Source organism: Manis javanica, chromosome 7, assembly GCF_040802235.1.
Source record: "Manis javanica isolate MJ-LG chromosome 7, MJ_LKY, whole genome shotgun sequence".
NCBI classification, from domain to species: domain Eukaryota; kingdom Metazoa; phylum Chordata; class Mammalia; order Pholidota; family Manidae; genus Manis; species Manis javanica.
In genome coordinates this window covers 86084994-87238426 of record NC_133162.1, presented here as the reverse complement: position 1 = coordinate 87238426, position 1153433 = coordinate 86084994, and the positions used below count along the sequence as shown (strand labels likewise).

Sequence of the window (1153433 nt, the reverse complement as noted above, 5' to 3'; positions counted from 1 at the left end):
CAAGGGGCATAGAGTCCACTAGGGAGGTAAGATCATCTCTGGCAAGTGCGAGAAGAGCGGTGCAAACTGCTGAATAAATTCAAAGAACGGAGGGCCCACTTGACTGCCGATGGTCATGGAGCTCTTGAGAAGGCTGCATCAGCGCTGGGCTCGGGGCTGGATGAGGCTTTGACAGGGAGAAACAGGAGAGAGAAAGGAATGGCAGGAAATGTTTAAGGAAGAGAGATAAATGTTTGGAGTAGAGAAGAGAGAAGAAAAGGAGGCAGTGTTTTAAAGCGAGGTTAAGGCCTATCTGTGAGGAATCTCAAATGCCCCTCTGCATTCACACTCTATGCATTAGCACTGTGACGAGTCTGAGAGGGGAGTGAAATTACCAAAGCTGGACATGGTGGTGGGTGGGGGCTGAGGATGAGAAAAACAAGTCAGCTGTTGGGTCACCCTGGTCAAGGCAGAGTGGGTGGATGTGGAAGGCAGATGGAAGCAAAAGGCATTTGGACAGCAGGGCTTGGTTCATTGTGGAGCTATGGATGGGAAGTGGAGTGGGGAGGGCGCACAGATTCCCAGGAGAACAAGGGCCAGAGGGTGCCGGCTGGGCAGGGGGCCTGTGAGCTCAGGCGGGGAGCCTACACCAGAAGGAATCCTCTGCCTCTTCTGTGCCCTACAAAGGAAAGAGATCAAGAAGTGAACATCACAAGGCTTAGGAAGGCAGGGGAGGCCAGCCAAGAGATCTTGCAGCAGGTGCTCGTGTTCTCATGAGTGTGGGACTATTTGCTGAGCATAGGGCAGGGAAGGGCAAGGGCTCACGGGCCATGTGGAAACTCCACAACTGCTAGGAAGGAGTCAAGCTGAGGAAGGGCTGGATAGAGCAACATGAACTTCCAGGCCCAGTGGGCAAGGTTGTCTGGCTGTTTCTAGCATCTCAGAAGTTCAGAAAACATGGGGTGAAAGCAATTTATTTACTCCTTCAGCATGTATTGAGGGATAGCTTTGGGCTGGATGGTATTCTAGGCACGGAAGGGGAAGGAGGAGCAGCAGAGTTATGTTCCCTTTTCTTACCAAGGTCATTGCAAGCTGGAGACAAGAAAACAGGTGATTGTAACACAGCATAATGGGTCTCAGTCTCCCAAAATCAGACGCACCTTTGGAGAGTTTTAGAAATTCAGACTCCTGCCAACTGTTTAACTGCCCGCCACCACTACCACCACCACCAAACAAATGCCTGGGTGCAGGGCATAAGCATGTGTGTTTGTTTCAAGGCTAATTCTAATGTGTAGCCAGGATTGAGAGTCACTGCAGTGCAGCATCAGGAGACGGGCCGCCTCGATCCTTATTCCCACTCTGCCACTTATTAACCCTGAATGTGTGTGTGTGTGTGTGTGTGTGTGTGTGTGTGTGTGTGTGTGTGTGTGTGACTTGGTTTTCTCATCTGTAAAGTGAGAAAATAAAAGTATCTACTTCATAGGGGCACAGTGATGATTGAATGTAATTCACATAGTCTTGTGAAACATCCTAACATGTAGCAAGTGCTTAATACATGTTGTCTGTAAATAAATGGCATTGCAGGGTAATTACACTGTGCCATGGGAATTCAGATGGGGAATCTAACCTGGATTTGAGGGTCAGGAAAGGCTTTCTGGAGAAGGTAATGTCTGCCAAGACACGCAGAGTATGGGGTTAGCCTGGCCAAAATGGGCGAGGGGACAGTTAACAGGCGATTGCATTTCAGGAGGAGGGAACAGCATGTGCAAAGTTCTCAGGCAAGAGACAAAAACATCAGAGAGACAGGACTGCAGAGGGTGTGGGGTGGACAGGGACCTGATGATATTAGAACTGTATCCTGGGAGATACAGGGAACCACCAAAGGGTTTTAAGGAGGAGAATGAGATCTCTGTATTAGCAGTGTCTCTCATGCTACGGTGTGCATGTGGAGTTGTATAAGTCTAGGGTGGGAGGTGAGGTGGGAAGAGGTTGACATGAGCCTGACAAGGAGACCAGCAGCCTGAACTGTGGAGATGGCTGTGGGATGACAACATGGGCAAACACGGATGTACCCAGGGGCCAACTGGAGGTGGGGCTGAGGGAGGTTCATGTGCCAGGGATGACTCCTGGTCTTGGGCTTGTATAACCTCTGGGTGGGTGCTGGTGCCATCGTGTCAAGAAAGGGAACATGTCTGAAGAGGAAGTTTGGGGAGAGAAGTATGAATTCAGGTCTCAGTATGTTGAGTGCTCTGTGTTCAGGAGGCATTCCAGTGGCACTGTTGGTCCTCTGGGTAGCAGGACAAGGGCTTGACACTCAGGAAATAGGCTTGGCTGCAGATAAGTTTGGTAGCAGCTAGAGCTAAGGCTGGGGTTGGCAGCGAAGAATCAAGGAGATGTAGACAGGGGTTTCATGTGCTCAAGGAAGCCATATTAAAATGGGCTGACCATGGCCTGGAGTGCAGAGGGAGGTAAATAAAGTCACAAAGAGTCATTGGCAAATAACAATAGCAATGAAAGCCTGTAATCAGAGAGAGTCCTCGGAGTCTGGTCATTTTGCAGTGAAGCAGTTCTGAGTGACTCTGACGTCCAGGGCACAGCCACAGGTATGTGATCAAGGAAAGGCAACAGGAGACTGACCAGGATAATTACAAACTGCCTCTGAAAGGCTGAAGGCACTGAGACTGCCCAGGATCCTGGTGGGGAAGATCGACCTGGGTGTGGAACTCACTGGGGCATGAGTTGGTGGCCCAAGAGGATGAGCCCAAGAGGATGACAGCAAGGATGGACAGTGTGTGATCAACATGGATAGCCCAGAGGCTCGGCACCATGCTGGGGCAATGCTGTGAAGGCCGCACAGGAAAGACTCTCACCCTTGTCCCTCCTAGACATTAGAAGGATGTGAGCAAAGGGTCTCTCCTGCATCCAGCTCCTGCACCAGGGAAAGCTGTCTTCGGGAGGGCATTTCCCTAGAGCACATGAAAATGGACATGAGCATGATAGCTCACCTCCCTGTGCAGGCAGGAGATGGCTTCTCTCCTGAGCTGTGTTCCTGACTTGCTCCATGAATGAGAACCTTAGATTTCCCATCTGTTAAATAGGATCATAATTCTTGACATCTGCTTTCCTTACTTGGACACAGAGAATATAAATTTTTTCCCAAGTACTTTGGGCTCACATTAAAAGGAAATACCTAAGCATTAGTGCACTCACTGCTGGATTTTCTTGGATACTGATCAACTTAATGGATAACAATAAATTCCTCTGCCTATCTTTGTTTGAGATTAAAAGAGAAAGAATCTCACAAGACCTTGGTTCTAGAATCCTCTGCTCTATAAAGTCTCTTTTAGGAAAAGGGTCTGAGGATTTACCCAGGACTGACAGAGGGCAAGAGCTAGCTCTGGAATTCCTTGGTTTTAAAAATCCCATTCCCTAGACAAAACCATCTAGACAAAAGTATTTATCAAAGAAGAATAAGAATGAAGTAGGATAATAGGTGGGGACCATGTATAGGCATGGAATGGATTCCGATTCATTTACTCATTCACTTATTCATTTATTCCATAAACATCATGGGCTCCCTACAGTGCATGCAACCACCAGCCACGGAGCTTGGTCTCCACTCTTTGGCCCCAAGCCAGCTGTCCCTGGGTCAGGTGCTTGCCTTGTACCCCCATGCCCATTCACATTCTCCTCTGGCTCTTATGGCCCATGGGGTGAGGCAGCTGCTGAGCAAAACCAAGTTGTTTTTTGTTGTGTGTATGTATGTATGTGTGTGTATGTGTGTGCTCATGACACTAAAAGACCAAAGGAAGGAGGAGGTGTAGAGGTTCCAAACCCATGGTCCTTCACCACTCTCCTAAGATGGGACTTCCCAAGCATGAGAAGCACAGCAGTTCTGTCCAGTTAAATTTCCCATTTCCCTAAGGAGTTTAAGTTTCTCAAGCTTAAGGATCTGAATTCCTTTATCCTGCAGGGCTGTTTATGCAGTAGGTGTTTATTGAATGGCAATTGGGTAAATGATTTACTCAGTGAATTTGAGGAATGGATCATTCATGCTAAGCTCCTGCTGATATAGACAGATGCTAAAGAGGTTTCCCTTGTTCTTCCAAAATGTAGTGGGCTAATGCTCCTTACCTCACCTGCACGTGAAAGGCACAAAATCAGAACAGCAACAAGGAAGCTGCCCCTCCAGATTCAGTCCCTACAAACTAACCCTCAGCTTTGACTCAGTTCAATGGGCAGTCACTCTCCTTGCTTTGTAAAACCAAGTACAGGAAGAAGCTGAAAGGAAGTACTTGTTGCATACTGTGTTTCTTATGTTCCTGCTGAGAAGCTTAGAGAGGCTGGGACCACCAGAGATTTCTCAGCCTTTCTGCTGCAGCTCCCATCGCCAGCATGAGAGCCAGGGCTTGCTGGGACTTACCTGAGCATAACCAACATGTCTGTTCAACTTAGGAAGGAACATTTTATGACCAGACCCACCCAAAGATAGAATGAAATGTCTCCCCAAACAGGCAGTGTGGGCCCTATGTTTGCCAACAGAAGCTACACCCTGCCTGCCCAGAATGCTGTAAAAAGGACTCCCACCCCGGGTGAATGGTTACACCAGCCCACTACTAGAGGCCTTGGAAATCATGGTGTCAAAATATAGACTCTGACCTCTGAAGAAAGAACAGTGGGTTGAGAAACTCATTTGATTTGGTGTTTAGGGCCCTCTTAACTAACATGTCCAATGTGTGCAGGCCAACCCAATTCATGGGGCAGAAGCTGATCATCTGGATGGCTAAAAAAAATCGATCACAGAGCAGTTCTAGTGACAGTATAAAGTAATGGCCTCAATTAAGCAGAAATTGCTGGTGGTGTTGCTCTGCCTGTCTCCAACCTCATCCTCCTAAGCTCTTTCTGCATTGATTGAAATGTGCAGTTGCTACAAGATGTGTGTGAGAGGCGCTGGTATAAAAGTGATTTTATGGTTCTGGCTTGAGTTTGTAAGCCGAGCAAACAGAAGAACCTCAGGAATAAAAAGGACAATAAAAGAATTACATAATGCTTTGAACTCACACTAAATACCACCTTTATTTAGAGGCTTTCAACATGTTTTACAAACAAGTTTAGAACCGTTGTACCCCCTTTTATCAGTGGGGAAACTGAGTCACAGTGTGGTGAGGGCTTAAGAACACACAAGGTTTGTTTCAAGAGAGAACCTAAAGAGACACTTCCAAGGTGAGCCAGTGGGAAAGCACCCCCTGACCACATCTTTGTTCTGAGCTTAAATGTGCCTTCTTATCCACACAGCCCGAGCACAGCTGAGCTCCAGTGGGTGGCTCATTGACTTTGGAGTCAACAGTGACAGCAATGACACAGACTATTTTCATGCTTACTGTGCATCAGACACTGCTACCCTGCATCTCACCACAGTCTGGTGAGATTGGTATTAGTATTTTCATGCATCGATTGGGATGAAAAAGGCATGAGGAGGTTGGTGCACTAGTGTAGAATCTACCACTGGAGGGGCAGTGCTGGGGTCTGATCCCAGAAACTGCACTTTAATGACCAGGGGAAGGACCCAGGCAAACATTTTTGTTCAGAGGCCATAAATTTTAATTCATCCTTATAGTCTTCATTTCAGAAAATGGAGAAGGCCAGGGATAAATTCATAAAGGTTTCCCTTGGAGTTCAAGGAAACAGTTGGGGAGACAAGCAACTAATGAACAAGTCATAAAGTGAGCCAGATACACATTTCTAAAATCAGAAATAAAAAGAACTCCAAAAACATTACAAGAGATCAAATTAAAATGGTGTAGAAAGTTCTAAAGTACTCATTGGTCGTATTTTCTTCTTTTTTTACTATTTAAAATTGAAAATTATCCTATTGAATGCATTTAATTGTCCAATATGGGAATATTTCAGGATTTACAAAATTAGGTAACTTTGGCCCAAGCACCACCGACTCTGGTTTCCCTTCTGGCCAGCTGTTCACCAGACCTAGTTCCCTCTCAACTTGGGCAAGCTAGGCTCTATTTCCCAGCCTCTTTTTCAGTAAGTAAACCCATGTGACTAGGTTCTGGCCAATGTGACTTCTGACCAATGATCTGACCAAAGTTCCTGAGCAATTCTCCAGTGTCTTTCACCTCCATCTGTCTGGATGTGAGCACCGAGGATGATCGATCTTGGAAGCCACTTGTTGAGGACAGCAGAGCCTCCATCAGCCTGGCACTTTAAGGACTGAATAGCGTTTCCATGTCCTACTGCTGATCCAGCACAACTGATTTGGTGTTCAGAGCCACCCTAACAAATAAATTCAAATATGCAAACTAATCCAATCATGGGGGGGTAGAGGCTGGTTATTCAGATGGCTAAAAAAAAAAAATTAAACTCAGAACAGTTTCAATGACAGTTATGTTATAACTTGACACAAACGTTATAACGTCACAAAATGTTAAAATTGCTAGGATTATCTTACCTCATAGAACAATTTAGAGATAAGAATCCACCCTCTCCAGGCTTAAAATAAAAGCCCAATAGCCATCTCTCCCTAGCACAGTTGGAAGAAACCTGAGGCACAGAAATTATCCCATTATTTTCCTGCTTTGTTGAGTTAGCAGCCTGTGATAAAACTCAACTTCTTCAATTCACTTCCTGGATACTCTAGGCTGAAGATGACAAATTGGTTTTACCTTGAAGCCACCTCCGAGTGATTAATAGTCCCCACCTGCAATGAGAAGGATTCTGAAGCCAAGTCAGGAAAGGGTACAGTGATCAATAAGCATTCTCTGCCAAGTGCATGGAAAGGGGAGTGGCTGAATATGCTCTTCTATCAGCCAGTGGCTCCTAAATACCTGACCTTGAACAGGTGCCTTCAGAATCATCTGGGATGCTTGTTGCAGTTCAGTCTCCAAGCCCCCACCCTCATCCTCCCAAGGCTTACTGAATCAAAATCTTTGGGTGTGGACCTTAGAAATCTACATTCTTATCATCTTTTCATGGAATTGTGATAGCTTTTGGAAGCCACTCGGCAGCATGTGGGCATCTACACGATGTACTGTAGCACAGTTGTAAAGAGCACTGGGCGATCTTCACACCTGGAGCTGGGTGGCCCTGGGCAAGTCACTTAACTTCTCTATGCTTCAGTGCCTCATATGTAAATTAGGGATAATAAATAATAACACCTTTCTCATAGGGCTATTAGGAAGAGTAAATGGGATTTTATGTAATAAGCATACAATAATTAGCTTTTGTTATATGATCTTATTCTAACAGCCTGTGAAAGTCACTCTGCTCTCCTCCACTGGCATAGGATAAAAACACGTTTCTTAGATTTCCAGATGCTCTGGACAGCACCATCACATTACAAGTAGCACAAAAGACAAAGCATACCTCTGGGGCTCCCAACTCACTGCTGTAGGCAGCCCTGTCTCAACTCCACATCCAAGCTGAATAAGGATCCTGGACAGGGAGCAACCTGTTGAGGGGAACCTAGAGGGAGACAGGAGATGAGTACACAGTGATGCTGACTTAGCCATAACCATGGTGGTTCTAGCATGGCAGTCACATGCTGTGAAGCTGGCCATGTGATAACTGTAAGAGTGGTCACAATGTGATGTCCTGGCAGGGTGCCAGCCAATGTTGTTGATGTACATTCTGGGCCATTGGAGAACAGTGAGTTAGACCTTCCTCAAACATCAACACCTGACCCTTTTGAGCCTTTCTATGTCAGGGCACATTTACTGTCTCTGCTTTATCTTCACATTCTAGCTCTTGGACCTCATCTTTCAATAATAGGAAGGGGAAGGGAAAAGGGAAATCTCTCACATTCCCCAACCTGTACCTATCAACATACAGACACACAAAACTCTTGACTCTGGTGAACTTCACCAGGAAAGGAATTAGTTGGAAGGCTAACTGGTAACTCACAAATCCATTCAGAGATTTCCAGAATGAGCAGGAAGGAGAGCACACCAGGAACAGGCAGTGTTAACCACAGCCAAGGTCGTGCACATCAGCAAACCTGAGGGCAAAGCTGCCTCCTCAGAATCCTGCCCACCTTGTGCACCCTGCTGGTCCCAAAGCACCCCAGCTAACAGATATGGGATGCTGGGACCCCCACCTGCCACTGGGTGGAGGCTTCAATATCCTGTGGTCCTTATCCTCAAATACTCAGAGTCCCCAGCAGGTCTTCCAACTGACTGAGCTTGCGTCCTGTGCCTGCAACCTACTGCCTAGGGTCTAGGAGAGCAAGTAGCCAGGATTCTCTGTTTCCCTGGTGGGTGGTGGAGCCCATGTACAAGAAGTAGGGTCAAATGCAGGGTATCCAAAAACCAGTAAATGTTTAGGACATTCAGTTAATTCTGCTTATTTTCAGCTTATCTACAAAAGGAAAAGCAGAAACCCATCTTACTGCTGTATCTACTTGCCCATCTGCGAACTCTCCTCAGCAGGCCTTGGCAAGTGGGTGAGACCAGACCTTGGGAGGAGAGGACATATGGTTGCTGAGCACGTATTTGTTACCTTGTCACAGGTGAGCCTTTGCCCTTGGACAGTGGCATCTTGGGAACCAGAGGACCATGGCCAGTCCCAGAAAACAGGTTTGAGTGAAGAGTTGCTAATGGAAGCCTGTGGCACTGCAGGACCCTGGGAGGTCAGGAGACTGGAGGTGCCCAACCCCAGCACATTCTGTGACCCTCTCACCAGATGCAGAGCCAGGAAGTCTGAGCCTGGCCCTGCCCTGTCTTCGCTCCTGGAATAGCTTTGAGCAGATCTTTCAACTTCATGACTCAGTTTACTCAACTTCCCAATGAAGATCATCATGTGAAGCTCAAAGGATTTTTGTAATACTCTAAAGAGAGTTTATAAAGCACTTTGTGGGAGTTTATAGTTATTTGAGCTGGGAAAGGATGTACAAATTATTCAGAAGTCAACAGTTTTTAGAAGCTTAGAAGCTGGGTTCTCAATAGTCAATCGGTTTTCCTGGATGTTTACTAGACCATTGTAAAAGGACACCCTACGGTTCCATCCATGCAAATTGGTTTCATTCAAAGAAGCTCTGCTCCCTGAAAAGCACATTACATACTTCAGGAGGGTCATTTACCTTTGTATCCTGCATTTTGTGATGAATGAGCTAACTGGATTCAGAAATGGAAGTCAGACACTCAGGTCTTTATTTTAAGGCTTTGGGGATGGAGAGACAATGGGAAATTGTTTTGAAAGCCAGATACACATGATTTCTCCCCAGCATCTTCCAAAGTGCTACATGCTTCAGAGGGAATTTGAACTGTACATGATATATAAATAACCATTCACAAAGCAAGATACATTTCTGTACCACAGAAGTTTGGAATTAAAAAAAGAGAGTACTAATGTGTATGGAGAAAAACAATAAAATATGGTGAGTCCCTATGCCAAGCTATATGCTTCCACGTGCCCTTTCTCTCCTTTATTTGCACAACTTGGAGGGTGGCTATCGCCATCTCATTTGTGCATATGGGGAAACTGAGGCTGAGAGTGGTGTGTTGCCTCATAGCAAGGTCATCACAGCAGCGCCTGGTGGGGCTCACGCTCATGCCCAGGCATGTCTTTCTCTTCTTCTGTTTTGTTATTTCTGTTGTTGTCACCCCGTCATCACTGCCCCTTGTCACCAGTACACAAGTGCTGTGCAAATGTCCCAAATGTTGTCCTATTCCCAGGCCCAACACTCAATACCCTTAGCCACCGAGCAGAAGGCAGCAGGCTGGGCACAGAGGACGAGAGAGAATTGGAGTGTCTGAGGCAAAAGCCAGTGCTCCCTGGCTTTTCTTGTCTTGCCCAGAGGAGAAAGGGATGGGAAAGAGGAACCCTCTGAACTCTTAGAAGAGCCAAACTCAGGTCTTATTTTGTCATCCATTTCGAAGACCAGCCTGATTCTGCAGAAGCACTTGCTGCCTGTTGCCCTGGGTAACAGGAGCCAGGAACCACGGCTGCTGAGCTTTTTCCCAGTCTTTCACATGAAGAGGGGTGGGCTTCTACCCCTGACCCACATTTGGAAGAACGAACAGATGGGAAAATGAGACCCATCCTCTCAGAAGATAGGGTTCCTGTCTGAGAAGCATCTATGATTCCATTTAGGCCTAAGAGAGCAAGAAGTCTCTGAGAAGAGAAAGGGGGTGTCAAAGGAAGAGGCAGACCCAGAGTGCTTCCCACAAACCACTCAGCCTGGTCCTCAAGACCCACCATGCTCCGACAGTGAATTTCTGTCCCCATGATAGATCATCCATGCAAATGCACTCGACAATTTTTACTTGGAATTCCTGCCCAATTCTAAGTGTGAGATTTATAAAAGCATGTGAAGGAAGGGTTGCTGGCCCTGAGAAGATTATAACCTAGAAGTGAAACAGAAAAATGACATTCATCCCAGAAAACTGCTTTAAAGGGGAAATGAAGAAAGTACCCTGGGAGAATATTCTATCCTGAGGAGCTAAACCAGACTCCTCACTGCTCAAAAAAAAAAGAGGTGTAAGTTTCTGGCCCCAAGCATTGGCTCCTGCCATCCTCTCTGCCTGGGATGTCTGCAGGCTCCCAGCTCCCTTTTGTTTATGTCTTTGTGCCCCTAGCATATCATAGACTACTGACTCCTCCAAGAAGCCATGCTCGATGACCCACACTCTCTCCTTTGAGCCCTATGGCTCCTAGTATCTTTATTTTCTCCCAGTTATTTCTGCATTTGTCTTAAGGTCCACATAGCACTGGCCTCCTTAGGGGCAGGGACTAAGGCTTGCACAGGATAGGAGCTCAATAAATGTTTGTGGGATTTCATTAAATCCTACTGAAAATCTTATCAAGTAAAATAATAAGGAAATGTAATTATACCTCCTGGCATTAAAAGATGCCTGTAATGGAGTCTGGTTAACTTTAAAAAGCAGGTAATAAGATAGAATGTATAGTGTGACTACATTTACATAAATACAGGTGTGTGTCATTTTAATCAGGGTTACATCCAGAAACAGAATCCATCCCATGTGGTTCATAGAGAAGAGCTTTAGTGAAGGCACCCCTTTGAGAGCTGTGAGCAAAGGGGATGGTGACACCCAGACGAGCAGGGGTGGGAAGGCACTATGACCCCATGTGCAGGAAGAACAAGGAAGGGATAGTGTATCTGGGGGCTGGTGAGAGCTGGAACTACACAGGAGGGGCAGGAAGTGGGAACTGAAGTCAGGAAGGACACAGGACCACTGGGGAGCTGTGGGGAAGGAGCAATGTCCTGAATTCTCTTCCCTCCTCAGGCTTTATCTGGCCATGCCTCCTTTGGCTGAACATAGCAGGAAGCCGGGTGGGGTGTGCAAAGAAGCCTGTGTTATGCCATCACAGGCCATCCCCTGGGCACAGAGCAGGGCAGAGAAGGGTGGAGGAAGGTCCTGGGGCTCCATGGAGATTTCACAGAGCACACCCAGGAAGGTCTGGAAAGGCTTGCTCTAGGAGGCGCATGGAGGTGTGATCATGAAGGATGTTTAACTTCTTCCTTATCCGTTTTATGTAATTTGTTTTTTTACAATGAGCCTTTGTTGTTCCTAGTTCACTCCGATCATCTAGAAATCCATGCAGGCAAAAAAAAAAAAAAGAAAAACCTGAACAGGCCTGTTTAATATAGAGTGATCTGGACTTTTTAAGTCTCCTCCAAACATTTTCAATCTCGTAACTTGTGAAGTCAAAGTCACCCCTAACTAATCATGTGTTCATCCACTCACTGATTTATTCATTCAACATGTTTTTGAACATGTCCTGTGCTAGACTCAGGCAATAAGACTGAACAAAGCAGAGGAGCTCTGGATGCACAAAACCTAGAATCCAGCAGAGAAAATCAGCACGAAACACAGAGATGCATGACAGAGGGCAAGGGTCCAAGGTGCCAGGTGGAAAATACGTTGTTGCACCCAGACACCCAACTGGGTGGGCTCTTCTCTTCCAGAGAAGGAATCTGGCGGAAGAGCTGCTTCCCACCATCACACCAGGCTACATCACTCTCCTCCCAGAAAGGCCAGAGGCACAAAGTCAGTCAGCACCTCCATTTTGATTAGGCTAACTGCCCTAACTCACATTACATCTTGGCAACATAAAAATGAATTTAGGTAAAAACCCATTTTAAAAAACTAACGAATTAAGTGGTATTTTATAACCATGGTGCTAACATAGCCCTCATTAAATGAGTGTGCTATTTGCAGGTCTCATTGGACAAAATTCCATCTTTATTTCTACTGTCCTCTTGCTGCACCCCATTCAGAATTCAGGCCTCTGCTCTGCTGGGCCAGTGTAGAAAGTGTTCATCACTGTGTTGACCTTGGCCCTGCTTATTAGCAGCTCCCATGTTCTCAAATATGGGACCCTTTTTAAACCCCCAAACTTTGGCACACTCTCATATGATAGTGGTTATGGATTTACTATTTCTTGGTTAAGAAAATACATAATAACAAAAATCTATAATGAATTTAGGTATGCTTTCACATATATATATGCATTGCCTTCATTATAAGCATCTACATATATTTGAAAAATAGTAGCAAACAAAGGTGGGAGATATTCATTTCTCAGTCTACATGGGCAATGGGACAACTCGGACTGTCATCCTTCCCCAGAGATCCGGGACATACCCTCACAGGAGCATCAGCACCCCCACCCCAGCCCCAGTCACTCAGACCAAATCCTTCAGGACTTCCTCCAAGGTGGAAGAAAACTGGCAAATCCAACCAAGAGTCAAACTTCAAAAATCTTTGTCTAATTAGTGACATGAGGAGCTGTATGTGATTTCTGGCTTTGCTGCAGGCTATGGGCTGCTCTCCATGGCTCTCATTGCTGTATTTACAAAATACATCATTATCATCATAACTTCCATCCTTGTAACCCATCTGAAAAGTATGTTTAGTAGCTTCATGGAGTAATGGGACTTAGAGTGGTTTTTGCTTTCTTCTTTAAGTCTATTTATTTTCCATATTTCCTACCACTATTATGTGCTGCCTTTATACTCAGGAAATATGTGTTTTATTTAAATGTTTTGTCAACTATAAAGTGCTTATACATAACTGTTTCCTCATCTGTAAGGTAGGGCTGGAAACAGCACAGAACTCAGGGGTAGCTCTAAGGATCGGTAAGTCATTGTATTCTTCTTGAGCTCCTACTATGGAATCAGGAGGAAATTAGTTAATGCACAGAAATCACTAACCATGTGTCTGTCACAAAGTAAACACCCATAATTTTATTTATCTATTTCTTTGTTGAGCAACTGATTGTTATCTGCCATTGATACAGGAGAAGCACAGAGAGACTGCTCATGCACCACAGCTGACTCTCTCAGCTTTGACGGTTCCCCATGGGCATGTGGGGGACAGTTTGGTCCATCTCCCAGCGACAGGAAAACTAAATCAAGGGCTAGGCTTCTAACACCAAGGTAATAAGAATGTTGGCCGCTCAGAAGCTGAAAAGCAGCACTATTTGGAGCAGTGGCTTTAGGTCTGAGCAACCATTTCTGCCGTTTTTGTACTGCCTGGCCTCAAACCAATCAGAGCTTGCCTCTTGGGCCTGCTCAAGGGGTCTTGGTTCTTGAGGCAAGTAGTTTTCCCTTTGCATGTGAAGGCAGAAAGGAGCCAACATTTACTGGGAATATCCCAGTACTCTGGTAATACTCCAGATACTGCGCAAAGTACTTCTTCATTTTAGCCAGCAGCTCTATGAGACAGGCATGGTCATGTCCCAGTTCTCAGACGAAGATCCAAGGCTCAGCAGATGTAAGAAATGTGCCCAAAGTCAAACAGTTAGGAAGAGACCATACTGGGATTCTAGCCTCAGTGCAGCTCATTCAGAATCTCACAAGCCTGCCTCCTAATTTCCATCAGCTTCTCAGAGTTGGAGAAGTCCCTGCAAATGCTGATCCTAAGCTGCAGAGCCTTGTTCAGTCTTCAAAGGGACGAGTGCACAAACCCAGAGGCACGGGGCATTTTGCTCCTTCCTCCTTCAGCTTCTTTATCCCCCAAAAAGCAAGAACGATAACCTGCCAAAACTGAGCTTCCTCTGGGGACTGACAGACCTTTGGCCAGAATGAGACATTCTTTAATCAAATCAAATTGTGATGTGCATGGGAGGGGCACCATCCAGTCATCTCAGAAGCTAAGGGTCTCGATCCCAGCAGCAAATGGAAGGAAAGATCGGCATGGAAAAAAGGCCTTTTCGAAAAGAAAAGTTTGTTGAGTCATTTCAAATAAACAGAAGCCGGTTGTGAGCTTTTAAAAAAAATCTCTTAAGGATGAATGATAGCAACCAAGAGCATCATTCAGTATTTGGAAGCCAGTGATTAAACTACATGCACCACCACCTCCCCATTTTCTTCCTAATAAGCATCTACTAAGATTAACTCTATTTCTCAAGCCAGTGGACTCTCAAAATCACATCCTGGAAAAATAATAAAGTCCCTTATCAACAGAGATTGGAAATACCCTACCATTACATTGTCCATTACATGTCATTGTTTAGATATGATAAAAACAAGGCCAGGAAGTTTAGTGGCTTCCTAGAGTCTTACTGTAGGACTTAAGAAATGTCAGTGCCTGGGGTGAATTAAGATAAGCAAACAGGGTTTTCTGATGATCATCTATCCAGGCGTCACTTAATACTTGACTATTGGGCATCCCAATAATTTAATTCAGAATGAATGAAAACAACTGTTCATTTCTTGGTATGGACCTGCATTTCCTTAGGAAAAAGACTATAACACTCAAGACCATCAGAAGTGGGCTTGGAAGCCACAAGGAAGAAGCAGAGAGAGTGTCTGGCTCTTCCCCTCACATGGTCTGCACTGTTCCTGAAGGGAGCAGCCAGCCACGGATTAGGACACCCTCAGCACTACCTCCCACTGGGCTTTTCATCTCAAAACCAGCAAGACTCATTTCTAATGTGCTTTGTCCAATCTGTCAGTTTGGAGATGTTATGAGAGATCAGGTGAATTATAAAATAGCTGAGGTTTGACACTTTGGGAAAGTTATCCCTGAACTTATTCGGGCTACATGAGTTCTCAACTCCAAAAGTTAAAATTACTTAAGTTTGATGTTGTTGAACAGTGTACATGGTAATGATAAAGGGGTGAAGGGGGTCAAAATGTACACACTTCCAGTTATAAAATATATAAGTCCTGAGGATAACATATAGCATGGTGACCATAAATAACAATATTTGAAAATTTGAAATATTTGAAATTTGCTAGGAATTAGGAATTCCTGAATATTTGAAAATTGCTAAGAGAATAAATCTTAAAAGTTCCCATCATAAGAAAAAAAATTCTGTTACTATGTATGGTGACAGATGTTCACTAGACTTATTATGGTGATCATTTAGCAACATACACAAATATAAAATCATTATGTTGTATACCTGAAACTAATATGATGTTATATGTCAATTATACCTTCATTTTTAAAAAGATAAAACAATAACTCTGGGATTTCAATGATGAATAAGAGCTCAAATAACCCAAAGGGCAGATAATAATAGTAAAATTTGACCCTAAAATGAAGTTATGATATTTTATACAGAAGCTTCAGCTTTCAAATTTTACTTTTATCAGATAATCACATAAATTAAATTGTGTCCTGGTGCAAAAACATCCTAGGTGACAGTGAGCTTCTTCCTCTGGGGGAAAAACTGGCTCCCTGGATATGGCCCATGGTTAGGACGTGGATAAATCCCAGCTACCTGACTGGTAAGCTGTAAATCTGTTCAGCTTGAGTAAGTGAGTAACTCACCAGAAAACAGAGAGATGTTTGTCTGAAGCATGAACAGGATACAGTTTTGTCTTCTGTTTCCATCATTCCATTTGGTTCTCTGCATCAGTCAAGTGAGCACATGCCCAACCCAACTGGGTCATTTCCTCTGCAATATAAGGATGGCAGCAATTCTTTGTCAGCTAGGTCTGGATGTACAGCACCTTGCACTGCTGTGTATGCAAACTCATGTTCCCATTATTTTGTTAGAACACAATGATAATCCCCCAACTCCCTGCCAGCACTTGGTCACACTGAGTAAACTGGTCCAGGTTTCACATGAGACCAAAGGGGAAAACGAGAGCCTCCTAAGGGGAAATCTGTTGGACATAAAATAAAAACACCTTCCGGGACCCTGACATACGGCTGTACTTCAAGGCGTGGCCAAGAGAGAGGAGAAAATTCATTTGGGTAGATGGCTGGAAGAATGGGGCTTGTGAGCATGTTTATATATGGGAGAAATGTTTCTAAATCTCATCCAGTAATGCAGCCCTTGGCTCCACCCACGAAGATAATGGGTCTGAGCATCTCCCGGTGACTGAGTATGGAGCCACCTAGATCTCTGCATCCTCAACGCAACTGCGCAGAGTGTCAAGTGCGTATTCAAGCATGTCAGCGAGGTCATCTAGAGTAGTCCGTTCTTGGATGGCAAAGCCAAAGAGGAAACCTGTTCCCAGACCTAGCAGGGAGTTCAGAAGCTAGGTAACAATTCAACAAGGAGTCACTGAGTATATTTGCCTGCCTGTGAAATAATTGTAATAGAAAGGAATCATTAATATGATCTGTTGAAAGGGAGGCTTAATTCACCAAGTCAACCCAAAGTCTAAAAATAGGACTAATGTGGGCCTGGCCCAGTGCATGTGAGGCAGTAAAAACATCCCTACATCTGCTAGAGCAGGACTTCCTGGATGTTTCCTCACTCTTCACTACTTACCCTCAGTGGTAACTAGGAAGGGGGGCATTTATTTTCTTTCCAGAAAAAGAGAAAAACATTCCATGAGGATCACTGTGGCCAAAAATATCATCCTGTGCTGCTGCAGGAGAATAAACAGAGGCTGTTTTCTCATAACTCAAATCCTACATGTTCCAAAGATCTCTACAGTGCTTCCTCTCAAACTGTACAAGGAGATAAGTTTCCCTTGAAGAGATGTGGAATTTACTAAGGCAGCAATTGTCAGTGTGGCATAGGCAATGATGTTAGGAGGTACATACTTTAATAATTTTTTAAGTTGTATTTATTGTGATGTGTATTAGAAAAAAATATAACTTAGACACCCAACCTGTGACTCCAAGATATTGCTGAGGATTAAGATAGACATAAAATAGACTGTAAACTTGTAAGTGCAATTGTTGAAATACATAAATACCAAATAAATTGGTAAAGATGGTATGCAGAGATGCAAAACAGGAAATCAGCAGGTGGCACACAAATGACTGGAAACTGGAAAATAGTATTCAAGGGCTGAAGCCAGGTGGGTTCCCACGACTTGGGCCAGTGACGTGATGCACAAAATCTTTGCACAGGCTCATCGAATGCAGAACCACCAAGATCTCTGAATTCCCAGTGGCCTTACTGCTCTTCGGGGCCCTCAGAAAAGTTGCGAGAACCTCTTGGTTTTTCTCACTGTGCTAGTCTTAATCCAAATGGACTGAGCAACAGAAGGGGATTCCTTTTCTAATCAACCATCTCTGGTCCCAAATCCTGAAGGTAAAACAAGTGTTCTAGTGCCCTGGAGAGGACAGAAAAGACTTCTTTGCTGTTTTGGACTAGTGTGGAAGCTACAAACACAAGCAAGTGGTTCCTGCAGGCTTTAGCAGCTTATTCCACCTCCATAACCTCATCCCTGATAGAACAAGCAAGAACTTTTGAACCAGGCTTGTCCACTTCCCAGGATGATGGTGGGTGCCCTGGTAGGAGGCACTTGGACTCAGGATGTGCCCATATGAGACTGTGATTTCGGAAGGGATCAGCAGTTTGGTGGGGAGGTAAACATGGGGAGTCAGTCATCAGCTCACATCGAGAAAAGAGCCGATGCCTTTGTACTTACCACTAAAGCTCTCACCTCTGGTTAAATAAACTGTGACTCACTCCCATGGTGGAATAATACAGTGTCTTTGTTAAAAGGATCTAGTTTAGAGCAGCTGTGGAAATTAGGAAAAAAAAAAGGAGTTGCAGAATGCCATTTTAGCACAATGTGCTTTTCTGTAAAAAAAAGAGGATTTATATATGCATGTACATAAATAGAGTATTTATGAAAGGATTTATCAAAACTGTTCATGATGGTTGCTTATCCAAGTCGGGCTTGTAGGAGAGAGGGCACCAAGCATGGAGGGCGGGCTTTTAAACGCCACTTGATAGTTGTCTGTGTGTTGGCCATGTTTGCAGTGACTTATATTGCTTTGATAACATAAACCTTTTGAATGATAGCAAACAATGGGAAAGTATTTAAAAGCCTATGTCAGTGCCCCAGGAATATTAGCCCATGAGACATACATTAGAGTGAGACATTCATTGGTTTACATAATTACATATTACATATTGCATACATAATACATATTACATAATGATCATTCTGACATATACTTACAACTACATAATAATCACAATACAGAATGTGTATTTCATAGTAGTCATTGTGAAACCTCCTTTGGCCAAAGGCTGGGCAGGGGCACGAAGCCCTTACTGTCTCTTTGGGTGGGGAGGAGCCTGATGGCCCTTGCTCCAGCTGAGAACCCCTTTCTCGCTGGCTGCCATCCTGGCCATGGGTTGAGTGCTCTCCCTGTGTCAGACACTAGACGGGTCACAGCCCCGATCCTCATAGTAACTCTCAGAGGTAGGTTCTAATTCTCTGTCTTACAGGTGAGGAAATTGAGGCTTTGGAAGTTTACCGCATTACTGTGACAGAGAAACTGTCTGGCAACACTTATGCCCTTCCTTCCATAGTATAGATTTCTCAGTGGGATTACATGTCCCAGTCCTCCAGCTCAATAAAGTGTGATGCACCCTCTCTCCCACCTTCCACTCCACACAGACCTCCCCAGGGCCCATGGAACAGCCGAGCCACAAGCTGGAAGGAGCCTGGGTCCTTGAGTCACCACCAAGCGGAATCCCCCACGGACCTGAACAGGACAGACACACCAGCATCAAGGCTCTGAAATTTGAGGGTCCATTACTGCTAGTGTTACCCTAAGTAATGGAACAACTAAAAGGGACTGACAGAATACCATGCAATTTCAAAGGGTAAAGAGTAGGACCAGGATACCAGAGCCATTAGCCTTCAAAACCCCCACCCTTACCACCATGCTGACATGCCCCCCAAAGTCTATAAATCTGCTGGCCTTACCTATGTCCTTACCCAGCCACCAGCCCAGAGAGGGGCCCTGGACCACAGCCAAGTGGAGAAACAAGAGTCATCAATGCAGATAGCACCCCCAGCTGTGAAACACCTCCCCAGCTACCCTTCTCTTCACAGAAGATGATCTGAGCATGGGGATGGCCTTCCAGATGACACTCACTGTCAGCAGTCCTGCAGTAGTAACATCAGGAATCTCTAGGCCAAGGAAGGCTCTTATCCTTCCCCTCCAAACTTTCTCCATCACCTACCTCAGCACCTGTTCTGCGTAACCAAACATGAACATCACCACGCTTCCAACCAATCCACCTCCGGGAAGCTAGGGCCCTGGTCAGTGACAGCCTTCTTGTCTACTGCAATGGCTGAGCTGGGTGGACCCCCTTCCCACACTGACTTGTACCCCTTGTCTAGTCACACAGCTGAGGGAGGGATGTGATGAGTCTCTCAGGAATCCAAGGAGGTTGCTGTCTAGTCCAAAAGGGGCTAGAGATGTGGGGATCAGAATTGGGCTGTAAAAGTACTCTGCATTTTAAAAGATGTTCTGTCCCCTATAAAGTTCCCAATGTCTTATAGATTTGACTCTGTCATAGGGATTGGTAGCACTAGGTCTGACAGAAAAGAAAAATTAACCACTCCGTATACTGTTGTCCATCTTTGTTATCTGTGAGCACAAGGCACATAGAAATACTGGCCTGGCATTCATTAATTTGCCAGGTGTAGGACCCATGACAGCAGAGACGAGGTCCATGTTCACCAGCCCTTGCCCCGTTAGATGCCGGCAGGCTGTGGGAACATGGTCAGTGCCCCACAAGGATCTGTTGCCCAGCGAGAAGTCCTCCTAATGAGCCAGGGAGAACTGGAATGCCATAATCTTTGAGGAACATCAAACGTTGCTTCAATTCTAGGTGTCATCTTGGGCCAATTTGTCAAAGCAGTCCCTTCAAGTTAAAAAGGGATGTGTACTGATAACCCCACAAATAAGAGGAAAGAAGCAAGAAGAAAGGATTCAAAGGCTCCTAGATGACACCCAAGGGCCTTTAGGAAGAAGCCTCCCTCCCGGGCTGCTCATTACCCCCTGCTGTACTGGACCCTCCCTGGGAGAACAGTGTGCTGGTAATAGAATTCACATCTGTGCGAGGCCCCAGAGGAGTTATGAGAACCACATCACGTCCCAGTGCATGACTTCCATGAGGATGGCATGGCTGGCCAGTGGTCAAAAACAGAAGTGAGGCCTCAGCCCCACACATGAGGAACTGCCCAGTCAAAACCAATTATCCTCTTTTGAGGAATGAAAACAATGTGCTTATGTGGTAAGTCTGTAGAGTGCTTCTTTTCTAATATTTTCCAAGACCTAAGCTTTTTTTTTTTTTTTTCAAAATTCTACACAAGGAAATGTTACACAGAGGTCTTGTTACAGAAATTGCTTCACAGAAGTTGCGTCAATTTTCAGTGGCGATATTAGTATTTGACCATACTAGAGAACAAATAGATACAAACATCTTGAAAAATCAACAAATTAATTTCTTCTTTCAATTCTAAGCATTTGACTGATACAACCATAAGACTCTATGAAATTTGTTAAGAAGAATGGTAATCAGTAATGTTATTCAGGATAAAATAATTACTAATTACATTTTTTAAAACAAAGAGAAAGAAAATACTTTTTTCTTTTCTAGTTTTTTTAAAAATCAGAATAGTTGGGAATATTTCTTGATTTAGTAGGATGACCTCATTTATCAGTGGTATCGTTTTCTCGTTTCTAATGACATAATTTTCTGTATGTTGATATTCCAAATATCCTGACAACGAATGCTCCCTCCAGTTTGTAGGAGACATTCACACTTGTTCCAGAACTCTCTTCTAGGCACTGCAGCTACAGCAGTGACCAGATCAGCCTACAGGGAGCTTATATTCTGATAGACTAAGAGGTGACCCCAAGAAGCTGAGCACCTTCATTTACGGCAGTGAGCCACCCAGCACTGACTCCTGCTCAGCAGACCACACTTGCTGTAAAGTACATTATGGCTGTGTACCTCAGAAACTCAGCAGGAAACTTGCCCCCGCCTTCTTTGTGACTTCAGGTCTTTCCCTAATTCCAATGACACAAACCAAAATGTTTCAGTTCCCAACATAGGACACATATTGAATATATAACATGTGACTCAAAAGTTGTTGTAAGATATTGCCCCTTGGGCTAGTGTTTGATCGGTTCCAGAGGAAAGATTTTAGACAGCCTGGCTCAGAGCACACATATGGAGGGGCGGCCTCAGGAGCCTGGGTTTCTGGCAGGCATCCAGGCTGAGGGCACGGCAGGCCTCTCCACATGCTCACATGGGACCACTGAGAAACATGCAGTCAGGGAAGCCAGAGGGTCTCCCCCAGAGCCAGTGCACCACCCCACCTGCAAGCTTCTTGCCTCACCTCACCACCACCCACAGGGAGGCTGTGAAGTGTTTTCAGGGTGTTGAAGCCTCTGAAGTCATATAATGACATCAGTTGACTTGAATTGACTAACATCCCGACACTGCGATGGAGTCCTCAGGAAAAGATGGTTGTGCTGTTGTAGATTTGGGGGTTTAAGAAAAGCTGACCATCTTAATCTGGGCCTAGCTAAGTTGAATCAGACAGGGACAAGGCTGAGATTTTTGTTTTAGTAAAGCATATTTCCTTCAATTACAACAGTTATGGGTAAGCGGACACAAAAGGACAAATACTGTGTGATTCCACTTAAAGGAGGTCCCTAGAGGAGTCTGATTCATAAAGACAGAAAGCAGGAGGGCGGTTGCCAGGGGCTGGGGGAGGGGGAATGGGGAGCTAGTGTTTAATGAGGACAGAGTTCTGTTCGGGAAGATGAAAAACTTCTAAACGTGGATGGTAGTGATGGCTGCACAAGAATAGTGACTGTATTTAATATCAAATAAAAAATGGTTAAAAGCATTAATTTTATGTTATGTATAGTTCATCACAATGAAAAAGTTATGAAAATATGCACTGTGATTCTTTAATTAAATCATTTGAAGGTTAATTGTGCCCTGTTTAGCATTTCTTTCTGCATTTTCATGTCTCCCACAAAGCATTAGACTGGGAGATTCTGAAGGGCAGAGACTGTTCATAATTTATCATGTTAGCCCCACAGCACCTGGTACAAAGCCCTCAGAGCATAATGCCAGATAAATGTTATTTGAAAGAAAAAAAAAAAACAGATGAGCAACTGGACCCAGAATTCCCTCATTGGCAAATACACTGCACCATGTTTTTTTCTACAAGCATGTTTACAAAATAGTAACAACAACAAAAACAAAGACCCTTATGGAGTGTTTTGCATGCAGATTAAAGAAGGTTTTCAATCAAAAAAAAAGTTAAGTACATATAACTAGTTGTATTGAAAGTTTCCTGCCTAATTTCCCCACAAAGCCCTCGCTTCACTCTGAGAAGTAGGAGTGGTGAATGAATCAATCAATGAATTACTTCCTTTCCTGGTCCAAGTCATCAGAACTTTCCATGCACTGAGCCTTACTTGTCCCTGAAGAGGTACTGGAACCACTGAAAGCTGTTCCAGCTTAGACCTCTTTTTCCTGGGTAGTTCCTTCCTCTCCGGTGAGACAGGAAGTGATCTCCAGCTGCCCTCCCTGCTGACTCAGTCATGAAAACTTTTACAGTAATCTGACTTCACTTTTCTGGCTTCTTGGGGTAAAGTCTGTCTCATTTTCTGGTAAAGAAGAATTTTAAGGGGCAGGAAACTCAACCTCAAAAGAATGGAACAGCAGAGAGAAACCCTTGCACCATTTGAAGCCAAAGAGCATGTATGGCGCAGGGAACTGAAACACCTTTCTCCCTCCATTTTTCTTTCAATGCTGAGCAACCCTCCCAGTGTCCTCACATTTCTAAGATTTTTTTTAAACATCTCACATTTTGGTACTAAATAAATCTAACCATTTGTGCACTCCAGGCATTTTTAGCAAAGAGTATTTTAGCTGTTTTCTTTGCAGAATAAAACTAACATCACATCTAAATAAAAGCATGCTTCCAAAAATAAGGGATATGTTCTGATAAGTTCAATAGAACTGCCATGGTTTGGTCAGGGTTCATAAGATGTTCCTAACATCTAGAGAGATCTCAAGATACATAGCCATAGTGAGAAAGCATTTTCTGGGCTCAGAAATTCAGAATGACAGGAACTATCATTTGTGGCAATATCATGGAGGAGAATGTGAAAAACCTCTGGCCACAAAATACCTAGATATGCTGTACAAAAATAACAAACATGATTTTAAAAGCACAGCTGAGATCAGTAAAGGAAATCCCTGAGACCAAAACAGGCTAAACACAGGAGCAGGTGCTGACACTTTGGCTGCCTGTGCTGTGGGACTCTGCGCAGTGGCAGGGGAAAAAAGTCACCTTGGGTTTCATAACCACAGGCCACACTTCACGCAGGCTAGCAGCTTAAATTTACTCACCTGTATGGTCTAGGAACCCCAAGCTAATTAAATAACATAAGGAGTCCCAGTCTAGTAATACCACAGGGGCACTTGCTAAAGCAAACTGAAACTTCTCTATAGAAACAGATCCTCACCCATTCTTTAAAATATGAGCTCACAATCAAAAACTACAAAATGCTTTAGGAATTATGAGCAAAACTTGCTAAGAACAAGAGTCAACAGATGCAAAAGGCAGCATGGGTAATGAACCTCAGGAATCCCAAGAACGTCAGATAATCAGACCATCAGAAAGAGGCTATAAATTGTAGCTAAAATAATTACAATGTAAGAGGGGAAATCAAAATGATGAGAAAATAATCAGACAATAATTTATTTAAAAGACCAGATATATTTGAAAAAGAACCATATAACTTCTAGAAATGAAGCGTGTATCATTAAAAACAAAAACTTAATGAATGGGTTTAAAGATGAGATTAAACAGCTGAAGAGAGAACTGGTGATCCTGGAAATGGTTTGGAAGGAGATCACTGAGAGTGCAGCAGAAAGTATCTTTAAATGAACGATAAGTTAAAGACATGGATGATAGAATGAGAAGCTTTAGCACACATCCCACCAGGGCTCCAGACAGAAAGAATAGGGCAAGAGGCAATATTTTAAAAGATAGGGGCTGAGAATTTTCCAGGACAGGATGAAAATCAGATCCAGAAAGCAAAATTAGATCAAAGCAAGAGGCACGAAACTAGACACATTGTAAGGAAAAGCTGCCAAAGAGCAAAATCAGAGAGGGAAGCAGGGCACAGAACACTTCCAAATAAACAATAGTTAGCTTGACAACAGACTTTTCTATAGCAACAATAGAAGCCATAAACTGGTGGAATATTTCAAAGCACTGAGAGAATGATCTTACTCAGTTTGTAAGCTAAAAATAGCAAAGAAATAAACCAAGGCTAAGTCACAGGTCATGCTAGGGTTAGTCACAAGAAGGTACTTCTAAAGGAATAATGGGTTTCATGGGGGTGTGACCCATGACATTCCACAGTGCCCTGCTCTTGGTCCAGTGCTCTGCTGACACCATCTTGAAATGCTGAATAATTATTGAACAAGGACTTCTGCAGTTCTATTTTTAAATGGGCCCTACAAATTATGTAGCTGGTCCTGTATGTAGGCCCTGAGGACATAGTACCACTCAGAAGCTAGCAAGCAGTATTTTATACAAGGTGTGGTCAACACCTTGCATAAAACAAAGCAAGCATTATGCAGAAAAATCTAAGCCTGTGGCTTAAAAGACAGAAATAAGGATTTATGCAAATATATTTGACAGGGTTTTACAAATACAAGTGTCTAAGTCCCTTGTACATGAGGAGGGGAGGGGGACCCAAGATTCATCAGGGATAGTACCAGGGAGGAATAAGAAATTCTCCAATAAGCAAACATCTGTTAAGTCAGGTAATTTGCACAATGCACCAAGAAGACAAATGAGAAAGAAGAGCAGATAGAGAGGTGGAACGGATGTTAGTGGAAAGGAAAATATATTTCTCAAAGGCATTGATAGAAACACTCATCATCATTGGTAAAGTCTAGATATTGCTGCAAATCAGACAGCTAGAAACACAATAATACCAACACAAATGATCCGGAGGAAATCTCTCCTCTAGTTCTTCAAACCTGTTACGAGGGCGCTGTAACAGGTAATGATGAGGAAAATCTGCTGTAATAGGTATTGTGATGAATCTCATTTTAAATTTTTTTGTTATCAGAAGATTCTGGTAATCTTAGAAGATGTCAGGCAAAAGTAGCAGAACTAGTGTGAAGCTATCTGATTCATTATTTTTTCAAAGATGCAAGTTTATGACCTTAAATGATAATGGGTTCTATCCATTAAAATGGTTTCTCATTATTACTCTGACTTTTGAAGAAATGCCGAGTTAATTAGTCTATTTGTATTATCTTTGCAGCCATCTTGGTCCATTAGACAAGAAAAGTATCAAATATCTAACAAAAAGTACCATTTTTAGAACTAAAAATTCAGAGCTGCAAAAAGATAGCCTTGTAATGTCAGAATTAAAATGGAAACTTTTCATCCACAGTTTCTGAGGTTATGTGGGTGGGATTGGAATGAGATGGGAGCCAAGGTAAAGTGGCAGATGAGAGAAAGAAAGGCAGAGACAGGCAAAGAGAGAAAGAAAAGAGAAGGACAGAGAGAGAGAATGATGGTTCCAAATCTATACTGGGTCTAGGGGCCACGTTTGTAGTGAACCCAAAGATAGTTTTTTAGGAACAACCTATGACTCTCCTAGTTGAGACAGAAAGTGAAGCTTTCCTAGGAAATGAAATTAATGAGCATTTGTAAAGAAAGTAATCAGATATAAGTAATGATTTCCCTTCAGTGAGTCATCCTCACACTGGAAGAGGAGAGTGCGAGAGCTCCTTTGGAGGACTTTCGAAGTGATCTGACTCAATAGTCCAAGACACCCCTCCCAAGCTGGATTTGTACTCTGTGTGGCGTGGCGTAAGGAGTGGAAATTGGAGGGCAGGACAGATGTGTTCAGAAACGGCTTTCCAAAACCAGCTGCACGTGAGCACCCCCAAGTCCACACCACCCCTTTTCCTCTTTCCTTTTACTCCCCTGTTTCCTCCCTCACCCAGAGAACCCCCTGGAGATGGCTCTCCTGGCCAGCTGCTTTCCCTCTCAGGACAAGCTATGGTGGGAAGTGGAGAAGACATTAGTGCATGGAAAGCTTAAGCAGGGGTATGAAGATCAAGACTTGCCTAAAGACACAAAAAAGGCCTTCCCATCATGGCCTCCACCCAGATTCTAAGACTCTTCCTCCTTTGAAGATTCCCCCAGATTGGCTCTGATGGCCAAATGTCCCCTCTTCCTCTTTCATACTTCGTACAGCATCTTGAGTAAACAATGACACTTCTATCCAGCATGTGTTTTCCTGTGTGCTTTGGGGATGTACGTTTTGTGGAAATCAAAATGAGAACTTCTGCTGCAGCTTTCCCATGCAAGGAAGGCTGAGGTTTGGCAGTGGTTTGCTTTTGGCTTCCAGCCAGATGTCCTGGAGGAACCACATGGACAGGTGTTTTCATCAGGTCCCCCACCTTTGCCAGTCCATGAAGCAGATCTAATTAAAACACAAGGTGAGCATACCGCAAAATGCTAAAAGGAATAGGAAGAGGGCAAGACAAAGTAAGGGTCATTCAGACCATGAAGATAAAGGGAAGAAAGAAGAGCGATTTCAGAGTACTGGTAGTACATTCTAGAAGACTTGCTGGCTGACACCTTTCTCCCATACAGGGTCTAGCAGGTGAGGACAGCAAGCCAGGGACTAAAAGCAGCCATACTTTCAAAGTAAAGATCTTTAAAAGTTATGGAGAGCTGGTGCCTACTGGGCTGAGAGAGGCACTTTTTTTAGACGTAGTACAAGTACACAGGAAATGTTTGAGCACTTCCAGAATGTTGCTGGTAGCACAAATCACAAAGCAAGTTCTCCTCACATGTATTGCTTATTTATATTTAATGTAGTTACTGGATGTGCCTGTTGTATAACAGCCCATGGCATGTTTGCAGGAGGAATGATAATAAAAAAAACAAAACAAGGCAAGTCCCTGCTCTTAGGACTCAGAATCCATCATCTGAAATGCGTGCCAATGTGTGCTCTTTCAGGGTATTGGTCTATGTATTTGCTTACTTTTCCTGCCATCCAAGTTTCTGGCAATGGCTGCTTGAATGTGTCATTTGAAAGAGTTTCTTCAGGCAAGGCTTCTACAACCTACCATTGGATGGAAAACCCTGGGTAGACCAGTAAAACGAATCTCATTTGTGCAAATCTACTCAATGGTGATAGGCGAGATGCATTTACACAGACATAGACACACAGCCTGCCAAGGGACAAGCATGTTGTAAATATTATTTTTCAGCTAAAAATGAAAGACTTCAAAATGCACAGTTTGAGGTGCTTGGTACAGAGATTCAATGCCATAAAAATCAACTTTCTTAAAAAATGTACAGGAGGTGACAAAGTAGAAAAACATACACACTTAGTGTTTTGTTAGAAAACATTTGAGGCCTGAACAGCTGAAGAGAAAGCTGGACTGGTAGGTCAACACTTCTCCAACCTGACCACTGCAGGTCCCCAGCCCACTGCCCAGAATAATTGTCCCCAGAAAAAGTGGATCACAGTGTTCCTAGCAGCTGGCCACATCACTTACCATTCTTTCACTTCCCCTTTTATTCATGGTCAGAAGCAGTAGGCAAAGAGAAGTGAGGGAGGAGCCAGAGGACGTGGGGCTCAGAGTGGAACTAAAGCCACCATGTGAACCCTCAGAGGGAGAGTGGGCCTGAGTGTGAATCCTGCCACCCCTTCAGGATGCTCACACCACCTGTGGCCTTTTCCCAGGGTATGGCCCCCAAGCCATTAGAGCAGCTTTGCCTGTATCTATAAGGACCCAGACAAACATGGGAATATTTAAGGGGCAGCCCTTAACCAATGACCAATGACTGATGGCAGGCATATAAAGCGCTGGTCCCCAGACCATACACGGATTTGCAAGGCCCAGTGCAAAATGCAAATGCAGGTCTCTTGTTCCAAAGTTATTAAGAATGTCAAGGCAGCAATCATAGCAGAGCATTAATGCAAGCACCAGGCCCTTCCGAGCTTGAGGCCCTGTGTGATTGCACAGGTTGCATGCCCAGGAAGCCACCCTGCCTGTGGGATCAAGTGGCAGCCACTCTCTGAGTGACCCATCTCAGATAGCCCCTTTGCTGGGCTCCCTGCCCCATCGCAGCTCCCCCAACTCTCTTACCAGTTTTCTCCAGAAACATTTTGTTAATATGTCACCTGCACACAAATGTTCATCTCAGGGTCTGTTTCTGGAGCCTGACTTAGGGCTTTGGACCTGCTACCTTTACTTCTTCAAACCTCAGTTTCCTTCACCCATAAAACTGGGAGGAAAACTGAGTGTGCTTTGTAGAGCCATTGGGAGGATCATGAGAGATAAAACAGGCCACGAGCATAAAAAGCACTGGATGAGTGTAGTTAAACTCATTTCTATTATAATGACAGCAAAGGTAAGTGTCCTTGGCTTCATAAGGACTGAGCAAATACAGTCCTGCCCACTCCCTCTTTCCACAACCTGAAAAGACCACACCTGAGCCTCTGGCCCAAGTTTTGTCACTAAGATCTGACTAAGATAGAAGCACCTGAGAATAAAAGCAGAGAAATGCCTCTGACAAAATAATTATAACTGAGCAAACCTGACTTAAAGGTGCATGTAGCCCTACTTTCCTTGGCCAAAACAAATTATGCTTATGATATAAGATCCTTACAGAACTGCTAGGTGTCATCAACCTTGTAAGTCCTTCTGAAACAGAGTAAAATGCATTGCCACCACGGTATTAGGTGATTGGGAGAGGTAGCTGGTGATGAGTGTCCTCTTTACTGTCATCTGCACTCCTAAACTATCAATGCCACAGCGTCAGTAGACATCTTGTGAATCCCAAGCCTCCTGACAAGTCTCTCCAAACAGGTTTGTCAGTGACCTTAAGACTTTCCCACAGACCATTATTGGCCCCCTTTTCCAGTCTCTAAGACTATTCTAGGCTGTCAAGGTAGGATAAAGGGATTGAGCTGTTCAGGGAAGAACACCCACACATCATCTGTGCTTTAGAAAGCTCTCCATTCATTGGAGAGCATATTCCTAAAACACACACTCAGTCACAAAACCCCAGTTAGAGCCAAGGCTCTAACCAAGCCAAGACATTGTTAACCACTTAGAACCAAACAAAAGAAACAGGCTTCAGGAGAGTAGAACCAGGTTTCATTTTATGAAACACATATCAGCTGATCTATCAGTCCTCTGTGCAAGGCTTCTGAGGACACCCAGGCATCTAAGACACAGCCCTGCCTTCTAGGAGCTCATGGTTTCAGCCAGCTGAGGTAGGGAAGCCCAGCCCTCTCTGATGTGGGAGAACTTGATTTCTGGATGACCTGCATATTCAAGTAGCATGTGACTGAGGAATCCCTCTCTGTCCTTTGCCCTTTGCCTCTTGACCCCTAATATGACATGTGGAAACAACTGCCTGGAGCCTGATCCTCCCAAACACCCTGTGTTTCTCTCCCCTGCCTCCCACCAAGACACCACTCACTGTGGCTGCTCAGACCAAAGGGATGGTCTTGGTTACTTACCTGGTTACTTCTTGGTGGTCAGTAGGCAATGACTTACTCAATCAGGCAGGTAGGCAACCAGCAACCAATGCAGGTACTCAGAGTGCATTTTCCCAAAGGAACAACACTGTGGGTGATGAGTGGGTCACAAGTCAGCCCCTGACCCTGGCTGCACTAGTAACACAGCTGAGGATGCACCTAAGAATAATTAATCCATTTAACTCCACAGAATAATACTCCTCTCCAGTGAAATTTGGGAGCCCAGTTCTGCTCCTATGCTGTAGACTGGCTTAATGAATGGGTCCTTACCTGGCTTTTCCTGCCCAAGGTTGGAGCAGAAGGTAATGCGGTGCTTTAAATCAGCAAAGCTTCAAGACTTCCAGTAAAGTGCTTCTGAGGTTTAGCAAGAGGCCTGGAGGGACACCTAGACTCACAGAGTGACATGTCTATTATAAGGAGCAGCAGCCCCATTCAGAGGAAAATTCAAGGATTCATTTGACTCTCACCTAGAATAAGGTCCAAGTGCTTATCACTGTCATGTGGCTCTAAGAGGCAACATCACCATTTTGTAAAAGCTCTTTGTTGCCCTTGATTTGCTTCACAGTGAAGACTGGTGCTATAGCTATGGCAGTACATTGTGGCCAGTGCCAGTTAAAGTAGTCTCTTAGCAGGCACCCTCAGACATCAGTAGAGCCCTGGAGTGTGTTCAGCTGCTTCCCTGTGTCATGGCCAGTCAACCAGTACCCACATCATCTGCCCACTAGCAATTTCTGTGTCTTGCGCACCTGATCAGAGGACTGGGAAAGACTTGCAGATGGGGTTACCATCTCTGTAGCTGCAAATGGGCTACATGCCACCTCCTGACTGGGTTATTTGGGAAAAAAATTATTATCTGTAAATAGCAACTGGAAGTGCTATGCCTAACACATAGAGCTGTTGCTGCCAGAATCACCATCCATGAACTTCTAGCCCAGCTCCTTGCATGTGGAGAATGTTCGTTTCGTGTGTGGATATTGCAGAGGTAGCCTGTGCTAGAAGGACCATTGTGCTTGGAGACGTGATTCTCCCTTCCAACCTACCAACCATGGGGATGTAGAGATCCAAGCCCAGGACCAAGATCAGAATTTCTGAATGCTCAGGTTCAACTCATTACTCACATGCCATGAAGGTCATGTAAGCTATATCTTCATTTTGGAAAATCTGCAGAGGATTCCACAGTTCTCAGACACCTCACATTTGCTCTGACCACCTATCTACAGAAGTCATTCACAGCTAAAGAATTTGTTTAGCAAGGTTCATAAATACGTTTTTTCCTTCTGTTAATCAGGGTTCTCCAGAGGAACGGACCAGTTCGATATGTATATACAGTGAGAAAGATATATTTTAGAAAACTGGGTAACACTACTGTGGGTGCTGCCATGTCTGAAATCAGCAGGGCAGGGCAGCAGGCTGGAGACTGAGGGAAGAGATGCTTTTGCAGTCTCAAATCTGGAGGCAGAATTCCTTCTTCCTCAGGGGACCGAAACCTATGCTCTTAAGGCCTTCAACTGATTGAATGAAGCCCACCCACATTCTGAAGAGTCCTCAGCTTTCCTCAGAGTCTACCCACTTAAATATTTCTCACACCTAAAAAATATCTTCACAGTGACGTCTAAACTGGTATTTCGCCGAAACATGGGGACCACAGCCTATCCCAATTGACACATACAACTAACCATCACATCCCTGTTTGTAATCCTTATAGCTGAGTGAGGGTGATGTAACTGTAGAGAGCAATGAAGTATAGGAGAAGGTATAGAACCCAATAGGACAAACTTTTTTCAAAATTCAAGCTTCCTACTGACTGAAAGGTACTAGAGAGAAGAGACTGCTGGATTGGATTCTAATCTCCACTGCCAACCCCAGGGCACAGCACATGAGAGATGCTTCATCAGGAGAAAGTACATCATGGACTCTGGGTCCAGACTACCTGGGGTCCCATTCCAGCTCTGCAACAGACTGGTTGTGTGATCTTGTTCTGGTTATTTAACCTCTCTGTGCCTCAGTTTTCTTGTGTGAAAACAGGAATAATAAAGTGGGAAAAATCATTGTTGTGAGGGTAAAATGAATTAATATTTGTGCTTAGGCTCCAGAGAGAGCAGGCACAGTGTTTTCCTAGGATTTGCCTTTATCTTTGCAAGAAATGTGGAATAAATGACCTCTTCTCTCGAGATGGCCTTGTTTCCTAGCTCTAAAATTGAGTTTCCTCAAGTTTGGTATCAGGCTTCATGCACAGAGCAACTCCTATAAAGGCTGATTATTTAATTCAGTATTATTTTATTAGTAATGGTGATCAGAATGATGGTGCTGGCTTCAGCCTTCAACCTTAGATTTAACCCATATGGAAGCCAAAGATGGCGATGATGGTGGTGATGATGATGGTATTAAGAATGCTCTTGTTTCTAGATTAACAAACACCTAGGAGTAAGGTGATAATAAAAACACCAAGGAGGAGGTCAAGATGGCGGTGTGAGTAGGGTGGCAGAAATCTCCCAAAACCATATATATTTTTGAGAGTACAACAAATACAACTATTTCTAAAAGAGAGACCAGAAGATACAGTACAACAGCCAGGTTACATCTACATCTGCGAGAACTCAGCATCTCACGAAAAGGTAAGATATACAAAGTCGTGACTCAGTGGGACCCGAGCACTCCCCCAACCCCACCTCACCAGTGGGAGGAAAAGAATCAGAGTAGGGAGGGAGTGGAAGCACAGGACTACTAAATAACCAGCTTTAGTAATCTGCACTGGGAGCACAGATGCACATTGTATGGTGTACTGGGTATTAGAGAAACGGAAAAGTAAAATTCGAGATGGAGACTGTGAGTGGGTCACACAGCCGGCTCCCCTGGGACAAAAGAAATGCAGGTGCTTTTTAAAGTCTTAAAGGGACAAGGGCTTAACAGCTGGACAAAATTGTCCCAACACACTCAGCCCAGCAGGCTGGGAATCTTGAGGAACTTCAGGCACCCTAGCACCCTGGTGGGTAATGCAGCCCCAAAGCCCCTCACAGTGATAAGCTGCCTGCCATTCATTCCCTCCGGCCAGAGCTGCAAGCAAACCAGTTGACCTGCCACTACTGCAGAGCAGCCAGAAACAGCCCCACCCAGAGCAACCACACAGAGTCTTTTCCCAGTGTGCAGCTAACTGGGAGAGATTCAGAGGCTGCCACCAGCAGCACAGCTGCCCAGCACAGACAGAGGAAGCTAGTGCAAGGTCCACAAGGCACGAAGGGGTGCTGTTCTCACAGGAGAATACACCTGGTGCATCTGCAACCCCCTGCAGGGTCCTAGGCTATCCCGAAGGGCCGCCCCACCCATGGCAGCTCAGGAGGTTATCCCAGAGACTGCTCCCTGTCTGTGGGTAACCGACACAGGCAGTGGAGAAGGGCAAGGCAACCAGCAAGCAGGAAGAGACTTTGTTCTCCCAGCTGACACATGCACCACCTGCCTGCAACCACTTCTATTGCCATGAAAAGGCAGAAGAATCTGGTGCAGTCAAAAATCACTCAGACAACCCCAGAGAGAGGGTCTGATGAGATAGATATGACCAACCTTACAGAAAAAGAATTCAAACTGAAAGTCAGAACCATGCTGATGGACTTCCAGGGAAATATGCAGAAGCTAAGGGATGAAGTACAGAGGGAGATAACAGAAATGAAACAATCAACAGAAGGACTTAAGAACAGACTGCACAAGGTGCAAGAGACAGTTAATGGAACAGAAATCAGAGAATAGGAATACAGAGAAGCTGAGGCAGAGAGATATAAAAGGATCTCCAGGAATGAAAGAATATTAAGAGAATTGTGTGGCCAATCCAAATGGAACAATATTCACATTACAGGAGTACCAGAAGAAGAAGAGAGAAAAAAAGGGATAGAAAGTGTCTTTGAAGAAATAATTGCTAAAAACTTCCCCAAGCTGGGGAAGAAAATAGCCTCTCAGACCATGGAAGCCCACAGATCTCCCAACACAAGGGACCCAAGGAGGTAAACACCAAGACATACAAAAATTAAAATGGCAAAGATCAAAGACAAGGACAGAGTATTAAAGGCAGCCAGAGAGAGAAAAAAGGTCACCCACAAAGGAAAACCCATCAAGCTATCATCAGACTTCTCAAAAGAAACCTTACAGGCCAGAAGAGAATGGCATGATATATTTAATGCAATGAAACAGAAGGGCCTTGAATAAAGAATACTGTATTCAGTGATTATCATTTAAATTTGAAGGAAGGATTAAATAATTTCCTGACAAGCAAAAGTTGAGGGAATTTGCCTCCCACAAACCACCTCTACAGGATATTTTAAAGGGAATGCTCTAGATTTAAGCACTCCTAAGGCTAAATAGATGTCACCAGAGAAAATAAAATTACACCCAGAGAAAACAGACCAAACAAATATTAACTAATGGCAAAAAATAAAATCAACTATCCACAAAAGCAGTCAAAGGAAACACAAAAGAGTAAAGAATAAAAAACCTAATATATAAAGAAAGGAGGAGGACCGTGGTTACAATAGCTTAATAAGAGAGTTAAGTTAAATGGTTAGATAGTAAAGAAGCTACCTTTGAACCTTTGGTAACCACGAATTCAAAGCCTGCAATGGCAATAAGAACATGTCTATTGATAATCACCCTAAATGTAAATGGACTGAATGCACCAATCAAAACACACAGAGTAATAGAATGGAAAAAAAGCAAGACCCATCTACATGCTGCTTACAAGAGGCTCACCTCAAATTCAAAGACATACACAGACTAAACGTGATAGGATGGAAAACGATATTTCATGCAAACAATAGGGAGAAAAAAACAGGTGCTGCAGTATTTGTATCAGATAAAATAGACTTCAAAACAAAGAAAGTAACAAGAGACAAAGAAGGACATTACATAAAGATAAAGGGGGCAGTCCAACAAGAGGATATAACCATTATAAATATATATGCACCCAACATAGGAACACCAACATATGTGAAACAAATACTAACAGAATTAAAAGGGGAAATAGAATGTAATGCATTCATTTTAGGAGACTTCAACACACCACTCATGCCAAAGGACAGATCAACCAGACAGAAAATAAGTAAGGACACAGAGTCACTGAACAACACACTAGAACAGATGGACCTAACAGACATCTACAGAACTCTACACCCAAAAGTAGCAGAATACACATTCTTCTCAAGTGCACATGGAACATTTTCCAGAATAGACCACATACTAGGCCACAAAAAGATTTAAATTCTACCAACCAACTTCTCAGATCAGAAAAGTATGAAACTAGAAATAAATTGTACAAAGGAAACAAAAAGGCTCACAAACACGTGGAGGCTTAACAACATGTTCCTAAATAATCAATGGATCAATGACCAAATTAAAACAGAGATCAAGCAATATATGGAGACAAATGGCAACAACAGCACAAAGCCCCAACTTCTGTGGGATGCAGTGAAGGTAGTTCTAAAAGGGAAGTATACACCAATCCAGGCCTATATGAAGAAGGAAAAACAATCCCAAATGAATAGTCTGAAGTCACAATTATTGAAACTGTAAAAAAAAAGTGAGGCCCGAAGTCAGCAGAAGGAGGGACATAATACAGATCAGAGAATAAATAAATAAAATTGAGAAGAATCAAACAATAAAAAAAAATCAATGAAACCAAGAGCTGGTTCCTTGAGAATATAAACAAAATAGATAAACCCCTAGGCAGACTTATTAAGACAAAAAGAGAATCTACACACATAAAAAGAATCAGAAATGAGAAAGGAAAAATCACGACGGGCCCCACAGAAATACAAAGAATTATTAGAGAATACTATGAAAATATATATGCTAAGAAGCTGGATAACCTAGAAGAAATGGACAACTTCCTAGAAAAATACAACCTTCCAAGACTGACCAAGGAAGAAATAGAAAATCTAAACAGACCAATTAACATCAACTAAATTGAATTAGTAATTAAAAAACTACACAAGAACAAAACCCCTGTACCAGATGGATTCACTGCTGAATTTTATCAGACATATCAAGAAGACATAATACCCATTCTCCTTAAAGTTTTCCAAAAAATAGAAGAGGAGGGAATACTTCCAAACTCTTTCTATGATGCCAGCATCACTCTAATATCAAAACCAGGCAAAGACACCACAAAAAAAGAAAATTATAGATCAATATCCCTGATGAACATAGATGCAAAAATATTCAACAAAACAGTACCAAACCAAATTCAAACATACGTCAAGAGGATCATACACCATGACCAAGTGGAATTCACCTCAGGGATGCAAGGATGGTACAACATTCGAAAATCGATCAACATCATCCACCACATTAACAAAAAGAAGGACATAAACCACATGATCAACTTTATTATGTTGAGGCAAGTACCTCAACATAATAAAGGCCATATATGACAAACCCACAGCCAACATTATACTTAACAGCGAGAAGCTGAAAGCTTTACACATAAGATCAGGAAAAAGACAGGCATGCCCACTCTCCCCACTATTATTCAACACAGTACTAGAGGTCCTAGCCTTGGCAATCAGACAAAACAAAGAAATACAAGGCATCCAGAATGGTAAAGAAGTCAAACTGTCACTATTTGCCAATGACATGATATTGGACATAAAAACCCTAAAGACTCCACTCCAAAACTACTAGAACTAATATCGGAATTCAGAAAAGTTGCTGGATACAAAATTAACACACAGAAATCTCTGGCTTTCCTATACACTAACAATGAACTAATAGAAAGAGAAATCAGAAAACAATTCCATTCCCAATAGCATCAAAAAGAATAAAATACCTAGGAATAAATCTAACCAAGGAAGTGAAAGACCTATACCCTGAAAACTACAAGACACTCTTAAGAGAAATTAAAGAGGACACTAACACATGGAAACTCATCCCATGCTCTTGGCTAGGAAGAATTAACATTGTCAAAATGGCCATCCTGCCTAAGGCAATCTACAGATTCAATGCAATCCCTAGCAAATTACCAACAGCATTCTTCAATGAACTGGAACAAATAGTTCTAAAATTCATATGGAACCACAAAAGACCCCAAATAGCCAAAACAATCCTGAGAAGGAAGAATAAAGTGGGGAGGGGGGTATCTTGCTCCCCAACTTCAAGCTCTACTTCAAAGTCACAGTAATCAAGACAATTTGGTACTGTCACAAGAACAGACCCACAGACCAGTGGAACAGAATAGAGACCCCAGATATTATTCCTAACATATATGGTCAATTAGTATATAATAAAGTAGCCATGCATATACAATGGGGAAATGACAGCCTCTTCAACATCTGGTGTTGACAAAACTGGACAGCTACATGTAAGAGAATGAAACTGGATCACTGTCTAACCCCATACACAAAAGTAAATTCAAAATGGATCAAAGGCCTGAATGTAAGTCGTGAAACCATTAAACTCTTAGAAAAAAGACATAGGCAAAAATCTCTTGGACATAAACATGAGCAACTTCTTCATGAACATATCTCCCCAGGCAAGGGAAACAAAAGCAAAAATGAACAAGTGGGACTACATCAAGATGAAAAGCTTCTGTACAGCAAAGGACACCATCAAAAGAACAAAAAGACATCCTGCAGTATGGGAGAATATATTCATAAATGATATATCTGATAAAGGGTTGACATCCAAAATATATAAAGAGCTCATGCACCTAAACAAACAAAAAGCAAATAATCCAATTAAAAAATGTGCAGAGGATCTGAACAGACACTCTCCAAAGAAGAAATTCAGATGACTAACAGACACATGAAAAGATGCTCCATATTGCTAATCATCAGAGAAATGAAAATTAAAACCACAATGAGATATCAACTCACAACAGTAAGGATGGCCACCATCCAAAAGACAAACAACAACAAATGTTGGTGAGGATGTGGAGAAAGGGTCCCTCCTACACTGCTGGTGGGAATGTAAATTAATTCAACCATTGTGGAAAGCAGTATGGAGGTTCCTCAAAATAGAAATACCATTGACCCACGAATTCCACTCCTAGGAATTTACCCTAAGAATGCAGCAGCCCAGTTTGAAAAAGATATATGCACCCCTATGTTTATCACAGCACTATTTACAAAAGTCAAGAAATGGAAGCAACCTAAGTGTCCATCAGTAGATGAATGGATAAAGAAGATGTGGTACTATTACACAATGGAATATTATTCAGCCATAAGAAGAAAACAAATCCTACCATTTGCAATAACATGGATGGAGCTGGAGGGTATTATACTCAGTGAAATAAGCCAGGCCAAAAAAAACAAGTATCAGATGATTTCACTCATCTGTGGAGTATAAGAACAAAGAAAAAAACTGAAGGAACAAGACAGCAGCAGACTCACAGAACCCAAGAATGGGCTAACAGTTACCAAAGGGAAAGGGACTGGGGAGGGTGAATGGGAAGGGAGTGACAAGGGGGGAAAAGGGGCATTAGGATTAGCAGACATAATGCAGGGGGGAGGCATGGGGAGGGCTGTACAACACAGAGAAGACAAGTAGTGATTCTATAACATCTTACTACACTGATGGATAGTGACTGTAATGGGGTATGTGGTGGGGGACTTTATGTTGGAGGGAGTCTAGTAACAATAATGTTGCTCATGTAATTGTAGATTAATGATACCAAAATAAAAAAATACAAGAACAAAAATAAACACCAAGGACTACGAGTCATTAAGTGCAAAAGGCAATGCAATCTGTCAAAGCATATAATGAGGTCAAGTACATTTGCAAGTCCCCCAGCTTGGTTTGAGCAATCGTTGAGTTTCTCTTACCATAGACACTGCTGAGTGACAGGAAGGGTTGACTGCACAACCTTTTGGTCTGTGGGATGGAAGGAGTGCAGAAAGAATGACTGGCAGCAATTTCTCCCCATTGCAGCACTTGAGAAAACATGAGCTTTACCCCATTGCTGGGCATCCCAGCATGTAGCTGTTGTGGCCGCGGTGGGAGGCTGGGAACTGGGCTGGGCACAGTCACCTCGAAGACTCGCCTTTGCAGCTGTCCTTGCTGACTCCCAGCCCTGAGCCTCCTCTGAGCCGTCAGCATCTGAGAATGCCCTTTGGGGTGCTGGGATCCCTTAGAGGCACTAGGCAAAGTGGGGCAACAGTAGTGGGCACGGGGGCTGAGAGCAGGGATAATGGCAGGGGGATGGCATGCCAATCTAAAATTCCAAAGTCTGTCACTGGGAGCAAGAGACATAAAGGAATGGGCCTGTCTGGAGAACACAGACTCTTTCTTAGTGGAATCCATTCTTCAAACCAAAGCGTAATGGGAAACCCAGAAGCCAAGCAGGGAAAGGAACAGCTGTTTTCATCAAGGGAAGGAGGCGTGGGGGACTGCTCAGAGCCCCACGTCCACTGTCCTCCTGCCTGAACCCCGTGTCAGCTACTAACTAACTGAGCGGCCCTAAGCAAGTAAACTGCACCCCCTGAGACTTCATTTCTGCATCTGGAAAAACAGAAAGAATGCCCTGGAGGACTGTTTAGAGGATTAAATAAAAAGCCAAACAGGCAGCACCAAGCATCACACATAGATGCTTAACAGCAGCATCTTCCCTTCTTCTTATTTGTGGTGGCTGAAGAAGACACTAAACTTTATTCCCTAAAAGGTCCCTAAGTCCCAGATGAACCCCTAATCCTTGGTTGAACAAACTCTATGGGAAACTCCAAAGGCATTGGGGTGTTAGAGCTGGGCTGCCCACTCTACCTTAGACCCCAACCAAGACAGCATAACGTGATGATCATCTCCCACTGGGTGGTCACTGACCACCTGTTAATTCCATTCTCCTTCCCATCTCCAAGGGAACAGATGACTGAAGGACCTCCATTCTCTCCCCTGTGTTCAAAGATCATTCTACTGATGAATTCAGATGAATGGCTTGAAAGCTAAGGGCCCAGGATCCTAGAGGCCTACGCCCATGCAATTCTTCTTGTGGCAGCCACAAGTTTTATAGCCAGTGGAACCCTTGCTTCCCACTGCACTCGGCCTTGGGCATTTCCCTTCTGTGTTTCAGGGCTTGAAGGAATACAACCACACGCAAGTCCGTTACCAGTTCTTTTCCAGGTAATTGTCTGTACCCTTATACCTTTTTAATCTTGATCTAAAATGGAGTTTCACATTGAGGTATAGCCCCCAGTTCCACAAGGGTCACTAATTCTCAAGAGGCACACTTTAGCATCCCCACCCCAATATGACTTGTCCCAAACCTACTTGTGGCTGCTTTCTTTTAACTGCTGAAATATCCATTTGGGGTACTTTCCCAAATAACCATGTTCTTCTTTAAAGACTTTCTGAAAAAGCAACTATAAACAATGCATCCTTTAACGTAGCATGGTACACAATGAACATACTGGACAATGATATTTATATAACAACCAGTAGGGGATACAGTGAGGAAAATGATATATCCTTCAAGATATTTTTACAATGGCTACACAATGAAGTACCTGCAAATGAACTTAAGACTCATATAAAAATCTAAAAGGAAAACCTTTTAAAAATACAAAAGAAGAGGAGAACCAATGTAAACACATACCACGTTCTAAAAAGAGGAAGAGACATTATCATGTCAATATAATTGATATCATCATGACATTCATATTAATTCATAAATGTAATGTGATCTCAATAAAAATATCAACATTTAAAAAAAATTAGTTATTCTGAAGTTCATATGGTAAATGAATCAAACAAGAAAAGCCAGGAAAAGAAAGAAAAGAAAACAAAGAGAAGCAAGAAAAGAGGGGGGAAAAAAAGTGGCAAGAAGGGACAGCTATCCCCCTACCACAGTATATCGGAAAGTCTCAGTGATACAGCAGCACAGTACTGGCTAGTGGGCAGACAGCCCAATCAGTAGAATAAATTAGAAGATAGAGAAACAAACCAATTTTAATCAGATTCAGTAAATTACAAAGGTGAAAAGTCTAACCATTGGCAAGTGGTTCAATAAATACTATCAAGACAACTGAAAAAGTTAAGTTTGATCCACACTTCATATTTTTCCACAGTATCAACTCCAAATGGATCAAAGATACAAATATTTTTTTAAATGACACCATGAACATACTAGAAGAAAACATGAACAGATTCCTGTAGAACCTTGGACTATAGAAAGCCTTTATTTTAAATCCTGAATCCATATACAAAAAAAAAAGTTACAATAGTCTACCACCTAAATTTTTTTTAAAAACTTAATCATACGCACACAACACAAGCAAAACCAAAAAACAACAGTGTGCAACAAGTATTTGCGACTCCTATCACAGAGAACTAACCCTCCCTTAATATATAGAGAGCTTCTGAAAATTGCTAAGAAAAAAGCCAAGCCAACAATACAATTCTTGTTTAGATAGGCAATAGAGGCAGCTCATGCATGGAAAAGGAAATGCAAACATCTCTTAAAAAAATAAATAATGCTCAAATTCACTTTAACAAGAGAAATTCAAATTAAAACTGCAATGAAATGCTTATGTGCCACAACTCTGGGGAAATGGGGCCTCTAAATGATTACTATTGGTTGTGCATATTGTACAACCCTATACAACAATTGAGAGGATCTGGAAAACCTTATAACCATCATAAACACTCTTACCTTTTGACTCAACAACCTTACTTGCCCCAATTTTTCCTACAGATGTACCTGCACATATAGGAAATGTCCTGGGCAGCACTGTTTGAAGTAGCAGAAGATTGGAAGCAACCCAAGGGTCAATAGGAAACTAAGTAAATAAATTTACCGTGCATCCATAAGTAGGATACCACAAAACTGTAAAAATGAACAAGGAAACTCTTTACACACCAATTTGAAAGGTCTCCAAGATACATGATTAAATGAAAAGATAAAGTCCAAAACAGTTTGTACAGAATTCAAACTTTTGTCAGCCCTGCCACATGGATATTTTATGGCAGTTTTAATTTGTATTTCTCTTAACTTTGAGGATCCTTCCATTCTCTTATGAGCCATTTGTATTTCCGTTTCTGTAAGACAGAAAAGGAAAAGGAAAAAATTACACACATCTGCTTGTATTCAATAAAGACACCCAGGCAACTAATTTAAGTGTTCACTTGTGCTGGAGTTTATGGGAGCAAGAATTTTTATAGTTTTGATTTCTGATCTGAGAAAATGAATTATTTGTTCAAAATAAAAGTAATCTAAATTCAGGCTTTCCCTACCAATTCCTCAGGCTCCTGCTAAAACTATCATTTTCTCTACTGCCAAGCATTTTTCCCAGCCTTAAATTTGACTTTGGAGGAATGGGCAAGGTGAAGGATGAATGGGCAGTGGGAAATGTTCTCATGAGGATCACCCCACATGGATGGACTCTCTTGCCCATTTGTAAAAACTGAAGCCAAACAGATGCGGTCAGTAAGAGTTGCCGATGGCTGCTTTGGAGTGAAGCTGGCCTCCAAGTGAGGGCATCAACGCAAACTGACTTCACCAACAGACAGTAGGTTCTTGCAACCAGCTGAGGAAAGAGAGGGCTCCCAAGCCCAGAATATTCCTCTCAAGTCCCCGGTGCTACAGTGCACCCAGACCAGACCTGACCTCCCTGTTGTGTTCACAGCTTCACCCAGATTTCAAATGCAGAGTTGCTCTTCTATGCAGTTCAGTGATCTGCATTTCTCTTGGAGCAGCCTGTCTCCCCCAGCTTTAAGCATTTTTCCAGCCCAGGGGCCCTTAACCTCCCTTTGCAGAAGAGCAAGAGCTGGCCAAGATGCTGCAAGATGAGACGGTGCATGTGAAGCACATGCAAAGAAAAAGCAAACTGCAGTCTAAACACTCGCAGCTTCTCCCTTTGATTCCTCTGCTTTTATGAGCTCAGAGTGCAGCATGTTGGAAGTCAGCAGAGCAGCTGTCTCAGGAAAGAATGCACTCATTTCAGACTTCAAGGAAAAGCACTGAGAGGCACAGGGAGAGGGGGGACCCCAGTAACTCCATGAAACGCCCAGTTCCCACAGCCTGAACATTCTCCATGTGAATAAACTGAGTTGGTTTGGGAGGTACCAGAGGGACTGGGGAGAATACATTTGTTCTGCAACTAATGGACTGGACAGATTTATCCCCCACCTGGCGCTTTGAGGGCCAAGTGAGGATCTGGGCCTGAAGAGGACTCGAGCAATGCTGACTGCCCAGGAAGGGTTCTGGAGATGGGAGGTTGCAGACTTCTGCTCACCTGGGTATCAAGCAGAGCTGCAGCTGTCTGGTCCCCTCCCTAATCCAGCTGCCCGAGGCTGAGGCCAGGATCCCTCCATGTCCAGGATCATGTGTCTGCAAGGTCACTTTGTTTCCCTAGTTAAAAACTACAGAGAAGGAATGACACGAGCCTGATTCATTAGCTCAGTGACTTAGAAAGGATACTGGTTCCCTAGAGCCAATGACTCATCCACTCTTCAGAGGGGACAGGGCACAGTGATGTGTTTTTCCTGCTCTTCACAAAAGTGCTTAATAGGCAAGAGATCCTGTCAGTCAAGGCAAATAGGCCATTGCAGTCTGGAGTGGCCAGACCACACACGGAGAGGCCATGGTCAGGCCAGTGGAGGACAGGAACTTTCTCCATGCAGCCCACTGGCACTGCACAGCAGGGAAGCGACAGGATTGCTGCCTCTGAAGGGCTTCTCAGAGTGCTGCCCACACACCAGAGAATAGCACATCTCCTGGAGAGGTCTTAATCCTCCCACCTCGATCTGAGCCATCTGGCTGGGACTGGACAGCTCTGGGGACAAGCCACTCAGCTCCTCCCTGAGAATCCTGATGTGCCTGAACATCCATGATGTCCTTTCTCATGGTGCGTGTCTGCCCACAGGTCCCTCCCACCTGTCGCATACCTTAGCCCCTTATGGGACAAGTTGGATCCTTCTGGCCCAAGAGGGCTCAGGGATGCAGATAAGTGGTATGTCAGTGAGCCCCTCTCCCCTCCCCACAGTAATAGTCTGAGGCTCTTCTGCTGATTCCTCACTTGTCACGGCTTTGAAGCCCTTCTCTAGCCTCATCATTCATCTCCATGCTCCTGCTCCAGCGTTCCCTAGTCCTGAAAGTGTGAGCCCTGAGGTGCAGTTGCTCCCCAGGTTTCTCAGAGCCGAGCAGAGGGTGTGAAACGGTGGCCCCTCAGTCATCCCTTTGCTCAGCCAGTGTCAAGCCTGGGCTTTAAAGCTCCTCGCCAACTCCTCTGACATTGCGTGGCTCTGCTGCCTGATGGACAAAATGGGCCCAATCATCTCTGGTTTGAAATCCCAGAATTCTCAGTCCCTCCTATATGACTGTGAGACAAGGCTCTTTGTGCATCTGAGATGGCTTCTCATGGACTGTGGGATTATTATGGGAAGTGAGGCCCCAGGAGAAGCAGGCAAGGAGCAGCGGCAGGCCAGGGTGCTGGAAGCCTGCTCACTAGCATGTGCCCTCCTACCAACCTGCTGCCTGACTTACCAAGCACCCTTCATGTGCAAGCATAGCCCAGCTTCCATGCTGCACCAGTGTGAAATGGATTTCAGAACCTGGAAAAGTGCTCCAAAGAGAGGACTGCAAGGGAACAAATGCCCCACTTGGCCTGCATGTTCCCAGAAGCAGCATCAGGAGAAACAGAGAGATGGGCAGCAATGCTGGATGAAAACACTGACGAATGTGATGGCATGTGAGTCCCGACTGAGTCCTAAGTCCCTGTGTACCTACCAGGGGTCTAACAGTTATCAGTTACTGGGTAACAAACAAGCCTAAACTTAGCTGCTTAAAACAGCAATAGCATTTCTATGTCACAGCTGCCATGGTCAGGAATCTAGGAGTGGCTTAGCTGGCTGCTTCTGGTTTAGGGTCTCTCATGAGGTTGTCATAAAATGTCAGTAGAGGCTACAGTCGTCTGAAAGCTTGACAGGGATCCGAGGGTCTGCTTCTAGGATGGCTCTATTGTCACATGGCTGGCTGAGGCAGGAGACCTCAGTTCACCAGGAGGCAGCTGGCTTCCCCGGGGTGAGTGAGCAGGGAACAAGGCAGAAGTCACATGTCATCTATGACCCAGCTTTAGAGGTCACACTTGGTCATTTCCATACTATCCTATTGGTCCCAAGGGTCAGCCCCATTCAGTGTGGGAGAGGAGGTAAGACATCTGAGGGGCCATCTCAGAGGCTACCTGCCACAGTGATTGAGTCTTATCAGCTATAGCTGACATTTGTTTCACCAAAACCCATGTAGCCTTCATATACCTCTACTCCATATCCCCGCAGGTTTGTTTCTGTAACAGTACCCCAGGCGCCAGGTATGCCATACACAAGCCTGGTCTGCAGAGAAGTGGAGACATCTGGCTCTTTCAGGGAGAGTGGGGGCTGATGGGCAATTCTGCAATAGAGCAAACAACAGCATAAAGGGGGCAAAGGCCACACCTGACCCATCCTCACCCCTACCTCCCACTGAGGGCCTGTTGTAGAGCTTGAGCTCAATGTACAGGCAAGCTAGCGGCCAGTTAGCCAGGGAGAGGGAGACCTTAGGGTGCAGTGCTGGGTGCTTTTACTCTAATTGTCATTCAACACAACCCCTGGGGCTTTGCCCCACATTCCAGGGCACAGGAGACATAGAAAGAGATGAAATGGGTGAGGCTTGAGCCTGTAATTCCAAAGGAAGAATAAGAATCGCCTGAGCTGGTAGCTGGGTATGAGCTGCTAGACTTGGTGTGAGGGGCTGCCCGCCTCTTCCCATCAGGGGGACATTAGACCATGAAGGAGATAAGGTCCACTGCTGGAATATAGGAAGCGAGACCTCAGTGTGGCAGTGGCTAATCTCCCTGTCACATCAAGGCCAATGGACAGGAGCCCAACAGCAGAGCAAAGGACTCCGGAGTGGCAGCTACCTGGCAAAACTGTATGCCACCAAGGAGGACCTATGACTCCTCTGGGGACCCTTACCTTCCAGGGAAAGGGAGGGTTTGGGTCCTAGAAGCTATAACTTTAAGCCAGAGCCTGCCAGTATCAGCCACTCTCTGAACATAAGCCACTGTGACAGCTGGGAAAACAGGTTTACACGGCCACCATCCAAACCCATGTCAGATCTGGAAGCAGTGCCAGAAGGCCGATCTGAAGCCACCTCAGTTTCCTCATCTGCAGAGAGGAAAAAAGGTTCAAACCAGCTGCTTCCATGCTGAAGAAGCCAATGCCCCACAGCCAGCAGGGTTGGTGTCCCAATTCAAATTTGGCCACACCAAAGTTGTTAAACAGCTCAAAGAGTTCTACATAATTGTCCAGACTACTCAAATTAGAAACATTTTAATCCACGTAAACTTGAGGAATAGTGCAGTGTGATAGAGTTTTGAACTTGGAGCACAAGTGTCTGGATTCAAATTGTAGCTCCACCTCTTACTGGTGTGTGAACTTGGTCAAGTTTCTGAGCCTCAAATTTCCTGACAGCACAAACAAGCTGATAGTAACTACTCACACAGTAACACATGCTTGCATAGGTTGTAATCTATAAATTTTTATGCAGTCATCCATTGTCCTTGTCCCACTGGTCTTTTAGCAGGATGGAAGTTACACAGTCACCACAGGATGGAGGGTCACAGTGCCCAGTGATTGGGATCCCTGGTTAGTAGGAAAGTGCTCGGCCCTCGGAGGTCAACCAAGGACAGCAATGGGCTGAGAAGGCAGAAAGGGGCTCCAGGCACCACTCCGTGCAAATGTGCAAATGCTCCCCTTCCCCTTTGCAGATGGGCAATCCAGGGCCAGATTGCTCAAAATTACACAGCCAATCTGCCTAACCTCTCTTTACTGTTTCCTGGTCTGGGCTCCAGAAGGCAGCCCAGTGAGTCAAAGAACGGGACTTCGAAACTGCCAGGCATGGTGGTATTTCTCCCTCTTCTAACATCTGGCACTTTGTAGGAATTCTGAAAACTAAATCCGCTGCCTCCTCACCCAACATGGCAGAAGCCTTCCTTCCTCCTGGCACCCCATACCCCCCATGGCTCAGCACACCTGCCCCTACACAGGCTGCCAGCAGCTGAGGCATAGTCCCGGCTCTTCTCCCTCACTGCTTCTCTGCAGATCTGGCAGCATGCTTCACCCTGGCTCCCACCAGCACACCCCAGCCTGCCACTCCCTTGGGTTGCTGTCTCCTGCCCTCTCTGCCTTTCTTGAGACCTCCACTGCCTTTGTCAGCTCCTGGCCCTGCAAATCTTCCTGCACCTATCCTCAGACTTCTGTGCCTCCCTCTCCTCACTCACAAGAGCTGAAAAAAAACCCCTCTTCTCTCTGCAGGTGATGCCCACATCTACATCCCCAGCCCTGATGAGCTCCCCAGGGCTGGTCTGGGACCCTCAGATGACATTTCCTCCTGGTATCCCAAGCCCAGTATGTCCATTTCCCTCCAAACCAGTTCTTCCCACATTGGCGGTGACACTATTTTCTGCTTGTAACCTCACTGGGCCTCTCAAAGTCATCCTGAACTCCTCCTTCCCTCACCCCACATCCAATTAGCTACAAGGTCCTGCAGGGGCTTCCTTTGTAATGGCTCTCATATATATTTATTTATTTCCATTCCCACTGTCAGTAAAGATCCTCCAAAATTACTTCTCTCCCATTGTCTTGTTCTCTTGTGAAATGTTCAGAAGCTCTCCATTCAGTGGTATATCATTCAGTTCCAAGCCATGAGCCTGGCTTTCCAATACCTCTACAATCAATCCCAGCCTGCTTTTCCACACTTAACTCCTTCTTGCTGAACCCCTTGCCTTAGCCCGACCATCTGTTCATTTGTGGCTTTGACCATGTTTTGTAAATGGCTGCTGCTTCTATTCTTTTCTCTAGAGAGTTAATAATAGGCTAAGAATTCAATAAAAGCTCCATGAAAAGTCTCATGTTTTAGGCACTGTTCTAACCATGTTACACACACCAAATCATGTAAGCCTCCCAACAGTTCTAAGAAGCAACTTCACCCAACTTCACAAATGAAGAAACTGAGACACAGAGACATTAAGTAAGTTGCCCAAGGCCACACAGCCAGTGAGTGCTGGAGCCAACCTTCAATACTACACCATCTGACTCCGGGGTCACTGAACCAAGAGCCCTACATAGATAAACAAACCTATTTGTGCAGAAGGATTCCCTTATAGCTCAGTATTTGGCATTGATCAATATTGGCACAGTGTTACAGGAATCTCGAAATGTAACTCCTGGAGGAAAGAAAGTTTTCCACTGACCTTCAGGCCTGGGAGAGGAAGATGAAACAGTAAGTCATCCTGCCATTAAAATTAAGTTCAATCACCCCTAATGGAATGTCACCTCTAGGATAGCTATTAAAACCACTCTCTGAACAGTCTGATGAGGTTAGACATAGATCACCATTACTTAGTCCCTCTAACAGCCATTTTGTCCAAGGAGCGGGAAGACTCAGGGAGACACTCAGCAATGTACAGACCTGCCCTGCAGACGTTACCTGGAGGGAAGAGGCTGCTGGGTCCTACGATGGAGATGGCTGCACTTCAGCATGGAGACTTGGTAGATGGCAAAGGCCTGTTCATAGGAGACACGGGCTTTGACCTGCATGCAAAGTTCTCCCTGCTGACAAGGTGAAATCAGGTGCCAGTTTGGAGTGGCCTTGCCTGGGCACCAGGCAGGATACCAGACCCTGCCATTCCCAGCCACAGGACGGCACTGCCCTTCTCCAAGGGCAGCAGCTCCCCTCCAGGCATGGTTGCTGGCATTGTGCCCTGGGGGTCCAGCTCCATCCTAGGACCCTCCCGCCCCTTGCCCTCAAGGAGCTCTCACTCTGCCTTAGACTCAATTTCTTCAACATTTTTGGCATCAAGAGCCTTCAGGTGCACAGTAAGATGAGGCTGTTATTGTTATCTCCATTTTAAAGGTGAGACAAACAGGATTCAGGGAGGTGATGTGACTGGGTAGAAATAATTGGGGTGCAGAGAGAGGGTTGGGACAGGGACACGCACACACCATGCTATCCCAGTGCACAGCATTGTTCCTTCCTCTGTCCTTTGCCCCATAAGCAGGCAGTGTTTTCCTCAGTTAGTGGACTGGGGGATTCAGATTCCGCCAAGCCGAATGTGACTGTCCTCAGTGCACATCCATTGAGTGGTGCCCTGGCTGGATGTGCACCTGGCCTCTCCCCACAGCAAGCAAAGTGTCCTTTGCATGAGGTATTGCCGCAGCAGCCCACCTGTCTCTCGCCTGGACCCCTGAACTCACCTACCAGGGCTGGAATCACCCCCAAACCCTGCCCTGGCCATAGGTCCTTTGCTGATCTTTCCAGGCCTTCTCCCTGGGCTCAGGGGCCTGTCCTCTCTGAGCCCCCAGAATGTGGCTCAGCAGATCCTCCCACATGCACAGTGCCACCCACTTCCCTGCCTGGATCTGCTCCCACTGCCGACGGGCCACCTCCCTTGGCCTTTGTCTGCCCACCCAGTGGGCACTGCCTGGTTTTCAGCCAAGCCAGACTCCAGGTCCTGGTCTGTTCTCTCTGAGAAGCACCATCACCTCCACACCCTGGCAGACAAGATTCCACTCTCACCACTGATTGCTGAGAAAGTGGGCTGTTGACGCGAGCCTTGTTTTGCTCACCCTGGGCTCAGTTCTGACCCGCACCTGCCGGCAGAGGCTGCCCATGCTCTCAGCGCCCTTCAGGGGCCCAAGGCATCACTGAATTCAGAGAGATTTGTGACTCACAGTTGTTTCAGGAGCCATTGTCTCCCAAACCATATGATCCTCGATGCCTGGCCTATCAAACAGGTCCAGTCTAGCACAGGCAACCCAACTCTTCAGGGCTCCAGGACCCTTGCACCCTGATCTGTCAGTTCTTCCAGCTCTGCCTGGCAGAAGCTCACTCCTGGCCAGCCCACTGACCCCCTAACTATTCAGTCCAGGCAGCTGTACTGCTCTCAAAGAGATGCCAACATTCTGTCTTCTCCCCAAATAAGACAAGCCCAGGCAAAGGGTAACCTTGATCTCAAGCGAAAGTCCTTGTAGCAGTAGTTTACATTCAGGCAGTGCTTCTTGGTGCCAAGTACTGTTTTGAGCATTTTACTTAAATTGACTCCTTGAATCCTTCCTATAGGAAAAGTACTATTTACAACTAGGAAAACCAGGCAAAAAGAGCTAAGTAACATGGCTGGAGGAAGTAATTATTAGAACTTGGATCCCACCCAGAGTCTGACTTGACAGCTAAATCTTTGGCCCAACCTCCCCTCTATGAAATGCAATGGTGCCAAGGGAAGTGAAAACTTTGCGGTCAGAATTCTAGTTTTGCTACTTACTCTGTAACACTGACAAGTCAAATAACTTGTCAATTATTTAAATAACAAGTTAAATAACCTCTCAGAATGTGGGTTCCCTCACATGTAAAAACTGGGCTACTAATGAATGTATGTGGTACAGTTAACCAGAATTAAACGGAATGATGTGTGGAAGTCTCTAGAATAGTGTCTGTTACGTAGACGGGAATGGGTCATTGTTAGTTTCCTTTACCTCCTCTGAGAAAGTCTTCAAAGTGAAGTGCCTACTGCTGTGGTGATCACTTTAGTGCCAAATACTTCAGGGACAAAAGGTTTTTAAAAAGTTCATGGAGCTTTTCCAGAGAAACACTTCTAATCTTTGCGTAGATTTTTTTTTAATCACCTGACATGGAGAAGAAAAGTCTTGATCTTCCTCAAGATTGTGGTTAGATTAGCAATATTAACTAACACTTTATGTATACATAATAAGCCACAATGGTTTTCATATAGTACATAAACCATCAAATAGCCCATTTGGTCAGTAGTCTGGTATTTTCAGCTTGTCAGTAAGCCAACATAAAAGAGTCTGTATCCGCCTCAGGAAGAGAAACTGTCCATTCTCTGAGAGCTTCCAGTCCCAGGAGCACCCAGTGAAGGGGCCCAAGGCTAGTCTGCTCACAAGTGGACCAAGCCTCAACTTTCTTTCCTGAATGTAGCAACTGTGTGTGCTCCCCAAGGCCAGGCTCAGCCCTTCCATGGCTCAAATGAGAGTTTTTAGTTACTTACTGGAGGGATGCATGTTTCCTGGACCTGGAAGAAAGTCAGGATGCTGAACTGCTTCTTTGAAGACCATAACTCTAATTATTCTTCCTCCCCTTGGACAAATCATTTAACCTCCCTCAGGCCTGTTTTTTTTAACCATCTGTGAAGTGAATTATATTACGAATGTCTCTGAAAATACAGGATAAGTGCTATTCCCTCTCCTTGGAATATATCAGCAATGTTTTTCCCTCTTCTTCTTCCCCTTCCCCTCCTCCCAGCAAATTCCCATGTATCCATCAAAACTCAGCAGAGAATCTGCCTCCTTCAGGAAGCTCTCCCATACCTTAGTGTCTGAGATGGGTGTCATTCTCTGCCTCCCATGGTACCCTGACTTCCTTCTACCATGGCACTTGTGGGCTGTCTCTTTCATTAAGGGATGAATTCTTTGCCAGTTAAGTGGGTCTTGGCCACCCTTGGGGCCCCAGAACTTGGACAGGCAGAGCCTGGCTCATGGTAGATTCTCAAAAAGAGCTTGCCAAGCAAATGAATCATAAAGTCGAATTCCATAATCCAAGCCATAGTTTCTCATTCACTCACCATATGGCATATAGATCACACCTCTGCGAACAAACAAGTCAGAGGTTGTACAGACACAAAATTGCATCAAAAGACTGGGCAAGAGACAGGAGGTGCTACTAACCCAAGAGGCCAGGCCCCAACTCCATTCAAACTCACTAAATGTTACAGCAATATGAGAGGGGCAAGCAAACTTTCTGTCCCTTGCCACGTTGTTAAAAGTGATGGTAAGAAACCATGCCTTAATTTGCCTCCTCAGATCATGCCAGCTCATGCAATTTGGCCATGAGAATATTGAAAAATCCCAGAACTCAGTCAGAAGACGAAGTCAATGTCTGACATAAGCCAGATTCTGGAGCCCAAAGTGCTGAGTCTTAACAGTGATCCGATCTACCCTGAGCTCTGCATAAAAATCCCTCTGGATCCAACAGCCACTCCATCCAGTCATAGGGGTTTCAAAATCTCAAGACTTAAGTTTTAGGTGGCAAAGAGAAAATTCACTCTGATAGGTGATGCTTTGGGGAATTAATGGGACACTTATTATGCACAGTGTGTGCATGACCTTGGGATTCACAAGGGACACAAAGATCAGAGGGGACATTGGCCTGTCCCCAAAAAGTTCACACTGCAGAAGAGACAAAGGCCAGGTCAGCAGTGGGCCCTTATAATAAGGGATATAAGGAGAACAGAAATGGGGAGAGGGAGGCCATGTGGGGGGAAATCTGCAGAACAACTGGCCCCATTCCTTGGAAAACTCATCCACATCAAATGGTAGGCTTGATTCAAAAGAATTGACTGTTAAAAAAATTGAGACAATTGGAGAAATTTCAATATGGATCAGGTATTGAATGATAACAATATTGGTATTTTTTAGGCCTAGAGCCATAATATCACTATGTCTGAAATGCCCATATTTTTTAGAGATGTAAAATCTAGTATGTAGGAGTAAAATGACATGATACTTTTAAAAGTCCAGAAAAAGAGAGCTATGAAGGGATTGTGGTAAAACATGATTCTGGATGACACATAGATGATGTGCTCATGTTCTGCTCTCTACTGTGGGAAATGTTTGAAATGTTCATAATTTAGAATGGGAAAAATGAAACTAAGATAGCACATGGCAGAAGAGACACTTTCAGCCAAGCCCCAGTAGGCAACCAGGATCTCATGGATGGAAATGAATGGGGGCGTTGTTTGCAGGGGGACCTGAGGCAAGAAGGGCTGCTGGTAGCTCCAGAGCCCAGGTGGCCTCCGTGTGGGTGAGAGTTCCATCCATTGGCCTGGCAAATAAAGAAGGCTACCTGGGTTGACCTGTTTCTCAAAGATGTGGTAAGTGCTGCTCAGCATATAAGGCAAAAGACTCCCTAGATACTAGTCCCTGAGAGCAGGCACAGGGGGAGGGGCCCAGGCCATTTTCCAGAACAGCCTGTTTGTTCCTACAGTGCTGACCCTCACCTCAAGGACAGTGCCAGTGCCTTTCCTCTTTGCATGTTTGTCCCTCCTGGTAGACCCAGATCTCTCTAGAGAGACCACTAGCCCTATGTGTGGTTTGAACAAAGAGGCCGTTTCTCTCTTTGCAGAACCATAGTCTTCTGGGAACATAGTTCCCATTGTCCCACTGCCTCTGGATTCTCCAGCATCTCTGGAGAGAACAGATTAGAAATGGACACCCGCCCAGTGGTGCCACCCCTGCCTCTGTCCTCCCCGCCCCAACTGCTCCCATCCCCAGTCAGGATCCCCCTGGCCCAGCACCGTCTCTGGAAGGAAGCAGGCTGCCTGCAGAGCTCAGTCTGCTGCTGCTGAACTCCCCCATACAAACTCACCACTGTCCACCTCCGCAGGGGTCATTGGGGGCCTCTGCTGCAGCGGGGTGGGCTTTTGGGATCTGACAGAACATCCTACCACCTCATCTCTGGGCCTGATTTGTTTCTGGCTTATCTGGCTTTTCTGAGATCATGCAAAAATAGACCCTGGTCATATCCACAGAATGGCAGTGTTCACCTCCTGGGGCAACTGATTTGACAGCCTGAGAGTCATTCATTAATTGCCCATGGTTCACTCGGGCCAGACGGAAGGTTCCTCTCTTGTAAGCTTACCTTCACTTTGCAGCCCTGGTAAGTAACTGCCAAGGGTTGCAAAGTCAAAGAGAAAATATTTACAATGAAAATTTACCTAAAAAGACTTCAATGGGGGTCAGCATACCTTCAGCTTGGCCTGATCCCTTCCAGACAAAGAGCCTCAGAGAAAGGTGGGGCATGTGGTACAAAGATCTGGGCTTCCAGAATCAGACTGGAAACTGAGTTCCAATCCTGCCTCCCCACTTACTAGTTTAAGCGACAGAGTTCACCTCAGATAAATGTCCTGTCTCAGAGATTTTTTCAGATTAAATGAGATTCATGCAAATGGACAGTTGGCATGGAGTAGGCACACTTTGCCTTCAGCTCCTACTGCAGACAACAGACTCCTCATTTTTTCAATAAGAATATTGGAGGAGATGACCATCATGACCACTTTCAGCTCTGACTTCCTGCCACTCCATGAAATCTCAGGGGTCACTGTGAGTCACTACCCTTGGAAGGCTTGATAGGTTGCATGCAGCCTCTAGCCAGCTAGCCCCCGAACCCTGAGCTCTTACTGGTGGCACACCCGGCGCTCAGCTGATATTACAAACCACAAGGACACAAAAAGACTTGAGTAGAGGCTTAGCCCCACATCCAGACAGGCTCCCAATTCCTCTCCACAGTTCAGAAGGCCTTCCCTGCTTCACAGCAGAGTGAGGCTCTCCTCCCTAAAGGTCTGTAGTCTCTTAAAGGTCACCAACTGGGTATAAATGCATTCTAAGAAACTCGGGCCTTAGTCGTTGTCCTGGTGGGTAGTGCAATGGGAAACAAATTCATTCCTGGCAGGCTGATGGCTATAGGCACATCTGCTCAAGTTCCTAACCTCTCAAATAACAACCTGCCCCAAGCACCCTAGGACTGTTGGGTGGGATTTTCTGATTCAGTCATAGATCTTGTGTGTTTTGAATAGTGTGGAACCTGGCGAAAATGCGCAGTGTTATGATGACCAGTTTGATCTCCAAACCAGACCTCCAGGAACAGCCACCTTTACCAGTTGGGTAACCTGTTGCCCTTTTACCAAGATGTCCCCTGCTGTCAACCTCTCCCAGGCATAAGTAGTGGGGCTCTCTCTCCCTGTGTGCTCAACCCTGGTAAAGTGGCCTGGCCACTTTTCCATGAGAAACCCCATGGGGAAGCCCTTCTACCAGCTTCCCACAACTTCCAGGTGGGTGACCACATGTCTTCTTTTACCCAGACTATTCCAGCTTGTTCCTGTTACCCAAGTAATTATTAATAGCATCCCTTTTATTCGCCAAAAACTGTCCCAGCTTGTACAAGAAAGCATGTGATCACTGTACCTCCAGGCCAAGTGGCACCTTTACCTTCCAACTAGCCAAGCTACACTGAGGTCATTTTGAAGTGGGTCGGCCCCTTTTGACATCATCTCATACAGATGCAAAGGGGTACATGGCTTTCAAGGTAACAGAAGAAAGATTAGAGAATGCCAGGCCCAAATGTACTCAGCAGCCCCTGAGTGAGGGATGCACCTGTTTTGCAGTCCTGGTGAAACATTCTCCTTCATCTTCTCAATTCTTCCCTTGCAGTCGTATCTCTGCCAGTATCAGCGTATGGAGGTGCAGCTCCCCCGTCTCCCAGAGCTGCTCCAGCTGTAGCTCACAAGGCCTCAAAGTGGCTTCTGGATGAGGAGAGGCATGTGGGAGCCAAGGACATTCTCTACTAGACAAATTGAAGCTCCTTATCCCTTGGGCTGATTGTTCTCATCTGTGACCACACCATGACAAGAGAAACTTGAAAGAAGGCTTAGGATGCCACAGATAGTTGAACTACTGATGTTTTGACGTGTTTTCCCTCCTCAGTCAGCAATTCTGTGGTTTCTCTTGCTGGGCTAAAGAGAGAGCAAATGCCTTCTAGAGCTCTTCGTGCTTGCCACTGTTGATAATTATGTTACTTCCACCACTGTGTGCCTTAGAGGTATATCAGGGAGGGACACAAGCACTGGTCCCATTTTTACAGACAGCAAAACTGAGGTAACATGAGGAAAGAAATTTTGGTCTTTAATCTGACCTAGTCAGTCAGGTCTCCTCCTAGAGATAACCAAGCCTTTGACCAAATTGTTAACAAACGCGCACGGACACACACACATGTACGCACACACACATTCACACACTATACCATTCCTCAGGGGACTTTATACGGTTTCCCTGCTCTGGTTTTACTCATGATACTTTCCCACTTCGTGGTATAAACATACCAAGGTCAAACACATCTCTTGATTTCACTCTACCAGCCAAAGAAGTAGTTGCTCAGAAGCAGACAGCAAGAAGCAGCCAACAAAGGAAGAGACAGCAGATGTGCCCCGTCCAGAGTGGAGGGGGCATTTTCTTTGCATTTTGTCTTTAGATGCCACCTCCAGAGTGCAGTCAGGCCAAGCCCTGCCACTCAATCTTGGGCCCCCAAAGGCTTGGGCTAGATAGGGGAGGTACAAAAGTATATCTCTTTTTAGATCCCTCGTAAACCTCTGACTGGCTAAGGCATAGCCCCCACATTGCCAACCACCAGGCAAGCTGTGAAAATCCACCTCCAGCCTTTTCAGGTGGGGCTCAAGGCCACACCACCAAGCAGCCCTTTCCTCTAATTCCCACTGTCTTCCTCACATTCAAAGTAAATTCTTCCTCCAGTCTTCATGGACTCTGGGTCAACATTTCTTTTATTAATGTTCTCGTTTTGAAATAAGCTACAGCTACAGTAGAGCAGCATTACACTGCAGTCCCGGGGCTAGGACTTGCTGGGTTCTGGCTGCAAACCCAGCACCCTATGTATATGATTGCATACAGTCTTCTCAACAGACCTAGAGGGCAGGTAATCCCAGAGGTAGCACTATTATCATCATACAGATGAGGAGAATGTGGCCCAGAAGGTCAAGTACTATGCCCAAGTATCCAGCTACTAAGTGATGGAGCCATAGTTGAACTCAAGTTAACTGACCCCACGTCCCAAATAACTATCTGCAACAAAATGACTGCCTCCTGCTCCACAAAAGGTTATCGATTTCAGTGCTGCCAAATGCACCACTACTGCCAACAGATGTTGAAAGTTGCCACCTGACCTTAAAAGGGTGAGGGAGGAGGATTCTGGATCAAGGAAGGTTCAGAAATACTCTATACCTGTGACTCTCAAACTTTTGGTCTCAGGAATTTTTACAGCCTGAAAAATCTCTATTTCCAAAACCCCCAAAGAGCTTTTGTTCATCTGGGGTTATGTTTATCAATATTTACTGTCTTAGAAATTAAACAGAAAAAAATTATTATTTATTAATTCATTTTAAAATAGCAATAGTTTAGCTCACTATATGCTAATATAAAATATTTATTTTTATGAAAGATGACTATTTCCAAAAAAAAAATAGTGAAAAGAATGGCATTGTTTTACATTTTCTTAATTCTCTTTAGTGTCTAGCTTAAGAGCAAAATTCTCACTTCTCCCTCTGAATTCAGTCCGTTGCGCTGTCATGAAGCTTGTGGGAAACTCAACTGTAACTAATCAGACAGAGAGTGGAAAAGGCAAATAATGCCTTAGAATTGTTTTGAAAATAGTCTTGACTTCCCAGAGGCCACCCTAAGGAGTGTTTTCTTTATTCCCCAGTGTAATGGAAAGCCATGGCAGGGTTTCAGCAGAGAATGACACGTTTTGAGTTACATGCTGTGAAGTTCATTTGGGGGGTATATGGAGAAGAAATACGGGAATGGCAAGGGTGGAGGCAGAGGGACCAGTTAGGAGGCTTTTTCAATAGTTAGGGCACAGATGGTGGTGGCCTGGACAAGGAGGCTGGCACAAGAACAATTGTGTTCCAGTGAATGCTGGACCTGTGGCTCCACCAGCCTGAAGGGGAAGCCCGCAGAAAGGGAGCTTCTAATGCCACACTCAGTGGGGCCTGATGCTGATGGAGAACTTGAGGGGAAACACTTCCCCAGATGCAAAGCTAGCCGCATCCTGCCATGTCCTGGGCTATGCCCAAGGCTTAGACAGTGTGCTGGCCTGAGCCAGAGAGAGAGAGATCTGACCCTCCCTGAGCAAGAGCAGGACAAGCCAGACTCCATGCTGTGAGGGTATGCTCTACCTGCCCTTGACCTCAGGCTTGTCGGTGTGACCTTGGTTGCCAAGGGTGTGTGAACAGAGGAGCCAGTGTACCTGTTCCAGGCCTGGGCCTTGAGAGTTCTGCATGTTTCCATCTGTTCTTTTGAATCTCTGTCATCATCAAAAGAAGAGTCTACTGTCAGGTCATTGTTGCCCCTTAGCCTGGGACTTGCTAGGAACAACCATGAAATAAAATCAGAGACCTACAGCCTGAAACTGAGCCACCCAAGTGACACACAGACCCATGAAAATAAATGTTTATTGTGTGTTACTGAGATTTTTGCAGTTATTTGTTACACAGCAATTGCTAACCTACACACCTGTTTCCTTGCCTATAGGCTCCTTAAGACTGGGAGTTATCTGAAAGCTGAAACAACATTTATTTTTCACCTTGTGACCCAATTGCAATTATTTAATAAATGTCTTTTGAACATTTGAGGCAATGCACATAGGCACAGCTAGGCTATTTCAGTAGCAGACCAGTCTTTCAGTTAACCTCTGACCTAAGGATGATCACAAGACAACTAAAAACTCCCCCAGCCACCCCCTCAAGGACAGGCACACATGCCCAGGGCTGGACCAGCATTAGGCCAGTCCTCAAAACAAAGATAGACCAGCCTAGGCCTTGGGACTATATTTAGCTATCCCTTGACTAACCTGGTATTCTCAGCTACCCTCTTTTGCTTCAGAGCAAATATCTTCTCTTAGAGGTAATCCCTGATGAACCCCTGGCAATTCTGTGCCCCAAATTGCCCTCAGTCTCTGAAGAAGGGAGTTTGGGGGAGGAATTCCACACCCATGCACCTAACCCGTTTTATGGACTAAATGTTTGTGTCCCCACCAAAGTTCATACGTTGAAACCCTAAGCCCCAGTCTGATGGTGTTAGGAGGTGGGGCCTCTGGGAGGTCATGAGGATGGAGCCCCCGTGATGGGATCAGTGCCCTTATGAGAGGGTACATGTACGTTTGCATCCTCCCTCTCTGCCATGTGAGGACACTGCAAGAAGACAGTGTCTACAAACCAGGAAGTGGTTTCTCACCTGGTCCCAAATCTGCAAGTATCTTATTCTTGGACTTCCTGGCCTCCAGAACGATGAGAAATAAATTTCTGTTACATAAGCTACCAAGTCTGCCATGATTTGTTATATAAGCCCAAACTGATTGAGACATAGGGGATGACAAGTGCTCCAAGGACCACACAGGCCGAAAGCGAAGATAGTGAGCAGCCCAGGCAAGGCCTGCTGCTCCAGAGGGAGGCTGAGGGGGCCTGAGGTCCAACCTCCTCACCCCCAAACCTGACATCCCTGGGTTTGGTGGGGGTGGGGACATCAGTGCTGCTCAGGGACTTGAGGAGGGACCTCCAGCCTAGGGATCTCCAATGTGAGATGTGGAGCCCCTGAAAGGGACAGGCTAAGTGGGGTGTAAACAGGAAGGTGCAGATGCAGATGACCAACCACCCTCAGCAGCTCCATGGCATGGGGGACCCAAGGCCACACAGTGAGAGCAAGGACCCCTCTGGCAAGGGTCAGCAGCCCAGACAGAGGACAGAGTGGGTGGGCTCTCTCTCTTTCCCACTGCCTGTGACCTCTCAGATATGCATTTATAAAGAGGAGCTTGAGGAGAGATGGACAGCCACAGCTTTACATGAAATGTTTGATGTCATTAGTGTTTATGGAAACGAGGCCACTTCCAGCCCAGTCCAGCAGCAGCCATGGAGACCCCAGAAAGCCATGGAAATTATCAGATGCCTCCTCTGCAGGGGAAATCACTGCGGTCTGAACCTCAAGTGGACCTTGGTGGTGAGGCAACCTTGACTGTGAAACAGCCACACTATTTTTGGAAACTAGTTTGGGGGATATGTTTATCGATTCCTTCTCTGTCATGTGAAGGGCAACTCCAGATCTATTAAGGGAGACTGGGAAATAACCCTGATCAATTTCCTCTAGGTTTGGAACTTGTATCTCTATTTTAAGCAAATGAACAGCACCACATCTAATTTGGATCTATATAGACAGAGTCAACTGGTCTTTAATCATGAATGAGTCCAATGGTGTGGTGTAGCACAGCTCTCCAGCAGTGCTGGGAACCAGGGGACCTCCAGCTTCTCAGTCAACACAGAGCACTGCTAAACTCATCTGCCCACCTCACGCAGACACAGAAGAGGCATGCAGACATTATCCCGCACTGGAAAGGACACAGCACTGACTGCAGCCTCTCTGAGAAGAGGACGTCACCCACAGCCCAGCCCCATTACAGAGAGCTTTGGTCTCAGCTTCATTCACAACCTGGCGCAGTGCAGCTCCTGGACATCGGGATCCACCATTCCCCAAGAATCTGGAGGTCAGAGATATTCTTAAACTGAACTCAGAAGACAGTCCATTGTTTTGGGGTTAGGTTTTGATTCTGAGATTCAGAAGCTGAGAGCCAAATGACATGATGAAAGGGTAAAATCCAAGCTCTTATTATCTGTGAGCCCGTTACTGGTGCTGCAGATGCTATGCGAATGAAGTCACCTGCAGAGGACGTATTAAAAAGGATGTCATCCACTGGAAAAGCAGAATATTCCATCCACTGGGGCCAGCGCAGTAAGTAGAAATGAAGAGAGGGTTGACATTTCGATTTAAAGCTCCAGTAACTTGCAGGTAATGTTTCAAGGATGTTTGAAGTGCAGGAGGCAAAGGAAGCAGACAGATTAGAGATGAGCCCCTTTGCCTCCACTGCACTTTTGGCCTTGACCCTCTCTGCTACCAACAATGGCAGAAGGTACTACCAAACACACAGGGGGCACCAGGGTTCCCTGCCCTGTGGCCAAGTCTAGGCCTCGCCACAAATAATTCACATGCAAGAATGCATTGCATGATGTAGCTATTCTTTGAGTCTTCCATTAATTGCAATAAATATTTATTAACTATTTAACCTGATCAAAAATAAATATCAAGTACCTGTGTGAGGCTTAGTCTATGTCCTCAAAGAGCTTAAGACAAGGCAACCCCACATAAATGGGTTTAAAGCTAATACAAGGCAAATGGGAGACACACTGTGGGGCCTGAGGAGGTGACTCAGCTTCTCAGGGCTGCAGGATGTTCATCTTTCAATTTAAGAAATCTAAATCCCATCCAGTTGTAATACACCATGACTCTAAATATCCCAAGCTAGCTGATAGCAATAAAAGTCCACATGTACAGGTCACCAAGCCCAGCACGCCGTGGCCTCCTGGGGCAGCCCCACAGTGCTTCCAGTAGATGGGGCGGTGGTCAGATCCCTCAGCTGGACTCCAGGGGATCTCCTGTGGGCCATGGGTGTAGGGGGCTCATTAATCAGAAAGCACCCCACAGCAGCAGGGGTGAGAGAAAGGGGAGGTGTTGTGTAGAAAAGAAGAGCAGAAAGAACAGGTGGAGCATAGGGAGAACCCTCTAACAGCACCAGGCTCTGATCAAACCAGGAAAAAGAGACCAGATCAGTTCACTACCCAGCTGAACCCTTGCCAAATCCACGGTTTACTTACCCACACCAAAGACTCACTGTAACAGTGCCTTTTTTCTGGCATTGCTGTGTTTTATTTGATGTTCACAACAATTCTGCAACACAAAGCAGGAATTGTTCTCCTGTTTCACAGGTGGGAGACCCTGAGCCTGGCAGCCCAGGAGCTGGCCGGCAGTCGACAGCTGATGGTAGTTTTGCCATTAGACAGCTGGCCTATGATTTCACTCATTTGTGGAATATAAAAACAAAGCAAAACAGAATGAACAGAACAGCAGTAGACTCATAGACATTGAGAAGTGACTGGTGGTTACCATGGGGGTGGGGTTGGGGTGGGTGGGTACAGAGGGTTAGGGGGACAAAGGGACACAAAAATTCTCAAGCATAATGGACAGCAGGCTTCCTCTCCAGGGGACCCAAGGGCCCATTTTGAACTGAATTGCAAAAGAGATTTTTCTGAGTCTAAGAATTTTCTTTATTTTTTCCCCAAATCAGTAAGACTTTTATTGTATTTTTAAAATACCACAAGTAAGTCTAAGGAATCATCCAGCATCCACTGTTTCTGTAACTGCACAACTTACATCTTATTTGTCAGACTGCTGAACTATTCCTTTTTCAGAAACATAGATATCATCCAAAAATTTTCTTATATCCTTATTTTTAACTGTTGTGGCTTGCTGAATCAAAGCAGCTGAATTTGATACAAGTTCAATGTCATTTCCTTCAAGAATCAACTCATCTTTCTGGGATTGAGATACTGAACAAGCAATGCCTGGACTCATATGAACCCTGAAGATATATTTTTTGCCCAAGAAATTTTGGATTTCAATTAGAGAACCATTCTCCTGAATAATGACATTCATGGGGAAGTGAGCATACACAGACCTCATCTTGTAAGGAAAGCTCAGTGTAACCCCCTTGATCATGTTCTGCACATGGCTACAGATAGTACAAACAGTAGCCATTTCCTTTCAATTTCCCTACCATTTGCCAGTATGTAGCCTCTTCATTTTCTTTCCAAGGAGACTGAGCTCTACACTGATGTGACTGAAGACCCTTCGTGGATTCCTCTGGGGCCCTTCACAATAACTGTGAGACCCTTCAGAGTGATGTCAACATTTTCTGAAATGTCCACAGTCTGGTTGCTGAGAATGGTCTTCATTCTTGAAGTAGATGCAGCAAAGAGCTCTGAGTCTAAAGATTTTCCAAAACTACTGAACCAAGAAACAAAATACTCTCCAAACAGAAGTGTTCTTTTCATCCACTTCTAGAAATTTCTATAGAGGACACCTCCAGACAGCCTTTCACCTCTGGGTAGGGGCAAGCATCCAAGGTCAACTGGAGGAAAAGAAGCCCCTTGTCAATCAGCATAAAGACAGCTCTCTACCGGTCTAGAGTCCTTGCTGTTGAAATGTCTTGTTTCAAACCCAGGGTATAAAATAAATTAAGTCTATAGGAATGTTGAACTTCGAGATGGGATAAAAACACATGTAGGCAGCCAAGACTTTTGAGTTAGGAACTCCATGTGCACAGAGGGTGTACTGATGACCTGAGCAAGGGGCACTTGGGGGCACAAGGCACTCCAAGGGGCATCGGATCCAAACTTCATCTCGGGAAGGAGGAACCTGAAGTCCAGGAAGGTCAAGCAAAGTTTTCGAGGTCATAGAGCTAAGATTCAAGTTCATTGCCAGCTTGCCTGTTCCAAACTCCAGGGCACAGTCTTCCCCTTTCTAGAGGCAAGAAAAGCCAACCTCCAGGCTCTTGGCACGTCCTTTGAGGGCAGCAGAAGCATGCGCCCATTGGGGGGGGGTCCTGTTGCTGTGGGTGCCAGGAAGGAGGCTCACTGGGAGCTGAGTTAAGGTGGGGGTGGAGCAGAGGTACACACACTAAAGGAGGCTCAATATCAAGAGCAGCTGTTCCATGCGAACAGATGGTCAGCCGGGCATAGACAAGTGACAACAGTACGATTCCATGGATACAGATTTCAGGAACAGGCAAACTAATCTAAGGTGATCAGGGTCAAAAAAGTATGGCGCTGGGGTGGGAAGAGAGGCTGTTCCCCGGTAAGAAGTGTGATGAACCTGCTGGGATGGTGGAAACATTCTCTATCTTGATCTGGGGGTTGATGACACTAGTGGGTGCAAATGTGACAGTTGTCTGAGCTCTGCATTGAGTATGTGCATGTTTTACTGTGAGCTGTGCCTCAAATAAAATCCAGTGGAAAAATAAAGAATGGATCAAGTTGGCTATGTTAGGAGGTAGTGACTCTCCTGCCCTGACAGGTACCAGGCGTAGGCTCTCTGACTGCTGGGGCCATTTTTAAGGGGATTTGACCACCAGGAGGGGGAGTGGGCTATGTGGCTTTCCAGGATCCTGTAGCCACATCCCAACAACTCCTTCGGACACCTGCCCAGCTGGGTCTCTCTCTGTGGTCTCCTCGGTTCTGCTGCTGTCCCACTCAGAAGGCTCCCTCCCTGCCTCCCCAAAATCACACACAAGCCCAGCACACACACCATGGTTCTTTGTGATGCTTCCGTATCCCTCTTGGCCCCTTTGCCCAGTCCCATTCCCAAACTTTCCCAAAACCCACAATCTACCCCAAGCCTCCTCCAGGTTTTGGAATTCCCCTTGCCCCATAGCCTCCCTTGCTTAGGAGAGGGACAGTGTTTCCCTGCTTTGGACCCCACAGCACAGGCCAGCCCACCCGGCCCAGGCAGTAACTCCTCACCCCATCTATGACGGACTCCTAGACCCCCAGCTCAGGTCTGAAACCCCTATGCCTTTTGAGATGAGGCCATTCCATGCTGGCCCAATGCTATCTCACAGAACCCTCAGCTGTGTCCTGATAGGAGCTCATATACCAACCACCTAGTCCCATATCTACAGGACAAAACTGTGTAGACATGCTTACTTAAACAGAATTACATGCCACTCACCCATCCCAAATTTTGCATTGAAACCAGTTGGTCAAATATCCTTGTCCCAAAAAGGAAAGCCAAAAACCCCATCACTCAATTTAGTGAACTAAGTAAACATGGGTTCATAGAAATTTAGCGCCAAGGTTTCTCAGTTCGAGCACATGACTGTGATCAAGGATTTGCCCATGATGACGCTGATGGACTTAAAGAAAAAAAAAGCAACAGCAATAAATCAGGAATAAAAGAAGCAACACAAAACAGAACATCAGCCCCTCTGGAAGGCTGCTCCAAGAACCAGATAAGACAGGACCCCAGGCTGCATGCTGTGACAGTCACTCCCTCTGGAGGTGACTTAAATTCCCATTTTCTGGGTAGGAAAACTGAGGTCACACAGCTAGTGAGTAGCTGAGCAGGGATGTCAGAGAACAATCCATGTGTGAGGAACTGGTGATACAGTAGGCTCCTTGTGGACCCCCACCCTCATAGAATCTTTGACCTACAGGGGAAGCAATTAAACAGCCTACCCCACTGCAGGGTGGACATTCTGGAGATGCTCACTAAGCAGAGACTCTTCCCCACCAGGCCTCTGCATCCATTTCTGTCATCTGTCATGGCTCACTTGGGAAATGATAATGTTTGTAGGAGATCAATCACAGCCAGGGAAGGCTGAGGGGTCTGACATCCGCACACACACCTCTGCCGACTGGGCACCCCACTGGGAGGTGCTGTCCCAACCAGCTCACCACTAGGCCACTGCAGTTCACCTGGAAAACACTTCATGATTTTCAAATCACTTTCACATGTTTTCTCATTTGAGTCTTACAACCAGGGCAGGCATTTTTTACCCCATTTTATTGGTGGAAAAAATTGAGATGTGAAATGACTCAGCAGGGCCTGCAGTGAGTCAGCATCGAGACTTGGTGAGCAAAGTCTGTGATAAGGTGCTGAGGGCTCCAAGCAGGCCAACCTGCATGCCCCAAATTTTAAAAGAACCCCAATGTTTTTCACCCTTCCTGGGGGAAAATTTCTCAATTTCTCTTCATTGCCCCCAGATTACTCCTACTTTCGTTTTTTAATAGTTTTCCATTGAAATGTATATGTTGGCTGCCATTCTGCCCCTGAGATTCTGAATCTTCTCAACAATGAAAATCTTACTCAGTACAACAAATGCCCTGTAACTGGAACAGTAAACCATTCAGTAAGACACAGTGACATAACCAAGCGAGTGGAAGCAATTGCAGATTCAGGATGCACACCAGACTTCTCCACAGCTGCATCAACAAAGCTACAGGGAAGAAATCAAGACAGTGCAGGAGGCTCTGGACAGAGATCCCAGGTACCTACATCCGCGAGGCTTTGGAAGGAAGCCACTTCAAATGCTCGCGTTAAAACTCTTTGTTTCCACCACAGTTTCCGCTGGAATAATAGCTGTCATCAGCTCAGGAAGACAGTGGTGTGTTTCAAGCCTTTCTGCTTTGCAAAAGCTCTTTTATAAACATTATATTGTTCTTTTCAGCAAGGGAAAAATGAAGGCATGCACAATTACTCCAGAAGTGCAAAATACTTCCACATACAATCAAGCCTTTGTTTTGTGCCTACATCCAATGGGTCATAGGTTCTGTAGTAAGAAGACAGAGTTCTGAAAAATACTATTGAAAGAGAGGATCATTTGAAGTACCTTTCACCATCTTCTAGAAGCTTCCTTTGGTATTTACCAAAGTTTCAAAAGAATAAAAGGTGCTTACCAGGGTTTAGGAGGAGGGGGCATGGGGACTTAGTGTTTAACAGGGACAGAGTCTCAATTTGGGAAGATAAAAAAGTTCTGGAGATGGACAGTGGGGATGGCTACACAGCAGTGTGAATGTGCTAAATGTCACTGTAAAAATGGTTAAAATGGTACATTTTAAGGAAGTGTAGTTTAACACAATAAAAACCATGCAAAACACAAACAAGTGTCAATGAAACAAAAAGCTGTCACCCTGCTGAAAAGCATCTAAAGGTCTTACAAGTTTATTCTGCTGTTTGGTTTCATAGTTAAGAGCCCTTTTGATTTTCTGGGACCACTAACCCTGTGCTCCAAGCACCTGATTGGCAGAGCAGCCTCGGAATAATGAACACCCACCCTGGGCCAGGCCGCATTGTTCCTCTCCACTACGAAGCCTAGGAAATTCTCTAGACATTGTCTCACTCGTCCTTTCATGTGGACAGCCGAATCCATCCCAAAGGGTCCGAGTGAGCTGACCTATGAGATCACACTGAGAAGCCAAGAGCCAGGTCCTCGAGCCCTTTGCCTGTCTGGCCAGAGCATTTGGTGTTGTCAGTCAGGTGGTTCCAGGAGAATGTTTCATGGATGAGAACAGGCAGCCACGCTCACCAGCATCTTGAGTCAGTTCCCGGTTGCCTGACAGGCTGGACGATGGTGGTCTGGGGCACACATCCCCTACCTGGTGTCCAGGAGTGCCCTGTGGGGTTCACCAGCAGGGTACATTGTGATGGATGATGAAACAAAAAGCACAGACATTGTTGGAAGGACCTCTGCTTTCCAGTCCTGAAAACTTTTTCATCTTTCTTTCATTAAAATGTTGAAATAGTTACTTCAAAGTTTACTTTCCATGGGGTGAGACACGCTGTCTTTCCAGGGCTGTGCCCAGAGGCAAACCCCGACATAATGATGACTACAGGTTGTGGATCACCTACCATGTGCCAAGCACCATACTACTGATCTCTTGCAATCTCCCCAATAGCCCTCCAATCATCTTTATCTCCAATGGAATGTTAAGGGAACTGAGTGAGCCTCAGAGATGTTTGGTAACTTTCCCAAGGTCACACAGCGAATGAGTGGCAGGACCAAAATCAAACCCAAATCTGCCTCACTCCAAAACCACATCACTTCTGAAAAGAGAGGTAAAATGTTGAGGACTCACAGAGAACTACTTGAAAAACTCTGGGTAGCTATTGGAAACATTCCATTCTCAGAACAGAAGCTACCTTGGGCTTCAAATACTTGACGGAGCCTTGTGGAATGACTGGCACCCAGTAGACCCTCAGAAATGACAGCTGCTAACAGAACTCAAAGTCACGTGCTGCTTTCATTAGTTGCCTGCTATGCCCCTGGTTCAATGATTCAGTGAGGAGGATGGTAACAAACCACACAACAGAGTCAGTGCATCCTTTGAAAGATTGCTTGACAGAACACAGCAACAGCAAGGCGTCAGGTTTTCCCTAAAATTAGAGCCTCCTCACAGTACTAATAACAGTGGCTGGGCTCAGGTGAGGTGCTAGTCGGACAGCGCTGGCAGTGTACATTCACAGGACACATTTTTGGGGCAGAGCCGGGTAGTCAATGGCACATCTGCCCGCAAGGCTCACTGGGCCAAGGTGAGAGACTTGGCTAGGCTTGGGCTGCAGGAGGACAGCTGGGCACAAGATCTGCATGCTCTGCCCCCTGGTGAAGGAAGGAGAGCCGCTCTCCCCGTGGGGGCAAGACCCAGAACACTAACCACAGGCCCTCGTCTGCACAAGAGGATGATGGGACTCAGAGGTCCCAGAGCCCTTCTCCTGCATTCAGACAAGTGTCACCCAACCCAGCCCACAGGTATGTGCCCCAGCTTCCACTGCCCCCAAGTCTGTAATCCCTCCCAGATTACATCCAGGACCAAGTGAGCACCATCAGGCTGGTAAAAGAAATGAACTTGAAAGATGAGGTTCTGAAAAATATTTCCAATTCAGAGATTCTCCAATTTCGTTATTCTTATAAACACAGATTGCTTAGCACGGACCCCAGGGTTTTTGATTCAGTAGTCCCGGGTGGGGCCTAAGAATCTGCATCCCCAATGAGTTCAAGGTGTTGCTAATACCCCTGGTCCAGGAGCCGCATGCACCTTGAAAACCACCGTTCTAATTACTTAAAGAAAATTATTTAAGGGCATGAGAACACTGCTCTGAATAACAAGGATATATTATCAAATGCCTCCCATGTGCCAGATACCTCACTACCTTTGATATTTACAACACTCCTGACAAGAAGGAATTAATATCCCTGCTTTACAGACTAGAATTCTGGGATGTGAGTTCAGGGACATGGCTAACATGCACAGCTAATCACCAGCAGAGTCGAAGTTTTAACTGAGGTCAGGATGACTAAAAGCTCTTTCCTTCCACTTTCTTTCCCATCTCCTCTGCAGACCCTGGGGCAGGCATTTGTGGGGCAGGAGGAAGATGCACCAAGCAAGAAGATGTCTTCTCAAAGCCAAGTGCCATGGAAGCCTATAGGAAATCCAGCTCTGCTGGCCACAGATGAGCCAGCCCCCTTTGAGGGTGTGAGGGTCACAGGCACTTCAGGTCCCTAAGTGCTGGCAGAGGACTCTGAGCTGGCCTGGCAGAGAGAAAATCAGGCAACAGGTGGACTTGAGTTACACCTGTCCTCCAAGAGACAGTGCCTTCCATTTGAATTACACTATAGCTGAAGATCCCCTCCTCCCGGTGTGGGAAGGAAACTTGTGTCTGTGGTAGATGAGGAGGGTACTTGAGAGGTAGAGGGATTGTTTTGCCCCCAGCCTTTGCCAACTCAAAGAGGGAGACAAAGGGAAAGCAACCACCTTTTAATCAGTACCAGACTACTTCTTGTACCAACTGTCCATTTAAAGAATGAGGAAACTCAGGTTCAGAGAGGTTAAGTACTTTCTCCAGACTGCACAGCAATCAAGACACTAGAAGATGCAACTTAAACTCAGGTCTCCCAGGCAGGCAAAGCCTGCACTCCCCCTTGGACTGGCCATATAGCAGCTCAGGCCCAGAGTGGACTCTAAAATCCCTCTAGTCCAGCTCCCTCATTAGACACTTACATAGACTCATTAGACCCCCACAAGGTGCCTGCCCAGGGGTAACTAGCCTAAACACGGGGCTCCATTCTTTCAGGGGTTACAGAAGAGTGCTCCATGGAGGCTCTGGCCTGAAGTTCCACCTTCACCTTTTCCTCTATTCTCTCTTAACATGAAGGAACATTTTGACACCTAACCTTCCTGCCATTGGGGAGTTTAGCAAGAGCACAGCTCCTACTGAATCTATGTTATTTTGAAGTAGATGTGACCTGGCCACAGGCAAAGGGTCTGCCTCCCTTCCACTCCTTCTCTTCTGCCCTCCAGCCAGGAGAGAGGGCTTTTCTCTCTCACCTGAGCTAGAACCTCAGCACTGCAGAACTTGTAACAGGGGAAATTCCCCACCCCCACCCCCACCCAGGTCACAAACCACTGATTCAGGTAGAGCAACAATGCCCATGCCCCAACACCTGACATAACTGTCCATTCAGGTGTCAGGCCCTGCTGGATGACAACCCACCCACCTGGCAAAGCAAGCAGCCAGGCTCTGCACAGGGACCCACTGGGCTCCAGGTTGGCCTCCATTGTACCATCTCAGCCACAACTTTTCACAGATGGACCTCAAAGCTGCCCTCCTCCCAGGATTTCAGTTTTGTTAACCATAGAAGCCCTTGAGGGTAGATGAGACTCAGCCTTAGGGCCTCAACCAGTTCCTGGAGGAATAATCTAGCCAGGCAGCAGAAGTCCACATACTTTTCTGCTTTGGAGTGCAGAGAGAGCCCCTTACATTCTGAAACAGCCTTTCCATCACAGCATAAGGCATAGCCTCATTTCCCCACAATGACCTTCTGGTCTGAATTTCTGCCAGACTAAACATCCAGGCAACAGCAGGTGGATAGAGAAGACTCTGACACTCATTGTGGCTGCTATCTCCTGCCACTGAGTGTTGTGTCTTGCCTTGTTTGATAACAAGAGGTTGTGTGTCTCAATGTAAACACAATCAAAGGCAGCATATGACTCGCAAAGCACCATTTACAACTATTCACGTGCATCAGCGTTCCATGCTGCAATGCTTGCTGCCCCACAGCGCAGCCATGGGGGTCTGCCTTCCCTTGGCCTCAATCTGTCTGCTGTGGCTCCCAGTGATGTTAATGGGAGGGAAGCATGTGGGTCCCAGGGAGACCTAAACGAAGGTCAAGCAATTGGCCAAAGTGAAATATTGAATGGAAATGAACCTGCTGTTTCTGTAAGAAGGCATTTCTGGCTAAGGCAGTTTAAAAATAAAACCCAACCAAAACATCTGTGAAACCAGAGAAAATGGAGTATCCTTGATAACAATTGCGTTACAGTACAACTAAATATATTCTAAATGTGTTGTTAGACATACCTAATTTCCCCAGGCACAAAGCTTAATTTGCAGAGAAGACAAATGCATAGTGGGAGTCATTACAGTCATGTGTTTTTATTGTGAGAGTCTTGGAAGCTTTTCAAATTGTGAGGCTTTGCCAAGGTGATCCAAGAGGGACTGGGCCACTTCTTACCTGCAGGACTGTGTGTGGAATCCTACTATTCCTCTTCTAGCAGCCCTCTGTTAAGTGGATACCCACACAAAATGTTGCATGTGCCTTACCATGTACTTATGCATTCACTTTTTTAAACACCTTTTGCTTGTATGCTCATTCTACATAGGAATGTCTGTCTCAATCTGTAAGACCCCCCCAGGAGTAAGAAGTTCAAATCTCTTCTCCCTGTATTTTGCTTTATGTCCTTGGCAGGAGGCAGGGACTATGGCAGGAAGCTCTGGGACAATCGCAGTTAACTAAGAGAACAATCAGGAGACCAGGTGAAGTTGTCAGGTTGGAAATGAACTCATGATGCTCAGAGTTTGCTGGAAAAAAGACACAGCAAATAGGAAGTGAGGTCAGGAACACAGAGGACAAAGGCAAGATCAGACAGATTTCAAGTAGAGTTAGGCTGCAGCACCACTGAGCAGATTCCAGGGGTGGGGCCCTGGGGCAGGCTGAGTCTCAAAAGTGGGCCTGGTGGTTTTAATATGCCTGGTCTGCCACCTCGCACCTGGCCTGTCACCTCTCATGGTGTCCTGGTTGATTGATTCACCCCGTATGTCCAGCCTATCATCCTCCCTGCCTCTGAGTATAGCAAAGACACCTGATAAATGCTGTCAGCCATGACTGGTACCACCATCACTAATCCACTAGCACAGTGATGTATTTCAATGGAACATAACTTCTTTCTCACATGCAATGCAGAATATTCCAGGTCAGCTTTGAAACCAGCCTCAGGACAGATGAAAACACAGTGCAGTAATTGTTATCTGTAAATTTCACACAAAAGCGCTTTTGAGAATCAGCACCAAGCACCCCATCTCCTCTACTGGTCAGTGTTAGCATAGCCTGGGGGTAAGAACAGCCATTCTGCTGCAGCCAGGAAGCCCATATAGAGCAGTCCAGCCTTGAGACAGCCCAGGACAGAGGTTTCCCAGAGAGTGGAGTAGGCTTCCCTACAATGCCTACACATACTGCAACTTCATGCAAACTACAAGCAGACACTCTTCTTCCAGGCCCACTGCACAGCCTTTACATCAGATCCAACCGTGCACTGCTCCATGAACCCCCCAGGACAGAAACAAACCAGGCAGCAGGCAGGCCCCTTGAAGGGCCCCACCATGGGAGGGGCAGGGGCAGAGCTGGGCAAGGGAAGCCATCCCAAGGTGAGAAGAGTCACCCCCAGAGTGAGCCATCTCCTCTGTATGAGTGGTCATACAGCATTGCTCTGTATGAGTGGTCAGCATTATGAGGAAACTCCCAGAAAAGGAATCCTGCCCTGAGACCTGAGGCCTAGGCAGCAACACTTTTAAGTAGACACATGCACGTAGCTGTGCTAATGCTCGCAGGGACCCCTCAGTCACTTGGGATCCAGTGCCGAGGCTGGCCAAGGCTCACACAACCCAAAACACCCACTTCTGTAGCTAACACTGCCCTGGCACCAGGAAACCGCTTCCCATGGCTTCCTATCTTTTGCCCTATTTTCTGGGGGTAAAAAAGAAAACCCCACTGCCTCCAAGTGCCATAAAGGTCTGTGGGCTACCCTGGAGCTGCTGATGTGAGACAGGACAACACTGGAGAGGACAGACAGGATTTGAGCAGCAGATACGCAGAGGTGAGAGGACAGACAAATTAACACGTGAACCCTCCCTTCAGATGGCATGAATGAACAGATTCTTGCATAACATATCATTTCCAGTAGACCTACCATCCATTTCCTTGCTTCATTTCCTGGTCCAATTCCTGGAGAATTACCACGGCATTTGTAGCCAATGTAGTGGCAGCTGAGGAACGTGGAGCAACGTCTCACGATTTCTGGGACTCTTAAACTGGTATCTGTGTAGGGTTCAGTGAAAAACAGGTCCTTTATATTAGCAACTAGATAAGAGTTGAATACTAGAAATGTGAAGTATTACTTACAAGAAGTGAATGAGACTTCATTTAATTTTCAGAAAATTTAAATTAAAATTCCATTTTATTTAAATACTCTTGTTTTAACTTTTGTACATTTTCTAATTATAATTTTTATCTCTCAAATTCTGATTTTCATATTTCATAAGATAAATGACTTTCTTTGAGAATACATATGAAACAAGTAGTTTTTCATACTTTCATATTTTTATAAAAATAAATTCAAATTTTGTATACTTTGAATACACTTACATTTTTAAGGTCCTCTAGCTCACCACTGTCAATAGAACAAAATTGTGTGAAAATGTTCACTATGATGAAAGAATGTGCGATCATGCTGAAATGAAGGCAAAATTTAATTCAAGGAAATAAATAAGTATAAATTAGCATAAATCATAAATAAGTACAAATTGTGTATGTCTTCATTTTTTTGGTCACTCAAACAGAACAAAAGAACATTTAAAACATGCAGTAATAATTAATCCAGCCATCATTGTTATCTGCAGGCTTTTGGTCATGTAAAAGTTACAGCTTTATACATTTTTCAATTTTGTTTTAATGAATGTATATTTTTGAAAGAAAGAGCACAGAGCACATTTTATTTAGTTGTTGTAGGCTTGATTTGTATTCCTTAATACTTGGATAATTGATGGCCTCCTTTGTACTCAGGCCCTGAGCTCTACAAATGATACAGGCAGACCCAGGGGTTTAGAGAAAATTAGGCCACACGTATTTACAAATATAGAAGACAGATGCTCTTCTACATTTTCCTTTAAATAAGCACCTTTAGATAACTTCAAAAGACCTTCAACTTTTGTCTACAGGAATCTCTTCTTTGCTTTATACCCAGCACATAGGTGCCCGACACAGATGTCATTCAATAAAATATTTGTTGGCTGAATGCACTTTACAAACCACAGTTTATGTTCTAGCTCCCAGCCCTCCATGCTCCCAGTGCTTCATTCATCCCACATGGGAAGATTGTGAATGAAGCCTGGATGGCATAATCAATGGATGAAAATCCCCCAAAAGGAATTATTGACTTGTATTTCATTCACATGTCACAATTCAACAACTACTATAACTGTCACCATACTCCTCAGGCACTGGTCATGCCATGGCTCCAGAACAGGGGTAATCCAAATCACCTTATTATGACACCTTTTAGATGGCATACATCCAGTGCACCAAAGCCACAAAGAACTTCCCTCTGTGGCAGGGAGAATAAGAACAGCCACGTGTACAGCTCTGCTACATCTCTGAGCACTTCGCAAAGAGAAGGTGTTAAGAGGCTGTCGGTGGAAACAATGCAACAACCCAAAGCTAGAGAACAATAATAACTCAACTTCTGTCACAGAGGGATGCGTTTTCAGGGAGCCACACACCACACACCCTATCCACAGGCTGCCAAGTGGCAAAACACTCAAATTAATCTGGGAGCAACAGTACTACCAGATCATTTTCTCAAGGTAAGGAAACAGGTCAGAACACCTTTTTCTTATGTGCACATAACAGATCCATTTCTCCTTAACAGCCAAGAAGAGCACACTGTCTTTGCTCCTCAGGCAGAGCTTGGGCTTTTGCACAAAATGGCCCATGGAAAAAATAGCATTTGTGTGGCCCACTGGGCTAAGTGGGAGGCTGTGCCAAAGTAGGAGGTGATTGGCCCAGGGCCTCTGGCAGCACAGGCTCCTCCCCGGCCCCCAAGGAGGTGGGCAGGTCACATTATATTGGCACAGCTGAAATCCACTTGGCACATGCCTCTGTCCATCAGTTGGGAAGCTTTGCAGTAGGCAGGCACCTCCACTACAAAGTCCCAGAAAGTAGATGGAGAGAGACCCTTTATAATTCCAGGATGCAGGGCTCACCAAGGGGAAGGGATGAAGGAGGGCCTACCGTGAATGGTGTGAAATGGTGCTGCCAAGCACAGCCCTGTACTATGATTCTGCCTTTTGAATGCATAGCATTCTTAACTGTTCTTTGAAAGATATTCTATTCATGTATAAAACACACACACACATATGTATACACACACATACATATCACCTTTTAAAATATTTTTAGATGTTTGTATATTGCTTACTTCATTGAATAGTATACATTGGAGATTGTTTTATATTGGTACATATAGGTCTACCTTATTCTTGTTCATCATTGCATTAAATTGACATACTACTTTTTTTCAAAAAAAGAATATGTTGTGTACCACAAGGATTGGAAACAGGAACTGCACCCAAAGTGATTGTGGATGGTTCCAAATCATTATGAGTTTACTTTTGGAATGAATGTGTAGCTGGGTAAACATGTGTCAGGGGCCAACTGCATAACTGGGAGTTCTCCAAATTACTTACCTCAGAGAATACAATGTTTATTAAAGGACAAATAATAAAAATAAGCTAAAAAGTTCACATGTATTTTATTAAAACTCAACAGTAATTGTACTAATTGCTTAGAACTTAGAACATTATTTTTTGTGGAGAGGACTATTTTATCTCAGAGAATGTTTGAAATTGCCTGTGCATGATTATAAAAAAATGTAGACTCAGTTTGGGGTTCATTTTAAATTCCCCACAGATAATGCACCCGTTTTGCCTATATACCAGAGGAAGATGATCCCAACCATCACCACTGCTTCGCCTAGCACTCCACTGCTAAAGACCATGTCTTTGCAGTGTATTCTTCTGCATTAGTGAAAGCTGCCTAGGCAGCTCCCTGTTTTGAAGTGAGGTCACTAAGATCAATGGTGGAGGGTTTTTCTGTAACAAACACAATCTCCCCTCCACTTGAATGCCAGCCAGTTAACATAAATGTTATATATTCTGGAAGGCAAAAGAGAAAATAACATCAATAAGTTTCAAAATCTTACCCTGGTATCCAGCATTGGAATGCTTGTAGTGTGCCTACTACTGTACTTAGAGCTTTACATTCATCACTTCACTTAATCCTATGGTCCCTGGGTAATAGCTAAAAAAATGATTAGCATCTTTGTTTTTCAGATAAGAAAACGGAGGCTCAGAGAGATGAAGCAAGGTGCCCACAGCCTCACAGTTAACAGTGGGCAGAATAGATTGATACCCAGATGGATTAGCTCTGAACCTTCAGCCCATGCCACTCAGGATTGGGGTGAAGCATTAATTCCCTAATATTCTGGAATTAATATGATTATCAAGTTGATTGGATTTTCTCCCTTACATGAGAGATGGGAGTGACAAAGGAGTGCTAAGACTCTGGCAAGAAAGGCAGGCTTCCAGTTCCCGGTTTGGTTTGCACCACAAGGCATGAAGAGTGAATGCAGAAAGGGGAAGTGGAGGGTACCAAGTGCCATGTTACCCTAATTGCTCAGAGGTGAACAGGACAAATGTATCCTTTTCACAAACCCTTTTTGAGCACCTTGCTTGTACCAAGCCCATGCCAGGTGCCACCGCAGAAACTTTCTTTCTCCCTCCCAGATGGGGCCATCCAAGGAAAGTGTCACCATGACAATACATTGAGACATACATGGCCCAGACTAGGTCTTAAAGGCCTAGCATTCTATGTGCGAAAAAAAGCTCAGTTGTTTGTATACACTGGGGAGATAAGAACCTTCATCCAATCACAGGCTTCCTCCCTGGGAATTACTTTTCCACCAAGGATACACTTGGCCTTGGGGCTGGCCAGCCTCACTCACGAAGCTGGCCTGGTGATTTTATTTCCTCAGCTGCTGTCACCCAAAAGTGCAGCCACTGTAGAAACACTGGCAACTTTCAAATTATAAAGTCAGAAGTTTCTAAGATTCTTTGGTGGATCAGGTACTCAAATTTCCCAGACCATCATCGTAACCACAGGTTCCCTGGACAGCCATAGGTCACAGTGATTGGAACCTTGAGCACTGGGACCTTGGACCTGTTCCCCCTCCTCAAATCAGTTCCACATTGGCCTCTAGCACTGCAGCCTCCCATTAGCAGGAATGGTCTAAGTCTTTCATGACCAGATCTATGCTTGGAAAGTTACATAGAGACCGAGGCTGTTACCTGGTTATTCCCTGGTCAAAATAACACTTTAGTCTGAAATACAGGCAAGCCAAGGCCTTAAAGGGGTTCTTGGGGACTTCTTGCTATCCCTTCAAATGGTCCATAAGATGGCCACAATTCCCCATTTCACCCTTGTATAAGCCCAGCACAGGTGCTAAGGTATTTTTTGCCCCATCTATTCAGAATTCCTCATAGACACCAGAGCCTCAATAAGGGACTTCCATGAGGAACAAGAGGGGCAATGTCTCTGCACTGCCTTTTGTGTTCCACAACTGCCTCCCTCCTCCCCCACTGTGTGCCTACTGCCCCTCCCTTGTTCAACATCTGAGTTTTCACTTTCTGCAAAATCAACCCCTCCTTCGCCAGATCTCTTGAGTGGAAACCACCTGTTGCTTTAATAACCCAAGAAAAGTCCTTCTTATGGGGCCTTCATGGAGCCTGACATGTCTGGTGGCCCTGGAGTTTGTCAGAGTTCATTCAATAAAATGATTTAGTAACACCCAAGGAGCTGTGAAAAAAATGTGGTGCTCTCACAACAACCTGCTCTAAGAAATGAGGGCGAACGTTGGCTGCTTCATAATTTACCTTTTGCCAGCATTCTTATTTGATTCTGCCTCAGCGAGAAGGCATTATTCCAATTCTCCAATGAAAGCCCTGGGACTTGGCAAAACTAAATATTTCCCCTGAGGTCACTCAAGAAGGAGGAGATAAACTGAGGGTTCAAACTTCGCTCTTTCAGCCCCATACTGCTATTCTCTCTACCTGTTTCTTTTCTTGCAGAGCATTCTTGAGACTCTCCATCACTTTCTCAACTACAAATAAGCTCACACAGAAGGCCTCAACATCACTGTCCCAGCTGATATGAAAGTCTGTTGGCCGGGTACTACGTGGCCCTCCTAAGGAAAAGAGCTGCGATGACTGAGCCCTCAGAAAGCCAGGTACCGACCGTACCAAATACTTTCCATCTTCACAAGAACCTCATGAGGTGAGGACTATTATTTAGTTCCCTCTGAAGAGTTAGTAGAATTCTGAAATTGCCTTTGCTTTTTCTCTGGGTGCCAAATCACTGAGCCACTGAATAGGACTACGGTGACTCTGGTTTGGGGAGCTAGGGAGCGACTGCCAAGGTATGTTTGAGCAGCTGGAAAAAGTACTAGGAGAGATACATATCCCAGTGAAGGAAAAACTCCTGTGGTTGGTAAATAATGCAGGACCTTTATAGTGGGTTCCAGACAGAAAGGGAGATTTAATTTCTGCTTATACATTTTTCTTGTTAAAAAAAAAAGTGCTCCAAGCACAGCATCATGGTATGCATGTTGTGCTGATGTCTGGAAATAATTAACAATACTACAAATGAATAGTTATGGAGTTTGCCCAGATCATCCAATATAAACCTAACTCTAACCTAGAGCCCCAGCAGACCTATCAAGAGTGAATGAACATAAAGTTCCTGCCTACAGTGCCTTCCTCTGTAGCTGAAACAAACATAGTCTGAAGATCCTAGTCTCCAGTATGTTTCCCACTGGCAGGTTCAGTGGAATCCAGCAGAAACTGGACCATGGGACTGGATGTGACAGGGCAATGGCCTGGACAGGCTGACAGAAGCTCAGTCCAGGGTTCAAGGTCAATGGTGGGTGAATGGGGCAGAGGTCAGCAGACGTTAGAACTGAATGGGTAGAATCAAGCCCTAGGCCTGCGGGGGTGGTGCCAAGCCATAAACAGTATCCAGCAAGAGCTCAATGACTGGGCGATCAGGAGCAGGCCAGAAGCACAGCAAAAGGCAATCAGGATACTGGCTGGGATGCAATACTAGGGTAGAGCTCTCTTCTTACCCTAGGAGTGGACTGGGCAGACCCAGATGCGGCTAGGCATTCACACACACACACACACACACACACATGCAATCACACACACCCTTGCCGTGGCATGCTAGGCCTTCTTCCCTACTGGGCTGGACCAACCCCTTCCTCTCTGTTCTCAAAACCAGTCTCCTGGCACAAGACCCCTTACCTCCAGTTCATCCTTGCGCCTTCCCTGCCATTTCCACTGTGAATGGGGGTGAGAGAGTCTTTGGAACACTCGTGTTACCGCAGGACCACCAAACTGTTCTACCAGAGCACACACCTACCCAAGAGAAGCCCGAAGCCAATCTTTTTCCAGCCCTGCCCGCCCCCAGTCCCACCCGAACACGGGCCTTCTTGGCACTTGCTCTTTAGTCTCACAGGGACAATGCTGGGAGCCCACACCAGGCTAGGCATGTGCCTGCGCGTATCCCTAAGCTATAAAACTAAACTCGTATTTCTCCCAAACTTCCCTCTCCTTCTGTGTGGTTTCCTGCCTCAGAGATTAGCATCACTGTCCACTTAAAGCTCGGAACCCAGCAACTGCCCCCAGACTCCTCCGGCTCCCTGGTTTCCCCCAACACCCACACAAACACCAAGCTCAGTAATTTTTTTAATCCTCAAAATTCCTCACAGCTGGGCCCTCCTACCTATCTGCCTCTACCATCTCTCAAATAATTTATTGTAATAGCCTCCAAACTGGACTTCTGGTCTCTTACACTTCCAGAAAAGTCTTACTATGGTATGAATTGGATCATGAGCTTTTCCTCCTTGGAAGCCTTCATTGGTTTCCCAGTGATGATGGATGATCTTCTCTCTTCATCGGAAATACAAAGCCCTGGGAACTGTGGACCCCACCGTCTCCCCCAGCCTCTCCCCTCTCCCTCCCTCCTGGCTTTTGGTCTCCAGATCAAAGGGACCTAAGCAAGGCTGCATGTTCCACAAACTACTCAGATCACAGACAAAATACCAGGCATATGTATTTTTCTAGGGAGGCTTCCAATTGTTTCCAAATGGTTCTGAAGAGTCCGTGACTCAAACACAAGTTGGGAACTACTGCGCCTATGCATCTCACGCACAGCTTGTCAGAATTGTTCAAACATATTTGACCAAGACCCATGGTAAGAAATACATTATCTTTATATGTAAAACAGAACTGAAGTTTTACAAAACAGTTCTTATTTTTACTACATCATATGCACTCAAATTCTGATTACTTTCCCTTACACTAATTTTACAATCCACGTACCAATGCGTTGGAACACATTTCAACCTGCAGGATGAAACTTGGGTCCTGATGCTGCATTGTTTTTCTAAGTTCTCTATTATTCTTTCTCTCAGCTCCCAGCTGGACTGTAAGCTTTCTGAGGGCAGAGAGCATAATTTATGCATTTTCAGTATGGCCATAGCACAGACTAGGTGCCTTAGGAATGTAAGAAACCAGCTGGAGGAAATGAGGGAAAGTCCTGAAGCAGAGGTTTCCTTGGTATAGAAATTGCTTGCTACTTCCTTTTGGAGATGTAAAAATAATTATTTGACAAAAGAAAATTCCCTGAATTGCACCTGGGGGTGGGGTGGGGTCTCTCTAGTGCTGGTTTAGTCCAATCTCTGTCTGTGTGAGTCTATTCCCTCAGATGGGAGATACACAGACCACTGCAATAGTCTGCAAAAACTGCCCCAAGTACAATGTTCTGTCCCAGGGCAAAGTCACCATGGAAACACAGGGGCCCATGAATAGTTCAACAGAACAGTAACCCTTAAACATGTTGAGGTCTTTCTCCCACTAGACATAGTAGAAAAAATCAATTACTAATGGAATAAGTACACTGTTTTGCAAAAGAAACTAACAAAGTGAGGAAGTAACTTTTTTAAATTACTAAGTCTGTCAACCAGTCTTCAAGCATTTGTTTTTCACCACTATGTTAGTGCTGCTTCAGGCAGAGAATTTAAATACTTGATGCCTCCCTTTCAGAGCTTGATAAACCAGTAAATGTATAAAAAGGAGTAAATTAAAATGACTAAGGGTTAAATTGCTAGTGTGGACTCAAATGGGAAGTTCAGGAAGGGGTATCTCACACTCTAAGGAGGGACTTCTCCATTCCACAGGTAGAGGGCTGGGACTGTCTTGGTGTAAACATTAGTATAACAGGAAACCAAAGGCCAGATAAGCTGGAGGACCTTTGTCAACCACAATGGCTGCTTCCAGCTGGTTTATTTTTGGAGAGAGGAGATGGTCCTGGGTGGGATGTCGCCCTGCATCACAGCCTGAGAAGCCCCCACCTTCTGTAGAAAGCATGTTCTGCATTAGTGCTTATTGGCAGCATTAACAGGCTGGGCTGCTCCTCTGCTTGAGGGTCCCACCCCGACCCCCACATCCCATCACATACAGTCCTGGAGGCAAGTTACTCAACTGCTACTGCTACAACCTTGTTCTCATCTCCAGAGGAAAAAAACAACCCCTACCTTTCATGGCTGTCAAAGAATATACTGAGATCTTAGATATTGAGGACCTACAACACAGTACACACTCAAAAAATGGCCCTCGCTGTTGCCTTGTATTTTTTATTGACTTATGTAGATCTCTGCATTTGATTTGCCTCTCTGGCCTGCCAAACAGTGCAAGGGCTTAGTGGGAAATGGATGCCACTAAATAAACGAGTTCAAGCCCTGGAATGCCCAGAACAATGGCGCAAACCCTGTACGTGCCAGTTCCCATGGAATAGTAGCAATGGCTGTAACAGGAACAGTCCAAGCCCCAGATGCAGGACATACGAAAGTCATCTTAAATAAACACCAGCAGTTTGTGTTCAAGTGTAATTCAGCCAAGTGGATAGCACATTGCACTTCCCTAACCAGCAGCAGCAGCTTCTCCCCTCCCCCTACCTCCCTGCCCCACTGACCACTCAGAGTCAAGGTGATGCACCCTCTGGATACGATAAGGAGAGTCCCTTGTTCACAAGCCTGCTGGCTGTGCTGTTTGGAGGCAAATTTACTTTCTGAGTTCTCTGGTCCAAAAGCATGAGAAAGAGAGGAAATGTTCAGGGGGGCATACTTTAATAAAACAAAATAAACTCAGCTACAAGTAGTTAGAAAACTGCTCTCCAGGGAGTTCCCCACCTCTAGCACAGTCCCATGAGACCCATGCTTTTGAAAGGAGATTTAAAATTCCCACCCTATCATAAATGCGCTCTTTCAATAACATTGCAGTGAAAATGGCCAGATGTCCACCATAATATGCAGTGGCCCCACCCAAAAACACACTGTTCATCTGCCTGCCTTCTTACTACGGCCTTTAAACCCTACTGACCTTCCCTTGGGCTTTGGGTTGGTTTTTGCTTTTTAGGACTTCTCCCAATGCACTGAAGTACAACCTACTCCTTGCACTTTTATGACTGTGGATGACCTCATGCCATTCAATACAAATCATCAAATCACACCACACAGTTGCTTGTGTGCCCCACTTGCAGGAAAAGCTAAAGATGACCAGCTTCACCATACTTGCATGCAAGTGCAGGGCCTGGGACCTCCTGCCCCCTTCCCAGCCTACATATGAAAGAGTGAGAAGGAAAACAAGTGGCCTTCCCCAAAACACAGTGTGACAGAAGCCACTGATGGTCTGACAAAAACACTCTTTTCTTCCTTAGCTGCAGCATTTTTCCTGGCAGATGGCTCTCCAGAATAAAGATAATGTTCCCACCTTGTTCCCAGCCAGGTATGGCCATGTGAGTTCCAGGTAAAGAAATGCAAGCAGGAGGGACCCGTGGCTGCACTTTTTGCCTCTTTTGTCTCTTGTTTGTCCCCTTGTCCATTGTGCTGCCTGAAATGTGGATGCAGCCAACTTGGATCATGAAGAAGAGCCCTTCCCTGAGAAGAGCACAGAGGGGCACTGGGACAGCCTGGGCCTCTGCAGAGTCCTTCAGTCAGTTCCCTTTGGATTCGGTTTAGATAAGAGAGAAATAAACTCCTATCTTGCATAAGCCACAGTTATATTGGATTTTCTGTACTTTGAATTAAAAACTGCCCCAATTACAATATTCTGTCCCAGGACAAAGTCACCATGGAAAATGGTGGGTGGGTGGCTCCACGATGGCCAAGGCCGTTGCTCACAGCGAGAACCTCAAAGTATAAGTCAGCACCCTGAAGATGGTTTACAGAAAAACACAGCTACCAGCTAATTCCTTCATTGGTCTACTATTCCATGATGAAGGCTCTGTTCCAGGGCTGGGCTGGGTCCTGGAGGTATAGCTGTAGAGAGGATGGGCCAAGCCCTGTCCTCCCAGAAACACTTCCCATCTCCCTGCGAAGAGAAGGCAGACGAGAAGCAGCACGGTGAGGTGAGATGAGCCTGGGGAGGCAGCTCAGGGTGTGATGGGCACAGAGCGGGGCTCAGCCTCATAAGGGGACACCTGCCCTGGTGTGCAAGCCCACACCCAAAGAGCATCTTACAAGGTATTCACCTGCCTCACACTTGTCATGGGAGGAAACAGGAGTCTGTGGAGGGAAGTGGCTAGGGCAGGCTCAGGGAGAGATGAACACAGGGTCTGGAAGGCAGAGGGGGAGCTACCACCGTGCTTGAAGGACTCTCACTGCCACCGTGTGCCAGTCACCTTCATGCCAGGCAGTGGCCCAACTCATGGCATCTCCTGCCCCATGGGGCCTTCTCCTTTCAGCTGCCCAAGCCCTGGGCCAGGCACGGGGACAGCTCCCTGCTGAGGCGCACTGGCTTCTTTGCAGGTGCAATGGGGACAGACACAGCCATTGAGTCCCCATATGGGTGACTTTGCCCTGGTTTTTTCCTGCTTTGCATCTATTCCATCCCCAGGTCTGTGCCCTGCCCACCTGCAAAGACCACAGGCCCAGCACTCTTCCACTCCATCTAAGGGGCAGTCTCCATAAACATTGCTGCCCCCCCACCCCACCCCATGTAGTCCCAAGTTAGTCCTTTCCTCTGGCCCCCGAGTGTCCCCTCCAGAACTGCAGTCCCCCAGTTTCTTCCATAGTGGTGTAAGGGTGCATCCCTCTAACAAATCCCGGATTCCTTTGCATTGTCTTTCTGCTTCCCCTCTCAGATCCTAACCAATCCAAATATGATGGATGCCCTGAATTCAAAGAAAGGACACAGAATCCTGGCTGCTTATAGGAGACTAAAGAGACAGCAGGACAAGTAAACACAATGAATGATTCGGGACTGCGCCAACTGTACCAATTGCTTGGGGGAGGAGGGTGTTGTAAAAATATACGGTACATTGGTGAGATGTGAACACTGACTTCACATGAGATCACAGTGTTGGGTGTGATCGTCACACTGTGGTTACAAAACAAAAAGTCTGTCTTCTTAGGAGACAGTTGCTCAACTCTTTCACCATAAAAAGCCGTGTTGTCTGCGACATAATCCCAAATAGTTCTGCAAAAAATATGAATATGTAATCAGAAAGAGAGAGGAAGCAAGATGTTAGCTTGTAAATTTGTATGAAAGGCATACAGGTGGTCCCTGTTCTATTCTTGCAGCTTTTCTGAGGGATGAGTTTCTTTCAAAACACAAAGAAAAACATTTCAAGATTTAAAAAATTATGAAGATGAAATTGCCTGGAAGCAGGCATGGAGGTTTTGGCAGAAGGACAAGAATTTGGGACTCCTATAAGTCCACTGAGAAGGGAGATGGGCACAGGAGAGAGTCTAGCGTGAGAAGCCCCCAACAGGACAGGGGACAGAGTCTCAAGGTTTCCTCAGACTCCGGGCTCCCCCTCCCCACAGGATAACCACCACCTCCCTGGCTCTGTTTGTCCTGCTATTTATAGAGCAATTGCTTTCCTACATAAAGCCCCGAAATAGAAATGTTAAAAGAGCAGCTGGTGCCTCACGGGAATCTAATAAAACATCTGTTTCCAAACAGTCCTGCTTCTCTCTGTCATAAATATTCTGTAGTTCTTGCTCCTTCATTCTTTATTAGCAGGCACGTTTGCATAAAAACAGGACTCGTTTTATTAAGAATTTATCTCTCACTGCTGTTTACTGCCTGCTTGAAGATTCTCAGGGCCCCATGTGACGTGGCACACGATGGAGTCACAGCCGTGCATAGACAGCAAAGACTCAAGAGAAGGGTCAGTGTTCTCTGGCTTCTCCTTCTCCACCTTAGTAACCTAGCCATAAAAGCCAGTACACACACACACACACATGCCTCCAAGCAAATTCCCTAGCCATGTTCCAGAAAAAGCAGCAACCCTCATAAGCAGGACCACAGATGCCTAAGATGGCCACTAGGGACCATTTGCCCCTGAGATTTCCTGGTCCCTTTTGTCTTTCAGATTGATTGTTGGATGATGTCTTAGTCTGCTCAGGCCACCAGGCAAAAATCCCACAGACTGTGGGCTAAAACCACAGACACTTATTTCTCACGGATCTGGAGGCTGGAAGTCCCAGTCGAGGTGCTGGCCGGTTGGGTGCCCGGGGAGGGCTCTCTTCCTGCTTGCAGACAGCGATCTTCCTACTGTGTGCTCACGTCAGGAGAGAGTGGGGAGGAGAGAGGGAGAGCTCTCTCTGGTGTCTCTTCTTACAGGGACACTAGCCCTCTTAGATCAGGGCCCCAACCTGACAGCTTCATTTAACCTCAGTTACCCTCATATACAGTCACACTGAGTGTTGAGGCTTCAAAAAATGAACGGGAGGGATAGGAGGAACCACACAATTCAGTCCATAACAGACGATGAGTGCTGTCACCAACCTTTTTTTTTGGTGAGAACTGAAAACTGCCCCCTCCTCTCAGTTGCCTTTGGCTCCTGAATGCCATCTCCTCTTTGGCAGATGATGTCCTTCAGTGCCACCAGCTGCACTGGCAGAGAGCCTGCCTCCCACTGAGGGGACTGAAGGCCAAGTCCAGAGGCAGGTATGCTGGAAATGCCTAAGTCACTGCGTGTGGGCAGCGGGCAGTGGGCAGGGCGCAGATGGCCCATCAGGTGAGGACTGTGCGTGGTGCCCCGACCAGGTCCCCACACTTCCCAACATGGTACAGCCTCTCCCCAGGAGCTGACTGTGGGAGTGAGGCACTGGTGACCCCTGGAGTGGACACCCAGCCACTCCACCAGACTTGCCCTGAGCACAGAGGGCCTCAAGCACACACGCCATTCAGCTTTTCTGCTCATTGTTGCATGCTTAACAATCGGGAATGTTTTACTTGGAACCGTTAAGTAATCCCATCATGCTGTACTTCCTTTGTACTGAACAAGTGTTATTTAATGAGGCAGTTTTGATTGTTTTGGAGATAAGTGCATATTTGGAAAGAGGAGGGACTTGTGTGCACTGATTATATTAGCCAGCATTCTTTACTTTTTCTGGGAAATCCTTTGCCCTGTGTGCATAGACAGTAGGTCTCACAGAACCACACAGCCTAGCGTGGGACCCTTGCCCTGAGCTGCATCGTGGCATCCCATCCAGGCTTGCAGCTCGGGTCCTAGGCAGCTGTGCAGCTGGGGTGGGAGCTGAGTCAGTGGAACCTCGTAAAGCAGAGAGTCACGTTCAGATAACGGCGGCAGCATGAGCCGGCATGTCTCCTTTGGTGCTGCAGACAGGGGCATATCAGACTCCAAATCAGCTCCAAAGGCCTCTCGCGTGCGCAGATCAGTGCAGGTGGCTGGGCCACTTCCCTTTCCATTTCTTTCCTTAAGCTGCCCCCTCTCTACCACCAGGAGGCCTTTCCTCCCTGACGGAATGTCAGCCTTCAGTGGACGAATGACCATTGCTCCTTCTCAGGCAAAAGGAGGCCTCCATCCCTCTGTCCTTTCCCACATCCTGTCTGGTTGCCAAGTCCCACTGTGGAGTAGCCAAGCCTCCCACCATCTGAAAGCCAGCCTGCCTTGTGTAGATTAACCCCCTGCCCACCTGAGCTCTCCTCTTCTGGGAACCTGCTGGTTCTGGCCTTTCCCCCTTCCCCCTTCTGAGCTACCAAGGTTACTTTAGCCCCATGGCCTTTGTGCTCTGTCCGTCATGGGACACACTTGCCCAAGGCCTAGTATGAAAACACACAGTTCCCTCACTTGCTTCCTTTGCACCTCTTGGTGGTAATACCTGGGCCACAGACAACAGAGAGCTCACTAACTCACCTGGGAGGGAAGTAGGATTCCCGCGACTTCCTGGCAAAACAAGGTCTAGACAGTATCCCATCTCACAGACTCATGAGGGGGAGTCTCACCAGCCACCCCTTCCTAAAGAACCACTTCTTTTGACTAACACCCAAGGACAGGCCCAAAGGACCTGAGGGACAGCCTTCATTCTACCCTACTCCGAGGCCCAGGGGCAGTGCTGGCCAGCCTGGAAGCTGAAATCCAGAACATCATCCACACCTTTGGCAGCCACATTTTTTATTGCCATCTGGAAGCTCTGCTCCTTCTGAACCCAGGGGGAAAAAAAGATCTCATTTATCATTTCCCTACACAGGGAAGTGTACAAACATGGGACATGGATCCGAGAACCTTGAACTAAAAGCACCAAAACTGCAGGATAACCTGAGGACACACCCCTCCTTCTCTTCCTGCTCCTCTGTCCTCACCTACCTCTCCCTTCCCTGGGGGCCATACCCTGAGCAGGTCCAGGGGGAGGTTTGCACACACTGCTGTTCCCACAGTGGTCCTCCTGTTCTCTGCCCATCTTCTCCCATCATTCTCACCAAGAAAGAGAGAGAAATGTGTTTCACAGATTTTGTCACTTCACTGTGTCTTGGAATTGTGAGATGTCCTAATAAAGCCACACTTTCCCAACTTCACAGGAGAATCAGTAGTATTTCTGTTCCGAGCGCTGCGTATACCAGCTGTTGGAGGCGGGCACTCCCATGTTCACAGTGCCCAGGGCCCAGCCCATTTGGGCTCCCCCACCGCCAAGCTGTCTTGCAGGGCTCCACTCCCCCTGCATTCCTGGTGAGCCCCTCTCCCAACACCTAGAACTCCTTCCTGCTCAGCGCTCACCCATGCCGCTGCTGTGGCCCCCCGCTCCTCTCAGCTCCTGCCATCCCCCCAGGGCTCATCCAGAGGCAGTCTACTCCACATTCCCAAAGGGGCAGGGAGTGGGGGCAGGCCTGCCACAGCCAGGAGAAAGCCTCCCTGCCTTTTTCTGTCCCTGTACCTTTTACAGGAACAGTCCCCTTCTGCTGAGCAGCTTGTGGGTGATCCTGTAGCATGGTGAACCCTCCACAAACTGGGGCCTGTCTAGAGGGCACCATTTCCCTAGGACAAAGTAACACTGGGTGGGTCAGAGAAACAAGGCAGTTCCCCACAGGCTGCCTGGGCTCTCCTACTATACCTCCAAAGGAGAGGTCAGTTTGTACCCAGGGGGCACTGGGTCTTGTCCACTGCCACGGGGAGATGTGCATAAGGGATGAACACCTCAGTCATGCAGACATGATCTTTGTCTGTTCCCATGCCCCAGGGCAGGCCCACAGGACCCATGCTCACTCCCATTCCCAGGACAGATACATGCAAACCCACACCAATTAATCAGCACTCATCATCTCAGGGGTATTGTGAGAATTAAATGATATGGTGCACTGAACATACTAGCACAGTGCCCCACATGCCATGAGTGCCCACAGGTGAGCCCTTGCTGAGATTGCCATGTTTGTCCTCAAGGCTAATGTAGGTATAGCCCTGAGGACAGAGCATGACAATCCATGTAAGCCCATAAGTGTCCCATGAATGCTCACTATTGTTACTATTAGGCTATGACCAGCTGCTGAGATGTCAGAGGTGACTCAGAGTGGCTCCATTGGACCTTGACCTCTTACCAAATAACCTCATCTTCAGAGTTCCTGAATCCTCCCTATTAGGTTAGGACATTCTCTTAAACAGCAGATTCCAAAGTAGGATGGTCAGTATCCTATACATTCGTAAGGTTTGTTGACCTGAATTATTTGTGTCCTTTGCATGCTGACCTTCCAACCCCTCAAAGCCTTAAACAGCTAATTGTTTGGCTCTTTCTCCAGATCTGGGCCCTTAGGAACCCCACTCCCCACCCACCTCTGCCCTCTTTCCCTTCCACCCAAGGAAGACAGTGGGTGGGGAGCCTGGAGTCCCAAGGGGCCCCTGCCGGGCCACAGCCAGCACCTACATACACAAAGAGCACACACGCACCCCTGGGGTTCTTTTCTCTCAAAGCCCTAGCTGACTGCCCCTTCAGACACAGGATGTGAGGCTGACTGCAGCCATGGGCCTTGGGACCAAGCCCAGGCCAGTAACTACACTGGCTGGACTGTTTCTGAGAAACAAAAGAGCCAGTGACATCTCTGTGATGAAAGGCTCAGCCAGGAGCAGCATGCAGAGAAGCAAGCTGTGTGTGAGAAGCTTCTACCCAATTGAGAGATGCGAATGACTAGCCGAGATGTTGGACGAGGTTAGCAGGAAAGAGAGAAACTTCTACAGGTTAGCAGGTATAGGTCCAAGGTATAGGTCCAAGGACCAAGTGGATCTGTTAGCGATATACTGAGGGTGGAGCCTGGAAAGCAGGGGGCAGTGGGAAGAGGGGGTGAGAGACCTGGAGGGGTGGGCTCCCTGGGTCCAGAGCATCTCAGCACCTACCTGTTTTGGTAATGGGGTTCCTCAGTAAGATGTATTTAAACAAACAAAGGTTGCTTCTTCATTACGTTACTTTCCTTTTGTTTTAAATTGTCGGTGTAGCTTAGTTTTATGTCCCCCAAAATGAGGACTTCCTTACCCTTTTGCTTCAAAATATCTACGATCAATTATGTGGACTTTGATCATAAAGTTTATCAACTGGGCCATGCACTTACAGAATGGTTTTCAAATGTAATCTGTGGCTTACAGGCTGAGACAACTCTAGAAAGTTTCCAAGCCCACTCCTTTGTTGGGAGAGAGGAACCACCATGGGCCAGGAGCTGTGCCCTTCCCAAACAGGACAAGGCACTTGAAGGCTTCTCAATCCTTATGGGGTGGATGACAACAACAGCACTCTTTGGTTCCACATGGGGAACACAACGGCCCTATTTCCTTATTGCTTAAGGGAGCAAGAGGCCTGGAGAGAGGCCCAGTGTTGACCCAGAACGGGAGTTGCTGCTGGAAGGAAGAAACACCTGGAATCTAAGGGCTTCCGTTTTCCTTCTGTCCATGGGGTTCTCCTGTCTGGGGGCTCCTCTCCCACTGGAGGCCTTCCCTGGCCAGCATGACTAATTCTTGCAGCAGCACATGCTGACAACCTCCAAGGAAGGGCTGCGCTTTCCTTCCAGTAGGAAGCTTCCCACCATGGAGCAGACTGTGGGAAGTGGTGCCACCCAGAGATTCTCCCTCCACCCAACTGCTTTCCCTTACAGCGTTCCTCCCCCATTCCACCCCTCTAGTCACCTCTGCTCTTGATATCCACAGCAGAAAATTTCTCCTCAGAGCCCCAAATGCAAATGCCCAACTCTTTCCTGGACAATGAATCTCAACTTCAACATACACCAAACCTAACCTCTCTCCTTCCCCTATTCCCTCCCCAGAGAAGGGGATTCCCCTATCCACCTGGCCATCCAAACCAGTGATGAGAGGGCTGTGCTGGACCCCTTCTTCTCTCCTCCATCCCCTGAATTTACTCACTGTCCAAGTCCTATAGGTTCGACCTTAGTAACAGTTTTGTTCCTACCCCTTCCTCTCTACCCCCACCACTACTGCACCATTTCCTGTCTCAACATCTCTCATCTGACTTTGCACATCTCTCCAACCCTCCCCTCCAGGCTAGGCTTCTTCATCCAACCTCAACAAAGCCATCAGAGTGTCCTCTGAAACACAGGAAGCCCTGGTCATATTATTGAAACCCCTCAATGGTTCTCCCTGGCCCATTGTGAATCACCTCCAGGCTCACCCTGCCCTGGACCCACCTTGCACCTAGTCTCCAGCTGCACTGAAAGCCTGCTCTTTCCCAAACAAAGTGAGTTATCTGCTGCTTGAGCATCTCTGCTCACTTTCCCAACAAACCCACCAGGAGATAGCTTCTCTCTCTCAAGCCTCCACTCAAGGACCTCGCCCATGAACATTCCCCAGTACAGCAGAACACATCTTCTGTGCACACTGCTTCCAGATGAGCAGGCCGGTATCTTGTGGCTTTGTCTTCTCATCTGTTCTACTCCTGGTGAACATTTAGGTTGTTCCCAGTCCATAAGACCATAGTGTTGCCATCATCTTCCTTATGCCTGTACACTGTGCATCCATGTATGCATTTCTGAGCATAGTACCTCCATGTCTGGGGTTTTCTTTGTAGAAAGCCATTAAATTATGGATTCAGCTGATTGAACAGTTATTGGCCTGGTTAAGATTTATATTTTTCTTGTGTTAGTTTTGACAAATCATGTTTTTTAGGAACTTACCCATTTATCTAAATTTTCAAATGTAAATGCATGACATTGTTCATAATATCTTCTTATGATCTTCAGTGAAGGTGAGCTCTGTTGTGATGTCTCTTTATCCTGCCTGACATTATTTTTACCTTTTCTTTCTTTTCTCCCTAGCTCAATCTTGCTAGGGTTTTGTTTCTTAAAATCAATATTATTACTCTTTCCAAAGAACCCAGCTTTTGGTTTCATTGATATTTTCTATTTTGTATTTTTGTTTTCTAGTTCATTAAATTCTGCATTATCTTTACTTTTCCTCCTTTTTTCTTTCTTTGGTTTCAGCTACTGAATTATAAGCTCTTTGAAGGCAAATGTTATATGTGTTGGTGTTTGTTATATTTAGATATCATCTAGAGCCTAGCATTGTGCCTGGCATGTGGAAGATGCATAATAAATATTAGGGAACGAGACAAGAAAATGGACAGGAGATGAAAAGGAAGAGAGAAGGGATAGTAAGAGGTGGGGGAATTGAAAGAAAAACAGAATTGGAATATAAACTGCCCATATACCTGGAAGTTGGTTGTAAAACACCTACATTCATATGTGTGTGTGTGCATGTGTGTGTGAGAGAGAGAGATACTAGGATCCTTTAAACAATTGAGTATCATGGCTCCAAGTGCATCTCAAGATACAATTATAAATATACCCACCAAATTTTCCTTAGCAGATCTTCATGGAATATGACTCAACACACACCAAGAATCAGGCCCCATGCAAAGCACTAGCAAGACAAACATAAATAAGAAATTTTTTCTGCCCTTCAAAAGCTCAGAAGAAAAATCTGGGTAATAATTGAGTTCACCAAATCTAGCCAGCACCTGTTTTATAAAGTTTTATTGGCACACACCCATACTCTTTTCTTGTGGCTCCTTTTACACTGCAATGACAGAGTTGAGTAGTAGTGACAGAGACATATGGCTCACAAAGCAGGAAATATTTGCAAAGACTATCTGCATCCCTGTCCTAGATAGTGGGCCTCAGAAGGCAGGCCCTGGCCTTGTCCTCCATGAATAGCCCAGGGCCTGGCCCATTGTTAGGTGCTCAGCAAAGGCATTCTGAAGGCCCTGGAAACTCTCTGGAGTTGGGTTCACCTGTGAGCAAGAATCACTTCTCGCTATCTAATAAGTGTGTACCTTTTCCTCCAAGCAAGTGCAGCACAGTAGCCAGCGGGTATCAGCGACCTCTGTATAAACTTGTCTACTCATTCTGGGACCAGAGCCTCACACAGAGATCTGGGCCAGGCCCTTAGGGTGCATGGTCTGAGTTGAGCAAATCCTGAGACCCAGACGCAGAAACTAGGTTCCTGTTGGAAAGTGAGGCTGGTTGTGTGGGGTCCACACCCAACTGCCAACTTCAGGCCCCACTGCCTTACCTTCACATCAAAAATTCCACCAGAAGAAAACAACATCCTTCATCCAGGACTGGGTCAACAACAGTCTTGGACTTTGTGCCCAAGAAAATGTCAAAAACATTTTATTCTCCTGCTCTGGGCCCTTAGTGACCATCAGGGTGGACAGAAAGGTGAGCACAAAGCTGGGACAGAAGAGCCCTGCTGGCCCCTGCAGCGTGGAGACACGCAAGCATTTCCAAAACTGCCCCAGGGGGCCTGGCTTGCAGCTGCTTCATTTTGGCACCAACTCACTAGGTGCTTGACTCATCTTTCCTGCAACACTCCTGTTTGTTCTTCTCTAAACTGGAGATGGCACGTCTTGATGGAAGAACTCTGGAGGTGTGCGTCCTCTGAGACACCAAACTGTTAACAGCTCACGCAGACATGTAAACTATTAAAAATGTGAGCTGTGTTAGTCAGCTAAGTTGAGAATGCTCGTCCTGGCCCTGGCCCTTGGAAGGCAAGCCTTTTTGCTTAGTCAGCTCCTTAACAGGGTTTGTTGTTTGTATGTCTCTTTTCCTGTAAGTGTGTGTGTGAGAGTGTGTGTTTAACTTTTCTAAAACTGTGGTTTAAAAAAGCCTAAGTTGATCAGTAAGTCAGTGTCAGAACTGTCTGGGTGAGAGCAGGCCCTAACAGGAAAGCAGGAAGCAGTCTGTAAGTTTAGAGTCAGGGGAAGGAAACAGAATTTCCATTCAATACCATGACTGCAGTAGAACACGACAAAGCCAAATGTCATTTTCTGCATCCTAATTTATCGATTTCTGCTGGCTGTCAGAAGCGCTCAGGGGAGAAGTGTGGTGAGTCCATGGCTAATGCTTTTTGTTGTTTTCACCCTTAGTGGGAGTATGTTGTTGAGAGGTGGGGAGGACTGCAGTGGGACCAGGGAAGGTGAAACAATGTTGGTGGGGCTGCGCAAGAGCCATGGTGCTCAGAGCAGAAACCTGTGCTCATGTTTCTTCCACTACAGTGTTTTTGGAAGTAGCCTATTCATTTATTTGGAAGAGCTCTCATGCCAAAAAAAGGCATCAGATCACCCTCTGCCTGCCTAGTCATCTTGAATCACCAGCCCAGAAACACGACTCTTGCCAGGGGGTACACCCTGAAAAATCTTCAGCCTGCTCATCAAATAGTCTGTGATAACAGAAATGTAAATCACCAGAGCTGAGTGGAAAATCTCCGCCCAGGTGTGTGCCCCTCCGAGATGTAGGGGAGGCCCAGGTGTGGGTGTCAGGGTGGGTGGGGGAGGCAAACAGAGTTCAGGGTCGGTCCACAACTCTGAGAGAAATATTCAAGCCTCACAATGTAAAGAAAGCTGGTTCTTCAGAGACCTATTTTCCATTCCGGCTCTTCAAGAGGGCTTTTGATTTTCACTGCGCTAGTTATTTTTTGTCATGAACACTCATAACAAAACTGAAACGGACATCACAGAACAATGAGAAATCACCAGGCCATTGCGCAAGTTCAGAGTCACACATATGACCATTTCAGTTCCAAAAAAAATTTCATGTCTGTGAGGTGGCCTCCCCCTCTGGGCTTTCCCAGGCTGCTCCTACAGTCCTCGCTAGGTGCCTTCCTCCCTCAGAGAAGCCACCACCTTCAGGCCCACTCAGGGGCAGGGTGGCCTCCATGCAGATGGCCCCTCGACATGCACCCTCCACCCCGACCACTCTGTTGTGTCTCTGGGTGACAACTGTCAGCTGCCTACCAGCCACCCTGGAATCCCTCCCATGGTCCCCTCCAGGCTCCACATTCCTACTATAATCTGACTAGCTCTCAGCCTCTCTGCTCAGTCCTGGAGTCCTGCCATTCCCCTCCAGAACTCAGGCAGGCCCCTTCCCTCACACTCACTGCCAGGCATCTGGCATCCTCTCCCCAAGGTCCTGCCCTCTGCTAAGCTGCCCTCCTCCCCAGCCATCTCTCCTTCACTGCCCCCTGGAGCATCTCCAGCCTGGCAGTCATACTCCAAAGTCTGCCCAGACTACTCATCCAATCTTCTCTTTGGTCACTCTCCAACACAAAGCTAACAGAAGGGACATAGTACTGCCCCAACCACTCTGTGAGCACCCCTTCTCTTATTCCTTTGCTCATGACAGAACCTCACTTAGACCTGCTGTCCTCTGCCTGCCTAGCTCCTCCTTGAAGCCCAGTTCAAGTCCACCTCCCTGCTGCGACCTTCCTGACTCTCCTCTCCCTGAAACTCCATCACCCTTATTGCCTGTGCCACCTCTCATTTTGCATTATTACGGCAGGATGGTATTTTAAGACATTAAGAGATTACTGTTTCCTGTACTTCCCTGTATCAGGGCCCCCCAGCAGCTCATTTTCAAATTCAGAAAGTTTCCCTTTCCTCAAAATGTTACCTCTCAGATAACTGTTGCAGTCAGTACAACACACTGATGAAGACTGCCATGACTGGTGGCTCCTAGGACTGCCTGTGTCAACCTACCCCACCATTCGGGGTGGTGTCCCTGCCGGGGTCCTCCCTCAATGGCTCCCCCACGCTGAGCACTGCCAAGTTCAAGTTCTTGGCTTTCTAGCTCTCAGGAAGATTCTGTCTACCTCTAGCTGAAACAAAAGTCTGAAAAACAAACTCCTTTGGATTTGCAAAAGCCAGGCCATATTGAGAACCAGAAGATTTCTCTTAGAATTCCAAAGGATGGCCTTCACACATCAAGAGATGGGCAATCCAGGGCATGTGTTTATGCAAGAACATGGAGGTGAGGACTGGGACAGGGAATGTTGGGTGGTGACAGAGAATTGCTATTTATCTACTCAAAAGGAAATTATGGGTTAACAGTTCGCAGGAAGAAGGGAATCCACAAGAATGCAACTTAGACACTGAGGGAATATCACCCTCAGGTCTCCCCTCCATGCACACCGCCACAGTGAAAATGCCAGCAGTGTGAGGCAATGGGAAGCTTCAGAAACCCCAGATGGGCCAGGGGTAACTAGAAAAGAAGAGTTCATATCTCCGAACATCATTTCCCATATTATGAATTTTTCTTTGACGGAGTTGCATCTTCCAGACTAATAAGCCAGCTCCTTGGGGCCAGACAACACCACTTATTCATAGACCTTGCAGCCCTGCACCCTGCATGCCAGGACATAGCACAGCGGTGCCCTCCATAAACAGGGCCAGGAGAGCGTCCCAGGGCCTGAAGGGTGGCAGAGACTACTGGCCCTGTCTGAGAAAGGGTCACTGTGGTGACTCATCTTTGCTAAAAGAGGTTGCCATAATTTCTGAGAGCTTAGGGACCAAGCAGTTACTTGGAGCTGGAGGGCCAAGCTTTCTGGATGAGCTGTCACGGGAGCCGGGCCTTGAAGAGTGGGAAGAGTGTGGTATTACTTCCTCATTCTCTGTCTTCCTGGGTCAGGGGAACAGGGAGAGGATACTTCACAGGACTAGCCAAAGGCTTCTCTCACACCCACTCCCCAGGGCCCTGCCCGACAGCACTGCTACCGCAGTGGCTGCAAATCTCAGCCACACTCCTGAGTCACAAACGACCTGGGGTCCCAACCCTCTAGGAGGGACTCCCTACCTGCTCTCAGAGGAGCACTGGCCTGGCACCTCAAACCCTTGGCTGGGAACCCAACACCACCTGGGCTGGCTGGCTGGTCCAGGAAACGTCACTGCAATGCTGAGCCAGTTTTTTCACGCACAAAATAGGAAGAATAATGCTGCTTCCCTCTCAGGAGGTTGAGAAGATTAAGTGACATCTCAGTCTCCTGAGTATTGGCTTCCTTTCCCTCTTTCTTTGATGGGGCAGGAGAAGATAAAATGGTTAGCAGACTCACTAGGGCCTAAATATTTGACAGGTCCTGCAATCTGAGGTACTGGGTAAAGGGCTCCCTGCAGCCCCTCATGGCCTCAGTAGGTGACTCCTGACCAGTGTGTTGCCAGCCAGGCTACAGCTCGTGCACCCACGCAGCCAGACCCCTCCACTCTGCTCTCTGTTCTGGGAGTAGGGCTGCAGCTGTCTGGGCCAGCAGGTGACCACCCTGGCCTCCCCTGGGTACACATCATGTGCCAGCAAATGCCAGTGCTCCACATGCCAACCCAGATGCATCCCAGCTCACACCTTCCACGTCACAGGGCCGAGGCCCACAGACCAGGAGTGGCCTGGGACCCACAGCAGCTGCCTTGCATAGCACACCTGTGCCAAGTTCTGCGCTGACAGGCTCCTTCCCAGGCTGGGACCCGCCAGTGTCACCACCTCACCATCCAGATGTTTACAATGGCAAGTGCCGGGGTCACAGCAGCCCGGCCCCCCTGCCCCATGTGGGGTGACTTTCACAGCTGCTACGTTTGCCGCGTTTGGCTTCTCTTGTGCCTGACCAGTGTGTGTTGATGTGGGGGGATTTTTGTTCCCTCGCAAAGGTCTCTAGAGCACACCTAAAGCAGGTCAGTGGTGGGATGGAGAGTTGGTCTGGGGAGGCTTGGCGCGGCTCATCAGCTGAGCCTCAGTCTCTCAGGTGGGCATTCACTGAGCATTCCTTCCAACAGCTAGCAAGGGGAAAGCTTCCCCATGCAGATTCTGGGGCCTTCCCACTAGAACTTCAGCTTCTTCAGGGTTACTAATAGCTGTCTACCATTCCAACAAGCTAGAAAGGAATATGCTGGGAAAGAGAAGAGAAGCCACAGGGTTGCACTTGCTGGCTTAGGTGCCTACATCTTTCTAGGGATCTGTATGCGATTGGCTCATCTTCCTCATCATTGTATTCCCAACACCTCACACAGCCTGTGGGAAAGAGGGGGCTCTCCCAGACTGTGGGGCCTCCTAACCTGGTAGACAGCTCTGCAGAGCAACACCCAAGGAAAGAAAATGGCACCCCCCTTTTCAGGTGGAGGCAGCCCCATCACATCTGGCAGGGAAGCAATCTGGCTGTCAGCACCCAAGCACAGTCTGTCTCCCACATGAGCATGTCTATAAGTGGAATGCCTACAGAGGGGAGGGAGAGGCACCATGGCTTTCCAAACCATTTGGCCTGCAAATGCCAAGGAAGCAGCCTGTCCCAGAGTTTCACCGACTGGATTTCATACAGTGAGCTGGGCCTTTTGGAACCCCCAGTCCCAGACCAGATAGCATGACCCCTGTCATTTAAAGGTTTCTTGGTCTGCTCTGGAGACATGGACAGAAAGCCAGGGGAAGGAACCTGCCCTGGGTCCTGGTGACCCTGAGACTCCTACATGGCTTTAACCAGAAGCTCCTACAACAGCCCTGCTCCCGCACAGGTGGCAAAAAGCAGAGACACAGTCTGAGGGATCCCTGGGGGAGCACTGCAGCCTCTGGCCCCTCCCCAGGGCTCCCGATATGGGGTCCAGGGCCCACCCCAGTGCAGCAGAGCAGAGAGCCTACGCACCTCGGGAGCATTGACTGCACCCGCCTCCCAGGGATGCAGCCAGGACTAAGTGCTGCGCCAGTCCAGGGTGTCAGTACCATCACTGTGACACCCATCCCTGGCCTCCATGGCACACACACTTTTAGACTCCCACAAACCCCAAGCATGCCCACCAGGGACCCGCAGCTGAGTCGCTTGTCCCTGGCACCCTCTGGCTTCTCTCATGTTCCCAGAGGCTGAGCTCTCCCTAGCTTGAGTCCTCACTCACAGGTGGCCCCTCAAACCCTCCACACTGCGGGGCATTTGTTTGAGTCATTTTCCATTTGAGCCCATCTTCGTCTCCACACCTCAAGGACATAACTCTTGACTTTAAGAGGGTGACCTGAAAGCACAGGAAGTGGGTGAGGGTGAGCTGGCCCAGAGGCCCTTACCACAGAGAGCCAGGTCTGCCAACCTCCCAGGCTGCCCCTGCACATGCCCCCACAGGGAAATCTCCAAAGGTGTGGGCTTCAAGGAAGGGGACTCCTCTACAGCCGAGAGCACAAGGACCATGGCAGACCTACCTCCTTCCTTCGGCACACCCTGGTTCTGTGCATAAGAAAATACTCGACTTAACTCAAAAAACTTACCACATGCCAGTGCCATGTGGGCCACTGGTCCTGGGCCTTCAGGATACAGAAATGAATTAAGAAATTCTCAGTATCTGCTTTTGCAGAGCTTATATTCCAGCCCCATGGCACTTTTCTGGGCACTGACCCCAGAGTGTGACACATCAGTAGGCTCTATCATGATATTCCACTCACAGCCTGCCTAATATTTATTGCCAACATATAGAGAGGTGGTGTCCAGCCTGGGAGGTGACAACCCCTAACAAGAGAGTGCCCTGCCACTGGTTCAGCACCAACCCCCACTGTATATGTTTCTTTCTTCTTCCATCTTTCTCCACATTCCACCTCTCTTGACTTCCTCTATTTTTCTAAACTACTTTCTCTTTTTCTATCTTCTGTCCTCCTTTCTTTCCTGATCACTCTTAAAGCCCCTGGACTCATAGTAGAGAGGCTGCTGACCCCAGCACATCCATTTCTGAGATATTTTTCGAGGGCAGGGGTTTGCAAAGTATCTTTCTACCAGAGCCAGGCACCCACAGGGAAGGTCCTATTGGCCATGGATTCCTGGGAATATGCTCCAAAGGAAAGGGACTGGGGAGATGTCCCCATAGGCCTGGCTGACCCACCACACAAGGACACAAGGTATATGCTAACTGTCCCAGAAGAACTCTAATGAGAAGAGATGCCAATATGTAAGGACTTCCCACCAAGCTTTCTCCATGGCAGCCCCAGAGTCCATGTGATAAAGGCTGCCCTTAGGCTCACCCCACCTCTCATCCCACTTTCAGGAGCTCAGGGCCCAGGAGCCTGCAGTGCCCACAGAGGACACACCTCCAAATATATATTTTATAATATAATATATATAATTTATAAAACACATATTATATTTTATAATAATATATATATATATTATAAATATGTAGAGAAACAAATCAAATCATAATGTACCTCTTTTACTTTATTCACTATGAAGCACACTTTCTCTTGCATAGTTCACTTCAAACTAACTGGATGTGTCACTTAAGTGGAGAAAGGATAGATATCGTGAATATTTTAAAGACTATATAAAAATAAATTTACAATACAAAAAATGAAAAGTAAACTAAAAAAAGAAAAATCTATAAAAGATGTTTTACTCAAAATCACTTCTTTATCATATACCATTCCAAAAGGATTATATTTAAGAGATTATATGTGAGTCAAAGTATGGGAGAAAACTAACAATCCTTTAGATCTGATTTTAATTTTTGAGTTTATTTCTTGAGCAGTTTTATCTATTTGTAAAGATTGATATTACTTGACTTTTATTCTTTATTATTAGAGGTTTTCCAAAGAAAAAAGAAGTAATTGCTTATTTTTCTTAAAGGAATGAAACTCAATCTATATTGTAATTACCATATGCATCCATTGGACTCTCTTAGGCATTAAGTTACAGTTGGGGATCTTAGGATTCTTATTTTTCCCATGTCGTGAAACATATTTGCTATTTCATCATTACTCATGAATTATTCTGAAGGATACTAAAAACAAAGGAGGATGATGGAATGACCTAGAATAATGGTGTAATCCTGAAATAAATCATCACAATTGCATCATCCATTTTCCTATTGCATTGGCAAGAGCATGCATCACCTTTAAGGAGGCATAAAAGAAGACTGTAGACACCATCTTTGTAGCTTGTACTGAACACAGTTGAAGATTCATAATTTTTCAGTTTCTGTCTTTAATGGCAAAGAGAAAAAGTAAAGGAAGATGTTTCATAATTCTTGGATGAATCAGAAGATGAAGGCAGAGACAACAGAACTTGGCTCTAATTGCAACAGTGAACTTGATCATACAAATGAAATCTCAGACGCCAAGTCTTCAGATATAAACACCCTCAGCAAATATTCTCAAACCTAAAATTTGATGGCACATGATATATTTCTATGGACCAAAGGGAAATATGGTGTTCTCCTTCAGTCATTCCACCAGGAAGACTTCAGCTCACATTTTGTCACGAGATCCTGGATCATTGTTGAGTGGCTGTCTGGCAGTGTTCCTTCATCTTTTAAGGTGTTGATGCCCTGGGAATCTACTTGAGTAGACAGATGTTGAAGGCAGGTGGGTACAGAAAAGTGACTGGGAGGAAACAGAAACTTGCTGGGCTGACCAAGTTCATTGGTTTATAATCTAAAAATGAAAATATTTTGCAATTAGGAAGGAAAGAATATGGCCATCTGCCCTTCATCAAAATTATCAAAGCCTTCAATTTTTTTCTTGTGTTTTTAACAATACAAGTGCAGAAGAAGAAGAAGAAGCAATGATAACTGGAACTTATTAGAGATTGGAAGTCTGAGTCAGTATTTACAAGACAGCTGTTGCAGAATTATGCATGAGAGCTGATGAGCAGTTGCATCCAAAGGGTGTTGCTCACTTCATATATGTATAGGCCTAAAATCAGGAAAACTGGAAGAAAAATTTGGACTTTTTGTGTTCAGTTCTAGTGTCTAAATTTCTATCTGAGTTCCTAATTTTTCACTCTTCTACAAATTATTTATACAATAACCGAAAAATATTTTTTAATGTTTCCATCAGATACAGTTGGTAAGCAGGAATGACTCTTTTTCCTGGTACACTGAGTGCAGTATAGGTAGAAATTTCCCAAAATGTGTTCTGCAACACACTGAATGGTCAAATATGTTTGAGAAATATGGGATAAAACACAGTTAAGTTTTTAACTGCAGGGTTCTCTGAGCCTTTAACACACAACATATCAAAATTGGTTTGACCATAAAATTCTTTTGGGGACAGAATATTTCACGGGACTAGTGGTCTATGGAAGACTCTTAAAAAAACTGCCCTCAGAGATAAAAGACAGCAAACCAAACCATATTATGTATTCATTTGCTAAGATTAAATTTATGGAGACTCTCCCCTTGCGGAGGGAAGTGTCAGAAACCCAGCTCCGTGAGAGAAGCCCTGTAAGACAGCTGTGGCAAGAAAATGAGTGAGGGCCCCTAAGGATGTCCAAAGGAGCTACTGGAAAGGACAGGTGCAGAGAGGTTCCTATGCTCCCAGACAAAGGGGACTCACGAGGAATGACTTCATTGGCTTTATTTGAAAAGTAGGAACAAGATTATTCTAGAAACAGGGAATATAATCAGACCCTTGGTATTTAAAGGGTTTAACAGAAAAATGCTCTGACCCCTCAGAATCACTGAGAGTGGATGGGGAGGGGAAGGAGGGTGGAGGGAAGAAAGAAAGCAGTGGTTCCTGACCCTCAAGGGAGAGGAGATACCTTTTTTTTAGTTCATTGTTTGACACAGAGTCCTGGGCCCCTGCCACTTGTATTGGACAAACCACCTCTGAGACTGGGGTGTCTCCCCTGCAAAGGTCCTGCAGCAGGGATGGCAGCCCTCATCATTGGTCCTGAGCTCAACTTCCCTACCCTGTCTACCAGCAACCAGCTGCCTCCACAGCCCATCAGCAGCCCTGCCCACAGGCCCCTTACCTCATACAACAGAAAAATTGCCCCTGAGCTGCAAAGGCCAAGACCACACTCATTCCTTGAATCCTACCCTTCTCCTCAAGGACACACCCCCTCCCCCATTAATCCTTTTCTCCCTTGATTCCGCAGCCCTCCAGCAAACCACACATCCAAGCTTCCTTTCAGAGACAAACTTCTCCAAAGAGTTTTCTGGACTCACCCTCACTACCTCCTGGTGCCCCCAGCAAACTTTCACCTCCACCTCCTTCCTGAAACAGGTCACCAAAGACCTACCTCAAGCTTAGGTAACACTCACCTGAGTCTTCATCTTGCTCAAGCCCTCAGCAGCACTTGGGGCTGATCCCTCCCTTGTAGGAACACTCTCTTAGGTGACTTCTGCAATCCCACCTCTGCCTGGTATTCCTCTTTCACCCCTCTCCACGTTTTTCCAGGCTCCTTTGTCTCTGCCACATCTCTAAATTTTCTCTGACTGTCGCAAAGTTCTGACATCAGCTCTTCTCTCTTCAGTATCTATTCTCTCTAGTCCCAAGATTTTAAATATCACCTATATGCTGATGCCTTTCAGATTGTATACTGTGCCTACTTCTCCCTAAAGCCCTAGACTATGAAGGCTAAATGCTTAGCTCAGCGTCTCTATTTAGGATTCAAATAGGTATCTCAAACTCAGCATGATAAAAACATAAACCTCAATCCCAGCTCAGCTCCCTGAGCCTCTTCCTCTCAATAAATCATACCAGTTGCATAAACTGCAAACCCAAGGGTCACATTTAACCCCTCTTCCTCATCTCACAGGCCTCCCTCAACATCTAATCCAAGAGTAGAGCCTGTAGGGTTTCCCAAATATATCCTGAAACTGAGAGCTTCTCATCATCTGCCCAGACACCACCCTATTTCTAGTGATGTGATCTGTGACCTGGACCCCTGTACCCCATCCAAACAGGCCTCAATGCCACCATTGGTCTTGGCCCCCTAGAGTTTATCTTCAGACAGCCTCCAGAGTGACCTTCCATCACATGAATTAGATCACACCACCCCGTATTAGTTTCTTGTGGCTTCCATAAAAATTATCACAAACTTAGATTAGAACAACAGAAATTCACATTCTTGCAGCTCAGAAGGCCGTAGCCCAAAATCACGGTAAAGTAGGCTTGGTTCCATCTAGAGGCTCTGAGGGAGAGTCTACCCCACGCCTTTCTTCTGGCTGTTGAGGGTTGCTAGCAATCCTTCAGGTTCTTGGCACATAGCCACATCTCTCCAATCTCTGCCTCTGTCTTCACGTGGCCCATCCTCCATATGACCCTGTGTAGGGAGGGTAAGTACACTTTTATTGTATTGACAGCTCACTCCACTCCAGGATGATATCATCTTAATCCTTACCTTAATTATAGTACAAAAAGCCTATTTTCAAATAAGGTCACATTCTGTTCCTTCCCAATGGACATGAGTTTTGGAGGGCACTGTCCAACTTACTACATTTCCTTGCTTAAAGCTTTCCAGTGACTTCCTGTAACCAGAACATAACCCATACTCCCATAAGGTCCGCAGGATCTACAGCTTACCCACCTTTGACCTTGTTTCCCTCCTCTCTCCCTCCATTTAGCACATTCCAGTTACACTGGCCTTTTTCTCCCCCTCAAACATGCTGAGTCATTCCTCTCTCCAGGCCTTTGAACTCCTTGCTCTTTCCTCTTGAGACACCATGTTCCCCAGGCTTGCATGGCTGTCTCTTGATCATTCAGAACTTCACAAAAATGTTATATCACAAGGCCTTTTCTAACTATCTCAAAAGCAACCAACACTCCACCCCAGCCATTACCTCATTTCTCAACTTTCTCTTCTTTATAGCACTTGCCTATATGTGAAATGATTGTGTCCACTGATGAACTTGCTATCTATACCCGTAAGAAAATAAGCTCCTTGAGAGCAGAGACTTCACCTTATTTGTTTGGAGCAGTGCTTAGTGCACAGTAACTGTTTGTGTTAGAAATTGTGGATTGGCTCTCTCAACATGTATGACCTCAAAATTGCAAAATCCATCACAATGGGATGTTGCCTTCCCATAATGCAAAAGCTGGAAGGCTAAAAACCACATTTCTCAGACTCCTGCAGCTAAAGTTATGGTTGTAATTTAAATCTCTCAAGAACCAGGCAGTCACCCAAGACTTGAATTTGAAACTGGGTTAAGCAGAGAAAGAAGTGTGGCACAAGGCATCCATTTGAGGTGTGCAGATCATAGTAGCTATAGGGAAGTTATGCAGTTAAGCATAACTTATGAGTTATGCAGCTCCCTGGTGGTGGCAGGAGAGTGGACTCATCCCTACTCAGCCTAGAGCCTGTCCTCCCAACTGTTTTGCTAGCCATTTAATGCCTTGCAATAAATCTTTCTGCTTGAAGTAACTACGGTGGCTTCTGTGCTCTACAGCTAAACACCAATCAAATCATTGCTTAATAAGTACTTGTTGACTTACTATGACATAGCATTTGGAGCACCCCAGATAAGGGTTTGTAGGTTGGGGGCTTATGATTTTACAGTGATTGCCTCTGCCATCATTGTTACTGGCTGCATTAGGTTCCAGTGGCTGCTGTAACTGATTATCATGCATTTGGTAACTTATGAATATTACACTTATTCTCTTGCAGCTCTGGAGTCCAGAAGATCAAAATCGGTATCACTGAGTCAAAATCAAGGTGTCCATAGGATCATGCTCACTGTGAGGCTCTAGGAAAAAAAATCTATTTCTTGCTTCTTCCAGCTTCCAAGTTGTGATTTAAGCCCCTCAAAAACCAGGCAATCACCCAAGACTTGAATTTGGAACTGGGTTAAATGGAGAAAAAAAGTGTGGCAGATCTATAAGTGTGGCTTATAACCACATCACTGCAGTCTCTGCCTCCACTGTAACATTTCCTTCTTGTGTGTGTATGTGTTAAATATCCCTCTTTTATAAGGGCACCTGTGATAGCATTTAGAGAGCTCCTAGATAATCCAGGATAATCTCTGCACCTGAAAATCCTTAACCTAATCACATTTGCAAAATTCTTTTTTCCAAATAAGGTAACATTTACAGGTTGTAGGGATTAGGGCCTGATATTGTTGGTGCCATTATTCAGTCTATTACAATGACCATGACAAAAACTGTATTCTGAGATTCTTCCCCATTATTCTAGGTGAATTTCATCATGTGTGCCCAAACCTTGTCCCCTCACCCTGCCTTCTCTTGAAGACTTCTTGAAAGACTTAACTAGTTTGTCCTTCTCTTGAAAAACTTACCTAATAAGGCACAGTGGGAGGGGAAGAAAGGAGTTAAGATACTATGACTATCAGACACCACCAGCCAAGGGAATGGGGAGGTGAGTGAGCCAAGCTCTGAAGAGGTGGTCTACACTCAGATGAGAACAAAAAAAATGAATAACCAAATTGCTGGAGCTTCAGCCAAATGTATTCAGCTATACCTGATAAGCCAAGAGGGAGATGAGTTCTTGATATGTCCAAGTTGGCAGACAGGTGTATCAAGCCTGACGAACTATTGGAAAAGGTTCACTTCCCAGCTGAGGACTGGTTTTCCACAACAACTACAGCCAGCCTAACCCCCCTCCCCCTTTTAAGAAAGAGTAAAGAAGGTCAAGGAGAGAAATGATAATAGGGGAGTAGGAGCAGATGACCGCCTGGACCCAGTAGGCTATTCGACAAAGATCAGGAAAAGTGAAGAGTCAAAGCAATTATCTGGATAAATTAAGCAAAAAATTAAAAAGAGGTGATGGGATTTGGGGACCTTTCCAGCCAAGGCCAGTTGTCTACACAATTCAACCCACTAGCCAATTATTCAAATTTCCCTGCACTTGCAAGAACAACAGATGGAGGCTATGGTGGCTCTAGAGGCCCATGATTATTTTACCCATCTTAATAGATATCTGACATTAAATCAAGCCATTCAATTGGATAGAAAAAAAAATTAGAGTATCAAAGCAGTGACTGCTTTGGTAATATTCAATTGAATGAAATAAAGTGGGCTCGATCTTTCTAACTGGTTGATACAATGCTGACATTAGTGCCATGTTGTTTGGCAAATTGTGCAATATTAATCCATTCATTTGATAACTATTTAATAAGTACCTGGCATATATTAAGCAGAAATGAATCTGGCTTTCAAGGAGCAAGTAGAAGAAATAGAATATATTTCTAAAAAAGCCATCTAATCTTTTCAATAACCTGTGTGTTAGTTACTCTTATTCCCATTTTTACGGATGAGCAATCTCAAGTTCACCTTAGACAGAGTTACACAGTTAGTGACAGAGCCTGGATTGAACCATATCCCTCACTGCTGAGACCCACACATTTTTTCCACATGACTCAATGGTTTCTTGAAAGCAAGGGCATTGAACTGGTCCTTCAAAGCTATGTGGGATTTGAACAAGTTCAAATGAAAAGAAGTGCACTTAATGTAGAGAGAAAAGTGGACATAGGGCCATAGTCATAATGCATGACTGGTGAATGGAGGACTGGAAGAAAGAGAAAGTTTATGAATACAAATGATGAGCTTAACTTTTTAAATATTTTTGAGTATGTCTAGGACATGCAGATAGAAAACATCAGTAGTCACTGAGAAATGCAAAATGAACCCCATAGAGAAGCTTGGGCCAGGATACTTAGATCTGGGTATACCCGCACAAAAAGGAATGATGGAAGCTATGAATTTACAAAGGCAAAGGGTCCATGAAGAGAAGAAATAAGAAATGTATAGAAGAGAATTAAGAACATTTAGGAAGTAAAAGAAAGGAATAGAAGATGAGAAAGAATGAATAGTCAGGGAAGCTACCAAAGCCAAGCATCCCAGGACCTAAAAGAGGAGAGAAGTTAAGATGGGGCTGAAACCATGACAAACTCTGGAAAAAGGTCAAGGAGAATAAGGACTGAGGACTGAAAAAAGGCAAGTAGGATGTTTTTGGTGTCCTTTAAATAATAATTTATGTTTGGGTAATGGAAAAAGGAAAAATGAGTTACCCTTTTAAAAACTCTGACATTGAAAGGGAAGAGACAGAAAAAATAGGAGAAAGAGAGAGGTAAATTTTAAAGAAAAAAGTATAGGCTGAGTTGCATAATTTAAAACATTATAAATTTCCCATTGCATCTCTCCCTTTTTCCTACCCTCTCCACTATTTGCCACTGATATATAAACTTAGTCTGACCAAGTGAATTACTCAATATGGGAACACTAATTGAAGCAGACTTGTCAACATTTTTCTGAAAAAAAAATCATTGATAAATTATTCTAGCAAGAACTTTCATCAAATATAGGCTGGTGATTGGCAAGAATCACAGGGTTTGGCTTTTGGTAGAGCATAGTTTTGTTTTTATCAATGAGAGTTGAACATGTTTGTACAGGAAGGCCTAGTACCAAGGGACAGACTGAAGATACCTTATGATTCTAGACAAGTATGGGGAGAAGGAAATCAAGTTACACATGTAAGGGCTTGCTTTAGATAGAAGTGAAGAGATGTAAAAAAACAAAAACAAAAACAAATACAAAATAAAGGTGGCTGACAATGAAGAGAAATTATAAGTGGAACAAAATGGCAGACTAGATAATTCATAATTCACAATTCCTCTCCAAAGAGAACAAACATGCAAGCTACATGAAATATAAAAATTGTCTTTCTGAGGCATCAGACTGTTAACACAAAAGTGAAGTATTAGCATGCCAGGAGCTGGGGGAAATGGAGGCCCAGGAGCCTAAAGTGGCTCTTCCTCTGGGATGTTAGTCAACTCCTGATCAGGCAGCAGAGAGTCTGGTAGGCTGAAAAGCACTTTTGAGAGCATATCATATATGTAAACGTTCAAGGAATTAGTGTCCAGGGACTGCCAAGTCAAGTGTCCCAGGAAAACTCATATCTTTGGGATGGGATCCTGAAGGACTGCAATATGAGAAAAAAAAATTAACCAGAAATATTCAGACCTTTGTAGGCAATGTTGCTCACCTTCAAATGATTTCAATTCATGAAACTGGATTAATCTCAGGGTGGTAGTAGTACTCCCAGGCTCCTGAAAAGTAAAGTAAATCTTCCCTAGAGAAAGATAATATCATTCTAAGCAAATTATTTCACAACTTATTTTTCAAATACACTAACTATTAAGCAAAAATAACTAAATAAAAAGAAAAGATTACAGGAATAAAAAAACAGAACAATGGACAATAGAAACAAACTCATAAGATATCTAGACATTGATGTTATCAGACATAGACTTTAAAATAATTATGCTCAATATGTTCAAGGATATAAAAGGCAAGATTGAGAATTAGAGGAAACTAAAAGCCATGGGAAAGAATCAAACAAAAATCCTAGAACTAAAAAAGTATAATAACCAAATTTAAGAAGTCATGGATGGCTTCACAGCACATTAGATAAAACTGAAGTAAATTTTATGTTCAAAATATATATGAAATGAAGCATGGAAGAATAAAGGATAGAAAAAAAGGGTAAGAGAGAGAAATTATAAGAATGAGAAAGTCTTATATACATGTAATTGGAATCCTAGAACAAGAGGAGAAAGAATGGGAAAGATAGAATATCTGAAGAGGTAAATTTTTCCAAAACTAATTAAATACATAAAGATACTGATTCAGGAAGCCCTTAAAAACCCAAACTATGAGAAATATAAAGAAATCTACACCTCAGTGTACCATAATAAAATTGCCAAAAACCAAAGCAAAAAGAAACATATTGCAAGAAGCCAGAAAATAAGAAACAGATTACTGTCAAAGGAGCAACAATGAGACTTACCACAGACTTCTCAACAGAAAAGATGAAAGCTAGAAGTTAATGGAACACCTTAACATGCTAAAAAGTAAATGTCAACCTAGAATTTTCTGCTCAACAAAAATATGCTTCAAGAGTGATGAACTAAAGATAGTCAGACCCAAAGTAAGAATATTTGTCACTCACATGAAAAGAAACATTAAAGACTTCTCTTCAAGTCTGAAGAAAATAGTTCTAGGTAGAGAGGAATGCAAGAAGGAAAGAAATGCATAAGAAATAATAAATAAATATGTTGATGGACAGTGACTGCACAGGAAGGGGTGAGGACTTGATAATATGGGTAAATGTTGAACCACTGTGTTGTGTATTTGAAACTAACATAAGATTATGTATCAATGATACTTTAATTTTAAAAGTTAGCAAGTATATAGACAAATATAGTGACTAGATTAAATAAAGAGATTTGTTGGATTTAAAAATATATTTTGCTTAAAATGCATGACAACAATAATACAAAATTAGGGAGAGTGGTAAAAGAGTGTTCCAGAGACATCAAAATGCCTGAGAAGAACATAAAAGCATCAGTTAATATTATTGCCTAATAACAAAGGAATTTATGCTATAATCCAGGTGCCAATCAACTAGAGAATAGTAAAAGAATATGCAACTTTTCCAAAGTAATAGAGGGAGGAAATGGAATATTAAAAAATAATCTATCTAAAAGAAGCAATAAAATGAGGGAAAGAAAAAAATAGGATATAGGTAGAACAAATAGAAGGCACTGAATAGCACTGTAGATTTCAATCTAAATATATTAGGAATTATTTTAAATTTAATGTAAATAACTTGTTAAATGTAAATATACTAAATGCTCCAACTAAAAGACAAAGATTGTCAGACTAGATTAGTTTTTTAAATTATATAATGTTTACAAGAGAATCTTACAACACTTAGGTATACAGAATGGATAAAAGAAAGAGATGGAAAAATATATTCAGTGTAAACACTAATCCAAAGAAAATATGACTACCTATATTAATTATCAGACAAAATAGGATTCAAGGTGAAAACTATTACTATACATAAAGAGAGGCATTTCTAGTGATAAAAATTCCAGATATTCTAAAATTATATATACATAATACCTCAAAATATAAAAAATAAAAAATCGACATACAAGATGGTGATGTGAGTAGGGCAGCAGAAATCTCCTCCTAAAACCATATATATTTTTGAAAATACAACAAATACAACTATTCTTAAAAGCGAGACCAGAAGATTCAGGACAACAGCCAGGCTACATCTACACCTGGGAGAACCCAGCACCTCACGAAGGGTGTAAGATACAAGCCGCAGTCCCGCGGGATCTGAGTGCCACCCCTACCCCAGCTCCCCGGCAGGAGGAGAGGAATTGGAGCGGGGAGGGAGAGGGGACCCAGGGCTGCTAAATACCCAGCCCTAGTCATCTGCACCAGGAGCATAGACACACAGTGCGTGGTGTTCTGGATACTAGGGAAACAGAATAGTAAAATGTGCAAGCAGATTACCACAGCCAGCGCCCCTGTGACAAAAAAAAACCGAGTGCTTTTTGAAAGTATTAAAGGGACAGGAGCCTCACAGCTGGATGGAAGCATCCCGGCACACTCAGCCCAGAAGCTGGGAATCCTGGGGAACTCCGGGTGCCCTAACCCTCTGGGTGGCAGTGCAGCTCTGAGGCCCCTCACAGTGATAAACAGCCTCCCACCCATTTCCCCTCTGGTGCAGCCCTGCCAGAACAAAGCAGGAGCCTGAGATTGACCATGCTTCCTCCACAGCTGCCTGGGCAAGAATCAGAGAAACCCATCTGTGCACAGCTGCCCAGCAGAAGCCGCTAGGGGTCACCGTTCTCCCAGGAGAGGAAGGCAAGGAGCAAGCGGGGACTCTGTTCTCCCAGCTGACACATGTGCCAACTGCCCACGACTACCTCTATCGCCATGAAAAGGCAGAAGAATTTGATCCAGACCAGAATCACACAGACATCCTCCCCTGAGAGGGAACCTGGGGAGATAGACTTAACCAATCATCCAGAAAAAGAATTCAAAATAAAGGTCATAATCATGCTGATGGACTTACAGAGAAATATGCAAGAGCTAAGCAGGGAGAATACAGAAATAAAACAATCTCTGGAAGGACTTAAGAACAGACTGGGCGAGGTGCAAGAGGCCATTAATGGAATAGAAATCAGACAACAGGAACACAGAGAAGCTGACACAGAGAGAGATAAAAGGATCTACAGAAATGAAAAAATATTAACTGTGTGACCAATCCAAAAGGAACAATATCCGCATTATAGGGGTAACAAAAGAAGAAGAGAGAGAAAAAAGGATATAAAGTGTAGTTGAAGAAATAATTGCTGAAAACTTCTCCAAACTGGGGGAGGAAATAGTTGTTCAAACAACGGAAGCACACAGAACTCCCAACACAAGGAACCCAAGGAGGACAACACCAAGACACATAATAATTAAAATGGCAAAGATCAAGGATAAGGACAGAGTATTAAAGGCAGTCAGAGAGAGAGAAAAGATCACCTACAATGGAAAACCCATCAGGCTATCATCAGACTTCTCAACAGAAACCTTACAGGCCAGAAGAGAATGGCATGATATATTTAATGCAATGAAACAGAAGGGCCTTGAACCAAGAATACTGTATCTAGAACAATTATCATTTAAATATGAAGGAGGGATTAAACAATTCCCAGAAAAGCAAAAGTTGAGGGAATTTGCTTCCCACAAACCACCTCTACAGGATATCTTAAAGGGACTGCTCTAGATGGAAGCACTCCTAAGGCCAAATAGATGTCACCAGAAAAAAATGAAATCACAGCAAAGAAAGCAGAACAATCAAATACTAACTAAAGGTAAAAAACAAAATCAACAACCCACGAAAGCAGTCAAAAGAAACACAAAAGAGAACAAAATAAAACACCTAACATATAAAGAATGGAGGAGGAGGAATAAGAAGGGAGAGAAATAAACAATCATCAGACTGTGTTTATAATAACTCAATAGGCAAGTTAAGTTAGACAGTAAGATAGTAAAGCAGCTAACCTTGAACCTTTGGTAACCATGCACCTAAAGCCTGCAATGGCAAAAAGTGCATATCTTTCAATAATCACCCTAAATGTAAATGGACTGAATGCACCAATCAAAAGACACAGAGTAATAGAATGTATAAAAAAGCAAGACCCGTCTATACGCTGCTTACAAGAGACTCACCTCAAACCCAAAGACATGCACAGACTAAAAGTCAAGGGATGGAAAAGATATTTCATGCAAACAGGGAGATAAAAGCAGGTGTTGCAGTACTAGTATCAGACAAAATAGACTTCAAAACAAAGAAAGTCACAAGAGATAAAGAAGGACATTACATAATGATAAAGGGCTCAGTCCAACCAGAGGATATAACCATTATAAATATATATGCACCCAATACAGGAGCACCAACATATTTCACATATTTCAATACTAACAAAATTAAAGGAAGAAATAGAATGCAATGCATTTATACTAGGAGACTTCAACACACCACTCACTCCAAAGAACAGATTCACCAGACAGAAAATAAGTAAGGACACAGAAGCACTGAATGACACACTAGAACAGATGGACCTAATAGATATCTATAGAACTCTTCACTCAAAAGCAACAGGATACACATTCTTCTCAAGTGCACATGGAACATTCTCAAAATAGACCACATACTAGGCCACAAAAAGAGCTTCAGTAAATTCAAAAAGATTGAAATTCTACCAACCAACTTCTCAGACCACAAAGGTATAAAACTAGAAATAAATCATACAAAGAAAAAGGCTCACAAACACATGGAGGCTTAACAAAACATGGAGGCTCACAAACACATGGAGGCTTAACAACATGCTCCTAAATAAACAATGGATCAATAACCAAATCAAAATAGAGATCAAGCAATATATGAAAACAAATGACAACAACAAAAAAAGAAGCCCCAACTTCTGTGGGATGCAGCGAAAGCAGTTTTAAGAGGAAGGTATATAGCGATCCAGGCATATTTAAAGAAGGAAGAACAATCCCAAATGAATAGTCTAAAGACACAATCATCAAAATTGAAAAAAGAAGAACAAATGAGTCCTAAAGTCAGCAGTAGGAAGGACATAACAAAGATCAGAGAAGAAACAAATCAAATTGAGAAGAACAAAACAATAGAAAAAATCAATGAAACCAAGAGCTGGCTCTTTGAGAAAATAAACAAAATAGGTAAGTCCCTAGCCAGACTTATTAAGAGAAAAAGAGAATCTACACACATCAACAGAATCAGAAATGAGAAAGGAAAAACCACGATAGACCCCACAGAAATACAAAGAATTATTAGAGAATACTACAAAAACCTATATGCTAACAAGCCGGAAAACCTAGAAGAAATGGACAACTTCCTAAAAAAATACAGCCTTCCAAGACTGACCATGGAAGAAACAGAAAATCTAAACAGACCAATTACCAACAACGAAATTGAAGTGGTAATCATAAAACTACCCAAGAGCAAAACTCCTGGGCCAAATGAATTTACCATGGAGTTTTATCAGACATACAGAGAAGACATAACACCCATTCTCCTTAAAGTTTTCCAAAAAATAGAAGAGGAGGGAATACTTCCGGACTCATTTTGTGAAGCCAGCATCACCCTAATACCAAAATCAGACAAAGACCCAACAAAAAAGAAAATTACAGACCAATATCCCTGATGAACATTGATGCAAAAATACTCAACATAATATTAGCAAACCAAATTCAAAAATACATCAAGAGGATCATACACCATGACCAAATGGGATTCATCTCAGGGATGCAAGGATGGTACAACATTCGAAAATCCATCAACATCATCCACAACATAAACAAAAAGAAAGACAAAAATCACATGATCATCTCCAGAGATGCTGAAAAAGCATTCAACAAAATTCAACATCTATTCATGATAAGAACTCTCAACAAAATGGGTACAGAGGGCAAGTACCTCAACATAATAAAGGTCATATATGAAAAACCCACAGCCAACATCATACTGAACAGCGAGAAGCTGAAAGCTTTTCCTCTAAGATCGGGAACAAGACAGGGATGCCCACTCTCCCCACTGTTATTCAGCATAGTACTGGAGGTCCTAGCCATGGCAATAAGATAAAACAAAGAAATACAAGGCATCCATATGGTAAAGAAGAAGTCGAACTGTCACTATTTGCAGATGACATGACATTGTACATAAAAACCCTAAGGACTCCACTCTAAAACTACTAGAACTAGTATCGGAGAACAGCAAAGTTGCAGGATACAAAATTAATACACAGAAATCTGAGGCTTCCTATACACTAACAATGAACTAATAGAAAGAGAAATCAGGAAAACAATTTCATTCACAATTGCATCAAAAAGAATAAAATATGTAGGAATAAACCTAACCAAGGAAGTGAAAGACCTATATCCCAAAAACTACAAGAACCTCCTAAGAGAAATTAAAGAGGACACTAACAAATGGAAACTCATCCCACGCTCTTGGCTCGGAAGAATTAACATTGTCAAAATGGCCATCCTGCCCAAAGCAATCTACAGATTCGATGCAATCCCTATCAAATTACCAACAGCATTCTTCAACGAACTGGAACAAATAGTTCTAAAATTCATATGGAACCACCAAAGACCCCAAATAGCCAAAGCAAACCTGAGAAGGAAGAATAAAGTGGGGGGATCTCACTCCCCAACTTCAAGCTCTACTACAAAGCCATAGTAATCCAGACAATTTGGTACTGGCACAAGAACAGAGCCACAGACCAGTGGAACAGATTAGAGACTCCAGACATTAACCCAAACATATATGGTCAATTAATATACGATAAAGGAGCCATGGACATACAGTGGGGAAATGACAGCCACTTCAACAGCTGGTGTTGGCAAAACGGGACAGCTACATGTAAGAGAATGATACTGGATCACTGTCTAACCCCATATACAAAACTAAATTCAAAATGGATCAAAGACCTGAATGTAAGCCAGGAAACCATAAAACTCTTAGAAAAAAACAGGCAAAAATCTCTTGGACATAAACATGAGCCACTTCTTCATGAACATATCTCCCCAGGCCAGGTAAACAAAAGCAAAAGTGATCAAGTGGGACTATATCAAGCTGAAAAGCTTCTGTACAGCAAAGGACACCATCAATAGAAAAAAAGGCATCCCACAGTACTGGAGAGTATATTCATAAATGACAGATCCGATAAAGGGTTGACATCCAAAATATATAAAGAGCTTACGTACCTCAACAAACAAAAAGTGAACAATCCAATTAAAATATGGGCAGAGGAGCTGAACAGACAGTTCTCCAAAGAAGAAAGTCACATGGCCAACAGACACATGAAATGATGCTCCACATCGCTAGTCATCAGAGAAATCCAAATTAAAACCACAATGAGATATCACCTCACACCAGTAAGGATGGCCACCATCCAAAAGACAAACAACAACAAATGTTGGCGAGGTTGTGAAGAAAGGGGAACCCTCCTACACTGCTGGTGTGAATGTAAATTAGTTCAACCATTGTGGAAAGCAGTGTGGAGGTTTCTCAAAATGCTCAAAATAGAAATACCATTTGACCCAGGAATCTGATTTCTAGGAATTTACCCTAAGAATGCAGCAGCCCAGTTTGAAAAAGACATGTGCACCCCTGTGTTTATCGCTGCATTATTTAGAATAGCCAAGAAATGGAAGTAACCTAAGTGTCCATCACTAGATGAATGGATAAAGAAGATGTGGTACATATACACAATGGAATATTATTCAGCCGTCCTACCATTTGCAACAACATGGATGGAGCTAGAGGATATTATGCTCAGTGAAATAAGCCAGGCGGAGAAAGACAAGTACCAAATGATTTCACTCATATGTGGAATATAAGAACAAAGGAAAAACTGAAGGAACAAAACAGCAGCAGAATCATAGAACCCAAGAATGGACTAACAGTTAGTTACCAAAGGGAAAGGGGACTGGGGAGGATGGGTGGGAAGGGAAGGAGAAGTTGGGGGAAGAAGAAAGGGAGCCTCATGATTAGCATGTATAATGTGGGGGGTGGGCACGGGGAGGGCTGTGCAACACAGAGAAGATAAGTAGTGATTTTACAGCATCTTACTACGCTGATGGACAGTGACTAATGGGGTATGTGGGGGGGACTTGTTGAAGGCGGGAGTCTAGTAAACATAATGTTCCTCATGTAATTGTAGATTAATGATACCAAAATTTTTTTAAAAAATCAACATAACCTGATGGACACATAGAATACTGAGCCCACCATTACTAATTCTGCATTCTTTTTAAAAACATAAGGAACAGTTTCAAAAATGAAACTATTCATTTGCTGAGCCATAAAGCTAATCTTAAGAAATATCAAATAACTGAAATTATACAAAATACACTAATTGCATTACAATTAAGCTGGAAATTAATTATAGAAATATGATTAGAAAACTCCCATGTATTTAAAATTTCAGAAATCTTTCTCCATTCCCCATCGGAAATCAAATGAAATTTTAAACATTTTAGGTGAACTATAATGAAAATGTTGCATATTAAAATTCATAAGATAAAGTTAAAGCTATGCTTAGATGTTTATCATTTTAATTGCATATATTAGATAAAAGGAAAGGTTTGGAATGAATGAATCAAACAGCCATCTTAAGAAATTAGAAAAGTACTGAAAACTGAACTCAAAGAAAGAAAAAAGATAAATGCAGAATTTAAGGAACTAGAAAACAAATATAAACTAGGATATATTAAAAAAACCAAAAGCTGGGTTCTTTAGAAAGAGAAATAAAATTGATTTAAAAAAACAAAACCCTAGCAAGACTGAGCAAGGGAGAAAAAAAGAAAAGAGAAAAATAGTCAATGTCAGGCATAATAAGAAGACACACAACAGAGCCCACCTTCATTAAAGATCATGAGAAGATCTTAAACAATGTCACACTTTTCCATTTGAAAATTTAGATAAAAGGGTTAATTCCTAAAATTCAGAATTTGTTTAAACTGACACAAGAAAAAATATGAATCTTAACTAGTCAAATAACTATTAAATCAACTGAATCCATAATTTAAAACCTTTCCACAAAGAAAACCCCAGGCTTGGAGGTAATACTCTCTAAAATGTGTACATGAGTGCACAGTATACAAGCACAAAAAAGATCACAGCAGCACTATTTGTATGATAAACTGGGGACAACCCAAATATCCATCAAGAGTAGAATAAAAAAACACATTGTGACACATTTAGAAAAGGCAATACTATCCAGTGATGAAAATTTATAGACTACAACTACACACAACATGGGTGAATTTCACAAGTGAAAGGCTGAGTGAAATGAGTCAAGCATGAAAGAATACCTGCTGTGTAGTTGATATGATGTTGTCAAAACAGGCAAAACTAAACCTTAGCATTTTAGGGCATGTATTTTGTTGATAAAACTATAAGGAAAATCAAGAACATTTTACCGTGAAAGCCAAGATAATGGTTACCTGTGGTGGGAGGGAGGGTTGGAGGCATGAAAGGCAGCAGAGAGCGCTTCTAGAGTGCAGCAGTTATATTTGTTGACCTGATCGTTAATGACACTGATGTTAACTTTGGGATAATTCATGGAGCTATAGAGCTTTCTGTAGGTATATTTTATTTTACAGCTTCAAAAGTGATGAGAAAAAGGGGGTGGGAGAAGGGAGAAAGGAAGGAAGGAAGGAGACAGGGGAGGAAGGAGGGTGAAAGGAAAGAAGAATGCGGCGGGCTAGAGTCTCTTAAAGAGAAAAGACTGCTGAAAAAACTGCTCTGAGCCGAGTTGGCAAACTCAAATGCTCAGAAGAATCAGGCAGGCCCTGCATGAATGGTCGTTTGGGGTGGAGGGTGAGAGAAGCCCATTGCTCAATAGCATCTAATACTCAGTCTCCGTGTCCAGAAAGACACTGTCTGTCGTTACAGAGACAGTGACAAAGTGAAGAGTGTGTGCCACCTGTCAGGGGACAGCTGTCGCTCAGTTCCAGCGACAACAAAGAGCCAGTCCTCTCAGATCCGCAGCTTTTCAAGTCCAGCTGGAGATCTGAACTTTCCTGTGATCTGCTGTTTCTTAAGTGTTGATAACTAAATTGAATTGTTGTAAACATCATTCAGGCCAAACAAAACCCAATTTATGTTCTGGATAAGGTCCATGGGTTTAAGATCCACTCAGAATTTGGTGAGGGGCTCGTCAACCCATAGGCATGGCTTCCTCCAGCAATCCCAGTTGCCACCGAGGTGACAGATACCAGGCTCAGGCTGTAAGGAATCTGGATGGCAGAAGAATAAGAGAGCACCTCCCTGAAAGTCTTCACCCCAAGATCCAGGAAGCTGGAAGGACCTCAGGGACGAAGGACTCGAGGAAAGATCAGAGACTGAAAGCCCCAGTGAGCACAGGAGAACTAAAAGCCGAGCTGACTAAGAGGCAGAGTCAGGAGGAGTTTCCAAATTCAAGAGCTCCGAAAATAAACCTTTCCTTTTCTCTTTTACTTGCATTGCTCTCAACTTGCTTTTCTTTTTTTTAATTCTAACAATTCTATAGGCAATCGGAAGCATGAAGAAAATAAAGCAACTCCAGGCTGTTGTGGAGGTGCTCTGTTCATTAGACGTTCTGCTCTTAAGCCCACTGGTTTCAAAAGTTGAGACACACACACTTTCCGAATGATCCAGTCATGGACTCAGACCACAAGCCAAGGCCACAAGCAACAGCGCTTGGCCTGCATCTGCCTCGGCCCCTTGTGGCTGCCTTCCAAGAAGTGCTGGAACAGCGGAAGCAGCTAGCCACATAAGAAGTGGTCAGCAGTTGGGAACAGCTGGAGTGGAGAGGGGAGAGCCAGTGAGCAAACATCAAAGTTTGAGAAACAAGGCTTTGGCTGAACAAAGTTCACTGTTGTTTTCCAAGAAAGCAGAGCCTAGTTGAGCCACCCCAGAGAACAGGGCGAGGAGCAATGAACTGAGGGCTGGCTTTCAACTTCTAAGGCTCAGTGTGCTGGTTTGCTCAGCCACCCAACAATGAGGAGGGCTATTATTGCTCCCTCAGGGCAGAGGGCAGGCAACAGCTCAGGGTAAAAGGGGAAAGATGGACAGGAAGTCAAAACAAGACCAAACTACAGAAACAGAAAGCAAGTTGAAAGGAAAAACAACAAGAAGGCCTTTTGTCCTTTCCATGTGCTATGCAAATGTGCTTCAATTAATCTTCCTTCAATTATTCCATCCTAAACCTTTAGAGTTGTTCAAACCTACACGTACCCACCTTTTGAAGTAGTGAATTCTCCATTCCTAGCAGAGTTGGAGCAGAAACTCAATCATTGTCTGTCAGAAATTCTATTAAAAGGATGAGAGGTTGAAAGGGATACTTTTAATTCTTAAAACTGTGATTTGCAGAACTGGATACTCCCTGACAAAGTATAGGATATTCATATGTCGCTATATACAAGGCACTTAGGCAAACCAGATTGTTTGCAAATAGGTCTGGTTATCTGCAAATTAGGTCATTGAAGTTCTCAGGTATGAAGCAAGGCTTATTTTAAGAAATTAAGTTAATTTAGAAATAGTTTTATTGAAAAACAATAAGTTCGAAAATAATTATAAATAAGAACAGTTTTTTGTAACTCCATACATTTTTCATAGTTTCTATTAGACTATCTATTAAGAAGGTTCTTTGTAAATTGAAGTTATTACTTCTATTATTTCTTTATTTCTATTTCCATTATTTCCATTTCTTTTAATAGACGTAGTTTTATTTATCTAATAGTATATTAATTTCTATGTTTTTCATGTCTGTACACTTACAACACCTAGCCCTGTACCTGAACATGTTTGTTGAATGACTCAATTGCAAAATCAGAGCATATAAATTGTCCATTTCTGCAAATTGGCCATAATAACAGCATTTTGAACACATGCTATATGCTAGGAACTGGGCCAGATAAAGGAATATATATCCTAAAAGTCCCTAAAATGTGGTTGTTCTGATTGTTCCCATTTTACAGATGACTCAGCTGAGGCTGGTAAGTGGCAGAACCAGGATTCAAGGCCAGGTCTGTCCCATTCCTAAGCTGAAGCTCTCAACCATTATATGAAACTGAATGTCAATCCTCTGCTCCATGTAGACATTTTTAAGTGGGGAGTATGTTTAACAGATGGAAACTGCAGTGTGGCCCCATGTGGATGGACTGCAGGGCTGAGAAACCCAGCTCCCTCCCGTGAGCCTACAACCTGCTGCCAGCCATGCAGCCTCCCTACCCCCAGCCCTAAATCACTTCAGGCCCTTTGTTCTTCCCATAGCTGCTCAGCAAATTCCTTGATTCAAAATTATGATCACAGGTTGGAGTGCTACTTAAAATAATTTTGCCAAATGTTCCATCTCTCTGCGTTGATGAATATAATGGGTAGCAATTTAAAGAGCAAAGAAAAATATATAAGAATTCACTTTGTTGAAGACCAAAAAAAGACCCCATGGGCCACATCCACAGCTTTCATTTCCACCTGAAGGATTCTCTCCCGCAGGAAGCTGGCCAAATACTAGACTTTCGAGAGCCCTCGGCCTGGTGGAGGGTCGGGCCTGCCACAGATGGAGGGAGCAAAGGCCAGTGCGGGTGCTGGGCTTGTTTAAGCACGAGTCAGAGGTGGAGTGGGGTACGCCCCTGGTTTCCGGTTTCCAACTTCCTGTATGAGTCACTGACGGGCACTTCTTCCCTGCCCAGCCAGGCTTGTATGCACACCACTCTGAGGGGCAAAGGCAGACACAGGGACATGTAAACGACCCAGACAGGCCAGGTATTCCTTCCCTAAGGTAGATTTCTCTCTCTAATTCAAGAGTTCAAATTCTGTGGGAGGCAGGGGTCAAAGGCAAACCATTGCGGCTGGGAGCTAGATCATGCAAGGCGTCCTGCCTCAGACTCGTGGCTTCCTCCCATTCGATACGGCCCTGGGATGTGATCGAAGCCTTGAACCAGCCCATTCCCCAGGCTGGCCCACTGCTTAGGGCTCCATGAGCAGGGTCATTCAAGAGACCCAGCAGACAGGCCATGATGAGCCAAAACAAGGGAGTCTTCCTCACACTGGATTCTGCTGCACCAAATGGCTCCACTTACAACATTTCCTCCATTTTCTGAGGCTTCCTCTATGCTTAAGAAGTAGTGTATTTGCTCAAGATGAGCAAATCCTGAGCACAGAGACAGTAGTAAGAGTCTCTCTCAAATTTTCCATACCAAAAAAAAGCCTTTGAAACAGTGAGGCTTGTCAGCCAGCAAGTCCCACAGTCAATCCTGCCTCTGAGCAAGGATTCCAGGAATCCGGTGAAGAACATGTGTCTCCAGGGCCACCTTCAACACGAGCTGCCTTCTCAAATGCCCCTCTGCCTCTCTGCTGAAGTGTTGCCAAACAGGAGAACCAGTCCCTGGGACAGCCCCAGCCTGCCTGCCTATTTGGTAATGGGCCCTTCAAGGGCTCTCAACGGTGATAAGCCAGCCTACTATGCTTACAGGCACTCCATTTATTGCCCCCAAAAAGATCTGTGCAGCACAAAGCATGGGTAAGAAACAGTGTGCTTCTGCAGGAGCCGAGTCAGCCTTTGAGAGCAAAGAGGCTACAAGGGTGGCAGATGCAGGACAGACAATTCCCAGACCCATCACGTCCCAACTGGGTGATATTTGGGAGGTTCCTGCCCCCTTCTGAGCCTCAGTTTCCTCATCTGTTAAGGGGCAGAATTCTGCACATTTCACCAGGTGGTTGTAGCCGCTCGATTAGCTCTCCCTGTCGGTAAGCAGGAGGCTTTACAGCGATGTCCAACAGTAATGGCAGAAGCCCCACCAGCCAAGATGGAGGGCTGGGAGTCCACACTCAGGAACGCCAAAGCTCTCTGTCACACCCCTGACCTCCAGGCTGTCTGCTTTGCTCTAAGGTCTGCGTACTAGATTCTGTCCAAAATGTGGCCCCCAGCCCAGTACAGCCCCTTCATGGGCTCTGTTTCCAGGCCCTGCCCCATGGACAGTCAGGGAAAGTAGCAGAGCCTGCCGGGCCCATCCCACCACTCTGGATGCTTCTCTCTCCCCATCTCTCCTCACCCTTTGGACCGCAGAAGATGCCTGAGCACTTGGCTTCTCCAGCCTCCTTTGGGGGAGGAAATGCCTTGGGTTCCTTTGACTTGGGGCCACGCTCTCTCCTTTCTACCCCACTCAGCCAGCGTACACCTAGAGAGAGCAGAAGTGGCCACCTGCTGGAAGGTGCAGTTTATCACTGACATTGTTTAGAATTACCACTGCATGGCGATTAAAAATCTGAAAAGCTGTTAACTCTCTAGAGACAGTGCATCCCTCATGGGCACACCCATCCATGCACCCCTCATCTCCTGGGTGGCCCCCGACTCTCTTTTTGCTCCTGAAGCTCTTCACGCAAAATTAATCTGCACTCTCACTCATGTCTTTACAATGGGAGTAATTGTGAAAGAGGTCCTGTTACAACTCCAAAAACGGGTGCTCTCTTTCTCCCTAGAAGTAATTCTCAGGCCCTTTGGGCAAGCAGAGAAATAACTCAACCCCAAAGATTGTTGTAAACTTAAGAAAAGGATCCATGGTGCCTCCTTTACCTTCTTGCATTGTTTTCCTTTTTGCAGATGGTCACATTTCATGAGGAAGTACTGCCAAAGTAAAGGAGGGGGAACCTTCACCCTTGATCATTCCCAGGTCCAAGACCCTGTCAGCAGTGAGGCAAGGACATTCTTTTATTCTATTCCTTGAAGGGTGGCTCCAGCCACTCAAGTGGAAAAGAGTAGAAAAAGCAGAGGATAAACTCACATTGTCTACCTTGTATAGGGTACTCCCTGGAGAAACTTCTGGAAAAAGAAAACAGAAGTCTTACTCCATGCAATAAAAATAACTTCATCAATTCATACTCCTAACAGTTTGTGTACTAAGTGTGTACTACATTCCAGCTCTTCACATACGTCTTCTTAATGAATGCTGTAACAACCTTCTGAGGGAGATACTTTGATCCCCATTTTACAGATGAGGAAATCAAGGACAAAGACATGAAGGGATTCCCCAGGTGGCATAGTAACTGAGAGAGCAGAGACTTACTCCTCTCTGGAGTCCAGGCCACTACTTGGTCACACAGCCCCTCCAGGATTTCCACTGTGCCTGTATCCTTTTTATAATGCCTTTATAAGATGTCAATCAATATTCCTCATCAAAACTTGGAAATGGAGGCTTTGAAAGCAAGCATCATTCCAAACTTGGGGTTAATGATAAAGCTGGAAAAATGCAAAAGACTCACTGTTCCCACTCCTCCCTTATCAATATGTGACTTAGATCTGGATGCCAAGTCAAATTTCCCCAGATCTATATCCTTAGTGGTAACTTATTAAAGAGTAAATCAAAGTTTGCTTTGAGAGAAAAGTAAATACACCCAACTTTCCATACGATGCTGGACCCTGAGTCCACTTCCTGGTTCGGCTGTTGACTCAGGTTGTAACCCTAGATAAGTGCCGGCAAGAGGGGCCTGGGCGTGAGACCCAGCATCGGGCACCCCCGGGAGCACTAGGGGCTGGGGACACTGTCTCCTGGGCAGCCTGCCTGCTTCTGAGAGGCAGACAAAAGCTGCAGACATGGGGCACAAAGCTCTGGATGCAGGTAGTAGCTGTTTGTCCTTGGGTCCCTTGTTGTGAGGAAAGGGGCCATTTGTCACATCACCAATAAACCCTGCAGTTCTTTGGCTCTGAACTCACCCGTAATTATTGGGAGTGAGGTGGGAAGGGCTGCACCTCGGACTCAGATGACAGGGAAGATAAGAACAAAGTTAACAAGAGTCAACTCTAATCACAGTGAGTATTTTCAAGGAAACAAATAAAAATAGTCAGAAGTGGGTCAGCACTGACACTGAGGTTATGGACAGGAAAGTGGGGCAGAGTCCTGGGGAGAGAATAAAAATTGTATTTTATGAATAGAAATTAATACTGTCTTTCTGATCTGACTCCCTGTTTTCCCTTCTCTCTCTACCTTTTGGATATACAGGAAACACACGCACAGAGTGAGGAGGAACAGTGTGATGATGAATCCTTGATCCACCTTCTCAGTGACAAAACTCCTTTTCCCTGAGGCTGGAGAAAAAAAGATACTTAAAAAGAATTCACTTGAGAGGCTGGGAGGAGAGACATAATCTATACCTATCTTTAAGGTTTCTGCAATCCAGGTGCATGCTGCTTAGGGAGGATGGCAGTAAAGCAAAGAAAAGCCCTTTGTAGGGAGCAAGGGACCTATCCCAAGCCAGCCCTTCACACCAACCATTGCCCCATGGACCCATGGCACTCCATGTGCCACACACACCATGTCCGTGTGCATGTGCTCATATGCACGCAGACATTACACATGCACACTCACACACGTGCCCAGTGTTCACATAGACATGCATCACATACATATACACAGAGTACATATATGTGGTACACACACAGTAGACAAGCACACACACAGTATTCACACACAGAATTGCACACACAGTAGACATGCATAACCCATAAAGTGGTTCTTGTTCTCCCTGTAACCTTAAGATTTAGGCAGTTCTTGTCAGCCCCACACTTGGCAGGATTATTTGTGTGGCCTCAGTAACCTGATTGGGGCAGACTTACTGAGCTTATCAAAGAGAATAAGCAGTAAATCCTGATGTTCAATGATCCCAAGCAGATCAGGGCCAGGACAGAGGAATCAGCAAGATGGTTCCTTTGGTAAGAATCAGCATATTTGATGGGTAATTTGCTGGAGCACTGGAATACTCACTTCCTCCAAATGTTATCTTCTCCGTACTCTTAATAAATAAAAACAACTCTCTAGCTGGACCAAATAGCATAGATAACACACATACATACATGCATGCATACATATTTATCTACATATGTACTTCAGATGCATAACAAAAAATACAGCCACAGTATTTGGGGAGGAAATTGGGTGTGGAAGTGGGTTCTACCTGTGTGGCTTCTCTCTCCCCTAGATGGGGAGCACAAGAAGCAGCCACCGAAGGCATGTTCAGGCCACTCAGCCCATTCGAATCCCCTCCAAGTCAGCCTGGATAGCAAGGAGCTCTGTTCTGAGTCTGGTTCTAACGCAGGGTGATTTCAAGACCTAAGACAGCCCTATGTGCCCAGCCAAGCACTTTCCTGCACTGTCGTGAGTTAGCTGTGTCACACAGGAACGGCATCTGTTTTCATTTCTTTGGGAACATGAGCATGGGTTCAAGGAGCTTGTGCCCATTCAGGCCTTCTGGTAGCTGCGGGAGGGTTAGGTTTCCAGAAGGACACAGAATTTACCTGGGCTTTCATCAGCCAGGAGGCTGAGGCAGTGAAGTGGTTTCAGAATATTTTCCAAAAGGCATGCAATTGTTAAAAGACCTGCTCATTAGGAAACCAGCCTCAAAACGGATTAAACAAACAGCGACCCACTGAAAAATCAGCAAGAAAAGATTATTTCTTTTTAGCTTGGGGTTTTCAGGGCGGGATTTTTGGGGGAGAGGGAGGGAGCTACTCAGTCAAGATAAACTCCTTAAGAGCAGGGGACAAAATTCCCTTTCAATTACCAGTGTTTTTTTTTTTTTTAATGACAAAGTCACACAAGAGAGGAAATGAAAAGGGAAATTTTTAGACTTCTCATCTGTCCAGAAAGCCCCAGGCCTGTTTCAGACCCCTGTCAGGGTAACTGTTGGGCCTGTGGTCAGAGCACTGCAATCCCAGAAGGCCTTGCTTCACCAGCCCCTTATATCAATAAGGAAGTACAATCACCAAACCACAAGCCAGCTTCTTTTCTAAACCCACATGTTGCCTTAGAGGGTTTTTAAACAAAAGACTTTCCTGTTTTTGAAACCTGTGAATCCACAGGTCTTACAGGTTACTCAAATTATCTTATCACTTGCAGCAACCGCTGGCATGGATTTCAAAACTGCTTACCCCAGCCTTCCCCTCCCCTTGCCTCACCAGCATCCATTTACTCACCAGAATCCTTATTTATAGTATCAGGTTGTCAACTGCTGACACAGAAGAAAAACATACTAGTTACACATTAAGCTTTACGGTTAAAGTACCTGGGCCCAACTCTGTCTGAATGACATTATTCACTGTCCAGAAGGCAGGGTAACCACTCTGGAGAAAACCCAACAAAAATGTTTTACAGTCAGATCAGGGCTCCTTTTAAAACAGCCATACAATTTTTCATGCAAACGCACACACACGTTTGCCAGTGTGATGTACAAAATCATCACAAGTCATAGGAGACTATTGTATTCATCACAGGATGTGCAGCAAAGTTATGGAAGATTTTTTTAATACAAACCATTAGGCATCCAACCCACTGACTGAGGGTGCTGTCCAGGCTGCCAGAAAATGAATGGAGTAAAGTGTGGGCACAGGGCTCTATGGGGCATGGACAAAAGACGTAAACCATCCAATCTAAATCCTCCATGGTCTGCAAGTCAGACTTGTTTTTCTGTTGAACAAATAAAAAGATTCAGATTAAAGCATGCACTATAGAACTGATGAGCTCACTCCACAAACAAATGTCTCTTTCCTGCTCAACACAGCAGCTTGAGAAAGATGTGCCAAACCTAACAACTGTATTTGATAGCCATCTCCTGGTTTAACTTCTACCCTGGCCAGAGGCCACTTGGCTTGCTCAAGTAATGACCACAGAACTCATCCTGAGCTCCCTTGCTAGAAGAGTCCACCCTCATAGTGCAGACCTGAAGTTAATGAGAGGGCTTCCAGAAGGCGGTTTTCAGTAACTACCCAATCAGAGCAAGGATGAACAATGGGTGAACTTTATTCTGCAGCTACATCAGTGCCTTCAGAGCTGACTTCACAGAATCCGCATGGCAGTAACAACTCTAGCAGGCACCTATCTAACCTCACACTGTTCAGTCTTTGGGGGTTAGAATCAACACTTAGCTCATCAAAAAAAACAAAAACAAAAAAACTCACATCTTCAAAAAGAAACAGCTCTCAGTTTGTGCACACTGGTATTTTGTTTACCTAATTTTTCTGCATTCCAATAAATCTGCTAGCACTGAAATGTGGAGCTAGACACTATAAGGTCATTATGCTCTGATTTTTATGTTTGGGGGAGGGTTCTTTCAAAATATAAAAAATGCTCTTTTATGAAATATTAACTGTGAATAAGGTAACAGAAAAAAATGTCAGAAGTAATCTCTCAAAGATTTCAATCGGCCTACTGTGGTACAGCACAATGCATCCTTGGGGTGAAATATAATAAGATAAAAGAATTCTGAAGAATTCCAGACTTCCCACACAAGCTGAGTAGATATTTTTAATCATAATACTCATTGGCAAATAATCTATTATGTTTTTATGGAAAGCATCCTATTCTCCAAAATGTTTTAAAAGTAATAACTTTTTTTCTTTCCTCCTTTGGGAAAGTCATTGCTATGAAACTAACATAAATGTGAACGTTTTCTGATTGCTTCAGACCATGGCAACTTAGGACTCTGAGTCCTAAATATTCCTGCCTGCCTTAGGCTGAAACTGCTGGACAATTGCCCAGCTACCCTCTCACTTTGGCTCTGTAGACCTCTCTGTGGCCTCTCTCCAGGGGATAAGCATGGCTCAATTAAGAAAATGCTGCGTCTCCCCATTTCCAGCACCACTAAGTACCACCGGGCCTGCTTCGGGGACTGCATGCTCTCTGCTATCCCAGACCTTCTGGCTCCAACACCAATAAAGCCACCGGGTAACAGGCACTTCTGACAAAAAAAACCCACAGTAGGGCCTTCCCATCACTAATGGAAATTCTCCATTTGGGGTCATTACCAATCCCGCCACTCAGACCAAAAACACACAGAGGAAAGTAACACGTATAGGCAAATACAAGACGTGTCACCTTATATCTGTGTTTAAAGTCCCTCACATTATAGAGTGCTCACTCAATTTCTTTATTTTAAATAACAAAATACCCTGAAAGGAATTCAATCAGTGCTAATCAGGGATGTGTATAGAAGTTGTCTGGAAGAATACTTTTGGTTCTTTTAAACAAAGAAATTAATATGTTTTTGTAGTTATTTTTTGAAGGTCTGACCTCCATTTGCGAGTGTTAGAGATTACAAGCAAGTCTGTTAAGGCTCATTTTTTAAATTTTTGTTATGAAAATTTTCAAATACATCAAGAGAGAAGATAGTAAAATGAAACTCCATACACTGTTCACCCAGATTAATAATTATTTGCTTTGCTTGCTTGTCCCCTTTTTGTTTCAGCTGAACTACTGTAAAGCAAACCCCAGACCTCATGTCATTTCACCCCTTAATTCTTTATTACGCGTCATTAAAGGGCATGAACATTTCCTTATATAGCCACAACTCCATTAAGATTCCCTTTAAGAGCAGCACAAGGAGTCAGCTTTATGAGGTTACAAATGGTGCATGGATATTGAGCTCAAGATGGCTGACCACAACACATAGACTCAAAAAGTACTAAATCTCAAAGATCCTTCGGCAGAGGCAAGATGGTGTGTTCTGGGACTGAGTGAGATCACTCAAAAAGGAGCTGAATGATGACAAATAATGCTGAAGAGTCTGAATAATCAGTACAAACAAATGCAGCATTTCTAAATAAGTATATTCAGGTGTGTGATTTTAAATATGCATATAATTAAATCAATTAATTTTTTAACTAGAAATTTGATTATTTCACTTCTGGCATTAAAAATGTATATATTCAAGCTGGCCAAGAAAAAAAAAAACACAAGACTTTTGTAACCTGTTCATTGGGAAATGAGACACTGTGTCACATTTGGAGTGGCATATATGGTATCTTCAACCCATTGCCTACCAGCCCCTGCCAAGCCTATTCTTCTTACTGGGAGCCTTTCTTGAGTGTCTACTAGATGCCAAGCACTCTGCCAAGCCCTGAGTATATTATGTCCCTTCCATGCATGCCAGCCTTCCGAAAGTCATCCTACCATCCCCTCATTTTTACAGGGGAGAAAATCGAAGCTTCAAGAGAGCGAGCTATTTTCTCAAGGAGGTAAAGAAGGCATGTAGGTCACACTTAAGCCTGATCCACACTGCTGCCTCTGCAAGCTCTTTCATCTCTCCCTTTCCCCAAGCGGCCACTTTAGATCCACCCTAAAGCATGTGACAATACCGAGGTTTCTATTACATACTCCAATGAAAGAGAACTGGGAGGCTGGGAGGAAGGGTTGGCGTCTGTGTGATTCACTCAGTACTGCCATCACTTCATTTTGTCATTACGGAATTGTTTCTGGCTCTACTAGTCTGGTGATAGACAATAGATGACACCACCAAATGGTCCAATTCCACTAAGACAATAAAACTAGCCAAAATCTCTGCAAGAAGGCCTGGCCGCCTGGACAGCTGGGTGAACTTTTGAGCTACATGTGTTCTCATTGCCTATTTCCAGTGATTCGACATCTTCCTGTTCAGAGTTCCTAACTCCTTTGATACTCCTTCTCTGCAATCTCCTCTGGTGCTAATTTGCCATAAGATGGGGAAAAGAAACCAGAAACACCACAAAGGTGGCCCTACTCAGGCACAGGGTCCAGCACACGGGTTTGTGTTGTGCATAAAAGCAAACAAAAATTCAGGATCCTCATTACACACCATCCTTGAATTGCAGGGTGATCCCCAGCAAGTCATTTAACCTTGCTTTACTGCAGTTCTTTTATCATTAAAACGCAATCTTTGAGGACCATGGCTGAAATAGCCAAATAATATTATCCAATTAAGGTGAAAAGCACATGGAAATGCTACAGAGGCTAGGACTTAAATAGTCACATATGGTTTCGTGAAAAGCACTCCAGCGCATCAGCTAGAACATGCAGGAGTGAAATGATCTGGCTGAAAATGAACTGCAAATTGATAAACATTTAGTTCCTAATGCCGTGTTTATTATTTTTAGTAGGATAAAAATTAACTTGTGCGGCCTTGGCCAGGAAACAGATTGAACTCTACCATCTGGGTAGCGAATAACTATTTTTTTAGCCTCGGGTTACATACAGGTTACCGCTGCCAGCTCTGATTTTATTTGTAAATAGGCTCTGGGTGTCCAGACAACAGAACTGGGGAGGCTTCTGGGAAGCACGAGCAAACGGGCCAATGCACCAAAAGAGTGACTCTCTAGAGAGAGCATAAGAAATAGGGCTGCCCCCCCATCATCCACTCTGTCCAGCATTTCCCAGGAGGTTGCCACAAGTGCGGGAGAAATGCAATCGCTAATGAAGTCTGCGAAAGTCCGGCTGCAAGGGGTCGCCATCCCGGCAGAGGGGAGTGCAGGCGGGGCCTGCCGGAGGCCGGGGTGCGCTGGGCGTGATGTGCACAGGGCCGGGCTGGGACTAGACCTAACAAGCCTGGCGAAGGCCCGGCCACGTGACGGAGTCAGCCCGGCCCCAGCTGCAGATGCCGGCCTCTCCCCAGGGCACCTTTTCATCAGTTTGTGAGCAGCTGGATCAATTTACTCTAGCTACGGCGCCCTGCACAAGCACGGGCTAAATTATTACTCATGGAAATCCCCTCTGTTCCAGGGAATCAGGTAGCTTTCAAATTCCCAACAATTAATGGCCCTTTTGGTCCCCGGAGAATAACAAAAAACAAAACAAAACAAAATAACAAACTGCAGGCTACAGGTTTCAAAACAGGCTGTTCGGTTTCTAGTAAATTAGAGGGAGTGGGTGGTTGAGGTCCCGAGTAATGTTATCCTGCAGAGTGTGGTCTTCTTTGACGTCAGCAAACTGTTTCTCCCTCTTATTCTTGCCCTCTCTACCTCCTTCCCCCTGCCACACCTTCCTCATTTTCCTCCCTCCTCCTTCCCTCTTTATGTCAAGGAGACAGATGACATGGGGTAGCTCTGGAAAACTGCTCATAGTTTTGCAAAACAACTCACAGATTCAGGAAATTCCCACATTTTCAAAAATGAAGGCTGGTGGGGCAGGGGGCTAAATACTCAGCCACTGTCTAAATTAGCAAGCCAAAAATACATGTGACTCAGTGAAGGAAGAGAGAAAACGCCTGCTGGAAAGCAAACAGCAACCACCACTGACCGTACATTCCTCTCTTCATCTTCCCGATTAGCAGTTCTGTCTGAGGGAACATTATTCCTGTAGCAAAGAACACATTCTTGTCTCCAGTCTGCCTGAAATAGAATCCTGGAGAGCATGTGCCCTGCTCCCCTACTACTATATCCGGGGCCCAGCCCGGGCTGTGCAGTGACTTCTCCTGGCTTCCCCAGACCTCTGCCGCCAGGGTTGTTTTTCTTCCACTCATCAAAGACACCAACAGCTGCCCCCATGTTTACAAAGAACTACCTAGAATAAGGGTTCCAGGACTAGGTAAGCATTTGTAACCTGACCCTGCAAGTTTTCTTTCCCCTTTACACTGTTTTCACAGCCCCCATGTTTCAGCAAGGGCGACTCTGGACACCCCACGGCAGCATCGGGTGGGCAGTCGGGAGTGAGTGCTGGGGGAGTGGGCAGCTCCCCATTTGGCTCTTTATTGTTAAATCTCTTATAACCTCGACAGTACGACTTGGTTTCTCAAATAACGTGGCTCTGTCATTCTTTGTCCAGGCAGGTCTTTAAAAGCAGAAATCTGTCCCAGACCTCCTGTCAGGAAGAGTGGTTCCAGGCAGGCTAGGGGAGGGGAGCAGGCCTGAAGTACACGTGGGCCTGATTTCCTCCCTGGGGCGTGTGGTGGCGCCTCCCTCAGCCCCTCTCTGATGTGGATGGATAGCAAGGACCTCCAAGGACCTTGGAACGGGTCACACTTTATAAATCAAACGCTCTCCGCAGACATGAAATTCTTGTGAAAAGCTTGAAAAAACGACCCGCACAAAAAAGTCGAGCGAGGTCACATGACTCGATTCAGAAATGAGACCTGAAAAAGAACCTTCAGATATATTGGGGGCAAGGGACTCATGCATGGGAGTGCACAGCAGACAGTGCTTCAGTAAGAGCACAGGCCCAGCACACAGTAGGCCTTTTGCCTGAGTGTGGGGAGAACAAATCAGCAAGTGAATGGACAAGAGGAATGAATTTGTTTAGAAGAGGAAGAAAGCAAAGAGGAGGGGAGCCCAAACTTTCTGGGAGGTGAGGACAGTGGGGTGGGGGCAGGCCTTCTGGAAAGAGCCCTTTGGTTTGAAGGAGAACAGACTTCTAACGTAAACACACACCAGGGGTCTGACATTAGGATAAGTGGCAGTAACAGCATTAGCTGGCATGTGCTGGACACAACCCACGTACCAGATACTGCAGGTGTCTTCACAATACCATCTTGTTTACTTCTCATAGTTCCCTCAGGAGGTGAGCACTGGCATGAGGGAATGGCCCTTAACAATTCAGGGAACCAAGGAAGAGAATCCTGGGCTAAAGGAATTTAGGAGGCCTGGAAGCAGATATGCCCAACCATGAGCAGCCTGGGAGTCTTTTCAAAGTTGGTCAAACTGGACCCGTTTGCAATCCTGCCTGCCTAGTCTTGCTTCCACTCCCCAGTCATCCCTGAGAGGGGACACTTGCTCTCCTGCTGAGTTACAGAGCAGAGTCCTTCTAGGAGAAACAAGCCTCTCTGCCTCTTCTCTGCAGCTCTGTCCCCACCTCAGAAACCCCAGGCATTGCAAGGTAGCCTCCATGAATTTCATGTGCTCCCTCCAGCCTTGCCAGGTAATCTCTGGGCTCTCAGTCCAGCTTCTAGGATGGTAAAGGACTCAGGTTAGCAGAAGTGGTGCCAAGGGGCCTTTCCTCAGTGGACCTTCAGGGCCTCTTGCACCATTGAAGGACTAGTGGGTTCGCCCGCCAGATTGGAGTGTTCATGTGCAGAAGTTCTATCTGTTGAGTATAAGCAGGCTCTCCTCTCAAGGTCAGTGCACAGATCCTTTTCTCAACCTCACATTTCCTCTCTGGGAAATGTACCTTATTCATTTTTAGCCACTTTAGGAGAATTCTCTCTCCTTCGTGATGTGCACATTGCTCTACCGAATTCCTACCCTTTCTACCAAACATGCCATATAGTTCTGATGCCATGGATGTGCAATTAATAATGCGGTCCTGTGAGGGCATAATTTTAGATCTTGTCATCTCACATAAAATGTTTTCTGGGGGAGGTGGCCTGGGGTCACTTGGAGGTAGAGCTTCTGCCTGAACACAACCCATTTCTGGTCAGCAGGACAGAGTGGAGTGAGTGCCAGCCTGAGCTTCTTTCCACACTACTCAGGCACCCTAGACCCTGCATCCCCACCCACCCTGACACATCCCAAGATACTGGATTCCTGTCACCCACCCATCAACATTCCAGTATAAATATGAGTTCTCAACAGGTCCTGAAACACTGCCCTCAACTCGGCAGGTGTGTAATCTAGCCAAACAAAAGGACAGAACACTCAGCCACTGCCAGGAGGTTAAGCAAGGGTTTTGCGAAGCTGTTTGGGTAACGGCACATGGACCAGTCTGTGCCCGTATGATGGGGGCAAAGATGAAGCAGGTGCCCTAGTGTCCTCCTGACACAGCAAGTTGCCAACCTCTGCTAAATACACATACCCGTGACCTCCAGCCTCCCGGAAAGGTGGCACAGGGAATGCCCAGGGCCCACTTTCCACAGCTGGAGACACCTGGTTCTAATCCTAGCTAGCTGGACCCCTTAGCCTCGGGCTCCTCCTCTGTAAAGTGAGCGTAATAATACTTCCTTGAGGGGCTGATTCAATGCACATGAAACTTCAGACCTATAGTAGACCCTTAATACCTTGAATCCATAATAATCCAAAATTGTTAGCAGTGACAGTTTTCACAGTGGCTTGGTACTAAATACACTAATAGCTACAACTGAACCGCTTTTGTGATCCGTGTGTGAAATACATCATCTCCATTTGCCCTAGCTCTGCGAAGCTAGTTATTATCCTCATTTGACAAATAAGGAATCTGAGGCTCAGAGCAGTTAAATTACTTGCCCAGAGTCACATAGCCAGTCAGTGGCAAAGAGATGGCTTATGTAAAGGTAATGCATGCTTCCTTCACAGAGCTGTATGGCCTTTTGATGCTGTCAGCACAAGCAGAGCTCAGCTCCCTTTACAGAGCAAAACACTAAATGCCAAGTGATTATACAGAGGGCTACGTGTGTGTGTGTATGTGTGTGTGCGTGTATGCGCGCACCTGCCCTCACCCAAGGGCAGCACTTTTAGCCAGCATATCAGTCTGCCAAAGGCCCATGTTCAAAACCCACCTATTAAAAAGCTCATCTCTGATTTGGCAGGGCACACCCGGAACAAATGTAGGAAATAAACAAAGGCCTTTCAAAGGCCTGTAATTCAAATGGGAAGTTCCTGCACGGTCATAAAGCTCAATAAACCAAACAGCCGAACACATTGGAAAGCATCAGTAGATATTCAGGTAATTATAAATGCATTTTAAGTAGTGAGAAAAGGAGGGCAAGAGGTAAAACCAGTTTTTGCATAGGCAGAGATTTATCATTGTCTTTTGCCTGAGATCAAGGCCAGCAAGTCCAAAGTGTTGGCTTGAAGAGAGAGTGACTGCCCCTTGCAGACCCACAAGCATTCATAGGGGAACTTCATGAAAATGTGCCCATATGGATAAGTAGGTTTTAACACATAGGCTGTCAATGGAGGGGAAGCACTCTTCTGCCTTTTATCCCTCCACACCCGCATTAGTTTCTTAATGATAGACTCATTTTGAGCTTTTCCTTCTTGGCAAAGCCACCTTTGTTAAGAAGCCAGTATCCTAGAAACTGAAGTGGCCTCAGATGTTGCCCTCTGTTGTGGCAAGACTTCCCTTGCTGAATCAGACACCATAATATATTAGCTATGAGTCACACACAAGCAAATGGTCCACTATTAGGAAGAGAGACAATGGGGTGATATTTATCAGTGTTTGAATCTTAGCAATGACAAGCATTGCCTAATCACTGGTCATATTCATATACATTACCTTCCAGATCATTGCTTGTTAGCTCCTGGAATGGTTTCTGTCAATATTTGCAGAACTGGCACTTAACAACACAGGGCAAGCAGGTGGATGTCTCCAAGGATGAGTCATGCCAAACGAAGCTTTTTATCTAAGGATCACTGGTCCATCCTCATTGGCTGGAGCGAAGTGGCAGTCATCAAGTTGTTGAAAAGTGCACTCATGGTTGTGGGCTTAGTTCAGTTCTGTGGAGAACCAACATTTATGAAATAGAAGCACGGATGGAGAGGGTGCAGGTTTGAAGAATAAAGAGCTGTCTTTTTTACCTGCTAGTTAGTAAATAAAGCTCTAGGGGGATGTGGCAGAGAGATGGCACCAAAATCCCAGTCAGTGTCCACTTGAAGCAGATACCTAATGAACACCCTTGAGGGACATTGCAGCCTTGGCTGGAAGGAGAAGGCACCTGCATTATGCCAGACACACAAAGGCAAAGGGTACCTGCTGGACTTACTGTTTGAATAAGCAAAGTAGACCAGTCTGCCCAACCACTCCAGGTAGAAACACTTGGTTACATTCAAACATTGGAAGATCATTTCTCTGGGTTTTGAAAGCTTATATATTGAGGAGTCATTCATTTAAAATGCAGATAACCTCCAGAGATGTGAATATCAAAGGTAGCATGTAAGGGGATTATCATAGCAATAAGCTGGAAGCAAGAGGAAGAGGTCAAGGATGAAGGGAAACCAAGAAAGCAGGGGAAGTGGGGCCAGCAGTGTCCAGCACGTGGTGGTTTCATAACACTCTGCTGGGCTAGCCCTCAGACCATCCCTGAAATGCATCCATTTGTGTGTGTATAGGAAAGATAAGAAGCTTGTTTTAACATCAACTTAAATGAAGAAATGCCACCACATTTCAGAAACACCACTAGCAGCATGAGTAACCATGACCTGCAGATGTCATGCCTCAGCATGCATGCAGATGCTGATTATACCACACTGATGGCAGTATCTTTGCCCAAGTCCTTTGGGAACCCAGTACTATGCAACACAGACTGAGTTGATCAACACTGAGCTCCTGGAATCCCAGTTCCCTTTAAACTCAAAGAGTTAAGCTAGGATTACAAAAGCATTCCATTAGGGAACAGGATTATTATTGAGTTATGTGGTGGAAAATGCCTTTGACCAAAAATGGTAGACACCATAAAAGAAAGAGAGATAACAAAACTTACATACTGTGCAAATTTTCAAATGGACCTGGTTTCTTAATAGGCTGGCATATTTGAAGGCTCAGAGATATTCCTAGAGATCCCAAGGTTACTCCATGATTCCTAAAGACAAAGAGATACCAGCCCACAGCCATCAGCCAGGGCCATAAGTCAAAGGACAACCTTCCCATAGCAGCTGTATGGAAACTCAACATTGGCATCATCTTTAGTCACAAGGGACAAGTGATATAATTCATGGGCCAGAGAAAGGTTTAACCATGGTCCTTTCCAGCCACCATGCACAACAAAGCTGGAACTGGCCAACACCCTGGTGAGCATGCTGCCAGCTGCATAATCATAGCATGTCCACAAAGACTACCCCAATCCTCCTCAGAGGCGTGCGCATATGCACAGCTGCCCTTCTGGGCTGTATGTGTGTGTGTATTCTGGCCATGTGTGTGATACACATGTGCTAAATAAAAACTTGTGGGGAGAGAAGCAGCCGGAAAAAAGAAAAAGACAAAAAAACCCTGGTGCTTCTGACTCTATATTAAAGGGTTTTCATTCTGTTCCAGAGCTTCTGTAGGATGGCATCTGCTAGGGAGCACTCCGTTTCATTTCCCACTAAGTTTCCACTTTCTGTTGGGGGTAGAGGTACCGAGAAGATGAGTGGAGAGGAGTTTGGGAGGAGAAAATGTGGAGAGGGGCTGGGCTTTCGCTGTTCCTCTTGCCTGTACTTCCCTACTTGGTCTCTCGATCTCCTAGAACACCTGCACGTGGTTCTGTGCTCAGGGAAAATGCTGAGAGGCTGTGTTAATAGGGCTGCCGTAGCAAAGCACCACACAGTGGGGGCTTAAACAACAGACATTTACTTCCCCGCAGTTCTGGAGTCTCAAAATCCAAGACAAGATGCCTGCAGGGCTCGTGCCTCCCAAGGGCCATGGGGGAAGACTGTCCCCGGCTCTCTCCTTGGTTTGCCCACGGCCGTCTTCTCCCTGTGTCCGCACCTCACCTTTTCTCTGTGAGTCTGTGTCCTAATCTTCTCTTCTTACAAGGACAGCAGTCAGATTGGATTAGAGCCTCACTTTAATTCAAAATGACCTCATTTTAATTCATTACCTCTTTGAAGACCTTGTCTCCAAACATAGTCTCGTTCTGAGGTCCTGGAGATTATGACTTCAACATAGGACCTGAGCCAACAAGTTAGCAAACAGGTATGGAGCCCCTTCAATGGGCAGGGCACTGTGCCAGGCAGCAGAGACAAAAGATAAGAGGCGATGGCCTCGAAGAAGTGATGGTCTCCATGTGGCTGAATGACTAAATAATGGTCCTGGTGGAAAGCTAGTGGATGGACCAATGATGAATGAATGGAATGACTCTCTCAGGCATCCAGGCTGTGAGAGCCCAGGGCTGACCAGACTGACCCACACTGAGTCCAGCAGCATAGCCAAGTCCAGAGCTGGCAGCGCACTCCCACTTTCATCTACAATGGGGTCTCAGAAATAATTAGGGAAGTGAAGTGATACAGGGGCGGCTACGGCTACTCCATGTCAAGGAAACCCTGCAACTGTTACCCTGTTGGCCCAAACCAAGAACAGAACCCCTGTGGACAGCCAGGCTTCCCTTCCTGCTGCCCTGCCACTTGCTGCTGCTATGGGTCACAAAGCAGATGGAAAGCCCCCACGAGCAGCCTCCATGGCAAGCCAGCTGCTGTGTGGTGGCAGGTGATGCTCTGCCCTGGGACAGTGTCACACTCATGAAATGAGAGTGAAAGTCTCCACATCCTCAACTCCATCCCCTTCAAACACTCTCAGAGCCCAAAACTGTGACCATAAGTGAGGAAGCCAAATTAGAGGAACAGAAAGAGTGTGCTGCGGGCTTTAGAATCAGCACCTTCGTCTACTTACTACAAGAACTTCGATTACATCACCTGATGGCTAGTATCTGGGCTGTGAGTGTTTACTTAATCAGTCTCCAAAGAGATTTCCAAACGGGTACTTTCGTGACTACACAGAGGTCAGAGTTCCTTTGAGGATCAATTCGAGCAAGCAGAGGGCAGGCCAGCTGCCAGTCATCGGATCTGGCCCAGCACACAAACTCTGAACCAGTTCCTCCTGTCTGTCGCAGGCTCCCCATGAACCCTGGTCACCGGTCAGTTCCTAAACTGCAACAACACACCACACAAGTGCAGACGTCCCCTGTTAGGATGACTCCCTTTTACTGTTTTCCAGCACATTCTCCCCCAAGTCCAAACATAATCATGTCAGAAGGGCCTATCCTTGAATCTTTCCTTTATTACTGAATGTGTGGCTCAAAAGCATCAACTTGGTATTTCCTCTGCCCCAGCAGGGAGTTTTATGGGGTTTTTATTTGGTTTCATTTTTGCCATGCTTCTGAGAATGGCTGCTTTGTTTTTTCCTCACTCATTGCTTAGATCCTCCAAGGCAATCTCCTCAGAAAATCATACAGCTGCTGCCCTGGACACATATACCCCCCATCTTTTCTGATTTTCAAGCAATAAAACAATGGGGACAGAGGAGGACTCTCCCAGGACCGTGCCCTCACTGCAGGCTGGAGAGCAGGGGCAAGGCAGCTGAGGTCCCCTGGCTTCAGCCTTCCTCAGGATGAGCCCTAAGTGCAGGGAGGTAGGCCTAGGGTTCATCTGCCTAGAGGACAGGAGCCCTTCTAATCTTAGGGTCCAAACGTGAGCAACCATCTGCTCAGAGAGCCTCCCCTGGCCACAGTGAAACTGACCCCGGTGACAGCCCCCAGGGTTCCCCCTGCAACTCGTAAGCTCTCAGACCTTCTCTAGCGGGGAAGCTGGGAGGTGTGATGAGTGGAAGCTGCCACCATGCACATTCCCTGCCATGGGAGAAAGCTGATCAATGAGATTAAAATCAATATTTGGTGGAAGATGATGTGAGAGGAGAGAGGGAGGGTTCCCAGAGAGAGGGTCAGGTCCCTGCTGCAGGGATCTTCAGAGCCTCTCTCACCCTCACTGTTGTCACACAGACACCACCACCCCAGTGTTAGGAGCCTCAGCTGGCTTTTGCATTTCTCCTGCATGTGGCTAATAATAGAGTCCTCATTACACACACTGGATGCTGGCCATCTTGCTCTAGCTGGGCCGGCTGACCTCTGCTCTGGCCATGGACTCTGGAGGGGATGGAGGGAAAAGAAAGACCTGGAAGAGGAGATCAGTATTCGAGGTCATTTAGGGCATTAGAACCCAGAACCCCTGCAGCAATTTTGAGAAGATAACAGTCTTTATTGAGTCGATACTTTTATGATTCTGCACTTGTAGCCAGAAGCGATTATCTGGACAATCAAAGTGTTCCTTAGAACAGGTCTCAGGTGACAGCCAATTAGGCAGTACACTAATGACAGATCCTTGGAAAACTCAGTGCTCTGGAATAAAAAGCCAGTCGTGGCTCTCCTGGAAGGAAGGTAGAAGCTGCCCATTTGACCCTCTCTTGCCTTATCACAGGCTAAAGGGATGAGTGGACTCCAGGAGACCTGATCCAACTACCTCCTCCATCAGGCTAACACCTGCCCACACTGAGCCTCTCAGTACTCAGCCACCCTCCAAATACACCTCCCAAATAAGAGGGAGCCCCCCCCAGGTGGGCACAGCCCCAGGAGAGGCCTCTGCTCCCCACTTCACTGGTCTCTATCCCCTGAAACCACAGGAAGGCCTCAAGTCAGAAGGACTTGCCCAACTTGGAGGGACGCCACAGAAGCCAGTTTAATCCCCTTACTCATCCATAGGGGTGAAAAGAGGGCCAGCAACCACAGCGGTATTAGCCTCAGTTTTTACTCCAAGTTCAAAGAATCTAGCAGAGCCACACAGGCCCCCAGCACCACTCTAAGAAACGGATCCAATCCTGAGTCAGAGAGGAAGTCAACACTCTCTGAATCACCCATTTACTTCCCCCTACCCACAGCATCTTGGCCAAGACCAGCAGCCACTTCCGAGGACAACTTAGTGACCAACACTTGGAAAAGCTGATACCCCACAGAAGAGCAAACAGGACCACACTCACAGGGTGTGAACCACCACAGCCGACTGCACAGTGTCTCCCCCGCCCCATGCATTTTCCAAAGCAAAGCCTCACATCCTGTAACAGCCCTTGGCCTGGCCTGCATTGCCCTTGGCTGTGTTAGTTTTCACTTCCCTGTTCAGAACACAGCCACACTTTCCAAATGCCATGAATCATCACCACCAATCAACGGCCATTCAACAAGGCAGGAAACCACTGCACACCAGGCCTGGAAGGAACAGCTCTCTGCCACAGTCCACTCCTGCCCTGGCTGGTCATCACAGCCCAAGGCCACAGCAGGGGCAGCAACTTCATCATCGTGCCCAGCGGCTGTCTTCTACAATCTGGTCTGCCCTTGCACTAGGTCACAGGCAGCAAAAGGTTTTGCTGACTTTTCTCATGGCTTTCTTGGCCAAAGAAATCCTGGAAGGGAGAGAAATGTGCAGATCCACTCAAGATCAAGGAAGATGAGGTCAGGTGGGTGCAGCATAGAGCAGGACTGGCAACAGAACATGGGGAGGCAGCTGTCTACCTACAAGCAGCTTTGCAATATGCCACAAATGTCATCCCTGTCATCCAAGCCCCTTTATGACTGGAACCTTATGGCCTCTGGATGCTATTCAGCAAGCGCCCAAAAGTAACCACCAGGGAGTCTGTGAATAAATAAATGAATGAAAGATTATCATCCTCAAAGAGCATCAGACTCTTCTGTGTTGGGTTTCTGGCTCCTCTGACTAAAGTATGGCTGCTTTCATGCCAGCCTCAGGTTCTCCTGTAGTAATGAAGACCTAATATGAAGTCATTATTTTTGCCCCTATTTAATCATAGACTATGACATTCAAAAGTTAACTGATCTAGGAAAGGCAAATCAACCCAACAATATTACATCAGTTTTAACTAAAACATTAAATTTTGACAAAGGCAACAGCCAGTGTTGGCCAGAGACTGGAAAATGGGCACTCTCCAATACTGTTGGTGAATATAAAGTATTATACATTTTCTGGAGGCAATTTAGCTCTGTGCATTATAATTATTAATGAAACTTTGACTCCTTGATTTCCAGATTAGGGATTTATCCTTAGCTCAACAACCAGGAAAATGCACAGAAATGTAAGTACAAAAATAGTCATCACAGTATGGTAAGTAAATACAAAAATATTGAAACACCCTAGATATGACTGAGTCACTAAATTATACTATACATTTGATAAAATACTATGCAACTGTTAAAAATAATGCTGGAAATCTACATCCAAAGCCATAGAACAATATTTGCATAGATCATTTGATAAATTAAAAAGGAGCAAAACAACATGCATAGCATTTATGTGAGTGGTGATGGTGTGTGTGTATGAGAGAGATACCTGCAAGGCTTATCAAATTGTTAAGCACTCATCTTTGCAGAGTTGGATTTTGGGGTGATTTTTACCTTTTCCCTCATAGTTTCCATATTTCTTTAAATTGTCTGCAAGAAACATGAAGCATTTTTTGATGATCAGAGAAAAATATATATTAATTTTCATTTTAAAACTAAAAGCAACACAGTGCAAAACCTGCCTGTTTCCCTGCCATATCTGTCCAAGGTAAGGTGCATGTCCTCATTCTGGTAGGAGGTGTTCCTGGGGACCATCCCACTAGGAGGCCTTGGGTTCTCAGTTGTTTCTCCTGAGTTCTAATGGGCTGACCTGGGTCTACATGTGCTCTCCTATGCAGTCCCTGTGTGACAACTCAGTTTACCAGGATGGCTGACCAGGGTCAGAGTGGAGACTAGGGCATGGCAGAGCTTTCTCTCACAAATATCAGATGTCCAGTGTGGTTATCAAGTCTCAGATTTCAGTGCTTGGAATTAACCAGATTAACTAGCACTGTCTGAGTGGCCAAGCAGATTCCAGACATTTTGAAAATATATGAATCACAACCTCTTATCTACTCAACTCCAGAAATAAATTCCAGACCCTTGAAGATCATGAAACCTAAAGCCAGAAAAATCTTTAAGAAATCATCTATTCTGGAAACAACCTAAGTGTCCCTCTGTAAAAGATAAAGTTTCCATGGATAAAGAAGAAGTGGTACATATATGCAATGGAATATTACAAAGCCATAAAAAAATGAAATCCTGCCATTTGCAACAATATGGATGGATCTTGCAGGTATTATGCTAAGTGAAATAAGTCAGAGAAAGACAAATACTGTTTGATCTCAATTACATGTGGAATCTAAAAGCAAAACAAAACAAAAACCACAGGTACAGAGAATAGGATAGTGGTTGCCAGAGGGAAACAGGGTTGGGGAGTGGGTGAAATGGATAAAGGGGGTCAAGAAATACAAACTTTCAGTAACAAAATAAGTCATGGGGATGTAATGTACAGCATAGTGACTATTGGCAATAATATTGTACAACATACTTTAAAGTTGCCAGTAATCCAGTAATTTAAATCCTGAAAGTTAACTTTATATAGTGATGGATGGTAATTACACCTATTGCAGTGATCATTTCATGATATATACAAATGTTGAATCATTATATTGTATACCTGAAACCAATATAAAGTTATATGTCAATTATACCTCAATAAAAAAAATTGTGTTTAAAGAAATCATCTACTCTAGACCTCTCATCTGAGACATGAGGAAACCAAGGCGCAGAGAAGCAAAGTGACTTAAGCTGTGTGCAGCTTAAGAGCAATGGAGCCCAGAAGGGAACTTCTGTTTCCTGGCCTGCAACCCAAGATTCTTCTTGGTTTGTCACAACTGGGATCAGTGCAGTGGGTGGAGGTGGGTGCTACTGTGAAAGAGTCTTTCACACCCTAGAAACTACCCCTTGAGAGGTCCAGAATGTACTACAGGGGCCACATCCTCTGTAAAAGGGTCTAGTTAGAGTCAAATGTCAGCATTCTTAACCAGGTGGTCATGTATTTTTCACAAATGAGTACATATAGAGCTTTCATCACATGTTCAAAGGGATCCCACTGCATGACAAAAAATAAGAACCAGTGGATAAGAACCTGCGTTGACAAATTTTTTGTTAAGAAAATTTCCAGAAAGTATATATTTTGGCTTTGCAGGCTGTATGGTCTCTGTCCCCACTATACAACTCTACCCTTGTACTGTGAAAGCAGTCAGAAGAGATAGTATACAAACAAATGGGCATGGCTGTGTTCCAATAAAACTTTATTTGTAAAAACAGGCTGTAGGCAAGATTTGGCAGGCCATAATTTGCTAACCACTAAGGTAGAGGATCTGATAACTACCTTTCACTTACTTCAAATTCTACTTCTGGTCATGTAATTACTTGTCATGTTCCCCCTGCTATCAGGTAAGTTGAATGACAGCTATGTTCCTGCCAGTGGATCTGCCTTTTAGCCAGGGACCACCAAAGAAGTGGGAAACACATAAAAGGAATTTGCTTCACCTTTTCATTAAACAAGTACTTTGAATTCCTAACTGGAAGCTTTCACACATGAATCGAGGTTGCTGCAACTCATTTCCTGCAGTTCTGCATGCCATTTATTTTGAGCAAAATAATTGTTGAACATGGAGGGGGACCTTTGACCTCTGGTGGCTGCCTGTAATATACTTTACTGACTCATTTGCATACAGGGTGTTAGAGACACACTGGCACATTCTTCTCTTTTCACATAAAATTCTGACTCCCTTCATTAACTAGGGACTAAAACAAGATCTCAAGACAGAACATGGCCAGGCAAGAACTGGACATTTTTTCCCTCCTGTTGTTGGCAAAGAACCTCTTCAGATCAAATCCAGAAGTATGTATAGAGCACCTCCTATATAGCACTGAGCAGAGCCATGCAGGGGAAGAGCGGCCACTGCACAAAGCACGGGTTCAGGATCCAGTACATTTGTCCTCTGCTCTTGTAGGAAAGATGAGATTTACAAACAACAGCAAGGAATGTTTCTTCTATTGGACACCCACCCAGAACCCATCACCCCCCACCCAACAGACCCTCTCAGGGACTTCTGAGAAGGCAGAGATGGAGAATCATGAGAGAACAATGCTCTGGGGAGGTCTGCCCTGCCTTATTACAGGAGGGAGGGAGGGAGGGGCAGAGATAAAGCTGAAGCAGGACACCAGGACTGCCTCTCTCTGCCTGGCCACTTCTGGCCTTGCCCTTTCCAAATTCTGGCAGCAAAAGAACTAAGTTAGTCATAAAAGTGAGAGGCAGGTAACACGTGCTTTCTCACATACTATATATCCATAATATACATCACATACTATATATCCATAATATACATACATCAGAAATGCCCATTGTGGATACTTTTGAGGTGGGAATACATTTTCTGGGTTGTTTTGACCCCATTCCACACTTCAGCACTAAGACACATGTGAATGACTGCTCTGAGAGACACAAGTGACGAGAGACAACAAAGTGTCCTTCCAAGAGAGGAACAGAGGCAGTGAGAGACCTGCGCCATGCCAGAGCCGAGCTAGTGCTGAGCCCGGGCCCCCGTGGCCCATCTGGAGATCCTGCTCCCCACCACACCTCCATCAAGCTTGCTCCTGATGAGAGCTCAATTTCACATCTCAAGTGGCTTCCAGAAGATTTGGAAGTGCCATTTTTCTTCCTTTTTCCCTTTATATCCAGACATGGTTCCCAGCCATTCCATGGAAACTCCCAGAGCTGGCCACTTCCTGTTTTTGCTTTGGTTTCCTCCCCCACCAGTGTACCCCTTGACTTCTTGTCCTGGGTCATGATCTTGGGCTCAAACTGGAAAACTAATCCCCAGCTCCAACCAGACCATCAGGGTCTGGGAAAAGAGAAATTTCTGCCTCAGCTCTGCTCACTCCCTGCATGTGCTCAATTTAAACAAATTCTTTCTCTGAAAGTCCCACTGAACTGCTTCCTCACCAGAAAATGGGATACTAACACGAGCAACAACGAAGAGATTTGTTTTTGAAGATGTTCGCCTAATATAAATGCAAATTTTAGTAGCAACAGGTTTTGAGTTCTGATCCACTTTTGTTTGGGGCTAGGAGTATCCTTTTGCTTTGTTTTGACAACTGAACTAGCTAGGAGTGTGGCCTGGTGATGCACTGTTCTTTTCTCCTTCTTTCCACTGTTCTGACCCCTTCCTCTGACCCAGCATTCCAGGCATATTTGGAGAGAGTAGGAGCTGGCCTGAGGCCACCCTTCAAAGTCTTCTCAGCTCTGCAGTCCTGTTCCAAACACAGTCTCTTTGCTTTATTTCTTCTCTACTTCCCACTCCCGGGCAAGTCCCAGATTCAGGACAGGCCCACGGAGGCAAGCCTCCCCACACCTGGCCACCAACACCCAGCCACGGGCAGTGGCCCTAGATCAAGCCAGCTGGAAACTCCAGGGCCCCACCATCTCCAGAGAGGGAACATGTGAAACGGCCAAAGGTGGTGTTAACCATGCACTGGTCTCATAGGGAATTTCCCCAAACACATCTGGCACAGACAAAATAAAAAGGAAGAAAGATACTAAACAATAAACCACCACTGCCTTTGAGAATTTACCACCTGGAACAGTTGTCTGCTGCAGTTTAATAAAGAGCTCTGGGCAGAGAACTTTTCCCTCCTCCTCACCTCCCCCCTGCCATGGTCACTGTCTTCCTGGGTGACCTTGGCTAACACACTGACCCTCTCTGGGCCTCATCTTTGCTCACTCTGTAAGTGCTGTAAGAGGCTGCACAAGCGGGGGGCGGTGTGGGCAAAGAGCTTCCAGCGATGGAACCCAGGTGGAATCTGGTGACTCCTGCCTCCGCGACTGTCTGTCGGGTCCAGCTAGGCCTCCCTCAAACCTCAGCTCGAGGAAAGGTCAACCAAATTCAACTCACAGGAAAATCTGAAGTTTACTCTATTCTCTAAACTGTTTCAATTTCCCGTGGGGGAAAGAGATTGATTCATTTTGTTAACAAGCAAAGGTCTTATTTTTCCATCATCGGTCATATAAATGTCAAAGAAAAAAAAAAGCTTCGTGGCCAATCAAAAAATAGTTCCAACATTTTTAAAAAGTCAAATAGAGATAAAACAGATGATGCTCCAGGAAAAAAAGAAAATGACCTTAACTCCAGGACCATAATACCTTAAATTATATAATGTTTAACTCCCTCAACAAAGGCCACCTGGAAATACTAAAAAGTAGTTGAAAACAGACTATGTGGAAACAACATCCCAGATGACTCCAGGTTTCTTGTCCCCTTAGGTGAATCAAACCACCAGCCTAAGAAAGCTAAGGATGATGAGGAAATGCAGATGATAATATATGCCACAACATATAACTCAGAGTTCTGAATACACACTCATGTTCACAGCAACATTACTCACAACGGCCAAAGGATGGGAGCAACCCAAGTATACACTGATGAATGAATGGTTCAACAGTCATATATCCATAAAATGGAACATTACTCAGCCTTAAAAAGAAGGGAAATTCTGACACTTGCTACAACATGAATGAACCTTCATGCTAACTGAAATCAGCCAACCCCATCAGGACAAATACTGCTTGGTCCACTTACATGAGGTCCCTAGAGGAGTCAAATTCACAGAGACAGAATGTAGAACAGTGGTTGCCAGGGGCTGGTGAGAGAGGGGCAGGGGGAGTTAGTGTTTAATGGGAACAGAGTTTCAGTTTGGGAAAATGGACAAGTTCTGGAGACAGATGGTGGGAATGGTTGCACAACAGTAGGGACGAATTTAAAGCCACTGAACTGTACACTTAGAAATGCTTAAGATGGCAAATTTTATGTTGGGTGTATCTTGCCACAATTTTTAATGCTTTTAATTTTAAAAATTTTATTTAAAATTCAATCAAAATTGTGAAATTAAAAATGTTAAAAATTCAGAGTTCTGAATAGTGTTGAGAGACTAATTTGCCTCATACATACCAGATCTTCTTAGAGAACCCCATGGATTGTGCCTTTAATTTAGAGCCCACATGGAGTCAAGAATCCACACCCGTGTGTTGCTGCTTCAGAATTTAGCTGGAGCTACTACATCCACATCCGCGAGGCCCAGAGAGGGGATTTGACTGATGGAAAAACCAAGGGTTATGGAGTTTGAGTAGCTTGCTCAAGGATGCACAAGGTGTGCCCTAGTTAAAAGTTCCTGGTGGAGCTGTTTCCAGATTTATAGCCCCCTGAAGTATTGAGTAAGCACAGGACAAACCAACATTGGTCCATGGAGATATGGGAGCATGCCAAGACTGATTTTCCAAAACGAGTTATAAAACCAGTGACATGTGCACAGAAACAATCTAGAAAGATTTCACATTCACTTGTTCAAAGTGTGTCACAGAGCCCCTCTTGCAACTGAGCTCTCTGCTAGGCTCAGCGTCCGGAGTCTCAGTCCCTCCAAGACCACTGGATCCTGGAAGATACAGGATGCAGGCATCCCACAAGCAATCGCAAAACAGGGTGAAAAAAGAGAGAGGGGAAAGAGCTGAGCATGGCTGGAGCAAGACAAGAGTTCCAGGCCCCCCTAGAGAGGTGGCCCACCAGCTGAGGCCTGGGCAGGCAGGCAGAGGTGGGGGTGTCCCAGATGCGAAGACCCAAGACGCAGAGAGTCATCCTTTTGTTCCCCCATGACCCCCACTTTCCCCTCAACACTAGTCACTCCCATTTTCCTATAAATGGGTGCTCCATCTCCCCTCTTACGAATCCCCCAGTGTACCCCACATCTGCCTCAGCTACCTCCCTGCCATAACAAGGCACCACAAACAGGGCCATATAAACAACAAATGTATCCTCTCACAGCTCTGGAGGCCAGAAGTCTGAGATCAAGGGGCAATTCTTCTGAGGGCTGTGAAGGAAAATCAGTTCCAGGCCTGTCCCCGCGTGTAGGTGGCTGTCATACCCCTGCGTCTCTCCACATTGCCTTCCTTCTGTGTGTGTCTGTCTCTGGGTCCAAATCCTCTTTTTGTAAGGACTTCAGTCATTGGATTAGGGTCACCCTAAATGCCTCCACTTCACTTAATCATCTACAAGGGCCTTATTTCCCCATAAGGTCACATCCACAGGTACTGGGGGTTAAGCCCCCCACATCTTCTTGGGGGGCACCATTCAACCCATAACGCTCCCCATTTCTCTGCTTTCTTTTGTGGCAAAAAGCCCCTAAAAGAGCCACCAAGGCTCAGGGGACCAGCCCGGAGCCAAGTGCTCTCACCCAGTTCTCTTAAATGTCCACTCTTCCTAATGAGCCTCAAATGTGTGTCTTGGGCCTCAACCCCAGAGCTTCAGATGCCTAAGCCCCAGTTCCTCACTTCAGAAAGTGACAGTCCTATGCAAGGCACAGCACACTCGTCACCCTTGGCTCTCCCTTTGCCCCCATGCTCAGCGTCAGTAAGGATGGCTTTATCTTCTGAGTCTGCTGCAAACACCCTGCTGCCAGCCACCTGTTCCCATCAGTTCTCCTCTGGGGCACTGAGGGCATCTATCGACTACTTGCTCTGCCACTGCCATGTACCCATCCCCCACGTGGCAGCCTGAGGACACAGGAGTGGCTACTGAATTCACCCCAGAGGAAGCTGACCATGACGTAAGCAAGAGGGAGTCCACAGCATCTGACCCTGGTGGGCCACCTCCCTCTGGAGCAGGGCCCCTATGTCGGCAGCCTCTGGGTTCCCCAAACAGCCTGTGTGGCACGGATGATTCCAGACTGAGTCACTGCCCTTTGGTGTTACTGCCTCATTCTGAGGATTCCTCTAGAGCCACGCACACACCAGCCTGTCTCTGGAACACTGGCCCTTCCACAGGCCCAGAAAGCAGACTCAGATGTGCCCTTGATCAAGCTAGATGCCTTTTCAAGGCACGAGTCCAGCATTGGGCCTGCCTTTCTCCAGCCTCACACCCTGTGCTGCTCCCCTGGACGCCCCCCCCCTACCCCGCCTACAGGCTGTGGACTGGGGCCCAGCCCACCTGCTCTGCCTCTCTCCCTCCCCAACCTTCACTCTTGTTGCTCCCACCCACTCCCAGCCCCTTCAAGACTCAGACTGAGTTTAAATGTTTGTCTCTCACCTGACTGAGCAACTGATTGGCCTGTTTCCTACCCAAATTACCCCAGGACATCTCAGTCTGTTCAGCTGCTATAACAAATGCCACGGACTGAGTGGCTCACTAACAACAGGGATTTCCTGCTCACAGCTCTGCATGCTACAAGTCCAAGACCAGGCTGCCAGCATGATTGGGTTCTAGTGAAAGCCCACTTCCAGGTCACAGACAGCCGACTTCCCCCCTGTCCTCACATGGTGGAAGGGCTAGGAGCTGTGGGGGCCTCTTCTATAAGGGCACTGACCGCACTTATGGGGGCTCCACACACATGACCTAATCTGAGTCTCTCCCAAAGGCCCACCTCCTGATACCACCACATTGGAAGTTAGGATTTTAACATATGAATTTGGTGGGACACAGATATTCAGCACATCGCAGGGGGACGGGGCACATAGCACATGGTAGTGATGCTATTAGCAGGCTCTCAGGTCACAGTAAAATTCCAGCTCTATCATTCCCCAGCAGTGGGACCCTGGGAAGGTCATTCCTAACAACCTCTGTAGGTTTAGCTTCTCCCATATGAAACAGGGCAATCACAGGCACATGAAAAAATGCTCAGTGTCACCAATCATCAGGGAACTGCACATCAAAACTACAATGAGATATCACTTCACACCTGTCAGGATGGCAAGCATCAAAAACCCAAGAAATAACAAGTGTTGTGAGGATGTGGAGAAAGGGGAATCCTTGTGCACTGTCCATGGGAATGTAAGATGGGGTAACTGGTCGGGAAAACAGTGTGGAGGTTCCTCAAAATTAAAAATAGAGCTGCCATGTGATCCAGCAATTCCACTTCTGGGTGCTTATCCAAAAGAATTGAAATCAGGACCTTGAAGGGACCACTGCACTCCCTTGTTCAGAGCAGCATTAGTCACAATAGCCAAGATGTGGGAACAACCTGAGTATCCTAACCAGACAAATGGATAAAGACAATGTGGTGTATACATACAATAGAACACTCTCCCATCTTTAAAAAGAAGGAAATCCTGTAATATGCAAAGCCATGAATCTTGAGGACATCAATAAATCATCCTCTGTGACATTTGGGAACTCATTCCTTTGCCAAAAAGCTCCCTGCTATCTAGTCAAACAGCAATGCAGATGTTGGTCCCCTCATAACAAGGAAAACAGCCCAGGCCTAAGGAGGCTTTTTCCCTTTACAGGACTGAAAGCCAAACAATTGACAAGCCCAGGTGAGGGGAACAGAATCCATTCACTTCAAGAAACCATGGAGACAAGGAGGACACAGGCACAGGAGGAAGCCTGTATCCCACCAGGACCCGGCCCGTCATTCCATGGAGGGTTTACTGTAAATCACCAGGTCCTCAGACACTTTGTTTTCCTGCTTCTCAAAAGGCAAATGTCACATAAGCTGATCTGAACCTTCAAGCGCTTCTCAGACTTCCAAACCAAATGATCCATCTCCCTCCTGGAACCCTAAGTTCTGCTTGGAATGGGCCCTGGAGGCCTTCAAAGCTGGGCCCACAGTCTCCTCGGGTGAACAGAACTACATTCAAGGAGCCCAGCAGCCCCAACCCACCTGTCTGGCCTCAGCCCTGGGCCACCCAGCCCCTGCCCGATGTCACAGGCCATGACAGGTGTGTTGGGCATAGTGCAGATGCATGAGGACTGGCCAGCATGCCTCACACTAGTTGATCATAAATATAAAGAACTATGTTTTTGCTACACACACATGTGTATGTGTGCATGTGCACATATACATGTGTATGCACGAATATTCACACCCACATATGCGATGTTCATGCACACACCCTTTCTACCCACATGTTTTACATTTGCTCACAGAACTAGATGGAAGGTGAGGGCCCATGGAGGTCCTCCCACTATGGATGAAGACACCGGCCCCCCGCCCACACCCTATGGCAGTGGCGGCCAAGCTTGGTGCCTTTGAGCCCTCTCGTTGGCTCTCAGCTCAGGGCTCTTTTGAACTGCTCTCTCTCCTTTTTTGGACAACACATGCCTTCCTCTCCTTACAGAACTCAGAGCTGTCTTCTGCCAGCACTACCCCTGGGTGACCAGCCCCTCCTAACTGTTATGCCACTGCTCCTCAGAATGAGCACAGGCAAGAGAACCCTGGGCCCCTCACAAGAAACAAAAGGGAGCGGCTCGCCTTGCTTCGTACTCCTGGGATGGGACACTTCCTGGAACGGGACACCTCCTGGCATGGGACACCTCCTGGGACGGGACCCCTTTGCACTGGCTCTCCTGCTGCTGTTTCTTGGGCCACAGGGTAGCACTCTGCATGGGTGGCTCTGCTTTCCATACTAAAAAGGAGGGCAGGCACCATCCTCAATCTTTTCAATCTGGTCCCTGCCTTCTAATGGATGGTCTATGAAAAGCCTGTGCTCAGAGGCCAGGTCAGCTTCAGGGCTACCGAGCACCTGAACAGAATCCCTGCTGCTGCTGTGCCCTGGAGGGAACCTACTGCCCCTGCACTTCTCTTCCCTTCTCTGGAAGCCACCCAGAAAGCTGACATCCATCAGACACAGAGCTCCTGGGCAGGCTCTGTTTGGGGGAGGAATCCTCTAAGGGTAATGTACTATCTGCAAGGGACTCCTGAAAGAGACTCCCTTTCAAAGCACACTTTTTCTACCAAGTCACGGTCAAAATACATTTGTTAGGGAAATCAGGGATGCAAGCTCATTTTAGGATAAACACAGAACCCACAGTTAGTTTACAATCTTCCCTCTGAAATGCCAGGAAAAATGTATCCTGTAATATATCCTAGGGAAGACATCAGACCAGGATATATATCATATACATATATATATATAATCTTGTGTATGTGTCTGAATCCTGTGTGTGTCCACAACCTGTTTTGTAAATAAAGCTTTATTGGAACATAACCACACCTGTTCATCTACATATTTTACATATAATCTTGACTGCTTTGAGCTATAACTGCAGATTTGAGCAGTTTCAATAGAGACCATCTGTCCCACAGAACCAAAAATATTTACCATCTAGTCCTTTGCAGAAAGTTTGCTGACCCTCAGTTAAATTATGATTCCTCTATATGCATCTATTAAAATTATTCTGAAAATATGTCATTATGGCTGTGGAAAGCTGTTATGATATGTACTAAAGAAAATTAGTTGGAAAATCCTGACTTAATCCCATTTTTATAAAAGGAAAATATATTCAACTAAATGTGTATATTTGTGTAGAAAAATATATCTCCTCTAGAAAGTTGTGGTATCAGCAAGATAGATCTATTAATTTCTTCTTTATACTTTTCTTTGGATGTTTAATTTTTTTAGTATCATGAACACACCTTACTTTTTCATTTAAAAAATAATAATAATAAAGTTCTTTTCATTCAGGATAGAAAGCTCACATCCCTCCCCTCTACCTGCCAGTAGCTGACAGGGCATGAGAGCATTCAGGAGGGGCCACTGGGCAGCTTGGCTCTTGTGAGAGAGGAGCCAGCAAAGAGCCTGGAGGGACAGCCCACTGGGGAGCACGACTCACTGACACCCTTGGTTGGGCCTCTGGCTTATGCAGCTCCTGCTTCCCGGCTCCTTCTCCCACAATAACCACCGGCATTGGACCAAGTTCCAGGCTGCAATGCAGGGCCTCTGTTGCACTCACCTGGCAGAAAAAAAGTTAAAAGAATCTTCTTTCTCCTTAGTCAGCCCGTGGCCTTGACCTGCAGGGCACCCACCACAGGAGTCTCCGAGGAGACAGAGGCATGGTGTCCAAACATGAATGGCTTATTTTTAGACTAATCCACCCTCACACCCTGGCCTCACTCCAGGGGGAAAGATGGCGTTGCCTCTGACCCAACTCCCCAGAGTGACTCCATCCAGTTTGAGTATCAATGTAGCTTCCCACCACTGATGTGAGCTGAGGACAGTCCTTCAGGACCCAAGACAGTCCTTCAAAAAAAGCTCTGTAGTTGTTCCAAATCATCACGGGCCTATGTTAAGACTGCTTCTAGAAAGAAAACACCCATCCCTTAACAGCCTGTGCTTTGAAACAGAGTGCAGAGCCTTCTGCACCAAGCTTCGGGGTCCCCATTTTCCCAGCAGACACGTACATGACAATTGACCCTCCTCTTTGGTTTCTCAGCCCATCTCCACCATCACGAGTCCAAGGAAACTGGGCGGCTGCCTTCTTCCTCCTCCCCACCACCACATGGTGGGCAAAGGGCCCCAGGCCTGCAGCCCTGGGGCTCAGGCCCCACATTCCACTACATCCAGTGGCCTAGAGAAACCAAGCAAGGAATTGTGTCCTTTCAGTAAAGACACCAGCACCCACGTCCTGCTGTGATTCACTAGGTGAGTTTGACAGAGGATCATCCAGGTCAGGAAAAAGAGTGCTGAGTGCTGATGCCTTGCTGAGAGGACCGCTCACCCCGGTGGGTGTGCAGGGAGTAGGGTGGAGAATATGAGAGTAGGAGATGTTTCCTGCCCAAGGTCAGTGTTTCCAACATCCCAGAGGTATCAAGGACACAGCTGTTTCTCCCAGTTGTCAGTTGTCCCTGTGTGATTGGAGTTGCAGGTGTCAGTTGTCTCAAAGCAAAGAGAGCCCGGGGCCTGCATGTATCCAAAGGTTTGGGAAGAAGCAGCCTCTGTTCTTCTGGGTTGGCACCTGGGTTTGTCATTTGCTCTGTCTCCCACATTCTGCCTGCTCCATCCCAACCAACATGAGCAGCCTGGTCAAGTTCATGAGCAACATGAACAAGCCAAGGCCTCTCTGGGTGAGGTCAAGAGCTTGGGCTCCCCCTTATTTTGTTAGTAGGTAGCATGCATCAGCCTTTATTCACACCCTATAAAGTTGCAGCCTTTAAGGTTCGTCTCCTCCACACCTGTAATCCTGCACCAGAGTAAACTGCTGTATAGAATGGGCCCTCCAGCAGGTGGTAGCTGTAGGTCACAGCATCCTCGTGACCCCCACCCACCCAGGCGGGGCTGCCAATAACAGGTGTGCTTGATCCCCAGGATGCTCTGGGACATGGAACTGTTGACTGAGGCTTCCCTGAGCTCATAAGGTTAAGGGACTTCTTCACAATGAAAACAAACAGTAGAACCCTCTGGATCTTGCCCTCGGTCCACTCCATTACCTTTGTTCTCATTTAGGTCAGACTGTTTGGCTCTGCAATCTGTCTTTCAGATCATCAGTTGTACTATTCGAATGGGCAAGACTCTCCATCCCCTTGGCACAGTGAGGGGTTCCTTGCCTAGGAATTGTTAGGCATCCCTGGAACCATCTCACATCAGGGGATGTCATCCCACTATGGAGTCCAGGGTTTCTCCTGGCCTCTCTCTGGTTGTTCAAATGACCCAAGACAATCCTTCAAGTGACTTCTCTTCTTTAAGACTTAATTTCCTTATCTGTCCAAATGGAAGAGTTGGAGTAAATATTTGCTACATTTTATTCCAGCTCTAACATACAGAAAGTCTGTGATTATCTTGATTTTCACATTTGCAGACAAGACCTGGTGCTACTCAGCTTCCATAAATGGCCGTACTAAAGCCCTCAAAACCATCCCTGACCCATGCCTGGTGGTCTTCAGCTCTCAGTCATAATTTGCACTTGAACCTCACCACTCCTCAGTGATATGGACAGCACCTATGTTATGACCATCCCCTGGAAATTAAAAACAATTGGCTATAGAGACACAGACAGCTAACAAGTAGCAGAGTAGGCTCTATGCCCCCAACACCAAGTCCAGGGCTTCATTCAGCAGCTCCGAGCCTCCCCAGTGTGTGTCTACATGGCTGTGAACAACACTGGCCAAGGGTGGCACCTCAACTCGCTGCAGTCAGTGGGCGTTCACATGGACCTGCTGAATTGGAGAAAGAGAACAAGAACTAGAAAAACAACCTGTTTCTTCCTCCATTTTGGCTAACAGAGGGTCAGCCAGATTTTCTTAAAACTCTGAAAACATCTGACAACCTCCAAATTAAGCTCAGTTCTCTCTGTTCCTTTCTTCCTTCTCAGTCGGGATCTGATGGATGCAGTTCCCAATTCTGATACGTATGGGCTGTCCATTTCGGTCAGATATGCAGAGTCTAAAATTCACAAAGGAGGCTGAGATCACTTCCCACACTCCCATGCCCACCCAACAAAGGGCGAAGGAACAGCAATAGTGTAAACCATTGTTGGATTTAAATTGGGGCTCCCCTTAGCCCCTCAGGCACATGTCACAATGGCCAGAATCAGGAAAAAGGGAACATCTTCTCCATGGCTCCCACAAGCCAGCGCACACTGAGGGTGTGGTGTGGGAGAATGGAGGTATCTTTGTCTTGTCAGAGTTAGAAACTGCCCAGGACATCAGCATGCATCGCCCATCCTTCATCTGCAGGTCCCTCGGTCTCTGCAGTGACTCAAACTCGCAAAGACACAGCCTTCTCAAAACATTTACATTTTTGCCAGGCAAAGGTCCATGTGGCTTTGAAACCCAAAGTATACAGGTTTTCATGGAAAGATTAAAAAAAGATCCTGGTCATTTCATGACAAATTAACCAGTCCTGCCAAATGTCACTTAAAGAATAAAAGAATCCTTGCTCTGCCCACATGGGCTTTCTTTCTGGGATCCTACATACCAGTTGTATACCTGCACTGACAATTTTTTTATTAGAGCTTAATTAAAAGGAAATAAGAGAACAATGTCAATCTTAGTCCTCCATTTCTGAAAAGTGCAAAAAGAGGTCCCCAAAGGTTTGAAACAGACCTGCAAAACTTGACAATGGGACCAAGACTCATCAAAGGGTGCTGTGAAGTTAAACTGAAGATATTAAGGAGAATGTTCTCCCACTTGAATTTGGCTTCAGAAACATTTTCTCCTATTCTAGAGCTGAAAGCACATGCACACTACTTTGCCCCCAATAAATTACTTATTCTGTCCTTCATGTGCCAGAGGAACAATCCTCAGTGTTTCTACTCATTAAATACTTTGGCCAGAAGTCTGAATTCATTCATTGAAAGCATATTTATCTATTCACAGTTCTACCCATTTTGTTAAATTGGTAAGTCAGAACAAAGCATGTACATTTAATACACATGTACACATCAGTGAATACAATACTTTTATACTGTTAAACCTGACCTTGAAATATTATTAGAATTTTTTTTTACCAGAGGGAAGACCTGTGAAATTCTATTGGGGTTTTCATTATTGAACACAGGACCAACAGTAAGACAGGTCCGCTCAGGTGAATGAGGAGGAGGCTGGAACTGGAACAGAAGTGGGATGGGATGGAGGGGATAAGAGGCTCTGAACCAGTCACACATCATGGCAGTACACAGACCCCACCACCTACAGCTGGAATGGATATTTGGTGAAGGGTCAAGGTCAGGAAATTTTATTTAATCTTGAATTAGAATATGCTACCAGTACTTCTCAAGACCTACCAAGAAGTGGCATCCATCTGCCAATGTGAATTATGAATATCTGAGTGGTCCCTGAAGGGAAGAGGAGAAAGGAATGTCTAAATAGATCTAAGAGGCCCCAAGAAACAAGCCCAAAGTACAGCCCTATTCCTATAGGACTATTGCCCCAGCAGTTTTGAGATTGCCCCTGAGGACATTTTGTTGGCTATCCTCAACAATGGAATAAAGAATAAATGCTTGGTGGATTTGATCTATAGAGGCAACCAAGAGATGGCAATAAAGTATAGAGATTAAGAACCAGGTTCTCTCTGAGCAGGGCAACTTATTCCAGATCACCTTCCTGGAATAAGGTCATCCTAAGGTGCCTACTCCAGTCTGTGGATGGCAGCATCATTTCCTCTCACATTCCATTGGTGAAACCAGTCAATGCCCCACTTGATGGAAGGAGCAGCCATGCACTGTGTGAACAGACATCCACAAGCACAGCCAAAGAAAAGGACTGCCCCTGCCCTGACCAGAACTCATCCTCCAAATGGGACCAAGAGGCAGAGGAGTTGAGCAGGAAAGCACTGTGACATTTCTAAAGCTAAGGTGACACTGGCAACTGATTGGATCAGTGAGAGGACAAGCAGCCACAGTACCTCCAATGTCCCAGTGATGCATGCTTGGGTGTGTATATATGCAAACAACACACCTGCTATCGTCTTTGCCCTCTCTAGCAAGTCTGCCCAGAAATCTACTCAAGATCTCATTTACAGTCCTGGGCCACTGCTCCCCAGATAGTCTTATGGCCCTGTCTTGCTGGTTGCCCTATTGCAAACTGCTTTTCTGCCAGATACATGCAGCCCACATTGTGTTTCTCTGATCCAAACCACGCAAAGAACCAGGTGGTTACTTTACATTCTATCTGATGAATTCAACTGGTATTAAACAGACCTATCTGATTTTTCCCTGTGTGTGTACTTTCAGTTCTGTTTTTGTTGCCTATCTGGTATTACTTTTCTGGTTCATGCTGCACTTTACCCCCCATCAATTTTCTCTCCTATATTATATGTATAAAATACCTCCAAATATACACTTAAGAAAGTAACACATAAGTGGCCTCTAGGGAATGAAACTGGGTGGCTGCTGGACTGCCTAGGAGGGAGACTTCTGAACACTTTTAATGTTGAGCCACATGGGCAAATACCTAACCAAAAAGCACTTTTGAACAGAGGACTTTTAGGGCAGTGAAAATACTCTGTATATTATAGTTGTGGCTATCTGTCACCATATATTTGTCCAAACCCATAGAATGTACACCACCAAGAGAGAACTACAATGTAAACTCTGCACCTTGGGGTAAGTGTTGAGTCAATGTAGGTTCATCAGTTGTAACAAATGTACTACCCCTCTGGTGAGGGAGGTCATGGTATGGGGACAGAGGCCAATATGGGAAATCTCTGTACTTCCTTCATAATTTTTCTGTTGGCCTAAAGCTACTCTAAAAAGGAAAGTCTTTTTTAAGCTAGGAAAAAATACTTTGAAATAATAGTAATAATAAGACTAGCAGAGAGTTCCTGTTGGTGAGGAAAAGAATAGGGAAAGAGGAGCCATCTGCCCTGAGAAGTAGAATCCCAGAGAAAGAATGAGATGCTAAAATAACATTTTTAGAAACAGTTTGCAGTATAATATGAAATGTAACCACCTCCTTCCAACCTCCACCAAACAAATATTCAGTTAAAGTCTACAAACCCGTCAAAATTTCAGGAGTCAGTGACGTGAGAAGACGAGGATGCTTGTTCATTTTTGGTGGAAACATAAAATGGTGGTACAGTGGTTGTAGAAAACAGTATGACAATTCCCTAAAAAACTGAATATAGAATTCCCATATGATCCAGCAATTCCACTGGTATATACCCAAAAGAATTGGAAGGAGAGTCTAAAAGATATATTTGTACACTCATGCTCATAACGCATTTTTCACAATAGCCAAAAAGGTAGAAACAATTCAAGGATCCATCAGTGGATGAATGGGTAAACAAAATGTGGTAATCCATACAATGCGATGTTATTTCAGTCTTAAAAAAGAAGGAAATTCTGACACATGCTGCAAGGTGGATGTACCTTGAGGACATTATGCTATGTGAAATGAGCTAATCACAACAAGGTAAATATTATATGATCCACTTACAATGAAGTCCCTAGTAGTCAAATCCACAGAGACAGAAAGTATAGGAGTAGTTGCCAGGGGCTGGAGTGCAGATTGGGGGAGAATGGGAAGATATTGTTTAATGGGGACAGAGTTTCGGTTTTGCAAAATGAAAAGAGTACAGGAGAGAGATGGTGGTGAAGGTTGCACAACAGTGTGAATGTACTTAACACTTTTGAGCTGTGCAATTAGAAATAGTGGTGGTAAGTTTTCTGTTATATGTATTTTACCACTATTTTGAATATTTTTAGATTTCTTTAAAAACAGTTTGTAAGTCAGGTTGTGTGTGTATTGTGTGTTAGGTTGCATGGGGGATGGGGAGGCAAGCATGAGTGACAACATGCTAAGCTTAGATTTAAGGCAAGGCAAGATAGACCAGTAACATCTGTGTGACCTCTCTGGGCAAACCCCTTGGCCAGTAATGAGCAATACTTAGATGGTTTCTTTGGCTCCACAAATATCCTGATCCTCCTCAAAACAGTGGTGCCAACTCCTAGCACCCAGCATGGTATCACATGCTTCCTGGTAGATACAGGGAACTGCCTGCCATGGACAACATACAGTGTGTCTTCTGCCATCTTCCTTGTTGGCTTGGAGTGACATTTCCCTCAGTTCCCTCCCACAGCTGCTCAGCCATTTGCCAGCAAATATTCACAGTTGCACACCATGGGCCAGCTGCTGTGCTCAACAGCAGAGACCAGGAGGTGAGCACAGCAGAGTTATTGCCTAGAGGAGGCTCCCCCAACCCATCAGGAAAGAGACAGGCAGACCAACACTGCAAAAAAGCATGAGGCATGTAATAATGGGTGGATGTGAGGAGTCCTGGAACCACATGGTCTTGGGTAGCCAACCTTATCTGGAGGTCCTGTAAGGTGTCCCTAGAGACAGGGAGGTTATACTTCAGTTGAGATCTCAGATCCAACAGAAAGTTAAGAGCTATCCCAGTAAAAACTTGGGGAGGGATGATGAGGAATGAGGTGGGGATGGGGCATTTCAAGTGGAGAGCACATGGAGTCCTAGAAGCAAGAGAGAGCATGTCATGTTGGAGGGATGAAGCGCATGAGAATGGCAGAAGCCCAGCACACAAGGAGAAGCTGAGGGAGGCAGTAGCCCAGGCACTGAGAGCCACGCCGACTTGTTTAGGAGCAGCTAGTCACTGTGCCAAGGACAGCGGGACACAATTAATAGTGCCCAAACAAAAGAGAGCCAGAATCCCATTTGCATTTTTAAAAGACCAGTGATGGTCAATGCTGGAACTGCATTGAGTAGGAGGATTGGGAAGTTGAACGTGCAGAAACCAGTGTATTAGTTTCCTGAGGCTGCTGTAACAAATTACCACAAATTCAGTAGCTTAAAAGAAATGTATTTATTCACGTTTGTGGAGGACAGAGTTTGAAATCAGTTTCACTGGGTTGAAATCAAGCTTTTGAGAAGACCACACCCTCTCCAGAGGCTCTAAGGGAGAATCTACTCCTTGCCCCTCCCAGCTTCTGGGGGCTGCCAGCATCCATCGGCTTACATCACTCCAGTCTTTGCCTGCATCATCACAGCCCCTTCACTGTGCGTCTAAACTCTGCCTTTTTCATATAAAGACGTCTGTGACAGCATTTAAGGTCCATCAAAGTTAAACTCTTTGGCACTGTTGGTGGGAAATGGTACAGCCACTATGAAAAACAGCATGGAGGTTCCCCAAAAATAAACATAAAACTACCATACGATCCAGCAGTTGTAACTCCAGATGTATACACAAAAGAACTGAAAGTAGAGAGGTAAACAGATATTTGTAAGCCCACGTTCAGAACAGCATTATTCACAATAGCCAAGGGGTGGAAGCAACCCAAGTGTCCATTGGCAGGTGAATGGATACATAGATCCCTCCCTACAGTGGAATATTATTCACCCAGAAAAAGGAAGGAAATCCTGACACATGCTACAACATGGAAGAACCTTGGGGAATGTTAAGAGAAATAAGACAGACACAGAGGGGCAAACTGTATGATCCTACCTATATGAGGTCCCCAGATAGGCAAATTCATAGAGACAGAAAGTAGAATGGTGGTTGCCAGAGGGCTGAGTGGGGGAGCAGTGGGGGAGTGCAAAGTTTAATGGGCTCAGAGTTTCAGTTTTACCAGATGAAAAGAATTCTGGAGATGGATGGTGGTGATGGTTGCACAGCAATGGGAATGTACTTAGTGCACTGAACTGTGCACTATAAAATGATTAAAATAATAAATTTTGTGTTGCGTGTTTCACCACAATTTAACTTTTTTTAATTCTTAACTTAATCACACCTACAAAAGCTTTCCTGTATAGGTACCATCACTGATATTTTGGGACTACTATTCAGGCCATGACATCTAGTTAGAAACTACTGCAGCTGTCCAGAGAAGATATAATGGTGGTTCGGTCTAGACTTCAGGCAGTGGGGATCGATCCTCAAGCTGCTAGGAGGTGCAGGTGGTGGGACTTGGGGCAAGGGTGTGGGAAGAGCAAGCCTGGCACCCCAGTTCCTGGTTGTACAACTCACTGAACTCTGGAATGCTGGGCCCCTGGACAGAGAGCTACCTAAAACCTCACACGAAGTTCTTTGCTCCAAATAGAGAAGCCTGAGTCATGCTTGATGTCATTAGCATCAAGGGCCCCCACACCCAGAAGAGTGACTGAGGAGGACTCCCGTGAGAGTGCTGGCTCTGCCCTTAACTCGCTCTTCCTCCCCGGATCTGTTTTCTACTCTGCAGAAGTGGACAAAATCAACTGAACAAATCCACATATACTGACAGTGCACTGTTCTTCCTGCTTCACAAACAGTAATTTATTTAATCCCCAGAAAACCCTCAGAGACAGGCGCTATTGTCATTCCCATTTTATGGATGAGACCTTCAAGGCACAAAGAGGTTGTTACTTGCCCAAGGTCCACACAGCTACACAGAGGCAGAGCCTGGGTTTGAACCAAGTACTCTAGCTCCATTTTCTGCACTCTTAGCCAATACTCTGTTGCATCTCCTTTTTTAACAAGGCTCCCTCCCCAAACCAACTCCAAAGCCAACAGCAAAGATTCCAATGATTAATTCAGCTAAAGTAAGTTTCTTACTGAAAATGGTTCAGGTGATGCTCCTGATGAGCACTGAGCTATGGAGCCCCAGGGATTGAGACCCTCTCCTTACCTGTGGCTATTTGCCTCAAGATGCATCAGACTGATGAGGAGAAGAAAGTGAGGACCAGGAAGTGGCGGATCATTTATAAGATCCCTTCCTAAGCCACTAGAGCTCCTTCCTGGGAGAGGGGGAACCCCAGCAGGCATGGTGGACATGTGGACTGGTGCTGGGGAAGCATCCTGGAAGTCCCTTGGTATGGAAACAGATGGAAGCAACTAAAAGTCGGTTGAATGTGACAGAGGAGGAAAGCTGGGGAGGAGTGAGTCCAGGCCTCAGGCAGAGCAGCAAGGAAAGCCATAGACAGGGCTCAGGCACAGACAAAGTTGGGGCAAAGAGGTGAGAACTATGTGATGCCCCAGGAAAGGGCTGGGTGTTTACACCAGCTGAAGCAGGGAGCACTAGGGCAGGCAGCATGCCAGGCCGGACTGCAGATGCCAAATGACAATGCCCGCCCCATGACAGCAGGGCCATCTGGGATGAAACGACCTTCCCACTCCCAGCCTTACTCCCAGACCTCACACGGCATTTCCACCCTTAAGAGGTCCTGGATCCAGAAGCCCTGGGAGAGAAGACCCACTAGAGGAAGATGTGATGGGGAGGGTGACTCAAATAGGTCAGGACCCCTTCCCCCAGGGCTTGGAAGGGAAAATCTTCATGAAATGGAACTTTAGAATGACAACAACAAAGACTGGTGAAGACAATCACAAATGGCTGAAATGAAATGGTGGCTCCCCAAGGGCAGCTGTACCCTGCAGTATGTGTCTGCTAGACTGTCACCCAGGTCAGACTCAATTGTATCTTGTCAGCATCTTTCCCAATGAAGTTTCCCTTACTACCAAACACAAAATGTAAAGATTTGACCAGAGTAAGAGCTTTCACCTTGCAGAACGCCCACTAAAATGTTTTTGTATGTTTTATTTTTTTTTACCAGGGAAATAGGGGATGCCCAAGTTTTGGTTCCCAAGCCAGAAAGACTGTGGGTGCTTCAAATAAAGCAGGGGGTTTTAGTATACTCCCCATGGGGACTCTGGGGGTCCACCTCACCCTTGGTGCCTCCACAGCCCCTCCCCACCTGCACCCTGGCCTTTTCTTCTCTCACCTCTCCGACCAGTCTGTGTGTCTTGCAGTCAGCCTGCCTCTCCTCTGCTCCCCCACTCACACAGAGGGCCTACTTACAGAGAGTTCCCACCTCTCTCACCCAAGGTCAAGGCTTTGAACCGTACTCTGTCTCAAAATCTCCTAAGGAATTAGTCAGAGCCACACCACAGAAGTCTGAGCCCAGGAATTCACATTTTAACAAGCTTCCTAAGCGACCCCAATAGTTCTGGATTTGTGTGTGGACTAGAATCTGCCAGAGAGCAGACACCTTACCTTCCACCTGTCACTTGGGCACCCAGCATGCATATTCCCACACACACTCACACTGGCTCACACTGACTATGCACACCTTTCAGTTCAGAAGGCCACAGGACACACAGTAGGTATTGGATATCTTTGTTCAGTCAAATCCTTGAACAGTTAAGAGTCTGTAAAGGCATGCATAATCACTTTCAAGTCTCTCTGAATGCTTCACCTGCTATCTGACAGCTTCCCATCCAGAAACCACACACTACAGTAAAAAACAGAAAAAAGAAAGCCGTTAGACCCCAGTGAATGTTATTTTTAATGAAAGTGGTACATTTTGACTCACAATGTTGAAACCAGATTATAAATGAGTCATCATTGAATCAACCACAAAGAGCCTTTGTGAAGGTGATTTACAGGAGGGCTCTGACGTCCCCTGTCCCTTCACACCATTTGCAGAGATGCTGTCAGGCTTGGAGTTGATGTGGGGCCTCTGCTGCGGCGTCAGCTCAAAAGGATGCTGTGTTGTCACCATTGGGATTCCCCAGCCAGCCCGCACTGCGGTCCCACCCACAGGGTGAAGGCAGCCATCGCTGAACAATGCTGAGCTTACATCATAGCTGCCGGTGCCCAGGCATGACTAGTAGATACTGGAGGGAGTGCCAGGACATCTGTTCCTGCCCTGCTCCCAGATTCCTCCCTAATGTCCACATCCTCTCACCTAGTCTTCAGGAGACAGCCCAGGACTAGGGCAGAAAAGTGGAATGTAAAGGATAGACCTGAGCTTGAGTCCAGGCTCCAAAGGGGTGGCTGCAAAGTACCAAGCAACATCCTCACTTTCCTTATCTCTACAATGTGAACTTCCTCACTGCCTTGCTAGATTCTCACCGGGCTGTGCAAGTGAAAGTGTGTTAGGATTACCACAGAACATCCCAAGGCAAGCGGTCAGCAGAAAATGAAAAAACTGCTATCATAATGTGCTTTCATCCATCAGCAGCCTCTGACTGGGGCAGAGCTGGGCACCTGGACCAGGTGAACTGGCCGAGCATCACGTGGGTCAGTGCTCCTTCATCTCCTACCCAGAAAGGCGACACCATGGCTCATCTTTCCCCTTAAGAAACTAGGATGTGGAGGCCAGATGGTAAATCCACCCGAGCACACCCTGTCTCCTAGCCAGGAGGGAGAATGCCCAATGCTGAGTGGCAGCCCCAGCTTCTCCAGGACACTACCTGGTGGCCACAGTCCAAAGATAAAGGACTCCTCAGGCCACCTGGGCTCCTAGCTTCTGCCGGCCTGCTCAGAGCTGCCTACACAGGGGCAGGAATCTGCAGCAAAGAATATCTCCTGACAATATCAAGGACAGGAGGGTCAGTCTGGTAGGACAGTGAACCATTAATCAATCCAGCAACCCAAATCAGCCTGGTCAACCAAGAACACCGTGTTGAGAGAGCAGGGTCTGCCACGAACAAAACTGTGGCTCTTGTTCAGTAACTACTCAGCAAATGTTAACTATTAAGCATGTGACCAAAAAAAAAAAAAATTCCCAAAGAAAGTGAGGAATTCATTAAATCTGTGAAAGAGCCAAAAAGAGCAGGGGAGAAAAAAATGCTTGGCAGAGCAACCAAATGCCTCTTCTGTTCACCACAGATGTATGATCAGTATCAGTGATAAAGAGGAAGATAAATTTTTAATCAAAATAAAAAACAGGCTTGTAGAGTCTGAAAACAGGCTTGATTACCAGTCTTCCCCTTGCTGTTTCTGTGTTCCTTGAAGAATCTGTATATTGTCCTGGGTCCTCCATTTCTTCAGTGGCCTTCCTCCCAGGATTGCTGTGAGGATTAAGCAGAATCATGTATGTGTCATACCTACACAGTCCCTGGAATGTAGTTAACACTCAATAACCATTGGCATCTTTCTGTAGGAGATTGCAAAATATGACCACAAATTTTTCCTATCCTGGTAAGCATGCACCTTGGCAATGACTTACATGCTACTCCCATCAAGAGTTCAAGTCTGCTCCCCTTCTCCCTTGAATCTGGGGTAGCCTGTGACTTACTTTGACCAGTAGAATTTAGCTGAAGTAACAGAATATGACTTCCAGGGCTAGCCCTGGCAGCTTCCACTGCTACCCTCTTGAAATGCTACCCTGGAACCACCATCTAAGGAAGCTGCTCTAACCTACTGGAAGGGGAGAGACCATATGGAGAAGAAAGGTCCCCAACTTGACTGCCGGCACCAGCTCACCAGCTGCCAAACATGTAAGGGAGGCCATCCCAAGATGAACTTCCAGTCCAGCTGAGCCTGCAGCTGAATGAAGCCATCTAAGTAAACCCAGGCAAAATCAGCAGAAAAACTGCCCTCCCAACTCATAAAAGCATGAAAAGTAATAATTAAGTCACAAAGCCTTAGACCAATTTATTGTGCTGCAAATTCTTACTGCAATGCCTTACCTAGCCCCACCTCCAAAATATTTTCTCCCTGAGATACTCTTGAATTTCCCCTACCTGCACTAGGCAGATTATTCAATGAAAAACCAACTAACACTTTATGGGGACCAGGAGCAGTGATCAGCCTACAAGGAAGTCATTTCATGCCCACGTTACAATGGCTCATCAATTCAACAAATTCATTAAATGATTCAACAAATAAGCAGCACCTACCAAAGAGGTCAATAATTAACAAGTCTGTCTGTTCTACCTTTCAAAAGGGTCACAAATTCAACTGTTTGTCCCCACTTCCACCACAAACTCTTGCCTATTTAATTGCAGTAGCAATTCTGTCATCTTACATATTCCCATTCTCCACAGAGAAATTTTTGAAATATATTCACTCATTCTATACAATAATTTAGTTTTTATCAGAAGTATCTACCATCATGGAATTTATGTTCTAGTTGACATTTAAATAATTAATAAGTAAATTAATAAATATGTGGTGATAAATGCGAGGAAAAAATGAGGCAGGAAAGATGGATAGGAGTAGGTGATGTTGAGAGGGGCTACAATTTTATATAAGATGTCCAGGGAAGGTTTCAAGGAGACAGTGACATTTGAATAAAGACCAATGGGAATAGCAAGTATAAAGACCCTAAAACAGAACCATTCCTGGCCTGCTTCAGAAATAGAAGGGAGGCCAGTGTGATTATAGTGTAATAAGCAAGGGAGACAGTAGTATATGATGAGTTCAGAGAGGTAACAGGGAAAAAAGGTGGAGAAAGTCAGATTATATAGCACCTTGTAAGCCAATGCATGGACTTTTTTTTTTGCTCTAGTGACACAGAGAGCCACTAAAGCATTTTTGTCAAAGTGGTAACATGATTTGATGTATATTTTAACAGCACCATTCTGCATAATGTATTAAATATAGACTGAAGAAGATTCCAGAATGTCTATAGCTTAATATTTGAATCTTCCAAACTTCCACCATGAAAAAAAGTAGATAGTACAAATAATACAGAATAGCAAAAACAAAAATTCATGGAAACCACATATTAACTAACTGACAAAGTATCTCATGATCCCAATACATAAGTGGGTGGGGACAAACCACCAACAAATACAAGACCTGTGCAGTATTAGCCTCTGTACAAAGGGAAGGAAAGAAGAGGATCAGGCACCTGACAAACCTGAAAATCCCAAAATACCAAACAAGCCCTCAAGGGAAAGCGAAGAGAGCAAATCTGAGTACAGTAGCTGAAACCAGGATGATTTTGCCCAATCAAATAATGAATGAGTTCAAGGGTTGATAGTGAAGGTCTGAAGGGCTAGAGCTGTCTGAGATAAAGGGAGGCAAATGAAAGGGCCATCTGAAAAAGGCATCTGAAGTAGGAAGCAGTCTTGTGGGACTGACCCTTAACCTGTGGGGTCTGCACTAACTCTGGGTAGTTAGTGTCAGAATGAATTAAACTCAAGGATATCCAATTGGTGTCCACAGAAAATTTGAGAATTGTTTTTGTGTGGAAAACCCACACATTTGGTGTCAGAAGTGTTGTGAGTAGAAACAGACTATAGTAGTAATAAATGTAGCCTAACTCTAGCAGACAATGCCTTAAGAGAAACATAAAATGTAAAGGACAAAAGTTAAGTCAAAAGAAATGAAGAAAGGATGAAAAGGGATTTCAGAGAAAGTAATAAATATAGATAGGCAACAAAGATCCAACATGTGTATAATAGGATCCCCAAATCAAAAAGCCAAAGCAAGGTACAGAACCAAAATTAAAAACTGTAACTTGAGAAAATTTTCTGAAATTAATTTTAAAAAATTGAAGGTACATATATAAAGTCAAAATCAACTCAGAACAAGTAATACCAGAATATATTCTGGTAAAAATTTCTAGACCTTAAAAAATATATAAAACCCCATGAACATCCAGGGGGAAAAAAAAGCAACTAATAAGGGAAATAATATCAGATTGTCATTAGACTTTTCAACAATCACATCTGTGCCAGGAGATTAGATGGAAAGAAGGTGATGATGGAAGCAGGGAGAACTGACAGGAAGCAGAACTGCAAAACAGCTGCATTGCCTTTTGTGACCCAGCATCAGAAGTTGTGCTTCCCCCACACTTTACTCATCACAGTAGTACTGATGGATCAGCAGGGATGTGAGAGAAAGACAGGAGTCAAAGATGAACTGAGCAGCTAGAAGTATAGGGCTGCCATTTAAGAATATTGAGTAGGGGAAGAAGGTTTGAGGCAGGGAATAAGCTAGTAGTTTATACATATTACATTTTAAATCTCTAATAAAAATCCACATGGAGAGCTGAGTAGGTGGCCATTTAAAGAATCTGGAATTCAGAGTTGAGGTCTGGGTTAGAAATACAGATTTGAAATCTTTAATGTATCAGCTATGTGAAGTCATGAATTTGGACAAAATCAATGAGGGAGTGAGTGTAGAGAATAGTCCCTTGTTCAAAATCTCACATCAGCTCACAATAGAACATAAATCCTTCATCATGGCCAATGAAAGCTCCACATGAGGCTCCTTCTCATTTCCCATCCCTGCCACTTCACTCCCTTAGTTCTAGGCACATAGACCATCTTGCTTTCCCTTGAATAATCTCATTCCCATCTCAGGGCCTTTGTTTCGACTTGCTGTTCCCTATGACCAAGATCTGTTCCCCCAAGATGTGAGCCTGCATGCTCACATCATTCAACTTTCTCCTTAAATGTCAGCTCCTCAGAGAAGTCTTCTGAGATCCTACCCAAAATATCTGCCCCCACCCACACTTGTTTCACTCTCTAATCCCTTCATATGCTTATTTTTCCACCATTTACAGGTTGCCTGCTTGTTTCTACTGCCACATTAACAAATTACCCCCAAATTTAGTGGCTTAACATCATCATCTTATTATGCACAGAGATCCGTGGGTCAGGAACTTGAACAGTGCACACAGCAAGGATGGCTTGTCTGTGCTCTGCAGTGTCTGAGGCCTCAACAGGGAAGACCCAAAGGTGGGGGATGACTTGACAGCTAAGGTCTAGAATCGTCCAAATGGTTGTTCCTTCATGAATTTGGCACCTGGGCTCAGCTACTTAAAGACTAGGACTGCAGACCAAAAGTGTACATGTGTCCCCTCCATGTGGCTTAGCTTCCTCACAGCAAGGCAGCAGCAGTGTGGTCAGACTTCTTGGTTACATTAATCCAAGAGCATTGTCTTAGCAAGAAAAACACAGCTGCGTTGCCTTTGAGACCCCTCATTAGGAGTTGGATGGTTTTACTTATGCCACACTTTACTGGTCAAAGAAGCCTCAAGTCTGTCAAGAAGAGGGGCATAGACTCTCTCTCTTTCTGGAAAACAATCAGAGAATTTTGAAGCTGTGTACTGCCACATTGCCTGAGACATATTCTCAGTGTTGAGCTATTCTTCCCAAGCCTGTTACCAGCTACTTGTTGAAAGAATCAATTGCCTCCTTAACGCTCCTCTGCTGACCTGTGCGTGTCTTGCACTATCTCCCCCTACCCCATCTGAATTCTCAGCTGCCCCACTATATACCAAGAAGTCTTTACTTGATATAACATCCTGACTCTACAAAGCAGAGAACAGTGTCTCCCTCTCTACTGCATGGCTTCTAAATCTGTCAGCAGCCCTCCCCCATGATGCATGGTCCATCTCCAGTGCACAACCTGGTCCCTCCCTGTTAGTCCTCTATAATTTCTTGTCAGGACTTCTTGAAGGGACAAAATATTTTTCTGAACATTGAAAAAAAACACAAAAACATAACAAAAGAGTTGTTAATGAGTTCAGTGGCTTCTTCACAATGGCATTTGATTGGAAATAACTGGACAAAGAAAATTCATCCCAGACTGAACTGAGTAGTTATTTTCCTAAATGGAAAGAAATGCTTCTCCTTCACCATCAAAGCCCCTAAAAATGCCACCAAGATTGCTGAATAACACCAACTTGAGACAGGAAACCAAATGACTGGAAATCCAGTTGCCCCAGTTTATTCGTATTTACACCGACGGAATCCCCCTTTGGCCTGCACATGCTTGACTCGAGAAGAGTCACACATGCCTGAGCACCTAAGCAGGATTTTACAAGCATCACCTTGTACTGACTGATGAGAATTTCTGTTGCAGTAAACCTAAGGCTGGGTATGGAACTGTGTGGATTACTGGAACAGAAAGGGGCAGGGACTGCATCCCAGAGGGAGGTCACATGAGGCACAACAAAGGCAGAGAAGGCCCAGACCCAAACACAGACCCCACATGCAGGCCAGGGCACAGTTGTCTGGAAGCAGTTCCCAGACAGAAACCTCAGTGTGATGAATCAGTTTCCTTGGGCATTCAGGGGATAAAGAGTCTGCTGTAGACACAGAGCATATTTATTCAAGAAACGGCTGTGGGAACTGGGCACAGGCATTGGTGTTGGGGGAAGTGCGGAGTATGTGGTGCGGAAAAGCCACCATGAATCCCCAGTCTAGACACTGAGCCCATCATGCCCCAGGAGAAGCAGACTACCTAAAAGAAAGGCATGGTTGGGAGAAACCAGTTGAGCCTGGCTCTGAAATGACTGGTTGTGATATCACGGTCAGATACTGCAGACAAATCTTTAAAAACTACAGAGAGGAGAAAATAGAATTTTAAGACAACATTAATAGGAACTTAAGTCTTTTTTTCTCTCCTGCAAGTCAAATCCCATAGTAAACAATGCCATAAAAAATGTCTACACCTCTAAATAACAAAGATTTCTGAGTATTAGAAGAAGGTCTCCTTCAATGAAGCAACACAATTACATTGAGCACAAAAACAATGTTTAGACAACCTTGAGTTATTGGTCAGTTGTAGAGCATTGGGATTCTTTTATGGGCATCAATTCCATGCCCAGGCAAAAGGGACACCACCAGCTTGTGGCCAGCAAGGACCTACATTATAAAAGGACACTTTTCCTTTTTACTACCCACCCACCCACCCCTCAGAGGCAGGTCACAGTTGTTTTGTGACTAGCCCTACAAATTCCTGACAAATGCCGAGCAGAGACAGGGACCAGGGCTCTCAGCTATGTTCCTTATAGGTGTTTTCATACTGAAGAAATAAGGACAACTCATACGTGCATCACATTTTTGTGCTTAAGAGCATTCTTACATATATTATCTGAATTGATTCACACAAAAGCCATGTGTGGCACAAATTGATCTGACACACACGTACATGCCTTTAGCCTGAAGCCCTTCTGTTTTTCTTTGGATCAGGGGAGGCATTTGGAAGGAATGAAAACCCTCCCCTCCCTGGCCTTGTTGTGGCCCAGGGCCTCCTCATCCTTCAAGAAGGTAATCAAGTTTTTGTGGCCCTAAGGTGCCACTTTGGTGGGCAGGAGAGAACATGTATCAGGGGTTGTGGGTTGGGGAGGCAGCAGAGGGAGGGGGGCTAAGATGGGGGAAAGGATTCAGCCTCCTGGCCCGAGGGCCCATAGGTGGTCAGAGGTCCTGGATGTTCTAAAAGCAATGCCAGGGGATAAGGAACAGCACGAGGAGAGCACCTGAGATTCGTCCTGGTGGTCAGGCCAGAGAGCCAAGCCCAGCACTGAGACAGGAAGGCAGCCTGCCCCGCAGGTGCCCACTGCCCAGCTGGGATGTGAGATCTTGGCACCTTCCCCTGAGTAGGATCACTGTTCTGCCAGTGCCTCTGGTGCCCCCACCTCAGGGCCAGATGTCCCCCAGCACCCCAGATACCTGTAAGCCCTAGCACAACCCGGGAGCCCCTGTGAGGATGGAAGGAAGAGCTCCCACTCCTGTTTTGGGGGGCCAGGTTGGCACACTTGAAACCACCCCAAGCCAAGGACAGATGACAGGGGACAACCACCTTTCCACAGGATTTATTGTCATCATTCCATCTTTGCTGCTGAGTTGTTAAGAACCGAGGGAGTCACAGGACTTGCCAGGATCTCATAGCTAGTGAGAGCTGACCCCAGTTCTCTGACCCCGAGGCCCTGGCTTTGTCACTAGACCTCCATCCTGCTGCAAGGGTAGATAACCTCACTTTGTTCACTTATAAAACAAGGCAGGCCCTATGCTCTCTCCATCCTCCTACTCTGGCCTGAGGGTCTGGCCTGGGGCTTCAGCTGGGACAGGTCAGCATGCTTGCTGCACTGCTCCCTCAGAATCAGTGTCCTCGGCCTCCTCTCAACACTGTTTCCTTTGTCCCTTATAAAGCAAAGCATGGGCCTGCTTTGTAAGGTGAGAGACCTCCTTTTCATAATGAAGCCCTTTCAATACTGAAAAACTGTAAAACCTTTGCTTGGAAGGAGTCCCAGCCTGCCCGGCTTACACAGAGCCCCGGAAGCACTCTGTCACTGCCCCACGGCCACCCCTGCCACCCCTCCCAGAGGATAGGAACTGTTCTGTGACCAAGACAGAGAAACCCTCTTCTGCACTAAGCCTGTGAAAGCAGCAGCTTCTCTGAGCTCCTCTGTCCAGGAAACTAGTGAACAACTCAGAGAAAAGCAACAAAGATGATTAATGAGCTAGAAAAGCAAGTAATGGCATTGGGAGAACATGGCCAGAGCTGGACCACATCATGCCTTTGGGAGGAGAGGATGGACTGTTCAGTGGGCCCCAGGGAGTATTCATACTATAGGATAAATGGGAATGAAATGGAGAGAAAAGAAAGGTGCCAGCTGAATATCAGGAGCAAATCCTCTCGCAGGGCACCTCTGGGACAGGATGGAAAGCACCTAACTCTAGCTGGGTCCTGGAAGACCAGAATCGAGGGTCAGGCAAAGCTGGTAGGTCACCCAATTGCAGGAGACCCCCAGGGCCCTGAAGAGCAGCCACTGGACATCTCCAGCTCTGTTGAGAATGGGTATCTTTGAGCTGGGGGGTGGGAGGGTGTTGGTTAAGTGGGTCATCATGGCCACGAGCAACCAGGCCCCTCTGCTTCTCCTGAGCCAGCTTCCCTCCTGGGTCCAGCGCTCCTGTAGCCACACCCCCTACATGGCCCCCATGATTTATGTGATGACAGCCCTTCCCAATATGGACTAGGGAGTTTGGGAACAAGTCTTCCTTTCTTGGTCCACTGAAGGCACTGGAACCCATAGTGAAGTTCCATCCCTGTCCATAAATCAGTGCCTTAGTCATGCAGCATAAGTCAAACAACTGAGGGTGTTTTGTTTTTAATTCCCTTAGACTATGAAGCATACATGCAAACACTGGCCGGAAAGCAGCCTTTGTTCCTATTGTTCTTGCACACACAATCTCCCCATCTCTACTTTTCTGTGGTAAGCTGCCAAAACTATGGTGTGCTCCAGTAAGATGGACAGGAGGGGTAGCCACAGGGTCATGGAGGGAAGGAGGTCACTGTTAAATCCAGGAGATTGACTTGTGGCCATCACCCAGCCCATATGCAGGTTATTTTTGCAGCAGCCTCTCACCCCAGACAGCCTGCCCTTTCCTCTTACTCATCTCCCACAGCTGCTGCCTTCACCTGGTGCCTTTCTTGTCACCATGAGCCTGGACATGTCTGCCGTGCATAGAGCTCTGGCTGGCTGCCCCATTCCCCACCACTCTCCCTGGAGGCTCACTTCTGAAAGTCAGCAGGCCCCATGAGGAAGGGATTCCTTCCAGCCTACACAGCACTTTCTCACTTGAGAATGTTCATAAATCCAGAAAAAACTTGCAGGGACTCTGATCAGAAACCATCTGGTTGACCGCTGGGGAGAGGCTCTCGCATACTTTACCTCGTCAGGGGAAGACGTGGCTGGTCAGGGACGATGGCGCCCACAGCTGGGGGGCTCCTCACTCAGACTGCACAGCCTGGCTCTTTAAAAATGTCTTCCATCTTAAAGCAGCCACTTAACCTCTCCAGAGGTTATTTTCATTGGTATATCACATCCACCACAATTCTACACAGAAGCAAAAGACTCGAATAGTTTTGCCTGGAGAGAAAGTGCACATATTTCCAACTGTCCTATGTTCAGCAAGGATCTATTCAACAGACATTTGTTTTCTGCTGAATTGGAGCACAGTGCTATACAAATGATAAAACTTGAAGGCTCAGGGTAGTGAAGAAATATGCATCACACAGTGTGTTAAGTGCAAAGGTCAAGTTTCAAACCAAGTCAACCCAGTCTTACTCCAAAGCCCCTGATTTTTCAGATAGGTCCTAATATTCTATTCATTCTAAAGCCTCCAGTCTGAGAGAAGGAATCCTCCTTTGCATTCCCACTGTGTCCTGGGCTGGCCATGACTGTAGCCCTTCTCACAGTACATCACCGTCACCAGTTTACCTGCCTGGTGGCCCACGAGAAGGAGTTTCTCCAGGAATAGACCATGGGACAGAGTCTAACAAAGGGCTTACCACAAAATAGGTGCTCAATACATGAATATAAGGGGAAGTAGACCTATGAGGAGATGGAAGACATCAATTTGTGTGAAGTCCATTGCTTATTTTAGGATGAATTATAGAAAAATGAATATATAAAGGGACTAACTCAAATTTTAAAATATAGGTTTTCAGTAAAAACCTTCTTATAATAACCAGCACAAAAGAAGGACTGTCCCAGGGCTATCTGAATCGTAGCTCTGACATACTAATTCTTCAACTGACACATTTACAAAATAACAATAATAGATTATGATTGGTGTACTAGAGATTAAACTGAGATATAAGGTTTATCCTATTTTGATGCTGGTATTTTCATCAATTATTTTAGAAGGAAACAATAAGCAAATGACAATGTGTTTTAAAATGTGTCTCCAAACTACAGACCTCAGGGTGTCTCCCCCAAGCTGGGTGCCAACTCAAATCTACTGTGTGAGTTAGGGAAGAAGCCATACACACCCTACTCACTACTATCCCTTCCTGTGCATGCCTTCAATCCAACAAATATTATTTACAAGTTGCTTATATACCTAGCCCTGTGCTTCAATTTCCCCACTCAGTATTTAAGGAAATTGTTTTGGGCAGAATTTGTGTCCCTAAAACTTCATACATGGAAATGCTAACCCCCAGTACCTCTGAATGAATGTGGCTCTTTTTGGAAACAGGGTCTATAGGGGTAAACAGGTTAAAATGAGGTCATTAATATGGCCCTAATCCAATCTGACTGGTGTCCTCATAAGACAAGGAGACATGCACAGAGGGAAGGCCACGTGGGGCCATTAGGAGAGGATGGCTGACTGCCAGCCAAGGAGAGTGGCCTCAGAAGAAACCAAAGATACCAACCCCTTGGTCTTGGACTTCTGGTCTCCTGACCTGTGAGAAAATTAATTTCTGTCATTTAGGCCCATTTGTTATGGCTGCCCAAGCAGACCACACAGATGTACCCACTGAGACGAGGACAAGCTTGGGTCCTGGGGTCAGTGGCAAGGAGAAAGTTCTCCTCTGGCTCAATTTGCCCACCCGTTTGTCTTAGCATGGGCTGCCATAGCAGAGGTGCCAAAAACTGGGTGACTTAAACAACAGACATTTACTTCCCACAGCTCTGGAGGCTGGAAGTTCAAGGTAAAGGTCCAGCTGGGTGGGGCTCTGGTGAGAGTGCTCTTCCTGCCTTGTAGACAGCCACCTTCTCCAGGTGTCTTTATGTGGCAGAGAGGGAGATCATCTCTCTTGTTTCTTTCACACTAATCCCACCTTGGGGGCCTCACCTTCGTGACCTAATTACCTCCCCAAATCCCTCTTCTAATGTCATCACATGAGGGGTTAGGGAGCCCCTATGAGACCAGCATGTGGCAGGTGAGCTGAGATGTCAGAAACTTATGCATCTCACAGGGTTTGGCACCGCTGTCCTCCACACGAGGCTTCACAGAAGGTCTCAGCCTTGCTGCACGCTGAAATCACCTCAAACCTGAATCTGCTGTAACTGTTCTGGGTGTGGCCTGGGCCATGGCCATGGGGTTTTTCAAAGCTCCCAGGTGAGTCTAACCTTCTGTCCAGGCTGAGAATCACTGCCCTAGACATAGTATGAGGATCAAGAGTGAGTTGTTTTAGAGATACTTTTTACTAAGAATTTCCCATGTGCCAATCACTGAATCAAGCACTGTATGGCTTATTTCACTGAAGGCTCACAAGGCAGTATGAGGCAAGGATAATTATCTCCATTTTACAGGTGAGGAGAATCAGGCTCTTAAAGGGGAAGGAGCACCTCCAGATTCACACAGCTCACAGCAGCAGAGCCTGAGCGGCCCCCAGACAGGTCTGTTTCCAAAACGCCCATTTCTGACCATCCTAAACCATTTGCCCTCTCTGAGTTTCAGCTAGGTGCCCAGGGAATACCACACTTCACAATCATCTCAACAGAAAGTACAGATGTGTTGAAAATTTAGATAAAAATGATACAGTCCTACAAAAAAATTATTACCAAAACCATTACAAAAGAATAAAACCTGAAAAAATTAGAGCAGTAGCTAAAATTTTCTAGTGAGGAGAACACTACTCCAAAACAGCTTAGAAAAGAGTTCTACTACTAAACTCAAGGAAGAAAAACATCTAAAACAACTCTTCCAAGAAATAGGAAAAGAGGGACAACTCTGCAACTTCACAGTTATGAAACTAATGTAATTTTGACACCAAAATTTAAACAAGAACAATATGGGAAATTGAAATTGTAAGCCCATTTAATTAATGAATAAAGATGCAAAATATCATAAACATATATTAGCAAACCAAATGCAACAGCATGTAAAAAAAAATAACATACCATGACAAAATTGAGTTTATCCCAGGAATTCAAGAATAGTTTAATATTTTTAAATCCACTAATATTATTCACTACATTAAAAAATAAGGGAGAAAAATCTCATCTATCATCTCCATAGATACAGAAAAAAGCATTTCATAAATATGTTTTAGCAAACTAGAAGTAAATGAGAACTTCCTTAACTGGTAAGAGAAATGTATCACAACCTTCCCAATGTATGTATCAACAGAGTAAAAAGGCAACCTATAGAATGGGGAGAAAATATTTGCAAATCATATATCTGACAAGGGGTTAATAAAATGTATAAAGAACTCCTACAAACTCAACAACAAAAAAATAAACAACCTGATTAAAAAATGGGCAAAGGATTGTAATAGACATTTCTCTAAAAGAAGATATACAAACGGTCAATACACACATGAAAAGATGCTCAACATCGCTAATCACCAGGAAAATGCAAATTGAAACTGCATGACATACCACTTCACACCTATTAGGAGAGCTACCATCAAAAAAAAAAAAAGAAGATCACAAGTGCTGGTGAGGATGTGGAGAAATTGAAACACTTTTCATTTTTTATGGGAATGTAAAATGGTACAGTCACTGTGAAAAGCAGTATGGCAGTTCCTCAAAAACTTTTAACTAGAATTACCATATGATCCAGCAATTCCTCCTCTGAGTATACACTCAAAGAAATTGAAAACAAGGTCTCCAAGAGCACTGTGGATAACAGAGCAAAAGGTAGAAGCAACCTAAGTGCCCATTGGCAGATGAATGGATAAACAAAGTGTGGTCTACACATACAATGGGATATATACACAGCCTTAAAAAGGAATGAAATTTTGACACATGCTACAGTATGAATGAAACTTGAAGACATTATGCTCGGTGAAATAAGCCAGTCACCAAAAGGCAAATACTGTATGATTCCACTTATAAGAGTAACTAGAGTAGTCAAATTTTCACAGAGACAGAAAGTAAAAGAGTAGTTGCAAGGATCTGCAAGGAGGGGAGAATGGAGTGGTTTTTTAATAGGTATAGAGTTTTTGTTGTACAAAATTGAAAACGTTCTGGAGGTTGGTTGCATAACAACACACTTAAAAATGGCTAAGATGGAAAAATTTTATATTATGTGTACTTTACCACAGTTAAAAATGTTAAATTTTTAAATTAAAAATACTTCCCAACAAATATTATTCTAGATATTCCTTTTAAAATTAGAACAACATTGCAGCAATGAGAGAGAAAGATGTAGAAACAACCTAAATGCCCATCAAGATATTAATGAATAAAGAAAGTATTGTATATCATTCAAGCTTAAAATATAATGAAATATTACTCAAGCTTCAAAACAAAACTACAAAACTTCTTCAAAAAAGTTTTAAGTTAAATTCAGGTCTAACCTAGGTCAAGGAAGCATTTCTTTAAGAACATTAAAAGAAAATGCTAACCATGGAAGATAAAATTGATACATTTAATAACAATAAAATTAATAATTTCTGTTCATAAAAGCTTTATAATGAAAAAAACAAGCTACAGAGAAAATAGATAAAACCTTGTCATAATGTGACAAATGGAACCTAAAATATTCAACTGCATAAAATGCAGAGTTGCATTTTTGAAGAGATTGTGAAAAAAATATCTTTGAAAAAAAATCAGTATTGCAATCAGTATTCCAGCTACTGTATGAAAAAAAAAAGTTGGGAAAAATATACTTCTGACATGTGTAGGAATAGACATTTAACGTTGACCAAGAAAGTCACAAATGATCAAAAGCAGTTGTTTCCAAATGCCATTCCTCTTTCAACAGATGGAAAGAAATTCAGTTCACTCCTGTTTGTATGCCCAATAAAAATGGGAATTACTTTTCAAGAAGGAGAGGGAAAAAGGCATTCAGACAACCCAAACTGAAAGAATTTGCCACCAAGCAGACCTTCACTTACTTCGGAAAGACACAAAATAATCCCAGAAGAGGAAGATCTGAATGCAAGAAGTAACAGTGAAGAGACAAAATGGTAATGGGAGCAAATTTAAGTAAAAATTGATAGTACAAAATAATAATAACTATCTTCAATTCGTGCAGTTAAAATAAAACAAGTCAGAACTACAATACATGACATAATAGCACATACACCAGGAGAGAGTGTTTTAAAGTCTGCGTTATTCAGGAAGAGGGTAAGGATAGTAATTAACTTTTACATGTTAAAATCACATTGTTAACTACTAAAATGAAAGAAATAAGAAATACAACATCAAAGCATATAGAGGGAAATAAATGGAATATGAAAAAAATACTCATTCAATCCAAAAAAAGTCAAGAAAGATGGAAAATTTAAAGAAAAAAATGCAGGACAAACAGGAATCACAAAATGTGGTAAAAAAAAAAATCCAGAACATGTAATTACAATGAGGGCAAACAAACCAATGCTCCAGTTAAAAGACAAACATTGCCAGATTATTGTAATATCCAGCCTTATAATGTTTATCAGAGATACAACTAAAATACAAGAATACAGAAAGAGTTGGAAGTAGGAAGATAAAAAGCACTGTTCCCTGTATGCCTAAAAAAAGAGAAAGTTTATGTATTAATATAATAATAATTAATAGAAATTAAAATAGACTTTAAGGCAAAAAAATTGTCTAAAGATAGACCAGTACATAATGATAAAAGGTATAATTCTGAACTTGTACCTCATAACATGGACTCAAAATATATAAAGGAAAAATAGAATGAACTACAAGAAGAGACAAAACCACCAAAGTCACAAAACATACAGCATATTTTAACATCATAATGACAGGCTTGATCTAATTGATCTTAAACATATTACACATTTTTTAAAATACATACAAACACATGAAAACTAACCACATATGCAGCCATAGAACTAGTTTCAACAAATTTCAAAAGATTGGTATTTTACAAACCATATTTTTTTAACTAGAATGCAATAAAGTCAGAACTCAATAATAAAAAGACAAATAGAAAACTTAAAATGTTTAGAAATTAAGAAATACATTTCTAAATAACTCATGGATCAAAATGGAGATTGAGAAATATTCCAATCAAACTATAATATAATAAATACCATATAGAAGAACTTGTAGGATACAACTTCAGTGCCACTTATAAGACTACATAGAAATGTATAACCTTAAATGCTTATATTAGAAGAGAAGAAAGGCAGGAAACCAAAGAGTTAAGTTCAGCTTAGGAAAAAAGATACAAAAATAAACACTAAGAAATTTGAAGAAAAATAATAAAGAGGAGAAATTAATGAAATAGAAAACAAATATGTAATAGGATTTTAAAAGCTTAGAGCTGGGTCTTATAAAGACTAATAAAATTGATAAACTTATGACAAGATTGATCAAGAAAAAAAGAAAGGATACAAATATAAATTCTTCAGAATTAGAAGTGATTAAGTTGCTAGGAGTTGTGGGTGGGGGGTGAATAGGCAGAGCACTGAGGTGTTTAGGGTAGTGAAACTATTCTGTGTGATAGTACACTGGTGGGCACATGCCATTATACATTTGCTAAAACCCATAGAATGTAGAACATCACAACTAAGCCCTAATGTAAACTATAGACTTTGGATAATGATGTCAATGTAGCTTCATTAATTGTAACAAATGTGCCACTCTGATGGGGGACATGCACAGTGGGGACAGCCAGTATATGGAAACCCAGTGTACTTTCTGCTCAGTCTTGCTGTGAATCTAAAACTGCTCTAAAAACTAAAGTTTATTAGCTTTTTTGAAAGTGACTTAAGTATACTGTTGTAGAAAAAAGGGGTTAATAAAAATACAGTGTAAAAATAATAAATGGTAGTAAGTTTGCAAACGGATACATTTCAAAGTTACCAAAATTGACTCCAGGAGAAAAAAAATATCATTAATGGTCCAAAAACCACTAATGAAACCAAATTCAAATATTACTAGATTTAGTTTGCTAGGTAATACTCTTTTCACAATGAAGACAGTAGGGACAGATGGTTTCACTAGCAAGTTCTACCAAAGTTTTGATTTGTTCTACCAAGGAACAAATCTTATTCCACAATATAAAGAAAAAATAGTCCTCAACTCCTTTTATGAAACTATCATACCCTTGACTGCAAGACTCAACAAGAATATTACGAGAAAGGAGAGTTATAGACTGCATTAGTGAAAGTCCTCACAGGAGATAAGATGCTTTGGGAAGTATTTATTTACAACTTGCAGTTAAAGGGGAACAATAGAAGATCTTGTACCTGAGATAGAATCAATGAAAAGAGAAGTTACCAGAACCCAAAGAACATAGAGTGGGCCACTTTGAGAGAACCAGTGATGCACCAAGAGACAACCAGCCTGAGATGACCTCACTCTCCTCCCTCCTTCCAGACTCCTACCAGAGCTCCCTATTGGCCCAGTCCAAATGTGAACAAGAGAGTCTGTTGAAGAAATCCATACCTTTCAATGGGTTAGCCCCACTGGTAGTGAGCAAGGTAAAGCAAGGGGGAGAGTACAGCTGGAGGGCAAATGGAAAACTCCAAATCACAGGCCAAACTTGCACATGAATTTAGATTTAAAATCCTTTTTTTAAAAATTAGCAAATCAAATCTAACAATGTATGAACATGCTGATATAGAATAATCAAGATGGACTGAAATAAAAAATGCAAGTTGGGTTAACTATAGAAAACAAATTAACGTAGTTCAATATATGAGCAAATTAAAGGAGGAACAATCTTAATTATCCCTATAGATATAGAAAAAGTCTTTGCTAAAGTTTGATATCTATTCATGATCCAAAAATAAAAATATTGTCAGCAAACTAGGACTAGAAAGGAACTTCCTTAACCTGATAAAGGATGTTTTGTTCTGTTTTTTAATGCCTATAGCAAACATGAGACTGCAATGTTGAAGGCTTTTCCTCTGAGACTGGAAACAAGACAAGACTGGAAACAAAACAAGCATTGCACTGGAAGCTTTAGACAACACAATAAAGCAAGAAAAAGAAATGAACAGTAGGAGGCTTTGACAGAAAGAAACAAACTTATTATTTGCAGATTATATGGTTTCTACAGAGGAATCCCCTCCAATAACCTACATGTAAGTTACTAGAATTAATAACAGTGTAACAAGATAGCTGAACTGAACATCCAAATATAAGACTCAGTTGCATTTTTTATATATCAGCAACAAAAAAATGTACTTTTTAAAAACATTACAAGCATTAGAAAACAAAATACTTTGAAGTACAGTTTAACAGAAAATGGTACAAGTCTTTATGGAGGAAAAGTATAAGCTTTTATTGAAAGATATTAAAAACTAGACAAATGAAGAGAGATGCAAAGCTGGTGATTTCCCCTGAATTAGTGCACAGGGACTGAGCAGGAAGTACAAATGGCCACAAGGCTCAAGATGATACCCCAGGGCAAGAGAATTATGGGGCCAGAGGCTCAGCAGGAACTTCAGAAAAACCCAAGAAAGTGACCATGACAGAGAGTTAGCTTTCGTCTTCTTATAAGGTGCCAATTCTTAGGTAATTTTTAAGGTGCTTTTTGTCTTCTAACAATCTTTGTTTTCCTTCATTCTGTGCTTCATTCTATGTTTAGTGTTTCTCCATGTGTATCCTGTCCTCAGTTTGCCAAGTGCACATGCAGAGCAGACAACAGGCTGAATCCGACTCTGCTCTAGTTGGGGGTTAGCAGTGAGCAGGGTGGCAGAAGGAAAGAAAGTAGTTTATATACCAGTTGTATTCATTTGCTGGGGCAGCCATAACACAACTATCCAGACTAGGGGCTTAAACAGTAGAAATCCATTGTCTCCCAGTTCTGGAGGCTGAAAGTCTGAGAGCAAGGTCGACAAGGCTGGTTTCTCCTGAGGCCCCTCTCCTTGGCTGGCAGATGGCGGTTCTGCTCCCTGCATCCTCACATGGTCTTTCTTCTGTATGTGTCTGTGTCCTCATCTCCTCTTCTTATAGGGACACCAGTCAGATTGGACAAGGGCCACTCTAATGACCTCATTTTATCTTAATTACCTCTTTAAGACTTTTTCTCCAAAACCAGTCAAATTCTGAGGCCTGGGAGTTAGAGCTTCAATGTATGAATTTGGGGGGACACAACCCAATGCATAACACCAGGTATCAGGCACTTCACGTGCATGATTTCAAATAGCTCTCCCAGCAGCACTATGAGGTATGTATGTATCACTGTTCCTGCTCACAAATGACACAACCAAGGCTAAGGCCACACAGCTGGTGAACAGCAGATATGTGAGTCAGACCAGGTCCTCCTGCCCCCAAGCCTGTGCTCTTTCCACTGTACCACACTGCCTGCTGGGAACAGGGAGCTACAAAGTGTGAGGAGTGAGGAGCAACAAGGTGAAGGTGGTATTTCATAAGGTGGCACTAAAAATAATAGACTGAGGGTCACATATCATGTGTAGTCAGCCCCAGACTTTCCTTCTCCCCCATCCAATGCCATGTTGTGTCTCCTTTTCCCCCATGTCAGCCCTAATGTGCACAGTTGACTTGATTCTAACTGTTGGCAGGAATTGGAGAGAGTTCCTCTTCCTAGGAAGAAAGGATCTTCTGTGGAAAACGTGGGTCTAAAAGGAGCAGAGAAGGATACTCAGAGCTGTGGAGAGGGATGTTCCTGTGCCTGGCTTTGGGCCGTAGGGGAGACTGCTCGGAGGCTGCAGCAGGACAGTCAGAGGAAAGAGGCCCGGGGATTTCCACAGTGAGTTGGAAGGGGCTGGGAGCAGGAGAGTATGACCATACCCTCTTCCTCCCCTGGAATTCAACCCTAGTCAGGTCCAGAGTGGCTGAGCTCAGATCAGGGGTTGCCACATCTTATAAGCTGAATTGTGTCCCAAAATTCTTAAGTTGAAACCCTAAGCTCTAGGACTTCAGAATATGACTGGTTTTAGAGGAAAGGTCTTAAAGAAGAAATTAAAGTAAAATGAGGTCATGAGTAAAGTAAAATGAGGTCATGAGGGTGGCCCTTGTCCAGTCTAACTGGTGCCCTGGCAAGAAGAGCAGATGAGCACACACACACAGAGGGCAGGTCACGTGAGGATGCAGGGAGCAGGCAGCCGTCTGCCAGCCAAGGGGAGGGGTTTCAGGAGGAACTGGCCCTGCCAACACTTCTGCCTAGGACCTCCAGCGTCCAGACTGTGAAACAATAGATTTCTGTTGTTTAAGCCCACCGGTCTGTAGTATTGTGTTACGGCTGCCCTAGCAAACTGAAACACAGGTAACAGGTTTCAGGCTGGCCACACTAGAGAAAATCTGGCTGCTGAGGCTATCTCCAAATCTTCCTCAGTGTCCCTCCAGGATAATCTGAATAAAACAAGCCCACTCACAATAGACCCTCATCTGAGTGAATGACATTACAGCCTCTGAGAACCAAGAACAGGTAAGTTGGAAGAGAACATGACAAGACTCAAATTTTCTATCAAGTGATTGGTGGGGGTTTTGTGGTGGTAAAAGGAGAAAAAGGAGTGGTGAGGAATGTTTCAGTACAGAAAAAAAAAAGTCAAGGTATACTGGTAGATCCCTGAGCCTTTGATGACTGTCATTTTGAACATATCTTTAGTAATATTTGTCAGTTTCTTCTATAAACTGCAGCTCTCACAGGTAACTCTGTGAACAAATGGGTTTCATGTTAACCAGCACACCCCAGCTTTGGGGAACTTAGCCTGGGTCTTCTAATTATTCATTCCCTATCCCACCTGCCAAAAGACAGGCCACTTGTCTTCACTGCTAAAGTGGAAGGAGATAAAAGGAACATTCTCAAACCCTGCAAGCAAATCTGTTCCATTTTTTCTCCTAAAAGCTAGACCCACATTCTGAGAGCTGAGGGATACATTTTTCTTCCAGACCAGCTCATCCATCTCAGCTTAGTTCATACAAACATTGGGCCTTTCTCAAAAGACCATCTGCTAACCCACAGAACAGGAAATTTCTAGGTTAGCAAACCCACTGCAAGTTGGAACCCAAAGGCTGAAGTGGGTCTGCATCATTTGTCACTAGAGTTGCACTGTCATTTTGCTGTGCCTCCCAGGCCTCCTCCTGGCATGTCCTGGCTGAGAACTGGGCACATCACACTTCAGGGAAGGGCATGGAAAAGCCAGGTGGCAGCTCATACCATGGTGTGAATGCCATAGGAGCCCCATGCTCTCCACAGACTGTGGCCTCCTGGGGCTGGGCACTGGGTTTGTCAGGCAGAGAGTGGGCAAGATTCCAGCCCTCCTGGACCTATGTGGGCAACCTACTCAGGCCACAGTGTGAAGGCCTCGAAGGTCACAGCCCCAGGCAGCATCAGCCACCAGTAATTTCATAGACGGGTGACAGATTGTTAAAAAGCGACACTTTGGGTGCCAAGCTACTTTTGCTCTGAAATTCCAAAGCAAGGAGAGGTGTTCACAGAAAATGGCCAAGATCTACAATCCTGAGTCCATCACCACCCAGAAAGTATAAAGAGTTGACTTGTTGAGAGACAGGACTTTGTAGAGAGGATTTCTGAGAGCAGTACCTTTGGAGAAAGCCATATTTCTTGAAAACGGGGGCCTCACCTCAAACATGTTGGGGGTTTCTATGAAGCTACTCAGAGTTTACCATGTGACTCCCTCGAGCTGAGGGTAGAAAGGTAGGGGGCCCTCTCCCGCCAGGATATCCAGAGGAAGGTCAGGCAGCAGTGGGCTGAGTAGAGGCCCAGAGATGTCAGGTTCTAATTCCTGGAACCTGTAAGCATGGCCTGATTGGGGGGAAAAAAAAAAATCTGTGCAGATGTGATTAAATCAAGGATCTTGAGATGGGGAGCTTATCCTGAATTGTCCAGATGAGCCCTAAACTCAACTACATGTACCCTAGAAGAGGAGGCAGTGAGACTTACCACCCAGAGGAGGAGGTAGTGCGGCCCGGGAGTGCCAGCAGCCCCCAGAAGCCAGAAGAGGTAGAGCAGATGCCCCCCACAAGCCTCCAGAGGGAGTTCAGCCTTCTAGACACTTGGCTTGGGCCCCATAAACCTGACTTCAGGCTTCTGTCCTCAGAACTGTAGGAGACTACATTTCTTTCTTTTCATTTAAGTCATCAAGTTTGTGTTAATTTATCCCAGCATCCACAGGGAACTGATATACAGGTTGACTCCTGCCTTGGAGTGGGGTCCAGGAGCAAGTATCTGGGCTGGGGTCACCTTCGGTCCCAGCGTCTGTCAGGACAAGCTATGTGTGAAGGCCAGCACAGATGTGGGCCAAGTGAGGAGAGTGTCAGTGTGGCGGCCTCTGGGGGCCTGACCAACAGGGCCACCTGGAGGGGCAGAGACCCCAGCAGCAAGAGCTGGCAGTAAACCCCAGGGATGTGGGGAGAAGTCACAGTGACTGCCCAGAACAGGGTCACCTGCACCCTGATCAAAGAAGTGCAGGCCCTTCAAAAAGCCCCATCAGGAAAAAGGTCAGCCTGAATTCTCAGCCAGCTCCCATCACACCATACAAGTGAGAGCCATCCTACCCCTCCTTCTGCCACCACCCCAGTTTCCACCATGGGGGGAGTGGGTTTGCAGAGAAGCCCCTTCCCATGCAGGCTTCCAACCCTAAGCAAGCTAAGCTGGAGCAGGGAAAAGAATGGGATGTCAAAGTTTAGAGTTCTGATGAATATCTTGGCCAGAACACTCAAATTCCAAATTGAGGCTGTTTTCCATTTAAAATGACCTTAGGACAGACTATTTCCTAAGAGGAGCAGAAAAGTCAGCGCCTGCCAGCATTTTCATCCAGGGCCAGGAAACATTCATCCCTCCAAATCCATTTTAAAAGGACACCAGACAACGAAAGCTATGGTTGCATTCCAATTTCACCTCGAGCCCTGTTTATTCAACATGCTAGCTGCACAGGCTGGTGAAAATATCTCAGTGGAACCGAGAGGAGCTGAGTTCCTGTGAAAGGAAAAAATGCAAATTTGTTTTCGGTATCACTTTTAAGCTTCCTGAGTGGAGCCCTTGGCCTGGACTGACTCACATTGACGTCAGCTCGAAGCAGCCAGATCTGAGCAGCTGCTTGCTTACCCCCTCACCCTTGGCCCCTGGTGCTGAACACTCACTGGTCTTTTTTCATGGGAGATTAAAAACATTTGCTGCTGTGTCCATAACTCACAGCCTCTGTTATCACTGGGGCCAGGAATACTGAACAAGAAATACTTAGCCACCCCCACCCACAAACCCAAGGGAAAGCCACAGGGAGATGCCAGAGACAGAGCTCTGCACCAGCTGGTCATTACACCCTTTCCTATTCTCTTGGAATGTGAGCCACCCGATCTATACCACACATTTGGGGTTCTCATAAACTATTCAGACATGGCCATATGCATGAAGCAGCTTTGTCCTCACTCCCTGTAAGGGGGACAGGGCAGGGGCCTCTGGTCTAGCAGCGAGGCAAGAAAACAAGCTCCCTGGCTCAGCCTCCTGTTTCAGGGTTTGTGGCATTGCTGATGGTCACGTGGCCCACCCTGGACCTGTGGCCAAGACCCTGACTCTACCTTGGATGTTCTGGTGCCTTCCAGCGTCTGGGAGGGGACTGGTAGGCAAAGCCCAGCTGAGGTGGCTCCTGTGGTACAGAGCCAGACCTTCTGTAGAAATTCTGGTGGCTGGGTGGTCTGTCAAGCTGGCAGATAATTCCACACCTTTCCACAGTGCCACTCAGACACCCGCCTTAGGTGGCTCACTCTTGGGAACCTCCCTTAAAATGCATGGCAACAGAAGCAGGAGGATTCTTTATCTCTTTCAAGTGTTTAGTCCCAGGAAAGGATGATCTTCCTAACTAAACCAGCTAGTAGGGCATAGTGAACGTGTGTGCAGGGTGGAATCAGGCTGCATGCGCACTCCCACCTCTCAGTGGGCTTCAGATCCTCTCCACGGGAACCTGCAAGCATGTGGGTGTGCCCAGGGGCAGCCCCCAACACCATTCCTCGGGTTCAGAGCCAGCAGAGAGCAGGGCTGGGCTCCAGCACACCTGGGTGTAAACACCCCTCAGCCTAGCCCTCACTCCGGCCCCACAGTGGCCCAGGGCCACACCACCCTCCAGCTGATGCAAGAGGTCCAGCTGTCGACTGCCATCTCCCCTCCCCAGTGCCTTCCCTGCACCTCCCACCCCAGGTGCCAGGGGAGTCCCTCTTCTGAGATCACCTCCCCGATCAGTGTTCCTAGTGGGTCGTGGCAGTTCCCAGTTGGCTGTGAGCCACAGGAGGGTGGGGACAGTGCTCTGTCTAAACACCAGCACCCATCACATCAAATGCCAACTGAAGTGCGCCAACTGCAGTAAAAGAGTCAGGATGTGATTACTCTTGCCATTGCTGCATTGTTATCAATCAGTGAGGATGGAGAGTTCAACACGTTTCCCTTTCTTGAGTCTGAGTAAAGCTGAAAGGTGATGTGGATTTACATCCTGGACTGTCTGCCTAGAGGTGGGGGACTTCTCCAGAAGAAGGCAGACTGAAAAACAGGAGATTTTTGCTGTTTTTACTTTCAGTCAAGCTTTTATGCACAGTTACAGACTTTTACTCAATCACACATGAAACAGAAGAACCTTTTTTAAATGCTAATAAAGGAATGCCTACCAAGTGACCAAGGAAAATCTAAGTGCCCGCTGGGAATGGGCCCCCTGCACATAGTCCATGCAGAGGCAGAAAGAGAGTGGCACCAACAGAGCAGAATTTGGAGAGATCTTTTCTCCCCAAGTGGCTAAATGCCACTGAAATAACATGGATAGAGTAAAAAGTGAGGTTCAGGGTTGGCATGGGATAGCCAAGGTGCCGTCACTCTCCTGACAAACATTTCCTGAGTCACAGCCATGTGCCAGGTTACGATTGTAAATGGATGTGCTTGCTGCCACCCCTCTCCCCTGCCAGGAGCTCCCGGCCTCCAGACACACTGTCACACCAGGCTAAGCAAATGCTGTAAGGCCAGATCTGTCAGAGGAGCAGTAACAGCAAAATAGGGATGCTGCATAGAGCTTGGTTGTCACAGCTGAGTTTGAACATCAGACAGACCTGGACCAAATCCTGGGTCCAAACCTGACTAGCTCTGGGAACCTAGCCCTCCCAGGTCCTCCCTCAGCCTATGCATGCCCCTTGAAACTGGGACTATCCGTGCCTAGGTACCTCATAGGGTTGTCATAAAAAGATGAAATAGAACATACAGCAAAGTGGCCAGCCTAATAATGTTGGTTCTCATTAACACTGGCAAAGTCAGAGCAGTTTCCACAGAAGAGGTAAGATTTTAGATGCACCATGGAAAGGATTTCCCTTTTAAAGGAAGAGGACAGAGGATTTGGTGAACAGAAACATTATTTCTAACATGTAAATAACACTGACATGCAAAGTTGACATGACATGTAAAGTTGTGTGGTTTGGAAACCAGCAAGGAATTCAAAGTTGCAGGCCTTAGGGACACAGGGGAGGGAAGTGCTGGGCAAGTGGGTACGATCTGTGCTAGAGAGTTTGGACTTTATCCTGTGGGCATTTGGTCAAATGATGATAGGTTTGGGAATCAGATAGCTGTGTTCCATCCCAACCACACTTTGGGTGGTGAGATCTGGCAAGCAACACTCCCCTCTCTGAGCATCAGTTCCCCATATTACATGGGGATAATAACATCCACTCCTGATGGCTATTGAATGCTTTGCATCAGAGGACAGAAAACTTTTTCTTTAAAGAGCCAGATAGTACAAACTTTAGGATTGGCAGGCCAAAGAACTTTTGTTGCAACTACTTAACCCTGCCTTGTAGCACTAAGGCAGCCATACACAACACACACATGAGTAAACATGGTTGTGTTTCAATAAAGTTTTATTTATAAAGGTAGGCCATGGGCAAGATTTGGCCTTCAGGCAAGTAGTTTGCCCACCCCTTCTTTAAATTAGAAAATAAACTTGAGCTCCCCTAGCACAGTGCCTCGGGGTTCTGGCTTTCTCCCCTCCCTCCTATCCACATGCCAACAGGAGGTACTTTTCCTAGATCCTTATTCATGTCCAGTGGTTCCAAGATGTTGCTAAATGATTTGAAGATAATACTGAGCTCCCCCTAATCTAAGCTCTAGAGACTGAGATGCATAAAGCTAATTTGTTCCACAGAGGGAGAGCTGCTTTGCCAGGGGCACTGAGTGTTTCAGTAATCAATCAGTCATCACTCAAAGAAAACTCATTATGCACATAGCACTGTGCCATCCCAGAGATGTAGGAGGACTGAGGCTGGGTCCTCAAGAATGGCATGTGGTTAGGTGAGAAATTCCCACTTCTCTGTTGCCTGAGTCCTAGTCACAGTTGTACACAGTTTTAGTTTGTGCAATCCTCAAGAGTCACATTTTCCATTTCTTGATCTGTACAATAAGGAAATTCAACTAGATGGCCCTGTGGTTCTGTGCATGCAAAGAGGGCTCCCAGGGTGCAGGAGGGCTTCCTGGAGCCATGGAGGAAGCCATGCCCATGGACTGGCTTCAGGGGTCAGGCTGAGTGGGGGGAGAGCCAGCAGTGAGGTGGAGGGGGCCATAACCAATTAGTGCGTGGGTATCTGGGCATCACGGGAGGGGCTGGGAAGGAGAGGCAATAAAATGAAAGAAATGGCTGGGGTCCATCCATTGAAGACCCTTGGGTTTTGGTGTTATTGCAAGAAGGATACTTTCTGGCATATGGTATAGATCAGGAGTCAAAACCCAATGTCTGCAGGGGCAGGACAGGTAAGAGTGAATCACATGGGCAGGATGTAACCACAGGGAGCCATGGCAACAGGGGCAAGCTGGCAAGTGCACCCCGCCTAAGGGGGTGTTAATACTCAGCTCCTATGACTGCTGCCATGTGCTCCGAAGGGCTCCCCATGTCAGATCTGATTATTTTTTAAGAAAGTTAGAAACTTAGACTTGTATGTGAAAGCTCTTGGATTTTTAGAAATTCACTAATTTTTAAAATTAACATCATGCCAGCCAAACAAAGCACAGCTGGTAAGATTCTGCCAAAGTGACCATTTGTAACCTCAAGTGTAGATGGTGGGGCTGATTTCAGAAAGAGCTTTGGAGAGTCCACTGAACTAGTGAGCAAAGCTGAATCTAGCCACAGCCTGCAAGTGGAGCTCTAGAGACTGCATTCAGCATTAGGCCAATGATAAGCCTCACCTGGAAGTAGGATAACCTAGTTACAGTTGCAGGAAGTACAGTTCCATTTGAATTTTTGATAAATAAGGAATACTTTTTTAGCATAAGTATATCCTACATATTGCATGGGATATACTTACACTAAAAAATACATATTACATTCATTGTTTATCTGAAATTCAATTCAAACTCAACTGGGTATCTTGCATTTTTATTTACTAAATCTGGCAATTGCCCCTGAAATCCCATCCCAATTACCAACAGGGCTTTAATCTCCTAGCTCCTTTCACGGCAGTGGACTGTACCCTGAGGGACAAAGGGACACAGCCCATGAATCAGATTTCACAAGAAGAGGGAAGCAATTAGAGGGATTCAAGATGGTGTGAGAGGTGAGACAGAGAATTCCTCCCAAAAGCACATACAGTAAGAAAATATACTTAATACAACTAAACCTAAAACAGCAACAGGAAAAAAGGCTGCACCAGACTGCATACAGACCTCACAAACAGAGCAGACCTCACGAAGCAGGGTAACGTACGAAAGCCTTGATCCAATGGGACCGAAGCCCTTCTCCCACCCCAGCTCACCAGTGGGAGGAAGAGAAAAGGAGCGGGGAAGGGGTGGAAGCCTAGAACTGCTGAACTTCCAGTCCTGGAGGTCTGCTTTGGAGTGCAAACATGTATTGTGTGGTGCTCTGGAGATTGTTGGGGTTGGGAAGCTGGGGCAGGCAGACTGCTTGAGAGACTGAGATAAAAGAAAGGCAGGCAGTCTGAGAGGCTTCCTAGCAGTGAGAGGGCTGCTGAAGAGGAGGGGTTTCCACTGAGCTTGCTGCACGGGAGAAGGGATAGGTGGACAAGGTTGTCTGGGTGCGCTCTGCACAGCAGGTTGGGAACTTTGAGGAGCTTAATGTGCTCCATCCCCCTGGCTGGCTACTCAGCTCTGAGGCCCACCACTGGGATGCACAGCCTGCTGAGCCTTCCTCCTGGCCTACCAGCATCGGCTTTCAAACCCAAAGTCACTGCACTGGCATTAGGCCAGCAAGAGGGAGGCCCCACCTGCAACAGCAGAGACTCAAAGCACAGAGGCTTACATGTGTGTGCTTGGCCCACTGGCACTGATACTGGAGACAGGCACTGCAGCTGGGAATTAGGAAACAGCTCTTTCCTCCCCCAGGCACCAGCGCCACTCCCCTATGACCCCAACCTCACTCTAGGGGCTGAGCAGCTGCAGAGACAGGAGCTTCTGGGCACTAGAGTGCACCACACATATATATGAAATATCAAAAGAACACAGTTCAGACCAAAATCTCACAAACCCCAGAAAAAGGGCCAAATGAAAATGAAACTGAACTCACCAATCTTCCTGAAAGAACGTTCAAAGAAAAATCATAAAATGCTTATGGAGGTACAGAAAAATATTCAAGAGCTCAGGAACGAATTTTTTAAATTAATTTATTTATTTTGTTGTCATTAATCTACAATTAAATGAAGAATTTTATGTTTACTAGGGTCCCCCCTTCACCAAATTCCGCCCCACAAACCCCATTACAGTATTGTCCATCAGCATAGTAAGATGCTGTAGAATCACTACTTGTCTTATCTGTGTTGCACAGGCCTCCCCATGCCCCACCTCACATTATACATGCTAATCATAATGTTCCCTTTCTTTATCCCCACTCTTATCCCTCCCTTCCCTCCCTTTCTCCCCAGTCCCTTTCCCTTTGGTAACTGTTAGTCCATTCTTAGGTTCTATGATTCTGCTGCTGTTTTGTTCCTTCAGTCTTTCTTTGTTCCGATAGTCTTTGGGTTTGAGGTGAGTCTCTTGTAAGCAGCATAGACATGGGTCTTGCTTTTTTATCCATTCTATTATTCTGTGTCTTTTGATTGGTGCATTCAGTCCATTTACATTTAGGGTGATTATTGAAAGACACGTACTTATTGCCATTGCAGGCTTTAGATTCGTGATTGCCAACGGTTCAAGGTTTGCTTCTTTAGTATCTTACTGTCTAACTAAACTCACTTATTGAGCTATTTTAAACACTGTCTAATGATTCTTTATTTTTCTCCCTTCTTATTCCTCCTCCTCCATTCTTTATATGTTGATTGTTTTATTCTGTGCTCTTTTGTGCTTCCTTTAACTGCTTTTGTGGGTAGTTGATTTTATTTTTTGCCTTTAGGTAGTATTTGGTTGGTCTTCTTTCTTTGCTGTGATTTTATTTTCTCTGGTGACATCTATTTAGTCTTAGGAGTGCTCCCATCTAGAGCAGTCCCTCTAAAATACCCTGTGGAGGTGGTTTGTGGGAGGCAAATTCCCTCAACTTTTGCTTGTCTGGGAATTGTTTAATCCCTCCTTCATATTTAAATGATAGTCATGCTGTATACAGTATTCTTGGTTCAAGGCCCTTCTGTTTCATTGCATTAAATATATCATGCCATTCTCTTCTGGCCTGTAAGGTTTCTGTTGAGAAGTCTGATGATAACCTGATGGGTTTTCCTTTGTAGGTGACCTTTTTTCTCTCTCTAGCTGCCTTTAAAACTCTCTCCTTGTCCTTGATCTTTGCCATTTTAATTATGTGTCTTGGTGTTGTCCTCCTTGGGTCCTCTCTGTTGGGAGTTCTGTACACTTCCATGGTCTGATCGATTATTTCCTCCCCCAGTTTGGGGAAGTTTTCATCAATTATTTCTTCAAAGACACTTTCTATCCCTTTTTCTCTCTTCTTCTTCTTCTGATACCCCTATAATGCAGATATTGTTCCTTTTGGATTGGTCACACAGTTCTCTTAATATTGTTTCATTCCTGGAGATCCTTTACTCTCTCTCTCTCTGTCAGCTTCTATGCTTCCTGTTCTCTGGTTTCTATTCCATCAATGGCCTTTTGCATCTTATCCATTCTGTTTATAAATCCTTCCAGAGATTGTTTCATTTCTGTAATGTCCTTCCTTAGCTCTTGCGTATTTCTCTGCAGCTCCATCACCATGGTTATGAGCTTTATTTTTAATTATTTTTCAGGAAGACTGGTTAGGTCTATCTCCTTCTCAGGGTTTGCTTCTGTGATCTTGGTCTGTATCAATTTCTTCTGCCTTTTCATGGCAATAGATATATTTGCGGGGAGCTAGAGCATTTGTTGGGTAAAAGAAAGTCCCTTCTTGTCAGTTTGTGGCCTTCCTCTCCTGGGAGAACAGCGGCCTCTAGTGGCTTGTGCTGGGCAGCTGTGTGCAGATGGGGCTTCTGATCTTGCCCAGCCGCTTTGGGGTTTATTTAGCTCTGCAGTTGCTGTAGGCATGCCCTGCCTCAGGCTGCTTCTCCAATATGGCGGACCCGCATTGGAGGGGGAACAGGTGGGAGGCTGTTTATCACAGTGAGGGGCCTCCAAGCTGCGCTGCGGGGTTTAGGGTGCCCAGAGTTCCCCGGGATTTGCAGCTGCTGGGCTAAGTATTCCGGGATGCTTCCATCCAGCTGTGGAGTCCCTGTCCCTTTGAGACTTTCAAAAAGCACTTGCTTTTCTTTGTCCCAGGTGTGCTGGCTGGGGGGACTCACTCCCAGGTCTTACTGTCCTGTTTCCCTAGTTTCCAGCATCCCATGCATGCACTGTGTGTCTGCGCTTTGGTGCGGATGGCTAGGGCTGGGTGATTAGCTGTCCTGGGCTCTCTCTCCCTCCCTGCTCCAACTCCTCTCCTCCCCCCGGGAGCTGGGGTGAGGGGCGCTCGGGTCCCACCAGACTGCGGCTTGTATCTTACCCCCTTCACGAGGCACTGGGTTCTCACAGGTGTGGATGTAGTCTGGCTGTTGTCCTGTGTCTTCTAGACTCTCTTTTAGGAATAGTTGTATTTGTTGTATTTTCAAAAATATATATGGTTTTGGGAGGAGATTTCCACTGCTCTACTCACGCCGCCATCTTGGTTCTCTCATCCTCAGGAACGAATTTAAGATGGAGATTCAATCATTAAGAAATTCCATAACTGAAATGAAACATACAATGGAAGGATTTAAAAGCAGATTAGATGTAGTAGAAGAGACAGTAAATGGAATAGAAATTAGAGAAGAGGAATACAAAGAAGCTGAGGCACAGAGAGAAAAAAGAATCTCTAAGAATGAAAGAATATTGAGAGAACTCTGTGGCCAATCCAAACAGAACAATATCCACATTACAGGGGTACCAGAAGAAGAAGAGAGAAGAAAAGGAATAGAAAGTGTCTTTGAGGAGGTAATTGCTGAAAATTTCTCCAATCTGGGGAAGGAGATAGTCTCTTAAGCCATGGAGGTGCACAGATCTCCCAACACAAGGGACACAAGGAAGACAACATCAAGACTTATAATAATTAAAATAGCAAAGATCAAGGATAAAGACAAACTTTTAAAAGCAGCTAGAGAGAGAAAAAAGGTCACATACAAAGGAAAACCCATTAGACTCTCATCAGATTTCTCAAAGGAACCTTACAGGCCAGAATGGAGTGGCATGATATATTTAATGCAATGAAGCAGAAGGACCTTGAACCAGGAATACTCTACCTGGTAAGGTTATCATTTAAATTTGAAGGCGAGAATAAACAATTTTCCAATAAGCCAAAGTTGAGAGAATTTACCTCCCACCAACCACCTCTACAGTGCATTATGGAGGGACTTCTATAGACAGAAGTATCCCTAAGGCCAAATAGATGTCACCCAAGGGATAGACAAAGAGTACAGAATATGATTCATAACATACAAAGAAAGGAGGAGGAAGAAAAAGGAGGAAAAAAAACAAAGAATCTTTAGGTTGTGTTTGTAATAGCATATGAAGTGAGTTAAATTAGACTGTTAGATAGTAACGGAAATACCCTTGAACCTTTGGTAACCATGAATCTAAAGCCTGCAATGGCAGTAAGTACATACCTATTGATAATCACCCTAAATATAAATGGTCTGAATGCACCAACCAAAAGACATAGAGTCACTGAATGGATAAAAAAAAAGCCCCGTCATATGCTGCCTACAAGAGACTCACTTCAAACCCAAATATATACACAGACTGAAAGTAAAGGGATGGAAAAGATATTTCATACAACTAATAGGGAGAAAAAAGAAGGAGTTGCAGTACTTGTATCAGACAAAATAGACTTCAAAATGAAGAAAGTAACAAGAGACAAAAAAGGACATTACATAATGATAAAGGGGTTAGTCCAACAATAGGATATAACTATTATAAATATTTATGCACCCAACACAGGATCACCTACATATGTGTAACAAATACTAACAGAATTAAAGGGAGGAATAGAATGTAATGCATTTGTTTTAGGAGACTTCAACACACCACTCACTCCAAAGGACAGATCAACTGGACAGAAAATAAGTAAAGATACAGAGGCACTGAACAACTTATTAGAACAGATGGACCTAACGGACATCTACAGAACACTCCACCGAAAAGCAACAGGATGCACATTCTTTTCAAGTGCACATGGAACATTTTCAAGAATAGATCATATATTAGGCCTCAAAAAGAACCTCAGTAAATTCAGAAAGATTGAAATTCTACCAACCAGATTCTCAGATCACAAAGGTATCAGACTAGAAATAAATTACTCAAAGAAAATGAAAATGCCCACAAACAAATGGAGGCTTAATAACGTTCTCCTAAATAGTCAATGGATCAATGACCAAACAAAGGCAGAGATGAAGCAATATGTGGATACAAATGACAAAATAATTCAACAACACAAAAATGTGGGGTGCAGTGAAGGCCGTGCTAAGAGACAAATATATTGCAATATAGGTCTTCCTCAGGAAAGAAGAACAATACCAAATGAACAGTCTAAAGTCACAATTAATGAAACTAGAAAAGGAAGAATAAATGAGGCCCAAAGTCAGTAGAAAGAGGGACATTATAAAGATCAGAGAAGAGATAAATAAAATTGGGAAGAATAAAACAATAGAAGAATCAATGAAAGCAGGAGCTGGTTCTTTGAGAAAATAAACAAAATAGATAACCCACTAGCCAGACTTATCAAGAAAAAAAGAGAGTCTACACACATAAACAGAATCAGAAATGAGAAAGGAAAAATCACTATGGACACCACAGAAATACAAAGAATTAGAATAGAATACTGTGAAAAATTATATGGTAACAAACTGGATAACTTGGAAGAAATGGACAACTTTCTAGAAAAATGGAACCTTCCAAGGCTGACCCACAAAGAAATAGAAAATCTGAATAGACCATTTACCAGCAACGAAATTGAATTGGTAACCAAAAAACTGCCTAAAGACAAAACTTCTGGACCAGATGGTTTCACTGCTGAATTTCATCAAACATTTAGTGAAGACCTAATACCCATCCTTCTTAAAGTTATCCAAAAAGTAGAAGAGGAGGAAATATCCCCAAACTCATTCTACGACGCCAACATCACTCTACTACCAAAACCAGGAAGAGACACCACAAAAAAAGAAAATTACAGACCAATATCCTTGATGAACATAGATGCAAAAATATTCAACAAAATATTAGCAAACCGAATTCAAAAATACATCAAGAAGATCATCCATCATGATGAAGTGGGATTCATCCCAGGAATGCAAGGATGGTACAACATTCGAAAATCCATCAACATCATCCACTACATCAACAAAAAGAAGGACAAAAACCACATGATCATCTCCATAGATGCTGAAAAAGCATTCAACAAAATTCAACATCCATTCATGATAAAAACTCTCAACAAAATGGGTATAGAGGGCAAGTACCTCAACATAATAAAGGTCATATATGACAAACCCACAGCCAACATTGTACTTAACAGCGAGAAGCTGAAAGCTTTTCCTTTAAGATCGGGAACAAGACAAGGATACCCACTCTCCCCATTGTTATTTAACATAGTTCTGGAGGTCCTAGCCATGGCAATAAGACAACACAAAGAAATAAAAGGCATCCAGATTGGTAAGGAAGAAGTCGAACTGTCCCTGTTTGCATATGACATGCTATTGTACATAAAAACCCTAAAGAATCCACTCCAAAACTACTAGATCTAATATCTGAATTCAGTAAAGTTACGGGACACAAAATTAATATGCAAAAATCTGTTGCATTCCCATACACTAATGATGAACTACCAGAAAGAGAAATCAGAAAAACAATTCCATTCACAATTGCATCAAAAAGAGTAAAATACCTAGGAATAAAACTAACCAAGGAAGCAAAAGTCTTATACTCTGAAAACAAGACACTCATGAGAGAAATTAAAGAAGAAACCAGTAAATGGAAACACATCCCATGCTCATGGATAGAAAGAATTTATATTGTCAAAATGGCCATCCTGCCTAAAGCAATTTACAGATTCAATGTAATCACTATCAAAATACCAAAAGCATCCTTCAATGAGCTAGAGCAAATAGTTCTAAAATTCATATGGAACCACAAAAGACCCTGAATAGCCAAAGCAATCCTGAGAAGGAAGAATAAAATGGGGGGAATTACGCTCCCTGACTTCAAGCTCTACTACAAAGCCATAGCAATCAAGACAATTTGGTACTGGCACAAGAACAGACCCATAGACCAATGGAACAGACTAGAGTGCCCAGATATAAACCCAAGCATGTATGGTTAATTAATATATGAAAAAGGAGCCATGGATATACAGTGGGAAATGACAGCCTCTTCAACAGCTGGTGTTGGCAAAATTGTACTGCTACGTGTAAGAGAATGAAACTGGATTATTGTCAAATCCCATACACAAAAGTAAACTCAAAATGGATCAGAGACCTGAATGTAAGTCATGAAAACATAAAACTCTTAGAAAAAAACATAGGCAAAAATCTCTTGGACATAAACAGGAGCAACTTCTTCACGAACATAGCTCCCCAGGCAAGGGAAACAAAAGCAAAAATGAACAAGAGGGACTATATCAAACAAAAAAACTTCTGTAGAGCAAAGGACACGATCAATAGAACAAAAAGACATCCTATACTATGGGAGAAAATATTCATAAATGACATATCCAATAAGGGGTTGACATCCAAATTATATAAAGAGCTCATGCACCTCAACAAACAAAAAGCAAATAAGCCAATTAAAAAATAGGCAGAGCTGCTGAACAGACACTTCTCCAAAGAAGAAATTCAGATGGCCAACAGGGATATGAAAAGATGCTCCACATCGCTAATCATCGAGAAATGCAAATTAAAACCACAATGAGGTATCACCACACACCAGTTAGAATGGCCACCATCCAGAAGACAAACAACAAATGTTTGTGAGGATGTGGAGAAAGGGGAACCCTCTTACACTGCTGGTGGGAATGTAAACTAGTTCAACCATTGCAGAAAGTGGTACGGAGGTTCCTCAAAAAGCTCAAAATAGAAATACCATTTCACCCAGGAATCTGACTTCTAGGAATTTACCCTAAGAATGCAGCAGCCCAGTTTGAAAAAGACAGATGCACCCCTATGTTTATCACAGCACTATTTAGAATAGCCAAGAAATGGAAGCAACCTAAGTGTCCATCAGTAGATGAATGGATAAAGAAGATGTGGTACATATATACAATGCAATATTATTCGGCCATAAGAAGAATACAAATCCTACCATTTGCAAAAACATGGATGGAGATAGAGGGCATTATGCTTAGCGAAATAAGCCAGGCAGAGAAAGACAAGTATCAAATGAGTTCACTCATCTGTGGAGTATAAAAACAAAAAAAAACTGAAGGAACAAAACAGCAGCAGACTCACAGAACCCAAGAATGGACTAACAGTTACCAAAGGGAAAGGGACTGGGGAGAATGGGTGTGAAGGGAGGGATAAGGGGGAAAAGGGGGCATTATGATTAGCACACATAATGTAGTGGGGGGGCACATGGGGAAGGCAGTATAACACAGAGAAGAGAAGTAATGATTCTATAGTATCTGACTATGCTGATGGACAGTGACTGTAATGGGGTATGTGGTGGGGACTTGATAATAGGGGGAGTCTAGTAACCATGATGTAATTGTACATTAACAATACCAAAGAAACAAAAACAAACTGTCTATAGGCCTTGGGAAATAGAACAAATGTTTCCAAAAGTCCCTAGACCTAAGTCCTGACAATAGTTAAGTGTTAGTAATATTTTAGCTAGAAATAATAAGACCCTAGGTCACTTGTTATTGCTTTGGAGATAGATATGAGGCATTCATTAAATTCTTGTTAAACTAAATCTTTTTTCAATAACGATACATCTGATCTCAAAACAAAAAAAAAGAGAAGGGAAGCCATTCACATGTTGAGTGCTTGAACATTGCAGTAACACAATAGGTGATCTATACATACTACCCTTGACATCAAGGATGGATACCCTGGACCCTTCTCAGCCCTTCTCCTGTCATGTGTTCTTTGTCCCTCTGAGCCTCAGTTTCCTCATCTCTTAAATGGAAAAGAGAACTCCCATCTCACAGGACTAACACACATTTTTTGTGTGTTAAGTGAAAATTTTCAACCTCAGAGTGATTGTATTCCTACCATTCCTGTCACCAAGCCAAGACCCATCCACTGAAGGTCCCAGGAGGCTGGGGCAGGAGCAACATGTGACGCCACCCAATTGGGCAACATCTTTGGAGATAGAGGATGGCTGCAATGCTGAGCTCCTGGTGAACCATCAGGATCACTGTTCAGGGTGAGAATGAGGACCCTGGCTTTCTATGCTTATGGAGCTGGAAGCCAAGTGTGCAGAAAGCTCCTTTTTTTTATTGAAATATATTTGATATATAACATTGTGTAAGTTTAAGATGTACAGCATATTGATTTGATACATTTATACATTGCAATATGATTGTCATTGTAGCAATAGTTAGCATCTTTATCATGTCACATAATTATCATTTCCCTTTTGTGGTAGGAATAATTAAGATTTAGTCTCTTAGCAAGTTTGATGAATATAACACAATATTGTTGTCTATATTCACTATACTGTACATTAGATCTCCAGGACTTATCTGCTAGGAGCCATCTCTCCTATTCTCCCATCACCCCCAACCCCAACCCTAGTAACCAAAAGTTTACTGTCTGTTTGCCCAAGTTGGGCTCTTTTAGACTCCACATATAGATATCATACAGTAATTTGTCTTTCTCTGCCAGACGTAGCTCACTTAGCACAATGTGCTCAAGGTCCATCTATTTTATCCCAAATGGCAAGATTTCCTACTTTCTCCTGGCTGAATAATATTTCATTGTGTATACATACCACATCTTCTTTATCTATTCATCCATCAGTGGACACTTCAGTGTTTCCATGTCTTGGCTATCATGAATAGTGCTGCAGTGAACATGGGAGGGCAATATCTCTTCAGGATCCTATTTTCATTTCCTTTGGCTTGATACCTAGAAGTGGAAATGCTGGATCATATGATAGTTCTATATTTAATTTTTTGAAGAACTCCCATACTGTTTTCTATAGAGGCTGCACCCATAGACACTTCCATCAACAGTGCACAAGGTTTCCCTTTTCTCCACATACTCGCCAACACTTACTATCTCTTGAATTCTTGACAATAGCCATTCCAACAGGTGCAACGTGATAACTCATTGTGTTTTGATCTGCATTTCTCTGATGATTAGCAATGTGGAGCATCTTTTCATGTACCTGATGCCTTCTTTGGAAAAAATGTCTACTTACTCCATCTGCCCATTTTTTAACCAATGGTTTGGCTTTGTGTTATTGAGTTATATGAATTCTTTATAAACTTTGGATATTAACCCCTTATCAGATATATGGCTTGCAAATATTTTCCCCCATTCAGTAGGTTGCTATTCATTTTGTTGATTGTTTCCTTTGCTGGGCAGAAGCTTTAAAGTTTGATGTAGTTCCACTTGTTAATTTTGCTTTGGTTGTTCATGCTTTTGGTGTCAAATACAAAAAATCACTGCCAAGACCAATGTCAAGGAGCTTCTCCCCTATGTTTTCTTCTAGGAGTTTTATGATATCAGGTCTTCTGTTTAAGTGTTTGATCCATTTCAAGTTAATTTTTGTGAGTGATGTAAGACAGGAGTCAATTTCATTTTTCTTTCCTCATTTTTCATTATCCAGTTTTCCCAACACCATTTGTTGAAGAACCTACCCTTTCCTCACTGAGTGTTCTTGGCTGTCTTGTCAAATATTAGATGACCATATGTGTAGGCATTTAATTCTAGGCTCAGAATCCTCCTTTTTAATTCATGCTTTAATTCACTGTTCTTCAGCAGCATGGCAACTGCTGTGGGGGGTGCAGAGATCGTTTTTCATGCACTCAAAGTGTTCTCTGTGGGGCCTGGAAAAACCCAGGGGTGACTGCAGCCACCCTCCCATCTCATGAGAAACAAGCCTGAACAGAAAACAACTGCAGAGACCGTCAAGCATTCCAATGCAAGAGCAGCACCTGAAGCTTGAAGTTCCATCTAAACCCTTCCCCAGACAGCTTAGAGGATGACAAAGTTTGTCTGGTCTTACAGCACAGACATGGCGCTGCCACATGCTGACAAACACACACACAAGTTCATTGACATCTGCTTTCCTCGGAAATAAAGTCACTGCATTGGTTTGGTAGGCTTGTGTCTCTGTCTGTTCAGGCTACTATAACAAAATTACCTAACTGGGTGGCTTATCACAAACAAAAACAGTGATTTCTCACAGTTCTGGAGGCTGGGAAATCCAAGATCAAGGCACTAAGCACACTGGTGTCTAGTGATATCCCCCTCCTGGTTCACAGACAGCTGTCTTCTCACCATATCCTCACATGGCAGAAGAGGTTAAGAGTTCTGGGGGGTCTCTTTTAGAAGGGCACTGATTCCATTTATGAGGGCACCACCGCTTGCCCAAATCACCTCCCAGAAACCCCACCTCCTAATACTATGACATTGGGGGCTAAGCTCTCTACAGATTAATTTTGGGGGACACAAATATAAAGTCCGTAGCAACAGCTGAACTCTAAGATTTGAAATTCTTGTAAAGGGAAGCCTTTCATTCCTAGGTCAAAGACAAGACTTGAATGCATATGAAATACTTGAATACTATTTTCCTGTGAAACTCAAGGTCAGGGTGGCTCTAAGATTAGAATATGTACACTAGGCATCTGTTCTTTGTGTTTTTAGGCAACTTGATGTAGTCATGCTCTTCACACTCACATCCAGGGGTCCCCCAGCCCTGTGGGACTCGTCATTTTGGAAACCGAGGGCAAGTCTAGATTTCTAGAAGCCTGACTGGGGGGCCTCTGAGCTGCTCAGGATCAGCCTAACTGACCCCCCAACTACACTCCCCAGGAAGGGGGAGAGCACGGGTGCTCATGGGATGATGTGGGTGCAGAGCTCTCAGCTGGGGCACCATGCCTCAGGAGATGAGCCATCCCTGCAACGAAATGCGGATAATGGACTTGATTTCCCTCATCAGTGTTCTTGAGGAGTGTTAAGAATCTACTAAAGACTATCCAGTTGCTTGGTACAAACACAAGCTACAAAGAACACAGTATGAGCTGAGGGCATACAGGATTCGGCTCCAAGGGAGGATTTCTGGGGCAGTCCTTCCTTCTGTTTTCTCCTCCCTCTTTGCGGCACTGGTTCCTGGGTCTTGAGTGCCTTGGAATGATCAAAGTGGAGGGCATGCTCTCTGAGAGCTCTCAGCTCACTGGGCCACTAGACCCCCCAGATCATCCTGCCACCTGTAATCATGGGGCAGCTGCCTGCTGAGGTCCTCCAGAAGGTGGTCCTGTGTCCAAGCAACCGGAAAGGAGGGTCACGTGTCATCTGCCAGCTGTCGCTCAGACAGATGAACTAGGTGCTGCCCCAGGCCCCAGGCAGGACTCTGATTCATTCAAGTGAACAGAATCATAGGTCTCTGGGCTGGACAAATTCCAGAGATCCCTGAGGCAAAATCTCTCCATGACAGAGCAGGAAATTGAGGACACCCAGCTGGGAGCCAGGCTTCCCAACTCTCCCTCAAAGCAGACTAGCATCCCAGGCCCTTTGTCTAAACAAAGTCGATTTCCCCTGCCTAGAAATTTAATTTATGAGATATTTTTATGGTAATGAGTTGGAACTGAACACGTACTGAAATGGTATTTAGTTTGGCCTGTTTGAAAAGTTGCATCCATACCTGGTGAGCTCTTCAATTACCATCAAAGCCACCCTTCTTCCCCTCAAGTCCCACATGCAACTTCAAAATCTGGCTGAGTCATGCCGAAGCCAACACAGCCTCTGAGACTGGATGCCAGGCCCACTTTTGAAGACAGAATCCACTCGCATTAAGGGAAAGCTGATAGAAATTGCTATGTAGGAGTGGCCTCCAGGGCTCTAAAGGCCTGAGTCTCTGTTCTCATATTGCACAAGATTTGAAAAAGCTGACTGTTGGTTTGCCTGTGTGTGTAACAGAGCACCTCCTAGTTCCTAAAAGAGGACAAATCCATAATCCATACATTGACATGCAAATGTGTGTTTACCCAGGTAAGGTGAATTGTGAGATGCACCTGAGAGAGGTTCCCATTCTGCACATCACCTTTATTACAGTTTCCTAATTCAATGAGCTACCCAAAGAGGGTTTAAAAAGAAAGTTCTGCTTGCCCAGAGCTGGTCTACAAAAATATTTCACTGAGCCATGTTTTAACCAAAAACACATCATTTTGTTTGCATTAGTATGTGTGGACTGTCCTTAGGTGCTTTTGGTTATAACAGCACCAAGAGTTTCACACTGAGGTAGCACTCTTGAAAGAGTGCTGGGAGATCCTCGAGGGTGCTAAGTATATTCATAAGTGTAATAAGTGTTTCAGATTTATTCAAGACAGACCAGATTCCATGCATTTACTCCGTGAAAGGGGCTGAGTCCCTCTGGATTGATTATTGTGGTGTGGGCCCCGGGGTTTTTTCTTTCACAGCACTTAGCTCCCTCCTTGGGGTTGGTTCTCACCAGCTCCCTCAGGCAGGACTGAGCCTCCTTTAGGCTTATGTACCTGGGCATCTGGCTCAGCAAGTGTTCAGTGACCTTTGGGGCAGGAGTGAATGCATACAGGTGTAAGTGGATGGACAGAAGGGTAATGTCCACCATAGATAAAACGGGGTCGTAGAGAAAGGCTACAGCTTCTGGTGAACCCTGCTAGGTGAGGACAGTCAACAGAAGGTGACTACGGTCCATGAGCCACCTGGATACACACAGTGGAGTCAAGTATCTACAGGGGAATTTGGCACCAGACATGTGACATATTGTATGACCAGCTTATAGGGATCTTCCTGGAAGGAAAAAAAGAGGGTTGAGGACTCAGGAAGTATAAGCAATGACTAATCTGTTAAGGTAATTGCAGGTTTTACACACACTGGTTTCAGGATAAAGTCGATTTAGGTGTCTGTCATTCAGTGCCCCAACAAGTATGGTGGATGCCAAGGGCAGTGCTGGGCCCAAGGCCCCTCACTGTTGTGTGCTCCTTCAGGTGCTGCTCTGGGCCCATTCTGGGCTGCCCGTCTTGGTGCCCTGCCATCTCAAGTTGATGTGACATTCGTTGGCTTGTGTGTGGCTAACAGCCATGATCAGGAACCAGGTTTCCCAGGGCATGTGATGATTGTCTGCTCCACAGCAGTCCCCCACTACACTCCCCCCACCTCCACCCCAACCCACTCTCCCCCAGTGACCCCCACCCATCCTCCAACTCCTGTTACCACCTGCTCTCACCAAAATCCCACCACCCACTGCTACCCAGGAGTTGCTGACAAATGCATTGAACCGAAACAGAGCCCACTTTGTGGCTCCATCACATGTCCTACCTCATCCCCAAAACAATGCTATTTCCTTCCTCAGCCATCACCCCAATAAAGACACACAGGTGCTGATGCCCTTAACCACTGCCAGCTGAAACCCATCCTAGACGCCACTGCCTGTGCAAACAGCTCTGCACACACACCCGGGGCACACATCACAGGCCCCAGAGCATGAGTGCTGACAGGCAGCAAGAGAACTTGCTTCCCCCTGGGTCACAAAATGCTCTCGGCTGCATGATCCTATCAGGTCCTTGTTTCTTTCAGTGAACTGATGCTCAGAGAGGTTCGAGGTCAGTAAATGGCAGAGCCATATCAAGCTCAGGTCTTCCTATCAGGAAAGGAAACATGAGAGCAGTCAGCCTCCCTAAAAAAAGGGATACCTCTTAGGTCCCTGTCAGATTTTCCTCTTTGACCATTATCAGCTGTGATGAAGCCTGAGGATTTTTGCTTATTTTTACTTCCCTAGAGTATCTGAGGTCTCATCTCAACGCATTTATTGAGAGTGTACTATGTGCTAGACATTCTGCTAGAAATGGGGCTGTACAAAAACAGTTCCTGTCCTCAGGATGTTTCCAGTCCAGCAAATGACAGCAACAGGAAAAGAAATAACAATGATAGAGCAATGGGGGAAATGAAAGGGGCTGACACACAGTGCAGAGGAGTGTGATTGATTCTGTCTGAAGGAGGAAATTGTCTTTGGAGCAAGCTGTGGCGACACTGGGTAAGGGTTTTGCAGGATGAATAGGAGTTTATCAGGCAGATGAGCAATGGGGAGTTACCCCTGGCAAAGGGAACCATACCTCTCAAGGCAGTAAGCATGGCCAGCATGTAAATGCTGGAGAACACAAGTTGCTCAGTACTTACAGATCTCAGACCAGCAAAAAATGAGGCCAAAGACATAAACAGGATCCAAGTCATGGAGACAGCTTTGAGCTTGGATGTGACTCACAACTGATCGGGAGTCATACAAGCATTTCAACCGAAGAGTGCATGGTCAGGTTCCTATGTTCAATGGTCACTCTACTCACAGTCTGGAGAGAGTTTGAAAGGAGACGAGATGAAAGCAAAGAGACCAACAGATCAGCTCTTTTCATAGTCCAGGCAAGAGAGATGGACCCAGAGTGGAGCAGCTGCACTGTTGAGGGGGATACTGACCCAGTGGGCAGGCCAATTAGAAGGTAAACCCAACCTAGTTGGGCATCAGGATGGATGGTAGCACCCCCTGCAGACATGAGGAACACTGGGAGATAAACAGACTTCCCATGGAGGATGGAGAGCTCATGCCTTGCCATCTTGAATTTGTGAGCTGTACGACAGGCCTGTGGAGGTATCAACATGCACCTGGGAGCCTGAGTGTGGGAAAGAAGGGAGATGGGTGAGCCACCTTAGCAAGAGGGCTGTCAGTAGAGTGAATAAGTTAGACATAAAGACCAGGTGTAAGACTACTCCTAAGTTAGCACTAAGTCTCAGTACTCCTAAGAAGGGACAGTGAGTAGAGGGAATGGGATTGACTCCAGGAAGGAGGACACAAATTAACTACCAAAGAAATCCCAGACTAGATTTCCTTAGGATGCAAGAGGGCCTTAGAGAGTGAGGGGCAGGCAACCCTCAGGTGCAGGAGGCCAGGAGGCATGCAGACAGCTGGCTGTCCATGAGGAAGAGCAGCATGTCAGTTCCTGAGAGGAAAAGAGGCCAGTGTGGAAGGGCACAAGTAATTTGGTAAATTGGACAAAGGGGGACAAGTTCAGAATTATGTTTTGTTCTCCTTTATGAAAATAGGCCTAATGAAAGTTATCCAGGTAATTAGGTTATATTTTTTAAATAGCCAAGTAAGAGAACCTTTAGAAAGAGGATCTAATTCTAAGTGTAATATGACCATATCTCTCCATATGGTGTGTACCTATACTGATTATATACCAGTTCCCAGGGGAAAAAAGTCTTCTTGGTACTGGCAATACTGAATTATTTATAAAATTCACCACCACTGTAAAAACAATAGGTTTCAGCAGATAAAACCACTGAACATCAAATGCCATGTGGACTTCAGCTACCCCTACTTTGAATACCTAAATCTATGAAAATATAACACAAATTGTTGTTCATCTGAGGAAAAGGCTCTGTCTTGGTATGTGTTCTTACAAACACCTCCAAAGTCAAGAACCAATCACAAACTTCAACTTCCCAAAGGAGAAGCTTCTCCCACCATAGGAGCTAAGCAAGTAAAAATGTCCTTGGAGACAAGAGTTTCAGGACATTTTGAAGGCTTTGATGTGCTGAGAAATTTCAAGCTTGAAAGAACAAGAGGAGAGAGGAAATAAACATATCCAGTACTTTAAAGAACCAAAGCATCAAACTGCTCATTTGACTAGGTGGAGACTTGAAAAAGCATTGGTACAGAGGTTGAATCCAAAGTGGATAGCCCGGGGCTACGGGCTTTTAGACCACCACTGGCTGTGAATGGCTTTCCTGCAGAAGATCTGGTGTGTGTATGGGTGTCAGGGCCCGTTCCTCAAATGCCCTCCCGCTCCCCACCCCCCTCACATAGCATGGTGCAGGTGCCACAGACTGGGGTCCCACTGCCCTGTCACACTCCAGGACAAATTACACTGTAAGAACAAAATCTTCCACACAGGGGCATGTGAGTGATAAATAACATATCCATGTGATACCAGTGCTGGTCCAGAGTGTAGCAAGGCAGCCCCTCCCACTGTCAGAGAAGAGGAGGTCACACCTCCCCCCAGCAAGACTTGGGCAACAGAGAAGGGACGAGAGGGAAGGAGTTGGTGAGCATGTCCCCTAGTACTACACGAATGACCCCAGAGCTAGACCTTCAGGGAGTCACACCACGGGGGAGACCTGCTTTTTGTGCCTGCTGAGTTTTTGTGATCAAGTAAGGGTCTCTGTACTCCAGAAGCTTGCTGATTAATTGCCATGTCCTCTAGAGGATGACTGGGGGAGGGAGAGGGGAAAGGAAGGTGAGTGGAGGGACTGACTCTGGAAAGGAGGAAGCCACAGCTGGCATCCGAGGCTGGAAGCCGAAGGGACGGTGCGCTATGGGTACCAGGGGAGCAAATGACAGAAAGCCACTGGGAAGGAGCGGAAGACTCAGTGCCCAGTTGAAGCACAGTCTCCTCTTCCTGATCCCAGTGCTTCCCTCTTTGAAGCATTCTTTGTACATCTTGAATTCAGAGGAAGGTTTGGACAAAAAGAGGCTGTTCCATCCCGGGAGTGAGTGCTTGTCGGAACAAGTCATTTGCCAGAGCAAGGACAGGGAAGGGCCAGGGGCCCTGGAACAGCTCGCCTGCAGTCCCGCAGGTCCAGGGCACCTCCCCACTGAATCAGAGGCAGGGCATTCTCCTACGATTACCAGCTCCTTTGCCACTACCAAAACAAGCCGGGCCTTTCTCTTTCCCACGCTCCTGAATCGAGAAGCAGGTGTGGCCTATTGCAGCAGGTTTACATCAATGAAAAACACATTCCTGGGCTCCCAGAGCCCACTGACACATGTGGTTTCTGACCTCCTGGTCAGGCCATGTTTACTCATCCACACAACCCACTCTTCCATCAGATACCAGGCACTGGACACACCTCCCATCCACCCAGGGGGAGCCCCGGGGTCCAGGGGCTCACCAGCTGCCAGGAGGGTGGTGGCCATGGCACCTAGGACATCCTGGAGGGCTCTTGCAGAGCATCGGCTCATGTAAACCTGCCCCTCCCTATGCCCACATCCATGCCAGCTCCTTGGTTGCATTCATTCACTGATTCAGAGGCTGGCTATCTTGTGTCCCTAGAGCCAGGCTCTCTGCCAGGTGTTGAGGGTGTAATGTGAGTTAAACCAGGCACCATTCCATCCCTCATGGAGCTTTAATTAAGTGAGAGGAGGAGTCAAATACAAGAAAGCAAAACACTTTCCTGTCCTGATATGGAAAACATCAAGATTGGCAGTGGGAGGTAATACATATCAAGAATGCCCTTTGGGAAAGGACTCTCAAGCTGAGGCCTGAGCAGAAAGCTGCAAAGACATTTCGGCCCTGGTCCTGGGGAGGAGGGCCCACATCAGCTGCATAAAATGGGAGGCCCAGCAAGACTGTCCTAGCTCACCAGACATGGGCACACACTGCCTGGAACACCGGCAGCAGTGGCCAGGCCCCCACCCCAGGACCTGGCCGCCAGAAGGGCCTCCTGCTCTAGTGCTCTGAGGGACAGGCATGCAGCTGGAAAGCTCCAGCCGCCCTCACACGGAGAAAGTGAACACTGCCTGCTCCACTGGGAAGAGAGGCCGTCTCTGTGAGGACACTGTGGCAGCTCCTGTCAGCCTGATTGCCCCAGGAGGTAGCAGAGGGGCAGGAGCTTCTGACCCTCCAGTCATGCATGTTACAGCATCCGAAAGACTCCAGGCAGTGACAGCAGTTGGCCAGCTCCTGCCAGGCTGCCTCTGTATCCACCATTACCCCAGCTTGTGGGTGCTGCCCCCACCTGGTATTTGGCTCCTTTCTCAAATGAGGGGCTGGCTCAGGTACAGCCAGGGTCCCCAGGGCTCTGGGGTCAGGCCACATCACACATCCTCACATCCAGAAGCTCCCCTCTTCCCTGCACAGGAAGCGTGCCAGGCGACACTGAGGGCTCAGTTCAGGAGCAGCGCACCTCCCTCCCGAATGTCAAATGTCATGTGCTTCCTCAGGTGATGAATGACCTTGATTCACATTGTGAAGTAATGAAGTAATGGCTTCCGGTCTCGACCTTCTCATCCATTGGTCATGTCGCAACATGGCCCTCATGGAGCAGAACTAGTTCCCAGGAGCCAGCTCAGGGAATTCCAGATGCCTTCCAGGCAGGGCTCACCAAACTCACCAAACTTACAGTCACACAGTCAGTCCAGGTGCCTGGAACCACGCTGGCCCACAGCCACCAAAGGTGCAATAGCTGGGACTTGGGAAGGTGGGAAAGAAGAGGACAGAGGACAGAGGCTAATTCCAGGTCCCCCTTTCCTGTATGACTTTGGACAAATGCCTTAACCTCTCTTAGCTGCTGCATCTGTATCTATGAATTGCTAATAATGATGTGAGTTCTGCAGAGAATCAGATGAGCACATTGCTGTGAATACATTTCATCAGCTTGGAAAGCACCATATACATGCTAGTAATTCTGTCCAGTCAAAACATCAATTATAATGGGTGACCTTCTGAGTCTCTACTCAGGGAGTCCTTGCAGTCTGAGAACTGATATCCCTGAATCCATTTCTGGGACCTGGAAAGACAACCTTATAATACCATGTTTTTAGTATATCAGTAAGTAAACTTCCTATGTCATACTCAACATATAAACCCCAGACCACATTGTAAGACTTTATAATAATATGTCAGGAAATTCCCATAGATGTAAACATTACAACGATTTTTTTCTTTTTACTCCAAAACAATTCCAGAATTGGAACTTCCATTGCACTAATGGCTCTAAGTGGGCCCTGTGGTCAGATACAGTAGGCGGTCCCAACAGGAAGCTCTCAGGCTGTTTTCTCTGAAGCAAGTTTATTTGTAGCTTCCAATTTATACTATGGGGAAAGAATTGACAAGTTCTTCAAAGTTACATGCTAAGTCAGCGGCCACAAAGAATCCTGCCTAGTGAATCACTCTACAGCCAGTGACACTTACTGCTCACACGAGTCCATCTTCTTCAAATGCCTATTAGAATAAATTGCTAAACTTGTACCATTCCCTTGTATCAACCAAAAGAGAGGCAGGACTTGGTTCCTTCATCACCCATGGGTAATAAGATCAGCCCAACGGTGGTGCCCAAGGACAAATGGCCACAGATTTGGCTGTGAGCGGCAGTGGGCTGCATAGGAAGGGACAAGCAGGCTGTGTCCACAGGAGCCTGTTTGCCACATCACATACAGCAGTGACATTTCTCTTCACATTCTCTTTCCCACAGTGTCAGTCACCCCAGTAAACATGGTCAGAAGCAGATAGTCCTCTTTGTGACTTATTGTCAGAAGGTTGCTCATAGCCTAACCTACATCAGGACACCTACATCACTCAAGCCCCGTTCATCTCATCATGTGGGCATTTTATCACCTCACATCATCACAAGGAGGGTGAGATCAGTACAGTATGATACTTTGAGAGAGAGAGAGAGACCATACTCACATCACTTCGTTCTACTTGATTTTTGGTTATTGTTGATAATCTCCTAAATGAAGTAGCAGTATCTGCTGCTATAATCTCTTACTGATGATGTGATTCATGCAGTGAAGCCTATCACAGGTATGTATGTATAGGAAGAAGCAGTATATGCAGGGTTCAGTGCTCTCTGTGGTTTCAGGAACCCACTAAGCATCTTAGAATATATCAAGAACTTGATAAGGGGGCTGGTCTCCTTCCCCATATCGTAAACCAATGGTAACGAACACCTGCTCCAGCTTGAAGAGCAAGAATCTGATCATTCTTGAAAAATATGGGGTGTGAGCACTGGAAACTCAGATGAATTTAAAGCCAGATGCAGTAGAACCCTCCATTCTTCCTGTGCATGATCTGGGGGGTAGAGCCTAACGGATCCCAGGAGCAGGCTTCTGAGCCCTCATGGCCAAGACCACCTCTCTCTCTCTCTCCCTCCACATGCTCTTCCCCAGTCTTCCTGTCTTTATCCCTGCTTGTTAAATACCTGGAGGGAGGCCATCCTCATTCCTCCCTCCTCCATGCCCCTCATATAGTCCATCAGAAAAGTGTGTCTGTGTGCCTCTCCAAGAAACCCAGGATCATAACCTGCCTCCCCTTGTATGTGAACCACACAAATATCCAAGTGCCTGCTACCTCAGCATCCAGGTCTTGCCCCCAGCCAGGAGAGCAGCGTCCTTCATCCCGACCTTTAAACAGGCCGCCCCCATCTCCCGTCAGGGCCTCTGCATAGCTGCCCTTCTGTCCAGGTTACTGATTCCTGGTCTCCTTTACTGACATTTGCAACTGGCTCACGGAGACTCTTTCCTGGGTCCTCTGCAGGTGGTCCTCATCCCATACTGCCCCCTATAGCCAATTTGTCACATTATGCACTTTTAGTGTCCTAGCAGCACATGGCACTCTCTGAAATGACTTCCTCTTTTTTTATTTTTATTAAGGTATGATTGATATACACTCTTATGAAGGTTTCACATGAAAAAAACAATGTGGTTGCTACATTTACCCATATTATCAAGTCCCCACCCATACCCCAATGCAGTCACTGTCCATCAGTGCAGCAAGATGCCACAGATCCACTGTGTGCCTTCTCTGTGCTACAGTGTTCTCCCTGTGATTCCCCACACCATGGGTACTAAACATAATACCCCTCAGCCCCCTTCTCCCTCCCTCCCCACCCACCCTCCCACACCCCTCCCCTTTGGTAACCACTAGTTCATTTTCTTGGAGTCTCTGGGTCTGCTGCCATTTTGTTCCTTCAGTTTTGCTTCATTGTTATACTCCATAAATGAGGGAAATCATTTGACATTTGTCTTTCCCTGCCTGGCTTATTTCACTGAGCATAATGTCCTCCAACTCCATCCATGTTGCTGCAAATGGTAGGATTTATTTTCTTCTTATGGCTGAATAATATTCCATTGTGTATATGTACCACCTCTTCTTTATCCATTCATCTACTGATGGACACTTAGGTTGCTTCCATATCTTGGCTATTGTAAAAAGTGCTACGATAATCAAAAAGGTGCATATGTCTTTTTAAATCTGAGAAGTTCTATTCTTTGGGTAAATTCCAAGGAGGAGTAGGATTCCTGGGTCAAATGGTATTTCTATTTTTAGTTTTTTGAGGAACCTCCATATTGCTTTCCACAATGGTTGAACTAGCTTACATTCCCACCAGCAGCGTAGGAGGGTTCCCCTTTCTCCGCATCCTCACCAGCATTTTGTTGTTCTCAGTCTTTTCGATGCTGGCCATATCCTTACTGGTGTGAGGTGATATCTCATTGTGGTTTTAATTTGCATTTCCCTGATGATTAGTGATGTGGAGCATCTTTTCATGTGTCTGTTGACCATCTAAATTTCTTCTTTGGAGAACTGTCTCTTCATATTATCTGCCCATTTGTTAATTAGGTTATTTGCTTTTTTGGGTGTTGAGGCGTATAAGTTCTTTATATATTTTGGATGTTAACCCCTTGTCAGATATGTGAAATGACTTCCTCTTAATGTCAAGTGTTGATTATCCATCTTCCGAGTACTCCAGAAGGCCAGAGACCATGGCTGCCTCACTCTGCCTCATTCATCACTGTGTCCCTGTGCCTGGAACAACTCCTGGGCTGGCAGGCACACAGTGCTCACCACCTCCCAGAACCCAGTGACTTTAAGCGAACTGAGCTTGATAAGGTACACTGACATCTTCCAAGGTCACCAACAGCCAGCATCAACACCTCAGACCACAGGGTCATGACAGGGCCCCTGGCATTGCGTTGGAGGCCCCTCAGTGCTGAGGGTGGAGCCCTGAGCCGCCTCCACCTTCCCTGCAGGGCCAGCCCATGCCCCCCAGGTTCCGGCCCCAGAGCCAGGCAGAGATTCTGGCCCTCCGTGTCCCAGAGCCCTTGGTAGAAGGCACCCTTCTCCTTCCTTGGCCTCCCCACCTGGCAAGGTAAGCTTTTCAATTTCCCATCTGCAAAACAGGGGCAAAGACTGCTCTGTCACCACACCCAATTCTCACGGGTGTTATGAAACAACTGTTTGCTCAGAAAACACTTTGAGCAACTTGGGTGAAGGTGCCTGTGGCTCTGATGACGCCTGCTGCCTTCCATCCAGGCCAGGCAAGGCTGTGCCAACTAGTTTTCCAGTCACCACCTCACCCACCCAAGGGATGGGAGGTGGGAGGCATGCAGCCACTCCTGTGTCACCAAGCCTGTGTCTCACCAAGCCTGTTGGCCATGCTGTGGTCCCAGAATATGCCCACGCTAGGCATGTGTACATTCCTGAGTCTGCCTGACCCACTGATTTCAGCAGAATATGAGCTCTCCATGGACCTGGACAGGGGCCACTGAGCACCCAGCCTGCCCTTTGTCAGGAGGAGAGCCGAGGTTCAACTGGGGATAACCTGTCTGGGCTCAGGACACACAGGGTGGGGCCATAGCTCTGGTGCCAGCCTTGCAGTCAGGGAGCTAGAAACAAAGGAACACGGCCTTGGCTCCCAGCCAGGGGAGGGCAGGTCCTAACCTGCAGGCACGCAGGTGCCCCTCACCCGCAGCAGTGGCACTGGCTGCCACATTGCCGTGGCAACCATGCTTGGCAGCCATCACTCTGCCCCCAGGAGGGGACAGCCTCAGCACTGACCAGGCATAGCCCAAGCTTCCTGGAGCAGCTTGAGGTTGACAATACAGGAAAGCCAGGGGCAGGCAGGATGAGGGGACAGCGGGCAAGTCTGCCCTTCAATCAACAATCAAGCCTCCGTTTGCGAGTGAACTGGACGGTACACTCAGCCCCAGCCAGCCTCCTAGGAAGGCTGCTGCTTCCCTGGAGCGAGTGGCAAGCCATTTGGCAGACAGCGAACAACAGACAGCATGTACATTTAATTATAACTCTCCCGGATAGGAGGGGCTGGCTATATACAGTATGTCTGCCTGTTACTAATTATATTTATTTTCAAACGAAGAGGGGGGGAAATCTTCTGAAGATGAGTCAGAAAAAAAATCCTTCATTGTTATGAAAGCAGAGGAACGTCTCCTGAGGGTGTCTGTAACGCATAGCTCTCACCGCCTGACAATGGGAAACCTGAGCTCCCGGCCAACCACAGTAAACACCTCATGGTGGCTTTGCTGGCCCAGAGTCCCTTCACGTGGGGGCCTGAACTGAGTGCCAAAGCACAACCACTGTGGACGGCCTTCTCCCCCTCCCTGAGAGAGTGGGGTTTTAGAGCCTGGCTGAGCATATCCTATTCCTGCAAAGACAGGGCCATTCGGCATCTGCTGTCACCTTAATTGGGAGGCAGTGTTCCAGCTGAAACCCAGCAAAGGCTTTTCCCTCATCAAAGGAGAAACGTTCTGACCAGATGGCTGAAATGGAAAGGCTTCATCTTCAGCCCCATACAGCCAACAGTGTTATTAATAACAACACCACGGATGCCACATAGAAACCCAAAATAGTCCCCCACATGCATGGCACAAGTCGCCTGCACTTTGGAGACAGTTAGATAATCATGCTGTCGAATTTCAGCATGACGCCACCACACACACACACACACACAAACGGACTCACATCCGCATCCGTGTGTCTGACGCCTGCAAGTGTTAGGTGCACACAGTTGTTTTGGGGAACCTGGTCAGCTGCCAGCTCCCTCCTCCTCCAGGGTGGCAGGGTGCCCTACCCCCGCCCCACAGCCACCCGTGGGGTGAGAAGCAAAGAGAAATGGAACTGACACATCTGCCCAAGAGAGCCATTCAAAGCCACAGCATTCAGAATGGGTTTTCCAATAATTTTTTAAGTAGTCACACTTGTTTTGCTTGCTTACTTCCAGGAAGGCTAGACTGTTTTGGAAAAGTTGGGGGAGGAAAAAAATGTGAGTTCATTTCCTGAGTCTTCTAAGTGTTTCTCCTCTGCAGAGCTTTGAGGAGCTGTGGCCAGAGGGCAGAGATGCCTTAGGTAATGCAGTGCACATGGAATGAAGAGGGGAACTTGTCCCTGATGGGCACTCATCCCAGGCCATCTGCAGGAAAACTGGATTCAGCAACACAGCAGCATTGAAGGACCCAGGGGCACCTTGGCTCTCCATCTGTGTCCCAAGAAAATGTTTTTAAGGCCTGTTGTTTTTGGAATGGGTTTCCCTGTTTGTCAAGGCCAGGTTGAATTATTAAATCAGTTTATCCTAAGAGAGGGCAGAAAGTGGACCTGTTGACTGATTATTAGGGACACAGGAGAGTTGTGGAGGCAGGCAGCACTTCTCAAAATGCTTTTGCACATGAATTATTTTACCTATTTCTCGTGGCAACCCCATGAAGCCAATGGGGTTGGGCGCACCCCTTTCACAGGGAAGACTCTGCAAGGTCAAGCAGCAGATCCAGGGCACTCACCCCTCCCACAGACAAAGGTGTGCCTCCTACCATGTGCCTTCACAGAACCTGCCCTCTCTCTCACTGCAGCAGTCAGCGTTGTATGCAGACATTACCTGTGGGAAGGGCCAACCATGTCCCTCTGTCTGTACACCCCCACCAGGATGAAAACTCCCTGAAGACGGGGACTTGCCTGCCTACAGATGTGTGCGGCAGCCTTATAAGCACAGATACTTGAGCACAGTAGCTTTGCAACATGTTTTTGGCGGATGTATGAAGGATTGAAAAAACGAATAAAAAACACCTGCCCTGAAGGAGGAAAGAAGCCCATTAGAGAAGCAGGGCCATCTCAAGCCTGCCAGCTGAGACCTACAATTTTCCTTGCTGGTGTTTTGTCTTCTGTCCTGGTTTCAGCCACAAGTGTCTGTCAGTGCCAACATGTTCCTGGCCTGGCCTTCCCACCAGGACCCCTGGGGAACACGCAGGGCTCTGCTCTCTGCAGGCATCCAGTCCACCAGGGAGGCCTGGCAGGTAGAGCACAGGGTGAAGCTCCCGAGGGCTCTGAGCACAGGGACACCAGCTGCCAGGCCATTTGTGAGGCCACTGGGCAGTTCCAGCCCCAAACAAAGCCAGTTTCTCCCTTTTGGATGCTGCTGGGTCAAGGTTTATAAGAAAGCAGATCCAGACCTTTCTAGGAAAAAGGAAAGTGGGGAACTGGTAACAAATCACCATTACTGAGATCACAGTTCTGTGCCCAGGTCACACCAAGTCAGTGCTGAAAACTGGACTCATCACACCTGCCTTCCTGGATAGGTACCCTTCAGGGCTGGGGCAGAAACAATGACCCTGGGCCAACAGGGCCAGGACTGCCCGTGGGCACAAAGTGTGATGTGCACCAGAGACCTGGAGGCACTGTGGCTGGCTTATGAATGCCAGCCGGCCACCACAGCTTCTCTCCAAAAGGCCATTTAGCTACAACATATCATATGACTTGTTCTTAGAGTTATATTTTAACTGACAAAGTTTAACAACAACTATGACTTATGGCCTTCTAAAATTGGCAGCAGAAAAATGAACTGAGGAAGTAATGGGAAAAAAACCACAAGTAAAGCCACTCTGTATTATGCACAATTTCTGTTGTGTTTTATTTTTCCTTTCCAAGCATGTGTGCATATGTGTGTGTGTGTGTGTGTGTGTGTGTGTGTGTGTGTGTGTGTGTGTGTGCTTTCAAATGGTAGAAAAATATTTTCCAGATACACTGTCCTGGCATTCCCAAGCACATATTTATGCCAAGTTTATAAAAAGCAGCTGCAGACAGGGTTGACTGAAAGGATCGCTCTGCTGTCTGGCTTCTAGAAGGTGCTTCAGCTCTCACTCTGTCACCAGGATACAGACCTACCTCCTGAAACTCCCTAACCTTCCACGTGGCACACCTGAAAGAGAACCAACCCCCTTGCTCAGAGTGACCTGGACAGACATTTGCCTCTTGCCCTTCCAAGCTTTCTCATCACACTGTACTTTGCAAGGTGCCTTACTGACATGTACTTGATCATTTTTAGTCATTCAAAATCCTCACACAGACACAAAAAGGAAAGTGTCCCAAGACTCATTTCACAAATACCTGGATGGCTCAGAGGGGCAGAGTGGTTTGAGCATAATCAGCACCAGTTTCTGAACTGTTTAGAGCCAAGGGTGGAGCCCGCCATGGGTAAGCTTGTGTCAAGCTGTCTTTCCACCTACTCACTCTGGGTTCAGCAGGACACCCTTTTCCATCAGCCTAAGGCTCCAGTCCTTTCCCTTCGTCTCTCCCGAGCTCCCCTCTCTTGTACCCAGTGTCCACTCTAGCATGTTCTTGAGTCACTACCGCCCACCCTCCAAAGTCCCAGGACGGCCCAACAACTGCTCACCTGACCCCAAATCCAGACTATCACTGGCCCGGGGTGAGGACTTCACTCACCTTCCTCCTCCACCAGGGCTTAATGAACACAGTAATAATAACCTGCTGTGCGGCTTTTCTGGGGGTGACTAATTGGTTAATCTTGGGAAGGCCCTTTGAAGACAGTATGACTCACAGTTTTGAAGGCATGCACCTGCCCCAGCCTGGGCCTGAGTCAGCAGAGAATGACCTCCCACCTGCAAGCAGGCCAGTGCGCAGGCCTGGGTCCCTGCTCAAGGTCGGTGGTAGCCAACAAGAGGGCGTGGAGCACACATCTAACATCAATCAAGGGGAAACTGTGAGGTGTTGGTGGCCAGGGCTCTGGGGGCCATTCTGCACACAGGAACTGTGTTTCATAGGCGTTTGCACGGGTACTTTAATCAGCCTTCAAGTAACTTGGCCAGGAGGGCAGTACATGTTGAGAATATCAGTCAAGACAGTATTTCCTGGTAACTATTTGGGGAAAATGCTTTTCTCACAGCCAACTCCTCCCAAGCGATGGTGTTTTCTCCCACCCCTGGAGGAAGGGAACCGGGAAGGCAAGCTGGGGGCCACAATGGGCAGGCAGCCCTGTGTACCTGGGGCCCAGGGGCTGGGTGGGAGGCCCAGCTGTGCTGTCCTCCCTTCTCTGGCTTGTGGTCTGCTCCATCTGCCCCCAACTCACATCTCTGAGAAAGAGGAAGTGGCAGCAAGAACTGGGAACCAGAGGCCCAAATGTGTGGATGAAGGCAAGGGTCGCTTGTGACACTCCCTACCCACCCTTGACCCAGGCACTGGGGATTTTGACGCAGTGGCAGCTGGAAGCCGAGAACCGAAAGCCTCTAAGCCATGCAACCTAATGCCAAGATTCCTCCTGAGAGCCCATTTCCTGTGTGCTCTGCACATTCCTCCTGTTCCTCCCCAGCACCTTCTCCCAGTGACCCTCTCTCCACACAGCCTCTCTGCTCCCTCCCCACTGCTATTTTCTTCTCTCTTCTAGAAAACACATTTCGAGGCCCCAAGGATTCCAGGCACTTCTGCTTTCTCTGTTAGATTCCCAGGTTCTTGTAAGTTTTGCATGGCCCTTTCTCCTCCTGCAGATTTCCTGGAACCCAGGAGGCCCCCGGGAACACTGGGAATGGTGAAGATCCCACTAACAGGATGGAAGGATGTCAGCAGGAGGGCGGGAAGGGGCAGAGGGGCAGCAAATCCTTGCCCTCAGCCAGGGGGTGGGCCAAGGACAGAGCAGCACAGCAGCAGGAACAGGCTCTGAAATGATTTTGTTCTGCTCTGTTGGGAAGGAGCTGGATGGAAATGACACTTGGGAGAGGATTAGCATAGGGAAAATGTTTCAGGCGGCAGCCTCTTTTCTCCAGTTCTAACAGTGCCATCCAGTGGCTCTGCGAGCAGGCACAGGGCAAAGCCTCCAGGCAACCCAGCTCGTGTCCCCTGCCAGGAGCAACAGGGCTTTGCAAAGGGCTCCCTCCTAACGGAGAGTGTCCAACTTCTGGCCTGTGCCAAACACCTCTCCCTAGAAGGTCATGGGGTGGGGAAGATATCCCCCAACTGTACCTACAAGAACATAATAGACTCTGGCCATAAAGTTTCCCACGTTCCTGCAAGTGCTTCATTTAGCCTTTCTGCCCACACACAGAGGCATCGCTGGAGGTGTTAGGACAGAAGTCACAGCCCCAGGAAAGGTGCAGAAGCACATTTTCAACCTGAGACATCATCGTGACCAGAGTGAGCCTGTCTCCGCCGTCTGACCCTTGCGTGTGTCCGGAGGATTGTGAAAACTGACGGGCACTGGGCAAGACTAGGTCTGGTGAGCACCCCGGGGAAGCCCTGCCAGCACCCCCACACCAAGGTTCTGGCAAGCACCCAAGTCCTGTCTGCTTTCTGCTGACTTTACTTGCATGCCTTTTGTTTTCTGAACTCTGCAGATGAAAATCAATTCACCTTAGAAATATGAGAGTGTTGTTTTTCTAAAGAGAAGAATTTAAAAGAAACAAAAGACTTTCCCAGCAGTTGTGTGTTTGGGTAACTGGGAGCAAGAACTAGTGAGAAACTTCCATGAGGAGCAGGGGCCCTGGGGCTGGCCCTGCCCTGCCACGAGGTCGCTGTGTACCTCTGAGGGGCTGACCTCCCTCTCTAGCCTCATTTATCAGTAAAAACAGGGGATAGAACTAGATCCATGGTTTTCAAAACTACACTCCTCACGCCCTATGGGAGGGGTGCTAATCTGCTGGGACTGGGCCCCTGCCCCCTTTACCAGAACAACTCAGCCTTTATCCAACTTTCATAGTTGGCTTTAGGTAAGATCTTATTTGAACAAAGGGTTCCATGGTGTCCTAGTCACTTTTGAGGTATCTGCCCAGACCATGACTCTGAGCACATCCCCCAAGCCAGCAGAGGTGGGGTCTCACCTACAACATGAAGTGTAACCCCATGTTTATGCCTCATGACCCCAGACCTGACTGCTGTTGCTTACACAGGAGATGACCCATGCCTCAGAGGAGCCAATCTGGGAGTCTCTCCCCAGAATTTAAGTTGGGTCCAACTGGGTCAAGGTCAGTTTCTGTGGGGGCTGAGGTGGCCACGGGGGGCTATTGACTTCCATCATAGGAGGGGGCCCCGGTTGCAGCCCTAGCTCCCAGCTCCCCCTGTGCCCTGCCCCAGCTAAAAGCTTACAAAGCTCTGGACAAGATCATCTAAAAGCGGCTTTCCAGCTCTAAGAAACAAGGTGATGCAAGCCAGCACAACACGCCTCAAGCCTCAGAGCACATTCGTGTTTCTGAAAATAAAGGGTAGTTTCAAAATAGCCCATGTAATCTTAAGAACTAAAATGTTTAATACAATAGTCATATAATGACTCGGTAAATATTAACATTATCACCTCTATTACTGAGCTATTCAAAAGTTTATAAAGCAACCATTTTTCCAAATGTTACAATTGGCAATTTCAAAAACATTGTGTTGTTCACATCTACTTGGACTACACCTATTAATAAATTTTTTTATATCGTTAATGTACAATTACTTGAACAACATTGTTTACTACACTCCCCCTTATCAAGTCCCCACCACATACCCCATTACAGTCACTATCCATCAGCACAGTAAGATGCTATAGAATTATTACTTGTCTTCTCTGTATATACTGCCTTTCCAGTGTCCTCCCCCGCTACATTATGTGTGCTAATCATAATGCCCCTTTCCTCACTTATCCCTCCCTTCCCACCCATCCTCCCCATTCCCTTTCCCTTTGGTAACTGTTAGTCCATTCTTGGGTTCTGTGATTCTGCTGCTGTTTTGTTCCTTCAGTTTTTTCTTTGTTCTTATACTCCACAGAATGAGTGAAATCATTTGATACTTGTCTTTCTCCACCTGGCTTATTTCACTGAACATAATACCCTCTGGATACATCCATGTTGTTGCAAATGGTAGGATTTGTTTTCTTCTTATGGCCGAATAATATTCCATTGTGTATAAGTACCACTTCTTTATCTATTCATCTACTGATGGACACTTAGGTTGCTTCCATTTCTTGGCTATTCTAAATAGTGCTGTGCTAAACATAGGGGAGCATAGGTCTTTTTCAAACTGGGCTGCTGCATTCTTAGGCTGAATTCCTAGGAGTGGAATTCCTGGGTCAAATGGTATTTCTATTTTGAGTTTTTTGAGGAACTTCCATACTGCTTTCCACAATGGTTGAACTAGTTTACATTCCCACCAGCAGTGTAAGAGGGTTCCCCTTTCTCCACATCCTCACCAGCATTCGTTGTTGTCTTTTGGATGGTGGCCATCCTAATGGGTGATATCTCATTGTGGTTTTAATTTGCATTTCTCGATGATTAGCAATGTGGAGCATCTTTTCATGTGCCTGTTGGCCATCTGAATTTCTTCTTTGGAGAAGTGTCTGTTCAGCTCCTCTGCCCATTTTTTAATTGGCTTATTTGCTTTTTGTTTGTTGAGGTGCATGAGCTCTTTATATAATTTGGATGTCAACCCCTTATCAGATATGTCATTTATGAATATATTCTCCCACACTGTAGGATGCCTTTTTGTTCTACTGATGGTGTCCTTTGCTGTACATAAACTTTTTAGTTTGATATAGTACCACTTGTTCATTCTGGCTTTTGTTTCCCTTGCCTGGGGAGCTATGTTCATGAAGAAGTTGCTCATGTTTATGTATAAGAGATTTTTGCCTATGTTTTTTCCTAAGAGTTTTCTGGTTTCATGACTTACATTCAGGTCTTAGATTCATTTTGAGTTAACTTTTGTGTATGGGTTAGACAATAATCCAGTTTAATTCTCTTACATGTAGCTGTACAGTTTTGCCAACAACAGCTGTTGAAGAGGCTGTCATTTCTCCATTGTATATCCATGGCTCCTTTATCGTATATTAATTGACCATATATGCTTGGGCTTATATCTGGGCTCTCTAGTCTGTTCCACTGGTCTATGATCTGTTCTTGTGGCAGTACCAAATTATCTTGATTACTGTGGCTTTGTAGTATAGCTTTAAGTCAAGGAGGGTAATTTCCCCTGGTTTATTCTTCCTTCTCAGGATTGCTTTGGCTATTTGGGGTTTTTTGTGGTTCCATATGAATTTTAGAACTATTTGCTCTAGTTCATTGAAGAATGTTGTTGATATTTTGATAGGGATTGCATTGAATCTGTAAATTGTTTGAGGTAGGATGGCCGTTTTGACTATTAATTCTTTCTAGCCAAGAGCATGGGATGAATTTCCATTTATTGGTCTCCTGTTTAATTTATCTTAAGAGTGTCTTGTAGTTTTCAGGGTATAGGTCTTTCACTTCCTTGGTGAGGTTTATTCCTAGGTATTTTATTCTTTTTGATGCTATTGTGAATGGAATTGTTTTTCTGATTTCTCTTTCTGGTAGTTCATCATTAGTGTATGGGAATGCAACAGATTTCTGCATATTAATTTTGTATCCTGTAACTTTACTGAATTCAAATATTAGATCTAGTAGTTTTGGAGTGGATTCTTTAGGGTTTTTATGTACAATAGCATGTCATCTGCAAACAGGGACAGTTCGACTTCTTCCTTACCAATCTGGATGCCTTTTATTTCTTTGTGTTGTCTTATTGCCGTGGCTAGGACCTCCAGAACTATGTTAAATAACAATGGGGAGAGTGGGTATCCTTGTCTTGTTCCCGATCTTAAAGGAAAAGCTTTCAGCTTCTCGCTGTTAAGTACAATGTTGGCTGTGGGTTTGTCATATATGACCTTTATTATGTTGAGGTACTTGCCCTCTATACCCATTTTGTTGCACTCCACACAGGAGAAGCCCCCATTTAGGAAAGCTCATCCACTAACTACCTGACATCCACCTGGGGTAGTTGTTCACTGGTCAATGGTGAAAACGTCAATGTGAGATTCATCATTTCTTGGCAAGCACTGTCTTTCACTCTGATTTTAATTCCTTCCTATGACTTATTTGGCATTTAAATGTGCTTTTGCTTTAGGAAGCGCATATGGCAGTAGTTTTGTTTTGTCCTGTTTCAGCCAAAATACACCTTGGTTACCTGTGCCTGCCTTATAGTTTTAATTTTTCTATGATCCCAAAAGCCTGGGACTAACTAGTAAGAATGAAGCCAAAAGTATGTCTTGCTGGTTCCATGCCATCTAAAGCAGAATTAGAAAGTGGTGCCAAGGTTTAGTGTGCCACGGCTTCACAGTCAATATAAATTATATTGTGACACGTGATGGCAGTCATATGTCAATCATTCATAGTCTTGGAAACTCCATGGGGGCATCCTCTCTGTAAGGAGCATTGCACATCAGTAAGAAATAGACCTTGGAAGGTAACCGGCCAGCATGAACATGGTATTCCAGATACCAGCAGGCCCAGCACCAGCCCAAGCTTGCCGGGTCCCTGTGCACCCCTGTTCCCTGCACACCCACAGACCAGCAGACTGCAGTAAGAGCACCAGGTGCTTGCAAAAACAACACTTTTGGAGGAAGCAAACTGGACGTGACACCTTATAAAAGTGGCTCCAGCATTTAGGCCCATGTAAGAAGTGCAAGAAGGCAGCATTCCAGGCTGGAGACCCAAACATGCCCAGGTTGGTTTTCTCTGACAACCTCTCTGGAAAACTGGAGGGTCTGTTATGAGGAGGAACCAAGCATAATGTGAAGAAATCATGCAATGGGATAAATAGGAGTGGTTTTCCTGTACAAATGGAACACTGGAGTGATCTGGGATGTGCAGGAAGAACAATAATGAGAATGAATGAAAGAAGGCCAGGTCTGCCCAGCTGTGCTGCGAGGGTGACTGGGCAGCCACCGTTCTCTGTGCCGCATTCCCTGCCTGGATCCCACAGCCCCTGCAAAGGCACCAGGCAGGCCTGGCATCCTGGGATTCTCAGCATTCCAAAGCCTGGGAAAATAAAGGCAGTGTTTGTGGCATTTCAGAACAAGCATGGAAACCTTTAAATGTCAAAATCAACAATGTGGAAAGACTTGTGGAAGAAGCCAAGAAGCAGAAGATGAGTTGGGAAATGGGAAGGCACGGGGGAGATGAGGCCACCAGTTAACACATCTGTGGGGCTTCAAAGTCTTTTAATAAAAGGGATACTCAGAAGTCAAAAAACATCTTGAGCTGTCATGAGAACCAGTGATGTGGCAAAAATGAGAAGATTAATGTGGTCCCGGTGGGGAAAACTGGGGCGCCTGTTATTGATTTTATTGAGATTCTGCTGAGGGAGGGCTGCATGTGATCTGCACAATGATGTCACAGAGCAAGGAGCACTGTCACCCAGCTGAACCAAGCCAGTCACACACAGCTCCATCCTACCAAGAGCAGAGGCCCCAGGACCAAGAAGTTTCCCACACTGAAGGCCAGATTTGTTATTCGATTTCCACCAACCACATTGGCCTCTGAAGAGAAGGGACTCTCTGGCTCTCAAAGCCCTTCATCATTTGGGTGATGAGGCAGGAAACCGGGGCTCCAGGGCCCCCTCTGCCACCGGGAGCTTGGGGATGACAGCCTCCACCCTGACCCCATTCCCCTCTGTGAATGGCAGGCCTGGACTGGGGAATGGTGATGTCCCCCTTGGACAGTGGGATTCTATGAGGCTCAGAAATAAGAATCAACTTTGACCTGCTGAACAAAAAGTCAGCCCTTACATTTCCACAATGTGTTCCAACTTTCAGAGGACTTTCATATACATTGTTAAAGCCTCAAATTAAAGACTTCCATTTTACAGATGAGGAAACTGAAGCCAAGATAGATAGAAGGTTACACACAGCCAAGGACTAGAGCCAATCAGGGCTCCTTCTGTGACCTCAGGTGCTTGTAGCAAATCTCTTCCAGGAAGGAGTTGCCAGCACTTACCAGGACGGGCCACTCGCACTGAGGATGTTGAGCAGAGCATGCCTGGCAGCACTCTCCTGCTGATGGCTCTCACACACCTCGGTGCTCAGCTGTGCTCCCCTTGCCTGCCCTCTGAGAGTTTGCCCCAAGGTGTCCAACCCCGGCCCCCACCTAACCAGCCTCTCAGTGGGAAAGCATCTTAGCTGGGTCATCTGCCATTTAAAAAATAGATTTTTAAAAGCCCTCATCCCCCTCCAACCAATCCCACCAGCCCCAGAACACTGAGACCACAGTCACTCCACATGGACAGCAGGACAAGTTGTCACGTTCTGTCCTCAGCCCACAGCACCCCTGCCCCTTGCAGGAAGGAGCATGTGGGGCAGTCCCAAGAGGCTAGGCTCCCTGTCTGGGATTCCTATGTGAGGCTCTCAAACCATCAAGGGCTCGCTTGCACTGTGTGCACGCCCCTCACCACACACAGACACACACCTCTTGGTCATCAGCCCGCTGGTCCAACACCTGAGGGCCAGCGCATCACTTTGCTCACCGGAGCAGGGGAGCAGCTCACCTGCAACCAGTGGCCCTGGCTGTGCCATCACCATGGCCTGTTCAGGACCCCGTGGACCAGCAGCGCAGGCCAACAAAGGCACCCTGATCTTCTGGGAAAACAATGAGATGGGTCTACACGGCCCTAACCTTCCTGCAGGAAAGGGGCTGCAGCAAAGTGGGGCCTCCAGAGCAAAGCTGCTCGAACAGAGACCACCGCCTGTGGCTCCCAGGGAAGTCAGCCGTCCCTACCTAGGAAAGTGATGGTGGTCACTGAATCACTCCAGTGCATGCGACCTGGGAGTCGGGTTAGAGGAAAGCTGGTCAAACACTCTTCTAGCTGAGTATAAATGGAGTTCAGTTCAGCTGTTGCCCTGGACAAAGAAAGGCCTGTCTCTCCATGGCCCAGACACACACATGGGCTGAGCTGAGGAGCTGGCCTCCCCCAGATAGTCTCTATGCATCTGGCTCTCCCAAAATCAATTTCCCAATGACTTCACTAAAAATCATCCTACCATGGGGCAAAATGAGGAGTGAGACAAGGATGAATGTTACTCTAAGGAACTGTGTTCCAGCAGTTGTGGCGACTGTCAGGCTGGCGGTGGGCTCCAGCCTGGCCCCAGAAGGGTGTGAGGGCACCAACTGGGCCACCCCTCACTGCAACTCAGGACTCAACAGCATTTCAGGTCGTCGCCTCAGTGCTGCACAGTCAGACTGTGGAGGGAATGAGGGTGAGGTGGGGTAGGCCTGACACAGGGGAGGAGGTGGGAGAGCCCCCTGCTCCTGGATGGAGAAGTGGATCTCAGAAGAGGGGAGCACAGGCTTCCCCCATCTGCCTCACCCCCCTGCTTGGCAGACATCCAGTGGTGCCCAAATCCAGTGGAGATTCTTCCAGCAGCTGGGGGAGAAGAGGGGAGCAGGTGGGACCGGGTAGACCTCAGTGTGCTGCTCGCTCTCATCAGGACTTCATGTCAGCCCTCTGTGCCAATTGCCACATCTTTAAAATGGGGTAACAGTGCTTACCAAATGCCTAGGACGATTGGAGGAAACATATGGCAAACACCAGGCACAGTGCCCTGCATACAGCAGGTGCTCAATAAGTGGCTGTCACTATTGGCTTGAGGCAGCTTCTCCAATAAAGCATGCCAATATTTCTGGCTTGAAGGAACACACCTTGAGGCTCATCGGGAAGCACTCATTCAGCACGTGTGAGTTCAACACTCTGGGGGGATGAGGCATGGGAATGAGGACACATGAAAGACTACTGGTCTGAGGTGGCAGGAGGCAGGGACCCCGCCAGGGAGGCACAGGCTCCAAAAGACTTCCTCCTGCTCCCTCTGACAATCCTGCCCAGGCAGGCACTCCTGGTGCAGCCCGCCTGTCCTCACACCCCTGGCTTCTCGCTGGACATCCCTGCCCCTTCCCAGCCAGGCAGCCCCCAGCAGCTGCACCCACAGTATGGCCAGGAACTTGGGCACACAGCCTCATCTCTGAAGAACCACTGCCACACTCTGGCAAATGCAAGGAAATCACCCCTGGTACTCTGTGCCTGGAGGACTGCTGCTAAATGTCTCATGTTTATGGGAGGCCACGAAGCAGGGCTGAGGCCAGGAGGGCCGATGTGGACGCGGGCATACATGGGCAGGAAAATCACTGTCCACAGGTCAGAATGTCTTTCTTGTGGGACCAGGGCACCTGGAGGCCAGGGGTTAAGGAATGACACCCCGGGTGGAGCTATGTGGCCCAGCAAACTGTCCTAAGGGACAAAGGAAGGACACAGAGGCCGACAGCCATGAGGCATCCTCCCTGGACAGCAGAGCAGATGCCTCCATGACACTCTGCTCCCTCGCCTAAGGAGACTCACAGAGTGACCCAGGGGACTGTCATCATCAGCATCCATGAGCCTGCCCACGTCCACTTCTCTGTGACCCTGGCTCCTGCCCAGCTGCCCAGATTCCAGCATCCTGGTGGTACACCCTGACCCCACGCTTGATCTGAGTGGGGCTGCTCTGGTTCCCTGTCCAGGAGTCTGATTTGTGGAGAGGTTTAGTCTCTTCACAGAGCATCAACATGCAAGGTGTGAACGTGGGAGCTGTAAGCATACCTCCTTCCCCCATGTTGGACTACAGAGCAGAGAGAGCCTTTCGGCAGCAAGAGTCAAATAAAGCAAGTGTTAATAGCCTTGAGAGGGAGTGGAAGAGAGGAAGAGAAAATAATAGAAATCAACAGGAACACTCCAAGCTTCCTCCTCAATTCTGGGAGCTTTCTGGTATTTTTGCAAGAAACCCTTTTTCTACTTAACCAGGATTCAGTTTGGGTTTGCAGTGAAAAACCCAGAGTCTTCATGAATGTTACCATATGGAATTCCCATAACATAAGCCTCTGAGGGCAATAGTGTCATTTGCATTTAACACATAAGACAATTAAGGCAGGCTCTCCTCAGCCTGGATCTGCTCCTCGACAGCCTCCAAAGCCCATCATCTTCACTAGTCTAAGCTCCTGTCTGAGGCTACCTCTCCTCGGGTGTAAAGTAAGGAAATTGGATTAGACAATGTCATTAAGACCTAAGCTTGTGCTATAGGCCAGTGCATCTGTGCTCACTATAGGACACACCCATGGTGAAGGGAACAAGCCAGGGAAGAGAATGGGCCCAGAAGACCTAAAGCTGCTGGAGGGAAGCGGCCATGACCCCTTTATGTCCAGATCCAACACTGTGCCTGGTTCACAGTAAACATTCCATCAACTAGCAGCTCACCCTCAGTCCCCACTGTTCACGCCTCAGCTCTTCATTCACAGTTGTCTCTCGGCCCTGAGCACATGTGCCTATAATCATCTGCTTTTATTCCATGTCTGCAGCTGGACTGTGAGCTCAGTAAAGGGGAGAGACCACTCCTGGGCAGCTTTTTATCTGCTATAATACTTGTGCACAAGCAAGTCCTCACTAAATGTTGTTGACTGAATAACAGAGTGAATGATCTACATGAATACGAGTTCTACTAATACATGCTTAGAGAATTAAATCGAGAATGACAGTGATGGAAACATTACGTGGGAAGGCTGGAACTTTGCAGTACCTAAATTTGACACTAGATGGCACCCAAGCACACCAAAATGTGTGTATTTGGTTAGAAGTGTTTCAAGAAAATCGTAGCAGTTCAGCTGTAAGGTCTCCTTGACTTAAAGTCAGCAGTCTTGCACAAATGAGCCAGTCTCAGTGGGACACGCTGTATTAACACAGGTTCTCCTGTATTAATACAGGTTCTCCTGAGAAACAACACTGAACAGAATATGTGAGAAAGAGATTTATTATAAGGAATTGGTTCACACAATTAGGGAGGCTGACAAGTCCAAAATCTGCAGTGTGGGCTGACAGCCTGGAGATCTGGGAGAGCTGATAATACAAATAAAGTCCAAAGGCCATCTGCTGGAAATCCTCTCTTGCTTAGGGAGTCAGGTCTTTTTGTTCTATTCAGGCCTTCAACTGATTGATGAGGCCCACCCACATTAGGGAGGGCAATCTGCTTTACTCAAAGTTCACCAATTTAAATGCTAATCTCATCCAAAATAAAATCAATCATCCCACACAATCTTGGGCTTTTGGTCCTGAATGGGCATGATCTTGCACGAGAATCTGTATCCGTCTCTATATCTCTTTCTCAGTCTTGTCCTATCCTAGGAGACCTGTAATGAGTGCACAGTGCTAGACCAAAGACCTGTTTCCTCCCAAAGAAATCCAAAGTTTACATTGATCAGTGAGTTTTACCCATGTGCACCCACCAGAAGCCAATGTAGGAAGTATGCCCCACGGGAATGGTTACAGGCTAAACTGAGACACATCCTAACCCACAGGGCTTACATAAGCTGTTTGAAGAATTTTCGTCAGTGTTTACAAATTAGCTGCTCATGTCTAAAGGCCTGTGAATTGATTGTAAGTAATTTAATTGGAGATGAGTAAGTGATAAGACAAAGGGAGACATTTTACTCTCTTGGCTGAACAGAGCTAAAATCACAGATAGGAAATAACTCTGCAAATTCACTAATTGGAGTCATGTTTGTTTCTGTCATCCAGTAGAAACATCTGCTTGTTTCACAGAACTCCCCTGAGTTCAGTGTAATTGTTACAGCTTCTCTACTGAAGGAAAGTCCTGGATGTAATCCCACACTTAGCAGTTTCATAAATGACCACTTGCTAAGGGAAAGCACAAACTAGCTTTAGCTGCTAAATTATTCTTATTCTCTTTCACCATAAAACTGAAAACAGTACTGCCATTATGCATTATTCTTCCATGCTAGTGTTTTTAGAAAACTATCCTCAGGAAAAAAAAAAACCTTGAATCTGTGTTTATATACATTGTCAGCATAATAAAGCACCTTTTGTGTAAAGCAAAATTAGTCCATTTGCAAGAGACTCACACAAACTACTGGGGGAAAGAAACAAGTTTCATTAAATGAGATACACTCTACTTCTGTAATCCAGTTTTTAAAATAAGGCTTCTAAATAATATGGGTGAATGTAGTAACCACAATGTTTTTCATGTGAAACCTTAACAAAAAAAAAAAAAAAAAAGGAAAAAAAAAGGCTTCTAAAAGTAGTAATAACATGAAATAAAATAAGGCTTTAACTCTATAACGTGAGTAGTGGCCTACTGGGGTTTCTGTTTTGTAAGTCCAAAGGGAAGAAAATGGAGGGAAAAAGCAGCTGAAAAAAAGTTTTTTATAGTAGGGATGTCAGTTTTATATAATGACAGCCTTGGCATATTCTTACTAGGTCATATCCTATTCCCCAACAAAAGACTGAAATAATTAAGACCAGTTCTGAACAATGGTTCTTACCTTGGAGATGGAGGTGGCTTTTGCCCACTTACATATATTCTGTGAGGTAAAATGAACACATACCAGTAGATCACATAACTCCAAAAATACTAAAATCCCAACTATAAGAATAACACAAAAGAGAGACTGACAATATTATACAGAAAAGGTTACAACTGTTCTCTTTCCACAGTCAAATTATTCTCTTATTTGGCTTGTCCAGGAAAATTAAATGCTGACAATTAAAAAGGTACAAAGAGGGCAGATCTGAGAATGAACATATCCTGACCAGGAATATGGCCAAAGGTGCCCTTCTTTCCCAATTTTGGGGAAGCAACAGTCCACTGCAGCTACCTTGTAAACTTGAAACCTAGGGGTGGAGGAGAAGGGGTCACCCGACCAACATTTTCTTTTTCCAAAGCAAAACGATATTTATCAGTAAGGCTCCGTTCATGCAGGGCCGAGCACGGGCTCCCAGGCCAGCTCCTCCTCCACATCTGCACCGCAGGGTTGGGGGCGTCAGCGAATCAGCCGGGAGAGCAGGGAGCCACGTGGGCCAGCGCCACTCCTGCCCGCAACAAATGTGCTTCCTCCGGTTGTCAACACCGAAAAAATTATTTTGAGTGTGAAACGCTCAGGATCTATGAGAAACTATGTGGTCTGGGAAGAGAAAACTCTGAAAATCTTTTTGATGCAAAAGACATTGAGAATCGGGTCTTAGGGAGAACTCTTCTTTCTCACTGCGGAATGCGTTTTCCGCGGAGTCACCATCTGATCTGATTCATTCCTTCTTCAAGAAGAGTCCAGGGTGGTGAACTACTCTAAAAGAGAAGCAGAAGGAAACTCCAGTTCTCCCAACGCTTTGTTTTGGCTGATGCTCCCATGGCAGTGGGCTTTTAGCCTTTAGTTTTAAGGCTAATCTCCTCCCTCCCTCCAGGAGTATATAATGTTACCACAGCGCAAGTCCAAGCCCCTGGATGTTCTGATAGTTTCCCATTCAACTGTGAAGAAAAGTGTGCGACCGTATGTTGGCTCTAGACAGAGACAGAAGATGGTCCAAGAAAGACAAAAAGTGAAACAGTAAGAAATGTTGGAGATGGAGAGAGACACAGAAGACAGCTTAAGCTGAGCTGTGGAATCTTAGGAAAGTTTTAACAGAGTTTGTTGAACTCTTTAATCCTGATGAGTTGGTGTTATGTGAACAACTCTTTCCCTTCTGCCTTGGCTAACAGGAAGCTCAAAGCTAAATTTGGGATTCAGTCAGAGCAGCTTTCCTTGGCTTCAGCTTTCTCCTCCCTGCATTATTCAAATCCTTTCTAGGAGTAGGCAGGAAGACAGCATTTGTGATTTTCTGGCTATTCCTCATCTTTTCCCCCTTTTGTTAACTGGACAGTAAATTCTCTCTAGGCAACTATCTTTCCCTACTCCTAGCCCATGTGGTTTGGGGAGAGGGTCCTCACTCCATCTCAGGGGTGAGGCATGTAACCTAGACCCGAGCTGATCACTCCCCTACTTCCCTTGCTGCAGTGTTGGTTTTCAGGTGGGTTTATGAACCAATGAGATACAAAGAACATTTTGCCAGAATCATGGGGTAGAAATTATTTCCATGAGACCTGAAGTTGGAAAGACGCAAACCTAAAAGCCCCTAAAGCTGTACTGTGACCATCTGCCTGAAAATGGAGCCCATTCTAGAGAGAGACATGCAGGATGGGAGAAGGAACACAGGTCCAGGGGCAACACAGGAAGCCCGGCCCAGCTGTACCTGCAGCCTGCCTGCTCTGCCTGCGCAGCAACTCAGCTCCCTTTGTCTCATTTCAATCTGTATTCATTAGGAGCCACAGCAGAAAGTGCCCCAACTGATACAGTAGGTAGACACAAAAAGCCATACTTTCCTTTCACTGTAAAATAACATGCAGTGATGGCACAAATTTTGAAAAAGACAGGAAAGTATAAGAAAAAATATATCACTCAAATCCCATGATGTAGAGATAATGGTAAAATATAATTACTGTTCCTAATATTTACTTCAAAGACAGGGGAAAAACCACCATTCAGGAGCACTTTCAAACATGTCAGTCACACAAAACCCCAGACCATCTCAGATTACCCTGTTCAAGCCACATGGAGGGTTACTAGTTCTCTTCTGGTGAACTCTGGACGGTGGTTTCAGCAGGCTTTTGACTTAGATTTAAGGATTTTTTTTTCCCCTTCCAAGTCCAAAAGCCATATATCTGCACTACTAGAAACCAAGAGGAATGGTGTGAGGAGACACTCCCTCTTCCAGAGTTGGCCCAGCACCAGAGGCCTTTTTGCTAGAACAAGTGACCTGCCTGCATGAGGTGCCCTTCTCAGAGGCAAAGCTGGCATTTCAGGGCAACCCTTCTTTAAGAAGCCACTGCAAGAGCCTTGTGGAGGCAGCCCCATGCCGCCAAGCTGCCACAATGCTTCTTTGCCCAGCCTATGGGGTGAGCTTCAACCAGGAGCTGCAGGGTCCCCAGGCAGTCCTGTTCTCCGGCTGGGTCCAGGGCAGTGTTAACAATCCCCCCTGCAGTTCGTTTCCCAAAAAAGCTCATACATATTTTCTGTTACTTTTTTATTACTAAAGTTTTCAAACAGAGTAGAAAGAAGGGTATAACAAACAGCTTTTAAAGCAAACCAAAGCATAGGTGTATGTCTTGTTTCAACTTCACAACTGCTTTGCCTACTTGGCTTCATGTATTTCTTTCTTGCTGAAGTGTGTTAAAGTCAATAATAGACATTGTGATATTTCACCCCTAAGAGTTAAATTTTATATATACATATATATTCATATATAAATAAAATGGTTATTGTAATACATAAGCACAATTGTGTATTAAAACAGCTAATGCAATTCATATATTACAAAAATGCCTTTTAAAGCTGTTTGGCTCAAATACGTGTTCTATCTCACTTTTCTTATCACCCAAGATGGTCCCTTCCCGCTCTTAATCCCTTTTTAAGATACTGACTAGTTGAAATGAACCAGTCTGGTACAACACCCCACTTTCTGGGTGTGACTGTGATTTTTCTTTGAGTTTCCTATTCAAATTAGATACCTAAGAAGGACCATGTAAAACAGTAGCTACCATTTATCCATTTATTAAATACCAGACATTCACCAATTGCATCTTTCATTCATTTGCCAAATTTATTGAGCACCAGTTATGACACGGTTCAAAGCCCCAGGGATACAGCAATGAACAAAACAGGGGATGGGGTGATCCAGCTCCCACAGAGCTTATATTTTTTGTGGAGATGGGCATTCAATAAATAAGAACAAAATATGAAGTCTGTCATATGGGCTCTAAAGAAAAACTAAGTAAGAAGAGAGTGATGGGGAGAAATGACAGGGTTCTAAATATATAACATAGGGAGACCCAGCAAGGTCCTTGACAGCTGGATGGGAGGCGTGACAGGGAAAGAGGAGTCAAGGGTGACACCGGTACTTTGGCCTGAAAATCTGAAAGGCTGAACTAACCATCAGCTAGGATGGAGACAAGCCCAGAGAGTTAGGTCTGAAGGGGGAGATTCAAAATTTAATTTGGACAGGTCAGGTTTGGGAGGTCTTTGAGACATGCATGTAGAGATGTCAAGTAGAAAGCTGCCTACACAAGTCTGGAGTTCAGGGGTGAAGTACCAGCTAGGTATGCTTTTCTGGCATCATCAGAATAGACAGGCAGTATTTTAAGCTTAGGGACTGGATAGGATCACTAAGGAGTGAGCATAGCTAGAAAAGACTTGCACAGACAGGGCTCTGGAAACAGGAAGAGCAGCCAGCTTGACAGAAGACTCTAGAGTGGAGTGTCCTGAAGCCACGACAATCGGTTTCCAGAAGGGAACAATCATGTCAAATACTGCTCATCAGCCTCAGAAGATAAAGATTGAACACAGAGTCCAGAATTCAGCACTGGGATGGTCATTAGTTGCAGTGGCAAAAGCAGCCTGTGGATGAGCCAAGACCAAAGCCTGAAAGAATGGAAGTGGACCCAGCAAGCACAGATGACTCTTTACAAGTGCTCTGCTACAATATAAAAGTAAGAAGAGAAGGGATGCTGCAGGGTAGCAGTCTGCATGCTGATGGATATATCCAGTAGAGGGGAAGCTGATGATGAGAGTGGCTGGAGCAAGGTCCAGGACTGGTGGGAAGGGGACAGGAGGAGGGGTGGCTGGTAGAGGGCAGTTCATGGAAATGGGGAGGAAGGCAATGGCTGTGGGAACAGATCTAGTGAACAGAAGTGTGGCTGGAGTTTAATTCTCCTTCTGAGAAGATGCCAGCCTCCTCTTCAGAAATGAGGAAACTAAGCCTCAAAGCTAAGCTCCCTCGTAAGTGGTCAGTGTGGGGCTCCAGCCCCAGGCCTCTGATTCTGAAAATGGTGTTCATGCCACACTATTGCTGCCCCTCTGTTTTTGCAGTGATTGTACAGAACCGGGAAGTGTGATTCTCACTTATCTGACACCAAATGGAACCGTGTATTTTTTCTCAACATATATGTATAACAACATTATACAGATCAGTAATTGTAGTATAACTCTGTTTGGGTTCCCGGACTAGATTCCAATGTGTGTTAAGTATGTGGGAGGGGGTTCTTCCCAGACATACTTAACACCAAGCAATTCTCAAACACCAGCAGGGTGTCTGAGAACTCAACCCAATTCTGATGCTGTCTGGAGATAGCACCAGATTTCCAGGTTAAGGGCTCCCATTCTACAAGACTGCCCTCCACGCCCACTCCAGACGCCTGTCTCAAGTCTCAGGCAGTTAGTTTCCTGGGCTTCTGACCTACTGGCTACAGACTGGGGGTTCCCATGACCTCCCCCTTAGGTTTGATTAATTCGCTAGGGCGGCTCATAGGACTCAGGAAAACACAAGTTTACCAGTTTAATAAAGGATTCCGTAAAGGTTACAAGCAACAGCCAGATGAAGATAGACATAGGGCAAGGTCCCAAATAAAGGAGCTTCTACCCTCATGGAGCGTGGGGCCTGGCTTGGTGGCACATGGAGGCGATCTGGTTCCCCCAAGGATAGAAGCTCTCTCCCACCAAGAAGCAGGATCCAACTGGAGCACAGGAGGCAAAGCAAGCAGAGAGGGTCAGCTCTTCTCAAGGGTTTTGGGAGGGCTTCATTGCAGTCATGATTGACTAAATTATTGGCCATTGGCTGATTCAGCCTCCAGCCCCGGCCCCTAGTGGGGTTCCGTAAGTCTTTCTTTAAGACTGCAGGTTTTCAGTAACTGTGGATGAAGTTACACCAGGGAAATATATATTTGGTCATATGAATGACCAAATATGTATTTCTTACAACTCATTATAACACAGTAAGTTAAGCAGTTAAAAGAAACCCGGTGCATTTTATTCTTTGCCTTTAATATAAAAGATTCATGTGTTGCTTTCAAGCGCTCTGTAGATTGGCCTAGAATGATGCCACTTCTTTGACAAGTCAGCAGTCCTTTCAGCTGTATGTACATTCTCTCATTCGACATGTTCCCGTATAGAATTTTAATTTATGGAGACCTGAAACAAGACTTGACAGAATGTCATCCTGGCACATTTTCCAGAACGGACTTTTTACCCCTAAAGAAATAAACGTTTAAGAATTTTAATTTGGTATTAGCGATCGCTACGCTTTCCGGAATCGCCGTTCGGGCCGGGGTGCCAGACGGTTTGCTCCAGGCGCGGGCTGGCAGAGCGCGGCTCACGCGGACCAGCCTCGAGCCACCGCCAGATGGCGCCAGGGCACTCCTCCGCCTCTGCCTCCACGCGTCCCGACCCTCCTGGGGCTGCGCTACGCTCAGAACGTGTCCCCTCGCAGGCTACCCTCAGCCCCAGCTTTAAGGGGAGTGCGCAGAGCACCAGGCCAGCCGTCCCCTCCGTCTCCCCACTGACTTTACCTTGCCAGCGTCCTCCTCTACCTTACAAATGACTGCCCTGAGCAGCCAGGCCCAGATATGTGCACTTTGCCAATGGCAGCTTGAAACTTCACGGGAGAAGTTACCTTACTTGTATTTGTTTCTCAAAAAAAGCCTGGTCCAGTGTCCAGTAACTCAGGTGAGGTGTCACAAGACCTACATGCAATGGAAACTGAATTCCCATGTGGTCCAGCTGATAGCTTTAAATTATTCTCAGATGAGGTGTATACATATATATATATATACATATGAAACAAAAGGGAAATTGCAGGTGATAACACCTGTTACTTTGCTTCTGTTACACGGTTGACACACAAGAGCACAAAACCTGACCAAATTGACTGATGCTTGAAACAAGTCTGTGGTTGACAAACCCATTTTCAAAAAATTCGTGTACATCTCTGGAGTAGCAAGTCAGATGCAATAGCTTCATATATGAAGGGTATTATCATTAACCTCGACCCAGACCCTTCTGAAAATTGGTTAGGCGAGATGCTTTTTCATGGCTTGATGAGAGCTTATTCCTTTAACTGTATGTCAAATGCTTTTCAGTATGAAGTGAACTAAAATATTTCACATCATATATTAAACAGGGGAGTAAATGATTAATTATGATGGGAGCCTTCCAGGTATGCTGTTGCTTTAGCGCTGATGCAAGGGTGGCTTAAGTGTTTCCTGGAATCACCTTTACACATATCTGAAGTCACTCTGAGGAGTAAGTTGTTTATCTTTGCTTTGGGAGAGGGTAGAGTAAAATGTATTTGAGGAGCAATAACCCTTACTGTAAGTGTTTCATGTTGGTTAGCACCCAGGAAACTTTTTTTTTTGAGATGAGGCAATCTGACAGGTGTTACTCGTAACAATTTTTGTGGAACTACAATTTTTTATGGGACCTGTTTCTTAATTCATTTATTTAGCTTCTGTTGAGCTGCTCATCTTGTACGAGACACCATCATAGTAACTGGGGATAGAGCAATGAACAAAGATAGTAAAAAAAAGGATGGCTGTCCTAGCCCTTACCTCCTACCAGAGGAAACCACCAAGTAAGTCTTAAACATGCATCCTGTTAAGAGGATATTCATCAGCTTCTCTTCCCCAAAGTTTGTAATGTAGCACTGACCTATGGTAAAATGGCTTGGGTACAAAACAGGAGGATGAACTTGAAGCCATTTTAATCACTAATTTGGTGACTCCTAACAAGTCCCTTAACAGTTCTATGCCTCAGTGTCCTGTTATCGTCTGACCTTCCTCATCATTTTTAAGAGTTCATTGATAAAACACATCAAGCTGTAAAAATATTACACAATGCAGTTTTATATATCTCCCTATATTACAACACAGCATTTAAAGAGTGTAAAATAAGCTAAAATAAGGGAACACTTGATTACTGATGGATTTTAAAATCAGTGTCAAAGACTTGTGTGATCAGGCTAGAATTCTAACAGAAGGCATCACTTACCAGCTACTATTATTCCTCTGAAGGAAAACCTTAGGAATCCAGAATATTTTGAATCTCTCTAAAAGGGAATAGAGGAATGATGTCAGCCTTGAAAAGGAATCCAGGAGCTTTAAACCTCCTCCTAGCAGATAACCTCCTTTTGGAGAGTAGCTTTAGGCAGATCTTTTTTGCCCAAGTGCTCGATAAAAACCAACCCTGCAAGCCCAGGAGCACTGACCTGACCAAGCTCAAGGCCACTTTGGATGAGGTGACACAAGAGGTCAAAGCTTCCAAGGTGTTTGTGCCTCTCTCCAATACAGGGACACTCTAGAACCCCCTTCTGGAGATATGAATGTGAGATGTAGATGTAGACAGGACATCAGCGTATCCTGAAGGAGTATGTGCTGTCTAGTCAGCAAGAGGCCTCCAGTGCCCCTAAGACAAGGAGTCAGTGGAGCTGACACCTCCCCCCCCCAACAAGCCCCACTGTTGACTGGGTTCCATGCTCCACATCTCCCAACAGTTAACCATATTTTCTAGAGGCTTCACATGGAATTTTTCCTTTTCCATAGGAAACAGGTGGAATAATACTGCCTATCTTTCTTAAGTTCAGCAGGATCTGTATGCCCTTTTGCAGAACGAACAATTATGCAAATTATCCACTGAAAGTCCATCTTTTATTTAGAAAGAATGTTGGTTGGCCATTTGTATTTTATTGGAGTATCACAGAATATAAACTCACAGGCCCAAATAAAATAAAAGGACTATGGGCCAAGAATTCCTCCACAAGGAAATTAAGCATCAGAAACCTCCCTTTCCACCTCCCTCCACTCCATTGAAGTTTGGTGCGAGCCTCAGGTAAGTACCAAGTCTACTCTCAAGGAATCTTTGGATCCAAGAGCAATTACAAAGAAATCTCAAGTTTAGCAGGGCTGAAAGCATTAACAGAAATATCTCCATGTTGCATGGTTTTTGTTTGATGAAAAATAAAGGGGTAGTACTTCAGCATTTTATTTAAAAAAATAATAATAAGGGAGAAATGTGGGATTCACATATAAATCAAGTATAAAAATCAAACAAATAATCATATCTGACTTGATTGTTTATAGTTCATGATGCGTGATCAAAACCAAAAGTTTCTTTGATATGACTGCCCTTGCACTGTTCACCATGTAAGAACTTATTCACTATGTAAGAACTTGTTCACCATGTAAGAACTTGTTTGTTATGCTTCAGAAGCTTGGAGACTGTTGAGATATAGGCTTGGGGTTGATTAATGATTGTGCATTGAGTCCTCTATACAGAATTTTATTGTTGTTAACGACCATTTGATCAATAAATATGAGAGATGCCCTCTCAAAAAAATAAAATAAAATAAAGGGGGTAGTAAAAACCTTTTGGCTAACTTCTCATTCTATCCTGAAACTCCCCTTTTTTATTAAAAGAATCAGTGTAGGCCTAGCACAGAAAGAAAAAAATATTCCTGGTATTATCAGGTACTAGATTATTTTAGTTCAGGTCAAATTAACAACACTGTGTCTCCTGAATCTTAGTTAAATAAATATTTACTATCTCCTATTGACATGCCAGAATAAATATTCAGGATCCAAAGGAAAAGATCTAGCATTTGTGTCAAAAAAACTCATGGTCTAGCAAAGAAGAAAGCAAATAAGCAAATGAGTGTGATCTATTATTTCATTTTTTCCCCATTTTACTGATTAGGAAACAAGGTTTAGAAAGCATTTTTAAGTATTCAAGTACCAAGTAATTAAATTATCCAAGGTTAGGCAGCCATATGTGACAGAGCCAGAACTCAAACCATGATTATCTATTTTTGAGACTATAGTCACTCCAATATTATTGCAATTCATAATGTGATTTAAATTGAGCTTGCTGAAAGCTTAATACCTAGAAAGTTAGAGAACATTTGTTAAGTCTTGTCTTTTGGCACTAAGCATTTAGTGAGAGCATGGTCATTTTAGATAGGATCTTTTTCTGAAATACAAAATGAATTTAAAAAGGACACTCATCTGTGAAGGTTAAATTCCAACCTTTCAAAAATCTGTAAAAGGTACAACCCTGTACTGCTATATAAAGTTCATTCTGCTCAAGGGAAAGGCAAAAACAGTTCTGTCCTTTCAAAGGGCCTGGGAAAAGCAGAGTATAGACTGCTCCACAGAACAGCAGCCTAAAACACTAACTGCACAAAATTCACCCATTTGACAAGCTTTCAAGAAAACCATGAATAGGTCAGAATGACTCTTTTTTTAACCTATAAACGCTTCTTCAATGTAGGTTTGCTGTTTTAAAAAAATTTTTGACATCTGTTAAACTAAGAGGCTGTCAAGAAATAGGAAAACTGAAGGTACATGTTCCTTTTCCAACTTTAAATATTCTTAATAATCCAGTAACTTTATAGCTTTTTAAATAGATCTTAGCACTCCTCACAATCACATACTTGTTCCTTCTAGTTACCCTGCATGTATGTCCAAGTATCTTTTATATTAATTTCATTGCAAAAATCCCTAGTCTACTTCTGCCCATTTGGATTTCCATTCATCCACTATTTACTAAGCATTTAGCTATTTATGCTTTATGCTGGTGACCCAATGATCAGTAAAATGACCTTAGGCATTGTCTACTAGGATAGAAGGACAGATTACCAAGAAATTACAGATCTTGCTTAGAACATACCAGCATTCTCTAGAATCTCCTTAACAAGGGACAGTTAAGCCTGGATCTGGGAAGGCTTCATAATTCTCTCTCAACCAGAATGTAAAATCAGTGAAGGCATGGACTACTTCCTCCAACAGGCATTACTTGATTAGCTTAGTGCCTGGCCCATGGCAGAGGGCGCGTTGGTGCAAAAGCCCTGAGGCACTAGTTGGATAGACTCTTACAGGCACTTACAGGGGAAGTTGCTGGAGAGGAGGACATTTGAGGAATGAGTTAATTCCTTGGAGAGTTAATCGGGTCAGATTGTTAAGGGCCTTGGATGCCACACAAGGGTAGGATGTGACGTTTTTGAACAATTACTTCAGAAAGAGTGGATCAGAGGGGATGAGGCCATACAGTAACTACAAATAATTACTTAAGAGTGGCAATGAGGCCAGAGAGAAGTGGAACAGATTAGAGATGCAGTAAGGAGGGGCAAATTTGGGTACCCATAGAATGTGGTGAGTAGTTAACAGCCAGCTAGAGGATGGCTTAGGAGCAGGTTTAGGGAAATGAATTCAATTCTGCACATGTCATTTGAGGTGCCAATGAACATTCACATGATGCTAAGCGAGCAGCAAGCCACACCCAATGGGTTCAGAAAGGGGTCAGGTTCAGGTGTCACTGCAGCCAGAGATGAGGTGACCCAGTTAAAATGGATGAACTAGGGAGAATTCCCAGGTAAGAGTCTAGGAGAGGAACAAATTCCAGCTGAGGTCCCACTCCCTGCCCTGTGCCCTAGCTCCCACGGCCCCCAATGAGCTCGAGCCCAAGTTCACCCTGCCCCTCAAATGGATCTGCTCTCCAACCCAGCCTTTCCAACACCATCCTGATGATCTGGTTGGTGCAGTCCAGAACAGGCACTTCAGAAGTTATGGCATATCCTCCGGAAACATTAACTTTACTTAAGTAACTTGGTTGGGGTGGGAAGGATGGGCTATGTTTTATGTTAAGACATTGTAAAACTATAAAGTAGAACACTCCAAAAAACTCCTCTCATTTTAAAAAAATATTTAAGATTTCAATGATGTTTAATGGTTTCAATTCCTCCTCATACTCTACAAAGCCTTGTAGTCTCACAAGAAATAAACATCCATGCAAGTCACCCTTCTTAATTCAAATCCTGAATCTCACAGTCAACTAATCTTAGCAAAGGTGCCAAGAATATGCCATGAGGAAAGAACAGTTTTGTCAATAAATGGTGCTGGGAAAACTGGATATCCACACATAAAAATGAAGCTGGACTTTTCCCTTACATCATATACAAAACTCAATTCAAAATGGATTAAAGACTGTAAGATCTGAAATCATAGAACTCCTAGAAGAAAACTTAGGACAAATGCTCAAGACTGGTCTTGGTGATAATTTTTGTATTTTGACACCCAAAATACAGGCAACAAAAGCAAAACTGAGCAGATGGAACTACATCCAAGTTCCCTCTGTAGAGTAAAGGAACAAAATTAAAAGGCAACCAAAGGAATGGGAGAAAGCGTATCTGCAAACCATGTATCTGATAAAGGATTAGTATCCAAAAAATATATGGAAGGCAATACCAAAGAGGTAATACCCCAACTTAAAGAGGCAAAGGACCTGAATAGACATTCTTCCAAAGACATACCAATGGCCAACAGGAATATGAAAAAGTGCTCAACACCACATAAATCATCTGGAAATGGGAACAATGGAGTATCACCTCATACTTAATAGAATCAAATGGCCATTACTGAGAAGTCCAAAGTCTTGGGGAGGATGCAGAGAACAGGGAACCCCTGTGCACTGTTGGTGGGAAAGTAAACTGGTGCAGCCACTATAATAAAGCAGTACAGAGATGGCCCAGAGAATTAAAATGAGAACTACTATAGGACCCAGCAATCCCACTTCTGGGAATATTTCCCAAGGAAATGAAATAATGTACCTTAAAGGGATGTATCTGTACTCATCCACAAGAGCCAAGATAAATGGAACTTGTGTCTTGTCAGTGGATGGATAAATACAATGTGACACACACACACACAATGAATATTTAGCCTTAAAAAGAGAAATTCTGCCATTTCTGACAACATGGGGGACATTATGTTAAATTAAATAAGCCAGACACAGAAAGAGAAACACTGCATTATCTCACTTACATGTGGAATCTAAAAAACTCAGAAACAGAAAAGAATGGTGGCTACTGGGGCTGGGGAAAAGAGGAAATGGTAAGATTTTGGTCAAATCGTACAAACTTTCAGTTATGACTAAGTTCTGGAGATCTACTGTAGAGCATGGTGACTACAGTTAATAGTATACATTGTATACTTGAAATCTGTAGAGGAGATCTTAAGTATTCTTACCACATACACAAAAAAGGTAACAGGTGATGGGTATGTTAATTAGCTAGGTAATCATTTCAGTGTCTATATACATTACATTGTACATCTTAAATATATACAATTTTCATTTGTAAATCATACCTCAATAAGGCTGGGAGAAAAAAACATTGAATCTTACATTTACTATGCAACACTGGACAGGTTTCTCAAGCTGCAAAAGGGGAACGACTGACTACCTTCTAAGATTATAAGGAGTTTGAGTTAATACATTGTAGAACTCAGTTAAGTGTTACCGTCATCATTCACCTGGGCCTAGAGCTGTCAGTGCCCAGAGCTCTAGCCTCTCCCGTTTGTGAAAATAAAACTGACGCTGTGAGCAGAGATGGAGGGCACTATCCTGGTTTGGGGCTCCCCGTTCTAATCATAAAGGCTAGATATACTCTTCCTAAGGAGTGAGCAAATGTCACTATTTCTTAAGCTAATCCAAGTTGGGTTTCTATACTTGCTACTGGAGCTCTAACTGCAAGGGAAGCTTTCGAAAACCACTGCAGGTGGGGCTCTATGGAACAGTGATATAATCAGCCTATGAAAGAATCAGCCTCTACTAGGACCACAACTACCCTCCTTCAGGGAGCAGGGTGAACAATTCCATGTATGATGTGATCACTGCCCAGAGGTCACTGAACAAATTTAACCTCTCCGGACAAGTCTTGCATGTTACTCTGGGTAAACTAGACAGGTTCTAGTTACAGAATTTCAAAGATGCCATTATGCCAAGGAACAAAATCAAAGGCCAGCTCATTTCAGCCCACTTCCATATGCAACAAAGGTACGGTCGAGTTACATGCAAAGTTCCACCGGGATCCAGTTGTTCTCCAAGTGTGCAGATCACCACCGGCACATGACCCAAGACATTGTGAACACTGGGTACCAACTTTTTCAGATGAAGTTCCAGCTTAACCACAGCCTCTCCTCCCCATTTTCTTTCCCCCACCCCGACCCCTAGCTTGTCAGTATTATGTCAGTTATTTGACTTCCTTTATCAGTATTAGTGGAAATTAAGTAAGAATTGAGTACCTCTACAATGCCTCTTGGACTGCTTCCAGAGCACAGCTGTAGCCTTTAAAAGGTGAAGAAAAAAATAATGGATCTATATTTTAGGAACACTGTATCTAGAAAAAGGGGGGGAAAATTTATACCCCAAAAGATAAATGTGGAGTAAAAATTTTTTTAATTCAATTAAAATACTTAGGAATTTAATTTCTGCTAAATTAATCTGTCTAGTTGATGGGCTATTTTCTGAAAAAATCTCCTGAAATACATGTAAAAATGGACTGGCCTATATTAAACATAAAGTCTAATAACTGACAATCTTATGCTTCAGATCAGTATCAATACAGTATGCATGCTCTCAAGTAATCACATTCTACTTCCAGTTAGCTGGCTCTTTAATCACACATCTCATTTTTTACAGTGCTAAAGTACACCTCTGTGACCTTAACAGAGTCAGTATTCTCTAATAAGGGCTTCCTGTTCATGCTTCCCACATCACCACTGTGTGTCACTTGTCTGTGTCATATTCATGACAAGACCCCAGACTAGCACCACCATCTAGGAACTTGCTAGAAATGCTGACTGATATGCACTCTGGCCCAGAATCAGATGACTAATACTGCTAAAATAATCTAATGTTGAAAGACCACGCACTATACAGAACCTTCACGTAGACATTAAAGCAGGGGTTCTTAACTTGGGATCTGCGAACCCCCAGAAGTCAAAGGCAGATACATATGTATTTTCCTGGGGAAAAGCTGCTGCACAGCTGTCAACATTCTCAAAGGGATGCTAACCTAGCGACAGGTTAGATACCACACCTTTGAGTCACCAAATTTAACACAGCTCCTTTCTGCAAATATACACCACAGAAAAATTTTCTCCAAGACCTTTAAATACGTACTTAAACAGCTGAGGCACAAGCAATAACAAAGTTCCATTTTTTATGTTACAAAGAAGAATTTATATGATTACCTGCACAATATATCCATTTCCCTAAATCCTCTTCTGTAATAAAATTTCATTCACACACTCTGACCCACAGGTTGCTGCAATAATTAGAAAAGCAGGTAGGATGATAAAAATGTCACTTACTCCTCAGTAAGAGACCTCAAATATTACTGCCTGCCTGCTCGGTACACCATACTAGGTTTTATACACTTCACATAAATGTGAATTATGAATGTGAGTTCTAGTCATCTGTTAATAAATAGTATTAATATTGCCAGGTAAGCTTATGTTTTAAATGCTCTTTCACCTTAAGTACAAATCATGGACCCAAACAACGGACTTCATGCTAACATGCATTAGTACATACTTCCATCTCCCAAAATTTTATGCAAGTGTGCAACATCAGTACATGGGAACATTCAAGCTGTTATCACTCTACTTAAACCTTGGGAGTGAGCACCATTTAGCCAGTATCACCACAACCACCTAATTTTATCACTGAGTTAAAACTTTAGTTACAAAACAGTGTTTGGCAAAACACCAAAAGCAAAACTGATTTTTTGCTAGCTTTCAAATGTGGTGCCTAACTTTAAAGCACCAAAACTGTCATTTAAGATGTACTTGGCGTAACTAGCTCTGTAGTTACTGTCTTTTCAGCAACCATAAGACCAAAGCTGATATATCAAAGCAAGTGATACCCAGCTTAAACTACACTACGGTTCAAAGAGCACATCACCTTCATGCCCTCCCAAAATCTACGTTGACAACTCACTCATCCAGCCAGTCCTTAGTTCTTCTGGGCCCATTCCCCTCTTGCTGAGGTGTCTGCCCTTTGATCTTTTCCCAACCAAATACCCTCTGACTCTAACCAATGTTCATTCTTCTCTGCCCTCAGGCTGCCCTGCTCTGTGAGTACGCCCTTGGGCAGGTGTCAGAAGAAGACTGTTCCCTAGCTGCGTGGTCAATCACTGACCAGTCACCACTACACTGCTTTGGATCTGGATCCTAGTAGTAAAATGATCTAACCAACATATTTGTACTGGTCACCCCTTCCCACCCTACAAAAAAGCCCTGCTGGGTGTCATCCAAAAAAGCACTGTTAAAGGTTCAGGACCACAAACCAGGGAGGTACCTGAGATAAGAGTCCTTAAACGTGAGCCACCAAGTCTGATGTTCTAGTTTTGAAGAGAACACTGGAGGTAAGTTCAGAAATGTAACACGACTTGTCCAAGGCTATACAACTACCCAAAAGCAAAAACAAGGTCTTATTCCAAACTCTACTATACCACAATCACCACAAACACCCAAAATAAGGTTAAGAGAAGTTTGTAAGGAGAAATAAAAAGTCTAGAACATAGGAAAAGTCTTTGGGATCTCTCCACAGATTTTAAACAGAAAAAAGGCAAACTGTACAATAAGAATAATACTGCTCAAGTCAACGGATGACATGAAGTATCAAGGATCTTTATTCTCAGGTCTGATATTGAATACTCCATCACTTTAAGAATAAGGGGTTCCACTGCCTGCATTTTTGCAAGTCTTCAGCCAGGTTACCCCATATTCTCATTATAACAAGATAAATAAATAAGATTGAAGGAGGGTTAAGGAGGTACACTGAGGACAAAAACCAAAGGAGAACAAGCATATCATCCCAATATTACCTTAAAGGTTAAGTTTCAGATTAATTTACAATAGTGGCAAAACCGTATGATTTCAGTGAAAATTAATACAATTTATACCTTAAAAAAATAATCAATTCAGAAACACTAAGTCAGGCAAGCATGCAAAATACAGAGTATTAGAAAAAAAAAATGCAAATCCTGGTTGCCCAAACAAACATATCCTTCAGGAGAAGGTGGATCTGAGAATGCTGAAGAGAACAAAATGAATTAGAAGCTCAAAGGGACACTTCTCTAAATTGGCAGACCAATTCCCTCATTTTAAAAATGAAGAAAGTGGGCAGACTTTAACTGGTGAAACTCAAACAGCTAGATTAGGGGTGTACATAGATCTATTTCCCGGTGCTATTTGCAACTACATATATCTAAAATACAAGGAGATAAATATCCAGAACATATTAAGCCCACTGATTTAGTCAAAACATTTCAAGACTGATACACAGGGAGGGGGTGAAGCTGTTAACACAACACAGAAGCATACCTCACATAAATTTAAGAAATTTAAATGGAAAGAAATGGTCTCTCAAAGGTTTTAATGCTCAGTTCTGATAAACACAATCCAGTTTCAATCTAATTTTCGGATGTAGAGCAAAATGCACTAGTTTAAAAAATATGTGCTCTTCTGATTTCTCCTACATTTTTTGGCCTGTTTCAAACTGAGCACTGGGTATTTTCAATGTTAAGTAATGTGATGTTATATGTACATTTTAATTGCACATATTAGGAATAAACAAAATGCATGATAATTTGATAATTCATAGTGTATTTATAAAATGAAAAGCTCTCTATCAAAATACACTTTTCACTGGGAAAAATAAATAAAACAGATGAATCAATCTACACAAAGTAGAAATTAACTTTGGTAGATTTCAGTGTAGGACAGTCCACAACAAGCATATTTGCCCTTAGTCCCCCACAGCTGCTTATCTTCCAAGATTCTAAAGATATTTTTGAGATTATTACACTGATATGTTTCTCATTCCACATCATCTTCAGCCAAGCTCTGAGCACTTACAATTCTCTGAAAGAGAAAAAATTTAACTCGTAAAAGTATCTTAAGCATTTAAATCTAGACTCTAAATTCAATATAAGATGTTCTTTATTTCCAAGATCAAATCCTGCTACAGTATACCCAATCTGAGATTCCAACACTTAACACTTCATACATTGTTATCATCTAAGGGAATAATGATCATACTGTTAGTCTCATTTTAAATTCAAGTTAATATAGCATAATATTAGACTGTGCTGAATATTAGTCAATTATGTAACTGAAAGCAAGAATTTAAGATCTCTTCACTCCCATGTAAACTAAGAATACTGATATTCTAATACTCCCTACATTTCCCTTTTTGGCTTGGAAATGCTCATAGTCATTACATAAGAAGGAATACAGTATTCTAAAATTAACATTTTGAAAATATGTCCAAATAACATGAGACAGGTTAACTAGTAAAGGGGACCAATTTTTACAGGGAGGAAGCTAGGCTTCATCCTGAACTTACCCATACTTCAAAAGACATCACCCTCAGGGCAATTTTCCAAAAGCATCATGCTATGCTACCTTTCAAAGAGCAGATAATATTAAACAGAGGATTCTGATATAGATAGAATGGGAACTACATTAGTCTAAATAAATAAATAAAAAAGACCAAGTTTTTCAAACTGACAGGTTTTTTTCCAACTCTCTTAAATCTTTGGGACCTTTATTTTCTTTCCAGTCCCTTTCCAATACAGTTTAGTAAAGATTGGTTTGAAGAATTAGCCACTCATTTTACGAATTTTCCATTAACACCAACTGTGGAAATTAACAAATGTAAGATATGTAATTCCAAAAAGTAGATTCATCTAGCCTCCTTGAAAAAAGAATTTTTTTAAAAAGCCTTTTAATTAACTCTTAAGTATAATCTTTTATACAAATGGTATTATATTAGCCAATAAGGATTTGGGGATGTAGTCAAATAAGCTCCAAACTCAAAGCCAACTTGACAGCAGCAGAGGCACTGATCTTTAGGGAAGGGAGGTCGGAAGGAATCCCCAGTCCTTTCTGTGAATTTCTGTGCCGCCTTGGCTCCTCTGTCCTTTGCCAGGCCACTTAACTGAATTCAAGGGCTCCCAAGAGTACGCACAAAAGCTAGTTTTAGGGAAGTAGCTGAGAGTAGCCTGAATTTCCGAATTTGAATACTAAGGCCTGAGATTTAACACTAAGAGCCACACCTCCTGATCTACCTCAAGAGCACAATCACTAGATCTTATGCCCATTCATTTGGATATTTTCTATTAGGAATGAAGTTTCAAGCACTGATAGCTTTAGTACAATTTTCAGTACTATTTACACGGATGAGTTTTCATGACTTCATCACATTCACTAAACTCAACTTTAAATGCCAATGTCCCTAAACATTAAACTCTCAAATTCTGCTTTTATTCCTTAACATTTCAAATCCTTACCTGACTAATTGTTGGAAGCTTAGTCAGAAGCATCTGGAACACTGGTGGTGGAAGAGTTTGCTGTAACACCTGCAGTAACTGCTGTGGCTGTCCACATACAGCAATTGCATTTGTCAGATGGTCAACACCCTTCTCATATTCACCTGAAAGAGTTACAGAAAAATAACACATAACCTGAAAAAGCCTTTGCCTCTGTCAAAAACTCAACTCCAAAGTGTTCACTATGTCCAAGTGACACTGACCAAAACCACTGTTCAAGTAAAACCTTGGAAATAATCTACAGCACATTCATGTAACTATTATGAAGCCATTAACTAGAATGAGTCTCTATGTCCTGATATGGAAGTGACTCCATTACACTACAGAAGGAGGAAAACGAAGGTGTAGAAATGTTCAAGTATTTATATACTTAAGAATATTTGAGAGATTACATAAGGAATTGCTAACAATGGAACAGTACTGTTCTACAAGAAGAAAAAACCAGAAAAGCGAGGACTGACGCCGAAAGGAGGCCCAATTTCACTTGAACTGTTGAACACTAAAAAGATTCATAAATATACTTAAGATTCTATCTTGATGAATTATAGTTCTCAAATTTGTCAATATGATCACTTTAATTTCATAACGGTAATTTTAAAAAAAGAATTCTTCATCCTTAATCAAATACCTGAAACACAAAGCCTAAACTCTGGATTAGATTTAGATCATTGACTGATTCTGATATCAGGCCCATGAACTACTATTGTGTGACCTCGATCAAATAAATTAACCTCCTCTGGTACTTATATTAGCCATTCCTGCCTAAGTAAGTACTGGGAAAGACAGAGATTAGATGGAGTTGAGGAGTCATATTCTTTGTTACTATTTACATATGTAAATTTATATTCCACTATGATTATTTTTTTTAAGTACTTAAAAGTAACCTCATTTGTGAAGATTACCTATTATCTTCTCTGTATCATATATCAAGTTAATCTAAAACTCACTCAAAATATACTGTGGACAATGATAACCCACAAAAAATATTTCTGGAGCCAGTCTTAACCCTCACATCATTAAATGTCTAAAAATTTATCTTGAAATATTTACAACACCTTATTAAAAAAAACCAGCCATATTACACAGAAAGAGCCCCATGTCACCATAAATTTGTATTAGTGTGAAGAATTCTACCTAGTTTCCTAGTCTCTTAATAACTATTACCTTGGGCTAGTAACTCTTCACCAAGCTGTATTTCTTCAAGGAAGAATTTCTGAACAGCTTCAGCATCTTTAAGGTCTGGTAACTGTTTGGAAATAGAATATTTAATTGATACCAAAACTATGTCAGGGGACATACCACTACAGAAAATCACTCCACTGAAAATAAAACAACAAAAAAATTGAATAGCTCATTCTAAAAAATTATAAAAAGAAATGTACTCTTCAAAAGCACTCACAGGGATTAGTTTAATGTCTACATTCCAATGAATACAAGAAAAAAAATTATTGATCAAACTGGTATTTCAACAGTTGGAAAGCAGTGAATAAAACCTAAAGTAAAAACTAAAGAATACAAATCCCTACTATAAAATATGAACTTTACTACTTACACTATTTTTAATTGACATATGTATATTTTTTACATTTGTTCTTCTGATCTAACATTTTTTTATAAATTTTACATGCATCTAAAAGGTTATTTTTAAATGGCAATAGAATCTCCCATTTAGGAGTATATAACTATATAATCATGATGTACTTGTTGAGCATTTGAGCTACTTCTAATTTTTCTGCTAATACAAACAAGCAGCTTTAAGCAAATTTGCATTTGTTTTGTAGTTTGTTACACATTACCTAACTGAATGATTATGGTAATTATAATGCCACCAGCTGTATCTTTATCTTTTTAAAAAATGTAAACCTACTATTAAAAAGTCCCTTTTTATTTGAAAACCTAGACTGCTATTAATGGAAGTTTTTGGTTTTTAAGTTATATTATACATGATCTTATTACTAACATAGGTGAAAAAATTTAAATTTCTGAAAGTTGATGTATCTTCCATTGACTATCCAAGTACAGGCAAGAATTTGATATCTGAACCTGAAAATACACACTAATGCGTATGTCTATAGTTTACCAATTTTCCTATATTCTCAGAAAGAAAAAGTTACTGAAAACATAATGAATGTATTACATGTTTCAGAAAGGCAGCTCAGAATAAGGAAAGGGTGCCTCCCATTTTCATTTCACTATTATGATGTCCAGTCCATTAGTTTTTGATTACTCAATTGTTTCAAAACAACAAAACATAGCATTTATTGATTGAATTTTTTCTTGCCTCAACTTGCTTTAAAAAGAACTACTATTGAACCATTAGTCCAAATCCTGGGATTCCAGAGAACAGAATTAATTTCTATTAAAAAAATAAAGCTATATGTACAATGATTAACATTTACTTACACATATCACAGAACATTTTTTTATCAAGCAGATAAAACTGTGTAGTCATTAAAAATAATTATGAACACAGAATCCATGAAAAGAAAATAAAAGGACATATCTACATTTCCAAACTACAAAAAGGTAAGAACTTTTCAGATGGTAGGATTCTGGGTCAGTGGGTATGAATAACCTTATAGAACTTGAAGTGAATAACATGTTGTTCTTTTAAAAGAAGTTGGGAAACAATGAATGTTTTATTTTATGAGTTTGAAACAGCTGACAGAAAGCTTGGCCATTCTGGTGTACGTGGCTTCTGGAGACTACCATCATACTGCCCCTTCAATACTGCTCATACAGTGAGTTGTCTGCTGTTATGACCAACAAAGGGGAAATAATGAAGAACTGATCATCTGCAGCTGAACTGAGTTACCTGCTCTTAAAAGCAACAAATTGATTTTAAAATAGAAAATCAATGATATCAACTAGCTTTCTCAAAATACATGTTGGAAGATTTGAAAACAATTATTTCTATAAAGTATATGATACAATCTAAACAGAGATTATTACCTTGGAAAGCCCAGCTCTCTCCTTGGCAAGCTTTTGTTTCTTCCTTCCTGCAAGAAATGGATTTTCATTTTATAGTTAGTAAAAAGGGAGTCAAAAGAAGTCTAATGGCTGCTGCGGAAGTAATTCATTCCACTGCAAAACATTCCTAACTTGGGCTCTCTTCCTTTAGATTTGTCAGGGTCATAGGAGTATTTCTGGTTAATGAGTGTGGGGAAGTTGGGGTTCCTATGGCCAGGATCCTCACTTAACCCACCTGATGATGTAACTGGCCTGTTGCTAGGCTACCACTTCCACATCTTTAGGCAATAAGCTATTATTGCACTACATAGAGAGCTCGGCCCAGTGCTCTGGGCAGAGGCAGTCGCTAGTGCTCAACCTACTGCCAGGTGAACAAGCCGGGTAATAAACCCTTTCACCCCAAAGAATGTTTTGCTGTCAATTTCTTTGGTCACATTGAATCCATAGCGAACTTGCCCAGGGCTGAAACCAATTGGCAAGACAATGAGACATTGTGACATTTCTGGGCAAGAGCTTTTTCTTTCCCTCTGGAGCACCAGGATCAGCAGTTTACAAAATGAAGACAGCAATCCCCCCTTCAAACTTACACAGGACATGAAACATGAGCAAGAATTAAGCCACTGCTGTTAGGGAGTTTTATTACTAAAGTGTAATAAATTCTGTCTTTACTAAATGTTGAAAATTATTTGGCATTCTTAAATGGCGGAGGAAAATCAGCATTTGAGAAATTTTCCTTTAAGAAAAAACATAGTATTTATGCATTTTGCAAAAAATAGAGAGGGGTTTGTGGTGCAGGATATCAGTACTCAGAAATGCACTGCTAAATTCTTAATTCAATATCGCTGCCTACTTAAGAAGAAAAAATCTGCCTAAAACCTCTAAGATGTTGCTTTGTTTTACAGTCTTGTTTTTTTATAGGAAATAGCAATACTACAAATCTCAGGAGAAACAGGGTTGCTTAAAATCTTAAGCGTCAATTAGCTAACCCTCAAAACCAAATCTGTAACAAGACACTAACAGGATAACTGCTATTTAATTGTATACCCCACATGAAAGGATGCAAGCAAGGAGAAGCACATGCTGTTCATATCCCTGGTTTTTCGCTTCCTAGCAGTGTGACCTTGGGGGCAAGTTATAGTGACCTGTTCCTCACTGTATGTAAAACTGGCCTAAGAACAGTTCCTGATTCATAGAATTGTTGTGAGAGTTAAATACAAGCATTGGTCATAAGATAGTTCAATACCAAATCCTCAGCCAAAGAGTTGGGCTATGCTAAATGCCTGAAAACTACCAATGATGTGGAAAATAACCATACGGCATAGCTAAGATATGGCTCTAATAACTGACCTGGGTGATGTTCAGCAAATAACTCTTAACTCACCAAAGATAAAGCATGTTTTACTTTTCTACTATGAGAAACAAAAGCCACAAAACAAGCAATGTCCTCAGAAAACCTTAAAGAATTCTACAAATTCAAGACTCAATGCATGATAGAGGCAGACAGATGGTTAGTTTACGATGCTCAAGGAACCTTCTTACCTACCCTTACCAACTGGGTTTAATCACAACAGTATCTCTTCCTAACTCTAGTCCCCATAATACACGAAATGCTTCAACTCCTAAAGTTTAAATACAATTCTAGCAGTTTCAACAGAAAAATACAGGCTAAAGCTGATCCTTACATATTAATTGGAAGACACTGTTTTTCTAACAAACTGCTGCTTTCCCTAGGTGTTTATCACTAGGCAACTAATAGTAGGGAAACAGAACACAAAACATATTCTACCCTCAATTTGCTTAAGGGTTTTGTTCAGCCTGCTTTAGGCAGAAAATAAGGAATGATACCAGACTATAATAACTAATTACTAAATATGGTACAGAGTAGTGCTGGAAGGAGAATAAATGGAAGACTTCACAGAGAAACTGGACATGAAGACAAAGAACACTTGGATATTACCGGTAAGCACTTAGTGAACTTTAGATGCTACCTGACAGACACAGTTCTAAATGTTCTTAAATAGCTCATTTAATCCTCAGTAACACTCAGGTTATCACCCCCTTTTCACTGAAAAGAAAATTTATCAAGGTCACAATTAGTAAGTGGAGGCAGCTAAATTTGAGCATGTGTACTCAAACATTACTCTAACTGCCTATACATACTGTAGAGAAGTGAAGACATCCCCATCAAAATAAAAAGCAGTGTGTGATTGTTGTTTAATGTGTTTGATGCAATTACCAAATTTTAAGGTCCCTTACTTAGTTACTTTAAATTTCTAGCTTTAGTTTTTTCGTAAGACAACGTGCTACATTAACTTATTTTCACGTGGTACTTCTGGGAAAAAGGGGCAAGATGGTGACAGGATAAAATACCAAGGAGTCACATTCAATCATCAGAATCAGTACTCAACTCAGTATCTGCTAGAAATTACTTCCAGGTGCTTACTGTATAAACCTAACAAGCTAAAACAGACTTCTGCCTACTTTTAAAAAATACACATAAAATAAGAGCTTACAGAAAGTCCAAAACCTCATTCTTAAGAGCATTCCTTTAAGTAATGAGATTCCTTACTATATTTAAAAACAATGTATTATTTTATACAGTGTTGTATAATGAAACACACCTGTAGTCTGCACTGCAATTTGGAGGTTAATTTTCATTTATTATTTAGATTTATAAAAATTACTTTGAGTTCTGATAATCTGCTCTTGCTAATGGAAGAGAGAAATATGAATAAATTAAAATCCCAAATCTAACCATAAATCTATTTTAAACAACTTATCCCTCTTTCCTTAAAAAAATAAAAAGGAATGTTGACAAGCCAAAATGATTTGAGAAATTCTGGCCTTTTATTGCAAATGTAAATATTCTATTAAATATTAAACTAGAAAATCCAAATTAACTCAGCTGAAATCAATTTAATTCAAATAGAAAACACCCTCACATTTTAAAAATCAGTCCATCATAAAATTACCTTTAAACGAACTGCAGAATTAGTTTTACTTGCTAAAGGAAATAAGAATTATATTTATTAACAATTGTGGATAAAATGAGAGTTCCTGTGGCCAGGATTCTCACCTGGCCCTGGTTGACTAGCTCACTGCACACCTGTGGGCAATACATGGCTGTTGACTCTATAAAAAGAGCTCCACCCTGGGCTCTGGGCGCAACACGGTGGCACGGCTGCGAGGCTGCAGGAGAGCAGAGCAGAGGCTGGAGTGGTGGCAGCGCCGAGAACAGAGGCTCAGAGGATGGCTGTGTGGGATGATTGTGCAAAGAGGCTCAGAGGATGGCTGTGTGGGACAGCTGTGCAGGAAGAGAGGCCCAGAGGACAGCTGTGCAGACAGAGGGGCCCAGAGGCAGAGACCAGCTTGCTGCATGCAGACTTGCTCTGAGTGAATGGGATTTTAGTGACTGACAGGCAACCTGGAAATAAAGTTGGGTATAACGCTTTCACCCCAAGAACGTTTTGCTGTCAATTTCTTTGGTCACATTGAATCCATAGTGAACTTGCCCAGGGCTGAATTCCATTGACAAGACAACTGGCATAGTTGGCAGGATTCATTGTTGACCAAGGGAAGACAGGCTGCCCTATGGGAGGCTTGCTTCAGCGGGCTTCCCCTGTGAATGGGGAGACAGTGGATTATCCCCCAATAGGTATGTGGTCTGAGGTGGCCTGCCTCTTGGAGGACTGGGCCCCACCCCAAGACTGGAGGCAAGTGGAGGTGACACATGAGGCAGTAGGGGTGACCCTTGGTATAGTAAATAGATCCTTTGAGAAACAGAGTGCCCATGAGGCAGTGGGGACTGTGGGTTGACTGCTTCTCAGTCTTAAAAAGGTCTGCAGAAGAGACCCAAGAAACGGCAGTATGAGAATACGAGCTGCAAACTTTTGTGGATTCTGAGAAGGGAAATGGCATTGATGCAAGAGGTGGCACAAGAATGCAAGCTGCAAACCTCTGGATTCCCTGAAGGAAATGGTATTGAAGCGAGAGGAGGCGGCACGAGAACGCAAACTGCAAACTTCTGTGGATTCCCTGAAGGAAATGGCATTGATGAGAAAGAGGAGGCAGCACGAGAATGCCAGCAGCAAGGTGCTATTGGAGAGGTAAACAGTTCTTTACAGAATGAGATGGCAGTGCTGCCAGGTGCTCTAAAGGAGGAAGAGGCCATCAAAGAAAATGATGAACTCCTGAGGGAAGCACAGGCAGAGGTGGCACAGGCATGAGAACATCAGCTGCAAAGCACTGAGGTGAAGGTAAGACACCTTCTGAAGACTAAGCTAGCATTATTGTGAGGCACTTGGGGGAGAGGAGATTAAGGTGCCATCAGCCCCAGAAATGGAGGAGCTGGGGAAGAATGAAAGGGTGGTGCTGGAGGCACTGACCCCTCCTGTATTGAAGGCACACCCAGTGGTTGTAAAGAAAATAAAAACCCAGCAGCTGAAAGTTCCCCAAGGAGAGGAGCAACCCCCTCCCCAGGTTGTGGAGCACTCTATGGTCTGCTCCTATACTCAGGCTGAGCTGGTGGCAGTGGGACTTAGGGGTGGATAGAATTGTTCTGTTGGGATCAGAGATGGGAAAGCTGTCTTCCCTGACAGTGCAGCCTGTCTTGAGGCCGCGATTACAAAATGCAAGGTGACTCACAAGAAGAATTTAAGGGGCCCCATGCTTACAAGGACCCAGATGTGGGTTGGGTTGATTTAATATGGACAGGAGTAGAGGCAAGGAAATTAGACGGAAGCCAAATAGGATCTTACTGGAGCTATGGCAACAACTGAAACCAGTGTAGCAGTTCAAGCCATTAAGACTAAAGAGGCAGAGCAAGGAGTCCGGCCTGTGTGTCTGCAAGACTTTTTGCTGGAGAGGCTGGAGAACAATGTTCGAGCTTCCTTGCACAGGGACCACTGCAGAGGACTAAGGGCACATAGACTGAGAGGAAAGCATGCTGGAGAGGTGGGATGTTGATAAAATGAGAGTTCCTGTGGCCAGGATTCTCACCTGGTCCTGGTTGACTAGCTCACTGCACACCTGTGGACAATACATGGCTGTTGACTCTATATAAAGAGCTCTGCCCAGTGCTCTGGGCATGACACGGTGGCACCACTGCGAGGCTGGAGAGCAGAGCAGAGGCTGGAGTGGTGGCAGCGCCGAGAACAGAGGCCGGCTTTGTGGGACGGCTGTGCAGGCAGAAAGGCCCAGAGGATGGCTGTGTGGACAGAGGGACCCAGAGGCAGAGACCAGCTTGCCACAAGCAGACTCTCTGAGTGAATGGGATTTTAGTGACTGACCTGCCACCTGGAAATAAAGTTGGGTATAACCCTTTCACCCCAAGAACGTTTTGCTATCAATTTCTTTGGTCTCATTGAATCCATAGCGAACTTGTCGGGGGCTGAAACCCATTGACAAGACAGATATAAATCCCAATAGTTAAACTTACAGCCAGCATTTTTGGAGTGGCCCTCCCTAGATCAGGAATGGCGGTAGGTACTTCAAATATCTTAATCTTCACAAAACCAAGCAAAGGCAGGTGGCATTACCTGATTTCACAAGCGAAGAAAATTTAAGATTCAGAAACCCAAAAAAGTATCCAGCTAATCTGTGACCAACATGGAAACTCAATGCCTGAATCCAAAACAACATTCTTTCCATTAGTCTAGCCACAAATAAACTCTCTACTCCATTCTCATCTAAAATAACAATACTAGAACTTCATATCATACTGTAAATGATGTAAGACCAGCGCTGTGCTACATATGGCTACTAAACATCTGAAGTGACTTATTATAGCTTAAATATTAAGTATAAAATATTAGGATAATAACTTCTTTGTACATTCTGGGCTTTAATAACATCAATTTTAGTTTCAGAAAGTATTTCGACTGAGCAAACTAAACACGTTACAAAAATACTGCAACAAATTTGCTCTTCCACTGTAGCAAAGGAGTATGCCTCTTAAATTCAAAGACCATATGGTTTTGGTGATACGGTAATTCCCTCGTCTAAGTCCTTCTTTGAAGATGTCGCAGGTATGAAATAAGACTGGGCGACAGGAGAAGCGCAGCCCTTTGGACTCCCCTGCAATTTTATAGCATTCATTCATATCTTGGAAGCATTCAGAGAAGCTACCAAGAGGGTTTAAGAATGCAATAACGATACCGCACTGGGTTTGCAGCTTTAGTCTCAGGCACAACTTCGTAAAATACAAAAATTCACGACCCCCGAGTTTTAGAGATACCAAAAGGTGAACGGCAAAGAAACCCAGCCCCCCTTCTCCCCCAATCACAATACAAACGAGAGTGCATTTACACGGCGACAGCGCGTGGGGAAAATACAATGGGAAGAATCGTTCCTTCAAAATGGAGGGAGTCACGCAGGGCTCCACGAGCCCGGGCAGCACCAGGAGCGCGCGGGCGGCGCCATCACTCGTTCCGGTTTGCCCAACACCACGAGGCCGCCCAGCGCGCGGCGGGTGTGCAGCGGCAAGGGACGCACAGAGCAGGCCTGGGGCGAGGGACCTACTCACGTTCTCGCAACCTGTTCTTGAAGTTGGGGTCACTCCGCCTCTTACGGTCAAAGTAAATGCAGTACCCGATGAAAAGAGCCCCGCAGACCCCGGCGGCAATGGCGCTGTTCCGGCCCACCATCTTCTCTCAACTGAGGTGTGGGGTTGGCGGTGGCGGGGCTCACAGAGGCCGTTAAGGCGAAGTGTCCGTACGGACGTCGCTGCGCACACCCGACGCCCGCCGGGAGGATTGCCGAAAGGCCGTGCGGGCGCCACTTCCGGCCCCCGTCGCCCGAGGCCCTCGGGTATGTCCGCGGCAATGCCTGAGCTGAGGCACCGGTGCCGCTTCTGCGCCTGCGTACCGGGCCCAGGAGATTTGTGCGCGTGGGCGGCGGGAGTTTTGCGAAGCACCGCGCACTTCCTGAAACGCTGCTGGAAGGGATGTTTCGGTGCCGTGAGTGTGGCTCCAGGAGCGCAAAGACATGATAGACTTTGTGTCTGGCCTACTTGCTTGTGTCAAAGACGAAGGGTCTCTGTCGACCAGTACTTCGTCTATGACTCTCGTTGAATTTTACTGAATTTGCTTTTCAAGTTCGGTCAAAATCCGTTATGCAAAAAGCACCATAGTCTAGTGATCATGTTTCAAAAGACTATTACGATATAGTCTCATGAGCAGTGGAAGAAAATTAAATGGAACAATTTCTGTTAAAATATGAAACAGACTGAAGAAAAAATAGAAAATGTGGGTTGCCTTATAACCACTGTAAGCATTATATATAAAAATTAAAAGAAAACCTCAGAAAGAAAACAGACGTTAAATTTATATTAAACTATACATTGGCGAGGTGCATGGAAAGAGAATTACAGAGTTGTGTAATACAATGTGGCTGGCCTCTGTCTCAAGTCATGGAGGCATCCTCTTAACCCCTTGGAGTGATAGCATCCTCAAGAATGGGCCCTGAAGTTTGCATTAAGGAGGTGGCTCATAGTAGGGGTTGGCCAGGCCAGAAAGACCAAGTGTGGTATTAAGAGAGGTGGGACTTTGGACTAGGTGATAGAACCCTACCCTGCAGAGAGGAAAGAAGGGGGTATGAAGATTTGAGTTCAACTTTAGACACCAAAACAGATGGGCTTCCCAGGTTGGCACTGTGCCATGTGCTAGGATGATGTGACTCCATATGGTGGGGACAACAGAAGCTTCAAATTTGGGTCTCTCTCACACCTCTGCCTGGCGTCTTTCCCTTTGGCTGGTTATGGTTGGTATCCCTTTGCTAAGATAAAACTGTAATCATTAAGCAAAGCACATTCCTGAGTTCTCTGAGTCCCTACAGTAAATTACTCAACCTAAGGGGGTAGTGGGAACCTCCAAGTAGTAGCCAGCTGGTCAGAAGAGTGGCCAGATACTCCAAATTCATGATTGGTATCTGAAGTGAAGGCAGAGGACTATGTCCTTAACCTATGAAGTTTGGTCAAACTCTGGGTAGCTGGTGTCAGAAGTTATTGCATGGTATTTATGGAAACTTAGCTGGAGGCCCCAACTAGTCCATGAGTCTGGGAAATCCCTTCTGCTTAAGTGATGATGAACCTGAGACCCTATGGAAGACTGGAAATTAGACCAAAGATATGTGTGCACTGGGATAGGGCAAAGGGAAGTGTGCACATGTACAAGGTGTACATGAACCTAAACAAAGCAAATGATTCACAAGAGTATCACAAAAAGCCTTTCCTTATACCTTGCATACACATTCCTATTCTTTCCATCCCAAAAAGTTATCAGCGAACCTCAACTGATGGAGGAGTGTCCCAAGCTTCAGGTTTGTTGGAACAGAAAAAAACTTGTCCAAGGCCACAAATGGCATAAGATGTAGAACTCGATTCTCTTGACAGTTTAAGACTATGTGGCCATTAGACTAGGACTCCTGAATAAACAAAGAACATGTTACTTTTCTGTCCCTATATTGTTCATAGTAAATGTGATGTAAACTTTGAGGTCACTACTGTGAGGCCCCCAACTACTCTACATTTTTAAGTAACAGCTTAAAATCACCTATAAGCTTAAAATCCTGAAACAGAAAACAGCCTAAGAATCCCCTGGGCAAGTGTTCGTAAGTAAATCATTAGTGGCTGTGGAATAACCTTAGTGAATTACAACGAATGTTTTTGATAAAACGAAAATTTAAACTATGAGACAGCAGCATGTATAATAAGGACCAGTACTGTCAAGTGACCTTTTCATGTTAGTTAAACATATCTATGTTGTACTGGTCACAGTGTAAAATTAAAGCTATTGCAGATCATAGTAAAAAAAGTATGAGACCACTGATCTAGTTCAAGCCCCTTCTTTCACCAATCAAGGTATTTAAATACGTTGAGAGGCTTGTCCAAGGTCGTACATGCACAATTATAGAGCAGGGTTAAGAATGAGATGTCCTTACTCCAAAGTCTGGGACTGTATACACAAAAACCTTAAGACCAAAAGCAGCATACTATGTCAGACTCTAAAATTATATAAATGTATATATACATTGTACATTACACAGTATAATACACATTAAAAATACACTATAAAAATAAACAATTTTATACTTTAGTTTATATATCTATAGTGATAGTCTAAAGGCAATGCATCTTTATACAACTGGAAATATGTGCACAAATGTCAAGAATTACCAAGTAATTAGTATTTACTAAACCCTACTTATGAAAAACAAGATTCTACTAAGCATAATATACCAGTCCAATACAGGAAAATGGAGCTCTGGTTTCCACAGAATTACACTTCAAAGACCTGTTAGGTTTTCCTTGTGCTACACCTGCTACACCCAAAAGAATTTTCAAAATAATCAGCAATAACTCACTGCCTGTGAGCTAATCCCTCCGCCCCCTCTCCCCGTGCTCGGACTCCATCAACCTAAGTGTTATGATGCATGTACCACAACTTCTGTCTGCTTCAGATCAGTCCACCTGATTTACTCCCAGCCCTCCCTCCCGGAAACAGAGGCAGCTTGGTAAGACTTGTGACAGGGACAAAAGCTGTATCACAAAGTCAAGCCCTAAGGAATGCAATGGTATTCTCTCCCCTTGTTAAACTCTTGTGTTTCGTGATTAATTACCATATTTATTGGAAATTGTTTCCTTTAAATATGACTTTCTTGAAAGTCTGTTTCACTCTACTTGGTAACATTAATGTAAGAAGCACAAAAGTTCTCTTGAGAGTATTTTTCAAATTAAAAATGAAATAAAAGTAGAAATCTGCTTTACAGCCAATTTGTCAAAGACTGTAATAACCAGTCTCATCATTGGTTAAAAATAGTATGTCAGAGCAAAATTTCATATAATATTCTTGTTATTTGGTTGATGAAATAAATAAAAACCCAGAACTCCTTTATCATAAGTACAAAAGAAAGGGAGAACAATCAGTGGCTGTCACCTAACAGCCCTCAAAACCTCTCTTTTTAGGGATTGTGATTTGACCTTAAATCAGTGTTCTCACTTTACGAAGATATTTTATCTAGGTACAATTAGTATTATGGCTTATTGGTTTTTTTTAAACTGATAAAAATATTTTTAATTGAAATATAGTTGATACACAGTATTATACTGGTTCCAAGTATACAACAGTGGTTCAAGACTTATATACATTACTAAGTGCTCACCGGGTAAGTGTAGTTACCATTTGTCCACAAAAATATTACAGTATTATTGACCATATTCCCTATGCTGTACTTTTATTCCCTGTGACTATTTTATAATTGGAAGTTTATACCTCTTAATCCCCTTCACCTATTTTACACCTCTCCACCCAATAGCAACTGCAATTCTGTTTTCTTTAAATTTATTTAATTTTTCATTTATTCTCATCCCAAGTGATTCTTAAAATAACTGTCTTGTTAATTACATATTTCTAATTTACACTACTACATAACCACTAAAATTCTAAATATTCAACCCTATGTCTAAAATCATCTATTATCAGTAACATAATCAACAGTGATTAATCTACTGACAAAATCAATGTTTCAAAGGAACTGTTACAACGTCAATAAACTGAAAGGTTTTCCCATTTCACATATACCATCCATATAAAATTCTGAAGCTCAATATATGGGTTCACTACATTTTTATTACTATTACTCAAATGGGGAAAAAAAATTTAAGCTTCAGACTGCTATTTTTTTCTGTTTCTTAGTTTTCTTCTGTCCTTTCTTTTTCTTCTTAATAAGAACAGCTTTTTCTCCAATAAATAAACTTTTAGAATGTCCTCCATTTTTTGAAGCAAAACTAGGTCCTTGCTTAGGTTTATTGACATTCTTCAAACTGGGATTTGAATTTTGTTTTAATTTTTCTTTATTAACAGAACGCATGACTCTGAGTTTTCTTCCCATCAGTTCAGAATTATTTAATTTCAGAGCAAGATGAACAGCATCTGTGTTCTGCAATAAAAAATCAATATATTATTAATTTCCACCAGAAACTCATCTGCAAAGAAACTAGTGAAATTTGACTTTAATGGACTGGAACAATTTTCAAGCTTGCACATAGAAACCCTCCCACTTCCACATCCAAAAAGTCCAATCCCAACTGCTCGAACAGCTGTGCTTATTAGTCTTTCAATCATACTCCCCACAAGTTTTTCCCCAGGAAGCACTCATGCTGCCCTGTTAAATAACTGAGTCACAATCCAATAGACTCCCTTTTTCTCGTTGTAAAATGAAATTTCAACTAACTAGATTAGTCATATGCAATCTTTTAAACCAATGAACCTCCCTCTCACAAGGCTCTTTCTGCAAAAACCCCACTGTATTAGACAACTTGAGAGCAAGAAACTTATTGTTCCTCAGACGTTGGACTAGATGCTTTGTATTATCCTGTAGGGTTCTGTTTAGATCCAAAGTTCATTATTCTTTTATTCCAATATGGACCACTAAATGTTAACCCCAAATATCCATGAGACATTTGGTAAAAAACTTTACAAACTTATCAATTAATGGAAGACAGAGCAGAGAAACAGTAACTGCAAGCCAGTAGTGGTGGAGACACAGGGCTGTGACAGCCTTGTATATAAAGTATCTGGGAACACTTATAGAGAATCTTAAAGATGGTCATACATCTAGACCTATTAGTAACAGCCCACTGATGATCTGTCCTAAAGAAGTGATAATAAAATGCAGGCACAATTTAAAGGCAAACACATAACCAGTACAATCCCATTACTACAGGGAAAAAGAGAAACACTGCAAATGTTCAACATTTGGGAATCATCAGAGAAAAGACAGTATAAATTATGTTGTATCACTCAGTGGAACCGATTTACACAACAGAAAACACAAAGCAGGTTGACAAAATGTTATGTTCATAGAACTAAGTTCAACATTAAAAAATCTGGAAGGAAATGTATTAATGGGTTGTTCAGGGAAGAAAAACTTTAAGTGCCATCAGATAGTTTGTATATTCTTATACTTATATTCTAACAATGTTAGGCATGAAACACTGGTTAATGTTTAGTAAACTAATAAATATAACCAATTTTTTACAAAGTCTAAAATTTTCTTCTAAGTGAAATGTCAATTCTTTTCTCCCTTTTACAGAAGGTGGCAGAGATTTAATACCTTTAATATCCAATATGTGAAACATTTAGTAAAATCAGTATGGAGGAAGAGGGTACTAGAATTTCTTTGGTTAGGTGCCATTATGGGAACCATACTCCATTATGGCTGGTTATGAATTTACTTAAGATGGAATTATGAAACAGTAATGACAATCCCCCCTAGCCCATTTCAAAGGATGTGATAATGCATTCGTCTCCCATACCTCAAAGAGCACATAGCCAAACCCTCTGCCGACTCCTGTAACTTGGTCTCTCACAATCCTTACTGCCACAATAGTCCCACAATCCAGAAAGTGTTCCTCAACCGCAGATTCTTCAGCTTCTAGAAACAAATTCAACTGAAGTGGAAGTAGATTTGGAATCACCTTAAAAAGCTGGAGACGTTTAATAATATAGCAAAGTAAGCACAGCTCCATGAAAATTAGTCAAGTTACATTCCATACTTCTTAAAGTTAATCTTAAAGCAAAACATTAAGTTACTACTCAGTTGTTATTGCCATTATTTTAATGATGAACAGGTACTTTTTGTTTAAACAAACTTACTGTATGAGAGATTCCCCACAAATACAGATCTCTTGTCCCTCTGAAACACAAAGAGGGTGGATACAATTCATTCACAGGAGCAGTAAATGGAAGTCATTCTAAAATCTACCCTTTCCCTCACCCTGATCTGATGACACCCCAGTCCTTTGTTTGATTTCTATTTCTTTGGTCTTTTGTACTAGAATGTGGGCGCCAAAGGAAGCCATGCTTATTCCACTCACAGCTAACACGGAGGCAGACAGTGCTCAAGAAAGGCATGCTATATGTGGGGTGGACCAACTTTTTCTGTAAAGGGCCAGACAGCAAAAATTCTAGGTTTTGCAGGCCATGTAGTCTCTGTTTTAATTACTCACCTCTGCTATTACTGCACAATAACACATAACCTAATGGGTGTGGTTTTGTGCTAATAGAACTTTATTATACAATAGGCAGCAGGTGGATGTGGCCCTCAGGCCAGTTTACTGACTATGCTAGGTCCACAATCAAAGCTAGGGATGTGAGCCAGGCCTTTGTCATCTCTCAACTAGGTCATTCCAACAATGACAGCAATGCATTTTTTTCTGTGGTGAGCTCTTAACACATTCTTCATTCATTTCAAGAGACCTATGTAAAATGCAAGTCTGGTCACATCACTCTCATATTTAAACTTGTGCAATGGCTCCTGGACAAAAGCCAGACTCCTCAACACAGCAGACCAGAGTCTTCATGATTCAGCCTCTACTTATTTTTCCAACAGCAACTTACTGCTGCCCTCCTCACACTCCAACACTTAGAACTGTACCAAGCTCTTGTCACTCCCTAAGCAAATTAAGTTTTGGTCCCCACCATTTATAATGTTTAAAATTCCTTTTGCCTAGGCAATACCGCTCATCTTCCAAGTCTGATAAAACACCTGTCCCCCTGGAAGCTCTCCTGTCCCTCCTGACCAGCATGTTCCCAAAGGAAGTGCCCCATTCCTAAGCTGACAAGGCACACTGTGCATTTATGACAGTATTTATCATAAAATAGTGCCACAATCAGCCCATCTGCACGTCTTTGCCTTTATATCATGTAATGCTAGAGAACTGAGACCATATCTTAACACTGTATTTGTGATACAGAGCAGGGACTCAAAACTGTTTAACACATAATCTAACTTTCTAGACCTCAGTATAAAATATGGCATTGGCCCGGATGGCCTTTCACATACCTTCCAGGCTAACTCTGATTATCTGATCTCATGGCAGGGGTGGAAGAACACGTTCTTGAGCTAATGTTGGCTAATGTCCCTATGCCACTCCACCAACACTGTGACCACACAGGATAAGGCTATTCCCTTCTGTGCGTCCCTCATGCTGATTCCACTCCTCTTTTGGCAAAAGCTCAGAAAACATTTCTTCCTATAAGACCGTAGTTAAGTTCTTCACACAACCCAAGGACTACTTACAGATGAAGTCTCAGATGCAAAATCAACTCTAACACGAAATCCATCTGCAATTTGGGCCCCATTTCTGTATTATAAATACAAAGGGAAAATGGTTGTTTAAAGTGAGCACTGAGTTACTATAATATTTACCCTGAAGTGAAACCAAAGAATAAAACATGTACTTAGACATACTTAAATGCAGTAATTTTGTTCAAACCTCAAAGAGACAAAGTTACCTTTGCAATGCATTTGCAGCAGCACTCTGGTCCTTAAACACAACATAAGCATTAATGTTTTTCTGATCAGGATGAATTTTACGTCTACACCAGAAACAAAAAAACAAAAGAAGATGTAACATTTCTTAATCTCAAAGTCTCCAAAACAAATAGGACTTGTTTTCTACGCTCAACAAATATGACAAGAATCCTGGGGAAAGCTTCAGCTCTTTTAATAGAGTTATTTAATAATAACTCAAAAAATAGCACACAACATACACAGATGTTGGCCAAAACCTGTGAACTCTGCCATCTTACTGGTGATCACTGTGAGGGAGCAGAGGGGCCACCCAGGCAATGGGCCTCAGCCCAGAAACTATAATGTTAGCTACAGCTCTGTATTGAACTCACGCCCAAATAGACATGAAACACAACTTCAGTTTTACTTTTTACTGTAAAATAAAATCTGGACAAACATGTAGCTTAGTGAAGTATTAACAGGCCAACACCCTTGCAGCCATCACCCACCACAGAAGCCTCTCTCTGTGGCCCTTCCCAGATGCAGCCTCTCCTCTTCTCCCAAGGTAACCCCCATCCCCACTTTTATAGGAACCATTTCCCTATGTATCTAAGTGGTTTTATTACCCCAGTGTCTATTCCTAGACATTATACTTTGGTTTTATACATTTTTCAACTTCAAAAGTCTTTTAAGTTTTCTTTAAACTACAGGATTCCCTCTTTATCTTACTGTTTGATAGGCAGAATTTCCTAAAGCCTGGATTTGGTTGACTGCAAGCTCATATACAATTCAGTTCCACATGTACCTCTATCCTCTGTTTTTCCTGCAAACTGGCAGCTGGAGCCAGAGATTTGATCAGGCTCAGATTTGAACCCCTTTGTCAGGACCACAGGTAGTGTTGTGTTCTTTCAAGGGGAAGCATGTTTCCACTTTTTTAATGATGCAGTTCTTGCTGCTCAAGGCCTATGCCCACTAACTCACTAGGTTTACAATATGGTGATATAATTTATATGTGACCAGTCAACAGAAGGAGCTAATAATGACTACAGATCCTTCCTGGAAGACACTGCCCTATTGTTTTGAAGTAACAAAAATGTTAATGAACAGATGAGTATCATCAAGAAAGGTACTAGAAAATACTATCAGGCATTATTCATGGCATCCTGTAATAATACACTACACAATCTAAAAGTTTTATATTGATTTATAATTTATTAAATGTCTATGATTTTTTAAATGCCTAACATCTACCAGGCACTGTGTTAGACATTTTATGTATCTGATTTAATCTCACATCTCTAACATAGGTGTTAGTTTTTCTAATTTTATGGATAAGGAAGCTGAGACTCGGAGAGGCATGTGGCCATGATCATAAGGCATGAGTGGCCAGCCTAGGACTTAAAAAAGTCTAGCAGACTCCAGATCCCCTACTCTTCCCATACAACACACAGCTGCTGACAACATCCTAATCCAGCATGTCCTAGTGTAACCCTAGAGTTAGGGGTACTGTGTTACCCCCAACCTCAACTCATACGTTGAAATCCATTTAATGCCCAGTGTAATGGTAACAAGAGGTGGGGCCTTAGGGAGGTGCTAAGGTCATGAGGGTGGAGTCCTCAGAACAGGATTAGTGCTCTTATTAAATATACCCCCCACAGTCCCCAGCCCTATCTTTATCCTACTGTTTGGCCTACAGTGTACGAGGACACAGTGAGAAGGCCCTGGATAGGACTCAGGATGCCATCCCTCACAAGAACATGCTGGTGCCCCTTCTCAGACTTCCCAGCCTCCAAAACTGTGAGAAATCAATTTCCGTTGTTTATAAGCCACCCAGTCTGTGGTATTTTGTTACAGCAACCCAAATGGAACAAGACAATCCCAAGATAAGATTCTCTTAAAGTCACTTTCCAGTTATGTTAACAACCTGTACTTTACTCTAGAAATGATCCTGTTGACCCAAAGAATATACAAGCATGTAGCTCTGTCCCTTTCTACTTGGCAAGAACATGGCTTGTATCAAGGTTGGTGGATGATCTTAAACTAATGACATCTAGACGTCTAAATATTAATGACACCCAGAGTTCTCCTTCCACTAGAAGCTAGAAGGCCAGGAATAGCATCATTCTTGCCCAAAACAAGAAGAACCCAGGTAACTATAGCATTATCACTTTTGTTGAAGCCATCAGAGCTAAAGTCACAGGGAAACCAAGTGGTCTGGAAGCTAAGTAAAGGCAGGCTGTCCGAGGGGACTGGAGGCAGTACTGCACACTGGCTGGTGATTTTAGCTATGATTTTACTAAACTGCTAATGCCAAATGTGGGCTGGGCCTGAAGTGGGTCCCCGGGAGCTGCCAACACAGGAGTGTGTACCCACCAGCAGGCCTCTGCCAGTGTCCCCTTGGAAAGACCAAGTATGGGGATGTGGTCTGGAGAAATGAAGGCCTAAGCTAGAGTGGAGAAGGCAAAAAGCCTGCCTGGATTTTCTGTGTGACGGGGAAGGCTAAGCTGTTAGGGCAGGGACACAAACCCTGCCACCCCCAGGACACAGGGAAGACCCCCTGTGGCCTGTGGAAGGGAGGCTCCTACACACAGGCAGCACAAGACCCAGGGGAAGGAGGGAGGAAACCTGCATCTGAGGCTGGACCAGGTCCACGGAGACGCCCACTGCCCCCACCAGACCTCCAAACAACAGATGTCTCCAAACTGGATCTTCAATAAAATAGAGAACTTTTGCTCTTCAGAAGACACCCTTAGAAAGGTTAGCCACAGACTAGGGCAAAACATATACATATCACAAAAAGGTCTTACATCCAGAATATATAAAGAACTCTATACAACTCAGTGTAAGATAAACAAGTTACTAGGAAATGGGCAACATTTCTGAACTGACACTTCGCCAAAGATATGAATAGCCAATAAGCACATGAAAAGATGCTTAATATCTTCAATCATTGGCAAAATACAAATTAAAACCAGCTGACAAACCTTTAGAATGGCTAAAATTAAATGACCAATAATACCAAGTATTGACCAATGAGCAACTGGGTTCTCACATTGCTGGTGGGACTGTAAAGCAGCTCAGCCACTTTGGAAATAATTTGGCAGCTTCTTAGATGGTGAACATATACCTACCTAAGGCCCAGCGATCCTCACTCCAGGTACTTTCTCAAGAGAAATGATTAGTACATGAATGTCTTTAGTATCTTTATTCTTGACGCCAAAAACTGAAGATAACCTGAATCTTCATCAACTAGTTAATGGAGAAACAAGCTTTCATACTGCCATATAATGGACTAGTCCTGGGCAGTAAAGAACAAGCCACTGAGCATCCAACAATATGCATGGATCTCAGAATCATCATGCTGAACAAAAGAAGTCAGACAAGAGTACATTTTGTATGATGAGTCCATTTATGTAAAATTCTAGAAAATTCAAACTAACAGCACAGACAAGGAGCAGGTCACTGGCTGCCTGGGGACAGGCAGGTAAAAAGAAGCCAGGGATACACGTACTCAGGAGAAAGACGGTAGCAATGGCTTCACCAGTGCAGACATGTAATAAAATCATAAAATTGCACATTTCCAATATACAGTTTACTGAGGCTAAGTAATACATTAATAAAGCAGAGAAAAGGGTTAAACATTCTTTGACTATATGAAAAAGCAAAAAAGTTTACTTAGGAAAAGCCCCCCATAAGCAAAGCAACAAAGCAAATGACCAACATTTGGGAAAAATATTTGTGACTCAAATCACTGAAGGTAATTTCCTTAATATCCCATAGATCTATAAGATAAACAATTCAACAGGAAAAAAAGGGGGGAGGGGGCAAATGACAGTATTAATTCAGACAAAAGGAAGCACAGATGACTCTTGAATATATGGAAAGATGCTCACTTATAAGAAATGAACTCCAAATGCCACTTTCACCTATCAGGTAAGCCTAGGATCAAAAAATTCAAAAACATATTGGTAGTAAATGGATTGGTAGTAAATAAGTTACCATTTCTATGGGAAAGCAGTCAAAACTACAAATGCAAATACCCTTTTGAACAAGCAATTCCAGTGCTAAAAGTTTAAGCTACAGATAACTTCACTTATGTACTAGAGAAATATAAGGTCATTCATTCCAGCATTATTTGTAAAGGTCAAAAGATTGGAAAAAAACTAAAAGTCCATCAATGGAAGCATATTTAAACAAGTTATGGGACACTTTTCAGATTACTAAGATGCTCTGAAAAAGGAGGAACCAATTTTTACACTAATATAAACAGATCTCCACGTTACATTAAGTAGAGAAAAGGAAGATGTGTAGTAGTATATATATGTATGTTGACTACCTCTGCCTCAAAGAGTGAACCTTGTAGGGGTGACGGATGATATGGAGACATGTAAATACATAAAATGTCTCTAGAAGGTCATACAAGAAAGAAAAAGCAGCAGCTGCTTGGGGCAGGTTAGTGGCAGGGAAAAGATATAGGGAAGGATTTTTTTACTCTGCACTTTCTACAGTTTTATTTTTTTACCATTTGCTTCATTATTTATTCAGATAATTCAATTCAAAACTGTTTTCAACTGGGGGCATGGGTGGGGGAGACCAATGGCCATCATAGTGAGCAAACTCCTCTTTTTTTCTGGTATCCCAACTCCTTAGTACTGCTACCACATACTCCTATCAGAACATCGTTTCTGCAGAAATTTAGGCCCCTGGGTTTCAGCCTCATACAGAAAGAAAAATCTGTATGGCCCAGAGAAGGGTTGTACCTTACTAGAGCTTTCCATTTCCCACACAATCTGAACAATGCCTTGCATAAAGAACTTTGCCTCAACAAACTAGTTACCTCAATGTTGGTTTCCTCAACAAGCATTACTGAAGTCAGTAATATTAACACATATTTATCAAGTGTCAACTATACAATTGGTGTTGGGATGATTATGGGAAAAAAACTGGCAAAGATCTGGTCTGCCAAATAATTCTAAATCAGGAATAAATGGAGAAATGAACTCACTCAAAGGGACTGTGGCAATTCAAAAAATCCTGATATAGTAACATTCCCAGAAATGGTTTTTAAACTTAATTCAATCAGTACTGGCTGAGGCAACTCATAACCTCTTGTCTGTTTTATTGAGGTAATTAACATATAACATTATACTAGTTTCAAGTTTATAATATAATGATATTTGTATATATTGTGAAATAATCACCACAGTGTGTATAGTTAACATCCATCACCACGACACAAGTTACAGATTTTTTTCATCTGATGAGAACTTTTAAGATCTACTCTCTTAGCAACTTTCAAATATACAATACAGTATTAGTAACTATAGTCACCATATTATGAATTACATCTCCAGAACTTAATTATTTTATAATTTAAAAGTTTTCTTTTGAACCCCTTCACCCATTTCCCCTATGCTCTTCCTCTGGCAACCACCAACCTGTTCTCTTTGAGTTCAGGTCCCTTTTCTTAAGAGTCCACATATAAGTAAGATCACATGGTATTTATCTTTCTTTATCTGACTTATTTCACATGGCATAATGCCCTCAAAGTCTATCCATGTTGTCCCAAATGGCAAGATTTCCTTCTTTCACGACTGAATAATATACTATGTATATACACACCACATTTTCTTTATCCATTCATCTATCAACAAACACTTAGGTTGTTTCCAAGTCTTGGCTATTGTAAATAATGAAGCAATTTACTGTATATTAAAGTATATCACTATATTTTATCTAATATATCTATATAGATGTGACCTACTTATTTAATATATATCTATACCTAATATACACACCTCTGCTTGTAAAAGCCATCATTTCATGTACCAGTAAGAAAGAAAAAACAAGTTACAGGAAACCCTGCATAAAACTGACAGAATATGAGAAATAAAGGTTGTAAAACTTCAACTTACATAGTTATATGTAAATTATATTTCAATAAAATAACTAATGAGAAAGGGAGAGTAAGGACTCTTGCACATCTCATTCTTGGCACTGGGTGGATAAGGAGGGTAGAGGAAAAACCTCTGAGAACTTGAGCCACAAGCCACACTACCAGTGTGGTCCCCAAGCCCTCACAGAGAACTTAAATGGTCTAGGGCTGGTAGAACCCCCAGTACTGAGAGAAGCAAACATGAATTCTCTCTGGAAACATCTGACCAGCCAATGCAGCTATGGGGCATCCCTGATTTTCAGATGCATTTCAGTATCTTAAGATGTCAACACTTTTCAACAATGTGTGCCTTAGAATCGATGAAATATGGTGTTTATGATTTTACTACAATATTTGGGCAGAAAATGGTCTTATTCTCTTCCAAACATTGCCTAATCATCCTTGATATTTCCTATGGTGCATTTTCTAGTAAGTTCTTTTGCAATATTCTCTGTGAGTACACAATTCACATTAAGGCTTAAAGACAAACATCTGACAAATTTATGTGCTATTACAGACATAAGGAAATAGTCAAGCATGAGGTATTATCCAAATATAAAAATCTATGAAAAAAAATGATCTAAATTTTTAACCAAAATGGAAGAGTTTAAGACTACTCCCTTTCTCTAATTATAAACTTACTTTATTGCTGCCAACTTTTTGGACAAAGTTCCCTCTGCTGGAATCTTTTAAGAGAAAAAAAATATTAAAGAAAATTCATTAGTTGAAGTATTACTTCCAATTAATTATATTCTAGTTAACTGAATTCTAAACATCTAACTCTGATGACATGATGTGACCAAAAACAAAAAATATTCTAGGAAAATACTGAATCAGAAACAACTATCCTAATGTTATGTGAATGGGACCTGGAGGCTTAGGAAAAACATTTCCAATGATAATACAATATTTAGACTTAAAAGGCATCGATGGAAATAAATATCTGTGCCTTCAAAATGTGTCACTCAAAGGGGTCTCCAGTAATGAGAGGCCATTAATGTTAAAGATGCACATGAAAAATGTAAAGAAAACTGTTTCACAAAATGAGGTTGGAGAAAAGCAACATTTCTAAATTAATATATCCTACATGATTTTAAATATGTTTAAATTGACAAATAATGTAAGACATGCCAGTTGGCAAAAAAAAAAAATCTGTGATATCTTTAATGGACAAGTAAGGGAATCTCCTTTATATTCAGGTATACTTTATTTTCAGTCATATATATATATATATACTATTATGAGTGAAGGCTGTAGGTAGCAAAGACTTTACGGAGGAGGTGGAAATTTAGGTCAATGACTGTGACTGCCAATGTGCCAATACAGCCAGGTACTGAGAAGATTAAGGCAAAGATAACAGACCCTCCAGCTCCCAGTCTAAGAGCATATATGAATGTCAATCTCATTTAGGACAACCATAAATCTCTCCTGGAAAACTTCCTTTCTTAGTTATCTGATAGTCTATAAAGTAAAACTAGGAAGTGTGAACTATTTGTTTTCAGTTTGTCTTGCTTAAACTGGTAATACATAGTCAAACTCTCAAATTATAGACAGAAAAACAGTACAAAACATAAGAAATGTACAAGTGAATAATTAATGAATAATGGTCTTCAAAACTCATTTATTGGGTGCCTCCTAGGAGCTCTCAAGGACTTATGTCCTTTTACTGAAGACAGAAATGAGTAAGTATAACATAAGGTAGTAAAGTACAAAAAGAATTTGGAGAAAATATTACCACTTAATCATATAATATATCAGAAAAAGCCTAAGTGACATTTTAACTGCCTACTGAAAAACAGAGTTTCTTGATAGGCAAAATGAAACTTTAAGGATTCCCAACAAAGCAAATGAACTGAATGAAAGGGCAAAGGTGAGAAAGCCCAAGCCTATGACCACCAAGGAAGGACACTCCCAGGCTGCAGGACAGTCATGTAGGAGGAACACAGGGCCTCAGGGCCACCCTGTGCAGACTGTCAGGCTTAGAACTTATATCTCACCAACAGTGAGAAAATCAGGAAGCTTTTAGCCAAGTCCATACATATTTAATGTGCACAGGATGGATGAGCAAGACCAACAGGGCAACTGTAATCACAGCTTGCAGCCTGGCAAGTCAGACGAACAACAACCGCAGAATAGCGTCACAAGGACCACAGTGAGGTACGGCGTGTTCAGAGCGCACAGCAGGGTCACCAACCATATCAGTAATCCAGGGACAGGTCAGAATCTGGGCAGGCTCCCCAAAGGCAAGACGAGGCACTATGTGAACGTGCACATGGGCGCGTGTGTGTGTTGCTCATGGCAGGGGAGAAAAATCAGGCGGGAGTTCATTAGAGGTGGACCGAAGATACGAACACAATAGGCCTCTGTAACTTTTCATTCAGAAGGAAAAGAGAACTTAGGTAGACGAGAAAAAGAAAGGAATGGCTCTTTGGAAGGAAGTGCAGCTGAGAATCAGGCTGGGATGACAAACAGTAAGAGGCAAGGGTGAAGAGAGACAAAGGAAACAAGGTCTGCAGCCTGGGGGCAGGACAGATGGCAGCAGGCACAGAGAGGCTGAAAATGGGGTGCTGGCAAGACACCCAAGTGACTGTGTCAGGCAAGGATCTGATATGGGGAAATGGGACTCAGAAGGGCAAAGTACATGCAATGTAAGTGAGAAACAAACACCATGACAGAAATTATGGAGACAGTGCCCAAATCTCAGGAAATGTCTACTTTTAGAGAAGTTGGCATTTCTCCCCCTTAGGGACAGCTGGCAATGTCTGGAGGTATTTTTGTTTGTTAGAGCTTGGGTGGGGAGGATGCTACCAGCATCAAGCTGGCAGAGGCCAGGGATGCCGCTGAACACCCTTATAATGCACAGGGCAGCTTCCACCAATAAATGTCCATGCTATCAAGGCTGAGAAACCTCACTCTGGAGAATCACATGAGAAAAAGCAATTAGAAACAAGGAATAAACATTTCCTATATCCTAATACACATTCATTACATTAAAAAAAAGAGGATAGGAATGACCCTTGTTTCATGTGCCAAGGAATACGGTTTTAAGTGTGCTACAGAATGCTCAATTGATGAAATCAGATAACCACTTACTCCTATAAAGTTTTAATATTAAATTGATTAAAAAAGAAAACCCTGTCTAGAGGGAAACTTAGATACTGTGTATATCACACAAACCTCACATATTGAATGCCTGATTCCAGAAACGCTATTCATTAAGTGCTAATGTTTCTGGCTACCTGACACAGCAAACAAAAGTCACCCACCTACCCTCCAAAATACACTATTAACTTTAGTAACAAGGATAACATTTCTCTAGGTGAACTCATTAAATTATTTAACAAACTACAAGAGTCAACAGTAAATATTTAGAGAAAGTCTTCTTTTGGACTAGATCTGAATTTATTGATTCAAACGATTTAAGTGAAATGCTCCTCAATCTCACTGTTATTAACACGTTAGTAAGTCTGATTTAAATGTGATACATTTTAAGATTATGCAATTTTGAGGAGGGAGAAAACATACCAGAGAACGAAATCGTACAGATTCTATCTGTCCATACTCTTTAAAAAACGACTTCAGCTTCTAAAATAAAAAAAAAATATATATATATATATATGCTTTAGTCTACTTTCAGAACATTGAGTAAGTGCTACAAAATGGAATTAAATAAAACTGATAATCTTTACAAACATTTCAAGAAAGGTAGGTGACTATTCAGTTGGAAGACAAAAAATTTTACTGGAACATATAAAAAGAAAACACAATTAAGTTCATGAGAAATGCCCCAATTGTATGGAATTAGCACCATCAGACTTAAGAAAAATCTAGAGGATAAATTTTATACATTATTCTTATGAATGGCTCAGGATGTGAAGAACTTATTTAACAGCTAGGATATTAACTTCTATAACCAATTCTACTTCAAAAAATTGAGTGTGCAAAGCACCACACACACTCCCTTCCCTTTAGCCCTTTATAAGCTAACAAGATCAATAACCAAAACTACGCTACAAAGCAAAATGTGTTGTTTTACAAAATAATCACAGATCAAACACTAGGTGACAAAAGGACAAGAAGGAGGGGGAAAAACAAGTTTTTGGTACTGTTCTTATGAAAGTGGAGTTTAAATTGTCTTTCAAAGTATGAGTTGAATTCTAACCCAAGGGATTGCCAACAATGTGACTATCACAAGAACACAGATAGTAAAGGGCATATTTTGAGTTTAGGGAACTTTACATAATGGAAGAAAACTTAGGATACAGTCATTCATTTACACAACACATATTTTCTGAGCTACTATGGCTAGGCACTGTCTCAGGTTTATGTTACTGTGGCATTAATAGGACATAAGGCTGGGAAAAACAAAAACAAAGCAGATGGGAGGCCACTGCAACTGTTCAAATAAGATATAAGAAAGCCTGAATTAGGGCAGTGACTATGGAAATGGTAAGGCAGGGCAGACCCTGGCATCAACATACAGAATGATTTATGGGTCATTTAAAATGAAGCTATACATTATGTGTTATATTATGACTTATTAATGTACTATTCAATTATGTTTATGACTTATTATGTGTTTATTAAATAAAGGAAACATGAACAAAAGTTATGATTAAATTCTCCAAATCTTGACAATATACAGATCACACACTCACCTTCTTATTACATGTGACAGGCAAATTCCCAACAAATACAGTTCTCTCATTCTTTAATTGCTCTTCTTCTTGGTTGATTTGAATTTTCTTTCTTTGAGGTACAACTGTGTGATCTACATCATCAAGGACATTTTTATCTGCTTCTTTAATACCAGCTTGAAAATTTTTCCTTTTCTGCCCTTGTTTCTGGTGAATTTCTTCTTCTAAATCGGCACTTGCTAGAGCATTTTCCCTTTTTAAGGCAGATAAGGAAGGAAGGAAGGAAAGAAAGAAAGAGAGGAAGGGGAAAGGAAAGAAATGAGAGTCACAGAAGTCAGGTCCAGTATTTGACAAAGTACAGAGATTAGAAGTATTTCCCCCCCCACAGCTACCTTTCCCAAATACAAACTTACCATTCCCAAATATATTTAAATTTAAGAAGCAGCATTATCAAAAAGTGACTACTATCTTTAGAAAACTCAAGACTTAGAAAAAGTTAAGCTCAATTTCTAAAGATACATTAAAACTGCCAGGGAAGAGCACCAAGATGGCGGTGTGAGTACAGCAGTGGAAATCTCCTCCCAAAACCATATATATTTTTTTTGAAAATACAACAAATACAACTATTCCTAAAAGAGAGACCAGAGACACAGGACAACAGCCAGACTACACCTACACCAGTGAGAACCCAGCGCCTCGCTAAGGGGTAAGATACAAGCCACGGCCGGGCGGGACCCAAGCGCCCCTCCCCCGAGCTCCCGGCAGGAGGAGAGGAGTCTGAGTGGGGAGGGAGAGGGAGCCCAGGACTGCTAAACACCCAGCCCTAGTCATCCACACCAGAGCGCAGACACACAGTGCGTGCGTGGGGTGCTGGAAACTAGGGAAACAGGACAGTAAGACCAGTGAGCGGGTCCCCGCAGCTGGCGCCCCTGGGACAAAGAAAAGCAAGTTCTTTTTGAAAGTCTTAAAGGGACAGGGACCCCACAGCTGGACGGAAGCATCCTGGGACACTTAGCCCAGCAGCTGGGAATCCCGGGTAACTCCGGGCGCCCTAAACCCCTGGGCAGCAGCGCAGCTCAGAGGCCCCTCACTGTGATAAACGGCCTCCTGCCCATTCCCCCTCCGACGCGTCTCTGCCATATTGGAGCAGCAGCCTGAGGCTGGCCACGCCCACAGCAACCGCAGAGCTAAACTCCACAGCAGCCAGGCAAGAATCAGAGGCCCCGTCTGCGTGCAGCTGCCCAGCACAAGACGCTAGAGGTCGCTGTTCTCCCAGGAGAGGAAGGCCACAAGCCAGCAAGAGGAGACTTTCTCTTAGACAACACACACACCAGCTCCCCACAAATACCTCTATCGCCATAAAAGGCAGAAGAATTTGACACAGACCAAGATCAGAGAGGCAAACCCTGAGAAGGCGATAGACCTAACCAATCTCCCTGAAAAAGAATTACAAATAAAGCTCATAACCATGCTGATGGAGCTGCAGAGAAATATGCAAGAGCGAAGGGATGATGTCTGGAAGGCGATTACAGAAATGAAACAATCTCTGGAAGGACTGATAAGCAGAATGGATAAGATGCAAGAGGCCATTGATGGAATAGAAACCAGAGAACAGGAACGCATAGAAGCTGACGCAGAGAGAGATAAAAGGATCTCCAGGAATGAAACAATATTAAGAGAACTGTGTGACCAACTCAAAACGAACAACATCCGTATTATAGGGGTACCAGAAGAAGAGAGAGAAAAAGAGGTAGAAAGTGTATTTGAAGAAGTAATTGCTGAAAACTTAAACTGGGGAAGGAAATAATTGATCAGCCCACGTAAGTGCACAGAACCCCCAACAGAAGGGACCCAAGGAGGACAACACCAAGACACATAATAATTAAAATGACAAAGATCAATGACAAGAACAGAGTTTTAAAGGCAGCTAGAGAGAGAAAAAAGGTCACCTACAAAGGAAAACCCATCAGGCTATCATCAGACTTCTCAACAGAAACATTACAGGCCAGAAGGGAATGGCATGATATATTTAATGCAATGAAAGAGAAGGGCCTTGAACCAAGAATACTGTATCCAGCACGATTATCATTTTAATATGAAGGAGGGATTAAACAATTCCCAGACAAGCAAAAGTTGAGGGAATTTGCCTCCCACAAACCACCTCTACAGGGTATTTTAGAGGGACTGCTCTAGATGGGAGCACTCCTAAGACTAAATAGATGTCACCAGAGAAAATAAAATCACAGCAAAGAAAGAAGACCAACCAAATACTAACTAAAGGCAAAAAATAAAATCAACTATCAACAAAAGCAGTTAAAGGAAGCACAAAAGAGCACAGAATAAAACAACCAACATAGAAAGAATGGAAGAGGAGGAATAAGAAGGGAGAAACAGAATCATCAGACAGTGTTTAAAATAGCTCAATAAGCAAGTTAAGTTAGACAGTAAGATACTAAAGAAGATAACCTTGAACCTTTGGTAACCAGGAATCTAAAGCCTGCAATGGCAATAAGTATGTATCTTTCAATAAGCACCCTAAATGTAAATGGATTGAATGCACCAATCAAAAGACACAGAGTAATAGAATGGATAAAAAAGCAAGACCGATCTCTATGCTGCTTACAAGAGACTCACCTCAAACCCAAAGACTTGCACAGACTAAAAGCCAAGGGATGGAAAAGATATTTCATGCAAACAACAAGGAGAAAAAAGCAGGTGTTGCAGTACTAGGATCAGACAAAATAGACGTCAAAACAAAGAAAGCAACAAAAGATAAAGGATATTACATAATGATAAAGGTCTCAGTCCAACAAGAGGATATAACCATTATAAATATATATGCACCCAACACAGGAGCACCAGCATATGTGAAGCAAATACTAACAGAACTAAAGGAGGAAAGAGAATGCAATGCATTCATTTTAGGAGACTTCAACACGCCACTCACTCCAAAGGATAGATCCATTGGACAGAAAATAAGTAAGGACACAGAGGCACTGAAAAACACTAGAACTGATGGACCTAATAGGCATCTATAGAACTCTACATCCAAAAGCCACTATTTACAATAGCCAAGAAATGGAAGCAACCTAAGTGTCCATCAGTAGATGAATGGATAAAGAAGATGTGGTACATATACACAATGGAATATTATTCAGTCATAAGAAGAAAACAAATCCTACCATTTGCAACAACATGGATGAAGCTAGAGGGTATCAATAAGCCAGGCAGAGAAAGACAAACACCAAATGATTTCACTCATATGTGGAGTAGAGGAACAAAGACTGAAGGAACAAAACAGCAGCAGAATCACAGAACCTAAAAATGAACTAACAGTTACCAAAGGGAAAGGGATGGGGAGAATGGGAGGGAAGGGAGGGATAAGGGTAGGAAAAAAAAAGGGAGTATTACACTTAGCATGTATAATTTGGGGGCCGGCATGGGGAGGGCTGTGCAACACAGAGAAGACAAGTAGTGATTCTACAGCATCTTACTATGCTGATGGACAGTACTGTAATGGGGTTTGTGGGGGGGACTCGGTGAAGGGGGGACCCTAGTAAACATAATGTTCTTCATGTAATTGTAGATTAAGGACAACAAAATAAAAAACTGCCAGGGAATAGCACAGCAACACAAGTTCATTTAAAGCTCTTGGAGAGTTACTTTACACCCCGTTCATACCCAATTTCATTCCCTGATCTAGAACTCCAGGGCTACTGTAGCAATACCAGGGAGTCTATAAAGGTTAACTGAGCTGCAAAATACTGGCCCATAGGGAAAACCAGATTTCCCACTTATAATAGTTCTGTAAGATTTTAAGGATTGCTTGGCAAAATAAAATAGAAAGCTTTGGTGCACATGTGAGGTCTGAACATCAGTCCCAAAATACAGCTGGACAGGGACCTTAAGGAAGGGAGAGAATGGGTAGCAGGAGTGATAAAGATCATTCATTTATTCAGAAAACATTTACTAGGCTTCACTTAGTTCCCCCCTCTGGGGATAGAAAGATAAAGAGACTATTAAAGTATTAAAGGACTTTCAATAGTCCAGTCTCTGAAGAGACAGGCAAGTTCACAACAAAGTGGTACATTTATAATACATGGTGTCGAAACAGACAAAAAAACAAGAGAAATGAGATAGGCTTCTCTGAGTTAGAAAGGCAATGTGTGGCACATGACAACCTTCAGTAAATGTTGGCCACTGTTACTCCTTCACTAGACCATAAACTCTACTGAGGAGAGGGTCCATGCCTTGATTTTGTTCACTACTGTATGTGACCTAGCAGATGTGAAAGGAAACAAAACAGTATAAGATGGGAAACAGGTCAAGAATGTTATCAACCTGTTATGCCAAAGTACTTAAATTTTATCCCACGGAAGATGGAAGATGGAGAGCCTCTGAAGATCTTAAGAGTGCCTAAGATAATTTGGGCAGCAGAGTGGAAGATAATAGCAAGGGGACAAGACTGGATGGATAAGGGGAGCCAGTAAGGAGACAGTCAGAATTGCACATCTCTGGAAAGAGACAACAGACCGACCAAAACAAGGAAGGGAGTGGAAAGACTGCATCATCAGGACTTGGCAACTGATTAGATCTGCAAGGAAAAGAAAGTATGGGATGACCTCCAAGTCACTGGCTAAGGCAACTAGGCGGCTAGTAGTATCACTCATGCAGAGGAATGGGTCTGATAAGGCTAATTAGCTCAGTTTGAAGCATTCTGAATTTTAGGTATAAATGAAATACAGGGACAGATGCCAGCAGGCAAACAGATAGGTCAAGAGCTCAGGAAGGAGACCAGAATGGTGGAGCCATGGGCCCAGCAGAATGGAGGGTGAAAATGGTCATGAGAAGATGACTGAGAATGGAATACTGAGGGAAATCAACATTTACGAAGCAGTAACAAGAAAAGGTACCCACACTAACACTGAGAAGCAAAAGACAAAAGGAGTCAGAAGGGATTGCTGTCGAAGAATCCAATTGCTTTGAGAAGAAAAGCAGCCATTTAAGTGTACTGGAGAGGACTAGAGACACAAAGGCTGTCTGCCTATTAAACATCGCAGGTTGGCAGAGGTTCACTGAGCACTGTTTTAGAAGGATGGTCAGAGCAAGTGAAAACACAACAAAGAAACAAGCAGACTGCAAGCACATGGAAGAGAAAGAGACCAAGAAAGGAAGACAGTGCAAAGCATAGACTATTTTTTTCTTAAAGCCTGACTATGAAGGGAGGTACTGGGAGAATGGTAGCAAAAAGGGACAAGAGACTATAGAATGTGTTTGGTTTTGTCGGATTTCTTTTTTTTAAGATGAGAATCTTGAACACATTAATATGGTGCACAGACCAAAGACAACAGGAAACAGGAGAAAATGGATATATCTCATGGCACAATCCCTAAGGAGGAAGAGGAAGGTGGTATACACAGCATAGGTGATTGTACAGGAGGAGGAAGGCACCTTTCTGAGAGAAAGGGAAAGAAATTAAGGATGTGCACAGATGATGGAAGAAACTAAGGATGTGCATAGATGTTTTCACAGGAGGACAAAAAATAGCGTTAGCAGTTAACAGCTGTGACTGGGTAACAAGATCACCTGCTAAGAAAAGAGAACTAGGGGGCTTGAAAAGAGTAGCATGATAGACAGGAAAGTTAACGAGGTGGTGGTACTGTGATTTGGGTCTAGATATACAAATACTGTAAAATATATATATATATATATATGTGTGTGTGTATATATATATATATATTTTTTTAAGTTAATAAGGACAATTTGATCTCTAAGTTTAAGAACACCAAATTCATCTTCTTCATTTACAGATAAAATGTGTTAGCTTTGCTTCTAAATAATGAGGGGGATATAAATGGGGTAAAGGTGAAACAAGATTGGCCACATATTAATAATTGTTAATACTGGGCACATGGGGGAGATTTTCCATAACAAAAAAAATTTTTTTAATTAGAACTATGAAACGGGAAAAAAAATTACGATGAATATTGCAGGTATTAAGAATCTCAATTATTTTACATCAAATTTAACATTAAGATAAGTTTACCAACCTGTTTGCCAACTTTTTGTCTGCATCAGAAAGCTTCTTGTTCACTTTCATTTTTTTTGCAGGTTCTTGCAAAAGTGGTCTTTGAATTTGGGATGTATTTTCTTCCTCCTCACCCCTTTTTTTTTTCTTCGTGATTTCCTATTAAAAGTTTGAAGTTATGTTTGAGACCTCATCCCTTTTAATAATTTAGTAGTCTTTCTCAATTGGCATCTTTTCTCTCTCACTGGGATGTCCAATATAAAAGGTTACTTAAAATTAATCCTATCTGCCCCCCTTTAGAAACCATGCTCCGAAAGGTAAATTAACTTGTTTTAAAGCTGTTCTAATGAGCCATTCGAAACAGACCACAATAACTTACTTTAGGCACAGGCACATAGACGGGTTGAAGCTGAGGCTCAAAGGAGCTGAAGAGGGACGCCAGCAGAGCTGCGCTGCCTCCGGAGGGGTGCTCGCCGTGGAACAAGCTTTCCGCGACTTGTCCGACAAGATAGTCTCCTGTCAGAGTCCCACGAGCGCCGCGGTCTGGATTCTCCCTAGATACCGACGCGAGGCTCAGCTCAGAGACACCACGGCACACCCCGCCGCTTCGCCCGCCCGAGCTCCCGAACGCACACCTTGCCAGGTGGACGTACCACACGCCACTCACCCCTCCCCGGCATTCTTCTTTATCTTCCCTTTGTTCTTTCCTGCGACGGCCATTTTCATCCCAAGGTCCCCCAAGCAGCAACAGCGCGTGAGCCGCCCTTCCGGGGCCTGGCTACTTCCGCTCCCGGAGCCACGCTCTTAATGCTCCGGGCGCCGCCGCAGCCGCGCAGGGGGCCAGGCAGTGGGCGAGCGTGCTCAGGCTTCCGCGCCGGTTTGTACCTGGTCCTGCTTGGGAGAAGCCTAATCTTAGGGGTGAAGCGTCTTCCGAGAAGCTGGGGCCTGCAAGTTTCCTAAGAATCAGCGAGCCTGGGAACGGGATATCTGTCCAGTAAGAAAGAAAACGTGTTCGAAAGTCCCTGAATTGTTGAAGAGGAAGTAGGAGGTTAACCTGAAATGGGGTTACAGAGATGAGCGTAACTCCATATGAAGAGTCGATGAATCGGAGTGACGGGTACACGCAACTTGTTTGCACTGCTCGTACAACCCTTCTGAAATTTGACATCATTTCAAAAATAGTTAAAAACCAATAGTTGGAGACCACAGCTCTACCTGCTCTGTCCCGCTGTTCCACCAGGAAAGCAGCTCCTTGGCACTCACAACTTGTTTCTTCAGCCTACCTTCCCAGACTTAACTCCTCCAAAGCCTCACATTCTAGCCTGTTTTTTGTCACCACCTTATTATTCCCTCTTACTCGTTATTCGTTCTCCCACCACTGCCCTCCTTTTACACCCTCACTTTCACATGCAAAGTTGTACCCATCTTTCAAAGCCCAGGTCAGATACAGTCTTAAGAAAATTTTCGAGATACAATCTTTTTCCAAGCCTCCAGCATTCTTACTAGCGTTATTTTACAGTCTCTCTAAATGATAATGGGTGTGTTAATCATCCTGTAGTGTTCGTTTTCCATACCTAATAACTCCTTGGTAAACTGACTTTAAGGTAATAAAAGGTGAATATTAAAATTTAACCATTTTATTCAGTTTTGGTGGTAAAATAGCATTTGACTGTGAATCTTGGGGAACAGACCTGCTTTTTGAAAGCTGCTTAACAGAAGTCACTGGAAATACTTGACCTTTTATAGCCCAAATCAGGTAAATTGATGAAAAAAAAAAATACTCAACTGGCCCTCGTTTTGATTTCTGAGTTGCTTATTTTGGTTTCCCTTGTGACCTTGTTATTTCAGAGATGAGAAAAATTCAACTGTCCATATTCAAGCGTCTCATCCATCCTACAGTCCAGTGTAGAAATTCATTTTTCCTTCAGAATGCCTCCAATCTCACTCCTTCCCCACTCTAACATTATTCCAAGAATCACTTCCTATCTGGAGAACTACATTCTCATTGCATCTGGCCAGTGCTGTCGTGACTCTCCTCTCTAGTTGCTCCTTCCATTTCCAGCTGAAACACCTTGAATATTTGCCACCTCTATGCCATCACATCAGGTTCCTTTATGCTCACACTGCCCACATGTATATACCCTTACACACCCGTTTTCTCTGACCATGCAACTTAGCACATAATTGTCATATATATTACTTTCACAACTACTAAATCATTAAACTATTCCTTATACATACAAAACCCATCATATGATATTAGCCCAAAGTCCTTAAATAGTTTAAAATTAGAAGGTGTAGAAATGGACTCACAAAGACAGAACATACTTCCAGAAGAAAATCGTTAAAAGAAGCTGTGGCTGGAGAGTTAAAAAATGATCCCACTGCCATTCAGAGCTTGTTCTTAACCATTTAGAGATTATTTAACCTCTTTGAAGAGTTTAAAATATCAAGACTCTTTTCATAGAAAAATACAAAAAACATTTTGTAAAAAACAGTACAGGTTTCATGGAATCTGCTCCACCTTCCCAATTTCCCCAGGTTAAGAAAATTGACAAGACCTCACCCTCAGGTTATTTCAGTGAGAAAAAAAGGTTTTGGAGAATACTGTAAAAATCATACCATCTTAATTTTATCATAGATTGTAAAATTGGTAGATAAAATGTAGTTCAGATGGCCAGGGGAAAACTTAAGTCAAATTCTAGTAAAACTATGAAATTCTCAATTCGCCACAGAAGCTGGGAAGAAAGGAAAATAGGCAGACAAGAGGCAGAGAGGCCCAAGGGTTATAACCTCAATTCCAACATAGACTGCAAACATTCTCCTTTAGAGCACTGTTTTGTAACACACAAAGTAGGTGATAGTAGTAGTTCCTTGAAAGACATGGTTTCATGATCAGGTAAGATTGAAAACAGTAGGGTAAAGGAAGCTGGCTAGGTGTTTCTTCATAGGCCTTCTCTTAACTTTTTACTACATTAACACTGCATCTCTAAGGGTTGTGCTATTTACAGCATTTCCAAAATACGTTTGACAGTAAGTTCTCAGATCATTTCCAGAGACCAGTATTCTAGGACTTTATTTTGGGAAGCACTGTTCTACAGATTTTAAAATGCATCCTTTAAACTAGTTCCTGTTTAAATAAAGGTGATAAATATAGGGACATTGTAAAGGTGCTTTAAAAAAATACACATTTGAGCTTTTTTAGGCCTTAATAAAGTTTATTTTCTTTTTGTTTTAAAGAATGGATTTTACTTAGTAGGATATTCATTAAATGAGGCAAAAAAAACTAATCATTTTCAAAGGCTTGGAATAAAGCATGGTTCTCAACCCAGATGCATGTTAAAATCACTGGAGACCTTTAAAAAAAAGATCAACATTCAGGTATCATCCCAGAGGAAATAAAATAAGATTCTTTGAGGGTGGGGCCTGAGCACCGACTATTGTTTTAACAATACCTAGACGATTCCAGTATGTAATGTTGTAGACTGCACTAAAAGTACGAGACCCACAAAAGTCAATTAAAATTAAAAGATAGTGGGGGGAGAAGGGAAGGGGAAGGAATGCAGGAAGGCAGGAAAGAAGGAAGGGAAGGGGAAGAAGGGGAGGAAAGAAAGAAGAAGAAGGAAAGAAGGAAAGCAAGCTGCTAGTAATGGTCTCAAGTGAACAAAAAAAAAGAACTCTGTCCTTTAGACAAACCTCCAAGTAAGGGATAAATATTCATGTTCAGACTAGAGTCAAGCAATATAGTGTATGCAGAGATGTAAGAATGCCTAATAAACCTGTATCTGGCTAATGGACTTTTAATTTTTATAGGTAGAATATTCCCATTTTTCTATGTCAACTAATCCCTTCTGGTAATACGTGCTGGAGATAAGATGTCCCAGTCAGTCATCACATACAGAAATGAACTAAAATTACTTAACCTTTTAGAAACAAAATCAAGGATTCACAAACTATGGCATTTTATTTCAGAGCCTTTGCTTACATTTGTACAATATATTACATAATTCTTCATTGTCTGCAGATCCTGATATATATTTTATAGCTTTTATTCTATAAGCTTTTTTCAAAGTTTTGCTGTCAAATCTTTACAGTCCTGTACAAATCTGAATTACTTGAAACCATTTTCAACAAAATTACTGTAAGCACACACTACAAGACTGAATATGCTTTTCTTAGAAAAATTGAATGTAAAGGATTCTGACACGTTAGCATCTACAACAAAACGGTTCGAAATTCTCACGTTGTATTGCCAGAAAACAAACAAAACATGCCAGTCCATCCAACGAAAGTACACAGAACTACAATTAAAACAGTAAAACAGTCTGTACAGTAAAGTACTGTGTATTAACAGTGCCAGGTATTAAATAGTTTGAATGAACACATCCGCAATATACAAATGTCTTACAAAGGTGTAGAATTAAATACAAGTGCCAAACAGAACAGAGATTGGAATCATACAACATAAAGTCAATACACGTGAAAACAATTTTGCGTTCATTTTGCATTTTATACAAGGCATTTAATTTTATAGGCCTATCACTCCAATTAACTATTTATATTTAAAATAACCATCCTTTTGAGATACTTCATTATCAACAACCTTGAACCATATTAATACATTTACTTGTTCCTGAAGTCCTCTTATTGTAGCTCATAATAAAATAAGCAATACAAATGAGTTATCTGTATTTAAAGAAAAAGAAACCTTTACAAGAAAACACAAAAATATAACTGTTATAATTCATTATGAATAAATATACACTTTGAACTGGCTAAGTACAATCTTTATACATTGTTTAAGATTTAATACAGTTTATTAGCCATTTTCTTTTTTCACACAATTATATCAAAATTAAAAAAAAAATACTGATTTATAGAAAAATGGCAAAGTACAGTAGTTCCATTCCAATTTGAAGGGGCATGAAAAGCCACTGCAAGACCTTTTAGCCTAATCCAAACCTGTAAACATATTCAGTCTTTTTTAAAGAGAATCTTTAATATTTGGTTACCAGGATTGATGTCTAATATCCTGTTAACTGCAGGTTTTGAATTTATTACATGTGCTTGACTTATACAATTAAAGCCACCCTAAGATGACTTGCTTTAAAAAACAATTCACTTGTACAAATGAAAATAGGTTCATATTTTTTCATAAATAAATGGAAAAATATCAAATGTTCCAGCTTTAACAAAATACAAGGGAATACATATACAGTAAGTTGATCTTAACATATTCTGGCCCACCAATATCTACGCTTACTGTATTGTCTCTACAGGCAGTGAAAAGCCTCCATTTGCCACAGTGGAAGGCCTTCAAGTTACCAGACACACAATTCCCAGACAAGTTGGAAACAATTATTGCTTGAGGAAAAGCAGTTCATTGTACTTTTTCTTCATAAAAAAAAGTGCACTTAAGTGCCAAGTCAGCTTGTCAAGAAACAATTTTTAAATATAAAATAGTGCTTGTCTGATTTTTTTTTTTTGTGCCACTGTGCAGTATAAAAAAAAGACGTGGCTCCCAACAGCCATTAAGTGCAAAGTGCTTTAGCAAGTCCTGCTGTCACCTGCACTCAACTGACATTCCATTTTGCGATGCACTGGACATTGCCGGTTCAGCTAACGTTAGCATAACAGCAGCTGTTATGGAACTGGAGGAAGGTGAAGAAGAAGATGAGGATGTAGCAGCACCTTAGGAAAAGGAAAACCAAACCAACAGCTTAGTAAAACATATAAGCATATATACAACAATAAAAAGAAATGAAACACTAATCCACTATACTAAAATTCAACTGTAGTCTCTAAAATAATTTTGCTTACAAGAGCAGTCAATTCTCACAATAGCATAATGTAAACAAAAGAAAACCTTGAGTGTAGCTCAAGTAGCCAAACAGTGCCAAACTACAGAAGTGATGAAAAAGCACAGATGCTGCATGGATTAAAGAGGAAAAAAGAACTCTGTGCCCAGTCTATTAAGACATGGAAATAAAATAGAGAGAAGACTTTCTGTACTAATTAAACAAATGTCAAAAAGAACCTGAATCCAATAGGAAAAATCTGTAATCTAACAAAAACTCCATCCCTCCCACCCCTTTCCTGTATCTTTCCATGTTTGGAGTTTCTTATGAGTTTAAATGGTACTCAGATTGGAAGGCTAATTGCTTCTTAAGAGTTGGAACAAAAGGGTCCACAGCTCAACTATTTTCCTCCACTTGGTTTACAAGGCAAATTACATATTAGTTATCTTCTTCAGGAAAATTCTCTCATGATTAAAAATTAGTGTTCAAAAAACACTTTTTAAGGAATACATGCACACGGTAAAAGAAATTCATTCAATATAGCAACATAAGGTGGAAAAATAAATCTTCCTTTCATCTAGGACCTTCCTAATCCTCCAAATTCCCCTTCCCCATTGTTACCAGCTGCTTCAGTCCTTAAAACTCTGGAATAAGGGCTACCCCTTATTCCCCAGGGACAAGCTGGCCCACCTGTTTTTGTTAAGAACAACTTTCTGCAACACACCCATGTGCATTTCTATACAACTTGCTTGTGGCAGATTTCACACCTACAAAGGCATTTACTACCTGAATTTCTTCAATGGGTTCCCTAATTGACACTGTTTCTACCACTGACGCTCTTTATTTTTTTTTGGTATCATTAATCTACAATTACATGAGCAACATTAGGGTTACTAGACTCCCCCCATTACCAAGTTCCCACCACATACCCCATTACAGTCACTGTCCATCAGCGTAGTAAGATGCTATAGAATCACTACTTCTCTTCTCTGCGTTGTACAGCCCCCCCTGTGCCCCCTCCTACATTATGTCTGCTAATTGTAATGCTCCTTTTCCCCTCTTGTCCTTCCATTCCCACCCATTCTGCCCAGTCCCATTCCCTTTAGTAAGTGTTAGTCCATTCTTGGGTTCTGTGAGTCTGCTGCTGCTTTTGTTCCTTCAGTTTTTTCTTTGTTCTTATACTCCACATATGAGTGAAATCATTTGATACTTGTCTTTTTCTGCCTGGCTTATTTCACTGAGCATAATACCCTCTAGCTCCATCCATGTTGAAATGGTAGGATTTGTTTTCTTCTTATGGTTGAATAATATTCCATTGTGTATATGTACCACATCTTCTTTATCCATTTATCTACTGATGGACACTTAGGTTGCTTCCATATCTTGGCTATTGTAAACAGTGCTGCAATAAACATAGGGGTGTATATGTCTTTTTCAAACTGGGCTGCTGCATTCTTAGGGTAAATTCCTAGGAGTGGAATTCCTGGGTCAAATGATATTACTATTTTGAGTTTTTTGAGGAACCTCCGTATGGCTTTCCACAATGGTTGAACTAATTTACATTCCCACCACTGACACTCTTATAGTCTACTTTCTAAGGCAGACAGTCATCTCTGAAAAACTGTAAGTAGATCATGTCATTTTCCTGTTTAAAACTTTTGTTAGAAAGAAAGACACAGGCCCTACATGGTGTCACTTTTGCTAGGCCAGGTCACCAAACCAGGGCCTAATACACCAACCCAATTACAGTTTCAATCTCTACCGGAAACGAAGTCTGTCAGGAATTTTTTGCTCAGCATCATTGATAAGATCACTTGTCAATGAGCCTGTCCATCTGCCCTAGAAGAAGATGGACTGACCTGCATTATAAGACCCCCTGCTCTTCCCCTAAAGAAAGTGACCTGTTCTGAAAGTGACAACCTCTTCTTTTCTTTTGCTACCAACTTTGTACCACCCCTCTGTCTATACAAACCTTCTATTCTGTACAATTCCTCAGAGCATCTCTCTTCTTCCTAGGGGATGTTGCCCACTCATTAATCACTCAATAAAGCCAATTAGAGCTTCAAATTTACTTGGATGAATTTTGTTTTTTAACACTTTCAAATAGCTGTCCATCTCACTTAGAATAAAATCTGAACTCAGTTTGGCCTACAAGGCCTCATATGATTTGGCTTCTGCTTACCTAAGCTGTTATTTTACCACTTTTTCACCATAATAGTTTTATTTCTGCTCCTGAAAGGCACCAAGTGTATTCTCACATTAGAGCAACTGTTCCCCCTCTAGGGAGACTTTGTCCAAGAGGGTACGTGGCAGTGTCTGAAGACATTTTTGGTTGTCACAACTGTGGGTGGTACTGGCATCCAGTGGGTAGAGGCCAGAGATGCTGCTAAATACCCTTCAGTGAAGAGGACAATGCTCCACAGCAAAGAATTATGACTCTCAATAGTTCCAAGTTTGAGAAACTCTTATCTTAGGGAATATTTGCTGTTCTCTCTGCCTAGAACCCTCATATGGACTAAATTTTATTCCCCCAAAATTCTATGTTGAAGTCCTAACTCCCAACGTGATAGTACTCAGAGATGGGGCCTCCAGGGAGGTAATTATAAGGTTAAATGAGGTCATACGGATGGGGCCCTAATCCAGGAGGATTGGTGTCCTTGTAAGAGGAAGGGACACCAGAGATTCTACCTCACTACACAAAGAGGAAAGGCCTTGCAAGGACACTGGAGAAGGTGGTGATCTACAAGCCAAGAGGAGAGGCCTCAGGAGAGACCAGACCTGCTAATACTTGGATCTTAGACTTCAGCCTCCAGAACAGTGAGAAAATAAATTGTTGCTTAAGCCCCCTAGTCTGTAGTACTTTGTTACGGTAGCCCAAGCAAACTAAGGACAATTCTTTTCCCTCACATTTTAACCTTTCTCACTTCCTCTGGTCATTCAGGTCTTGGTGAAAATGTTCTGACCATTTATAATCTCAGACAGCCCATCCAATCACTGCCTTAACATTATTCTCTCCATAGTGCTTTTCACTATCTGAAATATTTTGAGTGTTTTTTTGGGGAGCAGACTATAAGCTCCATAAAGTGAACATTATGATTGGAGATAATTTTTTCTCTAGATAAATCTTCCCATCTTATAGATGAGGAAAATAAGGCAGAGGAATGAAAGAACTTGCCTGAAGATATGCAGCCATAAACTCACATGAGTCTAACTGTAGAGTCATAAACTGCATGTTAAGTAAAGTTAAAAACACTTACTTTCTCTCTCTTTCTTCTTTAAACGCTTTCTCCTCCGATCAATGGAAGCTACTTCAGATTTTAATGACAAATAATGTTTTCTGATTTCTTGAAGTTTTTCTTGAAGAATTGTGATGCGTTCAGCACTTGTCATATTTTCCAGGTCCGCTGTGAGTTTAAAACTCTCATTAATATGTATTTTTTAACAGGATTTTAACATATCAAAGAGAGATCAGATGGTGGTTATAGAATAAGGTCAAGACAAATAAACTAAACATAAGGCTTGAAAGTTATTTTTTTCCCTAAGGTTTTTTTCCCTTAGCCTAGAACAATGCCTGACCCATACATAATATGTGCATATTTGTTGAATGAATTAGTGTGCAGAATTAAAGACCCTCTGACCTAAACACATATGCTAAGAACTCACCATTCATATACTGTATCCCATTATATCATTAAAAATCGTACTTAGAAATATGATAGGAAAGACATCAAAATGTTAAAATTGTATATATTTTTGGATCTCAGGGCTGTGGATACATTTTTCTGTTTTGTCCTCTGTTATTTTTAAGGTTTTTTATGAGCATGCATAAATTTTTAAGCTCGAGGAAAAATTTAAAAAGATCCAAAGCAATTCTGAATCTCCTAAGAATATTTCCTGGTGTTAGAAACTCTGAAGTAATCTCTTTTTTTCAAAAAATTTTTATTATGGAGATTTCCCACATATACAAAAGTACAGAGAATAGTATAATGCACCCTTTATACCCATAACCTAGCTTCCGTAATTAGTGCTTCATGGCACATCTATGCCCTCATCCACTCCGAACCCCAATGCCAGATTATTTTAAAGCAATTTTCCAACATCATATCAGAAATTATCTAATCAATGTTGATATCTGCATGAATTGCCTTAATGTTTTCCTTTTAGCAATCTGTTTATTTAAATCAAGATCCAGATAAGGTCTCTACATTGCAATTGGTTATTAAAGGTCATAAATTTGGCTCTAGCCTCTTTTTCCAAGTTACTAGCATCAAGAGTTACTAGACTGAAGCGTCTAACACTTAACTGTCGATTTAATATGTGTAACTTACACATCTGGAAACTCCATTTGTAAACTTTGGGTAATCGATTACTGGGTTCCTTGAGATCAGGATCCTTATCACCATTCTTTCCACATTTTCCTGGAGACTGCACCCTTGCAGGAGATTTGGTACTATGAGACTTCATTCCAGTGGAAACTGACTTGACTGGCTGTGTCTTAGTTACACTTTCACCAGCAGAAAGTTCTTCACTATCACTGCTGTTTGCTGAAAGAAAAATAAAAAGAAGAGCATTAATAAATAGAAAAGTAAAAAGGAATTTGTCACAGATTTTAGTGGACAATTTAAAATTAACCATTTGAATTTACTACTATAGCAAACAACTTGCTTTATAGACCCTGCCTAGAAAGCTGGAAAATCATCACATACAAAATGCAGCAGCATCTTAGTTACGAGTTATGGAAAACAAAAACAAAACCAAAAAATTCTTACCTGGATTGCCAGTAACATTTTTTTTAAAAACATTTGAACTAATCTTCCACTATGCCTGGTAGACTGTTAAATATATAGTAATTATTTGAATGGCTTTTTATTCTATTATGTTTATATGTATATATAATAAAATATACCATCTTTTTAAATGAATCATTATAGAAACTTAATTTTAGCATTTTAGACTGTGTACAGATTTGCATACATGTAACACTTTCCCTACTCCTTTGGCCACAAATAAACAATACTACTAATCATAAAATTCAATAAAGAATTATTTGGGAATGAACTCTAAACTTTGATTATATACATTGAATTTCTTAAGTAGTTCCCACATTATAGCTTATGGACTAAAATAAACCATCAGTTTTACTCTGGTAAGTTTATGCAATAATTTATAAAGATTTCAGAAGTCTATGTAATAATTATGTTACATCTGCCTTTGCCAATTTAAAGCCTCAGTACTCTAATAGCAATGTTTAACCCTGACAGTTTATCATGTGGAATAGGTGATGGGATTTAAAGTTCCATGAATTAGCTCTTTCTGGATACAAAGTACTATTTTAGATTCCATGAGAGTTAATTCACTTTATTAATTTATTCTCAGGGAATGGTTTCTTCATTCTGATTTGCCAAGGCATAATTAAAATAGGAGAACAATCAACCACTACAACTCTAAATTACATGAATACATCAACTGACTTATTGAAGATGAGCCCTCTTAGGATAGCATTTAAATGGTAAAGTCTTGAAGACAAAAATATCATGTAATAAAAAACACTTTAACATCCTGTCAGTTATTCAACAATTGATGATCAATATGGCATGTATTTATTGAGTTTTCATTTAACAGCAGCTACCAAAAAGGAAAAAAAAAAAGTATAGCAAGGCTCTTAAAAAGCCTGAAAAGCATCCCAGATAAGAAAAGGCACATCGCAGCTTTTCCCACTGTGGAGCTTTGGGAATAAACTCACTCCACCATTCCTCACACACACCTGAAGTGAATCACCTCCCAGTCCCCCCAGCTGCAGCTCTCGAGTCCCTGGCAACTCCTAGCTAAGCCACCCAAGGCTTGGCCCCACTCTGATGCAGTGGTCTGCCTGAGCCTGGCTTTCATGGCCATGCTGAGCACAGCCGCCCGGGGCCCCAAGGGATGCCATATTCACCGCCTGGAAGTCATATGGGCTCAGCAGAACCTCGGGGAGCTGGCCACATAACCCTTTCTGCACTGAAGTGCAGGCAAGCCGGCCGATAGCAAAGGTCAGGCAGTGGAGGTGGCAGGAGTCTCCTGGAAGAGCAGCAGGAGGTCAGTGTGGGGAACCTGAAAAAAAATTCTTTACATATTTTCTGCTTCTCACTTTGTCTACAAAAGAGAGATAAAATGTGCAGCTCTCAGGAGAAATACAGTATATATATTCCTGTAGGTAGATGTACAGAGTTTTTGCTAAAGTTATCTTTGTTTGAAGCATACTTAACCAAAGTATTGTCTATAGCTGCTCCCCAAGGGCACATAGTTTGGGGTACCAAGATAAAGGTAGTAGACTGGAGTTGCTGGAATTAATAGCTCTAAAGCTATCTTGATTGTCCTCTTTTAGTCAGACTTTGTTTTGCCTTGAAAAATTACAATTTCACTGTAATAAAGATAATAGACAATTGAAGCATTTCATAGTATATGATACATATTGAATTTTAATAAGTTCACATGGAAAAAACTGTGGGACACAAAATTGACATAAAGATGTTATTACTGACATTATACTGGCTATTGTTTTAAAAGGATTACCTGATCATTCATCAGCAATCAATACCACTGCTGAATACCGAATTGCTTAATCCTAGAATTTACCTAGGATCAGAAGTCTTCTGTGTGACTCTTTTGAAGGTAGAAACAAAAATCAAAATACATAACTATGCCATATGCTTAATATCCCTTCATTAATGGGGAAAAAAATATATCCGCCATTATTTTTATATTTAAAAAATTAGAAGTTTCACACTTACTGCCCTTTCCTTTCTTCTTGTTGTTTACCACTGTTGCTTTATGGCTTCGTTTCTGCTTTTTTGATGAACTTCCTCCTCCCTGAGCTTCTTTCACTCTTTTCTGACCTGTACAGGCTATTATGGGAAAGAAATTACTAGGTAACATAAAATAGAATCAAGTTTTCCCTAAATATAAATTAATTCCACATTTTAGAAGCACAGAACAATCGTGGAACAACACATGTTCTTTATGAGGTTTATAAATTATTAAAGAAATCACTGCAAATTTTAAAACAAATTATCATTAATGAACTGAATTATTACACATAATAAAAAAGTTTTAAAAAAGCGTAACATGCATACCCTTTTCAGAAAAATCAGATATAAACTGAAAAAGTTCTCAATACTGGGAGTTTATATGAGTCTAGTAATTCAAAAACAGGTATATGCTGAAAATAAAAATCATTAATTTATTAAAATTCAATAAAAGCAAAATATTAAAATTACAGGTGAAAATAGTAATGATATATCTTATAATGATTTTAATATAATTTTTCAATGTTACAATGATATTGCTGAGATATATTTTAGGAGTAATTCATACTTAGTTATTTTACCAGTTTGTTTATTTGAACAATAACACCTCCCAGGGCACTGGTTAACACATATACCATTTACAAATCCAGTATAGTATAAACTGCTAAGAACTACTATACGTAGTATAGAGCTACTAAGAAAACACTTCATCTTCTCCGCAGGAAGTTATTTCAAAACATTATAGACATCCCCCTTTTCTTCAAGGACTGGCCCAAATCCTACACCTTCACTAAACCTTCCTTGATACCCAGGGCTTCACAGCTTAATCACTGTCTAAACTGTAGTTTCTATACATTTTTCCAGACTACTAATTTGGTCCTAATCTGCTGTTTCTTTATCTTTCCATTATATGTGTTGTCTCCAAGACTATACAGTTAAACTCTGTTTCTGGAAATTTACGAAGTCCCAACTCTATTCAGTTCCAATGTCAGACACTATAATACAGACATGATATAAATTTATATTATGATAAAATTATGCCATATTTGCTACAAAAAAATGTTTCTTAGTCCTGCTACCAAAGATACAGTCAATCCTGAGCATATGAGACATGGCTTCCTTGGTCAAAAATTAAACAGGCTGTAACTGTTTTGCTGGCAACATCCTAGATGGTTTTCTTTTAAACAGATTACATCTTATTGATAACATATCCTAATGTTATCTTAATATAACAATTTAAGTGAAAAATAAGGAACATGAGTTAGATATATTGACTACACTGAAGCACAGAATCTTAAAAATAATCACCGGGTTTCTCTCCAGCAGAGTTTAATTCTGAAGCTTTCAGCTACAAGAAATAAAAAAGCTTAATGTAGGCTAAACTGGAGGAATATCCTAAATTTTAATACAATCTAATCTAAATTGTAAAACTTATATTTTTACTTTTAATATAATGTGCATTTTCCAATATCAGTACATAAATTTTCAAAGATGAGGTCACATGAAATAGGTGCTTAAGAATTTATTTCTAGAGAGATGAATTCTAAAAAATACTATATGCCTTGATTTGATGAGACAAATGGTATGTTACCCTAAAGTTGGCCATAGCTCTCAAGTTGCATACTTTTTTTTAACCTAGTTAAGATTAAGATTTAAAAGGGCAATGCTGACAATCTCAGAAGGGAAGCTATCTTACATCTTTTTTAAGAAAAAAAATTTAACCTTTCGTTAAGATATGAGGAACATGGTGAGGATACAACCTCTTAAGAATTATAATTGAAACTTTATCATATTATTGAAAGCCTCTCTAATCACTTATGATAAAGCTTTAATTTAGAAGATTGCTCTATGCCTATACTTCATTTCCATGAGATAGTATGGCACATAAATATGACAGTATATTTTTGTTTGCATCAGTGTGAAAAAATAAAGCACATTCTGATTTAGTTACAATTACTATACTAGTATGTATTTTTAAAAAGTTAAGATTTGTGTGACAATGTTATATCAATTATAACCAATAAAGCTGGGGAAAAAATGAAAAAAGTTTTTTTGTAAGAAAACTTGGACTCCACTAATGTTATCTTCAAGCTTAGCTAAACCCTAAAGCTAGCATAATAAAAACCGGTATTTTACATGGAATACATACCCTAGTGCTCTATCATTACAATGGAAAAGTGTGTTTCAAAGCTGAGTATAGGCCTAGAGTATACTGATTTAGTAACACCTGAATGAAGTGGTTTTTAAGAAAACTGATGACAGAAGTATAGCTACAGCAAAATCAAAAGGCACTAATACTTTTGGAAAGTACTAATTTGAATTTCCACTTTTAACAACTTCACGGAAAATCAAAAAAGTATTACTGTAGGTTATTAACATACACATTGGTCCTTCAATTTGGAAGCTATGCATCTAAAAAAGCATCAAATTCCTTTACAAACTCACACAAGTTAGTCAGGCTTGAAAATCAGTTTGACACGGTTGTCTGAGGAAAGCAGTGCCTGGACAGTTGGTTGCTCCAAACCCCTACATACAGTATTTGGTTAAGGGTGGAGGGGTCTGTCAATAAATCAAAATGTTTGTGAGAAACTGCACATTACAACTTCAAAAACAATGTTACAGAAATGTATTTAAGCTGCTCATGCCATACAGTCAATTGGTGTAAAAAGAATTTTCAAACAGGTCTGAATTTGGGTCTGGGTGCTATTTCTAGCATGTGTTCTGGTCCACAATGAAGTACCATGGATGATTCAAGCAGAGGACATTAAATCCTTCTCAAGCATTTAAATGCATTCACTATTCATTACTCAAAGTACCTTTCAAATTTCCATTTTTACCATGTTCATAGAAGTATTTTACTTAAACACCTCATGTTATAACAAGATACTGTGAAACCACTGAAACCGTAAGAGGGGAAATCCTAAAGTAGGGCAACATGTACTTTTTGCTCCTCACCTTTTTCCGGGGGTTCTGGTTCTGGCTGATTACTACTGCTGGAGCTCACACTTGCATCAAAGCCTGCTGGGGAGCTGTTCCCTTCAGACTGGAGATCTTGGAGTTCTCCTGCAACACTGTCTACCTCAATTGTGCTATCAGTTTCACTCCTGATACTTCGAACTTCTTCTTGATTTGGAGCCAGTGGTTCTGATACTGTTACAGAAGACTGCTGCCGACTGGCTTCTGTTACAGTGACTGAGGAAGGTGATTCAGGTGTAGTAGGAGGGGTATTTAGCACTGAATTACTGCCACTACTAGGGAATTCTGCTTTTTTCTCACTGGCCTCCACCGGTTTTTCCTCTGCAGGCTTAGTATCAGCACCAGCCGGCAACAGTGTCTCAAGCTCAGCACTAGGTGAGCAGCTCTCCTCCTCAGCCACCATCTGCAGAGACCCCTCGGCTGGCCCCTCCTCTGGTGCAGGATGGGGCGGGGAAGCTGCAGCCTCAGTGTCAGAATCTGAAAATAGCTCCTTCAGTGTTTTCTTAGGCCACTGTCCCTGAATACTTGACCAGACATCTTTTCGATCTTTAGCTCTGCTGTTCTGAAGTCTTTCATCAGAGTTATTTAAAAGTTTTATCCTTTTTTCTGCCACTTCTGAAAATCCCGAATAAAAACCAGTTGTCCGTAGACATTTTCTTTTTTCCTCCAAACCGTTGTATTTCTTAGTTGGTGTCATCTTTGCTTTTGATTTTTCTTCTTCATCTTCATCTGAAGAGCTGTTGCTACTGTTTTCTATACACAGTGACTCTTTATTCTTGGCCTTCTCGTCCTTTTTGCCAGGTGATCCAGTTTTTAAACATTCCTCTGTGCTGCAATACCTTCTTTTACCACGTTTCACCTGTGGCTTTGAAGGTTTGTCTGTGGCATCCTTTTTAACATCTTTTCTCTTTTTTGTGATTTCATCTTCTTCTTCATAATCAGTATCTTCAGATAATCCCTCTATATCTTTTCTTAATCTTTCTGGAGATTTTGAACCTTGTTTGGGTATTACCAAATCTGCATGGACTTTGTTCTCTTCCAGCAAAGATGAAGTGTTCTGTTCCTCTTTTGAAATAAGATCATTTCTGATGTGGGTCAAGTGATCCATTTTGGATTCTTCATTGCCATTTTTATCTATATCATGAGCACCTGTCTCATCCTCCTGCTCACTGTCTTCAGCAGAACTTTCAGAGGCTAAAAAAAATGAAGAAAAAGCAGTGAGTATGACACGAACACCAGCAATGCCTTGTCTGCATCAGGCACTTTACATATTAGCTCCTATGTCCATACACATCCAGTTGCTAGGTTTACCTCCATCTTACAGATGAGGTAACTGAGCTTTAGATTTAAAACACCCAATGATGGAAATGTCCTATATCATTGGCTATGGTTTGAACTACTGTATACTTTTGCCAAGGCACATCAAATTCTAAGCATAAAAGCTGTAAAATTTATTCTATTAATTATACCTCAACAGAGATGATTATAAAAAAGAAAGGAACTTCTTCAAATTTATGAGTAGAATATAGTGGAGTACGGATGTAGTTGTCCCAGGTGTTCTAACTCCAAAGCCTATATTCTTATACAACTATAGCCTTTATTTTCAATGTAGTAATGATTATTGAGAGATTTGTGAACAATAGGTTTCCACAATGTTTTTTCTTTTATTGAAGTATAGCTGATATACAACATTGGTTTCAGGTGTACAACACAGTGCTTTAACAGTTACATACATCACGAAATGCTCACTATGATTAAGTGTAGTTACCTGTCACCATACAGTACATAAATATTATAATATTACTAACTATATTTCTTACACTGTACATTTCATCTCCATGAAATTATTTTATAGCTTGAGGTTTGTTCCTCTTTACCCCCTGTTTTACCCATTCCCACCCCACCCTATGGCAACCACCAGTTTGTTTTCTGTATGTAAAAGTCTGCTTCTGTTGTTTTGTTTTTTTAGATTCACATATAAGTGAAATGATATGGTATTTGTGTCTTTCTCTATCTGACTTATTTCACTTAGCATAGTACCCTCTAGGTTCATCCATGTTGTCACAAGTACCAAGATTTCATTCTTCTTTGTGGCTGACTAATAGTCCATTGTGTATGTGTACCACATCTTTATCCATTCATCTATCAATGGACACTTAGTTTGATATCTTGACTACTGTAAATAATACATTAAACATGAGGTACAGAAATCCAAATTAGTGCTCCACACTCACAGGTAGACTCAATTTTTCTTTATATGTACATACATGTACACATATGCAATCATAGCAACATTCATTTTTTAAATGGAAATACCTGAAATGTCTTAAATTTGATCTATGGCCAAATTTAAAATAAAAATCACCGAGAAAAAGAGAAAACATAAAGAGAATTTCTGAAATATCAAAAACATGCCATTATGATGCTTACTGTTGATTTGTCTCCATTAGGAAAAGTACTGGAAATAACCTAAATATATTTTAATCATGAGCTAATTAAATAAGTTATGACACATCTATTCAGTAGTATAGATGTGCTGACATGGAGAGACTTGTAAGCTATACTGCACTGGGCCAAAAAAAAAAGTGGTTTGCAATGTGTTAATGATCATATTTATAAAAATATTATATATGTGTATGTGTATATGTATATTTTAGTTGTTTATGAATATATATACAATATATGAATATTATATGTTGGTATGTTAATAGTAAATTAATAATTACACACACACACACACACATATATATATACACACAAACACTGTATATATGGTAGATTAACACAATTTCTGAAATAACATACACCCACAAAAATGGGGGAAAACATGAGAGAACAGCAACAGAATAAGCAGATAGATGAATGAAACAGACTCAAGAAAACCAAACCTTCCCTCAAGCCATCAGTGGGGGGAGCTAACAACCAACCCATGTTAACCAGTCTCTCAAGCTGCATGAAATACTGTGAAAATGCAAAAGTGGAGGAGGGAGCCTAACATAAGGAGCACTAGGTGAACATTACTTGAAATACAGCTAGATTTCCAGGTTCTAACCCTCACTGCAGATTGCTAGTTGACTGCCCTTCTGGAAGTTTATTCTCTGAAAATTATAAGACAGGATTTCTGGCCTAGACGATGTCAAGAAATGTTGAAGGCATAGTACAGGTGTGATGCTAGAATGGGGGGCATCAGTAAACGTTAATAAAAATGCTAAAAAAACACTCCTCCTAGCCCCCTCCCTCAAGTGGATCCCAGATCACCAGAAGCCATTCTCTTGTTTTCCAGTCAAGAGACTGGAAGACTCTTCTCTGGAATGCAACTAGATTAAGAAGAAGACCTCAAGATCTGATGTTGAACTTTCACAAGTAATTTCTTACCCAGATTATCCTACACTGAAGCTCAAAGTTGACAAGTCCCAATCATACACTCAAGATTCCAAATCATGAGAAGATGGCCAAAGAAAAAATACTTCACAGGGAACAGATCAAAACAATAAAACAAAAAGCAAACTGAATGTAACTAACCATGCAAATGAACAAAATTCTTTTTACAATATCCTTTGAAAGATCAAAATCAGAAAGGTAACAATAACGGAATTGCATGAAAGCATGCAGAAAATAAAAGAGTTCTTGAAAATTAAAAACATTACAGCTGTCAATAAGCATTACAGCAGTAAATTAAGTAATTCATAAAAGGATTAGAACATGAAGTTAAGGAAATTTCTAAGAAATTAGAGGAAAAAGAGGAATGAATAATAACCCATCCCTCTGAAAGATAAGCATCTTAGAATATATATATGTGGAAGGCACAATACCAATATAATATCAGGTCAAAAAAAAGAGAGAACAATAAAATGCAGAAAAGAAAATAATCAACAAAATAATCCAAGAAAAGTACCTTAAGAGAAAGACAAGAGTTTCTAGAGTGAAAGAACCTAGCAAGTACATAACACAGTGTATGAAAACACATCCATACAAGGCATTATATAGCTGTGAACTATTAGGATATTAGAAAAAAAGGTTCAAGTTTCAAGTGAGATGGAAATGTAGTAAAACAAGTCAGATACAAAGAATCAGGAACTGGAAGAACACTGGACTTAAAAGAATCAACACTGAAAGAAAAAGACATTGAACGATTTCAGTAAAATGATGAATGAAAACTTCCAACCCAGCTAAGACATGATAAAGGTATTTTTAAATGTGCACAGTTTCCAAAAATTTACCCTCCCTCTTATTCATTTGTTCTTATTAACAAGTTACTAGAACATGTGCTCCACCACAATGACAGCACACCAAGGGGGAAAAAAAAGACATGAAATAGCAAAATCAAAGGAATCCAAGGACTACTTTGAAGAGAGATTCCTAGAATGGGCTCTCCCAAGGAAGAGAGCCGTGCAACAGATGTAGAAGGAAATTACTCCATAGAAGCTCAGTGTTATTTCCAAAGAAAGTAATACCAAGGGCATCATAACCAAGATGCCTCCTGTGCCTGTACAGTCCTTGTACTCAACTAGATTCTTAATCTGTATTTAACCTGCTTTAACCATGTGTTGATGAAATTACAGCTCTTTCCTCCATGTCTTGTGTGGCATTACCCAGGATCAGTAAATGACACCATTTTATACAGCAGAAACATTTTGCACTGACCACACCTGATATCTAGAAGTTTACTTGTTAAGACTAGAATCAGAAATACACAGTAGCTTCCCTCCACACGTAGGCACATTCCTGTTGGTCATCCCCTATGACTATGTAAGATATTCACATTGTGGTGAGCCCTGATGTTTCCCAGAATTTCTTATGACCTTACCACACTGAATTCCTTCAGAGAGGCTTTTGAAAACTCTCAGAGGAACTGAATATGAATCAGAATATCATCTAGAAATTATTCAGATAACATCCTCAGGGAGCTTCCATCTAAGTAAAAATATTGCCTTTTCTTACACAGTTAGGCTTATGCTTGCTACTCAGTTTTTCAAAACTATTATCTTCTCTAGAAATATAGTATGTATACAGACACAAACACATCTATACACACACACACATACAGCTGACCTTTGGACAAAATGGGTTTGAACTCTGTACACCCTCTTACATGTGGATTTTCTTCAATAAACATACTGGGAAATTATTTGGAGATTTGTAACAGTTTTTGAAGTATTTATTTTTATTATTTTAATTGAAATATAGTTGATATACATTATTATATTGGTATCAAGTATACAACATAGTGATTTGGACAGTTAGATACATTATTAAATCCTCACCCAAACTAGTTTAGTTACTATCTGTCAATACAGAAAGATATTATAGAACTACTGACTATATTTTCTATGCTGTACTTGTATCCTCGTGACTAATTTATATCCTTATAGAGATTTTGGGCCTCTTTATCCTCTTTGTCTATTTCACCTATCCATCCCAACCCCAGCCCCATGGCAACCACCAGCTACTTCTCAGTGTCTATGAGTCTACTGCTGTATTTTTCATATTGTTCAGTATTGTTTTTAGATTCCACATGCAAGTGAAATCATATAGTATTTGCCTTTCTCTGCCTGGCTTATGTCACTTACATAAAACCCTTGAGGCTGATGCAAATAGGATTTTTTCTTTTTTAGGGCCAAACAATATTCCATTGTATCTGCGAACCACATCTTCTTTATCCATTCATCTAGTGATGACACTTTGGTTGCTTCCATATCTTGGCTATTGTAAATAACATGGCAATAAACATAGGGGTACATACATCTTTTCTAATCAGGGATTTTTTTTTCTGTAGGTAAATTCCCAGAAGTGGAGTCACTGGGTTGAATGGTATTTCTATTTTTATTTTTTTGAGGAACCTCCATACTGCTTTCAACAGTGGCTGCACCCACTGACATTCCCACCAACAGTGTAGGAGGGTTCCCTTTTCTCCACATCCTCGCCAACACTTGTTATTTCTTGTCTTTTGGATAGTGACCATTCTGACTGCTGTGAGGTGATACCTCATTGTGGTTTTGATTTGCACTTCCCTAATGATTAGTGATGTGGTGAGTCTTTTCATGTGCCTGTTGGCCACCTGGACTTCTTTGGAAAAATATCTATCCAGGTCTTCTATCCATATTCTAATGGGGTTATTTGTTTTTTGGGTGTTAAGGCATGAATTCTTTATATATAATTTTGGATGTTAATCCCTTATCAGATATAGCATTTACAAGTATGCTCTCCCATACTGTAAATTAACTTTTTGTTTTGTTGATGGTGTCCTTTGCTGCACATAAGCTTTTTGGTTTGATGTAGTCCCACTTGTTCACTTTTTATATTGTTTCCTTTGGCCATGGAGATGTACTCAGGGAAAAATGACTCATGCTTATATTGAAGACATTTTGCCTGTAGCTGAGCAGTTCTCCCAACACCATTTACTTAAGAGACTGTTTTTTTCCCATTGTATATTCATAGCTCCTTTGTGATATATTAATTGACCATGTATGCATATAAATAGACCATTTATTTCTTGGCTCTTTATTCTGTTCCATTGATCTATAGGTCTGTTCTTGTGCCAATATCATACTGTTTTGATAAATATAGCTTGTAGTAGAGCTTGAAGTCAGAGAGCATGAAACCCCCAGCTTTGTTGTTCTTTCTCAACTTTGCTTTGGATATTTGGGGTCTTATGTGGTTCCATATGAATTTTAGGATTATTTGCCCTAGTTCATTGAAAAATGCTGCTGATATTTTGATAGGGATTGCACTGAATCTACAAACTTCTTTGGAGAGGATGGTGATTTTGACAATATTCATTCTTCTATCCATAAGCATGGGAAAGCTCTCCATTTATTTGTGTCTTCAATTTCTTTCATCAGCATGTATAGGTTTTAGAGTAGAGGTCTTTTATCTCCTTGGTTTGATTTATTCCTAGGCATTTTATTGCTTTTCAACAACAGTAAATGGAATTTTTTCTGGATTTTTCTTTCTGCCAGTTTGTTGTTAGTATATAGGAATGCAAAAGACTTCTGTATGTTGATTTTGCATACTGCAACTTTGCTGAATCCAGTTATTCTAACAGATTTTTTGGTGGGGTCTTTAGAGTTTTCCATATACAGTATTATGTCACCTGCAAATAGGGACAGTTTTACTTCTTCCTTACCAATTTGTATGCCTTTTACCTCTTTTTCTTATCTGACTACCATTGCTAGGACCTGTAGTACTATGCTGAATAACAGTAGTTAACAGATGGCATCATTGTCCCGTTCCTGATATTGCAAGAAAAGCTTTCAGCTTTTTGCCATTGAGTATGATGTTAGCTGCGGACTTTTCATATACAGCAGTTATTATGTTGAGGTATGGGTCTTTTACAACCATTCTATTTAGAGTTTCTATCATGAATGATGCTGAATTTCTTGTCAAATGCTTTTTCAGCATCTACTGACATGATCGTATGGTTTTTATACATCCTTTTGTTAACATGGTGTATCAGGTTGATTGCTTTATGAATACTGCACCACTCTGCATGACTGAAATGAATTCCAATTGATCATGATGGATGATCCTTTTGATGTATTTTTTAATTCATTTTGTTCATATTTTGTTGAGAATTTCTACATCTATGTTCACCAGGCATATTGTTCTGTAGTTATCTTTTTTGTATTGTCTTTGCCTCTTTTTGGTATTAAAGAATGAATCTGGAAGAAATCCCTCCTCTCAAAACTTTTTTAAAGAATATGGAATGCTTCATGAATTTATATATCATTCTACCACAGGGGCCATACAAATCTTCTCTTTATTGTTCCAATTTTAGTATATGTGCTGCTGAAGCGAGCACCCTCCTCTCATATTTTTTGGAATACTTTAACAAGCATGAGTATTAGCACTTCTTTAAATGTTTGGTAGAATTCAGCTGTGAAGCCATCTGGTCCTGGATTTTTTTCTTGAGAGTTTTTTTATTACTAATTCCATTTCATTACTGATAGTCAGTCTGTTCAGATTCTGTTTATTCCTGGGGAAGTCTTGAAAGATTGCATGTTGCTAGGAATTTGTCCATTCCTTCTAGGTTGTCCAATTTATTGGCATATAATTTTTCATAGAATTGTCTAATGATTCTTTCAATTTCACTGCTGTCAGGTTAACTTCTTGTTCATATCTGATTATGTTTCCAACCTCTTTTTTTCTTGATAAATCTGGCTAAGAGGTTTGTCTATTTTCTTTATCTTCAGGAAAAACCAGCTCTTAGTTTCACTGATATTTTCTATTGTTTTCTTATTCTCAATTTTATTTATTTCTGCTCTACTTATTATGTCCCTTCTACTAACACTGGGTTTTGTTTATCTAATTCCTTTAGTTGTGAGGAGGAAGTGTTCTTGTTTCTGGAGGTAGGACTGTATTACTATGTACTTCTCTCACACAGCCACTTTTGCTGCACCCCACATATTTTGAAACATTGTGTTTCCATTTTCATTTGCTTCCATGTATTGTTTGATTTCCTCTTTGATCCATTATTTGGAAGTATGTGGTTTAGCTTCCACTTTCTTGAGTTTTCCTGGGGGAAGCAGTTTCCTGATGTAATTTGATTTCAAGTCTCACACAATTCTGGTCTGAAGAGATGTTTGCTACAATTTCCATCTTTTTTTATTGTTTGAGGCTCTTTTTCTGTCCTAATGTGTGATCTATCCTGGAGAACAATCCATGTGCATTTGAGAAAAATATGTTCTGATGCTTTGGGTAGAATGTTCTGTAGGTATGTTAAGTCCACCTGGTCTGACGTATTGTTCAATGCTTCTGTCTCCTTATTTATTTTCCTTTCTCTTTACTTTCCTACCACTAATATACAATTACATGAACAACATATGGTTACTAGACTCCCGCTATTATCAACTCACAACCACATACCCCATTACAGTCACTGTACATCAGTGTAGTAAGATGCTATAGAATCACTACTTCTCTTATCTGTGTTACACTGCTTCCCCTGTGTCCCCCCTGCTACATTATATGTGCTAATCACTAAGCCCATATTGCCTCTTTATCCCTCCCTTTCCACGATCCTCCCCAATCCCTTTCCCTTTGGAAGCTGTTAGTCCATTCTTGGGTTCTGTGAGGCTGCTGTTTTGTTCCTTCAGTTTTTGCTTTGTTCTTATTTTCCACAGATGAGTGAAATCATTTGATACTTGTCTTTTCCTGCCTGGCTTATTTCACTGAGCATAATACCCTCTAGCTCCACCCATGTTGTTGCAAATGGTAGGATTTATTTTCTTCTTATGGCTGAATAATAGTCCACTGTGTATATGTACTACATCTTTATCCATCCATCTACTTAGGGGGCTTCCATTTCTTGGCTGTTGTAAATAGTGCTGTGATAAACATAGGGGTGCATATGTCTTTTTCAAAATGGCTGCTGCATTCTTAGGGTAAATTCCTAGGAGTGGAATTCCTGGGTCAAATGGTATTTCTATTTTGAGTTTTTTGAGGAACCTCCATACTGCTTTCCACAATGGTTGAGCTAATTTACATTCCCACTAGCAGTGTAAGAGGGTTCTCCTTTCTCCACATCCTTGACAACATTTGTTATTCTCTATCTTTTTGATGTTGGCCATCCTAACGGGTGTGAGGTGATATTTCATTGTGATTTTAATTTGCATTTATCTGATGATTAGTGATGGGGAGCATCTTTTCATGTGCTTGTTGGCCATCTGAAGTTCTTCTTTGGAGAAGAACTTATTCACCTCCTCTGCCTATTTTTTAATTGGCTTATTTGTTTTTGTTTGTTGAGGTGTGTGAGCTCTTTATATAATTTGGATGTTAACCCTTTATCAGATGTCACTTATGAATATATTTTCCCATACAGTAGGATGTCTTTTTGTTCTACTGATGGTGTCCTTTGTTGTACAGAAGGTTTTTAGTTTGATACAGTCCCACTTTTTTTTTTTGCTTTTGTTTCCCTTGTCCAGGGAGATACGTTTATGAAGAAGTTGCTCATGTTTATGTCCAAGATATATTTCCCTATGTTTTTTTTAAGAGTTTTATGGTTTCATGACTTACATTGAGGTATTTGATCCATTTCAAGCTTACTTTTGTGTATGGGGTTTGACAATAATCCAGTTTTATTCTCTTACACGTAGCTGTCTAGTTTTGTCAACACCAGCTGTTGAAGAGGATGTCATTTCCCCATTGTATATCTATGGCTCCTTTATTATATATTAATTGGCCATATATTCTTGGGTTTGTATCTGGGATCTCTAGTCTGTTCCACTGGTCTATGGGTCTGTTCTTGTGCCAGTACCAAATTGTCTTGATTACTGTGGCTTTGTAGTAGAGCTTGAAGTCAGGGAGCATAAATCGCCACCACCACCCCACTTTATTCTTCCTTCTCAGGACTGATTTGGCTTTTGGGGTCTTTTGCTGTTCCATATGAATTTTAGAAGTATTTGCTCTAGTTCATTGAAGAATGCTGTTGGTATTTTGATAGGGATTGCACTGAATATGCAGATTGCTTTAGGCAGGATGGCCATTTTGACAATATTAATTCTTTCTATCCATGAGCACAGGATGTGTTTCCATTTATTACTATCCTCTTTAATTTCTCTCATGAGTGTCTTGTACTTTTCAGAGTATAGGTCTTTCGCTTCCTTGGTTAGGTTTCTTCACAGGTATTTTATTCATTTTGATGCTATTGTGAATGAAAGTGCTTTCCTGATTTCTCTTTCTGCTAGTTCATCATTAGTGTATAGGAATGCAACAGATTTCTGTGTATTAATTTTGTATCCCGCAACATTGCTGAATTCAGATATTAGATATAGTAGTTTTGGAGTGGATTCTTTAGGGTATTTTATGTACAATATCATGTCATCTGCAAACAGGGACAGTCTGACTTCTTCCTTACCAATCTGGATGCCTTTTATTTCTTTGTGTTGTCTGACTGCCATGGCTAGGACATCCAGAACTATGTTGAATAAAAGTGGGAAGAGTGGGCATCCTTGTCTTATTCCCAATCTTAAAGGAAAAGCTTTCAGCTTCTCACTGTTAAGTATGATGTTGGCTGTGGGTTTGTCATATATGGCCTTAATTACGTTGAGGTACTTGTCCTCTGTAGCCATTTTGTTGAGAGTTTTTACAATGAATGGGTGCTGAATTTTGTCAAATGCTTTTTCAGCATCTATGGAGATGATCATGTGTTGTTTTTCCTTCTTTTTGTTGATGTGGTGGGTGGTGTTTATGGATTTTTGAAGGTTGTAACATCCTTGCATTCCTGGCCTGAACCCCACTTGATCATGATGGATGATCTTTTTGATGTATTTTTTAATTCAGAGTTCTAATATTTTGTTGAGCATTTTTCCATCTGTGTTTATCAGGGGTATTGGTCTGTAATTTTCTTTTTTTGTGGTGTCTTTTCCTGGTTTTGGTATTAGAGTGATGTTGGCCTCGCAGAATGAGTTTGGGAGTATTCCCTCCTCTTCTACTTTTTGGATAACTTTAAGGAGGATGGGTATTAGCTCTTCTTAAATGTTTGATAAAATTCAGCAGTGAAACCACCTGGTCCAGAAGTTTTGTTCTTACAGTTTTTTCATTACCAATTCAATTTCCTTGCTGGTAATTGGTCTATTCAGATTTTCTGCTTCTTCCTGGGTCAGCCTCGGAAGGTTGTATTTTTCTAGAAAGTTGTCCATTTCTTCTAGGTTATCCAGTTTGTTACCATAATTTTTCATAGTATTCTCTCTTAAGTCTTTATATTTCTGTGGTATCCATAGTAATTTTTCCTTTCTCATTTCTGATTCTGTTTATTTGTGTAGACTCTCTTTTTTTCTTGATAAGTCTGGCTAGGGGTTTATGTATTTTGTTTATTTTCTCAACAAACCAGCTCTTGCTTTCATTGATTCTTTCCATTGTTTTATTCTTCTTGATTTTATTTATTTTTGCTCTAATCTTTATTATGTCCCTCCTTCTACTGACTTTGGGCTTCATTTGTTCTTCCTTTTCTAGTTTCATTAATTGTGAGTTTAGACTGCTCATATGGGATTGTTCTTCTTTCCTGAGGTAGGCGTGTATTGGAATATACTTCCCTCTTAGCATGGCATTCGCTGCATCCCACAGGTTTTCGGTGTTCAATTATTGTTGTCATTTGTCTCCATATGCTTCATCTCTGCCTTTATTTGGTCATTGATCCATTGATTATTTAGGAGCATGTTATTAAGCCTCCAGGGTTGGTGGGCTTTTACATTATCTTTGTGTAATTTATTTCTAGTTTCATATCTTTGTGTCTGAGAAGCTGGTTGGTACAATTTCAATCTTTTTTAATTTACTGAGGTTCTTTTTGTGGCCTAGTGTATGATCTATTATTGAAATTGATCCATGTACACTTGAGAAGAATGTGTATCCTGTTGCTTTTGAATGAAGTGTTCTGTAGATGTCGGTTAGGTCCATATGTACTAATACGTTCTTCAGTACCTCTGTCTCTTTACTTATTTTCTGTCTCCTTGATCTGTCCTTTGGAATGGGTGGTGTGTTGAAGTCTCCTAAAATGAGTGCATTGCATGCTATTTCCCCCGTTAATTCTGTTAGTATTTGTTTCACATATGTAGGTGATCCTGTGTTGGGTGCATAAATATTTATAATAGTTATATCCTCTTGTTGGACTGACCCCTTTATCATTATGTAATGTCCTTGTCTGTTGTTACTTTCTTTGTTTTGAGGTGTATTTTGTCTGATGCAAGTACTGCAACTCCTGCTTTTTTCTCCCTATTAGTTGCTTGAAATATCTTTTTCCATCCCTTTAGTTTCAGTCTGTGTATCTTTTGGGGTTTGAAAGTAAGTCACTTGTAGGTATCATATAGATGGGTCTTGTTTTTTTTATCCATTCAGTGACTCTATGTCTTTTGATTGGTGCATTCAGACTGTTTCCATTTAGGGTGATTATCGATAGGTATGTACTTATTTCCAGTGCAGGCTTTAGATTAGTGGTTACCAAAGGTTCATGTGTAATTGCCCTACTATCTAACAGTCTAATTTAGCTCAGTTCTTATGCTATTACAAACACAACGTAAATGTTTGTTTTTTTTCCCCTCCTTTTTCTTCCTCCTCCATTCTTTATGTATTATGTATCATATTCTATACTCTTTGTCTATCCCTTGATTGAATTTGGGGGTATTTGATTTGTTTGCACCTGCTTAGTAATTAATTATTCTCCTTTGCTGTGGTTTTATTTCCCTGGTGACATCTATTTACCCTTAGGATTACTTCCATCTTTAGCAGTCCCTCCAAAATGCACTGTAGAGGTGGTTTGTGGCAGGTAAATTCTCTCAGCTTTTGCTTAATCTGGAAATTGTTTATTCCCTCCTTCAAATTTAAATAACCTTGCCTGGTAGAGTATCCTTGGTTCAAGGCCCTTCTGCTTCATTGCATTAAATATATCATGCCACTCCCTTCTGGACTGTAACGTTTCTGTTGAGAATTCTGATGATAGCCTGATGGGTTTTCCTTTGTATGTGATCTTTTTCTCTCTCTAGCTGCTTGTAAAAGTCTGTCTTTATCCTTGATCTTTGCCATCTTGATGTTGTCTTCCTTGGATCCTTTGTGTTGGCAGATCTGTGCACCTCCATGGCTTGAGAGACTATCTCCTTCTCCAGATTGGGGAAGTTTTCATCAATTACTTCCTCTATGACACTCTCTATGCCTTTTCCTCTCTCTTATTCTTCTTCTGGTACCCCTATAGTGCAAATATTGTCCCGTTTGGATTGGTCACACAGTTCTCTCAATATTCCTTCATTCTTAAGAGATCCTGTTTTCTCTCTGTTAATCACCTTCTTTGTATTCCTCTTCTCTAATTTCTACTCCATTTACTGTCTCTTATACTACATCTAATCTGCTTTTAAATCCCTCTATTGTGTTTCATTTCAGATATGGAATATCTTAATGATTGAACCTCTGACTTAAATTCATTCCTGAGTTCTTGAATATTTTTCTGTACCTCCATAAGCATGTTTATAATTTTTATTTTGAACTCTCTTTCAGGAAGATTGGTGTGTTCAGTTCCATTTGGCCCTTTTTCTGGGGTTTGTGAGATTTTGGTCTGAACCATGTTCTTTTGACATTTCATATTACTATGTGGTGCCCTCTAGTGCCCAGAACCTCTAGTCTCTGGAGCTGCTCAGTTCCTAAAGTGAGGTTGGGCATTGTAGGGGAGCGGTGCTGGTGCCTGCTGGGAGGAAAGCACTGTTTCCTGATTCCCAGCTGCAGTGACTGTCTCCAGTGTCAGAGCCAGTGGGCTGAGCACACAGGTGTAACTCTCTGTGCTTGGCATCTCTAGTTGTTGTAGGTGGGGCCTCCCTCTGGCTGGCCTGACACCAACACAGTGACTGCCGGTTTGCAAGCAGGTGTCAGCAGGCCAGGAGGAAGGCGCAACAGGCTGCATATCACAGTGGGTGGCCTCTGATCTGAGTGGCCAGCCAGGGGGATAGAGTGCCTAAAGCTCCCCAAAGTTCCCAACCTGCTGTGCAGAGTGGGCCAGGACAACTTTGTCCACCTATCCCTTCTCCGGTGCCTCAAGGTCCATGCAAACCCTGCCCCTTCAGCAGCCCTCTCGCTGCTAGGAAGCTTCTCAGACCACCTGCCTTTCCTTTGTCCCAGAGCAGTTGGATGTGGATTCCTGTCCTCCACAAAAGGCCAGAATCTCAGTCCCTAAAGCACTCCACCTGTCCCAGCTCCCCAACCCCAGCAATCTCCAGAACACCACACAATGTAGGTCTGTGGTCTAAAGCAGACCTCCAGGGCTGGGTGTTCAGCAGTTCTAGGCTTCCACCCACTCTCCCCTCCATTTCTCTTCCTTCCACTGGTAAGCTGGGGTAGGGGAAGGGTTTGGGTCCCGCCAGATCAAGGCTTTTGTACGTTAGCCTGTTTTGTGAGTTCTGCTCTGTGCTGAAGTCTGTATACAGTCTGGTGCAGTCTTCTTTCCTGTTGCTGTTTTAGGACTAGTTGTATTAACTATATTTTCACACTATATGTGGTTTTGGGAGGAATTCTTAGTCTCACCTCTCATGCTGCCATCTCAAATCCTTTTTATTTATTTTCTATCTGGATGGTCTACTATTGATGTGAGGTGTTAAAGTCTCCTAATATGATTGTGCTGTTGTCTGTTTCTCCAATTAGGTCTGTTAGCATTTGTTTTATATATTTAGGTGCTCCTATGCTGGGTGCATAGATATTTACAATTGTTATATCCTCTTGTTGGACTAACTCCTTTATCATTATGTAATGTCCTTCTTTGTCTTGTTACTTACGTTTTTATGAAGTTTATTTTGTCCGATATAAGTACTTCTACTCCTGCTTTTTTCTCCCTTTTTTTTGCATGAACTATCTTTTTCCATCCCTTCACTTTCAGTCTGTGTATGTCTTTAGGTCTAAAATGCATCTCTTGCAGGCAGAATACAGATGGGTCTTGTTTCTTTATCCATTCTGCCACCCTATGTCTTTTGATTGGTGCATTCAGTCCATTTACATTTAAGGTAATTATTGATAGGTATATACTTGTCATTTTATTAATTGTCTTCTGGTTGTTTTTATAGTTCTTCTCTTTTCTGTTCTTCCTCTCTTATACTTTTGTTATTTGATGGTTTTCTTTAGTATTATGCTTTGATTCCTTTCTTGTTATTTTTTATTTATCTATTGTAGGTTTTAGATTTGTTACCATAAAGTTCATAGTTTCCTAAATATGTAACAGTCCGTACTGAGTTGATGGTCACTTGATTTCAGACACATTCATAAAGTACTACTTATCTTCTTCCTCCTCCTCCATGCTTTATGTATGTAATAGTCTACATCTTTTGTATATCCCTTGACTAATTTTGTATCTACTTGATTCTGTCTTAACTTCATATTTGCTCTATAAGTAACTGGTCTACTACCTTTACTATAGGTTTACTTTCACTGATGAAAAATATATTTATACGTAAGAACATTTCCATCTAAAGAAGTTCCTTTAACATATACCATAAGACTGCTTTAGTGGTGATAAATTCTTTTACCCTTTGTTTTCTGGGAAATTTTTAATCTCTCTTTCAATTCTGAATGATAACCTTGCTGGGTAGAGAATTCTTGATTGTAGGTTCTTCCCTTTCAATACTTTAAATATTTTATGTCACTCTCTTCTGGCCTGTAAAGTTTCTGCTGAGAAATCTGCTGATGGCCTTATGGAATTTCCCTGATAGGTAATTGTCTGCCTCTGTCTTGCTGCTTTTAAAATTCTCTGTTTATCTTTTATCCTTGCTAATTTAATTGCTATCCATCTTTGTCCTGTCTACCTGGGGTTCATCTTGTTAGGTGCTCTCTGTGCTTCCAGAACCTAGATGTCTATTTTCTTCCCCCGATTGGTAAGTTTTTCATCTATTATTTTTTCATAGAGAAGTTCTACTTCTTTGTCTCTCTTCTCCCTCTGGGGCCCCCATATTATGTGAATATTGTTTCATTTGGAGTTGTCGCACAGCTGTCTTAGCATCTTCTCAGTTTTAGAAATACTTTTTTCTCTCTGTTCCTCCGCTTAGTTACTCTCTGTTCTCTACCTTCCATCACACTGATTCTTTCCTCTACTTCCAGCAATCTGCTATTCATTTCCTCTACTGTACTTTTTATTTCAGTTATTGTATTCTTCAGCTCTGAGTGGCTTTTTCACATTTCTATCTCTCTGTTGTTGAAGTTCTCACTGAGATCACCAATTATTTTCTCCAGTCCTGAGAGCATCTTTATGACGGTTACTTTGTACTCTTTAACAAGAAGATTGCTAATCTCCATTTTTTGTAGATCTTTTTGTGCTGTTTTATCTCATTCTTTTGTTTGGAACATATTCCTCTGTCTCTTGATTTTGTTTGTTTTTCTGTGTTTCTTCCTTTGAATTAGATAATCAGTTATGCCTCCTGGTCTTGAAAGTAATGGCTTTATGAAGTGGGTGTCCTGTAATGTCCAGAAACTCAAGACTCTGCTCACCAGTGCATGGTCCTCTTTTGAGGCTGAGCCACAGTTGCTGTTGGTGGGCCGCAGATGGGACCTGTCTTTCTGCATATCTGCTGGCAGTGACTGATCCCCACAGCTCACCTCTGCATGCCCTTTGTGTAACATGAGGTGTTTCTGCTGGGATTTGTTGTGGGCATGGCTGTGCTCTGTCTGCAGGTCAAAAACAGCACTGCTGCTGGGCTGAATATGTGTACAGATGGATACCCAGGGGAAAACTGCCAAGGAGCTGAGCCGCCCTTTTCAGTGTGGTCCTCTCTTCACCAGGTATAGATGGTCTGTGCTGCAGCCTTCAGGTCGTTTTCAGGGTTAGTTGTATTTGCTATAGTTGTTTCCTCAGTGTTTACATGGGAGGAGGGTTTCACCTTGCTATACTACTCCCATCATCTTTTCACTGCTACCTGAACCCCAGTGAGGAGCCCAAAAAGACTGGAGCTTCCGCAGTAAATGCTGTGAGCCAGACTCCTTAAACACAAGTAAAATTTGTGACAATTTGTAAGACATTTTTTTCTCTAGTTTACTTTAAGAACACAGTATATAATACATAACACATAAAGTGCTAATTGGCTATTTTATCAGTAAGGCTTTGCTCTGGCCAATGGTTGTTACTAGTAGTTAAGTTTTGGGGGAGTCCAAAGTTATATGTGGATTTTCAACTGCACAGAGAGTTGGCACACCAGCCCCCCATTGTTTAAGGGTCAACTGTGTTTTTATATATATATTTATTTATTTATTTATTTACATATATGTATGTTTAATACAACTCTAAATAAAAGTAAAGGAGGGGTTGGAGCCAAGATAGCGGCGTGAGTAGAGCAGTGGAAATCTCCTCCCAAAAACACATAGAGCTATGAAAATATAACAAAGAAAAATCTTCCTAAAATAGAGACCACAGGACACAGGACAACATCCAGACCACATCCACACCTGGAAGAACCCAGCGCCTTGTGAAGGGGAGTGCTTTTTGGAAATCTTAAAGGGGCAGGACAGGTCACTTAGACCAGAAGCAGGGAATCTGGGGATCTCTGGGCACTCTAACCCCCTGGGCAGCAGGGAGCACAGAGGCCCCTTACGGAGATAAATAGTCTCCTGGCTGCTCCCCCTCCAACGGGGCTCCACCATTTTGGAGGAACAGCCCCAGCCAGGCCAAGCCCACAGCAACAGCGGAGATAAACCCCAAAGCAACTGGGCAGGAAGCAGAAGCCCTGTCTGCGCACAGCTGCCCAGCACAAGCCACTAGAGGTCGCTATTCTCCCAGGAAAAGGCTACAAACCAACAAGAAGGGAAGCTCTTCCAGCGGTCACTTGTACCAGCTCTGCAAACTATCTCTATCACCATGAAAAGGCAAAACTACAGGCAGACAAAGATCACAGAGACAACACCTGAGAAGGAGACAGACCTAACTAGTCCTCCTGAAAAAGAATTCAAAATAAAAATCATGAACATGCTGACAGAGATGCAGAAAAAAATGCAAGAGCAATGGGATGAGATGCAGAGAAAAATGCAAGAGCAGTGGGATGAGATGCAGAGAAAAATGCAAGAGCAGTGGGATGAAGTCCGGAAGGAGATCACAGATGTCAGGAAAGAGATCACAGAAGTGAAACAATCCCTGGAAGGATTTATAAGCAGAATGGATAAGATGCAAGAGGCCATTGAAGGAATAGAAGCCAGAGAACAGGAACGTATAGAAGCTGACATAGAGAGAGATAAAAGGATCTCCAGGAATGAAACAACACTAAGAGAAATATGTGACCAATACAAAAGGAAAAACATTCGTATTATAGGGATACCAGAAGAGGAAGAAAGAGGAAAAGGGATAGAAAGTGTCTTTGAAGAAATAATTGCTGAAAACTTCCCCAAACTGGGGGAGGAAATAATCGAACAGACCATGGAATTATACAGAACCCCCAACAGAAAGGATCCAAGGAGGACAACACCAAGACACATAATAATTAAAATGGCAAGGATCAAGGACAAGGAAAGAGTTTTAAAGGCAGCTAGAGAGAAAAAGGTCACCTATAAAGGAAAACCAATCAGGCTAACATCAGACTTCTCAACAGAAACCCTACAGGCCAGAAGAGAATGGCATGATATACTTAATGCAATGAAACAGAAGGGCCTTGAACCAAGGATACTGTATCCAGCACGACTATCATTTAAATATGATGGTGGGATCAAACAATTCCCAGACAAGCAAAAGCTGAGGGAATTTGCTTCCCACAAACCACCTCTACAGGGCATCCTACAGGGACTGCTCTAGATGGGAGCACCCCTAAAAAGAGCACAGAACAAAACACACAACATATGAAGAATGGAGGAGGAGGAATAAGAAGGGAGAGAAGAAAAGACTCTCCAGACAGTGTATATAACAGCTCCATAAGCGAGCTAAGTTAGGCAGTAAGATACTAAAGAAGCTAACCTTGAACCTTTGGTAACCACGAATCTAAAGCCTGCAATGGCAATAAGTACATATCTTTCAATAGTCACCCTAAATGTAAATGGACTTAATGCACCAATCAAAAGACATAGAGTAATAGAATGGATAAAAAAGCAAGACCCATCTATATGCTGCTTACAAGAAACTCACCTTAAACCCAAAGATAAGCATAGACTAAAAGTCAAGGGATGGAAAAACATATTTCAGGCAAACAACAGTGAGAAGAAAGCAGGGGTTGCAGTACTAATATCAGACAAAATAGACTTCAAAACAAAGAAAGTAACAAGAGATAAAGAAGGCCACTACATAATGATAAAGGGCTTAGTCCAACAAGAGGATATAACCATTCTAAATATATATGCACCCAATACAGGAGCACCAGCATATGTGAAGCAAATACTAACAGAACTAAAGAGGGAAATAGACTGCAATGCATTCATTGTAGGAGACTTCAACACACCACTCACCCCAAAGGATAGATCCACCGGGCAGAAAATAAGTAAAGACACACAGGCACTGAACAACACACTAGAACAGATGGACCTAATAGACATCTATAGAACTTTACATCCAAAAGCAACAGGATATACATTCTTCTCAAGTGCACATGGAACATTCTCCAGAATAGACCACATACTAGCTCACAAAAAGAGCCTCAGTAAATTCCACAATATTGAAATTCTACCAACCAATTTTTCAGACCACAAAGGTATGAAAGTAGAAATAAATTCTACAAAGAAAACAAAAAGGCTCACAAACACATGGAGGCTTAACAACATGCTACTAAATAATCAATGGATCAATGAACAAATCAAAATAGAGATCAAGGAATATATAGAAACAAATGACAACAACAACACTAAGCCCCAACTTCTGTGGGATGCAGCGAAAGCAGTCTTAAGAGGAAAGTATATAGCAATCCAGGCACACTTGAAGAAGGAAGAACAATCCCAAATGAATAGTCTAACATCACAATTATTAAAACTGGAAAAAGAAGAACAAATGAGGCCTAAAGTCAGCAGAAGGAGGGACATAATAAAGATCAGAGAAGAAATAAACAAAATTGAGAAGAATAAAACAATAGCAAAAATCAACGAAACCAAGAGCTGGTTCTTTGAGAAAATAAACAAAATAGATAAGCCTCTAGCCCAACTTATTAAGAGAAAAAGAGAGTCAACACAAATCAACATAATCAGAAATGAGAATGGAAAAATCACGACAGACTCCACAGAAATACAAAGAATTATTAAAGACTACTATGAAAACCTATATGCCAACAAGCTGGAAAACCTAGAAGAAATGGACAACTTCCTAGAAAAATACAACCTCCCAAGACTGACCAAGGAAGAAACACAAAAGTTAAACAAACCAATTACAAGCAAAGAAATTGAAACAGTAATCAAAAAACTACCCAAGAACAAAACCCCGGGGCCGGACGGATTTACCTCGGAATTTTATCAGACACACAGAGAAGACATAATACCCATTCTCCTTAAAGTGTTCCACAAAATAGAAGAAGAGGGAATACTCCCAAACTCATTCTATGAAGCCAACATCACCCTAATACCAAAACCAGGAAAAGACCCCACCAAAAAAGAAAATTACAGACCAATATCCCTGATGAATGTAGATGCAAAAATACTCAATAAAATATTAGCAAACAGAATTCAACAGTATATCAAAAGGATCATACACCATGACCAAGTGGGGTTCATCCCAGGGATGCAAGGATGGTACAACATTCGAAAATCCATCAACATCATCCACCACATCAACAAAAAGAAAGACAAAAACCACATGATCATCTCCATAGATGCTGAAAAAGCATTTGACAAAATTCAACATCCATTCATGATAAAAACTCTCAGCAAAATGGGAATAGAGGGCAAGTACCTCAACATAATAAAGGCCATATATGATAAACCCACAGCCAGCATTATACTGAACAGCGAGAAGCTGAAAGCATTTCCACTGAGATCGGGAACCAGACAGGGATGCCCACTCTCCCCACTGTTATTTAACATAGTACTGGAGGTCCTAGCCACGGCAATCAGACAAAACAAAGAAATACAAGGAATCCAGATTGGTAAAGAAGAAGTTAAACTGTCACTATTTGCAGATGATATGATACTGTACATAAAAAACCCTAAAGACTCCACTCAAAAACTACTAGAACTGATATCGGAATACAGCAAAGTTGCAGGATACAAAATCAACACACAGAAATCTGTAGCTTTCCTATACACTAACAACGAATCAATAGAAAGAGAAATCAGGAAAACAATTCCATTCACCATTGCATCAAAAAGAATAAAATACCTAGGAATAAACCTAACCAAGGAAGTGAAAGACTTATACTCTGAAAACTACAAGTCACTCTTAAGAGAAATTAAAGGGGACACTAATAAATGGAAACTCATCCCATGCTCATGGCTAGGAAGAATTAATATCGTCAAAATGGCCATCCTGCCGAAAGCAATATACAAATTTGATGCAATCCCTCTCAAATTACCAGCAACATTCTTCAATGAATTGGAACAAATAATTCAAAAATTCATATGGAAACACCAAAGACCCCGAATAGCCAAAGCAATCCTGAAAAAGAAGAATAAAGTAGGGGGGATCTCACTCCCCAACTTCAAGCTTTACTACAAAGCCATAGTAATCAAGACAATTTGGTACTGGCACAAGAACAGAGCCACAGACCAGTGGAACAGATTAGAGACCCCAGAAATTAACCCAAACATATATGGTCAATTAATATTTGATAAAGGAGCCATGGACATACAATGGCAAAATGACAGTCTCTTCAACAGATGGTGCTGGCAAAACTGGACAGCTACATGTAGGAGAATGAAACTGGACCATTGTCTAACCCCATATACAAAGGTAAACTCAAAATGGATCAAAGACCTGAATGTAAGTCACGAAACCATTAAACTCTTGGAAAAAAACATAGGCAAAAACCTCTTAGACATAAACATGAGTGATCTCTTCTTGAACATATCTCCCCGGGCAAGGAAAACAACAGCAAAAATGAGCAAGTGGGACTACATTAAGCTGAAAAGCTTCTGTACAGCGAAAGACACCATCAATAGAACAAAAAGGAACCCTACAGTATGGGAGAATATATTTGAAAATGACAGATCTGATAAAGGCTTGACGTCCAGAATATATAAAGAGCTCACACGCCTCAACAAACAAAAAACAAATAACCCAATTAAAAAATGGGCAGAGGAACTGAACAGACAGTTCTCCAAAAAAGAAATACAGATGGCCAAGAGACACATGAAAAGATGCTCCACATCGCTAATTATCAGAGAAATGCAAATTAAAACTACAATGAGGTATCACCTCACACCAGTAAGGATAGCTGCCATCCAAAAGACAAACAACAACAAATGTTGGCGAGGCTGTGGAGAAAGGGGAACCCTCCTACACTGCTGGTGGGAATGTAAATTAGTTCAACCATTGTGGAAAGCAGTATGGAGGTGCATCAAAATGCTCAAAACAGACCTACCATTTGACCCAGGAATTCCACTCCTAGGAATTTACCCTAAGAACGCAGCAATCAAGTTTGAGAAAGACAGATGCACTCCTATGTTTATCGCAGCACTATTTACAATAGCCAAGAATTGGAAGCAACCTAAATGTCCATCTGTAGATGAATGGATAAAGAAGATGTGGTACATATACACAATGGAATACTACTCAGCCATAAGAAGTGGAAAAATCCAACCATTTGCAGCAACATGGATGGAGCTGGAGAGTATTATGCTCAGTGAAATAAGCCAAGCGGAGAAAGAGAAATACCAAATGATTTCACTCATCTGAGGAGTATAGGAACAAAGGAAAAACTGAAGGAACAAAACAGCAGCAGAATTACAGAACCCAAAAATGGACTAACAGGTACCAAAGGGAAAGGAACTGGGGAGGATGGGTGGGCAGGGAGGGATAAGGGGGGGGAAGAAGAAGGGGGGTATTAAGATTAGCATGCATGGGGGGGAGGGAGAAAGGGGAGGGTGGGCTGCACAACACAGAGAGGACAAGTAGTGACTCTACCACATTTTGCTAAGCTGATGGACAGTAACCGTAATGTGGTTGTTAGGGGGGACCTGATATAGGGGAGAGCATAGTAAACATAGTATTCTTCATGTAAGTGTAGATTAAAAATTTAAAAAAAAAAGAAAGAAAGAAAGAAAAGGGGGATTACTCCTTAACAGGATAAAACTATTGGTAAATCAAAGATCAACGCATGCTTTAAATATCCTTAATGTTGATCACTTAAAGGGTGTCAGATGATCAGCTATGGAGGTACTCTTTTCTGATAATATTCCTTTCTCTTAATTAAAAAAAAAAAAAAAAAGCAGTTACTGTGTGCTGACCTCCAATGAGTTCTGCACAGTGGTATAGAGGGCATGTCAAAGTGTGGGCAAAGGGTCTGTTTGTTTCTACGCAGAAGATCAAGGCCTAGCTTGGATACCCAGAAAATGAACTAAGATACGATATGAGGAGGAGCTTCCGGCATCAGCACTCTCTGGAGGACTCGTGCCGGGGGATGATCATCAAAAAGCCTCCACAGGGATCCGGACGATGCTGCGGTTGTGGCTGCATCCAGCCCACCGTCTCCTGGACTTGCCATAAGAAGGAGGAGGGAGATGTCTAGGCTGGCATGTGCATACAGTGAGACAACGAATTTGACCGGATCTGTACTGTTGGAACTCAACCAGGAGTTGGGAGGGGTGCAAGTTGTAGCACCCCAAAATCTCATGACTATAGACTATCTATGGTTAAAAGAACATATGGGATGTGAACAGATCCCAGAAATGGGCTGCTTTAATTTGTCTGATGGTTCAAGTACAGTTGGAAAATATCCATCATATCATAGATAAATTTTCACAAATGCCTAGGGTGCCTAAATGGTTTTCTTGGCTTCACTGGAGATGGCTGGTAATTATAGATTTGCTTTGTTTATGTCACCGTATTCCTATTATGTTAATATGTGTGTGCAAATTAGTTAGTAGTTTAAAACCTATACATACTTAAGGTACTATACAAGAAGATATGTCAAAGAAATAATCAATCCTCCCAAGTTTCCTTCATATGCTACATCTATAGCTTTTCTTCTTCCTTCCTAATTACAAACCTTAAATAGAATTCGTGCCTCATATCGAATTTACCGAGTATCATAATTCCTCCAGGTGGTAAAGATACCTCGAGACAAGTGCTGGGCATAGAAGCCACAGGGCATAAATCTGCAAAGAAGTAAAAAGCTAACCTTTGCAAACAATATGGCTTCTCTCTCACTTGCCAACTTTGCATTTCCCTGTATGGCCCCGGAAGATGACTGGTTGGCCAGAGACGGGTGAGATTCCTCAAGGGAGGAACAACCTAAGACAGGCGCAGTCGCAGGGGGGCCATCAGGTGAGAATTTGGGGATCAGCAGAGGTGAGGCTCAGAACCTCACCCCCCCTGCTTTGAGAGAAATCTTCTGCATCCGTGGATGTCTTGATGCCCTTGTCTAGCCTGGATTAATACTTAGTCCATAGGCACACACCTGATCATCTGATCTTCTACATTTGCCTTCTTACAGCACTAAACTATGTTTTCTACCTTTATCTTGCATCTACCTACCACTTCAGCATTTTATTAAAAATAAAAATAATAATAATAATAGGAGAAATGTGGGATCAACATATAAATCAAGTACAAAAATCAAATGAATATTCATATTTGACTTGATGGTTTATAGGTCATATTGCATGATCAAAACCGAAAGTTTCTGTGATGAATGCCCTTGTACTGTTCACCAGAATTTATTCACTCTGTAAGAATTCGTTCACCATGTAAGAACTTGTTCGTTATGCTTCAGAAGATTGGAGACTGACGAGAATTAGGCTTGAGATGGATTAATGATTGTACATTGAGCATTGACCCCCCTATACTGAATTTTATTGTTGTTAACAACCATTTGATCAATAAATATGAGAGATGCCCTCTCAAAAAAAAAAAAAAAAAAAAATCAAATGAATAATCATACATCATATTTGACTTGATTGTTTATAGTTTAAGGTTTGTAGTTAAAACAGAAACAGTTTCTATGATATGAATGCTCTTGCGTTGTTCACCATGTAAGAACTTGTTTAGTCCCTGCAGTAGTGGAGTCATAGAGACCTGTGTAGCATATGGCAGGGAGATTTTGGTATCCACACAGAAGAAAGAGAAATGTAGATAAGAAGGGGAAATGTAGTTTGCTGCCTACTGTGCCCTGTAAAGGGGTGTATAATGAAAATATGAGTTTATGATTTTAGATTGATTATAAATTTATTAAAGCCTCTAAGAATATTTTTGTGGGAAAGAATCCTAGCTAACTGTGGCACTAGGTGACCTGTATTACACCCTGAGATGATAGACTCCATAGTCGCTGCTACATACTGCATGCTCCTATGGTCACATGCACTACTTAGAAACTGCGTTGCATAGAAACGTAAAATACAATAGAGTACATGTTAATAAGAAAAGTTTCAAAGAACAGAAAAACAATCACCTGTCTAATGCTTGACCAACCATGAATAGATTAGAAAGTAAAAGAAAGAAAAAAGCTTGCCTATACTTATTAACCAACTGCCTATACTAATTAATCATCAGAAAAATAAAAAATAATCCTATCCTTGTGCAAAATGGTATAAATAAAGCTGTCATCGGCACTTTGTCGAGAGACCACCTCCAAAAAAAAAAAAAAAAAAAAAAAAAAAAAAAAAGTAAAGGAATGATTAAAGATATAGTATTAATTACTTCTGGGGAAGACAGAATTCTTTTACATAAATATTCTTTCACCACTGTGGTACACATACCAATGTTTATATTATATTTAAATTACATATATATTCTCCACATACTGTTCTGCATGTCTGCTACATTAGAAAATTACAAAAATGAACTTTAGAATATTTACAGCATTAAATAGACGAGTTCATATAAATCTCCATGTGAACTAAGAGACAAAAATAATTTCCATGACATCCAAAAAAAATAAAAATCTACACTTTCTTATGTTATGAAAAATATAAAATATTTTCATGGAAATACATTCTTTTACTTCATTTGGTAAATCGTATTTCCCCTTTTCTCTGACCACCAGATTTACTAAATCCATTCCTCCTATCTCGTAACTTTTATTATTCAGTTACACTTCATTCTGCCTTAAATATTAAGTAATAATGCCATCATAAAAGAGATCATAACAGACATAATCAGGGTAAGCAAACTCTGATATTCTTTACAAAAAATTAGATATAGTCTTATAATCTAATATTAAATAACACAAACTATGCTTTACATGGCTACAGAAAGGACGGTAGCTGATGAAAACACATTATCAGAACTATAGGATAAATGTTAAATTGTAGCCCCTAGAGTTACTAATAATAGAAATATTTCCAAGTCTCAATTAATGGCTGATTTTATTTCAAGTATTAATAGAGGTAAAAAAATTCTGGTTCAATTAAAAGACAGAATTTGATCATATAAGAATTATCTTCATAGAATTTTACTTACAAAAACTAAAAACAAATACTTGCATGCAGCAGGATGTTTGTCATAGTTACCTTGAAGTCCATTTAGAATAGAAGTAATTTCTATGGATTTAATATGAGCTGTATCAGAGTTTTTGGCATCAGTAAGATCCAGTTTGGATACCATTTCAGGAGATGAATTTGTCTGAAATGGTGGTTTTGACAAGCGCCGAAGTTTACAGTTTTTAGGAGAATATTTTTCATCTTTTTCTTTATTCTAGGTTAAGGAAAAAAAAGTATCTCATGTTAGCTGTAATTTATTTATAAGGCATTTAGTAGCAACAATATTAATACTCACTTCAACTCAAAGTTAAAGAATATATTATTAAATAACACAGAAAGAATACAAAAGCCTCTCAACATAGCCAAAGATGTTTTTTCAATATTTCACAAATACTGTAGGATGAGCAAAAAGGTTTTGTCTAACATTTATATTTTAATAGTGGAAATAAGTTAGCAATCAGATAGGCAATTAAGACTAGCAAACCTCCATATTATTAACAATTGGTGTTACATGTCCTTCAAATGTAAATCACAATAGGGTTAAATTAAATATTCTTTTTTTTTTTTTAAGAAACACAATTTCAACCTGGTAGTTTTAAAACGTATAACACTCTCAATATAAAATATGGGCTGGGAATGACAAAATTCTAAGCATCTTCATTCAGTTGACAGCTGGGAGTAACTCTAAACAAATGACCTACTATAAGTCAAGCTGGGGGCAATCTTCCTGCCTCATTCAAAAATTAATGATACAGGAAAAAATGAGAAATTTTCTCAGATTCTGTTTACAAATAGATGAACAGAGCTAATATATTTCCTAGAAACAATTTCTGAAATTTACTTTAATTTCATAGGAAAAAAAATTTATATAAGCTTTCTAAAAGATGATGTAGAGCATGATATATTAGTAAACAATTCAGAAGTCCTATTATATAGTCAGACTATAGAATCTGAGTGACTATTTTCACAATTCTCCTAAAATGGTACATTGCTAGTATCATTCTGGAAGCACAGAAGAGGAGTTACCTCATTGCATATAAGAAACAGGAAATGGTACTTCAAGTATGGTCTCGGACCCAGCAACATTTAGTATCTTCTGGGAATTTGTTAAGTATGCAAACTCCTAGAACCAGCCTCACATGTAGTTAATAAGAAAGACTGAGTTTCAATAAATCCTCCCAGTGACTACGATACATGTTGAAGTGTGAGATCCACTGACTTACAACATCTGGGCTTTATTCTCAGAATGCACTGAGAAAGCTTACATGTAGGTAGACTACCACTGCTACCAGCCTTTTCACCACTTCATACCAGAGGTCATAATATACCATATATTCTGAAGGCAGAAATAGTCTACCTCAAAATTCAAATATGGCTTTTAATTACTGTCAGAGGTGAGTGGTTCTCAGAGTCAGATGAGGTCAAGTGAGAGAGGGGTATGCAATTATCAGAATACTATTTAGGAAGCTTTTTTCAAAGTTCCCATGCCTCTTCCCTATGACCAATAATTTTTAATATGCCTAGGACAGGTGAAGAACTGAAATGAGAAGTAAGAAAGTATTTAGAAAAAATTCTCTAAGTAATATTCTAATATTCATTCTCCCACCCCTACCCTATCCTCTAAGAAATACTACTCCTAAAACTTGCTTTGTGTAAGGAAATTGACTTTTAGTGCCATACAGAGAAAACTCTTCCAGTAGCTAAATACAGTGCTGAGTACAGCATGACTTCCATACTTTTCAATAAAGACCAAGAGTGAAGATGAAAAGTGGTCTGAGAAGTCCCGAGCTGTAGCTATTGGGATGCTATGCCAGAACTTTAATAACATGGACCCAATTTTATAATGAGAAAAGAAAAACCTGCTAGGAGAAAGCTTTTACTATTTGGTATCATTTAAGCAAGAAAGTAAACAGCACGTCACTTTGAATATGAAGACTGAATTTCAGAAGAACTAGTAAACACCTCAACTATATATATATACCATCAATGTATAAAAAAAGATTAAAAAGGTAAAAAATATCCTAAAACCTAGTTAATGGTCTACTTTCTAGCAAAACATTGAAAAGATTTAGTCTTAGAATAAACAGGAGTACTTCTATTATACATAAAAACATTAACTTCCACAAGCTCATTAATAGATTGATTCCCCACAGTATCTATTTAGCGTATCGCTAATAGGGTCTTATGAACACATTTCTACTCCACTATCTACAGAGTCAGATAAAGATGAACAGAAAAACAAGAGTTGTAGATAGGCTCTCCTCTGCCTCCAGCTGTCTCCTTTTCTATCTGAATAGCTTACAACTATCACAGTAACCCAGGGTTCCCACGCACACTACTTTATGGCTCCTCATTGAAAACAAGAGGGGCCAGAAAAGTTTGAAATGGGTGAAATCTGGCTGGCTGGCCTTACACAGTGTTGGAACTAAAAAAGCCTCAAAAGTCATTCAGTACTATTTGCAAAGTGCCTTTCCACAAGCTGACAATATTAATTGTACCCAAATCTAGCATTTGATAAATTTTCTATTTCAAGAGAGTATTTCCAACTCTAACACTAATGTACCCACACTTAACATCATTTTGGAAGAAAATGTCTTTAATTAAGAGCTCTGATATATAGCAAAACAAGCACTTACCTTTATTTTCTTCCGATGTTTTATTTTTGGCACATTTTTATCAGCAGGTCTTACTATTTTATCTGCTTTAATCCATTCATCATATCTAAAATTAAAGGAAATTAAATATGTAAAACATATCACAGAAGTAACTATGCCATATTAATGGGAAACTCATAAATGTAACATTTTAGAATTGGAAAGGACCTTGGACATCATTCAGTTCAACTTCATGGTTCAGTGAAAAAAAGCTACCAAGGACTGAAGAGAGATGAAGTGACTTGCCCAAGTATATAGTATCAGTTAGAGGCTGAGCCAAGACTAGAAAGCAGAATCTCTTGGCTCTTAGGCTAGCACTCCTTACTCTGAGACACCAGAGAGAAACCAAATCTGTATAACTATTAAGAGAAATCACAATCTTTTCTATATATTTTTATTTATTTTCTTCCTAAGTAGGCAATTTTTTTTCTAAACACATCAGGCAGCTAAGGTGATATGCTCCAGTTTTAAATGGCACTGTGTAACAGAAGATCATAGTATTGTAACTTATAGTCAATGCAAAATCACCTAAAAAAATACCTTTTCATAAAATACTAGAAAAGCATTACTCTGCCAAGTTTTTCAACTACCTGAGATGCTTCCTACATGTGCAGACACTTCAAAGTCAACAGCTACGATGGCCTCTCTACTCAGTCTACATGATTTTATAGGGTACCAGTTACTACTGACTACAATAAAAAGCTATTTGTTTAAACCAAAAAAGGACAACAGTTTATTTCTGTCAAAAACTCAGCCAGAAAAAAATAAACACTAAAAACAAATTAGCACAGAGAAGACAAGTAGTGATTCTATAGCATCTTACTATGCTGATGGACAGTGACTGTAATGGGGTATGTGGTGGGGACTTGAGAATGGGGGGAATCTAGTAACCACAATGTTGCTCATGTAAGTGTATATTAATGATAACAAAATAAAATTTAAAAAAAGACTAATCAAGAAACAAAACAAATTAGCCTCTTTTTATGTTCAAAAGTTCCATACATTTATTGTGGAAAATGAAAAGCTCACTGACATTTTTAACTCCAGAACAAGAACAGCTGAAAATCAGCTTTTAAATTCAAATGTTCTCAGTACTAAAGGTACTAAATGAAGTAATAAAGTCAAGAAGTAAGTGGCTTGGGTCATGACCTGACTAATAAATTATATTTTTGCTCTAGAGTAGGACTGGAAAGTTTTTAGAACAACCATCAGAGGCAGAGTTACACTGCTGGTGCAAACTACTGGCTGCAGTAAAACTGAGGGCTCAACCCCATGTAAGGGGCTATGTTTGTATCTGCTGGAAGCTGTTGAAGGCCACTATATAATCATTAGAGAGAATGAAGAAGGAATGGAAAGAGTTCTAGGAGTCTTTACATAATCCCTGCTAATTAGTTACGTGACTTTTTGGTCAAGCCATTCTCAACATCAGATTTAGTTTATTCTGTATCATAAAATTACGTAACAATAAAATTAAGAAAAACATGCATATCACATGTGGTTTTTTGAGGATAAAATATCATTTTGAGAATAAAATATCATTCTTCTAAACACACTCACTCCTTCTGGTAGTTATACCAGCACAGCAGCACCTACCTATTTATTTACAATACTTTAAATTTTCCTACTACTACCAAAAATTGCATTCTGCTTAGGAAGAAAGCAGTTTACTTCATTCCAAAATTGAAGGTGCTGAATGAACAGAAAATATTCTCGCCCTTTGCAAAGTTGATTGTGAACTCTTAGAAGTTGCTCTTACTTGAATATAGTTCAGAAGTCAATGCTATGTACTTTGTTTAAAAGAAAACAAAACAGCTATTTTCCTATGAGATAAACTGAAGATTGTTCATAATGGTTACACACATTAACATTAGCTAAACAAATATCTAACAGTATTTATCTTCCTTAACCAAAGAGTATCTGTTATGTACATAGTTTTATAATACCAAACATTTTTACTACCAAGAAGAATGCTCTTCAATTTCAACTTGGGTTTTTGACATGAACTCTATTTCAAATTAGGGTAGAACAGAACAGTAGCTTTCAATTTAACACTAGCACCATGATACTGGACATTTGAATATTTTACACGGAGCACCAAAGACATTAAACAAGCAAAAAAGTTACTGCCTCATCAAAATTTTCACTGGGATAAAGGAAGATTTCTTTATGACTCAGAGACAATGTATATTGCTTAAATCCTCTTAGGAACGAGCTAGAAGGAACATATGCATAAATAAAATCATGGCTACTCGGTATGGTACAGGCTGATGCCCACTGCCAAAGCACCACCAGTTTACAGACACTATGTAGTAATTATTTTCTCCTCCACCCAACTGTAAAGTAAGGATGGTATGAGGGGAGTGGTTATCAGAAGAACTTTAGTGAATCTGGATGTGGAAAGAGTGTTAGACAAGGCAGGACACAAAAAAGATAGATTTTGGAATTAGATAAAACAAACTACACACACTTGTAGAATATTTGAATAGGAGTAATTAAACATTGTGGTCTTACTATTCTGGACAACAATTTCAATTTAAAATTACTGAATATTCTGTATGGTTTTTGGTGATTCCTGGAAAAATTCCTGAGATATGTTTCCTATCAGAATAATTACATGATAATTAATGTATGGTTCTACAAATATTAGCTAATATTATGACTGCTTTATTTGCCCCTTTCTATTCTACTTTGTGAATGCTTTTTATTTGTTTGGGCATTCCCTCATTCTGACACTATTCTTTTAGATTTTTTTCTTTTCTCAGATTTATGCTCTATTTTTATAAAATGTGCAACACAATACTTTTACTGTTATTTAAATTAATAGACTTTAGAAGTAGGTCATGTCTTACAAATCTATCAACCAATTTATTTCACAGACTAAGAAAACTCAAACCATGAAAGCCAAGTGTCCTTACAAGCAACAGGCTTGCCAGAAAAGAACTATGCACAGAGCCAGAGAAGAATCGGAAATCGACTGCCTGTTAAGGCAGTGGAATACCAGGATGAAGGTAGAGAGCACACCAGGTCCTATTCAGAGTAAGCACAGAAAGAAGTAACAGACCAGCAACTGAAAAAGCTTTATCAAAAATGTACCACCCATGGGAGAATGGGTGAAAACAATGTGTGAAAAGTTTGGTTTAAGTAGCCTTTTCAATTTACAAATGCCCTTACCAAATAAACAGTGGCTGAGACCACTGATATTGACAAATATTTAGTTGCCTGATTAATCTTACTAGGAAAAAAAATCAGAAAATAAACTGATATCTGTAACTAATGACTGTATTTTAAAAATAGGAAATGGGAATTTCTTTCTCTTTATGTAATGACTCAGTGTTAGTCAAGTGTTCTATTTTCTTTACAGAATACTTTCAAAGAAGAGGAAAAGAGAGAAACATAAATTCATGTGAGAAAAAAACAAAACCCAGTGCAAAAAAAAATCAACATTCCCTGTAGACAACAGCAAGGCCACTTAAAATTTTGATTTTACTAGTGCCAGTTAATTTAAATAAAAGAGGCAATATTATTGGGTCAAGAATTCTGATTTCCTATCCAATACCAAGAATAAAGACTTGAATGAAGGGAATTTAGTTCAGAATTACAAGAAAAAGCTGCAGTTGATGCTGTTTATTCTATATAAATGTAGACTTTTTATAAACTACATTTAATATATATTAAAAAGGGACTATAATACATTTACTTTAGGCATAACAGATAAAGTAGTCAATGAAGACAGAAAATGGGAAAATTTAGTTCAAATACCATAAAACCTGAAATAACTGCGAAGAGGCAAAGAGTAGAAAATTGCAGCTAAGACACATAAAATAATAAAGCATTTCTCAATCTCATCCCTCAAGATAGTCTTTAAAAAAAATAAGAATCTTAATAACTAAGTCAACTACAAAGTTTTGGTTTTAAAATGCTTCTTGTCCTTTTCTCACACAGCCCCAAATGCATGCACATGCAGTCCTTCCCTCAGCTGTAATGGCCACCCCTGCCCAGGGACTCTTCAATATCTTGACTCTGCTTTAAGCATCAGAGAGAATCAAGACATTAGAGTGCATATTTTGATAGGGGTCTCTCTACTGCACAGGAAGAACACTACTTAATGGACATTTAGGGCAACAGGTCTTCAGAGAAACTTTGTTAAATACCTAGGTTTCTCTCCAAGGATAGCAGGCCTACTGCTGTCAACTATCATGTTTAGTGATAATGTAACTTGAGAACTAGGGGAGAAATTTAAGCTAAGTGGTTGGCCTACCAACAAAATGACTTGCAACTTTAGATCCAAGCGATAGAGTTTTATAAGAATGTCTGAGGAAAACCAGGAAGTTTGGACTATTGATATAAACTATCCTGCCTTTAATTGGACTTCACCTTTAGAAATTAGGATCAGAAGAAAGTAATTGGCCTCTTGGTGACAAAAGGAAATACAGTTTGCTAGGGCACAAAGAAAAAAGAATGACTAAATTCTTAATTTAAAAAATGTACTGAAAAACAAAGAAAAACAAATATTGAAATAAATATTAAAAATACTGAATTAGAAAATTAAGACTAAGTGTGTTAGTTTACCATACTTTTTCAATTCAGTTACCAATAAATCCACTCTAATTAATATATGGAATCTAGGCAAGTATCTTACCTGATATTTAAAGTACTAAGGAAAATATTTTCAAAGTATATGCATGACTTATCTGAAAATATTTCTATTGAGATCATCTAGTTAATATTTAACAAATGGAACAAACATGATAGAACAGGTATGAGCAACTTATTTGGCTTCAAAAGATCTGCTCCCTGACTTACAATGAAATGAAGGAACTGGGCCAGACAATCCCTGAAATGAAAAATTGTATGAAACTCCAAGACTAAAAGTTTGCCCAAGGGTTTCTTCAATCCACAAATACTTCTAAGGTACTGATTACATGCTGGGCTCTGTGCCAAACACAGGATATTCAGCAGTGAATGCAGCACAGCTCCTTCCCACAAGGAGCTTACAGTTTAACAGAAAAAACACTAAACAGCATCACAAAAATAACAATACAAACCTTCTGAACCTTCCAAAAGAAGAAGCCACATAAGTATTTGATTTTTTGAAATGTGTTGAATTAAAATACTTTAAAGCTACAAGGAACCAGTCAGAGACCATAGCCTACTTGCTCTCACCAGAGAAAGACAGAGTTCTAAGAAATTTTATGATATTTGTTTGGATGTGTTGGCAAATCATCTAAGAAATAAATCATTCAGCAATAATAAAAATGGAAAAAAATGCTAGTCAACCAGATATAAGATACCAGAATGGTTACTGTGCCTACATTGATTCAGATCTTGCTTGTTTTTAAACCCAACTAAACCACTTCCAGAGAAGTATTATCAGCATGTATTAATATATACCCAAAAGACATAATTTTAGATGTTTAAAAAACATAATTACATGAGGAATGGTATTTTTAAAATAATTTCATAAGCAAAACCAAAGTGACATAATACTTAAAAACTCACTATCTGAAATATGTACACAGATTATAAAAAAGATAAAATCTAACCAATCAGTAAGTAAAATATTAAAATCATTTGTATTTTGTTCCCTGTAATAGATAGCCTCATTTAACAATTGCTGAACAGTATATATTTTATATCTTTTTATGTGTATACAAAAAAGTTAATGTATGTCACATAAGAAACCTGACTTTCAAAAACCTCATATCTAAAGTGGACATTCAGGCTATCTTAGCAAGGAGAGAAATTTCCCCCCCTGAAGTGGGTAAGAAAATATGGAAAAAAGTATATCATAGGGAGGGGGAGGGGTGAGCGGGTGGGGTGAGGGAGATAAAGGGGCACAAAAATTCTCAATAATAATATAAGTTGGTCAGTCACAGGGGTAGTAGTAGAGAATGGGGACTATAGCCAATGATTCTGTAACATTTTTCTATGTTGACAGATAGTAACCACACTACTGGGGTGAGGATTTAATAATATGGATAACTGTTAAACCAAATATGGATAACGGTTAAACTGCTACACACTTGAAACCAATATAAGATTATACATCAATGACATTTCAATTTAAAGAAGTATATCATAATAGGAAAACAGAATCATGGTGAAAAGTAGCACAAGTTATTAATTATAAACTTTATAAGCAATTTTATCCGTATTTGCCTACTTCATGAGTTTTCTGTAATAATCTCAGTTTTATACATATATTTTTAATTTGAGAGATAGTTAAAGCAAAATTTACAAAAAGACACACTGAACACAATTTTTAATGCTTTTAGTCATGTACTTAAGATACAACAAAATAAAAAGTATTACATTATTGAAAAAATAAAATTCTAAGCATACTATTAACATTTCATATTTCCACTTCACTTAACAGTTTTAAATACATATCAAAGATACATGAAAGTTGTTCATCACAATACAGAATACAACAGCAGAATATTATTTCTATCATGAATATTATAGCATAATCATACTTAAGATTTGACCAAACAGTCCAAGAGACTGGTATAGTTAATTATATCAACAGGTTTTCCTAGAGAATTAAACTTTATAAAATGAAAACAGGCATAGGTCTTTAGGAAAAGGTAGTATGTAATGTTAAGGACGTATCACAGAGCATTCTACCAGGGTACAAAGACCAATGAAAATGGTTAACAACTGTGGCCCTCATTGTATATGTAATGCAGATACTGACTTTTAGAAGTACCCCAGAAGTTTATTTCATTAACATTTGGTAAATTTAGGGTATTAATATTTGTATACATTTAGACAAATATACTGATGTCCTTTTATGTGCCTGCCAATCTACAAAACTACCAAATGAACGGGTCCAAGTTAATGTTCTACATTAAATATACCTGCCAATTATAAAAACTACCAAGTGGAACAGGTCCAGTTTAAGAACACTCTTAAGTTGAATACAGAAAGGAAGAAAGCAAGCCCATTTGAGTGCAAAAATATCTGAGTTACTAATCTTTGTTCATAAAGGAAATGTTTATTTTCATTTGTACTGAAAAACTAGTCCACTCAAAAGTAATTTTTTTAAGTTATTTTTATGTTCACTGTATTTCCTACTTAGAAGCTTTGTTTTAAATTTCTCTACATGTAGGACGGATACAAAACATTTACATGCTGCAAAAGAATTTTTCTCATGAGCAGTAACACAGCCCTTTGCCTATCATAGTCCTTTTTAATTTTAAAATGCTTTCTATCATAAATGTAAGTAAGCAGGCTAGGAGACGAAAAAGGGTTTGTGGATGTGAGAGTTTGGAGAAGATGACAGTGAAGTATGAAAAGAGGAATGGCACATAGGAAAAGAAGCATGCAAATTCCTTTTCTTTCCCCTAAAGCAAATTTACAGATATTTACTTGGAAACCATTGTCAAGTGGTCTTCATTTACAGTTCTTTAACTTTAACACTATAAAAATAAAGCAGACAATTTCCTAGAATATTTTTCTTTTTCTCTCATTGCCAGAATTATTAGTTTAAAGCATATGAGAACTCTGTATTCCTAAATCTAAAGGCTATATACAGTTAAAGTAGGCAGGGATCAGATTACACAGAAGGGGGTGGAGAGGTAAAAGAAGGAAGTAGGTAGAATATTCTGAGAGGGAAAGAACAGAATAATTACGCTGAAAAGTAACATAAAGAAATTTTAAAGTACAAAAGGAGACATGCAGTGGAAGGAACGTCATAGAATCTGAGGATTTCTAATAAGATTGATTCCAGTCTTGTTCTCTACCCCATTTTGGCTGCTAGTTAGGAGATGGGCTCTTTACATGACCCAAAGAGGTCATAAAAAGAACTGACTACCATATATAAAAATTAAGTCAAAATAGATGAAAAACTTAAAATATTAGAGCTAAAACTCTCAGAAGAAAACATAAAGGGAACTTTTCATAACACTGGACTTGGTGAAGGATTAAAATGGTGGTATGAGAGGTGAGAACAGAGAACTCCTTCCAAAACCATATATAATACGAAAAAATAGTTAATACAACTAATCCTAACAGAGCAACAGGAAAGAAAACTGCACCAGACTGCAACCCTGGACTTGATCTTTTATAGAATACACCACTAAAAGTACAGGCAACAAAGAAAAATTATACTTCATCAAAATTAAAAAAACTTTTGTACATCAGAAGACACTATCAAGACAGTGAAAACCAATCCCGTGTGTTAACAGAATGGAAAAAGATATTTGCAAATCATCTATCTGATAAGGGATTAATATACAGAATATATGAAGAATTCCTACTACTCTACTCAACAACTACAAAAAAATTCCAAAATGGACAAAGGGCTTGAATAGACAAAGTAGATATACAAATGGCCAAGAAGTACATGAAAAGATGCTCAACATCACTACTTATTATGGAAATGCAAATCAAAACCGCAATGAGATACCACTAAATTAACTATAATTTAAAAAAATTTTTTAAACAGAAAATAACAAATGTTAATGAGGATATGTAGAAATTGGAACTTTGTAAGAATGTAAAATGGTGTAACATCTGTGGAAAAGTTTGACAGTTCCTCAGAAAGTTAGAGTTAGCATATATAAAAGAATTAAGACGACGCTCCAGCTGGAGAGCTAGGCCACATCTGTCCCAATCCCCCATTAGTCTCTATATTCTATAAGGCATTACTTTTATAAACCAGTCCCTTTTATTTGGATTTTAACTTCTGCTCTACTTTCTTTTTGTTGCAAGGAGGTCCAGTTTAGTTCATTATTTTACTACTCACCAAATGCTAGGCATGTACTATTTCTTGATGTGGTAAGGGATATATATAATGGAATGAATATGGAATTGGGATTTTTTCATGTTTTAAAATTAAATGCACTTTCAAAATATGAAGGTCCTGACATAGAAAGCTTGAACAATGGGGAAAAAAGTTACCCACAATCCTAGGTGGAAGCTATAGTCCAGAAGGTCAAATCCCTTGTACCAAAAAAATAATTCAGAAAAATTCATTATCAGAAAAGTGACTCAAAAGTTACTGGAAAAATTGGAACAGAATGTAAAAGAAGTTAAAATGGGTATCAGAAGGATAAAAGAAGAGAACAATTAGAAAGAAAAAAACAAATGAAAGAAAAAATAATCCCCTATAATTAATAATAATTATATGCTAATAATAATCAGTCAATAATCAAGGAGTGGTCTCTTAATTTTGAGAAAGGTAGAGAAGGAAAACAAGAAAAACAGTTTCAGCTGCAGCAGCTGGAAGCCAGGTGAAAATTATCATGGAAGGAGCAATCAGCTGGGGCAAGTTCCATCAATAAAGCAAGTGGCCAAGAGGTTAGAAATATAGATGGAATTCAGCTAGATGGGGTCACTAGTGTTTTGGTGGCATGGTGGGTGCAAATCCTTATTGGAAGTGGTTTACACAAAAACAACAGGAGAGAAACTGGTAACAAGTGGAGGATAACAAATGTAATTCCATTCACTGGATGGAAACATAGCAAAGAAATGGCACAGTAGGGGAGAGTAAGAGAAAGCTCAAGTGAGTTTTCTCTGAGATGGGAGAAATGACTACAGGTCTTCATGTGGATGGGAATGACTTAGTATAGAGGGAGAAACTGACAGGAGAGAGAAAAAGGGGGAGAATTTCTGGGCCCACGTCTCTGATTTGGCAAGAAGTCAAGGCGATTAGAAGAATGGCGTTAGAGGTATTAATTGCTTAATCTAGTGTTCACCTAAGTCTAAGATAAGAAGGAAGAGAATGTGGCAGCGGATACAGGTAAAAGGGTAGATGTAGTGGACATCTGTAGAAATTCTCTTATTTCCACTTTTCAATGAGGTAAGAAGCACGGTCACCAGCTGAAACAGAGGACAGGGATTTGAGGAGGTAAGAAATAGTATCAAATAGTCTTCTAAAAAAATAGAATAGTGAATGGAAGAGGACATATAATGCCCACATGAGGTTCATAGTCATGAATTTAAAATAATACCAGTTAATGTGACTGTTTGCTTTCCTCCAGCTGCAAGGAATAGGAGGAATGTTAGATTAAATCAGGGTTCTAGTGCTTTTGTTAGGCGGGCACTAACTGCAGGGCAACTGAAAAACAGTACAAAAACTACTATAACAAGTAACAAGTGACTGAAAAATGTAAGTAACATAAAGGGAGGGTTGAAGGCAGTGGAGGAAGGATGGTAGTAGGATCAATGGACTGTAAATCCTGGTGGGGTAATTACCTTGCCTGGACAATAAATTCCTTAATAAGGACCATTTCTTTATATCTTCAGTGCCAAGCACAGTATTTTGCACATGGGTGGTGAATTTGTTTGTTAATTAAGAAGTTACATTCAATAAAAATCAGTTGAACGCTTGCAAAAAGCGGGATTGAACCCATTTGTTGTGAAAGCTTTCTACTAGTTCCCTCCACCTATTCCCTCCAAGGAGGAACCAATTTGTTTAGATAAATAAGGCATTTTTTAATGAAATACATTTATTTCAAATAATATATTTCAGAATAATTTATCTTATTTTCACCGTTCTATAACTTGTAATATGGTAGAACTGTTGTTACTTATTTAACAATTTTTCAGTTGAAATTTTACAGTGTTGCTTCTCTTTTACTTAAGGATATCCTTTACTGCAGGTGATGATCCTCCATATAAAAAAATTCTCTGATCAAATTCCCAACTACTTGATTATGGAAAGCTAAACTGGAAATGAATGGAGAAAAATAAATCGGCCTTGATACATAAAAAAATATTTTAACTCCATGCCAACTAGCTAGCCCAGAAAGTTCCAAAATACTTAACTATACTACTGAGCAATGGTAAATCCAGCACATCTAACAGAATTGATATCAGGTGAATTTCAAAGTATAACTTTATTTTCAAAAATCAAGTATGACATAGTTTGGAAACTTTAGAGTGAAAGGATCAATTAGCTAATTATACTAAAAAGTCTGTAAAATATTAATATCACTAAGAGAAATTAAAGCAAATATAACAGCCTTCTATTAAAAATTACTTAAGTATGACTATACTTTTAAAAAATGTACGAAGATGTATTTTTTAAAGATAAAAGGAAACACACTACAATGTTAACAGTGATCTTATTTTTCTATTTTATGTATTTTCCCATTTTCTAGATTAAATGCTATTTTTAGAAGAGTATAATAAAACACTAACTTATTCCAACCATGTACTAACTAGTAAATTCTGTAATATTGGAGAGGTCTTTTGTACATAGTCGGCACATATAAAAAATTCTGCACCAGTATTATAGCACTTATAAGCCATTAGGTGGTTCATGATACAAAGTTCTGGCTATTTCCAGTAAATCTGAATAAGCATGTAAAACTTGTTTGTATAACAAAAATTAACATTATTTGGTTGAGAAATAGGGGTATAAATGAAAATTATATTTAATGTAAAGGTTTACACAGCACTTAAGAAAACAGGAAAAATGTAGAAATTATAAGAAAGACAGTATTTTCTTTAAACTAAGAAAAATTTGTTTGCTGGAAAATGATGTTTCAGATTAAAACTCTCATAAATAGCTCCATATAAAATTTCCTGAATTGCTCTCGTAACAAATGACTTCCACTAAAGGTAAAACTATTTCATGTCCCTTCATGCATAAATCTTCATTTCTAATTTCACATCTTTAAGTGTAAATTCAGAGATCAAGCTGAAGATCCCCTAAATAATAGGAAAATAGTTGTAGAGGTGATGAGGATTTTGCAGCAGTTGTCAGTAGATTAACTTCAGACATGAAGGAGTAGCAAAAATGATCATTACTGCGTATTCATCAAGACATACTCCTTGGTCATTATTGCAGAGAGGAATAGGAATATTGTTATGTCGACTATAAGAAAATTAATTGCTTAATCTACTGAGGTATAGTTGTTTTCTCTATGATGCTGGTGTGTGTAGCAATCCATCCTACAGGTCTTCATCAAGATGGTTAGTTTTCTTCTTTTAAAAGTTCATACCACATAAACACTTGAGTTGTCAGGAGTAGATGGCATCATTCGCAGTAACACAAGCATATCTTGTCGAACTAGGTCTCATTTTCCTTTCTATATTATTAAAAACTTGAATGCCTCAATTTAAAATCTTCCCTTATCCTACCCAGTCCTCTATCAATTTCAAAGCTAAAAGACTGGATATTTCTTCCCATCCTCTAAAATCCATGTTCTCGTAAGATTGATTACTCTTTCTCTTAGTCAATCTTTTCTTACCAAAACAGAAAGCTGTATCTTAACTGCAGATTAATTTAATGAATGTTTCAATTCTTATACCTATTAAGCCTCTTTTATTTAATGAGACAACAGAAAATAATCAAGCCCTCCACAGAATGTAAAAGCATATCATAAAGGTCACTAGGAAAACAGCCTCATTACATAAACTAGCAAAAAACTAGGAGAAAAGAACTGGAAGGAAATGCTAAGATGATGTAGCTCTTATCTATCTATTATAGGCATTACTTAGTAGTATCAGTTTTTGCTGATTCAATTCTTTCCTTCCTAATTTTAAACTAACATATTTAACATTTACATTTAGATCCTAGGCCAAAGTGGAAATTCCTCTACATTTATATTTAATAAGATCATTTAGTAAGATCAAAATGATTACATATCAAAGACTGGACAAAATATTCTAATAACAGCTGTATCTAAGATCTCAAGTATCTTTCTTTGAACATGACCATTAATAGCCAGCTCTTCAGGTGAGGAAATTCATGCACCAGAGAGGCAGCCGAAAGGATAAATTACACATGATATTAAAAGTGATATCTGGAAAAGATTGTTTCAGGACAATATCCATGATCAGTATTCTTAAAATCCAAACTTCGTTATTCTTATTCGTTAGAAAAAATAAAGAACAAGTCCCAAACAAAACTCCTCAACATTTGTTTAATGATTTAAGTTGCTATTTTTTCCAAGCTTCAGAATGGATCACAACCGTACTTTTCTCAAAATAAGAAAGGTAATCAGATTAGACATGCTTTTAGACCTTTCTATTGCTACAACAAAACAACACAAAATGTTCTTTTAAGAAATAGAGTATTTTTAACAGAATTTGAGATGATGTTTTCTTAACTTCATAAACCACAGACTACAATTTAAACATAAAGCATGAGAACTACACTCCTCCTTGAAGACACTAGGTACAGAGTGAAACCACCACTTAAAACTTCTATGGTTAACTTTTCAAGGGCAACAACACTACCGCAGGCTGTATTTCAAATACAATATCAAACATACCAAAATGAATTAAGTTTTTCTTAAAAAATACCTAAAATGATCAGATCCCAAAACTGGCTTGCCAATTCTGGATAAAATTCAAACACAAAATCTTGTGTAAGACAAAAACTGAGGTTATCGGTCATGACCTAAAACCGAACTTAAGCCTTGCCTTCTGGCTCCCCAGGTCAGTAGCTGTCAGAAATGCATGCTTACTCCAGCAAACCTGCTGACACTTCAGCCATATTTTTTCAAACATACAAATAAATTTCTGAGACTTTTGAACAAGGCTGTAATGCAAGAACTGTTAATGAGGAGGTAAGGTCTTCTTGAAATAGCTAAAGCTTCTTAAGAAACTGAAAGTTAAAAAGCTCTGTCTACTAAAGGAAAGAAACACGGTGACTGAGAAAGATTACAAAGATGAGATTACTGTGGCAATGCAATTGGAAAAGTAAGAGAGCAAGAAGCCTGATAAATGGCCTGTAGACATCAAGAAATTCAAATCTCTTTCATCTTTTTAAGAGATTTTTCTATCATTTCACCAATAATGTTGCCTCTATTAACCTACATGAATAACATACAAATCAACTGTATAGACTTCAGTTTTCTAGATAGACACTAAGGATATCTTCTAAGTACTGAAAACAGTAATAGGAAGTCATAAAGCGAGGCATTTATACACTAAAACCTACATATTTTTAATATAATACTATGATCTCAATTAGGATACTAGTAAATCTGTAATTTTTATTAAATTTTAAAATAGAAAGTTATTTTATAAGTGTTTTTAGGTAGTAATCACTAGCTAAAACTCAAGTTACCTCACATTCCATCCGCAGTAATGCACCAAGTAAAGGACCTCTCCACCTTCGACATCAGAATCTTTAATACTAGCTTCATACATTTTTTGATTTTTCCCTCGTCCATACCGCACTTGGACTTTCATGCCTGGTGGATAGCATTCAAACTCCTCTTCCTCATTGTGGCCATCATCATCTTCATCCTCTTCCTCCTCCTCCTCCTCCTCCTCTTCTGCTTCTTCATCATCTTCCTCTTCCTCTTTATTCGTTTCATCTCTTGAAAGGTTTAAAAAATTGTAGTTAATAAAAGACACTTCATAACCTTTTCAGTTCCAAACCACATAAATTGATAAAAATCGTGGCTGTGATTGTTCCGGGAACAGCAGATTCCATGTGTAAATTCTGAGTTTCCATTTAATATTAAAAACTAAAAATGTACAAGATGACCGTGGTTACAGAAAAGTACACTTAGAGTAAATGAAGACTGGAAAGTAATGCATCAAAAGAATATTTCCAATAGCCAGAAGAACAGAAGTTGTGCTGAATATGAATAGCAAGAAACTAGTAAGGTTGACTGTAACAGTTTCTTATGTTTTATTACAAAAGTGTTCTACATCTTAGTTGACAAAAATAAGAATCAATACACTTTATAGCCATTTTCTGACTAAAAATCATTTTTAATTTCGAATATTTTTGGCCCCAGGATGTTTAAAACAAAAAAAAATTTTTACTAGCCAACAGCTTGTCTTAGTAACTTTAACAGGTGCTCCACCAAATTTTCAAATGTTATGCTAACTGAAATACTATTTTACCTTTCACAGGAATATCATAATCTACATCAATGTCACATCAAGCTTTTTCTATTCTATTATTCTAAACTTCACCACAATTTCTACTCTTTTTACTACATATTTACTGAAAGCCTTTACCAATTCTCTCAACTTGAAAGTTCCAAAGAAACAAGTATATAAGAGGCCAATTCCAAATAACATGAAACAAAAATGAAAATAATTTGAAACTCTAGAAGCAGCACTGAAACCATTTTAATTTTCTCAATATCTTATGTACTTTCTAAAATTCACTATGCATATTCACCTTGTATTAGTCACAAATATGTACTAAACAAGTTGGAGAAATTCTTAAATGATTAAATCTTTACACGTGTTCGATTAAAAAAAACTTCAATATGAAATTCTTGATTATACTTAGTTTTTATCTGCTCTGCAGTCTATCTATACTCATTACAACTGTTTTCTCTCAGAAAGAATCCATTACTCTACAGCTGATGAATGAATATCATAAAACACAACCCCAATACAGCTCATTAAGCTTTAAAAGTTAATAAATATTTATATAAAAAGTCCCCTCCACTGAGTTTCAGTCTTATATTCCTATATGCAAACTTCTAAGCAATAACATATTTTATCATTCCTAACTATGCAACTATATAGGCAACAAAAATAATCTATAAATACTGACACAAGCAGCAATGTAATGCTTTTTTTCTTCTACCTCTGTCCTATACAGTGAGGCAGGAGGGACAAAAGGTAACCTAATACACTTGTGTTCACAGAAGTAATCTGGTTCACAAAAGAACCAAATATGTCCACTTCCTCTTAAATACATCACAAAGTCTACAAAGATTCTCAAGAATTATTCCTATTTTAAGACTCATTTAAAGTCAAATGAATCGGTACTTAAAAATTAAAACAAATGAAATTAGGTATAATCTAGGATTTTAAAAACATGACCTCTACTAAAAAAACACTGACATTCCTATAATCAAGAAATAATTAGTAAGGTTAAAATGTCTATGAGATTGGAAAGGCTGTTATGGATGATAAACTATGATGAACAATTTTAAAGAAATTATTTATAAATATATATAATATACATACATGAAACTAAAGCATTTGAGACTTCTTAAATAATGTTATTTATTTAAATCATAAGATTATATCCCTGTGTATCAATCAGGGAGAAGAGGAAGTGTACTCTGGTGGCCACAACAAAAGAAGAAATTTATTATGCATTAAAGAGATTTATCATGCACCTCAGAATCATTATGCAAGAAAGAAAATAGAATAAAAGGAATAAAAAGTCTTAAAGTTTTTGAATGAAAACAAATTCTAAACTGTATTTTATGTTACATAATACACTGAACACGACTGCCAATAACAGTAAACACAATCCTACTTTAAGTGGTAGGGCAATCTCTTACTCAATCAGAAATTTAAAACCTAATACTCTGTATTAATAAAACAAAGCAATCAAAAATTAAAACTAAAAATTTCACATTTCAGTCCCAGACACAAACCAAATGAAAGTCACTTAAATAATTTACTAAAAGTAATAGGTAGGTCAGGGGAAGGCAGTATAGCATGGAGAAGACAAGTAATGACTCTATAGCATTTACTCTGCTGATGGACAGTGATTGTAATGGGGTCAGTGGGGTGGGGGGTGTACTTAATAATATGGGTGAATGTTGAAACCACAATGTTGCTCATGTGAAACTTTCATGGGATTGTATATCAATGATACCTTAATAAAATAATAATATACTAAAATATAAAGAAGCAAACAGCACAATTGCTGGCTATCAGCCAAAGAAAATATTCTACTCCTCTAGGAATGCAGGGGCAAAATCAGAGCTAAATGCACTAAACCAAACAGAATATAGAATGCTAAGAAAGACAGCCTTTGAAAGCACAAAATGAACCAGCTTTAAATGTAAGTTACAAAAATGGATGTATATATTACATTCACGCACATACACACATACACACACATTTTGTTAATTATTAGAAAACTACATTTTGGGAAACCAACTGTATCAGCAAGTATTTTTCATCTGAATTCACAAAGAAATATCAGATTTTCCCAGTATGATGTCACACTCCTTACAATGAAACAAATTATTTTTTAAAAGCTACAATTTATTAATATTTAACTATGGGCCAGGCACTGAACCAGGCATTTAACATAAATTAACTAACTTATTTCATCTCCCAAAACTGGACTATGAACGAAGGACACTGAATACTTTTGATAGTAGCTAATTACTTAGAGATAATTTATGTATTAGAAAAATACTTATATTTTTGATAATTGTAAGATTTTTGACTACACTTATAAAACTCAGAAATCAACTTTGGCATCCCCAACACACAATGCTTCTAAAGAACATTTCCAAAATTCAGGCAGTCACACCAGGAAAACTTCAGTTTGTGGTATGATACATTTGCAAATATCTATAGTAAAAAACCCATACAGTTGAAGAATTTTTAAAAACCTACAAAATAGAGTTTATACTATAAACAGCTGAAGTTTTATTAAGATAATTATTAATAACAAAGAGGAAATACAGGCCTATCTATAACAGTGCCTTCCATACAGGACATATTCCAGAAACATTTGCAGATTCAAAAGTCAGATTTTTAGGCAAAAGGCTGAATCCTTACTAAGTTTCTTAGTAGTTGAAATAGTCTCTCGTAGCAGCAAAGAGTACTTCAAATACATATTTACACACACAGAAATATAACCAAGAATACTATATTCATCTAAACCCAGGTTTTTTCTTCAATGTTTATCTGCATGTTACCACCAGAATTTCAGAACACTAAATGATCGAGAGAGTTTAGTCAAAAAGCTGGATACTTATTAAGTTTCTTATTAATTGAAATAATCTCTAATATCAGTATGGAATACTGGAAATATATTTTTGTACACACAGATATACAACAAAGTAAAATAAACACCTCTTACTCTCTTTATCTAATCATGGGTTTTTCTCCTGTCTGTCTGCATGCTGTGGTCAAGTTTCAGAAAAATACTAAAATGATACAAAAAGTTTGGTTGTAATTATTTTTAATGGACCACCAACAATGGGGATGTTTAGCTTTTTTAAACCTCAGATATAAAGATTAGATGCCAAAGATCACCTAAGAAATCCAGGGGTCCACTGGCAGTACATAAATTTCATTGCCAAGTGATTCACCTTTCCATACCGACCGAAACAAGTAAATAACTACTGTCACATCAAGCACAACATAACCGTTTTGGCCTTTTGAAAACTAATTATAAACACTTTTCCATTCTTATTTTTGCTTAATAAATGAACACAACTCTCAGAAGCTACAGCCAACATACCATCTACAAAACATTGGAAAAAGCCATCTTCCCAAATTTGTACTATCTGGTTATTAAGCATAGCTTAATGCAGTAAAATACTTTTCTCTAGCTCAAAATTTTATGGATTTCCATGATGAGAGCAAGAAGAATGGGTCAAAAATCTTTTGCCACAATTTGGCTTTTGTAGGGTCTCTGAAGGAGGCAAAGGCTATTTACATAGTAAGTGCAAATCACTGAATTATTCTGTATTTTGTCAAATTGAGATTCTTAAAGCCACACAAAGAGCAAATTATAAGAATTCATTCAACCAAAATGCATCTTAACCAAAAACAAATTTCTTACCCAGATTTTGCTTTTTCTTCTTCAGCTTCTACCTTTATGCTGAGAGAATCATCGACCCCAGTTGTCTCATCATCTTTATCTTCCAGATTTTCATTTTCTCCTGTTTTTTTCATATTACCTTCTTTTTCCTGATCAGGCTGTGTAGGTATAGATTCTAATAAATTCTTTTTACTCCCCTAGAAAAAGATCAGAGGAACTAAACCAACAAAAATAAAAATTACCAAACTAATTCCATGATCTAACTGTTAACAAAAAGCGGTACCAACCAGTACCAACATCAATAGTTATTAGTTATTTTAAGAAGCTCCTGCCATTCCTAAAACACTAAGCAAAAACAGCTAATAGCTCTTCCAAATAAGAAATTAAGAAAATGCACAAACAATCTAAATTGATTATGAAAACTTTACAGAGGATGTAGAAAATGTACCAATGAAGGCAAAGGACTATTAACAGTATCTAATTTACCAGAGGGGGCTTGGTATTTTCCTTTCTTTCAATATCATCTTCAGGCTTTTCTTCTTTTGGTATTATATTCTCCTCTTCTTCACTCTTTATTTCTTTGATCTCTGGTTCACTTTCCTCTTTAACTTTTATTTCTTTTACATTTTCACACTCCTTACATGGCTTGTTAACAACTTTCTCTGGCAATGCCATCTGAAATTCAATATTGGCTGACCTACAGTACTCCTCAAAGCCATATAAGTATCTGGAAACAGGAAGAGAAATTTTATTTGGGAAAACATTTCAAAGTATTACTAGAGAGTTGTAGTTTTGTGTTCATTTATTTTGCTTAAGTTCTCAGATACTGAGCTGTATTAAAAATCTAATTTATTTTTGTTGAGGTCTTACTAATCTTTTTAGCCCAAATACAAACATATTTCAAAGAAACAAATTCAATAAAAAAAACTATGCTGAAAATGAAAAGACTGTTATAATCTTATAGTAATTTTAATAGTATCTTTTATAAGTATTTGGAATAGCATCAATTTGTTGAGCATTTCTTATATGCCAGTCATTGGGCCTCCTAGTACATGTAAAATCTCACTTGATCATCAGAGCAAGATATGTAGTATTACCACATTTTACAAATGAAGAAACTGAGGCTTAGAATAAAAGGAGCTACAGCACAAACAGCTAGTAATTGGTAGAATCAAGAATTATAGCCAGGTTTATTTGATTTTCAAACTTTCTCTTTAACCTCTACACAGTACTTTCAAATTTATTTGGCCAGAAAAACTTTTCTTCACAGATTATCTCATAGATCTATTATTCTTGGAATATATTCTAGAAAGTGGCACTATAGAGTTGATTACTCTAGAAAAAATTTGATTGCTTCTTAGGAGAAATAAATAGCTACATGGCAAATTCCATCCTGCTCTATAGGTAAAATATTGAATATAGCTATATCAAATACACCAACTTACTTTTTATAAGCACATTTAACATTGTATCCTGCGGCTGAATTTAATACAGGGATTCCAAGATCTTGGTAGACTTGTTTCCAGACAGCTCCACTTTCAATCTAATGGACAAAGTGAAATGAAAACTCCAAAGTTAAGAGGGGGGAATATAATTTGATAAATACAGTATATATAAATATGTATTTATATTTAATGGTTCTAGTCTCAAAGGAATGAAAAATACTAATCTTGATAAATTCTAAATCAAAAATTTGGTTTACAATATTTTAAAGTAGGTTTTAGTATTCTAAAAAATCTCAGAGAATTACAGATGTTCAAGTATTAATCTATTTGACTTTTAAGTAAACTGCCATAGTAAATAAGAGAACATCCAGATTCCTACACCAAATTTGTAATGAAAAGACAGAGATATAAGAGTTTTTAAATTATGTATTCTTTCCCACAGAACTCACAAGCTAATAAATCAAACAATTTCTATAGATCTTAGCAAAGCATTTTATTCTACAGAAAACTTTTTTTTCCAGATAGTCTTAATTGGATGAACACATATATCATAGAGAACTTAAGATAATTTTTCCAGTTCAACAGAGATTTTCAACTTGTATACACACACATATAAATGTTTTATATAGATACCAGGGCACAGTAGAAAAGATCAAGGATATAAAGATTAGTAAGACAGATCCCTACTATCAAGGGCCTTAGAGTCCAGGGCAAAAAAATAGAAAGAAAGAATTTCCACTGATATGGTTGTGCTGTGACTCAGATAAACACAGGTGGTTTATGAAAAACTTTGACAAAATAAACAGTAAATCAGATACCCCATTTTTTGAAATCCTTAATTTATATTTGATCTGAGGAAGCTGTTTCTAACATATTTTCCATTTTATTTTCCTTCTATTCTTAGGTTTTTACTAGTAGACAATTTTAGGTAATTTTTAGATAAGAAAATATGCTGTTTGAAAAACATGTTTCACTTTTGACTGTAAAACTTACATTATCAAATCCTCCAAGTTTATGTACAAGTCTGAATAACTTAAAGAGATTCAAGTTTCGATATCCAAGTACAGGTCGTTTGTTAATGGGTGTGCCTATTAAAGAAAACATATATTAGAACCACACTACAGTTTTTATGTAAATTTCAAAAGACTCAAATATTACCACCAAACATACGTAGTGCAAAGTGAGCGCGCGTGTGTGTATATATATATATATATGAAAAAAGTCCCTTGTTAATCAAAAAGATGATGTCTACTACTTAAATTTTTCAAAAATCAGTGACACAAGGTTTAGTAGAACTGAAGAAAGTGCTGAGGTAACTGATAGGCAATTGCTTCACAAAGAGTTATTTTTGATACTTTTTTGTATTTTACTAATTTACTACTACTCGAAATAATGATTGTACAGTAAAAACTATAATTCTGTTTCATTCTAACATGGGAAAATGTAGGGCAAGGACACTAAAACTAACAAACTGTTAGCAAGTGGCAGAAGAATAACAGGATAGACAGATACACAACCTACGGTCCTTTCCAAAAGATATATGACTGGCATAATTGTATCTTATCATTCTTTTTCTAATACTAGATTTTATTCATTTTCTTCACATTTTTTATTGAATCTGATACAAAAGCCTATAAAATACCTACCCTCCTTAGGCCAAGTCTCTATTCATACTAATAATACAGGAATTCAGGACATTTTGTATTAAAGAATAAAAAGATGTCTGCATTGTAGTAGCCACTAGCATTTACAAGAGCAAAAGACAAGGAGGGCCAGCTTCTACTCATCAGCAATACAAACAAGGATTTAAAAAACATTAATTCCCAGAGAATAGTGGCACTTCTAAATATTATTCATTTTGTCCTTCTCCTCAAGCTAGAGAGCTTTCTGCTTCTCTCACTCTCTTTTTAAAGGCATCATTCCAGGAAAGGAGAAACTATACTCTGAATAGCAGATTAGCCAGAAAATCAGGGCCACAGTTCTTAGAGGTCTAGATCATCACTGTGAATTAAAGGTTACCACCATTCCTCTTTCTCTAATCCTTGCATTTCTTCAACAAGGCAGACTCAGTAAACTAATCCAAGGCTCCAGAAAAGATTTTACCTTTCTCTATTTCTGCCTCCCTGTGGATGGTTTAATTCTCTTAGTTCTATGTAGCTGGGACACAGGAAGACTGACAGCCCGCCTTAAGAGTATGGTGTGGGTGTCTCTCTCTCTGTCTCTCACTCATTTGTATTCACATACACACATACCCTAGATACATCAAACAGTGATTTTGGAGAAGGCTTTTTGCTAGAGATATCTATATACATGCAAATAAATTGGTACTATAACTCCCATTCTGCTGCTGTTATCTAGTATAAGAGGTCATCAGGGTTCCATGGATAGGTAGAGAGATAAGCAGGGAAGAATACAGGGATTTATTTATGGGTCCATAGCTATATTATCCATCAAAATACTGTCAATTTCTTCATTCCACTTACCACATGGTAGACACTATGCTAGGTGCTGGTGATACTGACAAACAAAAGGCATCTATGATTACAAGTGACATGAAGCTTAATGAATAGTGTTCTTACCTGATACAACACTAATGACAAAACAAAACACTCACCTCTGTCTTCCATAAATTTGTACAACTGCTGAAGAAAGTTCTCCCTTTCTTCTGGAAATGGTTCTATTTCTTCCTGATTTTAGCCACAAAAAAATAGAATATTATTTTCCTCAGTTAAGCATTTTAATAATACAAGCAGATTTCCTACTAACAGCAAAGACAAATTGTCACTAAAATATTTTGAAAGTTTTACCAAATAATTATTTCTTAATACTATGCTGTTCAAACCCAGCACAGTGCATTAGACATTTTACTTTATAAAGGAATATGTCCTCTATTCCTATATAGAACAAAAATCCCAAAATTCCAACTGTAAATTTTCACATAAGCAATGAGACTAGCAAGATGGTTCATGGACTTATCATATCTGAGACCTAGTCTTTAAATCAGTATCACAGGCTCAAGACAACCTACTCTCACTTATACTAAATTGGTCAGGGTTTAAAATAAAAACTGACTCTATTATTGCTCCTCAAGAAACTATACAAGTGTGGGTCCCATCAGCTTTAACTATAAGTATCCTTCATTATATAGAGCCCCACTGTGTAGTACTTCAAGCTTATAAAATAAGTAAGTGGGGAACAAACTTGATCTACAATACCTGAAGATTCAGACTTAGGGAAATCTTCAAGTAATAAAATAGTTCCCCGATTTATCAATTACAAGGGAAGGACTAGCTTCTTGCTGCTGAGGCCAAGGGCTGTGGCAGTAGGGAGCTGGTCTTGAAGCAACCTGCAAGGAGCAGGGTAGTAGGTGAGACTGAGGAACTCATAAATTCAGTGACTATCATCCATTCAACAAACATTTAATGAGCACCGTAAGAACAGGCACTATGCTAGGTGCTGAATCAAATTTTTTAAAACAAGCAATGGAGCCTGCCATTACAGAACGTGATTAGGAGTAACTGCAGAGAAAGTGATTCAAAATATACATCTGACCTTTAGTTACTCAGGCTGAATCACATGTATTTCTAATTGTAAAAGTTAGAAGCATACTTTCAACTGATAGTCTAAATACAGCATTTTAATTTTAAAAACCATGTGACTAATGTCATTGTTTGAGATTTGCCCCTTTATTTTAAAAGCTAGCAGAGCAAAGAAAGGCAAGTTAAAAACAAAAAACAAAAACCTATGTTTTCTATTAGGTTTGCTAGTTGGGTAGAGAAGAATAAATGATGATAGTTACTTTGCTTATGAAAGATCTATATTTCTGAATTTAAACATGGTCCACATATGCTGGGTTTTGGTAAGATAGTTTAAGGAAATATAAGTTTATATATGTTTAAGGAAATACGTTATCTAGATATTATCTTGATGTTTCCATCAACTTTCTTAAACTGACAAATTTATTTCTGTTTTAAAATTTTTTAAGTGAAGCTTCTAATTAACTTAAGAAAGCATTTAAACCAGAAACCAGATTTGCTTTTACAAAAACTGTAAAACACAAATCTAAGCAACAAAAGTTTGGTAACTGACATTTATTGATCATCTGTTATATGTTACACACTGTGACAGACACTGTGAGTGTGAATACAAGTAAGACAGGGTCTCTCAAGAGCTTAGAAATTAGTAGGAGGAAAAAAATAGACAATGAATGTATGTGGGTGCCTGTGTGTGATAAAGATACGTAACTTTCCTGAGGTGAGGGAGGCGATGGGTCACAGAAGGTTTCTCTTTACAGAAGTAACATTTGAAAAGAGTTTTGAAAACTGAACAGGAAGGAGTATACCAGATGGAGAGAAAGGGAAAAAGCACTGTAGGGAGAGGTGCAAAAGTGAGCAGAAACAAGGCATGCATTTTGCTATTGCTACAGCATAAAGTTCAGAGTGGGGGTGGAATGTTTACCAAGAGAAGTGATTTTAAAAAAAGGCAGGGCCTAACAGTAATCAAAACAATTTGGTACTGGAACAGGAACAGTGAAAAATCAATGGAACAGAATACAGAGCCCAGATATAAATCCAAGCATATACGGTCAATTAATATACAATAATGGAGCCATGAATCTACAGTGGGGAAAAGAGCCTCTTCAACAAATGGTGTTGGCAAAACTGGACAGCTACATGTATAGAATGAAACTGGATTATTGTCTAACTCCATACCCAAAAGTAAACTCAAAATGGATCAAAGACCTGAAAGTAAGTCATGAAACCATAAAACTCACAGAAGAAAACACAGGCAAAAATCTCTTGAATATAAACACGAGAACTTTTTCCTGAACACATCTCCTCAGGCAAGGGAAACAAAAGCAAAAATGAACAAGTGGGTCTATATCAAACTAAAAGGCTTCTGTACAGCAAAGGACACCATCAGTAGAACAAAAAGGCATCCTACAGTATGGGAGAATATATTTGTAAATGACTTATCTGATAAGGGGTTAACATCCAAAATATATAAAGAACTCATACACCTTAACACCCAAAAAACAACCTGATTAAAAAATGGGCAGAGGATATGAAAAGACACTTCTCCAAAGAGGAAATCTGAATAGCCAACAGGCACATGAAAAGATGCTTCACATCACTAACCATCAGGGAAATTACAAATTAAAACCACAATGAGGTACCACCTCATACCAGTTAGGATGACCAACATCCAAAAGACAAGAAACAACAAATACTGGCAAGGATATGGAGAAAGGGGAACCCTCCTACACTATTGGTGGGAATGTAAATTAGTTCAACCATTGTGGAAGATAATATGGAGTTTCCTCAAAAAACTAAAAATAGAAATACCATTTGACCCAGTAATTCCACTCCTAGGAATTTATCAGAAGAAAACTATATCCCTAATTGAAGATGACATATCCAGCCCTATGTTTATTGCAGCACTATTTACAATAGCCAAGATATGGAAGCAACCTAAGTGTCCATCAACAGATGAATGGATAAAGAAGACGTGGTATATATACACAATGGAATATTATTCAGCCATTAAAAAAAAAATCCAACCATTTGCAACAACATGGATGGAGGCATTACGGTCAGTGAAATATGCCAGGTGGAGAAAGACAAGTACCAAATGATTTCACTCATTTGTTGAATATAACAACAAAGCAAAACTGAAGGAACAAAACAGCAGCAGACCCACAGACTAGTGGTTACCAAAAAGGAGAGGTTGGGGAGGGTGGGTGGGGAGGGAGGGAGAAGGGGCTTAAGGGGCACTATAATCCATAATCACAATATAGGTAGGTCACAGGGAAGGCAGTACAGCACAGAGAAGACAAGTAATGGCTCTACAGCATCTTACTAAGCTGACAGATAGTGATTGCGATAGGGTGGGGGGGGGGGTGAAGACTTTATAATATCGGTGAATGTTGAAACCACAATGTTGTTCATGTGAAACCTTTGTAAGATTGTATTAATGTTAGTACATAGTAAATAAAAGAAATAGTAAATAAAAGAAAGTATTAATGATACTTTAATTGAAAAAAAAAGTAAAATAACAAGTGTTGGCAAGGATGTGAAGAAGTTGGAATGCTTTTACATTGCTGCTGGTAATGTAAAATGGTACAGCTGCTGTGGAAAAGTTTGCCAGTTCTTCAAAAAGTTGAACACAGCATTACGATATGACCCAGCAATTCCACTCTAACGTGAATACTCAAAAGAACTGAACTAACGTGAATACTCAAAAGAACTGAAAATAGGCACCCAAGTACAGTAGCCTATTCCAAGACTGGATGCCTGCAACCACATAGTACTGAACCCCATATATAATATGTTTTTTCCCATACATACATACCTGTGACAAAGTTTTATTTATAAATAGGCACAATAAGAGATTAGCAACAATTAATAATAAAATAGGGTAATTAAAACAATAGACTATAATAAATATGTGAATGTGAAAAAAAAGGCAGGGACTAGACTTTAAAAGAGGTTCCGAAAGTGAAGTTTGACTTCTGTAAGCCACTGAGGAGGTTTTAAGCAAGGGAAAGATTGCTCATTTTAGCATTTTAAATGGAAAGCAGCAGGGGAGAACATGAAGCCAATAAACTTTTACACAATATACTGTATTGCATAGATCACTGTATCATAAAACATAAACTCTGAAACAATCCTATTTCATTAATTGTTGTCTACTACAGGTAAATGGCAGAATTTCATACTCTACCTAAAATGCTATTGCCATTAACCTCTTAAAAATATTAAAAACAATTTCACTTCATCATATAGTAGTCTTCACTATCTACACCATTTACCCAATAAGTTTTATTAAGTCATTCAAAAAAACCACTGAAGAGAATCTTGGTGCAGTGTCACTAGTAGTATCATGGTCATTTTTTCTTTTCTTGATACTTGTCTGTTAGACCTAGTACCAGGTATAAAAAACCTAAAATTTTAGCTTTTTGATCCAATAAATTCACAGATGTTTTATTTGTGATTTAATTAGATCTACCCATTTGTATTAGATAAAATAAGACTCTCTCAGTCAAAGAGATATCAATCTTTACTTTTTTGATGATTATTCTTTTAATACTAGATGGAAGATTTTTTTATACTTCTCTTTTAGACTTCTATACTTTTCTAGGTATTTCAATAAAATATGCAGCTGTATACAGTGACAGCTGTCTACATGATGGTAAAGAATACTAAAGTAGAATTTTGCTCTATTAGTTGAGTATTTCCTTAATCATCTGATAAACCAAAAGCACAACAAGATGAAGAAAACATTTCTGAAGTTATTAGGATTAACTATACTGATGATTTTTAATTTCATAAGACCATATTTCTATTTAAAGATAAACAAACTACTTGATTATGATAAATATCACAAATACAATTTTATTTTTCTAATACTAAAAATATTTAAGTGATTGGTGACTTATGCCAAATCCTAAGTCACAAAGAAAACCCAACTGTTATTTTTTATTTTAAAAGGCTTCAACTATTTTTACTTACCTCTTCCTCACTGCTGTTATCCTCCTTTTCTTTTTCATCATCTTCTTCTTCCTCTTCTTCCTCTGCTTCACTGCTAGAACTATCTTCTTTCAATTCAGTCTTCCAGTTAGCAGGAATAGTTCTACTTTCGTGAAATTCAAGTGCCTGATCAAAGGCTGGAAAGAGACCATAAACTATGTGAGCTGGAGAAATTAGGACAATTGATTTATCTAAAAATATTAATCAAGATAAGAAATAAAAACTACTGTTCTAGTACCACTGATGTTTGTTTAAGAAGTGACTGCAATGTGCCAGGCACTATGCTCTACAGCAACCAATCTTAAACTAACAGTCCTAAATATTAGGCACTCATTTTACAGATGGCAAAACTGCTACCACTGTGTTTGGAAGGTGACTCAGGTCCAAACAAATAAAAAAGAAACAAGTAGTTTTCTTCTCTTATATTAAAATGTCTAGCAAAAAACAACTTTAAGACAGGTAAATTTTTAATCAAATGACTAGTAAACAGTATTCTATACCAGGCATAGAACCACTGGAATGAACATGCAATACCTGAAAATATACTGTAAATATGTTCTCTAGTTCAACCTGAATTAAAATTATATTAACAATTAGCTTAATCTAAAATTAGCTAGACAGTTATTCTTATTTTACACTACATGCAAATAAAATCTAAACCATCAATTCTTAATGATTTCTAACCAGTCTACATGGCATATTATTTTATTTGATGAAAATAGGCAAAGAAAAAATAAACAGCTACTTACCAAAAATCAAGTAAGAAATGCAATTACAGCATATTCCTCAATAAAATTTATCTATAACTGTATTTTGAGAAATGCTACACAAAATTACTTAGATTCCTGTCTCTACCATATTTTATTTACTAGGCAAAAGCCAGACTACAGTGATAGCTGATAACTGAGTTCTTTCCCACTTTTAGATTATTACCCCTCATTATAAACTAAAAAAAGAAAAAGAAAATGTGTAACAAAAAAGACATATGGGATTATACAAGTGTAAGTCATATAGAACCAAATATGGCTTTGAAGGCATAATTTTAAAAAATACTTTTTAAACTGCAAAATAAAATTTAATCTTCAAAAACACTTCACCTGTTTCAAAATTAACTATAATTTATTATAACTATGAATTAATTATAATTTATATGACTATAATTTATTACACTTACCTTGTTTTAATATAGCATCAGGCTTTGGTGCAGAGTCACTAGTAATTTCATGGACATCCTTTCTTGGTACTGAAGTACTAAATTATATTTAATTAAAAACAAAAACAAAAACACAGAGCTTAATTAAGAATCCAATTACATACCACAGAAAAATACTGAGACACATGGGAATACTGACATTTACAATGAAAGCGATTGTACACAGGGATGCAAGTCCCAAATAAAATGCTAGGCAGTAGGGTAAACGTGTATTCACCTAGAGAAGGACCCCACCTTAAGAGATGCTTTATGAACACCAAGGTATTTTCAAATATCAAAGAATCCATGGCTAACTGCAATACTGAAAAATATGAAATACTGAACATCGCAAAAAACAAATATTTGGATAGTAGAATTCATCAATCTAATTAAAAAGTTGTCAAAGAATAAGAATTTGCCTTTACCTTAGGACAATCACAAAAAACTACTAAATTTAGACTCGAAGAAAATGTAGTAGCTTATAATGTAGGTGGTTCTTTTAACAATTTTCTTAAACTGGATTCTAGACTCATAAGCAGACTTTTAGTATACAATTTAAGGTCTTTCATGGAATGACCCCTCAATAAGGAGGGGTTAGAAGCAAACAATTGAGAGGTTCTATGATATATGTCACACGTATTTCCTATTTTAGAACAATTAATTATCATTCAGCTTTTCTGCATTTTGTTTGTATCATCGGTCTACATAAACCTGAAAACTATTCCAAATACTTTAAATACTTTTACTTTAAAAATTTCAAATAAAGAACAAAAGCAGAATACTGCAATGAACCTCCACGTATCCATCACCCAACTACAATGATTATTAACTCACTGTTTCATTTAAACCCCTACCTACTTCTTCCACCCCAAATGGATTATTCTGAAGCAAATCCCAGGTATTAGCATTGGATTTATGCTATTTGATTATGGACCTTTAAAAGAAAATTTTTCTAAAAAACTTTAAGTATATATTTAAAAATTAACAGTAACTTCATAACATCATGAAGCCAGTATCAATTTCAGTGTTCAAATTTTTCAGGTAATTTTGTTAAAATGAGTTCAACAGCTTTTAAAAATCATCTTTTCATAACTTGAAACCAGACACCAATCTTAAAGGTACAGTCATCCAATAAAGCAAAGTATAAAACATAAAGATTTTCTAGTCATAAAATTCTTAAAGAAAAAAACCTACAGAAATTCATACTCAGTTTTGAAAAAGCTCTACATGAAAAATCACATTCTTAACACTTAACATACATTTACACTGACACATTTTAATCCTCAGACTACTGCAGAAGTCAGATGTGACATCAGGTATCACTATAACAATTAGACATAATTTAAAATATTAGAAAATCCTAGTTAGATATTAAAGAATAAATATATCCATCAATATTAGATATGACACATGTATCAAATTTGCCTCAACAAACCACCAGCTATTATACAGGCAAATACTGGCAAATTAAAAAGTACTGAGAGTCTAGTATATAAAAAAACCAAACCAACAAGGCAAGACATACTGTAACACTATCACACTTCATGATAATATGAAAACACTCACACTTTGAAACATTCAGTATGATGAAAAGTAAAAGTAAAAACCTAATTTATGATCCTAATTTGGAATAGCACAATATTTTTTATCCCACGTGAGTTATACTTACAATTTGCCATCTCTGAAAGATCGAACAAGAATATTGTCTTTTTTCACAGCAATTTCATCACTACAATCAGGACAAACCACCTTTAAAAAAAAGTGTGGAACAATTATAACTAAAAGCACATTTACAGATATATGACATAAGAACTATTTAAATCCTTTTAAAAAATACAGGTTTAAGTTTAAAAACTGATTTGAGTTTGAGGGTAAGCACGTAGGTACACACATGTGGGGACACACACAAATATTTTTAAAATTTATATCCTGTATATTTCCAGCTCTCTGGACCATCCAAATTGTTCTCTGGCACCCAAGCATGGTGTTGAAAGTAGTCATGTCTATGACTAGCTGAAGCTGTCGACCAAGTTCTAGGCAGAAAATAGCTAGAATGGAAGTGGATCAGGGATCTAAAAAGAGCTAGAGAGTTCATATCATGGCTAGGGAAATCACAGGCACCAAAATGGGATCAGAAACAGAATCTTAATCAGAGGAATCTCTGTCCTAGAAAAGACAGAGATGAGGTTCTAATTATTATTTACATTTAGATACATACTTTAACAAACACTAAAATTTCATTAAAGCACTACCCATTCTAAACATTTTAAAGTGGATATCTTCCTTCCCAAATTAAGTCTAAATTCACAATTATTGAAATGGGAAAAAGTAGAACAAATGAAGCCCAAAGTCAGCAGAAGGAGGAACATAATAAAGATCAGAGAAGAAATCAATAAAATTGAGAAGAATAAAACAATAGGAAAAATTAATGAAACCAAGAGCTGGTTCTTTGAGAAAATAAACAAAATAGATAAACCCCTAGCCAGACTTATAAGAAAAAAAGAGAATCTACACACATAAACAGCATCAAAAAGGAAAAAGGAAAAATCACTATGGACACCACAGAAAAACAAAGAATTATGAGAGACTACTATGAAAATCTACATGCTAACAAACTGGATAACCTAGAAGAAATGGACAACTTTCTAGAAAAATAAAACCTTCCAAGACTGACCCAGGAAGAAACAGAAAATCTAGACAGACCAATTACCAGAAATGAAATTGAATCAGTAATCAAAAAACCACTCAAAAAGAAAACTCCCGCACCCGACAGATTCACCGCTGAATTTGATCAGACATTTAGTGAAGACATAATAGCCATCCTCCTTAAAGTTTTCCAAAAAATAGAAGAGGACGGAATACTTCCAAACTCATTCTGTGAAGCCAGCATCACTTTAATACCAAAACCAGGCAAAGACACCACAAAAAAAGAAAACTACAGACCAATATCCCTGATGAATATAGATGTAAAAATACTCAACAAAATATTAGCAAACCAAATTCAAAAATACATCAAGAGGATCATAAACCATGATCAAGTGGGGTTCATCCCACGGATGCGAGGATGGTACAACATTCGAAAATCAATCAACATCATCCACCACATCAAAAAAAAAGGACAAAAAAAAACAGGAACATTTTTTTGTTCTGAATGCTGAAAAAGCATTTGACAAAATTCAACATCCATTCATGATAAAAACTCTCAACAAAATGGGGAGAGAGGGCAAGTACCTCAACATGATAAAGGCCATAAATGACAAACCCACAGCCAACTTCATACTTAACAGTGAGAAGCTGAAAGCATTTCCTCTAAGATTGGAAACAAGACAAGGATGCCCACTCTCCCCGCTTTTATTCAACATAGTTCTGGATGTCATAGCCATGGAAATCAGACAACACAAAGAAATAAAAGGCAACCAGATTGGTAAGGAAGAAGTCAAACTGTCACTGTTTGAAGATGACATGATATTGTATATAAAAAACCCTAAAGGATCCAATCCAAAACTACTAACACTAATATCTGAATTCAGCAAAGTTGCAGGATACAAAATTAATACACAGAAATCTGTTAAATTCCTATACACTAATGATGAACTAGCAGAAAGAGAAAGCTGGAAAACAATTCAATTCACAATTGCATCAAAAAGAATAAAATACCTAGAAATAAATCTAACCAAGGAAGCGAAAGACCTATATTCTGAAAACAATTAAGACACTCCTAAGAGAAATTAAGGAGGATACAAATAAATGGAAATTCATCCCATGCTCTTGGCTAGGAAGAATTAATATTGTCAAAATGGCCATCCTGCCTAAAGCCATCTACAGATCCAATGCAATCCATATCAAAATACCAACAGCATTCTTCAACAAACTGGCACAAATAGTTCTAAAATTCATTTGGAACCACAAAAGACCCCGAACAGCCAAAGCAATCCTGACAAGGAAGAATAAAGCAGGGGGGATCTCACTTCCCAACTTCAAGATCTACTACAAAGCCATAGTAATCAAGACAATTTGGTACTGGCACAAGAACAGACCCATAGACCAGTGGAAGAGAATAGAGAGTTCAGATATTAACCCAAGCATATATGGTCAATTAATACACAATAAAGGAGTCAAGGACATACAATGGGGAAATGACAACCTCTTCAACAGCTGCTGTTGGCAAAACTGGAGAGCTACATGTAAGAGAATCAAACTGGACTGCTGTCTAACTTCATACACAAAAGTAAAGTCAAAATGGATCAAAGATCTGAATAAGTCATAAAACCATAAAACTTTTAGAAGAAAACATAGGCAAAACACTCTTGAATATAAACATGAGCAACTTCTTCATAAACATATCTCCATGGGCAAGGGAAACAAAAGCAAAAATGAACAAGCGGGACTATATCAAACTAAAAAGCTTCTGTACAGCAAAGGACACCATCAGTAGAACAAAAGACATCCTACAGTATGGGAGAATATATTCATAAATGACATATCCAATAAGGGGTTGAAATCTAAAATATACAAAGAGCTCATGCACCTCAACAAACAAGGAGCAAATAAGCCAATTAAAAAATGGGCAGAGGATGTGAACACTTTTCCTAACAAGAAATTCAGATGGCCAACAGACACATGAAAAGATGACCCACATCACTAATCATCAGAGAAATGCAAATTAAAACCACAGTGAAGATATCACCTCACAACAGATAGGATGGCCAAGATCCAAAAGACAAACAACAACAAATGTTGGTGAGGATTTGGAGAAATGGGAACCCTCCTACACTGCTGGTGGGAATGTAACTAGTTCAACCATTGTGGAAAGCAGTATGGAGGTTCCTCAAAAAACTCAAAATAGAAATACCATTTGACCCAGGGATTCTACTCCTAGGAATTTACCCTAAGAATGCAGCACTCCAGTTTGAAAAAGACATATACACCCCTATGTTTATGCAGCACTATTTACAATAGCCAAGAAATGGGAGCAACCTAAGTGTCCATCAGTAGATGAATGGATAAAGAAGATGTGGTACATATACACAATAGAATATTATGCAGGCATAAAAGGAAAACAAATCCTACCATTTGCAACAACATGGATGGAGCTAGAGGGTATTATGCTCAGTGAAATAAGCCAGGCAGAGATAGACAAGTATTAAATGATTTCACTCATGTGTAGAGCATAAGAACAAAGCAAAAACTGAAGGAACAAAACAGCAGCAGACTCACAGAACCCAAGAATGGACTAACAGTTACCAAAGGGAAAGGGACTGAGGGGGAAGGGTTGGAAGGGAAGGAGAAGGGGAATAAGGGACATTATTGTTAGCACACATACTATTGGGGGGGTACACAGGGAAGGCAGTATAGCACAGAAAAGACAAGTAGTGACTCTACAGCATCTTACTATGCTGATGGACAGTGACTGAAATGGGGTATGTGGTGGGACTTGACAATGGGGGGAATCTAGTAACCTCAATGCTGCTCATGTGATTGCATATTAATGATACCAAAATAAATAAATTAATTAATTAATTTATGAGCAGACGAAAAGAAAGAAAGCTCAAAGAACAATAAAAACTGAATTTTGAACTATTAAAAAAAAAACCACAATGAGATATCACCTCACACCAGTTAGGATGGCCAACATAGAAAAGACTAGGAACAACAAATGCGGGCGAGGATGCAGAGAAAGGGGAACCCTCCTATACTGCTATTGGGAATGTAAACTAGTTCATCCATTGTGGGAAGCAATATGGAGGTTCCTCAAAAAACTAAAAATATAAATACCACTTGACCCAGGAATTCCACTTCTAGGAATTTACCCAAAGGAAGCAACTTCTCAGATTCAAAAAGACATATGCACCCCTATATTTATCACAGCACTATTTACAATAGCCAAGAAATGGAAGCAACCTAAGTGTCCATCAGTAGATGAATGGATAAAGAAGATGTGGCACATATACACAATGGAATATTATTCAGCCATAAGAAAGAAACAAATTGTACCATTTGCAACAACATGCATAGATACATCAGGGTATTATGCTCACTGAAATAAGTCAGGCAGAGAAAGACAAATACCAAATGATTTCCCTCATTTGTGGAGTATAGCAATGAAGCAAAACTGAAGGAACAAAATAGCAGCAGACTCACAGACTCCAAGAAGGGACTAGTAGTTACCAAACAGGAGGGGTGGGGAAGGGCAGGTGAGGAGGGAGGGATAAGGGGATTGTGGAGTATCATGATTGGTGGTGCACATGGTATGTGTGGTGTCATGGGGAAGACAGTGTAGCTCAGAGAAGGGACTCTGTGGCATCTTACTACACTGATGGACAGTGACTGCAATGGGGTACGGGGGGGGCTTGATAATAAGGGTGAATATAATAACATTGTTTTTCTTGTTAAACCTTCATAAGAGTGTATATCAATGACACCTTCATAAAAAAATAATAAATCAACAAGAAAAAAAAATTCCTTTGTCCATTATGAAGAAAATGGTTGAAAGAGACTAAGCTACTATAACCATCTAGTTGAGAGATGGTGACTTGGATGTAAAGTGAAGGCAAAGGCAAATTAAAGGAATAAGATAATCAGGGAAGTGGACATATGGGAGAAAAGGATGCTTAGGTTTCTACCTCATGCAAATGATGTCAATCACTGTGGGATGAAACAAGGAAGACCAAGTTTGGGAATGAGGGAGGAGAGAATAAACTTAGTTTAGGCATTTTAAGTTTTAAGGTGGTTAAACATCCAAATGGAGATACTGAATAGACAGATGCCCAGCTCAGTCAGAGTAGAGGTCTGAGGCGTTATAATATAAACTTGGGAGTTAGCAGCCTAAATAAAGGAGTCTAAACCTTGGGTCTAAAACTGGGGGCCAAATACATCTTTTTTGGTTTTCATGAGCTTAGAGAAACTGCACATTCTGGTAGCTTTGCTCAGTGCTGATGGTGGTATTTGACTAAGTGGGTTTCACTCTCCATTCTGCTGCAGCAACTACAATCCACATTTTATCCTGTTCACTCATGTGTATTATCTTCTTGGTCTCTAAGGCATTTCAATTTGTTATCTCTGCAACTGAATGCTTTAAAGGGGATGGAATCACCCTAAAAATAATATAGAGTGATAATTCTGAACCCTGAACAACACTTAAAGCTTGGTTAGAGGAGAAATGGTAAAGGAAACTGAAAAGGAGGGCCACATGAGTCACAGAACCTAAGACTTTCTCCTCTTAAAACAGGCATAAATACCACTTATTTTTAGTCTCAATTAAGATTAAATGAAACTACTTATGTTAACATGCTTAGCACAGTGGATGGCCAGGGTAAATGCTCACTACAGGGTGGCTATTTGCAGTTCCGGAGAGTATGCAGTTGTTTTCTAACATGATGATGTTACCAAAAAACTTGTAAAATTTACTCAATTTATAAAAACTAATTCTAAAAGCAGAAATGCAAATATTGTTAATGTGATTATGTGAAGATTATTTGATTTAGAACACAATTTCACACTCTAGTTGGCAAAAATTATTCATCACTGTCCAAAATCTGGATGGGGGTGCAGAATATAACACATCAATAATTCTAAGATTTTTAAAATAACAATGAAATGGCAAAGATCATTGACCTTTTAATATCATCAAATCCTTAAATATTTTTCTCATCATCAAGGGAACTATTTAGAAATTATGGTGAAAGAATCTTAATACTGAATACACTAACAGTGAAAATTTTAATGTTCCTGCTGTTTCAGAAAAAGACATACAAAACTTTTTTTAGAACATGTTTTCAAAATCAGTTCTTACAAAGAATTTTAGTACTTTAGGAAAAAAGAAATCATAAACACTGATACTTCAGTTTTTAATCTTACCACTAATTCAAAGCTTGACAAGCTAACCCTTCTTACATTCAGTTTTCTTATCTCTAAATGAGGATATATAACAAAACTACTTCATAATCCTTGTAAAGGTCTTAGCACAATCCTTACATATAACAGGCATCTAATAAATGTTGGATAGAAGAATATATGCAGAGGTACAAAGGTATCAAAGGATTTATATTTATGAAAACATAATTACCATGATTAGTTTTAATTAAAATTATAAGAGCTGCCATTTACTGGAAGTTATTTTGTTCAAAACACCAAACTAAGCACTCAGGATAAAGAATACAAAATATGTTCACTGAAAAGGATGACAAATAGACATCATTTATAGACAACAGTACAAAAAGAGATTGTGTTTTTCTTTTGAGGTATTCTGAACAGTGGATTTAGAAGATTTAAAAGTTTGCATTATGAATGTTCTACTCAAAATAGAACAGTATAATGAACTCCCATATACCTACCCTCTAAAATTACTGTGTTTTGCTTTTCTTGGATGACTTCATGAGTTCCCTGTACTCAAAGACAATTTTAAAAGTAATCTTTGTGTGTAGTGAATGACGCTAAGAGCATTTCTCCATTTTGTACCTATGAAAAACACTATTTAGAAAACCAGCTCTTTTCTTCAGACTTAAAATTGAAGAGCTAAAAATTAAACTTTTTTATAGTGAAGTTACTCACCAATGCAGGAAACCATAGTGCTTTCTTTTTGTCCAAACTAACGTAATCTACACATACAACTTTTCCTAGTAGCTCATCAATCTGTTTCCTATCATCCTCATCTTCATCACTGGAGGATGAAGAAGACTCTTCCTCTGGTCTAAGGAAAGAAAAAAATATTTACATTTATCTTCACAAAGAACAGGCATACCAAGTTGATGAATACAGGTATTCTAGAGATCTTACCCTATTTTCTAAATCCTTTAATAACAGCTAATTTATATTTTTTAATTGTTTTCTAAATTTCTAAGTAACAACAAATAGGGTTATCATTTGAGGAAAGAACATCATTTTCCAAAAAATCTTTGTTTGTTTAATTATAGTTTAAAAGACTAAGGGGGAAGATTAGAACAAAGTAAAACTGGCCCCAAAATTTTCAAAAAGCTGAAGGCCCCATATGACATCCCAATACTACACTAAAACATACCAGATCCTACTCTCAGAGTTCTAGAGATAATAATTTTATACTCCCAGTACAAAGCCAATTTTAAAAAGGAGAAGGCAGATCTTTATAGACTGGAGGTTGCAAAGGGGAGAGGAGATAGTTTGATCACTACTGCTATCCTTAATATCCAATATACACAAACTAGGTATTCATACAATACACAATATTGTTCTTTTGTATTACGTTAAAAATTCCTTTCAGTTACATTATTGGACCAGTAAATTAGACATTAACTGTCAGAAGAAAAAATAACTATAAAACATCCATATGATGTTAGAGTATAGTAAAAAGGAAAACTCAAAGAGGAAAAAAAAAACACAAAACAAAAGATTCTACTCCGAATCTGTTTCCAAGAAAGCCCACAATCAATGCTAAAGAAAATAAAAGTTCTAACAACTGACTCCTCATTATGCTCAAAATAAGCAAAGACATTAAGAAATGTTGAATAGACTGAAATGTATGTTCTTTTTGTAAGATAAAATAGAATAATGACTAGTATTGATTACCTACAAGGATGAAAACATTTTTGAGATCGCTGGCAATGACCAAGTTCACTGACAAAAAATGTAAATTGACATATTATTTTAAAACTTTAAGCACAATTTATCTATTTGGTGGTAATTATCTATTTATCAATCCAGTGTAAATTCAATTATTTTCTCAATTTGTCTTTGATGACTTTACAAAAGGATGACAATATAAAAATGTCACTTTTTATTTATATATTCTAATATAAATATAAAAGAAACAAAAGCTATTATAATAATATAAAATACTTCAGAGTGATACAGGGACTACTACTATTTGATTTCAATGATCAATCAAATACTTAAAAATTGCTCCCTGGTAAAAACAAAGCACATCTTCAAAGTTTGCTACCAAGCAGAAATACTATACTTTAAATGGCACTTAAAGCAGTTTACCCCTACTTCGAAAGTAGGTAATAGGTAGTAGGAAAAAACCAACATACCTTCATATTAGCAGAACAGAAAACCTTACAAATAGGCACATAGCTTGGGATAGTAATGATAGACTTCACAAGTCTGACTTCTACTTGATTAGAATTACTTCTCAAGGGCAATGACTTTTCTCTCTCCACTTTCTCATGGTTGTAGAATACAACCAACCTTAAAACTGTAATTACTGCTTTTTCAAAGTATTCGAAGACTCATTCAGCTAGGGTTTTATGGCTGCCCTTTATGTCATTATCATTAGCAAGAAAGTAAGTCATAATGTCACAGATAACATGTATATAATCTGTGAAACACACAAAGAGAAAGCTGGGTTTTACTTGGCTAACAAAGTCATCTGCATCTCTATAAAAATTCTCATTTCTTTTTTAAGATTTACCCAGTATGAAGATTTCAGACACCAAAAGTCATATATATATTAAAAAACCATCAGCTACATAAAACATCTATCCACCTTACATATGAAATGTTCCTATTCCACTCTAAAACCATTCCCCTTTTATGGACTAGATCCCCTTCTCACCAAGACTTTGTTCCAACGATGTTTGCCTCTCTCTCCTGTATCAATTGTTCTGCCTCTACTAAAATTGACTCTCATCAGCATTCCCATGGGATGTTATTTCTATTCCAAGTTTAAAAACCTTTCTCCACCAGCTATATCCTAAGACATATGAAAACTCTCACCTCCCCTAAATCTCTATTCAAATGTCACTTCAATCAAGTTACCCTGATATCTTATTTAAATTTACAACCTGCCCACCTCAATCTCTCACCTTATTCTTAGTATTTTCTCAGCACTTACAGGTCTATCCTACTATATAATTTATGTATTCCTTATGCTTTTTACTTTATTGTCTATCTCCCCCCATGAGAGAATATAAGGCAGAGATTTTATAAACGCCTGCTTTGTTCACTGATATAACCCAAGAAGTACCTGAACAGTGCCTGGCACAGCAAAGATACTCAGTAAATATTTGCTGACTAAATAACTGAACAGGTTTATTTCTTTCTACCATGGTACATCTGATTTTATTTCTCCTGAAATCACAAAATGTATGAAATCAGCATAATGTATACAACCAGATTAAACTGTGCCATTACATCTAAACCTCCTTTAACTTTTCCCTTTAGAGGACTTTTTAGCCAGGAAATTATTTCCACAAGACAAATACTCAATAAATTGAGGAACTAAAATGAGCATCAAAAATATTTTAAGGGAGCAAATACAGAATAAACAAAGAACATGTTTGGTTTTTATTCTCCTCTGACATTGTTCCTTCTTTGGTAGTAAGGAATTTGTTTATAAAGCCACAACAAAATAGTGCACTGTCTTTGTGAAATAGCATCTGATGATGCCACTGGAAACAAAGCTAATTACATGGAAATGTTTACACAAAGAATAACAGCTATCACATAAAGCTGATCACATCACTATTAATGGTAAAATAATTGTAAATCAAGTAAGAACAACTTTAGATAAGACAGGTGCCAAAAGCAGCAAATGATGAGAAGCAAATAGAAAATTAAGCCAAGAACTTAACTGGTTCAACTTTTGAAATGCAATTCTGACATCAATCATCCTTATTATTTTTCAGGCAAATAACTCAGTTTCAAATTTTGTACACTAAATAAAAAATCTGTATTCATCAGTATCAGGGAGACTAACAGTGTACAGCTTCTTAGAAATTAAAACATACAGAATATATAGACATGCATTCAACTGAAAAGGGGTTTCAATTTATTTTCCCAATTTTTATCAAAAAGGAAACTAGAATCAAATACTCCTATCAAAATAAAACAGCAAATATTTTTAAATCTTCTAGAATTAATGGTGCTGGCTAAACAATTTTGTGAATATACTAAGCACTGCACACTTTAAAAGGGTGAATTTTATGATATGTAAGTTATTTCTCAATAAAAAATTTTTTTAGAGATCTGCAGACCTGTAAATACCAGCTACAAATCACTTGTTTATTGGGTAAATCTTAATACCATCACTGGATAAAACCTGTACCCATAGATAATCCCCAACAAGAATTATTATAAGCCTTATTATCCTTTATTCTTTTCTTGGAAGGTAAAAAAAACAAAAACCAGTAGGCAGACTGCTTCCCTACTGTAGCAGCTGCATATACACTTTGCCAGGTTACTGGAAAAAACTTTTTTGGGGTATTGCAAATATTTATATAATTCCAGGCATTCTATTCTTTAAGCAGAATGAAATAAAACCTCTGTAACACAATGGATAAATTAAAAGGGCATAATTCAGTCAAGCCATACATTGATCAAAAGGATCAATAACTTGTTTCAAAAAATTAAGCTAGAGGATGATAATCATAGAAAAGATTAATTAAAGGTAAAATATAAATAAAACTCAAATAAAGGAAGCGGTCACAAACAATAATGGAGTATCTGCAAGCTGAGTAACTGGTATGTGGATTAACAGTTGCTAAAAGAAAACAAAGGTAGTGATATTCTATTGCAACAGTGGAGTCTGGGGAATCCTGAAGAGATAACCTTATTTATATTTGTAAAAAAATAAATTTTAAATGACAATCACTGAACCATATGAAGACTTTTTTTAGTTAAGTAATAGAAGAGGAAATGAAGGTCAGATATATGACCTTAAGATCTAAGTCCAAGACTTTGTTGCAGTAAATCATTCTAGGGAAGGGGGAGAAAGAACTTTGAGGAAGTCTAATTAAGTAGATTGGTATTTCAAACTGTCGTATTTACACACCAAGGCTTAAAAAGGCTAATAAGCAAGAACACTATAATTTCTCTTGGAGGAAAGAATGATCACAACTGTGAGGGGGAAGGAACAACAATCAGAACAAAACTACATTTTGGGCTTCATTTCCTAAACTAGTAATTCTCAACCGTTTTTCTGTGTTCACACTTTGCAGTACAACACAATTCCAAGAGTCAATTTTTCAATACACAGAAATCTTCAACAGGAAAATCACTAACTTAGAATGTTTGCTAGAGTCTTTAAAAAGCAAAGATCAACTTGCTTGGTGACAACTGTACATTTTATTCTCATAATCAAGAAAGGGAGACCTCAGCTAACAGATTTTTTTTAATAGATCATAATTTTTGGTCATTTTTGTAGATGAAGCTATGTGATATTCTACAAATTATCTTAAATTTATTTTTACACTTCTGGATGACATTTGCAGAAAGGTAAAATATGTCTAAACATTGGATGCAATTTTTTTCAACATTAAAAAAATTCTTCATAGATTAAAAAAACTGCTTTTCGTATAATATGTATGTAAAATAATACTGGAATGTTGTTTTAAAAAATTCAAGTAATATAGCCAAAAATAGTCCTACCTGTCAACATAAACACTAATAAGCAGAAGTTTTATATACTCACATGTAAAGTTTTATACAGAAATGTAGTCGTGTTACATACTGGTTTTAATGAAAATTTTTTCATCCAATATATGATGTTGATATCTAGTACTTACATAGTGCTTACTATACAAACACATAAGGATGTGAATTCATTTAATCTTTGCAACAACTCTAAGAGACAGTAATACTATTATCTCAATTTTGCAGATTTGAAAATTGAGGCATGAAAAAAATGAAATAATCTGCCCATAGTCATTTAGTAAGGAAGTGGCACAGGCAATACTTAAATCTAGGCCATCTGGCTCCACATTTCACACTCTTACCAACCAAGCCACACTGCCACTCTCTAGAGCTAGGGAAGTAGAAATCTTTGCTAATGAAATTATTTTACCTTAAAACACCCCATCTTACTGTTCTTACATCATCACTCATAGTTAATTAGGAGCTGACTACAGAACTGTGGGACAACTCTAATAATCAATGGTGGACAAAATTTTAATTCACAATTGAAATCATTTGCTTACAAAGAGATATCAAAAAATTTAATGTGTAAGTGATTCAGTAAATATTTTATGACAATATAATAGGCCTCTGGAAAAACTGAAAACATTTTATCACAATAACATCTAATAATCGCAACAGGACTCTTTCATACTAATAATGCCATCATACATTTTTCATTTATTTTTCTTTCTGGCTAGAACAGAGTTTTTAAATGTCACACAAGAATAAATAATAGTTGCAATCTAAGTAGCCTAAAAATAACGAAGTGACCTTGAGCAAGCTAAATCACAAGTGAGAAAAATTATTCATCTAGTAATTGCAAAAAAACATTTTCTAAAACATTCAGAGAGTTAAGGGTAAATAAATACATGGCCCAAATCACAAATATAGTAGGAAAACAATATTAAATATTTTTCAATGCAAGGATTAGCCTTTTAATTTCCTCCTTCAAATGACTCATTATTTATTTACTATTAACACTAATTTGGAAAGTAACTGAAGTTGCCTAAACAAGAGTCAATCAATTAAATGGAAAAAGGCCTACAGAGCACAGGTGAGTTCAAGTCCTAGTTCTTTCCTTTCTGTGCTCCTTGGATTAGTGACTTATTGTCTCTGAGGTCAATTTACCCAATTTTTAAATAGGGCTAAAAATAATACCTATCTTCATGGGTTTGCTGTAAGAGTGAAAATAAGTAATATGAGAGATAGAGCTTACCCAATTTCTATCTCCAAAGCTCAGCCACAATCAAATTTTAATACCTGATTCTAAATACTCAGCATTCACTTACACTAAAGGTTTCAATAATTCAACTCAATATTTTTAACGGCTATTCTGACAATATTAGGGCTTAGACAAATTAAAATTTTTTTAATTTTTATCCAAGTAAAATATTCAAAATTGTTTTTAAAATAACCCCCAGTAGAATAAAGTAAAAACTACATTCTTCTGCCCTATCTCAACTTTCTTCTACTTCATGGAAGCAACTGTTTTTAACTCTTTCAGTGTTCCTATACGAGTTATTACCCTCTCTCTAAATATTCTTATACTGGTATTTTTACATTTTAGACATTATTCTATTGACTTCCCATTGTTACAAGGACTTGACTTTTTTATTTAAGGCACCTCCTCACCCTATATACTAATACGGTTTTTCTTTCTCACATAATTTTTAGAAGTTATTAAATGCCTTTGCTACTTTTTTTTCTATTTGTTATCATCATATCTTTAATTTCTCCATAATGTTCCATTAGATTAGGTAATCAGCAAGTCCTCCTTTTTAGCAAAGACTTCCATCCTCCATTCTGCATTCTACTGAATACTAGTATTATCAAGAACTACTATTAATTCTAGAAGTCTGATGCCATTCTGCCTCTCAGTCCATTGCAATACATTATTTTTCTTTCTGGGATTATTTGAAGATTGTTTGTTTTTTTTTTAAATCTCTGATGTCCTGATATTTCATGACCTGGACCCTGTGATCTTTTTTAATTTAGACCTTTTGAAGCCTAAGCACATTTCACTGAAAGTAATTTGTTAAATATGTAGAATGTATTTTACAACTGTAAGATGACATAAACAATAAGTAAGACAGTTTCTGCTGTCAGGAAGATTAAAATTATTAGGAAGGGAAAACAAATAAGAGATGAAATACTGTCTATGACAGAGAAACAAAAGAATTTAGAGGATTCAGATGAAAGAAAAACATCTGTATTCAAGGAAAGAGTGGGGAGACACAAAATGGTTCATACAAAGGTGGGAGCATTTCTGTTAATTGAAGAATAAGTGAGACAGGGACATGGAAGGGTGGTATTCAAGACAGAAAAAAGGCAGCATGAATAAAAGCATGATATAAACAAAGGATGCATTCAGAGAATAATGACTAGTTCCATTTTGACTACAGCATCAAGAAAACATGTAGGGAGAAACAGGAGATAGATAAATATAGCTGTGAAAGTTGTCTAAACATGTAGAACGTCAAGCATCCATGCTGAGGAGTCTGAAACTACTATTATATCCAGTTAGCATTTTGCAAATTACAATTTAAAATGAACTATTTAGACAATACTAGAAGGAGAAATGATATCAGCTAACAGTTATGAAAATGGACTTACATATGATTAGATCTTCTTCCTCTATTTGTTTTCTTTCCTATGACTGGAGTGCCAAAATGTTCAGGGTTGGTGAGTGGGAGCTGGTCTAATGTCTGTGGGTAAGAACATAAACCCATCAAAAGTTATTACGTTGTAAGTTCTTTTCTCTTTTTAAACCAAATCAATTAAAGAATATGCTTAGATTTTGAGATTAAAAACTTCCCCCAAGGAAGACTAAAATACAAATTTCCTAAAAGACAGAAAACTCTCATTTCAAAAATATTAAAGATGAATGAGTCCATTAATGGAAAAAAAAAAGGTGAAATTTAGTTGTTCTCTCTACATGATTTCATTATTGATTTGAAGGCTGACAGACTTCTAAGTATGAATAAAATACAAAACAAATAGCTCAGTGGACACACAGATATTAAAGATTAAAAAAACTGTATGTAAGGACCTTATAGTCCTAGATTGGGGCCAACAGCAGCTCCCCCCTTTTTTTTTTTTGTATATAGCAAATCATAATTTTTAAAAAAGAATTCTTAATAAATAAGAAACAAAATTATCAGGATAAGCATCAACTGCTTGAAAAATGGCTTCAGATAGGCTGTATTATTCCTCTGCAAACATTTTCGGCAATAAACCTTTTTTAAGGGAAATGTAAAAATTAGTTTTCCTACAGTTAATATTTCATTTTCCCTTTTTAATATGCAGCACCCAATTTGTGCTTGATAATGAGGAAATGAGGATAGTAATCAATAAATGAACATTTCTTTTTTTTATCGACTGACAGTTGATGTCAACCCCTTTGTCCCTCTCATCCAATAATAATGACTTATAGACAAGGAATCAGTTGTTGGCTAAAAGCACAATGAAGAAAAAGGGATTCTGAATTGACTTTCTTCATTTCTCAGTGTTGGATAATTCTTGCCATTATTCCCTGAAAGCTTCATGTAACTAAAAAGTTAAGGTATCAGTCTGAAGATACTATCCCACCTGATTATCTCCAAATATCAATTTGGGTAGTATTCCGTTACTTTTGCATTTTTAAGATTTTCCCCAGTTCCTATTCCTTTCATCCCTCCAAAAGAACCTTTGCTCTTACAGACAATTTCATGAACACCAAAGGAACAAAAGATCCCCAAAGTGAGGGTGAGGAATTAACTACCTTAGGGTAGACTTCTCAAAGTTATGAACCAGGGCATTGTAAGAAAAGATGTACATCAACTTAGATTTTTCTTTAAAAATCTCAGATATCTAAATACAAACTAATGCTATATTTAAAAGGAATTTTTTTTTTATTTTTTAAAAGCAGATAATTTTGTTGAAATGATGATGAACTACATGAAATAAAATGAAGGGAGAAGCTAAATATTAACAATTTATTTTGCATAACCTTTAGAATATATGTAAATGTTCTTAAGGTACTGAGAAATATGTATCCAAAAACAAAGAATATAATATTGGAGAAAGATATTAGCCATAAAACAGTAAATATTGATTCCTTCAATAGACAAAAATCGTAACTTTTATAGGACAGAAATGTAACCTTTCAAATTTTGTTTGTAAGTCAGGCATTTTAAAAATATTTGGAGGAAAAAGTTGGCCTAAATATGCCTAACAGAAACTCTTTTAGAAGTCTGCTTTTAATGTCTGTCACTAAAATTCCTAATTATACTTCCCAAGAGTGAAAATTTCAAAGTACACAGTTGATCCTGAACAATGCAGGAGTAGGGGCACTGAAGCCCCCTACAACTGAAAATATGTGTATTAATTCTGACTCCCCCAAAACTTAACTACTTCCAGCCAGTGTTGACCGGAAGTCTTACTGATAACATAAACAATTAACATGTTTTGTACATCATGTGTATTAGAAACCAAATTCTTACAATAAAGCTAAAGAAAATGTTTTTGCAAATTGCTGTGAATTAAAAAAAAAATTTCTGCCCAATATATTTATTGAAAAAAATATACATTATCAGTGGACCTGCACAGTTCAAAGCCATTGTTCAAGAAGAGAAAATAATCTTTCTGCCAAGCTAAAAGGAGTAAATGCCCTTCCCCACTCCTAAAAATAATGTTGTTTTCTTAAAAGCAGATTTGTATTAAGTACTGTGATTTCTATTTTAAGTATCTGCTAGTCATTTCACTTGTTACAAGAAGCAAATAGCCAGAATTTTCTGAAGTTATCTAGGAATCACATATAAGACTTGTCAAATAAACCATACTCTCTCCCTAGTAAGTAATAAAGAAAACAATAAGCAGCAATATCTCTGCCTCTGGCCTCAATCCATGTTCAGGAAAGTAAGAGCACTTTGACTTCAAGGACAGAAAAGACTGAATCTGTCTTGTTTTATACCTAAAAGAGCTAAAAGTCAAAGAATCCTAGCTATATTAAAGGCTCAAAGAAAATTCCACAGGCCTAGGGGAAACATGCCCAGAGCTCTGCTCCTTAAAATGGGCTGCAGGAAACATGGAAATAGGATTTTATCTGACAGCTTTCAGCTGCGTGTAGTAAATACACAAAGAGAGTACCAGCTGATGAAACTACTTTTGGATAATATTCAACTTATGAATGCTGTGCAGAAATACCCAAACACTCCAAGAGATGTCAGGCAGTAGGCAACATCTTCATGAAGCTGGTTATGCCCAGAACCAGTGATTTTTTTTAAATTTTGGTATCATTAATCTACAATTACATGAGGAACATTATGGTTACTAGACTCCCCCATCACCAAGTCCCACCCACATACCCCATTACAGTCACTGTGCTTCAGCGTAGTAAGATGCTGTAGAATCACTACTTGTCTTCTCTGGGTTGTACAACCCTCTCCATGCCCCCCCACATTATGTCTACTAATAGTAGTGCCCCCCCACTTTTTTTCCCCCCTTATCCCTCCCTTCCCACCCACCCTCCCCAGTCCCTTTCCCTTTGGTAACTGTTAGTTCATACTTGGGTTCTGTGAGTCTGCTGCTGTTTTACAGAACCAGTGATTTTTAAGATGGAATTCAAACTGACTAAAAGAGCTACTGTGATCTCCTATCATGGAAATCTGGAAATTATATAAATCTTTGTGTAGGTATGTAGTTCATTAATTAGGATTAGTGACCCAAAATGCTACCAGTATGATATGACTTTTTGCTCAAAGCCCAAGTTATTGCTACTAAAAACAATGTTATGAGTAATATTTCAAAAAATTAACACTTTTAAAAAATATATCAAAAATATCAAATAACTGAAAAGAATATATAGATGGTAGATTAAGCAGTCCTGGACATGTCTTCACAGAGAAATGCTTACACAATTTAAAAATAGTTTTTATTGTTTTATGCTTTTTCTCCTCCAGCAGATAGACAGTAAGTTAACAGCAGATAAATTCCACATCTAACTTGGTGTACCGGTATGTCCCCAGTACCTAGCATAGCAATGGCAATATGGGAATCAGTAAGGAAGAATACACCAACATTCCAAGTATCCTCTAGCAAAACATGAAGTGTAACATGTATGGCACAGAGTATATATAACTTACCATCCCTGAAGGTATGAAGGATACATCAAGCAACTTGCTTATATCGATTGCTTCAGCCTTTACAAAAACACTGTTTTATGAACTATTATACCAACTTAAAATGCTGACAACAAAATTAATATTTTAGATATCTCTGGATTAAATAAATAAGACGTGTGTTTGCTTAGCAGGTGAAAACCAAGTTTTCAAGCCCCTATATTCATTGACCAATTATAACTGTATACATGGTCTAACTAAGGGAAATGGAATTAATTCTAAAAATCACATAAGCTCAGATGGAATCCTGTTACTTCATCAGTTTAAGAAGCCAAAGTCACTGCACTTGCCCCAAAGCTGTATTTTAATACATTTAAAACCTTCACAATTAAGTCAACCAATATTTATTGAAGGCGTTTGTGTAGGAAACACTGCTGGGAAAAGGAAAGACTACCAAGGTGACAAAAAAATGGCTATTCCCCAAAAGCAGCTTACAATCTTGAAGGGAAAATAAAAGTAACAAAAAAGACCATAAAATAAGAATAAGAGAACTGCAAAAGAATCAAAATGATCAAATTTGATTAGAGAACTCAAGAAAGACATCACAGAGGAAACATTTCTAGTAGTCATAAGAGGAGCAGGGTGCAGCAGAAATCAAGAAAAAAAACAAAGTATGAACCACAATCTGGAAATAGCAAGTCGTCTAAAAGGCAGAAGTACAGGGAAATGGTAGTATACAAATGACACTGAAAAGATAGGCAAGAATAATAATAGAAAAAACCTGTCCCAAATTCAAATTGAAATAGGAATTCAATCATTTAAGGGAATGGAAAATAGTTTCAAAAATAAGTAAATAAATAAAATAAAGTCCAACAGTTAAATAAATAATATTAAAATGAATGTCCCCAAAGAAACACTGGTCTAAATAGTGACCAGAAAAAGAAATCATGATTCGGCTACCTTGTGCATTAATTTTATTAGCCTGGACTAGAGAATATGTAACACTATGTTTTTAAATTGAATTGCAAGCTACTGATTTACAAAACTTTGTTAACCCTCCATTCTTAGCCCTTAATATACCTTTCAATTTTAGAACATGGCTTTGGCCTAAAAGTGAACCAGCTCTCACCATCGGTTTCATCATGTTTAAGTTGAAGATAATAATGAACTAACATTTATTCAGTTCCTACTCTGTGCCAGGCACTGTTCCAGGAACTGGGAACCAAGTGATAAAGAAGATTTAAAGAATCTCTGCCTTTGTGACATTCTAGTGATGAAGGCAGAAAATAAACATATAATTAAGCAAATATACATATTTTGACGTCAGAGAATGATACGTACATACCATGAAGAAAAGCAAATAGAATAAGATTAAGAGGAATGAAAGGAACTATTTTATTTTAGAAAGGGAGGTCAGGCAAGGCTGGTTTGAGGAGACAGAGTATGTACATATCCTTAAATGACGATGGAGTTCTAGTGTATTATACATCAGACATGTCATTTCTACAATTATTTACAAATTAAAGGAGTCTATATAAAAGTTGCCTAAAGATAAACAAGTCCACTGTATTTTCTTTGTGGACAAATGCTAAAATTCTTTGACAAAAAATAATGTAGCAACCAGTTCTCAAACACAAGGCCTATAAACAGGCTTCACAAATTACATTAAAGCAGTATTGTGTATTAATGAATTTTCCTGAATCAATTTTCCTGAGCTGAGAAAGCAAAAAATTTGCTCCCCGCAATACAAAATAATAGGACACATTCATTCATTAAATCACTACTTACTTCACTTTCAGCAAAATGCCTCTCTCCTTTTAGGCACAGTGAAGATCGTCTCAGGGTCTTCTCATCTCCATCATCAAAAACTATGAGAGGAGATAAAAATGGAATCTACTGAAAGGTTTTTCAAAAATTAACAAAATGATAAAAATTTTCATTTAATCTCCTAAGTTGCAAACAGCTATAAAGATTGCATTTGAAACTCAATTCACATGTTATGTTTTCTAATGGACGATTTTAAATACAGAGTATCTTCTCCAATTTCTAGCAAAAAAAGACATAATGTACCTAAAATGAAAATATCTTCCCTGATACAGAAATCACCAAATAAGAATAAAAAGTTAGCATTTCCGCAAGAAACCATTTAAATGCCAATCATTCTCAATATAGTAAAGGCAAATTTTCCTTCTGGTAAATAATGAGAGATTTACCTATGAAACTGAAAGAGTACAAATTTATATATTTACATTGCCCCTAAAAAAATTACTCTATTTTTATTATTTAAAGCAGGGTTTAATTAACCTCAGCACTACTAGGATTTTAGACTAGATAATTCTTTGTCATGTGGGGGCTGGTCTGTGCATTTGCAGGTTATTTAACAGCATTCCTGGTCTCTAGCCACTGATGCCAGAAGCACCCTGCTTCCCAGTTGTGACAACCAAAAATGTTTCCAAACACTGTCAAATGTTCCCTAGCAGGGACAAATACACCCCCTTTGAAATCTACTTATTTAAAGTACCAAAATGTCCCAGCAAATTTACTGTAGGTTTATATATACACAGAATTTATTTTTTATAATATAGCTTTAGTGTATACTTCATTCCTCACAAATCATGTAAAGAAAATGCTTCTATTTTAAAATAAAGTTACAAGACCTTAGTTTTAGGAAGAGCAATTTTCGCTAGGAACAAAAATTAGGTTGTTATATGAGACATTAAATGAAGATGGACAAATAACTTTCAATGCATAGTTGTTAAACTAAAACATTCAATGATTTATGAAACAACCACACCTAAATACCTCTAGACTTACTGTAAAGAATTGTAACCTATGAAAGTCAAATATTTCCCCCCTATGTCTCAAAATTAGATATACCCTCTCTCTTTACCAGGTTTTTTTCTCATTCCACAAAATATAAACAGAACTCATCTATACTTTTTCAAAGCTCTATCAAGTTCTGATATCACAAAAAACATCTACTTGGTGTTTACTCTCATCTCTGAGGACATTAAAGAGTAAGAACTATTACCATTCAATAAATAACACTGGGATATTTGATCACATTACAGAATGTCTGAAAAAATAAACTGGAGGTGAAATAAAATTTTTTAAATATTTATTTGTAAAATAAAAATAAACTATAAATTGAAGAATATATTGGAAAATAAATTTGTAACAACTGATGGAAGGAAAGCCTTCTTAAACAAAATCCCAAACTCAAACTACAAAGGAAAAGGTGACCAAAGGAAAACTGACTCTAAGAAAATTGGTAGATAGGAGTAAAGCAACAGGAGAAAAACACTTGCAACTGAAGTAGCAAATGGTTAATATTCAGAATATATAAAATACTCTTATCCTAAAAATAAGAAAAGGATAAATATTCCAAGAGGATAATTATCCCAAGGGGGAGACTGGGAAGATACTCAAAGCTGGCAATTCAAAAGAAAGAGAATACAAATGTTATAATATTTCCTTCAAAAATATATGGAAAGATGTCTAATCTCACTAGTAATCATGAGGGGCATATTAAAGCAAAACTAAAATACTATTTTGTGACAAAGATGAGCAAATATTTAAAAAGATTATTAACATCAAATCTGACATGGGCTGGGCAAACAAGCATAACAACTTACAGCACTTCATGGATGTGTAAATACTGTCTTGTAGGAAGGCTGTTTTCATTATCTACTAAAGTTTTTAAAAGTACCTTTCCCTTCAATCTGTGTCTACTTCTCAATGTATATACACTAGGGAAATACTAGAATAATGTGCGTGTACAAAAAACATTCAATCCAGCATTTACTGTAAAAGCAAAAACACTGGCATCATCAGTGGTAAGAAAAAATAAATTATGACACATCAAATGTTATAAATATAATCCCAGAATTAAAGAAATTTCTCTTTTGCACAACATGAATATACTTAACAGTACTAAAATGTACACTTAAAAATGATTAAGCTGGAAAGAGAGAAATTTCTCTAAGATACACTTTTAAGTGGAAAAAACTAGAAATGCAATTGTATGATAAATACACTAAATAATTTCAAATTATATACTATTCACATTATTATGAAGTAAATTTTTTAAAGATCTGGAATGATTAAAAACCATTAACTGTAATAATGTCTATGGCACAAGGAGGGAAAGCAAACCAGAGAAATTTTGCTTTAGTTGCATTATCTTTGAAAACACATTTTTAAAAAGATTTATTCCCTTACCTACAGTGTACCAACTCGCATCTGTTAATTTATTAATAACAGCTTCCTGATATGCACCATCAAGATTCTTCACTTCCACAACAGCTCCAACCTAAAGTATTTTTTAAAAGTTAGAAAAACCTTTATAAGATAAATGAACAGATCAAAACTGGCTTTTTTTTTTAACTGAGTGCACGGTGGTAAAGAATAAAATAAACACTGATTTGATTTGTGCTAAGGTGCTGGCAATTTTACCCACCACTGTTTTGAACCATCAGTGAAAATACAAGCACAGTGAAAAAGGCAAATAATATCTAATAAATATTATCACAACCTCCCTTAAAAGGGTCTTGGGAACACCCAGGGGTCCTCAAACAGCACTTTGAGAACTGTGTCTGTGAAACTGACTGTCCATGCTTCTATTACTACTCCTCTACCAAGAGGCTGGGGACAGGTAGGGACAGTTAAGGAACAGCTTTGAGGTCTCCTTAAGAGTTAGAATGTACCACTAATACCCATCATTTAAAGTACTTTCTATCTGATCAAGAAAATGCAATAATTACACTTACATAATATTATGACTCTATCAAAGTAAAAAGCTGTTGCACAGAAAAGGAAATCCTCAACCAAATGAAAAGGCAACCTACCACATGGGAGACGATATTTGCAAATCATGTATATGATACGGGGTTAACATCTAAAATGTAACAAGAACACACACAACTCAACAGCAACAACAACAAAAAGTCCAAATGAAAACCAGGTAGAGGACCTGAGCAGACATTCTCCCAAGATGACTTGTATGTGTCCAACAGGCAACAAAAAGATGCTCAACATCACTGATAACCAGGGAAATCAAAACCACACCTCACACCTGTTAGAACAGCTAGTGTCAAAAAGACAAGAATACGTGTTAGCAACAATGTGGAAGAAAGAATCCCTCATGCACTGCTGTTGGGAATGTATGCTGGTGCAGCCACAATGAAAAACAGTATGGAGGTTCCTCAAAAAAAATAAACTACCTATTAAAAATAGAACTACCATATGATCCAGCAATTCCACTTCTGGGTATTTATGTGAAGAAAATGAAAACACTAATTCGAAAAGATATATGCACCCCCATGCTCACTGCAGCATTATTTAAATAGCCAAGATATGGAAATAAACTAAGTTTCTCTCAATGGATGAATGGACAAAGATGTGCCATAAGATGTGATACGGGTAATCTTAAGAAATGCTAACAGAATTGAGGAAACATTTGTAGATGCAAGAAAAATTGTTTACTGATGAAGCTATACTTTTATTTACTCAACAATAAAAAGGAAGGAAATCTTGCTGTTTGCAACAACATGGATAATGGATGGACCTTAAGGGTATTATGATTAAGTCACAGACATATACCATATGATCGCCCTTACAAATGGAATCTAAAAAACAAAACAAACAAAAATTCAAGCTCATAGTACAGAGAACAAACTGTTTAGTTGCCACAGGTGGGGGAAACAGTGGGGTGGACAAAATGGCTGAAGGTAGTCAAAAGGTACAAATATCCAGTTATAAAATAAGTTCTGGGATATAATGAACAGCATGGTGACTGTAGTTACTAATACTGTATTGCACATTTGAAAGTCACTGAGAGAGTAAATCTTTAAAAAGTCCTCATCACAAAGAAAAAAAGAAAAAAATTTGTAACTATGTATAATGGTTCATGTTAACTAGATTTATTGTGGTGATTATTTCCCAATATATACAAATATCAAATCATGTTATACACCTAAACTAATATAATGTTACATATTAATTATATATCAATGTATATAGTCTTTATGGTGATAACACAAACTTATTCAGAGAAGAGACTGTCAGCCCCACACAATGGCCAAAAGGGATAAGGAAACTCCAGAGAATTAACATAACTTTCATTAAATTTCTACAATCAATAAATACATGGTACAATTTTTACATTTATTACTCAAGTGGTTTAGGTATTATTTTTATGTGAACTCATTGAAAATATTTTGATATCAAATGATCACCACTTTTGGCAGAGTTATTCCTCTAAGAGAAACATTTATTCAAGTGATGACACTTTCTTTCAGATAATAAAAAGCGGAAAGTACATTTGAGAACAATAAATAGATTCAAAATCTTTATTTGAAAAATCTGTGGACAAGAAAAATATTTTAACAATCTTGAAACCAAAATTTCATACACTTACCTATGTCAAAGTCAAATGGTCCACAAAGAAAAATTTTATATGAAAAACCAAACAAGCAAAATAAACCAATTATGCCATACTTAAGGCTGGAGGAGCAGCAGAAAAAAAAGAACACTTGAGGGTACAAGATAGTTGTATTTTTTATCCCTTTCCAATATTGAACATTTTTATAGTGGGTACCAGCTAGTCTGTGCAAGGTGAACAAGAGCAGTCAGGCAGCGAAGAGCTATATTGGTGTGCTTATGAACAAAAACACAAATAGGCATGAAGAAGTATTGTGTTCTGAACATCCAGAGGACACAATGCTGCAATCACAAGCTCTAAGTACATCAGAATTTTGGTTCTGCTATCACTGGTTATAGGACATTGGTCAGATTACATTATTCCCCTTCAGTTTCCTATTCTGTAAAGGGCTATTATGAGGATCATATAAATATAGTATGTTCAAGACTTAATTCAGTATTATCACATACTAAGTGCTAAGTAAATGGTGGCTAACATATTATAAATGTACATGTTTTTGTCTTTTTGTCCCTGCAAGTCATAAACATATGCATGTAACTTTAAAGATGGCACCTATAAAATAGAAATGGTGGAAAATAATTTTTTCAAGGCAGGATAAAAAAAAACGTACATTTCATTTCTCCACAGTTCCTAACATATATGCAAGTTACTAATGACCACTGAATTTTTAAAAATCAACCACAGTAACTAGGAGATAAACACATGTATCTGATTTCTCTAACAAGTACAGCTTTATCACTAAAAAATTATTCTTGCATCTATAAATGTTTCCTCAATTCTGATACCATTTCTTAAACTTACCCAGCTGGGCCATTGTCCATCTTCAGATATTTAAAAGGGCCAAAAAGCACATAGTGGCTAACCACACATTCCCTTTTCCTTCCTCACTAGATGAAAGTAAAACACCATTATTTCACTGACCAATGAGCTGCTAAACAACCAGCTCTAGAAATCTGCACCTGGAGCGCAGATACAAGGTGCACGGGGTGCTGGATATTAGAGAAACGGAAAAGCAAAACCTATGGGCAGGACCCCGCAACCGGAGACCCTGAGACAAAAGAAAAGGGAGTGCTTTCTGCAGGTCTTAAAGAGACAGGGACCCCATAGCTGGACGAAGTCATCCTGGCACACTTAGCCAGCAGCTGGGAATCCTGGGGAACCTTAGGCGCCCTAAACCCCAGGAAGGTAGTGCAGCTCTGAAGCCCCTCACAGCACTAAGCAGCCTGCCAGTCGTTCCTCCAACTGGCGCAGACCCCGACACACCAGCCCAGTAGCAGGAGAGTGGTAGCACGTGCCGGGGGCGGCTGCACCAGAAGGGACCGGGAGCAGATCGCATGTGCCAACAGCATCAGAGGAGACCAGGAGAGGCTTGTGCGAGCCCACAGCAGCAGCAACCGAACAGAACAGGTGCAGCTCGCACGCACTGGCAGCAGTGGAGCCACAGGAGCCCGGTAGAGGCCCGCGCCAACCTGCAGCGGAGCCAGTGGGAGCAGGTGTGCTCCCAGCAGCCAACCAGAATTCCAGCCCAACGCACAGCCGCCCAGGCCAGACCCAAAGGCCGCTGCTGGCACAGAGCTGACCGGCATGGGCAACGCTATCATGAAGGAGCGCACCTGGTGTGCCTGCCACTCCCAGCAGGGCTCCACACAGCTCTGATGGAGACCTCGCCCACAGCAGCTTAGGGGACTAATCCGGTGGCTACTCCAGGAGTGCGGGTAACGGACACAGGTAGCGGAGAAGGGCAAGGCATCCAGGAAGCAGGAAAGGACTTTCTTCTCCCAGCTGACACACCCGCAACCTACCTACAGCCACCACTATCACCATGAAAAGGCAAAAAAATTTAGTCCAGTCCAAAATAGTTGACAAGCCCTGAGAGAGGAGCTGCAGAGACAGACCTAACCAGTATCCCTGAAAAAGAATTCAAAATAAAAATCATAAACATCCTGACAGAGCTGCAGAGAAATATGCAAGAGCTAAGGGATGAAGTCCAGAGGGAGATTACAGATGTCCAGAGGGAGATTACAGAAGTGAAACAAACTCTGGAAGGATTTAGAAGCAGAATGGATAAGATGCAAGAGTCCATTGCTGGAATAGAAACCAGAGAACAGGAACGCATAGAAGCTGATGCAGAGAGAGATAAAAGGATCTCCAGGAATGAAACAATATTAAGAAAACTGTGTGAACAATCCAAAAGGAACAATATCTGCATTATAGGGGTACCAAGAGAAGAAAAGAGAGAAAAAGGGATAGAAAGTGTCATTGAAGAAATAATTACTGAGAACTCCCCCAAACAGGGAGAGGAAATAGTTGCTCAGACTACGGAGGCACACAGAACTCCCGAGAGATGGGACTCAAAGAGGACAACACCAAGACACATAATAATTAAAACGGCAAAGATCAAGGACAAGGATAGAGTATTAAAGGCAGCCAGAGAGAGAAAAAAGGTCACCTACAAAGGAAAATCCATCAGGCTATCATCAGACTTCTCAACAGAAACCTTACAGGCCAGAAGAGAAAGACATGATATATTTAACACAATGAAACAGGAGGGCCTTGAACCAAGGATACTGTATCCAGCATGATTATCATTTAAATATGAAGGAGGGATTAAACAATTCCCAGACAAGCAAAAGTTAAGGGAATTTGTCTCCCACAAACCACCTCTACAGGGTGTCTTAGAGGGACTGCTCTAGATGGGAGCACTCCTAAAAAGAGCACAGAACAAAACACCCAACATATGAAGAATGGAGGAGGAGGAATAGGGAGAGAAATAACCATCAGACTGTGTTTATCATAGCTCAATAAGCAAGTTAAATTAGACAGTAAGGTAGTTAAGAAGATAACCTTGAATCTTTGTAACCACGAACCTAAAGCCTGCAATGACAATAAGTACATATCTTTCAATAATCACCCTAAATGTAAATGGACTGAATGCACCAATCAAAAGACACAGAGTAATAGAATGGATAAAAAAGCAAGATCCATCTATATGCTGCTTACAAGAGACTCATGTCAAACCCAAAGACATGCACATACAAAAAGTCAAGGGATAGAAAAAGATATTTCATGCAAACAACAGAGAGAAAAAAGCAGGTGTTGCAATACTAGTATCAGACAAAATAGACTTCAAAACAAAGAAAGTGGCAAGATATAAAGAAGGACACTACATAATGATAAAGAGCTCAGTCCAACAAGAGGATATAACCATTACAAACGTATATGCACCCAACACAGGAGCACCAGCATATGTGAAACAAATATTAACAAAACTAAAGGAAGAAATAGAATGCAATGCATTCATTTTAGGAGACTTCAAAACACCATTCATTCCAAAGGACAGATCCACCAGACAGAAAATAAGTAAGGACACAGAGGCACTGAACAACACACTGGAACAGATGGACCTAATAGACATCTATAGAACTCTACATCCAAAAGCAACAGGATAAACATTCTTCTCAAGTGCACCTGGAACATTCTCCAGAATAGACCATATACTAGGCCACAAAAAGAGCCTCAGTAAATTCCAAAAGACTGAAATCCTACCAACCAACTTTTCAGACCACAAAGGTATAAAACTAGAAATAAATTGTACAAAGAAATCAAAAAGGCTCACAAACACATGGAGGCCTAACAACATGCTCCTAAATAATCAATGGATCAATGACCAAATGAAAATGGAGATACAGCAATATATGGAAACAAATGACAACAACAACACAAAGCCCCAACTTCTGTGGCATGCAGCAAAAGCAGTCTTAAGAGGAAAGTATATAGCAATCCAGGCATATTTAAAGAAGGAAGAACAATCCCAAATGAATAGTCTAATGTCACAATGATCAAAATTGGAAAAAGAAGAACAAATGAGGCCTAAGGTTAGCAGATGGAGGTACATAATGAAGATCAGAGAAGAAATAAATAAAATTGAGAAGAATAAAACAATAGAAAAAATCAATGAAACCAAGAGCAGGTTCTTCAAGAAAATAAACAAAATAGATAAGCCTCTAGCCAGACTTATGAAGAGAAGAATTATTAAGCCAGACTTATTAAGACTTATCAACAGAATCAGAAACGAGAAAGGAAAAATCATGACGGATCCCACAGAAATACAAAGAATTATTAGAGAATACTATGAAAACCTATATGCTAACAAGCTGGGAAACCTAGGAGAAATGGACAACTTCCTAGAAAAATACAACCTTCCAAGACTGACCCAGAAAGAAAACGAAAATCTAAACAGACCAATTACCAGCAACAAAATTGAATCAGTAATCAAAAAACTACTCAAGAACAAAACCCCCAGGCCAGACGGATTTACCTCAGAATTTTATCAGACATACAGAGAAGACATAATACCCATTTCTCCTTAAAATTTTCCAAAAAATAGAAGAGGAGGGAATACTCCCAAACTCATTCTATGAAGCCAACATCACTCTAATACCAAAAGCAGGCAAAGACCCCACCAAAAAGAAAACTACAGACCAATACCGCGGATGAACATAGATGCAAAAATACTCAATAAAATATTAGCACACCGAATTCAAAAATACATCAAGAGGAGCATACACCATGACCAAGTGGGATTCATCCCAGGGATGCAAGGATGTTACAACATTCGAAAATCCATCAACATCATCCACCACATCAACAAAAAGGACAAAAACCACATGATAATCTCCATAGATGCTGAAAACACATTCAACAAAATTCAACATCCATTCATGATAAAAACTCTCAACAAAATGGGCATAGAGGGCAAGTACCTCAACATAATAAAGGCCTTATATGATAAACCCACAGCTAACATCATACTGAACAGTGAGAGGCTGAAAATTTTTCCTCTGAGATCGGGAACAAGACAGGGATGCCCACTCTCCCCACTGTTATTTAACATAGTACTGGAGGTCCTAGCCACAGGAATCAGACAAAACAAATACATACAAGAATCCAGATTGGTAAAGAAGAAGTCAAATTTTCACTATGTGCAGATGACATGATATTGTACATAAAAAACCCTAAAGACTCCATTCCAAAACTACCAGAAATATCGGAATTCAGCAAAGTTGCAGGATACAAAATTAACACACAGAACTCTGAAGCTTTCCTATACACTAAAAACGAACTAATAGAAGGATAAATCAGGAAAACAATTCCATTCACAATAGCATCAAAAAGAATAAAATACCTAGGAATAAACCTAACCAAGGAAGTGAAAGACCTATACCCTGAAAACTATAAGACACTCTTAAGAGAAATTAGGGGAGGTGGAGCCAAGATGGCACCGTGAGTGGAGCAGCAGAAATCTCCTCCCAAAACCACATATATTTATGAAAATATAACAAACACAACTCTTCCTAGAATAGAGACCAGAGGACACAAGACAACATCCAGACTAGAACCACACCTGCGAGAACCCAGCGCCTCGCGAAGGGGGTAAGATACAAGCCCCGGCCCCAAAGGACCCGGGCGCCCCTCACCCCAGCTCCTGGCGGGAGGAGAGGAGTCAGCAGGGAGGGAGAGGGAGCCCAGGACTGCTGAACACCCAGCCCCAGCCGTCCAGACCAGAGCGCAGACACAGTGCATGCATGGGGTCCTGGATACTAGAGAAACAGAGCGGCAGGACCGGTGAGCGGTTCCCTGAGGCCAGCGCCTGGGGACAAAGAAAAGCGAGCGGCTTTTTTTTTTAATTATTTATTTAATTTTTTTTTTGGCAAGTGCTTTTTGGAAGTCTTAAAGGGACAGGGAACCCAAAACCAGACGGAAGCATCCCGGGACACTTAGTCCAGAGGCAGAGAATCTGGGGATCTCTGGGCACTCTAACCCCCTGGGCAGCAGGAAGCACAGAGGCCCCTCACCTAGATAAATAGCCTCCAGGCCGCACCCCCTCCAACGCAGCTCCACCATATTGGAGCAGCAGCCCGAGGCAAGCTATACCCACAGCAACAGCAGAGATAAACTCCACAGCAGCCGGGCAAGAATCAGAAGCCCTTTCTGCAAGCAGCTGCCCAGCACAAGCCACTAGACATCGCTGTTCTCCCAGGAGAGGAAGGCCACAAACCAACAAGAAGGGAAGTTCTTCCAGCCCTCACTCGTCCCAGCTCTGCAAACTATTTCTATCACCATGAAAAGGCAAAATTACAGGAAAACCAAGATCACAGAGACACCAGAGAAGAAGAGAGAGACCTAACCAGTCTTCCTGAAAAAAAATTCAAAATAAAAATCATAAACATGCTGACAGAGATGCAGAGAAATATGCAAGAGCTAAGGGATGAAGTCTGGAGGGAGATCACAGATGCCAGGAAGGAGATTACAGAAGGGAAACACACTCTGGAAGGATTTATAAGAAAAATTAAAGAGGTCACTAACAAATGGAAACTCATCCCATGCTGCTAGCTAGGAAGAATTAATATAGTCAAAACAGCCATCCTGCCCAAAGCAATATACAGATTCGATGCAATCCCTATCAAATTACCAACAGCATTCTTCAATGAACTGGAACAAATAGTTCAAAAATTCATATGGAACCGCCAAAGATTCTGAATAGCCAAAGCAATCCTGAGAAGTAAGAATAAAGTGGGGGGATCTCACTCCCTGACTTCAAGCTCTACTACAAAGCCACAGTAATCAAGACAATTTGGTACTGGCACAAGAACAGAGCCACAGACCAGTGGAACAGAACAGAGACTCCAGACATTAACCCAAATATATATGGCCAATTAATATACAATAAAGGAGCCATGGACATACAATGGGGAAATGACAGGCTCTTCAACAGATGGTGCTGGCAAAACTGGACAGCTACATGTAAGAGAATGAAACTGGATCACTGTCTAACCCCATACACAGAAGTAAATTCGAAATGGATCAAAGACTTGAATGTAAGTCATGAAACCATAAAACTCTTAGAAAAACACATAGGCAAAAATCTCTTAGACATAAACATGAGTGATCTCTTCTTGAACATACCTCCCCGGGCCAGGGAAACAAACGCAAAAATGAATAAATGGGACTATATCAAGCTGAAAAGCTTCTGTACAGCAAAGGACACCATCAATAGAACAAAAAGGTATCCTACAGTATGGGAGAATATATTCGAAAATGACAGATCCGATAAAGGGTTGACATCCAAAATATATAAAGAGCTCACACACCTCAACAAACAAAAAGCAAATAATCCAATTAAAAAATGGGCAGAGGAGCTGAATAGACAGTTCTCTAAAGAAGAAATTCAGATGGCCAACAGACACATGAAAAGATGCTCCACGTCGCTTGTCATCAGAGAAATGCAAATTAAAACCACAATGAGATATCGTCTCACACCAGTAAGGATGGCTACCATCCAAAAGACAAACAACAACAAATGTTGGCGAGGTTGTGGAGAAAGGGGAACCCTCCTACACTGCTGGTGGGAATGTAAATTAGTTCAACCATTATGGAAAGCAGTATGCAGGTTCCTCAAAATGCTCAATATAGAAATACCATTTGACCCAGGAATTCCACTTCTAGGAATTTACCCTAAGAATGCAGCACTCCAGTTTGAAAAAGACAGATGCACCCCTATGTTTATCGCTGCACTATTTACAATAGCCAAGATATGGAAGCAACCTAAATGTCCATCAGTAGATGAGTGGATGAAGAAGATGTGATACATATACACAATGGAATATTATTCAGCCATAAGAAAAAAAGAGATCCTACCATTCGCAACAACATGGAAGGAGCTAGAGGGTATTACGCTCAGTGAAATAAGCCAGGCGGAGAAAGACAAGTACCAAATGATTTCACTCATATGTGGAATATAAGAACAATGGAAAACTGAAGGAACAAAACAGCAGCAGAATCACAGAACCCAAGAATGGACTACACGTACCAAAGGGAAAGGGACTGAGGAGGATGGGTGGGAAGGGAGGTATAAGGGTGGGGAAAAAGAAAGAGGGCATTACGATCAGCATGTATAGTGCATGGGGGGCACGGGGAGGGCTGTGCAACACAGAGAAGACAAGTAGTGATTTTACAGCATCTTACTACGCAGATGGACAGTGACTGTGGAGGGATATGTGGGGGGGGACTTGGTGAAGGAGGGAGCTTAGTAAACATACTGTTATTCATGTAATTGTAGATTAATGATACCAAAATAAAAAAAATTTTTAAAAAAAAGAAAAAAGAAAAGTTCTGAGTATTCTTTTTCCCTCACTTCTCAAGTCATCAAAGAACTTAGATTACTTAATCCCTCATTTATTACCTAATAATTGTGGAAAACCCACCATTTTAGTAAATGAAACAGTGACACTGAAACAAATGAGTAAATAAAAAGCAGGCAAGCAATGCTTCCTCAATGTTCATTTCATTTCTGAACAGTTAGGTTTTTACTATCATATCAGACTTCACAGAACATTACATCTATGTTTTGCCATTAATCTATTTAAAGAGAACTTCATATTTATCAACTCAACAACAGTCAACAAATTAAAAAGAAATGACCAAGTATAATTATTAATACTTCCCATTGAAGCACTAGAATTAATAATGATTAAGTAAATGAATTACCTTAAGTGGGCCCTTTATGTGGTCATCCTGAACTTCCACTGTTGAAGAATCATGCCTAAATGTTACCTAGAGATTATAAATTTGATTAGCTGCTGAAAAATAGAGTAAAATTAAGCAATATAAGCTCATCAATGCATGATTTTGTTTTTATTACAAGTATCTGAACACTGCCTACTTTATTCAAGAAGTCAATCCCTAAGTAGATGAACTGAAAAATTTATTAAATAGACAACTTTCAAGACTAAATTATTTGATGCTTCACATATACTTTATTCAATATAATTAGTAATTTATTTTTCTAAAAAAGACATGGAAATCTTAGCCTACTGGGTATACCATCACTCTGCGAAGGCCTAGTTTAGTAGTAAGCAGTTGCACCTAACATTTGCTCAGAGCTAAGCATCAGGCTCAAGCATCAAACACATAACCTTCACACAACCCTATTAGGTAGGTATGATTATTCCCATTTTGTTTATAAGAAAACTGAGGAACAGAAAATACAAGTAACTAGTCCAAGATCACAGAACTAGTACAGGGTGGAGCTGGGATCCAAACTCAGGCAGTCTAGCTTCAGAACTTTACTGTACTCTCAATATCAGCATGGGTATCAGAGAATGGGAAACCAGATGTGAGGAGATTAAGCTAAAATAAAGGGTTCAAGTTTAAATACTTAATTAGCTGGTGAAAAACAAGACAGCTTCTCATATTCAGTACAGGAAAAAACAGCTTTCCCTATACAAAGCAAGAGTTCTTACGGGAATTGAATCATTAACATGGTATTACCAGATATGTCTGGTAATCAATTAGGTAATAGGCTCACAAACCAGCTATGAAATGAGATATCCTATACTCATAGCATCCCAGGCATTTCTGTCTCCCACAAAAGCATTACCACATTTTAAATTACGGGTTTAGTATCTGTATTGCTTAGATTGTAAGTCAATTAAGGATGGAGACCAGATCTAAACAGTAGAGCTGCACTACCTAATATAATAAATAGCACATAGCAATGCTCAATAAATGAAAACTGATGCAGAAGTATACCAATAAATTGTTGAAAAATGTATTAACTTTGAAACATAAACAAATTAAACTAGTATAGAAATATACCACCATTATCTGTTGAGAAAATCATTAACTTTGAATTATAAACAGATTTTCAGAGTATCCAAAAAAATTAAAACAAGGTGCTGGTAACTGTGGTATAAACAGAAGCAGTAGAAACTAACATTTTTTTCCTTTTATGAATAGCAAGAAATGGCAGGACTGCTGTACATGTTTAAATGGTTCATTCATTACAGAGTCACCCAGCTGAGATTGTAAATCTGGGCTAAAAACCTGGGCTCTGTCCTGAAGTAACACTGCTCTTGCCCAAAGGGAACACTGTTTTCTAACTGACATGAGAGTGCATATCTGCATGCCAAGCTCTGCTAAAGAGGCTCTCTACCAGGAGGAACAACTGTTTTCTTAATCACACTAAGGTGTTACATGCCTTTGCAGTGGTCCTGTCTGGAAGAGAAAATTGATATAAAAAGCTTTCTCTTCATCTTTAAGAAAGTAGGTGGCAAAAAAACTAATGTTCAGAGAACACTAGTATGTGATGCTGGAACAGGAAAGCCACTCTAAGAGCCCTGTAAGAACGCCCACATAATCAATTCACAAAAGAGCTCATAGGCACCATACATGTGCAAAGTGAAATAGCATCCTAATTGCTTCCAGTTAATTTAAAGTCTTTATCAAAATGGTTCTTAACTAGGAGTGCAAAACAGAATCATCCAGGAAGCTTTTTCTAACACATCCATGCATAAACAAGGAACCTAAGAATATAGGCAATGGAAAAAGCTCCAGGAGAGACTCTGATACACTCCACTGAGTGTACGACACCTCTATGGCCTGCTTAACTGGTGATACTCAAACCAAAGTTTCACAAAGTATCTGCTAATCTGAATTATAAATCCCCTAAGGACAGACATCAGGGATTTTCCTTTCCCCATCTTCCTTCCCACCTGCTCTGCACAGTTTGCCACTCAATAAATAAATGACAAGTGAAAAAATATCTGCCTTCAAATATTTCACTTTCCCATATTTTCAACATTGACAACTGACTAAAAATGTGAGCAATTACATTTATTTCTTTACTGTCTGAGACAAAGCACAAGTATTTCAAAAAAACTTCTCAAGAAAGGAGAAGATTAAAAAACCAACAACTAGATCTGTCATATTTCAATTGTTATCTAGATACCATCAATTATAAATCACATTCTCAATTCCAAGGTTAAAGGGGAGGGGGCGGTCTTAAAACTGATGAACTATGGTAGGAATTCCCATTCTGCCATTAATTTTCTATAATAGCCTTAGAGAAATCACTAACCCTTTACGAGCTTTATTTTTCTCACTATGAAGTTAAGGAAATACATTACTTCTAAGGTCATCTCTAAAAAGCTAACAATACAAACAATACTAAGTCTAGACTAAAATGACATTTAAAATGCCAACTTGTGATAATCTAATTTCATCCCAAAAGGAATACTTTAAAATCACAAAGAATGTTTTCTTTTCAGATATTTTTACAACCACTACTCCTAGAAATTAAACTTACCTGCAGAAAAAAATTCTTAAATACACTTACCAAATAAAATTTTAAATATCAAATATTGAACATATACAAAGTTTGCATATACTATACCTTGACTTTGACAAGTCTTTTTGCTGTCTTGATCTTGGCTTCACAAAAGGCTCCTCTGTATTTAGCGCTAACGTCAGTACCCACTGTCAAATAGGGAGGCTCATCAAGGGCCTAAAATGCAAACAAATATAATTATATATAAACTCTGTAATTTTTTCCCACAATTAGCCTCAGAATAGCAGCTCTAATCCTTTTATAGCTGTAAAAGTTGTAATAGTTGAATGTATGTTTAATAAGAACAATCCATAAAATATTCTTAAAAATAAATGTCATAAAGCCTATTTAAATGTACTAAGTGTACATCATAAAATATAAAGGCATCTTTTTTCTCTACATATAATACATATGGTCCATAACATGAACTAGCTCAATCACAAGTCTACCATCCCATTTCACCCATTCATTCAAATATTTATTTGCTATATGACCACTTAAAAAGAAGGCAAATCGTTAAAACTCAAAGTCTGAGAAAATTTATTTAATGTTTAAGCTGTATCTTAGTACCCATCCAAATTCAGAATAGCTTTGTTATATCTCTATCTAGACAAGTCTAAGGCAGAATAGCATAAAGTGGGGGAAGGGGAATTACATGTACTCAAAGTTCTGGTGAAAACTATATAGAGAAATCCAAGCTGGTGAATCTCAAATAAAAATAAGCCAAAATGTCTCAAATACTTTGGCATGAGTTCACTGTTTATTTACCCTTGTGCATTAAATAATATTTTAAGTTTCCTGACTTATGATTTAGTTTTTAATAGTCCTAATCTAGCTGTTCTGACTTTTTACAATCAGGTGAATTTCTGCATAGGATCTATATTTCTAAGGAGTTTTACTTAAATTAATTTCACAGCCAAGGAAAGATTATGTAAATAACTTTTCCCAAAGTGTTTTACAAGAATTACTAATATCCCAATGTACTCCACCAAAAAGAAGAGAAAGGGGTGAATTTGGGAAAAGGAGTTCAATGAATAGAACCCACTCTTCCTCATCATTTCCCAATTTATCTGTCCAAAGAACCCTTTACTTTCTATTAACATCCTGCAGAAATTCCATAGAACATTTCATCTGGCAAATTTCATCTGGATCTTAAAACTATCAGGCTGACCTTCTTAATGGCCACTTGCTTCATATTCTATATATTTCATAAAAGTATGAAAAAAAGAACTCAAAACATATCAAGTACCTGATTTTTAAGTATACTCGGAAAATACATATATTTCATTTATGCCATAACATAAGTGTACCTCACTGAAAGTAATCATTGCTTCATTACTAGTTTTTAAATTTGTTGATATCATTAACTACAGCTTGATAATTGTGCATTGCTCTTGCTTGCATTAAGTTAATAAATGTGCTTCTTCTTTACCTACCTGCCTTAGTCCACTTAAAATATCATTTTCCTTGGTCAATATTTTGGTTAAATTCCAGATAAACTAGTGGCTTTATTTTAACAAGGATATGAAACGGACTCACAGCACTTCATCCAGAAATTTTAAGAAAATTTCAAGAAGACAGCGATTCACTTTGTGATTCAATTGTTATTGTGTATTAACGCTACAGAAGTCCAAATTGAGGGGCAGTCTTCATGACAATAAGACTTCATTACTCCCCACAACTTTCCACCTCTACCATTCACAAATCCTGTCTTATCAGCCACCAATTTTCATAGACAAATAGTATAGTTAAAATAAATGGAAACTAATGAGGAACCAGATACTGAAACGTAGGAGAGAAAAGAAACCAACTAAAAGTTGTACTTTTGTGTCTGCTCAGAAACAAGTATGTTGAGAAGTGATAACCTTTTTAAATATTTTTATTGCATTCAATTCTGAACAGAAAAGGGAGTAGAATAGTAATATATTCAGACTACTAGTATACAGAAACCTGTTTATGTGTTCTTTTCATTCATATTCAGATCAAATACTGGTAACATTCCAACCATAGCAAACTATAAATATATTTACTGAGCAAATTTATTCAACTTGAATTTGAGAGAAGGGATTTTTTCCCCCAAACAAAGCCCATTCCATGTCTTCATCAACATGAAAATCCATGGTGACAGAAAATAGTAGTAATTACCTCAAATATCATGGGGGCAAATTATTATTTTGAAGGGGAACATTTTCCTTCCTTAGAACACATGAAAAAGAATTAGCAAGGCATATAAAGAAAATGTTCATTAGAAAAATACTTGCAAAGAGAAAATGAAGTCTAATAAAAACCTGCTAAAACTGAAATATTGTTAGACTAATGTTAATTTGTTAAAAAGAGCATAGGAAAAGCAAAGATCTATGTTCTGATCTTATTTCTGCCTCTATCTGGTTTCTTTTTCTGGTATCACCTAAGGTAAGTTACTTTTCTGTTCCTAAATGCTCATTATTAGATAAATATAATAATTTGAATTCTGTGTACAGTAGAGTTTAACAGGCCTGTGTCAAAGCATTGGGGTTACAAAGATGATCAGAATGGGATACTTCCAGACACACAATCATCTAGAAGTAAAATTATGCTAACCAAAATATGAATGAAAATTTCTACAGAAAAACAAATAAAATCCATAACTTACATGGTCAGACTTGTATAATTTTAGCAGAACATAAATTATCATCCCATTGTTAGAATAACAAAGAAATAAAGCAGACTAAAATAGCACAGGCTTTCAAAGCAGGAAGACAAGGTCTTAACCCCAGCTCCATTCATTATACTAACTAGGTGAGTTTTTGTAGGCTACTGTACCTCTCTAAGCTTCAGTCCACATCAGGAATATAGGGTCATTATTAAAAAACATTCAGTTATGATGCCTGAAGTATTGAGCTATTAACAAGTACTACGATGTTACAAAACACTCAATATGGGCAAACAAGTCATTAAAGCAATATAAGTTCAGAAATAATGTAATCATGTTGAATTCTGGTAGCAAGAAAGGTTAAGTGTTTGTAGGAATGCTCCATTAGGAAGTGTATCACTACCCCTTAGTGTGGCAGAAAGACAATCAAGACTATACAACTATTCTAAGGCTACTATACTTAGGTCCAGCATAGACATATGCAAAGAATTACGTCAGTAGGTTAACTAATATTCTTTTGACCAACACCAACCCTTTTATATACACATGTATACAGCCAGAACAATTTTTATCTTTTCTTTTTGCTCTGCCTCTCTGAATCTGGTCATTATTATGGACCATCTCAGAGGCTAAAATGAAGTATTTTTATATAGCACTTCCATGCCAAAAAGTAAATTAAACTACTAAATTACCATCTCTTTGTTTATCAAACAGAACAACAGTTTTCTAGTTGTCAAGGTAAGAGCTACCTCACAGTTATCCAGCATTGCTTAAACAATTATTTTTCTAGTCAATCTATCAAATGCCCTAACGGGCACCTAAAAGCCATTGAATACCATGGGAACACCAAAAGGCATAGCAATTTTTAAATGAGCTATGGGTGGATAATAATCCTTCAAGAAGCCAAAATGCCAGGGAAACATGTGAGTGCCCAAATGAATCAACAATAATCTCTAATGTGTCTTAGGCTGCAGTATACCAAATATATAAAATAAGTTTTAGAAAGACAATAGCTCCATCAACTCTCCAAACAGCTAATATTGACAACTGCCTAGAAAATATTCAGGTATTCAAGATGTATTTTTAAGAAACCAAAACATGCTAGATGATGTATTATTGAGATAGTTTCTTAAAAAGAGTAAGCATCCAAACTGGTTACCAAGGCAGTGCAAAGAAGCCAGGAGAGTCAAGAGTATTAAATGTGATGCTAAAACCTTCAGTAAATAAATGTATTTACTTAAACACACAGTGTGACAATAAATCTACAAAAACAACCTTTCTGTAGATGACAATCTCAAAGAGACATCAAAACAATGGAGATAATTCAAACAGATGAATGAATGATACACCTATATACCAAAGGGTATTATCATTTAAAAACTAAGTTTAAAATTAAAATCCATAACTTTTTAGTACATATAAAAGAATGAGTATATTGAAGAAATAAAGAAAACTGCAATCTAACTTTGGAATCTTCCCTGGAGCCATTTCCTCTCTTCCTTTTCATGTGGTACTAAGGACATGGGACAGTGAGGACTAAGGGTTGGGGTACTGAACAAATGTATTCCTGGATATAGGATAGACCAAAAAGGAAAGAGAGACCTTACTGGGAGAGTTATTTAAGTTTGAGTGTTCTGGGGATAAGATGGTAGTTTTATACCAATGCTGATTTCCTGATCTACAGGGCTGAACACAAGGTAGGTACAAGAGTGTCCTTTTTGTTGGAAATCACACACTGCAGGATTTAGGGGTGACAGGACATCAAGTCTGTAGTTCTCAAAAGTTTAAAGATAATAATGAGTACATATACACATATGTATATAGATTATATGAATATATATATACACATGTGTATAGATTATATGAATTCTTTGGGCTATAAATTCAAAATTATTTGAAAATGAATCATTTTAAAAAACAGTACATATTTATTGGGCATTTGCATATCTTTTTCTATGAATTGCTCCTTTATGTCCTTTACCCATCTTTCTGAGTTACTCATTTTACTGGATTAGAAAAGTTCTTGCATTAAAAAATTTTTTTAAAAGTCAACACTTCTCCCCAAACACAAAAATCTTCCCTCGATGCTACCTATATTTCCTACTATTATCCCTAAAATTTAAGTTACTTTAAGGGATGGAACCACAAATCTCTTATAAGTAAATTTTAGACCTACATCTAATAACCAGAAAAATACCTGCATATTCACAGATATAAACAGAGAGGTATCTGCATATTCCTGGAAATTTAACTAATTCAAAACAGACATTCTAAGTAAAATGTCCATCATCAGAAAAGAAGTAGGAGAAATACAGGAAGAACATACTGTTTAAAGACACTGTATGAGCCAAAAAAGCAAAGGTACTTTTCATCATTTAACAGAAAGGTAAATTTATTTTGCCCTCAGAAGAGGTTAATTTGTTATCTCACTAGTGAGGTGGAAACGTTAATTCAAGTGCAAATGAGTCTGCTTTAGTGAAACATCACTATCAGAACATATCATGCCTATTTATAATATTTAATCATTAATGATCAGGAAATTAGAGAGCCTACTGGTGCTGCCAATTCAAAAATCAGATTACAAAGAGAAACCATAAACTGGCATTGTTATGGTTTATATCTGGGCATGTTAGTAATATCTACTGGCATGAATTAGAAGGCAATAAGTAGAACATTTTGAAATGTCACAATATAAGTCACTAAGGATGCATCTAGAGAACATTTTCTAGGATTTTGCTTAATTACCAAAATAATAATTAAAACTCCCCATTAATCAAGTTAATGACTTGAAAATAACAGTATTACATTTTTATTAATAATAAAAATAACAGTAGAAAACTAAGGGGAAAAAAATTAGATTAGCAGAAGCATCTTTATTCTCAGAAATGACTATTAGAATACTATTCCAGACATTTTCCCCAGGCAAAATAACTAAACACATAGAGAGATGACAGATACTTTGATCAGCTATTCTTCTTATTTCATTGTAAATTTTTATTTTTCACTTAATAAAGCCAGAAAGTTGTTCTATATCTTTTTTTCTTATGTTGTTCTATATCTTAAATGTGATTCTATAAAGAGACTGTTAATTGTTACATAATCTTACCTATGCTGTACCAACCTTTATGTGCCTATTTATTAATGACTGCAGAAAGTAGGAGACAGAGGTAGGGAAGGATTGAGAAAAGGAGGATAGATGAAATAGAGGCTGTCGAGGAGATATGAGTAAAGACAAGCAGGTAGATAGCAGAGAGCAGAAACAGAAAAAATAATGAGGAAGCAACTCCTGTGGACCTGGGGTTTGAATCTTGGTACACTAGATCTCCCAATGTAAGCGATTTGCCATTTGTTATCTGATTTTAGAGTAGTTGCTGTCTAATTGAACTGCTCAGTGACAGATTAAGACTAAGACCCTGGCAAATCTGAAAATTTCCCTGCTTTGGAACCAGAAAGATTGCTATTTGTTTACCTAGTACTTGGAAGTTTTAAATTAGGTAGTATATCTAGAGTCTTTAGGAGTCTGACAGGTCCTGGGTAAGCACTCAGCATGTATTAAACTATACAAAACTGCTATTTTTATAGATCTAAAAGTTCAAATATTGGCAACTTTTTATGGTTCAATTTAACAATGATTTTTCTCCTATTATTTTAGAACTGCTGAGAAACCAGAGACCTGCTCTGATCCTAGAATTGACCTAAATATAGGAGGAAACTATGGAATTAAAGAAGTTGGACCTTAGTAAAGCCCTGCTAAATGAGATTTCTCTTAAGGTAAAAATTGTATTTCAAAAACACCTTATATTGGGAGGCAATTTACATTGAGAGGCCAGAAGCATGAGCTCTGGAATCAGAGTACCTGGTTTCAAATTCCAGGTCTGCAACTTACTAGTACGTTACCTTTGGGAAAACATATTTAACTTCTCTGAGTTTAGCTTCACATTTGTAAAGTGGGGTTTATAACAGTAATATGATAAACATGTAATATGTATTTATACATTATATAAGTATCATATAAAAATATAAAAGTTGTAACCTGTTACAAATAAAATTATATCATGAGCTGAAAAATCTAAAACGCTGTTTATAACTTATCAGATGACCGAATTTTCACAATAAATAAAAGTCCATACAGTTTTATACAGAGTAAAGTGCTAATGTGACAAGCAACAATTACTAAATTATTTTATCAAAGAGATATGTTCTGGCATTATGCTTTGACAACAAGAAGTTGATTAGACTGGTAGAGAGCCACCTGATCCAAACTAGGCCAACTGAGTTCTCTCTCAGGAATTTAAAGCTGAAACACTTATCAATTTCTTACTGGACCAGTGATATGGCCTGTGGTAGTCATTTTCTGGCATGTGTAGGGAGAAGCAGAGAAAATTGGTATGCAAAGAGAAAGGAGGAGAAATAAAGAAAAAGAACAGAGAAAGAAGGGACATGTAAGAGCCGTGTGTCCTCAAGAGTGATTGAGAGAACAGCTAGTCTTAATTTCTGCTAGCTTTCCAACTCCCAAATTAAATCCCTCCTCAAATCTGACTGGACTTTCTGCTCTTGGGTACTCTGTATCCTTAAAATAAGTTCTCTTTTCTGCTCTTGAGATGGTTTCTATTACCTGTAATCAAAATAGTCTTAAATAAATTACATCAAAAATTTATCAAAGTAGAAATAATACAAAATGTAACAGTGATTTTCTAAACATCTACTGAGCATCCATAATGTCTTGAGATATTTAGAACTTGGATCACATCAATATAAATATTAAACAAATTCCAGTTTAAAAATTTAAGCTGAATTGTCACAATATACAAAATCCTAGAAGATCAATGAGGAATTGATCATATTCCTTAATATCATCAGATCACTATTATAGCATTATTAGCTTAGATAGGTCTGGCCCTACAATCTTACTAACTTATTGAAAATCTATTTACATTTAAGAATAAAACAATAGTTTCTATCTTCAACAGACCCTTCTACCATTCCCCTTACAGTTTTCAAAAATTAGAAATCTCTAACAGTAACAGAAGAAAAAATACAGAGCATTAACCAGGAATAAATCAAGACTAGTTAACTACTCAATAAATAATTACCTCAGTGAATGAATGAATCAATCAATCAATTCAAATCAAAATTGGACTGTCTCCTATGCTCCTGGCTAGGTGTCAGAATACATAGAAACAAAATACTTTTCCTGTCTTCAAGAACTTATGATCTAGTTGGGGAGAATGAGCAAAAGAACAAATGGATGCTTAAAGACATAAGCATTTTTCCCCTATAAGTTCAAACTTATTTATTTTTACATTCCACATGTGATACCATGAGTTAAAATTTATTTTAAAATTTTTATATTTCACATGTAAATGACAGTATGAGGTATTTGTTTTTCTCTGGTTTATTTCAACATAGCATAATGCCCTTCAGGTTCAGCCATGTTGTCAAAAGAATTATTTAAAAAGTAAGTGTTAAGGTCTGTGACATTGTGTAGACTAACTGTACACATTTAATAATATTGTATATTTCAATTGGCATAATTTGGATTGGGCAGAGGTGGGCTGGGGGGAGGTTGCCAAAGCCTTCAAATTGAAGTTTCAGAAACCTCAAAAGGAATTTGATCCACAATTTTGAAAGACTGTACTGAAAGTAGGATTTCAACCTTATACCAAAAAATAATCTCCCAGTCTATGAATCTAAAACTATTCTTTCTCACTGAACTGAATACTTATTGGATAATTTATCTGAATACTAGTTAACTACAGTATATGTATTTCATTGTAATACAAGTTAGATACTTGGAACTGCACTGGGAAAAAAGTAATTTTGAAAAATAAAATCACAATAATATATAGTTCTTGCTTCTGATGAAGACTCAATCTGTATTAAAACTATCACTACAACTGGAAATAACTTTCTGATATATCTCATAAAAAGAATTATTTTCATGTTTGTAGGTTATTAGTCTACAACACAAGATAAACAGTGATATTAAAGACATTAATGTGAGATCTTTTAATGCCTCATTTTACTGTGTGAATATTTTAGGGTGTTTTTTTCCTGGTTTTGTTGTTGTTTGGGTTTGGTTTTGAGTTTCTTTTTCCCTTGGCTTGTTTTTCCCCTGATCATCAACCCAGCATCTTCCTTTTTAATGATGGCACCAAATGGCTCTTCGTTGGCCATTCCTACCATACTACCTCACAGTAAACAGAGATTCTGTTGGTTCCCAGGGATATCTATTCACTTAGGACCAAGAGAAATAATTTCAGAACAGGTGTAGAGAAGCACATTTAGGTCAAAAACCTACCTTCTGACTCTCCACATGCACCTAATATTATTGCCAAATCACAATGGTGGTATTCTCGGTTTCCAGAAATTACTGTTACATCAGAATTAATATCCCATACTTGCCCCCACATTTTAAGAACTGAGTACTTCTCTTTCCCCACTGCAGTTATTTAAGTAAATGAAGGGTACAAAAAATGAAGGCAGGCAGTAAGAGTCACATCACACACAGGGATACGTAAGTACCCTCCAGGGTACTTGATCTTATCTTCTTTCAAGGGACTCTGAGAACTGAACAAACTCAATGTCGAGGCATTCAAAAGGATAGCTTACACCAGACTGTTCATCATCAGACCTGGACTTTTAAAAAGTATACCAGTTAGATGTATTACAAGGCTGCTTATCAACCTAGAGATCCCATTTGGATTGGAGCATTTTTCAGAATTTTATTGTCAAATCTGTCCTGCAGCAGACTGTAAAGATCATGCCCATATTGCCACCAGCTAATCTCTGCCTCCTTGGAATTCTCTAACCCCAATGAGGTCATGAAAAATATTCAATGGCATCCCCTTCTACAAGCATTCCCAGTTGAAAAGAAAGGCCAATAAAGCCTTCAAATTCTAGCATTTCCCTTGCTAATTACAAGAATCCACTGGTGTGTGATAACCCAGGTGATATAATAAATTCCAAGTGAGGGTGTGAGTACTGAACACACAAAATAAGGATCTTTTATCTTAAAAACAGGTAGCAAAGTAAGCTTTTCTAGTAAATGTTTCTTATGTTAACCTAGATGAGCCATGTGTCCTGTGAACACATACATCCTGAAGCAAAATGGCTGTCACACAACACAGGTTGACAGTGGTGCCTTCAACTATTTATTCACTTTCAGCATACTCTGTTAGGTATGCCCAGATACCTAAATTTTGCAGATGACATTATTCTTGTTTACATGAGTTTGCAGATTATATTATAAACTAGAAAAGAGGCTGTGGGGAAAATGGAACTTTCTGACCAAGATTCCTGCCTGGCCTTAACAGCGCCCACTGTGTATACAGTAAGAGCATGTTTGCACATTTATGGGATGTTTATTGGCAACAGAGCTGCTTGATCAATCATGGGAGTACCTGTCCAGGAAAAGATAGAGAGGAAACACTCATTCTCTCCTCTCCCTGAGTTCCTGGCATATAATCGGTCAGGCTTCTGCCAGTCAACAGGGACATGCCCACAGAGTTGCTCCCAGAGCTACAAACCTTTCTAAATCTTCAGGTAAGGAAGGTATTTTGAGGGGACCTGATACAGGCTGATGTGTGCACTTGCTGGATGCTCTCAATCCAGACACATCCCCTGTAGGCCTCAAAGTTTAACAGTCTACAGTGTTAAGGGTATCCTACTCCAATTAGCTTAAGACCATCTGAGAGCAGGAGGCTGGCTGCCACTGGGAGAGTGGAGAGAGAGTTGTGGAGTCCCGGTGCTCCTGGAAAATTAAGCTTGTGCATGGGAGCGGGGAAGGTGGAGGGCAGGGAGTGAGGAGAGACTGAGACCTACTGCCTAGAGGATTAAGCTTGTGCTGGGGAACAGAACCTGCAGCCGGCTTAGGGAGCACATTTGAGGCTCCTTGCAACAGACATGAGAATAAACAAGGTAACCCCCTTCATTTGCCTTTGCCTCACCAAATTCAGAGAGAACTTGCCCTGGGTGGGAACCCCTTCCTCCCAGAGTGACAAAGGTTCTTAAAATGTGCTCCCAAAACCAAATGAATTAGCATCACCTGGGAACTTGTCAGAAATGCAAATTCTTAGGCCACACTCCAGACATCCTGAATTAAAAACTCTCAGGGAGAGAATTAACAAATCTGTTTTAACAAACCTTCTAGGGAACTCTGATGCATACACATTTAATGACCTAGAGGTTATTTCTCCAGACCCTCACTGGGGATTGTAACAGATATACTCAATATGCAACAGAATCTCTATTTGGTTTCCCCACCCATGTTTTATGAGATATTATGGTAGGAATGGCCAAAGTGAAAGCCATTTGGGGATCATGGCTACCATTAAAGACTTGAAAGATGTCAGGATGATGACAATGAAAAAAATATTTAATATACACACAGAATGAAACAAAACAATAAAAGCAGACTCATTTAAAGTAATATAGAAAAACAGCTTTAAAAGATTCTAGCAAATAAACCAGAAACTGAGACAAAACCATTAATGCAAAATGTAAAAACTAAGAAAATAGAAAGCTAATACCTCTCTGCAGTAAAGAGTTAAAACACAGAAGGCCCTGACTGCTATTTTTGGCCTGCCTGCAAGGCTGGCCCTTCTATGGCATCTGGGAACTTATGGGAACCTGGATTTCAGAAGGGTTACCACAATTAACTGGTAAGAGTGGCTCACTGTATGCACAAACAACACAGTTTATGCTGAACACTTGCTTACATTCTCAGAGTTGGGAATTTGGGTATTTGGGTACATGCCAGGCATGGGGTGCCTATGTGACTAACTAAGCCTCAATGAAAACCCTAGGTGCTGAGTCTCTAACAAGCTTTCCTGCTGGCAACATTTCAGGTATGTTGTCAAAAATTCATTGCCAGGGGGATTAAGTGTGTCCTGTGTGACTCTACTGGGAGAAGACTCTGGAAGCTTGCACCTGGTCTCTCCCAGACTTCACCCCAAGCATCTTTTACTTTTGCTGACTATGCTTTGTATCCTTTTGTTGTAATAAATAACAGCCTAAGTACAACTATGCACTGAGTCCTGTTGAGTTCTCTCAGAGAATTACCAAACCTGAGGGTGGTCTTGATGATTCCCAACACAGCCTCTTAATCACTAAAAAGAGTTAAAAACAATGACAATACCATAAAACCCTACCTGTCATATTATTCTTACTTAAATAAGTAATAAAATAAAATACTACATTTGAAACCACTTTGCTTTTTCTGTTTTTATGTTAACATCTAAACTGACAATTAGGAGTTAGTTACTCAAGACTCTTTGTGACTTAGTTTGAACTGTGAGAGATCATGACTGTCTGCTTCCAAGTGCTTCCCCAATATTCTTAAGTAAATTTCACGTTTGCCAAAGAGCCTGATTTAGTGGTTATCTCTTGCTTGGTCCTACCTGGTATGTACTCCCCCTTAATTTGATAACAGCAGGCCAATTTCCCTTAACAGACTGTCAGTGTAAGAACCCCAACCTTCACTAGCCAAGAACTGAGCTGGCTTTGGATATGTTAAAAAGAGTAAGAAAATGGAAATAAAATAATGTTATAATGTAATAAAGTTAAAATCAGAAATGCCAGAAATATTAGAGATAATGAAAGGAAATTAATATATTACTAATCATACTAGATATCAGTATTACCAATAATGGAATAATTTTCTGGCACAAATTCTTAAAACTTTCCTATTTGGGGTAAAATATTAGCCTAGGCATATATACCATCATTTAAGAAAAGGGGGATCTAGTATGAAATAAAGGTAAAATTAAAATCCTAGAATTTATAAAATCATCAAAAATAATGGTACCTATATTTGCAACAACATGGATGGAGCTAGAGGGTATTATGCTCAGTGAAATAAGCCAGGCAGAGAAAGACAAGTACCAAATGATTTCACTCATCTGTGGAGCATTAGAACAAAGAAAAAACTGAAGGAACAAAACAGAAGCAGACTCACAGAACCCAAGAAAGGACTCACAGTTACCAAAGGAAAAGGGACCAGGGAGGATGGGTGGGAAGGGAGGGATAAGGGGGAAAGGGGGCATTACGATTAGCACATATAATGTAGGGGAGTGGGGCACAGGGAAGGCAGTAGAGCACAGAGGACAAGTAGTGATTCTATGGCATCTTACTATGCTGATGACAGTGACTGTAATGGGGTGTGTGGGGGAGACTTGATAATGGGGGGAATCTAGTAACCACAATGCTGCTCATGTAAATGTGTATTAATGATACCAGAAAAAATGGGCATATAAAAAATGAATAAATAAAAAAATATCTGGCTGTAAAAAAAAAAATCAAATGAATAATCATATCTGACTTGATTGTTTATAGTTCATGATGCATGATCAAAACCGAAAGTTTCTGTGATATGGCTGCCCTTGCACTTTTCACCATGTAAGAACTTATTCACTATGTAAGAACTTGTTTGTTATGCTTCAGAAGATTGGAGACTGTTGAGAATTAGGCGTGGGGTTGATTAATGATTGTGCATTGAGTCCCCTATACAGAATTTTATTGTTAACAACCATTTGATCAATAAATATGAGAGATGCCCTCTAAAAAAATAAATAATGGTACCTAACAATGGTCTCTAGTTGGTCCTAGTTAACATATTCACTTGGTCTTTCGTTAACATGGTTCTATTGTGTGAAAACTGTCTACAGCCCTAGCTTTGCTTACTTATATCCCCTCAACAGCTGATGCTTTTAAATGGTCTGGTAAACCCAATATTCTATTTTAGCACTGTATTGATTTTATCCCTCACTGCTGCCTCTAACTCATAGATGGTAATATTCTGCTCTTGATTACTTCTGAAGATATAATTAGATAAAGGCAACCTTCTGTTTGGAAGACTTTATGGTAAGAGTATACAAATTTAGTCAATACAAAAATTAGTTTCATGGGCGTCTCAGATTTTGGAATCACAAGAAGGTAAACCAAGGTGCTGTGGACAGTGTGTGAAGACTATTATCTATATAGGAAATTAACCTGAAAGCCATACAAGTGTTTCTCTAGATCTCTGATAACCCTGCAATTGAAGTTGAAGAATTCCTATTGCAGGATTATTTTTAAAATATAGCTTTTTCACAAAGCTTACCTAATTAAAATCAGAGAAAGGGAGAAAACAAGAATGCATTAAAGATTAAATACAAGTTAATCAGATTTAACCAGCCATGGAAATATTTACTACCATAGATACCACTTAATATTATTACAAAATAATAAATGTAACACCACATCTTTCAAAACACATTCATTTCTACTTTTAAAAAATCTGTAGGGAACAGGAAAAATACTATTACCACTGGTATTAAAAAGCAAATGAGACAGAACTTTAAGTGATTTTAAGAACACAAGTAATTAAAGGCAGGAAAAGAACTTAAACCCAAATTTCTACACAAGGTTATTGCTTGCTGCCTATCAGGCAGTAACAATCTACCATCCTTTAAACATCTGTGTATACTACTACTATAAATTAAACTGATCTACCCACTCAGAAACCAAAGTTAAAAAATATTAAAAAGAAAATTTTTATAAACTATGCTAAAGTATGTATATGTACCTGTGAAGACTTGAAAGGATACATTAAAATGTTAACAGTACTTATCTCTGCAAAGTCTGTAAGTTGTATTTTCCTTTCAAATTTTCTATCAGTTTTTTAATAACCAGAAACTGTTTCAATCAAATATTTATTTTATTATAAAATGACTGACACTAAAAACTAGCATACTTAATATTTAGCTAAGGGCAGTCAATTATGAGGTTTCTTGACAAGACTGTACTTTTCCTTTTTTAAAGAGTTAACTTAAACTCTATAGGAAATGAAATTCATCCTGTATTTTAGGTGAATCTCCATTAATTCTGTAAGGTCTGATATCACCTGCTCTCTATAGTGTAAAGTTAGCCTAAGATGGAATGATAAATTGATGTGATAGACAAATTTAATTATATTTATTTTACTTTCATCTGTTTATATATATAACAGACTTTCATCTGTTTATACTTACATATGACACATGTACCTTTAAAAACACATAACTATGGGGATAGAAGGGGGGCGGAAGATGAATTAGGAAGGCAAGGTGGAAACCTCCTCCAACACACTCATCAAGGAAGCAACTACAGAAAATAACAATTAACCCTGAAAACAACCAAAAAACTGCAGAACAAGCCACCTACACCTGGTGAGGAAGAGAAGACCACACACAGAAGGGTAAAGTTGCAGAGCCACAATCAGTTTGGAATGGCAGTCCTTCCCCATTCCAGCCCACAAGCGGGAGGAAGCAGAATAGAATGGGGAAGGGATAGCCACTCAGGAACTCTGCACACCTGGCCCTGGAGATCTGCTCTGGAAACACAACTCCATTAATGCATCAGGCTTTGGTGATTAATGGGGCTGAACACCAGGGAAAGCTTGAAAACTGGGAGACTGAGACTCGGACCACTTGTGGAGGACAGGCACACTCTGTCAGTCCTGCTGACACCCAAAACAAAGGCAGCAGTTTGAAAGATTTACCAGCAACAGAAGAGTGCCAGAGGGGCAATGACAGGAAGAACTCTCTTCAAAGGAGAAAGTGCAAAATGGACAACACTTTTTCAGCCCTCCTTCAGTCCAACTGGTCAGGCACTCATGGGAGCCCCAAGTGCTCCATCCCTTTGCAGCTGGCTCAGCCCCGAGAACTTCCCTGCATACCCACTGACTAGCCCCACTCGTTCAGCCCAGCAGTGTCAGACTTTGCTACCTGGCAGGTAGAGGGAGGCTTCCCAGCTGTCCTGGCTTCATCTCAGTCCAACTATGGAGGCACCTGCAGGAACTAGCTCCCAGCACTCTCTTCATGTCATGGGCAGCCCAGCCCAGTGTCACACACTTGCCCCAAAGCCATGCACCCACCCTGCCCACCACCTTAGATCAGCAGTGCTGACACAGCTGCAGGGCAGACAGAGGTCAGCCCTGCCCACAATGATCCCAAGAGAAGCACTGCTCTCTGGCTCACAAAGGGCTTACTGAGACCTGTCATCCACAGTGGACTGACAGACCACGGCAGGCAGACAGACAAAAAGACAAACCCTCCCATAGCCCACCAACACCAACTGAAGCTCCACAGCAAAGGAGAACAAGGCACTGGAGAGGAAGGAGTCTTGAGCTTCGGGGCGCCACAGAACACCGTCTTCATAAATCCATTACTCTCTAGACCAGGAAGCATAGCAGATACATCTACTACAAAGGAAGAAACACAGAAAACCCTAACAAAACCTGAGAAATATGTTCCAATCAAAAGTACAGGATAAGACTCCAGAAAGAGCACTAAATGAAACAGAGATCACCAATCTTCTTGATAGAGATTTCAAAGTAACATTCATAAATATGCTCACTGATCTGCAGAAAAGCATTGATGATCTCAGGGAGGACTTCAACAGAGAGAAGAGCTGAAAAAGAGCCAATCAGAGATGAATAACACAGTAACTGAAATGAAATATACAATGGATGGAATGAATAATAGATTGCTGCAAGTAGAGGGGACAATCAATAAGATGGAATGTTGAGAACAGGAAAACAGTGAAGCTGAGGAACAGAGAGAAAAAAAGAATCTCTATAAATGAGAGGATGCTCTTGTGTGACAACTCCAAACAAAACAATATTCACATAAAAGGGTTACCAAAAGGAGAAAAGAGAGACAAAGGGGTAGAAAGTCTCTTTGAAGAAGTAAGCTGAAAACAGCCCCAGCCTGGGGAAGGAACAGATACCCAGGTCCTAGAAATTCAGAGAGTCCCTAACAAAAAGAATCCCAAGAAGACAACACCAAGATATATAATAATTAAAATGACAAAGATTAACGATCAGGAGAGAGTACTAAAAGCAGCCATAGAGAAAAAACACCTATATGGGAACCCCCACCAGGTTATCAGCAGACTTCTCAGAAGAAACTTTACAGGCAAGGAGAGTGGCATGAAATATTTAATGTATTGAAACATAAGTACCTTCAACCAAGAATCCTCTACCCAGCAAGATTATCATTCAAATTTGAAGGAGAGATTAAAAATTTCCCAGAAAATGAAGGTTGAAGGAATTCACCTCTAGTAAACTGGCATTATAGGATATGTTAAAGGGACTACTGTAGATGGAAATGTCCTTAAGACTAAATAGTTTTCACCAGTGAAAACTAACCAACAGTAAAAGTAGTAGATCAATTACTTACCAAGCAGGTATAAAATTGAAACAAAACAATAGTAGTAAAACAAACTATACAAAAAGTAGGATACACAAAAAATGCAGATATGAGGAGGAAGAATAAAAAAGTACTTTTATTGTGTTTGAAATAGAGTGATCACCAACCTAATATAGACTGTAAACTGTACATGAATCATATGGTAACCACAAACCTCAAGCCTATAATAGATATATAAGAAATTTAAAAAGAGAAATTCAATCACAACACTAATGAAAACCATTAAATAACAAGAGTATGAGAGGAAGAAAGGGACAGGGAAACTACAAAAACAACCAGAAAACGATTAATAAAACGGTAGTAAGTACATACCTATCAATAATTACCTTAAATGTAAAGGGACTGAATGCACCAATCAAAAGACACAGGATGGCAGAATGATTAAAGAAACAAGATCCATCTATATGTTGCCTATAAGAGACTCATTTCAGAGCCAAAGACATACACAGATGGAAAGTGAAGGGATGGAAAATGATATTTCATGAAAATAACAGGGAGAAAAAAGTAGGAGGAGCAGCATATATAAGACAAAATAGACTTCAAAAAAAAAGAAACTGACAAGAGACAAAGAAGGACATCACATAATGATAAAAGGGTCAGTCCAACAGAGGATATAACAATTTATAAACATCTATGTACCCAGCAAGGGAGCACATAAATATGTAAAACAAATTCTAAGAGAACTAAAGAGGGAAACAGACTAGCAGAACTAAAGGGGGGACTAGACTGCAACTCATTAATTTAAGGGACTTTAACATGCCACTTACATCAATGGATAGATTAACCAAACAGAAAATAAACAAACAGAGGCACTGAACAACACATTAGATCAGAAGGACTAAACATATACCTACAGAACATTCTATGCAAAAGCAGCAGGACACACATTTCACTCAAATGTACATGAACATGCTCCAGAATAGATCACATACTAGGCCACAAAAAGACTGAAATTTTAACAAGCAACTTCTCAGACCACAATAGTATGAAACTAGAAATAAAATGACAAAAAACCCCACAAACACATGAAGGCTAAACAACATGCTTCTAAATAATCAGTGGATGACTGAACAAATAAAAACAAATCAAGCAATACATGGAGACAAATGAAAACAAAAATACAATGATTCAAAATTTGTGGGACACTGCAAAAGCATTTGAGGACAGAAGTCCATAGCAAAACAGGCCTACCTCAAGAAACTAGGAAAACCCAAAAAAAACAGTCTACACTCAAACAAACTAGAAAATGATAAACAAATGAAACCCAAAGTTAGCAGAAGGAATGACATTAATAAAGATGAGAGCAGAAGTAAATAAAATAGAGGGGAATAAAACAATAAAAAAAAAAACAAGAGCTGGTTGAGAAGATAAACAAAATAGAGACACCCTAGCCAGACTTATCAAGACAGAAAAAGAGAGTACACACATAAGCAAAGTCAGAAACGAGTAAGGAATAGTCACAATGGATATCACCAAAACACAAAGAATTATTAGAGAATTCTATGATGCGAGTTACCGTTATTAGGAATGAGGGAGGTGACATCACTACAGATTCTACAAATATTAAAAGGGTAATAAGGAAATATTATGAACAAATCCATATACCAAAAATGACTCAGCAACTTAGAGATGAATAAATCCCTTGACAGAGACAAACTACAAAAGCACACTCAATAAGAAGTAACTGGAATAGACCTCTACCTATCTGAAAAACTGAATCTGTAGTTAAAAACTTTCCCACTAAGAAAACCTGAGGCCCAAATAGCTTCACTGGTGAATTCCATGAAACACTTAAAGAAGAAATAACAACTCAAAACAAACTCTTCCACCAAACTGAAGTGGATGGAATCTTTCCCAGCTTATTCTACAAGGCCAGCATTATCCTGTTATACAAGGATATTACAGGAGAAAAAACTACAGACCAATATCTCTCCTAAGGATAAAAGAATTTTAACAAAAAGAATTTTAAGAATACATTCTGATCAAGTGGAATTTACTCTAGAAATGGAAGATGCAGAAATCACTAAATGTAATCAAGCATATCAACAAATTTTTTATAAGAAAAAATATATGATCATCTCAAAAGACACAGAATACACACATGACAAAATCCAAAACCATTCCCAATAAAACCTCTCAGCAAACTAGGAACAAATGGGAATTCCCTCAATATGATAAAAGACAACTATGAAAACTCTGCAAATAACAAATTTAGTGGGAAAAGACTGAAGCTTTCCCCAAAGATAAAGAATAAGACAGATGTCCACTTTACAACTTTTATTCAACATTGTACTGGAGATTCTACATAATGTAATCAAGAAGGAAAAATGAAAAACATTTGGATTGGAATGGAAGAAGTAAGACTGTGTTTACTGGCAGGCAACATGATCAACCACATAGAAAATCCAAATGAATCTACAAAAAGCTACTGGAACTAGTAAGTGGTTTTATCAAGTTCACAGCATACACAATCAATATAGATAAATCAATTCTATTCATATCTACAATCAGAAATTGAACAAAACAACCAGAAATTGAAATTACAAAACAATATAATTTACAATAGAATAAAAAATTACTCAATTCTTGGTATATGTCTGACAGAAGGTCAAAGTTCTCATTCTGAGAGTACTAAACTGGTACATCAGGATTCCCTTACACATGTGTTTTTCAAACTGTGAGTCACAACCTATTAATAGGCTGTGAATGTAATTTGGTGGGGCCTAACCAGTATTTTTTTAAATGAAGTAGAAAACAATAGAAAATATCACAGTGAAATAAAAATAGAATTATTACTTTGTGAAATTTGTGTTTTCAATGTCTGTGTATGTATAGGTGTTGGGTTCTTATTTAAAAGTCATGCTAAAAAAAGTCTGAAAGACACTATTTTATACTATCCCTAGAGCTATTTTTTTAACTTGATTAAAAACCCATCAAGATACTTGGCTTAGGGTTAAGGCTAAAACAAAGGATGCCAACTACAATTCAAAGTATTGGCTCTAAAGCAAGGAACTAGAGTGGTGTGGGTATTGGAAACTGTAACTGTAATTAAATATTCAGAGGTAAGAATTAGGCAGGCAAAGGCTCTTGCTCCAGTCATGCCAGGCTTTACACCACTTCAAGTTCTCTGAGCCCACCAGCACCTTTGGCCTCACTGCTTTATGTCCCCAGAACATCCTTCCCCTAGTTGCTGTCTGGAAAATTCCTATTTACTCTTCAAGGTTTTGCTTAAATATAAAGCCATCTCTGAATTTTACAGATGTCTCTACATTCTTCCAACCTTTTCTGTGTCCCAGGTCAGAGCACACAGATTCTACCATTAATGTTTTACTCTACAAAGACCCTTTCCCATATACCATCATGAATACTAGTAGTTTCTAATACATTCAGATAGTAAACATAGAGCTGTTCTTCTCCTGTAGCCTCATCTGGAATTGTCTCTCACCTTCCCCTTGTTTCTATAACCTCTCCTGCAATTTGGGTATCTCAGTATTTTAGTCTTCTTAGTCTACAGGTCCAGGATCAGATCTGTTTTTATGAAATAAGAATAAGCAGTGAGCGAAAAAGATAAAATTCTTCATCTCTTTAATTCAGTTAGTCACTGAATATAAAGATGTCTGCAGTCAGTCCTTCTCTCTCTCGACCAGCCTTACATCTCATTCTGGATTATGACAGATTCCTAATTGGTCTGATTCTCTTATATTCTTGGCATGTGGCAGCCACAATGATCTAAGACATACATCAGATCATGTCACTCCTCTGCATAAAATTTGGTATTGGTTCTCCTGCATAAAATTTGGTATTGGTTCTCCTGTTCCCACCAAAGCCATGCTTCTCCCTTGGCAGTTAAAATGCTTCTAGATATGGTCACTAATAACTGTAGCCTCTTATATTGCCACCTTTCCCCCTGCACTACAGTTCTCTAGACTCTATTTCTCACATCAGATCATGACACATTTTGATTCTTCTTCCCAGACTACCAGTCATCCTTCAGGTATCCTTCCCTGGTATCCTATGACTGATTTATGTCCCTCTTTGTATCCCCCTTGTACAGAACCTGGTCACAGTAGTCATCTTTGCATTGCAACTGCTCACTAGTTTAATTGGATTTAGGTCAAATATGTGAATAAGTGAATGGTTAATCTTATCATACAACCCCACTCTCAGCCATTTTTCTCTCTTATCCTTCTCTCTGTTTTTCCCACCTAATGATAGAGGGAGTAGAAGAAATGAGGAAAAGTGTAGAAAAAAGGAAAATGAAGAATGGGAGGAAAGTGTACTGCTGGGTTCTTAGTATTCTATGCCTAATTCTTTTCTCCCCACACACTCTAAGGATACAAGAATTTATTATCATTATTACACAGAAAGGACATTTGCTTTTTCAATTTCAGAATTCTGGACAAGGGATGTGGCTTTTAGTTTAAAAACTAAAAAGGCAATACATATGCTGAAATATTTAGTATATTTATAGTTCATTTATATTCAATATAAAATGTACTGATGGCTGCCATTTCCTTTAAATTCTCTGATAATTCCAACACCTCTGCCATATCTGATTCTAGTTCTGATACATGGTCTCTTTCTTCCAACTGTGTTAGCATGTCTTGTAAATTTTTTTAAATTAAGGTATTGTTAATATACAATCTTATATTGGTTTCAAATGTAAATCACAGTGGTTCAACAATCTCCATGATCAACTTATATTGTGATTGGAAATTACTGTGCCCCTTTCTCCACCTCTTCCCCACATGTGCCCCAACCTATCCCCCTTAGCAAGCACTAGTCATTTCTCAGTGTCTGTGAGTCTTCTGCTGTGTTGTTCCTTCTGTTTTGATTTGTTTTTATATTCCACAAATAAGTGAAATCATATGGTATTTATTTTTCTCCACCTGGCTTATTTCACTGAGCATAATAACTCTATATCCACCCATGTTGTTGCAAATGGCACTATTTCTTTTCTTTTATGGCTGAATAGTATTCCATTGTGTATATGTACCACATCTTCTTTATCCATTCATCTATTGATGAACACTTAGGTTGTTTCCATATCTTGGCTATTGCAAATAGTGTGGCAATAAACATAAGGGTGAATATATCTTTTTCAATCAGGGATTTTGTTTTCTTCAGGTAAATTACCAGGAGTGGGTCAAATGGTATTTCTAATTTTTAGTGTTTTGAGGAACCTCCATACTGCTTTCCACAGCAGTTAAACCAATTTCAATTCCCACCAACAGTGTAGGAGGGTTCCTATTTCTCCACATTCTCATCAGCACTTGTTTCTTCTCTTTTGGATAGTGGCCATTCAAATTGGTGAGGTAGTATCTCATTGTGGTTTTAATTAGCATTTCCCTGATAATTAGCAATATGGAGCAACTTTTCATGTGCCTGTTGGCTATTTGTATTTCTTCCTTGGAGAATGTCTGCTCAGGTCCTCTGCCCATTTTGTAATCAGGTTGTCTTTTTGGTGTTGAGGCATATGAGTTCTTTGTATATTTTGGATGTTAACCCCCTATCATATGAGTCATTTACGAATACATTCTCCCACAGTGTAGGATGCCTTTTTGTTCTGCTGATAGTGTCCTTTGCTGCACAGAAGCTTTTTAGTTTGATGTAGTCTCACTTGCTCATTTTTTATTTTGTTTCCCTTGCCTGAGGAAATGCGTCCAGGAAAAAAACTGCTCATGCTTATAGCCAAGAGATTTTTGCCTATGTTTTCTTCTAAGAGTTTTATGGTTTCATAACTTACATTCAGGTCTTTGATCCATTTCAAGTTTACTTTTGTGTATGGAATTAGACAGTAATCCAGTTTCATTCTCTTACATGTAGCTGTCCAGTTTTCCTAACACCAGTTATTAGACTGTCTTTTCCCCATTGGATCTTTATGGCTCCCTTATTATATATCAATTGACCATCTATGTGTGGGTTTATATGTTGGTGCTTTATTCTGTTCCATTGATCTATGGGTCTGTTCTTGTGCCAGTACCAAACTGTCTTGATTACTGTAGCTTTGTAGTAGAGATTGAAGTGAGGGAGCATAATTCCCCCAGCTTTGTTCTTTCTCAGGGTTGCTTTGGTTATTCAGGGTCTTTTGTAGTCCATATGAATTTTAAAACTATTTGTTCTAGTTCACTGATGAATGCTGCTGGTGTTTTGATAGAGATTGCATTGAATCTGTAAATTGCTTTAGGCAGGATGGCCATTTTGACAATATTAATTCTTCCTATCCATGAGCATGGGATAGATTTCCATTTATTGGTGTCTTCTTTAATTTCTCTCAAGAGTGTCTTGTAGTTTTCAGAGTATAGGTCTTTCACCTCCTTGGTTAGGTTCATTCCTAGGTATTTTATTCTTTTTGGTGCAATTGTAAATGGAGCTGTTTTCCTGATTTCTCTTTCTGCCAGTTCATTGTTAGTATAGAGGAATGCAACCGATATCTGCGTATTAATTTTGTATACTTCAACTTTGCAGTTATTAGTTCTAATAGGTTTTTTTTTTAGTGGATTTTTAGGGTTTTCTATGTAATTATAATTTTTTTTTGAGGGACATAAAGTACTGGGTAAAAAGAACTGAGATATACAGTTCTTTAATGTGAGGTCCTGTGTTTATCAGCTAGGAGTTGGGCTTACATTTACTGCTTTCTGTAGCTATAGGTGTCAAAGCCTAAAATATCCTTTGGTGTCCTTGTTTTTGTCTTTGAGTTTCCTTAGAGACTTCTTAAATAAGGTCTGATATATGCAGTTCTTTCGTTTGTAATCCCATTATCATACTGGAGTTCCACTGATAGGATGCAAAGTGTGGGGGAAAGGGAAGCATTCTATAGTGCAATGACCAGGTCTCATTCTTTCAGCGAGGTGGTGTCCCTGGGCTATGACTTTCCCACGTGATTCTCATGCCTTCCAATTCTTTAGATGAGACTGGAACACGTGAGGGGCTGGAGTATAATATTTTCCTTCCACCAGGTTAGTTAGGCTCTGGCAAAACCCCAATAATTTAGGCTCTGATAAAATAGTTTCTCTTGAGGGAAGGCCTTGCTATGAAAAACAGAATGCTCTGGGCATATTTCAAAATATTGAAACTTTTTCCTCTCCTCCTGCCAGAAGCATCAGGGGATTTTTCCCTGATCCCCTCTGTGAGGACCTGGTAGGTCAATCATAAAAGTATGGGGGCTCCCTAATACTGAGCCCCCCTGGAGCTTTTAACTCTAAAGTTGTCCACACTGAGCCTCCAGCAGCTCATCAATTAAAGTTTGGGTTTTCCTTAGCTATACCTAGGCTTTCCTACACCTAGCACCAATGAAGGTTCCTACTTCTGCACTTCTCTGGTAAGTTGTAATTCTCCACATTTGCTTGTTCTCTCCAGTTCTCTAATGGATCTAAAAAGAGTTAATGGTCATCAGTTTGTTCGGCTTCTTTCTTGTTGTGGGGATGGGAGTGATAATTTCTACTCTCCTTACAGGCCAGACCAGAAACTGCAAGCCTCCTCCCATTTACTTGAAATATAAATGATTCACAGATAGAGGGATGGTAGAAAGACATGTCATGAAGTACTACTTACTTTCCTCTTATATTTCTCCCAAAGTGATAAACATGAATATCAAGCAAATTAATGTATTATTATGAGCAAATTAGTAAAATTTACCTTTATTCTCTACCTAGTGATTCAACTTGGCAGCTGCTATTTTCATTGAAAATTATTAAATGAGCCTGACAAAATGAGATTACATCCTTATATGAATTCTTGAATGTCTTTTTTTCATCATCCAAGTTCATACATGAATTTGTTTGCTTTATAAAAATACAGAGGCATACAAAAGTAAATACTGTCACCTTTCAAGGAAAGATTGTAGGCTCAAATTCTAAGATCCCACCACACACTCCTCATATCTATATAGCTATACGGCCCCTCCCCCCCACAAATCTATGCAGCAGCAAACCTAGGATCTATAAAGATCAGAGCTCCTTTTCTATTCATAGCACTCACCAAGTGCCAGGGATTATGCTCTAGTAATATTATTTTATTTAACCTCATAAGAACACTATGACATAGGTAATGTCATACTTACTACCTAAATATAGTAACTAAGAATCAAAATCACACAAAATGTCAGACATGGCTAAAAATATATGTGCTACAAGAGAGGATTTCTACTTCTCTTTTCTTAGTATGCCCTGTATTTGAATTACTAACCACTAACACAAGTTTTTAGAAGTGGAAAATTTTTATACTTCATAAAGCAGTACATGCTAATAAAAAAATCAAGGTAATAAAAAAATCAAACATAACTACACAAAGAAAACATTTTCTGTACTCTCACCCTCTAGAGACAATCACTATTTAACAACTTATTACAAGCCCTTTCAGACCTTATCTAAAAGCATTAATAGTGAATGTGCCTACTATTTACAATAGACAAGAAACTGAAGCAACCTAAGTGTCCATCAGTAGATGAATGGATAAAGAAGACATAGTACATATACACAATGGAATATTATTCAGCCATAAGAAGAAAACAAATGCTACCATTTCCAACAACATGGATGGAGCTAGAGGGTATTATGCTCAGTGAAATAAGCCAGGCAGAGAAAGACAAGTACCAAATGATTTCAATCATATGTGGAGCATAAGAACAAAGCAAAAACTGAAGGAACAAAACAGCAGCAAACTCACAGAACCCAAGAATGGACTAACAGTTGCCTAAAGGGAAAGGGACCGGGGAGATGGGTGGGAAGGGTGGGAGAAGGGGAATAAGGGGAATCACGATTAGCACACATAATATAGCAAGGGGGCACGGGGAAGGCTGTATAGCACAGAGAAGACAAGTAGTGATTCTATAGCATCTTACTATGCTGATGGACAATGACTGTAATGGGGTATGTGGTGGGGACTTGATAATGGGGGGAATCTAATAACATAATTGTATATTAATGATAAAAAAAAATATTTTAAAAAAAGGTAATGTGCCTACTATTTACAATGGCCAAGAAATGGAAGCAACCTAAGTGTCCATCAGTTGATTTCACTCATCTTTGAAGCATAAGAACAAAGCAAAAACTGAAGGAACAAAACAGCAGCAGACTCACAGAACCCAAGAATGGACTAACAGTTGCCAAAGGGAAAGGGACTAAGGAGGGTGGACGGGAAGGGAAGGATAAGGGGAATAAGGGGCATCATGATTAGCACACATAATGTAAGACAGGGGCACGGGGAAGACAGTATAGCACAGAGAAGACAAGTAGTAACTCTAAAACATCTTACTACGCTGATGGACAGTGACTGTAATGGGGTATGTGGTGGGGACTTGATAATTGGGGAAGTCTAGTAACCAGGAAGTTGCTCATGTGATTGTATATTAATGATACCAAAATAAATTTTTTTAAAAAAAGAAAATGAGGGGGGCGGAGCCAGGATGGAGGTGTGAGTAGAGCAGTGGAAATCTCCTCCCAAAAACACATAGAGATATGAAAATATAACAAAGAAAAATATTCCTAAAATAGAGACCACAGGACACAGGACAACATCCGGACCACATTAACACCTGCAAGAACCCAGCACCTTGCAAAGGGGGTAAGACACAAGCCCCGGCCTGGCGGGACACGAGCGCCCCTCCCCCCGGCTCCAGGCGGGTGGAAAGAAACCAGAGCGGTTTTTTTTGGCTAGTGCTTTTTGGAATCCTTAAAGGGACAGGGACCCCACTGCTAGGGAGGCAGGGTGGCGGGACCGGTGAGCGGGTGCCTGGGACCGGCGCCTGAGAACAAAGAATATCCCGCATTTTTCCCTGCGGGACCGGTGGGCAGGTGCCTGAGACCGGCGCCTGAGGTCGGAGGAAATCGCGCGTTTTTCCACTTTGTTTTTTTTTCCTCTTTTTTGCGAGTGCTTTTTGGAAGACTTAAAGGGACAGAGACCCCGGTGCTAGGGAGGCAGGGCGGCAGGACTGGTGAGCGGGTGCCTGGGACCGGCGCCTGAGGACAAAGATTATCCCGCATTTTTCCCTGCGGGACCGGTGGGCGGGTGCCTGACACCAGCACTTGAGGACGGAGGAAATCGCGCGTTTTTCCCCCTTTTTTTTCTCTTTTTGGCGAGCGCTTTTTGGAAGCCTTAAAGGGACAGGGACCCTGGTGCTAGGGAGGCAGAGCAGCAGGACTGGTGAGCGGGTGCCTGGGACCGGCGCCTGAGGACAAAGAATATAGCGCGTTTTTCCCTGTGGGACCGGTGGGCGGGTGCCTGAGACCAGCACCTAAGGATGGAGAAAATTGTGCATTTTTCCCCTTTTTTTTACTCTTACTGGCGAGTGCTTTTTGGAAGCCTTAAAGGGACAGGGACCCCGGTGCTAGGGAGGCAGAGTGGCGGGACTGGTGAGCGGGTGCTTGGGACCGGCGACTGAGGACAAAGAATATCGCGTGTTTTTCCCTGCGGGACCGGTGGGTGGGTGCTTTTTGGAAGCGTTGAAGGGACAGGGACCCTGGTGCTTGGGAGACAGGGCAGCAGGACCAGTGAGCGGGTGCCTGGGACCGGCGCCTGAGGACAAAAAAATAAATCAAGTGCTTATTTCCTTTTTTTTTTTTTTTTCTGTTCCCTCCCTCATTGTTGCTGTTGTTTTGGTTTGTAGAGTACGTTTTGGAAGTCTTAAAGGGGCAGGACAGGTCACTTAGACCAGAGGCAGGGAATCTGGGGATCTCTGGGCACTCTAACCCCCTGGGCAGCAGGGAGCACAGAGGCCCTTTACGAAGATAAATACCCTCCCGACCGCTCCCCCTCCAACTCTTGGAAAAAAACATAGGCAAAAACCTCTTAGACATAAACATGAGTGACCTCTTCTTGAACATATCTCCCCAGGCAAGGAAAACAACAGCAAAAATGAGCAAGTGGGACTACATTAAGCTGAAAAGCTTCTGTACAGCGAAAGACACCATCAATAGAACAAAAGGGAACCCTACAGTATGGGAGAATATATTTGAAAATGACAGATCCGATAAAGGCTTGACGTCCAGAATATATAAAGAGCTCACACGCTTCAACAAACAAAAAACAAATAAACCAATTAAAAAATGGGCAGAGGAACTGAACAGACAGTTCTCTCAAAAAGAAATACAGTTGGCCAACAGACACATGAAAAGATGCTTCACATCGCTAATTATCAGAGAAATGCAAATTAAAACTACAATGAGGTATCACCTCACACCAGTAAGGATAGCTGCCATCCAAAAGACAAACAACAACAAATGTTGGCGAGGCTGTGGAGAAAGGGGAACCCTCCTACACTGCTGGTGGGAATGTAAATTAGTTCAACCATTGTGGAAAGCAGTATGGAGGTTCATCAAAATGCTCAAAACACACCTACCATTTGACCCAGGAATTCCACTCCTAGGAATTTACCCTAAGAACGCAGCAATCAAGTTTGAGAAAGACAGATGCACTCCTATGTTTATCGCAGCACTATTTACAATAGCCAAGAATTGGAAGCAACCTAAATGTCCATCGGTAGATGAATGGATAAAGAAGATGTGGTACATATACACAATGGAGTACTACTCAGCCATAAGAAGTGGAAAAATCCAACCATTTGCAGCAACATGGATGGAGCTGGAGAGTATTATGCTCAGAGAAATAAGCCAAGCGGAGAAAGAGAAATACCAAATGATTTCACTCATCTGAGGAGTATAGGAACAAAGGAAAAACTGAAGGAACAAAACAGCAGCGGAATTACAGAACCCAAAAACGGACTAACAGATACCAAAAGGAAAGGAACTGGGGAGGATGGGTGGTCAAGGAGGGATAAGGGGGCGGAAGAAGAAGGGGGGTATTAAGATTAGCATGCATGGGGTGGAGGGAGAAAGGGGAGGGTGGGCTGCACAACACAGAGAGGACAAGTAGTGACTCTACAACATTTTGCTAAGCTGATGGACAGTAACCGTAATGTGGTTGTTAGGGGGGACCTGATATAGCGGAGAGCATAGTAAACATAGTATTCTTCATGTAAGTGTAGATTAAAAATTAAAAAAAAAAGAAAGAAAGAAAGAAAGAAAGAAAAGGGGGATTACTCCTTGATAGGATAAAACTATTGGTAAATCAAAGATCTACGCATGCTTTAAATATCCTTAATGTTGATCACTTAAAGGGTGTCAGATGATCAGCTATGGAGGTACTCTTTTCTGATAATATTCCTTTCTCTTAATAAAAAAAAAAAAAAAAGCAGTTAGTGTGTGCTGACCTCCAATGAGTTCTGCACAGTGGTATAGAGGGCATGTCAAAGTGTGGGCAAAGGGTCTGTTTGTTTCTATGCAGAAGATCAAGGCCTAGTTTGGATACCCAGAAAATGAACTAAGATACGATATGAGGAGGAGCTTCCGGCATCAGCACTCTCTGGAGGACTTGTGCCGGGGGATGATCATCAAAAAGCCTCCACAGGGATCTGGGCAATGCTGCGGTTGTGGCTGCATCCAGCCCACCGTCTCCTGGACTTGCCATAGGAATGAGGAGGGAGATGTCTAGGCTGGCATGTGCATACAGTGAGACAACGAATTTGACGAGATCTGTACTGTTGGAACTCAACCAGGAGTTGGGAGGGGTGCAAGTTGTAGCACTTCAAAATCTCATGACTATAGACTATCTACGGTAAAAGAACATATGGGATGTGAACAGATCCCAGAAATGGGCTGCTTTAATTTGTCTGATTTTTCTCAGACTGTTCAAGTACAATTGGACAATATCCATCATATCATAGATAAATTTTCACAAATGCCTAGCATGCCTAAATGGTTTTCTTGGCTTCACTGGAGATGGATGGTAATTATAGATTTGCTTTGTTTATGTAACCGTATTCCTATTATGTTAATATGTGTGTGCAAATTAGTTAGTAGTTTAAAACCTATACATACTTAAGGTACTCTACAAGAAGATATGTCAAAGAAATAATCAATCCTTCCATGTTTCCTTCCATCTGCTACATCTATAGCTTTTCTTTCCTTCCTAATTACAACCCTTAAATAGAATTCGTACCTCATATCGAATTTACCGAGTATCATAATTCCTCCAGGTGGTAAAGATACCTCGAGACAAGTGCTGGGCATAGAAGCCACAGGGCATAAATCTGCAAAGAAGTAAAAAGCTAACCTTTGCAAACAATATGGCTTCTCTCTCACTTACCAACTTTACATTTCCCTGTATGGCCCCGGAAGATGACTGGTTAGCCAGAGACGGGTAAGATTCCTCAAGGGAGGAACAACCTAAGACAGGCACAGTCGCAGGGGGGCCATCAGGTGAGAATTTGGGGATCAACAGAGGTGAGGCTCAGAACCTCACCCCCCCTGCTTTGAGAGAAATCTTCTGCATCCGTGGATGTCTTGATGCCCTTGTCTAGCCTGGATTAATACTTAGTCCATAGGCACACACCTGATCATCTGATCATCTACATTTGCCTTCTTACAGCACTAAACTATGTTTTCTACCTTTATCTTGCATCTACCTACCACTTCAGCATTTTATTAAAAATAAAAATAATAATAATAATAGGAGAAATGTGGGATCAACATGATCAAGTACAAAAATCAAACGAATATTCATATTTGACCTGATTGTTTATAGGTCATAATGCGTGATCAAAACCGAAAGTTTCTGTGATGAATGCCCTTGTACTGTTCACCATGTAAGAATTTATTCACTATGTAAGAATTCGTTCACCATGTAAGAACTTGTTCGTTATGCTTCAGAAGATTGGAGACTGACGAGACTTAGGCTTGAGATGGATTAATGATTGTACATTGAGCGTTGACCCCCCTATACTGAATTTTATTGTTGTTAACAACCATTTGATCAATAAATATGAGAGATGCCCTCTCAAAAAAAAAACAAATAAATAAATAAAAATAAAAATAAAAATAATAATAGAGGGAGAAATGTGGGATCAACATATAAATCAAGTATAAAAATCAAACAAATATTCATATTTGACCTGATTGTTTATAGGTCATAATGCGTGATCAAAACCGAAAGTTTCTGTGATGAATGCCCTTGTGCTGTTCACCATGTAAGAATTTATTCACTATGTAAGAATTCGTTCACCATGTAAGAACTTGTTCGTTATGCATCAGAAGATTGGAGACTGACGAGAATTAGGCTTGAGATGGATTAATGATTGTGCATTGAGCATTGACCCCCCTATACTGAATTTTATTGTTGTTAACAACCATTTGATCAATAAATGAGAGATGCCCTCTCAAAAAAAAAAAAAAAAAAGAAAATGACATAACACATTAAACTAGACAATAAACATTGGCTGTCATTATTTTTTATTACTACTATTATTACTACAGTTCTTTCTACATTAATGATGCCTTGCAGGAAAAAAGAACAGCCTCAGTACATTTTAAATAAGTGTTATTCTTCAGTAATGACGTACTCCCTCCCCATCCCCCCACAGCATATCCTTATTTTAAGTATTTTTAAAGGCAAACTGATCTCCCGGGCTTTAGTTTAAATTGTTTATGCAGAGGTTTCACTTATGATAGTCTTAGATGTATACAGAATACCCAGAGTATGCTGTGCCCTCCAACTTTTTGTTTCTATTTAAATGTAAGTATTACATAATAAAGTAAATAAATCCTAAAATTGAAAATAAAACCTGAGGTTTTATCACTTTAAATCACTAAAATGTTAAATTTCCCTTGAGAAAGTGCCCCCAGAAGAAATCTAAATGTAAAAATAAATTATTTATCATCAAGTCAAGAAACTCATTATCTAAGACACATGAGATAAAAGGTAAATGGATTATATATATGAAGTTTTATATATGTATGTAATTTTACCAACAACAAAAAAAGTACCTGGCACATGATAGATTATCATCTATAGAATATTTAGAGGTATTTTAATAAGAGTATTTTTAAACAAAAACGTTTTTTAATTATTGGAAAATTTTAAGATGCATTATCATCAAAGAAAAATACCTAAAAGTGCATAGAAAACCAAATGAAAAAAATTCATTCTCTGTACATCAAGAAATGCCAGAGTACGTAGTTGTTTCAAGACAGCAAAACCTTATTTAAACAAGAAAAAAGAACTTATAGAAAGTACAAAATCACAAATACATAAATGCCACAGAACTACTCTATGAGGAGTCAAGGAATACACAGGCCCACAGAAAGAGCCTCTAAACTTGTCCTGTCTGGTGGGGAGCCACCAGCACAGTGCACCTGAAAGGTTGATACTACAGAAGAACAGAATTTCTTATTTCACTTAATTTTAATTATTTTTAGCTTAATAACTAATACTCAATTCGATTATTAGAAAACTTACATGTTTAGAACAACCTGGACATGGGAATCTACTTTTTCAAGTGTCAATTTGTATGACAGATCAAGTATCTCCAAAGAAAACTGTCCAATTTCAGTTATGCTGCAAGTATACATACACACCATTATCTCAAAGACCCAATGTGAAAAAAATGTAGATCTCAACTTTATATTTATTATACATTAAAATGACAATATTTTGGTTAAACATTACTAAAGTGAATTTTACCTGTTTTTTAATGCAGAAACTAGCACACAGTTCACATTATATTCCTACTGACAATGCTGCTCTAAACAATACACCTTGGTATCTACACATTACTTATATCTTCTATTTATCATCACTAATAACAACATCTGTTATTCATTTGTTCACCTATATCAGACACCACGGATTATGTCATTCAGTCCTCCCAAATTAAGAGATAAATTTTATAATTATCATTTCAGAGATTTTAAATTAGGCATCAGAGAGACTTAAGTCATTCACCCAAGGTCGTAAGTCAGTAGTAAGTAATGGTGCCAGGATTAGAATTCAAATCTGATTTGAAAATTTGTATTCTTTACTGAGGCTCAGTTATCTCCCACACTAAATTTACATTCCTGAATTTTGCATTATTAAAGACATTGCCCCCAAAACAGATATTCTCTACTGGAAAACTCCCATTCAATTCCCTCTTTCATGAAAAATTGTGAGAAAAAAATTGCAGGCTACAAGGACAAAGATTAACCAGAACTACATGTATTTGGCTTCCAATAATTAGGTACGCAGGTAACAAGCACTCTGTTTTATCATGTTGCAATGCATACAGACCATACAAAGTACATACTCTAAATTACTAGCAATTAGTAATTTGAAGACATGTAGTAAAAGCCGCCTTCTCCCCTACCCTGTGATATATTAGTTATTTTTTGGCACTTATAAACCAAATATGGTAATAAGTATATTCCATGTATCAGCTTATATAATTAAACACAAAATGAATAAACTTTATTCTCCCCACTTTTCATATGCTGCTAAGGTCATACAAGTAGTTAAACAGCAGACAGGACTTACACCTAACATATCCATTCCACCACATTATCTATTATCAGGATGCTGAGGTGAGTGAGAGCACACCTTGAAACACATTCTCTTGCTTTCACACACACCTCCCAGTGAAGTTTGACAATGAAGAATGGTGCTTGAATTTCTCGCCTCCATTAAAATTAGGTACTGTTATTTAACTTTTTAAAAGTTTAGGTATCAGTTTGAATATACTAACATATGTACTATCAAAGTCAATCATTCACATATCTACATTCAAAGAAATACTGTATATGATATCTGATATATGTAAAACAGAAACTTTGAGAACTTTGTGAAACTGATTTTGAACTGATGCATTTATGAAAATAGATAAGTTGTCCCGGAGAATAGTTAATGATTCTGTTACATCTTACTATGTTGATGGTGACCGCACTGGAGGAGGTGAGGACTTGATAATATGGGTATATGCTGAACCACTGTGTTGTGTGTTTGAACCCAACATAAGATTATATATCAACAGAGTATAGTGCTAGCACAAAGAAGGGTCAGAATCAGGAAAGATACCTAGAGTCAGAGAATCCTGCCATGCTACAAGAACCAAATCACTGGTTACAACTCAATCTTTAGACACATTTCTCACTTACACCATATTCAACCAGCAGGTATGTGTGTTAAGAAATACATAAGTACTGTCAATGATTCTTAACACCTCCCTATGTTGACAGATAGCAGGTGCACTAGAGGGGGTGAGGATTCAATAATATGGGTATCTTTTGAACCACTGTGTTGTATATTTGACACCAATATAAGACTATATATCAATAATACTTCAATAAAAAATAAACAAACAAAAAGCAATACATGATAATGCAACCTAGAAAGAAACAATTGGTTCCAACCACAAAACTGAGAAAATTTCAATCTCTTATCTGAAGCATGTTTATAGTAAGAACAGCAGACCTTTCTTTCCATCTATATTACCCACAAAATGACTTACAAAATGTTCACACTGAAATGTCCTACTACATTTATTCTAGAGCACTCTACCCCAAATTTTAACCTGGATATAATAAAGAAGACATACATAGGCTCCTAAAACTCCCCTTGGCAAGGGTTTTCTAGCAGCCATTTATACTATCTACTCCTTCACTCTGAATTCACCTCACAGCACAACAATTTTGAGAGTTCAAAGAGTTTGAGTTAACCAAGTAAAAAGGTGGCTCAAAGAAAAATTAAGAAATTATAACATTAAAAGCACTAATTCTCCAAGTTAAACTTCAAAGAAGAATGATCAACTGGGCACATACAAAATAATTAGTCATAAACAACTGTGATTTAAAAGTACAATTACTCAAGGCCCTCTTAATTATTGCCATAGCAGTCCTTTGAAAAGACAAGTAGAAAAGTCTACTGCATTGCTATCATCTGGACTAAAACAGATTCAAATAATAAAAAAATTAAGAGTTAAGCACTCATCTATTTTTTTCAACATTGTGCTATAAATTATCACTATCCTAAACCAGCAAAGGTCTGAACAGGCTGAATTTTAAAACAAAAACCTGCCTTTACAAGAGTCAAATGAGAAGTAATCAACAACAGTGAAACCTCACTCTCTGGGAAGTTATGACATCTTGTTCTGCTTCCAAAGACCAAGCTTAACTCCAAGTATTCAGACTGGAGTTTACCAAACCCACCGATTACTCCTGCAGACTACATTTCCCAACCATTTACCTAACAGGTAAGAACAACCAGAAAACATCTGTTAATAATTTTCAGTGTATCCTATTCATGCTCTGTCTGTACTGGCATATAATTTCCATTTTCAAAAACTCCTTTGTGGTAAATAGTAAACACCAATCTTTACAGAAAAGCCTAAAAGATTAAATGATTTTGCTTAAGCTACAGAACATGTGGTAGGCAGAATAATGGCCTCCCCAAAGATGTCTGTATCCTAATCCCCAGAATCTGTAAAAGCGTTGCAAAATAGCAATGGGGAGTTAAGGTTGCAGATGGAATTAAGATTGCTAATCAACTGACCTAAAATGGGAAGGAAGTTCATCCTGGATCATTTGGAAAGGCCCAGTGAAATCACAAGGGTCCTAATAAAGTCAAAGAGGGAGGCAGAAGAGAGAGTGCCAGAGCTAGAGAGGTTTGGATAATATAAACTGCTGACTTTGAAGATGAAGAGGCCATAAGCAAAAAATGTGTGCAGCCTCTAGAGAGTGGAAAAAGCAACACAACAGATTGTCTCCTAGAGCCTGCAGAAGGAATGCAGTCCATTGAGAACCATCTCCGACTTTCAATTTCCAGAATTATAAAATAATAGTTCTGTGGTGTTTCAAGGCCCTCAGTTTGTATCAACTTGTTATGAGAGCAATAGAAACAAAACAGAACCTAAATGTCACCATTCTGCAAGAATCTGCTATGTGATTTTGTGAAAAAGATAGGTAGTAATAGAATTCAGCAATAATTTGCTTATACAAACCTGTCTCAATCCCTCAAAATTCAACTTGCATACTCTTACATAATGGTTTCTCAACTCCTAAAAAATATTAAATAGTAATTAATCCTGAATTGCAAAATATTCTTTAAAAATGTAACAGCAACTTATTTGCCCAGTACCAAGGAAGAATTACATATTCCACAGAAGTTAATTTTTTTTTAAATGTCAGCTTTATGGAGGTATAATTGAAAATAAAATTATAAGATACTTAAAGCATACATTGTGGTGATACAGGTACATATTGTGAAAGGACCACCCTACCCCCATCTAGTTAATTAACATATCCATCACCTCACATTTATATCTTTTTTTGTGTTTGTGAGAACTCTTACGTTCCACTCTCTTAGCAAATTTCAGTTATACGATACAGCATTATCAACTATGTCACCATATTATATATTACATCCTCAGATCCTGGTCATCTTTAAGCTGCAAGTTTTTTATCAACCTCACAGAAGTTAATTTTTTAAGTAAGTGAAGGTTACACTCCCTAGAACAAAAACCTCCTTTCTATGGAAACTTAACAGAACTCTAAATCCTTCTGCTTCTCTTGTTCCATAAAGATATGGGACATACTAAAAGTTTGATAATTCAAGGTTCATATTTGAAAACTGAAAGTAATACTAAGCAAGAATACATTTGTGTCTTAGTTTTTAAAGTGTCTCCTTTTCCCTCAATGATTCCAGCTCTCACTATCTTTTCAAATTCCTCTCTGAATACACTTCTATGTACACATAAACATACACACACACAAGCACACACTCATAACTCACAAAGACTTTCACACTTCTAAATCACCTGTGGATTAAGGAAAGGAGGTATCCAAGAAACGATAAGTATTTGTTAAACAAGAGGCAGAATAGTATTAGTAAAAGCTCTGGTTAAAAGTAGCCAAGGTTTAAATACCTAGGTCTGCTATTTACCAGTGGAATGAATTTAGATGAACTGTATCATCTCTCTGCCTTGATTTTGTCATCTGCAAAATAGGGATATTCGTATGTACCTGTCAGCATTTTCTGGAGGAATTTTAAAATGTATAAAATATCTAATACATATTAAGCACTAAGCAGTGGCAAAATTATCATACAATAACAATAAAAATAATGACGAATTTGATAATGGCATAAAAAAATGACCAGGGCAGGAGCAGTGTGCTATGTCAGAATAAGACAAAATCAATGACAGTGACTTTGACATAAATGGAATTTGACAATAGCAATAAAAGATGTATTTACAAATTACATGTTTACTTTAATACAGGATTGTGCTAATAATTACCAAAGCACATGAAGATTAACCTTTATTATCACAGATTTATAAAACTCATGTCAAAACATCTGTATTAACACTCTAGAATATATAATTTTTAGGCTCTATATGATCCCTTAAAATAAATCTTTCAACAATAGTTGCCTATTATTTGAAAACTTCCCCCAGACCTGCCTCTATCAACACAGAAAGATTACAGTCAGAATTGTTTTCAACAGAGAAAAAAAGGCTGCACATGTAGAATAAAATAAAATAATTATACTGGGGAAGAGAGAATGGAAAATAGAATCAAGTTCAAACAAGTAAATATAGAGTGTTTCCAGCAGAAGGATTTAGAGTTCTGTTAAGTTTCCATAAAGAGGAGGTTTTTGTTCTAGGGAGTGTAAACTTCACTTACAAATAAGCTTTTAACTTAAGGGATATCACCCAGACTGCAGATACTTTCTTAGTCTGGATAACTTTCTATGTTGTCATTTGGCAAACATAGTTGAGGTCTAAATCCATAAGGCCAGATGATGTTTGAAAGTCTCTTCTGGCTCTATAGGCAAGTGTTTCAACTCAAAATTACTTGTGGCAATACAACCTGAAGATTTTTATCCTTTTAAAATATTAACTCTCCCCTGTACATAAAAAAACCCTAAAGACTCCATTCCAAAACTACTAGAACTGATATCGGAATACAGCCAAGTTGCAGGATACAAAATTAACAAACAGAAATCTGTGGCTTTCCTATATACTAACAATGAACCAATAGAAAGAGAAATCAGGAAAACAATTCCATTCACAATTGCATCAAAAAGAATAAAATACCTAGGAATAAACATAACCAAAGAAGTGAAAGACCTATACCCTGAAAACTACAAGTCACTCTTAAGAGAAATTAAAGAGGACACTAACAAATGGAAACTCATCCCATGCTCGTGGCTAGGAAGAATTAATATCGTCAAAATGGCCATCCTGCCCAAAGCAATATTGGGCAGGGATGCAATCCCTTTCAAATTATGAGCAACATTCTTCAATGAACTGGAACAAATAATTGAAAAATTCATATGTAAACACCAAAGACCCCAAATAGCCAAAGCAATCCTGAGAAAGAAGAATAAAGTAGGGGGGATCTCACTCCCCAACTTCAAACTCTACTACAAAGCCATACTAATCAAGACAACTTGGTACTGGCACAAGAACAGAGCCACAGACCAGTGGAACATATTAGAGACTCCAGAAAGTAACCCAAACATATATGGTCAATTAACATTTGATAAAGGAGTCATGGACATACAATGGCGAAAAACAGTCTCTTCAACAGATGGTGCCTGCAAAACTAGACAGCTACATGTAGGAGAATGAAACTGGACTACTGTCTAACCCCATACACAAAAGTAAATTCAAAATGGATCAAAGACCTGAATGTAAGTCATGAAAACACAAAACTCTTAGAAAAAAACATAGGCAAAAACCTCTTAGACATAAACATGAGTGACCTCTTCTGGAACATATCTCCCTGGGCAAGGAAAAGAACAGCAAAAATAAACAAGTGGGACTATATTAAGCTGAAAAGCTTCTCTACAGCAAAAGACACCATTGATAGAACAAAAAGGTACCCTACAGTATGGGAGAATATATTTGTAAATGACAGATCCGATAAAGGCTTGACATCCAAAATATATAAAGACCTCACACACATCAACAAACAAAAAACAAATAATCAATTAAAAAATGGGCAGAGGAACTGAACAGACAGGTCTCCAAAAAAGAAATACAGATGGCCAACAGACACATGAAAAGATGCTCCACATAGCTAATTATCAGAGAAATGCAAATTAAAACCACAATGAGGTATCACCTCACACCAGTAAGGATGGCTACCATCCAAAAGACAAACAACAACAAATGTTGGCGAGGTTGTGGAGAAAGGGGAACCCTCCTACACTGCTGGTGGGAATGTAAATTAGTTCAACCATTTTGGAAAGCAGTATGAAGGTTCCTCAAAATGCTCAAAATAGACATACCATTTGACCCAGGAATTCCACTCCTAGGAATTTACCCTAAGAATGCAGCACTCAAGTTTGAAAAAGACAGATGCACCCCTATGTTTATCGCAGCACTATTTACAATAGCCAAGAATTGGAAGCAACCTAAGTGTCCATCAGTAGATGAATGGATAAAGAAGATGTGGTACATATACACAGTGGAGTATTATTCAGCCATAAGAAGAAAACAGATCCTACCATTTGCAACAACATGGATGGAGCTAGAGGGTATTATGCTCAGTGAAATAAGCCAGGCAGAGAAAGACAAATACCAAATGATTTCACTCATTTGTGGAGTATAAGAACAAAGAAAAATTGAAGGAACAAAACAGCAGCAGAATCACAGAACCCAAGAATGGACTAACAGGTACCAAAGGGAAAGGGACTGGGGAGGATGGGTGGGTAGGGAGGGATTGCGGGGGGAAGAAGAAAGGGGGTATTATGATTAGCATGCATAATGGGGGGGGTGGGAGAAAGGGGAGGGCTGTACAACACCAAGAAGACAAGTAGTGATTCTATAACATTTTGCTATGCTGATGGACAGTGACTGTAAAGGGGCTTGTGGGGGTGACCTGGTATAGGGGAGAGCCTAGTAAACATAATATTCTTCATGTAATTGTAGATTAATGATAACAAAAAAAAGGGGGGGATTATTTCCTGATAGGATAAAACTAACTGTAAATCAATGATTAGTGCATGCTTTAAATATCCTTATTTTTGATCATTTTAAGGGTGTCAGATGATCAGCTATGGAAGTACATTTTTCTGATAATACTCCTTTCTCTTAAAAAAAAAAAAAGGCAGTTCCTGTGTGGTGATCTCCAATAAGTTCTTCACGATGATATAAAGGGCATATGAAAGTGTGGGCAAAGGGTTTGTGTTTATACAGAGGATCAAAGCCAATTTGGCCACCCAGAAAACAAATTAAGACACGATATGAAGAAGAACTTCCAACATCAACATTCTCTGGAAGAGTCATTCCAGAGGATGATCATCAAAAAACGTCGTCAAAGATCCTGGCGCTGTTGCAGTTGTTGCTGCATTCATCCCACCAGTTTCTGGACTTGCCATTGGAATGAAGAAGGAGATATCTAAGCTGGCCTGTACATACAGTAAAACAACAAATTTGACTGGATCTATACTGTCGGAACTCAACCAAGAATTAGGAGAAGTGCAAGTTGCAGCACTCCAAAATCTTGTGACTACAGACTATCTACTGTTAAAAGAACATATGGGATGTGAACAGTTCCCAAGAATGTGTTGTTTTAATTTGTCTGATTTTTCTCAAACTATTCAAATTCAGTTAGACAATATCCATCATATCATTGATAAGTTTTCACAAATGCCTAGGGTGCCTAACTGGTTTTCTTGGTTTCACTGGAGATGGCTGGTAATTGTAGGTCGGCTTTGGTTATGTACCTGTATTCCTATTATGTTAATGTGTGTGCACAATTTAATTAGTAGTTTAAAACTTATACATGCTTATGTTAGTCTACAAGAAGATATGTCAAAGAAATAATCAATCTTCCCATGTTTTCTTCCGTCTGCTACTTCTATAGCTTTTCTTCTTCCTTCCTAATTACAACCCTTAAGTAGAACTCGTGCCTCATAACGAAATTACTGAGTATTGTAATTCTTCCAATTGGTAAAGATACCTCAAGACAAATGCTGGGCATAAAAGCCACAGGGCATAAATCTGCGAAGAAGTAAAAAGCTAACCTTTTCAAACAATATTGCTTCTCTCTCACTTACCAACTTTACATTTCCCTGTATGGCCCGGAAGATGACTGGTTAGCCAGAGACGGGTAAGATTCCTCAAGGGAGGAACAACCTAAGACAGGCACAGTCGCAGGGGGGCCATCAGGTGAGAAATTGGGGATCAACAGAGGTGAGGCTTAGAACCTCACACCACCTGTTTTGAGAGAAATCTTCTGCATCTGTGGATGTTTTGTTGCCCTTGTCTAGCTTTAATACCTAGTCTATAGGCACACACCTGATCATCTACATTTGCCCTCTTACAGCACTAAACTATGTTTTCTACCTTTATCTTGCATCTACCTACCACTTCAGCATTTTATTAAAAATAATAATAATTATTATAATAATAATAAGGCAGAAATGTGGGATTCACATATAAATCAAGTATAAAAATCAAACGAATATTCATATTTGACCTGATTGTTTATAGTTCATAATGCGTGATCAAAACCGAAAGTTTCTGTGATAACTGCCCTTGCACTGTTCACCATGTAAGAACTTATTCACTATGTAAGAATTTGTTCACCATGTAAGAACTTGTTCGCTATGCTTCAGAAAATTGGAGACTGTTGAGAATTAGGCTTGGGGTTGATTAATGATTGTGCATTGAGTCCCCTATACAGAATTTTATTGTTGTTAACAACCATTTGATAAATGAATATGAGAGATGCCCTCTCAAAAAATAATAATAATAATAATAATAACTCTCCCTAATTCCACTTCTAGGAATTTACCCAAAGAAAACAAAATCCCTGATTCAAAACGATATATGCACCCCTGTGTTTACTGCCACATTATTTATAGTAACCAAGATATGGAAGCAACCAAACATCCATTAATAGATGAATGGATAAAAATGTGGTACATATAGGCAATGGAATATTATTCAGCCATAAAAGAAAGAAAGCTATCCTGCCATTTGTGACAACATGGATGGATCTAGAGGATATTATGTTCAGTGAAATAAGCCAGGTGGAGAAAGACAAATAAATGGTTTCACTTATTCGTGGAATATAAAAACAAAACAAAACAAAATGAGCAAAAGAGCAGAAGACTCACAGACACTGAGAAGTGAGTGGTGGTTACCATGTAGGAGGGATTGGGGTAGATGGGGGGTGGGGTGAGAAGGAGGGGGATAAAGGGGCATAAAAATTCTCAGTCATAATATAAGTTGGTCACAGGGATGGTAGTACAGCATGGAGAATATAGCCAATGATTCTGTAACATCTTTTTTTATTAAAGTATCATTGATACACCACCTTATGACGGTTTCACATGAACAACACTGTGGTTTCAACATTCACCCATATTATCAAGTCCTCAACCCCCTACCCATTGCAGTCACTGTCAATCACTGTAGTGAGATGCTACAGTCATTCTATAACATCTTCCTATGCCAACGGATAGTAACTGCACTAAGTTGGGGTGAGGATTTAATAATGTGGGTAACTGGTGTTGTATATTTGAAACTAACATTAAGATTGCATATCAACTATACTTCAATTTTTAAAAAAAGAAAAAAATACTAACTCTTCCAAGCCTTCTACAGTTTTTCTTTTATTTTCAATACTAATATTCAAGCTAAGAAAGGTTCTCCCAGAGGAACTAAGTCGTGTAGTTTATTTTAATATATTATCATGCACTTTCTCCTATTTTTTAAGACTATAGAGTAAATTTACAAAAGATAGGTAATACCATGTTGCAAATAAATTCTAGTTTTAAAACGGTTTTCGTTCAATAAAGAAAGTATATAAAAGGTTTCTAAACTATACTCATTATTCCAAAAAGCCATCAAAAAAGCTCACTAAATGGCAGCAACCTTACTATTCACTTATAACTAGCAGAGCAGAAGCACGGTTCAGTTTACTAAGTGTACAGATTCTACCACCAATTTAATGTGTGCCTGTGGGCAAATCACTGAACATTTTTACATCTGCTTATTCAACCATAAAAAAGGAAAAATACTGCAGACCTACCTCAAAGGGATATTATAATAAATAACTAGTGATTATGAAACTTTAAAAATATAATGTGCCATTTAAAATCATATTAACTGTACTGCTAAAAGAAAATCCTTTACAAACCAAAAATCCTGACCCTAAGCATCTTCCAGGGTCATTGCCTACAGTGGTCTGTCCAAAATTAACCCTTCTAATAAATGCTACTAGGGTTTCCAAGATCACCATTGGCTTCTTTAGAGGCATCATATAGCACAGGGATGTTCCCTTAATAACCCTCACAGCTTACCCTTTAACAGCAATCTCATGTAATTAGACTTCATTAATAGTTAGCAGCTCTAATAATAATCTATAGGGCCATGAGAGGCTATTATAAATGTTACACATGGCTAAGACACTTCACCATGAAGTAGTACTAGCCATTCAAATAAATTAACAATACTAACTGAATACCTACTGAACGCCAATAAACACCTGCTGTGAGACCTCTACATATCTGCCAAATTTAAAGCTAGTGGTGGGAAGAATTAACATTGTCAAAATGACCATCCTGCCTAAAGCAATCTACAGATTCAATGCGATCCCTATCAAAATACCAACAGGATTCTTCAATGAACTAGAGCAAATCATTCTAAAATTCATATGGAACCACAAAAGACCCTGAATAGCCAAAGCAATCCTGAGAAGGAAGAATAAAGCAGGGCGGATCTCGCTTCCCAACTTCAAGCTCTACTACAAAGCCACAGTAATCAAGACAATTTGGTACTGGCATAAGAACAGACCCATAGACCAGTGGAACAGAATAGAGTCCAGATATTAACCCAAGCATATATGGTATTAATATACGATAAAGGAGCCATGGATATACAATGGGGAAATGACAGCCTCTTCAACAGCTGGTGTTGGCAAAACTGGACAGCTACATGTAAGAGAATGAAACTGGATTACTGTCTAACTCCATACACAAAAGTAAACTTGAAATGGATCAAAGACCTGAATGTAAGTCATGAAACCATAAAACTCTTAGAAGAAAATATAGGCAAAAATCTCTTGAATATAAACATGAGCAACTTCTTCATGAACATACCTCCATGGGCAAGGGAAACAAAAGGAAAATTGAACAAGTGGGACTATATCAAATTAAAAAGCTATCGTACAGCAAAGGACACCATCAGTAGAACAAAAAGGCATCCTACAGTATGGGAGAATATATTTGTAAATGACATATCTGACAAGGGGTTAACTTCCAAAATATATAAAGAACTCACATACCACAACACCCAAAAAGAAAACAACCTGATTAAAAAATGGGCAGAGGATATGAACAGACAGTTCTCCAAAGAAGAAATTCAGATGGCCAACAGACACATGAAAAGATGCTCCAGATAACTAATCATCAGAGATATGCAAATTTAAACCACAATGAGGTATCACCTCACACCAGTAAGGATGGGCAGCATCAAAAAGACTAACAACAAATGCTGCAGAGGATGTGGAGAAAGGGGAACCCTCCTACACTGCTGGTAGGTATGTAAGCCAGTTCAACCATTGTGGAAAGCAATATGGAGGTTCCTCAAAAAACTAAAAATAGAAATACCATTTGACCCGGGAATCCCACTCCTTGGAATTTACCCAAAGAATACAACTTCTCAGATTCAAAAAGACATATGCATCCCTAGGTTTAATGCAGCACTTTTTACAATAGCCAAGATATGGAAGCAACCTAAGTGTCCCTCAGTAGATGAATGGATAAAGATGATGTGGTAAATATACACAATGGAATACTGTTTAGTCGTAAGAAAGACACAAATCCTACCATTTGCAACAACACAGATGGACGTGGAAGATATTATGCTCCGTGAAACAAGCCAGGCGGAGAAAGACAAGTGCCAAATGATTTCCCTCATTTGTGGAGTATAACAATGAAGCAAAACCGAAGGAACAAAATAGCAGCAGACTCACAGACTCCAAGAAGGGACTAGTGGTTACCAAAGGTGAGGAGTGTGGGAAAGTGGGTGGGGAGGGAGGGAGATGGGGATTGAGTGGTATTATGTTTAGTACACATTGTGTCGGGGGTCAAGGGAAAACAGTGTAGCACAGAGAAGGCAAATAGTGAATCTGTGGCATCTTACTACAGTGATGGACAGTGACTGCATTGGGGTCTGGGTGGGGACTTGATAATATGGGTAAATGTAGTAAGCACATTGTTTTCTCACGTGAAACCTTCATAAGAGTGTATATCAATAATACCTTAATAAAAAATTACAAAAAAAAAAAGAAACAGTGGTGGTGGCCTATATAAATCATGTGGTGGTACAGAAAATAGCACATTGAGTGCAAATTAGATTTTCCTCAAGCAATCAAAAAAAAGAGGTCTGTTATGTACTAACAGAGATGCATGTAAAAAAAGTTACAGAACAATATGCATATCGTGAGCCCATTTTTGCAAAACCAAACATAACAAAATACATACTCATATTTAAGTTTATACAGGCAAAGAAAAGGGTATGGAAGAATATACCTCAAACCATTAATTCCACTTGCCAATAGGAGGTGACACTGGGAAAACTTGCCAATAAGAGGTGAAACTAGGAAAGTAATTGACTTTTACTACTCAGTGTAATTTATGTAATTCTTAGTATTTACAGCAAACTTGTTAAGTTTCTATAAAACTTCCTTAATTCTGCAAGGAATAGAGCTCATTTAAAAAAAATACAGGGGCAAGCTGAGGCAAAGCAAAACTAAGTGACTTACTAAGTGTTAAAAACCCTGCGAAGAACTTTTTTTTTTTTTAATCACTGAACAATTTTCAGCAAGGATATTCAGATTAACAGAAAAAGATAAAATTGGGGGAAAAAAAGAAAAGCTAGACTTTTAAAAAATTCTCAAATAGGCATATGCCAAGCTGCTCATTTAAAATTTGAAAGCAACAGCAGCTCCTTTGCCTTCAAGCCTGTTCAACTTTTATTTTACTCATCTCTGGAACAGAGGCTGGATTCTCTTAGCTTAGCTGGGCCCCAGCACTCATTTGCCCCACCCCCATGTGCCCAGGATGCTAGAACTGCAGGTACCAACTGCCACATTAGAACAACAGGAGAAAAAAATTTTGCCATACATAAGCAGGGCTAGAGGTGGATGCTTACCTAGAAAATAAATATCTCAGTGGTTCACCTAATACAATAACAACCTTCTATGCTTGGAAGTAAAATTTACTTTTCTATTCAAAGAATCTCATCTGAGCAAGACAGCAGTAAATTAGAAGAGAAGATAAGTATTTACTAAGGGAAGGCTCTGTATCAAGAAGGCCTAGGATAAATAAAGGTACAAAATGGGAGAAAAGATTTCTTAGAATAAAGAAATCTAGTTCTCACCTTCCATTAAACTTTGTTTTTAAAGATTTCATAAAGATAAAAATAACGGGTTTTACAGCAGTAGACTTAAAGACTCTAAAAAGTGACTGGTGGTTACCATGGTGGGGGAGGGTTTGTGGCGGGTGGGTGGAGAGGATGAGGGGAATAAAGAGGAAGAAAATCATAATAAAAGCTGGTCACAGGGATAGTAGTGCAGCATGGAAAATACAGCCAATGATTCTGTAACATCCCCCTATGATGACAGAGAATACTAACTGCAATAGTTGGGGTAAAGATTTAATAATATGGGTAATGTTGAACCACTGTGCTGTATATTTGAAACCAATATAAGATTGTATATCAATGACACTTCAAATTCGAAAATAAAAACAGGTTTTAATCTTAAGAACAAAATTGCAAATGTTTCCCCAAAACTTCCAAATCAACTTCTAAGTTAAAAAAGACTGCGGTCGGAGAGGAGCCAAGATGGCGGTGTGAATAGTGCAGCAGAAATCTCCCCCCCAGAAAAATATATATTTTTGAAAATACAACAAATACAACTATTCCTAAAAGAAAGACCAGTGGATACAGTACAACAGCCAGGCTACATCTACATGTGCACGAATTCAGCATCTCACAAAAGGGGAAAAATAAAAGCCGCGGCCCAGCTGGCCCCAAGTGCTCCCCACACCAGAGCTCGCCAGCAGACGGAAAGGAGTCAGATCGGGGAGGGAGTGAAAGCCTAGGATTGCTAAACAACCAAATCTAGCAATTCGCAACATGAGCGCAGACACACCGTGGATGGTGTGCTGGATATTAGAGAAAAAGAAAAGCAAAATCTGCGAATGGGTCCCAGCACCTGGCTCCCCTGAGACAAAAGACAAGCGAGTGCTTTTTGAAAGTCTTAAAGGGACAGGGACCTCCCAGCTGGACGAAATCATCCCGGCACACTCAGCAAAGCAGGCTGGGAATCCTGAGAAACTTCAGGCGCCCTAACACCCTGGGTGACAACACAGCTTTGAAGCCCCTCAAGGCGATAAGCAGTCTGCCAGTCATTCTCCCAGCTGGTGCAGCCCCCAATACAGCAGACCAGTAGCCTGAGAGCAGCTGTGGGCGAGCGCCGGCAGCAGTGGCAAAGTGGGCCAGGACAGGCCACGTGAGCTGGTGGCAGTGTGGGCCGAGGGACCTGGGAGTGGCCACACATACCCGCGGCAGGATTCAAGTGGCCGGGGAGTGGCCACGCGTGCCCACAGCAGCGGCAGAGCAGACTGGGAGCAGCCGTGCCCCCAGCAGCCGTCCAGAATCTCCTCCTGGCATGTAGCCGCACGGGCCAGACCCAAAGGCCGCCACCAGTGCACAGCATTCCAACGCAGGCAGAGGGGCACTGCTCTCGCAGGAGAGCACACCCAGCTCACCTGCCACTCCCTGCAGGGCTCTTGGCTATCCTGACGGCAACCCTGCCAACGGCAGCTTAGGGGATTAATCTGGAGGGTGCTCCAGGAGTGCGAGTAACAAAAAAAAGCAGCAGAGAAGGGCAAGGGGACCAGCAAACAGGAAAGGCCTTTGTTCTCCCAGCTAACACACGTGCCACCTGCCTGCGACTACCTCTATCGACACGAAAAGGCAGAAGAATTTGGTACAGCCAAGAATTACCCAAAAAACCCCCAAGAGAGGGCCTGAGGAGATAGATTTAACCAATCTTCCTGAAAAAGAATTCAAAATGAAGGTGATAACGATGCTGATGGACCTGCAGAGAAATATGCAAGAGCTAAAGGAGCAAGTAGGGAGGAAGAATACAGAAATTAAACAATCTATGGAAGGACTTAAGAGCAGACTGGATGAGGTGGATGAGGCCATTAATGGAATAGAAATCAGAGAACAGGAATACAGAGAAGCTGAGGCAGAGAGAGGTAAAAGGATCTCAAGGAATGAAAGAATATTAAGAGAACTGTGTGACCAATCCAAACGGAACAATATCCACATTATAGGAGTACCAGAAGAAGAAGAAGAGAGAGAAAGGGATAAAAAGTGTCTTTGAAGAAATAATGGCAGAAAACTTCCCCAAACTGGGGGAGGAAATAGTCTCTCAGACCATGGAAGCCCACAGAACACCCAACACAAGGGACCCAAGGAGGACAACACCAAGACATATAATAATTAAAATGGCAAAGATCAAAGACAAGGACAGAGTATTAAAGGCAGCCAAAGAGAGAAAAAAGGTCACCTACAAAGGAAAACCCATCAGGCTATCATCAGACTTCTCAAAAGAAACCTTACAAGCCAGAAGAGAATGACACGATATATTTAAAGCAATGAAACAGAAGGGCCTTGAACCAGGAATACGGTATCCAGCACGATTATCATTTAAATATGAAGGAGGGATTAAACAATTCCCAGACAAACAAAAGTTGAGGGAATTTGCCTCCCACAACCCACCTCTACAGGATTATCTTAAAGGGACTGCTCTAGATGGAAGCACTCCTAAGGCTAAATAGATGTCACTAGAGAAAATAAAATCACAGCAAAGAAAACAGACCAACCAAATACTAACTAAAGGCAAAAAATAAAATCAACTACTCCCAATAGCAGTCAAAGGGAAGACAAGAGTATGGAATAAAACACCTAACGTATAAAGAATGGAGGAGGAGGAATAAGAAGGGAGAGAAATAAAGAATCAACAGACTGTGTGTATAATAGCTTAATAAGAGTGTTAAGTTAGATGGCAAGATAGTAAAGAAGCTACCCTTGAACCTTTGGTAACCATGAATCTAAAGCCTGCAATGGCAATAAGTATATATCTTTCAATAATCACCCTAAATGTAAATGGACTGAAAGCACTAATCAAAAGACACAGAGTACCAGAATGGATAAAAAAGCAAGACCCATCTATATGCTGCTTACAAGAGAATCACCTCAAACCCAAAGACATACACAGACTAAAAGTCAAGGGATGGAAAAAGATATTTCATGCAAACAACAGGGAGAAAAAAGCAGGTGTTGCAGTACTTGTATCAGACGAAATAGACTTCAAAACAAAGAAAGAAACAATAGATAAAATAAGGACATTACATAATGATAAAGGGGTCAGTCCAACAAGAGGATATAACCATCATAAATACATATTCACTCAATTCAGGAGCACCAACAAATGTGAAACAAATACTAACAGAATTAAAGGAGGAAATAGAATGCAATGCATTTCTTCTAGGAGACTTCAACACACTACTCACTCCAGAGGACAGACCCACCAGACAGAAAATACAGAAAATAAGTAAGGACACAGAGGCACTGAAAAACACACTAGAACAGATGGACTTAACAGACATCTACAGAACTCTACACCCAAAAGCAGCAGGATACACATTCTTCTCAAGTACACATGGAACATTTTCCAGAATACACCATAGACTAGGCCACAAAAATTGCCTCAGTAAATTCACAAAGACTGAAATTCTACCAACCACCTTCTCAGACCACAAAGGCATAAAACTAGAAATAAATTGTACAAAGAAATCGAAAAGGCTCACAAACACATGGACGCTTAACAACATGTTCTTGAATAATCAATGGATCACTGACCAAATTACAACACAGATCAAGCAATATATGGGGACAAGTGACAACAACAGCATAAAGCCCCAACTTCTGTGGGACGCAGTGAACTCAGTTCTAAGAGGAAAGTATATAGCTATCCAGGCCTATCGAAAGAAGGAAGAACAATCCCAAATGAATAGTCTAAAGTCACAATTATTGAAACTGGAAAAAGAAGAACAAATGAGGCCCAATGTCAGCAGCAGGAGTGACATAATAAAGATCAGAGAAGAAATAAATAAAATTGAGAATAATAAAACAATAGAAAAAAAATCAATGAAAACAAGAGCAGGTTCTTTGAAAAAATGAACACAATAAATAAGGCCCTATCAGACTTATTAAGAGAAAAAGAGAATCTACACATATCAACAGAATTGGAAATGAAAAAGGAAAAATCATGACGGACCCCACAGAAATACAAAAAATTATTAAAGAATACTATGAAAATCTATATGCTAACAAGCTATAAAACCTAGAAGAAATAGACAACTTCCTAGAAAAATACAACCTTCCAAAACTGACCAAGGAAGAAACACAAAATCTAAACAGACCAATAACCAGCAAAGAAATTGAATCGGTAATCAAAAAACTACACAAGAACAAAATCCCTAGGCCAGATGGATTCACTGCTGAATTTTATCAGACATATAGAGAAGACATAATACCCATTCTCCTTAAAGTTTTTGAAAAATATAGAAGAGGAGGAAATAGTTCCAAACTCATTCTATGTCACTCTAATACCAAAACCAAGCAAAGACCCCACCAAAAAAAGAAAAATACAGACCAATATCCCTGATGAACATAGATGCAAAAATACTCAACAAAATATTAGCAAACCAAATTCAATAATACATCAAGAGGATCATACACCATTATCAAGTCAGATTCATCTCAGGGATGCAAGGATGGCACAACCTTTGAAAATCCATCATCATCATCCACCTCATCAGCAAAAAGAAGGACAAAAACCACATGATCATCTCCATAGATGCTGAAAAAGCATTCGACAAAATTCAACATCCATTCATGATAAAAACTCTCAACAAAATGGGTACAGAGGACAAGTACCTCAACATAACAAAGGCCATAGATGACAAACCCACAGCCAACATCATACTGAACAGCGAGAAGCTGAAAGCTTCTCCTCTAAGATCGGGAACAAGAACAGGGATACCCACTCTCCCCATTGTTATTCATCATAGTACTGGAGGTCCTAGCCATGGGAGGTAGACAAAGCAAAGAAATATAAGGAATCCAGATTGGTAAAGTAGAAGGCAAACTGTAACTATTTGCAGATGACATGATACTTCCAATAAAAAAACGTAAAGACTCCACTCCAAAACTACTAGAACTGATATTGGACTACAGCAAAGTTGCAGGATACAAAATTAATACATAGAAACCTGAGGCTTTCCTATACACTAACAATGAACTAATAGAAAGAGAAACCAGAAAAACAATTTCGTTCACAATTGCATCACAATTCCTAGGTTAGGAATAAACCTAACCAAGGAAGTGAAAGACCTAGACCCCAAAAACTACAAGACATTCTTAATAGAAATTGAAGAGGACACTATCAAATGCATCCCATGCTCTTGGCTAGGAAGAATTAATATTGTCAAAATGGCCATCGTGCCCAAGCAATCTACAGATCTAATGCAATCCCTATCAAACTACCAACAGCAATCTTCAACGAACTGGAACAAATTGTTCAAAAATTCATATGGAACTACCAAAAACCCTGAACAGCCAAAGCAATCCTGAGAAGGAAGAATAAAGTGGGAGGTATCTCGCTCCCCAACATCAAGCTCTACTACAAAGCTACAGTCATCAAGACAATTTGGTACTGGCACAAGAACAGAGACACAGACCAGTGGAAAATAATAGAGTCTCCAGACATTAACCCAAACATATATGGTCAATTAATATACCATAAAGGAGCCATGAACATACAGTAGGGAAATGACAGCCTCTTCAACAGCTGGTGTTAGCAAAACTGGACAGCTACATGTAAGAGAATGAAACTGGATCATTGTCTAACCCCATACACAAAAGTAAATTAGAAATGGACCAAAGACCTGAATGTAAGCCATGAAACCATAAAACTCTTAGAAAAAAACATAGGCAAAAATCTCTTGGACATAAACTTGAGTGACTTCTTCATATCTACCTGGGCAAGGGACACAAAAGCAAAAATGAACAAGTGGGACTACATCAAGCTGAAAAGCTTCTGTACAGCAAAGGACACCATCAATAGAACAAAAAGGTATCCTACAGTATGGGAGAATATATTCATAAATGACAGATCCTATAAAGGGTTGACATCCAAAATATATAAAGAGCTCATACACCTCAACAAAAAAAAAGTGAACAATCCAATCAAAAAATGGGCAGAGGATGTGAACAGACAGTTCTCCAAAGAAGAAATTCAGATGACCAACAGACTCACGAAAAAATGCTCCACATAGCTAGTCATCAGAGAAATGCAAATTAAAACCACAATGAGATATCACCTTACACCAGTAAGGATCACCACCATCCAAAAGACAAACAACAATAAATGTTGGCGAGGTTGTGGAGAAACGGGAACCGTCCTGCACTGCTGGTGGGAATGTAAATTGGTTCAACCATTGTGGAAAGCAGTATGGAGGTTCCTCAAAAAGCTCAAAACAGAAATAGCATTTGACCCAGGAATCCCACTTCTAGGAATTTACCCTAAGAATGCAGCAGCCCAATTTGAAAAAGACAGATACACCCCTATGTTTATCGCAGCACTATTTACAATAGCCAAGAAATGGAAGCAACCTAAGTGTCCATCAGTAGATGAATGGATAAAGAAGATGTGGTACATATACACAATGGAGTATTATTCAGCCGTAAGAGGAAAACAAGTACTACCATTTGCAACAAATGGATGGAGCTAGAGGGTATGATGCTCAGTGAAATAAGCCAGGAGGAGAAGGACAAGTACCAAATGATTTCACTCATATGTGGAATATAAGAACAAAGGAAAAACTGAAGGAACAAAACAGCAGCAGAATCACAGAACCCAAGAAAGGACTAACAGTTACCAAAGAGAAAGGGACTGGGGAGGATGGGTGGGAAGGGAGGCATAAAGGGGAGGGAAGAAAGGGGGCATTAAGATTAGCATGTATAATATGGGGGGAGGTGGGGACGGGGAGGGTTGTGCAACACAGAGAAGACAAGTAATGATTCTACAGCATCTTACTATGCTGATGGACAGTGACTGTAATGGGTATGTGGGAGGGAGTTGGTGATGAGGGGAGTCTAGTAAACATAATGTTCCTCATGTAATTGTAGATCAATGATACCAAAAAACAAACAAAGAAAAAGACTGCAGTCTGACTGCAGTGGTGGATGAGGGGAGTGGACTCAATAATATGGATGAATGTAGTAACCACATTTTCATGTGAAACCTTCAAAAGAGTGTATATCATTTTTACCTTAAGAAAAAAAAAACAGACTGGAGTCACTGTATCACCCTAAAAGCCTCTTTAAATTCACAAGAGTTTGAACATCCTTTCACAGAACTAATCATAATAGCTACAATTTATTGAGAACTCTGTATGTAATAGGTCCTGTTATTACATTTAGGCATCCCCAAACAACCCCGAGTTAAGTACTATACAACCAGCCACTCTTCATTTTAGACAAAGACACCAGCCTTCTTAGAAAGTTTAAGAAAAAATGCCCATAACTTGGTAGGCAGGAGAGCCCCAAAATTCAATCCCAAGCAGTCCTGATTAAATAATTTAATCAATCTACCAGTCTATAAAAGTGACAGGCTTTTACTGAAATAATACAGTGCACCATGTACTGCCTGCTCAGAACTATGCCAAGCACAGTGTAAAACATTGTACATGTCATTTCATTAATACTTACACAACCTTGTAAGGTGACTATTATCCTCATTTTGCAAAAACTGAAACTGATAATAACTTTCATTTCAAAAATCAGTAGCATTACCCAAAATTTGACAGCCAAGAAAAGAACAGAGAGACAGTAATGGGAACAAGACTCTTCATCACTAAGCTACTAAGCTACATTGTTTATTGGGTACTTTAAGTAAACAAAGATGATTTTTATGGTCATATTCAAGTATAAATTTTACTATCAGTATAAAGTTAATGTTTACCTTAAATGCCATTTGCTCAAAGGTTCAACAGTTTATATCTTCATTTCTTCATTAAAATAAATAATAGGCAATGTGATTTTCAATGGAACTTATTAAAGTTATCAATGACTCTGCTCTCACAAGCAATTATGCCCTGCAAGATTATCAAATTGGGAGGTAGCAGTCTGTTACTTGTCAAATCCTTGACTCAGGACTACAATTATATCACATTACCAAAAATGTCTCTATAAATGAGAAAAAAAGGCTTAAATAAGAAAAGGCTACATAAAGTATCCATTCCACTATCCAAAATATGCTGCAGACACATTTTAATAGTATAAAACTACATACAGAACTATTATTCTCTTGACAGCTAAATTTATAATTTCAAAGTGATATACTCTGTTTTCTGTAAGATTTTTTTCCTTACAGATAATAATAATGGCCCAGAGAATCAGCCTCTGTACCACCTGACTACTAATACCAATGTTAAACTAGAGACACACCAAGCACAATAATGGAGAATGTTATACTTATCTCTAACTGTACCCCAAAGCTAAGTACATCTAGTTACCCAGTTAGATATTATCCTTGCCACAGATGATGATTCCATTAGGCAAATAACTGAATGTGGAAAAGGCAAGAGCAAACAAATATACATTAACTTTTATAATAAAGAGTTTCATAAAATCCAGTGTGCCAAAATCTACACTATTCCAAATTTTCAGAGAAACCTTTTAAAATTATTTTATGAGATGTTTCCATGAATCAAAGGCTCTTTACTTATAAATGAAAAAATTCTTATTCTTCTTAGAATTCAAAAAGGTAAACATTTTATGCTATATATGCATTTCATTTTAAGCAATATATGCCAACATTTCAGAAACAATAAACTGTTTTTTGACTGTACAGTGATTGAACAAAATAAAATCAGAAAATAAGTAGTGACCAGCTGATCAACTGTTTCTTTAATGGTAAGAGTATAAGAAAGTGCAAACACCTATTTCTAGTAAAATTATCAGCAGTTAACTAACAGGTGATACTACAGAGCTGTGTTTCTTAATATTTGTATTGAGAGTTCTGTTGAAAAGCTGCTGAAAAGCTATGGTTCCTCTCCCCAGGAAAGCATATAGCCACATGATACTTCACACCTAACTCTGGGAAGGGGAGAGATTTATAGCAACCTTGAAACACAGACTTGGATCTGCTGAGTAGAGTATGAGCAAGTATTAATTAAGAAATACTGGGAACTATGCTCAGAGTTAAGACAAGTACTGTTTTAAATTTTCCCCCTTTTTTGCCTCTCTAGTAACCAGCCTGAAATATACCATTAGTATAGTAAGGTGAATATGACGTTTGGTTTCTCTGTCTCTATAAGCTGACTCTAGTAGATCCTACATCTGCCTTTTATTTTCTAGTTAACTTTTAATATACTTTAATAAACTCATTTTTTCTTCCCCAAACCTGAATACTGACTCCAACTAGAATGAAAATTATCAGATTTCCAGAAACACATTATCTTTCATAGAAAACCTGAAAATCAGGATTTCTTGAACTCCTGAAAGGGCAGAAATGTAGTAAGTTCTTCTGAAATTATGTTAAACATACTGATTAGTAGTTTAAGAGATTAACAAATACAGTGTCATATTTTGATATAAAGTAATTAAATGAAAATATTTCAACCATCTTGGGAACAAAATCTAGTTATACCTTATGATTCATTCAACATCCTCAGATTTAAAGGAGGCCCAACTGAAAAGAAAAATATATTGATACATTTTCTTTAATATTTTCCTTTGTCCTTTATATTCTAATTAAATTACTAATTTAAAACTAAAAAGGATGCTTTGCAGTTAGGTAATCCAATACAAACTTCAAATAATTTTATTTGCAGTATATGCCTTCAAATAACTTTATTTGCAGTATATATCAAAATCCACACCTTGTGCAATCTGCAACATTTAAATATCAACAGATTAATATGACTCTCGTTTCCGAAAAGGGACTAGTGGTTACCAAGGGGTGGGGGTGGGGTGAGGGAGGGAGAAGAGGAAGGGGATTAAGGGGCACAAATAATTTGCAATCACAATATAGGTTGGTCACAGGGACAGTAGTACAGTACGGAGAATACAGTTACTGATTCTGTAACATCTTGCTACATTGGTAGCGACCACACTAGAGTGGGTGAGGATTTAATAATATGCATAACTGTTGAACCACTGTGTTGTATATTTGAAACCAACATAAGATTGTGTATCAATGATACTTTAATTAGAAAATATATGTATGGCTATGGTTTCCATTGCTTACTGGGGGTGTCATCTTACACAGAATACTAGTATTTCTCATGAATGTAGAAACATGTTTGTTCTACATTCCTTTGGACACCAAAAGGAAAGCAAGAGTCCTGTTTTTAAACAATTCATCAATAAAAGTTTGCAATTCTTTTAAATGTGTCTGTTACTAAAAAATTAATGCAGCTTATCTGTATTTTATTTATAGCCACATTTCACAGAGAATACACCCATTGGCAGTTTCCACAAAATAAAATGTAAATCCGTACTTCTAAAAATTATACAGCCCTAACTATATTCTAAACCTCAGTTTTCCAGTTATTCAGCCAAAAAGATCTTAGTATCCTCCTTGACTCTTTCTCTTCCCTCTCTACAGTCAATCTGACAGGAATTCCTGTTGGCTTTACTTTCAAAAGACGTCTAGAATCTGACCATTCCTCATTTCCCTCACTGTGCTGCTAGTGACCATCCCACCATCATCCTTTATTGAAATAGCTTCCTAACTGGTCAGCTTCTATTTTCAACTTGCTTACAGCCCGTTTGTAATGCAGCAGTCAGTGATCCTTTAAAAATAAAATGAAAATTTACCACTCTGTACTGAGACTGCATCACTCCCCTGCTCAAAACTCACAGTTACTCCCTATTTCTATAAGAAAGTACTGGCACACACTGCAAAGTGAATCAATCTTGCAAATATTAGGCTCAATCAAAGGAGTCAGACACAAAAAGCCACATCATTGTGATTCCACTGACAGGAAATGTCCAGAATAGGCAATTCCTTAAGGACAGGAAGAAGATGAGTGATTGCTAGGAGAGGAAAGGGAGGACAGGGAGTTAACTGCTAATGGGTACAGGTATCTTTTTGGGAACATGAAAATGTTCTGAAGTTATTAACGATAGATAAACCATCTTGTGAAAAAACAAAGAAGTACTGAACTATACACTTTAAAAGGGGGAATCTTATCTCATTTTCTAAAATTCAAAAACAAAACCGAATAATTACATGAAGGACTCTCAGCTCAACGTTCACTGCTTATTAATAAGAAAAGGCTAAGAGTTGGGAATGCCTTCTTGGCTGTACTCAGTTCTAAGAATTCCATCCACAAACTAATCACAGAAAAAAGATTTTGAAGGAAGGAGAGAGGAGTACTAGTCTATCTCTAAGTTGCAGCAAGCAGAACTTTACCCCCACATTGAATCCATTCAAATCCTATCATCCCTACCTTCAATAAAACCACGTCTCACACCTGGCCCACCACCACCTCTAACCAGAATGAGGTTGGTAGCCTTGCGACACCTCTCCCTTCTTCCACTCTTACCTTATTCTCTACATTGCAGTTATTGTTCCTTTTGAAAATGTTTTTCAGATCACTTCACTCTCTTGCTCAAGACCCTTCAATGACTTCCTAACACTCAGATTTTACTCTAAGTCCTTACCATGGCCCACAAGACCCTACATTGTACTGGCCCTTGTGACCTCTCTAGCCTCATCTCCTACTACTCCAGCCCTAAAGGCCTTCCTCCAGTTCCTTAAATATGCAAAGGTAAACAGGCCAAAAACATTTCTCCACAGAGTCTTAGCACTTGTATTTCCTGCCTGGCATGCTCTTCCCCCAGATAACTGAATAGTTCAATATATAACACTTGTTTCACATGATGCTTAAACGTCCTCAAGCAGGTCCTTCATTATACCCAATCATTACACTCTAACCTCTTATCCTGATTCTGCTTTATTTCTCTGCATAATATTTACCACATTTTTTTTTTTTTTTGCTTGATGTCTAATAGAAAGTGAACACAAGGGTGAGTATTCTTGCTTTGTTAATGTTGTAACCTCAGTACCTAGCAGTACCAGATCTGGTCTGGTACAAGGAAGGTAGAAGATGTCTTCAAAGATTAAATTTACAGGCTGCACAAAAATACATTCTTCAATGAAGTATGTGCTCATCTAGCATACTTTTTAGAATTACAATAAGCAAAGAATTAGTCATTTGGATACAAAACAAGTCAGTATTTCTCAAAATTTCCGGTTCATCAAAGAAACCACAAATGCATAGGACAAACTACATCAGCCATATCATGGATCGAAATCCCTTTGCAGATAAAGTGAAGGTTCCTATGGCCAGGATTCTCACCTGGCCCTGGTCAGCTAGCTCACTACACATGTGTGGGCAATATGTTGTTATTGACTCTATATATATAAAGATCTCCGCCCAGGGCTCTGGACGACATGGTGGCACAACTGCAAGGCTGCAGGAGAGCAGAGCCAAGACTAGAGTGATGGCAGTGCCAAGGACAGAGACTGAGATTGCTGCATGGGTAGAGAGACCCAGAGGCAGAGACGGGTGTGCTGCATTCAGACTCGCTCTGGGTGGATGGGATTCTAGTGATTGACCTGCCACTGTGGAAATAAAGTTGGGTATAAACCCTTTCACCCCAAGAATGCTGTCATTTCTTTGGTCACATTGAATCCATAGTGAACTTGCCTGGGCCTGAAACCCATTGGCAAGACACCCTTCAACTCTTATAACTAAATATTACCTATAGGTTAACATTCACACTGGATTAACCAAGCTTCTGCTTTCTCTTCATCATACCTGTTCATAATCTTACATCTTAATTAGTAGCTCCACTTGGATGTGGACCTCATACAGGTCCCTTAAATGCTCAAAACCTTATTCATCTTTACTCCACTGACAACATGCTTCAAAGGACAATAACATCCATCTCATGGCCCAAGAGAAAAACCTCTTCTTCCTCCTGCCCCAGGGTGGGTTACAAGGTCCTGAATGCTACTTCCTAGGTGTCTCAGATCTATCCCCTCTGCTCCACTCCTAATGCATTAGTTCAGGCCCTTAACTTCGCACTTGGACTTCTCACCTGGAAGTTCAGAACTTCCATTCAGATTTCCCTCTTGAAAACTATGACACTACCAAATGAGCTCTCTATAATGCATATCCAACATCTTTATCCCTTAGTAAAAACTTCTGGCAATTTCACATAGCTTTCAAAGAAAATTTTGAACTCCCTAACTTAGCCTCATTTCCCATAATTGCCCTCCTAATCCCTCCCCAAACACATTGTGTTTTAAATTAATCCAGCCACAGTGAACTACTTACAGTTTCCAAATACACCACCTTGTTCTTTCATTTTCCAGTATGTTGTTCCCTCTGTCTGAACATTCTTTTCTTCCTTTCTCTGCCCAGTGAAAGCTTTAACTCCCAGCTTAGATATCAACTCCACCAGTGAACTTTCAATGGCTCTCTGATATAGATGTCTTCTTCTGTCTTCCCATAGCACTTATCACAACTACCATAAATTGCAATCAATACTCTTATAATTCAATATGAGCTATATTTTGCTTCACTTCTTTGTTTTTTACCAAATTGGGAGTTCATTGAGAGCAAATTTGATAGCTTATTCCACACTGCCTGACACATGGGATGGGATTGTTGTTAAATGAATGATTTATGAAAAGAGGGAAAGACAAAGGAAGAAGGTGAAAGAGAGAAGGAGGAAGGGAGGGAAGAAAAAGAAAGAAGAAAGGAAGAAAAGGAAGGGAAATGGAAGCCAGAGAGAGGAAGTGGGGAGGGAAAGGGGAGAGGAAGTGAGAACATGCACACAAGCAAAGGGCACTTACAGATATTTGTAATCCTTTATATTTAGTGGCCTAAGTCAGTGATTACTGAAGAAAGAATGGTACCCCTGAGAAAGCCCATCTCCCCGTATTCAAAGCACAACCATCTAAATCACTCGTCTTAGATTCCAAAATGTCCAACCTATCCAGCCCATCTCACTTGAAAATTTATTGCAATATGAGAGGCATTAATAACATGCACAGTATAAAGGCACAAAAAAAGTTTTAGTCTGAAAAAAAACAGTAAGAAATGAATGTGGCTTTAATTCTTACAATTACTTTGTAAACATTAATAAACTATCATTTCCTGATAATGTGCAATCACTGATAATGAAAGGTCTCTTAAAAGTATGACAAATAAGCCCACATAACACCAACATCATTATCTATGTTAAAGAACATTCATATTTCTTAAAAACATGGTGGGCAAAAATATCACTAGTGTACACTAGGCAATAAAAGGCCTTTATATAAGTAAAATCTTGACTGTAGTATTACAGGAAAATTGCTTCTGAAACACTTAAAATTAGATGTACATTTTTATTCTGGGGCTCTAAAGCAACAACCAAAAAAGTATTACTATACACTCTTTCAATTACATCAATTGATTACCACCATAATAACATTTTATAAAATTTTGTAATAGGACAGATCACACAAACTTAAAAGCTTGCTGCAAAGTACAAATGTTTCATAAGATCCAATAAATGACACAAATCCCTCTATAGATCAGCTGTCATTATAATTTACAAATAGAGAACATACACACAAAAGTTAAGTCCAATATAATACTAAACACTTTTTGAATTGCAATTTTGTTAAAACAAAATACCAATCATGGGTAGCTTCCTGACTTTAGAATTAAGTCTTAAGAAATTAAGTTGTAAGAAAAGGTAAATTTTTAGTAGTGCTAATTACTAGCAGATTTCCAAAGAGAAGACTTTCCATACTTACAACAGGAAGTTCTTGTATACAATTAGATTTATTTTAGTAGCGCTTTCCTTTTAACACTATCAGTTCCTTTTTTTAAAGTCAGTAATAATGGAAATGCTAGGCACTTAAAATTAGTAGTTCTAAAATGATACCAAAAAATTTGCATTTGCCTAATAAATACTATGAAACCTGAAGATTAAAGTTTCCAACGTACTTTCATTTTTTACATAAGTAAAAAAAAAAAAAAAGGAAATGAAAAATATTTTACCCAAAAGACCTTCAACTTACTACACTTCTAACAAAACATTAACAGAGTATCTAAAATGTGCCAGGTACTAATGCTGGGACCCATGACAGGTTATAACATTTATTCCAAATTAAATCCTGTATTATTCAGCTTCTGAACTTATTATTTTTCTCAAATTCTCATGACATCAGAAAAGATAAACAGTTTTTCCTAATGAACTCACTTGCCATTGTTTTACACAGGTCACAGCTAGCATCTATGACTTAACAAAAGGGATTCATTTCTGAAACTTCACTGATTATTTTTTCATATACATGAAAGTGAGACAGGAATTCAGAAGACATAAATTATTTCACGTAAGAGTTTACACCACTCCAACCTCAAGGGGAAAAAAAAAACTTAAAATATTGGACTAAATTACTTTGTACAGTTGATATCTAACTAGCCACAGCTTTTACCTTCTTCCACAAACACAAGCATTACAAATTACAAAAGCAGTCTAGTTTTGAAGAGAAATAAATATGTTAAAAAACAGTTCAAAGGAACTGTCAAATGTAGATGACATTTACATTTTAACATACTATCTATTGCATTATCTACATAGTGAACAGTCAACCTTTGTACCAGTTGAATCTAGACATTTCGGCTATCTACGGATTTTTTTCTAGAGTGTGTTTAAATAATGACAGCATCATTTACATACTCTGAAGTAAAAAAAAAAAACCTGTACTTTTAGTGCTGTAATTTCGTCCACCAATTAAACAAATTTCACTTTTAGAACATATTTTCCATTCAGTTAACACGTTTACACTTAAAAAGAACCTGGCCATCATTCCTATCACATTGCAATACAGTATTTGACAATCCACAGATCAAATGAATCAATAACATTAACTATATAATCCTGAATCCCTGGAAATACAAGAAACTGCTGTCTCTGAGCTGTGCAGAGATCATCAAGGTTCTCTTAAACACCTTTCAACCAAGATTATTTTCGTGGCTAATCAAATAGGTTTCTGTTAAAAATCTTCGCAGCACTGCTCACACAGTAAATGAGATTTTCTTTCATCGGTGTAACCGATAGAACCACAATACAGTTCAGTTTCTAGAGTCAGATTACTCGACCTGCTTTTTCAGCTTTTCCTTTTAAAACACTTTAATTCATGCAGTTATTCTTTTCATTCACTGCAAAAAAAGACGTTCTATACGGGGGAATCATCCTCAGTGAAATATCCTGTAACTGGTTCCAACTCTACAGCAAAGACCACTGATACCCAAACCAGCTGACCCCGCCATCATGTCCCGGGGAAGGGCTCGGGCACCAAAGCCACCAAACACTCCTTCCTCGGCAAAACTCAGAGGCCCCACAGACGACCTCGACCAAACCTCCGACTTTCACAATTCTATAACCCCAGAGATTCGTTTTCTGCAGGCAACCTTACCTTCATGACGACTCTGGGACCGCGATCCCCTCGAAAACACCAGATTCACCTGCACTGGAGGGGAAACAAAAGACACCCTGTCAACACTACAAGCACCCCACTGCACTGGCAGAGACGAGGGAACCTAGCGAAGTCTGAACCCCCAAAATAGAGCCGTAGGAGGCGTCAGCCCCGAACCATGACCATGAAACGCAGATTCGGGGCTCCCTGTGACCTCGCCATCTCAGCAAACCCAGCCACCTACACAGCTCGGCAGCCTCCCGTCCCCATTGTCGGGACCCGACGGAGTTTCCAGTCTCCGACAATGACGCCATTTCTGTCAGAGAAGAAACTCACAACCAGCCCGGAGCCGGTGCGGGGCCGGCTGCTCTCCCCGCGGGTCTCCGCGCCCCGCCGAGCCTGTCCGCGCCCGGAGAGGGAGCAGGCCGAGTCTCGAGGAGCCGGGGCGGGAGGGGCAGGCGAGACGGCGGGCCGGAGGGCCGCCGGCAAGGCCGACCCGCCGCAGAGACTCTGCCCACGTCCCGTTCCGAGGAGACCTCCCAGTGGGAGCGGGGTCCACGTCTGCCCAGCCGCGGGGAGAGCGGGAGGACCGAGGGCCCGGGAGGAGGCAAAGCCATCCCCACTCCGACCCGGGCCCCCCACCGCTGCCGAGGGCCGCCGAAGCGTTGAGTGTGCAGCCGCCAGGCTGGGGGGGTGAATCGGACTCGGCAACTGCAGGGGCGGCGGCGGCTCCTGGGAGGCCGAGGCCCAGGATTCGGGCGCCCGGGGAGACCACCACAGCTATCTTAACCTGCCCCTCGGCCAGACCCAAGAACTCCTGAAAAGACGCCCTTACGAGACCTCGAAAGCCTCAGAAAATGTCCCTACCTTCTTCGGAGGCGAGCTCTGACCCTGGCACGTCCAGAGTCCCCTCCCCTGCTCCCCCCCCAAAACCAGCAGGCCCGGGGGAGAGATGGGGGAAGAAGGGCGGCGGGTCCAGCGGCTGCTGAGGCTGAAGCTCCGGCTCCTCCTCCTCCCGCGGCGGCGACTGGTACCTTTGTTTGGCGGCCGTTCGGGCTCCCTCGCTGGGGGAGGGGGGACGACGAAAAATCCCTCCCGGACTGGAGGTCCGGGCCCCAAATAGCGCTGCCCTCCTGAGGACGGCAGCGACAGACCCTCTTCCTCTCCCTCCAGGCAGAGATCCAAACGGTGGCCGTGGCGGCGGCAAGCTTAAGCTCAAAAGTCTCCCACCGCCGCGGTACCAGAGCTCCTCACTCCGGACTCGACTGACGGGCAAACACCGCTCCCCCTCCACCCCACGTCCCCCCTTCCCTCCTTTCTCCCCTCCCCTAGATTTTTTTTCTCCTCCCCTACCTCTTTCCGGATGGCCTCTTAGACGACCTTGGATTGGCTAAGGTTCTTTAGAACCCGCCTATACCCTGTTCTTATTGGTCCCGAGATACAAACAACGATGCCATTTTCCCACCAGTTCTATGGAAACAGAAAGTTACGCCTCAAAGCTTCCGGGGAAATGTAGTCCAACCTGAGGGGCCAATGCGCAAGCTCTTGCCCATGAGAACTGCAAGACCCGCAATGCCCCGCGCCTGCGTGAATTGGGGTGGGGGCAGGGGGCGGAGCGACAAAGCAGTGGAAGGCGGTGACGACGCCTGCGCAGTGTGAGCGGGATGGCGCATTTTCCTGCACCGAGTAATGCGGTGCTGCCGACGGCTGAGGAGGGCGGAGAGTTCTGTGGTGAAGTAGGGGGACAGATCCATGTAGGCGACAGGAAGCGCCTTGACCTGAACAATAAAGTGGGAAATTGGTACTGGATACTGCTGCTCCCGGACCTGCGGCGTGAAACTTGTGGTACCGTCGTTTACCCGTGAGCGGCTGTGGTGGCGGCTGGGGGGAACCCGGATGGGGAGGAGGGCGAAGGAGGCTGGGAGGTGGAGCCTAGAGAAAAGAAAGAAAGACAGGCGAGGACCCGGATGCTGAACCGGATTGTGTATGAATTTTCCGTCCTCTTGCTAGAGAAGGGGAGGAGTAGTAGGTGACCTAGTGGGCGGAAGGAGGCGTCTGGGTGGAGGGAGAAGCAGGGACTTTACCGACCCTGCGGGCTGTGTACTGACTGGCAAAGTAGACATTGTAATCTTTTCTGCCAAACTTGTGTTGAAAATCGGTCGCGAAGTTATTTTAATTTCCTGCGTGTACCTGCTCAGGCAGTTTTCTTCAGACCTGTCACTTGCTATCCTGGAGTTTGAGTGGAAGGACTCGGAGTTTCACAGCCGCGGTTACATATGTACGTTTTCTATCTAGGAATTCTGAAACCAGATCCTTCTCTTAAAAGTAAAAACATATTTTGCATGATATTTTCAATTCTTATATGCAGACGTTGTGCCCTGAATTTCATCCTCTGACGCGTTAGAAAGCACCTTGCGTTCGATGGTTCATTCAGTCCTTAACATTTATTGAGCGCCTACAGTGTAGGAAAACGTATAGCTCCTGTCTTCGTGGACCTCAGCCTAGTGAGACTGGAATTAAATAAAATGGACACAAAAGTGAGTGTGCAGTTGCATTAGTGGTGATGCTACAAAGGAGAGTTACATGATGATACAAGAATTTTAAGGGAATGTGGTTTCGGGAGATAAGGCTTTCCCCAGCAATTGAGCTTTGAATGAAAGGTTTCGCAGGAGTTAACTACAAAAGGAACATTCCAGATGGAAAGAATAACATGTTGGAAAGCCTAGTGTCAGAGAGCTTTTAAATAAAAGTATGAGAAGTGGGGGGGGGGGCGGGGCGCTGGACAGCGCTAATCTTATACAGTTTGAGAAATTCTGCTCTTCTCTGAGAGCAATGGGATATCTTCGGAGGGTTCAGTAGGACTTGTTTTGAACTTTGCAAAGATGACTGGCTGAAGAGTAGAGGACTAGATTAGAGAGGCCAATACACGGAAATTATTTGCAGTAGTAACCAATATGGAGGGGAGAATCTATTTCTATTAATATTCATCCATCCATTGTTTTACGTATTTAAGGCAGTTTTCCAGTTTTTAAAGTAATTTTAGTGTCTCACAAGTATTGTGTAGTTGTTATTAAATCTAAAAATAAATTCATATAACACCCTAATGCCACTTTACATGTAAGTCTCCTATGTGATAGTAGAAATTTTCAGCTATGATAAATTGTAGTCTTTTGAGTTAGAAGGCAGGTCAGTATATGCCATGGTGTGTAGAATCCCTTAGACTCTTAAGACACAAAATAGTTTGGTTTTAAGTAGCTAGAAAAACTGAGGTTCCTGTTGTTTTTCCACTGTTGTGAATACTTGTGTATAAACATCCTCTGAGAAAGGAATATTGACTTACTTGTTAAGTGAGTATCTTAAATTTACCTGAGTGATTCATGGGAGAATAATTTTTAAAAATTCATAACTGGTGTTTTAAGTAAAAAAATAACATCAACTCGAAGAATTGAAATAAAGGTCACTTCTTGATTTCTGGGCAGCACAGTATACTTGTTACTGATGGAGACAGGACAAAAGAGAATCCTTGTGTAATCTCCGGGGGAAAATAAGTGCCCAGCCTGGGGCAAATTACTTTTGAAGCCAAAATCAGTCAAAGGGAGAAATAAAGTGGGAGAAACCCGTTTATTGCGTACAAGCAGTTGTCCATTTCTGCTTACCCATGTCTCTCACAACCCAGCTGCAAAAGGGGCCCTACCAAACCTCTGTGGTCCAGATATATCCTCACTCCCCTACATAATCACCTATTAATAAGGAAATGGAGTACTTCTCTCCACCACTTGGAAACACCTATTAATATGGAGATGCTCTAAGGCCAGGGCAAAGATTCTGGAAATACTGCGATTTTACCCACAGGCCACCCCTCCAGAAATCTGACCTCACAATCTATTCACTCCCCATCTTCCACAATGGCTCCTGAGCAGAAAAACTGGAGTACTGTAACCAAACTAATAACAAACAATAACATTAGCAGTAAAATCATGGTAATCCTTAAACCAGAGGACTCAGCTAGGAACAAAATGCTATGCAGATTTAAGTACGTAGGGTGCCCATTCCACAGGTGTTCCGCATCCAAAAGGGTAGGGAGTTCAGAACAATGTCACATGGCAACTGTAACCAGGGAGCCAGTCCAGGCCACAGGGACTGTAGAAGAAAATAACCTTAAGTGCAATAAGATAACATGTTTTCAGGACACCAGCATAGGCAAATCTTGTCCATCAGCTAGGATGCATGCTAGAGAGTAGTCCTGTGATAGGACAGTGGTAGGAATGGGATCTCATCCTGGTCTAGTATACCAGACCTTCACCCCAGTCCCTGTGGGAGTTACAGATGGGTCAGTATATATAGGGCTGTGCAAGGTACATGCACTGGCCATAAAGATATAACAAAACTCCCCTGTAAGATGCTCTTACATCCCAGATGTTTTGGGTATACTACCATGATCTTTGGGGGCCACTCAGCTGTTACTCCAGGAACACACAGGCAGCCAGCTTCCAGGCCTTTGCCCCAAGGTGCCAGAAGGGCCAGCCATTGCTGGTCCATGTGTTGAAATGTCCAGGGACATATCTACTACTCATCAGAGTCTCTCCAGGGTTTAACACAGTTGGGGCTGGCAGCAGGATATTGCTCTGCTGGCCATATCCTGGCTTCAGTAACTCGTCTTGGTTTGCACATACAGTTGTATAGGAGAGTCAGCAGTGTGTGTTAGAGTGCCCACAGGGCTCAAGGCTCCTTTTCAGGGCTCATTCAAACACCCTAGCACTGTCCATAAGCAAACTAACCAGCCTCATAGATGATTGGTGTCTGACTTAAGGCCAGATTTCAACAAACCTATCCTTTCAGTTGTAGCCCATACTTCCTTCTGTGCTCTTATTGTTTCAACCTCCCCCAGATCTGCTAAAGTATGAGTAGCTTCACTTATGGGTTGCCCTATATGGAGGGCAAGAATAGTCACTAGGGATCCAAAGAGAGATGGGGGAGCTGTATGGAGACCAGATTTCTCATTCTTAGAGTGAACAACTCATCAGGGCCCTAGGGATCCATATTACAGATGATATTTTTCATGCCCAACTCCGGTAACACCTGCTGGAGCTCTGCATTTATTTTCCAGCTAGTAAGTATGTCACCCCGATTAGGCCAAACTACCCTGATGGCTGCTCTCAGCCAATCCAGAAGCACCTGATTCCCTGAGGTGTGATGGACACTTTGTACCCACTGGTGGAGGGGAGGGTGCGTCATCAGGGAACCCAGTCTACCCATTTCAGAACCCAAAATAACAATGTTTTCCATGTCCCAGAGATGCAAAAGCCACATAGGTAGAGGTTCTGATGGCTTCTGCCAAAACCAGATGCTCATGTTCACCAGCTCATCCTGGGTATAGGGGCAGAGTATGGAGTGTCCCACAACCTTGGGAGAGACTTGCTTCTCCCCCCGAAGAGCCCACAGTTGTTGAGTTTTTACTTTCTTAATTACAAATGGGCAGGCCTTTAATACCAGAGGGGCTGGTGCCTCAGGCAGTGGCCTTGGCAACAGTTCTGCCCTTGGCTCCACCCCCTCATCATCCCTGAACATCTCTACCATCTCCAGGGCTGAAAGCACTGCTCCATACCCCACAGCCTCCTGCAACGCAGATTCTCCTGCTGCCTCCTCCCTTGCTGCTGATGTATATTCCAGGAGTGTAACCTGTCTTCTCAATAACTCTCTTTCTTAAGGGCATCCCATAGGTCATCACTCACCTCTTCCAGGCAACACCGAAGTGTGTGTCTCTCTCCCGCTGCAGTGTGTCTCTCCTTGATAACCCTTTCTACTTAAACTATCTCGAGAAACAAACATTCCACAATCCCAGCTGCTACACAGCCATTCAGGGGCTCTAAGCAGTCTTCTGTCTTAGAGAGGGTTAATTCCACAGCTTCCTATGTCTCTACCCTTCCTGAATTCTGGGGAAGGGCCCAACTGCCTAGGAGGTCCTTTACTCTAGACCATTTTACCACTAGGAGCTCCCCAAGTGGAAACACCACGGATAGGGGGCTCCCAGGTGAAGCCATACATACCATCTACTGCCGCAGCCACCAGGGCCTCCCCACCATCCCTAGGGGCAGCCTACACAAGCATAGCACCCATAAAGACAGATTTTGGGTTCAGAGGACCTGCCTACTACCACTAGATATAACTCCAGGGGGAGAATAAGTTCCCAGCCTGGGGCAAATTACCTTTGAAGCCAAAATCAGTCAAAGGGAGAGATGAAGTGGGAGAAACCCATTTATTGCCTACAAGCAGTTATCCACTTCTGCTTGCCCATGTCTCTTTCAGCCCAGCTGCAAGAAGGGGCCCCACCAAACCTCTCCAGTCCAGATATACCCTCGCTTCCCAGATCCTTGTAATCATCTATTGAAATGGAGATGGACTATTTCTCTCCACCCCTTGAAAACACCTATTGTTATGGAGATGGACTAAAACCAGGCGAGAGATTCTGGAAATACTGCAATTTTACCCACACTGGAAAGCTGGTCTCATTGATTTTCAAGTTAAGTCAGATGTGTTCTGTAGACTGTGAAAAAGATAATCATGAATTGTCTCATCCTACTTGGGAAGAGATGCTTACTAACTGGTTTAAATAGAGAAGTATGTAAGAGATGTTTTTTAAAATTCAATAATTTTTTAGGGTTATTGCTCCTCATTGTAATCTTTCTTTAATCACTTAAGAATGAGGGAATTTATGTCAACATTTAAACAGTATAAATAATAGATTACTAACCTGGTTTAATTTCTTATGAATAAGGTAATTTATGTCAAAGTTTAAATGGTGTGATAGAATAGGTTATAGGCTACTGAACTGGTTTTTGGATTACTTAGAAATATTTTCTGAACTTTTTTCCCGTTGTGATAAATCCTCTTGTGATTTGTTGGTCAAGGCAATGAGGAAGTTTTCTATTTCTCTCTGAATTCATATTGCTAAGATGATTTCCTTTGGTGAAGTGCTGAATTTTTATGATTGTTTCACCTACATACTGAAGAGTAGACTACAATAAACACTTATCAGTTCTTTAGGCTCATGACCTAAAAAAATTGTTCCAAGAAGCAAAAGAAAGCAGATAAAGGTGAGAAACCTCTTAAAATGTCCCAAAGATGTCAGACCAATTAGAAAAAAAGATTCCTAATACTATGACAAATAACATTAGCAATAGATACTTATGAATCAAAATAGAGGTTCAACAGGAAAGGAGGATTCCAGGAAGACCATGATATTCTAGTAAATATTGAAGTAAAATTCAGAATAATAAACCACCACAGGGGAATATTTTTAATAATATAATTGCTTTCAAGTTAATGCAAGTCTTCACTTAAATCAGAATCTCTGAAATGGATTGATTGTAGAGAAGTTTCCCCCTTAAATTTTAAATATTTAAAACATACTCATCTTAATGCTCATAGGAAAAAACTGATTACTAATTGATACAATTAAAGTATCTAATTGTGAATTTGTTTTGACATTGATTTGATGTCAATTTAAACCTCTTAATGATTGAGTAAATTAGGAAAGTCAATGTATGTTTTGTAAGTAAGGAAACCACTTAAAATCCAAGTGAAAACTTAGACTAATGTAATTACTTGAATGAAGACTTTACTTTTTTTAATGAAATATAATTTACACACCATATAGTTCACCCATTTAAAGTATACAGTAGGTTTTAGTGTATTCATTGGGTGTGTGTGTGCAGCCATCACCACAGTCTAATTTGAAAATGTATTGATCCCCCCAAAAGAAACCCTACCCCTACCCCAATCCTAGTCAATTATTAATCTATTTTTTGTCTCTACGTATTTGCCTATTCTGAACATTTCATATAAATGGAAACATACACGATCTTTTGTGTCCTCTTTCACTTAGCATAATGTTTGCAAGATTTCATATGTGTAGAATTTTCTTTTTAAATGAAACTGAATGTATGCCTTTACAAAAACCCCTTGCAGTTTGACACTCACAGATAGTTTAATTAGTGGGGGATCATCTTTATTTTTCTCTTCTCTAACAGGTCAGCTTTGAAATTTAAAAACAATGGAGAAGACTCAAGAAGCAGCCCAAAGAATTCTTCTTGAACCTTACAAGTACTTACTTCAGTTACCAGGTAACAATTCAGTTACAGTCCGTACAAGTTTCTTTTTATATAGAGTAGTGGTCATTTAAAATATTAGCATACAAAAAGGTTTAACTTGCCAGCTCTTGAGATTTTCTGTTTAAGGTGATACATAAGAGAAAAATGATAAACAGAACTTTATAGTTTTTTGTTCTTTAAACAGTTATTTTTGAGGCACCCTTTAAAAAATCTAATTATATAATATAGTTAAAAACATTAAAATCCTTGAAACATTGAGTACTCCTTGAAGGTTTTATTCCTTATAGGTGCCACATATTCCTATTTCCTACTCTTTAGATATTAGGAGAAATTATGGCAATTTGTACAACAACAAAAGCTCCACTTCCATGTTCAGGTGTTCCACTATCACACACAATGCATTGCTTACACTACCAGTTCTTTGAAAGGCCAAATAGTAATGCATCAAAACCACATTACTTGGAAGTTTAGTCCACATTATTCCTATATAAAGATGGGTCACCTGGATATGGCTTCCTACGGCAACACCTGCCTAATCATGTATGTGTACATATTTTGTTTTATTTTGCTATATTTTTAACTTTGGGAAATGATAGTAGCAAGTAAAAATTCATATGTATAAATGTGGATTCTTGTAATACTTCATTTATAAACCAGTTATTTGGAATACTCTTTTTCGTAGAAGTATATAAAAGGTGATAACTTGACCATAAAAACCTCTTTAGCCCATAATGTGGTTAAACTATAGGCTAGTGATGTTCTTAACTCAGCCATAATAAACACGTTTTCATTTCTCTTCTGAAGTGGGCACCTTTCTTTGTGAGCACACCTCAGTGGTCTTATGTGCGTTTCTGTTGTTCATGAGCCCGGAGAGATATATATGGTTATTGAAAGCCAGAAGAGTGTTAGCTCCCTAGCTGTACCTTAGTAACCATCGTGATGAGTATCATTTTCTTCTGGTGGACCCTATTGGAGACACACCTGCTAAGGTCAATACTTTAAAAAAAAATGGAAGAAGACAGAAATGGAGAATGCAAAGGGAAAGTTGCCTACTGTTTAAGAAAAGGCCAAGAGACTGCTTTGAGTGACATTAATTCAGCAGCTAGTAACTTTGCTTATTTCAGGGTCTGCCATTGAGAAACATGGCATTGTTTCTCCTGCACTCTACCCATCTCTTGCTGGACTTCTTTTTGTAACAAGTTGTCAAATGCTGGCTGGAACTGGGCTACCACAAAGCGTGCCAGTTATCAGTGCTGACAAGAGTCTAACAGAGTGTCTTCCTGCTCTGCTACTGTGCAAAGCAAGTACTGCCTATAGTAATGTTTTAACCATCATGCTGACAATGTAATGAACTTAGGTGAAGGGTCTTCTATAACATTTTTTTAATTCTTACTGTATGGAAATAATATTTTAAGCCATTAGATAACATTTAAAACTCTGATTAAATACCTCACCTCTTTTTAATCAAATACATTCTTACATCCGTGGTAAAATATAGCCTCAAAAGATTTTCCTCAAGAAATAGGAAATTGCATTATGTGTAATAAACCTATTTTTCACAGACAGCTTGAGTTACTAATGTAACTTAAGGATGAGCCAGACCATTTGTTCTGTTGTAAATTTACTTTGCTAATAGAAGATTATAATAATTAATAATTAATGATACTAGGATTTTCTGAAATTAGTGAAGTAGAATGTTTATTTGCCCTCGTGTAGGTCCCCAGGCCTTTGCAGTGGGAGATGATATGTGGGGTTGGGAGTGAGGAAGAAGAAGGGCTGCATTAAGGAAGTTGCTAATGTTAAAGCCTTAAAGAGGAAACAGTAATTACTGTGTGTTTTAATTTTGAAGGATTTCTGTGACTAGCCTCTTTTAGAAACTATTTGGGGACTTAAAAGTATCAAGTCAGATCCTAGAATCTAGTCAGAGGAAAAAAATACTAAAACTAGTACCTATAAATTAAGCCATTTATTAGACAGTCTATCTGTTTTCTACCTACATTTTGAAGTGAAAGGGAAATGTGCCTCCATGTTGATTCTCTGTGTTCATCACCTTCTAGACTTGTTTTCTAAACTGATATGACTGACTTTGCACAGTTGTGCATTGTAAGTATAGCCCAGATTGACCTTTATTAAACTAGAAAGTAGATCAAAAGTTTAAATCATATAATTTTATATATATGAATGTTCACTTTAAGGGTTAGTAGACAGAAGATGCTGCTGCTGGAACCCAAAGAAATCCTTCCCTTTTAGACTTCTCACGGGAAGTAAAACTTTGTCCCACTTGAATATGTGATGAGAGTTTGTGTATTAATTTGTTTGGGTGATTGATGCAGCAAAAATATATCTAGAACTTAGAAAATACTATTTTTGTTTAATGAAACTTTTCCTGTGACCATTTTTCCTGAAACCTAATCTGAAATTAGGATGTTCCTGTGCATTCACTTCAGCAGGAAGCTCATGGAACATTTTTATTAAATGAACTGGGTGTGGTTTTTATTTTTATCTACCATTCCTGTATATTTGGGCTACAACAACTTCTGGTGATAACTGTTGCCCAAAGCTCCCTCTTGAGATTTCCATGTAAGAAAAAGAAAGTATGGAAAACTAATGGCCCTACTCAAGGAGATTAACTTTTGACTAAACTCAGGATGTTACAAGGGAATACTTAAGGATATAATAATCTCACTTTTTGGTAGGAAAGAGGCAGAGATCCCCAGTCTCTCAAACCTTAATTCAAGAGAATGGTAGATAATTAGAAGTAATTTTATGAGGTAATGCAATAGGAAAGTACATTTCATTAAAAACATCTATAGTTCTGTGAAATGGACAGTGCTAATTAACTGCTGCTGGCTAGACTGGCTTCCTTTTCAGAAAATAACTGAATTAGATCATAATTCCTAAAAGGCCCATTCCATTCCAGAAGCATTAATACAAGTTGAAAGGAGCAAGCTTACTATGGGCCCCTGAAGTACTTCACAGTCTCTTTTGTCTACCCTAATTTTAAAAGATTGTGCAGTTTAGAATGTGAATTTCAGCAGTGGAGGGTAGTCTCTGTAGTCAGTAATGGATTAATGAAGCCGGATTTATCAAGTCTGATCAGTTTTAGAGGAAGTTTCTGAATGTGTGTTTTATCATTGAAATGCTAATTTTATTGTTGATTTTTGTTCTTTAATTTCAGGTAAACAAGTGAGAACCAAACTTTCACAAGCATTTAATCACTGGCTAAAAGTGCCAGAAGACAAGCTACAGGTATTTAGGCAATTCTAACCTCGTTCTTAATCCCCAAGAAAGTAACAAATGTCACATAAACATAATCCTAGCTCTCAATTCAGTTTAACGCTTTTACAACATACTGTTTTACATTGAAGTTGTTAAATAATTATTCATTGTAAAAACTAAGACACCTGAGACTCTCATACTCTACTAAATATTTATATTTGAATAGTTAAAATAAAATGAAATTTTCAATTGTCTTTTTTGTTAGATTATCATTGAAGTGACGGAAATGTTGCATAATGCCAGTTTACTCATTGACGATATTGAAGACAACTCAAAACTCCGACGTGGCTTTCCTGTGGCACACAGCATCTATGGAATTCCATCTGTCATCAATTCTGCGAATTATGTGTATTTTCTTGGCCTAGAGAAAGTCTTGACCCTTGATCACCCAGATGCAGTAAAGCTTTTTACCCACCAGCTTTTGGAACTCCATCAGGGACAAGGACTAGATATTTATTGGAGGGATAACTATACTTGTCCCACTGAAGAAGAATATAAAGCCATGGTGCTACAAAAGACAGGTGGACTATTTGGATTAGCTGTAGGTCTCATGCAGTTGTTCTCTGATTACAAAGAAGATTTAAAGCCACTCCTTAATACACTTGGGCTCTTTTTCCAAATTAGGGATGATTATGCTAATCTACACTCCAAAGAATATAGTGAAAACAAAAGTTTCTGTGAAGATCTAACAGAGGGCAAGTTCTCATTCCCTACTATTCATGCTATTTGGTCGAGGCCTGAAAGCACCCAGGTGCAGAATATCTTGCGCCAGAGAACAGAAAACATAGATGTTAAAAAATACTGTGTACACTATCTTGAGAATGTAGGTTCTTTTCAGTATACTCGGAGTACTCTTGAAGAGCTTGAATCTAAAGCCTATAAACAAATTGATGCACGTGGAGGGAACCCTGAGCTAGTAGCTTTAATAAAGCACTTAAGTAAAATGTTCAAAGAGAATGAATAATATTAAGCCATTCTTGACTAGGCCTCATGGGTTATTTTAGTTGATTATTTTTTGTCTTTTAGCCAATCACCCTTTTTTAAAATTTTGACTGAACTTAATCCTCAAAAGTTGAGTGGATAGGGATGATGTGAGTGAGTTGTTTGGATTTAGAATCCCTCTGTACAGATAATCATCATAGTGCAAAAATAAAAGAATCAAAGGAGCAACATTTAAATAGGTCTAGTTTGAATGTCAAATTTGTGCTATGTTGGGACCTCGTGGCCAGTCAGCCACAAATGTTCTGTTAATTCTGTCAATAAAGAAGACTTGAGCTTCTGGGAATCTTTATCCATATACTTCCAAATTGTACTGTGTCAGCAGTTCCCAATTCCTCTACCCCAGGTCTAAGCCCTCAGTGGGACCAGTTTTATAGCTTAGCTGGCCCAAAGATTTCAGGGACTCTTTCTTCCTAAGTGTTGCTGCTTAAAATATCTGCCTTATCTCTGGAAATTCCCTCACTAAAGTCTTAAGAAGGCTGATAGTGATAAGCAGTAAGACTCTGGTCTTCCTTCTTACCCCCTTACCTTTCCTCCTTCTCCCTAATTAGCAAATTCTGCTCTTCAACCAAGGAGTGTCCACGTAACAAAATACATTATATGGTGACCGAATTCTTTTTTCCTTATAACATAGTTTGTGCTCCAAAACTAATTAGTGTCCTGGGTACAGCAATTTTTTTCCATTTGAGGAAAAAGAGTACTTGGAACAAGTATTTTCAGAAGGAGGCTCTAACCCTTTTTATATTTTCCCATCAGTAGTAAAAGCCATAAAAGCTGTTTGTTCACCTCAAATATAAAAGCAGGGGGACATCATCTCCTTCCCACCCACATCACTACCCCCCTTGAAGGCAATTGGTGCTTGAATGGAAAGGGAAGTAGGCATCATTAATCTCTGATTAAAGGAAAGAAAAAGGTTAACCTGAGATCCAGTGCCTGACTAAAAAGTAGTCAAAGGCTACACTATGAAGCACTAGTGAGCTTGTAGTGCCTTAACCCTAACTCTCCATCCCTTTTGTGTAATTTCTAGCTCCAAGCTCCCATCTGTGGCTCCAGGTAAGAAAACACAGACCCTGATACCTGTGATAGAAGTGTTGCTGGCATCCCAAAATGACAATTTGTATTTCTCAGAAACATTGCATTTTACTTGATTGGTTCTATAGTGTATAATCTCAGATCTAATCAATCACCATGTACTAGTATGAGAAATTCTCATTGAAGCTTTCAACCTAAATCTTTTGAAAACTTGGGTATTGCCTTTAACTTTTAAAGTAATTTGAATCTTCCATTTTGGTAGAGACAAGGAAACCTTTTAAAATCATGAGTATTTGTGACTACACTTGGGAAATTGGAGCTTTGTGGTTATGAACCCTTAACTTTAAGCTTGATGATTATTCAGTGATAATTCAAAAAGATCTAATGCTAACTGTATAAACAAAATACCTTTAAATGAAGATTGCTTTAGTAGATTACTCCTTTTCTAATCAAATTGATTTTGGCCTTGTGCTATTCATGATTTTGTCATTTTTATCTTGCCTTTGTCAATGACAGAAATAACTTGACATTGAATTGGTGACTTACAGTCATTTTATCTATTGAATAATCAAAAATCTCACAGTTGTTACTACAGAAGAAACCAGAATATAATGGTTTAATAAAATTATCAATTTATCTCTTAGGTTTAAACTACAGTCATTTTTTTCCTGCATAAGTAAGAATTGAATTTTGTCATTTAGAAGACCTAATTTTAAGACATTTATTTTCACATTTTCTATTCTATGAAGCTTTGAAAAACTGATTTTATTTGCAAAATCAAAAGAATAAAGGCCGGTTATGTTACCATAATCGCCTTCTGAGTTCAGCAAGATTTTATATCGATCTGCTCTTGTCTATTCCACTCTGTCAACTTCCCAACTTGATTCCTTTCTCTTCCTAACCTATATACCCTGTAGTCATTCACTTCAGGGAGTTTCCCGGGGTCACTTTCCTTCCTTCCATAGGCCCCTCTTTTCCTGCCACTTATAATCCTGGAGGATTCTAACCACATTCTATGTTCCTCCCCTGTTGCTGAGAGCTTCTGAGGAACATTTTCAGAACTGCTGTTATAGCCATTGCAATAATGTGTTAACAGCCTCAATAGCCAGTTTATTTTTCATCTAATTCTGATGGGGATTTCAAATTTGTCAGTCTAACACCCCCTGCTTCTTCATTCTTCTCCCATTAAATGTAATCTCCTCACTCCTCCCCTCTGCTTCTCTGTATTCAAAAAGTCTTCCTTTCATCTCAAGAAATGTAGCCTCATGCCCTTGGCCAGAGAAGCTCTCTGCTGTGGATTCCCTCCTTTCTGCCTCTTGAGGCCCTTACTTCATCTCTGCCTTATACCCTCGAGATTTATCCATTGGCTCTTTTTTTACTCAGTGTACTGAGAGGAAAGAAAAGGGGAAGAAAATGTACATGTATAAAGTACCTATTAGGTACTAGATGTTCTGTTTTTTCTTCAAGCATTTTCTAAGCAGAGCCAGGACCTTGAATACAAGGTCAAATCATATTGCTTTTCTCTCCAGTTGGCCTCCCATTCTATGTGCACACTTAAATATATTTAAAAGTTTGGTAAGTGCTGATTTGTTGTAATAACATGATAAACACTTTGCTTCCTATAATCTGTCCCCACTCCAGTCTATCTACACTCCAACCGAAGTTCTTCCCAAAGCACAAAATATCATTCCAATGATTTAAATTCTCTTTGAATATCCAATAGTGCCACCCATAAATTCCTTGGTATAATATACAAGGCTCTCCAAAATCTGATCACCTACCTTAACTCAACATATTAACAGTTTGCTCTCCCCACATACCTCTTGCCCTGTCATAACACAGTGTTCATCATTGCTGAGATAGTTTGTTCTATCATTCATTTGGAATACTTCTTGAGCACCAATGTGCTAGATCCTTTGCTAAGCTTTATTAGTGTGATAGACACTATGGCTTAACCTCATGTGACTTTCCTGTAAGGGAGACTGGCAAGTAAATAGCCAATTACGAAACAGTACTGTTAGTGCTGGAATCAGGGACCCTAATTACTTGTTTACTTCTCTGCCTCTCCCATTGGATTGAAAACTCACTTAAGGGCAAGGACTGTGACTTACCTGCCATCATCGTCCTAGAAGCACTTAATAAATATTTATTAATGAATAAAATTACTTGAAACTAATCTACCCCTCAAGGGTTCCATTTAATAGAATATATGTGAAAAGATACAATAAACTTTAAATGTTAGCTTTTATGTTAATGTGATTCTTCTGCCTCTAATTCTTTTCCTAATGACTCTTACTCAGTGTTCTATTCCCTGGTGAAAGTACTCTTAGACTGTTTACTCTCAGTTTTGTCCATGATTACAATCATATCATGATATCAATGATATCAATAGTCTGACCTGCTCAGATGGAAGTTCAGTATCTAACTGCCTATTCACCTGAGTTTCCTGTTGTCACCTTGAAATAACATAATTAAAACCAAATTATACCTCCCTTCCTATCCCTCTACAAATCTAAATAATGGAATGAAACCACTTTTACCCATGCCTTTTCTATCCCCATCTTTCTTGAAGTGATCAGGGAGTATCTTTGTACTTCTTACCCTGCCTCCTGTAATCTATCCAGTCCTCCCAAGTCCTACAGATTTGTCCTTAGAGATGTCTCTTATCTGTCACTTGCTTTCCATTTTCACTGTCAGTAACTTAGAATAGGTTTTACTGCCATGCATGCAGGGCTGATGTTTGGGGATTGGAATACACAGAAAAAGGCTAATCATCATGGACCCCACAATAATGGGAAACCAGATTGAATGCAATTGGCATTTGGCTCCCCAAACCCCCACCATCTACAGTTGGCTAACTGCAGACTTCCTGTGATTATTTCATTAGTCTTGTAATGCACCTCATATTTCATGTGATTGAATATATTGGACCTTATAAGTGGTATGGCAAAATTTTTCTATACTGGTTGGTAAAAACTAAAATACTAAGTACAATAAGCAATATCATTAGTAATATAAATTTCAATATTAACCATTAGTTCAAGTTACAATCAAAGGGTGATACATGACCTAATCTTGACCAGTTGGAATCTGCCTCCAGGGAGATTTTTTTTTTTTTTTAGTTGATGTATCGTTAACACAAAATTCTATTAGTTTCAGGTTCCAGGGAGATTCTTGAGTGGAGAAAACTGTTGGCATCATGCTCATCTGGCAGCAGATTCTGACCAAATGGCTAAATAGCACTTCCTATTTTGGTTCTTTTTTGTTTCCTATTCTATCTTGGTTCTTTGTCCTGAACCTGAGCTTGTGCTTCCTCCAATAAATCCCCTTTGTTCTCAAGTTAGACAGGTCTTCATGCTATAGGAAGAGCAAAACAACAAAAAACAAGGTTGTTTAAGAGATTGTATAGTAAGTTACCATTTGTGTGAAAAGGAATGAACTAAATATTTGCACAAATATCTCTAGGGTTACTAGGGGAACTAAGGGACAGAGAAAGAGGAGTAGCTAGCAAAAGATGCTTCACTGTACACACATTACTTTTGACTTTTGAAGCATGTGAATGTATTATCTATTCAAATATTGAAGATGTTCAAAGTCATAAAAGCACCAATAAACAAGACATATCAGCAATTGCTAAACATAATTTTTAAAGTGTGGCTGTTTACATTTGGGTATTTAGGGAAGACCTCCCTGAGGAAGTAGCATTTAATCTGAGCTCTGAATAAGAAATTAACCATTCCACAATCCTGGTGAAAAGCAATCAAACCAAAAGGAATATATAGATCTTAGGGTGGAAAACAGCTTTGCCTCTATGTACAAGATAACAGATTGTGTAGGACTTTGTAAACCAGAGTAAGGAGGTTAAGTTTTAATCTAAATGCAGTTGGGAAGCCAATGGAGGGTTTCAAGAAAGGGAGTAACTAGATTTGATTCACACTTATAAAATATCTTTCTGGCATCTGAGTAGAAGATGGGTTTATAGAAGGTGAGGAGAGGAGGTAAGAAGACCTATGAGGAGAGAGAGTATCCTGTGAGAGAGGATGGTAGCAGGGGACACCAAATGAAAAGGTTGAATTGATGATTATTTTGAAAGGAGTTGGTTGGAATTACTCGTGGGAAGGATGTAGAGTTAATGAAAAGAGGTATCAAGGATAACCACTAGAGTTTTAAAGAAATTGAGTTGCACCATAAATTATTTAGGAAGACAGAGAAGGAGCAACTTTTAGGGAAAAATTAAGAGATGCCTATAAAATACCCTAGAGATGTCAGGAAGGCATGTGCCTCCACAAGGCTAGGCTGGAAGTTGGATTTGTGAGTTGCTGACAAGTAGCTGATAAAGCACTATGACTGAATGAGCCCCTCTAGAGATAGTGTGTAAAGAAGGGGAAAAAAAAGAAAGCAAAGAAGGGGATTCAGCACTGATCCCTGGGCACTCTACTTTTAGGGATAAACTATTTTATTTGATACAGCTTTATTGATTCCCGTGCCATACAATTCTTTAAAGGATTAATTCAGTAGGTTTTAATATATCTGTGGGGTTATGCAACCATCACCACTATCTCTCTTTAGAACATTTTTGCTTCCCCTAAAAGAAACCTCTATCTCTATTAGCATTCACCCCCCCATTTCCCCCTACTTCACTCCCAGCCCCTACTTTAGGCAGCCATTAATCTACTTTGTCTCTATAGATTTGCCTATTCTGAACATTTCATATAAATGGAATTGTGACTGGCTTCTTTCACTTAGCATACTGTTTTCAAGGTTCATCCATGCTGTGCAGGAACTTCATTTCTCTTTAGGTCTGTATAATAGTCAACTGTATGGATATACCACATTTTGTTTATTCATTCATTAGTTGATGGACATTTGAGTCACACCTACTTTTGGGCTATTGTGAATAATGCTGCTGTGAACATTTATGTGTAAATTTTTGTGTAGATATATTTTTTCTTTTACCTTAGTGTTATGGACTGAATGTTTGTGTCCCCCCCAGATCCCTATATCGAAGCCTGACCATCCAATATTTTTGATTTGGAGATAAGACCTTTATGGAAGTAATTAAATTGGAAGTAATGGGAACTGATCCAATAAGATTAGTATCCTTATGAGAGACATGAGAGCTGTTTTCTTTCTCCACCATGTGATGACACAGTGAGAAGGGGGATGTGAATAAGTGTTCACAGTGGCATTCCTGTGGCAGGGAAGCAGAAAGGTGCCAGGCTTTGAAGGATTCTTGTCAGCTTTGACAATAAACTTATCAGTGCTGTCTATGATACTTGGAAATGAGGTGTCCATAGGCACGCACCTCCACCATCTCCTACAAGCTGGTGTAACACTGAGAGGAAAAGAAGTCCCAACACTAAGATTAGGTTTTTTGCTAGCCTTGCAAGAGGGAGGTGGAGGAAGAATATGCATCCTCTTCAAGATGTTGGACTGAGTGCATGCGTTGATCTTTTCTCTTCCTTGAGAGAACACTAAAAATAAAGTAAAAGGATAAAAAGGCTAAAATATCAAAATAACATTGAGAATGGAAAGGGCTCTGTTAGTGAATGAGAAATTTCAAAACATTTCTGGAATACACGAAGCAGAAAAATCATTGATTGATGAAAACAGTGGGGATAAAGACATAGCTAGGGATGTGTACAGAAGGGGTTGTGGCTAATACAGGATCCAATAGGCTCAGTAGAACCAGATGTGGATGGGAGAATAATGACCCCCAAAGATGTCCATGTCCTCAGCCTCAGAACTGTGAATATATTAGGTTATATGGCAAAGGGGAATTATGGTTGGAAATGGAATTAGTGTTGCTGATCAGATCTTAAAACAGAGAGATGATCCTGAGTTATCCAGGTGGACTCAGTATAATTACACAGGTTTTTCAAAGTGGAAGAGGAAGGCAGGAGGGAAGAGTCAGAGGAGACTGTGGATGGAAACAAGGTCAGAATGGGGTGATGTGAGAAGGACTCAACCCACTATTTCTGACTTTGAGGATGGAAGAAGGGGACCATGAGTCACAGAATATAGATGGTCTCTGGAAACGGGAAAAAGCAAGATAACACATTCTCAACTGAGACCTCTAGAAGCCAACACAGTCCTGCTGACACTTTGATTTCACCCACTGAGAAATGCTGAACTTCTACAGAACTGTAAGTTAATGAATATGTGTTGTTTTAAGCTACTAAGATTGTGGTTATTTGTTAGAGCAGCAATAGGAAACTAACTGGAACAGCTCTGTACTTGTCAACACAGAAGGTTGAAGTGATAGATGTGGATGAAAATATAAATTAACTGATGGTCTATAAAATGCAAGGGTGTATCTGCCCCCATCACTACTTCTTTCTTGTACCCCAGTGGACAAACTAGATAATCATTGCTAGGTAAATATCCCCAAGCAAAAAAGTAAATGTCTTCTCTAGAGAACTAGAAGTAAGTTTGTGGGAAGAAATCAGGCATTTAGCAAAGGTGTTGGTGCCAAAGAGCTACACTCTTCTATTCTAGCATTTGAGAGCCTTCCTGGAGCATGATGGCTGCTTCTCTCCTATTCACATGACAATGAAACTTACCAGTCAGACAACCCTCCCCACAGAAGCTGAGCTCTCTTTGGCTTCCATTTAGATTTCTACTGCCTCATTCTGTAATATAAATGAGCAACTATAAACTCCCACACATTTATAGAAAACCTACAGTATAAGTGAAAGACCAAGGTTAAAAAAAGAAGAAGCAAAAACTAACAAAAACAAACAAGAAAAACATAGAAAAACTTAATTTAGAGGAAACTAATAAGGGAATTAACCAAGAACATCTTAAAACAAAACAAGGCAAGTCAATCTGTAATTAGTATCATTGGAGTGATTTGAGAAGATACTGAATTGAATCTACAGCAGATGTTATTTATCTACACCTCATTCCTCACATCTTCCTTGTGAAAAGAAACCTGATATTTTCCCCATGGCACATGGTCATGTGTTTCAGGGAAGGCAGAATTCTGTTTCTTGGGGAGGTCAGTCTTTTCTTAAAGCCTTCAAATGATTGGATGAGGCCCACTGACATTATAGAGGGCAATCTTGTTTTACACAATGTTTGCTGGTTTAACTGTTAACCTCATCTAAAACACCTTCACAGCAACATCTAGACTAGTGTTTGACCAAATATCTAGGTGCTGTGGCGTAGCTTGAGTTGACACATAAAATTAACCTTTCTGAAATTATATGGAAAAATTTTATGTATGTGGATAGCTTTCATCACATTTGTAAAGTGATTCATAACTCCCCCCAAAAAAGAAAAAAGAACAATAAGAAGGAGAAAGAACTACTGGAATATCTGGTTTCAGACCAGGCACCATTACAGTACAATGCCTCAGAGGCATTAATAAGATACTGAATGGAAAATGTTCATCAAATATGGCAATTAGAAGGTCTCTTCTTTGGAGGGTCGTTTAGCCTTTCTCCCTCAAATTCTTTTCCACTTCATCTCACTGCAGTCGGGCCTCTTGAGTTCACTACTCTACCAAAACTACTCTTGTCAAAGACACCAACATTTATCTTGCAAAACGTAGTGAGTAGTTTTCTTTTCTCAGCAGCTATGGCCCCATATTCTTCCAGTTGTGCTCCTACTTCTCTAATTTAAGCCACCATTTTCTTTTGTGTCCTAGAAGAAATTACTACAATGGTTCCTAATTAATCTCTCTGATTGACCTTTTCCCCCATAACCTACCTCTACCCTGCCTCCTACTCCTGTTAACCTTTAGCACTATAAAGATCTTTAAAAACTGTAAGTCAGTATTTCCCACTTCCAGATCTTCATATTTGCTATTCCTTAGGCCTGTAATGCTCTTCCCCGAGTTTTTGAACATTGCTGGATCCTTCTTCTCTTGTAGCTTTCAGTTCAAGTGTGTCACCTTGAAAGTTTACCTCCCCTTACCTTTCTACTTTAAGTTGGTTACATTCTATACAGCAGCATTTGTTTATTTTATTGCACTTACAACACTCTGAAATTATTTATTTCATTTATGTATTATCTATATTATACCATTTTGGGACTAGAACATTGCATCTCTTTCACTGCTAGATTTCCAGTGCCTAAAAATAGTATTTGTTACAGAGCTGGCACTCAGTAAATCTTTACTTTGTGCATGAGTGATGAGGTTCAAAATGGATTGCATTGAAAATATTTAGTATTTTAAGTTTGGGCTTTTTTTCCCTATGTTTTAAATATGATTTTTACAACAGCAGAAGATAATTAACGCTATCAACCTATGGTATAGATAAATCAAGGGATATGGGGATTGAGAAACCACCTGTGATTTGAAGTCACTGTGACATTTGAGAAGGTAATTTTGGAAGAACTGGAAGATGGTGAGAAGCTGTGAAGGATTAAAGTGAGGGGGAGGGGAGGTGTAGAGACAGGATGTACCTCTTTTAGAGAAAAATTTAGCAGAGAAAGCACTTCAAGTAGATAACACAGTTGAGGCATTAGTGAACAGGATCATGTGAAAAGAAAAGAACTAAAGGCAAAGGGGGATCATTTTTTTCACTCTGGGCAAAACTGGGCAAGTATTCTCCATAGCTTAGTGGAGAGAAACAAGTATTTTACAGAGAAAAGAAAGATTCATGCTTTCTTTATCTATTGTGGGGCTGGTCTGAATTTGGTGGGTGCCAATAATTTTCAAAAACTGTGGTCATTCTCTGCTGAAAGGAAATTCAAAAAGCTGTCAAGTTAAAAAATCCACAACTCTTTTCAGAGTGCAGATGAATATCAGAAAATAATTTACCTTTATTCTGCTTCCGTTTTTGTCTCAGTTGGAGTTCAGAGTGTCCTCCAACCTTCTTGAGTATAGGATGTTGGTCAAAATAAACAATGTAAAAGCCCATCAGAGACAAGCCTATATAGTCTAACGAAGTTAGGTTTATTAACTTGCTGAAACAAGGGAGACCACACACCAGAGGAACTGGGGGAGTCTAACTAAAATAAAATGGAAGAGACAGGGATAGCATAGGATTTGGTGAGGTATAGGTAAGCATTAAGCAGGTTCATCAGTAGATGAATGGATAATAATGATGTGGTAGATAATACAATAGAATATTACTCAACCATAAAAAAGAAATTGTGCCATTTGTGATGATATGAATGGATCTAGACAGTAGTGCTACGTGAAATAAGTCAAAGATAAAAACTATGTGATTTCATGTATATGTAGAATCTAAAAAAAACCACAAATGAATAAAACTGAAAAAGATTCATACACTCTGAGAACAGACTGGTGGTTGCCATAGGGCAGGGGCAGAGGTGATGGGTGAAATAGGTGATGGGGAAAATTAGTGAGGGTGTTTGATATCTTGATCAGGATGATAGTTACATGAGTATATACATATGTCAAAATTCATCAAGCTACATGCTAAAATATGTATATTTTATTGTATGTACTAAATATAAAAGGAAAAATTAAAAAGGAAAAAGAGAGGGGAGATAAAAGAATTAAACAGGCTCAGGCTGGGACTATGAAGCAGACTACAAGGTTTCATATCCTTGAAAACAATAAAGTTAAATAAATGTGGAACGTAATATCTGAAAATCCCTATTTGAAGCTCTATACCTGGACTGGAAAAGTATCTAAATGATGCACATGGTTCAGCTCATCCAAGCAGAAGTGGTATGTTTCATTCTTAATGATAAGATTTCAAACAATAAAGCTTCTTAAAGTTTATTTTAGGGAAAAAGGTTTGTCATCTTATGTCCGTTCATTAATCAATAAAAACAATGGATAATCACAATGGATATCTCTATGTGTTGAAATTCTGCTCAACAATAACATTCAGACTGAAGACTACTACTACCTCCCTGAGGTGTTACTCAATTTCCCCTTAGTTGGGTTAAAGACCTCTTATTTTTACCAACAAACAATAGTATAGGCTTTGCGTGTTTTAATCATGTACCAGACCCCATTACTAAACGTTTATTTTTGTGTCATTTCATTTGATCCTCCAAACAAACCATTGAGATTGTTACAGAGAGAAAATGGGTACTTAGAAATCAACATGTCTGTGGAATTTTTTTTTTCCATTATTACATTTGCTTTCATTCTGTTTTATGTTTTAGCTTTTTTCTTTTCCTTTCCCAGTTTTTGAGGCATCAACACTCTCTTCTTCTGTGTGACCACCGCATGCTTCTTGGGTGGCTGACTCTCAAACCTGGAACTGAGGTTACATAGGCTTGTAACAAAGTTCCGTGATAACAAGTAAACTGGAACATGCACGTTCATTGGGTTGTTCTGTCACCCCAGGTTTGGGGGGAATCGCTTGGCATCACGTGGGCAGATGACGTGGCTGGGTTGGGGTGTCCGAACCCCATCTACCAAGATTCTGGTTGAAGTTCTCAACTAAGACCCAGCGGCCGTCGCTCTCTACCGCGGAGGCGGGACTTCCTTTATCCCAAAAGAGGAACTTCCTGCCAAAACCGGAAGCTTTTCTGCGGGGCGGCACACAGGAGGGAAGCTGCACAGACCACTACCGCTCACCGCGGGCAGGTGAGCTGCAGGGGGCTGGGGCGCCGAGGGTTCTGAACGTTTCTAGCTGGCTTGTGCCTATGCGTTCTTTCGGTGTTTTCCTTCCTTAGACACTTCCAAGGTTGCCCAAGCCGGGCGTTTCCTGCGCCTTGCGGCTTTGAAGGACGTGGTGGTGGGCTGGCGAGCGGGCGGGGTCCCGGGCGTGGGCCGGAGGCGGGCGAGATGATTGGCAGCGTCACCCTGCACTTTCACTTTCAGAGAAGCCTTTTTGGCTTCTCACTTTGGAAGAAGTAAAATTGCTACAGGGGCTTGGTGTCAGATTAGAGTGCCGTGACCTTCCAAATCAGCATTTGTGATGAAGGAGAAATAACGCTAAGTAGGTGGAGAACATTTAACATTTTCCCATAGCGTTTACTACCAACAGGGGACTATTCTAAGTTGTGGGTGGATCCAAATGAGGGTTTGTTTGACATCAGCAGTCCCGTGGGGAAGGCAGGTTTTATAAATACCAAGCTGTTAGAGAACGACGGAAGGGCTAGAATTTGAGGGAGCATATAACTGTGAATGTCTGGTTCGCTGCTGCCCTTTTCAGCCAGTACATGGAGAAAGAGTGCCGAGTAGAGAGAGATTTATTCAAGAAGCTGGCAGGTTGGAAGACGGGAGGACTGTGGTCCTAAAGGCCCCTCTTCATTCAGGGTTGATTTTATGCTCCTTTTATGTTAGGGAAAGGGAGAGTAGGAGGTGACAGGTGAATGCAGACATCGTGGCATCAGTGAAGGTCTGAGGAGGTTGAGAGACTCTCCATCCTTGGTCATTTGACTCCTGCCAGCCTCGATCCGGTCATGATGTTCCTACAAATCCTTGAAAAGACAATTATTTTGTCTTATCTCTGAAGCTGTGAGCAAAATTGTTAACAAGTCTGTGTGCAGAGCTGCAGCTACAATTGCAAATATAAAAAGGAGTGTGATTAAGGGACTTGGGGTAACTTTTAGTTCCTCTCCTTGATTTGTTTTTGGATTATTTCTATTTCTGAACTCCAGGAACAAAACAGACAATGCTGCCCTGTCCATCTGGTTGTTATTATCTTGTTTCTGGAAGCTCACAAGGAACCAGAGAACAGCTTTTAACAACTTCAGGCCATGTTAAAAATCCCCCACTGCCAGTTGTTCATCCCACATTCTTGTGAGGTTTGGGGTACAGACTTGATCTGGCTAATTCTGAAGAAGAGTGTTGTGCAAAGGGATGGAACATTCTGACTTGTGGGAAAAAGGGGCTTGAGGATTTTGGGAAAGGGGCTGGATTTACATCTGTTCACCTGAATTTAATCTAAAGCATGAACAACCACAGTTTATACAGGGAAGGATAAACTTGTACAGAGTAAAGAAAAAAAATACCATAATAAGGACAGTGAGACTATGATCTGAAAGCTAGATATATTATTCCCTTTTTAATGTCCTGGACAATGCATTATTGCCACCTTAGGGGGTCATCAATAGCCTCCAAAAACTATTAACATTTCAGGAACATAGTCAATGTCATTTCTGTCCGAGGTAGGGAGTCCTCTCTTCTTTCATGTTGCCCCCAGGAATGAATAACCATGAAAGCATGTCGGTATTCCATATAAATGTCAACCAGTTTCCCTTTTGAGAGAATTAGGGTCTGGGTGAGGGCTATTAATTCAGCTTTTTGTGCAGAAGTTCAGGGTAGAAGGGTGCCTGCCTCTAGAGTCTCATGTAAGGTTACCACCGTGTATTCTGCATGTCTCTCTTACCTGATCCATTGAAACTGCTGTCATCAGTGAAGAGTTCTAATTCTGGATCCTCTGAAGGCTGGTCACTGAGATTGGGTCTGCTGGCATAGACCATGTCTGTTAACAAGTCTGTTTGCATGTAAGATGGGTTCCCCATCACTTATAGGGAACAGTGTTGCTAGATTTAGGGTAGGAGAAACTTTAAGTTTGACATTCAGAGTGTTTAGCACGACGGCCTAGGAATTTTCCATCTGCCCTGTTATTAACCAGTAAACCCCTGTCTGTTCTAGTCTGATGGGGCACATATACAGTGGTGGGCTGGCCCAAAATAAACTTTTCTGCTTCTTGGAAGAGGTCACAGGTGGCTGGCACAGCTTGGAGTCATGGTAGCCATCCTTTTACAGTCTGGTCCAATTGTTTAGAAAAATAAGCTACCGGGTGAGGTGTTGGTCCCAGTTTCTGTGTTAAAACTCCCAGACTTGTGCCCTTTTTTTTTGTGTTCATAGAGGCAGAACGGCTTACTCATATCAGGCAATCCTAAGGCCAGGTCTTCAATGCGCTGGGTTTTAACAGTTGTCAAATTCCTCTTGGCACTCTGTAGTCTACTCTGGAGGCTGTCTTCAGAACTTCATATAAGGGCTTAACTATGGATCCAAAGTTAGGAATCCATATCTGGCAGAAACCAGCCATGCCCAGAAACCCTCACAGTTGTTGCAGCTCTTGGGTTGGTTCAAACAAGTAGCAGCTCTTTTTCTGTCTTGCAGCAGTTGTCTTTGGACTTTAGAAACAGCAAATCCCAAGTAGGTGACTTTTTGTTTACAAATACAGACCTTTTTCTGTGATGCTTTATATCCACAGTCAGCCAAATAGTTATGCAGTGTTAGACACAGTTCATAGGTAGAACTAGGGTGTTAAAAGGAGAGCAGCAGGGCTGAATCAGTCCACTGTTTAGGAATCTTGATTAGCTTAGCATTCTTCGCTCTTGCTGGGAATCCTGTTGACTGTACATCAGGCGTTATCTCCTCCATAGATCTTGGGTGGCAGTAATTCTGGATTGGGTGGGACTGTGTCTAGGATGGCCATTTGTAGCCTCAAAGATTGTTCCAGTGGAACCTGAATCTCTAGTTGCCCTCGTGCAAAGGTGGCTTGAGCATTTAATTTCAGTAACAAATCTCGACCCAAGAGCTGATCAATGGGTCATTCTGCCCAGCAGTACTATGTTTTAAGGTTATGTCTCCCATATGACATTCTAAGGATTGTAAGAACTAACTTTGCACATTTCCTGACACCCAGTGACTATATTGGAGGCATTTAGTCTTTTTTTCCCAATTTAGTATTCAACACTGAGCGGCATCAGTATCTACCAAAAAGTCAAATTATATTCAGCCATAAAAATAAAAGAAATCTGAATATACAGTGGGGAAAAGACAGCCTCTTCAACCACTGGTTTTGGCAAAACTGGACAGCTACATGAAAGAGAATGAAACTGGATTTTTGTGTAACTCCATACCCAAAAGTAAACTTGAAATGGATCAAGACCTGAATGTAAGTCATGAAACCATTAAACTCTTAGAAGAAAACATAGGCAAAAATCTCTTGAATATAAACATGAGCAACTTTTTCCTCAACACATCTCCTCAGGCAAAAGACACAAAATAAAAAACGAACAAATGGAACTACATCAAACTAAAAAGTCTCTGTACAGCAAAGGACACCATTAGCAGAACAAAAAGTCATCCTATAGTATGGGAGAATATATTCGTAAATGACATATCTGACAAAAGGTTAACATCCAAAATATTTAAAGAACTCACATGCCTCAACACCCAAAAAACAAATAACCCAATTAAAATATGGGCAGAGAGGCTGAACGGACACTTCTGCAAAGAAGAAATCCAATGGCCAACAAGCACATGAAAAGATGCTCCAGATAGCTAATCATCAGGGAAATGCAAATTAAAACCACAGTGAGATATCACCTCATACCAGTTAGGATGGGCAACATCCAAATGACAAGAAACAACAAATGCTGGCAAGGATGTGGAAAAAGGGGAACCCTCCTACACTGTTGGTGGGAATGTAAATTATTTCAACCATTGTGGAAAGCAATATGGAGGTTCCCAAAAAAACTAAAAATAGAAGTACCATTTGACCCAGGAATTCCACCCCTAGGAATATACCCAAAGAAAACAAGATCCCAGATTCAAAAGACATATGCACCCCTATGTTTATTGCAGCACTATCTACAGTAGCCAAGATACGGAAACAACCTAAGTATCCATCCATAGATAAATGGATAAAGAAGAGGTGGTACATATACACAATGGAATATTATTCAGCCATAAAAAGAAAACAAATCCTAGCATTTGCAACAACATGGATGGAACTAGAGGGTATTATACTCAATGAAATAAGCCAGGTGGAGAAAGACAAGTACCAAATGACTTCACTCATTTGTGGTGTATAAAAACAAAGCAAAACTGAAGGAACAAAAATACAGTAGACTCATAGATACTAGAAGGGACTAGTGGTTACTAAAGGGGAGGGATTGGTGGGGAGGGAGAAGGAGAGTAAGGGGCACTATAATTCACAGTCACAATGCAGGTAGGTCACTGAGGCGGTAGTGTGACTGGAGGCAGAGAATACAATTAATGACTATAATTGCTATGTGGACAGAGTGACCGCAGTTGATTGGGTAAGGACTTGATCGTACAGGTGAATGTTGAACCACTTTGTTGTGTATGTGAAACCATCATAAGATTGTATGTCAGTGATACTTTAATGAAAAAGAAAGGTCAAATTAGTGGGCTCCCCACTGTCTGTTGTAACTGGGGCTCCTGTTGGGAAATACAGATAGGGTTCCTCACATCCTTTGAAACCCCTGTGCTCCTTCAAGCTTTGTTGTATTAATCACCATCCTCCTTTCATCTCCAGTAAGCATCATATTCATAAGAATTTGAATGTCAGCCAAGGAGGGATGATAAGTGACAAAAACAGAAGAGCACAATTCTGACATCCTGATTGGATCTTTCATATAAGGTGGATTACAATTTTTTCAGTTAAAAATATTACAGGTGGAAAAAGTGCTGTGCATCCAGATGAATTTTGCAGGCTGACCCTGTACATTAATTCCTTTTGGATATTGTCTTAAAGGAAATTGCCCTGCTTGGGGGAGGGCATTGTCTCAATTGAGTTCCCTGATGGGTATGGGAAGGTGAAATCTACCCAGTTGCATCCATAAGTTCCTTCTGCCTTCCAGGTCCCACACTCAAGGACAGAGGAACATTAGGCATTGGCAGAGGGGGTACCGCTGGCAGGAGTGTTGGAAGGGTGACTGGAGGCATTGCTGGTGGCCTAGGGTTTAAGCCTGGGTGAGAATTGATTTATCTTTGGACTATTATCTTCCTCAGTTCACTCAGTCCCATGTTATTAATTCTTGTGCTTGTATTACTTCTTAATACACAAAGATACAGATACAGGAAAATAGACACTACCAGTTCCAGACAGATTCTGAGTGAAGCCTCAGAACTGTTCCTCCATAAGTGAGTCCATACAGATGGCCTCATATCCCCCTCCAGAAGAGACCTAGACAGGGAGGAAAGAAGTTCCTGTGAGTGTTCCCCAGCCTGGTACCCTACTTAACAAATAGTCAATCGATTTACCCAGGGGGCAGTTTCTCACTCAACACGTATGGTGTAAGGGACGGCTAGCATTGGACTGGGAGAGACAAAGGGGCAGTCCCTTCAGGAAGTAAGGGTCCTGGTGGTCACAAAAGTGCTTGTCCATTTGTCTTTCTGATTCCAAGGTCAGCTTGTTATAGCAGAATTGCATGTCCCTTTGTGGTCACCAGAATCTTAACTGTAAATGTTTGGGTCCACTGCCACCTGATTCAGCCAGTGCACTGAGAGACAGTGTTAAGCAGAGAAAGAGCTTTATTCAACAAGCTGGCAGGTTGAAAGATGGGAGGACTGTTGTCCTAAAGGTCCATCTTCATTCAGGGTTGATTTCAAGCTCCTTTTATGTTAGGGAAAGGGAGAGTAGGAGGTGACAGGTGAATGCAGACATCTTGGCATCAGTGACGGTCTGAGGAAGTCGTGAGACTCCCCATCTTTGGTCAGTTGACTCCTGCCAGTACAGATCCAGTCATGATGTTCCTACAAATCCTTGATAAGACAGTCTTTTTGTCTTATCTCTGAGGCTGTGAGCAAAATGGTTAACAAGTCTATGTGTAGAGCTGCAGCCATTCTTGCAAATCTAGAAGGGAGTTTGATGAAGGCACTTGGGGTAACTTTCAGTTTTTCGCCTTGATTTGTCTTTGGATTATTGCTATCTCTAAACTCCAGGAACAAAACATAGTGCTGCTGTGTCCATCTGATTGTCCTCAAGGAGCTAGAGACCAGCTTTTAACTCCTTCAGGCCCAGTTACAAGCAGACTTACCTTTTATCTGATACTAATATAGTCTTGGCTGCTGTCATTTCATATTTGTCTCACCTTTCCCCATCATTTTAGTCCTAACTTTTCTGTATGCTTTTATAAACAGCATATTGCTGGGGATTTAAAAAAGCGTTCACGATGACAAGCTCTGCCTTTTGACTGGCAGGTTTATTGTACTGACATTCCTTGTCACTACTGAGATATTTCTGCAGGCCAAAATCTTTATAGAGTCATCCTTGAGTCTTCTTTTTCACAATGTGCATATAATCTATCAGCACATTCTACAAGCTCTGCCTTCAGAATCTATCCATACTCCCAAACCCTTCTCACCACCTCTCATCATAGTTACAGTCATCTCTTGCCTGAATTACTACAGTAGCTGCCTAACTAGTCTGCCTTTTTTTCAGTCTGCTTCCATTACAGCATCTAAAAAGAAATCAGATTATCTCCCTTCTCTCAAAAAAATCATCCAGGGACTAGCCGTTTCACTCAGAGAAGAGCCAAACTCTCTAGAGTCGTTAGACCCCCAAGTTCCTGTGTGATCTGGTCTTGCTTTACCCCTTATCTCATCTCTTGCTGCTTTCCCTTCTGTTCTACCAACCTCAGAATATTTGTGTTTGGTGTTCCTTTGCCTGGATGCTCTCCCCGCACATATCCACATGCTTTTAGTTCCTGACGTCCCTCATACTTTTTGAGTATTACCTTCTTAGTGAGGCCTTCCCTAACATACCTTCCCTGATATCTGTGTTGTACTCTCTGTCCTTGTGCTTATCATAATATGATGGGCCATGTGCTTTATTCATTTATCCAGTTTCCTATGTTTACCCCACTAGAGTAGAAGTTTCAGGAGGGCAGGTATTTTTCTGTGTTTTGTGTATTGCTGTATCCCTAGTGCCCAAAATGATATCTGGCTTTTAGTGAGTCTTCATAATATAATTGTTGAAATAATGGATTTGGACTGTTTCTAACATTTTATACCTTATATTTTCTATGCTTTTATTTTTCTTCCTTTCTTGTTTTTCCTGGATTGATGTTTTTTTCCTTCACTTTTTCCCTTCTACTTGTTCAGAAGATATACTACCCTATATATTCTATTTCTGTTCTTACAGTGGCTAACCTTTTAATTTTAATTTTATTGTGCATACTTAATTGAATCTAATTCAATCTTAATCGGCTCTTAAGCCTGCAGAGCAATATTGTTTTTAACTTTCGGTTACTGATTTTAAGCAGACTTCCTGAATCATCTCAATACTTAATTATTTTTGAAAGATGTAAATGTTCAAATAAATCATAAAACTAGTAGATTTTACTATTTTCTGGTGGTTTTGATTTTTTTTCCTTTTTGATTTATTGAAGTTAATTTGTCATATATTTTAATAGAATATATATCATATACTTAGCACTTCAAAGTTTATTTTAAAAAAGTATGTGATACTTTCCTTACCTTAGCATTTTGCTGGGAAATGTACAAGAGAGTTTATTAGAAAACAATTGTATAGACATACTATTAAGTGTGAAATGAATATTACCTAAAAAGTAGGTAGGGACTTTTTAGGTAATAAAAAGAGAAAGGGGAAACATCACAGCTTTGCCAATTATTAGAAGTGGTTGGAATGAATTTGTAGAGGATTGATTTGGTAAGATTTGGTGGTATTTCAAAGTGTGTATAGGAAGGGCACGAATTTACTGGATCATTAATTTTATTCTCATAAAAATTGTGGGTTTGTTGTAGATTCAAGTTACTGGTGTTTTAGAAAGAAGACATGCCAACAGCCTCTTTGGAGTTAGCTACAACTTTTTAGAGGAGCTAGCTACTGGAAATGATGTGACAATTCAGTATGTGAGGGCAGAGGCCCTACTGTGAGGATGTAGGACAGCTTGCCCACAGACTTCGACATTAAGCACGAAGTGCACAAAATGACAGCAGGACATCATGCTTAGTGAAATAAGTCAGTCACTCAAAGACATGCAGTGTATGATACCATTTATATGAGATATCTAGAGTAGTCAAGTTTATGGAAACATAAGGTAGGAGCTGGGGAGAGAGTGATATGGGGAAATGTTTAATAATGAGTATTGAGTTTCTGTTTTGCAAGAGGAACAAGTTTTGGTGATTGGTTGCCCAACAGTGTGTGCAGTGCTACCGAACTGCAGTTAAAAATGGTCATGATCATAGATTTATGTTGTGTATTTTATCACAATTCAAAAGAAATTTAAAAAGGACAGCTGATGGATATGTTTAAAAGGGCTAAATATTTGGAAATTATTACATTTTGGGTGGTAATTTAAAAGCAAATGCCCTTAGTATTGAAAGGTATTCCCACATTCTGTATCTAGTCTCTCAGAATGAACCTTCAATCAGTGAAACCCTCTTAAATTTCCCTGCCAAGAAAGCTGCCTGTCTCATTCTTTGCTGCCCATTCCAAACAGCCTAACCAGGGTGTGGTTTCCACATGGAGACTTCCTTCCTCTTAACCCACATGGTTCTCCTCCATCACTGAATTTAATCCTTGCATTCCTAATCTTAGTTCTGAACTTTGTGCTGTTAGCTGTCTCTCCCAGTTAGACTGTAAGTTTCTTATAGGAGCATGTCTTCTGTTTCCTCATGTTGTTTGTAACAGAAAGGGTAATGAATGTAAGGACTCACAGCTTATTAATACCTGAGCCAGGATTACCACCTAGAGCTCCTAAGTCTCACTTAAGTGTGTTTCCCATTTATGTTCAGCTTTCTTCTTGATAAGTGGTCAGTGTGATCTTGGTATAATTTTGAACAAGCATCAGGAAAAGAGTTAGGAAAATACATTTAGAAAGACAATAGAATTCATACTGAAAAATCTTTTTTCTAATATTAATTCACAAAGTGCCAGTATTTTTTACCTTTTCTGTTTGTTGTGCATCTTTTTGGATCTCTTGGTGGCTGAAGAAGATAAGAAATGTAACCGATACTGGAGTCCATACCTACTATGAACAGTAGGTTTACTGTGATGAAATTTCCCCATGTCAGCTACTGGTATTCTGGATTGTAATATATTTCTTTGGTTTTATGGAATATTTCCCCTTATATAAATGTAGAATCTAATTTATGATCTTAATGATCTTTATGATCTTAGTGGTTAACATTTACTGCGTTTTTATGCTGAGTACTTCTACACATAATAACCAATTTGTCACAACAGCCCTATAAAGTAGGTCCTAATATTATCTATATTTTACAGATGAGCAAACAGACACAGAGAGGTTAAATCATCCAGTGTCCCATAGTAGTAGGAGAGGTAGAATTTTTGTCCTACCAACTGGCTGCATATAATGTTCATATAACGTAAAATAGGAGGTAAATTCTTATGTATCTTTCCAGGATTCTTTCAGTTCAGGAGGAAAAACCCAACTCAAAACTGATGTCAACAAAAGAAGGATTTTAGTGGTTCATTCAACTGGGCTGATGAAAGGCTTTAAGACATGGACGGATCAACTCTGCTTTCCTGTTTGTCCTTATTTTCAGATGAATTTTTCCGTGTAGTGGCAGGGGTGCCCCTTAACTGTTCTTCATTTAAGTGGTCCTTTTGTTCTAAGGTCTTGGGAAGGAGAGAGATGGATCCTCTCTTCAAGGGCCCATGTCATTTCCTAAAAGATGGGCTCTGCATGGGTTAGGATCTTAACATGTGGATCAATTGCTCTATGCAAGGAAACAGAAGCAAGCACTCATCAGATTGTCCATCCTAGGCCATGTGTCCAAACCTATAGTGTGTGAGTAGCAGCCCACAAGGCAGAGAAAGTCAGGAAATAGGTGAGACACTTTTGGTAGTACAAATGGAATCTTTTTCTTTGTTGAGGTGCCTTTCCCAAGTTAAGATTCTTCCACTCTTAAAAAGTAAGTTATTTTTAGAAGAAGTCTTAGAATTAAAGAAAAATTTTGAACTAATATTGTATAAGTAAGAAAAGGAAAATGCAAGCACTTTGTATAATTTAGTTTAAATAATTTGCTTTTTTGTTAGTGCTGGAAACTGAACACCAAACTCCTCTCGTGTCCTCCAGTTTTCTTAATTGATTCTTTAAGATAAAGATCCCTCTAGCAGTTTGATTAAGTGAACTCCTTAGAATGTTTTTAACCACACAAAATACTTAGGACTTCAGATGAAATCAGTTATGTGAAAATAAGCTATCAAATACTTAAAAAATGTTACACAAGAGTATCTATTATTATTAACATGTTAAATGACAAAATCTAGTGACAGGTCTAATAAATATAATTTTGAACTAATGAGGCATGTAATATTTTGAGATATCTGTAATAGCTGTAACGATGTGATATAAAATATTTGTGATATCAGGTACTGCTAATTCAGGTGATTTTTTTTTTGCCTATGTTCTTAATTTAGGAAAAAGCTAAATTTCAGTGAGAAGTTGGTGAAAATTTTGAGTTAGAAGATACCTTTGAGAGTCCATGGACCTTGGCTCTGTAATCAGCTTCGTATTCCAGCTTTCTGATGAGAATGAGGTCCCACTCTGCTCTTGTGAGTTGCCTCTGATCCCGTCTCATGACTGGTATTATGTTTCTTTGACCAGGCTTCCTAGACACAACCTTTGGGTTTCTGAGAAACATCTATGTGGATTGTCTGTTATTATGCTCTCCTCCCTTTTTGGGAGAGCTATCTGTTTTCTTGAATCCATTGATACGATATATTAGTGTTGACCCCTCTCCAATCTGAATTTTTGGTGATCATGACTTAACCACAGAGATCTATTTCCTCCCATCTTGTATGAAAGCATATGAAATAACTCAGATCCTGGCCTATCTTCTCCTTTCTTACCTTCCCAGATAATGATCAGCTCCATTCCAAAGTATTCTGCCTCTCATAGGAATTGGGAAAAATAGTTTCCAATAGGAATCAAGAAAACATGGTTTGAGAAGAAGTGATACTGAAATTTTATAAAGAAGAAAACCCTGTGTAAGAAGCTTTGAAAATTAGATGCCATTGAGAAGAAAGAGTGTGATATATAATCAAAGTAGTGGAGGAAATAACCAGATGATTTTAGGAAGAGATGTTGTGGCAATTTCAGTACTTGTACTGGTAGTCTTCCATTTCTACTCCAGGAAATATGTACTGTACTGTGAGTATCAGTAACATTTGTTAGGATAGGCTCATTATCGGAATGAGTGTACATCAGGAAGATGTGCACACACACACACACACACACACACATATACTTGGCACCAAGAGTAGTGGCATTTGGGTGGAAAGCAAAGTGACAATAAAAGAAATAAGTAGATGTTTATAGATAATGCTATAGATCATTTGATAAGATTTGTAGGAAGAATAAGGTTGTTGCTCTCCTAATACAGAGTATAAAAGTCACACACAAAAAAAGGTGGACTTGTGATGGAAGATTTCAACTACTTTAAATTCTGCTAGAGGCCCATTTTTTTCCTCTTGAAAAGATCGGATTGTTTTTTGGATTAGGTAAGTTGCTAGGGCAAAACAAAATAAGACAAAAGATTCTTTTGGTGTGAATCCTCATCAACAAGGAGAAAGAAATAGGCCAAGTGGAAGAGCCTGATGTATTGTGAGAAAAGAAACTTCTATTTTTGAGTCTTCCCAAATGAATAAAATGTTGAATATAATCAAACTGCTTCCTTAGGGCATTAAAAAAGTAATTTTAGAGAAATAGAGAAGAAATGCCATACTCTTAATGATTCAGTGTCCCAATTAAAGCTGAAGCAAATCAAAGCTCTATAGAACTTAAAATATTGGAAATTAAATTTCAGATAATTTTTTTAATTGTGGTAAAACAGATAACATAAAATTTGCCATCTTAACCATTTTTAAGTGTACAGTTCAGTAGTATTAAGTAGATTCACATTGTTGTGCAACTAAAACCACCATCTGCACAGTTCATTTTGCAGAACTGAATGAAACTCTGTAGCCATTAACAGTAACTCCCCATATCCCCCTCCCCACAGCCACTGTGACCACCATTCTATTTTCTATTTCTGTGAACTTGAGTACTCTAGGTGCCTCTTTTTTAAGTGCGATCATACAGTCTGTCCTTTTGTGACGGTCTTATTTCATGTAGCATAATGTCCTTGGGGTTCATCCGTGTTGTCTTATGTGGCAGAATTTCCTTTCTTTTTAAGGTTGAATAATGTTCCACTGTATACCTACACCACATTTTGCTTAGCCACTCATCCATCAGTGGACGTTTGTGTTGTTTCTGCCTTTTGGCTATTTGTGACTAATACTTCTTTGAACATGGGTGTACAGATATGTGCTTGCGTCCTTCCTTTCAGTTATTTTCAAATTATTTTGAGGAATTATATAGCTATCTTATCATTTAGACCATATAGGAAACAGTTTAGAAATGGAATAAAGATCAATAAAGCAATGGGAAAATGGACAAAGGATGTGAACAGGTAGTTCACAGAAAAGGAAATCAAGATGAATGGATGCTCAGCTTTCCTCATAAAATAAAATGCAAATAAAATACATATTTCACTTATCAGACTGACAAGTCACAAAAAGTTTGGTAATATTCTGTGGGGCAAGGTTGTCAGGATACAGGGGCTTATGCACTACTGATGGGACTGTAAATTGGTACCACAGAAAAGGTACATTTTGACATGTGTGCTCAAAGTTAAAAATGCACCTATAAAGAAGATGGTGGCGTGAGTAGAGCAGTGGAAATATCCTCCCAAAACCACATATATTTTTGAAAAAACAACAAATACAACTCTTCCTAAAAGAGAGACCAGAAAACAAAGGACAACAGCCAGACTACATCCACACCTGCGAGAACCCAGTGCCTCGCGACAGGGGTAAGATACAAGCTGCGGCCCGGTGGGACCCGAGCACCCCTCACCCCAGATCCCAGCAGGAGGAGAGGAGTCGGAGCGGGGAGGGAGAGGGAGCCCAGGACTGCTAAATAGTCAGCCGTAGCCATCCGCACGACAGCGCAGACACAGTGTGTGCAAGGGGTGCTGGAAACTAGGGAAACAGGACAGTAAGACCTGTGAGAGTCCCCACAGCCGGCGCCCGTGGGACAGAGAAAAGCGAGTGCTTTTTGAAAGTCTTAAAGGGACAGGGACCCCAAGCTGGACGGAAGCGTCCCGGGACACTTAGCCCAGCAGCTGGGAATCCTGGCGAACTCTGGGCACCCTAAGGCCCTGGGCAGCAGGGCAACTCGGAGGCCCCTCAGGGAGATAAACAGCCTCCCGGCCGTTTCCCCGTGACACGGCTCCACCATATCAGAGCAGCAGCCTGAGGCAGGCCACACCCACAGCAAACACGGAGCTAAACTCCATAGCGGCCAGGCAAGAATCAGAAGCCCTGTCTGTGCAGAGCTGCCCAGCACAAGCCGCTAGAGGTCGCTGTTCTCCCAGGAGAGGAAGGCCACAAACCAAAAAGAAGGGACGTTCTCCCAGCCATCACTTACACCATCTCTGCAAACTATCTCTATCGCCATGAAAAGGCAAAAGAATTTGATGCAGACCAAAATCACAACCCCTCAGAAGGAGATAGACCTAACCAGTCTTCCTGAAAAAGAATTCAAACTAAAAATCATAAACATGCTGATGGAGCTGCAGAGAAATATACAAGAGCTAAGGGATGATGTCCGGAGGGAGATTACAGAAGTGAAACAGTCTCTGGAAGGATTTATAAACAGAATGGATAAGATGTAAGAGGCCATTGATGGAATAGAGACTAGAGAACAGGAACGCATAGAAGCTGATGCACAGAGACATAAAAGGATCTCCAGGAATGAAACAGTAGTAAGAGAACTGTGACCAATCCAAAAGAAACAATGTCCACATTATAGGGGTACCAGAGGAAGAAGAAAGAGGAAAACGGAAGGAAAGTGTCTTTGAAGAAATAATTGCTGAGAACTTCCCCAAACTGGGGGAGGAAATAGTTGCTCAGACTACAGTCACACAGAACTCCCAACAGAAGGGACCCAAAGAGGACAACACCAAGACACATAATAATTAAAATGGCAAAGATCAAGGACAAGGATAGAGTATTAAAGGCAGCCAGAGAGAAAAAAGGTCACCTACAAAGGAAAACCAATCAGGCTATCATCAGACTTCTCAACAGAAACCCTACAGGCCAGAAGAGAATGGCATGATATACTTAATGCAATGAAACAGAAGGGCCTTGAACCAAGGTTACTGAATCCAGCATGATTATCATTTAAATATGAAGGAGGGATTAAACAATTGCCAGACAAGCAAAAGTTGAGGGAATTTGCCTCCCACAAACCACCTCTACAGGGTATTTTAGAGGGACTGCTCTAGATGGGAGCACTCCTAAAAAGAGCACAGAACAAAACACCCAACATATGAAGAATGGAGAAGGAGGGATAAGAAGGGAGAGAAATAATCATCACATTGTGTTTATAATAGCTCAATAAGTGAGTTAAGTTAGACAGTAAGGTAGTAAAGAAGCTAACCTTGAACCTTTGGTAACCACGAATCTAAAGCCTGCAATGGCAATAAGTATATGTCTTTCAATAATCACCCTAAATGTAAATGGACTGAATGCACCAATCAAAAGACACAGAGTAATAGAATGGATAAAAAAGCAAGACCCATCTATGCTGCTTACAAAGAGACCTCAAACGCAAATACACGCACAGAATAAAAGTCAAAGGATGGAAAAAGATATTTCATGCCAACAACAGGGAGAAAAAAGCAGGTGTTGCAATACTAGTATCAGACAAAATAGACTTCAAAACAAAGAAAGTAGCAAGATATAAAGAAGGACACTACATAGTGATAAAGGGCTCAGTCCAACAAGAGGATATAACCATTATAAACGTATATACACCCAATACAGGAGCACCAATATATGTGAAACAAATACTAACAGAATTAAAGGAGGAAATAGAATGCAATGCATTCATTTTGGGAGACTTAAACACACCATTCATTCCAAAGGACAGATCCACCAGACAGAAAATAACAACACAGAGGCACTGAACAACACACTGGAACAGATGGACCTAATAGACATCTATAGAACTCTACATCCAAAGCAACAGGATAAACATTCTTCTCAAGGGCACCTGGAACATTCTCCAGAATAGACCATATACTAGGCCACGAAAAGAGCCTCAGTAAATTCCGAAAGATTGAAATCCTACCAACCAACTTTTCAGACCACAGAGGTATAAAACTAGAAATAAATTGTACAAAGAAAGCAAAAAGGCTTACAAACACATGGAGGCCTAACAACATGCTCCTAAGTAATCAATGGATCAATGACCAAATGAAAATGGAGATACAGCAATATATGGAAACAAATGACAACAACAACACAAAGCCCCAACTTCTGTGGCATGCAGCAAAAGCAGTCTTAAGAGGAAAGTATATAGCAATCCAGGCATATTTAAAGAAGGAAGAACAATCCCAAATGAATAGTCTAATGTCACAGTTATCGAAATTGGAAAAAGAAGAACAAATGAGGCCTAAGGTCAGCAGATGGAGGAACATAATGAAGACTAGAGAAGAAATAAATAAAATTGAGAAGAATAAAACAGTAGAAAAAATCAATGAAACCAAGAGCAGGTTCTTCGAGAAAATAAACAAAATAGATAACCTCTAGCCAGACTTATGAAGAGAAGAATTATTAAGTCAGACTTATTAAGACTTATCAACAGAATCAGAAATGAAAAAGGAAAAATAATGATGGATCCCACAGAAACACAAAGAATTATTAGAGAATACTATGAAAATCTATATGCTAACAAGCTGGGAAACCTAGGAGAAATGGACAACTTCCTAGAAAAATACAACCTTCCAAGACTGACCCAGAAAGAAACAGAAAATCTAAACGGACCAATTACCAGCAACAAAATTGAATCAGTAATCAAAAAACTACCCAAGTAAAAAACCCCCGGGCCAGATGGATTTACCTTGGAATTTTATCAGACATACAGAGAAGACCTAATACCCATTCTCCTTAAAGTTTTCCAAAAAATAGAAGAGGAGGGAATACTCCCAAACTCATTCTATGAAGCCAACATCACCCTAATGCCAAAACCAGACAAAGACCCCACCAGAAAAGAAAACTACAGACCAATATCCTGGATGAACGTAGATGCAAAAATACTCAATAAAATATTAGCACACCAAATTCAAAAATATATCAAGAGTATCATAAACCATGACCAAGTGGGATTCATCCCAGGGATGCAATGATGTTACAACATTCGAAAATCCATCAACATCATCCACCACATCAACAAAAAGAAGCACAAAAACCACATGATCATCTCCATAGATGCTGAAAAAGCATTTGACAAAATTCAACACCCTTCATGATAAAAACTCTCAACAAAATGGGCATAGAGGGCAAGTACCTCAACATAATAAATGCCATATATGATATACCCACAGCTAACATCGTATTGAACAGCAAGAGGCTGAAAGCTTTTCCTCTGAGATCAGGAACAAGACAGGGATGCCCACTCTCCCCACTGTTACTCAACATAGTACTGTAGGTTCTAGCCACAGTAATTAGACAAAACAAAGAAATACAAGGAATCCAGATTGGTAAAGAAGAAGTCAAACTGTCAGTATTTGCAGATGATATGATATTGTACATAAAAAACCCTAAACTCCACTCCAAAACTACTCGAACTAATATTGGAATTCAGCAAAGTTGCAGGATACAAAATTAACACACAGAAATCTGTGGCTTTCCTATACACTAACAATAAACTAATAGAAAGAGAAATCAGGAAAATGATTCCATTCACAATAGCATCAAAAGAATAAAATACCTAGGAATAAACCTAACCAAGGAAGTGAAAGACGTATACCCTGAAAACTACAAGACACTCTTAAGAGAAATTAAAGAGGACACTAACAAATAGAAACTCATCCCATGCTCCTGGCTAGGAAGAATTAATATCGTCAAAATGGCCATCCTGCCCAAAGCAATATACAGATTTGATTCAATCCCTATCAAATTACCAATGACATTCTTCAATTAACTGGAACAAATAGTTCAAAAATTCATATGGAACCACCGAAGACCCCAAATAGCCAAAGCAATCCTGAGAAGGAAGAATAAAGTGGCGGGGGGGATCTCACTCCCTGACTTCAAAGTCTACTACAAAGCCACAGTAATCAAGACAATTTGGTACTGGCACAAGAACAGAGCCACAGACCAGTGGAACAGAATAGAGACTCCAAACATTAACCCAAACATATATGGTCAATTAATATATGATAAAGGAGCCATGGACATGCAATTGGGAAATGACAGTCTCTTCAACAGATGGTGCCTGCAAAACTGGACAGGTACATGTAAGAGAATGACACTGGATCACTGTCTAACCCCATACACAAAATAAATTCGAAATGGATCAAAGACCTGAATGTAAGTCATGAAACCATAAAACTCTTAGAAAAAAACATAGGCAAAAATCTCATGGACATAAACATGAGTGACTTCTTCATCAACATATCTCCCTGAACAAGGGAAAAAAGCAAAAATGAACAAGTGGGACTATATCAAGCTGAAAAGCTTCTGTACAGCAAAGGACACCATCAATAGAACAAAAAGGTATCCTACAGTATGGGAGAATATATTCATAAATGACACATCTGATAAAGGGTTGACATCTGAAATATATAAAGAGCTCACACGCCTCAACAAACAAAAGGCAAATAATCCAATTAAAAAATGGGCAGAGGAGCTGAATAGACAGTTCTCCAAAGAAGAAATTCAGATGGCCAACAGACACATGAAAAGATGCTCGACATCGCTAGTCATCAGAGAAATGCAAATTAAAACCACAATGAGATATCACCCCACACCAGTAAGGATGGCTACCATCCAAAAGACAAACAACAAGAAACGTTGGCGAGGTTGTGGAGAAAGGGGAACCCGCCTACACTGCTGGTGTGAATGTAAATTAGTTCAACCATTGTGGAAAGCAGTATGGAGGTTCCTCAAAAAGCTCAAAATAGAAATACTATTTGACCCAGGAATTCCACTTCTAGGAATTTACCCTAAGAATGCAGCACTCCAGTTTGAAAAAGACAGATGCACCCATATGTTTATCGCTGCACTATTTACAATAGCCAAGATATGGAAGCAACCTAAATGTTCATCGGCAGATGAATGGATAAAGAAGAAGTGGTACATATACACAATGGAATATTACTCAGCCATAAGAAAAAAAGAGATCCTACCATTTGCAACAACATAGATGGAGCCAGAGGGCATTATTCTCAGTGAAATAAGCCAGGCGGAGAAAGACAAGTACCAAATGATTTCACTCATATGTGGAGTATAAGAACAAAGGAAAACTGAAGGAACAAAATAGCAGCAGAATCACAAAACCCAAGAATGGACTAATTGTTACCAAAGGGAAAGGGACTGGGGAGAATGGGTGGGAAGGGAGGGACGAGGGTGGGGAAAAAGAAAGGGGGCATTATGATTAGCATGTATATATAGTGTGTGGGGGGGGGCATGGGGAGGGCTGTGCAACACAGAGAAGACAATTAGTGATTTTACAGCATCTTACTACGCTGATGGACAGTGACTGTGAAGGGGTATGTGGGGGGACTTCGTGAAGGGGCAAGCCTAGAAAACATAATGTTCTTCATGTAATTGTAGATTAATGATACAAAAAGAATAAAATATAAGAATAAATTTAAAAGTCCAAAAAAAAATGCACCTATCCTTTGACTAAGTAATACCTGTTTTGAGAATGTTTCGTACAGATATTTTTGCACAAGTGTAAAAAGATAAATGTGCTGGCTTAATCCTTGCCAGTATTGTTTATAATAGCAAAATTTAGGAAGTAACCTAATCCATCAGTTTGAGGACTGTTGAATAAATTATGGTGTATCTATACAAATACTATGCATCCATAAAAATTGAAAAGCTCCCGACAGCTGTGGATAAATCTCTAGGATATATTACTGAGTGATGTAAAGAATAGAACCACATGAATAGTATGTTCTCATTTCTATGAAGAATGAAGAAAAATGCTTTCTTGTATAAACATAAAGTAAGTATGGAAATACAGTTGAGGAAATACAGTTGATTACCCTTGAAAAATATGAGTTTGAACTGTGCAGGTCCACTTTATCCAACGTTTTTTCAATAAACGTGTTGGAAAATTTTTTGGAGAATTGCAGTAATTTGAGAAATTTCCATTTCTATAGCTTACTTTATTGTATGATTACAGTATATACTACATATAACATACAAGATATGGGTTAATTGACTGTCATTGGTAAAAGTTCTGGTCAAAGTAGGCTGTTAGTAATTAAGCCTTTGGAAAGTCAACAGTTACATGTGGATTTTGAACTGCATGGGGGAGTCGTCAGTGCCACTAACTTTCACATTGTTCAAGGGCCAAGTGTATTTATAAGATGCTAAGAAAGCTGTTGCTAGTGGAAAGACATAATGAGTGGCAGGCATGGAAGGGAAACTTACAGTGTATCCACTTTTATACTTGTGGGTATCTATTCAGAAAATTAACTGAGAAAGAAATGCAAAGAAAAATATAAAGGGGATTATAAATGGGAAAAGAGGCAGTTTTTAACCAATGACTTTTAGACACTTCAACAAACCTGCTGAGAAAAATATCAGTCAGGATGAGCCTTAAAATCAACTTGTGAAAAAAATGTCAAGACCAGAAAAGAAGCTTTTAGGATGGGTTTAGACTAACAAGTAGTTCAAGAATGTTTACTTGTTGGGTGTAGTGTTTTATTTTTTTTAAATTTATATCCAAAACATCTTCAAACATAGAAAAAAGGAAAGAAAAATATAATGAGTAGTTCATGGAACCAAGATTCTGCCTACTCCTTGAACTTCTTGTAGGAATGGCACTCTATACTGATTGTATTAGTCCTCTGGGACTAGAACTTTGCATGGGAACACAGGCTTAGCCCTATCGTGAATCAGCGTTCTCAGCTGCTTAGTATATCTAACTGTACTTGAGCTTATTAAACATGGCTTCCCCATGCCTGCCCCTACCAGCCTACTGATTTTACTTTGAAATCATCTGAACTGTTTTGACTTTTCCCATGAAGTTCAGGCTTTGGGATGTTTTCTCTCTTGTTTTTCAACCCTACCAGGCAGATGAAATATGAGTCTTGGCCCCCTCCTGACTGCCCTGCCCACCCATATTTAAACAGTCAAAGTCCAGCCCCTCCTTGAAATACCAGTTTTCTCACAAGAATTGGGAAAAATGTTTTTATGGGAAACTAGAGAGTATGATTGAGAGAACCTAATTGTGAAACTTGAGAAGAGGTAAAAGTGCCTAGATTATTCTGTTTTATGAAAACAGCAGGTTAAATATAGCACAGATGACTAGAGTAATAGAGGGAATGTCTACTGTTTCTTTAACAAGCATAACATAAAGGTAGAGAAGTAGTAATTTTAATGACCTCAGGAATGTGATTCTAACCCAAGAAGGTGTGATTAGCAGTGTATGTTTTTCTCTTTTTGTATGCATATTATATGGTAATATTATTAAAATAGAAAAATACTTTGGTAGTCCTGTAACTTGTGGTCATTTCAAAATCCTTGTTCTGCAGCCTTGTGAATTTTGTGTAATAGAAACTAAGCTTCATTTAGACAAAGCTGTGGGTGTGGCTGTGAACCATATCATGCCAGCAGGCCACACACAAGGCTGTTAAACCCTAGTTAGTCTTGCAGATCTCTGCAGTCCCTGACACTGTTACTCCATTATTCTTACTGCCCTTGTGTTCCAAGACACCAGGAATCTGGTTGTCTTTTTTTTGTTTTTTTTTTGGTCTCATTAACCTACAATTACATGAGGAACATTATGTTTACTAGACTCCCCCCATCACCAAGTTCCCCCCACATACCCCATTGCAGTCACTGTCCATCAGCGTACTAAGATGCTGTAGAATCACTACCTGTCCTCTCCGTGCTATACAGCCTTCCCCCGTGCCCCCCACCCACACATTTCTGGTTGTCTTTTTATCCTTTCTGGCTTTTCCTGCTCTGATTTCTTCAGGGTTTATTTCCTCTCCCTTTTAAATAGTCTATTTCCCCAGGATTCTGTCATCAATCCTCTTTTCTTTCCACCTCATACATGGTTGACACCATCCACTTTAATGATGTCAGTTTTAAATTGGGCTGATGACTCCCAAATATGTATTCCTACTGAAAACATCTTTTGAACTAAAGACCCACATCCATCACAACATTCTCTAGGCACCTCAAACTCACTATCTTCCCTCCCACACTTAAACCTCCCCTTACATTACTCATTTCAGTGCCTCATACCACCATCTACCCAAGCAAAAGCTCAGAGTCTCCCTAGTTTTCTGTTTACTATTTCTATCCAATTAATCACCAGACTGTGTTGATTCTAGCTCTTACCTTACTCTAAAATGCATACCCTTCTCTCAGGTCTAACTGGCCCTGGACTGTAAGTTTCTGAAGCAGGAATCATACGTAGTATGGATTACTATGAAGGGAGGTCTAACACAGTAGCTAGCACATCGCAGGGTTTTGTATGTATTGAATGAATGGATGGAGGCTAAAGCCTTGGTTCAGGCTCCTAGTTTTTTTGTGAGTTAAAATAGTATTTCTCTAGCTGACTACTCTGCTTTTTACTTCCTTTCAACATATTGTCTACACTGCCACTGGTATGATGTATCTAAAATACAACTTTATAGGTATTTTGAGTGTGTATTTCTAAAAGATAAAGGCTTTTTAAAAGATCAGAGTTATTACACCATTATCACAACTACACATTTGACTTAAAAAAAAAATAAAGTTTTATTAGCCTTGTTGGAAACACTTATTATTTAAGTCAGTGGTCAAATTTTCTCATAATTTATTTTAAAAATTATTTACAGGTTTTAAAAATTAGGATCCAAATAAGTTTATATGTTGCAATTGATGTGGCTCTTAAGTTTCTTTTATTCTCTTTGTTCTCTTTGTTCTCCCTCCATCTCTTTGTTCTCCTTTCATTTGGTTTGTTGGAAAAACCCACTTGCTTGTGCTGTAGCATGCCCCAATTCTCTACTTTTTGGCTGGCTGCACACACTAGTGGTGTCATTTAACGTAGTCTTCTGCTTTCCTGTGAAGTAGGCGTTGGGTCTAGTGATCATTCCTGGATAGAGGATACTTTTCTCTCAGGTTCCTTTTAAGACCTTCTCTCTATTTTTAAGGTTCTGTATTTTTATTAGAGTTTAATTTTTCATTTGTTGTTCATTATATGCATTGCTTTCTGTATCTGTGGATTTGTGTTTTTCTCCCTGGCTTGAGTATAATGCCCATACTACCCTTTTCCTTTCCCTTTTCTTCATTACTTTTATACCCCTCTCTTCTGCTCTCCTTTCCCTTAATAGATGACAAAACAGATGAATCCTGTGATGTTAGTTAACTGGAGTTAAAGATTTTAAAAATAGATAGTCAAAGTAAGGTAATATCAAATTATGAGGGCTTGGTACATAAATCTATAGGTTCTCTTCATCCATAGTACAAAGACTAAAATGGTCAAAAGTGTTGACCTCTTGAATATCTCAATGAAGTCAAAAAAATTTTAAGATTTCATTAAGTTCTTGTTACTGTTATAATTTTTTCCCCTAGATCTCATATTTTGGATTCTGACTACTTTATAATGAATGACACTTTGACATTAGATGTCATTGGTCGAAGAGTTGAAGTTAATGGAGAACATGCAACAGTGCGTTTTTCTGGTGTTGTCCCTCCTGTGACAGGTAATTTATATTTTTTTTTGTGTGTGTATGTATGTATATTTTGTAGATTTTTCTGTGTAGGCTTCTCAGTAATACTTTGTAACATCAAGTTTTGAGGCAACTAACAACCAATTCATAGATGTTTCCTATACACATTTGTTTTAATTGGGTGACAGTATCCTCTGGGATCTATGGTTTTATTCACACACTTATCTAATTACTTAGTGCTGGTATTGTAAATTAAGTCAGCCTTAAAATACCTTATGAGTAAATTTTAAACAACGAAAAATTTTGAATTCTTTAATCCTAACCTCAAAAACTAAGTCATTTTTTGAAATTTCTTTTGTCATCGATCCATGTGTGTATGTGTTTAATGTAGTTTAAATTGATATACAATTTTGTGTTACCGTTTTCACTTATTTTGTATGTATTTATCTGTGTTTCTATAGAATTTTACTTGCTTTTTATTGAGATCCAATTGACATAACATTATATTAGTTACAGGTATACAATGTAATGATTCAATATTTGTATATACTGTGAAATGGTCACCTCAACAAGTCTTTTTACCATCTGTTGCCACATACAGTTACACATTTTTTTCTTGTAACGAGAACTTTTAAGATCTATTCTCTCAGCAACTTTCAAATTTACAGTACAGCGTTATTAACTATAGTCACCATACTATAACATCCCCAGGACTTATTTTTTTATAATTGCCTTTTGATACCCTTCATCCATTTCACCCATCCCTCACCCTCCACCTCTGGCAACCACTAGTCTTTCTCTGTATATAAGTTTGTTCTTTTGTTAGTTTTTAGATTCCAAATATATGAGCTATCACGTGGTACCTATCTTTTCTCTGTCTGACTTATTTCAATGCTCTGAAGGTCTATCCATGTTGTCACAAATGACAAGATTTCCTTGCTTTTTATGACTGAATAATATTCCATTGTGCATAAATACCACCTTTGCTTTATCCATTCATGCATCAGTGGATGCTTAGGTTGTTTTCATGTCTTGATTATTGTGAAAATGGCTGCAGGGAAAAAGGAGGGGTGCAGATATCTGTTGGAGTTAGTGTTTTGCTTTTTCTTGGATAAATACCCAGAAGTGGAATTCTAGATCCTATGGTGGTTCTATTTTTAGTTTTTTGACTACCCTGTATACGGTTTCCATAGTGACTGCACCAATTCACATTCTCAGCAACAGTGCATAAGAATTCCCTTTTCTCCACGTCCTTGCCAACACTTGTTAATTCTTGTCTTTTGGGTAGTGGCCATTCTAACAGGTGATACCTCATTGTTGTTTTGATTTCATTTCCCTGATGATTAGTGATGTTGAGCACCTTTTCATGTACCTATTGGCCATCTCTGTGTCTTCTTTGGAAAAAATGTCTATTCAGATCCTCTGCCCTTTTTTAAAAAAATTAATTAATTAATTATTTTGTTGTCATTAATCTACAATTACATGAAGAGTATTATGTTTACTAGGGTCCCCCCTTCACCAAATCCCCCCCATAAACCCCATTACAGTACTGTCCATCAGCGTAGTAAGATGCTATAGAATCACTACTTGTCTTCTCTGTGTTGCACAGCCCTCCCTATGCCCCCGCCGACATTATACCTGCTAATTGTAATGCCCCCTTTCTTTTTCCCCACCCTTATCCCTCCCTTCCCTCCCTTTCTCCCCAGTCCCTTTCCCTTTGGTAACTGTTAGTCTATTCTTAGGTTCTGTGATTCTGCTGCTGTTTTGTTCCTTCAGTCTTTCTTTGTTCCTATAGTATTTGAGTTTGAGGTGAGTCTCTTGTAAGCAGCATAGACATGGGTCTTGCTTTTTTATCCATTCTATTATTCTGTGTCTTTTGATTGGTGCATTCAGTCCATTTACATTTAGGGTGATTATTGAAAGATATATACTTATTGCCATTGCAGGCTTTAGATTCATGGTTGCCAAGGTTCAAGGTTAGCTTCTTTAGTATCTTACTGTCTAACTTAACTTACTTATTGAGCTATTTTAGACACTGTCTGATCATTCTTTATTTTTCTCCCTTCTTATTCCTCCTCCTCCGTTCTTTATATGTTGGTTGTTTTAGTCTGTGCTCTTTTGTGCTTCCTTTAACTGCTTTTGTGGGTAGTTGATTTTATTTTTTGCCTTTAGTTAGTATTTGGTTGGTCTGCTTTCTTTGCTGTGATTTTATTTTCTCTGGTGACATCTATTTAGTCTTAGAAGTGCTCCCATCTAGAGCAGTCCCTCTAAAATACCCTGTAGAGGTGGTTTGTGGGAGGCAAATTCCCTCAACTTTTGCTTGTCTGGGAATTGTTTTATCCTTCCTTCATATTTAAATGATAGTCGTGCTGGATACAGTATTCTTGGTTCAAGGCCCTTCTCTTTCATTGCATTAAATATATCATGCCATTCTCTTCTGGCCTATAAGGTTTCTGTTGAGAGGTCTGATGATAGCCTGATGGGTTTTCCTTTGTAGGTGACGTTTTTCCTCTCTCTAGCTGCCTTTAAAACTCTATCCTTGTCCTTGATCTTTGCCATTTTAATTATTATGTGTCTTGGTGTTGTCCTGCTTGGGTCCTTTCTGTTGGGAGTTCTGTACACTTCCATGGTCTGATCAATTATTTCCTCCCCCACTTTGGGGAAGTTTTCAGCAATTATTTCTTCAAATACTCTTTCTATCCCTTTCTCTCTCTCTTCTTCTTCTGGTACCCCTATAATGTGGATATTGTTCCTTTTGGATTGGTCACACAGTTCTCTTAATATTGTTTCATTCCTGGAGATCCTTTTATCTCTCTCTGCGTCAGCTTCTGTGCTTCCTGTTCTCTGGTTTCTATTCCATCAATGGCCTCTTGCATCTTATAAATTCTGTTTATAAATCCTTCCAGAGATTGTTTAATTTCTGTAATCTCCCTCCGGACATCTGTAATCTCCCTCTGGACTTCATCCCTTAGCTCTTGCGTATTTCTCTGCAGCTCCATCATCATGGTTATAAGCTTTATTTTTAATTCTTTTTCAGGAAGACTGGTTACGTCTATCTCCTTCTCAGGGTTTGCCTCTGTGATCTTGGTCTGTATCAATTTCTTCTGCCTTTTCATGGCGATAGATATATTTGTGGGGAGCTGGCTTGTGTGTTGGGTAAGAGAAAGTCCCTTCTTGCCAGTTTATGGCCTTCCTCTCCTGGGAGAAGAGCGGGCTCTAGCGGCTTGTGCTGGGCAGCTGCATGCAGACGGGGCTTGTGATCTTGCCCGGCCACTATGGAGTTTATGTAGCTCTGCAGCTGCTGTGGGCATGGCCGGCCTCAGGCTACTGCTCCAGTATGGTGGAGCCACCTCGGAGGGGGAACAGGCGGGAGGCTGTTTATCACGGTGAGGGGCCTCCGAGCAGTGCTGCGGAGGTTTGGGCGCTCAGAGTTCCCTGGGATTTGCAGCTGCTGGGCTAAGTGTCCCAGGGCGCTTTCGTCCAGCTGTGGGGTCCCTGTCCCTTTAAGACTTTCAAAAAGCACTTGCTGTTCTTTGTCCCAGGTGCGCAAGCTGCGGGGACCCGCTCACAGATCTTACTGTCCTGTTTCCCTAGTTTTCAGCACCCCACGCCACATGCACTATGTGTCTGCGCTCCGGTGAGGATGGCTAGGGCTGGGTGATTAGCAGTCCTGGGCTCCCTCTCCCTCCCCACTCCGACTCCTCTCCTCCCGCCGGAAGCTGGGGTGAGGGGCACTCGGGTCCCGCCGGATTGCGGCTTGTATCTTACCCCCTTTGTGAGGCGCTGGGTTCTCGCAGGTGTGGATGTAGTCTGGCTGTTGTCCTGTGTCTTCTGGTCTCTCTTTTAGGATTAGTTGTATTTGTCATATTTTCAAATATATATATGGTTTTGGGAGGAGATTTCTGCTGCTCTACTCACACCACCATCTTGGTTCTCTACCTCTGCCCATTTTTTAATTGGATTTTTTTTGTTTTTGCAGTGAGTTAAGTTTTTTATATATTTGGATATTAGCTCCGTATCAGATACATGATTTGCAAATATTTTTTCCCATTCAGTAAGTTGCCTTTTCATTTTGTTGATGGTTTTACTTAATGATTACATTTAGTATACTACATAGTTGGTTTAATCATTCTTTATTTTTAAACATCAAATTCCAGTTTTTTACTTTTGTAAAGAAGAGTAGTAAACTTATATATATGTGTTAGTCAATCAAGAAATATATGAGTATCTTCTGTGTATTAGGAACTGGTCTGAAATGGTACTTGGGGATTCAGTGATAAATTTACATCACAGGGTCTCAAAGTGTGGTACCTGACCAGTATCATTTGGTTATTTGTTATAAATGCAAATTCTTGAGCCTTACCCAGAACTACTGAATCAGAAACTCTGGAGGTGAGGCCTGGCAGTCTGTGTTTTAGGAAGTCCTTTGGGGGATTCTGAAGCTCACTAAGGTTTCAGAACCACTGAACTAGATATTTACCATGCTTTCATGGACCTAAGCTTTATTGTGGAAGTCTTTAAACAGATACTTAACATGGAGAGTCTTTTTTCTCCCCCTTGTTTGACTGGGATTATTGGCATGTGGAAGAGAAGGTAACATTTAACTAGGGTCAGTTGATTAGTAACCTTAATTACTAATTAAGCAATGATGATGTACCAGGTGCTTGTACATGTGTCTTCTACTTTAAACATTATAACAACTTTAAAGTATAGATGTTGCTGGTCCCATTTTTAGAGAGGAGACCATCTCTCCTGACAGGTATTGCACCTGGGCAAGTTCACTCTGGACTCAGTGAGACCGAATAACAACAATGGAACCCTAGGTGTAAAAGGATGTCTTGCCATTGGGTTTCAGTCCCGGACAAGTTAACTATGGATTCAGTGAGACCACAGAAATGACAGTGGAATGTTCTTGACGTGAAAGGGTTTATACTCAACTTTATTCGCACTGTAGCAGGTAAATCACTAGAATCCCATCCACACAGAGCAAATCTGCACAGAGCAACCTGGCCTCTGCCTCTGGGCCTCTCTACCCCTGCAGCCATCTCAGTCTCTGCCCTCGGTGCTCCCACCACTCCAGCCTCTGCTCTCTGCTTTCCTTCAGCCCTGCAGCTGTGCAGCAGCCATGCCACCATGTCACCCAGAGCACTGGGTGGAGCTCTTTATATAGAATCAGTAATGACATATTGCTTATGTGTGTAGTGAGCAAGCTGACCAGGATCAGGTGAGAATCCTGGCCATAGGAACCTTCACTTTGTCCACAAAGGATTTATTCCAAGCTTTATTCTCACTGTAGCAGGTTTATTGCTGGAATCACGTCTGCCTCTGGGGCATACACAGTTCATCTCCATCTCTGCTTCTGGGCAGAGCACTGGTCAGCTCTATATAGTGACACCCAGCAATAATGGTTCATTGCCAACAGCTGTGGAAGCATTAGCTTACACAGTAGGCCCATTACATCATCAAGTAGTTTCGGGTCAGGTGAGGATCCTGGCCATAGGAACTTTCATTTTCACTAGAAAGACCAAAACTTAGGTCTCAAAGCTTTCATATAGCACAGCAGCAATTTGAATCTATGTTTCAGAGTCCATGCCCTTTCTACACTATTGCTTCTCAAGAGTACAAACATTTTAAAGTTCTTGATCTGTATTGCCAATTTGCTGTCTGAAAGTATTGGGTCAATGTCCAAAACTTGGAAATTTCTAATACCCTAGTTCTCTGGGGAAAAACTGAGATGGAGATCCCCACTCAAGAAGTTTAACATTTGGAAACTTTACTAATTACTGGTGGAAGGATTAATATTAATGGGAGGGAAGGCAGCAGGATTGGGGGGAGGGAGAAGTTGGGCCTGTTGATATACTCTAAACAAAGCTGACCATGTGGGTGTCTTGCCAATGGGTTTCAGCCCTGGGCAAGTTCGCTATGGATTCAATGTGACCAAAGAAAATGACAGCAAAATCTTTGTGGGGTGAAAGGGTTATACCCAACTTTAATTTCAGGTGGCAGGTCAGTCACTAAAATCCTGTTCACTCGGAGCGAGTCTGTGTGCAGCAAGCTGGTGTCTGCCTGTGGACTCCTCTGTCTGCACAGCCGGCCTCTGGGCCCATCTGCCCACACAGCCATCCCACACAACCGTTCTCCGGGCCTCTCTGCACAGTCATCCCACACAGCCATCCTCTGGGCCTCTGTCCTTGGTGCTGCCACCACTCCAACCTCTGCTCTGCTCTCCTGCAGCCTTGCAGCCCTGCACCGTGTTGTGCCCAGAGTACTGGGCAGAGTTCTTTTCATAGAGTCAACAGCCATGTATTGCCCACAGGTGTGCAGTGAGCTAGTCAACCATGGCCAAGTGAGAATCCTGGCCACATGAACTCTCATTTTATCCACACTACACCCATCCAGGATTCTGTCCTCTCAGTCTATGTGCCTTTAGTCCTCTGCAATGGTCGCTGTGCAAGGAAGCTCAAACATTGATCTCCAGCCTCTCCAGCAAAAAGTCTTGCAGACACACAGGCCAGACTCGTGGCTCTGTCTCTGACCTCTGCCTCTTTGGTCTTAATGGCTAGAACTGCTGCTCTGGTTTCAGTTGTTGCCATAGCTCCAGTAAGATCCTATTTGGCTTCCCGTCTAATTTCCTTCCATCTTCTCCTGCCTGTATCAAATCAACCCACATCAGGGTCTTCATAACCATCATGAGGCCCCTCAGATTCCTCCTGTGAGTAACAGGAGGTTACTGGGTCCTTGTTGCTTCAGCTACTTTTTGTGTCACCTCGCACTTTGTAATTGCTGCCTCAAGGTGGGCTGCACTGTCAGGGAAGACAGCTTTCCCATCTCTGATACTGACAGAACAATTCCATCCACCCCTAAGTCCCATAGCCACCGGCTCAGCCTGAGTATAGGGGTGACCATAGAGTGCTCCACGACCTGAGGGAGGGGGCTGCTCCTCTCCTTGGGGAACTTTCAGCTGCTGGGTTTTTATTTTCTTTACAACCACTGGGCATGCTTTCAATACAGGAGGGGCCAGTGCCTCCGGCACCACCCCTTCATCCTTCCCCAGCTCTTGTATTTCTGGGGCTGATGGCACCTTTCTCTTCACTCCCCCAAGTGCCTCCTCTGCTACAGTGCCTCACAACAGTGCCAGCTCAGTCTTCAGAAAGTCGCTTACCTTCAGCTCAATGCTTTCCAGCTGATGTTCTTGTGCCACCTCTGCCTGTGCTTCCCTCAGGAGTTCGTCTTTTTCCTTGATGGCCTCTTCCTCCTTCAGAACACCTGGCAGTGCTGCCATCTCATCTCCAGTGGCACCTTGCTGCCGGTGCTCTCCTGCTGCCTCCTCCCACATCAAGGCCATCTCCTTCCTCAAGGATTCCACAGGAGTTTGCAGCTCGTGTTCTCGTGCCACCATTTTTTGGGTCTCCTCTGTTGACTTTTTTAATACTGTGAGAAGCAGCCAACCCACAATCCCTGCTGCCTCACAGGCACTCTGCTTCTCAAAGGATCTGCTTACTACACCAAGAGCCACCCGTACTGCCTCAGGTGTCACTTCCACTTGCCTCCAGTCCTGGGGTGGAGCACAGGCAAGCCACCTCAGACCACATACCCATTGGGGGACGATCCACTGTTTCCCCATTCATAGGGGCAGCCTGCTGAAGCACTCCTCCCATAAGAGCAGCCTGTCTTTTTTCTTGGTTAACAATGAACCCTGCCGACTTTCACCAATTGTCTTGTCAATGGGTTTCAGCCCAGGCAAGTTTGCTATGGATTCAATGTGACCAAAGAAAATGACAGCAAAACGTTCTTGGGGTGAAATGGTTATACCCAACTTTATTTCCAGGTGGCAGGTCAGTCACTAAAATCCGATTCATTCAGAGCGAGTCTGGATGAAGTAAGCTGGTGTCTGCCTCTGGGCCCCTCTGTCGGCACAGCCATCCCATACAGCTGTCCTTCAGGCCTCTCTGCACAGTCATCCTGCACAGCCGTCCTCTGGGCCTCTGTCCTTGGCACTGCCACCACTCAGCCTCTGCTCTGCTCTTCTGCAGCCTTGCAGCCCTGCCACCCTGTCATGCCCAGAGCACTGGGTGGAGTTCTTTTTATAGAGTCAACAGCCATGTATTGCAGGTGTGCAGTGAGCTATTCAACCACAGCCAGGTGAGAATCCTGGCCACAGGAACTCTCATTTTATCCACAGTGGGGAACTCTGAGATGGATGGTGTGGATAAAGTTAAGGGTCCTGTGGCCAGGATTCTCACCTGGTTCTGGTTGGCTAGCTCACTGCACGCCTGTGGGCAATATGTCATTATTGACCCTTTATAAAGATCTCCGCCCAGGGCTCGGGCGACATGGTGGCATGGCTGCAGGGCTGCACTACAGGAGAGACCAAACTGCAGTTTTTGGCAGCACCGAGGAGAGAGACTGAGATGGCTGTGGGGGCAGAGAGGCCCAGAGGCAGAGACTAGCTTGCTGTATGCAGCCTCGCTCTGGCTGGACAGTGTTCTAGTGATTGACTTGCCACCATGGGAATAAAGTGGGGCATAACCCTTTGTCTTGCCAATGGGTTTCAGCCCCAGGCAAATTCAGTATGGATTCAATGTGACCAAAGAAATGATAGTGGAACATTCTTGGGGTGATTCTGCAGTGGTATAGCCCTACAGCCATGCTACTGTGTCACCCAGAGCACTGAGTGGAGCTCTTCATATAGAGTCAGTAATGACATATTGCCCATACCTGTGTAGTGAGCTATCTGACCAGGGCCAGGTGATCATCCTGGCCATAGGGACCTTCACTTTATCCACACCCTTTCACCACAAGAATGTTCAACTGTCATTTCTTTGGTCTCATTGAATCCATAGTGAACTTGGCCAGGGCTGAAATCCATTGGCCAGACAGATGGCCCTTCAGAGTCTTTCCTAGTTGAGATGAGGGGCTGGGCATTTTACCTCTGTGATGATCCATCCTTGACAGTGCAGAAAATGGAAGTTCCTATGGCCAGGATCCTCAACTGAACCTAAACTATTTGATGATGTAACTGGCCTACTGCTAGGCTACTGCTTCCTCACCCATAGGCAATAAGCTGTTATTGACTGAGTCACTTTATAAATAGCTCTTCCCAGTACTCTGGGCAGAAGCAGAGACAAAGGAAGATTACAGACCTGCAGACTGTTGGATGCAGACTTAATTCTTGTGCTTGACCTATTGCTGGGAGAACAAGCAGAGTAATAAAACCCTTTTACCCCAAGCATGTTCCACTGAATCCATAGTGAACTTGCCTGGGGCTGAAACCCAGTGGCAAGACACATGGGTTCTGGTTTTCCTAGGAAGGGGAAGTGCCCTTGGAAAAGGCACTGCTTTTAGTAGAGCCAGTTCTAAAACAGGGCCAATAGGTGAGGGCTTACTGCCAAAAGCCAGCATTCTCATCAACTGGGGGGACTGAGTCCCAATTCCTAAAGGCAAATTGGAGTAGGGCATCACAAATATGGTAATACAGATGGAAGCTACTTAATGGAAATGTAGTGAAAATGAAGTGGTGCATATTATTTTCATTTATGAAATTGCTTATAAGTTTGACACTTCCTCATATATGTATCATCAGGCAAATTTATCTTCCAGAAAATTATGATTCAGCAAAGAGGGAGTGTGGAGAAAATAAAGATTCCTATGGCAAAGGTTGTCATCTGGCCATGGTCGGCTGGCTCATTACAAACATGTGGGCAACACGTTGTTATGCACTCTATATGAAGAGCTCTGCCAGTGCTCTGGGCTGCATAGCTGGAGGGGGCTGTAGTGGTGGCAGAGCCAAAGACAGAGACTGAGATGGCTGCAGAGGCGGAGAGGCCCAGAGGCAGAGACCAGCTTACTGCAGGCAGACTTGCTCTGAGAGGACAGGATTCTGATGATTGACCTGCCATCATGGGAGTAAAATTGGGTGTGGATAAAGTGAAGGTTCCTGGGGTCAGGATTCTTATGTGGCCCTGGTTGTGTAGCTCACTACACATGTGTGGGCAATACATTGTTATTGACTATATACAAATGTCCACCCAGTGCTCTGGACACACGATGGCATGGCTGCAAGGCTGCAGGAGAGCATAGCAGAGGCTGGAATGGTGGCAGCACCGAGGACAGAGACTGAGACAGCTGAGGGGGTAGAGAAGCCCAGAGGCAGAGACCAGCTTGCTGCATGCAGACTCGCTCTGAGTGGACAGGATTCTAGTGATTGACCTGCCGCCATGGAAATAAAGTTGGGTATAACCCTTTCACCCCAAGAACATTCCACTGTAATTTCTTTGGTCACATTGAATCCCTGGTGAACTTGTCCAGGGCTGAAACCCATTGGCAAAACATTGGGTATAAACACTTCAACCCCAAGAACATTCTGTTGTCATTCTTTGTTCTCACTGAATCCGTAGTGAACTTCTCCAGGGCTGAAACCCATTGGCAAAACAGAGAGCTACTGTGTATTTACTGTTTATTAAATTTTCTATCAATGGGTCATTCTCTCCATTACTTTACCTCAATTGATGCTACTTTTGGATGTCTTTTAGAGGTCATTTGACAGAATTGGTATAGAGATACAGAGAAATTTAATGTATAGTTAGTTCATGGGGTTCCTTCACTGGATGTTGTTAGAAGGTTGGTCAGACAACTGACTCGGGCAAATTGTTAAAGCACATAGATCAGTTATGGTGCATAGTGTTAACTATTACTGTAAATATTAAACAAATTATTTAAAAAAGAAATACAGTGGTCCTAATGTTTTGTAAATGACTTGTGATTGGAGATTTAATTTCCTGAGACAGCATCATACACAGATTTTCTTTAATGTTGTATTTTTTCTTCTTGTTATCATTAATCTACAATTACATGATGAGCATTATGTTTACTAGACTCCCCCCATCACCAAGTTCCCCCACATACCCTATTACAGTCACTGTCCTTCAGTGTAGTAAGATGTTGTAGAATCTCTGCTTGTCTTCTCTGTGTTGTACAGCCCTCCCTCTGCCCTGCCTCCATTATACATGCTAATCATAATGCCTCCTTTCTTCCCACCCCCCAGTATCCCTCCCTTCCCACCCATCCTCCCCAGTCCCTTTCCCTTTGGTAACTGTTAGTCCATTCTTGGGTTCTGTGGAGTCTTCTGCTGTTTTGCTCCTTCAATTTTTTCATTGTTCTTATACTCCACAGATGAGTGAAATCATTTGATACTTCTCTTTCTCCTCCTGGCTTATTTCACTGAGCATAATACCCTCTAGCTCCATCCATGTTGTTGCAAATGGTAGGATTTGTTTTCTTCTTATGGCTCAATAATACTCCATTGTGTATATGTACCACATCTTCTTTATCCATTCATCTACTGATGGACACTTAGGTTACTTCCATTTATTGGCTATTGTAAATAGTGCTGTGATAAACATAGGGGTGCATATGTCTTTTTCAAACTGGGCTGCTGCATTCTTAGGGTAAATTCCTAGAAGTGGAATTCCTGGGTCAAATGGTATTTCTATTTTGAGCATTTTGAGGAACCTCCATACTGCTTTCCACAATGCTTGAACTAATTTACATTCCTACCAGCAGCGTATGAGGTTTCCCCTTTCTCCACATCCTCGCCATCAATTGTTGTTCTTTGTCTTTAGGATGGTGGCCATCCTTACTGGTGTGAGGTGATATCTCTCTGTGGTTTTAATTTGCATTTCTCTAATGACTAGTCATGTGGAGCATCATTTCATGTGTCTGTTGGCCTCTGAATTTCTTCTCTGGAGAACTGTCTGTACAGCTCCTCTGACCATTTTTTGATTGGATTATTTGGTTTTTGTTTGTTGAGGTGCATGAGTTCTTTATATATTTTGGATGTCAACCCTTTATCAGATCTGTCATTTATGAATATATTCTCCCATACTGTAGGATGCCTTATTGTTCCACTGGTGGTGTCCTTTGCTGTAGAGAAGCTTTTCAGTTTGACATAGTCCCACCTGTTCATTTTTGCTTTTGTTTCCCTTGTCTGGGGAGATATGTTCATGAAGAAGTCGCTCATGTTTATGTCCAAGAGATTTTTGCCTACGTTTTTTTCTAAGAGTTTTATGGTTTCATGACTTACATTCATGTCTTTGATCCATTTCTAATTTACTTTTATGTATGGGTTTAGACAGTGATCCAGTTTCATTCTCTTACATGTAGTTGTCCAGTTTTGCCAACACCAGCTGTTGAAGGGGCTGTCATTTCCCCATTGTATGTCCATGACTCCTTTATCATATATTAATTCACCATATATGTTTGGGCTAATATCTGGAGTCTCTATCCTGTTCCACTGGTCTGTGGCTCTGTTCTTGTGCCAGTACCAAATTGTCTTGATTACTGTGGCTTTGTAGTAGAGCTTGAAGTTGGGGAGTGAGATTCCCCCCTGCTTCTTCCTTCTCAGGATTGCTTTGGCTATTCGGGATCTTTTGTGGTTCCATATGAATTTTAAAACTATTTGTTCCAGTTCGTTGAAGAATGCTGTTGGTATTTTATAGGCATTGCATTGAATCTGTAGATTGCTTTAGGCAGGATAGTCTTTTTGACAATATTAATTCTTCCTAGCCAAGAGCATGGGATGAGTTTCTATTTGTTAGTGTCGTCTTTAATTTCTCTTTGGAGTGTCTTGTAGTTTTCAGGGTATAGGTCTTTCCCTTCCTTGGTTAGGTTTATTCCTAGTTATTTTATTCTTTTTGATGCACTGTAAGTGGAATTATTTTCCTGATTTCTCTTTCTGCTAGTTCATCGTTAGTGTATAGGAGTGCAACAGATTTCTGTGTATTAGTTTTGTATCCTGCAACTTTGCTGAATTCAGATATTAATTCTAATAGTTTTGGAGTGGATTCTTTAGGGTTTTTTATGTACAATATCATGTCATCTGCAAATAGCGACACTTTGATTTCTTCTTTACCAATCTGGATGCACTGTATTTCTTTGTTTTGTCTGATTGCCATGGCCAGGACCTCCAGTACTATGTTAAATAACAGTGGGGAGAGTGGGCATCCCTTTTCTTGTTCCCTATCTCAGAGGAAGAGCTTTCAGCTTCTTGCTGTTAAGTATGATGTTGGCTGTGGGTTTGTTACATATGGCCTTTATTATGTTGAGTTACTTGCCCTCTATACCCATTTTGTTGAGAGTTTTTATCATGAATGGATATTGAATTTTGTTGAATGCTTTTTCAGCGTCTATGGAGAAGATCATGTGGTATTTGTCCTTCTTTTTGTTGATGTTGTGGATGATGTTGATGAATTTTCAAAGGTTGTATCATATCATTCTTGCATCCTAGAGATGAATCCCACTTGATCATGGTGTATGATCTTCCTGATGGATTTTTGAATGTGGTTTGCTAACATTTTGTTGAGTATTTTTGCATCTATGTTAATCAGGGATATTGGTCTGTAATTTTCTTTTTTTGTGGTGTCTTTGCCTAGTTTTGGTATTAGAGTGATGCTGGCTTCATAGAATGAGTTGGGAAGTGTTCCCTCCTCTTCTATTTTTTGGAAAACTTTAAGGAGAATGGGTATTATGTCTTCTCTATATGTCTGATGAAATTCAGTGGTGAATCCATCTGGGTCAGGGATTTAGTTCTTGGGTGGTTTTTTGATTACTGATTCAAATTCTTTTCTGTTAATGTTGTATTTTAAAACTGTTCAGGTGGCTAGGAAGAATTAATATTGTCAAAATGGCCATCCTGCCCTAAACAATCTACAGATTCAATGCAATGCCTATCAAAATACCAACAACATTCTTCAACGAACTGGAACAGTTTTAAAATTCATGTGGAAGTACAAAAGACCCCAAATACCCAAGCAATCTTGAGAAAGAAGAATAAAGCAGGGGGCATCTTGCTTCCCAACTTCAAGCTGTACTACAAAGCCACAGTAATCAAGATAATTTGGTACTGGCACAAGAACAGACCTGCAGACCAGTGGAGCAGAAGAGAGAGTCCAGACATTAACCCAAACATGTACGATCAATTAATATATGATAAAGGAGTCATGGACATACAATGGGAAAATGACAGCCTCTTCAACAGCTGGTGTTGGCAAAACTGGACTGATACATGTAAGAGAATGAAACTGGATCATTGTCTAACCCCATACACAAAAGTAAATTTGAAATGAATCAAAGACCTGAATGTAAGTCCTGCAACCATAAAACTCTTGGAGGAAGACATAGGCAAAAATCTCTTGGACATAAACATGAGTGACTTCTTCATGAACATATCTCTCCAGGCAAGTGAAACAAAAGCAAAAATGAACAGGTGGGACTATATCAAGCTGAAAAGCTTCTGTACAGCAAAGGACACCATCAAAAGAACAAAAAGGCAACCAACAGTATGGGAGAATATATTCATAAGTGAAAGATCCAATAAAGGGTTGAGATGCAAAATATATAAAGAGCTCTGGCACCTCAACAAACAAAAACCAAAGAATCCAATTAAAAAATGGGCAGAGGAGCTGAACAGACACTTCTCCAAAGAAGAAATTCAGATGGCCAACAGACACATGAGAAGATGCTCCACATCGCTAATCATCAGAGAAATGCAAATTAAAACCACAATGAGATATCACCTTTCACCTTTAAGGATCGCCACCTTCCAAAAGAGAAACAACAACTAATGTTGGTGAGGTTGTGGAGAAATGGGAACCCTCATACACTGCTGGTGGGAATGTAAATTAGTTCAACAACTGTGGAAAGCAGTATGGAGGTTCCTCAAAAAGGTCAAAATAGAAATACCATTTGACCCAGGAATTCCACTTCTAGGAATTTGCCCTAAGAATTCAGCTGCCCAGTTTGAAAAAAACAGATGCACCCCTATGTTTATCACAGCACTATTTACAATAGCCTAGAAATGGAAGTAACCTAAGTGTCCATCAGTAGATGAATGGATAAAGAAGATGTGGTACATATACACAATGGAGTATTATTCAGCCATAGGAAGAAAACAAATCCTACTATTTGCAACAACATGGATGGAGCTAGAGGGTATTATGCTCAGTGAAATAAGCCAGGCAGAGAAAGACAAATACCAAATGATTTCACTCATTTGTGGAGTATAAGAACAAAGAAAAACTGAAGGAACAAAACAACAGCAGAAACACAGAACCCAAGAATGGACTAACATTTACCAAAGGGAAAGGGACTGGGGAGGATGGATGGGAATGGAGGGATAAGGGAGGGGGGTAAGAAATGGGGCATTATGAATAACATGTATAATTTGCGGGGTGGGCTTGTGGAGGGCTGTCCAACATGGAGAAGACAAGTAGTGATTCTGCAGCATCTTACTACTCTGATGGGCAGGGACTATAATGGGGTTTGTGGGGGGGACTAGGTGATGGGGGCAGTCTAGTAAATATAATGTTCCTCTTGTAACTGTAGATTAATTATACCAAAAAAAAAGTTCTGAACAAAAAACTAAACAAAACAGAGGGCGGGAATCTGGGCAGCGGCTGGCCTCTGTGCTTTAGGTCTCGGAGAGAGAGAGAGAGAGAGAGAGAGAGGGAAGGTGGCAAAGAGAGTGAGTCGCTGCCGCCGCCTGTCTAAGGAGAGAGGAGGGGTCCGCTTGCCTGCGCCCTTCGCGGGCCGAGGGCACGAGGCAACAGCGAACCTCGGAGGCCTCCCGGCCCCTGGGGACCCCGCCCCGCCGCCCGCCGCGGCCTCTCTTCCCTTTGTGAGCGCCCCCTTCCCAGGGGTGGTGGTGGTGGCGGAGGGCTGTTCGTGGACCCGTCCGCCGAGGGGTTGCGGCGGCGGCGGCGGCTCCCGGCACTTACACGTGCCATCTTAGCTGAGCCCAAGCGCTGAGGGCGCCTCCTCGACCCCGGTCGTCCCCTCGCCGCCCACCCCCACCTTTGCCCCTTGTCGCAGAGCTTGGGGGCGGGGCGGTGGTGTGTCGCCTGGCCCCCTCCTCCTTACTCTCCAGCGTAGCGGCTATCCAAGCGCTCCCCGGTAGCGCTCCTACCCGGACCTGTTGGGGGAAGGGCGGAGCCAAGATGGCGGCGTGAGTAGAGCAGTGGAAATCTCCTCCCAAAAACACATAGAGCTATGAAAATATAACAAAGAAAAATCTTCCTAAAATAGAGACCACAGGACACAGGACAACATCCAGACCACATCCACACCTGCAAGAACCCAGCGCCTTGTGAAGGGGAGTGCTTTTTGGAAATCTTAAAGGGGCAGGACACGTCACTTAGACCAGAAGCAGGGAATCTGGGGATCTCTGGGCACTCTAACCCCCTGGGCAGCAGGGAGCACAGAGGCCCCTTACGGAGATAAATAGTCTCCTGGCTGCTCCCCCTCCAACGGGGCTCCACCATTTTGGAGGAACAGCCCCAGCCAGGCCAAGCCCACAGCAACAGCGGAGATAAACCCAAAGCAACTGGGCAGGAAGCAGAAGCCCTGTCTGCACACAGCTGCCCAGCACAAGCCACTAGAGGTCGCTATTCTCCCAGGAAAAGGCTACAAACCAACAAGAAGGGAAGCTCTTCCAGCGGTCACTTGTACCAGCTCTACAAACTATCTCTATCACCATGAAAAGGCAAAACTACAGGCAGACAAAGATCACAGAGACAACACCTGAGAAGGAGACAGACCTAACTAGTCCTCCTGAAAAAGAATTCAAAATAAAAATCATGAACATGCTGACAGAGATGCAGAAAAAAATGCAAGAGCAATGGGATGAGATGCAGAGAAAAATGCAAGAGCAGTGGGATGAAGTCCGGAAGGAGATCACAGATGTCAGGAAAGAGATCACAGAAGTGAAACAATCCCTGGAAGGATTTATAAGCAGAATGGATAAGATGCAAGAGGCCATTGAAGGAATAGAAGCCAGAGAACAGGAACGTATAGAAGCTGACATAGAGAGAGATAAAAGGATCTCCAGGAATGAAACAACACTAAGAGAAATATGTGACCAATACAAAAGGAAAAACATTCGTATTATAGGGATACCAGAAGAGGAAGAAAGAGGAAAAGGGATAGAAAGTGTCTTTGAAGAAATAATTGCTGAAAACTTCCCCAAACTGGGGGAGGAAATAATCGAACAGACCATGGAATTATACAGAACCCCCAACAGAAAGGATCCAAGGAGGACAACACCAAGACACATAATAATTAAAATGGCAAGGATCAAGGACAAGGAAAGAGATTTAAAGGCAGCTAGAGAGAAAAAGGTCACCTATAAAGGAAAACCCATCAGGCTAACATCAGACTTCTCAACAGAAACCCTACAGGCCAGAAGAGAATGACATGATATACTTAATGCAATGAAACAGAAGGGCCTTGAACCAAGGATACTGTATCCAGCACGACTATCATTTAAATATGATGGTGGGATCAAACAATTCCCAGACAAGCAAAAGCTGAGGGAATTTGCTTCCCACAAACCACCTCTACAGGGCATCCTACAGGGACTGCTCTAGATGGGAGCACCCCTAAAAAGAGCACAGAACAAAACACACAACATATGAAGAATGGAGGAGGAGGAATAAGAAGGGAGAGAAGAAAAGACTCTCCAGACAGTGTATATAACAGCTCAATAAGCGAGCTAAGTTAGGCAGTAAGATACTAAAGAAGCTAACCTTGAACCTTTGGTAACCACGAATCTAAAGCCTGCAATGGCAATAAGTACATATCTTTCAATAGTCACCCTAAATGTAAATGGACTTAATGCACCAATCAAAAGACATAGAGTAATAGAATGGATAAAAAAGCAAGACCCATCTATATGCTGCTTACAAGAAACTCACCTTAAACCCAAAGATAAGCATAGACTAAAAGTCAAGGGATGGAAAAACATATTTCAGGCAAACAACAGTGAGAAGAAAGCAGGGGTTGCAGTACTAATATCAGACAAAATAGACTTCAAAACAAAGAAAGTAACAAGAGATAAAGAAGGCCACTACATAATGATAAAGGGCTTAGTCCAACAAGAGGATATAACCATTCTAAATATATATGCACCCAATACAGGAGCACCAGCATATGTGAAGCAAATACTAACAGAACAAAAGAGGGAAATAGACTGCAATGCATTCATTGTAGGAGACTTCAACACACCACTCACCCCAAAGGATAGATCCACCGGGCAGAAAATAAGTAAAGACACACAGGCACTGAACAACACACTAGAACAGATGGACCTAATAGACATCTATAGAACTTTACATCCAGAAGCAACAGGATATACATTCTTCTCAAGTGCACATGGAACATTCTCCAGAATAGACCACATACTAGCTCACAAAAAGAGCCTCAGTAAATTCCACAATATTGAAATTCTACCAACCAATTTTTCAGACCACAAAGGTATGAAAGTAGAAATAAATTCTACAAAGAAAACAAAAAGGCTCACAAACACATGGAGGCTTAACAACATGCTACTAAATAATCAATGGATCAATGAACAAATCAAAATAGAGATCAAGGAATATATAGAAACAAATGACAACAACAACACTAAGCCCCAACTTCTGTGGGATGCAGCGAAAGCAGTCTTAAGAGGAAAGTATATAGCAATCCAGGCACACTTGAAGAAGGAAGAACAATCCCAAATGAATAGTCTAACATCACAATTATTAAAACTGGAAAAAGAAGAACAAATGAGGCCTAAAGTCAGCAGAAGGAGGGACATAATAAAGATCAGAGAAGAAATAAACAAAATTGAGAAGAATAAAACAATAGCAAAAATCAACGAAACCAAGAGCTGGTTCTTTGAGAAAATAAACAAAATAGATAAGCCTCTAGCCCAACTTATTAAGAGAAAAAGAGAGTCAACACAAATCAACATAATCAGAAATGAGAATGGAAAAATCATGACAGACTCCACAGAAATACAAAGAATTATTAAAGACTACTATGAAAACCTATATGCCAACAAGCTGGAAAACCTAGAAGAAATGGACAACTTCCTAGAAAAATACAACCTCCCAAGACTGACCAAGGAAGAAACACAAAAGTTAAACAAACCAATTACAAGCAAAGAAATTGAAACAGTAATCAAACAACTACCCAAGAACAAAACCCCGGGGCCGGACGGATTTACCTCGGAATTTTATCAGACACACAGAGAAGACATAATACCCATTCTCCTTAAAGTGTTCCACAAAATAGAAGAAGAGGGAATACTCCCAAACTCATTCTATGAAGCCAACATCACCCTAATACCAAAACCAGGAAAAGACCCCACCAAAAAAGAAAATTACAGACCAATATCCCTGATGAATGTAGATGCAAAAATACTCAATAAAATATTAGCAAACAGAATTCAACAGTATATCAAAAGGATCATACACCATGACCAAGTGGGGTTCATCCCAGGGATGCAAGGATGGTACAACATTCGAAAATCCATCAACATCATCCAGCACATCAACAAAAAGAAAGACAAAAACCACATGATCATCTCCATAGATGCTGAAAAAGCATTTGACAAAATTCAACATCCATTCATGATAAAAACTCTCAGCAAAATGGGAATAGAGGGAAAGTACCTCAACATAATAAAGGCCATATATGATAAACCCACAGCCAGCATTATACTGAACAGCGAGAAGCTGAAAGCATTTCCACTGAGATCGGGAACAAGACAGGGATGCCCACTCTCCCCACTGTTATTTAACAGAGTACTGGAGGTCCTAGCCACGGCAATCAGACAAAACAAAGAAATACAAGGAATCCAGATTGGTAAAGAAGAAGTTAAACTGTCACTATTTGCAGATGATATGATACTGTACATAAAAAACCCTAAAGACTCCACTCCAAAACTACTAGAACTGATATCGGAATACAGCAAAGTTGCAGGATACAAAATCAACACACAGAAATCTGTAGCTTTCCTATACACTAACAACGAATCAATAGAAAGAGAAATCAGGAAAACAATTCCATTCACCATTGCATCAAAAAGAATAAAATACCTAGGAATAAACCTAACCAAGGAAGTGAAAGACTTATACTCTGAAAACTACAAGTCACTCTTAAGAGAAATTAAAGGGGACACTAATAAATGGAAACTCATCCCATGCTCATGGCTAGGAAGAATTAATATCGTCAAAATGGCCATCCTGCCGAAAGCAATATACAAATTTGATGCAATCCCTCTCAAATTACCAGCAACATTCTTCAATGAATTCGAACAAATAATTCAAAAATTCATATGGAAACACCAAAGACCCCGAATAGCCAAAGCAATCCTGAAAAAGAAGAATAAAGTAGGGGGGATCTCACTCCCCAACTTCAAGCTCTACTACAAAGCCATAGTAATCAAGACAATTTGGTACTGGCACAAGAACAGAGCCACAGACCAGTGGAACAGATTAGAGACCCCAGAAATTAACCCAAACATATATGGTCAATTAATATTTGATAAAGGAGCCATGGACATACAATGGCAAAATGACAGTCTCTTCAACAGATGGTGCTGGCAAAACTGGACAGCTACATGTAGGAGAATGAAACTGGACCATTGTCTAACCCCATATACAAAGGTAAACTCAAAATGGATCAAAGACCTGAATGTAAGTCACGAAACCATTAAACTCTTGGAAAAAAACATAGGCAAAAACCTCTTAGACATAAACATGAGTGATCTCTTCTTGAACATATCTCCCCGGGCAAGGAAAACAACAGCAAAAATGAGCAAGTGGGACTACATTAAGCTGAAAAGCTTCTGTACAGCGAAAGACACCATCAATAGAACAAAAAGGAACCCTACAGTATGGGAGAATATATTTGAAAATGACAGATCTGATAAAGGCTTGACGTCCAGAATATATAAAGAGCTCACACGCCTCAACAATCAAAAAACAAATAACCCAATTAAAAAATGGGCAGAGGAACTGAACAGACAGTTCTCCAAAAAAGAAATACAGATGGCCAAGAGACACATGAAAAGATGCTCCACATCGCTAATTATCAGAGAAATGCAAATTAAAACTACAATGAGGTATCACCTCACACCAGTAAGGATAGCTGCCATCCAAAAGACAAACAACAACAAATGTTGGCGAGGCTGTGGAGAAAGGGGAACCCTCCTACACTGCTGGTGGGAATGTAAATTAGTTCAACCATTGTGGAAAGCAGTATGGAGGTGCATCAAAATGCTCAAAACAGACCTACCATTTGACCCAGGAATTCCACTCCTAGGAATTTACCCTAAGAACGCAGCAATCAAGTTTGAGAAAGACAGATGCACTCCTATGTTTATCGCAGCACTATTTACAATAGCCAAGAATTGGAAGCAACCTAAATGTCCATCTGTAGATGAATGGATAAAGAAGATGTGGTACATATACACAATGGAATACTACTCAGCCATAAGAAGTGGAAAAATCCAACCATTTGCAGCAACATGGATGGAGCTGGAGAGTATTATGCTCAGTGAAATAAGCCAAGCGGAGAAAGAGAAATACCAAATGATTTCACTCATCTGAGGAGTATAGGAACAAAGGAAAAACTGAAGGAACAAAACAGCAGCAGAATTACAGAACCCAAAAATGGACTAACAGGTACCAAAGGGAAAGGAACTGGGGAGGATGGGTGGGCAGGGAGGGATAAGGGGGGGGAAGAAGAAGGGGGGTATTAAGATTAGCATGCATGGGGGGGAGGGAGCAAGGGGAGGGTGGGCTGCACAACACAGAGAGGACAAGTAGTGACTCTACCACATTTTGCTAAGCTGATGGACAGTAACCGTAATGTGGTTGTTAGGGGGGACCTGATATAGGGGAGAGCATAGTAAACATAGTATTCTTCAGGTAAGTGTAGATTAAAAATTTAAAAAAAAAAAGAAAGAAAGAAAGAAAAGGGGGATTACTCCTTAACAGGATAAAACTATTGGTAAATCAAAGATCAACGCATGCTTTAAATATCCTTAATGTTGATCACTTAAAGGGTGTCAGATGATCAGCTATGGAGGTACTCTTTTCTGATAATATTCCTTTCTCTTAATTAAAAAAAAAAAAAAAAGCAGTTACTGTGTGCTGACCTCCAATGAGTTCTGCACAGTGGTATAGAGGGCATGTCAAAGTGTGGGCAAAGGGTCTGTTTGTTTCTACGCAGAAGATCAAGGCCTAGCTTGGATACCCAGAAAATGAACTAAGATACGATATGAGGAGGAGCTTCCGGCATCAGCACTCTCTGGAGGACTCGTGCCGGGGGATGATCATCAAAAAGCCTCCACAGGGATCCGGACGATGCTGCGGTTGTGGCTGCATCCAGCCCACCGTCTCCTGGACTTGCCATAAGAAGGAGGAGGGAGATGTCTAGGCTGGCATGTGCATACAGTGAGACAACGAATTTGACGAGATCTGTACTGTTGGAACTCAACCAGGAGTTGGGAGGGGTGCAAGTTTTAGCACCCCAAAATCTCATGACTATAGACTATCTATGGTTAAAAGAACATATGGGATGTGAACAGATCCCAGAAATGGGCTGCTTTAATTTGTCTGATGGTTCAAGTACAGTTGGAAAATATCCATCATATCATAGATAAATTTTCACAAATGCCTAGGGTGCCTAAATGGTTTTCTTGGCTTCACTGGAGATGGCTGGTAATTATAGATTTGCTTTGTTTATGTCACCGTATTCCTATTATGTTAATATGTGTGTGCAAATTAGTTAGTAGTTTAAAACCTATACATACTTAAGGTACTATACAAGAAGATATGTCAAAGAAATAATCAATCCTCCCAAGTTTCCTTCATATGCTACATCTATAGCTTTTCTTCTTCCTTCCTAATTACAAACCTTAAATAGAATTCGTGCCTCATATCGAATTTACCGAGTATCATAATTCCTCCAGGTGGTAAAGATACCTCGAGACAAGTGCTGGGCATAGAAGCCACAGGGCATAAATCTGCAAAGAAGTAAAAAGCTAACCTTTGCAAACAATATGGCTTCTCTCTCACTTACCAACTTTACATTTCCCTGTATGGCCCTGGAAGATGACTGGTTAGCCAGAGACGGGTAAGATTCCTCAAGGGAGGAACAACCTAAGACAGGCACAGTCGCAGGGGGGCCATCAGGTGAGAATTTGGGGATCAACAGAGGTGAGGCTCAGAACCTCACCCCCCCTGCTTTGAGAGAAATCTTCTGCATCCGTGGATGTCTTGCTGCCCTTGTCTAGCCTGGATTAATACTCAGTCCATAGGCACACACCTGAGCATCTGATCATCTACATTTGCCTTCTTACAGCACTAAACTATGTTTTCTACCTTTATCTTGCATCTACCTACCACTTCAGCATTTTATTAAAAATAAAAATAATAATAATAATAGGAGAAATGTGGGATCAACATATAAATCAAGTAAAAAAATCAAATGAATATTCATATTTGACCTGATGGTTTATAGGTCATATTGCATGATCAAAACCGAAAGTTTCTGTGATGAATGCCCTTGTACTGTTCACCATGTAAAATTTATTCACTCTGTAAGAATTCGTTCACCATGTAAGAACTTGTTCGTTATGCTTCAGAAGATTGGAGACTGACGAGAATTAGGCTTGAGATGGATTAATGATTGTACATTGAGCATTGACCCCCCTATACTGAATTTTATTGTTGTTAACAACCATTTGATCAATAAATATGAGAGATGCCCTCTCAAAAAAAAAAAAAAAAATGAAAACTTTATTTGGAGCTTGAGAAATACTTTTTTTCTGAGAAATTTACCTTATTTGAAGCATATATAAATTTAGTTTAAAAAAATGAATCACAACATATATTTTAATAAGACTTATAATGTGACTAATCAAATAAGAATATTAAGTATATTTTTAATATTTCAGTGTGCTTCAGTGATTTACATCTAACCACATCCTTTTTCTGCTTGATGTTTTTAGTCCACTTGTGGTAGTATTGTGTCTCTGGTTTGTACTTCAGACTGATTTCTTCCAATTTATCCCCTTTGATACTGAAAGAGGTTTCAGAAAAAATTGATGAACAAAAGAAAGAAAGGTTTTTTCTTTCTTACACTTGGGAATTTAGTGTCACTCAAAATTGGAAAATAAAGTTTTGTCTCCTTGCCAAAAGCACACATATCTTTGACCGTAAAGACTAAATTTGCTTTCTAATATATAATTGTACTTGATAAAGAAACTTCACTCTTCATTGTTGTACAGAAACACTTTATGGTATATGTTATAGAATTTAATATATATCCTTTTAAATAATCTCATTCTGTATAAGCGGTAGGTGATGATCATGTTTTATACGGACTATCACGTTATAGTTAGTTTTGTTTCTTAGAATTCAAAAGTTCTGAGTGCCAGAGGAGCAATATAATGTGCTCACTTTTAGATTCTTTCCTTTGATGTATAGTTGTTAGTGATAATTTTTCCATTATCTAGAAAAGCACAGATAATTTGAAAATAGAGTAATGAAAATATCCTTTTATCTTTAAAGCTACTGAAAAGATATTTTTGTGTATTATGTATGAACTTCAATTCTATAAAATAATGCCATAAAACTTTAATGAAGAGTAAAAGGTCTTTTAAGAAGGAAAAAGATGTGAACATTTTCTATTTAGGGAAGAAATGTCCTAGAGTAGAGAATCTTGATTACCAGCAACAGAAAGTACTGAAACTAGATATTTCTTTGTTTATGTGACATTTTGATTGGCTTATAGTGCATATATGTACTCATTTACAGTAAGTTGGTTAGAGAAAGCCACAATTCAAGAATAGCATGGTTTTAGAGGAAAAAAATACTGATATGTGAGTTTTGTTTTTGTGATATGTATTAGATAATCTGTTACATTAGACAAATATGTTTTCTAAGAGAGTTTGCTGTAGTAAAAGATGTGATACCAAAACTCTAAGTAATTTGATTGTTACCAAATGAACTTTTTTCATTCTCTGGTTGAATACATATAAAGTTGATGCTGTTTATTATTTAATAATCAAATAAATGATGAAGAGTGGCAAAAAAAAAAAAAAAAAAAAACTAAACAAAACAGAAAACTGTTCAGGTGGAAGTAAAGATGAGGTGCTGTGCAGGCGTAATAATGCCCCCTCCTGTCCCTAGAACCTGGGGTTGTTATGTTAGGTTACATGGTGTCTTGCCCCAATGAGTTTCAGCCCCGGGCACTTTCACTATGGATTCAATGCGACCAAAGAAAGGACAGTAGAATGTTCTTGGCTTGTAAGGCTTTATTACCTGACTTGTTCTCCCCGCGGTAGGTTGAGCACTAGTGTCTCTGACTCTGCCCAGAGTACTGGGCAGAGCTCTTTATATAGTGACTCAGTCAATAGTAGCTTATTACCTATGGGTGTGGAAGCAGTAGCCTAGCAGTAGGCCAGTTACATCTTTAGGTAGTTGAGGTTCAGGTGAGGATCCTGACTGTAGGAACTTTCATTTTCCCCACATGTGGCAAAGGAGAATTAGGATTGCATGTGAAATTAAGATTGCTAATCAGCTGACTTTAAATTGGAGGTTAGCTAGGTGAGCCTAATGTAATCACATGAATCAGTAGAAGCATAAGGTAAAATAATGCCAGAGGGATGTGATGTGAGAAAGTTTTGACTGGCTGTTGAGGGCTTTGAAGATGGAGGGGGTCACGAACCAAGGTATATGTGTGGCTTTTAGAAACCGGAAAAGGTAAGGAAACAGGTTTTCCTCTAGAGCCTCCAGAAGGGAATACAGTTTTGCAACACTGTGATTTTAGTCCAGTGAGACCCTCCTCCGCCTTCTGACCTAAGGAACTGTATGATAATAAATGTGTTGTTTTATAGCAATCATAGGGAACTAATACATATATCCTAGATAACTGTGTGAAATACTTTGAAAGTGTCACTTGTGATGATAGTCAGACACTGATATCATAAATGCATGTGAGGAGTGATTAAAATTGTTTTGTGAAACAGTGTGAAGCACTGTCTCTAAATGTACTAGTTCATATTATGTGATTTAATATATGAATATGTAACTGTTCATTAATGAAATATAGTAAGTAGGCCTTTTAGATAATTACATTTATATGCTTAAAATTATATATTTACTACTTGAATATTCTTATATAGATATAAATGGAGTTGCTTCATATTAATCTATATGCTCTATTTTATTTCCTCTTTAGTGATTGTGTTAATGGTTCTTTGCCTTTAGAATTATTTTTTAATACGCTGTATGATAACTAAAATCTGATATTATCGCCTGATTGTATGCAGTGACTAAATTAAATGGTCCTACAATATTTGGGTTCCATTTACCCAATGTTAATATTATATTAATATTAAATAAAATGGTTGAAACATATGTCTTGTAGATTCTTATAGATATTTTGTGTTCTACATTTAGTTTATTGATCCTAAATAGCAATTGAATTACATTGTCACTTACTGGTACAGAAATTTTGAAACAGATAAACAATTTATCAAGGAACAAGGTTTCACAATTGACTTCTCATGAGAAAGTCTGAAATCTGCTCTTGTTCTCTTTAATATTTTCCTCTGTTCTTCATATCTTACCAAAACCTGCATAACAATTTCCACCCCCAAATTCCAGCTTCTGACCTGGAACTCTTAAAGGGTCTGACTCTGACCATCAGACTCTGAGGCCTATCCCAAGAATTCTATCCATTTTATCTTTTTTTTAGTGTTTAGAGAACTATTGTAATTTTCCATGACGAAAGAAGGGGATTTTTGTTTAGGTTATAGATGTTGTTATTTTTTAAGTAATATATAACCATATTTTCTTATAGTTTCATTTACACATAGAGATCATTAATCTTGGGACATTCTTTAAGCCTCGCTGCTTTGTCTTTTCCTTTTTAAATATTAAAATAATACATAAACATGGTAAGAATGCAGTAAGTACATAAGGGCTTATGATGAAAAGTTGCTGTGTCCAGCTGGGCTTTTTTCCCCCACTGATAAAGTGTTTCTTGATTTCTTTGTTAAGTTTATTCAATCCAGGTCACATGTATCTCTTAAGTTATGAGAAGTTTTCTTCTAAAATATCTTTAATAATGTTTATGCTTCCATTTTTACCTGCTTTTTATTTCTGGCAGGCCTATTGATTGGACTGGATTGATTCTCTATATTCCTTTTTTTCTCCCCCTTTCAGTTTATTTGTTTGAAAAATTGTGTTGTCTGTCTTCTAAAATTTTCTGTATTCTGGATTTTCCTGATTGTACCCTCATGATGTTAATATATTTTTCTCTTTTCTGCATTTCCTGTAAATTGGGAGTTATATATAGGCTTGATCAGATTCAGGTTTCATATACTTTTTTAGTACAAGTGTTTTATAGGTGATGTGTGCTTTCATCACATAATGGTTTTATCTCTTTTTGGGATGTTAGCAGTTATTGCTGAGCATAGCTTATATCCATTATTTCATTTGGATTTAAATGGTGAAATTCTAATAATTTTCTTTTACCATTCTTCTAATGGATTATATAAGTAGCTGGAGAACTTACACTATTGAAAACATCCCTGTGTTAATTATTTGCTTTCCAAAATGATTGATAGGCAAGATAAATATTTGATTCTTTTATTTACTTATCATCACAATAATAAGTTGATTCATGGACTACCAGCAAATTTAAATCTTTATAAACTCATAGGTTTAAACATATTTGGTATGTTTCAGGTCAGTGTTGTTATTCTTATTGCTGCTCAAATTGTCTCATCTTTGACCAGAAGGCACCCCTTCAAATTGGCTTCTGAGTACTTTTGATATTCCCTGATGGTTTTTGATAGCTTCTTTCCTGATATGATATGGAAGCTGTCAGATGTGCAAGGTCCATCTTCCACATTATTTGCCCCACATCACATTTTCAGCCATTTTTCCTAAAGTCTGATTAAAAAAAATTTTTTAGTGGCAAATAGCATTTGGAGGTCACAGTCTGAGCTCTAGGGGTGCCCATTGCTACTGGGTTGTTCATTGTTCCGGCCTTTTTAGTGGACAAAGCTATGTTTGTAGGATTAAGTCCTAAGAGTAGAACAGGTTTAAGAAGGATGTGTATATTTTCTTGTATTATAAAAAGCTTGAAACATATAGAAAAGTAGAATAGTATAAGGAACACCTGTATACTTATGCACTTATTTCAGTTTAACAATTGTTAACATATTGTTATTTTGTTTCATTTATTTTTTGCTTAAGCATTTTAAATTAAAAGATATACATAGTGGCATTTCATCTTGAAATATTTCACCATGCATCTCTAAAAATTAAATACATTTTCTTAGAAAATAATATGTACATTTTAAACTTAAATTTTGATTTTATATTGTCATATTGGTGAATAGAGTTCTTTTAAGTCAGATAGACCAGATTATTGAAAAACTTTGTCATAATTAACCTCTTAACTTATAGTCCTTGAAGATTAGTCCCAAGATGGATGAGTTAATTCTTTAAAGTGGTTGATCATGTAGTCCTTCAAGATTATAGGTCTATTAACCTATCTATGCCATCAAAATTCTATATAAGTTTTTTTCTTGATTCATTTTAGATTATAGTTTCTTGGTATCCCGTATAAAGAAAATCTGTATTACCTACCTGTTACTGTTGTTACACTCTTTTTTTCCCCACAAAAGGGGAAAGTTGTTATTTGGCATTTTAAGACTTTTGTAACATTTATTTATGTACTATAGACTTTTGACATTATTTATGAGCTGAATTGTAGCCCAACTTATTTTTAAAAATATTTATTGACTGCAGTGTTGTTCTTTTGCTGTTGTTATTCCTAAGTTTTTAACGTGCTTTAGTCATAGTCTTTATTGAAATTCTACGTTGAGAATTGGAGTCAACACAAGCTATCTGGTAGCAGATCTCTACATGAAGTATGTGTAACAGTGTTCTTTTTGAGCAGTTTGTATAGCATTTAGGTGAATCATGCTTTTGTCTTCTTACTAGAGCAAATAGCAAGGTGTATGTGTTTAAATGCGGGGATGACATGATATGTTTTCATGTTCTAGGGACAAATGGAAGAAACAGCTAAACCTATTGAAAGACTGTCTACAAGAACATTTAAACATATGTCAAAACCAGTCATTGTCTTTGACATACACATGGTAGTATTCAGATGAAAAATTGCAAATAGTGTAATTAGGTAATGCATTTAATTATTTGAGAATGCATTTTATAGCTCTTTATTACTGGAATGTGGCCCTGCTTAAAATTTGTAGCAGAGTTTTTCATAGGAGAAATAAGTGTTTGGTAATTTCTAACTTAAAGTGTTTTAGGCACCCAGTCCTCTCCTTCATACTTTATAGATGCAAAAAATTGGTACTCAGGTGTGTACTTATTTGAGGCTTTGAACAGAGGTGTAGGTTTGCTTCCTAAGAGAGAATTCTTGCTTCTCCAAGTTAGTGGTATTTCTGTAGCCCACAATTGTGTCTAAATGGGTGGTCCTCTACTTTAAAGGGTTGTTATGAGGATTCAATAAATTAATGTATTTTAGAACTATTCCTGACAGGAAGTAAGAACTGCTTAAATGTTAGAGATTATTATTGTTTTTGCTGTTCTTGTTGTTAATGTGAATTACTGTGTTACTGTGTTCCTTTTTCAGAACACTTAATTTCCATCTATAAGAAAATCATCATAATATATTGATTTTTGTTAGAACATGATACTTTATTGTCATCTGCCAGATAACCGATGCAATAAATATAGAAATCGATATGGCCCTTGGGGCCAGAAAGTGTGGTCTTTAGTAGTCAAATTAAACCATTACCCTTGTCGACCACATGCCTTGTATCTAGGATTAGAAAATCTGTTCTTCAGTTTAAGTGACTTCAGTTTGGAATTACTGTCATTTTACTGTAATCAGACACCTAGCTGAGGCAGTGTTTGTTTTGGTAGGGAAATTTAATGCAGTATGCCTGAGTTACTTGTCAAAAATACAAATTCTCATGTTCTACACCCTAGAGATTCTAATTCCATAGGTCTGAGTTATGGTCCAGGACTCTTCATTTTTATTTTATTGAAGTATTATTGATACACAATCTTATATTGGTTTCAAATATGCAGCGTGGTGGTTCAGCAGTTACTCATATTATTAAATCCTCACACCTTCTTGTGTAGTTACTCTCTGTCAACATGTCACAGAATCATTAACTATTCTCCATGCTGTGACCAACTTATATTATGATTGAAAATTTTTGTGCACCTTTATCCCCATTGCATTCCCCACCCACGCACCCTAGCCCCTTCCACATGGTAACCATTTGTCACTTCTCACAGTGTCTGTAAGTCTACTGCTCTTTTGTTCATTCTATTTTTCTTTGTTTTCTTATTCCACAGATAAGTGAAATCGTATGGTATTTATCTTTCTCCATCTGGCTTATTTCACTGAGCATAATACCCTCTATAGCCATCCATGTTGTTGCAAATGACAGGATTTCTTTTTTTGTGTGGCTGAACAATATTCCATTGTGCAGATACACAACATCTTCTTTATCCATTGATCTATTGATAGACATTTAGGTTGCTTCCATATGTTGGCTATTATAAATAATGTGGTGATAAACATAGAGGTGCATATGTCTTTTTGAATCTGAGATCTTGTTTTCTTCGGGTGAATCCTGTAAGTGGAATTACTGAGTTGAATGGTATTTCTATTTTTAATTTTTGAGGAACCTCCATACTGCTTTCCACAGCAGCTGTACTAATTTACATTCTCACCAGCAGTGTAGGAGGGTTCCCATTTCTCCATATCCTTGCCAGCACTTGTCATTTCTTGTCTTTTGGATAGTAGCCATCTAACTGTTGTGGTGTGATAACTCATTGTGGTTTTGATTTGTGTTTCCCTAATGATTAGTTATGCAGAGCATCTTTTCATGTGCTGTTGGCTAGCTGTATTTCTTCTTTTGAGAAATGTTTGTTCAAGTCCTCTGCCCATTTTTTAATTGGCTTGTTTTTTTTTTTTTGGTGTTCAGTCATAAGAGTTCTTTATATATTTTGGATGTTAATGCCTTATCAGATAAGCTGTTTACAAATATATTCTCCCATACTGTAGGATGCCTTTTTGTTCTGCTGATGGCGTCCTTTGCTGTACAGAAGCCTTTTAGTTTGATGTAGTCCCACATGTTCATTTTTTATTTTTTTCCTTGCCCGAGGAGATATGTCCAGGAAAAAAATTGCTCATACTTATTTTGAAGAGATTTTTGCCTGTGTTTTCTTTGAAGAGTTTTATGTTTTCAAGTCTTACATTGAGGTTTTTGATCCATTTTGAGTTTACTTTTGTGTACCAAGTTGGACAGTAATGCAGTTTCATTCTCTTGCATATAGCTGTCCAGTTCTCCCAATCAGGACTCTTCATATTTAACACATTCCCTAGATGATTCTTGAGGTCCCATTTTGAGAATGGTTGGTTTCATTCCTTAGGATACACCCATGTAGTACTGGTGGAAGATGAGATCACCAGAAAGTGAAACAAAACCATTTGAGCCTTTTGTAATGCCTCTATAAAACAGCTTTCTATTCTCAGTGCTGGCTTTGGCTTGAGTTAAGAAATAGCTGCTTTTTAATGACTCTGTAGCATCTTACTACGCTGATAGACAGTGACTGCAAAGGGGGTGGGGGTTGGTGAGGACTTGATAATATGGGTGAATGTTGAGACCACAATGTTGTTCATGTGAAACCTTCATAAGATTGTTATCAATGATACTTTAATTTAAAAAAAGATAGTCATTTATGAAACACCAGTGAGTATGTTGTAAAGCTGTTACCAAGGAAGATGTGTCTTTCATTATCTTACTTATACAAGTACTCCCAGTGACAGATTACCATTAGCTCACAGGCAGGGACAAAAGGCTTTCTTCTACTGAACCAAAATGTTTCTACTACTGGTCAAGATAATTGTATCTTCTTTTTCTTGGTGCAGAGAAGCTCAGAGCTATGTTTTATACCTCATTGCTACTACTTTTGATTTTTCTTTTAATGTCTATCATTTACATTAGAGTTCACTCTTGGTTGTACATTCTTTGGGTTTTGGAAAATGTACAGTGACATTTATCCACCATTATAATATCACACAGAATTATTTCACTGTCCTAAAAATCTTCTGTGCTCTGCCTGCCTATGCATCCCCCACCTAAGTCCTGCCAACCATTGATCTTTTTACTGTTTCCATGGCTTTGCCTTTTCCAGAAAGTCACATAGTTGGAATCACACAGTATGTCACTTTTTCAGATTGTCTTTTTCACTTAGTAGTATGCATTTAAGCCACATCTTTTCATGGCTTGATAACTCATTGCTTTTTAGTGCTAAATAATATTCCATTGTCTGATGGTACCACAGTCAGTTCCCTCCCTGCCTCCAAGCTGCAGACAAGGGAGGAGACGTGATGAGATATCAAAGACGTGAAAGGGCCAGCCAGGGGACTCAAGGTGTTACAGCTCAAGAGCAATGCCGAGAAGGCATTTCTTGTATTTATTAAGTAAATGAACTTACAATGAATTCAAACATCATTCTCCAGCCTTGAGTCTAGCCCAAGGCTGCGACGCTTCTCAAGGATACCAAAACTGTGTGAAGATAGCTCCGAGCCATGAGAACTGCTTTGGTTCTCATCACTCAGTCCTTGATTACACATCAACAGAGTGTGTGGGAAAAACAATCAAGTCATGTGTGCTTATACATTTGATTTCTACCTTCCTTGAATTATGTATTAACCCCATCAATCCCACATATCCCCCTTCTCTTTTAAGTAGTACATACATACAGGAGTATAATAAGTAGACAATTTCTAGTGGAAGGGTTTTTTTTTTGACATAGTATAGTTCTTGCCTTCTACAATACATAGTAAAAGTCCATGTTTTGAACTTACATAAAGAAGAGTAAAGATAGAAAATAAATGTAGTGCAATTAGAAGGTAGGTGCAGGTGAACAGGTCTATGCCTATAGACTGTGTTTTGATCTGAGCTGTGCAAAGGCAACAAAACATCCACAGGTGCAGAAGATTTCTCTCAAAGCTGGGGAGGTGAGGTTCTAAGCCTGACCTCTGTTGGCCCCCAATCTCTCACGTGATGGCCGCCCTGTGACTGTGCCGGTCTTAGGTTGTTCCTCACTTGAGGAATCTTACCCGTCTCTGGCTAACCAGCCATCTTCCGGGGCCATACAGGGACATGTAAAGTTGATAAGTGAGAGAGAAGTAATATTTTTTGAAAAGGTTGGTTTTCCACTTCTTTACAGATTTATGCCCTGTGGCCTATGCCCAGCACTTGCTATAAGACATCTTTGCCAGTGAAAAGGATTATGATGCACGGAATTTTAAGTACGAGGCACGAATTCTAGTCAACAGCTGTATTTTTCTTTGGTATCATTAATCTACAATTACATGAAGGACATTACATTTATTAGGCTCCCCCCTTCACAGAGTCCCCCCCAACAAACCCAATTACAGTCACTGTCCATCAGCATAGTAATATGCTATAGTATCACGACTTGTCTTCTCTGTGTTGCATACCCTCCCCATGTCACCCCCCCACACACATTATACATGCTAATCATAATACCCCCTTTCTTCTTCCCCGCCCTTATCCCTCCCTTCCTATCCATCCTCCCTAGTCCCTTTCCCTTGGTAATTGTTAGTCTATTCTTGGGTTCTGTGATTCTGCTGCTGTTTTGTTCCTTCAGTTTTTCTTTGTTTTTATACTCCACATATGAGTGAAATCATTTGGTACTTGTCTTTCTCCGCCTGGCTTATTTCACTGAGCATCATACCCTCTAGCGCCATCCATGTTGTTGCAAATGGTAGGATTTGTTTTCTTCCTATGGCTGAATAGTATTCCATTGTGTATATGTACCACATCTTCTTTATCCATTCATCTACTGATGGACACTTAGGTTGCTTCCATTTCTTGGCTATTGTAAAAAGTGCTGCGATAAACATAGGGGTGCATCTGTTTTTTTCAAACTGAGCTGCTGCATTCTTAGGGTAAATTCCTAGAAGTGGAATTCCTGGGTCAAATGGTATTTCTATTTTGAGCTTTTTGAGGAACCTCCATACTGCTTTCCACAATGGTTGAACTAATTTACATTCCCACCAGCAGTGTAGGAGGGTTCCCCTTTCTCCACAATCTCGCTAACATTTGTTGTTCTTTGTCTATTGGATGGTGTTGATCCTTACTGGTGTGAGGTGATATCTCATTGTGGTTTTGATTTGCATTTCTCTGATGACTAGCGATGTGGAGCATCTTTTCATGTGTCTGTTGGCCATCTGAATTTCTTCTTTGGAGAAGTGTCTGCTCAGCTCCTCTGCCCATTTTTTAATTGTATTATTTGATTTTTGTTTGTTGAGGTGCGTGAGCTCTTTATATATTTTGAATGTCAATCCTTTATTGGATCTGTCATTTATGAATATATTCTCCCATACTGTGGGATGCCTTTTTGTTCTATTGATGGTGTCCTTTGCTGTACAGAAGCATTTCAGCTTGATATAGGCCCACTTGTTCATTTTTGCTTTTATTTCCCTTGCCCAGGGAGATATGTTCTTGAAGAAGTCACTCATGTTTATGTCCAAGAGATTTTTGCCTTTGTTTTTTTCTAAGAGTTTTATGGTTTCATGACGTAGATTCAGGTCTTTGATCCATTTCGAATTTACTTTTGTGTATTGGGTTAGACAGTGATCCAGTTTCATTCTCTTACATGTAGCTGTCCAGTTTTGCCAGCACCATCTGTTGAAGAGACTGATTTCCCCATTGTATGTCCATGGTCCCTTTATCGAATATTAGTTGACCGTATATGTTTGGGTTAATGTCTGGAGTCTCTAATCTATTCCACTGGTCTGTGGCTCCATTCTTGTGCCAGTACCAAATTGTCCTGATTACTGTGGCTTTGTAGTAGAGCTTGAAATTGGGGAGCGAGATCCCCCCACTTTATTCTTCCTTCTCAGGATTGCTTTGGCTATTCGAGGTCTTTGGTGTTTCCACATGAATTTTTGAACTATTTGTTCCAATTCATTGAAGAATACTGTTGGTAATTTGATAGTTGCATCCAATCTGTATATTGCTTTGGGCAGGATGGCCTTTTTGATGATATTAATTCTTCCTAGCCAAGGGCATGGGATGAGTTTCCATTTGTTAGTGTCCTCTTTAATTTCTCTTAAGAGTATCTTATAGTTTTCAGAGTATAGGTCTTTCACTTCTTTGGTTAGGTTTATTCCCAGGTATTTTATTCTTTTTGATGCAACTGTGAATGGAACTGTTTTCCTGATTTCTCTTTCAATTGGTTTATTGTTAGTGTACAAGAAAGCCACAGATTTCTGTGTGTTAATTTTGTATCCTGCAACTTTGCTGAATTCCGATGTTAGTTCTAGTAGTTTTGGAGTGGCGTCTTTAGGGTTTTTTATGTACAATAAATATCATGTCATCTGCGAATAGTGACAGTTTGACTTCTTCTTTACCAATCTGAATTCCTTGTATTTCTTTGTTTTTTCTAATTGCCATGGCTAGGACCTCCAGTACTGTGTTAAGTAACAGTGGGGAGAGTGGACATCCCTGTCTTGTTCCCAATCTTAGAGGAAAAGCTTTCAGCTTCTCACTGTTCAGTATGATGTTAGCTGTGGGTTTATCATATATGGCCTTTATTATGTTGAGGTACTTGCCCTCTATGCCCATTTTGTTGAGAGTTTTTATCATGAATGAATGTTGAATTTTGTTGAATGCTTTTTCATCATCTATGGAGATGATCATGTGGTTTTTGTCCTTTTTGTTGATGTGGTGGATGATGTTGATGGATTTTCGAATGTTGTACCATCCTTGCATCCCTGGGATGAATCCTACTTAGTCATAGTGTATGATCCTTTTGATATATTTTTTTATTCCGTTTGCTAATAACTTGTTGAGTTTTTTTGCATCTACGTTCATCAGGGATATTGGTCTGTAATTTTTTTTGTTGGTGGGTTCTTTGCCTGGTTTTGGTATTAGGGTGATGTTGGCTTCAAAGAATGAGTTTGGAAGTATTCCCTCCTCTTCTATTTTTTGGAAAACTTTAAGGAGAATGGGTATTATGTCTTCTCTGTGTGTCTGATAAATTTCCAAGCTAAATCCATCTGACCCGGGTATTTTGTTCTTGGGTAGTTTTTTGATTACAGCTTCAATTTCTTTGTTCGTAGTTGGGTTGTTTAAATTTTGTGTTTCTTCCTTCATCAGTCTTGGAAAGTTGTATTTTTCTAGGAAGTTGTACATTTCTTCTAGGTTTTCCAGCTTGTTAGCATATAGGTTTTCATAGTATTCTCTAATCATTCTTTGTATTTCTGTAGGGTCTGTTGTGATTTTTCCTTTCTCGTTTCTGATTCTGTTGATGTGTGTTGATTCTCTTTTTCTCTTCATAAGTGTGGCTAGAGGCTTATCTCTTTTGTTTATATTCTCAACATACCAGCTCTTGGTTTCATTGATTTTCTCTATTGTTTTATTCTTCTCAATTTTCTTCATTTCTTCTCTAATCTTTATTATGTCCCTCCTTCTGCTGACTTTAGGCCTCATTTGTTCTTTTTCCAATTTTGATAATTGTGACATTAGACTATTCATTTGGGATTGTTCTTCCTTCTTTAAGTATGCCTGTTTTGCTATATACTTTCCTCTTAAGACTGCTTTCGCTGCATCCCACAGAAGTTGGAGCTTTGTGTTGTTGTTGTCATTTGTTTCCATATATTGCTTGATCTCTATTTTAATTTGTTCATTGATCCATTGATTATTTAGGAGCATGTTCTTAAGCCTCCATGTGTTTGTGAGCCTTTTTGTTTTCTTTGCACAATTTATTTCTAGTTTTATACCTGTGTGGTCTGAAATGTTGGTTGATGGAATTTCTATCTTTTGGAATTTACTGAGGCTCTTTTTATGGCCTAGTATGTGGCCCATTCTGGAGAATGTTCTGTGTGCACTTGAGAAGAATGTATCCTGTTGCTTTTGGATGTAGAGTTCTATAGATGTCTATTAGGTCCATCTTTTCTAGTGTGTTGTTCAGTGCCTCTGTGTCCTTACTTATTTTCTGTCTGGTGGATCTATCATTTGGAGTGATTGGTGTGTTGAAGTCTCCTAAAATTAATGCAACAGTGACTCTGTCTTTTGATTGATGCATTCAGACTATTTACATTTAGTGTGATTACAGATAGGTACGTTCTTATTGCCACTGCAGGCTTTCTATTTGTGGTTACCAAAGGTTCAAGGGTAATTCCCTTACTATCTAAGGGTCTAATTTAACTCTGTATGCTATTACAAACACAACCTAAGGTTCCTTTTTTTCCCCTCCCTTTTCTTTGTTCTCCATTCTTTGTATGTTAAGTATCATATTCTGTACTCTTTTCTGTTCGTTAATTGAATTTGGTCTTTCTTGATTTGATTTTTCATCTACTTAGTAATTAATTGTTCTCCTTTGCTATGGTTTTATTTCCCCTCATGACATTTATTTAGGCTTAGGAATACTTGCATCTATAGCTGTCCCTCCAAAATGCACTGTGGAGTTGGTTTGATGGAGGTAAATTCTCTCAGCTTTTCCTTATCTGTAAATTGTTTAATCCCTCCAAATTTAAATGATAACCTTGCCAGGTACAGTATTCTTGGTTCGAGGCCCTTCTGCTTCTTTGCATTAAATATATCATGCCACTCCCTTCTGGCCTGTGAGGTTGAGAAATGTGATGATGGTGTGATGGATTTTCCTTTGTATGTGATCTTTTTTCTGTCTCTAGCTGTTTTTGATAGTCTGTCTTTATCCTTGATCTTTGCCATTTTAATTATTTTATATCTTGATGTTGTCTGCCTTGGGTCCCTTGTGTTGGGAGGTCTGTGTACCTCCATGGCTTGAGAGTCTATCTCCTTCCCCAGATTGGGTAAGTTTTGAGCAATTACCTCCTCAATGATACTTGGTATCCCTTTTTCTCTCTCTTCTTCTTCTGGCACCCCTATAATGTGGATATTGTTCCCTTAGGATTGGTCATACAGATCTCTCAATATTCTTTCATTCTTAGAGATTCATTTTTCTCTCTGTTCCTTAGCTTCTTTGTATTCATCTTCTCTAATTTCTGTTCTATTTACTGTCTCTTCTACTACATTTTATCTGCTTTCAAATCTCTCCATTGTATGTTTCATTTCAAATATGGAATTTCTTAAAGATTGAATCTCTTGTCTTAAATTTGTCTTTGAGTTCTTGAATATTTTTCTGTATCTCCATGAGCATGTTTATGATTTTCATTTTGAACTCTCTTTCAGGAAAATTGGAGAGTTCAGTTTCATTTGGCCCTTTTTCTGGTGCTCGTGAGATTTTGGACTGAACCTGGTTCCATTGACATTTCATAATTCTGTGTGGTGCCCTGTAGTGCCCAGATGCTCTAGTCTCTGGAGCTGCTCAGCCCCTATAGTGAGGTTGGGGGTCATTGGGAAGCAGCGCTTGTGCCTGGGGGCAGGAAGGATCTGTTTCCTTATTCCCTGCTACAGTGCCTGTTTCCAGTATCAAAGCCATTGGGCCAAGCACAAAGGTTTAAGCCACTGTGCTTGGCATCTCTTGCTGTTGTAGGTGGGTCCTCCATCTGGCTGGCCTGATGCCAGCACAGTTATTGCCAGTTTGCGAGCACATGCCAGCATGCTGGAAGGGAGGTGCAGAAGGCTCCCTGTCAGATTGGGGGCCCTTGGAGCCAGGCCCATGGAGTGCCTGAAGCTCCTGAACATTCCCAACCTTTTGGGCAGAGTGCCCCCAGACAACCTTGTCCACCTATACCTTGTCCCGCGTAGCAAGCTCCATGCAATCCCTGACCCTTCAGCATCCCTCTCACTCCTTGGAAGCCTGTCAGACCACCTGCCTTTCCTTTTTCCCAGAGTGCCCAGATGTGGATCCCTGTCCTCCACAAATGGCTGGAATCTCGGTCTCTCAAGCACTCCGCCTGTCCCAGCTCCCCAACTGCACCAGCCTCCAGAGCACCATACAATGTAGGTTTGTGTTCCAAAGCAGATCTCCGGTGCTAGGTATTCAGCAGTTCTTGGCTTCCACCCCCTCCCCACTCCTCTTCCTCCCGCCATTGAACTGGGGTGGGGAAAGGGCTTTGGTCTTGCCAGATCAAGGCTTGGTATGTTACCCTGTTTCTTCAGGTCTGTTCTGTTCGTGTGTTCTCTATGCAGTCTGGTGAACCTCCTTTCCTGTTGCTGTTTTAGGGCTAGTTGTATCAACTATATTATCACACTATATATGGTTCTGGGAAGAATTCTCTGTCTCACCTCTCACGCCACCATCTTGAATCTGCACCTCAATAAATAACCTTTTTTATAGTTTAAAAAAGAGCTATTTTTTCAAGATACATCCTAAATATCCACTGTTGGAACAATAGGCTGTCCCGGATGTGTGCCTCCTTCAAATTTAAATGATAGTCTTACCAGGTAGAGCATTCATGTTTCAAGGTCCTTCTTCTTCATTCCAGTAAATATATCATGCCACTGTAAGATTTCTGTTGAGAATTCCGATGATAGCCTGATGCATTTTCCTTTGTATGTGATCTTGTTTCTCTTTCTGACTGCTTTTAAATTCTGTCCTTATCATTAATCTTTGCCATTTTAATTATTATGTCTCTTGGTGTTGTCATCTTTGATCAAGTCCTTTGTGTTGGGAGATCTGTGCACCTCCATGGTTGAGAGACTATCTCCTTTCCCAGATTGGGAAGTTTTCATCAGTTACGTCCTCAAAGACACTTTCTATCCCTTTTTCTCTTCTTCTTCTGGTACCCCTACAATGCAAATATTGTTCCATTTGGATTGATTGCACAGTTCTCTCAATATTCTTTGATTCTTAGAGATCCTTTTTTCTCTCTGTGCCTCAGCTTTTTTGTATTCCTCTTCTCTAATTTCTATTCCATTTACCATCTCCTCTACTATATCTAATCTGCTTTTAAATCCCTCCAGTATATGTTTTATTTCAGATATTATATTCCTTAATGATTGGATCTCAGTTCTGAATTCGTCCCTGAGTTCTTGAATATTTTTATGTACCTCCGTGAGCATGTTTATGATTTTTATTTGAAATCTCTTTTAGGAAGATTGATCAGTTCAGTTTCACTTGGTTTTTCGGGTGTTTGTGGGATTTTTGTTTGAGCCAGGTTCCTTTGACATTTCATATTTGTATGTGGTGCCCTCTGGTGCCCAGAAGCTCTACTCTCTGGAGTTGCTCAGTCCCTGGAGCTATGTCTCGGGTCACAGGGGAGTGCACTGGTGGCTGGGAGGAGGAAAGTGCTGTTTCCTGCTTTCCAGCTAATGTGCCTGTCTATACTGCCAGAAACAGTTGGCTGAGCACACAGATGTAAGCCTCTGTGCTTTGTGTTTGTAGCTTACATAGGTAGGCCTTCCCTCTGCCTTGCTGACACCAGAGCAGGGCCTGCCAGTTTTCAAGCTGGTGCCAGCTGGGAGGAAGGTGGAGCAGGCTGTGTGTCATGGTGTAGGGCCTCGGAGTTGCATCACCAGGCTGGGGGATGGAGCCCCTGAAGCTCCTTTTAAGTTTCCAACCTGCCTGGGCAGAGTTCACCCAGACGACTTTTTCTACCTGTCCTTTCTCCTGCGCAGCAAGCTCTGTGCAATCCTTGCCCCTTTAGGAGCCCTTTCACGGTTAGGAAATCTCTCAGAGTGCCCACCTTTCTTTTTTCCCAGAGCAGCCTGATGTGGATCCCTGTTTTCCACAAGTGGTTGGAATCAGTCTCTCTGAGTGTTCCACTTGTCTTAGGATTCCAACCCCATTAATCTCCAGAGTACCATGCAATGTAGGTTCATATTCTCAGCACAGAACTCCAGGGCTAGGTGTTCAGCAGCCCTAGGCTTCCTCCCCCTCCCTGCTCCATTTCTCTTCCTTCCCCCTGTGAGCTGGGGTGGGAGAAAGGCTTGGGTCCTGCAGGATCACAGCTTTTGGTATATTACCCTGTTGCATGAGGTCTGTTCTTTTCTCCACGTGTATGCAATCTGGCACAGCTTTCTTTCCTGTTCCTCTTTCAGGATTAGTTGTATTAGCTATATTTTTATATTATATGTGGTTTTGGGAGGAGGCCTCTGTCTCACCTCTCATGCCATCATCTTTAATCTTGCAGTCTCCATTTCTTTTTATGGCTGAATGCTCTTCCATTGTATATATATCACCTTTTGTCTGTTCATCTGTTAATGGACATTTGAGCTATTTATACCTTTTGGCTATTGTGAATAATGCTGCATTGAACATTGACATACAAGTATCTGTTTCAATTTCTGTTTTCAATGATTTTGTTTATAACCCCTGCAATTAGAATTGCTGGGTCATACGGTAATTCTACATTTCACATTTTGAGGAACCACCAATGTGTAGCAACACCATTTTACATTCCTACCAGCAATGTATAAAGGTTCCAGTTTCTCCTCATCCTCGCTGATATTTGTTACTTTCCATTGTTTTGATTACAGCCATCCTATTAAAGTGTGAAATGTTATCTCATTGTGGTTTTGATTTGCATTTCCCTAATGACTAATCATTAGGTGTTGATTATCTTTTTACATGCTTATCAACCATTTATATATCTGTTTGAGAAATGTCTCTTCAAGTCTTCTGCCCATTTTTCAACAGGTTCGTCTTTACATTGTTGAGCTTTAGGAATTTGTTGTGTATTTTAGATATTAAGTCTCTGTCAGACTTGTAACTTGCAAATATTTTCTCCCATTCTGTTTGTCTTTCCACATTCTTCATGTCTTTTGTACAAAAGTGTATAATTTCTATGAAGTCCAATTTATTTTTTCTTTCATTCTGTGTATTTGGGTGTCATACCTAAGAATCCATTACCAAATTCATGTGCATAAAAGTTTATCTCTCAAGTTTTCTTCTAAGAGTTTTATGATTTTAACTCATATTTAGGTTGTAGATTTGTGTCATTAATTTTTACATATGATATAAGATAGGGTAATAAATACTTCCTTTTGCATTTGGTTATCTAGTTGTCTAGCACCATTTGTTGAAGAGAGTGTCCTATCCCCATTGAGTGGAGTTGGCAACTTTGTAAAAAATCAATTGACTGTGTATGGGTTTATTTTTGGACTCTCAATTCTATTCTATTCCTCTTATTTATATAAGTATCCTTAAGCCAGTACCACACTGTTTTGATTATAGTAGCTTTGTGATAAGTTTTGAATTTGGAAAATGTGAATCTTCTTCAAGGTTTTATAGCTTTCCAGGGCCTCTTGCTTGCCTTCACTTTTTTAAAAGTTACTTGCACCAATTACAGTGTTCCAGATGACCAATTATTTTCTTTCAGTATTTTGAAGATATGCATTTGTCTTCTGGCTTTTACTCTTTCCATGGAGAAGTCAGCTATTGTATGGTTCTCATTTGAAAGTTGTTATCTGTTTCCACTCCCTCACCCATACTTGTTTAAAGATTTTTCTCTTTGTCTTTGGTATATGGCAGTTTTACTATAATGTGCTTATCTGTGATTTTCTTTGCCTTTGTACTGTTTGGTGTATTGGTTGGCTTCTTGACTCTGTGGGTTGGTGGCTTTCTTTAGTTTTGTAATATTCTTCATTACTTCTTCAAAGATTGCTTCTTCCACAATATCTCTCTTTTTGGGACTCCAGTTAATATATATGGTAGACCCTTTCATTGTATCCTGTATATCTCTTACGTTCTTCTGTGTTTTTCATCCCTTCTCATTGTATTTCATTCTATTTTTCCTGACCTGTTTTTTTCTTCATCATGTATAATCTATTGTAAGACTCTATGTATTTGATTATTATTTGAATTATTGCATTTTTCATTTCCAGAATTTCCATTAAATTTCCATTTAAAAAAATAGTTTAAAATTTTTCTTCTGAAATTGTCAAGTTCATCTTTTATTTTCCTGAAAATATTAAACATAGTTCAGATGCTATTATGCAAATACCTGATGGGTCTGTTTGTGTTGGCTGTTGTTTTTCTTGGTTCTCAAGTCGCATGCTCTTGTCTTTCTCTATGCTTGGTTGCTTTTTTATTTGAGTGTCAGATACTGATTATTAAAAATTGTAATTTGAGCCTTGCAATAATGTTATTTTCCTCCAGAGAGGACTAACATTTACTTTGCAGATAGCCAGAGTCAGTAGTAACCCAGACCACTTTAAATACATTTGATAATGATAATATTTGAAGGTGGCTTTTAATCCCAACAATGGCTAGTTTATGTGGAGTTGGTTCCTCCTCATTCTTATTATGAAGACATTTTTGAGCTCAGGACAAAACCAGAGTTGTGGGTTTCCTCATCTCCCAGATATTATCCTTGTAATTCTTCACTGTCTTATTAGCTCCCTGGTGCTTTCAAAGAGATATCTTATATATATATCTATTTTTTAAATTGTAGTAGATACACATAGCCAAATGGACCATTTTAACCATTAAGTGTGTAGTTCATGGGTATTAAGTACATTAACATTGTTGTGCAATCATCACCACTGTCCTTGAGAACTCTTTTCATTTTGCACAACTGACACTATACCTACTAAGCACTAACTCCCCATTCTCCCCTTCCCTTAGCCTCTGACAACCACCATCCAACTTTAATACTTCATATTTATCTTGGTCACGGTAGTGGTATCCTCCTTGTCAACAATCTTGTGAATTGTGGAGTTGATTCTCATTCTCCTATTCATCAGGCAGATATGTTGTACTCAGCCGGTCTGACTTAGGTATGGAGCCTCTATTCTTCACGTAGTGAGGCAGGAAGCATGGGCTGCTGGGTGATCAGCCTTCTCAAGTGGGGTGTTGGCTTTCAGGCACATTTTCACAAAATCCTGGATAACACTTTCTCTGCACAGTACTGTTGCAGGGAAGTGATGAAGTTAGGAGCCTCTGCTTCTTTCTCACATTCTGATCTTCAGACTCTTCCTTCCTCTTGGTATGAGTGTTTGACTTTAGGTGGTCACTAATGGCAGACTTACAAACATGATTCAGAACCATAGTGCAAGAAGTGCTGAAGAGTTTTCCTCCAAACTAAGTGACTCAGTCGAAGGAGTCACATACACAGCAATCTTAGACAGGTTTGGTGCAGGTGTTGCTGTCATTTCAAACCTTCCCATGCTGACTTTGAATAAGGTTTGGATTCGTTTCCAATTTTTTTGTCTGAATACTTGGTAGTGAAGTGTCTCCAGCGCAAAAGCAGAAACGCATGAAATCCTGGCACTTTGTTTGTTCAAACCTGGAAATGCTTTCAAATCAGTTTTTCAGCGAGTGTTGGTGGGGAAATATTGTCTGTGTTTGAGTCCTATTTTCCCTGTGGTGCTAGGAAGTTATGCCTTTTTGTAGGATTGGGGCTGTAGCTAGGGAAGTGGGTGAGATCTGTCCTGGGTAAGGATCTATTTTCTGTCTCTATGAATTTGTCTACTGTAGGTGTCTTATGTATGTAGAATTATATATTGTTTTTGCCTTTTCTCTGCCTTATTTCACTTCACATAATACCTTCGAGGTTCACCTATGTTGTAGCATATGTCATAATTTCATTCCTTTTTAAAGCTAATATTCTATTATTTATCACATTTTGTTTATCCATTCATCTATTCATAGATACTTGGATTGCTTCCACCTTTTGAGTTTTGTGAATAATGCTGCTGTTATCATGGGTATACGGATATTTATTTGAAACCTGCTTTCAGTTATTTTGGGTATATAACCAGAAATGGAATTGCTAGGTCATATGGTGATTCTATGTTTACCTTTTTGAGAACCACCATACTGTTTTCCACATGTAAAGTGGCTGCATCATTTTACATTCCCATTAGCAATGTACAAGAGGTCTAGGCTCTCCATATCCTCACCAACATTTGTGTTTTTCTGATTTGTTTTGTTTTTTGACATTGGCTATCCTAATTTGTGTGAAGTGATTTGAAAAATAATTTGTCAAAGATCAACCAGACAGAAAATGAGTGAAGAGACAGAGGCCCTCTACATCATATTAGAACAGATGGGCATAACAGATATCTATAGAACACTCCACTCAAAAGCAGCAGGATACACATTATTCTCGAGTACACATGGAACATTTTCCAGAATAGACCGCAAACTAGGCCACAAAAAGAGCCTCAGCAAATTCAAAAGGATTGAAATTGTACCAAGCAAGTTCTCAGACCACAAAGATATAAAACTAGAAATAAATTGTACAAAGAAAATAAAAAGGCTGACAAAAACTTGGAGGCTTAACAACATGCACCTAAATAATCAGTGGATCAGTGACCAAATTAAAACAGAAATCAAGCAATATATGGAGACAAATGAAACAACAGCACAATGCCCCAAAGACTCTGGGACACAGCGAAGGCAGTTCTGAGAGGAAGGTATTTAGCAATCCAGGCCTATTTAAAGAAGGAAGAATATGAAATGAACAGTCTAAATTCACAGTTATTGGAATGGGAAGAAGAACAAATGAGGCCCGAAGTCAGTAGAAGGAGGGACATAATAAAGATCAGAGAAGAAATAAATAAAAGTGAGAAGAATAACACAATAGAAAAATTAATGAAACCAGAAGCTGGTTCCTTGAGAAAAATAAGCAAAATAGATAAACCCCTAGCCAGACTTATCAAGAGAAAAAGAGAATCTATACACATAAACAGAATCAGAAATAAGAAAGGAAAAACCACTACAGACACCACAGAAATACAAAGAATTATGAGAGAATACTATGAAAAATTATATGCTAACAAACTCGATAACCTAGAAGGAATGGACAACTTTCTAGAAAAATACAGCCTTTCAAGACTGACCAAGGAAGAAACAGAAAATATGAACAGACCAATTACCAGCAATGAAATTGAATCGGTCATCAAAAAACTACCCAAGAACAAATCTCCAATACCAGATGGCTTCACAGCTGAATTTTATCAGACATTTAGTGAAGACATAATACCCATTCTCCTTAAAGTTTTCCAAAAAATAGAAGAGGAAGGAATACTTTCAAACTCATTCTATGAAGCCAGCATCACTCTAATACCAAAACTAGGCAAAGACACCACAAGAAAAGAAAACTACAGACCAATATCCCTGATGAACATAGATGCAAAAATACTCAACAACATATTAACAAACCAAATTCAAAAATACATCAAAAAGATCATCCATCATGATCAAGTGGGATCCCAGGGATGCAAGGTTGGTACATTATTCAAAAATTCATCACCCTCAGACACCACATCAACAAAAAGGAGAAAATCTGCATGATTATCTCCATAGGTGCTGAAAAATCATTCGACAAAATTCAACACCCACTCATGGTAAAAACTCTCCACAAAATGGGTGGAGAGGGCAAGTACCTCAACATAATAAAGGCCATATATGATAAACCCACAGCTAACATCATACTGAACAGCGAGAGGCTGAAAGCTTTTCCTCTAATGTCAGGAACCAGACAAGGATGCGCACTCTCTCCGCTTTTAATTCAACACAGTACTGAAGGTCCTAAACACGGCAATCCAACAACACAAAGAAATAAAAGGCATCCAGATTGGTAAGGAAGAAGTTAAACTGTCACTGTTTGCAGATGACATGATATCGTACATAAAAAACAAAACCCTAAAGGAATCCATTCCAAAACTACTAGATCTATTATCTGAATTCAGCAAAGTTGCAGGATACAAAATTAATACACAGAAATCTGTTGCATTCCTATATATTAATGATGAACTAGCAGAAAGAGAAATTAGGAAAACAATTCCATTCACAATTGCATCAAAAAATAAAATAGCTAGGAACAAACCTATCCAAAGAAATGAAAGATCTATACCCTGAAAACTACAAGACACTCCTAACATAAATTAAAGAGGACACTAATAAATGGCAATTCACCCCATGCTCTTGTCTAGAAAGAATTAATATTGTCAAAATGGCCATCCTGCCTAAAGCAATCTAAAGATTTAATGTAACTCCTATCAGAATACCAACAGCATTTCAACGAACTGGAACAAATTGTTCTAAAATTCATATGGAACCACGAAAGACCCCGAGTAGCCAAGGCAATCCTGAGAAGGAAGAATAAAGCAGGTCGAATTATGCTCCCCAACTTCAAGCTTTACTGCAATCCCACAGTAATCAAGACAATTTGTTACTGGCACAAGAACAGACCCATAGACCAATGGATCAGAATAGAGAATCCAGATATAAACCCAAGTATATATGATCAATTAATATACGATAAAGGAACCATGAATATACAATGGGGAAATGACAGCCTCTTCATCAACTGGTGTTGTCAAAACTGGACAGCTACATGTAAGAGAATGAAACTGGATTACTGTCTAACTCCATACACAAAAGTAAACTTGAAATGGATCAACAACCTCAATATACAGCATGAAACCATTAAACTCTTAGAAGAAAACATAGGTAAAACTCTCTTGAATATAAACATGAGCAACTTTTTCATGAGCATATGTCTTTGGGTAAGGGAAACAAAAGCAAAACTGAACAAGTGGGACTATATCAAACTAAAAACCTTTGGTACAGCAAAGGACACCATCAACAGAACAAAATGGCATCTTACAGTATGGGAGATATATTCATAAATGACAAATCCGATAAAGGGTTGACATCCAAAATATGTAAAGAGTTCACATGCCTCAACAACCAAAAATCAAATAACCTGATTAAAAATGGACAGAGAATCAAACAGACACTTCTCCAAAGAAGAAATTCAGATGGCCAACAGGTACATGAAAAGATGCTCTACATGGCTAATCATCAGAGAAATCAGATTAAAACTGCAATGAGATATCACCTCACACAGGTTAGAATGGCCAACATACAAAAGACAACAATTGCTGGTGAGGATGTGGAGAAAGACGTACCCTACTACACTGCTGATGGGAATGTAAATTAGTTCAACTATTGTGGAGAGCAGTACAGAGGATCCTCAAAAACTAAAAATACAAATACTGTTTGACCCAGGAATTCCACTCCTAGGAATTTAACCTAAGAATACAGGGTTTCAGATTCTAAAAGACATGTGCACCCTGATGTTTATCGCAGCACTATTTACAATAGCCAAGAAATGGAAGCAACCTAAGTGTCCCTCAGTAGATGAATGGATACTGATTTGGTACATATACACAATGGCAAATTATTCAGCTATAAGAAGAAAACAAATCCTACTATTTGCCACAACATGGATGGAGCTAGAGAGTATTAAGCCAGGTGGAAAAAGGCAAGTAACAAATGACTTCAGTCATCTGTGGAGTAAAACAACAAAGCAAAAACTGAAGGAACAAAACAGCAGCAGACTCACAGAACTGAAGAATGGACTAACAGTTACCAAAGGGAAAGGAACTGGGGAGGGTGGGTGGAAAGGGAGGAATAAGTGGATCAAGGGGCATTTGATTAGCACACATAATTTAGGGGGGTGCATCGGGAAGGCAGTATAGCACAGAGAAGACAAGTAGTGACTCTATTCCATCTTACTATGATGATGGGCATTGACTGTAATGTGGTATGTGGTAGGGACTTGATAATGGGGGGAATCTTGTAACCACAGTGTTGCTGAGGTGATTGTATATCAATTGTACCTTAATAAAAAAAAGTTTTTCAATAGCAGCTGACTCTCAGACTCCAAGAAGGGACTAGTGGTACCAAAGGGAAGGGGTTAGGAAGGGGTGGGTGGTGAGGGTTGGAGAAGGGGATTAAGAGGCATTATAATTAGGAAGCACAATATAGTTAGGTCACAGGGAAGGTAGTAGAACACGGAGAAAATAACTAATGACTCTGTAGCATCCTACCACAGTGGTGGACAGTGACTGCAATGGCATGATGAGAACTTGATAATATGGATGAATGTTGAAATCACAATGTTTATGTGAAACCTTCATAAGACTATATATCAATGAAACTTCAATTAAAAAAAGTTTTTCTAGCTTTACTAGTTCTAAGCAGGAGGGAATATCCAAAAGTGATCTTTTGTACCTTATTTTCTTACAGTGCTGTATACATAGTGGAGGGTCAGAGAGAATTTAAGAAAATGCTCTGAAAACTATAAAGTGGTATCCAAATATAAGATAGAAGCTATTGATATGATGAGTACTTCTTGGCTTCTGGAATTAGAATGATGTGGAGATGTGTGACTTTGGGCAGGTTATTTTACCTATGTGGAAGAAGAATATTAATAAAATTTTATTTAATGCTGTGGGTAAAATTGTAACATTTCCAGAATATCTCCCCTGGCTTTAGTGCATTTGCATACCCTCAGAGGTAGAGAGAAGTTCATCTCCATGTCAGTGGGTAATTCCCTAGGTAATCGAGGGTGTGTCTGAACCTGAGAGTTTAAGGGGAGGGGCTGCCTTGCTTTCTTGCTTGCTTCCTCAGGAGCAGAGGAGAGGGATGGCCCTGGACTGCAGTTTATAAACAATAAATGGGTATCAAACTTTATTTCTCCCTTTGACTGATTTTGGTTTTTGAGGTATTTTGTCCCGGGATTTCCTCTCCCCAGACTTACACCTAGCAGGAGTCAGCAGGGTGCCTCTGAACCCGAAATCTGTCATAATCGATGTGACCTTTGGGAATGCTGTCCCTGTAGATGGTGGGGAGACCCCAGTGGATGCAGGGGCAGAGGGTGCCGCTTCTCCTGTTATTATCCTCCCAGCTGGGGGCTTCCAAGTTGGGAACCCCTAGTGGGGAATTGGACTAGGGTAAAGTACCTCTTAGAGGGGTGGGGCCTTCCCCAGACCTGGGGAAGGGTGGAAACACCGGAAGCTGCAGAATTAGCCCTCTGTGATTTGGAAGACTGGAGACCTTACGGGGCCATGTAGCAGCTGGCATTGTAGGGTCTCTTTTCATTCAGATAGTGGAAAATGTTATGCAGGAGAAAGAGGATTATCGAGGGACTTAGGCGGGAGAGAGAAACACTTCACATCCCTTGGAGGAGCTGGGTGATAACCTTTGCAATGCTATTAAAGAAGAGAGAGTTACTGAAAAGACAGGTCACGTTCCTACAAGATTCCTTACCAGCAGAGAGGGAGGAGACGGCAGGAAAAGCCGCCTTGCAGGAGGCGGTGGGGGAGGGGAGGAAAGAGTAGTGCCTTCAGCCAGGAAATGGTGGAGGAGGAGGAGCTTTTGGTGAAGCAGCCCAAGGGAGAGGAGGAGGAGGAGGTGGGGCCATTGGCAGATCTGCTCCCCAGGTCAACAGCGGAGGTGCTGTCTTCTCCTGTTTTATTTATTTTTATTTTTATTTTTTTATTTATTTTGGTATCATTAATCTACAATTACATGAAGGACATTATGTTTACTAGGCTCCCCCATTCACCAAGTCCCCCAACATCCCCGTTCACAGTCACTGTCCATCAACATAGTAAGATGCTGTAAAATCACTACTTGTCACCAAGTTCACAGTCACTGTCCTTCAACATAGTAAGATGCTGTAGAATCACTACTTGTCTTCTCTGTTGCACAGCCCTCCCCGTGCCTCCCCAACACTATACATGCTAATCGTAATGCCCCCCTTCTTTTCTTCCCGCCCATATCCCTCCCTTCCCACCGGTCCTCCCCAGTCCCTTTCCCTTTGGTAACTATTAGTCCATTCTTGGGTTCTGTGCTTCTGCTGCTGTTTTGTTCCTTCAGTTTTCTTTTGTTCTTATACTCCACATATGAGTGAGATCATTTGGTACTTGTCTTTCTCCGCCTAGCTTATTTCACTGAGCATAACACCCTCTAGCTCCATCCATGTTGTTGCGAATGGTAGGATTTGTTTTCTTCTTAGGGCTGCGTAATATTCCATTGTGTATATGTACCACATCTTCTTTATCCAATCATCTACTGATGGACATTTAGGTTGCTTCCATATTTTGGCTATTGTAAATAGTGCAGCGATAAACATAGGGGTGCATCTGTTTTTTTCAAACTGGAGTGCTGCATTCTTAGGGTAAATTCCTAGAAGTGGAATTCCTGGGTCAAATGGTATTTCTATATTGAGCATTTTGAGGAACCTCCATACTGCTTTCCATAAAGGTTGAACTAATTTACATTTACATTCCCACCAGCAGTGTAGGAGGGTTCCCCTTTCTCCACAACCTCGCCAACATTTGTTGTTGTTTGTCTTTTGGATGGTAGCCATCCTTACTGGTGTGAGATGATATCTCATTGTGGTTTTAATTTGCATTTCTCTGATGACAAGCGACGTGGAGCATCTTTTCATGTGTCTGTTGGCCATCTGAATTTCTTCTTTAGAGAACTGTCTATTCAGCTCCTCTGCCCATTTTTTAATTGGATTATTTGCTTTTTGTTTGTTGAGGTGTGTGAGCTCTTTATATATTTTGGATGTCAACCCTTTATCGGATCTGTCATTTTCGAATATATTCTCCCATACTGTAGGATACCTGTTTGTTCTATTGATGGTGTCCTTTGCTGTACAGAAGCTTTTCAGCTTGATATAGTCCCATTTATTCATTTTTGCGTTTGTTTCCCTGGCCTGGGGAGATATGTTCAAGAAGAGGTCACTCATGTTTATGTCTAAGAGATTTTTGCCTATGTGTTTTTCTAAGAGTTTTATGGTTTCATGACTTACATTCAAGTCTTTGATCCATTTTGAATTTACTTTTTTGTATGGGGTTAGACAGTGATCCAGTTTCATTCTCTTACATGTAGCTGTCTAGTTTTTCCAGCACCATCTGTTGAAGAGACTGATTTCCCCATTGTATATCCATGGCCCCTTTATCGAATATTAGTTGACCATATATGTTTGGGTTAATGTTTGGAGTCTCTATTATGTTCCATTGGTCTGTGGCTCTGTTCTTGTGCCAGTACCAAATTGTCTTGATTACTGTGGCTTTGTAGTAGAGCTTGAAGTTGGGGAGCGAGATCCCCCCACTTTATTCTTCCTTCTCAGGATTGCTTTAGCTATTCAAGGTCTTTGGTGTTTCCATATGAATTTTTGAACTATTTGTTCCAGTTCTTTCGTCTTCTCCTGTTTTAAAGGCTTGCCCAGCTATAATTAATAAAATAAAAGTGAAACAACCGTGAGCTCCTCAAGGGGAGAAGCAGTCCCCCTCCCCAGGTTGTGGAGCACTCCATGCTCCCCCTGCCCATACCCAGGATGAGCTGGTGGGCAGGAGCATCCAGTATTGGCAGAAGCCATAGGAATCTCTGCCTACATGGCTTTTATTTCTCTGGGATATGGGGGTGGAAAACGTTGTGTCGGGTACTGAGATGAGTAGAATGGCTTCCCTGATTACTCACCCTTCCCTCCCACAGTGGTTGCAAAATACCCATTGGGTCTCCAGAAATCAGACACTCCTGGAATGGCTGACAGCTGCCGTCAGCATAGTTTGGCCTAATCAGGGTGATTTACCATATTTCCCAGCAGTGGGAAAATGTATGCAGAGCTCCAACAGGTACTGTGGGAATTGGGTATGAAAAACACCATCTATAATATGGACCCCCAGGGCCCTGATGATTAGGTGTTCAGTATAGGAATGAGAAATCTGGTGCTGCATATATTCCTCACATCTCTCTTTGGGTCCCTAGTGAATACTCTTGCCCCCCCACCCCCCTGCCCACCTAGAGCAACCCATAAGAGAGGCTACTTGTACTTTATCAGATCTGGGGGGAGGTTGAAACAATAAGAGCATGGAGGGAAGTACGGGCCATGACTGAAAGGAGAGGTGCAAAAGGCTCAGTGAAGGTCTCGAGGACCCAGATATGGGTTGATTTGATAAAGAGTGGGGTAGTGAAAGAAAAACTTGATGGACAGCCAAATAGAATATTTTTAGAACTATGGCACCAATTAAAGCCAGAGCAGCAGTTGGGGGCACAAGGAAATTGGAGGAACTTTAAAGGAGTTGGAGAGGGTGGGCATCATAAAGCCCACTCATAGTCCTTTTAATTCCCCAGTGTGGCCAGGAAGAAAGTCAGATGGCTCCTGGCATATGACTGTAGACTACAGGGAATTGAATAAAGTCACACCCCCTTTGCATGCTGCTGTCCCCTCTATAGCAGACATTCTGGACACCCTCAGTCATGAACTGGGAACATATCATTATGTAGTAGACCTTGTTAATGCTTTCTTCTCTATTGACATAGCACAGGAAAGCCAGGAACACTGCCTTCACGTGGGAAGGCTAGCAGTGGACATGGACTGTCCTTCCATAGGGATCTCCACAGTCCCACTATCTGTCATGGACTTGTAGCCCAGGACTTGGCCACATGGAAGAAACCACAAACAGTGCCGTTGTGTCACTATATTGATGATATTATGCTCACATCTGATTATCTTTCAGATTTAGAAGGGGCAGTTCTTAGACTGTTGCAACATCTCTAGGAAAAAGGATGGGCTGTGAACAGCCCCAATGTTTAGGGACGTGGTTTGTGAAATTCTTGGGGGTTGTCTGCTCGGGTAAGACTAAAGTTGTTCCTGAAGCAGTTACAGACAAGGTCCAGGCTCTCCCTACCCCTACCACTGTGGCAGTATTACAAGAGTTGTGGGAGTCTTCGGGCTACTGAAGAGTGTTTATCTCGCACTTGGCACAAATTCTAAAGCCCTTATACCGGTTGGTACTAAAAGGCATCAGGTGGGACTGGGATGAGACATGCGCATCTGCTTTTACTGCTGCCAAACAGGCAGTCAAGGCTGTATAGGTCTTGAATGTAATGGACTCATCAAAGTCCTGTGAACTAGATGTTCATATAACTGAAGATGGTTACGGATGGGGTCTTTGGTAGCGGCTTGAAAGGACATGCCAGCCTATTGGATTCTGGTCACACTATGGAAAGGAGCAGAGGTCCGGTATACCTCGATAGAGAAGTAACTGGCTGCTGTGTACCACGCCTTGCTGGCTATGGAGTCCATTGCTGGAACAGTTCCAACCAAGGTAATAACCACCTATCCCATCATGCGGTGGGTGCGAGAGTGGACCCAGAGGCCATGGAGTGGCATGGCACAGACACCTACACTGGCAAAATGGCGCGCATATTTACAGCAGCGAAGTGCTCTCTCTACTAGCCCCTTAAGTGGAGAACTCCAGTGCTTATTGGATCAGGCACCTATACCAGCAGAAAGGAAGAAGAACTTGCTTTTCAGCCATTGGTAGCTGAGTCTCCTTATCAGGAGGGAAAAGCCCCTATACCTGAAGATGCTTGTTACACAGACGACTCCAGTCATGGCAGTTCCCGAAGTGGAGGGCTGTGGCTTTCCATCCTAAGACTGAGACAATATGGATAGAGAATGGAGAAAGGAAGAACAGTCAATGGGCCGAGTTGTGGGCAGTATGGCTCATGATCACCCAGGAGCCTTCCCCCATAGTTGTCTGCACAGACAGCTGGACCATCTATCAGGGCTTGACCCTGTGGCTACCAACATCGTATCATGCCAACTGAATGGTTGGTCACTGTCCCCTTTGGGGCAAGAGTTGTGGCAAGACCTGTCAGCCTCTGGTCAGACTAAGACTGTTACTGTATATTATGTGACTGGCCATTTGCCTTTGGCATCCCCAGGGAATGATGAACCAGACACATTGGCCCGGGTGCACTGGCTAGAAGGAAAGCCTGCCTCTGATGTGGCCCAGTGGTTACACCAGCGTTTGTTGCACACAGAGCAAAAGACAAAATGGGCTGTAGCCCGTAGGTGGGGCTTGCCGTTGTCATTTTAAGAAGTCAGCAGAGGCCGGAAGGTATGCCTTTTGTGCCCTAAGAGGGACTTACACTGAGTCCCACAGCAACATGGGACATTAGTAGGGGGGCTAATACTCCTTGTCAGGTGGCAAACTGACTATTGGGCCCCTGCCCATATCAGAAGGATATCGGTATGCCATGACATGTGTGGACACAGCTACTGGACTATTGGTTGCTTTAACTGCACATCGTGCAGATCAGCAAACCACCAAGAGGGGCCTGGAGCATCTCTTTGCAACCTATGGCCTGCTGCAGGTGATTGAGAGTGATCAAGGCACCCACTGTACTGGACGTGCATTACAAGAATGGGTGCAGCAATTAGGAATAAAGTGGAGATTTCATGTACCATGTATTCCTACTGGGGCAGGCATGATAGAGAGGTACAGTGGTTTGCTGAAATCTGGCCTGTAGTCAGATACCAGTAGTATACGGGGTTGGTCAGTTCACCTATGGTCGGAGCTGCAGCGTTTGAATGAGAAGCCATGTAAAGGAGCTTTGAGCCCTGTGGATATGCTTACACACCTTGCTGCCTCTCCTATACAATTGTATGTCCAAACCAAAGAACTGCTGTTGAAGCCAGGATATGGCCAGCAGAGCAACATCCTGCTGCCACCCCTACTGCATTAAGCCCTGGAGACACTGTTGAATGGACCTGGCCATGGACATTTCAACACATGGACCAGCAATTGTTGGCCCTTCTGGCACCTTGGGGGAAAGGCCTGGAAGCTGGCCTCGTGTGTATTCCTGGAGTAACAGCTGAATGGCCTCCAAAGGTCACGGTAGTGTACCCAAAACATCCAAAGAGGTAAGAGCATCTTGCGTGGAAGTTTTGTTTTATTTTTATGACCAGTGCATGTACCTCCCATAGCCCTGTATATCGACCCATCTGTAACTCCCACAGGAAGGGAGGTGAAAGTCTGATATACTAGACCAGGATGAGATCCCATTCCTGCCACTGTTTTATCACAAGACCACTCTCTTGCATGTATCCTACCTGATGGACAAGATTTGCCTGTGCTGGTGTCATTAAAACATGTATCTTATCGACCTTAAGGTTATTTTCTCCTACAGTCCTTGTGGCCTGAATGTGCCCCCTGGCTGCAGCTGCCTCATGATGATTCCTCTGAACCCTCAGCTACTGCCTGCCTCTGGAATGGACAAGCTATGGACTTAATCTGCATAAGACTTTGAACCTAGCTGAATCATCCGGCTTGAGGATTGTCATGATTTTATTGCTGTTGCTATTGTTATGTCATTACTCTGGTCACAATGTGCCAGTTTTCTTGCCCTGGGACCATTGCGGAAGAAGGAGAATGAGTAGATTGTAAGGCGAGATTTCTGGAGGGGTGGCCTGTGGGTAAAATTGTAATATTTCCAGAATATCTTGCCTGGCTTTAGTACATTTGCATATCCTCAGGGGTGGAGAGAAGTTCATCTCCGTGTCAATGGGTAATTACCTGGGCAACCAAGGGTGTTTTTGAACCTGAGAGTTTAAAGGGAGGGACTAGCTTGGTTGCTTGGTTGCTTGCTTCTTCAGGAGCAGAGGAGAGAGACGGCCCTGGACTGCAGTTTGTAAGCAATAAACAGATTTTAAACTTTATTTCTCCCTTTGACTGATTTTGGTTTTTCGAGGGATTTTGCCCCAGGATTTCCTCTCCCCTGATTTAGCAATGTAAAGCAGATTATGCAGATTACTAGAATAAGATTTTAAAGACTTCCCTATTTATCCAGTACCTGGTAAGAAGAGGATAATTATATCTCCTTTACAAAGATAAAATGTCTCTCTGTTGTGAGGATACATGAGATAATGCAAAGAAAAGTTTCTAGCATTTAGTAAGTGTTTAATAAATTTTTGCCGTTGTTTTCTGCAACTGTGGTTTTTTGGCTTATTGAATCAAGCATGCTATTATATTTGCTGATTGCAGTCCTGGGTCTAAGATTAGCTTGGCCTTTACCAGGACATTTCTTTCTACCCCGGTGGTTTGGAATGGAACCTGATATGGTTTCCATTACAAACTGTATTTGCTTGCAGGAAAATGGAGCATTCTCTCTGTCATCATTTATTGCTCATGTGGTTTTTCTTGTTCTGCTAGGACTGTGGTTAGGAGTAGAATGGGACAATCCCGCAAGAGGAAGGCATGATGGAAGCCACGAAGGGACAGTGTATTTTAAATGCAGGTAATTTTTCATGGTAAATTCACATGGTTATATGGGATCATATTTAATAGTTGAATAAAGGGATGGAGAAGAAGAAATATTTGGCTTTTGGGGTAGTTATGATGTATACTTTGATATATTCTAAAGAGACATTTCTATTTGTGGGGTTTTTTTCCTTGCTTTTAAAACTCTGACTCAATCTTATAAGTAGGGTTGCTTTCTTTGTCCTTTTTTGTGTTTTGTTTTTGACAGATTTTTTTATCAGGTGAATATAAACATTTCTCATTGATGCATTAACAATTTGCAATCCATTAAGTGAAAAGAGAAAAGAGAAATAGCTAGGTAATCCAATAAGAAGCATTTGATTAAACAAAATACAAAACATCTAAATAGTGGAATGCTAGGCCACCATTTAAAAAAGCTTTTGTCATGAAAAGAGTTACATCTTATATTGCATATCTACAAATATTTTTAACTGCTGATCCCAGAAGAACTGCACGAAGCTCTGAAAAGGATGGTGGGGAGTTTTCAGGCTAAGTCTGTCTTTTATAAATCTTTGTTTTTTCTTTTCCTTAGGTTGCAGCTTCTCAAAAGGATTTCTTCATATTAAGCTTATTTTTCCTTAAGTGGGGTACAGTGAATGCAATGCTGACTTGGAAATTAAGAGACCTCTAAATATACTGTTAAAAATCTTTAAGACTGTGAATAATTCCATAGAGCTAGGAAAAAGAAAATGAAAAAGAAAAAGAGAGAAAAAGAAAGAAAAGGGGGGAAAAAAGACTGTGAAGTAGACTAAACTTACTAACAAGACTAAATTTACTAACCTCTAACAAGACTAATTTTCTCATTACTAAAATTAGATAATATCAAAATAACATTTCCTGTTCTACCATTATGTAATTTTAACAAGTCAGGATAGAAAAATAATCAGCATGTTCAAGCTGGCTGAGATAGTAAACATGGAATGGGGCCAGCTCAGAATCTGCCAAGAGTTCATAGAGGATGGAGGGAACAGTTCATGTGTTTAGGAGATATGGAAATAGAAATTTCTTACCTTGGCCTATTGATCCCTTACCTACTTGGACTGTGATCTCACAAACTTGCGAGTGAAAGAACTTTTCCTATGGATCCTGCTCCATCATAATTGTGTGGTCCTTAATTGTCTCTGGATATGGTAATATTTGCAGTCCTGGTTATTCTGAGTAGAAAAAATCAAGAGTTTTTTAGACCTTGGCAGACTAGGATTTACCCTGAAGTGCTTATGGGAGGCCTTGGTTTAGGGGCATGGACTCAGTGTTTGCATTCTTACCCTTGAAATAAGCATTTCCTTACTTTGTTATGTCTTCTAGGGTCGTAATACCTAAGGGTTTACATGTTGAAATACATATTATCTTATCATGAATTACTTTTCTTTCGTTTCGTTGAAATGGCCCTTTTGTTGACTTCAAAATCCTATATGGGCAGGTAATATTATGTATGAATGCCATTGCAGGATATTTGTGGAACAGTATGAAAGGGAGGATTGGGTCTGGCAGTGGGGAGACCCACTGGTCTAGACTAATATGATGACCTTTATAGTTGTTAATGCTTATATTGGTATAATTAGAACATGACTTCAGCTAGTATAGCCAATGTTTGAGAATCTCTGAAGCAGACAAAAGAGATTACACCACATGCATTTGTTATTAAGCTAATTTAGATGTCTTACTGATATGTTGTATATACTTCTGCCCTTCTAAGAAATTTTTTGGAGTTCTTTTTTATTTCGAATTTTACTTGGGAACTCATAATAACAAGATAAATAATGTACCACAGTTAACATTGTCTTTATGTTTAGAAGCATTTTCATGAAGCCAAAGCAATTGAAACTTGTCAGATCATAAATTTTCTCAAGTGCTTGTGAAATAGGTAAATGGCAAAATGGTGGTGTACCCATTTTCAATAAGAAAGTATGAGCCCAAAGTTGTAATAATGTAGCAGAACTAGGATCTCCATCTCTCCCAAAGCATGTGTTAATATCAAATGGCTGATTAGTGTGTTAGATATACAGCAGTGTAGCTACTGTGTGCTTTGGCACAAAAATCTTACAAAAGTTAGTTTGCTATCCTTTGCAGTTTAAGCAAAGGATATCACGATGTATTGAGTTGGGTGTTTCGTGAGCTCCAGTTCTTGCGTCTCCACAGCAACTCAGATGAGTAAGATGATACCCTGCTGTCCATGGTTAGGTTCTGCCCTTCTAGGACAAAACTTAAAAATAGCACAGTTTTCAAGGCCTGGCTCATGGCATACAAACTCTTCCCCCAACCAGTTCAGTTCACATTGATCTCATGAGACCCCAGTAAAAAAGAGTACCATTTGTGAGCCTCTAACCTCTTCCTTAACTTAAAGAAGAATATAGGATGGATGTTAACCCAGGGAATAAACATTTTTACATATAGCTTACAGTGTTTCAATGTTTCATCGCATCTGTTTCTTATTCACACTCTTTGAGTTAGTTGTTACTGGTATTATTAATTAGTACCTTTCAGTAATGACCAAATATGGTAATGAGTTGTGAGGTAAAATCCTGGCTGTGGACTCGTCTTCATTGTAGGTCTCTAAAAATAGGGTGAATTTTTTTTTTCTCTTATAATTGGTGTGACACTGTTGGAAGGGGATCCAGGAGTGAACCATATCACCTTGTAAGGCCCCCTGTAAACATGAGTTTTGATAATTTCTTGTCACTCTTTAGTTTCAATCTGACCTTTTCTACAGCCTAAAGTAAATGTGGCAACTTCCTCAGCTATTACCCATGATTTATATTTGCGACACTATCAATTAATAGTACTTAATAGGTCATCCAGAATTTATGGCTGAGAAACCAGTCGTCAGTGTCTCTCCCAGGTGTGTCCTTTCTCTATCCCTGTCTTTTGAGGATTTGAGATGTTCAGTGAAAGTGATTAACCTTGAAGTTCTATCTTGTCCCCAGAGAGCAGAGTCATTTCCAGTTTTTTTCCCTTTCAACCTAAAGTAGAGAGTATATTCTATTCTAAACCAGATTGTGTGGGTCAGTATTCCACCACTCAGCTGTTATATGTGGTGAGCAAGAAGTCATAAAATGTGACTTTTTTTAGCTACCCATGAATCTAACTTTAATACTTGGCATCAGAGGGATGTACTATTGTAGACTGTGTCTGCAATACCGAATAACTTAAAAAATGGGAGCCCCTTGATTTACTAATCCTGTGTGTGTTATAAGATTGTTGTAAAATACAGTATTTTGAGGTTCTTGAATGATCATCACTAATAGATCAGTATAAAATATTCTCCTGGTATGGTGTAAAGTGTTAGAACAATTAAAAAAAACCTAAATGTACTGATAGTATACATTTCCACAAAAGCTGAAGATAGCTATTTCATCTTTTGAACCCTCCCATGAGGGTTCAAATTGTATCACTCAGAAGCAGTCTACAAAAAGATGCTTATCTACTGGGCTGTTTTTCCATTGGGAAAATGAGCTCACCAGATCAATTCTTTTTCTTTTTTATTGTAGTTGATATACAATCTTACATTGGTTTCAAGTATACAACATAGAAGTTCAACAGTTGTCCATACATATTATTAAATCCTCGCCCCCACTAGTGCAGTTACTGTCTGTCAGCATAGGCTGATGTTACAGAATCACTGGCTGTATTCTCCATGCTGTGACCAACTTGTATTACTGAGCATTTTTGTGCCCCTTTATCTCCCTCACCTTCCCCAGCACCCTTCCCAGTCACCATGGTAACCACCACTTATCAGTGGCTCTAAGTCTACTGTTCTTTTGTTCATTTTGTTTTGTTTTGTAAAACAACCATTTTATTGCTCATGATTCTTTGTCTCAGGGATTTAGGCAGGACCTAGTGGACACAGTTGTCTTTTCAAAGTAATGTTGGCTAGAGGACCCAAGATGGCCTTGCAAGACTGGGGTCTTGTGGCTGGTCCTGACCTTCAGGCTGCCTGCTCACTCTGTGAGAGTGTACTTCTGCCTTGCTAAATAAAACTGTTTTCTGGCCTTCTCAAAGAAAGAAGACTGGGGACTTGCTCTTGGTTGTTGTCTGGGAACCTTTTATTGAGTTTAAATGAGTCAGTTTGTCTCTCTCTCCATGGCCTTCCTTTTTTTCACTTATGCATTTATTCTTCTCACACATAATCCATCACATGGCCATGCCTGTGTCAGGAGGCCCACTTGTTAAAGCAGACCTGATGACAGAGGTGCGTGTGCCCAACCCAAATGAACATCCCTGGGGTGCTGACTTCCTTGCTGGTCCCCTCTGAGGTGTGCCACTAAAGCATAACCACATATTTATAACCACCTTCATCACCAAATGGATACCTTTTCAGTTATAAACAGCACTGGAAACATTCAAAGCCTTAAACTTGATGTTTTAGATTTTCTGAATTCTTAAATAGCTGAGTAGTTGGTATAATATCTTAACATGCATATGCTTTTCTTAAAATGTAGGTTATTATAATGTATAACTTTTTTTTGGTATCATTAATGTACAATTACATGAGCAACATTATGGTTACTAGACTCCCCCTATTATCAAGTCCCCACCACATACCTGATTATAGTCACTGCCCATCAGCATAATAAGATGCTATAGAATCACTGCTTGTCTTCTGCGTGTTGTACTGCCTTCCCTGTGCACCCCACCCCAACAGGATGTCTGCTAATTGTAATACCCCCTTACCCCCCTTATCCCACCCTTCCCACCCATCCTCCTCAGTCCCTTTCCCTTTGGTAGCTGTTAGTCCATTCTTGGGATCTGTGTTTCTGCTGCTGTTTTGTTCCTTGAGTTTTTGCTTTGTTCTTATACTCCACAGATGAGTGAAATCATTTGATACTTGCCTTTCTCCGCCTGGCTTATTTCACTGAGGATAATACCCTCTAGCTCCATTCATGTTGTTGCAAATGGAGGATTTGTTTTCTTCTTATGGCTGAATAGTATTCCATTGTGTATATGTACCACATCTTTATCCATTCATCTACTGATGGACACTTAGGATGTTTCCATTTCTTGGCTATTGTAAATGGTGCTGTGATAAACATAGGGGTGCATATGTCTTTTTCACACTGGGCTCCTGCATTCTTAGGGTAAATTCCTAGGAGTGGAATTCCTGGGTCAAATGGTATTTCTATTTTGAGTTTTTTGAGGAACCTCCATAGTGCTTTCCACCATGGTTGAACTAATTTACATCCCCACAAGCAGTATAGAAGGGTTCCTCTTTCTCCACATCCTCACCAACATTTGTTGTTCTTTGTCTTTTGGATGTTGGCCATCATAACTGGTGTGAGGTGATATCTCACTGTGGTTTTAATTTGCATTTCTCTGATAATTAGCGATGTGGAACATCTTTTCATGTGCCTGTTGGCCATCTGAATTTCTTCTTTGGAAAAGTGTCTGTTCAGATATTCTGCCCATTCCTTTTTTATTTTTATTTGTTATTTTAGTATCATTAATGTACAATTACATGAGGAACATTGCTTACTAGACTACCCCCATCACCAAGTCCCCACCACATACCCCATTACAGTCACTGTCCATCAGCATAGTGAGATGCTATAGAATCACTACTTATTTTCTGTGTTGTACATCCCTCCCTGTGTTCCACGTCCCTACATTATGTCTGCTAATACTAATGCGACCTTTTTTTTCCCCCTCATCCCTCCCTTCCCACCCATCCTCCCCAGTCCTTTTCCCTTTGGTAACTGTTAGTCCATTCCTGGGTTCTGTGAGTTTGCTGCTGTTTTGTTCCTTCAGTTTTTTTCTTTCTTCTTATACTTCACAGATGAGTGAAATCATTTGATACTTGTCTTTTTCCACCTGGCTAATTTCACTGAGTATAATACCCTCTAGCTTCATCCATGTTGCAAATGGTAGGATTTGTTTTCTTCTTATGGCTGAATAACATTCCCTTGTGTATATGTACCACATCTTCTTTATCTATTCATCTACTGACGGACACTTAGGTTGCTTCCATTTCTTGGCTATTGTAAATAGTGCCGTGATGAACACAGGGGTGCATCTGTCTTTTTCGAACTGGCTGCACACTCCACATTTTAGGGTAAATTCCTAGGAGTGGAATTCCTGGGTCAAATGTTATTTCTATTTTTAGTTTTTTGAGGAACCTCCATACAGGTTTCCACAATGTTAGAACTAATTTACATTCCCACCAGCAGTGCAGGAAGGTTCCCGTTTCTCTACAACCTTGTCAACATTTGTTGTTGTTTGTCTTTTGGATGGTGGCGATCCTTATTGATGTGAGGTGATACCTCATTGTGGATTTAACTTGGATTTCTCTGATGATTAGTGATGTGGAGCATCTTTTCATGTGTCTGTTGGCCATCTGAATTTCTTCTTTGGAGAAGTGTCTGTTCAGATCCTGTGCACATTTTTTAATTGGATTATTTGGTTTTTGTTTGTTGAGGTGTGTGAGCTCTTTATATATTTTGGATGTCAACCCTTTATTGGATCTGTTATTTATGAATATATTCTCCCATACTATAGGATACCTTTTTGTTCTACTGATGGTGTCCTCTGCTGTGCAGAAGCTTTTTCAGCTTGATATAGTCCCACTTGTTCATTTTTGCTTTTGTTTCCCTTGCCTGGGGAGATATGTTCATGAAAAAGTTGCTCATGTTTATGTCCAAAAGTTTTTTGCCTATGTTTTTTTCCAATAGTTTTATGGTTTCATGACTTACATTCAGGTCTTTGATTCATTTCAAATTTACTTTTGTGTAAGGGGTTAGACAATGACCAAATTTCATTCTTTTACATGTAGCTATCCAGTTTTGTCAACACTAGCTGTTGAAGAGGCTCCCATTTCCCCATTGTATGTCCATGGCTCCTTTATCATACATTAATTGACCATACATGTTTGAGTTTATATCTGGACTATCTGTTCTGTTCCACTGGTCTGTGGGTGTGTTTCTGTGCCAGTACCAAAATGTCTTGATTATTGTGGCTTTTTAGTAGAGCTCGAAGTTGGGAAGTGAGATCTCCCTATTTTATTCTTCCTTGTCAGGATTGCTTTGGCTATTCGGGATCTTTTGTGGTTCCATATGAATTTTAAAACTATTTGTTCCAGTATGTTGAAGAATGATGTTGGTATTTTGATATGGATTGCATTGAATCTGTAGATTGCTTTAGGTAGGATGGCCATTTTGATGATATTAATTCTTCCTAGCCAAGAGCATGGGATGAATTTCCATTTGTTAATGTTCTCTTTAATTTCTATTTGGAATGTCTTGTAGTTTTCAGGGTATAGGTCTTTCATTTCCTTGGTTAAGTTTATTCCTAGGTATTTTGTTCTTTTTGATGCACTTGTGAATGGAATTGTTTTCGTGATTTCTCTTTCTGCTAGTTCATCGTTGGTGTTTAGTAAAGCAACAGATTTCTGTGTATTAATTTTGTATCCTGCAACTTTGCTGAATTCAGATATTAGTTCTAGTAGTTTTGTAGTGAAGTCTAGAGTTTTTTTACAATATCATGTCATTTGCAATTTGTGACAGTTTGACTTCTTCCCTACCAATCTGGATACCTTTCTTTTCTTTGTTCTGTCTGACTGCTGTGGCTAGGACTTCCTGTACTATCTTGAATAGAAGTAGGGAGAGTGGACATTCTTGTCTTGTTCCCAATCTTAGGTGGAAAGCTTTCAGTTTCTCGCCGTTAAGTATAATATTGGCTGTTGTTTTGTCATATATGGCCTTTATTATGTTGAGGTACTTGCCTTCTATACCCATTTTGTTGAGAGTTTTTATCATGAATGGATGTTGAATTTTGTCGAATACTTTTTCATCATCTATGGAGATGACCTTGTGGTTTTTGTCTTTCTTTTTGTTGATGTGGTGCATGATGTTGATGGGTTTTCAAATTCTGTATCATCCTTGCATCCCTGGGATGAATTCCACATGATCATGATGGATGATCTTTTTGATGTATGTTTGAATCCGGTTTGCTATTACTTTGTTGAGTATTTTTGCATGTATGTTCATCAGGGATATTTGTTTGTAATTTTCTTTTTTTGTGGTGTCTTTGCCTGCTTTTGGTATTAGAATGATGATAGCTTCATAGAATGAGTTTCAAAGTATTCTCTTCTCTTTTTTGAAAACTTTAAGGAGCGTGGGTAGTATGTGTTCTCTAAATATCTGATGAAATTCAGTGGTGAAGCCATCTGGTTTTGAAGTTTTGTTCTTGGGTAGTTTTTTGATTACTGGTTCAATTTTGTTCCTGGTAATTTATCTGTTTAGATTTTCTGTTTCTTCCTGGGTCAGTCTTGGAAGGTTGTATTTTTCTAGAAAGGTGTGTATTTCTTAGGTTATCCAGCTTGTAAGCATATAGATTTTCATAGTATTCTCTAATAATTCTTTGTATTTCTGTGGTGTCCGTCATGATTTTTCCTTTCTCATATCTGATTCTGTTTGTGTGTGTAGATTCTCTTTATCTCTTAATAAGTTTGGCTAGGGGTTTATCTATTTTCTTTATTTTCTCCAAGAACTAGCTCTTGATTTCATTGATTTTTTCTATTTTATTCTTCTCAATTTTTTTCTTCTCTGATCTTTATTATGTCCCTCCTTCTGCTGACTTTGAGTCTCATTTATTTTTCTTCTTCCAGTTTCAATAATTGTGACTTTAGATTATTCATTTGGTGTTATTCTTCCCTCTTTAAATAGGCCTGGATTGCTATATGCTCTCCTCTTAGAACTGCCTTCGCTGCGTCCCACAGAAGTTGGGGGTTTGTGCTGTTGTTTTCATTTGTCTCCATATATTACCTGATCTCTGTCTTAATTTGGTCATTGATTCATTGATTATTTAGGAACATGTTGTTAAGCCTCCATGTTTTTGTGAGCCTTTTTGTTTTCTTTGTACAATTTATTTATAGTTTTATACCTTTGTGATCTGAGATGTTGGTTGGTAGAATGTCAGTCTTTTTAAATTTAGTAAGGCTCTTTTTGTGGCCTAGTATGTGATGTATTCTGGAAAATGTTCCATGTCCAATTGAGAAGGATGTGTATCCTGCTGCTTTTGGGTGTAGAGTTCTGTAGATGTCTGTTAGGTCCATCTGTTCTAGTGTGTTGTTCAGTGCCTCTGTGTCCTTACTTTTTTTCTGTCTGGTTGATCTCTCCTTCAGAGTGAGTGGAGTGTTGAAGTCTCCTAGAATGAATGCATTGCATTCTATTTCCCCTTTTAATTCTGTTAGTATTTGTTTCACATATATCGGTGCTCTTGTGTTGGGTGCATAGATAACTATAATGGTTATACTCTCTTGTTGGACTGACCATTTATCATTACGTAATGTCCTTCATTATCTCTTGTTACTTTCTTTGTTTTGAAGTCTATTTTGTCTGATACAAATACTGCAACACCTCCTTTTTTCTCCGTATTGTTTGCATGAAATAATCTTTTTCCATCCCTTCACTTTAAGTCTATGTATGTCTTTGGGTTTCTGGTGAGTCTCTTGTAAGCAGCATATTGATGGGTCTTGCTTTTTTATCCATTCTGTTACTCTGTGTCTTTTGATTGGTGCATTCAGTCCTTTTACATTTAGGGTGATTATCAATATAGATGTACTTATTGCCATTGCAGGCTTTGGATTCGTGGTTACTGAAGGTTCAAGGGTAGCCTCTTTACTATCTAACTGTCTAACTTGAATTCACTTATTATACTATTATAGACACAGTCTGATGATTCTTTATTTCTCCCCTTTCTTATTCTTCCTCCTCTACTGTTTTTATGTTAGGTGTTTTATTCTGTACTCTCTTGTGTTTCCCTTGACTCCTTTTGTGGATACCTGATTTTGTTTTTTCCTTTAGTTAGTATTTGGTTGGTCTGCTTTCTTTGCTGTGATTTTATTTTCTCTGGTGACATCTATTTTACCTTAGCAGTGCTTCCATCTAGAGCAGTCCCTTTGAAGTACCCTGTAGAAGTGTTTTGTGGGAGGCAAATTCCCTCAACTTTTGCTTATCTGGAAATTGTTTAATCCCTCCTTCAAATTTAAATGATAATCTTGCTGGATACAGTATTCTTGATTCAAAACCCTTCTTTCTCATTGCATTAAATATGTTGTTCCATTATCTTCTTGCCTGTAAGGTTTATGTTGAGAAGTCTGATGATAGTTTGATCGGTTTTCCTTTGTAGGTGATCTTTTTTTCTCTCTCTGGTTGCCTTTAATACTCTGTCCTTGTCTTTGATCTTTGCCATTTTAATTACATTTCTTTTTGTCGTCCTTGGCCCCCTTGTGTTGGGAGATCTGTGGGCTTCCATGGTCTGAGAGACTATTTCCTTCTCCAGCTTAGGGAAGTTTTCAGCAGTTATTCAGAGACACTTTCTATCCCTTTCTCTCTCTCTTCTTCTTCTGGTACCCCTATTATGCAAATATTGGTCCATTTGTATTGGTCACACAATTCTCTTAATATTCTTTCATTCCTAGAGATCCTTTTTTCTCTCTGTGACTCAGCTTCTCTGTATTTCTGTTCTTTGATTTCTGTTCCATTAACAGTCTCTTGCACCTCATCTAGTCTGCTCTTAAGTCCTTCCATTGATGGTTTCATTTCTGTAATCTCCCTCGACTTCATCCCTTTAGCTTTTGCATATTTCTCTGCAGCTCCATCAGCATTGTTATGACTTTTATTCTGAATTCTTTTTCCAGCAGATTGGTTATATCTATCTTGCCAGGCCCTATCTCTGGCATGTTTGATGGATTTTAGACTGGACCAGGTTCTTCTGCCTTTTAATGGTGATGGAAGGTTGGCATGTGGCACGTGTGTCAGCTTTGAGAACAAAGTCCCTTCCTGCTTGCTGGTCACCTTGCCCTTCTCTGCTGCCTTTGCCAGTCACCTGCACACAGGAAGCAGTCTCTGTGTTAATTCCATGAGCTGCCATGGGCGAGGTGGCCCTCTGGATGACCTAGGGCACTGCCAGGGTTTGCAGGTGCCTGAAGTGTGTTCTCTTGCAAGAACCGTGCCCCTTCTTTCATTTCGGACTTTGCGCCGGCTTCCTCTGTCTGTATTGAGCAGCTAAGTGCTGTTGGTAGCCTCTGAGTCTGGCCCGGTTAGCTGCGCGGTGGGAGAAGACTCTGTGTGGTTGCTGTGGGTGGGGTTGCTCCCAGGCTGGTCCGCAGCAGTGGCGGGTCAGCTGATGTGCTTGCAGTGCCAGTGGGGGAGAAATGAATGCAGGTGCTTATTGCTGTGAGGGGCTTTGGAGCTGCATTGCCACCCAGGGGATTAGGCCGCTTGAAGTTTCTTAAGATTACCAGCCTCCTGAGCTGAGTGTGCAGGGACTATTTTGTACACCTGTTGAACCCTTGTCCCTTTCAGACTTTTAAAGCACCCGCTTTTCTTTTTTGCCACGGGAGCTGGCTGTGGGGACCCGCTTGCAGTCTCCATCTCAGATTTTACTTTTCCGTTTCTCTAATATCCAGTACACCATGCAATGTGTGTCTGTGCTCCCAGTGCAGATCACCAGGGTTGGTTATTTAGCAGTGCTGTGCTTTCACTCCCTCCCGACTCTGATTCTTTTCCTCCCGCTGGTGAGCTGGGGTGGGGAGAGTGCTCAGGTCCCACTGGAGGACAACTTTGTGTCTTACCCTTTTCGTGGGATGCTGAGTTCTTGCACATGTAGATGTATCCTGGCTGTTTTACTGTATCTTCTGGTCTCTCTTTTAGGAATAGTATTTGCTGTAGTTTTAAAATATAATGGTTTTTGGAGGTGATTTCCGCCGCTGTAGTCATGTCACGATCTTGAGCACCTCTATATAATGTATCTCTCCATGGCCTTTCATCATAGTCTAGCATGAGCTTTACACAGTGTCTCATGTCCAAGGTTGGAAAACAGAGCCTGCAAGGCCTCCTAAGGCTCACGCTTCTCTCTGGGGGTAAAAAGAAGTCACTGGGTGAGTCCAGATTTAAGAGGAGGGGAAATAGACTCTGCCTGTTGATGGGACAATTGGTAGAGTAATATTGCAAATAGCATGTTGGCTGGGAGTCATCTGGAAATAATCTACCTCAGTTAATAGGCTGACCCAAACAGTTCACATCTCTGCCCTGTGGAAGATTCACTCCTCACACCTTGCAGACTCTTATGCCTTTCAGCCTCTGCTCAAACTCCTGCTCTTGCTATCTGAGTTAGCTCCAGTTAGGTGAGTTAGATGAGAGGACAGCAAACTATGTGAAAAGGATAAAAAGTCATGATCTTCCAATTATGAAGTAGTCACAGAGTTGGAGGTAAAACTCCTTGCTTCAAGGAGTCCTTGATGGGCCTATTCACAATGAGATGTGTGTAATATGAAAGCACCTGCATCACTCTTGGCAGTAGGCTCTTAAAAATGTTGAGTTGTATAGCATTAGTTCTTGATAGATGCTGCTCCCATAGAACATTCAAATACTGGTGTTTAATATATTGTTTTACTTGTTCATGAAATATATTTTGTACTTGTTTGCTTAGAAAGAACAATTCATAAATTGATACCATACTTCCATACTGTTTTCCATAGTGGCTGCACCAATTTAAATTCCCACCAATGGGTACAAGGGTTCCCTTTCCTCCACACCTTCACCAGCAATTGCTATTTCTTGCGTTTTGGATAGTGGCCATTTTGACTGGTGTGAGGTGATATCTAATTGTGGTTTTGATTTGCATTTTACTGATGATTAGCATCTTTTCATGTACCTGTTGGCCATCTGTATGTCTTCATTGGAAAAGTCTCTGTTTAGGTGCTCAACCGTTTTTGTAATCAGATTGTTTTTGTGTGTGTATGTGTGTTGATTTGTGTAAGTTATATATTTAGGATATTAACTCCTCATTGCTATATCATTTGCATTTAATTCTGTCCATTCAATAGGTTGACTTTTTATATTTTTGATGCTTTCCTTTGCTGCCCAAAAGTTATTTAGCTTGATAGTCACATTTGCTTTTGTTTCTTTTGTCTGGGGAGTTGTATTCAGAAAAAAATTCCTAAGGCAGATGTCTAAAAGTTTATTGCCTATATTTTCTCTTAGGAGTTTTATGGTTTCAGGTCTTATATTTAGTCTTTAATCTATTTGAGTTTATTTTTCTGTTTGGTGTAAAGAAGTGGTCCAGTTTTATTCTTTTGGATGTAGTTGTTCAATTCCCCCAACAACATTTATTGAAGAGACTGTCTTTTTCCCATTGTATAATGCCTCCTTTGTTGTAGATTAGTTGACCATTTAAGTGTCATTTTATTTCTGGACTCTTAATTCTGTTCCATTGACTTGTGTATCTGCTTTTGTGCCAGTACTAATACTTTTTGATTACTACAGCTTTGTAGTATAGTTTAAAATCTGGGATTGTGATCCCTCTAGTTTCTCCTTTCTCAAGATTGCTTTGGCTGTTCAGGGTCTTTTGTGGTTGTATATAAACTTTAGGGTTATTCTAGTTCAGTGAAAAATGCCATTAGTGTTTTGATGGAAATTGCACTGAGTCTATAGTTTGCTCTGGGTGTGGACATTTAGCAGTAGTACTTCTTCCAATTCATGAGCATGGTATAGCTTTGTGTTTATTTGCATCATCTTCATTTTCTTGCAAGAATGTTTTATAGTTCTCAGGGTACTGGTCTTTTACCTTGTAGGTTAAATTTAATCGTAGGTATTTTTTCTTCTTGATGCAATTTTAAGTGTGATTGTTTCCTTAACTTCTCTTTTTGCTTGTTCATTCTTAGTATATGGAAATGCAACAGATTTCTAATATTGATTTTGTATCCTACAACTTTACTGAATTCATTTATTTCAATAGTTCTTTGGTGGAGTCCTTAGGGTTTTCTATATCATGGCATCTGAAAATAGTGACAGTTTTACTTTTTCTTACCAATTTGGATACTTTTATTTCTTTTTTTTTATCTGATTGTTATGGGTAGGACTTCCAGGACTATGTTGAATAAGAGGGGTGAATCTTGGGAAAAGATGGTTGGTTAGGAAGACAAGGCAAAAACCTTCCACATACACATCAAGGAAGCAACTACAGCAAATCCACCTAACCCTGAAAATGACTTGAAGACTGCAGAACAGTCCTTCTATACCTGTTGAAGAAGAGGAGATCACATAGAGAAGGATGAAATGACTGAGCCAAAATCAACTGGGACCCAAGCCCTTCCCCCACTCCAGCCCACAAGCAGGAGGGAAAGGAATAGAGCACAACAGGGAGGGGATAAGTGCTCAGGAACTCTGCACACCTGGCCCTGGAGACCTGCTCTGGGAACACGAGTCCACATTGCTTTTGGCTTTGGTGGTTAGTGAGGCTGGACACCAGGGACAGTTGGAGCACTCTGGGAGGCAGAGACTCCAGTCACTTGTGGAGGACAGATACCCTCTATTGGTCTTGCTGAGATCCAACACAGAGGTGGCAGTCTGAAAGATATACCAGCAGCAGGAAGTGTGCCAGAGGGGCAAGGGTTGGAGGTAGCTCTCTCCAGAGGAGAAAGGGCAGGTTGACCACACTTCTCCAGCCCTCCCTTGGCCCAAATGGTCAGTCACTCATTGGAGCCAGCCCCAAATACTCCATCCCTATCTCTGGCGTCTCAGCCCCAAAGTGCCTTCCTGTGTACCCACCTGCCTGCCTGGCTTGCTCAGCCCAGCAGTGATCAGATTTTGTTGCCTGGCAGGCAGAGGGAGACTTTGCTGCCTGGTAGGTGGATGGTGGCTTTCCTAGCTTTTCTGGCACTCTCTCAGCCCAAATGGGGAGGTACCTTTGAGAGCCAGCTCCAAATGCTCCTTCCTCCTTGGTGGCAGCTTAGCCCTCCAGTGGCAGTCCCCTGTGTACCCACCCTGATTATCCCACCCACCCAGCACCAGCAGAGGATGGTCCCAACCAACACTGATCCCAGTAGAACCATAGAGGGCACAAAGGGAGCTGTCAGACTCTGCTGACAGATTGGCCCTTGCTGGCAAACAAGTAGAAAGGTGTCTCTGCTCACAGCTCACTGCAGCTCTGCTGCAAAAAGAACCAGACACTGGTGAGCAAACAGTCTTGAATGTCTGGGTACCAAAGGACACCTTCTTCATAAAGCCCTTACTTTATAGAACAGATGGCACAGCAGGTTTATCTAATGCAGAGGAAGAAACACAGAAACACAGAAAACATGAGGAGGCAGAGGAATATATTCCAAACAAAAGAAAAGGATAAGACACCAGAAAGGAGCTTAATGAAATGGAGATTACCAGTCTTCTTGATAAGGCTTTCAAAGTAACAGTCATAGATTTGCTCACTGATGTGCAGAAAAGAATTGATGCTCTCAGTGAGAACTTCAAGAAAGAAGATTTGAAAGAGAGCCACTCAGAGAGCTGAAGGCTACAGTAACTGAAATGAAAAATACAATGGAAGGAATGAATAACAGGTTGCTACAAGTAGAGGGGACAATTAATGAGATATAAATTAGGGAATGGTACACAACAAAGCTGTGGAACAGAGAAAAGAGAATTTCTAAAAATGATTTGATGCTGTGTGACAACTCCAAACAAAACAATATTTGCATATTAGGAATACCATAAAGAGAAGAGAAAGACAAAGGGGTAGAAAGTCTCTTTGAGAAAATAATTGCTGAAATCTTCCCCAGTCTGGGGATGGAAATAGACCCTGAGGTGGAAGTACAAAGACCCCCTAACAAAAGGAATCCCAGGAAGACAACTCCAAGACATATAATAATAATTAAATGGCAAAGGTTAAAGATAAAGAGAGAATTTTAAAAAGCAGCGAGAGGCAGACAATTACCTATAAGGGAAACTCCATAAGGCAATCATCAGATTTCTGAGCAGAAATTTTATGGGCCAGAAGGAAGTGGTATGAAATATTTAAAGTATTGAAATAGAAGAACCTATAACATAAAATCCTCTGCCCAGCAAGGTTATCATTCAGAATTGAAGGGAAAGAATAAGCTTCCTAGATAAGGAAAAGTTGAAAGAATTCACCACCCCTCAACCAGCCTTACAGGACATGTTAAGGGACTTCCCTAGATGGAAATGTTCTTCAGCCTAAATATTTTTCAATAATGAAAATAAACCCACAGTAAATATAATAGACCAATTACTAAGCAAGTATAAAGTTAAAAACAAACAAACAAAAGTAGTACAATAAACTATATATAGAGTCAAGAGATACACAGAAAATATAGATTGTGACATCTAATACAAAAAGTATGGAGAAGGAAGATGAATAAAGAAGTACTTTCAGATTGTGTTCAAAACAAAGCAGCCATCAACAATATACATTTATCTATTTAGGAAACTATGAACCCTGTGGTAACCTCCACCCTAAACCCCATAGAGATACACAAAAAGAAAAAAGAAAAATCCATATACAACAGTAAAGAAAAACATCAAATAACAGAAGAGTTTAAGAGAGGAAGGAACAGAGAGGAACTACAAAAACAGTCAGAAGACAATAAAGTGGCAATAAGTACATACCTATCAGTAACTACCTTAAATATAAACGGACTGAATGCACCAATGCACCAATCAAAATACATAGGGTGGCAGAATGGATAAAGAAACAAGGCCCATCCATATACTGCTTACATGAGATTCATTTCAGACCTAAAGATACTGATAGGAAATTCAGAAATGGAAAAAGATATTTCATGCAAATAATAGGGAGAAAGAATCAGGAGTAGCAGTATATACCAGACAAAATAGACTTCAAAACAAAGTAACAAGAGACAAGGACATTACATAATGATAAAGAGGTCAGTCCAACAAGAGGATATAACAATTATAAATACCTATGCACCCAACATAGGAGCACCTAAATATATAAAACAAATACTACTAGAACCAAAGGGAGAAACAGAGTGTAGCACAATCATATTAGGGGACTTTAACACCCCACTTGCATTAATGGACAGATCTTCCAGACAGAAAATAAATAAGGAAACAAAGGCTTTGAACAACGCAATAGACCAGATGTACTTAACAGATATCTACAGAACATTTCACCTGAAAGCAGTAAGATACACTTTTCTCAATTGAGCATGGAACATTTTCAGAATAGATTATGTATTAGATCATAAAAAGATCCTCATTAAATTGAAAAAGACTGAAATTGTATAAGGCCACTTCTCAGACCACAGTGGTATGGAACTAGAAATAAGTTACATTAAAAAAAAGAGTCCAAGGGGTGGAGCCAAGATGGCAGTGTGAGTAGAGCAGCAGAAATCTCCTCGGAAAACCACATATATCTATGAAAATATAACAAAGACAACTCTTCCTAAAATAGAGACCAGAGGACACAGGACAACATCCAGACCACATCCACACCTGCGAGAACCCAGCACCTCATGAAGGGGGTAAGATACAAGCCCTGGCACAGCAAAACCCGAGCGCCCCTCCGCCCAGCTCCCGGCGGGAGGAGAGGAGACATCAGGGAGGGAGAGGGAGCCCAGGACTGCTGAAAACCCAGCCCCAGCTGTCCAGACCAGAGCGCAGACACAGTGCATGCGTGGGGTCCTGGATACTAGGGAAACAGGGCGGCAGGACCGGTGAGCGGGTGCTTGAGGCCGACGCTGGAGAACAGAGAAACAGAAGTGGCCATTTTTTTTTTTTTTTTTTGGCAAGTGCTTTGTGTAAGTTCTAGAGGTACAGGGACCCCAATACAAGGGAAACAGGGCAGCAAGACCGGTGAGGAGGTGCCTGAGACTGGCGCCTGAGGACGAACAAAATAGTGCATTTTTCTTTTATTTTTTTAAATTATTTATTTAATTTTTGTTTTTGTTGTTGTTGCTGTTGTTGTTTTGGTTTGGAGAGTGCTTTTTGGAAGTCTTAAAGGGGCAGGGCAGGACACTTAGTCCAGAGGCAGGGAATCTGGGGATCTCTGGGCACTCTAACCCCCTGGGCAGCAGGGAGCACGGAGGCCCCTTACAGAGATAAATAGCCTCCCGGCTGCTCCCCCTCCAACGGGGCTCCACTATTTTGGAGCAGCAGCCGGAGCCAGGTCACACCCACAGCAACAGCAAAGATAAACTCCATAGCAGGTGGGCAGGAAGCAGAAGCCCTGTCTGCGCACAGCTGCCCAGCACAAGCCACTAGAGGTCACTATTCTCCCAGGAGAGGAAGACCACAAACCAACAAGAAGGAAAGCTCTTTCAGCCGTCACTCGTACCAGCTCTGGAAACTATCTCTATCACCATGAAAAGGCAAAACTACAGGCAGACAAAGATCACAGAGTCAACAACTGAGAAGGAGACAGACCTAACCAGTCTTCCTGAAAAAGAATTCAAGAAAAAATTATGAACATGCTGACGGAGATGCAGAGAAAAATGCAAGGGCAATGGGATGAAGTCCGGAGGAAGATCACAGATGTCAGGAAGGAGATCACAGAAGTGAAACAAACCCTGGAAGGATTTATAAGCAGATTGGATAAGATGCAAGAGGCCATTGAAAGAATAGAAACCAGAGAACAGGAACGTATAGAAGCTGACATACAGAGAGAGATAAAAGGATCTCCAGGAACGAAACAATACTAAGAGAACTATGTGACCAATCCAAAAGGAACAATATCTGTATTATAGGGGTACCAGAAGAAGAGAGAGGAAAAGGGGTGGAAAGTGTCTTTGAAGAAATAATTGCTGAAAACTTCCCCATACTGGGGAGGAAATAATTGAACAGACCACGGAAATACACAGAACCCCCAACACAAAGGAGCCAAGGAGGACAACACCAAGACACATAATAATTAAAATGGCAAGGATTGAGGACAAGGAAAGAGTTTTAAAGGCAACTAGAGAGAAAAAGGTTACCTATAAAGGAAAACCCATCAGACTATCATCAGACTTCTCGACAGAAACCCTACAGGCCAGAAGAGAATGGCATAACATATTTAATGCAATGAAACAGAAGGGCCTTGAACCAAGGATACTGTATCCAGCACGACTATCTTTTAAATATGATGGTGGGATTAAACAATTCCCAGACAAGCAAAACCTGAGGGAATTTGCTTCCCACAAACCACCTCTACAGGGCATCTTACAGGGACTGCTCTAGATGGGAGCACTCCTAAAAAGAGCACAGAACAAAACACACAACTTATGAAGAATGGAGGAGGAGGAATAAGAAGGGAAAGAAGAAAAGAATCTCCAGAAAGTGTATATAACAGCTCAATAAGCGAGCTAAGTTAGGCAGTAAGATACTAAAGAGGCTAACCTTGAACCTTTGGTAACCATGAATTTAAAGCCTGCAATGGCAATAAGTACATATCCCTCAATAGTCACCCTAAATGTAAATGGACTTAATGCACCAATCAAAAGACACAGAGTAATAGAATGGATTAAAAAGGAAGACCCATCTATATGCTGCTTACAAGAAACTCACCTCAAACCCAAAGACATGCACAGACTAAAAGTCAAGGGATGGAAAAACATATTTCAGGCAAACAACAGCGAGAAGAAAGCAGGGGTTGCAGTACTAATATCAGACAAAATAGACTTCAAAACAAAGAAAGTAACAAGAGTTAAAGGAGGACATTATAAAATGATAAAGGGCTCAGTCCAACAAGAGGATATAACCATTCTAAATATATATGCACCCAACACAGGAACACCAGCATATGTGAAACAAATACTAATAGAAGCTAAAGAGGTAAATAGACTGCAATGCATTCATTTTAGTAGACTTCAACACACCACTCACCCCAAAGGATAGATCCACTGGGCAGAATATAAGTAAGGACACAGAGGCACTGAATAACACACTAGAACAGATGGACCTAATAGACATCTATAGAACTCTACATCCAAAAGCAACAGGATATACATTCTTCTCAAGTGCACATGAAACATTCTCCAGAATAGACCACATACTAGCCCACAAAAAGGGCCTCAGTAAATTCCAAAATATTGAAATTCTACCAACCAATTTCTCAGACCAGAAAGGTATAAAACTAGAAATAAATTCTTCAAAGAAAACAAAAAGGCTCACAAACACATGGAGGCTTAACAACATGCTTCCAAATAATCAATGGATCAATGAACAAATCAAAATAGAGATCAAGGAATATATAGAAACAAATGACAACAGCAACACAAAGCCCCAACATCTGTGGGACGCAGTGAAAGCATTCTTAAGAGGAAAGTATATAGCAATCCAGGCACACTTGAAGAAGGAAGAACAATCCCAACTGAATAGTCTAACATCACAATTATCGAAACTGGAAAAAGAAGAACAAATGAGGCCTAAAGTCAGCAGAAGGAGGGACATAATAAAGATCAGAGAAGAAATAAACAAAATTGAGAAGAATAAAACAAAAGCAAAAATCAACAAAACCAAGAGCTGGTTCTTTGAGACAATAAACAAAATAGATAAACCTCTAGCCAAACTTATTAAGAGAAAAAGAGAATCAACACAAATCAACAGAATCAGAAATGAGAATGGAAAAATCATGACAGACTCCACAGAAATACAAAGAATTATTAAAGACTACTATGAAAACCTATATGCCAACAAGCTAGAAAACCTAGAAGAAATGGGCAACTTCCTAGAAAAATACAACCTCCAAAGACTGACCAAGGTAGAAACACAAAAGTTAAACAAACCAATTACGAGCAAAGAAATTGAAATGGTAATCAAAAAACTACCCAAGAACAAAACCCTGGACTAGACGGATTTACCTCGGAATTTTATCAGATACACAGAGAAGACATAATACCCGTTCACCTTAAAGTTTTCCAAAAAATAGAAGAGGAGGGAATACTCCCAAACTCATTCTATGAAGCCAACATCACCCTAATACCAAAACCAGCAAAGACCCCACCAAAAAAGAAAATTACAGACCAATATTCCTGATGAATGTAGATGCAAAAATACTCAATAAAAGATTAGCAAACAGAATTCAACAGCATATCAAAAGGATCATACACCATGACCAAGTGGGATTCATCCCAGGGATGCAAGGATGGTACAGCATTCGAAAATCCATCAACATCATCCACCACATCAACAAAAAGAAAGACAAAAACCGCATGATCATTTCCATAGATGCTTAAAAAGCATTTGACAAAATTCAACATCCATTCATGATTAAAAGTCTCAGCAGAATGCGAATAGAGGGCAAGTAACTCAACATAATAAAGTCCGTATATCATAAGCCCAGAGCCAACATTATACTGAACAGCGAGAAGCTGAAAGCTTTTCCTCTGAGATCAGAAACTAGACAGGATGCCCACTGTCCCCACTGTTATTTAACATAGTATTAGAGGTCCTAACCACGGCAATCAGACAAAACAAAGAAATACAAGGAATCCAGATTGGTAAAGAAGAAGTTAAACTGTCACTATTTGCAGATGGTATGATATTGTACATAAAAAACCCTAAAGACTCCACTCCAAAACTAGTAGAACTGATATCAGAATACAGCAATGTTGAAGGATACACAGAAATCTGTAGCTTTCCTATACACTGACAATGAATCAATAGAAAGAGAAATCAGGAAAACAATTCCATTCACAATTGCATCAAAAAGAATAAAATACCTAGGAATAAACCTAACCAAAGAAGTGAAAGACCTATACCCTGAAAACTACAAGTCACTCTTAAGAGAAATTAAAGGGGACACTAACAAATGAAAACTCATCCCATGCTCATGGCTAGGAAGAATTAATATAATCAAAATGGTCATCTTGCCCAAAGCAATATACAGATTTGATGCAATCCCTATCAAATTACCAGCAACATTCTTCAACGAACTGGAACAAATAATTCAAAAATTCATATGGAAACACCAAGGACCCCGAAAAGCCAAAGCAATCCTGAGAAAGAAGAATAAAGTAGGGGGGAATCTCACTCCGCACCTTTAAGCTCTACTACAAAGCCATAGTAATCAAGACAATTTGGTACTGGCACAAGAACAGAGCCACAGACCAGTGGAACATATTAGAGACTCCAGAAAGTAACCCAAACATATATGGTCAATTAATATTTGATAAAGGAGCCATGGACATACAATGGCGAAATGACAGTCTCTTCAACAGATTGTGCTGGCAAAACTGGACAGCTACATGTAGGAGAATCAAACTGTACCATTGTCTAACCCCATACACAAAAGTAAATTCAAAATGGATCAAAGACCTGAATGTCAGTCATGAAACCATAAAACTCTTAGAAAAAAACATAGGCAAAAACCTTTTAGACATGAACATGAGTCACCTCTTCTTGAACATATCTCCCTGGGCAAGGAAAATGACAGCAAAAATGAACCAGTGGGACTACATTGAGGTGAAAAGCTTCTGTACAGTAAAAGACACCATCAATAGAACAAAAAGGTACCCTACAGTATGGGAGAATATATTTGTAAATGACAGATCCGATAAAGGCTTGACGTCCAAAATATATAAAGAGCTCACACGCCTCAACAAACAAAAAACAAATAACCCAATTAAAAAATGGGCAGAGGAACTGAACAGACAGTTCTCTAAAAAAGAAATACAGATAGCCAACAGACACCTGAGAAGATGCTCCACATCGCTAATTATCAGAGAAATGCAAATTAAAACTACAATGACATCTCACACTAGTAAGGATGGCTACCATCCAAAAGACGAAGAACAACAAATGTTGGCGAGGCTGTGGAGAAAGCAGAACCCTCCTACACTGCTGGTGGGAATGTAAATTAGTTCAACCATTGTGGAAAGCAGTATGGAGGTTCATCAAAATGCTCAAAACAGACCTACCATTTGACCCAGGAATTCCACTGCTAGGAATTTACCCTAAGAATGCATCAATCAAGCTTGAGAAAGAGAGATGCACCCCTATGTTTATTGCAGTACTATTTACAATAGCCAAGAACTGGAAGCAACCTAAGTGTCCATCAGTAGATGAATGGATAAAGATGTGGTACATATACACAATGGAATACTACTCCGCCATAAGAAGAGGGCAAATCCTACCATTTGCAGCAACATGGATGGACCTGGAGAGTATTATGCTCAGTGAAATTAGCCAAGTGGAGAAAGAGAAATACCAAATGATTTCACTCATCTGTGGAGTATAAGAACAAAGGAAAAACTGAAGGAACAAAACAGCAGCGGAATTACCGAACCCAAGAATGGACTAACTGGTACCAAAGGGAAAGGTACTGGGGAGGATGGGTGGGTAGGGAGGGATATGGTGGGGGAAGAAGAAAGGGGTATTAAGATTAGCATGCATGGGGGGGAGGGAGAAAGGAGAGGGCTGTACAACACAGAAAAGACAAGTAGTGATTCTACAACATTTTGCTATGCTGATGGATAGTGACTGTTAAGTGGTTTATAGGGGTGACCTGGTATAGGGGAGAGCCAGTAAACATAATATTCTGCATGTAAGTGTAGATTAAAGTTTAAAAAAAAGAAAGAAATAAAAGGGGGATTACTCCTTGATAGGATAAAACTAACTGTAAATCAACGTTTAATGCATGCTTTAAATATCCTTAATTTTGTTCACTTAAAGGGTGTCAGATGATCGGCTATGGAGGTACACTTTTCTGATAATATTCCTTTGTCTTAATAAAAAAAAAAAGCAGTTCCTGTGTGGTGACCTCCAATGAGTTCTATATAATGGTATAAAGGGCATATCAAAGTGTGGGCAAAGGGTCTGTTTGTGTTTATACAGAGGATCAAAGCCTAATTTGGCTACCCAGAAAATGAACTAAGATACGATATGAAGAAGAACTTCCAACATCAGCACTCTCTGGAAGAGTCATACCAGAAGATGAGCGTCAAAAAACCTCAACAAAGATCCAGGTGATCCTGCAGTTGTAGCTGCATCCATTCCACCGGTTCCTGACTTGCCATTGGAATGAAGAAGGAGATATCTAAGCTAACCTGTGCTTTCAGTAAAATAACAAATTTGACCAGATCTATACTGTTGGAACTCAACCAAGAATTAGGAGAAGTGCAAGTTGTAGCGCTCCAAAATCTTTTGACTACAGACTATCTACTGTTAAAAGAACATATAGGATGTGAACAGTTTCCAGGAATGGGTTGTTTTAATTTGTCTGATTTCTCTCAGACTGTTCAAGGACAGTATCCATCATATCATAGACAAATTTTCACAAATGCCTGGGGTTCCTAACTAGTTTTCTTGGCTTCACTGGAGATCGCTGGTAATTATAGTTCTGCTTTGGTTATGCAACTGTATTCCTATTATGTTAATGTATGTGTGCAATTTAATTAGTAGTTTAAAACCTATACATGCTTAAGTTACTCCACAAGAAGATATGTCAAAGAAATAATCAATCCTCCCATGTTTTCTGTCTGCTACCTCTATAGCTTTTCTTCTTCCTTCCTAATTACAACCCTTAAATAGAATTCGTGCCTCATATCGAATTTACCGAGTATCATAATTCCTCCAAGTGGTAAAGATACCTCAAGACAAATGCTGGGCATAGAAGCCACAGGGCATAAATCTGCAAAGAAGTAAAAAGCTAACCTTTTCAAACAATATGGCTTCTCTCTCACCTACCAACTTTACATCTGCCTGTATGTCCCCGGTTAGCCAGAGACGGGTAAGATTCCTCAAGGGAGGAACAACTCTAAGACAGGCACAGTCACAGGTCGGCCATCAGGTGAGAAATTGGGGATCAACAGAGGTGAGGCTTAGAACCTCACCCCCCCTGTTTTGAGAGAAATCTTCTGCATCCATGGATGTTTTGCTGCCCTTGTCTAGCTTGGATTAACACATAGTCTACAGGCACACACCTGATCATCTACATTTGCTCTCTTACAACACTAAACTATGTTTTCTACCTTTATCTTGCATCTACCTACCACTTCAGCATTTTATTAAAAATTAAAATAATAATAATAAAGGGAGAAATGTGGGATCCACATATAAATCAACTATAAAAACCAAACAAATATTTGTATTTTAACTGATTGTTGATAGTTCATAATGTGTGATCAAAACTGAAAGTTTCTGTGAGGACTGCCCTTGTACTGTTCACCATGTAAGATCTTATTCACTATGTAAAAATTTGTTCGCCATGTAAGAACTTGTTCGTTATGCTTCAGAAGATTGGAGACTGATGAGAATTAGGCTTGGGGTGGATTAATGATTGTGCATTCAGCATTGACTCCCCTATATTGAATTTTATTGTTGTTAACATAATATGAGAGATGCCCTCTCAAAAAATAAAAAATTAAAGAAAAAACAAAAACAAAAAGTCCCACAAACACATGGAGGCTCAACAACATGTTTCTAAATAATCAATAAATCAGTGAACAAATATAAGAAATCAACCAGTAAGTGGAGACAAAAACAAAAATACAACAATTCGAAATGTGGGGTGCTGCCGAAATGCTTCTAGGAAGGAAGAATATAGCAATACAGGCCTACATCAAGAAAAAAGAAATTTCCCGAATAAACAGTCCAAACTCACAATTAAAGACAGCAGAAAGAGAAGAAATGAAACCGAAAGTTAGTAGAAGGAGGGACATAATAAAGATCAGAGCAGAAATAAATAAAATAGAGAGGAATAAAACAGTAGGAAAAAACCACAATAAAAGCAACAGTGGTTTTTTTGAGAAGATAACAAGAGAGAAACCCCTAGGCAGACTTATCAAGAAAGAGAGTACACACATAAAATCAGAAACAGAAAAGGAATAGACACAATGGATATCACTGAAACACAAAGAATTATTAGAGGATTCTATGAAAAATTATATGCCAGAAAATTGGACAACCTAGAAGAAATGGCTAACTTCCTAGAAAAATTAGCCTTCCAAGATTGACCAAGGAAGAAAGATAAAATCTGAACAGACCAGTTACCAGTAACAAAATTGAATTGGTAATCAAAAAACTCCCAACAAACAAAGGTCCAGGACCATATAGCTTCACAGCTGAATTCTACCATACATCTAAAGGAGAGCTAATATGATCCTTAAAAGTATTCCAAAAAGTGAACGAGGAGGGAATACATCCAAAGTCATTGTATAAGGCCAGCATCAGTCTCATAGCAAAACCAGACAAAGACAATATAAAAAGGGAAAATTACCAATATCCCTGATGAACATAGATGTAAAAATCCTGAACAAAATTTTAGCAAACTTTATTCAAACATACATCAAAAGGATCATCTATCACTACCAGTTGGCATTTATATTCCAGAGATTCAGGGATGGTACATTATTTGTAAATCAATCAATGCAATTTACCTCAATAGCCAAAAGAAGAATAAAAACCACATGATCATCTCAACAGACACTGTGAATATGACAAAATTCAACATTCATTCATGATAAAAACTCTCAACAAAGTGGGAATAGATGGAACATAACTCAGCATAATAAAGGCCATGTAGGACAAACCCATAGCTAGCATCATACTCAATAATGAAAAGCTGAAAGCTTTTCCTCTAAGATTGAGAATAAGACAAGTATGTCCACTCTCACCACTTTTATTCAGCATAGTACTAGAGGTCCTAGCCATGGTCTCAGACAAGATAAAGGGATAAAAGGCATCCAAATTGGTAAAGAAGAAGTTAAACTCTCACTGTTTGCAGAAGACATGATATTATACATAGAAAAACCTAAGGACCACCAAAAAACTACTCGAACTAATAACTGAATTCAGCTACATTGCAGGATACAAAATTGATACACAGAACTCTGTTACATTCCTATATACTAACAATGAACTAGCAGAAAGAGAAATCAGGAAAGAATTCCATTTACAACTACATAAAAAAAAAAATAGAATGCCTCAGAATAAACCTAACCAAGGAGGAAAAAGACCTGTACTGTGAAAACTATACGGTACTCATGAGAGGAGTGAAAGAAGACAATTAAATGGAAATCTATACCATGCTCATGGGTAGGAACAATTAATATTGTCAAAATGGTTGTCCTTTCCAAAGCAATTTACAGATTCAGTGCAATCCCCATCAAAATACCATTGGCATTTTTCAATGAACTAGAGCATATAATCCTAAAATTGATATGGAAGCACAAAAGACCCTGAATAACCAAAGCAATCTTGATTGAGGAGATGTAACCTTAGGGTATCATGCTCCCTAACTTTAAACTATTCTACAAAGGTACAGTAATCAAAACTGTGGTACTGTCACAATAATAAACCCATAAATTAATGGAACAGAATAAAGAGATACAAACCCACACATACGTGGTCAATTAATATAAGACAGAGGAGCCATGAATATACAATAGGGAAAAGGCACTTTCTTACTCACGTGTTGGAAAAACTGGATAGTTACATGCAAGAGAATGAAAATGAAATACTTTTTAAGCCCATACACAAAAGTAACCTCAACATGGATCACAAACCTGAATATAAGACATGATACCATAAACTCTTATAAGAAAAGATGGACAAAAATCTCTTGAACATTACTATGAGCAATTTTTTTTCTGGACACATTTCCTCAGGCAAGGGAAACAAAATAAAAAATGAACAAGTGGAACTGCATCAAACTGAAAAGTTTCTGTACAACAAAGGATACCATCAGCAGAACAACAAGGTAAGCTACAGTATGGGATTATATAGTAATAAATTGTTTATGAGAAAGCAGTTAACATCTGAAATATATAAAGAACTCATACATCTCAACAACAAAAAAGTAAATAACCTGATTAAAAAATGAGCAGATGACCTGAACAGACATTTCTCCAAAGAAATACAGATGGCCAAAGGTACATGAAAAGGTTCTCCATATCACTAATCATCTGGGAAATGCAAATGATATCCCCTCACACCAGTCAGAATAGCCATTATCAAAAGACAAGAAATAAGTGTTGGTGAGGATGTGGAGAATTGGGAACCCTTCTAAACTCTTGGTTGGCATCTAAATTGGTGCAGCCACTGTGGAAAGCAGATTGGAGGTTCCTCAAAAAACTAAAAATAGAAATACCATACAACCCAGTAATTCCACTTCTAGGAATTTACCCAAAGAAAGCAAAATCCTTGATTTGAAAATATAATATGCCAAGATATGGAAGCAACCGAAACATCCATCAATAGAATGTGTAAAGAAGTGGTTTATATATATACAATGGAATATTATTCAGCCATAAAAAAACCAGAAATTTTGCTATTTGCAACAACGTGGATAGACCTAGAAGATATTATGCTAAGTGAAATAAGCCAAGTGGAGAAAAACAAATACCACATGATTTCATTTATCTGTGAGATCTAAAAACAAAACAAAATAAAGTGAGCAAAACAGCAGTCAACTCATAGACACTGAGAAGTGACTGGTAACTAACATGGAGGAGTGGTTGGTGTGGGTGGGTGGGGAGTGTGAGTGGGATAAGGGGCACAAAAATCTCAATGATAACTTTTTCTTGGGGAAGGAAGTGCAACATGGAGAATATAGACAGTGGTTCTGTAACATCTTTCTATTTTGTTAGTAACTGCACTCATTGAAGTTAGGATTTAGGAATGTGTGTAACTGTTGAACCTCTCTGTTGTGTAGTTGAAACCCATATATACTATTGTGAACAGACTATACTTCAATAAAAAATGTGGTGGGAATTGATATCCCTGTCTTGTCCCTAAACATAGAGGAAAAACTCTAATTTTTACCATTGAGTGTGATGTTATCATCTGTTGGTTTGTCATATATGGCCTTTATTATTTTGAGGTATGTTCTCTTTATGTTCACTTAGTTGAGAGTTTTTATCCCCAATGGACATTGAATTTCATCAGATGCTGTTTCTGCTTCTGTTGAGATGACCATGTTTTTCACCCTTCCTTTTGTTAATGAGGTTTATTACTTTGATTTGTGGATACTGAACCATTTCTGCTTCCATGCTATAAATCCCATTTGATTGTGGTGAATGATATGTCTATGTATTTTTTAATTTGGTTTGCTAAATAATGTTTTGTTGAGGATTTTTGCATCTATATTCATCAAAGAAATTGGTCTATAATTTTCTTGTACTGTCTTTGTCTAGTTTTGGTATCAGTGTAATGCTGGTTTCATAAAGTGAATTTGAAAGCATTCTCTCATCTTCTATTTATGGAATAGTTTCAGAAGGATAGGTATAACTCTTCTTTAAATGTTTGGTAGAATTCACTAGTGAAGCCATCTTGTCTTGGACTTTTGTTTGTTCAGAGTTATTTGATGACTGATTCAATCACCAATTCAGTTTATTCAGATTTTGTATTCCTGATGAGTTTTGGAAGGTTGTATGTTTTGATGAATTTATCCATTTCTTCTACATTATCCTATTTGTTGGCATATAACTTTTCATAGACTACCTTTATAATTCTTTTTATTTCTTTGGTATCAGTAAGTATTGATACTGGTATACTTAATGCCATTTTATTAATTTTGGGGGGTTGATTTTGTTGTTCTTTGTTCGTTTCTTCTCTTGCTGTCTTCCCTTGAGATTTGAAGACATTTTTTTAGTGTTAAGCTTGGATTCCTTTCTCTTTATTTTATGTATATCTACTACAGGTTTTTGGCTTGTGGTTACCATGAAGTTCATGTATTATTACATCCTATATATATATATCTCTATTAAGTTGGCGTTTAAGTTCAAACACAATTTAAAAGTACATTTTTCTTTCCTTCTCCATGTTTTATGTATATGATGTCATATTGTACATCTTTTAAATTTTGTGTATCTCAACTAATTTTTGTAGATAAATTGATTTTACTACTTTCATCTTTTAACCCTCATACTAACTTTATAAATGATTGCTTACTACCTTTATTATATGTCCAATATTACCATTGGAATGTTTTCTTTTCATAATTTTCTTAGTTTTTGTTATGGCCCTTCCCCCCCTCCCCCCACATTCACATTTCTTGTAAGGCCAGTTTAGTGGTAATGAACTCCTGTAGCTTTTGTTTGTATAGAAAACTTTATTTCTCCTTCACTTCTGAATGATAATCTTGTCAGGTAGAGTATTATTGGTTGTAAGTTTTTTTTTCCTTTCAGCACTTTGAGTACATCATCAGGACACTCTCCTCCAGCCTGCAAAGTTTCTGCTGAAAACCAAGGAGATAGCCTTATGGGATTTCCCTTGCATTTAACGACTTGCTTTTCTGTTGCTGCTTTAAGGTTCTCTCTTTATCTTGAGTAATAGCCATTTTAATTATTAATGTGTCTTGGTGTGGTCCTCTTTGGGTTTATTTTTGGGACTTTCTGTGCTTTCTGGGCCTGGATGTCTTAGCTTCCCCAGGTTAGGGAAGTGTGCAGCTTTTATTTCTTCAAATAAGTTTTCTTCTTCTCTTTTTCACTTCTACTTCTGGGACCCCTATGTTGTGAATGCTAGTATCCTTGATGATGTCATAGTGATCCCTTAACCTATCACTCTTTTTTATTCTTTTTTCTATTTAGCTTGGGTGCTTGCCACTATCCTGTCTTCCACATCACTGATTCATTCTTTTGTACCTCAAATCTGCTGTTGATTCCCTCCAGCATATTTTTAATTTTAGTTATTGTATTCTTCATCTTTGGTTCTTTTGATATTTTCTGTCTCTTCATTTAAGTTCTTACCGAGTTATCCACTTTTCTCTCAAGTCCAATAAACATCTTTATGACCATTACTTTGAAATTTTTATCAGGTAGATTTGTTTATCTCCATTTTCTTTAGTTCTTTTTCTGAGGTTTTGTCTTGTTCTTTCACTTAAAATGTATTTATCTCCTTTTCTCTAATTCTCTGTTTGTGTTTATTAGGTAGGTCAGCTGTGTCTGCTGGTCTTGAAAGAAATGGCTTTATGTAAAAGGTGTCAGCTGGGGCCCACTAATGCAATCACCAGACCCAGGTTTTCCAGAGTTATCCCCTGTGTAGGCTGTTTGTGTCTTCCTGTTGTGACAGGGCTGGCTTCCTCCTCCCCCAGGCGGGAGTTGCTTTGGAGGGATTCCAGTCCTGGCCGAGGCAGCCCTCCAGGTATGGTGAGGTGGTAGTTGTTTTGTGTGGAAACCAGTCCTGACTGAGGCTACCTGATAGGTGTATTTGGGTGGGAGCTGCTTTGTAAGGCTCCTGCAGAGGCAGGTGGGTTGAATAGTGTGTATTCATAGGGGTCCACCTGGATGGGGTGAGCAGTACTAGCAAGGGAGATAGAGAGTGTCAGAACTGGCTCCTTACAGCATTCTGACAGGTAGACTGACGGAGGGCAGGAACAATGGCATCTGCTAATACTTCCATTCCCAGAGAAGGCTGTTACAGGTCCTTGCCCTTTGGCATATGCCCTAAAATTAGTCAGTAAATCTCCTTTTTTAGGTATAACCTAGGTGCTTTTCAAACTGTTGCTTCTGTGTTGGGCCTTTGACTGATGACTGGCACACTGGCCCTTTAAGAATGGAGTCTTGGTTTCCTATGGCCTCCAGCTCTGCAGATTTTCAAAGCTCCCAAAGTTAATCTCCACTATTTTTCAAAGGCAGATGTGATGGAAGCTCATCTTCCCTGTTCAGATTCCCAGTGTGGGACTTTATCCCCTTGTTCTTCAGGGAGGACCTCTATGCTTGTAATATCATATCCCTCCCATTTGTGGGTCACCATGCCAGGGATTTGGTCCCCACATACATCTCTTGGGAACCTTACTACTCTTCTTGATGTCTCTGTATGTTTTTAGCTGTGGAAAAGCTGTTCTGCTTGTCTTCGGTTGTTTTCAGAGTGAGTTATATTATATGTAGTTGTAGCCTTGATGTGTCTGTGGCAGGAGGTGAGCTCAGGGTCTTCCTCTGCCATTTTCCTGACACTGGGCCCTTCCCTATTTCTTGATCTGTGGTTTGAAGCAGTGGAGGTTTGGTTTTCTTTACTATGTAGATTCTGTCTAGATGAATCCAGATGACAAATTTCCACAGTGGAAAAATCATGTTTTGTTTTTCACCAGGCTGGGTCACACTAGCTCCTTTGAGCTCACAGCACCATGTAGCAGAGGGTGTCTTTTTACCTTTTTACCTTTTATGGTCTTGGAGACAAAACTAGTAGGCCCTGATGGGCCTATGTTCAACCTTGTGTAATGTGGCAGATTTTGGGCGGAGGGGTAAGCATGTTAGATTATTATTAAATATGGCTGCCAATAATTCTTCCCATTGTGGTTCATACATGCAGCTTCTCCCATCAAGAGTGGGGACTGTTTCCTCTTGCCTTGACTCTAGACAGGACTGTGACTGAATGACAGTGGGAAAACTTACATTGAGTCAATTCTAGGACTAGTCTTTGAGACAGAGGCTGTGCACTTCCTGTTTTCACTCTGTTGGAAGCCAGTCACCACAGAAGAAGTCCAAATACCCTATTGGGAAGAGAGGCCCGGCCACCCTAGCTCAGGAAGGAGGAATCTGGGTGGAACCCTCTGGGATGGTTCAGCTTCAGCCCACTCCCAGCTGTGTGCATGCACATGGGTAACCAGCTGATACCACATGAAACATAGCCACTCAAGCTGAGCCAACCAACTCACAGAATTATAAGAAACAAAATAGTTGTTTTAAGCTACTATGCTTTGGGGTGTTATTTATGTAGCAGTAGATAACTGAAACAGGTAATGACTTTATACCTGAGGTTGTGTGTGACTTTATCTTACATTCACAATGATGTTTTCTCTTAGCAAAGTAGCACATAGCTTATATGATGAAATTCTGTCATCATTGATGATATGTATAGAGCAGCTCATCTGAACAAGTTTGTCAACTACTGCTTAAATTCAGAGATTATGGTCTCTGGATTATCCCAGAATTTCAAATGTGTGGGTCTTTAAAAAAAATTGGGTCTTAGATACTGTGCATAAAATGAAAGTTCCTGTGGCCAGGATTCTTCCCTGGCCCTGGTTGGCTGGCTCACTGCACAGGTGTGGGCAAAGCCTTCTTGTTGACTTTATATAAAGAGCCTTGCCCAGTGTTCTAGGCAACATGATGGCATGGTTGCAAGGCTGCAGGAGAGCAGAGCAGAGGCTGGAGTGGTGGCAGCACCAAGGTCAGAGGCCCAGAAAACAGTTGTGTGGGCAGAGAGGCCCAGAGGCAGAGACTGGCTTGCTGCATGCAGACCCACTCTGAGTGGATGGGATTTTAGTGATTGACCTGACACCATGAAAATAAAGTTGGGTATAACCCTTTCACCCTAAGAACATTCTATTGTCATTTTCTTTGGTCACCCTGAATCCATAGTGAATTTACCTGGGGCTGAGATCCATTGGCAAGACAATTGGCAACAGTTGGCAGGATTCATTGGTGACCAAGGAAAAAAACAGGCTGCCCTCATGGAAGGGGTGCTTCAGCAGGCTGCACCTGTGGACAGGGAGACATTCGAGTGTCCCCTGTGGTCATGTGGTACTGTGAAGGGGTGAAGGACTAGGGTCCACCCTAAGAGAAAGCCTACTGAAATGCCATCACTGCAAAGTGCTGTGGTCCAGGAATAAGCAGCATGAGAAGGGGCAGAGGCCCAAGAAGGAGTGGCATGAGAAGCAGCAGCATGCAGGCTGCCAGGTGCTGTGGGCAAGAGAAGGATTTAGTGGATCCATCAGCCCCAGAAATGGAGGAGCAGAGGTTTGACAAACAGGTGAGGGTGGAAGCCCTGCCAGTGCTGGAGGCATTGGCCTTTCCTCAGTTGAGACTCCACCTGGTTAAAAGCTGGTGGAAAAGGATAAGATTAAAGATGGTGGTGTGAGAGGTGAGACAGAGGCTTCCTCCTAAAACTGCATATAATATGAAAATATAATACAACTAACCCTGAGAGAGCAACCGGAGAGAGGACTGCACCAGACTGCATACACCTGGAGAAAAGAGCAGATCTCATGAACAGGGTAACGTACCAAAACTGTGCCCCGGTGGGACCCAAGCCCTTCCCGCACCCCAGCTCACCAGTGGCAGGAAGAGAAACAGAGCAGGGTGGGAGTGGAAGCCTGGAACTGCTGAATACCTAACTCTGGAGATATGCTCTGGGAGCATAAACCTACATTTCATGGTGCTTTCATGATACTCATGGTTATTTAGCTGCTTCTGATTACGGTGTTGGAAAGCTAACACAGGCAGAACTGGAAAGACTGAGATTCCAGCCACTTGTGGAAAGCAGGGTTCCACATCTGGCTGCTCTGGGACAAAAGCTTATGCCAGTGTGCTTGGCCCACTGGTTCAGGCAGTGGAGACAGACACAGTGGCCGGGAAGCAGGAAACAGCTGTTCCCTTCCCCCAGGCAGCAATACCACTCCCGTGCAACCCCCAACATTGCTTCAGGGGCTGAGCAGCTCTGGAGAGTAGAGCTTCTGAACACTAGAGGGTGGCATATACAAATATGAAATGCCAAAGGAACCTGGTACAGAGTAAAATTATTAATACAACTCTCAAGAAAGATTTAAATGACATGGACCTCATGACTCTTCCTGAAAGGGAATTCAAAATAAAAATCATTAACATGCTAATGGAGGTATGGAAAGATATTCAAGGACTCAGGAATGAATTCCGGTTGGAAATGGAATCATTGAAGAGCACAATGGAGGGTATAAAAAGCAGATTGGATATGGTGGAGTAGATGATAAATGAAATAGAAACAAGAGAAGAGGAATACAAAGAAGCTGAGGCACAGAGAGATAAAAGGATCTCTAAGAATGAAAGAATATTGAGAGAACTGTGAGAGAACCAATCCAAACGGAACAATATTCGCATTATAGGGATACCAGTAGAAGAAGGAGAGAGAGAAAGGGATAGGAAGTGTCTTTGAGGAGGTAATTGCTGAAAACTTCCTGAATCTGGGGAAGGAGATAATCTCTTAGGCCACAGAGGTGCACAGATACCCCAACACAAGGGACTCGAGGAAGACAACACCAAGACATACAGTAATTAAAATGGCAAAGATCAAGGATAACAACAGACTACAAAAAGCAGCCAGAGAGAGAAATAAGATCACATACAAAGGAAAGCCCATCAGGCTAACATCAGACTTCTCCGCAAAAACCTTACAGGCCAGAAGGGAGTGGCATGATGTATTTAATGCAATGAAACAGAAGGGCCTCAAACCAAGATTACTTTATCCAACAAGATTATCATTTAAATTTGAAGGAGGGATTAAATAATTTCCAGATAAGCAAAAGCTGAGAGAATTTACCTCCCACAAACTGTCTCTACAGTCTATTTTGGAGGGACTGCTATAGATGGAAGTGTTCCTAAGGTTTAATAGCTGTCACCAGAGGTAATAAAACCACAGTAAAGAAAGTAGAACAGCTAATTACTAAGCAAATGCAAAATTAAATTAACTATCCCCAAAGTCAATCAAGGAATAGACAAACAGTACAGAATATGGTATCTAATATATAAAGAATGGAGGAGGAAGAAAAAGGAGGGGAAAAAGAAAAGATCTTTAGATTGTGTTTGCAATAGCATATTAAGTGAGAGAAGTTAGACTCTTAGATAGTAAGGAAGTTAACCTTTGGAACCTTTGTTAACCATGAATCTAAAGTCTGCGATGGCAATAAGTACATACCTATCAATAATCACCCTAAATGTTAATGGACTGAATGCACCAATCAAAAGACATATAGAGTAAAAGAATGGATAAAAAAAACAAGACCCATCTACCATCTATATGCTGCCTACAAGAGACTCACTTTAAATCCAAAGACATACACATACTAAAAGTGAAGGGATGGAAAAAGATATTTCATGCGACTAACAGAGAGAAAAAAGCAGGAGTTGCAGTACTTGTATCAGACAAAATAGACTTCAAAACAAAGAAAGTCACAAGAGATAAAGAAGGACATTACATAATGATAAAGGGGTCAATCCAGCAAGAAGATATAACCATTATAAATATCTACACTCCCAACACAGGAGCACCCATATATGAGAAACAAATACTAACTGAATTAAAAGGGGAAATATAATGCAATGCATTCATTCTAGGAGACTTAAACACTCTACTCACTCTGAAGGACAGATCAACCAGACAGAAAATAAGTAAGGACACAAAGGCACTGAACAACACATTAGAACAGATCGACCTAACATATCTACAGAACTCTACACCCAAAAGCAGCAGAATACACATTCTTCTCAAGTGCTCATGGAACATTTTCAAGGATAGATCACATACTAGGCCACAAAATGAGCCTCAGTAAATTCAGAAATATTGAACTTGTACCAACCAGTTTCACAGACCACAAAGGTATGAAACTAGAAATAAATTATGCAAAGAAAATGAAAAATCCCACAAACACATGGAGGCTTCACAACATGCTCCTAAATAACCAATGGGTCAATGACCAAATTAAAACAGAGATCAAGCAATATATGGAGACAAACAACAATAATTCAACACCACAAAATCTGTGGGACGCAGCCAAGGCTGTGCTAAGAGGAAGGTATATTGCAATACAGACCTACCTCAAGAAAGAACAACAATCCCATATAAGCAGTCTAAACTCACAATTAATTAAACTAGAAAAAGAAGAACAAATGAGACCCAAAGTCAGTAGAAGGAGGGACATAATAAAGATTAGAGCAGAAATAAATAAAATCGAGAATAAACAATAGAAAGAATCAATGAAAGCAAGAGCTGGTTCTTCGAGAAAATAAATAAAATACATAAACCCCTAGCCATACTTATCAAGAAAAGAAGACAGTCTACACACATAAAGAGAATCAGAAATGAGAAAGGGAAAATCACTATGGACACCATAGAAATATAAAGAATTATTAGAGTATACTATGAAAAGTTATATGCTAACTGGATAACCTACAAGAAATGGACAACTTTCTAGAAAAATACAACCTTCCAAGGCTGACCAAGGAAGAGACAGGATCTGAACAGACCAACTAGCAACAAAATCGAACTTCTAATAAAAACTACCTAAGAACAAAACTCCTGTACCAGATGGCTTCACTGACAAATTTTATCAAACATTTAGTGAAGACCTAATACCCATCCTCCTTAAAGTTTTCCAAAGAGGAGAAGAAAAGGGAATACTTCCAAACTCATTCTATGAGGCCAGCATCGCTCTAATACCAAAACCAGGCAAAGACACCACAAAAAAAGAAAATTACAGACCAATATCCCTGATTAACATAGATGCAAAAATACACAACAAAATATTAGCAAACTGAATTCAAAAATACATCAAAAAGATTATCCATCATGATCAAGTGGGATTCATCCCAGGGATGCAAGGATGGTACAGTGTTGAGAATCCATCAGCACCATCCACCACATCAACAAAAAGAAGGACAAAAACCACATGATCTTCTCCATAGATACTGAAAAAGCATTTGACAAAATTCAAAATCCATTCATGATAAAAACTCTCAACAAAATGGGTATAGAGGGTAAGTACCTCAACATAATAAAGGCCATATATGACAAACCCACAGCCAACATCATACTTAACAGCGAGAAGCTGAATGCTTTTCACCTAAGATCAAGAACAAGACAAGAATGCCCTCTCCCCGCTTCTATTCAAGATAGTACTAGAGGTCCTAGCCATGGCAATCAGACAACACAAAGAAATAAAAGGCATCCAGATTGGCAAGGAAGAAGTTAAACTGTCCCTGTGCAGATGACATGATATTGTACATAAGAAACACTAAAGAATCCACTCCAAAACTACTAGATCTAATATCAGAATTCAGCAAAGTTGCAGGATACAAAATTAATACCCAGAAATCTGTGGCAGTCCTATACACTAACAGTGAACTAGCAGAGAGAGAAATCAGGAAAACAATTCCATTCACAGTTGCATCAAAAAGAATAAAATACCTAGGAATAAACCTAACCAAGGAAGTGAAAGACCCATACCCTGAAAACTACAAGACACTGTTGAAAGAAATTAAAGAAGATACCAGTAAATGGAAACACATACCGTGCTCATGGATAGGAAGAATTAATATTGTCAAAATAGCCATCCTGCCTAAAGCAATCTATAGATTCAGTGCAATTCCTAACAAAATACCAACAGCATTCTTCAACGAACTAGAGAAAATCATTCTAAAATTTATGTGGAACCACAAAAGACCTCAAATAGCCAAAGCAATTCTGAGAAGGAAGAATAAAGTGGGGGGATCTCACTTCCCAACTTCAAGCTCTACTACAAAGCCACAGTAATCAAGACAGCTTGGTACTGGCACAAGAACAGACCCACAGACCAATGGAACAGCCTAGAGAGCCCTGATATAAACCCAACCATATATGGTCAATTAATATACGACAAAGCAGCCATGCATATACAATGGGGAAATGACAGCCTCTTCAACAGCTGGTGTTGGCAAAACTTGACAGCTACATGCAAGAGAATGAAACCGGATTATTGTTTAACCCCGTACACAAAAGTAAACTCGAAATGGTTCGAAGACTTGAATGTAAGTCATGAAACCATAAAACTCTTAGAAGACAACATAGGCAAACATCTTCTGAACATAAGCACGAGCAACTTCTTCCTGAACACATCTCCCCAAGCAAGGGAAACAAAAGCAAAAATGAACTCATGGGACTACATCAAACTCAAAAGTTTCTGTTTGACAAAGGACACCATCAACAGAACAAAAAGGCATCCTACAGTGTGGGAGAATATATTTGTAAGTTACATATCCGACAAGGGATTAACATCCAAAATGTATAAAGAACTTACACTCCTCAACACCCAAATAGCAAATAAACCAATTAACAAATGGGCAGAGGATATGAAGAGACAGTTCTCCAAAGAAGAAATTCAGATGGCCAACAGACACATGAAAAGATGCTCCTCATCACTAATCATCAGGGAAATGCAAGTAAAAACTACAATGAGATATCACCTCACACCAGTAAGGATCACCACCATCCAAAATAAGAACAACAAATGCTGGTGAGGATGTGGAGAAAGGGGAACCCTCCTACACTGCTGGTTGGTATGTAAACTAGTTCAACCTTGTGGAAAGCAATGTGGAGGTACCTCAAAAAGCTAAAAATAGAAATACCATTTGACCCGGGAATCCCACTTCTTGGAATTTACCCAAAGAATACAACTTCTCAAACTCAAAAAGACATATGCACCCCTATGTTTATCACAGGACTTTTTACAATAGCCAAGATATGGAAGCAACCTAAGTGTCCATCAGTAGATGAATGGATAAAGAAGACGTACATATACACAATGGAATACTATTCAGCCATAGGAAAGAAGCAAATCCTACCATTTGCAACAACATGGATGGAGCTGGAGGACATTATGCTCAGTGAAAAAAGCCAGGCGGAGTAAGTGCCAAATGATTTCCCTCATTTGTGGAGTATAACAATGAAGCAAAACTGAAGGAACAAAATAGCAGCAGACTCAGAGACTCTAATAATGAACTAGTGGTTATCAAAGGGGAGGGGTGTGGGAGGGTGGGTAGGGAGGGAGGGAGAAGGGGATTGAGTGGTATTATGTTTAGTACACATGGTGTGGGGGATCAGGAGAACTGTGTAGCACAGAGAAGGCACACAGGATCTGTGGCATCTTGCTGCACTGATGGACAGTGACTGCACTGGGGTATGGGTGGGGACTTGATAATAAGGGTGAATTTAGTAACCACATTGTTTTTTCATGTGAAACCTTCATAAGTGTGTATATCAATCATACCTTAATAAAAAATTTAAAACAAAAATCTGGTGGAAAGTCAGAAGGACTCAGCAACTGTGGGTTCTTTCAGGAGTGGTGCAGGCCCCTCTTCAGGTTGAGGAGCACTCCATGCTCTTCTTCTGTCCTCAGGCTTCAGCACAAAAGGAAATATGGTCTGTTTCTCAAAGGAAGAATTTAAAGGGCCCCGTGTTGGTCACGAGGACCCAGATGTGGGTTGATTTAAGAAGGCAGGAGCAGACAGAAAGAAATTGGAATGGAGCTGTGGCAGCGATTGGGAGCAGAGTGGCAGTTCTAGCTGCTGAGGATGAAGCAGAAGGCAGAGATAAAGCAATAAGATCGGCATGTGTGCCTGCAAGACTTTTTGCTGGAGAAGGTGGGTATTGTAGGCCCACCCATGGTCCTTTTGGTTAAGTCATTTGAGTAGGACTAATTTGAATACAGCCAGGATGACCACTTGGTGGCAGTGGATCTCCTCCGGCTTGAGGGTTATTATAATTTTTGTTATTTGTATATTGTCATAGCCTCTGTTGTTATTATGGAATTTGTTTACAGTGCTCAAGCTTTCTTGCACAGGGACCATTGCAGAGGATTGAGGGCACATAGATTGAGAAGAGAGAATCCTGGAGGGATGGAGTGTGGATAAAATGAAAGTTCTGTGGCCAGGATTCTCACCTGGCCCTGGTTGACTGGCTCATTGCACAGGTGTGGGCAATGTGTCGTTGTTGACTCTAGATAAAGAGCCTTGCCCAGTGCTCTGGATGACACGGTGGCATGGCTGCAAGGCTGCAGGAGAGCAGAGCAGAGGCTGGATTTGTGGCAGCGCCGAGAACAGAGGCCCAGAGGCAGAGACCAGCTTGCTGGGTGCAGACTCACTCTGTGTGGATGGGGTTTTAGGGATTGACCTGACTCCGTGAAAATAAAGTTGGGTATAACCCTTTCACCCTAAGAACATTCTACTGTCATGTTCTTTGGTCACACTGAATCCATAGTGAACTTGCCTGGGGATGAAACCCTTGACAAGACAGATACATGTAAAGGAGACATATCTTATACCAGGCAATATAGTGGTAGTTTATATATTATGATTTATTTGATCCTTATAAATCACCTCGATTGTTAATTAAGGCTTTATAGATGAGGAGACTTTGAGAATGTAAATTCAGTTGCTTGCAGTCACATAGCTGGTTAAGTAATGAAGCCAGAGCAGCTGCTTCCCCCATTCCCATTCTATTCCCTGCTCCCATCTTAGGAACATGTATGTTAAGTAGGATTTTAATATAAGGAATGTATTAAATTTACCCAAATAAGCCATTGCTTTCCATCTATGAGCCAGGACAAGGATAGTGCACTGGTGTTGTTGGTCTTGGTAGTGATGCCTGTGTAGCAGCAGACCCCAGTATCCCCAGCTGACACAGGGTTAGACTAGAGCAGAGTTCTTGGAGCAGGACCTGAGGCCTGCCTACATCAGAATCCCATTGAGCATTGTTTCTAACAAGCAGGTTCCTGGGCCCAGGCCTCAGTGAGTGAGCATCTCGGGATGGGTAGTGGGGAATCCAATAAGCTTTCCAGGTACCAAGCTTTTTAAGTTAAGTTTGAGAAGTTCTAGACTAGATAATCCCTTAGGTAGATCCCCCTTGGAACTCTTAAAAATGATGCTAACTATATTTAATCCCTTTATTGGAGTGATATAATTGTGTGTGTTAAAGGAGAAGTGTGCTCTTTACAATATGAGCTTTCCTAGGGTTCAAATGTAATATTTTCAAGGAAGCTTCTGGTAGTTGGAGATCCTTAGATATCACAATGTACTATACAAACTCAGAACCTGATTTTGCTGTGACACAGAATTTAATTTCCTGTGTCATCAATTTTCCCTTCTCCATTGGATTATTTTCATCAACATATAAATTTGATACTGTCTCCCATCTTAAAACATTCGTACTTTGGGTCCCTGGTCTTCTGTCAACTGTTGTCCCTGTTCTCTTATCCCTTCCCAATAAAACTCCTTGGGACGAGAGCTCACTCTGGAACTTACGCCATCAGGCTTCTTCCTCGCTGGGCGCCCAACTGCCCCTGGGTTCCCTTCTGGTTGCTAGATTCAGTGGTGGCCTCTGCTGTCACCATTTGCAGCACCTGGCTCCTGGGACACCCCATTCTTTGGGTTCTAATGACCACTTCTTTTGTGTGGCATGACTCCTAAGTTGCAGGGGTCACAAGTTTCTGTCACAATCCAGTAATCTCTATGGATCCACTTCCCAGGAAAAGTGTAGATATTTTTATATTGACATGTATCATCAGTATTTGTATTCATCCTTTTAACTTACGATAAATTCTAAGAAGTTTCAATTTCTTTCAGAATTAAATGTATTCAGTTCAAACAGTGTTTATAATGAGTTTTTGACAATTCATGTATTTCATCATTCTCTCAAATTATCTGATGGTAGTGTTGACATTGATAGTGTTTTATAGGGCATGCTTAGATGGCCCTAACAGTGAGGCACCACTGCCATGCTGAACTCTGACATGTGATGGGTGTGCAGACCCAGTGGGAGCCTATTGGAAAGCGTGGCCATGGCTGTTACACACAGTGCTGTGATTCATATTTCTGTTATATCCTGCTACTGAATTTTACTAAAAATTGCTATAAAACCTGAATATGAATTGTGGTAAAATATCTTATATTTCTGTAAAATTCTTCCCATATGTTCTATTTTAGCCCCATATTTAAGCTTCTAAGATGTATTCAGTTCAAATTTAATTTCTCATTTAAAAGATTTTGTACATAATTTTATTACACATATTTTCATGTCCTTAGCCAATGTTTGTGTGTAGGTATGATTCCCCTATAGTTGTATCATGTGCAATTTGGTTGTTTTTTGAAATCTTAGCATTATTTTGGGAGTTACTTTATTAAATATTACAACTAGAATTTTTTCATAACTGTATCTGTCTGGTTATTTAATAGTTCCTATCTCATTGGGTATTTTTATGATTTCCAGGGTTCCTCAATAACAAATAAGTACCATTATACTGAGTATTTGTAAATGCTATTTTGTTTTTATATTATTTCCTGCTGACAAATTTCCAGGAGTATGATTATACAATCAAAAACAAATCTAATCTTGCAGTTTCTGAGGCCTTATGATTTTTCTTTGTTTTTATGCCAGTTTTATTGAAAAGAATTTCATTATTTGAATTTGCATTAAAAATTTTTTTTATTAGAATAGCATCGATATACAATCTTATGTTGGTTTCAAATACACAACACAGTGGTTCAGCAGTTACCCATATTATCAAGTCATCATCCCCTCCAGTGCAGACACTATCATGTAGTAAGATGTTACAGAATCATTAACTGTGTTGAATTTGTTTTTCTTAACATTAGCAAGGTAAAACTTTCCCCCATGGATTTAATACTTCCCTTTCCTCTTATAAGAATGATCTGTTCCATATTTCTTCTCTGTTTATCTATTGGGATTTTACATGCTAAGCTCATGACCCTCGATCATATTGATTATGTTTTATTAGTATATTATTTTCCATTTTATGCTGATTTTGATTTTTTGGCATACAGAAAATTTTGAAAACCTTCAGAATATTGCGCTTATGGCCATTCTTGGTGGATGTTAATTTTTCTGTCTTTTTTTTTTTTTTTACTTGTATAATGCTTTTATTTGCCAAGATATTTGTAAACAAATTTGTAAATGCAGGTATTTTGTGTATGTGGCAGACAGTTTATAAAGGCTGTTTGCATGTCATTGTATTTAAATGTCCCCATGGATATTTTCCATGTTCCATTTCTGTCCTTTTTTAACAGGCACCCAACAGGAGGATCCTTTATTCGTCCCAACAAAGTAAATTTTGGAGTAGACTTTCTTACTGCAATTAAGAAACGCTATGTTTTAGGAGATGGACCAGAAGATGGAAAAGAGCAAATTGTTACAATTGGAAATAAGCCTGTGGAAACTATTGGTTTTGACTCTATTATAAGACAGCAAAGGTAAGTGGAGTTGATAATGGAAAGCTGACTTTCACAGTTTCATCAGCATTCAGGGTTTAAAAGTTCATCTGACTCTCTGTTGATGCTCAGAACTTTGCCCCCAAACTGGTCTATTCATTCTGTACAAACTGCAAATTGTAAGAGTGTGAGGATTGAATGTTCAGGGAAATTAAAATTCTTATTTTAACACAGTCGTTGGACTTTCCTTGATTGGAAGTAAAACATTTATTTGCCTGTTACTAATATTTACACAATACTATCTTGTATTGATTAGTTATTAAGTAACTAAGGTTGCCTTTTTTTTAACCCTTTTTAGCGGGAGTATAGTTTACATATCATTATATTAGTTTCACTTGTTCAGCATTGATTTGACAATTACAATACATTATGAAATGTTACTACAGTTAGTGTGTTACCATCTCTCACCATACAGAGTCGTCACGATATTATTGACATGTTCTTTATGTTGTACTTTTCATCTCTAGAACTTACTTATTTTATAACTGGAGTTTGTGTCTCTTAATTTCCTTCACCTAAGGTTGACATTTTGGCCCTTTTCTATTTTATGGTGACATTCCTAGATGGATGGTAAGTCAAAAGTGGGAACAGAAGTCTAGATTGTTACCTGTGCCATGTAGCATGCTGGTACCATCTTGTACTGAGTAGTTCCCAACTCTGGTTGCACCTGCTGGTCACCTAGGAGTGCTTTTGAAGCTGTAAAATTCTGGGTACCACTCCAGACCTATTGAATTAGAATGACGGTGGTCTCTTACTTTAAAGAAGTACCCCAAATTATCATGTAGCAGTCTGAAGGGCACTAAATAATGCATTTAAAAACTTGAGTCTGAACATTCTCTGTTCACTGAAACTCCCTGTACACAATGATTCTGTGTGAAGGCACTGCTCATTCTGATGAACTGTCTGAATCAGAGAGAGAGGAAAGTGACATCCACACAAAACACCCACAACTGCACAAGAACCTTCAGGTTACCCAGGTTTAGTGAGGGCACTGCGGAGATGTTTGACCCTGACTCTAAGGAGGCATCCTCGAAGTGACCCCTGGTGGCCACTGTGGAGAGTAGCTTTGCAGCCACTTGGCATACGCCTGCAATCTTTCCGTCTAAAGTAAGATTAAACTAGGGTTTTGTTCAAAGTAAATTTCTTTCTTTCTTTCTTTTTTTTTTTTGCTGCTGCTGTTTTTATTAGTAAGATTTTAACATAATACTAAATTTAAAGTGCACATGGTGACTGTGGAAGAATAAATATCTCTGCCTTTTAATATAGATGACCAGTAATTTTTTTTTTCTTTGAGAGGGCATCTCTCATATTTATTGATCAAATGGTTGTTAACAACAATAAAATTCAGTATAGGGGGGGCAATGCTCAATATACAATCATTAATCCATCTCAAGCCTAATTCTCGTCAGTCTCCAATCTTCTGAAGCATAACGAACAAGTTCTTATATGGTGAACGAATTCTTACATAGTGAATAAATTCTTACATGGTGAACAGTACAAGGGCATTCATCACAGAAACATTCGGTTTTGATCACACATTATGAACTATAAACAATCAGGTCAAATATGAATATTCGTTTGATTTTTATACTTGATTTATATGTTGATCCCACATTTCTCCCTCTATTATTATTATTATTTTTATTTTTAATAAAATGCTGAAGTGGTAGGTAGATGCAAGATAAAGGTAGAAAACATAGTTTAGTGCTGTAAGAGGGCAAATGTAGATGATCAGGTGTGTGCCTATGGACTAAGTATTAATCCAGGCTAGACAAGGGCAGCAAGACATCCACGGATGCAGAAGATTTCTCTCAAAGCAGGGGGGGTGAGGTTCTGAGCCTCACCTCTGTTGATCCCCAAATTCTCACCTGATGGCCCCCCTGCGACTGTGCCTGAGATGACCAGTAATTTTTTAAAAACCTCATAATAAATCAAGATTTTTTAAAAACAGCAACTTGACTATTAATTACAAAATAATATACATTTATTGTTATGACTTTAGAAAATATAAATTGAAGAAAAACTCACAACTAACGCCACCACCGAGAGATAATGTTCATGAATGTTTTTGCCATTTGTCCTGATTTATATGCATTTAAAGAACCGTGTGTATGTTTCATGGGGTTATTTACAGTTCTTTGCTTACGTTTTTCCAGTTAAAATGAAAATATTTTAAATATTTTACTCTAAAAGAGGCACTTTTTTTTTTACTGGCTGATCTCTTTCAGAGAAGACCATGGGCTCTGTGAATGTTAACAAATTCAACAGCTTTTCCTCCCCTAGTTTATGAACAACTATATCTTATGAACTTTTTGGTGAGTAACCCCACCACTGGAATATCATTGCATTCAATAATTAGCTAGTATCTTTCTTGGACCAGCCCTGATGTTGGAGGCAGACTGGGCGCAGATGTCAGCTAAGCCACTTTCTAGCTCTTAGAGCCTAGTTGCTTCATTTCTCAGCCTCTGCTGTTAGAGCTGTTGTGAATGACAGGTGAGATGATGCAGTGAGTGGTAGTCATCATTTTTAGAGATGGAAACCACTCCTTGAAGCCATTATATTGTCTCCTTAATAATATCCAGCTGACCCGCTTTGACTTTGTAGCACTCAGACTTACAATAAAGGAGTCAAAAACCAATGAAACCCATTATGTATGATTTCAGAGATACCTTTAGCTCTGAAGTGATGTCTGTATTGAGACCTGGGCCCCTAAGCTGTGTACCAAGGTTTCCTCTGCACTACAGGGAGCTCAGGGGGCACAGCAGGAGATTGTCAATGTTAGAGTGAAACAGCAACATCTATCCAGATAGGGTGAAAACTACTAGTGTGAGTTTCATGATACCAGTCTCAAATTATTCCTGCAGTTCCTTTCAATGGTGTCACATCCCTGTAGAACTGTGTTGTTAGCAATTGCTGTGATAAAAAACAAGTATCTCTTGAAAAATCATCAGCAAACATGAAATGGACGTGGTGATATCCAGTCTGTTTTCTGGGCTAGGGGAGGTAGGCAGTGCCTAACAGATATAAGTTGATAGGGCATAAATAATTATGAAGTTGTTTGGCCCAAACTACTTACCAAATGGAACTGTGAGGTATTTATTTTGGCCTAATGGCACCATGAGAAAATTACTGAAATGCCAGGGGCTCCATGAACTGAGAAAATTTGGGAGCCTTTGCCCTAGAACTTGGCAGTTGTCTTTTTCTTCATTTTCAATGATTATAAAAGCTCATGCCTTACATTTTGATCTTAGCATTTACCTCAAAGGTTGTCAGTTTTATTTTTATTTTATAAGTGATTATAAAATAACTTAGTGTACATAAGGTGGTATTTTGAGAATTTCACACTAAATTATAGCATTTAAAAAATTGTAAAGTATACAAACTTGCCATTGTAACCATTTTTAAGTGTCTAGTTCAGTGGTATTCATTCATGTTGTTGGGCAACCATCATCACCGCTGATCTCTAGAACCTTTACATCTTCCCAAACTGAAGCTCTGTCCCCATTAAACAGCTCCTCATGTCCCTCTCCTCAGCCTATGGCACCTACCCTTGTACGTTTTGTGCCTATGAAGGTGATCCCTCTGGGGACCACATATAAATGGACTCATACAGTATTTGCCCTTTTGTGTCTGGCTTATTTCACTCAGCACAGTGTCCTCACAGTTCACCCACATCATAGCGGGTGTCAGAATTTCCTTCCTTTTTAAGGCTGAATCATATTCCACTGTGTGGTTATGCCTCACTTTGCTTGACTATTCAGTGTCGATGGACACTGGGTTGCTCCCACCCTTTGTCTATGGTGAGTATTGCTGCTGTGAACATGGGTATATGTCATAGCACTTTATAAATGTGGAATATGAGGCTCAGAGATGGTAACTCATCTGAGGCCAAAGGAGATGGTGGAGTTGGGATTTGAACTCAGCAGTCTGACTGCATGTTGTGTGTTTTAGACACTCTTAAGTACTATTTATACATGGGTTCTTTTAATGGATAGAAAACATAGATTCTCCACCCTTAAAAAGTGGCTTCTGAGAGTATCTGGTAAAGCTGAAGATAGACATGCTCTTTAGGATGTATCCCTAGATAGACTGACATGTGAGTCCAAGAAGTACACAGTAGTGTTTACTTCAAGCACTGTTGGAAATAATCTAAATGTCAGCAGGAGCAAATAAATGAACTGTAGTCTGTTCATATAGTAAAAAACTAGTAAGAGGTGAAAATGAATGTTCTAGAGTATGTGTGTTGGTACAGCTGAATCTCACTACTGACAAAACACTGTTGAGAAGTTGAAGGAGGACATATATGGTAGGATACCCTTTATATCAAGTTTCATAATACACAAAGATACTGTAATTGTTTAGGGATATGGAAATAAATAGAACTATTAATGAATGCTTAAGGTTAAATAAATACCACATGTAGTAACTGGTTTCCCACAGGGAGTGCAGGAGAAGGGGGATGTATCATGGAAAGGGACACAAAGGGCTTTGATTATATTTGTAATGTTTGTGATGCTTTCTTTTCTTTTTGGTAATGCTTTATTAAGTTGGATCGTGGGTACTGTTATTTGTCATTTTTGGTCCTTTTTGTATGTCTGAGATGCTTTTATTTTTAAAGGGTTAAAGGATAGCATACATGTTTATCTGTACATGTGAACTGTGTTTTTCATGCAGTCAGCTGAGCAATTTGCAAGAAATTTCTTTGAGGAACTGTACAGTAAACTGTGCTGGTGACAAAGGAGGAATTGCCAAAACATGCCCTAGTATCCTTTTTCAGTGGTAACTGGTCACTGGGACCTGACTTTGGATTTGATGCTTCCGCCACATGACACTAGTTGCCTTCCCAGTGACTGCTCTCCCCAGTCCGCTTCCTCACAGCAGGTCAGTCTCACCTGGGCTGACTCCACCCAGATGGATTATTTACTTTTGCAGGGCCCTTTGCTTTCGGGTGAGGCAGTGAGGCTTCTGAAGGGGGCTCCTGAAAAAGGACAGTCAGGGCTGTTCTGCCTACGCCCTTTGCCTTTACCCCCTTCCCTGTCCGAGCCCAGACAGGATGCCCAGGGCTCTGCAGCCCTCTTGTGTGAAGAACGTCGTCCAGTGTGTGTACTCTCTTTTGTCTACCTTCTTGTAAGTTGTTGGTTTTTTTTGGTCATATAGTGCTTCTATGCCCACAACCAAAAATATAGGAGGTAAGTTTAAAAAAAAAAATCCTAATGGCAGGTCAAATAGAGTTTCTCCAAATTTAAAAGGTCTTCTCCCAACTCTTTACATCTGCCTAGTCTCTCATAATAACTTATGCAAAAGATAGTGGCTTATCAGCACTTTGCTGTGAGTGAAGAGATGGCAGTTGAGTAGCTTTTTAGCGAAGTAGTCCTAACTAGCAGCTCTACGTACTACGTGGTGACAGAAATGAGAGCAGAGCTCCTCACCCAGTGTGTCTGAGGTGTCCTCCTCTCAGCCTTGGGGGCTTGGAGTGGACGTGGAACCAGGTTTGGTAGGGAGCCGAATGCCACAAAGCCTCCTGTGATCCGCTGGGCCAATTCCTAAACGATTTCATGAGAATGGTAATTGGGTGGCTCAAGGCTTCTTTTCCACATGTCAGAAAAGACCTACCTGGGCAGTGGAGGGGTTTGAGAATGCAGGGTGGTTGACTGGATTGTTGGCAGTGTCTCGGAGCGTCACATCGTGCTTGTTTATACTGCTCTTTCCTGGAGGAAAACATCCACAAGAAATGCGGTTTCAAACGTGAGGTAATCAAGCCATGGTTGATACTTGCAGACACAGTGATGAACGTGTGGTGGTTCCTGAGTTCCTGCCTGAGGTTGAAGTATTGGCTGGGGTGTTCCCTGCAGTTTAGGGGTGCTCACCTTGGAGCCCCCTGACTCAGCAGGCTGAGCTCGTCCACCCTGGTTGCTGCTCTGAGGACGGGCGGGTGTCTGAGGAACAAGGACTGCGCGGCCCTGGGAGCTACCCGGCGCGCGTGCGCATGGGCCTCTGCTTACTGCTGCGCCTGTGCGGAGCTGGTTTACGGTGCACAGCCTGTTTACTGTGTGATCACAGCCTGCCTGATGGCATTATTTTCAACTCACTGCCATCTGTGTGCTAAAATCTTCAGGTCAGGTGTTGGCAAGCTTCCTAAAAGAGCCAGAGAATAAATACTTTAGGCCTGTGGCCAGTAACTGAACTAGGGATATTATGTAGAGACATTACCACCTAAGGCCTAACCTCTGAATAACGTGACAGCCTTCCTAGCCCTCCATCCTCTTCGCCGCCCTGAGAGCCATCCGTTGCTGCGCGTTCCCACCCCCTGTTCCCTCCCTCCTGGTCGCCCTCTGTAGCTTCCTAATTGGTGCCTGCTTAATAGTGTTGCTTTACAATCAGTCCTATGGACTGATGGCCGTATTTTTATACAAAGCTGTTTTCTCAGTGTTTATCTTAAATAGGTTCCGTGTTGTGTTGTGGGTACAAGATGATGGATTTTGGATTGAGGCAGATTTGGGATTGAATGCACACTTGTTCCCCTGAACAAGGCCCCACGGTTACAACTGCTCGGCATCTGGGTGTCTTCCAAGAGTAGCGTGTCCTGCACCTAGCATCAGGCCGGAGACAGCGGTGGTTTCGCCGTTACTGCTGGATCGAGGCTCTTTCCCTTGCTCTCACACCTCCTCAGCCTCCTGCAGCATTGGGAGTGCCCAGGCGCTCGTCGGTGGGAAAGCCCTGCAGTGCTGAGCTGCTCCACCTGAGTCTCGGCCAGAGCGCTCCCCTTCCAGGGTATCTCGATGCTTCTGTTTGGTTGTCCATGGGCGTCTCAAATGTAACAAATTTGGAACTCCCAGTCTCTTCAAACCTGCTTATCCTGTGATCTCTCCTGTCTCCGTAGTTGCAGTCGCAGTGGCACAGGCCAGAACCTTGGAGTTATCCTCCACTTCCCCTTTTTCTCACATCTGTAAATCCCCCTGGGAATCTTCTCGGCTTGGCTTTGCAATTGGGACTTCGAATCTGACGTTTCCCATCCCATGAGGGCTCCTAGTCTGGTCCAAGCCTAGATTGTCAACTGGCACCTCCTGAATCCTCATTCAGGTCTATTTCCCTGCAGTTTATTGCTTAACACAATAGCATAATGACCTTTTGATTAAACACTAAGGTCACACTGCTGGACTTCAAAGTCCTCAGTAGCTTCCATTTCAGGCAGAAACTAGCAAAGACTCTGTAACAGCCTGCGAGTCCCTTTGTGATCTGGCCTGGCCCCTGTGTACTTTGTGACCTCAGTTCCAGAACCTCCTGCTCTCTCTGCCGCAGGCACACTGGGGCTTGCTGTCCCTGTCATAAGCCAGACCTGTTCAAACCTTAGGGCCTTTGCATGTGTCACACCCTCTGCCCCAGTGCTCTTTTCCAAGATGGCATTCCTTCATTTCATTTGGTTCTCTGCCCCAAAGTCACCTTCATAGAGGAGGTCTTCCATGAGCACTGTGTGTTGTTACCCCACACCCCTTCTCCTGAATGCCATGCTGTTACTCCAAACACATGTCTGCATCTGGCACAATATAGCCGCACATGCTTATTGTCTCCCCTACTGAGACCTTTGTGTTCAGTTTTACTCCTGGCTCCCAGTAATTGTGGAAGAGATAAATGAATTGGATAATTTCTATACATATCAGAGTAGTGTGTAAGATTCTCCTTTAGCTGATCCATTCCTGTTCCAAGCTTCTCTTCCGTCTCTCTGCCCAGGGGCTTTGCTAAGCTGTGTCTCTTCTTGTATTCAGCTCAAGTGCCCCTTTCTTTCTGTCCTCTTGGTTTACCCTTCTCTGAATTCCTGTACCAGGGATGGTGGGTGTCATACTCAGTGCATCCCAGTTACAAGAGAGCCTCTGAAGTCCCAAAGCTTTCTTGGCACTGTAGAGCATTTGTCCGAGCTAACCCCTGCTATCTCCCTGGAGAGGCCATGAGAGGCCACTGGTGACCTGGGGCTGCTGCGGCGCAGCATGCAGGGTGCAGTGGGGCTCCACAGGAGAGGGCACATGTTCTTGGTGTGGGCAGCGACTGCTGAACAGTGCCAAGGGCAAGGCTGCGGTACACTGTAGGTGCTTCATCAAAATTTCCATCACTGTTTTTCTGTCTCTTTTTGTTGGGTAATGCTAAAATGGCTTAGTACCATGGTGGTTCTAATTCACTTGATTGTAGATGTTTGCCTCAAGTTTGCAGTGTATGACAATGAACTTTTTAGTTTGTACATGAGCAGTTAGATGATTTAAAAAGGTAAAAGTAGTATGTGCTCATGGAAAAATCTCAAGCATAGTAAATGGTGTAAAGTGAAAACTTAAAAGATTCCCATGCTTCAGAATTGAGGTAACTACTGTTATGTGTTTTATCAATCTTTCTATATTACTGTTTCTTAACATGTGTGTTTAGATATTAGAAAGGCAGATTTGTCAAAAAACCTGCTGTCATCATGGGATGAAGTCATAGCTATTGCTGATCAACTCAAATACCTGGAAGTTCTTAATCTCAGGTAGGAACTCTTGGTTGCCTAATGTCATATTATATGGAACTGCTAATCTCTTCTGTTGCCTCATAGCATCTCTGGGGTGTAATATGGGAAGATGGCTTAGTTGAATTTATCTAAGGTTAACTTATTCTAACTTTTTCTTTAACTTATTCTTTAATAATTATAGTTTCTCAAATGGTGACATGAGATAATTCATTAATTAGGGAGTGTGTTTTACTTTTTATTTTGGGGGTGATAGGTTGACACTTTGACCTGAAAAAATCTTTATTTCTTGTAAGCCTGACCATGAAAGATGGACCACCTGAGGGAGTTGGGATTTAACTGGCAAGTAGGGTAGGTGATATTAAAATTACTTGTTGATTCTGAAGCTTCTAGCATTCAATTGTTTTCAGAACAAGTAATTTCATTGGAATGCTGTTTAATTCCATTCTGATGAGGATTGTTCACTAATCTACATATTTTACTAATGTGATGGTTTTCCAGCCTTCTTGAATATTTGATTAGTTTTAATCTCAGAACCTAACTGTCCAAAGGCTCAACTAGTCTTCTCTTTCATACTTGATCCAACTTTACATATCCAGGTGAGTTGTACCTGGCTTAGGCAGGCTCAGTGTAGCAGAGAGTCAGGCTAAATTAGCTGTGCTCCCAAATGGGCAAAGGTAATATGGCCCATGGTGTTTCCTTTTCTGGAAATAAGGGCTAATATGTTTTAATGGTATCTTCTTTCAAAATGACTGTCAAAATTGAATACATTCTGAGTTGAGGCTCCTGAGAGAGAATTTAAGAGGCAGTAATTTATTTCCTCTGTCTTGATAGCAAAAGGGCAGACTCTGGAGAAACAAAATTCTTGCCCGTGATCTAGCACATCATTAAGATTCTTGAGAGTGGGACCTGATTTTACAATGTCCAGAACTGCATCTTGGGAAGCGGGAAGCTGGAAGCTGTCCTTACAAGTGCCTGAGCCTTAAGTTTAGGAGACTGGTGGCCTCACCATGGAAAAACATCTTTGTGTGTCTGATTCCAAAAAGTTGTATATTATAAATATTAGAAATGAGGTAGTCTTGACTCACTTTATTTTTAAGATAATTTCATTTTAAGGTTGAAAGAAACCAAACTCCTCATATTAAATCCCAAATTGTTGTTTTCAATGGCTGTTTCATTTGGACCCACTGTACAGCAATAAGCACACTGTATCTTCTTCTTCCATGCAGTGAAAATCTACTGAAATTTCCAACTGGTTCATCGTCTCTAACCAGAGCATTTTCTACTCTGAAGGTTTTAGTCCTTAACCGAACAGGAATAACATGGGCTGAGGTGATTTCTTTGGTTTATTACCCAATAATAAGCAATTTTAAATCCTTGGCTTAATAGAGTATTGAAGCACAACTGTGGTTTCATTTTAATCAACCCATTATCCAAATAATAGGATTCTTTAAACAGAATGGAGTTTATAAAATCACTGAATGGAGTTATAAATCGCCTCACAGAGTGGAGTTATAAAATCACTGTAGTTAAGTAGAATTTTGGATCTAGGAATCCATAGTCTCCCTTGGCTCATTCTGATTTGTCCTGGTGTCTTTCTAAACAGTGGCACTGCATAGCGGCATGCAATAAATGTGCCGGGCCTACAGAGCCTCAGAGCTGGCTGTTGGCCGTTGGCCGACTTTTTAGCTACCTGGGTTTCCCCACAGTGTTTTTAGGACAGAGGCTGAGCAGCCAAAAGGTCCTCACACTCTTTTCTTGTTTGAAGTTCAGCTCCTAGAATCCAGTTCATTGTGTACAGCTGGGTTCAAAAGTGGATTCGTGGCTCAGCATTTGGCACTTGTATCTGGTGCTACTCTTTTCTGTCAGAGGTTATCTAACTTCACACACCCAGAACATTCCACTTCCAAACCAAAAGCAGATAATAACATCCCCAGCCAAGGTGTTCCTCTGTGGAGTGCTACTGAGGAGCCTCCCTTAGAGTAGGTCACCTTTAACTTGTGCCCTTCAGGTGTCCCAGACCCCTGCATGAGGTGTTCCCTGTCCGGCACTTAGCATCAGAACAGGAAGGGCACATAAGAAGCCAGGTCATGGAGATGCCAGTTAGGTCAAGTGAGAAAATTTAGGAATAGTTGTTTGGAAATTTTGTCTGATTAGTGCATTCTTTATAAACCCAGGTTGTTATTGAGAACTGAGGCATCAGTTGAGGAACATCAGTTCCCTTCCTTTGGTTCAGCAAACTATCAGATAATGGGAATATGCTCGGTCAGCGCTTCCAGTTCCCCGTGTGCCTGAGTGACGCCTGGTCACCTACCATGCGTGGCCAGTGCACTCACGTGTGCTCCTGTACCCTCAGGACTAGGGGGCCTTGTAAGGCCGAAATTTTATCACCCATCCACTAGCACCCGGCCCAAAATAATAGTCCATCATAGAGTGTCCGCGGGGCACTTTAGTTCTAAAGCAAGTTCAGGTGGAGGTTATGGTAATAAATGCACAGGAGGAACAACGAGCAGAGGCCGCCTCACCCTGAACTGAGTTCCTCCCAGGTGCTGCAGTGTGCCTCCGGGTGGCCCGTCCTCGAGGAGCTGTACCTTGAGTCAAACAATATTTCCATTTCAGAAAGGTAAGAAGGGTTTACTTAAATGCATGAGTCACTCAGTCATTCTGAATAAATAAATGCTCTCAATTATACCTAACTTTGATTTTTAGGACTTGCAAATAAGAAATGAAAAACACTTATTATTTGTTTCCTTCACAAGGTAGAATGCCAACTAAAACGTCACTAATTGATTCTAATTAAGGAAAACTGATCAGAGTGGAAACCCTAAATTAACTATTTTTGAAGACATGAATCTTTGTTTCACACGAGTATATTTAACTTATATTTCTAAATAAAAGTTTTGTTGGATATGCTATAAGGATTAGATCATGCTTTTTTAACCAGTATTATCTGTTCAAAGTTGATGCACCAAAGTCTATGTAGAAACTTTGGTTCTCTTTAGTATGTGGTTGTCCCATCCTCTTTTGTTGATTTCATTAAATTACTTTGTAAAATAAACTTGGGCAATTTTAGAACAGATTCTCAATTATAGAATTCAAATTAATGAGATTTTATTGTACAGAATGATATTTATTATTACAGGCAAATGTAGGCTTTTTAAAATTAAGCTTTTTGAAACAATTTTCAACTCACTTCTAGTTATAGGGAATAATATCCAGAGATGCCTGTCTCCATTTCCTAGTTTCCCCATTGGTAACATCTTGCAAAGTTCTGGTATTGTCGCACCTGCAGAACCAATATTAGTCCAGTCAAGATACATAGCATGCCCATCCAAGAATCCCTTATGGTGCCCTTTTGTAGTCCTGTCTATCCCCCTGCCTCCCCCCAACCTCTCCTTATCACCAAATGTGGGTATTTTAAGGCTTTGTCTTTGAAAATAATTAAGAGATTAAGTTGGTGTTGAAAATTTTTATTTTCCATAAAGGCCAGCTGATGTTCTACAGACAGTCAAGTTATTAGATGTTTCCTGTAATCGATTAATTGATGAAAATCAGCTCTTCCTAATAGCATATCTTCCCAGGTAATTTTGCTCCTAAAGTTCCTTATTACAAAAGTGCTTAGTAAATTTTGAGTCAATAGATCATAAGCTCTATATACTTTCTTAATGGAAATAGGATGATGGTGGAATTCCCAAACTGAGTAATACTCTTTGGGAAATTATTCAAATATGTTTAGAGAAATTACTTGTGAACCATGTATAATGTAGTCTATGTCTGTGTCTATACTAAATAACTGAAGAATGAATAATCTGGTCCTCATGATAATGTCAAGCCTTTATTCACTGGGAAGTAAGACTGCGTCTCTTTCCTCTGAGACCCCGTAGCCCCTCGCACAGCAGCTGGCAAACAGAGGCTATTAGACTGTAGAATCATTAGCACATGAAGAGTCTACTTTGCATGCCCTAAGTTGGACTCTTTGGTTTCTAAGCATGGTATACAAAAAAATGGACAAGTCTAGCCTGGTTGATAGCTCATAGAATTGTATATTGTTCTGTGTAATCCAATTTCACTTTTTAAACTTCAGATTAGAACAACTAATCCTTTCTGACACTGGAATTTCTTCTGTACATTTTCCGGATGCTGGAATTGGTATACACAATTATTAAATCCCACCCACCCCTACTCCCCATACTTCAGCTATTTATTTCATTTCTACATGTAACTTGTCTCTTCTTTTTTCTAGGGTGCAAAACATCGATGTTTCCTTCCTTGCAGTACCTTGTAGTAAATGACAATCAGATATCACAAGTAAGAGCTTCTTCAGAATGTGCACATCACATCGATACTTACTGGCAGAGTTTATAGGTTCCTTCCATTTAAAAATATTTTAAATTAAAAGAGAGGTGCTTCCTCAGATTGAAACTCCTCATATAAACTCCCAAAATAATAATAAATTAGTTAATTCACAGTTAAAGAGTGAAAGTATGTGGGCACCTGGTACATGATGAAATTCTGTGCCTCAGATCAGAACTAGGGACTTCTGCTTTTCTCTTGCTAGTTCATTTGCCTGAAACATGTTTATCTTCACTTATTTTCCTTTGTTGTATTTCAGTGGTCATTTATCAATGAGCTAGATAAGTTACAGAGTCTGCACACTCTGTCCTGCATAAGAAACCCTCTGACTGAAGGAGGCAAAGAGGCGCAGACCACACGTCAGTTCATTATTGCCAGAATTGGGCAGCTGAAAACCCTGAACAAATGTGAGGTAAGTGCCAGTATCATGGTTAGACTAGAAAAAAAATTATCAAAAAAATGTAAAAGGAAATCATATTAGAATATTGTAAAGTGTAACAGATGTAGTTTTCTTCCAACTGGTGAAATATTATTCATGTGCATCTTAGTATGAATAGTTCTCTTCAGCTTCTCAGGGGTAGCATTACACTGAGATGAGCATAGGGAAAACCTGCTGTTTAGCTGCCCCCTGTGATTTATCATCACTGGAGGAAGGGCAAGAACACTGGGTACTTTCTCCTTTTCCTTGTGGGAAATAGAGGCCAAAAGAAGTCAGAACCACAAAGCCCGTTTGTCTTTTCCTTCTCGTCAGATTGGTCAGGCAGCACCTTGCCAGCACTTCTGTGCTGCCCGCTTGGAATAAGTCCACTCCTCCAGGGCAGGCATTAGGCACCTGACAGAGTCTAGAAACTGGCTCATGGGCACATACTCTCATGAAGAAAAGTATAAAACTGAAATTCCTTTTTTCTTTTTGAAGAAACGCCTGAATTCTGTCAATGTTAAAAGGTAAAAATATAATTACCTTGTCCCTCACAATTCGATTACTCTATTAGGTAGGCAGTGGAGGGAGAACCAGGTGCAAGATACACTCACTAGAAATGCCTTAATAGACTTGTCTTCATTCCCTATCAATACAGATTCTACCAGAGGAAAGGCGTGGAGCTGAGCTTGATTACCGAAAATCATTTGGAAAAGAGTGGAAAAGAGCTGGTGGGCATCAGAGTCCAGACAAAAACAGACCAAGTGAAGACTTCCTTGCAGCCCATCCTAGATACCAGCTGCTCTGCCTCAGTATGTACCTGTACTCTGTGGGGACAGAGCTGTCCCATGGGTGTCAAAGGAGGTCCTCAGTGTCATTGCTTTTCTCCCTTGGGGCATTCTGAACTCATCCAAATAACCATGGGCACTTTCATGGGGCTACTTCAGCAAGTTGGGAGCAGATAATTAAACTGTTGACTTTAGAGAAGATAATCAGCATCTCCTCTCAGGGAAGAAACTGGGAATTCTAGTAGATTCCTGGAGGAAGGGATGGACATTTGGGGAGGGGATAGCAGCTCTCAGAGGGTTCTTCTCATCTTTGTATTTATTCACCAGACTTTAGATTTCAGGAGAGGGGCACCACTCCCTACTTTAGGAAGGGCAGGAAGCACTCCAGTGAGCTCACCCCTGGCTGTAACCTAGGAAATGAAGAGCATTTGAAGGTGGAAACCAGGCATTACTATTTTTTTTAAGCTCCCCAGGTAATTCTAACACCCATGGAAGTTTAAATGACCACCTGAGCACTCAGGAAGGCCCACCACATACCACGCTCTCTACCAATTTCAGCACTTGGTATGCAAGGTGCTCCCTTACATTCTCTGGCCTTGGTCCTCAGGCCTTGAAGTTATGACTTTGTCCCTGATGTACTTTCATTTTGTTTGACTTCATTATTATTCCAAATTTCACTTTTATGTGATTTTCTTTTTTTTTATATATTTCCTAATGTAAGAAGCTCACTGCATAAACGCTTCAGCTGGAACATTACCTTTGAGGAAGAAAAGCTGCCTGTGGGAATTGCTTTCAAATTTCCCCATTAGCTGGCTCAGTTTTCTGGCTGCTTTAGGTGAACTCTGAATCCTGTGGTGGTGGGGAAGGTAAGGCTCTAAAGCAGCTCTCAGGAAGGCCCAAGATGTCACTGCCAGGGAGGCTAGGATTCAGCAGCACCATACTGATCCTCAGGGGTGTTTACAGAAGTCTGTCCCTGGTAGCAGGAGGTAGAGCAGGACAACAGCCTGCTTTCCTCATGTCCCAGTGGGGCACTTGGTGTGCAGAGGTGTTACTGAGCGTGCAGCCTAGTATATCCAGATCTGGCTAAAACTTGAAGGTGTCCTGTTAGTTATGTCCCCAGTAGTACCAGGTTTCTCTCTCAGCACCCAGAAAGAAAGGGGACTGTTAGCAAAGGTGAAACTTGGAATAAGCATTTTCTGCATTTGAAAGCATGGCTTCATCTTGCTAGCTTTTGTCAGTGCACTGACCGTCTGTGAGGGTCAGTGATGGAACGCCAGGGGGCAGCGGCAATGCTCAGAAGCAGGTGCGGGCTGTCATTCCTAAAAATAAATAACGAGGCTGAGTACAAGGAGGCAGACTCCAGGTGAGCAGACCAGCTGCTGCTGCTACGTTTATTCTGGACAAGAAAAGGCTGTGTTGATACTTAACCTGTGTTTTTTTTATTATAGTGGCCTTTGGTTTATCACTCATCTTTTTTTGTTTCTTCTTAAACAGAGTATGGTGCACCTGAAGATGGGGAACTCAAAACACAACAACCATTTTTGCTCAAAAACCAGCTACTAAGTAAGAATCCCCAGTTCCAAGGCAGCTTATTTGTATTGCAGTCCTTAGGTGCTGAACAGAGTGATGGCCTCACAGGGACTCTTGTTCCCTTTAGAACCTAAGTGAGTCTTCCATTTGTAAAGGAACAATGAAGTCTCAAACATACCTATGTTCTTATATTGAACATTTTAGTAATTCTCATGCTTTAAACCCATTTAGTCATGTTATAAATATGGTATGTATTTGAGTAGTGAGCTTGATTGTGATTTGGAAATTTGTGACTTTTCTTACACTTGAAAACCTAGTTGAATTTTCAGAGAAGAAGACTAGTGGGGAATGAGAAAGCGATAGAAAGCCAGTTCAGCCATTTGTGTTGTTTTGCTGTTGGTGGTATTCTGTGAAATAATAGTAGAAGGAATTTTAAACATGAATCACACCTATTCCTTTGTTAGGATTTGAGCTGATGATACAAACAGCTGTCTCATTTGGTAGTCACTGTTAATGTGCATGTATAATTTAAATCCTTATTGCGGTAGGTCTTACTTAGCCTTTTTCCTTTTTTTCTTTCAAGCACTGAAGATAAAATACCCTAATCAACTTGATCAGAAAATCATAGAGAAACAACTACCAGGTAAGCAACATAAGGCTGTCTTCCCCTCCATAATTATACCTCTGAATCGCTGGCCTCGGTTTGAGTCAGCCGGAAATAAAATAGTTCATACTGGAAGATGTGGACTTTGAGAGCTTACAAGTTTTCACTAGTCTTTCATATTCTAAAATATAAATCGATCATGCTCTTATCACTCCCCCATCCCCAAAGTTTAAATCTCCCATAATTTTATCTGCTTATCTAGAAAATTTCTGTTAATACTGGAACCCTTGCATATGATTACTTCTTTAGTTAAAGACAGACACACTTGAGTGGCTTAGCCAAAGCTACTGCTGTTCACTTCTCACATTGTTGCTCCTGTTGAGAAACTCACACTAGGCTAGAGATCTTGTCTTATCCTCCCTTCATAGAACAGGAAACATGTCCTTGTGAACAGAATTGTGAATCACTTAGACATTGGTGACTTATCATGCACTCTGCTCTTTCCAATCAGGAGTCCCTGCTGAAACACTTCTCAGAGGCTGTCTTTTAATGGGTACACTGAAAGGGTTTTCTTTGAAAAAATGATTTCAGAGCTTTATCTAAACATTTGTGTTACTGGAACTGAATTGGATGCATTCAGAATATAAATATTTTTGTGTCAACAAATTACATCAGTGTAACTTACCTTAAACTGTCATTCAAAAGAAAAATTAAATTAGTCTGTGAGTATAGTATGAATTTGCAAGATTAAACTTGATCACAGATAAATACTAGAATACAAGCAGCTTAAATTTAGAGCAGTGCAGATTTGAAGAAGAAATAAAGTATGTAACACCGCAACAAGACTTTAGTGAAATGCTTTAATTTGCCTGTCACTGCAGTAAATCTGGCTGTGTCCCCATTCTCCTGAGACTCAGTTACCCACTGAACACCCACAATGGTCATAACTTGTATTCATCCTCAAGGGAACCAGCAGAGATTAGAATCATCCATAGAAATTATACAATGAGTACGGATTTGAGCTATTCAGAATCTGAGTCCCATATTCTCTAAACTCAGCAAGCCAGCAGATCACAACAGTTCTATTAAATTTTATGCCACATGCTATAAATATCTAATCGCTAATATAAATAGACTAAAAAAGAAAAGTAATAAATGTAAAGTACTGCAACATTGTTTTGCTTATCAGATTATCAGAAATTAAAGACAAAAACATGTGGAGCTGGCATGGAAAACAAGTGTACTGTTTTTGTAAAGTCATGTGGTAACTGGCATAATACATACATACATACTGTGACCAGCATTCTACCTTGTATCACTTGTATGTAACAGCTCAAACATTTTAATGTTCACAGTGAGGAAATGGCTGAATAAATCTTGGTAGAACGACACATCCCGTATTCTGTGTCATTAGAGAAGGAAGAGAGTCTAGAGCTCCACATCCCATGTGGCTGCCACAAGCCCCATGAGGCATTTTAAATTAAATTCCTTAAATTAAAATAAAATTTGAAAAAGTCGGCTCCTCAGTCTTACCACATTTCACATGCTCACCAGTTCCATGGAGCGGCAGTTGTGGACAGCGCACGTCTAGAGGAAGGGCCGTGAAAGATGGACCATGCTAGTAAAGACATTCAAGATGCAGACCAATATAGATTATGAAACCTACACATCGTTATATACATGAATGTCAGGAATTATGCCCATTACACTTTTAAAAAAAAATAAGGTATCATTGAAGGTTTCACATGAAAAACATTGTGGTTACTACATTCACCCATATTATCAAGTCCCCCCCCCACTCCACTGCAGTCACTGTCCATCAGTGTAGTGAGATGCCACAGAGTCACTACTTGTCTTCTCTGTGCTACCTTGTCTTCCCTGAGACCCCACCACCACACACCATGTGTGCCAATCATAATGCCCCTCAATCCCCTTCTCCCTCCCTTCCCACCCACCTTCTCGCACCCCTCTCCTTTGGTGACCCCTAGTCCCTTCTTGGAGCCTGTGATTCTGCTGCTGTTTTGTTCCTTCATTTTTTCTTTGTTGTTATACTCCACAAATTAGGGAAATCATTTGGTACTTGTCTTTCAGCACCACCTTATTTCACTGAGCATAATACCCTCTAGCTCCTTCCATGCAGTTGCAAATGGTAGGATTTGTTTTCTTCTTTTGGCTGAATAATATTCCATTGTGTATATGTACCACATCTTCTTTATCCATTCATCTACTGATGGACACTTAGGTTGCTTCCATATCTTGGCTATTGTAAATAGTGCAGCGATAAACATAGGGGTGCATATGTCTTCTTGAATCTGGGATCTTGTTTTCTTTGGGTAAATTCCTAGGAGGGGAACTCCTGGGTCAAATGGTATTTCTCTTCTTACTTTTTGAACCTCCATATTGCTTTCCACAATAGTTGAACTAATGTACATTCCCACAAGCAGTATAGGAAGGTTCCTGTTTCTCTGCATCCTTACCAGCATTTGTGTTCCTTGTCTTTTGAATGTTGGCCATCCTAACTGGTGTGAGGTGATATCTCACTGTGGTTTTAATTTGCATTTCCCTGATAATTAGCAATGTGGAGCATCTTTTCATATGTCTGTTGGCCATCTGAATTTCTTCTTTGAAGACGTGTCTGTTCAGATCCTCCACCCATTTTTAATTGGGTTATTTGCTTTTTGGGTGTTGAGGCGTGTGAGCTCTTTATATATTTTGTATGTCAACCCCTTATTGGGTATGTCATTTATGAATATGTTCTCCCATACTATAGGATGTCTTTTTGTTCTACTGATGGTAGAGAAGCTATTTAGTTTGATATAGTCCCACTTGCTCATTTTTTATTTTGTTTCCCTTGAGAGGGTGTGTTCAGGAAAAAGTTGCTCATGTTTATATTCAGGAGAGTTTTGCCTATGTTCTCTTGTAGGAGTTTTATGGTTTCATGACTTACATTCAGGTCTTTGATCCATTTCGAGTTTACTTTTCTGTATGGAGTTAAGACAATAATCCAGTTTCATTCTTTTACATGTACCTGTCCAGTTTTGCCAACACCAGTTGTTGAAGAGGATGTCATTTCTCCATTATATATCCTTGGCTCCTGTATCATATATTAATTGACCATATATGCTTGGGTTTATATTGGGGCTCTCAATTCTGTTCCACTGGTCTATAGGTCTGTTCTTGTGCCAGTACCAAATTGTCTTGATTACTGTGGCTTTGTAGTAGAGCTTGAAGTTGGCAGTGTAATCCCCCCTGCTTTATTCTTCCTTCTCAGGATTGCTTTGGCTATTCGGGGTCTTTTGTGTTTCCATACAAATTTTAGAACGATTTGCTCTAGTTTGTTAAAGAATGCCACTGGTATTTTGATAGGGATTACATTGAATCTGTAGATGGCTTTAGGCAGGATGGCCATTTTGACAATATTAATTCTTCCTAACCAACAGCATGGGATAAGTTTCCATTTGTTAGTGTCCTCTTTAATTTAAGAGTATCTTGTAGTTTTCAGGTTATAGATCTTTCACTTCCTAGGTTAGGTTTATTCCTAGGTATTTTATTCTTTTTGATCTATTGTGAATGGAACTGTTTTCCAGCTTTCTCTTTCTGCTAGTTCATCGTTTAGTGTATAGGAATGCAACAGATATCTGTGTGTTAATTTTTAATCCTTCAGTGTTGCTGAATTTAATTAGTTCTAGTAGTTCTGGGGTGGATTTTTTATGTACAATATCATGTCATCTGAAAACAGTGACAATTTAACTTCTTCCTTGCCAATCTTTGTGTTGTCTGATTGCCGTGGCTAGGACCTCCAGTACTATGTTGAATAAAAGTGGAGAGAGTGGGCATCCTTGTCTTGTTCCTGGTCTTAAAGGAAAAGCTTTCAGCTTTTTGCTGTTAAGCATGATGTTGGCTGTGGTTTTGTCATATATGGCCTTTATATTAAGTTGAGGTACTTGCCCTCTATACCCTTTTTGTTGAGAGTTTTTATCATGAATGGATGTTACATTTTGTCAAGTGTGTTTTCAGCATCTATGGAGATGATCGTGTAATATTTGTCCTTTTTGTTGATGTGGTGTATGATGTTGATGGATTTTTGAATATTGTACCATCCTTGCATCCCTGTAATAAATCCTACTTGGTCATGATGATCTTTCTGATGTATTTTTTAATTCAGTTTGCTAATATTTTGTTCGGTATTTTTGCATCTATGTTCATCAGGGATATTAGTCTATAATTTTCTTTATTTGTGGTGTCTTTGCCTAGTTTTGGTATTATAGAGTGATGCTAGCCTCATAGAAGGAGTTTGGAAGTAGTCCCTCCTCTTCTACTTTTTGGAAAACTTTAAGGAGGATGGGTATTAGGTGTTCACTAAATGTTTGGTAAAATTCAACAGTGAAGCCGTCTGGTCCAGACATTTTGTTTTTGTTTTTATTTATTTCGGTATCATTAATATACAATTACATGAGCGACATTGTGGTTAGTAGATTCCCCCCATTATCAAGTCCCCACCACATACCCCATCACAGTCACTGTCCATCAACAAAGATGCTAGAGTCACTGCTTGTCTTCTCTATATTATACTGCCTTCCCCATGCTCCCCCCTACATTATGTGTGCTAATCGTAATCAGACATTTTGTTTTTATGTACTTTTTTTTTTACCTATTCAATTTCATTGCTGGTAATTGGTGTGTTCAGATTTTCTGTTTCTTCCTGGGACACCCTTGGAAGGTCATATCTTTCTAGAAAGTTGTCTAGTTCTTGTAGGTTATGCAGTTTTTTAGCACATAATTTTTCATAGTATTTTCTACTAATTCTCTTATTTTTGTGGTGTCCATAGTGTTTTTCCTTTCTCATTTCTGATTATTTGTTTAGACTCCCTTTGTTTCTGCATAAAGTCTGGCTTCTCAAAGAACCAGCTCCTGCTTTGATTCTATCTTGATTTTACTTCTGCTCTAATCTTTATTATGTCCCTCCTTCTACTGACTTTTGGCCTCATTTGTTCTTCTTTTTCTAGTTTCATTAATTGTAAGTTTAGACTGTTCATAGGGGATTGTTCTTTCCTGAGGTAAGCCTGTATTGCAATATACCTCCCTCTTAGCACGACCTTCTCTGCATCCCACAGATTTTGCAGTGAATTATTGTTTTCCTTTGTCTCCATATATTGCTTGATCTCTGTTTTTATTTGGTCATTGGTCCATTTATTATTTAGGAGCATGTTGTTAAGCCTCCATGTGTTTGTGGGCTTCTTTGTTTTCTTTGCTTAATTTATTTCTAGTTTCATACCTTTGTGGTCTGAGAAACTGGTAGGTACAATTTCAATCTTTTTGAATTTACTCAGGTTCTTTCTGCGGTCTAGTATACGATCTATTCTTGAAAATGTTCCATGTGCACTTGAGAAGAATGTGTATCCTGCTGCTTTTGGGTGGAGTGTTCTGTAGATGTCTGTTAGGTCCATCTGTTCTAATGTGTTGTTCAGTGCCTCTGTTTTTTATTTTCTGTCTGGTTGATACATCCTTTGGAGTGAATAGTGTGTTGCGGTCTCCTAAAATGAGTGCATTGCATTGCATTTCCCACTTTAATTCTGTTAGTATTTGTTTCACATATGTAGGTGCTCCTATGTTGGGTGCATAGATATTTATAATGGTTATAGCCTCCCTTTATCATTATGTAATGTCCTTGTCTCTTGTTACTTTCTTTGTTTTGAAGTCTAATTTGTCTGATACATGATACAAGAACTGCAACTCCTGCCTTTTTTTCCCCTATTATCATGAAATATCTTTTTCCATCCCTTCATTTTTAGTCTGTGTATGTCTTTGGGTTTAAAGTGAGTCTCTTGTAAGCAGTATATAGATGGGTCTTCTGTTTTAGTCCATTGTGTAACTATGTCTTTTGATGGGTGCATTCAGTCATTTTACATTTAGGGTGATTATCAGTAAATAAGTACTTACTGCCATTGCAGGCTTTAGATTCGTTGGGTACCAAAGTTTGTTTCCTATCTAACTTAACTCACATAGTATGCTATTTCAAACACAATCTAAAGGGTTTTTTTTCCCCCTTTCCTTTTCTTTCTCCTCCATTCTTTATATATTAGGTATCATATTCTGTACTGTGTGTGTATCCCTTGACTGACTTGGGGGTTAGTTGATTTAATTTTCCATTTGCTTAGTAATTAATTGGCCTACTTCCTTTCTTGTGGTTTTATTTTCTCTGGTGACACCTATTTAGCCTTAAGAACACTTCCGTCTATAGCAGTCCCTCCCAAATTCACTATAGAGACAGTTTGTGGGAGGTAAATTCTCTCAGCTTTTACTTATCTGAAAATTGTTTAATCTTTCCTTCAAATTTAAACAATTTTTCTGGGTATTCTTGGTTCGCAGCCCTTCTGCTTCATTGCATTAACTATATCATGCCACTCCCTTCTGGCCTGTAAGGTTTCTGTTGAGAAATCTGATGATAGACTGATGGGTTTTCCTTTGTAAGTCATCTTTTTTCTCTCTCTGGCTGCTTTTAAAAGTCTCCCGTTATCCTTGATCTTTGCCATTTTAATGATTATATGTCTTGGTGTTGTCTCTCTTGGGTCTCTTTTGTTGGGAGATCTGTACACCTCCATGGCCTGACAGACTATCTCCTTCCCCAGATTGGGGAAGTTTTCAGCAATTACCTCTTCAAAGACACTTTCTTTCTGTCCTCTTCTTCTTCTAGTACCCCTATAATGTGAATATTGTTCTGTTGGATTGGTTACACAGTTGTCTCAATATTCATTCCTAGAGATCCTTTTTTCTCTGTGCCTCAGCTTCTTTGTATTCCTTGTCTGTAATTTGTTCCATTTACTGTCTCCTCCACGGTATCTAATTTGCTTTTAAATCCCTCCATTGTATGTTTCATTTCTTATATTGTATTTCATAATGATTGGATCTCCATTCAGAATTCTTCCCTGAGTTCTTGAGTATTTTTCTGTACCTTCATGAGCATGTTTATGATTTTTATTTTGAAATCTCTTTCAGGAGATTGGTGAGTTCAGTTTCAGTTGACCCTCTTCCTGGTGTTTGGGGTTCAACCAGGTTCCTTTGACGTTTCATATTTGTAGGTGGTGCCCTTTAGTGCCCAGAAGCTGTACTCAGCCCCTGGAGTGATGGCAGGGGTTGCAGGTGATGCATGCTGGTGCCTGCCGGTAGGAAAGAGCTCTTTCCTGCTTCCCAGCTGTAGTGCATGCCTCCACTGCTAGGGCTAGTGGGCCAAGTGCACAGGAAGGAGCCTCTACCTCTATGCTATACCCTTGTAGCTGCCATATGTGGGACACTCCTCTGGCTGGCCTGGTGCAATTGTGGGTAACAGGTTTGTGAGCTTGTGCCAACTGGGAGGGAGCAGCAGGTTGTGTATTGTGGTGCAGGGTCTCGGAGCTGCATCATCACCAGGGGTATGGAGCACCTGAGCTCCTGAACATTCCCAACCTGCTGGGCTGAGTGCACTGGGCCAATTTAGTCCACCTATCCTGAGCAGCAAGCTCTGTGCAGTCTTTGCCCCTTTAACAGCCCTCTCACTGCTGGGAAGTCTCTCAGAGTGCCTGCCTTCCTTTTGTCCCACAGTGGCTGGTTGTAGATGCCGGATTTCACAAGTGGCTGGAATCTCAGTCTCTCCGAGTATTCCGCCTGTCTTAGCTTTCCAACCCCACTAACCTCCAGCACCATGTAGTGTAGATTCGTGCTCCCAGGGCTGGGTATTCAGCAGTCCTAGGCCTCCACCCCTTCCTACTCCGTTTCTCTTCCTCCTGCCAGTGAGCTGGGGCGGGGGAAGGGTCCCGCCAGATTATGGCTTTGGTATTTACCCTTTTCCGTGAGGTCCACTCTTTCCCCAGATGTAGGCAGTCTGTTGCCACGTTCTTCCCTGTTGCTCTTTCAGGATTAGTTTTATTTGCTGTATTCTCATAATAGATGTGGTTTTGGGAAGAGGTTTGTCTCACCTCTCATTCCGCCATCTTTAAGCCAATCTCCCTACCCATTAAACTTTTAACATTGGTCATAGGGAGGCAAAAATATTAATCATGTCTCCTTTTTCTGACTGTTAAGGCAGTCATGTGTTGCTTTTGTATTAAAAATGGTAATGTTATTTAAATCATTACATGTAAAGTGTCACTGTCTTCTGTAGACATAGTGCAGGTTGGCCGATTTCATATTAGAATAGTTTTACGACCATACGTTCTCTTTCTCAGATGGCTCATGAATGTGTCATTTCCCATTGTTATGCTGGGGTTAACTCATCACTAACCAGCCTCTGAACAATCAGTTAGTCTACCTAAATCTTTTGAAAGGACTATATTATACATTCACATATAAAAGCAAATTATATTACTTAAAATGTCTATTGTTTATATAACATACATACACAAAAAAAGGCCAGTTTTTCATCTAAAATAAAGATAACATTTATTATCACAAGTTGCATAAAAACACAAACAGCTTTTACAAAAATTATTTTTGATAGAAAAATATTTGTTTGAATACATGTGATATTTGTAGGAACACCACACTATTGCTGTACCTCCAGCTAAAGCTTCAAAGAAACTATATTTCTCATAAAATACTCAAATATTTACCACAACCCATCTTTGGAAAGAAGTGTTTTCTGAACAAACCAAACTTTACTAAGTTACACCCATGCCTGGTGTTTACGTGTATGTGTGTGTGTGTGTAACACAATTATACATTATAGTTATAGACTGGCAGCTGGAGGGGAGCTTATATTCAGCTTGCCCCTCCTTTTACAGAGGAGGAAATGAAGGCTGGAGAGATGGAGGACCTCAAAGGCCACTAAGCCCTCCAGCCTCTTCAGTAAGCCAGAAGGAAGTAATTACAAGGGTTTAGAAAGAAAAGTTAATGATTCCACTCACATTTATTCCCTGGGCAGACTTCTGGTTTATTCAGATTAAGGAAGAAATATTCACCACCACTGTAATGGTTATGAAAACTCATCATCAAAGGGCACTTAGGTCAAACACTGGCTCCATTTCCCGCAGCTTCCCAAATAACTCCAGTGAGTGGTGTGAAACTGTAATCTTGGGGTCCATGGGGTAGGTAGGTGAGCCTTTCCCTAATCTTGGGTAAACTGAGCTGTTTTCATTGTAATTGTGGCTTGTCACTGAGCTAATTTTACATGTAACTGTCATTTGAGAGAAATGGTTTTTCTTTTCTTTGATAGACTCCATGACAATTCACAAGGTGAAAGGATTGCTGTCCCGTCTTCTCAAAGTTCCTGTGTCAGAACTTCTGTTGTCCTATGAAAGTCCCAAAGTAAGTTGCCCAGCAAAACACAAAGTCAAGCTCAGTTCCCCACAGCATGGCATGCTCTCTCTGTAAGTCTGATTCTCAATGGAAACCATCTGTTTGGTGGGGGATGAATATAACACTGCTTGTCCAGATCTAGTCATCCCCCCACAACCATTTGTTTTAATTTTAGATGCCGGGCAGAGAAATTGAACTAGAAAATGACCAACAGTCCTTACAGTTTTATTCTGTGGAAAATGGAGACTGTCTATTAGTGCGATGGTTAACAGCCAACTAATAAAATTCAGAGAGTCCACTATTTATCGTGACTGGATATAAGTGGTTTACTGGAAATAAGTGATTTACTGGAATAATTCTACTGTCCAAAAAAATGAGGTTTTACAACTTGTTCTAAGTATAGAAAAGGAATTTTTCATTGGTAAGAGACTGTTTCTAAGCTTGTATATAATAGCAATAATAAAGTCTTTGTACCTACTAATGGTATTGATTTTTTTGTATTTTATAGTTTATGAGTAAGTCTCACTTTGTGAAGACTTCAATTCAGTATTAAATAGAACCTAGCTCGTCTAGTAAAACCTGAACACAGTTAATGCCTGTCATTCAGACCAGTTTTAATGAAATTCTACTCATACTACTAGTTTAAAAGGTTATCAAAGTGATTTGGGTAGTCATTTTGGGAAATGTCCTTTAAACTTAGGGAGGCACATCTTCTACTATGTATAACATATAAGCTATGAGCTCTCTCCTCAGTTGCACTATTTTTGAGTACTTGCAAAAATTAATAACATGCTTTTCCCTACAGTTGTATCTTAATTGGATGTATATTCTTCTCTATAAGATTACCAGCCCTGATCAAAATTCATTAGGTACTTAGGTAAACATTAGGCAATGATTGGAAGAAAACAAAATTCCTTCAAAGTATCAACTATTTACAAATATCCTTCCCTATGTCAGTAAAACCCTAAAAGAGATTTGACTTTATATTCACAAAATTTTAGCATTTAAAAGAAAACAGGAGTACTAAACTGTGACCTTTAAGATTCATGTTGCAAGGCAAAAGAAAACTTTAAAACCAAGGTACAGAACTGAAAATTATATTGCTTCCCTTACAGATTTAAATGCCCACTTCACTCAGAGATCCTCAGAATCTGACATTACTTCCAGAAACCCCAAACTTTGGTATAAATGACCACATAATCACACAGCATTTCTGTGGTTCTTTTTGGCCCTTACTTACCCTAATTATGCTATACGGAGTTATTCTGCAATCCAGGCTGAAATTCAAACTCTCAGTTGCTAAAGGTTTCTGAATTACACTGATTTTTAACCAAAAATGACAGATGATTTACTAATTAGAAATGATGCATCATGATTTTAGAAGTGTTTTTTGTTTTATAAACAATTTGGTATTTTTCAAATCATCTTCCAATATAGTTTTTCTTATGCTACAGTATCAGCTGATTTTTAAAAAGGAAATTTTGTACAAACACTGAGAAATACCACATTGATTACAGGTGAAAGTGCCAGCCTAGAACTATCCTGAAAGACCGTATAATCTATTACCAAATCTTGGGCTTCCATCAGACTGACTCTCAGATCATCAGTCGCCTACCCTGATCATAACACACAAATAAAATCATCCTCATCTTGCTTCACACTGACAAGGATCGCCACACGATTCCTTCAGTCTCCACAGCTGTGTGAGCTCCTGTGGTGAGTACTGAGGGGAAGACAGCATTCCTGGTTCGCAAGTCTTCTCACACAGCCACAGGCTGTCCTGTGGAGAAACAAGCAAAAACTGACCTGGAGCTGTGAAACTGTGTTTCAAGAAAGCAAGCAAGCAAGCACATTGGCAGCTTAAATAGTCCAATGAAGCTGAAATTATTTCAAAAACAGCTCCATGTGTGAGCCTACTTGTAATCTGTGGGGCTTAGGGGAAACACCACACCAGTCACCCTGTGGCCAAGGAATGAAGGAACAGTGCAGTGTGCACAGTAAGAATTAGCAAAGGGAGTTTCTCTGAAGTGAAAGCTTGGAAACTACAGTGAAGCTTTCATTTCCTATTAAAGAAAAAAGGTGGCTGCCTAGCAATATAAGGAACAGCAGTTATTTTGATGAAATGCTTACAAAATTCATGGGCATGTATCAAGGGCTTTATAAATAGTATCTAATTGAATTTTCACAATCCTGTGTGGCAGGAATTATTTCCCTTTTACAAATGAGAAACCAAAACTTTATTCAAGGTCACAGTGAAGTTCATGTAAGGTTTAAATTAAAACCTTAAGGGATTAAAATGGAAACTGTCAGACTCCTGGGCCTAACTGAGCCCAACTTCCTATCTACCAGTCCACTTCCCACCTACAAGGGCTAGCTTCTTTTTCCAGCAATGTAGCAGAACACATCTATTTAATTAGAGAATATAAAAAAGCTGGATACAACCAAAAACATCTTTTTAAAGCATGGATGAACTGGTGGTGAAGGAGAAGCAGCTGGACCGTAGGTGGTGGAGTCTGTGTGTTCTGAGCTCTGCTGGGTTTCAAAAGGCCATGCCCAGGGGACAGGGGATGGACCAGCGACTCCCAGAGAGCCAGGACCCAGAGAGTGAAAGCCACGGAGTTATTAAGAAAACAACTGTGTACAGAGGTGGCTTGTCTTTTTCAGCCTTGACCCTCAGCTCTGAGAACCACAGCCTGTCCTTAGGTAGGTATGTGGCTGTAATCACATTCTTGGAGCCCCAAAAGTCCCAAGTCAGAAAATATGTAAATCCTCTTTGTAGGAATGCATTTCAAATGCAGAACTCAGTTTACCAAGGAAGCATGAGGTCACAATAAAAAACGAGTTCCTAAACACATCAGGAAACAAGCACCGTAAGCGATAGTCTGCAGAAACAGCAGACTACAGAATCAAGCAATTACCAGATACAGACAATAAAATAATTATTTCAATGTCAGATAAACCAAAGACGGGACCAAAAGTATGACAAAAGAATAGGACTCTCAAAGCTGCCGAGTAGTTTGGGGTTACTCCTGTTCACTCCTGAGTGCAAGTGCCCTGCTTGGGCTCAGGCCCTCTGCAGGTCCCACTCTGGCAAACACCACATGGTCTTTCTGTCCCCTGCACCATCTACAGCTAAAGCAGAAGCTGCAAGGACCTAGAATACAACAGAAATGTTGAGGCAAAGGCCAGCTTTTGCACTTGCTTTCTTCCCAAGGCTTCTGTTGCCCATCTGTGTTGTCTCTGCAGATTCATTTCTTATATTTCTTTCTAGCTCAGAATTTCAAAAGATAATTGACAATATTTTATCAAGTGTTTTATTTGCATCAATCAGAATGGTTCAAGGGTCCCTGGACCCACTTAAAGTCAGCTGATTCTCTAAGCTTTAAAGCTGAAAAGAATTTCTGATCAAATGTATAAAAATCTAATTCTTCGTGGGTAGGAGAACCTTCATTCAAAACATTTCCTTTTGGTTTAAACTCTGAGAAATAATTGTATGAGAACCAGGGTGAATTAATGCGAATTAAATCAAGAGCACAGCTAAGATGCTAGAAGATCTTCTGCGCCCAAGGTTTGATATAGAAATCTCAGTTCCTCAACTCTTTAGAACCCCAAGGCCAGCCTCCCAGACTTGCTTACCTGGTACCTTTTAGGTCCTATGGCTGCCATCCAAATGCCCATGCTTACGTCTTCACCCTATGCATGCCCCATAAAGTTTAAATGCAGGTTAAATTATATCACTGTAAAGACAATGCCACAACCATTACCATAATAAACAATCTATTCTTTATTTTGTAATTGTTTTAATATAAAATGCCAAGCATGTGTTAATACTGATACACAGAGCCAAATAAAAACTGGCAGCCATTAACATGAAACACAAACACACAGCACAGTGAAATGAGAAGACCACAGACTTCAGTGCACAGCAGTCCACCCTTCACAGGGAACTTAAACCTCCAGCACTAATAGTAAAAAAGACACAGTGGATCTACCAACTGGGCAGAGTTTTACTGACATTACCAGCAGAATCAGCAAAGAAAACATTTCATAGTCTTTCTTATGAATATAAATCCTTCCATTCTTCCAGGGATCATACTTGTAAATAAAGCTGAAAACATAATAAATAGGCTCAAAAACAGATTTAAGAATAGAATTCAGAGCCAGGATTGAAGGACAGGAGTGTGTCCCTAACCTCTGAAGAGTGATGAACTTGTCCTCAAAGTGAGCTGGCTCTGCTTTCAGAGATGGAATACTGGGCTAGATGAAACCTGGTTTGATGAGTACATTCTTGGGTCGGAAATCCTTAATTACCTGATAAGTCTTTAACCTGCCTGCGTTGCTGGCCAGCCAGTAGGCGACATCCCTGGAGATCACATACCCGGACCCACATGCAAAGGCAGGGTAAGCAGGACTGGGGTACTCCAGCTCCTGCCACTTTCCAGTTCGGTCAACTGCCCAGTTCAACCTGAAACTGAGACTCAACAATGAGTAGGCTTCTCTGTATTGGTCTGATCCACATCCTACCACTATTAACCTTGACTCCTTTATTATCCTACAGTGGAATAAGCTTAGAAGCAAAGGAAGAATGAAAGGTTTTTTTTAGTCGAAGGAAAGGAATTATTTATCTAGTGGGTATTTTATATAAAAGACTGGTATGAGAACGTCTCTTGAAATTGCATTTGTGGAGTTTCTGAATGGGAAACACCAAATGATCCTGGGTGTATGTGCTTAAAAAAAAATCACCAATCCATACAGTATTCCTGAAAAAACACTGAAACTTGTTTCAGAAATGTGTCACAAATACATTCTAGCATGATGTACAGCAGCTTCTAATTTAAGTACCACTTATTGCTATGGCATAAGGATAAAAGCCACATTGTTTTCCCTCCTTCATTACATTAGTTTGAGGCTTTTCATTAAAAAAAATTTTCCCCTCTATTTGTAGATGAATAAAATATACTAACCCAGAGCCTAATAGGGAAACTTCCTATCTCAGCCACACTTGTGAAAAATGACATATATTTCATTCTACATTAATTACACATGATCAGGTACATGGCTGCCAAGAGGCTAAATGTTTAACTTACTTTCCCCACCAAAAATTAGGCCCATCCAGATTCTTGTGTGAAATCCTATTAAATACAGCTTCTAAATCTACGTAACAGTCGTCATCTGTCTTTAGCAATAAATCAAAGCTGGTTGTTTCCACAGTCCTGTTGGCAAAAAAGGGAAATGAAAATCAGTGGGTCCATACGAGCAAAAAAAGCAAGACCATTGTGGTGATATTGCTAACATTCTAATTAGAAACCTCCCCTGGACTCCCTGTATGCCTTTTCAGTGTCTTATTTCTCCAGTATTTAGAACACTGGCTTGGTATTTACTAGGTAGCAAACTCAGACAGTACTGAGTCTATTTTAAAAGGTGAAAGACAAAGAATAAAAAAACTTATGCCAAACAGATGCTTCACAGGCACTAACCCACGTCAGGCTGTCAAATCTATGAAACATCTGAACCTTGACCCTGTGTTCTTAATAGAGGCCCAGGATGAGGAGATGGGTGTCATCCATAGATTGTCACATAGAACACACAGTTCCAAGATGCTATGTTTATGTTCTATGCTACAATTTATATTACACTTAGATCTTTTGTGGTTTAAAAAAACTCGAGTTATAACACTGAAATGTATATTCCCTTGGAAAATGATTTTCAGCAATTAAACTATTACGTATGACCTTCTGGAAGGTACAGTAGGGTAATTTCATTTACGTAGACATAGAAAGTATGTAACGACCACTAAAGATAAAATCAACTCATTTACATTGCTAATCCCTGTATATCCTTGTTAAAAAACCAGAGTTCTGCTAGGTAACCAGTCAACCAGTCAGACGACAAAAAATATGAATGAAAGAAGCCGAGAGAATTTCTTTAGGTCAAAGAATGGTAAATTTAGCAACAATGGGTCCACACCAAATAACGTGAGGCTATGCTTCTGAAGTTTATTTCTAATTAGCAGTGTAAGGCGTACATAATAATGATTTGCTTATTAGGAAAAGACTTGTGATAAAGGATACTGAGGTCACTAATGAATCAACTGAAGAAAGAAGAATGTGTAATGAAGCTCTCATTTAAAGTGTGGAGACAGGTGCAGTACTTTATAGGCAAGTGGATCCTAGAGCATAGCTCTGTTAGGTCACTGAAGTAACCCAGGTGGACATGGTGGCCCAAAATAGATGGCAGCAGCAGAGATTAAGGGGAGCGGCTAAGATCTCAGAGATATAGCAGGAGTAGAGTAGAGGACATAAGACTTAACTGAAGTTAATATCTAAATGAAACTCAACTTCCTCAACTGGGAATCAGATCCTTATAGAAAGTCCTAGACCTCCACAGCCCCAATGTCCCATTTACTGGACCTCCATTCCTATTCCTCATGTCTTTACATCCTTGCCTCAGCCCCACCTACAATAGGAACCCCCATTAGTAGCCTTGAGCCCAAGGAAGGTTCTTATATTAGCTGTCCAAAATTAATCCTGGTGTTCTAGACACACCCAATTTCCAACTCTTATTTTTATCTGCCCTCAACCCACAGGATAACTCCAAAAATATGCTAATTTGCCACAGTCTATGAAACATTACCTTCCAAAAACTAATTAGACCATCTACCCTTCAGCAACAGGGAATCACATCCATAAAGTACTACCCACTCTGCCCAGGGCAACAAGTTTAATTCTATAACTAGGGTAGACAGTAGCATTGCGGCTTAACGGCAAATCAAGGGATCCTAGAGTAACTAATACTAACAAATATTTATATTTTATAGATATATATAAAATGTTGATATTATAAATGTAGGAATTACAGCTGAGATCCAAGAAATATTGGAGGGTCTGGGAGGTTATAAATAAGACCCTAAGGCTTATTGAATTTCATCTTATGTAAAAGTTTTTAAATTACGGCAAGTAGTTTTTTAAATGGATGGAATAGAGAATGGGAAGTATGATGTGGATGTTTAACTGAACAGAATTCAGATTAGTAACCTGGGTGCAAGTGACTATAATTGGAGGATTTAGGTAGGTGGTATGAATAAAATTGAAAATGGGCCATTTTCAAACTCAGCTGATTTTCACCTAATGTTGGCTTGAGACAACCCTGGCAATGATGTAAAGGCATGATTTTGACTCAAAGTGAATCAATTTTTGCCTTGATAGTTTGATATATTAAGATAATTCACATGATGGATCTGCTAATCTAAATAAGAAAGCGGCCACAATTTGGAAGACTGGCCATAAGAAAGCATCAGGATTCAATAGTATCTCATGTTTTCGGGGGTCTTAGGTTTGTTCTTAAAAAAACTCAATGGGGTCTGATGTTCGTAAATTGTGTCTACACCAAAACAACAATAAAACAAATGCTGGCTACTCAGGATTTTCACAACATACCATCTATAGAAGTTCAATAACTTTGCAGGAACATTTCGGTAAGTGTCAATAACATCCACAAAAACAATATCATCATAGATGCTGCTTTCCTCCTTCAGTAAGGCATCTTCCTTGTGGAGATTATTTATGTGATCAATAAGTCTTTGAGGGCGAGAATAAAGGTTTTCTAAGAGAGCATCACCTTCTGTAAGGGAAAGTTGAGAGTTGGTGAATAATACTATTGCAAACTTAAGACTCACAACTCGTAACATTATGTACACTAAAACTCTTTCCCCCAAGTAACCTAATGGAAATTAAGTTGTTAGGAATTTTGAGGTAGAGAAATGGGAATGCTCATACATTGCTAGTGGGAGGGTAAACGGAGGCACTCACTCTAGCCAAAGTTGTGCATACTGTGTGATTTGTTCAGTCCACCTGCAGACATATCCCCAGAGACATTATTGCACATGTTCACAAGGATATTCACTGCAGCACTGTAACAGTGAAAAAATAGTACCAACTAAATGGCCACTGATAGGAGAATGGCTGAATTGTGGTATATTCACATAAAGGAATACAGCAGTTAAAAAATTTACCTGATCTACATGTTAAAATGAATGGCACTGGAAAATAACACTAAATGAGAAAAAGCATATTGCTAATTGATACACACAAAATGACATCACATATCAATGACAGAAACCTCTCATCAAAACTGTTAAAGATAAGTACATATACAGCAGAAAGTTGAAAAATAAGAATAGGAAGGGTACACCTGAGTTTCAGGATAAAGGCATCCTCTCCAAGGGGAAAGGAGAGAACAGAGCCAGGGAGAGCTGGAAGGGGGCTCCAACTGTACCAGTCAGTAGTGCCTTATTTCTTTAAAAAAAAAAAAAAAAAAGGGGAAGCAAACATGACCAAATGTAGACACCTGTTAATTCTGAGCTGTAAGTACATGGTTGTTTCTTACAGTACTCCATTTTTGGCACAATTATGATATTCATTTGTCACATTTGTGTAGGCAATGTCCTCAGATTCTAGGGGGATTTAAGGCACCAATTCTTTTACTAGGGCAGGATTTTCTCAATGTCTCAATAAAATTAGAGAAATTTTTGAAAAATAAAATGAGTGGCTGAGGGGTGAGGAAAGGAGGCTATTTAGCACCTTTTGTAAATGCAAATAGAAAGACTGGGGAATGGGTGTCTGAAGATCTACATTCAGTTCCTGCCTCTGCCACTATCTGTGAGATACTGCACAAGCCACAAGTTTCTGGGCCTCAGTACTCTCACCTATAAAAGGAGGAATTAGACCAAATAAGTGGTTCTCAAGCCTAAAGCGGGTCTGCAGTTGGGCCCAAGAATCTGGTGTGTTCCTGATGGAGGTGGACCAGAGACCACCCTTTGAGAAACACAGGCCTAGATCATCTATCTTGGGTCTCTTTTAACTCATATTCTGTTGTAACATCCTTTCATTTTAAAGATAAGGATGAATATATACAATTTAACACTTGAAGGAAAGTGTTACAAAACTGCAATTAAAGGAAAATGGTAATGAGAGCAGAAATTAAAGACATTTTAGATCAACAAATTACACATTGTTTTATATTGCATAAATCTGAAAATGAAAGTATATAGTAACCTGTGTGTATTTTAAATCTGATGATCTGACTGACATACTTTAAGAGAATCATATAGCTTATAGCCTCTCAAAGTTTGGAGGCATCAAATCTATATAGAAAACATTAAAATATAGGTATCTGAGCTCTAATCCTAAAGATTTTAACTCTGTAGCTTGAGATAGGGCTCAGCCAGAGATGCTAATGCCCAACAAAATTTAAGATTTTGTGTACCACATGATTCTACTGAATCATTTAGATTTAGATCCTCATATTAAAAAAAATTAATTTATGTTCAGATTTTCAGATGTATCCAGCACATGAGAAGATATCTATTCATTTTAACTTCTTTCACTGAAATTTTGATTTATTTCACTCTTTTTTGAAAGGAATTTTCCTAACCTAAACTTATTCTTTTAACCTTGGTGAAAGAAAAATTATGACAAACAATTGCTGAGGGCACAGTAGCTGTTCCACAGTAGCCAACAGAACACTTTAGTGCCGGAAGTCTCAAGGGCTGGTCAAACTTGTTTTTAAAGACTCTTGGTAGTATACTTGAGTTATCTGGCAAAAGAAAGGGAGCTGCTTGCTATACATTAAAGTCAGATGATGTGCTATACCTGACCCAGCCCCCAAGCATGAGCTGCTTTTAAGAAACTGGCCTGACCTCCTAGTTGGAGTTTTCCCCAGTGCTGAACTGTAAGACAGCCTCTTGGTGAGCTAAGTTTGATGCCTTCTGTGGCAGTGATCTCACAGTTCATGAAAAATCTCTGGACTTGGATTAAGGATCCCTAAATCTTCAATCTCTATTTTTAATAGCAAGTTTGTGGGCAAAATCCCTGTACCTGTTCCAGTGTACCCTTAGGGATAATGTGAAAATACAAATACTTCTATGAGAAAACACTATAAACAAAGATGGTAGAAATAAGAAAAAAGCCACAGCCCATTTGCATTCTCCAACTAGATGCAGTGGCCTCAGAGTGGTCCAACCCACCATCTTGACACTGCTATCAAGGGAGTTTCCTGAAGCCTTGCCCCTCAGAATTTGGCCTCTGCTTTCCCTAGTCACTGGGAGGCTGCAGGGAAGCTTGGTCCCAATTTTTCTACAAGAACCATGGTCTGCAGAGCGTTGAGGGATCAGATAAAAGCTCCCTGGGCCCTTGGTTCCATAAGTGGTGCTGAGGATGAGACCAATAGCAACGGCATCACAGTTTTTCTCTCTCAGAGATTACTGACAGAATTTCAGGAATTTACAGATGTGGATATTTATGAGAACATCATTCAAGAAGACAAACTTATTAGCCACTTCTGATCCTTTCACAGGGTTTTAAAGAAATTTTTAAGCTAATGTGTTGACCCTAAGTTTTTAAGAAATCCTTTTAACAAACTCTTCTTTGAAATGAGATATATTAGGAGAAGCATTTAAGCAATTCTATGATAGAGACCCTACTTTTAAACATTCACATTACAGGGAGAGAGAGTATACATGAGCAGGAGGGAAATTGAGTCCACTAAACCATCTCTGACAGAGGGACAGGAGAGGAGTTAGAAGGTACCATGCTTACCTGGGGTCAGGGAAAAAGGCTTTCTTTCTGACAGACAAGCAGCACTAAGCCCACTATAGCTACATGGCACGGTCCAGCAGCTTTGTAGAGCCCTCCACCTGGCTGTAGGGACAGACCAAAGCCACAGCCACACACGGGCCAAGAAAGTCCAAGGTCATTAATTTTTAAGATCACCTTTATGGTGAAAGATTGGACACTTTCCATCTAAGAGCAGGAACAAGATAAGTAAGTATGTCTGGTCTCTCCACTTCTACTCAATGTTGTTACTGGACATTCTAGCCAGGACAAACAGACAAATAAAAGACATCCAGACTGAAAAGGAAGAAGCAAAATTATCCTATTCAGATGATACGATCTTGTATACAGAAAATCCTAAGGCACTCACAAAACTATTAACTAAGAAATGAGTCCAGCAAGGTTGCAGCATACAGATTGACATACAAAAACCAACTGTACTTCTTCTATACATTAGCAATGGGCAATATGGAAATGAAATTTAAAAAACAATTCCAACTACAATAGCATCAAAAGGAATAAATATTTCAGAATAAATTACAGAAAAGAAGTACAAGACTTGTACTTTGAAAACACAAAACATAATTGAAAGAAATTTAATATACCTAAATACATGAAAAGACATTCCATGTTCATGGATTAAAGACTTAATTTTCAGATGGCAATACCCCCCAAATGATCTATACATTCAATGCAACCCCTTTCAAAATCTCAGCCGGCTCTTTTGCAGAAATTGACAAGCTGGTCCTAAAATTCATATGAAAATGAAAGGGACGCAGAATAGCCAAAACAGTCTTGAAAACAACCATTTGTTGGAAGACTCACACTTCCTGACTTCAAATCTTACTACAAAGCTACATAATCAAAACTGTGTAGTACTGGGATAAGGGCAGACATATACATATCAATAAAATTGAGAATCTAGAAATAAATCCTTAATATTTAAGGTTAGAAAGTCGATTGATTAGTGCTTGTTGGGGCTTGGGGATGGCGGAGAATGAAGAGTGACTGCGGATGAATAGTGTTTATTTTTGGAGTGATGGCAATGGTCTGGAATGAGCAGGGATGGTTAAAGAACTCTGAATATACTAAACAACACTGATTCAAATGTTTTAAAAGAGTAAATTATATGGCATGTGAATTATATATTTTAAGTGACAAAAAAAATCACCTTTAATGTCAAAGCATAGAATAAGATTAGGTACATGAAGTTCAGTACACTTTTCAACTTTCAACCAGACAACTTACCCTGAATAATATAAATAAAACCACCTGCAACTCCCTCCACACCTTCCATGAATTCATGAGGCAATGTGCCCTCTCCAACCTGGTAACAGGAAAAGAAGTGCTCAATGTTTTATTATGAAAAATACCTTTCTTACATTTTAAAATAGATTTGGCAAAATTCATAATCCAGTTCCATAGCAGATAACTCAGTCTTAGATGCTGGTGCACTAGACTCACACTATCATGATGACTTCACTATTATTCTCATTTTTACCTAATTCCAACATTAATGGTCAAGTATACAGTGGTCTATACAGTGTTGAGAATTCCAGCTTACACAGAATAACATATTCTTGGACATGCTACCATAATTGTACAAATATCAATTTTATTTTAAATCCCAACCCGACTTAAAAAAATATATATTACTAAAAAAAAAAAAAAAATATATATATATATATATATATATATATATATTACTACCTTTGATTTCTTAGAGGTTGAAAATTCCCATGAGTCCAAATACATCCAGGCACATTTTCAAGTTACCATACAGAGAAAAGCCCCTTTAAACAAACAGTTCAGACAGAGCCCTACTGAATACTGATGTTGTAGTTGGCTAGAGACCATGGTGCCAACAGCAAGCAGCAGTCCTTTCTCTCAGGACTGGACAACCTTTTCTTGTTAGAGATTTACCTCTCTCCACCTTACAAGTCACCCAATGCCCTTACTCAGAGTGAGGTGTTTCACCTATGTGTGCAGCACCTCTCTTGGCTGTACTCAGCTGCTGTGGGCTGCACCAGGCTGCACAGTAATGCTTCAGCATGTGAACGGCATTTCTGCTATACACTCACCTATCAAGAGGGCTACTGCTTTGCTATTCCTCTTTTGAACAGATCTTTTCAGCAGAGCTATACTGTATACAAAGCAATGTTTTAAGGCTAATGAAAAAACAGTCCCAAGGTAATTGTTCTCACTTGTCATTTAATTTAAAATATAGTTTGTAACTGGTGGAGGAAATTACTAAAGGTGAATGCTGTTGATTCCAACTGTAGTTCCATAGAAGATAGCATGCTTTTTTTAACTGTATACTCTATACTATTTTAGCTTGTTTAGAACCTGACAGTACTTTTTGTTTAACTTCCATCTAAAAGGTCACAGCTTGGTTTTAATATTTTCTTACATCACTTGCTGCCAAAGGAGCAAGACTTAGGAAAACTTTCAGCTCTATGTGTTATGATGAAAACTTTTTATGTATTTGCACGTGGGGTTTCCTAGAATATGCTAAGTTGCCTAACTTTTTTTTTTTAAGGTTAGCTGAGTGTTTTAGCTGTCTTTAGCCTTCTAAAACTATGTTTACCCCCAAGTGGATCATTTAAAGTCTTTACATTTGAACCTAGTCCTGAACTTAGAAGTGACCTGATTTCCTTTTGTGTAACCCAACTCCATACTATAGAATTTTGGCACATTTTGGGTATTTTTAAGTTTATGAATAGAAAAAAAGGCAAGATATTAAAGACATTTGCCTTGAAAAGATAAAAAACTATAATTAAATTCCATAAAACATTCTATCTTAAATAAAGGACATCTCATAATAAAGGATGAAATCCTAATCATGCCCTACAAGGCTAAGTTTGTAATTACATATAAATTTGTGGATCTATCTGTTTAGTATTTTTCTTCCCTACTGATGTATAAGATCTATGATGGGCCAGCAATTGGCTTTGCTTACCATATGCCCAGTTTACAATAGGTGCACAGTAAATGTTTTCATCCGAATGGGTAATAACATACTATGTAATATTAATTTCAATTTCAGGAATTAATTCATGTGGATAGTTAATTATTTTATGAAAATATACTAAACTTGTGCATTTAAATGCCAAGTGCTGTCCTAAATTATATCAGAGCATCAAGGAGGATGGGAGATTATGTCTGTAACACCACCAGAAATACCACTTCTTTATTTAAGGTTTAAATCATTTTAAGTTTTCCTGAACCTTCTTTATCACCCTACATTTAACTTTGAGAAAATTATGTGTCAAACTGTTATAAATCTGAAGCAAATATGAATAAATGAAAAATACAAGATGCACAAATCTGAGCAATCTAAATGAAAGCAAATAATCAACTTTTGTATTACTTTTTTATATGAAGCACTTTAACATCTTACTATCAAGGTGAGATAGTGAATATTCTGAGTACTACTGAGCAAGTGTTCTTAAAGAATGTTAACTTAAAACTTAATGAGAAATAAAATACCCTATGTTTTAAGAGGCACCAATCTTTAGGCAAAACTGTATATTCACTAACGTTGGTGTTAAACTTGCAGAACACGAATTTGCCTTCGTTACTGTGGTGAGTAAACAACACTCTTATGTTCTAAAACATGAGATTCATTTTCCATATTGCCTGGGTTGGTAAAAGTAAATTTAAAAACACTTTTACATATTAAAAAAATGGTAAAGAATGGCTAAACAACCTTAAAACAAAACAAAAAAAAAGGTGACTTACTGTAATGACTCTGAGAACTCCTCCTCCATCATTTACTGTTACTTTGTGGAGGTTTCTTGACACAAGGCCTTGGAGGTCTTGGCTCTCCCACACGATTGTACCTTCAAAGCTCTTTTGTGAAAAGATGAACATTGAGTGGATTTCTTCATTTGTTAACATTTAGGCTTTAAGTTTTTAAAGAAAAAATTAAATTTTTTCTAAGACCTATAAGTTAAGATTTTTATCCCACAATTCTCACATACCACTGTTAACATTTTGGTGTATATCCTTGAGTCATTTTTTTTATGCATATCTAAAAAAAGTTAACGAGAGAATTTTGCATGCTGCTGTCATTTCCTATGTGTCAAAAGCATTTCCTTATGTTATTGCAGTTGTCATTCTTTTTCATGTATGTATAACATGCCACTGAGTGGATGCATCCTAATTCACTCAAGCATTTCCTACTGTCAAACATTTGGATGGTAACTAAATATTTACTAAAGCATTTTTCAGTGTAAGTGTTTATTTTTCCTCAAGAACTGTTATTTAAAATAAATTCCCAGAGGTGTAATTACTGGGACAACAAAGAGATACTTTGAATGGATTTTGGCACACAGTGCCAAATTGTTTTCCAAAAGCAAATAATACTAACTTATAGGTCATTAGCAATTTATAAAAATGCCAGTTTCATTGTACTCTTTCAAGTATGGAATATTAATAAAAGAAGTTTAAGTTAATGTAGATTTTTGAATTTGTGTTTGATTTCTAGTCATGTTTATGATTTATATAGTCTTTTCTGAGAACTGCCTTGTCATGCTTCTTTGCCATTTAGTTACTGAGTTTTATGTTTTTCTTATTACTCTATGTGAACCTTTAATAAATAATCCTGTGTACTTTATATGGTAAAAATAATTTTTTTTCTCCCAGAATGGTTTGCCATGTAATGACTTCTTTTTTAATTCAAAAGCCGTAAGTTTTTACCTTGTCAAATCTGGCAAGCTTTGATATGCATATAAATTCTAATGTCTTCCAGTTTCTCTTTGATTTCCATTTTTAAAATCTGTGCTCTGCTGGCTCCTTGTTGCTGCTCAGGTCAACTCCACTGTCATCATCTTAGAGAAGCTTTCTCCAGAGATGCAATAGGAGGCAGCCAATTCCCAATTTCTCTTATCCCATCAACTTGTTTTATTTTCTTAACAGCCCTTATCACTGATATTTCTTGTTTATTTTTCTACTGTCAAACTAACTATTCCCATTAGAATGCAAGCACCACTAGAGCAGGGATCTTGTCTGTGTTACCAACCACCACAACCCAACACCTAGAATGGTCTGACACCTAACAGGCACTCAAAAATATTTACATAACAATGTTGGACTCAAAACCAATTAGAATTAATTTTGGTATAAGGCATGATATAAAAGACACAGCTTTCACATTCTTAAAATTTTTCATGTATTAAAATAGACAAAGTACTTACAGTAATGTCTCATTTAGCTAGCATTATAAGGAAACCATACAAAATTGAATTTGTCCAAGGAGCTATGTCAGTGATTTGCAAGCTCTTTTTTAAGCAATATATCTCTCTTCTCTACCAAAATAGGTAAAAACTCTGAGAGTCTGGATTCCTCAGGCAGTTTGTCACTTTATACTGAATTAATGTATCCTTCATCTTCATTATTTGTGAACCTCCTGATGTCATTTGCAGAAACCTAAGGATCCTCAGAACAGACCTTGCAGACACACCTGTGTCATCGTTTCCTAATCTTTAAAACAGAAAATGATAGCTACCTCACAAGGCTGTTTTGAGGATTAGAGGTAACATGTATAGCACAGTCTCTGCTCAGCAAAACAGCTTTATCACCACTAGAAAGAACACAGAAAATGAACTGCCCCTTTCTGTTTTCTTCTCTGAAACAGGTGCTAATTATTTCTGTACTTTCCCTGGTGGCCTTGACTCTGTATTGGGCTTGGTGTTAAACCTCCATTCTAAAATAAAAACATTCTCACAAGTAGATATATACAGAGAAGAAAAAAAAAAACCAGGAAGAAATACATCTAATTATTGAGGAATAGAGGAAGGTGATCATATTCTTTTACCTTTCTATGTTTTTGTCAGTGAAGTATTACTTTCATACTTTTATAATCAAGAAAAAATTTTTTAATTAAACATATAAGTAAACATAATAAATTTGGGCCAATCTTCTTTTGGACATGAGCTATTATTTAAAAACTTTAGAGTGTCTACTATGTACCAGAGGCTGTGGGCTATGTGTTTGAAGATTCAGACCCATGAAACAGCCCATGCCTTCGAATAGTCATGATTTGCCACGACAGGTTCAATAACGACAGAAAGTCATTATGCTTGGGGAGGTCAGACAGAACTTCAAAGGACTGTGAGAGCTAAGCTAAGTCTAGAAGGCATCTGAGTCAGAAAAGTAGAAGGCAGATAAAATAGCACAACAAAAGCCAAAAACTTGAAACACTGCCAATCAGAAAAATGTTAAAATGTTAAGTAAAGTAGTTCAGTATCGATGAAACACAAAGCAGAGGAAAGGAGAGAGGTAAAAGGTAAGCGGAGGTCGACAGTGTCTGCTATGGTAGAATCTGTCCTTTACCTTGAAGCCAGGGGGAAGCATTCAAGGTTGCAAGCACACAAATGACACAATCATATTTGCAATTTTAGACAGGTCATTCTGATAGCAGGATTGCATCATAGTAGAGGTTGGTAGGGAATAAAACTATTACAAAAGTCCAGGTGAGAAGAAGTAAGCCCCTATCTTTAGAAATTAACACTGTCCGCTGAGAAATTGAAGATGACACAAATAAATAGAAAAACACTATGTTCCCAGGGGTTGGAAGAACTAATATTGGTAAAATGTCCATTCTACCCAAAGCAATCTAGAGTCAATGTAATCCCTATCAAAACCCCAATGACATTTTTCACAGAAATACAACAAACAATCCTAAAATTTGTATAGAAACACAAAAGAACATGAGCAATCTTGAGAAAGAACAAAGCTGGAGGCATTACTCTTCCTGATATCAAACTACTACAAAACTATAGTAATCTCAATAGTATGATACTGGCATAAAACAGACAGAGATCAATGGAACAAAATAGCTCAGAAATAAACCCACCCTTACATGGTAAACTATGACAAAGGACTGATGATTACATTAACAGGAAAAGGACAGGCTCTTCAGTAACTGATGCTAGGAAAACTGGACAGCTACATGCAAGAGAATGAAGCTGGCCCACTGCCTTATATCACACACAAAAATTAACTCAAAATGCTTTAAAAATTTGCATGTAACACTGGAAACCATAAAACTAAAAGAAAACAAAGGCATTAAATGCCTTGACATTGGTCTTGGTGACAAGTTTTTGGATTTGACACCAAAAGCAAAAGCAACATGAACAATTAAGAAGTGGGACTACATCAAATGAAAATGCTTCTGCAGAGCCATGGAAACCATCAACAAAGAGAAAAAACAACCTATGGAATGGGAGAAAATATTTACAAATCAGGTACCAGATAAGACATTAATATCCAAAATATATAAAGATCACATACAACTCAAATAGCACACACACACACAAACTCATTGAAAAATGAGCAAAGGATCTGAATAGACATTTTGTAAAACACATACAGATGGCCAACAGATAGATGAACATGAAAAGGTATTCAACATCACTAATCATCAGGGAAATGCAAATCAAAATCACAGTTAAGTATCATCTCATACCTGTTAGTATGACTAATATAAAAAGGCAAGAAATAGTAAGTGCTGACGAGGATGTGAAGAAAAAGGAACAGTTGTGTGCTTCTGGTAGGAATTTTTTTTTCACATAATATCTACTTATTATGAAAGATCAAATGACAGAAGGCAGGCAGGGGAGAAGCAGAGAGAGGTGAAGTTTTCTGGCAATGTCCAGGCTCCTGGTGTTCTGTCTCAAGGGCTCCTTGCCACTTAGCGAACAGCAGACGTCAGAATGAGTGAAGACTCCATCCTTGAGGGACTCAGGGGACATCCAGCACACGGGCAGCAGCCCTTTTCCTCCTTTGCAGTAATAGTCTGTCTCATAGATGTCTCTCGTTATACCAAAGTCTCCAATTTTGACTGTGAAATCTTTGGCTACCATGCAGTTCCGGGCAGTGAGGTCTCTGTGGACAAACTTGTTGGCATTGAGGCATGCCATGCCATCTGCAATCTCTCCAGCTTTCTGGATCATCTTGCTCAGGCTTGGAGGTGCTAGGGCTGGGTTATTCTCCATTTCTGGCCTCAGAGACCTGAGGTAACTTTTGAGATCCCCCCGCATCATCAGTTCTACGATGACAAGGTTCGGCTGGTCCTGGGACACCACACCCAGCGACTGCACCACATGGTGACAGTTGAACTCCTTCATCACGGAAGCCTCATTGAGGAACTCAATCCTCTCGCACATGCTCACAGCCTCGTTCACCATTTTAATGGCCACCCTGGTTTTGGACTTGTCTTTGACCATGCCCTTGGCAACTCCTTCGTATACCATCCCGAAGGAGCCCTGCCCCAGCTCGCAGCTCATGATCTTCTCCCAGGCAACCTCTCACTCGTTGGGAACATACACATCGGCCGTGCTGAAGTACTCCGGGTTCACAAAAGCATACAGCACTCCATTCCCCAGCCTGCTGCTATTTCTTTTTCTGTGGAAGACGCACATTATAACCAACCCTCCTACTATGAACAGGATGGCAACCGGCAGAGCAATAATCAGATGGATGAAATTTTCATATGTTATTTTGGCCGGGACGTAGTGGAACACGGGATCTGTCCATGACCCATTCCCAGAGAGAGAGGTGGCCTGGATCCGGGCCGTATAGTTCCCTGGGTTGAGCTGGTAAGCTTGGCCCCTCCATACTTCCTGTACTCCTGTCTGGACACAAATTCCCGCTGATCCTCAACTTGTGATTCATATTTTATTTCATTCATTAGTATCAATCCATTGGGATTCTCAGGCCCTGGCCACTTTAAAAAGATGGAGTTTTCAGGCCTTGGCTCCCAGGTCACCGGCCAGGAATGTCAATGGTATAGTCACTATGAAATAAACAGTATGGGGGTTCCTCAAAAAATTAAAAATAGAACTACCATATGATCCAGCAATTCCACTTTTGGGTGTTTATCTGAAGTAAACAAAAATACTAACTCAAAAGACACCTGCACCCCCAGGCTCACTGCAGTATTATTTACAATAGTTAAGACATGGAAGCAACCTAAGTATCCATCAATGGATGAATGGATATAGAAATGTGTTATATGTACACAACAGAATATTACTCAGCCATGAAAAAAGAAATCTTGCTACTGGAGAACATGGATGGACCTTGAGAGCATTATGCTAAGTGAATAAGTCAGAGAAAAACAAGTACTTTATGATCTCATATGTATAAAGTTTGAAAAAGCCAAAAACCAAAAACTGGACTCCTAGATACAGAGAACATACTGGAGTAGCCAGAAGCCAGGGGTGAAGGGTTGTCAAAAGGCACCAAACTTCCAGTCATAAGGTAAGTAAGTATAGGGGAGGTTATGTATAGCATGGTGACTATTATATTGTATATTTGAATGTTGCTGAGAGTAGATCCTCAGGGTTCTCATCACAAGAAAAAAAGGTTTGTAATATTACAAACTGTGATTGCTGTTAACTAGACTCACTGTGGTGATTATTTCACAGAATACACAAATATTGAATTCTTGCTGTACACGTTAAATATAATATAATCTATATGTCAATTATATCTAAAAAAAAAAAGACTGCCCTCTGAGTTGAACTAATTAAATCCTTCAAGGAAAACAATGTTTCTAATAACTGAGAAGAGCCCTAAAATTGAAGCTTAATAAATAAAATCAATACTTAAAACAATGCATCAACTGGCTACTATAGGAATACTGGGTTAAGAGAAATTTTGGCAATGTAACAATGTCCAGGGGGAGAAAAGTTCAACCATTGGAAGATATAAATCATTCTAGTCACATTCTACCTGAATGAGCTCATTGTCTAAAACATCCACCTCCCACTGTCATCATCAAATTCTCAGTGACCGAACTAAACCCTGTTCAGATTTAGTTTTTTAGATGCCTGACATACCAAGGAGGAGGTTCCTACATAGGAGTCACAAGCTTTCAAATCTAATGAACCTCATCCTTCTTTCAGATTTAACTCTAATAACCTAACACTCATTAAAGATAAATGAACTGACATTCTGGTTTTATACACTTATCTTCTGTGAATTTACACAGTGTCATCCAATGAGAATCTGATCATCTCTCAGTGAACTAATGGGAAGGTCAGTGTCAAGACCTGAAAAGTTAAGTCCTAGACCTTAACTGTGAGGCTGGCTTTGGGTCAATCATGTGCTTTCCTCGTGGCAACAATTTCTCACTTTTGGTATACTTAATTTTCTTCTAAAACTTTAGTAGTGTTAAAGTTTGGAAGGACTGACACCAAGTATGTGAGAGAAAGAACTGATAGGATTTAGTAAATAAGTGCTTGGATATGAAAGGTGAGGCTATATCCCAAGATTCTGGTTTGGGTGCCTAAGGAAAAGGAGATACTATTACCCAAGATTGAAAACACAGGAAGAGATGAAAATCAGTAGAAGGGAGATGATACTATTAGGGACGTTCAAGTAGAGAAAGTCAATAGGCAGCTGAAGTGTGAACGGAGTTTATAAGAAATTTAGGCTGTAGTTAGATTTAACAGCCATTAGCAAACAGGTGGTAATTGATGAAACTGCCTAGGAAGAATGAGTAAAATAAAGGGCTGATATCAAATTCTAATGATTAGTATTTAAGAGGAATGCAAAAGGGGAGATAATGAAGTAATTAGGGAGGAAGTTGTGGGCCAGATGTGGCTGAACCGAAAGAATGTGCATCATCATATAAGCTAACAGAAAACTGCAATCAATCAGGGTAAAGACAAAAAGTGTCCTCTGGAGTTTGGACAGTTAAGTCACTGGGAATTTTAGTGACTGCAGTTTGAAATGAACCATACCAAAAGTAAAAGCTATAATGACTAAGTAAAATGCTTCACCTTGAGACTACAAATCTGGAAAATACTATGACAGTAACAAGTAATTTTACAACCTGTCTGTTCAACTGCTGCTTCGCATTTGACTTCACAGCAGTTCCTGCTGGCATCCAACTTCATCTGGTTTATGACTGGGCCATGATTACAGCATCACCAATGCTGACTCAATTGAGTAATTACCAGAAAAACTTTTGGCCCCTAAAATGATCTTGGTTTATTCAGTTAACTGATATAAACCACCAGTTTTGTTATGAGGGAAGGGAAGAGCTATGTGTTCTCCCCACCTCCTGTACCTGCTCCTGGCCACAGCTGAATTTCTATTTCGCACTTTTCTCACATGCCTTTTTACTCTGATGCAAAGTAATCACAAAAGAATCTCTTCAGGTGCCAAAGGACTTGTTTAATTATGGTGATTCCCTGCTGAGATCACAAACCAAAATAAAATTTTGGAAAAACAGCATGGTATAGGTTAGAAAAATGAGCTCTCATAAATCATCTCACCCATAACATATGCAAAACTATATGCAACCCCTCTCACATGCTGGTAATTATTTTGTGTCATATTTCTAATTTGCCATCCAAACCAACAGAGTATTTTAATCTATAGTGCTTTTGTGCCTGTAACCATTAACAATTTCTTGTAAATTGGAAAAGTAACCAAACAGCTAAAGAATTTCAACTTTCATAAGAAATGTGTAAATAGTAACCATGTCTCGAGTGACTCACGTGAACAAAGATAGTCTTTTTATTGAAATCAGTTTCAGATTTCAATCACACTAATAAGAATATGAAATTAGAAAAATATTTTAAGAGAAACATGCAGCAGTCTCCATTTAAATGTGTGACCCCACTGAGATTTATGCTTTAGTGAGTCACACAATGAAAACATTATAAGATTCACTTACTTGACAAACTATACTACTGACATGTTCCTCTTAGTAGACTGTGAAGTGTAGAGGGGATAAGATGATGAACAAATCATCTATTTCTCCCTCTCAATGGCATAAAGGATCTGTTTTCTTCCTCATTCTTTGCTGAGGAGATGCAGGCAAGCCAGAATCACTATCGTTTTTCTGTGCTAATAAATCCAATTAGGTTTGATGCAGCAAAAATGACTAGCTATGTAAAATTAAACAGTTTCAACAAAAATCTTCCCTTTTGTGTAAGAGCAAAGAAGCTTTTATTTTAAAAAATTTGTTTATAAAGTTTATATTTATTACAAAACATTTAGAAAATGTACAAAAAAGAAATAAAAATCTTCCATAATCTTAGTTCCCTCACACACTCCCCGAGGATACCCACTGTTAAATAACTGCATGTTTTTAAAAGAAAAAAATATTGCCCAGAAGTAGTGAAAAATCAAGTCAATTCAGCTTAAAGAGAAATAAAGATCATAAGACTATAGGCATTACAAATCTTAACTGACACAGGCACTTACTGTTCTGGCTCAGTACTTCCCCTCATTAGTACCTAAGGACCTCCTGCCACATATACTCTCTGAACACTGGCAAGGAAGGTAACACTTTGCCCTACCCCAATTATTATTTTGAAAAACTTCAAACCTATAGGATAGTTTAAATTAATACTCAAATCACCTAGATTCACTAACTGTTAACATTTGGCCACATTTGCTTATCTTTGTCTATATACACACATAGTTTTCTGTTACTGAAATACTTGAAAGTAAAATGTAGATACAACATTTCATCTTCAACATGTATTTCCTAATAACAAGGACCTTCTAAGGGAAATTACTATTTTTTGTGGACTAATCAAAATGTATAATTCTTTCTGTAAGACACACTATATGTGAGATAATGGGGCAGACAGACTCTGTAAAACTGTGATTAGCCTCAAGTATCAAAGCCTGTTTTCTTCCTTTGTGCCCCACATTGTGACACTCCTCTTAAAGTTTCTCAACCTTGGCAATGACATTTCAGGTACAATAAGTGTGTGGGGCTGTTCTGTGTACTACAGGACGGTCATTCCTGGCCTCCACCCACCAGTACTCCCCCCCCCCACCCAGCTGCAGCAACTCAACGTGTCTCCAGACATTGCTAAATGTCCCTTGGGGGTCATACTGCCCCAGTTGGAGAACACTGCTCTTGAAGAACAGGACCCCTCCCAAATCCAGAACAACAGCAGCAGGAATAAGGACAGCATGTATTTATTTACTGACTGCTTCCCATGTGGCACCATGTTCTAAGTATTCTCCATGTGTTAAATCATGTGGTTCCTAGAATAACCGTCTGAACTGTGTCTGGCAGCCTCTTTGTCTTGCAGCGGACTGGTAGACCCAGTGAGACTATGTATGTTAGATTTGGTCACAAAGCCAGTGGCAGAGCAGGGATCCCAACTCACCCACACTGCACCCTGAGGTGCCTGACTCAGGACTTTGCACCCAAATGTGCCCTCACATACTCCCAGATGCATTGTTTTCCTCTTCCCTAATCATGCGGATCCTCACTAAATCTTTTGTGAAAATCAACCTTGTCTCAGACTTCAGACCTTTCTGGAACCACCTAACAATGCTAGTGCTCCTCAGAACAACATGACTGTCCTTCAGGATTCGCACAAAGTCTGAGGTTCTGCCCATGCTGCTCTTGGTAGAAAGGAAGGACTCTCACGATGACTTGCTTCAATCCTAAAGGATCTTACCAACCAGTTAATGTAGGAAAAGTACTTGTTACTGTGCCCAGCAAACAGTAAGTTAGGTAGAATACCAGTTACCTCTTCTCTCCCCTCTAGACTGTAAACTGCTTTAAGGTCAGTGATCACTGTATTGTGTCCTCATACAGCCCCAGTGCTTGGCACACACTAAGTTCTCAATAAATAAATAAGTAAATAGGTGAGTGAGTTCTGAGTAAATGAATAAACAAATCAAAAAGTGGCTTCATTCAAAAACTGAGATCCAACACTTGGCCAATACTACTTAGTTAAGCCACTACTTATAATTAAAAGTACAAAATACTTTTGATGGTACATACTTCATTTAATAAGGAAAAAAGTTTACATATGAAATTTTAAGAACAAAAAGTGCATAGGAAAATAGGCACTCTTATATAATGCTGATTACTCAAATTGATACACACTCTAAACTGACCCGCAGAAAGAAATCATAAGCCTTAAAAATGTGTATAAAGTTCAAACCAACAATTCATTCTAAGAAAATAAGCTATTGCAGACATAAGAAAGGTATAAGGATGCTCACTACAGTCTTTTTTATAACACTGAGAAAATGGAATTTTTTCCAATGTGTTTTAGTTTTCCTTTTATTTAAACTGTTTCTAGGTAGAAGTTCATACACAGGTGAAAAAAGGAGATTCCTTTGACATTCACAGAATTAACATTTATAGCTTCAACAACTAGTACTTAACTCCAAAGATCCAGAGCATTTTATAAAATGTATTGCATACCGTGAGCAGCACCCCACAAGACTGAAAGGAAAACGCTTCTTGGTTGGTGAGTGGGCTGGTCAACTGTCTAGCTTCCGCACCTTTACAGCTTTGCTCTTGCAGGATGAACTCTATTAGGGCTGACCTAAAGTGACACACACCCATGCTCAGCACACTGACCCGTAATGTGGTTCCAAGCACTGAGCTCAGGAATGTACTCAGACTAGACTGAAACAGCCTGGAGAGGCTGACGTTGATGTCTAAAGCTGGGTGTGCCTAACTGTGTAATACTCTGCAACGAGGTTGTGGTTGCTCTAGGACGGATGAGAGCATCTAATAGGAGAAGTAGTCTCTAGAACTTACCTATTTCATTTGGACCTACAGGGACCCAGAAGATGACCATTATGTTTTCAGACATCTCTCACAACCTGGAGAAGTTTTATGTATCTTTGAAATGTGGCTATTATTTTGTCTGCATTTCCTCCTCCTCTCATTCTTCAGATAAGTAAACTACTTGACTTATTCAAATGGTATCTGGGTTTGGTCTATCAATTCATACCTACTACTATCCATGGTCATTAGGACAGTCATGCAGTTCTCTATTCCACTAAATAAATCATGGTAACATGTAATCTTTTCAAGTAGTGTGGTTTTTGGAACCTCTGTGGCATCATGGAGCCCTCTGGAGGGATGAATCCAGAGTGCTACATTTCAGTGCATCCATAGTTGTTGACTAATCTACCACTCGGAGAGCTGTCCTAGTACAAGAAAGTATCCAGTGCCTGCTTCTAAGGGCACACAGCCAGGCCAATGAAGGACTGCACTGTTCTAGTCCTCTATGAGACTCTGTACCTCTGGTAAGATGAACTGCTCCACAGGCTTGTACCACAGCTTGTTCACCTGCACACCACAGCTTGGAGGACTAAAGCGAGCAATGAAGAGGGCCTCCTACAAAATGGGGAGGGGATATGGGGGTGGGATTTGGAAAAGACAAGAAATGGAAAAAAATAGACAAGAAACACTTCATGTTAGACACTGCACATATAACAAGTTTTCAAACATACCTTGGTCAGCTAAATCCTCAATGGCCCCAACATTGGTTATGAGTACTGTTCTATTGTGCTTTAGGCATGATTTTGGTTTTTACATGCAATCATGGTTCTTTCATATATTTAAGACAACCAATGTTGTCATGAAATTCTAAAACTAATTCAATCCATATAACCTTTAAAATAACCCACCTTGAAGTGAGGAGCATTAGCGGAAGCGTGAGGTGATAAATTAAGCCAATTTACAAGGCTTTAACCTGAAGAGTTAAGAATAAACTGAAAGATCAGATTTCTACAGATAACAAAGATACTAAGGAATCCCTATTCAAGAAGAGCCTTTAGAAGAAAAATACACAAAACAAAAAATGGTACACGAGAGGACTGAATGTCATTATGTTTACTGTTTTCTTAGGAAACCCCCAGTTTTTTTTTAGGCAGAACATTTCATTATTCTCATGGGTATTCTTATTCACCAATTTACCATAGAGGAAGCTTCTGTTAAAGCTATCAAGACCACGCAGGAGTTCAGAATTAAGGGGCTTTCAATGGATGTGTATTATTTCCATTAACACCAGTTTTTGCCAATGCATGGTAATATTTTTTGCATTACAACTACCTGTGAACCCATTATCATCCACCTTGGACTAGGCCTTCCTTGGTGATAAAGATTAACTTCTTAGTTAAAAGTACAGCAACTACAAGCTAAATTAACATGATAAAAATACTGGATGTCTGAACTAAACTACCTGATTGGTAACTCAAACACTATGAATAGTTAAAAAAAAAAAGGCTACATATACTAAGACAATTAAGTGTACCTAAAAGACTCAAGATTAATTCTATTTTTTAGATAAGGATAACAGTAGAATTAAGAGAACTGCTATTTTGGTTATCTATTTATGTTTTGGTATCAATGAAACCTTTAACCACAATAATATATGAACTCCTATACTTGAGTAATTTAATAAAGTTCTCACTGTAATTAAAATGGCTGGAATTATCACAAGGATTTGTTCCCTTTCTCTTATATCTATGTCATTAAACACAGTCATAGACTACACATATTCTTTAGAGGAAGTAGGAACAACACAAACTGCAAAAATTAAATTTAACCTTAAATTGATTTGTATATTTATTGACAGCTAACACTGTTATATCTGTTCATAACAAATAACATTAACATAAAAAGCTTTTCAAAGATGCCTTAAAAAGACCAGAGTCTGGAATAGGATTAAAGATGGCTGCGTGAGAGGCAGACAGAGGCTTCCTCCTAAAACTGCATACAATTAGAAAATTTAATTGGCGCAACTAATCCTGAGAGAGCAACAGGAAAGAGGACGGAGTCAGACTGCACACACCTGGAGAAAAGAGCAGACCTCAGCGAACAGGGTAATGTACCAGAGCTGTGGCTCCGTGGGACCTGAGCCCCTCCCCCACCCAAGCTCACTGGTGGGAGGAAGAGAAACGGAGCAGGGAGGGGGTGGAAGGCTTGGGACTGCTGAATACCTAGCTCCGGAGATCTGCGCTGGGAGCACAAACCTACATTTCATGGTGCTTTCATGAGACTCGCATGACTACTGGGTTGGAAAATTAATACAGGCAGAGTTCCTGGGGAGACTGGGATTCCGGCCACTTGTGGAAAGCAGGGATCCATATCCGGCTGCTCTGGGACAAAAGTTTATACCTGTGCACTCGGCCCACTGACTCTGGCAGTGGAGACAGGAGCCAGGAGGCAGTAAACAGATCTTTCCTCCCCCCAGGTACCAATACCACTCCCCTGCAACCCCCACATTGCTTCAGGGGTGGAGCAGCTCTAGAATAGAGCTTCTGGACACTAGAGGGCGCCATATACAAACATGAAACGCCAAAGGAACCTTGTCCAGAGTAAAATTATTAATACAACTCACGAGAAAGATTTAAATGATATGGACCTAGTGACACTTCCTGAAAGGGAGTTCAAAATAAAAATCATCAACATTCTAATGGAGATACGGAAAGACATCCAAGAACTCTGGAATGAATTCAGGTCGGAGATCCAATCATTGATGAGCACGATGGAGGGTATTAAAAGCAGGTTGGATACGGTGGAGGAGACAATGAAATAGAAACTAGAGAAGAGGAATACAAAGACGTTGAGGCACAGAGAGAAAAAAGGATCTCTAAGAATGAAAGAATATTGAGAGAACTGTGTGACCAATCCAAGCAGAACAACATTCCCATCATAGGGATACCAGAAGAAGAGAGAGAGAGAAAGGGATAGAAAGTGTCTTTGAGGAGGTAGTTGATGAAAACGTCCCCAATCTGGGGAAGAACATAGTATCTCAGGCCATGGAGATCCACAGATCTCCCAACACAAGGGACCCAAGGAAGACAACACCAAGACACATAGTAATTAAAATGGGAAGAAAGATCAAGGATAAGGACAGACTGCTAAAAGCAGCCAGAGACAGAAATAAGATCACGTACAAAGGAAAGTCCATCAGGCTAACATCAGACTTCTCAGCTGAAAGCTTACAGGACAGAAGGGAGTGGCATGATATATTTAATGCCATGAAGCAGAAGGGCCTGGAACCAAGATTACTTTATCTGGCAAGATTACCATTTAAATTAGAAGGAGAGATTAAACAATTTCCATATAAGCAAAAGCTGAGAGAATTTGCCTCCCACAAACCATCTCTACAGTCTATTTTGGAGGGACTGCTATAGAAGGAACTGTTCCTAAGGTTGAATAGCTAATTACAAAGCAAATGCAAAATTAAATTAACTATCCTAAAAGTCAATCAAGGGATAGACAAAAAGTACAGAATTTGATAGCTAATATATAAAGAATAAAGGAGGAAGAAAAAGGAGGAGAAATAGAAAAGAACCTTTAGATTATGTTTGTAACAGTATACTAAGTGAGTTAAGTTAGACTCTTAGATAGTAAGAAAGTAACCTGGAACCTTTGGTAACCATTAATCTAAAGCCTGAAATGACAATAAGTACATACCTATCTGTAATCACCCTAAATGTAAACAGACTGAATGTACCAATCAAAAGACACAGACTAATAGAATGGATATAAAAGCAAGACCCATCTATACGCTGCTTATAAGAGACTCACCTCAAACACAAAGACATGCACAGACGAAAAGTCAAGGGATGGAAAAACATATTTCAGGCAAACAATAGGGAGAAAAAAGCAGGTGTTGCAGTACTAGGATCAGACAAAATAGACGTCAAAACAAAGAAAGAAACAAGAGATGAAGGACATTGCATAATGATAAAGGGCTCAGTCCAACAAGAGGATATAACTATTATAAATGTATATGCACCCAACACAGGAGCACCAGCATGTGAAACAAGTATTAACAAACCTAAAGGAAGAAATAGAATGCAATGCATTCGTTTTAGGAGACTTCAACACACCACTCACTCCAAAGGACAGATCCACCAGACAGAAAATAAGTAAGGACACAGAGGCACTGAACAACACACTAGAAAAGATGGACCTAATAGACATCTATAGAACTCTACATCCAAAAGCAACAGGATATACATTCTTCTCAAGTGCACATGGAACATTCTCCAGAATAGACCACATACTAGGCCACAAAAAGAGCCTCAGTAAATTCCAAAAGATTGAAATTCTACCAACCAACTTTGTAGACCACAAAGGTATAGAACTAGAAATAAATTCTTCAAAGAAAACGAAAAGGCTCACAAACACATGGAGGCTTAACAACATGCTTCCAAATAATCAATGGATCAATGAACAACTGAAAATAGAGATCAAGGAATATATAGAAACAAATGACAACAACAACACAAAGCCCCAACTTCTGTGGGATGCAGCAAAAGCAGTCTTAAGAGGTAAGTATATAGCAATCCAGGCATATTTAAAGAAGGAAGAACAAACCCAAATGAACAGTCTAACATCACAATTATCAAAATTGGAAAAAGAAGAACAAATGAGGCCCAAAGTCAGCAGAAGGAGGGACATGATAAAGATCAGAGAAGAAATAAATAAAATTGAGAAAAATAAAAAAATAGAAAAAAAATCAATGAAACCAAGAGCTGGTTCTTTGAAAAAATAAACAAAATAGATAAGCCTCTAGCCATACTTATTAGGAGAAAAAGAGAATCAACAAACATCAACAGAATCACAAACAAGAAAGGAAACTTCACGACAGACCCAACAGAAATACAAAGAATTATTAGAGACTGCTATGAAAACCTATATCCTAAGAAGCTGGAAAACCTAGAAGAAATGGACAACTTCTTAGAAAAATACAACCTTCCAAGACTGACGAAGGAAGAAACACGAAATCTAAACAAACCAATTACCAGCAAAGAAATTGAAGCGGTAGTCAAAAAACTACCCAAGAACAAAACCCCGTGGCCAGAAGGATTTACTTCAGAATTTTATCAGACATACAGAGAAGATAATATTCCCATTCTCCTTAAAGTTTTCCAAAAAAAAGAAGAGGAGAGAATACTCCGAAACTCATTCTATGAAGCCAACATTGCCCTAATACCAAAACCAGGCAAAGGCCCCACCAAAAAAGAAAATTACAGACCAATATCCCTGAAGAACGTAGATGCAAAAATACTCAACAAAATATTAGCAAACCGAATTCAAAAATACATCAAAAGGATCATACACCATGACCAAGTGGGATTCATTCCAGGGATGCAAGGATGGAACAACATTCGAAAATCCATCAACATCATACACCACATCAACAAAAAGAAGGACAAATATTACATGATCATCTCTGTAGATGCTGAAAAAGCATTTGACTAAATTAGACATTCATTCATGATAAAAACTCTCAACAAAATGGGTATAGAGGGCAAGTACCTCAACATAATAAAGGCCATAAATGACAAACCCACAGCCAAAATCATGCTTAACAGTGAGAAGCTGAAAGCTTTTCCTCTAAGATAGGGAACAAGACAAAGATGCCCACTCTCCCCGCTTTTATTCAACATAGTACTAAAGGTTCTAGCCATGGCAAACAGACAACACAAAGGAATAAAAGTCATCCAGACTGGGAAGGAAGAAGTCAAACTGACACTGTTTGCAGATGACATGATATTGTATATAAAAAACCCCAAAGAATGCACTCCAAAACTACTGGAACTAATATCTGAATTCAACAAAGTTGCAGGAAAATAATACACAGAAATCTGTGGCATTCCTATACACTAATGATGAACTAGCAGAAAGAGAAACCTGGAAAACAATTCAATTCACAATTGCACCAAAAATAATAAAATACCTAGAAAAAAATCTAACCAAGGAAGCGAAAGACCTGTATTCTGAAAAGTACAAGACACTCATAAGAGAAATTAAAGAGGATACAAATAAATGGAAATTCATCCCATGCTCTTGGCTAGGAAGAATTAATATTGTCAAAATGGCTATACTGCCTAAAGCCATCTACAGCTTCAATGCAATCCATATCAAAATACCAACAGCATTCTTCAACAAACTGGAACAAATGGTTTGAAAATTCATATGGAACCACAAAAGACCCCGAATAGCCAAAGCAATCCTGAGGAGAAAGAACAAAGCGGGGGGGGGGATCTCGCTTCCCAACTTCAAGCTCTACTACAAAGCCACAATAATCAAGACAGTTTGGTACTGGCACAAGAACAGACCCACAGACCAGTGGAACAGAATAGAGAGTCCAGATATTAACCCAAGCATATACGGTCAATTAATATATGATAAAGGAGTCATGGATATACAATGGGGAAATGACAGCCTCTTCAATGGCTGTTGTCAAAACTGCACGGCTACGTGTAAGAAAATGAAACTGGATTACTGTCTAACTCCATACACAAAAGTAGACTTGAAATGGATCAAAGACCTGAATGTAAGTCATGAAACCATTAAACTCTTAGAAGAAAACATAGGCAAAAGTCTCTTGGATATAAACATGAGCGACTTCTTCAAGAACATATCTCCCCAGGCAAAGGAAACAAAAGCAAAATTGAACAAGTGGGAGTATACCAAACTAAACAGCTTCTGTTTAGCAAAGGACACCATCAACAGAAGAAACAGACATCCTACAGTATGGGAGAATATATTCATAAATGACATATCCAATGAGGGGTTGATATCCAAAATATACAAAGATCTCACGCACCTCAACAAACAAAAAGCAAATAATCCAATTAAAAAATGGGCAGAGGATCTTAACGGACACTTCTCCAAAGAAATTCAGATGGGCAACACGACATGAAAAGATGCTCGACATCGCTAATCATCAGGGAAATGCAAATTAAAACCACAATGAGATATCACCTCACTCTAGTTAGGATGGCCACTATCCAAAAGATAAACAACAACAAATGTTGGCAAGGATGTGGAGAAAGGGGAACCCTTCTACACTGCTGGTGAGAATGTAAATTAGTTCAACCATTGTGGAAAGCAGTATGGAGGTTCCTCAAAATGCTCAAAGCAGACCTACCATTTGACCCAGGAATTCCACTCCTAGCAATTTACCCTAAAAATTCAGGAGCCCAGTTTGAAAAAGACATATGCACACCTATGTTTATGGCAGCAATATTTACAATAGCCAAGAATTGAAGCAACCTCTCAATCAGTAGATGAATGAAGATGTGGTACATATATACAATGGAATATAACCCAGCCATAAGAAAAAAACAGATCCTACCATTCACAAAAACATGGATGGAGCTAGAGGGTATTATGCTCAGTGAAATAAGCCAGGTGAAGAAAGACAAGTACCAAATGATTTCACTCATATATGGAGTATAAGAACAAAGAAAAAACTGAAGGAACAAAAGAGCAGCAGTTAAGCTGTTAAGCATAATATTGGCTGTGTGTTTGTCATATATGGCCTTTATTATGTTGAGGTCCTGGCCCTCATTTTGTTTTTATCATGAATGGATGTTGAATTTTGTCGAATGCTTTTTCAGAATCTATGAAGGTAACCATAGGGTTTTTGTCCTTTTTGTTGATGTGGTGGATGATGTTGATGGATTTTTTAATGTTGTAGCATCCTTGCATCCCTGGGATGAATTGCCGTGATTGTGATGGATGATCTTTTTTATGTATTTTTGAATTCGGTTTGCTAATATTTTGTTGAGTATTTTTGCATCTATGTTCATCAGGGATATTGGTCTGTAATTTTTTTGTGTGTGTGGTGTCTTTGCCTGGTTTTGGTATTAGAGTGATGTTAGCCTCATAGAATGAGTCTGGAAGTGTTCCCTCCTCTTCTACTTTTTGGATAACTTTAAGAAGGATGAATATTAGGTCTTCAGTATATGTTTGATGAAATTCAGCAGTGAAACCATCTGGTCCACGCATTTTGTTCTTAGGTAGTTTTTTGATTACCAATTCAATATATTTGCTGGTATTTGCTCTATTCAGATTTTCTCTTTCTTCCTGGGTCAGCCTTGGCAGGTTGTATTTTTCTAGAAAGTTGTCCATTTCTTCTAGGTTATCCAGTTTGTTAGCATATAAATTTTCATAGGATTCTCTCATAGTTCTTTGTATTTCTGTGGTGTCCAGTGATTTTTTCCTTTCTCATTTCTGATTCTGTTTATGTGGGTAGACTCTCTTTTTTTCTTGGTAAGTCTGGCTGTGGGTTTATCTATTTTGTTTATTTCCTCAAAGAACTAGCTCCTGCTTTCGCTTATTATTTCTATTGTTTTATTCTCAAGTTTATTTATTTCTGCTTTAATCTTTATTGTTTCCCTCCTTCTACTGACTTTGGGCCTCATTTGTTCTTCCTTTTCTAGTTTCATTAATTGTGAGTTTAAGCTGTTCATTTGGGATTGTTCTTCTTTCCTGAGGTAAGCCTGTATTGCAATATATTTCCCTCTTAGCATGGCCTTCAGTGCATCTCACAGATTTTGCCGTGTTGAATTACTGTTGTCATTTGTCTCCATATATTGCTTGACCTCTGTTTTTATTTGGTCATTAATCCATTGATTATTTAAGAGTATGTTATTAAGCCTCCATGTGTTTGTGGGCTTTTTCATTTTGTGTGAGTAATTTATTTCGAGTTTCATACCTTTGTGATCTGAGAAGCTGATTGGTACAATTTCAATCATTTTGAATTTACTGAGGTTCTTTGTATGATCTATTCTTGAAAATGTTCCATGTGCACTTTAGAAGAATCTGTATCCTGTTGCTTTTGGATGGAATGTTCTATAGATGTCTGTTGGGTCCACCAGTTCTAATACATTGTTCAGTGCCTCGGTCTCTTTACTTATTTCTCCTGGTTGATCTGTCCTTTGCAGTGAGTGGTGTGTTGAAATCTCCCAAAATGATTGCCTTGCATTCTATTTCCCCCTTTAATTTTGTTAGTATTTGTTTCACAAATGTAGGTGATTCTGTGTTCTGTGCATAGGTATTTAAAATAGTTATATCCTCTTGTTGGACTGACCCGTTTATAATTATGTAATGTCCTTCTTTGCCTTGTTACTTTATTTTGAAGTCTATTTTGTCTGATACAAGCACGGCAACTCCTGCTTTTTTCTCCCTATTAGTTGCATGAAATGTCTTTTTCCATCCCTTTATTTTCAGTCTGTGTATGTTTTTGGGTTTGAAGTGATTCTCTTCTAAGCTGCATATAGATGGGTCTTGTTTTTTATCCATTCAGCGACTCTATGTCTTTTGATTGGTACAGTCAGACCATTTACATTTAGGGTGATTATCATAGGTATGCATTTATTGCCATTGAAAGCTTTAGATTCGTGGTTAGCAAAGGTTCAAGGGTAATTCCCTTACTATCTAATTTAACTCACTTTGTATCCTATTAGAAACACAACCAAAAGATTCTTATTTTTTTCCTTTTTTCTTCCTCCTCCATTTTTTGTTATGTTATGAATCACATTCTGTACTTGTCTATCCCTTGGGTGACATCTATTTAGCCTTATGAATACTTCCATCTATAGGAGTCCCTCCAAAATGCACTGTGGAGGTGGTTTGTGGGAGGTAAATTCTCTCAGCTTTTGCTTATCTGGAAATTGTTTAATCCCTCCAAATTTAAATGATAACCTTGCTGGGTAGAGTATTCTTGGTTTGAAGCCCTTCTGCTTCATTTCATTAAATATACCATGCCACTCCCTTCTGGCTTGTAAGGTTTCTATTGAGAAATCTGATATTAGCCTGATGGGTTTTCCTTTGTATGTGATCTTATTTCTCTCTCTGGCTGCTTTTAAAAATCTGTCTTTATCCTTGATCTTTGCCATTTTAATTATTATATGTCTTGATGTTGTCTTCCTTGGGTCCCTTGTGTTGGGATAACTGAGAATCTCCATGGCCTGAGAGACTATCTCCTTCCCCACAGTGGGGAAGTTTTCAGCAATAAATTCCTCAATGATGCTTTCTATCCCTTTTCCTCTCTTCTTCTTCTGGTACTCCTATAATGCGAGTATTGTTCCATTTGGATTGGTCACACTGTTCTCTCAATATTCTTTCATTCTTAAGAGATTCTTTTTTCTCTCTGTGCCTCAGCCTCTTTGTATTCCTTTTCCCTAATTTCCATTTTCCATGTCTTCTACTACATCTAATCTGCTTTTAAATCCCTTCGTTGTATGTTTCATTTCAGATGTGGAATTTCTTAATGATTGAATCTCTGTCTTAAATTCGTTCCTGAGTTCTTGAGTATTTATTTTGAACTCTCTTTCAGGAAGATTGGTGAGTTCAGTTTCATTTGGGCCTTTTTCTGGGGTTTGTGAGGTTTTGGTGTGAACCATGTTCTTTTTAACATTTCATATTTTTGTGTTGTGCTATCTAGTTCCTAGAAGCTCCAGTCTCTGGAGCTGCTCAGCTCCTAGAGTGAGGTCGGGTCGTAGGGCAGTAGAGCTGGTGCATGGGGGAAGGAAAGATCTGTTTCCTGATTCCCGTCTGCTGTGCCTGTCTCCGGTATCAGAGTCAGTGGGCCAAGCACACAGGTGTAAGCCTCTGTGCTTTGCATCTCCAGCTGCTGTAGGTGGGGCCTCCCTCTGACTGGCCTGACTAATGCAGTTACTTGATATATAACAGGAAAATGTTACCCATGCTCACGCTCAAGAGAAAAGATGATAATCAAAATAACACATCCCAAGACCACTGAAATACCAGAAAAAGCAAACAGGATATTAAAGCCACTATTATAACTAAGGTCAAGGTTATAAAGAAAAATCAAAAATAAATTGACACAGGATACTTTAGAGAAACAAATTACAAAAAAGGAATAAATGGAAATAAATAGAAATCATGAAATGGAAATAAATGGAACGTATAGTATCTTAAAAGTTAATTGGCTATGCTTAAAAGCAGATTTGAAATGATGAAACAGTCAGTGAGTCTGAATAAAGAGTAATAGAAAAGATCAGATTAGAAAAACCAAGAAGAAAACATTAAAAAAATTAAACACAGTCTCAGGATCTGTGAGCAATGCTAAAATATCTAATATACCTGTAACTGGAATTCCATAATGAAGGGAGAGAGAATGGGGTGGGAAACGTTTTTTTGAAGAAATAATAGCTAAAAGTTTCCCAAATGTGCTGATGATATAAATTTACAGATTTAAGAAATTTGGCAAACCCTGAGCAGAAGAGACATAAAGAAAAATTACACCAATGTAGGCACTCAACTGCTGAAAGCCAAATATAAAGAGGAAATCTTAAAAGCAGCCAAACAAAACAAAACAAAACCCACATTACATACATCATATATGAGAACAATATGAACAACAGTTGACTTCTAATGAGAAATATAGGCCAGAAAACACTAGAATAACATCTTTAAAATATTAAAAAAAAACAAAACTCAGCCCAGAATTTCTATACCTGGAAAATACTCCACAAGAATAAAGTAGGAAAAAAAGAATAAAGGCAAAATAAAATTTTTACAGAACAATAAAACTAAAGGAATTTGTCACCAGTAAATTTGCACTGTAAGATATGTTTCAAAAAAAAAAATGTTAAAGGTTGTTCTTTGAGCTGACGGAGACAACATCAGATGGAAAACTGGATATTCAGGAAGGAAAGAAGAGTACTGGAGATGGCAAATATAAAAGATAATTTTTCTCCTAAATTAATATACATTTAGCTGCATAAAGCAAGAATTATAACACTGTCTTGTGGGACCTACAGCATACACAGATGTTAATGCATATTAACAACTAGGGAAGAAAGATGGAGGATGGAAAATGTAATTATACAGTTACAAGGTTCTTATGTTTTACATGAAGGGATACACCATTAAGAAGACTGAAAAGTTCAGAACGCATACTGTAATCCTTATGCCAATCATACACACTAAGAATAATAGTACAGAGTTGTAGCTAAAAGGACAACAGAAAAATTACAATGGAATTGTAGAAAATATTCAATTAACCAAAAAAAACGGCAAGGAGGAACCAAGAAACCAAGAAAAAAAGGTAGAACAAACAGAAAAGAAATAGCAACATGAAAAACTAAAATCCAACCACTTGGTAACTGCATTAAATGTAAATGGCATAAACATTCCATGTAAATTAAAAAGGAGAGATTCTCTGACTGGAAAAAAAAAAACCCCAATTATATGTTATCCATAAGAAACACAATTTTCAACAATAAGAATAATACATCATGACCAAGAGGAATAGGCTGGTTTCACACTCCAAAGTCAACACATGTAATTTATCATGCTAACAGAATATCATGCTAACAGAATAAAGAAGAAAAACCCTGGAAACATTCCATATGCCTATCAGTAGAATAGATAAACATTGTATACTGCTGGAATACAACTTATCAATTAAAGAAAGAAAAGGAAAAAGTCACTAAAACATACAATAACATAGATGAGTTTCAAAAACATTACACTGAGTGAAAGCCTTACACAGGAGAGTACTTACTATGTGAATCTTACAAATAAAGTCCCAACACAGGCAATGTAGTCTATAGTAAAACACAAAAAACAAAAGAAAACCAGTGGCTTAACCTAGGAAACAGGGTAGGGTAACAGGACGTTTAGTTACAAAGATTTATGCAGTTTAAAAAAATGACTGAATAGGAGGCGGAGTCAAGATGGCAGCGTGAGTAGAGCAGCAGAAATCTCCCCAAACCACATTTATCTATGAAAATATAACAAAGACAACTCTTCCTAAAATAGAGACGGGAGGACACAGGTCAACATCCAGACCACATTCACACCTGCGAGAACCCAGCACCTCGGGAAGGGAGTAAGATACAAGCCCCAGCCCGGCGAGTCCCGGGCGCCCCTCCCCCCAGCTCCCAGCAGGAAGAGAGAGATCTGAGCAGGAGGGAGAGGGAGCCCAGGACTGCTGAGCACCCACCCACAGCCATCCGGACCAGAGGGCAGACACAGTGCATGGGTGGGGTCCTGGATACTAGGGAAACAGGGCGGCAGGACCGGTGAGCGGGTGCCTGAGGCCGACACGGGTGCCTGAGGCCGACGCCAGAGAACAAAGAAACGGGAGTGTCCTATTTTTTTTTTTTTGGCAACTGCTTTTTGGAAGTCTTAAAGGGACAGGGACCCTAATACAAGGGAAACAGGGAAGCAAGACTGGTGAGCGGGTGCCTGAGACCAGCGCCTGAGGACAAAGAAAATCGCACGTTCTTTTTTTTTTTTTTTTTACTTATTTAATTTTTCCCCCCTCTTTTGCTGTTGCTGTTGTTATTTTGGTTTGGAGAGTGCTTTTCAGAAGTCTAAGAGGGGCAAGGGAGGACACATAGTACAAAGGCAGGGAATCTGGGGATCTCTAGGCACTCTAACCCCCTGGGCAGCAGGGAGCACAGAGGCCCCGTACGGAGATAAATAGCCTCCAGGCTGCTCCCCCTCCAACGGGGCTCCACCATTTTGGAACAGCAGCCCGAGCCAGGCCACAACCACTGCAACAGCAGAGATAAACTCCAGGGCAGCCCGGCAGGAAGCAGAAGCCCTGTCTACGCACAGCTGCCCAGCACAAGCCACTAGAGGTCGCTATTCTCCCAGGAGAGGAAGGTCACAAACCAACAAGAAGGAAAGCTCTTCCAGCTGTCACTCGTACCAGCTCTACAAACTATCTCTATCACCATGAAAAGGCAAAACTACAGGCAAAGATCACAGAGACAACACCTGAGGAGACAGACCTAACCAGTCTTCCTGAAAAAGAATTCAAAATAAAAATCATGCACATGCTGACGGAGATGCAGAGAAAAATGCAAGAGCAATGGGATGAGATGCAAAGAAAAATGCAAGAGCAATGGGATGAAGTCCGGAGGGAGATTACAGATGTCAGGAAGGAAATCACAGAAGTGAAACAAACCCTGGAAGGATATATAAGCAGAATGGATAAGATGCAAGAGGCCACTGAAAGAATAGAAACCAGAGAACAGGAACGTATAGAAGCTGACACAGAGAGAGAAAAAAGGATCTCCACGAATGAAACAATACTAAGAGAACTATGTGACCAATCCAAAAGGAACAATATCCGTATTATATGGGTACCAGAAGAAGAGAGAGGAAAAGGGATAGAAAGTCTCTTTGAAGAAATAATTGCTGAAAACTTCCCCAAACTGGGGGAGGAAATAATCAAACAGACCATGGAAATACACAGAACCCCCAACAGAAAGGATCCAAGGAGGACAACACCAAGACACATAATAATTAAAATGGCAAGGATCAAGGACAAGGAAAGAGTTTTAAAGGCACCTAGAGAGAAAAAGGTCACCTGTAAAGGAAAACCCATCAGGCTAACATCAGACTTCTCGACAGAAACCCTACAGGCCAGAAGAGAATGGCATGATATATTTAATACAATGAAACAGAAGGGCCTTGAACCAAAGATACTGTATCCAGCGTGACTATCATTTAAATATGATGGCGGGATTAAACAATTCCCAGACAAGCAAAAGCTGAGGGAATTTCCCTCCCATAAACCATCTCTACATGGCATCTCACAGGTACTGCTCAAGATGGGAGCACTCCTAAAAAGAGCACAGAACAAAACACACAACATATGAAGAACGGAGGAGGAGGAATAAGAAGAGAGAGAAGAAAAGAATCTCCAGACAGTGTATGTAACAGCTCAATAAGGGAGCTAAGTTAGGCAGTAAGATACTAAAGAGGCTAACATTGAACCTTTGGTAACCACGAATCTAAAGCCTGCAATGGCAATAAGTACATATCTCTCAGTAGTCACCCTAAATGTAAATGGACTGAATGCACCAATCAAAAGACACAGAGTAATAGAATGGATAAAAAAACGAGACCCATCTATATGCTGCTTACAAGAAACTCACCTCAAACCCAAAGACATGCACAGACTAAAAGTCAAGGGATGGAAAAACATATTTCAGGCAAACAACAGTGAGAAGAAAGCAGGGGTTACAGTACTAATATCAGACAAAATAGACTTCAAAACAGAGAAAGTAACAAGGATAAAGAAGGACACTACATAATGATAAAGGGCTCAGTCCAACAAGAGGATATAACCATTCTAAATATATATGCACCCAACACAGGAACACCAGCATATGTGAAACAAATACTAATAGAAGCTAAAGAGGTAAATAGACTGCAGTGCATTCATTTTAGTAGACTTCAACACACCACTCACCCCAAAGGATAGATCCACTGGGCAGAAAATAAGTAAGGACACAGAGGCACTGAATAACACACTAGAACAGATGGACCTAATAGACATCTGTAGAACTCTCCATCCAAAAGCAACAGGATATACATTCTTCTCAAGTGCACATGGAACATTCTCCAGAATAGACCACATACTAGCTCACAAAAGGAGCCACAGTAAATTCCAAAATACTGAAATTCTACCAACCAATTTTTCAGACCACAAAGGTATAAAACTAGAAATAAATTCTTCAAAGAAAACGAAAAGGCTCACAAACACATGGAGGCTTAACAACATGCTTCCAAATAATCAATGGATCAATGAACAACTGAAAATAGAGATCAAGGAATATATAGAAACAAATGACAACAACAACACAAAGCCCCAATATCTGTGGGATGCAGTGAAAGCAGTCTTAAGAGGAAAGTATATAGCAATCCAGGCACACTTGAAGAAGGAAGAACAATCCCAAATGAATAGTCTAACATCACAATTATCGAAACTGGAAAAAGAACAAATGAGGCCTGAAGTCAGCAGAAGGTGGGACATAATAAAGATCAGAGAGAAATAAACAAAATTGAGATGAATAAAACAATAGCAAAAATCAACGAAACCAAGAGCTGGTTCTCTGAGAAAATAAACAAAATAGATAAGCCTCTAGCCAAACTTATTAAGAGAAAAAGAGAATCAACACAAATCAACATAATCAGAAATGAGAATGGAAAAATCATGACAGACTCCACAGAAATACAAAGAATTATTAAAGACTACTATGAAAACCTATATGCCAACAAGCTGGAAAACCTAGAAGAAATGGACAACTTCCTAGAAAAATACAACCTCCCAAGACTGACCAAGGAAGAAACACCAAAGTTAAACAAACCAATTACAAGCAAAGAAATTGAAACGGTAATCAAAAAACTACCCAAGAACAAAACCCCGGGGCCAGACAGATTTACCTCGGAACTTTATCAGACACACAGAGAAGACATAATACCCATTCTCCTTAAAGTGTTCCAAAAACTAGAAGAAGAGGGAATACTCCCAAACTCATTCTATGAAGCGAGCATCACCCTAATACCAAAACCAGGCAAAGACCCCACCAAAAAAGAAAATTACAGGCCAATATCCCTGATGAATGTAGATGCAAAAATACTCAATAAAATATTAGCAAACAATTCAACAGTATATCAAAAGGATCATACACCATGACCAAGTGGGATTCATCCCTGGGATGCAAGGATGGTACAACATTCGAAAATCCATCAACATCATCCACCACATCAACAAAAAGAAAGACAAAAACCACATGATCATCTCCATAGATGCTGAAAAAGCATTTGACAAGATTCAACATCCATTCATGATAAAAACTCTCAGCAAAATGGGAATAGAGGGCAAGTACCTCAACATAATAAAGGCCATATATCATAAACCCACAGCCAACATTATACTGAACAGAGAGAAGCTGAAAGCATTTCTTCTGAGATCGGGAACTAGACAGGGATGCCCACTCTCCCCACTGTTATTTAACATAGTACTGGAGGTCCTAGCCACGGCAATCAGACAAAACAAAGAAATACAAGGAATCCAGATTGGTAAAGAAGAAGTTAAACTGTCACTATTTGCAGATGATATGATATTGTACATAAAAAACCCTAGACTCTACTCTGAAACTACTAGAACTGTTATCAGAATACAGCAAAGTCGCAGGATACAAAATTAACACACAGAAATCTGTAGCTTTCCTATGCACTAACAATGAACCAACAGAAATAGAAATCAGGAAAACAATTCCATTCACAATTGCATTAAAAAGAATAAAATACCTAGGAATAAACCTAACCAAAGAAGTGAAAGACCTATACCCTGAAAACTACAAGTCACTCTTGAGAGAAATTAAAGGGGACACTAACAAATGGAAACTCATCCCATGCTCATGGCTTGGAAGAATTAATATCGTCAAAATGGCCATCCTGCCCAAAGCAATATACAGATTTGATGCAATCCCTCTCAAATTACCAGCAACATTCTTCAATGAACTGGAACAAATAATTCAAAAATTCATATGGAAACACCAAAGACCTTGAATAGCCAAAGCAATCCTGAGAAAGAAGAATAAAGTAAGGGGGATCTCACTCCCCAACTACTACAAAGCCATAGTAATCAAGACAATTTGGTACTGGCACAAGAACAGAGCCACAGACCAGTGGAACAAAATAGACACTCCAGAAAGTAACCCAAACACATATGGTGAATTAATATTTGATAAAGGAGCCATGGACATACAATGGGGAAATGACAGTCTCTTCAACAGATGGCGCTGGAAAAACTGGACAGCTACATATAGGAGAATGAAGCTGGACCATTGTCTAGCCCCATACACAAAAGTAAATTCAAAATGGATCAAAGACCTGAATGTCAGTCATGAAACCATAAAACTCAGAAAAAAACATAGGCAAAAACCTTTTAGACATAAACATGAGTGACCTCTTCTTCAACATATCTTCCCGGACAAGGAAAACAACAACAAAAATGAACAAGTGGGATTATATTAAGCTGAAAAGCTTCTGTACAGCAAAAGACACCATCAATAGAACAAAAAGGAACCCTACAGTATGGGAGAATATATTTGAAAATGACAGATCTGATAAAGGCTTGACATCCAAAATATATAAAGAGCTCACACACCTCAACAAACAAAAAACAAATAACCCAATTAAAAAATGGGCAGAGGAACTGAACAGACGGTTCTCCAAAAAAGAAATACAGATGGCCAACAGACACATGAAAAGATGTTCCACATTGCTAACTATCAGAGAAATGCAAATTAAAACTATAATGAGATATCAGCTCACACCAGTAAGGATGGCTGCCATCCAAAAGACAAACAACAACAAATGTTGGCAACGCTGTGGAGAAAGGGGAACCCTCCTACAATGCTGGTGGGAATGTAAATAAGTCCAACCATTTTGGAAAGCAGTACGGAGGTTCCTCAAAATGCTCAAAACAGACCTACTATTTGACCCAGGAATTCCACTCCTAGGAATTTACCCTAAGAACGCAGCAATCAAGTTTGAGAAAGACAGATGTACCCCTATGTTTATTGCAGTACTATTTACAATAGCCAAGAATTGGAAGCAACCTAAATGTCAATCGGTAGATGAATGGATAAAGAAGATGTGGTACATATACACAATGGAATACTACTCAGCCATAAGAAGAGGAAAAATCCTACCATTTGCAGCAACATGGATGGAGCTGGAGGGTATTATGCTCAGTGAAATAAGCCAAGCGGAGAAAGAGAAATACCAAATGATTTCACTCATCTGTGGAGTATAAGAACAAAGGAAAAACTGAAGGAACAAAATAGCAGTGGAATTACAGAACCCAAAAATGGACTAACAGTTACCAAACGGAAAGGGACTAGAGAGGATGGGTGGGTAGGGAGGGATAAGGTGGGGGAAGAAGAAGAGGGGTATTAAGATTAGCATGCATGGCTGCGAGGGAGAAAGGGGAGGGCTGTACAACCCAGAGAAGACAAGTAGTGATTCTACAACACTTTGCTATGCTGATGGACAGTAACTGTAAAGGGGTTTATAGGGGGGACCTGGTATAGGGGAGAGCCTAGTAAACATAATATTCATTATGTAAGTGTAGATTAATGCTAACAACAACAAAAAAAGCAGTTCCTGTGTGGTGACCTCCAATGAGTTCTACACAATGGTATAAAGGGCATATAAAAGTGTAGGCAAAGGGTTTGTTTGTGTTTATACAGAGGATCAAAGCCCAATTAGGCTACCCTGAAAATGAACTAAGATAAGATATGAAAAAGAACTTCCAACATCAGTACTCTCTGGAATACTCATGCCAGAAGATGATCATCAAAAAACCTCAACAAAGATCCACGTGCTGCTACAGGTGTAGATGCACTCATCCCACTGGTTCCTGGACTTGCCATGGGAATGAAGAAGGAGATACCTAAGCTGGCCTGTGCATACAGTAAAACAACAAATTTGACTGGATCTAAACTGTTGGAACTCAACCAAGAATTAGGAGAAGTGCAAATTGAAGCGCTCCAAAATCTTACAACTACAGACTATTTACTGTTAAAAGAACATATGGGATGTGAACAGTCCCCAGGAATGGGCTGTCTTAATTTGTCTGACTTCTCTCAGACTGTTCAAGTTCAGTTGGACAATATTCACCATATCATAGATAAGTTTTCACAAATGCCTAAGGTGCCTAACTGGTCTTGGTTTCACTGGAGATAGGTGGTAATTATAGCTATGCTTTGGTTATGTAATTGTACTCCTATTATGTTAATGTGTGTGTGCAATTTAATTAGTAGTTTAAAACCTATACATGCTGAAGTTACTCTACAAGAAGATATGTCAAAGAAATAATCAATCTTCCCATGTTTTTTTCCGCCTGCTACTTCTACAGATTTTCTTCTTCCTTCCTAATTACAACCCCTAAATAGAATTCATGCCTCATATCGAATTTACCGTGTATCACAATTCTTCCAAGTGGTAAAGATACCTCAAGACAAATGCTGGGCATAGAAGCCACAGGGCATAAATATCCAAAGAAGTAAAAAACTAACCTTTTCAAACAATAAGGCTTTTCTCTCACTTAGCAACTTTACATTTCCCTGTATGGCCCCAGAAGATGACTGGTTAGCCAGAGACAGGTAAGATTCCTCAAGGGAGGAACAACCTAAGACAGGCACAGTCGCAGGGGGACCATCAGGTGAGAAACTGGGGATCAACAGAGGTGAGGCTTAGAACCTCTCCCCCACTGTTCTCAGAGAAATCTGCTGCATCCGTGGATGTTTTATTGCCCTTGTCTAGCTTGGATTAACACATAGTCTACAGGCACACACCCGATCATCCACATTTGCTCTCTTACAGCACTAAACTATGTTTTCTACCTTTGTCTCGCATCTACCTACCACTTCAGCATTTTATTAAAAATAATAATAATAAAGAGAGAAATGTGGTATCCACATATAAATCAAGCATAAAAATAAAACAAATATTCATATTTGAACTAACTGTTTATAGTTCATAGTGCATGATCAAAACCGAAAGTTTCTGTGATGACTGCCCTTGTACTGTTCACCATGTAACTTATTCACTATGTAAGAATTTGTTCTCCATGTAAGAACTTGTTCGTTATGCTTCAGAAGATTGGAGACTGATGAAAATTAGGCTTGGGATGGATTAATGATTATACATTGAGCATTGAGTCCCCTATACGGAATTTTATTGTTGTTAACAATCATTTGATCAATAAATAGGAGAGATGCCCTCACCAAAAAAAAAAAAAAAAAAAGTACACACTTCCAATTATAAAATAAATAAGTAACCGGGATGTAATGTATAAAAAAAAAAAAAAAACTGACTGAATATATATCTCAGTGTATGGAAAATGTTAAAAATCACAAATATTAAAGATAATGATATGCATGCTGAAGTGTTTAGGGTTGAATTGCACTGATGCCTACTACTTACTTTGAAATAAAAAAAGACAGATTGATGAATGATTATGTATGTGATAAAGCAAATACAGCAAAATGTTAATGTTAATTTAGTTGGTGGATATATGGGTGTTCACTATGTAATTCTTTTCAAGATTTCTGTAGTTTAAATCCCAGGAACAGACCTTTTCAAATATAATTCCCAGCTGCACTCCTTCAGATATACTCTGTAAACAAATCAGATTTCCCCAGATATCAGGAACAGAGTAACCCCAATTGTTTCAAACATTTATTCCATCTATATCCTCATTACAAAAAAGATTTGAAGCAACTGGTTAGTCTTGTATTACAGTGATAGACTCTAATGGTTGAAAGACACAATAACACTCACTTATCCCTAAGAGTCCCAAATATTTTATATTCATTATCAACTTTTGTTATTCCTTAAACTTTAAGGGATTTTAGGTTGGGAATTTCTAATCCAGCTCAACTCCTTTTTTCTAGATCTAACACATTTATTCATTGGTATTCTCTCCGCAAGTCAGCATTATAATATATCACAGTATAATGTATCCAAATGATAAGGGAAGAAAGGCGGAAATGTCGCAGAATTATGTCATCTCCCAACCTACTATATGCCACAAGGAAAAAGCTGATGTTTTTGAAAAAGAAAAATAGGGAAAACCTTGTAAAAAGAAGTGCATACCTCCTGGTCTGCCTGATAAAGCTTGACAGTGATGTTCCTCTGGAAACCCACATCGTTGGCATCGTGAAACACTCCGAGGCTGGTAATAACAATTGGGTAGAGAACTCGGAAGCTCACACTGACAACTCGGTCCTCTAATGAAGTGTCTTCAGAAAGACCGAATGCCTCAATTTCCTGATTCAAAACTGAGGAAGTAATGAGAAAAGGAGTTTTACATAATCAAACAAATATAATCTTTTATTTTATTAATATGAAGTCAAGAAGTAGACTTGATAACAAACTCTTGATAATTATGTTATATAATTCCTTCACAAATGACAACAAAAAAGAAAAAGCTTCAGAAATGATTGCTTCTAAAAAAATTATTTTGAAGTTTACGAACAAAGTTTTGAGCCACATCTAAGTATTTAATTATCAGAACTTCTTTAATAAGTTTTTGGATACACATGTGTGCATATGGATGTCTAAATGCCACAGGGGAATATTAAATCCAAAAGCATCTTTTAGGAAAGGTTGGATAAATAGGGATATTATCAATAGCATTGACTACAGTTATAAATAATGAGTATATTTAGTTTGCTCTTCAAGTCCCAAAATTCCTACTTCTTGTTACAAAAGTAACTGAAATCACTTCAAGTAATACTAAAACCCTCTTTGCTAATCAATAGTGATAAAAGATAAATACATCAAACACAATAAGGATTTCTGACTATTTATTGCCATGCCTCATCACATTTTGCACCTTCACAACTACACTGTGTGGTTTGGCATTATCGCCAGTTAGATTAAGACACTAAAGCTCAGAGATTTAAGTAATTTGCCCATGGTCACAGAGTGACCTTGCGGCAGCCAGAAATCAAGCTCAGGTTTAGTGACTTCAAACTCAGTGCTCTTTCCACTCCCCCATACTGTCTAATCAAGGCTCCAAACCACCTGTCTCATGTAATTTTTTCATTTACCATAAATGAATCATAAATGATAGCTTACATGAAGCAGTTAATATAACTGAGAATATCAGTGCCACTTTGAGATAACTAAAAACTTGTATTAAGAGATTACATAAAAATTCTTTGTATCTTTTTGAGCTGTGGTTTTCCAACCTTTCTGACCACCTAATCCCATCACTTAAAAATTTGTATACACACTCATACATATATAAAATATACACCTATATATATATTATCATCCCTCAATATATTCACTATTAATAAAGATTATATTTTCTTATTTTCAGATAAATAGAAATTCTGTTTTCTTCCCACACCCCAGCAGATAATTGGATACCTACTTTAGAGTTCTAGAGTGCTATTTTACACTTAGTAGGTGCTCAATAAAATGTGACTAAGCAGAATTGATGGCTCGTACACAATTACATACATGAGCAGGAAGGGAAAAAAAGGAGGATACAGATTTTGTCATGGGCTGGGCAAGAGCGTCTAGACTCCAGATGTACTGGGCAACAAAAATTTTTCTCTTTAACATACACCATAGATAAATGATACCTAAAGTAGAAGCATGTCTGTTAAAGGCAACAGATTAATCACAATGTAACATAACTATATATATTTTCTATTTAAAACAAATACACCTTGAACTTCCAAGCTACCCGGACACAGGAAATCCTGCTGTTTTGACAATGCTATTAATCAAAAACTTCACACCCAAAGTGTTCTGATGATCTTAAGTTATTGAAACAAATCTAGATGCCATTTGAATGATCAAAAAGATAAAATCAGGTTCAATATTAATTTAGTTATAACTACTTTAAAAAAGATTTGCAACCTAGGTATTACAAATATGAAAAATCTCTATTAATGGGGGAAAGCTCTACTTCTTTACTACTAATGAATAATAGCACTTAAAATAATAAAAGTCTAGTTAATTTAAAGTCAGGTTTTTAAAATTTTGATGTGGTTTTAATTTCAAACAATTTGTTCTAGGCCACTCTTGGATTATCAGTAATACATTTTGTTAGGTTCTTGGTCCCTTTGGGACTTTAGTAAAAGCTGAAGGACCTTCTCAGAAAAACACAACTATACACACAGTTTTGCTTACAGTGTTAACTAAATTCTCAGACATCCTAAGGATGAAAACTGCTGTACATATAGACCTGAAAACACGGTCCAATTTATTTAAAAACGTGACTGAAACCCAACTTTTTATAAAAGACAGGTTCTTTAAATAACAATATTAAGAACCAGATGTCCCAGGAACTATTCTAAGTATTTTATATGTATCAACTTATTTCACCCTGTCAATCCTATAAGTACCTTTGTCTCCAGTTTAGAAATTATGAAACCAAAGCACAGAGATATAACTGTTCACAGGTCATACAGCTAGAAAATGTCAGGGCCTAGATTTAAAGCCATGGAGCCTGACTCCAGAGACTGTGCTCCAACTTGCCTACAAAAGCAAGATGTATGTAATTTATAGGTTTGACAAGTCTTAAATCACCAGAAGTCATGATCAAAATACTTAAGACTTGGAAAAGTTTACTCTCCCTTAGATCCACAGCTGAACATAAAGAAAATGCTAATGAACAAAGTTGGAAGGCTACGGTTATCCACATCCTAAAACTGGTTAATTGCTAACAGAGATAACCTAATTAATATCACATTTTCATCCCCATCAGAACTTCCACAAATTTTTAATTTTAAAGAGTAAAAATTATTACTTATATATTTAAAATGTTCTACTATTTGTTTCTTTTGCAGAAGCTTAGGCGATGACTCTAAGAAAAAGTTGATTCACAATATTTGTATCAAGGTTATTATAAATCAACAAGCCGGTGAAATAAGCAGTTTACCAAAAGTCCAAAATTCAGTAATTCAGTATTTATCTCTGCATAAGGACCTTCCAGATACGTCTGAATCACACTGTAAAATAAACTCTCATGGATCCTGAAATTATATCTATAGAGAACCTTCACAGATACTTGGAGTAATTAATCAATTTGTCAAAAAGTAATGAACAATAACTTTGATGAACACTAGATTTTAGTCTGCAAAAAAACAGAACATCAGACTACTCAGCTTAGCAACTTTCCTTCAAACTCAGAGTGGTATATGGCAGTCATAGGGCTGAAGACAAAGACAGCATACCTGGATTCGTGATGTTGAGTAGTCTGCAGGAATAAAGGTCTTCCCTGTCTTCCACAGGCACTTCACAGCCATGAGCACCTATTATGAACTTCACAAGCACACTGAGAGATGTGTTGGCATTAACACCAGTTATTGCTCTTCACTTTGCACATGCACGTTTCCTCATGTCCCTTTCAGAGCTTTTACTTTGAGGCACAAGTATTTATTAGGATTAATTCCAACTTTATTCTGCTAGTCTGGCAAAGAGTTGGGAACAAGCAACCTAAAAGTTCCTAACTACCCAGTGACTTATGTGTAAGCCTATACTATAATACAGTACTATATTAGAGTATGAATATGTTTGGCCTAGCTACCAGCAAATGCTCATGCCATTTAAATGCAAAGTACAGTAAAGTCAACTTTTCAAGTCCCTACCTAAAAACTATATCTGCAGTCTTGTTTTCTTCAATTTCAGAACATATCCCTTTTGCTCAAGATTAGTCTTTCTATCCAAGAGGAGATCCTCTCCTCTCCTAGACCTTGCTTCACTAGTTACCTGTAACTTGTGGCTCCTGCCTTATACATTATAAAATATGAAGTCCTGATATTAATTTCTATTTACTACCATACTTCCTTATCCCCATCCTTTCCTTTACAGTGAAGTCCTACAAAGAATTACCTAAAATTGCAACCTAGTTTCTTATGGAATGAGAAACTTTATAAAACAAGACATTTCAGCTTCAATGCCTACTACTTCCACTCAGATGTCTACCAACCAGTGTAACCACTGATTTCCTGCTAAGTCAGCTGACACTCTTCAACCCTTACCTACTTGACTTCTCCATAGAAACAGTACTGGTCTCCTTAAAATGCTTTCCTCCCTTCTTAATGTGGCTCTGCTCAGTGGGCTCCACTGACTATTCTGCCCCCAGATCTGCCCTTGGGTCTCTTCTCACTCTGCTCACTCTGTTCCCTTGCTCTTCCTGGACAATATTTATTTCCAGGGCTTCCACTAGCCTGGAACTGACTCTTGCATTAGCAATCTCTAGTTTGGACTCATCTTCTAAGTAAAAGATCCATAAATTCATTGGACATCTTCACCTGGGTGGCCCACAGACAGCTGTGTGCTTGTACCTGCTCCTACTGGCTTGTGACAGCCAACCTCTAGTTTTTCAGGAACTCTGTGAACTGGTAATTAAACACAGCCTTTATTTAAAAATTATATACAGTTACAATTAAATACACCACATTAAAAACAACAGAAATACTCAAATTAATAATTTCTTAATTATTTAATTACTATCTATATGAAGTTACTTATATCTATTCTATCTGTGTAGTGGATATACACTAATAGTTACTACTACTACGTATCTTCCCCAACTCTGTGTTCAGAGATGTCACATTAGTTGCTTGAAACTGGCCATTATGGGAATATTTACACCACAAAAACTGGCAAACACTACAAATAAGGGTTTGAACTATTGTATTGTTGATTGTCTAGACTTAAAAAAGTAATGGTGAAAATGTCAGCAATGCAGATGAAACTTAAAACTGTGACAGGCGTGTAGCCATTCAATTGCAAATACAAAAAACTAAGGATACCATCCCACTGTTCAAAAACTATTATCTGATTCAGCAGGAAAGTCACTTTATTGACTAAGAGTAAAACTGTCACATATCTTAGTTGTCAATTTAGTCTTACTCTTTAACTCAAAGGAAATATTATGTAAGAATTATACTCTTTCATCAAGTGTAACCCTAAGTTGGTTACAGATACAAAAGTCTAGTAAACAATTAAAGTACTCACTGAGAATCAATTTGTTATATGGAATTTATAATAAGCTTATTGTATATGTTATCTGTCAAATTATCATCCTTTTTATCAATAAAATTTATAATAAACATATGTACATATCAGCATACTTTTTTTCATAAATTGGTAAACATTTCATCAGCACACCACTGCCTACAAGTACCTCAAACTCAACATATCCACAACTGAGCTTTTTTCCCATGAAACCTGCTCTTCTCTAGTATTTTGTCTTGATTATTACTTCTCCAAATTAGAGAGCTAGCACTCATCCTAGACTACTCTTCCTCTTTCTACATTCAATTCCCTTATTGTAAGGTCACCACCTTAGTTCAGCCCCTCAGCAGTCCTTGCCTTAAAGAGGTCTCACCAATCCACTGAACTCACAACACAACTCTTCTCACAGTGATACGCCCTTCCTCCTCTTTTCATATAATAAATAATCTCTGTCTCTCTGCCCCTTTCCTTCCCTAGCACTTTATCTCAAAGTCACCCACAAACATTCCTCCTCCACAATCCCTGCACTCCAGTTACACAGAATTTTCTGGAGTTTCCCAAACACTCCAGGCTATTTGATATTTATATCATAGCACATATAACATTGCTTTACACTATTAGATCTAATTCCTTCTATTAAACTTTAAGCATATCAGGCTATGCTCTTTGTATTCAACCACACACACTACACTAACTGTATACAGAATATACTTAATAAATACTTATGAAATTGTATTGGTAATTGACAATGTAATGATTTTATTACAAAGGCATTTAATTAAATAAGGTTTTTGGAATAAATGTGGAGTCTGGCTCCTTCAGTGAAATGCAACATTTGAAAATAAGCCATAACCACATAAGTGCAAACACTTTTACTAATGGCCAATTAAGGCAGAATATATTTCATAAACAATTGGCATTTAGAATAAAAGTATAAAAAGAAATGAAAAAACTTTCTAAATAAATTATTGCAGATATTTACCAAATTTGTTGTTTTAAGTCATCTTCAAATACTTTTAGTAGATCCATAAAATTGCCCCAGAAGAAGTTTTGGGCTAACATGTATTTTTATATAGACATCCCATCATTTCTATAAAACAAATCACCAAGCTTACTAAATTTAAGGCTAGAATACTATGACGACAGATAAATTACTGGTGAATGTCTGAATGTTTATTTTACTCATTACATTTAGTTCTGGGTCATTCCCTTGATAACTGTTGAATGCTTTACTCTGTGCCAAGTTATGTTCTAGGTAATGGGAATACAGCAATGAAAAAAGCCAATGCCCCTTTTCTCATGAAACTTATATTCCAGTGGGGAAAGACAATTTATGAATATACAATTGAATATGATAAACATCCTAGTCAGTGATAAGTATTATAAAGGAAAATAAAGTCAAATCAAGAAAGATAGAGACAGAGCAGGGGTGAGGTGTTACTTACAACAGGGCTGCCTGTTAAGCATGGTGACACCCTAAGCAGACACCTGAAGAAAGTGAGGAAGTGAGCCATGGAGATATCCAGTAGAAGAGTGGTATTGTCAGGGGAAACAGCAAGTACAAAGGGCCTGAGGCAAGAGCATTTTAATGTATTAAAGCATAGTAAGGTGGCCAGTGTAGGGAAAGTAGATGTATATAAGGTAAGACTCAGTACTTCACAGTAAGCAGGAAGGGAAGTCAATGGAGGGGAGATAAGCAGAAAATTGATATAATCTGACTAATTTTAAAATGATCACTCTGGCTGCTTTATGGAAAATAAAATATAGGGGATCAAAGGCAGAAGCAGAAAATTCAGGTAAGGAGGCTTCTGCAATAATCCAGGTGAGAAGGAATGGTGGCCTTAGACCAGGATGGTGGTTCTGACAGTAACGGTAAAGGTGGTAAGAAACTGGATTCTGGATATGATTCTGAAGGTAGAACCAAGAAGATATGCTGATGCACTGGGCATGGCATGTGAGAGAAAAAAGAATCAAGATAACACCACATTGTAAATTTTTAAAACTTCCTATTTTCCTGATACCTCAACATCCTCACAAACAGGCCATGAGCCTACTAGTGACCAGGTGCACCAGTGTGATAAAGCTGGTCCCTTCTTGCCTGATGACTGTGAATTCGCAACACTGAAACACAACAGTAAACTCCCCTTGAGCCTTTGGCTTGCATACTTCACCATGACCCTCAGGAAAGGCACTTGCCCCTGGTCCTCACTCTCTCTCAGCTCCCCATAGGCCTGGTTGAGCCCACTCACTGGATGCTCATCTTGTATGGGCCCCCACATGGTGTGCTGTGCCTTCCTCTCTAGGACCTGTGAGCATAATAAATCCTTAACTTCACATGCCTCTCCCAGAGAAATTTCTGTGGCCATGTTGTAATGATCCTTACAGACCCACAAGGTGGACTTCCACATTTACAACACAAACACTAAGGTTTTTTATCTCAGCACCTGGTAGTGTCATTATATTCTGAGATGGGAAAGACTATATAGGAAGTGCAGGTTTCAGAGGTGGTGCTGATGATAGCAACGATTCTGAAGCCTTTCATTTGCTGGGTAATAGGTTCTATTATCAATTTGATCATGAACTAAAGAAACCTGTCTTGAAAATAAATGAAAGCTGATATGAATAAGATAGAAAATCTATAATGTTCACTATTGGTGACAAGAAAATCTCAACTGCAATTTGCCTGTAAAGCTACTCAGTCACAAACATGCCAGTTTAATGCAAGCCTGAGAGAACCTTCTCAGCTTACCACATCACCTAAGTGTCTTTACTTAACTATAAGTCCAACTGTCCATGCTTCTCTTCACTAGACCCTCACTACGTAATCTTCAGAGGGTGGTCTCACTGAGAAGAAGACTAAGTCCTTGGGCTCCTAACCAATAACTGAGCCATCTAATCATGGCATGTTATATACACTGCAGATCATACAACTAAAAAACACTACAGAACTGAAAAAATTGTGTCTCTGTGAAGTAAGTGAAAAGCATATTTAGACACAAACGTAGAAAATTGTGTCTCTGTGAAGTCAGTGAAAAGCATATTTAGACACAAACATGTCTAAGCAGAAAACTATTTTGGAATAGAATCTTTTAAGAATAACTATTCTAAATCAAAGCAAAAAAATAAAACAGACTAACCAGTGAATATATTCTCCCCCAGCTATCTTTTGGCCTAAAACCTTGGTTAAATTCACTTTTGGGGCTCAACTATACAGAGGGAAAGCAAAATGAAAGCCATTTCTCCCTGGAAAAGAAGCCACATGTCTGAATTAACCTCTCTGGCTATCCAAGAAGAGGCTTTTCAGAACACTTTGTAAATTGGGCAAAGTCCAACTCAGAAAACCTACCGTTGACTTAGTGCTGGATGTTGTATTAAATGCTTCAGCCAGGTGCTTCTTATCACATTTCGAAGTTCATGGTTATTGCGAGCTGACAACACACCGACTACCACATCATAGTGACTAGACTTCCGAGGGAATAAGGCCAACTGATCTAGAAATAAGCAATAAATTAGAAATGTCATATTTGAATTACTAAGTTCAATATGTAATGTAAAAATGTTTATTATTAAATGAACAAATATATATTCATGTTTAATAGAAAATACACAGAAAAAAAATTTTAAGCACCTATAAACCCACCATGCAGTTAACCATTACTAGCAGTTTGATGTAGAGTCTTTTTGTCTTCCACACATTTACATGCATTCATGTTCTCAAAAGTATGTAAATTCTTCAAAACAAACACGATGTTTAAAATAAGAATCAGTTTGGAAAGGCAATGTGGCACAAACCACAGAATAGGCAGCAAGAGTCAATTAGGCCATGGTCAGAATCCAGGCTCTTTTATATTTATTATAAAACTTAATTCTTGAGCTTCAGTTTTCTTAATTAACTAGGAATGGGTATAATAGTGCTTCTCACAGAGTTGTTGTAAAAATTAAATGAGATAATGTGTATAAAGGTCCTGGTTTGGTTCCATGCAAATAGTTAGGCCTTCACTGGCAACTAACAACAACAAAAAGTGCTTTCAAGGGTGAAGTCCTACATTAGCACAAGCTTGGGAGATGAACCTGAAGGACTAATATGCTGGAAACTATCAAAATCCTTATTAACACCAATGAATTCTATAGCCACCAAACGTACCACTAAATACTCGAAAGAATGAAAGAGGGGAAACAACATTTCTAGTAAGAAAGTCAAGTAAGTCACATGAATGGCTCATTTTTTACTGTTACAATATCTAATGGACAGGAAGACATTTAAAAAAGGTGTCCTTAGAAAAAAGACAGAAGGGAAAGATACTTTGTCCCTGCTTTTTTTATTACCCATTTCAGAGCTGGAGAGCTACAAGCTTATTTATAGCTCTGATGAGGGATCCATTTCATTGCTTTATCCAGTGGTGGGAACTGGTCCAAAATGTTTCCAAAAGTAAATTATGAAGGCCAGAGATCTTTACTACATTAAATGCAATGTTTTTATATGCCACAGGATCTAGATATTCAGTGAAAAGACAATAAAAATATGTTGACATTTTTTTAAAGGACCTATTAAAGTAATAAAGAGAAAATCTGGGTACAGATTCTTCTAACAGGATAATTTAAGGATATTACATTGTAACAATTATGGGAATACAGGAAGTTTTGTGTAGATACCTTATCTTCCACAATAGTTTATGCTTCTAAAATGGTATTTCAATTATAAACAGAAGAGATACTTGTTATTTAGTACCATCAATCTTATACTAAAATGCATTCTTAAAGACAGAACTTATCTTTAAGTAAATCCAAATTTTCATGGATTAAGCTTGCTTATTAATAGGCCATTGAACACCTATTATGTATTAAGTACTGTGTAAAGAGTATCACTTTACTACTTTGCATGTACAGTATCATTTAATGCTCACAACCCTATGCGGTAAGTAGTATTAGGCTCCTTATCAAACAAAAGAGTTAACAGGCACAGAGAATTCAGTAACTTGCCCTAAGGCAAAAAGCTAGTAAGTGGATAGCTGACTTAATCCCAGGCACTGTTAACTTCATTCTTCATCTGTTTTATGCTGTAGCTGTATAACTTAACATAGCTCATCTGAGTCTAAATTCTGAACTTTAATCCATAACACCAGTTCAAGTGGTGAATTAGTGATAAGGGATCACTGGAAATGCTGGTTAGCACCTCAAGTTTTTAGATGTATGGCCCAGGAACATTTTTCCTCAGGTATATGTAACTACACAGTGAAAGCGGTACCTACTGCTGAAACTAACTCTAAATGAGTCTGATTTCAGAGAATAATTTAAAAGCTATGTAAAATTGGTAATGATATCATTTCTCCCCCTACAATTCCACAGAGAAATATTAATAGCAAGTACACTTAAGTGACAAGAGTGAGGCACATGTAGTAACCAGATATACTGGATATTGATTTCATAGCCAACATACTGCATGATATCAGCAAGAACTTACTTAAACCCCTTGTGCCTCAGTTTCCTACTCAGAGAAAACTGACACCAAAAAAAGTCTTATACTCTTATTTTATCTGTTTCAAAAATGTCTTCTCAAAAAAGTACAGAAGAGCAAAAATTATTTAATTTGAATGTACCATTTTTCTGACATTATCAGGAAACAAGGTTGCTGCACAAAAGCAAAATTTCAAAATAATTTAAACATCCCTTTGAATGCCAAACATCACGATTTTATTTTTGATGGATAATCAAAATAAATATTCTAGGAATGGATTGCATGGAACATAATTTAACCATTTCTTGATGACAAAATCTTCATGAAAAATTTCTCAAATCTATCCCTTTCTCATTAATTTTGGCTGCTGCTTCACCTCAGGCTTATCTTGCACATGGACCATTACAAGGGTATCCTAATGGTTTCTTCCTGACTTCGTTGTACTGCCAAACAAGATTTTTCTAAAAATAAATAAACATGAAGATAAGCATGTGGCATATAAAAATCTCATGGATTATGGCTGTAAACTACTTTTTGATCTTATACCACCCCTCTCTGCCCCCATCGATTCTACGTGCTTCTAATCCAGGTCTAAGCTGCTTCTGTTGAACTGTTACTTTACATGCATTTCTTTATTTTTATTTTATTTTGGTATTATTAATCTACAATTACGTAAGTAACATTATGGTTACTAGACTCGGCCCATCATCAAGTACCCACCACATAACCCATTACAGTCATTGTCCATCACCTTAGTAAGATTCTGTAGAATCACTACTTCTCTGTGTTGCACAGCCCTCCACATGCCCCCCACCCACTACAGCTAATCATAATGCCCCGTTTCCCCCTTTGTTCATCCCTTCCCACCCATCCACCCTAGTCCCTTTCCCTTTGGTAAATGTTAGTCCATTCTTGGGTTCTGTCAGTCTGCTGCTGTTTTGTTCCTTCAGTTTTTTCTTTGTTCTTATACTCCACAGAATGAGTGAAATCATTTGATACTTGTCTTTTTTTGCCTGGCTTATTTCACTGAGCATATGCCCTCTAGCTCCATCCATGTTGTTGCAAATGGTAGGATTTGTTTTCTTCCTGTGGCTGAATAATATTCCATTCTGTATATGTACCACTTCTTCTTTATCCATCCATCTACTGATGGACATTTAGGTTGCTTCCATATCTTGGCTATTGTATACAGTGGTATGATAAACATGGGGGAGCATATGTCTTTTTCAAACTGGGCTGCTGCATTCTTAGGCTGAATTCCTAGAAGTGGAATTCCTGGGTCAAATGGTATTTCTATTTTGAGTTCTTTGAGGAACCTCCATACTGCTTTCCACAATGGTTGAACTAATTTACATTCCCACCAGCAGTGTAGGAGGGTTCCCCTTTCTCCACATCCTCGCCAACATTTGTTGTTGTTTGTCTTTTCGATGGTGGCCACCCTTACTGGTGTGCCTGTTGGCCATCTAAATTTCTTCTTTGGAGAAGTGTCTGTTCAGATCCTCTGCCCATTTTTTAATTGGATTATTTGCTTTTTGTTTGTTGAGGAACGTGAGCTCTTTATATATTTTGGATGTTAACCCCTTATTGGATATGTCATTTATGAATATATTCTCCCATATTGTAGGATGTCTTTTGTTCTATTGATGATCTTCTTTGCTGTGCAGAAGCTTTTCAGCTTGACATAGTCCCACTTGTTCATTTTTGCTTTTGTTTCCCTTGCCCGGGGAGATATGCTCATGAAGAAGTTGCTCATGTTTATGTCCAAGAGATTTTTGCCTATATGTTTTTCTAAGAGTTTTATGTTTTCATGACTTATGTTCAGGTCTTTGATCCATTCTGAATTTACTTTTGTGCATGGGGTTAGACAATGATCCACTTTCATTCTCTTACATGCAGCTGTCCAGTTTTGCCAACAAAAGCTGTTGAAGAGGCTGTCATTTCCCCATTGTATATCCATGGTTCCTTTATCGTATAATAATTGACCATATATGTTTGGGTTAATATCTGTATTCTCTATTCTGTCCACTGGTCGGTGGGTCTGTTCTTGGGCCAGTACCTAATTGTCTTGATTACTGTGGCTTTGTAGTAGAGCTTGAGTTGGGAAGCGAGACCCCCCTGCTTTATTCTTCCTTCTCAGGATTGCTTTGGCTATTCAGGATCTTTTGTGGTTCCATATGAATTTTAGAACTATTTGTTCCAGTTCATTGAAGCATAGTGTTGGTACTTTGATAGGGACTGCATTGAATCTGTAGATTGCTTTAGGCAAGATGGACATTTTGACAATATTAATTCTTTCTACCCAAGAGTATGGGATGAATTTCCATTTGTTAGTGTCCTCTTTAATTTTTCTTGGGAGTGTCTTGTAGTTTTCAGGGTATAGGTCTTTCACTTCCTTGGTTAGGTTTCTTCCTAGGTATTCTATTCTTTTTGATATAATTGTGAATGGAAATGTTTTCCTGATCTCTCTTTCTGCTAGCTCATTGTCAGTGTGTAGGAATGCAACAGATTTCTGTATATTCATTTTGTATCCAGGAGCTTTGCTGAATTCAGATATTAGTTCTAGTAGTTTTGGAGTGCAGTCTTTAGGGTTTTGTATGTACAATATCATGTCATCTGCAAATAGTGACAGTTGACTACTTCTTCACCAATCAGGATGCCATGTATTTCTTTGTTTTGTCTGATGGCCATGCTTAGGACCTCAAGTACTATGTTGCATAACAGTGGGGAGAGTGGGCATCCCAGTCTTGCTCCTGATCTTAGGTGAAAAGCTTTCAGCTTCTCGCTGTTCATTATGATGTTGGCTGTGGGTTTGTCATATATGGTCTTGATTATGTTGAGGTACTTACCCTCTATACCCATTTTCTTAATAGTTTTTATCATGAATGGATGTTGAATTTTGTTGAATGCTTTTTCTGCATCTATGGAGATGATCATGTGGTTTTTGTCCTTTTTGTTGATGTGGTGGATGATGCTGATGGATTTTTGAATGTTGTACCTTCCTTGCATCCCTGGGATGAATCCCACTTGATCATAGTGTATGATCCTCTTAATGTATTTTTGAATTTGGTATGCTAATATTTTGTTGAGTATTTTTGCATCTATGTCCATCAGGGATATTGGTCTGTAATTTTCTTTTTTTGTGGTGTCTTTGCCTGGTTTTGGTATTAGAGCGATGCTGGCCTCATAGAATGAGTTTGGAAGTATTCCCTTTTCTTCTACTCTTTGGAAAACTTTAAGGAGAATGGGTATTATATCTTCTCTATATGTCCGGTAAAATTCAGTAGTGAATCCATCTGGTCCGGGGGTTTTGCTCTTGGGTAGTTTTTTTGATTACCGATTCAGTTTCATTGCTGCTAATTGGGCTGTTTAGATTTTCTGTTTCTTCCTTGGTCAGTCTTGGAAGGTTGTATTTTTCTAGGAAGTTGTCCATTTCTTCTAGGTTTTCCACCTTTTCAGCATATAGATTTTCATAGTATTCTCTAATAATTTTTTGTGTTTTTGTGGGGTCCATTGTGACTTTTCCTTTCTCACTTCTGATTCTGTTTATGTGTGTAGATTCTCTTTTTCTCTTAATAAGTCTGGCTAGGAGTTTATCTATTTTGTCTATTTTCCCAAAGAACCAGCTTTCGGTTTCATTGATTTTTTTCTACTGTTTTATTCTTCTCAATTTTGTGTATTTCTTCTCTGATGTTTATTATGTCAATCCTTCTGCTGACATTGGGCCTCATTTGTTCTTCTTTTTCTAATTTCAATAATTGTGACTAGACTATTCATTTCAGATTGTTCCTCCTTCTTTAAATAGGCCTGGATTGCTATATACGTCGCTCTTAGAACTGCCTTCGCTGCATCCCACAGAGGTTGGGGCTTTGTGCTGTTGTCATCTGTTTCCATATACTGCTTGATCTTTGTTTTAATTTGGTCATTGAGCTACTTATTATTTAGGAGGTTGTTCTTAAGCCTCCATGTGTTTGTGAGCCTTTTTGTTTTCCTTGTACAATTTATTTCTAGTTTTATACCTTTGTGAGCTGAGAAGTGGGGTGGAAGCATTTCAATCTATTTGAATTTACTGAGGCTCTTTTTGTGGCCTAGTATGTGATCGATTCTGGAATACGTTCCATGTGCATTTGAGAAGAATGTGCCTGCTGCTGGTTTTGGGTGTAGAGTTCTGTAGATGTCTCTTAGGCCCATCTGTTCTAGTGTGTTGTTCAGTGCCTCTGTGTCCTTACTTATTTTCTGTCTGGTTGATATGTCCTTTGGAGTGAGTGGTGTGTTGAGGTCTCCTAAAATGAATGCATTGCATTCTATTTCCTCCTTTAATCCTGTTAGTATTTGTTCCACATTATGTGGGTGCTTCTGTGTTGGGTGCATATATATTTATAATGGTTATATCCTCTTGTTGGACTGACCCCTTTATCATTATGTAATGTCCTTCTTTACCTCTTGTTACTTTCTTTGTTTTGAAGTCTATTTATTTTGTCTGATATAAGTACTGTAACACCTGCTTTTTTCTCCCTATTGTTTGCATGAAATATCTTTTTCCAACCCTTCACTTTTAGTCTATGTATGTCTTTGGGTTTGAGGTGAGTCCCTTGTAAGCAGCATAAAGATGGGTCTTGTTTTTTTTTTTTTTTTTTTTTTTTACTGTTATTATTATTGTCTCTGTAATGGTGCATATGGAATCAAGAGCTTTCCATCACAGTTTTGTTTTTTTTTTTTTACTTTTTTTGCCCATTTTTTTTTTTGAGAGGGCATCTCTCATATTTATTGATCAAATGGTTGTTAACAACAATAAAATTCAGTATAGGGGGGTCATCGCTCAATGTACAATCATTAATCCTTCTCAAGCCTAATTCTCGTCAGTCTCCAATCTTCTGAAGCATAACGAACAAGTTCTTACATGGTGAACGAATTCCTACATATTGAATAAATTCTTACATGGTGAACAGTACAAGGGCATTCATCACAGAAACTTTCGGTTTTGATCATGCATTATGACCTATAAACAATCAGGTCACATATGAATATTTGTTTGATTTTTGTACTTGATCATGTTGATCCCACATTTCTCCTATTATTATTATTATTTTTATTTTTAATAAAATGCTGAAGTGGTAGGTAGATGCAAGATAAAGGTAGAAAACATAGTTTAGTGCTGTAAGACGGCAAATGTAGATGATCAGATGATCAGGTGTGTGCCTATGGACTAAGTATCAATCCAGGCTAGACAAGGGCAGCAAGACATCCATAGATGCAGAAGATTTCTCTCAAAGCAGGGGGGGTGAGGTTCTGAGCCTCACCTCTGTTGATCCCCAAATTCTCACCTGATGGTCCCCCTGCGACTGTGCCTGTCTTAGGTTGTTCCTCCCTTGAGGAATCTTACCCGTCTCTGGCTAACCAGTCATCTTCTGGGGCCATACAGGGAAATGTAAAGTTGGTAAGTGAGAGAGAAGCCATATTGTTTGCAAAGGTTAGCTTTTTACTTCTTTGCAGATTTATGCCCTGTGGCTTCTATGCCCAGCACTTGTCTCGAGGTATCTTTACCACCTGGAGGAATTATGATACTCGGTAAATTCGATATGAGGCACGAATTCTATTTAAGGGTTGTAATTAGGAAGGAAGAAGAAAAGCTATAGATGTAGCATATGAAGGAAACATGGGAGGATTGATTATTTCTTTGACATATCTTCTTGTAGAGTACCTTAAGTATGTATAGGTTTTAAACTACTAACTAATTTGCACACACATATTAACATAATAGGAATACAGTGACAAAAACAAAGCAAATCTACAATTACCATCCATCTCCAGTGAAGCCAAGAAAACCATTTAGGCACCCTAGGCATTTGTGAAAATTTATCTATGATATGATGGATATTGTCCAACTGTACTTGAACCATCAGACAAATTAAAGCAGCCCATTTCTGGGATCTGTTCACATCCCATATGTTCTTTTAACAGTAGATAGTCTATAGTCATGAGATTTTGGAGTGCTACAACTTGCACCCCTCCCAACTCCTGGTTGAGTTCCAACACTACAGATCCGGTCAAATTCATTGTCTCACTGTATGCACATGCCAGCCTAGACATCTCCCTCCTCATTCCTATGGCAAGTCCAGGAGACAGTGGGCTGGATGCAGCCACAACCGCAGCATCGTCCGGATCCCTGAGGAGGCTTTTTGATGATCATCCCCCGGCACGAGTCCTCCAGAGAGTGCTGATGCCGGAAGCTCCTCCTCATGTCGTATCTTAGTTCATTTTCTGGGTATCCAAGCTAGGCCTTGATCTTCTGCATAGAAACAAACAGACCCTTTGCCCACACTTTGACATGCCCTCTATACCACTGTGCAGAACTCATTGGAGGTCAGCACACAGTAACTGCTTTTTTTTTTTTAATTAAGAGAAAGGAATATTATCAGAAAAGAGTACCTCCATAGCTGATCATCTGACACCCTTTAAGTGATCAACATTAAGGATATTTAAAGCATGCGTTGATCTTTGATTTACCAATAGTTTTATCCTGTTAAGGAGTAATCCCCCTTTTCTTTCTTCTTTCTTTTTTTTAAATTTTTTTTTAAATTTTTAATCTACACTTACATGAAGAATACTATGTTTACTATGTCTCCCCTATATCAGGTCCCCCCTAACAACCACATTACGGTTACTGTCCATCAGCTTAGCAAAATGTTGTAGAGTCACTACTTGTCCTCTCTGTGTTGTGCAGCCCACCATCCCCTTTCTCCCTCACCCTCATGCATGCTAATCTTAATACCCCCCTTCTTCTAGCCCCCCCCCTTATCCCTCCCTGCCCACCCATCCTCCCCAGTTCCTTTCCCTTTGGTACCTGTTAGTCCATTTTTGGGTTCGGTAATTCCACTGCTGTTTTGTTCCTTCAGTTTTTCCTTTGTTCTTATACTCCTCAGACGAGTGAAATCATTTGGTATTTCTCTTTCTCCGCTTGGCTTATTTCACTGAGCATAATACTCTCCAGCTCCATCCATGTTGCTGCAAATGGTTGGATTTTTCCACTTCTTATGGCTGAGTAGTATTCCATTGTGTATATGTACCACATCTTCTTTATCCATTCATCTACCGATGGACATTTAGGTTGCTTCCAATTCTTGGCTATTGTAAACAGTGCTGCGATAAACATAGGAGTGCATCTGTCTTTCTCAAACTTGATTGCTGCGTTCTTAGGGTAAATTCCTAGGAGTGGAATTCCTGGGTCAAATGGTAGGTCTGTTTTGAGCATTTAGATGAACCTCCATACTGCTTTCCACAATGGTTGAACTAATTTACATTCCCACCAGCAGTGTAGGAGGGTTCCCCTTTCTCCACAGCCTCGCCAACATTTGTTGTTGTTTGTCTTTTGGATGGCAGCTATCCTTACTGGTGTGAGGTGATACCTCATTGCAGTTTTAATTTGCATTTCTCTGATAATTAGCGATGTGGAGCATCTTTTCATGTGTCTCTTGGCCATCTGTATTTCTTTTTTGGAGAACTGTCTGTTCAGTTCCTCTGCCCATTTTTTAATTGGGTTATTTGTTTTTTGTTTGTTGAGGCGTGTGAGCTCTTTAGATATTCTGGACGTCAAGCCTTTATCGGATCTGTCATTTTCAAATATATTCTCCCATACTGTAGGGTTCCTTTTTGTTATATTGATGGTGTCTTTCGCTGTACAGAAGCTTTTCAGCTTAATGTAGTCCCACTTGCTCATTTTTGCTGTTGTTTTCCTTGCCCGGGGAGATATGTTCAAGAAGAGATCACTCATGTTTATGTCTAAGAGGTTTTTGCCTATGTTTTTTTCCAAGAGTTTAATGGTTTCATGACTTAAATTCAGGTCTTTGATCCATTTTGAGTTTACCTTTGTATATGGGGTTAGACAATGGTCCAGTTTCATTCTCCTACATGTAGTTGTCCAGTTTTGCCAGCACCATCTGTTGAAGAGACTGTCATTTTGCCATTGTATGTCCATGGCTCCTTTATCAAATATTAATTGACCATATATGTTTGGGTTAATTTCTGGAGTCTCTAATCTGTTCCACTGGTCTGTGGCTCTGTTCTTGTGCCAGTACCAAACTGTCTTGATTACTATGGCTTTGTAGTAGAGCTTGAATTTGGGGAGTGAGATCCCACCTACTTTTTTCTTCTTTTTCAGGATAGCTTTGGCTATTCGGGGTCTTTGGTGTTTCCATATGAATTTTTGTATTATTTGTTCCAATTCATTGAAGAATGTTGCTGGTAATTTGAGAGGGATTGCATCAAATCTGTATATTGCTTTGGGCAGGATGGCCATTTTGACGATATTAATTCTTCCAAGCCATGAGCATGGGATGAGTTTCCATTTATTAGTGTCCCCTTTAATTTCTCTTAAGAGTGACTTGTAGTTTTCAGAGTATAAGTCTTTCACTTCTTTGGTTAGGTTTATTCGTAGGTATTTTATTCTTTTTGATGCAATGGTGAATGGAATTGTTTTCCTCATTTCTCTTTCTATTGATTCGTTGTTAGTGTATAGGAAAGCTACAGATTTCTGTGTGTTAGTTTTGTATCCTGCAACTTTGCTGTTTTCCGATATCAGTTCTAGTAGTTTTGGAGTGGATTCTTTAGGGTGTTTTATGTACAGTATCGTATCATCTGCAAATAGTGACAGTTTAACTTCTTCTTTACCAATCTGGATTCCTTGTATTTCTTTGTTTTGTCTGATTGCCGTGGCTAGGACCTCCAGTACTATGGTAAACAACAGTGGGGAGAGTGGGCATCCCTGTCTGGTTCCCGATCTCAGAGGAAATGCTTTCAGCTTCTCGCGGTTCAGTATAATGCTGGCTGTGGGTTTATCATATATGGCCTTTATTATGTTGAGGTACTTGCCCTCTATTCCTATTTTGCTGAGAGTTTTAATCATGAATGGATGTTGAATTTTGTCAAATGCTTTTTCAGCATCTATGGAGATGATCATGTGGTTTTTGTCTTTCTTTTTGTTGATATGGTGGATGATGTTGATGGATTTTCGAATGTTGTACCATCCTTGCATCCCTGGGATGAACCCCACTTGATCATGGTGTATGATCCTTTTGATATACTGTTGAATTCTGTTTGCTAATATTTTATTGAGTATTTTTGCATCTACATTCATCAGGGATATTGGTCTGTAATTTTCTTTTTTGGTGGGGTCTTTGCCTGGTTTTGGTATTAGGGTGATGTTGGCCTCATAGAATGAGTTTGGGAGTATTCCCTCTTCTTCTATTTTGTGGAACACTTTAAGGAGAATGGGTATTATGTCTTCTCTGTGTGTCTGATAAAGTTCCGAGGTAAATCCGTCCGGCCGCGGGGTATTGTTTTTGGGTAGGTTTTTGATTACTGTTTCAATTCCTTTGCTTGTAATTGGTTTGTTTAACTTTTGTGTTTCTTCCTTGGTCAGTCTTGGGAGGTTGTATTTTTCTAGGAAGTTGTCCATTTCTTCTAGGTTTTCCAGCTTGTTGGCATATAGGTTTTCATAGTAGTCTTTAATAATTTTTTGTATTTCTGTGGAGTCTGTCGTGATTTTTCCATTCTCATTTCTGATTATGTTGATTTGTGTTGACTCTCTTTTTCTCTTAATAAGTTGGGCTAGAGGCTTATCTATTTTGTTTATTTTCTCAAAGAACCAGCTCTTGGTTTCGTTGATTTTTGCTATTGTTTTATTCTTCTCAATTTTGTTTATTTCTTCTCTGATCTTTATTATGTCCCTCCTTCTGCTGACTTTAGGCCTCATTTGTTCTTCTTTTTCCAGTTTTAATAATTGTGATGTTAGACTATACATTTGGGATTGTTCTTCCTTCTTCAAGTGTGCCTGGATTGCTATATACTTTCCTCTTAAGACTGCTTTCGCTGCATCCCACAGAAGTTGGGGCTTAGTGTTGTTGTTGTCATTTGTTTCTATATATTCCTTGATCTCTATTTTGATTTGTTCATTGATCCATTGATTATTTAGTAGCATGTTGTTAAGCCTCCATGTGTTTGTGAGCCTTTTTGTTTTCTTTGTAGAATTTATTTCTACTTTCAAAGCTTTGTGGACTGAAAAATTGGTTGGTAGAATTTCAATATTTTGGAATTTACTGAGGCTCTTTTTGTGAGCTAGTATGTGGTCTATTCTGGAGAATGTTCCATGTGCACTTGAGAAGAATGTATATCCTGTTGCTTTTGGATGTAGAGTTCTATAGATGTCTATTAGGTTCATCTGTTCTAGTGTGTTGTTCAGTGCCTGCGTGTCTTTACTTATTTTCTGCCCGGTGGATCTATCCTTTGGGGTGAGTGGTGTGTTGAAGTCTCCTACAATGAATACATTGCAGTCTATTTCCCTCTTTAGTTCTGTTAGTATTTGCTTCACATATGCTGGTGCTCCTGTATTGGGTGCATATATATTTAGAATGGTTATATCCTCTTGTTGGACTGAGCCCTTTATCATTTTATAATGTCCTCCTTTAACTCTTGTTACTTTCTTTGTTTTGAAGTCTATTTTGTCTGATATTAGTACTGCAACCCCTGCTTTCTTCTCACTGTTGTTTTCCTGAAATATGTTTTTCCATCCCTTGACTTTTAGTCTATGCTTATCTTTGGGTTTAAGGTGAGTTTCTTGTAAGCAGTATATAGATGGGTCTTGCTTTTTTATCCATTCTATTACTCTGTGTCTTTTGATTGGTGCATTAAGTCCATTTACATTTAGGGTGACTATTGAGAGATATGTACTTATTGCCATTGCAGGCTTTAGATTCGTGGTTACCAAAGGTTCCAGGTTAGCTTCTTTAGTTTCTTACTGCCTAACTTAGCTCGCTTATTGAGCTGTTATATACACGGTCTGGAGATTCTTTTCTTCTCTCCCTTCTTATTCCTCCTCCTCCATTCTTCATATGTTGTGTGTTTTGTTCTGTGCTCTTTTTAGGGGTGCTCCCATCTAGAGCAGTCCCTGTAGGATGCCCTGTAGAGGTGGTTTGTGGGAGGCAAATTCCCTCAGCTTTTGCTTGTCTGGGAATTGTTTAATCCTGCCATCATATTTAAATGATAGTCGTTCTGGATACAGTATCCTTGGTTCAAGGCCCTTCTGTTTCATTGCATTAAGTATATCATGCCATTCTCTTCTGGCCTGTAGGGTTTCTGTCGAGAAGTCTGATGTTAGCATGATGGGTTTTCCTTTATAGGTGACCTTTTTCTCTCTAGCTGCCTTTAAAACTCTTTCCTTGTCCTTGATCCTTGCCATTTTAATTACTATGTGTCTTGGTTTTGTCCTCCTTGGATCCTTTCTGTTGGGAGTTCTGTGTAATTCCATGGTCTGTTCGATTATTTCCTCCCCCAGTTTGGGGAAGTTTTCAGCAATTATTTCTTCAAAGAGACTTTCTATCCCTTTTCCTCTTTCTTCTTCTTCTGGTATCCCTATAATACGAAGATTATTCCTTTTGTATTGGTCACATATTTCTCTTAGTGTTGTTTCATTCCTAGAGATCCTTTTATCTCTCTCTGTGTCAGCTTCTATACGTTCCTGTTCTCTGGCTTCTATTCCTTCAATGGCCTCTTGCATCTTATCCATTCTGCTTATAAATCCTTCCAGGGATTGTTTCACTTCTGTGATCTCCTTCCTGACCTCTGTGATCTCCTTCCAGACTTCATCCCACTGCTCTTGCATTTTTCTCTGCATCTCATCCCACTGCTCTTGCATTTTTCTCTGCATCTCATCCCATTGCTCTTGCATTTTTCTCTGCATCTCTGTCAGCATGTTCATGATTTTTATTTTGAATTCTTTTTCAGGAGGACTAGTTAGGTCTGTCTCCCTCTCAGGTGTTGTCTCTGTGATCTTTGTCTGCCTGTAGTTTTGCCTTTTCATGGTGATAGAGATAGTTTGCAGAGCTCGTACAAGTGACCGCTGGAAGAGCTTCCCTTCTTGTTGGTTTGTGGCCTTTTCCTGGGAGAATAGCGACCTCTAGTGGCTTGTGCTGGGCAGCTGTGCGCAGACAGGGCTTCTGCTTCCTGCCCAGTTGCTTTGGGGTTTATCTCCGCTGTTGCTGTGGGCTTGGCCTGGCTGGGGCTGTTCCTCCAAAATGGTGGAGCCCCGTTGGAGGGGGAGTGGCCGGGGGCTATTTATCTCCGTAAGGGGCCTCTGTGCTCCCTGCTGCCCAGGGGGTTAGAGTGCCCAGAGATCCCCAGATTCCCTGCCTCTGGTCTAAGTGACCTGTCCTGCCCCTTTAAGACTTCCATAAAGCACTCTCCAAACCAAAACAACAACAGCAACAATGAGAGAGGGAACAGAAAGAAAAAAAAAAGGAAAAAACACGTGATTTTTTTTTTTTTGTCCTCAGGTGCCGGTCCCAGGCACCCGCTCACTGGTCCTGCTGCCCTGTCTCCCTAGCACCAGAGTCCCTGTCCTTTCAAGGCTTCCAAAAAGCACCCACCCACCGGTCCCACAGGGAAGGAACGCTCGATATTCTTTGTCCTCAGGCGCTGGTCCCAGGCACCCGCTCACCAGTCCCGCCGCCCTGCCTCCCTAGCACCGGGGTCCCTGTCCCTTTAAGGCTTCCAAAAAGCACTCGCCAAAAAGAGAGAAAAAAAGGAGAAAAACGCGCGATTTCCTCCGTCCTCAGGTGCCGGTCTCAGCCACCCGCCCACCGGTCCCACAGGGAAAAACGCGCGATATTCATTGTCCTCAGTTGCCAGTCCCAGGCACCCGCTCACCAGTCCCGCCACCCTGCCTCCCTAGCACTGGGGTCCCTGTCCCTTTTAGGCTTCCAAAAAGCACTCGCAAAAAAGAGGAAAAAAAAGGGGAAAAACGCGCAATTTCCTCTGTCCTCAGGCGCCGGTCTCAGGCACCCGTCCGCCGGTCCCACAGGGAGAAACGTGGGATATTCTTGGTCCTCAGGCGCCGGTCCCAGGAACCTGCTCACCAGTCCCGCCACCCTGCCTCCCTAGCAACGGGGGCCCATCCCTTTAAGGCTTCCAAAAAGCACTCGCCAAAAAAAAAACCGCTCCAGTTTCTTTCCACCTGCCGGGAGCCAGTGGAAGGGGCGCTCGGGTCCCGCCGGGCCAGGGCTTGTATCTTACCCCCTTCGCAAGGCGCTGGGTTCTTGCAGGTGTGGATGTGGTCCTGTGTTCTGTGGTCTCTATTTTAGGAAGATTTTTCTTTGTTATATTTTCATAGCTCTATGTGTTTTTGGGAGGAGATTTCCACAGCTCTACTCACGCCGTCATCCTGGCTCTGCCCCACCTGGGTCTTGCTTTTGTATCCATTCTATTACCCTGTGTTTTTTGATTGGTGCATTCAGTCCATTTACATTTAGGGTGATTATCGACAGGTATGTACTTCTTGCAAGCATTGCAGGCTTTGGATTCGTGGTTACCATAGGTTTAAGGGTAGCTTCTTTACTATCTAACCATCTAACTTGGACTCATTTATTAAGCTATTATAAACACAGTATGATGATTCTTTATTTCTCTCCCTTCTTATTCTTCATCCTCCATTCTTTATGTTAGGTGCTTTATTCTGTACTTTTTTGTTTCCTTTGACTGTTTTTGTGGATAGTTGATTTTATTTTTTGCCTTTAGTTAGTATTTGGTTGGTCTGCTTTCTTTGCTGTGATTTTATTTTCTCTGGTGACATCTATTTAGTTTTAGGAGTGCTTCCATCTAGAGTAGTCCCTTTAAAATACCCTGCAGAGGTGGTTTGTGGGAGGCAAATTCCCTCAACTTTTGCTTGACTCGATATTGTTTAATCCCTCCATCAAATTTAAATGATAATCATGCTGGATATAGTATTCTTGGTTCAAGGTCCTTCTGTTTCATTACATTAAATATATCATGCTATTCTCTTCTGGCCTATAAGGTTTCTGTTGAGAAGTCTGATGATAGCCTGATGGGTTTTCCTTTGTAGGTAATCTTTTTTCTCTTTCTGGCTGCCTTTAGTACTCTATCCTTGTCTTTGATCTTTGTCATTTTAATTATTATATGTCTTGGTGGTGTCCTCCTTGGGTCCCTTGTGTTGGCAGATCTATGGGCTTCGATGGTCTGAGAGACTATTTCCTTCCCTAGCTTGGGGAAGTTTTCAGCAATTATTTCTTCAAAGACACTTTCTACCCTTTTTTCTCTCTTCTTCTTCTGGTAACTCTATAATGCAAATATTGTTCCACTTGGATTGGTCACACAGTTCTCTCAATATTCTTTCATTCCTAGAGATCCTTTTGTCTCTCTCTGCCTCGGCTTCTCTGTATTCCTGTTATCTGATTTCTATTCCATTAACAGTCTCTTGCACCTCGTCCAGTCTGCTCTTAAGCCATTCTATCGATTATTTCATTTCTGTTATCTCCCTCCGGACTTCATCCCTTAGCTCCTGCATGTTTCTCTGCACATCCATCAGATGGTTATGACTTTTCTTTTGAATTCTTTTTCAGGAAGATTGGTTGTATCTATCTCGCCAGGCACTCTCTTTGGGGTTGTCTGAGTGATTTTTGACTGGACCAGATTCTTTTGCCTTTTCATGGCAATATAAGTGGTCGCAGGTAGGTGGCATGTGTATCAGCTGAGAGAACAAAGTCCCTTCCTGTTTTTTGGTCGCCTTGCCCTTCTCCACTGCCTGTGCTGTTTACCTGCACACCAGGAACAGACTCTGGGACAATCTCCTGAGCTGCCGAGGGCGGGGCCACCCTCAGGCTAGCCTAGAGCACTGGGGGGGTGTCGCAGCCATGCCAGGTGTCTTCTCCTGCAAGAACGGCACCCCTTTGTGTCTTCCGGACCTTGCTCCAGCTTCCCCTACATGTCCCGGTTATCTGTGCACTGTGAGGAGACTCTGTGTGGTTCCTATGGGTAGGGCTGCTTTCGGGCTGCTCCGCAGCTGTGGCAGGTCAGCCGGTTTGCTTGTAGCGCTGGCCGGGGGGGAATAAATGGCAGGGTGCTTATTGCTGTGAGTGGCTTCGGGGCTGCTTTACGCCCCAGGCGGTTAGGGGGCCCGAAGTTCCTTAAGATTCCCAGCCTGCTGGGCTGACTGTGCTGGGACGATTCTGTTCAGCTGTTGAGCCCTTGTCCCTTTAAGACTTTTTTAAAAAGTGCCCGCTTTTCTTTTGTCCCAGGGGAGCCAGCTGTGGGGTACCACTCACAGTCTCTGTCTTGGACCCTACCCTTCTGTTTCTCTAATATCCAGCACACCATGCAATGTGTGTCTGTGCTCCTGGTGGAGATTACTAGGGCTGGTTTTTCAGCACTCCTGTGCTTCCACTCCCTCCACACTCCGACTCCTTTCCTCCCGCCAGTGAGCTAGGGTTGGGGGAGTGCTCAGGTCTCACCCGGTCACGGCTTTATATCTTAGCCCCTTCGTGAGATGCTGAATTCTTGCAGATGTAGATGTAGCCTGGTTGTTGTACTGTACCTGGTCTCTCTTTTAGGAATAGTTGTATTTGTTGTATTTTCAAAAATATGTATGGGTTTGGGAGATTTCCGCCACCCTACTCACCCCACCATCTTGAGCCAGAAGTCTACATGCATTTCTTTTTCTTGAAGAGAAGTATAAGGCAGATTTTGGCCTTTTAGAGACATTCTACTTCCAGATATATTGAAAAGTAAGTTTCTAAAGACTCAACCAAGAAACTGCTAGAATAAACAAAATCAGTAAAGTTGCAGGATACAAAATCAATAAACAAAAATCAGTTGCATTTTTATACACTAATGACCTATCAGAAAGAGAAATTAAGAAAATAATCCCATTCACAATTGCATCAAAAAGACAAAAATATCTAGAAATAAATTTAACCAAAGAGGTGAAAAACCTGTACACTGCTAATCTGTGAGACACTGATGAAAAAAACTGAAGACAACATAAACAAATGCAAAGATATTCTGTACTCATGGGTTAGAGGAACTGATATTGTTAAAATATCCATACTACCTAAAGCAATCTACAGATTCAATGCAATCCCTATCAAAATGCCAATGGCCTTTCCCACAGAAATACAACAATCCTAAAATCTGTACGGAACCAAAAAAATCCTGAATTGCTAAAGCAGTCTTGAGAAAGAATAAAGCTGGAGGTGATCACACTTCCTGATTTCAAACTGTATTACAGAGCTATAGTAATTAAAACAGTATGGTAATGGCATGAAAACTGACAGAGCTCAATGGAACAAACTAGAGAGCCCAGAAATAAATCAACATATACATGGTCAATTTATTTATGACAAAGGAGTCAGGAATATACAATGGGGAAAAGACAGTTTCTTCAATAAATGGCACTGAATAGTCACATGCAAAAAGAATGAAACTGGACTCCTTACCCTATGTCATGGACAAAAATCAACTCAACATGGATTAAAGACTTGAATGTAAGATCTGACACCATAAAACTCTAGAAAAAAAACAAAGGCAGTAAGCTCCTTGATGTTGATTTTGCTGATATTTTGGATTTGACACCAAAAGGAGAGGCAACAAAAGCAAAAATAAACAAGTAGAACTACATCAAACTAAAAAACTTCTGTACAGCAAAGGAAATGATGAACAAAATGAAAATCTTCTGAATGGGAGAAAATATCTGCAAATCATAAATATGATAAAGTATTAATTCCTCATATATATATATATATATATATATATATAAGGAACTCAACTAAATAGCAAAAAAACAATCCAATTAAAAAGTGAGTAGAGGATCTGAATAGATATTTTCCAAAGAAGACATACAGATGGTCAACAGGTACATGAAAAGGTGCTCAAAATCACTCATCATCAGGGAAATGCACAGCAAAACTACAGTGAGGTATCACCTCACCTCTGTTAGAATGGCTAATATTAAAAAGACAAGAAATAACAAGCATTGGTGAACATATGGAGAAAAGGGAACTCTTGTGTACTGTTGGTGGGAATGTAAATTGGTACAGCCACTGTGGAAAACAGCATGTTTTTTTTTTTTATAGGTTCCTCAAAAAATTAAAAACAAACCATAGGATTTAGGATCCAGGATCCATAGGCTCCAGCAGTTCCAATTCTGGGTATTTATCTAAATTGAAGGGAAAAAGCACACAACTGGAAATACATCTGCACACCCATGTTCACTGCAGCATTATTTACAATAGCTAAGACATAAAGTGTCTATTGATGGATGAATGGATAACGAAAATGTGTTATATATACACAACAGACTACTATTCAGCCATAGAAAAGTGAAGTCAGTCAAAGAAAGACAAATACCATACACTCTCACTTATATGTAGAACCTAAACAAAACAAAACACCAAACTCATCAATACAGAAAACAGATGGGTGTTTGCCACAGTTAGGGTTGAGGTGGGATGGGGAGATGGGCAAAATGGGTGAAGGGGATTAAGAGATACAAACTACCAATTATAAATAAGTCATGTAATATTTTCTGAATGTGCATTACACATCAATAATATTTTTCAAATACTAATTTCCCCTAAACATGTATTATACATAATGTACAGCATGATGAATATAGTTAATAACATTGTATTGCATATCTGAAAGTTGCTAATAGATCTTAGTGCTCATCAGAAGAAAAACAATTTGTAACATGTAGTGATGGATAATAATTAGACTTACTGTGGTGATCATTTTGCAATATATACATATAACAAATCACTATGTTGTACACTTGAAACTAATATGTCAATTAATCTAAATTTCAAAAAAGTAGGTTGTTTCTACTACACACTATCAATGTAAGTAAGTCTAAGAGACCAGTGAGTACTGTTACACAGTGCAAAACCCAAAGTGGATGCTAAGTAAATACCTGTGTAAAAATGTCCATGTTCCTAGTTCCCATTACCAGCGTCTGGCTCTACACTTTTATCACCTCTGCTATATGTTGTGAGTCACCCTCTGCTATATGTTGCAAGTGCAGGGTGCCTAGTTTGATTCTGGTGTCTGGAAACAGTAAAAAAAGAAAAGAAAAACTAAAAAGTAAACATGAGATAAGACATAAAGTAATTCACAAAAGAAGAAATACATATAGCCAAAAAACTATAAAAAATGTTCAACTTCATCAGAAATCAGGTTTGAATCAGAGTAGTAAGACACTGTTTTCTCCTACATTTAAAGTAACAAGTATCTTAGATGATAATACTCAAATGATGGGTATTTCTAGGAAATGCTGATAGTTACGTCAAGGCAACAGCTACTCCTGCCCTGCTGGTAGGAATGTAATTTGGTAGAATCCTCTGCAGGACAATTTTCCAATAAACATCAAATACCTCAGAATTGTCTAACTTTTGCTCAGCAATTCTGTCTAAAGATATGATCATTGATATATCTTTAATATATAAAAGATATAATCAGTGATGCACTAAGAGATCTCTATTCATCATTTAATAAACAGTAAAAAACTGCAAACTATATAAATGCATAAATAAGGGATTAAATAAATGATGGAGCATTTATATGCTTGAGTGCAGCCATTACTCTGTAAATAAGACCTATCATTAAAAAAGTGTTCTACATCATGCTAAATAAGATAAGCAAGCAATAAGAATTATTGACACACTGTATGTTTCTTTATATAAAAATGCAGGCAAATCTCTGCTATTAAAGATCAGGACAGTGGTTACTATTTTCATCAGTGATAGAAGGGAGCATGAAGGGAGCTTCTGGGGTTAGTTTTCTTGTTTTTAATTTAGATGCTGATTATGAAAATATATCAAGCTGCACATTTACATGTACTTAAACATTTATTAATATATATGTGCATTCAAAAATTGTCCACTATAGATTTTTGTTTTTTAAAAATAATTTCAAAAAAATTCTACAAAGACCTTGTTTTACCAAAGTAAATATAAAATATAAAAATACAAGAAATCACCTGACAGGCCTACTAAGTTTTGACCTTGAAGTTGAGCTGGGTGTTTGCTTGCCTTTTGAGCCCCAAAAGACTGTTAAGGGTTAAGGTCATAAATATCCTAAGTATACTCTGCAAAAAAATTCGAATAGAGCTCACTCATCAAATAAAAAAAAAGAAGCCCTTAAAGCACAAACGCAACAGATATTACAAAATATTATATATATCTATATCGATATATCTATATCTATCTATCTATCTATATCACCTTTTCCTGAGCTTAGTTACAAAAACCTAAAAAACAACAGAAAGTCTTAACCTGTTAACAGGTTAAATGCCCTGTAACACTACTTTTATTAAATCATTTAAGTATTATTTTAACTCTATCTAGATAGGTCACACAAATAGCCTTTCAAAGAGCTCATAGTTCATCTGTTAGGAAAAAATTTTTAAGAGATTGTTACCACAAAAAAAGAACCCCAATTATAACGAGATTGCTTTGAGGACTGCCGAATTAGTTTCTATCCTTGCTAAGGCACAGACCCAAACTCAGAATTGCAAAGATTTAACTCTAATTTTTCAAACTCTTCTGGGTAAGAAAACAGCTGTTTTGTGGAGAAGTGGTAAGAAAAAAACTACCCACGTAGTTAAACTACAAAACTACTATTACCTCATTTTTAAAATAGCCTTCTAGGTTTGTTTCTAAGTCCTGGCGCAAGCCCTTAAAAAGGACAACGAGAATAAAAGGGAAACCTTATGTACAAGTTCAGGGAGTGGAACCATTAACAACAAAAAAGTCCACTGGGTACTTACTCTGGGAAAAGCATTCTGTTTATTCTTAGGATGTGAAGTGAACAAAGAGAGAATAAATTTTCATTCCCATGAGAGAATAAATTTTAGAGCAAAGGGAAGATTCGTTAAAGAATTTGATATTTTCACGCATACTTTAAGTGTGCTTTGCAAACCAAACTCACCGGAACAACTTCACGCGCAGTCACACTATACCCTATTTCATGTCTAGATTTGTTGTTTACCCGTCTTACATCATAGAGTTTTCAAAGAATGAAAACAACGCATAACCTTAAAGCAAAGCTATTCCTTAAAAGCAAAATCCAGCCACCCTTTAAAACACGCACAAACATTATCCACGATACTAAGACCTCAGAGTCTTAACCGAATAAGCCGAAAACTTGGGGAGGAAGAAAGCAACCTGGTAGGTAACCCGAACCCTGGCCGCGAGCAGAGCGCTCGCGGCTGAAGGACACACGAGGCCTCGCTCCAGGAGCTGGCGGTAGGCGCCGGACGACTCCGACCAGGCCCCGGGGGACAGCCGAAGGACTTGCGGTGGCCGGCACCGGTTTTGTAACCAGAAAGCGGGGAGATGAGAAGCGACGGGGACGCGCAAAAAGCAAAGCGCCCTCAAGTTTGCCCGAATGTAACGCCCTGGGGATGAAAAGGGCCTTTTCTCTCGTCTGCGGACCGTCGCGTTCGGCTCGCCCCCACTTCAGACTCCCGGCAGGGCTCCGAGTCGACCTCCCGCCCCTCGCGGCCACCCAGCCCACCCGGCCGCAGAACCTCACCTGAGGGGCTGGAGGCGGAGGCGGAGGCGCGGGCGGGGGGCGGCGAGCGCAGTCGCAGCCAGAGGTGCAGCGCGGCCCCGAGCACACACGGGCACAGCAGCACCAGCCAGTTTCGCATTGGCCGCCCCCGCCGGCCCCACCTCGCGACCCCGCCGCTCGCCGCGCTCTCCCGCGTTCCGGCGGAGTGGGAAAGGACCTGTTCGTTAGGAGGCCGAGGGGTGGAGGCCGACGTGGGCGCGACCACTCTGGGACACCCGCCTTCGCGCCTGCGGTAGTCCGGGATACTCGCGGTTCCCAACCCCACACCTCAAGTTCCTCAAACCAGGGGCGGCGGAGGGTCTGCGGGCCAGAGCCCCGCCCCCTCCGCTTGGCCTCCCTCGGCTCCGCCCACTGTTTCACTCGCTCCGCCCCTTCTCTTGTGTTCACCACCACCACCACGCGCCCGCCCGCCAGGTGGGAGCTGAAGTTCCGCTCTGAGCCCAAGTAGGGAGCGCACCAGTGATCCCGAGGCTCGGAGACTACATTTCCCTTAATCCCACGCTCTCGCCTTCGTCAGTCGGCGGTCGCCCAGGAGAAGCGCGAGACCCCATATAGAGCATGCGCAACCGTATTAACTACTACTGCCCCTCGACGGCCGAGGGGAGGAAGTGCTCGGCTACCCTTCGCTCTGAGGCAACCCCAACCAGGGAGGGACCCACGGTTGAGGCGAAGGTTGCCGGTTGCTTCAGGTACAGAGATCTAAGTGACACTTGTTTTAAATCACTCAGAACTTCCTTACGCCGAATGCTGCCTTTCTGTGGAAGGGATTCCGTTGATGTCCCCTTGGCCCGAAGAGCGGGATGTGACAGTCCAAAGCCAGTGTCTTTAGTGGTGAATCATCGAATATTAGTTCTTGTGCATCGTGTACCCGGCTCCTTGCCCGGTTCAGTCCTCTAGAAACTCGGTATGAGTAAGATGGCACCCAGGGGATCAAGCTGTGGAGTAAGACAGCGATGGTCCAGTGGAGAAAACACTGCATGTGCCCGGTGTTAAACTGCGGCTGTGATGGGGGGAGTAGAACAAGGTGCATACCTGCCATGGGACGTGAGCTGTGAGGCCTGGCTGTAGGGCCCGTGGGGACAGGACAGAAGTGACCCCGCCTCCTGTGGCCGCGCACGCACGTGCCCTGGTTGAGGCGGTGCGGAGAGGGGGAAACCCAGGGTATGGTAAGGACGAGGAAAGAATGACATTGAGTGCCTGGTTTATGGTGGGTTTTTGTTTGAATTCCCACGTGGAAACAGGTAAGTATATTGTTGAGAAAAGTCTTGGTTGAAAACCACAGAAAATCCGTTTTCAAAGAGGCTTATGGGAGAAGAATTTTATTCAAGTAACTGAACAGTCCAGGAGGCGACTTCTCAGGCACTGTCAGTACCATACATGGTCTCATTGCATGCAATTTAATTTCAGCAAAACAGCTGTTAAAATCAGTTTGTTTTGTAGTGTTGTCTGTAGTATGCTTAATTTTAAGATGTTTTGGTTTAAGAATTGTATAAAAATTGCAAGCCTAAAGAGTTTACACGGTATTGTAAGCCCAGGGAAAGGAAATGCTGGGGCAAAATACCTCTAAAAACCGAAATCAGTCAAAAGGAGAAATAAAGTTTAAAACCCTTTTATTGCTTAAAAACTGCAGTCCAGCCCTATCCCCTGCTCCGGAAAGAAGCAAGTCAGCGAACAAGCCAGCCCCTCCCCTTAAACTCTCAGGTTCAGACACGCCCTTGGTTGCCATTGACGGAGAGATGAACTTCTCCACCCCTGAGTATATGCAAATGAACTAAAGCCAGGCGAGAGACTCTGGAAATGTTACGATTTTACCCATAGGTATGTTTGTACTTTTTTTTTTTTTTTGTAGATAATTATTTTTTATTGAGGGGTAGTTGACACACAGTATTACATTAGTTTCAGGTGTACAGCACAGTGATTCAACATTTATATACATGATAATTCTAGCTACCAGCTATCACCATACAAAGTTGTTACAATATTTTGACTATATTCCTTATGCTATACATTACATCCTGTTACTTATTTATTTTACAATTGGAATTCTGTACTTTTTTTTTTTGAGAGGGCATCTCTCCTATTTATTGATCAAATGGTTGTTAACACCAATAAAATTCTGTATAGGGGAGTCAATGCTCAATGAACAATCATTAATCCACCCCAAGCCTAATTTTCATCAGTATCCAATCTTCTGAAGCATAACGAACAAGTTCTTACATGGAGAACAAATTCTTACATAGTGAATAAGTTACATGGTGAACAGTACAAGGGCATTCATCACAGAAACTTTCGGTTTTGATCACGCATTATGAACTATAAATAATCAGTTCAAATATGAATATTCGTTTGTTTTTTATGCTTAATTTATATGTGGATACCACATTTCTCTCTTTATTATTATTATTTTTAATAAAATGCTGCAGTGGTAGGTAGATGCAAGCTAAAGGTAGAAAACAGTTTAGTGTTATAAGAGAGCAAATGTAGATGATCAGGTGTTGTTTGTACTTTTTTAAGTTAGATAATAAAAATAATTTAATAAATGGGGATTAGGAATATTTTTTCCCCCTTTAAAGGGCTTTGAGTATTTGTTAGTTATCTATTGTTACCTAATGAATTACTCCAAAACTTTTAAAACAATAATTTATTATCACTCACAGTTTTTGTGGGTCAGGAATTTGGGAGCTAAGTTCTGATTCAGGGTCTCTCATAAAACTGCCTGCAGAGGTCAGTTAGGACTGCGAAGGCTTAACTAGTACTGGAGTATCTGCTTTCTAGGTGGCTCTCTTCCATGGCTGGCAAGTTGATGCTGCCTTTTGGCCTGAGTGGGTTTTTCAAGATGCTTCAGTGTCTACACACCATGAAGGCTTCCTTCCCCAAGAGCTAGAAAGCCACAAGACCAGTGCAGGCACTATTCTGCCTTTTATGAAGAATCTTTGGAAGTCACTTATGCAGTATTATATTGGTCACTCAGACAAGCTCTGTTTCACTGTAGAGGGACCACACATGGTGTGAATACCAGGAGGCAACGATCACTGGGGTTCATGTTAGAGGCTGCTACTACACTATATTATGCAAATTTAAGAATCACTGCAGTTTCTAAACACTTTGGGAATCCTTCTGGCAGAGTCTTCTGGTCGGTCCCTATGTACTCTCCATGGCCCCTGAATACACTGAAGATAAAAAAGAAAAATTTTCCTTCATGTGGAACACAGAATTAGTAGGCTGTGATCACTGTCGCCCTTGAGTAAATATCAACAAGATGCCTGTGTCCTTTTCCCAGACTGTTGTTTATACATCTCTTAATAAGGAAGAATTTATAAGGTCTACAAATTTCTTGCTAGGAATTCTTTGTTTAGAAACTATGCTGACCTGCTTTCTACATTTCAATTAAAGAAATAGTAACAACCAATTATTACTTTCTTGACTAAGAGTGTCCTGTTTTTTATCGTCAAGGAAGGTAGTAAAGGCCTCTGTTGATAACCTAAAGTTTTCATTTTGTGATTAAAAAATTAAAATGAGCTAATGCAAAAAAAAGAAATCATCTCTAATTTAGGCAGACCTAGTCATTCAAAGAAGACCTAATTGAGCAATTATTATGTCCCAGGCACTATATAGGTAGTTGGGATAAATCAATAAATAAAACAGATACCTGTCCTGTGGCAGTGGGGGCGGCAGCAGACTGTAAACTACAGATATAATAAAGAAATACATTTTACCAGCAAGTAGAAGATGAGTAAGTACTACAGAAAATATGAAGTAGAGTAGGTTTGGGAGTTGGAAATGTGGTACTGAAATGGGGCAGATTGCAGTATTCGAGAGCAGTACTTAAACAACTGTTCAAAGTAGAATGAGCAGCACTAAAGGGAGGAATAAACAAAACCACCCAAATATATTAACTAGTCAAGATGTTGTTGTTCCTTCCATTACCAAAATGCTTTAACCTACAGGGGAAACTTTACTGGCACTCTGACAAGCCTCTAACAAATGGTTTTGCATAACTTTTTAGCATCTTCAGATCTCACCACAGCCTGAGCTGCCTATATCACTTACTAATGAGGACCAGTGACCCTTCCATTTACTTGTCTACTATCCCCTAATAAACTCAAGACTAAGGTGGGTAAAAATCATAAAAGAGACAATAGGTATAATGGGTTTTAAAAATCCAGAGATGATGTGAACAGTCTATTACAAAGTCAAGGTATTCATAGTCTAAGATGTGAATAAATTAAGAGAATTAGAATTCTCTAATTCTAGGGAGAGGCAAACCAGGAATGGTTAGTCTCTCTGAAGTCAATTCAGTGATAAGAGAAAGAAATCACAGTGTTGTGGCAGCACAAAGCAGGAGGTGTCTGACCCACCCAGGGGCCCCAGCAGAGGTGATCCCTTGAAAACAGGACTGGGGCTTGAAATCAAAGAGATCAATTAAGAGGGCCAGAGGATAAAGCATCCTAGGCAAAATTAAATAAAAAATAAAAATAAGCAAACCCCAGATAGTAGTGACATGGCAATTAGGAAAATGCAAGGAAGGTGTAACCTTAGGAAAGTGAAGCCTGGGGAACCATGAGAAGGTATACAGAAAGCAGAGACCAGATCATGATCATATGCTATGCTATGGAATTTGGATTTTATCTGGAAGGCTCTAGGGAACAATTTTTTTCTGGCTACAAAAAAATAATACATGATTATAAAGAGAAATATTGAAAATGTAGAAGAATCTAAAGAAGAAATCACACTTAAGTCCAAATCATGCATTGTTCTTTTTTATAAAAAATACTTGCAGTCATATTATAAATATGATTTTATATCCATTTATTTTCACCTAACATAAAAATTTTCACATTTAATTAGTAGCCTAAGAATATGTAACTTTTAATCATTTAACAACTTGTCCACATTATAATTTCTTATTTTGTCCTCTATTATTAGACTTACAGATTATTCCCATTTTTCCATTATAGTAAATAATATTGGTACTTCTGGGCATAATATTTTATCCACATTTCAGATGATTTCCTTTTTAAATAATATTTTCAGGCTTTTGCTCATACTGGCATTATATCAATGTGATGTCTGTCTTCAATGGGTAGGTTTCTACTTTATACTTCCTAACCTAGCATTAAAAAAAATCTTTCCTAATTCAAAGGGCAAAATATTTTTTCATTAACAAGGTTGAATATTTTTATGTTTACTAGCTGTTTCTATTTGTTCTTTTGTAAATTGTGTATTTTGCCTTTTATCCATTTGCATGAGCTCTTTATATATTAAGGATAGTAATTTTATAATCATTTTTCATGTTTATTAACCCTTCTCCCTGAACCTTACATTTAATTACTAAACTAATGCATGCTATCATAATAAATGCAACTAATGCAAATGTAAACAAAAAATGTGTTAGAACCCTCCTTTAGCCCACCCCAATCTTTGTCTCCAGATTTAACCACTTTAGATATTTCTTCTTGTATATAATTCTGACTTTTCCAAAATTTTCTACTTTACTGGTGATAGAAAGAAAAGAACACCTTCTCTTGTAATCCCCAAGAATGCATTTTTACCTGTGTAACTTCAGAAATTCTAGTCCCTTCCCCAAGAGTGTTTGCTTTTTTGCAATTTCATCAGCACTGTCACTTGCCACCTCTTAATCTAAACTGCTGCTCTGCTTTTCTCCATCACCTGCCTCAGCCCATAAGGACTCCGCTAGGCCACACCAAAGCATGGATTTAATACCTTCCTTTAGCCTTCAAATCACAGCTAAGCCATGGCTGTCATGTTTAGCATACTTTATTAAGAATTTAGGCTAAGAAAGTACAATAGAGAAGGGAAATTTTAAAATGAGATAGGAGATAAAATTGCTCCTTGGATCCACCACTAGAGTTTCTTGCCTTAGGCCCCCTACTGCCACTTGGAAGGTCCTGCTCATTTCTTCCATATAAGGGTCACTTCTTCCTGGTTCTCTATTTCCAGTACAGGGTCCAACTCTTACTGCCAAACAGTGAAGTAAAAATTGCTCATAAAAATTTCTTAAGCAGCCTCTAATTCTTTATCAGTAACATTTCTCTGCAGCTCTCAATCATTCACTTTTTTTCCTCAAGGAAAAAATCTTGCTTAGTTACTTGCAGACAAAGAACAAGTGTTTTGGTACTTTGGCATCCTTCTCCTAGTAATACTATCCAAGTCATGTGCACTATATAAATTATGACTTCTCTCCTTTTTAGTCAAAATACTTGAATTCTTTTTAAGTAAAGTGCATGTGATGTGGCTATCAGATAATCTTTGCAGAAGACAACCTTTAACACTGCCAGACATTACTCCCTTTTTTTATTAAGGTACCATTGATATACAATCATATAAAGATTTCACATGAGCAACATTGTGGTTATAACATTCACCTATATTATCAAGTCCCCCACACACACCCCATTGCAGTCACTGCCCATTACCATAATAAGATGCTATAGAGTCACTACTTGTGTTCTCTGTGCTATACTGCCTTCCCTGTGATCCCCCTACATTATGTGTGCTAAGCATAATGCCCCTTAATCCCCTTGTCCCTCCATCCCCACCCACACTCCCCAACCTATTCCCTTAGGTAACTGCTAATCCTTCTTGGAGTCTGTGAATTGGTTGTTCTTCTGTGTGTTCACTTTTGCTTCATTGTTATACTCCATAAATGAGGGAAATCATATGATACTTGTCTTTCTCTGCCTGGCTTATTTCACCGAGCATAATACCCTCTAGCTCCATCCATGTTGTTACAAATGGTAGGATCTGTTTTTTTCTTATGGCTGAGTAATATTCCATTGTGTATATGTACCACATCTTCTTTATCCATTCATCTCCTGATGGACATTTAGGTTGCTCCCATATCTTGGCTATTGTAAATAGTGCAGCGATAAACATAGGGGTGCATCTGTCTTTTTCAAACTGGAGTGCTGCATTCTTAGGGTAAATTCCTAGAAGTGGAATTCCTGGGTCAAATGGTATGTCTATTTTGAGCATTCTGAGGAACCTCCATACTGCTTTCCACAATGGTTGGCCTAATTTACATTCCCACCAGCAGTGTAGGAGGGTTCTCCTTTCTCCACAACCTCGCCAACATTTGTTGTTGTTTGTCTTTTCGATGATGGTGATCCTTACTGGTGTGAGGTGATATCTCATTGTGGTTTTGATTTGCATTTCTCTGATGACAAGCGATGTGGCGCATCATTTCATGTGTCTGTTGGCCATCTGAATTTCTTCTTTGGAGAACTGTCTGTTCAAATCCTCTGCCCATTTTTTAATTAGATTGTTCGTGTTTTGTTTGTTGAGATGTGTAAGCTCTTTACATATTTTGGATGTCAACTCTTTATTGGATCTGTCATTTATGAATATACTCTCCAATACTGTAGGATGCCTTTTTGTTCTATTGATGCTGTCCTTTGCTGTACAGAAGCTTTTCAGCTTGATATAGTCCCACTTGTTCATTTTTGCTTTTGTTTCCCTTGCCCAGGGAGATATGTTCAAGAAGAAGTCACCCATGTTTATGTCCAAGAGATTTTTGCCTATGTATTTTTCTAAGAGTTTTATGCTTTCATGACTTACATTCAAGTCTTTGATCCATTTCAAATTTACTTTTGTGTATGGGGTTATACAGTGATCCAATTTCCTTCTCTTACATGTAGCTGTCCAGTTTTGCCAGCACCATCTATTGAAGAGACTGTCATTTCCCCATTGTATGTCCATGGCTCCTTTATCATATATCAATTGGCCATATATGTTTGGGTTAATGTCTGGAGTCTCTAATCTGTTCCACTGGTCTGTGGCTCTGTTCTTGTGCCAGTACCAAATTGTCTTGATTACTGTGGCTTTGTAGTAGAGCTTGAAGTTGGGGAGTGAGATCCCCCCTCCCCACTTTATTCTTCCTTCTCAGGATTGCTTTGGCTATTCAGGGTCTTTGGTGTTTCCATATGAATTTTTGAACTATTTGTTCCAGTTCATTGAAGAATGCTGTTGGTAATTTGATAGGGATTGCATAGAGTCTGTATATTGCTTTCGGCAGGATGGCCATTTTGATGATATTAATTCTTCCAAGCCATGAGCATGGGATGAGTTTCCATTTATTAGTGTCCCCTTTAATTTCGCTTAAGAATGACTTGTAGTTTTCAGAGTATAAGTCTTTCACTTCTTTGGTTAGGTTTATTCCTAGGTATTTTATTCTTTTTGATGCAATGGTGAATGGAATTGTTTTCCTGATTTCTCTTTCTATTGATTCATTGTTAGTGTATAGGAAAGCTACAGATTTCTGTATGTTAATTTTGTATCCTGCAACTTTGCTGTATTCCGATATCAGTTCTAGTAGTTTTGGAGTGGAGTCTTTAGTGTTTTTTATGTACAGTATCATATCATGTGCAAATAGTGACAGTTTAACTTCTTCTTTACCAATCTGGATTCCTTGTATTTCTTTGTTTTGTCTGATTGCCGTGGCTAGGACCTCCAGTACTATGTTAAATAACAGTGGGGAGAGTGGGTATCCCTGTCTTGTTCCTGATCTCAGAGGAAATGCTTTCAGCTTCTCGCTGTTCAGTATAATGCTGGCTGTGGGTTAATCATATATGGCCTTTCTTATGTTGATGTACTTGCCCTCTATTCCCATTTTGCTGAGAGTTTTTATCATGAATGGATGTTGAATTTTGTCAAATGCTTTTTCAGCATCTATGGAGATGATCATGTGGTTTTTGTCTTTCTTTTTGTTGATGTGGTGGATGATGTTGATGGATTTTCGAATGTTGTACCATCCTTGCATCCCTGGGATGAATCCCACTTGGTAATCGTGTATGATCCTTTTGATATACTGTTGAATTCTGTTTGCTAATATTTTATCGAGTATTTTTGCATCTACATTCATCAGGGATATTGGTCTGTAATTTTCTTTTTTGATGGGGTCTTTGCCTGGTTTTTGGTATTACGGTGATGTTGGCTTCATAGAATGAGTTTGGGAGTATTCCCTCTTCTTCTATTTGTTTGGAACACTTTAAGGAGAATGGGTATTATGTCTTCTCTGTGTGTCTGATAAAATTCTGAGGTAATTCCGTCCAGCCCCAGGGTTTTGTTCTTGGGTAGTTTTTTGATTACCGATTCAATTTCTTTGCTCGTAATTGGTTTGTTTAACTTTTGTGTTTCTTCCTTGGTCAGTCTTGGGAGGTTGTATTTTTCTAGGAAGTTGTCCATTTCTTCTAGGTTTTCCAGCTTGTTGGCATATAGGTTTTCATAGTAGTCTTTAATAATTCTTTGTATTTCTGTGGAGTCTGTCATGATTTTTCCATTCTCATTTCTGATTATGTTGATTTGTGTTGATTCTCTTTTTCTCTTAATAAGTTTGGCTAGAGGCTTATCTATTTTGTTTATTTTCTCAAAGAACCAGCTCTTGGTTTCGTTGATATTTGCTATTGTTTTATTCTTCTCAATTTTCTTTATTTCTTCTCTGATCTTTATTATGTCCCTCCTTCTGCTGACTTTAGGCCTCATTTGTTCTCCTTTTTCCAGTTTCGATAATTGTGATGTTAGACTATTCACGTGGGATTGTTCTTCCTTCTTCAAGTGTGCCTGGATTGCTATATACTTTCCTCTTTAGACTGCTTTCGCTGCGTCCCACAGAAGTTGGGGCTTTGTGTTGTTATTGTCATTTGTTTCTATATATTCCTTGATCTCTATTTTGATTTGTTCATTGATCCATTGATTATTTAGAAGCATGTTGTTAAGCCTCCATGTGTTTGTGAGCCTTTTTGTTTTCTTTGTAGAATTTATTTCTAGTTTTATACCTTTGTGGTCTGAAAAATTGGTTGGTAGAATTTCAATATTTTGGAATTTACTGAGGCTCTTTTTGTGAGCTGGTATGTGGTCTGTTCTGAAGAATGTTCCATGTGCACTTTAGAAGAATGTATATCCTGTTGCTTTTGGATGTAGAGTTCTATAGATGTCTATTAGGTCCATCTGTTCTAGTGTGTTGTTCAGTGCCTGTGTGTGCTTACTTATTTTCTGCCCGCTGTATCTTTCCTTTGGGGTGAGTGGTGTGTTGAAGTCTCCTAAAATGAATGCATTGCAGTCTATTTCCCTCTTTTGTTCTGTTAGTATTTGCTTCACATATGCTGGTGCTCCTGTATTGGGTGCATATATATTTAGAATGGTTATATCCTCTTGTTGGACTGAGCCCTTTATCCTTATGTAGTATCCTTCTTTAACTGTTGTTACTTTCTTTGTTTTGAAGTCTATTTTGTCTGATATTAGTACTGCAACCCCTGCTTCCTTCTCACTGTTGTTTGCATGAAATATGTTTTTCCATCCCTTGACTTTTAGTCTATGCTTGTCTTTGGGTTTAAGGTGAGTTTCTTGTAAGCAGCATATAGATGGGTCTCGCTTTTTTATCCATTCTATTACTCTGTGTCTTTTGATTGGTGCATTAAGTCCATTTACATTTAGGGTGACTATTGAGAGATATGTACTTATTGCCATTGCAGGCTTTAGATTCGTGGTTACCAAAGGTTCCAGGTTAGCTTCTTTAGTATCTTACTGCCTAACTTAGCTCGCTTATTGAGCTGTTATATACACGGTCTGGAGATTCTTTTCTTCTCTCCCTTCTTATTCCTCCTCCTCCATTCTTCATATGTTGTGTGTTTTGTTCTGTGCTCTTTTTAGGGGTGCTCCCATCTAGAGCAGTCCCTGTAGGATGCCCTGTAGAGGTGGTTTGTGGGAAGCAAATTCCCTCAGCTTTTGCTTGTCTGAGAATTGTTTAATCCCGCCATCATATTTAAATGATAGCGTGCTGAATACAGTATCCTTGGTTCAAGGCCCTTCTGTTTCATTGCATTAAGTATATCATGCCATTCTCTTCTGGCCTGTAGAGTTTCTGTCAAGAAGTCTGATGTTAGCCTGATGGGTTTTCCTTTATAGGTGACCTTTTTCTCTCTAGCTGCCTTTAAAACTCTTTCCTTGTCCTTGATCCTTGCCATTTTAATTACTATGTGTCTTGGTGTTTTCCTCCTTGGATCCTTTCTGTTGGGGTTTCTGTGTAATTCCATGGTCTGTTCGATTATTTCGTCCCCTAGTTTGGGGAAGTTTTCAGCAATTATTTCTTCAAAGAGACTTTCTATCCCTTTTCCTCTTTCTTCTTCTTCTGGTATCCCTATAATACGAAGATTATTCCTTTTGTATTGGTCACATATTTCTCTTAGTGTTGTTTCATTCCTAGAGATCCTTTTATCTCTCTCTGTGTCAGCTTCTATACGTTCCTGTTCTCTGGCTTCTATTCCTTCAATGGCCTCTTGCATCTTATCCATTCTGCTTATAAATCCTTCCAGGGATTGTTTCACTTCTGTGATCTTCTTCCTGACATCTGTGATCTCCCTCTGAACTTCATCCCATCGCTCTTGCTTTTTTCTCTGCATCTCATCCCATTGCTCTTGCATTTTTCTCTGCATCTCTGTCAGCATGTTCATGATTTTTATTTTGAATTCTTTTTCAGGAGGACTGGTTAGGTCTGTCTCCTTCTCAGGTGTTGTCTCTGTGATCTTTGTCTGCCTGTAGTTTTGCCTTTTCATGGTGATAGAGATAGTTTGCAGAGCTGGTACGAGTGACTGCTGGAAGAGCTTCCCTTCTTGTTGGTTTGTGGCCTTCCTCTCCTGGGAGAATAGCGACCTCTAGTGGCTTATGCTTGTTAGCTGTGCGCAGACAGGGCTACTGCTACCTGCCCATTTGCTATGGAGTTTATCTTTGCTGTTGCTGTGGGCGTGACCTGGCTGGGGCTGCTCCTCCAAAGTGGTGGAGCCCCGTTGGAGGGGGAGTGGCCAGGAGGCTATTTATCTCCGTAAGGGGCCTCTGTACTCCCTATTGCCCAGGGGGTTAGAGTGCCCAGAGATCCCCAGATTCCCTGCCTCTGGTCTAAGTGTCCTGTCCTGCCCCTTTAAGACTTCCAAAAAGCACTCTCCAAACCAAAAGAACAGCAACAATGAGAGAGGGAACAGAAAAAAAAAAAAGGTAAAAACACACGATTTTCTTTTTGTCCTCAGGCGCCGGTCCCAGGCACCCGCTCACTGGTCCTGCTCCCCTGCCTCCCTAGCACCGGGGTCCCTGTCCCTTCAAGGCTTCCAATAAGCACCCGCCCACCGGTCCCACAGGGAGAAATGTGCAATATTCTTTGTCCTCAGGCGCCGGTCCCAGGCACCCGCTCACTGGTCCTACTGCTCTGCCTCCCTAGCTCCGGGGTCCCTGTCCCTTCAAGGCTTCCAAAAAGCACTCGCCAAAGAGAGAAAAAAAAAGGGGGGAAAACGCGCGATTTCCTCCGCCTTCAGGCGCCAGTCTCAGGCAGCCGCCCACCGGTCTCGCAGGGAAAAACACGCGATATTCTTTGTCCTCAGGTGCTGGTCCCAGGTACCTGGTCACCAGTCCTGCTGCTCTGCCTCCCTAGCACCGGGGTCCCTGTCCCATTAAGGCTTCCAAAAAGCACTCGCCAAAAAGAGAAATAAAAAGGGGAAAAACGTGCGATTTCCTCCGTCCTCAGGCGCCGGTCCCAGGCACCCGCTCACCGGTCCCGCCGCCCTGCCTCTCTAGCACTGGGATCCCTGTCCCTTTAAGGCTTCCAAAAAGCACTCGCCAAAAAGAGAAAAAAAAAAGGGGGGGAAATCACACGATTTCCTCCATCCTCAGGCGCAGGTCCCAGGCACCCGCCCACCGGTCCCACAGGGAGAAACGCACGATATTCTTTGTCCTCAGGCGCCGGTCCCAGGCACCCGCTCACCGGTCCTACTGCTCTGCCTCCCTAGCACCGGGGTCCCTGTCCCTTTAAGGCTTCCAAAATGCACCCGCCAAAAAGAGAAAAAAAAAAGGGGGGGAAATGCGCGATTTCCTCCATCCTCAGGCACAGGTATCAGGCACCCGCCCACCAGTCCCACAGGGAAAAACACGCGATATTCTTTGTCCTCAGGCGCCGGTCCCAGGCACCCGCTCACCGGTCCCACCACCCTGCCTCCCTTGCAACGGGGTCCCTGTCCCTTCAAGGCCCCCAAAAAGCACTCGCCAAAAAAAAAACCACTCCGGTTTCTTTCCACCCGCCGGGAGCTGGGGGGAGGGGCGCTAGGGTCCCGCTGGGCCGGGGCTTGTATCTTACCCCCTTCGCAAGGCGCTGGGTTCTTGCAGGTGTGGATGTGGTCTGGATGTTGTCCTGTGTCCTCTGATCTCTGTTTTAGGAAGAGTTTTCTTTGTTATATTTTCATAGCTCTATGTGTTTTTGGCAGGAGATTTCCACTGCTCTACTCACGCCGCCATCCTGGCTCTGCCTTCTAGTTTCAACATTTTTATGAAAAGTTTCAAAGTTAACAAAGTAGTTGAAAAGACTTGTACAGTGATAACCCAGATATCCCCCAACTAGATTTCACAGTTGTTAAGTTTTGCTGATTTTTTCAAGTTTGTTTAAATATGATTCCTGAGACAGAATTGCTCATGTAGTTACCTTCAGAAGTTACAAGGCCATGGTGGGCTTGGGGCTTTAGGATGTTGTCTGTGTTTTCCAGGCCCCCTACAACCCTCCAAGATTGGTATGTGGTCTAACAACAACAAAGATAGCTATACAGAAGTCCACTTGAAGGTATAAAAATTAAGTCACTTTTATATATCCCCTCTTATTGAAAGCAACATGCACTCCAGCCTTCGCAGAAAGCCTGCTTCATAACCACAATCACAATTAGTTATCATCCCATGGTGGCCACACTGGTAGAGCCCACTGCTGGCTCTTGGGATTGCAGCACAGCCAGTGCCAGAGGAGAGAGAGTACTTAATTTATGAGTGCACAAAAAGGCCTAATAAGACAGTTGATCTTTTGCTGGAAGGTTTTCTGTCAGAGTGCTTGAGTCCTTTGAACCATACTGGGATGAAAGCATCATGGTGTATATGAGCCAAAGACTATTTCTAGATTACAGCAAGACAAAAAGGACCCATCAGAAAAGTTAAAGATATTTTTTTAAGTCACATCCTTTAGAAAATGAAGCTGAGAGTGGTTAAGAGATTAGCTCAAGGACACACAAGCAGATAGTGACAGGATCGCCCTCTGTTCCTGGCCTAATGGAGGATCCCTGGATCTCTCATCTCTTGTTAAAAAGGATAGTTGTGTTTTTCAAATACAGTTATGAATGGAGAACAAGCAAGTTTAAAATAACTAGGGATCTCAAATGACTAAACCTAGATTTCAGTATGAGTCCTTTGCCTCCAAGGGAAAAGTTGTAGAAAGAAATGAGCATTTTACTGATTTCCTTCCTCAATGGAACAGCTGTGGTCCTTAAAAGTTGTGTTGTACATTTCTGATAACACATGTCACCATATAACCTTTCACTATAAAACTGGGAACATGTCCCACAGGGAGAAGTTACTAACCTGACTAAATTTAAAATGTTCTCTGGTCCCTGAAGAGTCAACAGAGGGAAAACATGACAAAAGCTGGAACCTCATAGCCACAACAGTATCCTGTGCATTTATTCCTAGTCAATCAATGTTTATATATACTATTTACTTTGTGCCAGGCCCTGTTTTAATGGGTTTATAATTGTTAATGAGTGTAATCCTCATAATAACCGTGGGAGATGCCTGTCCACTGAAGCAGACTCTTATGAGCCCAGCAGGGAGCGCACCCTGAATGTGCTGGGAGAGTCAGCACGGCATGTGCAACCAGAGTATAGTGATGACAGCCCATCATGGCACAAACAGCTCAGGGGAGAACAAAACAGTGCCTAGAAATCTCTCATTTCCTGTGGCTGCAGTAACAAATCACCACAGACTTGGTGCTTAAAATGATAGACTTATTTTCCCACAATTCTGGAGGCAAAAAGCTCAGAATCTGTCTCACTGGGCCAAAGTCAAGGTGTTGGCAGTCCCATGCTCCCTGTGGAGACTCTAGGGAAGCCTCTGTCCCCTGCCTCTCCCAGCCTGTGGTGGCCACATTACTCCAGTCTCCCTGTCACCCTCAGTGACCTCCTCTGTGTGGAAAATTCCCTCTGCCTCTCATAAAGACTTATTGTGATGGCACTGAGGACACAACAGGATAACCCTGGAAAATCTGGGGGTCTCAGATCCTTAATCTACACCTGTAAAGGCCTTTTCTTCCTAAATAAGGTAACATTTGCCAGTTCCAAAGATTGTATCTTTGGACCAGGTAATGTTGGGGGCCATTTTTCAGCCTACCACAAAATCCTCTAATTGTGGGAGAAGATGGAGGTGTGAGAGAAGAGACAGAGGCTTCCTCCTAAAACTGGATACAATTAGAAAATATAGTTGGTGCAACTAATCCTGAGAGAGCAACAGGAAAAAGGACAGCATCAGACTGCACACACCTGGAGAAAAGAGAAGACCTCACCAAACGGGGTAATGTACCAGAGCTGTGGCTCCACAGGACCCGAGCCCTTTCCCCACCCCAGGTCACTGGTGGGAGGAAGTGGAACGGAGCACAGAGGGAGTGGAAGGCTTGGGACTGCTGAATAACTAGCTCTGGAGATCTGTGCTGGGAGCACAAACCTTTAATTCATGGTGCATGAGACTTGCATGACTACCGGGTAGGAAAGTTAATACAGGCAGAGTTCCAGGAGAGACTGGGATTCCAGCCACTTGTGGAAAGCAGGGATCCATATCGGGCTGCTCTGGGACAAAAACTTATACCTGTGTGACCGGCCCACTGGATCAGGCAGTGGAGACAGGCACAGCAGCCAGGAGGTGGGGAACAGTTCTTTCCTTCCCCAAGGTACCAATACCGCTCCTCTGCGACCCCCAACATTGCTTCAGGGGCTGAACAGCTCCAGAATAGAGCTTCTGGACACTAGAGGGCGCCATATACAAACATGAAATGCCAAAGGAACCTTGTCCAGTGTAAAATTATTAATACAACTCCCGAAAAAGATTTAAATGATATGGACCTCATGACTCCTCCTGAAAGGGAGTTCAAACTAAAAATCATCAACATTCTAATGGAGGTACGGAAAGACATCCAAGAACTCAGAAATGAATTCAGGTCAGAGATCCAAACGTTGAAGAGCACGATGGAGGGTATTAAAAGCAGGTTGGATACAGTGGAGGAGACAATAAATGAAGTAGAAACTAGAGAAGAGGAATACAAAGAACATGAGGCACAGAGAGAAAAAAGGATCTCTAAGAATGAAAGAATATTGAGAGAACTGTATGACCAATACAAGTGGAACAATATTTGCATTATAGGGATACCAGAAGAAGAAGAGAGAGAGAAAGGGATTAAAATGGGAAAGATCAAGGATAAGGACAGACTGTTAAAAGCAGACAGATACAGAAATGAGATCACGTACAAAGGAAAGCCCATCAGGCTAACATCAGACTTCTCAGCAGAAAACTTACAGGCCAGAAGGGAGTGGCATGATTTATTTAATGCCATGAAGCAGAAGGGCCTGGAACCAAGGTTACTTTATCTGGTAAGATTATCATTTAAATTTGAAGGAGGGATTAAACAATTTCCAGATAAGCAAAAGCTGAGAGAATTTACCTCCCACAAACCATCTCCACAGTCTATTTCGGATGGACTGCTATAGATGGAAGTGTTCCTCAGGTTGAATAGCTGTCACCAGAGGTAATAATACCACAGTAAAGAAAGTAGAACAGCTAATTATGAAGCAAATGCAAAATTAAATTAACTATCCCAAAAGTCAATCAAGGGATAGACAAAAAGTACAGAATTTGATACCAAATATTTAAAGAATGAAGGAGGAAGAAAAAGGAGGAGAAATAGAAAAGAACCTTTAGATTGTGTTTGTAATAGCATACTAAGTGAGTTAAGTTAGACTCTTAGATAGTAAGGAAAGTAACCTGGAACCTTTGGTAACCACGAATCTAAAGCCTGAAATGGTAATGAGTACATACCTATCGATAATCACCCTAAATGTCAATGGACTGAATGCACCAATCAGAAGACATAGAGTCACTGAATGGATAAAAAAAATAAGACCCATCTATCTGCTGCTTACAAGAAATTCACCTCAGACCCAAAGACATGCATAGACTAAAAGTTAAGGGATGGAAAAAGACACTTCATGCAAACAATAGGGAGAAAAAAGCAGGTGTTGCAGTACTAGGATCAGACAAAATAGATGTCAAAACAAAGAAAGTAATGAGATAAAGGAGGACATTACATAATGATAAACGGGGCAGTCCAACAAGACGATATAACCATTCTAAATATATATGCACCCAACACAGGAGCACCAGCATATGTGAAACAAATACTAACAGGACTAAAGGAGGAAATAGACTGCAATGCATTCATTTTAGGAGACTTCAACACACCACTCACTCCAAAGGACAGATCCACCAGACAGAAAATAAGTAAGGACATATAGGCACTGAACAACACACTAGAACAGATGGACCTAATAGACATCTATAGAACTCTACACCCAAAAGCAACAGGATACACATTCTTCTCAAGTGTACATGGAACAATGTCCAGAATAGACCACATAGTAGGCCAGAAAAAGAGCCTCAGTAAATTCCAAAAGATTAAAATCCTATGAACCACCTTTTCAGACCACAAAGGTATAAAACTAGAAATAAATTGTACAAAGAAAGCAAAAAGGCCCACAAACACATGGAGGCTTAACAAGATGCTCCTAAATAATCAATGGATCAATGACCAAATTAAAATGGAGATCCAGGAATATATGGAAACAAATGACAACAAAAACACAAAGCCCCAACTTCTGTGGAACGCAGGAAAAGCAGTATTAAGAGGAAAGTATATAGCATATTTAAAGAAGGAAGAACAATCCCAAATGAATAGATAGTCTAATGTCACAAATATCGAAGTTAGAAAAAGAAGAACAAATGAGGCCTAAGGTCAGCAGACGAGGGACATAATGAAGATCAGAGAAGAAATAAATAAAATTGAGAAGAATAAAACAATAGAAAAAATCAATGAAACCAAGAGCTGGTTCTTTGAGAAAATAAACAAAAAAGAGAACCCTCTAGCCAGACTTATTAAGAGTAAAAGAGAGACAACACATATCAACAGAACCAGAAATGAGAAAGGAAAAATCACGATGGACCCCACAGAAATACAAAGAATTATTAGAGAGTACTATGAAAATCTATATGCTAACAAGCTGGAAAACCTAGGAGAAATAGACAACCTCCTTGAAAAACACAACCTTCCAAGACTGACTAAGAAGGAAACAGAAAATCTAAACAGACCAATTACCAGCAATGAAATTGAAGTGGTAATCAAAAAACTACCCAAGAACAAAACCCCAGGGCCAGATGGATTTACTTTGGAATTTTATCAGACATACAGAGAAGACATAATACCCATTCTCCTTAAAGTTTTCAAAACAATACAAGAGGAGGGACTACTCCCAAAGTCATTCTGTGAAGCCAACATCACCGTAATACCAAAACCAGGAAAAGACTCGACCAAAAAAGAAAACTACAGACCAATATCCCTGATAAATGTAGATGCAAAAATACTCAACAAAATATTAGCAAACCGAATTCAAAAATACATCAAAAGGATCATACACCATGACCAAGTGGGATTCATCCCAGGGATGCAAGGGTGGTACAACATTTGAAACTCCATCAATATCATCCACCACATCAACAAAAAGAAGTACAAGAACCACATGATCGTCTCCATAGATGCTGAAAAAGCATTCAACAAAATTCAACATCCATTCATGATAAAAAAAACTCTCAAGAAAATGGGCATAGAGGGCAGGTACCTCAACATAATAAAGGCCATATATGATAAACCCACAGCTAACATCATACTGAACAGTGAGAGGCTGAAAGCTTTTCCTCTGAGATTGGGAACAAGACAGGGATGCCCACTCTCTCCACCGTTATTCAACATAGTACTGGAGGTCCTAGCCAAGGCAATTAGACAAAACAAAGAAATACAAGGAATCCAGATTGGTAAGAAGAAGTCAAACTGTCACTATTTGCAGATGACATGATATTGTACATAAAAAAGCTACAGACTCCACTCCAAAACTACTAGAACTAATATCTGAATTCAGCAAAGTTGCAGAACACAAAGTTAATACACAAAATTAATAACACAGAAAGTTGCTTTCCTGTACACTAACAATGAACTAGCAGAAAGAGAAATCAGGAAAACAATTCCATTCACAATAGCATCAAAAAGAATAAAAAACCTAGGAATGAACCTAACCAAAGAAGTGAAAGACCTATACCCTGAAATCTATAAGACACTCTTAAGAGAAATTAAAGAGGACACTAACAAATGGAAACTCATCCCATGCTCTTGGCTAGGAAGAATTAATATAGTCAAAATGGCCATCCTGCCCAAAGCAATATACAGATTTGATGCAATCCCTATCAAATTACCAACAACATTCTTCAATGAACTAGAACAAATAGTTCAAAAATTCATATGGAAACACCAAAGAACCCAAATAGCCAAAGCAATCCTGTGAAGGAAGAATAACATGAGGGGAATCTTGCTCCCCATCTTCAAGCTCTACTACAAAGCCACAGTAATCAAGACAATTTAGTACTGGCACAAGAACAGAACCACAGACCAGTGGAACAGAATAGACACCCCAGATATTAACCCAAATGTATATGGTCAATTAATATATGACAAAGAAGCCATGGACATACAATGGGGAAATGATAGTCTCTTCAACAGATGGTGCTGGCAAAACTGGACAGCAACATGTAAGAGAATGAAACTGGATCACTGTCTAACCCCATACACAAAAGTAAATTCGAAATGGATCAAAGACTTGAATGTAAGTCGTGAAACCATAAAACTCTTAGAAAACAATGTAGGCAAAAATCTCTTGCACATAAACATGAGTGACTTCTTCATGAACATATCTCCCAAAGCAAGGGAAACAAAAGCAAAAATGAACAGTGGGACTGTATCAATCTGAAAAGCTTCTGTACAGCAAAGGACACCATCAATAAAACAAAATAGTACCCTACAGTATGGGAGAATATATTCATAAATGACAGATCCGTTAAAGGGTTGACATCCAAAATATATAAAGAGCTCACACACCTCAACAAACAAAAACCAAATAATCCAATTAAAAAATGGGCAGAGGAGCTGAACAGACAGTTCTCCAAAGAAACTCAGATGGCAACAGACACATGAAATGATGCTTCACATCACTTGTCATCAGAGAAATGCAAATCAAAACCACAATGAGATATCACCTCACACCAGTAAGGATCACCAGCATCCAAAAGACAAACAACAACAAATGTTGGCCAGGTTGTGGAGAAAGGGGAACCCTCCTACACTGCTGATGGGAATGCAAATTAGTTCAACCATTGTGGAAAGCAGTATGTAGGTTCCTCAAAAAGCTCCAAATAGAAATACCATTTGACCCAGGAATTCCACTTCTAGGAATTTACCCTAAGAATATAGCAGCCCAGTTTGAAAAAGACAGATGCACCCCTATGTTTATCGCAGCACTATTTACAATAGCCAAGTAATGGAAGCAACCAAAGTGTCCATCAATAGATGAATGGATAAAAAAGATGTGGTATATATACACAATAGAATATTATTCAGCCATAAGAAGAAAACAAGTCCTACCATTTGCAACAACATGGATGGAGCTAGAGGGTATTATGCTCAGTGAAATAAGCTGGGCAGAGAAAGACAAGTACCAAATGATTTCACTCATATGTGGAGTATAAGAACAAAGAGAAACTGTAGGAACAAAATAGCAGCAGAATCACAGAACCCAAGAATGGACTAACAGTTTCCAAAGGGAAAGGGACTGGGCAGGAGGGGTGGGAAGGGAGGGATAAGGGCAGGGAAAAAGTAAGGGGGCCTTATGATTAGCATGTATAATGTGAGGGTCGGCATAGGGAGGGATGTGCAACACAGAGAAGACAAGTAGTGAGTCTACACCATCTTACTACGCTGATGGAGCAGTAACTGTAATAGGGTTTGTATGGGGGGACTTTGTGAAGGGGAGCGTCTAGTAACCATAATGTTCTTCATGTATCTTCTGTGCAGCTTGCCCTCTATCTGTAGCTTGTTCAAGGTCACAGGGAGGCAGATTTGGGGCACCACTAGGGACTCTGTGAAAGACACCTTGCAGCACAGCCCTCCCCCATGGAGCTGCTTTGTGTCTGCAGAGATCCCTTATTGGGAGTGCACCCTAGGGGGCTCAGAATACTGCCTCACAACATATAAAGAATGCCATTCTAACTCTGCCCCCCATTTTCCAGAAGTCACCTTGCCTGTACACATTTGGCAGGGAAACACCAGGGCAAACACCTGCTCTAGAGCTCAGTGTTCACTATCTCTGTGACCTTAATTCAAATTCAAGGTCAGCACCTGCCTCTTTTATGTCCTGCTGGCAAATACAGCTGCTCGTCATTCTTCCAGCAGGTGATCCTAATGCTGGTTTTACACCTGGCTTCATCTTCTCTCCTGCCCTGGTATTCCCTTTGTGCTGAGTTCTAAACCCACTTAAAAAAAATTGTATTATATCATGTTGGGTGAATTTTTATAAGGCAGCCTTAAGTCATTTTTGGAACAAAGACGGTATATTGATATGGATCTGTTAGGGAGAATTCAGTTCGGTGATGCAGAGAAGTCAGAGGACAAAGTGAGGAAGGAATTCATTAAAGTAAGAGTGTTAGGGAATGACAGAATAGGATAATAAAGGAGGTTCATTGAACAGCTACTCAGCATGGGGCATGACCCCTGCTAACTCCTTAAGCCAGGGTCACCTGGAGTCCAGTGTCTGCTTGGATCTGCACAGCATGGGAACTGATTCCCTACCACCCCAGGCTTTGGGGGAGCCGCAGAGCACTGGATGGAGTGAGATTATGTTCTGCAAACTTCCTATAGGTAAAGAAGGGAGACTTTCAGGCAGGTCACTAAAGAGTAAGACTGTAAGCTTCAGTTCCCAGCCACCCAGGTGATGGTACTTTACAAGCTCAGGCCTGAGCTCTCAGCAGCCCCTCCTTACTTGTCTGAGATAGGATAGAGTGAAGGTTAATGCCAGAATTCGGAGGATTAGAATGACAAAGCGAAGTAATAAAACACTTATTACTGGAAAGGCGCAGAAAACATGCGTTTAAGTGAGAAGTTTAAAGCCAAAAGAGCACACTTGGAGAAGGTCAGTTTGGGCTGCCCTAGAGAAGAGGCATCTCTGAAAGGCTGAGAAAAGATTAAAAGGATACACACCCAGAAAGTGTTAGCAACCCCAGAGAGAGGAGCGCCCCCTGAAAGGTTGAAAAGAGAGTTTAAAGTTAAAAGGTTACGCACTTTTAAGTGTGGGTGACCTCTGAGAGAGGGGTACCCACTGAAAGGTTGAAAAGAGAGTTTAAAGTTAAAAGGTTACGCACTTAAAAAGTGCGGGCAACCTGAGAGAGGAGCACCTGGAAAAGCTGGGGGTTCCCCGTTTTAAGGATTCTTTAGGAATGTGACCAAGGGCTAGGGGTGCAGACTTGTTAAGTGGTCTTTGAATCTTTAGAATTAACTTAACACAAGCAAGTTCCTGCTCTGATTTCTCCCTGGGATACCGGCATCTTGGTCTGGGAGCAGATCAGACAGCTTGCTTGCCCGGCCTCCAAGGTGGGCTGAGTTATTCTGTTTGCTAAAGAGTAAGTTAAGAATCTTACATTTTTAACTTCCTGGGTATTTAAAATACAATCTTTAAAATGGATACTTCCTTCCTATCACTATGTTGTTTATGGCTGGGCCTGCACGCTAAATTAATTGCCTGTTGATGCCGGGGGTTCTTGTTTGCGGAGCGGAAGAATGAGCTTCACAGTCAAGGTAGGAGAGCAAGGTACAGGCTTTTATTTAGAAATAAAGTGAGAGAATAGAGCTCTGGCTCATGCCAGGAGGGGACGAGAGAGTCTGTAGTGGTGCGTTGTCTAGGGGGTTTTATAGACAGTTGAGGATTTTTTGAGAACATGAAAAAAACTTAGGGGTGTGAACTTGTTAAGTGGTCTCTGAATATTTAGAATGAACTTAACACAAGCAACTTCCTCTGATGATTTCTCCCTAAGATACCAGCATCTTGGTCTGGGGGCACAGGAAACAAGGCCACCTGCTCAGCCCTGCAAGGTGGGCTGAGGTATTGTTTGCTAAAGAGTAAGTTAAGAATTTCTAATGTCTTAACTTCTTGGGTATTAAAATGCAATCTTATCTTTAAGGTGGAATCCTTCCTGCCTTTTACTGTGTTGTTTATGCCTGGGCTTACTTGCTAAATTAGTTGCCCAGTTTGCAAAATCACTTCATCAGATCTGAAGGAGAAAGATGCACATAGGCCTGGGCCTTTTAGTATGCTAAAGAGAACCGCACACATGATTATAAATGGTTAGCATAATAAAACGTGCTACTCTTCTTTATCTGGGGAACATTAACTGATTTCACTGAAGAATGATTCTAGAGCTCAATGTTTAACATAGAGTTTTAGCAGGGGGGTTTCCTTGCATGTAGTTACATTGCTCTGACTGCAAATATCCCGCCCTGCCCCCTCCAGGGGCCCTCACCCTACTTTGACTATGTCTATGGTCCCTGTCTCACTGGAGAAACACTCACCGGTCCTAATTCAGTAAGTGGACATGGAGATAAAGAGAACAGTGGAGTGAGGCTTTAATGATGGTCTTGTAAGATCGGGTGTCTGTTGGACAGGCACACCTGGGGAGTTTGGAGCTAATAATTTATCTCCCTAGTACGTGAGTCCCTCCCCTGGTTCCTCATTGGCTGAGTACTACAGGGTTCACATTCTTTCCTGGAAGTTGCCAAAGCCAGTTATATCTTTCCTTTACATTTGTCTTAATCTTATTGGTAGGTTTAAAAAACTCAAACAGGTATTGCCAGGCCCTTATCAATTCCCCACCCCCACTCTCAGCCCAAGCATCTTCCACCACGTGGCCCTTTGTTACCTTACTGTTAAAATGCTTAAACATCCTAGTGGGAATAAATCACATTTAGGTTTTATGCTCTTTCCTAACATTGCCTAGGTTACAAACTACTTAATTAGAGCCAGAAGGAGAAAAAACAGCATATAGGTAAAGGTAAAAAAAGCTGGGCCTGCATGATTAACACAACAAAGACATGGGCTATGCTGAGGTACTTTCCTTTATCTGGGAAATATTCAAACATTCCAGGCCAAGTTGCTCCTGGCTTTTTGACCTTTAATTGATTAATTTTGGGTCTTTTTAGTGGACTTTCTGGCCTTTTTCTCTTTCCACCCTGCTCATATCTATTTTCCTGCCTAACAGACCCATTTAAAACAGATACATGTATGACCAGGCACAGTCTGTAGTGGAGTTTCTCCTGCCTGAGGGGTGTGCTTCCATTCTTCCTTCTGCTGCAGGGGGAGATAAGGCTGGGATCCTTCTGAGACAGGGACTGTCAGTGTAGTCAGAGTAGGGTGAGGGCCTCTGGAAAAAGCAAGGCAGGATATTTGCAGTCAGAGCAATGTAACACCCCCTACTAAAACTCTTGTGTTAAACATTCAGCCCTAGAGTCATTCTTCAGTGAGATCAGTTAATATTCCCCAGATAAGAGTAGCACATGTTTTTATTATGCTAATCATTTATAACCATGTGTAAAATTCACCTTTGCATGCTAAAAGGCCCAGGCCTATGTGCTATCTTTCCTCCTTCAGATCTGATTAAGTAATTTTGCAAACTGAGCAATCTAATTTAGCATGCAGGCCCAGCCATAAACAACACAGTAAAAGGCAAGAAACGTTAGAAATTCTTAACTTACTCTTTAGCAAACAATACCTCAGCCAACCATGGGGTCTGAGCAGGTGGCCTTGTTTCATATGCCTCCAGATCAAGATGCTGGTATCTAGGAGAAATTATCAGAGCAGGAAGTTGCTTATGCTAATTCTAAATATTCAGGGACCACTTAAGTCCACATCCCTAAGCTTTTTTTCATGTTCTCGAAAATCCTCAACTGCCTATAAAACTCCTAAACAATGTGCCACCCCGGATTCTCTTGTCCCCTTCTGGCGTAAACCCAGAGCTCTGTCCTTTCACTCTGTCTATAAATAAAAGCTTGTACCTTGCTCTCCTACCGTGAGTGCTGGTGAAGCTCATACTTCGTCTTCGTGATCAAGAACCCAGACATCACTTCCAGTCTGAGGTCCCATCCAGCACAGCGGAAATGCTTTGGTAAGTGTGGCTGAGCCTGCACAAGCTATTGATCAATGACACAGTCACTGAGGGTGTTTCCAATAGAAGCCTGTGGAGAGAAGTCACATGAAGTCTGACAGCTGGCTATGGCTAGTGATAAACTGAAAGTTTTATCTGGTGAGTGAGCACTGAAGGGTCCCCACCAGTAAGATGGCAAACTTCCGGCTTCTCTTCGGGGTCCTCAGTTCCCGCCGGCGCCACCTGAAGCCCAATCACCTCTCGCCCCCCTCCCAATCCCAGCACCTAGCCAACAGCCAACAGCCCCGTAGAAGTGACACCTCAATCAATTCATGCCCCCTCCTATATAACCCAGCACCTTTCCCTAATAAAGCAGAACTCTCCGGTGAATTGCTGCTATGTGTCGCTCCTTTCCTTTCATTGGTGCCGAAACCCGGGAGACGGGACACCCCAACTGGGCCCCGTCTTCCCCCGACACCAGCAGCAGCTTGCCCTCGTCCTCTTTTTCCGGCGCTGGCTCATCACACTCACCACTCCTCTCTGTCCTTTAGGTAAGTTTTCCCCCGGAGTGGGCAACTCTTCCCCGAGCTATCGTAGTGCCATTGACCGTGATCGTCCGACAAGGCCCTGACGCTCGGGGATGAGGAGGGAACGCTCCCCGCCTCAGGCCTTCACGGCTGCGGCGGACCCTCAGGCCCCTCCTCCAAAAGCCATAAATCCCTGCCTCAAGCCTTTACGGTTGCGGCAGACGCTCAGGCCCCTCCTCCGACAGTCAAACGCATTCACCATCCCTTCCATCAGTGCTGAAAGTTTTTAAGCAAAATTTCCCCGGGGTGGGCCACTCTTCCCCGAGCTATCGCAGTGCCATTGACCGTGATCGTCCGGCAAGGCCCTGACGCTCGGGGATGAGGAGGGAACTCTCCCCGCCTCAGGCCTTCACGGCTGCCGGTGGACCCTCAGGCCCATCCCCCGACAGCCATAAATCCCCGCCTTAGGCCTTCACGGCTGCAGCAGACCCTCAGGCCCCTCCTCTGACAGTCATAAATCCCCACCTCAGGCCTTCACAGCTGCAGCAGACTCTCAGGCACCCCCCCTCCAACAGCCATAAACGAGGTGACTCCTTTGTGGATGAGAACGCTCCCTTTTCCCCCCCCTCCTCCTTCTGTTCCATCTGCCGAAAACGCCTAGCGCTAGGTACCTAGAGACTCCGGCACTCTGCCTTCTTAGGGAAGTCTGGGTGATGACCCACACTTCCCAAGAAATTCCGACTCGTATACGATTTTCCGCAGACCACCAAGTATCATCGGGGACGCCCTTTGTCTCCTTGTGGTCTGCTTCCAGTCCGAGGATCTCCGTTCGTCTTCCCCTGTTTGTCTCCTTCTCTGTCCTTTACCCATGGGAGCCTCCTCATCCCTCCCTGAAAGTTCACCTCTTGAATGCCTGCTTAAGCATCTGGCTACCCTCTCCCTGATGCCTGATATAAAACCAAAACTTCTCCGTAAATATTGCTCCCAAGATTGGCCGACATACCCCCTAGACAATAAAAACCAATGGCCTGCAGGGGAACTCTTGATCCTAACATCACTCGCGATCTTTTTAACTACTGCCAGTGCCTGAAAAAATGGAAGGAGATTCCCTATATCGAAGCTTTCTGCCTCCTCCTCTCCCCGCCCCCTCCCAAGTTCTCCTAGCCTGCAAGCCGCCGCCCCCGCAGAAGCCTTCTGTTCACTCCCTTCCCCTTCTTCTCCTACAACAGCCCTTCTCCCTTCCTCCCCAACCATCTCCTCCCCCATCTCACCTCCTCCACCTTCATTCCCTGCAGATTAAGCCTGAGCCTTTCAGCCCCCCTTTAACTAGGTCCCAGGGGCCTCCTCCGTCTTTGCCCTCATCAGCTGTTTCTCCCCTGTTAGGGACCGCCTTTGTCTTCTCACATGTTTGTAGAGAGAATGGGAAAGCGCCTCCCCCCATGTCTGAACGCAGCATGGGAAAGCACAAGCTAGAGAACAACCGGTGCAGTCCTTAGAAGTTATCTGTCCACAAAAACATATCTTGCCAAGACTCCTCACTCTGAAAATAGGGAGACCTTGAAGATGTGTAGAAACACTGCCCCTGCTTCTAGCTATGCCCTTCCCCCACTTGCCGATGTGGCAGGAATAGAAAACAATGCATTCCATAAGCAATTAACTGGAGCCCTGCTGTAGCTCAGTAGAGCATGGGACTCTTAATTCAGAGTCATGAGTTCAAGCCCAACTAGAGCGGCAGAAGTAAGCAGCTGGGCTGCTAGCTGGCGACATGTGGGTCCGATTCTATCTTTCTTTATTTTCTTTGCCCCCCTTCTGCACTTCAGGACCTGCTCGACTAGGCACGGCTAGACCGCGTCACTCCCCCACAGACTGAGCCAGAACCCTTCAGTCCCCCTCAGACTCAGTCCTGAGAGCCTCCCAAAATTATCGCCCCCCCTCCGGGAGGTAGCAGGATCCAAAGGCAGCATGCGCATTCACATACCTTTCTCCTTAAGAGATTTAGCCCAACTAGAGAAACGCCTAAGTTCCTTTTCCACTGATCCCATGACATACATTAGGGAGTTTCAATACACCCTCCAGTCTTACAGCCTCACACATCATGACATTTTCATGCTCCTGGCCAATACGCTCCTCCCTGAAGAGCGTAGACGAGTTTAGGACTTCGCCCAAATGCAGGCTACTGAAACCCACAGGACTGACCCCACCTATTCCCCTGGCCCCACTGCTGTCCCTGAACAAGACCCACACTGAAATTATAACACCACCATGAGTCTCCGCACTCGAGATATTTTTGCCTCCTGCTTAATAGCAGGTCTGAAAAAGGGCAGCTTGTAAAGTAGTCAATTTTCAAAAGCTCCAAGACATAATTCAAAAGAGAGATGAAATCCCCTCCGAGTTCTTAGACAGACTCACTCAAGCCCTATTACAGTATACCAGCCTGGACCCAGAAATACCTGAAGGAAGACATGTCCTGATGAAATACTTCCTAGCTCAAGGCTACCGCGGCATTAAAGCTAAACTCAAAAAGTTAGAACAGGGCCCCGCTACCCCACAGACTGAGATCCTAACAGTGGCCTTTAAAGTCTTCCATAAGCGGGAGGAGGAGAAAGAATGCCGTAAACAAAAGGCTGATCAGGCCAATTTCCAGATGTTGGCCCAGCTGATAAAACCACAACCTGGGCGCCCCTCTACAAACAAGCCCCCCCAAGAGCTTGTTTCAAGTGCAGAAAAGAGGGACATTAGTCAAGGGCGTGCCGCTCCCCCAGATCTCCTACCACCCCATGCCCCAGATGCCACAAAAAGGGCCACTGGGGGTCTGATTGCCCAACCACCTGAAGGGGAGGCTGGATGAACAACCCCCATCCTAAGCCCGCCGTAGTGTGGCTGGCAGAAGAAGATTGATGGGGCCCGGGGGCTTCTCGCCCGACCATTTCCATCACCAAACAGGAGCCCAGGGTTACTTTAACAGTAGACGGTCACCCCATCTCCTTCCTCCTAGATACAGGAGCCACCTTCTCAGTCTTGTGAGAATACCGGGGCCCTACCACGCCAGCCATTACTCCTATAGTCAGAGTAGGAGGTAAACAGATTTTCCCATTAAACCCCCCACCCACCCTTTTATGCACAATCCAAGACAATCCCATACCTTTCTCCCACTCCTTCCTGGTTATGCCCCAGTGTCCCATCCCTTTACTAGGACGAGACATCCTTTCCCTCCTCCACGTTTCCATAACTATATCCACTCCCACAGCCCCCAGTACTCCCTTTCTGATGGCCCTCATAGCCAACGACCCCCCTCTACCCAATGAAAGCTCCGGTTCTGCCCTCATACACCCTGTAAATCCCAAAGTTTGGGACATTACAAGCCCCTCCGTGGCCCTATGTCCCCCTGCCTCTATCAAATTATGTGAGCCCTCTCAGTATATCTGTCAGGCCCAATACCCCCTAACCACTTCAGCCCTCATAGGCCTCCAACCCATCATTCAAGCAGACCCACTCACTCCCCATTTAATAACCCCATATTAGCTGTTAAAAAAACCAACGGATCTTGCCGCCTTGTCCAAGACCTTCGCCTCATCAACATAGCCATTGTCCCTATCCATCCCTTAGTTCCAAATCTATACAGCCTCAGCATCCCACTTGTCAGTCCTAGATCTCAAGGACCCATTTTTCTATCCCTCTAGACCCCTGCTCCCAAGATTTTTTCATCTTCACCTGGACGGACCCATACACAAGACATTCTGAACAACTCACCTGGACAGTTTTGCCACAAAGCTTCCGAGATAGTCCCCATATTTTTAGACAGGTCCTAGCTCAAGACCTCAAACAGTTTCATCATGATCACTCCAAGTCCACCTTATTATAATACATGGACAATCTTCTACTCTGCAGTCTCTCGTGAGAACAGTCTCAACTTGACACTGCCTCCCTACTTAACCTTCTAGCGTCCAGAAGTCACCGAGTATCCCCCGTCAAAGCTCAAATCTCTTCCCCTCCTGTCACTTACCTCAGATTTCTTCTATCTCAACAAAGAAAGTCCATTACCTTAGACAGAAAATGGCTCCTCTCTGACCTGCCCATTCCCCAAACCAAGACAAAAATCCTTTCCTTTCTAGGCCCTTTCTAAGCCTAGCTAGATATTTTAGAACATAGATCCCTAACTTCTCCCTGCACCCTGTTGGCAAGATCCCTATACAACCTCAGCAAGAGCCCCCCTAAAAAACCATTATCCTCCTCACCCCAACACTCCTTCATTAAGCTCCGTCAAGCCCTTGTAGAAGCCCCAGCTCTCCATCTTCCTGATTTGTCGAAGCCCTTCTCATTATACATTCATGAGAGGTCCAGTCAAGCTCTAGGAGTCCTAAGCCAATATTATGGCCCATCCTTTGCCCCAGTAGCTTATCTCTCTAAGCAATTAGACCCCACAGTTCGGAGATGGGCCCCCTGCCTACGAGCATTAGCCGCTAGACAGCTCTTGCAGAAAGAAGCTCATAAACTGACATTCAGGGCGCCCCTTACCATTCTGTCCCCACATCACCTAAAAGATCTCTTAACCTACAAAAGTTTACAGACTCTCCCTCCCTCCCTCCAGACTCCTGACCTTACTGTCCTCTTTCCTCCAAAATCCTGTTCACCCCCTTTGCCATCCATACTCGAATCATGACTTTTTCCTCCTTTACTGCTCTCTTGCTTTTTTCCTCATTCCTATTGTCTTCCCCACCACCCCAGCCTCCTTTATATGGCGATTCAAAGTCAGACAGACTTACACACAGCATCAAACAAAAGTTACTGCCCTCATTGCCACACCAGACTGCCCTCTGAAAAGCTGCTCTGAGCCTTTATACCTCCACTTTCCTCCCTCCACTGAAGTGTTCACTAGCAGTTACCCTTATTCTCCCTACCTCTGCTTCCTCTATGACCAAAAACAAGCCTATTGCAGGCGATGGCCAGATACCTACAGGAGATGTCCCTACTAGTCTTGCACCATTCACTACATGAGTAACTTCCAGTACCCCCCGTATTACTCCTCCAACCGTTTCATGAAATATCCCAACGGCTCATTCTCCTTATCAATCCCAGATCCCTGGGACTCTCGATGGGCTGCCAGAGTCACAGCCTCAGTTTACTACGGGGGGTCCTCGACCCCCCACAGTACCCTTCATATCTCTTGAAAGTATGTTCCCTCTCATTCCCAGATCTCTCAAGTTGCATCAGATAGCAGGCATTCCGAAAAAGTCATTATCCAAACTCTTGATAGTGCCTCTTCATCTTCTTATCCCCACCCCTCTTCCCATTTCTCCTACTCTTCATTACAGCTCATTCAGGACACCACCATCTTTCTCAACCACACCCTTAACACAGCCAATTGTTTCTTGTGCGCATCACTACAGCGCCCACTGCTGGCCGCCGTGCCCCTTAATATTTCCAACTACTCCTTCCATGCAGAAGGACAACCCCTCTGCCCCCTGGCAGACATACCCCTATGGGAACCAGAATAGCAGATAATCCCACCATCTACCACTGTGTTGGCCCAACTCCACCCCCCTCCTGCGCACTTCACTGCCTCTCTATCTACACCCCTATCTCCGGCTCTAAGACTTTTATGCAACCGGGACACTTCTTTTGGTGTAATGGCAGCCTTTTCAACTCAGTGCCTCTCAACTCCGATACACCCTGCATTCTCGTCACCCTAATCCCATAGTTTACACTTTACAGCATGGCAGAATTCCTTGAGCTCCAACCTCCCTTGCCCTCGCGCACAAAAAGAGCTGCTTTCCTTCCCATCATGGTCAGTAGCTCTTTGATCACCTCAGCCATTGGGGCAGGGTTTTCGGGAGAAGCCTTGGGTCACTCTCTATAGGCAGTTAGAGATCTCAACGCCAAACTTGAGGGAGCCCTGACATCCACTGCCGATTCCCTAGCCTCTCTCCAAAGACAGGTCACTTCGCTAGCTAAAGTCACCCTTCAAAACCGGCGGGCCCTAGATCCGCTTACAGCTGAGAAGGGCGGCACCTGCGTCTTCCTCTGAGAAGAGTGCTGCTATTCCGGCATTGTAGAAACTAACATTACCAAACTCACTGACCTTGCCTCCAGCCTCCACTCTGCTTCCAATTCCAACCCATTCTCTTCAATACTAACAAACCCCCTCCTCACCTAGCTCTGGCCCATTGCAGGCCCCATAATAGTCATTCTTCTCGCCTGTCTCTTCTTACCCTGTATAATAAAGTTCATCAAATCCCAAGTCAGAAAAATCTCTAATCAAGCTTTCAACCAGCTTTTACTCAGGAACTACCAGCTTCTGGCCACAGAAGATCCCTCCCCTCACGTGACCTCCTCACCACACGCTGAGATGGACCCCTCTCTCCACTAAAAACTGTTCCTGGAAACAATGGCCGCAGACGCCTGGCTCCTGACACCCATATCCTCTTGGCACCATTGGAATCAACAGATCCTCAACCTATAGTTACAGGGAACCTTCATTGATTTCCAGCCTGAAGAAGTCCACATCTACTCGTCCTTACTGCGGAGAGTCCTGTCAACCCTTTCCTCCCAATCCTCAAGCCCTCACTCCCTTCTCTGCCCCTGTTCCGCAGGAAGCAGCCAGAGAGAAAGCAACGTCCACAATCCCATAGAGGAGAAAGGGGGGAATGAAGGGTCCCCACCAGTAAGATGGCAAACTTCCGGCTTCTCTTCGGGGTCCTCAGTTCCCGCCGGCGCCACCTGAAGCCCAATCACCTCTCGCCCCCCTCCCAATCCCAGCACCTAGCCAACAGCCACCAGCCCCGTAGAAGTGACACCTCAATCAATTCATGCCCCCTCCTATATAACCCAGCACCTTTCCCTAATAAAGCGGAACTCTCCAGTGAATTGCTGCTATGTGTCGCTCCTTTCCTTTCAGTACTAGACTTACGAATTTCAAGGGAGCTTTCTTGTCTCTAACAAAATGTTCTAGAAGCCGTACTAAAAGGGCTCCCCTTTCAGCCTTTCTTTGAGCCCCACACTGGCATCTCATCCTTCTGAGCGCAGGAAAAAGAAGTGGATGAAAGCTCTCTTCTCCAAGTTCAGGAACGAAGCCGAGGTAAATTCTAACCCCCATCTCCTAGGCTGCACCCTCCTCATAAGGAAATTGGGATGTGCCTTTGGGCAATATGGGGACTGTGGCTTTAAATCATGTCTACTTCTAAGGCAAGTGTTCCTCCCACGAACACCAGCCTTCCCAAAAACTATGGTTTCGGTGTTACTGGGCCCCACTGACCACTGACTTTCACTAGAATTGTCTTGATGCGGTGTGGGGAGGGAGGATGTCTCTGAAGTTGGTGCTGCACAATTGCCCTGTCCTACCATCATGTGCTTCTCTAGGGGTGTAACTCTTCATTCCCGGATATTGGTTCATGCTTTTTTGTGATATTACTTAGTGTATTTTTTAATAAAAGATTTTGCTCAATACTCAGTAGATACTAAGCTTGTTTGTGCAAGTTCTTCAGGAAGTCAGGAGAGCCAGGTAGGAAACTGGATATATAGGGGCGCATGCTCAGCTGACCAGTGGCCAGAGAAGCAAGTTGGAAATGTTAATGCATTCTTACCATGGCTGGTTGGAACATAGGCATCCAGGCAGGCTGTTGACACTTTGCCGAAAGCCTACACTAGGCATCTGGATGCCCACACTTTAGTATCTTTACCCACGAAACTGATTTCAGGCGTCAGCTGTCCCTTGCAACCTTCTGATATGCTCTTTCGACATAAGCTCTCCCACCTCCATAGGGAATGGGCTCAAAGTGCAGACTTTCTTGAGGGAAAGAGGACTGGAGGCTTGGCCTTTTAAAATCGTTAAGTTTTCTTTGGGTGGAAAGATGAAATTGCATTGCCAACTTGCCTACAATGAGTGATGTTGGTCGCTGGGGAGCCTTTCCCATCACCCACACACTTGGCACATGTTATGAAAGGAGTCAGGCCTGTGCACACATAAGTCAGGCCGAGATCCAGTAGACAATACTGTACAACTTAAATAATTTACTGTGGTGAGACAAAGGGGTGGGCCAGAGAGGCTCCTGAGACATTGCACGATCACGTGACCCCAGCGCAGGCTTGTCCCCAAAACATGCTGAGGAAAGACTGCAACTGAGAACTGCAGCCCTGTTGTGCCATGGCCATGACATTTCCGCAGAGTAATTTGTTTTCATTTTACAAATGAAGATGTCTTCTGAAATCACACATTATACATAAAAGCTTGGAGGCTGTATTTAGGTCATTCTGCCTGCCTTCTCAGTCTTCCTTTTGAAGAACTTGGTCACCCTTCAAAGCCACTCAGATGTACTCTGCCAACATCCCCAGTTATTTGCTGAGTGTCCCTCCCCCACCCCCATCACAACACTTAACCGCGTGTTAGACTATTTGTGGGAATGTCACGTCTGCCAGAGGCTTTTCACTTTTACTCATCCTGTGTTCTCAGTGCCTGGCTCAATATGACCCAGAAAAGTGCTCAGTAACTGTTAGTTGAATCAATGACAACACCGTACATTATAGAAATATGAAAGCAAGGAGTCAGGTTGAATTTAATAAATATATTAAGGCTTAAGGTGATAACTGTTTTGAGTGGAAGAGGCAGGTTAGTTTTCTAACCTACTAGTTTACAGTCAGTATTTTTTAAAACAAAAATGTTTGCCATCCTACAGTGAGTGATTGATACAAAACATTATCCGCCCCAGTTTTTTTTCCCTATGCAACATCCCTTCCTATACTTTCTTCCCCCTGTATCTGATGGCCAAAGAATGATGATAACCCCACTTGACAGACTTAGAGAATGCAACTGATTGCTGTGACCTGAAATGCTTACATTTTTGGTTAAAAAAAAAAAAAGCTTTCACTGAGTCACTGGCCAGTTAGTAACGCAGCTTACAAATAAATAAAGCTTAACCAAGAGATGGAAAGCTCATGGAACAGCAGGGCCGCAGAACAGCCTGCAGAAGGGGGGCAGTGAAACAGCAGTGTGAGTGCACTGCACACGGGAGGCGGACCCTGTGGCACTGAGCATGCAAGTGCCTGCCAGCTGCATGGCAATCATGAGCCAGAAGCAGGTTCATACCACATGCCCACAGAGGGCTCTGGGGGTCCTTGTTATATTCTCACTTGGAAGCCTTGGCAGGCGGGCCTCAGCACCAGGGTGGCAAGGATGTGAGTACCTCCAGGCCACCTAAGCAGAATCTCTGGTCATGCAAACATGAACAGACCCCCACCATGTGTCCCTGGAACTCTCCCTGCTCCAAATTAAACTGGCCACACTGGTTGCACGAGCCTGAGGACTGCCCACTGTGGAGAAGCAGAGGAGCTTTCTTGCAAGAGGAGAAGCAAATGCTGACAGAATGCCTGCTGGGAACAGCGGCCTCCCTCCTGAGATCTTTCAGATGGACTCCAGAATCCGGTCACTGCTGGAGAGGCACGAGACAGGCAGTGACAGGTCCCTGGGAGGGCCTCGGTCCCTCCTATCATGCAAGGAGTTCTGAGCCTGGAAGTATTCCTCCTCATCATCAAAGAAGCCATTCTCCAGAGTGTAAGTGCAGTCTGGGCTGGAGGCTGCCTGGCACGCTCCCTTATATTCCTGAATGGACTCGTAGAGGCTGTACAGCTGGCAGAGCAAGGACATGTCCAGCTGTCGAAGGCCAACCTTGAAGGAAAAGTGGGGAGACAGAAACAAGAAGTCAGCACTTGAGTCTAATTTTAGTTGAATACTCAGCCAGAACCTGCCCATGCCAGCAGTGTTTCCACACAGTGAACGACTCAGAGCATCACTTGAATGCTGGGGGTTTCCAGTTTGGAGAAATCCTTAATTGTGGGATGCCCACACCTCATACATACTCAGCATGTCAGGGAGAGATCACACCTGTGGGGCAGCAGGCCCTGGCCTGCAAAATGTACCCCAGCACTCCGGCACACCCTGCAAGGCAACAGCGTCATGCATTATGTAGCCCCAGCCAGCTTCACTTCGGATGCCAAGATACAAGTGTGACATTTCCTCTTGCTATCATCAGCTTCAGAGAAGACTGACATGTACCTTCACTGCTCCTACAATCTTCCTCACTCCCTGGGGCAACAGAGTTCCCCTGGCACTGATAGTGACTCACCAGTCAGGGTCACAAGCTGGCACTGGAGCAACCACTCTGACCAGCTCAGCCTCCAGCTCTCAACAGAAGTGGTCAGACCCCGTCTCCTCCAGAGAGATGCAGTCTTACCCAAAAATGGTTGTGGGATCACTCTCCAGAGCAGGTGACTGAACAAGTCTAGGAAGACACGGGGCCTCCCCACATTCTTCTGGGAGCTATTTCACAAGTGATGAAAGAAGAACATTTAAAAGTTATTTATCTATTTATCTTCAGGCTTCTCCCTTCCCCACAGTGCCTCCCAGGGAAAAGAGCATAGTCAGGACCAGAAATGCATTGCTCTCATCAATCCCAAAGAAAAAAGGTTAATCCCCTGGGAAATGCAGCCTAGATGATGTGTCTTACACTTTCATGTGCAGGAGAATCACCTGGGGATTTTGCTAAGCAGGCAGATTCTGAGTCAGTGGGTGGGCACCCAGGTCAAAGTTAACATTTTTTGCTAAGACGCTCGAGAGAAGACTTTCAGAGGGGCAAGTTCTGTGGTTTCTGTACTAACTCCCCCACTATTCTAGAATTCCTTCTACCTGGAACTCCTACAAGCTTTTCTAGGAAGAAAAGACCTCACCACAAGTCAAGGTATGGCCTCCAGGTGCAGCTCTGCCACTTTCAATGGCTTTGTGGAGGTCCTTGCCCTCAACCTGTCTGCAGAAGGAGGGATTTAGACTGGGTCACACTCAAACACCTTGTGACTCCATGTAGCCAACCACTGCTTCTTTGTCCTAAATGAATGGCAAGCACCTGGGAGATAGTTTCCTGGGCTGTTCTGAGAGGGCAGTCCTGGCTCAGTGGCATCTTGAACAGGTAAGCCATGGGCAAACCAAGAGAGGCCACATTCTAGGGTCAGACTCTGTCACTTTTTCCTGATTAGAGCATATGTGTATCAGGAGAAAGAATGGGTCCCTGACACTGGTGTTTAAAGTTACCCAGATGATTCTGATGTCCAGTTCCAGTGAAGAACCAGTGTTCTCAACACAAATATCTGCCTTCCTGGGACCACTTAATACTTACTCTCCTGTGAGCACTGAATTTCAGGTCACCCAGACAGAAGAGCATGGAATAAAAAGTGCAGGCTCTGGGGCCTCCCTGCCTGCCCATGTTCAAAGGCTGGCTTGGCTACTCACTATCTGGGAAGCCATGGACAAACTGGTCACCTTGGAGAAAGAGCAGCAGCTGTCATTGTTGTCATAGTCCTCCTTCTCCATGCTGCTCATCTGCAGAACCTCACCTGGGAAAGGGAGGGCAGGTACAGGACTATGGGACAGCAGGGCATCTGGAAACAGCAGTGCCCTGTGCTGCCACGTTTTGCCTGCCCCATTCAATCCTGAGTGCTAAGCAAGCATCACCTGGCAGAAATGCTGCCAGAGCAGTCAAGCAAGATGCAAATTAACCAACCAACTGGCTTCATGAGGGGCAGAGAGGTATCTGTAGGCTCCACAGGGAAATGTCTTGTAGGTGTTACTGCAGCCTCCTAAAAGGACAACTTTCCAAACCAGTTCATTCATTTTCAGACATAATTATTCCTTATAATCTCCCAGCCTGTAGGTCCCAGGAATGCTAGGTGCAACCATTCTGCATGCAAATATTTCTTAACTATCTTTTACATATTTGAAGATAATTTTCATCCCACACCCACTCCTGAGAAAAGCTATTTGTCTTCTGCAATAATTAGGTCCTTCAATTATTTGTGATGATGTTCTGGCCACTAACCACTTGTCCTCTGGACTTGCTCCTGGTGTTTCCAAGGTTGTTCTGCAGTATCTGTATCTGAACACAATAACCAAATGATAAGATTCCCACTTGGAAAATTCACATGTATCTACTGACCTCACTTTTCTAGGATTTAATACAAGGAATATAAACTTGTAACAAAGTTACACCCTCCTAGAGTCACTCTGATACCTGTCGGGTTGGGTCTTCCCAAGATGCTGTTTCTCATCCCAGAAATGACTAATGGAAAAGGTAGCAGGGAGCAACATACTATTGTACCAGGTCTGACGTTACTGGGCAAGTTGCAGGTGGGTGCACGTGACCACAGGGGCCTGGGCTTGACTGCTCTACAACCCCTGCCTGGTTCAGGGGCTCTGGCTCCCCACAACCCAGAGCTACCCAAAGACCAGTGGTTCGAGGTTTTTCTCTTTAGCTGCCATTTCCAGTGTATTCCAGGCCTGCCTGGGACACACACCAGGCTGGGAGTCGGATGATGTCCTGGACCCTCTGCAGTGCAGCAGCCAGATGACTCACAAAGCTGACTAGCCATCAGGTGGAACATTGGCCTAGAAACAAAGGTCTGACCCATCGAAATACAACACCATCCTGCACACACCTATTAGACAGCTGAACAGATGCCTGGCTTGTGGGCTAATTTAATAGGGATTTGACACACACATGCACACACATGCCTACACACATCCCAGCTTCTCAGTGCCTTTTTCTTCAGGAACTAAACTTCTGACTTACCAGGAATCCTCTGAATTAGCTGAGAGGACAGGAGATAAGTCGCTACATGAACAAACCTAGCCTCCCAGCCAGGACACCTCTCCCTCAGCTGTGGTGATTTAAACACTTTCACTTAAATTTTCTGGAGGTACACTGAAAATCCTGAGGCAGAATTCCATAATCTGGTTTGTATCTGTTGTACCCTACCTGCATGTCATGCAAAAGTCAGGTTAATGCCCCTTCATCAGACTGTCCCCACTCCATCCTGCATCTCTTGAAGTCTCCCTGCTCACCTGGCTGTTGCCACTTTCTCCCCCACTCTCTAGATGTGGACTGGCTCAGCCACACATGCTCCCCTCTTCTCCCTTGCCTTGTCTGCCTCTCTGTAGCATTTACGATTCTCTACTTCATACCAGAGGTGTGCACAAGGGCCTTCTTCCTCCTCATGTAGGACAAGTCCATATGCAGTGACCCAGCTCCCTTTCAGCACCCAGCAGAGCCCTGCAGAGCAGACACTCGGATACTCTGGCTCAGTGGAAATGCCTCTAACATACCCTCCCAGAGAACATCCGGCTGCAGCAGGACTGGGGTCAGTAGGCCCCTTGCTACAGAGGTGGCAGGGCTGAGCAGGCCACCCTTTGTGCCTATAGCACCCTGTGGTGCCCCAGGAAAGCCTCAGGCCACATGGTCCTTGCCACAGCATCAAACTCACTGCCCATCTGACAGGAGCCAAAGGCACAACAGCAAGATTCCCCACCTGAGTGGGCCTTCTAGGGCTGAGCCTGCACCTGGGAGAGCTACTCATGGCAGGCAGTCCCAGAATTCAGTCTCTCCTACTGAAGGCATGGAGGCCGGGAAATGCAGGTAGTGGGCAGAAGGACCACCCAACAAAATCAAATTGCAGCACTGTGTGGGGGCACAGGATTTAATCACCCATAAGCATGAGCTTCTCACCCTTCCAGAGGAAAGGGGGGATGCTTTTGGCAAGCCCCGTAACTTCCCTCCACTGTTCCCCACTCCCACACTACAAGCCTGAGAAGCCTATTGTCTGAGGATGTGTCTGCGCATGATCCTGAAGGACCACTGATCTACTTCACAGATGGATTCAAAAAATACAACAGCTCTCTTTTGAAAGCACACTTTTAAAAAAATGCAGGTAGGCTCATTTAAGATAAATACAGAATTTTAAGACTCTGTAATTTGTAGCCCTTATTCTAAACCTCCAAACAATCAATGAGTTTCCATTGCTTTAAACTGCTAATGTGATTCCCTTCTCTCTGTTCAGGCTTCCTTCCTGATCATTTTCTTCTCTTTTCCCATGCTCAGAGCTCCCTGCACCCCCTCCACTGCTCACACAGGTGGCTCACCAATCCATTATTATCTCTAGTAATGGGGCCAAACAATCTGAAATACCCTAGAAATTATTTTAAAAATGCACAATGGATTGGCCACATGAATGTGCCTCTGCAGGGTAATGGCCCCCAGCTGGTTTCCGGGTCACTAAGTCTCTACCTATCTTTGGGGGGTGCAATCAGGAGGCAGTTCTTTTTAACCTTTAACAAATTACTGAGAAATAGTACGATTAAGGCACAAGACTTGAAAGATGAAAGGAACCTAAAAAGGAAAAATTTTTGAGTCAAAACAGCATCATTAAAAACAAGAGAAACAAGGGAAATTAAAAACTAAGAGAAATAGTCTGTTTTAAGAAACTAAAAGTTGGGGTAATTACTAGTATGTTTAACAAACATTAAAGGAAATACTTCCCAAATACTTCAATGAGGAGAAAAGAACAAAAAGAAGACAAAATACTCTTATTTGTGCTTGCCTCCATACATGGGCCAGGTCTAAGGGTGCAGCCTGGGAAGCAGGTCAGGGAGCTGACATGGGTTAGTCTCAGGCAGTCACACTTGAATTGATGCAGAAAAAGCCTGCTATATACAAGTTTAGATTGAAACACAATGAATGATGGGAACTTGGTTTAAAAATTGGTGGTATGGTCATATGTAAACACCAGGCAGTTGTTTAAAAGAATGATCAGCTCTGTACAGTAGAACAAGTGTATACAATTAAGCACAAAAGTTCCAGTTACAAAACAGCAGGTTCAGTAGGATCTCCCTTTATACTAACATGCTCACCCATGTGCAAGCTTCTGACTGGAGGAATGTCCAGTAGCAGAACCTTCTCCTGGTAAGTGGGCTGGCTATTTAGCCTTCTGTAAGTTTCTCCCAAGAAGCATGATGCTCTTCATTTTAACAAGTCTTAATAAAAAGAAAGTGTATAATGGACGCATGCTGCTGGTAGGATCTCATGCTTGTAAAACCTTTCTGAGAGACTAACTGCCAATGTCTATCAACAACCTTAAAACATCACGTAACTTTGAACCAGCTAACTCATTCACTTGCAGGGACTGACTGTGGGGAAGAGAATCTCAGTGATACACAATGTTGTAATCCTCATCCTTGCTCTGTGAGGGGGATGTTGATTCTGGTAAGATGACAAGACAGGGGCACTGGAAGGTGAAGGCCTTGACAGAGAGAACCACTGGGGCAGGGCAGAGTGGAGAGACACCACCAGGCTATGGAATGTCAACCCTGGGCTGTGACCATTAGCTTGTACTACTGCCACACAGCCAACTGGAAAGGTGCCATAAGGTCAGCTCTAGAATAGCAAGCTGCTGGGTCACAGGTGATTTCTGTCTTTTCTCTAGACGTTCTACTGAGTATGTACTAACTCACAATGAGATAACTTTCAAACATCTTTTTGAAAAGTAATGAATGAGTACACACATAAGGGTGGCTTGTAAATTTATTTTAGAAAAGCCGGCATAAATGCCCCAAATCTGATCATCTAGTATGTATCTGCAGGACAAGATGTAATGAAAAAAAAAAAAAAAAGACAGCAACTTAATGGATTGTAACCTGATTTCCAAATAAAGGATGTGTTGACAGGACACTGACCTACACACTGTTTGGAAAAGGAAAACCAAAGAGAAAGACTCCATCAGTATTGACCTGGTCAGAAAGCAGCTCCTGAGCCTGACAGATGCTGGGCAGGACCTCGGAGTTCACCGTAGGCTGTGATTCTGTGTTCGCTAAGCAGGCAGCCCATCCGTCATGTGGCTCCTCCACATTCTCCTCCTCGGGGCAGAAAAAGCACTTCAACAGTTCGATCAGCCTCATCTGTTGTTAATGCCAGGTTGCATGCACCTGGTTAAGCTGTACCCAACCTCTGCCCAACCTCCTCACTTTCCCCCCAACTTCCTCTATACAAGAAGGCAGGTTAAGTTGGGTTTTCTGCTTACAACTGAGAGCATCCACACTGGCATACCCCTATGTGCAACATAACCCACTTCTCCCAGGGACACTGTGGTTTCACTCTAACCTAATTTTAGTATCAATTTAGCCCATTTCCTCTTGTTCTGTCCCAGGCATAGATGAAGAAAAGCAATCGACTATTTCTCCCTTAAGAAATGTCTTTGAACATTTCTTTACCTTTTTCCCAATTTTAAAACTAAAACAATCTAATTATATTAAAAATCCAATGACTTATAATTATATGAAGCAGTCTTCCTTAATTTCATGTTCAGAAGCAGCAATTCTCAAATATTTTGGTCTTGGGACCCCCTTTATACTTTTTTAAAAAATTAAGGTATCATTGATACACTCTTATGAAAAAGTTTCATAAGAAAATTAATGTGGTTATTACATTCACCCATATTTTCATGTCCCCCCCATACCTCATTGCAGTCACTGTCCATCAGTGTAGTAAGATGCCACAGAGTCCCTATTTGTCTTCTCTGAGCTACACTGTCTTCCCCGTGACCCCACACACACACACCATGTGCACCAATCATGATACCCCACAATTCCCTTCTCCCTCCCTCCCCATCTTCCCTTCCCGAACCCCTTTATACTCTTAAAAATTATTGAGGGTCCCAAAGTGCTCTTGCTTATATGGGTTATACCTATTAACATTTACTGTGTACAGGAAATTAAAAGTGAGAAATTTTAATACTGATCCACTTAAAAATAATTCAGTTGACCCTTGAACAACATGGTTGGGATGGTCAAAAAGCCATATATAACTTTGATTCCCCCAAAAACTTAACTACTAGTAGCCCACTGTTGACTGGAAGCTTTACTAATAATGTAAATGGTCAACATGTAATTTCAATGTTGTATGTATTATATACTGTTTTCTTACAATCAAGGAAGCAAGAGAAAATGTCTTTTAAAATTCTCCAAAATATTTTCCAATGTATTTGTTGAAAAAAATCCACATATAAGTGGATCCATGTAGTTCAAACCTGTGTTCTTCAAGGGTCAACTGTATCTCCCCTATGTGTTAACATAATTAACATTTTTATGCACAGTAATATTTTATAAATCTTTTTAATATGAGGCTTATCTCCTTCAGCATTTGATCCTTTGTGACATGTTGTGATAGTTGAAGTAAATGACAAAAATCTGGCCTCACACAGTTATGCTAACAGCCTTTCAGATAACTGGATATTCCTGTATGACACTATCCTTTGGATGGCAGTAGTGTGGAACTGAAAACTATGCCAATGAACCTTTCATACTCTGTTACATAAAAATCCATCAGTCTTGGATTTTGAATGCCTCTTTTAATCAGGCATGATTTTGTAATGTCAAGCATTAGTTATATGAAAAATGTGGAAAACTGATGCACTGAAATTATGCATATCCTTCAAATATTGATCTGTTTCCTCAGGTAATATTTGAAAAAAATCACACTTGTCAACATGACCACCACATAATGAGGGACCCCAAAAGGATCTGGGAATTGCTAGATGTCCCCAGATCACTCTTCAAGAGCCACTGTTTGGAAGTATCTACTTTTAGCAGTTTAGCATACATCCCGGAAGACATGAGCATATCGGATTTGTTTTCTAGCTACAGTTACCTACCACAGATGCAAGGGTATATGTGTACTCTAACTTTTATTATTTTGGTATCATTAATCTAAAATTACATGAGGAACATTATGTTACTAGGCCCATTACCACAAACCCCATTACACTGACTGTCCATCAGCGTAGTAAGATGCTGTAGAATCACTACTTGTCTTCTCTGTGTTGCACAGGCCTCCCCGTGCCCTCACACACATTATACATGCTAATCATAATGCCCCCTTTTCCCCCTCCCTCCCTTCCCACCCATCCTCCCCAGTCCCTTTCCCTTTGGTAACTGTTAGTCCATTCTTGGGTTCTGTGTTTCTGCTGCTGTTTTGTTCCTTCAGTTTTATCTTTGTTCTTATACTCCACATAAGTGAAATCATTTGGTACTTGTCTTTCTCCACCTGGTTTATTTCACTGAGCATAATACCCTCTAGCTCCATCCATGTTGTTGCAAATGGTAGGATTTGTTTTCTTCTTATGGCTGAATATTCCATTGTGTATATGTACCACATTTTTTTATCCATTCATCTACTGATGGATACTTAGGCTGCTTCCATTTCTTTGCTATTGTAAATAGTGCTGTGATAAACATAGGGGTGCATCTGTCTTTTTCAAACTGGGCTGCTGCATTCTTAGGGTAAATTCCTTGGAGTGGAATTCCTGGGTCAAATGGTATTTCTATTTGGAGGTTTTTCAGGAACGTCCATACTGCTTTCCACAATGGTTGAACTAATTTACATTCCCACCAGCAGTGTAGGAGCGTTCCCCTTTCTCCACAGCCTCACCAACATTTGTTGTTGTCTGTCTTTTGGATGGTGGCGATCCTTACTGGTGTGAGGTGATATCTCATTGCGGTTTTAATTTGCATTTCTCTGATGATTAGCAATGTGGAGCATCTTTTCATGTGTCTGTTGGCCATCTGAATTTCCTCTTTGGAGAAGTGTCTGTTCAGCTCTTCTGCCCATTTTTTAATTGGATTATTTCCTTTTTGTTTGTTGAGGTGTGTGAGCTCTTTATATATTTTGGATGTCAACACTTTATCAGATGTCATTTATGAATATTTTCTCCCATACTATAGGATGCCTTTTTGTTCTATTGGTGGTGTCCTTTGCTGTACAGAAGCTTTTCAGCTTGATATAGTCCCACCTGTTCATTTTTGCTTTTGTTTCCCTTGCCCGGGGAGATATGTTCATGAAGAAGTCACTCATGTTTATGTCCAAGAGATTTTTGCCTATGTTTTTTTCTAAGACTTTTATGGTTTCATGACTTACATTCAGGTCTTTGATCCATTTCAAATTTACTTTTGTGTATGGGGTTAGACAGTGATCCAGTTTCATTCTCTTACATGTAGCTTTCCAGTTTTGCCAACACCAGCTGTTGAAGGGGCTGTCATTTCCCCATTGTATGCCCATGGCTCCTTTATTGTGTATTAATTGACCATGTATGTTTGGGTTAATGTCTGGAGTCTCTAATCTGTTCCACTGGTCTGTGGCTCTGTTCTTGTGCCAGTACCAAATTGTCTTGATTACTGTGGCTTTGTAGTAGAGCTTGAAGTTGGGGAATAAGATCCCTCCCCCCCTTTATTCTTCCTTCTCAGGATTGCTTTGGCTATTCGGGGTCTTTGGTGGTTCCATATGAATTTTTGAACTATTTGTTCCAGTTCATTGAAGAATGCTGTTGGTAATTTTGATAGGCATTGCATTGAGTCTGTAGATTGCTTTACGCAGGATGGCCAGTTTGACAATATTAATGCTTCCTAGACAAGAGGTTGGGATGAGTTTCCATTTGTTAGTGTCCTCTTTAATTTCTCTTAGGAGTGTCTTGTAGTTTTCAGGGTACAGGTCTTTCACTTCCTTGATTAGGTTTATTCCTAGGTATTTTATTCTTTTTGATGCAGTTGTGAACGGAGTTGTTTTCCTGATTTCTCTGTTAGTTCATTGTTAGTGTATAGGAAAGCAGGAGATTTCTGTGTATTAATTTTGTATCCTGCAACTTTGCTCAATTCTGATATTAGTTCTAGTAGTTTTGGAGTGGAGTCTTTAGGGTTTTTTATGTACAATATCATGTCATCTGCAAATAGTGAGTTTGACTTCCTCTTTACCAATCTGGATTCCTTGTATTTATTTGTTTTGGCTAATTGCTGTGGCTAGGACCTCCAGTACTATGTTGAGTAACAGCGGGGAGAGTGGGCATCCCTGTCTTGTTCCTGATCTTAGATGAAAAGCTTTCAGCTTCTCACTGTTAAGTATGATGTTGGCTGTGGGTTTATCATATATGGCCTTTATTATGTTGAGGTACTTGCTCTCTATACCCATTTTGTTGAGTTTTTATCATGAATGGATGTTGAATTTTGTCAAATGCTTTTTCAACATCTATGAAGATGATCATGTGGTTTTTTTCCTTTTTGTTGATGTGGTGGATGATGTAACTTATTTTTTCAGAGTGTAAATACCTATGTCCATATACAGTTACCACATTCTTTTCAACAATTATATAGTATTCTATCACTATTATGTATTATTATATAACACTATTACACACCACTCCAATACATACCCATTTACACGTAGTGTTTTTCACTTGTGTGACTATTTCTATATGATAAACTTATAAAAGTGAAATTAATTGCAGGGGAGGTGGAGAAGGGGAAAAGGAGGCCTTCCTTTCAATCAATTCCTCCCCAGTACTGGGACTGCAGACCACTGGATTTGTACCCAAGATCTAAAGTTCATCACCCAAAATGATGAATGCTGACATGGTTGCTGCAGATGCTGAAAATGAGACAGGAACAGAGGGAAAATCTGATCTACTGATGACATGCTGGAACGCACCACACATAGGAAAGTTAGCTTGTTTTCTTGAATGATATCCAATGAACTGAAATTTCCTCTCTGCAAAAGCAGATGCAGTTAAGGAAGAAAATCTGAAGCCAACATCAGAAAACTGATTCCATACATGACAGAGAAACCTTCATTTCAGATTAGCATCTAGTATTTTTCAGAATACTGACATAAAAAGCTAAAGGAAGTCGTTCTCTCCATTCTGTTTTTAAAGTGTTTAGGTCCCCAAACCCTCAGCATTACTATGCCCATTCTCTACAGTGTTTGCTAGTCTCTCAAGTAATACATGACACCTTATTGTTTTAATTGGCGTATCTGTGGTTATAGGGGATATTAAACACCTTGCCATATTGCTGTAACTGCACTAAACTTTAGCTATTTTATCTCCAATTCTAAGTACAGTCAACACCCTAAGAATACACCAAACACCCTCTTTCCACGTTCTCTAGCTTCTTCATGTGTTCAGTAATCTTCCTCGGCCCAGCCTCTCCAGGCCAAGAAAGAGGTTACCCAGGGTTAGACACTGGTCAGACAGGGGTGCTCCCGTCTTCACCTCCTCCAGTCAATGACAGCACCTTCCTCCCAGAATCCTTGACGACAGGATTCTTGCACCTGCAAAACTTGGCCAAGCATAGCTTTTAGAGCCAATCATGGAAGTGAACATAAAGTGCTCATAAAAAGTGAAACGGCTACATGACTTAATGAACTTCTGAACTGTAAGGGTTCTTACAGCAGCGCTAAGGGTTTTCTGCCTCCAAAGTTCCTGCGGGAATATGAACATCTGTATCAAGGGACTGTGGGAGAATGAGCCACAGGGAAGTAGCAGCAACCTTTATGAGCCCTGCCTACCTATCACTTGGAAACATCTGGATCACGTGGGCAAGGAATGACATGAATGGGAGGTCAAGGCTCTGGAAAATGACAATGGGCAAGAGGGGTTGAACATCTGCCACAGACAATCTCCAGGCTGGTTTCCTGCTCATGGACTCTGTGGTCTGTCTGTAGGATTTCCTACACAGGACTGTGAAAAATTTAGCATTTCAAACTGAGGTCTGAAGTCTCTGTGGAGTGTAGGTAGGCATTCCAGGAGCATGACCACAAAGCCTCCACCTGCTCCACCTCGTGGGAGTGAGCTGCACAGGCTTACAGCTCTCTGGACATCTCTGCTCACATGGCCTCCAAGAGCTATATCAACGCCAGACCAGGGCTCAGATCAGCACATGACACTGATGGCTGAAGTGAGATGCTGAAATGCCTGGGCACATGCCCATCTGAGGTCCTCTGCAAATGAAGAGGTGGTCAAAGTACCCACAATTGGGGCACTCTGACAAGCACATTGAACAGACAAATGCCTTTAACTAGAGGAGGGGGGGCAAAGCAGAAGGGCTGTGCTATTTATAAGATAATTGTAAGTTAGGAAAAATATTAATTTATAGTCTACACTGGTAAGTAGAGTAATAGATAAAAGTTTAAAGTGGTATGAAAAAATACCTTCCAATCCTTTGCATCTTCATCTTGGGACTTAAGCAGAACCTCACTTAGAATGTCAAAAGTGAATGAAACCAGGCCAGTGATCCTCCTGCCTGCCCTACTGCCCACCCCAGACAAAAGCAAGCTGTCACATGCAGAAACTATTACACATGCATGCGTGCACACACACACACTTTCTTAGTTTTTACTTTTATTGGGTAGCTACTGGGATGGAGACAAATACTGTACAGGGTAATTATGGCCTAAAAGTTTTCAACAACTATTGCAGACAGCCCAATTTTTGATGGAATCCAACAACAAACTTGTACCATTCTTCCTTTTCTGCTTCCAATTCTTTGCATTAAGTGGATTTATAACCACCAGGAAGAGTTGTGCAAGTGGCCTCAGGAACACCACACACAGTGCAATAGGTAGGCCCTGGACTTGTGCCCACATTATTTTTATGACAGAGCAAATGTCTTCTGTAGGCACCATGAAGACCCATAAAGGTGTAAGGGCAAAAGAATTATACTCCTATAGCCAAAAAGATCCTTTCTGGCATTTAATTTTCATTTTTCCCACAGGGAATCTAAAGCCTAAAATAGCCTGAAGTGGTGTGCCTAAATTATACCACGATTTGCCAACAGTAATTCCAGCTCCTGACACCTGGTTCATGAGCTTCCCAACGCTTAGCAAGCTTTTAAAAATGCAGATTCTACCTTCTCCCAGAATCTGATTCTCCAGGTATAGGAAGAAGCTCAGGAATTTGCCTTTCAGCACACAGTCTATGGGATTCTGGGCTGGCAGTCCATCCTTTGGGGAACACCATGATAATTCATGTTGGTGGGAAAAGCAGTGAAAACAAAAGAGTATTAAAGGCCATCAGATACCCCTTCTCTTCTGGTCAATTAACTATCAGGAACTCTGCTTTGGGAGCAAGTGGTCTCTTTCCCAAGGGCATTTCATAGGCCTGACTTGAGACTGGACCTTTACCATAAACCCTTTTAAAAACTAAAACCTCCTCTCCTTGGTTTCATGAGTAGGATAAAGAACTGAATTCCACTAGGATCTGAGCTTTTTGAGCTAATGCATGTCTGCTGGAGTACAATTCACTGGGCTATCTCATCAGGCATTTAGTTGTCTCAACTAAAATATGGGAATGGCAGGTGTTGTTGGTCTCAGAATCAAACTTTTTTTAAATCACATTAAATTCTTCACTCAAACCACTGCAGTTCAGGAACTTAAAGGGTCTGTGTGAAGGATTCCCCACCCATGCACCTGTGGGTGATGAAAAGAACTGTTTTGTACTTTGAAGAAAAAATAAATAAAAGGCTAAGAGGTTCAGGGGTAAAGCTACAAGAACTTGCTGCCAATGGTTTGAGAAGCAGAGCCCAAGAATGCCCTGCCCCTCAAAATCTCCTGCCCCCATGTCTGAGGCTTTTTTTGTCTCTACACTTTCATGTGACTCTAGGGTATCTAAGCTTAATGAGTCAACCTCACAGAGCTATTGGGAGGATGGTCTTAGTAGAAATCTTCAAAGAAAGATATATGCCAGGGTCCCCAGCAGACACTGAGAGTCAAGGGTATCCTCCAACCACATTCAAGGATTTGAAATGCCAATGAGATCTAGTAAGCAGAGCTAGCCTGTCAGCTTAGCAGATAGAATTCTTTCCAACTGTGCAGCCCTTCAGGGCAAAGTATTTTTATATAGAAAGAGCTGTGTGGAGAGACCTAATATTGGCTAAACCCACAATTGGCTGTCCAGCAGCTCCCTGCTCCATTTCTGCAGGCTGTTCTTTCTTTGGGGAACCCCTGGCTCCCCAGCCCATCTTCATGGCCACCTCATGGAAAAATATGACCCTGTCACTGGTCACTACTAGGTAGCCCAGGCTGATCAGACTACCCAAACTGGGCCCACTGGTGTTCTTCCACAGTTTACAAATTGGAATGAAGAAGCATGTGTGAAGTTGAGTGTGTGGACACTGTCAGCAGCCATGTTCCACAATACAGGAAAAACACCATGGGGTGGGAGGGACAAACATCCTGCGTTACCCATCAGCCAATTCTAGTATGTCTCTGGATTCATCCAGCCCTTTAACAAGATTCTCTTTTCCAAGAGCTAATTAAAATTGAGTTTCTATTAGTAATACGGAGTCTCTGATCATTAAAAACGAGAAGTGATCTAAACTACAGTAACCATATTGCTATAAAGATGCCCACATCTACCTACCAGATGGTATAACATCCTTAATAGTTTCAATTCATCCTTACATCTCCAGAGTACTTTATACCTAACATACACCCAGTAAACACTGGTTGAATGTATTTTAAAATATTCTCTGATCTTTTAAAAAAAAATTCAACAAATGCAGCTTGTCTTAAAAGACCTTTACAGGTCTGCAGAGCAATAACTATCTGTGTGACCCTCACAGTTTTCCAAATGGGTCTCTGTGGGGAGGGGACAGGGACTCACTGAGGTCCAGAGTTTCAGAGGGCTTACTAGAACAGGAATGAAGCCTGGAGTGGAAACCATGATACTCAGGGCACAGCAGGGTGTCACCAACCATGGGACAGGACCCTGCCCCCACTCACCTGGGACACCATCCTCCCCATCCTTGTTCACTTATCTACAGGCCAAAATCTCTTTTCCAGCCTCCAGCTCCTCATTTTGGAATGTTTAACATACCCTTCCACTGATGTAATCGCAAACCACATTCCCCTCAAAGCAGCCACTCATCCTGACTCTCCTACTACTGTAAGGAACCCCACTTTCCCAGTGATGGATTACATCAAGGTTATGACTCCCATATAATGGCGTACTATGCAGTTATTGAAGACATTATAATATATATTCACTAGGAAAATGTTTGCAATATGTGCCTCCCAAAAAGCAAATCATGTGATCTGTGAGAGTGTGTACACATGCATGCAACCAGTAGAATGCAATGGTTAGATGGGGCTTTGGAGCTGGACACACATATGGTTCAATTTGTGACCTTAGGGGGGTGGTGTTATTGAAAATACAGACTTTGAATATGTATCTCATGGAGAAGTTATAAGATGATGTATAGAAAGCATTTACATTGTGTCTACAAGGAGATATCCCAAAACACTAAGAGTGATTCACTCTAGGTGCTGGAACTATAACTTTTAATTATTTTGCTTAGCTGCACTTCCCATAAAAAAGCGTAAGTCATCTCTGATTCCTTTCCACCAGGGAAGCTTCTCCAACTCACCAGCCATGCCTGCAGATTCTGCTTCAGATATGTCTCCCATTTGATTCCTATTTCACATTCCCTGGCCCCACCCAGTGGAGGCTCTTGCCTCTGGTCCTCCATCCCTAGCATCTCCTGTGTCCTGCTCTATCTCCTATACCCTGCTCCCAAATTAATTCCTCCAAGTCCAGTTCCGTGCTATTAACCTGCTAAAATCTTTCCTTTGCTACCTGAGGCCTACTGTACCACCCTCGACCCACTTTCCCAGTCACCACACCCCAACCCTGGTTTTAATGGCCACCCCCTTGAACTATTCCAATAGGAGCACTCACAGTTCAGCTTTGGCTCTCCTGTGGCCCTCTGCCCTTGTTAAAATCCTATTTGCCTTTGGAGGCCTTCCACACCACTGCTGTTGGAAGTTGGCGCTGTTTCTCTGCTTGCACAGGACTTTTTAAAAATGGGGTTAATCACATTCTGCCATGACTTCTAGTTATGTCCCTTGACACAGATCTGACCTCAGGCCTTTACATTAAATACATCAACACAAACTATTCTGCAGGTAATTCAGGAATGAACCCCACTGCCCCAGGTTAGTATATCTCTCAAAAAGCCAAATGACCCAGAGTACCTTTTTAAGAACTTGTGACATTTCTCGAAAGGGACTTGTTAAATCCTATCACCCTATCTTATCTTTATCTCAGCTAAACACCAACCAGACCAAAAATGGCTGTTTGTTTTCTTTGGGCTTCTGATAGGCTTACAGAGAGCTCTGGTCCAAGGCATAGTTAATTATAAGGTTGTGGCTATACTTCAGTAGCACCAGAAGGGATCTGGAAAAATACTTTGGGGAATGGCAAGCTGACTCCTAGGCCACCACAGCAATGATGCCCGGGTTCTTGTTTGAGGAGTGGAAGAATGAACTTAGCAAACACTCAAGGTAGGAGAGCCAGGGAAAGGCTTTTATTTACACAGTCAAAGGACAGAGCTCCTGGCTTATGCCAGGAGGAGATAAGAGAGCCCGGGGTAGCTCGTTATCTAGGGGATTTACAGTTGGCTGAGGATTTTCAGGAATGTGGGTAAGGGCTAGGGGTGCAGACTTGTACCACCTGCCCTGCCCCCAAGGTGGGCTGGGTTGTTGTCTCTGTGCTAGGGCTGTTTACAGTGAAGTCATGGGTTGTGCTGAGATACCCTTCTTTATTTGCAAAGACTCAAATATTCCAGGCCAAGTTGCTCCTGGCCTTTTGAGCTTTAACTTACCTCACTAAAGATGTCTATATTCCTAGTCTGGTATCTTTACCCTAGAGAATTAATGTCACCTTGACTTTACATAATGCTTAAGAGAGAGTTTCAATAGGGACTTCTTTGCACATTGTTACATTGCTCTGACTGTAAATATCCTGCCTTGCTTTTTCTGGAGGCCCTCACCCTACTCTGACTACACCCACGGTCCCTGTCTTAGTGAGACTCCAGAGCATGTTTATAAACCAGAGTTTCAGAGTAGGACTGTGGCTCTGAGTATTTCCTGTCTCTCTTCCAGCATGAAACTTAACCCAAGAAGAATCTTTCTATTTCACCTATTTATGCTACATGCTAGTTTAGACATTTCACACACAAGGCATAGATTTATCTAATTAAAACAAAGCTCACCAGCTGTGCAATGCTGTTGTCAATGTGTATTAAGAAAACGGTTGGCATGGAATTTAAGACCTTCTGTAAGAAGCTTAAAAATTTTTTCAAAAAGAATTGGAAATCACAATTTCAATGCCAGCTACAGAGTGGGAAGACAATATCTAACTGATTAAAAAATGTTAAGTCTGCTTTTCTAGATTTAATTAAGTCTTAGTTTTCAGAATAGATTTTTTAAAAGACAGATAAATTGAATTTTCCTAAAGAATATCTTAATATAATAGATGCATATTTAAATTTTCTTCAAATTTATTTCTAGGAAAAAAGCAGCTTTCAGATATTAGGTTTCCTTAATAAAAGTGATGCTGCGGTTCTTGTTTAGAGAGTCAAAGAATGAACTTGGCAAACACTCAAGGTAGGAGAGCCAGGGAGAGGCTTTTATTGATAAGAAGCAGTGACAGGACAGAGCTCCTGGAGGGAATCTTACACACAATTACAAACAATTAGCATAATAAAAACATGGGCTACTTTCCTTTATCTGGCCAATATCGACTGATCTCACTGAAGAATGACTCTAGAAGCTTAAAGTTTAACAGAGAGTTTTGGTACGGGATTTCCTTGCATGTAGTTACACTGCTCTGACTGTAATTACCCTGCCTTGCTTTTTCCGGAGGCCCTCACCCTATTCTGCCTAAGCCCATGGTTCCTGTCTCAAAAGCACTCAGCAGTAGTAGGAGAGGGAAAGAAACTGCAGGGGAAAGGAAAGGGCAGAAATAAGCAGAGAGGGACAGTAGATAGGGGTCAGCAGAACGTTTAAAAAGTAGTTTTCCAGTTTTCTTGTGGCCTAAGCCTAGAGAGAAAGCAGGAGACTCACTGATCTCTATATCCCTGCCCTTACCCTCTGGCATGACCCCAAACCATGTGCCCTGGCCCACAAACATCTAATATGCTTCCCAAAGGGCTGAGGAAAACTAAGCCCCATTGTTTGGATCCCAGACCCAACGCTAAGAACCCACCCGTGACTCACCCAGACGGGGAGGACAACGCCCCCTCTAATGCTTACGCGGGTTGAGGGTATCTGCTGCACGGCGCTGAGAGGTCTGGGCTTGCTCTCGCCTTGTCTGCCACCCAGGGCGGAGCCATCCCCCACTAATCGGATTCTACCCGCGCAGGCCCGGGCGCGGGGGAAAGCCAGAGTTGCTCTAATCCGCTGTCTACAGTCGCGAGGACAAAAACTGTCCTCTGCAGGGAAGGAAAACCCAATCGCACACAGCTCTGAACCCCTCGGCCGCAATATAGTCTGTTCCTGATCCGGGGGTGGGTGGACAAAGCTGCCACCAACTCCCAGAGACAAAGCGCGAACTTCACCTCCCGCCGCCCAAGTTTCCGAGCCACCCGGGGCCAGACTGGGGGCGCCTGGTCCCCAAGTCTGCCTTTTTAAAGTGGGGATTCTCCCTGAGTGAGGGTCCAGAGGTGGGCACAGGAAGGACAAGCCAAAGGGGGAAGCTGAGGACCGCCCCTGTCACGGCGCCTGGGGCAAGGCAGCCGGGATGGGGGTGGGAGGTGCGCGGACTTGCGGAGCACAGCGCGGTTCCAGCAAACTTCCCAAGGGAGAACCTCAACCGGCCCACGGCGCCCCCTTTACCATCTCCTTCCGGAGCAAGGCCAGCGCGGCGTCCAAGTTGGGAGGCTTGGCGGGCAGCGATACGGTCCGGGCCCCGCCGCTGCCCGCGCTCCCGCGGCTCAGCTCCTCGTGGATGCGCGACTTCTGCGCGTACAGCCGCTCCAGGCGCCGCCAGCCCCCCGACGCGCCGCCGCCTGAAGCCGAGTGCAGCAGGCCGCTCAGGCTCTTGGGCAGCGGCGGCAGCCCGTCCACCCGCAGCCCCCGGACCGCGCCCGCCGCGGCTCCGGCCCCACTCATAGCTCCTTCCCCGCCGCCGCCGCCGCCCAGAGGCTTCCCGGCCCGCCCTCTTCCCGGCGGCGCCTCACCCACTTCCCCTCCCTGCCCCGCTCCGCCCAGCGCCCCTCCCTGCATCCGCGCCCACGCCCACTGGCGCCCCAATATCCCGGCCCTTCTCCAGCCCTGCCCTTTTGCCCTTGACCTCCCAGCTCCCGCGGCCACGCCCGGGCCCGGCTAACCTCCGGCCCCCGGCCCGGCCTCCGGACTCCTGTCCAGCCCCACCCCTCCTGCGCCCACCCACGTGGGCGGGGGCGGGCCGGGCCCACCCTCCAGCCAATCCCCTTGCGCTCACCAACCCCCAGTCCCCGCCCGCCTCCAGCCCCTCCGGGAACTCCTCCCTCACCTGAATGCACTCCTCGCCTGACGCTACGCTGCGTTGGCTGCCGCGCTCCGGGAGACGTGGGTTCCCGACCAGCTCTATGAACTGCTTCTGATTACCGAGGAGACCCCACTCCACACGCGACCTCGAAGAGGACCGCCGGTAGGGGGTTGGGATACAGAGGCTCCCGCTCAGGGCGTTGGGACATCGGAGAGAAGGTCCGGCAGTGCTCGATCCCTCCCGCGGTCACCGTCCCCAGAGGCCAGCACCCAGCGGCGGGGTCCGGGCTGACCGGAGGGCGGAGGCCGCGCTCCGGGCACGGCGTCACCGCCTCCAGTTAGATCAGCTCGCCGCCTGGAGGGCGGGGATACCCAGGCCCGGGAGTCCTGCATTCCTTCCAGGGGAGCACTTGCTTTCTTAGCAAGTGACAGTGTCCAGCCTTACCGCCAGCAACCAAAAGGAGCGCCAGGTCGACCTCAAAACGTGAACAAATATATCTTTCAGCCTGGAAGTGAACACAAGAGTAGTCTAAATGGAAGTGTTTGGAAAGTCTAGAGAACGATTAAATCTCGGAAAAGATCCATCAACTCTGAGACAAAAATTAAACACTCAAGACTCGAAGAGTAAAAGAAACAGGCTCTACTCCTACAAAGAATGGAAATGACAGTTATAACAGGTTAGAAACGGGAAAGGTGAGGAAGTAAGCCCTGACTGCAAACAGCCCCACCACAGAGTGAAACCCAATGCAGGCTATATAGAGAGTGGACAACATTAGTGCCCACAGATGATTGATTGGTTTCAGTTTTAAAAAAGGATTTAGTTCCAAGTACATTCAATAGGATCATAATTTCAAAGCGCTCTCAGTGCCTCAGCGCTACCCCCAGTATAAAAGAGGTCCCCACGTCTTGGGACTTTCCCCTTTTATCTACCAGCCTAGAACGCTCACCCAGAACCAGTTTCTAATACTGGCGGATGTCCTCCGCTGGACCATTGCCACTGGGCAAGACTGACATGGAGAAGCCCCAGGGCAGGCAGTGTGACTGGGGCATCAGAAAGGCTCCCACCCCAGCACTGTCCAGAACTTTCCACCTCAAAACTGAGTCTCACCTGCCACTAATTACCTAGTCACGTTTCGGGATTTAAGGTGTTCATTCATTTGCCTATTTAAATGGTGTCCTTGAGAGTTGCAAATTTGTGTGGGAGTAAGGGAGAGGAAAGGGTGGGAACATTTTGATCCTTGGATCACACCCTAGCATGAATTCCTTTCATCTCCTGTGTCACATTGCTGCCTCTCCTGCAGTACCGGCAGAATCACTCAAGTTTCATGGTAGGAGGTTCAGTGTGCAGTGTTGCAAGGAGAAAAGAAAGAATTTCAAAGCATGAGGGCACTGAAATCTCTAAAGCACAAACATGACAGGATTGGGGACGACAGGCAAGAAGGAGGGTTAGGGCCAGCTAGACTGCCACATGAGGTCCCTGGTGCCAGAACATAACAGACAGCTTCAGTGATGCCAGCCCCACAATTCTGAAGGCAGGCTCTGTGTTCTGGTACATACTCGATGGGGGGAGTTACTGACATAGTCCCTTTTGTATCAGTGAATACATACCAGTATGAAAAGAAATTTCTGCACAATTTTTGTGGTATTTGTTAAGACTTTATTTGCAGAAACCCAAAACATCATACAGGAGCCTACCAAATATTTTGATACCCATGGGAATGTAAGTCAGTGACTGCTTATTCAAAGGCCAGTATGTGAGGGGAATCTTTTAAGGTTTGTGCTTGTAACAGGAATGAGGTAATAAGTAACTTTTTCAAATCTATGCTCTTTGCTTGAATTTAATTCTGAAACACCAAGGTTCTGACCTTAAAGCCCCGGCCATCACCTAGGCAGCTAAATCAGCCCCGTTTTTTTTTTTTCTTTTATCCCTGTTTGGTTTGGTTTTGTTGTTCACAGGATCTTGGAAGTGAGAAAATACAGACTTCTAATCCAGTGCTCTGTTCACATCTCTTGTTAGACTTTGTAGATCAAGGCTTGGAGCTCAGATCTCAAAGTTGCTTACACCTGTTGAGACTCAATGAATCTAAAGTGATGTTTCCCAGCTTTTTCAGCCAGAATCTCACTATGAACTCGCTGTGTTTGCAAAGACTCCCCAAAGGCATTCTCATCTCCCTCCGTCCTGTCCTTCCACTAATCTCTCGCCCACCTCTGGAGTGCGATTGCAATCTTTTTGTGCTTTTTTACGTATAGTTATAAAAGTTTAGTAACAGGTTGTTGATAGAATAAAAAGAACCTGAAAAACACATTAGAAGTCCAATTAGGCTTTCTTTTCATAGCTGGTGATCTGAACTACTGCTAACTGTAAGATAAATTTTAGTCAAAATAAGCAGGCGAAGAGAGGCAACAAAGGGCCAGGCAGTTTATTTGAATGCCCCCAGGCGAGGTTCCCTAGTCTATGGAAACGGAGGCTGGGGAAGCCGCATTCAGCAGGCCAGGCAGCAGTTTTTAAAGAAGGTAGGGGGAGCGCGAGGATTGGCTAGCTTAAGGCACATTTTTCAGGTTGGGAGGGGGCAGCAGCCGGGGACTTTGGCACGTGATCAGTGTTTGACGTGCTCACTCCTCGCCCCAGTGCCTTCAACCTTACACTAACCAGAGAGAATCTTACCATCTTGTCCACAGTAGTCATTTTTCACTTGTTGCAGGACCAAAAATGAGAATACTTTGACAGCAATTGTGCAAATGATTTGGCATAAATATTTAGCAAATACATTTAATCATAGGCTCCTTTATAAAGTTTTTAAATTGTTGCTTTGTCATCTTAACATTATTTAGGTTTATTCAGTAAGAGATAAGGGCATTTTTGTTGTTGTTTGTTTTATTTTGTTTTTGGTAGCTTCTCTAGCACCCGGTGCAGTGCTAGACACCTTGTGATACAAAAATTTAAAATAAGAAGTGTATCACTAGACATACCTTGTTGAGTGAGTACCTACTACCTGTGAACCACAGTGCCAAGCCTCTGTGATGAGCACAAAGACAGACGAGGTTCAAATCATAACTGCACACCATTTCCCATCCACATTGAAATAGATCAATGTTGATCACATTGAAATAGATCACATTGAAACAGAAACAGAAATCAAACACTGTGGCAATTCCAGCAGAGCAGGAGTCCTTGTTGCGCTGAGAAGAAGCCTAACAGTGTTGAGAGGGAAAACTTCCCTCAAACCTTCTAGCTTATTTTCTTTGGTCTAAGAATTAAACTGATGTGAAACAGATTAACAGGAGAAAATCAAATTTAATATACAAATGGAAAACTCACATACATGAGAGGTTCAAGACAGAAAGATAAGGTGTCTGTGCCATCTTCAGCTAAGGGACAGGACAGGGGCGAGGTCTTCAAAGGTGAGGATGGCAGTAAGAAGAGCAGATGCTTGGTTATCAAATGTTTGCCCTGCTCTACAGATACAGGGTAGCTCAGATACAGTTTATCTCTGGTAATAACCCTTGTTTGAGGGAAGACCCCAATTTAGATTCTTCTAGGTAGTCAAGAAAGGAGTAAAAGCTTCTCTTGAGCCTACAGGGTCTCAACTGCCTTCAACTGAAAATAGTCCACATGCCAAAGTGACACATTTGGAGGCAGCCTGCCCTTGGCCCCTGCAACAGAAATGTGTTCCCTTCAGTTGGGCTTAGAGGGTAATTAGATTTGGGGTAAGTGAAGGAAGAGTCCAGAGGGATGGGAAGAGTCCTAGTTAGTTGAAAGTGGGTTGAATTTGGGAAATCAGGAGACAGAGATGCTGGAAAAATGGCCTCCACATCAGACTGAGGAGAGTTTCAAATTGCATGCTGTCAAGTTTGGGCTCTGTTGCTTAGTCAATGGGAAGCCGTTGAGCTTTTTAAAGCAACAGTATGAGGGGTGGAGAGATTCTGCCATTGTTTGTCTAATAAACTGGGAGTGGAGGTGGAGATTAGAGGCAGGGAGAGTGGTTGAGAGACATCTCACCTGAGGGGATTGCCCCCAAGTGGTCATTCTAGCTGTATTCAAAACAGTTCTACTCAGATGAGTTCATGATTCACACTTTCTGTGCACACCCTGCAAGCAGCAATTTTTGCTGGGGTGTGTGCCCAATCCAGACATTAGCAGAGATTAACCTTAAGGGCAATAAGACACATGTTTTAGTGACACCAACATAGGCAAATCTTGTCCATCAGGTAGGATGCATGCAAGAGAGTGGCCCTGTGATAGGACTGTGGCAGGAAGGGGGTCCTGTCCAGGTCTAGTATACTGTATCTTTACCTCTCTCCCTGTGGGGGTTACTGAGGGGTCCATATATACTGTTACTGGAGGTGCACGCACTGGCTTTAAAGATAAAACTTCTTGGTAAGATGCTCTTACCTTCTGGCCATTTAGGGTACACAACTGTGATCTTTGAGGCCACTCTGCTGTTACTCCAGGAACACACAGGGGGCCAGTTTCCAGGTCTTGTCCTGAAGGTGCCAGAAGCGCCAGCCACCAATGGTCAATGTATCAAAACATACAAGGCAATGTCCACTGAATGGAGTCTCCAGGATTTAATGCAGTCAGTCCTGGTAGCAAGGTATTATTCTGGTGGCCAAACCCCAGCTTCAACAACTTCTCCTTGGTTTGTTCTAGCAGCTGTATAGGGGAGGCAACAACATATGTCATCATGTCTATGGGCTCAATGCCCCTTTCTGGGGCTTTTCATTCAAATTCCAAAGCACTGTCCATAAGCAGACTGACCATCCCTGTAGACTATAGGTGTCTGACTTCATGCCAGATTTTAACACACCATTGTACTTCTCCGTCTTGTCTGCTCTGGTAGGATTATAAGGTGACACTTCCACTTTATCCCTAATGGTTGCACCCATTCTTATAGTGAATGTCCAGTAAAATGGATGCCTTGATCACTCTCAATTAGGTACAGTTGGCCATTGGCTGCAAAGAAACACTCCAGGCCTCTTTTGGTCATTTGCTGGTCTGCACAACATGCAGGAAAAGCAACCAAAAGTCCAGTAGCTGTGTCCACACAAGTCATGACATATTGGTTCCCTTCTGACATGGGCAGAGGCCCAATACACTCTATCTGTCACCTGATGAGGGGCATTGGTCCCTTAGCTATTGTCCCATGTTACTGTGGGACTCTGTGTAAGTTTTTTTAAAGCATACAATGCACTCCTCCCAGATTCTGCTGACTTCTTCAAAGGTCAAAGGCAAGCCCCACTGATAGACTACAACCCACATTATCTTCTGCCCCGCATGCAACAAATGTTGATGTAACCACTGGACCACATCAGAAGCAGGCTTTCCTAGCCTGTGACCTAGGCCGATTCATATGCTTATCGTTTCCTGGGGATGCCAGTGGCAAATGACCTGTCACATGGTATACTGTAATTATTTTAGTCTGACCACAGGCCCATAAGTCCTACCACAATTCTTGCCCCCAAAGGGGTCAGTGACCAGCCAACCAGTTGGCATGGTACCATGTCGGTAGCCACAGGGTCAAACCTCAATAGATGGCCCAGCTGTCAGTATAGACAACTATTGGGGAGGGCTCCTGTGTGATCACAAGCCACACTGCCCACAGCTCTGCCCATTGGCTGCTCTTCTCCTCAGCATCTTCCATCCACATTGTCTCAGTCTTAGGATGGAAAGCTACAGCCCTCCATTTTGTGGGCTGCCCATGGCTGGAGCCATCTGTGTACCATGTATCTTTGGGTATAGGTGCTCTTCCCTCCCGATAAGGACTCTCTGCTACTAATGGCTCTAAAACAAAAATTATTCCTGCCTTTCAATGGTATATGTCACTGGCTGCAATAAGCATTGGAGTATTTCATTCAAGGGGCTAGTAGAGAGGGTGCTATGCTGCTGTAGTGCCCCACTTGGCCAGTGTAGTCATCTGTGCCATGCCACTCCATGGCTTTTGGGTCCAGTCTTATACCCACCCCACAGTGAAATAGGTGGGAATTACCTTTATTGGGACTGTTCTGGTGATGGGCTCCATAGCCAGCAAGGCATGGTACACAGCAGCCAGTTGTTTTCCTATTAAGGTGTACCATACCTCTACTCCTTCCCAGAGTTGTGATCAGAATCCAATAGGCTGGCAATTTCACTCAAGCCTCTGCCAGAGACCCCAGCCATAACCATTTTCAATCACACAAACATCTAGCTGACAGGGCCTTGATGGGTCTATCACACTCAAGGCCTGCACAGCCTGGACTGCCCATTTTGCAGTGGCAAAAGCAGATGCACGTATCTCACCCCAGTCCCACTTGACCTTTTCATACCAAATGGTATAAGGGCTTCAGAGTTTGTGCCAAGTGCAGTATAAACACTCTTCCATAGCCTAAAAGATCCCAAAACTCTTGCAATAGTGTGATGGTCATGGGAGTAGGAAAAGCCTGAAATCTATCTATCACTGCTCCTCGGATAACTTTGGTCTTACCCGACCAGACCACCCCCAAAAATTTGATTGACAAACCAGATTTCTGAACCATCCTTTCTCCTGTAGATGTTGCAGCAGTCTAGGTGCTATACCTTCTAGATCTGTCAGAGAATCACGCGTGAACATGACATCATCAATATAATGGCACAGCTGCACTGTTGGCGGTTACTCCCATGCTGCCAAGTCCTGGGCGACAAGTCCATGACAGATGGTGGGGCTGTGGAGATATCCCTGTGGAAGGACAGTAAAAGTCCATTGCTGTCCTTCCCACATAAAGGCAAATTGTTCCTGACTTTCCTGCTCTATGTCAATGGAAAAGAAAGTATGAGCAAGATCTACAACATAACAATATGTTCCCATTTCATGACTGAGGCTGTCCATCAGGTCTGCAGTAGAGGGGACAATAGCATGAGGAGGGTGTATGACTTTATTCAATCTCTGTAGTCTACAGTTATATGCCAGGAGCCATCTGGCTCTTTACTGGCCACACCAGGGAATTAAAAGGACTATGGGTGGGCTTTATAATACCCACCTTCTCCAGTTCCTGGAGGGTTTCTCCAATTTCTTTATGCCTTCCAGGTAATTTATATTGTTTGGTATTAGTCACCCACAGAGGAACAGGCAGAGCTACAGGCAGGTGCTTGGCATGTCCCCTCAGAACTGCCTTCCCCACATGTATCCTCAGTCAGAACCCACCTGCAGTGGTCTGCAAGCCATGAACTGTCAGGGAAGCCAGCTTTCTTATCTCTGATTCAGACAGAATGTTACTATCCACACCAACATCCTGAAGATGCAGGAGCCAAGCTGATATCACCTCCAAGGGCCTCTGCTGAACCCGGGATCCCAAATCCACCAGCTCAGCCTGTGTGTAGGGGCAGAGCAAAGAATGCTCCACAACCTGGGGAGGGGTCTGCACCTCTCCCAGCAAACTGAGGCAGTGCATTTATTTTCTTGACTACAATTGTGGGCTTTCAGTAGAAGAGGGATGTCTTTCCAATGGGTTTCAGCCCCAGGCAAGTTCACTATGGATTCAATGAGACTGAAAATGACAATAGAACGTTTTTGGGGTGAAAGGGTTTATACCCAACTTCAGTCCCACAGTGGCAGGTCAATCACTAGAATCCTGTCCACTCAGAGCGAGTCTCCATGCAGCAATCTGGTCTCTGCATCTGGGCCTGTCTGTCCCTGTAGCCATCTCAGTCTCTGTCCTCAGTGCTCCCACCACTCCAGTCTCTGCTCTCCTGCAGCCCTGCAGCAGTGCCACCATGTTGCCCAGAGCACTGGGAGGAGCTCTTTCTGTAGAGCCAATAGCAATGTATTACCCACACATGTGTAGTGAGCTAGCCAAACAGGGCAATGTGAGAATCTTGGCCATAGGAACCTTCACTTTATGCACAAGGGCCAGTGCCTTCAGCACTGGCACCACTTCCACCCACACCCGCTCATCCTTCCCAAGCTCCTCCTCCATTCTGGGGCTGGTGACAGCTTTCTCACCACTCCCCTGAGTGCCTCCTCTACTATACACTTTACTTTTCCAGGGCCTTGCAGCAATGTTATCTTGTTTTCAGTGGCTCTCTTACCTTCTCTTTAATACCTCGCAGCTGGTGTTCTTGCGCTGCCTCTTCTCATACTTCTTGCAGGAACATACCCTCCTCCTTCATGGCCTCTACTTCTTCCACAGTGCCTCTCAGAGATGCCATATTATTCTTCAACAAATCTTGACTTTCTCCACAGTACCTCACATCTTGCATTCTTGTGCTGTCTCTTCTTGTGGTATCATTACATCCATAGCACCTTGCAGTGATGCCATCTTAATCAATGAATTTTTTTCTTCCTTCATGATCTTTACCTCTTCTAGTGCTTCTCACAGGAGCACATTCTTCTCTTTCATGGCCCTTCTTAATACTGTGAGGAATAGACAGCCCACAGTTCCCACCACCTCACAGGTACTCTCTTTCTTTAAAGAATTCCCTATTTTGCCAGGGCCTTCTGCACTGCATCAGGCATCACTGCCACCTCCCCCCAGTCCTGGAAGTGAGGCACTCCTCTAGGAGGCAAGCCACCTTGGACAACATGTCCATCGGGGGGTACCCAACTGTCTCCCCATCCATAGGGGCAGCCCACTGAAGTAACCTTCCCACGAGAGCAGTTTTTCCATTTTTTCAGTCTGCAGCAATCCTGCTGACTACACCAATTGTTTTGCCTGAGGGTTTCAGTCCCAGGCAAGTTCACTATGGATTCAATGAGACAGAAAAATGACAATGGACTGTTGGGGGCAAAGTGTCTATGCCCAGGTTTATTCTCATGGTAGCCGGTCAGGGTCTAGAATCCTGTCCACCTCAAGGCAAGTCTGCATGCAGCAAGCCGGTCTCTGCTGTTGGACCTCTCCAGCACCTCACAGCACCAGAGCACTGGGCAGAACTCTTTACATAGAGTCAATAAAAACTTATTGCCACACATGTGCAAGCCTGACCTGCAAACATTGCACGAACACAGTGGGTAAGAAGACCAGGGTCAGGTGAGAATCCTGGCCATGGAACTTCCATTTTCCCTAGAAGAGGCGAATGCAATTTTGAATTGAGAGGAAATGCAGGCCTGAATTAGGTGGCAGAAAGCAAGAGATAGGAAACAGAAATAGCCAGCACTTGATAACTTTGTAAAGCTCTTTTCACAGATTTTTCTCCTTTGACCCACACAGCTTCTAGGAGGTGAGTATTGCTCAGAGTACCATGCGACAAATGAGGACTGGAAGTTCATCAAAAGTCATTGATTTACCCAAGTTTGCTCAGCCAATTGTTACAGGCCATTGCCTTCTTATGGGGGAGATGCCAGAAGCAGAGTCCAGGCAACTGGTTGTGTAAAGGTCTGACCAGAGTCTGTATTGAGGTGATGGTCCAAACCCTTGAAATGGAAGGGGTCACAAGGAAAAGCATCCTTCAACCAGTATTTAGAAATATCATTTACTCACTATCACTTTGAAATTAAAAAAAAAAAGCAAGAGAAACGAATAATCATAATTGACCTGATTGTTTATAGTTCATGATGCGTGATCAAAACTGAAAGTTTCTGTGATGACTGCCCTTGCACTGTTCACCATGTAAGAACTTATTCACTATGTAAGAACTTGTTCACCATGTAAAAACTTGTTTGTTATGCTTCAGAAGATTGGAGACTGTTGAGAATTAGGCTTGGGGTTGATTAATGATTGTGCATTGAGTCCCCTATACAGAATTTTATTGTTGTTAACAACGATATGATGAATAAATGTGAGAGATGCCCTCTCAAAAAAAAAAATGTTCCCCGGAGGGTGCAGCTTCCCCACTGAGAGCCATTGATTAAAGGCTTTGCGTACAGAGGCACCTAAAGCAAATTTCACAGTTTGAATGGTATAATTATGTAAGCCAATAAATTCCTCTTATTTTTTGGCAAGATTTATATTAGATTGATAATGCATTTTTTAAAAAAGTAAAGATAATTTTCATTAAAATAGAGCATGAATGGGGAAAAAAAAAAAAAACAAGAGAGTTCAAAAGCCTGGACAAATGCAATGAATGACTTGCAGTTGACCTTCACCAGTACAGGTTTGCACTGCATGGGCCCACTTACACGTGGAGTTTTTTTCAATATATATATTGGAAAAATTTTTGGAGATTTTCAACAATTTGAAAAAGCATTTTCTTTTCTCTAGCTTACTTTATTGTAAAAAACAGCATATACTATTTATAACATACAAAATACTTGTTAATCAACTGTTTATGTTATCCTTAAGGCTTCCAGTCAACAGTAGGCTATTAGTAGCTAAGTTTTAGGGGACTCAAAAGTTATACTTAGATTTTGGACTGCGGGGAGAGGGAGGGAATTAGCACCCCTAAACCCCACATTGATCAAGGGTCAGCTGTACAACACTTGGGAAGAATCTGCCACAAGCTTGATTTTTTGAAGTGCAAGATGAAATGCCACACCAAGGAGGCTTAATCAGACAATAAAACGCCCTTTGGGAGATGAGAAAGAACAAAAGGGTTTTCAGCACGAATCTTATCTAGTGGAAGAGGAGCTGGGAAAGTGGGGTAGGAAATTAGAGTAGGGTATACGAAAAATCAAAGCAAAAGGGGACTGTGAAACAGAGGCGAGGTGGTGGGAGAAAAACGCTTGGTTAATATCACTCATTCATTTCTCGCTCCCTCTCTGCCTGCTTGCCTTCCTTTCACTTTAATCTGCTTTGTGCCAGGCAATGAGGCAGGCTCAAAGATACAAATTAAGTTACTCTGCAATAATGAATGAAATACTTTCAGAACATAGGAATTATTTTTGTTAATGAGGTACCAGCCTCTTTTCAAACATCTGAAATGATTGGGGATGGAGAGTCACACTGGGTTAAGCCCACCACTGAAATTTAAGACCTATTGACTTTATATATTTTTATATTTTTTTATTTTGGCATCATTAATCTACAATTACATGAAGAACATTATGTTTACTAGGCTCCCCCCTTCACCAAGTCCCCCACACATACCCCTTCACAGTCACTGTCCATTTGCGTAGCAAGATGCTGTAAAATCACTACTTGTCTTCTCTGTGTTGCACAGCCCTCCCCGTAACCCCCATGCACTATACATGCTAATCGTAATGCCCTCTTTCTTTTTCCCCACCCTTATCCCTCCCTTCCCTCCCATCCTCCCCAGTCCCTTTCCCTTTGGTAACTATTAGTCCATTCTTGAGTTCTGTGATTCTGCTGCTGTTTTGTTCCTTCAGTTTTCCTTTGTTCTTATACCACACATATGAGTGAAATCATTTGGTACTCGTAAGACCTATTGGCTTTTAGAAATAATTTTCCTGTGTGGTAGCTTCAAATTTAAGAAGCCCTTTTACATGAGTTCTCTCATTATCTCCACAAAAGTTCTTACTTAGTCAAAATATGTCTCCACTATCAGAACCCTGGGTAAGTACTGTTCCCTGAGGTCACTGGAACGATGGTTTTTCCTCCCATATAAAGTCCCTTCTTGGGGTTGAGCATCCTTAGGTCCTACAGCTGGTCTTCTGTGAACATGTGGCTTTGATTACTTTGCCCCCTTCATCACTCTCTTCCAGACACATACAGTTTGTCAGTATTTTTCTTAAAAATTAAGTGAAAATTCCAGGTGTGTTTGACAAGTTCTAAACAGCATTAGACTGTTTCCTCTATTTTATGATTAGCCTAACTTCTTTTGAAGCTTAAAACCAAATTCAAGTTTGGAGTTGACACATCACACTTCTGAATAATATTGAACTTTAATCCAACTTTAGTTTTATATCCCCCCTTAAGATTTGTACAGGAAAATAATAGTCTGTCCCCATAAGTGTTAAGTTTAAAAATGGGTAAACAAATATATGTTTATATAGTCATAGGACATTTCTGAAAGGATATGTAGAAAGTGGCTCTTTATTTCTAGGAGGTGGGAAAGGAAGATTCTGAAAGGGACATTTTTAATCTTTTACCCAATATCCCTTTGTACTATCTGCATTTTACGCTAACTATGTAATAAAATAAAAGGTTAAATAAAATTACAATTTTATTCTTAACTATGTTTAACCAATGAATAATAATTGCCTCTTCTTGCATGAACTACAGTTAAGCTGAAAGCTGAACTTGCATGGTTTAATTTGTGCAATGCTTTAACTTATCTTTATTGAATTTATCTATATTAAATTGGAGCCTGTGGAAGCCAATATTCAACCTATTGAAATCTATCTGGGAAAAATTTTTGAGTCTTCATTCTTTAACTTAACACCTATCTTTCACAGAGTTATCTCATCTGCCAAATTAATAAATATACCATTTATGGTGTACTAATAGTGGTAAAACCTAATATTTTTAATGGCTTAATATGTTCTGTGCACTAGGGTAAGCATTTTACAGGCAGCATCTCATATACTTTTTCTAATACTCCTTTGAGGCTAGTATAATTATCCCCTTTTATGGGTGGTGAAACCAAATTTAAAAGAAATTTGACTTGCTCACATTCACTCATATAGTTAGGTGCTCACATAAATCCCACCCAAGATTTGAAAATAAGGTCTTTCCAACTCAGAGCAAGTGTTCTTTATTTTTTATTGTGATAAAAAATGGATAACATGAAACTACCCTCTTCACAAATGTTTGAGTGTCCAATACAGTATTGCTAACTATCTGTACATTATGAGTGGGTATTCTTAACCACTACAGTATCCAGCCCATCAGTGAAAATGATTGCATGGGGTCTGGGGCAGACACTTGTGCCAGAACCCTTCCTGCAATGTGACAACAATCTCTTGACTCACGTTGTTTGTGTGCATTATACCGTCACTCAACTGTGTGGGATATCAAGGGCTAACAGAGCTTAAACCAAGCTGTTCAATATGAGAGCCATCAGCCCCAAAGTCCTACTGAGCACAGGAAATGTGACTAGTCCACACTGAGATATCCTGTAGGTAGAAAACACACACTGGATTCCAAAGACTTAGGATGAAATAAAGGATGTAAGATATTTTAATTTTTTATTTTATATATATAATATTTTATAATATTATATATTATAATATATAATATTTTATAATAAAAATAATTAATAATTTTATGTTAATTGCATATTAAAATAATATTTTGGGTATATTTGATTAAATGAAATACATTCTTAAAATGAATTTCACCTGTTTATTTTTGTATGCAGCTACTAGAAAATTTATAATTACATATGAGATTTGTATGTGTGGCTCACATTATATTTCTCTTGGAGAGCCCTGGCTGAAAAGTAAGTCCTGGGTCCCCAGGGCTCACAATTCTGATATACATATATGAAAGGGTTAGGAACAAAAGGAAGTATTGTTGAAAGTTATGAATACCAAAACCAGAGTGCTACATACTGCAGAGTTTACAAATGAGGATCATCAACAGAATTTGGAGAGGGCGTTGAATCTTCTGGGACTTTAAGGAGTTAGAGACAGACTTTCTAAGACAGGGCCAACATGAGGAATTCCATGGAGATGAGAGTGGGCTTATGAGCAAGAATGAGGATGGTGATACAAGCAGAGCAGGTGACTAGAAGCTAAGGAGCCTGTGGAAGCCAGGTTGGGACCATTAGGTGTCAAGTCCAGACTAGGGCTTGCAGACTTGCTCTTCCACAGAAAGGAAGCACACGTATTTTTAGTGAAGGAATGAGGAAATCTGTGCTGCTTTTCCAACAAAAGTTTTCACATATTTACTGAACCAATTTACTCTAGCAGAAGCATAGAAACTAAGAGAAAAATATTTTTTCCAGTAAAACATGTTCAACTGCTGAAAGATGACGGTTTGGTTTGTGCTGGTGAGCTGCTCATGCCCCTGACACAGCATGAACACGTGGCCGCCTCACGCTCTGGGTCCTTACAGGCACAGCTCTGCAACTCTCTGGCTCTCCTCTTGCGGTTGTACCTGATTTTACCACCAGATTTCACTCAAATCCATTGCAGTGAGAGCAATTTCGCTTTTGTTCCTTGGCCAGGAATGTCGTGATCCTGAAAGTCTCGTAAGAAGATATGGTGGGAACAGAGTCAACCACACACCCACCATGATGACAGAGAAACGGAGAGAGCGTGTTTCAGCACTACCACGGCACAGTCCCAGAATGGATGTAGTGCGGAAGCTGATATACAGAAAGAAGGAAAGAACTACTCAGGAGCTAATGCTTTCATCCATGTTGGAGTTAAAGCTGGCCACTAGACCAAGGGCCTGGCAGTGAGGACAGAGAGGAAAGGAGGTATAAGGGGAATTGTTTCAAAAAACATAGTACTTGATGGCTGGTTGTATATAGAGATTTGAGAAAGCTCCTCAGAGACTATCAACGCATGCTTTCTTTTTTACCCTGAATAAATGAGTTGAGAGAATGACTATAGTGTTCACTGGGACTGTCACACACAATACTAGTCTTTCAGTTGACAAGATTCAAGTCGAAACTAGCCATTCAAAAGCCCCTTTGGTAATAGTCAGCATTTCCAAGAACCCTTTGGTTGGAACACAATCTGCAAATCCTGTTCCAGTAACAGCCTAACTGAAACGAAAACTCATGGGGTTTCCGGCTTGGCATTGCTCATTATTTAAATGAATAATCAATAATAGGGTTAAAATTCACTGGACAAAAAGGGGAGGAAGCCTGCAACCTCTCAGCACACACTGGCCAGGGATCCCCACAAAGAGCAAAGGGGAATTGGAATGTTAATAGAATCAGGAGCATCAGACAGAATTTAGACAAAGCCGGCAGTATTCCTGGCAGCCCTGAGCTGTGTGCTTTACTCAGCTCGGCGAGTTAACAAACTAAATGGCACCAAGGGGTGTGGTCCAACAACTAGGTTGCCACCTTTTTTATTCTGCTAGAGGGAAGTTTGGTACCAAAATTTAATTGACCAGTTCAGCAGATTCATGCATTCAGCCCAGGCAAATTTATTAACAATAAATTGCAAATAACATTTAAAATAGCAGCTTATCCATCACCTATCCTAAATACTCTGAGAACTACCACTATTCATTATTTTTTTCACTTTATTCACATATTTTTTTAAATTACTATACCTTAAACATCTGTCATATGCCCACTACCACTATATGATAGGAATACAAAGTTTCTCCTCTCCAGAAGCACAGATCAACACACAAGCTCACTACACTTGGTTCCCTGATTGAAGTGGGGTACACAAGCCCAGTTTCTGGGGGCAATGGCAAGGCTCTGAAGGCTCAGGCAGGGGACAACATGACGGAGTTTTACTGTCCGTGCTCATTATTCATGGGTTCTGTATTTACAGGTTCTAGATTTTTGAATTTGCCTACTTGGCTGCTGAAATTTATTTGTACTACGAAAACCAGCACCTGTGACACTTTTAGGTCATTTGTGGGCACGTACAGAGAGGGGAGAAGTTTGAGTCTCCCAGAGTGCATGCTCCCAGCTGAGGCTGAGCAAGGCAATGCTCTGCCTTCTGTCCCAGGTCTTGTCCTGGGAACAAGTGCCCTTCTTGTGGTCTATTTAGTGCCACTCTTTGTTTTTGCAGTTTTGTGCTTTTTGGTGTGGGTGATTTCAGTTTTTAAAATGGCCCCCATGCTTAGTGCTGAAGTGCTGTCTAGTGCTAATAAGTGCAAGAAAGCTGTATTTTCTCCATTTTTAATGGAGAAAATACATGTGTAAGATAAGTTCCTTTGTGCATTTTAGTGCTCTGGCTGTGAGTTCCACATGAATGAATCAGCAATGTGTATAATTAAATAATGTGTTTTTAAACAGAATCACACATCAAAAAAGTTACATACTGATGGATCATTGAAACTGTTGTGACCAGAGGTTCTTGGGAACCTAATCCTATATTTCCCCTTAGGAGCAGTGGTTCAGTATTCGCTAATTCAGTGTTTGTGGCACTTCATAGAACATAACTACTGTGAATCACAAGAATTGTGTGTGTATTATAAAGGGCCTTTCAGCAGAATGGTAGTCAATGGATTGGAGGGCGTACGTGTGCTGTCCTGAGTGTGGTGAGACTATCAGAGCAGTTTATCTGAAAAGTTGAAGGCCCAGACCAAGGAGGAGCAGTGAGCCCCTCTCCACTCACTCATTTGCTCAGTTACTCAGTAACAATTTCTTGAACACCTGTTACAGGGGGGATACAGTAGAACACAAGGCAGACAAAACCACATCACTGTGGAGCTTACTGTTGAATGGGTGGAGTGGAGGGTCATACTGACATATCAGTGGGTGATAAGGTACGAGAGAGAGAGAAGCCAACAGTGGGCCCAGGTTTCTGTTCTGGGCACCAGCATAAATGGTGCTGATTATCCCAAAGAGAGGAACAAAAAGAAGAATAGTTTTCAAAGGAAACAATGAGGAAGTCAGTTTTATACATGTTGAGTTTTAAGGTAGTGGAGGGCTTCCAATCAGAAGTCCAGTGGCAAGTAAATATACTGGCCTAGAAATCAAGAAAGCAGTCACTGCCCCTGCCCTTCCCAGATGGACTCTAGGCAAAGTTACAAAGTAGACCTCTCAGTGCAGTGCTTGCCTGATTCTTAGAACCTGCCCTTTGGGTAATCTCCTCCTATCCTGAACGTGGTCCCCAATCATTTGCTCTTACCAGATGCCCACCCTTCCCATGTAGGGCCTCATTTCTTGCTCCTTTGGAACCAACTCCCTTCTCTTCGACATCCTCAGCCAACTTACTTCATCTCTTGACTTCTAGTCAGGTTCTGCATCCCTAAGTGCAGCCATCTACCCACTAGATTGCCAACCAGGTTATCAAAACATTTCTGCATAGGAACAAAAGTTCTAGATGATTGCCTTGGACTCACTCTGTTTTTCCCATCCTGGGTGTCTGTGGATAAAATGAGAGTTCCTGTGGCCAGGATTCTCACCTGACCCTGGTTGACTAGCTCACTGCACATCTGTGGGGAATACATGGCTGTTGACTCTATATAAAGTGCTCCACCCAGTGCTCTGGGCATGACATGGTGGCATGGCTGCAAGGCTGCAGGAGAGTAGAGCAGAGGCTGGAGTGGTGGCAGCACTGAGGACAGAGGCCCAGAAGAAAGCTGTGCAGGACAACTGTGCAGAGAGGTCCAGAGGATGGCTGTGTGAGACAACTGTGCAGAGAGGCCCAGAGAACACCTGTGTAGACAGAGGGACCCAGAGGAAGAGACCAGCTTGCTGCATACAGACTCACTCTGAGTAGGCAGGATTTTGGTGACTGACCTGCCACCTGGAAGTAAAGTTGGGTGTAGCCCTTTGACCTCAGGAACGTTTTGCTGTCACTTTCTTTGGTCACGTTGAAACCATAGCAAACTTGCCCAGGGCTGAAACCCATTGGCAAGACAGTGTCCTAGCAGCAGATCTCCCTGGCCAGCTCAGAGGCTGGCTCCCTGCTCCCCCTGGTGCTGCTGCTTTGTGTCCTCATGCCCTTGCTCTTGGAGGCCCTCCTTGCCTTGGGTGAGAAGCTCCCTGTTTGATGTCCATCTTATGGAACCCCCTAGCCAGGTCAGTTCCTAGGCTGGCGAGAGGGAGACTGCAGAGACTCTGTGCTTGTAGGTGTTGGATTTCTTGGAAGCTAATGCAAGAGGCCCTGGGGAGTGGAGTTTATTAATTGTTTTATCCATGCCTCATCTCATCCACCAGGTTTAACATACATGATGGCAGAGGTGTGCTCTGCTCATCATCTAATCATCCCCAGTCTCCAGCCCAGTATAGATCACTAGTGGGCATTGAGGAAAGATTTGTAGTCAATCCCACAAGTGAGGACTTTAAAGCAGATGAGAAGGAAAGGGGATGTAAGGCAGGTGGGTGGTGAGAGGAGGCTTTGGTGACAGGCGGGACTTTTCTTTATCTCTTAAACTGTATCCACTAGGCCACTACCAATTTCCATCATAAAGCAGGGACTTTGCTGTCTGGTTCCCTACTGTATCCCCAGGGCCAGATGAAAACCTGGCATATAGTAGGTATTCAGTAACTATTTGTTGAATATTATCTCTTGATTTTGCTCTGTAACTTCCCCAGGTTTTATAAGGGATTCAAAGAGGATTAGGCATCAGTCCTGCACTCACCGCATTTCTAATCCTCAACATGAGCAGTCTCTTCTGGGAAATTGCCTCACCTGAACACTTCAGCCTCTGCCCTGCATGCTATCCCTGCTTCAGGCTCTGCCCTTGCTCCAGGCTCTGCTCGCCTCTCCCCTGCTCTCTTCACCTCGGGGGAACTCTTCTGTAGATATGATGGCTTGTTGGTAATGGGGATACAAGCACGCACCTGCCGAGTAGACTAAGTGTTACCTCATCACCTGTACACAACTGGTATCAGGTGAGGATCCTGGCCATGGGACTTCCATTTTCCCTACACAAATAAAGGCTCTCACTTTAAAATTTTTCATGAGGACTTCTGAATCTGGCCAGATGGGTTCACTGGTACGAGGGTTGCTGTCCCTCCTAAACCACTAGAAAACTGAACAGCACCTAGAAAACCATTCATATCAGATATTGGAAAGCAGGTAACAAGGGACTGTGGTTGCTGAAGGAGTAATCACAAACAAGGTGAGTCCTAGTTACCCAGAGTGGGGCGGGGGGGCTCTGATATTGAAGAGACTGAGATGTAAACTTGGAGCGCAGAGGCAGAGGCAGTGACAGTTTGTCAGGCAGAACACTGGAGAGGAGAGATCTAGTGAGTGTCCCAGGAACCTGCACAGAGCTACTTTTTTTTTTTGGTATCATTAATCTACAATTACATGAGGAACATTATGTTTGCTAGACTCCCCTCTTCAGCAAGTCCCACACACATACCCCATTAGTCCCTGTCCATCAGCGTAGTAAGATGCTGTAAAACCACTAGTCTTCTCTCTGTTGCACAGCCCTGACTGTGCCCCCCCAACACATACTTAACATGCTAATGGTAAGGCCCCCTTTTTTCTTCCCCCACCTTCTCCCTCCCTTCCCACCCATCCTCTCCAGTCCCTTTTCCTTTGGTAACTGTTAGTTCATTCTTGGGTTCTGTGATTCTGCTGCTGTTTTGTTCCTTCAGTTTTTCCTTTGTTCTTATATTCCACATATGAGTGAAATCATTTGGTACTTGTCTTTCTCCACCTGGCTTATTTCACTGAGCATAATACCCTCTAGTTCCATCCATGTTGTTGCAAATGGTAGGATTTGTTTTCTTCTTATCACTGAATAATATTCCATTGTGTATATATACCACTTCTTCTTTATCCATTCATCTACTGATGGACACTTACGTTGCTTCCATTTCTTGGCTATTGTAAATAGTGCTGCAATAAGCATGGGGTGCTTGTGTCTTTTTCAAACTGGGCTGCTACATTCTTAGGATAAATTCCTAGAAGTGAAATTCCTGGGTCAAATAGTATTTCTATTTTGAGCTTTTTGAAGAACCTCCATATTGCTTTCCACAATGATTGAACTAATTTAGATTCCCACCAGCAGTGTAAGAGAGTTCCCCTTTCTCCACAACCTCACCAACATTTGTTGTTGCTTGTCTTTTGGATGGTGGCCATCCTTGCTGGTGTAAGGTGATATCTCATTGTGGTTTTAATTTGCATTTCTCCGATGATTAGTGATGTGGAGCATCTTTCATGTTCCTGTTGGCCATCTGAATTTCTTCTTTGGAGAAGCGTCTGCTCAGATCCTACGCCCATTTTTTAATTGGATTATATGCTTTTTGTTTGTTGAGGTGCATGAGCTCTTTACATATTTTGGATGTCAACCCTTTATCGGATATGTCATTTATGAGTATATTCTCCCATACTGTAGAATGCCTTTATATTCTATTGAGGGTGCCCTTTGCTGTACAGAAGCTTTTCAGCTTGATATAGTCCCACTTGTTCATTTTGCTTTTGTATTCCTTGCCAGGGAGATATGTTCATGAAGAAGTCACTCATGTTTATGCCCAAGAGATTTTTGCCTATGTTTTATTCTAAGACTTTTATGGTTTCATGACTTACACTCAGTTCTTTGATCCATTTCAAATTTACTTCTGTGTATGGGGTTAGACAATGATTCAGTTTCATTCTCTTACATGTAGCTGTCCAGTTTTGCCAACAACAGCTGTTGAAGAGGCTGTCATTTCCCCATTGTATGTCCATGGCTCCTTTATCATATATTAATTGACCATTTATGTTTGAGTTAATGTCTGGAGTGTCTATTCTGTTCCACTGGTCTGTGGGTCTGTTCTTGTGCCAGTACCGAATTGTCTTGATTACTGTGGCTTTGTAGTAGAGCTTGAAGTTGGGAAGCAAGATCCATGCCACATTATTCTTCCTTGTCAGGGTTGCTTTGGCTATTCAGGGTTTTTGGTGGTTCCATATGAATTTTGAACTATTTGTTCCAGTTTGCTGAAGAATGCTATTGGTAATTTGATAGGGATTGCATTGAATCTGTAGACTCCTTTGGACAGGATGGCCATTTTGATAATATTAATTCTTCCTAACCAAGAGCATGGGATGAGTTTCCATTTGTTAGTGTCCTCTTTAATATCTCTTAGGAGTGTCTTGTAGTTTTCAGGGTATAGGTCTTTCACTTCCTTGGTTAGGTTGATTTCTAGGTATTTTATTCTTTTTGATGCAATTGTGAATGGAATTATTTTCCTGATTTATCTTTCTATTAGTTCATTGTTAGTTTATAGGAAAGCCTCAGATTTCTGTGTATTAATTTTGTATCCTGCAACTTTGCTGTATTCCGATATTAATTCTAGTAGTTTTGGAGTGGAGTCTTTAGGGTTTTTATGTATGATGTCATGTCATCTGAAAATAGTGAGTTTGATTTCTTCTTTACTGATCTGGATTCCTTGTATTTCTTTGTTTTGTCTAATTGCTGTGGCTACGACCTCCAGTACTATGTTGAATAACAGTGGGGAGAGTGGGCATCCCTGTCTTGTTCCCAATCTTAAAGGAAAAGCTTTCAGCTTCTCACTGTTAAGTATGATGTTGGCTGTGGATTTTTCATATATGGCCTTTATTATGTTGAGGTATTTGCCCTCTATACCCATTCTGTTGAGAGTTTTTATCATGAATGGATGTTGACTTTTGTCTATTGCTTTTTCAGCATCTATGGAGATGGTCATGTGGTTTTTGTACTTCTTTTTGTTGATGTGATGGATGATGTTGATGGATTTTCGAATATTGTACCATCCTTGCATCCCTGAGATGAATACCACTTGGTCATGGTGTATGATCCTCTTGATGTATTTTTGAATGCAGTTTGCTAATATTTTGTTGAGTATTTTTTGCATCTATGTTCATCAAGAATATTGGTCTGTAATTTTCTTTTTTGGTGGTGTATTTGCCTGGTTTTGGTATTAGGGCTTCATAGAAAGAGTTTGGGAGTATTCCCTCCTCTTCTATTTTTTGGAAAACTTTAAGGAGAATGGGTATTATGTCTTCTGTGTATATCTGATAAAACTTTGCAGTAAATCCATCTGGCCTGGGAGTTTTGCTCTTGAGTAGTTTTTTGATTACTGCTTCAATTTTGTTGCTGGTAATTGGTCTGTTTAGATTTTCTGTTTCTTCCTTGGTCAGTGTTGGAATGTTGTATTTTTCTAGGAATTTGTCCATTTATTCTAGGTTTTCCAGCTTGTTAGCATATAGTTTTTTGTAGTATACTCTAATAATTCTTTCTATTTCTGTGGGATTCATCATGATATTTCCTTTCTCATTTCTGATTGTGTTGATGTGTGTAGATTCTCTTTTTCTCTTAAAAAGTCCAGCTAAGGGCTTATCTATTTTGTTTATTTTCTCAAAGAACCAGCTCTTGGTTTCATTGATTTTTTCAATTGTTTTATTCTTCTCAATTTTATTTATTTCTTCTCTGATCTTTATTATTTCCCTCCTCCTGCTGACTTTAGGCCTCTTTGTTCTTCTTTTTCCAATTTCAATAATTGTGCCTTTAGACTATTCATTTGGGATTATTCTTCCTTCTTTAAATATGCCTGGATTGCTATATACTTTCCTCTTACAACTGCTTTCGCTGCGTCCCACAGAAGTTGGGGCTTTGTGTTGTTGTTGTTGTCATTTGTTTCCATATATTGCTGGATCTCCATTTTAATTTGGTCATTGATCCATTGATTATTTAGGAGCATGTTGTTAAGCTTCCATGTGTTTGTGAGCCTTTTTGCTTTCTTTGTAGTAGTTATTTCTAGTTTTATCTCTGTGGTCCAAGAAGTTGGTTGGTAGAATTTCAATCTTTTGGAATTTACTGAGGCTCTTTTTGTGGCCTAGTATGTGGTCTATTCTGGAAAATGTTCCGTGTGCACTTGAGAAGAATGTGTATCCTGCTGCTTTTGGGTGTAGAGTTCTATAGATGTCTATTAGGTCCATCTGTTCTAGTGTGTTTTTCAGTGCCTCTGTGTCCTTACTTATTTTCTGTCTGGTGGATCTGTCCTTTGGAGTGAGTGGTGTGTTGAAGTCTCCTTAAATAAATGCATTGCATTCTATTTCTTCCTTTAATTTTGTTAGTATGTGCTTCACATATGTTCGTGCACCTGTATTGGGTGCATATATATTTAGAATGGTAATATTCTCTTTTTGGATTGACCCCTTTATCATGTAGTGTCCTTCTTTACCTCTTGTTCCTTTCTTTGTTTTGATGTCTATTTTGTCTGATACTAGTACTGCAACACCTGCTTTTTTCTTCCTGTTGTTTGCATGAAATATCTTTTTCCATCCCTTGGCTTTTAGTCTGTGCATGTCTTTGGGTTTGAGGTGAGTCTCTTATAAGCAGCATATAGATGGGTCTTGCTTTTTTATCCATTCTATTACTCTGTGTCTTTTGACTGGTGCATTCAGTCCATTTATATTTAGGGTGATTATTGTAAGATATGTACTTATTGCCATTGCAGGCTTTAGATTCGTGGTTACCAAAGGTTCAAAGTTAGCTTCTTTACTATCTTACTGTTTAACTTAACTCACTGATTAAGCTATTATAAACACAGTCTGATGATTCTTTATTTCTCTTCCTTCTTATTCCTCCTCCTCCATTTTTTATATGTTAGGTGTTTTATTTTCTGCTCTTTTGTGTTTCCTTGACTGCTTTTGTGGGTAGTTGATTTTATTTTTTGACTTCAGTTAGTATTTCATTGTTCTGCTTTCTCTGCTGTGATTTTATTTTCTCTGGTGGCATCTATTTGGCCTTAGGAGTGCTTCCATCTAGAGCAGTCCCTTTACTATACCCTGTAGAGGTGGTTTGTGAGAGGCAAATTCCCTCAACTTTTGCTTGTCTGGGAGTTGTTTAATCCCTCCTTTGTATTTAAATGACAATTGTGCTGGATACAGTATTCTTGGTTCAAGGCCCTTCTGTTTCATTGCATTAAATATATCACGCCATTCTCTTCTGGCCTGTAAGGTTTCTGTCGAGAAGTCTGATGAAAGCCTGATGGGTTTCCCTTTGTAGGTGACTTTCTTCTCTCTCTGGTTGCTTTTAATATCTTGATGTGTCCTTGATCTTTGCCATTTTAGTTATTATGTGTCGTGGTATTGTCCTCCTTGGGTCCCTTCTGTTGGAAGTTCTCCAGGCTTCCATGGTCTAAGGGACTATTTCCTCCTCCAGTTTGGGGAAGTTTTCAGCAATTATTTCTTCAAAGACACTTTCTTTCCCTTTTTCTCTCTCTTCTTCTTCTGGTACCCCTATAATGTGAATATTGTTCCGTTTGAATTGGTCACACATTTCTCTTAATATTCTTTCATTCCTGGAGATCCTTTTATCTCTCTTTACGTCAGCTTCTCTGTGTTCCTGTTCTCTCATTTCTATTCCATTAACAGCCTCTTATACTTCATCCTTTCTGCTTTTAAGTCCTTCCAGAGATTTTATTTCTGTATATTCTCCCTACTTAGCTCTTCCATATTTCTCTGCAAGTCCATCAGCATGGTTATGACCTTTATTTTGAATTCTTTTTCAGGAAGATTGGTTTAAGTCTATCTCCCCAGGTTCCCTCTCAGGGGAGGAAGTCTGTGTGATTCTGGTCTGGATCATATTCTGCGTTTTCATGATAATAGAGGTAGTTGTGGGCAGTTGGCACATGTGTCAGCTGGGAGAACAATGTCCCTTCCCGCTTGCTCCTTGCCTTCCTGTTCTGGGAGAACAGCGAACCCTAGTGGCTTGTGCTGGGCAGCTGCATGCAGACGGGGTCTCTGATTCTTGCCCAGGCAGCTGTGGAGGAACATCTGGGCAGCTGCTGTGGGCATCGCCTGTCTCAGGCTGCTGCTCTGCTATGGCAGGGCCGCACCTGAGGAGGAACGGGTGGGAGGCTGCTTATCGATGTGAGGGGCCTCAGAGCTGCACTGCTGCCCAGGGGTTTAGGGAGCCCGGAGTTCCCCAGGATTCCCAGCTGCTGGGCTGAGTGTGCCGGGACACTTCCATCCAGCTGTGAGGCTCCTGTCCCTTTAAGATTTTCAAAAAGCACTTGCTTTTCTTTTGTCCTAGGGGTGCCAGCTGCTGGGACCCTGCTCACAGGTTTTACTGTTCCATTTCCCTAGAATCCAGCACACCATACACTGTGTGTCTGCACTCCCAGTGCAGATGGCTAGGGCTGTGTATTTTGCAGTCCTGGGCTCCCTCTCCCTCCTCACTCTGACTCCTCTCCTCCCACCAGGGAGCTGGGGTAGGGATATCGCTCGGGTCCTGCCAGGCCGTGACTTGTATCTTATCCCCTTCATGAGGCGCTAGGTTCTCGCAGATGTAGATGTAGCCTGGCTGTGGTCCTGTATCTTCTTGTCTCTCTTTTAAGAATAGTTGTATTTGTTGTATTTTCAAAAATGTATATGGTTTTGGGAGGAGATTTCCACTGCCCTACTCATGCCGCCATCTTGGCTCTGCCTCCCAGAGCTACTTTTAAGTCAGTCTTTGTGAACATCTAGCTATGCATGTGTGGGGTGCAATGCCAGAGAACCCCTGTGGAGGGGCTGTGGGCTGGGCAACTGTGGATCTGCCCCTGGGCTAGGAGATTGGAGTCCTGACCAGCCAGAGGGGAAATGCTCAGGGAAGACTCGGCAGTCAGGGGTGAAACCAGAGGTTCCCTTCTTGGCAGGAGGACTCTACTCCAGGTAGAGCCATTTGTGACATGTAAATTAACCCATCTCCAATAATTGGCTTACTTCTTAGGACCACAAAAAGTTTTGTACTTTTTCTTAATGATTAAATACACAGCTTAACTATTTTCCACATATTCAGATCCCCAGTGACACTCTGACACCATCAGTTTGAGACTTAAAGTTAGCAATTTACACATTAGGAAAGTTCACAAAATTAATGCTTAACATCAAGACATTATTTTTAATAATTTCTATTTGTGCAGCATTTCTTTTTAAAGTAAAAATTATAGATAGCACAAGAAGAAATTTGAGTTGGCCCACAATTCCATCCCTGACAGCCTTTGTACTTTGTCCTTTTGAAAGAGTACTTTCTCATACACTATCTCATTTGGTCATCACAATAACCTAGTAAGCAGATGGAGTGCATATTATTATCCACATTTTATGGATGCAATTAAGTGTCTTGCCTGAGGACAGATGGCTTAATGGCCAGGAAGACAGATCTGGGATCATATACTCTTTAGATGCTTCTATGCTCGGGGAGCTGTAGTTCCCAAGGAACTGTTCTCCAAACAGAAAACAGTTTTTTTGGCATAGATTTTCCAGTAAAGTAGAAGAGAGGCCAAGAAAACAGTTCCACTCTAACTTGCAGAAAAACTTTTTTTGGCTTAAATAGGCAAGAGAAACTTTTTAAGAAAGCAAAGGGAAATCCATTTAGGAGCCCTTTATCCCTGAATCAGAGAAAGAAGCTAGGTTTCCTGTCACTTTTGGGTATAGATTTTAAGAGGGAGGAAGGCACCCAAATTTATATGCCACTGTAGATTTCCAAAGGGTTTAGAGAGCAAGGAAGCCCCAATCAAGAATTACACTGGGATAATTTGAGGCTGCAACTAAGTAAATGGGAGGAGGGAGCTGAAATTTTAATGTTCATTTTGAAAATCTAATGAGATAAAGAATTCTCCTGTTTCCCAAATCTGCTATTTTTAAAAGCTGGATTCCTCAGAGTCTACCCTTCTTAGTGTCAATCGATAAATGAGTAAACAAAATGTGGTATATACAATGGAATACAATTCAATCATAAAAAGATATTAAATTCTGCTATATTGTACAACATAGATGAACCATGGAAATGTCATGCTATAGTGAAATAAGCCATACACAAAAGATGAAGGTTGTATGATTCCACTTATATGAAATGTCTAAATTATAGAGACAAAATGTAATTAGAAGTTACCAGAGACTGGAGGTAGGAGGCAGGGGGAGTTATTGCTTAATGGTTACAGAGTTTCTGTTCAGAATGATTAAAGGGTTTTTTAAATAAATTGCTGTGATGGTTGCATGACATAGTGTATGTAATTAATGCACTGAATCATACATTTTTAAATAGTTAAAATGGAAAATTTTATGATATATATTCATTATTTTATATATTTTTACCATAGAAATACACAGAGAGACTAACCCAGTTCAGCTAGTTTGGCTGCTGTGGTCATTGCATTTAGACAGGTAGAGGAGCTTTGCCACTGGATCCAGAGAGGCTGTAGTAAGTTATTGTTCTCTGTTGATCCCTATGAAGTTGAGTATCATGTACAAATATGTAGAAAGGCTTCTGATAATCAGGAAGTCCCAGAGTGGGAGATGGTTGAAGCACTCATTTTAACTCATAAAAGGCCTATTCGTATATAGATTCCCAGGAAAGAGACTTGGTTACTAAGGACTTGGTGAGGTCATGGAGTGGCTCAGCCACCTCAGAGTAGTTGGGAGCCATTGGCTATAGCAGCTAGTGAGACCTGGGAATCTTCTTACCTGCCTCGTAGTTACTGGCCTAGGAAAGATTTGAAAGCCATCAGAAGTGAAGGATTAATTGCCTCAGAATAAAGCATGTCCTAGGAAATGAACTTCGCTTTCACAAATTGTAACATCTCTTTGGAAACCTGAACCCCTTCTGAGCTAAAAGAAAAAAGAAGCCTTGAGATGGTTGGAATCAGTCCTATTTCCCCTCATCTTTAGAACACAGAGGTCTGAAGGTGACTGTTGCTGGCATTGGGAATGCTGGGGGTTCATTAGAGATACTCACCATCTGACTGGTGGTATGTTGTAAAGTTTGTATGTAGCATCTAAATTAATTAAAAATGTGCAAGGTTGTCCTTTAATATTTGGAGAAATTTCTCCTTCTATGTTTAACAGTGAAAGAGAAAATCTGGTCCTTAATTCCCTGTTGGAGCACTAGCTGATTGCTCACTTTTTTCCCCCTTTAGTTTCTTAGCTAATGGAGAACAATTATTTTTCTAACATCCTTTCTAGAACATCTTTGCCTAGAGATTCCCACCTTTGGGAATTCATGACTGGGGGAGAATCTAGCTATTTTACTGGTAAGACCAGGGGTTGGCCAAGTTTTTCTGCAAAGGGGAAGATAGATAGTAAACATTTTAGACTGTGCAGTACATAGCATTTCTGTTGCAACTGTCTAACTCCTCAGTTGTGAAAACATCCAGAATGATATGTAAACAAATGAGGGTAGCTGTGTTCCAACAAAACTTTATTTACAGAAACAGGGTCAGATTTGACCCATTGGTTGTAGCTTACTGAAACTTGTGTAAGTTTATGAATTTATTATGAGCCTCATTTTGTCTTTTAAAGGGCTTGGTGAGGAGCTTGAGGTCTGACAGTGGGGCTCTTTCTCATTCTAGCTTTTGCCTATACATCCCCTATTTCTGGATTAAGGCCATTCACAAAAAATGAGGAAAGAGCTGGGGTCGCATCTACTTCTGAATCCTGGGTAGAGATGTGGAAGCGCTTGTCCTGCATCCCCAGTGGACTTATCCTGTCTTTGTTTGCAGGACTGAATCAGAGTTAAATCTGTTCATTTAGGAAAGATTTAGGGATAGCTTCCATAAGCTCTTGTTCAACATCTGTAGCTTTTCTTAATACCTCTGGTTTTTCATTTTATATCACTCTCAAGTTTTCCCATTCTGCCTTTTCAAACCAACTTTCTTTTTGTAGTTGAGGTTCCTACTAATATCTGAACTAATTGGTATAGATCTTCTATAGTCCTGGATCTCATGCCTAAAATTCTTCTAGTCTCTTCTGTAAATTTCTCTTCATCCTGTCTAATTTCTCCAAAGGCTTCAGAAAAACTTTGATAATGACTCTTAGACAAAGCTAGAACAGGGATTAACATCAACCATAAGGGGTTTTTCTCTTTTCTATCTTCTGAAAAGATAATTGAACTTTAAAGTTTCTGGTTGTTCATAAGGGAAGAAGGCACATCAGGGGAGAGAAAAGGGCTGAGGGACATGGAAGAGCATAGAATGGAGAAATAGGAATAAATAGTAAAATAAAGGCTATTTGAGTTGTGAGTAAGGGATTAAAAGAAGAGAGTTTTATGTTTTCACATTTTTCTTTGCCTTGGCCAAAGGATCTCTTAAGGAAGCAGTTTTAGAATCTGAATTTCTTTTGGATGATTTCTTATATGAATAAAATGTATGATTGGAAATGTTTCCTTATTGTTTTATCTTGTCTCTCAAGAATTTTGTTCCTAACGAAAGTTCACTGAGTGGCTACTGTAATTCTAACTTATCCTTGGTGAAATTATGCCATTTAGAAAGAAAAATACATGAATTTTAATTACAACATAAATATAGATATAAATAGGCTTATGGGCCATCAGCAGTGTGCCCACAGACCAAGACATCTCCAGTAGAGTCGTGGAACAATCAGTCCAAAGTATTGTTTGCACGCCCAAGGTACTGGCTGACCTGTAAGACTACAGGTTTTCCAGAGTGTGGAAGATTTGGAGAGAAGAACTCTCCCAGAACCAGACTCTCATGTAGGAAACAAGGTAAGACTGAGGAAAGTTCTCATGAGGGTTTTCTTTAAAAACAACTTTATTGAGAAATAAATTATATGTTATAAAATTCATCCATCTCAAGTATACAATTTGACAGTTTTTAGTAAATTTTCAGAGCTGTGCATCCATCAATACAATTCAATTTTATAACATACCATCACTCCAAAAAGTAACTTGTGGTCCACTTGCCATCAATTCCTCTTCCTGCTCCCAGCCCTAGACGATTACTCATTTACCACCTGCCTCTGGGCATTGGCCAGTTCTGGACACTTTGTATAAGTGGAATCATACAATACATGATCATTTGTGCTCACTTCTTTCACTTACCATCATGTTTTCAAGTTTCATTTCATAAGGTTTTGATTAGTGACCCAGTATCAAGTTTGTCCAAAGGGTGCTGTCTAAGATGGGAGCTGAACTTCTCAGTCCTCAGTGCCAGCTTGAAGAATGGACTGATTGGGGCCCAGCCTGTCCTCTGCATTGTGAACTTTCTTGTTATAGACATACAACAAGCAGGAAGAACAGAGACAAATAGCAGCATTCTTAGTGACAAGGCAAATTTCCACCAAGGTTAAAGTTCCTCCGAATCTGATCAGATAAAAAGCATTTTTTCTCTTGGGAAACAAAATAAACTCATTGTTTATGGAGCTCAACAAAAAGAAATCAGAGCAAATAATGCAGAATAAGTATTAACTACATGTTGGTTATTATCATTCATTCATTCAGCACATATTGAATACCTGTAATATAGAAGGCTCATGGTAGGATTAGGATACAGAGCATCAAAGTAGGTCTAGTAAAAAAAGGAAGAGAGAGAGGGAGAGAGAGAGAGAGAGAGAGAGGTAAATAGATTAATACAACTGAATGAAATATATTGCTGATAGAAAGGAAAATACTAAAATGAGAAGAACTCTGGAAGGAGCAGAGAAGGTTTCCTGGAAAAGTTCTCAGCTGGATCTTGAAGATGGAGAGGGTGAGAAGGAGGAGGCAAGAGGTCAGATTGTGGGAGCATTCTGCTTATGTAAAGGTATGGTAAGCCAAGAAAGCCTGGCTCATTCTGGAAATTTCAGAGCATTCAGCAGGGAGGAGATGAAGAAAGTCGGGTGAGCAGTCAGGAGATGCGATCATGGGACTGGCCTTGTGTCCTATGCCAAGGAAATTGAGGGTCACTGAAATATTATAATCAGAGAAATTAATGATCAAAAAGGTGAGTTATATATTCTAGGCCCTATGTCATCTTGTTTACATATATCATCTGATTTAAGTTTCTTAACTCTGTGAAATTAGACATTGTCCTTTTTCTACAGATGAGGAAACCAAGGCTTGTGGTGATGAGGTACCTTGCCCAAAGTCACAGAAGTGGGATTTAAATCTAGATCTCCCCAAGCCCAAACCATGATATTGGTTTTCTCTTAACCATTATATAAGTCATGACTTTGCTCTGAACCAGTTGGTTTTTCAACAGTACATGGGAGAACACTTGAGGGCAGGGTCTAGGACAGGAGCAATGAGGAAAGAGACTGGAGGGTCTTCAAGGGGTCTTAAGGAAGTAGAATCTGCAGTAATTGGTAACTTTCATGGGAGAGTGGCTGGATGGACAATGGTTCCATTTGACCTATCAAGGACTACATAGTGGGAGGAGCCGGTTTTGGAGTAAGATAATGCATAATGGCTTCTGTTTGGGTCATAGTGACTTCTAGTTACATGTAGGAAAATTAAGTGGAAAGGGTAATACTCAGAAGTCTCTGGGGTCTAAGCTCTGAGGAGAGATACCAACTAGAGAATCTGATGTGGGAGATGTGAGCTTGGGTGTGGGAGGTGAAGCCAGGTGAGCTGTGTAACTGAGAAGAGAAAGCTGGTGACAAACGTGGGCTCTGTCATTAAGGCAAAAGTGTTTTGGGTTATTGATTCCCTAGACAATGATCTAAGGAATTGATCAATCCATAGCATATGCAGAAATTAAGTCACATGTCTCTTCTTCAAGAAATTACAAATTTCTGACTTCATAGAGTAGGTCACACAAAAATTTTTTATACCATAAGAAATAATCATACCTTAGATGACTCTAACTTAAAGCTATTGTTTGTAAGGTCTTATAAATCTACTTAGAAGTCTCATTAAGAGAAGAAAAAAAAAGGTGAGTAGCTCCTGACATGGGAGAATGTGCTGTTGGAAGAGATTCTGATTTTAACTCACAAGTGGCAACTTCTGAGTCCAGAAACCCATTCATGATCTTCTCCATGCATTTCTATTAACAGAAGTTCTTAAGGCCTTAAAGGACCCATTTACCCTTTCTTCATCACTCCTGTGCATTAATTTATGAGGTGATTAAGTAAGCATCAGATGAAAAAATGCATCTCCTGGTTTTCCATAGACAGTTTCCCATAATATAGTATGTAAGACAGCAAGTTCCCACTGAACAGGCCAGAGGCCTCAATGGCATAAGCAGAGGTACGTGAATGGGGTTTTTCCCAGGAGCCTAGGGTGTTCTTTACATCAGAAAGAGCTAAAGTCAAAAGAGCAGCACATCTTTTACCAAATATTGTAGGTTGAAATGTATTCCTCCCAAAGTCATATGTGGAAGTCCTAACCCCCTTGTACCTTAGAAAGGGACTATATTTGGATATAGTTTTTTAAAGAAGTACTTAAGTTTAAGTGAGGTTATTGGGGTAACCCTTATATCCAATTTGAGTCATATCCTTATAAGAAGAGGCAATTTGGACACAGACATACCCAGAGGGAAGGCCATGTGAGGACACAGGAGGAAGATGGCATTTACAGGCGTTTACAAGGAGAGAGGCCTCAGGAGAAATCCTCCCTGCTGACACCTTGATCTTGGGCTTCTAGCCCTCCAGAACTTTGGGGACATAAATCTCTGTGGTTTAAGCCCTCAGTCTGAGGTCCTTTGTTGTGGGCTCCTCAGCAGACTACCACACCAAAAAAACCCAGTATTTTCTCTCTCAACATGACTATAAATCAACAAATGGCTGGATATAAGTGGAGGATTCTGGCCTGCAATGTTTTCCTGGTGTGAGCCTTAGAAGTGGATGGCACTTTAGAAATGGCTGCTTTAAATCCTTGTGTGATTGCACCAAATGCATTGCTTCAGTCCAGAAAACAGACAAAGGTGCTTTCAAAGGAAGGGAGGAAGTGGTAATGTGAAACTCCAACTGTGTGAAGGCCACAAATAAAAGCAGATGTGTCTGCAATACATAAATGTTGCCTTCTGCATGGACTTTCTTTGGTCAAACTGAGTAACTTGCCACAATCTCAGTTGTAAAGGAGGGCAGAGGGCATCAAGAGTCAGGAAAAAGGACTAATAACATTTTACCTAACTGCCTAAAGCATGGGCCACCCAGTTTTGAATAAACAACCCGAGGCTAAGCTTAGAAATGCGCCTGCTGTAAGTTAGATAACTAGAAGTGGGCAACAGCCTGGGGGCGTGATCCGTGATAAGTCACATAGACATGCTTGGGTAAGCAAGAGATAACAATTGAAGCGGTCAGGCAACTGGAGTGTTCCCTAAAAGGTTACAATAGAGCATGTGTTTTAAAATTATTGGTTGTAGAAATGCGCGGGCTTTGGTGTAACGGTTGTGAAAATCCTATGTAAGCAATACCTAAAGTTGCCTGGGGGTCGGCAGCTCGGACTCAGCCTGCGTGTCAGGGGAGGTGCTGTCGACCCCAGCTTGCTGGCTGAATAAAGACTTCCTGTACTTACATCTCCATGCCTGTGCGCTTTGTTCTCTTGGGAAAACCCTGAGTTCCTGGACCCTAACATTTGGGGGCTCATCCAGGATCCGTGCGGCTTCCCTGAGAACAAAGGACGGCTGGAGGCAAGGTCTAATTGTCCGGATGGGGCAGTGCAATTCGAGGGTCACCCCCTCGTGTTTGCATAAATCCATTATAAAGCGGGAGTTGCCATCCCGTGTATGGTCTCAGGTTAGTGACCCCGAGTGAGAGAGTCCAGGTTGGTAGTCCCGGCCCCCAGGTTAGCGACCCTGGGTGAAGCCCAGGTAACCAATCCTGGCCCTAAGGTCCGAGTGACTCGGCTTTAGGAAGGCAAGTCCGATCGGCAGAAAACTGGTGCCCAAGGAGGAAAAGATCAAGCTCGTCACCCTGCGGCGGTCCGAGTGGACGCCTTTCAGGAGAATAACGAGAATTTTTGAGGATCCTGAAAGTAGTGAGTGTGGTGCGCACCAGAGTGAGAGAAGGACCGGTCTGAACGAGTGTGATCAGATGTGGTGTGTGTGCTTGGTGTTTATTTTACTGTGTTTTGGTTTCGGTTTATATTTTTTTATGCGCTTCTTATTTTAAGTTTCCTTGTTCTAAGGCTCTCCCGCTCTCTCCGTTCCTCCTTTCTGCCACTACCTCATTCCCCGCAGGCACGGGTTGGGCAATTAAGAGCCATTAGGGCGCCCACCGCTAGAAGACTCCCGTGACAGGATAAGGGGGTCACAGCCACGAATCCCAGATAAATTCGCGTCCCCTGCAGAAGAAAAACTGTGCAACGACAGGCACCCGTTTACAAGCACATATAACAGTCATCTTGTTTGAAGTGGCATCTTCATCCTTCGCCTTTGTCTCCCTAATATCCTTTTTCTTCTTCTTTTTCACTATGAGTCAGGCTCAGGCTACTCCTAAGAGTCTGATCCTTTCCCATTTCCCGGAGGTCAAGAAACAGGCCTTAAATATGAGCCTTGGCATCAAGAAGGGTAAGTTTGACACCTTTTGCTCAGTCAAGTGGCCTTCCTTTGGAGTAGGCTGGCCGACCCAGGGATCTCTTTCCCTGGACCTTATCGGCAAAGTCAAAACCATTATCTCCCGACCAGGCCCTGAGGGCCACCCTGACCAACTCCCTTATATCTTGGTCTGGGAAAATCTAGCCGAGAATCCTCCATCCTGGCTGAGGCCCTTTTTGGTAGGGGAACCTCATAATGACCCCTTAAAGACCTCCGTCCTAGTTGCTCAGGAAAAATTAGAGCCCTCTGATCGCAGGGCCAGAAATCCTGTGCGCCCGAGTGCGCCGCCTGTCCTCCCTGACAGTTCTCCTCTCTACCCCCTTCTGCCGATTGAGCAGCCACCCCCATATGCGGAGGAGGGGGGTGAAGCTGCTGGGAGGATAGAAAACGAGGCTGGGGAACCCAGTGGGAACCAGGCGGCCGCAGCTTCCCCAGACTCTTCAGCAGAGGGAGGCAGGAGGCCGGAAAGAGCTTCCCCACACTCTCCCGCCCTGGCCCCACGCTGGGCACCAGGTAGAACAGGAGGAATGCAATTAAGGCCTCCGGGGGCCAGAGAACAAGAAGGGGAGGCTCCCTCCTCCACCTCAGAAGGAGCAGTGCTGGTTCTGCCTGTGCACGCCATCGGTACAGGCATCGCTCAACAATATCAATACTGGCCCTTTTCATCTAGTGACCTCTATAATTGGAGGACTCAGAACCCTCCCTTCTCAGAGGACCCCAAGTGTCTTATAGGTTTAGTGGAGTCCATTATGTTTACCCATTGTCCCACATGGGACGACTGCCAGCAATTGCTCCGCACTCTCTTCACAACGGAAGAGCGAGAGCGTATCCTCAATGAGGCCAGGAGAAATGTCCTCGGAGAGAATGGAAGACCCACTACCCTCCAGCCCATCACTGACGAGGCGTTCCCACTTACGCGCCCGGATTGGGACTTCGGGACTGCAGAAGGTAGGGAGCGTCTCCGGGTCTACCGCCAGACTCTGATGACCGGTCTCCGGGCGGCCGCCAGATGGCCCACTAACCTGACTAACGTAAAAACTATTGTTCAGGGGGAAATGGAAAGCCCAGCCACGTATCTGGAAAGGCTGTTTGATGCTTACAGGCAGTACACCCCCATAAACCCAGAAGCAGAGGAACACAGATCAGCTGTAGTCCTCTCATTCATCAACCAGGCAGCCCCCGATATCCGGAGAAAACTCCACAAGCGGGAGGACCTGGGGGAGATCTCTATTAGAGAGCTGCTGCAGCAGGCAAAGAAGGTCTTCAATGCTAGGGAAACCCCAGAAGATAGAGAAGAAAGGCTGAGGAAAGAGAAATGGGTAATACAGGAGAAAAATAGGAAGGAAGACAGAGAATTTCATAAGAGGGAAAACAAGAAGCAGAGGGAGGAGATGGCCAGGATATTCCTGGCTGGGGTGAAGGAGGGCCCTAGGCCACCTCGAGGAACAGGACCCTGCCAATCCCAACTAGGACAAGATCAATGCACCCTGTGCAAGAGATATGGACATTGGAAGAGGGAGTGCCCCCAAAGGAGGGAACAAGGAGGAGGGAACCCTGTTAAAACCCTGCACCTAGGAGAGGAGGATTGATGGGGACGGGACTTGGCACCCCTCCCCGAGTCCTGGGTAACCCTGTGCGTGGAGGGGACTCCCATTGGGTTCATGGTAGACACTGGGGCACAATATTCAGTTCTCAACCAGGCCCACGGTCCCCTGAACCCAGGACACACAAGTATAGTCCAGGGAGTGACAGGGTCCAAGAAATGTGCCTGGACCACGAGCAGAAAAGTGGACCTAGGAAGGCATCAGGTCTCTCACTCATTTCTGGTCGTACCTGAGAGCTCCGCACCGCTGTTAGGTAGAGACTTACTAACCAAGGTTGGGGCGCGCATTCATTTTGAACCAGAAGGGATAAAAATCATGGACAAAGAAGGTCACCCCCTACAACCTGCGCATGTGTTAACTCTGTCCCTGGCCGACGAACATCATCTGTTTCAGGCAGATCAAGAAAAGGGGGACCGGGGAGAAATGGACTCTTGGTTACAGAGGTTCCCTTCCGCATGGGCCGAGACCGGAGGAATTGGTCTCGCTAAACACCTATCCCCGGTCGTTGTTCAACTCAAAGCCGCGGCTCTACCCATCCGGGTCCGGCAATATGCAATGCCGGAAGAGGCTAGGAAAGGAATAGCACCCCATATCCATAGACTATTGGAGACAGGAATCCTTAAAACCTGCCAATCTGCATGGAATATGCCCCTGCTTCCAGTAAGGAAGCCTGGCAGTGGAGATTACAGACTGGTGCAGGACTTGCGAAAGGTCAATGAGAGGGTAGAAGACATCCATCCTACAGTGCCCAACCCTTACACCCTACTCAGCTACCTGCCACCTGCACATGTGTGGTATACTACTCTGGACCTGAAAGATGCCTTCTTCAGTATCCCACTCTCTGAAGTTAGTCAGCCTTTGTTTGCCTTTGAGTGGCAAGAACCAGGGGGAGGAAGAAAAGGGCAGCTTACCTGGACTAGATTGCCACAGGGCTTCAAGAACTCTCCCACCTTATTCAATGAAGCCCTAAGCCGGACCTGGAGCCCTTTCACAGGAGTCACCCCCTCGTGACACTGCTGCAGTATGTGGATGACCTGTTGCTGGCTACAGAAACCCGTGAGGAGTGTGAAGAAGCCACAGGGAACTTGCTGGCTGAACTAGGCGAACTGGGATGTCGAGCCAGCGCCAAGAAAGCCCACATCTGTCAGAGGTCAGTAGTCTACCTGGGGTACGAAATATCTAATGGGGCCAGGAGGCTAATGCAGGCTATGAAACAAACTATCCTGACTATCCCCATCCCCTCCTCACCCCGGGGAGTGAGAGAATTTCTTGGCTCAGCGGGGTTTTGCAGGCTTTGGATTCCAGGGTACGCAGAAATAGACCGACCGCTATATGAAGCGACCAAAGAAGGGCTGGGCTGGCAATGGACTCAGGAATGACAAGAGGCTTTTGACAGACTAAAAGAAGCTCTCCTCCGGGCCCCCGCCCTATCTCTGCCAGACCCAGAAAAACCCTTTATCCTGTTTATAGGTGAAAAGAAGGGAGTGGCCAAAGGAGTCCTGGCTCAGCAGCTGGGCCCATGGAAGAGACCTGTGGCCTATTTGTCCAAGCGGCTAGACCCAGTGGCCTCCGGGTGGCCACCTTGTCTGCATATCCTAGCAGCCATCGCTCTACTGGTAAAGGAGGCAGACAAGCTGACTTTTGGCCAGAACCTAAGAATAACAGCCCCACATACCGTAGAGGGGATCCTCAGGCATCCTCCAGGAAAATGGATGACGAACGCAAGACTCACCCACTACCAAGGGCTCCTACTAGACTCTCCACGAATCGCCTTCTCTGACCCGGTAACCCTAAATCCTGCCACCCTTCTGCCGGACCCAGATCCGACGACCCCCATCCATGACTGTGGAGACATCCTTTCCAAAATTATCCAGGTGCGAGCAGACCTGAAAGACACACTGTTACCAAGCTGTGAGCTGAATTGGTATACGGATGGGAGCAGTTTTGTGCAGGAGGGGGTCAGGAGAGCAGGGGCAGCTGTAGTAACCCACGAAGGGGAAGTTGTCTGGAGTGCAGCTCTGCCCCCTGGCACCTCAGCACAGAAGGCGGAACTTATTGCTCTTGCTGAGGCCCTGGAAAGAGCAGAAGGCAAGAGGGTCAACATATACACAGATAGCAGATATGCCTTTGGCACTGTCCATGTCCACGGTGCCATCTACCGAGAAAGAGGATTCCGTTCTGCGGAAGGGAAGGGACTGAGGAATCTGCAAGAAGTCCAAAGACTACTAGCTGCTGTCAAAAAACCCAAAGCAGTAGCAGTTATACATGTACCAGGCCACCAATCAAAGAAGACACCTGAGGCCATCGGCAACAGCCATGCTGATGTGGAAGCTAAAAGGGCAGCCCTCTCGGACTCCCTTGTACTTTCAGCCCTCAAAATACCCATACCTGAACTGCCCACCTTGCCACCCAAACCTGAGTATTCCCCCCAGGATCTTGAGTGGATTAAGAAACAAGTCTCGGGGAAAGTGTTTAGGGAGGGAAATTGGAGTAGGGACCAAGAAGGTAGGTTGATCCTACCTGAAGCATTGAGGCAGTACATGCTTGCTAATCTGCACAAGTCCACCCATCTAGGCTGGAAAAAGTTGCTCAGCCTTTTCCAGTATGCGCAGTTGGTGTTTCCCCACCAGAATGAGGCAGCTCGTCAGATCACGAATGAATGCAGTAGCTGTGCAAGGCTAAGACCAGCCCCAAGAGGGCTGCACCGAGCAGGTACCTGGGAAAGGGGGAGGGCTCCAGGGAGGAATTGGGAAATAGACTTCACCGAAATAAAACCAGGGAAGTATGGATACAAGTATTTGCTGGTTATGGTAGATACTTTCTCTGGGTGGGTGGAGGCCTTTCCAACCAAGCATGAGACTAGCCAGGTAGTAGCAAAAAGATTAATTGAGGAAATCATCCCCAGATATAGGGTCCCTGAAGCAATAGGTTCCGATAATGGCCCGGCTTTCATTAACAAAGTCCTGCAAGGACTAGCCCTAGCTTTGGGAGTAGATTGGAAGTTACATTGTGCTTAAAACCCACAAAGCTCTGGGCCGGTAGAAAGAATGAATTGGACCCTGAAGGAGACACTTTCTAAATCGTTATTGGAGACTGGCGGGGACTGGGTGACCCTCCTTCCCTTAGCCATCTTCTGTGCTCGGAACTCCCCCTATGTACATAGTTTAACTCCATTTAAGATAATGTACGGGGCTCCTCCACCCATAATCCAGCGAGTGCAGCTTCCTGGTGTAGAGGACCCATCCCCTGACTATCTGAAGGTGTTGCAAGCTCTTGCTAAAGTGCAGCAGGAAATCTGGCCCCTGATCAGAGCGTATTACAAGGGTGGGAAAATTCCGAGCCTGGAACATGGCATAGTCCCAGGGGATATGGTGTGGGTCAAGAGACACCAAGTGAAGACTCTCGAGCCCAGGTGGAAAGGACCTTATGTTGTATTGTTTACCACCCCCACTGCTCTCAAGGTTGACGGTATTGCTCCTTGGGTGCACCACACCCACGTTCGGAAGATCCTGCCTCATCAGGATCCAGGGGCCCGCAAGGAGGAGTGGAAGGTGCAGCAGCATCCTGCGAATCCCCTGAAACTACACCTAAGCCGAAGATGAAGGGGATCCTGCTGATAAGTGCCTTAGTATGGACCTTAAAGGGAACCACATCTGTGACCAGCACCCCCCAGCCATGGGGCCTGACCTGGGTGCTGGTCAACGGCGCAACTGGGGAAGTCATCAGTACCACAGAACACAGTGCGCCACTCGGAACCTGGTGGCCTGACCTGTTTTTCTGCCTTTGACGGATCAACCAAGGTTACCGGACCCTTTGGGGGATTGCCCCTTCAGCTGGCACCCAGGCCCACCTGCTTTTGGGCAGGTAAAGGAGAGGCATGTGGGTGGGGGCCCTTCTGGTGTGCCAAATTGACCTGTGTAACCTCGAACGATGGGGGTCAGAAATGGCAGGTTACAAAAGGGGATGCTGTCAAATTTTCTTATGTCAACCAGGGCCTCCCACGTCACGTGCAAAGGGACAGGCTTGTGACCAGGACCGGGATTGGGTACGAATTCAATTCACTGAGATGGGCAAAAAGACTGAGGTATCACGTTGGATAAGAGGGCTAACATTGGGGATAAAGTACTATAAATCTTGGGGAAGTACTAAAAATGAGGAAGAAGGCTCAACCCTCACCATTAAATTAACCGTGTTAGCTTCCACCGCTGCCGTAGGTCCCAACCCGGTTATAAATCCCCAGAAACCTTCAATCCAAGATAAGGGCCTGAGCAAAAAGGATGAGAAAATGCCGACCAGGACACTTGCTCCAGAACCCATGAGAGGACCGGGTCCATCGACCTCTGGGTTATGGGCCCAGCACACTCCCTCCGGGTTAGATAATCCCATGTGGGAAATGGTGCAGGCAGTAGTAGAGACTCTTAACCACACCACTTCCTCCCTCACCGATCCCTGTTGGCTATGCTACCCAGGTTCACCCCCCTTCTATGAGGCAATCGGGATAAATGGCTCCTACACTATCAACAACTCCCATCCCACTTACTGGGACGGGAGACCGTGGAGACTTACAATCGCTCAAGTCTCTATCGCTGGTACATGTGTAGGCACAGTCCCAATGGCCCAGAGCCAGTTATGCTCCTCCTATAATAGCACCCCATGGGAGCAAGGAAAGTGGATTATACCCTCCTCGGGTTGGTGGCTCTGTTCAAAGACAGGCCTCACCCCGGCCCTATCCACCTCTGTGTTCAATACTAATAATGAGTTTTGTGTGCTGGTGGCCATTCTACCTCGCCTAATATATCGTTCTCATGACTCTCTCCTTTCTTATTGGGAAGAAAGGCTGAATCCCCACCAGAGCAAGAGGGAGGCTGTTACTGCCCTGACCATTGGGATCCTCGTCTCCCTAGGGATAGCAGGGGCAGGCACTGGGGTCGCAGCCCTCGTGACACGGGAAAAAGGGCTCACAACCCTGAGGCTGGCAGTCGACAGGGACCTAGAACAGTTCCAACAGTTAGTATCAAACCTGGAGCAATCCCTCACCTCCTTGGCAGAGGTGGTCCTACAGAACCGAAGAGGCCTGGACCTCTTGTTCTTAAAAGAAGGTGGGCTATGCGCAGCTCTAAAAGAAGAATGTTGTTTCTATGTAGATAAGGCAGGTGCAGTTAGAGATTCCTTAGCCAAACTAAAAAAAGATCTTGACAGGCGGCGTAAAGAATATGAAAGCAGCAGCAACGAAGGCTGGTTTGAATCTTGGTTTAAGCACAAGCCATGGTTTGCTACCCTCCTCTCAGCCGTTGCAGGGCCACTGATCATCTTGCTGCTTTTGCTTACCATTGGCCCGTGTATAATAAATAGGCTGCTTAAGTTTGTGCAAGAGAAGTTTGACACCGTCCAACTCCTGGTCCTTCGCCAAAAATATTAGGCCCTAGATACCGCTGCGGAACATTCCTTAGTCTGATCAAGAAAAGGGGGGAAATGTAAAGGAGAGCAGAGGGCATTAAGAGTCAGGAAAAAGGACTAATAACATTTTACCTAACTGCCTAAAGCATGGGCCACCCAGTTTTGAATAAACAACCCGAGGCTAAGCTTAGAAATGCGCCTGCTTTAAGTTAGATAACTAGAAGTGGGCAACAGCCTGGGGACGTGATCCATGATAAGTCACATAGACATGCTTGGGTAAGCAAGAGATAACAATTGAAGCGGTCAGGCAACTGGAGTGTTCCCTAAAAGGTTACAATAGAGAATGTGTTTTAAAATTATTGGTTGTAGAAATGCGTGGGCTTCGGTGTAACGGTTGTGAAAATCCTATATAAGCAATACCTAAAGTTGCCTGGGGGTCGGCAGCTCGGACTCAGCCTGCGTGTCAGGGGAGGTGCTGTTGACCCCAGCTTGCTGGCTGAATAAACACTTTGCCCGTACTTACATCTCCATGCCTGTGTGCTTTGTTCTCTCAGGAAAACCCTGAGTTCCTGGACCCTAACACAGTATGCCATTTATAAGTAACTGCTGGCAATAGGGAAAGGCAGGCATCCTTGGCAGGTGGGGCAGGATGATGTGTAAGGGCCAAGGATGCTCCATGCTGGCCCTATCTATAGGCCTTTGTTTGGAAAAAATGCAATTTCTCAAATCAGTGTTTGCTAAATAAGAACTCTGTTTATCATCTGCCATGGCAAGATTAGGGCCCTTTGAAAAGTAAGCAGGAAGGAATTTCAATTTGCTTGTTCTCTCTTTGAATGGATTTCCTTCAGGAAAATATATTTGAATTGATTTTGAAAAGTGGTATACAATTGTGGTTTGCTGGGTTTTAACACATATTTTCCTCCATATAGATTATAATTTTGGACTGCTTTTTTTTCCCTCCTCTTTTCCTCCTTCCCTCACCTTCTCTTTAAACAAGGGCTATCTTTGATATGCCTGTCAAGACACAATATGCCTCCCAGCTAGGTGTCTGGCTGCATTGTCTGTTAGCCCCATTCTTGCCCATAGGTTGCCCAGAAGTGGGTCCCCCAAAGCAGTGTTGGAATATGATATTGCCCTCAACCTGTTAGGCAAGAAAATAGATATGAGCAGTGTGGAAAGAGAACAAGGTCAGTAAAGCCCCCTAAAAAGGACTCAGTTAACCAGTTAAGACTAGAAAGCTAGAAAAGTCTCAGAGTTAATCAGTTAAAGTTCAAAAGGTCAATTTGGAATATTCCCCAGATAAAAGTATCTGAGTACAGCCCATGTCTTCATTGTGTAGATTATTGTAAGATTTATTCTAGCCTGCTAAAAGCCTGCTAAATAGCATCATAAAGACAGGGAGATTCCCACCTTAAAGCCAAAATTGCATTTTGAAAAGAACCCAGGAAGTTTAAAAAGAAAGATTCTTAACATACTCTTTAGCAAATGAATAACTCTGCCCACCTTGGAGGAAGGGCAGACAGTCTTGATAAGCTAATTTTGCTGAATTACCTAGAGGGCTCACTGATAAGAAACTTAATGTCTCATCAAAGATACTTGAGACCACTTAACAAGTCAACACCCCCAGCCCTTTGTCACATTCCTGAAAAATACTTAAAAGGGGGAACCCCCAACCTTTCAGGGCACTCCTCTCTCTGAAGTTGCCCAGCTTTTAAGTGTGTAAACTTTTAATCTTAAAAACTCTTTCTCTCCAACCTTTCAAGGCGCTCTTCTCTCTCTGAGGTCACCTGCACTTTCTCTCTAAGTAACTTTAAATACAACTTTTACTCTGCTTCACTACTGTGTCTCTTCCCTTCAATTCTTTGTCGTGGTGGGTACAAGAACTGAGAAAAATACACAATGCCTGCTCCCCGATGTATTTGGTGCCATGACTTGGATAGATTTCCATCCCTGTTAAACTGAATGGACTTCTCCCACCAACAGATTTGGTGCTGCACAACTCGCATGGATTTTCAACCCCCAGTAAGCTGCATGTGTCTTGTGCCCTGGCTGTAGGCCCTCACTCACTCACTATCTACCTCTTCTCTGGGAATCCTTCTCTTATTTCTCTTTCTCTCATGGACCAAAACCAGCCTCACTGTGGGCACAGGTCGAGTAGTAAAGGCCACAGGGCACTCACTGGAACACTCCCATAAAAGGCTAAGTTGGTAATGGACCAGGGAAGATTGCACTAAGCACTCCTCCAACCACAAGACAATGTCCACACAACAAAGACACACTGTAAAACACCCACTTCCAATCCCAAGGCAAGTCTCCATGCAAGGTTTAATATGTCCACACAGAGACTTCCTTTTCTGTGTCCTCAGATTGCTTCTACTTGCTGCATTTCTTTTCTTCCCTTCTCCAAGCTTTTTGTGTTCTCTGCTAGTCAGCTAATTGGAGCAAACCCCAAGGACCCCCATCTCATGATCTCCTTGGCCATGAGATGTCCACCAAACCCAGCTGGAGACAGCACCCACTTGTGCTTGCCTTGTGGGGAACTCCTCCCTAGGAGGCAGGTCATGATTGGGTCCTAGGGAATGTCACCCAGAGCAACCAGATTTCTCTCTTTACTCTCTTCTTCAATGTCTCCCTGCAGAAGCTAAGAGACTTCTCACTTGCCTTTATTCTGTGACCCTTTGTCCCTTTTCCACTAAGTTCTTTCTATCATCATGTCTGCTTTATTTTCCTTTTAGGAGGAAACAGACTTTTATTCTGATGGGATCTACAGGTCTGACTTAACTGTGACCTCCCCCCATTTAGGACTCACCTGTCTGGCCTAGCCTGCAGCCTGCATGAGTGCCATAACCTAGGGCCAAAACCTCTTTCTCAGCACAGCAGTTTTTTTCCCCCTCACAGCTGCCTGCCTCAGCCCAGGCAACCAGGAGATGATCTTTCCTAACTAATTTAGTAGCCTCCCCAACCTTGACCTCCTATGGTCCCCTGAGGAAGCTCTCAAACCTCCAGGGGGCTGGCCTGGCTAGAACACTTCTTTATACCTTTTACAGACTCTAAAGTTAAGAGCTACTGCTCTTCCTTTCTTCCACCCTTACCCTGGCACCTGTAATTGCTACTAAAACCTTAACCAATTAAGACTCAGCAAATATAAAGACCAAAGTTTCCTTGAAAATCTCTACCCTAGAATCCTATTCTCCCATTTCCTCTGCACTTGCACCTCCTTCACTGTTCTCCTCTCATAAGCCTTTTGCTTCACCTGCTTATTACAAGTCAGCTTTCTAGCTATTTGCCTAGCTTGGTTGAGACTCATTCAGGCTGCCATAAGACCTCACTGTCAGCCTTTGTCAACACCTGCCACATCCTATAGGACCACCTGTGGTAATGATGCCAGGGTTCGTTTGAGTAGTCGAAGAATGAACTTAGCAAACAGTCAAAGTAGGAGAGCCAGGGAGAGGCTTCTTTGAGAGATACAGTGAGAGGACAGAGCTCCTGGCTCATGCCAGGAGGGGACAAGAGAGACAGAGGTGGTGCATTGTCCAGGGGATTTATAGGCAGTTAAGGATTTTTGGGAATTGGATAAAGGCTTAGGGGTGTGGACTTGTTAAATGATCCCTGAATATTTAGAATTAACTTAAAATTCCTGCTCTGATTTCTCCCTGAGATACTGGTGTCTTGGTCTAGGAGCATATCAAACAAGGCTGCCTGCCCCACCCCCAAGGTGGGCTGAGGTATTGTTTGCTAAAGGGTAAGTTAAGAATTTCTAACTTCTTAACTACCTGAGTATTAAAATGCAAACTTATCTTTAAGGTGGAATCCTTCCTGCCTTGCTTTTCCCAGAGGCCCTTATCCTATTCTGTCTTAAGCCCAAGGTTCCTGTCTCATTCTCCCCTCTACAGAGATCCTAGCTGCTACTAGGGAAAGGGGGCAATGACCGCTCTGGCTGCTTCATGCTGAGAGGGTTGCAGTAAAGGGTGCAGTTAGGTCTCCCTCACTGGTCAGTTGAGAGGGCCTCAGAAGATGGGCACTTCTATTCCGGGTTCCATTTTTATTACTATTTGCAGTTTTATGGCTTCTAGGCAAGATAGAACAAATCATGTTATTAGGTTAAGTAGCACCATCTGGAGTTGGATTTTCCATTCTGGAAGGACAAACTTGACAAGGAGATTAAGAATGCATGGCTAAATATGAGGATTAAGAATAGTAAGATACGAATTGACATGATGGGAGAAAACAAATGTCTAGAAAATCATAGCCAGATATCTTGGGGAAACTAGAATTTTGGGTCTAGTCTATGTCCCAATGACTAGTATTAGGACTTAGTATAGATAAGGCTGCATTATTCAAACAATACTTTCCTCTAAAATCACCCTCAATTTTTTTAGAATTAACCAGATTAAGGAAATAATTAACACTTGGCTTGATTATTTGCATAAGTGCAGCAAGAAGAGCAATTGATTACATAGGATCTTTTAAATGTGCTTTTCTGGAACTTTTTATAAGGAATTTCAGATTGGAATTTTAAAGGCCTCTCAAGGCCAGACAGCCAAGCCAGACTTGCCATTGGGTTTTGCCTGCAGTACTTATAGATTTGAGTGAATTCCTCTCTTCTTGAGGTCTCCAAGACATCCTGAGGTTCCTGCACCTGCCAGGAAGTGATCTTCCTTACTCACCTGGTAGGGCTGCTGGGAACCCTGTAAGCAAGATACCAGGCCAGTTCTTCCAAGGGGCTTTGTTGGCTCTATGAAGTCACCCTTAGTTCCTTAAAGCTGTCTGTTCATATCTGAGTTTATGCATGTGTCTCTCAGGTATAACATTCCAGTCAAAGCCTTGGTAATATAACCAATGTTTTTAATTGGTCTCCTTATAAGGAAAGCAGATTCTTATTGAACTTATGCAAATAAACATACTGCCATGAAATATAAAAATAGTCACTGAGACTTTTTAAATTCTGAAGGGATCAGGTACAGAGAAAGAAAATGTTTCAATTCTGCTTACAAAGGTATTGTCATTTACTAAACTGTTGTCAGCTTAAGAGAAAAAGCTTAAAACATTTTATCAGCAACATTTGAAACAAAAAGCTACAAAATCATTTTCTTTAATTTACTTAATCCTATGTAACTAATACCTGCTCTGCTGAAATCCAGTTCTTTACTAGTTTAGGAATAATAAACAGTGACTATAAATGACAAAAGACTTACAAATGACAATGGTTAAAGATCTGATGAGAGCTTACTGTAAGACAGTTGACATAAGGAAATTTGGATATTTCCATAACATAAAACATTCAGTAACAAAGTTTAACATCATTTCCTTTGACAGTGCTTTCCAGGTAATTAAGCAGGTAATTATATATCAGATAAATAAGCCAAATTAGCCAAATATTTTCCCTTATGAGTAGAAAAAATTCCTCTGACATGTTCCAGGGGCCCTCTGTTAGTAATCAGAGTTAACTAGAGGTAAAAGCACCTTTTTGTATTTGATTTTGGGAAGCTGTCAGAAGAAAGTTTTTAAGGCATTTGCCTAAATAGAATGATAGGTCGCTATGAAACAATACTTATCTATTTAAACAGAATGACAATAAAAGATTTTAAAGGCAAATATTGAAGGTTATACAGTTGTTAGCAAAATTTAGCTTTTAGTCCTTTTAATATTGTTGGGGGAGCATTGTGTATTTTCCTCAGTCCTTGTCCCCCTCTGATGCCCGGGTTCTTGATCAGGAAGCCGAAGAATGAGTTTCACAAACACTCAAGGTAGTAGAGCAAGGTATAGGCTTTTATTTAGAGATAAAGTGAGAGGAAAGAGCTCCTGGCTCATGCCAGGAGGGGACAAGAGAGTCCGTGGTGGTGTGTTTCTATGGTTTTTATAGGCAGTTGAGAATACTTGGGAACGTGAAAAAAAGCTTAGGGGTGTGGACTTGTTAAGTGGTTCCTGAATATTAAAAATTAACAACATGAGGAATTTCCTGCCTTGATTTCTCTCTGGGATATTGGAGTCTTGGTTTGGGAGCATATTAAAAGGCTGCCTACCCAGACCCCACAGTGGGCTGAGGTATTGTCTATTTGCTAAAGAATCCTGCCTCTTAAACTTCCTGGGTGTTAAAATGCAATCTTATCTTTAAGATGGAATTCTTCCTGCCTTTTACCATGCAGTCTACAGCTGGGTCTGCATGCTAAATTAGTTGCTCAGTTTCCAAAATCACCTCATCAGATCTGAAGGAGGAAAGACAGCATATAGGCCTAGGCCTTTTAGTATGCTAAAGTGAATCTTACACATGATTACTGAAGAGTCCTGACTAAAGAGTCTGGGCATAAGCTACTCCATTTTTTTAAATGACTTCGTTTTGTGAGAAACAGGTCACGGCCTGCTCTGCGCATGGCCCATTTTGTGCACAGCCCACTCTGTGCACAGCCCATTTTGCACACAGCCCACTCTGCGCAGAGCCCGCTTTACACATGCCCTGCTCTGAGCACAGTCCACTCTGTGTATGGCCCGCTCTGCACATGGCCTCATTCCTGTGTATAAAAGAAGAATGAACTTGTTCTTTGGGGTCTCCACCTGCGCATGCGAGACCCCAGCATGCTGGCTACCCAATAAATGCTCTTGCTTTTGCATCCACACACCTCCCGGTTATTTGGAGGTCAATTACACGGACCCAATATTTGGGGGCTCATCAGGGATTGAGCTCCCATAACCAGCGACCATGTGGAGCGTGCAGGTAAGTGTGAGTGTGACTGCAGTGTTTGATTGCCTATTTATGTGCCGTGTGTCCTTGTATTTGTGCCTTTTGTTGATGGAAACCTGATCTGGTAGTCCAGGGACTAGGTGGATGCACTATTTTTCCCGCACCTTGGTGAGCACGGAGACATCCCTCGCTCACTTCTGTTTTTTGGACTTCATTTTTCAGTCTGGTGGGAGAAGGGAGGTTGCTCCCTGATGGAGCCCTTTTATGGGAGAGGCCATCCCTCTTCAGCTGGTTTCTTTTTGGAAAGAGGCGCCCTTACATGTGTTCTCTGTTTGTATACTCATATTTGTCTGTCTTGTCTTCTTGTTTCTCTTCGGTATGGGCCAGTCACACTCTACTCCCTCTACTCCCCTGTCTATCTTCATATCTTGCTTCAGTGACTTTTGAAGCCAGGCTAAAAATCTTGGTTTTGCTGTCAAAAAGGGTGAACTTTCTATCTTTTGCAGGAACGAATGGCCTAAGTTTGGAGTCGGGTGGCCTGAGGAGGGCACGTTTGACCTCCCCACCATTTTCAGAGTCAAGGACCTTGTATATAGTCGTCCTGGGCACTCCGACCAGGTTCCTTACATCACCACTTGGCAGACTGTAGTGGAAAGTTGACCTAAATGACTGGCTCCCCTTCTTCTGCCTTTAAAGGCGACCCTCGTGGCCACTGCTTCCTCAAAAGCTCCACGCTCCTCAAAGGCACCCCGCAAGTCGAATACCAATCCCTCGGTTCCTTCAGCCCCATCTCTTTATTCTGTCCTCCCCCCATCAGACCCCCTTTGGAAGATCCATCCTTTCCCCATCCACCATCATATGAATCCATTCCTCTTCCCAATCCTCCTGAACCTTCACCTATGGAAGAGGAACCTGACCCGGAGGACACACCCATGTTGATTAGTCCTCCCCATACTCGCTCTCAAGTGACCCTGAGTCACCCCAGGCACAGTGGCCCTACCTTTGCAGGCGGAGGGCCCACGGGGCCCTGATGGCCAACAGTTCTTAGTTCATTGGCCTTTCTCTAACAGTGACTTGTATAATTGGAAAGTGAAGAACCCCCCTTCTCTGAGAAACCCAGTAAACTTATAGACTTGTTAGATTTTTACCCACCAGCCCACCTGGGATGACTGCCATCAGCTTTTACAGGTTCTCTTCACCACTGAAGAAAGAGAGTCCTGACTGAAGCCCAGAAACTAGTCCCAGGGGTTGATGGGAGACCAACCATGGATTTAATATTATAAACATCAGATTCCCCTCGAGTAGGCCCAGCTGGGACTTCAATACAGATGAAGGTAAGGAGAGGCTCACTGTCTACCACCAGATTCTGATGGGTGGTCTCCGGGCAGTGGCATGCCATCCCACCAATTTGTCTAAAGTAAGTCAGGTGAAACAGGAGCCCACAGAATCTCCTGGAGCTTTCCTTGAGAGACTGCTGGAAGCCTACAGGACCTATACTCCCCTGGACCCAGAAGCTGCTGAAAACTGGTCCGTGGTAAGTTTGGCCTTTGTCAATCAATCAGCCTCAGACATCCGACAGAAGTTACAAAGATTAGAAGGTTTTGAGGGAAAAAGGCTAGCTGAACTTTTGGCAGTGGCTGAGAAAGTGTTCAATAACCAAGACACCCCAGAAGAGTGACAGACCCGCGGATTAGCTAAGATTTTGTTGGCTAATTCATTAGAAGGTCCTGCCCGGAACTGAGAATTAAAAAGGCTGACTGAACAACGGGGCTCTCAAGATTCCAAAACCTCCCCCAAGGGCCGGAACCCACTGCAAAAAGACCAGTGTGCCTACTGCAAAGAGAGAGGTCATTGGAAAAATGAATGCCCCAAGAGAGAAGCCAGGGAACAACCCAAGGTCCTCCAGATGGAAGGCTTAGGTGACTGAGGGGGATGGGGTTTGGTCCCCCTCCCAGAGCCTTGGGTAACCCTGAATGTGGAGGGGAAGCCAGTGACTTTTATGGTCGACACTGGAGCACAACATTCAATTCTTAAAAACTCCATGGGGCCCCTTTCTCCCAAACAGTCCTGGGTACAAGGAGCCACAGGATCTAACCGATATTCATGGACTACCCAAAGATCCATAGACCTAAAATTGGGATGGGTATCCCACTCATTCATGGTTATCCCTGAGTGCCCATACCCACTTCTGGGGAGAGATTTGCTATCCAAGGTGGGAGCCCATATCCACTTTGAGGGTGACTCGGTTTCCGTAAATGACCAGAACAGAGCCCTTGTCAACATTCTTACTTATCACTTAATGATGAACATAGACTTTACCCTAACCTGAGAAGAGAAAAAGACAACTATGAGCTCCTCCATAAGTGGCTAAAAGAGATCCCGGAAGTATGGGCCGAGATGGGAGGCATTGGATGGGCAAAGCATCGGGCACCGATAGTGGATTGAAAGGCCACTGCCACTCCTGTGTGTGTGTGGCAGTACCCGATCCCCCAGGAAGCAAAGGTGGGCATTGCCCTTCATATCTGACACCTGCGACAGGCAGGAATTCTAGACCCATGCCAGTCACCTTGGAACACCCCTCTACTGCCTGTTAAGAAACCAGGGACAAATGATTTCCATTCAGTACAGGACTTGCGAGAAATTAATAAATGGGTGGAGGACATCCACCCCACAGTCCCCAACCCTTACACCCTTTTGAGCTCTCTGCCACCTGACAGGGTTGTATACACCATCCTAGACCTAAAGGATGCTTTCTTCAGCTTACCACTAGCTGCCTTGAGTCAACCGCTGTTTGCTTTTGAATGGAGAGACCCGGAGGACGGATTGAATGGTCAACTGACCTGGACCAGGTTGCCTCGGGGATTCAAGAACTCACCGACCATCTTCGATGAGGCCCTCCATGAAGATCTGAGTTAGTACTGGCGTTTCCACCCAGAGGTGAGCCTCCTTCAATATGTAGGTGATTTACTCATTGCTGCCTGGACAGAAATAGAATGTCAGGCAGCCACTAAAGATTTACTTATGACACTGGGAAAACAAGGGTACCGAGCATCTGCTAGAAAAGCTCAACTCGGGGGCAGAGCCAACATGGCGGCATGAGTAGGACAGTGGGAATCTCCTCCCAAAAACATATATATTTTTGAAAATACAACAAATACAACTAATCCTAAAAGAGAGACCAGAAGACACAGGACAACAGCCTGACTACATCGACACGTGCAAGAGCCCAGCGCCTGGTGAAAGGGCACTATTTACAATAGCCAAGAATTGGAAGCAACCTAAATGTCCATCGATAGATGAATGGATAAAGAAGATGTGGTACATATACACAATGGAATAGTACTCAGCCATAAGAAAAGGGCAAATCCTACCATTTGCAGCAACATGGATGGAGCTGGAGAATATTATGCTCAGTGAAACAAGCCAAGCGGAGAAAGAGAAATACCAAATGATTTCACTCATCTGTGGAGTATAAGAACAAAGGAAAAACTGAAGGAACAAAATAGCAGCAGAATCACAGAACTCAAGAATGGACTAACAGGTACCAAAGGGAAAGGGACTGGGGAGGATTGGTGGGTCGGGAGGGATAAGGGAGGGGAGAAAAGGGGGGTATTAAGGTTAGCATGCATGGGGAGTGAGAGAAAGGGGAGGGCTGTACAACACAGAGAAGACAAGTAGTGATTCTACAACATTTTGCTACGCTGATGGACAGTGACTGTAAAGGGGTATATAGGGGGGACCTGGTATAGGGGAGAGCCTAGTAAACAAAATATTCATCATGTAAGTGTAGATTAATGATAAAAAAAAAAAGCAGTTCCTGTGTGGTGACCTCCAATGAGTTCTACACAATGATATAAAGGGCATATAAAAGTGTAGGCATAGGGTCTGTTTGTGTTTATACAGAGGATCAAAGCCTAATTTGGCTACCCCAAAAATGAACTAAGATATGATATGAAAAAGAACTTCCAACATCAGCACTCTCGGGAAGACTCATGCCAGATGACCATCAGAAAACCCCAACAAAGATCTATGCACTGCTACAGGTGTAGATGCACTCATCCCACCAGTTCCTGGACTTGCCATGGGAATGAAGAAGGAGATATCTAAGCCGGTCTGTGCATACAGTAAAACAACAAATTTGACTGGATCTATACTGTTGGAACTCAACCAAGAATTAGGAGAAATGCAAATTGTAGCGCTCCAAAATCTTACAACTACAGACTATTTACTGTTAAAAGAACATATGGGATGTGAACAGTCCCCAGGAATGGGTTGTTTTAATTTGTCTGATTTCTCTCAGACTGTTCAAGTTCAGTTGGACAATATCCACCATATCATAGATAAGTTTTCACAAATGCCTAAGGTGCCTAACTGGTTTTCTTGGTTTCACTGGAGATGGCTGGTAATTACAGGTATGCTTTGGTTACGTAACTGTACTCCTATTATGTTAATGTCTGTGTGCAATTTAATTAGTAGTTTAAAACCTATACATGCTGAAGTTACTCTACAAGAAGGTATGTCAAAGAAATAATCAATCTTCCCAGGTTTTCTTCCACCTGCTACTTCTATAGCTTTTCTTCTTCCTTCCTAATTATAACCCTTAAGTAGAATTCGTGCCTCATATCGAATTTACCGAGTATCATAATTCTTCCAAGTGGTAAAGACACCTCAAGACAAATGCTGGGCATAGAAGCCACAGGGCATAAAATATGCAAAGAAGTAAAAAGCTAACCTTTTCAAACAATAAGGCTTCTCTCTAACTTACCAACTTAACATTTCCCTGTATGGCCCCGGAAGATGACTGGTTAGCCAGAGACGGGTAAGATTCCTCAAGGGAGGAACAACCTAAGACAGGCACAGTCACAGGGGGGCCATCAGGTGAGAAATTGGGGACCAACAGAGGTGAGGCTTAGAACCTCCTCCCCCACTGTTCTGAGAGAAGTCTTCTGCATATGTGGATGTTTTATTGCCCTTGTCTAGCTTGGATTAACACATAGCCTACAGGCACACACCTGATCATCTACATTTGCTCTCTTACAACACTAAACTATGTTTTCTACCTTTATCTTGTATCTACCTGCCACTTCAGCATTTTATTAAAAATAATAATAATAAAGAGAGAAATGTGGTATCCACATATAAATCAAGTATAATGAATATTCATATTTGAACTGACTGTTTATAGTTCATAATGCATGATCAAAACCAAAAGCCTCTGTGATGATGACTGCCCTTGTAATGTTCACCATGTAACTTATTCACTATGTAAGAATTTGTTCTCCATGTAAGAAATTGTTCATTATGCTTCAGAAGATTGTGAGACTGACAAAAATTGGGCTTGGAGTGGATTAATGATTGTGCATTGAGCATTGACCCCCCTACACAGAATTTTATTGTGGTTAACAACCATTTGATCAATAAATATGAGAGATGCCCTCACAAAAAAAAAAAAAAAAAAAAAGTACACACTTCCAATTGTAAAATAAATAAGTAACCGGGATGTAATGTATAGCATAAGGAATATAGTCAAAATATTGTAACAACTTGGTATGGTGATAGCTGGTACCTAGAATTATCATGTATATAAATGTTAAATCACTGTGTTGTACACCTGAAACTAATGTAATACTGTGTGTCAACTACCCTTCAATAAAAAAAAAAAAAAAAGAAAAGCTCAACTCTGTTTAGAAGTCACCTACTTGGGATATAAACACAAGGGGGGACGCCAATGGCTATCCCAGGCCAGAAAAGAGACTATTTTCCAGCTACTGAGGCCAGACTGTAGACGGGCTGTCAGGGAGTTCTGGGGATAGCAGGGTTCTGCCGCCTCTGGATTCCTGGCTTTGCTGAATTAGCTAAGACCTTATATGAAGCCACCCGAGGACAGGAACCCTCCTTTACGTGGACGCCTGAGATGGAAGAAGCTTTTGTCAAAATCAGAGAGGCTCTCCTGCAGGCCCCAGCCCTAGCCCTCCCAGATGTCTCCAAGCCCTTCTACCTGTATGTAGATGAATGAAGGGGAGTGGCAAAAGGAGTTCTTACCCAGAAGCTGGGCCCCTGGGTGAGACCAGTGGCTTATCTGTCAAAGAAATTAGACACAGTGGCCAGCGGATGGACACTATGTCTCTGCATCATAGCTGCCACTGCACTTCTTGTTAAAGATGCAGACAAGTTGATGCTGGGCCAGACTCTTGTGGTCACGACACCCCATGCCATCGAGGGAGTTTTAAAATGCCCTCCTGACCGATGGCTGTCAAATTCGCATATCACCCACTATCAAGTTCTGCTCCTTAATCCACCTCGTATCCACTTTGCTGCTAGCAAAGCATTGAATCCAGCTACCTTGCTACCAGATCCAAATCTAGATTCACCCTCGCACGAGTGCAAGGAGATCCTCAGCCACCTACAGGGAACACACCCCGATCTGGGAGATGTTCCCTTGTTGGATCCCAATACTATTTGGTTCACGGACAGAAGCAGCTTCATCAAAGATGGGGTAAGAAAGATATGCAGGGGCAGCAGTGACAACAGAGACAGAAGTCATATGGGCATTCCCCCTACCCTCAGGAACATCAGCTCAGAAAGCAGAACTGATAGCCCTCACCAAAGCTCTTCAATCAGCAAAAGGTAAGCGGCTAAACATATATACTGACAGCAGGTATGCCTTTGCCACAGCCCACGTACACTGGGCCATTTACAAAGAAAGAGGACTATTAACAGCTGAGGGAAAAACTATCAAAAACAAGCAAGAGATCCTAGACTTGCTACAGGCCATTTGGCTTCCCCAGGCGATTGCTATCATACATTGTCCCGGGCACCAAAAAGGTGAAGGGAAGTGGCCCAAGGAAATAATAAAGCAGACTTGGCAGCCAAGGAAGCCACCCTAGCAGAGTCACCCAAGGCCCTGGTAGCAGCCAAACCCCCGCAACTGCTATTTCTCCCACCTTACTGGAAGTACCAGAGTGCACTCAGAAAGATCTGTCTGAGATCCAGAAGCAGGGACCACATTATGCTCATAAAGATGGACAATGGTATTGGGATCCAAGAGGGGACTACATTCTACCCTCCCTCCTAGCTGCCCAACTAGTCTCACACATTTATCAGGTCACACACCTGGGAGAGCATAAAATGACAGAACTGCTCTGGAGCTCCCATCTCTGGGTCCATAGCCTCTGATTATTAGTCAATCAGGTAGTCTCTCAGTATAAAGTTTGCCAGTTGGTCAACACAAAGGGAGGAACAACTGAAAAGGGGGTCCAAGAAAGAGGTACAAGACCTGGAGCCTATTGGGAAGTAGACTTTACCAAGGTCAAACCAGGAAAATATAGTTACAAGTATTTGCTAGTATTTGTAGATACCTTTTCCAGATGGGTAGATGCCTTTCCAACCAAAAGAGAAACTGCTGTAGTAGTTGCCAAGAAATTTCTGGAAGACATTATTCCAAGGTGTTGGGAGCAAACCTGTGGGCCTTTAGGCAGACTCGGTCACAAAAGCCTTAAGACAACAGCAACGTTTGAGTAAAGTCTTTCCTGTAAAGTCAGCAACAATGAATCCATCCACGCATTAGAAACAAGTTTTCCCCTATTACCAAGAAACAAATTTAGTGAACTCCTAGGTTAGAGCTAGTGGTTAGGTTACCTCGCAACATGTGCTTTTCTAGGTTAGAGCTAGTGGTTAGGCTACCTCGCAACATGTGCTTTTTCTGTCCTTTGTTAATCAAGAAACACCCTCTGCCCCAGGGGAAAGCCCCTCCCTTAAAACCTCCCTCCCAAGGGCCCCCACCCCCAAAATGGCGAACTCCCTGCTTCTCTTCCGGGTCCTCCATTCCCGCCGGCACCAACCAAGACCCAATCACCCCTCTACACCTCCCCACCGGTGCCACCTAAGGTCCAATTATCTCCTGACCCACCCCTTACTTGCTAACCTGTATAAATTGAGTCTGCAAACAATAAACTGTGCCAGCTTGATCAGACATCCTGTCTTGCTGGTCATTCTTTGTGTCCCTTGCCTCTCTCTTTTTTTTTTTTCTTCAATTCTCTCCTCCAGGTCGTCGACTCCCATTGATAGTCCTGCAGGTTGGGACACCAAGGTATGACCTTCCTGTTTTTATTGGGTCAGACAACGGGCCAGCTTTCATCTCTCAGGTAACACAAGGGCTGAGCCATATATTGAGGACTAATTGGAAGCTAATACTGTGCATATCATCCCCAAAGCTCAGGTCAAGTAGAAAGGATGAATCGGACCATTAAGGAGACTTTACCCAAATTAACCCTAGAAATTGGCAGTGACTGAGTGACTCTCCTCCCCTTCGTTCTGTTCAAGGTCAGGAACACTCCCTATAGACTAGGCATGACCCCATTTGAAATCCTATTTGGCAGGCCTCCCCTGATTCTTCCCAACTTGCAAGCTGATCTGTTAGCTGAGCAAAAAGATGAAAACTTTCTTTCCTCCCTACAAGCTTTGTTTCAGGTCCAAGAAGCCTTACGTCAGTACTTACAGGCGGTGTACTACAAGCCTCCCCCGGAGCCCCACAATTTCCAACCTGGAGACTTGGTACTGATCAAAAGGCATCCAAAAAAAACCTTAGAGCCGCATCGGAAAGGACCTCACACAATCATCCTAGCAACTCCCACGGTGATCAAAGTTGATGGGATAGCAGCATGGATCCATCACACTCAGGTCAAGGCTGCTCCTAGAGATCAAGAGTCTACATGGACGATTTGAGCCCATCCAACTGACCCTCTGAGAGTAAAAATACCTGACATGTGGCTGCTTCTAGTTCTCCAGGCTTTAACCCTGGAACTAATGGTGGCAGCAGTGGCCAGAAGTCCCCACTTCTCAAGCAGACTTGAGTGGATCATCATCAAGTCCAAGACTGGAGACATTATCAAGTCTACAGAACAAGAAGGACACCCTAAGTCATGGTTCCCCGATCTGTTCTTCAATATTGTAAGTTGTTTGGGACAAACTGGGGCTTAAGAGGGGACCCCAAGTACCCATGACCAGCCCAAGGAATAGGGTGTAGGACCCCAGGGTACCAAGACCTGACACATCAACACAATTTCTATGTCTGTCCCAGACATAGCTGAAGTCAGTCTCAGCAGGCTAAATGTGGGGGCTCAGAACACTTCTGTGCTGTCCGGGGCTGTGAGTCTATGGGAAAGATAGATTGGAAACCCTCCATACAAGGTGATTGGATACAAGTTAGCCAATCTAAGGGGCCTAACTGCTGGAGTAACCCAGACTGTAACCTGATCCACATTCACTTCACCTCTGCAGGAAAAACAAAGTGGGAAGAATAGAAATCAGGGAGGATGTGGGGCCTTCACTTTTATGCAGAGGGAGCAGACCCCAGAGCTCTTTTTACAATTATGCTCCAGGAGGCCCCACTCTTAAATAAACCACCAGTCATTGGGGGACCGACCCAGTGCCTCCTCCTCCACTCCCAGAGGAACTTCAGAAATCTACTGCAGGACCTACCTACCCTTCACCTAGGACAGATCCAAGGTGAGATTCAAAGCTACACCACTTAACCTTCTCCTTGTCCCTAACCGGACTCAGTCTCTTCCGCCTAGTAGAGGCCACTTATCAGGTATTAAATATCTCCAAACAAGAAGTAACCCGATCCTGCTGGCTTTGCCTAGACTCTATACCCCTTTCTATGAAAGCATTGCTCTAGTAGCCAATTTCTCTACTGAGACTACTCCTCCAAATGCCAGTGGTCCCAAGGGAATTTTGAGCATGCTCCTCGAGTTACCCTACAAGCCCTCACAGGGCAAGGACTTTGTGTTGCCACCAACCGACTGCCTCCTTACCCTCACTTATGTAGCCAGACCCTAAATGTTAATTCTGAGATCCAATCATACCTAGTAGCCCCTCCCAACACTTGGTGGGCCTGTAAAATGGGAATAACTGCTTGTATCCATGCTGACACCCTTAGAACTCATGATGATGTCTGCATTCTCATGCAACTCATCCCCCAGATAGTAGTGCATGGTGAAGAAGAAATAATTGATAGCTATTCCCTAAAGTCAAAGGAGTCTAAGCAGGCAAAAATGAGAAATTATTTCCACCATAGTAGTCTCTGCCATTTTGGGGGCTGGGTTGGCCGGTGCTGGTACAGGCATAGCATCTCTAGTCCTCCAAGATAAAAATTACAAAGCCCTCAGTGATGCTATTGACCAGGATTTCCAAACAGTAGAACTTACTCTAGCCTGGCTAGAAGAGTCGTTGTCCTCCCTAGCAGAGGTTGTACTACAAAATAGAAGAGGACTTGACTTACTGTCTTGCAACAAGGAGGACTATGTGTAGGCTTAGGAGAACAGTGTTGCTTCTATACCAATCACTCAGGTGTTATTCAAAATTCTTTGACTGAACTAAAAACTAGAATTCAAAACCAACAGAGAAATAGAGCAGCCACCCAAAACTGGTATGAAAGCCTTTTCAGTTGGTCCTCTTGGCTAACAACTTTATTATCAGCAGTAGTAGGCCCCCTCTTACTTCTGATACTAGCTCTTACATGTGGCCCCTGCCTTATCAATGCCTTCCTCAAATTTGTACAGAAACGGATCTCCACCATCCAACTCATGGTCTTTAGACCTCAGTACAGGCCCTCGAATAAGGAAGACCCTATTCTGTTACTTCAAAGGTTTGAAATAGAACAAAACTCAAGGGGGGAATGAAGAGTCCTGACTAAAGAGTCTGGGCATAAGCTACTCCATTTTTTAAAATGACTTTGTTGTGAGAAACAGGTCATGACCTGCTCTGTGCACGGCCCATTTTGCGCACAGCCCTCTCTGCACACGTCCCACTCTACACATGGCCCACTTTACACATGCCCTGCTCTGAGCATGGCCCGCTCTGCGCACAGCCTGCTCTGTGCACAGCCTCATTCCTGTGTATAAAATAAGAATGAACTTGTACTTTGGGGTCTCCACCTGCGTGTGCGAGACCCCAGCATGCTGGCTACCCAATAAATGCTCTTGCTTTTGCATCCACATGTCTCCCTGTTATTTGGAGGTCAATTACATGGACCCAGCAATTACAAATGATTAGCATAATAAAATGTGCTACTCTTCTTTATCTGGGAAATATTAACTGATCTCACTGAAGAATTACTCCAGAGCTTAATGTTCAACATAGAGTTTTGGTAGGGGGTTTCCTTGCTTGTAGTTACATTGCTCTGACTGTAAATATCCTGCCTTGCTTTTTCCAGAGGCCCTCACCTTACTCTGACTATACCCATGGTCCTGTCTCATTCCCCCCTCTACAGATAGAGACCCTAGCTGCTGCTAGTGAAAGGGGGCAATGACCACTCTGGCTGCTTCATGCTGAGAAGGTGTGCAGTAAGGGGTGCAGCTATGTCTCCATCAGTGGTTGGTTGGGAGGGCCTTGGAAGATGGGAGTTTCCATCCTGGGTCCTATTGCTATCACCATCTGTAGTATTATGGCTTCTAAGTGAGATAGAATAAATCATGTTATTAGATTAAGTAAACAGGGGTTAATATTAATATAAGGAGAATGATGAGCCCAATAAGTAGAATAGATTTCCAATGGGGTCTAGGGGCAGTTGGTGGGGTGATGGTTGTGGCTCTAGCTGATTGGCCAGGGAGGTTGTGGGTCTTGGATGATTGGCCAGGGAGATTTGCACGGGAACTTTCCCAGGTGTGGAAACTTTCCTGGAAAAGGGTCATGTCGGGGACATAGTTACTCAAGATGGAGGGCTCAGAACAAAATGGAGTCAGTCCTGGTTTGCTCTTTCATTCCCCCCTTGTCATGTTGCTTATGGGCCCAATTATGGGACTGGCTGCATTGCTATTTGGCTTTCTTCTGTTACTAGGGCCTTTTATTGAGCACGGAGGACTGTTAGCTGGATGGCCCCCACGCGGTCCTTGACAAACTGGACCAGACTGTTGATGATACAGGGCCTAAGGGTTAGTAACAGGAGTAGGATGGCGAGGGCTCTGGCCACGGCCAAGATGAGGGTAGTTAACCAGGGAGACCAGTTGAACAGAGACTCGTTCCAGGACTGAGATTGCTCTCTTTCTAGCTTTTATTTCTGCAGCACTGCACTTATGAGGGCCATAGATTCTTTTACGACTCACGAGTGATCAACATAGAAGCAACATTCTTCCCCTAAGGCTGCACACAGTCCTTCCTGCTGCATGAATAATAAATCAAATCCCTTTCTGTTTTGGAGCACTACTTCTGACAAGGGATTCCTGTAAATGAGAAATTGATTTTTCAATTTTTTCTATGTCTAGGTCAATGGCTGCCCTTAGGGTTCCATAGTTTTTGTCCTGGATGACGAGTGAGGATATTCTGGTTCCTGCCCCACTAACCCCAGTCTTAAGAGCACAGCTAGAGTTAATGTTGTAATAGGCTATCTTTTACTTTGGGGGTTAGCAGAGCCTAACCTGTTAAGTATTTCTTCTCCCAAATGGTATGCTAGTTTGGGGATCAACTGCACGAGTATGCAGAAGCCATCTTTCAGGGAGTTAAGGACTTGGGAGTGCACACAGGGAGCGACACTGCTGGAACAAGCCCACCATGCATTTTTTGGGGGAAGCAGATACACTGTCTCTCTGGGGACTGTTGGGGTTTCCTTGCATGTAGTTACATTGCTCTGACTGCAAATATCCCACCCTGCCCCCTCTGGAGGTTCTCACTCTACTCTGACCACATCTATGGTCCCTGACTAATTCCACCCTCTACAGATAGAGACTCTAGCTGCTGTTAGGGAAAGGGGGCGATGACCACTCTGGCTGCTTCATGCTGAGAAGGGGTGCATTAAAGGGTGCAGTTAGGTCTCTATCAGTGGTCATTCAAGAGGGTCTCAGAAGATGGGCACTTTTATTCCAGGTTTCATTTCTATTACTATTTTCAGTTTTGTGGCTTCTAGGCGAGATAGAACAAATTGTGTGATTAGGTTAAGTAGCAACATCTGGAGTTGGATTTTCCATTCTGGAACGACAAACTTGATGAGATTAAGAATGTATGGTTGAGTTAATTGAAATGATAGGAGAAAACAAAACTTCTGGAAAATCATAGCCAGATATTTTGAAGAAGCTAGAATTCTGGATCTAGTTTATGTCCCAATGACTATAGGATTTAGTATGGATAAGACTGTATTACTGAAACAGTACTTTTCTCTAAAATCACCCTCATTTTTATTAGAAGTAACTAGGTTAAGAAAATAATTAACACTTGGCTTAATTATTTGCATAAAGGAAGCAAGAAGAGCAATTTATTACATAGGCTCTTTTTAAATGTGCTTTGCTGGAACTTTTTATAAGGAATTTCAGATTGAACTTTTAAAGGCCTCTTGAGGTAAGACAGCCAAGCCAGACTTGCCATGAGGTTTTGCCTGCAGTACCTGTAGATTTGGGCGAATTCCTCTCTTCTCGAGGTCCCCAAGACATCCTGAGGTTCCTGCACCTGCCTGGAAGTAACCTTCCTTACTCACCTGGTAAGGCTGCTGGGAATCCTGTAAGCAAGGTACCAGGCCAGTTCTTCTAAGGGGCTTTGTTGGCTCTATAAAATCAACCTTAATTCCTTAAAGCTTTTCATATCTGAGTTTATGCATGTGTCTCTCAGGTATGACATTCCAGTCAAAGCCTTGGTAATATAACCTGTTTTAATTGGTCTTCTTATAAGGAAAGCAGATTCTTATTGAACTTATGCAAATAAACATACTTCCATGAAATATAAAAATACTGAAAGCTTTAAATTCCTGAGGGGTCAGGTAAAGAGAAAGATTAATGTTTCAATTCTGCTTATAAAGGTATTGTCATTTACAAAACTGTTGTCAGCTTAAGAGAAAAAGCTTTAAACACTTTATCAGCAAAATTTGAAACAAAAGGTCACAAAATCATATCCCTTAGTTTACTTAATCTTATGTAACTAATACCTGTTCTGCTGAAATCTAGTTCTTTACTAGTTTAGGAGTAATAAACCAGTGACTGTAAATGACAAAAGACTTACAAATGACAATAGTTAAAGATCTGATGAGAGCTTACTGTAAGACAGTTGACATAAGGAAATTTGGATATTTCTGTAACACAAAACATTCAGTAACAGTGCTTTTCAGGTAATTAAGCAGGTAATTATATATTAGATAAATAAGCCAAATTAGCCAAATACTTTCCCCAATGAGAAAAATTTCCTCTGACATGTTCCAGGGGCCCTCTGGAAAATATCAGTTAACTAGAGGTAAAAGCACCTTTTTGCATTTTTTTGCACTTGCTTAAATAGGATTATAGGTTTCCATGAAGCAATACTTATCCATTTAACCAGAATGATAACAAAATACCTCAAACACAAATAAAGAAGGTTACACAGTTGTTGGCATAGTTTAGCTTTTAGTCCTTTTAATATTAAGATCTCATTTTCTTACATACTCAGACAACTCATTGAGACTTTAAGTATGAGGAACTGCTTTGATAAAACAATTAGAGAACCCTTTGCAATCTTTCAATATTAAGAGCAGACTAACAGTTAAGAAACCTTTGTCTTTTTAACTGAAAACAAAATTATAATTTTTCTGTGTACTTGATATCAAGACTTTAATTTTATATAGCATGACCATATCAATTCTCCCACAAACTTTCTACAACTTCCTTTTACATTCAGTTTTCCCTCTTTAAATAAACAGCTGTACTTTAGAACAAAGTTACTTTCTTTTATCAAAAGACATTCTTTAGCATGCAAAATGAATTTCCATTCCTTATACCTTCTTTTATTAAAACATACATCTTTGGGCATAGAGAAATGTTTTCCTTATTACTTTAAATAGCTTCAATTAGAACTTAAAACCATTAGGAACCTTAATTTTCAGTGAACACTGAGAAGTAGGCTATTGTAAACTGTTACACTAGCATTCTTTAGATTGACAAATTTATGAACATTTTATAATTTCTGTAACCATGAGCTTTACAGCACAATCTCTCACTAAGCACAAAGTATATCTTCTTAACAGCAAAACTTTAAGGTTTTAGGTTACCACAAAGATGCTCAGGCTGTTGGTAGTTATACACACTGTAACACACAATTATTATTAAGAAGTTCACTTGCTATGTTTAGTTTACTCATTCTTAACAACTATGCTAGATTACCTACAAAACATTTACTGAATATTAGACAAAGTCAAGCCTCTAAGCATTTTATCCTTGAAAGATTTAGCAGATAACATCAACTTAAATGACTTTAGGTAAACTTAGGCAGCTGATAACCATAAGGACATGTCCGTTTTAGTTCAAGTTAAATTAGCATTAATGCTTAATATTTTCTATTAGAATTTTCTGAAAGTTTTAGAATGCCCAATTTGCACAAGCGCTTGTCTTTAAATCAATTTTATTAATACCATCCGGAGGTAGAAAAATCTTTCATTTACACACGTAGCACACAAACATACAGATTGAGACATAATGACTACAGTTCGCAACACTTTTCATAAAAGAACATATACACAGACAGATAAACTGATACAGAGATTTGAGTTACTGATATCCAATTGCCTTTCCTTTTAGCTTATATGACTAAAAGTATCTCAGTTTTCAAGAATACACTCTAAGGGTAAGCAGTTTATATAACTGGGTTAAGGTTTAGATGACCCCCGACTAACAGGGCCAATGAAGGCTCTGAACTGATAGGGACTGTGTTTCTCCAGGTGGCTGGAAATGAAATGCAAGTACAATTCTAGTTCCAGTCATTTAAAGCCAGGCTGTATTGCAGAAGATAAATTTCTTCTGTTTCAGGGAGTCTAGTTTAAAAACCTCTCAATTTTTGAAGATACTGAACCCAATAAGTAGAATAGATTTCCACCAAAATAATTTAGAAAACTAGTTCTATATTGTAGTAGTTCACAGAACTTTTGCCTATTTTCCTTCCTTGCATTTAAAATAAATTTAGCTGCATAACTTTATATTGTGTACTTCTCTCAGGGACCAAGCTGTTCTATTAGAGAGTTTGTATTGAGGCTAGGCTTGTGTGCAGAAGATAAAGCACTTTTTCAGGGTCTGGGGATCAAATTTGCTCCCAGTTCTTTAGAATGCAAGTTAGAGGTATGTCTGGCTTTAAACTCAAAGAGAAAGCTCTCAGCTGGAAGAGAGAAAGACAGGAGATTGAAGGTTTCCTCTGGTGGCCATCTGACATTGAAAACTGGCTACTCTCTAGAAAGAAAGTCTGCCACCGACCCTTTTGGAGCTCGACACTGAGGTTACTAGCTCTTTTCTTGACTTCTTTAAAATGATTAATCTTAATGCTTAGGGGAGTAGTCTGAGCCTGTCCCATAATGTCCATCCAGTATGTCCACAAAATAAAACAGAAAAACACAGAAACAGACAGAGGGCCCCTGTAAACAGTCTTCTAACTCCGTGGAAGCAAAACTGAAACCTAGACGATGGCCTCACCCCGACCGGCAGGAGCGAACCGCCTCATCTCAGACCTTTGAGGGGATTCCATGTCCCTTCAAAAAGACTTTTGAGGGGATTCCATGCCCCTCCAGGGAGAATCAGAACGTCTTCCGAATCCTCCAGCCCAAGGTTCTCATGTGAGTCCACTTAGACCCTGCCGGGCATTACCAGAATTCTAGGAATGAGCTCACGCAGACAGAAACAGGAAGCAGACACACAAAAGAGACAGGGAATGAACAAATATCTACTGTGGCCAGTCAGGCTCCCCAGGTCGGGGTCCCTTGGGGTCTTGGGGATCCCGGACAAGCCCTCAAATGTTATGCCCAGAATTCGTGATCCCCAAAGACTTAGGGAGCTGAGTCCAATGCAGAAGCAAAGAGCCTTTATTGGAGCTAGTTCGAGCTCAGTCTCCTATCTGCACAGACACTGCAGAGAGATGCTGGAGAGAAAAAGCAAGTTTCAAAAGCACAAAGGTTTTAGAGGGGTCTAGGGGCAGTTGGTGGGGTGATGGTTGTGGCTCTAGCTGATTGGCTGGGGAGGTTGTAGGTCTTGGCTGATTGGCCAGGGATATTTGCACGGGAACTTTCCCGGGCGTGGGAACTTTCCTGGAAAGGGGTCATGTCAGGTATATAGTTACTCAAGATGGAGGGCTCAGAACAAAATGGAGTCTGTCCCGGTTTGCTCTTTCAGCTAGGACTTGCTTTCAGAGGTCCTGGAGTCAATCAGAGACATTTTGTGAATAATTTGGAATATACACACAACCCTCAATTTTGATTATGGCACAGGTCCCTCCTTGTGCTGCTGTTAAGATGTCTAGTGCTATTTTTTAGATAGTATCATTTAAGGCCTTTTGTCTTTTAAGGTATTATTAATGGGCTAGAATTTTACATTCCAATTGTAAGGCTGGAGGCACTGGCGGGAGAAGGGCAAGGACAATGCAGGTGGAGCAGAAACTACACCAAGTAGCTCTGTGCCTTATGGGGAAGGAAAGAACAGCTCTTCCTGGATTCCAGTCCCATGACATGCGGACAAACCCGGGATGCAGACACCCTCCATCAGGAAGGAGGAGACCTCTGGCTGTCCATCACCTGACCCTGAGCCAATAAAAAATTCCCAACATACCCCTGGTGCAGCCCACTTCCCCCACCCTCCCTGTGCTTATAAAAGCTCCCCACCTATCTGATTACTCTCAACTTCCCCAGTCTCCATTTCCATAGACTGGGGAACATCCCCTGGGAATTGAATTCAAATAAACTGCCTGGCCCTGCCTGGCCCTTTGTTGCCTCTCGTAGCCTGCTTATTTTGGCTAGAATTTATCTTACACCAATTAGTTATTTCAACACTTAATACTTTGTGGGCAGTATATGCATCATTTTTAAGAATTTGTAATTGTAACTAATTATGTCTAAAAGGAAAGGAGCGACACACAGCAGCAATTCACTAGAGAGTTCCACTTTATTAGGGAAAGGTGCTGGGTTATATAGGAAGGGGCATGAATTGATTGAGGTGTCACATCTATGGGGCTGGTGGCTGTTGGCTAGGTGCTGGGATTGGGAGGGGGGCGAGAGGTGATTGGGCTTCAGGTGGCGCCGGCGGGAACTGAGGACCCTGAAGAGAAGCCGGAAGTTTTCCATCTTACTGGTGGGGACCCTTCATTCCCCCCTTTCTCCTCTATGGGTTTGTGGACGTTGCTTTCTCTCTGACTGCTTCTTGCTGAACAGGGGCAGAGAAGGGAGTGAGGGTTTGAGGATTGGGAGGAAAGGGTTGATAGGACTCCCCGCAGTAAGGACGAGTAGATGTGGACTTCTTCAGGTTGGAAATCAATGAAGGTTCCCTGTAACCATAGGTTGAGGACCTGTTGATTCCAATGGTGCCAAGAGGATATGGGTGTCAGAAGCCAGGCGTCTGCAGCTATTGTTTAAAGGAACAGTTTCCAGTGGAGAGAGGGGTCCATCTCAGCGTGTGGTGAGGAGGTCACGTGAGGGGAGGGATCTTCTGTGGCCAGAAGCTGGTAGTTCCTGAGTAAAAGCTGGTTGAAAGCTTGATTAGAGATTTTTCCAACTTGGCATTTGATGAACTTTATTATACAGGGTAAGAAGAGACAGGCGAGAAGAATGATTATTATGGGGCCTGCAATGGGCCAGAGCCAGGTGAGGAGGGGGTTTGTTAGTATTGAAAAGAATGGGTTGGAATTGGAAGCAGAGTGGAGACTGGAGGCAAGGTCGGTGAGTTTGGTAATGTCAGTTTCTACAATGCCGGATTCGTTGATGTAATAGCAGCACTCTTCCCAGAGGAAGACGCAGGTGCCGCCCTTCTTGGCTGTAAGCAGATCTAGGGCCCGCCGGTTTTGAAGGGTGACTTTAGCTAGCAAAGCGACCTGTCTTTGGAGAGAAGCTAGGGAATTTGCAGTGGATGTCAGGGCTCCCTCAAGTTTGGCATTGAGATCTCTAACTGCCCATAGAGAGTGACGTAAGGCTTCTCCCGAAAATTGTGCCCCAATGGATGAGGTGATCAAAGAGATACCGACCATGATGGGAAGGAAAGCAGCTCTTTTTGTGCGCGAGGGCAAGGGAGGTTGGAGCTCAAGAAATTCTGCCATGCTGTAAAGTGTAAGCTGTGGGATTAGGGTGACGAGAATGCAGGGTGTATCAGAGCTGAGAGGCAGTGAGTTGAAAAGACTGCCATTACACCAAAAGAAGTGTCCCAGTTGCATAAAATCTTAGAGCCGGAGGTAGGGGTGTAGATAGAGAGGCAGTGAAGTGCGCAGGAGGGGGGTGGAGTCGGGCCTACACAGTGGTGGATGGTGGGATTATCTGCGTATTCTGGTTCCCATAGGGGTATGTCTGCGAGGGGGCAGAGGGGTTGTCTTTCTGCATGGAAGGAGTAGTTGGAAATATTAAGGGGCACAGCGGCCAGCAGTGGGCGCTGTAGTGATGCGCACAAGCAACAATTGGCTGTGTTAAGGGTGTGGTTGAGAAAGATGGTGGTGTCCTGAATGAGCTGTAATGAAGAGTAGGAGAAATGGGAAGAGGGGCGGGGATAGGAAGATGAAGAGGCACCATCAAGAGTTTGGATAATGACTTTTTTGGAATGTCTGCTATCTGATGCAACTTGAGAGATCTGGGAATGAGAGGGAACATACTTTTGAGAGATATGAAGGGTACCGTGGGGGGTCGAGGACCTCCCCCATAGTAAACTGAGGCTGTGACTCTGGCAGCTCATCAAGAGTCCCAGGGATCTGGGATTGATAAGGAGAATGAGCCGTTGGGATATTTCATGAAACGGTTGGAGGAGTAATACTGTGGGTACAGGAAGTTACTCATGTAGTGAATTGCACAAGACCAGTAGGGACATCTCCTGTAGGTGTCTGGCTATCGCCGGCAATAGGCTTGTTTTTGGTCATAGAGGAAGCAGAGGTAGGGAGAATAAGGGTAGCTGCTAGTGAACACTTCGGTGGAGGGAGGAAAGTGGAGGTATAAAGGCTCAGAGCAGCTTTTCAGAGGGCAGTCTGGTGTGGCAGTGAGGGCAGTAACTTTTGTTTGATGCTGTGTGTAAGTCTGTCTGACTTTGAATCGCCATACAAAGGAGGCTGGGGTGGAGGGGAAGACAATAGGAATGAGGAAAAAAAGCGAGAGAGCAGTAAAGGAGGAAAAGTCATGATTCGGGTATGGATGGCAAAGGGGGTGAATTGGATTTTGGAGGAAGGAGGACAGTAAGGTGAGGAGTCTGGAGGGAGGGAGAGTCTGTAAACTTTTGTAGGTTAGGAGATCTTTTAGGTGATGCGGGGACAGAATGGTAAGGGGCGCCCTGAATGTCAGTTTATGAGCTTCTTTCTGCAAGAGCTGTCTAGCGGCTTATGCTCGTAGGCAGGGGGCCCATCTCCGAACTGTGGGGTCTAATTGCTTAGAGAGATAAGCTACTGGGGCAAAGGATGGGCCATAATATTGGCTTAGGACTCCTAGAGCTTGACTGGACCTCTCATGAATGTATAATGAGAAGGGCTTCGACAAATCAGGAAGATGGAGAGCTGGGGCTTCTACAAGGGCTTGACGGAGCTTAATGAAGGAGTGTCGGGGTGAGGAGGATAATGGTTTTTTAGGGGGGCTCTTGCTGAGGTCGTATAGGGGTCTTGCCAACAGGGAGCAGGGAGAAGTTAGGGATCTACGCTCTAAAATATCTAGCCAGGCTTAGAAAGGAAAGGATTTCTGTCTTCGTTTTGGGAACAGGCAGGTCAGAGAGGAGCTATTTTCTGTCTAAGGTAATGGACTTTCTTTGTTGAGATAGAAGGAATCTGAGGTAAGTGATAGGAGGGGAAGAGATTTGAGCTTTGACGGGGGATACTCGGTAACTTCTGGAAGCTAGAAGGTTAAGTAGGGAGGCAGTGTCAAGTTGAGACTGTTCTCACGAGAGACTGCAGAGTAGAAGATTGTCTATGTATTATAAGGTGTACTTGGAGTGATCATGATGAAACTGTTTGAGGTCCTGAGCTAGGACCTGTCTAAAAATATGGGGACTATCTCGGAAGCTTTGTGGCAGAACTGACCAAGTGAGTTGTTCAGAATGTCTTGTGTATGGGTCTGTCCAGGTGAAGATGAAAAAATCTTGGGAGCAAGGGTCTAGAGGGACAGAAAAATGGGTCTTTGAGATCTGGGACTGAGAAGTGGGATGCCGAGGCAGGGATCTGTGACAAAAGGCTGTATGGATTTGGAACTAAGGGATGGATAGGGACAACGGCTATGTTGATGAGGAGAAGGTCTTGGACAAGGTGGAAAGATCCGTTGGTTTTTTTAACAGCTAATATGGGGGTATTAAATGGGGAGTGAGTGGGTCTGAGGTAATTTTTGTTTAAGAGATCTTGAATGATGGGTTGGAGGCCTATGAGGGCTGAAGTGGTTAGGGGGTATTGGGCCTGACAGATATACTGAGAGGGGTCACATAATTTGATAGAGGCAGGGGGACATAGGGCCACGGAGGGACTTGTAATGTCCCAAACTTTGGGATTTACAGGGTGTATGAGGGCGGAACTGGAGCTTTCATTGGGTAGAGGGGGGTCGTCGGCTATGAGGGCTATCAGAAATGGAGTACTGGGGGCTGTGGGAGTGGATATAGTTATGGAAATGTGGAGGAGGGAAAGGATGTCCCATCTTAGTAAAGGGATGGGACACTGGGGCATAACCAGGAAGGAGTGGGAGAAAGGTATGGGATTGTCTTGGATTGTGCATAAAGGGGAGGGGGTTAATGGGAAAATCTATTTACATCTTACCCTGACTATAGGAGTAATGGCAGGCATGGTAGGGCCCTGGTATTCTTGCAAGACTGAGAAGGTGGCTCCTGTGTCTAGGAGGAAGGAGATGGGGCGACCGTCTACTGTTAAAGTAACCCTGGGCTCCTGTTTGGTGATGGAAATGGTCGGGCGAGAAGCCCCTGGGCCCCATCAATCTTCTTCTGCCAGCCCCACTACGGCGGGCTTAGGATGGGGGTTGTTCGTCCAGCCTCCCCTTCGGGTGGTTGGGCAATCAGACCCCCAGTGGCCCTTTTTGTGGCATCTGGGGCATGGGGTGGTCGGAGATCTGGGGGAGGGGCATGCCCTTGATTAATGTCCCTCTTTTCCGCACTTGAAACAAGCTCCTGGGGGGAGGGCTTGTTTGTAGAGGGGCGCCCAGGTTGTGGTTTTATAAGCTGGGCTAACATCTGGAAATTGGCCTGATCACCCTTTTGTTTACGGTGTTCTTTCTCCTCCTCCCGGTTATGGAAGACTTTAAAGGCCACTGTTAGGATTTCAGTCTGTGGGGTAGTGGGGCCCTGTTCGAACTTTTTGAGTTTATGTTGGGGTAGCCTTGAGCTAGGAAGTATGTCATAAGGACATGTCTTCCTTCAGGTGTTTCTGGGTCTAGGCTCGTATACTGTAATAGTGCTTGAGTGAGTCTGTCTAAGAACTTGGAGGGGGTTTCGTCTCTCTTTTGAATTATGTCTTGGAGCTTTTGAAAATTGACTACTTTACAAGCTGCCTTTTTCAAACCTGCTATTATGCAGGAGGCAAAAATATCTCGAGAGCGGAGACTCATGGTGGTGTTATAATCTCAATGTGGGTCTTATTTGGGGACAGCAGTGGGGCCAGGGGGATAGTTGGGGTCATTCCTGTGGGTTTCGGTAGCCTGCGTTTGGGCGAAGTCCCAAACTAGTCTACGCTCTTCAGGGAGTAGAGTATTGGCCAGGAGCATGAAAATGTCATGATGTGTGAGGCTGTAAGACTGGAGGATCCATTGAAACTCCCTGATGTATGTCATGGTATCAGTGGAAAAGGAAATTAGTCGTTTCTCTAGTTGGGCTAAATCTCCTAAGGAGAAATGGATGTGAACGCGCACGATGCCTTCTGATCCTGCTACCTCCTGTAGGGGGGCGATAATTTTGGGAAGCTCTCAGGACTGAGTCTGAGGGAGACTGAAGGGTTCTGGCTCAGTCTTTGGGGGAGTGACGTGGTCTAGCCGTGCCTAGTCGAGCAGGTCCTGAAGTGCGGAAGGGGGGCAAAAAAAATAAAGAAAAATAGAATCGGACCCACGTGTCACCAACTAGCAGCCCAGCTGCTTGCCTGTGCCGCTCTAGTTGGGTTTGAACTCATGACTCTGAGGTTAAGAGTCCCGTGCTCTACTAACTGAGCTACAGTAGGGTTCCAGTTAATTGCTTATGGAATGTGTAAACAGAATGTTCTTTGTTCTCCATTCCTGCCACATGGCAAGAGGGGGAAGGGCATAGCTAGAAGCAGGGGCGGTGTTTCTACACATCTTCAAGGTCTCCCTATTTTCAGAGTGAGGAGTCTTGGCTCATCTTCAAGGACAAGATATGTTTTTGTGGACAGATAACTTCTAAGGACTGCACCGGTTGTTCTCAAGCTTGTGCTTTCTCATGCTGTGTTCAGACATGGGGGAAGGTGCTTTCCCATTCTCCCTACAAACATGTGAGAAGACAAAGGTGGTCCCTAACAGGGGAGAAACAGGTGATGAGGACAAAGACGGAGGAGGCCCTTGGGACCTAGTTAAAGGGGGTGCTGAAAGGCTCAGGCTTAATCTGCAGGGGACGAAGGTGGAGGAGGTGAGATGGGGGAGGAGATGGTGGGGGAGGAAGGGAGAAGGGCTGTTGTAGGAGAAGAAGGGGAAGGGAGTGAACGGGAGGCTTCTGCGGGGGCAGCGGCTTGCAGGCTAGGAGAACTTGGGAGGGAGCAGGGAGAGGAGGAGGCGGAAAGCTTCGATATAGGGAATCTCCTTCCATTTTTTCAGGCGCTGGCAGTAGTTAAAAAGATCTCGAGTGATGTTAGGATCAAGAGTTCCCCCTGCGGGCCACTGGTTGTTATTGTCTAGGGGGTATGTTGGCCAATCTTGGGAGCAATATTTACGGAGAAGTTTTGGTTTTATATCAGGCTTCAGGGAGAGGGTAGCTAGATGCTTAAGCAAGCATTCAAGAGGTGAACTTTCAGGGAGGGATGAGGAGGCTCCCATGGCTAAAGGACAGAGAAGGAGACAAACAGGGGAAGACGAACAGAGATCGTCGGACTGGAAACAGACGGCAAGGAGACAAAGGGCGTCCCCGATGATCCTTGGTGATCTGCGGAAACTCGTATACAAGTCGGAATTTCTTAGGAAGTGTGGGTCGTCACCCAGACTTCCCTAAGAAGGCAGAGTGCCGGAGTCACAAGGTACCTAGCACTAGGCGTTTTCGGCAGACAGAACAGATTTCGGCAGACGGAACAGAAGGAGGAGGGGGCCGGGAAAGGGAGCGTTCTCATCCGCAAAGGAGTCACCTCGTTTATGGCTGCTGGAGGGGGGGCCTGAGAGTCTGCCGCAGCCGTGAAGGATTGAGGTGGGGATTTGTGGCTGTTGGAGGAGGGGCCTGAGAGTCCACCGCAGTCATGAAGCCCTGAGGCGGGGAGAGTTCCCTCCTCATCCCCGAGCGTCAGGGCCTTGCTGGACGATCACAGTCAATGGCACTGCGATAGCTCAGAGAAGAGTGGCCCACCCCGGGGAAATTTTGCTTTCAAAGTTTCAGCACTGATGGAAGGGATGGTGAATGCGTTTATGACTGTCAGAGGAGGGGCCTGAGCATCCGCCGCAGCCGTAAAGGCTTGAGGCGGGGATTTATGGCTGTTGGAGGACGGGCCTGAGGGTCCGCTGCAGCTATGAAGGCCTGAGACGGGGAGAGTTCCCTCCTCATCCCCAAGCGTCAGGGCCTTGCCGGAAGATCACGGTCAATGGCACTGCGATAGCTCGGGGAAGAGTGGCCCACTCCTGGGGGAAAACTTACCTAAAGGCCAGAGAGGAGTGGTGAGTGTGCTTTCAAGTGGAGAGGAGCTTTCAAGTGTGATGAGCCAGCGCCGGAAAAAGAGGATGAGGGCAAGCTGCTCCTGGTGTCGGGGGGAAGACGGGGCCCAGTTGGGATGTCCCGTCTCCCGGGTTTCGGCACCAATGAAAGGAAAGGAGTGACACAAGCAGCAATTCACCGGAGAGTTCCGCTTTATTAGGGAAAGGTGCTGGGTTATATAGGAAGGGGCATGAATTGATTGAGGTGTCACTTCTACGGGGCTGTTGGCTGTTGGCTAGGTGCTGGGATTGGGAGTGGGGCGAGAGGTGATTGGGCTTCAGGTGGTGCTGCCGGGAACTGAGCACCCCGAAGAGAAGCCGGAAGTTTGCCATCTTACTGGTGGGGACCCTTCAATGTCTCTGAAGAGGAGACACCCACTAAGGGATTCCTGAAATACTAGAAACAGGAAGTAATCTGCATATCCAACAAGATGAACTTCCATTTACTTTAGCTAAATCTTTAGCTTTAATCTTTAGCAGTTAAAAAGGAGTTAGATTCATTTATTATGAAAGGATTATTAGATAGTAGCAAATAGAAGAATAATATAGACTTCATATTGATTTTATAGGAGGAGATTTTACTAATAACATAAAGAGATGAGCATGCTATATTTATGAGTACAGAAAAACTATGTAGTATTTAGAAGTCATGGGGTACTTATCTTAAGTATCTTTCGTCGGGGTTTTTTTCTTTCTGAATAGTAGTTTTAAGTCTTTTAAAGGTTTGCAGGCATATTCAGGTTCTTGAGCTTTGATGCTCTGTGCAATGGGTTCTTCTTTATCTGTGTTGTCTGGGAGGTCTTGGGAAGAGTTTTTCCAAGCCTTTGCTCTGGAGTGGTGAATCCAGGCTTCCATACCTGTGACCTTGACAGCAGTAGGAGAAGAGAGTATAACAGTGTGGGCCCTTCCCAGACTGGATTAAGAGTTGGAGAATTAGAAGGAGTTGACTTAATTAGGACTTGATCTCCTGGTTCAAAGAGGGGTACCCCAGGGGTTCTATTTTGTCTTTCAGTTATATTTTGAAGGAGTGCCTGAAATTTAGCAAGGTGTGTCATATACTGTATTATTTCTGTGACTTCTCTGTCCATGATTAAATTATTCTTTAAGAAAGGTCTTCTATAGAGCATTTCAAAGGGGCTTAACCCCGAAATTTTGGGAGTGTTTCTTATTCTTATTATGGCTAATGGTAGTAGGTCAGGCCAGGACAAGTGAATTTCTTGTGACAGTTTCCTTAAATGTCATTTTATGATGTCATTAGTCTTTTCCACTTTGCCTGAGGATTGCGGCCTCCAGGCATAGTGTAAATTATACTGAATACCAAGGGCACGGGACACTCCTTGAATGATGGCTGTTTTAAATGCTGGGCCGTTGTCACTTTGTAATTCTTGGGGCATCCCAAATCAGGGAATAATTTCATGTAAGGGTACTTTTACTACTTATTTGCTTGTTCAGTTTTACAGGGGAAGGCCTCGACCCAGCCTGTGAATGTATCTATCCACACAAGGAGATACTGGAGTCCTTTTGCCTTTGGCATATGTGTGAAATCTATTTGCCAGTATTCTCCTGGGTATCTGCCTGCTCACTGTAAGCCAGAAGGAGCAGCTTTTTTGTTTAATGGGTTATTTCTTTGACAAATCTCACAGGATTTAGTGATTTGCTCTATGGTCTTTAATAGACTAGCGCCTGCAAAAATACTTTTGGCCATCTGATAGGTATTTTCTCTACCTAAATGGAAAGTCTGGTGTAAAGTTTAAAGAACTTTCCATTCTGTACTCTGAGGTAAATAAATTTTCTCATCCTCTGTTTGAAACTAACCAGAGGGAAGGAGAGAACCACCTTTGGAGAGGCCATCTTACAGCTCTTTTTTACTATAACTGGAGATAATCTTAGCCAGCACACCTGTCCATAAGAGAGGGGCTTGGATAGGTGCTTTATAAGTTTATCAAGCTGCATCTTTGGCTTTTGTATCAGCTCACTTGTTTCCTTCTGTTATTTCATCTGTTCCTTTCTGGTGACCTCTGCAATGAATAAATGCTACTTCTTTAGGCTTATGCACAGCCTGTATTAGCTGGTTAATTTCACTATGGTATTTGATAGGAGAATATTCAGAATTTTAAAAAGTCTCTTTCTTTCCATATGGCTGCATAGGTATGCAGCACTAGGTAGGCATACTTAGAGTCAGTATATATATCGACTCTTTTTGTTTTTCCTATTTCAAGGGCCTGAGTGAGGGCTATTAATTCTGCCAGCTGGGCACTCGTGCCTGGTGGAAGTGGTTGGCACTCGATAGTATCCCACAGAGTGACAACTGCCCGCCAGCTTTCCACTGGCACTGCTCAATAAAGGAGCTGCTGTCTGTGAAGAGGACAAGCTCTGGGTTCTCTAAGGGGGTGTCTTCTAGGTCTTCTCTGGCAGAATAGTTTAGAGCAAGGACCTGTTGGCAGTTATGTTCAGGTCCTTTGCTCATGGATTCAGATAGAAAAGTGGCTGGGTTTAGGTTGGAGCATGTCCACAGCTGGGTGACAGTGCCCTCAAGGAGGAGTGACTGATATTTTAGTAGCCTGCTATTTGACAGCCACAGTTCTCCTTGGGTATTTAATAAGCTGGTGATATTATGGGGTGCATGCACTATTAAATCTTTTCCCAGGGTCAGCTTTGTGGCTTCAGGTACTAGCAGGCCTACAGCTGCCACTGATTTTAGACAATGTGGCCAGCTCTTAGCTCCTGGGTCCAGCTCTTTGCTTAGATAGGCCATGGGCTGCTGCATTTCTCCTTGAGGTTGAGTTAGTAGTCCCAGTGCCACTCCCGATCTCTCAGTAACAAATAGGTTAAACTGATTTCCAGTGAGCAGGCTTAAGGCGGGGGCCTGGAGTAAGGCTTTCTTCAAAGCCTCATAAGCTTTAATGGCATCAGGTTCCCACTGGAGTTTTATGGTGCCTTCCTTTTGGGATTCTTTAAGGAGTTGGTAGAGGGGCTAACTCTCCATATCTGTGGACCCAAATTCTGCAATATCCAGTGATGCCCAAGAATCCCCTCAGGTGCCTGATAGTAGAGGGCAATGGGTGGCAGAGAATGAGTTGTATTCTCTCTTCTCCCAGGTCTCTGGCTCCTTGAGAGGGGTTAAGGTCCAAATATTTTACTTGCTGCTGACAGATCTGTGCTTTCTGTCGGAAGACTTTAGAGCCACAGTCAGCTAGAAAGTTTAGTAATTTCTGAGTACCTTCCTGACACTCTGCCTCAGTGGTGGCACAGAACAGTATGTCATCCACATATTGGATGATTTCCACTTCCCCTGAATTAAAGGAAGCTAGGTCTTTAGTTAAGACTTGTCCAAAATGATGTGGGCTATCTCTAAATCCTTGGGGCAAGACTGTCCAGGTTAATTGGGCTGAGGGATTTATAGGATCTTCAAAAGCAAAGAGAAATTGGGATCCAGGTGTAAGTGGGACACAAAAGAAAGCATCCTTCAGGTCTAGCACAGTAAGCCATGCTGCTCCCTCAGGAATCCTGGATAACAGGGAATAGGGATTAGGTACTACAGGATGTAGGGGCACAACTGCTTTAATTAATGGCTCACAGTCCTTGTACAAGGCGCCAGCTTCCATCTGGCTTTTGTACTCCTGATATGGGAGTATTGCAAGGGCTGTTACAGGCTATTAAGAGGCCTTGAGCCTTTAAGTTATTAATAATTGGCTTTAAACCTTCACAAGCTTCTGGTTTTAAGGGATACTGCCTTTTATGAGGGAAGTAATTAGGGTCTTTAAGATGGACTTGCACTGGTTGGGCAGATTTTGCTTTTCCAGTGATTCCATTAGTTGCCCAGACTTCAGGATTAATTGTGGGGGCCCGGCCTATGGCCGAGGCTGAGCCCCACTCTAGCTGGACAAGCGTATTCATCCAAACCATTCCTTACCTTTGTCAAAACTCTTGACATCAAACATACTACCGGCATTCCCTACAACCCTCAGGGTCAGGGTATGGTGGAATGCACCCACCTCACCCTCAAGAATGCCTTATATAAACAAAAAGGGGGAATAGGAGAAGACTTTAGATCCCCCAGAGACAAATTAAACATCATATTATTCATTTTAAACTTTTTAACACTGGACAAAAATGGCCGCAGTGCAGCAGAGCGGCACAGCCAACAATCCAATCCAAAACACATGTCTAAAGTTTTGTGGTAGGATGTGTTGGAAGGAACATGGAAAAGCCCAGACCCAGTGATAATCTGGACCCGAGGCTCAGTTTGTGTTTTTCCACAGGACCAGCAGAACCCCGTTTGGGTGCCTGAACGTCTGATACGCAGAGTGGAAAACCCCGGAGCGGAGATACAAGATGATCGCACTGCTTCTGCTCCTGCCATGGATCCTACAGCAGGCGACAGCAGAGCCGAGCTGCAGCTGCAGCCACCGCCGCGCTGACTATCACCATTCCTACGGCAGAGACACTGAATGGTCTGTCCCAGGCCACTGCCTTGGCAATGACAACGCAGAACGTCATCAACAGCCATTTTAAGAATGGGATGGCCTTGGTCAACCAACGCATGAACCTTCTTCAAGAACAATTGGACCTCTTGGGGGAGGTTTTGTCTGTGGGCTGCATCCATTCTTATATGGGGGTGTATTACTGGTATTCCTTTTCATAATTATTCTAAAGCTGCCAACTTGTCCAGATAGTTAGGCAAGATGTTAACCACAAATTGGTCCAGTGAGCTTGACGAGCTCACCACTCAGCTACGGTTAGAAATTTTGAATGTTAGCTCCAAGAAGGTAGAGATGCTCTCCATAGCTCAAATAGCTAAAGCTGTGTTAAACGCCACCAAAGCCTGGTCAGGTGTAGGTGTCATAGGAATATTGCTAATTGTGGGCCTCCTCCTGGTTGGGAGGAAAGTCTGTTCCATACAAAAACAGCAACAGGGAGAATGGAAGGTCCTGTTGCAGGCCATGGCAGCGCTAGAGGAAGGCATCTCCCCTAGAGTATGGCTTAATATGCTGGATCAGTAGTCAAGGATGGGTAAGATCGGGAGCTGCACATATCAACCTAAGACAGGGCGCAGACCTAAGCTGTCTGTTGCCTGAGGACGGGTAAGAATGCCGCAGACTTTGGACGACCTAAGACAGGCATGATCCCGACAGCCCTTTGGTTATAAAACAATAAAGGGGGAGATATGGGGGCCCGGCCTACAGCCGAGGCTGAGCCCCACTCTAGCTGGACAACGCCCTAAAGATGGCGCCTGCTTCCTAGACACCACCCTTCCTGGCCCTACAGCTCAGTGCATAAGGAAGTCTCCACGATTGGCTTGTCCCCATTTCCGTGCTCGTGCTCATAGCATGCTTTTCACATGCTTCCAATAAGACTGAACCTGGCGCATGATCAGTCAGCTGATTGGTTGGGATATGCTATATAAGCTGCTGCCCTGGAGGAAGTGGGCGTGGTTGTGGTCGTTGTTTTTTGCTTTTGCCTTTCGCTAGATGGATGCTCGGACGCCCATAATAAAGATTCCTAACGAACCAGGCCTTCAGTGATCGTTCTCCTGCCATCACCCTAGGTGGCGGGACGTGATAATTAATGTCTACTTCCATTAGGGGAAGATTTCACTTATGTTTTTCTACATTCATATGTACAGAGGCTTGTACTTTAGAAAGTATATCATGGCCTAGAAGCAGCATCAGACTTTCTGGGATTACTAGAAGGCATGTGAAAGTAGCACTGAGTCCCATTCACAACTTAAAGACTGAGTGAAATATTTGGTTATTGGCTTCCCAGATACGCCTCTAATAGTGACTGACTGGAAGGAAGGAGGGTCAGGATTACAGAGAAGGACTAAATAGGCAGCTTCTGTATCTAGAAGGAAATCGATGGTGTGGCCTCTTACAGAGAGAATCACCTGGGGCTCCTGTGGGGTTATGATGGTGACAGGAGCCAGCATGAGTAGCTCTGGGCCCCTTCAGTCTTGACCATATTATTGCAAGCCTGACCCCATTTGCCTATGCCTCTGGGGGCAGTCCTGCTTCCAGTGGTCTCCTTGACAGAGTGGGCAGGGTGTTGCTGGTTTGGAGTGCCTACCCATAGAGCACTCTTACTTAAAATGCTCCTTTCTGCCACAGAGGAAACAAGCTGCCTGGGGCCCGGTCCCTGGGGCTGGTCTCCTTTTCTCCAACTTTGGAAGCCCAAAGTTGACTCTCTGCAAGGCCATGGCTAATGCCTCTGCCTTTTGGTTGTCTCTCCTGTCCTGGTCCCTCTTTTCCTCCTCATCTCTATTATAGAAAACTGATGTGGCAACCTTCAGGAGGCTTTCCAGATTTTGTTCTGGGCCATATGCCAATTTTTGTAACTTCCTCCTGATATCTGGGGCTGATTGGGTGATAAATTTATCTTTGAGAATGACATGGCCCTCTGGGGACTCTGGACATATAAGTGTGCTTCACTAGTGCCTCCCTGAGCGACTCCAGAAAAGCTGAGGGGCTTTCTTTTTCTTTCTGCATCACGGCTGATAATTTAGAGTAATTTATAGGTTTTACTCATGCTCTTTACAGCCATTCTAAAATACAAGTTATAAAGTGGTTCCTTTGCCAGTTATCAGCATTGTCTATATCTTGGCCCCACTCTGGGGCAGTGAATGGCACTGCCTAACAGCCAGTGGGAACTCGGGTTAGTTCCTCTGGAGATTTTCCACTTGCATTTATAGTGTACCATTCATTTCCAAACTCTAAGGCTCCTCTGATTACTTTTACTTTGTCCCCTCCAGTAAGGGTTTGGTTTAATAGAAGCATAACATCCTTCCAAGCCAGTTCAAAAGTTAAAGTATGCCCTTGGAAGGCTTCTATGAATTTTTCTGGGTCATCTGAAAATTTACCCATGTCTTATTTAATTTGCCTAAGGTCTTGGAGGGAGAAGGGGACATGGACCCGAGTTGGTCCCCACTCTCCACTGGCCACTTCCTGTAAGGGCAATAAGGATGGGTATAACTGTCTTTTCTTCACTCCCTGGGAAACCTGGTGGGGTGATTGGGCCAATGATGCTTGGGGTGGTAGTTGTCCTGTGGCCTGACTTTTAGGGTTCTTGGCAAGTGGACTTAGATCTGGATAAGGTGGGCATGGCAGAAACAATGGGGGACAATTAGGGTTTGGAGTAGGGTCTGGTATTAATCTACTTTTTTTTTCTAAGTTTGAGAAAAACCCAGAAATCCAAATTTATTTCAGAAATTATATGTAATAGAAAAGATAGTAAAATATTACAGAAAACTTTAGAAAAATGTAACTATAAACTCTCAAATCATAACACCCTACAATGCTGTTATCATGTCTGAATATTACCTTTCAGCTCTTGTCTACTTGGAGACATAACTATCGACAAAGCTGATACCACCATATACAAATCCTTTTGTATTCTGCTTTTCATTCAACACCATGACATTTTTTTGTATTAGTCTTCATGACTATTATTTTTTGTTTGTTTGTTTATTTTATTGAAGTATCATTAATAAACAGCAATTAACTTTTTGCTACTTGTCATTGTAAGTATCTTCTTTTCAGACATCATTAGTTGCAGAGAAAGTAGTACTTGATTAAAAGAGCTTATTATTTGATCTGAAAGAATTTTTTCTTCCTCACCAACGCTCAGTTACTTAAACAAAAAAATTGACAATTATTAGATAATTAAGTTAAAAAATACAAATATGTATTGCTCTTAATAGCTAGCTTTTTTTTTCCCAGAGGGCATCTCTCATATTTATTGATCAAATGGTTGTTAACAATAATAAAATTCCGTATAGGGGGGTCAATGCACAATCGTTAATCAACCCCAAGCCTAATTCTCAACAGTCTCCAATCTTCTGAAGCATAACGAAAAAGTTATTACATGGTTAACAAGTTCTTACATAGTGAATAAGTTCTTACATGGTGAACAGTGCAAGGGCAGTCATATCACAGAAACTTTCGGTTTTGATCACGCATCATGAACTATAAACAATCAAGTCAGATATGATTATTTGTTTGATTTTTATAATTGATTTATATGTGAATCCCACATTTCTCCCTTATTATTATTTTTTTAAATAAAATGCTGAAGTGGTAGGCAGATCAAGATAAAGGTAGAAAACATAATTTAGTGCTGTAAGAGGGCAAATGTAGATGATCAGGTCTGTGCCTATAGAGAAAGTATTAATCCAAGCTAGACAAGGGCAACAAAACATCCACAGATGCAGAAGATTTCTCTCAAAACAGAGGGGGGTGAGGTTCTAAGCCTCACCTCTGTTGATCCCCAATTTCTCACCTGATGGCCCCCCTGCAACTGTGCCTGTCTTAGGTTGTTCCTCCCTTGAGGAATCTTACCCATCTTTGGCTAACCAGTCATCTTCCCGGGGCCATACAGGGAAATGTAAAGTTGGTAAGTGAGAGAGAAGCAGTATTCTTTGAAAAGGTTAGCTTTTTACTTCTTTGCAGATTTATGCCCTGTGGTTTCTATGCCCAGCATTTGTCTTGAGGTATCTTTACCACTTGGAAGAATTATGATACTAAGTAATTTTCAATATGAGGCACGAATTCTACTAAAGGGTTGTAATTAGGAAGGAAGAAGAAAAGCTATAAAAGTAGCAGACAGAAGAAAACATGGGAAGATTGATTATTTCTTTGACATATCTTCTTGTAGAGTAACATAAGCATGTATAGGTTTTAACAAACTACTAATTAAATTGCATACACACATTAACAGAATAGGAATACAGATACATAACAAAAGCAGACCTTCAATTACCAGCCATATCCAGTGAAACCAAGAAAACCAGTTAGGTATCCTAGGCATTTGTAAAAACTGATCAATGATATGATGGATATTGTCTAACTGAATTTGAATAGTTTGAGAAAAATCAGACAAATTAAAACAACACATTCCTGGGCACTGTTCACATCCCATATGTTCTTTTAACAATAGATAGTTTATAGTCGCACGATTTTGGAGCACTGCAACTTGCACTTCTCCTAATTCTTGGTTGAGTTCCGATTATAGATCCAGTCAAATTTGTTGTTTTACTGCATGCACAGGCCAGCTTAGATATCTTCTTCTTCTAATCTACCTTTTTGGCATAGTCTTTTACTCTCCCTAAGGGCAAAGAACGCTTGTACATATGGGACTTCTGACTATTTTCCTTCTTTGTGGAAAAATTAATCTAGCTGCATAACTTTATTATATAGTATACTTCCCTCAGAGGGCCAAGCCTTTCCATCAGAGAATTTGTATTGAGGCCAGGCTTGTGTGCAGAAGAAGACAAGGCACTTCTTTTTCAGGGTTTGGGGATCAAATTGCTCCCAGTTCCTCAAAATGCATGCCAGAGGCATGTCTGGCTTTAACCTTGAATACCATGCTCCCATCTGAAAGAGAAAGGGAGATAGAAGGGTGTCCAGCACCTGATCAGCCTCTCTCTCTGTGAAGGCGTCCCCTTGCCTTGGAGCTTAGGTGACAGTAGTCAATCACTCTCTCTGCCAGGCCTACTGTATTTAACCACTCCTTACCAGTGTGGCCTGCACCTTGCCTTGATTCCCTTCTTGCCTTCCCACTAAGTAAGAGTTGCCTTGGAGCTCTGGATTTAGTGGGGACCTTACCAGTGTGCTCCTACCTTACACCTTTTGGGAGTTCCCCTAGTTTTCTCTGCACAAGATTTCCTTAAGAGCCCCCTGCCTGTTCAATAAGTGCAGGGACTGTGTGACCTCTGGCTGCTAGAGCCCTGATCCAAGTCACGAGCCTGTTTCGCTTCCCTGGGGCCACAAAAAAGGAAATGCCCAGCCCCAGCATGGCTGCCTCTAAGGAAGGGAGATCAACAGAATAGAGCCATTTACATGTTGGTCTCAGGTTTCAGCTGGATTACTTTACAGACTTCATTTACATTACACAGGAGAAAGTGGTGTAGGCCTAAGAGGACTGCTTTGAATGGGGAGCAAGGGAACTTTTTGCTAAGGCCAGAAATAAAATTCAGCGGCTGCCACATACATTTATGGGTGGGATCTATACTCTCAAACATTAGTTTCTGCCACTGCCTGGGAATTATCCCACTAGTCACCCACTGTAAGAAATCTGATCTATGAGACAAGAGGTCAGTAATTGTCATCTGTGACTCTCACATAGGCAACAGCCTAGCTGTAGGTTCACTCAGCACCATTGGATTGATCAGTCAGTGCTGAGATCCAGGACCACTGTCTACTAGTCGGTCTGCTCTCAGAGCCCACAGATTAGGATAGCAAAGTAGGAAATTGGCTCAGCTGCTCCCCTACATTCCTGTCCATCTGGAGGCGGGGGATCAAGGAGCAGCAGACACCCGGAAACCTTTCACCTGAGACTTAAGACTGGTAGCCGAAGCTAATCATCTTTTAAGTGGCTAACAGGTGCCCAGACATATTTTCATGAGATAAAAAGTATAGCATTTAGTCAGAAATAAGAGTGAAGCATAGGTCTCCTACCTTGCAGACGGTGAGCATCAGGTTCCATAAAATTGATGAAGTTAGAAGAGAGTTAGGGAAGCCCCCTGCCTCATCCAGAGGCCAGGGAGGCTTGAAAAAGCAGGCTGGAAGTCAGAGACAGAGAAAGAGACACTCCTCATCGATACCCAGTCGTGCTGTCGGGGTCTGATTCCAGACACGTGGGCCTTTGAGAAGCCACTGAAGTGTAGCCTCAGCCTAGACTCTCGCAGTTGCCCACGGCTTTCCTCAGTCCCTCACATCTGAGGAGATGCATCTGAAAGGGAATCCTGGCCTCCACTCTGGTGACTTTCCCAGCTCCCATAGGAAACAGCGGATCCACTGAGGGAGACACAGGGGAACCTGTCACTTGAGACTTGAAAACCGCAGCCTGGCTAGTTCCATGTAAGTAGCTGACAAGTGCCCAATGTTGTGTGCCATAGACAGCTTCCTTCTATAAGGATAGTGAAAGAAGAGGCAGGCTTGGATGTCGATACTCACCTCCGAAGTTATCCCGGATGAGCCAGCCCCTAAAGATGATGCCGGGGTTCTTGTTCAAGAAACCAAAGAATGAGTTTCACAAACACTTAAGGTAGGAGAGCAAGGTACAGGCTTTTGTTTGGCTAATCATCTTTTAAGTGGCTAACAGGTGCCCAGACACATTTTCATGAGATAAAAAGTATAGCATTTAGTCAGAAATAAGAGTCAGAAATTTAGTCAGAAATAAGATAAAGTTAGAGGAAAGAGCTCCTGGCTCATGACAGGAGGGGACAAGAGAGCCCGTGGTGGTGCATGGTCTAGGGGCTTTCTAGGCAGTTGAGGATATTTGGTAACATGAAAAAAAAGCTTAGGGGTGTGGACTTGTTAAGTGGTCCCTGAATATTAAAAATTAACTTAACATAAGGAATTTCCTGCCTTGATTTCTCTCTGGGATACTGGAGTTTTGGTTTGGGAGCATATCAAAAGGCTGCCTGCCCAGCCCCCAAGGTGGACTGAGGTACTCTTATTTGCTAAAGAATCCTGCCTCTTTAACTTCCTGGGTGTTAAAATGCAGTATTATCTTTAAGATGGAATTTCTCCCTGTCTTTTACCATGCGGTCTACAGCTGGGTCTGCATGCTAAATTAGTTGCTCAGTTTCCGAAATCACCTCATCAGATCTGAAGGAGGAAAGACAAGCACATAGGCCTGGGCCTTTTAGCATGCTAAAGTGAATCTTACACATGGTTACAAATGATTAGCATAATAAAACATGTGCTACTCTTCTTTATCTGGGGAATATTAACTGATCTCACTAAAGAATGACTCCAGAGCTTAATGTTCAACACAGAGTTTTGGTAGGGGGTTTCCTTGCATGTAGTTACATTGCTTTGACTGTAAATATCCTGCCTTGCTTTTTCCACTCTGACTACCCCACGGTCCCTGTCTCACTGCCACAACAAAGAATTAAAGGGCAGAGACACAGTAGCAAAACAGAGTTAAAGTTTTGTTTACAGTTACTTAAAGAGAGAAAATGTGCTGCTATATCAGTGAGAGGCACCCCGAAAGATTGGAGAGAGAAATTTTAAGATTCAACATTTTCACAAAAGTGTGGGTGACCTCAGAGAGAGGAGTTCCCCCTGAAAGGTTGAAAATAGTTTAAAGTTAAAAGGTTACACACTTAGAAAATGTAGGTGACCTCAGAGAGAGGAATGCCCTGAAAGGCTGGGGGTTCCCCCTTTTAAGGATTCTTTAGGAATGTGACTAAGGGCTGGAGGTGCAGATTTGTTAAGTGGTTTTTGAATACTTAGAATTAATTTAACACAAGGAACTTACTGCTCTGATTTCTCCCTGGGATACTGGTGTCTTGGTCTGGGAGCAGATCAAACAGCTTGCCTGCCCAGCCCCCAAGGTGGGCTGAGTTATTGTCTTTTTGCTAAAGAGTAAGCTAAAAATCTTACATTTTTAACTTCCTGGGTATTAAAATGCAATCTTTAAGATGGAATCCTACCTGCTTTTTACTATGTTGTTTACAGCTGGGCCTACAGGCTAAATTAGTTGCCTAGGTTACAAACTACTTAACTGGGCTGGAAGAAGAAAAAAACAGCATATAGGAGAAGGTAAAAAAATAAGCTAGGCCTGCCATGATTAACACAATGAAGACCTGGGCTTTGCTGAGGTACCCACCTTTATCTGTGGAATATTCAAACATTCCAGGCCAAGTTGCTTCTGGCTTTTTGAGCTTTAATTGATTAATTTTGGGTCATTTTAGTGGACTTTCCTGGCCTTTTTCTCTTTCCACCCTGCTCATATCTATTTTCCTGGCTAACAATATTGTTTATTTTCTTAAGTATTCAGACAAGTCATTGAGACTTTAAGTATGAGAAACTGCTTTGATAAAACAATTAGAAAGCTCTTTGCAATCTTTCAACATTAAAAGCAGACAAATAGTTCAAAAAAACTTTGTCCTTTTAACAAATAGAAAAAAATTCTAGTTTTGCCCTGTACTTGATATCAAGACTCATTTGCTTTAATTTCACATAGCATGACCATATCAATAATTCTTCCATTGATAGGGAAATATTTACAAGGACAGCCATCTAATCCAGGTAGCTCCCTTCTGCTTCTCTAGTTAGCAAAGACAGCAGAAATTCCCATTTTCCCCCTCCCCTTCATTCCCGGCTCTGCCAGGCACTTACTCCCTAAACTCACTCTCTAACCTCACTCCCTAAACTTTACTCCTCCTTGCTTGCTCATTTGCTGTGCACATAGAAATGTTGCAGATATGGAAGCAAAATATATATATTGCTCCCCTTGCCTTTGTTCAGGGCTCAGACCTTGGGAGATTACTACCCTCAGTGCCATCAAATCAATCAGCCAGAGCCAAGATCCGAGGACCACTGTACAGTGGTCTGGTCTGCCTTCAGAGTCCACAAATTAGGATAGGACAGAAGAGAGAGAAAGACAGGTGAGCCCACCAGTGTAAAATAAAACCTCAACACTCCAAGACCTCCGAGTGCCACTTGGTTCTTCCATCAGCTATCCAGTCCAGGTTTTTCAGTTTTTTCCATAACACCATAAACTTTCTACAACTTTGTTTTTACATTCAGAGTTCTCCCTCTTTATGTAAACAGCTGTACTTTAGCCAAAGTTACCTTCTTTTATCAAAAGACACATTCTTTAGCATGCAGAGATGTTTTCCTTATTTTAAGTAGTTTTAATTAGAACTTAAAACCATTAGGAACCTTTTCAGTGAACACTGAAAAGTAAGCTATTGTAAACCATTACATTATCATTCTTTAGATTGATAAATTTATGAACACATTTTATAATTTCTGTAACCATGTGCTTTACAGCACAATTTCTAAGCACAAAATATGTCTACTTAACTTAGCAAAACTTTAAGGTTTTGGTTACCACAAAGATTCTCAGGCTGTTTGTAGGTATACACACTATAACACACTATTATTATTAAGATGTTCACTTGCTACACTTAGTTTACTCGTTCCAACAACCATGCTGATTTACTCACAAAAGTTATAACAAACATTAGAGACTCTCTTTAAGCATTATTTTTTGAAAGATTTAACAGATAACATCAACTCAAATCACTTTAGGTGAACTTGGGCAGCTGATAACCATAAGGACATGTCCATTTCAGTTCAAATTAAATTAACATTAATGCTTAATATTTTCTATTAGAATTTTCTGGAAGTTTTAGAATGCCCAATTTTCACAAGGGCTTGTTTCTAAATCTAGTCTTATTAATACCATCTGGAGGTAGAGAAAGATCTGTCATTTACACATTTAGACACACAAACATACGGATTGAAACATAATGACTACAGTTAGCAATACTTTTCATAAAAGAACTTATATAGACATAAAGTGATACAAAGATTTGAGTTACTAATATCCAATTGCCTTCTTTCTTTTTAGCTTATCTGATAAAGAGTATCTCAGTTTTCAAGAATACACTCTAAGGGTGAGAAGTTTACATAACTGGGTAAAGGTCTAGATGGCCCCAGATTAAGAGGGCTGATGAAGGCCCTGAACTGATAGGGACTGTGTGTGTGTCCAGGGGGCTGGAAAAGAAATGCAAGTACAATTCTAGCACCAGTCATTTAAAACCAGGCTGTATTGAAGAAGATAAATTTCTTCTGTCTCAGGGAGACTAGTTTAAATACTTACCAATTTTTGAAGATAATGATGAACCCGATAAGTAGAATAGATTTTCACCAAAAAGCACTTTAGAAAACTAGTACCATATTGTAGTAGTCTATGGGACTTTTGACTATTTTCCTTCCTTGTAGCAAAATGTATTTAGCTGCATAACCTTATTATATTGTATGCTTCTTTCAGGGGCCAAAATTCTCCATTAGAGAGTTTGTATTGAGGCCAGGCTTGTGTGCAGAAGATAAGACACTTCTTTTTCAGCGTCGGGGATCAAATTTCTCCCAGTTCTTCAGAATGCATGTCAGAGGCGTGTCTGGCTTTAACCTTGAAGAGGAAGCTCCCATCCTGAAGAGAGAGAAAGACAGGTGTGCGACAACTGGTCAGCCTTTTCTCTGTGAGGGCGTCACCTGGCCTTGGAGCCTGGGTGACAGTGGTCAGTCACCTCCTCTGCCAGCCTACTGGAATTAACCACTCTTTGCCAGCGTGGCCTGTACCTTGCCTTAATTTCCCTCTTGCCTTCCCCCTAAGCAAGAGTTGCTTCAGAGCCCTGGATCTAGTGGGAACCTCACCAGTATGCTCTTACTTTATGCCTTCTGGGAGTCCTGATTCAGACCCTAGTTTCTCTGCACAGGCTTTAGCATAGTATACTCGGGATCATTCTTAAAGAGGCCCCTGCCTGTCCAATAAGTAAGAGGCCCCTGCCTGTCCAATAAGTACAGGGACTGTGTGACTTCTCATGGCCAGTTCCATGGGCCGAGGAATAGGAATTGTCATAACCCCAGGAAGACTAGCTCCAAGGAAGAGAGATCAATAGAATAGAGCCACGGCCAAAGTTTAAACAGGGCCATTTATAGGTACAGTTATGGAAGGGGGTGTCTATACTCTTAAACACCAGTTTCTGTCACTGCTGGGAATTATTTTGTCAGTCACCTACTGTAGCAAAATCTATGAGACAAGAGGTAGGGGGTCATCTGCAATTCTCGCATATGCAGCAGCCTTGCTGAAGGTTCACTCAGTGCCATCAAATCAATGAGCCAGAGCCAAGATCCAAGGACCACTGTATAGTGGTCTGGTCTGCCTTCAGAGTCCACAAATTAGGATAGGACAGAAGGAAATTGGCTCAGCCACTTCCTGACATTCCAGTCCATCCAGAGTTGGGGATCAAGGAGCGGTAGACACCAGGAAACCTTTCACCCAATACTTAAGACTGGTAGCTGAAGACTAATCATCTTTTAAATGGCTAATGGGTGCCCAGATACATTTTTTTGGTATCACTAATCTACAATTACACGAGGAACATTATGTTTACAAGACTGCTCCCTTCAACAAGACCCCTCCACAAACCACATTACAGTCACGGTCCATCAGCAAAGTAAGTAAGATGCTATAGACTCACTACTTGTCTTCTCTGTGTTGCACAACCCTCCCCGTGCCTCCCCCCACATTACACATGCTAACCTTAAAGGCCCCTTTCTTTACCCCCCATCCCTCTCTTCTCACCCATCCTCCCCAGTCCCTTTCCCTTTGGTAAGTGTTAGCCCATTCTTGGGTTCTGCGAGTCTGCTGCTTTTTGTTCCTTCAGTTTTTTCTTTGTTCTTATACTCCACAGATGAGTGAAATCATTTGGTACTTGTCTTTCTCTGCCTGGATTATTTCACCGAGCATAATACCCTCTAGTTCCACCCATGTTGTTGCAAGTGGTAGAATTTGTTTTCTTCCAATGACTGAATAATATTCCATTGTGTACATGTACCACATCTTCTTTATCCATTCATCTACTGATGGACACGTAGGTTGTTTCCATTTCTTGGCTATTGTAAATTGTGCTGTGATAAACATGGGGTGCACTGGTCTTTTTCAAACTGGGCTGCTGCATTCTTAGGGTAAATTCAGGGAAGTGGAATTCCTGGGTCAAATGGTATTTCTATTTTGAGCTCTTTGAGGAACCTCCAGAGTGCTTTCCACAATGGTTGAACTAATTTACATTCCCACCAGCAGTGTAGGAGGGTTCCCCTTTCTCCAGAACCTCACCAACATTTGTTGTTGTATGTCTTTGGGATGGTGGCAATCCTTACTGGTGTGAGGGGATATCTCATTGTAGTTTTAATTTGCATTTCTATGATGACTAGCAATGTGCAGCATCTTTTCATGTGTCTGCTGGCCATCTGAATTTCTTCTTTGAAGAACTGTCTGTTCAGCTCCTCTGCCCATTTTTTAATTGGGTTGTTTGCTTTTTGTTTGTTGAAGTGCATGAGCTCTTTATATATATTGGATGTCAACCCTTTATTGGATCTGTCATTTATGAATATATTCTCCCATACTGTAGGATACCTTTTTGTTCTATTGATGGTGTTTTTTGCTGAACAGAAGCTTTTCATTTTTGCTTTTGTTTCCCTTGCCAGGGGAGATATGTTCATGAAGAAGTCACTCATGTTTATGTCCAAGAGATTTCTGCCTATGTTTTTTTCTAAGAGTTTTATAGTTTCATGATTTACATTCAGATCTTTGATCCATTTCGAGTTTACTTTTGTGTATGGGGTTGCACAGTGATCCTATTTCATTCTCTTACATATAGGTGTCCAGTTTTGCCAGTACAAACTGTTGAAGAGACTGTCATGTCCCCATTGTATGTCCATGGCTCTTTTACCATATATTAATTGACCATATATGTTTGGGTTAATGTCTGGAGTCTCTGTTCTGTTCCACTGGTCTGTCACTCTGTTCTTGTGCCAGTACCAAATTGTCTTGATTACTGTGGCTTCGTAGTAGAGCTTGAAGTTGGGGAGTGAGATACCCCCCTACATTATTCTTCCTTCTTAGGGTTGCTTTGGCTATTCGGGGTCTTTGGTGTTTCCACATGAATTTTTGAACTACTTGTTCCAGTTCATTGAAGAATGCTGTTGGTAATTTGATAGGGATTGCATCAAATCTGTATATTGCTTTGGGCAGGATGGTCATTTTGATTATATTAATTCTTCCTAGCCAAGAGCATGGGATGAGTTTCCATTTGTTAGTGTCCTCTTTAATGTCTTATAGTTTTCAGGGTATAGGTCTTTCACTTCCTTGGTTAGGTTTATTTCTAGGTATTTTATTCTTTTTGATGCAATTGTGAATGGAATTGTTTTCCTGATTTCTCTTTCTATTGGTTCATTGTTAATGTATAGGAAAGCCGCAGATTTCTGTGCGTTAATTTTGTATCCTGCAACTTTGCTGTATTCCAGTATCAGTTCTAGTAGTTTTGGAGTGGAGTCTTTAGGGTTTTCTATGTACAATATCATGTCATCTGCAAATAGTGACAGTTTGACTTCTTTTTACCAGTCTGGATTCCTTGTATTTCTTAGTTTGTCTGTTTGCCATGACTGGGACTTCCAGTACTATGTTGAATAACAGTGGGAGAGTGGGCATCCCTGTCTTGTTCCCAGTCTCAGAGGAAAGGCTTTCAGCTTCTTGCTGTTTAGTATGATGCTGCCTGTGGGTTTATCATAGATGGCCTTTATTATGTTGAGGTACTTGCCCTCTATACCTGTTTTGTTGAGAATTTTTATCATGAATGGATGTTGAATTTTTTTGAATGCTTTTTCAGCATCTATGGAGATGACCATGTGGGTTTTGTCCTTCTTTTTGTTTATATGATGGATAATGTTGATCGATTTTCAAATGTTGTACCATCCTTGCATCTCAGGGATGAATCCCACTTGGTCATGGTGTATGATCCTTTTGATGTGTTTTTGGATTCTGTTTGCTAATATTTTGCTGAGTATTTTTGCATCTATATTCATCAGGGATATTGGTCTGTAACTTTCTTTTTTGGTGGGGTCTTTGGTAGGGTGATGTTGGCTTCATAGACTGAGTTTGGGAGTATTCACTCCTCTTCAATTTTTTGGAAAACTTTAGGGACTATGGGTATTGTGTCTTCTCTATATGTCTGATAAAATTCGGAGGTAAATCCATCTGGCGCAGAGGTTTTGTTTTTGCGTAGTTTTTTGATTACCACTTCAATTTTGTTACTGGTAATTGGTCTGTTTAGACTTTCTGTTTCTTCCTTGGTCAGTATTGGAAGGTTGTATTTTTCTAGGAATTTGTCCATTTCTTCTAGGTTTTTCAGCTTGTTAGCATATAGGTTTTCATAGTAGTCTCTAATAAGTCTTTGTATTTCTGTGGGGTCCTTTGTGATTTTTCCTTTCTTGTTTCTGATTCTGTTGATGTGTGCTGATTCTCTTTTTCTCTTAATAAGTCTGGGTATGGGCTTATCTATTTTGCTTATTTTCTCAAAGAACCAGCTCTGGGTTTCATTGATTTTTTTCTATTGTTTTTTTATTCTCAATTTTATTTATTTCTTCTCTGATCATTATTATGTCCCTCCTTCTGCTGACTTTAGGCCTCATTTGTTCTTCTTTTTCCAAGTTCAATAATTGTGACTTTAGACTATTCATTCGGGATTGTTCTTCCTTCTTTAAATATGCCTGGATTGCTATATGCTTTCCTCTTAAGACTGCTTTCGCTGCATCCCACAGAAGTTGGGGCTTTGTGTTTTTGTTGTCATTTGTTTCCATTTATTGCTTGATCTCTATTTTAATTCAGTCATTTATCCATTGATTATTTAGGAGCATGTTGTTAAGCCTACATGTGTTTGTGAGCCTTTTTTTCTTTCTTTGTACTAGTTATTTCTAGTTTTATCTCTTTGTGGTCCAAGAAGTTGGTTGGTAGAATTTCAATCTTTTGGAATTTACTGAGGCTCTTTTTTTGGTCTAGTATGTGGTCTATTCTAGAAAATGTTCCATGTGCACTTGAGAAGAATGTGTATCCTGCTGTTTTGGGTGTAGAGTTCTGTAGATGTCTATTAGGTCCATCTATTCTAGTGTGTTGTTCAGTGCCTCTGTGTCCTTAATTATTTTCTGTCTGGTGTATCTGTCCTTTAGAGTGAGTGGTGTGTTGAAGTCTCCTAATATGAATGCATTGCATTCTATTTCCTCCTTTAATACTGTTAGTATTTGTTTCACATATATTGGTGCTCCTGTATTGGGTGCATATATATTTATAATGGTTATATCCTCTTGTTGGACTGAGCCCTTTATCATTATGTAATGTCCTTCTTTATCTCTTGTTACTTTCTTTGTTTTGAAGTCTATTTTGTCTGACTGCAACACCTGCTTTTTTCTTCCTGTTGTTTGCATGAAATATCTTTTTCCATCCCTTGACTTTTAGTCTGTGCATGTCTTTGGGTTTGAGGTGAGTCTCTTGTAAGCAGCACATAGATGGATCTTGCTTTTTTATCTATTCTATTACTCTGTGTCTTTTGACTGGTGCACTCAACCTTTTACATTGAGGGTTATTATTGAAAGATATGTACTTATTACCATTGCAGGCTTTAGATTTGTGGTTACCAAAATTCCTGGTTAGCTTCTTTACTACCTTACTGTCTAACTTAACTCACTTATTAATCTATTATAAACACAGTCTGATGATTCTTTGTTTCTCTCCCTTCTTATGCCTTCTCCTCCATTCTTTATATGTTAGGTGTTTTATTCTGTGCTCTTTTGTGTTTCCTTTGACTGCTTTTGTGAGCAGTTGATTTTATTTTTTGCCTTTAGTTAGTATTTGGTTGGTCTCCTTTCTTTGCTGTGATTTTATTTTCTCTGGTGACATCTATTTAGCCTTAGGAGTGCTTCCATCTAGAGCAGTCCCTCTAGAATACCCTGTAGAGGTGGTTTTTGGGAGGCAAAATCCCTTAACTTTTGCTTGTGTGGGAATTGTTTAATCCCTCCTTCATATTTAAATGACAGTCATGCTGGATATAGTATCCTTGGTTCAAGGCCCTTCTGCTTCATTGCATTAAATATATCATGCCATTCTCTTCTGGCCTGTTAGGTTTCTGTTGAGAAGTCTGATGATAGCCTGATGAGTTTTTCTTTGTAGGAACCTTTTTTCTCTCTTTGGCTGCCTTTAATACTCTGTCCTTGTCCTTGATCTTTGCCATTTTAGTTATTATGTGTCGTGGTATTGTCCTCCTTGGGTCCCTTCTGTTGGAAGTTCTCCAGGCTTCCATGTTCTAAGGGACTATTTCCTCCTCCAGTTTGGGGAAGTTTTCAGCAATTATTTCTTCAAAGACACTTTCTTTCCCTTTTTCTCTCTCTTCTTCTTCTGGTACCCCTATAATGTGAATATTGTTCCGTTTGAATTGGTCACACATTTCTCTTAATATTCTTTCATTCCTGGAGATCCTTTCATCTCTCTCTGCCTCAGCTTCTCTGCATTCCTGTTCTCTGATATCTATTACGTTAATGGTGCATCTCATCCATTCTGCTCTTAAGTCCTTCCAGAGATTGTTTTATTTCTGTGTTCTCCCTCCCAACTTTAGCCATTACTCTTGCATATTTGCCTGCAGCTCCATCAGCATGGTTATGGCCTTTATTATGAATTCTTTTTCAGGAAGATTGGTTAAATCTAACTCATTTCAGAGGTATCTCCTTGGGTGCGAGGGACTGAGGGAAGCTGTGGGCACCTGTGAGTGTCTAGGCTGAGGCTGAACTTCAGCAGCTTCTCAAAGACCTTTCTCAGGGGTTGTCTGTGTTATTTTTGTAAGAATCAAAATTTTCTGCCTTTTCCTGGTGATAGAGGTAGTCATGGGCAGTTGCCATGCATGGCAGCTGGGAGAATGGAGTCCCTTCTTGCTTGGTGGTCAGACACATTTTTATGAGATAAAAAATGTGCAGTATTAATTCAAGAATACTAGCAAAGTGTGGACATCTTACCTTGCAGTGGTGAGCACCAGGTTCTGTGAAATTGATGAAGTTAGAAGAGAGTTAGGAATGCCCCCTCCCTCACTGAGGCCAGGGCAGCCAGAGGAAACAATCTGGAAGTCAGAGAGATAGAGGGAGACACTCCTCATGGATACCCAGTCAGGCTCTCAGGGTCTAATTCCAAGCAAGTGGGCATTTGAGAAGCGCTGAAATTTAGCCTCAGCCTAGACTCTCGCAGGTGCCCATAGCTTTCCTCAGTCCCTCGCACCCAAGGAGATGCCTCTGAAAGGGAATCCTGGCCTCCACTCAGGTGACTTTCCTGGCTTCCAGGAAGATGCAGTTCCACTGAGGGAAATGCAGGGGAACCTGTCACTTGAGACTTTGGGATTGGCAGCAGGGCTAGTTTCATTTAAGTGGCTGACGAGTGCCTGATGCTGTGTGCCATAGACGGCTTCCTTCTCTAAGAACAGTGAAAGGAAAGGTAGGCTTGGATGCCAATACTCACCTCTGAAGTTATCCAGGATGAGCCCCCCCAAATGATGCCGGGGTTCCTGTTTGCAGAGTCAAAGAATGAACTTAGCAAACAGTAAAGGTAGGAGTGCCAGGGCAGAAGCTTTTATTTAGAGATAAAGTGAGAGAATAGAACTGGCTCATGCCAGGAGGGGACAAGAGAGCCAAAAGTCGTGCATTGTCTAGGGGTTTTATAGGCAGTTGAGGATTTTGGGGAACCTGATACAGGCTTAGGGGTGTGGACTTGTTAAGTGATCCCTGAATATTTAGAATTAACTTAAACTTCCTGCTCTGATTTCTTATGAGATACCTGCCATCTTGTTCTAGGTGCATATCAAACAAGGCCACCTGCCCCACCCCCCAAGATGGGCTGAAGTATTGTTTGCTAAAGAGTAAGTTAAGAATTTCTTACTTCTTAACTTCCTGAGTATTAAAATGCAATCTTATCTTTAAGGTGGAATCCTTTCTGCCTTGCTTTTTCCAGAGATCCTCATCCTATTCTGTCATAAACCCATGGTCCCTGTCTCAAAAGTATATATATTTATACTCCCACTCGAAAGTTATAAAGGCTTCAGTTACTTCACATCCTTGACAATATCTCCTTTTGGTGTTTTCTGACATTTTCATCATAGACATCTCTGTATAGGACATTGTGGCTATCATGTGAGCAGGATGGGAGTAGGTACTAGATAGGGCATGAGGGAACTTTGGGTTTTAGGTAATGTTTGTTGATTGATCTGGATACTGGTTATGTGGGTGTGTTGACTGGAAATTAATTTAGCCATTTGTACACTTAGGTAGACTTGTGCATTGTTTTGTATATGTATTACACTGCAACAAAATTATACAATCACAAAGAGGTAACAATGAAAAATTTGCTTATCTAAAAAAGCCTCATGAATATCATTATGGTAAAACCAGGAATCAATAAGATTACTTATTTTGTACATAGAATTTTTCTCCATGTTTCCTTCCTTAATTTTCTTATATCTGACCATATTTTCAAACATAAAGAAATTGACATCAGTTTTTTATTAATATGTTTAATAATAGTTATGTATTTTTTTGACTTCCAAAATAATCAACAAAATTTGTATATTTAAATTGTATGTTTTGATACCATGATACACATATACATTGTGGAATGATTACCAAGATAAAGATAACTGACACCTCCATCACATGACATAGTTAACTTTTTTTTTCTTTGGTGATGGTGAGAAGTGCTTAAGATTTACTTTTGGCAACTTTCCAGCACACGATACTGCATTATTAATTGTAATCATCATGCTGTACATTGGCTCCTCAGAACTTTATCTTATAACCAAAAATTTATACACTTTGACTTATATTACCCTATGTCCCCCTCTCCCTCTCCTGGCAACACCTATTTTATTCTTTGTTTATGTGAAATTGGCTTCTTTTTCTTTTAGGTTCCATGTATAAGTTATACTATACAGTATTTGTATTTCTCTTTATGACTTAACCAGTTAGTATAATGCTTTCAATTTCCACCCACATTGCAAATGTCAGGATTTCCTTTATTTTCATATAGTTAAGTAATATTTCATACATATATACATATACACCCCCCTCCTTCCCATATTTTCTTAACTCTGTTGATGGATACTTAGTCTGTTTCCATGTCTTGGCTATTGTAAATAATGCTACAGTGAACATGGGTGTGCAGGTATTTCTTTGGGTCAATGATTTCCTTTCTTTTGGATTTATGCCTGGAAATGGTATTGCTGGATCATATTTTTTAATTTTTAAGTTTCTGAGAAACTGCCATAGTGCTTTTCAAAGTAACTGAGCCAATTTATGTCCCACCCCCCAACAGGGGAAGGTACAACGTTCTTTTTTCCTCTATATCTTCAACAAAACTTATCTCTTGTCTTTTTCATATTAGGCATTCTAACAGGTATAAGGTCATATTTCATTGTGGTTTTGACTTGCATATCCTTTATGGTTAGTGATGTTGAGCATCTTTTCATATACCTATTGGCCATTTGTACATCATCTTTGGGAAAATGTTTATGGACTGGAAACTGAATCAATCACTAATGGTTGATGATTTAATCAATCATGCCCATTGTAATAAAGCTTCCATAAAAATCCTGAACTATGAGATTCAGAGAGCTTTTGAGCTGGTGAACATTTGGAGGTGCTGGGACGGTGGTGTGTCCTGAAAGGGCATTCTGTCCTCCCCCCATTCATGTCCTATGTCTCTAATCTGGCTATCCCTAAATTGTATTTTTCATAATAAACCATTAATCTGGTAAACAAATACATGAGCTCCTGTGTGTGTACTGTTGACAAATTTATCAACCTTTATGTGGAAAATGTATTTAGAAGAATATTTTTGGTGGATTTAGAATTTTCAGGTGGCATTTTTGTTAACTTTTTTAAATGACTTTCCTTTTTGATTTTCTTACTTGCAAAACTGCCTATTCAAATTTTTGCCCACTGTCTTCTGATTTCCATTGTTTCTATAGAAATGTTTGCTGTCAGTTTTATTATTGAGATAGCTTGCCTTTTTACCCTCATTAATTTATAGAACTTTTTATGTTAGAGATAGTATTTCTTTGTTAGATATGTGTATTCTGAATGTTGTTTCCCACTTTGTGTTCCATTTTTATTCTTTTTATTTTGATAAGTTTATATTCTTAATACAATATGATTAATATAATTTGTGTCCTGTTTGAGAAATCTCTGCTTTTCTTGAAGTCGTAAAGGTATTTCTATGACATTTACTAAAATTTTTATTTTATTTTGTAAATTTAGATCACTTTATTTCCCAAAATGGATTTCTGTTTTCACTTAAGATAGCAGTAAATAGTTAAAATAATTAAGCCAGCACCATTTGTTGAACTGATTGTCCTACTACTCTTGGCATTCTTCAGATGACCATGGGTCTGTTTTTGGACTCTCATCCATTCCATTTTCCATTTGAAATCCTTATGCCTGTATCACACTACCATAAAGGAATTTGCTGAAAGGTGGAAACAAAAATAAGAATATATAGTTTTTAAAACTAAGAGATGATGATATGATCATATCAGTACACAGGAGAGCATGATTTTAAAAAACTGGCAGAGTAGAAATAGAAAGGAATTTCTTCAATGTGATAAAGGATTTTTGCAAATATCTACAGCAAATATCACACTTATGGTCAAATATGGAAAGTGCAACTTAAAACTAAGACAATGATGAGGATGTCTGCTGTCTTCAATTTTATTCAACATTTTCCCAAAGTTCTTAGAGTAATATGGCAAAAACAATAACACAGAAAACCCAAATAAAAGTATCCAAAATAAAAGTTTTAGAAACTGGATACAAGTTCAGTATAACACATTTCAGAAAATCAAAAAATTTTAAAGGTACAATTAAGAGCATGAAAAATATGAAAATCTCTGCAAAGGAAATGATAAAATATAATACAAGAAAATATGGAAGACACAAATAAATGGAACGATATAACAAATTCTTGGATAGGCTGCTCAATATAAAAATATCAATTCTTCCCATGCTACATACAAATTCACAGTAATTTCAAAAAAATTGCAGCAGATATTTTCTTGGATATTAGACTAGATAATTCTAAAATATATGAAAATGCAAAGGGTTAAGACAAGCCCTTGTCTTAAACAAATAAACAAAACCATCTTGAAGATAGAAGAAATACATTTTTTGACAAGTATATATTGCATAATTATATTTGAGCATTGTATAATTGAGCATATACAAGAATAATTATCAATATATCCTACCTAATGCTACATTGGCACATTAATATTAATAATGCCCCCTCCCCTTTTCCAAAAGAACTGCTTCTACAAATAAAAAGTCTGATCACATAGTTTCAGTATTTGCTCAAATTTCTCATTTGGCTCCCCATTCTCTATAACAGTGATACCTAAAGTAGAAGCATGTGGTCTAAATGATATAAAAACCTGTCTGATTGGATACCTATGTGTTCTACTGATATTTCAAACATAGTAGTTCCAAAATCTTTCCCTTCTCATTTTATCCACATCCTAATTACTGTTTCTGAATTAAAGGGTTAGTACCTAAGATATGTATTACAGTGAAATAAAATATGCTGTCTTTCTATATTTTAAAGTCTTAAGTATAGAATCAAAATTTGTAATAAATTTATTGATGGCTTAGTTATGTAAATTACAAATATAAATGTTTGTAAGTTCTTAAAAATACTGTTCAAGGTGAAAATTGATCATGTATTTTGGAGACTTTTGGTCTAAAATTACTGTGTAATTCATTCCCTGAATACCTCCATGACCCTTTATTTCATCACAGCTCCATGCTGTATTCTCAATTCCTCCTATGCTTCCTATGCTGTTTGTCCTTTGCTCATTTTCTGAGTGTGTTGGAGGCCACCTGCCTTTGCTTGTGCCTTGATCCTATGTTCCCAAAAAATGTAGTAGTAAGCTTCATCCAACACCTGTTCTCCAGCGACCATCAAAATGGTTTGCAAAATGTAAACAGTAGTTATGATGAGGATTAGTTCCCATACAGCTTTTTCCATGTCATCTAATTCTGGACATTTCAGATTGGACAGAAGTTCTGGGGATCAGTATCATTTAAGGATGTGACCATAGGTTTTACCCAGGAGGAGTGGCAGCACCTGAACCCAACTCAAAGATCCCTGTACAGGGACGTAATGCTGGAGACCTACAGCCACCTTGTCTCAGTGGGTAAGGTCTGGTTATTATGCAATTCTAAATAGCATTCTTAAATTCTTTTAATTATGAAGCATATGTACATTCTTTTGAGTTTAGTGATATTTCAAATTAGAATTTAAGAGTCAGTGTTGATTTATCACTTTGGGGCACCAGGAGATTTGTGTTTACCTCTCCAGTAAAATGTTCAGTGAGCAGCTCTAGAGGTTCTCCTCTTTTAGAGTCCCTGAAGTTGGTCTTAAGTCCTAAATTATTTCACTGTTACAGGTTATTGTGTTACCAAACCAGAGGTGATCTTCAGGCTGGAGCAAGGAGAGGAGCCATGGATACTGGAGGAAGAATTCCAAAGCCAGACCCATCAAGTGAGCTAATGTATAATGCACAGATGAGCATCAGAAATTTATTATTAATCCAGAAGTTGACAACTTTGAAATATTTTTTTCAAGAGTATCTCTTTAGAAGACCTAATCCTTGAAAGTGACTGAGAATACTGATTTTTGTATTTGTACTCACAAAAATGTTCCTTTTTGATTTGCTTTTTGAATGTTTACCATTCTTAAATCTATCAACAGCCCAGTCTTTGCTCACTTCCTCTATACTGCTGTTTTTCTTGGTTACTCTATATCTCCGAAAGTAATTTAAGTTGCCCACCTTACCTCTATTTATTCTGCATTCCTGCTATTATCAGGCTTTCTTTCATATGGTCATTTTTTTGACTCAATTTTTGAGTACTGAAACCTGAGAGTATAACAGTGAAAAAAATATGTGTTGTGATGAGTTTATATAAGTAATTCTAATGTGAACAGTTACATAAAAATATGCTCAACATCACTAATCATCAGGTAAATGTAAATCAAAACCACAATTAGATGGAATGTTACACTACTTCACATGGTGAGCATCAAGAAGACAAGATAACCAGCGCTGGTGAGGATGTTGGAGAAAGGGAACCTGTGCATTATTGGTGGTAATGTAAACTGGTACAGCCATGATGTAAAGCAATATGGAGGTTCCTAGCATATTATCTAGCAATTCCATTTCTGGGTACATAGTCAAAGGAAATGAAAACAGGATATTGAAGAGGCATATGTACTTCCATGTTTATCATAGCATTATTTGCAATAGCCAGATATGGAAACAATTTAAGTGCCCATCAGCAGATGAATGGATAAGGAAGGTATGGTATCAATGTACAATGTAATATTACTTAGCATGGGAAAGGAGGATATCCTGACATTCATGATAATATGAATGGACCTTGAGTATATTATGTTAAGGGAGATAAGTCAAACAAAGAAAGACAAGTAGTATGTAGTATCACTTACATGAGGAATTTAAAACGCCAAACTTGTGGAAACAGTAACATAGTGGTCACCAGAGGTTGTGGGGTGTGGGAATAGGTTAGATGTTGTCTCAGAGGACAGACTTAGCACTGAATAGTAAATAAGTCCTATACATCAAAATCACAGTGTTGTGAGTATAGACAAGAATATTGTATTATAGTCAAACTTGCTAAGAGACTGGAAATAATTCTATCCACTAATATGAAATAAATATGTAACATGAAAAAGGTGCTAATTATTGTAAGATAAATTCTAGCTGGAATAAGCAGGCAAAGAGAGGCAACAAAGGGCCAGGTAACTTATTTAAATACCCCCGGGTGATGTTCTCACAGACTGGATACTACAAGCTGGAGAAGTCACACCCAGTTAGAGAGGTGGGGTGCTTATAAGGGATTAGGAGGGGGAGGAGTGAGCAAACTATCTTAGGGGGGGTGTTGAGAGGTATGATTGGCTAAAGGTTACATAATAGTCAACTAGAAACTTTTTTCTTTCCAAGAAGGAGGAGGCTGACATCCGGGTCTTAGTTGGCACATCAGGATGGAATTCAGGGAGAGCTGTCCCCTTTCCATATATGGCACAGACTTTGGGGACTGGTCTGTTCTCCCCCTATGGCATCTCTCTGTTCTGTTTGCATGTCCTTGTTTTTCCTTTCTCCAGCCTAACATTCCAGCCTTTTGGTCATAATGGGTGACAACTCAATCTGGCTGCTTCCGGCTGACAAGGGGCATCATGGGGGTTTGAGGCTGGTATTAGGCTGAAGGAGGGGTTCAGTGGAAAGAGGTGTGTAACGGTGAAGTAACATCTGGTTGGTGGCGACCCGGGTCATCTGGGTTAGCCGCTGTTGGAGGAACCTGAGGACACAAGGGGCAACTAAGAGTAAACCACAAACTGTTATTAAGGGGCCCAGTAGGGGCATTAGCCAGGCCATTATAGGGAACTGGAATTCTGGATCAAGTTTACATTTCAATGACTAGTATTAGGATTTAGTATAGATAAGACTGCATTACTGAAACAATACTTTTCTCTAAAATCACCCTTCTTTTTATTAGAAGTAGTTAGATTAAGAAAATAATTAACAGTTGGCTTGATTATTTGCCTAAGTGCAGTAAGAAGAGCAATTGATTACATGAGTTCTTTTAAATATGCTTTGCTGGAACTTTTTGTAAGGAATTTCAGATTGAACTTTTAAGGGCTTCTTGAGGCCAGAAAGCCAAGCCAGACTTGCCATCAGGTTGTGCCTGCAGTACCTGTAGATTTGGGTGAATTCCTCTCTTCTTGAGGTTCCTGCACCTGCCAGGAAATGACCTTCTTTACTCACTTGGTAGGGATGCTGGGAACTCTGTAAGCAAGTTACCAGGCCAGCTCTTCCAAGGGGCTTTGCTGGCTTTATAAAGTCAACCTTAGTTCCTTAAAGCGGTCCATATCTGAGTTTATGTATGTGTCTCTCAGGTATGAAATTCCAGTCAAAGCCTTGGTAGTATAACCAGTGTTTTTAATTGGTCCTCTTACAAGGAAAGTGGATTCTTGTTGAACTTGTGCAAATAAATATGCTGCCATGAAATATAAAAATAATCACTGAGAGTTTTTAAATTCTGGAGGGATCAGGTAGAGAGAAAGATAAAGTTTCAATTCTGCTTATAAAGGCAGTCGTTTACTAAACTGTTGTCAGCTTAAGAGAAAAAGCTTAAAACAGTTTATCAACAACACTTGAAACAAAAAGCCACAAAATCATCTTCTTTAGCCTACTTAATCTTATGTAACCAATACCTGTTCTTCTGAAATCTAGTTCTTTACTAGTGCAGGAGTAATAAAACAGTGACTATAAATGGCAAAAGACTTACAAATGACCATGGTTAAAGATTTGATGAGAGCTTACTCTAAGACAGTTGACATAAGGAAAGTCTGATATTTCTGTAATACAAAACATTCAGTAACAAAGTTTAGCATTATTCTTTTTTACAGTGCTTCTTAGGTAATTAAGCAGGTAATTATATATCAGATAAATAAGCTAAATTAGCCAAATACTTTCTCCAATGAGAAAAAATTTCTCTGACATGTTCCAGGGGCCCTCTGGAAAATATCAGAGTTAACTAGAGGTAAAAGTACTTTTTTGAGGAGGCGGAGCCAAGATGGCAGTGTGAGAAGAGCAGCGGAAATCTCCCGAAACCACATATATCTATGAAAATATAACAAAGACAACTCTTCCTAGAATAAAGACCAGAGGACACAGCACAACATCCAGACCACATCCACACCTGTGAGAACCCAGCGCCTCACAAAGGGGGTAAGATACAAGCTCTGGCCCGGCGGGTCCCAAGCACCCCTCTCCCCGGCTCCCGGCAGGAGGAGAGAGGTCTGAGTGGGAGGGAGAGGAGCCCAGGACTGCTGAACACCCAGCCCCAGGCATCTGGACCAAAGCACAGACACAGTGCATGCGCAGGGCCCTGGATACTAGGGAAACAGGGCAGCAAGAACGGTGAGCAGGTACTGGAGGCTGGTGCTGGAGGACAAAAGAAAAGCGAGTGGCCATCTTTTTCTTGTTGTTGCTGTTGTTGTTTTGTTGTGGTGAGTGCTTTTTGGAAGTCTTAAAGGGACAGGGACTCCAATACTAGGGAAACAGGGCAGCAAGACTGGTGAGAGGGTATCGGAGGCCAGCGCTGTAGAACAAAAGAAAAGCGAGCGGCCATTTTTAATTTTTTTTCTTGTTGTTGTTGTTTTGTTTGGGCGAGCACTTTTTGGAAGTCTTAAAGGGATAGAGACCCTAATACTAGGGAAACAAGGCAGTGAGACTGGTGAGCAGGTGCCTGAGGCTGGTGACGGAGAATAAAGTAAAACGAGCAGCCACTTTTTTTTTTTTGTGGTCATTGATTTGTTTTGGCGGGTGCTTTTTGGAAGTCTTAAAGGGGCAGGGTGGGACACTTAGTCCAGAGGTAGGGAATCTGGAGATCTCTGGGCACTCTAATCCTCTGGGCTGCAGGGAGCATGGAGGCCCATTATGGAGATAAATAGCCTCCCAGGCCGCTCCCCCTCCAACAGAACTCCACCACTTTGGAGTAGCAGCCCGAAACAGGCCACGCCCACAGCAACAGCAGAGATAAACTCCATAGCAGCCGGGCAGGAAGCAGAAGCCCTGTCTGTGTGCAGCTACCCAGCACAAGCCTCTAGAGGTCGCTATTCTCCCAGGAGAGGAAGGCCACAAACCAACAAGAAGGGAAGTTCTTCCAGCCGTCACTTGTCCCAGCTCTGCAAACTGTTCCTACCACCATGAAAAGACAAAATTACAGGCAAACCAAGATCACAGAGATACCAGAGAAGGAGACAGACCTAAGAAGTCTTCCTGACAAAGAATTCAAAATAAAAATCATAAACATGGTGACAGAGATGCAGAGAAATACACAAGAGAAATGGGATGAAGTCCGGAGGGAGATCACAGATGCCAGAAAGGAGATTACAGAAATGAAACAAACTCTGGAAGGATTTATAAGCAGAATGGATAAGATGCAAGAGGCCATTGATGGAATTGAAACCAGAGAACAGGAACACATAGAAGCTGACATACAGAGAGATAAAAGGATCTCCAGGAATGAAACAATATTAAGAGAACTGTGTGACCAATCCAAAAGGAACAATATCCTTATTATAGGGGTACCAGAAGAAGAAAAGAGAGAAAAAGGGATTGAAAGTATCTTGGAAGAAATAATTGCTGAAAACTTCCCCAAACTGGGGGAGGAAATAATCAAAGAGACCACGGAAATACACAGAACCCCAAAGAGAAAGGATCCAAGGAGGACAACACCAAGACACATAATAATTAAAATGGTAAAGATCAAGGATGAGGAAAGAGTTTTAAAGGCAACTAGAGAGAAAAAGGTCACCTATAAAGGAAAACCCATCAGGCTAACATCAGACATCTCGACAGAAACCCTACAGGCCAGAAGAAAATGGCATGATATATTTAATGCAATGAAACAGAAGGGCCTTGAACCAAGGATACTATATCCAGCATGACTGTCACTTAAATATGATGGCAGGATTAAACAATTCCCAAACAAGCAAAAGCTGAGGGAATTTGCTTCCCACAAACCACCTCTACAGGGCATCTTACAGGGACTGCTCTAGATGGGAGCACTCCTAAAAAGAGCACAGAACAAAACACACAACATATGAAGAATGGAGGAGGAGGAATAAGAAGGGAGAGAAGAAAAGAATCTCCAGACAGTGTATATAACAGCTCAATAAGTGAGCCAAGTCAGGCAGTAAGATATTAAAGAGGCTAACCTTGAACCTTTGGTAACCACGAATTTAAAGCCTACAATGGCAACAAGTACATATCTTTCCATAGTCACCCTAAATGTAAATGGACTTAATGCACCAATCAAAAGACACCAAGTAATAGAATGGATAAAAAAAGCAAGACCCATCTATATGTTCCTTACAAGAAACTCACCTCAAACCCAAAGACAAGCATAGACTAATAGTCAAGGGATGGAAAAACATATTTCAGGCAAACAACAGCAAGAAGAAAGGAGGGGTTGCAGTACTAACATCAGACAAAATAGACTTCAAAACAAAGAAAGTAACAAGAGTTAAAGGAGGACATTATAAAATGATAAAGGGCTCAGTCCAACAAGAGGATATAACCATTCTAAATATATATGCACCCAACACAGGAGCACTAGCATATGTGAAACGAATACTAACAGAACTAAAGGGGGAAATAAACTGCAATGCATTCATTTTAGGAGACTTCAACACACCACTCCTACCAAAGGATAGATCCACCAGGCAGAAATAAGTAAGGACACGGAGGCACTGAACAATACAGTAGAGCAGATGGACCTAATAGACATCTATAGAACTCTACATCCAAAAGCAACAGGATATACATTCTTCTCAAGTGCACATGGAACATTCTCCAGAATAGACCACATACTAGCCCACAAAAAGAGCCTCAGCAAAATCCAAAATATTGAAATTCTACTAACCAATTTTTCAGACCACAAAGGTATAAAAGTAGAAATAAATTCTACAAAGAAACAAAAAGGATCACAAACACATGGAGGCTTAACAACATGCTCCCAAATAATCAATGCAACAACAAACAAATTAAAATAGAGATCAAGGAATATATAGGAACAAATGACAACAACAACACAAAGCCCCAAGATTTGTGTGAAGCAGCGAAAGCAGTCCTAAGAGGAAAGTATATAGCGACCTAGGCACACTTGAAGAAGGAAGAACAATCCCAAATGAATAGTCTAACATCACAATTATCAAAATTGGAAAAAGAAGAACAAATGAGGCCTAAAGTCAACAGAAGGAGGGACATAATAAAGATCAGAGAAGAAATAAACAAAATTGAGAAGAATAAAACAATAGCAAAAATCAACAAAACCAAGAGCTGGTTCTTTGAGAAAATAAACAAAATAGATAAGCCTCTAGCCAAACTTATTAAGAGAAAAAGAGAACCAACACACATCAACAGAATCAGAAATGAGAAAGGAAACATCACAATGGACCCAACAGAAATACAAAGAATTATTAAAGACTACTATGAAAACCTATATGCCAACAAGCTGGAAAACCTAGAAGAAATGAACAACTTCCTAGAAAAATAAAACCTTACAAGACTGACCAAGGAAGAAACACAAAAGTTAAACAAACCAATTATGAGCAACGAAACTGAAACGGTAATAAAAAAAACTACCCAAGAACAAAACACCCGGGCCGGACGGATTTAACTTGGAATTTTATCAGACACACAGAGAAGACATAATACCCATTCTCCTTAAAGTTTTCCAAAAAATAGAAGAGGAGGGAATACTCCCAAACTCATTCTATGAAGCCAACATCACCCTAACACCAAAACCAGGCAAAGATCCCACCAAAAAATAAAATTACAGACCAATATCCCTGATGAACGTAGATGCAAAAATACTTAATAAAATATTAGCAAACCGAATTCAAAAGTATATCAAAAGGATCATACACCATGACCAAGTGGGATTCATCCCAGGGATGCAAGGATGGTACAACATTCGAAAATCCATCAACATCATCCACCACATCAACAAAAAGAAAGACAAAAACCACATGATCATCTCCATAGATGCTGAAAAAGCATTCAACAAAATTCTACATCCATTCACTATAAAAACTCTCAGCAAAATGGGAATAGAGGGCAGGTACCTCAACATAATAAAGGCCATATATCATAAACCCACAGTCAACATTATACTGAACAGAGAGAAGCTTACAGCTTTTCCTTTCAGATCGGAAACTAGACAGGGATGCCCACTCTCCCCACTACTATTTAACATAGCACTGCAGGTCCTAGCCTTGACCATCAGACAAAACAAAGAAACACAAAGAATCCAGACCGGTAAAGAAGAAGTTAAACTGTCACTATTTGCAGATGACATGATATTGTACATAAAAAATCCTAAAGACTACACCCGAAAACTACTGGAACTGATATCAGAATACAGCAAAGTTGCAGGATACAAAATTAACAAAAAGAAATCTGTGGCTTTCCTATACATTAACAATGAACTAATAGAAAGAGAAATCAGGAAAACAATTACACTCACAATTGCATCAAAAAGAATAAAATACCTAGGAATAAATCTAACCAAAGTAGTGAATGACCTATATTCTGAAAACTACAAGTCACTCTTAAGAGAAATTAAAGCGGACACTAACAAATGGAAACTCATCCCGTGCTCGTGGCTAGGAAGAATCAATATCATAAAAATGACCATCCTGCCCAAAGCAATATACAGATTTGATGCAATCCCTATCAAATTACCAGCAACATTCTTCAATGAACTGGAACAAATAATTCAAAAATTCATATGGAAACACCAAAGACCCCGAATAGCCAAAGCAATCCTGAGAAAGAAGGATAAAGTAGGGGGGATCTCACTCCCCAACTTCAAGCTCTACTATAAAGCCATAGTAATCAAGACAATTTGGTACTGGCACAAGAACAGAGCCACAGACCAATGGAACAGACTAGAGACTACAGACATTAACCGAAACATATATGGTCAATTAATATTTGATAAAGGAGCCATGGACATACAATGGCGAAATGACAGTCTCTTTAACAGATGGTGCTGGCAAACTGGACAGCTACATGTGGGAGAATGAAATTGGACCATTGTCTAACCCCATATACAAAAGTAAATTCAAAATGGATCAAAGACCTGAATGTAAGTCATGAAACCATTAAACTCGTGGAAAAAAACATAGGCAAAAACCTCTTAGACTTAAACATGAGTGACCTCTTCTTGAACATATCTCCCCGGGCAAGGAAAACAACAGCAAAAATGAACAAGTGGGACTATATTAAGCTGAAAAGCTTCTGTACAGCAAAAGACACCATCAATAGAACAAAAAGGAACCCTACAGTATGGGAGAATATATTTGAAAATGACAGATCTGATAAAGGCTCTATGTCCAAAATATATAAATAGCTCACACACCTCAACAAACAAAAATCAAATAATCCAATTAAAAAATGGGCAGAGGAACTGAACAGACAGTTCTTCAAAAAAGAAATACTGATGGCCAACAGACACATGAAAAGATGCTCCACATCACTATTTATCAGAGAAATGCAAATTAAAACTACAATGAGGTATCACCTCACACCAGTAAGGATGGCTGCCATCCAAAAGACAAACAACAACAAATGTTGGTGAAGCTGTGGAGAAAGGGGAACCCTCCTACACTGCTGGTGGGAATGTAAATTAGTTCAACCATTGTGGAAAGCAGTATGGAGGTTCATCATAATGCTCAAAAAAGCCTTACCATTTGACCTAGGAATTCCACTCCTAGGAAGTTACCCTAAGAATGCAGCAATCAAGTTTGAGAAAGACAGATGCACCCTATGTTTATCACAGCACTATTTACAATAGCCAAGAATTGGAAGCAACCTAAATGTCCATTGGTAGATGAATGGATAAAGAAGATGTGTTACATATACACATTGGAATACTACTCAGCCATAAGAAGAGGGCAAATGCTACCATTTGCAGCAACATGGATGGAGCTGGAGGGTATTATGCTCAGTGAAATAAGCCAAGCGGAGAAAGAGAAATACCAAATGATTTCACTCATCTGTGGAGTATAAGAACAAAGGAAAAACTGAAGGAACAAAACAGCTGCGGAATCACAGAACTCAAGAATGGACTAACAGGTACCGAAGGGAAAGGGACTGGGGAGGATGGGTGGGTAGGGAGGGATAAGGGTGGGGAGAAGAACGGGGGTATTAAGATTAGCATGCATAGGGGGGAGGGAGAAAGGAGAGGGCGGTACAACACAGAGAAGACAATTAGTGATTCTACAACATTTTGCTATGCTGATGCACAGTGACTGTAAAGGGATTTATAGGGGGGACATGGTATAGTGGAGAGCCTAGTAAACATAATATTCTTCATGTAATTGTTGATTAAAGATAACAAAAAAAAAGAAAGAAAGAGAAGGAGGATTACTCCCTGATAGGATAAAACTAACTCTAAATCACTGAATAATGCATTCTTTAAATATCCTTAATTTTGATCCCCTGTTTTGAGAGAAATCTTCTGCATCTGTGGATGTTTTAATGCCCTTGTCTAGCTTGGATTAACACATAGTCTACAGCCACACACCTGATCATCTCCATTTGCTCTCTTACAACACTAAACTGTTTTCTACCTTTATCTTGCATCTACCTACCACTTCAGCATTTTATTAAAAATGAAATTAATAATAACAATAAAGGGAGAAATGTGGGATCCACATATAAATCAAGTATAAAAATCAAATGAATTTCATATTTGACCTGATTGTTTATAGGTCATAATGCGTGATCAAAACCGAAAGTTTCTGTGATGACTGTCCTTGTACCGTTCACCATGTAAGAACTTTTTCACTATGTAAGAATTTGTTCACCATGTAAGATCTTGTTCGTTATTCTTCAGAAGATTGGAGACTGATGAGAATTAGGCTTGGGGTGGATTAATGATTGTGCATTGAGCATTGATTCCCCTATACAGAATTTTATTATTGTTAACAACCATTTCATCAATAAATATGAGAGATGCCCTCTGAAAGGAAAGGAGCGACACATAGCAGCAATTCACCGGAGAGTTCCGCTTTATTAGGGAAAGGTGCTGGGTTATACAGGAAGGGGCATGAATTGATTGAGGTGTCACTTCCACGGGGCTGGTGGCTGTTGGCTAGGTGCTGGGATTGGGAGGGGGACGAGCGGTGATTGGGCTTCAGGTGGCGCCGGCGGGAACTGAGAACCCCGAAGAGGAGCTGGAAGTTTGCCATCTTACTGGTGGGTACCCTTCATTCCCCCCTTTCTCCTCTATGGATTTGTGGACATTGCTTTCTCTCTGGCTGCTTCCTGCTGAACAGAGGCAGAGAAGGGAGTGAGGGCTTGAGGATTGGGAGGAAAGGACTCCCCACAGTAAGGACGAGTAGATGTGGACTTCTTCAGGTTTGGAAATCAATGAAGGTTCCCTGTAACCATAGGTTGAGGACCTGTTGATTCCAATGGTGCCAAGAGGATATGGGTGTCAGGAGCCAGACGTCTGTGGCCATTGTTTCCAGGAACAGTTTCCAGTGGAGAGAGGGGTCCATCTCAGCATGTGGTGAGGAGGTCACGTGAGGGTGAGGGATCTTCTGTGGACAGAAGCTGGTAGTTCCTGAGTAAAAGCTGGTTGAAAGCTTGATTAGAGATTATTCCGACTTGGGATTTGATGAACTTTATTATACAGGGTAAGAAGAGACAGGTGAGATGAATGATTATTATGGGGCCTGCAATGGGCCAGAGCTAGGTGAGGAGGGGGTTTGTTAGTATTGAAGAGAATGGGTTGGAATTGGAAGCAGAGTGGAGGCTGGAGGCAAGGTCGGTGAGTTTGGTAATGTTAGTTTCTACAATGCCGGAACAGCAGCACTCTTCCCAGAGGAAGACGCAGGTGCCGCCCTTCTCGGCTGTAAGCAGGTCAAGGGCCCGCCAGCTTTGAAGGGTGACTTTAGCTAGCGAAGTGACCTGTCTTTGGAGAGAGGCTATGGAATCGGCAGTGGATGTCAGGGCTCCCTCAAGTTTGGCGTCGAGATCTCTAACTGCCTATAGAGAGTGACCCAAGGCTTCTCCCGAAAACCCTGCCCCAATGGCTGAGGTGATCAAAGAGCTACTGACCATGATGGGAAGGAAAGCAGCTCTTTTTGTGCGCGAGGGCAAGGGAGGTTGGAGCTCAAGGAATTCTGCCATGCTGTAAAGTGTAAACTGTGGGATTAGGGTGACGAGAATGCAGGGTGTATCGGAGTTGAGAGGCACTGAGTTGAAAAGACTGCCATTACACTAAAAGAAGTGTCTCAGTTGCGTAAAAGTCTTAGAGCCGGAGGTAGGGGTGTAGATAGAGAGGCAGTGAAGTGCACTGAGGGGAGGTGGAGTTGGGCCTACACAGTGGTGGATGGTGAGATTATCTGCGTATTCTGGTTCCCATAGGGGTATGTCTGCCAGGGGGCAGAGGGGTTGTCTTTCTGCATGGAAGGAGTGGCTGGAAATATTAAGGGGCACAGCGGCAGCAGTGGGCGCTGTAGTGATGCACACAAGAAACAATTGGCTGTGTTAAGGGTGTGGTTGAGAAAGATGGTGGTGTCCTGAATGAGCTGTAATGAAGAGTAGGAGAAATAGGAAGAGGGGCGGGGATAAGAAGATGAAGAGGCACCATCAAGAGTTTGGATAATGACTTTTTCGGAATGTCTGCTATCTGATGCAACTTGAGAGATCTGGGAATGAGAGGGAACATACTTTTGAGAGATATGAAGGGTACCGTGGAGGGTCGAGGACCCTCCCCCCATAGTAAACTGAGCCTGTGACTCTGGCAGCTCATCAAGAGTCCCAGGGATCTGGGATTGATAAGGAGAATGAGCCGTTGGGATATTTCATGAAACGGTTGGAGGAGTAATACTGTGGGTACTGGAAGTTACTCATGTAGTAAATTGCACAAGACCAGTAGGGACATCTCTTGTAGGTGTCTGGCTATCCCCTGCAATAGGCTTGTTTTTGGTCATAGAGGAAGCAGAGGTAGGGAGAATAAGGGTAACTGCTAGTGAACACTTCAGTGGAGGGAGGAAAGTGGAGGTATAAAGGCTCAGAGCAGCTTTTCAGAGGGCAGTCTGGTGTGGCAATGAGGGCAGTAACTTTTGTTTGATGCTGTGTGTAAGTCTGTCTGACTTTGAATCACCATACAAAGGAGGCTGGGGTGGCGGGGAAGACAATAAGAATGAGGAAAAAAGCAAGAGAGCAGTAAAGGAGGAAAAAGTCATGATTTGGGTATGGATGGCAAAGGGGGTGAACGGGAGTTTGGAGGAAAGAGGACAGTAAGGTCAGGAGTCTGGAGGGAGGGAGAGTCTATAAACTTTTGTAGGTTAAGAGATCTTTTAGGTGATGTGGGAACAGAATGGTAAGGGGCACCCTGAATGTCAGTTTATGAGCTTCTTTCTGCAAGAGCTGTCTAGCGGCTTATGCTCGTAGGCAGGGGGCCCATCTCCGAACTGTGGGGTCTAATTGCTTAGAGAAATAAGCTGCTGGGGCAAAGGATGGGCCATAATATTGGCTTAGGACTCCTAGAGCTTGACTGGACCTCTCATGAATGTATAATGAGAAGGGCTTCAACAAATCAGGAAGATGGAGAGCTGGGGCTTCCACAAGGGCTTGACGGAACTTAATGAAGGAGTGTCGGGGTGAGGAGGATAATGGTTTTTTAGGGGGACTCTTGCTGAGGTCATATAGGGGTCTTGCCAACAGGGAGCAGGGAGAAGTTAGGGATCTACGCTCTAAAATATCTAGCCAGGCTTAGAAAGGAAAGGATTTCTGTCTTGGTTTTGGGAATGGGCAGGTCAGAGAGGAGCCATTTTCTGTCTAAGGTAATGGACTTTCTTTGTTGAGATAGAAGGAATCTGAGGTAAGTGACAGGAGGGGAAGAGATTTGAGCTTTGACGGGGGATACTCGGTAACTTCTGGAAGCTAGAAGGTTAAGTAGGGAGGCCGTGTCAAGTTGAGACTGTTCTCACGAGAGACTGCAGAGTAGAAGATTGTCCATGTATTATAATAAGGTGTACTTGGAGTGATCATGATGAAACTGTTTGAGGTCCTGAGCTCGGACCTGTCTAAAAATATGGGGACTATCTCGGAAGCTTTGTGGCAAAACTGTCCAAGTGAGTTGTTCAGAATGTCTTGTGTATGGGTCCGTCCAGTTGAACATGAAAAAATCTTGGGAGCAGGGGTCTAGAGGGATAGAAAAATGGGTCCTTGAGATCTAGGACTGAGAAGTGGGATGCTGAGGCTGTATGGGTTTGGAACTAAGGGATGGATAGGGTCAATGGCTATGTTGATGAGGCGAAGGTCTTGGGCAAGGTGGAAAGATCCGTTGGTTTTTTTAACAGCTAATATGGGGGTATTAAATGGGGAGTGAGTTGGTCTGAGGTAATTTTTGTTTAAGAGATCTTGAATGATGGGTTGGAGGCCTATGAGGGCTGAAGTGGTTATGGGGTATTAGGCCTGACAGATATACTGAGAGGGGTCACATAATTTGATAGAGGCAGGGGGACATAGGGCCACAGATTGGATTGTAATGTCCCAAACTTTGGGATTTACAGGGTGTATGAGGGCAGAACCGGAGCTTCCATTGGGTAGAGGGGGGTGGTCAGCTATGAGGGCCATCAGAAAGGGAGTACTGGGGGCTGTGGGACTGGATATAGTTATAGAAATGTGGAGGAGGGAAAGGATGTCCCATCTTAGTAAAGGGATGGGACACTGGGGCATAACCAAGAAGGAGTGGGAGAAATGTATGGGATTGTCTTGGATTATGCATAAAGGGGGGGGAGTTTATTGGGAAAATCTGTTTACCTCTTACCCTGACTATAGGAGTAAAGGCAGGCATGGTAGGGCCCTGGTATTCTCGCAAGACTGAGAAGGTGGCTCCTGTGTCTAGGAGGAAGGAGATGGGGCGACCGTCTACTGTTAAAGTAACCCTGGGCTCCTGTTTGGTGATGGAAATGGTTGGGCGAGAATCCCCTGGGCCCCATCAATCTTCTTCTGCCAGCCCCACTACGGCGGGCTTAGGATGGGGGTTGTTCGTCCAGCCTCCCCTTCGGGTGAGTGAGCAATCAGACCCCCAGTGGCCCTTTATGTGGCATCTGGGGCATGTGGTGGTAGGAGATCTGGGGGAGGGGCACGCCCTTGACCAATGTCCCTCTTTTCTACACTTGAAACAAGCTCCTGGGGGGGGCTTGTCTGTAGAGAGGCACCCAGGTTGTGGTTTTATCAGCTGGGCCAACATCTGGAAATTGGCCTGATCAGCTTTTTGTTTATGGCGTTCTTTCTCCTCCTCCCAGTTATGGAAGACTTTAAAGGCCACTGTTAGGATCTCAGTCTGTGGGGTAGCGGGGCCCTGTTCTAACTTTTTGAGTTTAGCTTTAATGTTGCGGTAGCTTTGAGCTAGGAAGTATGTCAGAAGGACCTGTCTTCCTTCAGGTGTTTATAGGTCCAGGCTGGTATACTGTAATAGGGCTTGAGTGAGTCTGTCTAAGAACTCGGAGGGGGTTTCATCTCTCTTTTGAATTATGTCTTGGAGTTTTTGAAAATTGACTACTTTACGAGCTGCCTTTTTTAGACCTGCTATTAAGCAGGAGGCAAAAATATCTTGAGAGCAGAGACCCATGGCAGTGTTATAATCCCAGTGTGGGTCTTGTTCAGGGACAGCAGTGGGGCCAGGTTGACAGGTGGGGTCAGTCCTGTGGGTTTCGGTAGCGTGCGTTTGGGCAAAGTCCCAAGCTCATCTACGCTCTTCAGGGAGGAGAGTATTGGCCAGGAGCATGAAAATGTCATGATGCATGAGGCTGTAAGACTGGAGGGTCCATTGAAACTCCCTGATGCATTTCGTGGGATCAGTGGAAAAGGAACTTAGGCATTTCTCTAGTTGGGCTAAATCTCCTAAATGCCTTTGGATCTTGCTACCTCCAGGAGCGGGGCGATAATTTTGGCAGGCTCTCGGGACCAAGTCTGAGGGGGACTGAAGGGTTCTGGCTCAGTCTGTGGGGGAGTGATGTGGTCTAGCTGCGGTTATTCAAGCAGGTCCTGAAGTGCGGAAGGGGGGCAAAGAAAATAAAGAAAGATAGAATCAGACCCACGTGTTGCCAGCCTGCAGCCCAGCTGCTTGCCTTTGCTGCTTTAGTTAGGCTTCAACTCATGACTGAGGTTAAGAGTCCCATGCTCTACTAACTGAGCTACAGCAGGGCTCCAGTTAATTGCTTATGAAATGCGTAAACAGAATGTTCTTTGTTCTCCATTCCTGCCACATGGCAAGAGGGGGAAGGGCATACTTAGAAGCAGGGGCGGTGTTTCTACACATCTTCAAGGTCTCTCTATTTTCAGAGTGAAGAGTCTTGGCTCATCTTTGAGGACAAGTTATGTTTTTGTTTACAGATAACTTCCAAGGACTGCACCGGTTGTTCTCTAGCTTGTGCTTTCCCATGCTGCATTCAGACATGGGGGAAGGTGCTTTCCAATTCTGCCTACAAACATGTAAGAAGACAAAGGCGGTCCCTAACAGGGAAGAAACAGGTGATGAGGGCAAAGACGGAGGAGGCCCCTGGGACCTAGTTAAAGGGGGGCTGAAAGGCTCAGGCTTAATCTGCAGGGAATGAAGATGGAGGAGGTGAGATGGGGGAGGAGATGGTTGGGGAGGAAGGGAGAAGGGCTGTTGTAGGAGAAGAAGGGGAAGGGAGTGAACGGGAGGCTTCTGCGGGGGCAGCAGCTTGCAGGCTAGAAGAACTTGGAAGGGGGCGGGGAGAGGAGGAGGCGGAAAGCTTCTATATAGGGAATCTCCTTCCATTTTTTCAGGTGCTGGCAGTAGTTAAAAAGATCGCGAGTGATGTTAGGATCAAGAGTTCCCCCTGCAGGCCATTGGTTTTTATTGTCTAGGGGGTATGTCGGCCAATCTTGGGAGCAATATTTATGGAGAAGTTTTGGTTTTATATCAGGCGTCAGGGAGAGGGTAGCCAGATGCTTAAGCAGGCATTCAAGAGGTGAACTTTCAGGGAGGGATGAGGAGGCTCCCATGGCTAAAGGACAGAGAAGGAGACAAACAGGGGAAGACGAACGGAGATCCTCGGACTGGAAGCAGACCACAAGGAGACAAAGGGCGTCCCCGATGATCCTTGGTGGTCTGCGGAAACTCGTATACGAGTCGGAATTTCTTGGAAAGTGTGGGTCGTCACCCAGACTTCCCTAAGAAGGCAGAGTGCCGGAGTCTCGAGGTACCTAGCGCTAGGCGTTTTCAGCGGACAGAACAGAAGGAGGAGGGGGGGTTAAGGGAGCGTTCTCATCCACAAAGGAGTCACCTCATTTATGGCTGTTGGAGGGGGGTGCCTGAGAGTCGGCCGCAGCCGTGAAGGCCTGAGGCGGGGATTTATGACTGTTGGAGGAGGGGCCTGAGCGTCCGCCACAGCCGTAAAGGCTTGAGGCGGAGATTTATGGCTGTTGGAGGAGGGGCCTGAGGGTCCACCGCATTCGTGAAGGCCTGAGGCGGGTAGAGTTCCCTCCTCATCCCCGAGTGTCAGGGCCTTGCCGGACGATCACGGTCAATGGCACTGCGATAGCTCGGGGAAGAGTGGCCCACTCCGGGGGGAAAACTTACCTAAAGGCCAGAGAGGAGTGGTGAGTGTGATGAGCTAGCACCGGAGAAAGAGGACGAGGGCAAGCTGCTGTTGGTGTCGGGGGGAAGACGGGGCCCAGTTGGGGTGTCCCGTCTCCCGGGTTTCGGCACCAATGAAAGGAAAGGAGCGACACATAGCAGCAATTCACTGGAGCATTCCGCTTTATTAGGGAAAGGTGCTGAGTTATATAGGAAGGGGCATGAATTGATTGAGGTGTCACTTCTACGGGGCTGGTGGCTGTTGGCTAGGTGCTGGGATTGGGAGGGGGACGAGATGTGATTGGGCTTCAGGTGGCGCCGGCAGGAACTGAGGACCCCGAAGAGAAGCCGGAAGTTTGCCATCTTACTGGTGGGTACCCTTCACCCTCTAAAAAAAAAAAATACTTTTTTGAATTTGATTTTGGGAAGTTTCAGAAGAACGTTTTAAGGCACTTGCTTAAATAGGACCATAGGTTGCTTCTATGAACAACAAAGTACTTCAAAGGCAAATAAAGGTTACACAGTTGTTATCAAAGTTTAGCTTTTAATCTTCTTAATATTAATATCTCATTTTCTTAAAAACTGACAACTCACTGAGACTTTAAGCATAAGAAACTGCTTTGATAAAACAATTAGAACTTTTGTAATCTTTCAATATTAAGAGCTAACAGTTAAGAAAACTTTGTCTTTTTAACTGAAAACAAAATTTTAATTTTGCTTTGTACTTGATACTGAGACTCATTTGCTTTAATTTGATATAGCATGACCATATTAAATTCTTCTACAAACTTTTTACAACTTTCTGTTATCAGAATTCATTTTTTAGCATGCAGAAATGTTTTCCTTACTACTTTAAGTAGTTTTGATCAGAACTTAAAACTATTACTTTAACCCTCAGTGTATACTGAAAAATAGGCTACTGTAAACTGTTACACTAGCATTCTTCAGATTGATACATTTATGAATGTATATTATCATTTTTGGAACTGTGCTTTATAGCACAATTTCTTATTAAGCATAAAATATGTCTAACTTAGCAAACTTTAAGAATTTTGGTTACTACAAAAATTCTCAGGCTGTTTGCATATATATATATATATATATATATATATATATATATATATATATATACTGTTATACATTAATATAGTATTATTAAAATTTATTTGCTAGGCTTGTTTACTTATTTTTAGCAACTATGCTAGATTACTTACAAAACTTTTACTGAATGTTAGACAAAGGGAAGCCTTTAGCATTTTATTCTTAAAAGATTTAGCAGATTACATGGACTTAAATGACCTTAGGTAAACTTAGGCAGCTGATAACAACAAGGACATGCCTGCCTCAGCTAAACTCAAATTAGCATTCATGCTTAACATTTTTTACTAGATTCTCTGGAAGTTTTAGAATGCTCAATCTTCACAAGTGCTTGTTTTTAAATAAAATATTTTTCATTTATACACTTAGACACACAAATGTACAAACAGATACAACGACTACAGTCAGCAACACTTTTCATATAAAAACATACACAGACAAACCTATACAAAGACTTAAGTTACTGATATCCAATTGCCGTCTCTCTTCTCAGCTTCTTGTCTGTGGCTTCTGGAACTAGAGGGCTGGAAGGGCGTGTTCTGGTGGGGGAAGAGGGCGGTGAAGGTGGAAGGAGAGGGGGAGGGGGTGGTGCAGCCACTGGAAGAGGAGAGCAGGGCAACGGCATGGTTGAGAATGCAGGACTTTAAGATGGAGGCGACAGGTGGGAAGACAAAGAACTTAGAGATGGTGGTGGAGAGAGGGGGAGGGGATTGCGACCTGAGGGAGGTGGGCGACTGAGGTTTTCTGGCAGATCTGAAAAGGAAGGACTGAGCAGAGTAAGAGGCTGACAATCTTTAACTGGAGATTGGGTTAGGAGAACCTGAGTTATAGAACACTTAACATGAAGGTTTTGACAGGAGTGCAAAGTCCAAAACGCCTGCACATGTGGAATTTCATTCTACTTTCCGCTCTGGTGGCAATAATTAGTTAAGTCAGTGAGGAGGCTAAAATCAAAAGTTCCCTCAGGGGGCCAGCGAGATTGGTTGTCCAAGGGATACTGAGGCCCGGCCTCAGAGCAAAGGAAGACTAACTTCCGTTTGTGAATTTCCCAGGACAAACAGAGTAGCCAGATTAGAAATGAGACACTGCAGCAGGGTCTGAGCCTCTGCTTTCATGGGCTGGTTCCTCATGTCTGTGCTCACTTCCCAAAAAATATCCCACTGAGAGGAGCGTGCCCAGCGTCCCAAGCGCACCAAGTCAGGGGATACGGCCTGGGAGCCTGGGTGAGGGACGTCTCCCCCACCACAGGGTCAGGGGCGAGTATCCCGGATACTCACAATGGATGGGCTGAATGCCCCAACCTGGACATAGGTACGATTTTGGACGGACCAGGTGAAACAGAGTTAGGAAGGGCAGCAGACCGGGGAAAGCTGAGGGACTCACCGAAAAATAATCTATGCAGCGGAGAGCAGGCTGAAGTCCCGGGTCAGGGAAGGAGGGGGTGGGGCCGCTAGTGGATGGTCGGGGCCTCGTGCTCACACTCCTCCCGGGTTTCGGCACCATATGTAAGATAAATTCTAGCTGGAATAAGCAGGCAAAGAGAGGCAACAAAGGGCCAGGTAATTTATTTAAATACCCCTGGGTGATGTTCTCACAGCCTGGGTACTACAAGCCAGAGAAGTCACACCCGGTTAGGGAGGTGGGGCGCTTATAAGGGATTAGGAGGGGGAGGAGTGGGCAAACTATCTTAGTGGGGGTGTTGAGAGGTATGATTGGCTAAAGGTGACATAATAGTCAACTAGAAACTTTTTTCTTTCCAAGAAGGAGGAGGCTGACATCCGGGTCTTAGTTGGCACTTCAGGATGGAATTCAGGGAGAGCCGTCCCCTTTCCATATATGGCACGGACTCTGGGGTCTGGTCTGTTCTCCCTCTATGGCATCTCTCTGTTCTGTTTGCATGTCCTTGTTTTACCTTTCTCCAGCCTAACAATTATCACTACAATGTTAATCATAGTAGAGTATATAAGTATCAAAATAATGTAGACTTTAAATTTATACAGTTATAAATCATATGTACATTACCAAAAACACTAAATACATAAACAGATATTTTTATGTATTAAATGTTCTGGAGGTAAAAACTATCAAATTGGAGAATGGTTAAATTGATTGTGTTACTTTAAGAAGTCAGGAGAAACCTTAAAGTGACCACCATTAGAACAGAATTAGAATTAAATGATTGTGCCATAATGATTCTGACTGTTCTCAACAGGAGTAACATCAACTTTTAATAAGCCCAGGGCAAGAATGCATTCAGTGTTTTTGAAAAATAACAAAAAGTTGCAATTGACAAAGGGGAGTAGTTGACAGGAGGAGGGGTTGATGGTGATGTCAGACAGCTGTGGTCCAAAAGATTAAAATATAACTCTTTTTAAGATTTTAATTTTATTCTTAATTTATTAGTGTATTTTGGCAAATGAGCAACATCTGATTTATATTTGTCTAAGATCTTTTCCCACCTCTATAAAAAAAATATTGGGGAGAACATAGGTCTTAAATAGCTCATTAGGGGACAGTTAGAGTTTTTCTTATGAATGATTATGTTTTCTTAGACAAAATTAGAAGGCATGGAGGTAATGAGAAGAGGTTAGATTTTCTGTATTTGGAAAGTGGGACAATAACAAAAGAGCGTAGCATTTGTTTCATCAGAGTAATGGAGGGAGAGGAGAGCATAGTACATAAGTATTTAGAGGAATAATGCAAACTTCCAAAATTTGTCAAAAGACATAAAAACCACTCATTCAAGAATCTGAGTGAACTCCATATGAGATAAATCCAGACATTCATGCTCAAGGCACTAAAATGATGAAAATGAAAAACAAAAAATCTTGAAAGTAGCCATAGAGAAACAATTACTTTGGGGAATGTTGGTAGACTGGGAATGATCTAAAACCATAAGGCTAGAAGGAAATAGTACGTTTTTTCAAGTACTAAAAGAAATGAGCTGTCAAGTAAAAATTCTATATCATGAAAATACATTCATGAAAAAAGGGGAACTAAAGATAGTATACAAAGGAAAATGAAAAGAAAATATTGTTTGTAAACCTACCATTAAAAAATGGCTAGAGGGTTACCCACTTTTTAAAACATGAGTGTGAAAATGCTGGCCTTAGGATGAAATACTAAATATGATGTTTTGAAACATTGTTTTTAAAATATAATTTCTTTAGTAAGGGAAATTTAAACTGTTTAGGTTTGGAATCTTAGACTCTTAGTTCAAATATGCCTCTTTATAACCACCACTCGTCAAATGCCCCTGGAAGTACTAAGAACAAATTCATTCTTACCTACCTGTGCTAACCCTTTAACTATGACACTATTATTTCTAATCATGAAGACAACTGAATCCCTGACTCCCAGACATCCTTAGTGTCTGCAGTGGCCTTTTGATTTTGGACCCTTAACCATCTTGACTTCCGGTTTACTTTCCAGTCTAATAGGGCTCTTCTCAAAAAGTGACACCCAGGTTGGTATTACATATACCATATTTGTTCTGAAATATACCAAGTATTAGTTAACTTTTCATCCTAGCCATTAAAATGTTTGAATTTGGGGACAATTTAAAAAAATAAAAAGGATGGATAAGTAATAGAAATTGATCTATTCTTGACTCTTTATAAATAAATTGAAGTTTTAGTAAAATAAACTTTACATTAAGAAAAAAATGGCTAGAGGAACTTCTCTAAATAGAATATAACACAAAGCTTGGAACTGCAGAAAAGAATAGAAGTAGAAAAATTAAGGGTAAATATAATGGAGTTTCCTTCTTATGAGTTTCTGAAAACATGTTTGATGATTGGAGCAGAATTTATAATACATTGATATTTTCTGTATGTAGAGGAAATATAGTTTAAAAAGTAGGGAGAATAAAGGGATTTAAGTAGAGGTAAAGTTTTAAATGGTAAAATGTTGATCTTAGAAGACTATGTACTATACATGTACAATTTACATCAAAATGCCCTAGAATACCTGGAAGAACCACTAGAAAACTGCAGAAAGTGATACAATTAGAAACACTGTTAATAAGTGAGGATGGAATCTTTAAAAAATGTTCAAGTAGCCAATAGGAAAATAAGAAATTCAGAACCTATGAATGAGAAACTTGATAAAACAAATGAAACAAATGAAGTGGCAGAATTATCTATTCTAGCAATGTTTACACTAAGTGTATATGATTTAAATAAGGCATACCTCAGAGATGTTGTAGGTTTGGTTCCAGACCATGGCAGTAAAATGAATTATCACAATAAAGTCAAATTAATTTTTTGGTTTTCAAGTGCATGTAAAAGTTATACACTATACTGTAGTCTGTTAAATGTGTAATAGCATTATGTCTGGAAAATGTACATACCTTAATTTAAAAATAATTTAATGCTAAAAAATGCTAACCACTGTCAGTGAGTTGTAATCCCTGATCACAGTTCACCATAACAAGTAATAATAAAAAAGTTTGAAATATTGTGATAATCAAAACATGACACAGATATAAAGTGAGCAAATGCTGTTGGAAAAATGCTAGCAGATGTGATAGACACAAGGCTGCCATACCTTCAATTTGTAAAAAAAAGTGCAAAATCTGCAAAGCACAATAAAGTGAAGTGCAATAAAATAAAGTATGCTTGTACACCAATTAAAATACAAACTGACAAAGTGGATCAAGTAAAAAATGTTTAAAATATAGGTTATTTATAAGGAAACCCACTTCAAATATGCCATAGTTAGTTTGATAGAGAATAGATAGTTATATAATGCAAACATTAATGAAGACAAAAGCAAGGATGGCCATATTAATATCAGATAAAGTAGTTTCCAAAGCAAAGAAAATTATTAGACAAATTAGGAACATTCCAACAAAAAGACAAATGTGGTCCCACCAGACAGTAGAACTTCAAAGTATACAAACCAAGTCAGATGAGCTGAAAGGAGAAGTAAACCCTTAATTACACCTGGGGAATTAACGACCTCACTCAGCATTTGGAAGGACTACTAGATATTAAATCAGCAGATATGGAATAACTGAACAGCACTATCAACCAACAGGATTAAAGCAATGTTTATAGAACACTGCCCAACAGCAGGATACACATTCTTCTCAAGTGCCCATGGAACATTCAGAAATGTACAACATATCCTGGACTGTAAACAAACCTCAATAAGTTTATCAGAATTGAAATTGTGCTCAGAGAAGACAAGTAGTGACTCTGTGGCATCTTACTACACTGATGAACAGTGACTGCAATGGGGCATGCGGGGGGACTCAAAAATATGGATGAATGTAGTAACCACATTGTTTTTCATGTGAAACCTTCATAAGAGTGTATATAGATAATACCTTAATTTTTAAAATTGTAATAATAAAAGAAAATTTAGACAATTTTGCTGAGTATGTTCTCTGACCATAATGATATTAGACTATGAATCAATAACAGAAGACAATGGAAAAATACCCAAGTGCTTGGAAATTAAATCACATCTAAGTAAAATATGTATCAAAGAAAGCTCAAAGGAAAATTGAAGTGTACATAAAACTGAATGAAAATGAGACACAGTATCAATGTATGTGGGAAGCAACTAAAGCAGTGCTGATAGGGAAATTTATGGCACTAAATGCTAACATAAGATGAAAGGTTTAACTCCATAATTAACTTTCTACTTCAGGAAATTGGAAGAGAGCAAACCAAATCCACAACAAGTAGAGGGAAGAAAATTATTGAAAAATTAAGAGCAAGAATCAATGAGACTGAAAATATGAAAACAAAGTGAATGAAGCACAATGCTGGTTCTTTGGGAAAAATCAATGAAATTGATAATCTAGCAATCTTGACAAAAGATATAAGACAAATCATCAATATTAGGAAAGAAATGGAGGATATCACTCTTGAATTCATTAACAGGGTGATAAGGGAATGCTGTAAAAAACTTCATGATCGTAACTTGGTAAGTTAGAAGAAATGGATCAATTCTTAAGTAACCACAAACTACCAAAGCTCAATGAAGATGCCAGATAATTTGAATGATCCATGCATTGTCATAGAAGATAATGTAATTTGAAGAAACTTAGTTTTAAATATACTTGCAAAAAAGAAAGAAGTCTACCACAGATGTCTTCATTGGAGAAGTCTACCAAATATTTAAATAAAAGTTAACAATATTACACAATTTCTTCCAGCAAATAAGAGAAGAAGGAATACTTCAACACTAACAAGGTTTTTAAATTATTCTGATACCAAAGCCATATGACAGTACCATATGATATAGCATAGCTATATTTTCAATGAATTTAGTAATAAAAATCCTTTAAAAATATTAGTAAATGGAAACAAGCTATGTATAAAAGGAATTATATACTATGATCAAGTGAGGTATATGCCAGGTATACAAGACTGGTTCAACATTAAAAAATCAGCATCATCTACCATAGTTAGGCTAAAGAAGATGCTGTTTTCCATAGAACTATTTTCTTAATTTCCTTTTAGACTGTTGATTGTAGGTATATAGAAACACAATTGATTTTTGGGAATTGATCTTGTACCCTGCAACTTTGCTGAAAATTTCTATATTAGGAGCTTTCTTGTAGATTCCATAGAGTTTTCTGTATTTTGAGGGAAACTTCTTCTTTATTTAAAGCCAGTAGTTCCCTAATCCCAAAAGCAGAAAGCAGATGGTGATTTTATGAGAAAGAAAAACTGTAGACAAGTATTTCTCATGTGTAGATCCAAAAATCCAAAAAGAATTCAATAGTGTATAAGAATTTCATACCATGACCAAGTAGGACTTATTCCAGACATGAAAGACAGGAAGAATATTAAAAAATCAATTAATATAACCCATCCTATTAACAGGCTACAGAAAGAAAAATCATGTGATCACATCAGTAGATGTAGAAGACACATTTGACAAAATCCAACACACATCCAGGAACAAAACAGCACACTACAGAGAGAATCTCCTGAACTTGATGAAAAACATCTGTCATGAAACGTGTTAACATCATAATGGAAAGAAATTGGATGTTTCCTAAGGTCAGGACCAAGATAAGGAAGTCCTGTCTTACCACTCTTATTTGACATCCTACTAGAAATTACAGGTAACACAATAGGACAGGAGAATAAAAGGTATACAGATAGCAAATGAAGAAATAAAACTCCTTTTTCCACACAGGCATCACAGGTATGATAATCTGAGTAGGAAATACTGAAGAACTGGCAAACTCATGAAATGAATAAGTCATTATAGCAAGGATGCAGGATACAAGGATGTTATTCAAAGGTTATTTGCTTTATCAGTATTTAAGTTGTAGTTGTCTTTTTATTGTTGAGTTGTAAGAGTTCTTTATATGTCCTGTATACTACTCCTAATTGGGTATATAATTTGCAAATCTTTTCTCCCATTTCTGAGTGGGTTGTCATTCACTACCTTGGCTTTGTGCTCTGAAGCAAAGTTTTTTATTTCATGGAGTACAGTTTATCAATCATATCTTTTGTCACTTGTTTTTGGTGTTGTATCTAAAAGGGCTGTATCTCTAGTCCAAGGATATGAAAGTTCAGTGCTATATTTTCTTTAAAATTAGGGATGTGACTCATTTTTGTGTATGGTGTGAGAAAGAGTTTTATTTTAATTATTTTGCATGTAGATATCCAATTGCCTTAGTACCATTTTTTTGTGTGTAAAGCTATTTTTTCACCATTGAATCATATTTGCATTCTTATTGGAAATGAAATGAACATATGTTCATATTTATTTGTGGACTTTAAGTTTAATTCCATAGATCTATAGGTTTCTCCTTATTCCAGTACCACACTCACTTGATTACTGTAGCTTTGTAGCAGATTTTGAAATCAGGAAGTGGGAATCTCCCAGCTTTCTACTTTTCTTCAAGACTGTTTTTGATTAATTACATTTTTGAATTTTCACATGAATTTTTGGATCAGATTGTTAATTTCTGCAGAAAAGCAGTTGGCATTTAGAATGGGATTATGTCAAATTTAGTATCAATTTGGCAGTTGCTGCCATTTTAATAGTACAGAGTCTTTTGACTCATGAGATAGATATGTTTCCACTTACTTAAGTCACCTTTAATTTCTTTTAGTATTGTATTGTGGTTTTCAGACTATAAGCTGTGTACCTCCTTGCCTAAAGTTTTTTGTATTTTATTCTTTTTGAAACTATTGTAAGTAGAATTATTTATTAGTTTCATTTATAGATTGTTCATTGTTAGTATGTGGAAACACCCTGTAACCTTGTTGAATCCCTTTATTAGTTTTAATAGTCTTCTAATGGATTAAATTTTATGTACTAGATCATGTTAACTGCAAATACATCAGTTTTACTTTTTTTCTCAATCCTGATTTTTTTTCCCCTGCTGGCTAGAACTTCTTGTATAACTGGTAAGAGGGCATTCTTGTCTTGTTCTTGATCTTGAGAGGAAAGCATTCCATCTTTCACCATCTGTCATGTTGTTGGCAATGAGCTTGTCATAAATGCCTCTCATCAGGTTGAGGAAATTTACTTCTATTTCCAATTTGTTAGTTTTTACCAAAGGGTGTTGGATTTTGTCAAATACTTTTTCTGTGTGTATTGAGGTGTCCATGCAGTTATTGTCCTTTTTCTTCCCCATATTAGCTATTACTTGAATTCATTTGGGGGGGGGCTCCTAAAGCATCAATATACATGCTAAAATATGACTCAAAATCTTGAGTTCTTGTGGGCAGGGAAAATATCTCAGTCACTTTTGTATCCTTCAAAGCCATCCATACACCTAATAGTCAACAAATATACTTGAATTAAGCTAATACTGCAACCTAAAGCCATTTTCTGTTTATTTGCTGTGTACAGTATTCATTAAAACTAAATCCTGTCACTAGGTAGCTAGTTAGAGAACATTAAGGTGTACAGTATGCCATTCATTTGAATAGAATTTGTATCTTACTAGCTGTGGTCTATTATGCCATCTCATACCACCAAGAATCTTTATTTGTGTAATTTCTGTAAGTACGTTTCAGCTGAGTCCTTCACATTTTGATGTAGGGTAAAAAAAGAATATGAAATTGGAATTGGAATGTTTGTCTCTGGGATCTTCAAAAATTACATGCAGAAATTTAAGGATCAAGTTTATAATTTGTAATGCTGTTAACATTTTGTGACTATACCAACTTCATAGTGTTCCTGAGTGAAAATGATATGTAAGAATGCCCACTATGGAAATGGCTATAGTTACTATGTGTCCTAATAATTTAAAGAAAATAAAAAAGATATGTTTCTAAGTTTTCCTAAAGACTTATTTTTTGTTAACCAAAAATTTTATTTTTTTGAGACATATATTTGTATCTATTTTCTTCCCCCCCCCTTTATTTAGGTATAATTGACATACTAATTCAGGCATACAGCATACTAATTTGATGTTTTTATATATTGTAAAATGATCACCCTGCTAAGTCGGGTTAACATCCATCACCATACATAATGACAAATTTCTTTTTGCTTGTGATATTAACTTTTAAGATCCATTTTTCAGCAACTTTTAAATGTACAGTATAGTATTATTAACTATAGTCACCACATTGTGCATTAATATTATTTGACCCCCTTAACCCATTTTTACCACCCTCTCCCCACCATTCATGCCTCTGGCAGCCACCAGTGTTCTCTATGTCTATGAACTTGTGGGGTTTTTTTTTCTTGTTCAGGATTTGTCATTTTTGTTTAAGATATATAAATGAGATTATGCAGTATTTGCCTTTCTCTGACTTATTTCATGTAGAATAATACCCTCATGGTACCTTTATGTTGTCCCAAATGGCAAGATTTCTTTCCTTTTTATGGCTGAATATTTCATTGTTTATATACACACACCACATTTTCTATTTACTTTCATCCATTGCTGGACATGGGATACATACCCAAAAGTGGAATTAGTGGATCATGTGGCAGTTCTACTTTTAACATTTTTGAGGAACCTACATACAGTTTTCCATACTGGTTGCACCAATTTACATTCCCACCAACAGTGCACAAGGATACTCTTTAATCTATATCCTGGCTAATCCATGTTATTTCTTGCCTTTCTCTTACTAGCAATTTTTTTTTTTGAGAGGGCATCTCTCATATTTATTGATCAAATGGTTGTTAACAACAATAAAATTCAGTATAGGGGGGTCAATGCTCAATGTACAATCATTAATCCATCTCAAGCCTAATTCTCGTCAGTCTCCAATCTTCTGAAGCATAACGAACAAGTTCTTACATGGTGAACGAATTCTTACATAGTGAATAAATTCTTACATGGTGAACAGTACAAGGGCATTCATCACAGAAACTTTTGGTTTTGATCACGCATTATGACCTATAAACAATCAGGTCAAATATGAATATTCGTTTGATTTTTGTACTTGATTTATATGTTGATCCCACATTTCTCCCTCTATTATTATTATTATTTTTATTTTTAATAAAATGCTGAAGTGGTAGGTAGATGCAAGATAAAGGTAGAAAACATAGTTTAGTGCTGTAAGAGGGCAAATGTAGATGATCAGATGATCAGGTGTGTGCCTATGGACTAAGTATTAATCCAGGCTAGACAAGGGCAGCAAGACATCCACGGATGCAGAAGATTTCTCTCAAAGCAGGGGGGGGTGAGGTTCTGAGCCTCACCTCTGTTGATCCCCAAATTCTCACCTGATGGCCCCCCTGCGACTGTGCCTGTCTTAGGTTGTTCCTCCCTTGAGGAATCTTACCCGTCTCTGGCTAACCAGTCATCTTCCGGGGCCATACAGGGAAATGTCTCTTACTAACAATTTAACAGGGTGTGAAGTGACGTTTCATGGTTTTGATTCACAGTTCTCTGATGATCATTAATGTTGAGTACCTTTTCATGTACCTATTGGACATTTATATCTGCTTTGGGAAAATATCTATTCAGATCCCCTGCCCATTTTTTAATTAGATTGCTTTGTGTTTCTTGACTGTTGAGTTCTTTATGTATTTTGGATATAATCTCTTTATCAGACATTAATATCTCTTTGGATATTAATCTCTTTACCAGACATATGGTTACAAATATTTTCTCCTATCCATTTGCTGCTGTCTCAGTTTGAAGTTTTCTTTTTCTGTGCAGAAGCTTTTTAGTTTGATGTAGTTCCATTTGTTTATTTTTGCTTGTTGCCTTTGCTTTTGGTGTCAAATCCAAAAAATCATCAACAAGAGCAATGTGAAGAAGCTTACTGCCTATGTTTTCTTCTAGTAGTTTTAGTTTCAGGTTTTTCTCTCAAATCTTTATTTCAAGTTTGTTGTTGTGTATGGTGGAAGATAATGGTTCAGTTTCATTCTTTTGCATGTGGCTGTCCAGTTTCCTTAACACCATTTATTGAAGAGACTCCTTTCTCCATTGTATGTTTTTTCATAAATAATTTTATATGTTTGGTAGAATTCACCAGTGAAACTGTCAGTTCCTGGAATTTTGTTTGGCAGGAGGTTTCTGACTACTGATCAATCTTAATTAACAATTAATCTTTTCATATTTTCTATTTGTTAAAGATTCAGTCTTGGTAGATTGTATGTTTCTACAGATTATCCATTTTCTAGATTGCCAAATTTGTTGTGACATAATTGTTCATAGTAGTCTTTATGTTTATTTGTATTTCTGTGGTATCTGTTGTAACAACTCCATTGATTTTTTTGAGTCTGCTATTTTTCTTGGTGAGTCTGACGAAAGGTCTGTCAATTTTATCTTTTCAAAGAACCAGTTCTTAGTTTCATTTATCTATTCTATTGTCTTTTTAGTTCCTATTTCATTTATTTCCATTTGATTTTTGATATTTCTTCCTTCTGTTAATGTGGGTTCATTTTTTCCTTTTTCATTCCTTGAGGTATAAAGTGAGGTTGTTTGAGATTTTTCTTTTCTCTTGATCATTCCTTCCTCCTTCACATGTCCACTCTCTAGATTCTGAGCTGCTTACACACTCCCAGCACATCTAGAGATGTGTGGATGCCCCCATCCTGATCTTAGGAATCAGAGAGTACTGAAGAAAGGTCTTTGTCTTATCAGTTTCTGCTCTGCTTAAAACATGGGGGTGGTAGATGGTGGGAAGGAAATGAGTCTAAAATGTTAAGTGACTAGTCACAGTCATACTTGTGGCAGAATCTAGAGTAGACATCAAGTCTTTTGATTATCCAAGCAAGCATCTTCTGCTTTGACAACAGGTAAGGCAAAACCAGTTTGTTTTTTAATCAGAAAATACTTGGGAGAACCTAGATCAAGTTAGAGCAAATTCTTTTTTGTGCTTCCAAAAAAGGCCAGCCCTTAAAATGCCCCAGTACCTTTTGCAGAACCTTGCTGGAATTCTCTGGTTTATAATGAACATTACAACCTGAGTATTTGCTCTGCATCAGTTTTAATGGAAGCATTATGTTCCATTCCTTGGCTTTCCCTAATTTGCTTAATTAGTTTAATGTGTTTACATTTTTCTGTTAGAGCATACATTGTTAATAAATCTGTAAAAAGACAAATGTTTTTACATTCAAAAACGAGTATGCCCATGTACGAAACAAGTGTACTAGAGTTATGCATGGACATAGAATCCTGTGGCGGCTCTGTCATCTTTTCACCCCTTTCACAAGGCATCTCCCATTTGCAGGTGTTTTGCCAGCAGCTATGTGGAGGTTTGGGGTAGGTAATGTATCTCATGATCTTTCCTTTCTCATCTTACCCTCACAGTTCTCTGCAGTCTGCAAGGACTAGTAGAAAATGATCACATCCCAGGTAAGTTGTTCATTTATTCAGTTTTGCTTAACAATGTTTATGTGAGGTTTGTAAAATATTTATACATTTATAGGAGATAGTAGAAATGAATATGTTTACATGAGGGAAAATAAAGAGATGTCAGCAAATTGCTGGCTATGTGCCAAATGCAGTCTGCTGCCTTTTTTTTAAAGGCCTGCAAACTATAAATTTTTAGTAGGTTGAGAAAAACCGAAGTTTTTTTTGTGATTGAACATTTTGTGATTGAAAATTGTATGAAATTCAAATTTCAGTGTCTGAAGTTTTATTAGGATACAGCCATGCTCATTCATTTATGGCTGCTGGGAGCGAGCCTATGGACTTTTAAGCAATACTAGTTATGTAAGCCTTAAGACAACAGCAATCATTTCTGCAGTAAGGCAGAGTTACTCTCCTAGCCAAATCAATATAGATCTTGCAGTCAGATTGCTAAGCAATGTTTCCTCCTCTGTTCTTTCCACTGGCCTTCTAACCCTGCCAAACTCCTGCTTCTCAAGAACACCCGCTGCCCCAGGGGAAAGCCCCACCCTTAAACGTCCCTCCCAAGGGCCCCCACCCACAAGTTGGTGAACTTCCTGCTTCTCTTCCCGGTCCTCGGTTCCCGCCGGCACCACCTGAAGCCCAATCACCTCTCTACACATTCCCGCCGGCGCCAACTGAAGACCAATCATCTCTGTTCATATATTTTCGTCACAACCTATATAAATTGAGCCTGAGAAAAATTAAATTGGTCAGCTTGATCAGACATCCTGTCTTGCTGTCCATTCTTTGTGTCTCTTGCCCCTTCATTCTCTCCTCCAGGTCGTCGACCCCCATTGATAGTCCTGCGGGTCGGGACATATGGCTATGGCTATTTTTACATTTTGAGAGAGAGTTGGGTGGTTGTGACAATGACTGTACGATTTACAAGCCTAAAATATTTATTACCTGGCCTTTTACAAAAATGTTTGCTGACCTCTGATAGAGAGCAGCAAATCAGTGGTAGGGCAAAGATACCATGTAGGTTAGTGCAGATCTCATGAGAATTGCATTGTGAGAAAATAATCTTGTGATCTTGTGAGAAATGATACTGTGAGAAAATAAGAATAGCGTTGTGAAACTGGGGGATAAACATCTTTTGATAGACTTCATTAGGTGACACTGTGAATCTTCCAACAACAATCCTGCAATTATATAAGGAAGAGGTAGGAATAAAGAGATTATTGGCCATTTCAGAGGAAAAGTTAAAAGAAAGTATGTGACTAAATATGTGAGTGAACTGTGCCAGCATTGTTCAAAGAAGAGACACGTGTGGGTAAACCAGGGTGATGCAAGGTGGTTAGTCAGATGAGACAGGCTTGGTGAAAGCCCTTTGGGATCAGGCAGAATCTAAATCTTTGTTGTTTGGTGAGGGATTCCACTGTTCTTAAATTGTAGTTAAGATACGTGTAACATGAAATTCACACTTTAACCAGAAGTGTAATTACTGGGTTAAACATAAGTTCTATTTTTACTTTTTTGATGAAACGACATACTTTTCCTACAGTGCACGAGTGTTTCCTTTTCTCCACATCCTCACCAATACTTAATTCTTGTCCTTTTGATATTAGCCATTCTGACTGATGTGAAGTGAAATCTCATTGTGTTTTTGATTTGCCCTTCTCTGATGTTTAGTGATGTTGAACATCTTTTCATGTGCCTGTTGGACATCTGTGTGTCTTTGGAAAAATTCTATTCAGTTTATCTGCCAATCTTTAAATTGGATTATTTGATATCGTTGCTACTGTCTTCTATGTCTATATATTTTGGATATTAATCCCTTAACAGATATCTCATTTGCAGTTATATTTTTCTATTCAGTAGGTTGCTTTTGTGCTCTGTTGCTGGCTTCCTCTGCTCTGTAGAAGTTTCTAAGTTTGATATAGTCCCACTTATTTATTTTTGCTTTTGTTTCCCTTACCTGGGGAGGCATATCCAGAAAAAAATTTCTAATGTCGATGTTCCAGAGTTTACTGCCTGTGTTTTCTTATTTTTTAAAACTTATTTTGGTATCATTAATATACAATCACATGAGCAACATGGTTAATAGATTCCCCCTATTATCAAGTCCCCACCACATACCCAATTACAGTCACTGTCCATCAGCATAGTAAGATGCTATAGAGTCACTACTTGTCTTCTCTGTGCTATATTGCCTTCCCTGTGTTCCCCCTACATTATGTGTGTTAATGATAATGCCCCTTATTCCCCTCCTCCTTCCTTCCCACCCACCTCCACAGTCCCTTTCCCTTTGGCAACTGTTAGTCCATTCTTGGGTTCTATGAGTCTGCTGCTGTTTTGTTCCTTCAGCTTTTGCTTTGTTCTTATGCTCCACAGATGAGTGAAATCATTTGACACGTGTTTCTCTGCCTGGCTTATTTCACTGAGCATAATACTCTCTAGCTCCATCCATGTTGTTGCAAATGGTAGGACTTGTTAATTTCTTACAACTGAATAGTATTCCATTGTGCATATGTACCACATCTTCTTTATCCATTCATCTACTGATGGACACTTAGGTTGCTTCCATATCTTGGCAATTGTAAATAGTGCTGTGATAAACATAGGGGTGCATAAGTCTTTTTGAATCTGAGTTGTTTTCTTTGGGTAAATTCCTAAGAGTGGAATTCCTGGGTCAAATGGTATTTTTAGTTTTAGGTTTTGAAGAACCTCCATACTGCTTTCCACAATGTTTGAACTAATTTCATTACCACCAGCAGTGTAGGAGGGTTCCCCTTTCTCCACATCCTTGCCAACATTTGCTGTTGTTTGTCTTTTGGATGGTGGCGATCCTTACTGGTGTGAGGTGATATCTCATTGTGGTTTTAATTTGCGTTTCTTTGATGATGAATGATGTGGAGCATCTTTTCATGTTTCTGTTGAGCATCTGAATTTCTTCTTTGGAGAATTATCTCTTCATATCCTCCACCCATTTGTTAATTGGGTTATTTGCTTTTTGGGTGTTGAGGCTTGTGAGTTCTTTATGTATTTTAGAAGTTAACCCCTTGTCTGATATGTCATTTACAAATATATTCTCCCATACCATAGGATGGCTTTTGATCTGTTGATGCTGTCATTTGCTATACAGAAGTTTTTCAGTTAGATGTAGCCCCATTTGTTCATTTTTGCTTTTGTTTCCCTTGCTTGAGGAGATACATTCAGGAAGAAGTTGCTCATGCTTATATTCAGTAGATTTCCCCCTAGGTTGTCGTCTAAGAGTTTTATGGTTTCATGACTTACATTCAGGTCTTTGATCCATTTCAAGTTTACTTTTGTGTATGGGGTTAAACAATAACCCAGTTTCATTCTCTTACATGTAGCTGTCCAGTTTTGCCTATACTAGTTGTTGAAGAGGCTGTCATTTCCCTACTGTATGTCCATGGCTCCTTTATTGTGTATTAATTGACCATATATGGTTTGGTTTATATCAGGGCTCTCTAGTCTGCTCCATTGGTCTATGGTTCTGTTATTGTGCCAGTATCAAGTTGTCTTGATTACTGTGGCTTTGTAGTAGAGCTTGAATTCAGGGAGCATAATCTCCCCAGCTTCATTCTTTGCTGGAAGCCATGCTACTCAAACTGTGTAACAAAGCTCAAGCTGGAAGAAGACCCCCACAAAGCAGGGGCTTTCACAGATGGCTCCCCCTATTACCCACCTTGATTTTGCTTTTTCTATTATACTATTGGCTTTGCTTTTACCTGCATTTTTTGCTAAGGGTTAACTAACCTTTGCTGAGCAGTGTGGAAAGGATGAGAACATAAGTTTCTCAGGAGCTTTTCAGGACAGTGCTTCTGAAGAATGGAACACACAGGGGCCAAATGGCAATCTTGGCATAGAATATTGAAACCTACTGTTAGTTCGTCAAACATTGACCACCCCATTTCCACTGAGATTACCCCCCTTTTTTATTACAATGCTAGTGAAACTAGTGATGGAAGGTTTTCTAGAAATAGAGTTATGAGAGAATCTTGAATGGAATAACCCTGTTATTAATTAGAACAGGGTTCTCATGTTTTCTTCCCCCTGCTACTTCTATAGTTTTTTTTCTTCTTTCCTAATTACAGCCATTTACTAAACTTTGCATCTTATATGTGAGATTACCAAATATCATAATTTTCCAGGAAGTAAAGATACTTCAAAACAAGTACTGGGCATAGAAGCCACGGAGCATAAATCTGCAAAGAAGTGAAAAACTAACCTTTTCAAAGAATATTACTTCTCTCACACTTACCAGCTTTATATCTCCCTGTATGGCCCTGTAAGATGGCTGGTTAGCCAGAGATGGGTAAGATTCCTCAAGGGAGGAACAACCTAAGACAGGCACAGTCACAGGGGGGCCATCAGGTGAGAAAATGGGGGTCAACAGAGATGAGGCTTAGAACCTCATCCCCCCAGTTTTGAGAGAAATTGTCTACACTCATGGATGTTTTGTTGCCCTTGTTCAGCTTGGATTAAATCCTGGTCTGTAGGCACAAATCTGATCATCTACACTTGCCTTCTTACAGCACTAAGTCATGCTTTCTATCTATATCTTGCATCTACCTACTACTTCAGCATTTTATTAGAAACGTATAGGAGAAAATGTGAAATTCATAATAAAGTATAAAAATCAAATGAATAATCATACATCATATTTGACTTGATTGTTTATAGTTTAAGTTTTATAGTTAAAATAGAAACAGTTTCTATGATATGAATGCCCTTGCATTGTTCACCATATAAGAACTTGTTTAGTCCCTGCAGTAGTGGAGTCATGGAGACCTGTGTAGCATATGTCAGGGAGATTTTGGTATCCACACAGAAGAAAGAGAAATGTAGATAAGAAGGGGAAATTTAGTTTGCTGCTTACTGTGCCCTATAAAGGAGTATAAGGTGAAAATATGAGTTTATGATTTTAGATTGCTTATAAATTTATTAAAGCTTCTAAGAATATTTTTGTGGGAAAGAATCCTAGCTAACTGTGCCAGTAGATGACCTGTATTTCACCCTGAGCTGATAGACTCCATAGTCACTGCTACATACTGCATGCTCCTATGGTCACATGCACTACTTAGAAACTGCATTGCATAGAAACATAAAACACAATGGAGTCCATGTTGATAGGAAAAGTGTTGGTCAAGGAACAGAAAAACAATCACCTGTCTAACACTTGACCAACCATGAATAGCTTAGAAAGAAAAAGAAAGGAAAAAGCTTGCCTATACCTATTAATCAACTGCCTATACTAATTAATCATCAGAATAATAAAAAATAATCATATCCTTGTGCAAAATGGTATAAATAAAGCTGTCATCAGCACTTTGTCGAGAGACCACCTCCATGTGACTCTGTGTCCTGTCTCCGTCTCATCCTTTTGGGCTTCACACCCCCCGCTGGAGCTGGACTCCAGCAATTCTTCCTTCTCAAGATTGCTTTGGCTACTCGGGATCTTTTGTGGATCCATATGAATTTTAGAATGATTTGCTCAAGTTCATTGAAGAATGCCATTGGTATTTTGATACGAATTGTATTGAATCTGTAGATTGCTTTAGGCAGGATGGACATTTTGACAATATTAATTCCTCCTATCCATGAGCTTGGGATGTGTTTCCATTGATTGGTATCTTCTTTAATTTCTCTCATGAGTGACTTGTAGTTTTCAGAGTATAGGTCTTTCACTTCCTTGGTTGGGTTTATTCCTAGGTATTTTATTCATTTTGATGCAATTGTGAATGGAATTGTTTTCCTGATTTCACTTTCTGCTAGTTCATCATTAGTGTATAGGAATGCAACAAATTTCTGTGTATTAATTTTGTATCGCACAACTTTGCTGAATTCAGATACTAGATCTAGTAGTTTTGGAGTGGATTCTTTAGGGATTTTTTTATGTACAATATCATGTCATCTGCAAACAGGGACAGTTTGACTTCTTCCTTGTCATTCTGGATGCCTTTTATTTCTTTGTATTGTCTGATTGCTGTGGCTAGGACCTCCAGTACTATGTGGAATGGAAGTTGGGAGAGTGGGCATCCTTGTCTTGTTCCCAATCTTAAAGGAAAAGCTTCCAGCTTCTCGCTTTTAAGTATGATGTTGGCTGTGGGTTTGTCATATATGGCCTTTATTATGTTGAGGTACTTGCTCTCTATTCCCATTTGTTGAGAGTTTTTATCATGAGTGGATGTTGAATTTTGTCAAATGCTTTTTCAGCATCTATGGAGATGATCATGTGGTTTTTGTCCTTTGTTTTGTTGATGTAGTGGATGATGTTGATAGATTTTTTAAATATTGTACCATTCTTGAATCCCTGGAATTGAACATCTACTCAATCATGATGGATGATCTTTTTGATGTATTTTTTAATTTGCTTTGCTAATATTTTGTTGAGTATTTTTGCATCTATGTTCATCAGGTATATTGGTCTGTAATTTTCTGTTTTTGTGGTGTTTTTGCCTGGTTTTGGTATTAGAGTGGTCCTCACCTCATATAATGAGTTTGGAAGTATTCCCTCTTCTTGTACTATTTGGAAAACTTTAAGGAGGATGGGTATTATATCTTCTCTAAATGTTTGATAAAATTCCACAGTGAAACCATGTAGTCCAGGTATTTTGTTCTTAGGTAGTTTTTTGATTACCAATTCAATTTCTTAGCTGTTAATTGGTCTTTTCAGACTTTGTTTCTTTCTGGGTCAGCCTTGGAAGGTTGTATTTTTCTAGAAAGTTTTCCATTTCTTCTAGGTTAAGCAGTTTGTTAGCATATAATTTTTCATAGTATTCTCTCATCATTCTTTGCAATTCTGTGGTGTCCATAGTGATTTTTCCTTTCTCATTGCTGATTCTGTTTATATGTATAGACTCAATTTCTTCTTAAGTCTGCTAGGGGTTTATCTATTTTGTTTATTTTCTTGAAGAACCTGCTCCTGCTTTCATTGGTTCTTCTTATAGTTTTATTCTTCTCAATTGTATTTATTTCTGCTATAATCTTTATTATGTCCCTCCTTCTGCTGACTTTGGACCTCATTTATTCTTCTTTTTCTAGTTCATTAATTGTGAGTTTAGACTGTTCATTTGGGTTTGTTCTTCTTTCCTGAGGTAGGTCTGTATTGCAATATACTTCCCCTTTAGCATGGTCTTTGCTGCAATGCACAGATATTGTGGTGTGGAATAATTGTTGTCATTTGTCTCCATATATTGCTTGGTTTCTGTTTTTATTTGGTCATTGATCCGTTGATTATTTAAGAGCATTTTATTAAGCCTCCATGTGTTTGTGGGCTTTTTCATCTTCCTTGTGTTTTTTATTTCTAGTTTCATACCTTTGTGGTCTGCAAAGTTGGTTGGTACAATTTCAATATTTTTGAATTACTGATGCTCTTTTTGTGGCCTAGTGTATAATCTATTCTTAAACACATTCTATGTGCACTTGAGATGAATGTGCATCCCACTGCTTTTGGGTAAAGTGTTCTGTAGATGTCCATTAAGTCCCTCTGTTCTAATACATTGTTCAGTGCCTCTGTCTCCTTACTTATTTTCTGACTAGTTGATCTGTCCTTTGGAGTGAGTGGTGTGTTGAAGTCTCCTAAAATGAATGCATTGCATTCTATTTCCCACTTTAATTCTGTTAGTATTTGTCTCACATTATGTAGGTGATCCTGTGTTGGGTGCATACACATTTATAATGGTTATATCCTCTTGTTGGACTGCCCTCTTTATCATTACATAATGTCCTTCTTTATCTCTTGTGACTTTCTTGGAAGTCTACTTTGTCTTCTACAAGTACTGCCATGCTTGCTTTTTTTCTCCCTATTAATTTCATGAAATATCTTTTTCCATCCCGTCACTTTTAGTCTGTGTATGTCTTTGTGTTTGAAATGAGTCTCTTGTAGGCTGCCTATGTGAGAGCAATGTGGAGCATCTTTTTGTGTGCCTGTTGGCCATCTGAATTTCTTCTTTGGAGAAATGTCTGTTCACATCCTCTGCCCATTTTTTAATTGGATTATTGGTTTTTTGTTTGTTGAGGTGCGTGAGCTCTTTATGTATTTTGGATGTCATCCCTTTACTTTCAGTCTGTGTATGTCTTTGGGTTTGAAGTGAGTCTCTTGGAGGCAGCATATAGATGGGTCTTGTTTTTTTATCCATTCAGTGACTCTATGTCTTTTGATTGATGCATTCAGACCATTTACATTTAGGGTGATTATCGATAAGTATGTACTTAGTGCCATTGCAGGCTTTATATTTGTGGTTACCAAAGGTTCAATCATAACTTTCTCACTATCTAGCAGTCTAAATTAGCTCACTTAGTATGCTATTACAAACAATCTAAAGGTTCTTTTTTCATTTTCCTCCTTTTTCTTCCTCCTCCATTCTTTATATATTAGGTATCATATTTTGTACTCTTTGTCTATCCTTTGATTAACTTTGGAGGTACTTAATTTGATTTTGCATCTGCTTAGTAATTAATTGTTTTACTTTGCTGTTGTTTTATTTCCCCTGGTGACAGCTATTTAGCCTTAGGAATACTTCCATCTAAAGCCATCCCCCCAAAATGCACTGTAGAGATGGTTTGTGAGAGGTAAATTCTCTAAGCTTTTGCTTATATGAAAATTGTTTAATCCCTCCTTCAAATTTAAATGATAACCTTGCCAGGTAGAGCATTCTTCATTTGAGGCCCTTCTGTTTCATTGCATTAAATATACCATGCTACTCCCTTCTGGCCTGTAAGGTTTCTATTAAGAAGTCCAATGATAGCCTGATAGGTTTTCCTTTGTATGTGATCTTTTCTCTCTGTCTAGCTGCTTTTAATAGTTTGTCCTTATCCTGATCTTTGCCATTTTAATTAGTATATGTCCTGGTGTTGTCTTTCTTAGTCTCTTGGGTTGGGAGATATGTGCACCTCCATGGCTTGAGAAACTCTCTCTTTCTCCAGACTGGGGAGGTTTTCAGCAATTACCTCCTCAATGACACTTTCTATCCCTTTCTCTCTCTCTTATTCTTCTGGTACCCCTATAATCCAAAATTTGTTCTGTTTGAACTGGTCACACAATTCTCTCAATATTCTTTCATTCTTAGAGATCCTTTTTTCTCTCTGTGCCTCATCTTCTTTGTATTGCTCTTCTCTAATTTCTATTTCATCTCCCATCTCTTCTTCTACATCTAATCTGCTTTAAAATCCCTCCATTGCATGTTTCATTTCTGATATCAAATTTCTTAATGATTGAATCTCTGTCCTAAATTTGTTCCTGAGTTCTTGAATATTTTTCTGTACCTCCATGAACATGTTTATGATTTTTATTTTGAACTCACTTTAAGGAATATTGGTGAGTTCAGTTTCATTTGGGCCTTTTTCTGGTGTTTTTGAGATTTTGGTCTTAACCAGGTTCCTTCGATGTTTCATATTTGTATTTGGCACCCTCTAGTGCCCAGAACCTCTAGTCTCTGGAGCTGCTCAGTCCCTGGAGTGATGTCGGCATCACAGGGGAGCGGTGCTTGTGCCCCGATTCGTGAGGTCTGCTTATTCTCCAGGTGTATGCAGTCTGGTGCAGCCTTCTTTCCTGTTGCTCTTTCAGAATCAGTTGTACTAACTATATTTTCATAATATATGTGGTTTTTGGAGGAGTTCGCTGTCTTACATCTCACAGCGCCATCTTGAATCTTCACTCCAGATGTTAGTAATTTTTATCTTCTTTATATTATCTTTGTCTGTCTCAGCACAGGTTTATTTTTTATAAGAGCCAGAGTTTTGTTTCATTGTTTTTCTCTATTGTTTTTCTGTTATCAATTTCACTGAATTTTGCTCTTTACAGTGTTTCTCATTCTGCCTGGTCCCAGTTAGCTGACTCACTTTGTTACTTTTCTTGGGTGATAATCTAAGTTGTTAGCTTGAGACCTTCCTTCTTTTCTAATGTAAACATTTAGTGCCCTACCTTTCTGAGGTTCAAGTTTTCTCATTTGCAAATGATGACACCTTGCAGGGAACACAGAAGGACCAGAGCCAAGGACCAGCTCTGTGGCTGCTCAGCTTGGTCCTGGGGTTGGTTATTTCAATTCTAAATTTTTCATCAGAAAATGGAGGTGATGTATACTCATTGGAATGGATTTCTGGGAAGACTAAGGTTTCTTTTCTCACAGGATGGTTCCCTCATATAGCAGATCTTCAACAAACTTTTCAGCTCCAACTGTTGATTTTGTGATTCACTTTAAAATAACACTTATTTTTCATAATTACAAAATAATTACATTTTTATGGGAGAAAAATTGGAAACTGTAAGAACTTGTAGTGAAAACAATGTATTTAAAAACCTTGCTGCTTCCCCTACTCTCTGACCACCACGCACATTGGGGGATTTGCCCCCAAGCCTTTTTTGACATGAACATTTTTGTATTAAAGTGCATGTATGTTTTGACCACTTTCTCTTTTCATAGCAGTATCTCAAGCATATCTGTGTTATTAAATATTTTTCTAAAATTTAATTTTAACATACATGTATATGCCATAATTTCCCAGGTAGTTTACATTTAAATTTGTTTTTAATTTTTGCAGTTGTAAGTTTAATCTTATGAACAAATCTATACATAAATCTTTGAGTGTGTCTCTGTTTCCTTAAGACATACTCCTACACAAGGACATTTTTCCATCAAAGTGAGACAGAGACCATGGGATTAGACAGAGTAGGGTGAGGGCCTCCAGAAAAAGCAAGCAAGATATTTACAGACAAAGCAATGTAACAATGTAAAGTCCCTATTGAAACTCTGTGTTCAGCATTTTGCAAAGTCAAGGTCACCCTAATTATCTAGGGTAGAGATCCTAGACTGGGAATATTAGACATCTTCAGTGAGATCAGTTAAATGTCAAAAGGCCAGAAGCAACTTGGCCTGGAATGTTTGAGTGTTCCACAAGGGTATTTTAGCATAACCTGTGACTTCACTGTAAAGAGCCCTAACAAACAGACAACAACCCAGCCTATCTTGAGGGCAGGGCAGGTGGTACAATTCCACACCCTAAGCCCTCAATTCCCCCCAAATCCTCAACTGCCTATAAATCCCCTAGACAATGCACCACCCTGGGCTCTCTTATCCCCTTCTGGCTTGAGCCAGGAGCTCTTTCCTCTCACTTTATTTCTAAATAAAAGCCTCTGCCCTGGCTCTCCTACCTTGGGTGTTTGCTAAGTTCATTCTTCAATTCTGCAAACAAGAACCCCAGCATCATCTTTGGGGGTTCATCCAGGATAACTTCAGAGATGAGTATCAACATCCAAGCATGCCTTTTCTTTTGCTGTCCTTATAGAAGGAAGCCGTCTATAGCACACAACATCGGGCGCCCATCAGCCACTTACCTGGGACTAGCCCGGCTACCATTCTCTAAGTCTTGAGTGACAGGTTCCCCTGCATCTCCCTCAGTGGATCCCCTGTCTCCATTAGGAGCCAGGAATGTCTCCTGAGTGTGAAGGCAAAGTCTGGTGTGCTAAGACCTCCACCCCTTAAGATCCAATCACCAACACAGAACACACCCTACCCCTACTCCTTAAAAATGTGCTTCCTCACCGATGAGTTGCTGCTCCCTTTCTCTGGGGGCAGCCATTTTCTCTTTCAGATAATAAAATCTCTTGCATGGGCCCGTGTCTCCTGAGTCATTCTGGAGTAAGGAGGGTCATGGTGAGATACCCTTTCAGAGTGGAGGTCAGGATTCCCTTTCAGAGGCATCTCCTTGGATGTGAGGGACTGAGGAAAGCCATGGACAACTGCGAGAGTCTAGGCTGAGGCTACACTTCAGCAGCTTCTCAAAGGCTTGTGTGCCTGGAATCAGACCCCAACAGCCCAACTAGGTATCTGTGAGAAGTGTCTCTCTCGTCTCTGACTTCCAGCCTGCTTCCTTCAGGCTGCCCTGGCCTCTGGGTGAGACAGGGGGCATTCCTAATTCTCTCCTAGCTTCATCAATTTCATGGAACCTGATGCTCACCCCCGTGAGGTAGGAGATTATGCTCCAGTCTTCTTTCTGACTTAATGTTGCACTGTTTATCTCATGAAATGTGTCTGTGCACCCATTAGCCACTTAAAAAATGATTAGTGTCAGCTACCAGTCTTAAGTATCCGGTGAAAGATTTCCTAGTGTCTGCAGCTCCTTGATCCCCCACCTCCAGAAGGATGGAATGTTGGGGAGTGGCTGAGCCGATTTCCTACTTTCCTATCCCAATCTGTTTACTCCAAGGGCACACCTGACTAATAGACAGTAGTTCTTGAATTTCGGCTCTGGCTGATTGATCTGATGGTGTTGAGTGAATTTCTGGTTAGGCTGCTGCCTATGCGAGAGTTGCAGATGACCCCTGATCTCTTGTCTCAGAGATCAGATTTCTTACAGTGAGTGACTATCAGGATAATTACCATGCAGTGGCAGAAACTGGTGTTTAAGAGTATAGATCCCCTCCATAAATGTTTATGGCACCTCTGAATTTTATCTCTGGTCTTGGAAAAAGTTCCCCTGCTCCTCTTAGGCCTGCACCACTTTCTCCTTTGTAATGTAAATGAAGTCTGTAAGCACTCAAGCTGAAACCTTGAGCCAACATGTAAATGGCTCTATTCTATTGACCTCCCTATCTTAGAGACAGTCATCCTGGGGCTAGGCATTTCCTTTTCTGCAGCCCCAGGGAAGTGAAACAGGCCTGTGGCTCTGACCAACGCTCTGGCAGCAAGAGGTCACAGTCCCTGCACTTATTGGAGAGGCAGGGGGCTCTCAAGGAATGATCTTGAGTGTACTATGCTAAAACCCATGCAGAGAAACTAGGGTCTGGATCAGGACTCCTGAAAGGCATAAAGTAAGAGCATACTGGTGAGGTCCCCACTAGATCCAGGGCTCTGAAGCAACACTTGCTTAGTGGGAAGGCAAGAGGGAAATCAAGGCAAGGTACAGGCCATGCTAGTAAGGAGTGGTTTAATCCAGTAGGCCTGGCAGAGGAAGTGATTGATCACTATCACCCAGGCTCCAATGCGAGGGGACACCCTCACACAGAGGAAAGGCCTACCAGGTGTTACACAACTATCTTTCTCTCTTCCAGGTGAGAGCTTCCTCTTCAAGTTTAAAGTTAGACATGTCTCTCACTTGCATTCTAAAGAATTGGGAGCAATTTTTATCCCCAGACCCTGAAAAAGAAGAAGTGTCTTATCTTCTGCATACAAGTCTGGCCTCAATACAAACTCTCTAATGGAGAGGCTTGGCCCCTGAGAGAAGTATACAATATAATAAGGTTATACAGCAAAATTTTATTTTAATGCAAGGAAAGAAAATAGTAAAAAGTCCTGCGAACTACTACAATATGGGACTAGTTTTCTAAATTTTTTTGATGAAAATCTATTCTACTTATTGAGTTCATTATCTTCAAAAATTGGGAGGTTTTTAAACTAGACTCCCTGAAACAGAAGAAATTTATCTTTTGCAGTACAGCCTGGCTTTAAATCACTGGCACTAGAATTGTGCTTGCATTTCATTTCCAGCCCCCTGGACACACACAGTCCCTATCAGTTCAGAGCCTTCATCTGCCCTGTTAGTCTGGGGCCATCTAAACCTTAACCCAGTAAACTGCTCATCTTTAGAGTGTATTCTTGAAAACTGAGATACTTTTAGTCAAATAAGCTAAAAGGAAAGAAAGCAATTGGATATTAGTAACTCAAATATTTGTATCAGTTTATCTGTGTATATGTTCTTTTATGAAAAGTACTGTTAACTGTAGTCATTACATCTCAATCTGTATGTTTGTATGTCTAAGTGTGTAAATGAAAAATATTTTTCTACCACTGAGTGGCATTAATAAAATTGATTTAAAGGCAAACACTTGTGAAAATTGGGCATTCTAAAACTTCCAGAAAATTATAATAAAAGATATTAAGCATTAATGCTAATTTAAGTTGAACTGAAATGGACATGTCCTTATGATTATCAGCTGCTAAATTTACCTAAAGTCATTAAGAATAAAATGATTAGAGGCTTGACTTTGTCTACTGTTCAGTAAAGATTTTGTAAGTAATCTAGCATAGTTGTAGGAATGAGTAAACTAAGTGTAACAAGTGGACACCTTAATAATTGTGTGTTACAGTGTGTATACCTACCTACAGCCTGAGAATTTTTGTAGTAACCTAAAGTCTCAAAGTTTTGCTAAGTTTAGACATATTTTGTGCTTAGTGAGATTGTGCTGTAAAGCACACAGTTCCAGAAATTATAAAATGTGTTCATAAATTTGTCAATCTAAAGAATGCTAGTGTAACAGTTTACAATAGCCTTCTTCTCAGTGTTCACTGAAAATTAAGGTTCCTAATGGTATTACATTCTAATTAAAACTACTTAAAATAATAAAGAAAACATTTTTGCATGCTAAAGAATGTGTCTTTTGATTTTAAAAACGTAACCTTGTTCTAAAGTACAGCTGTTTATTTCAGGAGGGAGAACTGTGAATGTAAAAGAAGTTGTAGAAAGTTTGTGGAAGAATTGATATGGTCATGCTATGTAAAATTAAAGCAAATGAGTCTTGATATCAAGTACACAGCAAATTAGAATTTTGTTTTCAGTTAAAAAGGACAAATTTTTCTTAAACTGTTAGTCTGCCTTTAATGTTGAAACATTGCAAAAGGTTTTCTAATTGTTTTATCAAAGCAGTTTCTGATGCTTAAAGTCTCAATGAGTTGTCTGAGTATTTAAGAAAATGAGATTTTAATATTAAAAGGGTTAAAAGCTAAACTTTACTAAAAACTGGTGACCTATAATCTTATTTAAGCAAGTGCCAAAGAAACTTTCTTCTGACAATTTTCCAAGATCAAATTCAAAAAGGTGCTTTTACCTCTAGTTAACTCTGATATTTTCCAGAGGGTCCCTGGAACATGTCAGAGGAATTTTTTCTCATTGCGGAAAGTATTTGGCTAATTTGGCTTATTTATCTGATATATAATTACCTGCTTAATTACCTGGAAAGCACTGTCAAAGGTAATGATGCTAAACTTTGTTACTGAATGTTTTGTGTTACAGAAATATCTGAATTTCCTTATGTCACTGTCTTACAGTAAGCTCTCATCAGATCTTTCACCATTGTCATTTGTAAATCTTTTGTCATTTATAGTCACTGTTTTATTACTCCTAAACTAGTAAAGAACTACATTTCAGCAGAGCAGGTATTGGTTATATAGGATTAAGTAAACTAAGGAAGATGATTTTGTGCCTTTTTGTTTCAAATGTTGCTGATAAAGTGTTTTAAGCTTTCTCTTTTAAGCTGACAACAGTTTAGTAAATGACAATATTTTTATAAGCAGAATTGAAATATTTATCTTTCTCTGTACCTGATCCCTCCAGAATTTAAAATTTCTCAGTGACTGCAAGACCAGAGGTACTGGAGGAAGGGACGTGTCTCACTGGATGAACCTACTCAACCCAAATAAGGAAGAGAATGGTGAATGTCACTCAAATGATTCAACGAATGGTCCCTGGCCACTGGTCCCGCCTAGAACACGCATCGCAGTACTCTCTCCCCAGCAACCCAGCATGACCAATCATCAGTGATCATGACACCCACACTGGCCAATTAGTTCTGTCCATGATACACTCAGAGCTCTCCCAGCACCCTTGATAAGCCTGTCACCCCTCATGCTGGGGGGTGACTTCCCTGGCCCATGGATACACGGACTGGTGAACCTTGCCTGGGACTGCACTAATAAACTTTTTTTGGGCTCCTTTGTTGCTGCTTGCCTGATCTGGTTTTGGTCACCTTACATTTGGTGCCAAAACCCGGGAGGATGTTGTGGGGCCCCAGCAGGCTCCTTCCTCCTCTCCCGACCCAGGACTTCTCTCCAGAACAGGACCTGATCCCAGGGCCTCAGACAACTTGATGAGTCCCTCGTCTTCCCTGCTCCCTCCTCCTACCCTCCACAGGGCATCCAGTCTGAAATTGCGGCAACATCTGGGCACCCTTCTGGCCTGTGCCTATTTGGCTCCAGTATAGCAGAGACATCTCTATCTCTGGATAGCCAAACTTGTTTTTCCCCTCCCTAATGAGAGTGGATCTGGGACACTGGACCTACTTGTTTAGGAACCCAGGGATGGAGGAAATAGTCATGAGAAGCCAGCACTCCAAACATGAGGCACAGACCCCACCGAGGTGTCTTATTTCCCATCTCTCTACTCCGGGCTTATCCGAGGATATCCATAAATGGAAGCTGATCTTCCTTTGTTCCTGGGCCTGGGCCCAATATCCTCTGGATAACTAGTCTTGCTAGCCCCCTGAGGGAACTTTTGATTTTGGCTTCCTCACCAATCTCAGCAACTATTGTCACCGGACTGGGAAATGGTCCAAGGTTCCCTATATCCAGGCCTTTTGGGCATTGTGCTTCCACCCAGACCTCTGTGTCAAGTATTCCTTGGCCCAGGTTCTCCTGGCCAAGTCTCCCGATAGGAGCTACCAACCTCTCACTGCACTGAAATCTTCCTTTACAGATCCCCCTGAAGACCTTGGCCTCTCTCCTCCAGCCCCTACCCCTCCTTCTCCTTCTTTCCTGTTTCCTTCTCCTCAACCATCTGCCCCTTCCCAAACCCCTCCTTATTCACCCTCCAGTGCCCAGGCCTCTTCCATTTAGGCCTCTTTTGTGCCTACCCCTGTGTCATCTCCTGTATCACCCCTCCCCTATCCAGCTCCCCCCCACAAACCTCTATCTTTAATTTCTCCTTTGTCTTTGACTGCAGTACCCCAAGTTCAGTCAATTCCCATCTCCCTGGGACCTGCCTCTGTTTCTGCCATGGGGACACAACCACCCACCTCTGGTCCTACTGATGTCACATTTAACTCCTCTATTTCCAGCCTTACTCCCGCCACCCACAAGTTATATACCCCTCTTCCGTCATCACCACCATCTTGTCCTTCTCCTACATCACTTCCAACCTGCACCTCACAGCCATCTTATATCCCCATGCTGCCTCCTAACTGGGCCAGCCCTCTGCTAGATCCCAGGCCCAATTGTTGCCCCCCCATTGAGAGGTGGCTGGCACTGAGGGATTGGTTCAAGTACATGTTCCCTTCTCCCTGGGAGACCTGTCTCAGATAAAAAAATGCCTGGGCTCATACTCTACCAATCTGACAGCCTATACCAAGGAGTTTTGGTACCTCACTCAAGCATATGAACTCACATGGCATGACCTCCACATGATTCTAACCTCCACTCTCACCCCCAAGGAGTGTGATCATGTCATCTCAGCAGCTCAAGACTAAGCCGACCAGGTACATAACTCCAACCAATCTTTACCAGTCGGGGCCATGATAGTGCCTGCCGAAGATCCACAATGGAACTACCAGGATAATGCCACAGATAGGACTAGGAGGGATCAGATGGTCCACTGTTTTATTGCAGGTATGGATAAAGCAGCTCAAAAAATTGTTACCTATGACAAACTGAGGGAGGTCACTCAAGAGCCAGCCTCTTTCCTTAATCACTTAATAGAGGCTCTTACCCTCCACACTCATTTAGATCCTTCCTCACTGCCAGGGTCCACGGTCCTAGCTACCCACTTTATCACCCAGTCCACCCCGGACATCTGGCATAAACCAAAAAAGGTGGAAGAGGGCCCCCAGACTCCATTCTGAGACCTGATAAATATGGCCTTTAAGGTTTATAATGCCTGAGAAGAGGAAGCCGAGGTCGTTTGGGCCCAGAGGCTAAAACAGAAGGTGACTCTTCAAACCCAAGCCCTGGTCACTGCCCTGAGACCTGCATGCCTCCGGGAGCCTGCTTCAAGTGTGGTCAGGATGGCGACTGGGAAAAACAATGCCCCAACCCCAGGCCACCAACTCAGCCCTGCCCCTTATCTGCAAACAGAAAGGTCACTGGAAGTCAGAGTCCCCCCTTGGGACAAGCCATCCTCCAGTGACAGAGCCATGGGGGGACAGCTCCCCCGATGGGCCCCTTCTCAGAACTCCTAAATCTCTTGGATGACTGAAACCACCTGGACTAGGGTACCCCGATCACCCTTGCCATGCCCAAGGCTACATTATGGGTAGCAGGTAAGTTCATCCTTCTTTTGGTGGACATGGAAGCTATCTATTCTGTTTTACCCTCCTTCCACGGACCTTTACATCCTTCCCAGGTCTCAGTTGTGGGCGTCTCTGGGACACCCTCTAAACCTCTGGAAACAGGCCCAGTGTCTTGCCTCTTCAAAGGCCACCCCCACACTCATTCATTTTTAGTCAATCCATCATGTCCAGTCCCCTTGCTGGAAGGGACCTCCTATATAAGCTTGGGGCATCTGTCTGTCTCTCCTCACATTGAGCCCATCCAACTCCAGTCCTCACCCTCACCTGGGCTGTCTCCTCCCCTGAGCCCTCATCTTATTTCCCCATTTTCACTGAGATGGTACACTTCCACTCCAGTAGTGGCCAGCCTCCATACCCAAGTCCTCATTTGTCTAAAGGACCCCTCCTGCTTCCCCTCTTGGCCTCAGTTTCCTATTTCACACACCCACTGTGAGGGTCTTCAGCCAATTGTCAATCAGCTTCTCATCCAGGGTTTCCTGGTTCCCACCAATTCCCCTCGCAATACTCCTATCCTCGCAGTCAGAAAACCGTCTGGTGCTTATTGGCTGGTACAAGACCTATGGATCATCAACTCCACCATAGGGCCACTACATCCAGTGGTCCCTAACACATATACTCTTATCTCAGATACCCCCCACTACCACTCATTTCACAGTCCTAGATCTTAAAGATGCCTTCTTCAATATCCCCCTACATCCAGATTCCCAGCTGCTTTTTGCCTTTACTTGCGAGGATCCGGACACCCACTGAACCCAACAGTTAACCTGGACAGTTCTGCCCCAGGGATTCTGTGACAACCCCCACCTTTTTGGCCAGGCATTGGCTGGGGACCTCCTCCAGTGTGTAGATGACCACCTCCTGTGAAGCCCCTCAAAAAATCTCCCTCCAGGACACAGCCTCCCTCCTTAACTTCCTGGCACAATGGGGATTTAGGGTCTCCCCCTCCAAAGCTCAACTCTCCATCCCACAAGTCACCTACCTAGGGGTGGCCCTAACCCCCACCTCCAAGGCCCTTACAGTGGGCCACACCACCTCCATCAGGAAACTCCAGCCCCCCATCTCAGGTGCTGAGATCTTGTTGTTCCTTGGACTGTTGGGTTTCTTCAGTCATTGGGTCCCCAACTTTGCTATACTTGCTAAACCACTATATGCTGCAGCCAAAGAGACCCCCACCAGGCCCTTCACTTCCCCCTCAATGGTAGCTCATGCTTCCAAGGATTTGTGGAGTGCCCTCCTTGCTCCTCCCCCCCCCCACCATGCTTCCCAATCCTCATGAGCCTTTCATCCTGTTCACTAAAGAAAAAGCTGGAGTGGCAACTGTAGTTCTAGTCCAACCAGTGGGGCCCTCATACCAACCAGTTGCCTTTCTATCCAAACAGTTAGACTCCACTGCCCAGGGATGGCAACCTTGCCTCTGAGCACTGGCAGCAGCAGCATGCCTATCCAAGGAGGCCTTAAAACTCACCCTCCAACAATCCATCACAGTCTATTCTCCTCATTGTCTCCAGGAGCTCCTGGGCCATAAATCATTAGCCTTACTAAGTCCCTCAAAAATACAGGAATTCCATCTCCTGTTTATAGAACACCCACAACTATCTCTTTGGCCTCCACCACCACTAAATCTGGCCACTCTCCTCCCCTCTGTCAGTTCCTCTGTCCTAACTGAACACCCCTGTGTGGAACTGGTAGAGGCCCTGCACTTCCCATGCACAGGTCTCTTAGAGGAGTCCTTACCCAACCCTGACCTTACCCTCTTTGTGGATGGCAGTTCAGCTAAGGGACGAGATGGGTGTCACCAGGCTTCCTATGCAGTGGTTTCTTCATCCGTGGTAGTAGAAGCAGCCTCGCTGCCACGGGGTACCTCCTCTCAAAAGGCAGAATTGGTCTCACCCAGGCTCTACAATTGGCCACAGGCCTTAAGGTCACTATCTACAGAGATTCTAAGTATGCCTTCCTTACCGCCCACAGTCACATGGCGATCTGGAAGGAAAGGGGATTCTTAACCACCTGGGGAACTACAGTAGTCAATGGTTGGATCAAGGCCTTCCCCACATGCCAGGAAACAGCATCCATAGTGGCTGAGACACTGTTGAAACACATCATCCCTCAGTTCGGCCTTTCAGCCTCCATCCAATCAGTCAATGGTCTGGCATTCATCTCCAAGGTCACCCAACTAGTGGCTGAGACTCTAAATATCACCTGGAAGTTACAATATTCCCTACACCTGCTAGTCCTTGGATTTTTTCAACAGTGACTGGTGGAAATCTCCTGAGTTATGTTTAACCAGATGCTGTTACACCAGTACTAGCCCCTTCCCTTCGAACCACCCCCAGCCACATACCAGCTGTAACTTCCCCACACTGCCCATCCTCAGTAGGAAGTAGCTAGAATGAGCCAACAACCCCATGACAAAAAAGCTGGAATGCAAGACTGGAGGTATGAGAGGAAGGGACAGGTATCACTGGAGGGACCCTACTCCAGCCAAATAAGGAAAAGAATAGTGAATGTCACTCAAATGATTCAATGGAAGGTCCCTAGCCACAGGTCCTACCTAGAACATCCGTCACAATACTCTCTCCCCAGCAATTCAGCATGACCAATCATCTCTGACCACAACATGTCCACTTCCCAATTAGTTCTGTCTACGATACCCTCAGAGCTCTCCCAGGACCCTTGATGAGCCTGTTGCCCCTCCTGCTGGGGATGACTTCCCTGGCCCATGGATACGCGGACCAGTGAACCTCGCCCTGGATTGCACTAATAAAAATTTTTTGGCTTCTTTGTTGCTGCTTGCCTGGTCTGGCTTTGTTTACCTTACAGTGACTATTTTTATATTTCATGGAAGTATGTTTATTTGCATAAATGCATAAGAATCTGCTTTCCTTGTAAAAGGACCAATTAAAAACACAGGTAATGTTACCAAGACTTTGACTGGAATGTCATACCTGAGAGACACGTGCATAAACTCAGATATGAACAGCTTTAAGGAAATAAGGTTGACTTTATAGAGCTAAGAAAGCCCCTTGGAAGAACTGGGCGGGTACCTTGCTTACAGGGTTCCCAGCAGCCTTACCAGGTCAGTAAGGAAGGTCACTTCCTGGCAGGTGCAGGAACCTCAGGATGTCTTGGGGACCTCAAGAAGAGAGGAATTCACCCAAATATACACAGGTACTGCAGGAAAAACCTGATGGCAAGTCTGCCTTGGTTTTCTGAGGTCTTTTAAAGCCCTATCTGAAGTTCCTTTTAAACAGTTCCAGCAAAGGACATTTAAGAGAGCCTATGTAATCAACTGCTTTTCCTGCTGTGCTTATGCAAATAGTCAATCCAAGTGTAAATTATTTTCTTAATCTGGTTACTTCCAATAAAAATGAGGGTGATTTTAGAGAAAAGTAAGGTTTCAATAAGGCAGCCTTATCTATACTAAATCCTAATTGAAGGGCCCCTACCAGTAGATGTCAAACTTCCGGGTTCTCTTCGGGGGGGGGGGGCCTCAGTTCCCACCGGCGCCACCTGAAGCACAATCACCTCTCACCCCCCTCCCAATTCCAGCACCTAGCCACCAGCCACCAGCCCCGTAGAAGTGACACCTCAATCAATTCATGCCCCTTCCTATATAACCCAGCACCTTTCCCTAACAAAGCAGAATTCTCTGGTGAATTGCTGCTGTGTGTCGCTCCTTTCCTTTCATTGGTGCCAAAACCCAGGAGACGGGACACCCCAACTGGGCCCCGTCTTCCCCCCGACAACAGCAGCAGCTTGCCCTCATCCTCTTTTTCCGGTGCTGGCTCATCACACTCACCACTCCTCTCTGGCCTTTAGGTAAGTTTTCCCCCCGGAGTGGGCCACTCTTCCCCGAGCTATCGCAGTGCCATTGACTGTGATCGTCCGGCAAGGCCCTGACGCTCGGGGATGAGGAGGGAACTCTCCCTGCCTCAGGCCTTCACGGCTGAGGCGGACCCTCAGGCCCCTCCTCCGACAGCCATAAATCCCCACCTCAGGCCTTCACAGCTGCGGCGGACTCTCAGGCCTCCCCCCTCCAACAGCCATAAATGAGGTGACTCATTTGCGGATGAGAACGCTCCCTTCCCCCACCCCCCTCCTTCTGCTCTGTCCGCTGAAATCTGTTCTGTCTGCCGAAAACTCCTAGCGCTAGGTACCTTGTGACTCCGGAAAACTGCCTCCTTAGGGAAGTCTGGGTGACAACCCACACTTCCTAAGAAATTCCGACTCGTATACAAGTTTCCACAGACCACCAAGGATCATCGGGGATGCCCTTTGTCTCCTTGAAGTCTGCTTCCAGTCCGAGGATCTCCGTTCATCTTCCCCTGTTTGTCTCCTTCTCTGTCTTTTAGCCATGGGAGCCTCCTCATCCCTCCCTGAAAGTTCACCTCTTGAATGCCTGCTTAACGATTTGGGTACCCTCTCCCTGAAGCCTGATATAAAACCAAAACTTCTCCATAAATATTGCTCCCAAGATTGGCCGACATACCCGCTAGACAATAACAACCAATGGCCCACAGGGGGAACTCTTGATCCTAACATCACTCGCGATCTTTTTAACTACTGCCAGCGCCTGAAAAAATGGAAGGAGATTCCCTATATCGAAGCTTTCCGCCTCCTCCTCCCCCCGCCCCCTCCCAAGTTCTCCTAGCCTGCAAGCCGCTGCCCCCGCAGAAGCCTCCCATTCACTTCCTTCCCCTTCTTCTCCTACAACAGCCCTTCTCCCTTCCTCCCCCACCATCTCGTCCCCCATCTCACCTCCTCTGCCTTCATCCCCCACAGATTAAGACTGAGCCTTTCAGCCCCCCCTTTAACTAGGTCCCAGGGGCCTCCTCCGTCTTTGCCCTCATCACCTGTTTCTCCCCTGTAGGGTACTGCCTTCGTCTTCTCACATGTTTGTAGGGAGAATGGGAAAGCACCTTCCCCCATGTCTGAACGCAGCATGGGAAAGCACAAACTAGAGAACAACCGGTGCAGTCCTTAGAAGTTATCTGTCCACAAAACATATCTTGCCAAGACTCCTCACTCGGAAAATAGGGAGACCTTGAAGATGTGTAGAAACACCACCCCTGCTTCTAGATATGCCCTTCCCCCACTTGCCGATGTGGCACGAATGGAGAACAAAGAACATTCTGTTTACGCATTTCATAAGCAATTAACTGGAGCCTGCTGTAGCTCAGTTAGTAGAGCATGGGACTCTTAACCTCAGAGTCATGAGTTCAACCCCAACTAGAGCGGCAGAGGCAAGCAGCTGGGCTGCTAGCTGGCGACATGTGGGTCCAATTCTATCCTTCATTATTTTCTTTGACCCCCTTCTGCTCGACTAGGCACGGCTAGACCATGTCACTCCCCCACAGACTGAGCCAGAACCCTTCAGTCCCCCTCAGACTCGGTCCCGAGGGCCTCTCAAAATTATCGCCCATCTCCGGGAGGTAGCAGAATCCGAAGGCATTGTGTGCGTTCACGTCCCTTTCTCCTTAGGAGATTTAGCCCAACTAGAGAAACACCTAGGTTCCTTTTCCACTGATCCCATGACATACATCAGGGAGTTTCAATGGACCCTCCAGTCTTACAGCCTCACACATCATGACATTTTCATGCTCCTGGCCAATACTCTCCTCCCTGAAGAGCGTAGAAGAGTTTGGGACTTTGCCCAAACGCACGCTACCGAAACCCACAGGACTGACCCAACCTATTCCCCTGGTCCCACTACTGTCCCGGAACAAGACCCAAACTGAGATTACAACACCACCACGGGTCTCTGCTCTCAAGATATTTTTGCCTCCTTCTTAATAGCAGGTCTGAAAAAGGCAGCTCGTAAAGTAGTCAATTTTCAAAAGCTCCAAGACATAATTCAAAAGAGAGACGAAACCCCCTCCGAGTTCTTAGACAGACTCACTCAAGCCCTATTACAGTATGCCAGCCTGGACGTATAAACACCTGAAGGAAGACAGGTCCTTATGACATACTTCCTAGCTCAAAGCTACCCCGATACTAAAGCTAAACTCAAAAAGTTAGAACAGGGCCCCCCTATCCCACAGACTGAGATCCTAACAGTGGCCTTTAAAGTCTTCCATAACCGGGAGGAGGAGAAAGAACGCGGTAAACAAATGGCTGATCAGGCCAATTTCCAAATGTTGGCCCAGCTGATAAAACCACAACCTGGGCGCCTATCTACAAACAAGCCCCCCCACCAGGAGCTTGTTTCAAGTGCAGAAAAGAGGGACATTGGTCAAGGGCGTGCCCCTTCCCCAGACCTACTACCACCCCATGCCCCAGATGCCACAAAAAGGGCCACTGGGGGTCTGATTGCCCAACCACCCAAAGGGGAGGCTGGACGAACAACCCCCATCCTAAGCCCGCCGTAGTGGGGCTGGCAGAAGAAGATTGACGGGGCCCGGGGGCTTCTCACCTGAACATTTCCATCACCAAACAGGAGCCCAGGGTTACTTTAACAGTAGATGGTTGCCCCATCTCCTTCCTCCTAGATACAGGAGCCACCTTCTCAGTCTTGCAAGAATACCGGGGCCCTACCACTCCAGCCATTACTCCTATAGTTGGGGTAGGAGGTAAACAGATTTTCCCATTAAACCACCCCCCCTTTTATGCACAATCCTAGACAGTCCCATACCTTTCTCCCATTCCTTCCTGGTTATGCCCCAGTGTCCCATCCTTTACTAGGACGAGACATCCTTTCCCTCCTCCATGTTTCCATAACTATATCCACTCCCACAGCCCCCAGTACTCCCTTTCTGATGGCCCTCATAGCCGACAACCCTCCTCTACCCAATGAAAGCTCCGGTTCCGCCCTCATACACCCTGTAAATCCCAAAGTTTGGGACATTACAAGTCCCTCCATGGCCCTATGTCCCCCTGCCTCTATCAAATTACGTGACCCCTCTCAGTATATCTGTCAGGCCCAATACCCCCTAACCACTTCAGCCCTCATAGGCCTCCAACCCATCATTCAAGATTCCTTAAACAAAAATTACCTCAGACCCACTCATTCCCCATTTAATACCCCCATATTAGCTGTTAAAAAAACCAACGGATCTTTCCACCTTGTCCAAGACCTTCGCCTCATCAACATAGCCGTTGTCCCTATCCATCCCTTAGTTCCAAATCCATACAGACTTTTATCGCAGATCCCTGCCTCAGCATCCCACTTCTCAGTCATAGATCTCAAGGACCCATTTTTCTATCCCTCTAGACCCCTGCTCCCAAGATTTTTTCATCTTCACCTGGACAGACCCATACACAAGACATTCTGAACAACTCACTTGGACAGTTTTGCCACAAAGATACCGAGATAGTCCCCACATTTTTAGACAGGTCCTAGCTCAGGACCTCAAACAGTTTCATCATTATCACACCAAGTCCACCTTATTATAATACATGGACAATCTTCTACTCTGCAGTCTCTCGTGAGAACAGTCTCAACTTGACACTGCCTCCCTACTTAACCTTTTAGCTTCCAGAAGTTACTGAGTATCCCCTGTCAAAGCTCAAATCTCTTCCCCTCCTGTCACTTACCTCAGATTCCTTCTATCTCAACAAAGAAAGTCCATTACCTTAGACAGAAAATGGCTCCTCTCTGACCTGCCCATTCCCAAAACCAAGACAGAAATCCTTTCCTTTCTAAGCCTGGCTAGATATTTTAGAGCGTAGATCCCTAACTTCTCCCTGCTCCCTGTTGGCAAGGCCCCTATACGACCTCAGCAAGAGACCCCCTAAAAAACCATTATCCTCCTCACCCCGACACTCCTTCATTAAGCTCCGTCAAGCCCTTGTGGAAGCCCCAGCTCTCCATCTTCCTGATTTGTCGAAGCACTTCTCATTATACATTCATGAGAGGTCCAGTCAAGCTCTAAGAGTCCTAGGCCAATATTATGGCCCATCCTTTGCCCCAGTAGCTTATCTCTCCAAGCAATTAGACCCCACAGTTCAGAGATGGGCCCCCTGCCTATGAGCATTAGCCGCTAGACAGCTCTTGCAGAAGGCAGCTCATAGACTGACATTCAGGGCGCCCCTTACCATTCTGTCCCCACATTACCTAAAAGATCTCTTAACCTACAAAAGTTTATAGACTCTCCCTCCCTCCAGACTCCTGACCTTACTGTCCTCTTTCCTCCAAAATCCCGTTCACCCCCTTTGCCATCCATACCCGAATCATGACTTTTTCCTCCTTTACTGCGCTCTTGCTTTTTTCCCCCTCATTCTTATTGTCTTCCCCACCACCCCAGCCTCCTTTGTATGGCGATTCAAAGTCAGACAGACTTACACACAGCATCAAACAAAAGTTACTGCCCTCATTGCCACACCAGACTGTCCTCTGAAAGGCTGCTCTGAGCCTTTATACCTCCACTTTCCTCCCTCCACCGAAGTGTTCACTAGCAGCTACCCTTATTCTCCCTACCTCTGCTTCCTCTATGACCAAAAATAAGCCTATTGCTGGCGATAGCCAGACACCTACAGGAGATGTCCCTACTGGTCTTGCACCATTCACTACATGAGTAACTTCCAGTACCCACAGTATTACTCCTGCAACCGTTTCATGAAATATCCCAACGGCTCATTCTCCTTATCAATCCAAGATCCCTGGGACTCTTGATGGGCCACCGGAGTCACAGCCTCAGTTTACTACGGGGGGTCCTCGACCCCCCACGGAACCCTTCATGTCTCTCGAATGTATGCTCCCTCTCATTCCCAGATCTCTCAAGTTGCATCAGATAGGAGACACTCCGAAAAAGTCATTATCCAAACTCTTGACGGCGCCTCTTCATCTTCTTATCCCCGCCCCTGTTCCCATTTCTCCTACTCTTCATTACAGCTCATTCAGGACACCACCATATTTCTCAACCACACCCTTAACACAGCCAATTGTTTCTTGTGCGCATCACTACAGCGCCCACTGCTAGCCACCATGCCCCTTAATATTTCCAACTACTCCTTCCATGCAGAAAGACAACCCCTCTTCCCCCTGGCAGACATACCCCTATGGGAACCAGAATACGCAGATAATCTCACCATCCACCACTGTGTAGCCCAACTCCACCCCTCTCCAGCGCACTTCACTGCCTCTCTATCCCTACCTCTGGCTCTAAGACTTTTACGCAACAGGGACACTTCTTTTGGTGTAATGGCAGTCTTTTCAACTCACTGCCTCTCAACTCCGATACACCCTGCATTCTCGTCACCCTAATCCCACAGTTTACACTTTACAGCATGGCAGAATTTCTTGAGCTCCAACCTCCCTTGTCCCCGTGCACAAAAAGAGCTGCTTTCCTTCCCATCATGGTCAGTAGCTCTTTGATCACCTCAGCCATTGGGGCAGGGTTTTCGGGAGAAGCCTTGGGTCACTTTCTATGGGCAGTTAGAGATCTCAACGCCAAACTTGAGGGAGCCCTGACATCCACTGCCGATTCCATAGCCTCTCTCCAAAGACAGGTCACTTCGCTACCTAAGGTCACCCTTCAAAACCGGCGGGCCCAGATCTGCTTACAGCTGAGAAGGGCGGCACCTGCGTCTTCCTCCGGGAAGAGTGCTGCTATTACATCAACGAATCAGGCATTGTAGAAACTGACATCACCAAACTCACTGACCTTGCCTCCAGCCTCCACTCTGTTTCCAATTCAAACCCATTCTCTTCAATACTAACAAACCCCATCCTCACCTGGCTCTGGCCCATTGCAGGCCACATAATAATCATTCTTCTTGCCTGTCTCTTCTTACCCTGTATAATAAAGTTCATCAAATCCCAAGTCAGAAAAATCTCTAATCAAGCTTTCAACCAGCTTTTACTCAGGAACTACCAGCTTCTGGCCACAGAAGATCCCTCACCCTCACGTGACCTCCTCACCACACGCTGAGATGGACCCCTCTCTCTGCTGGAAATTGTTCCTGGAAACAATGGCCACAGACGCCTGGCTCCTGACACCCATATCCTCTTGGCACCATTGGAATCAACAGGTCCTCGACCTATTATTACAGGGAACCTTCATTGATTTCCAACCTGAAGAAGTCCACATCTACTCGTCCTTACTGTAGGGAGTCCTATCAACCCTTTCCTCCCGGTTCTCAAGCCCTCACTCCCTTCTCTGCCCCCGTTCAGCAGGAAGCAGCCAGAGATAAAGCAATGTCCACAACCCCATAGAGGAGAAAGGGGGGAATGAAGGGCCCCCACCAGTAAGATGGCAAACTTCAGGCTTCTCTTCGGGGTCCTCAGTTCCTGCCAGCGCCACCTGAAGCCCAATCACCTCTTGCCCCCCTCCCAATCCCAGCACCTAGCCAACAGCCAACAGCCCCGTAGAAGTGACACCTCAATCAATTCATGCCCCTTCCTATATAAACCAGCACCTTTCCCTAATAAAGCAGAATTCTCTGGCGAATTGCTGCTGTGTGTCGCTCTTTTCCTTTCACTAATACTAGTCATTGGGACATAAACTAGATTCAGAATTCTAGTTTCTTCAAAATATCTGGCTATGATTTTCCAGATGTTTCAGTTTTCTCCTATCATTTCAATTTAAGTTTTACTATTTCTAGTTCTCATATTCAACCATGCATTCTTAACCTCATCAAGTTTGTCCTTCCAGAATGGAAAATCCAACTCCAGATGTTGCTACTTAACCTAATAACACAATTTGTTCTATCTTGCCTAGAAGCCACAAAACTACCAATAATAGAAATGAAACCTGGAAGAGAAGTGCCCATCTTCCGAGGCCCTCTCAACTGACCACTGATGGATACCTAACTGCACCCTTTACTGTGCCCCTTCTCAGCATGAAGCTGCCAGAGCAGTCACCACCCCCTTTCCCTGGCTGCAGCTATGGTCTCTATCTGTAGAGGGGGGAATGAGACAGGGACCATGGGCTTAGACAGAGTAGAGTGAAGGCCTCAGGAAAAAACAAGGCAAGATATTTACAGTCAAAGCAATGTAACAATGTAAATTCCCTATTGAAACTCTGTGTTCAGCATTATGCAAAGTCAAGGCCACCCTAATTGTCTAGGGTAAAGATACTAGACTAGGAATATTAGACATCTTCAGTGAGATCAGTTAAAGGTCAAAAGGCCAGGAGCAACTTGGCCTGGAATGTTTGAGTATTCCACAAATGAAGGATATCTCAGCCTAACCCATGACTTCACTGTAAACAGCCCTATCAAACGGACCTTGAGGGCAGGGCAGGTGGCACAAGTCCACACCATAAGCCCTCAATTCCCAAAATCCTTAACTGCCTATAAAACCCCTATACAACACACCACCCAGGTCTCTCTTGTACCCTCCTGGCTTGAGTCAGGAGCTCTTTCCTCTCACTTTATTTCTAAATAAAAGCCTCTGCCCTGGCTTTCCTACCTTGGGTATTTGCTAAGTTCATTCTTTGACTCTGCAAACAAGAACCCTGGCATCAAAAGGATAAGATTATTTTTAAGATTGTCCTCTAGGAAGTTATTTCCAAATCATCTCTCATCCAGAGCTGTTGGGAGAGCATTGTGTATTTTCTCCATCCTTGTCCTCGCTGCGACAAAGAATTGAAGGGCAGAGACACGGTAGTGAAGCAGAGTAAAAGCTTTATTTAAAGTTACTTAAAGAGAGAAGTGCAGCGGCAACCTCAGCAAGGAGAGGTGTCCTGAAAGGTTGGAGAGAGAAAGTTTTAGATTAAATGGTTACGTTCTTAGAAAGTGTCAGCGACCTAAGAGAGAGTGATAGGGAAAGATTTACAAGGACAGCAATTTACAAGGGCTAGCGGGTGGCTCCCCTCTGTATCGACCCCTCCTCAACACAAACAACAACAAAAAACACTCCCTTGGTTTCCCCCTCTGCCAAGCACTGGTTCCCAAGGTTCACTCCCTAAACTCCCTCCCTGTTACCTGCTGGCTTGCTGTGCATGTAGGAATGTTACAGATAAGGAAGCAGAGAGATATTTATTGCTCCCTTTGCCTTTGTTTGGGGCTCAAACTTTTTGGGAGATTACTTCCCTCTGGGCCCGCCGGTGTGAAATAAAGCCTCAACACTCCAAGACCTCCAAGTGCTGCTTGGTTTTTCAGTCAGTGATCCAGTCTAGGTTTTTTCAGTATTTTCTGTAACAAGGTGAGTGCCCCAAAGGTTGTGGGTTCCCTCTTTTAAGAATTCTTTAGGAATGTGACTAAGGGCTGGGGGTGCAAACTTGTTAAGTGGTCTTTGAATACTTAGAATTAACAAGGACGTTCCTGCTCTGATTTCTCCCTTGGATACTGGCGTCTTGGTCTTGGAGCAGATCAAACAGGCTGCCTGCCCAGCCCCCAAGGTGGGCTGAGTTATTGTCTGTTTGCTAAAGCGTAAGTTAGAAATCTTACATTTTTTACTTCCTGGGTATTAAAATACAATCTTTAAGATGGAATCTTCCTGCCTTTTACTATGTTGTTTATGGCTGGGCCTGCATGGTAAATTAGTTGCCTAGGTTACAAACTTCTTAATTAGGGCCAGAAGGAGAAAAAAACTGCATACAGGTAAAGGTAAAGGAAGTAAACTGGGCCTGCATGATTAACACAGTAAAGACCTGGGCAATGCTGAGGTACCTTCCTTTATTTGGGAAATAATTCAAATGTTTCAGGCCAAGTTGCTCTTGGCTTTTTGAGCTTTAATTGATTAATTTTCAGTCACTTTCAGTGGACTTTCTGGCCTTTTTCTCTTTCCACCCTGCTCATATCTATTTTCCTGCCTAACGGAACTCTGTCTACATGGAATGTCTGATTATTTTTTTTAATACTGCATTTGCCTTTATTATGGGTAAAATCTTGAAATCTTATACCTCATTGCTTTAGTTTTTATTCCTTGCTAGTAAATCAAGTGTGATTTTCAATACATAATTCACAGGTGTGAAGAAAAACACTCATCTTTTTATTTCTTGTAATCAACCTGATTTCATTCCAAGCTTGGACGTTCCCTGTGGGGTAGCCCCTGAGGTCCAAAGATTTCGCAGCCTCAGTGGCCCATCTGCTGTGTCACCACTGAGACCCCTGAGGTCCCCATTTACACAGTCCCTTCAGGTTTGCAGTCTTTGCTGCTCTCTGCCTTGACCAGAAGGCTGTCTGTCCCAGCCAATGGCCCACCTCCCCTGAGTGGGCTGCAGGCTCTGCACTCCTCTGCTGGCACAGTGCCCAGGCCCCTGCACACCTTCCAGACTCTGCAAATCCCTTGCCTCCTTTCTGCTTCTCAAAGGCTCTCTCCACATACTCCTCCCATTTGGCATCATCCATTCTGGATGCTGGGCTCTTTTGGTGGAGTGGCTGCCCTTGGGCTCTTCCCAGGTCCTGAGAGGACACAACACAAACACACCCAAATTAGCAATTCAAGAATCACTTCACTGCAGGAGCTGGGATCTCTCTTTTTAGCACTTTTACCTCTGGCCCACCTCCTCTGTAATGACTGCTTCTGCTCCCACCTCCTTTATAATGTGACTGCTTCTGCTCCCAGCTCACATTCACCTTATTGAATTATAAAAGCTCTTTATACAGTAAGGACAACGATCCTCTGGTTATCCTACACGCAACAGTATTTCTCCCTATGCCGGCATTATTTGCCTTTGAACTTCGCCTGTGTGTTTTTGTTTTGCTTTTTAGTTTTGTTGTGAGTTAAATGGTTTTCACTGTGCTTTTGTTTGGAAAGAGTTTCCCCACCCTTACCATTCAGCTTCTTCCGGTTTCCTTGTTAATTTTAGAACTTTAATTGTCCTGGGATGCATTTGGGGATATTTGGGGGTGGGGGCCCTCCCATTTCTCACTAGGTACTGGATGCACCAACACCTGCTGTGAAAGCACCTGCTGCCTACATGCTCCCTTTGCCAGGCTGAGCACAAGGCTCTGGGTCCCCAGGAGAAGGAGAGGGGTGGTACAGAGGCCCAGAGGCACCAGGAGCCACCTGGGACTCAGGCTTCCCCAGCACCCCCAGATGCAGGGCTATGAGGAGACCCCTCCCCCTTCCTCCTGACATTCGGAGCCACCTGCTCCTCCCAATGCTTCCTCTTCCTCACAGGCCTGCAAGTTCCCTGAGTGCTCAACAAAATTTGTTCCAAACAAAGGGAACCTGTCACCTAGGGCATAACAGTAGCCAAGGCGACAGCTCCACAGCAACCAGGGCTGGGAGAGCTCAGACCCTTCCTCTCCTGGTCATCATGGAACTGCCCTCTCCCTCCTCCTGGCATGGGGCCCACATGCTCTCCTGCTCTGTTCCCCTGGAGGCCTCTGAAGGGTCCCCACCAGTAAGATGGCAAACTTCCAGCTTCTTTTTGGGGTCCTCGGTTCCCGCCGGCGCCACCTGAAGCCCAATCACCTCTCGCCCCCCTCCCAATCCCAGCACCTAACCAACAGCCACCAGCCCCGTAGAAGTAACACCACAATCACCCTATGCCCCTTCCTATATAACCCAGCACTGTAGGACCCCAACCTCCCTGAGAAATAAGTTAGCCTAAGAGTGGCCATCTTGAAGCCCAAAAAGCCATTCTGATATATGACTGAGAGGGAACAACTGAAACCAGGTAACTCCACTGGAAAAACAAGTTAATCAATCATGACTGCTGGCAGCGCTAACCTTTCGGTTAGTTAAGCATAAAAGCTGACCCTACCTTGCTACACCCCCAGGACGTGGCACTAACCCAGAAATCGTAGGTTTGAAAAATTACTGCCTTTGTAGTATTGTTATCTTGCTATGTAGTATTGTTATCTTGTTACTACAACATAATCTGTAACCATGGTAATTCTCTAGGGCTGAATGCCTCAGAAAATCCTATATAACCACTTAGTTGTAAGTACTCAGGGTCCTCGTTGAGACCCGCTGCAATGGGCTGACTTGGACCCCAACTAGTTGGCTTCTGAATAAATTCCTCTTGCTTGTTGCATCAAGAAACGTCTTTGGTGAGTGATTTGGGGCGGCGCCTTCCTCAGGGGAATCCAACATTTGGGGGCTCGTCCGGGATCGGGCGTCCACCCCGCTTCACTCCCGAAGTCGCTCTTGGAGGAAGAGGTAAGATTAGTGGCGCCTTGAGTTGTATGTGTTCTGTTTTCTGTTTCAGTGAGACCGGTCAGAGTTCTGAAGGGTACCCGCTGTCTGGCAGCCGTCTCAATCCCGTAAAGGGGCTGTGACTGCGGTCGGTAGACGTACTAGAGCACCGCAGGCTGCAACCCTGGGGGATGCCCCAGGGAGGTTGGGAGGCCAGGGACGCCTGGTAGCCTCCCGTCTGTTTTTCCGGCAAACTGAACCTGATGAGATAGGGTTGATTTTTGGGCGCTGAGAATATCAACCCTCTGATTCCTTTCGGTTTCTGTTCGAGGCTCTGAAAAGAACCAAAAGCGGCCGCTGTGTGTCTAATCTGTGTGTGTCTTTGTTTTTTGTGTCCTTTACGTGTCTAATTATTGTTATACTGACAATGGGACAGACAGTGACGACTCCCCTTAGCCTGACGCTAGATCATTGGACAGAAGTTAGAGCGAGGGCACATAACTTGTCAGTAGAAGTGAAAAAGGGACCATGGCAGACTTTCTGTACCTCCGAATGGCCCACCTACAATGTTGGGTGGCCCTCGGAGGGGACTTTTGATCTCCCCACCTTATTAGCAGTAAAAGCTGTTGTCTTTCAGGATTCGTCTCAAGGACACCCGGATCAGCAACCCTACATTGTAGTCTGGCAAGAGTTGGTGGAGAACCCACCACCCTGGGTAAAGCCCTGGGTGCAAAAGAAAATGGGCCCTCGAGTTTTAGCTGCCCAGACTCAACCTCAGAAAAAGGAAAAGGAAACTACCAAAGTCTACCCTGATACTCAGGATTCGCTTATAATTGATGATCCCCCTCCCCCTCCTTACCCTCCTGCCCCCACGGCACCCCCGGTGCCCCCACCCCCAGCACCCTCAGCACCCTCAGCACCCCCAGCACCCCCAGCTCCGGCACCCTCAGTCCCTGATGCTGAGGCAGTAGGGCAGGCTCCGGGACCTGCCCAGGGCACCCGGCGCCGCCGAGGGGTCATCTTGGACCCACCGGGTATCTTTCCTCTCCGGTCTTATGGAGTTCCCATCCTTGGAGAAGAAGGGGAACCACCTTTCCAACCCCTGCAATATTGGCCCTTCTCCTCTGCTGATTTGTATAATTGGAAAGCTAACCACCCGCCCTTTTCAGAGGAGCCACAGAAACTAACTGGTTTAGTAGAGTCTCTGATGTTTTCCCACCAGCCCACCTGGGATGACTGTCAGCAGCTTTTGCAGGTGCTCTTTACCACGGAAGAGAGAGAGAGGATTCTCCTGGAGGCACGGAGGAATGTGCCTGGAACCGACGGACGGCCTTCGCAACTCCCTCATGACATAGAGAGGGGGTTCCCGTTGACTAGACCCAACTGGGACTTTAATTCTCCAGAAGGTAGGGAGCGACTAACCATCTATCATCAGGCTCTGGTGGCAGGTCTCCGTGGGGCCGCAAGACGCCCCACCAATTTGGCTAAGGTAAGAGAGGTCAGCCAGGGAGCCACTGAAGCACCTGCAGTATTCTTAGAGCGCCTGATAGAAGCCTTCAGGCGGTATACCCCCTTTGATCCCACTTCTGAGGGGCATAGTGCTTCAGTGGCCCTTGCCTTTATCGGGCAATCGGCACCCGACATTAAGAAAAAGCTTCAGAGATTGGAGGGCTTACAGGATTTGTCGCTGAGAGATTTAGTGAAAGAAGCAGAGAAAGTTTATCATAAGAGAGAGACTGAAGAAGAGAAGGAGTTAAGGAAAGAGAAGGAGAGGGAAAGTAAAGAAGAAAAGAGAGATAGGAAGCATGAGAGAAATTTAACAAAAATCTTGGCCGCAGTAGTAGAAAGTAAGGGACGGCCGCCCTCTAGTGGTAGAACTAGTAAGGCAGGGTCCCTGGGCAACCGACCTCCTTTAGATAAAGATCAGTGTGCGTACTGCAAGGAAAAGGGGCATTGGGTGAAAGATTGCCCTAAGAAACCACCACGGGGACCTCCGAAGAAAGTTGTCCCTGCTAGAAGATGAGGACTAGGAAAGACGGGGCTCGGAGCTCCTCCCCGAGCCTAGGGTAACTCTGAAGGTGGAGGAGCAACCCGTTGAGTTTCTGGTAGATACCGGTGCTCAACATTCAGTACTGACCCAAGCTAGAGGCCCCCTTTCTAGTAAAAAGTCTTGGGTGTTTGGGGCCACGGGTCAGAAACAATATGCATGGACTACCCAAAGAACAGTAGACTTAGGAGTGGAACAAGTAAACCACTCATTCCTTGTTATACCGGAATGCCCTACACCCTTGTTGGGAAGAGACATCTTGACCAAAGTCGGGGCCCGAATATACTTTCAGACTGAAGATACCCAAGTGACTGATAGAAAAAAGAGACCCTTGGGCCTAAGCATTTTGTCCATAAAGTTAGAAGATGAGTACTGCCTTTTTAAGGAACCAGAACCCTCCCGAGTTAATCAGAGGTGGCTCAACCAGTTTCCAGGGGCCTGGGCAGAGACGGCAGGTATTGGACTCGCTGTAAACCAACCCCCGGTGGTCATAGAATTAAAAGCCTCAGCCTCACCAGTAACTGTGAGACAATATCCAATGAGTAAAGAAGCCAGAGATGGGATTAGGCCCCATATCCAGAGGCTCATAGAACAAGGGATATTAGTAAAATGTAAATCCCCATGGAACACTCCCTTGCTGCCTGTAAAGAAAGCGGGAACAGGAGATTATCGGCCAGTGCAAGATTTAAGAGAAGTTAATAAGAGAACACAGGACATTCATCCCACTGTGCCGAATCCTTACAACCTGCTAAGCTCTCTGGCCCCAGAAAATACTTGGTATACAGTCTTAGATTTAAAAGATGCCTTCTTTTGTTTGCGCCTGCACCAGAGTAGCCAACCGCTGTTTGCTTTTGAGTGGAAAGACCCCTCCACAGGAACTACTGGACAATTGACCTGGACTCGCTTGCCACAAGGATTCAAGAACTCACCTACCCTCTTCGATGAGGCTTTACACCAGGACTTGGCCTTTTACCGAGCCTCCAACCCGCAGGTAACCTTGTTACAATATGTTGATGACTTACTGATAGCCGCTCCTACACAGGAAGTCTGCCAAGCGGCTACTGAAGCTCTTTTGACTGAACTTACTAGGCTGGGGTATAGAGCATCTGCCAAAAAGGCACAGATCTGCCAACCACAAGTGACTTATTTAGGGTATTCCCTGAGAGAAGGGAAGAGGTGGCTTACTGAAGCCCGGAAGCAGACTGTGACGCAGATCCCGGTCCCTACTACTCCGCGCCAAGTCCGCGAATTTCTGGGAACAGCAGGGTTCTGCAGATTGTGGATACCCGGATATGCCACCTTAGCCGCCCCCCTGTACCCCCAACCAAAGGGGCAGCCCCGTTTGTTTGGGGACCTGAACAGCAACAGGCCTTTGATGAAATCAAGAAAGCCCTCCTGTCGGCACCCGCTCTGGCCCTGCCAGACGTAACTAAGCCATTCGTCCTTTTTGTGGATGAGCGGAGTGGAGTGGCTCGGGGAGTGTTGACCCAGCAATGGGGACCTTGGAAGAGACCTGTCGCCTATTTGTCAAAAAAATTAGACCCAGTAAGTAGTGGATGGCCTGCCTGTTTGAGAGTAGTGGCGGCTGTGGCCCTCCTAGTTAAAGATTCTGACAAACTGACACTGGGACAGAAACTTACTGTAGTTGCTCCACATGCGTTGGAGAGTGTAATTCGGCAACCACCCGAGAGATGGATGTCGAATGCCAGAATGACTCACTACCAAACCTTACTCCTGAATCGTGATCGAGTAGAGTTTGCCCCCCCCTGCCATCCTAAACCCGGCCACTCTGCTCCCCGATTTGGAGAAAGAAGTGCTTCACACCTGCCAGGAAATCCTGGCTGAAGAGACAGGAACCCGCCAGGACTTGCAAGATCAGCCCTTAGGGGGAACGAGACTCCTGACTTGGTATACAGACGGGAGCAGTTACATCATGGATGGTAAGAGAATGGCTGGAGCTGCAGTAGTAGATGATGACCGAGTTGTATGGGCCAGTGGACTCCCAACAGGCACCTCTGCACAGCAAGCAGAACTCATCGCCCTGACTCAGGCCCTAAACATGGCAGAAGGTAAGAGACTTAACGTCTACACTGACAGCAGATACGCCTTTGCCACTGCTCATATACACGGGGCTATTTATAGACAGAGAGGGCTGTTAACTTCTGCCGGGAAAGATGTTAAAAACAAACAAGAAATTTTAGATTTGCTGGAAGCCATCCATAGGCCTAAAGAAGTAGCAATAATGCATTGCCCTGGACACCAGAAAGATGACTCTCCAATAGCTCGAGGAAATCGGAGAGCAGACCAAGCCGCAAAGCAAGCGGCTCAGGGAATGAACATTTTGCCCCTTCAAGTGTGTCCGGAAGCCACTCACATCGAGAGCTTCCAGTACACACCTGAAGATCTCATTTGTATAAACAAATTAGGGTTCAAAAATTCCTCACCCCAAGAGATATACAAGTCTGAAAAAGGGAAAGTTGTCCTGCCCCGGAAAGAGGCAGAAGAATACTTAAGGCAATTACATCAACTGACACATTTGGGAGCAAAAAACCTAAAGACTTTAGTTCGAGACTCCCCTTATCATGTTATTAGATTAGGAAAATTAGCTGACGAGATTGTAAAAAATTGTGTTCCCTGTCAATTAGTAAACGTGAGCAAAAATCAAGCAATATCCGGGAAAAGACTTCGAGGAGATCACCCAGGAACTTATTGGGAAGTTGACTTCACTGAAATTAAGCCTGCTAAGTATAGATATAAGTACCTTCTAGTTTTTCTAGACACATTTTCAGGATGGACAGAGGCGTTCCCCACCAAAACTGAAACAGCTCAGACGGTGTCTAAAAAAATCCTTGAAGAAATATTTCCCAGGTTTGGGATTCCAAAGGTAATCGGCTCTGACAACGGCCCTGCTTTTGTTGCCCAGGTAAGTCAGGGATTGGCCAAGATCCTGGGGACGGATTGGAAATTGCATTGTGCATACAGGCCCCAGAGCTCAGGACAGGTAGAAAGGATGAACAGAACTCTAAAAGAGACCTTGACTAAATTGTCCATAGAGACTGGCTTATGTGATTGGTTAGTCCTCCTTCCCTTTGCCCTGTTTAGAGTCAGGAACAGTCCCAGCCGCTTTGGACTAACGCCTTTTGAAATAATGTTTGGGGCCCCGGCCCCGCTTCAGTCAGCACATCTTCATACATTCCCTGAGTGTGCAACTAATAAGTTTTTGCTTGAAAGGTTATGAGCCTTGGAGGCTGTGCAGAAAGAGGTGTGGGCCTCCATCAAGGAAGCCTATCAGCCAGAAGACCTCTCGGTGCCTCACCAGTTCCAGGTGGGAGACCCAGTCTACGTGAGAAGGCACCGGACAGGAAACCTCGAGCCACGGTGGAAGGGACCTTTCATCGTCCTCCTGACTACTCCCACAGCTGTAAAAGTGAACGGCGTCTCTTCCTGGATACACGCTTCACATCTAAAGAAGGCACCCCCGGACCCGGACTGGCGAGTAACTCGAACTGATAACCCCCTTAAGCTTCGCTTGTGTAAATAGAATTATGCTGTTAGTAATTCTGATGCTCCTGCTACTTCCAACCCACCAGAACCCTAACCCCCATGAACCCAGGTTACTGACATGGCAAATCATTACCCCAGCTTCCCACCAAGTAGTAGTCCAGTTAACAGAACAGCATCCTAGGGGGACTTGGTGGCCTACCCTCACTGTAGACATATGTACTCTCTTCAAACAAGACCCTCGGCACGGAGGTAGAATAGGAAGGCCAGGATGTGGATCTCGGGCTTCTATGAAAAAACTCCAAGATACCTGCTTCTATGTGTGCCCAGCCCCCTCAACCGATCGTGCTAAGGCCTCACAGTGTGGTGGGCAGGCAGACTTTTTCTGCAAAAATTGGGGCTGTGAACAAACAGGGACATGTCATTGGATAGGCAGAAATGCCGGGAGCTCCCCTCCAAGTCTTATAAGAGTTAAAAGAAACAGTACTCAGGCCCATTGTATGACCAGCTCTACCTGTAATCTTATTGATATTTCCTTTACTGAAGCCGGAAAGGGGGCAAATTGGGAAAGAGGGCTCATGTGGGGATTAAGACTCTATCAGGAAGGATATGATAATGGAGTTGTATTCACTCTTAGACTCAAAGTAGAAACCCTCCCAGCTATTCCAGTAGGACCAAACGCTGTCTTACCAGATCAGCCTCGCCTCCCAACCCCAGCTCCGAAAAGAACCCTAACTATTTCAGCTGTCCCCGTCTTTGCTCCTAGCCCACTGACCTCCTTTTCTAGCAATGGACAGCGCCTCCTCAACCTTGTTGAGGGAGCTTTCAGAGTCCTAAATGCCACCGACCCTAAAACTACAGAGTCCTGTTGGTTATGTTTTTCTTCTAGACCACCTTATTATGAAGGGCTGGGATTGTCAGCTGATTTTAAGAATACAACCAGCCACGAAATTTGTAGTTGGGGCAGTCATAAAAAGCTAACACTAACCGAAGTGTCTGGAATAGGAAAGTGTCTAGGTACGGTTCCCGCCACGCATAAAAATTTATGTAATGAGACCATCCCCATGATCCCCACAAGAGAAAACAGGTATTTAGTCCCACCACCTGAAGGATGGTGGGCCTGTAATACTGGACTAACTCCATGTGTTTCCACCTCTGTCTTCAATTTCTCCCACGAATTCTGTATAATGGTCCAGTTAGTACCCAGATTAATGTATCATGATGACTTCTCATTCGTGGCAGAATTAGAACCTAGACTAAGGTATAAGAGAGAGCCAGTCTCACTCACTCTAGCTGTATTACTAGGAGTAGGAGTCGCAGCCGGAGTAGGAACAGGGGCGGCTGCAATTATACAAGAAAACCAACATTATGAAGGACTAAGAATAGCTATCGATGAAGATTTGAGAACTATAGAACAGTCTATTTCTAAACTTGAAGAGTCCCTAACCTCCCTCTCTGAAGTAGTGCTGCAAAATAGACGAGGGTTAGATTTACTATTTCTAAAAGAAGGTGGATTATGTGCAGCTCTAAAAGAAGAATGTTGCTTCTATGCAGACCATACTGGAGTAGTAAGAGACTCAATGTCTAAACTGAGAGAAAGATTAGATCAGCGAAAGCGAGAACGAGAAGCTAACCAGAGCCTGTTTGAATCCTGGTTCTCTAGATCCCCATGGCTTACAACTCTAATATCCACCTTGGCAGGACCCCTGCTTATTTTTATATTGCTCCTCACCTTAGGTCCCTGCATTTTAAATTGAGTAATAACCTTTATTAGAGAAAGAGTAAGTGCTGTGCAGGTGCTAATGCTGAGACAACAGTATCATACCCTCACACATCAAGAAGACACCAACATTCCATGATTAGAATGTTCAGAAAAAGAAGTGGGGAATGTAGGACCCCAACCTCCCTGAGAAATAAGTTAGCCTAAGAGTGGCCATCTTGAAGCCCAAAAAGCCATTCTGATATATGACTGAGAGGGAACAACTGAAACCAGGTAACTCCACTGGAAAAACAAGTTAATCAATCATGACTGCTGGCAGCGCTAACCTTTCGGTTAGTTAAGCATAAAAGCTGACCCTACCTTGCTACACCCCCAGGACGTGGCACTAACCCAGAAATCATAGGTTTGAAAAATTACTGCCTTTGTAGTATTGTTATCTTGCTATGTAGTATTGTTATCTTGTTACTACAACATAATCTGTAACCATGGTAATTCTCTAGGGCTGAATGCCTCAGAAAATCCTATATAACCACTTAGTTGTAAGTACTCAGGGTCCTCGTTGAGACCCGCTGCGATGGGCTGACTTGGACCCCAACTAGTTGGCTTCTGAATAAATTCCTCTTGCTTGTTGCATCAAGAAACGTCTTTGGTGAGTGATTTGGGGCGGCGCCTTCCTCAGGGGAATCCAACAGCACCTTTCCCTAATAAAGCGGAACTCTCCGGTGAATTGCTGCTGTGTGTCGCTCTTATCCTTTCATTGGTGCCGAAACCCGGGAGACGGGACACCCCAACTGGGCCCCGTCTTCCCCCCAACACCAGCAGCAGCTTGCCCTCGTCCTCTTTTTCCGGCGCTGGCTCATCACACTCACCACTCCTCTCTGGCTTTTAGGTAAGTTTTCCCCCCAGGGTGGGCCACTCTTCCCCGAGCTATCGCAGTGCCATTGACTGTGATCGTCCGGCAAGACCCTGACGCTCGGGGACGAAGAGGGAACGCTCCCCGCCTCAGGCCTTCACGGCTGCGGCGGACCCTCAGGGCCCTCCTCCAAAAGCCATAAACCCCCGCCTCAGGCCTGAAACTTTTTAAGCAAAATTTCCCCGGGGTGGGCCACTCTTCCGCGAGCTATTGCAGTGCCATTGACCGTGATCGTCCGGCAAGGCCCTGACGCTTGGGGATGAGGAGGGAACTCTCCCCACCTCAGGCCTTCACGGCTGCCGGTGGACCCTCAGGCCCATCCCCCGACAGCCATAAATCCCCGCCTTAGGCCTTCACGGCTGCAGCAGACCCTCAGGCCCCTCCTCTGACAGTCATAAATCCCCACCTCAGGCCTTCACAGCTGCAGCAGACTCTCAGGCACCCCCCCTCCAACAGCCATAAACGAGGTGACTCCTTTGTGGATGAGAACGCTCCCTTTCCCACCCCCTCCTCCTTCTGTTCCGTCCGCCGAAACCTGTTCAGTCTGCCGAAAACACCTAGCACTAGGTACCTCGTGACTCCGGCACTCAGCCTTCTTAGGGAAGTCTGGGTGACGACCCACACTTCCCAAGAAATTCCGACTCGTATACGAGTTTCCGCAGACCACCAAGGATTATCGGGGACGCCCTTTGTCTCCTTGTGGTCTGCCTCCAGTCCGAGGATCTCTGTTTGTCTTCCCCTGTTTATCTCCTTCTCTGTCCTTTAGCCATGGGAGCCTCCTCATCCCTCGCTGAAAGTTCACCTCTTGAATGCCTGCTTAAGCATCTGGCTACCCTCTCCCTGACGCCTGATATAAAACCAAAACTTCTCCGTAAATATTGCTCCCAAGATTGGCCGACATACCCCCTAGACAATAACAACCAATGGCCTGCAGGGGGAAGTCTTGATCCTAACATCACTCGCAATCTCTTTAACTACTGCCAGCACCTGAAAAAATGGAAAGAGATTCCCTGTATTGAAGCTTTTCACCTCCTAGCTCAAAATCCCAGCCTCTGCACCACCTGCTCCCCACCCCAAGTTCTCCTAGCCTACAAGCCGTCTCCCTCCCCTCCACACACTCCCAGTCCATCTTCAATTACCTTTGACCCGGCCGACAAGCCTCCGCCATACAGACTTCCCCCTTTGGCCACTCCCCCTCCTACATCCCCTCCACCCTCCGCCGCCGCTGCAGCCTCTTTCCCCGTGGCAGAAGCCTCCCGTCCTCTCCCTTCCCCTTCTTCTCCTACAACAGCCCCTCCCCGTTCCTCTATCCCCCCCGCCGCCACCCCCGCTCCAACCTCCCCTTGTCTCCCTTCCCCCTCCTCCACCCCCTCTTCCTGCACCTCACCCCTTCCACCTCCATCCCCCTCACCTTCCCCCCTCCCGCAAATCGAGCCTGAGCCTTTCAGCCTCCCTCTAACTAAGTTCCAAGAGCCTCGTCCGTCTTTGCCCCCTCATATTCAGTGCCGAGGGCCTCCCAAAATTACCGCGGCTTTGCTCCCATCACCTGTTTCCCCCGCACAGACTGAGCCAGAACCCTTCAGTCCCCCTCAGACTCGGTCCCGAGGGCCTCCCAAAATTATCGCCCCGCTCCAGGAAGCAGCAGGATCCGAAGGCATCGTGTGCGTTCACGTCCCTTTCTCCTTAGGAGATTTAGCCCAACTAGAGAAACGCCTAGGTTCTTTTTCCACTGATCCCAAGACATACATCAGGGAGTTTCAATGGACCCTCCAGTCTTACAGCCTCACGCATCATGACATTTTCATGCTCCTGGCCAATACTCTCCTCCCTGAGGAGCGTAGACGAGCTTGGGACTTCGCCCAAAAGTACGCTACCAAAACCCACAGGACTGACCCCACCTGTCCCCCTGGCCCCACTGCTGTCCCCGAACAAGACCCACACTGAGATTATAACACCGCCGTGGGTCTCCACTCTCGAGATATTTTTGTCTCCTGCTTAATAGCAGGTCTAAAAAAGGCAGCTCGTAAAGTAGTCAATTTTCAAAAGCTCCAAGACATAATTCAAAAGAGAGATGAAACCCCCTCCGAGTTCTTAGACAGACTCACTCAAGCCCTATTACAGTATACCAGCCTGGACCCAGAAACACCTGAAGGAAGACAGGTCCTTATGACATACTTCCTAGCTCAAAGCTACCCCGATACTAAAGCTAAACTCAAAAAGTTAGAACAGGGCCCCGCTACCCCACAGACTGAGATCCTAACAGTGGCTTTAAAGTCTTCCATAACCGGGAGGAGGAGAAAGAACGCCGTAAACAAAAAGCTGATCAGGCCAATTTCCAAATGTTGGCCCAGCTGATAAAACCACAACCTGGGCGCCCCTCTACAGACAAGCCCCCCCCCAGGAGCTTGTTTCAAGTGCAGAAAAGAGGGACATTGGTCAAGGGCGTGCCCCTTCCCCAGACCTACTACCACCCCATGCCCCAGATGCCACAAAAAGGGCCACTGGGGGTCTGATTGCCCAACCACCCAAAGGGGAGACTGGACGAACAACCCCCATCCTAAGCCCACCGTAGTGGGGCTGGCAGAAGAAGATTGACGGGGCCCGGGGGCTTCTCACCTGACCATTTCCATCACCAAACAGGAGCCCAGGGTTACTTTAACAGTAGATGGTCGCCCCATCTCCTTCCTCCTAGATACAGGAGCCACCTTCTCAGTCTTGCAAGAATACCGGGGCCCTACCACTCCAGCCATTACTCCAATAGTTGGGGTAGGAGGTAAACAGATTTTCCCATTAAACCCCCCCCCTTTTATGCACAATCCTAGACAGTCCCATACCTTTCTCCCACTCCTTCCTAGTTATGCCCCAGTGTCCCATCCCTTTACTAGGATGGGACATCCTTTCCCTCCTCCACGTTTCCATAACTATATCCACTCCCACAGCCCCCAGTACTCCCTTTCTGATGGCCCTCATAGCCGACAAACCCCCTCTACCCAATGAAAGCTCCGGTTCCACCCTTATACACCCTGTAAATCCCAAAGTTTGGGACATTACAAGCCCCTCCATGGCCCTATGTCCCCCTGCCTCTATCAAATTACGTGACCCCTCTCAGTATATCTGTCAGGCCCAATACCCCCTAACCACTTCAGCCCTCATAGGCCTCCAACCCATCATTCAAGATCTCTTAAACAAAAACTACCTCAGACCCACTCACTCCCCATTTAATACCCCCATATTAGCTGTTAAAAAAAACAACGGATCTTTCCGCCTTGTCCAAGACCTTCGCCTCATCAACATAGCCGTTGTCCCTATCCATCCCTTAGTTCCAAATCCATACAGCCTTTTATCGCAGATCCCTGCCTCAGCATCCCACTTCTCAGTCCTAGATCTCAAGGACCCATTTTTCTATCCCTCTAGACCCCTGCTCCCAAGATTTTTTCATCTTCACCTGGACAGACCCATACACAAGACATTCTGTACAACTTACTTGGACAGTTTTACCACAAGGCTTCCGAGATAGTCCCCATATTTTTGGACAAGTCCTAGCTCAAGACCTCAAACAGTTTCACCATGATCACCCCGAGTCCACTTTATTACAATATGTAGATGATCTTCTGCTCTGCAGTCCCTCGTGGGAACAGTCTCAACTTGACACTGCGTCTCTACTTAACCTTCTAGCTTCCAGAAGTTACCGAGTATCCCCCGTCAAAGCTCAAATCTCTTCCCCTTCTGTCACTTACCTTGGATCCCTTCTGTCTCAACAAAGAAAGTCCATTACCTTAGACAGAAAATGACTCCTCTCTGACCTGCCCGTTCCCAAAGACAGAAATCCTTTCCTTTCTAGGCCTGGGTGGGTATTTTAGAGCGTGGATCCCTAACTTCTCCCTGTTGGCAAGACCCCTATACGACCTCAGCAAGGGCCCTCCTGAAGAACCATTATCATCCTCACCCCGACACTCCTTCATTAAGCTCCGACAAGCCCTTGTAGAAGCTCCAGCTCTCCATCTCCCTGATTTGTCGAAGCCCTTCTCATTATACATTCATGAGAGGTCCAGTCAAGCTCTAGGAGTCCTAGGCCAGTATTATGGCCCATCCTTTGCCCCAGTAGCTTATCTCTCCAAGCAATTAGACCCCACAGTTCGGGGATGGGCCCCCTGCCTATGGGCATTAGCCGCTGGACAGCTCTTGCAGAAAGAAGCTCATAAACTAACATTCGGAGCGCCCCTTACCATTCTGTCCCCGCATCACCTAAAAGATCTCTTAACCTACAAAAGTTTATAGACTCTCCCTCCCTCCAGACTCCTGACCTTACTGTCCTCTTTCCTCCAAAATCCACACATTTCTTTCCTCCCCTGCCTGCCCCTGAATCCGGCCACTCTTCTTCCTCTGCCCTACTCTCCTCATACTCCCTCACATGATTGCCTGGAAGCCCTTCACAACTTCCTTCCGTGCCACTCCACGATCTCCGAAGGAGCCCTCTCACACTCCGACCTCATCTGGTTTACTGATGGGTCCTCCTTTAAACATGAGGGCACCCACTACTCAGGATATGCAGTAGTCTCCCTCGAAGATGTCATTGAGGCACGAGCCCTACCCCCTGGTACAACCAATCAGCAGGCTGAACTCATTGCAGCCACCAGAGCTTGCACTCTGGCCCGGGACACGTCTCTCACATTGTACACTGACTCCAAGTATGTATTCCACATTCTCTTGTCCCACGCGGCAGTATGGAAAGAACGAGGCCTCCTCACCACAAAAGGGAATTCCATAACTAATTCAGCCTTAATTACTAAACTTCTAGAGGCTTCACAACTCCCACACCGACTAGGCATAGTCCACTGCAAATCACATCAAAAAGATGACTCCCCCATTGCAAGAGGTAACAACAAAGCTGACAGAGTAGCCCGGTCAGTTGCCCTATCAGAAGACACACCAGACAACAATCCATCTGCCCTTGCGGTTTTAGCCTTATCACAAGACACCCTCTATTCCCAGGACAAAGAGTCCCTCTTCCGCTTCTTACACGATCTGTTCCATCCTAGCCCCCAATCCTTGATCCATTTTTTACAATCCTTTTTGTCTCTCTCTCCTGAAGACAAAACCCTACTTGACCAAATCAACTGCAGGTGCACCATCTGCCAACGCACTAACCCTAATACCCCCCTCAAAGCTCGACCCTTCCCGGCTCATCAAGCAAGGGGTAATGTTCCCGCTGCAGATTGGCAAATAGACTTCACTAACATGCCCCCTGTACGACGTACCAGATACCTACTCGTGCTAGTAGATACATTTTCAGGATGGGTCGAAGCTTTCCCCACCACTAACAAATCAGCGTCCGTAGTTGCCTCTATCCTCCTCACCCAGATCTTTCCTAGGTTCGGGATGCCCACTTCCCTCCAATCAGATAACGGCCCTGAGTTCACTGCCCAAATTATCCAGAACCTCTCAAAGTCGCTCTCGCTCCCCTGGCATTTACATTGTCCTTATCGACCACAAGCTTCAGGAAAAGTAGAAAGAGCCAATAGGACTCTAAAAGACATCCTGACCAAACTATCTCTAGAACTACACCTTGACTGGATTCGCTTACTTCCCTTAGCTCTACTCCGCATTCGAGCCCTCCCAAAGAAACCTTCCTTCTTGTCGCCCTTTGATATCATGTACGGCCACCCGATTCTACCCCCGGGACTCCCTTCCCACAAAGGACCAATTCCTCCCAATATAGCCCTTCCACTACTCTCTCTCCTCCACACTGAATTGTGGAAATCTCAGGATTGGCTCCTTCCTGATCCATCTGCCTCCCAAAATCCTCCTGTCTTACAGCCCGGCCAACTAGTGTTTTATAAGCCACCAGAGGATCAGCCCTCTCTCACCCCAAAATGGGAAGGTCCACACCCAGTTATTCTCTGCACCCCCTCGGCCGCCAAGCTCTCACTGCCTGATAACTCTGTCACCCCTTGGATTCATATCTCCAGGTTGAAACCAAACACCCAAGACCCACCTTCTCTGGACACCCAAGACCCATCAGTCACAATCCAGAGTCCTTCGGATACAGCCCAAGACGCTGTCTACTCTACCACGCCTCATCCCTCTGATCCCTTGAAGCTCCGCATCTCCTGTGCACCCCCTTTGCCATCCATACCCGAATCATGACTTTTTCCTCCTTTACTGCTCTCTTGCTTTTTCCCCTCATTCCTACTGTCTTCCCTGCCGCCCCACCCTCCTTTGTATGGCGATTCAAAGTCAGGCAGACTTACACACAGCATCAAACAAAAGTTACTGCCCTCATTGCCACATCAGACTGCACTCTGAAAGGCTGCTCTGAGCCTTTGTACCTCCACTTTCCTCCCTCCACCGAAGTATTCATTTACAGCTACCTTTATTCTCCCTAACTCTGCTTTCTCTATGACCAAAGACAAGCCTATTGCAGGCGATGGCAAGACACCTACGGGGGATGCCCCTACTGGTCTTGCACCATTCACTATATGGGTGACTTCCAGTACCCACAGTATTACTCCTCCAACAGTTTCATGAAATATCCCAAAGGCTCATTGTCCTTATCAATCCCAGATCCCTGGGACTCTCAATGGGCTGCTGGAGTAACAGCCTCAGTTTACTACAAGGGGTCCTCGACCCCCCACGGTACCCTTCATATCTCTCGAGAGTATGTTCCCTTTCGCTCCCAGATCTCTCAAGTTGCATCAGATAGCAGACATTCCGAGAAAGTCATTATTCAAACTCTTGATGGCACCTCTTCATCTTCTTATTCCTCCTACTCTTGGTTACAGCTCATTCAAGACACCACCATCTTTCTCAACCACAACCTCAACACCGCCAATTGTTTCTTGTGCGCATCACTACAGCGCCCACTGCTGGCCGCCGTGCCCCTCAATATTTCCAACTACTCTTTCCATGCAGAAAGACAACCCCTCCATCCCCTGGCAGACATACCCCTATGGGAACCAGAATACGCAGATAATCTCACCATCCACCACTGTGTAGGCCCAACTCCACCCCCCTCCAGTGCACTTCACTGCCTCTCTATCTACACCCCTACCTCTGGCTCTAAGACTTTTACACAACCGGGACACTTCTTTTGGTGTAATGGCAGTCTTTTCAACTCACTACCTCTCAACTCCGATACACCCTGCATTCTCGTCACCCTAATCCCACAGCTTACACTTTACAGCATGGCAGAATTCCTTGAGCTCCAACCTCCCTTGCAATCGCGCACAAAAAGAGCTGCTTTCCTTCCCATCATGGTCGGTATCTCTTTAATCACCTCAGCCATTGGGGTGGGGTTTTCGGGAGGAGCCTTGGGTCACTCTCTATGGGCAGTTAGAGATCTCGACGCCAAACTTGAGGGAGCCCTGACATCCACTGCCGATTCCCTAGCCTCTCTCCAAAGACAGGTCACTTCGATAACTAAAGTCACCCTTCAAAACCGGCGGGCCCTAGATCTGCTTACAGCCGAGAAGGGCAGCACCTGCGTCTTCCTCCGGGAAGACTGCTGCTATTACATCAACGAATCCGGCATTGTAGAAACTGACATCACCAAACTCACCGACCTTGCCTCCAGTCTCCACTCTGCTTCCAATTCCAACCCATTCTCGTCAATACTAACAAACCCCCTCCTCACCTGGCTCTGGCCCATTGCAGGCCACATAATAGTCATTCTTCTCGTCTGTCTCTTCTTACCCTGTATAATAAAGTTCATCAAATCCCAAGTTGGAAAAATCTCTAATCAAGCTTTCAACCAGCTTTTACTCAAGAAATACCAGCTTCTGGCCACAGAAGATCCCTCACCCTCATGTGACCTCCTCACCACATGCTGAGATGGACCCCTCTCTCCGCTGGAAACTGTTCCTGGAAACAATGGCCGCAGACGCCTGGCTCCTAACACCCATATCCTCTTGGCACCATTGGAATCAACAGGTCCTCAACCTATGGTTACAGGGAACCTTCATTGATTTCCAACCTGAAGAAGTCCACATCTACTCATCCTTACTGTGGGGAGTCCTATCAACCCTTTCCTCCCAATCCTCAAACCCTCACTCCCTTCTCCGCCCCTGTTCAGCAAGAAGCAGTCAGAGAGAAAGCAACGTCCACAAACCCATAGAGGAGAAAGGGGGGAATGAAGGGTCCCCACCAGTAAGATGGCAAACTTCCGGCTTCTTTTCGGGGTCCTCGGTTCTTGCCAGCGCCACCTGAAGCCCAATCACCTCTCACCCCCCTCCCAATCCCAGCACCTAGCCAACAGCCACCAGCCCCGTAGAAGTAACACCACAATCACCCTATGCCCCTTCCTATATAACCCAGCACCTTTCCCTAATAAAGCGGAACTCTCCGGTGAATTGCTGCTGTGTCGCTCCTTTCCTTTCAGCCTCCCCAGAGCAGGGGCAGGGATGGCAGTGTTGGCCCCACTGTACCCATGAAAGGCTGGGCGGCCCTGCTCTCTACCCAGACCACAGCTGGGGAGCAGATGTCATCCTTCTTACCATGTCACCTCAGGCCCTAAAGGAAATTAGGGGGCACTTGCAGTTACTGTAATTAAAAGAGAGACAATTATTCAGACAACGATCCCCACTGAGTTAGTGACATACAGCTCAGCCCAAGGGTCCCACCTGAGAGGCCACCTCCTGCAGCAGCTCTGGAGCTGAGCCCCCTGGCCTCTGCCTCCACCAGAGCACTCCCCCTGGGGGCCCAGCCCGTCTGCTGAGGCCCGATAAAGTTGGGGAAGCTGGACCTCCAAACCCTCTGTATGGAGCAGCCCCTTCCTGACCACAAAGCACCAGGATTGGGGCTCAGATGTAAAGAGGGGCAGCTATCTTGCATCTGAACAAGATGAAGAGATCCATCAAGTGCAATTAGGGGAACAGCTCCTTCCTGCTCTGTTGAGCTAATTCAATAGGAGCCAAACCAGAGGCCTGAGCCAGGCGAGGCACTCCCAAATTGAAGGCCACTTCTGCTTCCCAGCAGGCACGCCAGTACTGACATGTCAGCTTCTGCTCAGCCCCCATTTGCCCAGGAGTCAGGCTGGGCCACTGTGAGAAACACACTCACTGGTCCAAATTCAATAAGTGGACATGGAGATAAAGAGAACAGCAGAGCGAGGCTTTAATGATGGTCTTGCAAGATCGGGTGTCTCCTGGGTTGGCACACCTGGGGAGTTTGGCGCCAGTAATTTATCTCCTAGTGCACGAGTCCTTCCCCTGGTTCCTCGTTGGCTGAGTACTACAGGGTTCACATTCTTCCCCTGACATCGCCTAAACCAATTATATCTTTCTTTTACATTTGTGTTAATCTTCTTGGTAGGTTTAAAAAAAAACCAGGTATTTCCAGGCCCTTATCAATTCCCCCACACCCACTCCCACCCTCAGCTGGAGCAGCTTCCACCACGTGGCCCTTTGTTAATACCTTACTGTTAAAATGTTTAAACATCCTAGTGGGAATAAATCACTTAGGTTTTATACTCTTTCCTAACTGTTCCCCCCTCTTTTTATTTAAGAATTTCTAATTTTATTCCCAGTAATGTATTTTAATTCATGCTTGGTCTTTTCTCAAATTTCTCTAACAGCTTTTTTACTCTCTTCCTCATAGTTCAAATTTTCTTCTAATAACATAAGATTATTTTGTGTGTAGGTCATAGGTATTTGCTTGTTTATGGCTGCCTCTATAACAAGGGATGTTAAAACAGAGGCAACCATACCCTTCCATTTTCCAAATATCCTTCCAACCAGTCTGTAAAAGGGTCACTGATGCCAGAATTTTCAGCTAATTCATTAGCTAAAGTTGTGAATCCCTGCAGGGCTTTAGTAATAGTACCATCAGGGGCAGTATTATTTGGGATAAAAGTACATATTTGCCTTCTAATATAACACAGACTCCTTTTTCTGCTATCATACCTAATGCTGTTCTGTTTTCCCAGGCCATCCTGCTGGTAGCATCTAGTTGACTAGCTACTCCTTGAAGAGCATCCCTGGTATAGTTAATGAGTCTTTGTTGATTATGCTAAATGTAATTGATCTAATCTACATTTTTGTTGATGGTGAACCACCAAAATAGTGCTGACTCAAATCCTGCAGCTATTTGGTTTCTAGCTTTAAATTCATCAGGGACTCCCTTGGGGACTCCTATTGAGTCAATGTATACATTCAAATCAAAGGATCCTTGTAATGATCTGTGACTTCTATGAAAAAATTGTTTTCATTGGGTGTGGAGGGAAATGCCAGGGTAAATGGAATGGCCAATTGGACCAAAGCACAAGTCCCAGTCCAGGTGGGTGGCAACGAGTAGCACAGGTTCCCCTTTCTACAGTACCACCAAACATACATTCAGGGGGATGTGTAATTTCAAGAAGTTACCCTCTTTAGAGACATTTAGGACAAGGGTACAAGTCAGTAAGTCCCCCACAGGAGTTGTGAAACCTTCCCCTTGCATAGAGAGGCATGAGGAGTGATTTTCCCTATGGAAAAAGAGGGGATTGCCCTCGGGTCTGACTTCTTTAGTGCATGAAAGAATAAAGATAAGCCCTTGCAAGTCTCATTTCCCCAAGTGTCCTTGTCCTGGTACAGGGCCAACATGCGGTTTATCCCACTGGGGTCTGTGTCCCAGTCAAGAGGGAACCCAACCACCTGTGCCTGTGGCCATCCAGCAGCACATGCATAACAATCACTTTTATTTAAAGCTAGTACTGAAAATTTAACCCATTCTACCCAGGCATTGGTGTCTTCATAACCCATCTCTATTTCAAGAGTCTGTTTTAGATCTTTTATCTCTGTTACAGTAACTAGTCTAGGGTCATTATGGGGAAGCTCTGGCTCATTATTTCCCTCAGGATTGGGGGTGGCCACTATGGGTGAAGTCTTGCCTTCGATTAAATTAAGACCAAACCTTCCCACAGGACCTACTCCAATGACATCTGCACCAAGTCCGTAAACACAAGGGGCAATTATAGGGTCTGAGTCTAAGTCTTGACGTTTACGTATAGTTACTAAAAGGGACTTATGTTGTCTGTCCTGGCAATTGTCAGGAGCAATTCCTTTAGCAAAGTGGAACTTTATTTCTAAAGATTTTTCTACTGCATGAGGGGTCATCCACCCTGAAACTGGGTAGTCCACCAAACACTGCTGTACCCTGGATATGGGGGCCCACTTGCCTTTTTAATTCTATTAAGATTTGTCCATTCAGGACAGAGATACTTATTATCTCCAGAAAGCTGTCTTTGGTCATTTAGGTCACCATGAGAAAGAACCTGACAAGCATGAAACCTAATGGTTTGGGAGCTTGATGTTTTAGTAATATTGATTACCAGTTTGATAGTGAAAGGAAAGGAGCGACACATAGCAGCAATTCACCGGAGAGTTCCGCTTTATTAGGGAAAGGTGCTGGGTTATATAGGAAGGGGCATGAATTGATTGAGGTGTCACTTCTACGGGGCTGGTGGCTGTTGGCTAGGTGCTGGGATTGGGAGGGGAGTGAGAGGTGATTGGGCTTCAGGTGGTGCCGGCGGGAACTGAGGACCCCCGAAGAGAAGCCGGAAGTTTGCCATCTTACTGGTGGGAACCCTTCATTCCCCCGTTTCTCCTCTATGGGTTTGTGGACCTTGCTTTCTCTCTGGCTGCTTCCTGCTGAACAGGGGCAGAGAAGGGAGTGAGGGCTTGAGGATTGGGAGGAAAGAGTTGATAGGACTCCCCACAGTAAGGACGAGTAGATGTGGACTTCTTCAGGTTTGGAAATCAACGAAGGTTCCCTGTAACCATAGGTTGGCCAAGAGGATATGTGTGTCAGGAGCCAGGCGTCTGTGGCTATTGTTTCCAGGAACAGTTTCCAGTGGAGAGAGGAGTCCATCTCAGCGTGTGGTGAGGAGGTCACCTGAGGGTGAGGGATCTTCTGGGGCCAGAAGCTGGTATTTCTTGAGTAAAAGCTGGTTGAAAGCTTGATTAGAGATTTTTCTGACTTGGGATTTGATGAACTTTATTATACAGGGTAAGAAGAGACAGGCGAGAAGAATGATTATTATGGGGCCTGCAATGGGCCAGAGCCAGGTGAGGAGGGGGTTTGTTAGTATTGACGAGAATGGGTTGGAATTGGAAGCAGAGTGGAGGCTGGAGGCAAGGTCGGTGAGTTTGGTAATGTTAGTTTCTACAATGCCGAAACAGCAGCAGTCTTCCCAGAGGAAGACGCAGGTGCCGCCCTTCTTGGCTGTAAGCAGATCTAGGGCCCGCCGGTTTTGAAGGGTGACTTTAGCTAGCGAAGTGACCTGTCTTTGGAGAGAGGCTAGGGAATAGGCAGTGGATGTCAGGGCTCCCTCAAGTTTGGCATTGAGATCTCTAACTGCCTATAGAGAGTGACCCAAGGCTTCTCCCAAAAACCCTGCCCCAATGGCTGAGGTGATCAAAGAGCTACTGACCATGATGGGAAGGAAAGCAGCTCTTTTTGTGCGCGAGGGCAAGGGAGGTTGGAGCTCAAGGAATTCTGCCATGCTGTAAAGTGTAAGCTGTGGGATTAGGGTGACGAGAATGCAGGGTGTATCAGAGTTGAGAGGTGAGTTGAAAAGATTGCCATTACACCAAAAGAAGTGTCCTGGTTGCGTAAAAGTCTTAGAGCCAGAGGTAGGGGTGTAGATAGAGAGGCAGTGAAGTGCGCTGGAGGGGGGTGGAGTTGGGCTTACACAGTGGTGGATGGTGAGATTATCTGCGTATTCTGGTTCCCATAGGGGTATGTCTGCCAGGGGGCAGAGGGGTTGTCTTTCTGCATGGAAGGAGTAGTTGGAAATATTAAGGGGCACGGCGGCCATCAGTGGGCGCTATAGTGATGCGCACAAGAAACAATTGGCTGTGTTAAGGGTGTGGTTGAGAAAGATGGTGGTGTTCTGAATGAACTGTAATGAAGAGTAGGAGAAATGGGAAGAGGGGCGGGGATAAGAAGATGAAGAGGCACCGTCAAGAGTTTGGATAATGACTTTTTCGGAATGTCTGCTATCTGATGCAACTTGAGAGATCTGGGAATGAGAGGGAACATACTTTTGAGAGATATGAAAGGTACCGTGGGGGGTCGAGGACCTCCCCCATAGTAAACTGAGGCTGTGACTCTGGCAGCTCATCAAGAGTCCCAGGGATCTGGGATTGATAAGGAGAATGAGCCGTTGGGATATTTCATGAAATGGTTGGAGGAGTAATACTGTGGGTACTGGAAGTTACTCATGTAGTGAATTGCACAAGACCAGTAGGGACATCTCTTGTAGGTGTCTGGCTATCGCCTGCAATAGGCTTGTTTTTGGTCATAGAGGAAGCAGAGGTAGGGAGAATAAGGGTAGCTGCTAGTGAACACTTCAGTGGAGGGAGGAAAGTGGAGGTATAAAGGCTCAGAGCAGCTTTTCAGAGGGCAGTCTGGTGTGGCAATGAGGGCAGTAACTTTTGTTTGATGCTGTGTGTAAGTCTGTCTGACTTTGAATCACCATACAAAGGAGGCTGGGGTGGCGGGGAAGACAATAAGAATGAGGAAAAAAGCAAGAGAGCAGTAAAGGAGGAAAAAGTCATGATTCGGGTATGGATGGCAAACGGGGTGATGGGATTTTGGAGGAAAGAGGACAGTATGGTCAGGAGTCTGGAGGGAGGGAGAGTCTATAAACTTTTGTAGGTTAAGAGATCTTTTAGGTGATGTGGGGACAGAATGGTAAGGGGCGCCCTGAATGTCAGTTTATGAGCTGCCTTCTGCAAGAGCTGTCTAGCAGCTAATGCTCGTAGGCAGGGGGCCCATCTCCGAACTGTGGGGTCTAATTGCTTGGAGAGATAAGCTACTGGGGGAAAGGATGGGCCATAATATTGGGCTAGGACTCTTAGAGCTTGACTGGACCTCTCATGAATGTATAATGAGAAGGGCTTCGACAAATCAGGAAGATGGAGAGCTGGGGCTTCTACAAGGGCTTGACGGAGCTTAATGAAGGAGTGTCGGGGTGAGGAGGATAATGGTTTTTTAGGGGGGCTCTTGCTGAGGTCGTATAGGGGTCTTGCCAACAGGGAGCAGGGAGAAGTTAGGGATCTACGCTCTAAAATATCTAGCCAGGCTTAGAAAGGAAAGGATTTCTGTCTTGGTTTTGGGAATGGGCAGGTCAGAGAGGAGCCATTTTCTGTCTAAGGTAATGGACTTTCTTTGTTGAGATAGAAGGAATCTGAGGTAAGTGACAGGAGGGGAAGAGATTTGAGCTTTGACAGGGGATACTCAGTAACTTCTGGAAGCTAAAAGGTTAAGTAGGGAGGCAGTGTCAAGTTGAGACTGTTCTCACGAGAGACTGCAGAGTAGAAGATTGTCCATGTATTATAATAAGGTGGACTTGGTGTGATAATGATGAAACTGTTTGAGGTCCTGAGCTAGGACCTGTCTAAAAATAAGGGGACTATCTCAGAAGCTTTGTGGCAAAACTGTCCAAGTGAGTTGTTCAGAATGTCTTGTGTTTGGGTCCATCCAGGTGCAGGGGTTTAGACGGATAGAAAAATGGGTCCTTGAGATCTAGGACTGAGAAGTGTAATGCTGAGGCAGGGATCTGCAATAAAAGACTGTATGGATTTGGCATTAAGGGATGGATAGGGACAACGGCTATGTTGATGAGGCAAAGGTCTTGGACAAGGCGGAAAGATCCGTTGTTTTTTTTAACAGCTAATATGGGGGTATTAAATGGGAAGTGAGTGGGTCTGAGGTAATTTTTGTTTAAGAGATCTTGAATGATGGGTTGGAGGCCTATGAGGGCTGAAGTGGTTAGGGGGTATTGGGCCTGACAGATATACTGAGAGGGGTCACGTAATTTGATAGAGGCAGGGGGACATAGGGCCATGGAGGGGCTTGTAATGTCCCAAACTTTGGGATTTACAGGGTGTATAAGGGTGGAACCGGAGCTTTCATTGGGTAGAGGGGGTTTGTCGGCTATGAGGGCCATCAGAAAGGGAGTACTGGGGGCTGTGGGAGTGGATATAGTTATGGAAACGTGGAGGAGGGAAAGGATGTCCCATCTTAGTAAAGGGATGGGACACTGGGGCATAAGCAGGAAGGAGTGGGAGAAAGGTATGGGATTGTCTTGGATTGTGCATAAAGTGGGGGGGGGGGTTAATGGGAAAAATCTGTTTACCTCTTACCCTGACTATAGGAGTAATGGCAGGCATGGTAGGGCCCCGGTATTCTAGCAAGACTGAGAAGGTGGTTCCTGTGTCTATGAGGAAGGAGATGGGGCGACCGTCTTCTGTTAAAGTAACCCTGGGCTCCTGTTGATGGAAATGGTTGGGCCAGAACCCCCTGGGCCCCATCAATCTTCTTCTGCCAGCCCCACTACGGCGGGCTTAGGATGGGGGTTGTTCGTCCAGCCTCCCCTTCGGGTGGTGGGGCAATCAGACCCTCAGTGGCCCTTTCTGTGGCATCTGGGGCATGGGGTAGTAGGAGATCTGGGGGAGGGGCACGCCCTTGACCAATGTCCCTGTTTTCCACACTTGAAACAAGCTCCTGGGGGGGCTTGTTTGTAGAGGGGCGCCCAGGTTGTGGTTTTATCAGGTGTGCCAACATTTGGAAATTGGCCTGATCAGCCTTTTGTTTATGGCGTTCTTTCTCCTCTTCCCGCTTATGGAAGACTTTAAAGGCCACTGTTAGGATCTCAGTCTGTGGGGTAGCGGGGCCCTGTTCCAACTTTTTGAGTTTAGCTTTAATGTCGGGGTAGCTTTGAGCTAGGAAGTATGTCATAAGGACCTGTCTTCCTTCAGGTGTTTCTGGGTCCAGGCTGGTATACTGTAAAAGGGCTTGAGTGAGTCTGTCTAAGACCTCAGAGGGATTTCGTCTCTCTTTTGAATTATGTCTTGGAGCTTTTGAAAATTGACTACTTTACAAGCTGCCTTTTTCAGACCTGCTATTAAGCAGGAGGCAAAAATATCTCGAGAGCGGAGACTCATGGCGGTGTTATAATCTCAGTGTGGGTCTTGTTCGGGGACAGCAGTGGGGCCAGGGGGATAGGTGGGGTCAGTCTTGTGGGTTTCGGTAGCGTGCGTTTGGGTGAAGTCCCAAACTCGTGCACGCTCTTCAGGGAGGAAAGTATTGGCCAGGAGCATGAAAATGTCATGATGCGTGAGGCTGTAAGACTGGAGGGTCCATTGAAACTCCCTGATGTATGTCGTGGGATCAGTGGAGAAGGAACCTAGGCATTTCTCTAGTTGGGCTAAATCTCCTAGGGAGAAACGGATGTGAATGCGCACGCTGCCTTCGGATCCTGCTACCTCCCAGAGGGGGGCAATAATTTTGGGAGGCTCTTGGGACTGAGTCTGAGGTGGACTGAAGGGTTCTGGCTCAGTCTGTGGGGGAGTGACGCGGTCTAGCCGTGCTTAGTCGAGCAGGTCCTAAAGTGCAGAAGGGGGGCAAAGAAAATAAAGGAAGATAGAATCAGACCCACATGTTGCCAGCTAGCAGCCCAGCTGCTGGCCTCTGCTGCTTTAGTTGGGCTTGAACTCATGACTCTGTGGTTAAGAGTCCCATGCTCTACTGAGCTACAGCAGGGCCCCAGTTAATTGCTTATGAAATGCGTAAACAGAATGTTCTTTGTTCTCCATTCGTGCCACATCGGCAAGTGGGGGAAGGGCATAGCTAGAAGCAGGGGTAGTGTTTCTACACATCTTCAAGGTCTCCCTATTTTCCGAGTGAGGAGTCTTGGCAAGATATGTTTTTGTGGACAGATAACTTCTAAGGACTGCACGGGTTGTTCTCTAGCTTGTGCTTTCCCAAGCTGCGTTCAGACATGGGGGAAGGTGCTTTTCCATTCTCCCTACAAACATGTGAGAAGACAAAGGCGGTCCCTAACAGGGGAGAAACAGGTGATGAGGGCAAAGACGGAGGAGGCCCCTGGGACCTAGTTAAAGGTGGGCTGAAAGGCTCAGGCTTAATCTGCAGGGAATGAAGGTGGAGGAGGTGAGATGGGGGAGGAGATGGTTGGGGAGGAAGGGAGAAGGGCTGTTGTAGGAGAAGAAGGGGAAGGGAGTGAACGGGAGGCTTCTGCGGGGGCAGTGGCTTGCAGGCTAGGAGGACCTGGGCGGGGGCGGGGAGAGGAGGAGGCGGAAAGCTTCGATATAGGGAATCTCCTTCCATTTTTTCAGGCGCTGGCAGTAGTTAAAAAGATTGCGAGTGATTTTAGGATCAAGAATTCCCCTGCAGGCCATTGGTTGTTATTGTCTACGGTGTATGTCGGCCAATCTTGGGAGCAATATTTACGGAGAAGTTTTGGTTTTATATCAGGCTTCAGGGAGAGGGTAGCCAGATGCTTAAGCAGGCATTGAAGAGGTGAACTTTCAGGGAGGGTTGAGGAGGCTCCCATGGCTAAAGAACAGAGAAGGAGACAAACAGGGGAAGACAAACGGAGATCCTCGGACTGGAAGCAGACCACAAGGAGACAAAGGGCGTCCCCGATGATCCTTGGTGGTCTGCGGAAACTCGTATACGAGTCGGAATTTCTTGGGAAGTGTGTGTCATCACCCAGACTTCCCTAAGAAGGCAGAGTGCCGGAGTCACAAGGTACCTAGTGCTAGGCATTTTCGGCGGACGGAGCAGAAGGAGGAGGAGGGGAAAAGGGAGCGTTCTCATCCACAAAGGAGTCACCTCGTTTATGGCTGTTGGAGGGGGGTGCCTGAGAGTCGGCCGCAGCCATGAAGGCCTGAGGTGGGGATTTATGGCTGTTGGAAGAGGGGCCTGAGGGTCCACCACAGCTGTGAAGGCCTGAGGCGGGGAGCGTTCCCTCCTCACCCCCGAGTTTCAGGGTCTTGCCGGACGATTACAGTCAATAGCACTGCGATAGCTCGGGCAAGAGTGGCCCTCCCTGGGGAAATTTTGCTTAAAAAGTTTCAGCACTGATGGAAGGGACGGTGAATGCGTTTATGACTGTCGGAGGAGGGGTCTGAGTGTCCGCCGCAGCCGTAAAGGCCTGAGGCGGGGATTTATGGTTTTTGGAGGAGGGGCCTGAGGGTCCGCCGCAGCCATGAAGGCCTGAGGCGGGGAGCGTTCCCTCCTCACCCCCGAGCATCAGGGCCTTGCCGGAAGATTATGGTCAATGGCACTGCGATAGCTTGGGGAAGAGTGGCCCACTCCGGGGGGGAAAACTTACCTAAAGGCCAGAGAGGAGTGGTGAGTGTGATGAGCCAGCACCGGAAAAAGAGGACGAGGGCAAGCTGCTCCTGGTGTCAGGGGGAAGACGGGGCCCAGTTGGGGTGTCCCGTCTCCCGGGTTTCGGCACCAATGAAAGGAAAGGAGCGACACATAGCAGCAATTCACCGGAGAGTTCCGCTTTATTAGGGAAAGGTTCTGGGTTATATAGGAAGGGGCATGAATTGATTGAGGTGTCACTTCTACAGGGCTGGTGGCTGTTGGCTAGGTGCTGGGATTGGGAGGGGAGCGAGAGGTGATTGGGCTTCAGGTGGCGCTGGCGGGAACTGAGGACCCCGATGAGAAGCCGGAAGTTTGCCATCTTACTGGTGGGGGCCCTTCAGATTGGATAACCAGGAGTTCTTTTCCATTCTAGGGCTTCCTGTGACTTGCCTGTGAAATACAGAGTTAGAAAGATAAAAGTTAACATTCCTAGGTTCTTTTTAGTTTCAGCCTTAAGGGTTGGTTAGCCACCTGAGACACCTGTCAATTCTCTGTTTTGTCCCGAGATCCCCCAGTCAGTTTCTTTACTCTGGTGTAATGAGTCCAACCCTTTTCAGCCATCCTCACTGCATTCTCTGTGGTCAGGAGCACTTGGTAGGGGCCTTCCCAGATGGGCTGGAGTTGATCTTCTTTCCAGGATTTTACTAACACCAGGTCCCAGGCTGGAAGCAGTGAGCGAATAACTCAAGTGGGGGAGTCTGGGTGAGGAGTCCTTTCAGCCTGAGAGAAGATAAGTTAGAAGACATGGCCAGCACATATTCCCTTATAAATGGATCTTGTTTCCATAGTGGGCAAGTCTGTTGCCCTTCCCAGATATGGTAGCTCATATAATAGTCATTATTTCCTGTAGTTCTTTTGAAATAATATGACTCCCATTATCTCAATCAACATTTTCTATTAACCCAAACCTAGAAATTACTTGCTCTAAAAGTACTTTTATCACTGATCCTGATGTTGCAGTTGTTAATGGGTGGGCCTCCACCCATCCAGTGAGATGGTCAACAATCACTAACAAATATTTAAGCTTCCCTACTATTTTTGGCATCTCGGTAAAGTCAATTTGGATATTTTGGAATGGTCTTATTCCTGGGGGGTCTCCCTTGAGGTACTGGCTTTTCATACACTTCTTAGTTCTTTGGCATGTTATGCAACTCCTACAAACCTTTTTAGCAATGGCGTAATACTTGCACACTCATAAACCTTTAGCAAAGCATCAAACATTGCCTGGGGACCCCAATGCTCCCTCTAAGATATGTTTATCAGTTCCCTCATAATAGGTCGGCTGATCATTTCTCTCCCATCTGGTAAAATCTACCTCCCTTTCTCATCTCAAGATGCCCCCACCACCTGTAGCTTCTTAATTTCTGTTTTTTAAAGAAAACTTTTGGATAAAGGAAATTTTAGGGTTATTAGGTGTGAGATTTAAAAGTCTAATTTCATCTTCAGATGCAGCCTCTTTAGTGTCTGCATCAGCAATTCTATTACCTGTTGCTTCATAAGAATTTCCTTTCTGGTGACCCATTCACATGCATTATAGATATTTCAGCTGGAAGTAAAATATTTTCCAGAACTTCCTTGATTAATTCCCCCCAAATTAATTCCTTTCCTTTACTGTTTATGAGACCTCTTTCTGTCCAAATTTTTCCAAACGTATGGACTACTCCAAGTCTGATATTCTATGAGGTCTATGTAACTATGGCTCAATTCTGATTGGCCTTCAGCCTCCCCTGCATATAAGAAGCTGGTCGGATTGAGACTTGTGTCTGTAGTTAAGATCAGGTCATCTTTTTCAAGTAAACTTGTTTCATATTTTAAAATTTGAGAATCTATTAGCCAGCACCCAACTCACTGATTAAGTATGACCCGAACCTGGTGAGGAGTACTGACCATGAGGGTTCCTCCAAGTTAATTTCCTGCTCCCTTCTACCAGTTAAGGCCATGGCTGTGATGGCCTGAATGCATTCAGTCCATCCTTAAGAGACAGGGTCTAATGGTTTGGACATAAAGGCCACCTGTTGTTTCTTTCCTCCCCAGGCTTGGGTCAAAACCCCTACAGGGTACCTTGTTCAACAGTAACAAACTAGTGAAATGGCTATTCTAATGATGGGAGTGCCAGGACTGGGGTGGTGATTAAGGATTGCTTTCAATTCCTCTAGAATTTTCAGTTTCCCTGGGGTTCCTATTGGAGAGGGTCTGGCTCTCCCTCTAACAATTTGAAATACAAGCTTCTAGCCTCTCTTCTAACAAACACTTTTTGAACTTCTCTCAGTAATTCTTCTATAGGTTTCTCATTCCATCCATCTAAATTCTGTAATTTCTTAGCAATATGTGGCCAAATTTTGGTTACAAAATTGAGTTTTAAAGGATCCTGTTTTACCTGAGCTTCTGGGCCAAGTCCTGAATACTTCCTCATCTGGTCCCTGAGTCTCTGTGAAAATGCAGTTGGGGTCTCTTCCTTTTCCTGTTGGACTTCAAACACCTTAGAAACATTTTGAGATCTTGGGGCTGATTCCCTAATTCCCTTTATAATTAGCCCTCGAAGATCCTGCATTTTAGTCCTATCCCCTAGATTATTATTATCCCATCTAGGATCTACATTTGGGGACTTTTGTTCCACTAACTGGACAACCTGGCCCGGTGGGTGTTTTTGTTCCCAAATGGACACAGCAGCTCTCCTGATCACCCCGCTCACCACTAGGGAATAGGATATTCATAATGGACATCAGTTCAATCTAAGTATATATATTAGGTCCCAGGAATTGATCTAGTGGGTCCACTAGGCAAAGGTAATCTTCCAGCAATGCTTAAAATTTCTCACAGTACCTGTGAGGGGAGCATTAACAAATTTCCCCTTGTCCTAGTGGGACCTCTCTCACTGGAAACATCTTGGGATTCCTGGTGGACTCCCCAGAAGGCAAAGGGAAACTCCAAGTCTGGGGAGAGGAAATCTTGGGGCAAAATACCTCTAAAAACTGAAATCAGCCAAAGGGAGAAATACAGTTTATAATTCATTTATTGCTCACAAGTTGCAGTCTGGGGCTGTTTTTCTCTTTCAGGCTCTAGCAACAGCCAAAAACTGGCCCACCTGCTCCCCTCAGGTACAGATAAGCCCTCCAGTTGCCCAGATAATTACCCATTGATGTGGAGATGAACTTCTCTCCACCCCTGAGGATATGCAAATGCCTAAAGTCATACTTCTTTCCACCTCTGAATGCCTGTTGACATGTAGATGTACCAAAGCCAGGTGAGGTATTCTGGAAATGTTACAATTTTACCCACAGGGAGGGAGACAAGAAAGTAGGTCCTAATGTTAAATACATATGAGTGGGGTGGAAAGAGAAAAAAAAGGCCAGGAAAGTCCACTAAAAAGACCCATAGTTAATTAATTAAAGCTCAAAAAGACAGGAGCAACTGAAAGGAAAGGAGCAACACACAGCAACAATTCACCGGAGAAATCTGCTTTATTAGGGAAAGGTGCTGGGTTATATAGGAAGGGGCATGGGGTGATTGAGGTGTCACTTCTATGGGGCTGGTGGCTATTGGCTAGGTGCTGGGATTGGGAGGGGGGCGAGAAGTGATTGGGCTTCAGGTGGCGCCGGCGGGAACAGAGGACCCTGAAGAGAAGCCAGAAGTTCGCTATCTTACTGGTGGGGGCCCTTCAGCAACTTGGCCTGGAATGTTTGAATATTTCTCAGATAAAGGAGGGTACCTCAGCATAGCCTGTCTTTATTATGTTAATCATACAGGCCCAGCTTCTTCTTTTCTTTTTTAACTTTACTTATATGCTATTTTTTGTCTGTTTCCCCCCCCCCCCCCAATCAAATAGTCTGCAACCTAGGCAATCAATTCAGCATGCAGGCACAACTGTAAACAACATAGCAAAAGGAAGGATCTCATCCCAAATATTGCATTTTAATACACAGGGGTCAAGAAGCAAGACTCTCAACTTACTCATTAGCAAGCAGACAATAACTCTGTCCCCCTTGGAAGAAGGGCAGCCAGTCCTGATATGCTCCCCAACCAGGAAGCTGCTATCCTGGGAGGGGACTAAAGCAATAAATTTCTTGTGTTAAGCTAATTTTACAGAATTACCTAGAGGACTGATAAGAAATATAATGTCTCATCAAAGAAACTTGAGACCAATTAACAAGTCTACACCTCCAGGTCCTGGCCACACTCCTGAAGAATACATAAAAAGGGAACTGCCAACCCTTGGGGCGCTCCTCTCTCTGAGGCCACCAGCACCCTCAAAGTGCACAAACTTTTAACTTAAAACTTTCTCCAACCTCCTAGGGTGCCCCTCCCTGCCAAAGCGGCCTGCACTTTCAAACAAAACCTTCACTCTGCCTCACTGCCATGTCTCCGCCCCTCAACTCTCCCCTGCGGCTGCGGCTGGGACAAGGACCAAGGAAAACACACAACACTCTCCCAACACCCGGCTTGTCCTGGGAAGTCTCTTGTAGTTCCTCCTCCTTAGCTTTCCCTTCTCTAGTATTGAGGGGAAATAGGGGAAGTGCCCTTGGTAACCAACAGATTCCTCAGGTGAACTGGAGGCTTTATTATTATATTAAAAAAAAACACTTAAACCTGGCATAATCTGGGGAAAAGAAATCCTAGGGCAAAATACCTCTAAAATCCAAAATCAGTCAAATGGAGAAATAAAGTTTAAAACCCGTTTATTGCTCACAAACTAGTCTCAGGCCATCTTATCTGCTCAAGTGGCAACCACACCCACCCTCCCCCTCACCTCTCAGGTACAGATAAGCCCTCTGTTGCCCAGGTAATCACCCATTGATATGGAGATGAACTTCTCCACCCCTGAGGAAAGATGCAAATGCACTAAAGCCTACTTGTTTACACCTTTGAACACCTGTTGATATGCAGATGTACCAAAGCCAGGCGGGATATTCTGGAAATACTATAATTTTACCCACACTTGGAAAAGCCAGTTTTCATCTGATTCAACTTTAATCCAGACAAAACAGCAAAATTTGATTATCTTCTGTTTGTCCTTATCCCAGTACAGGAGGCGTCCCCCCAATACCATAACCTTCACCCCAGAAGGCTATCTCGGGGAATTCCAAGGTGTAAGGTTGGAGGCACCAGAGGGAGGAGTGAGCATGTTGGACACTGATGACATGCCAAAGTCCCCGGCTGCTGCCTCCTCTCAACCTGAAAAATGTGCCTTAGGCTAGCCAATACTCGCACCACTGTAAATCTAAGCTCTGCCTCCCCCTACCTTCTTTAAAAATTTGCTGCCTGCCCTGCTGAGTGTGACTTCCCCAGCCTCCATTTCCGTAGACTGGGGAACATCACCCAGGAATTGTGCTCAAATAAACTGCCTGGCTCTTTGTTGCCTCTTGTCACCTGCTTATTTCGGTTAGAATTTATCATACATTTGGTGCCGAAAAACCCAGGAAGGAGCATGAGCGTGCAGCCCCGACTGGCCATCAGTGGCCCTGCCCCCTCCTTCCCCGACCTGGGACCTCAGCCTGCTCTCTGCTGCATGAACTATTTTCCGGTGAGTCCCTCAGTTTCCCCCGGTCTGTCTCCCTTCCTAACTCTGTTTCACCTGGTCCATTCAAAATCATAGCTACGTCCAGGTTAGGGCATTTGGCACACCCTCTGTGGGCATCCGGCCTACCCCTGGCCCTGCGGTGTGAGAGAAGTCCCTAACCCAGGCCCCAGGATGTCTCCCCTGACTTGGTGTGTTTGGGATGCTGGGCGTTCCTCTCAGTGGGATTAGTTAGGAAGGTGACACAGAAATGGGGAACCAGCCCTCAAAAGCAGAGGCTCAGACCCCATTGTGCTGTCTCATTTCTAATTTGGCTACTCTGTATTTGTCCCTGGAGTTTGCAAATGGAAGCTAATCTTTCTTTGCTCTGAGGCTGGGCCTCAGTATCCCTTGGACAATCAATCTCACTGGCCCCCTGAGGGAACTTTCAATTTTGGCCTCCGCACCTTCTTGACTAATTATTGCCACCAGAGTGGAGAGTGAAATAAAATCCCATATGTGCAGGCTTTTTGGACTTGCGATCCCACCCAGACCTTTATGTTGTGTTCAATGACTCAGGTTCTCCTGGCCCCATCTCCAGTTAAAGATTGTCAGCCTCTTACTCTGCCCAGTCCTTCTTCCTTTTCAGATCTGCCGTAGGACCTTAGTCTCCCACCTCTCTCACCTCACTACCCCACCCCTCTCCACCACCATCGTTAAGTTCTTTGTCCTCCTCCACGTTGCTGCCATCTTCAAGTCCTTTCTTCCCAGCCACACTGCCTTCCTGCTCCTCTCCTCTTCCAGTGACTGCACCACCCCCTCCCACTCTCCTTCCACCTTCACCTCCCTCTTCCCCAACCAGAACATGCTCCTCCCGCCCTCCAGTTCTGGAAGCCACAGACAAGAAGCTAAAAAAGAAAGAAAGCCACTAAATATCAGTAACTCAAATCTTTATATCAGTTTGTCTGTCTGTGTATATGTTTTTATATGAAGAGTGTTGCTAACTATAGTCGTTATGTCTCAATTTGTATGTTTCTGTGTCTAAGTGTGTAAATGAAAAATATTTTCCTACCTCTGGATGGTATTAATAAAAATTGATTTAAAAACAAGTGTTTGTGAAAATTAGGCATTCTAAAACTTCCAGAAATTTAATAAAAAATATTAAGCATTAATGCTAATTTAAATTTAACTGAAACAGACATGTCCTTATAGTTATCAGCTGCCAAAGTTTACTTAGTCATTTAAGTTGATGTTATCTGTTAAACATTTCAAGAAGATGCTTAAAGAAAAGCTTGACTTTGTCTGATGTTTAGTAAAAGTTCTGTAAGTAATCTAGAATAGTTGCTAAAAATAAGTAAACAAGTGTAGCAAATAAACATCTTAATAATAATACTCTATTAATGTATAACAGTGTATATATATGCAAATAGCCTGAGAATTTTTGTAGTAACCAAAATTCTTAAAGTTTGCTAAGTTATATAGACACATTTTGTGCCCAGTGAGAAATTGTGCTGTAAAGCACATTTCCAAAAATGATAATATATGTTCATAAATGCATCAATGTGAAAAATGCTAATGTAACAGTTTACAGTGGCCTATTTTTCAGTGTTCACTGAAAGTTAAAGTTATAGTCTTCAGTTCTAATGAAAACTACTTAATATAATAAGGAAAATATTTCTGTATGCTAAAGATGTGTGTTTTAATAAGAAAAAGTATAAAGAATAGAAATTCGTTTTGTTAAAGTTAAACAAAAGTAATTGTTCTAAAGCACAGCTATTTATTTAAAGGGAGAGAACACTGAATGTAAAGAGAAAGTTGCAGAAAGCTTGTAGAAAAATTGATATAGTCATGCTATGTGAAATTAAAGCAAGTGAGTCTTGATATCAAGTACACAGCAAAATTAGAGTTTTGTTTTCAGTTAAAAATACAAAGTTTTCTTAAACTGTTAGTCTGCTCTTAATGTTGAAAAATTGCAAAAAGGTGCTTTTACATCTAGTTAACTCTGATGTTTTCCTGTTTTCCAGAGGGCCCCTGGAACATGTCAGAGGAATTTTTTTTCCATTGGAAAATATATTTGGATAATTTATCTTATTTATCTGATATATATTTACCTACAAAGCACTGTCAAAAGGAATAATGCTAAACTTTTTTACTGAATGTTTTGTGTTACAGAAATATCCAAATTTCCTTATGACAACTGTGTTATAGTAAGCTCTCATCAGATCTTTAACCATTGTCATTTGTAAGTCTTTTATCATTTATAGTCACTGGTTTATTATTTCTAAACTAGTAAGGAACTAGATTTCAGCAAAATGGGTATTAGTTACATAAGATTAAGTAAATTAAGGGATATGATTTTGTGACATTTTTGTTTCAAATATTGTTGATAAAGTGTTTTAAGCTTTTTCTCTTAAGCTGACAACAGTTTAGTAAATGACTGCCTTTATAAGCAGAATTGAAACTTTATCTTTCTCTCTACCTGATCCCTCCAGAATTTAAAAACTCTCAGTGACTATTTTTATATTTCATGGCAGTATGTTTATTTACACAGGTTCAATAAGAATCTACTTTCCTTGTAAGAGGACCAATTAAAAACACTAGTTATATTACCAAGGCTTTGACTAGAACATCATACCTGAGAGAGACATGTGTAAACTCAGATATGAACAGAGAGCTTTAAAGAACTAAAATTGACTTTATAAAGCCAACAAAGCCCCTTAGAAGAACTGGCCTGGTACCTTGCTTGCAGAGTTCCCAACAGCCTTACCAGGTGAGTAAAGAAGTTCCTGGCAAGTGCAGGAACCTCAGGAATGTCTTAGGAACCTCAAAAAAAGAGGAATTCACCCAAATGTACAGGTACTGCAGGCACAACCCGATGGCAAGTCTAGCTTGGTTGTCTGGTCTCGAGAGGCCTTTAAAAGTTCAATCTGAAATTCCTTACAAAAAGTTCCAGCAAAGCACATTAAAAAAATCCCATGCAATCAATTACTCTTCTTGCTGTACTTATGCAAATAATCAAGTCAACTGTTAATCATTTTCTTAATCTAGTTACTTCTAATAAAAATGAGGGTGATTTTAGAGAAAAGTATTGTTTCAATAATGCAGTCTTATCTATACTAAATCCTAATACTAGTCATTGAGATGTAAACTCAATCCAGAATTCTAGTTTCCCCATGATACCTAGCTATGATTCTCAATTAAACTTTTCATATTTCTAGTTCTCATATTCAGCCATGCATTCTTAATCTCATTAAGTTTGTCCTTCCAGAATAAAAGCACCAACCTTCCAAAGCCCTCTCAACTAACCAGTGATGGAAACCTAGCTGCACCCTTTACTGCACCCCCTCTCAGCATGAAGTAGCCAGAGCAGTTGTCGTCCCTTTTTCCTAGCAGCAGCTAGAGTCTCTATCTGTAGACGAGAAAATGAGATGAGAACTGTGAGCTTAGACAGGGTTAAGTGAGAGCCTCTAGCAAAGGCAAGGCAAAATGTTTGCAGTCAGAGCAATGTAACCACATGCTAAGAAATGCCACCCCCCTCACAACGCCCCTTGTCAGCTGAAAGTAGCCAGATCGAGTCATTGCCCATTATGACCAAAAGGCTGGAATGTAAGGTTGGAGGCACCAGAGGGAGGAGTGAGCACGTCGGACACTGGTGACGTGCCAAAGTCCCCAGCTGCTGCCCCCTCCCAACCTGAAAAATGTGTCTTACCGCTGTCCTCACACCGCTGTAAATCTCAGCTCTGCCTCCCCCTACCTTCTTTAAAAACTTGCTGCCTGCCCTGCTGAGTGTGACTTCCCCAGCCTCCATTTCCATAGACTGGAGAACATCACTTGGGAATTGCACTCAAATAAATTGCCTGGCTCTTTGTTGCCTCTCGTCGCCTGCTTATTTCAGCTAGAATTTATCTTACACAAGGGAGCTCATCTGGTTCCCTTTTCCTGCTTCCCTAGGCCTAGAATTTGTATTTCCTATCTTTCAAGAGGTCGCTGTGCCTGAGTTCCCTTGGTACTCAACCCCCCATAATGGAAGTTTCTTGCACAAACTGTGAGATTTGCTCCATCCATTTCTGGCCATTTCCTGCCACAGATCAGGACTCCACACTTGCTTCATATCTAGGACACGTGTCAGCCACACACACTCGACCTCCAAAAAATGCTCAACCACCAAGGAAGTACTTATAGCCCAATTTTCCTACCTTGGCTCGTGCACGAGGTTGCCTGGTTGCCCCAGTACCTGCGTTTTCTCCCCTGTGTCAGACATGCTGTCTCTGCACAACAGTCTCGGGTCTCCCCTCAGCTTCCATGTGAAGGTGAGATGCATCTCCCCACTCCACTTGGGCTCCCACCTCACACAGGCAAGAGAATCCCAGATGAGCCCCCAAATTGTGAGAAACACACTCACTGGCTCAAATTCAATAAGTGAACATGGAGACAAAGAGAACAGTGGAGCGATGCTTTAATTACGGTCTCGCAAAATTGGGTGTCTGGTGGGCAGGCACACCTGGGGAGTTTGGTGCCAGTAATTTATCTCCTAGTGTGTGAGTCTTTCTCCTGGTTCCTTGTTGGCTGAGTATTACAGGGTTCACATTTTTTCCCGGACATCACCTAAGCCAGTTATACCTTTCTTTTATGTTTGTCTTAATCTTATTGGTAGGTTTAAAAAACTCAAACAGGTATTGCCAGGCCCTTATCAATTCCCCCATGCCCCCCCCCCCTCAGTACACGCAACTTCCACCATGTGGCCCTTTGTTAATACCTTACTGTTAAAATGTCTAAACATCCTAGTGGGAGCAAATCTCATTTAGGTTTTACACTCTTTCCTAACAGCCACCCAGCCTCGCCACAAGCCCCCTTCAGTGAGGCATGCCTCAGGGCTGTGCCTGGGGAGGAAGGGGACTTGCAATGCCGCTGAAAGGGGCCAGGAAGCCCCACAGTCCCCTGTCCTTGTCACAGGCCTGTCCACAGCTAATGTCTATGTTCTTCCTCATCAGAGTGCCACGCTCTGAGTGGTGTTGCTCCAGGCCAGTTGAAGGGGCAGGTAGAGACCAACCATGGGGGGCTTTGCTGGGCAGGAGTGCAGGACGGGTTCTCTGCACACCTGGTTCAGGCTATAGCCAGTCTTGTGGTGGGGGTAAACCTGGGAGAGGCTACCTACAGCTCCCCTCCTGGGGCTCAAAACCAAGGCTGCGTCCCAACCTCCACTGCACACCTCTGCCCCATGTCACCTGACACACAACCAGCTCATATTGAGTTCACCTCTTAGGGGCATTTCTGGGGATTCCAGGGACCGCAGGTTCCACCCCCATCAACACTGGAATGCTGTTAAGATCAAGGTCCCACCAAGGGTACCAGGAGTACGCAGTCCCTGGAGGGTCAGGAGACCTGCAGGCAGGGCCATTTATGCTTTATGAAGGATAAGGCATCGGAATGTTTTCTAACTTCTAAATGTGTGCTTTATAAATAGTTTGAATCAGAGTTTTCCCTGTAACCCATTCAATTCCACTGAACTTCAGAGGCACTTTTTGAAGGGAAACATGTGGCCTAACCCTCACCAGGGGCAGGCCAGTGCCAGGAAGAGCCATCCTTCCCTCACACAGCACCCTGCTCTAATGCACACCACACCTCTAGGGCCAGGGTGCTTAAGCACTCATTCTATCTCTAGACCAGGACTACTGCCTGCAAGCTCTTGAAATGATTTATTATTCATAGGCTTTGTAGAATACATAGGTCCATACTTTTGGCACCCTCCTTTGAAGTAATGGGTTTTTTATTGCTTTGTTTTGCTTATCTGTGTTTTTGTTATTTTAGGTTTGGGTTGGTTTTTATTAAAAGTAATTGCTGCACATGATAAAGTTCAAACAATACTGAATTGGTGAAATATGTAAAATTAAAAGCCAACCTCCAACAGTCCCTCTTACACAAAGTAACTGCTGTTGACCATTTCTTGTGTATTCTTGCAGGAAAAATGTTTATGCATGTTCAGCATAGATACAGTTAGCATCTTACTATACACTTTTCTGAATCCATACAAATGTAACTCCTTTTTGAGGGTTTTATGGTGGACTGATCTCCATGTGGATCCATGGTCCCACTAATGGACATTGACACAATTGCCAGCTGTTGGCCCCTGCAGACAACACCCAAGGACATTTCACTCATACAAGTTTTACTTGGCAAATTTTGCAAGTGTTTTCTTAGGATAAATTCTTGGTAGTACAATGGAAAAAATCCACCTGGGCCAGAATGCGTGGAAATAAATTTTTAAAGGAATCTTGCAAAATTGCTTTTGCAAAAGACTACACCAATTTGCACATCTTTCAGCGATGTAGATTATGAATGTATTGAAAAGAAAAAAGCTTCTCATTCTATTTTGTATTTATTTACTTATGAGTGAAGTTGAGTGCTTTTTTGCATTTCTTCCCCATTTTCTGCTCGGTTGCCTTTTTCTTATTTGTGTGTGAGAGCTCTTGGTTAACTTAGGAAATTGGAACCCTTGGCTGTCATAGGGGTTGCAAATATTTCCTCCATTTGTTGGTTTATTTTATCATTTCCAAATTTAAAATTTTTTATTTAAACAAATGTATCAATGATTTTAAAATCAATGTTGTCTAGAAAAGCCTTTGTTTTTTTTAAATCACTTTTACTTCTAATCATTTTATGGATTTATATTTTAATACTTAAATTTCTTTTATGTCTGGCATTGAGTTAGAATAGCTTTACTTTATCCAAAATATAGCTTTATTTATTCCAAATGACTGTGTTGCCATATCATTATTTATTGAATGGGCTATTTGTTGCCCCCATTACCATATTGCCACCCTGTGTCCTACTAAATTCACATACATTTTGGCATAATTTTGGACTGTGCTCTGTAAATTTCTTATGCAATCTAAATTTATTCTAATCATTGCAGCTGTAGAATGAACTTTACCATTCTAGTACAAGCTTTTATGTGTCTTTCAATAGCAGTTCAAAGTTTTCTTCATGCAGGTCCTACACATTTATGTCTAAGATCTTTCTAGATATTTGTCTTCTATGAATTGCTTTTGTGTATAGAACATCTTATTCCATATGTCTATATTTAGTTGCTGATTATGTATTGAAAAGCCCCTGATGTGTGAAAGTTATTTCTGTTGGTAGCAACTCTGTGGAATTCTCTTACTTTTTGCTTCCTCCTTTCAGTTTATTTGGCAGTCAGTCATTTATTGGCATTAAGTTCTGCTCCACTCCCTTCTCCTATGTCCCATTTCCCCCTTATTTATTTATTTATTTATTTTATTTTGGTGTCATTAATCTACAATTACATGAAGAACATTATGTTTACTAGGCTCCCCCTTCACCAAGTCCCCCCCCCCACATACCCCTTCACAGTCACTGTCCATCTGCGTAGTAAGATGCTGTTAAATCACTACTTGTCTTCTCTGTGTTGCACAGCCCTCCCTGTGCCCCCCACGCACTATACATGCTAATTGTAATGCCCTCTTTCTTTTTCCCCGCCCTTATTCCTCCCTTCCCAACCATCCTCCCCAGTCCCTTTCCCTTTGGTAACTGTTAGTCCATTCTTGGGTTCTGTGATTCTGCTGCTGTTTTATTCCTTCAGTTTTCTTTTGTTTTTATACTCCACATATGAGCAAAATCATTTGGTACTTGTCTTTCTCTGCCTGGCTTATTTCACTGAGGATAATACCCTCTACCTCCATCCATGTTGTTGCAAATGGTAGGATCTGTTTTTTCTTATGGCTGAGTAATATTCCATTGTGTATATGTACCACTTCTTCTTTATCCATTCATCTACTGATGGACACTTAGGTTACTTCCATATCTTGGCTATTGTAAATAGTGCAGCGATAAACATATGGGTGCATTTGTCTTTTTCAAACTGGAGTGCTGCATTCTTAGGGTAAATTCCTAGAAGTGGAATTCCTGGGTCAAATGGTATGTCTATTTTGAGCATTCTGAGGAACCTCCATACTGCTTTCCACAATATTTGAACTAATTTATATTCCCACCAGCAGTGTAGGAGGGTTCCCCTTTCTCCACAACCTCTCCAACATTTGTTGTTGTTTGTCTTTTCAATGATGGCAATTCTTACTGGTGTGAGGTGATATCTCATTGTGGTTTTAATTTGCATTTCTCTGATGATTAGCAATGTGGAGCATCTTTTCATGTGTCTGTTGGCCATCTGGATTTCTTCTTTAGAGAGCTGTCTATTCAGCTCCTCTGCCCATTTTTCAATTGGATTATTTCTTTTTTGTTTGTTGACGTGTGTGAGCTCTTTGTACATTTTGGATGTCAACCCTTTATTGGATCTGTCATTTATGAATATATTCTCCCATACTGTAGGATACCTTTTTGTTCTATTGATGGTGTCCTTTGCTGTACAGAAGCTTTACAGCTTGATATAGTCCCACTTGTTCATTTTTGCCTTTGTTTCCCTTGCCCAGGGAGATATGTTCATGAAGAAGTCACTCATGTTTATGTGCATGAGATTTTTGCCTATGTTTTTTTCTAAGAGTTTGTGGTTTCATGACTTACATTCAGGTCTTTGATCCATTTTGAATTTACTTTTGTGTATGGGGTTAGACAGTGATCCAGTTTCATTCTCTTACATGTAGCTGTCCAGTTTTGCCAGCACCATCTGTTGAAGAGACTGTCATTTTCCCATTGTATGTCCATGGCTCCTTTATCATATATTAATTGACCATATATGTTTGGGTTAATGTCTGGAGTCTCTATTCTGTTCCACTGGTCTGTGGCTCTGTTCTTGTGCCAGTACCAAATTGTCTTGATTACTGTGGCTTTGTAGTAGAGCTTGAAGTTGGGGAGCAAGACCCCCCTCCCCCACTTTATTCTTCCTTCTCAGGATTGCTTTGGCTATTCGGGGTCTTTGGTGTTTCTATATGAATTTTTGAACTATTTGTTCCAGTGCATTGAAGAATGCTATTGGTAATTTGATAGGGATTGCATCAAATCTGTATATTGCTTTGGGCAGGATGGCCATTTTGACGATATTAATTCTTCCTAGTCAGGAGCATGGGATGAGTTTCCATTTGTTAGTGACCTCTTTAATTTCTCTTAAGAGTGACTTGTAGTTTTCAGGGTATAGGTCTTTCACTTCCTTGGTTAGGTTTATTCCTAGGTATTTTATTCTTTTTGATGCTATTGTGAATGGAACTGTTTTCCTGATTTCTCTTTCTATTAGTTCATTGTTAGTGTATAGGAAAGCTACAGATTTCTGTGTGTTAATTTTGTATCCTGCAACTTTGCTGAATTCTGATATTAGTTCTAGTAGTTTTGCAGTGGAGTCTTTAGGGTTTTTTATGTACAATATCATGTCATCTGCAAATAGTGACAGTTTGACTTCTCCTTTACCAACCTGGATTCCTTGTATTTCTTTGTTTTGTCTAATTGCCATGGCTAGGACCTCCAGTACTATGTTGAATAACAGTGGGGAGAGTGGGCATCCCTGTCTTGTTCCCCATCTCAGAGGAAAAGCTTTCAGTCTCTCGCTGTTCAGTATGATGTTGGCTGTGGGTTTATGATATATGGCCTTTATTATGTTGAGGTACTTGCCCTCTATGCCCATTTTCTTGAGGGTTTTTATCATGAATGGATGTTGAATTTTGTTGAATGCTTTTTCAGCATCTATGGAGATGATCATGTGGTTTTTGTACTTCTTTTTGTTGATGTGGTGGATGATGTTGATGGATTTTCAAATGTTGTACCACCCTTGCATCCCTGGGATGAATCCCACTTGGTCATGGTGTATGATCCTTTTGATGTATTTTTGGATTCGGTTTGCTAATATTTTGTTGAGTATTATTGCATCTATGTTCATCAGGGATATTGGTCTGTAGTTTTCTTTTTTGGTGGGGTCTTTGCCTGGTTTTGGTATTAGGGTAATGTTGGCTTCATTGAATGAGTTTCGGAGTATTCCCTCCTCTTCTAATTTTTGGAAAACTTTAAGGAGAAAGGGTATTATGTCTTCTCTGTATGTCTGATAAAATTCCGAGGTAAATCCATCTGGCCAGGGGGCTTTGTTCTTGGGTAGTTTTTTGATTACCGCTTCATTTTCGTTGCTGGTAATTGGTCTGTTTAGATTTTCTGTTTCTTTCTTGGTCAGTCTTGGAAGGTTGTGTTTTTCTAGGAAGTTGTCCATTTCTCCTAGGTTTTTCAGCTTGTTAGCATATAGGTTTTCATAGTATTCTCTAATAATTCTTTGTATTTCTGTCGGATTCATCATGATATTTCCTTTCTCATTTCTGAATGTGTTGATGTGTCTAGATTCTCTTTTTCTCTTAAAAAGTCCAGCTAAGGGCTTATTTATTTTGATTATTTTGTCAAAGAACCAACTCTTGGTTTCATTGATTTTTTCAATTGTTTTATTCTTCTCAATTTTATTTATTTCTTCTCTGATCTTTATTATGTCTCTCCGTCTGCTGACCTTAGGCCTCATTTGTTCTTTTTCCAATTTCAATAATTGTGACATTAGACTATTCATTTGGGATTGTTCTTCCTTCTTTATATGCACCTGGATTGCTGTATACTCTCCTCTTAAGACTGCTTTTGCTGCGTCCCACTGAAGTTGGGCCTTTGTGTTGTTCTTGTCATTTGTTTCTATATATTGCTGGATCTCCATTTTAATTTGGTGATTGATCCATCAATTATTTAGGAGCATGTTGTTAAGCCTCCATGTGTTTGTGAGCCTTTTTGCTTTCTTTGTACAATTTATTTCTAGTTTTATGCCTTGTGGTCTGAAAAGTTGGTTGGTAGGATTTCAATCTTTTGGAATTTACTGAGGCTCTTTTTGTGGCCTAGTATGTGGTCTATTCTGGAGAATGTTCCATGTGCACTTGAGAAGAATGTGTATCCTGTTGCTTTTGGATGTAGAGTTCTATAGATATCTATTAGATCCATCTGTTATAGTGTGTTGTTCAGTGCCTCTGTGTCCTTACTTATTTTCTGTCTGGTGGATCTGTCCTTTGGAGTGAGTGGTGTGTTAAAGTCTCCCAAAATGAATGTATTGCATTCTATTTCCTCCTTTAATTCTGTTAGTATTTTTTTTTTCACATATATTGGTGCTCCTGTATGGGGTGCATATATGTTTATAATGGTTATATCCTCTTGTTGGACTGAGCCCTTTATCATTTTATAATGTCCTCCTTTAACTCTTGTTACTTTCTTTATTTTGAAGTCTATTTTGTCTGATACTAGTATTGCAACACCTGCTTTTTTCTCTCTGTTGTTTGCATGAATATCTTTTTCCATCCCTTGACTTTTAATCTGTGCATGTCTTTGGGTTTGAGGTGAGTCTCTTGTAAGCAGTATATAGATGGGTCTTGCTTTTTTATCCATTCTATTACTCTGTGTCTTTTGATTGGTCTTTTGATTGGTAAATGTAAATTTACCATTTACACTTACATTTAGGGTGATTATTGAAAGATATGTACTTATTGCCAATGCAGGCTTTAGATTCGTGGTTACCAAAGGTTCAAGGTTAGCTTCTTTACTACCTTACTGTCTAACTTAACTCGCTTATTGAGCTATTATAAACACAGTCTGTTGATTTACCATTTACATTTAGGGTGATTATTGAAAGATATGTACTTATTGCCAATGCAGGCTTTAGATTCGTGGTTACCAAAGGTTCAAGGTTAGCTTCTTTACTACCTTACTGTCTAACTTAACTCGCTTATTGAGCTATTATAAACACAGTCTGTTGATTATTTCTCTCCCTTCTTATTCCTCCTCCTCCATTCTTCATATGTTGGGTGTTTTGTTCTGTGCTCTTTTTTGGAGTGCTCCCATCTTGAGCAGTCCCTCTACTATACCCTGTAGAGGTGGTTTCTGGGAGGCAAATTCCCTCAACTTTTGCTTGTCTGGGAATTGTTTAATCCCTCTTCAATATTTAATTGATAATCATGCTGGATACAGTATCCTTGGTCTGTTTCATTGCATTAAATATATCATGCCATTTTCTTCTGGCCTGTAAGGTTTCTGTTGAGAAGTCTGATGATAGCCTGATGGGTTTTTGTTTGTAGGTGACCTTTTTTCTCTCTCTGGCTGCCTTTAATACTCTGTCCTTGTCCTTGATCTTTCCCATTTTAATTAGTATGTGTCTTGGTGTTGTCCTCTTTGGTCCTGTCTCTCAGGAGTTCTGTGTGCCTCCGTAGTCTGAGCAACTATTTCCTCCCCCCAGTTTGGGGAAGTTTTCAGCAATTATTTCTTCAAAGACACTTTCTATCCCTTTTTCTATCTCTTCTTCTTCTGGTACTCCTATAATGCAGATACTTTTCCTTTTGGATTGGTTACACAGTTCTCTTAATATTGTTTCATTCCTGGAGATCCTTTTATCTCTCTCTGCTTCAGCTTCTATGCGTTCCTGTTCTCTGGTTTCTACTGCATCAATGGCCTCTTGCATCTTATCCATTCTGCTTATAAATCCTTCCAGAGTTTGTTTCACTTCTGTAATCTACCTCTGGACATCTGTAATCTCCCTCCAGACTTCATCCCTTAGCTCTTGCATATTTCTCTGCAGCTCTGTCAGGATGTTTATGATTTTTATTTTGAGTTCTTTTTCAGGGAGACTGGTTAGGTCTGTCTCTGTAGCTTCTCTCAGGTGTTGTCTGAACTATATTGGACTGGACTAAATTTTTTTGCCTTTTCATGGTAATAGCGGTGGCTGTAGGCAGGTTGCGGGTGTGTCAGCTGGGAGAAGAAAGTCCTTTCCTGCTTGCTGGATGCCTTGCCCTTCTCCGCTGCCTGTGTCGGTTACCCACACTCCTGGAGCAGCCACTGGTTTAGTCCCCTAAGGTGCTGTGGGCGGGGTCTCCATCAGAACAGTGAGGAGCCCTGCGGGGAGTGGCAGACACACCAGGTGCACTCCTCCATGATAGTGGTGCCCCTGCCGGGCAGCTGTGTGCCAGCAGTGGCCTTTGGGTCTGGCCCGGGCAGCTGTGCATTGGGCTCGGATTCCAGTCGGCTGCTGGGAGTGCACCTGCTCCCTCTGGCTCTGCTGCAGGTGTGTGCAGGGCTCTCCCGCTCGGGCCTCTACCAGGCTTCTCTGGTTCCACTGCCGGTGGTGTGTGCAAGCCGTATCCGGGCTGTTCAGTTGCCACTGCTGCGGGCTCACACAAGCCTCTCCTGGTCTCCTCTGGTGCCATTGGCGTACGTGATCTGCTCCTGGTCCTTTCTGGGGCAGCCGCCTCCGGCATGCGCTACCAATCTCCTGCTACTGGGCTCCTGTGTCGGAGTCTGCGCCAGATGGTGGAACGACTGACAGGCTGCTTAATGCCATGAGGGGCTTCAGAGCTGCACTGCCTCCCCGGGGTTTAGGGTGCCTAAGTGTCCCCAGGATTCCCAACTGCTGGCTAAGTGTGCCTGAACGACTTTGTCCAACTATGGGGTCCCTGTCTCTTTAAGACTTGCAGAAAGCACTCACTTTTCTTTGGTCTCAGGGGTGCCGGTTGTGGGGACCTGCCCACAGGTTTTGCTTTTCCATTTCTCTAATATCCAGCACCCCGTGCCCCTTGTATCTGCTCTCCAGGTGTGGATTTCTAGAGCTGGTTGTTTAGCAGTCCTGGGCTTTCACTCCCTCCCCATTCTGACTCCTTTGTTCCTACTAGGTTTTGGGGTGGGGGAGCATTCGGGTCCCGCCTGGCCGCGACTTGTATCTTACCCCCTTCATGTGATGTTGAGATTTCACAGATGTAGATGTATCTTGGCTGTTGTACTGCATCCACTGGTGTCTCTTTTAGGAATAGTTGTATTTATTGTATTTTCATAAATACATGTTTTGTGGAGGAGATTTCCTCTGAACTACTCATGGCGCCATCTTCCCGTGATCCCCCATTTTTCCCTCTTGATTGTCATCAGGACAATACAGAGTGTAGTCGATGTGCTGGTCTCCCTCTTTTGCTTTAGTGGTCTTATATCTAGGAGTCTTACATATGCCTATGGCGTTGGTGCATGTATACCCATCTACTCCCTATCTTACTATGGTTGATGGCTGTTGGATTGTGTCAAATGCCTCTGTATCATTTATTAAGGCTTATGTTTCCTAATCTTTAGGGGCTAATTTTGGTCATTTATATATTCCCAGAAAATAATTATTCTTATCTAGGTATTCCCATTTACTTGCATAGTGATTTGCAAAGCAAGCCCTTTAACATTTCTTTTACCCTTATGGTTATTCCCCCTTATTCATTTCTAATTTTCTCTCTTGTCCCACTGCCACCCATTTTTCCTCCTTGTCTCAGGAAGCAAGTCTCTGGCTCAGATGGCCTCAGACTCTAGGAGAAGGGCTGCAGGGCGTGTGTTCTGCTCCTGCCTAGGGAGGTCATACTCCAGCCTTGCACAGTCCAGGCTGGTGAACTGCTCCCCTGTTGATGGCAGGTGGCCACCAGGCCAAGTTTTGTGCTAGCCAATTCCATAATCCCTGTGAGCAGGGATGTAAGAATTGTCCCTAGATAAGTTATAGGCTGGAGAAAGTGTCAGAGGATGCTGAGGAACATCCCATGGATGGGGTCTACCTTCTTTCATTGTATTTTATAACTTTTTGTTAAGAAGAAGTACAACACACATAAAAATAGAATTGTATAACGAATCTGTAGGCACCATCATCCTGCCTGCAGCCATTAACCCATGGCCCTTCCTGCCCTCACCACACCCAGTCACTCCCTCTTTTATTATTTTGAAGTAAATCCCAGATATATCATTTTATCCATAACATTTCAGTACATAGCTCCAAAAATGGACACTTTTAAAACAGTACTACAATATCATTATCACATTTGAAAAATTACCCATAATTCCTTATTTGTATCAAATATCCACTCAGTCTTCAAACTTCCAGTTGTCCCCAAAAAGTCTTCTTTTCACAGTTGATTTGAACCAGATTTGAGTAAAGGTCACTCATTTAGTCTATTGTTACTACCCCTCCCATCTTTTTTTCCTCTTGTAATATTCATTGAAGAAATATTTGCCTGTGGAGCCCCCCATCTGTGTTTGGCTGGCTTTAGCCCCATGGTGGTGTATGGCATGTTCCTCTATCCTATGTTTTTTCAGCAAATTGGCATTTGAATCCAGAGACCACAGGACTATCTCAAGGTGTGCTTCTAATACAGGGGCTGGCAAGCTTTCCATGAAGGGGCAGACAGTAAATATTTTCAGCTTTGTGGGTCCATGTGCATCTCTGCTGCATTTCCTTGAGTGAACGCAGCCACAGTCAATGAACAAATGAATGGGCTCTGTTGTGTCCCAGTGAAACTTTCTTTAAACAAACCAACAGCATGAAGACAAGGCCCACGGGCTGTAGTCTGCTATCCCTTGGGCATTAATCCCAACAGCTGGAAAAGTCCCCTTGGCTCTACCTGATGTAGGCATGACATCCAGTAGGAGGACACAGGGGCCAGACTGTCTTCCCAGCTCAGAATGAGCACGGAGTCCTCACAGAGCTTCCCATTTCTCACATGAGTCTAGTGTCCAGCAGCCAGAAGGACCCCAGGAAGAAAAGAGTTCTTTCTCTTGACACATTCCAGGAGCCAAGCTATGGCTCTGGCAAGGGGCTCTCCTGCACAAGGTGGCAGTGGTGATGAGGACAAGACATGGTTCCTGGCCTTGTCAGCTGTTCTCTGGGGTTGGCTGGGGATGGGCTGCCTAGGGGTTCTTTTGCCCCACCTCCCACCCCTGCACAGTCACTAGTCCAGGTCTGACCTTCCCAGGCCATCCCACCAGTCCCAGGTGCTCAGGTGGGGGCACTCCTGCTGCTGTCTCCTTCCTGCTGGGCAGGAAACTGACAAAGGAGAAGACAGGCTGGGCTGCCTGGCTGTAGCTGGAAAAAGAAAGCCACCCTGGAAAAAGTGGCTAGAGGCATGTGTCCTTTGGAGGGAGAGCTTTCTGACCAGTGGAGCTGGCCCACATTGGCACTTTTGTTCTCTACTTTTTAGTATGAAAAATATCAAACATAGTAGCTGAAAGAGGTGGAAGAATAGTACAAGCACACCTGGAGAGAGCTACTGCTGACATTTGTCATGTTGGCTTTTCTGTTCCTTCTCTCCCCCTCCCTCCCTCTCAGAGACACACATGTACACACACATACACACAGAAGCACAGAGCATTTTTCTGAATGATTTGAAATTAAGTTACAAATATCCTAACACTTCACCCCTAAATAGTTCAGCCTTCAGCACACAAAAGTGATATTTCCTCCCATAACCACAATTCCACTGTGATACCTAAGAAAATTGAGAATGATTCCGACATATTATGCAATCTCCACTCCATATTCAGATTTCTCATACCCACCCAGGAACCTGTGTTATGGCCTTTGAAAAAGTCCAAATCAATCAGGGACCAAGCTGCCATTTGGTTCTGCCTCTGTGGTCCTCATAGCTGAGAACAGCCCTTTTCATGACATGATCTGTTTGAAGAATTCAGGCTCATTGTCTTGTGGAAGGCTTATGTCCAGGATCCACTGGATTGTTTCCTCATGGTGTCATTGAACTTGTTCCTCTGTCCCCTATATTTGCCTGCTTGGGGGAGACTATCCCATTGGCAGTTGCTTCCTTGCTGTTGACTAGGAAGCTCTCAGTGAAGCCACCCCCCCTCCCATCGGTCCACTGTATGGTGAGGTGCTGACTGCCAGCTCTTCCCATGGAAGGTTCAGTTTCTTGAAGGGCAAACTTTTGTCCCCTCTCTTGATTGACAGAGCTGTGGCCCAGCAGGAGCTTCCAACTTCAGACACCTGCAAACCTGGCAGGGTCAGAGAACCAGGCCTCCAGGGACAATGGCCCAAGGACACCTGCCAAGGGACAAGTGGAGGCTGAAATCCAGCTGCAGGTCACTCTTTAAGCTGGTGCCTGGCTGGAGACTGACTTGATCCATGTAGAACAGATCCAGATAGGATGTCCTGTTAAATGAGGGCTAGGCCACTGACTCTGACACCCTGACTCAGGGGAGTGGTGTCCTGAGTCCTCTGTTTCCCCACCTGCCAGGCCTCTTATACCACCCAGTGGACTCACCACCACCCCGGGTCCATACTTAGGGGTGGACACCTTCCTCTGGGATGGAGCAGGGTACAGGCAGTAGGGAGCCAGGATTTATTATTGCTCCAAGTCATCCCCTGATCCCTTGAGGCTCCTGCACAGATACACAGACCTGGGTGGGGTGAGCAGAGGGTGCCCTGGCGGCAGGCAGCAGGGAAAATCTAGGAAACACACCCCTACATGGGGCACTCAGAAAATGTGAGAGGCTGGTGGAGCCTGAAGTTTGCTTCGTGTCTTCTCTTTCTTGTTCCCCTCACCAGACCCACCTGTCCCTGCAAGAGAGGGAGTTGCCTACCATGATTGTGATACCATCTCTGTCTCTGTCTCTGGCTGGATGGCTCTCTCTCTCTCTCCCTCTTTCTCACACACACACACTCCATTCATCTGTGTTCCTGGAGATCATTGGGAAAGTGGGGGTTTCTTGGCTGGAGGGCAGAGACAGGTGGAAGGAGGGGGAGGACAGGTCCCCTTGGGTCCTCTGGAGAGAGGGGACTAGAGGCAGCAGCTGGCAGACTGTTCAGAGTAACCTGAAAAGACTAGGTCTGGTGAAGCCACTTCAGGGCCACCGATGACAACCTTCTCCTCGCTCCAGGCCCAGAACCTTGGGAGCATCCCAAAGCAGCCCCACAGTGGACAGTGGCTGAGGCAGAGCATGGGGGCATGCAGCAGGGAGTGAATGAGGCCCTGCAGCTTGGGGCAGGGCCTGCAGGGCTTTGGAAATGACCCCAGGGCCCTGTGGTGAGACTAAGCACTCGTTGGGAGGAGTCAGGCTCCCAGGACAGTCCACTCAGAGATGCCTTTTCTGTTTAGAATTGCCCCTCCAGGACTGCTCAGGTCCCACTTTACAAAAGAGCCCGAGGTTCAGGGGAGGCAGCCTTACCATGCCTCTGCCTCACGCCCTGCCATTCCTGACTTCCAAAACCCATGGTCTCCCTGTTGGCTTCCCTCAGGGCTTTCCAGAAGACCTGCCCAAGGCCAGGTGGCCAGGGCTCAGTCCCCCCTCCTGAATGAGAAGATGAGAGAGAAAGAGCTGAACTCAGAGGGCCCAGTGCCCCCATCCTTGGTAGGCTCCGAGTGCCTGGGGAGTTAGGTTGGGCACCCTTGGAGGAAAGGGATTGGTCCCAGATGCACCCAAACTGGGCAAACTGCAAGGCCTCTGGACCCTTTGCCACAGTGAGGCCAGGCCCGAGAGCCCTATGAGAAGGAGAGGGCTGACTTCTCCAGGAAGGGGTGCCTGACTCTCTCCAAGCTGCCCTGGGATGACACCAACAATTTGAAAGGGCCCATGGGATTTCCTAACAGCACAGGCCCTGGGGCTGAGCAGAGCCCAGAGTAATCAAACAGGCCATCAGTCACCAGGTCAACAGTCCCCACCTCTCCCACAACAGGCCTTCCCCTCTGCAGAACCCTAAGCCCCTCATTTCCTTCCTGAGGCCCTGCACTTCTGAGAGCCTCTGACACCAGCACTCACATCAGCTCAGAGCAGCTTTGGGGAGGAGAGGTGTGGGGCACAGAGAGAAGAGGGGCTGTCCTGGGAGCACAGGTGGGGAAGGACCCTGCCCTGCAATGGGAGTTGCAGGCATCCGCCAGGACTGTTTGGCCTACTTCCCCATGCCAGTAACCCCAGGAGGGGACTGGAACTGTCAGGGCCAGTGAGTGACAGACTAGCCAGGCCTAGGTCCTTCTGAAGTCCAGGAAAGAGACCCCCAAGTCAGAAGCAGAGAAAGGGCAGAGTGGGGCAGAGGCGGGGGCCTCCACCTCATTTAACAGCTCTAGAACCTGAGACTGGGGGCCTTGTTGAGGACATGGAGCAGAATTAAAACCAGGACACCCCACCCTATCCCCATCCCCATCACCAGGGGGGAGCATGACTCATCTTCCCTCCGGGGACACACACCACTACCATGAGCCCCAGCAGCTCTGCAGTGCCCAGCAGGAGCACAGCCTCAGGGACCGGAGGGGGCTGGCAGCCTCCTGGGAGGGGCTCAGTTGTGCAGAATGTATGTCTCCTGGGCAGAGGTAGAGGCTTTCTCATTTCAAAGCAGTCCAAAGCCCAAATACCCATCTTCCAAAAGGAGAGGGAACACAACACCTCCTATGTGCATAATGAGGCCATTTTTACCAGGCTGTGTTTATGGATGGAGTCGCACATTGGACCTATTGATTAACATTCACTTTGGGGACATATCATGAGCAGATGAGAAATTCCCACCGGCTTGATGGTCAGGCCCCTGTTTCCCTGTATATCAATGGGAGGGAGATGGATTCCCCAACTGCCACTAAGGGCAACTGATGGGGGCTGTGGCTAGCACAGCACTTCCTGAGCTGCCCAGAGCACAGTGAGAATTTCGAGCTGTGTCTGGGGTTAATGCAGCCCTCCTTATCTCCAGCTCCACTAGGAGAGGACACTTTTCTGTAATTTAGCTGCCAGATAAGATTGAGACAACAAGGCACATTCCCTGAGAAGCAGAGAGTGGGGGCGGCTCCCGCCTCAGAGTGGAGAGCAGAAACAGGGTCTGCCTCTCCCTGCATAGGGGCAGAGGCTGAGCCTGGGCAGGGCCTGCCTTTGTGTGGATGGGGAGGGCCAGCTTGTGAGCATGGAGACTGGGAGTCCAGGCGCCCAGTTCAAACCCCACTCCACCTTATTGCACTGGGCTCCTGGACAGGCTGTTTATCCACTCTGAGCCTTAGTTCCTTTAGCCCTGAAGAGAGGGTGTAACAATGACAGTATCTTGCTGGGCTGGGTAAGGAGGAAATACACTGGCCTGGAGCTGGAAGCATGGTGACATTTCATGGATGCTCTTGCTGTTAAGAGGCCTAATGAAAGGCTGGGGGTGTTTGGCTCTGCTGCTGAGAAACCCTCAGGAGAGCAGGTGCCTGAGCCTGGATGTAAGTCTGGGGAAAGGAAATCCCAGGGCAAAATACCTCTAAAAACCAAAATCAGTCAAAGGGAGAAATAAAGTTTAAAACCCATTTATTGCTTACAAAACTGCAGTCCGGCCCTTCTCTCTTCTCTGCTCAAACAGCAACAACACCGGCTCTCCCCCTCACCTCTCAGGTACAGATAAGCCCACTGTTGCCCTGTAAATACCCATTGATATGGAGATGAACTTCCCCACCACTGAAGAAAGATGCAAATGTACTAAAGCCATACTTCTCTCCACCTCTGAATGCCTGTTGATATGCAGATGTACCAAAGCCAGGTGAGATATTCTGAAAGTGTTTTAATTTTACCCACAGTCCACCCCTCCAGAACTCTTACCTTACAATTTGCTTGATCCCTCTCTTCCAACCAATCTAGTAACATGCAATAGCAACAGCAATAAAATCTTGATAATCCTCAAGCCAGAGGATTCAGCCTATGCAGATTAAGTAAATGTACTTTACAGCACAATCTCCTACTAAGCACAAAATATGTTTCTGCCCTTGTTTACTCATTCCTAAAATCATGCTAGATTGCTCACAAAACTTTTAGCAAACATTAGACAAAGTCAAGCCTCTCTTTAAACATTATTTTCTTGACAACAGCAACACAATCATTACTCCCAAGCCAGAGGATTTAGCTAGGTTCAAAGTCTCATGCAGATTAAGCCCAAAACTCGTCCATTCCAGCCATCATGTGGCAACTACAGCCAGGGGGCACATCCAGGACACAAAGTCTGTAGAAGCAAATAACCATGATTATCAGGGGCCAATTTGCTGTTTTTACAGGAATACACAGAAGGTCAGCTTCTAGGCCTTTTCCCCAAGATGCCAGAAGAGCCAGCCATCGCCGAACCATGTGTTGAAATGTTCAGGGCCACATCCATTTTACTCTTAATTGCTGCACCCATCCTTACAACACATGTCGAATAAAGTGGGTACCTTGGTTGCTCTCTGTCGCGACCCTTCAAGGACCGAAGCAACACGCCCAAGGTCTTGATTCTTCTCTAGGCTTTATTGTTTAATCTCTCACGGTGGTTACAGCAGTTGTCAGGCAGCTTTTCTCCCTCCCGGCGGGCTCCCTTATATTCAGTCACCCAACCAATCCGGGACAGTATCATGCGTGACCTTTAAGCGGATAGGTGTCATGCACCACTCTAAGCGGGCAGCACGAGCTGTGCACGGGTACGGAAGTCTGCTGGGCCAATCCCCAACAGGGAAGAGGGGAAAGGGTGGTGAACAGGAAGCAGGCGCCATCTTTAGGGCATTGTCCAGCTAGAGTGGGGCTCAGCCTCGGCCGTAGGCCGGGCCCCCACACTCTCAGTAACCAGTGACTGACCACAGGCTGCAGAGAGATGCTCTAGGCCCCTCTTGGTGGTTTGCTGATCTGCACAACATGCAGAGCACTCCTTCCAGGCTCAGCTGACTTCTTCAAAGGTGAAAGACAAGCCACACTGATGGGCCCACATTGTCTTTTGAGGTGTTTGTGCCACACCACTCCATGGCCTTTGGGTCCAGTCTCGCACCCACTCCGCGATGGGATAAGAGGTTATTACCTTGGTAGGAGTTGTCCTGGCGATGGGCTTTGTAGCCAGCAAGGCGTGGTACACAGCAGCCAATTGCTTCAAGGTGATCCGGACCGCTGCTCCTTTCCATGGTCATGGCCAGGCTCCAGCCAGAAGCAAGAGCAGCAGCAGTGGCAGAAGCAGTAGCCTTATGCTCGGGCCACGGGCTGGGGTCGGCGTGGCCAGCAGCAGTGGTGGTGCCTCCATGACCACATGAGTGTAGACACATGTCCCTTGGTATGAGCACCACTTCTCTCCATCATTTCTAGGGGCGGCCCTCCCAAAGGTCGCACCCATTATGACAGATTTTGGGTAAACACAAATCCTGCTGACTTTTGCCAATTGTAAGTCTGGGGAAAGGAAATCCCGGGGCAAAATACCTCTAAAAACCAAAATCAAAGGGAGAAATAAAGTTTGAAACCCATTTATTGCTTACAAAACTGCAGTCCAGCCCATCTCTCTTCTCTGCTCAAGCAGCAACAACACTGGCCCTCCCCTTCACCTCTTAGGTACAGATAAGCCCTCTGTTGCCCAGGTAATTACCCTTGATACGGAGATGAACTTCTTCACCCCTAAGGAAAGATGCAAATGCAGTAAAGCCATACTTCTCTCCACCTCTGAACGCCTGTTGATATGCAGATGTACCAAAGCCAGGTGAGATATTCTGGAAATGTTTCAATTTTATCCACACCGGGGCAGCCACCCCTTGATGCAGATTCTCTGATGGGAACTTCCGCCTCCCACAGACCCCTGAAGAGCACCTCATGGGTGAATGGGGCTGGAGGCTGCAGCTAAATGGCATGCCGTCCTCTGAGCCCTTTATCTTCTGGGGAGGCATACTCCCCACTGGGGACCTTTTCACATTTGGGAGGTCAGGAATGCAAAATTCAGATTCCATTTTCCTCCCCCTCTGGCATAGCACAAAGGTGAGGTGCATATCCATCAAGGTGAGTGCATAAGAGCTAGGCAAGTGTTCACTTGCATTAAGCTTCTTACATGCCACTCCATATTGAATCGCATATGTTACATAAAGCTTTATGGTTGACTTGACCAAGTGCTGGTGATCCCGGGGTTCTTGTTCATGAAGCTGAAGAATGAACTTCACAAACAGTCAAGGTAGGAGAGCAAGGTACAGGCTTTTATTTAGAAATAAAGTGAGAGAATAGAGCTCCTGGCTCACACCAGGAGGGGACAAGAGAGTAGTGGTGTGTTGTCTAGAGGGTTTTATAGGCAGTTAAGGATTTTTCAAGAACATGAAAAAACTTAGGGATGTGGACTTGCATCACCTGCCATGTCCTCAAGGTGGGCTGGGTCAAAGTCTGTTGCTAGGGCTGACAGCGGAGTCACGGGTTAGGCTGATACCCTTGCAGAACACTCAAACATTCCAGGCCAAGTTGCTCCTGGCTTTTTGACCTTTAATTGATCTCACTGAAGATGTCTATATCTTTAGGTATCTTTCCCTAGACAATTAGTACTTTGACTTTGCATAATGCTTAACAGTGTTTCAGTGGGGACTTCTTTGCCCATTGCTATATTGCTCTGACTGTAAATATTCCACCCTGCTTTTCCTGGAGGCCCTCACCCTACTCTGACTACACCCAAGGTCCCAGTGAGACAGGGACCTTCCCTTGCTTGTCCTATATCCCAGGAAGAAGGCAGGGCAGAAAAGGTGGAATTACTGTCACTATTCAACAGAGCACAGGCTGTCTGAACCACAAGGTCTTAGAGAACATCTAGATGCCCTGAGAACTAGTGGAGGTAACTCCATCAGGGTCAGACACCCTTCTGGGGATGGGGTATCCAGGTTCTCAAAACAGGGCCCCTTCTTTCTTTCTTTGTATTTTTTAAAAAATAGAAATAATTTTCAGCCTTATTTATGCCCTTGTTTCTTTCCAAAAATTTGATTAACTCCTGCTTTTTAGTACTTCTTTATATACTTTTCCTGTTTTTTAATTTAAAGGTTTTAAAATTGTTGTTGCTGTTCAATTGATGTATTCAAGGCTATACATTTTCCTATAAATTCTGCTGTAGCTACATTCCATGAGTTTATATACATAAGTTTCTTGGCTGAATGATTTAAAATTTCCATCTTGATTTTAGTCATTCAGGAGTACATTTATAAATTTCCCAGCATACTTTTATGTAAGTACTTCTTAAAATTGTTGATTTCTGGTTTTCTGCACTGTGGTCAGAGAGTGTGGGCTTTATATCATTCTTTGAACTATCATGAGACTTCCTTTCCTTTTAATTACTCATTACTTGTCTCCTTGAGCTATCCATTTCTGATTTTTAAAAAATGTTTTAAAGCTTCCACTGAAGTGGAAAATTCATCAGTTTTATGCATATTCTGCTGAATTTGCAAGATAGTGTTATTAAATGCACACCAAGTTCATGGTCAGTGTAACTCCAGGGAAAGGAAATCCCAGGACACAATACCTCTAAAACTGAAATCAGTCAAAAGGAGAAATAAAGTTTAAAACCCATTTATTACTTACAAACTGCAGTCCAGGGCCATTTCTCTTTCCTCCTGCAGCAGAAGCAAACCAAGACCTCCCCTCTCACCCTTCAGGTTGAGATAAACCCTTAGTTGCCCAGGTAATTACCTATTGATATGGAGATGAACACTCTCTCCACCCCTGAGGAATGCCTGTAGATATATAGATGCACTAAAGCCAGGTGAGATATTCTGGAAATATTACAATTTTACCCACAGTCAATCTTATTGGTGGACATAACTGTAGCATCCTTCTCTATCCTTAATAATACTTTCTCCCTCTCATTCTGTCATGTCTGCTATTACCATTCCCATGTCAACTTTTTTGACATAATGGTCTAGAATTTCCTGGGTACATCTTTGATCCATTTACTTTTTTGTGATCTGGTTTAGGTCCATCTGTGACGTCCATTTCATTCATTCATGAATTCTGCTTTTTTACAGGGATCCGAACTGGTCCGCAACCCTTAGGAATAGACAGCTTAGAAGTTTCTGTGCTCGTTTGCTCATGTTCTTGCTACATGCATACATCTTCACATTCACACATATACTCTTACACACTTACACATACTCATGTGTACACAACATACACTCACACAGGCAACATGTACATTCATAAATATATGTCCTTGAAGCAGTCTTAATAGGAAATTTTGGTTTAAAAATAGCTAAAGGTTCCTACTGAGCATTGTAGGCCCTGGAGAAGATGAAGAAGATGACTGTGATTAGCATGAGTTGTTACACCCACGGAGCCTTGGTGAGTAGGCTGTGGTCTAGTCCCCCCGTTTGGCCCTGGCTGGCTGGGTGATACCCTTCTCTCTGGGGCCTTTGTTTTCCTTTCACTAGATTTAGAGGCTCATCTGAGGGCATTTCAGGCTGAGTGCTCCACCCTGAACGCCTTCTGGGAGGGAAGTGCTCCCTGGGACTTTTGTTAGGAGGATGTTAACAGGGGCAGGAGGGGCCTTTGGAGCAAGGGACCAGGAGGATCTGCAGTCCCCTTATCATACACCATGGACAAACAGACATGTGGTTCTGCTTCCAGGTGTCATACCAGACAATTTAACAGAAATCGAGCAGCCAGCAATGTGACATCACAGTCCCTGGAAATTCAATTGTAGCCATAACTCTGCAGAGCTTTACGCCCTTCAAGAGTCCTAAACATTTTTTTACAGTTATTTCCTTTCAGTGATATGGGCTTCATGTGGTCACCTCCTCAGAGCCGGCCTTCACCCGTGAGCAAACCTGCTTGTTAGCAGCCCCTCTCTGGCCTTAGTGTGGTCCCACCAGTAATTAAGCCATTTAAAAGATGTGGGAGCTTCAATATCAGTAATTCAAATCTCCCTTGTTTACTGATCTCTGCCATTAGTCCAGTTGAAAGCAAAAGGTTTCATTAAAAAGATTGGCGATAGGTTTGTGTAAAGCTATAATTTGCACAGGGCCCCTTCTGGAAAATGCCTTTGCCCTGTCATGGTTGCTATGACAACTAATGGCCATGATGTTCCAGTGTGAACAGCAGTGGGTGGTGGGGACTGGGAGTTGGAAGAGGAGCTTCCACAGAGGGACAGGGCCCAGAGGCAAAGAGGCTAGGCCTCTCGGTGGGCTACAGGGGGGGTCTTTCTACTCAGATTCCATCTTGCGTCTTAGCTGTCAGCCCCTTTGGCTTGAAGAATCCACAGCACTGGCTGGGTGACTCCTCAGAGTCTCTTAGTGAGTTGGACACCACTGTCACCAGCCAGTGCCACCTGGGCTAGGCAGTCACTCCAGAGCAGAGGCTGAGACCGGGCTAGAGCAGGCTGGCAGGACTTCCCTCCCTGAAGCTGTGCTGACCCACAGCGGGACAATGGCAGCCTTGGCTACAGGCGCTGTGAACTGTGAATTGTGCCTCCCTCATGTCCTGTCCCCAAACAGGATGGCCATGGCCAGGTGAAGGGATGCAGGTACTGGTCCTGGCCTCAGTGTGCTGAGGACACCGAGGGAGCCGGCAGGCTGGCCTGGAGAGAGCAGACCTGGGGAGCTGACATACTGCAGTTCTTCAGAATCTTGCAGGGCTGGACAGAACAGGAGGCCAGACTTGCTCCAGGCAGCCCCAAGGGCAGATGTTCACTCAATGGCAACCATGGGTGCAGGTCCTCCTGGATGAGGAGAGACCTTGTGGAAGGGACCAGCAGATTCTGAGTCTTAATTCTTCATCTATGAAATGGGAACAAACATCTTTCTCACAGTTACTGAGGACTGGCCAAGACCCCACATCTAGTCAAGGGTGTTCTGTATATATGCTGGTGCATACAATGAGGGGAGGGGGCGACAGAGGCCCCTCTACGAGGCACAGCCTAAGCCTGCCTTGAGGGTCTCAGGGCATGGAGTCTGGGCTTGAGCACCAGGACAGGGACGTGCACTCTGTCCAACCAGGAGCCAGGAGGGTGGGGAGTGAAGCTAAGAATGTGAAACACAGCAGCCATGTCTTCACACAGGTGCTTGTGGACATCCCCTGGCTCCTGTGGCTTTGAACCCAAGGGCTGATCCTCAGGGAAATAGAAAATGGGGCCTCACTCTAATATTCTAGCCACCCTGGGTTCCCACCCTGCCATGCTTCTGCCCACTGTGCCAGGGCATGGGGCTCTCCTCTAACAGGCCCAGGCCAGGTGACCTTTTCCATAGGGCAGCCCTGAAAAAGGCAAGGTAGTGACCCTGTGCACAGTGAGGACCACAGGTGGCCAGGAGCTGGGCTGTTTTGGGATGGTGAGCTCAGGAGTCGGGGTCCAGTCATGATGGGTGACATGTGAGAACAAGTGGCTCTCACTCAGGAAGCCAAGAAGGGGTAGCTGTGGGGCATCAGCCACCCCAGGGTCCTCCACCTGAACCAGAGCCACCTCATTCCCAGACCAGCCCCCAGATCAGACACCAGGGACTACCATGTGTTGTCCACCACAAGTGTTAAACATTCACCTCCACTCCCTTCCAAGGGTCATCACAGATTTGGGGATGGAATGGCAGAGGGCAGAACTTCTGGAGCTGGGAGGCGAGGGGACCTGGGTCCTCAAGCTCCAGGGCCTGAGGGCTCCTCTGACTGAGCTGAGAGCACTTCTGTGCAGCAGCCAGGAGGGCAATCGATCACATGCTGCTGTGCTGGTGTGGAAGGACAATAAAACAGGTATTGACCGGATCCTAATCTGCTATATTTGTGAGTCACTTCCATAGAGTAAGCGCGCTGAATGATGGGTCCAGATGCAAGTGGAGGCAAACTCACTTCTGAACAGAAACAAGATAAGAAAACGCCCTGGTTTATTCAATTTAATAGAATAAGCTTTAGAGTGTCTACTATCTGCTGAGTGCTGTGGGGGTACAGAGACGAATGAGATGGTCCAGCATGATTTGGTCTGACGTGAGGATGCAGGGTGCCCTCCTGACCTGGTGGAAGTCAGAGGGGGCAGAGCGACTTATGTCCCAGAAACCCCTGGGGTCCAAACTCAAGGCAAAGGAGGCAAGGGCAGTGTGCGAGGAGGGGCGGGCTGTGTGTAGCTGTGCGAAGGAGGCCCTAGGCCTGCCCATGCTGGTGGCCCAGAGCTTGCTGCAGCCAGGCCCTCTGCCCAGAGACAAGTTCTTTTGCACCTGCTCCTCAGATTTCTCCCTCAACCTCATTCACAGAAGTAGGGCACCGTTAATCGATCCCCGTCCCTCTCTTGTGGTCTCTTTCAGCCCCTCCAAGTCCACTGTCCCCTCCAGCTGGTGATTCAGAGACACGCCTGGGGCCCACCTCTCCATGATCCCACCCACCCTCAGCCCCGCTTCTCCCAGGGCCCTGCCCACCCCTGGGCCCCACCCATCCCCAGCTCTGCTTCTCCCCTGGCCCCTCCTCTTCTTCTTCCTGCTACACCCTGGGCCCCACCTCTCCTGGGCCCTGCTTATCCTTAGCCCCTGGTCTCCTCAGCCCCGCCTCTACCCCAGCCCCACCTCTCCTCAACTCCAGACTCAGGGCAACCACAAATCTGCATCCCCTTGACACCTACAGCGTCTGGTATCCGGGGGGCCAGAAGTGGGCCAGGATACTTCCCAGATCTCTTCCCTGCCTGAACTGACCCATCTCTGCTAGTCAGGATAACATCCCTGTGAGTCCCCCACCACTTTTCCTCACTCCTACATCCAATCCAAGTTCGCCCTGCTGCCCACCTCAAGAGCACACCCTCTCCAGGGTTTCTCCCTCACCTGGACCCCTCGCTCGCCTGGAGTCCCCCATTCTATTGCCTCAGCTGCCCCCCAGGCTCTTCCCCACTCCTCCTGCAGCATCGGAACCTTTGTCAGGACTGGCTGGGTCCCTTGCCTCTCCGCTTAACCGACCAGTACCTGCCTCTGCAACCAGGCCAACCCACCTTTCTCATTCCTCCATACAGCCCTCTACTGGCCCTTGCTTACCGATCTCTCTTCTGCCTCAGTGGACCCTGTGCCAGGCCCATCTCCTAAGAGCCAGGTCCCTGATTTGATTTGGCTCCTCTTGCCCATATCCCAGGGCCTGTCTCTTTAGACGATAACTGGAGGAAGTAATCCTATTTGAGGAACAATCATTCCAGTAATATGACGGTGCACTCAAAGCTAATGACCCCAGCGGCCTTGCATAGAGAGGGCAAGTTTCAGCTGAGCACTGGGCGTTCTCCGAGAAAGGCCTCATTAGGCATCACGGCTTTGCCCCCACTGAGCTATCAGCAGACAGAGAACATGAGCATCAAGGGGAGGTAGTAGCTCAGAGATGCTGCATGGTCTTCACTCCTGCAGACCAGGGAAGCCTGGGGTAGAGGGCCAGTTTGCAGGGAGCACATGCTCTGGGCAGATGCCCTACACACCTGCCTCATCTAACCTCAGTCTGCCCTTGAGAGAGTCTCATTGTTAACCCATTTTACAGGTGAGGAGGTTGAAGACAGGAAAAATAAAGGAACACGCCCAAGTCTGAGTGCTGAAGCTTAGAACTCTCCAAAAAATTGCCCATATACTCCCCCACTCCTGCTCGCCTTCTGCTAACTCGGTTTCCCACTTCCTGCCTGCCTCCTCACTGTTTGCCCTGCATTTCATCTCCCCTCCAATCAGCTTAACTCACTAAATGCAATAATGATGTCATGCCCGTCCCTATTAAAATTCTCCACTGCTTTCAAGCCGCTGTTGCAGCTCCCTGATGCTGGGCTGGCACCCCTATGACTAGCCCCCACCTGCCCTCTGCTGACACACTGCCTTGGTTGGCCACATTGCACCTATGCAGTGGACTATCAGGCCTGGACACCTCATGCCTTCCAGCCTGGGTACCAGCTGTGCTGTCAGAATGGAGGCCTCCCCTTGTCCTGGTCACCTAACATCCCTCAACCTGTGGGAAGGATTCTGCCAGGGTATCTCTTCCCCTGGGCCCATGCCCCATACTTGCCACTCTCCCCAGAAGTTCCTGCTCCTATGGGTCCAGATACAAGTGGAGGCAAGCTCACTTCTGAACAGAAACGAGATAAGAAAATGCCCTGGTTTATTCAAGTTCCTTCTCATCTGCACTGAGGGATTTTCCAGGACAGGAGAGAGTGGGGTGTAGGTGCTGAGGGCATGGCCCCTGTTAGCCTGTGGGCTCATGCTTGCCCCTGGGCCTGCTCAGCCTGCACAGGCTTTTTCATTCACTCGACAGGTATCAATTGAGGGCCCACCACATGTCAGGTCTGGTTCTGGGCACTGGGACACAGCAGTGACAAAACACCCAGGTATCCTGCCTGAAGGGCTGCAGAATTCACTGAGGACAGCGTCAGTGAGATACCAGGCAGAGGGGGCACCAGAGCCAAGGCCCTGGCTGGCAATGGCCTGATGGGATAGAAATGAGTGAGGGGCCAGAGGAGCAGAAGGAGCTCAAGGGGGAGCAGAGTGAGGCCAAAGAAGTTGCCATGGGAAGGAGGGAAAGCCACTGCAGGTCTCCGACACTGGCTCCTACGAGAGGATGGACTGTAGGACTGGTGGGTGTGGAGGAGCAGGTAGAGGCTGGTGCAGGATGTGAGAAAGAACAAGAGGGACTCGGGCAAGCTGGGCAGGGAGGTGAGCAGAGGTCAGATGCTAGGTGTATTTGGAAGATACAGGCCACAGAACCTGCTGGAAGATGGGATGTGAGGGACAAGATGAGGAGGTGCCCAGGGAGAGACCAGGACTTGAAATCTAAGAAGCTGTAAGAATGGAGCTGCCCTCATCTGAGGCAGGGTGCTGCAGGGTGCATGTTGGGGAAGGGGATTGGGTGCCCACTGGACATCTAAGGGGAGATGTCTATGACTGAATGTTGGATCTGTGAGCCTGCAATGACACTCCTTCCCTGGGCCCTGTTCCTGGCTTCCCCCATGGGTCAGGCCTAGAGACCCTGGCAGACTGTGATGGTACCTGGACACCATGCACAGGCCAGTCACACAGGGGTATTGTCCCTGGCTGTCCCCTGCCTCTCAGTACACAATCCCTGGGAGCCAGCATCCTGTCCTGGCGTGTTACAGTGAGGGACATGACTGTGCCTTGGACTGGAGCAGTGGGGGGGTGCCGTTCTAGAGGCCGCAGACCTCAGAACAACTGCCAGCCCTGTGCATCCAAGCCCTGGTCCTCAGGGGGTGAGCTCCCTGCCTGTCACTATTGAGGGATGACTTTTCTTTCTCCACAGCCAGTGAATTAATTCAGGCCACCTATTTTCCTGACTCAGATCAAACGTTGTCAAATTCATTTACCCACTTAATGATCTGTAATAAACCTTTCCATTTCCTGACCAGGCTATTAGATGAAATAGAATTTATAATGGCTTCCCAACAGCATTTATGCACCTGTGTACACGTATAGGGTCAGGCAGAAGACCCAGGGAGCCCCCTCAGTCAGGATCCAACATCCAGGAGATTCTGCAAACTAGGCCTCAAGCCATATGGTGCTCTTAGTGCCAAACAGATTCAGTGGCTCATGTGAAGCTGAAAATAAACGGCAGATGTGCCACCAGATGTGCTTGTGCTGTGCCCATGGCAGACATTATTAGTCAAGTATAGGTATTCTTCACCACTGAGTTCAGGCATGGCTTCCCTTACGCAGCCAGTAGCAGATGACACAAGTCCCAGCCCAGACAAGGAAATCTCTCATCCATCCAGACAAGAAAAGTTAATTTATGGCTCTTACCTCACTGGCAGCCTGCTGGCTTCTTCCTCCCTCCTTCCCTTCCTTCCTTCTTTTCTTCTTCCCTTCCTCCCTCCCTCCATTTCTTCCTTCTGAGCATAAATAAAATTAGCTGACCAGGATCTTCCAGCTGAACCTCCAGGCTGTCCGGATGGGCCTAACCCAGGACCCTATTCCAGGGCCAGACCCCCACCCCACAGGGCTGTTGTGTAGACCACCCAAGCTCCTGGGCATGAGAACACCTTGCCAGACAAGGCCAAGACTAGGAGCAGTGAGGAGCCAACAAGGTGATTGGTCGAAGACACAGACATTAGCCACACTCCGTTGGCTTCACGACATCAGAGAGCAAACCTCAAGGCTGATAGTCAAGGCTGAGAAAAGCCATGGCCGCCTCACCTTGCCTTCTTTCCCTGCAAGGTGGGCTTGCTCTTCGGCCTGAGTATGACTCTTGTTTGGGGCACAAGGCACGATTCCTGGTCATCTCACTGGTTGTCTTGAGAACAGTGTAGGCATCAGCCGCTCTGTCAGCCTCGTTTGTTGGGCCTGTCCTCTCCCTCTTCCTTCCTGGCAGGACCTCCTTTCCCAGCTCTTCTGAGCTGGGCTTGTGGGATGTGCTTCTGGGAAGGGCAGAGGAGGCCAGGGCAGAGTCCCTGCAAGTGGGGTGAAGAGACCCTGCCAGAGGAAGCCAGATCCTTACTGTTGGCTCAGCTCTGGGACGGGGGCTTCAAGAAGGATAGAGGAGGATGGAGGCAGAGGGGGTTTCAGGGATTGGGGGTGGCTCTGGATTGGCTCCTCAGAGGCCAACTGACTTGCCACGTGTCCCTCTGTCACCTAGCCTCCCCACACACTGGTAGTCTTCGTCAACCACAGCATGGTCTTCCTGGACCTTCAGCCACCCCCTCTGGAGCAGTGAGGCCCACTTCCTCACCCCTGCCTTGACCTGAGACTTTTAAGCAAATCAGCAATGTAATTACTGATCTGTAAGAGAAAAGGAATTAATATGGCAGCCCACATCCTTTGAACATAAGAGTATTTAACAATGAACTCTGCTTAAACTTCATAAAAGCCTCTTCAGCAAATCAGCACACAAGTACTGATCTGGAAGCCCACCTGTGAATCCCAGCTGCCCCCTCTCCCACTGAAGGAACATTACTTTGTCTTGCGGGACTCTCCTTTTTGTATTTATAGCCTGGGGCTCACCTCCTGGGATGGTTTCCGCTGCCACTCAGCAAGGGCTTGTTGCCCGGTTTTGCTGAGCCCCCCTGTTCCTGGAGTCCAGGGTGTCAACTCGGGAGCTCTCAGGCTCATGTGGGCCCAGTGCCCCAAGGCTCAGCCTGCCTGGGAGAACCCCCCACAATGCAGCTGGGGCTCTCGTGTGCAGCTTCTCATTCATCCTCAACTACCCCAGGCATTCCCATCTCCACCTTGCAGAGATGAAACAAAGGCCTGTGTGTGCCAGTGCTCAGAGTCACACAGAGGGCTGGGCACTGGAGTTCAAACCAATGGCCTGGGCAACTTCTCAGAGATAGGAGCCAGGAGCTGGCAATGCCTGCATCAGAGCAAACTGGACCAAGTGCCTGTGATTTTGTGGGCTCTAGGGCCAGATGTGTCCCTACAGAGGCTGCTTCCAGGCACCCAAAGAGGCCAGGGAGTGCAGCAGGGCAAGGCAGAGCACCCACTGGACTTCCTCCCACAGGACAACTTCGACCCTTGACTCCTTCCTGCCCGCCTGTGACCTAGTGTGAAAGCCTACCCGCACACCTGTGACTGCATGCTCGTGGTGGAGTGGGCGGTGGGGGCAGCCTTGTCTAACGGGATTGGCAGGGACCACCTGTGGGGAGGGTCAATCCCACCTTCCAGAACAGTGCTCTGCCCTCACTGTGCACTGCTGGGGGCCCTTATCTGCCCAGTTCAGGGAGCAGGGCAGCCTGGGGCCCATGGTCTCCTCATGCCCATCCTCCCAGCTATGGTTTTGGAGCCTGGGTGAAGAGTCAGGGTCTCTGGCCTAACCTCCCAGGGTCCTGAAACCCCTTCCCCAGATGCAGTGGCTTCCCTGTGCACTGGGCCCAGTCTGGGGCCCCTGAGATGTCCAGTGCTAGCCCTCCTCAAGGTGCAGTACAGGGGCTGGGAGAGGCCCAGGCCGCAGACCCCAGGCCCTCAGGAATGCTCAGGACCCAAAGGTGCCATGAGCCCCTATGCCCTGGGAGATGGCCACACCACCCCGACTCTCGGGCTTGCTCCTCAGGCCTCCCTCCCACTCTCCTGTCTCTCTCTCCTGTCATTGCCTTCCCATCTTCCTGTTTTCTGTTGGTTTAATTTTCTTCTCTTAATCTTTCTGATTTTTCTTTGCCTTCTTCCTGACATTCTGTTTGTCTGACTCATCCCTGTGATGGCCTGTGTCCCGTGTTTCCTGGACCAGGATTGGTGATGTTCATGGCCAAGTACTAGGAAGGCCCTGGGCACTGGGATGCCTGGGAATGGGAATGGGCAGTGGGCCAGCCTGCTTTGGCGCCTGTGTCCCAGCGGCTCAGAGAGGTGTCTCCTGGGACCATTGCTGAGGCTGGGCCTCACTTCTCCTGGCAGCCAGGGGCCTGTGGGAGGCTCCTCCGAGCCTCACTCAGGCCTTCCGGGAACCTGCAAGGGCAGGGCTCCCATCCAGAAAGCTCACATGGTGCCCCACCAACCCCTGCAGCCCCACAGTCAGGGGGCTGCAGGTGACTGCTTAATAAGACTCAGGGGAAACCAGAGGACCTAGTGGGGACTGCATTTCAGTGTCCCTTCCCCACCCGCTTCCACTCCTGGCAGAGAGCGGCAAGGTCAGATTCAAGGGGTGACCAGGACTGCGCCTTGTATGGGCCACCCAAGAGGAGAGGGTTGCTGCCTCGTCCCCTCCAGCGCCGGCCTGGCTGGGTGAGGCACTGTCTCCAGCTCAGACAGCCTCCACAGGGTGCAGTTCCCAAAGTCATAAGCCTTGGTGAGAGAGCCTGCAGGGGCCATTTGTACATGGGAACTGTACCCATCTTGGAAGGGGGTGCTTCACTGGGGCATGAGCTGGGTACTTAGGCCTTAGTGATCTGCACCCATTAGGGCAAACCAGGGGAAGTGAAACAGGATTCCAGGCTCTATTTGGAGGTTACAGCTGGGGGACAGGTGGTTCTATGCCCAGGAGTGTCCTGCCAGCTTAGAGCCCAGGTCCTCTGGCTTTACCAGGTTGCCTTTCGGGCCTTCCTCAAATGCAGGCTGCATCAGAGGATATCCAGATCTCAGCAGATGGGCATGGTGGGCTCAGGTCCTCAGATTTCCCAAGAAAGATGCTGGGTTGGGACTGCTGAAGGGTCCAGCTAGTAGGAGCAGCACAGAAGTTAATGCTCCTAACTCTGGGGTCCTCACAGGCAGACTTTAAGGAGCATTCGTGAAGCATTGATATTAACTTACTTTAGGTCACGTAAGATGTCAGTAACATAGTGAAGAAGGAAATCAGAATATATGCCACACACTAGAATTCTAATTCCTCCAAGTCTCAATCTTTTGATTTTCAAACTCTGCTGTACAGAGGAGTAACAAATTTAGTTTTTTCACACTAGGGAAGATAAGATTCATCTTATTTCTGCTCTATTGGAAATTATGAAATCAAATTCAGTTTCACAGAATATTATCTGGAAGCAAACCAAGCCCATTTGCTATATAAGGAAGTCTCTCTGCCAGCTGATGTTCATAAGATGAATATACAGACAAAAGATAAGAAATTTATTTTTATTTCATACTGAGAATAGCAATTTAAACTACAGTGAATTTGTCCTTTGAAGGAAATGAAAAATATAGGTCAAAAATCTTTCTCAAAATAAAAATAGGTAATATAAATAGTAATCCAATTTTGAGCCGTGGGAAAAGTGTAGCAATCACATATTTCACAATGATGTTAGTATCAGTATATATACACATGTGAGTTTCAGAAATCACATTCCAGTTCCACTTTGTGGCTTATACATGGAATACCATTACCCAGAAAATCAGTCAGGCATTAATAGCTATAAATGGGAAATACACAAGCTGAAATTTTACAATGGGCACTGAATACCACACTCTTAAGTGTGTAAAAGCAATACTAAAGAGTACAAAGAAATGGAAATAATATTATTTTCAAGTTGGAAGGGATCTTTGAAAAATACCTAATCAAAATCCTTCATTTCACAGATAAGTTAAAAAAAAAAGATCCCTGATAGTATCTCCCTATACTTACAACGGCTCCTAAGTGCCATGTGTAAATTCCAACAGAGGACAGCAACTATGGGAAGACACTGAATCACATGAAGTAACACACTCAGAAACATGGGACAAGTAAGGGTTCCAGGACTGTAAAAAAATATAAAATAAGTCTCCCAAAGTTCTATCTGCCTACCTGCTTATCTATCATATGCCTCTTAATCAACACAAAAGATTTCCTGCCACATAGTAAGTGGTAATTAAATGTTAACAGTTTATTGTTTTTTGAAATAAGGTTTTGTAGTGTGGTTCAACCTAACCTAGTCTCAGAGGCATGTATGGGTCCATTTAAATAAGGACAATCAATGAAAAAAAACAAACAAACATGTAGGCTTACTTCATTCCCCAGATAAAAAAACATGAGGAGTCTGTGCAGTCTGAGCCTCAAAGTAAGAAGATTCCAGTGACTAAGTAACCCTCTATTTGAAAAGTACAACAAACTTCTTTTTTTAAACATTTTTTTATTAAGGCACTATTGATATGCACTCTTATGAAGGTTTCACATGAAAAAACAATGTGGTTACTACATTTACCCATATTATCAAGTCCCCACCCATACCCCAATGCAGTCACTGTCCATCAGTGTAGTAACATGCCACAGATTCACTGTTTGCCTTCTCTGTGATAGGCTGTTCTCCTGTGATCCCCCACACCATGTGTACTAAACATAATACCACTCAATCCCCTTCTCCTTCCTGCTCCATCTGCCCTCCCATGCCCCTCCCCTTTGGTAACCACTAGTTTCTTCTTGGAGTCTCTGAGTCTGCTGCTATTTTGTTCCTTCAGTTTTGCTTCACTGTTATACTCCACAAATGAGGAAAATAATTTGGCACTTGTCTTTCTCTGCCTGGCTTATTTTACTGAACATAATATCTTCCAGCTCCATCCATGTTGTTGCAAATGGTAGAATTTGTTTCTTTCTTATGGCTGAATAGTATTCCATTGTGTGTATGTACCTCCTCTTCTTTATCCATTCATCTACTGATGGACACTTAGGTTGCTTCTATATCTTGGCTATTGTAAAAAGTGCTGCGATAAACATAGGGGTGCATATGTCTTTTTGAATCTGAGAAGTTGTATTCTTTGGGTAAATTCCAAGGAGTGGGATTCCTGGGTCAAATGGTATTTCTATTTTTAGTTTTTTGAGGAACCTCCATATTGCTTTCCACAATGCTTGAACTAGCTTACATTCCCACCAGCAGTGTAGGAGGGTTCCCCTTTCTCTGCATCCTCACCAGCATTTGTTGTTCTTAGTCTTTTCGATGCTGGCTATCCTAACTGGTGTGAGGTGATATCTCATTGTGGTTTTAATTTGCATTTCCCTGATGATTAGTGATGTGGAGCATCTTTTCATGTGTCTGTTGGCCATCTGAATTTCTTCTTTGGAGAAGGAATCTTCATATCCTTTGCCCATTTGTTAATTGGGTTATTTGCTTTTTGGGTGTTGAGGTGTGTAAGTTCTTTATATATTTTGGATGTTAACCCCTTGTCAGATATGTCATTTACAAATATATTCTCCCATACTGTAGGATGCTTTTTTGTTCTGTTGATGCTGTCCTTTGCCCTACAGAAACTTTTTAGTTTGATATAGTCCCATGAGTTCATTTTTGCTTTTGTTTCCCTTGCTCGAGGAGATGCATTCAGGAAGAAGTTGCTCATGTTTATATTCAGGAGATTTTTGCCTATGTTGTCTTCTAAGAGTTTTATGGTTTTATGACTTACATTCAGGTCTTTGATCCATTTCAAGTTTACTTTTGTGTAGGGTGTTAAATAATAATCCAGTTTCATTCTCTTGCACATAGCCATCCCATTTTGCCAACACCAGCTGTTGAAGAGGCTGTCATTTCCACATTGTATGTCCATGGCTCCTTTATCATATATTAATTGACCACATATGCTTGGGTTTATATCAGGGCTCTCTAGTCTGTTGCATTGGTCTATGGGTCTGTTCTTGTGTCCATACAAAATTGTCTTGATTACTGTGGCTTTGTAGTAGAGCTTGAAATTAGGGAGCATAATCCCCCCTGCTTTATTCTTCCTTCTCAGGATTGCTTTGGCTATTTGGGGTCTTTTGAGGTTCCGTATGAATTTTAGAACAATTTTCTCTAGGTTGTTGAAGAATGCTGTTGGTATTTTGACAGGAATTGCACTGAATCTGTAGATTGCTTTAGGCAGGATGGACATTTTTACAATATTAATTCTTCCTGTCCATGAGCACGGGATGTGTTTCCATTGATTGGTATCTTCTTTAATTTCTCTCATGAGTGTCCTATAGTTATCAGAGTATAGGCCTTTCACTTCCTTGGTTAAGTTTATTCCTAGGTATTTTATTCTTTTTGATGCAGTTGTGAATGGAATTGTTTTCCTGATTTCTCTTTATGTTAGTTCATTGTTAGTGTATAGGAATGCCACAGATTTCTGTATATTAATTTGGTATCCCACAACTTTGCTGAATTTGTATATTAGATCTAGCAGTTTTAGAGTCAATTCTTTAGGGCTTTTTACATACAATATCATGTCATCTGCAAACAGGGACAGTTTGACTTCTTCCTTCCTTGCCAATCTGGATACCTTTTATTTCTTTGTGTTGTCTGATTGCCATGACTAGGACCTCCAGTACTATGTTGAATAGAAGTGGGGAGAGTGGGCATCCTTGTCTTGTTCCTGAACTTAAAGGAAGAGCTTTCAGCTTCTTGCTGTTAAGTATGCTGTTGGCTGTGGGTTTGTCATATATGGCCTTTATTATGTTGAGGTACTTACTCTCTATACGCATTTTGTTGAGAGTTTTTATCATGAATGAATGTTGGATTTTGTTGAATACTTTTTCAGCATCTATGGAGATGATCATGTGGTTTTTGTCTTTTTTGTTGATGGGGTGGATGATGTTCATGGGTTTTCGAATGTTGTACCATCCTTGCATCCCTGGAATAAATCCTACTCGGTCATGATGGATGATCTTTTTAATGTATTTTTTAATTTGGTTTACTAATGTTTTGTAGAGTATTTTTGCATCCATGTTCATCAGGGATATTGGTCTGTAATGTTCTTTTTTTGTGGTGTCTTTGCCTAGTTTTGGTATTAGAGTGATGCTGGCTGCATAGAATGAGTTTGGAAGTATTACTTTTTCTTCTACTCTTTGGAAAACTTTAAGGAAGATGGGTATTAGATCGTCACTAAATGTTTGATAAAATTCAGTGGGAAAGCCATTAGGTTCAGGGATTTTGTTCTTAGGTAGGTTTTTAATACCAGTTCAATTTTGTTGCTGGTAATTGGTCTGTGCAGATTTTCTATTTCTTCCTGGGTCAGCCTTGAAAGGTCGTATTTTTCTGGAAAGTTGTCCATTTCTTCTAGGTTATCCAGTCTGTTAGCATATAATTTTTCATAGTACTCTCTAATAATTCTTTGTATTTCTGTGGTGTCCATAGTGATTTTTCCTTTCTCATATCTGGATCTGTTTATGTGAGAAGACTCTCTTTTTTTCTTGATAAGTCTGGCTAGGTTTTTATCTGATTTGTTTATTTTCTTGAAGAACCAGCTCTTGCTTTAATTATTTCTTTCTATTGTTTCATTCTCAATTTTATTTATTTATGCTCTAATCTTTATTATATCCTTCCTTCTACTGACTTTGGGCCTCATTTGTTCTTCTTTTTCTTGTTTCATTGATTGTGAGTTTAGACTGCTCATATGGGATTGTTCTTCTTTCCTGAGGTAGGCCTGTATTGCAATATACTTTCCTCTTAGCACAGCCTTTGCTGCATCCCACAGATTTTGTGGTGTTGAATTATTGTCGTTTGTCTCCATATACTGCTTGATCTGTTTTTATTTGGTCATTGATCCATTGTCTATTTAGGAGCATGTTGTGAAGCCTCCATGTGTTTGTGGGATTTTTCATTCTCTTTGTGTAATTTATTTCTATTTTCATACCTTTTTGGTCTGAGAAACTGGTTGGTACAATTTCAATCTTTTTGAATTTACCAAGGCTCTTTTTGTGGCCTAGTATAATGTTCCATGTGTACTTGAGAAGAATGTGTATTCTGCTGCTTTTGGGGGTAGAGTTCTATAGAAGTCTGTTAGCTCCATCTGTTCTAATGTGTTTTTCAGTGCCTTTGTCTCCTTACTTATTTTCTATCTGGTTGATCTGTCCTTCAGAGTGAGTGGAGTGTTGAAGTCTCCTAGAATGAATGCATTGCATTCCATTTCCCCTTTTAATTGTGTTAGTATTTGTTTCACATATGTAGGTGCTCCTGTGTTGGGTGCATAGATATTTATAATAGTTATATCTTCTTGTTGGATTGTTCCTTTTATCATTATGTAATGTCCTTCTTTGTCTCTTATGACTTTGTTTTGAAGTCTGTTTTGTCTGATGCAAGTACTGCAACTCCTGCTTTTTTATCCCTATTAGTTGCATGAAATATCTTTTTCCATCCCTTCACTTTTAGTCTGTGTATGTCTTTAGTTTTAATGTGAGTCTCCTGTAGGCAGCATGTAGATGGGTCTTGTTTTTTTATCCATTCAGTGACTATGTGTTTTGATTGTTGCACTCAGTCCAATTACATTTAGGATGATTATTGATAGGTATGTACTAATTGCCATTGCAGGCTTTGGATTCGTGGTTACCAAAGGTTCAAGGTTAACTTCCTTACTAAGAGTCTACTTTAACTCACTTAATATGCTATTACAAACACAATCTAAAGGTCCTTTTTTCCCCCTCCTTTTCCTTCCTCCTCCATTCTTTTTATATTAGGTGTCATATTCTGTACTCTTTGTCCAACCCTTGATTGACCTTGGGGATAGTTAATTTAATTTTGCATTTGCTTTGTAATTAGCTGTTCTACTTTCTTTACTGTGCTTTTATTACTTCTTGTGACAGCTATTATACCTTAGGAGCACTTGCATCTATAGCAGTCCCTCTAAAACACACTGTAGAGATGGTTTGTGGGAGGTAAATTCTCTCTGCTTTTGCTTATCTGGAAATTGTTTAATCCCTCCTTCAAATTTAAATGATAATCTTGCTGGATAAAGTAATCTTGGTTCACGGCCATTCTGCTGCATTGCATTAAATACATCATGCCACTCCCTTCTGGCCTGTAAGGTTTCTGTTGAGAAGTCTGATGATAGCCTAATGGGCTTTCCTTTGAATGTGACTTATTTCTCCCTCTGGCTCCTTTTAATAGTTGGTCTTTATCCTTGATCTTTGCTATTTTAATTACTATATGTCTTGGTGTTGTCTTCCTTGGGTCCCTTGTGTTGGGAAATCTGTGGATCTCCATGGTCTGGGAGACTATCTCCTTTCCCAGATAGGGGAAGTTTCCAACAATTACCTCCTCAATGACACTGTCTATCCCTTTTTATCTCTTCTTCTTCTGGTACCCCTATAATGCAAATGTTGTTCTGTTTGGATTGGTCCCACAGTTCTCTCAATATTCTTTCATTCTTAGAGATCCTTTTTTCTCTCTGTACCTCAGCTTCTTTGTGTTCCCCTTCTCTAGTTTCTATTTCATTTAGCATCTCCTCCACCATATCCAATCTGCTTTCAATACCCTCCATTGTGCTCTTCAATGATTGGGTCTCCAACCAGAACCCATTCCTGAGTTCTTGAATATCTTCTGTACCTCCATGAGCATGTTAATGATTTTTATTTTGAACTCCCTTTCAGGAAGATTCATGAGGTCAATATTATTTAAATCTTTCTCAGGAGTTGTATTAATAATTTTACTCAGAACCAGGTTCCTTTGATGTTTCATATTTGTATATGGTGTCCTCTAATGCCCAGATTCTCTACTCTCTGGAGCTTCTCAGCCCCTGAAGCAATGTTGGGGGTCACAGGGGAGTGGTATTGTTGCCTGCAGGGAGGAAAGAGCTGTTTCCTGCTTCCCAGCTGCTATACCTGTCCTCACTGCCTGAACCAGTGGGCCAAGCACATAGGTATAAGCTTATATGCTTTGCTTTTGTAGTTGCTGTAGATAGATCTTCCCTCTGGCTGGCCTAACACCAGGGTAGGGTTTGCCAGTTTGCAAGCCAGGTGGAGCTGGCTAGGAGAACAGTGCAGTAGGCTGGTTAGCATGGAGGGGGTCCTTGGAGCTGTGTAGCCAGTCAGGGAGCTGGAGCACCTGAAGGTCATAAAAGCTCCCAACCTACTGGGCAGAGTGCACCTGGACAATTTTGTCTACCTGTCATTTCTCCTGAGCAGTAAGCTCTGTGCAATCCTTGCCCCTTTAGCAGCCCTCTTGCTAAGGGCTTTCTTGTTAGGAAGTCTCTCAGACTGTGCACCTTTCTTTTGTCCCAGAGCAGCCTTATGTGGATTCTTGCTTTCCACAAGTGGCTGGAATTTCAGTCTCTCCAGGAATTCTCCTTGCCTTAGCTTTCCAACCCCCTAATCATGAGAGTACCATGCAAGCGGTGAAATGTAGGTTTGTGCTCCCAGAGCAGATCTCCGGAGTTAGGTATTTAGCAATCCCATGCCTCCACTCCCTCCCTGTTCTGTTTCTCTTCCTCCCACAGGTGAGCTGGGGTGGGGAAAGGGCTTCAGTCCTACCGGGGCACAGCTTTGGTATATTACCCTGTTCCGTGAGGTCTGCTCTTTTGTACACAGTCTGGTGCAGTCTTCCTTCCCGTTGCTCTTTCAGGATTAGTTGTATTAATTATATTTTCATATTTTATGTGGTTTTTGGAGGAAGCCACTGTCTCACCTCTCATACCACCATCTTTAATCCCAAAAGTAGAACAACTTTTAACTTAGCAATTACACTTTTAGACATGTACTCCAAGGACATAATTACATTCATAAAGACATAGCAATAAGGGCGCTCCTTATAGGATTGTTTGTGATGGCAAAAAAGCAGAAATCAAACTGAATGGCCAATAGCATGAAATGCATTTAATAAACCGTGTCAGCATTCTCCTAGAAGAGCACTTAACATGGGGATATCTTCATAAGCATTGTGCAGTAGAAAAGCAGATTCTAGAGCTTTAAGAATACACAGTACTCAGTAAATATAGACATAACCCCACATTCCCCAAATTTCCCAATTTTTCTTCCAGCTGGTCGTGTTATTCCATTCAACAGGTAATCTCTGATCTTCAGTTTACCTGTCTCAGTAGCAACTGACATAATGAATTCTGTCTTGAAAACCACTCTCTTATGTTGGCCACCCCACCCTTCCTTTTTTTTTGTCTCCTACAATTAAAGTTTTATTTTTTTACAGCAGTTTCACAGACACAAATATTGGTGGGGAGGCACAGAGATTTCTTGTATACTTTCTGCCCCACCATACACAGGCTCCCCCACCAGAGTGGTGCATTTGTTACAACTGAAGAGCCTGCATCACACACCATCACCTGAAGGCCACGGTTTACACCAGGGCTCATCTCTGGGGTCTCATACCATTTGGAACACCCATTCACTAGGGCTTTGTCAAGCTTTGCCTTTACCACCTAACATGAAATGCTGGCATCCTTCCAGGCCCAGGACTGGGCCTCTCATCTTTCCCTTCCATTCTCCACCATCGGGGGTTTCCACACCCTTGGCTTTGATTATTCTCTGTGCACAGATAACTCAAATACTTATAATCTTCATGGAAATGCTCATCCAAGCTCAGACCACATGTCTGACAATGCAGCTGTGGTCCTCTTGGTTATTTAAACAGCACTTCAAACTGAATTTATCTAAAATGAGACACATTATTAATTCCTGAATCACCCACTTCAAACTGCTTCAAACTGGTCATAGCCTAGTGCTTTTTCAGAGGCTCCTAACTCTGAATGGATCTGCTACCCATTTACTTATGCAAGACACAATAATTAATGCTATTCCTATTATCCTACCCCCAATGACAAACACAACGTAAGTCCTGCCTGTTTCCAAGAACTGCACTGGGTGGAGAGATTAAAGGATGGGTTGAACATGGTCCCCGAATCTAGCAAGCCAACAAGTAGTGGAGAAGAGAGATAAGAAAGCAGTGCTAGCGCCCAGTATGCCAACTGGGCACAGAGTAATGCCCAACGGAGAGACAAACTCTAAGCCAAACTTGCAGGAGGATGAAGAGGGACCTGGGCAAGGTAAAGGGGATGGTGATGAGGAAAGGATCATAGGTAATGCAAAGACCATATGCAAATGGATATGTGGGAAACCCACAGTATTCTAGGAACTCTATGTGCCTCTGTGGGAGTATTTCCAAGTGTGGGAATAAGTAGGAGATGACCTTGAATAGGGCACATTTTTTGGCACATATGAAACCTTGCTAAGGAGTTGGGCCATCCTGTTGTGATGCTGGTGAGTTAAAATACATGACCACAGTTATGCCCAAGAAAGAGCTCTATAGCACAAACAGGGATTAAATGATTCCCAAACAATCATAGGAAGCTTCTTAGCAGGGCTACATAAAGAGCATAAAATTTCTTCAGTGCTCTCTGGAATCAATATAAAATACAAATGTATGGAGAGAATTGTGGAAAATGGTAGCAGCTGATGAAGGAATACAGTGGTTAAGACCAAAACTTTGGAGTTAGAAAAAAGAAAGTCATTATTATTTTTTAAATCTTGGCACAACCAGTTAAATATCTATCATCTTAGAATAATGCCTCCTTATTTTTGTGTTTCAGTTTCCTTTTCTTCCAAACAATGCTACCCTAGTTAGTGACTGACTATGAAGAGCAAATAAACACCAATGCAGTTTTAAGTGCCTAGCAAAGAAAAGATGCTTAATAACTACTTTAAATAATTGAACATTCTTTTCAAATGGTTTTTATGCATTTTATCAATTTGGATATTTGTATTTATTTGACATTTTATTAGAACTCTAACAAAATTGATGTAATATTATGAAAACTCTTCTTTTGAGACAGTTTTCTAACCATATTTAACAACAGTATGTAGTCATTCCAGCATTAAGAATTTATTTTTATGTGGGCCAAAAGACTTGATTTGGTTGTCAGATGTCTTGGAAAGAGCAAGAACATTGTGAGGAAAATAGGACCAAAACAAACAAACAAAAAGGAGTAAATCAATTCAATTAAAATATTCCCTGGGGTCAAATTGATCATTAAATTGTCCATTCAAATTGAAGGACAATAATGACAAGATCAATCATATTGGACATATTTCCAATATGCTCAAAAACTGAAAGCATTTGAAATCCCAGTACACAAGTTTGGATGAGTAACTGCCAGCTGTCCTATGAATGACATTTCCAGAGGAGCAAATAAGTAAATAGCAAGAAAAAAATCTGTGCACCATGAGGTTGATATTTCACATGCTGACTTCTGTAGCTCCCTTTTTTCATCTTTGCTGTGTGGAAAGGAATAGAAAGGTCCTCTGACAGATGTCCCCCAGGAGTAGAAGTGGGTTCATTCCAGTTGAGATGGAGGCTCCAGCTACTGTCATCTTGGTTTGACTAACTAGATGCCAACCATATGCATACAGTTTGAAAGAGAGCCTGTGGGAAGATATCTGGGTGATAAGAAGGAGAAACAACTCAATTTAATAAAAATGAGTATTTTTGAACAAAGGGCAATGGTATTAAAAACTCTCAAGTCCCCAGGATGCTGTTTTATTTATTCACGTTTTAATGTTCAGATTCTGTGAACAGTTCTCATTTTCATTTGTGTAGGCCACTTGTATCCTTTACAAAAGAAGGCTGCTTCCCTAAAATTATTTATTTTATATATTTCTCAGTGACTCAATGCCTACAACAATTTTCTTCTGAGCTCTCATAACTCCTCTGGATGTTTGCTGTCTTCCTTTCCTTTCATTCCGACTCCTGTTAGGTAGGGACTTCTCCTCCCCCATTTGCCTGCCCGCCCAACCATCTGGTTACTAAATGTAACCCTAAGGCAGGGCTGCTGGACCAGTCTGGCCCTTTGAGTAGCAAAGGGAAAAGCATATAAAGATGAGATCATTGCCCACTAGAATCCCTCCCTTGATAATAGTAACACTCTCCACTCAGCTCCTCCCTGCTCTGTCCTGAAGCCCTTGCCAGCGCTCAGTGTCAGTGATGAAGTGCAAGTGAATCAGATCTTAGTCTTCTGAGGAGCCAAAGGCCCACTTTTAGGGGGAAGAGACATTTCTTTTCACTCAGCCCTGTCCAGTTTGCTTCTATTGTCCCAGTACAATTATTTAGCACTTTTTATTTTCAAAGGCGCCCTGCTTTTGCAGGAAAAAATATGGGTGATGCACTTGTAGCATCTAAGTGAAAACATTTAATGAACATTGGAAAAACTCATTGATCTCGTGTCTGTTTTGTATTGCTGGCAGACAATAGCTCATCACTTTTAAAAGGCAGTAAGAAAGAGCAGAGGAGATCAAACGAACAAACTACACATACACATACACAGCAGAGCAAGGGAGTAGGTCCTGTGCCTGCACCCAGGGAAGAAAGGGCTGCCTGGCCAGAAGCACTGCTGTGGCAGTGGAAGGGAAGCAGCAGGTTAAATTCTACCTGGCGGAAGAAAAGCAGGGACATGAGTGGCAAACCGTCTGGGTCCTCAAAAACCTCCTAACAACTTGAGGACAAGGACAGGGAGGAAAGGGGAGGGGGTCACAGAGGGTGAGCAGAGCTGTACTCCTTGAATGGGCTGCAGGCTGCCATCTGCTTTCCAGTCTTTCCCCTCTCCTTTAGAAGTCAGAGCCGATTTTTTTCAGGAACATCGTCATACATGGTGATTAAGTTCTGTAATCCCATTAGCAGAGGACTAAGCTTCAAATGCATTGGGCTTAATTAAGCTTTTATGGAAAGGCCTAAGGAATTTACTACAATGTATAACATTGTTCATTTGAGAAAAGTAGTCCAAAATGCAAAAACAGCTCTACAAACAAACTTCTGGAATAGTACTTCTTGGAAATTTACAGATGAGAAAGGGTCTGAAGAATTCTTCTCAATTTAGGCTGTGTATTTGAAATACTGAGGAACTTTTAAAGTCGTACTCTACCTGGGCACCACACCAAGAGACTTAATTTAATGGACCTGGGGTAAGTGTTCCTTTAAAAAGCTCCTTGTAGCAAAAATGAGGACCACTGGGTGAGCACATACTTCTTGGATCTGTATCTGAGTGTTCCTGCAGGGTTTGTTTTCATACAAAGCTGTCTTTTTCTTCACAATGAGATTCACTTCCTGTTTCATTTTTCCATTCTTACTCAACCTAAAATAATCTCTTTAGCCATGTCTTTTCAAAAAGACATGCCAATAGTGTAAAAAGAAATACACTTTGCCAAAAATAGTTACTGCTGAGTCTTTTACAACTCGTAGTACACTGTTATTAAAGGGTACGGAAAAAATGAGGAAATAACTCCAGTTAAGAGAGCATCTAAGTGGAGCTGTCAAGAAAGAATTAGAGAGAAGTTTCTGGAACTCAGGAGGAGTGGCATGGAGGTGGGACTTTGGTACCATCATCAATATGGATTATAATTAAGCCATAGATGTAGATGATAAGCACACAGTGAAAAGAAAGGATATCCAGATGGAGGCCGAGAGTGAGAGAGAGGAATCCATGGAAGAGGATGAACACACCTTGCTGGGAAGGGCGTGGGTGTGAGCTTTTTCAGGAGACAATGGTGGTTCTGCTATCAAATGCTGAGCAGACCGCAGGTGGAGGACTGCAAAAGGCTGACTGGGTTTATTGACAGGTGGTCACCTTAGGGAGGGAAACTCCAGGAGTGTGGCAGGGAGGGTCAGGGATAGCAGTGGGGGGCCATGGAGCAATGGGGTCGGTACAAGGGCAACTTGGAGGTGGGGGCAGACAATGGCAGTACCCTGGAAGGGGAAGGCTTCTCCAGAGGCAGAGTATCATGTTTGGTTTTGCTCGAGCCTGCAGGTTCTAGCAGGTCTGCATGGACTTAATGCTAGGGTCTCAGCTCAGGTTTTCCATGCCAACTTGCTGTGGACTCGGGACCCTGATTTCCCGCAGATGCTCAGGGTACATGGCCCTCTTCTATGCCTTTTCTTTCCCTGGGGATAAGGTTCTAGTCCTGTGTTTTTGGAGGTGCTGTGCTCTGCAGCTTGCAGCTTAAGAGGGAGTGGACTCCCACTCTCTACAGGCCTGAGGACTCAGGCCTTGCTTCCTAAACCCACGTGGCCTGAGATCTTAGTCCTTTAGACAGAAGCTTTGCTCTCATGTCTTCTAAGTCTGACACACTCATCACCTTAACTTGATTATACTTCAAATTTCTTTTTTTACTTTCTTTCTAAAAATATTTTTTTTGTACTTAGAGAATGGTTATTCTTGTTTTTAGCTGAGCTTTGTATTAAAAGTTGTGCTCAGCATTGAGGCTTTGGTTGAGGTTGGTGGGCATTAACTTATGAGGGTGTCAACCTGTATTTTTTCCCCAGTAGCTCTCAGTAGTCCAGGACAGGAACAGTAAAGCAAACAAACAATTGGTTCCACTTGTTTGAATCAGAAGTTTCACCCTGAGCATGTGTCACAAAGTAAGGGAACCAGAGAAACAGAGCATAGTGCAGTGAGATGGGTCTCAGTGCAGGGCCCTGGGTCCTGTGCTTGAAAGGAAATGGAGATGTCAAGGGATGGGATGTCCTGTCAAGGTTATAAAAATAATGGGGTGGGAGTAATTAGTCAATAAATGGGGAGTGTATATGGTGTTGGTGAAAGAGGGAGGTCTGAGTTATGTAGTTAGGGGATGACAAGGCTCAGGGTGTGGATGGGGGCAGGGACCTGGCTTGCAGTGCAGGGAATGGAGGCCAAGGGATCAAGGATCAAGAAGTCATGCCATTGGGTGGGTGGTCTTGGGGATGCTGAGGTTCCCTGGGAGAAGAGTGGACCTTGGGAGGCATAGCAGTGTCTGCCAGATACCCAAGGCTGCAGTGAATTAGGAACAGATGGAAGGCCGCTGGGAGAAGGGCAGGGGTGGTGGCACTCGTCCATGAGACCTGTCATGCACAGGGCCCAAACACTTGGGCAAGGTGGGCCCTGGCAGGGATCTGGAGACAGTGCACTGGCACCCACCTGGCTGCCCCAGCTGGGAGTCTGCTGTTATAACAGGAGGCCTGTGGGTTGGGAAAGTGAGTGCTTAGGGCCATTCAGGGTGCCCCCCACCCTCTTGTCAAGTACTCTCCCATGTCTCCAAGTTTAAAGAAACACCTCCAGTGTCAGAAAGGGAAAAATAGCTCTCACCATTGACAAGGTGATAGAAAGTGATACACAGTGGTCACACAGTCAGCTTCTGAAACAGAAGTCACCATGATCATTCCATGACTCTGCCAGCACTCCAGGGTTAGAGTTTCAAACTGGGCTAGAATCAAATGTAAGCTGGGAGCGCCATCTCCTGGAATGAGCCACCATATCACACTGGCCTCTGCGTCCTGGCATCCTCATCCTGGAACAGGCACCTGGACACATCATGCCTGAGGTTACAAGGCAGGAAGTCCCCTGGGGAGGATGTCCTGCAGTCCCCCATACTTTCTGCCTCTTGGCCCCCACTTTAGGCTTCTGCTGATTAGCCCATCTCTGAAGCAGCCCTAAGCTCTGGGCCACCTAGGACAGGGCCCTTGCACCAGGCCTTTCTCTCCTGCATGGACTCCTGTGTGCAAGCAGTGCCTCTCACAGCAGGCCATCTGCTCTCTGAGCAGAGTTTGCTTCCCCAGGATGTCCACCACCATAGGTAGCAGGGAAATAAGGAATGAAGGTTTAGGGTTTCCAGTTATGAGGAATTGTATTTTTGGGTTGGAGAATCCCAGTCACCTTTGGACTCACGGCTGCACTGATGGGCATTCTGGTCACTGGAGGCCCAGAACTTCCACAGCATCATGAGGATGGGGTTGTGGCCCCCAGAAAAGCAAGCTACTGCCATGCTCTTCCTCAGCTCCTACTCATCAGAGGGGATTATAAATTTCTATGGTCCCTTTGTGAACTTGAAGCCTGACCCGAGCAGTGGGGTCTTGACTCAGCATTGCTTCAAATTCCCAGGAACTCATCAGGCAGGGGCTGCCACCTAGGAGCCCCCACTGTGTGTGTGAGTGTGGGGAGCTATGCACATAAGCACATTCAACCTTCCCATGGCTCTGGTCTCCAGAAGCGAGGGTGACCAGCCTGTCGCCATCCAGTTTGTCTGTAAGGGTGGAGGTATGCAGGAGCTATGGCATTTTCTCTTCAGAGCTGTAGAAGTCTTTTTACAGGATCCCCCTGTCCCCAAGAACCCACCACTTGCAGGAGGCCTCCTAACAGTGTCAGCTGATAAGTGGTTACTATGAGCCAAATCGTGTCCTTCCCAAATCTATATGTTGGAGCTCTAATCCCCCAGTACCTCAGACTGTGACTATTTGGAGGGAGGATCTTTACAGAGGTAATTAAATGAGGTCATTAGCGTGGGCGCTCAGCCAACATGACTGGTGAAGAGGAGATTAGGACACAGACACAGAGGGGGACCATGTGGGGACATGGCAGGAGGACAGCTGTGAGCAGATATGAAGGCCTTTCCCTTGCTGCCACAGCCCTGCTCCTTGGGGCAGCAAGAGGACAATGTTAGTGGGAGGGTGAGTAGCAGTGTGAGGCAACAAGGGCCACTCACGGGGAGACAGGTGGATCAGGCTCCTCAATATGCTGAAGACACAGTCACTCCCTCTAAACTGCCCCCATGCCCTGTGCTGGACCTGGTCATGTTTGCAGCCATGTTTGTATATGACCCTGGTGGTTAGACCTGCATAGTGGCCTTGTGTCCCAGCAATGTGGCACTGAGGAGCAGAGTACCAGCAACCAGGGCCTGTGGAGTGGCAGGCAGTCAAGCACACAGGGAGGTGGAGATGGGGGAGAAAGAAGGCAGTGCAAGGGCTCTGTGGCCCAGAGAGCAGGAGAGCCTGCAGTACAAGGCCAGGCATGGTTCCTGGGGGCTTTTCCCTGTCTGGTACCACTGGGGCCTGGTGGCTTGCCTGAGAACAGATCAGGACATATGGCCTGTGTAGCCCTGTCCTTCTGGGGTTGTTGGCAGGGCGTGCCCCTGCTCAGCCCAGAGACAAGATCTGGCGGGGTCTCCTGCCTGAGGAGCCCTATGGCAGGACTCCTTCAATTTTTCCACAGAAATGCCCCAGGTGACAGAGGATGTGAACAAGCTGGGGAACATTTTGAAGTGGTCTGTGACATTTTTTCAAGCTTTGTGACTGACCTGAAGGATCCATGATTTAAGAATGGGATTCTTCATATTTAAGAAGGTAGTTTTTGTTTGCTGCTGAGGACTCCCCTCCAGGGTTGGGCCAAAGTCCTGCAAGCAGAGGCCTTGATTAGTAGTCCTCATGGCTATCCCATCAGCCAGCATCTGCCCTGCATTGCCCTTTATTTTGATTCCTGGTGGCTCTGGTGAGGCTGAGTCTCTGGGCCTGGTCACTGCCCAGCCATCCCTCAGGGTTCCAGCAGTGGTCAGCCACCCAGCCTGACCCCAGACCTCTGTCCTTCCTGCCACTCGACCCCTTCACTCAGAGACACTAAGCCCCTCAGGAGCTTGTCTTGGCATGAGATGGAAGGGAATGACTTCTGACCAGTTGTTTCAGGCCTGGCTACCTGCTTGGAATGTGGGATGGAAAACAGAAAGCATGACCCCAAATGGACATCTTGGCAGATGGCCATGCATGCAGATTGTCAGCAGAGCATAGGTAGAGCTGTCAATCAGGACTTGAGAAATTGAGCTACTTTCTGCTACCTGAGCCTCCTCCCTGGTCCCGCTCTGGGGGCCTGGGGCTCAGACAATGTGGGGGAAAACTGTTAAGGCCACAGTTCTACTAGGTATGCACATTCCAATGTGGCCAAACATGTACATGCTCCCACTTGAGCGCTTGGGTAGGAAGTCTACCGCTGACCCTAGGGGGTCTGAGAGGAGGTCCTAGCTCCCAGGAGCATGTGTTCTGGGCCAGCCTGGAGGTCCATCCTGAGTCTACAGGAGCTGCTTCACATGACTCCAGAGGTACTCAGAAAATCTGCATTTTGATAGTCCCAGTCTAAAATAAGGAGTAAGCATTGCCCAGTGTACTTCCCTTTGTACATTTCTCAGCTGGGGGCAGCTCAGATGGGAGACTCATTTTCTTTTTTTTCAATATGAGGTACGAATTTTATTTAAGGGTTGTAATTAAGAAGGAAGAAGAAAAGCTACAGAAGTAGCAGGCGGAAGAAAACATGGGAAGATTGATTATTTCTTTGACATATCTTCTTGTAGAGTAACATAAGCATGTATAGGTTTTAAACTACTAATTAAATTGTGCACACACATTAACATAATAGGAGTACAGTTACATAACCAAAGCGTACTTATAATTACCAGCCATCTCCAGTGAAACCAAGAACACCAGTTAGGCACCTTAGGCATTTGTGAAAACTTATCTATGATATGGTGGATATTGTCCAACTGAACTTGAACAGTCTGAGAGAAATCAGACAAATTAAAACAGCCCATTCCTGGGGACTGTTCACAACCCATATGTTCTTTTAACAGTAAATAGTCTGTAGTTGTAAGATTTTGGAGCGCTACAATTTGCACTTCTCCTAATTCTTGGTTGAGTTTCAACAGTATAGATCCAGTCAAATTTGTTGTTTTACTGTATGCACAGACCGGCTTAGATATCTCCTTCTTCATTCCCATGGCAAGTCCAGGAACTGGTGGGATGAGTGCATCTACACCTATAGCAGCACATGGATCTTTGTTGGGGTTTTTTGATGATCATCTTCTGGCATGAGTCTTCCAGAGAGTGCTGATGTTGGAAGTTCTTTTTTATATCGTATCTTAGTTCATTTTTGGGGCAGCCAACTTAGGCTTTGATCCTCTGTATAACCAGGTCCCCCCTATAAACCCCTTTACAGTCACTGTCCATCAGCATAGCAAAATGTTGTAGAATCACTACTTGTCTTCTCTGTGTTGTACAGCCCTCCCCTTTCTCCCACACCCCCATGCATGCTAATCTTAATACCCCTCTTCTTCTCCCCCCCCCATCCCTCCCTACCCACCCATCCTCCCCAGTCCCTTTCTGTTTGGTACCTGTTAGTCCATTCTTGAGTTCTGTGATTCTGCTGCTGTTTTGTTCCTTCAGTTTTTCCTTTGTTCTTATACTCCACAGATGAGTGAAATCATTTGGTATTTCTCTTTCTCCGCTTGGCTTATTTCACTGAGCATACTACCCTCCAGCTCCATCCATGTTGCTGCAAATGGTAGCATTTGCCCTTTTCTTATGGCTGAGTAGTATTCCATTGTGTATATGTACCACATCTTCTTTATACATTCATCTATTTATGGACATTTAGGTTGCTTCCAATTCTTGGCTATTGTAAATAGTGCTGCGATAAACAAGGGTGCATCTGTCTTTCTCAAACTTGATTGCTGCATTCTTAGGGTAAATTCCTAGGAGTGGAATTCCTGGGTCAAATGGTAAGTTTTGAGCATTTTAATGTACCTCCATAGTGCTTTCCACAATGGTTGAACTAATTTACATTCCCACCAGCAGTGTAGGAGGGTTCCCCTTTCTCCACAGCCTCGCCAACATTTGTTGTTGTTTGTCTTTTGGATGGCAGCCATCCTTACTGGTGTGAGGTGATACCTCATTGTAGTTTTAATTTGCATTTCTCTGATAATTAGTGATGTGGAGCATCTTTTCATGTGTCTGTTGGCCATCTGTATTTCTGTTTTAGAGAACTGTCTGTTCAGTTCCTCTGCCCATTTTTTAATTGGGTTATTTGTTTTTGTTTGTTGAGCATGTGAGCTCTTTATATATTCTGGACATCAAGCCTTTATCGGATCTGTCATTTTCAAATATATTCTCCCATACTGTAGGGTTCCTTTTTATTCTATTGATGGTGTCTTTTGCTGTACAGAAGCTTTTCAGCTTAATATAGTCCCACTTGTTCATTTTTGCTGTTGTTTTCCTTGCCCGGGAAGATATGTTCAAGAAGAGGTCACTCATGTTTATGTCTTAGAGGTTTTTGCCTATGTTTTTTTCCACGAGTTTAATGGTTTCATGACTTACATTCGGGTCTTTGATCCATTTTGAGTTTACCTTTGTATATGGGGTTAGACAATGGTCCAGTTTCATTCTCTTACATGTAGCTGTCCAGTTTTGCCAGCACCATCTGTTGAAGAGACTGTCATTTTGCCATTGTATGTCCATGACTCTTTTATCAAATATTAATTGACCATATATGTTTGGGTTAATGTCTGGAGTCTCTAGTCTGTTCCACTGGTCTGTGGATCTGTTCTTGTGCCAGTACCAAATTGTTTCGATTACTATGGCTTTATAGTAGAGCTTGAAGTTGGGGAGTGAGATCCCCCCTACTTTATTTTTCTTTCTCAGGATTGCTTTGGCTATTCAGGGTCTTTGGTGTTTCCATATGAATTTTTGAATTATTTGTTCCAGTTCATTGAAGAATGTTGCTGGTAGTTTCATAGGGATTGCATCAAATCTGTATATTGCTTTGGGCAAGATGGCCATTTTGATGATATTAATTCTTCCTAGCCTCGAGCATGGGATGAGTTTCCATCTGTTAGTGTCCCCTTTAATTTCTCTTAAGAGTGACTTGTAGTTTTCAGGGTATAGGTCTTTCACTTCCTTGGTTAGGTTTATTCCTAGGTATTTTATTTTTTTTTGATGCAATTGTGAATGGAGTTGTTTTCCTGATCTCTCTTTCTGTTGGTTCATTGTTAGTGTATAGGAAAGCCACAGATTTCTGTGTGTTGATTTTGTATCCTGCAACTTTGCTGTATTCTGATATTAGTTCCAGTAGTTTTGGGGTGGAGTCTTTAGGGATTTTTATGTATAGTATCATGTCATCTTCAAATAGTGACAGTTTAACTTCTTTACCAATCTGGATTCCTTGTATTTCTTTGTTTTGTCTAATTGCCATGGCTAGGACCTCCAGTACTATGTTAAATAACAGTGGGGAGAGTGGGCATCCCTGTCTAGTTTCTGATCTCAGAGGAAAAGCTTTCAGCTTCTCACTGTTCAATATAATGTTGGCTGTAGGTTTATCATAGATGGCCTTTATTATGTTGAGGTACTTGCCCTCTATTCCCATTTTGCTGAGAGTTTTTATCATGAATGGATGTTGAACTTTGTCAAATGCTTTTTCAGCATCTATGGAGATGATCATGTGGTTTTTGTCTTTCTTTTTGTTGATGTGGTGGATGATGTTGATGGACTTTCGAATGTTGCACCATCCTTGCATCCATGGGATGAATCCCACTTGGTCATGGTGTACGATCCTTTTGATGTATTTTTGAATTTGGTTTGCTAATATTTTGTTGAGTATTTTTGCATCTACGTTCATCAGGCATATTGGTCTGTAGTTTTCTTTTTTGGTGGGGTCTTTGCCTGGTTTTGGTATTAGGGTGATGTTAGCTTCATAGAATGAGTTTGGGAGTATCCCCTCCTCTTCTATTTTTTGGAAAACTTTAAGGAGAATGGGTATTATGTCTTCCCTGTATGTCTGATAAAATTTGGAGGTGAATCCTTCTGGCCCGGGGGTTTTGTTCTTTGGTAGTTTTTTAATTACCACTTCAATTTCGTTGCTGGTAATTGGTCTGTTTAGATTTTATGTTTCTTTCTTGGTCAGTCTTGGAAGGTTGTGTTTTTCTAGGAAGTTGTCCATTTCTCCTAGGTTTCCCAGCTTGTTAGCATATAGGTTTTCATAGTACTCACTAATAATTCTTTGTATTTCTGTGGGGTCTGTCATGATTTTTCCTTTCTCATTTCTGATACTGTTGATTTGTGTTGACTCTCTTTTCCTCTTAATAAGTCTGGCTAGAGGATTATCTATTTTGTTTATTTTCTCAAAGAACCACTCTTGGTTTCATTGATTGTTTTTCTATTGTTTTATTCTTCTCAATTTTATTTATTTCTTCCCTCATCTTTATTATGTCCCTCCTTCTGCTGACCTTAGGCCTCATTTGTTCTTCTTTTTCCAATTTCGATAATTGTGACATTAGACCATTTATTTGGGATTGTTCTTCCTTCTTTAAATATGCCTGGATTGCTATATACTTTCCTCTTAAGGCTTCTTTTGCTGTGTCCCGCAGTAGTTGGGGCTTAGTGTTGTTGTTGTCATTTGTTTCCATATATTGCTGGATCTCCATTTTGATTTGGTCATTGATCCACTGATTTTTTAGGAGCATGTTGTTAAGCCTCCATGTGTTTGTGAGCCTTTTTGCTTTCTTTGTACAGTTTATTTCTAGTTTTATGCCTTGTGGTCTGAAAAGTTGGTTGGTAGGATTTCAATCTTTTGGAATTTACTGAGGCTCTTTTTGTGGCCTAGTATGTGGTCTATTCTGGAGAATGTTCCATGTGCACTTGAGAAGAATGTGTATCCTGTTGCTTTTGGATGTAGAGTTCTGTAGATGTCTATTAGGTCCATCTGTTCTAGTGTGTTGTTCAGTGCCTCTGTGTCCTTACTTAATTTCTGTCTGGTGGATCTGTCCTTTGGAGTGAGTGGTGTGTTGAAGTCTCCTAGAATGAATGCATTGCATTCTATTTCCTCCTTTAGTTCTGTTAGTATTTGTTTCAGGTATGTTGGCGCTCCTGTATGGGGTGCATATATGTTTATAATGGTTATATCGTCTTGTTGGACTGAGCCCTTTATCATTATGTAATGTCCTTCTTTGTCTTACGTTACTTTCTTTATTTTGAAGTCTGTTTTGTCTGATACCAGAATTGCAACACCTGCTTTCTTCTCTCTGTTGTTTGCATGAAATATCTTTTTCCATCCCTTGACTTTAAGTCTGTGCATGTCTTTGGGTTTGAGGTGAGTCTCTTGTAAGCAGCATATGGATGGATCTTGGTTTTTTATACATTCTATTACTCTGTGTCTTTTGATTGGTGCATTCCGTCCATTTACATTTAGAGTGATTATTGAGAGGTATGAACTTACTGCCATTGCAGGCTTTAAGTTTGTGGTTACCTAAGGTTCAGGGTTAGCTTCTTTACTATCTTACTGTCTAACTTAACTCGTTTGTTGAGCTATTATAAATGCAGTCTGATGATTCTTTATTTCTCTCCCTTCTTATTCCTCTTCCTCCCTTCTTCATATGTTGGGTGTTTTGTTGTGTGCTTTTTTTAGGAGCGCTCCCATCTAGAGCAGTTCCTGTAGGATGCCCTGTAGAGGTGGTTTGTGGGAGGCAAATTCCCTCAACTTTTGCTTGTCTGGGAAGTGTTTAATCCCTCCTTCATATTTAAATGATATTCGTGCTGGATACAGTAGTCTTGGTTCGAGGCCCTTCTGTTTCATTGCATTAAGTATATCATGCCATTCTCTTCTGGCCTATAGGGTTTCTGTTGAGAAGTCTGATGATAGCCTGATGGGTTTTCCTTTGTAGGTAACCTTTTTTTCTCTCTGGCTGCCTTTAATACTTTGTCCTTGTCTTTGATCTTTGCCATTTTAATTATTATATGTCTTGGTGTTGCCCTCGTTGGATCCCTTGTCATGGGAGTTCTGTGTACCTCCGTGGTCTGAGTGGCCATTTCTTCCCCTAGTTTGGAGAATTTTTTGGCAATTATTTCTTCAAAGACACCTTCTATCGCTTTTTCTCTCTCTTCTTCTGGTACCCCTATAATGCGGATATTGTTCCATTTCAATTGGTTACTCAGCTCTCTTAGAATTCTTTCATTCCTGGAGATCCTTTTATCTCTCTCTGCATCAGCTTCTCTGCATTCCTGTTCTCTGTTTTCTAGTCCATTAATGGTCTCTTGTATCTCATCCATTCTGCTTTGAAGTCCTTCCAGAGCTTGTTTTATTTCTGTATTCTCCTTCCTTAGTTCTTGCATATTTCTCTGTAAGTCCATCAGCATGGTTATGACTTTTGTTTTGAATTCTTTTTCAGGAAGACTGGTTAAATTTATCTCCCCAGGTTCCTTCTCAGGGGAAGATGTAGCAGATGCCGAAGCTGTCTGGGTTAGTCTTGTCTAGATCATATTTTTTTGCCTTTTCATGTTGACAGGTGCTATTGACTGTCAGCTGGGAGGGCCAAACTTTTCACTTGCTACTGGCCTTTCTTTAGTGGGACAACTGCGACCCCTAGTGGCTTGTGTTGGGGAATTGCGTGTAGACTGGGTCTTTGTGTCTTGCCCGGCTGATATGGAGGAATTTCCCTTTCTGTGGGCATGGTCTGCCTTAGGCTGTTTCTCTGCTTTCGCAGCGCCCGGAGGGGTAATGGACGGTGGGGGGGGGGCTGTTTGGCTGTTTACCTCTGTGAGGGGTCTCAGAGCTGTTGCCCAGGGGGTTAGTGTGCCCAGTTTTCCCTGTAATTTCCAGCCACTGGGCTGTGACCTGTGTTGTATCCGTCCAGCTGTTATGTCCCTGTCCCTTTAAGACTTTCAAAAAGCACTCGCTTTTCTTTGTCACAGGGGCATCAGCTTTGGAACCCTCTCAGAGGTCTTGCTGCCCTGTTTTCCTAGTTTCCAGCACTCCACGCATGCACTGTATCTGCGCTCTGGTGCGGGTGGCTGGGGCTGGGTATTTAGCAGTCCTGGGCTCCCTCTCCCTCCCGCCGGGAGCTGTGGGGGGTTGTGCTCAGGTCCCGCTGGGCCGGGGGTTTTATCTTACCCCTTTCACCAGGCGCTGGCCTCTTGCACGTGTGGATGTAGTCTGGCTGTTGTCCTGTGTCTTCTGGTCTCTCTTTTAGGATTAGTTGTGTTGTTTGTTGTATTTTCAAAAATATATATGTTTTTGGGAGGAGATTCCCACTGCCCTACTCATGCCGCCATGTTGGCTCCACCTCCCGGGGACTCATTTTCTAAAAATATCCTGCCCCATCCAAGGACTCAGGTAGAGCAGTTAGGGGGGAAGTGGGACAAAAGGCAGCCCCCCTGCATGTCAGGCAGCAGCTGCAGGCTGCCCTTTCCCTCCTTGTGGGGGTGGGCAGCACCTTGGTTAATGCCACACCAGAGGGGACAACTGAGCTGGAACAGGGGAAGGCCGGGCCACAGATTGGGCTGAGTGGGGTCCACCAAGGACACCCCCTTTGCCTGCTCCCTCCTCTTACTGTGCCCCACAGGCAGCAAAGACAGGGCCTGGGTGGGGTGGTAAGGGGCTGGCCCTTGTCCTTCCCAGATGTCCTCTGGTCTAACATTCCAAAGTTATGACTGCCTCCCTCTTCAGCTCAGGGAGGAGGAAGGGGTGGTGGGCCCTAGTTCACATTGGCTAAAAATAAGAATGTCCATTAACAAACATATACATTGGTCTCAGTCACGGTCTCACTGAGTTCTCCAGTAAGGCACAGACATGTTTCTCCTATAGGCTCCCAGAGTCTCAGAGATGGGCATGTATAAGCTTATGTTTATACATGGAGATAATGTAGGAGCACAGAGTCAGTTGCAGAGAAGTGTCCTTGAACCTCTCAGGCTAGCGCAATGCTTTCACCAATTAGGGATAATCCAAAATACTTCACTTAGTATTAAGGAAGACATAAAATCTCCCTATACATTGTTATTTTAATCTCTTTTATGCCTAAGAAAAATTATTTCCCATACTTTTCTTGGTGTTATGAGTACAATAAACATTTTTTCCTTGATTTTTGAAACACCCACAGTCCCAGCCACTTCTTTAATGCTTGGTAAAAGCACGTGAGAACCAGTAGGTTCTGCCCACACCTGCATGGGCATCAGGGACCCACTGCTCTGGACCCTGCCCTGCACAGGGCCCTGCCACCTGCATGCCAGATTCCAGGCACTCCTTGTTAACATTCTCTGTATTTATTTACACAACCAGTGACTTTTACACAACCAAACCAAACCAAACATTACACTGATGAAGGCCTCATCATATTCCGTGAAGGATGTCAAAGTGCAGTGTGGAGTGACTGCTTGTTCTCTTGAAGCACCTACAGTCACTTAGGGACTGAGGCTCTGAATGGGGCCCAACCAAGCCACTGAGTCCCGCCCCACATGGGTTTAAGCATCCTCCTCTATTTCCTCCATTCTGAGTGGGCCAATTCTCTGGAATGCCTATGCCTGGCATTTTGTGCCCTGGGAAGCCTTATCAAGAGCTGGGGTGGTGACGTACTGGCGGAGATGGGACAGGTTCACATAGGAGGTAACCTCCCTCAGCACTCCTGTCCTGGCTGTTGGTAAGACACAAATGTGGGACCCAAGCTGGGACAGGACCGAGAAGTGGAGGAGGAGTCTGCCAGAGAAAGCAAGAACAGGTAAAGATGCTCTGAGGGTAAGAAGCCTCATGACCCAAGGTAACCCCGCAAATGATCCTTAGTTGCATATATACAAGCTATTCCAACAAGAGCTTTTCCTTTTACAGACATGGGGAAATTATGGTTACCACTGTCCATGCACTTCAAGCAATACAGGCTAAAACTCCAACTGACACAGTTTCAGCAAAGTCGTCTAAGAGAAATTCAACAGCAAGGCATAAATATTCAGGGAGATGGAGCTGAGTTTGGGGGGGTAGTTTACTGTCCACAAGAATTAGGGGTAACTGGTTATAGTCCCTCCAAAGGATCTCTCCTGAAGTGATTAGAGTTCCCACCCCAGGCTTCCATGCGCTGTGTGCACGGCCCTGGGAGCAGTCCCACAGACACTGTGCACATGCTGGGCAGTGGGACACAGCACGCTGGTGTAGCTCTGTAGAACATGGTTTCTTCTGTGGTGACAAATGCAAATAGAGGAGGTTTACCTTCTTAGGTGGAGAGAATTCTCTAAAATTCTGTGCTTAGGGACAGTTTGGGCATCTGGGAAGCAATGTTACACTTGAACTGGTGAATCTTAGAGGACTCTGATTCTATGACACATTTGGAATGTGGGCAGTCAAAGTAGAAAGAAAGCAGGAACATGGAGTGAAGGAGGTGAGAAATCTAAGTTCTTCTCTCTGCATAAAATTGGGGAAGGAGACACAGGATCATATTCATATTTTAAAGACATTACATTTTGGGCTTTTCTTTTTTGAAAGAGCAGATTTTGAGTAAAACCCCATGTGTCCCAGTCCTGGGTGATATATGAAGACCAGGCTGTGGGGGTGGGACTAATGCATGTCCACTTCTGCAGGACCCTGGGGTGCTTTGTCCTGGAAGGAGGAATAAAGATGCATTTCATGTAATGGAACAACGCTCACCAGGTAACACACTTCCTTGCTAATGAGCAACAAAATTCAACTCTATCTTAGTGTAAACCAAGACTCAGTACTGATGTCTGATTCTGTTTGCAAACAACTCTTTAGTAGTATTGGGGTTTTGGCACCACAGAGATTGGGTTATGGGGTGGGAGTTGCAAGGTGGCTTGGCAAAGCGCATGGACCACAAGAGGATGAGTGGCAGCAATCATCTGGGAGCCTGTGGGTTGGGGACACTGGCACCTTGAGCAGCAGCTGTTGAGGTGGAAGCACTGGCAGCTGGGTTGACAGCAGATCCCTGGGTGGCAGGGCAACGACCCACAATGGGGTGTCATTAAGGGGAGAGTTGAAACATACCTCCCCTGTGGGATTAGAGAGAGAAAGAAAGTCACTAAGAAGCCACTGGAATTGCGAGCTGAAGGCTATAGTTTCCCTGGTTCATGGAGTTGGCCAAGTTTCTTATCTTCTCAAGCCCACCCTTGTCCTCCTGCCCCAAATCCCACTGATCCCCCCACAGGGCCTGCCTAGGCTACCATGTAGCATGCTAACATCAGGCTTCTGAAGACCTGTCTTTCCTTCATCTAGCTTCATAGCCCACTCTCCCCATATCCTGTCCTAGGCTCACCTTCTTCTGTACCTACTGCTTGGCCAGGCTCTTGGCCTCCCTTCTCAGGCCTACTCAAGTGTCCCCTCTCCCCTGGGCACCTGGCTCTGGTATACCCCATTCCAAGCCTCACAAAATCATCTTCCCTGAGAAGAGGCTCCTGGCAGCTTCCACCTTCAGCTGTGCTTCCCCTCTGCCTGGGAATCCAGCTCCAGGGCCCAGCTGGCCTGCTAAAGTCCTCACCACCGAGCCCCTCACTTATCACCAGCCTGGCCCACATGCATGCAAAGCCTGTGACGCTGCCCTGTGTGTCCCTAAGCTCCCATTCTGCCCCTGGTGCTTTTCTGCTTGAGAGTTGTCAACTCCTCTGGCCTAGGCCCTTACCTCTTTGCCAGAGCAGAACAAACAAGGCTGCCTGTTCGTACATGAAAGGCCACAAGGGGCCCAGTGACACACCATCCTCTGAAGCCCATTTCACATTTTGCAGACTCTATTCACCCACCCACCACCACCTCGTCTGCCATGCCACATTCCTAAGGCCAAACTGGGGGCACTCTGGCCCTACAGCCCCCAGAACACGGGACCTGGATCTCCCTTCTCAGCACTGATGTTAGTCTTCTTGAGCCCATGGGAAAGTCCCAAGGAGATTTAAATGTTCTCTCTTGGGCATATTCTTAACTGTTTATTTTTTCAGGTCAACTTTAGAATCATTTTGATCAAATTCCCTAAATGTATGTAAAGAGCAGCTTTGATACGTGCAGGAGCTGTGGGAGGAAATGACACCCGTTTTGTCTAAAAAGGACCTTGAGAGGGGGTGGCACAAGTCATCCTCACTGGGAGCCCTTCTGTTACCCTGGGTGCCCATTCAGTGAGAGGGTAAGATTTCCATCCTGAACCTGATTTTCCTCATGGATCCAGGAGGGCCATTTCCCATGAACTATGGGTTGCCCTGGGCTCAGGCAACAAGGAACAGAATCAGGACCAGATGGGAGTCAGAGTTTGGCACAAGACTAAGGAACTAGCTGGGTCACTGTGTGTGTGTGTGTGTGTGTGTGTGTGTGTGTGTGTGTGTGTGTGTGTAGAAGAGATGCTCTGGAAAGAAATATTTGGAGAGAAACTCCTCTGGAATTTGAAGGCAGTGGGGCAGACATACAGTCTGTTTGTCAGAGCAGAAGTAAACAAGGCTGCCTCTGTTAGTACGTGGAAGGATACAAGGCCATTCCATGGTAACATGTCCCATGCAGACTGGGCTGTCTGTCTGGCACTGAGATCAAGCTGGGCTGGGGCCCTCCCTGCTCTGCAGAAACTGCAGGGCCCAGTGACACCAAAGCCTCTCAGCCCATAATTACCTTGAGGCATAGATTCCCACACTGAAGGCTTAAAGAATAGGAGCCAAGATCCCAGCACCTGTTAGAGGGTCCAAATATCCAGCTGGAATCCTACAATACTGGGGTCTCCAGGGCTGTGGCAGGGGAGAGGGGGAGCCAGTGCATGGGGCACAGCTCCTCAGCATGAGCTCAGTTCATTTAAGAACTCCTGAGAGATTTTCAAGATGGTGGTGTGAGTAGGGTGGCAGAAATGTCCTCCTAAAATCATACATATTTTGAAAATACAGCAAATACAACTATTCCTAAAAGAGTGACCAGAAGATACAGTACACCAGTCAGGCTACATCTATATCTGCGAGAACTCAAGATCTCAAGGAAAAGGGTAAGATAGAAAGCCGTGACCCGGTGGGGCCTGAGTACTCCTCCAATCCCAGCTCACTAGTGGGAGGAAAAGAATCAAAGTGGGGAGGGAGTGGAAGCACAGGACTGTTAAATAACCAGCCCTAGTAATCTGCACCAAGAGCACAGACACACATTGCATGGTGTACTGGATATTAGAGGAATGGAAAAGCAAAATCCAGGACTGAGACTGTGAACAGGTTCCAACAGCTGGCTGCCCTGAGACAAAAGAAAAGCAGGCACTTTTAAAGTCTTAAAGGGACAAGGGTTTAACAGGTGGACAAAATCATCCTTGCACACTGAGTCCAGCAGGCTGGGAACTTTAAGGAACTTCAGGCACCCTAACATCCTGGGTGGCAACGCAGCTCTGAAGCCCCTCAAGGCAATAAGCAGCCTACCATTCATTCCCCCTGCCAGCACTGCAAGCAAACTGGCTGACCTGCCATTGCTGCAGACCAGCCCCACCCACAGCAACCACACAGAGGCTTCTCCCTTCATGGGACTATGTTCTTGCAGCAGCTCAGGGGATTAAACCAGAGGCTACCCCCTGAGTGTGGTTGCCCAGCATAGGCAGTGGAGATGAGCACAAAGTTTGGGAAGCATGAAGGGGCGCCATTCTCACAGAAGAACTCATGCCACTTGTCTGTGAACCCCAACAGTGCTCTAGACCATCCAGAGGGCCGCCTGTCCCACAGAAGCTCAGGGGATCAACCAAGAGGCTTCCCTCTCTGTGAAGTATACTGATACAGGCAGCAGAGACAGGCAAGGTGACCAGCAAGCAGGAAGGGACTTTGTTCTCCCAGCTAACACATGTGCCAGTCACCAGTGACCACTTCCATTTCCATGAAAAGGCAGAAGAACCTTGTTCAGTCAAAAATCCCTCAAACACTAGACAGAGGGCCTGGTGAGACAAAAATCACCAATCTTCCTGAAAAAGAATACAAAATAAAAGTCATTAGCATGTGGATGGAGTTACAGAGAAATAGGCAAGAGCTAAGTGATGAATTCCAGAGGGAGATAACAGAAATGAAACAAACAATGGAAGGATTTAAAAGCAGACTGGAAGAGGTGCAAGAGACTGTTAATGGAATAGAAATCAGAGAACAGGAATACAGAGAAGCTGTGGCAGAGAGATATAAAAGGATCTCTAGGAATGAAAGACTATTAAGAGAACTGTGTGACCAATCCAAATGGAACAATATTCACATTATAGGGGTACAAGAAGAAGAAGAAGAGAGAAAAAGGGATAAAAAGAATCTTTGAAGAAATAACTGCTGAAAACGTTCCCAATCTGGGGAAGGAAATAGTCTCTCAGACATTTCATGTCAATGGAAGTCCACAGATCTCCCAACACAAGGGACCCAAGGAAGAAAACATCAAGACATATATTAATTAAAATGGCAAAGATCAAAGACAAGGACAGAGAGAGAAAAAAGCATCCAGAGAGAGAAAAAAAGGTCACTTACAAAGGAAAACCCATCAGGCTATCATGAGACTTCTCAACAGAAACCTTACAGGCCAGAAGAGAATGACATGATATATTCAATGCAATGAAACAGAAGGGCCTCAAAACAAAGAATACTGTATCCAGCAAGATTATCATTTAAATTTGAAGCAGGGATTAAACAATTCCAAGAGAAGCAAAAATTGAAAGAATTTACCTCCCACAAACCATCTCTGTAGTGTATTTTAAAGGGACTGCTTTAGACAGAAGTGCTCCTAAGGCTAAATAGATATCACCCAAGAAAATAAAACCACAGCAAAGAAAGTAAACCAACCAAATACTAACTAAATGCAAAATAAAATCAGCTATGCACAAAATCAGTCAAGGTAAACACAAAAGAGTATAGAGTAAAACACCTAACATACAAAGAGTGGAGGAGTAAGAAAAAGAAGGGAGAGAAATAAAGAATCATCAGACTGTGTTTATAATAGCATAATAAGGGAGTTAAGTTAGATGGTTAGATAGTAAAGAAGATACCCTGAACCTCTGGTAACTACGAATCCAAAGCCTGAAATGGCAATAAATACATATCTATTGATAATCACCCTAAATGTAAATGGACTGAAAGCACCAATGAAAAGACACAGAATAATGAAATGGATAATAAAGTACCATCTATATGCTGCCTACAAGAGACTCACCACAAACCCAAAGACCTACACAGATTAAAAGTGAAGGCAATGGGGAGAAAAAAGCAGGTGTTGCAGTACTTGTATCAGACAAAAAATTCATATGGAACCAATACCCCTGATGAACATAGATTCAAACATCCTCAACAAAATATTAGCAAACTGAATTCAGAAATACATCAGGAAGATCATACACTATGACCAAGTGGGATTCATCTCATGAATGCAAGGATGGTACATTATTAAAAAATCCATCAGCATCATCCACTATATCAACCAAAAGAAGAACAAAAACTACATGATCATCTCCATAGATGATGTAAAAACATTCAACAAAATTCAACATCCATTCATGATAAAAACTCTCAACAAAATGGGTATAGAGGGCAAATATCTCAACATAATAAAGGTCATATATGACAAACCCTCAGCCAACATCATATGTAACAGCGAGAAGCTGAAAGCTTTTCACCTAAGATTGGGAACAAGACAGGGATGCCCACGCTCCCCACTTTTATTCAACATAGTACTGGAGGTCCTAGCCAAAGCAATCAGACAACAGAAAGAAATAAAAGGCATCTAGATTGGTAAGGAAGAAATTAAACTCACTGTTTGCAGATGATGACATTGTCCATAAGAAACTACTAGAACTAATATCTGAATTCAGCAAAGTTGCAGGATACAAAATTAATACACAGAAATCTTTTGCATTCCCATACACTAATGATAACTAGCAGAAAGAGAAATTAGGAAAACAATTCCATTCACAATTGCATCAAAAGGAATAAAATACCTAGGAATAAACCTAACCAAGGAAGTGAAAGACCTATACCCTGAAAACTACAAGACACTCTTAAGATAAATTAAACAGGACAGTGATAAATGGAAATTCATCCCATGCTCTTGGCTAAGAAGAATTAATAGTGTCAAAATGGCCATCCTGTCTAAAGCAATCTACATTTTCAATGCAATCCCTAGCAAAATACCAACAGCATTCTTCAACAAACTGGAACAAATACTTCTAAAATTCATATGGAACCACAAAAGACACTGAATAGCCAAAGCAATCCTGGGAAGGAAGAATAAAGCAGGGGGGATCGCTTCCCAATTCAAGCTCTACTACAAAGCCACAGTAATCAAGACAATTTGTTACTGGCACAAGAACAGACCCATAAACCAGTGGAACAGAATAGAGAGTCCAGATATTAAGCCAAGCATATATGGCCAATTAATATATGATAAAGGAACCATGGATATACAATGGGGAAATGACAGCCTCTTCAACAGCTGGTGTTGTCAAAACTGGGCAGCTACATGTAAGAGAATGAAACTGGATTACTGCCTAACTCCATACTCAAAAGTAAACCCAAAATGTATGAACAACCTGAATGTAACTCATGAAACCATTAAACTCTTAGAAGAAAACATAGGCAACTTCTTGGACATAACTCTTGGACATAACATGTCCAACTCTTGGACATAAACATGAGCAACTTCTTCATGAACATATCTCCCTGGGGAAGGGAAACAAAATAAAAAATGAACAAGTTGGACTCTATCAAACTAAAAAGCTTTTGTACAGCAAAGGACACCATCGGTAGAACAAAAATGCATCCTACAGTATGGGAGAATATATTCATAAATGTAATATCCAATAAGGGTTGACATCCAAAATACATAAAGATCTCATGCACCTCGACAAACAAAAAGCAAAAGCCCAATTAAAAAATGAAAGAATGGGCAGAGGATTTGAACAGACTCTTCTCCAAAGAAGAAATTCAGATGGCAACAGGCACATGAAAAGATGCTCCACATCACTAATCATCAGACAAATGCAAATTAAAACCACAATGATATATCACCTCACACCAGTTAGGATGGCCAATATCTAAAAGACAAACAACAACAAATGTTGGTGAGGATGTGGAGAAAGGGGAACCCTCCTGCACTGCTGGTGGGAATGTAAATTAGTTCAACCTTTGTGGAAAGCCATATGGAGGTTCCTCAAAAAACTAAAAATAGAAATACCATTTGACCCAGGATATTCACTCCTAGGAATATACCCTAAGAATGCAAGAGCCCAGTTTGAAAAAGACATACACCCCTACGTTTATCACAGCACTATTTACATTAGCCAAGAAATGGAAACAACCTAAGTGTCCATCAGTAGATGAATAGATAAAAAAGATGTGGTACATATACAAAATGGAATATTATTCCACCATAAGAAGAAAAATCCTGCCATTTAGAAGAACATGGATAGAGCTAGAGGTATTATGCTCAGTGAAATAAGCCAGGTGGAGAACAACAAGTGCCGAATGATTTCACTCGTCTGTGGACTATAAGAACAAAGAAAAAACCAAAGGAACAAAACAACAGCAGACTTACAGAACCCAAGAAGGGACTAACAGTTACCAAAGGGAAAGGAACTTGGGAGGATGGGTGGGAAGGGAGGGATAAGGGGGAAAGGTGCATTATGATTAGCACACATAATGTAGAGAGGGGTGGGCACAGGGAAGGCAATATAACACAGAGAATACAAGTAGTGATTGTTTAGCATCTTATTACATTGATGGACAGTGACTGTAATGGGGTATGTGGTGGGGACTTGATAATGGCGGGAAGTCTGGTAACCATAATATTGCTTATGTAATTGTATATTAATGATACCAAAACAAAAAATAATATAAAAATAAAGAAGAAATCCTGCGTGCTGCCACGTACTACTGGGGTGACCTCGCCCACTTCCCTGACCTCTGAGATCTCCACTTCACCACAAGCTAACAAACAGGTGGTCACTTGGGGCTCACATCACTGCTGGGATGACTCCAGAGGTGGCACTGTGGGGCCTGGTCAAACCCTGGGTGGCTATACATTCCCAGAACGAATCACTCTTCCACCCTCCTCACCTGACCTTGGCCCTTGGGATGTGACCATTTCAGACAGTTTCTCAGTGTCCCCACCCTCACCTTGCTGGGCACAAAGGCCATTCTTGTCCACCCTCTAGTCACTTGCCTCCCCTTGCTTGAACTCTCTATGGCTCTGCTGTTCCTGCCCCAGCCCCTGCATGGCATCTCCCGTTTGTGACTCCACTGGTTTGAGCCTCGAGCCCACCTTCCACAGGAGACCTGAACCTCTGATGCCAGGTAGTGACCCTGATGGACACAAGCATGCCTCAGGAGTGTCTCATCAGCCATGTATGGAGCCTTCTGGAATTGCCAGAACTTCTAAATGCTGCCTGCTCAACCATGGAGCTGGGATGTGGCCAATGCAGCCTTACTCAGACTCTGGGGGCCACATAACCTCCAGGTAACCAGGTCCAGTCCATGCAAAGGGTCTGAGGCTGAGGAAGCTCAGGCAGATGAGTCCCAGGTGACCCAGGACCTGTCCTTGGCCCTGGGGTCTGAGGAGGGCCACCCTTTGATGGTTTGGGGGTAAAGCTGTCAGGAAATGATGAGTGCAGACCCCAAAGGGGTCAGGGCAGTGAGAAGGGAGGAGCCGGGGTGAGATTCATATTTAGCTCTGCCACCTCCAGGCTTTGTGATGTGGGACAAGTTGCTTGGCCTCTCTGTGTCAGGACCATCTTAATAAACCTGGGCCACCATTAAATCCTACAGGTGCAGTTACTGGGAGGATTGAAACAGTGAATCTATGTACAGTTCTGATATATCAACTGGTCCCTAAGGCAAAAACAATAAAAATTAGTCACTGTTATTATTACATTATAAGGTGGTGATTGTAACAATTTGTCTTCCCTCTTGGTGTCAAAGGCAATAACAGAAGGAATGAATCTTTAGTAATTGGTAAGACCAGTCCCTATCAGCCAGCCTGACACCTGCATGAGTAACCAAGAGAGTCTCAGGAATTGAAGGGAGCCCCATACCCACAGAGTGGGGTGCTCAGTGCAGAGGGACAGTGGTCTGGGAGGCCAAGAGACCTCAATGGCTTTCTTTTCCCCCAGCCCTGTTTCCGTAAGTTTTGAAGAACTGGGTAGCGCCCTATATAACTTGCAATGACAATGCATGGGACCATGTGGGGGGTCTGCCAGGGTCAGCTGGGGGGGCTCAGGAGTGCCATGCTTCCATGTCTTGGGCATCTTCCCACCGTAAGATCAACTTCTATCTTCATTTTATCATGAACAAAGAGTTAGTTACTCAACATCCATATAATAGTAATATAAGAAGAAAGCAGAAAGTGTGAATTAATAGTTTTTCAATTGATGTAAATACTTCTTCCCCAGCAAACACAGAGTAGAGGGAAACACAACTCTCCAATATTAAGTAATTTCAGATAGGAAAGAACCTTAAAAACCAGAGATTAAGGCTCAGAACTGGAAAAACAAACATAGGTGATTAACTCTGGAAAGAAATAAAAGTCAGAAAATAATCTTAGGTAAAATGATTAAATTACTGTATATAAGGGAGAAGAAATATAAATGAAAGTATATACATGACATGCAAGAGTGGAATGGAAAGAGACCCTAGTTGAGGGGAAACAAGAATGACAAGGACGAAGGAGAGAGAGTCAACAGAACTAGAGGAAAGACAAAGTAGAATCACTAAATAACAAAAACTAAACAGTGGAAGAGGACTAATATTTAAAACTACAATCCAAGGAAACGTTCTATGAAGGAAACAAAAACTGAACCTACATATTGAAAAGGCTCTTGTTTGTCAGATAGAATTGACCCAGTATGGTAAACACCAAGAGAAATTCTAATAAAGCTGCTAGACTTACTTAAAAATAAAGAGAAAAAGAGTTCTGTGGGTCTTGAAAAAAAGTCTAAGTCACTTAGCAAAGAAAGAAATTAAAATGGACATAATTATTGTTAGCAACATATAAATATATAACACAAGAGTAGCAGAACAGTGTTTTCAAAAAAAAAGCATGAAGCAAGAATTTATACACAACTAAGATGGCCAAGTGAAAATACTACATTTCAGATTCTAAGGAATATAAATGAAGCAATGATAGAAAACTTCATATCGTTAAACAGTCCATAATCAGCATTATGACACTGGTTTTAAATTTCCAATTAATTACAAAGTTATGCTGCTTTCTCCCACAGCTGCCACTTTCAAGTAAATGTTTAATGTTCACATATATCTTAATTTTCCAAGTCCATCTTTTTCATGTGCCTCTTCTACTTTAGAGTTTCCTTCTTAACTACTGATCTACTCATATCATTCTAGTACTTACATCTGTCTCTTTAGTGACTCCCCATTGTCTGTACTTGCATCTACAAAGTGAAGGAGTGAATATCCCAAAGATGTAAAAGACTGCCCACATATGTGAGAAAGAATCTCTATTCATATTTTTCTTTTATATTAATAGAAAAAATATTCCAATTTTTATTAAACAGACTAATAGATGTAAATATGTATTAATAAACAGATATCCATTAATGGGCATACAAATATATTTTAATATTCTAAAAACAAATTCAGAAATACTCTATGTTCTGTCACCTGACTTACAACCTAAATAATCTTGGCCCTACCCTATTCTCATATTCTACTGTCTAATTTGTAGTTTTCCAAAACTTGCCATTTTTCATGCTTTTGCCAATTGTTTTCTGTACGCCTAAAGTTTACCTTAGTCAGTGTGACCACCTAATAAAACCTAACTTGATAACAATTTGCATATACCTATCCCTATTTGTGACCATCTTCCATCATGTATGTGCTTCTACCAGAGCACCTGCTATGCATATTCAATGTAAGCATTTACACCTTTGCCCCTTTCAGAATGTAAGCTACTTGATTTTTAAGGAAGTAGTTGTTGTCATTCATCTTTGTATCTTGGCCAAGTTCCAGGCGTTGAGTGATATATCAGTAAATATATATTAAACAAGTATTTCATCTATATATAAAGCAGGGTAGTGTATCTCAACGTCCAGAGTAAATTCTAGAGTTAGCAAAGTAAGGGCTTGTCTACACTTTTTTTTTTATGGTACTCTGTTCACTTAGCTTGAATTGGAATATCTTGTTGCAGGGACCAGTAACATTCAAGGATGTGGAATTCACCCGGGGGGAGTAGAAGTTGCTGGACAATGCTCAAAAGACCCTGTACAAGGAAGTGATGCAGGAGAACTATGGTCACCTAATCTCAGTTGGTGAACAATCTCAGTTAGAGAATAACAACTCTCCATATGTAACTCCTAGTGCCTTGCATTTCCTTTCCCAGCTGCTGGAACATGTAAGGCCCCTGTAGGGTTGAATGATACCAACTTTGTTTCAGGGGTCAATGTTCATGAATCCATTTGGGTGACAAAAAAATAAGTGTCCCCACCCTTTCCACTGCAAGAATCTAAATTTGCTGAGCCTAAGCAGGACTTTGTTTTGGCCCTAAAACTGCACTTACCCTTCAGAGTCCCTAAATTCCAAGCAATTTCTATCATTTTCTTTTCCATTAATCGGTTATTGTGTGAATAAGTCAAATGCAGTCTCAAGTTGAAGCAAGGAAAAGAGCCATGGATATCAGAGGTAGAATTTCCATGTCGGAACTGCCCTGGTAAGTGAGAAATTATAGCCCATGGTATTAGTGCAGTTGTTGATGATACTTTTTGGGATTTAAAAAAAATGCCCTATGCTTTTGAAAATGACTGAGGACAATTGATCTGCATATGTAGGTAACATAAATCACACGTTCAATCTTTATTCTCTCCACCTAAATTACCTCCGTTGCTTGCCCTTTTTTAAACAGATTTACTTTTCTTTGCTATATAAAAAAAAATCTAACCCCTACCAAACCTTGTCTTAGACTTAATTATCTTTTTTCTAGTTTACAGTTACTCCCTGCCATTCAAGTATACGACTATAATCTTAAAGTGCTATAAAACAGGATAAATTTCTCTTCAAATGCCACTTCCCTCCTTTTATTAACAACAAAATGCCTTAGTTTTTTCAACACCAGTTTCAACTTTCTATTCTCTAATTCTGAAATCAGATTACAAATCATTATGCCTTTGATCACTTATATTATTTCAGAGTTGATACTTACTTCTAGATGGTGCTTGTCTCTCACAGGATTATCCTTCCTAAAATCTGCACCTTATTTAGAGCGCTATAACATATAACACAGAGATTAAAAAATAAAACAAACTAAACAAACAAACTCACTAAAATAATCTCACTTGGCTTCTTTAAATGGTTTTCATGTATTTTCTGGCATGTACGCTCATGTTGCCTACACCAGGAACAATACCTTGTATACATTAGTTCACTAGGTGCTCATTGAAAAATTTAATTTCAGTTAACAATAGACAAGCACTGTCTTATTATTTATTTATTTATTTATTTTTTGAGAGGGCATCTCTATTATTTATTGATCAAATGGTTGTTAACAACAATAAAATTCTGTATAGGGGACTCAATGCACAATCATTAATCAACCCCAAGCCTAATTCTCAACAGTCTCCAATCTTCTGAAGCATAATGAACAAGTTCTTACATGGTGAACAAGTTCTTACATAGTGAATAAGTTCTTATATGGAACAAGCACTGTGTCTTCTGCTCTATGCCCTTTATAGTAACTCCTGCAAGGGCTCATCTTTTCTTAAAACTAAAGCATTGGTTTTTAGGCTGAGAACTCCTAAAATGAACATCTCTAGGATCTTTGGTTCTGTGTTTTGCCATCTTATAGGATAGGTCCACTGATCTAACTCCCTTCTTAGGGTCAAAAGCTAATTCTTATTTAAATCATTACAGTATTTGTGTAATGCCACAAACTTACATTACTGCAAGCTTGTCATGGTATACTTACACTGACTCACTATTACAAAAGACATTAATTTTCTGTCAAGAACTAGTCTGGCCCTTTCTCTCTTACTGCATTTATTTCTCCATGTGGCCTCTATAAACACATACTAATCTCCATTCATCTGCCTTATTTCATGTGCACCCGAGTTACCCATTCAAGAGTCCCTTGCCAAATAACTCTTCTTCTGCTTTCCCCTAAAATGCCATAAATTCCAACCCAAAGCCTCTGCTTATCACCATTCACTTTCAAACATTTAAAGACGAATAAATACCAAGGTCAGTTTATAGAATGACAGTGAGTAATTAACCTTTAAAGACCATGTAGTAAATTGAAGCAGAGATGTAGGGCTAAGATCTAAAGCAGAACAAAACTAGCACTGTGAGATGGCTAACAATGCTTCAGAGATGCAGCATTTGTTGGTCAGGATTGAAAATCTTTGGAAATTCATCCTGCTGTATAATGGCTTGCATTCTACTTTTTAAAAGTCTTTTAACATGTATGCATTCCTTGCTCTTCTGTCCCAGTGACAATTAAGCCAGCTAGATGGGGAGTGGAAGACCAAGTTCAGGACTACTACACACCCAAGGAAACTGACATCCCAAGAAAGTCATTTAGACATGTAGTATATTGTGTGCTGGTAAAGAGGAAATAAAGGGGAAGATTATAGTCTGTAACCACTAGGAATCCTAACACAGTAAACCAGGTTTGAGCTGATGAAAACCTCTACTTCATCTGCTTTAATTTCTGTCTGATATTTCCAGTGTATACAGTTATCTGCTAATTTCTCTTATCATCCAACTTACTGCTCACTGTCTTTAGTGGGCTCACAGCATTCTCTGAGTCCCATGCTCCTGTCTAGCAGTGCTTTGAATGTCTTTTGTTCTCTGTTCCCCATTCTTCAGGGTTTCTTGCCTAAACTTTCTCCTCCCAAGTTTTTAAGATCATATTTATTTATACATTGTCAGGTATATTTATGTTTATAACCAGGTTCCTTCCTTTGTCTGCTGTGGAAGTTTTTTTTTTTTTTCTGAACCAATTGGATGGAGAAAATCTACATTTGAGAGTTCATTTGGGGAGATTGGCCTGAAGCCTAAGAATGACCCTATGACCATAATAATGCTGTAAGACTTTCACAGTATTAAGTTTTGGATTACTTTGTAGAAGACCTATGGAGAATTCATGACCTAGAAGCAAGACACCAGGACAGCAGAGCTGAAAATTCAAACTAAGTCCAAGAATTCAATTTTAAGATTAGAAAGCATTGTAAGACAGTCTTGATAGGGATACTGAAAAAGTGGGAGAGCACCAGTTAATACTAAATGTGAACAAACTAACACTAAAACAAATCCCAAAGGAATAGAGTCAGAACAGAAAGGCCCTTTTCTTTCTTTCTTTTTTTTGTTATCATTAATCTACAATTACATGAAGAACATTATGTTTACTAGGCTCTCCCCTACCCCAAGTGCCCCCCTACAAACCCCATTACAGTCACTGTCCATCAGCGTAGTAAGATGTTGTAGAATCACTACTTGTCTTCTCTGTGTTGCACAGCCCTCCCCTTTCCCCCAGCCCCCACATTATACATGCTAATCATAATACCCCCTTTCTTCTTCCCCACTCTTATCCCTCCCTACCCTTCCATTCTCCCCAGTCTCTTTCCCTTTGGTAACTGTTAGTCCATTCTTGGGTTCCGCGATTCTGCTGCTGTTTTGTTCCTTCAGTTTTTCCTTTGTTCTTATACTCCACAGATGAGTGAAATCATTTGGTATTTGTCTTTCTCCACTTGGCTTATTTCACTGAGCATAATACCCTCTAGCTCCATCCATGTTGTTGCAAATGGTAGGATTTGTTTTCTTCTTATTACTGAATAATATTCCATTGTGTATATGTACCACATCTTCTTTATCCATTCATCTACTGATGGACACTTAGGTTGCTTCCATTTCATGGCTATTGTAAACAGTGCTGTGATAAACATAGGGGTGCATCTGTCTTTTTCAAACTGGGCTGCTGCATTCTTAGGATAAATTCCTAGAAGTGGAATTCCTGGGTCAAATGGTAAGTCTATTTTGAGCATTTTGAGGAACCTCCATACTGCTTTCCACAATGGTTGAACTAATTTACATTCCCACCAGCAGTGTAGGAGGGTTCCCCTTTCTCCACAACCTCACCAACAGTTGTTGTTGTTTGTCTTTTGGATGGTAGCCATCCTTACTGGTGTGAGGTGATATCTCATTGCATTTTAATTTGCATTTCTCTGATAACTAGTGACGTGGAGCATCTTTTCATGTGTCTGTTAGCCATCTGAATTTCTTCTTTGGAGAACTGTTCAGCTCCTCTGCCCATTTTTTAATTGGATTATTTGCTTTTTGTTTGTTGAGGTGTATGAGCTCTTTATATATTTTGGGTGTCAACCCTTTATCAGATCTGTCATTTATGAATATATTCTCCCATACTGTTGGGTACTTTTTTGTTGTATTGATGGTGTCCTTTGCTGTACAGAAGCTTTTCATCTTGATATAGTCCCACTTGTTCATTTTTGCTTTTGTTTTCCTTGCCCGGGGAGATATGTTCACAAAGAAGTTGCTAATGTTTATGTCCAAGAGATTTTTGCCTATGTTTTTTTCTAAGAGTTTTATGGTTTCATGACTTACATTCAGGTCTTTGATCCATTTTGAATTTACTTTTGTGTATGGCGTTAGACAGTGATCCAGTTTCATTCTCTTAGTGTAGCTGTCCAGTTTTTCCAGCACCATCTGTTTAAGAGACTGTCATTTCCCCATTGTATGTCCATGGCTCCTTTATCAAATATTAATTGACCATATATGTTTGGGTTAATGTCTGGAGTCTCTAATCTGTTCCACTGGTCTGTGGCTCTGTTCTTGTGCCAGTACCAAATTATCTTGATTACTATGGCTTTGTAGTAGAGTTTGAATTTGGGGAGTGAGATCCCCCCTACTTTATTCTTCTTTCTCATGATTGCTTTGGCTATTCGGGGTCTTCAGTGTTTCCATATGTGTTTTTGAACTGTTTGTTCCAGTTCGTTGAAGAATGTTGTTGGTAATTTGATAGGGATAGCATCAAATATGTATATTGCTTTGGGCAGGATGGCCATATTGACTATATTAATTCTTCCTAGCCAAGAGCATGGGATGTTTCCATTTGTTAGTGTCCTCTTTAATTTCTCTTAAGAGTGTCTTATAGTTTTCAGGGTGTAGGTCCAGAAAGGTACTTTTCATAATATAGACCCTATCCAGGATCAGGAGATTCCAACTTGGAAGCAGTCTTTTGAGTCTTCTGAATTGCACAATAAGGGAGCCCATGTTATACAAAATAGAGTTCAGGCAGCTGAGAGACCTGATAAATATAATGTAAGTGAAGGTTCCTTCTACCATAATGTATGTCAGAGAATATTTGCACTGAAGAAACCCTATGAATTGAATGAATATGGGAAAATCTTTACAAACTGGTTCTCAGTTGTTAGGAAAATACAGCAGACAAAAAAAGTGCCTTTATACATTAATGAGTTTGAAAATCTCCCTCTAGGAATGGAGAACCCACAAAACATCAGAAAACTCATTCCACCGAAAAAACTTATAAATGTAAGGAATGTGAAAAGTCCTTCTGCCAGAAGTCTGTCATCACAGTACATCAGCATACTCATTTAAAGGACAAAGCCAGTAAATGTGGGAAATCTGTTTCTAGGAATGGAGACCTCACAATACAACAGAAGCCTCAAGCCAGAGAGAAATCCTATGAATGTAAAGAATGTAAGAAAACTTTCTATCACCTGTCATCTCTCAGTAGACATTTAAGAACTCATGCAGGGGAGAAACCCTATGAAAGTAATCAGTGTGAGAAATCCTTCTACCAGAAGCCACACCTTGTAGAACATCAGAAAACACACAGGAGAGAAACCATATGAATGTAAGGAATGCAGCAAATCCTTTACCCAGAAATCACACCTCACAGTACATCAGAGAACACATACTGGAAAGAAACCCTATAAATGTAAGGAATGTGGAAAATTATTCTCTAGAAATTCACACCTCAAAACTCATCAGAGAACCCACACAGGAGAGAAACCCTGTGAATGTAAGGAATATGGGAAATGCTTCTACCAGAAGTCAGCCCTCACAGTACATCAGTGAACTCACACAGGGGGAAATCCCTTTGAATGTAATAAATGTGGAAAAACTTTTATTATAAATCAGACCTCACTAAACATCAGAGAAAGCATACAGGGGAGAAGCCCTATGAATGTCAGGAATGTGGTAAATCTTTCTCTGTTAATTCAGTCCTCAGATTACATCAAAGGACTCACACAGGAGAGAAACCCTATGAATGTAGGGAATGTGGGAAATCCTTCTCTCAGAAGTCACATTTTATCATACATCAGAGAAAACACAGGGGAGAAACCCTATGAATGTCAGGAGTGTAGGAAAACTTTTATTCTGAAACCAAAACTCACTGCACATCAGAAGACACACACAGAGGGAAAAAGTTTATAAATAGTATGAATTGGGAAATTCTTGTCTGAATTCATCCTTCAGAATAGTCAGATAATTCACACAAGACCTTATGAATATCATCAATATGGGAAAATTTGAGCCACAATCTTTCTTCACACAGAAGATATACACAGAAATTCTGTAAATGTATTAAGGGAAAAAAAACTTTTTACCATTTATCAGACTACTGCATATCAGACACCATAGATAGCAGAACCCCAGGAAATTGTAAAACATGAGGGAAACCTTTCAGAAGTCATACCATGTTGTACAATGTTGCAGTCACACAGGAAAGAAATTCTATAAATAAAATGAATGTCAGGAAATTTTCTGTCAGGAGCAGCCATCACTAGCTATTCAAAAGGTCACATGAAGGGTAAACTCCTCTATCAATATCTTGGGCATCCAGAAATGTTTTTACATCAGTTGGACACACCTGAGAGCACTCACAGAGGATGACTGCAAAGATTGTGATGGATACAGAGGCTTTAACAAGAAGAGATGTTTCAGTGAATGTCAGATCATTAAAACTGGGAGAGAACCTTTATAGATGTATTAGATATGTGAAAGTTTTCTTAACAAAAATTCAAAAAGAACCTGTACTGAGGGAAAGTTATACTACAAGTCATGTTAGAGAGATCTGATTGCAATTTTTTTTAAAGAAACCTTCAAATGTCTAGATATATGAAGCACAAATGAATAACCAGGTGACATCATTAAACACATGAAGAATTTGTTAGTATGCAGGACTTGTGTGTGTGAGTGTACTATAAAACACAGACTATGATGTTTATGTGCATGTGCAACCCAACTATGTATGGGTTACATAGGAAAATATGTAAGTTTAGTTACAATACCTTTCATGTATGTGTACATATTTCACATTAAGTCTCAGCATTGACACCTGTTAATATAATGTATATTTTAGTGTAATATTCTTTTAAAATTATAGTCCATCTTTTTATACTTCCTGGCATTTTAAAATAGATATAAACATTGTTACTGAATTAATCATTCAGAAAGAACCAAAGATGGTTTTGTAAAATTTTCAGCCATCTCATGGTCAGCCAAATTTTACCTTAGGTACATTTATATTACATTTATAGGAAACACCTGAGTTTATTTTTAAAAACACTACACAACAAAAACAGATGCTACATGAAGAAATACTATTCACCCTACTCTGGATGTTTTCACAGTATGCAGAGCCATCTGCTTCTGTGTTTCGTATGAGTCCTAAATGTTCTTCACTACTTGTACAGTGGTCAGGAGTGTAGAACCCTATTGCCTAGGCTCAGATTCCAGCTTGGGGCATACCACTTAACCTCTCTGTGCCTCAGTTTCCTTTTCTATAAAAGAGAATAGTGTGTTAGGATTGCTATGAGGTATAAATGAGTTAATATTTTTAAGCACTTAGAATAGTATTTGTGATACAAGAAAAAGCTATATGTTAGATATCATCATTCTAACTAGTATTTCTTGAACTATGCTTTAAAAAAAAGGTTGGCCACCAACATCCATCCCCACATTATTGCTGTAGCGCCTTGTTCAGTTTGGCTATGTATTTTCCCTCAGGCACTCAGATCTTGCCCACTGCCCAATTTAGTAGCCTGCAAAGCAAAGACTGGTTTTACATTTCTAAATGGTTGGAAAAAATATTTTATGACACGTGAAAATTAAACTCATATTTCAGTGTCCATAAATAAAGGCTTATTAGAACACTAATACAATCAATTCTGTTTTGCCTGTGGCTGGCCTTCACACTACAAGAGCAGAGTTGAATAGTTCTGACAGAGACCATACAGCCCACAAAGCATAAGATAGTGACTATCTGGCACTTTACAAAGTTAGGCTTTTCTGTTACAGCTGAAAACATAATGTAGAGGTGTACTTTTACGTATGTTATGTTTAAGAAATGATGCATACAGAAATTTGAGGTGGGTGGTTTTGTGCAGCATACTTATTTGTGCAATTATGTTAAAAACCTAAGCATTAGTATTTCCTTCTTAAGAAGTGTGTTTTAGTTACTAAATTGTTATAAAATCAAAATAAATTTTCTGTTGGAATGTAGCAGTAAATGTGTGAAATAAATGTCTAAGTTGTTAACTAATCCCTACCCACAGTATGCCTTTATTTTCTTCCAAGTCAATGGCCCGTTTCTCCTGTATCATTTTGTAATTTTTTCACTATCCCATAATAAAACATCAATTTTATGTCATGCGGAACTACCATGATCCAATAACATGAATGTGGTCGTACATTCAACAATTTTTTAGCTTTTAACTGTGTACCATGCACTAGTCTTGACATAAGTTTATTTCAATGAACAAAAGAAAACTTCATGCCCGCATGGGGGATTTATTCTAATTAGATAGGGTGGGAGTAAAAAGTAAGATACTTGTTATGATAGATTGTAAAAAGTTTTGGGGAAAAAAGTCATAAGAAAGAAAGCTACAGAATTGATGGGATTGGGGGGCATTCCTATAGTGTTTGGTCAAGGAAGCCCTCGTTGACCTTACACTTGAGAAAAAACTTAAAGGATATAAGGGGATAAGCCATGTCTATTGAATAAAAAAAAGCCATATCCTGAGTAAAAACACTAAAGACAGAAGAAAAAAACATTTAGTATCTACATATACAATTGAACAAGTATATATCCTAAAATTTTTCTGGAAAGAAGACCCTCACTACTTATAAGGCATTTATATTCTATTCAGCCTTGTATATAAAAACATTTTGCCCAAATCCAAAGAATTTCACAACATACTAATAGGTGTTATCCCAGACTTCTAAAAACAATTAACCAATGTGCAGAGCTCTAAAATTTTATAAGGTTTATCTCTGATCCTTTGACATGCATGTGTCTAAATAAGGTGTCCAAAGCATTTCCTACTTCCTGCTCACCAGCTCTAATTAGCATGATGACATAAAGATGACAGATTAACTCGCTGTTTTAGAGGCTGTGAAGAGGATGAAGGTTCCAAAAGATTGTACTGTGACATAGAGAAGGTATGTAACATGGTCAAAGAGTTGGCTCTCCAGTCTTTCATAATAAATCTATTCCACCACACCAAAATTTTGAGCCTCATGGCTTGTTTCATCTAAGGCAGCTCCACAACTTCTATCTCACCCTAGTCTGTTATTAAGTTCAAGTTTTAAGAAGCCAGCCCAGTAGTATATATTAATGAGTTGTTTCAGATGGCCAAATGAAAAAAAAATTAAATTCTAAGTTAAAGGAAATAATACCCATACAAATATGCTCCCTCATATTCAGCGTTTTGTCTTATACTCTTATCCAGAACCCTCATGATCCCCTCCTAGTCTGACTTCTCTGGTGATCAGTACTTACTGGCCATGTCAAAAAGCTCTTCTGGTGAGTAAGTTACCTTTACAACGCATTGTATTTTCCCATTTTAGGCTATGCTGAGAACTAAACTTAGCTATTGGTCTAAAGGTCAATAAAAGGAAGTTTGCTTCTTTTTTTGGAGGACTAAGTTTAACAATCCCACAGATTAACTATAAGCTCAGGGAAAGAAATAACAAAACACTCCTCAATTCCCCAAAAAACTAGCATGGGTGTTCCCCATTTTTGTGGCTTATATTCACAAGAGCAGTAAATTCTGATTGAAATTGTACCATCTTTCTGGCTGAATGAACCTGGTGATGGAGCCCAGAGCAACAAGGACTACTGGAGAGTGAGAGAAGAATCATAAAAAAGAGAGAGCCAGAGAAAAGGAACACCAAAATCTGTGCATAAACTCTTCCCAAGACTCTGGTCCCTGATCCACACATGTATAGAATAGATGAGAAACAGTCTGAACATTTATTTGAGCTACTACCTGCTGCAAGTGAGATAGTTTTTCAGCTTGAGTCTACCCAAGTGATTGATTGCCTAGTAACATAAAATCATACAGAGGAATAATAGAATGAAGAGTAACCACAAAGTAACATTTAAGTGTGTAGAATATGATTTAAAACTACTCAACATATTAACCAAGAAAATGTAATTCATTCTCAAGGGAAAAGATGACCAACAAAAGTCAACACTAAGATCACTCAGTGTTGGAATTGACGATAATAACTTTAAAGAATCCATTACACCACATTCAATGAAATTAAAAAACAAACACTCATTTTTGTGAATGAGTTAAAAAATAGGAAATCCTAGCATATAAATAGAAATTATCAAAAAGTACCAATTGGAAATTTTTGAAAACTTGAAATTAATTCACTGGATGGACTTAATAGTAGAAAAGAAATGGCAAAGGAAAGTGCCCATGAATTTGAAAAAAAAAACAAATGAAAATATGGTATTTAAAGAAGAGGTAATAGGAACAAATACTGAATATATATATATGTATAAGACCTTTTGGGACTACATCAAAAGATTTAACAAAAGGTGGAATTGAAGTCCCAGAAGTAGAGAACTGTACAAAAAAAAAATACCACGTGGAATAAATATATAGAAAAGCAAGTCTAAACATATGAATCAAACTGCTAAAAAGAAAATGTGAATAACGAGAAAATATTAAAAATATTGACACATATTATACTCAAAGGCTCAATAATCTGAATAACCAAAGAATCCTCATCAGGAACCACAGGCAGAAGACAGGGAAGCAACATCTTTTTAAGGGCTGAACAAAAAAAAAAAATAATAATAAAGCCATCCAGAATTGTATATACAGCAAAAGAGAGCATCAGAAACAGCGAATATTTTGATGAGTATGAAGACTATGTTTTCTCTTAATTTCTTGAAGAAATGCATGACTGTTTAAAGCAAAAAAATATACTGTATTAGATTTATCCCACAAATTTTGACGTTATATTTTCATTTACTTCAAAATACTCTAAATTTTTTCATGAGACTTATTCTTTAATACATGTTTAGAAATATATTATTTAATCAGTGAATATTAGAATTTTCTGGCTATATTTTTTCTTGATATTTAGTTAATTTCCTTGTGTTCTGTAATTGTACTTTGATATCCATTCTTTTTTTTGGTCAAGGTATATTTTATGGCCCAGAATGTCATGTGTCTTGATGACTGTTCCATATAAGCTTGAGAAGAATGTGTATTCTGCTGTTGTTAGATAAAGTAATGTATAAATGTCAATTAAATAGTTAGATCCTATAGACTTATAGACTTTCTTCCTGTTAGAACTATTAACTACTCATAGAGGGGTGTTGAAGTCTACAATTCATATAGCTACTCTGGCTCACTTGTTATATAGCTACTCTGGCTCACTTGTTTTTTTTTATTGAGGTATTTTGATATACACTCTTCAGAATGTTTCACATGAAAAGCAATGTGGCTGCTACATTCACCCATTATTATCAAGTCTCCACCCATACCCCATTGCAGACACTGTCCACCAGTGTAGTAACATGCCACATATTCACTATTTGCCTTCTCTGTGCTACACTGTTTCCCCCGTGACACCATGTGTACTAAACATAATACCCCTCAATCTCTTTCTCTCTCCCTTCCCACCCACGCTCCCACAACCCTCCCCTTTGGTAACCGCTAGTCCCTTTTTGTAGTCTCTGAATCTGCTGCTGTTTGTTCCTTCAGTTTTGCTTTGTTGTTATACTCCACAAATGAGGGAAATCATTTGGCACTTCTCTTTCTTTGTCTGCCCGGCTTATTTCACTGAGCATAATACCCTCTAGCTACATCCATGTTGTTGCAAATGGTAGGATTTGTTTCTTATGGCTGAATAGTATTCCACTGTGTATATGTACCACCTCTTCTTTATCCACTCATCTACTGATGGACACTTAGGTTGCTTCCATTTCTTGGCTATTGTAAATAGTGCTGAGACAAACATAGGGATGCATATGCATTTTTGAATCTGAGAACTTTTATTATTTGGGTAAATTCCTAGGAGTGGGAATCCCGGGTCAAATGGTATTTCTATTTTTAGTCTTTGAGGAACCTCCATATTGCTCTCCACAATGGTTGAACCGGCTTACATTCGCACCATCTCCGCCCATTTTTTAATTGGGTTATTTGTTTTTGGGTGTTGAGGCATGCAGGTTCTTTATATATTTTGGATGTTAACTCCTTGTTGGGTATGTTATTTACAAATATATTCTCTCATACTGTAGGATGCCTTTCTGATGGTGTCCTTTGGCATACAAGAAGCTTTTTAGTTTGATGTAGTCCCATGTGTTCATTTTTGCTTTTGTTTCCCTTGTTCAAGGAGATGCGTTCAGGAAGAAGTTGCTCATATTTATATTCAGGGGATTTTTGCCTATGTTGTCCTCTAAAAGTTTTATGGTTTATAAGTTACATTCAGGTATTTGATCCATTTTGAATTTACTTTTGTGTATGGAGTTAGAATTTACTTTTGTGTATGGTTCCTCTAAGAGTTTTATGGTTTATAAGTTACATTCAGGTATTTGATTCTTTTTGAATTTACTTTTGTGTATGGACTTAGGCAGTAATCCAGTTTCATTCCCTTGCATGTAGCTGTCCAGTTTTGCCAACACCAGCTGTTAAAGAGGCTGTCATTTCCATATTGTATATCTATTGCTTCTTTATTGTTTATTAATTGACCATATATGGTTGGGTTTATATCTGTGCTGTCTACCCTGCTCCATTGGTCTAATGTTCTGTTCTTGTGCCAGTACCAAATTGTCTTGATTACTGTGGCTTTGTAGAAGAGCTTGAAGTTTGGGAGCATAACCCCTCAAGCTTTATTCTTTCCTCTTAGGATTGCTTTGGCTATTCGGGGTCTTTTGTGGTTCCATATGAATTTTAGAATGATTTGCTTCAGATCATTAAAGGATGCTGTTGGTATTTTGATAGGAATTGCAATGAATCTGTAGATTGCTTTAGGCAGGATGGACATTGTGACAATATTAATTCTTCCTATCCATGAGCATGGGATGTGTTTCCATTGATTGGTATCTTCTTTAATTTCTCTCATGAATGTCTTGTAGTTTTCAAAGTATAGGTTTTTCACTTCCTTGGTTAAGTTTATTCCTGCAATTTTATTCTTTTTGATGCAAATGTGAATGGAATTGTTTTTCTGATTTCTCCCTCTGCTAGTTAATTGTTAGTGTATAGGACTGCAACAGATTTATATGTATTAATTTGTATCCTGCAAATTTGCTGAATTCAGATATTAGATATTGTAGTTTTGGAGTGGATTCTTTAGGGTTTTTTATGTACAATATCATGTCATCTACAAACAGTGACAGTTTGACTTCTCCCTTACCAATCTGGATGCCCTTTATTCTTTCGTGTTGTCTGATTGCCGTGTTAGGACCTCCAGAACTGTATTGAACACAGGTGGAGAGAGTGGGCATCCTTGTCTTGTTCCCGATCTTAAAGGAAAGGCTTTCAGCTTCTCACTGTTCAGTATGATGTTGGCTGTGGGTTTGTCATATATGGCCTTTATTATGTTGAGGTACTTGCCCTATCTACCCATTTTGTTGATAGTTTTTATCATGAATGGATGTTGAATTTTGTCAGATGCTTTTTCAGAATTTATGGAGATGATCATGTGGTTTTTGTCCTTCCTTTTGTTGATGTGGTGGGTGATGTAGATGGATTTTCTGATATTGTACCATGCTTGCATCCCTGGAATAAATCCTACTTGATCATGGTGGATGATCTTTTTGATATATTTTTGAATTCTGTTTGCTAATATTTTGTTGATTACTTTTGCATCTATGTTCATCAGGGATATTGGTCTGTAAATGTTTTTTTGTGTGTGTGGTGCCTTTGCCTGGTTTTGGTATTAGAGTGATGTTGGCCACATAGAATGAGTTTGGAAGTATTCCCTCTTCTTCTACTCTTCAGAAAACTTTAAGGAGGATGGGTTTAACTTCTTCGTTACCAGTCTGGATGCCTTTTATTTCTTTGTGTTGTCTGATTGCCAGCTGATGGCTAGGACCTCCAATACTATGGTATCTTCTTTAATTTCTCTTAAGAGTGTTTTGTAGTTTTCAGAGTATAGGTCTTTCACTTCCTTGGTTAGGTTTATTCCTAGGTATTTTATTCTTTTTGATGCAATTGTGAATGGAATTGTTTTCCCCATTTCTCTCTCTGCTAATTCATTGTTAGTGTATAGGAATGCCACAGATTTCTGTGTATTAATTTTGTATCCTGCAACATTGCTGAATTCAGATATTAGATCTAGTAGTTTTGGATTTAGATCTAGGGTTTTTATGTACAATATCATGTCATCTGCAAACAGGGAGAGTTTAACTTCTTCGTTACCAATCTGGATGCCTTTTATTTCTTCATGTTGTCTGATTGCTGTGGCTAGGACCTCCAGTACTATGTTGAATAGAAGTGGGGAAAGTGGGCATCCTTGTCTTGTTCCTGAACTTAAAGGAACAGCTTTCAGCTTCTTGCTGTTAAGTATGCTGTTGGCTGTGGGTTTGTCATATATGGCCTTTATTATGTTGAGGTACTTGCCCTCTTTACTCATTTTTTTGAGAGTTTTTGTTATGAATAGATGTTGAATTTTGTTGAATGCTTTTTCAGCATCTATGGAGATGATCACGTGGTTTTTGTCCTTCTTTTTGTTGATGTGGTGGATGATGTTGATGGGTTTTTGAATGTTGTACCATCCTTGCATCCCTGGAATAAATCCTACTTCATCATGATGGATGACCTTTCTGATGTATTTTTGAATTTGGTTTGCTAATATTTTGTTGAGTATTTTTGCATCTATGCTCGTCAGGGATATTGATATGTAATTTTTTTTTTTTGTGGTATCTTTGCCTGGTTTTGGTATTAGTGATGCTGGCCTCAAAGAATGAGTTTGGAGGTATTCCCTCTTCTGGTACTATTTGGAAAACTTTGAGGAGGATGGGTATTAGGTCTTCACTAAATGTTTGACAAAATTCAGTGGTGAAGCCATCTGGTCCAGGCATTTTGTTCTTAGGTAGTTTTGTGATTACCAATTCAATTTCATTGCTGGTCATTGGTCTGTTCTGATTTTCTGTTTCTTCCTGGGTCAACCTTGGAAGGTTGTATTTTTCTAGAAAGTTGTCCATTTTTTCCAGGTTATCCAGTTTGTTAGCATATAAATTTTCATAGTATTCTCTCATAATTCTTTGTATTTTTATGGTGTCTGTAGTGATGTTTCCTTTCTCATTTCTGATTCTGTTTATGTGTATAGACTCCCTTTTTTTCTTGAGAAGTCTGGCTAGGGGTTTATCTATTTTGTTTATTTTCTTGAAGAACCAGCTCCTGCTTTCATTGATTCTTTCTATTGTTTCATTCTTGATTTTATTTATTTCTGCTCTAAACTTTATTATGTCCCTCCTTCTACTGACTTTGGGCCTCATTTGTTCTTCTTTTTCTAGTTTCATTAATTGTGAGTTTAGACTGTTCATTGGGATTGTTTTTCTTTCCCTTAGGTAGGCCTGTATCGCAATATATTTCCCTCTTTGCCCAGTCTTTGCTGTTTTCCACAGATTTTGCAGTGTTGAATTATTGTTGTCATTTTTCTCCATACATTGTTTGATCTCTGTTTTTATTTGGTTATTGATCCACTGATTATTTAGGAGCATGTTATTAAGCCTCCTTGTGTTTCCGGTCTTTTTTATTTTCTTTTTGTAATTTATTTCTAGTTTAATATCTTTGTGATCTGAGAAGCTGGTTGGTACAATTTCAATCTTGTTTCACATATGTAGGTGATCCTCTGCTGGGCGCATAGATATTTATAATAGTTATACCCTCTTGTTGGACTGAGCCTTTTAAAATTATGTAATATCCTTCTTTGTCTCTTGTTACTTTCTTTGTTTTGAAGTTTATTTTGTCTAATACAAGTACTGCAACTTTTTTTTCCCTATTAGTTCCATGAAATATCTTTTTCCATCCCTTTACTTTCAGTGTGTGTATTTCTTTGGGTTTGAAGTGAGTTTCTTGTAGGCAGCACATAGATGGGTCTTGTTTTTTTTATCCATTTAATGACTCTGTGTCTTTCGATTGGTGTATTCAGTCCATTTACATTTAGGTTGATTATTGATAGGTATGTACGTATTGCCATTGCAGGCTTTAGATTCGTGGTTACCAAAGGTTCAAGGGTAGCTTCCCTTACTACCTAACAGTCTAACTAACTCACTTCATGCGCTATTACAAACACAACCTAAAGGTTCTTTTTTTTTCTCCTTTTTCTTCCTCCTCCATTCTTTGTATGTGAATCATATTCTGTACTCTATCCTTTGGGTGACATCTCTTTAGCCTAAGGGATACTTCCATCTATAGCAGACCCTCCAAAATGCACTGTAGAGGTGCTTTGTGGGAGGTAAATTCTCTCAACTTTTGCTTATCTGAAAATTGTTTAATCCCTCCTGCAAATTTAAATGATAACCTTGCCAAGTAGAGTATTCTTTGTTCAAGGCCTTTCTGCTTCATTGCATTAAATATATCATGCCTCTCCCTTCTGGCCTGTAAGGTTTCTGTTGAGAAGTCTTATGATAGCCTGGTGGGTTTTCCTTTGTATGGGATCTTTTTTCTCTCTCTAGCTGCTTTTAAAAGTTTGTCTTTATCCTTGATCTTTGCCATTTTATTTATTATATGTCTTGATGTTGTCTTCCTTGATTCCTTGTGTTGGGAGATGTGTGCACCTCCATGGCTTGAGAGACTATCTCCTTCCCCCAGATTAGGGAAGTTTTCAGCAATTACCTCCTCAAAAACACTTTCTATCCCTTTTTCTCTTTTCTTTTTCTTCTGGTACCCCTATAATGTGAATATTGTTCCTTTTGGATTCATCACACAGTTCCCTCAATATTATTTCATTCTTAGAGATTCTTTTTTCTCTTTGTGCCTCAGCTTCTTTGTATTCCTCTTCTCTAATTTCTATTCCACTTACCATCTCTTCTACTACATCTAATCTGCTTTTAAATCCCTCCATTGTATGTTTCATTTCAGATATGGAATTTCTTAATGACTGAATCTCTGACTTAAATTCATTCCTGAGTTATTTTTATTTTGAACTCTCTTTCAGGAAGATTGGTGAGTTCAGTTTCATTTGGCTCTTTTTCTGTGGGTTGTGAGATTTTGGTCTGAGCCATGTTCCTTTGACATTTCATATTTCTGTGTGGTGCCCTTTAGTGCCCAGAAGCTCCAGTCTCTGGAGCTTCTCTGCCCCTAGTGTGGTTGGGGGTCATAGCAGAGCAGAGCTGGTGCCTGGGAGGAGGAAAGATCTGTTTCCTGATTCCCATCTGTGGTGCCTGTCTCCAGAGTCAGAGCCAGTGGGCCGAGCACACAAGTGTAAGCCTCTGTGCTTTGCGTCTCTAGTTGTTGTAGGCAGGGCCTGCCTCTGGCTGCCTGATACCAGCACAGTGACTGCTGGGTTGCGAACCAGTGCTGGAAGGCTAGGATGGAGGCCCAGCAGGCTGCATATCACAGTGGAGGCCTTGGAGCTGAGTAGGTAGCCAGTGGGATGATGGAGCACTGGAAGTTCCTCAAAGTTCCCAACCTGCTGGGCAGAGCACACCCAGACAACTTTGTCCAGCTCTCTCCTCCCCCATGAAGCAAGTTCTGTGCAAACCCAACCCTTCAGCAACCCTCTTGCTGCTAGGAAGCCTCTCAGACCACCTGCCTTTCCTCTGACACAGAGCAGCCAGATGTGTATCCCGTCCTCCACAAACTGCTGGAATCTCAGTCTCTCAAGCACTCTGCCTATAGCTGGGTTCTTTTCTCTCCTTTTTCTTCTTCCTCCATTCTTTACATATTAGGTATCATATGCTGTACTTTTTGCCTAGCCTTTGACTCACTTTGGAGGTAGTTGATTTAATTTTGTATTTGCTCACTAATTAACTGTTCAACTTTCTTTCCTGTGGTTTTATTACCTCTGCTGACAGCGATTAAACCTTAGGAACACTCTCATCTATAGCAGTCCCTCAAAAATACACTGTAGAGATGGTTTGTGAGAGGTAAATTCTCTCTGCTTTTGCTTATCTGGAAATTGTTTAATCCCTCCTTCAAAGATAATCTTGCCAGATAAAGTATTCTTGGTTTGAGACCCTTCATTGCATTAAATACATCATGCCATTCCCTTCTGGCATGTAAAGTTTCTGCTGAAAAGTCTTATGACAGCCTGATGGGCTTTCCTTTGTATGTGATCTTATTTTTCTCTCTGGCTGATTTTAATCATCTGTCTTTATCCTTGGCTTTTGCCATTTTAATTATTATATGTCTTGGTGTTGTCTTTCTTGTGTTCCTTGTGTTGGGGAAGTTTTCAGCAATTACCTCCTCAAAGACACTTTCTTTCAATATTATTTCATTCCTAGAGATCCTTTTTTCTCTGTGGGCCTCAGGTTCTTTGTATTCCTCTTCTCTAATTTCTATTCCATTTACCATCTCTTCTACTACATCTAATCTGCTTTTAAATCCCTCCATTGTATGTTTCATTTCTGATACTGTGTTCCATAATGATTGGATCTCCATCTGGAATTCTTCCCTGAGTTCTTGAATATTTTTCTGTAGCTCCATGAGCATGTTTATGATTTTTATTTTGTAATCTCTTTCAGAAAGATTGGTGAGTTCAGTTTCACCTGACTCTTTTTCTGGTGTTTGTGGGATTTTGGTCTGATCAGGTCCATTTGATGTTTCATATTTGCATGTGGCACCCTCTAGTGCTCAAAAGGTATACTCTCTGGAGCTGGTCTGCCCCTGAAGCAATGTCGGGGGTCACAGGGGAGCAGTGCTTGTACCTGGGGAGGGGAGGAAGAGCTGTTTCCTGCTTCCCAGCTGCTGTGCCTGCTTTCACTGCCAGAACCAGTGGCCCGAGCACACAGGTATAAGCCTCTTTGCTTTGTGTTTGTATCTCCTGTAAGCAGGGCTTCCCTCTGGCTGTCCTGTTACCAGGGAAGGGGCTTCTGGTTTCTGAGCTGGTGCCAGCCTGGAGGAAGGCACAACAGGCTGGGTATCACAGTGGGGTGCCTTGGAACTGCATAGCCAGCCAGGTGTATGGAGTGCTTGAAGTTCCTGTAAGTTTCCAACCTGCCAGAAAGAGTGTGCCCAGACAATTTTGTCCACCTGTACTTTCTCCTGAGCAGTAAGCTCTTTGCAATCCTTGCCCCTTTGGCAGCCCTCTAGCTGTTAGGCAGTTTTTCAGACTGCCCGCCTTTCTTTTGTCCACAACTGATTAGAATCTCAGTCTCTCCAGGTATTCCACCTGTCTTAGCTTTCGAACACCACTAATCTCTAGAGCACCATGAAAGTAGGTTCATGGGGGAAGGGCTTGGGTCCCGCCAGATCATGGCTTTGGTTACATTACGCTGTTCAGTGAAGTCTGTTCTTTTCTCCAGGTATATGCAGTCTGGCACAGTCTTTTTTCCTGTTGCTTTTTCAGGATTAGTTGTATTAATTATATTTTCATATTATATTTGGTTTTGGGGGGAGGCCTCTGTCTCACTTCTGAAACCACCATCTTTAATCCTGAATTGTCAAAAATATTCTATTTTTATAATACATTATGAACATCTGACTGACTCTGACTACTAATGAATTAATCACTTATGTGTATTTAAATATAAATATTTTACTGGTAAATCTTAAACTTAATGTTTTCTTAAATAAGTCCTTCACTTCTTCTCAATAGGTTTGGGGTGTCTTATTTTCTATTAGTCTTCAAGATTAATGGAATATATATACCTTCATCTAACTTTATCAGCATTTACATTGTCAGAAGAAAGTTAAGAAAGCATAGTTGATTATTACCAAATCCCTACAGATTTTGCATCAGCATACTTTATATTGGAGAACTCTTCAACCAACATACTTAGAAGTTCATCTTTTCAAACAGTCTTCAGGAAATGGAACTACATATATTAAAAAATGTAAAAGCTACAGGCAAATATGAATTTTACCAAATGATTTGGAAAGGCAAGTCAGAGAATTAACACGTGTACACACACCTGGCCAGAGTAATAACAGGTGGCTCCAAACTTCAATACCTCCTGCTCCAAACAATGGGCCTGAAGAGTGAACTTAACACACTGATGTTATCTTAGCACTTCCAGGGCCAATGTTTCCTTCCTCTTCAAGCTGTTCTTTCATTGCTTACCCAGAAGCAGTCCTCCCCCAGCCTTAATTACTACAATTACTCAACTGTTCACTGCACAGTATGATATTTGCACAATGCAGGTGCTGTGTGGTTTTTAAGCATAACCATTCTCTGAAGTCAGGAATGTGTTGCATGGTTTCCTAGTAGCTTTTTTTTTTGTAAGGCGGGGTGGAGGAGAGAATTCTTTTGTCTCTTACCCTCCTGGGTTTGACTGCAGGCAATACTATGGTGGCACTGAGTCAGGAGGACCCATTGGGATTCAAATCCAGTCACAGTACTTGTCCCACCTTGGGCAAATTACTTAATTTGAACTCAGTTTCCTCATATATATATATATATGAGAAATACACATCCACTGAATGAGGATAATAAATCTAACACCATGATGGTTGTGAGGACTAAAAAGTGAACTCATTTGCTGGGTGCCTGGCACATGTAAACACTCAACAGATAAAGGTTTCCCCACCTCCTTCCTTTGGTGATTATTTCACATGGTCTTCTGGGGGCTCATTCACAGAGTCAAGCAGCTCATGGAGAACCCGTTAGGTGAAGCTGTCAGTGTCAGAAAAGGACTGGTATGATCTTTTCTCATTTATTTGGATGATACATACTGAGTGTTTGTCATGTGCCAGATGGTATGTTAGGTGCTGGGGTATGATGGTGAGTAAAACCCCTGTCCTCTTGGAGTTTACAGCTTAGTGGGGACAGATGGGACATTGAATGGCCATGTATAAACCCTCAAAATTGCAACAATGACAAGTGCTGTAAGTGCAGTAAAAACCTATGAAGAGAATGGCTGGGTCAGAGAAACCAGGGAAGGCTTGAGTCTTCAGTGATGCTCAAGTTGAGATCTAAAAGATAAGCAGACCTGGCAAAGGCAGGAATGTGGAGTGTGCCAGGCAGACCAAGTGCAAGTGCAAAGAGCCTGTGGCAGAAGGGAACAGGGCTAGTGAAGGAAGCTTGGACAGAGCTTTGGAGGGGTTTTGAGGGGGAGTGAGGTATGAAAGTGACCCTGGGAGGAAGTGGGGGTTACAGAAGGCAGGGCCTTGGAGCCACTCTATGTCATCTGGGAATCTTTGAAGGTAAGTGCTTACAGTAACCAGAGCACGTAGTTAATTCCCATACATTGGCTTGAAAATTTTACAAGTTAATACATTACTTATAGCTAAAACAGAATCAAGTGTTTGGGTTTTATTTGAGACTAGATGGGATGGCAGGTTCCAACGGGACACTGGCTCATCCACACTCCTCTCCAGAAGCACTGAACCCGGGCGGACACCTAGCTTGGCTGCACATCCTGGGGAAGCTGCATGGTGTGCCTCCCAGAAGCCTGAGCTGGAACCAGGGCAGGTGGGCAGCCTCGGTCTGGTCTGCCATACAACCACCTGGTATCTGGTATCTTCTCACCACACGGAAGGGCTGAAAGAAATAGAAGAGTAGATAAATTGTTATTGATTATCACAACCCATATTCTTCTCAGGTCAAAACGTTAGTTATCACTATTATTCTTTTCATCTGCAATTGGAAGAATCACAAGAACATTTTGTTCCTTCTGACCTTTGGTGTCCTTCCCTCCTGTGGCTCCCTCAGAGGGAGGCTGCTGACAATTCACAGACTCATTGTTGAGTTCTGTGGGGGATGAAGCTCGGAATCAAAGGTAAGATCTTTTGACTCGTGTAGCAGGAGTCCCAGTGTGAAGCTCCTCTGTGATTACCCTGGGATTCAACATGTCAGAGCTTCACAGAGTGGCAGAGGGCACATAGGAGCCAAGATAAAAGGAGACAGCCATGTGAGACCCTCAGAAACAATCAGAGGTTTGGAAGGGGGCCCAAGAACCCCAGTGGGTGGGAGCAGAGTGGAAAAAACATGTTTGCCTCTGTGTGTCTATGGGCTGGGCAGCCTGAGAGACTAGGGTTATGTTCACAAGATGCATCATTGCACAGCCAGCTGGTGCCTTTGGGAGCAACATCCCCTGCAGGTGGTCTGATAATAGGGTTTGGGGACAGATTGTCACCTCCTTTCATTCCTGAAGGTCAGAAGGGTGCCATCGGCCTCGTTACAAGGCTGAATCAAGCAGGAAATCCCAGTGGGACTCCTCATTTTCCCCAAATACACCAATTCCACAGCATGGCGTTTATATATCTTATTCACAGGGAACCATTGCATTGTGGTGAAAGCCTATTCTCTGTTCAGATAGCTGTGGATTGGAAGTAGTTCTTATTTCAAAGTGTTGTCAAACACTCTTAAATGCTCCACTAATGATGTTATACCTAAAGAAGAGTAAAAAGTTGAGCAAAGTGCCAAAAAAAACCACACACACCAGGATTCTTGATTGCTAGCCACAAAAAAACGACTTTTATTGAAGTGTAACATACACACAGAAAATGGCACAGAACCAAAGTGTACAGCCCCAGGAATTTTGACAAAGTGGACACATCCAGGGAACCAGCAATCAGATCAAGAAACAGAATCCCAGAAGCTCCCCTTGTTCCCTTCTGGTAGCCAGCCTGTCAACAGTAACAAACACCCTTCTTGTAGCAGCCCAGTAGCTTCCCAGGGCCTCACACTTGATGTAAATGGGATCCCACGGCACCTGCTTGCCTTATTCTGAGACTCACACTATGCTGCGGGGTGTGGCTGCAGGATCATTCTTGCTGTATAGGATTTCACTGTGTGAGTATACCGTAGTATCTTCATCCATGCAACAAGGGCTTTTGGGTGCTTTCCAGTGTGCAGTTATTATGAATAGTGCTTCTATGGACAATCTAGTACATTTCTTTTGGTATATAGATATATATATACACACACATTCTTTTTGGGTACACACCTAGGAATGGGGTTTTTAGGTTATCTGATGCACAGTCAACCCAGGCTATTTCATGGAAGAATAGGAATTGATTGGATGGAGCTTAGAGGCCCGAGGACTTAACAGAAGGCAAGGAGGGAGACCTAGGATGATGGTGGAGGTGACAGCTCCACGGGACTGGAGGAATGAAGCAGGGACAGTCTCCTCTGGACTCTGCCATCCCTGGGTATTGGACAAGCCATCCTGCAGGCTGCCAGTCCTAGACTCCTTCCCTGCTGGGCCATTGCTACCCCTGGGCCACTGCAGGTCCCGTGGGATGAATCTCTCAGGCCTTCATTTCTGTGGCACTTACTCTGAAGCTCAGGAGCCCAAGGAGAGAGTTCAGGTAATTCACCCCAGGTCACTGGCCACTCCCTGGTCTGCCCAGAGCTGGAAAGGGGGCTGTACCCGAGAGACAGGGAAGGCCTCCCCACTTTTACATACCCCTTAATCTATATGGAAAGGGTGATTCCCCCCACAGAAAAGGGGGTGTCAGATGCTGGACAGCCAAACTCTAACAACAAAATGACAACAGTCCACTATAGGCACTCCATTTCACTCACCTCCCAATAGCTGCCAGGAGCAGAGGGGGCTCATTCACACATTCATGTATCTCAGAGCCCATACACATGAACTTGTTTTAAGAAGACGGCATTGAGCTCAGGGATGCTTTGGAAGGGGCAAACCACACAAAATGTGATAGGTTTGGAAGGAAAAGATGTAGTAAAAAGGATAGGAAACTTCATGGAGGAATGCAAGGAAGAGATGAGGAAAAGGAAAAAGAGAGGGAAAAGCCAGGGAGGCAGGAAATGGAGGGATAGTAAAGGTGGGAATACCCGGGAGGAGGTTGGGAGGAAGAGAAGCACGCTTTCTTCTTGACTTGATGGAGCCAGCTTCACGCTGAGCCACTTTCTCAGCTTCTCTGATGTGCGCCTATGGATTGTGTTTTGCTTCATCGGGTTAATGATGTTGACATGGAGCCAAAATAGGGAAGGATTTGAAGCCTTAATAGCAAATACAGCATAAAATTCTGCTATTGTTTGAGCACACAGCTTCCTAACAACACTTGTGTTACCAGTGAGGTTTAATGAAACTAAGAATGGTTTTCGATAAAGAAAAAAGTGTCCTAAAACCACTTACAAGGAAAGCAAGTTATTAACTGATCTGACATGGTATCTGGCTCTTTGCAGGCAATTTTACATTATTCTTGCAACTGAACCATCTTATCTTTGAAGTCATGCATTCTTCCCCATGTTACATCTTGGCAGTTGGCACATTTATTTATTTTGAATGATCATCAGAACTTTCCTCCATGGAGCACCTCTCCATGTCCTCCTAGACAGGAGAGATGGGCAGCATAATTCCCATTACCCTCAACTTGCGGGTTAGCACTTGAGGCACCGTGGCTTGCTTGTCCCGCATCACAGAGCCAGCTGGGGTGAGCTGGGGAGGGAGGTGGTTTCCTAACAAGTGGAAGAGAACAGACAGACGTCCTCTCTGTATTCTCTCCTTTCATCAGGGGTGGCATGAGTTTGTTTTCACTGGGGCCTGCAAGTTTGTCTCAGAAAACCAAAGAGCTATCTAGCCTTCCACCTGGCATCCGTGTACGGTTTTCCTTAAGCTGCCAGAAGATGCCTCCTCCTGGCAGGGGCGGGAAGAGAAGCATGCCACCTTCGGACCACAGCCACTGTACTCAGGTTGTGTGGGTCAGGTTGTCTGTGGGCCTACCTCCCTGCAAACAGGGCGACCTGGAAGGGGCATTGCTCATGGGCTCAGGGGCCTCTCGGCCAGGCATCCAGCACTCAAGTATTCATTTTCTTTTCCTATCCAATACTCTGGGGAAATGACATAATCTTTCTGAGCCAGTTTCTGTCTCTTTCTAACAGACATGTTCTCGTGGCACCTGTTGATGGTTGGAAGGTTAAGGAAGTGAGCTCACATTAATGCTCTCATCAGTGGGTAGCACAGAGGGAGCTGCTGCTCCTGTGACTTGCTCCTCCGGAGCAGGGGCCACTCTGGCAAAACCCCACAGGGTCCAGTGCAGTGCCCAGAACAGGCCCTTGTTAAGAACCCAGCCCATGTTGGGTCTGCTGCAGGAGAGCCGGAATCCGGAGGCAGCAGAAAGAGGTGGCATGAGTGGAAGGGAGATGATGCCTCGGCCAGCCCTGCTGGAGCACATAGACAGATGGCTGTCACAGTGCACATTTATGGTTAAGCTTGCTAAAATATCCACCCAACAGCTACATTTGTAGAAGGACCACCTCCAATATGGTCAGTGACAATCTGGGAAACAGGATCCTGGGCCCTTGTTAGGGTCTAGGCCATATGGCCCCAGGTAGACATACATTAAGAAAAAGTCTGATGTTGTGGGTTATTTCCTTTTTGATAGAATAATGGGGAAACAGGGAATAGAGAACTTTCAGAACTGTTTTCTCTAGGGAGATGAAAACTTTACCCATATATTTCAATGGTTAAAATGCACTAATTTGTTACCGAATCCTTGTGAATGGGGTGTTGTTGGAGTTTTTCTTTGTAGTCAGTTACCCACTGAAATGTATTAACCTAATGTATTTAAATTTGGGAATTGACATTTAATTCCAACCCATACTTATTTTTACTTGGCAATTTGTTATTTAGTCACAAAAATGTCTATTTCTCTGCCAGTTATGAAAATGAAAAGAAGTAAACTCAAATGTAATGAAGGAAATTAGTGACAGGACGAGGCCAGCTCCAGCAATCCAGGTCAGGTAGGGGTGGAGGGAGGGAGAGCCCAAAGCTAAGAGCATGCACGGTCTCTATCAGGGAGTTGACGGACAGACAAGGAGACATATTCCTAACAAACGGAGTCAGAGGATGGTACAAAAGAACTTCTTCTCTCGGAAGGGGTTTTCCGACGCAGGCACTGGTATGATGAGAGGGTCTTCCCGCACATGGGCTTCACAGTATGCCAGGAGGTCCGCCGCTGCCTGGGAGACCTGAGGGGGACACAGCAAAAGGGCGGGATTAAAGGCCAGTGCACAGCAGCCTATGTGGACATGTTCAGAGGTGTCCATGTGGACAAGCTGGAGGACAGGCTGTATTGTGTGCACAGCCAATGACAAACCATTCCCAGCCTGGAGAGAAAGTTTGTGTGAACCCAGAGGAGATGGGGTTTGAAACACATCTCCAAGGAAAGTGATGTTGCCCTGGGATGGTTGACTGACATCTAGAGAGGAATGGAAAGCCAGCAGTAAGGGCGACATCCTTGTTCTACTCAGCTGAGTGATGACTTCAGGCACCAGGCCAGCAGCCTCTCCATTACTCTGCTAAACCACTTCTACACGAACAAGGCATAGTGCTGGCCCTGGCCAAGCCAGAGTGACAGTATTTATTATATTATGAACTGATTTTTTGCAATCCACAATCATGATCAACAAAAGGCGACACCTGATGCTTCTCAAAAGAACACATATTAAGCACATTATACACAACACAGATATAAGCTACGTATTAAATAGGAATGGCCATTCCCTGCGGAGAGAGCTGCTCCTAACCAGCTTCTCTTTCCCTTCCATTTTCCTTCCAGGTTTATCTGAGGTCTGCTGACATGTGATGATTATAGATCAAATTATCCCCCTACCTCGAGTGCAAGGATTCCAGAGGAGGAGCTGGGTGGGAGAGGGTGGAGGCCCAGAAGAGTTTGCTAGGAGGAAGATGAAGTTACCAGCACATTTCATTGTCTGTCATTGGCATATGCATAGCCTATGCACTAAATCATTCTTCCAATTAGGTTTTTCTGCCTGCAAATGCTTATTACAGGCTGCATGCTAGGGTAAGCATACAGCAGTCAAAGGAAATCATTTCACCATGTTCAACATCTAAATCTTCTCCAAGATGACAAAAGCATTTTACAAATGGATGAAAAAATGTTTTATGGCCTCCATTGCACGCAGCTTCCCACATTCCCTCTGGGTTTTTTAAATTGGCCCATCTTCCAAAATTTTCCAGAGATCCTTCTGATTTCCAGCCTAGACCCACCTGATTAGGGATAGTTGGAATCCTATGGATAATTCCAGGAAAGATACAATAAAATTTTCCCTCAAATAAAGCAACTAGAATTTGAGCAGACGAGTTGGCCTAAATCCCAAAAAAATCTAAGTTTGTTGGGAATGGAGAATGGACAAAGGGGTATCAGTGAGAATCAGGCTTCTGATTCCATCCGTGTCCCTAAGCTGGCTGTGTGACCTTGGGCAAGTGACTCAACTTCTCTGAGCTTCAGTTTCCTCATTTGTAAAATTCAGGAAAATTAGAAATCTCTAAAGTCTCTTTTACTCTAAACAGTCTATAATTCTATAGAATTATACAGTAATAGCACTTTGGCCAGTATTTTGGTCCAAATAAATGTATGTTGGATGGAACAGGAAGGTTTGAAGTTTTCAGTGGTTTACAGGACACCCATACAGGAATCTTCTAGGTGAGGCAGAGGCCGCATAGATAGGCCTACCAAGGGACCAGGCCTACAGGGACCTGTGCAGCCACAAGGGACTAGAGCACAGGAGTAGGGAAGCCGACTCTGAGGTCCAGTGAGCTGCAGGGCATAACAGAGAACCTGAATCACACAGGAAGCGCAGCAGCACATGGGTATGGAGCCTGGGAGGCTGAGCTCTGAGCACAGCTTGCTTGTTGCCTCCTTTTGAGCCAAAGCCGAGTGCTCTCCCCTGACTGCCTTGTCATTTCCCTCGTCCTCTCCAGCCCCGGTTTCCCACTGTGCCCAGGGAGGCATGGGGTCTTCTCCATGGTCATCAGGTCAGGATGATCACTGAAATCATCCAACAGCCTCTCTGGCAACTACTGTGAGTTGGCCTTCACTGCTGCCCAGGCCAGCACGCAAAAGGGTGGTAGTGTTCGAACAGATAATCCTCTTCTAAGAGCCACCTCTCCTCTTAGATCTCTGAGGGTCCCAGCCCGACTTCAGTGAGGTCTTCCAGATGGCTCACAATGTCTCATCTGACCATCATGTGCTCTATAGCTTTCTAGTTTTCACTGCTCTCATCTAGTTCACTTTCTGGGACATGCTTCTGTTTGTTCTGAATTCTCTAGAAACCTCATGTTCCCATCTTGGAAGTATTTACTGAGTTTCTATCTTTTGGCTAATTGAGAGGATATAGGAGAAAGAATAAGCCAAGATTCTTTGCCTTCTGGAAAATCTAAATGAGAAGACTAAAAAATTAGCAAGTTACTGTAATAATTGGTATGTGCTAATACACCACAAAGGAACAGGAGCACACCACTGCAGAGTCATGAGAGGGGAGGGAGACAGGGGTGTCTGACAACCCCATCCATTCCACACTGTGGCAGTTATCTTGGCAAACCTGCCTCCTTTATCCAGAGCTAGCCTTCAGCCTTCTAGGCCCATATTCTAGAAGATCTTCTGGTCTTGCTTACAGTGGACCATTTCTTGTGGCAGATCCATAGTAAACAAGTTCAAGAAGCAGCTGCATAAGACTATTAATAAAAATAATAATTAAATTTGCTGAATGCTTATTATGTGCCAGACACTGTGTTAAATGCATTATCATAAATGGTACATAATTTAATTCTTCTAAGTCACATTCTGAAAGTCACTTTACAGGTGAGGAAACTGAGGTACAGAAGTTAAGAAACTTGCCCAAGGTCGCACTCCGGTAAGAGAGAAAGCCAGAATTTGAAGCTAAGCAGTGTGGCCACAGAATCTAGATGGTATAGTAGCTGCTTAATTGATATGGAAAATTGTAACTGTCCAGTGGACTGGAATGTTCTCATCTGCTGGGCCAGCACACACTCTCTTTGTAGACCAGCTATTGGGGACCCCACATGACCAAGCAGATAATGCCTTTGCTTTGCTTGAGCATCTTGTCTATAAAAACCTTGCCTCTAGTTCCTCCGGGTGGAGCACTTTTCACCCCTTTGGTTTGGTGCTGTCCAATTCGAATCCATGTATGAGCGAATAAACTCTTGAAAAGCTTTACTGGGTCCCAGTTTGCCTTTTAACAACACTATACAAGTAGTCCCTAGTTGGCTTACTAAATTTAAGTTCTGTTTCCTTCCCCCTTGTTCAGGTTACATTCTGGAGGGCTTTGACTAATTTCCTGGGAGCAACCGCAAGGGGGTGCATTCCTGGGACTGCTGCACAGCAGGCCCAGGAAGGCACTGGAGAAGGAGGCTCAAAAATTGTAGCTTTGGGAGACGGGTGGTGGAGGGCATATGAGGCTGGGCCATGTTCTGTGTCTGTTTCCCTCACAGCCATGCGTCCAGGACACCTTAAAGCATGCTGTTAACGTCTGACCTTACTGGCTCTAAGCAGTCTAATCTAGGGATTTTTCCATCCACCCTCAAGGGTGTGATTCTGCACTTAATGTCACATTTTTTTCTTTCGAGAAAACAAGCTGTTCTTAGACTGCCTCCTTTTTGTTGATGGCATTTTAGGATCACAGATGGGTTTGCTTAGTTATAACTACATTTCTCTGGATTGTGGAGTCCTGTCCATGCACCTGTACAGCAGGAATTATTGTGTAATGAAGTGGTATTTACATCCAGGAATAACTACACAGTTTAAAACCAAATGTGAAGATCCAGGTTGTTTCCATGCAATACTGATTCCCCGGATGCACTCAGATGACTGAAACAACACTGAAGAGGGCAGTGTGAGAGAGTAAATCGTGTCACAACAAAAGAATCAAAGGAGTTCTCCACCTTGGCCGTCAGCCCCCTTACTTCACATAGTGCCCAATGGCCCTGTATTCCTGTAGAACCAAAGCATCTTGGGTTGACCCCTGAAGTCTGCTGTAATGTGATCTGAAAAGGCAAATGTATGTAATGAGCATCTTAATGAGCCTTCCATATGAAAGGGGACATCCTGACCCACAGCTTGGTACCTAGGTTAATTAACCTAAATCTGCTCTTTATGTTGAATGGGAGGGTTTTCTTAATCAGTCCTAGATTGATTTTTATGTTTGAAAGTTTCCTTCACTGAATATAATATATGGGTTGCAGACATTGCCAAATTGCATAAAACATCTGTCATCTTTGAAACATAAAATAGACTCATTTTCAAAGAGAAAAGTTTATTCTGGTTGGAAATTTAAAACTCCCCTACTGTTCATGCTTTCTCATCAACCCTCAAATTCACTATTACCTGAAGTCCTCTGTTATGAAATGCCCAGGACATCTCTGCCTACTTTGCTTAGTGTTGAACTGTTAAGAGTTCCAAAATAATAGATGTAGAAAAGAATCAGCAGCTTGGAAACACTGTGGGATTTTACCATTACATTTCAGAGTAAAAGAGGTGATTAAAATAGCCCAAGTTAGCACATAATCCCTGTTAGTTGCACTATAATTACAAGCTTCCATGATGGGAGAAAATGTTGCAATTACTATGGTCACATTCCACACAAGACAGATAACATAATTACTGTCTGGCTGTTGACACCCACTGCATTTATTCTTTGCATCTAAAGTAGAGCAACTCACACCTATTTCTCAGCAATCCCAGTCTATTTAACAGTACTACTTGGAATCAATTACATCTTTGGTGGCTCTGCCTACTCTTGCCCACCTCCCCCAGGAGGGCAAAGTGGGATTTGCGGAGACCACAGTCAGGCTGCAGCCGCCATGGTGGAATGGCATCTTTTACAACAAGGGCAAAGTCCAAGAGAAGAAGTCGTGGACCATTTTCCCTAGTGGAACCCTCACCTCTAAATTTATTTATTTATTTTTAACTGGATGGACTTTTATTTAAGTCAAAAGCACTGCCTGGATGGGCTAAGTGTGGATACCAAGCCCAGACCCCAAAGCCCTGACCTCCAGCCAGGACAGCTGTGACAAAGGGATGAGGGGCGGGCCTCACCTCTACATTCTGAGCAAACACTGCATGGTGAGTCCTTCTGAATTTTTTTTCTTTCTTCTAATGTTGGGAAGGATTGAGATCAACACACTAGTTTCTCAGAACATTCTCAAGATACATATGATGTGATGGCTGAATATTTGTGTTCCCCCCCAAATGCATATGTTGAAGCCTAAGTCTTCAATGTAATGGTGGAAGTGGGGCCTTTGGGAGGCACTTAGGTCATGAGGGCTGAACTGTCATGAATGGGATTAGTGTCCTTATCAGAAGATAAGATCTCTTCTCCACCCCACTCCCACTGCCTTGTAAGGTCACAGCAGGAAGGTGGCCCTCTGTAAACTGGGCAGAGAGCTCTCACCTGAACCTGACCATGTTGGCACCTTGATCTTGGACTTCTCAGCCTACAGAACTGTGAGAAATACATTTCTTTTGTTTAGGCCACCCCGTCTACCCTGTTGTTTCAGCAGCATGAATGAACTAAGACATGTGGCTTCCAGCTACTACTTTGTATCCATTCAGAACAATAAACTAATGGCTGGGTGCCAGGCCACACAAAGCTTCTAGCTGGGAGTGGGTAAGGTTGTATCGGGAGGAAAACAGAGCAGGTGGGAACTATGTGTGAATAAATAAATAATATAACAGAGTCGCCTCTGCATTCTAAAGTCAGCTGTCCATAGTAGTGGATTAATTTGTGTTTACTATCATCAATGAAAAGGTTTTTTTGTTTTTTCCGCACATATTGATGTTGACGGCACATTGAGATGTAAATCTAAGATGCTTAAAAGAGGTTTAATATTTCCAAGTTAACCTAAGTGAGAGCTGTATTACATGGCCCTCACCACAGCCATAGCAAAGCCCTCACTCAGCTCCACCCTGGACCTGGACCAAACCCAACCCTTTCATAGGCTGGTACATGTCCTTTACGATTTTGACCACCTCTCCATTTTGATAAATCCAAATTTTCCACAAAGGAACTTCTCATTCAGTCATTTTGCAAGTTCACCAAAAGACTGATTTGGTGATAGAAACTAGTGAATCACTCAAGTTTCTGGTACTTATGTAGAGGTGAAGGTGCACATAAGTAGATCCTTGCTCTGGGGACTCTAGAAGGCCAGCAGCATCTCTTAGAGAGGAAGCTCTGGGTTTGATCAAGAAACAAGGCCCCTGGCTGCATAGCACTCAGATGAGCTGTGTCATTCTGTGAGAGACAAACGCTCCGGTGCTCAGTTTTCATGCTTGTGAATGGGAGAAGCCCTGATGGGTTGTGGCTAAGTGATATGATGGATGTTGTGATACTTACAGCATGCTATTCTTTCATTGTTCATTTGGCTACTTTCGGGTGGGGCAGAAAGGATGTTTGAGAAAAAGACAGGAAGAAGTTTCTCAGAAATTATCAGGGCAATTTGATGCCCACTGTGCCCCTAACCAAACCATCCCTTGAGTGGGAAGGAACCCTTTTATATTTCAAATGCATCTTTCATCTTCTTGTTCTACTACTCATGTTCTAGTCTTTGATTTAGTTCAAAGGTTTCCTCCTTTTATCTGATGTCTATTCTAAAATTACTCATTCATCTCCCTTCCTTTGAATTTATTTCTAAATTTGATTGTAGAAAGTTATCCTCTATATCGTTTAATTTCTAAAGTCTGGGCAAGACCTATAGATGTTTCTGGTAGAAGATGAGAAATGGAGGAAAGGGAAAGCCTAAATTGCTGGACTAGCCAAGTGGAGTGAAGAAGGAATGCCACACAGGGCTCAGACCCGACAGATGGAAAAGCAAAATCTACAAGCACTGCCTTAATAGATTCTGCCTGGGCCAAATGATGTATTTTATATTTATTTTCTTTTAGAAATGTCATTATTTCGACCTTAACATCATTTATCACCTTAATTACATGGACGTCAGAGATCCTTTTAATGGTCTGGTTGGTGACCTGTCAGAAGATGATCTCCTGTTTTGCTCTTCCTAAATTTTCCACAGGAACACCACCATGCTGAAAGTCAGTCATCTCTGCTCCCCAGCTACTGGCTATGGCTGCAGAATTTTTTGGTTTGGCTTCAGAAACTTGAAAATGCATGTTTTATCTTCCGAAAAAACAAAACAATTAAAGAACACATTTTGTTTTTCCAAAAGAATTCACAAGCTGGCAGTGCTGCTATGACTCCTAGGATGTGCTAGAAAAAATAAGGGTAAGACTCATTAAAGGCGTATCTGTTAGAAGAATTACAAGGAAAAAACCCTGGTTCAAACCAAATGTGATGCAAGGGCTGAAAGGTTCACACCCAACTGTCTCAGCAGAACACTTACCATCTGGCTCTGCCAAACAGCTCTGGCTTATGCATGCTGATGGGAGAAACGAGGAGGAAAAATAATTTACTATGAAAACCTCATTCATACTTAAATTCGGCATTTAATTTGTAATTTTTGTGTAACGTGTGTACATAAAACTAAGTTGAATATTGCTATTAGTTCCTAAGGGACTAGGGAGGAAGACAGTATTCTATACAAAATGTATGGTGTACATTTGGATAATGAGATCTGTTTTAACCGATGGTAGTTAAAAACAAACTCCTAAGTTGCTCAGGGTGATGGTGTGGTGGTAAGACCCTACATGGAAAGAATAAAAAGAGGTATTTTTTCTGTTGACTGAACTATGTGGTCACCCCATGCTGCTTTCAAATACAATCATATCATACAGGTGAAAAGCTCAGAGGAGAGAGGGAGGGACTGACACCTTGGGGCCGGTGGGGGCTGTTAGCACCTCTGTGGAGGAGGTGAGTCCTAGGAAGAATTTTATTTTTGAAATAGCCTTAGTCTTTACAACAAAAATCCCCACTTGTTTGTAAAATTCCCATAAAGATGTCCAAAGACAAAAATAAAACTCAGCTTTTCAAAACCCTGTTTGGAGATGTTTTGGTGAACATCTTTTCAGACACCTTACTATTGAGATGTAAATCTAAGATGCTTAAAAGAGGTTTAATATTTCCAAGTTAACCTAAGTGAGAGCTGTATTACATGGCCCTCACCACAGCCATAGGAAAGCCCTCACTCAGCTCACCCAACTGTCTCAGCAGTTTCACATGCAATTGTACACACAATTTCACATGCTGTTCTGTACCATGTATTTTTTCCTGCTCAGTACATACAGACGTACATCATTGTTCTTAATGATAATATAGGAGTATAACTTTGTCTACAACTTAATCAATTCCTATGAATGAACAGTCAAGACAAAGTCTTTTTTATATTATAATGGTTATAATATTATAATTTATATTATATTATACAATGTTTTATATAATATTGCTCTGACAAAATTCTTACTATTCTTCCTTATTTGTGAGATTGTTTTTTCGGGTAAATTCCTAGAAGTGAGAAGGCTGGGTCAGAGTATGCATAGGAAACATTTTGATACATAGTCCAAACTGCCCTTTACGAAGATTGTATCAGTTTCCTTTCCAACCATCCAAACATCACTCATTTCACACCACAGTTGGTGGTGGATGGCACTGGATTTCAGCAAAGATTAAATAAACACATCAACAGTTTGGATCTCAAATTTTTGTTTTGTTTTTTTAAGTGGATCTCGGGAGTTGTCTGGAGCACAATTGGTGTATTATTCATGAAGGTAAATGTCTCTTCATATGTTTGACATTTTACATTTTTCCTTCTTAAATTGTCTATTCATGTTTATGCAATTACAAAAAAAACAGGGGCTCTTTTTTTCCCCCTGATTGACTTCTGGAGAAACTAAATTTAGAGAAAATAACCCTTTGTTATTCAGGTAACAAATGTTTTTTTTACTTTGTTGGCCGGGAAAATTGCACCATACAGAATTTCTTAAAAGGCAGTCAAAACTTTTACTTTATGAAATGTGGATTTTATGATATGCTTGGCCTTCCCAAATTCATATTATAAAAACATTTGCTCCTATTTTCCTAGTATTGTAAGGGTTTTATTTGTTATATTTAATTATTTGATCAAAATTATGAACTGAATTGCGACCTCCACAATTCTTATGTTGAAGTCATAAACTCCAGTGTTTGGAGACAGGGCCTTCAGAGAGGTGATTAAAGTTAAATGAGGTGATAAGGGTGGGGTTGTTTGTATTTATAAGGAAAGCAAGAGACACCAGAAAGCTCTTTCTGTTCACATGAGCATAGAGGAAAGGCCATGTGAGGACAGAGTGTGAATAGGCAGCTATCTGCAACTGAAGGAGAGAGGGCTCACCAGATATCAACCCTACATGCACCCTGATCTTGGACTTTTAGCCTGCAGAATTGGGAGAACTTAAATTTCTGCTGTTTAAACCACACAGCCTGGAGTATTTTATTATGGCAACTCTACCAGACAAATACAATCTATCTGAAATTTATCTGGATTAAATTAGTGATGTATACAGTTTTATTTATTTTCTAAAGTCCTAGCAATTTCCAGCAACATTTACTAATAATCTGTCCTCCACTAACTTGAGATGCCATCTGAATCATATTCCAAATTCCCAGTACACTTGGGTTTATTTAGGGACTTCCTATTCTGTTCTACTGGTCTGTGTCTACTCATAAAGGAGTACATTAAATCTTTAGATACTATGATTTTATAGTAAATTTTAATATCTAGTAGGAAAATTCTATGTATCTTTTTCCTTGAACATACATCTTTTTTTTTAACAATAAACTTTCTGGATACTCTAACATACTTATTCATCTAACTAAACTTTAGAATTTAAGAATAATTTTGTTTGCTTTCTCCAAAAACAGAAATAGAATTTTGTTTAGATTTGTACTGAATTTATATATTAATTTAGAGAGATTAGACAATACTGACTCTGCCTATTCAAGAATAAGACATCACTCGGCCTTACCAGAGTTGTCTTTCACTTTCCCTTTTTGAAGTCTTCTTTTATGCCCTTTGTTTTGAGTGTTTTTTAAAAATATGTCTTATACATCATTTACATACGGCATTCTCAAAATCATTTCATTGTTTAAAATATAGTTTTAAAAGGTTACTGAGGCTGACATTTATTCCCTACCATTGCCACAATTTATTTTATTGCTTTATGGCCAAAGAATGTGGTATGAGCCATTTCTACTTTTTAAGAATGTATTAGGGATGTTTTAAGAATGTTGCAGGGATGGTGCTTATAGAAGAGTATTCTTGGTATTTTCTGGATATATATATATATTTCAAACCCACCTTGTTAATTTTATTGTTAATATATGCCTTTTTTTTGTCTAGTTGATCTACAAGTACTAGAAAAGACATACAAGGCTTCTACACAATTTTTCCATCTTTCTTGATTCACACCTACAAAATATGAGGAAATTGGCTATAGTGGGCAGTAGTCATGCCACTATAGAGCCTCTGTTTGGAGACTGAAAGAATTATCTATTTTATGAGTCTCAGGGTAGGGAAAAGATTATTTCTCTTAATAGGATCTGAAAATGTTAAATACTCACTTTCCCAGAATCCCTTGCAAACTGAGCATAACTTGATTTTGTCTATGTGATACTTTGACTAATGTGCCAGACTTTGACTCATGACCCAAGAGGGAAGGGACTGAGAGCTCCAGCTCTGGTGGTAGTGTTGGCAGTCCTGGCTACAAGGTTGAGTTCCTGGCTCAAAGTGGCAATGGTATGAAGTGTAGCATGTAGTGCACAGTCATGATTGAGTGGTTCCCTCATCAGACTATTTTGCAACAAGTTTTGAGTGATTTTCCTAGAAGCTGTGTCTTAAGCCAACTTTTCTAGCCCCCTTCAACAATTCTATGAGCTAATCAAAATCCCCTTAATAAATTCCTTTTACATTTACATAGCCAGGGTTGGCTTTTGTTATTTGCAACAAAGAACCTGGATTGACAGGTTGGTATACTTAAACAATCTACCTTCTCCGTCTCCCACTTTTTTGCATGCATTTTCTGGAACTGTCATAGTCTATTACTAGCAAATATCTATTTTTACATCCTATAGATCTTCTGAGAAGCATAACAAACAATGATATCATGCCATTTCTTTTATACATGTCATCCAGATTTGGAGGTTATTTTGATCTAGCCTCCAGCTGGCTGGAGCACTTATCATATACAAATATACAGAGAATCCAGAGCAGACAGGAGGCTACTGGGGCCACGGCACTGGCAGGTATCCTGGTTGGGAAGGTTGTCTCTGGAGCAAGTCAGGGAGAGACTGAAGAGCCAGGACACCAAGATCAGGGAGCAAGCATCGGTTTCTCATCAGCCATGGCAATTTTACACATTGGCAAGAAAGATGATTCAAATCTTTGTATGGATGGGAAGTTGAAGGCTGCTAAGGAGATAAGAATCAATACCACTTGTATTAAGCTAGTAAGGACAACAGTAAAAGTGGAGGCATTAAAATACATCCCATTTTTGAATGAACATTCTAGACTACATGGATTCATAGCAAAGTTACTTTTGGATTCAGAGAATCCATAAATAAATGGTAATAAAGCTGCTGTATTTCTGGAAGAATGAGGGTATACTGACTCACAGCAATGTTGGAAAACTTGCTTAGAGGGGACCTAATGAATTTTATTCCTTGAAGACCTAAAATATGCTGGTAACCCCTCAAAAAGAAAGTGATACAGATTGCTGGTAGGCAGTATAAGACTTTGTGCCCCAACAATGACCCATTTGTGAAAAACAATGCTAGAGTGACCACATGTACTCAAAGAATGCCATTCTGGACAAGAAAGTAATAAACCAGTGTCCTGGTGGTTACAAATGATTGACCTGAAATGGTGAGAGGTGAGTGGATCAAACCTGGAGCAACAGTTGTAGACCATGAAGTCATCTGTGTCAAAGTCTACTGGGAGAAAAGCTGTGAGCAATGCAGCTGATGATACAGAAAGAGAACAGGTCCTGTTCTTGTTAGAGCTGGACCCATGATAGTTATAATGTTAACACACAGCACAGAAACTCTGGAGAAATTTGGGCCAGGAAAGTGGACTATTCAGTTGAACTAGGTTAGTGACACTTGTCCAAGTGATATTAATATATTACAATTTTGCAAACCAAAACCCAATGGTAACCTGGGCTTGAGAAGCTGGTTTGCTTTCTAGGTAGAAATATATGGTCAAACTAAGAATAAGGTTCTTCTAAACACTAGAATGCTCAAAGCACCAATCTAATACAAACTATACGGCAGTGACTAGAATAATTCAAAGGTTAGGAGCAGCTGCAATGGGCTAGTGCAAGCCCCTCATCAGATTGTTCTTGCTTATATTCAACAGCATGTCAGGGCCTAACTTTTGGAATGACAGGTAATGCTGAAGGAAGCAGACTCTCAGGTCATTCCCGTGGAAGAGTTCGCCCTCTGCCTCACTGGTGACATCCATTCTAACAAGATACTTAATAATCTTTTTGCTACTGCTGTTGATATTTGTATATTCCACGAACTGACAAAGATGGACAGAGTTTTCTTTAGCATTTGGTTCCTTTAGTACATGGAGTAAAAACATTGTCTGATACCCAAATTTGAAGACTATAAGGAGTAAGAAGAAGATGGATCCTATGACATTGAGAGATAAAGAACTAAGCAGAATCCCAAAACAGAATATTCATCTAAGAACTATAACCTGGCAAAGACATTAGATGCCAGTGATGGATTCTTAAGGCAGATGACTTACAGAGTGATGACTCAGACTGACTTCTCTGTGGAGGGGGAAGTCATGAGAGTTTGAGTCTCAACCAGTACTCTGAAAGATAGGAAAGAGAGACTGGGCAGAGTGGTCACATTATCTAGTGAGAAAGGGGATCCTAATTAATCTGGGGAGGGTGCTCTGACAGAGCATATGAAAAAAAAAAAAAGAATGCATGAAACCCAGTCTTGAGCAGACGTTAGCAGAAATGCCAAAACTTATAATTGATGGGCATGAACTTCTCTAGCTTGCAGATCCAACTGCACTAAAGCTTGTCTGGAGGCTCTGTAGTGATTGATTGAAGCTGGATTTGGAGACTTTGTTTTGGAAAAAAATTATATTAAATTTTTTCTTAACTGTGGAAAAATCCACATAAAATTTACCATTTTAACCTTTTTATAAAAATTTTTTTAATTTAATTTTTCTTAATTTCATTTTAACCTTTTTTTAAGTGTACAGTTTGGAATTGTTAAGTATATTCACACTTTTGTGCAAACAATCTCCAGAACTTTTTCATTGTGCAAAATTTATACTCTATAACCATAGAATAACTCTCCATTCCCTCTCCCTTCAGCCCCTGGCAACCACCATTCCACTTTATGTCTCTGAATTTGATTATTCTGGGTACCTCATACAAGTGGAATCACACGGTATTTGCTCTTTTGTGACTGGTTTATTTCATTTAAGGTCTTGAAGGTCCATCCATGCCATAGCATGTGTCAGTTTCCTTCCTTTTTAAGGCTTAATCGTATTCTGTGGTAAGCACAGACCATAGCTTGTTTATCCATTAACTTGCTGATGGACATATAGGTTGCTTCTTCCTCTTGGCGATTCTAAATAATGCTGCTATGAACTGGATGTACAAATCTCTCTTAGATGCCCGGATTTCAGTTCTTTGGTATACATTTCCAGAAGTGGAATTTCTGGATCATATGATAGTTTTAACTTTTTCAGGAACCACCTTACTGTTCTCCCATAGTGGCTGCACCACTTTACATTCATGCAGAGAGTTCCAATTTCTCCACATCTCACCAACACTCAATATTTTCTTGTTCTTTTTTAAGTGTAGCCATCCTGGTGGGACGAAAAAGGTTTTTTAACACCAAATGCTGATATTCAGTCTCCTTTCTCCAGTGATAGTGTTCACTGCCACCATCAGGAACCTTCAAACACAGAGGGAGCCCAAAGACAGAGCCCAAAGACACAACTTTGGACTCCACCAACGGCTTACACAGTAAAGACTCTGAAGCTGGTGGAAAAAGATTTCAATCAAGAATGACCAGATGGCTGGTGTTCAAGAGGCAATGACCAGTGCAGTAAAGATGGATACTGAGGCCAAGTGGACCTCAGCTGTTCCCTCACCAAAGGACATGGGGCTTTTGATTCCTGACACACACTTCACTAGGCCTTCACGGGCTGTTTAGGGGGCTCGCCCTTCAAAGCCAGCTCCTTTATGATGCTGAGCTTTCAGATAAAGGATCTTTGTCCGGATGATCTGTGGAGCAGATAGCACTCAAGTGGTGCTAGCAACTCAACACAGAGAGACTCACAAGGCAAGAATTTGGATGGCCACAAAAACCAGAGCCTTTGTTTCACAGCCCTAATCAAAAAAGGGGTGCCTGCAGTGTTGCTTTCCTTCTTTGTGGTGTCTGGGCTGGCATGGTTACAGGTTTCCTAAGCCTTCTAGTAGGAATAAAGCCTGTGACGTGTGAACTCCCTCAGGTGACCCTGTTTCTATGATACTTATCTGGGCCCTGCCTTGAGATGGGCCACTGGGCTGGGCCATCTTTCGTGTGACCAGTGCCTGCTAGGACCCATGCAGTGTGTGGGGTCCAAAGACAAGACACTCAGCCCCTGCTCAGAAGGAATTCCTGTACTAGTGGGAATTGCCCCAGAAACTTTCTTATGGTCTGAATTTATATTATCATGTATAAATTACACAAATTATACATATCTGTATCTCCTTTAGTGAAGTCCAACTGCATAAAATGAAATAATTTTGCTAAAAAAAGAAGTACATATTTGCATTATATTTCACTTTTGGCATATTTGAGAATATGTTCTCTAGGATGTAAGTGACCACTTGGCTAGGTAGGAAATTTTTTGCAGAATTTTAGAATTTTTGCATAAGTTTAGGCTGGCATCTTTTGAACTGAAGCACAATGTTGTCAGAGTTTTTGTGCCCTTTGTAGGTGGCACACTCTGGTTTAATGATAAGACTTGAGGTTCTGGGTTGGTATCCCCACTCCGTCAAATAACAACTGTGGCCTAGGTTTTTCCTGTCTGGGAATTGGGGTACCAGTAGCTCTAGTAGCTTAGGGCTGGTGTGAGGACATGGTTAGGTGTACTTGTCCTAAGTGACAGCTTCCTCTCTTTGTATGCTTAATGGGCTCTTTCTTTTCACATAACCTCAGCAGTATATGCATGTCAGGGTTGCTCATTTCCTTTTACATTCTTTTCTGGAATATGGAGCTGTTTGGATCTGCAGATTCAAGTCTTTTATTTAATGAAAGCTTTTCATAAGATATCCTTGAGAGTATTCTCCATTCCATTTGTCCTCTCTGCCAGGAACACCAGCATCCAAATGTTGGGATGTTGTTGTTCTTCATTTCTATCTCCTTCTCCACCCAGATGTGTTGATCTGCTGCTTCATCTTTTTCTTTTGCTCACTTGCTTACCTGTATTCCATGTCATTAATTTGGTTTTCTACAGCAGATATTATACCCTTGGTTCCTTCTAATAGTGTTCCCTGCTCCCCCTCAGTTCTTTCTTCAGCTTTTCTACTTCCCTTTTATCCTGTTATCTTTCATTTGAGTTTGCATTTAATAGATTCTATGTTTGCTTTACATTTTTTTGAGACTATAAAGCAGTTACCTACAGTTTTCTTTGGGTTGCTGACATACTTCTTCATAAATGAATGCTTTTGTGGGTAAAATTGAAACATTTCCAGAATATCTCGCCTGGCTTTAGTATATCTGCATATCAATAGGCATTCAGAGGTGGAAACACGTAGGCTTTAGTGCATTTGCATCTTTCCTCAGGGGTGGAAAGGATCTCCGTATCAATGGGTAAGTACCTAGGCAACAGAGGGCTTATTGGTACCTGAGAGGTGAGGGGGAGGGCCGGTGTTGTGGCTGCCTTGAGCAGGAGAGAGAGATGGGCCAAACTGCAGTTTTGTAAGCAATAAACGAATTTTAAACTTTATTTCTCCCTTTGACTGATTTTAGTTTTTAGAGGTATTTTGCCCTGGGATTTCCTTTCCCTGGACTTACAATTGGCATAGTTGGCACAATTCCTGTGAACCTGAAACCTGTTGTAATAAGTGTGACCTTTGGGAAGGCCGCCCCTAGAAATGATGGGGAGAAGTGGCGCTTGTGCCAAGGGACATGTGTCTACACTCGTGTGGTCGTGGAGGTGCCACCACCACTGCTGGCCACTCCAACCCTGGCCCGTGGCCCGAGCCTAAGGCTACTGCCTCTGCCACTGCTGCTGCTCTTGCTGCCAGCTGGAGCCTGGCCACAACCATGGAAAAGAGCAGAGGTCCAGGTCACCTTGAAACAACTGGCTGCTGTGTACCACACCCTGCTGGCTACAGAGCCCATCGCAAGAACAGCTCCAACCAAGGTAATAACCTCCTATCCCATAGCGGGGTGGGTGAGAGACTGGACCCAAAGGCCATAGAGTGGCGTGGCACAGACACCTCAAAAGACAATGTAAGCCCATCGGTGTGGCTTGTCTTTCACCTTTGAAGAAGTCAGACGAGCCTGGAAGGAGTGCCCTGAATGTTGTGCAGATCAGCAAACCACCAAGAGGAGCCTAGAGCATCTCTCTGCAGCGTATGGTTGGTCGTGGGTGACTGAGAGTGATCAAGGTACCCACTTTATTCGACATGTGTTGCAAGGATAGGTGCAGCAATTCAGAGAAAAATGGACGTGGCCCTGGACATTTCAACACATGGTTTGGCGATGGCTGGCTCTTCTGGCACCTTGGGGAAAAGGCCTAGAAGCTGACCTTCTGTGTATTCCTGTAATAACAGCAAATTGCCCCCCGACAATCATGGTTATTTGCTTCTATGGTCTTTGTGTCCTGGATGTGCTCCCTGGCTGCAGCTGCCGTGTGATGGCTGGAATGGACGAGCTTTGGACTTAATCTGCATGGGACTTTGAACCTTGCTGAATAGTCTGGCTTGAGAATTATGATTGTGTTGCTGTTGTCAAGAAAATAATATTTAAAGAGAGGCTTGACTTTGTCTAATGTTTGGTGAAAGTTTTGTGAGCAATCTAGCATGATTGTTAGAAATGAGCAAACAAGTGTAGAAATGTATTTTTGTGCTTAGTGAGAGATTGTGCTGTAAAGTACATTTACTTAATCTGCATAGGCTGAATCCTCTGAGGATTATCAAGATTTTATTGCTGTTGCTATTGAATGTTACTAAATTGGTCAAAAGAGGGGGATTGAGTAAATTGTAAGGTGAAATTTCTGGAGGGGTGGCTTGTGGGTAAAATTGTAACATTTCCAGAATATCTTGCCTGGCTTTAGTATATCTGCATATCAATAGGCATTCAGAGATGGAAACAAGTAGACTTTAGTGCATTTGCATCTTTCCTCAGGGGTGGAGAAGTTCATCTCCATATCAGTGGGTAATTACCTAGGCAACAGAGGGCTTATCTGTACCTGAGTGGTGAGGGGGAGGGCCAGTGTTGTGGCTGCTTGAGCAGGAGAGAGAGAGAAGGGCCAAACTGCAGTTTTGTAAGCAATGAACGAATTTTAAACTTTACTTCTCCCTTTGACTGATTTTAGTTTTTAGAAGTATTTTGCCCCAGGATTTCCTTTCCCTGGACTTACAGCTTTATTAGCCTTTTATATTCTATAGTCTGGTACTTGATTTTGGGGGCAGAATATTTACATTGGTCCAACATTTCTTTATTGAAAGTAAAAGTTCTCCCTGCACATGCATGAGCGCCCCAGCTCAGGGAACTCCTTCCTCCCAGCAGGTGCTGGTCTTGTTGTGCCTGACGGAGGGTGGCTCTGCCCATGGCAGCTCCTCCCTGTGCGCGTGTGCAGCTCACCCCTGCCCGGGAGCTCCTTCTCACAGTAGGCACGTGTCCCACTTGCCTGTGGCCCTGCCATTGCTGCAGGCTGGGTGGGGGTGGCTCTGCCCACAGCAAATCTATCAATGCAGTCCAAACATTCTCTCTGCTTGTACCAACAGCAGAAGGCCTACACAGCTCACCTGAAATTGGATCACTACGAGCCAGACAGATGCCCCGCCCACTGCATGCCAACAGCTGGGGCTCCCACACAGGAAATTGAGCTTCTGGACACTAGAGGGCACCTCCTTCAAAAGCTATTATTCCATAGGGAGCTGAAAAAATGAAGAGGCAGACGAATTTGGTCCAAACAAAACTTAAGACAAAACACAGAAAGAGGGCTGCGTGAGACTGAAATCACCAATCTTCTTGATAAAGATTTCAAGTAAAAGTCATAAACATGCTCACAGATCTACAGAAAAATATTGAAAATCTTAGGGAGGACCTCAACAAAAAGACAGAGGTCCAAAAAGTCACTCAAAACTTAAGGATACAGTATTGGAAATGAAAAATACAATGGAGGGAATTAGGCTTACACAGGTTGTAGACGACTTGGAAATTAGGGAGTTAGAAAACTGAAAAATGGAAAAAGGATCTCTAGGAATGAAAGAATAATAAGAGGGCTATGTGATGAATCCAGATGGAACAATGTTTGCATTATATGGTTACCAGAAGAAGAAGGGAGAGTCAAAGGGATAGACAGTCTGAGGAAATAATTGTTGAAAACTTCCCCAATCTGAGAAAGGAAATAGACATTCAGGTCATGGAAGTGCAAAGATCCCCCAACAAAAGGAACCCTAGGAAGACACCACCAAGACATATAATAATTAAAATGGCAAAGATCCAGGACAAGGAGAGTGTACTGAAAGCAGCTACAGAGAGAAAAAAGATGACTTATAAAGGAAAGCCCATCAGGCTATCAGCAGATTTCTCAACAGAAACCTTATAGGCCAGAAGGGAGTGACATGATATATTTAATGTAATGAAATAGAAGAACCTCAAACCAAGAATACTCTACCTGGCAAGAAAGAGGGAAGTTCTAACCCAAGTCCAGTATTTGTGCAAGAATAGAATGGGTAGATTCTCTTGACTGCCTTCATTGCTTACTGAAACAATGTTTAAATATCCTTTACAGCAGGGGCTGGAGCACCCTCAATTCAGTCCTTCAAGCAGGTGATGAAACCTGAGGCAGTGGCAAGTCACAGCTCAGGTAGGTTGTTCTTTACCACTCTCCTTCCAAAGGTGTTTCAGACTTTCCCCAAACATTGTGTCCAATCCCATGGTGAGCAGTCTTGAATTTCTGGCCAAGCCTCACTTTGGGGCAAGCATACAAGCCTTTGTGAAAAGCCAGGTGGGTGGAATGCCAAGACTGATAGGCCAGTGTTCCCCCTTCCAAACACTGGCATTTGATGGGTGAGTAGATATTTTCCAGGCAGAGGAATAAAATCCTTCCACATGTAGTGACTATCATGTGAAAAGACAAAAGAGCATATTTACAGCATGGCATAGTCAAGAAACTGCTAAAAGTCTGTGTGAACAAGTAGAAGGGAATACTAAAAGATGGGGCTGGAGGAGTATTAATACTTCCTAAGTATAATGAGTGGCTGAATCAGGAGTCTTGTCTGCACACAGTTTTAAGTAGAGAAATGCACAGTCAGATTTGCATGTTAGATTAACTCAGAAAAAGGATCTGAGTGGAGCAAGACTGGAGGCAGATCAACCACCCCCCAGCTCCTGCAGTTGGCCAGGCAATAAATGGGACCAGGAAGATGGAGATGATGGCTAGATCTAAGAAATGTTGGGGGAGCAAAACTGGTAGGATTTGGAAATATGTTAGGTATATGAGAGGGAAGAGGCCTTCTGGTCTGATGGACTGGTTAAATGGTGGTAAACAAGACAAAGGATAAGAAGAAAAACCCAGGATGAAATAAATAAAAAAGTCATTTTTGGATGTGCCAATCCTAATGTTTTGGTGGACTGACTGGTTGGCACCTAGATATATAGAACAAAAGCTCAGGGGGCTGGGCTGGAGATACAGGTGTCTAAAAAGGTCACAGGAATAGATGGATTTACCCATCTACTAGATTCAGGAGAGAATGCTTAAGATTACCAGTGTTAACCAGGTGCAAGATCTAGTAATGGAGACAGAGATGGGAACAGAAATACCCCGGAGTAGGTAGTATGTGCTTGAAAGTGGGAGAGCAGAATCACAGCTACCACATTTCACACTTAGAGAGGGGATTCTGGGTTAATTATGGATTGGTTTAAATTCTGAAAAAAAACTTGGAAAAAATTCTCATCTTGATTCTTAACTGAATGACAAAACAAACTTGGAAGGATCTGATAGCTACATATAAAAAATGAAATAATAAAATAACTAGGAAAAATATAGGTGAGTGTTTATATAATTTCAGTATGGGAAGGCTTCTATATAAAGCAAAGGAATCCAGAAGGAAATATTGGTAGTTTTTGACTATAAAAATGAAATCATTAGTACATCAGAAATAACCAAAGACTAAATTAAAAGGCAAACAACAAACTGGGGAAACTATCTATAACACACAATATGCAGGAAACTTTTACTAATCATAAGAAAAAGGTAAGTATCACAATAGAAAATTTACCCTTTGAGTGAGCGTGGACAGCCACATGCAGAAGAATGAAACTAGGCCACTATCTTGTATTACACACAAAAAATAAAGCAAAATAGTTTAAAGACTTGAATGCAAGGGCTTTTGAAAACACTTAACACTTGCTAGAAACAGAAATTTATTTTCAGGATAATACACAAAAGCGCAGGTTGGGAGGTTCACTGCCTTTCCCCTGCCACCTCTCCTGCTCTCTGAATGCCAGAACCAGCTGAAGGAAACAGGCAATCACAATCAAACTGATATAGCTCAAAGAATGGTGTTGGGAAGAGTTTGGAGAAAACAGACACTCATATTGCTGGTATGCATATAAACTGGCACCATTGTTCACAGGGAAATTTGATACTGATTCAAATATTTTGAAATATAAGATTTCCTTTGGCCAAGCAATTTCTAGCAGGGAGGAATTTATCCTGAAGAAACAATCAGACATGTGCAAACTTTATGTATCAGTGTGTTCACTGCAGTGTTTTTTAAAAAGTAACTGGAAGATAATGGAGAGGTCCAAGGATAGGAGATCAGTTAAAAAAAATCATTGTACATCAGATGATAGAGTAAAGGGATACTAAAACTGAACTTCTAGGAGAGTATTTACTGACCAAGATATATAATCACAATATACTATTCAGTGATAAATCAGGTTGCAAAAAGTACTGTGTACACTATAATCATGATTTTACAAAATGAAAAATAAACAACTCGATCTAAAAACATGAAAATATACTGGTTAAAGATTAAATTTTCTTCTTAATACTTCTCTGTATTTTCCAAACTTTTCTGAAATAACTGCATGTCATTTTCATGAACAGAGAAATGACATTATTTTTAAAACAAGAATTAAAGTGCCCAGATAAGTAGACCTAGTTTCTCATATTCTCATTTTAAGCTATGGATAATCCATCTCTCACTTTGAGGCGCCTTAAGTATGCTACATGCTTAGGGATATATCTAACTTTCTCTCATAAAGTTATGGTTTGAAAAAAATTCTAAGCAGAGTAAGTAGAGTATACGTAAAGTACATCTTGAACACATGTAAATTCAATTTTTGTGTCCTTGCATTTCCTAACAAAAATATTTTTGATCACATATTCTCTTTTCTTTTAAGCACCAGATTACAAAAGCTCAATGGCAAAGAGTAAATGGGAGGGGGATTCTCAAAATGGCAGGATGAGTAGGGTGGCAGAAATCTCCGGCCAAAATTGAAAACAAAGAGTTACCAGAAGATACAGTGCACCAGCCAGGCTACATCTACATCTGCAAGAACTCAACATCTCACAGAAAGGGTAAGATACAAAGCTGTAACCCAGCGGGACCTGAGCACTCCCCCTACCCCAGCTCACCGATGGGAGGAAAAGAATCAAGAGTGGGGAGGGAGTGGAAGCACAGGACTGCTAAATAACCAGCCCTAGTACTCTGCCCCAGGAGCACAGACACACATTGCATGGTGCACTGGATATTAGAGAAATGGAAAAGCAAAATCCAAGACTAAGACTGCAAATAGGTTTCCATAGCCAGCTATCCTGGGACAAAAGAAAAGTGGGCACTTTAAAAGCCTTAAAGGGACAAGGGTTTAACAGGTGGACAAAATCGTCCTGGCACACTCACCCAGCAGGCTGGGAACTTTAAGGAACTTCAGGCACCCTAACTCCCTGGGTGGCAATGCAGCACCAAAGTCCATCACGGTGATAGGCCTGCCATTCATTCCCCCCACCAGCACTGTAAATGAACCAGCTGATCTGCCATTGCTGCGGAACAACCAGGGAGCTGCCCTGCACACAGCAACTACACAGAGGCTTCTCCCAGTGCGTAGCTAACCGGGCCAGACCCAGAGGCTGCCCTCTGCCTGCAGTCAACTGACACAGACAGCAGAGAATGGTGTAGAGTCCAGAAAGCACAAAGGGGTTTTATTCTCATGGCGAACGTGCAGTGCTTGCCTGCAACCCCCGCTAGTGCCCTAGGGCATCCCAAGGGCCACCCCGCCCATGCCATCTCAGAGGATCAACCCAGAGGCTGCCCCGTGCGTGCAGCTGATCAGCATAGCACAGGCAGAGGAAGCTGGACTGGAGTCTGGAAAGCACGTAGGAGCTCTGTTCTTGTGGTGTATGCGCTGATCGCCTGCAACCACCACCAGTGCCCTAAGCCATCCTGAGGGCTGCCCCACCCACAGTGGCTCAGGGGCTTAATCCAGAAGCTGCCCCCTGCGTGTGACTGACCAGTATAGGTGGGGGAACCTGCATGGAGTCTGCGAAGCACGTAGGGGCTCTGTTCTTATGGTGAACATGTGCTGATTGCCTGCAACAACTGCCAGTGCCCTAGGCCATCACAAAGGCCGCCCTGTCCATGGCAGCTCAGGGGATCAACCCAGAGACTGATCCCTGTGTGTGGTTTATCAGCACAGGCAGCAGAGACAGACAAGGCAACAAGCAAGCAGGAAGGGACTTTGTTCTCCCAGCTGACACACGCACCACTCACAGGCAATCACTTCCATCACCATGAAAAAGTAGAATAATATGTTCAGTCCAAAATCCTTCAAATATCAGAGAGAAGGCCTGGTGAGACTGAAATAACCAATCTTCCTGAAAAAGAATTCAAAATAAAAATCGTAAGCATGCTAATAGAGCTACAGAGAAATATGCAAGAGCAAAGGGATAAATCCTGGAGGGAGATAACAGAAATGAAACAAACAATGGAAGGATTTAAGAGCAGACTGGATGAGGTGCAAGAGACTGTTAATGGAATAGAAATCAGAGAACAGGAATACAGAGAAGCTGTGGCAGAGAGAGATAAAAGGATCTCTAGGAATGAAAGAATATTAAGAGAACTGTGTGACCAATCCAAATGGAAGAATATTCATGTAACAGGGGTACCAGAAGAAGAACAAGACAGAAAAAGGGATAGAAAGTGTCTTTAAAGAGATAATTACTGAAAACCTCCCCAAGCTGGGGTAGGAAATAGTCTCTCAAACCATGGAAGTCCACAGATCTCACAACACAAGGGACCCAAATAGGATAACACCAAGACATACATAATTAAAATGGCAAAGCTCAAAGGCAAGGACAAAGTATTAAAAGCAGTCAAGAGAGAAAAAAGGTCAACTACAAAGGAAAACCCATTAGGCTATCATCAGACTTCTCAGCAGAAACCTTACAGGCCAGATGAGAATGGCATGATATATTCAATGCAATGAAAAAGGAGGGCCTTGAACCAAGAACACTGTATCCAGCAAGATTATCATTTAAATTTGAAGGAGGGATTAAACAATCCCCAAATAAGCAAAAGTTGAGGGAATTTACCTCCCACAAACCATCTCTACAGTATATTTCAAAGGGACTGCTCTAGATGGAAGTGCTCCTAAGGCTAAACAGATGTCACCCAAGAAAATAAAACCACAGCAAAGAAAGTACACCAACCAAATACTAACTAAATGAAAAATAAAAGCAGATACCCAAAAAATCAGTCAAGGAAAACACAAAGGAGTACAGAATAAAACACCTAACATCTAAAGAGTGGAGAAGGAAGAAAAAGATGGGAGAGAAATAAGACTCATCAGACTGTTTATAATAGCATAACAAGTGAGTTAAGTTCAATGGTCAGCTAGTAAAGAAGCTACCCTTGAACCTTTGGTAACCACGAACCCAAAGACTGCAATGGCAATAAGTACATATCTATCAATAATCACCCTAAATGTAAATGGACTGAATGCAACAATCAAAAGACAGAGTAATAGAATGGATAAAGAAGCAAGAACCATCAATATGCTGCCTACAAGAGACTCACCACAAACCCAAAGACATACACAGGCAAAAACTGAAGGGATGGAAAAAGATATTTCATGCAAACAATAGGGAGAAAAAAGCAGGTGTTGCAGTACTTATATCAGACAAAATAGACTTCAAAGTAAAGAAAGTAACAAGAGATAAAGTAGGATATTACATAAAGATAAACTGGGCAGTCCAATAAGAGGATGCCAGAACCAGTTGGAGATACCATTATCAATATCTATGCACCCAACACAGGAGCACTTACATATGTGAAACAAATACTAACAGAATTAAAGGAGGAAATAGACTGCAGTGCATTCATTCTAGGAAACTTTAACACACCACTTACTCCAAAGGGCAGATCAACAGACAGAAAATAAGTAAAGAGACAGAGACACTGAACAACACTCTAGAACAGATGGACCTAACAGATGTCAACAGAACTCTACACCCAAAAGCAGCAGGATACACATTCTCTCAAGTGCACATGGAACATTCTCCAGAATAGACCACATACAAGGCCACAAAAAGAGCCTCGGTAAATTCAAAAAGATTGAAATTGTACCAAACAACTTCTCAGATCACAAAGGTATAAAACTAGAAATAAATTGTACAAAGAAAACAAAAAGGCTCACAAAAACATGGAGGCTTAACAACATGCTCCTAAATAAACAACGGATCAATGACCAAATAAAAACAGAGATCAAGCAATATATGCAGACAAATGAGAACAACACCCAACTTCTGTGGCATGCAGAGAAGGCAGTTCTAAAAGGAAAGTATATAGCAATCTATGCCTATTAAAAGAAGGAAGAACAATCCCAAATGAATAGTCTAAATTCACAATTATTGAAACTGGGAAAAGAAGAACAAATGAGGCCCAAAGTCAGCAGAAGGAGAGACATAATAAAGATCAGAGAAGATATAAATAAAATTGAGAAGAATATGACAATAAAAAAATTAATGAAACCAGGAGCTTTTTCTTTGAGAAAATAAACAAAACAGAAAAACCCCTAGCCAGACTTATTAAGAGAAAAAGAGAATCTACACACATGAACAGAATCAGAAGTGCAAGAGGAAAAATCACTATGGACATTATAGAAATACAAAGAATTGTTAGAGAATACTATGAAAATCTATATGCTAACAAACTGAATAACCTAGAAGAAATGGACAACTTTCTAGAAAAATACAGCCTTTCAAGGCTGACCAAGGAAGAAACGGAAAATCTAAACAGACCAATTACCAGCAATGAAATTGAATTGGTAATCAAAAAACTACTCAAGAACAAAATCCCCGGACCAGATGGATTCACCACTGAATTTTATCAGACATTCAGAGAAGACATAATACCCAGTCTCCTTAAAGTTTTCCAAAAAATAGAAAAAGTTTTCCAAAATTAATATTCCCAAACTCATTCTATGAAGCCAGCATTACTCTAGTACCAAAACCAGGCAAAGACACCACAAAAAAAGAAAACTAACCAATATCACTGATGAACATAGATGCAAAAATACTCAACAAAATGTTAGCAAACTGAAGGCAAAAATACATCAATAGAATCATACACCATGATCAAGTGGGATTCATCTCAGTGATGCAAGGATGGTACAACATTTGAAAATCCATCAACATCACCCACTACATCAACAAAAAGAGACAAAACCACATGATCATCTCCATAGATGCTGAAAAAGCATTCGACAAAATTCAACATCCATTCATGATAAAAACTCTCAACAAAATGGGTATAGAGGGCAAGTACCTCAACATAGTAAAGGCCATATATGACAAACCAACAACCAACATTACACTTACTAGCGAGAAGCTGAAAGCTTTTCACCTAAGACTCAGAACAAGACAAGAATGCCCACTCTCTTCACTTTTTTTCAGTATAGTACTGGAGGTCCTAGCTACAGCAATCAGACAACATAAAGAAATAAAGGGCGGCAAAACTGGACAGCTACATGTAAGAGAATGAAACTGGATCACTGTCTAATCCCATACACAAAAGTAAATTCAAAATGGATCAAAGACTTGAATGTAAGTCATGAAACCATAAAACTCTTAGAAAAAAACATAGGCAAAAATCTCTTAGACATAAGCATGAGTGACCTCTTCTTGAACATATCTCCCCAGGCAAGGGAAACAAAAGCAAAAATGAACAAATGGGACCTCTTCTTGAACATATCTCCCCAGGCAAGGGAAACAAAAGCAAAAATGAACAAATGGGACTATATCAAGCTGAAAAGCTTCTGTACAGCAAAGGACACCATCAATAGAACAAAAAGGTATCCTACAGTATGGGAGAATATACTCATAAATGACAGATCCGATAAAGGGTTGACATCCAAAATACATAAAGAGCTCACACATCTCAACAAACAAAAAGCAAATAAGCCAATTAAAAAATGGGCAGAGGAGCTGAATAGACAGTTCTCTAAAGAAGAAATTCAGATGGCCAACAGACACATGAAAAGATGCTCCACATCGCTTGTCACCAGAGAAATGCAAATTAAAACCACAATGAGATATCACCTCTCACCAGTAAGGATGGCTACCATCCAAAAGACAACAACAAAAAATGTTGGCGAGGTTGTGGAGAAAGGGGAACCCTCCTATGCTGCTGGTGGAAATGTAAATTAGTTCAACCATTGTGGAAAGCAGTATGGAGGTTCCTCAAAAATGCTCAAAATAGAAATACCATTTGACCCAGGAATTCCACTTCTAGGAATTTACCCCAACAATGCTGCACTCCAGTTTGAAAAAGACAGTTGCATCCCTATGTTTATCGCTGCACTATTTACAATAGCCAAGAAATGGAAGCAACCTAAATGTCCATAAGTAGATGAATGGATAAAGAAGATGTGGTACATATACACAATGGAATATTATTCAGCCATAAGAAAAAAACAGATTCTACCATTTGCAACAACATGATGGAGCTAGAGGGTATTATGCTCAGTGAAATAAGCTGGGCAGAGAAAGACAAGTACCAAATGATTTCACTCATATGTGGAGTATAAGAACAAAAGAAAACTGAAGGAACAAAACAGCAGCAGAAGCACAGAACCCAAGAATGGACTAACAGTTACCAAAGGGAAAGGGACTAGGGAGGATGGGTGGGAAGGGAGGGATAAGGGCAGGAAAAAAAGAAAGGGGGCATTACGATTAACATGTATAGTGTATGTGGGGCACGGGGAGGGCTGTGCAACACAGAGAAGACAAGTAGTGATTTTACAGCATCTTACTATGTTGATGGACAGTGACTGTGAACGGGGATATGGGGGGGACTTGGTGAAGGGGGGAGCGTAGTAAACATAATGTCCTTCATGTAATTGTAGATTAATGATACCAAAATAAAATTGAAAAAAAAAAAAAAGAAATAAAGGGCATCCAGATTGGTAAGGAAGAAGTCAAACTGTCCCTGTTTTCAGATGACATGATATTGTACATAAAAAACTCTGGGAAATTCACTCCAAAACTACTAGAACTAATATCTGAATTGAGCAAAGTTGAAGGGTACAAAATTAATACACAGAAATCTGTTGCATTCCTATACACTAGCAATGAACTAGCTGAAAGAGGAGTCAGGAAAACAATTTCATTCACAGTTGCATCAAAAAGAATAAAATACCTAGAAATAAACCTACCCAAGGAAGTGAAAGACCTATACCCTGAAAACTACAAGACACACTTAAAGGAAATTAAAGAGGATACTAATAAATGCAAATTCTTCCCATGCTCTTGGGTAGGAAGAATTAACATTGTCGAAATGGCCATCCTGACTAAAGCAATCTATAGATTCAATGTAATTGCTATCAAAACACCAGCAGCATTCTTTAATGCACTGGAACAAATAGTTCTAAAATTCATATGGAACCACAAAAGACCCCAAAGAGCCAAAACAATCCTGTGAAGGAAGAATAAAGCAGGCGGGATCTCGCTTCCCAACTTCAAGCTCTACTACAAAGCCACAGTAATCAAGACAATTTGGTACTTGCACAAGAAAAGACCTATAGAGCAGTGGAACAGGATGGAGAGTCCAGATATTAACCCAAACATATATGATCAATTAATATATGACAAAGGAGCCATGGATATACAATAGGAAAATAACAGCCTCTTCAACAACTGGTGTTGGCAAAACTGGACAGCTACATGTAAGAGAATGAAACTGAATTACTGTCTAACCCCATACACAAAAGTAAACTCAAAATGGATCAAAGACCTGAATGTAAGACATGAAACCATAAAACTCTTAGAAAAAAACAGGCAGAAATCTCTTGGAAATAAACATGAGCAACTTCTGCACGAAATACCTCCCAGGAAGGAAAACAAAAGCAAAAATGAACAAGTGGGACTATATCAAACTAGAAAACTTCTGTACAGCAAAGGACACCATCAGTAGAACAAAAAGACATCCTAAAGTATGGAGAATATATTCATAAATGAAAGAGCCAATAAAGCGTTGACATCCAAAATATATAAAGAGCTCATGCACCTCAACAAACAAAAAACAAATAATCCAATTAAAAAATGGACAGAGGATCTGAACAGACACTTCTCCAAAGAAGAAATTCAGATGGCCAACAGACACATGAAAAGATGCTCCACATCTCTAATCATCAGAGAAATGCAAATTAAAATACAATGAGATAGCACCTCACACCAGTAAGGATAGCCACCATCCAAAAGACAAACAACAACAAATGTTGGCGAGGATGTGGAGGAAGGGGAACCGTCCTACACTGCTGGTGGGAATGTAAATTAGTTCAACCATTGTGGAAAGCACTATGGAGGTTCCTCAAAAAACTAAAAGTAGAAATACCATTTGACCCAGGAATTCCACTCCTAGGAATTTGCCCTAAGAATGCAGCAGCCCAGTTTGAAAAAGACAGATGCATCCCTATGTTTATCGCTGCACTATTTACAATAGCCAAGAAATGGAAGCAACTTAAGTGTCCATCAGTAGATGAATGGATAAAGAAGATGTGGTACATATACACAACGGAATATTATTTAGCCATAAGAAGAAAACAAATCCTACCATTTGCAACAACATGAATGGAGCTAGAGGGTACTATGCTCAGTGAAATAAGCCAGGTGGCGAAAGACAAGTATGAAATGATTTCACTCATATGTGGACTATAAGAACAAAGAAAAAACTGAAGGAACAAAAGAGCAGCAGAATCACAGAACTCAAGAATGGACTAGCAGTCACCAAAGGGAAAGGGACTGGTGAGGATGGGTAGGAAGGAAGGAATAAGGAGGCAAAAAGGGTGTTACGGTTAGCACATGTAATGTAGGCACGGGGAAGGTAGTACAACACAGAGAAGACAAGTAGTGATTCTATAGCATCTTACTACACTGATGGACAGTGACTGTAATGGGGTATGTGGTGGGGACTTGAGAATAGGGGGAATCTAGTAGCCATAATGTTGCTCATTACCAAAAAAAAAAAATGAGTTAATGGGAATATTCATTTTTTCTAAAGGTTTTTCCCTTTTTCAAACTATTTCCTCAAGATTTTTCTGAACTCTCTTAAAGGAGGATTGTGAACAATTGTCATTATTTGTCACAACATAATCTTTTTTACTTCAACCCCTTTCATCATTAGTCTCACTTCAGCCACTGTCTTTTGGGCTTTAGCTTTTAGTGTATTTGTCATCTGACTCTCTTTTTTCCTGCCCTCATTGTTTTAGTCATCTGCAGAATGCAGGCTGATATAGAATGGGTTGATGCATCTGTCAGGATTTGGCAAATCAAGCTGGTGTTGACCAAATGAACCTCAGCCTAATGGCAGCTTTTTTAGGGACTGTTAAGTACATCCCACAGCTGTTTAAGTTATCTACCATAGGCCACAGGGCACATAGAAAGATTGGGCATCACGTTGCTTGGCAGGTCTGTGAGCTCTTTCCTGGTCCCAGCTGAGAGTCACTGGTTTGCTCAAAGGTGTCCATTCATCTCCAGAGCCTATCAAGTCAAAGCCCATGGGGTTGGCCCAATGTCAGCAATCTCCTTTCCTCTGGGGCAGGAAAATAAGGGCACCCTCAGGGATGCCACATGGAGAGGCAGCTTCCAGAAGCCCTCCTGGGAGCCTGTGACCTGGACTGCTCAGGACCTGTGTACGTTGCCCACAGCACGACATCTTGGTCTAGACAAGCTGGCTCCAGCAACCAGCTTTTCCATTTAAGCTTCTTATGCTTTACTTGTTCGAATCTGCCATAATTGTCCTGGAAATCTTCCATATTCAGTGATCAATGTCATATATGTACTTTTCCAGTAAGATTTTGAATTGCTTGATCCTTAATAGGAGAGAAAAGGAATAAAGCTATGGGTATTTTCTTCCTGAGAATCAAACTAGTTTCCAAAACTAGTTCATGTGCTCTTTATTTCTGTTTTAGGATCCTGAGTAGTGTTTTCTAAGCATTTTGCTAATGGGGAGGCCATACAGGTTCTAGGTTGAATCATCCTGTGCTTATAAGACATGGAGTACATATACCTTTTTTTGTAGCTGATATATATGTTCTCGGTAGGAGCACCCACCTTGGATGGGAAATGCCCTGATGAGCTTCTAAGCAGGACAGAAAAGAGTCACATGGGTGCTGGGGGAGAGGGTGGGCAATAACTTGGGGAGAGGGCTGAGAGGGGGAGGTACTCAATGAGCATTAAATGAATGAAGGTGGGGGAGGGGTGGGCAGGGGGCAGAGGTCATGTGTGGAGAGGGTCTCTGACCCCACTGTGCATGGCTTTGAGGTCTGGTTGTGATTACTGTGGTGTAAAGCCTCCCTTCTATGTCCTCTACAACATCTGGACCCAAGTCTCCATTAGCAGTAGTGCTTTTGTGCAGATGATGCTTTTAAGGGACCAACAGGACTTTAAGATGATAAGATATTTAGGCTACATTTGTCCTCCAAGAACTGCTCAAACTCTCTGAGTTTGCACTATTAGTTTTTCTTATCTGTACAACCCAAACACCTGCTTAATGCAGCTATTTCCCCCACTTTCTGCCTCCCTAACGGACCTTCCCTTTCTTCCCATGAGCTGCAAACACCATCCTTCCCCATGACACACCCTTCCAAGCATGGCAGGCCCAGAGGCAGGCTCTGCAGTTGCCTACACACCCTGCTAGCCATGGGGCTTCTTCTGGTTTCAGGCCTGAAACTGTCCTGGCCAGCTGCCCTCTGGGCCTGTCTGCTGTGCTTCCCCTGGGGAGCCAGCCCTATGGGATCATAATTGCGGTGATTTCTCCCATGAGGGTCCAGTTGTTTCCCTTGCTGCTTGTTCTTCCCTCTCTCTGGCCCATTGAAAGGCATGCAATACTCCCTTTTCTGCAATCTCATCTTGTAGCCAGCCTGTCCTTGTTTCCCTTCATCTGGCCCTGGCACTCCCATCACTGTTTGTTTGAGTTCAGCGAATTCTTTCAACACACTACTTTCACTGGCTAGTTGATAAAAACATGCACTTTTTTTGTGTAAGAGCTGCATCAAGTAGATTTACCCCCAAAGCCACACTGTGCCCTGAAGCAAGGCATGCCTAGTGCTTAAAACCATGTGTGAGCTTCACACCCATTAGGAGGGCTATTATAAAAAAGAAAAGGAGAGTAACAAGTATTGGTAAGGATGTGAGGAAAATGGAACCCTTGTGCATTGCTGATGGGGATGTAAAATGGCACAGCCACTGTGGAAAGCAGTATGGTGGTTCCTCCAAAAGCTGAACACAGAATTACCATATGATCCACTTTTGTCAAATTGTAAAGTAAAGCAGTTCCACTTTTGGGTGTAGACCCAACAAAATTAAAAGCAAGGATGCAAACACTTATACACCCATGTTCACAGCAACATTACTCACAAAAGCCAAAAGGTGGAAACAACTCAAAAGGTTCATCAACAGATGAATGGATGAACAAAATGTGGTCCATACACACAATGGTATATTATTCAGCCATAAAGAAGAATGAAATTCTGACATGTTACAATGTGGACAAACCTTGAAGACATATGCCAAGTGAAATAAGCTGGTCACAAAAGGACAAACACTGTGTGATTCCACTTACATAAATGAAGTACTAGAGTTGTCAAATTCATAGATACAGAAAACAGAAGAGGTTTCCAGGGGCTGGAAAATGAGGGATTTTGGCAGAAGGGGTTTCTTTTTGGGATAAGGCAAAAGTTCTGAAGATGGGTGGTGGTGATGGCTGCACGACATTGTACTTAATGCTATCAAATTGTGAAGTAAAGCAGTTCAAATGGTAAATTACACATTGTGTGTAACTTATACTGATTAAAACCAATAAATGTTCAAGGTTCTGTGAATAAGAAAACAAAATGTGTGATTGTGTAGCTGTAGCAAGGATGTAGCTCCTCAGGGCCACCTCTCTTCTCAGGCAGCCCTGGGTCATCTCTGCAGTGACAAAACCACCCACTCTGAACCTCATCTGACATGGCTGTCACTGGCCTGTCCCTGGAATTACCTCAGTCTAAAGATGCCTCCAGGGAGTCCCCTACTGGGATTCCATAACACAGCTGCCACAGGAACACACCTGCCTGTCTCTCTGAATACCATCTGAGTAACAAACTTGATTTCTCCTCCTCCTTTAAGAGGCTGTGCATGTGCCTTTAGTGACTCCTGAAGAGCCCCTTCATTGTGGGGACACCCCAACTGTGATTCTTGGTGGTGACTGTCACAGGCAAGGCTCTGTTATTTCACAGCTTATCTTCCTTGCTAAGGTGGAACTCCCTGGTGTGGCTACTGTCCTGTTACCCAGACCCGTGTGTGCTGTCTTTCCAGTCCTCTGGCCATGGAGCTTGACAGCTGGGTTCTAACTCCTTTCTGCCTAGTGGCTCCATTTACCCTCTAAGTTCTGTTACATTTCGTGGTGCATTTGCCTCTCCAATCCCACCTTTGCACTCTGCTCTACACTATATAGGCCTTCTTTATCTCTTTGTCTCTCCTGATTTACTTTGGTTGCTTCATACGCCTCCAGCCTCTGACGACTTTATCTACTGCTGACAGCTTAGCTAGTCTCATGGGCTGGGCTTCATACCCAATCATCACCGAGATCTGCGTCTGAGTGCATTGCACCTCACAGTTGCCCAAAGTTGCCTTCCCAGCCTTCTTTCAAGTCCAGCTGCTCAAAATAAGCCATAGTAGGCTCCCACTGGCCTTCCCTGCTCCTCCAGTATCACCTCAGAACCAGCACACAGCTCACAACTCCATGAAATCTCTAAACAGTGACAGGAAGCATCCCATTCCAGTTTATGTCCCAGGACCACACCTGGTGCACGATGGGTGCTCAGGCATGTTTATCTCATGAGTGAATATTCACCACAGTCTCATCCTTTCCGCAAACACTTGTCTTTGCACCACTAGAGCTCCTAGTTAATGCCTGTGGCACTCAGATCCATTTCTACACTAATGGGGTGCTCCCTCCTTTAGAATGATTTGTTTCTGCCTCCTTCCTCTAGCCTACAGATCAAGGACTAGAGTCTAATTTGTAGTTGGTATCAGTATGTGCAAGATGCAGATGTTCAAGTAACACCAGTCCACTCAGCCCATCTGTATTGTACTGTATGCCCTCTTTGCTTCTTACGTTGTTGTGTTACTTCCTGTACCCATTACTGCCTCCTTGGATAGCTCGTACTCAGAATCCCCAGGGGAAGGGAGTAACTTTCCTCATGGAGGCAGAAGTAGGTGCTATCTGCCCATAACTCTAGCATGAGGGATGATCTCAGTGGAGGGAGCCTTCAGGAGGGACTGCGTGCTCTGCCAACTGGCGGCTTTAAGAGTTGCCTATTGCCCTATGGATTCTGTCCGTTTTGAATCCCAGGTGTCTGGTTGAGACACCTGGTTTTATCTGCCCAAAATCCACAGACAGATTGAACTTGAGTTTCCTGGTGTCAGATCTCTGACGGGGTTCGAACTGCATTACTGTCAATGAGCCTAAACTACATTTCAGACCCACATGCTTTGCCTGGACTTCTGTGTGCTTCCAAGTGGCATCCAGGGAATAGGTGGCTTCCTCTTGCTTCAGCTATCCCAGCATGAAAACCCCTATGCTCACCAGTGAAATGAACATGGTCGGTGGTGACTGGCACCTTTCTTCACTTTCTTCAAAAGAACATTTAACCCACATGTTGTGTGGTTCCATGCTTCACTTCTCAGCAGTGCTCCTGTCAAAATATCCAATGTTGTCTAACCTCAAAGTCACTGGATCAGGCAGCTAAACTGTGACTGATCTCGTTGTTAAACTCTCTCACTTATTGGCATGACAACAGAGCTAAACAGAGCTCAGAAAAACATGAGCCTATTTTTGGCGACTCCTCATGGAATTTGTGCACACTGTATTTTGCATCATTTGAATCCTTGGGCACACTTGGAACTCTCGCTTGTAAATGTTAAGCTGCCAAGGTTGGCTGGATGCTCTGTTGGGTGATGTATTAACTCTTCCGAGGCTGCTTTGGAAATAGGAGGAATGTTTTGAGCTGGGTTTTAGTCAGAGTGAGGCTGGCTTGCAGGCGCTTACCTTCATCCTGTCCATACAGGCTTCCATCTTCAGCTGTTCCACAGCCTTCCTGGCTTGGGAGATGCTCGTGGTGCTGTTATTGGACATGACTTCTTTCATTCTGCTGCCCCTGAAACACCAAAGGGAAAGGGCTGGAAGTTTTGCTTTTGCCAATGGAAGGCAGCGCTGCTTTGACTCTCTCCCCTCTTCCACCATCTACACTTCTCTGCCGAGCCAGGGACCACCTGGGAGCGAACCATCTTGGGATAAGAAAGGAATGTTTTACAGGAGTGATGGGAATGACATGATGCTTTTGTTTGGAAAGACTTTCTCCCATTGCTCTAGTTACTGTACTACCCCCACAAGTATAAGTAATACCCTGACATCTGCATATTGGGGGAGAGGGGGAGCAATATAAACTATACTGTTATAGTACAGCGGTAGAGTATAGAACATAAGTAATACCCTGAAATTTATTACCAGAAAATCCTCTACATGAGTTTCTAGCAATAAATCACTTTCCTGCACATTTGCTCATTCATTCCTCTAGCAGCCGATAAAGTTGGCAAAACACATGGAGCTATGTTTTGCAAGTAAACGAGGTGCAAAACTCAGAGAAATTAACCCAATTGCCAAATGTCTCACAGCCAAAATGTGTGGATCCAGAACCCAAACTCAAAACTTGGAAGCTTAGCTGAAGGTTCTTCCCACTGTCTCATACATCTGCCCCTAGCAATTTATAGTTCTAAGTACAAGTTTCCCATGAATAAGCTGACTTTATTCATTTTAATTTGATGTCATTCCAAAAAGTTTACAGACCTACTTATTATTGTTGGAAGTTTCTTTAAAACAATAACATGCGTGCACACGCACGTGCGCACGCGCGCGCGCGCACACACACACACACACACACACACACACACACACACACACACACCCCTATCCCAGGCATAGATTTGTTTTTCTAGCCGCGGGAAGAAATTCTCCCTGACTCAACATGTAATGATGCCACATGATTAAAAAAAGACCACTGTAATGCAGGGTGTTCACAAGAAAGCACAGGCCATAAATGACAGTTTCTCCATCTAATGAGAACCCACTCAGAGGGGGTCCAATCCTTCAAGCCTGAGAGCTGGGGACATGGGTGACAATGGCTTCCAATTGCACAGTGAGGCATGTTACCTGGCCCTTTTCTCACCCTCCCGTTTACAAAAAATCCATTTTCAACACAGTCCACGACACAGGGGAACACTGGCTGAATGCTCAATATTTGAAAAGGATCCCGCTGAGCTATGGTTTCCTTCCTGTGTCCTGGAGATAAAACAAGTTGGCGGCTGGGCCACCCTCTTTAGGTTGGTATCTGGGAGCCCGGCACAGGGGCTTGCGGCCTCATCCCTCCCATGTCCTTCCCAGCAGCCCCCTCCACCTCCCCCGTGGCAGCCCCACCTGCACCCCCTCCAGTGCACAGCCATCTGTTCCTCTGTCCACCACCAGGGGGCTGCTCCTGGGCTCCAGCACCGCCCTTGGCCCCTCGCTCTCACTCCCTCCATTCTCCTTGTACCATGTAGAGGCCCCTGTGGCCATCTCTGGTTCCCTCGGCCCCGCCAGCACAATCACCCAAGACTCGCCTTCTCTCCTTTGTCCTGAACACCCAACACTGTATCAATCCAACCCCTCCCCTCTCTGCTCACTAAAGTGCTGCAAGAGAAAGCCCCTAAATGCTGGGGACCGGAGCCTAGAGGGTCACAGTGCAGCCTGAGTGGGGCATCAAAGCTGCTTGCCAATCTCACCCCTTCCCAACTCACCCCACCCACACTTTGCTCTCCTGATTGTCAGTCTCCATCGAGTCCTCACCACCTGCTCTCTCCTCACTGGATGCCCTCAGCCCCAACTGATAGGAAAACGGTCATTAGAGTTAAGACAGAGCCTCCTTAAATCGCCCGCCCCCCAGCTTCTCTGCGTCTCCTTGCACCCTCTCCTGCTGGCCCATCCCAGCTGCTCCCTTACCAGGTCCCTGAGAGCAGGGCCCACCTTCCCTGCTGGGAATGCCACACCCTCACTTTTCCACCTCCCTGAGCTTGTCCCCATCAATGGGAAAGGAGCGGTGCCTGCAGGAGACTTGTAGGAAAGGTTTCCTAGTCGAGGCATGAGAGGAGAAACCCCTGTCTTTGGCTGCCTTGAGTGAGTTTTGCCATACTGACCACAGGGGAGCTGACCCAAGGCAAAGTCAGGAAGCTCATGGAGAAATTGACCCAGGGCCCTGAGCCTCAGATATTATGGACCGTCTGCTTCTGACCCATTACACTGAGAATGCATATTCTTCTCAGTTGCAGTCATGTCTGTGCAGTTGCCCTCACTGGCACTGAAAGTATCTCCTCTCTGGGGCTCAGAGAGCTGACCCTTGAGCAACATGGAGGGCAGGGCCACTGACCTCCTGTAGAATCAAAAAACTCCCCCAAAACTTAACTATGAAGAGCCTACTGTTGACTGGAAGCCTTAATGATAACATAGTCAATAAACATGTATTTTATTTGTTTTATGCATTATATACTGTATTCTTACAGCAAAGTAAGCTAGAGAAAAGGAAATGTTTTTCCAAATTGTCACAAATCTCAAACAATTTTTCCAATATATTTAGAAAAAAATTGGTGAATAAGTGGACCCGTGTTGTTCAAGGGTTGTCTGTACTGCACAGATGGTGGGCCTGTCCCCTCCTCTATGGCTCTGCTCTACCACTCACCCCTCTTTCTCCCACAGTATTGGAGCCCCTGGGTGCCTTGTCCTCAACATATAAAAATATATTTATGTCTTTTTCATTACCTTAAACCAAACAACAAAACAGAGAACCTTTCCTCCAATTTCCACTCTTGCTCAAGAAGAAGGTGGAGAGGTAATTATCAGTGCCCACAAAAGGGGCCCCTAAGTACATAAACACAGAGGTGCTGAAACAAGGATGGAAAGCTCTCTTCCTGGCACATGGGTAACAGCCTGCTCTGCCTGCCTGCTCTGCTGCCCTCAGCTCACACTGCCCCTGTTTCCAGTACGTTACTATTGTTGTGATCAATGACCTGCACACTGGATCAGGCTGCCTTTCCAAGTGATGGTAAGGTCTCTCATGGCACGTGTACCCAGGAATCAGACTGTTGACTACACATGTGTATTTCACAACCTCCCAAGGCGATTCTGGCATGTACCATCACTGCTGCAAATCGTTTCTGCACTATTGTTCCTTTCTGTCACCAACTCACTTCGCAAGGTGTTCCATGTACCTTTGGGACTCTAAATCAGTCCTTGGAAAAACTTAATGGGCATATGAATCCCTAGGGACCTTGATAAAACACAGGTTTTGATTGAGTGGGTTGGGGTATGGTCCAAGAGTCTGTATTGCTTACAAGCTCCCAGTTGCTGCTGGTCCACAGACCAAACTTTGAGTAGCAAGACTTTGAATCACTAAATGTTAATAGTGGAAGGGAACTTAGAAGGTTAGGTCCAATCATTTTTCTAGTGAGTCAGCACATTCAGGGAGGTTAAATAACCTACTTTTGCTGGTCTCTCTGGCAGAAGTGGCACTCACCCCTCCGGGCAGGGAAGGATTATACCCCACACCCTTGGTCTATCCTGCTCTCCCAGGACTCACCCCTTGAGTGACCCTAAACCACAGAGCAGGAGCCCTGTGGCAGGCAAAGTAATCCAGGAAGATAGCTGGTGCTGGGGAAGGAAATGGCTTTTGTTAATTGGAGCTAAAGGCAACTGAATTTTTTAAAGAGATGATCCCATGAGATCTCTGAGGCCCCATGTGGCCAGGTACCTCTTAGGCTCCACTTGAGTAACATCTCTGCCCTGTAAGACTCCAGAGGCCATACTTGAAAGTCTCTCCATTTGTGTGTGTACATGGACACCTCACCTTGGCCAAAAAGTGAAAATGGAAGTAGGGACAAAAAGGAGGTGGAACTAAGCCAAATAGGCACCCTGGCTACCAGTGGACCACTGAGTTGACTTTTGGCTTTCTAGAAGACGAGGCAGAAGGGAGAATGAGCCTCGGGGGAGGGACTCTGTCACTGCCATGTTCAGACGGTCATTTTTTCTCAGGACACTGGAATGCACTCACACACAGACGGGCTTACAGGGAGATTCTGACAGGCTGCATCTTGTGCACACAGGTGCACAACTCATAATCCCAGAGTCAGGAGCGGGAGGCAGTGTGAGGTGGTTCAGTCCCCAGTGCTGCTGATCTGACTTATGACACAGTGCTTAGAATTTCTGGACAAGTGGATGTCATCATGCCTTTTCCTCCACCCTTCTAATATGACTTATCTCCACATGCTGCTGCTAAGTGTCTGTTGACAGAGTGCTGCAGGGTCTCCCTGGGAAATGCCTGAAAAACAGCCAGTGAGCACAGCCCCCTGGCCTGAAGGGACCCGCCAGCTTGGACTGCAGGGAGGGGGTGCTGTTGCCTCCCTGCACCCTGTTACAGTGGGCTGCTGAACAAGGATGCCTGCCTGAGGAACATCTCTCTTCCTGAGGGGGTGCACACTTGGTTTCCGAGCCCAGGCCCAGGCAGATGGCTTGGTGTTCCTCTCCCTGCTCCCCTGAGATGGGGCACATCCACTCATGGGGGAGGTAATGTGAGGTGGTGGCTAATTTGTAAGACAGGCTTCATAATACCGTTCATCTACTATGGAAGGTGGGAAAGGGGAACAGGATGGTGACAAGTGCCAGAAGAAGAAAGTGATAGTATGAGGACCTGGCCACACCTCAGGAATCCTGACAGTCCAGCCTCACCCCAGGCCCACACACGCACACCTGGCAAAAATGCCTGCTCTCCAGAGAGAACCAGCTCTTGGACAGGATACATCACTTCCTTACCTGCTGAGAGGTGGCACAGTGATGGGCCTGGCAGGGGACAGGCTGGATGCAGCAGCACTAGCTGATGGTCGTCAGAGGAGCGGCTGGTTCTGGGCTCCTGCTTTGAGGCTCACCTGAAAGCACAACCAGAGACAGACTGACAGGTGTGGCAGAAGCCATGTCTCCCCCTCCTACAGTGCCCTCTCCTCATGCTCAACAGTTGTCCTTGTAAGCCCTGGGACTCTTGCAGCAGATAACAGGGGAGATGGCGAGCTCAGACAGAAAGAGAAGCCCCCAGTCTGACACAGAGCAGAGTGGGAAGATCTCAAGGCCACAGGCTACCCTGGGCTTTCCCCAACCTGTATGCCCTGGCTCCCAGCTCCAGCCAGACCTCTGCCAAACAGACGCTCTAAATGTTTTCTCTTTTATAAAAAGAAATACCAATTGTAGAAAAAGGTAAGAGAGAAAATTACAGCAAAAAAAAAAAGAAAAAAAAAAAGAAAACCAAGTATAATACCTTTTCCCAGAGATAACTATGGTTAACATGCGATGTATAATATTCTTACACATATCAGAAATAACTGGACTCCAACCAAAGGACACTTAGCACAGAAGAGAGGACTCAGTTGGATGACTTTACAGCCAAGGACTCTCCATAGAGAAACAAATAGTCCTGTTACCTCCCTCCCCAGAAAGGTTGACTCTGGGACAATGGACCCATCCCTCAGGGGTTTTCCAAACATCTTGCCCTACAGTATCCACCTCTCAGGGATCCTGAATTCACTCTGGCTTTGAATTTTGGGTGAGAACTTTGCAGCCTGCTTAGTGTGTCTTGCTCAGCCCATGCACGGTTCCCCAAATACCACGTGCCTGCTCTTTCCAGTGTGTGATTATTCCTTCCTGTCAGAGTAATTTGTTGCACCTGGATGCTTCCCAGTCCCAGAGATATTAGGTTCTTACATAGTTTTAGTCTAATCTCCCTCCCTGTTTTGTTTTCTCACTCCTCTGCTATTAGAAAACCCTTTCTGATCTGTTCACTCATTTCCTTGCAGTTTGCTAATAGTGCTCTCCAAAACCATTCCATGTTGGTGGCGAAGTAAATTGGTGTAGTCACTTTGGAGGGCAGTATGGAGGTTTCTCAAATAACTAAAAATGGAAATACCATTATGACCCAGAAATTCCACTTCTGGGAATTTACCTGAAGAAAACAAGATCACTAATTCAAAAACATACATGAACATATATGTTTATGGCAGCATTATTTACAATAGCCAAGATATGGAAGTAAGCCAAGTTCCCATTGATAGACAAATGAATAAGAAAGAATGGTACACATATACAATGGAACATTACTCAGTCAGAAAAAAAGAAGGAAATCTTGCCATTCTCAACAATGGAGCTGGACCTAGAGGCTATTGTGCTAAGTGAAATAAGACAGAGAAAGACAAATACCATATGATTTCACTTATATGTGAAATCTAAAAAAAAAAAGTAAGAAATAGATCCATAAATACTGACAACAGACTGGTGGTTGCCATAGGGGAAAGGGTTGGAGGGACGGATAAAACAGTTGAAGGGGATAAAGGGACAAACTTCAAATTATAAAATAAATGGAAGTACAGCTAAGAGAATATAACCAATAATACTGTAAAATCTTGGTATGGTGACAAAGGGTAGCTACATTTACCATGGTGAGCATTTAGTAATGTATATAATTATAGAAACACTATGTTGTAGATCTGAAACCAATATTCCAACAGAAAAATCTTTAAAGAGTGCCCTTTCAAATGAAGCCCCTGGGATGCTCTGTACAGCAAGTTCTATTAGGCAAGGATCTGACTGCAGGGTGGCACCTAGAATGCTGTGGCTTCAGCAACTGTCAAACTTCAAATTTACTTTCCTCTTGTTAAAAAAAAAAGGAAGAAGGGAGCCAGGATGGCGGTGTGAGTGGAGCAGTGGAAATCTCCTCCCAAAAACACATAGAGCTATGAAAATATAACAAAGAAAAATCTTCCTAAAATAGAGACCACAGGACACAGGACAACATCCAGACCACATCCACACCTGCAAGGAACCAGCGCCTTGCGAAGGGGGTAAGATACAAGCCCCGGCCCGGCGGGACCCGAGCGCCCCTCCCCCCGGCTCCCGGCGGGTGGAGAGAAACCGGAGCGGTTTTTTTTTTTTTTTTTTTTCTTTCTCTTTTTGGCGAGCGCTTTTTGGAAGCCTTGAAGGGACGGGGACCCCAGTGCTAGGGAGGCAGGGCGGCGGGACTGGTGAGCGGGTGCCTGGGACCGGCGCCTGAGGACAAAGAATATCCCACGTTTTTCCCTGCGGGACCGGTGGGCGGGTGCCTGAGACCGGCACTTGAGGACAGAGGAAATCGCGCGTTTTTCCCCTTTTTTTTCTCTTTTCTGCGAGTGCTTTTTGGAAGCCTAAAAGGGACAGGGACCCCGGTGCTAGGGAGGCAGGGCGGCGGGACTGGTGAGCGGGTGCCTGGGACCGGCACCTGAGGACAAAGAATATCCCGCGTTTTTCCCTGTGGGACCGGTGGGTGGGTGCCTGAGACCGGCACCTGAGGACGGAAGAAATCGCGCGTTTTTCCCCTTTTTTTCTCTCTTTTTGGCGAGTGCTTTTTGGAAGCCTTGAAGGGACAGGGACCCCGGTGCTAGGGAGGCAGGGCGGCGGGACTGGTGAGCGGGTGCCTGGGACCAGTGCCTGAGGACAAAGAATATCGAGCGTTCCTTCCCTGCGGGACCGGTGGGTGGGTGCTTTTTGGAAGCCTTGAAAGGACAGGGACCCTGGTGCTAGGGAGGCAGGGCAGCAGGACCAGTGAGCGGGTGCCTGGGACCGGCACCTGAGGACAAAAAAAAAAAAAAAAAAAATCGCTTGTTTTTTCCTTTTTTTTTTTTTTTTTTCCATTCTTTCTGTTCCCTCTCTCATTGTTGCTGTTGTTGTTTTGGTTTGGAGAGTGCTTTTTGGAAGTCTTAAAGGGGCAGGACAGGTCACTTAGACCAGAGGCAGGGAATCTGGGGATCTCTGGGCACTCTAACCCCCTGGGCAGCAGGGAGCACAGAGGCCCCTCACGGAGATAAATAGCCTCCTGGCCGCTCCCCCTCCAACGGGGCTCCACCATTTTGGAGGAACAGCGGAGATAAACCCCAAAGCAACTGGGCAGGAAGCAGAAGCCCTGTCTGCGCACAGCTGCCCAGCACAAGCAACTAGAGGTCGCTATTCTCCCAGGAAAAGGCTACAAACCAACAAGAAGGGAAGCTCTTCCAGCAGTCACTTGTACCAGCTCTGCAAACTATCTCTATCACCATGAAAAGGCAAAACTACAGGCAGACAAAGATCACAGAGACAACACCTGAGAAGGAGACAGACCTAACTAGTCCTCCTGAAAAAGAATTCAAAATAAAAATCATGAACATGCTGACAGAGATGCAGAAAAAAATGCAAGAACAATGGGATGAGATGCAGAGAAAAATGCAAGAGCAGTGGGATGAAGTCCGGAAGGAGATCACAGATGTCAGGAAAGAGATCACAGAAGTGAAACAATCCCTGGAAGGATTTATAAGCAGAATGGATAAGATGCAAGAGGCCATTGAAGGAATAGAAGCCAGAGAACAGGAACGTATAGAAGCTGACATAGAGAGAGATAAAAGGATCTCCAGGAATGAAACAACACTAAGAGAAATATGTGACCAATACAAAAGGAAAAACATTCGTATTATAGGGATACCAGAAGAGGAAGAAAGAGGAAAAGGGATAGAAAGTGTCTTTGAAGAAATAATTGCTGAAAACTTCCCCAAACTGGGGGAGGAAATAATCGAACAGACCATGGAATTATACAGAACCCCCAACAGAAAGGATCCAAGGAGGACAACACCAAGACACATAATAATTAAAATGGCAAGGATCAAGGACAAGGAAAGAGTTTTAAAGGCAGCTAGAGAGAAAAAGGTCACCTATAAAGGAAAACCCATCAGGCTAACATCAGACTTCTCAACAGAAACCCTACAGGCCAGAAGAGAATGGCATGATATACTTAATGCAATGAAACAGAAGGGCCTTGAACCAAGGATACTGTATCCAGCACGACTATCATTTAAATATGATGGTGGGATTAAACAATTCCCAGACAAGCAAAAGCTGAGGGAATTTGCTTCCCACAAACCACCTCTACAGGGCATCCTACAGGGACTGCTCTAGATGGGAGCACCCCTAAAAAGAGCACAGAACAAAACACACAACATATGAAGAATGGAGGAGGAGGAATAAGAAGGGAGAGAAGAAAAGAATCTCCAGACAGTGTATATAACAGCTCAATAAGCGAGCTAAGTTAGGCAGTAAGATACTAAAGAGGCTAACCTTGAACCTTTGGTAACCACGAATCTAAAGCCTGAAATGGCAATAAGTACATATCTCTCAATAGTCACCCTAAATGTAAATGGACTTAATGCACCAATCAAAAGACATAGAGTAATAGAATGGATAAAAAAGCAAGACCCATCTATATGCTGCTTACAAGAAACTCACCTTAAACCCAAAGATAAGCATAGACTAAAAGTCAAGGGATGGAAAAACATATTTCAGGCAAACAACAGTGAGAAGAAAGCAGGGGTTGCAGTACTAATATCAGACAAAATAGACTTCAAAACAAAGAAAGTAACAAGAGATAAAGAAGGCCACTACATAATGATAAAGGGCTCAGTCCAACAAGAGGATATAACCATTCTAAATATATATGCACCCAATACAGGAGCACCAGCATATGTGAAGCAAATACTAACAGAACTAAAGAGGGAAATAGACTGCAATGCATTCATTGTAGGAGACTTCAACACACCACTCACCCCAAAGGATAGATCCACCGGGCAGAAAATAAGTAAAGACACACAGGCACTGAACAACACACTAGAACAGATGGACCTAATAGACATCTATAGAACTCTACATCCAAAAGCAACAGGATATACATTCTTCTCAAGTGCACATGGAACATTCTCCAGAATAGACCACATACTAGCTCATAAAAAGAGCCTCAGTAAATTCCACAATATTGAAATTCTACCAACCAATTTTTCAGACCACAAAGGTATGAATGTAGAAATAAATTCTACAAAGAAAACAAAAAGGCTCACAAACACATGGAGGCTTAACAACATGCTACTAAATAATCAATGGATCAATGAACAAATCAAAATAGAGATCAAGGAATATATAGAAACAAATGACAACAACAACACTAAGCCCCAACTTCTGTGGGATGCAGCGAAAGCAGTCTTAAGAGGAAAGTATATAGCAATCCAGGCACACTTGAAGAAGGAAGAACAATCCCAAATGAATAGTCTAACATCACAATTATTAAAACTGGAAAAAGAAGAACAAATGAGGCCTAAAGTCAGCAGAAGGAGGGACATAATAAAGATCAGAGAAGAAATAAACAAAATTGAGAAGAATAAAACAATAGCAAAAATCAACGAAACCAAGAGCTGGTTCTTTGAGAAAATAAACAAAATAGATAAGCCTCTAGCCCAACTTATTAAGAGAAAAAGAGAGTCAACACAAATCAACATAATCAGAAATGAGAATGGAAAAATCACGACAGACTCCACAGAAATACAAAGAATTATTAAAGACTACTATGAAAACCTATATGCCAACAAGCTGGAAAACCTAGAAGAAATGGACAACTTCCTAGAAAAATACAACCTCCCAAGACTGACCAAGGAAGAAACACAAAAGTTAAACAAACCAATTACAAGCAAAGAAATTGAAACAGTAATCAAAAAACTACCCAAGAACAAAACCCCGGGGCCGGACGGATTTACCTCGGAATTTTATCAGACACACAGAGAAGACATAATACCCATTCTCCTTAAAGTGTTCCACAAAATAGAAGAAGAGGGAATACTCCCAAACTCATTCTATGAAGCCAACATCACCCTAATACCAAAACCAGGAAAAGACCCCACCAAAAAAGAAAATTACAGACCAATATCCCTGATGAATGTAGATGCAAAAATACTCAATAAAATATTAGCAAACAGAATTCAACAGTATATCAAAAGGATCATACACCATGACCAAGTGGGGTTCATCCCAGGGATGCAAGGATGGTACATTCGAAAATCCATCAACATCATCCACCACATCAACAAAAAGAAGTACAAAAACCACATGATCATCTCCATAGATGCTGAAAAAGCATTTGACAAAATTCAACATCCATTCATGATAAAAACTCTCAGCAAAATGGGAATAGAGGGCAAGTACCTCAACATAATAAAGGCCATATATGATAAACCCACAGCCAGCATTATACTGAACAGCAAGAAGCTGAAAGCATTTCCACTGAGATCGGGAACCAGACAGGGATGCCCACTCTCCCCACTGTTATTTAACATAGTACTGGAGGTCCTAGCCACGGCAATCAGACAAAACAAAGAAATACAAGGAATCCAGATTGGTAAAGAAGAAGTTAAACTGTCACTATTTGCAGATGATATGATACTGTACATAAAAAACCCTAAAGACTCCACTCCAAAACTACTAGAACTGATATCGGAATACAGCAAAGTTGCAGGATACAAAATCAACACACAGAAATCTGTAGCTTTCCTATACACTAACAACGAATCAATAGAAAGAGAAATCAGGAAAACAATTCCATTCACCATTGCATCAAAAAGAATAAAATACCTAGGAATAAACCTAACCAAGGAAGTGAAAGACTTATACTCTGAAAACTACAAGTCACTCTTAAGAGAAATTAAAGGGGACACTAATAAATGGAAACTCATCCCATGCTCATGGCTAGGAAGAATTAATATCGTCAAAATGGCCATCCTGCCCAAAGCAATATACAGATTTGATGCAATCCCTCTCAAATTACCAGCAACATTCTTCAATGAATTGGAACAAATAATTCAAAAATTCATATGGAAACACCAAAGACCCCGAATAGCCAAAGCAATCCTGAAAAAGAAGAATAAAGTAGGGGGGATCTCACTCCCCAACTTCAAGCTCTACTACAAAGCCATAGTAATCAAGACAATTTGGTACTGGCACAAGAACAGAGCCACAGACCAGTGGAACAGATTAGAGACCCCAGAAATTAACCCAAACATATATGGTCAATTAATATTTGATAAAGGAGCCATGGACATACAATGGCAAAATGACAGTCTCTTCAACAGATGGTGCTGGCAAAACTGGACAGCTACATGTAGGAGAATGAAACTGGACCATTGTCTAACCCCATATACAAAGGTAAACTCAAAATGGATCAAAGACCTGAATGTAAGGCATGAAACCATTAAACTCTTGGAAAAAAACATAGGCAAAAACCTCTTAGACATAAACATGAGTGATCTCTTCTTGAACATATCTCCCTGGGCAAGGAAAACAACAGCAAAAATGAGCAAGTGGGACTACATTAAGCTGAAAAGCTTCTGTACAGCAAAAGACACCATCAATAGAACAAAAAGGAACCCTACAGTATGGGAGAATATATTTGAAAATGACAGATCCGATAAAGGCTTGACGTCCAGAATATATAAAGAGCTCACACGCCTCAACAAAGAAAAAACAAATAACCCAATTAAAAAACAAATAACCCAATTAAAAAATGGGCAGAGGAACTGAACAGACAGTTCTCCAAAAAAGAAATACAGATGGCCAAGAGACACATGAAAAGATGCTCCACATCGCTAATTATCAGAGAAATGCAAATTAAAACTACAATGAGGTATCACCTCACACCAGTAAGGATAGCTGCCATCCAAAAGACAAACAACAACAAATGTTGGCGAGGCTGTGGAGAAAGGGGAACCCTCCTACACTGCTGGTGGGAATGTAAATTAGTTCAACCATTGTGGAAAGCAGTTTGGAGGTTCATCAAAATGCTCAAAACAGTCCTACCTTTTGACCCAGGAATCCCACTCCTAGGAATTTACCCTAAGAACGCAGCAATCAAGTTTGAGAAAGACAGATGCACCCCTATGTTTATCCCAGCACTATTTACAATAGCCAAGAATTGGAAGCAACCTAAATGTCCATCGGTAGATGAATGGATAAAGAAGATGTGGTACATATACACAATGGAATACTACTCAGCCATAAGAAGTGGAAAAATCCAACCATTTGCAGCAACATGGATGGAGCTGGAGAGTATTATGCTCAGTGAAATAAGCCAAGCGGAGAAAGAGAAATACCAAATGATGTCACTCATCTGAGGAGTATAGGAACAAAGGAAAAACTGAAGGAACAAAACAGCAGTGGAAGTACAGAACCCAAAAATGGACTAACAGGTACCAAAGGGAAAGGAACTGGGGAGGATGGGTGGGCAGGGAGGGATAAGGGGGGGGAAGAAAAAGGGGGTTATTAAGATTAGCATGCATGGGGGGGAGGGAGCAAGGGGAGGGTGGGCTGCACAACACAGAGAGGACAAGTAGTGACTCTACAACATTTTGCTAAGCTGATGGACAGTAACCGTAATGTGGTTGTTAGGGGGGACCTGATATAGGGGAGAGCATAGTAAACATAGTATTCTTCATGTAAGTGTAGATTAAAAATTAAAAAAAAAAAAAAAAAAGAAAGAAAGAAAGAAGAAAAAGGGGGATTACTCCTTAACAGGATAAAACTATTGGTAAATCAAAGATCAACGCATGCTTTAAATATCCTTAATGTTGATCACTTAAAGGGTGTCAGATGATCAGCTATGGAGGTACTCTTTTCTGATAATATTCCTTTCTCTTAATTTAAAAAAAAAAAAAAAAGCAGTTACTGTGTGCTGACCTCCAATGAGTTCTGCACAGTGGTATAGAGGGCATGTCAAAGTGTGGGCAAAGGGTCTGTTTGTTTCTATGCAGGAGATCAAGGCCTAGCTTGGATACCCAGAAAATGAACTAAGATACGATATGATCATCAAAAAGCCTCCACAGGATCCGGACGATGCTGCGGTTGTGGCTGCATCCAGCCCACCATCTCCTGGACTTGCCATAAGAATGAGGAGGGAGATGTCTAGGCTGGCATGTGCATACAGTGAGACAACGAATTTGACCGGATCTGTACTGTTGGAACTCAACCAGGAGTTGGGAGGGGTGCAAGTTGTAGCACTCCAAAATCTCATGACTATAGACTATCTATGGTTAAAAGAACATATGGGATGTGAACAGATCCCAGAAATGGGCTGCTTTAATTTGTATGATGGTTCAAGTACAGTTGGACAATATCCATCATATCATAGATAAATTTTCACAAATGCCTAGGGTGCCTAAATGGTTTTCTTGGCTTCACTGGAGATGGATGGTAATTATAGATTTGCTTTGTTTATGTCACCGTATTCCTATTATGTTAATATATGTGTGCAAATTAGTTAGTAGTTTAAAACCTATACATACTTAAGGTACTATACAAGAAGATATGTCAAAGAAATAATCAATCCTCCCATGTTTCCTTCATATGCTACATCTATAGCTTTCCTTCTTCCTTCCTAATTACAACCCTTAAATAGAATTCGTGCCTCATATCGAATTTACCGAGTATCATAATTCCTCCAGGTGGTAAAGATACCTCGAGACAAGTGCTGGGCATAGAAGCCACAGGGCATAAATCTGCAAAGAAGTAAAAAGCTAACCTTTGCAAACAATATGGCCTCTCTCTCACTTACCAACTTTACATTTCCCTGTATGGCCCCGGAAGATGACTGGTTAGCCAGAGACGGGTAAGATTCCTCAAGGGAGGAACAACCTAAGACAGGCACAGTCGCAGGGGGGCCATCAGGTGAGAATTTGGGGATCAACAGAGGTGAGGCTCAGAACCTCACCCCCCCTGCTTTGAGAGAAATCTTCTGCATCCGTGGATGTCTTGATGCCCTTGTCTAGCCTGGATTAATACTTAGTCCATAGGCACACACCTGATCATCTGATCATCTACATTTGCCTTCTTACAGCACTAAACTATGTTTTCTACCTTTATCTTGCATCTACCTACCACTTCAGCATTTTATTAAAAATAAAAATAATAATAATAGTAGGAGAAATGTGGGATCAACATATAGATCAAGTACAAAAATCAAACGAATATTCATATTTGACCTGATTGTTTATAGGTCATATTGCATGATCAAAACCGAAAGTTTCTGTGATGACTGCCCTTGTACTGTTCACCATGTAAGAATTTATTCACTATGTAAGAATTCGTTCACCATGTAAGAACTTGTTCGTTATGCTTCAGAAGATTGGAGACTGACGAGAATTAGGCTTGAGATGGATTAATGATTGTACATTGAGCGTTGACCCCCCTATACTGAATTTTATTGTTGTTAACAACCATTTGATCAATAAATATGAGAGATGCCCTCTCAAAAAAAAAAAAAAAAAAAAAAGGAAGAAAATCATCTCATTCTCTGTGTTCAAGTCACTGCTGTTCCAAATGGCATGCATCTCAATTGCTGGGTGATCTTGGCCCACTGTGGGGGTCCCAGCGGGTCCTCACTGGAGAAGCTGAGGAGGGGTGGCAGGCCCTCCCCAAGTCCCTCTCACCCCCACCACCTTCCAGAGGGAGGGGGACAAACAGGTCCTAGAGAGGAGGCCGCTGAGGGGCAAGGGGTGTCCTGCAGGGATGGAGCCCGTACCTGCCCACAGAAGGCGACTTTGCAAGTCCAGCCGGGAGTTTTCCCTGTCACCCTTCCCAGCAGACGCTCGTCCCTAACCGCCAAGGCCGCGCCAGCCCCAACAGTCAGACCAACCCTATCTGTCCCATCCTGATCTCGGCTCCGGCTATCTAATCTTGTTCTAGAAATCAGGGGAATGTTCTCTACTCTCAGCATCTTCATTCTGGAAAGAAAGGCAGACGTTCCTCTGAGGGCATGGCCACATCACAGCTCCCAGCAAAAGTCCTGCAGTAAAGGCTGCAAATGAGATGAGGTTATGCTAGGGGAACCAGAGTGAGGAGACGATGGTATCGGCTTCGTTAAGGTGATTAGATATTTTTGTACCTATACACATCCTGTCTGAGAGATCTAAGGCCTGATGCAGCAAATTCTCTTGACCAGCACCATGAAAAAGAGCTCCCTCGTCCCAGAAGTTTGAGAAGGGCCATTATCCTGCCACTGTGGTGGAGGGCCAGACTGTGCTCTAGCACATTAAAGGCTCTGAGGAGTCCTGTGGTGAAGAAACTCATTGACTGAACCTTGCACTTCTCAAAATGACGGATGCAGGAATATGTCGATTTTCTTCCATTTGGTAATAGAGCAGTGCTCCTCTTGTTTTCCATCACACAGTGGGGTGAATGGAGCAGCAGAGCCAACCAGCTGCCAAGGCCCCCCGACAGGGCCAACGGCATGGAGGATGGCAGTGCACCTGCATGGTTCTCCATGCGTCTGCTGCTCCCCGTCTGCTGCAGGCAGGCCTGCCTCTCCCAGCGGTTCCCCAGCTCTGGCCAGTATCAGAGTCACTTGGAATTGAACACAACCAAGGCCCAGCAATACTCTGCGTCAATGACCCCGGGCCTCTGGGCTCTCTCTTGGCTCTCCAGGGGACTCTGAGTCCCAGATTTTCACACCACAGCTCAAGCCCAGTGGTCCTCAGCCTTTGTTGTGCATCTGAATCACCGACAGCATTTCAAGGAGACCCCAGTCACTCTCTAGGGGAGGGCTCAAGCACTGCTGGATATTTAAACTTCCCAGGTGACTGCAAACACCGCTCTAGTCTGCACCTAGGCCAGTGCTTCCCAAACTCTGTTGTGCATGTGACTCCCCCAGATCACAGACTATCATTCAGCAGATGGGGCAGGGCCTCAGGGAGGGACCAGCACCTGCAGTTCCTGGAGCTCCTTAGAGCCCCACCTAGACCTGTGGAATGGGATCTGCGTTTTACACTGAGTGATTCTTGTCTGTGCTAGAGGTGGACAAGCTCAATGACGGACTGGTCAGGGTCGTGGGCTCAGGGCCACTTTATGCAGGGACTCTGGGCCCAAGATGAGACTTTTTCAAAGACACACAAGTCAGTGGGAGTGGGGAGTGGGTAGTAGAGTTGCTGTTCTCCTGACCCTCAAATATAATTTACAGTCCTGTCCAGCTTTTTGGGCTCCTCTCTGAGGTGATGCAGCTAGTTCTGATAGTTCTTCAAAAGACCATATGTCAGGAGAAAGCTCTACCAATTTCTCCTCGTCCACTCAGCCTTTGCATAGCATCTTTCACCAGTGCTTGGGGCTTGTTTCAGATGTGGGCCACCGACATGCCCGGGGCCCCAGGAGGGGCTGTAGATGCCTTCCCATGTCACCACTGGTTCTCAAGGTAAGAAAAGTAGTTGGTGTGATGGCAGCTTAGCTCCTGACTGGCTTCCTTGGGCTGGTTCCTGAAAAATGCTGCTTTTTAATAACACTAAATTTTACCATCAAGTTTTTGAAAGCTTTTACTTTTCCCTGAAGAGCAGAAAATACTCACCTCTAAACAAAATTCTGTGGTCTCATTGTGAGGGCCCAGAAAGATCCAGCATGTGAACTCTAGCAGGCCCTGAGACCCTCGAGGGCAGAGGCAGGTTTTACTAATGCCTGTGTCCCCAGTGCCAACATGGGACAGTCCCAGAGCCCATGTCTGTACAAACATAACTCATGTCTGCATGGAAGAACAGACTGGGCTTCAGAGCAATGCTGCTGCTGTTTCGATTCTTAAATGGAGTTAATTTAGCTTCTGGTTCTGAAGTGTAGCGACTTAAAGTCACACGCAGTTGCAATGGCATGGCACTGGACCTCAAGGGACCACAGTCATGGTCTCTGTCCTCATAGGGCTGACAGTCTGGTGGAGAGTGTCACACAGTGTTGGAATGATCGTGCTGATGAGCATATTCGTACGAATGGAGGCATGTAGTTCTGAGTGGTTGTATAACCAAAGAACTTGACTCCGCTTGGTGCACTTAATGCTGGTTTCTATGAGAGATTCTGAAGCCACAAAGAGGAGTGAGAGCTGCCTGCCCTCACAGAGCTCAGGTTCTGAGGGGAGATGAGTAAATAAGTAATTGCCATGGTGACAGGTGTATGTGGGGTTGATGCCCAGCAGAATCCATTCCCCCCTTTTCTCAATAATTTCATGGTGGCAGGGCATGTGGCTAACAGGCTGAACTTTTCCCAGCATCCCTGTGACTCTTTTTTACCAAAGGAAATGTGACTGAAAATGATAGGTGCCACTTCTATATATGTGCTCCTCCATACTCTTTCCCCAGCCCCAAACCAAGATGTGTTTGCAACTTAAATTCCACAAGGGCAGGCAAGGAGAGTGCCTGGGGCAGTGGCTGTCCATGTGGTCCCAGGACCTGTGACACGTTGGCACCACCTGGGTGCACTTTCTTGGGCCCCATTCAGACCCACTGAGGAGAAACTCTGGGACTGGGATGTAGTTTAACAAGCTGGTCAGGTGATTCGGATGCTCAGAACAAACTGAAGCCCTAGGGGAGGAGGGAGAAGCAAGGTGTGGGGAGCCTGTGTCCCTGAAAACCCACCTGGAGGCGTGATACCCTGTCACCCTACATTACTCACCTTTGGGCTCATGGGTGTGACAAACATTTGTAGGCTTACATCCCAGTATTTCTGGGCCTCTTTGTCACAGCAGCTTCACATCTCCCTAACAAATACAGTATTTCAACAGAGGTCTGTTTACGGTGATATGCAAACACAGTTGCTCTGAAAATACTTTCCAATTTTGAGACAAAAGGACTAATTTAAGAAAATCTATTTGGAAAACCAAATACAATGAGGTATTAATTATAGCAAGGATTCCACCTTCTGAAGCCATGTTCACTTCTAGGGTTTAACACTTCTGGGCACAGACTGGTGGGGTGGGCTGCCAGACTCAGGCGTCCCCAGGAAAGAATCAGCTCATGGGAGAGGCAGGGCAACACACAGCCCTGGCTTACTAATCACACTTTCCAGTACTGCATGGTGTCTGTCATTCATATTTGCTATTTGGCCCAGTCCCAAAGGTTAAAGGGGGCTACAAGTAGAAATGTAAGGATGTCACTGTTTTCACCCTAAAATCCTCTCAGATGCGAGGCCCACAAGATGGCACTGCTTTGGCATAAAAAGCAAAAGGAATGTCCTCCTGGTGTTCAGAGCCATCATTTACTAAGATTCCTCTTCCCTAGCTTTAAGATAAATTGGTTTTGAATTGCCACGAAGATTTCACATCTTGGAGTGTCTCACCAATAATAGAAGCCACATGAGCTTCGAAACAAGGCATCTAAAAGGGAGGAAGATCCTAATTCACTGCAGTAACAGAGGGAGTGGACTTCAATGTGTACACATGGGAGTGTAAGGTGGTATTTTTGCCTCCAGGACAAATTTTGCTCTTTCTTACAGTCACTCTAAGACAGAGTTGAATGTCCTTAACCTGAGGGGAGTGGCAGAGAATCAGGTACTATCACACCAGACAATTTCAGCTCCAGGTCTGTAGCAGGAACCTGGTCCCCTCAGCAGGGACATGGCCAGAACCCTCTCCACTCCTGCATGAACCACTTTGCAAATTAAATACTGTCATAGTCAAGCTCAATGCATTTTATAATCTGGGTCTCAATTACTCAGTTTACATCTTGACTTCCTGATGGCATCTGCCTGATCTAATAACATCTCATCACATAGATGCTAAAGCAGCATAGGGATAATGGACAGAGTGCTCTTCTTAGGAAGAACAGTCTGGATCTGCACGATGCTGGTCACCACCCACCAGGAGACTGCTCTCCTTACCTGGTCCCTATTAAGGTCAAGAAAATTAAAGCAAGTTGGCAGATCATCTTACGGGCATTTGACAAGTTAGTACATAATAATGAACAGAAGAAACCAGGTCCATCTTCGGTATGACCCATAGTTCTCCCATTCTCTCATCTATGTGGCCACCCTGGACACTCACTCCCTAATTATTCATTTGATCTTGCAGATAAGAGTCCAAAAATTTTAACAGACAGAAACAAGAATTAAAAAGTCTAACAGTGTTCTGTTGCTTTCACAGCAGTCTTCCTAGGGCATGAGGTTAACTCTTTTTCTGCCTGCTGGGTCAGATATTCAAGTTTCCCAAACTGGGCTATGCTGCTGCCCAGTGTGAATACAGTGGGGAACAGAAACCCATGTCCTGTGCATGGTGCCTTACAGCAGGTCATAATCATCACTTGCCTCATGGCAACTCTGCCCAAGTGGGAGGGTCACTGCGCAGGAGGAAAGGCCAGGCCAGGGTGCTGGTTTCCTAGGGCTGTCTTAACAAACTGGTGGCTAAAATGCTGATGTTAGTTATTTCCACAGTTCTGGAAGCCAGAAGTCTGAAATCAAGATGTCTGCAATGCCATGTTCTTGTTGAAGGTTTTAGGGGAGGATCCTCCCCCTCCTGTTCCAGTGTGTGGAGGCCCCCAGACGCCTTGGTGTCCTGGGCCTGTGGACACATTGCTGCGTGCTCCAGTCTCTGCTCCATACTGACCATGTTTCTGTGTCCTCTCCCCTTCTTCTACAGATACCAATCATTGGATTTAATGCCTGCTCTAACCCAGCATGACCTCACCTAAACTAATTACATCTGCAGAGACCCCATTTCCAGATAAGTCATATTCTGAGGTTCCAGGTGGGTAGGAAGTGAAGGTGGGGACACTATTCAACCCAGTATCACCAGGAACCCCAAACCGTGGACTAGTCTATGCCACCTCTACAAAAAAGCAAATATTTTTTGTTCTTCGTAAGACACATAAGAAACATCTCTCTGAGAATGGCATGGAGCTTCACGGTTGCATGAGAGAAATTCATCTCTGTGTGATGGGGACAGGACTGAGAAGCAGCCTACACAAGGCAGTTAATAACCTAGGCCCATCTTAATGTCCTCATTCTACAAATGAGACAACTGAGGTTCAGCCAGTTATTTTTCCAAAGTCATTCAATTGCTAATTAGTAGAGAACATCTGAGAACCCAAACTCAATCCATTCATCATTCATGTCTTCAACTCTTACTGTGCCAGGCATGGCACTGAAGACATAGGGAGGTGGTTCAAATATGACATGCGCCCTCTCCAGTGTGGGAGACAAATGGACAGCAGCACATGAGACCATCAACCCAAGGTACCGCCGGTCTGTGATGGGCAGAGAAGCCAGAAAGCAGATCACAGATTCTTCCTGGGAGGGGGTGGGGGTAAGAAGAAGGTTGGGAAGGGCTTCACTCTTAATCTGAGCCTGAGAAGATGACTAGGAGCCCACCAGGCAGAGGGAACAGCAAGTACAGAGGCAGAGAAACTGCAAACAAGCCTGGCATGCACTGGACACTGTGTAGTTCTTTATTCCTAGAGCCCAGGAAGGCAGAGATCATCACAGAGAGTCTCAAATGCCATGCTAAGGAGGTGCCAAGTAGGCAGTTGTAATCAATTGAAGGGTATTTAGGCAGAGAAGTAATAAATTTTCTTTTAGATTTGAGAATGATCACTTCAATTTCATGTGGAGAATGGGTCAGATGTGAACAAGATAAGCAAGCAGGCTAGGTAGGAAGCTGCCCAATGCTAGATGAGACTGTGCACCCTGATGCTCTAGAGGGAGAGGGGGGCCAAGGGGCTGTCCAGGTCCTAGGATGGTAGGATTAGGATCTGGGTGTTGGGAAAGGCACCCGGGCTGACTGCCAGGGAGACGGTGATGCACCACTCACCACGCTTAGGGAAAGAGAAAGCGGGCTTTGTAAGGATGAGCAATGACTTCACGTGGGAGCCAGCTGAATGCAGGATGCCTTTAGTATATTGAAGAGAACATGCCCTACAGACTGATGGACTGATGGGGGTGAGTTTATAAGTGAGTTTGAGCTGAAGGTGGAGCTCTGTAGCTCAAGCATGGCTTGTGGGGGCAGTAGAAGTCCTGGCCATGGAAGCCTTCCTGGGGACAGGCAGCACAAGCCAGCAGGCTAGGCCAGGCAGGAGCTTTGGCTCAAACCAGCATGGCTGGGCTGAACAGAGGGAGACTTATTGAGTTCAAGCTTGTGGCCCCCCATCATGTGACATGCCAGTAAATTGAGAGACAAGAGTTTGGAGCAAGGAAGCCAGCAGACCAGGAAGATGGCGGACTCATGTCCTAAAGCCCCATCTTCACTCAGGGTTGATTTTAAGCTTCTTTTATATTGGGTAAGTGGTGGCAGGAGGGAGTGGAGCTCAGGAGGTGACAATGGACCTAAGACAGAATGTGAGCAAGGGTCTGAGGAGGGTGTCCTCGGTCAGCTGACTCCAGGCATTTCACAGACGTGGGTCTGGCCATGATGTTCCCATAAGGCCTTGACAGCCCATCAGCACTTTTGTACATGCCTCTTTGTCTCCTGGGGGAGGTGAGTTTGGGGCAAGGGTTTTGTTGCACCAATCTTATGTCACCAGAAAAATTCTTTTTGATGGTAACAAACTTGTGTGCAGGGCTGGGCAAATGCTTTCTGACCCGAGATTAAGATTAAGGCAGCAAAGGAGACAGATACAAAGTGAAGGCAGGGATGCCAACTTCTTCACTCTGTTAAAACTGCATGCTCATCTCTGGGCTGTTTCTTTGCTCCTCAGTCTGCATTTTCAGATTTGCAGAAGATTCTAATGCCAATAAAACCCAAGGAACTATTCATTGTGGACCAAGTGGCCCCAATTGCTAGGACTGTGTCTGAGGCTTCATGAAGTGAAATTTTCAAAGTGGAGAAGAGACAGAGGAACTATTGTGTTACTACTGACACCAAACTATTACATAGTTTGTATGGAGTGCACAGGCTTAGATGAGGCTGTGGGGCTTGCTCTCAGGGAAACAACTGTCCACAGAGTCAACAATACAGACAGGCCCTTTCTGTGAATTACCTGCATTGTCACACTCTATGTAATCAAAAGCCAGCACAAATTTTGTGGGTTGTGCACTTCAGTTGGTAAGGATGAGTTCATGCCAATTCACCCATCTACCCCTTCCAGCCAGATCCCTTTTCATCCCACCTGCATGGTTTTTCAGTCATCTTAACAAGCTTCAGGTACAGCCTCACGTCCATACTGAGTAACATCAGTGGCTCTTATAAATCTAGAGACACTGCCTTTTCCCTGGATGGTTTCTCCTGCCCCTACAGGGGCCAGCCTTGCTCCCCTTACATGGGTGGACTTCAAATGCCATGGCCTATCTGTGCCCTGTTGGGAAACAGCAGTCTTGGCAGAGAGACTAAGCTGTCCAATTAAGATGAGGTGGTTCCATCTTCTGCCACTAGTCACAGGAAATACTGTTTCTAAAGGCTCCAGCTGCTGACAACTGTATTTTATCTTCTACCATTTTTAAAATATAAAACTTACATTTAAATGCTTATATTTTGAAAAAATTTATTGAGATAAAATTCACATAAATTTCAACATTTTAAAGTGTACAATTTGGTGGCATTTATACATTAAAATGTATGACTACTACATTATGTAGTTCCAATACACTTCCATCCCTCCAAAATGAAACTCTATATCCAATAAGTGGTTCTCCCCATTTCCTCCCTGCCTACAGGCCTTAGCAATCACCAATCTACTTTCTTGTCTACAGATTTGCCTAGGACATGTCATTAAATGGAATCATAAAATAGGTGACCTTTCGTGTTATTTCACCTAGTATGATGTTTGGTGGGGGGTAGAGAGGAGGGGGGTGTTCATCCACACTGTAGCATGTATGAGCACTTCATTCCTTTTTATGGTGGAAAAATACTCCATTGCATGGACATTCCACAATTTTTTAATCCTTTTATCTTTAGATGGCCATTTACGGTGACTACTACTGCTTTGAACATACATGTACCTTATTTATCTGAGTACCTGTTTTGAACCAATTTACAATCCCACCAGCAACGTATGAGGGTTCCAATTTTTCCAAATCCTCACCAACATTTATCATTTTCTGTTTTCTGGGGATTATAACCATCCCGCGGGTGTGAAGTGGGACCTTTTCTGTAATGACTAATGATACTGAGCACTTTTCACTCACTTGTTGGCATTTACTTTTTAAGAACTGTCTTTACTTTAAACTTTGAGAATTTTGTAACAATTTCAAGTTTACAGGAGAGTTGCAAGAACTGTACAAAGAAATTTTTTTCTGAGCCATTTGAGCATGAGTTGCCAACCTGACTTCCTAATTACCCTGAATACTTTATATTTCCTAAAAACAAGAACATTTCCTTACATAATCACAATACAACCATCAAAGCCAAGAAGTTAATGCTGATATGTCACTACCATTCAGCTTCTATCAAAACTACTAGTAATATTCTCTATAGCAAAGGGAAATCAGCCCTGCTGGCACTTTGGTCTTGAACTTCAAGCCTCCAGAACTGTGAGAATAACATTATATAGTTTAATGTATCCAGTTTGTGGCATTGTTTTGCCAGGCCTGGCAGACGAATACAGCTCCTCATTGGTAATAAGATGAAAGCCAACCACTTTAGCCCAGTAGAATGCCACTCAGACTCACGAGACCACTATACACACACACCAAGCTATGCAGCAGGGTAAGCACAGAAGCCCCGGCTTGCCAGCAGGACAGTGTCAGGACATCTCATGAGGAGTCCTGGGGCAGTCCTTACAGCAGTTTATGCAGCACCCAGGAGCTATCATACCCCAAGTGGGAGCATGGTGCAGGAGGAGATGAGATCTCATTGGTGGGTGAAGGGTCACCTTGGTGCAAAAGACCCCTGCCCCACAGAATCAGGTATCTCTTCAAACAACTTCGAGGTCCCTACAGGGGACATGTCACTTACAAGGATCACTAAAACTTGGGAAACCCAAAGTATAGTGCTTACATAAGGTATCTGAATTTCATCCTTAGCTGCTCCCAGTCCATATGTAATTTACCAATCGGGGACATTTTTACCATAAACAATGTTGCCTGACAATACAGTTGACATATATCATCCTATCTGGTTTCTGTGGTGTGGGAGGCAGAATACTGGTTTCCTAAAGATGCTCATGTCCTAAATTCTCAAAACAGGTTATGCTACGTGACAAGGAGGAATAAAGATAGCAGATGGAATGAGGGCTGCCAATCAGATGACTGTGAAATAAGATTATTGTGGATTATCTGCATGGGCGCAGTGTAATCACAAGGGTACTTATAAGAGAAGGAGGGAGGCAGGAGAGTCAGTGTCAAGAGTCAAAAGATTTTAAACGATTGAAGATGGAAGGGGCCATGAATCAAGGAACATGTGCAGCCTCTAGAGGCTGGAAAACGCAAGAAAAATGGGATTTCCCTTTGAGTTCACAGAAAGAGAAACAATTCTACCAACACCTTCATTCAGCCCAGTGAGACCCATTTCAGAAGTCTGCACTTCTAGGGCTGTGTACAATAAATCTGCATTGCTATAAGTCCCTAGCTGTGTGGTAATTTTTTTTTTGGTATCATTAATTTACAAGTACATGAGCAACATTATGATTACTAGACTATTGCCATCATCAAGTCCCCACCACATACACCATAAGAGTCACTATCCATAAGCATAATAAGATGCTAAAGAATCACTACTAGTCTTCTCTGTGTTGTACAGCCTTCCCCATGCTGCACCCCCTACATTATGTGTGCTAATTGTAATGTCCCTTCCCCACCCCTTGTCCTTCCCTTCCCACCCATCCTCCCCAGTCACTTTCCCTTTGGTAACTGTTAGTCTATTCTTGGGTTCTGTGTGTCTGCTGCTGTTTTGTTCCTTCAGTTTTCTCTTTGTTCTTATACTCCACATATGAGAGAAATCATTTGATACTTGTCTTTCTCCACCTGGCTTATTTCACTGGGTAAAATACCCTCAAGCTCCATCCATGTTGTTGCAAATGGTAGGATTTGTTTTCTTCTTATGGTGGAATAATATTCCATTGTGTATATGCACTACATCTTCGTTATGCATTCACCTATTGCTGGACACTTAGGTTGCTTCCATTTCTTGGCTATTGTAAATAGTGCTACGATAAACATAGGGGTACATAGGTCTTTTTCAAACAGGGCTACTGCACTCTTAGTGTAAATTCCTAGGAGTGGAATTCCTGGGTCAACTGGTATTTCTATTTTTAGTTTTTTGAGGCACCTCCATACTGCTTTCCACAATGGTTAAACTAATTAACTTTCTCATCAGCAGTGTAGGAGGGTTCCTTTTTCTCAATATCCCTGCCAACATTTGCTGTTGTTTATCTTTTGGATGGTGGCGATCCTTATTGGTATGAGGTGACATCCCATTGTGTTTTAATTTGCATTCCTCTGATTATTAGCAATGTGGAACATCTTTTCATGTGCCTGTTGGCCATCTGAATTTCTTTTTTGGAGAAGTGTCAGTTCAGATCCTCTGTCTATTTTTTAATTGGATTATTTCCTTTTTGTTTGTTGAGGTGCATGAGCTCTTTATATATTTTTGATGTCAACCCTTTATTGGCTCTTCCATTTATAAATATATTCTCCATACTGTAGGATGCCTTTTGGTTCTATTGGTTGTGTCCTTTGCTGTACATAAGCTTTATAGCTTGATATAGTCCTACATCTTCATTTTAGCTTTTGTTTCCCTTGCCTGGGGAGATATGCTCATGAAGAAGTTTTTCACATTTATGTCCAAGACATTTTTGCCTGTTTTTTATAAGAGTTTTATGGTTTCATGACTTACATTCAGGTCTTTGATCCATTTCGAATTTACTTTTGTGTATGGGGTTAGACAATGATCCAGTTTCATTCTCTTACGTGTAGCTGTCCAGTTTTGCCAACACCAGCTGTTGAAGAGGCTGTCATTTCCCCATTGTATGTCCATGGCTCCTTTAGCGTACATTAATTGACCATATATGTTTGAGTTAATATCTGGACTCTCTATTCTGTTCCATTGGTCTATGGATCTGTTCTTGTGCCAGTACCAAATTGTCTTGATTACTACCAAATTGTCTTGATTACTGTGCCTTTGTAGTAGAGTTTGATGTTGGGAAGTGAGATCTCCCCTGCTTTATTCTTCCTTCTCAGGATTGCTTTGGCTATTTGGGGTCTTTTGTGGTTCCATATGAATTTTAGAACTATTTGTTCCAGTTCATTGAAGAATGCTCTTGGTATTTTGATAGGGATTGCATTGAATCTGTAGATTGCTTTAGGCAGGACGGCCATTTTGACAATATTAATTCTTCCTAGCCATGAGCATGGGATGAGTTTCCATTTGTTAGTGTCCCCTTTAATTTCTCTTAAGAGTGTCTTGTAGTTTTCAGGGTATAGGTTTCTCACTTCCTTGGTTAGGTTTACTCCTAGGTATTTTATTCTTTTTGGTGCAATTGTGAATGGATTTTTTCCCCTGATTTCTCTTTCTGCTAGTTCATCATTAGAGTATAGGAAAGCAACAGATTTCTGTGTATTAATTTTGTGTCCTGCAACTTTGCTGAATTCAGATGTTAGTTCTAGTAGTTTTAGAGTGGAGTCTTTAGGGGTTTTTTTTATGTACAATATCATGTCATCTGCAAATAGTGAGTTTGACTTCTTCTTTACCAATCTGGATGCCTTGTATATCTTTGTATTGTCTGATTGCCATGGCTCGGGCCTCCAGGTCTGTTATAACAGTGGGGAGAGTGGGTATCCCTGTCTTGTTCCCGATATTAGGTGAAAAGCTTTCAGCTTCTCGCTGTTAAGTGTGATGTTGGCTGTGGGTTTGTCATAAATGGCCTTTATTATGTTGAGGTACTTGCCCTCTATACCCATTTTGTTGAGAGTTTTTATCATGAATGGATGTTGTATTTTGTCAAATGCTTTTTCAGCATCTATGGAGATTGTTATATGGTTGTTGTCCTTCTTTTTGTTGATGTGGTTTATGATATTCATGGATTTTCAAATGTTGTACCATCCTTGCATCCCTGAGATGAATCTCATTTGATCATGGTATATGATCCTCTTGATGTATTTTTGAATTTGGATTGCTAATATGTTGTTGAGCATTTTTGCATGTATGTTCATCAGGGATATTGGTCTGTAATTTTCTTTTTTTGTGGGGTCTTTTCCTGGTTTTGTTATTAGAGTGATGCTGGCTTTATAGAATGAGTCTGGAAGTATTCCCTCCTCTTGTATTTTTCCGAAAACTTTAAGGAGAATGGGTGTTATGTCTTCTCTATATGTCTGATAAAATTCCGAAGTGAATCCATCTGGCCTGGGGGGTTTAAACGTTCTTGTGTAGTTTCAAAAATATATATGGTTTTGGGAAGAGATACCTGCCACCCTACTCATGCTGCCATCTCAAGCCCCTTCCCAGTAATTTGTTACAGCTGCAATACAAAGCTAGGTGGTTAACAAGGTGGGTCTCTTATGCAGCAGAGGGACAGCGTCTGTGCTTCACCCACACCTGACATACAGATGATCCCTGTCCCCTCCAGCCTCATCTCTGGCCCTCTCCAACTGTCTTAGTGTGCTCCGGCTGCCATAACAAGCACCACAGGCTGGGGGCCTAAACAACAGATATTTATTTTCTCACAATTCTTGGCTGGAAGTCCAAGCTTAAAGTATCAGCAGGGTTGATTTGCAGCCTTCTTCTTTGCTTGTATAGGATATCTTCTCCCTGTGTCCTCACACAGTCTCCCTTCTGTGTATGTCTGTCTTAATCTCTCCTAATAAGGACACTAGTCACACAATTCAGCCCATAACACTCCACCCTCTGGACTCCAAAATTAATGGCCTTCTTACATGAAAATAAATTCACCCCATCCCAACAGTCCGAGTTAATCTAAGCCCCAAATCTCACCTAAATATCTTCTAAGTCAAGTGTGGGTGAGACCTGAGTTATGATTCATCCTGAGGTAAAAACTACTCTCGAGCTGTGAGCCTGTGAAACCAGACAACTTACCTGTTTCCAAAATATAGTCAAACATAAGGTAGACATTCTCATTCCAAAAGAGAGCAGTCAGAAAGAGGAAATGGGTCATGGGTCCCAAATGAATCCTTGGAAAGATAGTGTGGTAGTCAGACTTCATCAAATCCCATTCTTATATGACTGTAATTCAATAGAAAAGCTATTTTTACAAGGTGGAAAGTGTCTACTAGAGGAAAATGATACTTCTGCATTTTCCATGTAATTTTTAATTGAGAAAAGGACAGATGCTGTCATATTCAAGAATGAATTTTCTATTAACATTCTTAGGGCAAACAATTAACTTTCACACTCTTGGAGAATTAGTTTAAGAAATAAGATAATTTTGTTCCAAAGATAAGGATTTTACATCATAAGAGTTTGCACAAATGTGCATGTGTGTGTGTTGCATGTAAATTAATTTTCCATCTTATTTGCCGCCTATGAGATTTTTAGGAGTAAGATGGATCAAATAAGGTTTCTTTGTTTCTTTGGCTCCATCACTATTTCTCACCTTCAGCAACCTACTATTTGTCTTGGTCAGGAGTTCTATATATAAACATGCTCCTGAATGTTGACAAAAAGTACTCTTAGTAAACTGCAGCCCTTGGGCAAATCTGTAATACACTGCTGACTCTCTTGAACCTGAAGAAGAGCTGACTTCAAAAGCAGCTCCCAGCAGGAAGGAGAGCCTGCTGAAGACCTCACGTGTGAGGAGCTGGTTGATGCAGGCAGCTGTCAGACTGACAAGGAAGGGATTACCAGATGGCAGGTGAGGGCTGTACAAGGCCAAGGTATGCTAGGGCCTTGGAGAAGGAATGAGGAATGAAGCCTCTTGCAGGCTGTCCCTGTGACCCACACAAAGCCACAGGGATGACAATCTTCCTTTGTCTCCTCTGTTGCTTGGGGCAGTACTTTGCTCCCCTACTTTCCTAACCTTCTTTTGCAATTTTCTCAACCTGTTTTTCTTTAAAAAATCCTCAACTTTTAGAGTTTTATGTTCATAGCCAAATTGAGTAGAAAGTATACAGAGTTCTCATATATCCTGTGTATATTGTGCTCAGTTTTGCCAGGATCTCCACTAAAAATAAACTCTATTAAAAAATCCTTTGTACTCTGCAACCCTGTCAACCACTTATCTTTTTATTGTCTCCATAGTTTTGCCTTTTCCAGAACATCATATAGTTGGAATCATACAATAGGTAGACTTTTATACTGGCTTCTTTCACTTAGTAATATGCATTTAAGGTTGCTCCATGTCTTTTATGTCTTGTTAACTCATTTCTTTTTGGTACTAAATAATATATCATTGTATAGATTTATACATTTTATCCATTCATCTGAAGGGCATCTTGGTTGCTGCTTTCAAGTTTTGGCCATTATGAATAAAACTGCTGTAAACATCTCTGTGCAGGTTTTTGTGTGCACATGTGTTCTCAACCCCTCTGGGTAAATACCAAGGAGCACAATTGCTAGATTGCATGGTAAGAGTATGTTTAGTTTTATAAGAAACCATAAACTGTATTCCCAAGTGACGGTTCCCTTTTGCATTCCCATCAGCAATGGATAAGAGTTCCTGTTGCTCCACATTCTTGCTGGCACTTAGTGTTTTCAGTGTTCTGGCCAATTTTAATAGGTGTGTAGTAATATCTCATTTTTATTTGTGTTCCTCTGATGAATTATGATGTGGAGCATCTTTTCATATGCCTTTTTGCCATCTGTATATCTATGGTGAGGTGCCTGTTCAGAACTTTTGTCCATTTTAAACTAAGGTTGTTTTCTTATTGTTGAATTTTAAGGTTCTTTGTATATTTTGGATAACAGTCTTTCATCAGGTAGGTCTTGTGAATATTTTCTCCCAGCCTTTGGCTTGTCTTCACATTCTCCATACCTTTCCAACCTTTCAAAGCCTGTGTGCAGGGCCTGGACTTGTGAGAGCCAACAACATACATAGATTGCAGAATTTAAGGAGGCACTCCATTTCAGGATCGTGCAAGTGTGAGGCTCTTACAAGGCTCTGAGATCCAGTGTCTCCTTAAATTTCACCTAATTCTGGTGTTGTGGCTGTGTTCATAGGTCGGCTGCACTAGCAGAGACCTACCCCTTAAGTCAAGTAAAGGTCCTAGGTTGCCTACTGCCGATGATCACCCCTATCTGGCCAGAATCCAGGATCTACTGGACTCATCCCTGACATCACTCCCTGAGAGGTCTTTTCCCAGCTGTTGCATGCAGCTTTCACAAAGAAAAGCAGTTTAGGACCCCAAATCAGAGGGTGTCTTTGGGGCTGGAAGACTTCCCATGACAAACAAGATGAAAGATACACCATGATGAAAGATGAAAGTGTTGGCAGACCTGAAGGAAAGCTCCGTCACTCCTTTGTAGCATGACTTTGGGAGAGTTGCTTAATCTCTCCAAGCCTGGGCTTTTATACCTGTGGACTAGGTATAATTGTACCTATTCCACAGCATAGTTTTGAAGATTAAATGAGATACTGTGAATAAAGGGTCTCAAAAACTTCCTGGCACAGTGTGGGGGGCCCTCATGAGGTGGTAGTTATTAATACAATGGAGGTATGTGGAACCAGCTGTGCTGGGCTCTTGTGATTTGATCTTTTGCTACTGCCTCTCCCCAGTCAGGAACTGCAAGTCTTCCATGTGTGTGTTAGTATCATTGCGGAGGAAGGCTAGATCACCTGGAATAGAATGAAGTATGAGAGAAATGCCAAATCCCAAATGTTCAAACACATGTGATTGACAGCATTTGGAAAGGTTAACCTACACCTTCCCATTCATGGAGCATTGTGTGGCAGGTTAAAAAACAGACAGGGCCAGGGAGTCTTTCTGGCTTTTGTTTCCAAAAGCCTAAGCCTCAGAGATGGGGAAGAATTCAGAGTATGGGGAGAAAACACTTTGGCCAGAAGCAGGAGGAAGAGTAGAGTTACCCCCTGTGACCCTCTCCACTAGCCAGGGTGGTGAGAGTGGGAGTGGGGAGCTGCAAAGCCTTCTCAGGTAAGGTATAGGTGGGGGTAACAAGATCCCAGAACAAAATGGTCACCTGGTGACAGGAGGCAAAGGGGATCATGGATACTCTTGAGGAGAGTGAGGCTACCAGCCTCAAGGGTCCATACCCAGCTAACAGTGGCTCATTGGTCACCTGGTAGACAGATGCCTCGAAAACCAGAGAGGCCCCTCTCAAAACACCCTGGCCTTGCACATGTTCTGGGGGTGGGGGGCCTGAGGGAGCCCAAGGAGTCTGGGGACATCCTTTGAAGATGAAGACTAAAGTTATGTGCCAGTCAGAAGGATGCATGCTTCAGTTAAAGTTATAGGAAAGTTAGAAGAATCACCTTTCCCCTCGCACCTGAGTTTGTGGACTCAGATTCACACCAGTCCCCCTCAATCTGACTCAGCAGCACTAGACATGGCGCTTGTTTCCTGTTCTGTGTGCTCCAGTCAGCTGCTGGCCTTAACTTCTGTGATCTGAGCGCTCAACCTCCTTTGATTCTGCAGCCTGCGCACAAGTCTCTGGTCAAGGGCGTCTGGCCTCTGCATCTCATCCGGCTCCCTGTGGCTCTCTAGTGGTTTATCACCAGGCCTCTTGCAGGCTTACCTCCTTGGAGTTTTGTGACTGATCCTCTAGCAGCCAGAGCACCCTCAAGATAATTGCTCCTCTGAGCTCTAGAGAACTGAGCAGGACCAGGAGACAGACATGCAATTTCTCTTTGAACAAAACTGGCAACTGCTGTACTTGGAAGCGATGAAGTTAAATACCTGCATGAGTTTTCATGCCGGGAGTTAATTGGTAAACAGGTGAGGCTGACATTTATATAAGGCAAGAAAAAGCAGAGGCCCAGATAAAGCCGTTAAGCTTATTTTATTTTTTTAACCACTACTTAAACAAATATTCTCATTATCTCATTCTACTCTAGCTTTCTAATAGTCTAAAAATTTTTATTTTTTAAATCAGAGTAATGGTTGGATGAATCATCTTAAATGTCAAATACAAGAGGCTTTAAAAAATACTGGTATTAAACTTCCTCCACAGAATATTTGAAATTAGGTGACTCCAATGCAACTGTCTAGCTGGCTACTTGGGCTTTCTCCTAGGTGCCTACCACTTCTCCCCATCATCTTTTGCTTCCACTATTTCATTTATTCACCACCCCAACCCTTCCTGCTAAAGGCTGCCTCTACTCACTGTCAAGCTGTCATTCAGATGCTACCACCCTCTCAGAAAAAAGCCCCCTTGAGTCAGTTTTCCATCTAGGCCCATGGAACTGAGCACTACCCTCTGTCACAATGACATTCCTAGGCTTTCACTGTCCTCACTGCAAAGAACTTGTACACTCTGGTATTCAAATAACTGTGAACATGTCAGTCTTCTCCTCAGTAGATATTCAATTGAATTAAAAGCAACAATAAACAAAACACCCATTATCAACTCCTCTCTCTCTCTGAGTCGACACCAGAGGAGCAGAAATGATGGCGGCCTCTATAGAGGGTCAAATATCATCAGCTGCAGAGGTCTCAATAATTCTTTTGCATGGTATGTTTATTTCCAAATGGGATCAACCCAGCTTCCTCCCATTGTGTGTTCATTATAAAAATATCCAAATTATAAAAATATTTAAACTCCACAGGAAAACAGGAAGTTAAAATCACCTGCAAGGTAATTGTTTTAGGAAGATAATTAAGATTTTTGTCTATGATCCTTCTGACTTCGTTCCGTGAAAAAACTGTACATGGTAGGTAGATGCAATATTATGACTCCTTTAAAAATCAGTATTGAGTGGAGGGATTTTAGACTACTAGAAGGCTAGGGTAGAATTGGGTAATGGGAATATTTGTTCAGCTTCTTTTATGGTAGTGGTAACCACATTTGCAGAGATCCGTAGTATCCTAAGGATGGAATGAATCCCAATGCTCGTGCTGGAGCAAGTTTCACTGCTACTGCCACAGCCTGGCTTCAGGACCTCACCCCAACACACACACTCCTGACAAGGCCTGTGGATAAAGGGATGGGGAGAGGGTGGTGTCCGCTGGCAGTGCTGGCTGTAATTCAGAGGTCAGGGAGAATTCTTCACATGGTCCCCCAATCCTGGCCTCCAGAGCCATCTTGGTCCTACCTTGGTTCAAAGTTCCTCCAGTGGCTATTGATTCTGTGAATTTCCCTGACTTTACATGAAATCTTCCTTTTGCTTAGGACTCCAGAGCTGCTTTCTATTGCTTGGAACAGACATGAATTTCTCTTAAACCAGGATTGGGGGCACCTATCAACCACACCCAGCATATTTAATGAGACAAAAATGTATGGCTGAAGTTCCCTCAGTACCTCTCCCTAATTGTGTGCCCACCCCAAATAATCACTTCATGTGAATTTTATTATTCCTACATGTCTTTATACTTTTTGAAACATGATTGTATCTCTAAACAATACCTACAGTCATTTTCCTATTTAAAAATATTTGTAAATGGGACAGTATGTGTATCCTCCTGAATTATTTTTCTGAGATTTTTCCATTTATTGCTATAGTGGTCTACTGTATATGTTCGCCCTCTTATCTTTTCTCTTGTTGATGCAAGGCTATTTATTTCCAGTACTTTGCTACTTTATACATGAATGTCACAGAGTATCTCCTGAGCAAGAATTTCTCCAGGGCACATAGTAGGGTGGAATTGGTATCAAGTGCACACATTCTTCACTTTTACTCTTCCTTTTCTTTCTAAGTCAGATGCCAATAAGATATTTGAAGCCTCCATTTGTCATAACTTCACACAAACCAAGCACAAGCTCATGAAAGAGGCCAATTACTCTTTATTCAAGAAATTTAAGAATTCTCTTGTGAGATTCTTTCAGAAAAATCCTCAAATTATCAGCACCTTGAAGCTATCAGGTACCTACCTTCAGAGTACCAGAAGTGCTTGAACTCTGCTGTTAAGGACAGCAGCCCAGGGCCGGCTGAGACCAACAGGAGGATAGCCCTGAGGTGCCATCCCCGTGGAAGCCCCCCCTCAAGGCAGAGCAGCCACAGCCAGGGGCCTTGTTCATCCAGTGATTCTGGTGAGAACACAGAATTTGTGAAGTGCTGACTAGTGAAGCCCCAGTTCAAGGCCCCTGGTGACCTGCCTGTCGTGAACAAGGGCGATGTGATGGCCCCAAGGCCCCTGTGAGGGTGTGGGCGCAGCTCAGAACCACTTGGGAAGTGTGGCCCATGGACTTCAGTGCTGCGCCTTTTGGGAGAGGAGCTCTGAAGCATTGTCCTGGCAAGTTATCCACTGCTCTGTCACCTGGAAGCCTCTATTAACCAACACCCCTGGAGCCGGCGGCCTGAGGTGGTTTGTACCCACAGAAGGAGGCACTGTGGACTCGAGAGCGCTCTCTGACTTCAGACTGGTGATGCATCCAACGTGATTTTTTTAAGTCTGAAGAGTGGCGGTGCATGGATTAATTCTCAGATAACCAGAAGATGGCCCTCAGCGACAAGAAAACCTCATTCTGTGAGCACACCATGAGAGAGGTGGCCCACCCAGATCACAGAGTCAGCAGGGCTGCCGCACAGTCTGCTGCTCCCCAGCCCAAGAGCTGCCTCCTCCCGACCTGACAAGCTGCCAGCACTAAATTAGTGGACCCCCTTTGAGAGAAGTAGGAACAGTCAGAATGCTCCTTGCTCTGGAGATGAAACTCAAACAACTGGAAAAAGAGCATTTTTCAGATAGGAGGAGCAGATGAGGAGCCAGATTTACTTCTAATCCTATTTCTATTTTCAATTACTTACATATGACTTTGAGCAAGTATCTCTCTCTGCACTTCAGTCTTCTCCTTTGTAGCACAATCTGTCATCTTCTTGCCCCAAAAACATCAGAATCAAGTAAAATTCCTCATGTGGGAACAAAACCAATAGGTCCACTTAGCAAATTCATAGAATATTGGACATTGTCACCTGACTTGAGATTAGGTAGCAATTTAATGGCTTGATCTTGAAGAAAAAGAGAAAACAGAAACAGTAATATAGTTTTCATTTAAAATTAGAGTTCATGACCAAATGCCTATTCAAACATAATTGTTTTCAGAAGAGGAAGAACTGACTTTAAAGTCTGACCTGATAACACTGTTGTTATGATACCAATGATAACATAGCTGATGATGATCACCTGCTACATATGTTAGTAGCATTTCTCCAATGGGTTTATGCATACTTTGCAGACAGACTGGTTTGTGTTGCTCAAGTAACTATGCACAGAGAATAATTAGCAGCAGTGGAAAAAAAAATAGGGCATATTAAATAAGCCTGAGAATAATCTGGATATTTTCCAGGAAAAAAAATGCAGAATCTGACATGAGTATTTTTTTATACTTTCAGTATAAAAGTATGTCTTTAAGGTGCCCACAGCCTGAGGATGGTCCCTGCAAAGCAGTTGTTTCTGGTGGATTGTCCCTGAGTACTGAGGTGGCCATGGTGGGAGGCAGGGCTCAGGCAGGAGGGACACAGAGATGAATTCCACCTCTTCCAGCAGGCAAAGGAGCCACACGCCATAGGGGCTGTTTAGCTGACCAGACCTGTGCCAGCATACCTCCATGAAGCTCCTGACATGATAAAGTTCCTATATCACACAGCTGGACCATAGTGGGAGATTCTTCTTGAGCAATCTCAGAGCAAGACAGTCTGCCAGGGAGGCTGGCTCTGGCTATTTCTCCTTGCAACTAGAACTCAACTAGTTGCAAGATGCACCTGAAATGGGAAAATCTAGCCAAGATAGGGCTCTAAAAAGCAGGAAAAATATCCATGTGTTCCAGCTCACATAAGAAAGTCTCTGTACCGAAATAGGGAAGGTTGCACAGACCAGTATCCAAATCTGAGAAGCAGATAAAATGAAGCTCTGGTCCAAAGAAAGGCACACCTGGAGCTGGGGGCAGATTCAAACCCAAAGAGGGCTGAGGTTGGCCTCCTTCTGATGGCACAGTTAGTCCCACTGGCTAATAACTAGTCCCACTTTGCCAGGGAGGGTGAGGGCCCAAAAGCCAGTCTCAGAACTGTGCTGGACACCTCCATGGGGAAGACCCATCTTCTGGAAATTCTCCTCTCACATTCCCTGTAAGAGGAATGAGGCTGCCTACAGGCTTCCTGCTCTGACGCCAGAAACTAACATAGGAAGGTGAGGTGGAGAAGGTAGACAGCAAACACATTTATGGTATATTTAGAAAATCGACCACAGCATGACATTGTTAATGAACCAGAGCACTAGAAATGGAGGGGATTTTGCACACCATGGTTTCAGTGGTTTTAAGGCATAATGGTCCTTTCTAAAATTAAAAAACAAAACAAAACAATGCGGAGGTTCAAGATGGCAGCATGAGTAGGGCAGCGGCAATCTCCTCCCAAAACCATACGTATTTTTGAAAATACAACAAATACAACTACACCTAAAAGAGAGACCAGAAGATACAGTACAACAGCCAGGCTGCCTCTACATCTGCAAGAACTCAGCATCTCACGAAAAGGGAAAAATACAAAGCCGTGACCTGGTGGAACCCGAGCACTCCCCCCACGGCAGCTCACTGGTGGGAGGAAAAGAATCAGAGTCGGGAGGGAGTGGAAGCACAGGACTGCTAAAGAACCAGCCCTAGTGATCTGCACTGGGAGCACAGACACACATGGCATGGTGTACTGCATATTAGAGAAATGGAAAAGTAAAATCTGAGATGGAGACTGTGAGCAGGTCCTCACAGCCGGCTCCCCTGGGACAAAAGAAGAGGGGTGCTTTTTAAAAGTCTTAAAGGGACAAGGGCTTAAAAGCTGGACAAAATCATCCTGTAACACTCAGCACAGCAGGCTGGGAATCCTAAGGAACTTCAGGTGCCCCAACACTCTGTGGGGGTAACGCAGCCCCAAAGCTCCCCATGGCAATAAGCAGCCTGCCATTCACTCCTCCAGGCCAGTGCTAAAAGGAAACCAGCTGACCCACCACAGCGGTGGAGCAGCCAGAGAGTAGCCCTGCCCACAGCAACCACACAGAGTCTCCTCCCAGCAAACAGCTAACCACAACTGACCCAGAGGCTGCCACCAGCGCATAGCTGCCCGGCACAGACAGAGGAAGCCAGAGCAAGGCAAGGGGCACTGTTCTCATAGGAAAACACACCCTATGCATCTACCACCCCCTGCAGTGTGCTAGGCTATCCCGAGGGCCACCCCACCCACGGCAGCACAGAAGATTATCCCAGAGACTGTTCCCTGTCTGTGGGCAACCGACACAGGCAGAGGAGAAGGGCAAGATGACCAGCAAGCAGGAAGGGACTTTGTTCTCTCAGCTGACACGATACGCTGCCTCCCTACCACCATCTCTATCACCATGAAAAGGCAGAAGAATCTGGTCCAGTCTAGAATCATTCAGACAAGCCAAGAGAGAGGGCCTGGGGGGATAGATATGACCAATCTTCCTGAAAAAGAATTCAAAATAAAGGTCATAACCATTCTGATGGACCTGCAGAGAAATATGCAAGAGCTAAGGAACGAAGTCCAGGGGGAAATAACAGAAATGAAACAATCTTTGGAAGGACTTAAGAGCGGACTGGAATGAGGTGCAAGAGTCTGTTAATGGAATAGAAATCAGAGAACAGTAAAACAGAGAAGCTGAGAGAGATAAAAGGATCTCCTTTTCATATTATATTCACATTAAAGGGGTACCAGAAGAAGAGAGAGAAAAAGGGATAGGAAGTGTCTTTGAAGAAATAGTTGCTGATAAGGTGGAGAACAGGGCATTATGATTAGCACACATAATGTAGGGGGGTGGGGACATGGGGAAGGCAGTGTATACAGAGAAGACAAGTAATGATTCTATAGCATCTTACTATGCTGATGGACAGTGACTGTAATGGGGTATGTGGGGGGGACTTGATAATAGGGGGAGTCTAGTAACCATAATGTTGTTCAAGAAATTGTCCATTAATGATACCAAAATAAAAATTTTAAATTAAAAAATTAAAAAAAGAAATAATTGCTCAAAATTTCCCCAAGCTGGGGAAGGAAATAAGTCTCTCACACCATGGAAGCAAAGATCTCCCGACACAAGAGACCCAAGGGGACAACACCAAGACACATAAGAATTAAAATGGCAAAGATCCAAGACAAGGACAGAGTATTAAAGGCAGCCAGAGAGAGAAAAAAGAACATCTACAAAAGAAAACCCATCAGGCTATCATCAGACTTCTCAACAGAAACCTTACAGGCTAGAAGAGAATGGCATGATATATTTAATGCAATGAAAAAGAATGACCTTGAACCAAGAATAGTGTATCCAGCACAAATGTCCTTTAAATTTGAAAGATGGATAAAACAATTCCCAGATAAGCAAAAGTTGAGGGAATTTACCTCCCACAAACCACCTCTACAGGATATTTAAAAGGGACTGCTCTAGATGGAAGCACTTCTAAGGCTAAATAGATGTCACCAGAGAAAATAAAATCACAGCAAAGAAAGCAGACCAACCAAATTCTAAATGAAGGCAAAAACCAAAATCAACTACTTATAAAAGCAATCAAAGGAAGCACAAAAGAGTACAGAATAAAACACCTAATATATAAAGAATGGAGGAGGAAGAATAAGAAGGGAGAGAAAGAAAGAATCATCAGACTGTGTTTATAATGGCATAATAAGTGAGATAAAGTTAGATGGTTAGATAGTAAAGAACCTACCCTTCAACCTTTGGTAACCATGAATCCAAGGCCTGCAATGGCAATAAGTAAATATCTTTCAATAATCACTCTGAATGTAAATGGACTGAACACACCAACCTTAAGACACAGAGTAACAAAATGGATAAAAAAGCAAGACCCACCTACATGCTGCTTACAAGAAACTCACCTCAAACCCAAAGACACACACAAACTAAAAGTGAAGGGATGGAAAAAGACATTTCATGCAAACAAAAGGGAGAAAAAAGAAGGTGTTGCAGTACTTGTGTCAGACAAAATAGACTTCAAAACAAAGAAAGTAACAAGAGATAAAGAAAGACATTACATAATGATAAATGGGCAGTCCAACAAGAGGATATAACCATTATAAATATATATGAACCCAACACAGGAGCATCAACATATGGGAAACAAATACTAACAGAATTAAAGGAGGAAATAGAATGCAATGCATTCATTTTAGGAGACCTCAACACACCACTCACTCTAAAGGACAGACACACCAGAGAGAAAATAAGTAAGGATACAGAGGCACTGAACAACACACTAGAACAGATGGACCTAACAGATATCTACAGAACTCTACACCCAAAGGCAGAAGGATACACATTCTTCCAAAGTGCACATGGAAGATTTTCCAGAATAGACCACATACTAGGCCTCAAGAGCCTCAGTAAATTTAAAAAGATTGAAATTCTACCAACCAACTTCTCAGACCAAAAATGTATAAAACTAGAAATTAATTGTAAGAAAACAAAAAGGCTCACAAACACATGGAGGCTTAACAACATGCTCCTAAATAATCAAGGATCAACAACCAAGTTAAAACAGAGATCAGGTAATACACGGACAAATGAAAAAAACAGCACAAAGCCCCAACTTCTGGGATGTAGTGAAGGCAGTTCTAAGAGGAAAGTATACAGCAATCCAGGCCTATTTAAAGAAGGAAGAACAATCCCAAATGAAGAGTCTAAAGTGACAATTATTGAAACTGGAAAAAGAAGAACAAATGAGGCCAAAAGTCAGCAGAAGGAGGGATATAATAAAGATCAGAGAAGAAATAAATAAAATTGGGAAGAATAAAACAATAGAAAAAAATCAATCAAACCAAGAGTTGGTTCTTTGAGAAAATAAACAAAACAGATAAACTCCTAGCCAGACCTTTTAAGAGAAAAAGAGAATCTACACATATAAACAGAATCAGAAATGAGAAAGGAAAAATGATGATGGACCCCACAAAAATACAAAGAATTATTAGAGAATACTATGAAAATCTATATGCTAACAAACTGGATAACCAAGAAGGAATGGAAAACTTCCTAGAAAAATACAACCTTCGAAGGCTGACCCAGGAAGAAACAGAAAATCTAAACAGACCAATTACTAGCAATGAAATTGAATCGGTAATCAAAAAACTACTCAAGAACAAATCTCCCGGTTCAGATGGATTCACCACTGAATTTTATCAGACATATATAGAAAACATAATACTCATTATCCTAAAAGTTTTCCAAAAAATAAAAGAGGAAGGAATACTTCCAAACTCATTCCATGAAGAGAGCATCACTCTAATACCAAAACCAGACAAAGACCCCACCAAAAATGAAAATTACAGACCAATATCCCTGATAAACATAGATGCAAAAATACTCAACAAAATATTAGCAAACCAAATTCAAAAACACATTAAGAGGATCATACACCATGATCAAGTGGGATCAATCTCAGGGATGCAAGGAGGTTACAACATTCAAAAATCCATCAACATCATCCACTACATCAACAAAAAGAAGGACAAAAACCACATGATCATCTCTATAGATGCTGAAAAAGCATTCAACAAAATTCAACATCCATTCATGACAAAAACTCTCAATGAAATGGGCATAGAGGGCAAGAACCTCAACATATATAGGCCATATATGACAACATAAAGGCCATATATGACAAACCCACAGCCAACATCATACTTGACAGTGAGAAGCTGAAAGCTTTTCACCTAACACTCTCCTCACTGTTACTCAACATAGTACTGGAGGCCCTAGCCACGGCAATCAGAAAAAACAAAGAAATACAAGTCATCCAGACTGGTAAAGTAGAAGTCAAACTGTCACTATTTGCAGATAACATGATATTGTACATAAAAAACATACAGACTCCACTCCAAAACTACTAGAACTAATATCTGAATTCAGCAAAGTTGCAGGACACAAAATTAATACACAAATCTGTTGCTTTCCTGTACACTAACAATGAACTAGCAGAAAGAGAAATCAGGAAAACAATTCCATTCACAAATGCATCAAAAAGAATAAGAATAAAATACCTAGGAATAAACCTAACCAAGGAAGTGAAAGACCTATACCCTGAAAACTACAAGACACTCTTAAGAGAAATTAAAGAGGACACTAACAAATGGAAACTCATTCCATGCACATGGCTAGGAAGAATTAATACTGTCAAAATGGCCATCCTGCCTAAAGCAATCTACAGATTCAATGCAATCCCTATCAAAATACCAAGAGCAGTCTTCAATGAACTGGGACAAATAGTACTAAAGTTCATATGGAGGCAGAAGCCAAGAGGGTGGAGCCAAGATGGCGGCATGAGTAGAGCAGCAATCTCCTCCCAAAACCACATATTTCTATGAAAATATAACAAAGACAACTCTTCCTAAAATAGAGACCAGAGGACACAGGACAGCATCCAGACCACATCCACACCTGAGAGAACCCAGCACCTCACGAAGGGGGTAAGATACAAGCCCCAGCATGGCAGGACCCGAGTGCGCCTCCCCCCAGTTCCTGGTGGGAGGAGAGGAGTCAGCAGGGAGGGAGAAGCAGCCCAGGACTGCTGAACACCCAGCCCCAGGATTCCGGACCAGAGCGCAGACACAGTGCATGTGTAGGGTCCTGGATACTAGGGAAACAGGGCGGCAGGACTGGTGAGCGGGTGCCGGAGGCCTACACTGGAGAACAAAGAAACGGGAGCGGCCATTGTTTTTTTTTTCCCTCTTTTTTTTTTTTTTGGTGAGTGCTTTTTGGAAGTTTTAAAGGGACAGGGACCCCAGTACTAGGGAAACAAGGAAGCAAGACTGGTGAGCGGGTGCCTGAGACTGGCACCTGAGGACGAAGAAAATCGTGCTTTTTTCTTTTTTTAAAAAATTAATTATTTATTTATTATTTATTTATTTATTTTTTGTTGTTGTTGTTTTGGTTTGAAGAGTGCTTTTTGGAAGTCTTAAAGGGGCAGGGCAGGACACTTAGTCCAGAGCCAGGGAATCTCGGGTTCTCTGGGCACTCTAACCCCCTGGGCAGCAGGGAGCACAGAGGTCCCTTACAGAGATAAATAGCCTGCTGGCTGCTTCCCCTCCAATGCGGCTCCACCATTTTGGAGCAGCTGCCTGAGCCAGGCCACGCCCACAGCAACAGCGGAGACAAATTCCAGGGCAACCCGGCAGGAAGCAGAAGACCTGTCTGCACACAGCTGCCCAGCACAAGCCACTAGAGGTCGCTATTCTCCCAGGAGAGGAAGGCCACAAACCAACAAGAAGGAAAGCTCTTCCAACTGTCACTCGTACCAGCTCTGCAAACTATCTCTATCACCATGAAAAGGCAAAACTACAGGCAGACAAAGATCACAGAGTCAACACTTGAGAAGGAGACAGACCTAACCAGTCTTCCGGAAAATTCAAAATAAAAATCATGACCATGCTGACAGAGATGCAGAGAAATATGCAAGAGCTAAGGGATGAAGTCTGGAGGGAGATCACAGATGCCAGGAAGGAAATCACAGAAGTGAAACAAACCCTGCAAGGATTTATAAGCAGAATGGATAAGATGCAAGAGGCCATTGAAGGAATAGAAATCAGAGAACAGAAAGTATAGAAGCTGACATAGAGAGAGATAAAAGGATCTCCAGGAATGAAACAATACTCAGAGAACTATGTGACCAATCCAAAAGGAACAATATCCATATTATAAGGGTACCAGAAGTAGAAGAGAGAGGAAAAGGGATAGAAAGTGTCTTTGAAGAAATAATTGCTGAAAACTTCCCCAAACTGGGGGAGGAAATAATTGAACAGACCACGGAAATACACAGAACCCCCAACAGAAAGGATCCAAGAAGGACAACACCAAGACACATAATAATTAAAATGGCAAGGATCAAGGACAAGGAAAGAGTTTTAAAGGCAGCTAGAGAGAAAAAGGTCACCTATAAAGGAAAACCCATCAGGCTAACATCAGACTTCTCAACAGAAACCCTACAGGCCAGAAGAGAATGGCATGATATATTTAATACAATGAAACAGAAGGGCCTTGAACCAAGGATACTGTATCCAGCACGACTATCATTTAAATATGATGGCGGGATTAAACAATTCCCAGACAAGCAAAAGCTGAGGGAATTTGCTTCCCACAAACCACCTCTACAGGGCATCTTACAGGGACTGCTCTAGATGGGAGCACTCCTAAAAAGAGCACAGAACAAAACACACAACATATGAAGAATGGAGGAGGAGGAATAAGAAGGGAGAGAAGAAAAGAATCTCCAGACAGTGTATATAACAGCTCAATAAGCAGGCTAGGTTAGGCAGTAAGATACTAAAGAAGATAACCCTGAACCTTTGGTAACCACGAATTTAAAGCCTGCAATAGCAATAAGTACATATCTCTTAATGGTCACCCTAAATGTAAATGGACTTAATGCACCAATCAAAAGACACAGAGTAATAGAATGGATAAAAAAGTAAGACCCATCTATATGCTGCTTACAAGAAACTCACCTCAAACCCAAAGACATGCACAGACTAAAAGTCAAGGGATGGAAAAACATATTTCAGGCAAACACCAGTGAGAAGAAAGCAGGGGTTGCAGTACTAATATCAGACAAAATAGACTTCAAGACAAAGAGTAACAAGAGATAAAGAAGGACACTACATAATGATAAAGGGCTCAGTCCAACAAGAGGATATAACCATTCTAAATATATATGCACCCAACACAGGAGCACCAGCATATGTGAAACAAACACTAACAGAACTAAAGAGGGAAATAGACTGCAATGCATTCATTTTAGGAGACTTCAACACACCACTCACCCCAAAGGATAGATCCACCAGGCAGAAAATAAGTAAGGACACAGAGGCACTGAACAACACACTAGAACAGATGGACCTAATAGACATCTATAGAACTCTACATCCAAAAGCAACAGGATATACATTCTTCTCAAGTGCACATGCAACATTCTCCAGAATAGACCACATACTAGCGCACAAAAAGAGCCTCAGTAAATTCCAAAATATTGAAATTCCACCAACCAACTTTTCAGACCACAAAGGTATAAAACTAGAAATAAATTCTACAAAGAAAAAAAAGGCTCAGAAACACCTGGAGGCTTAACAACATGCTTCTAAATAATCAATGGATTAATGAACAAACCAAAATAGAGATCAAGGAATATATGGAAACAAATGACAATAACAACAAAAAGCCCCAACTTCTGTGGGACGCAGCGAAAGCAGTCTTAAGAGTAAAGTATATAGCGATCCAGGCACACTTGAAGAAGGAAGAACAATCCCAAATGAATAGTCTAACATCACAATTATCGAAACTGGAAAAAGAAGAACAAATGAGGTCTAAAGGCAGCAGAAGGAGGGACATAATAAAGATCAGAGAAGAAGTAAACAAAATTGACAAGAATAAAACAATAGCAAAAATCAACGAAACCAATAGCTGGTTCTTTGAGACAATAAACAAAATAGACAAGCCTCTAGCCAAACTTATTAAGAGAAAAAGAGAATCAACACAAATCAACAGAATCAGAAATGAGAATGGAAAAATCACGACACACTCTACAGAAATACAAAGATTTATTAAAGACTACTATGAAAACCTATATGCCAACAAGCTGGAAAACCTAGAAGAAATGGACAACTTCCTAGAAAAATACAACCTCCCAAGACTGACCAAGGAAGAAACACAAAAGTTAAACAAACCAATGATGAGCAAAGAAATTTAAACAGTAATCAAAAAACTACCTAAGAACAAAACCCTGGGCCAGATGGATTTACCTCGGAATTTTATCAGACACACAGAGAAGACATAATACCCATTCTCCTTAAAGTTTTCCAAAAAATAGAAGAGGAGGGAATACTCCCAAACTCATTCTATGAAGCCAACATCACCCTAATATCAAATCCAGGGAAAGACCTCACCAAAAAAGAAAATTACAGACCAATATCCCTGATGAATGTAGATGCAAAAATACTCAATAAAATATTACAAACAGAATTCAACAGTATATCAAAAGAACCATACACCATGACCAAGTGGGATTCATCCCAAGGATGCAAGGATGGTACAACATTTGAAAAACCATCAGCATCATCCACCACATCAACAAAAAGGACAAAAACCACATGATCATCTCCATAGATGCTGAAAAAGCATTTGACAAAATTCAACATCCATTCATGATAAAAACTCTCAGCAAAATGGGAATAGAGGGCAAGTAACTCAACATAATAAAGGCCATATATGATAAACCCACAGCCCACATTATACTGAACAGCGAGAAGCTGAAAGCATTTCCTCTGAGATCGGGAACTAGACACGGATGCCCACTCTCCCCACTGTTATTCAACATAGTACTGGAGGTCCTAGCCATGGCAATCAGACAAAACAAAGAAATACAAGGAATCCAGATTGGTAAAGAAGAAGTTAAACTGTCACTATTTGCAAATGATATGATATTGTACATAAAAAACCCTAAAGACTCCACTCCAAAACTACTAGAACTGATATCTGAATACAGCAAAGTTGCAGGATACAAAATTAACACACAGAAATCTGTAGCTTTCCTATACACTAACAATGAACCAATAGAAAGAGAAATCAGGAAAGCAATTCCATTCACAATTGCATCAAAAAGAATAAAATACCTAGGAGTAAACCTAACCAAAGAAGTGAAAGACCTATACCCTGAAAACTACAAGTCACTCTTAACAGAAATTAAAGGGGACACTAACAAATGGAAACTCATCCCATGCTCATGGCTAGGAAGAATTAGTATCATCAAAATGGCCATCCTGCCAAAAGCAATATACATATTTGATGCAATCCCTATCAAATTACCAGCAACATTCTTCAATGAACTGGAACAAATAATTCAAAAATTCATATGGAAACACCAAAGACCCCGAATAGCCAAAGCAATCCTGAGAAAGAAGAATAAAGTAGGGGGGGATCTCACTCCCCAACTTCAAGCTCTACTATAAAGCCATAGTAATCAAGACAATTTGGTACTGGCACAAGAACAGATCCACAGACCAGTGGAACAGATTAGAGACTCCAGACATGAACCCAAACATATATGGTCATTTAATATTTGATAAAGGAGCCATGGACATACAATGGCGAAATGACAGTCTCTTCAACAGATGGTGCTGGCAAAACTGTAAAGCTACATGTAGGACAATGAAACTGGACCATTGTCTAACCCCATACACAAAAGTAAATTCAAAATGGATCAAAGAATTGAATGTATGTCATGAAGCCATAAAACTCTTAGAAAAAAACATAGGCAAAAACCTCTTAGACATAAACATGAGTGACCTCTTCTTGAACATATCTCCCCGGGCAAGGAAAACAACAGCAAAAATGAACAAGTGGGACTATATTAAGCTGAAAAGCTTCTGTACAGCAAAGGACACCATCAATAGAACAAAAAGGAACCCTACAGTATGGGAGAATATATTTGAAAATGACAGATTCAATAAAGGCTTGACATCCAGAATATATAAAGAGCTCACATGCCTCAACAAACAAAAAACAAATAACCCAATTAAAAAATGGGCAGAGGAACTGAACAGACAGTTCTCCTAAAAAGAAATACAGATGGACAACAGACACATGAAAAGATGCTCCACATCGCTAATTATCAAAGAAATGCAAATTAAAACTACAATGAGATATCACCTCACACCAGTAAGGATGGCTGCCATCCAAAAGACAAACAACAACAAATGCTGGCTAGGCTGTGGAGAAAGGGGAACCCTCCTACACTGCTGGTGGGAATGTAAATTAGTTCAACCACTGTGGAAAGCAGTATGGAGGTACATCAAAATGCTCAAAACAGACTTACCATTTGACCCAGGAATTCCACTCCTAGGAATTTACCCTAAGAACGCAGCAATCAAGTTTGAGAAAGACAGATGTACCCCTATGTTTATCACAGCAGTATTTACAATAGCCAAGAACTGGAAGCAACCTAAATGTCCATAAATAGATGAATGGATAAAGAAGATGTGGTACATATACACAATGGAATACTACTCAGCCATAAGAAAAGGCCAAATCCTACCATTTGCAGCAACATGGATGGAGCTGGAGGGTATTATGCTCAGCGAAATAAACCAAGCAGAGAAAGAGAAATACCAAATGACTTCACTCATCTGTGGAGTATAAGAACAAAGGAAAAACTGAAGGAACAAAACCACAGCAGAATCACAGAACTCAAGAATGGACTAACAGGTACCAAAGGGAAAGGGACTGGGGAGGATGGGTGGGTAGGAAGGGATAAGGGGGGGGAAGAAAAAGGGGGGCATTAAGATTAGCATACATGGGGGCGTGGGAGAAAGGGGAGGGCTGTATAACACAGAGAAGACAAGTAGTGAATGTACATTTTGCTATGCTGATTGACAGTGACTGTAAAGGGGTTTATAGGGGGGACCTGCTATAGGGGAGAGCCTAGTAAACATAATATTCATCATGTAAGTGTAGATTAATGATAACAACAACAACAAAAAAGCAGTTGCTGTGTGGTGACCTCCAATGAGTTCTACACAATGGTATAAAGGGCATATCAAAGTGAAGGCAAAGGGTCTGTTTGTGTTTATACAGAGGATCAAAGCCTAATTTGGCTACTCAGAAAGTGAACTAAGATACGATATGAAGAAGAACTTCCAACATCAGCACTCTCTGGAAGAGTCATACCAGAAGATGATCATCAAAAAACCTCAACAAATATCCAGGCAATGCTGCAGTTGTAGCTGCATCCATCCCACCGGTTCCTGGACTTGCCATTGGAATGAAGAAGGAGATATCTAAGCTGGCTTGTGCTTTCATAAAAGCAACAATTTTGACTGGATCTATACTGTTGGAACTCAACCAAGAATTAGGAGAAGTGCAAGTTGTAGCGCTCCAAAATCTTACAACTACAGACTATCTACTGTTAAAAGAACATATGGGATGTGAACAGTTCCCAGGAATGGGTTGTTTTTATTTGTCTGATTTCTCTCAGACTGTTCAAGTACAGTTGGACAATATCCATCATATCATAGACAAATTTTCACAAATGCCTAGGATGCCTAACTGGTTTTCTTGGCTTCACTGGAGATGGCTGGTAATTATAGATCTACTTTGGTTATGTAACTGTATTCCTATTATATTAATGTGTGTGCGCAATTTAATTAGTAGTTAAAACCTATACATGCTTAAGTTACTCTACAAGAAGATATGTCAAAGAAATAATCAATCCTCCCATGTTTTCTTCCATCTGCTAACTCTATAGCTTTTCTTCTTCCTTCCTAATTACAACCCTTAAATAGAATTCGTGCCTCATATTGAATTTACCGAGTATCATAATTCCTCCAAGTGGTAAAGATACCTCGAGACAAGTGCTGGGCATAGAAGCCACAGGGCATAAATCTGCAAAGAAGTAAAAAGCTAACCTTTTCAAAGAATATGGCTTCTCTCTCACTTACCAACTTTACATCTCCCTGTATGGCCCTGGAAGATGACTGGTTAGCCAGAGACGGGTAAGATTCCTCAAGGGAGGAACAACCTAATACAGGCACAGTTGCAGGGGGGCCATCAGGTGAGAAATTGGGGATGAACAGTGGTCAGGCTTAGAACCTCACCCCCCCTGTTTTGAGAGAAATCTTCTGTATCCGTGGATGTTTTAATGCCCTTGTCTAGCTTGGATTAACACATAGTCTACAGGCACACACCTGATCATATACAATTGCTCTCTTACAACACTAAACTATGTTTTCTACCTTTATCTTGCATCTAACTACCACTTCAGCATTTTATTAAAAATAAAAATAATAATAATAAAGGGAGAAATGTGGGATCCACATATAAATCAAGTATAAAAATCAAATATATTTGACCTGATTGTTTATAGTTCATAATGTGTGATCAAAACTGAAAGGTTTTAGGTGGTAAAGATACCTCGAGACAAGTGCTGGGCATAGAAGCCACAGGGCATAAATCTGCAAAGAAGTAAAAAGCTAACCTTTGCAAACAATATGGCTTCTCTCTCACTTACCAACTTTACATTTCCCTGTATGGCCCCGGAAGATGACTGGTTAGCCAGAGACGGGTAAGATTCCTCAAGGGAGGAACAACCTAAGACAGGCACAGTCGCAGGGGGGCCATCAGGTGAGAAATTGGGGATCAACAGAGGTGAGGCTCAGAACCTCAACCCCCTGCTTTGAGAGAAATCTTCTGCATCTGTGGATGTCTTGCTGCCCTTGTCTAGCCTGGATTAATACTTAGTCCATCGGCACACACCTGATCATCTGATCATCTACATTTGCCCTCTTACAGCACTAAACTATGTTTTCTACCTTTATCTTGCATCTACCTACCACTTCAGCATTTTATTAAAAATAAAAATAATAATAATAATAGGAGAAATGTGGGATCAACATATAAATCAAGTACAAAAACCAAACGAATATTCATATTTGACCTGATTGTTTATAGGTCATAATGCATGATCAAAACCGAAAGTTTCTGTGATGAATGCCCTTGTACTGTTCACCATGTAAGAATTTATTCACTATGTAAGAATTCGTTCACCATGTAAGAACTTGTTCGTTATGCTTCAGAAGATTGGAGACTGACGAGAATTAGGCTTGAGATGAATTAATGATTGTACATTGAGCGTTGACCCCCCTATACAGAATTTTATTGTTGTTAACAACCATTTGATCAATAAATATGAGAGATGCCCTCTCAAAAAAAAAATTAAATTAAATTAAATTAAAAAAATAAAAAATAAAAGTAATAATAATAATAAGGGAGAAATGTGGGATTCACATATAAATCAAGTATAAAAATCAAACAAATATTCATATTTGACCTGATTGTCTGTAGTTCATAATGCGTGATCAAAACTGAAAGTTTCTGTGATGACTGCCCTTGTACTGTTCACCATGTAAGAACTTATTCACTATGTAAGAATTTGTTCACCATGTAAGAATTTGTTCACCATGTAAGAACTTGTTTGTTATGTTTCAGAAGATTGGAGACTGTTGAGAATTAGGTTTGGAGTGGATTAATGATTGTGCATTGAGTCCCCTATACAGAATTTTATTGTTGTTAACAACCATTTGATCAATAAATATGAGAGATGCCCTCTCAAAAAAAAAAAAAAAAAAACTGAAAGTTTTTGTGATGACTGCCCTTGTACTGCTCACCATGTAAGAACTTATTCACTATGTAAGAATTTGTTCACCATGTAAGAACTTGTTCGTTTTGCTTCAGAAGATTGGAGACTGACGAGAATTAGGCTTGAGATGGATTAATGATTATGCATTGAGCATTGATTCTCCTATACAGAATTTTATTGTTGTTAAGAACCATTTGATCAATAAATATGAGAGATGCCCTCTCAAAAAATATATTTATATACATTACAATATATCTAGAACTTCACAAAATTTTTTTAGTTAAGGAAGATTGATGGAAATGTACATGGAAAGGTTCAATTATAAAAACAAGAGCAAATGCACAAAGATCAGGAAGAACTGTTCAATATGCATTTTCAAGACAGAGCATGTGGTCAAAATTAAGCCAAGAGTAAGGAGGGTGAATGGGCATTGTATATGGGACTGCTCCCCTCCACAGCTTACTGTATTCAGCTGTGTTAATCAAGTTAGAATTAAGCTGCTTTTTCTTGGTAGTCAAAACACTGATATACTGAGGAAAATTGTGTATAAACCAGTTGATTTCCACATTCTATTGCATCTTTATTTGCCAGTTAGATATTAACTGATTCATATTACAGAAACACACTGTAGCTGAACAAACTGCTTTTGCTTCTCTGTTTCTTTAATAAAATAACTTAAACAAACAAAAAAAATTCATATGGAACCACAAAATACCCCGAATAGCCAAAGAAATCCTGAGAAGAAAGAATAAAGCAGGGGGGATCTCGCTTCCCAACATCAAACTCTACTACAAAGGTATAGTAATCAAGACAATTTGGTACTGGCACAAGAACAGATCCATAGACCAATGGAACAGAATAGAGAGTCCAGATATTAACCCAAACATATATGCTCAATTAATATATGCTAAAGGAGCCATGGACATACAATGGGGAAATGACAGCCTCTTCATCAGCTGGTGTTGGCAAAACTGGACAGCTACATGTAAGAGAATGAAACTGGATCATTGCCTACCCCATGCACAAAAGTAAATTCGAAATGGATCAAAGATCTGAATGTAAGTCATGAAACCATAAAACTCTTATAAAAAACATAGGCAAAAATGTCTTGGACATAAATGTGAAAAACTTCTTCATGAGCATATCTCCCCAGGCAAGGGAAACAAAAGCTAAAATGAAGACATGGGACTATATCAAGCTGAAAAGCTTCTGTACAGCAAAGGACACAACCAATAGAACTAAAAGGCATCCTACAGTATGGAGAATATATTCATAAATCAAAGAGCCAATAAAGGGTTGACATCCAAAATATATAAAGAGCTCACGCACCTCCACAAACAAAAAACAAATAATCCAATTAAAAAATGGACAGAGGATCTGAACAGACACTTCTCTAAAGAAGAAATTCAGATGGCCAACAGACACATGAAAAGGTGCTCCACATCTCTAATCATCAGAGAAATGCAAATTAAAATACAATGAGATAGCACCTCACACCAGTAAGGATAGCCACCATCCAAAAGACAAACAACAAGTGTTGGCAAGGATGTGGAAGAAGGGGAACCCTCCCACACTGCTGGTGGGAATGTAAATTAGTTCAACCATTGTGGAAAGCAGTATGGAGGTTCCTCAAAAAACTAAAAGTAGAAATACCATTTGACCCAGGAATTCCACTCCTAGGAATTTATCCTAAGAATGTAGCAGCCCAGTTTGAAAAAGACAGATGCACCCCTATGTTTATCGCAGCACTATTTACAATAGCCAAGAAATGGAAGCAACCTAAGTGTCCATCAGTAGGTGAATGGATAAAGAAGATGTGGTACATACACACAATGGAATATTATTCAGCCATAAGAAGAAAACAAATCCTACCACTTGTAACAACATGGATGGAGCTAGAGGGTACTATGCTCAGTGAAATAAGCCAGGTAGAAAAAAACAAGTATCAAATGATTTTACTCATCTGTGGAGTGTAAGACAAAGAAAAAGTGAAGGAGAAAAACAGCAGCAGACTCACAGAACCCAAGAATGGACTAACAGTTACCAAAGGGAAAGTGACTGGGGAGGATGGGTGGGAAGGAAGGGATAAGGGGAAAAAAGGGGGCATTACTTTTAGCAGACATAATGTAGGAGGGGCATTGGGAGGGCTGTACAAGACAGAGAATACAAGTAGTGTTTCTATAGCATCTTACTACACTGATGGACAGTGACCGTAATGGGGTATGTTGGGGGGACTTGATGATGGGAAAGTCTAGTAACCATAATGTTGCTCATGTAATTGCACATTAATGATGCAAAAAAACCCCAAAAAACAACAATGCCACCTCCCTTGTGGCTATACTTTTCATATCTATTAATCCCAAAGTCTAGGCACACTTGCAAATCAGCAGTATACAGACACAGGGCATCCTGTATTCAGTCTACATGGGGTTCCTGGTGTGGACCCAGATTCACAGACTCTCAGGAACTCGCTCCCCACCTTCACGAAGCTGAAGGATGGAAGAGGGAGGTAATTAACCTCCTTTAATTAATTCTAGTGCCACCACACTGCCCAAGGCACCCGGTAACAGCCAGGGAAGCTCCTTTTTACCTGCACACGGTGGACTAGGAGGGTCCTTCCCTTCACTGAGCAGGTGAGCCCAGCTCAGGGAGAAACTGCCTCTCTAGACGTGGAGAGAGACTCTCCTGACTTCCCAGTCTGTGCTTTCTCTCTGTGCTTCCTTTTACCTAACCATTCTTTAGTCAGCCAGAAGCACTCACATTGCCTCAGAGGAACTAGGGTTATTAAAGCAGGAATAGAAAAGGAGAGAAGTATTTTGCTTTTTACTTTCAAAGTAAGTTCTGAAATCCCTCCTCAGGGATAAGTTTTGGATGCCAAAGTTTCTGAGGAAGGGAAGGAGGACTGCACAGGCTCCTAGAAAGAGAAGAGAGAAAGGCCAGGACTGACCTGTGCTGAGGTCAGCTGTGTTGAGAAAGGGGCAGCAAGCAGGACAGGATAACCCAGGGGCCTGGGGTCCCAAGCATAGGAAGAACAGTTAGCACTGAGAAGCAGGCCTGCACCCTCTGTCTTCTTCCCACAGGAGCCCATGCCTATGGCAGCTTGTGTCCATTCAGGGCCGTTTTACTTCAGCTGCTGAAGCCATGTTCCGTAAGAGCCTCCCACCAGCTGATCCTCTGGTCACTGTGGGCCCTCCACAGGACATCTGCCTGTGCCGTGAGGTGTCAGTGAGCCCCACCCTAACTACCCCACATGACACTCTTCTGCCAAAGACCCTGGGATCTCATGCACCCCTCCAGTGGGGGTCCTGGACACACAGAGAGGTGGTGTTGTGTGGATGCCCCAGCTTCTTCTGCACTTGGGAAGGGCACATCTGACAAGGCATCTGGTACCCTATTTTCTTGTAAGGGCATTTTGGGTCATTTTCTCCCCCTAAGAGGCAATATAATGCAACAAAGTAAGTGTGGAAGCTCTGAGTCACCATCCTGGCTCTGCTGTGTTCCTCGGCCAAATTATACTTCTTTGAGCTTTAGCTTCTCATTCAAGAATGAGCACAGTAAGTCCTGTCTCATAGCATTTCTGAAAAGATCAAGTGGACAGGGTATGGGAATGCTTTTAGCAAACTATGAAATGCTAATAAAATTTTAGCTATTGCTCCTTTGAAAACATAAGCACAGACTGTAAAATACATGGAATGTAATTAAGCAGACATCTGGAGTAGTGGTTTCAGGTAATATTTATTGGGTAACATTAGAAAAAAAACTTAACACTGCCTCAAAATTCCTCAGACCACTTACTGCAGTGAAAGACTGAGGGATGGGGTATGTTTTATATTAAAAGCAAAAGCATTAGAATGAATAAAGGAATTATGAGGTAGAAACAGATGTTTGAAGATGGGATTATTTTTAATGCATGAGGATGATGCACTTAACCAGACTCTCCTTAGCTACCCAGCCAGGGAGGTGCTTTAAAACCATCTGACAATGGGGAAAAGGCAGAGGCTTGTATTAGCAAACTGCTCAGTCTGCACCTGGCACCAGGTAGAGCTGGGTAAGCAGGAATTGGGGCGCTGTCCTCTGCCCCTGGTGAGCATGCACAGTCTGGCATGGACTTCAGCAGACCTCCAAAAACAAGCAAAGGAAACAGGCCGCAAAGGCTGCCTCCTCCGCTCATTCCAGAAGGGCCCCTAGGACCTCGGTTCCTGCCTGCCCACCTTGCTGGGCTCATCTTCTGATGCTTCCAGTCTTCCCAAGCTCCAGCCCTGAACTGCTGCTTTGTAATTCCTGCCAAGTACGCAAGAGACCAGAGCGGGCAGGAGCAGGGGCTGCAGCCAGAAAGCTGAATTGTACCCTGCCCCTTACTCTTGATGCAACCTTTGGGAAAATTACTTAACTCTCACTTTCTTCAGCTGCAAAATGGGAAGAGTGATAGCTGTATTAGCTTCCTATTGGTGCCACAACAAATTCCCACACACTTATGGCTTAAAACACCACAAATTCTTTTATAGTTTTGGCATTCAGAAATCCACTGTGTCAATAAGGCTACTGGTGAAGAATCTGTTGCCTCGCTTTGCCCATCTTCTGGTGGCCACCTGCATTCCTTGCTTGGGGCCCTGCATCTATCTTCAAAGCTAGCAGTGTATCATCTTCCAACCTCTCTGACCTTCTGCCTCCCTCTTATAGGGCACTTGGGAGGCCAGTGGGCCCACCCAGTAATCCAGGATTATCTCCTCATCTCAAGAATCTTCATTTAATCACATCTACAAAATTTCTGCTGCTCTGTAAGGTAATATTCACAAATTCTAGGTATTAGTGTGTGACCATCTTTGGGGAGGTTGTGCATTGTTTTTTGCTACAACAATAGTTGTAGAATAATACTAAACACAAGACGTTAAGAACCTAGCAAGTAGTAAGCTCAATAAACATTTGCTATTATTATTAGAAATGTTACATGTAATATAAATTATATATTACAATTGGCCTATTATTATTAAATAATAATAATAGCTAACATTTATTGAGTGGTTACCATCTGTCATATAGGTAGGTTATTTCTAATATAGGCAGGTATATTTAGGAATTAATATAGGTATTATTTACATATAGGTAGTACTATTATTATTTGTTCAAGCAGAAGCTCTCCGTCTGGAAAGCCTTAGCCACTCACTGGCTCTGACCCAACGCTCTCATCTAGACAAGCCCTGAGATGTCCTTCTGAAAGCCCTCCCTGACCTAGGCTTGGCTTGGTATCCTGTGTTCAAGTGGTACTTGCTTTTAATTCTGTGTCATGTTACTATCATCTATCTTCCTTACTAGACTGTGGATTCCTCAAGAGCTGATTCCCCTTTTACTCATCTCTGCGTTCCTGCCCCCACACATGGCATGCAGTAGCAGCCACATGTCTCACCAGTGACTAATGGTCCTTTCCAACCCCTCAGCAATCAGGGTGAATGTGGGTTCCTGCACCTGTGGGGTGCCCAGAGGTGCACAGCACGGCCCCCACAGCAGAGAGGCTGGGGAGGGAAGTCTGTATGGGGTCATCATGCTCTGTGCAGAGGCAGTTCTACAGGGTGCACAGTTGGTCTCCTCATTGAGGCGCCCCTCTCATGAAAAGCAGGGGTAGACAGACCCATGTGTTCAGCCTGGAAAGGACACCTGGGCTCCTACAGGTGTTTCAGCCACATGGTGACTGTTGGGAGTCACAGTCTCACAGCTCCAAGTGGGGCGGGAGAGGCTGGCATAGGAAACAGGACCCAGGGATGCTTAGGCAGTTTGGGGGTTCTCAGTAAGGACCCACAGAAATCACCTGGCTCAGTGGTTTGTAAAACTCAAAACATAGCTTCCCAGGCTCTGGCCCAGACTCACTGAGTCAGAATGAGCAGGGCTGAGCTAAGAAGCAGTAGTTTTGAGAACCACCCAAAGTAATTCTGCTATGCAGCAGATTTGCAAGCCACTGATAGATCCACCCTCAACTGTCCAGACAGACTGTGTTACAAACAAACAGTGCCCAAAACAGGGGTGTGAAAGTGGAAGAACAGCCAGTACCGCCCACCATCCAAGGAAACTTAGCGTGAACCCCCCGATCCTACTTCAAGAGTATCCAGAACTGTCTCTCCCCAGCTGCCTCTTAACCCCAGGTACACAGCAGATGGACGGGAAGGAAGGCAGCCCTCTAGCTGGCTCCAGAGCCTCAAGATGGTGAGTCTCTGGTCCAGGGCCTCAGGAGCACTCCTTGGGATGGGTCAAACACCTTCGATCAGGGCTCTATGTCCTCTTGGCCTCTGCCTGGGGCCTGGGAAGCCACTCAACCCATCAGCCCACCCTCTGAATTGGGAGTGAGAGACATCTATGCCCTGTGAGATATTTTGCTTTTTCTTCCTCTGTCCTGATTGCATTACCACGTGCTCCTTTTGGGAAAAGTAGATCCCTGGTGCGCTGGAGTGTGGAGAGAGGCCACTGAGTGGGAATGGAGTCCTGTTCCATCAAGGAAGGCAGCTGAGCATAGATCATCTGTGGGTCCGGCACGATTTCGCCTGCTTCTGTTTCTCCTGGCTCCACACGTTTGAGACGTGTTCATTTCCATAGTCACTGTAATCTTGGACCCACAGAGTAAGTCTCCCAGGAGCAGTGTGCCAAATCTGCCACTCCCTTCTGCGTTTCACTTTTCTCCCAAGCACTGATTACATTTTAGGATGCTTATTTATTGACTTGTTTCAATTACTTTTGATTTTCTGGCCTATTATTATGGGCCTGATCCCTCTATTGCAGTGTGAACCTATGAGCATGAGCACAGGGATTTTATTTTTCCCTCTGCTGTCTGCTTTTTGTTCATTGTATCCCGAGCACTTAGAAGGTACAGTGAGATAAATCAGCAGAACAGACACAGTGAGGAACCGTGAGAAAAAACAGGTGTCCACCATGGCCAACAGCAGGGGGCCAGGAAGCAGGCAGGGTGGGGAGAAGCCAGGGAGGCCCAGCGGCCTGAGGCTCTGGGCCATGTGTGGGGGTTGCCATGGTTACCATGAAACAGGGCTGGGGCCCAGGCTTCCCTCCTCAGGCCACCAGAGCTTAGGGGCAGGTAGAGGGTGAAGAGGAGGTTTAAGAACAACAAATCAAAAACTCACCCTTGGATAGAGACACGCTCTCACAGAAACTAATAAACTAATAATCCCTGATGTCCACACTCAGTGAGAGATGGTCTGGGAATCAGATAGTCTCTCTGATGGTCTGGCATCAGATAAAATCTGTGAGCGTTAGGGGGACAAAGGAACTGTAGATGAGAGACAGAGCTGGGACTACCTGGACACAGAAGCATGAGTCACCCAGGGAGTGTGGGGGTGGGCCAGTTGCCCATTCTTCACTGAGACTGGAGGGCCAACAGCCTCAGGGACTGCCGGGCAGGGGGAGCTTTTAAGGGGCTTCAATTCATGAAACCTGCATTAGCAAGTGTATGCATTTTGCAGAATAATTTGTTTTGCCCCAAGCTTCATATCTGTTCTTTGAGGACTCCCAAGGTTGTTCACTGTGCCGTGGACCCCAGGCATCTCACCGGCTGCAAGGCTTTACGTGGGCACCGGCAACTCTTTGGCCACTCCTCCAGCCAGACTTGGCCTCCACCTGGATGGCATCTCCCCACCTGGCAAGTCCTACACTCTCTCCTGCCCATGTTGCTCCTCCCCTTCCATTCACTAAACCCGGTCATGCTATCCTCTCCTTCGAGGCCCAAATTAGAGAACCTGGATCCCCAGGCACCAGCGTCACCCTTCCCCTCTATTTCTGGTCAGATAGCAAAGCCTGCAAGGCAAAGCCTGAGCCCTGTAGGCACAGCTGCAGCTCCTCCCATCTGCCCTCCCTCTCCTGCCCCATTCCTCTGACTGGCCTCACACAGGCAGTGCAGCCAGTGGGCCAAGGCTGGGACCTGCTCTATCCTGCAACTTCCCTGGATCCCCATTAGTCAGGGAGCAGTCTTTACAACCTGGCTCCAGGCCACCTTTCTGCTCTCTCCCTGCACTTAGGCACCTCTGCATGGCTCAGAAAGCCTTTTCTCCTTTGTCTGGACTAAAAAATCTCACTCAGCTTTTCTTGGCTAGTTTAGGACCTGACCTCCCTTTGCCAGGCCCCTTCTGCACCTTACTGGAAAAATTAATGTGCCTGTTATTGCTCCCTCAACATGTTAAATGTGTCTGTCAGAGCATTAACCTGGGGGTAGGTGAGATGTTTCCACACACTTCCTTCCAAATGATGAGCTCTGTGAAGGGTATGACAATGTACTACTCATCTCTGAATCATCAGTGCCTCAACTACCTGGTGCACATTGCAGGTGCTCATCACATGGTCAGTAAATGAATATCTCAGACATATTTGGTTTACAGAGAGTCTATTAGGAACACATCTATTGCTTTCCACAAAATACATGCATTGAAGAAGTCCTTCCATGGTGTTTCACGATTAAGTTGAACGTGGGCTGCAGCAGTAACGCACAGGAAAACCAGAGGAAGTCTGGTCACAGGGACGACTGGCAGAACTCTGTGAGGACTACCCCACAATGAAGAAGAAGAAAATTTCTGTTTAATAAAAATGTGTCTGGGTTCAGGCCAATGATTGACTTATTTCAGATGCTATTTACTATAACAAATTCTAGCACAAGGAAAGGATTTGGAGAGAATTGGAGAGTTTGGAGTAATAAGACCAATCAGAGAGCACAAGAAACCTGGGGGCATTGGGACTGGTCCCTCCGATGGGGGACACTGTGCTTTTGTTCAATCCTTTCTTAACAGTTCTGAGAAGGTGGAAGACACACCACAGTGGTGGCTGTGAGCACTCTCACTGCAATGTACACAGGGCAAGCACAACAGGGCTGGGGAAAAGAGCCAGTAAGATGCAATTCTATAAGATTAATTACATTGCCTTAAGTTTCTGTTCATGAATCTTGGGAAAATTATTTTCCCTGTGCCCCAGTTAACTCCACTTAAAACCCAGGAGCTCCACTAATCTATAGATGCTTATTTACCCCTGACCCCAACACCTGTGGGGCCACATGGTCAAGGGAAGTCTCCATCCTAGTTAAGGAAGACAGATGACTTAAGTGTATAAGGGTATGTACACTTGTACACTTAAGTGTACATGTGTAAAAAAATGGTGCTGATACACCAAACTCCAGATGACAGGCAATGAGGCAAAGCCCCTCAGACAGGGATAAGATGGTGGGGTCCACAGCGGGGTCTGCCCAGCTACCCAGACGGTCCAGGTAAGCAGAAGGCTCCAGGGACTTTGCCCCTATTACATATAATTAAGCTGAGGAAAAGAGTGCATGATCTCATAAAGGCCAATTTATGGATCTATACTTTACTTTGCTCCAGGAAGAATTCGGCAGCTGCCATCACTGTCCATTTCCCTTTGCTCAATACTTTGAGATTCTCTACTCAGGTTCCATCATCATCCCTTCTGGGACATACTCCATTCCCACCACTGCCCTTAACAGTCCAGAGGCCTGTGTTTACACCCCTGTAACATCTGCTTCCCCTATACATACCATTGTACATACACTTACACACTTATGTCATCTGTCTTGCTTAACTAGGATGGAGACTTCCTTTGACCATGTGGCCCCACAAGTGTTGGGGTCAGGGGTAAATAAGCATCTATAGATCAGTGGAGCTCCTGGGTTTTAAGTGGAGTTAACTGGGGCACAGGGAAAATAATTTTCCCAAGATTCATGAACAGAAACTTAAGCCAAGCAAAGATCACTCATGATGGATTCACCTGCCACAGACTTTGGGCTCCAGACTTTGCTGAGGAAAGATTGAAATTTTGACAGAGATCAGAACACACCACCCTAGAATATGCCACTTTGGCATATAGATTATTTTGAGCTGAAGGCAATTAGGAAACAGCAGACCTGGGAGGAACTCTCTGGCCTCTCCCTTTCTGCCTAAAAGCAGAGTATAAATTCGCCTTTGGGAAGTTGCTTCCCCTCTGATCCCCATTCCAGGAGGAGGAAAAACACCATTATCACTGGAGAGATAGTTGGCACCAATATGGGTCTGTACAAACAAACCTTACCAGAATATCCCTTATCTACCATTAGTTTTCCCTACAGATTTACCTGCCTACAACTTCCTGTCCCTTTCCTTTTTCTTGTCACTTTCCCCCAACTGATCTCCCTTTGTTAAAATGGTACCTCAGCTCTCAAGCCTAACGACTTCTTGTTTTTTTTTTTCTTGTGAAGCTCCTATGCACCTGTATGATAAAACTTTTCTCCTGTTAATCTCTCCTGTTGTCAGTTTAATTCACAGGCCCTGGCTACTAAAACGAAGAGGATAGAGGAAAAGTTTCTTTCCTCCTCTGCAGTTTCTATCAAGGGTGTGCAGTGTAGGTACCCCAGAGCAACTGGACAGGGCACGTGCCTCCCCAAATTAGGCTGGAAAACCACTCCAGAAGCAGACACCAGCTCTTGGGTATGCCTGGACCCTCATACAGATAAGGAAATATAGGAAGGTAGAGGCCACTGTGATAGTGGGTCCCGTAGATAAGAAGCAGGTCCTCCAGCACCAAAGACTCAGACTGTGAGGGTCTCAGGAAGCACATTGATTTTTCAAGTTAACACCTTTTCCTACTGTTGTAAATGTGTTCTAACGAGAGGCTTCTGAACAGTTTAAAATGTTTCCCTTCTTCCTATTGCTATTGCCCTGCCTGGTTTCCACAGTGAACCTGGGGAGGGGGTAGAAGAGAAGGCCTGGCAGCTCTAAGTTAGACACCACCACCAGGAGGAAGCATTGAGACAGAGAAGGGCAGAGAATTGCAGTTAGTGCCAGGGAGTGGCTCAAGGCTGTGTCTCCGTGCCCTGCATGCAGTCCTCAGCGGGAGACCCGACATAGGCCACAGCCAGATGCTTCAAGCATTTCTTCTTCCTCAGTCTCACAGCACACGTCCCACTAGAAGCAACTACCCCAGACACCCTGGGAGAAATGGTTTGAGGAATCTGAGAGAGAGAGGAATGAGTCCTCGCCTTTGGGAAAGGGGCACCTAAGCATTCCCGGTGTGGGGCTGTGCACACTTCTCAATTTCTTCTCTTCCACGTTTCACTCTCTCATGTCCCATTTGTATATGCTTTTCCTTGATTAAAAATGTCATGACCACGCACCTCGCCACAGCACTTCTGGCCAGAAGGGACACTAGCAGTCACTGTTATGTTTGCTTAAGACAAACCTTGAGGTAATGGAGTGAGGCTTGAATGAGATCATCCACATTATGCACAAGGTGAAGGGTGGCCCACCCTTCCTGCTGCTGCCCACCAACCTGGGCTCCCTCCTGTCGGGTCCTGCTGGGGTGGGCCCATGGTGACTTGTCTACTACTACCCGGGAGCCTCAGGCCCTCTGGGACGAAAAGCTTCTCCACAACTACATATACGTCCTCACTTCTCAGCCACCCAGAGCCCATCCCACAAGCACCCTATCTTCAATACACCCACCCACCCCTGTCTACACAAGACCTCCCATTTTGTGTTCTGAGTTCCACCAGGAAAACTGCACAGCAGCTGCCATCTGACCTAACGAAAGCTCCCTGACAAAGGGATTCGGAATGCGCCAGCTAGCTTACCAAATTGATGTCTTTTTAAGTACCCGTTATTTTCTCTGCAGTAATTTTTCCTTTCAGAGGATTTCTTGCCTCTACGTCCTTCCTGATGTGAAAATTTCATTTGCATTTGTTTTTAATTCTGATAATTTATTGGAAATATTTTGGTTTATTCTTCATATGGTTTTAAGCAGCTAGCTTAACCTTTCAGTAGTATTATGCTATTTTTTATACTATAATTGCCCTCCCTGGTTTTCTTTTCTGATACTCATTTAGTTTCTCCAATTATCAACTAAAATACCTTGCTGGCTACTGTTAAAAGGATATTTCTGTAGTAAAGAAGTTAAATATCAGTTTCTGGTTCAAGAAAACTCAACAAAAAATCTCTACCTGAATAATAAGTCTCTTTATGTCTGAGTATGCCTCGAGTGAATAAAAATACCAAATAAAAGAAGGTCTGCAAAATTAGATAAAAATATACTCATAAAAGTGTCCTGAGAACAAATCAGGTGATATTTTAAGACACTGTTTCAAAATTTCGTAAAGAAAAAGGTAATCTACGAATATGTAGTACATTATTAGGTATTCTCTCTTCTTCAAGTAGAAGAAAAATGTGATAGTGAGATGTGACTATAAATAAATGAGAGTTATTTGTTTTGTAGACTTCAGTCTCAGCCGTTTGGCTGCCCTCCATGATAAGCAGTAGAGAGAGAGAGAGAGAGAGAGAGAGAGAGAGAGAGTGTGTGTGTGTGTGTGTGTGTCCATTCCTGAATCCTCACCCCATCCTCCTGAGCACCTGCTTCCCCAAGGGACCTGAGGAATGAGAGCACTTGGGTTTTCACCTGATGTTCTACCATTTCAAAGAATGTGCTGATATCTGTAGGGGGAGCGCTTCAGGGACTGTCATTTTGGCTTTAAAAACGAATATGGGACAAGCTTTTTCCTGTTTTTTCCACTACTGACTTGTGTAAGAAACGTCAAAGGCGACTGCCTAGTCAATCATGGAACTACTGGGAATGACCCTTTTGCTGTGCTATTTCTCAGCTGACCAGACATCGTCCACTATCTTCCTTTGGGCAATTTTATTTCACAAGATTGGAGCCATGTGTGGGTGGAAGAGCAAATAGGAGGCCGATTGTCCTAAATAGTCGTTTCAGCCTAATAACCCCTCAGTGATTAACTAGGAAAGCATCTCAATCACCCTTGTTATTTACATTAACACCTACTATTTATTAAGAGCTATGTCCATTTCTTATTATGACTGATAACTGTGACAACTCCACACTTCAATAAATAATTCATAGTTTATCTGTATGGGGTCTTCTCCCTCAAGATGTAAAATGGCTTTCGATTTATCATCTCAGTTGCTCCCACAGTAGCCTCTTTCAGGGAACAGGGCCATATCAGATGGCGGCATGCCTCCCTTCCCCCGCAACAGGCCCAAATCCTAAGGATTTCCCCCCAAAAATCAAGAACCAGCTACAGAGCCCAAGTCCCCTAGCTGCTGCTCTGCAGCGTTTGCCACTGGATCTTCCTGTCCCGCTGTGGGAAGGAAAGATCACAGTGAGGACTTGCCAACAGATGATACAACTGACACGTTTTCATGGGCAACACTATTGCTGCCCGGGAGGCCTTTTGCTCTTCCGAAGGGCCCGCCCTGTGCCAGCCTTTCACAGTCCCAGGAGGCAACGGAAAGGGAAGGGAACAGGCAGCGGTGGGGGTTGGGAGAGGGTGGGGAACCCGGTGTCCAAGATCCACTTCATCACTTGATCAAACTTTTAACATTTTTGAGTTTCCTAACATCCTAGCCCCAAATACACTAAAACAAGCAAATCTCCCCAAATAGGAAGACTTCTCCAGCCACACCTCTGTCTCCCACCTCACCTGTCCCTTATTATTTCTAAGGCAATTAAAAAATTAAACCAAAGTTCCCCCTTGCCCCGCACCGTACCGCTGGGGGCGCGCACTGCGAGCGCAGCCCATTTCAGCACCACCCTCGGGGACAGACGCCATAAGGGAGGGAACAAACCCTCGCCTTGTCGTCTTCTGTCTCCACCGGAACCACTCCGGAGTCAAATGTCTAGGGGTGTTGGGCAGTCAAGAGGGCTTCTTCAGGGACTCGCCAAAAACATTTCCACAAATACAACCACCAACTAGCCTCCCCATCCTTTCCATTACAGTCCTGCTGGGGGAAGCGCTCGGCGACCTATATGTGGAATAGGGGTCCCCAGGAGCCTCTCCTCGCCTTAAGGGAGAAGTCGGGCGACCCCGTCCACCAGGAGATCCCCTCCGCGTGCCGAGCTGCCTGCCCAAACCTGCCCCCAGGCTTCCCAAGGGCTCGGTGGAGGCTCCTGGGTTGGAGGAGCCCCTCACCTGCCAGCGCCCGGCCGCCGCCGCCACCCTGGGAGGCAACCGCGAAGGCCGGGCTCGCCGCGGACGGCCAAGATCACCGCGAAGACTTGTTTCGGAGCCTCCACTGCCAACCGTAGGGCCACACACGAGCCAGAACCGCCTCTCCAGCTCCGCAGACTTTCCCGCCCGACTATTCCTTTTGTTCCTGGCTGGCCCCGAGCTACCCGGAGCGAGGGGTGTGCCGCTCTTTCCGCCCAGACACGCCGGGGCCGGACCGGCCGGCGGGGCGACCACTTACCCGAGCGGGGCGCGGGCCGAGGGCGCCGCTTACGCGCGGGCTTTGTCTACAGGGAGGCGCATGCGGGGGCCGGTCAGGCCGAACAGCATCGCTCCTCACCCGGCGCGGCGCGGGCGGCACAGGGTCTGGCTCCGCGTCCTGCTCCCGCGGCAAGGCGCTCTCGGGCTGGCGGTGAGGAGTGCGCCCGTGCCGCCGGGGCCGGACAGACCACTTGGTGCTGGACCGGGGCGGGGAGCAGGCTGCCGAGCCGTGCCACGTCTGAGAGCCGGGACGCCCCGACGCCACGTACTTGTGCGCTCAGCGTCCAGTGCTGGGTGCCCGGAGCGCGTCCGGGACCCGCGGGGCGCAGAGTGCGTGACCCCGCTCCCCGCCCCCTTCTGTCCACGTGGCCGCACCCACTTGGCCACAGGGTGTCGCCGGGCGCTCGGGAGGGGCCGGGAAATCCCGCCCGCAGCCACCGACGTCACTGGTGCGTCACTGGGGCTCCCGCAACGGGGCTCCGCGCCCTCCCTCGCCCCCGCCTCCAATCCCCGGCCCTGCGCCGCGCGGCACCGCCTCCGCCTGGAGCGCGCTTCGTCCGGGGTCTCCGGGGCAGTGAAGAGGGGGCGGATGTAGGGGTCCTGGGCCCGCGTCCCGCGGGGCGCCGCGACCTGAACCGCCAGTTTCCTCTCGGTTGCCTGGGGCTTAGTTCCAGGGACAAGCCAGGCTGGGCGCAGCCAGTTCCCATCCATCACCGAAGGATATCTAAACGCCCCCTCCTCCCACGAAGGGGCAGCGAGGGGAGAAATGCTTAATACCCGTAGGAAGGCCCAGGACATTGTCTCCACTCCTGGGTGAATGTTCCCGCTGCCGTTCGTTGCTGAGGGACGGGAAAGGGAGGTACCGCCAGGCTAGCTTGGCGCTGTGGGAGCGAGCGCCCGCCTCTCGGCGCGACGGGAGGCGGGCCGCGTGCCCACGATGGTGGCGAGCAGGACCCGGGGCGGCGGGGAAACGAGTCCTGTTCCGTTCGAACTGTAAGCGTTTTGCGATAGAGATATGTAAAGCCTTTTCATTATTATAGTCTTCCAACTTTAGGAAAGAAAACAGCTGTCCATTTCCTAACTCCTGGTAAAATAATAACAAGACGTTTGCAATAGAGAAGCCACAAAAATAATTCAAGCAGTGTTAACAAGATTGGTAGGAAAGGAAGCCAATATTAATTCCTTTTTAAAAGCATAAAATCATGGCTGACAATTAGGAAATATTTCTTGAAAATCTCTATTTGCTGTCCTCATCCACCATCAGCAGCCATTCCTTGCCGTAAACGACACAATGATTACTAGTCTCTGATCCCTATTGCCTTTGCCCCCAGACAAATACACACCTTTGCGGACTCCAAGAATACAAACACAGGGTTCAGAAAAGCCTACGCGGGCAGCCAACATCTCACATAGCTTTTTTTCAGAGCTCGCAAGTGCCCATGTAGGGCACAGAATTAAACTAGGGTAAAATGACTAAGCCAGTAAATATACTCAAAGCACTGACCTTTCATTTTTTTTTAAAGAAAGAAAGATAAATGTGTACTGCATTTGAAAATGAACAAACTCTAAATTGGGCTCATTATTTCCACCCGAAATTCGACTTCTCCTGTTTCCTGCCTCACATCACCCTACAACTGGTTGAGGAAGGTAAGACTCCTCCGTTTCCTATTATCGCAGTTCCCATCTCAGTGAATCCCAGTTAATCAATTGTAAGGGAAATCAGTATCTACACTTCCACGTACCTTGCTTCCTTATTTTATCTTCCTTACTTATTGCAGTATCCTTTAAGATAGAATTGTGTCCATTTTAAAGACAGAAAGGAGGATCAATCTAAGCCAGGGGTTCCAGAGTGGTTCCCAAGACCAGCAGCAGCAGCAGCAGCAGCGCCTAGGAACTTGGAAATGCAAATTCTCAGCAGCCAGCCCAACCCTACAGAATTAGAAACTTCGGGGATGGGGCCCTGCAATCTGTGTTTTAAGCCCTCAGGGGGATTCTGAATCTGTCCATCACTGTCAGTCACTCAAGACAGCTGCAGTCGCCTAATACCTGGTTCTAAGCCTCTGGACTTAAGGACACCTGATTTCCTTCCTTTGTCCCTGGTAGCACTCCATGTTCTGAACTCTTCTTTATCTGATGCCCACATACCACTGCAGATTAATTTTCTTTTTAAAAAAATTTTAATTAAGGTATTGTTGATATGTGCTCTTATGAAGGTTTCACATGAAAAAACAATGTGGTTACAATTTACCCATATTATCAAGTCCCCATGCATACCCCAATGCAGTCACTGTCCATCACTGTAGTAAGATGCCACAGATTCACTATTTGCCTTCTCTGTGCTGCACTGTCTTCCCCGTGAACCCCCACACCATGTACACTAAACATAATACCCCTCAATCCCTTTCTCCACCCCTCCCCTTTGGTAACCACTAGTTTCTTC

The 1153433-nt window shown here is 41.7% G+C and overlaps 9 protein-coding genes, 6 long non-coding RNA genes, 2 other non-coding genes and 3 pseudogenes across 54 annotated transcripts; 5 read left to right on the top strand and 15 right to left on the bottom strand.

Moving 5' to 3' along the window:
- Positions 1 to 5042: 5042 nt before the first annotated feature.
- Positions 5043 to 7470, bottom strand: LOC118972221 (uncharacterized). The gene is made up of 3 exons (XR_005061059.2): positions 7357 to 7470; positions 6443 to 6691; positions 5043 to 6335 (listed from the first exon to the last, which is right to left on the bottom strand). It is a non-coding gene; the product is annotated as an uncharacterized lncRNA (long non-coding RNA).
- Positions 7471 to 61592: 54122 nt separating this feature from the next.
- LOC108399588 (large ribosomal subunit protein uL6 pseudogene) lies at positions 61593 to 62170 on the bottom strand (annotated as a pseudogene).
- A 36871-nt stretch (positions 62171 to 99041) lies between these two features.
- LOC118972200 (uncharacterized) lies at positions 99042 to 124204 on the bottom strand. The gene is made up of 4 exons (XR_012133320.1): positions 124072 to 124204; positions 118361 to 118431; positions 107236 to 107322; positions 99042 to 102561 (listed from the first exon to the last, which is right to left on the bottom strand). It is a non-coding gene; the product is annotated as an uncharacterized lncRNA (long non-coding RNA).
- A 38070-nt stretch (positions 124205 to 162274) lies between these two features.
- On the bottom strand, positions 162275 to 208012 carry LOC140850457 (uncharacterized). Its single transcript, XR_012133319.1, has 3 exons — positions 207952 to 208012; positions 199793 to 199929; positions 162275 to 164176 (listed from the first exon to the last, which is right to left on the bottom strand). It is a non-coding gene; the product is annotated as an uncharacterized lncRNA (long non-coding RNA).
- Positions 208013 to 230694: 22682 nt separating this feature from the next.
- TOMM20 (translocase of outer mitochondrial membrane 20) lies at positions 230695 to 258275 on the bottom strand. 7 transcript variants are annotated; one of them, XM_017664434.3, is made up of 7 exons: positions 258004 to 258261; positions 251463 to 251509; positions 249675 to 249756; positions 248472 to 248614; positions 245474 to 247041; positions 243415 to 243457; positions 234822 to 235023 (listed from the first exon to the last, which is right to left on the bottom strand). In XM_017664434.3, the coding sequence occupies exons 1-5, from the start codon at positions 258122 to 258124 to the stop codon at positions 246997 to 246999; spliced, it is 438 nt and encodes a 145-aa protein (XP_017519923.1). In that variant the 5' UTR covers positions 258125 to 258261; the 3' UTR covers positions 234822 to 235023; positions 243415 to 243457; positions 245474 to 246996. The 7 variants fall into 7 exon arrangements, with proteins under 7 accessions (XP_073097379.1, XP_017519922.1, XP_017519923.1 ...); XM_017664433.3 differs by lacking the exons at positions 234822 to 235023; positions 243415 to 243457; positions 245474 to 247041 and adding exons at positions 230747 to 230766; positions 237332 to 237389 and having other exon boundaries at positions 258004 to 258270; XM_017664432.3 differs by lacking the exons at positions 243415 to 243457; positions 245474 to 247041 and adding an exon at positions 237332 to 237389 and having other exon boundaries at positions 258004 to 258275.
- On the bottom strand, positions 257496 to 257627 carry LOC118972229 (small nucleolar RNA SNORA14). Its single transcript, XR_005061063.1, has one exon. It is a non-coding gene; the product is annotated as a small nucleolar RNA SNORA14 (small nucleolar RNA).
- Positions 258276 to 260484: 2209 nt separating the features above from the next.
- On the bottom strand, positions 260485 to 283197 carry RBM34 (RNA binding motif protein 34). 9 transcript variants are annotated; one of them, XM_017664435.3, is made up of 11 exons: positions 283040 to 283197; positions 282752 to 282926; positions 282395 to 282531; positions 276366 to 276597; positions 275233 to 275292; positions 272350 to 272393; positions 265775 to 265858; positions 265560 to 265623; positions 264134 to 264173; positions 263794 to 263912; positions 260485 to 262415 (listed from the first exon to the last, which is right to left on the bottom strand). In XM_017664435.3, exons 1-11 carry the CDS (start codon positions 283096 to 283098, stop codon positions 262143 to 262145), a joined length of 1287 nt encoding a protein of 428 aa, XP_017519924.1. In that variant the 5' UTR covers positions 283099 to 283197; the 3' UTR covers positions 260485 to 262142. The 9 variants fall into 9 exon arrangements, 8 of the variants coding, with proteins under 8 accessions (XP_017519924.1, XP_017519926.1, XP_017519925.1 ...); XM_017664437.3 differs by having other exon boundaries at positions 263794 to 263909; XM_017664436.3 differs by having other exon boundaries at positions 263794 to 263964; positions 265775 to 265806.
- Positions 283198 to 286317: 3120 nt separating this feature from the next.
- Positions 286318 to 456902, bottom strand: ARID4B (AT-rich interaction domain 4B). 7 transcript variants are annotated; one of them, XM_073241270.1, is made up of 24 exons: positions 456630 to 456901; positions 455596 to 455649; positions 393335 to 393445; positions 390649 to 390714; positions 379881 to 379971; positions 377448 to 377527; positions 372175 to 372266; positions 364744 to 364882; positions 357863 to 357942; positions 356176 to 356252; positions 354984 to 355138; positions 350087 to 350159; positions 348466 to 348560; positions 347473 to 347570; positions 346514 to 346754; positions 346049 to 346224; positions 341705 to 341851; positions 327550 to 327634; positions 324944 to 325127; positions 297911 to 299125; positions 294941 to 295054; positions 292499 to 292714; positions 291428 to 291574; positions 286318 to 288063 (listed from the first exon to the last, which is right to left on the bottom strand). In XM_073241270.1, the coding sequence occupies exons 2-24, from the start codon at positions 455599 to 455601 to the stop codon at positions 287936 to 287938; spliced, it is 3816 nt and encodes a 1271-aa protein (XP_073097371.1). In that variant the 5' UTR covers positions 455602 to 455649; positions 456630 to 456901; the 3' UTR covers positions 286318 to 287935. The 7 variants fall into 7 exon arrangements, 6 of the variants coding, with proteins under 6 accessions (XP_073097371.1, XP_073097370.1, XP_073097369.1 ...); XM_073241269.1 differs by having other exon boundaries at positions 341597 to 341851; positions 456463 to 456900; XM_073241268.1 differs by having other exon boundaries at positions 341597 to 341851; positions 456630 to 456900.
- LOC118972227 (U6 spliceosomal RNA) lies at positions 305626 to 305732 on the bottom strand. Its single transcript, XR_005061061.1, has one exon. It is a non-coding gene; the product is annotated as a U6 spliceosomal RNA (small nuclear RNA).
- A 327-nt stretch (positions 456903 to 457229) lies between the features above and the next one.
- On the top strand, positions 457230 to 469659 carry GGPS1 (geranylgeranyl diphosphate synthase 1). Of its 7 annotated transcripts, none has more exons than XM_037017106.1 (5): positions 457230 to 457456; positions 463626 to 463718; positions 464831 to 465006; positions 466885 to 466955; positions 467191 to 469659. In XM_037017106.1, exon 5 carries the CDS (start codon positions 467212 to 467214, stop codon positions 467947 to 467949), a length of 738 nt encoding a protein of 245 aa, XP_036873001.1. In that variant the 5' UTR covers positions 457230 to 457456; positions 463626 to 463718; positions 464831 to 465006; positions 466885 to 466955; positions 467191 to 467211; the 3' UTR covers positions 467950 to 469659. The 7 variants fall into 7 exon arrangements, with proteins under 7 accessions (XP_036873001.1, XP_073097377.1, XP_036873000.1 ...); XM_073241276.1 differs by lacking the exon at positions 464831 to 465006 and adding an exon at positions 461902 to 462116; XM_037017105.2 differs by lacking the exon at positions 464831 to 465006 and adding an exon at positions 457794 to 457873.
- A 9748-nt stretch (positions 469660 to 479407) lies between these two features.
- On the top strand, positions 479408 to 631805 carry TBCE (tubulin folding cofactor E). 5 transcript variants are annotated; one of them, XM_037017117.2, is made up of 18 exons: positions 479476 to 479538; positions 490079 to 490213; positions 502292 to 502422; positions 559007 to 559091; positions 602367 to 602549; positions 607242 to 607330; positions 610977 to 611076; positions 612285 to 612387; positions 613602 to 613678; positions 614541 to 614636; positions 615140 to 615204; positions 615299 to 615363; positions 615668 to 615820; positions 616485 to 616638; positions 618109 to 618177; positions 618728 to 618787; positions 627936 to 628027; positions 628194 to 628499. In XM_037017117.2, the coding sequence occupies exons 3-18, from the start codon at positions 502323 to 502325 to the stop codon at positions 628296 to 628298; spliced, it is 1596 nt and encodes a 531-aa protein (XP_036873012.2). In that variant the 5' UTR covers positions 479476 to 479538; positions 490079 to 490213; positions 502292 to 502322; the 3' UTR covers positions 628299 to 628499. The 5 variants fall into 5 exon arrangements, 4 of the variants coding, with proteins under 4 accessions (XP_036873014.2, XP_036873011.2, XP_036873013.2 ...); XM_037017119.2 differs by lacking the exons at positions 490079 to 490213; positions 628194 to 628499 and adding an exon at positions 629536 to 631805 and having other exon boundaries at positions 479408 to 479538; XM_037017116.2 differs by lacking the exon at positions 490079 to 490213 and having other exon boundaries at positions 479408 to 479538.
- LOC108400499 (CGG triplet repeat-binding protein 1-like) lies at positions 545886 to 546358 on the bottom strand (annotated as a pseudogene).
- On the bottom strand, positions 627138 to 705686 carry B3GALNT2 (beta-1,3-N-acetylgalactosaminyltransferase 2). Of its 3 annotated transcripts, XM_017668080.3 has the most exons (12): positions 705339 to 705683; positions 682860 to 683004; positions 677725 to 677825; positions 674624 to 674808; positions 653666 to 653761; positions 642370 to 642480; positions 639877 to 639955; positions 635455 to 635638; positions 633106 to 633231; positions 632330 to 632489; positions 631655 to 631711; positions 627138 to 629798 (listed from the first exon to the last, which is right to left on the bottom strand). In XM_017668080.3, the coding sequence occupies exons 1-12, from the start codon at positions 705454 to 705456 to the stop codon at positions 629664 to 629666; spliced, it is 1497 nt and encodes a 498-aa protein (XP_017523569.1). In that variant the 5' UTR covers positions 705457 to 705683; the 3' UTR covers positions 627138 to 629663. The 3 variants fall into 3 exon arrangements, with proteins under 3 accessions (XP_017523569.1, XP_036873017.1, XP_017523570.1); XM_037017122.1 differs by lacking the exon at positions 632330 to 632489 and having other exon boundaries at positions 705339 to 705686; XM_017668081.2 differs by lacking the exon at positions 653666 to 653761 and having other exon boundaries at positions 705339 to 705685.
- Positions 642540 to 647407, bottom strand: LOC108401879 (insulin-like growth factor 1 receptor; the record flags this gene model as incomplete). The annotated part of the gene is given in 2 exon segments (XM_073241658.1): positions 642540 to 647233; positions 647236 to 647407. Coding segments are annotated over 2 exon segments (1179 nt in total), but the record flags the coding sequence as incomplete, so codon positions are not given.
- Positions 705687 to 705928: 242 nt separating the features above from the next.
- LOC140850455 (uncharacterized) lies at positions 705929 to 774310 on the top strand. 2 transcript variants are annotated; one of them, XR_012133314.1, is made up of 3 exons: positions 705929 to 706066; positions 709384 to 709490; positions 773939 to 774310. It is a non-coding gene; the product is annotated as an uncharacterized lncRNA (long non-coding RNA). The 2 variants fall into 2 exon arrangements; XR_012133313.1 differs by lacking the exon at positions 773939 to 774310 and adding an exon at positions 737635 to 739454.
- Positions 726235 to 731441, bottom strand: LOC118972202 (uncharacterized). 2 transcript variants are annotated; one of them, XR_012133312.1, is made up of 4 exons: positions 731049 to 731441; positions 730429 to 730608; positions 730129 to 730212; positions 726235 to 729797 (listed from the first exon to the last, which is right to left on the bottom strand). It is a non-coding gene; the product is annotated as an uncharacterized lncRNA (long non-coding RNA). The 2 variants fall into 2 exon arrangements; XR_005061047.2 differs by having other exon boundaries at positions 730442 to 730608.
- Positions 739588 to 759672, bottom strand: FAM89A (family with sequence similarity 89 member A). The gene is made up of 2 exons (XM_037017102.2): positions 759349 to 759672; positions 739588 to 740702 (listed from the first exon to the last, which is right to left on the bottom strand). The coding sequence occupies exons 1-2, from the start codon at positions 759622 to 759624 to the stop codon at positions 740439 to 740441; spliced, it is 540 nt and encodes a 179-aa protein (XP_036872997.1). The 5' UTR covers positions 759625 to 759672; the 3' UTR covers positions 739588 to 740438.
- A 100021-nt stretch (positions 774311 to 874331) lies between the features above and the next one.
- Positions 874332 to 905167, top strand: LOC140850454 (uncharacterized). 2 transcript variants are annotated; one of them, XR_012133311.1, is made up of 3 exons: positions 874332 to 874533; positions 889416 to 889460; positions 904797 to 905167. It is a non-coding gene; the product is annotated as an uncharacterized lncRNA (long non-coding RNA). The 2 variants fall into 2 exon arrangements; XR_012133310.1 differs by lacking the exon at positions 874332 to 874533 and adding an exon at positions 875501 to 875975.
- A 120159-nt stretch (positions 905168 to 1025326) lies between these two features.
- On the top strand, positions 1025327 to 1031517 carry LOC140850313 (uncharacterized; annotated as a pseudogene).
- A 16368-nt stretch (positions 1031518 to 1047885) lies between these two features.
- Positions 1047886 to 1151876, bottom strand: GNG4 (G protein subunit gamma 4). 3 transcript variants are annotated; one of them, XM_037007316.2, is made up of 4 exons: positions 1151771 to 1151876; positions 1090797 to 1090909; positions 1085952 to 1086060; positions 1047886 to 1051380 (listed from the first exon to the last, which is right to left on the bottom strand). In XM_037007316.2, the coding sequence occupies exons 3-4, from the start codon at positions 1086048 to 1086050 to the stop codon at positions 1051252 to 1051254; spliced, it is 228 nt and encodes a 75-aa protein (XP_036863211.1). In that variant the 5' UTR covers positions 1086051 to 1086060; positions 1090797 to 1090909; positions 1151771 to 1151876; the 3' UTR covers positions 1047886 to 1051251. The 3 variants fall into 3 exon arrangements, with proteins under 3 accessions (XP_036863211.1, XP_036863210.1, XP_073097368.1); XM_037007315.2 differs by lacking the exon at positions 1151771 to 1151876 and adding an exon at positions 1150974 to 1151383; XM_073241267.1 differs by lacking the exons at positions 1090797 to 1090909; positions 1151771 to 1151876 and adding an exon at positions 1150974 to 1151383.
- Between the last annotated feature and the right edge of the window lie 1557 nt (positions 1151877 to 1153433).

Coding starts and splice junctions, on each gene's coding strand:
- TBCE (XM_037017116.2), top strand. CDS start 502,323: ATGAATGACACTTTGACATTAGATGTCATTGGTCGAAGAGTTGAAGTT. Junction 612,388..613,601: donor CAGGAATAACATGGGCTGAG/GTGATTTCTTTG, acceptor AGTTCCTCCCAG/GTGCTGCAGTGTGCCTCCGG. Junction 615,205..615,298: donor TTTTCCGGATGCTGGAATTG/GTATACACAATT, acceptor TCTTTTTTCTAG/GGTGCAAAACATCGATGTTT.
- TOMM20 (XM_037017114.2), bottom strand. CDS start 258,124: ATGGTGGGCCGGAACAGCGCCATTGCCGCCGGGGTCTGCGGGGCTCTT. Junction 249,757..251,462: donor AGAGAGCTGGGCTTTCCAAG/GTAATAATCTCT, acceptor ATTTCCAAACAG/TTACCAGACCTTAAAGATGC. Junction 235,024..248,471: donor AGCTTCCAACAATTAGTCAG/GTAAGGATTTGA, acceptor CCTGTGCTCCAG/TTGGATCCTGCTTCTTGGTG.
- GGPS1 (XM_017679202.3), top strand. CDS start 463,649: ATGGAGAAGACTCAAGAAGCAGCCCAAAGAATTCTTCTTGAACCTTAC. Junction 463,719..466,884: donor GTACTTACTTCAGTTACCAG/GTAACAATTCAG, acceptor CTTTAATTTCAG/GTAAACAAGTGAGAACCAAA. Junction 466,956..467,190: donor TGCCAGAAGACAAGCTACAG/GTATTTAGGCAA, acceptor CTTTTTTGTTAG/ATTATCATTGAAGTGACGGA.
- B3GALNT2 (XM_017668080.3), bottom strand. CDS start 705,456: ATGCGAAACTGGCTGGTGCTGCTGTGCCCGTGTGTGCTCGGGGCCGCG. Junction 642,481..653,665: donor AGCAGTTCATCTTACCAGAG/GTACAGAGTCTC, acceptor TTTTCACAAAAG/AGCTTTGAAGGTACAATCGT. Junction 639,956..642,369: donor GAGTTCTCAGAGTCATTACA/GTAAGTCACCTT, acceptor TCCTGTTACCAG/GTTGGAGAGGGCACATTGCC.
- GNG4 (XM_037007316.2), bottom strand. CDS start 1,086,050: ATGAAAGAAGTCATGTCCAATAACAGCACCACGAGCATCTCCCAAGCC. Junction 1,051,381..1,085,951: donor CCTGTATGGACAGGATGAAG/GTAAGCGCCTGC, acceptor TGTCCCCCTCAG/GTCTCCCAGGCAGCGGCGGA.
- ARID4B (XM_073241269.1), bottom strand. Junction 350,160..354,983: donor ATAACAGCAGTGAGGAAGAG/GTAAGTAAAAAT, acceptor GGCTAAAATCAG/GAAGAAATAGAACCATTTCC. Junction 348,561..350,086: donor CAAATTTATGGAAGACAGAG/GTGAGTGTTTTG, acceptor TTTCTTTAATAG/GCACACCCATTAACAAACGA.
- FAM89A (XM_037017102.2), bottom strand. CDS start 759,624: ATGAGTGGGGCCGGAGCCGCGGCGGGCGCGGTCCGGGGGCTGCGGGTG. Junction 740,703..759,348: donor CCTTGCTCCGGAAGGAGATG/GTAAAGGGGGCG, acceptor TTTTCCTTCAAG/GTTGGCCTTCGACAGCTGGA.
- RBM34 (XM_017664435.3), bottom strand. CDS start 283,098: ATGAAAATGGCCGTCGCAGGAAAGAACAAAGGGAAGATAAAGAAGAAT. Junction 276,598..282,394: donor GACAAAAAGTTGGCAAACAG/GTTGGTAAACTT, acceptor TGCCTTAAAAAG/GGAAAATGCTCTAGCAAGTG. Junction 265,624..265,774: donor GCTGCAAATGCATTGCAAAG/GTAACTTTGTCT, acceptor TTTATAATACAG/AAATGGGGCCCAAATTGCAG.